The 1153433-nt window shown below is 39.6% G+C and overlaps 3 protein-coding genes and 1 pseudogene across 3 annotated transcripts; 1 reads left to right on the top strand and 3 right to left on the bottom strand.

Annotated features, from left to right (window-relative positions):
- Positions 1-12117: 12117 nt before the first annotated feature.
- Positions 12118-807974, top strand: ATRNL1 (attractin like 1). The gene is made up of 29 exons (XM_052660645.1): positions 12118-12425; positions 51414-51497; positions 52604-52717; positions 62486-62614; positions 63963-64171; positions 76904-77078; positions 80081-80168; positions 83802-84057; positions 123657-123840; positions 149463-149617; positions 173535-173619; positions 175096-175304; positions 176552-176670; positions 181185-181317; positions 185157-185338; positions 198959-199172; positions 200825-201013; positions 213056-213274; positions 232187-232324; positions 256608-256701; positions 278664-278716; positions 302550-302644; positions 308639-308717; positions 310599-310756; positions 351037-351098; positions 385017-385095; positions 540091-540198; positions 681464-681578; positions 807850-807974. The coding sequence occupies exons 1-29, from the start codon at positions 12118-12120 to the stop codon at positions 807972-807974; spliced, it is 4158 nt and encodes a 1385-aa protein (XP_052516605.1).
- Positions 327175-328724, bottom strand: LOC128067668 (elongation factor 1-alpha 1-like; annotated as a pseudogene).
- LOC128067666 (eukaryotic translation initiation factor 4B-like) lies at positions 753412-755364 on the bottom strand. Its single transcript, XM_052660646.1, has one exon. The coding sequence runs from the start codon at positions 755349-755351 to the stop codon at positions 753519-753521; it is 1833 nt and encodes a 610-aa protein (XP_052516606.1). The 5' UTR covers positions 755352-755364; the 3' UTR covers positions 753412-753518.
- Positions 807975-921208: 113234 nt separating the features above from the next.
- On the bottom strand, positions 921209-1148199 carry GFRA1 (GDNF family receptor alpha 1). The gene is made up of 10 exons (XM_052660880.1): positions 1148059-1148199; positions 1146923-1147216; positions 1145605-1145688; positions 1082246-1082260; positions 987468-987804; positions 956438-956547; positions 953480-953614; positions 949482-949663; positions 922293-922346; positions 921209-921376 (listed from the first exon to the last, which is right to left on the bottom strand). The coding sequence occupies exons 1-10, from the start codon at positions 1148096-1148098 to the stop codon at positions 921221-921223; spliced, it is 1407 nt and encodes a 468-aa protein (XP_052516840.1). The 5' UTR covers positions 1148099-1148199; the 3' UTR covers positions 921209-921220.
- Positions 1148200-1153433: the final 5234 nt, after the last annotated feature.

Raw genomic sequence — 1153433 nt, forward strand, 5'->3', positions numbered from 1 at the left:
CCTTACGATAGGAAGAATCATAAGCCTGGTTTTAATTTACTTGTGTATATTTTCAAAATTACTGTGCCTGGAGTCTTCCAAGACTGATGTTTTTAATAAGCAGAATGTCGTGTTATCGGGAGTTGTGGGGCCTGGCTATCGTTTGTCAGATATTTTTCTTTTTTCATGTGTGCTGTTTCGCGGTTCTTCTGTGTGTCTGAGCTCTGTTTGAGGAAACCTCGCTGCATCCTGATGGCTTGTTCTCTCCTGATCAGAATGTCCATAATTCTCTTTCATGTTCTTTTCCTTGTAAACATAAACATATTTTCTGATGTCAGAACCCCAGCTTTCTAAAGCTAGTATGTTACTGTTCATATGAATTGTTTATTTTGCTTGGGTGCTTTTGTTTTTGAAGTACTTCCTGTTTTGCTTACAGTGACTCACTTTTTCTTAAAACAGAGAGAGCATGAGGCAAATCCCAACTTAACTAAGGTTTATAGAAATTCTACCTAGCATACTACATGTAGACAGTGCCTTAGGAGTCTGTAGCAGTTGTTGGATTTTTCTCACAACTAGAGCAATTCTTGCTATTACTCAAAGTCATTTGTATTCAATGACACTATTTTTTCAGTGTACGACCTTTCTTAAAGTTGGTTCATTTGGAAGCAAGGTGATACAGCATAATGCAGTGATTACTAATAAGAGTCATCTGGAGAAATCAGAATGATCTATTGGAGAAAAATTATGACTTTTGAAAATAAAAGACTATATGATATTTCCTTTTTGGCTACCTCATGCAAATTGAAGTTTTTAATATTTCTATTAATAAGAGAGTATGGGTTTTTTTTGAAAGGGGGTTTTGTTCTTTTGCATGAAGGAAAGTACCAGCAAATGAGATGCTGAGTATGCAATAGAGAAACTGTCCTCTGCCTTCATTTTTTCAACACAGTCTCAAAAAGGAGAAGATAGGGAGACCTATGAGTTATCTAGGAGTATTTTGGAGAATCCTAAGTTTAGGTACCATGTCTTGACAGTTTTTGTATATCATGGGCCATGCCCTCTCTTCGTTTTCCACCATCTTTCTCACATCCTTCTCTCATTCAGTAAGTCAAATTCTTACATTTCCATTTTCAAGAGAAATTTTGTTGCTGACTTGGCTTATGTTAATTGCTGCTTTTTTTTTTTTTTTTTAAAGTGTGCCTGTTTGCTTTCTGACTTTTCTCTTCATACTCTGGCAGGACCTTTATTCAGCCAGTACAGTAGTTCAGTCGCTCAGTTGTGTCCGACTGTTGCAACCCCATGAATCACACACAGCATGCCAGGCCTCCCTGTCCATCATCAACTCCCGGAGTTCACTCAAACTCAAGTCCATCGAGTTGGTGATGCCATCCAGACATCTAATCCTCTGTCGTCCCCTTCTCCTCCTGCCCCCAATCCTTCCCAGCATCAGAGTCTTTTCCAGTGAGTCAACTCTTCGCATGAGGTAGCCAAAGTACTGGAGTTTCAGCGTTAGCATTCCTTCCAAAGAACATCCAGGACCGATCTCCTTTAGAATGGACTGGTTGGATTTCCTTGCAGTCCAAGGGACTCTCAAGAGTCTTCTCCAATACCACAGTTCAAAAGCATCAATTCTTCAGTGCTCAGCTTTCTTCACAGTCCAACTCTCACATCCATACATGACCACAGGAAAAACCATAGCCTTGACTAGACGGACCTTTGTTGGCAAAGTAATATCTCTGCTTTTTAACATGCTATCTAGGTTGGTCATAACTTTCCTTCCAAGGAGTAAGTGCCTTTTAATTTCATGGCTGCAATCACCATCAGCAATGATTTTGGAGCCCAAAAAAATAAAGTCTGACACTGTTTCCACTGTTTCCCCATCTATCTGCCATAAAGTGATGGGACCGGATGCCATGATCTTCATTTTCTGATTGTTGAGCTTTAAGCCAACTTTTTCACTCTCCTCTTTCACTTTCATCAAGAGGCTTTTTAGTTCTTCTTCACTTTTTGCCATAAGGGTGATGTCATCTGCATATCTGAGGTGATTGATATTTCTCCCGGCAATCTTGATTCCAGCATGTGCTTCTTCCAGCCCAGTGTTTCTCATGATGTACTCTGCATAGAAGTTAAATAAGCAGGGTGACAACAGACAGCCTTGACGTACTCCTTTTCCTATTTGGAACCAGTCTGTTGTTCCATGTCCAGTTCTAACAGTTGCTTCCTGAACTGCATACAGGTTTCTCGAGAGGCAGGTCAGGTGGTCAGGTATCTCTTTCAGAATTTTCCACAGTTTATTGTGATCCACACAGTCAAAGGCTTTGGCATAGTCAATAAAGCAGAAATAGATGTTTTTCTGGAACTCTTGCTTTTTCCATGATCCAGCGAATGTTGGCAATTTGATCTTTGGTTCCTCTGCCTTTTCAAAAACCAGCTTGAACATCTGGAAGTTCACAGTTCATGTATTGCTAAAGCCTGGCTTGGAGAATTTTGAGCATTACTTTACTAGCGTGTGAGATGAGTGCAATTGTGTGGTAGTTTGAGCAGTCTTTGGCATTGCCTTTCTTTGGAATTGGAATGAAAACTGACCTTTTCCAGTCCTGTGGCCACTGCTGAGTTTTCCACATTTGCTGGCATATTGAGTGCAGCACTTTCACAGCGTCATCTTTCAGGATTTGGAATAGCTCAATAGGAATTCCATCACCTCCACTAGCTTTGTTCATACTGATGCTTTCTAAGGCCCACTTGACTTCACATTCCAAGATGTCTGGCTCTAGGTGAGTGATCACACCATTGTGATTATCTTGGTCGTGAAGATCTTTTCTGTACAGTTCATCTGTGTATTCTTGCCACCTGTTCTTAATATCTTCTGCTTCTGTTAGGTCCATACCATTTCTGTCCTTTATTGAGCCCATCTTTGCATGAAATGTTCCCTTGGTATCTCTAATTTTCTTGAAGAGATCTCTAGTCTTTCCCATTCTGTTGTTTTCCTCTATTTCTTTGCACTGATCGCTGAAGAAGGCTTTCTTATCTCTTCTTGCTATTCTTTGGAACACTGCATTTAGATGCTTATATCTTTCCTTTTCTCCTTTGCTTTTTGCTTCTCTTCTTTTCACAGCTATTTGTAAGGCCTCCCCAGACAGCCATTTTGCTTTTTTGCATTTCTTTTCCATGGGGATGATTTTGATCCCTGTCTCCTGTACAATGTCACGAACCTCATTCCATAGTTCATCAGGCACTCTATCTATCAGATCTAGGCCCTTAAATCTATTTCTCACTTCCCCTGTATAATCATAAGGGATTTGATTTAGGTCATACCTGAATGGGCTAGTGATTTTCCCTACTTTTTTCAATTTAAGTCTGAATTTGGCAATAAGAAGTTCATGATCTGAGCCACAGTCAGCTCCTGGTCTTGTTTTTGCTGACTGTATAGAGCTTCTCCATCTTTGGTTGCAAAGAATATAATCAATCTGATTTCGGTGTTGACCATCTGGTGATGTCCATGTGTAGAGTCTTCTCTTGTGTTGTTGGAAGAGAGTGTTTGCTATGACCAGTGCATTCTCTTGGGAAAACTCTTGTTAGACTTTGCCCTGCTTCATTCCGCATTCCAAGGCCAAATTTGCCTGTTACTCCAGGTATTTCTTGACTTCCTACTTTTGCATTCCAGTCCCCTATAATGAAAAGGACATCTTTTTTGGGTGTTAGTTCTAAAAGGTCTTGTAGGGTCTTCATAGAATCATTTAACTTTAGCTTCTTCAGCCTTACTGGTTGGGGCACAGACTTGGATTACTGAGATATTGAATGGTTTGCCTTGGAAACGAACAGAGGTCATTCTGTTGTTTTTAAGATTGCATTCAAGTACTGCATTTCAGACTCTTTTGTTTACCATGATGGCTACTTCATTTCTTCTGAGGGATTCCTGCCCGCAGTAGTAGATATAATGGTCATCTGAGTTAAATTCACCCATTCCAGTCCATTTTAGTTTGCTGATTCCTAGAATGTCGACATTTACTCTTGCCATCTCCTGTCTGACCATTTCCAATTTACCTTGATTCATGGACCTGACATTTCAGGTTCCTATGCAATATTGCTCTTTACAGCATCGGACCTTGCTTCTATCACCAGTCACATCCACAACTGGGTATTGTTTTTGCTTTGGCTCCATCCCTTCATTCTTTCTGGAGTTATTTCTCCACTGATCTCCAGTAGCGTGTTGGGCACCTACTGACCTGGGGAGTTCCTGTTTCAGTATCCTATCATTTTGCCTTTTCATACTGTTCATGGGGCTCTCAAGGCAAGAATACTGAAGTGGTTTGCCATTCCCTTCTTCAGTGGACCACATTCTGTCAGACCTCTCCACCTTGACCCGCCCGTCTTGGGTGGCCCCACACAGCATGGCTTAGTTTTATTGAGTTAGACAAGGCTGTGGTCTGTTGATCAGATTTAGCTTTCTGTGATTACGGTTTCAGTGTCTGCCCTCTGATGCCCTCTCACAACACCTACCGTCTTACTTGGGTTTCTCTTACCTTGGACGTGGAGTAAGAGAAACCTTTTACCTTCAGACAGTTAATTGATACTAACTGATAATCTGTTTGCTGCAGAGTCTGAGCTGGGCTTTCAAGGTCTGCCTTTAGCTCTGCTGGCAACTTTTCATTTGGTTCTAAGTGTTTGATACAAGGTTCATTCTTTGTCTGCCCCTTGGTTTAGTTTTGCCTCTGATGTCACTAATTTATGTGATGTTGGGCAAATCAGTTAACTTCATTAAAGCCTTGGAAGGCCTTTATGGAGTTAGGTATGGATGACTAACCTGAAGATTTCTCCTATTAGCCTGAACTTTTAAGGTATAAGACAAAGAAAACTGGACTGCTCTTCAAGTAAACTAGGTTTAGACTAAGCTCCATCACTGTGCAAGTTTGCATAAAACTTCACTTTTCTGGGTCCCAGCATCTCATCGGTAAAATGAAGAACTTGGACTAGATTCATCTTTAAAATAATGCAGTTTTCTTATAGCTCTGCCTCTTTGTGTTTTTGTATTGACCAAATCTCTCAGTAATTCTTTCCCTCACATGGGATTAGAATTCTGTTTCTAAAAGTAATTTTTGAAAATTAAATATCAATATTATTAATATATGTTAATATATTATAATTTATAATATAGTATATACTATATTAATATATAGTATAACACTGTATAGTACTTTACCATTTCCTAGGTGTGTTCATATATTATTCTGTTTGGACCATCATCTCAGCTCTGAAATGGGCATTGACAAGTAGTTTGATTATTCCCATCTTACAGGTGACAAAACTGAGTCACAGAGGTTAATGTCACACAAAGGTAACTAATATATTGGTGGCAGAATCCGAAATCAAACTCAATAGTCTGTGAATCTTAGGTCCCATGCTGCCTTCTTTATTTTCTTAGGGACCTATATTTTTATTATTTCTGTATATTTTAGAAGTAATTTAAAAATTTTAATCAAGGAGTACAGAAAGTATTATTATAAAGTGTTGCATCTCCTGCTCCTCTTCCCTATTCCCTAAGAGAAAGTAGCTTTCAACTCTTTTCTTCAGTGTCATGTACTTATTCTACTACTACTGTATTTATCAGCTTTGAACTTGTAATCATTTCTTATTAAAGAATTAAGATTTAGCACTATCCTCCTTTACTCTGCTCCCATCTTTTTAATATAGACATATAAAGATTTTTGGTTAAATCAATAGTGTGTGCACTTAGTCACTCAGTCATGTTGACTCTTTGTGACATTTTGGGCTGTAGCCTGCCAGGCTCTTCTGTTCATGAGATTTTTCAGGCAAGAACCCTTCCTCCTCCAGGATCTTCCTGACCCAGGAATTAAACTCACGTCTCCTGTGTCTCCTGTATTGCAGGCAGATTCTTTTCCTGCTGAGCTATGGGAAAGAAAAGAAAGTCTTAGTCACTCAGTCATGTCCTACCCCATGGACTGTAGCCCACCAGGCTCCGCTGTACATGGGATTTCCCAGCATGAGTACTGGAGCGCGTTGCCATTTCCTTCTATAGGGGATCTTCCGGAGCCGGGGATCCAAGGCAGGTTTCCCACATTTCAGGTAGATTCTTTACCATCTGAGACACAGGGGAAGCCATGGAGGAAGTCCTCAAATCAATAGAGTTTGCATTATTAGGGCTATGTAAGTATCATTTCCTGCTGAACCATCTCATGAAGTTTTCCTTTTTCTCATCCTTTCTTTTTTTTCTCTAGCCTACAACTGGTTCATTTTGTTCATTTACTTAGGTCTCTGTTGGCTTATTCCATCTTCTACCCAAATACTCCAAGATCTGTCACATATTGTTAATATTTTTTTTTCCAAAAGCTCCAACAGTTTCAAGCACTCATACCTGTTACTTTCCTAGATACCTCCCTCCCCAGCCTCTGCTGGGGCACTGCTGTGCACCGTCCTAGGATATCCTTTCACATTTCTCTTACGTTCAGCCTCTTGTCCCTTTGTTTCATTCTTCAGGAGTTTCCTAAAGAAGGGTCCCTTAGGAGATACAATTTATGGAGGTTTGTGTGTCTGAAAATGTCTTTATCCTCATACTTGTGGACACCATTCCATTTGCCTGTCTCCTTCCTCTCTCTCTTCTCCACTCCCCCCTAATATGTGAGTCTGTTAATCTCAGTGTTTTAGGAATCTGGAGGCTCAGTCTAGTTCTGGGAAATTTTCTTATATTGAATAAATTAATCTAGATGATTTTTTTCTGCTCCTGCATGAAGTTGTGCATTAATGAACCGTTACATTAATAAATGTATTCATATGATAAATGCTTAATTTATAATCATACATCATCATTAATGAAGCTTCTAATTTTCATAGTTTTCCCTTTATCCATAAGAGGAGATGACTTGTCTTTTATTCTAATTTCTAGATGATTTCCTATATTTATCTACATTTATTTAAAATGCAACTTTCTATTGCATTTTAATTTTGGCTATCCTTTTTCTTTTTTTTTATATTCTCTGAGTGTCCTTTTATGTTTTTAAGACTATCCAGTACTTATTTCATGGTTGCAAAACTTTCTTTTATTGCTTTGACTGTGTTTTCTCTAATTTCTTTTTCTCTGTTTTGGTTTCTGTATTTTATGTCAGATGAACTTTTGCTGTCTATATTTAAGAAAGAGTCATAAGAAAAAGGATTGAATTGGGCTTACTGACTAGCAGGCTTCATTGTAAGGTTATCCATTGGACTTCATTCTTTGTAGGTTTGCCATCTGGTTGGGAGACCCCAAATGACAGTATCTTTTCTCTTGGACCATTCAATTTTTGCAGATAAGTGTCCTTCAGGTTTCTGCCTGGAGGTTATTTCAGTTGGTGTTCTGGGAATAGGTAGGCAAAGGAGGCAAGGAAATATCATTCAATATATAGATTTTCACTTAATCTCTCCATTTTCAACTATGTACCTCCTCACTGCCTCCTTCCATCATCTCTGGTGCCCCAAATCTGAAACCTCTTTGATTTAATTTCTTGAGAGCTTTAACCTCCTGTCCGTTGGGCCTGGGTTAGTTTTAGCTGCTTGGGGTGAGGAAGGGTACTGTGGGTCCTTATGTTACCTTAACCATTTACCCCATTTTCATTCTAAAGCCCCATCTTTACTTTCCATGATAACTCTTGCCTCTGAATCCTGAGACTTTCCTGGGGCATTCAAGAGAAACAGGCTTCTTCTTATAATTTATCTTTGCAGGAATGTATTTCTCCATTCACTTTCCTCCTTCCAGTGAATTGACTCTTCCAAATGCATGGACACCTGTCATCTGCTACTTGGTTCTATTCTCATTTTCTTTGTGACTGTGAGTTTATACCTTTATAAATTAAAAAAAAAAAATTCTTTTTTCTCCCATGTTGGTAAAGTTCAGAGTAGGAGTAAATGCATATACTTAGTCCACTATGTTTAACAAGACATCCTAGCCCATATTTTTATTGAATTGTTTCACAAAAGACACATTTTTGCAATTGAGTGCTGGCAATCAACTTTTTTGGGTAACAAGTCCAAATAGGATAAAAAGTTTAGACATGCTCATTTTATTTCCCAGTTTTAAACAAAAATGTATTAGTCCAGCAGAGTATATTTAGAATTGTTGGACTTATTTCCTTGGCTTTACTTATAACAATATGTTTGAAATGTGTTAAGTTGAAAAATTGGCAGGATCAGTCTGTATGTGTGTGTTTGCAAGTGTGACAGCAGGAGAAACTGCTAGAAGAAAAGAATGAATCCAAGAGAAAGCAGCGTGTTTGATTTTGGTTGTGGAGGGGAGGTAAGGTTTTAGGTCAGAGCCATATCAATATTTTCAATATGATCAATATACTTTAATGAGTACCTAAAGGTGATTTCCGCCCCCCCCCCTACGCTCAAAACTCACAGACCATTCATACTCTATCAGTGTCTTAAAATACTGCCCTATTTGCACTAAGGGTCCCTCTGAATTAATGCATTTCTGGCTCTTGGGGCCACACTAGCTATAGCTCTCATTACCTTGGCTGCTTTCAGAAGCCTCCCATGAGCCAAATGATGAACAATAGCCAGAGTAGAGATGATTCTTCAATTAAGCAACTGAGAAGGGGCTGCTTTGGTTCATAAGTTCAAATAGGATCTTTTACTTTATTTTGAATAGCAATCAACAGAGCAATGGATCTATAATTTCTCTTGTTCTTTAAAAGCAAAATCGTTTGCATTTCCTTCAATTTGGCAACATGAAGTCTCAGACTTTTGCCTTTTATACTACAGACCTATTGTTAGGTGGTACGAATGGAAATGGAACACACTCCCCCTAATATTTAAAGGTCCTGATATAAGGCTAATTGTTGAGCAAATACTTTCTTATCTTTCCCCTTGGAGCAAATTTAATAGATACTTTCAAAATCTTAACAGCTTCATTCTACTTCAGTAAAAGTGACTTTTCCCTGCTATCTCTTTGGAGTAAATTTGCACCTTTCTGCTGGATTTATGACTGCTATTACCAATACTATGAATTATTGTAGTGTCATGTAGCACAGCTAGGATGCTGACTCTCCTTCTTTGGAAAAAAGAGATAGCATCATGTTGGAGTTTTAAAATTTCTTGATCAAAGAAGATACTGAAACATTTGTCAAGATTCTGGGCAAGTTTTATCACTGACTATTTTGTTAGACCACTGTAAATTATTTAAGTTTTCTGTGTCTACATTTGTAAAATATGTGACATTCAACTGTATAAGCAACTCCCAGTCTAGTGAGCCTAATAAAAGATAAGCTTATCCAGGGGTAGAAATCATGTTTTATTCATCTTTGTTTTCTCTTGCTTAAATTCATAATAGTTACTCAGTAAATGCTGACTGAAAGAGTTTGAAAGAAAAATAGGATATAGGGCAAGTGAAAATCCTGTGAGATCCTTCTGAGAATAATTTTATATAAATTTAATATATTCAGCTTGATTCTAAAGGCAATGTTGAGAGGAGGCCTGTAGGGCTGCATGGTCTTCAGTGTAACGTAAAGTACTGAGCTGATTATAGTGGTTAGAAGATTAAAAGATGTGTATTTTTAATGGACAAACCCTTTGCTTAAATATAGCCTACAGTCAGTAAGTGGCTGAGCAGTGATCTCTCTTGTTAAAGTGACTCCTGTGTACCCTTTGAGCTACCTTTGCACTCAGTGATGGTTTTAAGAGCTTGGCCACTTTCCACGTGTCTGAAAGCACCTCTACATTAGACATGAGAAGGATGTGGTTGACTTTAAACTTTGGCTGGCATAAGAGGATTGGAGAAAGCCACAAGGGATTGTTCATGCATGGCTAATACTAGAGACTTCTGATTTCGCCTTCATGGAAATTAAAACGTGTGATCTAGAACAATATCCTCCTTTTAAATTGTTTTCCAAAATGTTCTCCTCTCCTCATTTCAACTCATCTCTAAGGGACAAACTGAATATGGAAAAGTTGTGAGTTGAGGGAGCTATTCTAATTTTTAGGTTTGAGGAGGACATTTCTGGTTCTGCTACTTTGGGGGAATTGTGATTTGTTTGTTATATAAACGAAAATCATGGTTTTCATTTTCCTTTTTTTTTTTTTTACTTCCGAAGGAGTCACCTCTTTCTTGACCTTTTTTCCCCTCCTTAAGTCATTGCTGAGGTATTTGCAAACCAAGCCAGCACTTACATTTTATTCATCAAACTAGAACGAAGCATCTGCTAATAGAAACAGCCTGGTAAATAGCTGAAAAAGCACAGAAGTCAGAAGACTTGTGTTTAAAGTGCGGTTCATTGCTTACTTCTAATATGTCATTGACAAATCTTTGGACTTTTTTGAGTCTTTCTATTCTCATCTGCAAAATGGGGTTAATGGAGATTTCATCTACAAAGTGGGGGTAACAGAGATTAAAACAGATGACGTGGGTACATTATGCCCCAAATAAACACGAGTTCAATCTTAACAATAATATTATGACTGTGTGGTTACAATAAAAACTTTTTCTGCTTTTGCTGTCAGAAATGCCTTTGGTAGATTTCAAATTCTTTTCCATACTGCCTGCTCTTTGGTGGGGATCCAGTAACATTGCTGTAACTCGAGTGTCCATGGCTGCATTTCATCTTTCTCAAGGGTTCAAATAGCCTGTTCAGAGAAGGTACGAAGGTACAAAGCAAAAATTTCACAATATGCCATCAAATCTTGGAAAGTCATCTAAAGGAGGAAAGCCTGCCACAGAGGAAGTTAAAAAAAAAAAAAAAGGCTCTTTTCTGGGCATCATTTCTGACCTTCTGGAAAAAAAAAAAAAAAGCCCCGATGTTACAATATTTTTCATGGCAGAATATTGTCCCAGATGGAGAAGGAAACACTGACAAGCAGAAAAGGAGATACCTGGGGTTCTGAGGCAGTGTAGGAGGGGTGCGGCGTGCCGGGGTCTGGGGGTGTCAGAACCTCGTCGCTCTTTGTTGGGGGCGGGGGAGTCATTATTTCCGTGGAAGAAATGACCACCCCCCTACCGCCCCGAGAGGTCCCTCGGCGGATCCGGCTCCGCGACCCTCGCCGTCCCTCGCCCCCGCCCCTCCCAGTTCTTGCGGACCCCTCAACGTGGTCGGACTGCGGTGCCTTTAAGACTTTTGCCTGCTGCACATGCTCAGCTCTTTGTGTGTTGTTGGAGTTTTTCTCTTTTAAGAAAAAAAGAAGAAACAGGCTGGAGGATGGGACGGAGCAAGGGGCGGGGGGAGCGCTGGGGGAAAAACGCTGCACTTTTACCGCTGTAGACAGTGGCCGGGAAGGGTTTCTTTTCTGCTGAAGCTGCGAAGCCGGTCCCTCTCTGATCTTTCGTTTGCGGCGGGGTGTCGCGGGGGTGGTGCGGGGGGAGATCCGGAGGCGCGGGGGCCGGGGTGCCCGGGGCCACGAGGGGAAAGGCACCGCGGGCGCTGGGAGCCACACCTGGGGGGGCCGGTCTCCCCTCCCGCGGCGGGCCGGGCGGGGTGGGCGCGCGAGCGCGCGCGGGGGGCAGTCCCGGGTCCCTGTAGGGGCGGGGCGAGACCACGCGCAGGGCCCGGCGGGGAGGAGCGGAGGCCCGCGCGCGAGCGGGCGGTGGCCCCGCACCCTGCGGGCCCTAGAGGCAGCCCTGGCGTCTGGCTAAAGCGGCACGGGAGAGCAGATGGCTGCTGGAGGGCCGCCGAAGGCCGGCCGGGCGGGACGAGGCTGAAGCCCCGCTTGCCGAGTACCCCCTCCCGCGGTGGGCGCGCCCACCTCGGGGGGGGCTCCCGTGGCCCCCCGCCCTCCCGGGCGCGCGCGGCGGGGCGCCCAGGCTGTTGGCCCGAGCGGCGGGCGAGGCGGGGCCGCGCGCGGGGTCCCCTCCCCCTCCCGCAGGTCCCCGCCTCCGGCCCGGTCCGGGGCGCCGCGGCGGTGGGCTCGGCCTGCAGCGGACAAGGTCAGCGGACGGAGAGGCGATGCCCGAGCGCGACTGCAGGGAGCCGAGCGGAGGCGAGCGCGGCTGGGATCTGCCCGTCCGGACCGGGGAGCGGGACTGGGGCAGGCGCCGGTGAGAAGGAGGAGGAGCGGCGGCGGCGGCGCGGGGTTTTCCTCTCCGGCCGGGTTTCCCCTCTGGAGCATCCCTGTCGGCGCCCGCGAGCGCAGCCCCGCCGGCCCGGGGCGTTCGGGAATATGGAGCCGGGGGGCCGGGCCCGCACTGGCCCCCCGCAGCCGGCGGCCCCGGGGCCGTGGAGGGCTCGGCCGGCGGGCGGCGGCGGCGGCGGCGGCGGCGGCGGGGGCGCCTCCTCCTGGCTGCTGGACGGGAACAGCTGGCTGCTGTGCTACGGCCTTATCTACCTGGCGCTCTACGCGCAGGTGTCCCAGTCCAAACCCTGCGAAAGGACCGGCTCCTGCTTCTCGGGCCGCTGTGTCAATTCCACCTGCCTCTGCGACCCGGGCTGGGTGGGCGACCAGTGCCAGCACTGCCAGGGCAGGTTCAAGTAAGTGCCTTCGCCGGACCCCGAACCTCAGCCTTGTCCCGCAGCGTCGCGGCCTCCCCCCCACCCCCGTACCTTCTTGGTCCGGGGTCCCGGGGCTGGGAGCGGCCCCCAGCGCTGCCTTCCTCCGGGCCCCGCGCCTCGGAGATCCTGACCCTGCGCCCAGCGCCCGGCACCGACCGCCGTGGACGCGAAGCCACTCCGGGTGGTCCACCTGTCCGCTGCCCGTCTTTTTCCCTGATCGTCAAAAATTTCTCACTCAGTTACTGTGCCAAACACCGTTTTGTTAGCGGACACTATTTTTTGATAAAAAATGATGCACGTAAGTCATGAAATACTTCCGCATTGTGAAGCGTTCAAACAGTGCAGAAGTGTAAAGGTTAAAAGTTCTGGTCTGCCGGTATCTCCCTCTTCCCCAGCCAACTCCCTTCTCTAGAGGTAACCCCTGCTAACTTGTTAGTGTATTTAGTAACAGTGATCATAAGTCGAATTTATGATGACCTTACTATGTGCCAGACACTGTTCTGAGTGCCTTACATGGGTTATCTCATTTGTTCCTCAAAGAGTTCCTGAGTTACTAGGATTCCTAGGTTTTACAGAGAGAAATCGTGGTAATGAATTTAAGTAATTTGCCAAAGATTACACAGTACTGATGGCAGAATTGTGATCCAAATCAGCCAGCCTAACTCCAGAACGTTTACTTTTAGCCAGTATTACTGTGCTGAATTGTGCGAAAAGAATATTGTATTGAGAAATACGGAGTGATTTTGAGTTAGATAAAGGGATGAAATACCTGGACTTCATAATGTGGTGGCGATAATAGATATTCCTAACTGGTTATCTGACTATCAGCTGTTGTGTGGAAGCATCACTTCGGTTTTTCGGAAGCTTAAGGCCCTAAAGGAGCTTGCTTTACAGCAGTGAAAATACTTGTCCCCCTATTGGTTCATGTGTATTGCGTCGCTGCCTGATATGAAAAGAAATGGATGCGTGTGGGGCAGCTGCAAATAAAATACTTGTGACCAACAGGGTATCCATCTGACAACTTGTACAGAACAGTCCTTAAGTAAGTCAACTTCTGTGTCATCCAGATAGTTCAGATCAAGTTTGCTGGTTGGGTTAGTGGCTCAGAAATTGCATTCTGTGGGTTACTTATTGTCACAGTGATAGCCAAAGCTAAGTGGAGTGTCTCTTGGGTTCTAAGGCAAAGATGAGAATATGGTTCCCCTTTGTTGTTGTCTAGTTGCCAAGTTGTGACCAGACTCTTTGCAAACCCATGAACTGTATATTCCACCAGGCTCCTTTTTCCATGAGATTTCCCGGGCAGGAGTACTAGAAGGGGTTGCCATTTCCTTCTCCAGGGGATCCTCCCCACCCCGGGATCAAACCTGTGCCTCCTGCATTGGCAGATGGATTCTTTACCACTGAGCCACCAGGGAAGCCGATGGTTCACTTTACCTACGTATCAAAAGAAAATTTCCTGCGAGTTTTAAACAGTGTATTTTCCTTTTTTTTTTTAAACTTGCCAGTTAAGACAAGTCCCTGAAACCTTCTTGTAAAAATGTATTTTTTAAAAGAGGACTTTTAAATTTAAGTAGATCTTACTGTTTAAGTTACAGCAAGATTTTGGAAGTGAAATCTCAGAATGAAATTTTATGAAATTCTTTTGTAGAAGTAAGTTGAAATGTTTCCTAGCTTCCTAATTTCACAAATTAGTGTAACACTCTTGTTTTTTAAAATACTTTAAAAAATTTAGTAGAGTTACTAATTAAAAGTTTTAAAAAAATGTTTCAAGACCCACAAAGATACTGTTTTGAACTGGGCTTGTTAGTAGTCTGTTTTACTTAAGTGTTCTAAAACTTTTGCTTTGATGGAAACAGCCAGCCCAGCCTCTTTACCTGGCAAGAGAGGATTTTGAACATAGAAACTGATAGTCAGTAATTTAAAAAGCCACATACATTTTTTATATCCGTTTTTACAAAGATTGCCTGATTCATATGTAATTTGGGACATTGGCCTTTGGTTGGAATTGCTCTGTCTGTCTAAAGAGGACAAAAATTGCTGCAGTCCCGAGAAGCCTCTGTCTACATTGTATAGAAGTGGAATTGTTAATCAGCTAGATCAGCAGCCTGTAACCTCACTAGCAGATGTTGTCCCAGTTAGTAGGAAAGGTCACAGATCAAGTTAAAACCGGCTTAAATAATATAGAGAGATGGTTGTTGTTCATAAACAATACATTAGCGAGTAAATGAGGAATAGTTTTTAAAAATATAGATGTAGTTAAATAACAATAAACCCTTGACTAATCATTGAATATTCATTTCCTTGGAAGCTATCTCCTATGATTCATTGTACTCTATTAGTAAGTACTTTTTCATTCTCTGTGGAGTACCAGCTATTAATTAGAGTAAATATAACTGGTACAACTCTTTGTGTTTTGTTATATATACTCTTAGGGTAAAGAAGTATTTAATGTTAAAGGGACGAATCAATTTAGAAGAAAAGATTTCTGCCGGGTAAAGTACCTGCTAAGCTAAGAAAGGTTTCTTTCAGAATGTTGGCTTGTTTTATCCAATATTTGAAGTAATAACACAGTGGGAAAGACTTTTAACTGGAAATTCTGACTTCATTAATTATCTTGAAAATCTTTTACTAAACTGAAGGATAGCAGCCTTAGACACAGACATCAAAAATGATCAATCTTGGTAAGCAGGTGTCAAAATTAATTGGCTGGTTCCATGGTAACTTAGCTCTTTTTTTCTAGTGTAGGGATTTCACTAGGGAATGAGTATTCTTCAAATGCTACTTTAGAAGGGAAGATTGATGGTTGGGGGAGAAATGCAGCAGCAAATATGTTATCAAAAGTGGTGCTTCAGTTCTCTTAGGATTGATTTCAGCCTTCTGTTTCCATTTGAAAAGAATGAAACTCTCAGATTATAGGCCATTCCTCAGCTAGGTAAAACAGAATGAACACCGATCTTTAGCCAAAGCTAGACTGAAAGACTTTGGACTGAGAATCAGAAAGGACAGTGCCCATTTGAAATACAGTAATCAAGGATATGATATATGCTGCTGTTGCTAAGTCGCTTTAGTCGTGTCCGACTCTGCGCGACCCCATAGACGGCAGCCCACCAGGCTCCACCGTCCCTGGGATTCTCCAGGCAAGAACACTGGAATGGGTTGCCATTTCCTTCTCCAATGGGTGAAAGTGAAAACTGAAAGTGAAGTCGCTCAATCATGTCCAACTCTTTCCGACCCCATGGACTGCAGCCCCCCAGGCTCCTCTGTCCATGGGATTTTCCAGGCAAGAGCTATGATATATGAAATATATGCAAATTTGAATTACATTTACTTGTGCAGCATTGTATAATATTGGGCTGGAAAGCATTTTGCTACAAACTCTATTTGAATGAATAATACTCTGTTTTAAGCTAGGTCTTTAGAATTATTTTTGTAGCGTAGTTGAGATTTATGTTTATATAAATTTATAATTTGAGTTCATACTTGGACATTTATTTGCTTATATGACTTAGGAACCTAAGACTTCTAATTTCTCTTAGGTAAAGAAAATAGCTGAGATTAATGTTCTGAGATTGGAAAATACCTCATTGTATTCTAAATATTTTATAAATTTAAATTTATTATTGAAGTATATTTATTGAATATTCCTCTAATCATCTATTAAATCTTGCTGTATGTTTAATGTATGCAGATTTTTTTGAACCTCTTTCATCAGTCAAATATGGATGATGAATTTCACGTGTTTATGATAGAAGTAATCTATTTCTATTTTAATAGCAAAATGAAGATATACTACCAGGAGTGAGGTTACTGTTGTAAATAGGAAGCAGTAGGGTTAAATGTGTAAATATTTTTCCTAAGTAACTGCTAAAACTCCCCAATATATGTGTGTATATACACATACATCATTTGGAATCCTTTTTAATAATAATAGAGAGGCTATCAATAACTATGATGTTTAAATTGAATGCTCCCTGTCCCCAAGTCTTTATTTCAAACTAAGATTCTAATATGTAATTTATATGCATGGGTTCTTTTCATGTTATTAAACTATGAAAATCACACAATGGAATTTTATAGTAATTTAAATTGAGTGTTTCTGAGATCCCTAACTGATAAGTTACTTGCAGTAGCATGGTTTTCAAGACCATGTGTCTGCATAATTTGGTTCCTTTAGCAGATGACTGACTCATTCTTCCAGCTTGCCTGCCTTTTAAAGTGTCTTCAAAGTGCCACATTGCTTTTGGACTCAGGGCATTTCACACATACTGTTACATCTCTCTGAGCCCTCTTTCCTGTGTGGTCTTTGCTTGACTGATTACTAAGCGTCCTTCAAATTTTAGCATATCCTAGTGTCTGAAGGAAGCTTTTCTAATGCTTCAGACTATGTGACTCCTCATTATATACTCTTATAGCACTGTTTTTCCTTTGTAGCACTTTGAAAGTGAATAATTAGAGTTGAAATTTTTTTCTAAAAAATTATTTTTAAGAGCTTTATCAAGGTATAATTGACACGTAGTAAACTACAATTTAAAAAGTTTTGATGTATGTATGCCCCTCTTACACTATCATCACAGTCAAGATCCTAAAAATATTAGTCACTCTCAAAAGTTCCTTGTTGTTGTTGTTCAGTTGCGTCCAACTCTTTGCAACTCCATGGACGGCAGCATGCCAGGCTTCCCTGTCTTTCACCATCTCCTGGAGTCTGCTCAAATTCATGTCCATTGAGTTGGTGATGTCATCCAGCCATCTCATCCTCTGCCGTCCCTTTCTCCTCCTACCTCCAATCTTTCTCAGCATCAGGGTCTTTTCCAGTGAGTCAGGCTTTTCGAATCAGGTGGCCAAAGTGTTGGAGCTTCAGCATCAGTCCTTCCAGTGAATATTCAGGGTTGATTTCCTTTCGGATTGACTTGATTTCATCTCCTTGCTGTCCAGGGGACTCTTTATAAAGAGTCTTTCCAGCACCACGGTTTGAAGGCATCAGTTCTTCCGGGCTCAGAATCTGCCTGCAATGTGGAAGACCTGGGTTTGATACCTGGGTTGGGAAGATCCCTTAGAGAAGGGAAAGACTACCCACTCCAGTATTCTGGCCTGGAGAATTCCGTGAACTATATAGTCCATAGAGTTGCAAAGAGTCAGACACGATTGAGCGACTTTCCTTTAACTTTCAATGACTAATGTTGTTGAGTATCTTGTCATGTGTTTACTTGCCATCTGTAGTTTCATTTGGTGAGGTGTCTGTTCAGATCTTTTGCACATTTTAAAAATTGTTTTTTTCTTAATATTGATTTTTATAAGTTCTTTGCATATTATGCATACTATTTCCTTATAAGATACGTCATTTGCAAATATTTTCTTGCATGTTGGGGCTTATCTTTTCATTCTCTTAACAGTTTTCAATGAATGGAAGTTTTAAATTTAATGAATTACAGCTTCTCAAGTTTTTCCTTTTATGGATTTTTGTGTGTGTGTGTGTGTGTTAGTATCTAAGAAACCTTTGCCTAAATGAAAGATTTTCTTTAATTCTTTTTTTTTTTTTAGAATTTTTGTAGGTTTATGCTTTGCATTTAAGTTGAGTCCATTTTGATTTACTTCTGCATTTAGTTTCTGCTGTACAGTGAAATGAATCAGCTATATGTATATATATATATTCCCTCTTTTTCTGATTTCCTCCCATTTAGATAACCACAGAGCATTGAGTAGAGTTCCCTGTGTTATATAGTAGGTTCTCATTAGTTGTCTATTTTATACACAGTATCAAAGTGTATATGCTGCTGCTGCTGCTGCTGCTGCTGCTAAGTCCCTTCAGTCGTGTCCAACTCTGTGCGACCCCAGAGATGGCAGCCCACCAGGCTCCCCCGTCCCTGGGATTCTCCAGGCAAGAACACCGGAGTTGGTTGCCATTTCCTTCTCCAATGCATGAAAGTGAAAAGTGAAAGAGAACTCGCTCAGTCGTATCTGACTCTTCGCAACCCCATGGACTGTAGCCCACCAGGCTTCTCCGTCCGTGGGATTTTCCAGGCAGGAGTCCTGGAGTGGGTTGACATTTCCTTCTCCTCAAAGTGTATATGTGTCAACCCTAATCTCCCAATTCATTTTACACTCTCCCTCCATTTTTGTATTTTGATTTTGTATCCTTAAATCTTGCTAAAATTACTTGTTTGTAGTAGTAGTAGTTTTTGTAGATTCCTTATGATTTTCTACATACTTGATTATGTTGTCTGCAAATAAAGATACTTTAAGCCCTTTCTCTGCAATCTGGATGCCTTTCATTTCTTTTCATTGCCTTATTTCTCTGGCTAGAACCTCCATTATAGTGATACATACAGGTGATAAGGAGTAGTTGACTGTGTCTTGTTCCTGATTTAAGGGGAAAATATTCAATCTTTAACCGTTAAATATGATAGTATGTGTAAGTTTCTTGTAAATCCCTTTTATCACATTGAGGAAGTTCCCTTCTATTCTTAGTTTTCTGAGAGTTTTTATTGGAATTGAGTTGAGATTGGAATCTGCATCTATTGAGATGATAATTTTTCACTTTAAGCTTAACATGAATTATATTGCTTAATTTTTGAATATTAAACCAGCCTTCCATTCCTGGGATGAACCTCATCAGAAATGATATATTTTTCTTTTTATGTATTCTTTGGATTTGATTTATTAAAATTTTAAAAGAATTTTTGTGTATATGTTTAGGAAGGATATTGTTTTTTTCTTTTCTTGTAGTAACTTTGTCTGGTTTCAGAGTCAGGGTAATGCTGGCCTCATAGAATGAGCTGGGACCTTCCTGTTCAATATGCCAGGAAAGTTTGTGTAGAACTGACATTATTTCTTCATTACATGTTTGGTAGGATTCACCAGTGAAGCCCTCAGGACTTGGAGTTAATTTTTTAAGTTTGAATTTAATTTATTTAATATAAACTCAGTTCATTTAATAGTTATAGCTAGAAGTTCAATTTATTTAATATGTATAAGGCTGTATGAATAGCACTTAAACTTATTGTCTAGAGTATTGTTCACTTTGGTAAATGTTCCTTGTGCATGTGAAAAGTGTGTATTGTGCTATTGATGGGGGAGTGTTCTGTAAGTTTCAATTAGGTCAAGTTGGTTGATAGTTTTGTTCAAGATTTCTAAAACTTCTCTGATTTTCTATTTCTGTCAGTTATTGAGAAGGCATATTGAAATCTTCAATTATAACTTTGTAATTATCTATTTCTCTGTAGTCATATCTATTTTTGTTTCATGAATTTTGAGCCTCTGTTATTAGGTGCATGAAATTTTGTATTATATCCTATTGGTAAATTGATCCCCTTTTCATTATGGAGTGAGCATTTGTTGAAGAGGCTATCCTGTTTTCATTGATGTTTTGCTCCATTGAAAATTAGTTGGTCATCTCTATATCTGTTTCTTGATTCTGTTCTGTTCCATTGATCCATGTGTCTGTCCTTCTGTGGGTGCCTTTTTTGACTATTGAATCTTTATAGTAAGTCTTGAAATTAGATAGTGAGATTTCTTCAACTGTTTTTATTTTTCAAAATTCATTTGTTTATTCTAGTTCATTTGCTTTTTCCATATAAATTTTAGAGTCAGTTTGTCAATTTCTTAAAAAAAGAGCTGGAATTTTGATTGAGATTGTGTTGATTCAAGAGATCATTTTGGGTAGTATTGACATCTAGATAATATTGAGTTTTCCAGTCCTTCAACAGATATATTTCTTCATTTCTTTAGGTTTTCATTGATTTCTTTTCAGATACAGATCGTGAACATATTTTGTTAGATTTGTACCCAAGTAGTTTGTATTCTTTGATGCTATTATAATTGATAGTGTTTCTTTTAATTTCAGTTTCCAGTTGTTCGTTTTCATTATGTATAAATAACAATTGATTTTTGTATGTTGACCTAGTTTTCTGCAGTGTTGCTAAACTCAGTTTCAGTAGCTACAGTCATACCTGTTTTACTTCTTACTTTTCCCTTATATCCCCTGTTTTTCTTCTTGTTCTGGTGCACTAGCTAGGATCTTCAACCTGATGTTGAATAAGAGAAGAGTGGATATCCTTGCGTTGTTTCCAATCTTAGGTGAAAAACGTTCAATCTTTAAACATCTTTAAACATGAAGTATCATGTTAGCTGCAGGATTTTTTTTTTTTTTTAAATAAATGCCCTTTATTAGGTTGAAGAAGTTCTCTGCTGTTCCTCATTGAGAGTTGATCATTATGTGATAACAGAAAATGTATATTGATCTGCCCCCGGTTCCTGGCATAGAGTTCTTAAAACCCTTATAATTTCCTAAGTGATAAGAGTACTAGAAGCATCTTGTGTTCTAATGTTGTTGTTTTTACCTTTGTTCCTAACACACAGCTCCTGAAACCCTTGTAATTTCCCTGGTGATCACACTGTGTTTTGTTCAACGAGGTGACACGGTGGGCTCTTGGTTGGCTCCTGGATAAGGGCTAGTTACCAGAAAGACCAAGTCATGGTTTGAAGCTTGGACTCTTCAGCTCTGTCCCCCATTCTCTTGAGAAGGGAGAATGGCTGAAAACAGAGATAATGATCTATGATGTCTACATGGTCAGTTCAGTTCAGTTCAGTCACTCAGTCGTGTCCGACTCTTTGTGACCCCATGAATTGCAGCACGCCAGGCCTCCCTGTCCATCACCATCTCCCGGAGTTCACTCAGACTCAAGTCCATCGAGTCCGTGATGCCATCCAGACATCTCATCCTCGGTCGTCCCCTTCTCCTCCTGCCCCCAATCCCTCCCAGCATCAGAGTCTTTTCCAATGAGTCAACTCTTCACATGAGGTGGCCAAAGTACTGGAGCTTCAGCTTTAGCATCGTTCCTTCCAAAGAAATCCCAGGGCTGATCTCCTTCAGAATGGACTGGTTGGATCTCCTTGCAGTCCAAGGGACTCTCAAGAGTCTTCTCCAACACCACAGTTCAAAAGCATCAATTCTTCAGCGCTCAACTTTCTTCACAGTCCAATTCTCACATCCATACATGACCACAGAAAAAACCATAGCCTTGACTAGATGGACCTTAGTCGGCAAAGTAATGTCTCTGCTTTTGAATATACTATCTAGTTTGGTCATAACTTTTCTTCCAAGGAGTAAGCATCTTTTAATTTCATGGCTGCAATCACCATCTGCAGTGATTTTGGAGCTGAAAAAAATTAAGTCTGACACTGTTTCCACTGTTTCCCCATCTATTTCCCATGAAGTGATGGGACCAGATGCCATGATCTTCATTTTCTGAATGTTGAGCTTTAAGCCAACTTTTTTTGCTCTCCTCTTTCACTTTCATCAAGAGGCTTTTTAGTTCCTCTTCACTTTCTGCCATAAGGGTGGTGTCATCTGCATATCTGAGGTTATTGATATTTCTCCCAGCAATCTTGATTCCAGCTTGTGTTTCTTCCAGTCCAGCGTTTCTCATGATGTACTCTGCATAGAAGTTAAATAAGCAGGGTGACAATAGACAGCCTTGACATACTCCTTTTCCTATTTGGAACCAGTCTGTTGTTCCATGTCCAGTTCTGTTGCTTCCTGACCTGCATACAGATTTCTCAAGAGGCAGGTCAGGTGGTCTGGTATTCCCATCTCTCTCAGAATTTTCCAGTTTATTGTGATCCACACAGTCAAAGGCTTTGGCATAGTCAATAGAGCAGAAATAGATGATTTCTGGAACTCTCTTGCTTTTTCCATGATCAGCGGATGTTGGCAATTTGATCTCTGGTTCCTCTGCCTTTTCTAAAACCAGCTTGAACATCAGGGAGTTCACGGTTCACATATTGCTGAAGCCTGGCTTGGAGAATTTTGAGCATTACTTTACTAGCGTGTGAGATGAGTGCAATTGTGCGGTAGTTTGAGCATTCTTTGGCATTGCCTTTCTTTGGGATTGGAATGAAAACTGACCTTTTCCAGTCCTGTGGCCACTGCTGAGTTTTCCACATTTGCTGGCATATTGAGTGCAGCACTTTCACAGCATCATCTTTCAGGATTTGAAACAGCTCAACTGGAATTGCATCACCTCCACTAGCTTTGTTCGTAGTGATGCTTTCTAAGGCCCATTTGACTTCACATTCCAAGATGTCTGGCTCTAGATTAGTGATCACATCATCATGATTATCTGGGTCGTGAAGATCTTTTTTGTACAGTTCTTCTGTGTATTCTTGCCACCTCTTCTTAATATCTTCTGCTTCTGTTAGGTCCATACCATTTCTGTCCTTTATCGAGCCCATCTTTGCATGAAATGTTCCCTTGGTATCTCTGATTTTCTTGAAAAGATATCTAGTCTTTCCCATTCTGTTGTTTTCCTCTATTTCTTTGCATTGATCGCTGAAGAAGGCTTTCTTATCTCTCCTTGCTATTCTTTGGAACTCTGCATTCAGATGCTTATATTTTCCTTTTCTCCTTTGCTTTTCGCCTCTCTTCTTTTCACAGCTATTTGTAAGGCCTCCCCAGACAGCCATTTTGCTTTTTTGCATTTCTTTTCCATGGTCAACCTCCATAAATCCCCAAAGTTTGGGGTTTGGAGAGCTTCTTGATTGATGAACACTTGGAGGTGCTGGGAGAATGATGTGCCTGGGCAGGGCAGGGAAATTCTGAACCCCATTACCCATATGTTATCCTATGTAGCTCTTCCATCTGGCTGTTCCTGAATCATATACTTTTATAATAAACCAGTGATCTAGTAAATAAAATGTTTGAGTTCTGTGAGCCTCTGTAGCAAGCTGATCCAATACAAGGAGCGGGTGTTTGGATCCCCCAGCCTATGGCTAGTTGGTCAGAAGCCTGGGTGTTAAATGGGATTGCAGTTGGTGTCAGAGTTGAGGGAGGAGCTTTATAGGACTGAACCCTTAACCTGTGGAACCTGATGCTCTCTCCTGTTGAACTCCAGAATTGAGTTGAATTCTTGGACACCCTTCTGGTGTCTGTGAGTTCCTTGGTTATTGTCTTTGTTCAGTCGCGAAGTCATGTCTGACTCTTTGCAACCCCATGGACTGCAGCACCCCAGGCTTCCCTGTCCCTCACCATCTCCTGGAGTTTGCCCAAGTTCATGTCCATTGCTTCAGTGATGCCATCCCATCATCTCACCCTCTGTCGCCTTCTCCTTCTGCCTTCAGTTATTCCCAGTGTCAGGGTCTTTTCCAACAAGTTGGCTGTTTGCATCAGGTGGCGAAAGTATTGGAGCTTCAGCCGAATTCCTTGGTAATGGGGGAGAAAGCGCCCTACATTTGGTGACGAAAGTGAAGGTGGTGTGAGTAGAAAAGGAGACTTAGGGGGAACAATACACGGTGGGGCAGAGCTGGATTTTTTTCTACACAGGAGGAGAGGAACTGAGAGTTTTTCCGTTTACAGTCGTGGCTGGGAGGGATTGGGGGCAGGAGGAGAAGGGGACGACAGAGGATGAGATGGCTGGATGGCATCACCGACTCGATGGACGTGAGTCTGAGTGAACTTTGGGAGTTGGTGATGGACAGGGAGGCCTGGTGTGCTGCAATTCATGGGGTCACAAAGAGTCAGACACCACTGAGCGACTGAACTAACTAATGGGTATTGAATTTTGTCGCATGATTTTTTCTACATCTAATGAGATAGTCATTTGATTTTTCTTTTTTTGAGTGTTAATATTGGTGAATTAAATTGACTAATTTTCAAATGTTTAATCAACCTTGCATTCCTGGGGTTTGCAATGTATTACACTTTTTATAAAGAAGGGCAATGCCAAAGAATGCTCAAACTACTGCACAATTGCACTCATCTCATGTGCTAGTAAAGTAATGCTCAAAATTCTCCAAGCCAGGCTTCAGCAATACGTGAACCATGAAATTCTAGATGTTCAAGCTGGTTTTAGAAAAGGCAGAGGAATCAGAGATCAAATTGCCAACATCTGCTGGATCATGGAAAAAGCAAGAGAGTTCCAGAAAAACATCTATTTCTGCTCTATTGACTATGCCAAAGCCTTTGACTGTGTGGATCACAATAAACTGTGGAAAATTCTGAGAGAGATGGGAATACCAGACCACCTGACCTGCCTCTTGAGAAACCTGTATGCAGGTCAGGAAGCAACAGTTAGAACTGGGCATGGAACAACAGACTGGTTCCAAATAGGAAAAGGAGTACGTCAAGGCTGTCTATTGTCACTCTGCTTATTTAGCTTATATGCAGAGTACATCATGAGAAACGCTGTGCTGGAAGAAGCACAAGCTGGAATCAAGATTGCCGGGAGAAATATCAATAACCTCAGATATGCAGATGACACCACCCTTATGGCAGAAGGTGAAGAGGAACTAAAAAGCCTCTTGATGAAAGTGAAAGAGAAGAGTGAAAAAGTTGGCTTAAAGCTCAACATTCAGAAAACGAAGATCACGGCATCCGGTCCCATCACTTCATGGGAAATAGATCTGGAAAGAGGGAAACAGTGTCAGACTTAATTTTTTTGTGCTCCAAAATCACTGCAGATGGTGACTGCAGCCATGAAATTAAAAGACACTTACTCCTTGGAAGGAAAGTTATGACCAACCTAGACAGCATATTCAAAAGCAGAGACATTACTTTGCCGACTAAGGTCCATCTAGTCAAGGCTATGGTTTTTCCAGTGGTCACGTATGGATGTGAGAGTTGGACTGTGAAGAAAGCTGAGCGCTGAGGAATTGATGCTTTTGAACTGTGGTGTTGGAGAAGACTCTTGAGAGTCCCTTGAACTGCAAGGAGATCCAACCAGTCCATTCTAAAGGAGATCCGTCCTGGGTGTTCATTGGAAGGACTGATGCTAAAGCTGAAACTCCAATACTTTGACCACCTCATGCGAAGAGTTGACTCATTGGAAAAGACCCTGATGCTGGAAAGGATTGGGGGCAGGAGGAGACGGGGACGACAGCGGATGAGATGTCTGGATGGCATCACGGACTCGATGGATGTGAGTCTGAGTGAACTCTGGGAGTTGGTGATGGACAAGGAGGCCTGGTGTGCTGTGATTCACGGGGTCTCAAAGAGTCGGACATGACTGAGTGACTAAACTGAACACTTTTTATATATTGCTGGATTTAATTTGATAATATTTTGTTGAGGATTTTTGCTTATGTGTTGAGAGAGATTGCTCTGTAATTTTCTTGTAATATCTTTGGTTTCCTTATGGTATAATGCTAACCTTATAAAGTGAGTTAGAAATTGCTTTTTCTTATGTTTTCTGGAATAATTTATGTAGAATTGGTATTACTTTTTTCACAAATTTTTGACAGATTCATCAGTGATGCCATCTGGGCTTGTAATTTCTTTGTGGAAGGCTTGCAGCTGTGAACTCAATTTCTTTAATAGGTGCAGGGATATTCATTTTATCTATTTCTTAAATGAGTTTTGGTATATTGTACCTTAACAAAAATGAGTCCATTTCATCTAAGTTTTCAAATTTATGGACATAAAGTTCATAATATTTCCTTATCCTTTTAAAGTCTGTGGGGTTTTTACTATTTCTTCTTCAATTTTTGATATTGGTAGTTCATGTTTTTTTCCCTTCTTTTCTCCTGCTTCGAATGGCTGGACATTTATTAATGTTGTCAATCTTTTTAAAGAATATGCGTTTGGTTTCATTGATTCCTGATGTTTGTTTTTCTTTGGTTGTTTTCAGCTTCATTGCTTGCTGCTTCCCTTTTTTTTTTTTTTTTTTTGTTATTTTTAAACGTAGGCCCACAATAGTGAAAACCCCAAATCTTAAACTCTGGATTGCCAGGGAATTCCCTGCTTCCTTTGGTTTTAATTTGCTTTTCTTAAGATGAAAAGCTTTGGTCATTAATTTGAGATATTTCTTCCTTTCAATAAGAGTATTTGAATGCTATACATGTTCTTCTAAGCTCTGCTTTAGCTGAATCTCGCATATTGTGATATGCAGTACTTTGATTTTATTCAGTGTCATTAAACTAAGTTATAGTTTACCTTGAGACATTCTCTTTGGCTTATGTAGAAGTGTTTTGTTTAATTTCCAAATATTTGGGAATTTACAAGATCTTTTTCTCTTATTTATTTTTAGTTTAATCCTACTATGTTAAAAAAAATGTACCTTGTATGATTCCAGTTTTCATAAATTTGTTAAGACTTGTTTTTGGACTTAATATGGTCTGTTGTGGTGAATGTTGCATGTGCAGGTGAAACAATGTACGTTTTGTTGTTGACTGGAGTCTTTTACAGAAAAGTCAAGATGGTCAAGTTGGTTGTTTAAATTGTTCAGCTCTTTCATATCCCTAATGATACTCTATCCACTTGTTCTGTTGATTACTTAGAGAGGAGTGTTGAAATTTCCAACTTTATTTGTGGATTTATCTGTTTGTTTCCTTTCCTTTCTGTCTGTTTTGCTTCTTGTATTTTGAAGCTTTTTTGGTAGACACATACACAATTAGAATTGTTATGTCTTTTTGGTGAACTGACCCATTCATCATTATATAATTTCCTGTTTTTCTTTGGTAATTGTTTTTACTTTGAAGTCTACTTTGACCTTAAGAGCCACAGTAGTTTTGCTTAATGTATCTTTTTTGATTTGGAAAGAATAATGTGTGTTTTTATGTATGTGGTTGTGTTGTTTAGTTGTTAAGTTGTGTCCAACTTTTTGTGACCCCATGGACTGTAGCCCACCAGGCTCCTTCTATCCATGGGCTTTTCCAGGCAAGAATAATGGGGTGGGTCGCTATTTCCTTTTCCAGGAGATCTTCCTGACCTAAGCATATGTATGTATGCATATGTAAATATATATATAAAATCCAGTCTGATAATCTCTGTCTTTATATTGGTCTGTTGAGGCTGTTTACATTAATGTATCCAGATATCTTTTAGTATTCCATTTAAGTTTTCCATTATCCCTTTGGGTGTTTGTCTTTGTATTATTTTCTAGTGGTTATGCTAGTGTGTTACTGATTACAATATGCATAGGTAGCTTTTTATAGTGTATTCAGAGTTAATATTTATAGTACTTTAGGAAAATTAAGAAATTTTGGAATCACATAGGTCCATTTATCCTCATCCACTGACCTTTGTTATAATTGTCATATATATACATATATATATATATATATATATATATATATATATATATATGCTCAGTCATGTCCAACTCTTTGCAATCCTGTGGACGGTGGTCTTCCAGGCTCCTCTGTCCATGGGATGTCCCAGGCAAGAATACTGCAGTGGGTGTATATATACAGATATATCTCACATCTACATGTATGGCATATCCCATCAGATAAAGGTATAAATTTTGCTTTAAAAAAATCATACATATTTTAAAGAATCCAAGAAGGGGAAAACAGTCTTTTTACATTTTCTCGTATATCTGCTCTTTCTTTTGCTCTTTATTTCTCAAGATATAAATTTCCTGCTAGGGTCATTTCCCTTTTGTTTGAATTGCTTCCTTTTGCCTTTTTTTGAGCACAACTGCTGCTAATGGACTATCTTAGTTTTCCTTGTTCTGAAAGTGAAAGTGAAAGTTGCTCAGTCGTGTCTGACTCTTTGTGACCCCATGTACAGTGCATGGAATTCTCCAGGTGAGAATACTGGAGTGGGTAACCTTTCCCTTCTTCAGGGTATCTTCCCAACCCAGGGATCGAGCCCAGGTCTCCCACATTGCAGGCAGATTCTTTACCAGCTGAGTCACAAGGGAAGCCCAAGAACACTGGAGTGGGTAGTCTGTTCTGAGAATATCTTTATTTTGCCTTGTTTACTGAAGGATATTTTTCCCAGGTACACAATTCTGGGTTGACAGTTCTTTTTTCTCAGTGTTTTAAAGATGTTGCTTGACTGTCTTCTAGCTTTCATGGTTTCTGATGAGAAGTCTGCAGTCATTCTGTTCTAATTGTTTTTCCCCTGTATGTCCAGTTCCATTTTTCCTACTTACTTTTAAGCTTTTTATACATCTTTTGTTTTTAGCAGTTCAGATTCTGATGTATCTGGGTATAGCTTTCTTTGAATTTACCCTGGTTAGGGTTTGCTGAGCATCTTGAACTTATATTTCTGTCTTTCACCAAATACAAGGATTTTTTTTAAAAAAAGCATTATTTCTTGAAAGATATTTTTCTACACCAGTCTTTTGCCCTTCTCTTTCTGGGACTTAAGTGATACTAATGTTAGACTTTAGTACCACGAATGCTTGAGGCTCTGTTCTTTTTTTTCTTTCTTTAGATTGTATAATTTCTATCATCAGCTTCACTGACTGTTGCCTCTGTAGTCACTCTGCTTCTGAACCCATCTAGTCATTTTAAAATTTAAGATATATTTTCCAGTCGTAATGTTTCTGATGTGTTCTTTTTATGAATTCTTTTTCTCTGTTAAAAATTTTTCTTCCCATTTCATTTAACTGCCTTTACCTCATGGAGTCCAGTTATAATAGCTAACATCTTTGATGATTCCAATTTCTGGATTTTCTTAGGATTGATATCTGTTGATTTTCTCTTCCTTTGAGAATTTGTCACATGGTCCTAGTTCTGTGGATGTTGAGTGGTTTTGGATGTCTTCTGGATGGTATATAGGTTCTGGTCCTGGAAAATACTGATTTATTTAGTTATTTGATGATGGTGGTCGTGGTGCTCAGTCATGTCCGACTCTCTTCAACACTGGATGGTGGCCCGCCAGGCTCCTCTGTCCATGGGATGTCCCAGGCAAGAATACTGAAGTGGCTTACCATTTCTTCCTCCAGGGGATCTTCCTGACTCGGGGGTGAAACCTGCATCTCCTGCCTTGGTAGGCAGAACCTTTACCACTGAGCCACTTGAAAAGCCCTGTCTATTTATTTGTATTTATATAGTAGGGCAACCCACCAGTTAGATACAAGTAGCAAATTCTCTCCGAGAAGGCAATGGCACCCCACTCCAGTACTCTTGCCTGGAAAATCCCATGGACGGAGGAGCCTGGTAGGCTGTAGTCCATGGGGTTGCTAAGAGTCAGACTCGACTGGGTGACTTCACTTTCACTTTTCAGTTTCATGCATTGGAGAAGGAAATGGCAACCCACTCCAGTGTTCTTGCCTGGAGAATCCCAGGGACGGGGGAGCCTCGTGGGCTGCCGTCTATGCGGGTCACCCAGAGTCAGACACGACTGAAGCGACTTTGCAGCAGCAGCAGCAAATTCTCTATCGTGCTTTCGGAGGCCAGTAGTTCTAATCTTAGTTCTGTTTTCAAAGCCTTTGGATCTGAATGCACACATGCGACTCAGGGATTAGTCTGAAACTTTGCAATATTTTAAATTTTATATCAGTTCTCAAAGCCTCTGTTAAGCTGCTTTTGGGTCTGTCCCACACATTAGCAGTTCAGATTGAGCCTGAGTCTTCTGTGGGTTCATATACAAAATTGGAATATCTCCATCTTCAGCTCCTCTTTTTTATGATTCCTCCCACACTTTTTGTCTTGAAAGGACACTTTAGGCCAGTTATTCTTGCTGTTGAAGAGACAGAATTTCTCTTAAGATTTGATCTACCCTTGCGTGTACTGCTGCCGTTCTCTCCAGGTTTGGCCATCCTTGCCATCTCTCTGGCCATTTTTGGCAGGTCCTAAAGTTTTCTTTCTTGAGGTGTTGCAGTAGCCCTGCGATTAATCTCTCTGATTCTTTTTTTTTTTTTTTTCTTCTTCTTACTAATTTATTCTGTACTGCTGCCAGAGTTTGTTTGATAGAAGAAAAATTTGATCATATCTCTTTTGTCTTGGAGAAGGAAATGGCAACCCACTCCAGTATTTTTGCCTGGAAAATCCCATGGGCAGAGGCGCCTGGAGGGCTGCAGTTCATGGGGTCACAAAGAGTTGGACACGAGTGAGTGACTGAGCACTCTTTTGCCTAAGAACTGGAGTATTTAAGATAGTGAGTGATGCCAAGGATTCTGATGAAAGATCTGTTGTCATTTAAATTGTTATTCTCCTTTAGGTACTATGTCATCTTCCTTTGTCTTTTTTTTTTCGCTTAGGTTTTCAGAAATTTGGTTATGATGTGCAATTCTTTGATTTTACTTTTTTATTTGCTCAGCTTCTTGTAAGTTTGTATCTTTTTCAAAATTTGCAAAAAGTTCATTTATTTAGAAATTTTTTTCAGCTCTCCGGTTAATTCTCCCATGATTCCAATGAGACAAATGTGAAATGTTTTGTTATTAACTTTTAGGTCAGTACAGCTCTGTTCATTTCCTTCAGTCTCTTCTATCTATTCAGATTGGATGATTTTTATTTATGCGTCTTTATGTTCACTGATTCTTTCCCCTATCTTCTGTATTCTGCTCTTGGGCCCATCTTGTGTGTTTTTATGAGAAGTTTAATTTATTATACTTTTACATTTTGTTCTTCTTTATGTCTTCTGTTTCTTTGCTGAAACTTTTATTTTTAAATTTGTTTCAGAAATGTTTGTATCTGTTGTTAGGCCATTTTTCTGATAACTACTTTAAGATTCTTGACAGATAATTCCAGGATCTTTGACATATTAGTAATGGTACCTGCTGATTGATCTCTTCTCAAGTGAGTTGAGATTTTATATGGCAAGTAATTTTGGATTGTATTCTGAATTATTTTGAGTACTGTGTATGAGACTCTTGTTCCTATTTAAATAGTCTGTTCTAGGAGGCAGTCAGCTCATTTCGGCATATATGATGTAGCTGATTTTTAAAAAGTGACAGCTTTATTGAGTTATAAATTATAGCCACAATATTCATACATACCATAATACCATTTTAGAGTATATGATTCATTGGTCTTTACTATGTTCAAAGAGTGGTGCAGCCATCAGCACTCTCTAGTTTTAGAACTTTTTCATCACCCTGTAAGGAAACCCACACCCATTTGTAGGTACTCTCCATTTTCTTACCCACCAATTCCATTAATTTAGGCAGCTGCTAATCTACTTTCTCTATGAGATTGCTTCTTATGGACATTTCATATAAGTGGAATCATATAATCCTATAATCTTTTGTCCCTGACTTCTCTTGCTTAGCATGTTGTCAAATTTCATTATATCAGTATTCCACATTTGTTTTTCTGTTTATCAGCTGGTGGACATTTGGGTTATTTCTATCCTTTGGCTATTATGAATAATGCTGCTATGAATTTTTGTGTACATGTTTTGGACACGTTTTAATTTCTTTTGGGTGTATCCTAGGAGTGTGCTGGCTGTTCATTGTGCTGAGATTCGAAGACCCATTCAGTTACAATTTAGTTGGCTTTGGCAGTGCTGTTCTCATCTGCCTTGCTTGTCTACCACCCAGAGACCATTCTGAAACACAGATGGCATTCCATACCATAGTTCAGTTCTGTAAGTTTCTGCTGTGTTGATTCTGATAGTTTCATACACATGTGAAACTGTATGTGGGAATGTTCAGGACTTCATACCAGATGTAAAGAATCCCGTTTCACCTTTCTTTGTCATTTCTTTCCATTCTCTAGTTAGGCGGATGTGTGTATTAGTTTCTCAGTTTTGTCTGACTCTTAACGACCTCATGGACTGTAGCTTGCCAGGCTTCTGTCCATGGAATTCCCCAGGCAAGAACACTGGAGTGGTTTGCCATGCCCTTGGTGCTAACTCTGCTTTCATTTGCTTAGTGCAGGGCAGAGATGGTCCACCGGCAGTCTCTGTAGCTGCTGCACCTTCAGGGGTGAGAGGCAACGGCGTTGCCTCTTTGCTGCTGTTTGCTTAGTACAGGCGGGATGGTTGAAGTGACTCTACCCCGATTTACCCCCTCCCCGACCCCCATGAAGAGGGAGAGATACCATTTTCCCCCATAGGATGTGGGGAATGTAAGCATTTTAAAAATAAAACATTAAAAAAATAAAGCCAGTGTGTAAATTAGGAACTTCTAAGTTGATTCTCTGTCTCTTATAAAAAATAGAAGATTAAGAGCATTTTTCACATTTTGATGTATTAAGTTTTATGCCAGGCTTCATTTGTACTTTTATGACACTATAATTATGCTAATAATGATTTTTTTTCTAGAAAATAGAATTTATTATTCCAGCTATCTCATGTAAGACTAGTATTAATGGCATTGAAACTAGCATTTCCCGAGTTAAAGTTTTTAGTTTAGAGGAGAAATGATATTATGTGGTGAGAAAAGCTTTTACATGTATTGCCGTTTTCATTGTTGATAAAAATCCTGTTGTTCTCATTTTATAATTGCAGTAGAGAATGAAAAACCTGAAGCAGTTATTTATGCAAAGTCTGATAGCTACTAAATTGATAGCTGCATTGCCGAATAGGTCTTTTTGGGTCTTTTTCCATAGCAAGCTATCTTCTACTCTTCAATATAAAGTTTCTCCTTAGATATAAATTTCTAATCTTCTGGATTTCTAGGTAGCATAGGGGTTCTTAGGATCATGAGTTTTGGCACCAAACTGACACAGATTTGAGATCTGTTTCTGCCGTTGTGCCATGAATCTTGCATGGATTTACTTTGCTGCTTCATTGAACACTTGTTAAGTTTTATGTCATTATAGTGTTAAAACAATCTTGTGAAATAAGTGTTATTACTCTAATTATTTTACACACAAAGAGACTGTGGCTTAGGGAGTTTGCGTGACATATCCAGCAGGTGGCCAGGCTGAGATTCTTGTAGCTCTTCTGAAATTTTTCATGTTTCTTCTAGTTTCTTAATCGTGTCTATTCTTGAGTGAAAAGAGAATATTCTACAGAGTTCTTACATGTCCTTTATGAAGTTAATATGAATGAGTGCATTTTACAGCACACAGAGATACCGAAAGAAATGTTTAAGCTCATTAAATAATTCTCCATGATATAGCAGTATTTCATGTGTCTCCAAGCTTGTTGATTATTTGAATGTGTATTATAACAAGACTTTTCATCTCAGGTTCCTGGATGGGCTGTGAGTGGTTGGTGAATCCTCAGATTTGTATGTTGTTGTTCAGTTGCTCAGTCGCTTCCAGCTCTTTGCGACCCCGTGGACTGCAGCACGGGCTTCCCTGTCCCGCACCGTCTCCCGGAGCTTGCTCACACTCATGTCCATTGAGTCGGTGATGCCACCCAACCATCTTGTCCTCTGTCGTTCCCTTCTCCTCCTGACTTCAATCTTTCCCAGCATCAGGCTCTTTTACAATGAGTTGGCTCTTTGCATCAGGTGGCCAGAGTATTGGAACTTCAGACTCAGCATCAATCCCTCCAGTGAATATTCAAGATTGATTTCCTTTAGGATTGACTGGTTTGATTTCCTTGCAGTCCAAGTTATTTTCAAGATCTTGTCTTCTCCAACACCACAGTTCAAAAGCATCAATTCTTTGGTGCTTGGCCTTCTTTATGGTCCAGCTCTCACATCCATACATGGCTACTGGAAAAACCATAGCTTTGCCTAGACAGACCTTTGTTGGCAAAGGAATGTCTCTGCTTTTTAGTATGCTGTCTAGGTTGGTCATAGCTTTTCTTCCAAGGAGCAAGTGCCTTTTAATTTCATGGCTGCAGTCACTATCTGTGGTGATTTTGGAGCTCTAAGAAAATAAAGTCTGTCACTGTTTCCATTGTTTCCCCATCTATTTGCCATGAAGTGATGGGACTGGATGCCATGATCTTAGTGTTTTTGTAAGTTGAGTTTTAAGCCAGGTTTTTCACTTTCACCTTCATCAAGAGGCTCTTTAGTTCATCTTAGCTTTCTACCATAAGGGTGGTGTCATCTGCATATCTGAGATTATTGATATTTCTCCCAGGGCTCTTCCCAACCCAGGGATCAAACCCAGGTCTCCCGCATTGCAGGCGGATTCTTTACTGTCTGAGCCACCAGGGAAGCCCAAGTATCCCTTCTCCAGGGGATCCTTCCAACCCAGGAATTGAACCTGGGTCTCCTGCATTGCAGGCGGATTCATTACCAGCTGAGCTACCAGGGAAGCCCTCAGATTTGTATATAAAATATTATTTGTATGAATTTTTCTAAGCAGGAGGTAACAGCTTTTACAAGATTCTCAAAAATGATCTCAGATCTCAAAATGGTAAGAATCATTGTATTGTAGGAAAGGAAGTATAATAATGGTCACTGTGTATGTACAATAGTTTTCGACAGATGGAATCATTTATCAAAAAAAACTATCAAAAGTAGTTTTTTAATTTATTTTTTCAAAAAAGTTTAGGAAGATTATACAATGAGGAAAAAAATTTTCCTATTATAGATTGAATTAAGTGTTCAATATTTGTATTACCTGAATATCTATATTACATGTAGATACATATAGATACAATGAATCTCTCTCTCTCTATAGCTATATATATGTGGTGTAGGTATGTTTGTGTGTGTATATATATACAGATACATATACTTGACATATTTCTATAGATTTCCATCTTTGTGATGGGAAGTTTTCCATCACTCTGTCTATATGATACGTATCATTACTTTATATGTTCTACATTTATTTGCTATTTGTATATTGTCTCCCTTCTTTCTAGACCTAAGTTGTCCGATGTGGCAGTCACTGTCCAAGTGTGGCTATAAAGTTAATTGAAATGAAAGTTTAGAAGTTCAGTTCACTTTTTGCACCGGTCACATTTCAAGTGCTCAAGAGACACGTGTGCCTAGTGATTACCATATTCAGTTCAGTTCAGTTCAGTCGCTCAGTCGTGTCTGACTCTTTGCAACCCCATGAATCGCAGCACTCCAGGCCTCCCTGTCCATCACCAACTCCCGGAGTTCACTCACACTCATGTCCATCGAGTCAGTGATGCCATCCAGCCATCTCATCCTTGGTCGTCACCTTCTCCTCCTGCCCCCAATCCTTTCCAGCATCAGGGTCTTTTCCAATGAGTCAACTCTTCGCATGAGGTGGCCGAAGTACTGGAGTTTCAGCTTTAGCATCATTCCTTCCAAAGAAATCCCAGGGCTGATCTCCTTCAGAATGGACTGGTTGGATCTCCTTGCAGTCCAAGGGACTCTCAAGAGTTTTCTCCAACACCACAGTTCAAAAGCATCAATTCTTCGGCACTCAGCCTTCTTCACAGTCCAATTCTCACATCCATACATGACCACAGGAAAAACCACAGCCTTGACTAAACGGACCTTTGTTGGCAAAGTAATGTCTCTGCTTTTTAATATGCTATCTAGATTGGTCATAACTTTTCTTCCAAGGAGTAAGTGTCTTTTAATTTCATGGCTGCAGTCACCATCTGCAGTGATTTGGGAGCCCCAAAAAATAAAGTCTGACACTGTTTCCACTGTTTCCCCATCTATTTCCCATGAAGTGATGGGACCAGATGCCGTGATCTTCATTTTCTGAATGTTGAGCTTTAAGCCAACTTTTTCACTCTCCTCTTTCACTTTCATCAAGAGGCTTTTTAGTTCCTCTTCACTTTCTGCCATAAGAGTGGTGTCATATTGCACATATATAAAAACATTTCTATCATTTCAGGAAGTTCTGTTGGATAGCATTGTTCTAGAATGTAAGGTCCAGGAGGGCAAAGACATTTTTTTACTTTTGTTTTGTTGTTGTTATCTATTTTAGCAGCTTTATTGAGATGTAATTTGCATAACATAAATCTCACCAGTTTAAAGTATACAATTTAATGGTTTTTAAGATACACTTAGAGAGTTGTGCATCTGTGACTGTAACTTTAGAACATTTTATCATTCCATAAAGTCAACCTTGTATTCAAGAGCGTTCACTCTCCTTTCTTTCCCTAGGTTAATATTGATCTGCTTTCTAAAGACCTTTCAAAATCTTATCCCCCACACCGAGAATATTGCTTGGCATTTAAGATGGCCCTCATGACCTTTGCTCTCTGGTGTTACTCTCTTGATTTTATGTTGTGTGGCCAAAGGGAGACTATCTCAGTAGACTTAATCTAGTCACATGGGCCATTTAAAAGTGGCTCAGAATTGCTGGAAGGAGAGAAAGGCAAAGATTGGAGGTGCAAGAAGGATTTAACATACTGTTGCTGGAGGGGTTAAGATGGAGGGGCCATGTGGCAAAGGACTCTAGAGTGACCTCTGGAAGCTGAGAGCCACCCTGGACAGCAGCTCTCAAGGAAATGGGGATTTCAGTCCTACAGACTCAAAGAATTGAACTTTGTCAACAAGCTGAATGAGTTTGCAAGTAGACTCTTTTCAGAAGCCACCAGATAAGAGCTCAGCTCAGCTAACTCTCATCTGAGTCCACAGGGACTCTGACCTATAGGACTATGAGAAAATTATGTTGAAAAGCATGCTCTTTGGGATTTCTAAGTTCATGGTAGTTTGTTAACACAGAGATAAAAATAACAAATTCAAGAGTACATATAGCAACAAGTCATTGAAAGAAGGTATTCTGTTTGAGTTCATCATATTACGCAATTAACCAGAAGATTAAATCATTTCTTTAAGCATGGTAGACAATTGAGTTTTGTTATTTTTAACAACAATAATATAGGATAATTTGTGGGTTATTTTCTTATAATGCTTTGTATACCTTCCTTGGCTTTCTTTGATCTACCATGATTATTCACACTCTAAATGATTTTAGAGGAATCATTTAAATGGTTATTCACACTCTAAATTATTTTAGAGGAATGATTTTAGAGGAATTCATAGTCTGAGTGATTGGTATAAGTTTACTAATTGATAAGAAAGATGCTGTGCAATTTTGATGGTCTCATCAGTTTGGCCTCAGTGTTTTTCTGAAACACTGCTTGAGCCAAAGATACCTGTTTTATCCTGTAGGTACCTAAACTATATGCTACCTAAAAATAAATCAGAAAATGTTGTTATAGACACATTAAGGTTCTGAAATGATTAGTAGATGTGATGTCAGTTTAGCCAAAGGGGAAGAGGTCGTCTGTGTTATTAGATAGTAGATGAGTTTGAAAAGAATAATTAGCATGTGGAAGGGACTATGTAACTAAAAAAATACTTGAATTATATAATTTATCCATAGGCAGCACTAGGCAATTGCCGGTCCATAGTTCCAGGCAGAGCCCTTACTGTGTAGAGGAAGGTAGGCAGAATGCATCACCTCTGAGCTGGCTGAGCCTCACTTGTCCAGCTTTCTCTTCTTAACTTACCAATCAGAAGTCACCGCTTCTCCACTGGGGAAGGAGGAGGGAGTGTGATGTGGGAGGAGAGGCCAGGAGTGTCAGTCTCATCAAAATCCTTCCACATGGAAACATGAAGAGTGGACAATATATGCTCTCTTACAGTCACTAAAAAAAAAAAAAGAGTATGACTGAGAACAGCCTCTTCAAAATTGAAATGGCTTTGCCTAATAATTTTTCTTCCTATCTTTGCAGTTTCCTTGCTTGATGTGGAACTCAACTTGACATTAACCATATTTAACATGGCCAGAAATCTGAAAGTAAATTAAATACTTAATTATGATATTTGGCCCACAGATACTCTAATATTTAAATGAGGCCTCTGAGTACCCAGAATAACTGTTGTCAAGTCCAATATAACTTATCCATTGATAAGTATTGACATACAATAACTGATGGATTGAAATGATGAAATCTTTTTGAGATTGTTCTTAGTAACATTCTACCTGAAGACACTGTTTTGTCCTGGCAACTGTTTGAAGTCTGGCTGAAGATTAAATTGGGAAAGATTAACAATGGGGATGGGGCTTGCCTGGTAGCTCAGTGGTAAAGAATCGGCCTGCAGTGCAGGAGACCTGGGTTCTATCCTTGGATGGAGAAGATCCCCTCGAGAATGGAATGACTACTCACTCACAGTATTCTGGCCTGGAGAATCCCTTAGACAGAGGAGCCTGGTGGGCTACAGTCCATACGGCAGCAAAGAGTCGGACATAACTGAATGACTAACTCTCACTCAGCAATGGAAATACAGTATTTTGAAGGATCATAGAAAAGAGTTCTCTTTATTTGCTGGAGGGAGATCGTGACAGTCCTACCAGTGGCATTCAACCAGAAGTCAGTGATTTTCCACCCCAGATCCTGGGAGAGTGAGGAATAAAAGCGCCTTCCTTCGATACTAGGCTTGATAGCTAAGCGAGCACATATTGTTTGCTATCACTGAGGTCAGTGTGTGGACATTTTAGTTAGTGTGTGCTGTGGCCAGTCCAATTGGTATATGCAGCTTAGATAGTGTACCTATATGGGGGAAAATATTAGCTAATAAAGTCAATACTGCTGTGGCCAGGATATGACTTATACAAATTAGTCATCTCCAAAGTGGGCTGATACCCAAGGTAACTGACTTACTGGAGTGTGGAAGAAAACATTAGGACTTCTGTTACTATTATTTTTAATTTTGATTTCTTAAATTTATGCTTCATCGTACATAATATTTAAATGGTCTATGTTTATTAACATGTAAATATACATTTAAGAGAAGGAAATGGCAACCCACTCCAGTATTCTTGCCTGGAGAGTCCCATGGACAGAGGAGCCTGGTGGGCTGCTGTTCATAGGATCACAAAGAGTCAGATACGATAAGCACACACATACAGATGTTATATTTATGTAGTAAAAAATATTCCTGATGAGAGAACATGATAATTAAAGTTTGGAGACTTCTACTGTAATGGACAAGGTCATCTCACTTCAACTTTTATTAGGGATCCAGTGGACAGAGAGTGCAGACTTGGGAGTGAGGATGCACAGCAAGCTGTAAAGAAGGCAGGAAGTGGTGCAGGCTCAGCACGGTGTAATACGATAAAGTATCAGAGTGCAGAGGGGAAAAATACCAAAGAATATAATCTAGAGGCTCTCTTCATTTTATTTAAAAATTATTTTATTTATTTAAAATTTATTTTATTAGATTATTTATTTATTTATCAGATCCCTGGGTGGATCTGATTTTTTCTCTCTAGAGTGGTTATGCTGGCAATAAACCTGTATACTTTGATAAGCAGGACTTCCTGTTTCTTGTAATATTTGATAATATTAAAATGATTGCATTTTTCTTATTTTAAAATGTCTTAATCAGATTTTGTATTCATGGCCAGGGTAGAGAATAACACTTTAATTGATTTAATGTTAAGTCTGTTTAGTGTTTCTGCTGGTTTTCCTGCATTTAGTAGTGGCCGTTCCTGTGTTATAAACATCTTAGCATGCTTATTTGATTAAGGACTCTGGATTGAAGCGTTTCAGCTGGTGAGACATTGGCAAGGCATATGGGCATGTGCAGGCATCTAGACAGAGATTGGCAAACTTTTTCTGTGAAGGGCCAGATAGTAGATATTTTAGGCTTTGTAGGCCATATGGTCTCTGTTGCTACTTCTCAACTGTTCTTGTAGCGTGTAAGCAGTCTTAGATATATGTAAACAAATGGGTGTAGCTGTGTCCCAATAAGACTTCATTTACACAAACACACAATAGGCTACAGGTTTGTGGAGCCCTGATCTAGATCAACCATGTCAATATGGTTCTCAATTCAAGAACACAATTGCTACAAATTAAGAGAGAAGTTAATTGCTTGAAACTTAGAATGCATTGTAGAAACAACACGAGAAACAGAAGCAGCCTGTTTCACCTTTTATGGAGCTGAACTGTTGTTCAGTCGTGGCCTCGTTTTCTGCTCTGCAGCGCCACGGACTGCAGTGCGCCAGGCATCCCTGTGCTTCATCTCCTGGAGCTTGCTCAAACTCATGTCCATTGAGTCTGTGATGCCATCCAACCATCTCATCCTCTGTCATCTCCTTCTCCTTCTGCCTTCAGTCTTTCCCAGCATCAGGGTCTTTTCCAATGAGTCAGCTCTTCACATCAGGTGGCCAAAGTATTGGAGCTTCTGCTTTAGCATCAGTCCTTCCAGTGAATATTCAGGATTGATTTCCTTCAGGATTAACTGGTTTGATCTTCTTTCAGTTCAAGGGACTCTCAAGAGTCTTTTCCAACACCACAGTTCAAAAGCATCAATTCTTTGGTGCTCAGCTTTCTTTATGGTCCAACTCTCACATCCATACATGACTACTGGAGAAACCATAGCTTTGACTATACGGACCTTTGTCGGCAAAATAATGTCTGTGCTATGGACCTTTGGTCCTGTAGTGTATGCTACCTAATTTTTTAAAAATCTCAACCCATCTGGAATGTATAGACGTTAAGAGTAAGAGGTCAAGAAATAGATTGGAAACTAGGTGTTTGTGGTCAGAGTGTGACCTTGGAGCGCAAGACTTCTGAATTTTAGAAGAACAGTTCCAGGTTGTGAAGATGTCCAAAGTGTGTAATGGGAGTGCTTTGTTCAAGTGGCATAAAGATGAAGATTCTTTCAGCTGGAGAAGAGATCAGGAGCTCCTTCATTATTGTGGGAGTGGTAGGAGTTTTCCCCCTTTTCCTCCTACCTCTTGATGATAAGAAAGGATTTTCTATCCCTTTTGTCTTGGTTTATGTCAGCACCCTGCTTATTTCTAATAGAGTGAAAATGGCGAAAAGGAAACCTCTTTGCAGTGAGGAAGTGAAGTGAAGTCGCTCAGTCGTGTCTGACTCTTTGCAATCACATGGGCTGTAGCCTACCAGGCTCCTCCATCCATGGGATTTCCCAGGCAAGAATACTGGAGTGGATTGCCATTTCCTTCTCCAGGGGATCTTTCCAACCCAGGGAAAAGATAAAGCTCTTGGTAGGTGCTTTTGTTAGGGATGGGGATGAAGGTAGAGAAGAATTTCAGGTGAGTAGCGTTTTCTCTTAAGTCTGTGTAATGGTGCCTCTGGAGATGAAGAGGGTGGGACAGAGTAGGTAGGTTTCATGGGCTCTTGTTGTGCAGCTGAGGTGGGGGAATATGATAGTTCTTTTGTATGACCTTTTATGGGTGGTAGATAAGGGTTATAGTGGTAACTCCTACAGTATGTATTTCTTTAGAGGAGGGGAAATATATTTTAAACCAAGGGGATGAAGTTTCTGAACATAGCACAGGACTGGGTTAGTTTGAGAGGGTGATAGAGAAATAGAGAGGTTTTGGGGAAAGAAGTCCCCAGTAGCAGTAAATTTCCTCATATGCAGTTTGGGAGGGTTATTCCTAACTAGGAAGATAGATTGCATGCATGCTTAGTTGCTAAGTCATGTCCAACTCTTTGCAGAAGATAGATTATACTGTAGATAATAGTTGCAAAGGACTGTTGCTAAAGCTGAAGCTCCAATACTTTGGCCACCTGACTTGAAGAGCTGACTCATTGGAAAAGACCCTGGTGCTAGGAAGGATTGAAAGTCAAAGGAGAAGAGGACAGCAGAGGATGAGATGGTTAGATACCATCACTGACTCAACAGACATGAATTTGAGCAAACTTGGAGATAGTGGAGAACCGAGGAGCCTGGGATGCTATAGTCCATGTGGTTGCGAAGAGTCGGACATGGCTTAACGTCTGTATAGCAACAATAACAACAGCAGTTGCAAAGTTGCCTGTTCTTAAATTTCCAGGTTTCTTTTCTTACTATTCATAAAAGAGCTGCACATTTCTTGACTATTAAGGTATTTTTTGAATATGTTATACTCCTCTTCTTCCATTAGAGAAAAAAATGGAAAAAGTGGCTGTGTAGGGTCATGGAACAAATTAGGATTCCTTTAAAATTGACTCTCTGAGGCTCTAAACTGTTATCAAACAGGTGTAATTTATGCCTGATAATTTGTATCATTAGGTTCAACCCCAATTTGGGATTTTTGCATTTTAAATTGTAGCAATATTTTGATTTTAGGGGTTTGTTACACTATCAGAAACTAGGGAGAAGGATTTCTTAATGGACCCCACTGATGGATCTGAGCCTTGTTTAAATCCTGAGGAAACTTTTATGGAGAATTTCCTCTTTTATTCACTTGATTTTTGAGAGAATGGAAATAATATATGACTTTGAAGTTGTGATAGTAAAATTTCTAAATATTTATCGATATTCTCTATTTGTCAAGACATCATTTTCCTGTTTCCATCTTTCATCAGCTGTTTGTCTTGATTTCCTTTAGCATTTTTGAGTATATTTAGAATACTTGATTTAAAGTGTTTGTCTAACAAATACAATTTCTGTGTGTGCTCCAGGACAGTATATATTAATTTCTCCTGTGAATGGCTAAACTTCCATGTTTTTTTATATGCTTTGTGATTTATGTTGAGACTGGGTATTGGATTATTTTAACATGATAACTCTAGAAATTGAGTTCTTCCCCCCGTTCAGGGTTTGTTTGATGTGGTTGTAGATGTGTATTTGTGTAGATGTGTATTTTTTTTTATGTGGTTGTAGAAGTGTATTTGTTCAATGACTTTTCTAAACTATTTTTTGTAATGACTATATTCTTCATTGTGTGTGGTTTCTGAAGTCTCTGTTCCTTAGTGTATGGTAAGCTAGTGTTTTGTCATAGATTTCCTCAAGTGTGTGGCATCAAGAAAAAATAAAGAACTCTCTTACTGTGTGCAGATGAACTCTGTTTGGACACTCCTGCAGTGCTTGGCAAGTGATTTATGACTCTGCCTTAGCCTTCATTTCCTTCTTGCCCTGAGTCTAAAAATCAGCCAGAGGTAGAAGTGTAGAGTCTCTTCAGGTCTTTTCTGAGCTTGCAGTGTTAAGAAAAATCTCCCTGAACATGCATGTGGCTTCCCAAATTCCCAAGTCAAAATAATTGATTTTGAAATTTTTAATATATATGCTTAGAGCTATAAATTTCTCTCTGAACAGTGCTTGAGCTTCATCTTATAAATTTTAATATGATGTGGTTTTAGTATTAACAATTAAATTTTTTGTTTTGTTACTGTCCTTGAGACTTACTAGTCTGTTTAACTGCCAAACATTTGGGGATTTTAAATTTACTTATTTTTGGTCACTATATATATGTGTGTATATATATATATATGTGTGTGTGTGTGTGTATATATATATATATATGGCTGCCAGTAATTACATGGCTTTTGAGTGCATGGTTCCTATAGCCAGCTGTCATTGATTTAATCATTTCTGCTGTTACTTGTCGTGACTTAACAAGTATAGGCATGCTGCTGCTGCTGCTGCTAAGTCGCTTCAGTTGTGTCTGACTCTGTGCAACCCCATAGACGGCAGCCCACCAGGCTCTGCCGTCCTTGGGATTCTCCAGGCAAGAACACTGGAGTGGGTTGCCATTTCTTTCTCCAATGCATGAAAGTGAAAATGAAGTCGCTCAGTTGTGTTTGACTCTTCACGACCCCGTGGGCTGTAGCCCATCAGGCTCCTCCGTCCATGGGATTTTCCAGGCAAGAGTACTCTAGTGGGTTGCCGTTGCCTTTTCCGAAGTATAGGCATACCTCAGAGATATTGTGGGCTCTGTTCCAGACCACCACAATAAAGCCAACATTGCAGTAAAGCACGTCACATGAATTTTTTGGTTTCTAAAACCAAAATTGAGCACATGCAGTATATTTGGGGGAGAAGGCAATGGCAACCCACTCCAGTACTGTTGCCTGGAAAACCCCAAGGACGAAGGAGCCTGGTAGGCTGCAGTCCATGGGGTAGCTAGGAGTTGGATATGACTGAGCGACTTCACTTTCACTTTTCAGTTTCGTGCATTGGAGAAGGAAATGACAACCCACTCCAGTGTTCTTGCCTGGAGAATCCCAGGGATGGGGGAGCCTGGTGGGCTGCCATCTCTGGGGTCACACAGAGATGGACACGACTGAAGCGACTTAGCAGCAACAGCAGCAGCAGCAGTGTATTTGGGAGATTTAGGGACACTGACAAAAGTGAAGCAAGGCAAGAGAGGAAGCTAGTAAAAAAGGTATATTAGCAAGTCCGGTGCCACATTGGGTGGCTGGAGCCAAATCCCACAAGGAAGTGCACTTCATTATTATCCCAGCAAAGAGGTAAGGAGGCCTGGAGTTTTTCCAGGTCATTCATTGGCCAAGGCCCACTCTGGGAGGATGTTGATTCACAGGCACTCTCAGCCCACCACAGGCACAGGAAGAGTGGGTTTTAGTAGATAGAGGGAGTCCTTCAATATAGATGCAGGTGCTGGCCTGGAAAAGACAGACTGGAGTGTATGGAAATGATAAGAGAATATGGTTAATGCTGACTCTGTTGGCTACTATGTAAGATATGTCTATTTTCAGCTATGTAAGATAATTTCAGATTACTTTGTAAAGTTATTATACTGATTTATCCTGTGAGAATTCTTTATATCCACATCCTTGCCAGTACTGGGTATTATTAATCTTTCTAATTTTAGCCATCCTGTTGGGTGCATAGTGGTATGCTGTTGTGATTTAAATTTGCATACCCTTTATTATTGTTGGTTGGTTTGGGTCCCGATGGCTCAGTGGGTAAAGAACCCGCATGCAGTGCAGGAGACAAAGGAAATGTGGGTTCCATCCCTGGGTCGGGAAGATCCCTGGGGGAGGAAATGGCAACCCACTCCAGGATGCTTGCCTGGGAAATTCCCTGGACAGAGGCGCCTGGAGGGCTTCAGTCCATGGGTCGCAAAGAGTCAGACATGACTGAGCGACTGACACTAACTAACTTGGGTCCAGTCAGGAAAGAATCACAGAGTAATTTTAGTAGGAAGAGCTTAATGTAAAGGCTTATAGACTATAACATGGATTGGAGCAATGAGAAATTGGCTGCTGTTGTTGTTCAGTGACTTAGTTGTGTCTGATTCTTTGCGATCCCATGGACTGCAGTACACAGGCTTCTCTGTCCTTCACTATATCTTGGAGTTTGCTCAAACTCATGTCCATTGAGTCGATGATACCATCCAACCATCTCATCCTCTGTCATCCCCTTCTCCTCTTGCCCTCAATCTTTCCCAGCATCAGGGTCTTTTCCAAGAAATAAAGAGAACTCCACAGGATATGGAAATAGTAGATACAAGGATCAGTGCCTACCATGTTATGTCTGAGACAGAGCACATAAGTGAGAGTCCCTGGAAAATGGCCTGAGATCCAGACCTTGTTGGGAGAGCAAACTTGTCTTATTGTTTGGCAGAAAAGTCACTGGAAAGCTCTACCTGTGAAATGTGCTTGACATTTGCCCTTTGTAACTTGCTGTGGTTACTTACAGGATGCTGGGGAAAGCTGTTCACGGAGTGGTGTCTCCCTGGAGGTACTCCTCTGTAGAACTACCTGAGGGGAAGTGCTGGGGGCGGCTGTTGGTGGCTGGGTGCTGGGGGCCGTCAGGCACTGTAGGAGCCCAGTGCTGCAGAAGCCAGCACGGTGCAGGAGCTTGTTGAGTGTGTACATTGGAACCAAGGAGGCAGATCTCTTTCCTCCTGCAGTGTCCAGTGTGCTCTGTTGAGAAAGCCTGCAGGCTTCGTATCCTGCCATCTGGGAAAAGACAATTGTTCAAAGGGCCTAGATCCATTTTCACAGAGTAGGCAAAATTTTGAAGTGGGAGTCAATGGATAACTGATACAGTCTGCCCTTTAATTAGCTTCTTCTGTATGCATCCTTCTAAACACATATGAGCTCCCCAACAACCAACAAAGTTGTGTTTCTACCTAAGAATATATATTTTTTCTAAGTGAAGAAGTTCTCTTTTGTCCAAAACAAGGAAACAGTTTCCAGAGCCATTGTATCCATCACTGGTTGTATTACTTGCGCTTCATATTCAGTCATGAAAGTGACGTCGCTCAGTCGCTCAGTCGTGTCCGACTCTTTGCAACCCTGTGGACTGTATAGCCTATCAGGCTCCTCCGTCCATGGGATTTTCCAGGCAGGAGTGCTGGAGTGGATTGCCATTTCCTTCTCCATATTCAGTCATAGGCACACATTAACTAAAGGGGTTTCTTTGGAAGGAATGATGCTAAAGCTGAAACTCCAGTACTTTGGCCACCTCATGCGAAGAGTCGACTCATTGGAAAAGACTCTGATGCTGGGAGGGATTGGGGGCAGGAGGAGAAGGGGATGACAGAGGATGAGATGGCTGGATGGCATCACGGACTCGATGGACGTGAGTCTGAGTGAACTCCGGGAGTTGGTGATGGACAGGGAGGCCTGGCGTGCTGCGATTCATGGGGTCGCAAAGAATCAGATATGACTGAGCAACTGAACTGAACTGAACTGAAATTGTAAAGTTAACTTATAACAACTTGTAAATAAAAATGTGTAAGAGAGAGAAGATGTGGGTGTGTGTGTATCAAATAGATACTATTCAAAGCTGTTAGGTTGCTTATTTAATGTGTTCAATTCAGTTCAGTCACTTAGTCATGTCTGACTCTTTGCAACCCCATGGACTGCAGCACGCCAGGCTTCCCTGTCCATCACCAACTCCTGGAGCTTGCTCAAACTTATGTCCATAGAGTCACTGATGCCATCCAACCATCTCATTGTCTGTCATCCCTTTCTCCTCCTGCCTGCAGTCTTTCCCAGCATCAGGGTCTGTTTCAGTGAGTCAGTTCTTCGCATCAGGTGGCCAAAGTATTGGAGGGAGTTTCAGCTTCAGCATCAGTCCTTCCAATGAATATTCAGGACTGATTTCCTTTAGGATGGAAACTTTTAGGATTGAATCTTTAGGATGGGTGCATCTCTCTGCAGTCCAAGGGACTCTCAAGAGTCTTCTCCAACACCACAGATCAAAAGCATCAATTCTTTAGCACTCAGCTTTCTTCATGGTCCAACCCTCACATCCATACATGACCACTGGAAAAACCATAGCTTTGACTAGACAAACTTTCGTTGGCAAAGTAATGTCTCTGCTTTTTACTATGCTGTCTAGGTTGGTCATCGCTTTTCTTCCAAGGAGCAAGCGCCTTTTAATTTCATGGCTGCTTTCACCATCTGCAGTGATTCTGGAGCCCCCAAAAATAAAGTCTCTCACTGTTTCCATTATTTCCCCATCTATTTGCCAATGAAGTGATGGGACCAGATGCCATGATCTTAGTTTTCTGAATGTTGAGTTTTAAGCTAACTTTTCCACTCTCCTCTTTCACTTTCATAAAGAAGATGTTTAGTTCTTCTTCGCTTTCTGCCATAAGGGTAGTGTCATCTGCATATCTGAGGTTATTAATATTTTTCCCAGCAATCTTGATTCTAGCTTGTGCTTCATCCAGCCCAGCATTTCTCATGATGTACTCTGCATATAAGTTAAATAAGCAGGGTGACAATATACAGCCTTGACGTACTCCTTTCCTAATTTGGAACCAGTCTGTTGTTCCATGTCCCGTTCTAACTGTTGCTTCTTTACCTGCATACAGATTTCTCAGGACGCAGGTCAGGTGGTCTGATATTCCCATCTCTTCAAGAATTTTCCACAGTTTGTTGTAATCCACATAGTCAAAGACTTTGGCATAGTCAATAAAGCAGAAGTAGATGTTTTTCTGGAACTCTCTTGCTTTTTCTGTGATCCAACAGATGTTGGCAATTTGATTTCTGGCTCCTCTGCCTTTTTTAAATCCAGCTTGAACATCTGGAAGTTCACAATTCATGTACTGTTGAAGCCTCGCTTGGAGAATTTTGAGCATTACTTTGGTAGTGTGTAAGATGAGTGCCATTGTGCAGTAGTTTGAGCATTCTTTGGCATTTCCTTTCTTTGGAGTTCGAATGAAAACTGACCTTTTCTAGTCCTGTGGCCACTGCTGAGTTTTCCAAATTTGCTGGCCTAGTGAGTGCAGCACTTTCACAACATCATCTTTTAGAATTTGAAATAGCTCAACTGGAATTCTGTGACCTCCACTAGCTTTGTTCGTAATGCTGCTTCCTAAGGCCCACTTGACTTCCCATTCCAGGATGTCTGGCTCTAGGTGGGTAATCACACCTTCATTGTTATCTGGGTTTAATGTGTTATTTAATGTGTTAAAAGACCATAATTGATGTATATGATTTTGTTCTTCCAGTCCCTATTTCATATTTCTCCTGCCGTTGGCTAGGATTTCATCTTTTCGGAGTTTTGCTTGTTGGAGTGACTCACACTCAGTGGGTTGAACCCTCAATCATCCTGCTGTAGTCTGGATATTTTCTTATGTATCTGTCTTCTAGATTGCTCATCCTATTTTAGCTGTGTTTAATATATTTAATGCAATGAACATGAACTTGGGCAAACTCCGGGAGATGGTGAGGGACAGGAAGGAAGGCCTGGCATGCTGCAGTCCATGGGGTCACAAACAGTCGGACATGACTGGACAAGTGAACAACAGCAATAACAGCAGTAACAACATCAACAATGTGTTGTTAAAACTGTTCATCAAATTCTTAATTTTGATTAATATAGCTTTCATAATTAGAATCTTCATTATTTTTCAAACATACTGTTACTTTTTATGGCTTCAATTAACTGCCAAAATTTTAAATCTTGTCTGTTGTCTTTTTGGACTTAGTAAATCATGTTTATTATGTAGGGCACATCTGACAATCTCCACATATTGGGAATTCTTCAGATCTCTTTCTGAAGCTATTCTGTTGGTTGTTATTTTGTTGTCTTCTATCTTCATATACCTGATTATCTTTGATTATGCTACTGCTAAGTCACTTCAGTCGTGTCCGACTCTGTGCGACCCCATAGAGGGCAGCCCACCAGGCTCCCCTGTCCCTGGGATTCTCCAGGCAAGAACACTGGAGTGGGTTGCCATTTCCTTCTCCAATGCATGAAAGTGAAAAGTGAAAGTGAAGTCACTCAGTCGTGTCCGACTCGTAGCGACCCCATGGACTGCAGCATACCAGGCTCCTCCGTCCGTGGGATTTTCCAGGCAAGAGTACTGGAGTGGGGTGCCATTGCCTTCTCCGATCTTTGATTATAGTAGACATCTTATTAGTAGACATCTTATTTGAAACATTACTGCTAGGAATAAGTTGAGGACTGGGATCATGTTATCTTCTTATAGAGAACGTTTTTGTATCTTCTGTTAGGAGACTTGGCCTAATACACTATGGCCTATAGCCCACCAGGCTCCTCTGTCCACAGGGTTTTCCAGGCAAGAATACTGGAATGGGTTGCCATTTCCTTCTCCAAGTAGTAGTTCTAGTCTCACCTTAAGCCAGTGGTAGGTCTCGGAGTTTTCTGCCACCCCGATGACTTGTAGCTGGGTTGCAGCCCATGCAGATTTCGTTTCTGGTACATCTTCACCCTACTAGCAAATCATCATGCCCTAGATCAGAGTGCCACGTTGTTTATTTGAGCCCCTACTTTTGTAGGTTATTGCCTCCAACTTTTGTCGCCCTCCCTCCTTGAGGCTGCTGAAAGCACTCTCTGCCTTTTGGCAGTCTCAAATAAATAGATGAAATTCTCCATAACGAAAGTCACTCTGGATGCCCAGTTCTTAAAGAATTTGCAACTTCTGGATCTTGGCTTAGTAGATCTTACCATTCTGTTTCTTATAAGATTTATTTTTATTTATTTATTTATTTATTTTTTCTTATAAGATTTAAAAATTGTTCTTTTAGCTTTTTCAGTTATCTTCAGTGGAAGTTTGTCTGAATTACTTCATCTGGAGCTATTATTGGAAGTAACAAATCAGGACAAGTTATTTAACCTGTTATTAAAAATGTACTTCAGTTTTCTTATCTGTAGTATGGGATTAATAATGTTTACTCTCTTGTGAGGTTTTTGAGATTTTTAAGTGAGGTAACATTGTCTGCTTTGGAGAAGGCAGTGGCACCCTACTCCAGTACTCTTGCCTGGAAAATCCCATGGACCGAGGAGCCTGGTAGGCTGCAGTCCATGGGGTCGCTAGGAATCAGACCCGACTGAGCGACTTCCTTTTCACTTTTGTACACTGGAGAAGGAAATGGCAACCCACTCTAGTGTTCTTGCCTGGAGAATCCCAGGGATGGGGGAGCCTGGTGGGCTGCCGTCTATGGGATTGCACAGAGTTGGACACGACTGAAGTGACTGAGCAGCAGCAGCAGCATTGTGTGCTTACAGTAACACCTGATATATAGGAAATTTAGTGTTAGATTAATTTGAGAACATTGGAGTTTTCCAAGCATGAATTAGCCCTTTTTTTTTGCCCAAAGTAATTTTCAGGGATTCTGAAAGATTTATAAGTAACATTTATATTAATTGACCTTTATGTCAATGCTGGTTTAGGTAAATGAAGCGTTTTTCCCCCCTAATGTTTTTAATACTCACTGCTATAAGGAGTATTTAATATTGTCTTAAACTAGATAATGACCCTGATAACTTTGTGTACATGTATATATATGTGTGTGTGTGTATCTATATGTGAATGTATAAAAACTGATAAGCCCCAGGGTATGTTTCTGTGTATGTGTGTGTGCGAGCTAAGTCGATTTAGTCATATCCAACTCTTTGCCACCCTGTGGACTATAACCCACCAGGCTCCTCTGTCCATGGGATTCTCAAGGCAAGAATACTAGAGTGGCTTGCCATGCCTTCCTCCAGGGGATCTTCCCGACCCAGGAATCAAATCTGCGTCTCTTATGTCTCCTGCACTGGCAGGCGGGTTCTTTACCACTAGCGCCACGTGGGAAGCCTGTGTGTGTATGTATGCCTATATAAATATATAAAGGCTAGATGGAAAGATACCTTAATTATTTAAGACATTGTCTTTTCTTGATAAAATAAATGGGCTGGAGCTAAGAACAACATGAAACAGAATTGGGTTATTCTTTAAATATTTTAAAAGTCTGAAAATCTGAAGCTTTTCTAATTATCTTTTTCTTTTTTGTGTTTAAAATAGAGGATAATTAAAAAACCCTTGATTTACCCTATTTTTAAAATTGAGTTCTTGGACTAGGTATAAAGTAGGCAAAAGAAAATGATAATAAAAACAGGTAGCTGAATTCGGTAAAGTCTGGTGATAGCTACTTTGCAGTCCTGCTCCATGAAAAACAAATAGAGCTAACAGTGTAACCTCCCTACAAAGTGCTAGGTACATATACTATTTTTCTGCTCCATAGATCTGCATCTTTCAAAGTGCATTTGATCTTTCTTTTGCCTCCGTCTAATTTTGTGCAGAGGAAGTGTTACTGAATTCATTTTGCATCAGCATGGAACCCATCTGTATAATGTTCAGTCTTTCAATGTGTTTCTGCAGTTTGTAAAATGAAACAATCATATAAAAACTTAAATTAAAAAAACAAGTTTTTTTTAATTGAGATTTAGAGAGATAAATGGCAATTTGAAAATTTTCTTAAGTTGTAAACAAATTCTCCTCTTTGGAAGCTTGGATTAGTGTCTTTAAATGTATTTTTGTGATTTTGTTTTCTAGGTTAACAGAACCTTCTGGATATTTAACAGATGGTCCAATTAACTATAAATATAAAACTAAATGTACATGGCTAATTGAAGGCTAGTAAGTATACAATTTGGGTTAAATTAATTTATTCTGCAATGATAAATGCTTATCAATATAAAACATTATAAAGGTATAACAGCTTCAGAGTTACATATTCTGTTGCTTATTGTTGGAAAATATTATTCATTATATTTTAAAATGGGATTTATAAATTTTAGATACCATGTTTAATATAAATTACAATACCCTTGTGACAGTAGTTTAATTTTTGCATATATTTTATTTATAAGTTCTGTCACTATGGCATTAAATGAAGTATGAATTCTTGGCTTATTTTAAATAGCTTGTTATAGAATTTGAAAACTCCATAGAAAGTATAAAAATATTTTATGCTGAATTATGCCATTTGTTCATACTGTTCATCATTTTAGTTCTAAGGGTGTTAAAAAAAGAACATTTTGTAAAAGAGTTAATTGTTCTTTTAGAGGCATTTTTCAATAATTAGGGTTGTGACTGAATTAATCTATTTTAACATATGATTGAATCATAGATGAATTGATATTAGTTATTTTTAAACTGTTTTCTGATTTTTAAAGAGCCTGGAAAGCTGGGTATTTTTTGTTGTTGTTGTAGTTACTTTAAAAGTTTTTTTAAAACTTTAGAGTTATTAATTCCCTGTGTACCTATGGTCTCCTTTATTTGTTAACAAATGGCAGTGTAGCATACTGAGATGTTTTGATTAAATTTGAAAACCTTATTAGTACCTGTAGTTAAAGGTTGATAGAAATATGAATAGTCTTGAGTGCTGAATTTAAAAATCAACTTTATTTAAGTACAGTTTGCATATATATTAAGTGTACATGTCAATAAAATTTCAATGAAGTTTACAATTTATGTATCTCTACCTTAATTAAGACATAGAACATTTCCTGTTGATTAAATTTTTAGAAAAGAATGATGCATATCTATGGCTGGTTAGTAGATTTTGAAGTTGTATGTCTTTTTACAGATTGCATATGACTGCTTATCAATCATTTATACTGATGACTTAGGGATTTATAGCTAAATTTCTGTAAATAGAGTTTTAATAAAATATTATAAGATTTCTTCAGACATGCTTTACATATTACATATTAATTTTAAAATATTTTAATTTTTTTCAGTCCAAATGCAGTGTTAAGATTAAGATTCAATCATTTTGCTACAGAATGTAGCTGGGATCATATGTATGTTTATGATGGAGATTCAATATATGCACCTTTAATAGCTGTACTTAGGTGAGTAGTTTTGTTTAATTGGTGAACTTATAGTCAATTGTAGAAAAGTAACTGTATAGTTTATTAATTTTAAATATATACTCATCTGTACTTCAAAAATAAATTTAGCATAGATATTGGTGGCTAAATTTCAAAGCTGGTATAAGACTGTTGATACTATGTCAACTTAGGTGTATGTATAATAATGTAAACATTGATATAACAAAGATAAATAAGTACTGTCTCAGAAATACAGACTTATTTATAAGTATCCTTTATTCTTGCCATGCATAGTTCATATTTTTAAAATGAATTGTATATGTTTTCAAAACTGCCTGTATGGATAGGTTAACGTGACTTCTAACTGACAAAATTAATAGACCTTTTCTTAAAAAAATGAAAATTTTGTTTTCTGGCTTTATTGAGGTATAATTGACATATTGTGTTAGTTTAAATTTTATAACATGATTATATATATATATATATATATATATATGAACACACAGTTATATAGTGTGTGTGTTCAGTTGCTCCGTCTTGTCTTTTTGTGATCCCATGGACCGTAGCCTGCCAGGCTCCTCTGTCCATGGAATTTTCCAGGCAAGAATACTGGAATGAGTTGCCATTTCCTTCTCTGGGAATAGACATATATTTTATAGTTGTTTTTAATTTTAGAGAAATTATAAATTTTAAATTCTGTAAAAAAAAGATTATATTTTATGTAGCAGTTTAATAAAGGTGTTTGTATTAGTTCTCACAGTGTGGAAATTTTGCTTGCTTCAAAATATATTATTGTTAGTCAGATAGTCAGACTTAATTTAAAAAAATTTAAAATCACAGCATTTTCAGGATCAATTTAAAAATCTTTTTTATGTGTGTGTGTACATTATTATGAAATGTTCTATGAACAGAAGAAAATATATTAGAAAAAATTTTGAGCCTATAGTATAGGTTTTGTGTACAATTTAACTAGTGTGATTGTTGAGTTATTCGTTACACTGTTCCTTACTTCTGTTGTTTACACAGTCTCTCTCTTTTTAAAAAATACTTTTATTTACTTCTTCTTTAGTCTGTTCTGGGTCTTCCTTGCTGTAGAAGCTGCTCTCTAGTTGTGTGTGTGGGCTTCTCATTGTGGTGCCTTCTCATGTTGCAGAGCAGGGGCTCTTGGGTGTGCAGGCTTCCGTGCAGCTCAGGGGCTCAGTGCTTTCGGTTCCTGGGCTCTCAAGCACAGACTCAGTAGTTGTGGCGCCTGGGCTTAGTTGCCCCAGGGCATGTGGGATCTTCCCGGACCTGGCATCGAACCCAAGTCTCCTGCATTGGCAGGCAGATTCTTTACCCCTGAGCCACTAAGGATGCCCTACCCCAGTATCTTTTATATGTTCTGTCATCGTTAAAAATTTATATATGGGTAAAAGCTTACTGTTCCCTTTTCCTTTTTATTTTACTTTTCTTTTTACTATTTACGTTGTCATTATCCTGTTTTAACAGGAATGTAAATTATTATTTTTTTGGACAAACAATTGTATTTCGGAATGACTGTTTTAAAAGGACTCCTTCGGACCTTAGATACTTACTCTGTGACATTGCGATTGCTCAAGATACTTTTAGAACTTAATTTTTGAGTTGTTTGAAAGTTACATAAAGGGTGTTCTTGAGTAACCCTTTGTCTAAGAATAGTAGCTGGAAAATGGAGCAGAGCTTTGTGAATTATTACATTGCAATAGTTAGATAAGATCCTAGGTTATTACATTTATTTGTCGCAATTTAGATATAACTTTCATTCCTCTAGCTTTGTCTACATTTGCTGACCATCATTTAGATGTGTGCCTTTTTATTTGTGTTTCTAGTAGTTGTGATGACTTTCTGTTAATTAACAGTGATTCATTAACATTCTTACCAACCATTTCTTTGATACTAAAGGAAACTTTTGTTAGATAATTAGCAGGATGGGATTTAGTATGACCGTGAATGTGGAACCAGTGACTTTTCATTAGCAAGTGTTTCTGTTAGATATCCTGAGGGAGATAGAAAGTTCATGTTTATTAAATATCCACTTGATTCTCAGCACTGTACCAGGCAGTTTAAATGTCATCACGTCCTCATAAGGACACTGTAGAAGTGCTGTTAGCTCCCATTTATTGTTGAGAGAACTGAGCCCCAAAGAAATCAAGTCTGACTTCTAATAGATGGTAGAGCCAGGATTAGGACTTCTAGTCTCCTAACTTCAAGCTTATACTGTTTGTACTTTACTAAGAATGAGTTGTATGAGTATTTATTGTTCAATAAACGTTTGATAACCTACCCAGTTCCAGAGACTACCGTAAGCCTGGAGGATGCAGTAAGGAGTAAGGTACAGGTTACTGCAGATACCACCTACCTGAAGCTGGGTCAGACTTCATAGGTTAAGTGCACAGCCCTCCCCCAAACTGCCCTCACCTCAGATACCAGCTGCAAGTTCAGGGGTACCCAGGCCACCTGCACTTCTGGACCAGCTGGTTACAAGTTGAGAGGTGCCGTAACCCTCTCAGGTTCAGTCATTAACTAGATAACTCACAGAACTCAAGAAAAAACACTGTACTTATGATTATCATTTTATTCCAAATTATAGGAATCAGGACCAGTCAAATGAGACACATAGGGTGAGATCTGGGAGCATCACAGACAAAGCTTCTGTGTCCTTATGTGTGCTTGCTCATTCAGTTGTGTCTGCCTTTGCGACCCCATGGCTTATAGCCTACCAGGCTTCTCTGTCCATGGGATTCTCCAGGCAAGATCACTGGAATGGGTTGCCATTCCTCCTCCAGGGGATCTTCCCAACTCAGGGATTGAACCCAGGTCTCCTACATCGCAGATGGATTCTTTACTATCTGAATGACCAGAGAAGCTCAAGAATACTGGAGTTAGGTAGCGTGTACCTTCTTCAGGGGGAACTTTCCAACCCAGGAATCTAACTGGAGTCTCCTTCATTGCAGGCGGATTCTTTACCAGCTGAGCTACCAGGGAAGCACTCTGTGTCCTTTGGACAGATGTTACCCTCCCAATGTATCAGTGTGTCTTAGGATGCTCTCCTGAGTTTTAGGTGTATCGAGTTAATTGGGAATTGCGTTTCGTATGATTGATTGAATCATTGGCCACATGGTCAGACTCAGTCTCCAGCCCCATTCTGACTCTGCAAGTCAGGTGAATTTCTTGTGGCTTAGAACTCCAGGACTTGAATCAGTCACTTGGTTGGTCTTTTTGGTGTGGGCAGCTCCCATCCTGAGTCACCTCTAGCATAAAACTGTGAGCCCACAGTAAATAATAGAGACATTCTTGTCAGCTGGGAAATGCCCAGGTTTTGGAGGCTGCATCACCACACAATCAATGTGCCCTGTGAGTGACAGGTAAACAGACTTTTTACACGTAACAAGTGTCATAATCAGATTATGAAAAGAGTGCTATATAGTTTCAGAAGTAGCTAATTTTTCATGGTGTCTTTCATTGTCAGTAGAAGAGTGAAGACAAAGTGTGGGGATTAGGTAGGACATCCTAGATGGAGAAAAACAAAGTTCTGTTCAGTCCTGTTGCTCAGTCGTGTCCAACTGTTTGTGACCCCATGAACTGCAGCACGCCAGACTTCCCTGTCCATCACCAACTCCTGGAGCTTATTCAAACTCCTGTGCATCGAGTTGGTGAGGCCATCCAACCATCTCATCCTATGTGGTCCCCTTCTCCACCTGCCCGTAATCTTTCCCAGCATCAAGGTCTTTTCAAATGAGTCAGTTCTTTGCATCAGGTGGCCAAAGTATTGCAGTTTCAGCTTCAGCATCAGTCCTTCCAATGAACACCCAGGACTGATTTCCTTTAGGATGGACTGGTTGGATCTCTTTGCAGTCTGAAGGACTCTCAAGAGTCTTCTCCAACACCACAGTTCAAAAGCATCAATTCTTCTGAGCTCAGCTCTCTTGATAGTCCAACTCTTACATCCATATGTGACTACTGAAGAAAACCATAGCTTTGACTAGATGGACATTTGTTGGCAAAGTAATGTCTCTGCTTTTTAATATGCTGTCTAGGTTTGTCATAGCTTTTCTTCCAAGGAGCAAGTATCTTTTAACTTCATGGCTGCAGTCACCATCTGCAGTGATTTTGGAGCCCCCCCAAAATAGTCTCTCACTGTTTCCATTGTTTCCCCATCTGTTTGTCATGAAGTGATGGGACCGGATGCCATGATCTTAGTTTTTGAATGTTGAGTTTTAAGCCAACTTTTTCACCCTTCTCTTTCACTTTCATCAAGAGGCTCCTAAGTTGTTCTTTGCTTTCTGCCATAAGGGTGGTGTCATTTGTGTATTTGAGGTTATTGATATTTCTCCTGGCAACCTTGGTTAGGTTGTATAAAGTGCTTCATCCAGCCCAGAATTTCGCATGAGGTACTCTGCATATAAGTTAGATAAGCAGGGTGACAATATACAGCATTGACGTACTCATTTCCTGATTTGGAACCAGTCAGTTGTTCCATGTCTAGTTCTAACTGTTGCTTCTTGACCTGCATACAGATTTCTCAGAAGGCAGGTCAGGTGATCTGGTATTCCCATCTTTTTTAAGAATTTTCCAGTTTGTTGTGATCCACACAGTCAAAGGCTTTGGCCTAATCAATAAAGCAAAAGTAGGTGTTTTTCTGGAACTCTCTTGCTTTTTCGATGATCCAACACGTGTTGGCAATTTGACCTCTGGTTCCTCTACGTTTTCTAAATCCAGCTTGAACCTATGGAAGTTCACGGTTCACGTACTGTTGAAGCCTGGCTTGGAGGATTTTGAGCATTACTTTGCTAGTGTGTGAGATGAATACAACTGTGCGGGAGTTTGAACATTCTTTGGCATTGCCTTTCTTTGGGATTGGACTGAAAACTGACCTTTTCCAGTCCTGTGGCCACTGCTGAGTTTTCCAAATTTGCTGGCCTATTGAGTGCAGCACTTTCACAGCATCATCTTTTAGGATTTGAAATAGCTCAATTGGAATTCCACCTCCACTAGCTTTGTTCATAGTGGCATATACACCCTAAAGAACATTATATTTTGGGACAGTAGTAAGTAGTGATGAGTAGCTTGATGATAGGAAATATGAAGGGATAGGTGGGAGCCAGGGTACCCTATAAACGGTAATCAATAGCATCTCCTGAATGCTCACGTGCCAGGTAACATTTATATATACATCAAGTCCTTTATATATACATTAAGTCATTGACTCCTCACAGTAACCTTTCAGGTAGGTATTATTGCTATTTTGTAAATGGAGAATTGAGGCACAGAGAGATTCTGTGAGTGGCTCAGAGTTGCTTAACTTGTAAGCAATGGAATCAGAATATAAGCCTGGTTTTATTGTCCCTTGATCACTGTAACGTTGCTTTCTTGTTACCACACTAAAGAAACTGACTTTATTCTGTAGGCAAGACAGAACTGTATATAATTCTCCATTTTATTGGAGATGGGTTGAAATGGAGATGTGTTATTTTTTTATTGTGTGCTGGACGGCCATGTGCCGGACACCTTGATGGTGAAATCATTAATAATAATAATTTGAGGCCTAGGAATTTTTTATATTCCCGGAGAATGCTGGGGACACTAGAAATTCACAGCCAGCTGAATTCTGATTCAGGTGTTGAGGTGATTCCCAACCATACTGTAGTTTCTGAAGGGCCTGTCTTTCACGGGTTCACTTTTACTCCTAGTCTTTGGGGGTCTCAGGTCAAAGGGGGTTTCGTGTTCTACACTCTCTTTCCTAGCTCTGTGAAACAGTCCAGTTTCTCAGCCCTTTGAACCTGACCTCCCACTTTGAAATTAGTGAATGCCTGTATGGAGAAATGGTGAGGCCAATTCCTTTTCTAGTTGACTTCAGTGAGAAGGTTAGTTGGTCCAAATAGGTATGTTATGTGGGAAGTGAGAATCTTCTTTCATTTATTGTTTTTAAAACACTTACAAACAAACAGCCAGCAAACAAATCTGCTCTTTTCATCTGTTTCAGAGCGTTTAGTCATATCTGTTAAAAAGATCTGGGAATATTATTTTTAGCAATGTACTCATGTGATATAATCTCACTACAGTGAAAATTATATATGTGTAACTAAAACTGGTCTTATAGAAATTAATTCTGTTGACAGTCTTTTAAAATCTTTTGTTCCTTCACAAACATAAGCTAGTAAATGTTATAATAATATTTAAAACATCAAGAGTTGTTTACTTTTTAATTTGTTTGCTTTTTAAAATGTGTTTGCAGAATGAATTACTTGACTATAGTATTTCATTTTGTTCTGTCAAATACAATCTGAATGAGGGTCTTCAGTACCTGTTGGTACCTAAACATAAGTTTAACAGTGTCTAAAGGAATCGGATATTTTGAATAATGTAATTTGTTGTTAGCAGCTTATTTTTTCTTATATGTTTTCATAGATTTAGAGAGGATAGTATGGTATAAGTAAATGAAGAAATGCAGTTTCCCCCTGTGAACAAGGATGCTTAAAAAGGGAGAAATACCAGTTATTAATACAGAACTCCTGCTTTTGCACAGTTATCTTTTTCCCCAACAAACTTCATTTTCTTCTGTGTTTATTGTCTTTTGGAATAATTATATATTGATGTAATTTGTATAAGTATGCAAAATTCTAAAGAATTATAAAAAGTATGTATGTTAAGATAATCTAAAACGAGGCTAGTGTATTGCAGATGTGCAACTTTAACTGGAATATCATTGTAATCACTTAGCTGATCTGGATGAAGTGTTCTGTCTAGCTTCATGAGAATTTGCTCATGAAGGGAAAGTGGGGAAGAGTATGGCTATAAGGTCACTTGTTAGAGACTACCAAGGTGGTTTTATTTGATTTTATTTATCTAATTGAAGTATAGTTGCTTTACAATATTATACTAGTTTCTGGTATGCAACATAGTGATTTGATATTTTTATAGATTATATTCCATTTAAAGTTATTATCAAATACTGGCTATATTCTCTGTGCTGTATGTTATGTCCTTGTATCTTATTTATTTATACCCAGTACTTTGTACCTCTTAATCCTCTTCCCCTATCTTGTTCCCTCCACCACCCCTTTCCCCACTGGTAGCCATTGGTTTGTTCCCTGTGTCTGTGAGTCTGTTTTTATTTTGTTTTATTCATTTGTCTTTTTTTTTTTTAATTTCACATGGAAGTGAAAACATACAGTGTTTGTCTTTCTCCGAGTTGCTTCTCTAAGCAAAATACCTTTCAGGTTCATCCATGTTATTGCAAATGGCAAAACTTCATTCTCTTTATGGCTAAGTAATATTCCAGTATGTGTGTGTGTATGTGTGTGTGTGTGTGTGTGTGTGTGTGTGTGTGTGTGTATGCCACATCTTCTTTATCCATTCATTTCTTGGTAGACACTTAGGTTGCCTCCATATCTTGACTTTGAAATAATGCTGCTAAGAACATTGGAATACATATATCTTTTTGGATTAGTGTTTTAATTTTCTTTAGATATATCCCAGAGTAGAATTGCTGGGTCATACGGTATTCTGTTTTTAATTTTTTGAGAAACTTTTATACTGTTTTCCGTAGTGGCTGCATCAATTTACATTCCCATGAAGAGTACAAGAGAGTTCCCTTTTCTTCACACCCTCCCTAACATTTATTACGTCGTCTTTTTTGATGATAGCCATTCTGACAGATGTGAGGTGATGTTTCATTCTGGTTTTGATTTGCATTTCTCTAATGATTAGTAATGTTTAGCTTCTTTTCATGTGCCTGTTGTACATCAGTATGTCTTCTTTGGAAAAATGTCTATGCATGTCTTCGCATAGACACATTTTATTAATCAGGTAAAAAAATTTTTTTTAATTTAATGTTAAGTTCTATGAGCTCTTTCTATATTTTGGACATTAACCCCTTATGAGACATCATTTGTAAATATCTTCTCCCTTTTAGTAGGTTTTCTTTTTGTTTTGCAGCTGGTTTCCTTTGCTGTGCAAAAACTTTTAAGTTTGATTGGGTCCAATTTGTTTATTTTTGCTTTTGTCTCCCTTTCTTGAGGGGGCAGATCCCCCCAAATAATCCTACAACTATGTCAAAGGGTATCCTGCCTAAGTTTTCTCCCAGGAGTAGTATGGTTTCTGGTCTTATATTTAAGTCTTTAATCCATTTTGAGTTTATTTTTGTATGTGGTTTGAGGGCATGTTCTAATCTCATTGTTTTGCATGTAACCATCCAGTTTTCCCAGCAGTACTTGTTGAAGAGACCAGCTTTTCTCCATTGTATATTCTTGCCTCCTTTGTCATTGATTAATTGACCATAAAGTGTGTGGGTTTATTTCTGAGCTTTCTATTCTATTCCATTGACCTTTTTGTCTCTTTTTATGCTAAAACTATGCTGTTTTGATTCCTGTATCTTTGTATTATAGCCAGAAGTCATGGAGCAGGATACCTCCAGCTTTGTTCTTTTTTTTTTAATCAAGATTGCTTTGGCTATTCAAGATCTTTTGTGGTTTCATACAAATTTTAGGATTATTTGTTCTAGTTCCATGAACAATGTCATGGGTGTTTTGCTAAGAATGCCATTGACTCTGCAGAGCTTTGTGTTCAGTTCAGTCCAGTCATTTAGTCATGTCTGACTCTTTGTGACCCCATGGACTGCAGCATGCAGGGCTTCCCCGTGCATCACCAACTCCTGGAGTTTACTCAAACTCATGTCCATTGAGTCAGTGATGCCATCAAACCATCTCATCCTCTGTCATCCCCTTCTCCTCCTACCTTCAGTCTTTCCCAGCATCAGGGTCTTTTTCAATGAGTCTGTTCTTCTTATCAGGTGGCCAGAGTATTGGAGTTTCAGCTTCAGCATCAGTCCTTCCAATGAATATTCAGGACTGATTTCCTTTAGGATGGACTGGTTGGCTCTTCTTGCAGTCCAAGGGACTCTCAAGAGTCTTCTCCAGCACCATAATTCAAAAGCATCAATTCTTCAGCGCCCAGTTTTCTTTATGGTCCAAGTCTCACATCCATACATGGCTACTGAAAAAATCATAGTTTTGACTAGACTGACCTTTGTTGGCAAAGTAATGTCTCTGCTTTTTAATATACTATCTAGGTTTGTCATAGCTTTTCTTCCAAGGAGCAAGCGCCTTTTAACTTCATGGCTGCAGTCACCATCTGCAGTGATTTTGGAGCCCAAGAAAATAAAGGTGGTATTGCTTTGGGTAGTATGGACATTTTAACCATATTAGTTCTTCCCAAGTGGCTCAGTGGTGAAGAATCTGCCTTTCAGTGCAGTAGACGCAGATTGATATCTGGATCGGAAAGATCCCCTGGAGAAGGAAATGGCAACCTGCTCTAGTATTCTTGCCTGGGAAATCCCATGGACAGGGGGCCTGGCGGGCTACAGTCCATGGGGTTCCAAAGAGTCAGACACGACTTAGCAGCTTAGCAACAACAGTTCTTTCCCAAGGTATCTTTAAATGAAGGTTTCCATATAACTTAAGTAAAAGAGCACCCTATGGTCTTATGAGAGAATGGACAACAGGGCAAAGGGGAGAAATGGGACATTACAGTCTAGTGTTGAGAGAAAGGAGTATGGTGGCCTGAGAGTAGATGTTAATCTGTCTGCAGCAGCAGTAGAGCTCACTGGTGAGAAATGACTAGGAACTCATTTTAGATTTATTCTTCTTGTTGCCCATTGTAATATACAATAGATAGTTAATGATTGTGAAAAGAATATTTTGAATAAGTCTTATGTGATTAACAGTCATACGTACATTAATATACACAATGTTCAACTTTGCTTTCTTACAGTGGTTTGATAGTTCCTGAAATACGGGGAAATGAAACTGTGCCTGAAGTCGTTACAACATCTGGCTATGCACTGTTACATTTTTTTAGTGATGCTGCATATAATTTAACTGGTTTCAACATTTTTTACTCGTAGGTGTTTTTTTTAAAATTTATATTGTAATAATGATTCTTATAATTTGACATAAAAGAGTTTATTGTTTGTTTGTATAAATGTCTTATGTACTAGGAGTCGGCTAGGGTGTTAAATTCCAAAATATACAGCATCTCTTCCTAAGTTACATAAGATTTTTAATAATATGATCCCCCAAATCCTGTCTAAGCTTGTATTAGGATAATTTGTAAGCCTCAGGGCACCATGGTAACAAGTTAGGTTTGGTTGAAAATTAATTACAAAATTAAAAATCAATGGGAAATGATTAAAGAAACACACACTGAGTGTAACTTTGAGTCCCAAATGCTCAGGGTTGCAGAGAGCTGTCATCTGCCCCTCTGTGCTCCATGGTATTTTATGAAGAGAGCTACATTTTCATAGTCCTTCTTATTGCAGAAACTGTGCTGAATGCTGTATATACAATAAGATTCTTTAATTCTCTTCATGTCAGTTCTGTCAAGTGAGTATTTTCCCCATTTTGCACATGAGAAAATTGAGGCTTAGGAGATAAGGTAAGTGGCTATATACCACTGTCTCTTTAAAATTAGAAAAATAATATTTCTTGTGTGTCTCTTATATCTAACTCTCCATGCAAATGTTTATAGAAGTCCAAGGGTGAAGTAAATTAGCCAGAGATTCTTTTCATTGTTTTCATTAGGAATGACCACAGAAGAATTTGATACATTTTTTTGTTTGTTTGTTTTCTTCAGTAATGTAGAAAATGATAACTTAGGATTTTTCATGAGGAATAAGACATCCTAAATATCCTTGAATCAGCAATTTATTATAGAATTTATTTCTTTCAAGCATGTACACAAGGGAGAATAAATATATAGTAAAATATAATCAGTTAGGGAGCCTTAAAATAAAGCCTGATGAACACCTTTTAACTTCCACAACAATGTTTAGGTGATAGCATGCTATTTAAGTATCATGTAACCAGTTTATGTCTTGCCTTCTCTTACTGTTTCACGTATTCATGACCTTATTTTTTTCCTATAAAGTGTACTCATACCCTGTAAAACATTTGAGTACTTGAATATTTACCAGACATTGTGCTTGGAACTGTCTAGATCCTGCAGATGTTGAGTGTGTAGTCTTGGTAGCAGAGTAAACTCATTGAATGAACCGAGGCCAGTTGAAGATACATATACCTGAATCGCCTTAGGGGTAAAAAGGTACAGAGTAAAGAATTGAAGTCACATTGTAAAACGTGTTAAATGAAACACACGGACACATATAACATTTGTAAATTTAAGAAAATACCAGCCCAGATTATTTTTCTCATCATCTTGAATTTGAATATATATGAATTATATTTTACAGAATCAATTCTTGCCCTAACAATTGCTCTGGTCACGGGAAGTGTACAACTAGTGTCTCTGTTTCAAGTCAAGCATATTGTGAATGTGATAAATACTGGAAGGGTGAAGCTTGTGATATCCCCTACTGTAAAGCCAATTGCGGCAGTCCAGATCATGGTTACTGTGACCTAACAGGAGAAAAGTTGTGTGTCTGCAACGATAGTTGGCAAGGTAAGTGGCTTTTTGAACATATAGTCACATAGCTAATATATTAATACAAATAATATCTACACTCATTTGCTGTAGTTTGCACACCCAAATCTTATAGATTTATTTTTAGAATTTCAGTAATAGTCAGCGTCTTAATAATTTGCTTCTTCATAAGGCTTCCCTGGTGACTCAGGTGGTAAAGAATCTACCTGCAATGCAGGAGACCCAGGTTCTATCCCTGGGTGGGGAAGATCCCTTGGCGAAGGGAATGGTTATCCACTCCAGTATTCTTTCCTGGGAAGTCTCATGGACAGAGGAGCCTGGTGGTCTGTAGTCTCTGGGATCGTAAAGAATTGGACATGATTGAACAACTTTCACTTTTTTCACAAGATCAGTAAAGATTTTGTCTACATGCTACTATGAGAATCAAGTAAAGTTATAAATGAAACTCTTTAAATTGTAGATGTATGATTATTGATTTTCTTTAATTTTTTGATGAGTTCCAAAAGATTTGGTGGCTTGGCTAAAATTAACACTTGGTACATCAAAACTTGATTTATAATGGGTAACATAAATAGCATATTGCAAAAGTAGATGCTTATCTTGGAAGGTACTGGACTATATTAAACTTCTTTCTTAGTAAAGACTGACCTCTTGTGGCTATTTTTAAAAGAACATAGAATATTTTTAAAAGTTTTTCAGTTGCTTGTGGCAAAAGCAGTAAGAATTAGGGAAGAATTTCTAAATAGTTTTTAGCAACATGTATTATTAAAGGTTAAATTTAGAGTACATTGATAAGTTTTAGCTTCAAGTATTTGGGTATAAAATCATAAATCTTACTATTTTATAGGGCTGGCCTGTATAAAATATATTTATATATTGGGCTGGCCAAAGCATTCATTTGGGTTTTTCCCTTGCAATGTTACAGAAAAATCCCAGCGAATTCTTTGGCCAACTACAGTACTTACCTACCAAGAGCTTGCTTTGTGCAACTTGTATTGACACATTGAGAATCCTGTGTATTAATCCTGTTGATGGGGGAACTTTGACTCAAGAAATACGTAATCTAAAGTTACATGACCATGTGTAGCAGTAGTAGCAGTGTTCCTATCAGACTCAGGTAAAAACCAAAGAGAGTGTGCTCCTCATATTTAACTTTCCTCAGACAAATTAAACAAATGTGGCTGAGTGTGCTGAGTAGTTATTTGGAGCAATTATTTTAGGCTTTCCATAAATTATGCCCATCTTTAACACACATTATTTCATTAAAAAATCAGTTACTCCAACCATATGAAATATCAGTGATTATTGAGTTGCATTTGACTCCCTATTATGATTATGACAGATACAAGTTTCTCAGTGTTTTTAATTATAGAGGCATGTATTTTGTTGAGTGGCTATTTTAATAATTCATGGCCTTTCTTCCCTTAAAAGTGCCTTGAGGTATCTTTTTTTTTTTTCCATTTCAGTCTTGAATCTAAAATAATGTCCTTTTCTCTGGAGAGACTAGTAAGTATATCAAGAATATACTTAAGCTAAGGCCTGAGAAATAGAAGTATAGCTTGTATGCAAGGTTTTTTTCTAACTTCTCTTCATCTGCTATTAGTCCCCAGCTCATCTCAACAGTCTTAAAAGCAAATGAGAAATATATTTGTAAAATATTCTCTATGAACATCTCTGTCCTTTCTTTGTTCTTTTCTTCCATCTTTAAAATACTTTATTTTCTGGGTGTTTTGTAATATATATCTGGTTGAAAATGTTACCTGTTGTTTTTCTGGCTCTGTTTATTGGCATTTCACATTTTATTATTCTTGTCAGGAGGGCCTGAAATCATAAAAATTCTTGACTCTTAAATGTCTAAAAGAAAGTGGAAATGGGGGAACAAATACTGGGTATGTTTACTTTTATTTTTATTTATTTATTTATTTTTTTGGTATGTTTACTTTTAAAGCAAAGTGATAATATGAAGTTTATATATGTATGTGTTAACACATACTCATGAATACGTGTACACATACATTTTAAAAATGAGGATAATGTGAAAGTGCTTTATAAATTATAAAATATTACACTGAAACCAGACATTTGCATATCGTTACTGCTTCTTAGTAATTAATTTATCTCTGATGAATATTTTATGGGTAGTGTTTGGTGAAATGGATATTGTGCTTCTTTCAAGACAGATGATGTATAGTCTGTTTCTTTGAGCCTCAGATCTGATCCCTAATTTTGTATTTAAGGAAGCAGAGCTTCGAGTAGCTATGTGTTCTCCCCCGCCCCTGCCCCCAATCAACTCCCTAATCAGAGTGGCTCAAGGTTTCTCTCTTACATAACTTTAAAAAATCAGAACCTCTGGAAGTCTTTGGTTTGATTGTAGGCAACAGATACAGTTCTGGCTTCCCTGAGCAGAAAAGGCAGTTATTGGGGTGTATGTCAGGGGCCTCTGCCTCCCAGGATTTGCTCTTGCCTTCTTTTTGGTGATAGAATTCACTGAGTTTGTAGCTCTCAAGCACATGGTCTTCAGCTGCATACCATATTCCTCAGCCTTCTTTGCATCTAGCAAGGTTATTATACTGTGTTAGGTCAGTAGGATATGAGTAGAAATGCTGTGTGGGAATTTTACATCACTGAGATCTTTAACAATGGCTGGTAAATGGCAGTAACTGTGGTAACTGGTAGCACTTGCATATTTGCCTGTAGAATGTGTTTTATGAGAAAAGAATGAACTTTTAGCTTATTTAAGCAACTTACTTTTGGTTGTCTTAACCTGTACTCTGACTAATACAAAAGGACATTGGGTAGCTCACAAAGGAGATGGGAAGGCTGTAAAAACCTTGGTTTGCAAAGGGGTAGGTGTAACAGAAGGCTAGTGGGTTGGTTTCCAGCACAGATATAGCCACAGAAAAGTTTGATTAGGATATTCCTGTCGCTGCCACTGAATTCTGGGGTACCCCCCGTATGTCCTTACTGTGGATACGGCATGCTGCAGGCTTGGGTAGAGAAGTTCTAAACTCTCCCCACATCTTTGTTATCACTTATGAAGATCTGAAAGCCTGCTCAGTAATATCTACTTGACTAAATTTAGGTCTTACCCCTACCTTCTGAATTGTGTGGGAATAGATTTTGTTTCTGAACAAAATCCACACAGTTAGAGATTTTCCTAAATGAGGCAGGGGGTTCAGATGATTAGAATCTACTAAATAAAGAAAAAATACAAATGAAATATTTTAAAGTATAGATGGTTGCCATAATTGACAAGGAATGTGTTGAACAGTTGTCTCGTGTCCGCTCAGAAAAACTTTGCGATGTGGAATAGATGGTAGTAGTCGACAGGTAGAAAAGACAAACCAGCAGGCTTCAGGGTACAATTCTTAATTATTACCACAAAACGTTCCCTCCCCCCAATTCTATGGAGTTGGAAACAGATTACCAGGTTTTGTATAAAAGATCATTACTTGGACATTGAAAAATCGTCCCCGGTCCTTTGCTATTCCAGAATATCCTGTTCAATTCTGTCATTTAGTCCTTCTAATTCTTTATGAATATTCAGTATTCCTTTTCAGTCCAGGTCAATCATAGTTCTCAGGATTGAAGTTGGATGTTTGCAGCCTTTTTGATTATTGATTAAAAGATAGCATCTTAATGTGTAAGTCAGGTAATTTGATAGTTTTCTGTAGTGTTTCTGATTCTTTAAAGTTACACTTTGTTTGAATTTATTTCAGCTCCTTGCATGTTCTTTGTTCCTAAATATTTCAAGACCTTTCTTATTTCTGCACTTCCTCCTTCACACCCTCGACATTCTCGGGTCAGATACCCCTGTTAGATGCTTTCATAGCACTGAATCCTTTAAATTCGTAGCATCTACTGCAGTTATGTTTGTGTGATTCTTTGATTATCTTTCCTACTGGAATGTAAACTCCATGAAGTTAAGAATAATTATGTTTTGATCATCTTTATATCCTCAGCATCTTCTCTAGTGCCTGTTGTATAGTAGGCACTCAAATTGTTTTCTTTTTTCTTCTTAAATGAATGAATTAAAAATGTTTAGTTTGCCTGTTTAGTGCTATGTGGACGTTCAAGTACAGATGTTTCAGTAGACTAGTACTCCAATAAATTATGAAATTTACTTGATAAATAAAACATAATTTTAAATATTGAGGTGAACATTTGAATTTGAACCGTCTGGTCAGGTACTTTCTTTCTGTCCTTTGGTTTTAGATTTTAGTATTTGCCATTGGGTGGCAGTGTTGACTACCAAAGCATGCACTTAAGACTCCATGGCATTTTTCAAGTTGTAAAAACTTGATGATTTTGTTTGTTTAGAAAAATAGGAAATCTTTTATCTCAGATCCATGAATATTTTATCGTAAATTATTTTTTTCAGGGTAGGTCATGTAACGTATTAGGACATAGTTACTTTAGGATAGTGTGTATAAGTACACAGCATAACTTACTTACATTTTCCTTTAGAAGTTTAATAAAGGGAGAAAGAAAAGAGACATTTAAACTACACTAAAATTGACTTTAAGATTTTTTGACCTTATAAGATAGAGTTGTCATCAATTGATATGAGGGAGACTTGAGGAGGAAGATCAGTTTGGATTTGGTATGTTATGTTTGAGATATCTTTTAGAGGTTTTAGAGGAGATGTTGAAAAGGCAATTGGACTTTAGTAGAGAGAGGTCTATACTGTTTGGGGCTGACTGGCTTAAAAACATTAAATTGGAAATAGTTGATACCGAAAACCATGAGTTCAGCTGAGATCATGAAGGAAGGGAGTACAGAGAGAGAATGGAACAAAGGCCTGAGTTGTGGGTTACAATAAAATTCATAGACTGTTCTGTGCTGGACAGAGGTTCCTTGCTTATAGAAACTTACCTAATGTAGAAAAACTTAAAACCACTTATTTTATTGCCTCTGGCTTAGACAGGTAGGATAGGCAGATCCTGTCCCCAATCCCATCGCACTGTATTTATCATTTTCAGAACCAGTTTGTAAAGCTTTGTTTCAGGCCTTTCACAACAGTAATTGGAGAGCACTGATCTTTGCTAAAAGAAGGACAGTTCCTTTTCATACTGTAATAGCATCATTGACCTAAACTGGGAGAACCACGTATTCTTGAAACAGACCTACTGTAGTGATTACCGCTCACACAATTCATTGTTTTATAACATTCAGATATTGTCAGAACAGCTGTGGACATTTAAACTGCACTAAAATTGATAACTGTCCTTTGGAGATTGGTTTTATGGGCCTTGAAAATGTTTAGAATACTTTGGATACAGAACCCAAATCAGATTTTTCTAACGATGTTAGAAGATAGGACGCTTGTAGCAGTGTTATCTTGTTTTGCTTTTTATTGTAGAGAATTTCAGATGCAGTGCATATATTAGATCACAGGACCATTTCTGGAGTGATTACAGTAAGTTACGTGTACTGCTCTTCACATCTCCATTCTCAGCATATTTTTTCCTTTCCTATTAGCAATTCAATTTCTTTTTGGGCAATTGCCTTTCACTCATTGCGAGTAATATTGATGCGATGATAAATCCATATACCTCCCTATTTTAAGTGTAACTTTTCAGCCTCTTTTAAAATTCTTTGAATTTCCCCATATTTTTTCAACAAATTCCCATTTTTCCTTAATTTCCCCAAAACGAGTTTCTGTGGCTTACAATCAAAGAAATCTGATATATAACACTAGAGATACTATTAGAAGACAATTTGTATTTTTTGTTACTAGATTTATTTAAAATACCAAAAGTTCAGTATAGAGTTATTTCTAGAAATGCAGCTTAATGAATTGTGTTGATATAGGTCAGAGTTAGCAATGTTTATTTAATATTTCCTGTTGAGAAACTACAAAAAGAAAATAAATAAAAAATTTGTCCTTAATATGTTTCACCTTAGTAGTAAGATAAGTATTTTTTTCATGATGTCATAGATTAAATTTGAATTAAATATATGAGCCAAAACTGTATCAAAAAGAAGTCTAAAACTCTGGAGCATGATTTTTTTCCCCCTAAACTCTTGTTTGACTAGGTTACTTTTCAGTTTTTTTTCCTGCTTTAAAATGATATAAAGGAACTCTATTCAAACTAATTCTTTTTATTCTCTGAGAAATCGAAGCATGCTGTTAAAATGCCAGTCAGTTGTTAGGAGAGATAAAATTTTACTGCTTGATTTTCCAGCCTGCATCTTTGTATATAGCACTTACAGTTTTTCTAGTAATCAGCAGTTAGTATATAAATCTATTCATAAAGTTAGGGGACCTTCCAGGAATTGCTGTTTCACTCAGTTGAAGACTTTAAATTTATATCATTCTTTATGCAAGAAAAAGTATTTTATAAGATTTGTCTAAAGCAAATAAAATTTTTGTACTGATTTTCATTATCATATCAGAGATAGATTCCCTTAGAAAAACTTTTCCAGTGTAAAAGAGAGAAGGAAGGAAGAATGTAATTCAGTAATTCTGGAATTGCTTTGGAAAAACTTTCAAAACTTTGTAGTACTTTATTCTGGGTTTTGTCATTTGCAATTATTTCTTAATTGGATTTACCTGTGATTATAGAAATGTTTTTGTTGTAATTTTACTGTTTTCTTTTGGCATGTATATTTATAATACCTAATAATGCTAGGCTTCATTAGCATATTTTGCCTGTAGACTTAATTATACTTAGTTTCCTTGTATATTGAAATGAGAGAAAAAACTTCATAATAGTAATATGTTTACTATTATGAAGCTTTCATAGTAATATTCAATATTAAGTATAGTTTCATTCAGTCTTTATTTACACAGGATTCTATGTTCTTTAGGTATAATTTCCATGATTAAAATGAAGTTTAGAAAAGTTAAATAATTTTTCCAAGATTTCATGGCTAATAAGTGGGAAAGCAAGGTTTGACTTCATTTTAATCTTTTGTGATCCTAAGGACATTTTCATTCTTCTATTCAATAAGTGAATACTGAGGCCAGTCATGTAGGAGTCGTAGGCCATCTTCAGGATTTTTATTTTTAGTGTGATAGCAAATCATTGAAAGATTTTGAGGGAATTGATGAGTAGATTTATATTTTTAATCATTCTGGTTGCATTGTGGAGAGTTGAATGTGATAGGTTTCATGTAGGAGTCGTAGGCCATCTTCAGGATTTTTATTTTTAGCGTGATAGCAAATTATTGAAAGATTTTGAGGGAATTGATAAGAGTAGATTTATATTTTTAATCATTCTGGTTGCATTGTGGAGAGTTGAATGTGATAGGTAGAGAAGAAGATTAGAAATAAGACCACCAGTGTGGAGACTGTTTCAGTAATCGGGGTGAGATGGATGGTGGCTTGGATAAGTATGGTAGTTGTAAAGGAAAGGGTCTGTGTGAAGAGACTGATAGAGTTGATCGAATTTAAAAATGTTTATAATTGGTAAAGTACAGACACTGAGACACCAACCAATCAACAGGATCCTGGATAAGCCATGCTATGTCAGGCATTACCCGTTTAGTTGTCTTTTGTGAAGAGTCTGGATTATTGCAGAGGGGCCAGGGGAACTTGGAAGGGGAATACCTGGTAACCTGCAGCATCTACTTAATCAGTGAAGTATTTCCATATTTTGACAGTTGGAAAGGCTGTGTTCCTACATACCTAATGAATGTCAGTCCAGGATTTGTTGGATATGGATATGGGAGAAAAAGAGAACTCAATAGCTCTAAGGTCTTTGTCCTGAACAACTGGGTGAATGGGAGTACTGTTTACTGAGACGGTAAACACAGGTGAAGGAGCAGATTTGGGAGGGAGGCATCAAGATTTTAGGTTTGGACATATTAAGTTTGAGATGATTATGAGACATCCCAGTGGAAATGTCATGTCAGTTCAGTTCAGCTCAGTCATTCAGTTGTGTCTGACTCTTTGCGACCCCATGGACTACCGCACGCCAGGCTTTCCTGTCCATCACCAACTCCCAGAGCCTACTCAAACTCATGTCCATCACATCAGTGATGCCATCCAACCATCTCATCCTCAGTCATCCCCTTTCTCCTCCTGCCTTCAATCTTTCCCAGCATCAGGGTTTTTTTCCAGTAAGTTGGTTCTTTGCATCAGGTGGCCAAAGTATTGGAGTTTCAGCTTCAGCATCAGTCCTTCTAATGAATATTCAGGACTGATTTCCTTTAGGATGGATTGGTTGGATCTCCTTGTAGTTTAAGGGGACTCTCAAGAGTCTTCTCCAACACCCCAGTTCAATAGCATCAGTTCTTCGGTGCTCAGCTTTCTTTATAGTCCAACTCTCACATCCATTCTTGACTACTGGAAAAACCTTAGCTTTGACTAGACTGACCTTTGTTGGTAAAGTAATGTCTCTGCTTTTTAATATGCTGTCTCGGTTGGTCATAGCTTTTCTTCCAAGAAGCAAGCGTCTTTTAATTTCATGGCTGTAGTCAGCATCTGCAGTGATTTTGGAGCCCCCAAAATAAAGTCTATCACTGTTTCCATTGTTTTCCCATCTGTTTGCCATGAAGTGATGGGACTGGATGCCATGATCTTAGTTTTCTGAACGTTGAGTTTTAAGCCAACGTTTTCACTCCCCTCTTTCACTTTCATCAAGAGGCTGATTAGTTCTTCGCTTTCTGCCATAAGGGTGGTATCATCTGCATATCTGAGGTTATTAATATTTCTCCCAGCAATCTTGATTCCAGCTTGTGCTTCATCCAGCCTGGCATTTCGCATGATGTACTCTGCATATAAGTTAAATAAGCAGGTGACACTATATATAGGTAGTTTAATTTTGCGTCTAGAATTCAAGAGAGATTGTAAGGATGGAGATATAACTTTGAGAGGGATCAGAGTATAATTCTACTTTGGGTTATAGGGTAGCCTCAAAAATGTGTCTCTCAGCAGCCTGTCACTAGTGCCAAAAGTTACATCATTAGAAATTCATTTGTGCTCTTTGGATTAACCCGTGGAAAAGGTAGCATATTAAATATTTATGAAAACACACTGTAACTTGAGCTAGTTTAGTACATCTTTTTCAAGAGAGCTGTAATCTACTTACCTTGAGGAGATTCCCATATTAATTGATGAAAGTTATACAGGGAGAATTATGCAGAGATAGTCCATAAGTGTCCAGATAATAAAGTGGTAGATTTTTCATGGATATATTTTTATGAAATGGGAGTCTTGGATGGCCTTAAATGATATTTAATGGGTGGGGGAGCCTTTGTGTGTATAATGCATTCTTTATAGTTATTTGTGTTTTAAACTAATATTCAGTACATAAATTTACTCTTTTAATCATTTTAGTTGTAGAGTACAGAAAACTACAAATTAAGACATCTAATTTTCCTTAAAATTTTAAGTCATGTTCATAAATCTTTCATTCTGTATATAATCATATTAATTTAGAGTAAAATAATGACAATCTGTAGAGTTTGGCTGTTGACCATTCCTTCTAATTACTGCTAGAAGTTACAGAAAATACAGTAGTAACAAAGACAGGAAAAAGTTGCTGTTTTGCATAGAAAAGTAGATATTCCAGATTGCACAGTAAACATTTTTTAAATCTCTAAAGTCCAATTTCTTGTACTAAATAACAATATTTATCTTAAGTAAGTTAAATCAAAAATTTTAGTTATTAGCATTAGTTTCCTATAGTTGATGTAACAAATTACCACAAACTTGGTGTCTTAACGGGGGCTTCCCTGATAGCTCAGTTGGTAAAGAATTCACTTGCAATGCAGGAGACCCCGGCTCGATTCCTGGGTCGGGAAGATCCCCTGGAGAAGGGATTGGCTACCCACTCCAGGGTTTTTGGGCTTCCCTTGTGGCTCAGCTGGTAAAGAATCTGCCTGCAATGCGGGAGATCTGGGTTTGATCCCTGGGTTGGGAAAATACCCTGGAGAAGGGAAAGGCTACCCACTCCAGTATTCTGGCCTGGAGAATTCCATGGACAGTCCATGGAGTCACCAAGAGTCGGACATGACTAAGGAACTTTCACTTTCACTTTGGTGTCTTAACATATATTTATTAATCTCTTAACATTTTGGAGGTGAGAGGTCTGAATCGGTTTCACTGAGCCAACATCAAGGTGTTGGGAGGGCCACACTCCTTCTGGAGGCTCTTAAGAAAGAATCTGCATCCTTGACTTTTTTAGCAATAGAGTTGCAATGCCTGCTTTCCTTGGCTTTTTCTCCTTCTTCCATCTCCAAAGCATGGAGCACAGCATCTTGCTTCAGTGGTCCTATTGATTTCTCCTTCTGTAGTCAAATCTCTCTTAGAAAGGCATGTATGATTACATGAAGAGCCCACTTGGTTCATCCAAGATAACTCCCCAGCTCAAGATCTTTAACTTAATTATGTTTACAGAGTCCCTTTTGCCAGATAAGGTAAGAGTCATAGATTCTAGTGATTAGAACCTGCTTTATCTTTGGGGCTCATTATTTAGCCTACCAGAAGCTTGCTCTGAACTATTTTGTTTTAGTGTGAACTTCATACATGATTATTGATTTAAATATCTTAAGAAGTTTGCATGCCATTATTCTCTATCAACCTCTGCCAGGCAAAACTATGTATTATTTGACTGTTTCCAACTCTGTGCCTTTAGGCAGCAGACTTGTTTTTAACTTTTTATTTAGAAAGAGTTTCAAATTTATAGAAAAATGGAAAGAACAGGGATTGTACAAAGAATACACAAATGCCCTTTACCCAGATTAACCTATTATTAACATTTTATACTTTTTGGTGTATTATTCCTGACTTAAATCTACATTTTATTTTAAAGAAAACAGCATTTAGCATTCAGACCAGTAGGTATACCACTTATGTATAATGTCCATATGATCTTATTTCTTTTCAGTTAAATTAGAGGTTGGCAAACTTTTCTGTAACAGACCATATAGGAAGTATTTTTGGCTTTGTGAATTGTATGGTCTCTCTTGAAACTGCTCAACTCTGTTGAGTATGGCAAACGCAGCCTTCAATAATACTTAACTGAGTGAGCCTACTGTGTTCTTACAAAACTTCATTTACAAAAACATGTACTGGGTTGGATTTTGCTCACGGACTGTTGTTTGCCAACCTGAGTTAAAAGAGGTCCAGTGGTTTAGAATTGTAATTTTAACTTAAAAAATATCAACATGTTCCTTTAATTTCTTTGGTTACTAAAGTGTAGTTCACTGACTTTTCACTTAGAAATGATAACATTTTCTGTATCTGATTTAAAAGATTTTTTTGTTATCAAAGAGATGATCTACCTAATTTTTACCTGAAAAATACAGACTCATAGAATATAAACCTTGAAAAGGACTTTGAAGATGAATGAATGAATGCATGGGTGAGTGAATAAATAAGCAAATAAAAACTGTAAAGGTTAATATTTCTGAAATTAGGGTCTGTTTGGATGTTTTAAAATTTTGTGATTCAGTGATGATCTAAAACTTTTTTGATAAGAAATCATTACTTTCATAATTGTGTAAAAATGTTACTTGATTGCAGTGCCAGCATTTGTGTTGACTGTTGAATTAGGACCAAATAGTATTCTTATTATAGGCTAAAAAAAATAATAAAATGTACTGATACCATTGTGATAAGTGGAGGTCAAATGATGTTAGGGTCTATTTTATAAATTAGAAAGGTTTGTAAATGGTAGATGAAACAAAAGTGCTGTGAGAATGATTTTGTCAAAATAATACAGGTATCTTAAAGTGTAAAAAAGGTGCTATAGCATTAATATAATTTCCAACTGGAGTCTAATGAATTACTTTGAGCAGAACAACATCATCCATCATTTTAAGCGAATATTAATTTTACTGATTTTATAAGCTTTTTATGAACATAATTTATAAGCTTATGTTAATTTTATATTTATAAAAGAATTTTGAACATAATATATTTCTATTAGTTTCATTGGCATTAAAATAGTTTATGAGCCCTTAAATTTGATGAAAATAAATATATTTCCATTAGGAGCATTCCTTCCATAACTCAAGTTTGAGAAACACTGATCTAGCCTAGTTGTCTACATTTTATAGATGATGAACCAAGACTCATGAGCAACATAGTGAATATGGATAGGAAAAGACAGTGTTTTCAGCTTGTAATATTTGTTATCCTGTACTCATTAATAGTTTTTTAAAATTATGCATAATAATTTTTTCAGTTTATGGACAGTAAGCCTCTCTACCAATGCCAAATTTGGTTGTCCTTAATATGAATGCTGCTAAGAAAAAATGTAATTTTTATTTTTGTGTTTCTTTAATATAGTTGTAAACAGAAAGTGCTACAATTTACAAATGCTTTAATTTCCACTCTCTTTAAAAAAATTAAATATTTATAATAACTCTGAGGAAATATTTCTGTTTTATAGATGAAGGCTTGATGATGGCAGAGGTAAACAGACTTTCCCAAGGTCACACTTTTAGTGACAGAACTGGGGTTTGAGTACATTGTTTTCCATTCTCATATTCACGTAGAATATTAGTATACTAAAATAAATCTGAAATTTATATTATTTAAAGAATTCTTTCAAATTATGTATTTGAACATATTCAAGCCTAAATTGAGTATATGATTTTTTTTCCTCCTTTAAGCATTATATTTGCTGTTAGAGTTTTTCCTGTAAGTTATATTTCAGACTATTTCTTATGTACATTATATTTATTAATATGATGAGCATTGAATTCTTAAATTCTCTTAACCCATATATTCTATTTCTGTAGTCTAAGGTCTTTATTTAATGCATTGCATTTTTTGATTTTTCTTTTAAATAGGTCCTGATTGTTCTTTGAATGTTCCTTCCACTGAGTCTTACTGGATTCTGCCAAATGTTAAACCCTTCAGTCCTTCCGTAGGTCGAGCTTCCCATAAAGCTGTTTTACATGGGAAATTTATGTGGGTGATCGGTGGATATACTTTTAACTACAGTTCTTTTCAAATGGTCTTGAAGTAAGTTTTTTCCCCATATTTTTACAATCTATTTTTTAAGCTGGGTATTTTTGGATAATGAAGACTATCCTAAATGTCTTATTGCTGTGCTGATTTATGAATGGTGGTCTTTGTAATAGTATCTGTTTTCCACATGGGACTGATTTGAGAATATATAAACTCAGTATATCCAAAAGTTATTTGTCACTGTGCATATATGTTTGTTCTATGTAGACATTTCTTTAACTTTCTAGAGTGCTTTTATTAAACTCTGAATAAGAAAGTATTAGCTTTAAATAAGGCCAGGCCAGGCCTATACTGGCCTTTGTGAATCCTGGTCACCTTTTATTTTTTCAGAATGAAATATAATTACTTATATAAAAATACTTTCAGTTTTTTTCCCCCTCAAATCTTAATTTACCTAAACTTTTACTCTGCATTTACTTTGCAAACTTTTATTGGTAGAGTGGTACCAGTGTTGTAAAATAGGTTATTGATTTACTGTGAACTTAATGGAGATTGTCCTTTGCATGATTGGATGATAAGGAGAGTTGCATGAATGCCAGCTTTATCTGATTTTTTCAGCTGGTGATTGTATTTTATGAACTATTCAATAACAAAATAAAAGAGGAAATAAGAATAATTTGATTATCAGTGTTGTTTTCAGGGGTCACATTCATAATATGTAATAACTGGTGCAACTTGGGCATCAAGCAGTTGGAAATGACCTTGGACAGTGTACCATATGGTGTATGCCCCAAAAGGCTTGCTGTATTTAGCAGATAAATATACAGGACACCCAGTTAAATCTGAATTTCAGATCAACAGTGAATACTTTTAGTATGAGTAGACCTTTTGTAATTTTATTTTATTTTTCAGTTTTGTCTCGAGTGTTGCATGGGTCATACTTATACCAAAAAATTTGTGGTTTATTTGAAATTCAGATTTAGCTGAGCATGCTGTATCTATAAACCCTAATTTCTGAATATATTAGCCCTATTAATTTGGGGGATTAAAAAATTCTGTATATAAGGGGAGATTCCTTTAAAACTATGATTATGACCGGAATTACAGTGTAAAATAAATTCTGGAGAGAGGGAAGAAGAATTTTAAGTAAACATTTTAATAAATGAAGGATAACAATATCCTTCAATATCTTGTAACAATAAATGAAAGATAAAATATAGTAGAAAGAACTGAAAGAGAATTGGTAAGATTATTAAGATATGCAAAGAATTTGAGGAACTGAGATTTAAATGTGTAAAAGAAAAGGAAGTTAGTCTTGATTCATGAAAATGAAAAGTTTGTGAAAATAGAGTGGAAGTTTGGATTAAATTGTTGTGGCATTTGCAAAGTAAGGTTGTGAAGACAGTATAGTTGTCAAGGAAACTTGGACATCTTAAAAGTTTGTATTCTGTACAAGTTAAATAGCACATTTTAAATTAAGTGATGAATTTTACTGATATTCTCCTAAACATATATTTTCTATTTGAACCAGATAGGTTTTTTTTGTTTGTTTGAAACCTGTTTCTTTTGGTTACAGTGTTTATGTAGTTTTGTAGTAAACTAGAAGTATAAAATTAGAAGTAACTTTGTTGCTGTTTTCACAGGTTAGAGAATTTTTTTCATTATTCTCAAGGTGGTTTAGTTGTAGGTGAGGATGTTTAAAAAGCTTTTTAGAAGTGATGGTGTCCCTAATAAGTTGATTAATCTTCTATAACAGAATTTAATTGAGGTGTACATGTTACATTTAAGACAAATTATTCAGTAAATGATATAAGAGTTCTGTATTAGTGTCTATTAGAGAGTATTTTACAGAATATTTATTCATTGACATTAGGGAAAATTAACTTGTAATCATGGGCATAGCAAATTGTTTTGAACACATTCTGTGCTTAGTACTTGGAATATGGAACATCTCAGGTGGCTCAGTGGTAAAGAATCCATGTGCAGGGCAGGAGATGTGGGTTCAGTCCCTGGGTCATGAAGATTCCCTAGAGAAGGAAATGGCAGTCTACTCCAATATTTTTGCCTGGGAAATCCCATGGACAGAGGAGCCTGATAGGCTATAGTCCACAGGATTGTAAAAAACTTAGTGACTGAACAATAACAGCTTAGGATATATCAGTGGATATGATGAATGTCCTGTCTTAGTGAGGAAAGATAGACAATTAGAAAAAAAAATGTAACTAACGTGATAACAAGTATACAGGGCTTCATAAGTGGCTCAGTGGTAAAGAATCTGCCTGGCAAGCAGGAGACTCGTGTTTGATCCCTGGGTCAGGAAGATCCCCTGGAGAAGGGCATGGCAACTCGCTTCTGTATTTTTGCCTGGGAAATTCCATAAACAGAGGAGCCTGGTGGGCTACAGTCCATGGGGTGGCAAAGAGTCGGGCATGACTTACCCCCTGAACAACAGCAACAAAATGAATTATGTATATGCACATCTATCCACAGATAGATATAGATAGATAGCAAAACAGATAGCAGGGGTAAGCAAATTAGAAATGGTGAAGAGGAGGGCATTGCGGTTATAAACACAGTGGTTAAAGTAGGCTTCATGAGATAGATGAGAACTGAGCAGACTTGAAGCAGGGCACACATTGGTGGTGCAGGTATCTGGAGGCAGAGAAAAGAGCCAGACAAAAGCCTTAAGGTAGATGCTGCTTGGAGATTTCAAGAAGCAACAAACAGGCCCATGTGACTTTAAAAGTGTAGAACTATTGTTTAGGTTAATCAACTGGTTCAGATGATTAAGCTGAACAGAATAATTCCAGTAATAAATAGCCTAGTCAAGTTAATGCATATTACATATTTAGATGATTGAATCCTAATTTAGAGTAAGTGTATGTTGAATGAGTCTTTATTAAAAATTTCTAATATGATATATGAAATTATGAGTTTATTTGTAATTGTTTTTGAATTTAATGAATATTTAAATACAAAGAAAGCATATGCAAATTAAAAAAAGCTAAAATGAATCTTAGCTTATGAAGTTATATTTATTTTCTTCTTGTTTTTAGTTACAATTTAGAAAGCAGTATATGGAATGTAGGAGCTGTATCAAGGGGACCTCTCCAGAGATATGGGCATTCTCTTGCTTTGTATCAGGTATGGATCCTGCTTTAAATTTTAATCTTTTTTTTTTTTTTTAATTAGCCTTAGAGAAAAAAATGCTAAATCTCAGATTTATTTCAAATACTTAATGAAAACAAGAGATCTGATGAATCACAATGACTTGAAGTGTCATTGATTTTTTTATACTATTTTAGTAAGAAAATAGATTTTAATGCCATCCTTCATTGAACATGGGGAGAAAAGAAGATTGACTTTTTGTTCATGACTTTATACCTTGTCATCAGATCAATCACTTAAAAAATTTTGATAAAATACACATAACAAAAGTTTACCATTTTACCCATTTTTAACAGTACAGTCCATCTAGTGGCGTTAAGTACATTCAAATTGTTGTACAGTTATTTCCATTATTTCCAGACTTTTTTTTCATCTTGCAAAACTGAAACTCTGTACCCATACAGTAACTCCACATTTGCCCCCTTTCCCAGCCCCTGGCAAACCACCCTTCTGCTTTCTGTCTCTGTGAGTTTGACTATTCTAGGTACCTTATGTAAGTGGAATCGTATAGTATTTAATGATTAATAAATGACTGGCTTATATAATCACTGGCTTATTTCACTTGGCACAATGTCCTCAAGATAATCTGTCTTATAGCATGTGTCAGAATTTCCTTCTTTTTTTGAAAGGCTGAACAATATTCCACTGTGTGTATATGCTACATTTTGTTTATCCATTCATCCATCAGTATATACTTGGGTTGCTTTCACCTTTCTGGCTAGTATCAATAATGCTATTATGAACATGAGTGTACAACTATCTGTTCAGGTCCCTGATTTCCATTCTTTTGGATAGTCAGAAGGGGAATTCCTAGATTTAATGGTAATTCTATTTTTAATTTTTTTTGAAGAACTGCCATATTGTTTTTCTCCATTGAGCATGCTATCCTCCATTGAACATGGGGAGAAAAGAAGATTGACTTTTTGTCCATGACTTAATACCTTGTCATCAGATCAATCACTTAAAAAATTTTGATAAAATACATATAACAAAAGTTTACCATTTTACCCATTTTTAACAGTACAGTCCATCTAGTGGCTGTACTTAATTCAAATTGTTGTACATTCAAATTGTTGTACAGTCATTTCCATTATTTCCAGACCTCATTTCATCTTGCAAAACTGAAACTCAGACCATTTTATATTCCTACCAACAGTGCACAAGGATTCCAATTCCTCCATATCCTTGTTAATACTATTTTCTATTTTTCTTTCTTTTAATTCAAATAATAAAATTCCTAATGAGTATAAAGCAGTAATGTAGTTTTGATTTGTATTTCCCTAATGATTTATGATGTTGAACATCAAGTGCTTATTGGCTATTTGTATGCTTTCTCTGAAGAAACATACATCAAGTGTTTTGCCCATTTTTAAGTTTTTCTCTTTTTATGGTGTTGAGTTGTAGGAGTTCTTTATATATTCTGGATTTTATCTCCTAACTGGATATATGATTTGCATATATTTGCTGTCATCCTTTGGGCTGTCTTTTTACTTTGTTGATAGTGTCCTTTAATGGGCAGGTTATTAATTTTGAAACAGTCCAGTTTATCTGTTTTTTCTTTTCTTGCCTGTGCTTTTGGTATCATTTCCAGTTTTGTATGAAGGTTCCAATGTCTACACATTTTTGCCAACACTAGTTAGTACCTTTTTGATTATAGCCATCCTAATGGGTATGAAGTGGTATTTTATGTTTGATTTGGCTTTCACTGTTGACTAATAATGTTAGTAGTCATGTGATTCTTTTTGGGTATTTGTATTTTCTTTGAAGAAATGTCTGTTTAAGTTCTTTCCCCATTTTAAAATTATTGAGATGTCAGAGTTCTTTATATATTTTAGATACAGGTCCCTTATTAGATATGTAATTTGCAAATATTTCTTCCCATTCTCTGAGCTTTTACTTTGTTGGTGGTGTTTTTTGAAGCACAGAAATTTTTAACTTAGATGAAATCCAATATATATACTTTTTCTTTTGTTGCTTGTGATTTTGGTGTCATATCTAACAATATGTTGTCAATCCAAGGTCATGCATGTTTAGCTTGCATCTTCTCTAAATGTTTTATAGTTTTTTTTGGCTTTTACTTTTAGGTCTTTGATACATTTTGACTTGTTTTGTATGTTCTGTGCAGGAAGGATTTAGGTTTACCCTTCTGCATGTAACTATCTTGTTTTCTTAGCCTCATTTGTTGAAGAGACTATTCTTTCCTCATCGAATGGTCTTGGCACTTTTGTCAAATATCAGTTAGCCGTAGGATATGGATTTTTTTTTCTGGACTCTCAGTTATGTCGATTTATGTGTTTATTTTTTCTAGTAGCTTGCTATCTTAATTACTTTTGCTTTGTAGAAAGTTTTAATGTTGAAAAGTGTTAATCCTCCAATTTTATTTTTCTTTTTCAAGGTTGTTTAAATATTCTGGATCTCTTGCAATTCTATTTGACTTTTGGAATCAACTTGTCAGTTTCTACAAATCTGGAATTTTAACTGAGATTGCATTGAATCTGTAGATCAGTTTGGCGAGTACTGCAGTCTTAACAATATTAAGTCTTCTGATCCAGGAACACAGGATGTCTTTCTATTAATTTAAGTCTTTTAACAATTATTTGTAGCTTTCACAGTATAAATTTGGAGTTTCTTTTGTTAAATTATTCGTAGTTATTTTATTGTTTTTACTGCTTTTTAAATTGAATTGTTTACTTAAGTTCATTTTTGGATTGTTCACTGAAAGTGTATAGAAATATAAATTGATTTTTTTGTACATTGATCTTTTATTCTGCAGTGTTGCTGAAGTCAATAACTCTAATTATTTTTTATTTCTTAGGATTCTCTATATACAAATTCCTATCACCTACAAACAGAAATATTTTACTCTTATTTTCCAATCTGGATGCCTTTATTCAGTTTTTGCATATTTGCTCAGGCTAAAAATCTTGAGTACAGTGTTGAATATAAGTGGCCAAAAAAAGCAGGCGTCTTTATAACTGATCTTGGTGAAACATCCAGCCTTTTATAATTAAATACAATATTAGCTTTGTGTTTTTCTTAGGTGCTCCTTATTAGGTTGAAGAAATTCTTTTCTCTTTCTAGGTTATTGAAATAATAATGATTTATATATCATTCATTTCAATCACATATGATTTAATGACATATGATTTTTATAATTTATAAGTGCTCTAAAGTATCTGCTTATAGCCATGAGAAGTGGTAATAAAAATGTACTCCACATAATATATACAAATGTGTCTACTTTTCTGGTGGACAATGCTTGATGAAAACAGTGAATGTCTATACTGCACAAAGCAGTACAAATAGATGGTAAAATTCAAATGTAACAACTAGGGACTTAACAACTAGGATGGTTAATTAACCATATAATTTTTAATTAAAACACCTTAAAGTAACTTTTTGAAAGTGTGGCTTTCCCCCCATCTTGGAAGTAAAAGAATTAATCATCATTGTTCATGTGTTCCCATTTGATTTTTTTACACATAAGAACTGTGTCTTATGCATGTTGTGAGCAATTACTAAAATTTAATGTTTAAACATAGTCTTTAATTCATGTATCTTGATAAGATATAAATATTTTGTGTATTAACATAGGTTTTTAATTTACAGGACAACATCTTTATGTATGGAGGCAGAATTGAAACAAGTGATGGCAATGTCACAGATGAATTGTGGGTGTTTAACATACACAGTCAGTCGTGGAGTACAAAAACGCCCACTGTGCTTGGACATGGTCAGCAGTATGCTGTGGAGGGACATTCTGCACACATTATGGAATTGGATAGTAGAGATGTTGTCATGATCATAATATTTGGATATTCTGCAATATATGGTTATACAAGCAGCATTCAGGAATACCATATCTGTGAGTTACTTTGAACATATAGCTATACTCTTTTTTTATTGGTTGAGAATATTTTTATCTTTAATAGAATAGTAATTTGAACTTATCAAAATGATTAGTTATTTGAAATTAGAATTACAAGCCAAGGATTAGTATTTTTTAATATAAACTTTTAAATTTTGTGTTAGATATTGCCCTATAATATTTATCTTCTTAGCTAAATGTGTGGAAATGTTATAGACACATTTTCTAAGGATTGAGAATGTGTATTTTTAAGTATGAAAAGTTCCAATAGATGGTGCTATTTCTTTGGATTTTACTTATGAATTGAGAGCTAAAATTAACCCAGTTATCTTTACTATGCATTCCATGACTTCAGGATTTTTCATTTTTCAGGGTTTTGTTCCTAATCTTATTGCAGTATCTCTGTGTATGTATTACTCTTCTGAAGTAAGCTTCCCAAGAATCGTCTTTTGGCTTCTATGAAAGATGATATCTGATGTGTGAAGGTGACTGGGACAATCATATATGACTTTCTCTAGTATACTCTTAAATATTCTAGTTTATTTTCCTGGTACTTTATTTCTTTGAATTCTTTATGACATTTTCAAATAGCTGTAAGCTTTTTTTTCCCCTTAATTTGTCTACAAATATGTATTTACTATGATTGCTATTTAGATTCAAGAACGTACTTCATCTCTAGTTCTGGCCAGAATTATGAACTCAAGTTTTTGGCCCTTTTGTGTATAGATAACTTTATTCAATTAGTCCTTGTGCAGTCTCAGTGAGAAGACTCATTTGCAGATCACTATTAGCAGCAGCAAGAGAGAGCTTGTATGTGCAGAAAAGGACTCCCTCCTGAATACTCCACTGTTTCGCCTGCGGTCCTTTGACGTGATCTCTTCTTTTTCATCTCAAAGTGCAGCTGGGCTAGAATTGGTATATATATCCTCTTTACTTCTTATTGCCATTTCCTGATTTTACTCCATCCTCCCTGAAATCACTCAGCTTTGAATCTTCTGGCATCAGACTGTACCACCTGTTACCTCTTCTTACACTCCTCTCTTGTTCCTTTGGTCACTGTGCTTAATTCCTAGAAGAATATAGTGTCTGGCTCACTGTCTGTGTCCAGCATATGTTAGTCAGGTATATTAACATCCAATTAAATACTCTGGCTTCTCAACTTTTTTGATCTCTCTTCCAAAGATCTTGTCTTCCATTCTGTGGTACCCTTGACTCTGTGTACCTGCAATGAATCCTGTAATTTGCACTTCAGATATCTTATTCTTCAAGTGCTACTGATGTTTCCAGCTTACTTCTGAAGAGGATCCAGACTGATAGTTCTTCAACCTTACCTCAATAGTCCATTGTGCCTCCTGTCAAGTTTTCAGTCTCTCCCCGGCCTCTTTTGTCTGTACTTCTCACTGACCAAGTTTTGAGTTCATAATCACCACTGTCTCTTACGGCTCTCCAAGATGACTGTTTCATATATTTTCCACTCCCTTAAAACTTCTAACAGTTCATGCCTCATCATTACTCTCAGTTGATGACTTGACTTCTTATTTTACTGAGAAAATAGAGGAACTCTAAAGAGACTGAAACTCCAATACTTTGGCCACCTCACGCGAAGAGTTGACTCTTTGGAAAAGACCCTGATGCTGGGAGGGATTGGGGGCAGGAGGAGAAGGGGACGACAGAGGATGAGATGGCTGGATGGCATCAACGACTTGATGCACGTGAGTTTGGGTGAACTCCGGGAGTTGGTGATGGACAGGGAGGCCTGGTGTGCTGCGGTTCATGGGGTCGCAAAGAGTTGGACATGACTGAGTGATTGAACTGAACTGAACTGAAAGAGACTTCTGGTGAGAGGAATATTTTAGATGTAATGGTTAATAAGAAATGCTACATTAAATAAGCCTGTGTACATGCATTATTGTCACAAACACTCATGCCCGCAATGAAGCAGATGTGGGTAAGTCATTCTCATTTTTCAAATGGGCCCCAGAGTTGTTTAAGCAAGAGTTACAGATTTTCTGTATAAAAAAAGTTGCTTTTTAAATTTTGTTTTTAATTTTTTGTTTTATTATAGTGCTCAGGGAATGTTTTAGGTATTATTTCTCCTTTTTGTAATTTATTCACATTTTCTTTGGAATCCAGTTTTCATAATTGTTCCATAGATAGTTGAAAGGAGGTAAATCCTATTATATTAAGATACAGCATAGGTTGTTTTTGTTGTTCAGTGACTCGGTCATGTCCGACTCTTTGCAGCCCCATGGACTACAGCACACCAGCCTTCCTTGTCTTTCATTATCTCCCAGAATTTTGCTCAAACTCATGTCCTTTGAGTGAATGATGCCATCCAACCATCTCATCCTCTATCGTCTCCTTCTCCTCCTGCCTTCAGTCTTCCCCAGCATCACGGTCTTTTCTAATGAATCGGCTCTTCGCATCAGGTAGCCAAAGTTTTAGAACTTCGGCCTCAGCATAAGTCCTTCCAATGAATATTCAGGATTGATTTCCTTTAGGATTAACTGGTTTGATCTCCTTGCAGTCCAAAGGACTCTCAAGAGTCTTCTCCAGGTCCACAGTTCAAAAGCATCAATTCTTCAGTGCTCAGCCTTCTTGATGGTCCAACTCTCACATGACTACTAGAAAAACCATAACTTTGACTATACAGACCTTTGTTGGCAAAGTGATGTCTTTGCTTTTGAATATGCTGTCTAGGTTTGTCAGAACTTTTCTTCCAAGTAGCAAGCATCTTTTAATTTCATGGCTGTAGTTACCAGTCACAGTGATTCTGGAGCCCAAGGAAATAAAGTCTGTCTAAAATCTACTTTACTGCTCCTTCTGGTTAGGTCTTTTCTTCCTTACTTACGATTTTTTTATTAACTTGATCTATCATGCTCTGAAAGTTAATAAAAGTATAAAAATACTAGTTTATTTTTGCTTTTATCTTATATATTCTTGAATTTATGCTTTGTAGAATTTGCTATCATGGATATTCATAACTACTAAATCTTTCTTGTGAATTGTGTCTTTTAATAGTATAAGGTGCTTTGTTTGTTTATTGTTTTCTGACCTGATTTCTACCTTGTCTAATATTATGGCACTTGAATTTTGGGGGATGGCAAGTTGGTCTTTTCTTGGTGTATTTTTGCCCATTCCTTTATTGTTAGCCGTTAAGAGTCACTTTAAATGTAACTCTTGTGTACAAGAGAAAGTTGGATTTTGCCTTGTGATCCCATCTGGTTTTTGTACCTTTTCTGTGTTTTGTTTGCCTTTTTAAATTATAGCTCTTCTCATGTTTGGGGAGCGTGGGGCCCGTTTTTTTGTGAGAATGAGAGGGTAGTTTTTGAGGTCTGCCGTTAGGCTTCTCCTGTGCTCCTTGTTCCTTGTCTTCCTTTCTGCGCTCTTGTGGGTTTCTCTATCTGGTTCTCTTAGTTTCATTGGCTTTTTGCACATTCACATCTGATTTGGAATTGTGGAGTTTATTTTCATTCCTAGTTTCTCTGGAAAATTAATTTTCTTTTTCTTTCACTTCCCCCACTCCATGTTTTCCTTATTTTGTATGTCTTGGGGAGAACAGGAAGATTCAGGATTAAACCACATGTGATGACTTTTGAAGTTTTAAGATGAATACTTAATTAAGTTGACTGTTAACCAGAACTTTTACTCTTTGGTCAACCTCCAATTGGCTACTGTGTTCTACTAATTTAATTAATATTGTTTTGTTTTGAACACATTTGACATTATTATGTGTTTAATGCAAGGGGTCACAATCTTTTCCATAAAGGGACAGATAGTAACCATTTTAGGCTTTGTGGCCCATATGGTCTTTGTCAAAACCAATCAACTCTGCTGTTATAACATGATAGGAGCCATAGACATCAGCAGATGGCGAGGCTTTGTTCTAGACTTCGCCTTGGGTCTTAGCTTGTCTACCCCTGCTCTAGAGAGTGAGTGTGTGGACTTCTAGGGGCCTACAACCCAGGTCCAAAGTAAGTGAAAGTTTTGGCCTGTGGGGTTTTTTTTTTTTTTTTTCTGGAATTTGTTTGAAGGATGAATTTATGCCCCAAAGTGACATGATGTCTAGTCTATAACCAAATAAGTTTTTTCTTCTGTGTAGAACCTAAACTGAAATAGATTTTTTTCTGTTTGCCTCTGCAGAACAGATTTTAAAAACTCACCTTTCATTAATAGTTAAACCCTTTAGGGATCCTGACTTTATATAGAAGTTCTGTGATGCAGTAACTGCATGAGTTTACCTGTGTGTGTGTGAGTCGCTCAGTTGTGTCCGACTTTTTGCGACCCCGTGGACTCTAGCCCACAGGCTCCTCTCTTTATGGAATTTCACAGGCAAGAATACTGGAGTGTGTTGCCATTTCCTTCTCCAGGGTCAGTTTATCTGTAGCATTGGCCATTAAAACCAAATTCTGTAGGCCACCTGATTGGTACGTGCCTTCCCTACCCCATCTGCCATCTGAATATAGTTTATAATTCACAGAATGCATTTTATTTTTTACCTATTTCCCTTTATTGAAGGATAGGCCTGAGACATGGTGGTGGCTATACTTCCATAGAAGTTAGGAAGGCACAGCAAATTTGTTCTAATCTCTAATATAGATTATTATTTGTTTTTATTTGGAATAATTTGATTATAGAATGCTAATTGTAGTTCTGGGAAATTTAAAATTATTGAGGGTTTTATTTTGCTTATCCTATAATCAGAATATTATTTCTGTCAGTGAGTAAATTTATCAAAAGGATAAATTTTTGGTTTGATTTTTGTCCTGTTATTTGTATTATTTGTCAGGCACCTTTATGAATGTAGTATAAGATAGACGTGGGAAGAATACATGATTTATGAGTTTTATGAGAATAGTAAATGAATTATGAGTAGTTTTAAAATTCTTAAAATTTAAATTACTTAGGTACAAAGTAAAATTCATCATTTTCTAAAATTATATCTTAATAATAAAATTATCATATTAATATTACTTTACTCCTAAAGCATTTTGAATTTGTAGCTTATTGTTAAAGGATGTGACATCAAGAAAATAATCTGTAAGTACTTCCACTTTTAAAAGTGCTTAGAAAAGAATACAAAACAATAGGTGTATATAGTTTAAAGACTGTCAGAATAGCTAAGTTGTGTATACCATAGACAAGTTCTACTTCAGGTAATGATACGAAGGTAAGTAAGGCTGCTCTGAACATAAGTAATGAGATAATTATCTTAGTTATAAATGAATGCTTATCTCTATGGGCAGAGTTAAAAACATTTTTCCCTTTGTTCTTAGTGGTAATTACTGCACTGTGATATGACTTAGGCTCTCTTTTCTTGGCTTTTTTTAATGGCATTAACTACCCAAATGTAGATTGGATTTACTTTGATTATCCTTACTTTTTTAAAGCTTCTAGATAACTAAGAAAAAAGTGTTCTTTAAAAAAATTAAATAGGGGCTATCTCTTCAGCCAGCATTGCAGTGAGGGTAGCTGAAAAGAAAGCTGAAGTTATAGCATAGTCATCCAAGAAAACAGGGCATTTTACTAGATAAAAATTTACTCTGAAATATACTCAAAGGATATTGGTCTTAACCATTATGTAGAAATCTTTAAAAAAGACTAAAAACTTTCAATTAGGATACTCCAAGTGACCACTTACTCAATTTCTAATAATATTGCAGATAATTCTGAAGTATCTCTGGCTCTGTGGTTAGTACTGTGCATCTTCTCTGAGATTTTTGTAATATGATTTAGAACAAAGGAACTGTCTGGTTAACTTACCTCTAATTATCTTAATTTGAACATTGTACATTGACTTTTGAAAAATATCTGAGATACTGCAGAATATTTTTGAGTTCTTGAGACTGTAGTTAAAAGTCTTAGGTATAGTCATTGGTATTTATGAGTTTTAGAGTATCTGTTCCGCCAGAGCACCTTCAAATATTGTGTCAACTTTGTAGCTTATTGAAGCTCAGTTTTGGTTCCACAGTAAAGCTTCTTAGCAAAGGATATATCAGGTGTTTTTCCTTCTCTTTATAGAACTTATTTCTAACAGGAAGATACAGACAGTAAAAAATGAACATAATAGGTATGCTTATATATGACTTCTGCTGTTGTTGTTTAGTTGTTAAGTCATGTCCAACTCTTTTGTGACCCCATGGATGGTAGGTAGCCCACCAGGCTCCTCAGTCCATGGAATTTCCCAGAGAAGAATACCAGAATGGGTTGCCATTTCCTTCTCCAGGGGATCTCCTGACCCAGGGATTGAACCGGGTCTCTTATGTCTTCTGCAATTGGCAGGCAGGTTTTTTACCACTGAACCACCAGAGTAGCCTCATATGATGTATTCAGTTCAGTTCAGTCGCTCAGTCATGTCCGACTCTTTGAGACCCCATGAATCGCGGCACACCAGGCCTCCCTGTCCATCACCAACTCCCGGAGTTCACTCAGATTCACGTTCATCGAGTCAGTGATGCCATCCAGCCACCTCATCCTCTGTCGTCCCCTTCTCCTCCTGCCCCCAATCCCTCCCAGCATCAGAGTCTTTTCCAGTGAGTCAACTCTTCTCATGAGGTGGCCAAAGTATTGGAGTTTCAGCTTTGGCATCATTCCTTCCAAAGAAATTCCAGGGCTGATCTCCTTCAGAATGTATGATGTATTACAAGGTAGTCATTTTTAGAGTTTGGACGCAGAGTCTGAGGAAAAATGATGAGTCAAGGATGATTCCAGAGTTTTTGGCATGAGCCACTGGAAAGATGAAGTTGCCGTTGACTGACATGTAGAAGTCTCTGAAGCAGGTTTGAGGTGAAGGTGGTTTGAAGGTCAGTTCGGTTTGGACATGTTTTATGTGAGATATCTGTTAGACGTTAAAGTGAAATCTTCAAGTAGGCAGTTGGCTGTTTGGAGTTGGAACTCTAGAGAGAGATCTGGGCGGGATATGTAAATTTGAGAGCTCTTGGCATTTGAATGGCATTTAAAGCTATGAGACTGGATCAGATCACTAAGGCAGTGGGTATAGATAGAAAGGACTGAGCCTTAGGTTGTTCCAGTAATAAGAGGTAAGGGAGAAGAAGGAAATAAGCAAGAAAGAGTACAGTGAACTAGAAGCTAAGTGATGAAAGATTATTCAACAGAAGAGTAATCAACTGTGCCCAATGCTGCTCTGCTGATGGGTCAAGTAAAATAATTACTAAGGCCTGACCAGTAAATTTAGTACTGTGCAGATCTTTGGTGATCTTGACAAGAGCAGTTTTCGTGTAGTGTTGGGGTTAAAAGCCTGGCTGGATTGGATTTAAGACCGAGTGAGAGGAGTGGAATCTGATACAATGGGCAAAGCCAGCTCTTTCAGGGAAATTTGCTTGTGAAGAAGAGCAAAGAAATTTAGCGGCAGGAAATGTAGGATGCTTTAAAAACTGAAGCAGACCATGAAACAAGAATTCAAGGGAGTTTTACTTCACTTGAAAGTGCAGGTGTCACTCTTAAGGGATGTGAGGAGTGATGCAGGTGTGAGAAGGCCACCATTAAAGGGTCTGTTAGTAAGGCATGTACCAGTGGTGATGGAGCTTAGTTGTCCAGGCTTTAAATCAGCACATACTATTTCTGTTCTATGGGCTATCTCTAAAAAGTCAATCGATTCTATAGCCAAGGATTTGTTTCATTGAGTGTGGCTTGATTTATATTAAAATGTGTGCAGAGATAACATAACAGAATATAACAACAGAATACTTAGTACGGTAATAGCTTGTGTGGAGCACACGTGAATAGATCTGGTGGAGAAATTTTTTATCAGGTACCCTAGAGTACAACTTCTAAATTATTTGGTTATCAAGGGGTTGGGAATGACAGTAACCAGCAAGCTTCATGCAAAAAATTATTAGAAATTAACAGGAGTATGTATAATGAGAAAATTAGCTAGCAGTAAATGCTTCATAAACTTTGGTTTAAGTAACAAAGTAGATGTGGCCTTTATAATTGCGTAATGATGAAAGACTCTCTGTATTCCACAGTTGTACTTCTGCCTGTTTCATTTTCTGGAAATGGTTTAATTATCCTCTAAATTCCTGCATCTCTTTGTTTATAAATGAATATGACACATATACTGCTTTTTTAAAAAAGGTATTCTTGTTATATTTGTTTTTCTAAGTTAATTTTGGAGCAGAATCCTGCTGTATATCTCTTTCTGTATGTACTTCTAGTAAAGTGCAATGTTTTCAGCAGTATTTCTTAAAAGTGAATCTATTTTTTTCCTGAATGTTTTTAAATTAGCCAAATTATTTCGATTATGAACTGTACACTTTATTCTTTTTTTCATGGTGATTCGTATGATACTGGATTTGATATTCTTCATTTGTCTCTCCAGATCTACCCTCATCATTTCATTCTGCTCCCATGCCCTCCAGCTTTTAGTTGGGATCAGAAGGTGGGAGATGGGTGAGGTTGAGGTCTTTTTCTCCCCTTGCTCCCTCCCTGCTGGATCTTCTTGGTTTAATTGTGTTGTCCTGCTGAAGCCTGCTGTTGAAGGCAATGGCACCCCACTCCAGTACTCTTGCCTGGAAAATCCCATGGACAGAGGAGCCTGAAAGGCTGCAGTCCATGGGGTCACTGAGGGTTGAACACGACTGAGCGACTTCACTTTCACTTTCATGCACTGGAGAAGGAAATGGCAACCCACTCCAGTGTTCTTGCCTGGAGAATCCCAGGGACGGGGGAGCCTAGTGGGCTGCCGTCTCTGGGGTCGCACAGTCGGACATGACTGAAGCGACTTAGCAGCAGCAGCAGCAGCTGAAGCCTGCACTGTCAGGTATTCTTCCCCATAGCAGTTGCTCTTTTGAGTTCTAGAAATGTTCTTCCTCTTGCTTTTTTCATGTGACAGGTTAGTAAAGGCTTGCTGCTATGATAGTCCCAGGATTTTACCCTGGCCATACTTCTGTAGGACTTCCCTCGTGGCTCAGACAGGGTCAGGAAGATCCTCTGGAGAAGGGAATGGTTACCCACTCCCATATCCTTGCCTGGAGAATCCCATGGACAGAGGAGCCTGGTGGGCTACAGTCCATGGGGTCACAAAGAGTCGGACACGACTGAGCGATGAACTCTTTCACTTTCACATACTTCTGTAAATAGTCTTTTTATTAGCCTCTGTGTCTGTGTGTGAACACGCACGCACGCTCGGTCTCTTCAATCATATCCAACTCTGTGACCCTGTGGACTATTGCCCACCAGGCTCCTGTGTCCCTAGGATTCTCTAGGCAAGAATACTGGAGTGGGTTGCCATGCCCTCCTCTGGGGGATCTTCCCAACCCAGGGATTGAACCCACGTTTCCTGTGTCTCCTACATTGCAGATGGACTCTTTACCACTGAGCCTCTGGGGAAGCCCTGTTAGACTCTTCACAGTTAGTCGTTTTGAGCGTGTTGTGTTTCCTGTCCAGCCGCTGACTGACTGCACCTACTCTTCATTCTTAGAGAGTCAAATATAACTTTTAACCTAAATGGGACTTGGTGTGTACTGAGGTATTAGGATCCTGGAAGTTGGGAGAATGAAGTGTTTTGTGACAGGACTTCACACTTTACGGAGAAAAATGTCAGAAGACATACAAACTTTTGAAGTAGGGCACAGCTAGGTCTTCAGTCCATTTCTACTGCAACTGTTCTTGAATTTTTACATTTTAGTGCAGTTATCTGTGGCATTTTAGTTTCTCTTAATGTTAAAGATTGATATATTTGTTTACCGTTTTTCAAGAGCATTAACTATTCTGACTTTTTAAATAAGCAGCATTTTTAGCTGTCAATTTATTACTTTCTAATTACTGAAAAACAAACATTTGTAGAATATTCTTTTAAGCTTTCTTCTTACAATTATGTTTATTCTAACTCAACTTTATTTGGTTATTATGCATCAAAATAGAAGTAGTCATGTCTTACTAGAAAAATCACCCCCAAAAGTCTATACCTGATAAGAGGATTTTTTTTTTTTAAATAACAATCTATAGTGTTCTTTTAAGTTTTCTCCTTATAATAGTTCATGTTCATAATTTTTTTATTTAAAAAAAAGTTTTCTGCTTTCCATTAGTATGAAATCCAGAATTTCTTAAAATGCACTTTTTTTTTTCCTTAAAAGGAAGAGAGCTTTATCACATATACATATATGCTTATATGGGATATTATTTTGCTTACTTATATTTTAATTTTTATAAAGCAGAATAATATTTTTATTTCTTTCACCACTGTATTACCAGGATTAATTCATGTTGTTTTGTATTCCTGTAGTTAACTTTTTTGATGTATTTCATTGTCCGACTCTTCTGTGGTTGCCTATCCATTCTCCTGTTTATAAGCTTTCGGATTGGATATCCAGTAAAATTTAACCCATAGCAGCAGTTTTGAGACATTTTGGTAAAAATACTATATTTTTAAAGATAAAGAAAGAAAATTCCTAGACTCTTTAGGCAGAAAGATGAACGATCTTACAAGGGCAGGAAATTAGATTAACAGCTTGAAACTCATGGCAGCCATGGAACAAATATTTCAAGAAACTTAAGGAAAGAAAATATAAGCTAAAGGTTTTTCAGTTCAGTTCAGCTCAGTCGCTCAGTCGTGTCTGACTCTGAAACCCTGTGGACTGCAGCACGCCAGGCCTCTCTGTCCATTGCCGACTCCCGGCTGCTGCTGCTGCTAAGTCGCTTCAGTCGTGTCTGACTCTGTGCAACCCCATAGATGGCAGCCCACCAGGCTCCCCCGTCCCTGGGCTTATCCAGGCAAGAACACTGGAGTGGGTTGCCATTTCCTTCTCCAATGCATGAAAGTGGAAAGTGAAAGTGAAGACTCTCAGTCGTGTCCGACTGTTAGCGACCCCAAGGACCGCAGCCTACCAGGCTCCTCTGTCCATGGGATTTTCCAGGCAAGAGTACTGGAGTGCATACCATTGCCTTCTCCCACCAATTCCCAGAGTTTACTCAAACTCATTTTCATTGAGTCGGTGACGCCATCCAGCTATCTCATCCTCTGTCATCCCCTTCTCCTCCTTCCTTCAATCTTTCCCAGCATCAGGGTCTTTTCCAATGACAGTTCTTTATATCAGGTGGACAAAGTATTGGAGTTTCAGTGTTAGCATCAGTCCTTCCAATAAATATTCAGGACTGCTCTCCTTTAGGATGGACTGTTTGGATCTCATTGCAGTCCAAGGGACTCTCAAGAGTCTTCTCCAACACCACAGTTCAAAAGCATCAATTCTTCGGCGCTCAGCTTTCTTTATAGTCCAACTCTCACATCCATACATGACTACTGGAAAAACCATAGCCTTGACTAGGTGGACCTTTGTTAACAAAGTAATGTCTCTGCTTTTTAATATGCTGTCTAGGTTGGTCATAACTTTCTTTCCAAGGAGTAAGTGTCCTTTAATTTCATGGCTGCAGTCACCATCTGCAGTGATTTAAAATAAAGTCTGTCACTGTTTCCACTGTTTCCCCATCTATTTGCCATGAAGTGATGGGACCAGATGCCATGATCTTAGTTTTCTGAATGTTGAGTTTTAAAGGTTTTTATATTTTGCCAAATAGTTTTTCATATGTCAAACCTATAGAAAAAACATTTTGAACATGGCCAAACTCAGATAATTCTGTACATGTGGGCCATTACCATTTTTATTAAAATAGAAATTTTGGATTTTTTTTTTTTAAAGGTCTAGCTGCTAAGTAGTTTAGGCTTGGTAGGCCATAGTCTATATTGTCACCACTCAATTCATCCTAGAGAATAAGCTCCATCTAATTAAGTGGTAATATATTTATGGTATTGCAGTCTTTTGTATAGATATTAAATATCAGTCAGAATTATACACATGCATATATAACTTTTACTGATACCTATCTAAATATGGTATATATATGAAAGATATATGTATTTATATAGGTACCATATATGTTTATATAGGTATCAGTAAAGTTTATATGTGTGTATAGTTTTTACTGATATTTAATGAGGAGGTGAATGGGAACACTTTGTATAAGAAACTGATAGAGAACATTTCATGTGTTTAATTTTAGAGCTGAGTAAAACAAGAGTGGTGGGGATGTCAGTAGATGAATAGTATGCAAATGTTGTTACTATGTTCTAAGTAGAAAGAAAACAACTAAAAGTGAGAGGAGAAGAAAGAGAAAGGGGAAAGCAGGAAAAGAACCTGGACTGTTGCATAGATAATAGGTAGGATCATAGGTAGAATACTGTTTAATGCTTGGTATACTGTATGGGTCAGTTGGACCCAGTTTTAGTTTTTTAGTTTCTTTTTTGAGCAGACCTAACTATCTATGGGGAGAAGGGTATGGCAACCCACTCCAGTATTCTTGCCTGGAGAATCCCAGGAAGAAGCCCAGTGGGCTTCAGTCCATTGGGTCACAAAGAGTAGGACATGACTGAGTGACTTTCACTTCACTTCACTTCAACCATCTATGATGGGACTTCCCTCGTAGCTCAGTTGGTAAAGAGTTTGTCTGCAATGCAGGAGACCTAGGTTCTTTTCCTGGGTTGGGAGGATCACCTGGAGAAGGAAACGGCAACCCACTTCGGTATTCTTGCCTAGAGAATCCCATGGACAGAGGCACCTGGCAGGCTACAGTCTATGGGGCTGCAAGAGTCGGACATGACTGTGCGACTAAGCATACACACAGTTATCTATGAAGTTGTTTCATAAATTTCATTCTTTCTTAGAAGACTTCCAAAGAACAAAGAGAACTTTCACTTATTTTAAAATATGAAATAAAATATTCTGTATGTAATTACCTAGATGGATCTGTTGGACCCTTCTACAAATCTAAGATACATTGTGGGATCTTAGTGTTCTTTTTTTTTTTTCCTATATTTTGAAATATTTTGTTACTTTTTCCTAGGAATTCATTGCTCATCAGTTATTCCCAACTGTACTAAAAATTAAATTACCAAGAAAATAAGTTGTTTAGAAGGATTATGCTACAGTGAAATATATTGTCATCTTTCTGTTTTCTTATGGTAGTGCCCGAATTATTTTATCACATTTAAAGGAAGCATAAGAGAAGACTGGAAGCATCATCATAGTAGCCTGTTTTTAGCTTTTATTGAACACAGTTGAGAATGTAGACTTTTTCATTTATGCCTGTAATGATAATTTACTTTAGATCTCAGACTGTGACTCTTCACTTGATGATTCTTCATATATGACTCATATATGACTGTTTGTACCCTAAATAATTTTTTCAGGCTCAAAGATTGATGAGTGAGCAATATATTTTAATCTTTTAGTATATTTATGCCCCAACATTTATTTGATATTGGCTTCCCTGATAGCTCAGGCTTCTCTGATAGCTCAGTTGGTAAAGAATCTGCCTGCAGTGCAGGAGAGCCTGTTTCGATTCCTGGGTCAGGAAGATCCGCTGGAGAAGGGATTGGCTACCTACTCCAGTAGTCTTGGGCTTCCCTGGTGGCTCAGCTGGTAAAGAATCCACTTGCAATGTGGGAGACCTGGGTTAGATCCCTGGATTGGGAAGATCCCCTGGAGAAGGGAATGGCTACCCACTCCAGTATTCTGGCCTGGAGAATTCTATGGACTGTATAGTCCGTGGGGTCGCAAAGAGTCAGACACAACTGAGCAACTTTCACTTTCACTTCCCTGATGGCTCAGAAGGTAAAGAATATGCCTTCAATGCAGGAGACCTAGGTTCAATCTCTGGTTAAGAAGATCCCCTGGAGAAGGGAATTGCTACCCACTCTAGTATTCTTGTCAGGAGAATTTCATGGACAGAGGAAACTGGTGGGCTACAGTCCATGGAGTTGGAATAAGTCAGATGATTGAGCAACTCACAGTTTCACTTTTTTTTTTTTTTGCTGTATTTAAATTCTTACTGATATTTTCAAGAAGTAGTTATTCACTATCCTCTTAGTTTTCTATAATTATTTTTAATAAGAGTTGATAACATAAAACAAGTAAAAGGTATTATTGAACCAAGATAGTTGATTACTGTTGTTCCTGGGATACTTAGGATTAAAACTGAGGTACAAATGTTAAAATTTAAGTAGGAAAGGAGAGAATTAAGGCCACTGTGAAGGTATGAACATAGAGGAAACCACTAGAGCAAAAACAGAAATTTTCTTAAATACCAATAAAAGAAGATATCATATAGAAAAAAAACCTCAGAAAAACTCATCCTAAATCACACAGTAATTATAAATTAGTATGACAGAGTTGAGATCCAACATAGTATTATCAATAAACATGGATGAGATTAAGTTGCCTGTTCAAAGAAAACATATTCACATTGGTGCATAAAGCAAAATTCAACTCTATGCTGGTTATGGAAATGCCCTTGAAACATGTTGATTCAGAAAGACTAAAATGAGAAGACTAAGGAAGATTTACTAGGAAAAGTGGATACAGTGAGAAAGAGAGGCTGTGATCCTCAATCAGAGAAAGTAGAATTCAGATCACCAAAACATTACATAAGAACACCTTAAGAGAAAAAACCCACAATTCACCATAATGATATGACATATGAGAAGAATATCAGTGCATCAAATAACCCAGCAACCACCTATACAAAACTGAAATTACAGGTGATGCAAAGAGAAATAGATAGCATCACTGTCATTAGCAAAGAAGTCAAGCATTACTTTCAGTACTTAAGAGGACAAAAAAATACACACACAGACACACACACACATAAATGTCAAACAATACAGTCTGATTACAGACAATGTTATCTCTCCAACTAAACAGAAAACTCACAAAAAGTGAGTTGACCATATACTAGGGTATAAAGAAAACAGTAGTTTCCAAAAGGTGCAAATATTGAAATTAAATACCTGCATGTTAAATAAAGCCTTCCGGTTGGATGAAAGAAGAAATAAATGCAAACTTAAATTATAAAATTGCTGAAAAATAATGACAGTAAAAGCACCATGTATAATAATCTGTGAGATACTTTTAATAGCAATCATCAGAGGAATATTTTTAGCATTGATCAACTATATTAATATGAATGAAAATAAATGAACCGTATCCCCATTTCTGTGATATCTGAGACTTCGGCTGGGTGGGCCCAAACAGCTGGGGTGACTTGACTGGGGGCGGTGCTGGTATCATCTGTAGCCTTTTCACTCATATATATTGTGTTGCAGTTGAGCTGACTGAAAGCTAAGCTCAAATGGGACAGTTTTTAGGTAACTTACACAGTCTGCATATAGTTTGGACTTCTCAGCAAGCCAGCTGAGTTTGAAAAGAAGTATCCTGAGAGGGAACATCAGAAGATCAAGCATCCACAAAAATCAGGCAGAGGCTGCATACTTTTATTTATTTATTTTTTTGCCTTTATTAGATTTTATTTTACTTATTAATTTTTAAAATATGAATTTATTTATTTTAATTGGAGGCTAATTACTTTACAATATTGCATTGGTTTTGCCATACATCAACATGAATCTACCACGGGTGTACACGTGTTCCCCATCCTGAGCCCTTCTCCCTCCTCCCTCCCTGTACCATCCCTCTGGGTCGTCCCAGTGAACCAGCCCCAAGCATCCTGTATCCTGCATCGAACCTGGACTGGTGATTAATTTCTTATATGATATTATACGTGTTTCATTGCCATTCTCCCAAATCATCCCACCCTCTCCCTCTCCCACAGAGTCCAAAAGACTGTTCTATACATCTGTGTCTCTTTTGCTGTCTCGCATACAGGGTTATCATTACCATCTTTCTATATTCCCTATATATGTGTTAGTATACTGTATTGGTGTTTTTCTTTCTGGCTTACTTCACTCAGTATAATAGGCTCCAGTTTCATCCACCTCATTAGAACGGATTCAAATGTACTCTTTTTAATGGCTGAGTAATACTCCATTGTGTATATGTACCACAGCTTTCTTATCCATTCATCTGATATCTTTTATAGCAGAGCCTTAGAAGCCCCATAGCATCATGTCCATATTCTCTGAATTGAAGTAGTCATAGACTCTTTTGATTCAGAGGGAGGGCTCATAGATTCTCCTTCTTAATGGTAAGTGTTGAAGAGAATTTGGGCTGTGTTTTAAAATCACTTAAATCTCCAATAGAAATACATATCAATTTCATTCCAAGGAATTTATCCTGCAGATACTTTTTTTTTTTTTTAATATGTTCAAGGTTATTCACTGTAACATTATTTGGAAACTCCTTCAATGATAAAACTAAGAAAGTGATGGATAAGCTAGTACATCCACATTAGTGGTCAGGTACTTGTGGAAAATAATGATGAACTCTTTGAAATCAAATGGAGTGATTTACAGGATATATTGTCACCAAGTATGTAATATATATAATGTACTACTTTTTGTGTATTAGTGAAGTAAGGGAAATCAGAAAACATACTTATGCCTGTTTATATGAGCCAAAAACACCAGAAAGATAGACCAGAAGACAGTGATGTTGATTACTTACAAGGGCCAGCAGAGAATGCTGTGGAAAGGATAGGAAATGAAAATAAATTTCCCTCAATTTGTATTAAAAAAAAAATAGTTTGGACTTTTAAAAGCATATTGCCATTAGAAAGAAATATGATCTATGTATAAAAATTAAGTAAGCAAGGAAAAGAAGAAAAGAAAACAAAACTCTAGACTAATGCAAACTGAAACAAATGAGCCCAAATGCATTTCAAACGAATAGTATAATTAAATGCTGAAAGGGGAGAAAAGAACTAATCCAAGACACTTTTTACAGTGATGTTTGTTTGCCTTTAGAATATGTGTGAATGTGAGGAAGAACTCTTAACAGATCTTGCACGTTTGTTTTTTTAATGGTTTGGTAAAGCAGTTCTAAAATTATTTCAGATGCATGGTTAAACTGAAAGAATGAGTACATGTGTTGATATTATTGGCAGTTAGAGTTCCTGATATGGAAGACAGGAGATACAAATAAGAAATGAGGAAGGCAAGGAAGGATACTGCCAAGATGGTTTGGGATTGGAGGTATCAGCGTGAGTTTATGATTAGAAGGCAGGTAGTTACAGATACTTATTAATTCTTCAGGAAGGGTCTAGATGTGAAGACACCCCAGTAATCGTGAACACATTGGTCAACCTTATTCCCAGATAGAGTTTTTAATAACATTTTTACCAAAAGAAGCAGGACTCTGGAGAACTGGCTGATTTTAGGGTTGTGGTAAGGAAATATCAAGATAAGCCTGCTCTATCTTGTTATGTTAAGTAAAGAAAATATGTGAAAAGAACATAGAGGTCAGGTTGAAGGGGTTCCGTTGGTATATCTGGGATAATTTGAGCATCAGAAAGAAAAATGAAAGTGAAAGTCACTCAATTGTGTCTGATTCTTTGCAACTTCTTGGACTATAGAGTCCATGGAATTCTCCGGGCCAGAATACTGGAGTGGGTAGCCATTCCCTTCTCCAGGGGGAACTTCCCAATCCAGGGATCAAACCCAGGTCTCCTGTATTGCAGATGGATTCTTTACCAGTTGAGCCACCAGGGAAACACAAGAATACTGGAGTGGGTAGCCTATCCCTTCTCTGGTGGATCTTCCTGATCCAGGAGTTGAACGAGGGGTTTCCTGCATTGCAGGCGGCTTCTTTACCAACTGAGCTACTAGGGAAGCCCATCAGAGTAATTTAGAGTAATTAGAATAATATATGAACCATTGAAAACACAGGAAATCGTGAACCTACACAAATTGACAGACATAAATAGAGGAGAAGGGAAGCCTCTTTCCTGCACGGAATGCTGACTGACATGGCTAAAGTTGAAAAATCTTTTTTTTTTTTTTTTGTGACAATCACGGTGAAAATTTAGGAAAGAATCAGCAATGGAATGCCAAATCTGTGGGGGTGGGAACAAATTTTTAATGTGATGTGCATGATATTTAGATGTCTTTCCCACAGATTGTTCATTGGGTTCAGGGGAAAAATAGTAACTATGTACTGTAAAAATCCATTAGAACCTTGTCAGGCGATGAAAATTGACATTACAAACCATGGGAAATTGGACATTATGTGCCTCTGGATATGGTACCTGCTAAAAGAAACATTACTTAGAGCAGAGTTCTATAAACTTATTCTGTAAAAACTTACATAGTAAATATTTTAGGCTTTGTTGATCATACAGTCTCTGATTGACTCAATTCTTCCATTGAAGTTTGAAAGCAAGCCATGGATAATATGTAAATGAATGGATATATCTGTGTGCTAGTACATCTTGTTTATGAAAATGAGTGGCCGGCTAGATTTGGCCCGTGGAACATAGGTTGCTGACCTTTGGCTTACAGTATTCTAAAAAATAATACCTGAATCCAGTCATGAGGCCATATTGTATAAACTTCAAATGAGGAATAACTATTCCTCAAGAGTGTCAATGTCATGAGAGAGAAGATAAGGCTGGAAATTGTTCCAGATTAAAGAAGGCTAAAGAAACATGACAATTGAATGCAGTTAAGTGATAAAAGACTGAATTGTACACTGGGAGAATTTGAATTCATAGATTGAAATATATGTGTTTTATTAAGCAGTATATAAGTGTTAACTTCCTTTATGTGGATAACTATAATATTGTTTTGTAAAAAAAGTTTTCGTTCTTAAGATATACACCAAATATTTAAGTGTAATAGGAATGATCATGCCCCTGTGTGTGTGCGTGTGTGTATGTGAGTGTGTCTACACCCTTGCACACACGCGTGCTCACATGTTCATGTGAGAGATGGAGAGAGGGAACTAACGATAAAACAAATGGGCAGAATATTAGCCATTAGTGAATCTGAGTAATGAGTATATGAAATTCCTTTGACTATTCTTATAACTTGTTTGTATCTTTGAAATTAGATCTAAATAAAGTGCTGAAATAGATGAGAGGAAATAGATTCTTTTTTCATTTGGGTTTTATAGGATATATATTTGAACTGAGGAGAACAGAACTACTTGTGAACTTGCTCTGGCAGTAAAGGAAATGTCAGTTTGTCCTTTTTGCTGCAGTTAGAATTATAGGAATTTTAGGAAATCTATAAATCTCAAAGGGGAATTATGTGCATGGTTTTACTCAGTTGGGTCATAAAGCTCTTCTGGGTTAGTCCTGAGGGAAATTTATTTCATTTTAGGTTAGCAGTACATTATACACTTTCTAAGACTCTCAGTGTGAATCTCAATGTTAGTATAATATTAATGTTTTGCTGTACTATATTACATGCCATGAGGATTTGGAGGTATAGTTGGGAAGCCCTTATTAATGTCATTTTACTTTGCATTTTTTCTTTTGATTTAAAAACCATTAGATATGGTGTTCTTAGCAAGGTAATTTTTTTTCTCTATAGGAATTGTGATACTATATGGCTTTCTCGTCTCTTCACTTTTAACACCACATTTTTTTTTTTCAAAAGTCTGTGGTGAATTTCAAATGTAGATTGAACATTACTTTCAGCACACTGGTTACCTGGAAATATAGACCTACAGAACACAATATTAGGTGGTGAGAATTAGAAATTTTTAATATATGTAATCTACCTTTAAAAATAATCCAGTCATAGGAATCAGAGAAGACAAATTTTAATGGTGCATAAATTAGGTTTGGCATTTGCTGTGTGGGGCTTCCCTGGTGACTCAGACAGTAAAGAATCTGCCTGTAATTCAGGAGACCCAGGTTTGATCCTTGGTTTGGGAAGATCCCCTGGAGAAGGAAATGGTAACCCACTCCAATATCCTTGCCTGGAGAATCTCATGGACAGAGGAGCCTGATGGGCTGCAGTCCATGGGGTCACAAAGAGTCGAACACGACTAAGTGACTTTCACTCACTCACTTTGATGTGTAGTTTCAGTTGTGAAGAACTTGGAGAACTAATTAGATAAAGTGAAATAGTTGCAATGTATTAAATAAAATATTTAATAAAGTGCTAGTTTGTGTGACATAGACTACTTGTTAAGATGGTATATGTTTTTATATTTACTAAATGTTTCCCAAAGTACCACAGTAAAAAGCCCTTTAGTTTTGATAAGTGGAATTATTAAACTATATTCTTTTAAAATTGTTTATAAGCTATATAAATATTATACACAAATTTGAAAATATGCATTAGTTATATTGAAATGTTTTAATAGGTGTGCATTCAGGATTCAGAAGACTCTGGTCTGTTTGTCTCTGCTTAACATTGTTTCATTGATGGAAGTATCAGTCCCTTAAAAGACAGCCATCCTACTATTTTATGTATTAAAATTTTTATTTAGAAGAAATATGCATCTCTTATAATTCATACTTAGATTTTCATAACTATATAGAACTGTACCTGTGCAAGGTAATCACTCTTCCACATATTGGCCCTACAAATATTTCAAGATATCTTAGTTTCAACTTACTATTTTCCATGCTTTAGATAAGCATCCTTTGTTCCTTTAGTCTTCATATAACAAGCTTTCCACTTACATCTTTTTGATAGTCTTACATTAATACATATTAATGATTTAAAGAATACTTTCCAATAATAATAACAGCAAGTGTTACTCTGTGCTCAGTGTTAGTATTAACACTTGACAAGTATTGACTCATTTAGTCCTCAGCATGAACATGCAAATTTGTGCTCTTTTTACCCATTTTTCAGATAAGGGAACTGAGGCTTAGATGTCTCACCTAACTGATCACACAGCTACTAAATGGCAAAATCAGGATTATATAAATATAAGATACACATGATTTTAGCTGACCCTTTGTTGTCTTTATCATACTCTCTGGACAAACTACCATTTTGACCTATTCAAACTTATCAGAGCTTAATGATGTGTACCCTAATGTGAGACCATTGCTTTCGCTTGTTCTGGACATATTTTATTAATATTTTTATTGCAACCTAAATTTATATTTTATACTAATATTATTATGTTGATTTTGTAGCTAGCCTACAAAGAAAAAAAGTTCATGTGTACAAAGCTGCTTCAGTTGTATCCGACTCTTTGGGACCCCATGGACTGTAGCCCACCAGGCTCCTCTGTCCATGAGATTCTCCAGGCAAGAATACTGGAGTGGGTTGCCACTTCCTCCTCCAGGGGATCTTTCCAACCCAGGGATCGAACCTATATCTCCTGTGGTTCCTGCATTGCAGGCAGATTCTTTGCTGTAGTTCATCAATTTTTGTTTTTTTATGTAATTTTTGGGAAGTAAGGTACTTTATCCTATAGTTATCAATTGAATGTTGTACTCTCAGTGAAAGGCTTGACCTATTAATACATTGTTAAAATAGTTTCAGCTCATCATTGCTTTTGATTCATAATTCTTGTATGTAAAGATTTAATTAATTCCTCTTTTTACTGGGTCAGTGGTCATTTAATAAGTACAACTTCTATGCCTTCATCGTAGGCACTGACAAACAATGTTGAGGAGCAAACTGTTGGCAACCAAAACAAGGGGATAGAGAATATGTAGATTTAAGGAGGTTCAAAAATCACATCAGGCAACTGCAGTGTGTGGATCTCATTAAATCCAGATTCCAACAAACTTCAAAAAAAAAGAAAGAAACTTATAAGATAATTAGAAATCTGAATACTAACTGGATACTTGCAGGTTTTAAAAATTAACTCTTTTTTTTTTTTTTTTTTTTTGAGCTTCACAATGCAAACCTCTAGGGGTTTTGGAGTAAAGTCATAATCTCTTCTACAGATAACTTTTTGAGAAACAGTTTCTGTTTTGCTAGGCAATATAATTCTTTTTTCCATTGTCGGCAAGTCTTTTCAGTTACTACTTTTCCTGGAAATGCTTGGTGTAAGTCATCTGTCCTCTTTCTGGCAAGACTGTAAAATGATAGATTCAAGTTATCTGATAGTAAGACTACTCAAGTTTTTTCTCTCTTCTTGTCAGATTTGGTAATTTGATTTTATTTTCAGAATTTATTCATTTTATCTAAAAATTTCCGATGTATTGATCTAAAGTTTTTCATAATATGCTCTTAGTGAAGTCTAAAATAGATTATAGCCGTATGTGCGTATGCTCAGTCATGTCCGACTCTTTGTGACCCCATGAACTGTAGTCCCCCAAGGCTTCTCCATCCATGGCATTTTTTTCCAGGCAAGAATACTGGACTGGGTTGCCATATCCTCCTCCAGGGGATCTTTCCCAACCCAGAGATCGAACCCACGTGTCCTGTGTCTCCTGTATTGGCAGGTGGATTCTTTTACTACTGAGCTACCTAGAAAACCCTACTTTATAGCCATATCCCCTGTTATATGCCTAATATTGGCTTCCTGGGCCTTCTTACTGTTGTCTTGATCAGATTCTCCACAAGATTATAAATCTTAATATTTTTCAGAGTACTAAATTTTTGGAGCTATTGATTTTTAATATATTTATCAATTTCATTAATTCTTATTTTTATTATGATCTCCTTTTAATATATTTTGATGTGCTACAGTTTTTTTCCATTTTATATTGTTGCTTAATTCATTATTTTTCAGGTTTGATTCATTGAATTTTTAAAAATATATGCCTTTAAAGCTGTAACATAAACAATGTAAACATGGCTATAGTTGTATCCTACATGACTTGGTATGTAGTATTTTAATTATTTTTTAGCTCAAAGTGTGTTTAAAATTCCATAGTCATTTGCTCTTTCACTCATGGGTTATTTAGTAGTGCAGTTTAAAAATTTCAAACATGGGGTTTCTAGTTATTTATGTTTTATTGCTAATATCTAGCTAGTTATATTATGATCACAGAACATATCCTATGGAATTCCCCTCAAAATTATGAAATATTTCAGAAATATGTATTAGTTGAAAGAATTGTGCATTGAATTCTCATAGACATCCTACCTACATTCTACAGTTAATCTTTTGCTTTTTCAGTTACCAATGTATCTCAATCCGTCTGTCAGTTTTGTTGTTGCATTTTAAAGACTGTTGGAAACATCAGTAGACTCTAAAGATAATACCATGTCTGTTATTAACAAGTTCTGTACTAAGATTTTTAATGTAAAAGTTACATATCAGTTCAGTTCAGTTGCTCAGTTGTGTCCGACTCCTTGTGACCCCATGGACTGCAGCACACCTAGCTTCCCTGTCCCACACCAACTCCCAGAGCTTACTCAAACTCATGTCCATCGAGTTGGTGATGCCATCCAACCATCTGATTCTCTGTCATCCCCTTCTCCTCCCGCCTTCAATCTTTCCCAGCATCAGGGTCTTTTCAAATGAGTCAGTTCTTCACATCAGGTGGCCAAAGTATTGGAGTTTCAGCTTCATCACCAGTTTTTCTAATGAATATTCAGGACTGATTTCCTTTAGGATGGACTGGTTGGATCTCCTTGCTATCCAAGGGACTCTCAAGAGTCTTCTCCAATACCACAGTTCAAAAGCATCAATTCTTCGGTGCTCAGCTTTCTTTATAATCCAACTCTCACATCCATACATGACTACTGGCAAAACCATAGCCTTGACTAGGCAGACCTTTGTTGGCAAAGTAATGTCTCTGCTTTTCAATATGCTGTCTAGGTTGGTCATAACTTTTCTTCCAAGAAGAAAGCATCTTTTATTTGCAAAAGGTACATTTAGTGAAATGCATAAATTCTGTGCACAATTCACTGAGTTTTGACAAAACATACATCTGTAACCCAAACTTATATCAAGATACAGGACGTTGGCTATTACTTGTGAAGGTTCTCTCATGATCCTTTGCAGTTGACACCTGTCCTGCTTCCTGATTTTTTCATCATCAAATAGTTTTGCTTGTTCTGAAATTCTGTATAAATGGAATCAATAAGGCTTCTTTCACTCATCATGCTGCTTTTGAGCATGATGTATTTATTAGTAATAATAAATAAACATGTTGTATTTATTAGTAATTTGTTCCTTTTTATTGTTGAGTGCTTTTCCAATGTATGAATACATGGCATTTTCCTTCATTCTCCTACTGATGAATGAAAGTGAAAGTGAAAGTCGCTCAGTTGTGTCCAACTCTTTGTGACCCCATGTCCATGGAATTCTCCAGGCCAGAATACTGGAGTGGGTAGCCTTTCCCTTCTCCAGGGCCAGGGCTATTTCCAGTTTTGGACTGTTGTGAATACAATTGCAATGCACATAATATACAAATCAACTTGTAGACGTGGTTTTATTTCTCTTGTTTGAATAACTAAGGATGCTGGATCGGGAGGAAAACATATCTTTAAATTTTTTAAGAAAGTTTCAGAACTTTCTTCCAAAATGGCTTAATGCAGTTGTTTATTAAATTTAATTACTCATGTTTAAATCTTTTAGATCTTTACTGACATTTTAACTGTGCCGTCAGTCACTGGGAAGGATACATTAAATTTTCCATGATGCTGTTGATTTTGTAGATTTCTCTGTATGATTCTTTCAGTTTTTACTTTACATATTTTGAAGCTTTATTATTGTATATTGATCTTTTAACATTCTCGATCTTTATCTTAGATCACTACTTAGGAGGCACTGAGAGATTATGTAAAATGTGAGGAAAAGGAGTCAAGGATAGTTCTAAGATGTTTGGCTAAGCACTATACTAAGTTGAGGGAGCCTGAGTAAAGCAGATTTACTTGTCACCAATGTATGTGTGTTGCGTGTGTGTGTGTGTGTGTGTGTGCATAAAAATACTAGTTTTCAGAGAGCAGCTTGATGAGCTTTAACAAATTGATACAGTTGTGTAAGTGCCAGCTGAATCAAGACATAGAGCATTTCCATTACTGCAAAAAGTATGAGTACATGTCCCTGTACAGTCAGTCTCTCATGATTCTTGCTGGCTTATTTGCAGTTATGTGTTTAACCTTATAAGAAACTTCCATACTATTTACCAAAGTGATACTACCATCTGCAACCTACCAGCAGGAGTTCCGGTTACTTCTCATCCCCACCAACACTTGGTAATGTTAGTTTTTTTAGTTCTAGCTATTCTGGAATTCTGGATATTCCCTATTCTATAAGGGATATCTTATAGTTTTTGTATTGGCATTTCCCTGATGATTAATGTTACTGAATGTCTTTTTATTTCACTATTTGCCGTTTATATATTCCTTGGTAAAATGTCTGTTCATACTTTTTGTCCATTTAAAAAATCGGGTTGTTTGACTCCTTATCATGGAATTTTAGGATATTTTAAAAAAATGTGTTATGGACATTAGTCCTTTCTCTAATGTATATTTTGCAGATTCTTTCTTTCAGTTGTGGCATACCTTTTTATTTTCACAGTGCCTTTTAAAAAGCAGAGCTTTTAAATTTGGGTGACATACAGTTTATCAATGTGTTCTACCTAAGAAATCTTTTGTTAAGCCCAAGGTCACGAAAGTTTTTCTTTTCTGTGTTTTACTAGATATTTAATTTTGGCTCTCATCCTCTGATCTGTCTTCTCTTTGAGTTAAATTTTATATGTGGTGTGAAGTAAGGGCTGCGGTTTTTATGGAATATACAATTGTTCTTTGGTTGAAAAGATTTTTCTTTCCCTGTTGAATTACCTTGGTAGATATATTGAAGAGTCAATTGACAATATACGTGTGAGTCAACCTTTGGATTCTATTCTGGTTCTTTGATTTATATTATATTTAACATCACACTCTACTGATTACTGTAGCTTTGAAATCAGGCAGTGTCTGTCTTCCCATCATTTTTTGTTTGTTTTGTTTTAAAAAAAAATGGACTACTCTAGGTCCTTCACATTTGCATTTAAAATTTAGAATCAGTTGGTCAGTTTCTTAAGGAAAAGCATGTAGGAATTTTAATTGGAGGTACATTCCATCTATATTGGGGAAAATTGAGCCTTTAACAATATTGAGTCTTCTAACTTACGGACACTTCAGCATTTGACACCCTGCAACTTTGCTAAAAACACTTATTATTCCTTGTAGATTTTAGGTAGAATCTTTCTTGTTTTGTACACAGATGACCATGTATTATGCTCAGGCTAATAAATATTCATCTTCCTTTTCACTCTATATATGTTTTATTATTTTCTTTGGACTGCTGGGATCTCTGGTACAATACTGAGTAGAGGTAGTGCTTGCAGACATTTCTGCCTTTTTAAAAATTTTAGTAAAGAAAGCTCCAGTCTTTTAATTACTGTTACTGTATTAGTGATGTGGTTTTTGGGGGTGCTTTTATCAGGTAGAGGAAATTCACTTTTTTAAAGTAGATAAATTTAGATTTTTAGTTGGAGTTTCAATATCAAACTCTCACAAATAATAGAATGAATATTCAGAGAAGTAGAAGGATATAGTAGACCTGAAAAGCACTGTGGACCAATTCAACATAATTAAGATGTATACAGTTTTCACACACCAGTTGGATACAAGTGTGTTCCCATAAGCTGTAAAGGAAATTCACTTTTATTCCTGGTTTGCTGAGTCTTTTTCATGAATAATGTGAAATTTTGTCAAATAATTTTCTGTATCTATTGAGAAGATCGTTTCTTTTTTATTTCTTTATTTCTCTTTTGGATTTCTTAGTGTGGTGAATGACATTGATTTTTAGATGTTAAGCTACTGTTGCATTTTGGATAAACTCTGCTTGGCCACAATGTATTATTCCTTTCATACACTGCTAAAATTGATTTGCAAAAATGTTATTCAGGATTTTTATGTTTATGCTCACAAGAGATCTTGGACTGTTGTTTTCTTTTCTTGTAATGTCTTTGCTTTTATAATCTGGGTAACAGTAAAATGATTTGAGAAATGTTTTGTCCTATTCTATTTTCTGTAAGAGTTTGTGTAGAATTGGTATTACTTCTTTCTTAAATGTTTGGTTCACCAGTGCAACTATTTGGCCCAGAAACTTTCTTTGTAGGAAAGATTTTGACTATGGCATTTATTTTCTTTAATGAATGTTAGTGATATTCAAATGATCAATTTCTTTTTGAATGACATGTGGTAGTCTGGGTTCTTGAGAAATTTGTCTGTGTCATTTAAGATGTTAAATTTACTGGCATGAAGCTGTTCATTATATTCCCTATTATTTTTTTTTAATACTTGTAAAATCTGTAGTGATATTTCCTCTTATGTCTGATATGAATATCTCTGTCTTATTTTTCTGGTCTGTCTGACTAGAGATTAGTAGGTTAGTCAATTTTATTGACTTTTTCAAATAACCAGCTTTTGTTTCCTGTTTTCTATCATATTGATTAATGCTTTATTTGTTACATTTTTCTTCTTCTTTGAGTTTTATTTGCTCTTGTTTTTCTGATTTCTTACGGTGAAAGAACAGATCATTGAATTGAGATTGAGACCTTTCTTCTTTTGAAAAAAGTATTGTTATGAATTTCCAAGTCAGTAGTTCTCAAACTTAATACCTAGGAACCACCTGGTGGGTTGTTAAAATAGATCACTATGCCCTAAACTCTGATATTCTTAATTATTATGTTAGGATTGTTGCCAGGGGATTTGCGTTTTTAAAAAGTTTCCAGGTAATGCCAGTTGCTTCAGGGAGCCACTGTTGAGAATGACCGCTGTAAGTACTGCTTTAGCTGTATCACATGCGTTTTGAAAGAGGCTTCTTCTTTCTTGTTTCTATTTAGTTCAAAATGTTTTATGCTTATTTTGTGTGGTTCTTTTCTTTGGCTCCTGGGTTGTTTAGTGGTATTTTGTTTGATTCATATATATGTGAAGATTTTTTTGATATTTTTCTTGCCTTTATTTCTGGTTTAATTCTACTATTGACAGAGACTGTATATTTTACAGTTAAATTTTTTCTTTTTTCTTGAGTCTTATTTTCTGACCCAGAATATGGTCTACATGGGAATTTGAAAAGATACATCTTCTGCTGTTGTTGGTTGGGGTGTTCTATAAATGCCAGTTATATTATGGTTGATAAGATGATTCCTGTTTTCTGTATCTTTACTGGTAGTCTGTGTAGTACTTTCCTTAGTTCTTAAAAGAACAGTGTGGAAATTTCCAGTTATGATTGTGGATATATCTATTTCATTTTTAACTTCTACTGGTTTTTGCTTTACTCGTTTATTTTTAATTTTTTAAAAATTTACTTTATTTATTCATTTATTGATTTATTTTTGGCTGTGCTGGGCCTTCATTGCTGCACCCAGGCTCTAGTTGTGAAAAGCAGGGACCACTTTTCTAGTTGTGGTGTGCAGGCTTCTCTCTTGTTGTAGTGCATAGGCTTTAGAGCACACAGATTTAGTAGCTGTAGTGCACGGACTTAGCTGATGGAATTAACTTAGGTTATGTAATTCCAGCTGAACTATTTCAAATCCTAAAAGGTGATGCTGTTAAAGTGCTGCATTCAGTATGTCAGCAAATCTGGAAAACTCAGCAGTGGCCACAGGACTGGAAAAGGTCATTTTTCATCCTCATCCCAAGAAAGGGCAATGACAAAGAATATTCAAACTACCACACAGTTGGATTCATTTTACATGCCAGCAAGGTAATGCTCTAAATCCTTTAAGCTAGGCTTCAGCAGTTTGTGAACTGAGACCTTCCAGATGTTCAAGCTGGATTTAGAAAAAGCAGAGGAACTAGAGATCAAATTGCCAACATATGCTGGTCATAGAAATGACATGTGATCCAACATATGCTGGATCATAGAAAAAGCAAGAGAATTCCAAAAAAGCATCTACTTTTGCTTCATTGACTACGCTAAAGCCTTTGGTTGTGTGGATCACAACAAACTATGGAAAATTATTAAAGAGATGGGAATACCCAATGACCTTACGTGCCTCCTGAGAAACCCGTATGCAGGACAAGAAGCAGCTGTTAGTACTGGACATGGAACAACAGACTGGTTCCAAATTGGGAAAGGAGTATATCAAAGGAGATATTGTCACCCTGCTTTTTTAACTTATATGCAGAGAACATCACACAAAATGCCAGGCTGGATGAATCACAAGCTGGAATCAGGGTTGCTGGGAGAAATATCAATAATCTTAGCTATGTAGATGATACCACCCTTCTGGCAGAAAACAAAGAGGAACTAAAGAGCTTCTTGACAAAGGTGAAAGTAGAGAGTGAAAAAGCTGGCTTAAAACTCAACTTTCAAAAAATGAAGATCACAGCATCTGGTCCCATCACTTCATAGCAAATAGATGAAAAAGTTAACAGTGACAGATTTTATTTTCTTGGTCTCCACAATCACTGCTGACAGTGACTCGGGCACGAAATTAAAACCTGCTTGCTCCTTGGAAGAAAAGCTATAACAAACCTAGGTAGTGTGTTAAAAAGCAGAGACATCACTTCACCGACTAAGGTCCATATAGTTAAAGCTGTGGTTTTTCCTGTAGTCATGTATGGACGTGAGGGTTGGCCCATAAAGAAGGCTGAGCCCTGAAGAATTGATGCTTTTGAATTGTGGTGCAGAATAAGACTTTTGGGAACCCCTTGGGCAGCAAGGAAATTAAACCAGTCAATCCTAAAGGAAATCAGTCCAGAATATTCTTTGGGAGGACTGATGCTGAAGCTGAAGCCTGATACTGGAAAAGACCCTCATGCTAGGAATGATTGAGGGCAGGAGGAGAAGCGGGCAACAGAGGATAAGATGGATAGTATCATGACTCAGTGGACATGAGTTTGAGCAAACTCAAGAAGATGGTGAAGGATGGGGAAACCTGACATGCTGCAGTTCATGGGGTCTCAGAATTGACAAGGACTTGGTGCTTGAACAACAAGGCTACTTCTTTCTGTCCTTCATAGTTTCTTAGGATAAAGTCTGTGTCATTTGAGCTGTTTTTCCCCTATAGGTTTTTTTTTATTTTTTTAAATTTTTCTGTAGCTGCTTCTGAAATCTTTTCTGTGCTTTTAGTTTTGAGCAGTTGCATTGTGGTATAGATTTCACGAAATTTATCTTGTTTGTAGTTTTCTCAGCTCCTTGAATCTGTAGGACCATTAATTTGCTAACTATACTCTAAAATTTTGTTTTTATAAAGGTTACTCTAGGGTTTGTAATATGTATATTAGCTTATCAGATTCTGCTTTGAAGGCAATGGCACCCCACTCCAGTACTCTTTCCTAGGAAATCCCATGGACGGAGAAGCCTGGTAAGCTGCAGTCCATGGGGTCGCTAAGAGTTGGACAGGACTGAGCGACTTCAGTTTCACTTTTCACTTTCATGTATCGGAGAAGGAAATGACAACCCAGTCCAGTGTTCTTGCCTGGAGAATCCCAGGGATGGGGGAGCCTGGTGGGCTGCCGTCTATGGGGTCGCACAGAGTCGGACACGACTGAAGTGACTTAGCAGCAGCAGCTACCACTTTACATATAGTGTCAGAAACTCAGAATAGTATCCCTGCATTTCCCTTTTTCCCTTTGTGCTTATATCATATCTTGTATGCTATGAAGAGCATAATACATTGTTACAGTTTTTAGTTTGGACAGTTAATCATCATTTACTGGGAGGGAAAATGAGAAATGACACCTTGAATATTTACTCATATATCAACCATGTCTTATGGTTGATCATTCATCTATAGAAATCATTCATCATTCATCTATAGAAATCCAAATTCTGTCTAGTTTTAAGTGTAGTTTTTATTCAGTTTAAAGAACTTTTGGGGTTATTTTTTATAGGGCAAGTCTTCAATGATATATCCTCTCTTCTTTTTTTCCTTTGTCAAAAAAAGATTTTACTTACTTTCACTTTTGGAAAATATTTTATGGGATATAGATTTCTACTTTGATAGTCACTTTTTAGTATAGAGTGCTGGGTGAATGGTTGTCCCCCCTTCTCATTAATTTAAAAGTGTAACTTCCTTGCCTTCCCCCTTCCTTCGTTTCTGTTGAGGGTCAGCTGGCATTCTTATTTTTGCTCTTCTGCTTGTTCATCTTTATCACTTCATGCTATTCCTTGGCATGGGTTTATTTCTTTATTTTGCCCTGTTTTATATCGTTGATCTTCTTGGTTTTATGGATCTGTAAAGATGTCATTGTTTCTGTCTGCCACTGGCATTCTTCTGAAACTCTTATCATATTAGATTAGGCTACTTGATATGGTTATACAGGTGCCTGATATCCTGTTAATTGTTTTTCATTGTTTTTGTTTGTTTGTGTGCTTCATTTAGAATAGTTTCTATTTTTGTGCTTTAAATTAATTGTTCTTTTTTCCCATAGTGTTTACTCTTGTGTTAATTCTGTTCAGTGTATTTTTCATTTCCAGGGATTCTTTTTGAGCCTTTTGTTAAATCTCACGTTCATATTTTTTCTAACACTATTGAACATATTTGAGTGGATTTACAGTAGCTTTTGAAGCATTCTCTTCTTTTAATTCTATCCTTTTTATGCCTGTGTCTCTATTGATTGGTTTTTCTTCTTGTTACGGATTGTATTTTCTTTGGCCTCTATACTTGTTAATTTTTTAATGCATTTTGAATATTGCATGTTTTTGTTCTGTTGGCTACTGGGGACTTTGCTCTATTCCTTTAAAGAATGCTGGACTTTGTACTAGCATGGGGTTAAGTTCCAAGTGTAAATATTTTGGGAGACTGCTTCTGAGATCTGTTAGAGTGGATCAGAGTAACTTTTAGTTGATGGCTAATGTAACCTAGTATTTCATTCCTTTACATCCAGTATTACATTTCCTTTTCAGGACTCTACCTAATGCCTCCTATAGTATGAGGTCTATCTTCTGTGGCTGCTGGGAGCTCAGATTGTTCCCAGCCCTGTGTGAGATCCAGGAATTGTTCAGTCTACTAGTTTCTGGTGGTTCTTTCCATGGCTTTAAGTAGTTTTCTCTTATGCACGTGCAAATCAGTACTCAGCAAAAACTTGGAACATTCCTGCCGATCTCTTGAGCATCCACTCTGTAGAAACTACATATCTGGTATTATTTCCTATGAATTCTAGCTTGTAGGACTGTTCTTTTCTTTTCTTTTTTTCTTTTTATTTTAATTGGAGGCTAATTACTTTACAATATTGTAGTGGTTTTGCCATACATTGACATGAACCAGCCATGGGTGTACATGTGTTCCTGAACCCCCCTCCCACCTCCCTCCGCATCCCATCCCTCAGGGTCATCCCAGTGCACCAGCCCTGAGCTCATGCATTGAACCTGGACTGGCAACCTGTTTCACATATGATAATATACATGTTTCAATGCTATTTTCTCAAATCATCCCACCCTCGCCTTCTCCACAGAATCCAAAAGACTGTGCTATACATCTGTGTCTCTTTTGCTGTCCTGCATATAAGGTTATCGTTACCATCTTTCTAAATTCCATATATATGTGTTAGTATACTGTATTGGTGTTTTTCTTTCTGACTTACTTTACTCTGTATAATAAGCTCTAGTTTCATCCACCTCATTAGAACTGATTCAAATGTATTCTTTTTAATGGCTCAGTAATATTCCATTGTGTATATGTACCACAGCTTTCTTATCCATTCATCTGCTGATGGACATCTAGGTTGCTTCCATGTCCTAGCTACTGTAAACAGTGCTGTGATGAACATTGGGGTACACGTGTCTCTTTCAATTCTGGTTTCCTCGGTGTGTATGCTCAGCAGTGGGGTTACTAGGTTATATGGCAGTTCTATTTCCAGTTTTTTAAGGAATCTCCACACTGTTCTCCACAGTGGCTGTACTAGTTTGCATTCCCACCAACAGTGTAAGAGGGTTCCCTTTTCTCCACACGCTCTTCAGCATTTATTGTTTGTAGACTTTTGGATAGCAGCCATTCTGACTGGCGTGGAATGGTACCTCATGGTGGTTTTGATTTGCATTTCTCTGATAATGAGTGATGTTGAGCATCTTTTCATGTGTTTGTTAGCCATCTGTATGTCTTCTTTGGAGAAATGTCTGTTTAGTTCTTAGGCCTAGTGTTTGACTGGATTGTTTATTTTTCTGGAATTGAGCTGCAAGAGTTGCTTATATATTTTTGAGATTAATTCTTTGTCAGTTGCTTCATTTGCTATTATTTTCTCCCATTCTGAAGGCTGTCTTTTCACCTTGTTTATGGTTTCCTTTGTTGTGCAAAAGCTTTTAGGTTTAATTAGGTCCCATTTGTTTATTTTTGCTTTTATTTCCATTACTCTGGGAGGTGGATCATAGAGGATCCTGCTTTGATTTATGTCCGAGAGTGTTTGCCTATGTTTTCCTCTAGGAGTTTTATAGTTTCTGGTCTTATGTTTAGGTCTTTAATCCATTTTGAGTTTATCTTTGTGTATCGTGTTAGAAAGTGTTCTAGTTTCATTCTTTTAAAAATGGTTGACCAGTTTTCCCAGCACCACTTGTTAGAGAGATTGTCTTTTCTCCATTGTATATTCTTGCCTCCTTTGTCACAGATAAGGTAGGGGACTGTTCTTTGAAATGCTGATCTTTGTTTTCTCAAGCTGGTAGGATCACCAGGATCTATTTGCAGTCAAATCCCCCTTCTTGCTCAGTGGTGAGAAATTTCCCCTCAGCATATGTTTCAAACAAGGGCTCACCTTGTTTCTCTTTTCTTCAAAACGATAATTCTGTGCTGCTTGTTATCCAGTATCTTTTTTTAGTATTTTCTTCTGCTTTTTAAGTTGTTTATGGCAGGCTGTTAAATGCTATCTAAATATTTCCATCATAACCTGATAAAGAACTCCTGGTATATATAAGTCATTTTTGCTTTTTACTTTTTCAAAATTATTCTGTTGCTTCATGTATTTGTGTATTTATTGTCTCTCTCTTTTTAATGAATCAGTGTTTCATTTCATTTTTAATAAATTGGGAGTGTGATAGAGCACATTACAGAATTAAAAACAAAATTCATTCATATACAAATAACGTATCAATCATAAGCAAATACTTTTTCTGAAATGACGTATTTTGTTACTTTAAATGTTTATTGAGACAAAAATGAATCTTTTACTATGTGCACATTTCCAAATGCAAAAATAATAATAAAACGAGAATGTAATCATAATTAATTTTACATTTCAAGTTAATCACCTATATCTGAACAAAATTATTTTCTTAATTTTTCATCTGAAACTACCGTATCACCATTTCTTATTTGAACTGCTGGTGACTAAACCTGCAGAGATTCTGCAGGGGTATTTAGTAACTCACTTTGGTGTCAGACCTGTGTCATAGCTCTTACACTTTTAGTTTTTTAAAATATGTAATGAGTAGTTGAGTGCAATAGTGTATTTCATGATGAACTTTCCATTGCTAGTAGGGTGATATATTTTTTTCCATTTAAATTTTAATTTGAGAAAGTTGTAAATTCACATACACTTGTAAAAAGAAACAGAGTGATCCTGTATATCCTTTATGCAGTTTTCCTTGGTGGTAAACATCTTGCAAAAATATAGTACAGAATCACAACCTGGATATTAACGTTGATACGATCTGCTGATATTGTTCCGATTTCTCCAGTGTCATTTAGAAGCTCATTTGCATGTGCATGTATGTAGCGTGTATAGATGTGTGTGTGTATTTAGTTCTGGGCAGTTTTCTTGCATGTTGTCTCATGTATCTACCACTGCAGTGTCTGTCAACACAAGAATCCTTCACATTAGCTTTTTTAGACCACACCTACTTCCCTTCCAGTTCAGTGGTAAAGAAGCCTCTTGCAGCCCAGGAAATGCGGGTTTGATGGGAGTCAGGGAGATTCCCTGGAGAAGGAAATGGCACCCCACTCCAGTATTCTTGTCTGGAAAATCCCATGGACAGAGGAACCTGGCGGGCTACAGTCCTTGGGGTTGCAAAAGAGTGCGATACAACTGAGTGACTAAACATCAACAACATCATCTCCCTGATACCTTTATTCCTTTCCCATCCCATCCCAACCCTTGACAATCGCTGATCTGTTCTTTGTGTAATCTTACAATTTTAAGAACGTCATAAGTGGATCATTTAATCTAAGGGAACTTTGGTGTGTTAGTGCCTAAGTCTGCTATTTTATTATTTTTGTTTCCTGTTTCTTGTGCCTCTGTTTCTCTTCACTTGTTAGCCATGGGTTAACAAGTTTTAGAATTCAGTCTTGATTTATTTATAGTGTTTGTGAGTGTATTTCTCTGTATGCTTTTCTTAGAGATTGCTCTGGGTATTAAAATATATGTAAGTGACTTGTCTGTCACTTTACCACATCAAGTGAAACGTGGAAACTTTGCTTTCATTTACATCCCTCACTTCTAAATATCATTGGCGTGAGTGTCAGATGACGTTATACTTTTTGTTTCCTTCATCAGATATTATTTGTAAGCCTCAAAGAGGAGAGTTTATTGTGTCTAGTCATATATCTGCTTTATTTGTTGTTCTTTCCTGATGTGATTATTTCATTTGTCTGAAGAATTTTCTTAAGCCATTCTTTAAGGGGAGGCCACAGATTTCAAAGTGTTTTAGTTTAGTTTTTTTTTTAAACCAAATTTTTTTTTGGACTGTGTCACATGATCTTAGTATGATCTTAGTTCCCCGACCAGAAATTGAACACACAGCGCCTGCAGTGGAAACATTGAAGTGCTGAGTCTTAACTACTCAACTGCCGGGAAAGTCTGTATATTTATGTCTTATACACAATTTGGATGTTTTCAGCCACGATTTTGAAAAATAGCTGTTTCAGCTCCGTTCTCTTTTTTCTCTTCTTCTGGGATTCCAGTGGAACAAATGTTGGACCAATTGTTACTGTCCCAAAGGTTTCTTAGACTGTTGATTTTCTTTTTTTTTTTTTAGTTTATTTTCTCTGGTGTTCAGATTGGGTAAATTTTACTGCTATATCCTCAATTTTACTGATTCTATCTGTCATCTCTACTACTGAGTCTGTCTAGTTAACTCATAGTTGTTACTGTATTTTCTTTTCTTCCTTCCTTTCCTCACTCCTTCCCTCCCTCCCTTCCTTCTTTCCTTCCTTTGTCTCCTCACCCTTTTTTTTTTTTTTGCTGAGATTTCTTGTTTCAAGAGAACTTGTAGTTGCTTCTTGTTAGGTAATTTCAACATCTCAGAGTTAGTGTCACTTGACTGATGTGGTTCCCAACATGACAAGTGATTTTTTTGTTTGTTTGTTTGTTTGTTAGTATCTTGGACATTTTGGCTTTTATATTGGAAGTCTTTGAGTCTTACTTAAATCTTCTATTTTAGCAGGTTAGTCACTCTATTTAGGTTTAGCATTAAGATCTTGTGGTGGGATCTTCTTTTCCAATCTCAGGCCTTTAAGGAAAGTGGAACTCTTCCCCTGTCTGCTTATTGTAAGCAATGTTTGGTGAATCCCTCTTGCTGGTGCTCCTAGTGTCACCCGGGATTATCCCTGGGGGTTCCTCTTCAATTTGCGGAAGGAATAAGCCTGCCTGAGTTGCTTTTTATTGCTGGGTTATGGCTTGAGAAATGCTGGGCTGACTGGCCGCCTTCTGTTGGGTTGGAGGCAATGAGATATCCGTCCTATAGTCTTGCAGGTCCTAAGAGTCAGTGTTCCTCCTTACACCTTTCATATTTCTCCTGTGGTTGTCTTTGGGACTGTTCACTGGGTTTGTTAGTGGGAAGGAGAGGGAGAAATTAGTCTACACCAACTTTTAAACATTTGATGTGTTAATTTTTTAAACTCTAAATTTCCTGAGTTGTAAAGAAAGGATAGCAATAGTAAACTTTCAAAGCTATATCAATGAACTAGTGAGATACTCCCTGAGACATAATATATACTCTATAGATAATGATGCTATAGCTGATGGCCAGGTTGCTTATTGCATCATTATTTTTAAGAACAAACAGAAACACTAATGAGTCACTATGTAGGATTATTTAAATAAGTCATCATCGATACAATAGAATTTAGCTAATGAAAGTGAAAGTAATAAATGGGATGTGAAATGATGCTCCAGATGTTTTGTTAAGTGAAAATATAGTTGTAAAATCGCATGATTTTTTGGTATAAATATTTATAGGTGTCTATGTACATGTAAGTCACATATATTTGTCTTGTGTATTGTAATAAAATATTCAGAACTGTAGTTTCAAAATATTCTGAACCTAACAATTTGTGAAAAATACCTCTGAATAGTGGGCTAGAGGAGAAGGTAACATTCACTGTTGCATTATATACCTCTTTATTGCCACAATATTTTTTGATAAGAAGTAGTTTTATCTTTTATTAAAAAGAGAATGAATAAAAACACAAAAACCTTCAATTTGGTGCTATATATACACACACACACATATATATATATAGCTTTAATAAGTAGTTGAAGAATATTAAAAGAATGCCCATTAGTTACAAGAATACTCTGAAATTTCTTTAAATATGTTTAGTTTTCTCTGAGTAAAATTGGCTTTAACAAATCCTTCTGATACTTCTTTTATGACTTTTTATGATTGATGAAGTATATTCTTTACTACCTTAAAATTGTGTGGATGTGAAGAATTTTTAAGCATCACTTTTATTTTCTGTTACTTGCTTTAAGTATTTCAATGAGCTGTCTAGAATGCCAAAGTTTAGGTGACAAAGTTAGAGGGAAGATGCAAGTGTGATATACATGGATATTTAAAAACTAATAACAGATTTCTGTATGGTTGCTCTTTATAATCTAAATTCCTTTAAGGTCAAAAGATATGTATTTTTTCATTTGCATATTCTTAAAAGCATGCCTTGCATATGATTAGAATTTGTTTCTATTTGCTATAGAAATGAGAGTTCCTCCTAGATGTGTCAGGTAGAATGGGACTTACAATAGGGAGTTAATTACAGTAGTACTAGAGACACCAAAATGAGGGAATGAGTCAGAAATCTGGAGCTGCTGCATACCCAGGCTGGAACTTAGGACCACGTTTGTAATTGAGCTGCTTACTGAAGATGCCACTGCTGCCACTGAGCAAGGGCTGCGCCTGCTTCTGCTGCTGTAAAACCACCACTGCCATTGCCCAGTAGTCACCTACCTGTTCCTATTACTGGAGAAGAAAGGAAGTAGAGTGTCTTTCTTCCATTTGCCTTCTGTTCTCTCCCAAGTACTTTCATTACTGGAAATTGATGGTAACACAGCTGTCGAATGAGTCTTGGAAATTTAATTTTTAGGTTTTTATCAGTAATACGAAGGACTCTTAGAAGGGATAGTGAGACTCATAGCCAAGAGATAAAAGACTAGCACAGTGCTAAAAATTCTTAAGACAAGAGTTTTATCTTTTTAGTCTTTGTAATGTCAGTGACTACCTCAGTTCAGTTCGGTTGCTCAGTTGTGTCCAACTCTTTGCGACCCCATGAATCGCAGCACGCCAGGCCTCCCTGCCCATCACCAACTTCCGGAGTTCACTCAGACTCACATCCATCGAGTCAGTGATGCCATCCAACCATCTCATCCTCTGTCGTCCCCTTCTCCTCCTGCCCCCAGTCCCTCCCAGCATCAGAGTCTTTTCCAATGAGTCATCTCTTTGCATGAGGTGGCCAAAGTACTGGAGTTTCAGCTTTAGCATCATTCCTTCCAAAGAAATCCCAGGGCTGATCTCCTTCAGAATGGATTTGTTGGATCTCCTTGCAGTCCAAGGAACTCTCAAGAGTCTTCTCCAACACCACAGTTCAAAAGCATCAATTCTTCGGTGCTCAGCCTTCTTCACAGTCCAACTCTCACATCCATTATTGACTACTGTAAAAACCATAGACTTGACTAGATGGACCTTAGTCGGCAAAGTAATGCCTCTGCTTTTCAATATGCTATCTAGGTTGGCCATAACTTTTCTTCCCAGGAGTAAGCGTCTTTTAATTTCATGGCTGCAGTCACCACCTGCAGTGATTTTGGAGCCCCCAAAAATAAAGTCTGACACTGTTACCACTGTTTCCCCATCTATTTCCCATGAAGTGATGGGACCAGATGCCATGATCTTTGTTTTCTGAATGTTGAGCTTTAAGCCAACTTTTTCACTCTCCTCTTTCACTTTCATCGAGAGGCTTTTTAGTTCCTCTTCACTTTCTGCCATAAGAGTGGTGTCATCTGCATATCTGAGGTTACTGATATTTCTCCCAGCAATCTTGATTCCAGCTTGTGCTTCTTCCAGCCCAGCGTTTCTGATGATGTACTCTGCATAGAAGTTAAATAAGCAGGGTGACAATATACAGCCTTGACATACTCCTTTTCCTATTTGGAACCAGTCTGTTGTTCCATTTCCAGTTCCAACTGCTGCTTCTTGACCTGCATACAGATTTCTCAAGAGGCATGTCAGGTGGTCTGGTATTCCCATCTCTTTCAGAATTTTCCACAGTTTATTGTGATCCACACAAAGGCTTTGGCATAGTCAATAAAGCAGAAGTGGATGTTTTTCTGGAACTCTCTTGCTTTTTGGATAATCCATTGGATGTTGGCAATTTGATCTCTGGTTCCTCTGCCTTTTCTAAAACCAGCTTGAACATCAGGAAGTTCACGGTTCACATATTGATGAAGCCTGGCTTGGACTACCTCAGCCTGTAACATAATAACCTCTCATAAACTTTTATTAAATCTTTCTTTTTTCAAGGCTCTTTACAGATACAGAAATATATGTGAGAATAAGGTTTAGTTTTTTCTTGGACATACAAAAAATTAGATATTTTTGATATTTCAAAGTTTAATTAAAATCTACAAAGAGACCAGTTTTACTCACCTTTGGTTTTTAGCACCCAACATAGTAACTAGCACATATTTAATACTTTTTATAACAATTAAATTATTATTAGATATACTTTACTCATAAAATTTGGTATTAGAATGAACTCGTTGGTAGTTTGGTGGTATATTAGTTTTTTAAAAATACTATTTAAGTTCACATTTTATCTTCTTTCTCTTATAGCATCAAACACTTGGCTTGTTCCGGAAACTAAAGGAGCTATTGTTCAAGGGGGATATGGCCATACCAGTGTGTATGATGAAATAACAAAGTCCATTTATGTTCATGGAGGCTATAAAGCATTGCCAGGCAACAAATATGGATTGGTAGATGACCTTTATAAGTATGAAGTTAACCCAAAGACTTGGTGAGTAGATTGGGCTTTAGTATGATGGGAGAATTGGGCACTGTTCTATTTTATATTTGTATAATAGTGGTGTGTATTAGATATTTTCAAGGAGGTATTCTTGACTTTTTTCCATCTTTATTTCGACTAATGATAGTCCTATTATGTAGCAGAGGCACTACATAATACATCTTCTGTGTAGCCATCCTTACTGTAAATGATTGGCTTTACAGTGTTTTCCAGTCCTGTGGATAGTCTTGTTCTGTATCACTCATAAGTGCTGATACTATGTGCAGTTCAGAAGAGCAGTTTTCTTACCAATATATCTTTGAGTTTTGACATTATCTGTACTGGGATTGGTTCTTCTTTACACTCATATTTTATTGTCAGTTGTAAATTTTGAAAGCATTTCTTCAGTTTCATCATCTAATTTTCTGTGAAATACAAAGCTGTGACATTTAGGTAAATTTTCTTTTATTGTTGTTATAAATAATACTACAGTGTATATCTTGAACCAGTCATTTTACATAAGCAAGCGTTTCTCTAGGGTGCATCTCTAGAAGTGAAATTGCTGTGTCTGAGGATATTCACATCCTCAACTTTATGACACATTTAGCAAGCCTAATTGCTTTTCGAGTCACCGTGGTAACATACCACTTCCTCCAGCAGGGTATGAGTGTTCTTGGTTCTTCATAGTCCCACCAATACTTGATAATTATGCGAATATTTTCCTTTCGCCAGTGCAATGGATGTGAATGGTATCCTACTGATATTTTAATGTGCATATCCTGATTGATATAGTAAATCAGCATATTTTTATGTGTTCATTTGCACTTGTGTTTTCTGTTAAGTAAATTGCTTATTCACAGCCATAATTTTTTCTTTATATTTTAAATACTTTTCATTTATTTATTTTCTGTGTATGTGACTTTTATTGACCAATATGCTATTTTTTATGTAAAGTTTTTATCATATTTGGAAAAATTTCAGCAATTATTTCTTTTTAAAAGTTTTTGTTGAAAATAATTGATTTACAGTGGTGTGTTAGTTTTAAGTGTACAGCAAAGTGAAGATATATTCACTCTTTTTTTAGATTCTTTTTGTTGTACTCATTTTCTTTTCTAAGATCTGGAAGGTGACCAGTTTTTTGTTCTAAGATACTAAACATTCTTTTAAACTTACATGAAATTAACTATATGTTTAAATGAAATAGTTTTACACTGAATTGTGATTTGTTCTATCCCCATTCACTTTTACACATATATTCTAATTTTTACTTTACTTGAAAAAAAAGAAAGACAGAATTAAAGAAAATGAAGACTTTTCCTTTGAGTAGCTTTGCTAATTCAATGTTTTGTTTTTTTTTTTTTTTAGTTTAAATAAAATGCAATATTTTTTTTTAGTAGATAGGCTACTTTGCTGAACTTTTAGAAAATGTGTATTTGGAGAAATTATTTTTCAGTGGTGAAGTTGATTATTCTGTGCTATAATTTCCACTTAGAAAAATTAGAAATTACTTCTTTTTAAGGCATAAGAGAACTATAAAGATGGTAAGAATATGTTGGTCAAGATTTAGGAGAGGTAAATGACAAAGGAGGTATGACTGGCATTTTGTACAACTGTTGTTCTTGAGACAATTGTGAATCCTGAAAACTTCCTGAGAAACTGAGCAGAACTTTTGTTAATCAATATGGAGGACCAAATTGTATTTCTAGGTGTGCCAAGGAAGAGAGGTTTTTATTACACACTTAATGATGTAGTCTGGTCCCAGAAGTTCTAAACCTAAAAGAGTTTAGAAAGATGTTTATCTTTGACACATCATGCTCTTTGATTGGATTATGGTGAACTTCCCATGGCCTAAATTGGTGACAGAGCAAAAGTAAATCCTCTCTTGAGTAAAATAGTATCATACAGAGGCTCAAATTAGTTCATTTACAATATATGTTGCAAAACAAAAAATAGCATTGGAGAAGGAAATGGCAACCCACTCCAGTGTTCTTGCCTGGAGAATCCCAGGGACGGGGGAGCCTGGTGGGCTGCCATCTCTGGGTCGCACAGAGTCGGACACGACTGAAGTGACTTAGCAGCAGCAGCAAAAAACAGAAAAGCCATGAAAAAAACCCCAGCCATTTGAAATATACCAATAGGATAATGGTGGTTTCATAAAAAAACTATAAAATAATTAGGATTTTATGATCAAGGAATTAAAGGTAGGAAAATATTGACAGACAACTGGAAACTTATACTAACTTGATTACTAAATAATCAAGTAGAAGTTATAGAATTGGAAAATTGATTATTTACAAATTCTTTGGATATGTTTAACAGCAAATTAGACATAGCTGAGGGGGAGATTAGTGAAACAGAAGATAGGTCATATTGAAATAAAGAAAGACAAAGAATGAAAAATAAAAGAGGGAAAGAAATATGAGGAACATGGGGAAATATTGTAACATGCATGTGATTGAAGTCCAGAAGAGGATTGATAAAATAATGTAGAGCAGTATTTGAAGTCTCAAAGGCCTGAGAATTTCAAAAGTGATAAAAGATGTCCACCTACAAATTGAGGAAATTCTATGAGTATGAAGGGGTGAGTACAAAGAAACATACACTTAGAAATATCATTGTAAAACTGACGAAAACCCAAATGGAATGAGAAAAGCCACCAGAGGGGGAAAAGACATATTCTCTTTAAAGCAGCAACACTAAGACTGACAAATGATATTTTTTAATTGGAAAAATGGAATCTAGAAGGCATGGTGTCTTCAAATGGCTGAAGGAAGATAATCATCTGTGCAAAATTACCCAGTGAAAAACCCTGAAAAAAATGAAAGCAAAGAATAGACTTTTCAGAAAAACAAGAATTGAATTTGACAATAGCAAATTTATAATACAGAAAATACTGAATAAATAAAGAAAATTCTATTGAAGTAGAAGAAAAATAATCCTGGATACTGGAGGGAATAGAGAAATGGAAAGGGTAAATCTAAGTGATTATTTATTATAAAATAGTATAATGGTAATTATAAAAAAGCCCTCTATGTCCAACAAGTGAATACAGGGAAAAATGAGAAGACTACTTAATGCATTTGGAAGAAAACAAGAAAGGAACGGAAAGGGAGCAAAGTAAAATTGGGACAAATATAAAGGAAGATGGTTTAATGGTAATTGCTTCTCTGGTGGTTCAGAGGCTTGGGTTTGATCCCTGGGTCGGAAAGATCCCCTGGAGAAGGAAATGGCAACCCACTCTAGTACTCTTGCCTGGAAAATTCAATGGACAGAGGAGCCTGGTAGGCTACAGTCCAATGAGGTTGCAAAGAGTCGGACACGACTGAGCGACTTCACTTTCACTTTCATAATGGTAATAGAGGCTTAAATATATCAAAATTTAAACGTTTGTTAATAGCAGCACATAACTCAGGAAGAAGGGTAAATGATGTTCAGTGTTTCTAAGGTCTTCGTATTATATGGGAATTAATTAGAAAACTAATTTAAAGTAGACATAATTAGTTAAAGATTTATATTGTAATCATTAGGTAACAAAAAAGCATTCTGTGTCCAACAAGTGAATGCAGGGAAGAATGAGAAGACTACTTAATGCATTTGGAAGAAAACAAAAAAATATTGGAAAGGGAACAAAGTAAAATTGGGACAAATATAAAGGAAGATGGTTTAATTAACTCCAAGTAAGTCATAATTACACTAAAGTAAATATTCCAGTTACACTAAATGTAAGAGACTAAATATTCCAATCAAAAGCTGAAGATTTTTCCACTGGGTGTAAAAATTAAAGCCTAGCCATATGCTTCTTAGAAAATATACAAAAAGTATAAAGGTATTTAGAGCAATTGAAAGTAAAGAGTGGAAGAAAGGTACATATTATGCAATCACGAAACAAAAGAATATTGGTATAATTGTACTCAGTTCAGTTCAGTCGCTCAGTCGTTTCTGACAATTTGCGACACCATGAACCGCAGCATACCAGGCCTCCCTGTCCATCACCAACTCCTGAAGTCCACCCAGACCCATGTCCATCGAGTCGGTGATGCCATCCAGCCATCTCATCCTCTGTTGTCCCCTTCTCCTCCTGCCCTCAAATCTTTCCCAGCATGAGGGTCTTTTCAAATGAGTCAGCTCTTCGCATCAGGTGGCCAAAGTATTGGAGTTTCAGCTTCAACATCAGTCCTTCCAATGAACACCCAGGACTGATCTCCTTTAGGATGGACTGGTTGGATCTCCTTGCAGTCCAAGGGACTCTCAAGAGTCTTCTCCAAAACCACAGTTCAAAAGCATCAATTCTTCAGCGCTCAGCTTTCTTTATAATCCAACTGTCACATCCATACATGACCACTTAAAAAACCATAGCCTTGACTAGAAGGACCTTTGTTAGCAAAGTAATGTCTCTGCTTTTTAACATGCTGTCTAGGTCGGTCATAACTTTCCTTCCAAGAAGTAAGTGTCTTTTAATTTCATGCCTGCAATCACCATCTGCAGTGATTTTGAAGCCCTCCAAAATAAAGTCAGCCACTGTTTCCACTGTTTCCCCATCTATTTCCCATGAAGTGATGGGACCCGATGCCATGATCTTCGTTTTCTGAATGTTGAGCTTTAAGCCAACATTTTCACTCGCCTCTTTCGCTTTCATCAAGAGGCTTTTTAGTTCTTCTTCACTTTCTGCCATAAGGGTGGTGTCATTTGCATATCTGAGGTTATTGATATTTCTCCCGGCAATCTTTATTCCAGCTTGTGTTTCTTCCAGCCCAGCGTTTCTCATGATGTACTCTGCATATAAGTTAAATAAGCAGGGTGACAATATACAGTCTTGACGTACTCCTTTTCCTATTTGAAACCAGTCTGTTGTTCCATGTCCAGTTCTAACTGTTGCTTCCTGCTCTGCATACAGATTTCTCAAGAGGCAGGTCAGGTGGTCTGGTATGCCCATCTCTTTCAGAATTTTCCACTGTCAGACCATTAAGAATTTAAGTCAGGCATATGCCTGGAAAATATAATAGTTCTGAATTTAAATGTACCTTATAACTCTATGTTAAGTAAAGCAAAACTGACAGAAGATGGGACAAATCATAGTATTATTTTTTAAACCCAGTTATTTTGGTGACTGATAGTACATGAAGATTAAAAACCAGTAAAGATAGAAAAGATTTGAGAAGCTCAATTTTGGAGTTATAATTTTGGAGTTTTTTGGTATATGAGTGCATGTTATCTTATGGCTGCAGAATATATGTTGTTCTCAAGTACTCAGGGAACATTTTTCTAAAATTTACCATATACTGGGTTTTAATGCAAGTCTAAAGAAATTTAAAAAGAGTAAAATCATGCGAAGTAATTAACCACAGTGAAATAAATAAAAAGTAACTAGGAAAGGGTGTCTGTAATTAATAAACTCCTTAAAATTGGTTAACTAAATTATGCAGAAAATTAGAACACTTTTGTACTGAATAATAGCACAAGGTGATTATGATGCTGCCAAATAAAGACATTTATAACTTTAAATGCATTTATTAGAAAATATTTTAAAAAACCTGAACATCAGTGGTCTAAGCTTAACCCATGAACAGCCATGAAATTAAAAGACGCTTACTCCTTGGAAGAAAAGTTATGACCAACCTAGACAGCATATTGAAAAGCAGAGACATTACTTTGCCAACAAAGGTCCGTCTAGTCAAGGCTATGGTTTTTCCAGTGGTCATGTATGGATGTGAGAGTTGGACTGTGAAGAAAGGTGAGCGCCGAAGAATTGATGCTTTTGAACTGTGGTGCTGGAGAAAACTATTGAGAGTCCCTTGGACTGCAAGGAAATCCAACCAGTCCATTCTGAAGGAGATCAGCCCTGGGATTTCTTTGGAAGGAGTGATGCTGAAGCTGAAACTCCAGTACTTTGGCCAGCTCATGTGAAGAGTTGACTCATTGGAAAAGACTCTGATGCTGGGAGGGATTGAGGGCAGGAGGAGAAGGGGATGACCCAGGATGAGATGGCTGGATGGCATTACTGACTCGATGGACGAGTCTGAGTGAGCTCTGGGAGTTGGTGATGGACAGGGAGGCCTGGTGTGCTGCGATTCATGGGGTAGCAAAGAGTCGGACACGACTGAGCGACTGAACTGAACTGAACTGAGCTGAAGCTTAACCTCAAGAAGTCAGAAAATAAGCAACAGATTAATCTCAAAGAAAGAATAAAATAAATAAAGGTAGAGTAAGACAATAGGAGATAGAGCACAAGTTAGTGTGAAATAGAAAACAAACGTGTAATAGAGATACAGCCACCAAAAATCAGCAAAGTTGGTTGTTTGTGGAGATAGATCCCTACCCAGATTTAGAAACAGAGATCACAGTTGGCCTTCTATATGTGTGGATTCAGCCAATCATGGATTGAAGATATTAAAAAAAAGTTCAAAAAAGCCAACAGAGCTTGACTTTGTCATGCACCAGCAACTACTTGCATAGCATTTACATTGTGTTTACAGCAGTTTACATAGCGTTTACACCGTATTAGGTGTTATAAGTAATCTAGAAATGACCTAGATTATACAGGAGGATGTGTATAGGTTATATGCCATTTTATGTAAGGCTCTTGAACATCTTTGGATTTTGGAATTGGCGAGGCTTCTCGAACCAATTTCCCACAGACACTCAGGGATGACTGTGTACTCAAATAACCAATTTTCAGAATGAAAATGGACATTATGGACATTATAGACATTAAATGATAATAAATGAACATGATAAGCAACTGTATGAGAGTAACTTTAAAAAAATTAAATGAGCCCTGTCAAGTATCTAGAAAAATGAAACTTACTAGAATTGATGCATGAAGAGACAGAAAATTGGAATAATCTTATAACAAAAAGTAGAGTCTATGCTTGAAATCCTCTTCCGTTAAAGAAACAGACACAAAGGAAGACAAAATAAAACCCCAAACTCTCTAGGCCCAGATAACTTTATTCGTGAATGTGCCCAGATATTTAAGAAGTATGTATTTAAGAAATAACACCAGTCATTCACAAACTTTCAGAGAACAGAAATAATTATTTTGCAGTTTTATGCAGTAGCAAAACCTTGAGACAAAAATATGAAAAAGATTTTACAGCTAAGGAAATTATAGTGTTATCTTTTTCATTAAAATACACAGAAAAATCAGGTGAATCCAGCAATTTGTGGAAACAATAGTACATTATTTGGGTTCACTTTAAGAATAAAAGATTAAATAAAATTTCATAAAAGAATAACACATTAAAAGAATAAAGAAATAAAGGCATATATTTTTCTCAAACAATACATAGGATGTTTAGATAAAATTTAACTTATATTCATGAAGAACGTCTAATGCAGTAGGAATAGAAGTAAACTATTTATGTATTAAAAAAAAAAAGCTTTATTGCAAACATTAGAGTGTATTGTTGAAAAATTTCCCTTTAAAGTTAGGAATGAATAAGAGTGGTTACTATCACTGTTTCTATTCACCATTGTATTGGAATATCCAGACAGTGCAATAATACAATTAAAGTAAAAGGGAATAACAGAATATAAAAGATACATAGGTAATAGTTTGCTTGACATAAGATCAATATAAGGAAAATATAGTTCTATATATCAAGAACAGTTGGAAAATGATAATTTAAAATTCATATAAGATCAGGATGTCAAAAACCTGAGAAGTAAATGTCATGACATATATGCAGGATCTTTACATAAAAAACTCAAAACCTTGTGAGAAATTGAAGGCATAAATAAATGGAAGATACAGCGTTGGCCAAAAAGTTCCTTTGGGCTTTTCCATAAGATCCTACTGAAGAACCTCAGCAAACTTTTTGGTCAACCCAATGTGTTATGATAATTAATGGAAATACTCAGTATGGTAGAGATATCTATTCTGTCCTAATTGATCTTTAGATTTAATATCATCCCAAAACACAATTGCAGAAGGTAATACTTAATTTTAGAAATTGACATGCCTATTTTAAAATTTATATGAAAATTCAAAGGATCAATCATAGCTAAAACTAGCTTTTAGAAGAACAAAGCTGAAAGTCTTCTCTTCTAGATCTTATGAATGTGAAGCTACAGTAATTAAGTATTGCTGCAAAGATAGGGACATAAAGCATTGAGGCAAATAGGAGTTCCCAGATAGACCTACACATTTATCGGAACTTTATAACATGGGGCTTTCCTGATGGCTCAGTGGGTAAAGAATCTTCCTGGAGTGCAGGAGATTCTGGAGGCGTGGGTTCAGTCCCTGGGTCAGGAAGATACCCTGGAGGAGGAAACAATGACCCACTCCAGTATTCTTGCCTGAAAAATCCCATGGACAGAGGGAATTGGAGGGCTACAGTCCAAAGGGTCGTAAAGAGTTGGACATGACTAAGCACCTAAGTACAGACACAGAGTATAACACAGTTGGCACTACACAGTTGTTTTTTCAATAAGTGATTCTGGGTCAATGGTTATACAATTGAAATAAATGAATCTGGGGCCCTGTTTTACATCTCATACACAGAAAAGGGTTTCAGATCAATGTAAATCTAGGTGTAGAGTACAAATAATAAATATTGTAGAAGATAACAGATAAATGTCTTTGTTTTTATTGGTAAAGAAAGACTTTAAAAATAGAATTTAAACAGTATTCTCAGTGAAGGAAAAATGATAAACTGAACTATATATGTGTAAAAATATCACTAAGAAACTGAAAAGGCAAACTGCAGTGTAGATGCTGGTAGTACATAAAGTCAACAAAGGTCCCTTTTCCTGAATATATAGAGAAGTACTACAAGTCAACAAGAAAATGTCAGATAACTCAGTAGGAAATGGGGAAGCGACTTGAACAAAAATATATCCAAATGACCAAAACACGTATTAAAAGCTGCTCAGCCTCCATTACCACAAGGTAATTTAAGATAACATTCAGATACCACTACACATCTACCTAAACAGTTAAAATTTATAAGGTTGTTTATCCAAGTGTGTATAAACTGGTAGAAGCATTCTGAAAAACCTGATGACTGTTTCTGCTAAATTTGAATACATTCATACACATATGTAATATATGATCCTATGAAATAGTTTTCTAGCTATATATTCAACTAATGTATTATAAATATACTATATACTATATACAAACATAGTATACAAATATATATAAATATTGTGGGCTTCCCTGGTGGCTCAGAGGGTAAAGAATGCTCCTGCAATGTGGGAGACCTGGGTTCGATCCCTGGGTTGGAAAGATTCCCTTGGAGAAGGGAAATGGCTACCCACTCCAGTATTCTGGCCTGAGAATTCCATGGACAGAAGAGCCTGGCGGGCTACAGTCCACGGGGTTGCAAACAGCTGGACACAACTGAGTGACCCTCAATTTTTCATAAATACAGTGTATATAAATATAGTATACAAAAGTGAAAGTGAAGTTTCTCAGTACACAGATGCTTTACTGTCTGAGCCACCAGGGAAGTTCTCATAGTATACAAATACACTATATTTCAGACACTCATTATGCAGAGAAATTGTCAAGGATAAACAGCACCAATAGCACGTTCATCAGTATTTTGTAGAATACTGTTAACTAATAACATATTTGTGAAATCGTCTTGTATCACTTTTCCAAAACCTCTGAAAGTTACATTTTTAGAGAAGTCCAAAATCTTGATAGTTCAATAAAGTAGCTTTGAATTGTTCAGTCGCTCAGTTGTGTCTGACTCTTTGTGACCCTATTGACTGGAGCCTGCCAAGCTTCCCTGTCCATCACTGTCTCCTAGAGTTTTCTCAAACTCATGTCCATTGAGTTAGCTTTGAATACTTTAATGTAAAAATAACTCTCATTATATCAAATTTAAGAAGCTATAAAAAATCCTTTCATGTAACCAGATTAACATCATTATGAAAACATATTTCAAGTATATGTGATTTCAGAGATTTTTTTGAGATTTTAATATAGTACCACAGAAGCATTATCTAAAACATCCTGTATTTGTAGAAATTCTCATTTCTCAAAAATGATTCCTTTTGTATTTTAAGATGTTTTATTCATTGGTATTATCCTTTGCTAAGAGTCTTTAAATTTGCTGTAATGATTTTTGGTACCAGGGCCATTAGGGTCTCCATTTCTTAGCCTCATTAAATGAGGTGTCTCATAATGTTTTGTGCATGTACATGTTTGTAGAGCTTGTAGCAGCAGCTCACATCTTCATTTTTCTTCTATGTCAAGGCTTTTATGTAACAGAGACCTCAGATTTTTTTGTCCTATTGTTGAAGTTGTTTTCTCTATTATTGTGTTCCTTTAAAATGCAATAATAAAAGCACAGTATGTTTTGACACATAAGATACATGCAAAACATTATCATTTACAACTTACAGCTGTAATTTTAAATTTGGTATTTTTTTCCTTTTTTTTTCAGCTTAAAAAAAGATTTCAACTATACTTAGAAATACTAAAAAAGTAGTGTGTCTTATGTTTCCTCATGATTATATTCAGAGTTTGCATTTTGGTAGAACAGTAAAATGTGTTCTCCTATGACTTTTTTTTGAGAAAAAAAAATAGAAGTCTTGTAACATAAAATTCTCCATTTTAACCATTTAAAGTTTACAATTCAGTGGTTTTTGTTTATTCATAATAGTATGCTGCCATCACTGATCTCAGAATATTTCCTTCTCTCCTAAAAGAACTCCTGTACTTTCCTCTACCCTTTCCCTCCATCCCTTGAAAACCACTAGTCTACTTTCTGTCTCTATAGTTTTACCTATTCTCAGTATTTCAGGTAAATAAAATGTATAGTACGTGACCTTTTGCATCTGGCTTCTTTCACTTAGCATAATTTTTTCAGGGTTTGTCTGCGCTGTAGTATGTTTCTGCACTAGATTCTTTGTAATGGCTGGATAATATTCCATTGTACGAATATACCACGTATTGTTAATCCACTCATCAGTTGATGGACAGTTGTTGGGTTGTTTTCACTTAGGGCTATTGTGAGTAAGGCTGCTGTGAACCTTCTGTAGAGTTTAACTTTATATTTTGGTTAAAGTAATGTTTAAAGTGTTTTCAGGTTTCTTCTCTGTAAAGATACAATTTTTCTTTTTTAAGTAATAACCTTGTGGGGGATACTTTTCGCTTAGGTAAACACAGTTTCTCATTAAATTTTTTTAAAAAATTATTTTTAACTGAAAGATAATTGCTTTACAATATTGTGTTGATTTCTGCCATACATCAACATGAGTCAGCCACAGGTAGATATATGTCCCCACTCTCTTGCACCTCCCTCCCACTTCCTGCTCCCATTGTACTCCTCTAGGTTGCCCCTGTTTGAGTTCCCTGAGTCATACAGCAAATTCACATTGGCTATCTATTTTATATATGGTAATTGCATATGTTTCCATGCGACTCTCTCCATTCATCTCACTTTCTCCCTCCCTCATCTCCCCCGGTCATATCCATAAGTCTCTTCTCCCTGTCTGTATCTCCAATGCTGCCCTGCAGATAGGTTCATCAGCAGCACTTTCTAGATTCTATATATTTTATACTAGTTTTAGCATCCATTAATAATTCTTGTGAGAAACAGTTATTACTATGATGATTACCATATGGTGGTATGCTAATGTTTTTCCGTATAAATATCACAAGTTGTATGTTCACTTATATCAGTATGAAATGATAGATTTTTATTTTATTCAATGTTTTATAATCTATTACTATTCTTTCTTTTGGTGCCAAAAGTGTCCCAGATTTGGCCTCTCTGAACTTTTTCAGTAAGTGTTCTGTATTCTTAAGACACGTCCCCAGTCATTCTTGTGCCTTTCTATACTTTCAGGCACAGGCATAAAATAAATTAAATTTTTTTACATCTTGTAGTTTCCTGCTCTAGTAAGTCATTTATTTCCTCAAGGAACCTTGATTGCTTCTAGTACATAATTGTATTTAAAAACAAGATGAGGGGACTAGGTATGTTTATTACTCTTTTGATGTGTTTATCAGTTCAGTTGCTCAGTTGTGTCCGACTCTTTGTGACCCCATGAACTGCAGCACGCCAGGCCTCCCTGTCCATCACCAACTCTCGGAGTTCACCCAAACTCATGTCCATTGAGTCAGTGATGCCATCTAACCTTTTCAACCTCTGTCATCCCCTTTTCCTTCTGCCTTCAATCTTTCCCAACATCAGAGTCTGTTCAAATGAATCAGCTCTTTGCATCAGGTGGCCAAAATATTGGAGTTTCAGCTTCAAAATCGGTCCTTCCAATGAACACCCAGGACTGATTTCCTTTAGAATGGACTGGTTGGATCTCCTTACAGTCCAAGGGACTCTCAAGAGTCTTCTCCAGTACCACAGTTCAAAAGCATCAATTATTTGGCGCTAAGCTTCCTTTATAGTCCAACTCTCACATCCATACATGACCACTGGAAAAACCATAGCCTTGACTAGATGGACCTTTGTTGACGAAGTAATGTCTCTGCTTTTTAATATGCTGTCTAGGTTGGTCATAAATTTCCTTCCAAGGAGTAAGTGTCTTTTAATTTTATGGCTGCAGTCACCATCTGCAGTGATTTTGGAGCCCAAAAAAATAAAGTCTGCCACTATTTCCACTGTTTCTCTATCTATTTGCCATGAAGTGATGGGACCAGATGCCATGATCTTAGTTTTCTGAATGTTGAGTTTTAAGCCAACTTTTTCACTCTGCTCTTTTACTTTCATCAAGAGGCTCTTTAGTTCCTCTTCACTTTCTGCCATAAGGGTGATGTCATCTGCATTTCTAAGGTTATTGATATTTCTCCCGGCAATCTTGATTCCAGCTTGTGCTTCCTCCAGCCCAGTGTTTCTCATGATGTACTCTGTGTATAAGTTAAATAAGCAGGGTGACAATATACAGCCTTGACGTACTCCTTTTCCTATTTGGAACCAGTCTGTTGTTCCATGTCCAGTTCTAACTGTTGCTTCTTGACCTGCATGTATGTTTCTCAAGAGGCAGGTCAGGTGGTATCTCTTTCAGAATTTTCCATAGTTTCTTGTGATCCACACAGTCAAAGGCTTTGGCATAGTCAATAAAGCAGAAATAGATGTTTTTCTGGAACTCTGTTGCTTTTTGTATAATCCATTGGATGTTGGCAATTTGATCTCTGGTTCCTCCACCTTTTCTAAAACCAGCTTGAACATCAGGAAGTTCATGGTTCATGTATTGCTGAAGCCTAGCTTGGAGAATTCTAAGCATCACTTTACTAGTGTGTGAGATGAGTGCAACTGTGTGGTAGTTTGAACATTCTTTGGCATTGCCTTTCTTTGGGATTGGAATGACAACTGACCTTTTCCAGTCCTATGGCCACTGCTGAGTTTTCCAAATTTGCTGACATATTGAGTGCAGCACTTTCACAGCATAATCTTTCAGGATTTGAAATAGCTCAATAGGAATTCCATCACCTCAACTAGCTTTGTTCATTGTGATACCTCCTAAGGCCCGCTTGACTTCACATTCCAGGATGTCTGGCTCTAGGTAGAGTGATCACACCATTGTGATTAACTGGGTCATGAAGATCCTTTTGTACAGTTCTTCCGTGTATTCTTGCCACCTCTTCTTAATATCTTCTGCTTCTGTGAGGTCCATACCATTTCTGTCTTTCATTGAGTCCATCTTTGCATGAAATGTTCCCTTGGTATCTCTAATTTTCTTGAAGAGATCTCTAGTCTTTCCAATTCTATTGTTTATAGACCCTCTCAGAAGATAGAGCCAGAAGATTTACAAACATACATCTGTATCTATTTATAGAAATTGATGTATATCTTTATTACTGTATATCTGTCTGTCTAAGCTGCATAATAATGTAATACAACATTGTAGGATTTATTTTAGACTTATTCTCCTTCATGTTTGTAAATCCCAAATCCCTTTTGAAAGTGAGAAATTCAGATCCCATTTTACAATTCATGTATTTTTTAAAAAATTACCTGCTTATTAGGAACTGGAAGTTGGTTTATATAATGTAGTAAAGGTATCATATCTGGAAAAGCAGCTGCAATTTTTATCACCATCACTTTATTTTCTTGTTGTCTTTTGATTAATAGACTTTATTTTTTAGAACAGTTTTAGGTTTAAAGAAAAATGAGCAAAAGGTAGGCAGGAAGCATCCCCAAATACGTACGTATGTTCCCCATCCCCAGTCTATTATTAACATTTTGCATTAGCGTGGTACATTCGTTACAGTTGATGTCAATATTGATCCATTATTACTAGCTAAAGTCCATAGTTTACGTTAGGATTTACTTTTGTGTTATAGGTCCAGTGGGTTTACACCATGTATAATGACATGTTCCACTACTACTATATCATACAGAATAGTTTCAGTTGCCCTTGAAATGGTGTGCTCACCTCCTGCTCTTCCTGCCCAGCCCCTGGCAACTATTGATATTTTTGCTGTGTCCATTGATTTGCCTTTTCCAGATTGTTATAGTTGGAATCATACAGTATATATCCTTTTTTAGATTGTCTTCTTTCTCTTGGAAATATGCTTTTACGGTTCCTTGAAGTCTCTTCATGGCTTAATAGCCTATTTTATCACTGAATAATATTCTGTTGTATGGATGTGGTGCAGTTGTTAATCCATTCACCCACTGAAGGACATCTTGGTTATTCCAAGTTTTGACAGTTATTAATAAAGCTGCTATAAATGTTTTTTGCATCAACATAAATCTTCAGCCAGTGATCACAGTTGTTGAATTGTGTGGTAAGTGTGTTTAGTTTTTAACGAATGTGTTTAGTGCTGTAAGAGTGATTGTACAATTTTTCATTCCTACCAGTAATGAATGTTGCTCTGCACCCTTGCTAGCATTTGGTGTTAATGTTTTGAATTTTAGCCATTCTGTTAGGTAGTGGTGAGTCATTGTTTTAATTTGTAATTCCCTAGTGCCCTATGATGTTAAGGATTTATGCATATACTTATTTTGCCATCTTTATGTCTTCTTTGAAAGGCTGTATTTTCAGATCTTCTGCCAGTTTTTAATTGAGTTATTTTCTAACTGTCGAGTTTTAAGCGTTCTTTGTATGTTTTGGATTCAGGTACTTTATCAGATATTTGTTGTGAATAATTTCTCCAAGTCTGTGGCTTACTGTTTCATTCTCTGAATGATGTCTTTCACAGAACTTAAGTTTTTAATTTTGATGAAGTTGAACTTAGCATTTTACTTTTATAAACTGTGCTTTTGTTGCTGTATCTAAAAAGTCATCAAACTCATGGCCACCCTGTGGTTGTCCTGTGTTATCTTCTAGGAGTTTTACAGTTTTGTATTTTACATTTTGTCTTATGATTCATCCTGTGTTAATTTTTGTAAAAGGTATAAGATCTGTCAACTTTCTTTCCTTTTATTTTTTTTTTTTGCATTGGATGTCCTGTTGTTTCAGCACCATTTACTGAAATGACTATCTTTCTCTGTTGAGTTGTTTTTGTTAGAAGCTAGTTGACTGTATGTGGGTCTATTTCTGGGCTCACTGTTCTGTTCCATTGATCTGTGTGTCTGTTCTTCCCCAAGTACCATGCTGTTTTGGTTATTGTATCTCTATGGTAAGTCTTGAGGTCAAGTAATGTCAATTTTCTGAGTTTGTTCTTCTCCCACAATATTGTGTTGACTGCTCTTTCTAGAATTTTGACTGGGATTGCAGTGAACATATAGACTAAACTAGGAAGAAGTGATATCTTGATAATAGTAAATCTTCCTGTCCATATATATGGACTATCCCTTTATTTACTTCTTTGATTTCTTTCATCAGAGTTTTGTAATTTTCCTAATATAGATCTTATCCACATTTTATTAGATTTATACCTGTTTCAATTTGTGCGGGTGCTGTGTAAATGGTGTTGTGTCTTTATTTCAAGTATCCATTGGTTATTGTTGGTATGTAAGAAAGCGACTGACTTTCATATATTAACCTTGTATCCTGAAACTATAATTACTTATTAGTTCCAGGAGTTTTAAAATTGTTGTTGTTGTTGATTGTTTGGTATTTTGTACATAGATGATCATGTTATGTGTGAAAATGACAGTTTTATTTATTCCTTCTCATTTTGTATGTCTTTCATTCCCCGCCCCCCCCCACTTTTTTGGCTTATTGCACTAATTACAGCTTCCAGTAAAATGTTGAATAGGAGTGGTACAGAATATATCTTGTCTTTTTCGTTTTCTTAGAAGGGAAGCATATGTTTTCTTGCCATTAAGCATAAATTTTGGATAATTTTTTTTTATCAAGGTGAGGAAATGCCCCTCCCATTCCTAGAGTTATTATTCCTAGAGTTGTTAGAGTACTTTATATGTTCTAGATATAAATTCTTTATCAGATACGTGACCTATAAATGTTTTCTTCCATGCTGTATGTTAGTTTTCATGTTATTTTTAGTGTCCTTTGAAGCTCAAGATTTTTTAATATTTAAGACTGTGTTATCTGTTATACATTTTATACTGTTAAAATGGTGTCATAGTAAGCATCCATTGCCTAATGCAAGGCAAAGAATATTTGCTTCTGCAGTTTCTTCTACGAGTTTTATCCCTTGTAGCTCTTAAATTTATTTTATTCAATTTTTAGTTAATTTTTGTATATATTGTAAGGGAAGGGTTCAGTTTCTTTCTTTTGGATATCCAGTGGCCCTAGCACCATTTATTTGTTGAAAAGAGTATTCTTTCCTTTCTTTGAATTGGCTATTTTGGGCTCTTGAATTTCCACATGAATCATAGGATTGTTTTTATTGTTCAGTTGCTAAGTGTGATCTCAGGACTGAAGGCTCCTCTACCCTTCAGTGTCTCCTGGAATTTGCTCAAATTAGTGTCCATCAAGTCGGTGATACCATCCAACCATCTCATCCTTTGTCACCCTCTTCTCCTCCTGCCCTCAGTCTTTCCTAGCATCAGGGTCTTTTCCAGTGAGTCTGCTCTTTGTATCATGTGGCCAAAGTATTGGAACTTCAGCTTCAGCAGTCTTTCCAGTGAATATTCAGGATTGATTGCCTTTAGGATAGACTGGTTTGATTTCCTTGTAGTCCAAGGGTCTTTCAGGAGTCTTTTCCAGCATCACAATTCAAAAGAAAAAATTCTTTGGTGCATCGCCTTCGTTATGGTCCAACTTTCACAACTGTATGTGGCTACTGGAAAAACTGTAGCTTTGATTATATGGAGCTTTGTCGGCAAAGCGATGGTTCTGCTTTTAACTATGCTGTCTATGTTTATCATAGCTTTACTTACAAAGAGTTTATTAGTTAAAAAACATCCAATTGGGATTTTATAGAGTAAGTTGAATCTGTAGATCACTTTGGAGAGTATGACCATCTTAACAATATTTTGTTTTCCAATCTAGGTAAAAAGGTATCTTTTCATTTTTTAGGCTGTCTTTAATTTCTCTCCTCAATAGTTTCTTGTCTTCCTGGTATAAATTTTATGTGTTTCATTAAATTTATTTCTAAATACTTTATTGTTTTTGATCCTGTTGAAAATTGTTTTATTATTTTTATCTTAATATTTTTCATTTCTTGTAATAGCAGTACAGTTTATTTTTTGCACAGTGTTCTGTTAACCTCCAGACTTGCTAAACTGATTTATTAGCTATAGCAGTTTTTTGTAGGTTTATTTGAATTTCTATGTAAGATCATGTCATTTACAAGTAGAGTTTCACTTCTTCCTTTCCCATCTAAATGCACTTTATTTTCTTGCCCATTTTCCTTTCTATAATCTCAAATACAAAGTTGAACAGAAGTGACAAGAGTAAAAATCCTGCTTATTCTTGATCTTAGAGAGAGAACATCTTGTCTTTGACCTTTAAGTATGATGTTAGCTATGTTTTTTGTTTGTTAGTTTTGTAGATATCCTTTGTATTAGGCTGCTGTAACAAATTACCACAAACTGTGTAGCTTAAAATGATGAAAAGATATTCTGTTACAGGTCTGGAGGCCAGGAATGCAAAATCAAAGCATAACCATGGCCATGCCTCTTCCAGAAGTGCCGGGAAAAGGCCTTTCTTTGCCTCTTCTAGCTTTGCCTGTTAGTGTTCCTGGAGTTGTGGTTGAACCACTCCATTTGCTTCCATAGTTACATTCTGGTTTTTGTTCTGTTCAGTTGCCCAGTTGTGTCTGACTTTGTGACTCTGTGGACTGCAGCTTGCCAAGCCTCCCTGTCCCTCATCATCTCCTGAAGTTTGCCCAAGTTCATGTCCATCGCATCGGTGATGCCATCCATCCATCTCATCCTTTGATGCCCCCTTCTCCTTCTGCCCTCAATCTTTCCCAACTTCAGGGACTTTTCCAATGAGTCTGCTGTTTGCTTCAGATGGCCAAAATACTGGAGTTTAAGCTTCAGCATCAGTCTTTCCAACGAGTATTCAGGGTTGATTTCCCTTAAGACTGACTGGTTTGATCTCTTTGCTGTCCAGTGGACTTTCAGGAGTCTTCTCCAGCACCACAGTTTGAAGCTATCAATTCTTTGGCATTCTGCCTGCTTTATGGTCCAGCTCTCACAACCATACATGACCACTGGGAATACCATAGCCTTGACTATAGGGACCTTTGTCGACAGAGTAATGTTTCCGCTTTTTACCACGCTGTCTAGGTTTGTCGTAATAGCTTCCTGCCAAGAAGCAATTGTCATCTGATTTCATGGCTGCAGTCAACATTTGCAGTGATCTTAGATTCCAAGAAGAGGAAATCTGTTACTTCTTCCGCCTTTTCTCCCTCTGTTTGCCATGAAGTAATGGGACCAGCTGGAATCAAGATTGCCGTGAGAAATATCAATAACCTCAGATATGCAGATGAAACCACCCTTATGGCAGAAAGTGAAGAGGAACTAAAAACCCTCTTGATGAAAGTGAAAGTGGAGAGTGAAAAAGTTGGCTTAAAGCTCAACATTCAGAAAACGAAGATCATGGCATCGGGTCCCATCACTTCATGGGAAATAGATGGGGAAACAGAGGAAACAGTGTCAGACTTTATTTTTTGGGGCTCCAAAATCACTGCAGATGGTGATTGCAGCCATGAAATTAAAAGACGCTTATTCCTTGGAAGAAAAGTTATGACCAACCTAGATAGCATAATCAAAAGCAGAGACGTTACTTTGCCAACTAAGGTCCATCTCGTCAAGGCTATGGTTTTTCCAGCAGTCATGTATGGATGTGAGAGTTGGACTGTGAAGAAAGCTGAGCACTGAAAAATTGATGCTTTTGAACTGTGGTGTTGGAGAAGACTCTTGAGAGTCCCTTGGACTGCAAGGAGATGAAACCAGTCCATTCTGAAGGAGATCAGCCCTGGGATTTCTTTGGAAGGAATGATGCTAAAGCTGAAACCCCAGTACTTTGGCCACCTCATGCAAAGAGCTGACTCATTGGAAAAGACTCTGATGCTGGGAGGGATTGGGGGCAGGAGGAGAAGGGGACGACCGAGGATGAGATGGCTGGATGGCATAACTGACTCGATGGACGTGAGTCTGAGTGAACTCTGGGAGTCGGTGATGGACAGGGAGGCCTGGTGTGCTGCGATTCATGGGGTCGCAAAGAGTTGGACATGACTGAGCGACTGAACTGAACTGAGCTGAACTGAATGGGACCAGATGCCATGGTCTTTGTTTTTTAAATATTTGGTATTAGGCCAGTTACCTTACCTCCTCTCTTTTCTGTTGTGTCTCTTAAATGGACATTTGTCATTGGATTAAATCCACTGGATAAACTTGGATGAGTTCCTCATCTTTAAATGCTTAATTTAATTGTATCTGAAAAAAATACTTTTTCCGAATAAGGTAACATTCCCAGGTTCTGGAGATTAGGACATGGATGCATCTCTTGGGGTGGGCACCATTCATCCTTACCAGGTTGAGGAATTTACCTTCTGTCTCTCTCTTGTTGGGTGTTCTTTTTTTCTTTTTTTAATCAGGAAAGGGTGTTGGAATTTTTCAAGGCTTTTGCTATATCTATTGGATATATATACAGAGAAGTGGGATTGCTTGATCATATCATAGTTCTTGGTAGTTTAGTTTTTCTTTTCTTTTTCAGGAATGTCCATACTGTTTTCCAAGCTGACTATACCTCTTTCCATTCCCATCAGTAGTACTTCCAGATCTTTTCTTCACATCCTTACCAAGACTTAGCTTTTCAAACTTGTTAATTATTTTCAATTAAAATATAATTGACATATAACATTATATTAGTTTTAGGTGTACAGCTTAGTGAATTGATATACGTTTGTGTTGTAAAAGGATTACAACAGTAAGTTTAGTTAACTTATATGTATAGTTATAAATTATTTTTTCTTGTGATGAGAACTTTTAAATTCTTAGCAACTTTCAAATATAATACAGTATTGTTAGATATAATCTCCATGAATATTATATTATCAGGGCTTATTTGCCTTATAACTGGAAACATGCCTTTTGACCATCTTTTACCACCTGCCTTTTGTGCCCACCAGTCTACCTTTCATATCTATAAGGTCATTAAAAGATTTTTTTAGATTCTAGCTATGAGTGAGATCATAATGTATTTGCCTGTCTCTGACTTATTTCCCTTAGTGTAGTGCCCTCAAGGTCCATCTGTGCTGTGACAAATGGCCAGATTTCCTTTTTTGTGCCTGAATAATATTTCTCTAGCTTTTTCCAGTCAACAGTTGATGAGCACTCTGGTGGTTTCCACGCCTTAGTTATTATAAATAATGCTGCAATGAGTATGGGGATGCAGATTTCTTTTTGAAATAGTTGTTTTATTTCATTTGGATAAATAGAGTGGAATTGCTGGATAATTTGGTAGTTCTATTTTTTGAGAAACCTCCATACTGTTTTCCACAGTGACTGAACCAATTTATAGTCCCGTCAACAGTTCATAAGTGTTCCCTTTTCCCCACATCCTCACCAGCACTTGTAATTTTCTGGTTTTTCGAGAATACCATTCCAACAAGTATGTGTGTGTGTGTGAGGTGATATCTCTGTGGTTTTCATTTGCATTTCCTTGTTGAGTGATTTTCATGTATCTATTGACTCTTTGTATGTCTTCTTTGGAAAAATGTCTATGCAGATCCTCTGCTCATTTTTTAATTAAATTGTTCTTTTTTTTTTTTTTCTATTGAGTTATGTGAGTTTTTATACATTTTAGAGATTGCATTTTCTCAACTCCACAAAGCTAGGCCTGCTATGGAGAACTTGTTATTTATTTTCCCCTGGGCAAGTGCCTAAAGTGTTCAAGGTTATGCACATTTTGCCACTCAACAGGGTGGAGCCAGTTATACATGTGTGCTCGTGCAAGGGTGTGTTTGGGGTCCTAGCTACATGGGGGAAGGATTTATGGATTGTTGGCAGTCATGCGTGTGCTAGCTTGGGTGAATCTACTTCATCCTGTGTAGTTTATGGCTGGGGTTCTTGGTAAAGTTCCTGAGGTAGTTAATAGAAACCTTTGCCCTTCTTGGGTTTTGTACCCTGGTTGCTGAGAGCCCTGATTTCTCTCCCTTGCTGATCCCATTATTGTTTTAGAAGGCGTGAAAAAGAAGTGGGCTTCTTGGGCATTACCCTGCTTGGGCGGACGCTAGTCACCCACTAGGCTCATGGGTGAAACAGCAGCTTGAAGAAGTTTCTCTTGGCAGTGAGCTGTTGTTGCCTTGGGGCAGGTGAAGTGAGAAAGTTACACTGTTACTAATCGCTTCCATCCTGTTCTTGGAAGTTTTGCTCTGAGTAGTGCTAGGACTTCTCTGCTGGACTGCTGGGCTCTCACAAATGTCCTCCTGTCTCCAAGTAGTTGACAAAATCACTGCTTCTGTGGGAGCACCAAGGCGGTGTTGACTGAAAAAATAACGCACAACCTAAAAGTTCAGAATTATGTTTTATTTGGTGGACAAATCTAAGGACTTAGGTCCAAGACACAGCATCTCAGATAACTGAGAGACTGCTCCAGAAAGGCAAGAGAGAAGCCAGGTTAATACGAGTTTTTGCAGCAAAGTCCATGTAGTCAGAACATCAGAAGATTACTGTTACTTAAGGAAAACCAGACATCTCAAATTAAGGAACTTAGCACTTTTTTCTATGTAGGAAAAGATACAAAATCGAGGCTCATAGAAATCATTGCTTTGAGATGCACCTTTGCTATCTGGGGCCAGTATCTTGTGCTTCTCATCCTGAGTCTGCCCAGGGTGCTCTGTCCAGGGTGGCCTCACTGGCGGCGTACTGTTTCCATTCTGAGTTTCCTCAGGGCTCACCATCGAGGTTGCAATGTGATTGCTCTATGGCTGCAGCATCCTTTTTTTTTTTTTTTTTAACTGATATGACAGGCCATATTTTTTATTCTCAGCAGGAAAATCTTATTACAGCACCTTGATAATGTCTCTCCCCTGTATCTTCTTATTCAGGCTTATTAAAAAATTTAACATTTTCATATGCCATCCCATTGCCTTTTGGCTCTTATTGTTTCTGATGAGAAGTCAGTTATTTATCTTATTGGGGTTATCTTGTATGCAAATAACCTTCTTTCTTTTGCCCAAGATTTTATCTTTGACTTTCAGTATTACTATTTTATGTCTGAATGTGGCTCTTTCTGTACTTTTTTCTTACTTGCAGTCTCTTGAGCTTCTTCGATATGTATGCTAATGTTTTTCATCAAATTTAGGAAGTTGTCAGTCATTATTTCTCAAACAATTTTTTACCTTTTCCCCCTCTACCTTAGAATTCCCAGTAAATCCATGCTCTTGCTGTTAATGGTGGTGTACATTTCTCATAGACTGTTCATTTTCCTCTCTGTTTTTGGAATTGCAGAATCTCTACTGATTTATCTACTAGTTCACTGATTTTTTTCCTTTACCTGCTGAAATATGCTGTTGAGCCTCTGCTAAATTTTAAAATTTCAATTTTATACTTTAAAACTCCACATTTTTCTCTTCCTGGTTATTTTTTTTGTTGATGCTTTATATTTAATAAGACATTGTTATACTTCTTTAAATTTTGTTTTCTTTAAGTATTTTTAATGGCTGCTTTAGAGTCTTTTTTTGTTTCATCTGGCATCTGCGTTCTCTCAGAGGTGGTTGCTTGCTGTTATTCCTGTGTGTGGCATGGGTCACACTTCCCTATTTCATTGCATGCCATAATTTTACCCGAAAGCCAGGCATTTTAGGCTGTCTGGGGCCTACATTGCAGCAACTCTGGATCCTGCCTTTTCCTCCCTCCCTGAGGCTGCTGTAATTTCATTTGTTTAGAGACTTGGCTGAATTCTTTTAGTGAAGTCTCTTTTTTTCTCCACATGCGTCCTCTGATGTTCCTCTTCAGATGGTACAGGCTGGGGAGGCACATAGTCACCCTGGGATGATCGGGATTTTAGCAGGGTTCTTCGACTTTTCCTCTGAGCTCTTTGTTAAGCTATCTGCCTCTGTTTGTATCATCCTCACCCCCTGTGAAGTGAAGTCGCTCAGTCGTGTCTGACTGTTTGCAACCCCAGGGACTGTATTTAGCCTACCAGGCTCCTTTGTCCATGGGATTTTCCAGGCAATAGTGCTGGAGTGGATTGCCATTTCCTCACACCCTAGCCTCTACTAATTGCCAACTGATAGTTCTGTTAGATTCAGCAAAGCTCTGTGGGCATGAATTGCTCCACGGTCTGAATTGCATTTTATACCTTTTACAGGGGTAGTCTTTGAGGCTAGTCATTGATGTTCTGACCCCAGTAAGGCTCTTATTAGCTGTCTTTCCCCCTGATTCTCTCCAATAAACTTCTGGTTGGTCTATTTCCAACTTATTATTCTCACATAGATACTTGAGAAACAACCTCCATTGTTTCTGAAGGCTTTAAGGCTTGAAGTTTGCTGCCCTGTACCCAGTGAAGTCAGGTTCCCTTGGGAGAGCTTTGGGCCTTTCCTTTTCTTAGGCTGCCTCTCCCTGTTGGGGATAACCTCGCTGTGATTGCTTTGGAAATATAGGTAGGGGCTCGTAGCTTGTTCTTTCAGTGACACCACTGTGTTATGTACACTGGATATTGATGGTAGCCTTTGCTCTTCTCAGCCTTCCTCTTTTATCTTGGAACTGTTGCCCTGTAAATTAGGGGTGAAGATTTCTGGGCCCTTGTGTTCTTAACCTGTGTGTGAGGCCTGGTGTATAGCTTCCACCCTGCGAGTGGGAGCAAGGTAGAGAATGAGCACTGAGACCTCTTGTGCTTTCTCCTTGAATAGAGCTTCTGCCACCAAGAATTAGGGGGCATGAGAAGTATTGGCAATCTGTTGCTCCTGGTTGTATATTATTGGCCTGAACTAGGATCTGAGGGACAAAGGAGTATTCTGTTCTCAACCTTACCAGCCTGGGGTTGAGCAGTCTTGCTGAACAGGTTGTGTATGTGTGGGGAGGTGGTGGTAACGGGACGAATGAGAGTTGGTAATGAGTCAGATATCATGAACTGTTGCTGTTCTTACTGAGATTTAGTTGATGTTCCTGAGTAATTATTTCTTTATTTGTTGTTGCTGTTGGCAAAAGGTTTTGAGATCCAAAAAAGACATTTTGTTAAAAAATAATTTTTACCAATTATAGTTCTTTCCCTGGGGAGATTGTTTATGGATCTCCTTATGTTGCCTTTCTGGAGGTCAGTTCCGTATTCTTTAAGAATTTGTGGTTGTTCAGTCGCTCAGTTGTGTCCAACTCTGCGACCCCATGGACTGCAGCACACCAGGCTTCCCTGTCCCTCACCATTTCCTGGAGTTTGCTCAAACTCATGTCCATTGAATGGTATTAAATCTATGGTTTTTAAGATACTGTATTTGCCTTACTAACTATACCATACATGTTAACTGTGTTTATATTCTGATTCTTTGTACTAGGAATTTATTTATAAAGTATTGACTCATATTGTCCTAAACCTTTAATATATATTAGTTCATTCAGGTAAAGTATACTTGTGAACATATATTTGTAGTTTTTCTCTTAGAATTGCACTGTAATTAATTAAAAGAACATTTACCTTAATTTTATTGTTTCTCAAAAATGCATTGAGATTTTCAATTATACACAATATAGATATACCTCAAAAATAATCTTAAGCAAATGAACATGAATACAAATGAATACCAACTATGTCCTTCCATTTTGTAAAGCACAAAGACAGCCATCTAAATGTTTGCTATTAGAATCAGAATAGTGATAATTTTTTATTTTTTGGTCTTAGTACTCATTACTTAGTTGTGTTCATCTTGTGGAAATTCATTGGGTTTTAGATCTATGTGCACTTTTATGTATATATTTAATGAGTTAAAAAACATTTTATTGGATCCATATGAGTCTTATAGTTTTAACTGCATACTGTTTAGAGTAAATTTATTACATTTAACTATTTATTTATTTTGGTATTTAAAACTGATTATAAGTCAGTCCTGTAGTTTAAAGAAAATTTGTTTCCTACTTTTACAAATAAAAACAAAATGCAAAATATAAATTATTATGAAATCATTAATGATTATGTTTAATATTGTGTTTCCTCAAAGCATTTTAAGGTACTCTGAATCTCAAAGTATTTTTTAAAAATATTGAAATTTAGAGGCCATTTGTTGAAAGTAATAAAGCGTGTTATTTTTACAATTCCAAGGAAAATTCTGTATTCAAACTAGATCCTTTCTGTACGTGATATAAGATCAGGGAGGTCTTTTTATCTTTTGTAATACATTTTTAAATTTTATCCTGTAGGACTATTTTGAAAGAAAGTGGGTTTGCCAGATACCTTCATTCAGCTGTTCTTATCAATGGAGCTATGCTTATTTTTGGAGGAAATACCCATAATGACACTTCCTTGAGTAACGGTGCAAAATGTTTTTCTGCCGATTTCCTGGCATATGACATAGGTATGTATCTGTTAGGACTGTACAAAGTAGGAAATACCAGAAATTTTTCATGTAGAGATTCTCAAATACATTACTAGTCAGCATGTGTATATGTCATTTTAGAGAGAGAAATTTAGTGACAGATTTTGAAAGGAATTCTCTCCAATTTCAGCATAAATAGTAGTATAGGGGAAGGGAACAAATGAACTGAGGTGAATTAGTGGTGAAGGCAGGGGAATTGAGAAATCTGGGTTTGAGTGTCCTATTTGAAGGCTTTTATGTTTTGTATTCCTACATGAGCACTTTATTAGTCTGTTTTGTTTGACTATTACTGTGTTAGTTTTGATAATGGATAGATATGAAGCACTACCAAATTTACATTGAAGAGAGTAGGAATACAAGCATTTTAGATTTAGTGGGGATGAGCACAGAAAAATTTAAATTAAACTCACAAGGTATACTTTCATGGTACAGGAAGCTGATAGAGAAAGACATATAAAGATAGAAAAGCTAATGAAATAATGTTTTGGGACAAAATGGAAACCCAGAACATATCTAAGAATGGAAGTAACGAAATAAGTTTTTACCAGGGAATCTAGAAATATATGTCTATGGTTTTAATTGATTTTAATTATCTTATCTATAGTCCTATAAATTTCTGAATGTTAAACAATGTATTTATTGAAATACTGAATTTAGCTACTTGTTAGACCACTGTAATGAAAAAATTTCTTCTCTCTGTATATTATAGATAAAACCTAGCTGATTTAAATCTTTAGCAGCACTTAAGAGCACCTTTTATTGATTGTGTGAAGTAATATACCAATTTTAAGCTATTAAGGAGCATTTTGATAAATAAAAATAAAAGAGACCAAAGAATAACACATTTAATGGATATAAGAAGTATACTTCTGCTCTTAAACATCATAATGGTACATAATCTACTTTGGAAAATTATTTCAAGTGTCAGCATATAAAGAAAATTATGAACTATTAATAAGCACTTTGACTTCTAAACTATTGTAAGCATGTTTGGAAAGAAATTCCTAGTAATAAAGTTAGGCATAGTTTTAAAAACTCTATGAGTATTTGCATGTGAGTCATCATTGAAAAGAATTCACTGTCTTTTAGAGCCTAAACAGTTAAATATTTGCCTTTTTGAAATAATAATTTGAAGTCATGATTCATGATGAAATGGGATTGATTGTCTTGGCTTTTATAAGGCTTAAAAAATCAGTGCCCCAGATCCAGAAAATCACTTAAATAAAATACAGAATCTAGCCTGGCTTATTATGATCTGTCATTGCCAAGTTGGCGCTATCAACATATTATTTTGCCTGTGGTGTTGAGACAGTAAGCTTATTTCTCAGGAGGTGGATGAACATTTTATGTGTTTTTCTTCTGGGAATTAAAATCCTAGGAAAAGTGTAGAAGTTTGTTGTTATTGTTAAAAATCCATGAAGTGAGATGTTGAACTTTTGAAAAGATTCGTCAAGCAGCTTCTACTCAATTTCTATATTTTAATGAGAAGATTAATGTTGAGCTATTTTGTAGGTGCATAGTGGGAATTAACTTTTATTTCTTCCATATTGTTCAAGATAACCATATTTTAGGTATTATACATTTAAAATATACCAAGGTAAAAAACATTAGGAATATGTTTTTCAGAGAAAGAAAGGGCTCAGATTATTATTATTCTAATAGCTACTCTTTATTAAGTCAGTTCCAAGAGCTAGGTACTATTGTTGCTGTTTAGTTGCTAAGTCATGTCTGACTCTTTTGTGACCCCTGCCAGGCTCCTCTGTTCATGGGATTTCCCAGGCAAAAGAATACTGGAGTGGGTTGCTATTTCCTCCTCCAGGGGATCTTCCTGACCCAGGGATTGAACCTATGTCTCTTGTATTCCAGGAGGATTCTTTACTGCTGAGCCACCAGGGAAGCCCTATAATAAGAGCTTTATTTACAATGTCTGTAACCTCTCTAATAACCTTGTAAACAAGATTTCAGTAAACTCAATTTTAGATTGTTAAGCACAAGACTAAAAGGAATTAGTCCAAAGCCCTGCTGGTGTAAATCCAGTTTTGTTAAAAACTCCTAAATTGATAGTCTTTCCACTTGACTACACTGTGGTGTCTAGTTGACTCCATTGTATGTTCTTAATTTTGTCAATAAATTACGAGACACTTAATTTTTAGTAATGTTTAGTAATTTTTAGTAATGTTTCTTAATGCTATGGAAAAAGTAAAAATTGCTTGGTCGTGTCCAACTCTTTGCAACCCTATGTACTATGAAGTCCATGGAGTTCTCCAGGGCAGAATACTGGAGTGGGTTAGTCTATCCCTTCTTCAGAGAATCTTCTCAACACAAGGATCGAACCCAGGCGTCCTGCACTGCGAGCAGATTCTTTACCAGCTGAGCCACAAGGGGAGTCCAAGAATACTGGAGTGGGTAGCCTTTTCCTTCTCCAGGGGATCTTCCGGACCCAGGAATCGTACTAGGGCTTTCTGTATTGCAGACAGAGTCTCTACCAGCTGAGCTATCAGGGAAGCCCAATGCTATGGAAAGATAGAAGCAAATAATTAGTTTCATTTTTCAAGCAAATTGTTAAAATTGGAGGAAGAATAACACGTTTTAACAGTATTGTTTTTAACATAGGTTTTTGTTTGCCCTGTGCTAGTAAGTAACACCAAAAACAAAAACAGCCTTACAATCAATACAGGATACAAGCATTTTGTTTTACCTTATTTGATTATTTCTCTGCAGTTCCCAATAAAGTCTTCCTTCCCTGCCCAATCTGTATTTATTCTCCTGGGTTTGTATCATCAAATATTGAAATATTTTCTTGGGAAAAGTGCTTTTCACATTTCAGAAAATGCCTTTCAAAATAATTGTTTTCCTTATGAAGTATAATTTTGTGGAAATAAAATACAACCATTGCATAATGAACCAACTATGAAATAGATCCTTTTGGGGAAAAAAGTCATGTTGCTAATTTTTCTCTTTTGTACAGTACACTCGGAGTTTATGGCATATTTAATTGGAATGCACCTTAAGATTTAGTTGATTGCTTTGTGTTCTGTGATGTTTAGACAATAAAAATATGTATGGTAATACTAATTTTTCATTGCTCTAAAATGTACTATTTCAACCGTACTGCCATAGTAAATTTTATATAGCCAATATCATTAATCTTTGAGGACATAACCTTGCCTTCCCAGTTCTCATTATACTATACATGATGGATGTAGAAGGCATATGATGGTGATTTTCAAGCATGACTTACCTTGGCATTCCCTTTGAAGGTTGAAGGGAGAAAAATCAGTCCTCAATAATCTGATTCTCTTAGATTAGGCACTGCGTATTCATATTTTTAAAAAAAAAGACTCTTCACAAGTGATCATAGAACCAGCCTGGTGAATAAGACTCAGTGGACTGTAACAGATAAAATGATATGTTACTAAATTTTCTAGCCTATAAATCTAGCTTGAACACATTTTAAATCTGAAAACTTTATTAATATATTTTTGTCATTGTTAGTGGTATCATTATTATACCTGATTCAAGATTAAAATGAATCTGTATCTAGTAAAGATACAGCCTTGAGGTACTGTTGAGGCTAAAGGTGCAATGGAAGAACTTGTCTTACTGAGCTGATCTCAGGTTATTAGTTACATTTATGCTTTAAAAAAATAATTTACTTTTGGCAGTGCTGTGCGGCTTGCACGATCTTAGTTCCCAGACCAGGGAGCAAACCTCTGCCCCCTGCAGTGGAAGCACAGAATCCTAACTACTGGGCTGCCCGGAAATTACCGAGACATAGTTTTACTTTTCGGGGCTTCCAAGGTGGCTCAGTGATAGAGAATCTTCTTGCCAAACAGGAGACATGAGTTTGATCTCTGAATTGGGAAGATTCCCTGGAGGAGGGAATGGCAGCCCTTTCCAATATTCTTGCCTGGGAAGTCCATTGACAGAGGAGCCTGGTGGGATGCAGTCCACAGGGTCACAAAGAGGCAGTCACAACTTAGAGGCTAAATTACAGCAGCAGCAGCATTTATGCTTTTAAGATGTTTGTCTGTAAAATAGTGTCATGAAAGTTAGTTTTGTAGGGTCCATGGGATAAAAGGAGTCAAGCAGTTTGTAAATTTTTCATCTCTTTTAGTAAACCACCAATCTTTTGAGGGGTTCAACTGAAGATTTCAGCGTTTGCAAATGAGAGATTTTCCTGAATTTAAACATACCTTAAAGTTGAATTGAATCTTGGGACGTTATTTCAGAATTATCAAAAAATATCTATTATAAGATCTTCAGTAGGCCTAACATAATTATGATGGTTTTAATTACAAATGGTGGTTATTAATTTTCAATTAGAAAACTTATCTAATAGGATAATGCATAGAATTGTGAAACAAGATGAAAGATAGCTCAGAGATAAGTTGATTAAATTGTTGAGAGGGTTATTTCAGAATAGAGTAGGGTGTCAGATTTACATAAGAAATACATCATGTAAAGTGAATTACCTCAACTTCAAACCAAAACAATAGCACAATTTAAAAAAATAAATTTCCTGCCTATTACAGTTTTAATTATGACATTTAACATGTTCAGTTCAGTTGCTCAGTTGTATCCAACTCTTTGCAACTCCATGGACTGCAGCATGCCAGGCTTCCCTGTCCATTACCAACTCCCGGAGTTTACTCAAACTCATGTTCATTGAGTCGATGATGCCATCCAACCATCTCATCCTCTGTCGTCCCCAATCTTGCCTTCAGTCTTTCCCAGCATCAGGGTCTTTTCAAATGAGTCAATTCTTCATTTCAGTTCAGTTCAGTTCAGTTACTCAGTCATGTCTGAATATTTGTGACCCCATGAATTGCAGCACGCCAGGCCTCCCTGTCTATCACCAACTCCCAGAGTTCACTCCCAGAGTTCACTCAGACTCACGTACATCGAGTTAGCGATGCCATCCAGCCATCTCATCCTCTGTCGTCCCCTTCTCCTCCTGCCCCCAATCCCTCCCAGCATCAGAGTCTTTTCCAATGAGTCATCTCTTTGCATGAGGTGGCCAAAGTACTAGAGTTTCAGCTTCAGCATCATTCCTTCCAAAGAAATCCCAGGGCTGATCTGCTTTAGGATGGACTGGTTGGATCTCCTTGCAGTCCAAGGGACTCTCAAGAGTCTTCTCCAACACCACAGTTCAAAAGCATCAATTTTTCGGTGCTCAGCCTTCTTCACAGTCCAACTCTCACATCCATACATGACCACAGGAAAAACCATAGCCTTGACTAGACGGACCTTAGTTGGCAAAGTAATGTCTCTGCTTTTCAATATGCTGTCTAGGTTGGTCATAACTTTTCTTCCAAGGAGTAAGCGTCTTTTAATTTCATGGCTGCAGTCACCATCTGCAGTGATTTTGGAGCCCCCAAAAATAAAGTCTGACACTGTTTCCATGGTTTCCCCATCTATTTGTCATGAAGTGATGGGACTGAATGCCATGATCTTCGTTTTCTGAATGTTGAGCTTTAAGCCAACTTTTTCACTCTCCTCTTTCACTTTCATCAAGAGGGTTTTTAGTTCCTCTTCACTTTCTGCCATAAGGGTGGTGTCATCTGCATATCTGAGGTGATTGATATTTTTCCCGGCAATCTTGATTACAGCTTGTGTTTCTTCCAGTTCAGCGTTTCTCATGATGTACTCTGCATATAAGTTAAATAAGCAGGGTGACAATATACAGCCTTGACGTACTCCTTTTCCTATTTGGAACTAGTCTGTTGTTCTATGTCCAGTTCTAACTGTTGCTTCCTGACCTGCATACAGAAGAGGCAGGTCAGGTGGTCTGGTATGGCCATTTCTTTCAGAATTTTCCACAGTTTATTGTGATCCACACAGTCAAAGGCTTTGGCATAGTCAATAGAGCAGAAATAGATGTTTTTCTGGAACTCTCTTGCTTTTTCCACGATCCATCGGATGTTGGCAATTTGATCTCTGGTTCCTCTGCCTTTTCTAAAACCAGCTTGAACATCTGGAAGTTCATGGTTCACGTACTGCTGAAGCCTGGCTTGGAGAATTTTGAGCATTACTTTACAAACATGTGAGATGAGTGCAATTGTGCGGTAATTTGAGCATTCTTTGGCATTGCCTTTCTTTGGGATTGGAATGAAAACTGACCTTTTCCAGTCCTGGGGCCACTGCTGAGTTTTCCAAATTTGCTGGCATATTGAGTGCAGCACTTTCACAGCATCATCTTTCAGGATTTGAAACAGCTCAACTGGAATTCCATCACCTCCACTATCTTTGTTCGTAGTGATGCTTTCTAAGGCCCATTTGACTTCACATTCCAGGGTGTCTGGCTCTAGATTAGAGATCACACCATCGTGATTATCTGGGTCGTGAAGATCTGTTTTGTACAGTTCTTCTGTGTATTCTTGCCACCTCTTCTTAATATCTTCTGCTTTTGTTAGCTCCATACCATTTCTGTCCTTTATCAAGCCCATCTTTGCATGAAATGTTCCCTTGGTATCTCTAATTTTCTTGAAGAGATCTCTAGTCTTTCCCATTCTGTTGTTTTCCTCTATTTCTTTGCATTGATCGCTGAAGAAGGCTTTCTTATCTCTTCTTGCTATTCTTTGGAACTCTGCATTCAGATGCTTATATCTTTCCTTTTCTCCTTTGCTTTTTGTCTCTCTTCTTTTCCCAGCTATTTGTAAGGCCTCTTCGTATCAGGTGGCCAAAATATTGGAGTTTCAGCTTCAACATCAGGTCTCCAGTGAATGTTCAGGGCTGATTTCCTTTAGAATTGACTGGTTGGATCTCCTTGCAGTCCAAGGGACTCTCAAGCGTCTTCTCCAACACCACAGTTCAAAAGCATCAATTCTGCAGCACTGAGCTTTCTTTATAGTCCAACTCTCATGTCTGTGCATGACTACCGTAAAAACCATAGCTTTGACTAGATGGACCTTTGTTGGCAAAGTAATGTCTCTGCTTTTTAATATGCTGTCTAGATTGGTCATAACTTTTCTTCCAAGGAGTAAGCGTCTTTTAATTTCATGGCTGCAGTCACCATCTGCAGTGATTTTGGAGCCCAATAAAATAAAGTGAGCCACTGTTTCCACTGTCCCCATCTATTTGTCATGAAGTGATGGGACTGAATGCCATGATCTTTGCTTTCTGAATGTTGAGTTTTTAGCTAACCTGTTCACTCTCCTTTTATTTTCATCAAGAGGCTCTTTAGTTCCTCTTCACTTTCTGCCATAAGGGTGGTATCATCTGCATATCTGAGGCTATTGATATTTTTCTTTGTAATCTTGATTCCAGCTTGTGCTTTATCCAGCCTGGCATTTCTCATCATGTGCTGTGCATATAAGTTAAATAAGCAGGGTGACAATATGCAGCCTTGATGTACTCCTTTCTCGATTTGGAACCAGTCTGTTGTTCCATATCCAGTTCTAACTGTTGCTTCGTGACCTGCATAGAAATTTTTTAGGAGGCAAGTCAGGTGGTCTGGTATTCCCATCTCTTTAAGAATTTTCCATACTTATTGGTAGACAATAATTTAAAAACATAGTTTAAAAAACCCTGAAAAATACTTAATTCTGTATTCGAAGGAGTCATCTTATTTTAATTGGTAATATAGAAAAAATCATTTTAAACACAGTGAAGTTGTAGTTATGTATACCTAAAATCACTGTGTTTGTACAGCCCTGTAAACTGATACATATATACACCATACATATACATACAATATAAGGAATCATGTGCCTTCCAATTTTTTGGAACTTTCCAGTAAAACTATAAAAATTCAAATTTGCTCACTTTTTATGTTTTTAATTATTTTTTGGAAGTTATTTTATTTGTTTCTCTCTTTATTAATCAGAATTTCTCTATGCACTTTGTTAAATTCTTAGGTAAGGCTCTTCCTCAACAAAAGCAGCACCCCTTGTCCAGGTGAACCCTTTGTCCTGAAAGACCCAGTTTGTTTCTTTGTCAGAAAAACTTTAAAACCATCATGTAATTTTTTCAAAAAATGTCATCAACTGTTGACTGTTTTAAGCTTTCCTATATCCTTTGTCCAAGGTTCTGTTCCTCTTTCCATAATAAACTGTTGCATAGAAAAAATAAGAGTTTCTTCTTTTTTAAAAAGAGGCCAGTAGGTAAGGGAATAAGTGACCTTTATTTTGAGAAAAGGGAGAACTAATATTCTCTGAAGGCTTCCTGTAGTGTTTTGTACTTTGCATACATTTATAAGGTAATTCTCATAGCGTCTCATAACACCTGTGTAAAGTGTATTATTTATATTCGTTTATAAAGGCAGAAACTGTGATTTAGCCTGACTACATCCAAATTCACATAGGTTGTAGGATGGTATATTCAGAATTTGAAGCTAGGTCTAAGTTAGAAGTTCTTTTGATTTTACCACTGTACCATGTATTGATATTTTCCTGATGTAACAGGAAAAAGTTTGAATGATCTTTAGTTTGGGAAAAGGCATATAATATTTGTTAATGTGATATGACACTCAAGAAAATTAGCTTTATTGATACATTTAATCAGTGATCTTTAAGTTAAAAAATCTAGAAGGAAAGAGTAATGAGCAGTAAATCTCTTTCTTAATAGATCTATAAGCATTTTGAGAGATTGTCTTGAATGCAAAATTTGGTGAATAAAGATTCTCGAAAGAAAATGTATACTGAAAGAAAAGTATTTAAATGTGGAGGAAGGCAAGGAACACAGCCATGAATGGAAAATCAAACATCTAATGTAAAATATTAGCAAATAGAATTCAGCAGTGTTTCAAAGTTATCATGAACTTTACCCAATAGGAATTACTCTAGGATTTCAAGTATGATTCAGTATCAGGGAATCAGTAGATATAATTTATTACCTCAAGACTATTTACTGAAGCCAACAGGAAACCACACTGACATGATAAAGTGGGAAATGTCAAATAGTGATGCCCACTTTGCCTGATAGAGGATGAGAAACTAAACAAATATTTGTGGAATGAATGCCAGAGGATAAAAATCCCAAGAGAAACTGTGGAGTTGAAACTGTGGGTACATTAAGTGTGCACCTTTTAAAATATTAAGATAAATTTTTATCTGGGGAAGTGGGGGCCAGTGAAGCATCAACATTTCAGGGTTAGTGGGGGAAAGATTTTTGGCAACATTGAGAAATGTGGGTCTTTGGTATATAAGTGTCCAAATGGTTAATACAAGTTTTTCTTCGTTTTCATCTAGTTTTGAGTCTTATGCCTGTGACCTGTACTCTTTTTAGTGTATTTTGAGTGTGCAATTAAGACTGAATTGTGAACTGGCATTTGAGATGGAGTATTAAATGAATTTGTAAAATGTGTCCTTAGAGTATTAGAGATGCGCATTTTCATGGAAGAATGTGAGTAGAAAAATTAGCCAATGAACGTGCGTTTTTCCACCTGTACTGTTTTATGCAGAAGTGATAAGATAAATCTGTCTCTAAATTTCAGCCTTAGTTTTAATATGACGATATGGTCCCTCATATGTGAATAGTCTTGGCAGCACAGTGTTCTCATTGCTGAGATTTGTGTTTGAGAGAATAGTAACTCTACTTTCTTGATCGTGTTTATTGAAAGTATGGTTTATAAATCAACATTTAGTACCTTGTAGCGTGGATTTTTAAGAAGTCTGTATTCCAGAGCATATATTTTACTTTGGTCTTTATTGCTGTGTGACTTTTCTGTTGGTATGGAATGGTATTTCTGTCAGTTTTCATGATGTCAATAACTGTGTGGAATTTGCTTTAGTCTGTCTATCCTTTAACTGTTTATGAAGTGATAATGACCTGAGTGCTCTGGAAATATATTTTCTTCTTGGCAAAAAAATATGATTATAGGTCTTGCAGTCAGACATCAATAATGTAAGAGACTTTATATTGTAAGAATGGAAAGAGACTGCATGTGAACAAGTTATATTAATTTAATATTGAGCTTTAAGGCATTTGATAATTTCTAGATTTTACAGAGAATCCTGATCAAGAATGTGAAAACTTAGCAACAAAATTTATCTAGCCCAACATCCTCTTTATTTGTTATTGAAAAAGTTGGAAGGGATAAGTGGAAAGTGTATTTGCTACAACCGTACCTATGTTTTTCTCTTCTCATTGTGTTGACAAATCCTGACAGGTGGGCAGATAACCAGCAAGCATGAAATGTCTCTATAGCTGCAAGATTACTTATCTCAACTAGCTTTTTATAAGCTTGCAAGTTAAATTTTCTTCTTCCTATAACAATTTTGGGAGCGAAAACAATTTACTAACTATTTTAAGATACTCCAGAGGGAAATTTGCACTTAGTATAGTGTATCCATCAGTACAGGTTAAGTTAGACTGAGGTAACAAACAATCCTGTCACTTTGGATCCTTTGAAAAACAGACTCTGAGACAGAGTTTAGTGTTCAGGGTACTAATTAGGTCCTTGGAGTGAGCAGCTGTGAAAGAGAAGGGGAAGATGCAGGATTGGGCAGAAAGTACAAGTCAAGCAGACTTAAGTAACAGCTACAGGCAACCTCAGGGCACCTTGGGTTGAAATGCCCATCAGAGGCGTTCCTCATCAGGGTGAAACTGACCCTGATGGGTCAGTATATGAGGGTCGCTCCCAGGAAAGTAGGACCTTGGGTGCAGAAGCTATCCACAGCTAAGGTCATCTCTGCAGGAGCTGGCAGCTGAATGATGTCTACCAGTGGCAAGTCCTTCCCTGAAGGGATATGCAGGCAGTGCATTTCCATGGTCATCACGATTCATTCTTTGGACCACTCAGCCCACTTCTAATCTGTTTGTTTAACAGCTCCAGTGGGGGGAGCCTTGATTATCGCGCTGGCTTATGTAAGGTCTCAGGGCTGTATCCATGGCCCTCGTCCATTATTCTTTCATGTCCCTTCCCCTCAGCTAGCACATCTTCTGGGCACTGTTGTCTTACCTGGTAGCATGACCCAGCCTCTTGCCTTTAAGTATATGATCTCCTGATCGCCATGTACCTTCTAGCCTGGGTTACTGTACCTGCCCATTTTTCATCACACTTGGCAAAGGGACGCCAAGAGACTCGTAAATGTATCGTCTGTGTAACAGATGTATCCCCTTCCCACATTTGTAACAGCAGTCCCTCCCTTTGATGGTCAACTCCTTTTTTGCCTGGTTGTTGGTCCCTTGACACAAGGAGCCTGAAGTGCCCAAGTGGCAATTATAGCTTACAGTTAAATGGGACATTGCTACTTCTTCTGCCAGAATATTTTTCCCCTTGGAGAACAGTATCTCTAATCTTGAAGTCCAAAATGAGGCCACAGGAAGTGGCTTTTACGCCTGGATTTTTGGACCTACTGTGTGTTCTTCTTGTTGGTTATGTAGCACCATTTAAAGGTCTTAAGTTGAGGTATATCATACATTCTGGTGGGCTTTCCTTGTGGCCCAGCTGGTAAAGAATCTGCCTACAATGCGGGAGAGCTGGGTTCGATCCCTGGGTTGGGAAGATTTCCTGGAGAAGGGAAAGGCTACCCACTCCAATATTCTGGCTGGAGAATTCCATGGACTGTATAGTCCATGGTGTTGGCAAAGAGTCAGATGTGACTGAGTGACTTTCACTTCAGCTACATCCTGGTGTTTCAGTTGTGCCTATGGAAATCTCTGGCAGGTTGTGTGGTTTGTGATCCAGTGGGTTTTAAGGTACTGGGCCTATTTCTGTACCTTGCTTTCTGTGAAGTGTGTCTCCTAATACATGGGATCCTGTGCTGGTTGATCAGATGCTTCATTTCTATGATGTTCATGCTGGTTAAGACCCTATGGGTGGAAAAACCAAACATGTATTCAAAATATGTGTTCTGGTCATAATGAATTATCAGCCCATCCAGAGTGGAAGGGGCCCAGCATAGTCAACTTGCCCCAAGTGTCCAGTTGGTATTCTTGGGGATTGGCCTTATCACGGGACCAGAAGTGATACCTCGTTACGAGGCTGGACACTTAGTGGTAAGAGTAGCTCCATCAACTTTTCTCAGAAGGAGCCCCTAGTAGTGAATTCCTGGATGACTTCTATCTCTGCTGTGTGGCTAAGTTCTTGTGCATTTCGTTGGCACCGAGGCATTCTATGATAGAGGCTGACTGGTGTTAGCTATCTCAGTTGTTTGTTTATTAGTTGTTAAATGTCTCCTCCATGTTGCATGCCCTCTGATGGCCTTTTACCTACATCACAAAGACTTTGACGTTTCACGCTCGTCCGGATACATCCATCCACGTCTGTCTACTCCAGAGCCTCCTTGTCTCTGATCTCCAGTGTTTCTTCTTCTAGTGTCTTGACCAGCCTGCTAGGTCATTAACTACTGCTCTGGGGCCGTTTCTCTTTCCACACAATGTACTTGAGTGCGTTTCTCAAGGCCTGCCCTAAGTGGGAAGCTTTTTCCTTTTCTGCTATTCTTCCAGGCCCCCCCGAGTGAAGCTGTCTTGTAGTGATGGCCATTTTTGAATTGTGTCTGCACACGAAGCCTCCGTGCCGTGTTTGCCTTTTCCTCTTCCTGTTATCTGGGCACACAGGACTCCTTAATGGCCATGGGTGTCAGATGCAGGATGAGTGCCGAGGCAGCAGTGGTAGAGGACATGAGGGCGAACTCCCAGCTCGTGCAGATTGCTTGTGCACTGCACTCTTGTTCATGCTTGATCTTGAGTACAGCTTCCATTCTATGTTCCTGTGATTACTGGTGAGAGACAATTTCAGAAAACTCTGAAAACATGGTCACTTAATAACCTATGTCAAGCTCTCCATCTCTGCCAGGGCTCAATAGTGTGGTGGGACTAGAGATGTAAAATTTTCCACTGCAGATGGCAGGGCCTTTGACCTGTGTGTTGGGTTTTCATTGGGAGTCATTCACAGAAGCTTTCCAGATAATTCCACATGATACTTATTCCAACAGGGACTCCACCGATAGCCATAGTATCTACTGGGCCATGTTGCCCTAGCTGCAGGACTGTTTGCACTGTATCCTGGATCAATAGCAGAACTGTTTTCTGCTGTGATGTGTACTCAAGAGCTGGCAGCCTTTGATATTTCGCAGTATACGGGTTTGAACAGTATTCCCAGGAATAGAGTATACTGCCTTCAGAACCCCTAAAGACATACTGGATGTTTGCTTTCTTCCTTGCAGTGGGAGTTGAAAAGTGTAATAATTGGTGTTTCAGTTCAGGTAAGCTATCTCAGAATGTTCTCAGCCTCCAGACTCCTAAATAACTTAGTAACATGGAAGGTCTCTGAATCTTTGTAGCTTTTATCTTCCACCCTTTGAAGTATCTATGTCTTTGACAAGGCCTCCATTGCACTACCAACTCTTGTTCATCTGGCACTATTAGAATGATGCCATTGATGTAGCAGAAAAATAAAATGTTCTGCAAGATGTTCTGTTGGACCAAATGTATTCTGATAAAAGTTGACGTAACCCTGAAGCAAGATTGTGAATGTATGCTCCTCTAGTCCATATGAATGCATACTGCTCAAGGTCCTCTTTTCTGATAGGGTTAGAAAAGAACACATTGATCCAGCTTTCTGTAGATTATTTAGAAGAATACTAATGTGTCCCAGTCACTCCCTCTGAAATGTAACGGTATTTTAAAACTTATTTTATAACCCACAGATAACAGTTCTTTTTCAGTGTAACATCCAAGGACCCGAGGTGAAGATGATGCCATTTGCCAAGAATGTCTATTCCAATTATTAGTCTAGGGACTTAGGATAGGACCACTGCATAGGCCTGCAGACCCAGTGGCTCATTTTGAGCAGAAGCTTGGCCAGGACACCTTTAATCTCATCATCCTCATGCTGTCCCTGCTATTCAGAGAGGCTGAGATGCGCTAGTGTCAGCTCAGACCTTGTGTCCAACAGTACCTGCCATGTTTGTGGTGGTTTCTTTCTCTAGGCTAGGATTACCCAATAAAATGACCATTGGTACCTTTGAGGAAGAGTTAGGGACACTCTTATCATATACACTTGCTGTGGTATCGCTGGGTCCTTCTTCCTGGGCCTCAGAATTTTAAATATGTCAGCTGTGGATTTAAAAAGTGACTCAAGTGCAGAAATTGAGTGGTGAATTATGACTTTTCATTGCACCATCTGCCATCCGAATTCTGATCATTTATCCTTGATTTTTTCCCATGGCATGTTAGGTAGCACCCTCATTGGCTACCCATCTATTTTGCTTCTAGGGATGCTGTGTTCTATTAAATGTCTCTGTAATTCTCAACAGGTCAGTCCCCTTGACTGATACTCCAGCCTTGCTACTTATTACAATAATTGCATGCTACTCAAGTCACCAGCTGGCCCCTGTTTTTCCTGTTGTCTCCATCACTGAGCACAGTTCCATTATGGTTTTTTATGCCATCGGCTTAGGTGCATGGAGGAAAGCCACTGCTTTCTTAGTGATGCCACTATCCCTCTCAGCATCACGTCATGGTTTCAGGAAATGGCATCCCTTCTGGTCTGTTCTGTAGCTATAATGACCTGGTGGGTTGTCTGGTGTTACATAGAATATCATGATAGAAAACTCAGGGCACGTGTTCACTTGTTGTCGAAGTCAAGCACTCCATCTCTACCATGGCTCAGTAGCATGACAGGAATAGAGGTGTAAAGATTTCCACTGCAGATGGCGTGGCCTTTGTTTGTAGAATCTGCATTGGGATTCTTTCACAGGGACTTTCTATATATACCACATACTACTTTTTCCAACTGGGACACTGTCGTATTCCTAGACTTTTAAATCTCTGCTTTTCATGTTATGACATTTTGACTTTACTTAGCATAGCCTAATTTTCCATGTTTCCATGTTTCTTCCCCTGTCCCTGCCAGTTTTATTGAGGTGTAATTGATAAAACTGTAACATATTTGAAGTGTACATTTTGATGATTTGATATAGATTCTTGATGACTTGATATAAATTCACCTTGTGAAAGGATTCGCCCACCCCCATCTAGTTAACTCGTACACCCATCGTCTCTTCACAGATTTTCTTTCTGTGTGTGTGAGAACATTTAAGTTCTACTCCCTTAGCAAATCTCAGTTGTACAGAGCTGGGTTAGCAAGTCTTGTCACCGAGTTATACATTTAGATCCTAGACCATATTATCTTATAACTGAATGTATGCACCTTTCCATCAACCGCTCCTATTTCTCCCACCCCTGGAAACCACTTTCCTACTCTCTGTTTCTTTGACTTTGACTTCTTCTTTTTCTTTATTTAAGATTTCACATATAAATGATTTGTTGTTTTCAGTTGTCAGGTCGTGTCCAACTCATTGCAACCTCATGGACTGCAGCATGCCAGGCTCATTATTTGTCTTTTTCTTTCTGGCTTATTTCTCTTAGCATAATGCCCTCAAGCCCCCATATATATCACAAACAGCAGAATTTCCTTTCTTCTCATGGCTGAATAATATTCCATTGTATATATATACTGTAACTTCTTTATCCATTCATTTTAAAAATTTTATTATTTATTTATTTATTTTATTTTATTTTTTTAAATTTTACTTTACAATACTGTATTGGTTTTGCCATACATTGACATGAATCCGCCATGGGTGTGCTTTTATTGACGGACACTTAGATTGTTTCCATAACTTGGCTATAGAGTTAATGCTGCAGTGAAGGAGAGTGCAGATATCTCTTTGAGATCTTGTTTACATTTCCTTTGGATATATACCCAGAAGTGAGATTGGCAGATCATATGACAGTTCTGTTTTGAGATTTTTGTGGAATGTCCATATTGTTTTCCACAGTGGCTGCACCAATTTACATTCCTACTGGCAGTGCACCTGGGTTTCCTTTTATCCACATCTTTGCCAGCACTTGTCATCTCATATCTTTTTGCTGATATCCATTCTGTCATGTGTAAGGTGATATCTCTCTGTGGTTTTAATACACAGTTTCCTGATGACTAGGAATGTTGAGTACCTTTTCATGTACATGTTGACCATTTGTGTGTCTTCTTTGGAAAAATATCTATTCATTTCCTCTGCCTATTTTTTAATCAAATTGTTTCGGCTTTCTTTTCTTTTTTTTTTTTTTTTCCGCTATTGACTTGTGTGAATTCCTTATATATTTTGAATATTAACTCCTATAAGATATATGATTTAAAACATTTTCTTCCACTCAGTAGTAAGTTACTTTTTCATTTTGTTGATGGTTTATTTTGCCTTGATCTTCGTAGTGAGTTCATACTGTCTTCCAGGGTTCTTGTAAGGGGATGAATCCTAAATCTTGCATCTTGGAGAGTGCTTTCATATAAATAAATTCTTCCTAATCCAGTATAAGGGTCTACCCTTTGGATCAAACCCCCTTCGGCAGCTTGTACCATGTGTTCTCCTCCAACTATTACCATACGTGCTGTCTAGGTCTTATAGGTCATTTGGGATGTAGCCTCTTTCTTTTCTTAGAAGTCCCAGCCTGTATCTGGCAGGGTTATGCTGAGCCAAGTTATAGGCCTAGTGGCCATTTGGAAAAGTGTGAGCAGATTCTGAACTAAGGTACAGGTCTTGCTGGCGGGAGGCCTCTGCACTGTGTTCAAGCGAGGGTAGAATACTGTCTCAGTGCAGTAGGGTAGACCACTTCGGCAGTCTCAGCTGATAGAGGAAAATTTGAGAACGCAAAACTTGGGGGGATTTTCAGGGTTATCACCTCAGATGTTCCCATGCCATGTGTCAGGGTCTTATTCTCTTCCTCTCAGGACCTTGTCTTTGGAATAGTGGACTTTGTTTAACTAGCAGACTCTCCATATTTGGGAGCCTATTTATAAGGCACTAAGGAGGGCTTCTGCTTGCCCAACCTTTCATTATCTTTTTTTAGAGTGCAGTATGACTAAGCAGTAGACGTGAATTCTGGTATATTAATACTTTTAATATTGATGCTTCTCAAACATCTAATTCTTCACACCTGTGCAGGATTACCTTCCATGGGCATACCTTCCTAATATACCACTGGTTTAAGTTTTAACAGTTGGATGACCACCGCGTACTGGCTGCTATCTGTGCCCCACCTGCCACCAGTGATGGATTCCTCTTTATTAGCCTTGCAGTCTGTGCTTCAGCTCCCAAACTCCGTCTTATTTCTTGTATTCTTGTACCACTCATGACATCAGATGCCATAGTTTGAATTCTCTGGGAAACAGACTCTTACGATAGAGTTTAGTACTCATGATGTCCATTGGGAGTATCCTTAAGATCAGTGTCTCTAAAGAGGCAGGGGAGGAAGCAGGGTTGGACAAAGGGAAAGTGATGCTGGACGGATAACCTCAGTCAGCCCTACAAGGATCTCCAGAGATAAAATTGTTGCTCAGAGTTGTTCTATATTGGGCTGAAATGGCGGGATATTTAAAACCCTCCTTTAATCAACCATTGCATATAGGTCATCCTTGGAAAAATCTGTCCTTGAATGAAGTGACTCTGCTCCTGAGACAGTTGGTGAGCTTAAGCAGATGACTGTTCACTGACAGCATTCTTAGCAACACAGTTTCTACCTTGAATGATGGTCTAGGCAGCACATATCCATGTCCTTTACAAATCTCCAAAATTCAGATTAACACCAATAAAAGTTTATTTTCACTCCTGAGTCATGTCTAGTGATGGTGGGGAGGACAGATTTGCTTACTCTGTCACTTGCAGGTTAAGGCTACATTACATTTTCTTTCATTGGCAATTAAATGGCTCCATCCAGAAGTGGCGTTATCCCTGTAGCTTGCATTTCCTTGACTAAAACAGGTCATACTGTCACATCCCAGTTCTCAGGAGTATGCAAGTATCATTTTGCCATAGGCCTTAAGGAAGAGAACTGGAATATTTGTTGAGCACCACCAATGTCTATCACAAATATTGTCTACAGTTATTTTTGAACATTTAGTAAAATTGAAGGTGATGTTCTAGAGATAGTTGTAAAACCTTCATCTCTTACTACTACATATGTTAAAAGGCAAAGAATTTTAGTAGAATTGTGTTGTATTATTATTTGTCCAAATTAATTGTTCTCATGTGTAATTAGTGTACTGAATGCTTTTCTTCTGAAGGGATTTGAGTACTTAAAAAAACAATATTATTGTATTTTTATTTTCATGAAGTTAATGTTTATATCAAAAAGGATCTTTTGATGATGTGTTAAGGCAGTATAGCATAAAGAAGTTGAAGAGATGTGGTTTTGTTTTGCCTTTAATATTTAAAGACTTTAAGGAAGTTACCTAACCCCTAAAGACTCTTTCCCTATTTTTAATAGTGACAAAAATATTTACTCCTCACAGTTGTTCTGAGAATTAAATATTTTATAGCACTGGTAAGCAATTAACATATTTTTACAAGGTGAAAGGTCATGGCTGCCACTTATTTTAGGAATCTTTACCTGTCTAAAAGGGCTTTCTCTGTGGTTCAGTGCTAAAGAATCCTCTGGCAGTGCAGGAGACCTGGGTTCACTCCCTGAGTCAGGAAAATCCCCTGGAGAAGGAAATGGCAACCTAATCCAGTGTGCTTGCCTGGGGAATTGCATGGACAGAGGAGCCTGGTGGGCTACGGTCCATGGGGTCGCAAAAGAGCTGGACACGACTTATTGACTAAACACCACCACCACCACCTATCTAAACAGACTATAAAAGGTTTGGTGAATTCTTCAGTTAATTTTATACAGTATTATTCTAGTAATTTAAAGTGTTTTTTAACTATTAGAAGCAGCTATATCTGTTTCTATTTTGGGCTTTCATAGCCTGTAGAATGGAGGAGGAAACGGCAGCCCACTCCAGTATTCTTGTCTGGAGAATCCCAAGGGCAGAGGAACCTGGGGAGCCTAAGTCCGTGGGGTCACAAAGAGTCAGACAGGATTGAAATGACAGCACAGCACACAGCACGTAGCCTGTAGCAGAGGATCCGGAGACATTTTTTGTGGTGAGCCTGGTGGGATTATTTGACTTTTAAACTTTGTGTGTGTGTGTGTGTGTGTGTGTGTGTGTGTGTGTGTGTGTGTATGTATAGGCAACTGGAATAAAAATAAACCATGGCAGTATAGAAATGAAATGAGACAAATAGTGGGTCAGGGATAAATGCTCAAAAAATGGTTCTAGGCATTTGCTATGTTGAAATATACTGAGAAGTATCTGGGAAATATGGTATATGGGAAAAATTAAGTTAGATCCATGCAACAAGTGTGAAATAACTTCCAAATGGATTGAAGATAAAAATAGTAAAAGCCAAACTATACATCTTTGAAGAAAATTAGAGATTATCTTTAAAATCTTTTGAGGTAAGAGTAAAAAGCACAAATCATAAGGAAAATAGTAAGTTTGACCAAGTTAATGTACAAGCTTTCTGTTGAATTGTGCTCCAAAGAAGATACAGAGGTGGCCCAATAAGGATATAAAAAACACCCAACATCACTAATCATTAGAGAAATATGGGTTAAAACCACAATGAGATACTGCTTTCTACCCATTAGGATGGGTGTAAAATAATATCAAGAAATAGAAACTAGCAGTTTTTGGCGAAGATGTGGAAAAATTGGGACGCTTGTGCGATGCTGAGGGGAGTGTAAATGGTGTGGCCACTATAGGAAAGGATATAGAGGTGCCTCAAAAACTTAAACATAGTGATCTAGCTTAAACGTAGTAGATCTAGTGATCTACTTCTGGGAATATACACAAAAAAATTTGATGACAGGGAAAGGAACAGATATCTGTACATCCATTTTTATCACAGCATTACTCACAGTAGCCCATATCTGGAAGCAACCTACATATCCATCTATGGATGAATAAACAAAGAAAGTGTTGCTCAGTTCAGTCGCTCAGTCATGTCCGACTCTTTGTGACCCTATGGACTGCAGCACGCCAGGCTTCTCTGTCCATCACCAACTCCCGGAGCTTACTCAAACTCACGTCCATTGAGTCGGTGATGCCATCCAACCGTCTCATCCTCTGTCGTCTCCTTCTCCTCCTGCCCTCATTCTTTCCCAGCATCAGGATCTTTTCCAGTGAGTGAGCTCTTCGCATCAGGTGGCCCAAGTATTGCGGTTTCAGCTTCAACATCAATCCTTCCAGTGAATATTCAGGACTGATTTCCATTAGGATTGACTGGTTGGATCTCCTTGCAGTCCAACGGACTCTCAAGAGTTTTCTCACCACAGTTCAAAAGCATCAGTTCTTTGGCACTCAGCTTTCTTTGTAGTCCAACTCTCACGTTCATACATGGCTACTGGAAAAACCATAACTTTGACTAGGTGGACCTTTGTTGGCAAAGTAATGTCTCTGCTTTTTAATATGCTGTCTAGGTTGGTCATAGCTTTTCTTCCAAAGAGCAAGCGTCTTTTAATGTCATGGCTGTAGTCATTATCTGCAGTGATTTTGGAGCCCAAGAAAATAAAGTCTGTCACTGTTTCCATTATTTCCCCATCTATTTGCCATGAAGTGATGGGACCAGATGCCATGTTCTTAGTTTTCTGAATGTTGAGTTTTAAGCCAGCTTTTTCACTCTCTTCTTTCATTTTCATCAAGAACCTCTTTAGTTCTTTGCTTTCTGCCATAAGGGTGGTGTCATCTGCATATCTGAGGTTATTGATATTTTTCCTGGTAATCTTGATTCCACTTGTGCCTCATCCAGCCCAGCATTTCTCATGATGTACTCTGCATATAAGTTAAATAAGCAGGGTGACAATATATAGCCTTGATATACTCCTTTTCCTGTTTGGAACCAGTCTGTTTTTCCATGTCCAGTTCTAACTGTTGCTTCTTGACCTGCATACAGATTTCTCAGGATGCAGGTCAGATGGTCTGGTATTCCCATCTCCTTAAGAAATTTTCACAGTTTGTTGTGATCCACACAGTCAAAGAATAAATTAGAACAAATTTGACTGCCATAGCAGTCAAACAGTAATAATACAATAACAATAATATGTTAATAATAGAAATATAATATAATATTAATAGAATAAAATCAATTTAATAATATAATATTTCATTGTATATACAAAAGTGTCATATAAACATACAATTTGATATTATTAATGTTCAGGGTTAAAAGGAAGGAAATTCTGAAACATTCTGCAGCACAGATGTACTTTGAATACATGCTGAAGGAAATAAACCAGTCACCAAAGGAGAGATACGTCATGATTTTATTCATTTGAGGTGCTAGAGCAGTCACACTTGTAGGCAAAAAAGTCAAATAATGCTTACCAGGGGCTGGTGTAGAGAGGAATGGGTAGGTATTGTTTAATTGGTACAGAATTATAGTTTGTAAGATGAAGAAAGCCCTGGAGATGAATGGTGATGATAATTTCTAAATAGTGTGAATGTACTTAATGTTACTGATCTGTCCCCTTTAAAAATAGTTAAAATGGTGAAAAACAAAAAACAACAGGTTGAACAGCAAAAACAAGGTGGAGAAGAATCCACATAGTTTGCATAGTTTGATACCAGTTGTATTAATATAAAGTTTTATAACCTACAAAAATACTCTATACAGATCATAAATATGAAATTGATAAGCAAATACAGGGTAGTGGTTGCATCCAGACAGAAGACATAAAGTAATCAAATTTGAAAGTGAGTATCCAGGGAACCGCCATCGTATATGTAATGCTTTCTTTAAAAACTCTATCATAGACATGGTAAAATACTGCCTTTGACAAGTCTGGTCCTGGTGTGTAGGTAATTATAATGTCATTGTTTTTACTACTCTGTGTGCTTAAAAGTTTTTCTTTTTTCCTGAAGACAGTAGCCTGTACAACTGAAAGAGTTCTTAGAAAGGCCTAATTGTTAGAAAATGACCTTTATTCCCTCAGCTCTTTTTCCTGACTTACTTCTTAAATGGTTTCTCTGGGCATTTTTCCTGGTTCTCATCTCTGAAATGTGCTTTTCTCCCTCCTGCTGATTTGTTTTGGATGATGGGCCAAATTACTTATTCTTCAGTTCTCTATAGGCTCAGATTATTGGGTCACTTTCTTTTCTGGACTCCAGATGTCCCCAAAATGATGCTGGAGATGATTCTTCTTTGGAGGTTTTTATGATGAACTGATTTCCAGAAGTCCTACTCTTTCATTTGACTCTGTTTCACTTCCTTGAAGCGTATTCAGGTTTCTGACTCTGTTGTTGGAATACTATATTGAACACACAATTTATGAATTATTGGCCATGTGAGGGGTGTGTGTGTGTGTGTGTGTGTGTGTGTGTGTGTGTGTATGTTGGGTTTTGGTGGCATGATTAAAATCTATCTGTGCTAACTCATTAGCTGTCTCTAACATTTTCATTTCTTTTCTTTTTCAAAGTCTTTACCCTTTACAAGTCACCCCTTCTCTCCAAATGGGAATAATCTTTCAGAATCCCATCAATATACTTTTATAAATCAGGCATTCATAAACATAATTTATAGCAAAACAAAGGTAATCTAATGGGCCTTAAGGACATTACTTAACTTCTCCTGGGTCTCATTCTTCATTTCTAGCATATGGTGATACCTGCTCAGTTAGCCTCACTGAATTCTTAACAAAGACTACTTAAATTATGCAGATGAAAGCACTTGGAAATTTTTAATATTACTATGTGCATATTAATGCACATTTCTTAAGTGAACTTTAGCATGTGAAAAAATGGTAGGCTATGAATGTTACATGTAGGCCTTTGTAATAGTTCTCAAAATGTGATCTTCAGAGTGTTGGCTCTCCTGGGATTGTAAATAGGTGCTATGTGAATAGTGCTTCTATGGAGGAAACATTGGGAAAATGCTAGATTTAGTAAAGTTAGGCTTCTGTGCCTTTGTACTCTCTTTTTTTCAGAGTATTTAATAAGTGCATGTACTTCGTGGACTAAAAAGATTATATCAACTAAAAAATACCCCTTTGGTGGAGGGTATTTATGTACTGTGGGAGATACAACCCAAGATACATTTTATTACTCCGAGTCTTCCAGTTTAATTTTCTAAGCTATGATTTTGGTTTTTGTAATTCCCTTGATCTTTACTAGTAATAATATTTAATTGAAACCAAATTTATTATTTTACTTCTAGCGTAATATGTATGGCTGTTTACGTAGGAAAACAAGTAATTCAACAGTTACAACTAATTGTATTTTAGATTATTTTTTTCTGTTTCAGAAGGGCTTCTAAGTTGCCAAAATGTGGGAAAAAAATGTTTTTAAAGCTTATCATACCTATGTACTTATATTAAATACCTAGGCCTGCTTTTAGATAGGCTACACCTAAGAGGATAAAATCTAGAACACTGTCCTGAGAATGTTTCTAGTCATTGAATACTGAATTATTTGACATCTCAAGATCTCTAATAATATATGTGTGGATTCTGAGGTTATATTTAAATGAAAAAGTTTTCTTTAATCATTTTTCTTTCCATAATCTTTATGTAGCTCATGAACTACTTAGATTTTTTTCATTTGTTCCTATTTTTTGCAACTAAAGCTCTTCTTTACATAAAATGAAAACTTTTCTTTTGAAATATCAAATTATTAAACTGATTTAAACATTTTATTTTGATGATTCCATTTTAGGCTTTTCTCACTTATATTCTATTTAATTTTGCCTGCATACATGTAAAATTTGATTTAATAATTTAACTTTATGATACATTTTCCCAATATTGATGTTCATGAATTTTGCCATATGAACCTTGTTTTATATGTCATTGAAATTACCCTCCAAAATAAAGTACACCTAATTTGTTTCCTTTAATTTCCTTTATTCTCATACATATAAAATTATTTGTGAGAATTTTAGACAGAAGTTATTTTTATTTAAGGAATAATGCTAGTTGAGTAAATCAAGTTAAATTGTAGGTCATGGGAAATTAATGAAAGATTTCCTAATTTTAAGTATTGTGTCTTTATTTGTCCAGTGATTGTTTTGTAGTATGTGTCTTAAATTGTGCTTTTATTTCATTTTTTGTTTTACTGTTTTCATTTTTCTAGCTTGCGACGAATGGAAAATACTACCGAAACCAAATCTTCATAGAGATGTCAACAGATTTGGTCACTCTGCAGTTGTCATTAACGGGTAAAAGAAGCATGTTTAGCAGTCCTACTCCCCACGTATTTTGCTGTTCTTTAAGCAAATTATTGTTTGCAATCAATGACAGTAGTTTTACGTATTGCTTCAATACCATGGAAATAAATTTTGGTTCGTTAACCATTATCCTTCTTTCTTTTCTGTTTAAATTGATTTAAGGGGCAGGGGAGTATCAGAGGAAAGATGCTGAGACAGAGCTTCAGATACTCTTTAAAATTTTCATCCTGCCTTAATTTCTTTTTCCAGAGAGCAGATCATGAATGATTTCCCTAAAAAAATCAGCCTGAAGTTATAGAAAGGCTAGCCACATATTTCTATTGAGGAGAGCAAGGGAAGTGAGAACAGTTAGGTTTTGATTTTGGTTCTGTCATAACTGAGTGTGTGATTTGTGACAAGTCCCTTAACCTATCTGGCTTTTTCATCCGTGTGTGCTCAGTTGCTTTAGTCCTGTAGTCCTGTCTGATTTTTTGTGATGTTATGGACCATAGCCTGCCAGGCTCCTCTGTCCAATGGATTCTGCAGGCAAAAGTACTGGAGTGGGTTGTCATGTCCCCCTCCAGGTGATCTTCCTGACCCAGGGATCAAACTTGGATCTCTTATGTCTCCTGCATTTGCAGGCTGGTTCTTTACCACTAGCGCCACCTGGGAAGCCCATCTGGCCTTTAGTACCCTTATATTCACTGGGAATTTGGACTGGATGATCATTAAGTTACCTTCCTCCTGTAAGGTAGTGTGATTTTGCTATTTCTATAGCAAAAATTCATTAATGTGGACTCATGACAATAAATAACATGCTAGATCATCCATTAGCTTAAAATTTGAGATTCATAATGACATTTTTATGAGGTCATTTTATTACTACCTTATTCTAATTATGTAGAAATTGTCCAGTATGATGCTAAAAATAAAACTGTGTAAATGGCTTTTGTAATGGAAATAAATGAAATCCAGAGTGTAAACGTAAAGACTCTAAGCTTCTCTGTTGAAAATTGCATTTTGTTGATTTTTATTTTACTTTTTAAATAATAAAAAATATTCTTCAAGTACTTTCTGATCTTTTCCATTTATTATATCAATAATATTTTTAGAAATGAAAATTAGGCTGTTTTGAGGCCATTTCAAATTTCTTTGGTGTTTGTAGTATTAATTCAGTAATCATCTGGGCTTTTCTTTTCAAATTGAAACTTTGAAAATCCTTTTGATTATTTTACTCTTGGTCGTTTTATTTTATAAAAGGATAATAACAGTATACAAAGAATTCTATATCCAATTTCTAAATTCTTTGTATTAAAAAAATTTAATTCTATATGGCAATTCTAAAGTATATCTTGTTATCTCCATATAGCTACTATACATTTCTAAAACTGTTTCCTACCTAGATAAAAAATGTAAAATGCACATTTAAATTTATTTAAAAAACTCTATTAGATACTTTTTTTAAGATTCTTGTTTTATTTTTAATAGGTCCATGTATATATTTGGAGGATTTTCTAGTGTACTCCTTAATGATATACTTGTATACAAGCCTCCAAATTGCAAGGCTTTCAGAGATGAAGAACTTTGTAAAAATGCTGGTCCAGGAATAAAATGTATTTGGAACAAAAATCACTGTGAATCTTGGGACTCTGGGAATACTAATAATATTCTTAGAGCAAAGTGCCCTCTGAAAACAGGTGAAATATTTTTTTACTTCTTTTTGACATAAAGCATCTCGACTTGACTTGAAATGGAAGTGCATTCGTGCTTATAAGAATTACCTTAATAGTTTTCAAAAATTAAAAACTCATAATCCTCTAATTAAGAATCAGAATGTTTGAATTTAGCAGTGATTAATAATTTAATATCTTTCTTAGCTATCTTTAGTTTTCTTTTTTGAATGTGTAATAGTCATATATCTCTGTGTAACAGTAATATATCAATTTTGACATGTAACATGGCCATATATATATGAATTATTTTTGTATGTAAGTATAAAATTCACTCAAATACATCCTTTCTTAGATATAGTGTATGCTTCAAAGAAATAAAATGAAGTAATTTATTCTGCATTTGGTACTTTTTTTCTTCCTGAATTGTCAAACCATCCCATAAAGCTAAAAAGTTTCTAGAATTTTGATGTCCTGTTATAACTCAATATTTATTATAAAATATTGAATAAATAATTCAAACTTATGAATGTGCATGCCAAGTTGCTTCAGTCATGTCCAACTCTTTGCAACCCTGTGGACTGTACTCCTCCAGGCTCCTTTGTCCTTCAGGATTCTCCAGGCAGGAATAATAGAGTGGGTTGCCATGGCCTCCTCTAGGGGATCTTCCTGACCCAGGGCTCAAACCCGCATCTCTTATGTCTCCTCTTTTGGCAGGCAGGTTCTTTACCATTAGTGCCACCTGGGATGCCCTGATTTATGAATAATTAATAGTAAATATTTATAAAGAATGATTTGGATATAAATTTTCAATTTTCTTTAAATGAATGGGGCTTTTATATATTTTTTGTGCTGCAATGAACAGATCAGGCTTTGCTAATCTATAATCAGTCAGATGTCTCTAGATAGCTTTATGAAGAATGATAAACAATGAGCATTTGTTATAATCTTTTCTTTTAAATGTATAGTAATACATTTTGTTGAATAAAATACCTGAAGTCTTTTTCTTCCTCCATAATGTGTAAATGTCAAATGATTGTAGGATCCTGCTAGAGTGAATAATCAGGATGAGGGCAGGAGGTATTTAAATCCCTATAAATCCAATTAAATTACAAAACTGACTTCATATTGGAGAACTTATTTTGATATTGATGATTATATTTATGGTTTAAAAATGTCCTCGTGATTCTTAGCAGATGTTAAAAATATGTGAATTAAGAAGTGTGGCATTTTCTTTTCATCCTAATGTGTTCTGGCTCCCATTTGTATCACAGCTGCTTCTGATGACAGATGTTACAGATACGCAGATTGTGCCAGCTGCACTGCCAATACGAATGGGTGCCAGTGGTGTGATGACAAGAAATGCATTTCATCAGCCAGTAACTGCAGCATGGTTAGTATTTATGGGTAAATGATGATGTAGCTAACACTGCTACTTTATAATCATTAGCTTACCTGTACAAAACACTGCTACTTTATAATCATTAGCTTACCTGTATCAAGACATTTAGAAAAGGGAAAGGAGAGAGGCAAAATAAAATTATGGTATTAAGAGATATAAACTACTATGTATAAAATAGATAAGCAACAAGAATGTATTGTACAGCACCGGAATTTATGGTCATTGTTTTGTAATAATGTTAAATGGAATATATAATCTTAAAAAATGTTGAATCATTATATTGTATACCTGAAACTAATTCAATATTGTAGTAAGTAAGTAAGTGAGGTCGCCCAGTTGTGTCCTATTCTTTGCGAACTCATGGACTGAAGCCTACAAGGCTCCTCAGTCCATGGAATTTCCCAGGCAAGAATACTGGAGTGGGTTGCTGTTTCCTTCTCCAGGGGATCTTCCTGACACAGGGATCATACCCTGGTCTCTGGCATTGCAGGCAGACGCTTTATCATCTGAACCACCAGGGAAGCCCTATAAAATTTTGTTTGCGATACCATGGGCTGTATAGTCCATGGAGTTCTCCAGGCCAGAATACTGGAGTAGGTAGCCTTTCCCTTCTCCAGGGGATCTTCCCAACCCAGGGATCGAACCCAGGTCTCCCACATTGCAGGTGTATTCTTTACCCGCTGAGCCACAAGAGAAGGCCAAGAATACTGGGGTGGGTAGCCTATCCCTTCTCCAGGGGATCTTCCTGACCCAGGAATTGAACTGGGGTCTCCTGCATTGCAGGTGGATTCTTTACCAACTGAGCTATGAGGGAAGCCCCAATATTGTAAGCCAACTATAAAAAAAAGACACTTAGAAAATATCTAGGGCATCCCTTACTTCTTGATATGTTGTTGGCCAGTCTAGATTCCATGTTGAATCCAATAACCTTTACTTTCCATGGATAAGATTGGGAAAATTCTTTCAAAACTTAATTTTAAAAGACTCTAACTAGAAACATTGTCTTCTGTGCTGATAGAAATAGGAATTTTTAAGTAAGTATTGAAGTCATTTCTATGAGAATCTTGTCAGACATGTGTTAATAGTGTTGTGATGTAGGTTTTATTTATATGCTTTGTGTGCAAGCTTAATCTGAAGTGTTGATAGTAGTAGTTTCATTTTATCGTTAAAATCGTCTATAGATCTGTGTTTTAAATTAAGAAAATTTCTCTTTAGATCTATGATTCTCTGAGGCATTTCTCTCCTGCTTTGGGACATCTGGCAATGTGTATTTTTTGGTTGTTTTCACAACTGTGGGACTGCTACTGCTAAGTCACTTCAGTCGTGTCCGACTCTGTGCAGCCCCATAGAGGGCAGCCCACCAGGCTCCCCCGTCCCTGGGATTCTCCAGGCAAGAACACTGGAGTGGGTTGCCATTTCCTTCTCCAATGCATGAAAGTGAAAAGTGAAAGTAAAGTCTCTCAGTTGTGTCTGACCCTTAGCGACCCCATGGACTGCAGCCTACCAGGCTCCTCCGTCCATGGGATTTTCTAGGCAAGAGTACTGGAGTGGGGTGCCATTGCCTTCTCCATGGGACTGCTACCAGCATCTAACATAGAGAAGCCCGGGACACAAGTAAACATCTACAGTGAACGAATAGCGCTGACGCAAAAAATCATCACCTGGCTCAAAGTTTCACTAGTGATGAGGTCAAGAGCCTATTTTAGGTAGACTATTGAAAATAAAATTAATGTTGATAGATTAAAATAGGTCAAGAGGAGTAAAAACTAACCTTTTAATGGATAGCATCAAAATGTTCCATGTTTTTTAGATGTCAACAAATTGAAGGAAAATTTTTAAAAATTATTAAGTATTGTATTCAGTAGGATTAGAGATTCTCTTTTTGGAGTGTAGCTTAAATAACTAAAAAGTTCCCATACGGATTTTAAACTAAATGCATATTAATTTTTTCTTTTTTTTGAATTTTTATTAAGCGAGAAAAGTATCCACTTGTTTTTCAAGGTACCAGGCAGAAGTAAAAGGTAAAGAAAAAGGAGTTTGAAAACTAAAGTAAAAAGTTTTATTACGTTACCTAAAATTTTTCTCCAGTAACCAATCATATTTTGAAATAATTAAAGCTTTATGATTCTATTCTAAAATAATATAAAAAACTTAAAATGAAGGAAAGCTTTGAATTATTGCCTCATCAGATTGAACCCTTTTGTTTTTATACTTACTGTGTTGATGTATACTTTGCAGTGATATGTTGCTTTAATAATAATAGATACTTCAATTTTATTTGAGTTTGAATGTTAATAGAACATGACTCACTTTGAATGTTTGAATTACTTTTTTATGTTTGCATAATATTTATCTAATGGGAGTTACATTAGTGAATAATGCGGACATGGTAGCAATGTAAAATAAAACATGGGAATAAGGGACTAAAATGGAGAATGTCATTAGATAAGAACTGCAAGCAGATTTTATTTAAAACTTTGTTTGATAACTCTGAGTTAATTTGTATTTATACATTTACACTATATGTACACGTCTCAAAAATTGCATTATGCAAATTAAAGTATTCATTTTATAAAGTGGCCTTTTCCTTTAGAGTTTAGTGTTGATAATGTGTTAAAAAGGAACGCACTGGGTGAGATAGTACAAGTGAACAGATGGAAGTCTCTTATAATTTAGAATTTGATGTAATGTGTCTTTTGGACAGTTTTATCAGAATGTCGGGTGATTATAAACCAAATGCTAATAGATACAGAAGGGTCTATGAGATTTTAGCATAAGTGATATCCATTGATACTCTGTTTCATTATTTAGTCACTTTTACTGCAAGTTGCATATTTCGTGCTCTAACAGCCCAAATAACTGTTCTTCTTGCAGATTTTCATTTTAAATTTACATCTAGATATATTAGGGTGAAGATGAGTAGAGTACTGGTTATTCTTCATAGTCTGTTTATAAATGTGCGTCTGGTTCATTAGGCCAAAAAATGCCAGCCATGTGGTCAGAGTGGCAGTCAGCTTTCTTCTATCATTGAATAAATTGACTCTGTGTGTGATGGAAGTACAATTTCATCTATTGTACTGGCTCAGTATCAATAAATGAGTATATTGTTCTCATGAAGAGCAGTAGAGTTATTTCGATGGTGACTCTACCATTGTTGTTCTAAAGATTGGCATTAAGTTCTCATTCTTTCTCTTTTTCTAATATGTTGTTTAGCTATTCTCTTGTCTTTCTTATAGGCTATTTTATTTTTCGATGATTCAAGTAAATTGATTTGTTTTCAGTTATGTGACAAATGTTTGGAAGTATAGTAATCCTATAGAATAATACTAAGATTTATATGCTATATGAGAAAAAAAAAAGCTTTGAATCAGAAAAATAACATTAAGAAAATTTGCATGCTCCTAATGAAAATGGAGGTTGAATAAGACTTGCAGTACAATTTGGGCTTTAAAAAATGTATCTTATGTGATTTTTTTTAAAGGAAGAATAAGATAAAAATTTCTTCAACCATTTTTATATATGGGAAATTATAAGTAAATTTTAATTGTCAAGTTTTTTGGTTGAAAAGAAATATTTATCGCCCTAACATGAGAAAGCCTAAGGTAAGAGTGTCTACCTGTGGACAGGAAAGGGAGCTTATGATGCAGCATGTGCTTTTTTTCCTTTGTGTGTTTTTTTTTTTCCCTCAAAAGTGAGTCACAAGAAGAGTCTGATTTTTTTTTAATCACAGATATTGATAATATCATGTGAAATATCAAACCTTGATATACATAGGGAACTCACACCAAAGTTCCTATATTGCCTTTTGTTTTGTTTTTTGACCTTTAACCTTCAACCTCTTAGACCTGAAATTAGTTGAAATATGAGTAGTTGTGCAATAGAACTTATCAAAATGTAACTTTTGCGGGTTCTTTTCAACCTTTATTGAAGAAATGTGATAGATACACACAGGAGAAACATCAGTTAACTGAAATCATTATTTAATGTCTGTAGAAGTAACCCAAACCATTATTTAATGTATGTGGAAGTAAACTTGGTTTGAGTTGTTGAGAAAATACTTTATCGTTTTAGATTGTATCGGATTTTGATAAAGCATCTCTTTAACTTTTGCTACTCATTACTTCCACTTCATTCCCAGGAGTCTGCGTGATAGTTTTATTATGACTAGAATTCTTTGATGTGATCATTGAGAGAAACGACTTTGTTCATCTGCTTTATTTATTGGATTGGAAGCCTGCTATCAGATTCAATAGAATACGTTTTCATTACTTGATTTCTGTTTCAGATTGTGTAATTTGCTTGTTTTTTCAATAAGCATACATTCTAATTCTAAGAACTTTGCTTAAATAAATAAATGAATAAGAAATTCTAATTCAGTAGAACTGGATTTGGTGTTAGAAGTCTGTGTTGTAAAGTTCACCAGGTAATTTATGTGTACGCTAAACTTCATGAGTCATTACTGTACAAAGACGAAAGGTAACATGCTTTATCTTTTAACTTTATAGTCTGTGAAAAACTATACCAAATGCCATGTGAGAAATGAGCAGATTTGTAACAAACTTACTAGCTGTAAAAGCTGTTCACTAAACTTGAATTGCCAGTGGGATCAGCGACAGCAAGAGTGCCAGGCTCTACCAGGTAAAGATTTACATTTGGTAAATCAGTTTTATAGTCCACAGATGAATGCTATTTTTGTAAAGAATGTTTAGTAAGAATATTCCATTTTCTAAAATTAAATCAGTAGCAAATAAACAATAGTATTGGAGTAAAGATAGCAGTGTTCCTACAAGAAAGATTTATACATTTGTTTCTGATTAAGACTTTCAGGGTATCTTCTGTTTATTACTGTTGACTTGATCAGAATACTTTTCAATTAAAGAAGTATATCTTAAAAACATAGAAAATAGTAAGTACTCAGAGTAATATCCAGATCTAACAATGTTAACATTTTGGCATATTGGATTTAAGTGCCCTTTATTTTTTAAATTCCAGGAGCAGTTTTTTACTGACTGTTCTTTTTTATTAGAAATGGTAACATTCATAAAAATTATTATATGATTCAATGAGATGCTTAAGTTCTGTAAATCAGAACAAAACTCATTTGAAAAAGAAATTTCAATTTATTTTTACAGTTAGCATTCTTCTTAGTAGACCCCTAAGTATTCTTTCTTTTGAGTATGAAAGAGAAAATCAGAAAATAAAAAACTTGTATAGATATTTAACCAGTTCCATCTTCTTGTTATACAGATAAACTGAGACTGGTTACATGACCTGCTTAAAAAAGTGCATGACTTGTAAATGGCAGAGGGGACTAGTAACTGGGTGTTTATCTCTGTTCAGTTTTTTGTCTGTTTCTATCTCATGATTTTTTGTTTTGTTTTTTTTTCATTTTTTCATTGAAAAATATCTGAACCTATGTAATTCTCGAAAGTGTTGGAAAATCCCATCATAGGATTTAGGTCTTTCTTATAAGTTCATGTAATAAAATAAAAATTAGATTGCCTTTAAAAGTACCACTGAGATTTTGGAATTTTGTTTATGTACTAAGCTTTTAAGCTTTTAAATGGCAGTGTATGCATGTGTGTTCATTTTGAGTAATTTAGAGGATATTAATGCAGAAGGTAAGATTTGAGAAGCAATAGTGAGAAGCAATAGTTTTTTCAAGCAAAACCTTGAAAGTAATAATTTCTAAGTGTTAAAGTCTAAAAGCTACATGTAGATCAATAAAAATACTTACAAAGTTTCTTTAAAAAGACAGAGTAAATCCTGGACTAAAATAAGAGTTGACTGAAGGAATATATTGTAAAGGAATATTATTCAATAAGAAGAGAATTTGATTACCAGTGGAAATTTGGGAAAATAATAGTGAAGTTATATTTAGTAATAGCCATCTACTCTTGCCTGGGAAAATATTTTAGTTTGGCCTAAGGGTTGTACTTGACCAGGTTATTACTTTGGAGAATAATAAATATAATAAGCTATTTTATTATACACTAACTCCCCTTATTCTGTATTCATATTTACAAGAGCCAGCTTGGCATTATATGTAGTTTGGTTTCTGTTCAGCTTGTCTCAAGGAAGTGAATGCTCTAAATGGAGAACTGTGAAGTCGCTCAGTCATGTCCGACTCTTTGCTACCCCATGGACTGTAGCCCGCCAGGCTTCTCTGTCCATGAGATTCTCCAGGCAAGAATACTGGAATGGGTTGCCATTTCCTTATCCAGGGGATCTTCCTGACCCAGGGATCGAACCCAGGTCTCCTGCATTGTAGGCAGACGCTTTATCCTCTGAGCCACCAGGGAAGCCCCTAAATGGAGAACTTAGTCTGTAGTAATTGCCTTTTTCCATGGAAATTTGTGAATTGCATTTTTTCCATTGATCTCGTGTAAAATTGGCAATTTGAATTTATCAAGCTTAACCTATTTTAAAAATTAGCTACTATCCTGAAGTTGAGGTGGTGCTCAAAGCTACAGAAACTTAACGACATCACAACATTTGGTTTAGTGCTCTGATTTAGTTTAGCCCCAAAGGCCCATGCGTTGCTTGCATTTGTGTGATTCATTAACCACGTATTTTTGATCTTATAAAACAAAAGATAACCAAAACTAATGTAAATCCTTCCTTGATTCAGTAAGGAAAGAAAGCTGAAATTTAACAAAAACTCCTATGCTGTTTCCTTGAAGTGCTGGTAGTTTAGATTTCAGAAGACGAGGAAGATTGCTATCTGTGTAGCCTGAAAATGAAAACAGAGGCATTAGAAGTCTTACTAAATGAATCTGGTATATCGAGTGCTTACTATGTTCCAAGCACTATGTGTTATTCTCATTACCTAGTTTAATAGGACAGTAGTTATTCAAGAAGCAAAGGGCCCTGTGATACTAAGATATTGTGTGCTTTTGTAATTCTCATTCTGTTATAGGTTTACTCTGTATTAATAGTTTTCCAAAGGCTACATAGTGTGTGATTCTAATAGATTGAATGTTATATTAAACCAACATTAAAGGGATTTGCAAAAATATAGAACAAAGCCACACTCTTAACTCTTTTGTTTTTTGGAGACTGTAATTAAGAGAAATTAAATATGCTATTTATTTGAAGTTGTTATGTATTTCCTTAACATTTTTTAATGAAAAATTTCAAACATTTTTTTTATGAAAAATAGAATTGTAGTGAGGACACTCACTACCCACACCCTAGATTCTGCAATGCACATTTTACTCTGCTCTATCTCTGATTTCTCTGCCTATCCATGCCCTATTCATTTATCAACCCATCTCAATTTTTGATGCCAAGGGCCTAATTTAAACCATCAGCTTTCCTTTCTCAAGGATAAAATGTGAAGATATTAATACATCTTCCTTGGGTGTGTAATAATAGCGTTAAGGGGCAAGACATCCAAGAAACTGGAAGAGTAAGTTTGTAATAAAATTTTAAATGAATAAATATATATATATTTAAAAGATTAGTTTTAATTTTTAATATGGTCAAGCTCCATAGATATAAAATGTATAAGGAAAAATCTGTGGCATTCTCAATTATTTTTAAGGGTTTAAAGGGGTCTTGAGACCAAAATGTTGGAGAACTGCTGCTTTATAATAATTCCATAAAGGCCGAACTGATGCATCCAACCTGAAAGGGCAAGAGGCACTGAAATATTTAGTGATATGAAACTAACGGATAGTCAAGTCAAGCTTCACAGATTGGTTTGTCAATAAAACACCTCAGTGTTAATGTATCCTAGAGCATAACTTTATATTGAGTTTATAAGTCTGTGTTTTAGAAAACACTGTTTTAAGTTCAATTTGGAGCCTAAGGAAAAACCACTGTTACTGAATAGTATGTTTAAACTTTCAAAAGACCTGAAAGGTTGTGTAAAAATAAATATTTGAAAGCAAACTTTCTAGTTTTTTTACGAAGCATAAATGAAATGAGACTTCTCGCCCCATAATTATAATGAGAGAATCAAAGAACCCGGCTTATATCAAAATAGTACACCTGGGCTAAAGAGATTAGTTAATCTAATTCCATAGCTGAGAGGACAGTTACTAATAGCTATACTTGTAGAAATAACTTTGCTTTTGTTGTGTGGTTATTTTTCTACTGAAGTAATCTTGTATAAAGTAAACCTTGTGACATATAAGTGTGGTAGTGATTTCACTTGCTGCAAAACCATATATCAATACACTAGATTTACACAGAAGACCTAACAGTCAACAGATTTTGACTGATGTTACAGAGCCGTAGCTTTTCTTATGTTTAATAATTAGAGAAAAAATTAGGATCTTCTGTTCTTATTCTTCACCAAAATATTAGTCAGATTTTGTTTAGTATAATACAAGGATATATTTGAATTTTTATCATAAAAATTATTTAAGCAAATCTAGAAGTTGTATTTATTTACCATTCTGAAATAATTGAAAAATATGCATGTGTTTGGATAATCAAAAAATAAGCCTTTTTTTTTTTTTTTTGACTAGCTCATCTTTGTGGAGAAGGATGGATTCATGTCGGGGATGCTTGTCTTAGAATTAATTCCAGTAGAGAAAACTATGACAATGCTAAACTTTACTGCTATAATCTTAGTGGAAATCTTGCTTCACTAACAACTTCAAAAGAAGTAGAATTTGTACTGGATGAAATACAGAAGTATACACAACAGGTACAATTATATTTGTTTTTATTATGGGAATATGCTTTTAATCATATAGCTATTGGCAATGAGTCATTCTTTTTTGTTTTTAAATCCATTATGTTTAATAAACCTTGGAAGTGAAAGTAGAACTCATTTCAACAGTGAGTAGTCAGGGGGCTCATTCCGTACTTGTATTTGGTAATATGCCCCTCCCCCCAGGTGGCAGTGGTAAAGAATCCACCTGCCAATGCAGGAGACGCAATAGATGTGGGTTCGATTCCTGGGTCAGGAAGATCCCCTGGAGAAAGAAATGGCAACCCACTCAGGTATTCTTGCCTCGAGTATGCCATGGACAGAGGAACCTGGCAGGTTACAATCCATGGGGTTGCAAAGATTTGGACATGACTGAGCACAGCACAGCATTTGGTAGTTTGGTAATTTTCTAAATTGCTTCTCTCATGTTTTGCTCAGTAAACCATTGCATTACCTTAGCAAGAAGTCATCTCATATGAATAAATATACTTTAAAACTTCTGTGTATAATTTAATAATTTGTTTGAAGCATTATTATTCTTGTAACTTAGGATGTCTTTTATAATCAGAACACTAGACCAGCATATATTGGCTATATTTGTATAGGCTATATTTGTGTGTATGTGTGTTTATGTGTATGTTCTGAGGGTTAAAAGTTTGAATTATCCTCTTAGTATAGATATGCTTGAAATAATATACAAATAGTTAGCTGGACTTAAAGAGATCATTAAAGTATATGGAAGATTTGGAACATACAACACTTGGAAGCAGTTTTAATTTCCTTGAAAACTGTTTTATGAAAAATATTTCCATAGAAATGTACTATTTGCTCTGAAATGGTATCAAATATCAGTTTACAATAAACTTCTAATAGGAATCCATAGTACTTATTTGCTGTTCTTGGATGTTAAAATATAGTAAACTCTTAAGAACAGATTAAGTTGGAGGTTTGGAAATAATTTACTAAATGTAGTTTTGAAATATCTTAGTTCATATACTTACTTGAAGTGTCTTGAAGACATTTGAAAAAATTGAGCAGATTATATTATACATTGTATTGTTTTAGGTGTACAACATAATCATTTGATATTTGTATGATATATGTTGTTCTTGGATTTCTTTTTGATTCTGCATATAAAAATATATGGTATTTTTCTTATCCTGACTTATTTAAATTAGATCTATCCATGTTCTTGCAAATGGCAATATTTCAGTACTCTGTGATCTCACATATATGGTGAATTTAAAGCAAACAAACAAACATTCTAAAAACTAAAAAACTAAGCTCACAGATAGAACAGTTTGGTATTTCCCAGAGGTAAGTATGGAGGGTGGGCAAAATGGACGAAAGCAGTCAAAAGGTACAGACTTACAATTATAAAATAAATACGCTATGAGGCTGTAATACACAATGTGATGACTATAGTAAATAATACTGTATTACATATTTGAAATGTGCTGAGAGTAGATCTTAAAAATCTTCACAAAAAACTGTGTATGGTGACATACCTTAACTAGACTTATAATTCTACAATCTATACAAATATTGAATCATTATTTTGAATTCTGGAAATTAAAATAATATTATATGTCAATCTTGCATCAATTAATGGAGCTTTGCTGAAGGCTCAGACGGTAAAGAATCTGCCTGCAGTGCAAGAGACCCAGGTTCGATCCCTGGATCAGGAAGATCTCCTGGAGAAGGCAATAGCTACCCACTCTAGTATTCTTGCCTGGAGAATCCATGGACAGAGGAGCCTGGTGGGCTACAGTCCATGGAGTCACAGAAAGAGCTGGACATGACTGAGTGTCTTTCACTTCACATACATCAATTAAAAGAAAAAGTATAGACAATGCTTAAGAACAGCTTAAGTAGGAGATGTAGAAATAGTTTACTAAATCTAGTTTTGAAATAACTTATTTAGTTTAAATATATACTTGAAATATGCTAATGTAAATTGTCATAGCATCATTATAGATTTTTTAATTTTGTATCAAAAGTAAAATTAGAGCTCAGTATAGATTAGTTAAGTGATAAAGCTAAACGATAATAAATACCTCAGATCTGAGGTATGTACAGTTTTGCCCAATGTTTAAAATATACACACAGAAGCTTTTAATTTTAATTAGATCCCATTTGTTTATTTTTGCTTTTATTTCCAGAATTCTGGGAGGTGGATCATAGAGGATCCTGCTGTGATTTATGTCTGAGAGTGTTTTGCCTGTGTTCTCCTCTAGGAGTTTTATAGTTTCTGGTCTTACATTTAGATCTTTAATCCATTTTGAGTTTATTTTTGTGTGTGGTGTTAGAAAGTGATCTAGTTTCATTCTTTTACAAGGGGTTGACCAGTTTTCCCAGCACCACTTGTTAAAGAGATTGTCTTTACTCCATTGTATATTCTTGCCTCCTTTGTCAAAGATAAGGTGTCCATATGTGTGTGGATTTATCTCTGGGCTTTCTATTTTGTTCCATTGATCTATATGTCTGTCTTTGTGCCAGTACCATACTGTTTTGATGACTGTGGCTTTGTAGTAGAGCCTGAAGTCAGGCAAGTTGATTCCTCCAGTTCCATTCTTCTTTCTCAAGATTGCTTTGGCAATTCGAGGTTTTTTGTATTTCCATACAAATCTTGAAATTATTTGTTCTAGTTCTGTGAAAAATATGGCTGGTAGCTTAATAGGGATTGCATTGAATTTGTAAATTGCTTTGGGTAGTATACTCATTTTCACTATATTGATTCTTCTGATCCATGAACATGGTACATTTCTCCATCTATGATCTAATTAAAATTAAAAGCTTCTGCGCAACAAAGGAAAATATCAGCAAGGTGAAAAGACAGCCTTCTGAATGGGAGAAAATAATAGCAAATGAAGCAACTGACAAACAACTAATCTCAAAAATATACAAGCAACTTATGCAGCTCAATTCCAGAAAAATAAACGACCCAATCAAAAAATGGGCCAAAGAACTAAATAGACATTTTTCCAAAGAAGACATACGGATGGCTAACAAACACATGAAAAGATGCTCAACATCACTCATTATCAGAGAAATGCAAATCAAAACCACAATGAGGTACCACTTCACACCAGTCAGAATGGCTGCGATCCAAAAATCTGCAAGCAGTAAATGCTGGAGAGGGTGTGGAGAAAAGGGAACCCTCCTACACTGTTGGTGGGAATGCAAACTAGTACAGCCACTATGGAGAACAGTGTGGAGATTCCTTAAAAAATTGCAAATAGAACTGCCTTATGACCCAGCAATCCCACTGCTGGGCATACACACTGAGGAAACCAGAATTGAAAGAGACACATGTACCCCAATGTTCATCGCAGCACTGTTTATAATAGCCAGGACATGGAAACAACCTAGATGTCCATCAGCAGATGAATGGATAAGAAAGCTGTGGTACATATACACAATGGAGTATTACTCAGCCGTTAAAAAGAATTCATTTGAATCAGTTCTGATGAGATGGATGAAACTGGAGCCGATTATACAGAGTGAAGTAAGCCAGAAAGAAAAACACCAATACAGTATACTAACACATATATATGGAATTTAGAAAGATGGCAGTGATGACCCTGTATGCAAGACAGGAAAAAAGACGCAGCTGTGTATAACGGACTTTTGGACTCAGAGGGAGAGGGAGAGGGTGGGATGATATGGGAGAATGGCATTCTATCATGTATACTATCATGTAAGAATTGAATTGCTAGTCTATGTCTGACGCAGGATACAGCATGCTTGGGGCTGGTGCATGGGGATGACCCACAGAGATGCTATGGGGAGGGAGGTGGGAGGGGGGTTCATGTTTGGGAACACATGTAAGAATTAAAGATTTTAAAATTTAAAAAATCAAAAAATAAAATAAAATAAAATAAAATATACACACACATATAGACACTGTGGGCTAAATAATCCACAAAGTGGCATGATTTCTACACAGGGCTTCCTGATAGCTCAGCTGGTAAAGAATCCGCCTGCAGTGCAGAAGAGGCCAGTTCGATTCCTGGGTCAGGAAGATCCCCTGGAGAAGAGATAGGCTACCCACTCCAATATTTTGGGGCTTCCCTGGTGGATCAGCTGGTAAAGAATCTGCCTGTAATGTGGGAGACATGAGTTCGATCCCTGAGTTGGGAAGATTCCCTGGAGAAGGGAAAGGCTACCCACTCCAGTATTCTGGCCTGGAGAATTCCATGGATTGTATATAGTCCAGGGGGTCACAAAGAATCAGACATGACTGAGCAACTTTCACTAATGGAGGTATGACAATAATTCAGATATTGGTGTTAGATTTCAATGATTTATTTTGACCTTAGGTTATGACATTTATTTGGGCAAGGAGTCTTTTGGTACAGTGTAGTGGAGATGCTTTTGGTTTGAAAACTTTTCAGAACATATATTACCAATTGCTTGCCGTTGAAACAGTTAAGGGATACATTTTTGATATAGCTGATTTTTAAACAACACTGAGGACAAATGATGCCTTAAGTATCAAACTGATGGAAAGCAGGCAATCTGGAAATGCTGCTTTTTGCTACAACGTAGTAGCAAGTTAACTTCCACAGCCCTATGTTTCTCATCTGTAACCTGGGATAGTTATTTGCTACTGTCCTGAATATTCATTGTAAGGACTGATGCTGAAGCTGAAACTGCAATACTTTGGCCACCTTATGTGAAGAACTGACTCATTTGAAAAGACGCTGATGCTGGGAAAGATCGAAGGCAGGAGGTGAAAAGGGGACGACAGAGAATGAGATGGTTGGTTGGCATCACCGACTCAATGGACATGAGTTTGAGTAAATTCCAGAAGTTGGTGATGGACAGGAAGGCCTGGCGTGCTGCAATCCATGGGGTCACAGAGAGCTGGACATGACTGAGCGACTGAACTGAACTGAACTAATGTTTATTGTGAAAAATAAGTGAGATGTTGTATGTGAAGAATATAAATTTTATTTAAGTGTTTACTTATGATTATTATTGTTTGCATTTTTAAGGTTGTTATTTTTGTATGTTTCCACTATTGCTATTACTACTATTTCCAGGAATCATTAATCAGATAATGAATTTTTAGGTAACTAAATGAATTTATTCAATGAAGAGTTAATATAGATATTGTCTATAGAAAAATATTTACCCCAAACTGATGTTTTAATTTTTTCCATTTTACAAAGCCTTCCCCCCATCTCCATTAATTATACTAGGATCTTTTTCCTCTTAAGAACATTCCTGACTTATGTTAAAGAATATGAATATATTTTATGGATTTTCCTTTTGCTAATAACAAGGGAATAAGCGTCTGAGTTTTAAAAAGTGACTTAACAGTTTTGTATAAATATTAAACAAATTAGAGGGACTTAAGCACATACCCTTTTGAAGTGTTTGTATGAATATTCAATTCACTGTTACTCCCTACCACAGTTTTTGTGGTGGTATTAACATATGTGTTTCTCATAAGTATTGATATGGATAATTTAATTTCTAATGACATTTTATATCTGTACAGAGTCTAAAGTCTTCCCTTTCATTAGTGAAATCGATCATTTATATCCTTGAGTTCAGTTCAGTCACTCAGTCGTGTCTGACTCTTTGTGATCCCATGGGCTGCAGCATGCCAGGCTTCCCTGTGCATCACCAGCTCCCAAAGCTTGCTCAGACTCATGTCCACTGAGTCAGTGATGCCATCCAACCATCTCATCCTCTGTAATCCCCTTCTCCTCCTGCCTTCAATCTTTCCCAGCATCAGGGTCTTTTCCAATGAGTCAGTTCTTCACATTAGGTGGTCAGAGTATGGGAGTTTTAGCTTCAGCATCAATCTTTCCAATGAATATTCAGGACTGAATTCCTTTAGGATGGACTGGTTGGATCTCCTTGCAGTCCAAGGGATTCTCAAGAGTCTTCTCCAGCACCACAGTTCAAAAGCATCAGTTCTTTGGTGCTCAGCTTTCTTTATGGTCCAAGTCTCACATCCATGCATGACTACTGGAAAAACCGTAGCTTTGACTAGACGGACCTTTGTCGGCAAAGTAATATATCCTTAGTTTTTATAAATATTCAAAAATTTTACATGGACATTACAATATGATACTTGGTTGTCAAACAAATATATTAAATGGTTGATATTAATAGGGTAAAGAAAAACTATAATAATTCAATTTGTATTATTAAACCATTTTTTTGTGAACTAAAGCTATTTTTCGGGAAAGGATGGGCTAATCTTCATTCGTTTAGTATGAGCACACTCAGTGTACTTGGCAGTCTACGGCTTGCTGAGAATATAGAAATTAAAAACAATCACTGTTGTCAAAGAGCTTTCAGAGGAGAAAGACCAACCCAATTATACCAAAGTGTGATAATTGCAATGATAAATGCACACAGGGCGATATATGCAGTTAGAGGATAGATATCTGACATGTAATGTCAACTTAAGGAGTTTCCCAGAGTAATACCCTAGTTACTTGTTGCAAGACTTGGAGTTGGCTGTAGTACAGAAAGATATTTGTAAGGATTCAGAGAAATACCTCTGTTTTTGTTTTTCTCTTGATTTATCTTGTTTGAGAGCTACTAGCCTTATAGTTGGGGATAAGATGCACATGGTATCATCTAGGAGAGATCTACTGATTTTTAAAAATATTTTAGAAAAATGCAACAAAGTAGTATTTGTAAAGTTTTGTTTTTGGTCATATGGAGCATACAACATAATTTGTACTAGCAAGAGCTTCATTGTTTTCATTATAAAATTGAGGGGTAGTTATCAGTGAATATTTGGACATTCTTTCTACTGAATATATTTAACTTACCAAGAGCTTCTTATTGGTAGTTCCACATTCTTTGAATTTTAGAAAAGTACTTCTGTTTGGCTTTGGGCTTCCCAGGTGGCTCAGTGATAAAGAATCTGCCTGCCAGTGAAGGAGCTGCAGAAGATGAGTTCAAGCCCTGGATCAGAAAGTTCCCCTGGAGAAGGATAGGGAAACCCACTATAGGATTCTTGATGGGATAATCCCATGGACAGAGGAGCTTGGCAGGCTACGGTTTATGGGGTTGCGGAGTCTGACACAACTGAGCAATTGAGCACAAGCACAAACAAGCACCGTGTTTGGCTTTGGAACTCAACTGCTTTTTCCTTTGTTTATGTTATTCTTAGTTTTTACATTATAATCTCAAAAAGCGCTATTTTAGAAGCTTCATATTTCAAGACTTCTTCTTGAAGTTGCTTAGTTTTTCTTGCTTGTTTATAAATCATAAAGATTAGATCAACAATTAATTTGAATATATGATGAACTTAGATTCAGTAGTTTGTGGACTGTCCTTCTCTGTAAATAAATATTTTGTTTCATTAGAAATATGAAGTTTAGCAAAATTTCAAAGGTGGAATTTTCTGCAAGGTGACATTGCATTAAACATATCATTATAGAAAGTGAATTATACCCTGAGTCATTGCAGTTGTATAAACTTAAGATAACCCTTCCATCATAAATGGAGATTGACAAATTCATGCACTTTAAAGAGATATCCTGGGTCAAATGATCATGTACTTATTGGCAGTGGCTAATGAAATGTTGCAGTGATTTATGGTGTGCTGCAGTAAATTTTCATAATATAGTAATTTATCTTTTGTTTCTCAACTGCCTGTCCAGCTCATTTACTGGGTAATAGTTACTTTAAATATTTTATCAACTGCTTATTTTCCTGCTCTTCTCTTCTTCCTTGCAGATTCTTATCATGACGATTTAGAGAAAAATGTTTCATTTTCAACAACTTGTCTTTATATAGGTAGTTTGGAAACACAGACAGAGTTGCTATAATGTAAAGCACAGTCATTAATCTGAAATATCTATGTTGGATTGATTCCTGCTGTTATTATCAAGAACTATAAAAATATTATAGCTTTTTTGTTATCAAAATATATTGAGAATAATGTATGAAATATATGATGGTCACAAGACAAAGCAGCATGTGTGTTTTTATAATTAGAAAACATTGTTTATTATCTCTGTGTCAAAAACTGAATGTTAGAAAATAACTATCTCTGTTCTACTGACCTTGTTTAGCAAAATTTCTCGTCTGCCTATGATATGTACAGTACTCTGCTGGGTGATATGAGATCCGTTCTAATGAATGTTAGTTGTTCTTTAGTCACTAAGTTGTGTCTGACTCTTGCGACCCTATAGACTGTAGCCCACCAGGCTTCTCTGTCCATGGGATTTCCCAGGCAAGAATAATGGAGTGGGTTGCTCTTTCCTTCTCCAGGGGATCTTCCTGACCCAGAGACTGAACTTGTGTCTCCTGCTTGGCCGGTGGATTCTTTATCATTGAACCACCTGGGAAGCCCCTAATGAATGTTAATACTTTAATTTTATTTAAGAAATATTTGTTGAGTATTTATGTGTAAAAATCATTATATTTGTACACTGTATAAATTTCAAGGTCTACAAGTTCTTTAGAAGCTCTCAAGGACCATTTGTAGAACATATTTAGAATAAATACTGAATTAATATGTCTTACTTATATATTGTCAAAGACCCAGGTGGAGGAACATGTTTTTCTCTACCCTGACACACAGTAATATAAAAAAGAGATGATGTGGAGTTTTGAAACCACTTCACATTATAATATAATATTCTTAACTTGATAACTTCAAACATAAGTATATTATTATGTGTATTTAAGTGGGAATGTTTTGGAATGATGTTAGCAATTTGGTAAAATGGAAATTTCTGGTACTCATTCCCTCCCAGAAACACTGATTTAACAAATTACCTATACACAAAATACCTTTCCAGAAGCTCAGGAGTCCAGGCGAGAGGTTATAGCATCAGAGATGGCAGAGAGAACACAGAAATAAGAAAAGACTGATTAAAAATGGTCGAAAGGACAGTTCCACATTACCTGCATCATCCTTCCCCTAAGTCTCCACAGTGCAGTGAAGCTTAGTGAGAAATACCCCCTGAAAAGGGGAAAGAGGATGAAATGAGCACTTGTTTTGCTGTGGTCCCCACCCTGAGCTCTGCCCTAATGAACCCCAGTGCGTGGATTTTCCCCGTGAACCCAGGCGCCAAGCACACCCCAGTGCTAGACTGGCTCCTGTGGCCTCAGACTGCAGACTGGTACCCACAGACCTATCGTCCAGGCCAGCTCCCACATATTCCTGGGCTCTAGGAAACCCAAGATCCACGTCCTCCCTTGGGCTGGCCTCTGCAAACCAAGGGTCAGGCTCATTCCAGTGGACTCAGGCTTCAGGCCCTCCCCCATGGACACAGGTATCACACCTATCTCACAGACTCAGGGCCAGGCTTGTCCCAGTGGACCCTGGTACCAGGCTAGCCCCGGCAGCCTTAGGACCATACTTGTGGGCCCAGGTGCCCAGCTTGCCCCAGCACCAGACTGGCCCCAGTGGATTTAGGCTCAAGGCCTGCTTCAGTGCCAGGTAAGCCCTTGTGGATCCATGCTTCTGGGTGGCTCCCGCAGATCCAGGCCCCAGACTGACCCCTGTGGACCGAATTTCCTTGCTTGGCACTGTGGACTAGATTACAGGCCCATCACTTTGTACTCAGTCACCACCAGCCCTATTCCAGTGGACCTCTGTGCCATAGTGACCCCTTCAGACCTCGGATCCAGGCCTGCACTCAGGCTCTGGTTCCAGGCTTGCCCTTGTGGAGCCCTCGGTTCTGAGTCTGTCTATGCAGACCTAAACTCCAGACCCACTCCAGAGGACCCAGGTTCCAGGCTTGTCCCTCTGAACCCAGGCACCAGAGAGGTCCTCTGGATCCAAATTCTAGGCCTGCTTACCCATGGCCTAGGCTGTCCTCAAGGGCAGCCCATTTGAGGACTTCAACAGTAAGCTTGCCACAGACCCCACCACACAGACTGCCAGAATCCCTAGATAGGCTGACTGGAGAAAGGCTTTCCCTACTGAAGCCAGTCTGTAAAGACTGGAAGAGGTGATTACTTCTCATATGCATTCACCAATGCAAGGCCATAGGAATCATGAAGAATCAGGGAAACATGATGTTACCAAAGAACAAAGTGAAGCACGTGTAGGGGCTTCTCTAGTGGCTCAGCATAAGGAGTCTGCTTGCCAATGCAGGAGACGTGGGTTTGACTCCTGGGTTGAGAAAATCCCCTGGAGAAGGAAATGGCCACCCACTCCACTGTTCTTGCCTAGAAAATCCCATGGATATGAGGAGACTGGAGGGCTACAATCCCTGGGGTTGCAAAGAGTTGGACATGACTTAGCAACTAAACAATAACTGACTGAAAAGAAATGGAGATCTACAAACTGCCTGACAAAGAATTTAAAATAACCAATGAAAGAAGCTCAGTGAATTATAAGAAAACACAGATAAACAGCCTAACAATATTAGGAGAACAGTATATGAAAGAAGAGTTAATTGAGTGGTTCCGCAAAGACACAGAGACTATAAAAAAAGAACCCAAGAGTAATTAATGGAGCTGAAGAATGCAATGACTGAACTAGGTAATTCCACATAGAACTTCAATAGCGGACTCTTAACAGGCAGAATAAAGAGTCAGCAAGCTCAAGTACAAGTCATTTGAAATTACCTACAGTTTAAAAAAAGAGAATGAAAAAAAAGTGAAGAAAGCCTAGGGAACTTACTGTAGACCGTAAGGAATCAATGTATGCTTTATGGGAGTTCAAAAGCTCATTTAAAGATATAATGACAGGAAACTTCCCTAATATGGAGGAGGAAATGAACATCCAGAGCCATTAATCCCAAAGAACCTCAAGCAGATTGAACATAAAAAGATCTTCACCAAGACACATTATAATAGCCCTAAATAAATCCATGCATTTATGATCAATTGATGATTGCCAAAGGTGTCAAGAATACAGGATGGGAAAAGGACAATCTCTTCAATAAATGATTTTGGATATTCTTATGTAGAAGAATGAAAGATTCTTTTTCTCATACCATATACAAAAATCAATTCAAAATAAAGACTTAAACTTTAAGACTTGAAACTGTAAAATTTCCAGAGGCAAACATGCAGAAAAGTCTTGTTGACATTGGTCAGGGCAGTGATTTTTTTGAATGTGAGCCCAAAAGCACAGACAAGAGCAAATGAGATTGTGTCAAACTAATAAGCTTCTGCATAGCAAAGGAAATAATCATCAGAATAAAGAGACAACCTGAGGAATGGGAGAAAATGTTTGTAAACCATGTATCTAATAAAGAGTTATTGTCCAAAATATATAAGGCACTCAAGCATCTCAACACACACACACACACACACACACACACACACACACACACACACACACACACACAAATATACCCAGTTAAAAAACAGGCAAAGGACATAAGTAGATATTTTTCAAAGAAGACATACAAATGGCCATCAAGTATATTATAAAAAGTTCAACATCGCTAAACATCAGGGAAGTGTGAATCAAAACCAACTGAGATATCAACTCACATTTGTTGGAAAGGCTATTGTCCAAAAGACAAGAGATAACAAATATTGGCAACAATATGGAGAAAAGGAATCCTTATATACTGTTGGTGGGAATACAACTGGTATAGTCAATTTGGAAAACAGCATGGAGTCCCCCCACCACCAAATTAAAAATATCATATGGTCCAACAGTGCCACACCTAGTTATAAACCCTGTGCTGTGCTTAGTAGCTCAATCATGTCCGACTCTTTGCGACTCCACGGACTGTAGCCCTCCAGGCTCCTCTGTTCATGGGGATTCTCCAGGCAAGAATACTAGAGTGGGTTGCCATGCCCTCCTCCAGGAGATCTTCCCAACCCAGAGATCGAACCCAGGTCTCCCGCATTGCAGGTGGATTCTATACCATCTGAGCCATGAGGGAAGCCCAGTTCCATATCCTAAGGAAATTAAATCACTATCTTGAAGAGATATCTGCACTTCCAAATAGCCAAGTTATGGACACAGCTTAAGTGTTCATGAATGGATAAAGAAAATATACAAACATAAATATTTATGTGCATATATATATATACACACACGTATAATTTTATTCAGACTTAAAAAAATCAGGAATTTCTGTTTTTAACAACGTGGATGGACCTGGAGACACATTTATGCTATGTAAAATAAGCTAGACTTAGACAAATACTAGGTGTTCTCATTTATATGTGGAATCTAAAATGGTTGAGCTCATACAAGCAGATAGAATAAAGATTGCCAGGGGTTGGGTATAGGAGAAATGTTTAGATGTAGATCAGAGGATACAAAGTTTCAGTTATGCAGGACAATAATTTTGGGAGATCTAGTGTATAGGACAGTTGACTGTAGTTAATACTATATTGTAAACTTGAAATTTGTTAAGAGAGTAGATCTTATATGTTCTTACCACACACACACACACAAAGTTATATGAGGTGATAGGTAATGTTAATTACCTTGATGTGATAATTTACAATGTGAAACACATATACCAAACAAATATGCCATACCATACACCTTATATATGTATAATTTTCATTTATCAATTATACCTCAGTTAAGCTACAAAAAATGAAAGTTAAAATCTCAAAAAGAGATGTATAACCGTAAGCAGAAACAAGACAAGAAAAAGAGATATTTGCAATCTAAAAAGATTTTGTGAGGAGAGTAGCTTAGCACAAGAATATATCATTATTTTGTCAGTCTCATTAGAATAGCCTTTTAAAATTTAAGAATGATTAAAATAATTTAGGAATGATTAAAATATGTAAATACAGAATATATTTTGTTTTTAAGCTGCTTTTGAAGTATTGCTGAGAGTGTTAATATTTACTTTGGTGGCATTTATCAACCTCTGTTAATTAAATTTTAGGCAACAGGGTCAAAGATCTTTATTATTTATTTCTTGATCTCTTTAATAATGAAAGTAGATGACTAATTTTATCTAAAACTGCACTTAAGTCCGACTGTACTAGTAGAGGTCTGATCTGGAAGAGAGGCACTTCTTTGTCTCTTTGTGACCCTATTGTGAAGTCTTCACTCAGCCTTTATTCCTGTTCATGGTTTTGTTTTCTGTTTTCTTACAGTGCATATAATGGCACTTGAGCTTTAGATTCTTAACTCCATAACTCATTAGATTGATGGCAGCAGTAGTAATAGCAGCTGCAGCAGAAATATCAGTAACAACTAGCAATACAATATGTTGTTTTTAAAAATGATCTATTCTTATAAGTGGAGAAGGAAATGGCAACCCACTCCAGTATTCTTGCCTGGAGAATCCTGTGGACAGACGAGCCTGGTGGGCTGCTCTCCATAGGGTTGCACAGAGTCAGACATGACTGGAGCGACTTAGCATGCATGCATGCATTTCATAAGATATGTATGTATATCAGATAACCCCATTTTATAGAATAGGAAACTGAGGTTCACAAAGGCTAAATAAATGACCTGAGTCATGTCGCTAATGTATAGTTTAAACATAGTATTCTATTATGCATCATTTTCCAAGATGTCCTAGATTGTTAATTTCCCTTGGTATTAGATGTTATTAGAAAGGTACTATGATATATTTTAAAATGTAATTTTTAAAGATAATGAACTGTTTGCTAAGGAATGTGACACAGGATTTTTACATCTCACTTTTTAAAAAATGTTGCTTTTGCTGTTGTTTACAGAAAGTATCACCTTGGGTAGGCTTACGCAAGATCAATATATCCTACTGGGGATGGGAAGACATGTCTCCATTTACAAATACAACACTACAGTGGCTTCCTGGTGAACCTAATGATTCTGGGTTCTGTGCATATCTAGAAAGGGCTGCAGTGGCAGGCTTAAAAGCTAATCCTTGCACGTCTATGGCAGATGGGCTTGTCTGCGAAAAACCTGTTGGTAAGTAGTCCTGTAAACTAATGTTTCTTTAAAGATGTAATTTATATTTCCAACTCTTCTTCCCACATCCCTCTTGCAGCCTGTGATCCTACATAGGCCTGAAGTAACTGTCACCACCTTTTAATGATGCTGATTTCTGTGTAAATTTTATCTCTGTCCACTTTCTCCATTTACTGTTAGTGACCTCAGCATTAACTTGTAAAAGTAATAGAATTGTATTGTTTTATACAATCTTTATTTCTTGGTTAAAATAGTGATGCTCTAGTAACAATCTGTTCTTAATTTTTTACTGTGTTTTGCTTTTATAATAATAGTTTTTGTAAGAAAGATTAATTGTTAAGATTAGCAACAAATTTAGAATCATTTTAATCCTATAGATCTATTTTAGTTGGCAAGTGAAAAGAAACATTTCTGTTACATCCTTTGAAATGGAGTTTTCTTAAGTGAGAAAGGAGTACTGAATTCTTTTCTCTTTTTAAATATTATATTTTGTATTGCAGTGAAATATACATAATGTCAAACTTACAATTTTAGCCATTTTTTTCATTCAGTGGTTTTGAGATATGATTGAGATTTCTAAATCATTTTTAAGTGTCGAGTTCAGTGTCATTAAGTACATCCACATTGTTGTTCATCTATCAACACTATCCATCTCCAGAACTTTTTCATCTTCCCAAACTATATCTCCATATCCATTATGCAATAACTCCCAATTCACCCCTCCCCAGCCCCACTGCTAAGTATCTCATATAAGTGGAATCATGAGGTATTTGTCCATTTGTGACTGGCTTATTTCCTTTCAGAATAATGTTTTCCACGTTCACCCTTCTTGTAGTATGTGTCAGAATATCATTCCTTTTTAAACCTGAATGTTTATCCATTGTGTTTATATTCCACATTTTCTTTACCTCTTCATACATTGGTGGACACTTGTTGCTTCTACCTATTGACTATAGTGAATAATGATGCTGTGAAGATGGGTACAAATAACTGTTTCAGCTCCTGCTTTCATGTCTCTGTGTATATAGCCAGAAGTGGAATTGCTATATCCTATGATAATTCTGTGTTTAATTTTTTGAGGACTTGCCATACTGTTTGCTACAGAAGCATCACCATTTTACCATTCCTAGAAGTGGTGTACAGGGTACAATTTCTCCACATCCTTACTAACATTTAAAACATAGCAATACAAATAGGTATGAAAAAGATTATGTTTTATGTTAAATTTTTATAGTAAACTGTATTGTTAATTGCTTTTATAAGGTATGGAATGTTTATATTAATAGAAGTATGGCTAGCTTGAAAAGTAAATAATGATAAGTGTACATATTATCTAGCCAATAGAAACAAAACCCTAAGTCATGTATTGCATTGCTATTAAACAAATTTAAGTTATACAATTTTGTGTACTTTGTAAAGGATTAAAATTTTCCAGGGTATTATAAATTTCAAAGTAGATAATAAATTTAAGCAGTATTGACATGCCATGTTCATTCTCATTTTACCTTGTATAATTTTGACTCTAATATTTATTCCAAACTTGGCTTCATTGAAACCTTCCCTAAACAACAACAAAATGAACAAAACTCACATCCTTGTGTCCAAAAAGCAGTTAATAAATAAAATAATTATTTTTTGTTAATTTTTTCCAGTTAGTCCAAATCAAAACGCGAGGCCGTGCAAAAAGCCCTGCTCTTTAAGGACGTCGTGTTCCAACTGTACGAGCAACGGCATGGAGTGTATGTGGTGTAGCAGCACCAAGCGGTGTGTTGACTCCAACGCCTACATAATCTCCTTTCCATACGGGCAGTGTCTGGAGTGGCAGACTGCCACCTGCTCTCGTAAGTGTTTCTCTAGAGTCACTTTTTTGTTTAACTGCAACATAAATCCCCTTTCTGTGATGGGCCGAGACATTGAATGTTTGAGGAAGTTTAATAAAAAAAAAAATGAGAAAAAAATGCTGTTGCTAGACCTACCTTTTAGTTCAGAAGGTAGAGCATCTGCCTGCAGTGCAGGAGACTCAGGTTCAATCCCTGGGTGGGGAAGATCCTCCGGAGAAGGGAGTGGCAATCCACTCCAGTATTCTTGCCTGGAGAATCCCATGGACAGAGGAGCCTGGCGGGCTACAGTTTGTGGGGCCGCAAAACGTTGGATATGACTGAGCGATTAACACAGCACTAGTTACCATTAACAATTGCTATTTACAATTAAAAACTAGTTTTAAAGCCTCTTAATGCTACAAGCCCCTGATTTACATTATACTGTCATTTTGCGTTCCAGTAATTTTCTTAGCCTTTAACATTTTGCCATGTTTGTGCTCCCCCAAACTCTGAGTGTGTATTGAAGACAGTGGAATACTTCATGAAAGTGCTCCTTCAAAAGAATCATATATTGCTTCACTGTGTTTCTTTAGTATCCTTTAATCTAGCACACTTACCGTGTCTTCTGTTTTTCCCAAGTGTGATTTTTAAAAGAATTTACACCAGTTGCTCTGCAGGTTTCCTAATTTGGATTTGCCTAATTGTTTCCTTATGGTTAGATTCAAGTTAAGCATTTTTTGATGAGGATATCATCACAATGGTGGTATGTAGTGTTGTTGGTTAGTTGCTAAGTCATGTTGCGATCCCATGGTCTAGCCCTCCTGACTCCTTTGTCCATGGGATTTCCCAGGCAAGAATCTTGGAGTGGGTTGCCATTTTTCTCCTCCAGGGGATCTTCCCGACTCAGGGATTGAATCTGAGTCTCTTGTTTCCTGCATTGGCAGGTGGATTCTTTACCATTGGTGCCACCTGAGAAGCCCTTTCTTCTCCTTGGGACCTAGCCAAATCCATATTTGTTCCATATTGGGCACCACTGTTGCTTAAAGAGAGACAAAGGGGTAATTGCTACCATGTAGACTAGAACTTGCAGGCAGCAGCTGTTGTGTTCATTTATCCTCCCAGGCTCTTGGTATCAAGTAGAGAGGTGTTCCTGGGATGGGATGGCTGGGCATGTGTGTATTGAGCTCCCTGTTGCTCTCCTTTTTTAGGAATTTTGATAAAGAACAGGAATATACTTGATCAAGACTGTAGCAGTGGGTTTGTTGCAGACATAAAATGGTCTTGCTGTCACAGAAAATGTCTTATAACTAGGAACCGACTCCCCAGGAGAGTTGAATACCAGCCCTGGATACTTGTGGGGAGTTGAGACATTGCTCAGCCTTTCTTGCCTTAATTGCTGCTTTTGTTTCTCCACAAATATCAATGTTTAGTGAAAGATGCCTGGCACAAAAGATTATGTATGTATGACCCATTTAGATAAAGTTAGGCAAAACTATGCTGTATCATTTAGGAATGAATTTTTTAGGTAGAACTGTTGGGTAAGGTTTTTATAAATGTTGGCTAGTGGATGCTGCTGGGAAAGATTAGAGGTGCTGATTAGGAAAAGGGTAGGGAGGCAATGTTCTGCTTCTAGACTGAATGCAGGCACAGAATATTCATTTACAATAATTTCTTAATCTCACGTTTTTCTTTATGTAGTTCTCTGTAGCTGTGTTATATTTCACAATGAAAAGAAGTCTAAAAGGTCGGGGAAAAGGTACTTGGAAAGTCTCCAAGCTCTTAAAATTTTAAGAACTTTCTAAAAATTATTTAGAGTTGTCTAAGTTGTCTTCTCTGTTCACAAATCTTTCTTATATTCCATTCTTTCCTTCTCATTTGTTTGTCTTCTGGAAAATAGTCTTCAGTAATTCTTTCCAAATAAATTGTTGGTTAGTAAGCTTTTTGGGCTTCCCGGGTGGCGCTGGTGGTAAGGAGCCCTCCTGCCGATGCAGATTAGATGTGAGAAACACAGGTTTGATCCCTGGGTCAAGAAGATCCCCTGGATGAGGGCGCGGCAACCCACTTCAGTTTTCTTGCCTGGAGAATCCCATGGACAGAGGCTGCCAGGCTGCAGTCAATGGGTTCGCAAAGACTCAAACATGACTGAAGTGACTTAGCACAAAGTAAACCTTTTGAATCTTTGCATTTTTTCATATTCACTTGAATGATAAAATACCTGGGTGTAAAGTTCTAAATATTTCCTTCCTTAGAATATCTAGCATTTGGTGTTGTAGGTTAGAATTTTCATGCCAGTCAAATATTCTTTCCTTTATAAGACATCTTTTTTTTCCCCTTTTTTTGGAGAGCTTTAAAAACTTTTCTGTTTATCCCTGGCATTCAGAATCTTGCAATTTATCATTCATTCAGTTTCCAGTAACTGATGTGAGTTTCAAAAATGGATTCTCATTGGCTTTTTTAATCTGAAGAGTATTTTCTTTCTTCATTTGCTAAGAATATTCCTTAATGTCATAGATTGTTTTCTTCTCTTTACTCTTATTGGAAATCTTAAAACAGTTGTTGGAATTTCTGGGTATATCTTAACAGCTCTTGTTTTTGCATTTTTTATTGTAATATAGTTTATTTACAATATTGTATTAGTTTCAAGTATAAGAAAAGTGTATAGATTCAGATATATATATATATACACACATATACAGATATATATATATATTCCTTTTTCAGATTATATTCCATTATAGGTTATTAAAAAGATAATTGACTATAGTTTCCTGTGCTATATAGTAAATCCTGTTGCTTATCTATTTTGTGTATAGTAGTTTTTATCTGTTAGTCCTGTGCTCTTTAGTCCCCCATCCTTACCCTCCCTTTGCTCTTCAGTGATCATAAGTCTATTTTATAAATCTGTGATTCTGTTTCTGTTTTGTATATAGATTAATTATCTTAAGGTTCTCTGTATATGTGATACATAATATTTGTCTTTCTCTAACTTCCTTCACTTACTAGGATAATCTCTATGTCCATTATGTTACTGTAAATGGCAGTATTTCATTCTTTTTTGTGGATAAGTAATATTCCATTCTATACACACACATCTTTTTTAAATTTATTTTTTAATTGGAGGAAGATTGCTTTACAGTGTTGTGTTGGCGTCTGTGTACAACAGCATGCATTAGCCATAATCATACATACATACCTCCTCCTTGAGTCTCTCTCCCCTTCCCCCATCCCACCCCTCTAGCATCACAGAGCACCAGGCTGAGCTCCCTGTTATATAGTAACTTCTCAACAGCTATCTGTTTTACACATTATAGTGTATACATGTTGATGCTGTTTTCTCCATTCGCCCCACTCTTTCCTTCCCCAACTGTGTCCTCAAGTCTCTTCTCTACATCTGTGTCTTCATTCTTTCCCAGCAAATAGGTTCATCAATACCATATTTTTAGATTCTACATATGTGAGTTATTATATGATATTTGTTTTTCTCTTTCTGACTTACTTCACGCTGTATAACAGACTCTAGGTTCATCCGCCTCACTAGAACTGATTCAAATTCATTCTTTTTTTATGGCTGATTAATACTCCACTGTATATATGTACCACATTTTCTTTATCCAGTCATCTGTAGATGGACATCTAGGTTGCTTCAGTGTTCTGGGTATTGTAAATAGTGCTGCAGTGAACACTGAGATATATATGTCTTTTGGAATTGTGGCTTTCTCAGGGTATATGTCCAGTAGTGGGATTGCTGTTTCATATGGTAGATTTTATTTCTACTTTTTAAAGAAATCTCCACACTGTTCTCCATAATGGCTTCATTAGTTTGCATTCCTACCAACAGTATAGGAGGATTCCCTTTTCTCCATATCCTCTCTAATACTTGTAGTTTGTAGATTTCTTTTGATGATGACTATATTGACTGGTATGAGGTGATACTTCATTGTAGTTTTGATTTGCATTTTTCTAATAATTAGTGTTGTTGAGCATCTTTTCATGTTTATTGGTCATCTGTATATCTTTGGAGAAATGTCAGTTAGGTCTTCTACCCATTTTTTGATTGGGCAGTTTTTTTTCTGATATTAATCCTTTGTCAGTTTCAATTGTTTTCTCCCATTCTAAGGGTTGTCTTTTAATCTTGTTTATTGTTTCCTTTGCTGTACAAAAGCTTTTGTGTTTAATTAGGTCTCATTTGTTTATTTTTGATTTTATTTCCAGTGTACTAGAGGGTGGGTCAAAGAGGATTTTGCTGTGATTTATGTCACAGAGTGTAGTGCCTATGTTTTCCTCTAAGGGATTTATAGTTTCTGGCCTTATATTTAAGTCTAATCCATTCTGAGTTTATTTTTGCACACAACATCTTTTTAAGCCTGTCATCTGTTGATGGGCACTTGAATTGATTGTTTCCATGTCTTGGCTATTGTAAATAGTGTTGCTGTAAACATTGGGGTGTGTTTATCTTTTCAATAGTGTTTTTATCTTTTCCTACAGCTTTGGCTGCATAAGAGACCTCTTGCCAGTTTCCAGTTGGTTTTCTGTGAAAATTGGTCCACTTGTAGGTCTGTTTCTGTTTTGTTTGTGGGGGGAGGTGTGCTCCATTCTGCCATTTTGATCCTTGTAAAAGTTTAGTATGTCTTAAATTCATTTGTACTTTCCATGTTGTTGTTTGTTAAATGAGGTTCAAATATTTTTCCTTTTTTATGTTTTCTAAAATCTGGAGCTTTTTATCTATTTAAAGTGAATTTTTGAGAACCTTGTAATCCCATTGTAAAGACTGAAGCTACATTTTTTGAAAGGTAAATTAAAAATGATTGACTATTTTAACACAGATAAGAACTTCAGTTTGACCACAGATGAACCAAATGATGATAACTACTGTTGGTGAGATTGTTAGCTAGGCATGCATGGATCAGTTCTTTAGACCCGCTTTCAGTTCAGTTCAGTTCAGTCGCTCAGTCATGTCCGACTCTTTGCGACCCCATGAATCGCAACACACTAGGCCTCCCTGTCTATCACCAACTCCTGGAGTTCACTCAGATTCATGTCCATCGAGTCAGTGATGCCATCCAGCCATCTCATCCTCTGTCATCCCCTTCTCCTCCTGCCCCCAATCCCTCCCAGCATCAAAGTCTTTTCCAGTTTGGCACTCTTGATTTTTGATGTTTTGCTTCTTTTGTTTTCTTGATTGTTGTAGAGTCTTATTTTCTACTTCTGCCGTTTGTTCCTTGAACAGTTAGTCTAGTCTGCTGGATTTTCTATTTCTATAGGTCTTTTCTTTCACTGTTATATCTGTTGTCACATTTGCCTTCCTTGTGGCTGTATATAGCTCATTTGAGCTGGTGATGTCTAATCACATTTGTTTTTGTTCCATAACTTTTAAAATTGTACATCCTGTGCATCCTTGTGGGAAAGAGGGGCATTTTACCTTGCCTCAAGGAGCCCTTGTGTTCCTTGAAAGTAGCATTTACCTGGCAGTGACCCACTCCTTATGAACACAAACTCCTTCTCTATTACATTTAATTCCTTTCCATGTTTTTAACTAACAAACATTTACTGAGCAGTGAGGAAATGTCAGAAAATAAAATGGAGACTAGGAACGAAGATGATATCCTTGCTCAAAATCCAAGTGCTTTTAGCAGTCGTGTTACTGTTTCAGAATGTTAGCTGCTGAGCAATAGCTTTGTCACTCTTTGCCTTTAACATTGCATTTTTTAAATATGAATTATATGTAATGGATTTATATTCTTTTTGTGCTATATGTTTCTAGTTATTCACCAAACCTTTGACAGTAGTAAGTCTTCACAACCATTTTTACAGTTATAAACAGAACAGTATTAGAAATGATCTAAGCTCACATGCTAGTAAAGTAATGCTCAAAATTCTCCAAGCCAGGCTTCAGCAATATGTGAACCATGAACTTCCAGATGTTCAAGCTGGTTTTAGAAAAGGCAGAGGAACCAGAGATCAAATTGCCAACATCCGATGGATCATGCAAAAAGCAAGAGAGTTCCAGAAAAATATCTGTTTCTGCTTTATTGACTATTCCAAAGCCTTTGACTGTGTGGATCACAAGAAACTGTGGAAAATTCTGAGAGAGATGGGAATACCAGACCACCTGACCTGCCTCTTGAGAAACCTATATGCAGGTCAGGAAACAACAGTTAGAACTGGACATGGAACAACAGACTGGTTCCAAATAGGAAAAGGAGTACATTAAGGCTGTATATTGTCACCCTGCTTATTTAACTTCTATGCAGAGTACACCATGAGAAATGCTGGGCTGGAAGAAGCACAACCTGGAATCAAGATTGCTGGGAGAAATCTCAATAACTTCAGATATGCAGATGACACCACGCTTATGGCAGAAAGTGAAGAGGAACTAAAAAGCCTCTTGATGAAAGTGAAAGAGGAGAGTGAAAAAGTTGGCTTAAAGTTCAACATTGAGAAAATGAAGATCATGGCATTTGGTCCCATCACTTCATGGGAAATAGATGGGGAAACAGTGGAAACAGTGTCAGACTTTATTTTTCTGGCCTCCAAAATCACTGCAGGTGGTGACTGCAGCCATGAAATTAAAAGATGCTTACTCCTTGGAAGGAAAGTTATGACCAACTTCAACAGCATATTAAAAAGCAGAGACATTAGTTTGTCAACAAACAAAGGTGCATCCAGTCAAGGCTTTGGTTTTTCCATTGATCATGTATGGATGTGAGAGTTGGACTGAGCGCCAAAGAATTGGTGCTTTTGAACTGTGGTGTTGAAGACTCTTGAGAGTCCCTTGGACTGCAAGGAGATCCAACCAGTCCATTCTAAAGATCAGTCCTGGATGTTCTTTGGAAGGAATGATGCTAAAGCTGAAACTCCAATACTTTGGCCACCTCATGAGAAGAGTTGACTCACTGGAAAAGACTATGATGCTGGGAGGGATTGGGGGCAGGAGGAGAAGGGGACGACCGAGGATGAGATGGCTGGATGGCTTCACCGCCTCGATGGACATGAGTTTGGGTGAACTCTGGGAGTAGGTAATGGACAGGGAGGCCTGGTGTGCTGCAATTCATGGGGTCACAAAGAGTCAGACACGACTGAGTGACTGAACTGAAGCTTTATATTGCTTTTAGAAGGTTGTCTTCAGTGATCATTTGAAGTTTTTTTCTTAGTAAATGAAATTTGAAGGAAATTTTTCTTTGTAAATGGGAAACAAGCCACCAAACTGTCTTTCAAAGTAGCTGTGTTTTGTAATCCCACCAGTAATGAACAGGAGTTCCTCTTTCTTCACATTTTACACACTTGTGAGTATTTGAAGGTGTCAGTGCTTTGGATTTTGGCCATTCCAATAGGTTTATAGGGGTTTCCCTGGTGGATCAGTGGTAAAGAACCCATCTGCGAATGCAGGAGATGCAGGTTTCATCACTAGATTGGGAAGGTCCCCTGAAGAAGGAAATCCCTCCAGTTTTCTTGCCTGGGAAATCCCGTGGACAGAGGAGCCTGGCAGGCTACAGTCCATGAGATTGCAAGAGTCAGACACAACTTAGTGGCTAAACAACAAACAGTAACACATTCCATTTTAGGTCATCTGTAACATCCATCAGCAGTAGAAGAGAAGAGGAATCATGAGGGTCTAAACTAATAAGGGGAATGGAAATACAGAGGGGGTCATAAAGAGTCGGATGACTTAGCAACTAAACAACAAAAGCAGCATTAGGCTTATAATGATATCTTATTGTTTTGGTACTCAATTCTCTAATCATAAATTATGTGGATCATCTTTTGATATTTGGCATCTGTATATATCTTGTTTGGTGAGGTGTCTGTTCAGGTCTTTTGCATATGAAATTTTTTTTTTTAATTGAAGTATAGTTGATTACTGTATTATGTTCATTTCAGGTGTATAGCATAGTGATTCAGTGTTTTTGTTGTTTATACTCCATTTAAAGTTCTTATGAAATAATGACTGTATTTCCCTGTGCTGACTATATTTCTTATATATACTTATACAAGAATAAGTATAGTCTTGTTACTTATCGATTTTTTTCAGTGTAGTTTGTATCCCTTAATCTCATGTATCCATCTTGTTCCTCCCCACTTCCTTGTCTATTTTAAAAAATTGAGTTTGTTGTTTTCTTATTATCCTTTTGAATATTCTTTATATATTTTGAAATCCAACCCTTTATCAGATGTGTTTTTTGCAAATATTTTCTTCCACTTTATGGCTTGTCTTTACATTCTTTTGACATTATCTTTCGCAGTGCAGAGATTTAAAATTTGGCAAAGTCAAATTCATCATTTTTTTCTTTCATAAATTGTGCTTTTGGTGTTAGGCTGAAACATCATCAGCAGACCCAGGGTCATTTAGATTTTCTTATCTTCGGTATTCTAAGAGTTATGTAGTTGTGCTTATATTGCCCATCCCTTCTTGCATGCTGTCTACTTTTTTCTGTTAGAGCCTTTAGCATATTTTTTTGAACCTTCAGCATATTTATCATAATTGTTCTAAATTCCTGATCTGATAATTCCAGCATCCCTGCCCTGTCTGGTCTGATGCTTATTACTCTGTCTCTTCTGTGTGTTCTGCCTTTTGGTATTCCTTGTAGTTTTTTTCTTGAGAGTCAGACACAAAATATGGGTAAAAGAAGCTATTGTAAGTAGGCTTTTAGTAATGTAGTAGTAGGATTTGGGGGAGGGAAGTCTTCTGCAGTCCTGTGCTTAGGTCTCAGTCTTGTGGTGTGTGGGCCTGTGCTCTGTGCTGTTCTGTGAACTTCACTTCACTAGTACATCCCAGTTTTGTGTGTGTTTTTTTCTTTTTTTCTTTTTTCCCCTCTCTCAGGTGGTACAGGATAGCTGGAGGGAGCTGGAGTTGTATATTTCTCTTTCCCTACGTGAAAGACTAGAACATGCTAGAGTTGGTTATTTCCCTTTAACTGGTTCAGTTGTGCTCTGATAAAACCCCAGCAGTTTAGTCTCTGTTAAAACAGTTTCTCCAAACTTATTAAGAACAGTGCTCTGGCATATTTCAGAATAGTTCCTTTTCCCCTCCCATTGCCAAAAGCACAATGGGGTTTTTCTTCAATATTAACTGTGAGGACCTGTTAGGGCTCCTGAAGGTCACACTTACAAAAATGTCAGGGCTCCTCCCGTAACTGGGTTCCCCTGGAGATATGAAGCCTTAGAGTTGTCCACACTGAGATTCCAGCAATTCAGTAGTTAACAGTTCAAGTTATCTTACCCCAGCACTGGGTCCTGAAGATGTTTCCATGCCACTGAGTCATGATTTTCTAATATTCTGTCCTCTCTCCAATTACGGATGCTATTGTTTGCCCTGTGACCTCACTTGTCTGATGGATCTAAGAAGAGTTGTTGATTTTTCAGTTTGTGGCTGATTTTTCTTTTTGTTAAAGTGGAGTGGTAACTTCTAAACTCCTTCCATGCTGGACTGGAAACCGGAAGTCTCCAGTTATCATTTGGTAATATAACTTGTTACAGATTGATTTTTCAAATTCTTACACATCTCATAAACGATATTGAATATTATAAAAGTTAATTTTTCAAAAAGCCAAAAATAAATAAATAAAGTAAAAAAGTGATTGCTTTGATTACTTATAGCTCATACATAGTCTCCATTCTAGCCATGATTTAGTCAAAATAGCACAGCCTACAAAAACTTTCCCATGTTATTGTTTTCTGTAAGAAAATAAAAATCATTAGAGTCTTTCAGTTTTTCAGTTACCACTACAAGGAATGAATATTCTGCTAATTTTTCAGCGTGCACATTGCTCTCCACTCTTGACCAAGAACTAAACCAATATTAATTTCTGTAATAATTTTACATCTAAAAAAAAAATAGGAGAGTAGAATGTTGCTCTAAATATGACATTTTGTAGCTCATTTTTAAAGCATAAATTCTAATAAACAGACCATTATTAGTTTGTCATTCAGTCAATGCAAGAAAGGCAGGCTTCAGTCTAAGATTTACCCAGCTGTTTGAAAAGCAACAGAGCAGATAGGCTGTGTTTGAGAATGCGCTTGCTGTGCTTAATCTCTCAGTCGTGTCCGACTGTTCGCGGCCCCATGGACTGGACCTGCCAGGCTCCTCTGTTCACGGGGATTCTCCAGACAAGAATACTGGAGCGGGTTGCCATGCCCTTCTCCAGGTGATCTTCCCAACCCAGGGATTGAACCCAGGTCTCCCCAGTTGCAGGCGGATATTGTACATTATGTTTCTTTAAGAAATTTGATCGGTTATTTTACTTAAAAAGTTAATCCTAAAATAAATTTTATTTTCCTCAGAGATATCTATAGACTATTTATTCTGGATGAGAACTAGTAAAGATTTACTTCAGTTTATCATGTGACAGTAAATAATTAGAATGTTAAGCTAGCATAGCTAATTTGATGTTTAACATGATTTCCCATTGGTTTCATACCAACCCAATATAGGTTTGAAGACAGAATAATCTAGTCAACGGTACTGTGGGCTAGCTACAATCACAGATAAAAGAGAAATATTTCACAGTAAAAAGTCTAAGGAGGAGTATTGTAATATATGAAAGGTTCAGTTATCTAAGGATGTTTTAAATGAAGTGCCATTTAACGCTGTGTGCTGCTGAAAAAAATTTTCAGAACGAAGTATGTTCATGTCATTGAATTATTTATCTACAGGGTTAACATTAATCACTTGTGTTCAATGACTCAAAGAATACTCTTCCTTTTAAATTTATTATTAAGGAAATATGGGAGATGGTAGTCATTCTTCACTTTCTTACATCTAGTCCCTGAAATGCTCAGCACTGAAAAAATTTACAACAACAAATCATACTGTAATTGATGAATTCTTTAATCCAATATTCTATTATCCCTGCATGGTCTACAGTATTGAGTTCCTGTTTGTTTGCTGAGAAGCTTATGCTGTTCTTATTTGCAACTCCGGGAGGTGGTGATGGACAGGGAGGCCTGGCGTGCTGCAATGCATGGGGTCGCAAAGAGTCAGACACGACTGAGCAACTGAACTGAGGAGCATTCCTCTTTCCAGTAATATTAAACAACTGAGTAACAATTAAGTTATTACCACAACAGAAATGAAACTGAGACGGCCAGAGTCTGCCTTGTTTTTTCCTTCTCTCTGAGGTTCTTCTAGCATCTGACTAGAAGACCATTCATGGTACTTTGTGCTTATGTGCTGTCTTCTATGGATAAACAATTCCCAAGACGATATGTGCCTTTTATAGCAAAAAAAAAAAAAATCAGTGAGACTAATTTAAAAAGCCTCAGCCTGATACAGGGTATTATGACTTGGAAGTAAAAATTCAAAACATCATACAGCGACTATTGTGAATATGATGGCAGGTGGTAATATGTTCATCCTTGGGAAAGGCATCATGGTGTTCATGGGCTTTGTTGAGGCTCATAGTCTAGATATCAGTTAAACAAAAAAAGGTTGAGCTTCAGTGAGATAGTATTCTGCAGCCCTGGAAGTCAGAGAGAAACTGTCCTGCTGGTTGCCTGCTGAGGCAGAGTATCCAGTTTCCATATTCCCATTCAGTTTGGCTCTTTGAGTGAGATTACTTTAAAACAATGCATATCAGGCAAATGCTAGTTATCTTGGACCCTTAAGGAGACCATTGTCCATGCTGGGGTCAGCTATCTCAGGTAGTGGGTAAGCATGACTTAGAGTGGACGTTCACAGGCAGATGCAGAGTTTTTCCTTAGAGGCACTTCCTGGGCACAAGAAGAGCTAACATTGCTCTATATTACAGACGATGGTAAGTGTGGTCTATGGGCGCCTGCATCAGTTCCCAAAAGGTCCTGGTACTGGCACAGTTCTCAGAAGTGTGTGAATGCTGACTTCATTTTTCTCAATGCCAGTCCATTCATCTCTTCTTTATTCATAATGTATGCTTTATTTGCTCTTGAAGTAATTGCTGCTTCTTATTATTACAAAAAAAATGTTTACATTAACCATAAATGACCCTTTACTGTCTTTTTCCGGAGCATATTTATTTTTCCATTAGCTTGCAATTCCAGTTGAATATAAAGTCATGTAACATGTTTGTTAATAATGTTCCTGCCATGCAGCCCAAAATTGTTCTGGATTGAGGACCTGTGGCCAGTGTTTGGAACAACCTGGGTGTGGCTGGTGCAACGATCCTAGTAATACTGGAAGAGGACACTGCATTGAAGGGTCTTCCCGGGGACCAATGAAGCTTGTTGGAATGCTTAATAATGAGATGCTTCTTGATACCAGTCTGTGTCCTAAAGAGAAGAACTATGAGTGGTCCTTTATCCAGTGTCCAGGTAATAAAAATATTCTGAAAGAAATTTTAATTTCTGCTCAAGGACACCAAGAATTACTTTCCTTTCTTATAAAAAGATTTAGGGGAAAAAAATAATGAAAAAGACTGAAAATAAAGGATTAAAAAAATTCTTCCCAATATCCATGTTTGTTGTATAGGTGATATTATGTTTGGAATCATTAAATAGGATAACCAGATGCATGATATATAATTGCCAGATTTGGTTTCATGTGAACTATTACAAGGAAAAATAATATTGGTTCCATACCAAATTTGTATACTATAGTATAGTCTTTTATTGTTTATAATATAATATCTGAGACTTCAAAGGCAACTCAGAGGATTCAGTCAAACTTCATGCTAAGTATGGAAATATTTTGTGTAATTTGCATGATAGAGTCATTTGACCTTTGGTGTTTGGTGTCATTCAATTTTGAAGGTCAGTGAAGCTTTTAGAGTTTTTAAAATAGAAAGTTGGTTCTTATATGGAATAAAATCAACCTCTTGAAAAATTAATTTATTCAGTGTATTTCTATTGAGTGCCTACTATGTGCAAAGAGTGTTTTACATTCTAGGGACATAACAGTTTAAAAAGTTGACTAAAACCACTGCATTAATTGAGCCTAAAGTGAAAGTGAAAGTCACTCAGTCCTGTCCAACTCTTTGAGACCCCATGGACTATATAGTCCATGGAATTTTCCAGACCAGAATCCTGGAGTGGGTAGCCTTTCCCTTCTCCAGGACATCTTCCCAACACAGGGATCGAACTCAGGTCTCCTGCATTGCAGGAAGATTCTTTACTAGCTGAGCCACCAGGTAAACACTTAGTTGAGCCTAATTGTATTCTAATTGAAATTAATCACACACACACAGTGTGTGTGTGGTTATAAGTTAGATGGTCATAAGTCCTATGAAATAAATCAAGGAAGGGAGATAAGGCTTGCAATTTAAAATAGAGTGGTAAGAGATGATCTCTCTCAGGAGAAATGGTTATTAAACATCTCAAGTAGATGAGGGAGTGAACCATGGGGCTGTCTGGGGAAAGAATGTTCCAGAAGACACAAGGACTGGTTGAGATAGTTTATTTACGAGATGAACCTGGGAAGCATAATTGAAGCAATAGAGAGTTTCAAAGAAGAGAGGAAAACCAATAATATGTGCATTATGAAGCTGGATACTGTACTGGGAAATACGAACTCAGACCCACTGGGACCTTTGAAGAAATATGTAGAATGCTTCTCAGGGTTAAACCACTGAAGGACTAGGAGAGTGGGGTATTGATCCACTAACTCTCCTCCATTGAGAGTTGAGTGATGCCTTTGAGGGTGTGGGACTTCTGCGCTGTGCCAGCATGTCTGATTAATAGCTTGTCCTGATACGAGTAAACATCCTGAGGCAAAAAGGCAGAAGATACTGTGGAACTTGCCTTAGGTGAGGCATTGACAGCGTGCTGCACTGAAACGAGGTAGACCGGGGAAGTGTGACACTTCTTCATAAGCTTTAGAAGATGAGGGACCAACTACTGGTTCATACAACAGCATGGCTGAATCTTTAATACATTTCGCCTAGTGAAAGAAGCCAGACCAAAAGGCCACGTGTTGTACTATGGGGATGGAAAAGAGATGAGTTATTTGCCAGAAGTAGTAAAGGCAGAGATTGCCTTCAAGAGGGCTTCACAGCAAAACTTTCAGGGTTATGAAAATGTTCTGCTTAATACTGTGGTGGTTGATAATGACTCTATGCATTTGTCAAGCCATACTGAATACGACAGAAAATAAACTTTCCTGACTGCAGATTTTTTAAAAAAAGTCAATCAACCAGGATATCAAAGGACGCAAACTGTGACAAGTAAATGTAACTGTATTACGAATGCCATCACTTCATTAAAAAAATGAGCTGATCGAAGTAACCGTAAAAATAGTGTTTTGTTTGGATACTGTGAAACTAAAGCAAAAAATTATATAAACATTATATTCTGATTGGTAAATTTGTTTCTCACATAGTACAGGTTAACAATTCTAACAATCCTTTATATTTTTACTAGGTTGGGACAAATATATAAATTAATTGTGTTTTATGTGAGCCAGGTTTCTCACTGTCAGAGAAAAAAGTTAAAAATATGCAGAGTAAAGACTATAAAGAACCCTGTGTGGAATTCCCTGGCCTTCCAGTGGTTTGGACTCTATGGTTCCACTGCAGGGGGCACAGGGTTGATCCCTGTTCAGGAAACTAAGATTTCCCCCATGCCGTGTGGCACAGCTGAAAAAAAAAAAACAAACAAACAACAACTAAGCAAAACAACAGAACCTGTGGTATTGGTTTCATGTATAAGCAGAAATTCAAGTTTATTTTAATATTTATACATATGTAGATGTGTGATGTATATATACATATATTTTCTAGTTTAGTTCTTCAAGAAGGCCTAGAAGCCACAGTGCCCCAGTAGCAATGAACATCTTCAGTGCCCACATCCTGGTTTCAAAATACTGTTTCCAATGAAACGAACTAGGACTGTTTGGAGAAATGACTGATTCTACAACTGAGGCAGGGAGAATACAAGATTAGCCTGAAGTATTCCCTAGGCCAGAAAGTAAGAAAGTGCTCAAAATAAAACAAACAAGAATGGGATCATGTCAAAGGGACATAGTCAACCTGAAAGAGTTCTCAGTGGGTCAAATTTGGGCGAAAAAATAGCGACTGGATTGGATTGTAACCCAAAGAACAGAACACATATGGATGATTCTTCACTGGTTTAATGATGGAATAAATAATACACAAGTGAAAATGGATAAATATTTCTTACAGAAAATTCCAAATAATAAATGTAAAATGAAGGACTTCCCTGGTGGTCCAGTGGTTAGAACTCTGCGCTCCCAGTGCAGGAGCCCGGGTTTGATCCCTGGTTGGGGAATTAAGATCCTGCAGCCTGCGTGATGTGGGCAAATACATAAACGAAGAATGAACTAAGGAAATAAAAAAATTGCTGTTAGAATCCCACAGTAGTTAAGTGCTGTAAGAAGAATCTGCTAAAGAATGTTCAAATTAGTGGGTGAAACTTTGAAGAGAAACACGATATTTGTTTAGCTTCTAAGTATCTTCTTCAAAAGTATCTATTAACTTCTCTGGTGGTTCGAACATATGTCCACAAATAACCTTGACACTTGTTCCTCTAGGAACTGAACTGAACTGAAGTTGCTCAGTCATGTCTAACTCTTTGCGATCCCCTATAGCCTACCAGGCTCCTCAGTCCATAGAATTTTCCAGGCAAGAGTACTGGAGTGGGTTGCCATTTTCTTCTTCTTTCTCTAGGACGTGGAGCTTAATTTCTTTATCCCCACGTGTGAATTGGACATGATGACTCACTTCTAATGAAAAGTGTGTGGAAGGGAAATATTGTAACTTTACAGTAGAGAAAATAAGGTGACATCACCTTGAACAAGTGATCAAGGTTCACATCACCAGTGATAAGTCATGTTAATGTCATGTACCCCTGATGTCACTTTGTAATATTCTTCCCATTCTTCCCCCAAATCTGTAACCCAGTTTAGTCATGAACAAGCATCAGACTAACCCAGATTGAAGGACATTTTCAGCATACTTGACCAGCACTCTAGGAAAGAATCTGCTTCCACGCTCATCCACATGTTTGCACAATTCAGTGCCTTGTGTGTAGGACTGAGGTGACTGTTCCTAAGATCCCAGGAGGCCACTTGGGCTCTTAGCGCTCACGTTCTCTCCCCCATCCCTCTTCCATCTCCAGAACTAACAGTGTAGAGTCTCCACAATTGAAATGCCAACACCCACATCTTGTATCTCCTTCTTCAAGACCAGTGCCTTTTGAGGGATAAACTGACTGAGTCCATTCAGCATGATCTCCCTTTCTCAAAGCCAGCTGCGCTTGTGTGACATAACCTAGTCACCAGTCAGTGACTGTCCCATCATATGGGCAGGTACCTATCACGCTCAGGACTTCCCAGGTGGCACAGTGGTACAGAATCTGCCTGCCAGTGCAGGAGATGCAGGTTCGATCCTTGGGTCGGGAAGATCCCCTGGAGTAGGAAACGGCAACCCACTCCAGTATTCTTGCCTGAAAAACTCCATGGACAGAGAAGCCTGGCAGGCTACAGTCCTTGGGGTCTCAGAGAGTTGGACACAGTAACTGAACATGAGCTACCACACCCAGGACGAGGCCATCAGCATTTGACTAAATAACTGAGGTATTACCATCTGTGTTCATTGATGCATAAGACTAACCAGCATACCTTACTACAGTTTACCCATTTATAGTGTAGAACTCAGCGGATTTTAGCATATTCACAGACTTTTGCAACCATCACTACAATCAGTTTAAAAACATTTTATCATCTCCCAGAGAGATCTTGCACTTCCTAGCAGTCACTGCCTGTTCACCCTGCCTACCCTTGTCAGCTATGGATTGCCTATTCTGATCATCTTAATAAATTAGTTGTAGTTTTTTTGACTGGCTTCTTTCATACTGGCATGATGTTTTCAAAGTTTATCTATGTTGTGGCCTATAGCAGTACTTCACTTCTCTTTATTACCAAATAATATTCCATTATGTGAATATGCCATGTTTTATTTATTCATTTGCTATTTGGTGGACTTTTGAGTGTTTCTGATTTTTGGTTTTTAAAATACGCTTCTTGAATACTATGTACAAGTTTATGTGTGGACGTATTTTCATTCCATTGGGAATGGGATATCTGGGTCAAATGGTAACTGTGTTTAACCTTTGGAAGAACCACCTGACTGAAAGCTGCTATATTATTTTACATTTCCACCAGCAAGGCATGAGGGTTGCAATTATTTTACATCCTTGCACACACTGCTTATTTCAAATTGTTTCGATTATAGTCATGGTTGTGGGTGTGAAGTGGTATCTCACTGTGGTTTTGATTTGCAGTTATTTGGTGACTAATGATGTTGGACATCTTTTCATGTGTTTATTAGCTACCAATATTTCTTCTTTTGAGAAGTGTCTGTCACATTCTTTGCCCACTGTTTAACTGGGATATTTGTCTTTTTATTATTGGACTGTAAACCTTCTTTATATATTCTGAATATAATAAGTCCCTTACCAAAGATTGATTTGCAAGTATCTTCTCCCATTCTGTGGGTTGTCTTTTCACTTTCTTGATAGTGTCCTTGAAGCACAAGTTTTAAATTTTAATGATGTTTTTTCTGTTTTTTCTTTTCTTTCTTGTGCCGTTGCTTTCATGCCTGTGAAATCATGTGTAATAAAAGATCCCAAAGATTTTCATCTATATTTTCTTTTTAGACGTGTAGTTTTATCTCTTACATTTAGGTCTTTGATCTGTTTTGAGTTAACTGTCTGTAGGATAAGATAGGGACCCAATTTAATTCTTTTGTACATGACTATCTGAGTGTCCCAGCACTATTTGTTGGAAAGAGTATTCTTGTCTTACTACATTTATTTTTAATTTTGTATATATTTTTAATCTTTATAAATTGAATTTTAGTCATTTTTATATTTTCCATTTCTCTCCTCATTTTTATATTTTACTTTGTATTCTTGAGTATATGAAGCATACTTTAAATAGCTGTTTTAAAAATCCTTCTCTACTCATCCCAACTGGTATGCTGTTTCCTCTGTTTCTATTGGGGTGTGTGTGTATGTGTGTGTGTGTGTGTGTGTGTGTGTGTATTTACTGGCCATGGATCAAAATTTCCAGGATGATTATTTTTGATGGTATTTTCTGGACATTGTGATTGTTTTATATGTTATTCAGCTTTATTTCTTTTAGTGTGTTGGATTTTATTCTGCCATGAAGTTATGTTACTTTGAAGATTGTTTTTAAGATTTGTCAAGGCCTGTACATAGCAGCCCTAAGTTCAGTGCTAATTTATTCCCACTACTAAGACAGCGCCTTCCGTGGTCTCTATATGATGCCTTTTGTATTAAGAGGTCTTTTCACTCTGACTAGTGGGAATACAAGCTATTTCCAATCCTATATGAGTTCTTGGCATTGTTTTAACATACTGTTTTCTGATGGTTCTTTCTCCAGCTTTACAGAATTTCACATTATGTTCATTATTCAACCAAAGATTCAAGGGCACCCATTTGCAGATTGCTGAGTGCAGCTCTCTGTTGTCTAATATTTGCCTCACAAAGTCTGGAACCATGGCCTCCCTGAACTTTGATCTTTATCCTCAACTGTGTGAGGGTTTGGGGTTCCTTTCCTGAACTGTAGCCTCAAATCTGCCTCCAGGTAGCAAGTCAAGGCAGTCATATTTTGTTTTCTTTTTCCTCAAGGATGTCATTCCTGAACTGCCTATTATATTTGAAAGTAGTCATTTCATATATTTTGTTTAGTTTCCTTATGGTTTACAGTAGCAGTCAATTCTCACAGTGATTAATCCTTCATGGGAAGAAGTGGAAATCTTCTAGTGTTTTTATTTACAATGAATTTCTTGTAAATAGCATACACTACTTGCTTTTTTGTTTTTAAAACCTATTCTGATAGTCTCTGTCTTTTATCAAACTGTGTAGTCCATTTAGATTTAATATAATGTTGGTATTATTGAGTTTAGTTCTACCCTCGGAGTATTGGTTTTTAAAATTTCCTTTATTTTTCTCTGTGTTTGTTCTTCCTTTTGCCTTTTTTAGATTAATTGAGTGTTTTTAAAGTCCACTTTTACCACTTTTATTGGATTTTTAGCTATACCTCTTTTGTGTTTTTTTTAGTGACTGCTGTAGTGATTGTAATAGTCATCTTTATCTTATCACAGTCTACCTTGAATCAATATTATACTACTCCATGTATAAGGTAAGAATATTACAAAAGTGTAATCCATTTGCTCTTTCCTGTCCTTTGTGTAATTATTGCCATATATTTTACTCCTGTATATGTTATTAACCACATAATACATTGTTTTTTTTTTTACTTTAAAAGGGTAATTTTCTCGTAAGGAAATCATAGTAATAAAAAATCTTTTTCTTTACCCATGTATTGACCATTTTCTGTGAACTTCGCTGTTTCCTATTGATCTGAATTTTTTTTTTTTTTTTTTTGCGGTAACATTTCTATAGCTTGATAAATTTTATGTAACATTTTAAAATGGTGTGTTTCTAAATTGTGGCTATCAGTTGGCTTTCATACATCTGAAACATTTTTTATTGTGTGTCCATATTTGAAGGATATTTTTAGCATTCTATGTTGATGGATATATATTTTTAGTAATTAGAAGATTTAATTTCTTACTCTTCCGGCTTCTACTTTCTCTTAAGAATCCTTTATCAGTTTTTTTGTTTCTCTTTTGAAAGCAGCATGTCTTTTTCTTCCCTCTGACTTTTTAAAATACATGTTTTTCCTTAGTTTTTAATGTCGGTAATTTTAGTATGACATACCTAAGTATTAGTTTCCTTTTTAAAAATATGGCGTCTATTTGCTCTGTAGATGTTTCTCAAATCATGTTTGTAAATTTTTCTGCCATTCTCTTCAGGTATTGCATCTATCCTATTTGAAGGCTTTGCTTCACTTATGTTAGGCTTTTTCACCATGTCCCCGTCTTTTCTTACTGTCTTGTCTGTATTTTACATCCTTGTATCTTCCTTGATCAGTATTTCAATTCGCTTATTCTTCACATTTTTCCATTTTTCTCTTAGAACTATCTTTTAATTATCATTATTTAACATAACACGTCAGGATTTCTGTATTAAAACAGTTTTATTCATGATTCTATATCATCTGTTTTCCTGAATTCTGCTAGGCGGTTCTGCAAGACAATCCTGATTTTTCTCTTGTGGTTCAAGTTATCTGGCCACTTGACTGATTTTGGGTGATCTCAGAATTCTTTACTCACATATCTGGTAGTCTGAACTGAATGATTGATCTCGGAGTCCTCAGCTACAGATGATTGTTCTCTGCTGTATTTGGTCTGCTATCCTCCAGAAGTGTAGACTGGGCTGCTCTACGTGGTATTTTTAAAACAGAACTCAGAGAGAGAGCAGAGTATATTTTCCTCTTGAGGCCAAAGCTCAAAATTTCCATACCATCACTTCTGCATTCTCCTGTTCTGAAAAAGTCTTGATGCCAATCCGTGTTCAGAATGTGGGAAGAAATTGTACTTTTTCAATGAGAGCAAGGATAAAGTAATATTATCGATGGTGTACATACAGAGATGGCAAGAATTAGGGTGAATTATTTCTCATCTCATCTAATTAGTTCTGTTTTGTTTATTGACACATACATACAATCTTTCATTTTAAAGTGTACAATTCCATGGCTTTTAGTATGGCTAGTGGTGTGCAACTATCACCATCATATAATTCCAGAGCTCTTCAATTACCCCCAAACGAAATTCCATACCCTTTACCAGTCACTATCTATTCATTTTCCCCTCTAATACCTGAAAATGACTAATCTACTTTCTTTTCTCTGTGTATATGTCTATTCTGGACATTTCATTTAAACGCAGTCATATAATGTGTCTTTTAGTGTCTGACTTCTTTCACTTAGCATACATGATTGAGGTTTATCCATACTGTGGCGTATATCAGTCCTTTACTGAGTAATATTAAATTCTGGAGAAGGAAATGGCAATCCACTCCAGTAGTCTTACCTGGCAAATTGCATAAACAGAGGAGCCTGGTGGGCTACAGTTCATGGAGTCTCAGAGAGTTGGATACGACTGAGCGTCTGACACTTTCACTTCACTTTCAATATTAAATTGCATGCCATATATTTATACTTCATTGGTTTATGGATCTTCAGCTTATGTCCACTCTTTTGCTGTTATGAATATTGCTGCTATGAATATTGGTTTGTAAGTTTTTGTGTGAACATGTTTTCTCTTGGTATTTATCTAGGAGTTGATGTTTTTGGTAGATGGTACATGTATATTTAACCTTTTAAGGAATTGCCAGACTTTTTCCAGAGCTATTGCATCATTTTATGTTATAGCCAACAGTGTGTATTGGATCTAATAACTCTCTTCACCAATACTGGTTATTCATCATTTTCTTTATTATCCTCCTACTTGATGTGAAGTGGTAGCTCCTTGTGGTTTTGTTTCATATTTCTCTTATGACTTATGATGTTCTTTTCATTTGCTTAATGGCTACTCATGTTCTTTCTATGGAAAACGTCTGTTTAAATCATTTGCCTACTTAAAAAATTAAGTTGTTTCTTAAATTATAGAATTGTGAGAGTTATTTATATGTTCTGAGGAGATCCTTATAAGACATACGATTCTCAGATATTTTCCCCTATTCTGTGGTTGTGTCTTCACTTTCTTGATGGTGTCACTTGAGACACAGTTTTTTTAAATTTTTTATTTTGATAGTGTCTAGTATATCTTTTTCTGTTAGTTACTTAAGCTTTTGATGTTATATCTAAGAAACTGTTGCCTAATCCAAAATCATGAAGATTTGTATCTATATTTTCTTCTAACATTTTTATAATTTTAGTTCTTAAGTTTTTGATCATTTTTAGTTAATTTTTATATGTTGTGAAATGTGGATCCAAATTCATCCTTCTGTATGTGAATATCAAGCTGTCCTAGCACCATTTGTTGAAAAGACTCTTATTTCCCCATTTAAACTTGTTGACACCTTTGTTGAATATCAATAGGCCATAGATGTATGGTATTATTTCTGTATCTAATTCTATTTCATGATCTACATGTCTGTCCTTATGACAATGACACATGGTTTGATTATTAAGACATTGAAATAAGTTTTGAAATTGGAAAGTGTCAGTACCTTTAACTCTGTTGTTATCAAGACTTTTTTCCCTAGTCTTGGGCTTCTGTTTCTCAATATGAATTTTAGCACCTGCTGTTTATTCCTATAAAAAAGAAATCTTTTGGAATTTGTATTAAATATGCAGATCAGTTAGGATGAATTGCTATCCTAATATGAAGTCTTTTAATTCATGAATACAGATGCCTTTTCACTAACTTTTTTCAATGATATTTTGTCGTTTTCTTAACTTCATTTTCAAATTTTTCATTGTAAATGTATATCAATACAATGAAACTGATTTCTCTGTAAATGACCTGTAACATTGTTGAAGACATTAGTAGATTAAATAATTTTTATAGATTTCTTAGTTTTCTGTATGCGAGATTATGTCATGTGCAAGCAAAGTTAGTTTTCTTTTCTTTAAATCTGGTTGCTTTTTTTTTTTCTTTTTCTTGCCTAATTGCCCTGTCCAGAACCTCTAGTACATTGCTGTTAGAAGTGACAAGTGAGGACAATTTTGTCTTGGTCCTGACCTTAAAAAGAAAGCTTTCAGTCTTTCACCGTTAAATATGACTTTAGCTATGAAGTTTTTATACATGTCCTTTATCAGGTTAAAACAATTGCCTGCTGTTCCTAGTTTGTTAGTTCGTTTTGCTTCTGTGTTTTGGAAATGTTTGTGAATAATTGTTAATTCTCCTTAAAGAGTTTGGTAGAATTACTGAGTTAAGCTTCCTGCTTTTGGGCTACTCTTTTCTGGCACTTTGTTGATTTCTAACTCAGTCTCCTTACTGTTATAGCCTATGCATATTTTCTCGGTAGTATCTTCCTAGGAATCTCCCCGTTTCATCTGCTTTATTGACATGCAGCTGCTCATAGTGTTTCCCTATAGTCTTTTTTCCCAGTCTTTATCAGTAGTATGTCTCATCTTTCATTACTGATTTTAATAATGTGTCTTCTTAAATTTGTTAGTCTAGCTGAAGCTTTGTTGATTTTGTTGCACATTGCAAGTAACAGTTTGTATTTGGCTTTATTGATTTTCTTTATTCTTTTCCTACTATGCATTTTATTTATTTTCACTCTGATTTTTATTAATTTCCTTTCTTCTGCTTGCTTTCAGTTGAGTTTTCTATTAATTTTTTAGTTTATTAAAGTGCAAAGTTAGGTTGATATGAGACCTTTTTTGTTTTTGAATGAAGGCTTTTACAATATAAATCTCTTGCTGAACAGTCTTTCGGCCACATCTTGTAAGATTTTTGGTATGTTATGCTTTATTTTAGTTTACCTGAAAGTAATTTTTAAGTTTCCTATGATTGTTTTTGATCCATTTGTTACTTAGAAATGTGTAGCTTAATTTCCATAATTTGTGTTTTTTCCATAGATTTCTAATTTCATTCAGTTGTAGTTAGAGAACATACTTTATATTACTTCAGTCCTTTTAAATGTATTGAAGTTTAAGACCTGATGAGGTTTTTTATGTGTAATTGAGAATGAAGTATATTCTGTTGTTAAATGGATTTTTAAATTTACTTCTATTTGGTCCAATTGGTTTATAGCATTTTCTAAGTCTTCTAATCCCTCGCTGATCATCTGTCTAGTTCTTTTATTCACTATTGAAAGTGAAGTATTGAAGTCTCCAACTATTTTTGTGGAATTCTTTATTTCTATTTTAATTTCTGTCAGTGATTGCTCCATGTAGTTTAAGGCTCTGTTGTTAGATACATGTATGTTTACAATTTCTATATCTTATTGATGGATTGTCCTCTTTATCATTATAAAATGTCCCTCTTCATCTCTGGTAACATCCCAACTTTCTTGTTGCTGTTTGTATGTAAATATTTACATGTGTCTTCTATAAAGGTTACATAGTTAGCTCTTTGTCTTTCATCTAGTCTGTCTTTTCTGCCTTTTGATTGAATCATTTGACCTATTCACATTTAATGTTATTTTTGATGTAATTGGGTTTATGTCATTTTTCCTCTGTATATGATGAATTTGGTTCTTCCACTTTTATTTATTTTGCAGTAAGTAAATATTTTATAATATCATATTTTAGTTTTTAATAACTTTTTCATTATATTTTATGAGCTATATTCTTAGTGGTTACTCCAGGGTTTTCTTAATATATCTTAACTTATTAAAATATGCTTCATTTATGCTAACATAATTCCAATGAGATAAAATGATGTTACTTTTATAGGTCTAATTTCTTTCTTCTCTTTCTGTGGTATTGTCATACATATTACATAGATACATGTTGCAAACCAAAGAGTACATTTTACAGTTATCACTTTAGATAAGTTCGTGTCTTTTAAAGAATCTGAGGGAAAAAAGAAGGATGATATTTACTTTTAGCTTTCGTTAATCTTTGTATTTACCGTTTCTAGTTTTCTTCATTTGTTCCTGTGAATCTGTGTTACCATCTAGTAATACCACATTATATCCTTAGACCAATATAGATTTTTTTTCTCATGTATTTCCTCTGTGCTGTTACTGGGAAGTACTTTACATTTTATGTTTTATAGGCCCAATAATACCCTTATATCATTTAAAATGCAACCTGTAAAAATAAGGTAAAAGAAGAAGGGAGACAAAATATACATTTTTACCTTCTTTTATAAACGACAGTTATGTTATTGGTGCTGTTTGTTTTATTTTGTGGAGTTAAATTACTGTCTGGTATCACATGCTTTCTCCTTAAAGAGCTTGCTTTAGTATTTCTTGTAAGTTATATCTCCTGGCAGTGAATTCTCTCAATTTTTGTTTATCTGTGAATGTTCTTCTTTAATTTTTGAAAAGTGGTTTTGTTGGTAGAAAATTTTGGTTGACCATGTGTTTTTTTTGAGAACTTTGAATATATTATTCTAATGCCTACTGACCTCCATGTTTCTTGATTAAAAGTTAGTTATTAATCTTATTGGGATTTTTGTAAGTGAGAAGTAATATTTTCTCCTGCTGCTTTCAAGATTTTTTACTTTTCTTTGCCTTTCATCACTGTTATTATAATGTATTTGTCAATATTTTCATATATATTGTAGTTAAAGTTCATTAGGCTTCTTGGTTCAATTCTGTTGCTCAGTTGTGTCTGACTCTGTGACCCCATGGACTGCAGCATGCCTGGCTTCCCTGTTCATCATCAACTCCCAGAGCTTACTCAAACTCATGTCCATTGAGTCGGTGAAGCCATCCAACCATCTCATCCTCTGTCATCCCCTTCTCCTCCCACCTTCAATCTTTCCCAGCATCAGGGTCTTTTCAAATGAGTCAGTTCTTCGCATCAGGTGGCCAAAGTATCGGAGTTTCAGCTTCAGCATCAGTCCTTCCAATGAATATTCAGGCTTATTGGATGTGTAGATTAATATTTTTATCAAATTTGGTGACTTTTAAGGAATTATTTCTTTAAGTAAATTTTAGCCTTCTTTGTCTCTTTCCTATCCCCCCCAACATTCCCATTACATATAGATGGACACTTTTCATGGTTTCCCACAATTAACTGAGGCTTTGTTCATTTTTCTTCATTTTGTTTTCTCTGTCCTTCAGCTGACATGGTTTCTATTGATCTCTCTTCACATTTTCTAATTCTTCTGACAGTTCAGATTTACTGTTGAATCCCTCTCTGTAGTATATTTTCATTTCAGTTTTTGTAACGCTTTCCCCGCCCCCCCAACCACCCTTGTATTTGTAGAATTCAGTTTTACTTTTTGTTTCTTTTAGCCACACTGCAAGGCATGCAGAATCTTAGTTCCCCAACCAGGGATTGAACCTCTGCCCCCTGCAGGGGAAGTATGGGGCCTTAACCATTGGACCATCAGGGAAGTCCTTCATTTCAGTTATTGTTCTATTTTTATCACTTCCATTAGTTATTTTTTATAATTTTTATATTTTTTGATATTTTCTTTTTGATGAGACTGTAATCTAGTAATACCCACCTTTACTTCCTTAAACTTGGTTTTCTCAGTTTTTTTGCTTTTGTTTTGAATACTTTTATTGTCTTGTAACTGTCCTTTTACTCAAATTCTTAGGGTGTCAGTTCTCATTTTTAATATCTCCCTCTCTTTTTCCTGACTCTCCTTTATGCGGCTTATAATTTTTCATTTTGAGGTTTAATTCAGTAAGTGTTTTTTTTTTTTTTTCTGTATCAAAGATTTGCAGACCAAGATCTGATGGCCAAAGCTGTTGATTGCCTATTTTTATGAATACAGTTTTACTGGATTATAGCTATTATCAATTGTCTGTATATTGTATGTGGTTACTTTTGTACTACAAAGGCCACAATGGTAGTTGTGAAGAGGTTCCATGGTCTGCACTTGTGTGACCTGAATTGAAGAAATATTTCAAGAGGCCATTTACATCTGCTTTTGCAAGATGCGTGAGGCTTTTCTTATTTACAGAGCAGGTTTTAATACTGTTGTTTAATGTTGAGGTTTCTTTACCATATAGACAATGAATTTCAACCCAACCCATCTGATCGGTACAGGCTCTCATAAGTGACTTTTGTCTTCTATACAATATGCCTGTGGACTTAATGTTCTTTTCTGCTTCTTTGGGCTTTGATGTATTTTAGTACCTTTTACACAGAGAGAGGCTACACTTGAAGGCTTTAAACATTATAAATATGGTTCAGGTTATCTCTTAAGTATGCCAGAGATTATATCTTCTGGTCCTCTGGGTTTTGAAACCCAAACCCACTAGCTCTTGCTTGTCTAGCCCCATGTATAGTAAGGTTCTGTCACTAGCTCAAGCTTCTCTTTAACATTTTTCTTTTGAATCCCAGTTTTATTTTTAGCAATGATAATTCCCTTTTCTTTTAAAGGGCTATGTTTTGAAAACAAAGTTTTGAGTAAATTTCTTGACTCTCTGTGTGTAATTTTTCAAATTTTATTGAGAATGCCAGGCATACATTTTTTAATGTCTTACATCTGTTTTAGAGAACACATATTTTTCAAAACTATATATTTTATTTGCATATCAAATGTTGTATTTTTCATTATGTTCTATTTTCAGTTTTTTTCTGTTTGTATGTATGTAAGTGAAGAGCCATCTGGATTAGTTTTAAAATTTAAACAAAACAATATGGATGACTTCTCTTTAGTTTCACTCATGTGACAGAACTGAATTATTATTAGAACTGTTCAAGTAACAGTGAATTCTGGAAGAACTGTTAGGTACAAGCTTACATTACCTTTTGATCCAACAAGCCAATGGTATTGGAGAATAGAGCATCCTAGGTTTCATGGTGTATCCTTTTCCTGTATGTTTGATACAGTTATTACTCCTGGATCCTGGTCTCCATCACATGCCTTCTTTGCCGTTGCTGCCATACTAGTTACAAACTGCAAAAATGACCATATATTTTTTTTTTCTGGAAAATTTTGTAGCAGTAGGTCTAAATTATATCAGCCTTCTGTATGGTATATTCATTACTTGGAACCTTAGACTTTGCTGTATCACATTCTAGCAGCAATATGGAGGCATACCAATGATATGCTTCTTGATTGCACCATAACCCAGAGCTGCCTTCAGAATTTCTCACTTTTAGGAAGGTTACAGTTGAGTGGCATTATGCCAGAAGTCCTCCTTTAATTCCAAGAGATATACTAGGTTGCTACTTTCTAGTTTTATTTATGTAGTTGTCATCCCAACATCTGTTGGATCATAGAAAAAGCAAGAGAATTCCAGGGAAACATCTACTTCTGCTTCATTGACTACGCTGAAGCCTTTGACTGTATGGGTCACAACAAACTGTGGAAAATTCTTAAAGCAATGGGAATACCAGACCACCTTACCTGCCTCCTAGAAACACATATGCCAGTCAAGAAGCAACAGTTAGAACCAGATAAACAACAGACTGGTTCCAAATTGGGAAAGGATTACGTCAAGGCTGTATATTGTCACTCTGCTTGTTTAACTTATTATTGCAAAATGCCATACTGGATGAAGCACAAGCTGCAATCAAGATTGCTGGGAGTAATATCAATAACCTCAGATAATATGCAGATGACAGCACTCTTATGGCGGAAACTGAAGAGGAACGAAAGAACCTCTTGATAAAAGAGGAGAGTGAAAAAACTGGTTTAAAACTCAGCATTCAAAAAACTAAGATCATGGCATTTGATCCCATCACTTCATGGCAAATAGATAAAAAAATAGTGGAAACAGTGACAAACTTTATTTTCTTGGGCTCCCAAATCACTGCAGATGGTGACTGTAGCTATGAAATTAACAGATGCTTCTTGCTCTTTGGGGAAAAAACTATGACAAACCCAGACAGTGTATTAAAAAGCAGAGGCATCACTTTGCCAATAAAAGTCCATCTAGTCAAACCTGTGGTTTTTCCAGTAGTCATATATGGATGTGAGAGCTGGACTATAAAGAAAGCTGAGCTCTGAAGAACTGATGCTTTTGAACTGTGATGTTGGAGAAGACTCTTGAGAGTCCCTTGGACTGCAAGGGGATCCAACCAGTTAATCCTAAAGGAAATCAGTCCTGAGTATTTATTGGAAGGACTCATGCTGAAGCAGAAGCTCTCAATACTTTGGCCACCTGATGTGAAGAGCCAAATCATTAGAAAAGACCCTGATGCTGGGAAAGACTGAAGGCAGGATAAGAAGCGGATGACAGAGGATGAGATGGTTGGATGGCCATTACCAAGTCAACGGACATGAGTTTGAGCAAGCTCCGGGAAATGATGAAGGACGGGGAAGCCTGGTGTGCTGCAGTCCATGGTGTCACATAGAGTAGGGCACCACAGAGAGACTGAACAACCACAACTACAACATCACACTACAATTCCTGTTGTTGCTGGCAAGTTTTCTTATTATTTCATTGGTAATCTTTGAGGAGGCTGTTAGATGAGATTACTAATTTAGTAATTTTATTCAGAAGTTAAGGCATTTATGTTTCTGATAAAAAAATGTAGCCAGGGGTTTCATAAAAACACTTGTAGTAACCTATCTCTTATTCTGACTTTTTCAGATAATACTTTGCATGTAGTAAGAACTGAATAAATTTTGTTTTAACCTGAGTGAATCAACCCTAGTGGCCTTACATAAAATTTTCTATAAAAAATGACTTAAAATTTTAAGCACAGTTTAAACAAAGTTCTTATCATTATTTTTCTTATTATAATAGTAATATGAATTTATAGTAGAAAATTGATGATGTAGAAAAATCTTACTAAAAGTTCTCCATAAAGAAAATTGATGTAGAAAAATATTACTAAAGATAACCACCATTTTCCATGGGCATATTTATACATTTCAACACATAATTGTGGTCATTCTAGATATGGGTCAGAAAGATCCCCTGGAGAAGGGTTGGCTACTGAATCCAGTATTCTTGGGCTTCCCTTGTGGCTCAACTGGTACAGAATCCGCCTGCAATGCAGGAGACCTGAGTTCGGTCCCTGGGTTGGGAAGATCCCCTGGAGAAGGAAAAGGCTACCCACTCCAGTATTCTTGCTGGAGAATTCCATGGACTGTATAGTCCTTGGGGTCACAAAGAGTGAGACATAACTGAGCAACTTTCACTTCACTTCACTTAGATACAATGTTTGAGTTCTTAGTTTATTTACTTTATTATGAATGTTTTTCTTGTTATTAAATTTACTCCTAGCTGTTTTATAATATAAAGTTTGAAAACTATATTGTAATTCTCTTAGTTTTATTAGGAGTAAGATTATTTTACATTTTTCTCTGATGGCTGCATGCCATTTTTATACTGTATTACAGTAGAATTATGCCTCTGAAAATTTCTGTAAGATATAGGTATTTATTTTTTTACTCTTTTTCTTTACCCTTTGATGTTAACTCATGTTGATGACCTAGTCTCTTGGGATTTCCCTCTTAGACTTTCACATTTTGTGCATGGAGTATGTATGAAATTTAATATTTGATCTTTGGTTCATAGATCCTGATTGTGCATTTGTTCCTGCCACTGATTAGATGTGTTGCCTAATCTCGGCTTCTTGATATTGGAAACAACCCTGAGAATAGGAGCTTCTATACAAAATTGTTGTGGGGATTAAATTACGTAATTCATGTATACCACTTGGTGTTCTATCTCGCAGTGGGGTAGTAGTTACAATATTTAAGAAAACTGGTGCAGTATGTGAACTGACAAAGCAGAATAGATAACTGCACAGACTATTGCAGTCGATTTAATAGTGGCTTTCCTGGTTTGAGGTGAGGGCACTAATTAAGTGCATAGTTGTAATAATGATGAAAATGATAATGATGTTTCTACAAAAAGTTACCAAAGTAAGTTAATATTATGCCTCCAATAGACAATAAACAGGAGCTTTCATATATAAACTTTACTTCTCATCTGAAATTTTAAAATTCTATTGTAATATTAATATGAAAATATATTAGATCTCATGTGAAGATATAAAATATCTCGTGCTTCAGATTTCTTTGTTTTAGTTCACATTTCAAGTAAAATTTCTAGTAAGTCTTGAAGCTTTTCTTGCCAAAGAAGATAAACATTTATGCAAATTAATTTAAAAGTACTATGTTAAATTTTGCACTAATGTATTTTCTTGAAGTAGGGCCTTAGCATCACACAGTTTTGTGTGTTTATTGATCCTTTTTTATTATACCTAAGGATAGTTGATACATTTTAGCATCTTTATCAGAGCTATGTTATTTATTCTTGTGTTAACTTAATAGACATAATAGTCACATGCATCTTTAAGGACTATGTTGAAATGTATTCCCTCCTGGTGGCTCAGATGGTAAAGAATGTGGGTGCAGGTTGGGAGACCCAGGTTTGATCCCTGGTTTGGGAAGATTTCCTGGAGAAGGGAATGGCTACCCACTCCATTGTCTTGCCTAGAGAATTCCATGGACAGAGGAGCCTGGTGGGCTACAGTCCCTGGGGTTGAAAAGAATCGAATGACTGAGTGAATAACACTTTGACTTTTCATTCTCTCCTTAGCTATAACTTTTCTGGTTCACTTTAATTTTTAGCCATTATGTTCTACAGATCGTAGGCAGAGTTTGTCCCATGTTAATATTTTGAGACGTATGTTAAAAAAAAAGAAAAAACGCTTGGGAAATGCCATTTGTACTTCGCTGTCATTCAGATTTGTAAAATAAATTCTTTGTCTTTATGGCAATTATACTTGATATTGTTATGTAGATATGATCAACCTTTTTTTTTTTTTTTTTTTTTTACTATTTTCTTTAGCTTGCCAGTGTAATGGACATAGCACTTGCATCAATAATAATGTGTGCGAACAGTGTAAAAATCTTACCACAGGAAAGCAGTGTCAAGACTGCATGCCAGGTTATTATGGGGATCCGACCAATGGAGGACAGTGTACAGGTAATTATTTTTTCTTTCACTTCAATGTATTTTTACTATAGGAAAGAAAATTAAGAAAGATGAGCCTCTCGTGGAAAATATATTTTATTAAAGAAGTTTTTTTTGTTGTCTGAGTATTTTTGGAAGAGAATATGTATTTATTGAGGACTGTGGACTATAAAATTCTGTGATGTACTTGCTTTAAGAAACTCCTTCTTTTTCTTATTTGAGAATGAATACATATTTGCTATAGGAAACTTAGCAAATACAGACAAATTAAATTTAGAAATTATGTGTAATCTCAGTGTTCTGAAAAAAAATCACTGCTTATAACTTATTTTTAATAATAGTAAGTGACCACTTTACATTTTAATTTAGAAATAAGAAATAAAGATTTTGTGTATGCCTTATATCTGGTAAGTTTTTGTTTGTTTTTGACAAGGTGATATAGCATAAGGTTTAAGAGAATGGGTTTACAATCAGTTGTTGGCTGAAATTCCAACTCTGCCACTGTTTAAATGTATCGCTTTGGTTAATTCACTTAACCTTAGAGAGTGCTTCATTTTTCTCATATGTAAGAGTGAAATGATAATACTTCATTGGATTATTGTAAAGATCAAATGAGATCATGTGTAATGGAGGCATGTGTAATAGGAATTAAAGCACATTAAAAGAGCATTGTAAGTGCTATTACCATCTCAGGTTTTTGATCCTGAAATCCTTTTATCTGTTTTCTTTATCTGTCTTGCTACTTTTTTCTTCCTATTTTTTTAAAAAGAAATTTTGGTCTTTCTTTAAAAAAAATTTCTTTCAAGTTGTAATTTTTCAATAACCTTCTTCATTTCTAAATTGGTCCTTGTTCCTTAAATCTTTACTCTACTTTTTCTAAATGGAGAGTGTCTGAATAGCACTCACTGAGAAGCTGTGTGTAAGCCCTTTAGAGAGAGGGCCTGGGGCTGATCTAGACAAAAATTTTAATACTACCTGCATTTTAAAACCACCTGGAAAGCTTTTTTAAAAATATGGATGTCTAGGCCACTCCCTAAAATAATTAAATCAATCTCTTAGTTTAGGTCCTAGGGTGATTCTTGGTTCTTTCACTTCAGTTCAGTTCAGTCGCTCAGTCGTGTCCGACTCTGCGACCCCATGAATCTCAGCATGCCAGGCCTCCCTGTCCATCACCAACTCTCAGAGTTCACTCAGACTCACGTCCATCGAGTCAGTGATGCATGCCATCCAGCCATCTCATCCTCGGTCGTCCCCTTCTCCTCCTGCCCCCAATCCCTCCCAGCATCAGAGTCTTTTCCAATGAGTCAACTCTTCCCATGAGGTGTCCAAAGTACTGGAATTTCAGCTTTATCATCATTCCTTCCAAAGAAATCCCAGGGCTGATCTCCTTCAGAATGGACTGGTTGGATCTCCTTGCAGTCCAAGGGACTCTCAAGAGTCTTCTCCAACACCACAGTTCAAAAGCATCAATTCTTCGGCGCTCAGCCTTCTTCACAGTCCAACTCTCACATCCATACATGACTACTGGAAAAACCATAGCCTTGACTAGACAGACCTTAGTCGGCAAAGTAATGTCTCTGCTTTTGATTATGCTGTCTAGGTTGGTCATAACTTTTCTTCCAAGGAGTAAGCGTCTTTTAATTTCATGGCTGCAGTCACCATCTGCAGTGATTTTGGAGCCCCCAGTAATAAAGTCTGACACTGTTTTCACTGTTGCCCCATCTATTTCCCATGAAGTGATGGGACCAGATGCCATGATCTTCGTTTTCTGAATGTTGAGCTTTAAGCCAACTTTTTCACTCTCCTCTTTCACTTTCATCAAGAGGCTTTTTAGTTCTTCTTCACTTTCTGCCTAAAGGGTGGTGTCATCTGCATATCTGAGGTTATTGATATTTCTCCCGGCAATCTTGATTCCAGCTTGTGTTTCTTCCAGTCCAGTGTTTCTCATGATGTACTCTGCATATAAGTTAAATAAGCAGGGTGACAATATACAGCACTGAAGCACTAAGTCTGCCCAAATGACTCAAATTTATACTCAGAGTTGAGAAAGACAGAATGATGAGCTATGTCCTAGAGTCAATGAAACTGGCAGTATCAGGTTTCCATTCATTTCTGCTGAATGGAAATTTTGCTCTGCCCTGATTGAGGCTCTAACACATGAATTGGTTGACACTTGCCTTTTCTGTGCTTGAGGTACTATACTCATAGCTTATATTCATTGTCTCATTTCAAGACAACTGTAAGGGAGGAATCACAATAGCTTCCATTTTAGGTACAGCCAAATATACAAAGAAGTTAAGTAAAATGTTCAAGATTATACTACTACTAACAGGCAAGAATTATCTGATTCTTAGACCTAACTCTTGACTATCAATGCAGAAGTAGTGTTAATGTGAACAGGGAGGATCCAGGAACCCTTAGCCAAAAGCCACAGCTTAGTGCTGTGTTCAGTGTGTAAGGAAGCTGCAGGAGATATCTGTGCAATAGAATCCAAAAAATTCAGAGCTTGTCTATTATAATCATAGTATTATATTTTGTTATTTTATGTTTGTTAAGTAAAAATACCCATCCTGTTTTCCAAAGCTTTTTACTACTAAATTTTCTTTAGCCAAAAATTTCATTGGACAAAAAGTGTATTTCAGATAGATTAGATAGATAATGATTATTTATAGGGCTTCTCAGGTGGTGCAGCTGATAGATTCTGCCTGCCAATGTGGGAAACACAGATTTGATTCCTGGTTTAGGAAGATCCCAGGAGTAAGAAATGGAAACCCACACTAGTATTCTTGACAGGAAAATTCCATGGACAGCAAGAGTCAGACATGACTGAGTTTCTGAGCAGACACACACACACACACACATACACACACACAAATGCTTTGTTTCCATGACTTTAAGGAAAAAACTATCTCTGGGTTTTTTTGTATTTTTTACATTGCAATTTTTATGTGTTTGCAACCTTTCAAATATTTATATATAATTGTTTTAATTTACTTTTATAAAAGATTTTATTTATGCTTTCCAGATTATTTTAATACTTATATAATAGTGCGTGGGGATTTTGTGAAGTAATTTGCTTAATATTTTTCTGTTATTTGTATATTGCTTCCATCCATAACCCCATTTTTAGAGGGTTTTTCTTAAATTGGGGTGAAATCACATAACATAATATTAACCATTTTAGGTTACAATTCAGTGGCATTTAGTACCTTCATAATAGTGTGTGACCATCAGCTCCATCAAGTTTCAAAATTTTTTCGTCACTCCAGAAGAAAATATCATATTTATTAAGCAGTTATCCCAAGCCCCTGTCAATCAGTTATCTGCTTTCTTTATGTATTTACTTATTCTGAATATTTCATATAAATGCTATTATAAAATGTGTACTTAGCCATAATATTTTTAATATTAATTCTTGCTATAGTATCTACATTCCTTTTTACTGATGAATATTATTCCATTGTATACATGTATCACAGTAGTTTTACCCATTTATTTATTGATGCACCTTGCTCTTTTTCCACCTTTTTTGGCTATTGTGAATACTGATACTGAGAACATTACTGTACATGTTTTTTTGGGGGGATTTCAAGTTTTTGGTTATTTTATGTATCAACTAGAAGAGGAATTGCTGGGCCATTTGGTAATTTTATGTTTAACCTTGGGGAACTTCCAAATTGTTCAAATTGTTTTCCATGAGGGCTGCATGATTTCACATTCCCATCAGTACTGTGGATAATTTCCAGTTTCTCTATGTTCTTGCCAACACTTGTTATTTTACATTTTTTAAAAGCTTCTAGCTGTGGTGATAGGTGTAGAAATATTTCTCATTGTCATTTTGATTTGTATTTTCCTCATGACTAGTGATGATGTTGTTGGCCATTGTATGTAGTCTTTGGAGAAATGTCTATTCAAGTTCTTGACCATTTAAAGAATAATTTTTAAAATTGTGGTATGTACGTAACATAAAATTTCCCTTAAAAGAAGGAAGTTTAGTTGCATTAAGTGCGTTCACATTGCTGTGCATTCATCATTACCATTCATCTCGAAAGTTTTTTTCATTTTCAAAGCTAAAACTATATAACCATTAAATAATAAATCTTCATTCCTCAACACCAGCCCCTGGCAGCCACTCTTTTACTTTCTGTCACTTTGAATATGATTAGATATAAGTGGAATTTATGATTACTCTAGATACCTCAGATAAGTGGAATTTTCAGAATTTGTCCTTGAGTGATTGGTTTTTTTCAGTTAGCATAATGTCTTCGAGGTTCTTTCACATTTTAACATATGTCAGAATATCCTTCCTGTTTATTGCTGAATAATATTCTGTTGTATATGTATACTGCACTTTTTGATCCATTCATCTGTTGATGAATACTTGAGTTGCTTACATCTTTTGACTATTATAAGTAATATTGTGATGAATATGAGTGTACAAATATTTGTTCTTTTTTTTTTTTGGTCTCTTCATGTGCCTATTTCACACTTGTATGTCTTTGGAGAAATGTCTATTCAAGTCCTTTGTTCACTTTTTATTTGGATTATTTGGTTTTGTTGTTGTTGAATTCTGAGTTCTTCGTATACGCTAGTCATTGTTGTTATTTAATTGCTAGGCCCTGTCTAACTCTTTTGTGATGCCTGGACTGTAGCCCATCAGGCTCCTTTGTCCATGGAATTTCCCAGGCAAGAATACTGGAGCAGGTTGCCATTTCCTTTTCCAGTGTATCTTTCCAACCCAGGGATCAAACCCGCGTCTCCTGCATTGGCAGACGTATTCTTTACCAGTGAGCTACCAGGGAAGCCTGTATTCTAATTACGAGGCCCTTATCAGACATATGATTTGCAAATATTCTCTCCTATTGTATAGGCTGTCTTTTCACTGTCTAGACAGTGTTCTTAAAGGCACGAAAGTTTTCAGTTTTGGTGAGGTCCAGTTTTTCTCTGTTTTTCTGTTATTGCTTGTGCTTTGGTGCATATCTAATAATCCAAGAATATAATGTCATGATTACCCAAAGTATTATTTTAATTTTTTTGCCGACATAGGCAAAAGGAACCTTTGAATAACTCTATTAGCTAAAAGCTGTTTTAAATTAAAATAAGTTATTATTATTCTGACAGGCAGAGTGCTTTTAGAAATATATTTCCCTTTGGGAATCATACTTCTCTGCTAGGTTTAAGATTAATTCAGTTATTTCATATTATTTTTGTTGCTGACATTATACATCTGTAGAACTGAGGTACAATGCAATAGAAAATTAAAGAGAATGAAAGATAAATACCTTTCTTTTTTTGCTGTTGCACATTCTCTGGTAGTTTATGAAGCTTTAAATAATTCCTTATAGTTTCCTTGTTGCCCAAATTTGGCAAAATAATATTTTGCTGTCTGTGACTTTTCTATGGTGATGTGATATATGAAATTCATTTTTATTTCTTATAGCCACATTAGTTATCTAACTAAATAAAAAATATGCCACATGAAGTGAATTATATTTAATGCAGCAAAGGCTAAAATCAATTTATAAAAAAATGAGAGGCAAAGTTTATTTTTTCATTTTTTCATTCACCTCATTGGGAAAAGTTCATTTTTCCCTTAGTATTTGCATTTATTAAAATTCAAAGTCCATAGGGAAGTGAGGAAATAAATTTATATTTAACTGGTAAGGCTTAAATGTACGGTAGATGTAGATATTCTTTTAAAAATTCAGCCTACTAAAGCCCTTTAACATTGTTGTAAATATATAAATGTACTTACAAACTTTTGTTAGTTGTTTTTTAAACTATGGTATATTTATGGCTATTCTATTAGTGTAATTAACTATTGAAAGTGCTTTATTATTAAGCTATTTTATTTCTTATTAATGTTCAGTCAGATTCCTTGATACTTATTCTGGTGCTGGTAACTATTTGTCTTCCCAGGTGATGCTAGTTGTAAAGAATCCACCTGCCAGTGCAGGAGACATAAGAGATATGGGTTCAATCCCTGGGTCAGGAAGAACCCCTGGAGAAGGAAATGGCAACCCACTCCAGTATTCTAGCCCAGAAAATTCCATGGGCAGAGAAGTCTGATTACAGTCCATGGGGTTGCAAAGAGTTGAACACGACTGAGCATGCTCACATACATCTATCTGTCTGTCTATCTATCTGTCTATCTGTGTTTGTAGCTATAAAAGAGCATAACATTGTTAAGTGTTTGGGCTTCGAAATCATACTGATTAGATTCATATACTGGCACTGTCACTGTCTTTCCTTGGGTCGTTATTTAACCTCTTAGTATCTCCCTTTCCTCACCTGCAAAATGCAGCTGAATTTATTGTGTGGCTTAAACAAACAGGAAATAACATGTGTTTCTAACAAATGTTAGCTTTACAATGCAAGCTGATATTGCATATTATTATTATTTAGAACATCATTAGGGTTAAGTATTTTAATATAAGTGTATAAATCATATTTGTGGGACAGTATTACTTTTGCTATATCATCTCCAATATGACTGATCCATATTAGTAGAGAAAATGAGTGAAAATTTCATTGAATAAGAGTAACAGCCCATTGTGCTACGACCATTCAACACTCATTATACTGAATTACTTTGTGATGAAGGATTATTCTTCAATTCCCCAATTATTAACTACTTACTATATGTGAAGTAGTATGTTAGGACTTAAATTTATATCCAGTTGACTTAACGGAGATTTGAGCTGCACAGGCCCACTTGTACGTGAATTTTTAAAACAGTAATTAGTGTAGTACTACACTGTCTGCAGTTTATTGAGTCTTGTGTATGAAAGATGTACAACTGTGTGTAGGAGGGACCTGATATCGGGAGGAACTGCATATATGGGGTGCCCGACTACAGATTAGGTAGGATTTTTCTGTTGCACAGAGGGTTGGCATCAGCAAACCCCTTGTTGTTCTAGGATCAGCTGAACATTGTGTAGGTGCTTTCGTGGTGTTATGTAGAAGCTGAATGACAGAATCAGGGACTAAGAGATTAGTTTTAATGAGAGTGTTGGGTAGGCCCTTGAAACTGAGGGCAGTTTACAAGCTTAATTTTATGTGATTGTCCTTACTTGGATGTTTTCACACTTTCTCTGAATATAAGAAACTAAGCTATAAATGTTATTAATCTTAAAATATTTTAATACATTTACATGTATTTTTGTTTCATTATTCATAATACGTAGAATAAGAAAAAAGCTCTCCATACTGAAATATACAGACATTTAAAAAAGTGCAGTCTTGGGACTTCCCTGGTGGTCCAGTGGTTAAGACTTCACCTTGAGTGCAGGGGGTGTGAGTTCAATCCCTAGTCAGGCAACTAAGATCCCACATGCCTGTGGCTAGAAAAACAAAACATAAAGCAGAATTAATATTGTAACAGATTCAGTAAAGACTTTAAAAATGATCCACATTAAAAAAATCTTAAAGAATACAATCTTGTATGAATAATTTGCTTCATCTAGGTCTTACTTCTTTTTTTCAGTTTACTGCAAGATGTCTAATGGGTTTTGTTGATGTTACAAATAAATCTTTTCCTCTTACATTGCATTCATAACTTGTTTTAGTAAATCCAATTTTGTATTTGCTTATGTCTTTTCTTCATTTTATTATTCTTTTTCTAGGTTCTTAAATAGTATACTTATATGATTTTCTATCTGTATATTTTTACTTTCAATAGTGTTAAATAATTATTTTTCAGTCTGGGATATAAAGAGTTCTTTCAACATAGTGACAGTTCTATTTTTACCTTTGTTTCTTATTAGCAAAACTTATATTTTTCTCTTTGGCATGCTATTAATATCTGTCCATAGCAGGCTTTTACAGAAACAGTTAAAACTTTAATAAACACACTGGGCTATTCTCTGAGACTTGAGGATAGTAAAGAAGATGAATGAACTCTTCCTCCTTTCTGCTGGAATAAGAGATGTTTTTTCATTTTAAACCTTCCTTATATATTGCAGATTGTTCATAGAAGTTGAAAATTTATAGTCAAATGAACCTGAGCATTTCTTAAATGTAAGAGTTTAATTCTCCCAAAATGGGAGCATTGGCCTGAATAATCTAAAAATGCAGATAACAAAAATCACTGGATATGGAAATCTTGTTTTTGTGGATTATTTTGACACAACAAAGTTAAAAATGTGTATTTTCTGAGTATACATTATCATCTTGTGTGGCTGAGAAACGGCAATATGAGATTTTAAATATTTCAAAGCGAGGACACTAAATGAATAATTGCATTTATATGGTGATATTTAGCATAGGGTATAGTCATGAAGTTATACTTTGACCTAAAATTCTCTTAAATGACATTTTTATATAAATTTAAGAAAATGAGAGAGCCTTTTAAAATAATATAGAGCTGCTTGTTTCATCTGCCTGGTTAAAAAAACAGTCAGTGCACAGTTTCTGTACTGTTTTTAGCTAGTTTCTCTTCTCTTTATACTAAATATTTAAAAAAAAAAATTTCATTCAGTGGGTCTTAGCTGCAGCATTTGGGATCTTCAGTCTTTACTGTGGCCTGTGGGATCTAGTTCCCTGACGAGGCATTGAATCCCGGCCTCTGCATTGGAAGCATGGAGTCCTAACTACTAGACCACCAGGGAAGTCTCGATACTAATTTTTTTATATCCTTGTAGAGGTGTTCCTTTATATCAAATGCTCAGTACCCCTTTTTTTTTTTCTACTTCATCTTTCAAGCTCTTTTCATCCTTTTTGTCCTCATAAAAGAAAATTTAAAGACAAGAAGAACTTTAAGAACAAGAAAGAGTTTATGAAAACTGTTTGGCCCTGATATCATCAGGTATTTTAGAATGACCTTTGATTGTGGATTATTAGAAGATGCAGTTTACTCCTCTTTTCTGTTAGATTCCTTTTGCAAGAATGTCTGTGGGCTGTCTCATGAAACCGCTAGAGATATTAGTCAGTGAATTTCTAAGAGCTGGGAACTTTTCCATGCATGACTTACTTTGGCACTTTCCTCGTGATCTCCCTTCTCACTTGGTATTGCACAGAGTTTACCAACTAAAATTTTTCTCTGATTTTTTGCATTTGTTTAATGGTTTTTAGGCTCCTAGACATAACGTAGAGTATCTCCACCTCTGATTTGTAAGTTTTTGACCGAGAAGTGTGTCACATGAATGCTTTTGAAAAGAAATGAAAAATTAGTAAGCTCACTATGTATCTCTTATGGAATTTAAAAAAAAAGAAAGAAAAACTATTCAATGGTTTTCAGTTCAGTTCAATTGCTCAGTCATGTCCGACTCTTTGCAACCCCATGGACCACAGCACGCCAGGCCTCCCTTTCCACCACCAACTCCTGGAGTTTACCCAAACTCATGTCCATCGAGGCAGTGATGCCATCCAACCATCTCATCCTCTGTCGTCCCCTTCTCCTCCTGCCTTCAACTTTTCCCAGCATCAGGGTCTTTTCTAAGGAGCCAGCTCTTCGCATCAAGTGGCCAAATATTGGAGTTTCAGCTTCAACATCAGTCCTTCCAATAAACACTCAGGACTGATCTCCTTTAGGATGGACTGGTTGGACCTCCTTGCAGGCCAAGAAGTCTCGAGAGTCTTCTCCAGCACCACAGCTCAAAAGCATCAATTCTTTGGCCCTCAGCTTTGTTTATAGTTCAACTCTCACATCCATACATGACCACTGGAAAAACCATAGCCTTGACTAGATGGACCTTTGTTGGCAAAATAATATCTCTGCTTTCTAATATGGTATCTAGGTTGGTCATAACTTTTCTTCCAAGGAGTAAGCATCTTTTAATTTCATGGCTGCAATCACCATCTGCAGTGATTTTGGAGCCCAGAAAAATAAAGTCAGCCACTGTTTCCACTGTTTCCTCACCTATTTGCCATGAAGTGATGGGACCAGATAATAATACTTAACCTATTGGGGGCAAGATAGAAACCGTCAAAGTGTTCAATGTTTCCCTTTAGTTTTGCTTGATGTAATGCTTAGCTTCCTCATCATGTTTTACTTTAGGTTTTATGTTGCAAGGATCTGGCACAATTTGTTTTTTTAAAAGTAAGATAAGGTGTTATAATTTAAAGACAAAAATGGCTCTAACCCTAGACCTACAAATGTTGAGGAATTCCTATTAGCTTCAAATGACAGGTGTAGGATGAAAATGAAGAGGTGAATTTAAATTGGGGGTACTACTCATATTCTAAAACATATAAAACATTTATTTATTATGCTACAGAAAATTAGAGGTTAACTAAGAAACTCTCAGCATGTATTTAGCTTTTTCTGATACTTACAGATTTTTTCAAAAGCAAAATCAAGCTAAATACCAATTTACATACACACTTTTTCATATTTCAAAACTACTTAGTGATGGTGGTGAAGTTAATTATATATTAGAAATGCCTAGAGCAGGTGTAAGAAAGCACCAGCATAAATACTCCCTGTAAATAGTTCATAAACATATTAAAATCTGTCTTAACATATTATTTAGGAAGAAATGCCTTTTCTTCAAAGGTCCATTTTTATATATCATAAGACCTGAATGTAAGTGATAGCTTTTTTCTTAATCACGTATAATTTTATCTATACCTTTTATACTGCTTTTTCTTTCAAATTTTAGTAAATAAAATGTACTAATTTTACAATAACCATGGTCTGTGCTTTTAAGCTTTAAAGCAACTGTATAAACATTTAATTGTATATTTAGCATATAATTTATGTTTTGTGTAAATTGTATGTATAACAGTCTACTTTATTAAGCAATTTTAACTTAATTTTGACTTCTTATTAAACATTTCTATAGAAGGCCCCTATTATTCAAATTAATGTTCATAAACTAAATTCAGTAACTATTATTTGAAAGAATGTTCTCCCTTCACCCACATCTTTAGGCTCGATTTCTGTGGTACCTTTGACTTTTTCCTTTTCTTCAACCCTTGTGCCCCAAACAGACTCCACGTTGTGTCTGGTATCTATACCCTCCTTTGTATTCTGTTCCCCTTATTAGTTTAGGCCCTCATGATTCCTCTTCTCTTCTACTGCTGATGGATGTTACAGATTACTTAAAATGTTACGTGTTGTTCTTTGTTGTTTAGTCACTAAGTTGTGTCTGACTCTTTCGCAATTCCATGGACTGTAACCTGCCAGGCTCCTCTGTCCATACAATTACCCAAGCAAGAAAACTGAGGTCTTGCCATTTCCTTCTCCAGGAGATTTTCCTGACCTAGGGATCAAGCTTATTTCTCCTACATCGGCAAGTAGATTCTTTACCACTGAGCCACCTGGGAGGCCCTAAAATGGAATGGATTCTTATTAAATATTTGTTGAGTTAGTGAACAATTACCCTCCTTATACGCAGTGTCTCCGTTTGTAATCCACCTTTATACCTCCTTTATCTGAACTGTGGTGTTGGAGAAGACTCTTGAGAGTCCCTTGGACTGCAAGGAGATCCAACCAGTCCATTCTGAAGGAGATCAACCCTGGGATTTCTTTGGAAGGAATGATGATAAAGCTGAAGCTCCAGTACTTTGACCACCTCATGCGAAGAGTTGACTCATTGGAAAAGACTCTGATGCCGGGAGGGATTGGGGGCAGGAGGAGAAGGGGACGACAGAGGATGAGATGGCTGGATGGCAACATGGACTCGATGGACGTGAGTCTGAGTGAACTCCGGGAGATGGTGATGGACAGGGAGGCCTGGCGTGCTGTGATTCATGGGGTTGCAAATAGTCAGACACGACTGAGCGACTGAACTGAACTGAACTATCAGAAGACAAAGACACATTTTCTTCCCTCAAAATTCAGTGATTTTATGACCATTTCCAAAAGTTTTCATTGCTTCCAAAGTATCTGTGAAATAAATAAAAACTCCTTGACAAGACATTCAAGGCCTTTTATGCTCTGACCCTGAGTGATAGTTCTGGTTTTATATCCTACCATGGTTCTCACATTCTACCAAATCTTTACTTCTCTTTTTCTCTGTGCCACATTTAAGATTCTGACATTTTCCTAGTCAGCCAAGCTCCAAACATTATATTAAAAACATAGATAACTAATGTTTAATAGTTTATTTTTATCAGGAATATTGCTAAGAAATTTCCCTAATGTTTCTCATCCTCTCCTAAGCATTCTTTCAAGTATGTACCATTACGTCCATTTTACAGAGAAGTAAACCAAAGACATAGGGCCAAAGAGTCATGTAAGAGGTTAAGCCAGCAAGTGATGGGACCAGAATTCAAATGTGGACTCCCAGATTCTTGTGCTTCAAAGCAAATATGTACTTACTTCTGTTGAATCCCAGGTATAAACAGTGGTCAACTCATGCATTTCAAAGCCATAATTGAACTGCCATTGTCTGGTTGTATTTATCTTTACTTTAGCCTAACCCATTGTAATAATTCCTAAATAGTTCATCTTCTCTTTTTTTTTTACTTGATCATTTGTTCTTCTGTATGAGATTCACAATATTGTGTTTCTTTTCACCTCATCTCCAGTCGCTTCTTTATATTAACCCAACTCTTCACCCGTTTTTCTGATCTGTACTTTCCTGGACATTACTATGCCTCTGAGCTCCATTATGCATTTTTCAAATCTCAGCTGAGGGGAAATTTCAGCCTGAAAACTTGTACTTTCCATTCTGACTTCAGGCAGTGTTTGTACTTTCATGGTGATAGCCATCAGTGTTTTTGTAAGTTATTGTTCTCTTGTCTCAGTAGAATGTGAACTTCTTGATGAGAAGTTTTGTCTTACCTTTTTAAAAATTATTTTATGTTACTTCTGTGTCCCTATTATATAGGTAGTAGTACTGTACTTGGTATGCAGTTAGTCCGTTGCTAAATTAGTTACTAAGAAAATATAATGTTTACGTGATACGTTTTACTCATTTTTATATAATCCAAGAGAAAGTGGAATTCAGACTTTCTGGCTAGATGGCTTTCACATTTCAACCAGTTGTTTCACTTTAGAGCCAGAGGTAAAAAGCAGGTTATGATTTTTGGCATGTTAATTTTTAAGTTTTCTTTTATTTTTCAGTAACAGAGGCAAGAAGCAATATTGACTATAAGGATACATATTGTTTTTCTCTAAATGAGGGTTAGTTTCAACAATTATAAATGGTGTTTCAGTCTGTACTCATAACTTATTGAGTAATAATCCAATATTTTGTATATAAATTTTTCATTAAGTACCTATAAAAGGAGTTATATGAAGTTTAGATAAGGAAAAAATGGAATTTATATAATTCTTCTCAGTTTCTAGTTTTTCAGACAATAGAATAGAATCTTGGTGTCTGACTTCCCTAAGCTTACCATCTACACTTCACTTCACTTACCTATTAATTTGGGGGTCATTTTAGTGAATGTATCATCCTACAAATGTTTTCAGCTGACATCAAAAATATTTATTTCCCTATACCATATGATTTGTATATTTAATGATTTTAAGAGTATATTTTGTTTATTCTTCTATCTGCCAGCAGTTAACTCTTTCAGGTTCAAAGCTGTATTGTGATTATGAATCCCATTGTTGGCAATAGAAGGCATTTGGATAATTCTTCACATGGGGTGATTTTTCTTTTAAAATAGGGACTAATATTTTCTTGAGAAATGAAATCATTTTTTATTTTATATATTGTTAAGCACATCCCTTCACTCAAAAATATAAAAACATACCCTTAGTAACATACAAGAAAAACAAGGAACTCTTCAAATACAGTTAGCATGTTATTACTGACTTACAAGTAGAATTCATAAAAGTGTATTTTATTATCTGTTTTTTTTATTATCTGTTTTTAAGTGTAGATATATTTAATCTTTTCAAAGTCAAAAGGGTCTATTAATTTTGGGGAGCATAATTTTACACAGAAAAGTTGTTTAGAATATTCTTTCAAATTTGTTTTTTCTCTTCTTATCTCTCAATTAAATATCATAGGCTTGATGTCCCTCTTTTCCTTAAACATTTTTGGATTTATTTTTTAAAACCTGGGAATTCTCTTATCTACATTATAGTTATAGAAATCAGGCCAGTAACATTGATGCTTATACTGCACACAAGATATGACTCTACAGTGAATATCACCAGATGGTCAACACCAAAATCAGAGTGATTCTCTTTTTTGCGGCCAAAGATGCAGAAGCTCTATACAATCAGCAAGAACAAGACCTAATGCTGACTGTGGCTCAGGTCATGAGGTCCTTATTGCAAAATTCAGGCTTAACTTGAAGAAAGGGGTAGACTCTTGAGAGTCCCTTGGACAGTAAGGAGATCAAACTCATCAGTCCTAAAGAAGATCAACCCTGAATGTTCCCTGGAGGGACTGATGCTGACAGTTAAGCTCCTTTACTTTGGCCACCTGAACTAAAGAGCCAATTCATTGGAAAAGACCCCTAAACTGGTAAAGATTGAGGCTAGGCAGAGAAAGAGGTGACGAAGGATGAGATGGTTGGATGGCATCATTGACTCAATGAACATGAATTTGAACAACTCTGGGAGATAGTGAAAGACAGGGAAGGCTGGCATGCTGTGGTCCATGGGGGTCACAGAGTTGGACACCACTGAGCAATTGATCAACAAGAGGGACAACCACTAGACCATTCAGGTATGACCTAAAACAAACCCCTTATGATTATACAGTGGAGATGACAAATAGATTCAAGGGATTAGATTTGGTAGACAGAGTGTCTGAAGAACTCTAAATGGAATTTTGTAACATTGTACAGGAGATGGTGATCATAACCATCCCCAAGAAAAAGAAATGCAAGAAAGCAAAGTTGTTATCTGAGAAGACTTTACAAGTAACTGATAAGAGAAGCAAAAGGCAAAGGAGAAAGGAAATGATATACCCAACTGAATGCAGAGTTCCAGAGAATAGCAAGGAGAGGTAAGAAAGGCTTCTTAAGTAAACAATGCAAAGAAATAGAGGGATTCAGTATAATGGGAAAGACTAGAGATTTCTTCAAGAAAATTGGAGATAACAATGGAACATTTCATGCAAAGATGGGTACAGTAAAGGACAGAAATGGCGAGTACATAACAGAAGCAGAAGAGATTAAGAAGAGGTGGCAAGAACATACAGATGAACTGTACAAAAAGGTCTTAATGATCCAGATAACCATGATGGTCTGGTCACTCACTTAGAGCCAGACATCCTGGCATGCGAAGCGAAGTAGGCCTTAGGAAGCATCACTATGAACAGAGCTGGTTGAGGTGATGGAATTCCAGTTGAGCTGTTTAAAAACCTAAACGATAATGCTGTAAAAGTGCTGCACACAGTATGTCAACACATTTGGAAAACTCAGCCGTGGCTATAGGACTGGGAAAGGTCAGTTTTAATTCTAATTCCAAAGAATGTTGGACAGTTTTGCTCATTTCACATGCTGGCAATGTAATACTCAAAGTCCTTCAAGCTAGGCTTTAACAGTAGGTGAACTGAGAATTTCCAGGTGCATAAGCTGGATTTAGAAAAGGCAGAGAAACCAGAGATCAAATTGCCAACATCCGTTGGATCATGGGAAAAGTGAGGGAACTAAAAAAAAAAAAACCTACTTCTGCTTCACTGACTACATTAAGCCTTTGAATATGTAGATCACAACAAACTGTGGAAAATTCTTAAAGAGATGGGAACACAAAACCACCTTACCTCTCTCCTGAAACCTGTATGCGGGTCAAGAAACAACAGTTAGAACCAAACGTGGAACAACAGACTGGTTCCAAATAGGAAAAGGAGTACGTCAAGGCTGTATATTGTCACCCTGCTTATTTAACTTATATGCAGAATACATCATGAGAAATGCTGGACTGGAAGAAGCACAAGCTGGAGTCAAGACTGCGGGGAGAACTATCAATAACCTCACATTCACAGATGACTCCACCTTATGGCAGAAAGTGAAGAGGAACTAAAGAGCCTTTTAATGAAGGTTGAAAGAGGAGAGTGAAAAAGCTGACTTAAAACTCAGCATTCAAAAAACAAAGATCATGGCTTCCAGTGCCATCACTTCATGGCAAATAGATGGGAAACAATGGAAACTGTGACAGACTTTATTTCTTCGTACTCCAAAATCACTGCAGACAGTGACTGCAGCCATGAACTTAAAAGACATTTGCTCCTTGAAAGAAAAGCTATGACCAACCTAGACAGCTATTATAAAGCAGAGACATTACTTTGTGGACAAAGGTCCATCCATATAGTCAAAGCTCTAGTTTTTCGAGTAGTCGTGTATGGATGTGAGAGTTGGACCATAAAGAATGTTGAACACTGAATAACTGATTCTTTTGAACTGTGATGTTGGAGAAGATTCTTGAGAGTCCCTTCGACTGGAAGGAGATCAAACCAGGCAACCCTAAAGAAAACCAACCTTGAATATTCACTGGAAGAGCTGATGCTGAAGCTGAAGCTCCCAATGCTTTGGCCACCTGATGCACAGAGCTGATTTATTAGAAAAGACCCTGATGCTGGGAAAGACTGAAGCCAGGAGAAGAAGGGGGCAACATGGGACGAGATGGTTGGATGGCGTTACCAACTCAATGGACATGAGTTTGAGTAGGCTTTGGGAGATGGTGAAGGACAGGGTTGCCTGGCGTGCTGCAGTCCATGGGGTCGCAAGGAGTCGAACATGACTAAATGACTGAACAATTAGAGAAACAGCAACCCCTCAAGCTACAAAAGTGGCACCACCAAACTCCTTCCCTGGGAATTACCCTCAGCATCTCAGCATCAAGCTGCTGTAGCTTAGAATTGCTTCTGTGAGCATCTGTGCTTTGTCTTGATTTATTTTGTACACTGTTAGCAAGATGTGTCCTATGCTAATGTCCCCTTTGTTTCACACCATTTCAGTTTAGGAAAGGTTTCATCGAATGCTCTGTTTTCGGGTGTCCCAGGAAACCTGTATGGCCTGTTTTTGCATGTCTCTACTTTGCCAACTAAGATCCGTCTAGTCAAGGCTATGGTTTTTCCAGTAGTCATGTATGGATGTGAGAGTTGGACTGTGAAGAAGGCTGAGTGCCGAAGAATTGATGCTTTTGAACTGTAGTGTTGGAGAAGACTCTTGAGAGTCCCTTGGACTGCAAGGAGATCCAACCAGTCCATTCTGAAGGAGATCAGCCCTGGGATTTCTTTGGAAGGAATGATGCTAAAGCTGAAACTTCAGTACTTTGGCCACCTCCTGCGAAGAGTTGACTCATTGGAAAAGACTCTGATGCTGGGAGGGATTGAGGGCAGGAGGAAAAGGGGACGACAGAGGATGAAATGGCTGGATGGCATCACGGACTCGATGGACGTGAGTCTGAGTGAACTGCGGGAGTAGGTGATGGACAGGGAGGCCTGGCGTGCTGTGATTCATGGGGTCGCAGAGTCGGACAACACTGAGTGACTGAACTGAACAGTCTGTGAGATCACAAAGAATCAGACATGAGTTAGTAATTGAACAACAACAACATTGAATGTACTACAGTTTGGCTTTGTGTGACATTTCTTCATCATAACATTTGATTGCACACTTTTGGCAGAAATAGCCGTGTAGTTATGCTAAATTCTTCTCACCATATCAGGAGTTACATGCTGTTCTCATTCAGTAAATGGTAGTGTTCACTATGAACACTTGGTTAAAGTAGTATCTGCCAGATTTCTTCACTATGAAATTACTATTTTCTCCTTTAATGGAAAAATGTCTTGTAGGAGATACTTTGAGACTATGTGAATATCATATTACTTTTCAAACTTTTATCTACTATTTTTATGATTTTTTTTTCCAAATGGAGATTTTCTAATTCTATCATCCTTTCTATAGTATCAGTTAGATATTTTTTCTACAATGAAAAGCTTTCTCTTCTCTGTTTTGTCTGTCTGTGAATTTTATCTGTGTATATATCTGTGCATCTATGTATTTATCTGTGTATCTGTGTTTTTATAATTCAATGCAACTTTAAAAAATAATCTCATTGAAAGCAATGCAGATTTGAAAAGAGACATGATAAAAATTAAATAATTTGGAATTTAGAATTTGAACTTGAGCCAAGCAGTAATTTTTGGTGGTAGAACTTAATATGGGAAAAAATGCCTGGTATTTCACTTATTATTGATGTTTGGTTTGTGAATAATTCTAATAATATGTGGCTTTCTTGCCACTTCTCTAGCCCAGGGTATTAACATTTTGCCCTACTTTTTTAGCTGAATGAAAGCTACAGATTAAAGAAAGAAAATATAAGAAGTCAAAGTTGAAGAGGTCAAAAACTAATGGTAGTGATTAGGGGTGTTCAAGAAATTTATCTTGCTAGTGTTAGAAAATGAAATATGACTGAAATTACTCATTTGTCCAAGCTAAATGGAAGATATTAAAAATACAATTCCAGGACAGTTGGGTTGAAATTAATTTTGGTCAAAATTTTCCAGTGTTTATGCCTAACCCTCTTCTGTCAAAAAGGAAAACCAGAACCTTGTTTTGTTTGTAACACATTTTATTTATTTATTTACAGCTGCGTTGGGTCTTTGTTGCTGTGTGGGCTTTCCTCTAGTTGTGGAGCAGGGGCTGCTGGCTGATTGCAGCACGCAGGCCTCTCTATCACTGGCTTCCCTTATTGCAGAGCATGGGCTCTGGGACACAGCAGCTTCAGTGGTGGTAGCCTGTGGTCTTAGTAGTTGGGGCTCCTGTGCTCTGGAGCATAGGGTCAGTAGCGGTGGCACTCGAGCTTCAGTTCAGTTCAGTTCAGTCGCTCAGTCGTGTGCGACTCTTTGCGACCCCATGAATCGCAGCACGTCAGGCCTCCCTGTCCATCACCAACTCCCGCAGTTCACTCAGACTCACGTCCATCGAGTCCGTGATGCCATCCAGCCATCTCATCCTCTGTCGTCCCCTTCTCCTGCTGCCCCCAATTCCTCCCAGCATCAGAGTCTTTTCCAATGAGTCAACTCTTCGCAGGAGGTGGCCAAAGTACTGAAGTTTCAGCTTTAGCATCATTCCTTCCAAAGAAATCCCAGGGCTGATCTCCTTCACAATGGACTGGTTGGATCTCCTTGCAGTCCAAGGGACTCTCAAGAGTCTTCTCCAACACCACAGTTCAAAAGCATCAGTTCTTCAGCACTCAGCCTTCTTCACAGTCCAACTCTCACATCCATACACAACCACTGGAAAAGCCACAGCCTTGACTAGACCGACGTTTGTCGGCAAAGTAATGTCTCTGCTTTTGAATATGCTATCTAGGTTGGTCATAACTTTTCTTCCAAGGAGTAAGCATCTTTTAATTTCATGGCTGCAATCACCATTTGCAGTGATTTTGGAGCCTCCAAAATAAAGTCTGACACTGTTTCCACTGTTTCCCCATCTATTTGCCATGAAGTGATGGGACCAGATGCCATGATCTTCGTTTTCTGAAGTTGAACTCTAAGCCAACTTTTTCATTCTCCTCTTTCACTTTCATCAAGAGGCTTTTTAGTTCCTCTTCACTTTCTGCCATAAGGGTGGTGTCATCTGCATATCTGAGGTTATTGATATTTCTCCCGGCAGTCTTGATTCCAGCTTGTGTTTCTTCCAGCCCAGCATTTCTCATGATGTACTTTGCATATAAGTTAAATAAGCAGGGTGGCAATATACAGTCTTGATGATCTTCCCAGATCAGGGATTGAACCTGTGTCTCCTACATTGGCATATGGATTCTTTACCACTGAGCCACCAGGGAAGCCCCCTTGTTGGTTTTATTTTTATTATTATTTTTTTTTTTTCCCTTGTTGGTTTTAAATGAGATCTTAGTTTTTAACATTCATTCAGAATGTAAAACTGACCAGTTATGTGACTCCAGGCTTTCTGATTGTGTTTCTGGAGTTGGCCTTTTTTTTTCCTCTACAGGATCAGAGAGCGAATGATCATTTTTCTGACCCGGGTGTGATCGTCGCTTTACTGCTGCCTCCTCTGCCTCCTCTTTCCCTCCAGCTTCAACTCCTCCTCCTCCTTCACAATTGTTTCCATGTGTAGAAACCGTTCTCAAGTTATGAGCCCTTTAAAAATAGGAAATGAGGACTTGGCCTCATAGATATAGTTTACTAATTCTTAAACAGATGGTTAAGAGGTTTTTTTTTTTCTTTTCATTTTTCAATATGTTGGATGGCTTTGAAATGTAAAATATGAAACATATAGCCCTCTTGGCACTTTAAGACTTTTCAGTCTGTAATTTAAATCCTCAAAACAGTGCCATTTACTCGTCAGTTCCAGTCCTTAAGCTGTAGATTATTGTTCACCGTCATATCCTCAGAATAGCTCTAGAGTACTGCCTTTCACCCAGTAGCATCCAGCAACTGGAACAAGGACAGAATAACTGAGTTTCACTGTACTTGACTTGTTGGGGAAAGAAGTATTTCTTAATTTCTCATTTACTCTGTATTTAGGCAAATACAGGTGCCCAATATCCCAAGTAAACCAAGTAATCTTATAAATGAAATGACATATTTTAAATTATGAGACTTATCTTTCCAGAAGAAAACAAAATCGTACTCTGAGTAACAGGTTAATATGTGATAATATAATTTTTGAGTTTTTAGTGAGAAAAATCAGATTGCTAAGATATTGATATCGACATTTCATATTTATTTATATCAGTGAGAAAAATCAGACTTCTAAGATATTGACATTGACTTTTGATATTTATTTTACTTCAACTATCTTTTTTTCCTATTTGCATAAGCCACAGATGGTGAATATTTGGACTTAGAACTGTAAATAAAAATATAAGAAGGAAAATATAATTTTTGTATATCTACTAAATATCAAGTATAATTATGCTAGAAATGTAGAAAGGAAATTAAATGGACATGATTTCCCAACTCCCAGAAGTTGTCTGTGTTTGTGAGAAATAGCAATGACATAGAAATTAAAGCTCTAAGCACGTAAACTGACTTTGAAACAAATACTGCTAATGACTACTGTTTGATTTCATTTTTCTAAAGTATGTTCTTTATATACAATGTATTTGAATAACTCTTATAGCATTTGTTTTCCTATCCTTATTTTTTAGTTTCAGTTGTAAGTTGATATTGAAAATTTATGTTATAGGGAAACAGAAATACCATGTGACCACACAATGTTCCTCTAGTGTATATCTAAGCTGTAAAATCATCATCATAGAAAATTTACCAAATAAAAGGCCACAGTATGGTGATTTTATAGGTGCTTATTCAGCATAAAAAGATAACCTCAAATGCTGACAAAAACAGAATAATTTCAACATTGTCATGTCATAAAATATACATTTTAAACAATTGAATTTAAAATACATTTGTGCCATTTTAGCCCAAAGTATAGCACCTCAAGGGAATTCTCTCAAAATGAGTTTACATTGAAAAGTATTTTAACACAATTTTTTTTGTCTCAGAAATTATTAAAGTTACTATACAATGATAATTCTTTAAAGAAACACCGCAAGTATGACATTATTTAGCTCTGCCGTAAGAATAAATAAAATGTTTACCTAAGTTTTAAAATTTTAATGTATATCATTTGTTTTTTTAGTGTAGTTTTAATACAAATAGTATTACTGTGAAACTTCAAGTTAATATTAAAAGATATCATGTTATATTCATTTACTATTTATGATGTTACCTGTCATCAGTACATCTGAGTTCCTTTTTTGCTCACGATAATTTCCTTTTCCTTGCATTTCTGTACCTTGTCATTCATTTCTGTGATTCTCACATATTGTGTTTCCAGAGTTTATTCAAAAACGTAAATCCGATCTATTTCCATATTCTTTATGAAGGAAAAATACTGTTATGTAGAGATTTTTTAAATAAAACCTCAGTTCACTTCAGTAGCTCATTTGTGTCTGACTCTTTGTGACCCCATGGACTGCAGCACACCAGGCTTCCCTGTCTATCACCAACTCCCGGAGCTTACTCAAACTCATATCTATCAAGTCAGTGATGTCATCCAACCTTCTCATCCTCTGTCATCCCCTTCTCCAAATGAGTCAGTTCTTTGCATCAGGTGGCCAAAGTATTGGAGTTCCAGCTTCAGCATCAGTCCTTCCAGGGAATATTCAAGACTGATTTCCTTTAGGATGGACTGGTTGGATCTCCATGTAGTCCAAGGGAATCTCAAGAGTCTTCTCCAACACCACAGTTCAAAAGCATCTATTCTTTGGCACTCAGTTTTCTTTATAGTCCAACTCTCACGTCCATACATGACTGCTGGAAAAACCATAGCTTTGACTAGATGGACATTTGTTGGCAAAGTAATGTCTCTGCCTTTAAATATGCTGCCTAGGTTGGTTATAGCTTTCTTCCAAGGAGCAAGTATCTTTTAATTTCATGGCTGCAGTCACCATCTGCTGTGATTTTGGAGTCCCCCAAAATAAAGCCTCTCACTGTTTCCATTGTTTCCCCGTCTATTTGCCATGAAATGATAGGACCGGATACCATGGTCTTAGTTTTCTGAATGTTGAGTTTTAAGCCAACTTTTTCACTCTCCTCTTTCACGTTCATAAAAAGGCTCTTTAGTTCTTCTTTGCTTTCTGCCATAATGGTGGTGTCATCTGAGGTCATTGATATTTCTCATGGCAATCTTGATTTCAGCTTGTTCTTCATCCAGTCCGGCATTTCCCATTATGTACTGTGCTAATAAGTTAAATAAGCAGAGTGACATTATACAGCCTTGACGTATTCCTTTTCCAATTTGGAACCAGTCCATTGTTCCATGTCCAGTTCTAACTGTTGCTTCTTGACCTGCATACAGATTTCTTAGGAGGCAGGTAAGGTGGTCTGGTATTCCTATCTCTTGAAGAAAGAAAATCTTGAAAAAAAATCTCATCTCTTGAAGAAAGCAAACCGAGGTTCATAAAAATGTACCTACTGCCAAAATTATTTTTTGTGTGTATGTAGTGTTGTATGTTTTTACTGTACATTAATTATGTGTTTTTTCAAAGCAAGTGATCATAAGCAATGAGAAGCTTAGTTTCTGCAATATTTTGCCACAAAGATTTTATATCCTAGGAATACAAATTAATTAGATCAGTGATTCTCAGTGGGGATAAATGTGGGGATGACAGTTATCTCCATAATTATAAAGTTCTAATGGATCCTATTAAAATAATTTAAAAAGAGGCAGAAGACGATAGGTATCCTGAATGCACAAGCAAATAACTCCACATGACAGTATTTTATATTTTGATCAAAATAGTGGCTCATTATCTCATTTTTAAATGTGTATGAAAATCAGGAGAAAGCCAAATAATTTCATTTTTATCAGTAGAATTGTTTAACTAGCTGATTGTGTGCAGAAACACAATAGTTCTCATTAAAAGTTTTTGAGAGGCTTAATGGCATGATCAGCCCTATCTTTTTAAAACATGTCTGAAGGTTGAGGAATGAAATTGTAGCCGAACTGAAGGTGGAATGATCAGTTACTGAATTATATTGGTATCAGTCTCAGCGTGTAAGTGACAGGACTTGAGTGATGGCTATCACCATGGAAAGGAAAGGTCAGATACAAGAAAGATGCTTCCTTGTAGAATCTAGAACCTACTGGCTGATTAGATGTTGGGCACAATGAAGTATGAGGTTTGTGTCCTAAATATTTGGAACACTGATCTTTAACAAAGGAATGTGGAGTAAGAAAATGAAATGAGTTCATATGAACCAAATTCACTGGGTATAACTATTATACTGTGGCATGTTTCAGGTAGTATTCTGGAATACTAAAACTGAGAATGACTTTAGAAATTTAAAAGAATGATTTTTGGGCAAAGAAACTTTATACAATACATAAAAACTATATTATTTTATTGTTGGCAGTGGTAACAGTAGTGGAGGTAACAGTTGAATTTATTAAGTCCTTGATATGTGTTCAGAATTTAAAATACATTATCTCATTTAATTCTCACAAAAGTCCCAAGAGTATCTCCCTGTTTTTGAAGGCAGAGAGACTAAGACTAAAGAGGTTTATATAAATTGCCCAAGGTCAACATACTAGTCATTATAGATGTGCATTTTGTAGCTAAGCTGTCTGACTCGAAAGATCTTGTTTTCTTTGAAACTCATTTTATTAAGTAGATGTTCCAAATTAGAAATGGAAAAACGTCCAAAAAAGGATGAGATAAATACTTGGATCCACACTGGACTTAAGCATATTCCAAAGACTTTGAAGTGTTTCACAAAAAATTTTAAATGAGTAAATTAACTTCCCTTTAATTAAAAATAACCCATGTCATAACCCTAGTTTTTGGATGGCAAGAGGATAATCGATTATTTTAAAAATAAGAAAATAAAATCTTCCCTGAAATGTGATGTACATGTTTGTGATGGGGAATATTCAATATCATTTTGGTTTTGACTTACAGCTTGTACATGCAGTGGCCATGCAAATATTTGTCATATGCACACAGGAAAATGTTTCTGCACAACTAAAGGAATAAAAGGTGATCAATGCCAATTGTAAGTAAAAATTACTTTATAGAACTTTTGTGGGTTAAATTTGTGCTGTGGAAGTGATTGCTACAGGTTTCCCTTTGAAGTTTAGTGTTGTGTTAGTTAAGCAACCAATATTATCATTAACTATGCTGATATGCATTTTATCAATCTTCAGACAACTTAAGCCTTTAAATGACAATTTTGTGGAAGTTTTAAAACAGAGCCCATAGAATATTTGTCTTTTGTACCTTTCTGATAAAAAGAAATATTTTTATTTTTCTAGAACATCTTATATATGAAATCTCAAATTTGGGTGGCTATCTTTATGATTTTCCTCTATATATTGTTAAAGAACTGAAATTCAATGTTTCTGTGCATTTCTTTATTTTAAATCTTTTATTATTAATCCTGATCATCAAAATCTCATTAAGCCTTTCAGTTGGTTTCTTATACTCATTTTCTTTTTTTTTTTCTGTTATTTCATTAGACATGAACCCACTCTTGTTGTTACTCTGCCTTTAGTAGTTCTATGAGTGTTTTTTGTCTTTTTGTAATTTAGTTGTTAATCTGAAGATTGATTCTCGCCCACCTCCAAAAGAAGTAACTTTAAAAACTAATTGTTTCAGGTTATTTAAATGATTTTTGTTACTTTATATATTAAAATCATTTTGATAGTTTTGAATTATTTATCTGCATGTACTTGTCTTTGTATTAGATATAATATACTGTATTTGACATAAACCACATAATTATTTTAAAGATTAATAAAGCGTTCTCCAAAACTGTATCTATCTATATATAAATAAAAGTTTATATCCAAAAAATCTGTTAGCTTTGGAAAATGATCTTTCTGTTTGTTTTTACTTAGAACAAATATATTATTTGCTGTAGAATTATCCTGCAGTTTTCATGTTCGGTGATCATGTCTTTGGCTAGTCTCTGAGGTGTCATAGGTTTTCAAGAGAAGGTGAACAGAACAAGTTTTTATCCTTCTCCATAGTCGCTAAACTTAAAAGTAAAGACAAAGCATAATATCATAGGGAAATTCCTGTTAAAGAAGGCTACTTTGTTCTCATTACCAATTCAGTTAAGCAGAGTCCTATGCTTTAAGTCAGAGATGCCGCCAGTATTTTGCAATGCTGTATGCTGGTTGTTATAAGCACGGCTAACTTTGTGGTCATGTGACGTGTACATTAGCACAGGGCCTCATGCTTAGGAGAGCTTCTTGACTGATTGAATGTTCTGCTGTTGCCATATTAAAATTTTAATAGATTCTTAACAAGAGCCCTTCATTTTCATTTCCCCCTGTTTCTTGCTTCCCCTTTTCCTAGTGATTTATGTAGTAAATCTTGGTCTTAAGCAACAAATATTTTTGTTGAGCTTCTAATATCATTTTAAACACTGACAGTTTAAATTTGTACTTTGTTTTTTCGTAAATGGCAGAGCCATCCATAATAATTATCTCTTAGGTGATGTAGTATTTTAGTAACACATTTTTGATTCCAGGTGAAAGAGACAGTATTTTAATTCACTGAACTCATGGGTTTGTAAGGTTAGATATACAGTTATAAGATTTCACATATGCATTAAATATTAGAAAAATAATTTATGTAGTTCTGAATGAAGAAAGTACATTTTATTGCTAGTTACTATAATTAGGGGAAATTTTTTACAAGTATGGGAGAAATTGGAATACTAAATTGTGGGTGTATTTTGTAGATAGTTTTTTTTGTTCAATTTTTTCTTTTTTAAAAAATTAATTAATTAATTTTAATTGGAGGCTAATTACTTTGCAATATTGTAGTGGTTTTTGCCGTACATTGACATGAATCAGCCATGGGTGTACATGTGTTCCACATCCTGAACCCCCACCTCCCACCTCTCTCCCCATCCCATCCCTCAGGATTTTCCCAGTGCTCTGGCCCTGAGCACCCTGTCTCATGCATCAAACCTGGACTGGTGATCTATTTCACATATGGTAATATACATGTTTCAATGCTATTCTCTCAAATTACCCCACCCTTGCCTTCTCCCACAGAGTCTAAAAGTCTGTTCTTTACATCTGTGTTTCTTTTGCTGTCTCACATATAGGGTCATCATTATCATCTTTCTAAATTCCATATATATACGTTAATATACTGTATTGGTGTTTTTCTTTCTGACTTACTTCACTCTAAGTTTTTATGGATAGAATTACTGTCATTGCTTTTTCATTTTACTTATTTGTTTTATTTATTTATATTTGTAATTTACATGGCATATACAATATATTTATAAAATAGAAGTGTTTATATTACACATTTATATTAAATACCTATATTTATTTTTGTATACATATTTGTTTTATTTATTTCAGTGTGGGGCAGTGGTGACATTAGCATCCTCATAAAATTTTTTTAAGTTAATTAATTTTTTTTTTTTTTGGTTGCACTGGGTCTTCTCTAGTTGCGGTGAGTAAGGGCTACTCTTCATTGCCATGTATGCTCTTCTCATTGGTGCATCTCTTGGTGCAGACCTCGGACACTCGGGCGCTTGGGCTCATTAGTTGCCTTGTGTGAACTCAGTAGTTACGATTCCAGGGCTTAGTTGCCATGCGGTACATGGAATCATCCCAGACCAGGGATTGAACCCATGTCCCTTGCATTGGCAGGTGGATTCTTAACCACTGGACTGCCAGGGAAGTCTAGGGTCCTCATTCTTAAAGCAATAATTTAAAGCAGTAATTTCCTGCCATGTGCTTATACTGGAAAAAATGCTCTTGTTAGGAAGCAAAGTTAGTCACTCATGTCAGTAGACAATCATTAAGTGAGTGCTTCGTACTGTTAATGAAGATGAATAATACATGGCTTTTACTTAAAGTATTAGGCTTGCAGTGGAGACACTAGGCAAAATATACTACACTATCTTAAATTAGTGCTTTGAGATCCTTATGAATGAGCCTTTCCTTCTTCCCAGGATAATTTCTGTTTGGCTTTAAGTAAGGAGTTGCAAAGAGTAGGATACCACTGAGCAACAGAACAACAACAAATGTAGTTAGAAGGGGGCTTCCCAGGTGGCACTAGTGGTAAAGAACCCGCCTAATGCTGGAGATGTAAAGACAGGTTCGATCCCTGGGTCAGGATGATCCCCCAGAGGAGGGCATGATAACCCACTCCAGTCTTCTTGCCTGTAGAATTCCATGGACAGAGGAGCCTGGCGAGCTACAGTCCATAGGGTTGCAGAGAGTCGGACACGACTGAAGTAGCTTAGCGCAGCATGCACATGTAGTTAGACATCACATCTTCTGGTGGATTTTTCATAACCTCTCAAAACTGAAATTGAGTCTCTTCCTATTTATGAATTTTTCCAATGTATTATATGTGTACTTGCTTATATCCTTTATTAAGTGAAACTCTTTGGGGACTGTTGCATTAGTACGACAATATAAATGTTCAATAAATTTGTTCAGTGGAATAGAATGAAGAAAATATTGAATGAGGACTGAAAGGAATGATTGATTTATCATGGAAGAATAAGGATAGTTAGAACAGGGCATATTTAAGATGAAAGTTGAAGAGAGTTCAAGTTTTCTGAGTAGAGAATATAGTAAAGAGAAGGGGAAACAACATTAACAAAGCAAAGAAGTGAACATGAACATGATCACAGCATTTCTAGTTTTTGCTCAAGGATGCAGAGAGCCGGAAAAAGCATTGTTCCCACCTTTACAATGAAAGAAACAAAGCTGGGCAAATGCAGATTCCTGAGTTTTCTTGAAAGCGTCGGAGTCCTGAGATTGTAGGGTGACCAAATGGCCAGAAATCTAAAGAGAAGCAAGAGCTTTCAGGGAGAGATGATAAAGAAATACTGACTAACATGGAGTGAAGCCAGCAGGAAGCTTAAATGTCCAGCTGATAAATTAGTGCTCAAGTGCTCATCATCAATAATATGAAGGTCCTGGGAATGTGGAGTTGTGGGTTGCCAACCTTTTCAGAGTCTTTTTCCATGAACCCCATGGGAAATAATTAGAGAAAATTTTAACAATGCATTTCCTGTGGTGTAAGATGGGGGGAGGGGAATAGCAGACATCCTGGGCAGGCCTTCAATATGGGGTCAAAATATTTATTTAAAGGAACAGCAAATTATTAATCTTAACCATGGTAGAGTCCTCATTCTGGCACTGGCCTGAACACAGTTGGAACTCAAAATTGGTAAGTTAAAAAAATGAATTTAATGAAAATATAAGCTAACATGAAATGAGTGAAAATTGTTTCTCTGGAAAATTTTTTCAGTTTGAAGAGCAACATGCAGACTTTAAGGAAAACACACATATTTTTCCTGTAAAATTTCTCAGTTAACAATGTGAAGGTGACGCTTGTTTGCATTATGTACAATACAATGTGTGTCATTTTCAATGCATGTTTAAAGAAGGTCAGAAGTTTTAAGAAGTTTTAAGTTTTAAGAAGGTCAGTGGTTCATTTATTTTTCTTTCAACCTCTGACAACACTTCTGATAGATATGGATGTTTCTTGGTGGGAAATAAAAGATTGCAGATAAAAATAGGTAGAAGTTTTGATAAAATATTATGGTATATACTTATGATATTGTCTGGCCAACTCCCATGGTTTTTATGGTTTCACCATGACTACAGTAGTTAGTTTCCTGTACCTTTCAATATTCTGCATAAAGAATGAAGATCTTTATTTCTCTTTTAGTTACAAAGCTACTCATGTCTCAGTTCAGTTCTCAGTCGCTCAGTTGTGTCCAACTCTTTGCGACACCATGAATCGCAGCATGCCAGGCCTCCCTGTCCATCACCAACTCCCGGAGTTCACTCAGACTCACGTCCATCGAGTCCGTGATGCCATCCAGCCATCTCATCCTCTGTTGTCCCCTTCTCCTCCTGCCCCCAATCCCTCCCAGCATCAGAGTCGTTTCCAATGAGTCAACTCTTTGCATGAGGTGGCCAAAGTACTTGAGTTTCAGCTTTAGCATTATTCCTTCCAAAGAAATCCCAGGGCTGATCTTCAGAATGGACCGGTTGGATCTCCTTGCAGTCCAAGGGACTCTCAGGAGTCTTCTCCAACACCACAGTTCAAAAGTATCAATTCTTCGGCGCTCAGCCTTCTTCACAGTCCAACACTCACATCCATACATGACCACAGGAAAAGCCATAGCCTTGACTAGACGGACCTTAGTCGAAAAAGTAATGTCTCTGCTTTTGAATATGCTATCTAGGTTGGTCATAACTTTTCTTCCAAGGAGTAAGCGTCTTTTAACTTCATGGCTGCAGTCACCATCTGCAGTGATTTTAGAGCCCCCAAAAATAAAGTCTGACACTGTTTCCTTATCTATTTCCCATGAAGTAATGGGACCGGATGCCATGATCTTCATTTTTTGAATGTTGAGCTTTAGGCCAACTTTTTCACTCTCCACTTTCACTTTCATCAAGAGGCTTTTTAGTTCCTCTTCACTTTCTGCCATAAGGGTGGTGTCATCTGCATATCTGAGGTTATTGATATTTCTCCCGGCAATCTTGATTCCAGCTTGTGTTTCTTCCAGTCCAGCGTTTCTCATGATGTATTCTGCATAGAAGTTAAATAAGCAGGGTGACAGTATACAGCCTTGACGTACTCCTTTTCCTAATTGGAACCAGTCTGTTGTTCCATGTCCAGTTCTAACTGCTGCTTCCTGACCTGCACACAGATTTCTCAAGAGGCAGGTCAGGTGGTCTGGTATGGCCATTTCTTTCAGAATTTTCCACAGTTTATTGTGATCCACACAGTCAAAGGCTTTGGCATAGTCAATAAAGCAGAAATAGATGTTTTTCTGGAACTCTCTTGCTTTTTGCATGATCCAGCAGATGTTGGCAATTTGATCTCTGGTTCCTCTGCCTTTTCTAAAACCAGCTTGGCCATCAGGAAGTTCACAGTTCACATATTGCTGAAGCCTGGCTTGGAGAATTTTGAGCATTACTTTACTAGCATGTGAGATGAGTGCAGTCTACTCAGGTACAAACAGGAAGTGTGAGTCAATAACGTGTTATATATTGTACCCAGTAAGGATGAAGCTCAAAATATTTTGGTTGGACAAAGGAAACATCAAATCATTAGGTCAGTGGTTCTCAGTGATGGTGGAATAGCATCTCTAGAACTTAATGAATTTTCCTAAACTAATACAATATGGTAAAGTAGTTAGTCTCCAATTAAAATAAATAAATTTGTATTAAAAAAATAGATAGTGTTATGGTGTTTAGAGATGAATAATAGCCCCTTTGTTAGCATGGAAACTTATAGGGACCATGTTGTAAATGGAATTTTGGTCCAAATCTATTTAATTCAGTGTGATAGCAGTAGTCCCTCAGTTGTGTCCAATTCTTTGCCACCTATAGACTGTAGCCCACCAGCTCCTCTGTCCATGGATTTCTCCAGACAGGAATACTGGAGTGGGTAGCCATTCCCTTCTCCAGAGGATCTTCCAGATCCAAGGATCAAACCCAGGTCTCCTGAATTGCAAGCAGATTCTTGACAGTCTGAGTCACCAGGGAAGCCCCCTACATGGGTCTGTAAACTCACTCTGTGGTTATTTTCCTGTCCCTACGTGCATAATTGGAATGGATTTATATAGCAGCTGGCAGAATCTCTTGTTGGTCTTCTGACTGTTGGGTAAAGAGCTGTTAGGTAGAAAGGGTCAAATAGAAGGAGTCTGTGAAACTCCTTCCATCCACTCTGGACCCAGTGAAGATGGTAAATTAGAAATTAGAGATCTTATAACAAGATAAGTGATAGGCTGTTGAAATGGAGAAAATAAGGAAGTATTATATTCTCAAATAGTAGCTGGATCTTACTTGTAAATGTTTAGTTCAGTTCAGTCGCTTAGTCGTGTCCGACTCGGCCAAAATATTTCCCTAGATTAAAATATAGGTAAGATTTAGATAAAATGTCACAGAAAGCATTCATTCTACCTGAAACCCTACCACATGTCACAGCACACATTCTATTTCTGGAACTTAAAAAGACCTTGGAAACTATATCATATCTTAGACAATAGGAAATAGAGGATACTTTGGAAAAACACACAGTAATACCGAGCTGGTAGAGTTGGGTTTTGGGCTTCTGGGAACGCTGTTAGGATACCTAGCTGAAAATCAACTGGCATTACTCAAATAAATAGTTTTAATATGTAATTTTTACCATGTACATTGTATATCATAGGAATACAATTTTTTTCAAAATATATAGGATAGGATTAAAATAACAGAATTAGTTCTTATTTTCTTAAAAGGAGTCTGAAACATTTTCTGGACACATATTCCAAAATGTGTGCTATATATACCATGAATTGCATAAGTATTTGTTGATGAAGTTTTCTGAAATGTTGAATTCATCTTTGTTAAATTCTAAATAAAATTATATATGGTCTGTTTTCAATTTAAGTGGTAATTGCATTCCTAGAAAATTCACTATATATTATAAACATGGAAAACTAATTTTTGTTTATCAGTAAAAAGGTTAGGTTCTACTGTCAAGTAATTATGGACAAATCTCTTTATTTTCTGTTTTCCAAGGTGTAAAATTTGGATTGACTCTTCTTGTCATGTGGAGTTGCCTTGTGCATTCAGGTCATCTATCATCCTCTGCCTCTGTTTTTAGTTATTTTAATATGGTCCATTAGAACTCCATAATTATGGAGATAATTGTTACCCACACATTTATCCCCATTGAGAACCACTGATCTGGTTAATTGGTGTTTACCTTTGTTGTTTTATTTATTGTATATAAGATCTTCAGTTCAGTCGCTCAGTCGTGTCCAACTCTTTGCGACCCCATGAATCGCAGAACACCAGGCCTCCCTGTCCATCACCAACTCCCGGAGTTCGCTCAAACTCACGTCCATTGAGTCGGTGATGCCACCCAGCCATCTCATCCTCTGTCATCCCCTTCTCCTCCTGCCCTCAATTCTTCCCAGCATCAGAGTCTTTTCCAATGAGTCAACTCTTCGCATGAGGTGGCCAAAGTACTGGAGTTTCAGCTTTAGCATCATTCCTTCCAAAGAACACCCAGGACTGATCTCCTTTAGAATGGACTGGTTGGATCTCCTTGCAGTCCAAGGGACTCTCAGGAGTCTTCTCCAACACCACAGTTCAAAAGCGTCAGTTCTTTGGTGCTCAGCTTTCTTCACAGTCCAACACTCACATCCATACATGACTACTGGAAAAACCATAGCCTTGACTAGATGGACCTTTGTTGGCAAAGTAATGTCTCTGCTTTTTAATATGCTGTCTAAGTTGGTCATAACTTTTCTTCCAAGGAGTAAGCGTCTTTTAATTTCATGGCTGCAATCACCATCTGCAGTGATTTTGGAGTCCCCAAAAATAAAGTCTGACTGTTCCCAACTGTTTCCACTGTTTCCCCATCTATTTGTTATGAAGTGATGGGACCAGATGCCATGATCTTAGTTTTCTGCATGTTGAGCTTTAAGCCAACTTTTTCACTCTCCTCTTCTAGTTTCATCAAGAGGCTTTTTAGTTCCTCTTCACTTTCTTCCATAAGGGTGGTGTCATCTGCATATCTGAGGTTATTGATATTTCTCCCGGCAATCTTGATTCCAGCTTGTGTTTCTTCCAGCCCAGCGTTTCTCATGATGTACTCTGCATATAAGTTACATAAACAGGGTGAGATCTTAGAGCAATTTATTTCTTTCTGGAGACAAATATATACATTCATGATGTTATTAGATATTATGTTGGTAATGTAATCAAAATTTTTGGGTTGACCCAGAATCATGCTTTACTTTTTATCTGTAATAAATTGAAGATAAAATTTCTCAAAGGCATTTGAAACTATAAATATAACTACCTTAGATATATGGCACTATTAGTAAGCAGGATATTTTCAGTTTAGTAGTTTAATTCATAACTGAATCCCCCCTTTCTCTTCCTTACATCTTTCCTCTTTAGTAGTCATAACTTTTTCACAGCTACTTATGGTAGGATTGGGTTTCCCTGGTGGCTCAGAGGTTAAAGCGTCTGACTGCAATGTGGGAGACCTGGGTTCGATCTCTGGGTTGGGAAGATTCCTCTGGAGAAGGAAATGGCAACCCACTCCAGTATTCTTGCTTGGAGAATCCCATGGATGGAGGAACCTGGTGGGCTACAGTCCACAGGGTCGCAAAGAGTCGGACATGACTGAGCGACTTCACTTTCACTTTCACTTTATGGTAGGATTAAGACTCTGGCTCTCAAAAGTAGGGTGAAGAAGAATCTCCTGGAAAATGGTGACTTAAACTCTATGATGGGATCAAAATTTTGCTTTATTATAAGCATTGCAACATTAATAGTTTTTGCCACACTTCAAGAAATATTTCCATAGGAGAATCTTCTTCCTGACCAATTTTTCCTCTCTAGTTTACCTTTAGACCAGCAGTATTTAAGATTATTACCCATTTTAATCTATGTTGTTTTGATGGTGGGAGGCAGAGGATGATGTCAGTACCTTTTCCATTTTTGGATGATCAAATTTGTGCCTTCCTCTTTAGACTAGTTTTTGGGACATAGTAGGGGTTTCTAGGCTTCCCTGGTGGCTCAGATGGTAAAGAATCTGCCTGCAATGCGGGAGACCTGGGTTTGATCCCTGGGCTGGGAAGATCCCCTGGAGGAGGGCATGGCAACCCACTCTAGTATTCTAGTATTGCCTGGAGAATCCTCACAGACAGAGGAGCCTGGTGGGCTACAGTTCCTGGAGTTGCAGAGTCGGACATAACTGAAGTGACTAAGCACAGCACAGCACACAGGGTTTTATAAAACAAATGTAAATTAGTGTATTTTTGGATTTTGTTTTTCCCAATTATTTCCACACCCCCCGCCTCTTGCTACAATTCTTCTTGGGAAGGGGGGAAAATGGTACTTATCCTGGTAGGAAGGTCAACTTGAATATTAATATAAAACCTCCCATGTCAGGTAAATATTTGAATTGTTGAGTGTGTCTTTTTGAGTTTAAAGCTCTTGGATTATTAGGAACTTTCAAATTTAAATGTTAGTTCTGCCATCAGTGTTTCTAAACCAACACATCATCCTCCAGAACTCCATTAGATTGAATTTCATTTAGTTGTCAGTTACGAAAACTTACTGAACACAATTAGGCATTGTTTCCCATTTTCTATCAGAATTAGGTTGGAGGTCATGCAATTGGATTATGTCCACCACTTCAGACCTGGCCCCTTAAAAGCTCTTGTGTTATACAAGCTCTCTTTCCCCATATAATGCTTCAGTGGAGATAAAGATGAGGACCTACAAGATTTCAGGACTTAGGAACAGCCCAAGTCCTGGAAAATTGCATGGAATACACTTGCTCCATTCTACCCCTCTACACTGGATTGTGCCTTAAGCTCCAAACCTTTATTATAAAAGACTAGGTTTGAAGACTGATTGTTGCAAGAGTCACACACCTTTCCACAAGTAGTTATGTTGGCAGCTTGCTTGACATCCTTAACTATTGCACTTTTATTTGAATAACCTTAAATGACCTGTTCTTTAAGTGTGACTTCTAGGTTTAGGTTAGTGACTTCTAGGTTTAGATTAGTGAAATGTCTGAGATTTAGAGTCAAATTGTTCCTTGATTCCCATTCATCTCTTAGAACCTTTGCAGGCTTCTCCATTTCTTTTATCAGAGCTTTTGTCATTGGAAGCTGGCTCTAAGGAAACTTTGCCTTGTCTTTGATCTCCAGTTTGATGATTGCATTGACATCAGACATAACAAAGATGTTATTCTTCAGTCGCTAAGTTGTGTCCGATTCTTTGTGACCCCATGGACTGCAGCACACCAGACTTCCATGTCCTTCACTGTCTCCCCGAGTTTGCTCAAATTCATGTGCAAAGTTAAGTGGTTTTAACTCTAGAATGTCAGAGTAGGTCTCAATACATATAGAATTGTTGGGATTGTTAGAATAAAATAATTGTAAAATATAGTGACCAAGAGGACAGAGTAGGAAGAACCTGAACTGATTTCCTCCCATAGACACATCAAAATTACAACTAATTACAGGAAAACTATCTATGACATTGACCTGAAGACTAGCAGAAAGGACATTCCTGCTATAAAAGACATTAGGGAACCACAATGAGATGAGTAAGTGAGGTGGCGACACAGTATATTCAGGACCCACACCACTGGGCTGGTGATCCACAAATGGTAGAAATATTACAGTCATGAAGGAGTAGTGGGTTTGAGCCTCACATTGGGCTTCTCAGCCCACTGAGCCAATACCAGAAAGACAAGCTCTCAGAATGTCTGGCTTTGAAAAGCAGCAGGGCGTACATTCATGAAAGCCAGGGAGCTATTGGAAACAGAGACTCCTCTCTTAAAGGATGTGCAGAAAATCTCAAACCCTTTGACTCCCAGTGCTGAGGCAGTAGTTTGAAAGGAGCCTAGGTCAGATGCATGCGCTCATTTTGGAGAGCTTCCCAGTGAGGCAGGAAGCAGCTGGATCTCTGCCTGCGATGGAGATACTGGTGGCAGACAGTTTTGAGATCTTGTTCTACTGTGATAGTGATAACACTGGCACTGGCAAGTGTCATTTTGGAATTCTCCCTGTAGCCTCTTTCCACCAGGGACTTACCCACCCATCAGTGAGCTGGCACAAGCCCCAAGCCCTGCAGGGGAATGCAGACAGTTGTGTGAGGTCCTGGCCCTGACCACCAGTGAGCTGGTAGCAGCCTTGAACCTGCCATCCACTTTCCCTGGGCCATTCAGCCAACTATACAGGAAGCCTACCCCACATTCTAGTGGGCCTGCAGCTACTATGTAAAGCATGGTCTCATAGCTCACCAGACCAGAGGCCACATCTGCCTACCAGCATACCCACAGGAATATGTTGTGTCACACAGAAGGGTACACACAGCTCACATAGGGGTACCCCTTCATCATATAGTTCTGGTTACCAGAGGCAGGCATACTTCTGGGCTGCACAGGACAATCTCCTACAGAAGGCCACTTCTTGAAGATTGGGAAACATAACCCACCTACCTAAGAAATGGAAATAAACTCAGAGCATTAAGCAGAATAAGAGGGAGGAGTATGTCCAAATAAGGGAATGAGACATAACCTCTGAAACGGAACTAAACGAATTGGAGATAAGCAATCTGCCCATAAAAATTTCAAAGTAATGATCATAAAGATGCTCACTAAACTTGGGAGAAGAATGGATGAACACAGTGAGAATCTGAACAGTACCATAACTGAAATGAAAAAAACGCTGAAACGAATCAACAGTGGCTTAAATGAGATAGGGGAACAGGACCAGCCAACTGGAAGACAGAGTATATGAAAATACCCAAGCTGAACAGAAAAATGAAAAAAAAGAAATAAGGATAGTTTAAGAGACCTCTGAGATAGCATAAAATGTACTGACATTTTCATTATATGGATTGCAAACAGAGAAGGGAGAGAAAGGGACAGAGAATTTATTTGAAGAAATAATATCTGAAAACTTTACCAACCTGGGGAAGGAAATGGACATCCAGGCCCAGGAAACAGAGTCCAAAAGAAGATGAATCCAAAGAGGTCTACATCAAAACACATTATATTTAAAATGGCAAATATTAAAGTAAAAGAGAATTTCATAAGCATCAAGTGAAAAGCAGCTGATTACATACATGGGAACTCAAGACTATAAACTGACTTTCCAGTAGAACCTTTGCAGACCAGAAAGGAAAGGCACAGTGCATTCAAAGTGATAAGAAAATACCTACAACCAACAATATTTTAAAAGACGCTTACTCCTTGTAAGAAAAGTTATGACCAACCTAGATAGCATAGTCAAAAGCAGAGATATTACTTTGCCAACTAAGGTCCATCTAGTCAAGGCTATGGTTTTTCCAGTAGTCATGTATGGATGTGAGAGTTGGACTGTGAAGAAGGCTGAGTGCCGAAGAAGAAACTCCAGTACTTTGGCCACCTCATGTGAAGAGTTGACTCGTTGGAAAAGACTGATGCTGGGAGGGATTGGGGGCAGGAGGAGAAGGGATAGACAGAGGATGAGATGGCTGGATGGCATCACTGACTCGATGGACGTGAGTCTGAGTGAATTCCGGGAGTTGGTGATGGACAGGGAGGGCTGGTGTGCTGCAATTCATGGGGTCGCAAAGAGTCGGACACGACTGAGCGACTGAACTGAACTGAACTGAGCAATATTTTATCAAGTAAAGTTAGTCACATTTGAAGGGGTAGGTGAAGAGTTCACATACAAGCAAAAGCTGAAAGAGTTCAGCACCACAAAACCGGTCTTAAAGGCCAGACGTGTTAACAGGACTTCTCTAAGTGGAAAAGAAGAGGCCACGTAGAAATGTGAAAATTATGAAAAGGAAAATCTCATTGGTAAAATCAAACATACAATAAAAAGTAATAGACCAGCTACTTTTGAAGCTAGTAGGTTAAAAGACAAACATAGTAAAATCTTCTGTATTCACAATAAGTAGTTAAGGGATATACAGAACAAAAAGATAATATGACATTAAAAACATTAAATACTGGGGCAGTGGATTAAAAGAAGTTTGAAATTGTATCAAACATCTTTTCCAACTACAGTGGTATGAGACTACAAGTGGCCTGTGAACAACACGTGTTTCAACTCGATGGGTCCTGTTAAACATGGAATTTTTTCAATTATATATTGGAAAAAATGTTTGAGTATTTGGGACAATTTGGAAAAAAATCACAGACAAACCCTATAATCGAGAAGCATTGAAAAAATTAAGAAAAATGTCATAAATGTATAAAATATGTGTTGATACTAATTTATCACTTACTAAAATAAACAAAAATTTATTATGTGATAAGTTGCTTCAGTCGTGTCTGACTCTTTGTGACCCAATGGACTGTAGCCTGCCAGGCTCCTCTGTCCATGGGATTCTCCAGGCAAGAATACTGGAGTGGTTTGGCATGCCCTCCTCCAGGGGATCTTCCCGACCCAGGGTTTGAGCTGGCCTCTCTTATGTCTTCTGTATTGGCAGGTGACTTCTTTACCACTAGCTCTACCTGGGAAGCCTTTAAAAATTTATTATGGAAAGGTAAAATTAGTGAAAAGTTATGCATGCACTTATAAGACCTTACAAGGCCCCATTTGCAGTTGGAATTAATGTAAATAAATGTGAAGATGCAGTATTAAATTATAACTGCATGAAATTGACATTAATACATAGTTTACTACTGTAATAATCTTGTAGCCACTTGTGTTACTTATTGCGGTGAACTCAAGTGCTATGAATATCCACTTTAAATGCCTTGTGATGCTAATCATATCTTCACGAGCAGTTCTTATGTCCAGTAAATTATACATCACTGTAAAAAGTGGTTTTTCATGGTTCTTGTGTATTTTTCATCGTGTTTGGTGCAGTGTTGTAAACCTTGGAACCAGGGGACCCATATGAAGTGCCACCTGTGATACTGGAAGTGCTCCTGAGAAGCAAAGTCATGACACTATAGGAAAAAGTTTAATTGCTTGCTATGTCCTATAGATTGAGGTCTGTAGCTGTGGTTACCTGCCATTTCAAGATTAATGAATCCAGCATAAGGACCATTGTAAAAAATAAAACAATAGGAAATTTGTGAAGCTGTCACCTCTGCTACCCCAGAAGGTGCTCAACCCTTGTACTCATTGCATAATAGCTTTAATCTAATATTGAAAATGCAGTTTATTTAGGGTTTTTTTTTTTTTTTTACGATTTCTCTAAGAAATGTACACCTATAGCTGTCTCTTATTCAAGGATAAGTGAAGTCATTATATGTCAACTTACAGCAAAAGGAAGGTGAAGGGTCTACAGCTGGAGAATTTTGTCAGCAAAGAATGGTTTGATAATTTTAAAAAGAGGTTTGGCTTAAAGATGTCAAGAGGACAGGAGAAGCAGCTTCTGCTGACTGAGAGAGAGCAAATGACTTCCCAGATGCCATTAAGAAACTCATCGATGAGAAAGGATATCTTCTCGAGCAGATTTTTAATGCAGATGAAAATGTTCTATTCTTAAAAAAAAAAAAAAAAAGCCACGAAGGACTTCTATGAGTAAGGAAGAGAAGCACACACCAGGATTAAATCAGGAAGGGATAGGCTAACTCTACTGTTTTGTGTAAATGAAATCAGGTTTATGATCAGGATTGCTGCCAATCAAGGAACCTAGAAAGGAAAAGATTGTCTTTGGTTGTACAAGAAGGCCTGGACAAGGAAAAAAAAAATATATATATATATATATATATATATATTTTTTTTTTTAATTGGTCTTATTGATGCTTTGTTCCTAAAGTCAGGAAGTACCTTGCCCATAGTGAAGTTGCTTAGTCGTGTCCTACTCTGCGGCCCGATGGACTGTAGCCTACCATGCTCCTCTGCTCATGGGATTTTCCAGGCAAGAGTACTGGAATGGGTTGCCATTTCCTACTCCAGGGGATCTTCCCTACCCAGGGATCGAACCCAAGTCTCCTGCATTGTAGGCAGACGCTTTACCGTCTGAGCCACCAGGGAAGTCTGCCTATAAGGAACTGCCTTTTAAAGTTCTTTTTGATATTGGGCAATGCCCCCTGGCCACCCACATCTCAACTTCAATACTGAAGGCATCCAAAGCTCTACTTGCCCTCTCCCACAATGTCTCTAATTCAGCCTCTAGATCAGGGCCTCATAAGAACCTTTAAGGTTCATTATATACAGGACTCAATGAAAAGGATTGTCAATGCTATGGAAGGGAACTCTGATAAGGTGAACATCCCGAAAGTCTGGAAGGATTTCACCTTGGAAGATGCCATTGTGTTATAGAAAGAACTGTGAAAACCGTGGAGCCTGAAAGAATAAATAACTGCATCCATGTAACTATAATTTGATGTTTTCAATGCCATAGAGTATTTGATTATATTGATATGATTATACCTCACTTCATATAATGATTCTTATATTTTTCTATTGATAATTCTAGTTTTTTTTAGCCATTAAAATTGGTGGGCTTAGAGGATTCTCATGTGTCTCTTGATTCACAAGTGCAGACATTTTTGATAGTCTTTGTTGGGCACCCGTTTTTTCAATTTTAGAGGATTAGCTCTCATAAAATTGCTATCTGAAATTATATGCTTTCCAGGGCTGTATGAATTTACTTAATCCTCTACACTCTTGACAATACTTGCTGTTATAAGATATTTTAAATTTAAGGATTCTGATGAATGTATAATTGATAGGTTGCAATTTGAATTTACATCTTAAGAACTGAAGGGCTTCTTTAGTTCTCTAAGATTTAGTATGCTTAATATTTAAAAAATTTTATGTGTTTAATCATCAATTGAAGTTCTCTTTTCTGAAATAGTGCTCTTTTAAGTTTCTTGTGATTTTTTTCCTATTCTGTTCTCTTTTTCTTAATTTTTTGTAGTAATGTTTTATATATTCCAGATGCATATCTTCTATTGATGATGTGTGTGGTAAATGTCACTGTATGGTTTAGGTTTTCACACTGTTTTGTATGTCATTGATGAAGAGAAGTTCTTAGTTTTAATATAATCCAATACATCAATCTTTTCCAGATCGTTAGTGCTTTTAGGGGGTTCTGTTTGCAATTTCCTTGTCTTTCCCTGTATTAGGTAATATCAACAAGGTGACCAGATGGTTTTAGATTTTTCTTTGTCAAAAGATTTTAATTACGTCTTTAAAATGACATATAAACTATTGAATTTATTTAAGGCTAATAAGCTATTCAGATTTTTAATTTCTTCCTAGGTCTCTTTTACTCTCTGACTTTAAGTTTTTTCTTTATTTTGCCAATTTTACAGTGATTGCTGAAGTTATTATTTTTCATTTATCATGTGGGGCATCCCAGAAATTTCTAATACTCTTCAAATGTGGCTTCTTCTCCATTCTTTCTGTCTTCTGCTTTCAGAACCAGTAGCACCGTAGATGTTATTTCTTCTTCATATTTTTCCACTCTCTCCTGACCTATTTTCAGTTTACTGTTTTTTATCCCCCACTGTGTATAGTTTGCTGTTAATCTCATCCATCCAGTTCTTAATTTTGGTTATCATATTTTCATTTTCTTGTTTTTATTTTCTAGTTTTTCAGACTGAATTCTAATTCTTCATCTATTATAGTTTCTAGTTGCCTTTTATAGTTTCCAAAATTTAGACAGATTTTCATTCTTGCCTGTTGTCTTCTCCAATTTAATAGTTATTTTAAAGCCAGTGGCTTTTTTCTAAATTCCCATGGCTCTGTTTCCATTATCCTTAGTTTCTGCTGGTTCCTGTTCTTGTTTTCTTGTCTATTTCTGTCTGTGCCTGGTCATATTTTATTGATGCCATATTGGCAAAATATGTTTGTAGAAAATTTGAGACCATTGCTTAAATCATAAGAGAATTTAATTCTCCTATGTGCCTGAGAATAGTAGTATCTTATGATTTTCTGGGATAAGGATGGGTCAAAGTAGATTTGGGCTTCATAGGTGGCACTGGTGGTAAAGAATTCTCCTGTCAATACAGGAGACATAATAGACACAAGTTTAAACCGTGTGTCAGGAACATCCCCTGGAGGAGGTAATGGCAACCCACTTCAGTATTCTTGCCTAGAGAATCCCATGGACAAAGGAGCCTGGCAGACTACCGTCCATAGGGTCACAAAGAGTTGGAAACGACTGAAGCGATTTAGCATGCAAAGTAGATTTGCGGTCTTTGGAAGGCCTTTTAATGCCTTTAATCCTAAAATTACACTTTGAGTTAAGTTTACCAGTCTTTGGTGTGCCTGGGCTCCAATACTTTTCTGTGATATGCTGTTCCCACTCATAACTGGAGACAAAGGGACCCCTGAAATGGTTCAGCATCCTGGGATTCTATCCTTCTCTGCATCTTGGCCTGGTAATTTTTCACCCCTTTGCTTTCCAATATTTTTAAGTATTAAAAAAAAAAAAAAACCTACTCTTTTTAGTAGTTTTTAATTACCTGGCTAGTTCTATTTATTATTACTGGACTCTCAAGTACGTAAATAGCATTACAGTTTTAGAACCCGTACCTCTTCTACTATTTCAGGATTTACCATACATTCATGTCTGAATTTTTACTGTTTGTTTATGATACATTGTCTTAGAAGTATGATATCAATATTGATACTGTGATATTACTTAATATAATCTTTTTGTTTATATGATTTTTATGAGTCCCTTTAGAGGAAAAGCAAAACAAAAGCAAGTGTGTCCTTATGTATAACTTTCATAATTTTTACAAAAACATAAATTTATTTATCAGGTTCTCAGTTGTTTTAAATATTATGTTTTGATATTTCAAATTATAGCAATTAGTTTAACCCTTCTTTAGCTTCTGAGTAGAAAAATTGTATCTTACAGTAAAATATATATATATATATATAAATATATACAAGTATTTACATCAGTAGGAACAAAATGAAAAGTGATATTTTAACACTTAGAAATGGGGGATTATTTCATATTTTGTTCTTTCAAAATGATATTTATGATTTAATATGATCACATAAATAAATGGTAATCATTATTTAGGTGCCATGTAATGATAATATTTACCCTGCAAAGTCCCTAATGAATATTTCAGCCTAAGCCTGTTTTATAAAAAGGTCTGGCTGTTTGCTTAGTGGGAACAGAGGATGATTATCTCTTTGCTTAGACCCAGAAATACTTTGAAGTTATGTTTTTAATTAAGCCAGGCAGAAGACTTCTGAAGGCTTTTAATGTTTGTTTCTAATCTTTATACAGAAAGATTCTGAATTTTAAAAACATTACTTAGCTTATATAACAGAATTATTATTAATGTAATCTATATAGTACCATACTAATTGGTTTGAAGAATTATTTATGTGTATACTTTTCCATTCATATTCTCTTTACCCCTTATAATCTGAGTTTGACCTCAGTCAAATACTTTTAGCTTCTCAAATTATTTATTATGTGAATTAAATTGTATATACTCATTCTCAAATAATTGTATCAAAATATCTTATCATAAAAACTTTCTGTATAACAAAAATATTATTGTGGACAGATGCTTAGGTGACTACCAATAATTTCTGCCTGCTGGTCTTCACACACTGTTATATAATCCCCTTTCCTGGAGTATGGGCAGGGCATGTGACTTACTTCTAAACCAGAAAATTTAGCAAAGATGATGGCTAGCACTTCTATAATTATGTTTAGTGTTTTGTGTGTGTGCGTGGTGTGAGGATTGAATCTAATCTTACGTTTTTCCAAGTGGTTATCCAGTTGTCTCAAGTACTATGTAAGAGGATGACTATCTTTTTACCCCAGTCATTTAAAACACTGCTTTTATCATACATTAGAATTTTAGGCTGTACCTATTTCTGGAATTTCTGTTCTGTACCATTTATCTTTCTATTGATGTACAAATTCCATATTGTTTTACTTATATACATGTTGAGTATATTTTAATGTCTTTTCAGTCTAGGTCCCCTCAAAGCCCTTCCTTTTGTTGTTGCTTCTAGCTGTTCTTGTATGTTTATTCCTGCATGTGAACATTAAGATCAACTTTTCTAGCTCCTTTAAAGCTCATTAGAAGTTTTCTTAGATCAAATTAACCATTATCTTTGAAATTAACTGCCAGCGTGATGCTCTTGAGATAGCCTAATGAGAAACAAGGAACGTCTTTCAGTTTACTTGTATCTGCTCTTGTGTTTTTACAGCTGAATTTTATGTCTGAAATTTCATTATGTTTCCTTTGCAACTATTCATTTTCTCAGTTGTTTGTAAACACTGGTGAGTCTTTAAGTGAAATCTGAAATTAAAATGCCAAAAACTGGTGTTTAAACTCAGCTCATATTTTGAAAGTACTTTTAATCATTCAAAATTTTTCAATAATGATTAATATAAAGTCTTTTAGACAATGTTGTTTCTAATTTACTTTTTTGAGTTTGAAAATGTAAAGAGAATGTCATTTTCATATTGAATACCTTCAAGAACTCTGTAAAGCCTTTGAATTTTATTCTTATCAAGGTCGTGTTAATTTCTTATTTCTCTTAAAATTCTAAGTTTGGGTAATGAAAGCCAGCAGAAGTTATTTCCTAAACAGAAACATATAATTTCATCCTTCTGAGAAAATTTGTGGTTTAGAGAAAATAAAATTTTAAATATTCCTTGTCAAAATTATGTTGAAGGTATACATGTTATAATTATATTGATTGTTTAAAAAAATGAATTATTAGTAACAAGAATGAAAACTTCATAACTTCCATATTGGAAAATAGGTTTGGGTTGGAGCTTTTAAAGTTAACTCATTGATAAATTAAAAAGTATTTGAAATCCCTTGTCGTTTGTCAAAGTTTGTCATATTAAATTGCTACGGGAACTTGAAAGTCCTGCACTCAATATTTAGGCAATAAGATATGCAAGGAATATCATGCATAAAAATGCAGGGAGTATTATGTTGAATGTTTTCCTATTCTGAAAATGTGACCCGATGGACTGTAGCCCGCCAGGCTCCTCTGTCCATGGGATTCTTATGGCAAGAATACTGGAGTGGGTTGCCATTCCCTTCTCCAGGGGATCTTCCTAACTCAAGGATCAAACCCTGGTCCTTGTGCATTGCAGGCAAATTCTTTACCATCTGAACCACCAGGGAAGTGCAGTATTGAGTTATCCATTTGCAACAAGTCAAGTTTACTTTTTGTGAGAGAGAAGGAATTAGAGCAGTATTGTAATCAGTCCCTTAGCGTATGTATATATTTGGTATAAAGTGGTAGGATTTAAGGAGCTAAGTCTAAAGAAAGGAACTATGATATAGGAATAGTATGGATTCTGAAGTGCTTAACCCAGCAGTAATGGCTTTCATCATTTTCTAAAGCTACAAAACTACTATGTATCACACATTTTAAAAGTACCTTTTGGAGAAGTCACCTATACCCTGAAGAAAACCTACATGCCAAAGTTTCTTTTTTCCAGAGAATAAAGTTAGTGGTATAAAGGGCTATATAATAATTTTGTAGTTAATGTAGAAAAATATTTACTCTTCACTTCATTTTTTTCCATGGATACAAAATATTAGCATGACTGAAAAATGCATTCGGAATGCAACTGATTATTTACTTTATTATTCTCAAGTGTTTGGACCTTCGTTGATTAAAATATATATGTATTCTTCGGTTCTAATTGACTCTACTAAAACTAAAGACGTTTTTGGAAGAACCTTCTTGCTTTTTAAAATTCTACATATAATTTAATATTGAGGCACTTTATTCAGTTACCCATGTGTATATATTTTATAATAATTAAATTTGGAGGGTATTCCAAGAAATAGCATTATGCAAAACCAAGCTATATCTCTTTTAGGCATTAACTGTCATTTTAACTGAATTCTGGAAACAGGGATTGAAAAAATACAAACTTCAGAAATTTTCAAAATACTTATGATTTTCTCCTACTGTTGTAGTTAACTACATTTTTGAAGAATTTAACTTAGAATTCTTGAGACTGAATGCTCACCTGTTCTTCCATTTCATTATAATCTGCTTACAAGACTTCAAAGTTTGAACTCCTGAATTCAATCTTGATGATTTAAAGAAAGCTTTTCTCCGTGATACAATTGAGGATGTCTTTTAAAAATATAGATTAATTGGTTTAGAAACTGGGGAAAATATATTAATTTTGATTACCAGAAGTAAGAAAATGATATTATTTATGAATTCCCACACTTCTCCATACAAAATGTCTTTAAATCTTTATCCAGACTTGAAAATTCTTCCTCTTGTTGTTAAGGAAGAATACATATCCTCTAAATTCATAATTTTATCCCATCTTCTATATTCCTTTTGTGTATTTTTTCCATTTATTCTCTCACTCATGTCTGTATATAGGCTTTCTACATTAATTCTTTTGAAGATTTGCTGTTAAAACTTTAATTAATAGTATAGCTTTTAATATGTTTTAATGTAGAGTTTAATTACTTGTTTGCTTGAAGGAAAAACATGAAGCTTTTGAATTTTGTTATTTAATAGTAAATGCGTTTTTTGTTTTTCTACAGATGTGACTCTGAAAATCGCTATGTTGGTAATCCACTTAGAGGAACATGTTATTGTAAGTATTTGTGTTTTTTATTTTAGATAATTTGGTTTTTTTATTAGTTTCAGATGATTTTACAGGTAATAAAATTCATTTTGAATAACTAATGTTATCATTAATAGTTTATCATTTCTATTTTTGAATCTTATAGCTCCATATATTTTGCTAGGGAAGTCAGTGTCTCTTTGCTATATTCTCTAATTATTTAATATTTAGTGCATTTTTTTCCACTCTGAGGAGTAAAACAGCAGTAAATCTTATTTTGAACATGCAACAAAAAACAAAACTTAAGTAACTCAGCTGGATTTAAATGTAATCTTTGTTCATTGTGGTTAAATTTTGAACAAATAGAATTCTGTGATAGATTTTTCTGGGAGGCAATTTTTGTTTTACCAAAAAGCAGTACTGATTTTGTACTGAAAGATCCTGTTATTGGGTAGTGATCATATGGCAGATATATGTTTAGCTTTCAAGAAACAAGCAAACGATTTCTCAAATGGTTGTACTATTTTCCATTTCCACCATCAGTGTATGAGAATTTCAGTTCTTCAAAAACTCTCAGCACTTTGTATAGTCTTTTACATTTTAGCCATTCTAAGTGTGGTTTTTCTTTTCTAACTTCATTTTGTGTAACTATGGTAATAACTTTCAAAGGTGAATTTTACAAGATTGTTTTTTAAAACAAGAATAGTTATTGTAAAGTAAAAAAAAGTAAATAAAAATAAAAGGGAAAAAAAAAGAATAGTTAAACAGTATGAAGTGAACTTCAAAGATTAACTAAATTCAGTTGAGATCTCTGGATCTGGCGGTTTTTTAATTGGTAGAGTCTTTGTTGTTGTTCATCTTCTTTTTCCCCATTTATAAATGTGGAATTTTGGGTTTATTCATTGTTTCCACAGATTTTGTTTTCTAGTTCATCTGTTTTAGGTTTTGTCCTTAGTGATGTCCTTCTCTTTTATAGTTTGTAATTGTTGTTTTTGTCTCCATTTGATTTGTGTGCTTTTTTTTTATATATGTAATTTTTTATGTTTAAATTTATTTATTTTAATTGGAGGCTAATTACTTTATTGTATTGGTTCTGCCACACATCAACATGAATCCGCCACGGGCGTACACGTGTTCCCCACCCTGGACCCCCCTCCCTCCTCCCTCCCCATACCATCCCTCCGGGTCATCCCAATGCACCAGCCCCAAGGATCCTGGATCAAACCTGGACTGACGATTCGTTTCTTATATGACATGATTATAACATGTTTCCATGCCATTCTCCCAAATCTCCCACCCTCTCCCTCTCCCATAGAGTCCAAAAGTCCATCCTATACATCTGTGTCTCTTTTGCTGTCTCGCATACAGGGTTATCATTACCATCTTTCTAAAATTCCATATATGTGTTAGTATACTGTATTGGTGTTTTTCTTTTTGGTTTACTTCACTCTGTGTAATAGGCTCCAGTTTCATCCACCTCATTAGAACTGATTCAAATGTATTCTTTTTAATGGCTGAGTAATACTCCATTGTGTATATGTACCACAGCTTTCTTATCCATTCATCTGCTGATGGACATCTAGGTTGCTTCCATGTCCTGTCTATTATAAACAGTGCTGCAATGAACATTGGGGTACATGTGTCTCCTTCAATTCTGGTTTCCTCAGTGTGTATGCCCAGCAGTGGGATTGCTGGATCATAAGGCAGTTCTAGTTCCAGTTTTTTAAGGAATCTCCACATTGTTCTCCATAGTGGCTGTACTAGTTTGCATTCCCACCAACAGTGTAAGAGCGTTTCCTTTTCTCCACACCCTTTCCAGCATTTATTGCTTGTAGACTTTTGGATAGCAGCCATTCTGACTGGCATGAAATGGTACCTCATTGTGGTTTTGATTTGCATTTCTCTGATAATGAGTGATGTTGAGCATCTTTTCATGTGTTTGTTAGCCATCTGTATGTCTTCTTTGGAGAAATGTCTGTTTAGTTCTTTGGCCCATTTTTTGATTGGGTTGTTTATTTTTCTGGAATTGAGCTGCAGGAGTTGTTTGTATATTTTTGAGATTAGTTCTTTGTCAGTTGCTTCATTTGCTATTATTTTCTCCCATTCTGAAGGCTGTCTTTTCACCTTGCTTATAGTTTCCTTTGTTGTGCAGAAGCTTTTAATTTTAATTAGGTCCCATTTGTTTATTTTTGCTTTTATTTCCAATAGTCTGGGAGGTGGGTCACAGAGGAGCCTGCTGTGATTTATGTCAGAGAGTGTTTTGCCTGTTTTCCTCTAAAAGTTTATAGTTTCTGGTCTTACATTTAGATCTTTAATCCATTTTGAGTTTATTTTTGTGTGCGGTGTTAGAAAGTGTTCTAGTTTCATTCGTTTACAAGTGGTTAACCAGTTTTTAAGTTTGCTTTTTAATATGATTTTCTGTATAGTTTATGGTTCAGTTTTAACTTCCTTTTGAATTTTTTAAGAATTTTCTTAATTTCAATTAAGTAAATCTTCCTAAAACCCATGTTTTAATTATTTTTTATAGTTTTATTGAGAATGTAGCATAAAAATCCCCAAATTTAGTAAGATATTTCTGTAGCCTATGGGACATTTGACAGTGTTTGTAGAGGTTTTCACGTATCACAAGTAGGCATGGGGTGTGGAGCCTATTGACTACTAGTGGATAGAGGTTACTATTGATACATGTCCTACATTACACATGAGAGCTCCTTAGAACCAAGATTCATCTGACTCAAATTTCAACACCATGAGGGTTGAGAAACCCTGATTTAGAGGTTTCATCAGATTCAGATATGATTTTGGAGGGAATACTTTCACAGGTGGTTTTGTGTTCTACATGTAACTGAAGCACATAATGCCCGCAAGTCTCTTTTCTGTTCTTAGCAGACACTGATGCTCAATGTTAGATTGCAACTGATTTAGGGGTTATAAACTGGTATTCTTACTCCTTTATTTCTTGATTGGAAAACTTTTGTGAAAACAAATTTCCTTGAGCGAGGCATTTGCTTATTTATTGCTACAGGCACATAGGAAGGGCATGATAAATTTTTAATATATTCAAAAAAATATCAGTTTTCAAAATAAAGAATACTTTGCTTAATAAGGTTACAGCTCGGTTTGCTGTGTTTGTATCATAAACTTACGGACACATGCGTATTTAATATGTTTCAGTCCGCTTGCAATTATTGTCCTTACTGATATTCACATGGTCTATTTTCTATTTGTTTTAATTTATCCTCCTTCTTTATATTTTCCACATGAATTTTATTTACTTCTCTCAAACATCCTGGATTTTATGGGGACATATTTTTGTCTGACTTTTTAAAATTAGAAATTCCTGTTTGATTCTTCTTAAATTTTAGTGTTTATTTTATCCCCAAAGAGTAATTTAGTTACAATTATGGACACAAATAAATTACATTCCATTTTTTAGAAATAATGAATACACTAATTTAAGCCTTTTATATTTAAGACTAAGATGATTTTTCTTTAGATCAGTGCTATCAAATTAACCTAGTGTAAGCCATATGTAGAATTAAAATTTTTCTACTAGCTATATCTCAAATATTAAACAGGTGAAGTTAATTTTGATAATATATTCTATTTAATTCAAAATATCTAAAACATATCATAGTATAAAAAATCATCAATGGCCTATTTTTATTTTTTATTTTTTCCAAGTGTTTGAATACAGCTTTTATACTATACTAATGCCAATCTCAATTCATATTAGTCACATTTTAATTACTCAAGACACGTGTAACTTAGTGACTACCATATTGGAAGCTCATCTTTTATATAGGACTCTCACTGTTTCTTTAAAATGTTATAGGAATAGTCATAAAGCACTAGGTGGCAGTCTTGTCACTCATTATGAGACCTTAAAAGACTAATAACATTTAAAAGAAACGGTGTTTTTTAAAAAAGAGAAAAAAGGTCAGTGGTTCTTGTAATAGTGTTAATGGAAACTATCCTGATTTTAAGGACTGGAGTGAAATTTAAAATGCAGGTCCACACTGTAACTTGAAGCAATTGATTGCGATGTGGTGTTAATTTAATTGAAACTAATACTACAACACTTATATCCTCTAGACAGTCTTAGTAGTTTTTTAAAATTCAGTTTAAACACCCAAATCAAATGTATTTGATAGCTATCATGTATCACATATGGGAAAAAAGTTTCTATCAATGATATCAAATTTGATTGATCCCTGTAAACATTGAAGGACTTAATTATTCTTGGCAAATATGAAAAGTAGTAGCTACAAAGTAGTATAATTTCTTTTTTTCTTAAATGCATTTTGAAAAATTTTTATAGCAATTATAGTGAAGAAAACCATAAACACAAGATGAAAGACTGGATTATGAAGATGTTATAGAGGATATAGTTCCATGAGTAGAATCAGAGTACGAAAGCCACTTACTGAAATCATCTACTTTATGCTTCTACTATATGTACTGTTCAAACTGCTGATTGTATTTCAGTATATTTCCAAGTAATCTAATATATTTTTGTCACCTTTTTCTCTGAAAAAATAGCTGTTTTGCTTTGATTTTCTCCTATTGCTTTTTAGAGTTCAGTGTGCAATTTTGTGATGAAAATAATACACTTCCCTCTTTTAAGAGTAAGAATTTTAGTTACTACTTTTATATTCCATTCTTACTTCTACCACTGATCACATCTTGCCTTCGTTCATATTACTAAAAATGAAAATATTTATGCATTTATCTCCCTGTAAAAGTTATTGATTTATTTAATTGATGTTTATGTCTTGACTGAAAGACATTATTTATAAGTGTATTACTTATTGGATTTGATTTTTTTCTTTTGTTTCATAAATGAGAGAGAATATTTCTAGTGTGTGTTGTGTTGTTTCTAGTGTTTTTTATAGCTATAAATTAATAAATATCAGCCTCAATTTAATTACTTAAAATTCTATGTCATGTAAAATAGTGAAAACAATTAAAACTTGAATTAACCTTATGTTTAGTGTAACTATTCTGTTTTGTTTTAAAACAATATAAAATTTCTCCTCTTTTAAATGAAATATGTTGTACTTTAATGGTTTATGTGACTTTTTAAATGATAAATGTAAATAGCAATTTAAATAGGATCTGCCTGGTACATCTGCAAATAGAGCAGAAATGACCTTGAGCGACACAAAGAATCTAAATTTTTATATTTCACAAATTGAAGAATGATGGATTGAAGACTGATCTGGCAAAACATAAATGAGCCACATGGTTGACATTTTAATCTTATTCTTTGATTCATGTGTTTTTATTTAATTTCCTGAAGCTTATACGCCAGTGTTTTTACATATGTATCTTAGAATTATTGAATATCTTAGCATATTCCAAAATGAAGGACGACACAGCACAATTATGAGAAAGTGAAAAAAGCTGAGAGAAAAAAGTTGCTATTAACTTAGAAAAGAGATGAAAATTTATTTGATTGTATATTTATAAAGATGTGTTATGTTATTCTGGTTATGTAAATAAACATCGTAAAAATAGTTAAATTTAAAAAGAGTTTAAGGCGGGAAGCAAAAATGTCTGAAAACCTCCCCCCAGGGCTCCCAAGGGGATCTGTGCTGAGTGTGTCCTCTGTAAAGGTGCCCACTGTGAGGGAACGCAACAGCTGTTTGCCCCTACTTACTTTTCTTGCTAAGCGATGAAATGTTATGCGGGGCCTTACAAGTCTTGAGCAACGGTTGATAGCTCCTTATTTGTATGAAGATGCTGAATGTGCTTTTCTGATGCTGAATGCATGCTTTTCTAAATAAATTATGTCCTGAGAATGGTTTCACATAAAAGAGGTAATAGCATGTCTCATATTCCTATTGTGAACAACTATTTTTCACAGATATATAGCTCATTGTTTTGGATCATTTATTAAATAAAACTGGAAAACCATCTGATTTTAAAATAACGATAAACTAGTTAAACTTTATTGAGCACTTACTGTGCCAGGTTATTCTAAGCTTTGTCCATTTATTAGCTTATTAAATCCTCAAATGAGAAGGGTATGCTTATTATCACCTTTCTTTTTTTTCCTTTTGTGGAAACATAGGCAGAGAAAAGTTGATTCATTTATATAAGATCACAGGGCGAGGAAATGTCAAATCCAGTTTTAATTCAGGCAGCCTGGGTCTACAGCCACTTCTGGGTCTCTATCACCCACTGTCAACTACAGGTGATAAAACTATTTCTAGTAAAATTCATGATATATTTAACCTGAGTTGTTTTTATATAAATGTATATGTATATATATAAATAAAATTAAAATGTCATAGTAAAGAAAATGAAAACAAGATCTAAATAATTAAAAAAATTTAAACTGTTTTCTCAAATGATGTCTTCATATGAAAATATACTTACCAAAATTGATATATAAATTTTATATAGTTTTAATTAGAATTCATTCAGTTTAATTTTTTGAAATATATGCATTGGAGTAAGTTATCATTAAATTTATTTTAAATGATATACTTTTAGAATATTCAGTAAAATTATAAAAAGGAAGAATAGTGAGAAATTCCCACCTGGTAGATATCCAGACATATGGTAACTCTAATTGTACTGGTTCCTATTTGGTATAGGAATCAAATTAATAAGACAGAGTTCAGAATTAGATTCCTGAACATTTGGAAATTTCTATGACAGTCATTTATTTTTATAGAAGTTCTTAATGACTTAATCTGCTCGTTCTAAGATATCCCAGACTTTATCTTAGATCATGGCTTTTGGATTTACTATTTTTCTGCCTCAAATACTCCATCTCTATTACTCTATTCTTACCTAAAATAGACTTGCTCAGGGATTATGAGAACTTTTTCTTTCCGCCCTAACACTTACACTGAAATGAAGTTATATCTCACTTATTTATTTACCTGAATGTGGGTTTTCTTTACTCACTAGAAAGAAAATCTGTGAGCCCAGGACTTTCTGTTGTTAGAACCATACTTATACTAGAAAAGCCTGTGGCTCCTAGGAAAGCATTCAGTAAATATACTAGGAATACACAGGTAAGCTATTAATAAAGAAATGAATACACATATATTGTTGCTGTGTGGGCACGTTTTTTAACTGATGGGGTGTTTGACCAAAATTTTTGGAAATCATGTTATAGGTTATCAAGTACAAGTTGCTTTACATTATTTTTTAAATTAATTTGTGTAAAGGGGTACAGTGCATCATTGAAAAGCTTTAAGCACCAGGCATTCATTTAAATAAAAATGAGTTTCAGTCTTTGTTTTTCTAGTTAACCTGTGGAACATTTGCAGCCAATATAGTTTGAGCGGTTTTCCATGTGTCACTGCAGAAAGCTTAGCTACTTAGAGATAGTACGAAGCAAAGGGATGGGGCTTCTGAAGAGATCACGGTATATTATATGAAAACTTGTAAATTAGAATCATCATGGATCATCTTCTGTTATTCATTGAGGAAAAAGTAAGACTCAGTGGGTTGAAGTATGTATCTTAGGCCTCACAATGAGTCAGTGTGTGGATAATAGCAAGGGTTCTGTATTTTTTACTGTGATACTGTACCTAGCAAATGTTCAGCTTTTAAAGTTCCTAAACAACAGATTTTGCCTTTGCAATTATTCTAAATGTTTCGAGCTTAGTAGAAATTCTTAATTAATAATTGTAAGCATAGATAGTACTGTTCAGCATGCAAGGAAATGTTAGTATTTATTGAGTATTTATTACATGCAAAGCAATTTATTATTATTTCATTTAATATGCACAAGGATGACATCTTTTTTCTCCTTAATTTTTACTTACTCAAGAATTACACTAATAGAGCTTGGAGAGACTGTCAGTTATTGGAATTAACTCACTTTTCTTTATTCATTCAACGTATATTTATTGACTAACTACTCTGGGGATTGACTAACTACTTGTGTTCTGCTCCATTGAAGCTGATAAAGCAGTAGGAAAGATAGATATTAAACTTGTCATACAATTACCTAGATATGATGATCATAAGACCTCTGAATAAGAATTATAGATGCTTTGGGAATAGATTACAAGACAGCCTGACCTAATTTATGGACCAAGGGGTAGAAGTGGGTGAAGCAAGAGAATGAGGAAGCGATGACGTGACTTGGTAGTGGAGTGGTGATGGTGTGACGATGGGAAGAAGTGGAATCAGTGGCGGCAGTATCCGCAAAGGCCAGTGGTTGGAAAGATCATGGCACATGAGATTCTGCCACCTTAACACAGAGAAGTAGGAGAAGGAATCAGGGGATGAGGTATGTGAGATATGCAGGGTCAGATCAAGCAGAGCTTTATAGAGCATACAGGCTTTATAGAGCATTTGGTTTTCATCTTAAGAAAAATGAGAAGCCATTGCAGGATATTAAGAGGAGAGTAAAATGTTAACTTTTAATTTTAATATAATCAGGCTGCTTGCAGTGAGTCAAATAGCTTGGTGAGGGCAATAGAGCATCAGAGCTCGTTTTAGTTCATTTTCTGAGGCATTGTTCCCATAGTTACTTTTTAATTATGAGTGATACGTTTAGACTATAAGTATACCTGACCTTATATTTACTTAAGTTTTATCATTTACTAAACAGTTGTCTAAGTTGGCACATACACGTTCTTATACATAGTTCGGTTCAGTCGCTTAGTTGTGTCCAACTCTTTGCAAACCCATGGACTGCAGCTCGCCAGGCTTCCCTGTCCATCACCAACTCCCAGAGCTTGCTCAAACTCATGTCCATCAAGTGGGTGATGCTGTCCAACCATCTCATCCTCTGTTATCCCCTTCTCCTCCTGCCTTCAATCTTTCCTAACATCAGGGTCTTTTCCAGTGAGTTGGTTCCTTGCATCAGGTGGCCAAAGTATTGGAGTTTCCGCTTTAGCATCAGTCCTTCCAGTGAATATTCAGGACTCATTTCCTTTAGGATTGACTGGTTTGATCTGCTTGCAGTCCAAGGGACTCTCAAGAGTCTTCTTCAACACCACAGTTCAAAAGCATAATTCTTCAGCACTCAGCTTTCTTTATAGTTCAGCTCTCGCATCCATACATGATTATTGGAAAAGCCATACCTTTGACTAGACAGACCTTTGTTGGCAAAGTAACGTCTCTGCTTTTTAATATGCTGCCTAAGTTGGTCATAGCTTTTCTTCCAAGGAGCAAGGGTCTTTTAATTTCCTGGCTACAGTCACCATTTGCAGTGATTTTGTACATATACATGCACTTATACATGTGTTTACATATCAATGATATGTACTTTCACATATTCCATTGTTTAAAACATACTAGGATTCTCAATGTTGTTGTCCTCAAAGTCTATATATATCCTCTTCACACTCCTCAGGATGGTTAAATACATAACCATTAGCTCATATATTTAAAAACAAATATATTAGTATATTGGCTACCCTAGTGTCTCAAATGGTAAAGAAACTGCCTGCAGTGTAAGAGTCCCAGGTTCCTTCTCTGGGTAAGGAAGATCACCTAGAGAGGGAATGGCTACTCACTCCAGTATTCTTGCCTGGAGATTCCCATGGACAGAAGAGTCTGGTGGGCTACAGTCCATCGAGTTGCAGAGAGTCCGACATGATTGAGCAACTCTGAAATTGATTTTTGAAATCTTGTAGAATTCATTCAGCCCCAGTACAATGAATATTGAAAGTGAAATAATACTTATTGAATGCCTTGATTTTATGAGACAATGGCACTAATACATACTAACACAATTATGTTTAACCCACAGAGCGGTCTTATGAAGTAGATGGTATTATCTTCATTGTACCACTGAATCTCACTGAGAAAATTAACCAGCATACTATAACCCAGTTGGTAAATGGGAGATTACAATTAAGATCTCCTTAAATACTGTGCATAATGCTGAGTTAAAAGTAAAATGCAGTATTCAATCGTAAAAGAGCAAATCATTAAACCTTAGTTCCTTTCTCAAAAAATTCAAATTAAGAATTTCTGAAATTTGTCTGAACAGTGCATTTGTACATCATATGCAAATTGATTGATTTCATTTGCGATCCTGACATGTTTGCCTTTAGACCTCAGATATATAGATATTTCCAGTATCTTTGCTGGGTTTTATCACTGGTTACTATTTTCTTAAAAAGACGTTATTTTATATAGCTTTTGATAAAAGAGTAATGCCGGGGTCCAGCCCCGGTGGATCCAGGGAATTCAAAGGTGGGGACGGCGTCTGCGTCCTTGGAAAAATACATATTTAATTACAGATATATAGAGAGATTAGAAACGGATAGTGTAGTAGGAAAATTAGTGGAGAAACAAGAGGCCGAATAACTTGGTTTACGTGGAATAGCATCCATGCTCCAGATGGGAATTCAGCCAGAAAAACGAGGAGCAAGAAAGAATGACATGGGGGTATCAGTCTTTCCGGAAACTGATCCGATTTCTTTATTTTGGGGTTTGCTTATATACCTTTTGTTACACATAGGGATGAATACAGAGTCACGTGGGGGTCAGCAGTCCTGACCTTTATCAAAATCAGGTGCTTCACATAAATGTATAAAAAAAAGGTGTTAGGGATATTACATCATCTTCTGGCCATGAGACCTGCTGACATTTTATGATCCTTTCTTTCTGATAACCAAAAAACTTATTATTTCCAAGGGTGTTTTTTCTTAAACCAGGCACCACCCTCCAAATAAAGTTGCATTCCTATAGGGTGAGGGTGTAGTGAGTTACAATCAAGAAAGGAATTTATTTAACCCAAGGTTAACATGATTAATCTTAAAGGTTAATGCTTATTTCTCCTATATGCTTAAAGGTTAATACTTATTTCTCCTAAATGCTAGTTATATTCATTATACAGGGCAGGGAACATGGAGATTTAGCAGCAAACATCAGCCCAACAAATGAAAATCCTTTCACCAATGTTCCCCTTAAGATCTATTTAGTCTTAAGATAGTGATAAAGTTACATTTTTACATAGCAAGGACACAGTGATTTATAACAAAGTACAGTGATCTATTACAAAAGAGAAAATTCATTTACCCAAAAAGTCTAGTATTGCTAACCTTAAAAACTACTATATTTCCTTTTCTATATTCCAAATACATTGATTAATATATTCCCAGGTGCCTAAGGATATGGAGGCCTGGCGGCAATCATTGACTCAACAATGAGAAAAGGCCTATGCTAATTAAGACTTTCAAAATACTCCAAAACTCTCTGTGCTGTTTATGGTTTAGAGGTAGTAAACAATCATGTGTGTAGTGGCAGGAGTATGTATAATCCTGTCACACAAGCTAGCATGTCAGCAGAGAGGTTTGACCTGAAACACCCTTGTCACACCCAGCACAGGGATTTAGCGACAATTATTGGCACAACAAATGAAAAACCCTTCACCAATATAATTCCTAACCAACCCACTATACTAATAATTTCCAACTCCCCAAAAGAATTTGCCTTTAGTAAGTCTAAAACATCTCATGCCTCTCAGATTGGGAGGCTGTAAACAATCACATGTGGCCGGACGAACCTATACAGGTGGGCTAGATAACCTTCAGAGGAGTCTGAAACACTCTTGTCACGCCCAGGAATTTTTTATTGCCTTGGAGCTGCACGTTTACTCCTTTCCCAAGAGAAACGGTTATGGGGGAGAGCTCCCCGTAAAGTCAGAGGTGTAGATGAGAGCATAAAACAGACTCTGGTTTTGGGGTATATGCTTGGGAACAGGGGGTTTCCTGAGACTTGATCATGCCTTTGCGTATGCCAAGCCTCCTTCCTCATGACCTTTGCCATGGGTGGAGTTCCTCACGCTGGCCCCCAGCAGAGTAAAGCACATATTCACCAATTGCTCATCACTCCCAATATAGCATGTACTCAAAAACTTCCCTCGCAGTTCAAGTTCTCTTTGAACATGTATTTTTCTATGTGTAAATTTTTAGTCATCTCTTTACAATTAATCATTAGCTTGGTGGAATATCTGACCTTTTAAATCTGTTCTCTTGATATTTTATTTGCTTAAACTCCTTTTAGCATACTGTTTGAGTTTTACTCATGAGCTTGATTTTTATATATAACTTGTTATTATTTGTAGTAAATAGCAGCCACTTTTTTTTTTTTTTGCTCCAAAACTACTAGTCCTGTATTGACTGAACTACCTAAAAGAATTTGTTGCGTGTTGGAACTTCACCCTTGATTTTTTCTAGCCACAGAAGACTGGGAAGACAGTCTGATTATTTTACATGTTTTCAATCATCTGTACCTAAGAAGTAAGTGAATTTGGAATTAGATATGCCATTTTTGGAAAGATATGCAGCCATATAAATTTAATTTCTTAACATGCAAGTGTAAGTCATGTGGAAAGCACATTAAAGATCAAGGATCAAAAGAAAAAAGCTCTCTGCACACTTTTTAAAAAAAAATTTCCCCTTTTTGGCCCAGTTATGAAAATTATGCACGTTTCATTCTAGAAAAGAGACAGACAAAAAGACAAATTCCAAAGCACTGATAATTCTTCTGTCCAGAGAAAATTGTTGGTAACATTGTATCAGATACTTTCCCAGTCTTTTATTTATGTACTAACACTGTTTTATGCTGAATAAATGCCTCACTCTCCAAAGAAGGCCACATTCTAACCCTTGACTTGTGAATGAATATATTACCATAAATGGTAAAAGGGCATTTGTAGATAGAATTCAATTAAGAATTTTGAGATTATCCTGGATTATTCTGGTGGATCCAGTGTAATTACGTCTGTTCTTCTGAAAGAGGGTAGAGGGAGGTTTGACTACAGTGGTGGGAACTGTAATCACGTAAGCCAAAGATTGGAAAGATGGAAGTAGGGTTCATTAGCTAAAGAGTGAGAGGTCTTCAGAAGCTAAGAGAGTCAGGAAACGGATTTTTTTGAGCACCCCCAGAAGGAACTACTGTCATACTCCGATTTTACCTTGTAAGAATCATTTGGACTTCAGACTTCCAGAACTATAAGTCAATAAATTTGTGTTGTTTTCAGCCACTAAATTTCTTGTAATTTGTAATACAGCAGCAGTAAATAAAACATGTACACTTTTTGTGTATTTATTTCTTTTCCAAGCATAGCATTACAAATGAAGTATTTCACAATATTATTATTCTGTAATTTGTTCTTAATACCTTTAGGTATGTCATCTGTTCTCTTGTCTCTATCAGCATATCATAGCTTTAAATTATTTTTATTTATTGTTTTTCCACGTTCAGTTCAATTCAGTTCAGTCGCTCAGTCGTGTCCGACTCTTTGCGACCCCATGAACTGCAGCACGCCAGCCCGCCCTGTCCATCTCCAACTCCCGGAGTTCACTCAGACTCACGTCCATCCAGTCAGTGATGCCATCCAGCCATCTCATCCTTGGTTGTCCCCTTCTCCTCCTGCCCCCAATCCCTCCCAGCATCAGAGTCTTTTCCAATGAGTCAACTCTTCGCATGAGGTGGCCAAAGTACTGGAGTTTCAGCTTTAGCATCAATCCTTCCAAAGAAATCCCAGGGCTGATCTCCTTCAGAATGGACTGGTTGACATGTTAGCAGTTTTTAAATCGAATTAAATTGAAAGTTTTATTTCATCTTTAACATGAAATCTATGCTCAACAAATCTTTATTCACCTTGCTAATTGAGACTTTATGTCTGCTGACTGTCAACTCCTATTTTCCCCCTCCTCTTGGCCCATGGCAACCCTCTTACTATTCTCTAATTTGATGGGCTTAACTGGTTTAGATTCCTCATATAAGTAGAATCATGCAGTATTTGTACTTCTGTGACTGTTTTATTTCACTTAGCTCCTGCAGTACCATTCTAGGTATTTATCCAAGAGAGTTGAAGTTGGGATCTCAAGAGATAATAGAATTCCAATGTTATTGCAGTACTATTTAATACAGCCAAGTTGTAGAAGTAGCTTAAGTGTTCATTGACAGATATATGGAAATCCTATAATATAAGACTTGACTGAAACTTGAGGACATCTAGGCAACTTTACAAGAAGTTTTTTTTTTAATTTTCCATGTGAAATAATTTCAGAATTGCAAAAAAAGGTGCAAATTTCTTAAATGACTTTGACCTTTGTAAAATGTCAGACACTTATTTTATAGACCATTCTCAATTTGGATTTATCTGGTGTTTTTCTTCATGATTAAGTTCAGATTATGCATATTTAGTAAGGATACTGCTGAAGTGATGTGTTTTTCTCAGTGCATCCTGTCAGGAAGCATATGATGTCAGTTTGTTCCATTATTGGTGATGTCTTCGATCATTGTTAATGCTCAATGTCTGCCAGTTTTTCCACTCTAAAGTTACTTCTTTTTATTGTGTTTAATGAGTGTATTACGGGGAAGTTCTTTTAAAGTATGTAAATGGCCCATTTCTCATCGTACTTTTACCTAGTATTTTCACCAGACATTGATGTGTTTGCCAGATGGTAACTTTCTATTCCGTTGTTGCTTCTGTTTTTTCTCTATTTATTACTATAAGGAAGAGAAGTCCCTTCTCCTTCATTTATTTGTTTGTTCACTTACTTGTACTTATCAGTATAGACCCATGGAGATAAACACACATGCACATTTGTGGCTTATAATAGCTATTCTTTATTTTAAAGCTGAAATTGCTCTAGAGTTGGCCATTGGGAACTCCCTCAAATTGTCTCCTCTGTTCTTTTGACAGTACTGTATCATTTTCTAAGTACTGCCTTATTTTCTTAAACTACAAGATATTTGAGTCACGTTATTCTTCTCTCCTTAGCACTAAAATCAACCATTTTCCAAGAAGCCTTGGTTTCTTATATTAGAGAATGGTATTTAGAAACAAGAATGGAAGTTACATATGCCCATTGGTTCTGGGATATTAGTCTTTCTTTACTTTAAAAAATGTTATTTTTAAAATTAAATCACCAAATATGTGGTTACTCTGTTTTTGAAACTCTATTTTGATTTAACAGAAACTTGTTGTATCTGGAAACCTGAGTCTTCTCTAAGGAAACTGTTAACTGTCTTTTGTTTTTGTTTTTTTTTCTTTCCTGGTGTCCATACCTTAGAATCTAGACATAGAAATAGTATCAGCCTTGCTTCCTTTGAGTTTGACAAATAACTGTTTTTCTTTACTCACTCAAAATTTTTGTCTCCTTTGAAGCAATACTTTACCTGTCTTTGTTGGTGTCTTGCTGTGAAATCCTGTCTGCTCCACTTAATCTTTTATCCATTTAAAACTTTGTCCCTACCTGTTATCTCTCTTGACATTATTCTTGATTTGTTTACACATGTGCTTTAATTATGCTTTAAGTATGTTGTGTTCAGTTTCTGTGAAGGCCTATAGGACTTGAACACTCTGTACTCTCAGGATAGCTTTATTATAAGCAGAGGATATGCATTGAGAGGGGCCTGGAGATCTTAGATATTAGGGTTAGCTATATAGTTACAGTTCAACATTCAGAAAACGAAGATCATGTCATCTGGTCCCATCACTTCATGGGAAATAGATGGGGAAATAGTGGAAACAGTTTCAGACTTTATTTTTTGGGGCTCCAAAATCACTGCAGATGGTGACTGCAGCCATGAAATTAAAAGACGCTTACTCCTTGAAAGAAAAGTTATGAGCAATCTAGATAGCATATTCAAAAGCAGAGACATTACTTTGCCAACAAAGGTCCATCTAGTCAAGGCTATGGTTTTTCCTGTGGTCATGTATGGATGTGAGAGTTGGAATGTGAAGAAGGCTGAGTGCCAAAGAATCGATGCTTTTGAACTGTTGTGTTGGAGAAGACTCTTGAGAGTCCCTTGGACTGCAAGGAGATCCAACCAGTCCATTCTGATGGAGATCAACCCTGGGATTTCTTTGGAGGGAATGATGCTGAAGCTGAGACTCCAGTACTTTGGCCACCTCATGCAAAGAGTTGACTCATTGGAAAAGACTCTGATGCTGGGAGGGATTGAGGGCAGGAGGAGAAGGGGACAACAGAGGATGAGATGGCTGGATGGCATCACTGACTGGATGGACGTGAGTCTAAGTGAACCTCAGGAGTTGGTGATGGACAGGGAGGCCTGGCGTGCTGCAGTTCATGGGGTTGCAAAGAGTCGGACACGACTGAGCGATTGAACTGAACTGATACAGTAATTAAGGTGGTGTGACTTTTTTGGTGTAGAGATAGACATAATTGCCAACATATTAGAATAGTCCCTAAAGAAGAACTTTAGATGTTTATGTTTTATAACCACATGCTGAAATTTTTATTATTTTGGTAGCTTTTAATCATTTTATATTTCTTTCTAAACAATCTGATTTTAGATATAAAAAGAGAACTGTGTTTTCTTCTCTAACTTGAATTCTGTCATCTATTCACTACCAGATCTTTTTGCTAAGTTATTTTCATATCTGTATTTGTCTCTTAGTTGTAACATGTGTATAAATAATTTTTTCAGTATATTTTATGGCATTTTGCTTACCTGAAATAATCATGTTGTTTTTCTATTGGGAATGGTTGGGTATATATATTTCATAAAACATTGCTCCAGTTTCTTGTCTTTTGACTTATGTCGTTACTCAAGACCACCTAACATCTTGCCTAGTCTTACTTTCTAAATATTTCCTTTGTGTGAATGTGTGTGTGTGTTGTGTGCACATGTTTGCACATGCCCATATGCACATGACTGGATAGCAATAGTATTTTTTCAATAACAATTAAAATATAATCTACATACCTAAAATATCACCCTTTTAAATACAATTCAGTGATTTTCAGTATATCCACAAGGCTGTGAAAACATCAGCATTATCTAATTTTACAACGTTTTTCTCCTAAGAGAAATCTTGGAGACATTATCAGTCACTGCTTCTCCTTTCCCCTAGCTTTTGACATCCTTTTTCCTATCTTTATGGATTTGTCCACTCTGAAATATTATATAAGTGACATCTTGGAATATGTGGTCTTTTGTGATGGCTTCTTGTATTTATCTTGATATTTTCAAGGTTCATCCATATCATATTATCCAAAGTGATAGCAGGTATCAGTATTTCATTTCTCTTTATGGCCAAACAATATTCAAATGTATGGACATATCGTATTTGTTTTCTCTTCATCAACAGATGGACATTGAGGTTGTTTTTACTTTGGGCTATTATGAATAATACTGGATTTTTAAATCTTTTATGCAGGTTATTTCCTTTTAATATTTAGGTTTGAATCTTCAACAGATTTTTATCATATATTTAACATAGAAGTGTTTCTTTTCAATTTGTTTTGATGTCAGCTTTAACAGTATTTTCCATGCACATATTGAAAATTTCTGTGTCTAATTTTCTTCTTGAGTGATTTTCATCTCTGTTTTATTCTCGGAGGCTTTTTCAGATTTGACCTAGATAGCACTGATGCAGAATTATGTTTTAATTCCCTTATTTTCTGATCTATTATTTTTAATTTTGCCATTATGTAATTGCATTTTGTTTCTGTTTTGTTTCTTACAGTTTTAACTTACCTAACTCTCTTTTATGGTAGTTTTCAGTGTTATTATCTTGTCTTTTATCTTAATTATGTGGGATATTTTTAGAGTTTCTTTTTTCTTTCATGCATACTACATAGATATTTTAAATGACCTAACACCATACTCATATCAATGCATACAATTATATGTACTTACTGTATTGTTGACAAACTGATATTTTTCTCTTTTCTCTCCTTACTATGCAAGTCAGATTCACAATACAAAAGATGTCAACTTTTCTTTTCTCTTTATTTTCATAATTATTTTCATGTATACAGTCAGAATTTGAGGCCAGACATATGAGCAACCTCATGTTTACCTTAAGGTCTACCATGTTTGTACATCCCACTTACCCATATCGCTTTTAGATCTAATTGGGAAATTAATCACCAGCGTCTAGATTTCCTGGAATTATCGAAGATAGTTTGCTAATTGTTAGCCGGAATATTTGGTACAGCTGTTACAACCTTCAGGGCTCAGCCTACAAAATCAGAAGATTGATTTATGTAGTGTTTATAGTTTTCTTCAAGCTTTGAAATGTATCTTTGTTATTCTTCCTATTCACAAAGTTTTCAACTAGTTGTCTCTGCTGCTGCTGCTGCTGCTGCTAAGTCACGCCAGTCGTGTCCGACTCTGTGTGACCCCATAGATGGCAGCCCACCGGGCTCCCCTGTCCCTGGGCTTCTCCAGGCAAGAACACTGGAGTGGGCTGCCATTGTCTCTAGTTAGTACTATATTTGTTGTTGAGTCACTAAGTCGTGTCCGACTCTTTGTGACTCCATGGACTGCAGCACATCAGGCTTCCCTGTCCTTCACTATCTCTCCAAGTTTGCTCAAACTCATGTCCGTTGAGTCAGTGATGCCATCCAACCATCTCATCCTTTGTTGCCCCAGTACTATATTTAAACATACAGAATGCAGGTTTTCCTTTTTAATTATGAAAGATTAAAATATGCTGAAAAGTATAGTATATATTTTCATATGTATAGTATATAGAGTTTGTAGGACATATAATTTTAAAAGACCTCCTGCATGATCCAGTGGCAGACTTTATTTTCTTGGGCTTCAGAATCACTGCAGATGGTGACTGCAGCCATGAAATTAAAAGACCCTTGCTCCTTGGAAGAGAAACTATGACCAACCTAGACAGCATATTAAAAAGCAGAGACATTACTTTGCTGACAAAGGTCTGTCTATTCAAAGCTATGGTTTTTCCGGTAATCATGTATGGATGTGAATATTGGACCATAAAGAATGTTGGACCATAAAGCTGAGCACTGAAGAAATGATGCTTTTAAACTGTGGTGTTGGAGAAGACTCTTGAGAGTCCCTTGCACTGCAAGGAGATCAAAACAATCAATCACAAAGGAAATCAATCCTGAATATTCATTGGAAGGACTGATACTGAAGCTGAAACTAATACGTTGGCCACCTGAAGAGAAGAACTGACTCATTAGAAAAGACCCTGATGATGGGAAAGATTGAAGGCAGAAGAAGAAGCGGACAACAGAGGATGAGATGGTTGGATGGCATAACCGACTCAAGGGACATGAGTTTGAGCAAGCTCCGATAGATGGTAAAAGGACATGGAGCCTGATGTGCTGCAGTCTGTGGGGTCGCAAAGAGTCGGACATGGCTGAGCGACTGAGCAATAACATGATTTTCAAATTGTGGACCTATCACTGAGTTTAACAAAGCCTCACACTTTGCCCTGTTTCCCGCAGCAGCACGGGCTCCACCTCTGCTCACCTTAGTACAGGATGGGTATGCGGTACAGGGCTTCATCCTACAATCTCAGTAGCAGGATTTTCTTAAGGCTTTCTTTTTTCCCTTTGTTGTGAATTTGTTGGCATTTCTAGATTACAGCTACTTTAGCACACAAGTGGAGAGAGATATAGAGGAAAGGAAAACCAACGAAACAAACAAAACCCACACAATCCCAAGGGACTCACATCTGGGCCATCTTTTGAGTTAGGATGTCACTGCCTTTTACCTACCCCAGGGTATTGTTTTAAAACTTCTCTCTCCTTTATCATCAACTTTTTCTATTCCACTAAATTTTATTTATGCCAATTATTATGAAAAACTGCTCTTTCTCCTAGTTTAAAAAAGAAGCTCTCGCACCTCACTGTTCATGCTTACTCCTCCGGTTCTGTCATTTCTTTGTATTCGTCAATAATTCAATGTTATTTGAATTGATTTATAGTCAAACATGATTTTCTTTTTTATACCATAATAAATTGCTTCATTAAAGCGGTACAAAAACTTATTTTCAAATTATGCACATTTGCATAAACTTGAGGATTTTAATGTTTTATGTTCTGTACCCTACTTACCTAAGAAGTTCAGAGTAAATTATAGCATTAAGGTATATGTTTTGTGCCAGGTAATTTCTCATTTGCAACCTCTTTAAAATATACCAGCATGATAGTATTTGAAATTAGGGAATGAAATATAATTTCTGGTTAAGTGGAAAATTGTACTGTTGGTTTCTGGAATACTTTAAGCAACCTTAAAAGGAACCATTTTGTGTAGAAATCTGAACTTTCTTCAATTTATAAAAATTCACATTCACTGAATAGTACTTGATTAGTCACAAGTTCAGTAATGCTCCTACTAATTTTGCCCCGGGATTCAGACTGACCTTCTAGCTCAGATGATGTTAGGATTGATATTACCATGCTTAATATACATTGTACTGATCTTGTTCTTCCAACTATAATAAATAGCAATAGAGCAATCAAACTTGAATGTCTGGGTAAGAGTTTGGTGACTGGCTGAGGACTGGAGTCCCTAAAGCAGAAGAATGTTCATAGGACCGGGGCACTGGAGCCTCTACCCAGGCTGCTCAAGTGTCTGAATCACCCAGTCCCTTCCTCCTAAAAGCCATCTGGTCCTGACTTCTAATGCTAAGTTTCAAGCTAGAAAAACAGAAAGATAATTATTCAGATAAGCATTTAAAAATAGTTTTGAAATGTTTATTTTTCCTCAGTGGCGGTGATGGTTGTTCAGTCGCTCAGTCTTGATCAACTCTTTGCAACCCCATGAACTGCAGCACAGCAGGCTTCCCTGTCCTTTGGTGTCTCCAAGAGTTTGCTCAGACTCCTGTCCATTGGGTTTAGTATTTTCTCTTTATTCTGAATTGATGGTATCTTTCCTCGGTATTGTAGCTGTCTGTACTTCCAAAACCTCCTCCGTGGCAGTTGACCAAGGTGATCACTGTTCTCTTTTCTAAGCACTTCATTTACTTGGCTCGCTGGACACTGAATTCTGGTTGTGCTTCTGTCTCGTGGGTTGCCCTGTCAGTCTCCTTTGTGGGCTTCTTCAGAGGACCTGATTATTTAACATTGTTTTACCTCAGGGCTCATCCCTGGCACCTCTGCTCTATTTATGACTAGTGATTTCTTGGCTTCACAGCTTTAGAGGCCATTATAATGCGGATGATTTCCAAATTGTTATCCACTAGGCTCCTGAGCTCAGCGTATCATGTAGATACTCGATAAGTAACTCAAACTTAACATCTTCAAAACTAAGCTTCTAATTATTCCACACTGGCAACAAATAAAACCTGTTCTCACCCGTCTCAGTTAATGCTGGCATTTTACCTGGTCTTGGGCCAAAAAATAAAACCTTTTACTTTTCTTTCTTTAAAATGCTGCATCTGTTTATTTAGCTAATTCTGTCTGTTACACCTTCCAAATTCATTCACTGTGTCTGACCCCTTCCTGTTACCTTCCTTGCTATTCCTATCTCTACCATCACTTTTTGTAAAATTCTTGCCACAGTCTCTTTATAGGAATCACACTTAAGACTTGTTCTTTTGTTGAGGTTTTTGTGCTTGTTTCCTCTGCCTGGATTACACTTTCTCTTGTAACTGCCATGGCCTTTTCTCTTAACTACCTTTGACCTTTAAATTGTTGTTGTTCAGTCACTAAGTCGTGTCCAACTCTTTGCAACGCCAGACTTTCCTGTTCTTCACTATCTCCTGGAGTTTGCTCAGATTCATGTCCATTGAGTCAGTGATGGTATTTAACCATTTCATCTTCTGTCACTCCCTTCTCCTTCTACCTTCAGTCTTTCCCAGCATCAGGATCTTTGCCAGTGAGTCAGCTCTTTGCATCAGGTGGTCAAAATATTAGAGCTTCAGCTTCAGCTTCATTATCTTTAAATTTTCCTTTTCAAAATTGCAAACATACTCCTACCTGGACAGAAATTTCTCTCCTCTTCACTGGATTATGACTATTACACTTATTTTCACTATTATACTGTATGCTTCAATTACTTATTAATTTTCAATGTCCATTTGATATACTATAAGTTACATGGGACAGAAATCTCTATCTTTTATTATTTTATATTTCCAGTGTCTGGAACAACACTGGGCCATTGAATTTTCCCTGCATTTTCTGGCAGTCATATGAAAAGCAGAAATATGACCTATTATATAATCCTCATTATATGGATAATGGTGCCTGTAAAAAAATCTTGGAAAAACAAAGTATTGCCTTTTATTAAATTACAAAAGAAATATATAGAGTGGATCTTACAAGGTATAAAAGAAGCAACATGAGGAATGATGCTCTGACAATAAATCCAATGATATTGTTGCCATCTTTACTTTTAACTTTAATAGTACTTAACGGCTGAGGGCATAATATGAAAGTTATGTTTCCAAATAATAGAATTCTTTTCTATTTAAATAATATTTAAAAGATTTCACAAAGTAAAAATTACCATAATAATAGGGACAAGTAAATGGCTTTATGGCATGTGGTGAAACATTCACTATCAGTTTGGTCACTCAGTTCTGTCCGACTCTTTGCGACCCCATGAACTGCAGCACGCCAGGCCTCCCTGTCCATCACCAACTCCCAGAGTTCACCCAACTCATGTTGATCGAGTTAGTGATGCCATCCAGCCTCTGTTGTCCCCTTCTCCTCCTGCCCTCAATCTTTCCAAGCATCAGGGTCTTTTCAAAGGAGTCAGCTCTTCACATCAGGTGGTCAAAATATTGGAGTTTTAGCTTTAACATCAGTCCTTCCAATGAACACTCAGGACTGATCTCCTTCAGGATGGACTGGTTGGATCTCCTTGCAGTCCAAGGGACTCTCAAGAGTCTTCTCCAACACCACAGTTCAAAAGCATCAATTCTTTAGCGCTCAGCTTTCTTTATAGTCCAACACTCACATCCATACATGACCACTGGAAAAACCATAGCTTTGACGAGATGGACCTTTGTTGACAAAGTAATGTCTCTGCTTTTGAATATGCTACCTAGGTTGCTCATAACTTTTCTTTCAAGGAGTACGCGTCTTTTAATTTCATGGCTGCAGTCACCATCTGCAGTGATTTTGGAGCCCTGAAAAATAAAGTCAGCCACTGTTTCCACTGTTTCCCCATCTATTTGCCATGAAGTGATGGGACCAGATGCCGTGATCTTCGTTTTCTGAGTGTTGAGCTTTAAGCCAACTTTTTCACTCTGCTCTTTCACTTTCATCAAGAGGCTCTTTAGTTCTTCTTCACTTTCTGCCATAAGGGTGGTATCATCTGCATATCTGAGATTACTGATATTTCTCTCTGCAGTCTTGATTCCAGCTTGTGCTTCCTCCAGCCCAGCGTTTCTCATGATGTACTCTGCATAGAAGTTCAATAAACAGGGTGACAATATACAGCCTTGACATACTCCTTTTCCTATTTGGAACCAGTCTGTTGTTCCATGTCCATTTCTAACTGTTGCTTCCTGACCTGCACACAGGTTTCTCAAGAGGCAGGTTAGGTGGTCTGGTATGCCCATCTCTTTCAGAATTTTCTACAGTTTATTGTGATCCACATAGGCAAAGTCTTTGGCATAGTCAATAGAGCAGAAATAGATGTTTTTCTGGAACTCTCTTGCTTTTTCTGTGATCCAGCAGATGTTGGCGATTTGATCTCTGGTTCCTGTGCTTTCTCTAAAGCCAGAATTACTTAGCCATTAAAGTTCATGTTTTTTTAAAATTTTGCATTTATAAAAGTAAAATATCAAAATGTCTCCCTGTTATCTGTTTATACAATTTTAACTTGAATATAATGCACCAAAATATTACCTGTATTTTTCTCTGATTGTAAAATTATGGATGACTTTATTTTATTCTCTTGTGTAGTTTTTCCAGAAAAAACTGTAGTTTGTAGAAATTTTATAATGGTAACAGGAGTAATAAATATAATTTTGAAGTGTTAAGTGCTTTTGTATCTGCATGTTACTTTTTGTTGCTTAATAACAATGATTTATATTTTGCCAGTCTTGAGTACACCACTAGTAATTTAATGACAATAATTTTCAATGCTGATATTCAATATATTTTCACCTAACTTGTTTTCAAGGAAGTTTTAAAAGTACATATCGGGATTGTATTTTTTTCCCCTACAGACAGCCTTTTGATTGATTATCAGTTTACATTCAGCTTATTACAGGAAGATGATCGCCACCATACTGCCATAAACTTCATAGCAAACCCAGAACAGGTGAGAAGATCCTTTAACTTTTATAGTGTAGTTATATCAATGGATGCAATGTTTCTCTATGTTTCATTGTAATGGTGCTTCTTCTCAGAATTATCACACTGTAGGCCTTTTGTAGAAAAACAAATCCTATTAGGTTTTTCTTTTCATAAAACCTAAGTATCTTTGTAATTAGAGAATTTTTGACCTTGATATTTCAGATTTTGCAAATAGTCCTACAGTGTATACATTATTTCTGTTCTTTCTCAGGCTTACAGCAGTGTTTCTGTTTCTAACTATGTTTTCACAATGGTAGTAGTCTTCTTTGAAAATAAAACCTATTACTTCATAACACAAGCTATATTATATATATTTTCTTTTTTAATATACTATTATGTAATGGTGGGTTTTCATTGTCTTTTTTTATAAACCCTTTGGTTTATCTGAGTTATATGAATGCTAGGTTTTAAAAAACCTTTTTTTGAGATATAATTGACATCTTACAGTATAAGTTAAAAATGTATAATATGCTGATTTAATAGATGTATATATTGCAATACGATGACAACCATAGCATGACCTAACACTGCAGTCATGTCACCTAATTGTAATTTTGGGGAGTTAATGATAATTAAAGTCTCTTAGCAACTTTGAAATTTATGATACAGTATTGTTATTCATGTTCATTGACTCAGTGATGCTATACAGCCAGCTCATCCTCATGTCCTCATGGACATGAACTTAAACAAACTCTAGGAGTTAGTGGAGGATAGAGAAGCCTGGCGTGCTGCAGTCCATGGGGTTGCAAAGAGTAGGACACAACTTAGCGACTGAACAATAACAACAGCAACAACAGTATTGTTACTCATAATCACTATGGAGAGCGTTAGATCTTTAGGTCTTACCCGGTGGCGCTAGTGGTAAAGAACCCGCCTGTCAACGCAGAAGACATAGAGAGGCAGGTTGGATCCCTCGGTTAGGAAGATCCCCTGGAAAAGGAAATGGGGATCCACTCCAGTATCCTTGCCTGGAAAATCCCTTGGACAGAGGAGCCTGGTGGGCTCCAGTCCATTGCATTGCAAAGAGTCAGACACAGCTGCAGCAACTTAGCACACACTGTTTGCAAGCTTGTATCTCTTAACACTTTCTTCTGGGAGAGAACTCTCAGAGTTGTGCACCTTCTACCAATCACTCTGAGTCATGTTGGTTGTAGTGAGCCACACACTTTTTGTTTGCTTGTTCTTAACTGATGTCAGATGTCCACACTATGCTTGATTTTTCAGTGCTTTCTATCTCGTCGAGACAGAAACAGGTCATTTGGGCAGTAACATTAAATAAAAATCCAGTATATTGGATGCATGTTATACTCTCTTTCCCTTAAGGGAACAGTCATTGGCCATGTTGGTCTTTCTGATATTGAGCTGTGCTGTCTTGGGTGAGCTGCTGACCTTGGTAGAGTGAAATTGTTCTTTTTATGCATTACATTGTAGCTATTCTCAGTTTTGCATTTAATTTTTGTACTGCAAATTCTTAACTGGATTTTGGTCTGCTCATAAGGGTAATTTGGTCCATAGATCGTTGTTAAATTGGTGTTTTTGTCAGGGATGAGGGCTAGGACTTCCTATTACACTATTTTGCTGATGTCACTTTCTGTAGGGCTTCCTTCTAACTATACATTAATTCAGCTTATTAAGCCTATGTCATGTTTTTTAATAGTTTTTCAAATAGGTGAAACCTCAGAATGCATCCTGACATTTGCAAGCTTCTTGCCTCTAAATTGTTTTACTGAACTTGCCAGCAAATAGTGTAATTTCTTAAATTTTCATTTTTCAGTAAATTAGATCTCACTTTCCCCAAAATAGAGAAGTTCGTTTTATGTTCCTCCTTAGTCCTTAGGTTTTAAGGAATGCCTACATTTTGGGGATTATATTTAATGTTTTGACTTTTCCTGGAGTAGGAAATGGCAACACACTCCAGTATAACAAGTTGCATTTTATAGTTATTTTTTCACACTGAGTATTTTTAAAAACAAAATATTTTATTATTAAAATAAAAAACTTTGTATAAAGTTTTGATTTTTAAATAAGGACTTTAGAAGATATTTTCTTTACATGATAATGCTCTCTTCACTGATGGCATGCATTTTTATGAAGACATTAATAATATGTCAGAAACTACAATTTTAGTATAATGAGTGTTTTAATAAATGCATTGTAAACACTGTAGACTTTTTTATTGTAGTAAAGCATACATGAAGTAATATTTATATTTTATCCATTTTTAAGTGTACAGTTTCATGGCATTTAAGTAAATTTATGATGCTATACAACCATCACCACAATCCATTATCAAAATAATTCATCAATCCAAGTAGGATCTCTGTTTCCATTAAGCAATAGCTCTCTATTCCTCCACTACTCCCATCGTTGGGAAACCTTTATCCTACTTTCTGTCTCTGTATTCCAGGTACCTCATGTGTGTAATCATGTAACATTTTTACTTCTATTTCTGATTTACTTCACTTAGCTTAATGTTTCAGTGTTTCCAATGTTCATCCATGTTGTCGCACGAATCAGAATTTTATTCATAAATAGTAATTCCAAACTCGTGGAGTTCATTGAGTATATAAGAAATTTAATATTAGTGGGATGTCTGGCTCACAATGTAGGTGTGAACAGTACTTCTCTCCAATATTATCCGTGGTGTCATACAAATAAGCTCAGATTAGCCATAATTCTAGTTTGTTTCTCTCTTGACTATTCTCTCCTCTTTCAATTCCCAGAAATCCTTGAGTTCTTACAGTATCACAGCTTTCAGTTTTACTTTCTGCTCTGTTCAGTTGAAACCAAGAGCCCAGACACATGTTTTGAGAAACTGATGGACAGTAAACTATCATATCTTAGTACTGCTAAGAATGCTTGTAACATCATTATAAGTAGTTTATAATTACATATTTATCTATACATACAATTTATAATTAAAGAGAAATGCAACTTGGAACAATTTCTGAAATTAACATGTATTGTTAGTCTGGGCCTCTTCTACAAAAAAGAAGCACTTTCATTTTTATGCATTTATTACATTTTGAAAACAAATTTAATTCTAACCTACTATACATCATCTTCAACCAATGCTTTCATGTTAACAATTTCTGGAGTAGTTTCTTGTATAATATGATCTAGTTGAACTTAACCATGTCTAACAACATTAGTTCTAAATGACTAATTTTGTCATTTACTGTGGTAGTCACAGTATTACTTCTTGGAGTCCAGCATATTTTCCTTGACCTTAAATATATTTTATAGGGCTTTAGTTATAGTACCATATATTCAGTAATGCCTTAACTTGAGAGGATGAAGTAAAATTTCAAGAAAAGTTTTATAGTGTTCTATATCAGTTGGAAATTTTGTGTAACCTTTTTTAGTAACAATAGCAGCTATTCTCAAATTTCCCTGACACAAAATAAGGCACACACAATTACTAAGATGCAATTTCACGATAAAAATAATGATTTAAGCTTTCTTAGGGGTGCACTGTTTCTACCATGTTTTATTTTCATAGAAAACAACTCTTTTTTTTTTTTTTTTACTATTTTATTAATAATAAAGAAAGTCAACTTTTCTCAGAGGTCAGCAGTCATGCCTTCTTTCTGAGTCCTCTAGTAAAAAGGAAGATGAAAAAGGAGAAGGAAAAGAAAAATCCTGTGTCCCCAGACCTGATAATATCAACAACACGACCGTTACCAGCATGGTGGCCTAAAACCATGATTTTTGAGAAATTATCTTGTTTAATTTTTCCAAAAAAGTCTTTAGGGAAGTCATGATATTCCCATTTTAGAGACTGTTGTTGTTTAGTTGCTAAGTCATGTCCAATATTTTTGTGACCCCATGCACTGGGGCCTGCCAGACTCCTCTGTCTATGGGATTTCCCAGGCAAGAATACTGAAGGGGATTGCCATTTTCTTCTCCAGGGGATCTTCTCGACCCAGGGATTGAACTTCCATCCCCTGCATTGGCAGTCAGATTCTTTACCACTGAGCTAACAGAGAAGCCCATTTTAGAGATAAGAAAGCTGATTTTCAGGAAGGATAAGGGTAGCTCTCTCTAAATCAATACACATGTACTTTAAAGGTCTAAGATTTGAAGCCAAGGTCATCCGACTCAACAATGAATACTCTGCAAATTCACTTCATTGCCTCATGAACACGATTTAATTAATATGAAGCATTGTTTGGTTTTTGGGTCTGGTGAGTTCATTATTGATGGAGTATATCAGTATTTGTTGCCAAAGAAATTTCTTTTTTTCATATCTGGGTTCTCCTTAATGCAGCATTATAAGTATGATGAAATAATGTTATTACCACACCTGAATAATGCAGTCTGTTAGACTTATTTGCACACTGACAAAAGCTCTTTGCATTTATTACATGAGTCATTAATATTGGCATTATTTTTGAATCAGTGTCATCTGTTTTCATATCTTTAAAAAGTGGAAAGGTCTTAAGTTTGAAAGTTTTGTGGTACATATTAGAGGATATTTTAGTAGCTTACCAGTAGAACTCAGTAAATTAACTTCCTTCTTATATTTGTGGCCAGTTACAAATATGACTCTGATGGATAATATAGTGCCCTTCTGAAATATTGTATATTTTGAAACTCCAAGCCTTGTTTTTCTTTGATCACTTCAAATTCTCCGATGTTATCTCTTCAGTAGTAATGAGCACTACCCTGAAAAATCTATGGGGCAAAATTGTTCAGCCTTACTACCACGCATTTTATTTTGTAGGCTCTTTCAAAACGACCATTCTTGTTGAGTTTATATTTGCTTCCTGGAAACTTTGAAGAGAATATCTTTCAATGATTATGGAGCATTGTTAGTAGTTCTTAATAGAGGCCCAGCTGTCCTGTCTCTATGGCAGTCACTTGGAGTGGTTTTTATTTGAGGTTAAATAATTGGGTCTTAGTGTATCATTTACATGGAATGACTGTCACACATCACCCAGCAGCCTTTGCCTTTTATCATGCTTCTTCTTACTCCTCCCATATCAGGGAAGAACCATGTCCTTCTGTCAGTTTCTTCCTAACACTATTTCTAAAAGATATGGGGAACTTAATTGCTTATAGGTTTACTTTCTCTAAGAGCCACTCAGAAAATTGGTGATATGTTTTCTATTGGCTTTCTTATTCTTATTTAGAAAAAGTTGTAATATCAAGGTACTAATTTTAATTATTTTAGTAGCTAGGTCTCAGTAACAGCTTTTTCTAAGAGTCTTTGTATATTTAAAACACAGCAAAGCACACTCAATATCTGTAGCTAAAGCTATTCAGTATGACTATCTTTCTATTCGTTTCTGCAAGTCTTAATAGTTATAATCATACATAATTTTTGTTCTTCGTCTTTTGGAGTAGGATAATAGCAAATAATGTTTAAAGAAATCTCTTGTGTATTTGCTTCTGTGCAATTAAATTAATGACAAGATGCAGGTTGATCAATATAAAATTCTTCAGTGCTCCTCTCTACAGATGTTTATATGACTTGATCCCCTCTTTATCCCCAAGTAGGTTTATAACTTTTACCTCTAAGTTTTACATTTCAAGTATTTTTTTCCACTGAAAAATGTGTATATACTAATACTATATGCAGCTAACATGAAATCTTTCAGCAAAACAATCATCCATTGCTGTGAAATAAGTTTGGACTAACCAAACCCATATCATTTAAATATTAACTACAGGTAAGCCAAGAAAATCAAAATACAAGTGTTGAATTATAGCAGCCTCTGGCTACATGTGGAAGACCAGGTTACAGTAGGAAAGATAAATGGGAACTTTAAATATACCTTTGAATTTATCACCTTTTTTTTTTCATTAGAAAAGTGTAATTGGTGTCTGCACTTTCTCACTTAACTATTAATTTAATGTTCACAGTTAGAGAAACAGCATGGACATAATTAAAACATTAAAGATAATATCTAGTACAATTCTGTTTTTTTAAACTTCATATTTTCTTTCTTGGTAGTCAAACAAAAATTTGGATATTTCAATTAATGCATCAAACAACTTTAATCTCAACATTACATGGTCGGTTGGTTCAACAGGTAAGAGAATTTTGTTATCATGTGTCTTTTACTTCTGTTCCTATATGTAAGGTTTCTAATATGACCTTTCTACTGTTAATTTAAATAATTGAGATACAAATATTATAGGCCAGAATCTCTGTGCTGTTTTAGGTAAAACTGTTAAGTGGCATTATTAATAAAGTGTCATTATTCTGTTAACTTTCTCCCTAATTCAGTTAATATTAGGTGGATAACAGATATTTTATGCTGCTTATTTTTTTTATATGGCAGTGTTATGAATTCCTGTGATTTTAATTAAGACAAGTTACTTCTTTAATGACTAAAGAGATTGACATTTCAATTATTTGATCCACCATTAAAGCTAGAAGTTTAATAACTTTAAAATTGATATAAAACAACAAATTGTGTATGTTGGTAAATTACCAACTTGCCTATTACCTTTATGCTTGGATTTATACCCCCTACCATTGTTGGATTTGGTTCTGAGAGAGGGTTAAAAAACCCTACACTTAATATTTCTTCCATAATAAGGTTTATAAATTGAAATTGCTAACTTTTAAAAAATACAAAAAGTACAAATCTGTATGTTGGATTATGAAAAAGTATGCTTGCTGTTTTAAAGAAATGCTGTTGATTTCTACTTTCTATATAAATGGTATACACTGTTGCATAAAAATACTGGAAACATTTAAAGAAAATATAGGAATCCTTAGAAATCCATATTTGATTTCTTAAAATTAAATCATGTCCTATTTTAATAAGTATTAATAGAATAATAGAAACATAATTCAAATGAGAAGGGGTCTTTGCAATTCCAGTTTTTATATTACATATATAAGAATTGAAAAATTTAGATACATATGTACATATTTTGTTACAATAGTATAAGCATATAGTAAAATCTTGGCACTGTAAGTTTCATTAACTATGAATTCATAATAACTTGTACTGTTAATTTGAAATTCTGCATAACAAATTGACCCTACAAGAGTTTTAAAATTTGGCAACAAAAATATATAAAACCTCAGTTATCACTTTAGAACAGTGCCTTCAATATGCAAGAGATTACTTGTAACTTTCAGATTCTCCAAACCAAATCTTAGATATTTTGGTTTATTAGTTTGGAAGATGTCACCAGGAAACCTGCATTTTAAAAAAGCATTCATAGTAATTTTGGAACAGATGATTGGTTAGAAAATAATTCAGTTGCTCAGTATCCTAACTATTCTTAACCCTTTCTTCCATTTGGTTAATTTCAGTAAATATTTATTGAGTATCCAATATGTGTTTTAACTAATTAAATTTTTAGCTCGTGTTTTAAATTATATCTTCTTCCCACTTTATTCAAAGTAGTGATGGTTCAATACGTGGTAAACAAAAAAAAAATTGATTTCTTTTCCATTTTTTAATTGGATTGAGACATATTTTGTTTTGAAAGGCTCTGTGGAGAAACAAGTAGCCAAACATCAGTTCCTGAAGCTATGTATTACTTCAGTTCCAAAGAGGACTTTACTGTTTAGTAGCTACAAACTTTAGGCAAATGTCTTAATCTTTCTGAGGTTCAGTTTCCAATTTGAAAAACAGAGATGGAATACTGTGGGATAAAGTTTTTATTAGAATAGAATGTAAAGTCTCTAAGCCAGTTCCTAGTATGTAGCACTTAAAATAATTGGTATTATTTTAAAAAATAGTTTTTATACTAAATCTGTTTCCGTTATACTCATGACAAATCTTATTTCTTGTCATTCTAAATTATAAACATGAGTTTATTTGGATAGTTATGTCCTTATAAGCACAGTTAAAAAATTAAGTAAATATCATATATATGTAAGTGTTACATTAATAAAGATATGTTTCCTTAATATGAATTATTTAAATTTGTTATTATTTACATTTTAGCTGGAACAATATCTGGAGAAGAGACTCCTATAGTTTCCAAGACTAATATAAAAGAATACAGAGATAGTTTTTCCTATGAAAAATTTAACTTTAGAAGCAATCCAAACATTACATTCTATGTATATGTCAGCAACTTTTCATGGCCTATTAAAATACAGGTAAGTGTTTAATAGTATTTAATCTAATGACTACTGAATATTTTCATATGAAAAAGAATGCTGTTTTTGTTCAAAGAGCTGATAAAGGTTTCTATATTTTGTACAATGTGAAGCATGTATTGATCCTTCATAAAAAGGATACAGTGGGTGTCTGTGATGATTAATGTCTTCGTAAAAAATGTTTGAACAAATAATACTGAATATGTGCTAATAAGTATGACATGAGTTTGGGTAAACTCCGGGAGTTGGTGATGGACAGGGAGGCCTGGCATGCTGCGATTCATGGGTTTGCAAAGACTCGGACAGGACTGAGCGACTAAACTGAACTGAAATGAACTGAATAAGTATGTACTCATTTTTCAGTGTGATTATATTCTTAAAAAATATATCAGAACTTGAGATAACTATGACATTTATATTTTCTGATTAATTTCATTCTTTGAGGGTTAAATAGATATTATTTTCTTACAATCCCTCTTGAAATCATTGACTGTTTTTAGCAGTCTTTATTATGTATTGAACATAATTCAAATCATCATGAAAAATTGAGAAAGAGCAGTACCTACAGTTAATTCTTTGAGGCTCACTACTTCTTACTACTGATTTCTTTATGTACTCTGTATATGTTGTATATTTTATTTTTATTGTGTTTAGTGATAGACTGCTAAAGGCTCCTGATTTATTGCTAGGGACATTTAGGATATTCTTACTATCTTAAAACAGTCAAGGTGTATATTCTTAATTTATTCTTTTAAGAAAGAAATATCTACGTGTTAAACTGTTTAGATTTATTTATTCATTCTTTTATGATGGTATGATTAGATTGAGTTCAGATTAGTTTATTAAATAGCTCATGTGTGCCAAACCCTGTGCTGAGCTGTTACATTTTGTGATCTTTAAAAAAAATTACAGATAATTTATTCTTTTTTATTAATAAATGACCATTTTTTATTTGTGACTAGAAAATTCTTGCATGCTTTATCAATTTCTATGTGATTTGTGGGAAGACAGAGTGACTTTTTAAAATTGATATTTGCTTGAAAAATTTTGATTTGTAAGGTTGATTTCATGTCTAAATTGAGGAAATTACTTACTTGTTCAAGAAATATTAGTATAAATTACTACTCAGTAAGTAGTAATGATAATTAATTTGATAAATTTACTCCTTTATTGTGATTGAATTAGATGTTAATATAGTAAAAAAATGCCAGAAATGTTTTCTTATGGGTTTTTAGAATTTTGACCTTTAGGATGCTGGAGGTATCATTTTATTTTTTATGATTTATATAGAAATATTAATCAGATTTCATTTGTTTTATTCAGATTCGGATTGAAGGTGACAAAAGGTTCATCCATGAGCTTATTAAATAGTAATTAAAATTGAAAGAATTGCTATATTTCTGATTGTTTCCTGCCCTTTATTTCATGGCTATCTAATTATATTTTATTTTTAAGCAAATTACACACTTTAGAATGTTCATGAATATTTAATGATTAGAAATTAACTTTCTAAATTGGATTTTCTTTTGAGATCATGCTAAGTAATGTGTTCTGGAAGCCAAACCAGAATTTCTATAATGAAATTAAAATATCCCACTTTCCCAAAGTAATAAAATGTTGAAAATAACTGTGATGGTCAAGATAGGTACATCCTAATTCTTACTCTTTGAGTAAAATCATTATATCAACCCTGTGGAATATGTTATGTTACTGTTAAGGCTTATGAGTATGTGTGTATATTTATACGACTGTAATAAACTTTCTGTTTTTAAGTGTAAAGTGGTAAAATTATTTTAATTGAGATCTGTTTGCTAATAGAATTTAGCTACACTGATTTATTTTTGAATGGTCAGCCAACCTTGGTAATAAGGGGTAAGCTCCACTTAGTCATTTTGTATTACAACTTTAATATATTGATGGATTCAACTTGTTGAAATTTTACAAATTTTTATGCCTATGCTTTTGGGGCACATTAGTCTGTAGTTTTCTATTCATGCAGTCTTACTAACTTTGTAGGATGGTACTACTGGCTTTACAAAATAAATTGGGACATGTTCTTTCCTCTGTAATTTTCTAAAGCTATTGATATATAATCTCTATATATGTTTTAAAATTTGTGTTAGAATTCAACATTGAATTTATTTGAACTTGAGATTTTCTTTATCAAAGTGTTTTAACTACAAATTGAATTGCTCTTATGGATTGAGAACTTTTCTGGTTATCTATATTTTTCTTGAGTGAAGTGTATCAGTTTATGTCTCTCAGTTGTATATTTCTCATTTGGGCTATTTTGTATAATTCGTTAGCAAAAGATTTTTCATAATATTCACATATTATCCACTGATATCATCTAATTCCTGAAACTGATAATTAGTTTCCACGTTCTCATTTTTTCTTTTCTTGTTCAGTCTGGCTAAAGAGTTAGCAAGTTCATTTACTTTTCTGTCTTTTATTTTATTAATTACTTCTTTTAAACTATTCCTTTTCTTGTCTTCCTTGACATTCATTTGCTCTTCTTTTTCTGTTTTCTTCAGGTAAATGCTTTCTAATTTTCTTTTTGATTTCTTCCTTGATCAGTGGGATATTTAGAAGTGAGATATTGTATTTCCAACTATTTAGAGAATGTCTAGAAGTGCTCCTGTCACTTATTGAATTTTTAAAGATTTGTCAAGACTTATTTTATGGTTCAAAGTGTTTGACAGAATAATGGCTCTGCAAAGGTGATCACATTCTAATCTCTGGTACCTATGTAAATATTATGTTACATGGACAGAAGACTTGAAGATGTGATTAAGTTTGGTACATTAGGATGATTACTCCAAGTTACTGAGGTGGACCCAACCTAACTACATGAGTTCTTATTATGACCTTTATTTGGCAGAGGTCAGGGTCACAGGGTGATGTGCCTATGGGAGAATGGTCAGACCAGAACAACATTGCTTGGTTGGAATATGGGGGAAAGGGACTCAAGCCAAGGAATATAGACTCTAGAAGCTAGAAAAGTTGAGGAAACAGATTCGTCATTAGAGCCTCTAAAAAGAAATGTGGCTCTGCTGACATCTTGATTTTAGTCCACTGAAACTTCTGTCAGAGCTCTTACATACAGAACTATGAGATAGTAAATGTGATTTGTCTTAAGCCACTACAATTGCTCTTATTGTTACTCAGCAATAGAAATGTTCACTTGATCTCTCCAGTTTTCTTGAAGAGATCTCTAGTTATCCCTTTCTGTTGTTTTCCTCTACTTTTTTGAATTGTTCACTTAAGAAGGCCTTCTTATCTCTCCTTACTAATCTGGTATTCTGCATTCAGGTGGGTATATCTTTCCCTCTTTCCCTTGCTTTTCACTTCTCTTCTTGCCTCAGCTATTTGGAATGCTCCTCAGACAACCACTTTGCCTTCTTCCATTTCTTTTCCTTTGGGATGGTTGTGGTCACTGCCTCCTATACAGTGTTACAAATCTCCGTTCATAGTTCTCCAGGCACTCTATCAGATCTAACCCTTTGAATCTGTTTGTCACCTCCACTGTATAATGATAAGAGATTTGATTTATGTCATGCCTGTTTAGCCTAATGGTTTTCCCATTTCAATTTCTTTCAATTACTTTCTTCAATTTAAGCCTGAATTTTGCAGTAAGGAGCTAATGATCTGAGCCACAGTCAGCTCCCGGTCTTGTTTTTGCTTCTCCATCTTCAGGTATAAAGAATATAATCTGCCTAATTTTTGACCATTTGGCAATGTCCATGAATAGAGGTGTCCCTTGCGGTGTCGGAAGAGGGTGTTTGCTATGACCAGTGCGTTCTCTTGGCAAAACTCTGTTACCCTTTGCCCTGCTTCATTTTGACTCCAAGGCCAAACTTGCCAGTTACTCCAGCTATCTCTTGACTTCCTACTTTTGCATTCCAGCCCCCTGTGGTTAAAAGGACATCTTTTTTTGGTGATAGTGCTAGAAGGTCATGTAGGTCTTCATAGAACCAGTCAACTTCAGCTTCTTTGACATCAACAGTTGGGGCATAGACTTGGATTACTGTGATGTTGAATGGTTTGCCTTGGAAATGAACTGAGATCATTCTGTCATTTTTAAGATTGCACCCAAGTACCGCATTTCAGACTCTTTTGTTGACTATGAGGGTGACTCCACTTCTTCTACATTAATCCTAAAGGAAATCAACCCTCAATATTCATTGGAAGGACTGATGTTGAAGCTGAAGCTCCAGTACTTTGGCCACAGGATGCATAGAGCAACTCATTGGAAAAGACCCTGATTCTGGGAAAGATTGAAGGCAAAAGGAGAAGAGGGTGGCAGAGGATGAGATAGCTAGATAGCATCACCAACTCAATGGACATGAATTTGAGGAAACTCCAGAGATAGTGAAGGACAGTGAAGCCCAGTATGCTGGAGTCCATGGGGTCGCAAAGAGTTGGATGCAACTTAGTGACTGAACAACAGCAGCAGCAATAGAAAATGAATAAATCTAATGTTTTAGTGCATTGGGCAGCTATGAAAAAATACCATTGACTAAGTAGCTTATAAACAACAGAAATTTGTTATTCACCATTCTGGAGGTGGGAAGTCCAAGATTAAAGCACCAGAATGGAATGCTTGGGTTTTGGTGATGATTCCTGTGCCCTCACATAAGGGAAGGTGATGGGGAGCTCTGTGGGACCTCTTTTATAGGAGCACTAACCCCATCCATAACCACCCACCTGCATGACCAATCCACCCTCATGACCTATCTAATCATCTTCTAAAGATCGTATCACCTGGATATGAATCTGTTTTGGTCAGTGTTCCTGGGACAGTTGCAAATGTCCTATGCTCTTGTTGGGAAAGGTCTTTCTACAGAGATCAGTTGGGTTAAGTTTTTCAAGTTGTCTAGGGTCCACATTGATGTTCTGTCAGTTTGAAGAATAAGTGTTGCAGTCTCTGACTGTAATTTTAGATTAGTTTATTTGTTCTTCTAGCAATTTTTACTTCATGTATTTTGAAACTCTTTTACTTAGGTGGATAAATGTTTAGGGTTTTTAATGTCTTCTTGATCAATTGATGACTCGATCTCTTTATTATTAAGAAATTGCTTTCTGAATCCCTGGTAATATTCTTTGCTTCAAAATTTATTTTGCCAAATATAAAAAGTATAGTCACTCCAGCTTTTAAAAAATATTACTAGAATGCTGTGTCATTTTTTCATCCTTCGTTAACCTATTTGTGTTTTTATATTTAAAGTAGATTATATTGGACAGCATATAGTTATGTCTTTTTTATCCAATCCTTATCCATGTACGTATAATGTATATATATATTTATAGGCATACCTCATTTTATTGCGCTTTTATTGCAGTTTGCAGATATTATGTTTCTTATGAATTGAAGTTTTTGGCAAGAGTGAACTTAGAAAGTCTGCAGATGCCATTTTTCAAAAAGCATTTCTTCACTCTGTGTCTCTGTGTTACATTTTGGTAATTCTCATATTTCAATCTTTAATATTAGTACTAGGACTCAATGAAGGCTCAGGTGATGGATAGTACTTTTCAGCAATAAAAAATTTTTTTTAATCTAAGTATGTACATTTTTTAAGGTTAGTGCTATTGTGCACTTGGTAGACTGTTGTATAGTACAAATATAATTTTTATACGCACTAAGAAACCAAAAAAAATAATGTGAAATGTTTTATGGCAGTATTTGCTTTATTTCAGTCGTCCTGAACTGAACCTAGAGTATCCTTGGGATATTATTGTATGTTTTGGGGTTTAAATCTAACATATCATTATTTGTTTTCTATTTTTCTTATTTGTCCACTGTTTGTTGTTTCTTTTATTGTGCTTATTCTTCTGAATTTAACATTTTTTTTTCTTGATTTCATTTTATTATTGGCTTATTAGCTGCAATTCTACATTGTGTTATTTTAGTGGGTATTATGTAACTTATTTTATACGTCTTAAACTTTTTGTTGTCTGTGTTTAAGTAATATTATATCGCTCATTTCTTTGTGTGCATTAACCTTAAAACAGTCTGCTTTCATTTCCTTCCCCCTGGCCTTTGTGTCATTGTTGAATCTATTTTATTATTTCATATTTTATAAAACTCTTGCTACACGTTTACTAATTTTGATACAGTCAGGTTTATTCAGAGATATTAAAAGTAAGAAAATATTTTCTCTTTTACCTACCTATTTATTGTATCCAGCATTCATCATTTCTTTTTCTTTATTTGTAAATCCAGACCTTTTTTAAAGATTTTATTTCATATTGGAGTATGGTTGACAAACAATGTTGTGTTAGTTTCAGATGTACAGCAAAGTGATTCAGTTCATACACATGTATCTATTCTTTTTCAAATTCTTTTTCCATTTAGGCTACTACGGAATATTGAGCAGCTTCCCTATGCTATACAGTAGATATTTGGTGATTATTTTAAATATAGCAGTGTTTACTATCATTTTCCTACTGTCTAAGGGAATACTTTAATACTTCAGTGCAGCTCTGCTGGCAGTACATTATATCTGCTCGAATATCTGGAAAAAAATATTTTACTTTCTTAGGGCTTTGAAAACTTTTAAATTGTAGCATTTTCCTTTCACTATTTTTGTATATAATCTTTTGGTTTCCATTGTTAATAATGAGAAATCTATGTTTAACCTTATTGTTCCTTTGTGTGTAGTGACTTTTTTCTCTTTCCATCTACATTAAAAATTTTTTCCTCTTTGTCACTGATTTTAGCCAATTTGATTATGATGTGCCTAGTTGTGAGTTTTTGTTTTATGTTTCTTGTGCCTGGGATGTATTGACCTTCTTAAATTTATGAAATTATAGTTTTCATGAAATTTAGAAAATATTAAGCCATTATTTCTTGATTTTTTCCTCCACTTCTCTCTTTTGTTTTAGGAATTCTGACAATATAGTAGTAAACTGTTTGAAATTGCTTTTTGCTCACTAATTCTTGTTCTTATTTCTTATTCATTTTGTGTTTCACTTTGGATATTTTTGTTACCTGTATCTTCAAGTTCATGAAGCTTTTCTTCTCTAGTATCCAGTCACACCCAGTGTATCTTATCCATCATCTCAGACATTATATTTTCTATTTCAAGAATGTCTCTACTTAACATGGTCCATCAACTTTCTGCTTTCTTGAGTTATGGAATTACAAACAAACTTTACCTTTGTTTTGCAGTAGAGTTAACTTGCTTCGAAAATGTTGATCTTTTCAAGACTTAAAATTTTTTTTTTGCTTCAATAGACCAGAAGAAAGCATAACTTAGTCTAGGGTTAATCTTTCCATTCATGAGGCACTACCCATAGGGGTACTCTACTCTATGACACATGAATTGCAGGTTATCTGCCATGGTTGGAGCATGAACTGTTCCCAACCCTATCTGAGTTTTGAGGATTTTTCTCTGCTCCTTTCATATGGTCCTTTCCCCAGTCTCGTATAGTCTTTTCAGCAGTAAGTAGCATTTGAAAGTGAAAAAGGAGAGTGAAAAAGTTGACTTAAAACTCAACATTTAGAAAACTAAAATCATGGCATCCAGTCCCATCACTTCATGGCAAGTAGATGGGAAACAGTGAGAGACTTTATGTTTTTGGGCTTCAAAATCACTGCAGATGGTGACTGTAGCCATGAAATTAAAAGACGCTTGCTCCTTGGAAGAAAAGCTATGACCAACCTAGACAGCATATTAAAAAGCAGAGACATTACTTTACCAACAAAGGTCTGTCTAGTCAAAGCTATAGTTTTTCCAGTAATCTTGCATAGATGTGAGAGTTGGACTGTGAAGAAAGCTTAGCGCCGAAGAATTGATGCTTTTGAATTGTGGTGTTGGAGAAGACTCCTGAGAGTCCCTAGGACTGCAAGGAGATCCAACCAGTCCATCCTAAAGGAGATCAGTCCTGAATAATCATTGGAAGGGCTAATGCTAATGCTGAAACTATAATACTTTGGCCACCTAATGTGAAGAACTGACTCATTTGAAAAGACCCTGATGCTGGAAAAGATTGAAGGCAGGAGGAGAAGGGGACAACAGAGGATGACATGGTTGGATGGCATCACCAACTCAATGGACATGAGTTTGAGTAAGTGCCATGAGTTGGTGATGGACAGGGAAGCCTGCCGTGCTGCAGTCCATGGGGTTGCAAAGAGTTGAACATGACTGAGTGACTGAACTGAACTGAACTGAAGAGTCATCAGCACTCTGGGCAGTTCTGTCTTCTTTTGGATAGTGTCCTGTACATTGTAGCCACCTGAACCGCTCCAGAATTCCCAGCACCATTTCCCCAATTCAGGAAAATGTCTAGAGCACCTGTGTTCACTCTGCTTTTAGTGCAGCCTCAGAGCCACAATAATTTGTGGCATTCAAAGGTTTACATCATTTTTCTCCTCTTGAAATCTTTGTCCTGTGTTACTTGATATCCAGTATCTGAACAGTAGTGTTTTGTATAATTGGTCTGCTTTACTAGTTGTTTTGGCAGAAGGACAAGTTCATTCCCTGATACTCCATTTTGAAAGAAAGTAGAAAGCCTACATACAGTTTTCAGTTCATATAGTAATTGGATTAATATGATAGCAATACATGATGACTGTTACTATATACATTCTATGCTTTTACTGATAATTTGCTTAATTTATAGTTTGAATTTAAGTTTTCAAGTGCTTTTCAGATAAATGACATTTTATAGACATGTATCAATATATTTTAAGTGTCTTAAGGAAATACTATTGCAAATTCCAGCAAGCTGCAAGTTATGAAAAAGTTTACAATCCATAGATGAAATTGTTCATCAAGTATTTATAATCTAGATTCTATAGAAGCAGTTATTTTGAAAAGTGGCTGAAAGTGGAAAGTAAAACGATCCAATTCCTATTTAAAAATATCCATGAGCCCATGAGGCACCAAGAATCCTCTGTCCAAAGATAAATCTCACTGTTTTATTTTCACAAAATTTTATCAGTGATGCATCAAACAAGCAGCAATAGTTTCTGATAAAAAATATTTAATTTTTGTGATTGTTTCTACTTAATTAATATAGTTTAATATTTGCTTTAGTTGACTTGTTACACAGGGAGAGAAATTAGTGTATATAGCCAAAAGAAAGTATTTCATGTTATTTTAGAATTTCTGCTTGTAATTTAATTTTTTTATATGCTATAGCATAAAAGATGTATGAAGAGTTTAATATTTAATTGTTGTTTGCATAACAGGACATCTTCGTACCATATCCTTTTTGCAAGCCAAACCTTTTATATAGATTTTGCTTTAATTATTGTCAGTATTATTTAAATATGTTTGTCTGGTACTTTTTTATATTACAGTTCTTTTGAGTACTTTCAGTTATAATGTTTCTATGTATGTTTAAACACATTTAACAGATCACAATTTTTAAAGTATTACATGAATAAGGAGACACTTTAACTGATATGTAAGAAAGTAGAAATTAGGCTTCCCTGGTGGCTCAGATGGTAAAGCATCTGCCTGCAATGCTGGAGACCCGGGTTCGATTCCTGGGTTGGGAAGATCCCCTGGAGAAGGAAATGGCAATCCACTCCAGTACTCTTGCCTGGAAAATCCCATAAGGCGACAGTCCATGGGGTCGCAAAGAGTCGGACACGACTGAGCGACTTCACTTCACTTCAAGAAAGTAGAAAGTACTTCATCTGGTTTGATCCAATTTGGATCTAATTTTGCCTTTAATGAGAAGAAACTTAGTAGCGTGATGATAGAATTTTGTTTATTTCTGAAAAATTAAGAATATAAAGAGGATTGATAATAATTGTTATTTCTTCAGTATCTTCTGTATTTAATCAGTCAAAGGCTAATATAAAGTAGTGCTTCCTATGGAAATGGCGGATATTGTACACTTATATAAATTTTTGGCTATATTATCCAGCAGATGTTTCTTAAGTTTCAGTCACACACAGGATATTTTGCTAGGGGATGAAACAGTGCTGAAAGTATTCTCCACTGTCAACTAGCTCGAAAAATATTAATCAGCATTGTCTTAGATATAGGTAAAGGAATTCAACTTTAAAATAGCTTTGAAGTAACACAAGATGTTAAAGACTTAAAAAGCAAGGCATCCAAAGGAAAAGTCTTTGGGAACTTCAAGAACTCAGTGTCTCCCTCTATGACCATCTTAAATTAAAGTTGCTTCCCTTGACATTTTTTATACCATGTTATAGAAATAATTATTGAATTGGCTCATTCCCTTTCTGTCTCTAGGTTCTATTTTACCAAGTATATAGACTGAACTCTATTCTAGTTGGATTTATAGAATCCTGATTTAGACATTATTTTTTTGGGCTGCAAAATCACTGCAGATGGTGACTGCAGCTAAAAGACACTTACTCCTTGGAAGGAAAGTTATGACCAACCTAGATAGCATATTAGAAAGCAGAGACATTACTTTGCCAACAAAGGTGGATCTAGTCAGTCAGGTAGTCAGTTCAGTTGCTCAGTTGTGTCCGACTCTTAGCAACCCCATGAATCGCAGCATGCCAGGCCTCCCTGTCCATCACCATCTCCCAGAGTTCACTCAGACTCATGTCCATCGAGTCAGTGATGCCATCCAACCATCTCATCCTCTGTCGTCCCCTTCTCCTCCTGCTCCCAATCCCTCCCAGCATCAGAGTCTTTTCCAATGAGTCAAATCTTCGCATGAGGTGGCCAAAGTACTGGAGCTTCAGCTTTAGCATCATTCCTTCTGAAGAAATCCCAGGGTTGATCTCCTTCAGAATGGACTGGTTGGATCTCCTTGCAGTCCAAGAGACTCTCAAGAGTCTTCTCCAACACCACAGTTCAAAAGCATCAATTCTGCGGCACTCACCTTTCTTCACAGTCCAACTCTCACATCCATACATGACCACAGGAAAAACCACAGCCTTGACTAGACAGACCTTCGTCGGCAAAGCAATGTCTCTGCCTTTGAATATACTGTCTAGGTTGGTCATAACTTTTCTTCCAAGGAGTAAGCGTCTTTTAATTTCGTGGCTGCAGTCACCATCTGCAGTGATTTTGGAGCCCAACAAAATAAAGTCTGACACTGTTTCCACTGTTTCCCCATCTGTTTCCCATGAAGTGATGGGACCAGATGCCATGATCTTCGATTTCTGAATGTTGAGCTTTAAGCCAACTTTTTCGCTCTCCTCTTTCACTTTCATCAAGAGGCTTTTTAGCTCCTCTTCACTTTCTGCCATTAAGGGTGGTGTCATCTGCATATCTGAGGTTATTGATATTTCTCCCGGCAATGTTGATTCCAGCTTGTGCTTCTTCCAGTCCAGCATTTCTCATGATGTACTCTGCATATAAGTTAAATAAGCAGGGTGACAATATACAGCCTTGACGTACTCCTTTTCCTAATTGGAACCAGTCTGTTGTTCCATGTCCAGTTCTAACTGTTGCTTCCTGACCTGCATACAGGTTTCTCAAGAGGCAGGTCAGGTGGTCTGGTATTCCCATCTCTTTCAGAATTTTCCACAGTTTCTTGTGATCCACACAGTCAAAGGCTTTGGCATAGTCAATAAAGCAGAAATAGATGTTTTTCTGGAGCTCTCTTCCTTTTTCGATGATCCATCGGATGTTGGCAATTTGATCTCTGGTTCCTCTGCCTTTTGTAAAACCAGCTTGAACATCAGGGAGTTCATGGTTCATGTATTGCTGAACCCTGGCTTGGAGAATTTTGAGCATTACTTTACTAGCATGTGAGATGAGTGCAATTGTGTGGTAGTTTGAGCATTCTTTTGCATTGCCTTTCTTTGGAATTGGAATGAAAACTGACCTTTTCCAGTCCTGTGGCCACTGCTGAGTTTTCCAAATTTGCTGGTATAGTCAAGGCTATGGTTTTTCCAGTGGTCATGTTTGGATGTGAGAGTTGGACTATAAAGAAAGCTGAGCACCAAAGAATTGATGCTTTTGAACTGTGGTGTTGGAGAAGACTCTTGAGAGTCCCTTGGACTGCAAGGAGATCCAACCAGTCCATCCTAAAGGAAATCAGTCCTGAATATTCATTGGAAGGACCGATGGTGAAGCTGAAACTCCAGTACTTTGGCCACCTCATGTGAAGAGTTGACTCACTGGAAAAGAATCTGATGCTGGGAGGGGTTGGGGGCAGGAGAAGAAGGGGACGACAGAGGATGAGATGGCTGGATGGCATCACCGACTCGATGGAGGTGAGTTTGAGTGAAATCTGGGAGTTGGTGATGGATAGGGAGGCCTGGCGTGCTGCAATTCATGGGGTCACAAAGAGTTGGACATGACTGAGGAACTGAACTGAACTTGCCTCTTAATGGAGCACAAATTCCTTTAGATATATACATCTATAGTTTAAAAAAGCAGAAAACAGACTATAAGTGTGATTAGAAACCAATTCTAAAATACCAGAAAGTTTTCACCTTTCTCGGTTGCTGTAATGATAAGCTGCTACCATTTATATGTATTATGTCATATTTTGAAAATCAGACAGCTAGTATGTGGCAAGCAGCTTTTAGCCATACCAGTCAGTTTGTCAGTAATAATGTTCTCGTTGCCATGCCAGTGGATCCTGCTTAGTCCTTATGCTATTCAGGTCTCTGTAGCGTTTCTCACTGATTTCTTTTTTTCATTCTGAACTACTTTTTCCTCTGATTTCTGTTAAATCTGTCGACTCCCCCCAATTTGTGACCTCAGTTAAGTTATTCCTTTGCCTTTGCTTTAGTTACCTCATCTTTAAAATAAAGACAGTAGTGCTTATATCATAGGGTTATCATGATAATTAAATGAGATAATTAGGTAAAATAGACCCCTGCCTGTACTACAGTAAATAATTGCAGTAAGCAATAGACAGATGATCATCATTTTCTCCCTCCTTATCATTGGTATGTTAAGAGTGTTTTTAATCTACTTATCATATATCTCACCTGTTTAAGTTCTTCTACGATTTCTCATACCATTTAAGATAAATGGTATTTATTTTACTTGTCTATAGTAGGTTGATATCTTACAACAAAAAGTAGTACAACATTTATACCTGCTTATATAACAGTTGAAAATGAAATAGTTTATTTTAAATAATTTAGTTTAATTCACTTTTTTTAGCTTCTTAAGGTTGGAATTTAGATCACTGATATTTGAACTTTCTTCTTTTATATGCCTCTGATGCGATAAATTAACCTCAATGCATTGCTTTAGGCACATTCCACAAAATTTGAAAAGTTTTATGTTCATTTTCATTCACCCCCAAATATTTCTTAATTTCCCTTGTGATATACTCTTTGACTCCTGAGTCACATAGAGTTGTCTTAATTCTCAAATACTTTGGTTTTTTCCAGGTGTGTCCCTCTTATTATTTCCTAATTTAATTTTCTCTGTGGCCAGAGAAAACTATGTGTGGTTTTAATCTTTTATGTTTATTGGCTTTGAGTTTTGCTTGTTTACCTTTTGCCCAGAATATGGCTGCTTTTGCTGGAAATCTGTATCTGTTTAGAGAAACAAGTGCACTTTCCAATATTTTGTTTTTCTTCGAATGTTAGTTGAGTATTTGGTGGATAGTATTGTTCAGTATTCTGTACCCTTATTTTCTTTCACCCTTTTCTGTCAATTATTGAGAATGTTTTTGGAATTGCCAACTATATTTGGTGATTTTTTTCAGTTTCTTGTTTCAATACTCTCCGATTTTCTTTTTAATTCTTCGCAATTGCACTGTTTTCTACAGATATTTACTTTGGCTAATATTCCTGCTGTATTGACCCTTTTATTGTTATAACATCTCTTTATTTTATTTTAATATCTCTAAGTCTTGCCATACCAAGTTAACTTGCAGTTCCAGCATCTGTCTACTCTTTTTTGTTTGTTTCTGATGATGACTTTTCTTTTAATTTTTTTAAATTTTTTAATTTAAATTTTTATTTTTACTTTATTTTACTTTACAATACTGTATTGGTTTTGCCATACATTGACATGAATCCGCCACGGGTGTACATGAGTTCCCAAACATGACCCCCCCTCCCAGCTCCCACCCCATATCATCTCTCTGGATCTTCCTAACTATTGCTTAGCCTTTGTCCCAGTGCAAATATAACCTCCTCTTATACATGACTCTTCTCTTAAACTGGCAGATTCTTCAGCATATCACATTTTGTTGTAATTACTGTTTCAGTTCAGTTCAGTTCAGTTCAGTCGCTCAGTCATGTCCGACTCTTTTATCCCCTATTAGCGTCAGAACTCTGTTACAATAGAAACTGTCCTCTTTGCCTAGGTGAAGTAATTCAATGAATAGTTTTTAAATTAAGAGATGAGTAATCTGTTTCTCCTGAGGGAGAAATCACAGCAAGTCTACATAGAGAGGGTTTGGAGAAAATGGAATCCTCTTACACTGTTGGTGGGAATGCAAATTGATACTACCGCTATGGAGAACAGCATGGAGATTCCTCAAAAAGCTAGGAATGAAGTAACCACATGTGGATTCTTATAAAACAAAACAAAACCTTTTTTTTTCCTCCAAAAATGAAATTATATAGTAGTTTTATTAGATAAAATTTATTGTAAGGAGTAGAAACTGTCTCTGATAACAGGCAGATGGAAAATATATTATTAGTATAACATGCTACTTACAATGTGAAGCAGGGAATAAGTAATCCAGTTTACAATATACAGAAAGCTCTTAGCCCTAGAAGTTTTCAGTTCTATGAAGTGCTTTACATTCTTGCCTAGTCATGGCTACTGTAGTAAGTGAAGTCTCATGGATTTTTCAATTCTTCCATATTACTCAGTCAAGATCTGAGAATCATAGGTGAATGAGTCTGGCCAATTTAGGTCACCCGTCTGTTCCATTGTTATAGTGGAGGGTGGAAGAAAAAAGATCTCCCCAAAAGAGCTTTTTTAGCTTCCATACTGGAATATATGAGACTAGAGTGCACTGCCTCAATAAGAAAACAAATGTTTGAATGAAATAATTCCTTGTTGGGGCAGGAGATTTTTTTCTAGTGACCAGAAATCAACAAATATATGCTATCATAGGTGACCTTGCTCAAAATATATAATTATTTACGGAATAAAGGTATCTTTCTGAAATTGATATTTGCCTATATTAGGAAAATATTACAGATTTCACTGAGGAAATTATACGATTGTTATTGAAGTGAGAAAGGAGACTTCCTGTAGTTTTAAAATACACAGGAAGTATATTAACTCTAATTAACCTGATACAAGGTAAATTATACATAATATTTTTTTAATCACTGCCGGTCTTCTGTGAATGTTTTTATCTACCTCTCCAGGTGACAGTTGCTTACTTTCTTCATGGCACTACAGAGTAGGTATTGAGAACACAGATCCTAAATCAGAATGTAGCTTTACATTTTACATTTTTGAGCTGTATGATTGGAAAGGAGTCTTTTTTAAGTGTCAGTACTTCAGTTTCTTCATTTGCAAAACTGGAAATGATAATAGGGTCTGCCTTTATTAGTTTTCTTGCTAAATAGCATTTAACCACAAACTTATCAGCTGAAAACAACACCCATGTAGAACGTCAGTTTTAGTGGGTCAAGCTCGTTCTTCTGCTCAGTGTTTCCCCACGTGTAGTCAGGGTGTCTGCCAGGCTCTTATATGTGCCCAGATGTTTTGGCAGAATTCGGTTGCTTGAAGTTGTAGGACTGAGGTCCCACTTTTTTTGCTGCTTTCAGTCATGGTATGTTCTCAGCCCCTAGAGGCTAACTGCTGACTGCCATTGCCTGCCATCTGACCCTCCAAGAATCATGGCGTGTTGCCTCTTCAATATCAGCTGAATAAGCTCTTTTGTTTAAAATCTTTCTCTTTAGTCTGCTAAAGTGGAGTCTGATGTAATGTAACAATCATGGGAGTGACTGTTCCATCACCTTTGCCGTAAAATGTAACCTGATTAATGGTGTGGCTTCCATCCTTTTCATAGATTCATGGGAAAGGATATATAGGGTGTGTACACCAAGGACTGGAATCTTGGAGGCCTTATCAGAATTTTGTCTACCATTCTGTTTTAGGGTAGTTTTGCAAGTTAAAAAAGTAATACATGTCAAAATTTCTAGTTAGGACTTAATCAGTGTTAGCTGTAATTAATATTATTTAAATGCAAAATTCTTGATTCTCACTAAAAGTAGTCATGTGAAACTAAAATGACCTTCAGATTTTGTAAAGTAATGCTCAGCTGGATTATAAACTAGATATATATTTTATTGATAAAATATCAACTTAGATTTAAATTATAAAAATGCCACATCATTCTAATTCTTATTTATGTGATATATTCTTTCTCTTTAAAACTTCACATTTCTCTCTTAAGAATTTTTTTTTTTTTTCTCATGAAACTTTTTTTCATGGGTCTCAAATTCTGTGACAGATTTTTGGTCAAGTTGTTTTCATTAAAAAGTACAGATTTTAAAAACTAATAACTTAAACTGCCACACACAAAGCATATGGTCCACAAAAACATTCTCCTTTCCTTCTGAAGGTTTTACGATGCATTGTTATCATTAACCAGTCTTTTACTATTAAACTTAAATGGCCAATTGAGACAAACAGTTCTGAGACCGTTCTTCCACCACTGATTAAGACTGGGGTGGCAGGTATTGGGGATAATATTCATTTAGCCTTCTGAGCTTTCTGGGCAGACTTGGTGACCTTGCCAGCTCCAGCTGCCTTCTTGCCCACTGCTCTGATGACACCCACAGCAACTGTCTGTCTCATGTCACGCACAGCAAAACGGCCCAGGGGAGGATAATCAGAGAAGCTCTCAACACACATGGGCTTGCCAGGAACCATATCAACGATGGCAGCATCACCAGATTTCAAGAATTTAGGGCCATCTTCCAGCTTTTTCCCAGAACGACAATCAGTCTTCTCCTTCAGCTCAGCAAACTTGCAAGCAGTGTGAGCTGTGTGACAATCCGGCACAGGTGCATATCCAGCGCTGATCTGGCCTGGATGGTTCCAAACAATCACCTGAGCTGTGAAGCCAGCAGCTTCCATGGGTGGGTCATTTTTGCTGTCACCAGCCACATTGCCATGACGGACATCTTTGGCAGACATGTTCTTGACATTAAAGCCCACAGTGTCCCCAGGAAGGGCTTCACTCAGTGCTTCATGGTGCATTTCTACAGACTTCACTTCAGTTGTTGCATTGACTGGAGCAAAGGTGACCACCATGCCAGGTTTGAGAACACCAGTCTCCACACGACCCACAGGGACAGTACCAATACCACCAATTTTATAGACATCCTGGAGAGGCAAACGCAAGGGTTTGTCAGTTGGGCGAGTTGGTGGCAGCATGCAATCCAGAGCTTCAAGCAGGGTGGTTCCACTGGCATTGCCATCCTTATGGGTGACTTTCCATCCCTTGAACCATGGCATATTAGCACTTGGCTCCAGCATGTTGTCACCATTCCAGCCAGAAATTGGCACAAATGCTACTGTGTTGGGGTTGTAGCCAATTGTCTTAATGGAGGTTCTGACTCCTTAACAATTTCTTCATATCTCTTCTGGCTGTAGGGTGGCTCCATGGACTCCATGTTGTTAATGCCAACAATTAGTTGTTTCACACCCAGGGTGTAAGCCAGAAGGGCATGCTCACAGGTCTGCCCGTTCTTGGAGATACCGGCTTCAAACTCACCAACACCAGCAGCAACAATCAGGACAGCACAGTCAGCCTGGGATGTTCCTGTAATCATGTTTTTGATGAAGTCTCTGTGTCCTGGGGCATCAATGATGGTAACATAGTACTTGCTGGTCTCAAATTTCCACAGGGAGATATCAGTGGTGATACCACACTCACATTCAGCTTTCAGTTTGTCCAAGACCCAGGCATATTTGAAGGAGCCCTTTCCCATCTTGGCAGCATCCTTCTCGAACTTTTCAATTGTTCTCTTGTCGATCCTGCCACATTTGTAGATCAGATGGCCAGTTGTGGTAGACTTCCCTGAATCTGCGTGCCCAGTGACAACGATGTTGATGTGGGTCTTCTCCTTTCCCATTTTGGCTTAGGTTTAATGGTGGTTTTCATGACACCTGTGTCCTGGCGGCAAACCCATTGCCAAGAATTTTTGTTTTATACTTGATATTATTTAATTTTACTCTTATGTAGACAGGTGAAGGATTTTTGTCATCTTGTTTTTTTAATTCAAGGAATTGTATCTACCTTATGCTCAAATACTTTTTTAAGTCCATTTTTCCTTGCTATTTTCAGGTTCTCATTAGTTTTCCGATCACATTTCTGTTTCTATCTTCCAAACCATTTAGCTTTTATATCAAATTTTCCTTTTTCCTCTCCTTCTTGCTTCTCAATCTATTCTTCTAGCATAATATTTTATTGTTTTCATATATCCATTCATTCTGCTTTTTTTTCACTTATTTTACTTTTTAAATGTTTCCTGATTCTCCTTTGATAAAGTGTTCATATTTTCCCTTAAGTTTTAATATGCTTATGGGCTGCATATGCTTAGTTGGCTGCGCTGAAAAGTACTGCATATGGGAAGGTGTGGTAGACAACAGTCTGTGTCAGACCTAATAACTATAGGTGGTAGAACGGATGTCGAAAATGTATAAGATGGAAATCTCCAAGGAATGTTAATTTGTTATTTAGAAATTTATTACTCAACCCTGAAGCCTGGTGTGCTGCAGTCCCTGGGTTGCAAAGAGTGGGACACAACTTGGCGACTGAACTGATCTTATACCTCAACCCAGTCCTATTTTATCAACACTAGATTTGAATATCCAGCTACCTTCTTCATATGCCCACTTGATATATAAAAGACATTTCAGACTAACATGTCCAAAAATACTGTCTGTAATCTTTTCTCAAAAAAACAAAAACAAAAACAAACAACTTTATTCCTTTGTATTATCAATATAGAGAGGATATCCAGGCCACAGGACTGGAAAAGGTCAGTTTTCATTCCAGTCTCAAAGAAAGGCAATGCCAAAGAATGTTCAAACTACCACACAATTGCACTCATCTCACATGCTAGCAAAGGAATGCTCAAAATTCTCCAAGCCAGGCTTCAACAGTATGTGAACTGTAAACTTCCAGATGTTCAAGGTGGATTTAGAAAACGCAGGAAACCAGAGATCAAATTGCCAACATCCATTGGATCATCACAAAAGCAAGAGAATTCCAGAAAAACATCTACTTCTGCTTTATTGCCTATGTCAAAGCCTTTGAATGTGTGGATCACAAGAAACTGTGGAAAATTCTGAAAGAGATGAGAATACCAGACCACCTGACCTGCCTCTTGAGAAACCTGTATGCAGGTCAGGAAGCAACAGTTAGAACTGGACATGGAACAACAGACTGGTTCCAAATAGGAAAAGGAGTACGTCAAGGCTGTATATTGTCACCCTGCTTATTTAACTTCTAAGCAGAGTTCATCATGAGAAACACTGGCCTACCTGAAGCACAAGCTGGAATCAAGATTACCGGGAGAAATATTAATAACCTCAGATATGCAGATGACACCACCTTTATGGCAGACAGCAAAGAAGAACTAAAGAGCATCTTGATGAAAGTGAAAGAGGAGAGTGAAAAAATTGGCTTAAAATTCAACATTCAGAAAACTAAAATCAGGCCATCCAGTCCAATCACTTCATGGCAAGTAGATGGGGAAACAGTGGAAACAGTGACAGACTTTATCTTTTTGGGCTCCCAAATCACTGCAGATGGTGACTGCAGCCATGAAATTAAAAGAACGCTTACTCCTTGGAAGAAAAGTTATGACCAACCTAGACAGCATATTAAAAAGCACTGACATGACTTTGCCAACAAAGGTCCATCTGGTTAAAGCTATGGTTTTTCCAGTGGTCATGTATGGATGTGAGAGTTGGACTATAAGGAAAGGTGAATGCTGAAGAATTGATGCTTTTGAAAGTTGGTGTTGGAGAAGACTCTTGAGAGTCTCTTGGACTGCAGGGAGATCAAACAAGTCAATCCTAAATTAAATCAGTCCTGAATATTCATTGGAAGGACTGATGCTGAAGCTGAAACTGCAATACTTTGGCCACCTGATGCGAAGAACTCACTCGTTTGAAAAGACCCTTATTTTGGGAAAGATTAAAGGCAGGAAGAGAAGGGTATGACAGAGGATGAGATGGTTGGATGGCACCACCGACTCAATGGGCATGAGTTTGAGTAAATTCTGTGAGTTGGTGATGGACAGGGAAGCCTGGCGTGCTGCAGTCCACGGGGTCACAAAGAGTTGGACAGGACTGAATGACTGAACTGAGTTGAACTGAAGAGGATTATCCGGTACCAGTTGCTGCATATTAACAGGGACGTTGACAAACTGGGATACGTACAGAAGTAAACTATACATGGGAATTGTATGAATAAGGGTTTAATATTTTGAAATTTCTATGTGGACTAAAATTTTAATTATTTCTATAGAACATTAGAGAGTGGAATTAAAATCAGTTGACAGATATTATAGAGAAATATGTGTGTATGTGTGTGGGATTCCCAGGTGGTGCATGGTAAAAAATCTTTATGCCAGTGCAGGAGATTCAAGAGACGCAAGTTGGATCCTTGGGTCAGGTAGATCCCCTGGAGTAGGAAATGGCAACCCAGTCAAGTATTCTTGCCTGGAAAATCCCATGGACAGAGGACCCTGGCAGAGTACAGTCTAGGGCGTCGCCAAGAGTCAGACACGACTGAATGACTAAGCACACATATACGTGGAACGCTAAACACGTGAATTAAAATCAGTCAGTTGATATTATAGAAAGATCTGTGGTGTGTAGTTGCTTTGTGGGGTCGCAAAGACCCCATGGACTGTAGCCTGCCAGGCTCCCCTGTCTGTGGGATTCTCCAGGTGATAATACTGGAGTTGGTTGCCATTTCCTTCTCCAGGATAGAGACAGTGCAAGTTAAAACAAAATTTCTAATGAATTGAATTGTCCAAAAGAATGGTTTTCCAGTCTTAATAGTGATCACTTCACTTACAAAATTAAGTAGAGGCTTTATTATAGTCATAAGTATTGTAGGGAAAATATAAGTGGCTTTCTAGCTGTAGTATTTCATAATTCTACCATTTTAATCACACCATAAGATTTTATATTTTAAACAGATGAGAAAATGTTTTTGCCACTTAATTATTAGAATGCTTATAGTAATTGGTATGTTTGATTAATGAAAAGTTTCTCATTAGATGCTTTAAAGTTACTGTCACTTGTATGCTTCGTTTTAGGTAGGAAGAAAATTTTCTGAAAAAGTCAGAGCTGATGAAATGCAAATAGTTTAAATGCAATTTGAGTAGGTAAATACAAACTCTTTTAAAGTTTTTGTTAACTAGTAAACTCTTACAAATATACATAAAGTAGTGAATGTGGGCTGTTATATATACCATATAAAATACATTATAAATCTATACGTATTTATCATCTGTTTATCTTTAGACCTGAGGTAAAAGTAAAATTAAATGGAAAGTTTTTTAAACTGGATTGTTTAAATAAAATCTTAACTGAAATAATATTAGTATTTGTATTACATTTTCACTGAAATATATAGTTTCCTTTGGTTATAATGTATATTTTATTATAAGCTATATATCAAATGTTTTTGTTTTTACCTATCTCTTGTCCCTTTCCTCAATAATCCCATTAAATTTAAATTTTTTTATTCTTCTATTATTCAATAGAACCTTTTAATGTGAATTATATGACCTACAATCCTTATACAGATGGCATATGGCTAAATATTGTAATAATTGCTAAGTTAAAAGGTAAATTAAGGCTTCTCATTCTAAAAGTATTATTTCCACCAAAATCCACTGGCTCCATGATTTTTTTAATACTCATGAACATGTTTGAGAAATAAACATCTTTGCTGAGGTTATATTTTTGTGCTATACCATTATTTTTTAGTCCCTGCCTGTTACTGAGTTATATGGATTATAAAGGTTTAATTCTAATTTTATCATAAATAATATTCTTATTGGTAGAATTTTAGAAATCACGATGATTATTTTGTTCTGCCAGATACGTAATATGTCTACCAGAGTAGGACATTTTTAAGTAGGTAGCCACTTGTGCACATTAATCAGACTTTAATTGAAGACGGAGCCTCTTCATTGAAGGGGGAGCCTCTGCCATTTAACATATTATTTGATCAATTTATATGTTTAAGAAAGCCATTTCCATTTAAAGTAAATCATTCTAATTTTTAAACAATTTTCTTTATTGTCTTCAATAGAGTATTTTATGTTTTAGATTGCCAAACACTCCATTCAGACATCTTTAAGACTCCTAATTATGACTGTAACACCCCTAGCTAGCAGTAGTATGTGATTCGTATAACAATGATGTAGTAATTAAACAGGAAAATTTTTTCTTTGGTAATGTTAGGAATCATGCTGTTCAGTTGATTTGCATCAGGTTCTTGGGAGAGATTTTATATTGTTAACCCTTATTCTTTATTACTTGTAATGCCATGCAATTGAATCTTGACAATAAAAAAAAGAAAAAAAAATTACTACTATAACTGCAATGCTAATACCTTAAAAACAGAAAGAGTGCATTGAACTTAAGTACTTTGTATTCTCTTGCAATAATGCTGCTCATCAACACTTACATATCACTGTTTAAATTAAATTAAATTAGATTGAATCTAAATTACCTGTTTCTGAGTAAATGGAATTTGGTAATTCACCATTAAGTCAATCTGCAAACTGATGTCATAATTTAGATTTGATTTTTTTAATGAGAATGATGCTAGGAATCATTCTTCAATTTGCAAATCTAATTTCCATAGTACACTAGGTGATATCCTCTTACTAATAATGGTTAAGTTATATAGAACCAAAGAGAAAAAGAACAGAATCCTAATGTTGATGTTTGTAAATTTTTATCACAAGTCTGTTAGTATTCTGAACATAGACATGAGTCATTTGAGCACAGAAGAAGATGCTAGCTACTTGACAAATAGGGATTGGAGCCTACAGGAAGTTTTATCTTGTGTATATGGTGTGAAAGTAAAAGTTATAACGTGTATTAATAAAGACTTGCTTAGTTGTTCAGTTGTATCCAACTCTTTGTGACCCCATGGACAGCCTCCTCTGTCCTTGGGGATTCTCCAGGCAAGAATCTTGGAATGGGTTGTCATGTCCTCCAGGGGATTTTCCCAACCCAGGGATTGAGCCCAGGCTTCCTGCATTGCAAATAGATTCTTTACCCAGTAAGCCACCAGGGAAGCCCAAGAATACTGGATTGGTTAGCCTATCCCTTGTCCAGGGGATTGTCTGTCCCAAGCATTGAACTGGGGTCTCCTGCCATTGAGGGTGGATTCTTTACTGGATGAGCTACTGGGAAAACCTAAATAATAAAGATGTCCTTGTATAATTTTTCCCAAATTAACTCAAAGGACATATAATAATAATAGCATTATTATCATGATTATCTGCTGTTGTTATTATTGTCTTCCAAATGGGAAAAGGTCAATTTTCATTCTAATCCCAAACAAAGGCAATGCCAAAGAATGCTCAAACTACCACATAATTGACTCATCTCACACGTTAGTAAAGTAATGCTCAAAATTCTCCGAGCCAGGCTTCAGCAGTACATGAACCGTGAACTTCCAGATGTTCAAGCTGGTTTTCGAAAAGGCAGAGGAACCAGAGATCAAATTGCCAACATCCACTGGATCATCACAAAAGCAAGAGAGTTCCAGAAAAACGTCTATTTCTGCTTTATTGACTCTGCCAAAGCCTTTGACTGTGTGGATCACAAGAAACTGGGGAAAATTCTGAAAGAGATGGGAATACCAGACCACCTGACCTGCCTCTTGGGAAACCTATATGCAGGTCAGGAAGCAACAGTTAGAACTGGACATGGAACAACAGGCTGGTTCCAAATAGGAAAAGGAGTATGTCGAGGCTGTATACTATCACCCTGTTTATTTAACTTATATGCAGAGTACATCATGAGATATGCTGGGCTGGAGGAAGCACAAGCTGGAATCAATATTGCCAGAAGAAATATCAATAACCTCAGATATGCAGATGACACCACCCTTATGCCAGAAAGTGAAGAAGAACTAAAGAGCCTCTTGATGAAAGTGAAAGAGGAGAGTGAAAAAGCTGGTTTAAAGCTCAGTATTCAGAAAACTAAGATCATAGCATCCAGTCCCATCACTTCATGGGAAATAGATGGGGAAACAGTGGAAACAGTGTCAGACTTTATTTTTCTGGGCTCCAAAATCACTGCAGATGGTGACTGCAGCCATGACGTTAAAAGACACTTATTCCTTGGAAAGAAAGTTATGACCAGCCTAAATAGCATATTAAAAAGCAGAGACATTACTTTGTCAACAAAGGTCTGTCTAGTCAAGGCTATGGTTTTTCCAGTGGTCATGTATGGATGTGAGAGTTGGACTATAAAGAAAGCTGTGCACCAAAGAATTGATGCTTTTGAACTGTGGTGTTGGAGAAGACTCTTGACAGTCCCTTGCACTGCAAGGAGGTCCAACCAGTGCATCCTATAGGAGATCAGTCCTGGGTGTTCATTGGAAGGATTGATGTTGAAGCTGAAACTCCAATACTTTGGCCACCTGATGCGAAGAGCTGACTCATTTGAAAAGGCCCTGATGTTGGGAAAGATTGAGGGGAGGAGGAGAAGGGGACGACAGAGGATGAGATGGTTGGATGGCATTACCAACGCGATGGACATGGGTTTGAGTGAACTCTGGGAATTGATGATGGACAGGGAGGCCTGGTGTGCTGCGGTTCATGGGGTTGCAAAGAGTCAAACATGACTGAGTAACTGAACTGAACTGAAATTGTTAAAGACTTGAGAAATTTGTTATCAGTTCAGTTCAGTCACTCAGTCGTGTCCGACTCTTTGCGACCCCCTGAATCGCAGCACACCAGGCCTCCCTGTTCATCACCAATTTGTTATATATATTTTCAAATAAACCTTTCCTTTTAAGATTCTTCTTTCATTAGAACTGTTAGCACAATTTCAAGAAATAGCATTGGAAATTGCTAATTTTATTAGTTACTCAACTAATATATCAGTTCTGATTATCAGAAAATGTTTATGTGAGGACTAAATCTAATAATATTTAAGGAATATATTCTTATAGAGAGGAATGGAAAGTTTTTATGACAGTGACAAAATAAGATTGGTTATGATGGGTACAAATGCTCTAGAGATTCAGAGAAGGAAGATATATCAAGTTTATGCTATAATGTCAGAGTTGAGTAGTAAAAATGAGACCATATTGCTCAGAAATCACAAAATATGTACTAAGGTGTTCTCTGCAGAGTTTTGGTGAGTCCTTATATGAAATATTACTACCAATGCTGTTTTTTATAACCAACAAAATAGTTTCAATTAGATATGATAGCTTAAGTGAAAAATATTTTTCTAAAAATATGGCTTATAAAGAATATTTTCAATCTTTTCATTTGTAAAATATTTCTAAGAAATTTTCCAACTTCTTTATAGTAGTATTTTTAAAAGTCATTACTTTTCCTTTGATGTTTAATTAATCTGTTAAGATTTTTAACACATTCTGTCTAAATATTCATTGTTGTTCAGTTGCTCAGTCATGTCTGACTCTATGAGACCCCATCAGTTCAGTTCAGTTCAGTTCAGTTCAGTCGCTCAGTCATGTCCGACTCTTTGCGACCCCATGAATTACAGCACGCCAGGCCTCCCTATCCATCACCAACTCCCGGAGTTCACTCAGACTCACGTCCATTGAGTCTGTGATGCCATTCAGCCGTCTCATCCTCGGTCGTCCCCTTCTCCTCCTGCCCCCAATCCCTCCCAGCATCAGAGTCTTTTCCAATGAGTCAACTCTTCGCATGAGGTGGCCAAAGTACTGGAGTTTCAGCTTTACCATCATTCCTTCCAAAGAAATCCCAGGGCTTATCTCCTTCAGAATGGACTGGTTGGATCTCCTTGCAGTCCAAGGGACTCTCAAGAGTCTTCTCCATGGACTGCAGCATACCAGGCTTCCCTGTCCTTCACCATCTCCCAGAGCATGCTCAAACTCATACCCATTGAGTCAGTGATGCCACGCAACCATTTCACCCTCTGTAATCCCCTTCTCCTGCTGCCTTAAATCTTTCCCAACATGAAGGTCTTTTCCAACGAGTCAGTTCTTCGCATCAGGTGGCCCAATTCCTGGAGCTTCAACTTCAGCATCAGTCCTTCTAATGAATATTCAAGATTGATTTCCCTTAGATTTGACTGATTTGATCTTCCTTCAGTCCAAGGGACTCTAAAGAGTCTTCTCCAAAACCACAGTTCAAAAACATCAATTCTTCATTGTTCAGCCTTCTTTATGGTCCAACATTCACATATATACATGACTACTGGAAAAGCCATAGCTTTGACTATATGGACCTTTGTAGGCAAAGCAGTGTCTCTACTGTCTAGGTTTGTCATATCTTTTCTTCCAAGGAGAAAGTGATTTTTAATTTCATGGCTGTAGTCACCATCTGCAGTGATTTTGTAGCCCCCGAAAATAAGGCCTGTTACTGTTTCCATTGTTTCCCCATCTATTTTCCATGGAGTGATGGGACCAGATGCCTTGATTTTTGTTTTTTTGAATATTGAGTTTTAAACCAACTTTTTCACTCATCTCTTTCACCTTCATCAAGAGGTTAAAGTTTAGTTTAATTACTCCTCTCTTCCTGCCATAAGAGTGGTATTATCTGCATATCTGAGGTTATTGATATTTTTCCTGACAATCTTGATTCCAGCTCGTGCTTCATCCAGCCTGGCACTTCGCATGATGTACTCTGCATATAAGTTAAATATTCACATAACCTAATAAATATTTTCTGATACTTACACTCATAATTTGATCTTATAGACTGTAATATTTTTATATAAAACAGAAAAAATTTGTTTCTATGTAATCTCCATTATTAATTTTAAAACTAAAATAAATTTTTATTCTATCATACACCTTTCAATGAACATAGCTGAAATTTGAAGTTTTAAAAAAGTTATTGCAGTTCAGTCAATGAGTCATCTCTGACTCTTTACAACCCCATGCCCTGTAGCATGCCAGACTTCCCTGTCCTTCACTATCACCCAGAGCCTGCTCAAACTCCTGTGCATTGAGTCGGTGATGTCATCCAAGCATATCATCCTATGGCACCGGCTTCTTCTCCTGCCTCAATCTTTCCCAGCATCAGGGTCTTTTCCAGTGAGTTGACTCTTCACATCGGGTGATCAAAATATTGGAGCTTTAGCTTTAGGATCAGTCCTTCCAGTGAATATTCAGGATTGATTTCCTTTGCGATTGACTGGTTTGATCTCCCTGCAGTCCAAGGGACTCTCAAGAGTCTTTTGCAGCACCACAATTCAAAAGCATCAATTCTTCTGCATTCACCCTTCTTTGTCTTTTATCCTAACATTTCACATGATGTACTCTGTATGTAAGTTAAATAAACACGGTGAGAATATTCAACCTTGATGTACTCCTTTCCCAATTTTGAACCAGATAGTTGTTCCATGTGCAATTCTAACTATTGGTTCTTGACCTCAATAGAGGTTTCTCAGGAGACAGGTTAAGGTGGTCTGGTAATTTCATGTCTTTAAGAATTTTCTACAGTTTGTTGTGATCTACACAGTCAAAGGTTTTAGTGTAGTCCATGAAGAAGTAGATGTTTTTCTGAAATTTCTTTGCTTTCTCCATGATCCAATGAATGTTGGCCATTTGATCTCTGGTTCCTCTGCCTTTTTTAAACCCAGCTTGTACATCTGGAAGTTCTTGGTTCTCCTACTGCTAAAGGTGAACTAGCTTGAACTATTTTGAGCATTACCTCGCTGGCATGTGAAACAAGTGCAATTGTACAGTAGTTTGTACATTCTTTGGCATTGCTCTTCTTTGGAGCTGGGATGAAAACTGACCATTTCTAGTTGTATGGTCACTGCTGAGTTTTCCATATTTGCTGGCATATTGAGTACAGCATTTTAAGAGCATCATCTTGTAGCATTTTAAATAGCTCAGCTGGGATTCTGTCACCTCCACTAGCTTTGTTCATAGTAACGCTTTCCCTGGTGGCTCAGATGGTAAAGCATCTCCCCACAATGGGGGAGATGTGGGTTCAATCCCTGGGTTGGGAAGATCCCCTGGAGAAGGAAATGGCAACCTGCTCCAGTACGCTTGGCTGGGAAAAATACCATGGAAAGAGGAGCCTGGTAGGCTAAAGTCCATGCGTTTGCAAAGAGTCAGATACTACTGAGCGACTTCACTTTCACTTTTCACTTTCAGTGCTTTCCCACTTGACTTCATGTTCCAGTATGTCTGGCTTTAGGTGAGTGACCATATCATCATGATTATCTGAGTTATTAAGACCTTTAATTCTGTGTATTCTTGGCACTTCTTAATCTTTTCTGCTTTTATTAGGTCCTTAGTGTTTCTGTCCTTTATCATATGCATCCTTGCATGAAATGTTCCATTGATATCTCCAATTTTCTTGAAGAAATATCTGGTCTTTCCTCATTCTGTTGTTTTCCTCTCTTTCTGTGTATTGTTCATCTAAGAGGAAGAGAAGGAAAAGGCAAGGGAGAAAGGGAAAGATATAGTCAACTGAATGTAGAGTTCCAGAGACTAGCAAGGAGAGATAAGACATTCTTTTTTTTTTTAATTTAAATTTGTTTGTTTTAATTGGAGGCTAGTTATCTTACAACATTGTATTGGTTTTGCCATACATCAACATGAATCCGCCATGGGTGTACATGTGTTCCCCATCCTGAACCCCCCACCCTCCTCCCTCCCCGTACCATCCCTCTGGGTTGTCCCAGTGCACCAGCCCCAAGCATCCTGTATCCTGCATCGAACCTGGACTGGTGATTCATTTCTTATATGATATTATACACGTTTCAATGCCATTCTCCCAAATCATCCCACCCTCTCCCTCTCCCACAGAGTGCAAAAGACTGTTCTATACATCTGTGTCTCTTTTGCTGTCTCGCATACAGGGTCATCACTACCATCTTTCTAAATTCCATATGTATGTGTTAGTATACTGTATTGGTGTTTTTCTTTCTGGCTTACTTCACTCTGTATAATCAGCTCCAGTTTCATCCACCTCATTAGAACTGATTCAAATGTATTCTTTTTAATGGCTGAGTAATACTCCATTTTGTATATGTACCACAGCTTTCTTATCCATTTGTCTGCTGATGGGCATCTAGGTTGCTTCTATGTCCTGTCTGTTATAAACAGTGCTGCAATAAACACTGGGGTACACTTGTCTCTTTCAATTCTGGTTTCCTCAGTGTGTGTGCCCAGCAGTGGGATTGCTGGGTCATATGGCAGTTCTAGTTCCAGTTTTTTAAGGAGTCTCCACAGTGCTCTCCATAGTGGCTGTACTAGTTTGCATTCCCACCAACAGTGTAAGAGGGTTCCCTTTTCTCCACACCCTCTCCAGCATTTATTGCTTGAAGAAGACTTTCTTAAATGAACAATGCAATGGAATAGAACAGTTGTGCGGACCTACTAAATTGGTTTTAAAAACACTTTCTTATGGAAAGCACTTTATTCACTGCATTCTGATCCATTAGTCTAAATTTAATGGAGGGGAGAATAAGAATTAACCTTCAAAGTGTCAAAATTAGATGTGTATAGAAAATATTTTTTTCTTTGAAATTTTATAACTTTCATTGTTTCTTTAGCAACTATTAATGCCTTTTTGAATGCAGATGGTTCAATCACTTATTTAGTAGAAGTATATATGTATGGAGAAAATGACCTTTTGCAAGTACCACATGGTTTAGTAAGACTGTGGCTACATTTGCTTCTTTGGGGTTTAGATGTAAACCTGTTTTTGAAGTTTTAGAGGCAGAACTGAATGATGAAGGGTTGGTGAATATCACTTTATAAAAGGAAGGTCCCTTTTCACCTCTTAAATTATAGGAGAGAAGCTAGGTTGCGGGGGGGAAGAAACGATAATTTATAGAAGGTAGTGTTATAAACATAAACTGCATATAGACTTCTATATTAGCCGTTACTCTTGCAGCTTTATATCTTTGAATTTAAACCTGATACTTGAAGAATACCTCATAAATATGCTAATATGATAATCAGGAACACGTAGCATTACAAATACAAAACTTTATCTTTTCATTTTAATGGTTTGGTTTCATTTTTTAACACTTAATACTGTTTTTGAAACGATACTATCCTTTAACTTACAGAAAATTTACTCTCTGAATATGTAGATTTAAAGCTCTATGTGTTTTTACTGACTACTCTTGATTTAAAACTGATCATTTTTCTGAACAGCTTGACCTTCAGTAAAATGAAACTGTTTTGAGACTTTCTATTTAGAGCATTAAGTTGCAAATCTCTAGAAGTTACTGCAATTCATTCACTCCCTGGTGCATCACATGGTAAAGAATCCACCTGCAACGCGGGAAGCCTGGGTTCCATCCCTGGGTTGCTAAGATCCCCTGGAGGAGGAAATGGCAACCCACTCCAGCATTCTTGCCTGGAGAATCCCATGGACAGAGGAGCCTGGTGGGCTACAGTTTATGGGATTGCGAAGAGTCAGACACAACTAAGCGACTAAGTACACAAAGACATATAAGTAAAAACACTAGGCTCTTTGCTATTTGCTAGAAGTGTTTTGCTCAACGTTGTAATACTTAACTTCAAATATCTTGAAGTCGAATGGAAAGAGAACACAGCTGTGCTAATTATTGCAGCGCACTCTGATTGATTCTTGCTAGGAAAGTATGGAACTTAAGAACTAGCTTCAGAATGCATTGGTTTCCATTTTACCTTGACTGCTTGTTGCCTGAGTAATCTATAAACCTTTATTTTCTTATCTGTAAGATGAATTTAATAACATTACCTACTTTATTGGCTTATTCTGAGGATTAAATAAACTAGTGTGTAAAAAACACTCTGCATAGTGCCTGGGCAATGGTAAGCACTTTAATAAATGTTAGTATTTTAGTAGTACCGCAGTAAAAGTGTATGGTAGGAACAACAGGCGTACAATTGAGGGCCACTGTACAGGATCTGGACGTGGCAGGAAGCGGATCATTTGGATAGGAGTTACTCAAGAGAAGAAGGTGTTAGCGCAGGAGGAAACAGTTTGTGGCGAACAAAGCGCAGAGGTTGGTAATGTGCGCAGTGTGATCCCGGCAGAGTCAGTGCTCTACGTAGAGAGAAGCAAGGGCCACTATTTGGGGATCATTGCTTCTATGTTAAGGAAGTTGGAGTTCAAGATAAAAGTGGTGGAAAAACAGTGAGGATATTTAAGTGGGGGAGTGAAGCATCCTGAGGAGTAGAATTATGGGAAAGTCCTTCCATTTCAAATACAGAACATTTTGTAGGCTGGGTAAAGGATGACCAGAAACTTATGAGATTGAAGACAGTTAGGTTTTTATGTTAAACCAGGAGGAAAGTTATAAGTGCCTTCACTAAGGCATGTATTTCCTCTAAGAAGAATTAAACTCATTAAACTTTTATAGACAACATTCAAGGTTTTATAATCACAGAGTAATTTGTATAGTATTTATGCAGAATTGGCCCGTATGTTTGTTCATCATACATTTTATTTTATTTTAAAAATCATCCATTTTTTATTTAACTGCATTTTAAAAAAGATAATAATTTATACTATTATTTATATTATCAATAAGCAGTGTATTAGTTATCTATAAGAAATTTATGCTTATTAATATCTCAAATAGATTATCTTAGTTGAGCTTATTCAGTAATAGTTAATTTAAGCAACATTGTACTTTATTTTTAAAAATGCAGAGATAGACCTAATATGATTTTGAAATGCTTGCTGAAACAAGCCCAGTTGTCTTTGAGATATGACTCGATGACTAACTTGGATTACTTAACTCTGCTTTTATGTCATCATTTTGAAGGACTATAATCCAAATAGTGGTTTGAAGAACCTCTCTTTTACTTTCAGTTCGTTAGATGAATTTAATCATTTTAACACATCTCTTCATATTTTCACTTTTTTTATGTCTCAATATTATATCAGAATTTATAGCAAGCTGACATTTGGCACAAACACACCAATTTGTCCTTCATAATAAGAACATTTTTTCTGTCTTATAAAATCTGACATTTTGTGGTAAATATCAAACTATTAATCTAGTTCTCTATTCCAAGCACACTTAATGCAACTTTTTCATCAAATCATATATTCAAAGTGTTGATCATTATTGTTGTTAATGAAAAATACAGCATATTTTAAAGCAGGTTTTAGATTTTGGACATGTTTTCTATATGAATTTACATTTAATATTAAATGGACAAAATGTATTATTTTTGTTGCTGTAGTTTCAGCTAACGGTGATATTTAGCATTCCAGTTTATCAGTCATTTGGGACACTTTAAAAGCATGAAGAAAATTAGAATATTGTGAAACTTTAATTGTCTTCCTGATTTTTAAATAATTTTCTTTGAATAATTATTAGATAACTTGAAAAAAAATCATTAAAGAAAAGAGAATTTCAGAGATACATTTTGTTGGTTAAAGTTTTAAAACTAAGTTAAAATTCAACTTAAGTAAACTTTTCATATTTTTAATAGTAATGACCACATAACCAAATTGGAACATATTGATTATCTGTAAAGAGCCATGTTATAGCCAAGTCTTTCTTATTAGACAGAGATTTTAGAGTCAGAAGTGTCCCATATCCTCTAGAGATACACTTTCAGGGAAACTATGACTATAGTATTGCTTTTGTTGTTATAATTTGTCTCACTGTTGTCTAAATAATATTAGCTAAGTGATCAAAAGACCACTCTGAAAGATCACTTGATTAAAAAGTAATATTTCAGGCAATACCGTATGGTTTAGATGAGAAGACTGTAGTCTGAACTAAGTCATCTTCTGAAAGAAATTCCTGGAAGACAAACCTAGTTAAAAATGTTTATTGTTGAAATTAAGAACTGAGGTAAAATACGTATTGAGAAACTATTTCTGCTATCTTGGTTTCAAAATATTTTATTTATATGTAGGTAAAATTATAAATGGTAGATATGAATTTTTTCTGTGATTATAAATGCAAACATTTTATTCAGATGCAATTTTTTTTGAACATCTGAACTCTATATAAATTTTCTAAGAGTTAATACTATTTTATGATCTGAAATTTGAAGGTATAGTCTATATATTTATTGATTTATAAAGGAAGATCAAATAAATAATTTTTTAATGTTTTGAAGAATAACATCTGTTCCTCCTTCCTTTCATGGCTGTTAATAAGGATTTATTATATGCTAAATTTTGATGTTATTTATTTATTTAGCAGATTTTTAAAAAATTAAATGCTTACTTTGTACTGTGTATCAAATAGTGTTCTAGGTAGCAGAAGAGTGGCACAGACAATATGAACAAGGCTCATAGTCTCAAGGAATTTACATTTTATTTTATTTTATTTTAATTTTTATTTTTACTTTATTTTACTTTACAATACTGTATTGGTTTTGCCATACATTGACATGAATCTGCCACGGGTGTACATGAGTTCCCAATCCTGAACCCCCCTCCCACCTCCCACCCCATATCATCTCTCTGGATCATCCCCGTGCACCAGCCCCAAGCATCCTGTATAGGAATTTACATTTTAGTGGGGAAAGATATTTTAACTAATAATCAACCATCAACCAATAAATCAAATAATTTCAGAATGAGATATTTATAAAAGAAGTAGGTTCACATAACAGTACAGAATAAGGGAGAGGGCAGCTACTTTATCCAAGTGTCTTAGAGCAGTGTGTTTGAGGTGAAATTTAGATGATAAAGAGCTAGCCCTATCAACCAATATCATATGAAGACCAGTTGCCAGTATCACTTAGAACGGTTCTTCATTTATCTCTATTTAGTTCTTTTTCTATAGGTCTTCCGATTTCTTTGGAAGGGACCTGGAGTTGCTGGATACTCTTCCTAGGTAGAGAAATAGTGAGAATAGTCAGATACATTTGCAACTAATGCTCGTATCATTTCTTTCTGCTACTCCTGCCTTTTTCTCCTATCTGTTCTCAGTATTCCTGCCTATTTTTAGATAACCATGTACATTTATATGGAAAATAGGGTACATTTAGGGTTTTTTTACACCATTAGAATCACTAAATTCTATCACAGTATATAATTTACAATTGTTATTACTGTTTTTGTCTACATCTGCTACAACCACTAAGAATCTGTTTTTCACTGATATATCCAAGAATCTGACATGGTGCCCAGATTATAATAGATTTTCAGTGAAATATTATGATGGCTGAATACGTTAACTCTCCAGAGGGGGTATCTTGAGAGGGAATCTGCTTGAGTTAGTATTTGCTTGGCCTTGTTCACCAGTGCAACCAAATCTCCTGGTCTCTGCCTTCCATTTTTACACCTGTGCCTGATGCTGGACTTGCTGACATAGTATCTTTCAAAGGCTATCTTCTGTGGAACTTCTTAGAAAATCCCAGGTGGAGAAACAATGAAAGAGATTTGCAACACCCATTGTAATACTGACTTTCTGTGTGAACAACCAATATCAAACGCTGTTCAGCTTAAGTCCTTAGAACCCAGATGGCATGCTAAGTATAGAGACTGCTTGTGCCATCCACACTTTTTCTTCAGCACGATTATGTTAACAGATTAGTTACAGATAGATAATACAAGTTTCCGAATGTTTTAGTGCTTTAGTTCATTATTGTAGCTTGTAGATGCCTCCCTTGTCTGCTTTCTTTTTGCAAATATTCTTTGGGGAAATTCAGGAAGGTATTTTCATGTGTGTCTGTGTTTTGCTTACTTGCCTCGAAACATGATTTTTTTTTTCTTCCAAGTTACTTAGCTATATGGACCTAGAAAGGGCAAAAAGCAATAATAAAATTCTGCAGTACCAGCCTGAGTCATGTGCTTTGCCATCCTAAATTTATGTTAACACTATTGGCTATAACCAGTGTTTTTGCATTACTTATCTTGAAGGAATACAAAACCCTTTGTAGATTAAAGAGTCAGAGTGATGATAGCTAACACTACATGTACAAATATTTAGTGGCAGTATTAGTTGCTCAGTTGTGTCCGACCCTTGCAATTTTATGGACTGTAGGCCACCAGGCTCCTCTGTCCATGGAATTCTCCAGGCAAGAATACTGAAGTGGGTAGACATTCCCTTCTCCAGAGGATCTTTCCAACCCAGGGATCGCACCTGGGCCTCCTGCATTGCAGGTGGATTCCTTACTGTCTCCGCAATGAGGGAAGCCCATGTATGTGTGTATGTATATATATATATGTGTATATATATATATGACTTTTTTCCCTCCTCCCAATATATGTCACTTGGTTTTTAAAGATTTCCAGGCTCTGTTCCTCTCCCAGAGTTGGACCTTTTTTCCTTTGTTTCCATTTTCCCTGCTCTGCTCAATTTGGATTTCACTTCCAACAGTTTTTCCTCAATATGGGGTCTGTCTTGGAATAGAGATTTGAGTGGTTGCTTTTGAAAATTCATGTGTCCCAAGCTGTTCTAGCCTCTTTTGGAACTTCTCGAAGGCCCTTTGCACTCATATGCTCTTGGACTAGGCAAAACCACTTCAGTTTTTACTTCCTGTATTCAAATTGGCCTGCCTGGTTCCAGTGAATGTCTTTTGGATTATCTTGTTGATTCTCTTCTTACTCCCACGTGGACTCTGGTACCATATGTACCTTGTGCTGTGGCTTATCAGTACCTGTTCATGTTTCAGCAATCAAGAGGATGAGAATTTCTCATTTAACTGTGTTGAGTTATTTTCTTCTTCTTTTTTTCTTTTTTTTTGCAATTTCCTTGATATAGATAGGTAATGGGCAGATAGATAGATACTGAGTTTTTTCTTTCTGAACTGAAGTTGCTCAGTCATGTCTGACTCTTTGAGACCCCATGGACCGTAGCCTACCAGGCTCCTCAGTCCATGGAATTTTCCAGGCAAGAGTACTGGAGTGGGTTGCCATTTCCTTCTCCAGGGTATCTTCCCAAACCAGGAATCGAACCCTGGTCTCCCGCACTGTAGGCAGACGCTTTACCATCTGAGCCACCAGGGAAGCCCAATGTAGAAACTAAGGGATATTAAGAAAAATTATGCTACCATTGTCTCTCTCCACCTGGAACTTGACCTCACCGATTATATTGCTCAGTTTGTGAGTAGTTAAGCTTTTTTTGTTTATATTCAAAATTATAGTTTTAATTTTGTTTTAATCTGATAATATAGTACATAAAACCCCTACCATTTGGAATTTTTAAGTAGTTTCTCTGCATAATGTACACTGTCTGCTTTTCTAAATGCACTATGGATTTAGGAAAAGATTTGTTTTCCTATTTTATATGCTCCTGATTCTGTCTACTGTTTTCTAACAGATCTTTTTGAAAGTTCAGTCTGTAGTTGCTGTCTCTACTTCCTCACATTACATGTTCGCCTTGCATTCTCTGTTTAATGCGAGACAGCAAAAGAGACACAGATGTATAGAACAGTCTTTTGGACTCTGTGGGAGAGGGAGAGGGTGGGATGATTTGGGAGAATGGCATTGAAACCTGTATAATATCATATAAGAAATGAATCGCCAGTCTAGGTTTGATGCAGGATACAGGATGCTTGGGGCTGGTGCACTGGGATGACCCAGAGGGATGGTATGGGGAGGGAGGTGGGGGAGTTCAGGACTGGGAACACATGTACACCCGTGGCGGATTCATGTTGATGTATGGCAAAACCGATACAATATTGCAAAGTAATTATCCTCCAATTAAAATAAATTTAAATTAAAAAAAAACATTCCCACCCCTTCATTGAAAGTGCATTTGTTTGTTACCCATGCACAAGGTTGATGTCAAATTTAATATTAATAGTCATATTCCCATCTTCATCTTTCAACCAACAAAACCAACCAAGACTTTCTTCTTGCAACATTCTTTTCTTGACATCCTTGACACAGTGCTCTCCTGATTTCCTCCTACTTAATTGTTCACTTTTTTGTTAGTTCCGATAATGAGGAGGCCCTAAACTTCCTTTTAGTTTCAAATGACTGATATCCAGTCTTTACCAGGCCCTCTCACCTTTCACTCCAAATTATGTGTGCATTAACTTGGTTTTGTCTGCAAGGATGTTACCCTTGTACAAACTATCATAGCAGAAAAATCCAGTGTCCTTCTTGTTAATGTCCCTGCTTTTCTTTATCATCTCTTCCTTACCCAGCAGCCAGAATGTTTTCTTGAGAGTAAGATCATGTTATTATATGATTTAGCTCTTATAAAACATCCCAAACTCTTTATCATGCCAAGGACCTAGGTGAATTAACCCCAGCTTGTCACACTGTACTCATTTTTAACTATTCTTTCTGTAGCTCACAATACTGCAGCTGTTGTGACTTCAGTTTCTTAAACATCTCTAGCCTAAGCATGCTATTCTCTAAGCCTCGAATTCTCTTCTGACAGATCTTTCTGTGGCTTTACCATTGTTTTGTGTCAGCTTACATATGGCTTCAGTAAGGCTGGCTGTAACTGCCTGATCTAAACTAGCTTACGTAGCCTTCTACTTCATCATATCCGCTTATTTTTCTTGGGAACGTTTGCCATTATCGAAAATTATGATATCCATTTATGAGTCTGCCTGGTTATTTTCTGTCTCCTGCTATTGATGCCAATTCCAAGAGACAAGGGGCTCCGCTTTATTTACAAGGTTGTCACCAGCTCCTAGAACAGAGCTTGCTTAAGCAGTATTTCTCTGAATGGTTCTTCATGATTTGAATGACTGAATAAATTAATTTTTTTGTCTGCTTGTTCAGATCAGTTATGAAAGAGAGACACGTATTAAAATTTTACCATTTAATTATGTGACCTAATTCTTCTTGAAGTCCAACCTTGTGTTTTCACTTATTTGGCCTGTATTTTGGTACATATAGGTTTATTATTTTTATGAATTATTTGTGTCTTTTATGTTTTATTAGACCAGGTTTTGATTTTGAATTTCACTTTGGTGCTTATGTTATCCTTCATGGCTTCATTGTTGTTGTTTTTAAGAGCCCATTTTTTTTTTCCTCACATTCCTTTATATTTTGGCTATAGACATGTCACTGTTATGGATGTGCTGTCTATAGAAAACATAAAGTAAATTGTGCCTTTTAACATGCTATGGAAATCTCTTTTGATGAGGATTCAGTCTCTTCACATTTAATGCAACTGCTTCTATACTTCATCTTATTCTTTTATTTTTAATCTTATTTATTATTTATTTTGTTTCCTTTTTCTTTTCTCTGTATTTGCTAATTTATTCAAGTCTTTATTCAAGTTCTTTTTCTTTATTATTTAGATATTTCTCAACACTGTCTAATTTTATCTTCCTAATCCAATTTATCTTAAACCAATTTCATTTATTAGGACTTCAAAATAATTATCCTTTTGAGGGGGGTTCATGTTTGGGAACACATGTAAGAATTAAAGATTTTAAAATTAAAAAAATAAAAATAAAAATAAAGATTATCCAGTTAGTTCTCAACTGCTGTATTTTGAATCATCTTACTGTGGTTTTGAAGTTATTGTTGACAGTATTATTTGGTAAGCTCTGTTTGTAAGATACTCTCATGAACAGTACCTGGGGAGATGATTCATCTGTATCATTTCCATTTTAAAAGATGTTTGTTCTTAAATTTTTTAAAATGTTTTCACCTAGAACCAATCTCCTACAGCAATTATCTTTCCTCAGTCTCTGAGTAAATGCTTTGTAATTCTTCAAATGCTTAGAAGCGTTTTGGAAATGAATGTTATTATATTTAAGCTTTCATGTATATACAAAAATTTAACTATCTTCTCGACTGGCTACAATTCTTTGTTTTATATAAGAAACAGTATTTCTTATTTTAGAATGCCATTTCAGTTCCTTGCCCTGAAAACTGATACAATTGTGAAATTCATTTCCTTTGTTTTCCTTCACTCATGGATTATATCCCCGTCTGCCTTTCGTCTAATGTCTGAAAATGGTTTTTCTGTATATTTTGTATAGTTTTTAGTTCTTTAAGATGAGAGAAATCTCATCTTTGTTGGTCTGTTTTCACTGAAAGTGGAAATTGTATTACATATTTTTGAAAGATTTTCATAAAAGATTATTAAAAGAGAAGGAGATTTCAAGAACTTAATTATTCACCTCCAGCTACCTGGAAAAATTCACTAATGTTGACCAGCTCCTTTATACATGATGTAAAAGCATGATATTTATTGTATTATGCCTACTATATACCAAATTTTATGATAATAATTCTATTTCTATTCATTGAGTTAGTCTTTCCTCTAACACAATGAAGTGGATGCTTTTATTATTACCATTCACACATGGGACAAAATAGGTTAAACAGGTTTCCAGAATATTTACACCTAATAAGTGAAAAATTGGATTTTCATATCAAGTATTCTCTACTCAGATGCTGCATTATTGACTAGTACTGCTGCTGCTGCTGCTAAGTCACTTCAGTCGTGTCTGACTCTGTGCGACCCCATAGACGGCAGCCCACCAGGCTCCGCCGTCCCTGGGATTCCCCAGGCAAGAACACCGGAGTGGGTTGCCATTTCCTCCTCCAATGCATGAAAGTGAAAAGTGAAAGGGAAGTCGCTCAGTCTTGTCTGACTCTTTGCGACCCCATGGACTGCAGCCTACCAGGCTCCTCCGTCCATGGGATTTGCCTGGCAAGAGTACTGGAGTGGGGTGCCATTGCTTTCTCCGATTGACTAGCACAATGTATAATAATTCTTCAACAAATGTTTTACAATATGATCTCTATAATGTTAACAAAAGTGGAGAACAGCTTTAGATTATTGACTCTCTTCTGAAATCATTAACGTGAAAATATAAACTTTTGATATATTTTATTCTTTCAGGGGTTTATAACAAAATAACTGCAGCTTCATTAGACAAATAATACACAAGAAAAACCAGTTCCCTCTGTTTCCTTCATAGAGTTGAAGTTTTTTATCTCATAAGCAATTATCAATTGTATTGATAGAAACGTCTGACCATTATTAGATGTAGAAGTGCATTTGCATGTTTTAGGTAGACATATTTCATAGGATTTCAAGTGACAGTCTTAGCATACATTACTGAAGTAATTTTATAATAGTTTTCTTAAAGCATTTAGTGTTATAGCCTGTGTAAAGGTTGTCTTCAGTTTTTGGATCTGTGAAGTGTTGTCAATGAAATTTTGGTTCTAGCACATATGACTTATAATATGGTAATCCAAATTTCTTGATGATTTAAAAATATTGTATTTGCAAATGCCGTGAAACATCACCACTTCGAAGAAGAACACAGATTCAGTAAGTTTCAAACTTCCTTTTGTTTTGATTTTTCAGATTGCGTTCTCACAACACAACACAATCATGGATCTTGTGCAGTTTTTTGTCACCTTCTTCAGGTAATTTGCTTTTATTGACTTTGAATGTGTTAAATCTGTATTCTGATGTCCTGTCAATCTGTTAGGTAATATCAATTCTTTAACCTTGAATATGATACAATCTGTCTTGTATAGTTTTACGTACTTAAATATATACCGCAGAGCAGAAGAAACACATTCGACATGTACTGTTGCAGGATTATTTTGCTATACTGCTATTTAATAGCTAGTTAATTTAGTGGAAAGAAGATGACAACCCTGTGTTCTACGTCACATAAGTAATTAAAGCCTGTTTTAATTAGTGAAATTAACAGTGTTTTCATCATATTGATTAGGTACGTTTCCTAGCATTAAAATCAATTTCTTGGATTTCTTAAGTTATTATTGTATTTAGCAATGTGATACAATCAATAGGGGATGAGGAAAAGGATGTATTTTTTTGCCCTCAAAGAGCATGTAATCTGGAAGTACTAAATGTGACCTAGAATATACCATAATTTGCTAGAACTTTAGTTATTTGAGATGTTAACAGTAGGTTCACTAAAAAGGGTTCCATAACTAAATATGTTTGGAAAATACTATGTATACCAAAGTTAAATAGGTCTCTTTAGGTTTGTTTTTAACTGACTTCCTCAGATTTTTTTCTCACAGTTTTTAATGTGTTCATTTGCAGTGTATTGTTCTTAAAGAGAGGATAGAGTTTGTAGCATTTCTCAAAACCTAAAGGTTCTTTTCATAAACATTTGTGTTCATTTCCATGGGATGTAAATAAACAGTGGGTGAGGGGAAGAAGCTGAGTTTCAGTGATAGAATATCTGAGACATGGCATCTAGTTGGGTGGGATGGGGTGGGTAGCGAGGGAAGTTCTCGAAGGAGGGCACATATCTATCCATGTAGATGATTCACTGCCTTGTACAGCAGAGACTGGCACATTATAAAGCAGTTATACTCCAATAAAATAAAAAGAACTAGTTGGTCAATGCAGTACTTAAAAACAAAAAAAGAGAAAGAATGTTATCTTTATTAACATAAATGATGTGTACAGCTTATACTGATCCACAGGGTGCCTTTGTGTGAATTAGACAATCGTGTCTCCTCCTTCTGGTAGATATAGCCCCACATCACAGCACAAAGATGCAGATGATTTTGACCTTCACTCACCAAGTTGTCTGGGCTGCTTTATACAATAAAGAAAATGAAAGTCGCTCAGTCGTGTCCGACTCTTTGCGACTCCATGGACTGTATAGTCCATGGAATTCTCCAGGCCAGAATACTGGAGTGGGTAGCTGTTCCCTTCTCCAGGGGATCTTCCAAACCCAGAGGTTGAACCCGGGTCTCCCACATTGCAGGCAGTTTCTTTACCAGCTGAACCACAAGGGAAGCTTTGTACAGTAAAGAACCTGTTAGACCCAGTCCTTGACACAGATGGTATGCCCAGTACTTCCTCTGCACCTAAGTAAGTGATAAGTATTGGTTATCTTATCAAGATACTATACAATACTTGAATTCCTAATCCCTTATCCACAGGAGTGAGCAAACATTTTTCTATAAAGGGCTGGTTAGTAAATAATTTCAAGATTTGTGGGCTATAAGGTGTCTGTGGTGCTAACGCAGCCTGAGTCAGTTTGGAAACAAATGGGGGTGATTATTTATGTTCCAAAAAACCTTTATTAGAATGAAAATAGCTGGTAGCCTGAATTCTGGGCTTCCCTAGTGGTAAACCACCTTCCTGCCAATGCAGGAGACGTGAGAGACCTGGGTTCCATCCCTGGGTGGGGAAGATCCCCTGGAGGAGGTCATGGCAGCCCACTCCGATATTCTTGCCTGGAGAATCCCGTGGACAGAGGAGCCTGGTGGGCTACAGTCCACAGCGTGACAGATTTGGATACTACTAAAGTGACTTAGCGTGCGCACAGGCTGAATCCCGCCTGTGGACACAATTTGCCCAACCACTGATCTAACTTATGCCTGAATGCCTTTAATGGCAGGAAACAGAACATCTCTTGTGATAGCATTTTCTATCTTCAGAGAATTAGTTGTTCTTTATAATTGAGATGAAATCTGCCTCCCTGTGATAGCTATTCTAATTTACCCATATGGGCAAGTCTAATTCCTTCATCTCCATTTATGGCCTTCCAGTTTTCTAAACTCTTTTCTCCAATTCACACATTATCTGTTCAGTTATTTGCTTCTTGTCAGAATCCTTGCCATGTTAGTCACTTTGCTCTGAAAACAATCAGGTTGTCTGTCCCTTAAAAACATTAATTTCCGAAATTTAATGCTGAGAACATATTTCTTACTAACATTGCAAAGTTCATTCATATTTAAATTTGTCCCTTAAAGAGTAAATTTGAGGAAACATCTTAAATATATTTAAACATTTTCTGATTTTATACTTGTGAATATTAAGGGATATTAAAACTTAATGACATTACAATGTTTTTGAAAAGTGTTAGAAGTTATAATCGAATGAGCTTTATTTATGCATAAAAATGTTTTTGACAGGATAATGTAGATGTTAATATACTGAAAAGTTTATTTGTATAAAAATTCACAAAGCTGAATTTATAAATTATTTAGATGTTTAGGGTTTTAGTTTAAGCTTTTGAATTTGTGTGCGTGCGTAAGTTCAATAGCTCTTTTATTAAGTAAAAGAAAGCAAGTGTTAATGTGTACCATGTCTTAGAGGTGATCCGATTTATTATGTTGGCATCACAGACAAAGTAATATACTCTAGTTATTGTGTGAGATAAAATGTATTTGATGGGTTTTTTATCATTTAAATTTTTTCAGTAGTGAAATGTAAATTAGATGATTTTAAAATTGTCTCATTGTTAAGGAAAATCATGGACAGAATACTTTTAAGGTTATTTTTCTATTAGGTAGACTTACTGTTAAATTTTAAAAGAGAGTTTTAGACAGTTCAGCATTTATGGACATCCTTCAATCAGGCCACTATTACTGCTATTGCTGTCTCTGTGTTACTGAAGTAGTATAGATGAAGTGTCAGCCTTTCATTTAGCCAAGTTTAAAAGAGGCCAGTGCCAGTTTTTTAACTTTTATATTGGGAATAGTTCTGGTGGTAAACGTAATTCAGTCAGTATTAGTGAGATCATTTATAGTCACAGCCTGGCTCTGGCCTTAGCTTTCAGCGCCATCTAAGCAGATCACCTGAAAGTGAAGTAGCTCAGTCATGTCTAACTCTTCGTGACCCCATGGACTATAGCCTACCACGCTTCTCCGTCCATGGCATTTTCCAGGCAAGAATGCTGGAGTGGGTTGCCATTTCCTTCTCCAGAGGATCTTCCTGACCCAGGAATCAAACCCAGGTCTCCTGCATTGCAGGCAGATGCTTTACCATCTGAACCACCAGGGAAGCCTAAGCAGATTACCTAGTACCTCTAAATCTCCTTCCTTTTAGGTTTTTATTTTGTATTGGAGTATAGCCAATTAACAGTGTTGTAATATTTCAGGTGAACAGCGAAGGTATTCAGACATATATAAACATACACATATACATATATCCTTTATCATAATAGAATTAAAAGGTGTTGTTGTTAGAGTCTGTAGTGTACAGTAATATATAACAGTGAGTAATTAAAAAATTGAAAGAAATCATTTAAGAAATAAAGACTTTTCTGGTATGTAAAATGGAAAAGCAAGTCTGTGTGAATCTGAAAAGTCTCAATTTTTTAAAGAAGTTCAGCCTGGTAAATTAAATGGAGATATAGCAAGGACCCTGTACCATTTAGATTTTTTAATGGTGGTTCTAATTTTCACTGTCCTACAAGGATTACATTGGAGAAGGCAATGGCACCCCACTCCAGTACTCTTGCCTGGGAAATCCCATGGACGGAGGAGCCTGGTGGGCTGCAGTCCATGGGGTCGCTAAGAGTTGGACACAACTGAACGACTTCACTTTCATTTTTCACTGTCATGCATTGGAGAAGGAAATGGCAACCCACTCCAGTGTTCTTGCCTGGAGAATCCCAGGGACGGGGGAGCCTGGTGGGCTGCCATCTATGGGGTCACATAGAGTCAGACACGACTGACGCTACTTAGCAGCAGCAGCAGCAGCAGCGCAAGGATTACATAATGTTTTTGATTTACCATCTTGACCAAATGGAGGATATTTTCAGAGGTTGCCACTTGGTCTTTCCTACTGTGATAGATCTTACCTCACAGGCCAGAAACACAATGTAGGGGTTTACTCTGACCACTTTGTACATAATTTCTAATTATACACTTGAAAAGTAAGGAAATTATCACTTGTTGTTGTTCAGTCACTAAGTTGTGTCTGACTCTTTGTGAACCCATGAACTGCAGCCAGGTTTCTCTGTCCATCACTATCTCCCTGAGTTTGCTCAAACTCATATCCATTGAGTCAGTGATGCCATCCAACCATCTCATCCTCTGTTGCTCCCTCCTCTTGCCCTCAATTTTTCCCAGCATCAGGGTCTTTTCCAATGAGTCACTCAGTTCTTCACATTAGATGGCGAAAGTGTTGGATCTTCAACATCAGCATCAGTTCTTCCAATGAATATTCAGGGTTGATTTCCTTTAGGACTGACTGGTTTGATCTCTTTGCTGTCCAAGGGACTCTCAAGAGTCTTCTCCAGCACCACAGTTCAAAAGCATCAATTCTTCAGCATTCAGCCTTCTTTATGATTCAACTCTCACATCTGTACATGACTGCTGGAAAAGCCATGCTGCTGCTGCTGCTGCTAAGTCGCATCAGTCGTGTCCGACTCTGTGCAACCCCACAGACGGAAGCCCACCAGGCTCCTCTGTCCTTGGGATTCTCCAGGCAAGAACACTGGAGTGGGTTGCCATTTCCTTCTCCAGTGCATGAAAGGGAAAAGTGAAAGTGAAGTCGCTCACTCGTATCCTATTCTTAGCAACCCCATGGACTGTAGCCTACCAGGCTCCTCCGTCCATGGGATTTCCCAGGCAAGAGTCCTGGAGTGGGGTGCCATTACCTTCTCCATAGCTCTGACTGTATGGACATTTGTCAGCAAAATGATGTATCTGCTTTTTAATACACTGTTTATGTTGGTCATAGCTATTCTTCCAAGGAGCAACCATCTTTTAATTTCATGGCTGCAGTTACCATCCACATTGATTTTGGAGTCTAAGAAAATGAAATCTGACACTGTTTCTACATTTTCCCCATCTGTTTGCCATGATGTGATAGGACCGGATGCTATTATCACAGGGTGGATGTATAGACACAGTTTCCCAGTATGAGCCAGGATTTAGCCAGAATTTGTTATCTGGACCCTGGAGACACCCCAGCTCTAACAAGAGGCCATGGTGGTGTTCTGGTCATTGGCTAGCTGTGTCATCGCTAACCTTGTGTCTTGTAGTAGTGAAAATGTCTATTAATTTGTCTTACACTGAGTATGTACCCATAAATATACTTGTGTATATACCCAAATAAACATGAATCTCTTTATAAAGTAGTCGTACACATGTTCCTTTGGGAATCATTTTATACACTTTCCAAGGTGTTTCAAGACAACCTTTTTTTCTGTGAACTCAGCTACCTGTTCAGTCAGTGGATTCTGGATTTGTAAATTAACTCATCTTGGAACTCAGCAGAGGATCACAATCATCTCTTGGGGCAACTACCCTCAGCCTTTACCCCCCCATTCCTACTTCAAGTAATATTAAGGAGCACCATTGTTAGCTGCCCACCTATTTTGCCCCTCGTATAGATACCATCTGTTATTAGTCATCCCACAGTTCTTTGTTGGGCAGCACCCTTGTCTGCTTCTCCAGGCTTGTTGATCATTATCCTAATTGTGACCCCTGGATTCTAACAGTTAAACACTGACCCTTGGTCTTTTTCACTTTGGAACTCCATCATTTAACGCCTAGCTCTGTCACTGCCTCTCCTATTGTCAGCTTTGATCTTCAGAAGAAAGCCATCACTGAACTTCTTAGTGTGCCCTTTCATCAGCAGATTCCTCATGGCCTCAGTGAATGATGTGTCCATGGAAAGTAATCTTCTGGTAGTTCTTCTGACCTTACATAATACATTCTTTCTGGCACATTTCCTCCTGTCAGCTTCTTTTATCTTTCTCTTCCACCTTCTCAGGGAACTCAGGCATTTCCATTTCACTTTGCATTGGCCATTGCTTTATCCAGACTTCTAAGAGTCACTTCTTCTTCAACTTTGCACCACCCCCTGGAGTCTTCCATAGGGTATTGCATTTCCTGGTCCTGAGACTGTGCACCAAAATTCATGAATTCTTGCTGATTCCATCCCCCAGGATCAGATACCACTGATTTCTAATTCCTGTTATACTCTCCTGGCTGTGGCCATTACCTGCTAGCCAATTCTTGCAACTCTTCCAAGTATATAATCTCCTTCCTTTCTGATCAGGCCAAGATGCATTACTACTACTACTAAGTCGCTTCAGTCGTGTCCGACTCTGTGCGACCCCATAGATGGCAGCCCACCAGGCTCCCCCGTCCCTGGGATTCTCCAGGCAAGAACGCTGGAGTGCGTTGCCATTTCCTTCTCCGGTTTTCCTTTAAAATTGGAGGAAGTTACAGTTCAGTACAGACAGGCAAAGTCGTATCCGACTCTTTGTGACCCCATGGACTGTAGCCCACCAGGCTTCTCTGTCCATGGAATTCTCTAGGCAAGAATACTGGAGTAGGTTGCCATTCCCTTCTCCATAAAGATGCACTATGCTGTCCTTTAACCCTAGTTATCAGTCTAGCAACCAGGAGAGGAGACGCTGACAGCTTGTTGAGGGAACGACCCTATTGTTTCTATAATTTTAGAACTGACTTCCTCAAAAGCATCCACCTAGATATTTCATTTTAGATGTTCCTATCTCATGTTTCAAGAGCTCCAATTTCCCCAACCACGGCCGTTGTCTTTACATGAGAGGACTGCTCTAGCTGAGCAGTCTATCGTCTCTGGAACTTTGCAGCTCTCACCCTTGGATCATTACTCTGCTGCTCATTCGTATTGGTTCTTCCACTGTCAGGGATAAGGGTCTGAATTAAAGCTATAAAAGAGACCCTCTGGCTCTTTTATTTAGCCTGTAATATTTGTTAATGGCCTTCAGTCTCTCATTAGCCCTTTGTAGGGTTAATGCAAACATTCAGTAATTATCCAACTCCACTATCTTTTGAAAACATTTTTCCCAGATCATCACTGGTGAAATCTTTAGCAGTTGAAGTCTTCTTCCAGGGATGAATCAAGCAACATGGATGGTTTCCTTTTAGCCTGCCAAGTAGTGAGTGAGCCAATTACAAATCTCAATTTTACCTCCCGATATCTCAGACCATGAGTCCTCAGAGAAGTGGAGACCAGAATGGCATTGGCCCTGCAGTAAATGTATTAGGGGGAACTCTTGTGACCGAGAGATCAGGGCAGAAAGTGAGAGATCTTTTAGACCACAGTGCCAATCTGACATTCGTGAAGTAGAGCAGGAAGAAAGGAAAGTTGAATGAAAGAGCCTAATTACAGTGCAGTGTAATTTAGATTACATTGCAGTCCGAAAGTCTGACAAGGTCAGTGGTGAGTCCTCAAGTCAAACTGCATGTAGAGGAGTTACTCATCTCTCAGGATCAGGCCTTCCTTGCTGTCACCGCGATGCTCAGAAAGTGCGGCCTCTGTGATTACTTTCTGTCGCTATGATGTTTACTAATCTAGTTATCTGATGTAAGTAATACCATATAATACTTGTCCTTCTGTAACTGGCTTGTTTCACTTAGCATAATGTTCTCAAGGCTCATTCATGTTGTGATATATGTAAGAATTTCCCTTCTTTTAAGGCTGAATTATATTCCATTATATGTATTATATATACCACATTTTGTTTATCCTTTCACCTGTTGATGGACACTTGAGTTGCTTCCCTGTTTAGCTGTTGTGAATGATACTTCTGTGCATATGAATATATAAGTATGTATTCAAGATCTTGGTTCACTTCTTTTGGGTATATTCCCAGAAGTGAAATTGCTGAGTCATATCGTAATTCTATTTTTAACTTTTTGAAGGGCCTCCAAACTGTTTATAATTGTACCATCCACATTCTCACCAACAGTGCCACGGGTTCCAATTTTTCCATATTCTCACCAAACACATGCAGTTTTCATTCTTTCCCTTTCCTTCCTTCTTTTTGATAGTAGCCATCCCAGTGGATGCAACTTGGCATTTCTTTGTGGTTTTGATTTGCATTTCTTTAATGATTACTGCTGGTAAGAACATTTTCATGTGCCTATTTGCCATCCATATGTCTTTTTTTGGTCTCTTCTTTTGCCCATTTTTATACCAGTATCATACTCTCTTGATTATTGTAGATTTGTAGTAAATTTTGAAATCTGGAAGTGTGGATCCTCCATCTTTGTTCTTTTTCAGTATTTTTTTGGGCTACTTGGGGTCCTAAAATTCAAATGGATATGGGTATCCAGATAATTATGTGAGCTTTTCCCCTTTTTGTTAATATGGTGTATTACATTGATGCTCTTTATATGTTAGATCATCCTTGCATTTCAGGAATAAATCCTTCTTGGTCACCATATATAATTCTTTTAATAATAATAATTTCCCTTTTTCTGTGTCGTTGTTCCTAAATGACTTTGGTATCAGGATAATGCCGGTCACATAGACTGAGTTAGGAATTGTTTCCTTTTCTGTAATGTCTGGAACAATTGGAGAAGGATTGGTATTAGTTCTTTTTGAAATGTTTAGTGGAATTCATCAGTGAGGCTATCATCCCCAGGCTTTTCTTTGTCAGGAGATTTTTGATTACTGATTCAGTCTCTTTACTAGTCATAGTTCTAGACATTGTCAGTTTTTTCATGATTCAAACTTTTGTGTAGCTTTTGTGTTTCCCTAAAATCACAAATTCCTAAATTGTCCATTTCATCTAGGTTACACAATTTGTTGGTGTGCATTTGTTCATAGTATACTCTAATAAATCCTTTTTATCATTATAGGATGAGTAGTATTATCTATACTGTATTTATTTTTAATTTATTTTTAGTAAGTTGAATCTTCTTGCCTTTTTTTCCCCGTTATTAAATCTGGTCAAAAGTTTGTCAGTTTTGTTTTTCTGTTTGAAGAACTGATTGCTGGTTATGTTGATTTTTCTCTATTATTTTGTATTTCATTTATCTCTGTTTTAATCTTTATTATCTCCTTCCTTTCACTAACTTTGGGTTTAGTTCTTTTTCTGATTCCGTAAATTTAAAGTTAGGTTGTGGATTTGAGAGCTTTGTTTTTCCATGAGAGCATTTATAGTTAAACCTTTCTTCCTTAGCACTGCTTTCACTGAGTCCGATCAGTTTTAATATGCTCTGTTTTCATTTTCATTTGTCTCTAAGTAGTTTTCTGATTTCCCTTGTGATTTCTTCTGTGAGCTGTTGGTTGTTCAAGAGTCTGGTGTTTCATTTCCCCAAATTTGTGAATTTTCCAGGTTTTTTTCTGTTAATTTATATCTAGCTTTATTTTGCTGTGGTTGAAGGAGATACTTTTCATGATACCTATTATTTTAAATTTATTGAGACAATTTGTGACCTAAAATATAGTATAGCCTAGACAATATCTCATGTGCATTTGAGAAGAATGTGTATCCTGTTGTTGGGAATGTGTTTTATATATGTCTGTTAACTAGTTGGTTTATTGTGTTCTAATTCTCTGTTTCCATTCTTCTGTTTATCTGATGTTCCTATCCATTATTTAAAGAGGAGTTTGAATTATTGTTTTAACAATTGTGAATTCTCTTTGTCGCTTGTGAAATTTTGGTCTTAATTTATATCTTGTTTTATGTAGGCTCAGTATCATTTTGTTAGAATTTCCTTCATAAATCTATTTTCATTACTTTCAGCATTTTTTATCTTATTAGATTTTAAATGTTTCTTGTACACCACAAATATCTGGACATTGTTTATTCTGTTTTAATAATCTGAAAAATCTCTGACTTTAGAAGTGACAGGTTTAATGAATTTCTATTTATTGTGATTACTGATGTATTGTAGTTTTTTCTTCATCTTTTCACTTTTTAAAATGCTTTCTCAAGTCATCTTTCTTCCTTCTCCCCTGCTTTCTAAGAAATTGAATATCCTTTTAATATCCTTTATTTTTTTCCTTTTATCAGTTTAAGAATTATACATTTTATATTTAAATTTTAACATGTATATTTTTTCTAACCAGAATTAATGTTAATCACTGTCTTTTTTTTCTACTCCTAAGTCATATAGGAACACTAGAAAATTTGAAACTTCCAATTTTACATACAATTGTCTAATTTTTAATTCATTTTCTCATTTCTAATTTTAATTTATTTTTTAAAATAGCCTTATTGAGATATGTAAAGTGTAACTCATCTATTTAAATCATAAAATTCAATGGCTCTGCAGCCATCTTCACAGTAATTTTATAACATTTTCATCACCCCCAAATAAACTGTATACACATTTGTAGTCATTTCCCATCCCTCTCAAGCATCCTAAGTTTTAAACAGTCACTAATCTAGTTCCTGATTTCAGTGTCGACCATCTGGTGATGTCCATGTGTAGAGTCTTCTCTTGTGTTGTTGGAAGAGGGTTTTGCTATGACCAGTGCATTTTCTTGGCATAACTATTAGTCTTTGCCCTGCTTCATTCCGCATTCCAAGGCCAAATTTGCCTGTTACTCCAGGTGTCTCTTGACTTCCTACTTTTGCATTCCAGTCCCCTATAATGAAAAGGACATCTTTTTTGGATGTTAGCTCTAAAAGGTCTTGTAGGTCTTCATAGAACCGTTCAACTTCAGTTTCTTCAGTGTTACTGGTTGGGGCATAGACTTGGATTACTGTGATATTAAATGGTTTTCCTTGGAAATGAACAGAGATCATTCTGTCATTTTTGAGATTGCATTCAAGTACTGCATTTCAGACTCTTTTGTTGACCATGATGGCTACTCCATTTCTTTTGAGGGATTCCTGCCCGCAGTAGTAGATATAATGGTCATCTGAGTTAAATTCACCCATTCCAGTCCATTTTAGTTCGCTGATTCCTAGAATGTCGATGCTCACTCTTGCCATTTCTTGTTTGACCACTTCCAATTTGCCTTGATTCATGGACCTGACATTCCAGGTTCCTATGCAATATTGCTCTTTACAGCATCGGACCTTGCTTCTACCACCAGTCACATCCACAGCTGGGTATTGTTTTTGCTTTGGCTCCATCCCTTCATTCTTTCTGGAGTTATTTCTCCACTGATCTCCAGTAGCGTGTTGGGCACCTACTGACCTGGGGAGTTCCTCTTTCAGTATCCTATCATTTTGCCTTTTCATACTGTTATGGGGTTCTCAAGGCAAGAATACTAAAGTGGTTTGTCATTCCCTTCTCCAGTGGACCACATTCTGTCAGACCTCTCCACCATGACCCACCCGTCTTGGGTTACCCCATGGGCATGGCTTAATTTGATTGAGTTAGACAAGGCTGTGGTCCTAGTGTGATTAGATTGACTAGTTTTCTTTGAGTATGGTTTTAGTGTGTCTGCCCTCTAATGCCCTCTTGGAACACCTATCATCTTACTTGGGTTTCTCTTACCTTGAGTGTGAGGTATCTCTTCATGGCTGCTCCAGCAAAGTGCAGCCACTGCTCCTTACCTTGGATGAAGGGTATCCAACCTAGATAGCATATTCAAAAGCAGAGACATTACTTTGCTGACTAAGGTCTGTCTAGTCAAGGCTATGGTTTTTCCTGTGGTCATGTGTGGATGTAAGAGTTGGACTGTGAAGAAGGCTGAGCGCCGAAGAATTGATGCTTTTGAACTGTGGTGTTGGAGAAGACTCTTGAGAGTCCCTTGGACTGCAAGGAGATCCAACCAGTGCATTCTGAAAGAGATCAGCCCTGGGATTTCTTTGGAAGGACTGATGCTAAAGCTGAAACTCCAGTACTTTGGCCACCTCAAGCGAAGAGTTGACTCATTGGAAAAGACTCTGATGCTGGGAGGGATTGTGGGCAGGAGGAGAAGGGGACGACAGAGGATGAGATGTCTGGATGGCATCACTGTGTCGATGGACGTGAGTCTGAGTGAACTGCGGGAGTTGGTGATGGACAGGGAGGCCTGGTGTGCTGCGATTCATGGGGTTGCAAAGAGTCGGACATGACTAAGCGACTGAACTGAACTGAATCTAGTTCCTGTCTATAGATTATCCTATTCTGAACATTGTCATATAAGTGGAATCATACAGTATATATTCTTTTGTGACTGGATGCTATCACTTATGACAGTGTTTACAAGATTTGTCCATGATGTTGTATGTATCAGTGCATCATTGCTTTTTATTGCTAAATAATATTCCATTGTATGGATAAGACACATTTCATTTCTCCTTTTTTGGTTGATGGGCATTTGAATTTTTACCTCTTTTTGGTTCTTGTGAATTTGGTTCTTGAACATTTGTGTTCAGGTTTTTGTGTGGTGATATGTTTTGCTTCTCCTGAGTATGTACCTAAGAGGGGCAATGATGAGTCATATGGTAACTCTGGATTTAGCATTGTGAGAAACTGGCAAACCATTTACCAAATGAGTTGCACCATTTTACATTCTCACTAGGAATGTATGAGGGTTCAAGTTTCACCATATTCTCAGTAACACTTCTTTTTTTATCTCTCTTTTTTTGGTTATAGCCATCTTAGTGGGTATAAAGTGCCAAAAGAAATGGTGATACTATTTTGGAGGATCCAGAAAGGAAAGATTTAAGAATCTAAATAATAGAAAAAGAAAGAAAAAGTAGGAGTTAAGCAATTAAAAACAAGAATAATCAAAGATAACCTTATAGAAATAATAATATGAGTGGGAAGAATAATTTAAAATTAATACAGTGATCAAGATTTAGGAAAATGAAGCAATCATGTTGTCCACGAAGATATTTTAAAAGACAAAAAGGAGAGATGTAATAAGGAGAGAAGTAAACCTAAGTCATTAGTATCAAAATGACATAGTCCAAAGGGGTATGTGGTATAAACATTCTTTTTTTTTTAATGCTATAAGAACAAAGAACACTGGTAGAATGAAAAATAGAAGTCCTCCTCTTCCAAAGTAAAATTATGATAATAGATATGTTAATAGAAACGAGGCCTGAGATACAGATTTCCCTAAGTAGAAACCATAAATTACATCTTATTATATTGGAGGTTTCTTCAGGAATTCTCTCCCTGGCTTTGCTATAGAAGCAAACAGACATATAGGTCTCAACTGTTCTTTTCAACCAAAATATCAAATATGGCTCAAGTAAAATGTGTCAAGTTTATTGCAACTTAGCTAAACCAGTGCTCCATGTCTTATTTTCAATGCTGAGATTTAGAACACTATAGAGTGAAACATACTTCCGTAAGAGTGATATCAGTAACATCACATTTTCACCAGAATGTTGACTAACAATTCAGATCAACATGTCCTAAACTTTCTGTCTTGGCAAACAGCTCTTTTTTCTATTAATAGTATTTTCTAGCTCAGTTATGAATGAATGAATGAATGAAGTCACTCAGTCATGTCTGACTCTTTGCGACCCTATGGACTGTAGCCTACCAGGCTCCTCTGTCCATGGGATTTTCCAGGCAAGAGTACTAGAGTGGATTGCCATTTCCTTCTCCAGCGGATCTTCCCAACCCAGGGATTGAACCTGGGTCTCCCGCATTGTAGACAGACGCTTTACTATCTGAGCCACCAGGGAAGTCATAGGTATTGCTACTTCCCCAATTCAATACATTTCTCTTAATCCATGTATAAAACCTGATTCTTCCTTCATTCTATCAATCTATTATATTCAAAACAACAAAAATGATTTTTAACATAAATTATGAGAATCCATTGTTTTAAAGCTTCCCTTCAAATTTATAATTCAAACTACACTTACAAGTTCCTCTGAAACCAGCCCTAATTATATGCCTCCTCTCATATTCTCCACAAATTTGCTATATTACAGTCTCTTTTTCTTTGGAGGTATCTGGTTTATTTCTTGTCTGTTTTGTTTTTCATTCCTATGAAGTCTTTTAAAATTTATGTGCAGTAAAATTCCACTTGGTGGGATACAGCCATATGAATACTAAAATCTGTATAGTTTCTTGTAATCATCAGCTCTACCATAGACCAGTTCCAGAATGTCCAAGAATCCTTCATAGGGCTTCCTTTACACTGATGCTTTTTCTTCATCCATAAATCCTGGCACCTATTGGCTGGTACCCTGTCTCTAGAGTTTTGCCTTTTCCAGAATGTCATATTCATGGAAACATACAGTATGTTATCTCCTGAGACCGATTACTTTCCATTGGCATACTCCTTTTAAGATTTATCCAAGTTGATTTTTTTTTTCCATCAGTAGTTCATTTCATTTTTGTTGTTAAGTGGTATTCCATTGAAGGAATAGACTCCAGTCTTGTTTATTCACCCACCCTTGGATAGATATGACTTGTTACACTTTTTGGCAACTATGAATAATGCTGCCATAGACAAGATACATAACTTGTATAGGGATTGTGCACACATAAGTTTTTGTTTCTTTAGGATAAATAGCTGGAAGTGAGATTGCTGAATCATTTGGTAAATGTATATTTATCTTTATAATAACTGCAACTATTTTTTCAGAGTGACTGTATCATTTTGCTTTGCCACCAACAAAGTATGAGGGTTTTGGTTGTTTCAAATCCTCAGTGCTTAGTACTGTCAGAATTTTTTATTTTAGCCATTCAGATGTGGTAGTATCTTGTTAGTTGCTCAGTCTTTTCTGACTCACTGGGACCTCATAGGCTGTAGCCCTCCAGGTTCCTCTGTCCATGGGATTCCCAGGAAAGACTACTGGAGTGGGTTTCCATGCCCTTCTCCAGGGAATCTTCCTGACCCAGGGATTGAACTCTGGTCTTCCACATTGCAGGCACATTGTTTACTGCCTGAGCTGTCAGGGAAGCCCATGGTAGTATCTTATTATTCTAATCTGCATTTCTCTAATGGCTGACATGGAATATCGTTAAAAGACTGGTCTTTCCTTTTGAAATGCCTTTGCAACTCTGTCAAAAATCTATTCATCATCTAGTTTCCAGTCCCAGGAAACACTATGTAACCATACATCTCTCTTTATGTCCCACTGGTCTCAACTATAAAACCTGGATGATGTGCTTGGGTAGTTTCATTGGACAGATCAGGGAAGAATACCAAAATTCAGAAACACCCTGAAATGTTTGAAAGTTACTGGTTTTTCCCCTCCAGTCTCCCCTGACTTGAGCGTCAGTGTGGTGTGAAAACTTAAAGTGACTATTGTGGTCTAGACAGAAAATATCCTGGAAAAATCTTCCAGTTCTTTTTTTTTCTTTTTTTTTTTAATTTTTGGTCATGCCTTGTGGCATATGGAACCTGGGAGCCACAGGTTTCCCTGACCAGGGATCAAACCTGTACCCAGGTGCAATGGAAAGCAAAGTCTTAACCACTGGACTGCTGGGGAAGTTCCCAAATCCTCTATTCCTGACTTATGCTGTGGAAAAGGAAATTATTAAAGCTGTAAAGAGAGTAGGGGAGATCCACCCCCCAATTTTCCTCTCTTTTCAAAAATTTACTCATCCCCAATTCCAAGCAGCCTGAGGCAGTGACATTAGCTGCAGCTAAAATGCCTGGGAGTATAAAGCTGGTAGGGCAAGATCTCTAAGAGTTGCGAGCCTTCTGGGTAATGTGGGACTGTGATCACAGGAGAGTCTACACAAGTCCATTGCTTTTCCCTCTTCTCTGTCCTCCCAACACAGAATGTGGTCCAGTCACAGAAGTGGGTGGTTATGTGCCAGAGGAAGGAAAAGTGAAGTCCAGAAAAAGTTTGGGAAACATCAGAGAGAAAAAAGCCATCCCATAAAGTTGAACTTTATATGACAAAGGTCTGTATAGTCAAAGTTATGATTTTTCTGGTAGTCATGTATGTATGTGAGAGTTGGACCATAAAGAAAGCTGAGTGCCAAAGAATTGATGTTCTTGAACGGTGATGTGGGAAAAGACTCCGGAGAGTCCCTTGAACAGCAAAAAGATCAAACCAGTCAATCCTAAAGGAAATCAGTTCTGAATATTCATTGAAAGGACTGATGCTGAAGCTGAAGCTCCAATACTTTGGTCCTCTGATGCGAAAAACTGACTCATTGAAAAAGACCCTGATGATGGGAAAGATTGAGGGCAGGAGGAGAAGTGGATGGCAGGGGATGAGATGGTTGGATAGTATCACTGACTCAATGAACATGAGTTTGTGCAAGCTCTAGGAGCTGGTGATGGACAGGGAAGCCTGGCGTGCTACATGCAGCCCATGGGGTCTGTTGGAAAGAGTTCGACACGACTGAGCGACTGAGCTGAACTGAACTGAAAGTTGAACCTCTGGAAGCTTCCATGTGAGGCTCTTTTCCTAATTTCCATACCAAAAAATTTAAGAAAAGGCTAATGGTTAGAACTCTTCCCAGGCCTTAGACAGAATCCATAGGACAGACTCAAATAGAACCGAAAAAGCTTTGGGTACATTGTAAGCACAGCCTACAGATACCTAAAATAAAATATCTGTATAATAATACCAACATCTCTATAGGATAAAGTAAGACCTCAGTCCCTCTGTAAGTTGGATACATCAGAGAGGGCTGTGATGGAAGTGGGCCATTCTTCAGCTTGATTAGCAAGTCAGTGAGTATCTGTCAATATTTATTCATATCTTTAAGAAAAACTTTATTATATGTTGGATCTGTTAACTGTCCATATTGAGAAAAGTAACATTTGACTTCTACCCCATACTAATAATCAAAATAAATTCCAGGAAGAAAGGGAAAACAATGAAGTATCTGGAGAATAATATGGGAATTCTTCACATCCTTAGAAATAAACAGAACACACAAAGCACGTCAGTAAAATTACAGTAAAACTAACAATTTTTGTCATCAGAAGATGTCTTTAGCATCATGCGAAAGCAAGCCATCCAGGAGTACAGAATACTCACATCCTATATAAAGGACAAAGGCCTTATAGTCACAATGTATAACATGTAAGTCAAGAAAAAACAGTCTTAAATCTCATTAACTCTCCCCTAAAATGACAATAGACTTGAACAAGCAATTCACAAAAAAGGATATAAAAGTGGCTAACAAAATATCAAAATGCACTCCATTTAGTTTATATCAGGAAATGCAAATTAAAACCACAGTGTAATACTGTTTACTGTTCACCTGTCATAGTGGCTGGAAGAACAAAATTCTGTTGTTAGTCACTCAGTTGTGTACAAATCTTCATGACCCTGTGGATTGCAGCACTCCAGACTTCCCTGACCTTCACCATCTCCTGGAGTTTACTCAAACTCATGTCCATTGAGTCGGTGATACCATTCAACCATCTCATCCTGTATTGTCCCCTTCTCCTTCTGTCCTCAGTCTTTCCCAGCATCAGGGTCTTTTCCAAAGAGTTGGCTCTTGATAGAAGCAAGGTCTGATGCTGTAAAGAGCAATATTGCATAGGAACCTGGAATGTCAGGTCCATGAATCAAGGCAAATTGGAAGTGGTCAAACAAGAAATGGCAAGAGTGAACGTCGACATTCTAGGAATCAGCGAACTAAAATGGACTGGAATGGGTGAATTTAACTCAGATGACCATTATATCTACTACTGCAGGCAGGAATCCCTCAAAAGAAATGGAGTAGCCATCATGGTCAACAAAAGAGTCTGAAATGCAGTACTTGAATGCAATCTCAAAAACGACAAAATGATCTCTGTTCATTTCCAAGGCAAACCATTCAATATCACGGTAATCCAAGTCTATGCCCCAACCAGTAACACTGAGGAAGCTGAAGCTGAACGGCTCTATGAAGACCTACAAGACCTTTTAGAACTAACACCTAAAAAAGATGTCCTTTTCATTATAGGGGACTGGAATGCAAAAGTAGGAAGTCAAGAGACACCTGGAGCAACAGGCAAATTTGGCCTTGGAATGCAGAATGAAGCAGGGCAAAGACTAATAGAGTTTTGCCAAGAAAATGCACTGGTCATAGCAAACACCCTCTTCCAACAACACAAGAGAAGACTCTACACATGGACATCACCAGATGGCTGATGGCCAACACCAAAATCAGATTGATTATATTCTTTGCAGCCAAAGATGGAGAAGCTCTATACAGTCAACAAAAACAAGACCAGAAGCTGACTGTGGCTCAGATCATGAACTCCTTATTACCAAATTCAGACTTAAATTGAAGAAAGTAGGGAAAACTGCTAGACCATTCAGGTATGACCTAAATCAAATCCCTTATGATTATACAGGGGAAGTGAGAAATAGATTTAAGGGCCTAGATCTGATAGGTAGAGTGCCTGATGAACTGTGGAATGAGGTTCGTGACATTGTACAGGAGACAGGGATCAAGACCATCCCCATGGAAAACAAATGCAAAAAAGCAAAATGGCTGTCTGGGGAGGCCTTACAAATAGCTGTGAAAAGAAGAGAGGCAAAAGGCAAAGGAGAAAAGGAAAGATATAAGCATCTGAATGCAGGGTTCCAGAGGATAGCAAGAAGAGATAAGAAAGCCTTCTTCAGGAATCATTGCAAAGAAATAGAGGAAAAGAACAGAAGGGGAAAGACTGGAGATCTCCTCAAGAAAACTAGAGATACCAAGGACATATTTCATGCAAAGATGGGCTCAATAAAGGACAGAAATGGTATGGACCTAACAGAAGCAGAAGATATTAAGAAGAGGTGGCAAGAATACCCAGAAGAACTGTACAAAAAAGATCTTTATGACCCAGATAATCATGATGGTGTGATCTCTAATCTAGAGCCAGACATCCTGGAATGTGAAGTCAAGGGGGCCTTAGAAAGCATCACTATGAACAAAGCTAGTGGAGGTGATGGAATTCCAGTTGAGCTATTTCAAATCCTGAAAGTTGATGCTGTGAAAGTGCTGCACTCAATATGCCAGCAAATTTGGAAAACTCAGCAGTGGCCACAGAACTGGAAAAGGTCAGTTTTCATTCCAATCCCAAAGAAAGGCAATGCCAAAGAATGCTCAAACTACAGCACAATTGCACTCATCTCACACGCTAGTAAAGTAATGCTCAAAATTCTCCAAGCCAGGCTTCAGCAATACGTGAACCGTGAACTTCCTGATGTTCAAGCTGCAGAGGAACCAGAGATCAAATTGCCAATATCCGCTGGATCATGGCCAAAGCAAGAGAGTTCCAGAAAAACATCTATTTCTGCTTTATTGACTATGCCAAAGCCTTTGACTGTGTGAATCACAAGAAACTGTGGAAAATTCTGAAAGAGATGGGAATACCAGACCACCTGACCTGCCTCTTGAGAAACCTGTATGCAGGTCAGGAAGCAACAGTTAGAACTGGACATGGAACAACAGACTGGTTCCAAATAGGAAAAGGAGTACATCAAGACTGTCTATTGTGACCCTGCTTATTTAACTTCTATGCAGAGTACGTCATGAGAAACGCTGGACTGGAAGAAACACAAGCTGGAATCAAGATTGCTGGGAGAAATATCAATCACCTCAGATATGCAGATGACACCACCCTTATGGCAGAAAGTGAAAAGGAACTAAAAATCCTCTTGATGAAAGTGAAAGTGGATAGTGAAACAGTTGGCTTAAAGCTCAACTTTCAGAAAGCAAAGATCATGGTATCCAGTCCCATCACTTCATGGGAAATAGATAGGGAAACAGTGGAAACAGTGTCAGACTTTATTCTTTGGGGCTCCAAAATCACTGCAGATGGTGACTGTAGCCATGAAATTAAAAGACGCTTACTCCTTGGAAGAAAAGTTATGACCAACCTAGATAGCATATTCAAAAGCAGAGATATTACTTTGCTGACTAAGGTCTGTCTAGTCAAGGCTATGGTTTTTCCTGTGGTCATGTATGGATGTGAGAGTTGGACTGTGAAGAAGGCTGAGTGCCAAAGAATTGATGCTTTTGAACTGTGGTGTTGGAGAAGACTCTTGAGAGTCCCTTGGACAGCAAGGAGATCCAACCAGTCCATTCTAAAGGAGATCAGCCCTGGGATTTCTTTGGAAGGAATGATGCTGAAGCTGAAACTCCAGTACTTTGGCCACGTCATGCGAAGAGTTGACTCATTGGAAAAGACTCTGATGCTGGGAGGTTTTGGGGGCAGGAGGAGAAGGGGACGACAGAGGATGAGATGGCTGGATGGCATCATGGACTCGATGGACGTGAGTCTGAGTGAACTCCGGGAGATGGTGATGGACAGGGAAGCCTGGTGTGCTGCAGTTAATGGGGTCGGAAAGAGTCGGACATGACTGAGCGACTGAACTTAACTGAACTGATCAGGTGGCCAAAGTATTGGAGCTTCAGCTTCAGCATCAGTCTTTCAAATGAATATTCAGTGCTGATTTCCTTTAGAATTGATTGGTTTGATCTTACTGTCCAAGGGGACTTTTAAGTATCTTCTCCAACACCACAATTCAAAGGGATCAATTCTTCGGCACTCAGCCTTTTTTTATGGGCCAGCTCTCATATGCATACATGACTACTGGAAAAACCATGGCTTTGATTTTGTGGACCTTTGTTGGCTGTACAGATCAAATGTTGGAGTGGTCGTGGAACTGTAAACACTTCTTGTAGTCTAGAAGTTGGTGCAGCAACTTTGAAAATAATTTGACTATATTGTAAAGTTGAGTTTACACATCCTCTGTCAATCCAGTATTCGATTCCATCAAAAGTCACGTTAAACACATTTATAGTAGTGTGTTTCAAACAGCTAAAACCTTGGTATAACCCAAATACTTAAAACTAATAGAATATGGAACAATGAAAAAGAACAGATTAATCCTCAAAGAACAATATGGATGGCATTCATCAACAAAGTGTTGAACAAAAGAAGCTAGAAATAAAATAATATTTTAAGGTTACATTTGTATAAAGTTCAGAAATAGGCTGAAACAAACTGTGGTGCTAAAAATTTTTATGATAGTGACCTATGAGGAAGAGGAGATGGGTAAGGTACTGTTTCTTTATTGGGATGGTTGCTTGTGAACGTGCTAAGTCACTTTAGTCATGTTGGACTCTTTGCGAGCCTAAGGACTGTAGCCTGCCAGGCTCCTCTGTCCTTGGGATTCTCCAGGCAACACTGCTGGAGTGAGTTGCCATACCATCCTCCAGGGTAACTTCCCTGCCCAGAGATGGAACCCATGTCTCTTATGTCCTCTGCATTGACAGGCGGGTTCTTTTCACCACTAGCACCACCTGGGAAGTGGTGGTTACATGGGTATATTTTCTTTAGAATAATTCATTGAGCTGTGGATTTATCATTTCTGTATGTGTGCTGTGCATTAATGTTTTAGGAAAACTGTTTAAAAACAGTGTTTACTTCTTTTAAAGTATTTAGAACATTTTATATTTGAAACTGTTTATCCTATCTACGAGGTTTCAAAAGGTGTGCTTTAAATAAAAGTTGAGTGTAGAAAAGAATACTGTATACACTGACCTTGATAATTTTTGTGTAAGTTTGTAAGATTAAGGTGTTATCCACGTACATGATTTGTAATAGGAGGAGTTAATCAGGAAGGTCTTCCTTATGATATGTTGCTTGCCTTTTTAATAGTTTGCCAGCGAGGCTTTAGAGCACTCTGTTTTCTGTAAAATATTTCAAGAAAGGAACGTATAGTTAACAAATGTGCTCTGTAGATTTTTAAGTCTGTTAGCAATTTTGAGGGGTTCATTTTGATATTTTTCTACAAATTTTTCATAAATGATATCTGTAGTAGATTTTATGGATTCTTTCCCAACTTCATTTAATTCCTTCCGCATGGCTGTGTAGTGATGATTAAATTTGGGAGGAATTGATCTCCCACCAGCGTCATGGGTGGGCTAAAGCCAGGAAGTTCATAGCCTTCAGTTCACCAAATGATTGAGGAATATTGGGTGTACATAATTGTGTGTGATGTAAATCTGGAAATGCTACATTCATTTTTTTTTTTTTTTATCTAAGAGGAAAACATTCCTGAGAATTAAGCTGATGCACAACAGAGTATGTAGCTGAGAAAACAGAGAGAAATGTAGCCAAAGCCTTGACCAGAACAGACCTGCAAGTTTTCTTCTTTTTTTACTTTGAGGAGGGTCTGTTCAGGCTCCCATAAGCAACTAACACAGACTGAGTGACTGCAACAACAGAAATTTTATAATCTCACAGTTTTGGAGACTGGGAAGTCAGATCTGAGTGCCAGCATGACTGGCTTCTGGTGAGAGCTTTCTTCTTGGCCTGCAGATGACTGCCTTCTTGGTGTGTGTTCTTCTGGCCTTTTTCTCAGTACGAGTGCTTGGAGAGAGAGCGCAAGCTCTATGATGTCTTTTGATATAAGGGCACTAATTCTGGTGTCTCAGGGCTCTACCATTATGACTGCATTTAACCTTAGTCACTTGGGGCTTCCTGGGTGGCACTAGTGGTAAAAGTACCCACCTGCCAATGCAGGAGACATAAAAGAAGCTGGTTCGATCCCTGGGTCTGGAAGATCCCATGGAAGAGGGCCTGGCAACCCACTCCCATATTCTTGCCTGGAGAATCCCATGGACAGAGGATCCTGGTGAGCTACAGTCCATAGGGTCACAAAGAGTTGGACATGACTGAAGCGACTTAGCAGGCATGCACAGCCTTAGTTACATCCAAAAGTTCTTCCTTCTAAATATAATCACATTGGGGTTTAGGGCTTCAACATACAGATTTGGGGGGAGCATTTGTAGCATTCTGCCTCTAGCCCCCTAGGTCATGTCCTTTTTGCATGCAAAGTACATTTATTCAATCCCAGCAACCCACAAAGGCTTCACTCATTCCAGAATCGACACTGAAGTCTAAAGTCTCATTGAAATATCATCTAAATCAAATGTGGGTGAGATTGGGGCCTATCATTTAACCTCGGGCAAAATGCCTCTCTAGTCATGAGCCTGTGATACCAGGCCAGTTATATTATTCCAAAATACCATGATGGGATAGGCATGGAATAGATATTCCCATTTCAACAGGGAGAAAAGTAAAGGACGAAAGGCATGATGGGCCCCAAGTAAGTCTAAACCCTAGCAAGACTAGCTCCATCAGACCTTAAAGATTTGAGAATACTCCTCGTAGGTTCAGTGTTCTACCTCCAGGCCCCCTGAGGGGGCAGTGTCACCCCCATAGCTCTATGGAGTAGCCCTGCTGCTGTAGCTTGACGAGCTGACCCTGATGCTGCAGCAGTGGCTGCAGCCTTGGCCCCAAGGCCCTTCGTGGTGGCATCCTGGTCCTGCAAAACCAGACTCCACACTCTGAAACTGAGGAGCAACCATTCTTGTCCCCTGGGCCTGGGGTGTGAGTAGGAGCCCTAAAGATCTCTGATTCACCTTTGGAGTCATTCTTCCCTTTTCTTAAAGGATGAAGCATGTTCCCAGCTGAACAGCCTTATGTTCCCATCCTACAGAATCAAAGAAACCTTACCACCTTCTTTCATTCCATCTTATTTTCTGTTTCCTTTAAACTCACGGTATCTGCCCTGGTATTATCACTTCTCTTTTCCTGGCTTATGCTGAAATGGCTGATTAATTCCATGAGTCACACCCACGATGTTTTTATGAAATGGTTCTTCAACCACAATCTTAGTATTCTCTTCAGAACAAGCTCCCCCCACTTTTTTTTTTTTTTTTTTTTGCCATATAGATAGACTGAGAATTTTCAAACTCTCCAAATTCTGGTTGTCTTTTGTGTATTAATTCCCACTTCAATTCATCTCTCTCCTCTTGAGTTTATCTATGAGCAATAAGGAGGACCAAAGCTACATCTTCAATACTTTGGAACCTCCTATGCTAAATACTCAATTTCAATGCTTTCAAGTTCTACCTTCCACAAAACACTAGAACAAACTTCAGCCAAGTTCCTTGCCATTTTATAACAAAGATGACCTTTTTTCCATTTTCCAATAACCTATTGCTTGTTTGCATCTGAAACTTTACCAGAATGGCCTTCAGTGTCCTTATGAATATCAGCATTCTGGTCTTGATTATTTATGTGTTCTGTAAGAAATGGAAGCTTTCTTTCTAGCTGTCCTGTTTTTTGTTTGTTTTTTGAGCTTACATCATACTTGGCTTTAATGTCTATCAGTGGTCCTTTCATAGCAATCAAAGCTTTTTCCAGAATACACCTCAAAATCCCCCCAGCTTCTACCCATTACCCACTTCCAAAGCTGTTTCTGTATTTGTAGATATTTGATCCCAAAATCTGTCTTAGTCAGCTCATGCTGCTGTAACAAACATGAAACTGAATGCAAACAACAGAAATCTATTATCTCAGAGTTCTGGAAGCCAGCAAGTCCCAGATCAGGTTGCCAGCATGGCTGGTTTTTGATGTGGGGCACTTACTGGCTTTCAGATGGCCACTTTCTCCCTGGATGTTCCCTTGGCCTTTCCTCAGTGTGTACCCATGGGAAGAGGAAGAGATGGGCAGGGGGACAGTAAAGAGAGAGGGAGAAAGTATGGGAGTGAAAATACTCTCTAGAGTCTCTTCTTACAGGAAGACTAATCCTATTGCATCTGGTTCCCTGGCTTATGACTTTAGTTAACCTAATTAGCTCCTGAATCCCCTGTCTCCAAATATAGTCACGTTGGGTGTTAGGGCTTCAAAAATATAAATTTGGAGAGAACATAATTCAGTTCATAGGAGGCAGTGTCCATTCTAAAGGAGATCAACCCTGGGATTTCTTTGGAAGGAATGATGCTAAAGCTGAAGCTCCAGTACTTTGGCCACCTCACGCGAAGAGTTGACTCATTGGAAAAGACTCTGATGCTGGGAGGGATTGGGGGCAGGAGGAGAAGGGGACAACCGAAGATGAGATGGCTGGATGGCATCACGGACTGGATGGACGTGAGTCTGAGTGAACTCCGGGAGATGGTGATGGACAGGGAGGCCTGGAGTGCTGCGATTCATGGGGCCACAAAGAGTCGGACACGACTGAGCGACTGAACTGAACTGAACTGAGGAGGCAGTGTAAAATCTGTTTAATTCCAAGACCGTTTATCCCATTTTGTATTAGTTTGTGTTACTTGTATTTGAAATCATCTTAACTGACAGTGCTTCTAAAGTGTAGTTAACTCTTGCTTATCAACCCTCAAAGAAGTTTGTAGCAATTTATGCTGTGAACATATTGCTTCTCCAATTTCACCCCCTAGGCTTTGTTGGCTTTTCATCTTTGCAAATATGATGATGGAAACAAGTAATTTTTAAAAAATATGCAGATGTGTTGCATTCTAAGTTGATAATTTACTTTGTGAACATTTTAGTTGGTTAAGACAAAAATATCCTTTAAGTATTAGGAAGGTGTTTTTAAAAGCTTTAAAATATATTTTCTGCAATAGTAGTAATTAAGAAGTAAATGAGTTTTTATAATATTATGTTTCTGTATTTCAAAACAATTCCGTAGTTTGTACATTTTTTTCAGATAAATAAAAGCATCTTTTAAAAAATGTATTTAAGACAAATTTTATGATCACTTAACCTAAATTTCTATAAAATCTTGACAATATTATCTCTTTTTGCATTTGGCTGACTAGATTACCACTGGAGAGTATTTCTTTGTCACTAAAACCCTGCTTTACAATATACCTTACACCACACCATGTTACTTTTCTTGCGTTCTTTTTGATTTTCCCTAAATGAGAGTACCTAATGACTTCCTTGTTTTTTCACCTTAAAAATCTTTTCCATAATGACCGTTTTATGAAGGCTCAAATCAAATTATTGAAAAATCTCTCCCTGAGTTCCTGTGTTTCCTTTTTTTTTTTTTTTTAATCACTGTAGCCTATACATTTGCTTTTAAGAGTTTCTTTTCTTTTCTGTTTTTCCTGTTTCCATTGGGAGGATTTTTTGAAGGGTGTTTAATAGTTCCCATCTTCTAGACTATTATACAGCAGACTTAAAAAAAAAATAAAAAGACAGCCCAGTTACCTCCTGTACCCCTGCCCCACTCCGTGATACCTATACGAAGGAACAATCCAAGCTATTGTAAAATACAATAGAAAACAAGATATGAAAGACAGCAGCAAAACTAATTTTTATCTGACAAACTTGCTGCAATATTAGATTAAAGGATGTTTGATGTTGCCCATTAAGACCTTTCACGTAGGAAATATAGTAGGGAAAAGCTAATTGGAGCAGATAAACCCAGAATCTTGCTTACTTTAGATAATAATAATACAAAGTTCATGTATTACTCACTGAAAGTTCAGTGTGCAAAAGGGAACAGGTGGAAGGGGCAGAGTGGTACATAGGGCACTGTGCCACCAGTGAAATTAGACTGATGAAAACGTTGTCATTCTTCAGGCTTCCAGGACTGTCAGTAGATACTGGCATTTTGTAACAGTCACAAAAGGATGAGTGTAGCATTTCAATTATGCTGTCTGAGTTAAGTGTTTTCATTTATTTGTTTGCCTCTTAATAAAGTGAATAACAGCTTCCTTGGAAGCTCAGACGGTAAAGCGTCTGCCTACAATGAGGGACACTGGGTTTGATCCCTGGGTCGGGAAGATCCCCTGGAGAAGGAAGTGGCAACCCACTCCAGTACTCTTGCCTGGAAAATCCCATGGACCGAAGAGCCTGGTAGGCTACAGTCCATGGGGTCTCAGAGAGTCAGACACGACTGAGCAACTTCACTTTAATAAAGTGAAAGTCCTTAATTAGTTGGATTTTATTTTATGTAGATTTTTAATAAGAACTGTAAGTTTTATTTGCTGTGTAGTTTAGTAGAGATAGAAAAGCTTTATGAAGTATTTACTTTGCCATAAGGATAATAATGCCAACAAAGGCATTCAGTTTCAAAAAAAATGATAAGATACTCATATCAATTAACACATTTTATTCAGTTAGTAAAGGTTTAATGATAAGTACTATATGCCAGGAATTGAGATATATTTTTATTGAATTTTTAATATTTATTGGAGGTTATTAGAATATTAGAAGAAAATTTGCTTAAGCTATTTATTGATTTTACCAATTTCTCATCAGGATAATCTCTGTTTACATTTTATTACCAATCTAGTATGAATTAACATAGAAAACATGCAGACCCCTAAAGTGTATATCCCCTCTTCTCAAGGAGAAAAAATCATTAAAACTGAAAAATTTTATACTGGCTTTCTGTATCGTTACAAAAGTAACACTCTTTACCTGTGTCATGAAATTTAGGTCAGAAAGATTAAGTTCCGAATGGAGAAATTTGAGAAGTCTTTACTGTCCTAAATTGAACCTTGATCATGTAACAATTTTGGAGGGGAGGATATTGTGAATTACTGATTATCAAATATGAATACTTTTTATTGGTACTTAGGTTGTGTTTAATCATTAAATGTGAATGGATTTTGGTGCTTATACTATTGCCTACTACTGCAGACATTGTGAGAGAAACAGTTGGCAAGATGTGATGTCCGACTGAGTATAAAGGATGATAAAATTGAATGTGTTTTGACATTTTAGCTGGAAAATAATAGACAAGGCAACATAAAGGGGAGGACTTGAAATTTAAGACTTTGATAACTTTGGCAATTTACATAAATACTTCATGACCTCAACTTTCTCATCTTTATTTTTTATTTATTAAATTTTTTTTACAGAAAAATTAAGTAACTTGTTCAAGGTCATCAATTATTTTCTCTTTCATTCTCAAGAAAAACAGTTTGTATTCTTATGAGCATGGAATTTATAGTCTTACAGATTATGTCTTGCTCCACTTCTTGGCATAGTTAATTATTATTTATCAGTATATTCCAAACATGGCAGAGAAACAGACTAAAAGGAACACATACCTCTTGTAAAAATAAAATAAAAGAGTCATTTTTCTACTCTGAAAACATTCTGAGATAATTGGAGTTTGAAGAGTAAATAGATCCATAGACACGCAATTATATGGGTGGATGAATTAATAATTGAAAGTCATCTTTTTTTTTTCTCTTAGTCTGTGTCTAGTACAACCAAGTATCTAAGCAAATTTTTTTCTTTTTTTTTAATTTTTATTTTTACTTTATTTTACTGAATCTATATCATGTGTGATTGTGGTAATGAAAGAATTAATGCATGTGAAATACGTCATGCTGTGCTTGGTACATATTATTCAGTAGATGTTAGTTCCTTTTATTATGAATGTTATTCTTGAGTTCCGTTTGTATATGGCAGATTTATCTCGTCTGTTAAAATTCTTATAGGGTAGGACTTAAATTCAGATAAATGGATCCTTAGATTATATATAAATTATCAATTCTCAGTACCATATTTCAACAGTTTCATGTTAACCTGGAAATAACATGGGAAGTGTAACTGCTGTGCCAGTAATTCAGACTAGAACAGGGTTTAACACTGTTGGCAGCTTGGGCTGGGGAAAATCTTTGTGATCGGGAGGTGGACTGGCCTCTCTATTGTAGCATATTTATCAGCATCCACTTGTGTCCACCAAGTGTTGACAACCGAAACGGTCTCCAGCCACTGTCAAATGTGCCCTGGAAGGCAAAACTCTCCTGATTGATAACCACTGGGCTAGAGGAATCATGTGAGTGTCTTCAACTATATAAAGAAGTATTAGCATATAGAAGAAGGAAATGACTGATTCAGTGTAACCCAGAGACAGAAGCAGCACTGATTAATTAAACTTAGAAAGGTTAATAGAAAATTTTATAGTGTGATGCTGGGGTCCAGCCCCGGTGGATCCAGGGAATTTGAAGCGGGGATGGAGTAGGCAAGGAAAGACTTATTTACTCAGAGATATAAAGAGAGATTAGGAAAGAATAGTGCAGTAGGAAAATTAGTGGAGAAAAGAGGCTGAGTAACTTGGTTTATGCGGAGAACCAATAAAGTTCCAAGACAAGGAACTTGCACCGTCTACGTAGGCCACCAGCGCCCACTTGAATAGCAGAGGGTGCCCCGCCTTGGGCTCCCTCTCGCGTGGGTCTTAGAAGCCAGGGCAAATAAGTAGACACGGTGAGCCTCCACACTCCAGATGGGAATTCAGCCAGAAAAAGGAGAAAAGAATGACATGGGGGAGCCAAGCATTGGTGCCAGACCCACAACTTTATTTTCAAAAGCAGCTTATACACCCAAAGTGTACATAAAGAAATAATGGAATATGCAGAGTTATGCAGGGGCAGCAGTCCTGACCCTTAATGAGACCAGGCTTTCGTTTTGCATACCTTCCCATATACAAGAGGTCTCAGGTGGTTTACATTATGTTCTGGCCAAGACGCCTGTTAACATTTTTATGGCTCTTTTCCTAAATGTCTATCAACCAGAAAACTCTTCTTCCCTTGAAGTGTTTTTTCTTTAATCTGCATCCCCCTCAAAATACTAAATAAAGTTACATTCCTGTAGAACAAAGGTGCGGTGGGTTATAACAAAGAAAGTACTTAACTCAAAGATCTAATGTTGCTAATACCAAGGCTAATACCTGTTTTTTATATATACCAACTATATCTACAAATAAAAGATATGAAAATTTGGCAGCAAGTATTGGCTCAACAAATGAAACCCTTAATCAGTCCTATTCTAAGTGATTTTGACTCCTTGGAAGCCCCTACATTCCTAGGACGTTTTAAGCTTCCTGTGCCTCTCGCGGTCGGGAGGCCGCAAACAATCACATGCAAAGCTGTAAGAGTCCGGCAGGCAGGCTAGAAAGCCATCAGAGGGGTTTTTGGATTGAAACACTCTTATTATGCCCAGGAGACTTATTATCTAAAAGCTCTAAATTAACTTTTTCCAGAAAAAGGTGGTGGGGGGACAGCCCCCTGTTAATGTCAGAAGAGGAGGTGGAAAGCATAACACAGTAAAGCAGGCAGACTCTGGTTTTGGGGCAGATGCACGAGCAAATCCAGCAAGGCTCCCTTAAGGCCCAACACGCCTTTGCCTGTCGGGCCCCTTAACCTCATGACCTTTGCCGCAGGCGGGATTCCTTGTGCTGGCTCCCGGCAGTGTGAGCTATTATCTTAAAAATAAAGTGCACTAACATGAGTCAGCATCTTCTTAGCTACCACAAATATTTAATTAGGCTCTGGGGTTCTGCTGGGAATTTCTTTCCTGGGAGGGAGTCTGAACTAAATCTCATTCAGTTTAGTTCAGTCTCTCAGTCGTGTCCAACTCTTTGCGAATCCATGAACTGCAGCACGTCAGGCCTCCCTGTCCATCACCAACTCCTGGAGTTCACCCAAACTCATGTCCATCAAGTTGGTGATGCCATCCAGCCATCTCATCCTCTGTCGTCCCCTTCTCCTCCTGCCCCCAATCCCTCCCAGCATCAGAGTCTTTTCCAATGAGTCAACTCTTCGCATGAGGTAGCCAGAGTACTGGAGCTTCAGCTTTAGCATCATTCCTTCCAAAGAACACCCAGAACCAATCTCCTTTAGAATGAACTGGTTGGATCTCCTTGCAGTCCAAGAGACTCTCAAGAGTCTTCTCCAACACCACAGTTCAAAAGCATCAATTCTTCGGTGCTCAGCTTTCTTCACAGTCCAACTCTCACATCCATACATGACTACTGGAGAAATCAGAGCCTTGACTAGATGGACCTTTGTTGGAAAAGTAATGTCTCTACTTTTGAATATGCTGTCTAGGTTGGTCATAACTTTCCTTCCAAGGAGTAAGCATCTTTTAATTTCATGGCTGCAGTCACCATCTGGAGTGAATTTGGAGCCCCCCAAAATAAAGTCTGTCACTATTTCCACTGTTTCCCTATCTATTTCCCATGAAGTGATGGGACCAGATGCCATAATCTTCGTTTTCTGAATGTTGAGCTTTAAGCCAACTTTTTCACTATCCGTTTTCACTTTCATTAAGAGGCTTTTTAGTTCCTCTTCACTTTCTGCCATAAGGGTGGTGTCATCTGCATATCTGAGGTTATTGATATTTTTCCTGGCAATCTTGATTCTGGCATGTGTTTCTTCCAGTGCAGTGTTCCTCATAATGTACTCTGCATATTAGTTAAATAAGCATGGTGACAATATACAGCCTTGATGTGCTCCTTTTCCTATTTGGAACCAGTCTGTTGTTCCATGTCCAGTTCTAACTGTTACTTCCTGACCTGCATATAGATTTCTCAAGGGCAGGTCAGGCATCTCTTTCAGAATTTTCCACAGTTTATTGTGATCCGCACAGTCAGAGGCTTTGGCATAGTCAATAAAAGAGAAATAGATATTTTTCTTGAACTCTCTTGCTTTTTCCATGCTCCAGTGGATGTTGGCAATTTGATCTCTGGTTCCTCTGCCTTTTCTAAAACCATAGGTCTCTTCTAATGATAAGATATTCTCACTTTAGCAGGTTTAATGACTTTTATTTGGTAATGATTCCAATTGAGGTCTCTCTTGAAGCCATGATAGTAACTGACCTCTTTCTCTGAGAGCAAGAGTAGATAGCAACATGGTTTTGTGAATAAAATTTCAGGGATGTCCATAGTTTAAATCAAGGAATCTGGAATGCAGTCTACCTTCATTGATCCCATAGAGTGTCAAGAAGGATGAAAGGAAGCCAAGAAAATAAAGTGTTCAGAAGCAAAAGAATGGATGTTTGGTATTGTCAATTGAGAAGTAAAAGTCATTTGATAGAGAAAAAGACTAGTTTATTTAATTTTTAAAAAGTGAGGAAAGTAGTCACTAAAATGTTGCATACTATAGAAACATTAATTATCAATACCAACAGTTTTATTAGTATAAAAATTAGATACCAACTTTATAAGATACTAAATAAGACGAGGTTATTAGAAGATTGACATGGCAGTGGCTACGTGGACCACTTGCTCAGTCAACTAGAGAAAGCTTCAAGATTAATAAAATAGGGTTATTGCTTTTTATTTTTTAGGAGATGTGGGACTTGAGCACTTCTGAAAAATTGAATTTAGATGAATAAATGAGTTTATAAATATTTGGGAGAAAGATAATTATGTAAAAACCAGAAAGGCACCTCGGTGGTTGATCCTGGGGAATATGTAAAACAACTGGTTGTGAGATAGTGTGCAAGCTCAGCGTTCCTAACAGGTGGGGAGGAAAGAGTTTGAGGCTTACATGGCTCATTTTGAATTTTTGCTCTCTCACTTAAACTCTGTATGACTGTAAGCAGCTTACTTTGAACTTCTCTGAGCATTGGATTGTTCTTTTCTAAAATGAGAATAGTATATCCTATCTGGAAATGTTCTTAGAACAGTATGGCATACCTAGCACTTATCTGGAGTGTGTTCCTACTCAGTGTATCAGTGCTGGAGTTGTGTTTGTCATCATCATTGAAAGATATTCTAAGATCTCTAAGTGAGGCAAGGAGAAAAAAAATATACTTAAGGAGAAAAAATATATTTAAGGATTTGACAAGAGAAAAAAGTGTCAACATTTACACTGCTCATGAGTGAATCAATTGATGAATACAACAATTATCATTTAGGAGTGAAGACCAGGTTTTTTTTTGTAATGACCAGTGCCCAGTGAATTTGTAGTGGCCCTATTCCATTCACTTCTGGGTCTTTTGATAGCATGATCTTTGACCACAGAGCAAAAGAAGAGAAAAGATACAGTAATGTATGGCTGGGGTTGATTAATCATATTCACATACATCTTTTATTTTGAGATTTATCAGTCTCAAAGTACTGCTAAAAATGTGTATTCACCATTATCATTGTCTATGGCATATTATACTTCATATGTATTGACCACATGTACATACATTGTAACTGAATTATTTCTTAATTTACACATTGGCATATACAGGGATTCTCAACTTCAGTACAACTGATGGTTTGGATTGAATAATTCTTTGGCACTGGGGGCGGTCCTGTGCTTTTCAGGATACTTGGTAGCATCCCTGGCCGTACTCACTAGTGTCTAGTTGTACTTCTCTCCCACTGTGATAGTCAGGCATGTATTTTGTTGTTCAGTTGATAAGTCGTGTCCAACTCTTTGCGATCCCGTGGACTATAGCACGTGAGGCTCCCATGTCCCTCACCACCTCCTGGAGTTTGCTCAAACTCGTGCCCATTGAGTCGGTGATGCCATCCAACCGTCTCATCCTCTGCTGTCCCCTTATCATCCTGCCTTCAATCTTTTCTAGTAGCAAGGTCTTTTCCAGTGAGTCAGTTCTTCACATCAGGTGGCCAAAAAATTGGAGCTTCAGCTTCAGCATCAGTCCTTTCAGTGAATATTCAGGACTGATTTCCTTTAGGATTGAGTGGTTTGATCTGGCTGTCAGAGTCCTCTCCAAAACTGCAGTTCAAAAGCAATACGTATCTAGACGTTTTTATTTTTTATTTTATTTATTTTTTAGTTTTTATTTTTACTTTATTTTACTTTGCAATACTGTATTGGTTTTGCCATACATTGACATGAATCCACCACGGGTGTACATGCGTTCCCAAACATGAACCCCCCTCCCACTTCCCTCCCCATAACATCTCTCTGGGTCATCTCCGTGCACCCGCCCCAAGCATGCTGTATCCTGCATCAGACATAGACTAGACGTTTTTAAATGTCCCAGGTCCGGGGCAGTGGCAGAGGGGAAAGGGCTACATCACCTTCAGTTCAAAACTATAGGCATATTCTCAGATATAAGATAGTTGCTGATAATTTAAGATGAATAAATGTGTGATCTTTAAATTTATAAAATTGCCAGAATTTATGACTCGTAGCACTTCTAGATAGATTTATTGCTGTGTAAAACCAAGAGAATTTTTAAGTTACATTCCTTCTGACAGAGAAAATCTGAGAGACAGACTATATTATATCTCAAGGAGTATAAATAATTTTTTCTACCTGTATACTTTGATTTTACTTGAGAATGTTTTAAAAATTTCTAATGTACCCTTTTTTTCTTGAATATTTACCAAGGCAAAGTGATTACTTAAATATATTTTAAAATATTCTACATATTCTTTTATTATTTCATGATATAGTACAAGTGTTTAAAGCAAAATTTATTTGTGTTTTATTTTCTAGTTGTTTTTTATCTTTATTATTGGTGGCTGCTGTGGTATGGAAGATCAAGCAAACATGTTGGGCTTCTCGGCGGAGAGAGGTAATAGTAATATTTACTTAATGTTTTGTTTAAAGATTCAGACAAACATATGGATCTCTAGTGCTTAATTGACATGCTCCTTTCAAATAGAGTTTTTCAAATCAATTTCATTTATTAAGATTGAACAAGTCAATCTGCATTGTTTAAGCTTTAGAGCAAAATTTGCCACTTTCATTTTAAATGCATATCTGTAGAAGCATTGTTGAGTTGAAAGCAGTTTTTTCTAAATAGTGTTAGAATTTATAGCAAAAAGAAATATTAGTTTTATTGATTAAATAACCTTCACTCACTTTAATTTAGGTAATTATATTATAAAAAATAATTTATTTTTATTTTTATAACTGTTCCAATTTAAAGGAATATTCTGGGCAATAAATATTAATTTTTTGGTTGGTATCTCATAGAATTTTTTGATAATCAAATTTTTTCCATTTCATGGGTATCTGATAATCCAAGTATGTCTGTATTGCCCCTCAATATGATACATTACTATAGCAGAATTAATCATGTGTATCTGTTATAATCTTAAAATTGATAAAAAATGCAATAGTCTTACGGAACAACAGCTTATGATATAAATATATTATACAAATATAGTTTCTTAACTTTGTGTATATTAGTTAATTGAAAAGAGCAAAGAAATAATATGAGGACCCCATGTGTACAGTAGATTTATTGTTCTATGCTTTATATAATGGAAAAGCAAGTTTCTGTTTTTATTAATATTATTTTAGTCTGTTACTATTAATATTAGTATTATTAGCATTCTATTTGCTGTTGCATTGCCCAGTATATTTTTATATGTTTAATTTTGTGCAGTGATGTATAGCAAAGATATAATTGCTTACCTACTTATTTTCACATATTAAAAGGGTTATATTTAAAAACAATCCAGAATATTCCAGACTATAGGATTAGTAAATAATATGAGTTCTTCTTAATTATTCTGTTTTCAAATATCCAGTGCCTACCTATGTTTGCAAACTTGAAACCACTTCCCTGCATATAATCCTAATTCCCTCCACCTTTCTGATTTTCTGCATATGGTCAGTGCAATGTCAGTGAGAATTTACTTGGTATGATGGTATGATAAAAAGTAATCCAATTTAAAAGGAGTTTTTAAAGTGTAAATATATAAATATTTTGCAAAAAGAGTTCTGTGTAGAAATCAAAAATCTTCTACACATGCTAGGCAGTTTGTTAAGGTAAAAGTATCGCTTCAGGAAGGCTAAAACAAATGAAAAACAAATGAAGCAGTTTGAAGACCTTCCATAATGGAAGAGAAAAAGGGACATTTTATGCCTCTATTCATTAAAAAAGAGGTCAGGAGCAATCAGGGAGACTGGGTTCATACTTCATTATGATTAGCAATGTTTAAGTATCTAATTTCTACAGTTTATAAAATATAACTATATAAATATAGCATTATGGAAAGATCAGTGTACAACTCTGCCATTAACTAGCTGGGTGAGTGGTCTAATTGAATTTGCTTTCCTCTCAAGAGATTGTATTGTACTATATAGCTTAATCTCAGTTAGAGGTTCCTAGAACTGTAGGAATGTTTATATTTAATGACTCAAGTTTATAAGCTATTAAATATTTGAGAAAAATGTTGAGAATTGTTCATTTAATTATGAAACTTTCACAATTTTCAAAATGACAAATTATTTTTGGTTAAGCTATGACCTCAGTAATGTTTACTGAATATTATTGGATGCTCCAGCAAACTGAAATTACTTTAATTTTTAAAATACAGATATATAAAGATTTTTAAAATTGTAAATAAAAAATATATAAATATATTTAATTTTTGACTGGCAGTCAAAATCTTTCAAAGTATGCGTTGCACATTTGAGAATGAAGGAAAACTAGGAAGGGTGAACTCGGTTAGGGACCTCTGGACCTGTTCTTATCTGTGGTTCTAAATGTTATTGTGTCTTCTTGATAATCTGCAGTTTAATGTCCTTCTTTCCAAATCTTCTAGGTAATGAGTCTTTTTAGAGTATAATAATATTTGCATTTAATTTTCTACCTCTACAAAAATTTAAAAATCTGTCCTGTTGAAGGGTCGTGTCATGTTTCAATATCATATGTTAAGAAATATTATGAGGAATTTTATCATTTATAATTTTATTAAGACTTTTAAATGTAAAATTCCAAATGTCTTAGAAACCATCATATGCTGATGTCCAAGGTAAAGATGACATTATTTTGATGACTACCAGACATCTACTTAATTAGTAATTTTTGAATTATTAAAAGATTGTCATTTTGGTTTTAAAGACCCAGAGACTTTTAACTACACAGTAGTAACAAATGTGGTAATTCCATTTATAGACTTTCTGTAAATGGAGGTTAAAATGTATTTTTTTCTGTCTTTATTCAATCATACCTAATAGATTAACACTAACATTCAAAGACCTCAATATTTTTTCTTTATATGGAGATGTTGCTTTCTCTAAAGTGTTAAGACTTCAGTTATTATAAACCGCAAAGGATCCCTGTGAACAGTAGAATGACAATTTATCTGCAACAGTAAATAAAGGTCATTTAAAAGATTCTTCCTTTTTAGTATTTCTATAATTTTGTTACAGAAATTGTGTTATTTGATTGTCTAAATATAAGAACTGTTTTAAAATGAGTATGATCTTTGAATATTTTAAAAATATATTGTGTTAATTAAACAAGACATACTCCTGTTTTATTTTTAGCTATTTGAAAATTTGGGTCTCATAAACACACACATAGAATTTTATGTTATAATTTTAATATCAGAAGCCCATTAATAATTTCCTGCCTTCAAATAATACCTCTTGGAATTCAGGGGCTCTTAAAAATACAAAAATGAAACTAGAAAGGACTTTAATTTTAATGTTACCTCTTCGTATAAGAGTTCAAAACTCATTTCTGTGACAACTCTATTAAAAACATGAAACTTGTGTATGTGGGGGTGCTATGCTAATGAGTGGATACAGTAAGTGGATATTGATCAGTGGAAATACTATTATATATGAGAAGAATTAGTTCATTTTTATAGCTTATGCTTGTTACATAGGTCTTGAAAACCTTCATTTTCAGCAGCATATTTAATTTTAGATAGTCATTACATTACAAAAACATTTGTTAGAACCAAGTATATGTTAAAAGGAGACTTTTAAAATAGCATTGCTGTACTTAATAACTTTCATGCTTAAACTGAAATTGGAGATTTTAATAGGTATAAAAAGGCACACACTCATTAAAATGTTATGATTACTCCTTGCAATAAAGAAATCTACTCTTATATTTGACTAACATAAGTGAAACTATTGTGCATATCTTAATAGTTAGAAGAAGTTAATTTTTTCAGTTGACACATTTATTCCCATTTATTTTGGGTGGTTTAACTGTATTATGCCTCCATTAAAATCCAACTGAAATATCTATGGAATAATAGATCCTGTAAGCAAAAGTAAGGTTATGTTTAATCAACTTCATATTTCTAGTGGGTTTGTGTCTTTGAATGATTACCTGTCTATACCAGGAGCTTTTATTTCTTTAATTCTCTTTACTGTTCTTTAAAGGATAAAACATATTATTATAGATCATTATCACATTATTTGTTTATCTTTCATAGCATGATAATGCATCTCTAATGCTTGAAAATCAATACGAACAATATTGGGGATAAGACAGTGTCCACTGAGTAACTGATCTTGTGTTCATGTTGCTCTATTTTCCTACACATTTCACGATCACATAGCATAGAGCCTAAATTAGAATTTAACATAATCTACCTGAAATTTGAGTTAGAGATAATAAGCTAAAACTCATAAATAGAATCTAGTAGCTCTGAGTAACAAACTACTTTTCTTGAGGCAAGCACATTAATTATTTTCTCTATATCTGTTCGTGGTCACAAAAAAAACCTAGAGAAGAATTAATGTCATTGTTATACTTTACTAAAGACATGCCATGAGTAAATAATTTATGATAAAATCATCTCTGAGAGGGTAAATTTGCAGTAAATGTGTTCTCATCTAAATATTATTAATGCAATGAATCAATGTTTACAAAGTAAGTTGTTCTACCTATTTGGAAATACACCCAATTTTTTTAGAGAGAAGAGAGTGGACATAGAGTGAAGAAAGTAATGAGAAAATATTATTTTGGGTGGAAAAATTAAAATTAATTAGTTAGGTACTATATAAAACTTCTTATAGAATTTCTTGGTACTTTAAGAATTTGCATTTTACTTTTAATAGTCAAAGATTCCAGTATCTAGATAAAGCTTTCCATGAAACATGTTCCTTTGTCCAAAAAGCAATAAGTTTTAAAATAGTTGTTAAATAATGAGCTCATATAATGTCTATCTATACAGTTAATGGCCTTAGTATTACCTTATATTTGGATAACATTTACTCTAACACTACGATACAAATCAATCATTATTTGAGGTAACAGAAAGAAAGACCATTGCCTATTAATTATGGTTCTCTTGCCACTAAGAGTATTTGTTTTATACTTCTTCAAAGGACTCTTAAATAATTAGTTAGATACAGATTTTATTATATATCATCACAAAATAAATTGGTTAAGCTATTACCAAAACTTGTTCACATTCATAGTTCAGTTTTTCATAAATCACTTTTTGACTTAAGAAAAAATGTTTTGTTTATTTCACATAATATTATTGACTAGAATAATCAAGTTTGTGTCTGTACAAGCAATGACAACTATATCATAACTGCCATCTGGCCAGTATTGGTTGTATAGTTTCATTGATTGTAAGACACATCAGACTTGAGAGATATTAAAATATGAAAACAATGTCTTAGAGTCAATAGAATATGGTCAGTTCAGTTCAGTTCAGTCGCTCAGTCGTGTCCGACTCTTTGCGACCCCATGAATCGCAGCACGCCAGGCCTCCCTGTCCATCACCAGCTCCCGGAGTTCACTCAAACTCACGTCCATCGAGTCCGTGATGCTATCCAGCCATCTCATCCTTGGTTGTCCCCTTCTCCTCCTGCCCCCAATCCCTCCCAGCATCAGAGTCTCTTCCAGTGAGTCAACTCTTCGCATCAGGTGGCCAAAGTACTGGGCCTACTTTATAAGGTTTACAGTACTAAACAAGTTAATATGTGCTGAATACCTCACTGCCTATTACTTACCAGACTACAACAAAAGTTAGCTATGGTTGTTGATATGTAAAATAAAGAATGACTAATGTTATATTATGCATTCATAGTAGTAACAGCAGCTCCTATATATCTAGGATTATTTTCCTCTTCCATGTCCACTTTGACGCAGGAGTTCTCAGTCTAGCAGGTACTTTGGAATCACCTGTAGATCTTAAAAATATATTTATGTATCCTTGAGTGTCACTCCAGTACTCCACCGCCACCTGATTCATAAATCAAAATTTCTTTGAGTCTCAGATTGATGTATCTATTTTTAAGCCCATAATTGATTATAATATGCACCATTAGCACTGAACTTCTCCCCTTAGAGAGATAGAAAAACATTGAAGGGTTTTTCACAGAGGAGGTAAGTGATTTGAGTTAAAAGGATGTGCTTTTAAACTGATAAGAGCCACTGCTGTGTTGAGACTAAATTATAGACAGACCCTTTAGACACAGGGAGACTAGTAAGTAGTTATTACCATACCTTGTGAGAGATGATGATGGCTCAGATCAAGAGGTGGCAGTGTATATGGCAAGAAGTGATTGGACTATGAGTACTTCTTGAAGATAATAACTGGATTAGATGAATGGGGTGGTGTGAGAAAGAAATAAACCAAACATGACTTCAAAGGATTATAAAAACAAGTGTGACTTCAAGGTTTTTGTCTGAGCAACTGTAAAGATAAAGTTGCTATCAACTGAGATGGAGTTGATTGCAAGTAAAATTGGTTTGATGATATGAGTTCATTTCTTCATGTTAAGTTTGACAGTTCAATTTTACATGTTACATTGGATGTATAATTAGACCAGTCAAGGAGGCTGAATTTGATTCTGGATAAGGAAATAGGTCTGGACAGGAGAGACAAATTTGGGAATCTCAGAATATAGATATAGAGAGCAAATAAAATCATGAGACTGGATGATATCACCGAGAGAGGGGAGTTAAGCCCTGAGGCATACAAATATATTATAAACTGACTGTGTTCACTCACAGCTTCATATTTGAGGCTCTGAACCCCAATGTGATGGTATTTGGAGGGTAGGTATTTGGAAGGTATTTAAATTTACATGAGGTTGGTACAGTTGTGATGGGAATAGTGCCCTTATGAAAAAGAAAGAGACACAAGAGCATTATCTTTCTGCTAGTACACAGAAGTCTGTTATACCTTTCTAGCACCTTCTTCATGAAATAGATGAGTTAATCAAGAGAGAGATGAGCCACTCTTCCTACCAGCAACTCTGAAGCAGTAGAATAGAAATTTTGCCTAGGATGAGAGAAGGTTGTAAGAAGGGAGAGCTGAAAAGTGTCCCTTTAAGTGAACTGACTTTATTTGGAACAAATTGTAGGTAAATTCAACCCTAAAGCTTCTCTTGAAAACAATAGAGATTGTGGTGGTAATCAATAGAGACTAATTTCTCCATGAGACCAACAAGCTAAATCATAGATCAGCTAGAAGTTTACTAGAAAGATCCAGGGCTATATAACATGACAAAGATCCCTCCTAGGGTTGTAAAAAACATCAAAGCACTGGTTTCAAATATTATCCCTGCATGCATGCTCAGTCACTTCAGTCATGTACGACTCTTTTCATCCATATGAACTGTAGCCCACAAGGCTCCTCTGTCCATGGGCTTCTCCAGGCAAGAATATTAGAGTGGGTTTCCATGCCCTCCTCCAGGGGATCTTCCCAACCCATGGATAGAACCCCTGGCTCCTACACTGCAGGCTGATTCTTTACCCACTGAGCCACATGGGAAGCCATTTTCCCTACAGTGGACCCCAAATTAAGTGGATCAGATTACAGAGCAGTTTAAGCCCTAGAGCATTATCAGAAGCAATAATCAGGCATTAATTCATGAGGCTCACAGCTGAGTATAATACCAAAGACAGCAGGTAGCTAAAAAGAAAGATCTAGAAAGAAGCAGTCAAAGGGAGCCCTGATCAAACCACTGTCGTCTCAGGTGACTGCACAGGCCCAAAGCTCCAGTCTATGGAGCAAGGCCACAGGCTGCACTGCAGAGAAAACAGACTTCATTAAAATAGCTCAATATTGTTATTACATAAACAAGCTTGTAAAAGCATCAAGTGTTGGGTATGTTGGGTGGGGGGCAGGAAAAGAATCACTATCCAGAGTTGCTGCAATCTATTCCCTAAAATGTCAGTGTTTTTCAACAAAAAATTATCAGCTGTGCAAAGAAAGATGGCTTTGCAGTGCATACAGGACAAATAGCAGGCAACAGAACCTGCTTGTGAGAGAACTCTGCAGTTAAATTTCACTGACAAAGACTTCAGAGCAGCCAATGTAAATATGTCCACAGAACTAAGGAAACAGTGATTAAAGAAGGACAGGAAAGGAGGATGGAAATACCTCATTGAATAGAGAATACCAATAACAAAACATAGTTATATAAAAAAAGAGAACCTAATGGAAAATCAGAATTGGAGAATACAAATTGGACCTAAGCGAAATTATAAGCTTTTTCTCTGAAAAGGAAACCATAAACAAAACAAATTAAAAAATATTCTACAGATTAGGGTGAAATACATGCAAATAATGTGAACCACAAAGGCTTAATTTCCAAAATATATAAGTAGTCCATGCAGCTCAATAACAATAACAAGTAAAACAGCCCAATCAGAAAATGAGCAGAAGACCTAAACAGACATTTCTCCAAAGAAGACATAGAGGTGATCCAAAGACACATGAAAACATGTTCAACATCATTGATTATTAAGGAAATGAAAAACAAAACTACAATGAGGTACTACCTCATACCGATCAGAGTGGCCATCATTTTAAAAAATATATAGATAGCAAATGCTGGAGAGGGTGTAGATAAAAGGAAACCCTCCTACACTGTGGATTGGAATGTAAATTGGTGTAACCACTATGGAGAACAGTATGGAAGTTCCTTAAAAATCTAAAAATAGAGCTACCATATGATCCAGCAGTCCCACTCCCCTGAATGTATCTGGAGAAAACTATAATTCAAAAATATACACGCGTCCCTCTGTTCATAGCAGCAGTTTTTACAATAGTCAGACAACCTTAATGTCCATCAACAGATGAATGGTTATGGCAATATGGTATACATACACCATGTAAAATTACTCAGCATAAAAAAGAATGAAGTAATGCCCTTTGCTTTCCTGGTGGCTCAGAGGATAAAGTGTCTGCCTACAATGCAGGAGACCCGGGTTCGATCCCTGGGTTGGGAAGATCCCCTGGAGAAGGAAATGGCAACCTACTCCAGTATTCTTGCCTGGAGAATCCCATGGACAGAGGAGCCTGGTGGGCTACAGTCCACGGGGTCACAAAGAGCTGGACACGACTGAGCGACTAACACACTCATAATGCCCTTTGCAGCAGTGTAGATGGACCTAGAGATTTTCATACTCAGTGAAGTAAGTCAGGGAAAGACAAATAACATATGATGTCACTTATATGTGGAATCCAAAATAGGACGCTAGTGAACTTCTTTATGAAACAGGAACAGACTCACAGACATAGAAAACAAACTTATAGTTGCCAGAGTGTTTGGGGGAGGGATAAATTAGGAATTTGAGATTCACAAATACAAGCTACTACATATTAATATAGAATAGATAAACTACAAGATCTTACTGTATAACACAGGGAAGTACATTTAGTGTCCTACCATAAGCCACAATAGAAAAGAATATGAAGCAAAACACGCAAAAATTCTTGAGAGGAATGAAAATGAAAACATGATATTCTGAAACTTATGGGACAAAGCGGAAGCAGTGCTCAGTGGAAAATATATAGCTGCACATGCAAGTATTAAAAGGAAAAAAGAAATTGAATCAGTAGGGTAGCCTTCCACGTTAAGGAACTTAGAAAAGAACCAACTAAATATAGAGGTAGCAGAAAATGAAGGAAATAATAAAGATTGGAGGAAAAATTAATGAAATCAAGAACAGAAAATGAAATAGAGAATCAGTGAAGAGAAAATTGGTTCTTTGGAAGATCAACAAAATTGACAAAAAAGCTCACTAAGCAAGAATGAAAGAAGATTCAAATCACTAAAATTGGACATGAACGAGGCAAAATTATTACTGACCTTCTGGAAATAAAAAGACATCCAAAGGTATGTTCTGAACGTCTGTATGCCAACAAACTAGATAATTTAGCTGAAATGGAAAACTCCTAGAAATGCATAAACTGTCAAAACAAATTCAATGAAGACATATAAAATCTGAATCATGTAACAAACAGAAGGATTACATTAGTAAGTTAAAATTTTCTTAAAAATTTCACTAGATAGATCAATGTCGTGTCTGCAACCAGCACATATAGTGCCCAGACCTTTCTTTCTAATACAGTTTTCAGATGAAAGGAACCAGGGTGTTTTCAAGAATTGGCCAGTTCTAAGACTGGGACAGGGAATATAAAAATTGAGTTTGGAAGTTTTTGTAGTGCCAAAATGCTAGGAATTGTTCAAACACACAAACACACACCCACATAAACACTACAATGATGTGAGTATGTCAAAGGAACGGTAGATCCACCAGCAACAATTCCCATGATCATATAGGAACAATTTGAACAGTAATGTTTCATTATAACCAGGTATATAAAATAAATATCAATGAGCCCATACTTGATAAAAAGTTTTTAAATAAATTAGTAAATGGGGCAGAACTGATGTTGTCCTGTGAAGAAGAATGCAAAATAATTTTATGTAGGTACTTTGCCCTTAACTGGATATTCTTAACTGTGAGATAAACATAGTGACTCCTTGCAAAGAACACAGTGAGGAATAGGGTAAAAAAAGTAGAACTGAGTCACATTACAGCAGAGAATTCTGGCAAACATTCCCTTAACCAGGTGGTCAAGGTCAACGTCAACAAAGATTTGTCATGGTGATGTGTGCTATGTGCTAAGTCGCTACAGTCGTGTCCAACTCTTTGTGACCCTGTGGACTGTAGCCTTCCAGTCAGGGTGACAGTATGTAGCCCTGATATGATATGAAAAGAAAGGTTTTTTTATCTCTGTGGTCTTCCTCCGCAAAACCTATGCCTCTAATTGGATCATGAGTGAAACATTCGGTCAGTCCTAGTTAAGGAACAATACTTGATTCTAAAAAAATACTTGATTAGTGCTCATCAAACCCTTAGGAGATAGAACTATTAAATGTAATGTGATGTCCTAGAAAGGGTCTTGAAACATCAAAAAAGATACTAGTTTAGAAAGGAAGAGACCTGAATAAAATAATGGACTTTAGCTAATAATTATTAACTAAATAAATATTGGTTCATTAATTGTCACAAATATACCATACTAATGCAAACTGATGCTAATAAGAGAAATTGGGTATGGGACATACTGAAACTCTCTGGAAAAAAATCTTTGCAATTTTTCTATAGATCTAAAACTATTACAAAATGAAGTTTATTTTTAAAAAATTTCACAAATTTCACAAAAATCTATGTTCAGATGGCTTAGCTGGTGAATCCTATAAAACATTTAAAGAACTAGTGCCAGTCCTTTGCAAACTCTTCCAAAAATCAGAATGGGAAGGAACACTTCCTAAGTCAGTTTGTGAGACCAATATTATCCTAATACCAGATGCAGACCACAGCATCACAGGACAAGCACAGACTAATATCCATTGTGATCCTCAAGATCATACTAACAAACTGATACCAGCAACACAAAGAATTATATTATATGGCTAGGGGGGGATTTATCGCATGGATGCAAGACTGGTTTGGCATCTGAGAATCAGTCAATACGATACACCAAATAAAGAAAATTAAGGACATTGATCACATGAGAATTTCAATAGAGGGTCGAAAAAACCAAACCCTATGTTAGAAAAAAATGCGGTACTGATAGATGCTACAACAATAGGTGAACCTTGACAGCATTCAGCAAATCTGTAGAGACAGAAAGTAATTTCATGGTTGCCTTGGGCTGTGAGGTCACTGATTTCTGAAGAGTAGGAGTGGCAGCTGGATAGCAAGGTGTTACTAACAGGTATAGAGTTTCTTTTTTGTGTCATTGGGAATATTTAAAATTAAATTGGTGTTGATTGTTGCACAGCTCTGTGACTATACTAAGTACCATTTAATTTATACTTTAAATGGGCTAATTGTATATGAATATCTCAAAATAGCTGTTAGAAAAGGAGGAGATAGGAGAAGGAAAAGAGAACTTAAAATACAAAGTGTAGCTAATTCTTTTGTAAAAAACTTTATTTTGTATTGGGGTATAGGCGATTTACAATGTTGTGATAGTTTCAGGTTAATAGACTCAGCCACACATATACATGTATCCACTCTCCCCCAACCCCACTCCCATCCAGGGTGCCATATAACACTGAGCAGAGGTCATTGTGCTGTACAGTAGGTCTTTGTTGGTTATCCATTTTGGGTATAGCAGTGTGTACATGAAGAGGATTTTGGCTTCAGTGGGACCCTTGTACCTGTAGAGTGTATATATTTTACACTCGTGAATTTTGTTCTGGGGGAATTTATGTTCAGTGCTTCAGGCTAAAGCTAGTCCTTCTACTTGTACACTGTATGGTCATCATTAAATCACACAGATAAGGTAACTATATAGTTGACTGAACTTAATTGAACTTTAAAAAAAAGCCACACATGTAAACTGGTTATTTAATTTTGGTGTTGTATAACGTAAATGATTTGCTGCCTGCTGCATAGCATGGGCCACAAAGAGTCTGACAGGACTTAACAATGAACACAACAACAACGTAAATGGAGTCTTCATTAATATAATAAGTAGAGCAAAGCACATAAATTGCATTTTATATTTGAAATCCAAGATCGATGCTTCTTGTTTACTATCATTTACATGGGTCAGTATTAGAGGAAACAAACTAAAGGAGAAATCCATTTTTCTTTTGTATTTACATCTACTAGGTGACTAGGATTCCCTAATAGCTCAGTTGGTAAAGAATCCGCCTGCAATGCAGGAGACCCCGGTTCAATTCCTGGATCGGGAAGATTCGCTGGAGAAGGGATAGGCTACCCACTCCAGTATTCTTGGGCTTCCCTTGTGGCTCAGCTAGCAAAGGATCTGCCTGCAATGCTGGAGACCTGGGTTCGATCCCTGGGTTGGGAATAGTCCCTGGAGAAGGGAAAGGCTACGCACTCCCATGTTCTGGCCTGGAGAATTCCATGGACTGTATTCCATGGACTGTGAAGTCCATGGGGTCGCAAAGAGTCAGACACGACTCAGTGACTTGCACTTTAACTTTGAGGTGACTAGGATGGGCTGCCCTGATGGCTCAGCTGGTAAAGAATCTGCCTGCAATGCAGGAGACCCCAGTTCAATTCCTGGATTGGGAAGATCCCCTGGAGAAGGGATAGGCTACCCACTCCAGTATGCTTGGAGTTCCCTTGTGGCTCAGCTGGTAAAGAATTTGCCTGCAATTCAGGAGACCCCAGTTTGATCCCCTGGCAAAGGGAAAGGTAACTAGGGACTAGTATGTTCCCTCTTACATAAAAATACCTGGTTACTAAAAGAATTTTTCTTTTATTAGAATTTGCATTGCCCTTGCTAAAATAATATCTTTTGCAAAGTAGCAGTTTATGATCTTTTGTTTTCCATAAATTATTGTGAAATGATGGACATAGACTTTTTCTGAATTGTATTAAAAGTTGAGTGTGTAGGAGATAATGTTGCCATCATTCTATATTATCACCATTCATATTTTTTAAATTCCTTAAAATAAGGAATTGTTCCATATAAGAATATTCCATAATGTTCATGTCTGTGCTTGAAAATCCCTCCGCCTGGCTCCTGGGGCTTCCCAGGTGGCACTAGTGGTAAAGAACCCTCCTGCCAATGCAAGAGGTGGGTTGTAATCTGGGTCAGGAAGATCCCCTGGAGGAGGGCACAGCAGCCCACTCCAGTATTCTTGTGTGGAGAATACCATGGACAGAGGAGCCTGGTGGGCTGCAGTCTATAGGGTCGCCAAGAGTCGGATGTGACTGAAGTGACTTACCCTGCATGCATGCCCACCTCCTACGTCCTTCCTACACCCTCCCCCTTGCCACTGCACAGTTTTTTGATAGCTGTATACTATTAATAGTTGGGCATTTATATATACATTTAAGCCTAATACATACTTAAGCTCAAATTTTATGAGCTAAAATTTCTTCTCTTTGTGAACCTTAAATATATATTTTACAGATTCTAATTAGAAAGAATCTGCTTCTAGCAAAACATTTATGTTCTGACTGAATATAGGTACTGTAATGCATTACATATTGCTTGTCCAAAAGTAGTTTAGTTACCTAACAGCATATAGTTATCTCTGTCATGTGCTTAGTATTTTTATTTCAAAATAAAAGTGCTTTTATTAATAATATCAGCATCCTGAAGAATTGTTTTTTTCCTAATAATTCAACCATATTAAAAGGAACATGAAAACTAATAAATTGAAACAATTGATATTGTGCACCCCCATCACTGGTAATGGTTTACTGTAAATTGTTGTTCAGTCACCAAGTTGTATTTGACTCTGCACCTCCATATATTGTAGCATGCCAGGCTTCCTGTCCTTCACCACCTCCCAGAGTTTGCTCAAACTCATGTCTTGAGTTACTGATGCTATCTAACTATCTCATCTTCTGCTGCCCCCTTCCCCTTTTGCCTTCAGTCTTTCCCATCATTAGGGTCTTTTCCAATGAGTTGGCTCTTTGCATCAGGTGGCCAAAATATTGGAGTTTCAGCTTCAGCATCAGCCCTTCCAGTAAATATTCAGGGTTGATTTCCTTTGGGATTGACTGATTTGATCTTGCTGTCTAAAGGACTCTTTAAGAGTCTTCTTCAGCACCACAATTCAAAAGCATCGATTCTTCGGCACTCAGCCTTCCTTATGGACCAACTCTCACATCTGTACTTGGCTACTGGAGAAACCGTGGCTTTGACTATATGGATCGGTTTTGGCAAAGTGATGTCTTTGCTTTTGAATACGCTGTCTAAGTTTGTCATAACTTTCCTTCCAAGGATTAAGCTGTAAGGAAGTTTAATTGCTGTAATCACTATCTGCAGTGATTTCAGAGCTCAAGAAAATAAAATCTATCACTGCTTCCACCTTTTCTCCATCTTTTTGCCGTGAAGTGATGGGACCAGATAACGTGATGTTAGTTTTTTGGAATGGTTAAGTTTCAAGCCAGCTTTTTCACTCTGCTCTTTCACCTTCATCAAGAGGCTCTTTAGTTCCTCTTCACTTCGTGCCATTAGAGTAGTATCCTGTGCATATATAAAGTTTACTGTATTAGGGATTCTCAGTCAAAGAGAACATTTCAAAATAGTGTAATTTGAAAATGTCTACTCTGGTTGATTTTGATGTCCCCTTTAGAGAGGCAGTTCTCCTTTCTCATCCCCTAGAGTCATAGTTGTACTGGAAATAATGCTAAATTGGCATTTCATGACATATACTGTCTTTATCAAGAAATTACCTGGTATTCTTGCTATGTAGTATATTACATTTATTTATTTTAAAATTATTTTAATATCTGTGTAATTACAGTCTAATTTGGCTTGCCATTCACTGAAATATTCATATACTTTAATTGTAATATTTAGGTAAAACACTATTAGAATAGTATATTTAATGAACATGGTATTTGTAGAACTTGAATGAATCTAATATTGAAGGAGTTAGCTATTTTAGTATATTAATTAATTTGAGTCCAAAAACACTGTTACAATATAACCAGTGCCTTGATCAAGGGCAGACAATCACAGCTTGATTCTTTATTCCCTAGCACATACAAACTCAAACTCATTTGATTAGCTAAGGACAAGCATGAATTTTTCCTCTCCCTTTTTTTTTCTGGACACATGTTTTTCATTTCTTTGGTAATTTATATTACAAAATTATATTCTAATAGTGGAAGAGAATATTAACAGTCACTCTCCTCTCTATTGCAAGTAAACATGGGTACATTGTTATCAAATCAAACATTGTTTTTATTAACTTGTTTCATTTTTAATATCTTTTTAATAAGCGATATATCTGTTTCAAATTCAGCATTTGCACCCTTATTCCCTTATCACTCAATTCTCTCCTTCCCAAAGCCAATCCATGTTACCAGGGCATTTTTGTTTTTGTATTCTTTTGAAGTTATTCAATGCATATACAAGTAACTGTGGACATACATTGCCCCCTTATTATTTACTCTAATGATAGATAATGCATATACCCTGTTTGGAAGATTTTAACATTTAACTTTAAAATTCTGATAAATTCTTGTAATTCTTAGTTATTATTTAAAATAATATCTCATATCTAATAGTGAGGAGTCAAAATTATATAAACTCATATTTTCATGCTACATCACATTTTGACTATTTAAAATGTTTTTCTTCTTTACTATTTATTTCTGCAGTGAAGTCATGAACTTAGACTATTCTTTCAAAGAGATTTTTGTAAGAATTCCAGGATACCAGTTTATTAATTCTGAAAAATAATTCTTTTGTAAAACTTTTTATTAAGGTGTTACAGTGTTGTGTTAATTTCTGTTATATAGCAGAGTAACGCAGTTATACGCATATATATTATATTTGATATTCCTTTCCATTATTGTTTATCACAAATATCAAATATAGTTCCCTGTGCTATACAGTAGGACCTTGATTATGCATCTTGTGTATACTGGTTCACATCTGCTATTCCCAAACTCCCATTACTTCCCTGACCTACCCTCACTCCCCCTTGGCAGCCACAAGTCTGTTCTGTATGTCTGTGAGTCTGTTTCTGTTCCATGGACATAGTCATCTGTGTCATATTTTAGATCCCACATAGAAGCAATATCATATGATATTTGTCTTTCTCCTGATTTCGCTTAGTATGATAATCTCATGTTGCTGCAAATGGTATAATTTCATTCTTTTAAATGGTTGAGTAATACTCCACTGTGTGTACGTTTCATCTGTCATTAGACATTTAGGTGGTTTTTATTTTTTGGCTATTGTGAATGGTGCTGCTATGACCATAACTGTGCATCTTATCTTTCTGAATTTATGGTTTTGTCTGGATATATGCCCAGGAGTGAGATTGGTGGATCACGTGTGTGTGTTAGTTGCTCAGTCATGTCCGACTCTTTGCAACCCCTTGGATCGTAGCCCACCAGGCTCCTCTGTCTGTGGAATTATCTAGGCAAAAATACTGGAGTGGGTTGCCATTTCCTTCTCCAGGGGATCTTCCTGACCCAGGGATTGAACCTAGGTCTCCTGCATTGCAGGCAGACTCTTTACCATCTAAGCCACCCCGGAAGCAGATCATATAGCAACTCTATTTTGGTATTTTGAGGAACCTCCATATTGTTTTCCTCCATATTGTTAAACTGGTGGCTGCACCAGTTTAATTACCTCTAACAGTGTAGGAAGGTGAAAACGGCAGTCGCTTACTAGTGTCCAACTCTTTGCCACCCCGTGGACTGTAGCCCATGTGTAGGAGGATGCCCTTTTCTGCACACCTTCTCTAGCATTTATCAGTTATAGTTTTTAATGATGGTTATTCTGACTGGTATGAGAAGGTACCTCGTTGTAGTTTTGATTTGCATTTATCTAATAATTAGCAACGATGAGCATCTTTTCATGTGGTTATTGGTCATCTTGATGTCTTCTTTGGAGAAATATCTTTTTTAGTTTTCTCCTCCCTTTTAAATTGGGGTTTTGTTTTTATTATTGAATTGTATGAGCTGTTTGTATATTTTTCAAATTAAGCCCTCATTGGTTGCCTCATTTGCAAATATTTTCTCCCAGTTTGTGAGGTTGTCTTTTCATTTTGCTTATGGTTCGCTTTGCTTTGTGGAAACTTATAAACGTGATTAGATCCCATCTGTTTATTTTTGCTTTTGTTTCTATTGTCTTGGAAGACTGACCTAAGAAAATGTTGGTACCATTTATGTCAGAGAATGTATTGTTTAGGTTCTCTTCAAGGAGTTTTATAGTGTCTTGTCTGATATTTAAATCTTTAAGCCATTTTTAAATTTATTTTTTTGCATCATGTGAGAGTGTGTTCTAACTTCATTGATTTGCATGTGGTTTCCAATTTCCCATTGCCATTTGCTGAAGATGCATCTTTTCTCCATTGTATATTCTTTCCTTAAGTGTGTGGGTTTATTCCTGGGCTCTGTGTTCTGTTCCATTGATCCATATTTTTGATTTTATGCAAATACTACACTATTTTGATTACTCCTGCTTTGTGATATCATTTGATGGATGAGGGGATTATGCTTCCTGCTTTGTTCTTTTCCTCAGGATTGCTGTCACAATTACGTGTCTTTTATGGTTCCATATAAATTTTAGGATTATTTGTTCTAGTTCTCTGGAAAATGTCATTGGTACTTGATAGGGATCACATTAATTCTTTAGATTGCTTTGGCTTGTATTGCCATGTTAACAATATTAATTCTTCCAATCTGAGAATATTGGATATCTTTCCATTTCTTTGAGTCACCTTCAGTTTCCTTTATTAATGTTCTGTAAATCTTTCACTTCCTTAGTGAGGTTTATTCCTCAGATTTTCTCATTTTTTGATTTAACCTTACAAAGAATTGTTTGTTTACATTCCCTTTCTGCTACTGAGAAATCATTCTTAAAACCACACTCCCATTGGAGTGCCTTTCAAAAATTCATTGCTCTTATAATAAGTAATAATAATAATGTGTATAATAATCATATAATGAAAATTCCTAAGGATTTCAGTAAGAAATTTAAAGCACAACAAACTAAATTATAATCTTTGAGAATTAAAATATTGTAAAACTGCTTTAGATTGTATTGTAAACTCTGAAATGTGAATAAATGAAAAAATAATAAAATTTGGCTTATGCTATTTTTGCTTCATTTAAATTTAAAAAAATATTTCTATGTAAATAGTTTTGTGTTGGCATAGTAAGGCTATGTAATTGTGTGGTAAGGCTATGCAATTGTATAGTCATTATGTCATGCAGTTATAGTTTGTATGATAGCGTTGTTTTTAAGGGTGGTACAGACTCATAAATCAGCACTCAACTACTGATCTTCCACCTATTTCATTTAGAGCAGTTCGTATTTATTTACCTTGGCCCTAATTTTTCGCTTTGAAAATTGACTTACACTGATTTTTGAAATGGGCTTCCCAAATACAGTCTCTCCAACTGCTAGTAATTTGAACTGTAGTAACATCCAAAGTTAAAATCTACACATGGTTAGCATTTTAGGTAAAATATAGATGATAATAATTAAAAATCCAGGAGTCATCATTTATACTGGAAATTTCCCTTTTGACTATCTTTTCTTGGGGAGAGATTACTCTGCCTTCATCTTTAATGGTCTACCTTTATTTTTATATATTGCTCTCTATCAAATATTTCTACTAGCATAAAAGTGTATTTTTCTTAAAATATCCAAGTTATTTCTGTGAAATACAAGCTGACACAATCCTGTTTAGTCTGTTCCTTTTGCATTGCTTCACTAAAAAGCATTAATGTACTACTTCCTGAAGTACTGACATTGTGGACTCCAGTGAGGTTTATAATTGGAACATTATATTTGACTTTCAAAAACCATTCATAACTGTTTAAACAATTCTACATAAAGCCCATAGTTACTAATCAAAATGAGAGAAATGCACAATTTTTTTAAGGCCGGTTTTATATTGTATCATTGAATATAAAACATTAATCTCAAATAGCTGTGCACAATTTATTATTGCTTGCAGAGTAGTTATTTGCCTAACAGATGAGCTAACACGAATTAAGTTGTAAATCAGTTTTACTTCTTTTAGATAATTAGTAATTTACATATAACCTTTGGCTATTCTTTTATCTTAGGGTATTGATATAAGTTGCATAGAATTATTTTCTATATGGAAAATGCTTTGAAATGCAAAATCTAATTAAAATGCACTATTATTTTAGGACAATTGTGTTGCTACATGATTCTATAGAGACTATTGAATATTTGAGGAGTATGAACCAAGTGTCTATGCAAGCTAAATTGTAATCTCTGTGCACTACTATAGGTTTTTTCTCCATCAGTTCAAACAAGTGAAACTGTCAAAGTGTTTCCAGTGTTGCATTTTGTTTGTCTACTATAAAAATAGCACTAGAAATTGTGTTACTGTTTCTATATTATGCTGTCTAGCCTATTTCATGGAGAAAGAAATGGCAACCCACACCAGTGTTCTTGCCTGGAAAATTCCATGGACAGAGGAACCTGGCGGGCTATAGTCCCTGTGGTTGCAAAGAGTCAGCCACAACTGAGCGCATCAGCACAGGAGCCTATTTCAAGTCAGGTGCAAATTAAAAGGATAAGTTTGTAAGATACACCAGGTAAGAGGGAAGACTTGTGAATGCAGGTGTCCTGCCCATGAGCTGTGATACAGACCCCTGGAGGATGCTCTAAAGTAAGGACATCAGCATATTGTTGCTGTTGTTCAGTCGCCAAGTCCTGCCCAACTCTTTGCAACCCCATGGACTGCAGCATGCCAGCCTTCCCTGTTCTTCACTATCTCCTGGAGTTTGTTCATATTCATGTACATTAAGTCAGTGATGCTATCTAACCATCTCATCCTCTGCCGCCCCCTTCTCCTTTTGCCTTCAGTCTTTCCCAGCATCAGGATCTTTTCCAATGAGTTGGCTCTTCGCCTTAAATGTGGCCAAAGTATTGGAGCTTCAGCTTCAGCATCAGTCCTTCCAGTGAATATTCAGGGCTGATTTCTTTTAGGATTGACTGATTTGCTCTGTTCTAGTCCAAGAGACTCTTTTAAGTGTCTTCACCACAATTCGAAGGCATCAATTCTTTGGTGCTAAGCCTTCTTTATGGTCCAACTGTCATATCGAGACATTAATAACCAATTAATTGCACACTGATTGGTGAACCAGACATCAATTACTGGCAGCTAAAATCCAGTTTTGGAGAAAAGAAAGTAAGTGGTATACCTGTCTGTCACTTAGGTCATGCAAAAACTGTTTGTCAAGAACATCTTTTTTGCTTAACACATTGTTTAGCAACTGCTCAATATTGGGTACAATGGTTGCTTTTCATTTTAAAAGTCTGTAAAATTATTAGGCTTTTAAAGAGAGTGAATTGAGAATAGAATCTTGCTCTGACTGGAAACTTATGTTGCTAGATAATTAGTTTTCAGAACTTTAATGTCTTGGGTAATAGGTTATAATCTTAAATTTTTACAAATATAGAGTTAGTGCTCTTTTAGATTGCTGTTCTTTTGTTCTCTATGGTTTTGTGGTAAGATGCACTACTGTATTTAATAATTTTTTGAAATGTATTTGGTTTTTTTTCCACAAAAACATCTCATTTTGTTTCAGAAGTTAATTAAAAATTAGAATTTGCCTAATTAAATTTGTTTTTCATATAATTTTGATGGATCTATTTTATCATGAAAAATATATATTAATTAATAGTACATATCGGAAAAATTGGTCAGGGATACTGTGCAGCCAACAACCTATGAAAAATCAAGAATTGTTAAGATTCATTTCACTTTGATGTCTCTGTTGATAGTTTTATTCTATTTTTAATTGAAAAGTAAAATCATGTACTTACTCTTAAGTCTTTTTAAGGTGTAATTTTAGATTAATTCAAGGACATATTTTTTCCTTATTTTGTTAAGACTTAACTCATTTTTTACATCTCATAATTAGCAAATTATCTGCTCATTAGTGAACAACTAGGAGGCATTTTAATAACAGTAAGTTTAATTAGGATGGTGAAAACCAAATAAATTCTCTAGAAAGCGCTTACAAGGAGAATAATGCATAATAAGTAATCACACTGTCTGCGTTTCCTTTTTGTTTAACCTTTATAAAACCTTTACAGTCTTGCTTCTTGATGAGTGAAATATTTGGTGGCAGCTTGAGTACTATCATTCTTTATCTAGTTGTTACTCTACTTAATATTCCTCATTATTGTTCTTAGAATTACTTTTTATTTTTCTTAAGATAAATGTTTGTTGAATTTCGAATGAAGGTGACTTTGACGCTGAAAGCTGGCGGTTAACGATAACAGTAGAATAACTTTTTATGAGTGTGGGTGCATAGAATCACGTCTGGCAGAGGTTATTGTCATACATAGTAAGTGGCCAGCACACTTTGTGCAGGCTATTAAATCTTGGTGATATGTGTTATTTCAACTAGAGGAAAAAGGATATTGTGGAAAGTCCTTTGTCAATATTGAAGTTCACAAGAAATGAAACAGATTCTAATTGACTTCATCTTTTTTATGCCAAAAATTTAATACTGAAAGTGATCTTAATAACCTGAGTACAGGAGCATTAATCAGAATAAAGTATATTCATTGAAGATGATAGTATATCAATTTCTAAAATTATGTTTTAGCTTTTTTTATATTAAAGCTTTTAAATTACAGCAATAATACTTCTATACTTTTATTTTCAGTTAGTATTGTCCATAATGATAATGTTTACAGGGACTGGATGTTACCTCCAGTTTTATTTTTTTACAAGAATTTAGATTCTAAATTAAAAGTTCTCAGCAGGTTTTTAATGTTTGGCAAAAACTCAGATGTTATCTTAGCAAGAAAATCATGTGGTGAGTAAAAAGCAAAGGTAGATTCTTTTGAACATTATTTTAAAATTAATATTTCAGTGTATGTTTTATTTTAATAAAGTAATTTTAGACAAGTAATACTTTTACATAGTTTATAATTATAAGGAAATAAACCTTTATAAATTGAGAAGTTTCACATCTTGATGTAACCTTGTCTACTCCTTTACATAGAGCACTATTTCTTACATGTCCTTCCAGGTTTATTGATACAAATATCAACAAAGGCAAATATATAATTATTTTGGACTCATTTCTTACACAAAGCAATATATTTTCTTATTTCTTCAAACCTGACAGCATACAATATACTGCACATTTTTATGTATCACCAAGAAAGAAAAATGCTGGCAGTTAGACTGTAACATGGCATTGATTATAAAGTATATTGCCATGTCAGAAATAGTAAAATGTGAAAAATTCACATCTTAGAATGAAGATGGTGTGTATCCTCTGCTACACACAACGTTTGTCATTTAATAATATAACCTGAATATCTTTGCACTGCAGACCTTCTTCATTCCTTTTTTTACAGGTACATTGTATTTCATAGAATGACTGTACCTTAGTTTGCTTGGGCTTCCCTTGTGGCTCAGCTGGTAAAGAATCCACCTGCAATGTGGGAGACCTGGGTTCAATCCCTGGGTAGGGAAGATCCCCTGGAGAAGGGAAAGGCTACCCAGTCCAGTTTTCTGGCCTGGAGAATTCCATGGACTCTATAGTCCATGGGGTCACAAAGAATTGGACACAACTGAGTCACTTTCACTTTAGTTTGCTTAGACCCTATAATTGACACTTGCTAGTTTTTGAAACTTTGTATATAGATTATTTTTTATGTGTTATAGATATTACTACAGTATAAATTCTAAATGGGGTTACTGGCTTAATAATAATCACATTTGTAATTTTTATAGCTTTTAACGGAAGTATAGTTTTACCATTATGTTTCTCCACCAGCTGCATGAAGAGTATGTTGTCAAGCTTTGGATTTTTGCCAATCAAGGAATGGTATTTCAAAGTGGTTCTAATCTGTATTTCTTGAATAAGAGTAAGATCAAGAGTAGTTGCCTATGTTTAAGGGTCATTTGTTTTTCGTTTCCTGAATTCCTCATGTTCTTTGTCCACTCTTCTATGAGATTGTTGATTTTTTCATCTTTATTTCTGGACACTCTTTATACTTAAGGAGATTAACCTTTTTTCCTCTGTTATGAGTGGTAAGTATGTCTCTCAGCTTGTTATTGATTCTTCACCTATTTTTCTTTTAACATGGAGTTGTTGTTTATGTTTAATGTAGTCATATCTCTCAAAATTCTCTTTTCTGATTTCTGGAATTTGAACCAGATATAGAAAGATTTCCTTCTCTAAGATTATAAGAAGATTTCCCATGTTTTTATCTGGAAATGTTAGAGCTTCAGTTTTTACATTTTGTGTAGACTTTTACTTTGCTCACCCCCAATGGTCCATATATCCAGATATTTACACCCTATATATAGTACACGCTTTTTATACTGACTCTCCAGTGGGGCTCTGACTATTTTGTCTGATCAAACACGATAGGTGTGATGATTTGCTAGTTTGAGGTCCAGTCCTTCATTAAGCTGGCAATTCTTCTTCCATCTTGGAAGCTTACTAATGAAACACTCCTTGGAACCCAGCCACCATATATTAAGGCAGCCCCAGCTAAGAGGCCCATATCAGGGAGGACCAGCATCACCAGACAGTGGCTTCAACTGAGTGTCCGGTCATCTCCAGATGAGGCAGAATATTCAGGTGTGCTAGACCTTTCAGCCCAGGTTAGCTCTCACTTAAGCCACTGGCTGATTGCAGCCATCCCAGCACACAGCCAACTTCAAGCGGGGCAGAACATTCTGGATAACCCACTGAATTGTGAGAAAGAATGCTTTTTTGCTTTAAGCCACTCAGTTGTTACATACCACCTCCAAACTTAGTGCTCAAAATAAGAAAAATCATTTGCTTAGCATTTAGGCAGGACTCAGCACACGTAGTCTGTCTCTTCACGAGATGGCATCAGCTCTGGCAGCTCCGCTGGGATTGGAGGATCTTTGTCAGCGACAAGCTGGCCATTGGCTTAGAGCTCAGTGGAGTTGTTGGCTAAGGGCTCCTTTTCCTGCAAGTGAGTCTGTCCATGTGACTGCCGGTTTTTCTGATAGCAGTAGCTGAGTTTTGAGAGGAAGTGGCAGCTGCAGTTATAGGCTTGGCCTATAATTTTCACAGTGTCACCTCCACTGTATTAAGCAGGCAGTAGGAGTCACAGGACTAGCTCAGATTCCAAGGTATGGAGGAATAGATTGTCTTCTTCATGAAATAAGTGTTGAAAATTATCTGACTATTTTTAATATACCCACACATTTAAATATTTGATCCAATTTTATCTCTTACTAGATGGCTCTTAGATTATTCCAAAACTGTGTATGGATAAATTCCTTTCTTTTAATATTTTGAGATGCTTTTATTACCATGTTATAAATTCTGATGATTTCTGTGCTGTTTGCTTCCATTAGCTTATCTGTCCATCCACCACCACCACACTGAGGCCATATACTACAGTTTCTCTCTGGTAGGCTAGTTGCCTCTCATTTCTTTCGCTTTCATAATTTTATTGTGTATTCTTACATAACTGGTTTTATAAATATATTTTATAGTCAGTTTGTCACATTGTGGAGGAAAAAGACTACTGGTATTCTTACTGAGATTGAATTTAAAATGATAAATTTAGGTATTTTTTTGAGTCTTCCTATTCTACTTTTGTGTCCTTAAGGAATGTTTTAAAGCTTTCTTCAAGTAGATTTTACACATTTTAAGTTTATAAACACAGACACACATAGATGTGTGCAAATATAAATGCTATAAATTCATATTTTTAAATTTAACATCTTTATGCTGTATTGAATTTTCTGATCATCGGTAATAGTTTCTTGGTCCATGCTTATGAGTTCCCATCACATCCGCTGAAAACAGGTTTATTTTTCCTTTTCTAACATTTACACCTTAGATTTATTTATTTTGTCTAATTATTCTGGCTGATGTCTATAGTACAGTATTATTAGTGATGGTGGTGATGGTGGATGTCCTTGTCTTGTTCCTAACTTTGGTGGAAACCTCTCCAGTGATTTTGCATTAAGTAAGATGTCTTACGGCTTGGGGCTGATTGATTAATCTATATATCCATGAAATTATATGAAATTATAATTCTATTTTATTGAGTATTTTTTTTAAGAATTTGTGTTGAATTTGTATTGTGAAATGAAATAGCTTCTGCCATATCAATAAACAAGGATCTAACAGCCATCAGGGACTTCAGGCCTCCAAAGGTGAATGAGGGCTCCCAAAAGGGAACCCATTGCCTGTGGTCCAGCAGATGCCCCCACCCCCCAGGGTAATTGCTGATGAGCTGGAGCGAGGGGGGATGTGAGAAATCAAAAGGGCAGGATGCTGGCCACAGATAGCTGAGATGCATATGAAAGAAATGACTTCAATAATCCAAAACTCCTGCATCATCCCACAAATGGAAGAGCACAAAATTCCTTAACTTGATATCTGGCTTTCCTTACTTAGCAATAATCTTCCATGTTCAGACTGCCTGCCCTGCCCTCTTAGTTGCAAACTTGTATATAGTCTGATTCCTTCTTGTGCCTCCCAGGAGCAGTCTCTCAGGGCTACGTGAAGTGCCGTCTCTTGGGCTCAGAGTCCTAACGTTCCCACCAAATAAAATAACTTTGTACTTTCAGGTTGTGACAAAGTTTCCTAGTCAACAGTATCCAGTGTCTTTAAAATCTGTGTAAATACTACATTTTGGCAAAGAAGGAGAAATTGGAGCCTTCACACATTGTTAATGAGAATTTAAAGTGGTACAACTATTTTGGAAAGCAGTTTTAAGTTTCTCAGAATGTTAAACCTAGAATTACTGTATGACTCAGCAATTCCACTCCTAGTTATCTGCCCAAGAGAAATGAAAAAAAAAAAAAAAAAGGTCCACACAAAAATGTGTATGTGAATTTTCATAGCAGCCAGGAAAGTCAAAACAAATTTAATTAATCATCTACTAGTTAAAGAGGAAACGAAATAAAAATAAAGCCTACACAATATATATATTGTATGCTTCAGACACAAAATAAATATTGTATGCTGATGTTTACATGAAATGTGCAGAAAAGGCAAATATGTAGAGACTACCGAGAGCTAAATGTGAGAATGAAGAATGACTGGAAATGGGGAAGAGGTTGCTTTTTGGGTGATGGAAATGTTCTTATAATTAGATATTGTGGAGATGGTTTTCACAGATCCCTAAATATATTAAAATTCATTGGATTATGCGTTATGGTGAATTTTATGGTATGTATATTATATTGCAATAAAATTGTGAAAAGAAAATCAGAAAGCTCTAGGTACCAAGTGGAGAATTGATTATAGGATAATAAAAGCAAAAGTAGGGAGACTAATTTATCTTCCATGTAAGACTAGCTTATATTCCATGTAAGAGATGTTAGTGGTTTGGACTGAGTAGGTGGTAGTAGTGATGGAGAGACAGGTAAATTAAGGATTTGTTTTAGAGGAGGAGTGTATAATTCTTGCTGAGAGATTGAATGTAATGGGTGAGGGAGAGAGAAAGTCTGACTCTCACTATACCACTAACAGTTTTATCTTCAATGACTAAATATTGGGTTTTTACCATAACCTGAAATGATAAGAACTAGGATAGAAAAAATGCAGGGAGGGTAGTTAGGCAGGAATCAAAATGTTATTTGGATTTGTTAAGTTATAGGTGCCTCATAGGTGTGAAATGCATGTACACTTTGTTTTAAAAATATTGATCCATCCAGTGTGGATGTGTGAGTTGAAAGATGAAGTGAAAAGATACTTCTGTGTCTGACTATAGAAGTTACAACAAGCAGGAAAAAAAAGGAAACATAATTGAATAAATCATTTAAAGCAGTATAGTCTTTGGAGAAAATGGTTATCTCAGTTATTCCTTATGAAATCATGCCATTTCTCCTACTTTATATAAAAATCAAGCTAACTGGAGCAAAATATCCATATATACATATGGATATATGAACCATTAGCATGTATGTTTTCATTTTCAAAAAAGATGCCTGTAGTTTTTAGTATTATTCCATTGAAACACGTTCTTTGAACTTTATTTTTCCTGTTTCTATGTACTTAAACCAAAGGATCTAACTGGTATATCATTAACTATCTAGAGTTCTTTAATGACAAACCCACCTTCTCAACCTTTTATAATTTTTCTGCCACCTCTGTGGAGCATCTGGCCGAAATTCCTTCCTAAATGCACTCTACCATTTTCTTTTATCCTAATCACATTTAAACTCTCTGTTCCTCAGATGCCAGAGGTTTTTTAGCTGATTTCCATATGCAGATTTCCAGTATCCCCAGAAATCCCCTAGTCATTGCTAGCATGAAAGCCAGTTAGAGTTTGCTCAATTCTGTTCTTGACTATTGCTATTTCTACTTCATAACAGGATGCTAGGACAAAAATTCCCCAATTCTTTCCGTGCAGACTCATTTCAAACATAGCCTACCTCTTTGTGTACACTTAGATATATATTTCTTAATTAAACAAAATTGCTTAAAAAAAGCAGTTATAAACTATTTTGAAATGGCTATAAGTTGTGGAAAATTATTGGCATGGTATTTCAAAACAGTATACAGTACTTTAGGTTTGGCTCTTAATTAAAAAAAACATAATTCAGTGTAACAAAAAGATAACACTTCATTTTTACCTACCTAAAAGTTTTATGATACTTTGATTCCATTTGTTTGACTTATATGCTAGATTTCTAATTAAAAAAATTAGATATGCAACAGCAACAAAAGTTTAGTGTATGCACAGGAAGCTATAGTCAATATCTTGTAATAACTTGTAATGCAGAATAATTTCAAAAATAATATAGTGTATATGTATAACTGAATCACAAGAAAAAATTCTACTTTTTGAAATTTAGTCATATTTATCTTTTTTGCCAGTTTTTCTAAGTGTCCTATGGTTATCTAATAACAATGTATGAGTTACAAAATTTTAAATATATTTGTGTTGGGTATAAGATTAATATGCTGCTGCTGCTGCTAAGTCACTTCAGTCGTGTCCGACTCTGTGAGACCCCATAGATGGCAGCCCACCAGGCTCCGCCGTCCCTGGGATTCTCCGGGCAAGAACACTGGAGCGGGTTGGCATTTCCTTCTCCAATGCATGAAAGTGAAAAGTGAAAGTGAAGTTGCTCAGTCGTGTCCAACTCTTAGCGACCCCATGGACTGCAGCCTACCAGGCTCCTCTGTCCATGGGATTTTCCAGGCAAGAGTACTGGAGTGGGGTGCCATTGCCTTCTCTGATATAAATTAATACAAAAACAAATGTTATATTTACATTAGTAATGACATCATTCAAGATGCTCCTATCCTTATTTTTTTGCACTTGATAAAATATTCTCAGAGAAATGTTAACATGTCTCACTGTGATTATATATTTTTTCTTTTCCCCTCTATTTCTTCTGATTTTTGCTTTATGTATCTTTGTTCCTTTGTTGTTACATGTCTAATGGTTTATGATGCTTATCTCCTTTGTGAGTTGTACATTTTATTATTAAAAATGTTCATCTTTGAACCATTTAAAAATAAATAAATAAAAATAGAATTGTAATAAACATTGCTAGTTTTTTCTTGAACCTGTTAAACTCATTGTTTTAATGGAAAGTCTTTAAATACTCTTTATCTCCAGAATTTATAAACTGCGCTATTTTAGAGCATCAGATTTTGGAAAGTGATTTAGGTAGAGCATATAATCCATATTCATCTTTTCCTACTTAATGTTGAGCTTAGAAATTGTATGTTGTTAATGGGCCATCCACTTTCAAGTCATTTTGTTTGCTAAGCTAGAACTAAGATCTGAGCAATTATGTGTGTAGTAAAACCTTTAAAACAGAAATGCAGTGCATTAAAGAATGCTCATGTTCATTTTCAATGAAGCAGAGAATGGTGTCAGAATTTTGCCATAACTAGGATCAAGTTGAGAAGCAAACTCTGTGAACATTATTGCATTTATTTTTCTCTGAATGTCTGAAGGTTTAATGTTGTTGACATCTGGAGTGTTTTTCAACATTTTTATAATGTGTTTTTACTCTCTTTTCATTGTTGATCACATAGCCATTTCCATTCCTGCCGGTGTTTTCCAAGTGTTAGAGAGAACTTTTTCCTTTCTGCATGTTAACGACATCTATTTGCCACAGCTATATTTTGCAAACATCCTAGATGTAGAATTCAGGCATACTTAAAACAACTATAGGTAATTTCTTTACATTTGTAGCATTTCTTTCCATGTTGAACATTTTTACAGATGACTACACCATTAATATAAAGTACTAAAGAAGTTACTGCTTGATCCTTCCACCTGACAATAAATTGAACAGTCGAGAAATGGCAAGCAAAATAAGAAATATAAGGGAGGTGCATATATCTGTGAATTGTGATGGCGGATACTGGGAAAAGTGAATATTTTTTAGGATAAAATTATGCCACAACTATAACATAATACATTACAATGACTTTGAAGATTATTAACATACTTACGATCTATAGAGCATAAGATAAATTTTGCCAGTAATGTCAAGGAAATGCTTGCTATGGTTATTACTTATGTGAAGCTTGAGGAATATTTAAATGATCTATTTAAAACTCAAGTACCCTTTGAGCACTTATCTTGGGCAAAAAGTTACCTTTCAAAAGAAAAATAACAAACTCAAAAGAGCCACCTAGATCAATATGGGGATTATCATATTTACTCACAGACTTTTATAATTATATTCTTGCTTTATCACTGGATTCTCATTTACTTAATGAACAAAACACATTGTATTGTCATAGGTATTTTACTTTCTGGCCCTTTGACAGTAATTGTGTAAGAGCTCTGGACCTCACACAGTTCAGTTCAGTTCAGTTCAGTTCAGTCGCTCAGTCGTGTCCGACTCTTTGAGACCCCATAAATCGCAGCACGCCAGGCCTCCCTGTCCATCACCAACTCCCAGAGTTCATACTCTCAAATTCTCACTGTATAAAGACAACTTTCAAATGCTTTCAAAGAGACAAAGGAAGTTTACTTCTCTTACCTTATTTGAGTGTTTAAGATAAAATATTTCCTGGGCCTAGACCACCTATACCCAGTTGTGGCTATCTTTTTGGCAACAAGTTTTGACAGAGATTTAACATCTTTCATCAACTTTGGTTTTAGCTTTGAATGACATTGTTTAGAATTAAATTTGTTAATGTAACATATCATTTTTTCCCAAAGTCTTGTGAATCCAAAATGTCAGAATATTTATTGATGAGAGATGAGGCTGTTAACCTTCCAATAGAAAGGTTAGGTGTCCGTGGCCAGTAATAGTTTTATCAGACAACTCCATTTGGCAATAGGCCATCTCCTTTGCTGCTGTTTATCATTTTCTGTGTGAGACTAAATTATAGCCAACATAGCTTTGTGTTGGTTCTCTGTTAAAAAAAAAATCCTCTAATATAGCAGCTTACTCCAATAATGTGAAACTCACAGTATAGAATATATTATAGCAAAATAAATGAATTCATTGTTGTGTTACTTAAATCAGAAGCATGGACTTTAGTAGTCTTAAGAATAAATAGATCTGAATTGTAAAGAGTCTGATTGTTAAATGACTGGAGTCATTTTCTGTCATAGGCCACAAAACTTTAAAAGGTCTAAGTACTTCTTTTAGACAGAAATGCGGAAACTAATTTTACATGAATGCATGTCCTAACGAGATTAGTAGACTTATTCTGGCCTCTAAATTATACTTTGTTCATCACGAGGAAAAAGGCTTGTAACTACTTCAGTGGCATCCTATTTTCATTATGATCTTATGTTATTTGCCTTAGCACTCTGCTGAAAGTATATGCATTTGATAAAATGTATATATTAACCTTTAATTTCCTAATTATTGTTTCTGGGTAGATATTTAATATATTTTATTTGTGTTTTCCATTATTTCTGATAAATACATTGCTTGCCCAGTAAGTAAGTAAATATAAAAAGAAAATAAACTCTTTTTGTGTCATGGGGAAAGGAGAGGAGGGATATTTGTAAACAATAGTGAAATCTACTACAGTCCATTTTCTTACACATAAGACCTTCTCTTCCACTTATATAAAGTGTGCACTTATTGCCCAGCTACCTCATCCAGGAGGAATCTCAGAAGTCTCATCTAATGGTTTAAAAACCTTGAGGTAAAAATATAAGGTGTCTAGCCCCATCTCCCTCCACATTCAACACTCAGTGGTGAAACGAGACAGGATAACCATAACAGACACTTCCATTGGAAAGGGAAGAATGGAAGGCATTACAGCACACAGCATTTCTGCACTCCTGTCATATGTTATCGTCTTCTTCACTATGAGTCAGAACTCTTTGCTTAGGCTTTCTGGTAGCAACTCCTTAGTCTGTTGCTCATGGGTCTTGATTCTGCCCTCTGGGAAATCCTTCTATTACCATGATCTTGCTTGGTCATGTATGAAGAGGGCGTTGCAGAATCTATCTTCTTTGGAGTTTGAGTGTTGAGTCTAAAACCATGAAGGGGGGTTTGGTACAGATACACATATATACAAACATATATAGTTAGTTACAATATGCATATATGCATGCACACATACATATGTATGTATATATATGCACGTGTATACACAGGCCTTGCACACACACACATAACATGCACATTATATTAACAGAGTTTGAAAACTCTGGTTCAGAGACACAGTGCCCACACTGTAGCTTGTTTCACTTCCCTGTGCCTCGTTTTCCTGCAGTGTGACCCCGCAAGAATCAGATTTATTCTGCACATGTAGTGAGGTTTGTACCACAGAAGAAATGATGAATCTTGGAGTTTCTATAAGGCAGCTGGTACTTGCGCCTCTCCCTTCCAGATCTGGATATGGAGAGAGGGACCTTTGGTCAGGAATGTGAACAGATATTTCTGGGGGAGATGCTCCTCAATCTTCTGGGACGTCCTCATCTTTACCTTCCAAGATTTTGTTGCTCTTTAATTATACTTTATTGTAATTTGCCAGTAATACTTTTTTCATAAAGTCTTTTTTTTTAAAATCTGGCTGCACTGGGTCTTAGTTACGGGGCATGAGATCTCCGATCTTTGTTACAGCATGCCAGATCTTTTAGTTGCAGCATGTGGGATCTAGTTCCCTAACCAGGGATTGAACCCCAGACTCCTGCATTGGGAACACAGAGTCTTAGCCACTGGACCACCAGGAAAGTCCCCATAAAGTCTTGAATGTGCTTGGAAAATACCCATCCTATTCAGACATTTTCTGCCTGGATGTTTGAGATTTCAAAGATGGTCCTTTTAAAAATAACTACTTTCTTTAAATATAATCTGTACACATGCAATTCACTGATTGAAAGTGTACCCTTCAGTGGTTTTTATGTATTCACAAAATTGTATAACTGTCACCAGAATTCTGGAATATTTTTATCACTCTAATAAGAAACCCATCCATTGAAAGGCACTCTCCCATTTTCTCCCACCTCCTTCTCCCACCAAGCCCTTGGCAATCATCTGTATTTTCTGTCCCTGTGGATTTACTTATTCTGGACAGTTCTGTAAATGAAATCATATTGTACCAAATCAGTCCTGTTGTCTTTCACTTAGCATTGTAGTTTTTGACGTTCATCCGTGATGTATCATGTATCAGTATTTCATTCCTGTTTGTTGTTGAAGAATATCAAATACAGTGTTTTATTTTCCCAGCAGTCATTGTCTCTTTTCAACTAGGATGGTGGCATTTTTGACAGTACGAAGCCCTGTAAAATGTAGTTGTTTTTGTTGTTACTCTCTGTTTGATTACAGCCAGCAACATGTGCCTACTCACAGTTCTTTACAGGAAATGCTGGTATCTGACTGATCACTCTCTCCCCTTTAACTAGTTATAGATACTTTAAGCTTATCAGACCTTTTGGTATATATATATTTTTACTTGTGTTCCCTGAGACATTTTGTTCAACTTAATAGGTTTACTGGGGATTGGCTTAATCTAACCACAGACTTCAACAAAAGGCGTACATGTCATGGAATTTCTGAGCTGTCTGATTTCAGTTTCATCTCTTCCTGAACAGGGTGACAGTTCTTTTCTGAGATTGTTTCCTTAATGCATTAGCTCATTATTTTTAGCAATAATAGCTAATTCACATTGTAATAATTGTCCTTTGGGAACTTATTGTCTACAATCATGTGTTGATTATATATGAAATGATTTGTTATACTTTAAAGTGTTATAGACTTACCAACTATTTTGTGACTTTATAGCAAGGGTTACCTTTATCCAGCCTCCACGTGTACTGCCCTCCTTTCTGTCTCCTGGTTTTGAAGCCAATGCTCCATACTCTAGTTTACTGTAACAACCCAAGTTTTAGGTACCTTTTTTTTTCCTGTGCTTTTGTTTTTTATAATCAGCATTTTTTGTAGTAACCCCTTTATCATAGTAGGTAATGAAATTGTTCCTACCGTATGATGGTGGGGAGAGTTAACGGTGGCTCTCCTCCAAGCAGCAGATTGACTGTGAGTCTGTTCCATGTTCTTCTTATCCTAAGACTTTAATTGCATGAGCAACACCCATCTGAGAAGACATGCTGTTCTTATGGCAGAGACCAGTAATAACAGAGCTGTTAAGCGAAACGGTGTAATTGCATTTAAAGCTCTTTTAGAACATGGCATACATCATATCTGCACACATTTCGTTGACCAAAGCAAGGAACATGATCAAGTCCAAAGTCAATAGGTTAGGAAGAATCCTGGCAGGACACATGAGGAAAAATGAGTGGCAAGAGGAGTATTTGTGATATCTTCTGTGAAAAGAAAGGAAATATGTGATTTTTTTCTTTGTATCAGTGAGCAACTCCCAGTTTGTAAGAAAATGAACGAAGTGATTAGTATCTAAATAGTTTGTTCACTGTTTCAGAATATTCTGTGTGGTTTATTGTTGTATTTGAGAGTCTTACAAGAAAAAGAATTCCATTTCTATCATGGAAATAAAGTTTTATTTCAAATAGGAGCTTATATTTTGATGATGCAACACTGAATATTGATTATGAGAGTCTGGAAAAGCAGGATTTCTGAAATCAAACACAGAGTGATTCTGTTTCATAGTTTTCCTGAGTCTTATTAAACATTAACTCATTTGCCATTTTAGAATATTTCAAATGCTTGAATGTGCGCCAGTCTATAAATTTCATTGATCAAAGAGTTTGGTTTGAGGACACATAATTGATCTGAATTTCATTTTTATTCCACAGTTTATCAGAAAATCAAGTGACAGATTACTAGCAGGTTTATTTTAGTAATACATCTCTTACTAGCAAACCATGTATCAATGTTCTAAATTTTAAAGTTTTCTTTCATCAGTTCAGTTCAGTTCGGTTCGGTTCAATTTCTCCGTCATGTATGACCCTTTGTGACCCCATGGACTGCAGCACACAAGGCTACCCTGTCCGTCACCAACTCCCAGAGCTTGCTCAGATTCATGTCCATGGAGTCGGTGATGCCAGCCAATCATCTCATCCTCTGTCACCCACTTCTTCTCCTGCCTTCAGTCTTTCCCAACATCAGAGTCTTCTCCAGTGAGTCAGTTCTTCGCATCAGGTGGTCTAAGTATTTGCGCTTCAGCTTCAGCGTCAGTCCTTCCAATGAATATTTAAGACTGATTTCCTATTGGAGTGACTGGTTTGATCTTCTTGCAGCCTAAGGGACTCTCAAGAGTCTTCTCCAGCACCACAGTTCAAAAGCATCAATTCTTCAGTGCTCACCCTTCTTTATGGTCCAGTTCTCACATCTATACATGACTACTGGGAAAACCATAGCTTTGAATATATGGGCCTTTTTTGGCAAAGTGTACCTCTGCTTTTTAATATGTTGTCTAGCTTTGTCATAGCTTTTTTTCCAAGGAGCAAGCGTCTTTTAATGTCATGGCTGTAGTCATTATCTGCAGTGATTTTGGAGCCCAAGAAAATAAAGTCTGTCACTGTTTCCATTGTTTCCCCATCTATTTGCCATGAAGTGGGGGGACCAGATGCCATGATCTTAGTTTTTGAATAATGAGTTTTAAGCCAGCTTTTTCACTCTTGTCTTTCACTCTCATTGAAAGGCTCTTTAGTTTTTGCTTTCTGCCATAAGGGTGGTGTCATCTGCATATCTGAGGTGACTGATATTTCTCCCAGCAATCTTGATTCCAGCTTGCGCTTCATCCAGCCCAACATTTCACATGATGTAGTCTGCATAGATGTTAAATAAGCAGGGTGACAATATACAGCCTTGATGTATTCCTTTCCCAATTAAGAACCAGTCTGTTGTTCCATGTCCAGTTCTAACTGTTGCTTCTTGACCAGCATGCAGGTTACTCAAGAGGCAAGTAAGGTGGTCTGGTACTCCTATCTAGTAAAGGATTTTCCGCAGTTTGTTGTGATCCACACAGTCAAAGGCTTTAGTATATTCAGTGAAACATAAGTATGTGTTTTTCTGGGATTCTTTTGCTTTTTCTATGATCCAGCATATATTAACAATTTGATCTCTGGTTCCTCTGACTTTTCTAAATCCAGTTTGAACATCTGGAAGTTCTCAGTTCATGTACTGTTGAAGCCTAGCTTGCAGAATTTTGAGCATGACTTTGCTAGCCTGAGAAATGAGTGCAATTATGTGGTAGTTTGAACATTCTTTGGCATTGCCTTTCTTTGGGATTAGAATGAAAACTGACCTTTTCCAGTCCTGTGGTCACTGCTGAGTTTTCCAAATTTGCTGGCATATTGAGCGCAGCACTTTCACAGCATCATCTTTTAGAATTTGAAATCGCTTAACTGGACTTCCATCACCTCCACTGGCTTTGTTTAAAGTGATGCTTCCTAAGGTCCACTTGACTTTGCAGTACAGGCTGTTTGACTCTAGGTGAGTTATCACACTGTCATGATTATCTGGGTCATTAAGATTGTTTTTTGTATAGTTCTTCTGTGTCTTCTTTTTTATTGAAAACTAATATGTCGTTAAAGCGATATTTGAAAAGAACAGAAACAGATCATAATTATTTCATCACTTTGCCACAGATGTCTATTTACATTTGCACCTAATATGTTCTTGTGAACATGTATATATGGAAATTTATATTATTTTTAATGAACTTCATATCATAAACATTTCCAACACATCTCTGCTTTAATGACAGAGTTTTAACAATTATATCTAAAATTTACATTGTAAGAAAATTAGTATCAGCTCTTCCTTGTAATCATTCTGAGACAATAGTTAAATGGGTAGTTTGTCTTTTAATATTGATATTTTTGGAATTCTCAGGAGGTCCAGTGATCAAGACTTTACCTTCCAATGCAGAGAATGTGTACTTCTCCTGGTCGGGGAGACAGAATCCCACATGCCTCAGGACCAAAGAAACAAAACACAAAGCTGGAGCAATATTGTAACAAACTGTGTATAGACTTTAAAAATGGTCCACATCAAAAAATCTTTTAAAACAATAGGTATTTTGCTCATTACATATTCTCATTATCTTGTTTTACAACAAAGATTTACTTGTCTTATCTTTTCCCCCACGTAGTATATGATTATTTTGTTCAATATATACTTGTATATGTGTGTGTGTAACCTAAGAGAGATTGATTTTCATACTGCGCTATGAAATCAACTCTGAAATGTATAGTTTGGTCAGCAGGATTTCAGATATCTTTGTATTTGATCTGTTTATATCAACTGTGGGAAGCTCAGGTGGCTCACTAGTAAAGAATCCACCTGTAATGCAAGAGACATGGTTTGATCCCTGGGTCAGGAAGATCTGTTGGAGAAGGAAATGGCAACCCACTCTAGTATTCTTGCCTGGGAAATTTCATGGACAGACGAGCCTGGCGGGCTGCAGTCCGTGGGGTCGCAAAGAGTCAGATATGACTTAGCGAATAAACAGCAACAGCAAATCAGCTATAGCACAATTCATATTTATTTTTATTGGTTTAGAATGAATATAACTACTTTCTTATGACTATAATTTAATGATTCTTCCTAGAAGAGGAAGAAGCATTTAGCCCATGTTTCATATCTGAATGCAATAAATTCCTCAAGATTTGAAATGCTGTCTATATATGTAATCATACATGAATTATAGATCATAAATAAAATGGTGCCTATTTCATATCCCCCTTAAATATCACATATAACTGATTTGCTTTTATTATAAATATATGCTAAGTGTAAGCTGATTTTTAGGCTCTTTTCTTATTTTTTCCTGGGGAATTTCATTTTGCTTCCATAAACTTTGCTTGATGACTCTGAAAATTTGACTTAAACGAAGAGTCTTAGGTAGTGTGAATTTGGATGTGTCTCAATTTTCATTTCCTCACTAGGGACTCTAGGGTAAGAAAGTGATCCTCCAGTAATCTTATTTTCCTGTAATCCTCTATTTCCCCAAAGAGGTCACCTGGTGATTGATGTCTCCAAATCACAGTAGATTTCTCAGAATTTGCTTGTCATCCTTCTTGAGCCATCTTCCCTTTTCAAGTCTCTAGTAATGGATGCTTAGCAATTCTTTCTTTGATTTAAAAAAGAAAAAATCTTTTCATTAATTATTATGTGTAGGACTATGAGGTTTAATCTGTATGCTGCATATGAATCAGTAAATAAATCAGAAATGCATCAAGGTAAATTTATTTACCTTAGCATCTTCACAGAATGAGAACTCCTGTGTAATAACCAGCATCCACATATGTTTATATAAAGAATTGCACTACAGAAGGTCTACTTAGCCCCTACCGAAGCACAGTCCTTTTTAAAATAATACTCTTTCAACATCTTAATTATAATCATCTCTGGCCGCTTTGAGCATTTGAAAAAAAAGTTCCCCTTCCTTCCTTTCTTCACTCCCTTTTTTTTTTTTAATTTACAAGAGGTCGAATTCAAGAAACCCATAAAATTTATCTGATATCGTCCATTTCCAAACGGAAAATCTCAAGCATAAATGAAATGGTTTTACTTTGTTTAAATAGAGACCACCGTGAAATTTATAATGTCATATTTTATCTAGTAAAAAGAGCTATTAAAAGCTGTTGTGCCACCTTTTACTTGGTACTTTATTCATTTTTAGATTTAACTTATTATTTGGTTAATATATTAAGAAAATTATTTAAAAAGAGTGAAGAGCTTTATTATTTTTTTGAAGAGCTCTATGTTTATGTAAAAAATTTTTTTTTCTTTGAACATATATTATATTCCCACTCATTTTGTTTAATGGGCAGAATTAATTTTTTATTTTTCTCTAGATTCAACTGTTACAATATATGATGCATTTGAATCTTTTTAGACGTGAAAATGAAATGGGAATCTGAGTTCTTGTTCGCAGAGCTGAAGAATGAATTTCACAAACACACAAGCAAGCGACTAGGATTTATTAAAGAGAAGGAAAGTACAAAGCTCTCAGCATAGACTCTGAGAGGGGTTAAACAGTCCCCCAGAGGTGGGACAGCAGTTTTAATAGCCTGAATATCTACATTTTTGGTTGTCTCCTGTCCTTATAAATGCATGATTTTTAATTATTTAAAGATCAAGATGCTTAACTTAACATCTTTATGGCTTCTCTTGATCCTCAGATTAAGTCATCACCCTTTTTCATGCTCCCTGGCCAGTTTACAGTGGACCAGATGTATGAGCTAAAGATTAATGATCACCAGTTGTTTTTCCCTCAGGCATATGGAATCGAAGTTAATTACTGCCCTTCCCTGGATCTGAGTGTGATAATTTATCAGACCAAGGAATTAACGTTAGGCCTATGGATGGGTATTGAAAACAAGATCTAGGTCTCAGAGTTTTATACTGATTGCCTAGCAGTTTCTACCTTAAAAATAGCAATATGGCTGTTGACATTTGTATATTTATGACTCAGCATTTTATGAATTGTTTTATTATTAACTCAAAATGTTACAGTTTGCTCTCAATTTGAAAGGTTAGATTTAATTATAATGAAGCATTAAGGATTGATAATTAGAACTTGAAATCAAAAGGTCAGTCTATTTATTGTGAAGCTACTTGAATGAAGTGAGAAATTCACTAGACTGTCAGTTTCATCTGTCCGTTAGTGATCATGAATACTCCAGCAGGCTTCTATAGACAGCACTGTCTTCAAGTTCTCCTTCAGTTGTCTTTCTCTCTGTGATCTTGTAATTAGAAAAGTACTATTTGGAATGGTGTTAACAGTTTATGTTGTGCATGTAATTGGAAATGAGTCACACAGATTACCTGTTCTTCTCATTTGAGTTAATAGGCATAGGCTATCATTTAAATATATGTTCAAATACTGTTTTTAACTCATGGTAAACACAAAGACATTCATAAATGAAAGGAGTTACAGATCGAAGGTCTTTATGCTTTTTTCAAACATTTTATAGTAGAGAAAATGGGCTAATAAAAGGAGTAGAAGGAACATTCATGTTAAGTGAGTATACAGGTTTATGTGAATTGGGGAAAAGTGCCAGGATAATACTGCATACCTGTGATATCATATGTATTGATGTTTACATGATAGTCAATAGGAAGTAATATTTATGCAAAAATTCACTTTGTCAAGCTTTAAATTAGTTTGAAATGATTAATCCATTTATTTTTAGTTAGTTTAAATATCATTATTCTTAATATGTAGTATTAAAAATACACCTGAGATCAACATTTCTTTGTCATAAAAACCACATATTGTTATCTTGAAATCAGGTTAAACTTACAAGTTGCATACCATAACTAACTTGCATTACATTTATTTCTTATTTATTGAGTTAGTTAACAAAACATGAACAACAAGCTTGAAAAAAAATACCTTTCACTGTAATGTTAATTTCTTTTGGTATTATAACTGACATCTCATATTTCAGCCCTAAATAGATTTATCTTAAACAGTCTAGTATTTTGATTGTATTTACCTCAAAAGATAGATAAGTAAATTATTTTAACAGTAAGACAGTATTTTCCCTGTGTTTGCTGGAAGATTTTTTTCTCAACAGAAAAGACACAATTAATTTTTTGTTTTCATTGTTTTACCAAAATGATTTGAGGCTCATCATTTCAGCTACTGAATTGTACAAGTTCTAAAACACAAATATTTTCAAAAATAAATCTCAGAACTACTTAAAATAGTAATCTCAGTTCAGTTCAGTTCAGTCATTCAGTTGTGTCCGACTCTTTCAGACCCCATGAACCGCAGCATGCCAGGCCTCCCTGTCTATCACCAACTCCCGGAGTCCACCCAACCCCATGTCCATCGAGTCAGTGATGCCATCCAACCATCTCATCCTCTGTTGTCCGTTTCTCCTCCTGCCCTCAATCTTTCTCGGCATCACGGTCTTTTCAAATGAGTCAACTCTTCACATCAGGTGGCCAAAGTATTGGAGTCTCAGCTTCAACATCAGTCCTTCCAGTGAACACTCAAGACTGATCTCCTTTAGGATGGACTGGTTGGATCTCCTTGCAGTCCAAGGGACTCTCAAGAGTCTTCTCCAACACCACAGTTCAAAAGCATCAATTCATTAGTGCTCAGCTTTCCTTATAGTCCAACTCTCACATCCATACATGACCACTGGAAAAACCGTAGCCTTGACTAGATGGACCTTTGTTTGTTGACAAACTAATGTCTCTGCTTTTGAATATGCTGCCTAGGTTGGTCATAACTTTCCTTCCAAGGAGTAAGCGTCTTTTAATTTCATGGCTTCAGTCACCATCTGCAGTGATTTTGGAGCCCCCCAAAATAAAGTCTGACACTGTTTCCACTGTTTCCTGATCTATTTCCCATGAAGTGATGGGACCAGATGCCATGATCTTTGTTTTCTGAATGTTGAGCTTTAAGCCAACTTTTTCACTCTCCTCTTTCACTTTCATCAAGAGGCTCTATAATTCTTCACTTTCTGCCATAAGGGTGATGTCATCTGCATATCTGAGGTTATTGAGATTTCTCCCGGCAATCTTGATTCCAGCTTGTGCTTCTTCCAGTCCAGCGTTTCTCATGATGTACTCTGCATAGAAGTTAAATAAGCAGGGTGACAATATACAGCCTTGATGTACTTCTTTTCCTAATTGGAACCAGTCTGTTGTTCCATGTCCAGTTCTAACTGTTGCTTCCTGACCTGCATACAGGTTTCTCAAGAGGCAGGTCAGGTGGTCTGGTATTCCCATCTCTTTCAGAATTTTCCACAGTTTATTGTGATCCACACAGTCAAAGGCTTTGGCATAGTCAATAGAGCAGAAATAGATGTTTTTCTGGAACTCTCTTGCTTTTTCCATGACCCAGCGGATGTTGGCAATTTGATCTCTGGTTCCTCTGCCTTTTCTAAAACCGACTTGAACATCTGGAAGTTCACAGTTCATGTATTGCTGAAGCCTGGCTTGGAGAATTTTGAGCATTACTTTACTAGTGTGTGAGATGAGTGCAATTGTGCATTAGTTTGAGCATTCTTTGGCATTGCCTTTCTTTGGGATTGGAATGAAAACTGACCTTTTCCAGTTCTGTGGCCACTGCTGAGTTTTCCAACTTTGCTGGCATATTGAGTGCAGCACTTTCACAGCATCGTCTTTCAGGGTTTGAAATAGCTCCACTGGAATTCCATCACCTCCACTAGCTTTGTTTGTAGTGATGCTTTCTAAGGCCCACTTGACTTCACATTCCAGGATGTCTGGCTCTAGGTGAGTGATCACACCATCATGATTATTTGGGTCATGAAGATCTTTTTCATACAGTTCTTCTGTGTATTCTTGCCACTTCTTCTTAATATCTTCTGCTTCTGTTAGATCTCTACCATTTCTATCCTTTATCGAGCCCACCTTTGCATGAAATATTCCCTTGGTATCTCTAATTTTCTTGAAGAGATCTCTAGTCTTTCCCATTCTGTTGTCTTCCTCTTTCTTTGCATTGATCGCTGAGGAAGGCTTTCTTATCTGTCCTTGCCATTCTTTGGAACTCTGCATTCAAATGGGTATATCTTTCCTTTCCTTTGCTTTTCACTTCCCTTCTTTTCACAGCTATTTGTAAGGCCTCCTCAGACAGCCATTTTACTTTTTTTCATTTCTTTTTCTTGGGGATGGTGTTCATTCCTGTCTCCTGTACAATGTCACGAACTTCCATCCGTAGTTCATCAGGCACTCTATCAGATCTAATATAATAATAAATAAATAAAATAGTAACTGGTTATAATTATTGAAAATTCTATAGTCTATTTTGTGTATAAAACCATTGCTACTCTAGCTTTCTCTTGGAGTGGTTGAAAAATAAGAGGACATGAATGCAAAGTAGAATAATTTCTTTCTGTATATTCACTGTCTATTTTATGATAAAATTTTAGAAAAATATTTTAGTTTTACTAAATACTTGCCTACTATGTGAATTAAAATGGTAATTATATACAAATATGTTTCAATTATGTTAAAATTTTTATTATAAAGCATTGGATAATATTTTGAAAACATACTCTGAAACAATTCATTGATGCAGACTCTTTAAGCAAAGATATCCTCAACATTTTTGTACAATTTCTATAGTAGCGAGTATAGTCATAATACTGAATGTGTTGCCTAGTGGTATATACATTTCATGAAGCCTGCCAACATTTCTTTTAGTCTAAACAGGATTTTAAAAATTAAAATACTTCATATAAAAATTCAGATTTTCAGCTTCTGTTAAAAAATTGCAAGACATAGGAGCAATAGACTTAATTCAAAATGACCAATTACCTAGGAGTGAATAGTGCCCCCTCCACTTAAACAGGCCAGGTCCCACCACTTTCTGTTGCTGTCCAACTTGGAGTTTGCCTCACTCAGTGATGTTACCTACTTATAGCCACTTCTGATGTTGATCACTCTTAGCATTGATATTTGCTAGCTGTGCTTCCCTGTTTTCTCACTTGTAGAATAACAATGTCTTTCATTTTTGTTCTACCTCTTTACAACAGGGAATGCCCTGCTTTGTTAAGGGTTGAGGCTGAAATATTCATGTGTCGAAAGCAACAGTTAACCTACTGAATGCTCGTGTCAGGGAGTAATGAGGCTTAGAATTTGCTGTCGTTTAGTCACTAAGTTGTGTCTGATTCTTTGCCACCCCATGGACTATCGCCCACCAGGCTCCTCTGTCCATGTGATTTCCCAGTCAAAATACTGGAGTGGGTTGCCATTTCCTCCTCCAGGGGATCTTCCCAACCCAGGGATTTAACCTATATCTTTTGCTTGACAGGTGGATTCTTTACCAGTGAACTACCTGGGATGCAAGGGTCAACCTTCCCTAACTGTTGCAGGGGCCATGAGGAGAAAAGAAATGGGGAGAAAACAGGCTGAGAACAATTTCAGGCAGTCAGGAATATCATCGCATTGACTGCAACCATATAATTCCATTCAATAAAGCAGGTCTCAGACACTTTGGTCTCAAGACCATTTTTTATGCTTAAAAATTCTTGAAGTCCCCAGAGAGGTTTTATTTATGTGGGATCTGGGTATATATGTTTATCATTTTACAAAAATAAATTGACAAAATTTTAAATGTAACAAAATTTACTTAAGAAACAACCGAAAACTCATACCTGCTATAATAAATAACATATTCTTTAAGAGAAAAGTATTTTTTTAAGAAATCAGTGAGAAGAGAGCATTGTTTCACTTTTTATATTTCACTATTTCTCTCTTTAATATCTTGCTCAATAGAAGATAACTGAATTCCCAAACCTGTTTCTCACATTTAATGTGTTGAGATATGTTTATTGGGAAGTACAGCAAGACAGCCTGACCACACAGACAGGTAGTTGGGAAAAAAAAGGAGTGTTTTTAAAGTCTTTTCAGATAATGAAGATATTTGTTTTGATACTTCATTGAAACCTGACAAGTGATAATTTCTTAAAGTTGGTTTCAATATGTAATCTGAAAATATAGCAGTATTATTTTTGTACCCATGCGTGATTGTATAGCATCATGCACTGGTCACTTGGAGAATACTGATTCATTGAATAATTCAGGTCTTCTAAATATTGCCCTATTTCATATTATAGTATCCAAGTATATCACCATCAGAGAATAAAAATAGTCTAAGTATTGGGAAGCTGTCAAAATCACAGTGTATAATATAATTTTTTTCTTGAGTCTCCTACTTTATCATTGCTGACAGCACCGTCAGTTATTTTCCTTTGTTAATGTTTGAGAAAATGTCTGCAAAATACTCAGTCTTAATAGCTTTGTCTGTAAGTCGTTCTTCAAGGAGAAATGCATACCATTTCTCTTCAGTCGTGTCCAACTCTTGCGATCCCCTGGACTGTAGCCTGCCAGGCTCCTCTGTCCATAGGAATTCTCCAGCCAAGAATACTTTGAAGTGGGTTGTCATGCCATCCTCCAGGGGATCTTCCCAACTCAAGGATCAAACTTGCATCTCTTGTGTCTCCTGCAATGGCAGGCAGGTTCTTTACCACTTGGGCCACCTGGGAAGCCCCTCAAGGATAAATAGTGCTCCACAGAAAAGGCAGCTGGATCAGTGGCAATGCAATCACACAAGTGCATTTCTGAGACACCTTTCATTATGCAGCAGAAATGCTGTGTGTGTCCTTCCCATTTTATGCACTCAAGAGTTGCAATTTTTTAAATCAGTAATTTCTCCTGATTTATCAAGGAAAAGTTTAAGTGAATTTGTTTTTTGTTTATTTTTGTCATTGTTCTGTAAGAGCTTGGCAGTGAAATTCCATGATGACTGGGAGGCTGGAGCCACTGAGATTTGTGCTGAAGTCCCAGAAGTTTTGCTCTTGCACTGTCTGTAAATGTCCACACAGTGTGAAAGGCAAATGACATCCTCGAGTTCATGTTAAAATGTTAGTAGACACCCAGATGCATTCTGTAGAGCTTCCTGGAATCTATAATTCACACTACTATTGCTCTATATCAATTTGCTAATTTTAAAAAATAAATTTAATTAAAATGAAATTTATGTACAATAAAGAGCACCATTTTAGCTGTATACTTTAATGAATTTTGAGAGAAGCATGCATGGAAGGAATAATGCTAAAGCTGAAGCTCCAGTACTTTGGCCACCTCATGCAAAGAGTTGACTCATTGGAAAAGACTCTGATGCTGGGAGGGATTGAGGGCAGGAGGAGAAGGGGACGAAAGAGGATGAGATGGCTGGATGGCATCACTGACTCGATGGACGTGAGTCTGAGTGAACTCCGGGAGTTGATGATGGACAGGGCCTGGCGTGCTGCAATTCATGGGGTCGCAAAGAGTTGGACATGACTGAGCGACTGAACTAAACTAAACTAAACTAAACAGTGAACATAAATAATATTTTCATAACCTCCAAAGATTCCTTTGTGCCTCTTCATAGTCACTCCCCATTTCCATCTCCACTCTAAAGCACCATTGATGTGCTTTCTTTATTTTTTAAAAAATTTATTTATTTATTTTTGGCTGTACTGGGTGTTAGTTGCTGCCTGAGTTTTTCTTTAGTTGCAGCAAGAAAGGGCTACTCTCTAGTTGCCGCACTTGGGCTGCTCGTTGTGGTGGCTTCTCTCGTTGTGGAGCACAGACTATAGCGTGCTCAGGCTTCAGTAGCTGTGGCACGTGGGCTCAGAAGTTGCAGTTTCTGGGCTATGGAGCGCAAGCTATTAGTTGTGCCACAGTGGCTTAGTTGCTCTGCAGCACGTGGGATCTTCTCGAACCAGGGATCTAACCCATGTCTCCTGTTTTGGCAGGTGGATTCTTTACCACTGAGTCACCAGGGAAGCCCATGAAGTGCTTTCTATCACTATGGATTTTATTTCTCTTTCCTAGAGTTTCAATAAATACGTATACTGTATATAGGGCTTCTTTCACCCAGCATAATAGTCTTGAGATATATAAGTATTTTTGTGTCTGACACCAGTTCAGTTCTTTGGCGATTAGCCTTCTTTATGATGTGAGCATTGGACCGACCATAAGGAAGACTGAACACTGAAGAATTGATGCTTTTGAACTGTGGTGCTGGAAAAGACTCATGAAAGTCCCTTGGACACAAGGAGATCAAACCAGTCTGTCCTAAAGGAAATCAACCCTGAATATTCATTGGAAGGACTGATGCTGAAGCTGAAGCTCCTGTCCTTTGGCCACCTGATATGAAGAGCCAACTCATTGGAAAAGACCTTGATGATAGGAAAGATTGAAGGCAAAAGGAGAAGGGGTAGACAGAGGATGAGATGGTTGGATGGCCTCACTGACTCGATGGACATGAGTTTGAGCAAACTCTGGGAGATAGTGAAAGATAGGGAAGCCTGGCTTGCTGCAGCCCATGGGGTGGCAAAGCGTTGGACAAAGCTTGGCAACTGGAACAACAACCAGTTCAATAATTTCTATTGTTCAGTTGTTTTTCAAAGCTGTTGCAAATATTTGTTTACAATTTTTTTTAGTGGATGTTTGCTTGTACTTCTCTTGTGTAAATGCTGAGGAGTAAAATATTTGGATATTACTCTAAAAGTCCATTTTAACTTTATCAGAAAATGTCAAACTCTCTTCCAAAATGGTTGAACAGCTTTATGTTCCACCAACAATATATGAAAATTCCAGCTGTTCCACATGTAGTACTGTCAGTCGTTTTAATTTTAGTCATTCTAATGATTTTATAGTGGTTTAAATTTTCAGTTTTGTTGCTAATGATACTGAAGATCTTCTCATGTGTCTGTTTACCAATTGTATATCTTTTTGGCTAAGTATGTCTTTAATCTTCTCATTATATTATTTCTTAATCTTATTGAGATGGAAGAGTTCTTAATATATCCTGGGCAAGTCTGTATTCAGTTCAGTTCAGTTCAGTCTCTCAGTTATGTCCAACTCTCTGCGACCCCATGAATCGCACCACGCCAGGCCTCCCCATCCATCACCAACTCCTGGAGTTCACTCAAACTCACGTCCATTGAGTTGGTGATGCCATCCAGCCAGCTCATCCTCTGTCGTCCCCTTCTCCTGCCCCCAATCCCTCCCAGCATCAGAGTCTGTTCCAATGAGTCAACTCCTCACATGAGGTGGCCAAAGTACTGGAGTTTCAGCTTTAGCATCAATCCTTCCAAAGAAATCCCAGGGCTGATCTCCTTCAGAATGGACTGGTTGGATCTCCTTGCAGTCCAAGGGGCTCTCAAGAGTCTTCTCCAACACCACAGTTCAAAAGCATCAATTCTTCGGCTCTCACCTTTCTTCACAGTCCCACTCTCACATCCATACATGACCACTGGAAAAACCACAGCCTTGACTAGATGGACCTTTGTTGGCAAAGTAATGTCTCTGCTTTTCAATATGCTATCTAGGTTGGTCATAACTTTTCTTCCAAGGAGTAAGCGTCTTTTAATTTCATGGCTGCAGTCACCATCTGCGGTGATTCTGGAGCCCCAAAATTAAAGTCTGACACTGTTTCCACTGTTTCCCCATCTATTTCCCTTTATGCAATGCATGTCATTTCTTCTAAACCTGAAAGCTTGCTTTTTTATTTTCCTTGTGTCTTTCAAATATGTACAGTTTTTAATTTCGATGAATTTCATAATTTTTGTCTTTTATTCTGCTTTTTGTGTGAACTTTTAAGAATATCTTGTTTATTTAAAAGTCACAAAAATGTATCTTCTGTGGTTTTTTTCTAGTTTATGGTTTCAGCTTTTATGTTTGTGATCAGTTCAGGCTAATTTTGGAATATGGTTTGACTATGCAAGGAGGAAAAAGGAAAGATGTTTTTAAAGGGCTGAAATTGCACAGCCTCTGGTGAAGAAGATTAAGTCTACTGCAGTCTTTGTTCATCTGGGCATAATATGTCATTTTTGGGGGGTTCTATGTTGGGTCTATGTTTATTCACTGATTTATTTGTCTCATTTTGCTCAGTTTCCTGTTTCTTGGCATGTCTAGTAAGTTTGTATTGTGTTCAAGACATAATATATTTTACATTTTTGATTGTTTTTTAATAAACATTTTAAAAATAAATGTTTACTAAGTGAATTTTATTTTGGCAGGCAGTATAAGTAATTTATACTTGAACTTAATTCTTTTGAGAATTATTTTGAGCTTTATTAGAGCAATCCAGACTATCCTTTTCTCTAAGATTCAGACCACTAAGGTACAGTCTTTTTCTTTACTGAGTACTCATAATGACTAACAAAGACTCAACACCCTGGCTCATTGGAGCTCAAGTGTTTTCCAGCCATTTTTGAGCTCAGAAAACTATGAAACTCATCATTCTTTGGTTATTCTTTGCCTCGCCTTATTCCTTTGAGGAAACAGTGGAAATTTAAATATATTTGAAGTTCCTTTTCTGCAGATACCCCTCCTCTTCAGGATGGGGCCACTACCTCAGCCTCCCTGAACTTAGGTTTTTTAACTCAAGTCACCTCTCCTTTTGAATGTACTTCCTGCTCTCCAGGCTGTGATATCCCACCAGAAAACCAGGGCAATTGTTGGCTCACTTCATTTTTTTCTCTTCTCTCAGGAATTGCAGTGCTATTCTGCCTGTTGTCCAATACCTAGAAGCAATTCTACACTCTGTCCACTTTTCTAATTGTTTCTGACAGGAGGATAAATCTAATCTCTGTAACTCAATCATATAGCCAGATGTGGGCATCTTAATTTGCTTTTTAATTAAAAAAATGTATTTCCAATTAGGTTTCTAAAATTGGTATCTAAAATACATATTATCAAAGATTTTTCTCTTAAATTGTGGCCTCTGTGCAGAAAGACTCTAATGTTTACTTTTTTGGGGTTAGTTCATTTATGACAATTATTTCTTTTTAATGCTTTGGATTGCCGAGTTTTTCTATGTTCGATGTTGGTCTTATTGTGTTCCCCAGGAGAAATAGCTCTGATTGCTGAAAGTACAACAGGATTGTTAGTTTCCTTCATTTGAAGGCAGTAATTTGCCTTGCTTACTTGCAAATAATATGCTAGATCCTGATGATGGATTAAACTTACCTCTAGAGGAATGTGCAAACATAATTGCTAAGAAGAGAATGTCCAGTAGCTACACTTAACATGCATACATACTTCAGTGTGTCTGTATGTATATGTATATATGAAGAGAGAATATTTTAATGAAACACCTTTATGCTTTTCATAGATTAAATACATTTATTCTCATCTTTACATCTCAAACATCTTTTACGGTAGAGCAATGTCTTTCAGTACGTTATACATAGGCAAAATATATCCAGGCAAATCCATAGGCAAAATATCAGTGGATCTCATTCATCCAAGTATTTAATTCCTTTATATTTTGCTATTTCTGAATTATTTTTATCTTAATTTCTACAGACTTAAGTTGTAGAAGATTTAGTTTTTCTAAATAAGAATTTAAGGGTCATGGCCCTTACCATGCTCTCCAGTAATAACATACATAATGGTTTGAAAAAAACTGGTAGGGAAAAAATAAAAGTAGATTATTTTGATGAGTGTATCATATCATCATTTTCTTTTTTTCATATCATCGTGTGTTAAAAGTCCAAGATCCATTCCCTGACATTGGTTGTTCTGGAATAAATTAAGAGGTATTAGAGATAACTTGGATTGTCATTTTGCAAATGTACAATGTTGTGTTTATCAAAAATATTTTTCACACAGACCATTTAATTGAGAGGCAAAAGTTCAGATAGCAGTTATACAGATTAGGCTTTGCATATTTGATTTTGGAATGTGCATATTCAGCATGGCACTCATAGAATTAAATGCACAGCTGCCAAAACTGTTAATGAGAACTGCATGCTTAATTTAGTTCCACATGGAAAATATATCCCTTCCTGCTCAATATTTTCAATCAAAAAAATTCATTAAGAAGTGTTCTTATCTACATTTCATTTTCAAGACACAACAAAAGAATGTTATAGTCCATTAAAAATTAATGTTTAAGTAACAAATTTCAGAAATAAAATATTGACTTTTCCAAATGCTTTTTGTGAAAATTTAATTTATGAAGACGAAAACTCCTGGAATATGATTGTAGCATTTCAGTTTTTATTTTTCCTGTGCTTGCAGTTATTATGCAAATATTATTGCTATTGCAAAAGACCTTTGTCATGTATTACTTTGTAATGGGGCAAGGTTATTGAATCCTCTTTTTAAAATAAATGTATCTGTGATAGGATTATACATAAGACCTGAAGATAAATTGATGGTGGTAAAAGACTAAACAAATGCACCCATTTCCCCCCTAGAATGTCAGAATTAAAGATGTTTATCCAAATGCTTTAAATCAGTTTATTTTTATATTTTCAAGCTAGGCCTGTGGTAGTAAATGTGAAACAATGATTGTACTCAGCTTTCTTCTTTAGCTGTCACTAAGATGGTGTCATAATGTTTAGAGATATGCTCTCTGTCAGCATTTGTTACAGTTCAGTGATGCGTGATAAAGTGTGAGGGACATTGTCTTCCTGCACTGCTAAATGTATTAATGCAGGATGATATTTCCCAATGACTTCTTACTCAAGGTCAAAATAATGAGATTCATCTGTATTTTTCCAGCAATTTGTTTATTAATCAGTATATTTTTTTATCTTAAACTGTTTCCTTAAGTTTGTTAGGTACTTGCTAAATTTTAAGGCAAATATGTATATTGCAATTTAAAGAACCTGTCATTTTTAACCTTTAATTTTATTTTAAATAATTAACTATGATTTCTCTATTTTTTTAATATATAAAACTACATTTTGAATTTCTTCTTGTTGTTTCTTATGAAATATAACAGAGGTAGGATTGTAGATTTCTCTAATCCATTTACATTTTCTTCCTGTTTGCAACTTCAGTGAATAGGAAAAGTGTTTTGTAAAATAGTTATTATTATATGATAGCCAGGCATTAATTCTACTTGTTCAGTAATCATCTCTCATTCATATAGTACTTTGAAGTTTATAACTTGCTTTCACACGCATTATTTATTTTCATTCTGATAAGAATTCTTTGGTAGGTATTTCAGAAAATGTTATCCCCATTTTACAGGTGAGGATATTGAACTCAGGTATGTTAATATCCTAAGATCAAACAGCTTGAACTTAAAGCTAGGCTTTTTGGCCTCAAATCCAATACCTTTCCTTCTGTTCCATTCTTATTTGTTTATATTTATTGAGAATTGAAGATTGGGTAGTACTGGCATAAAGATAACATTGTGTTTTCATAGAAAAAAAGTTCAGTTCAGTTGCACATTTGTGTCCAACTCTTTGAGACCCCATAGACTGCAGCACGCCAGGCTTCCCTGTCCATCACCAACTCCTGGAGCTTACTCAAACTCATCTACATGGTGTTGGTGATAACATCAAACCATCTCATCCTCTGTCAACCCCTGCTCCTCCCGCTGTTAATCTTTCCCAGAATCAGGGTCTTTTCAAATGAGTCAGTTCTTCACATCATGTGGTCAAAGTATTGGAGTTTCAGCTTCAGAATCAGTTCTTCTAATGAATATTCAGGATTGATTTCCTTTAGCATGGACTGGTTGGGTCTCCTTGCAGTCCAAGGGACTCTCAAGTGTCTTCTCTAACACCACAATTCAAAAGCATCAATTCTTCAGCGCTCAGCCTTCTTCACAGTCCAACTTTCACATCCATACATGACCACAGGAAAAACCATAGCCTTGACTAGACGGACCTTTGTTGGCAAAGTAATGTCTCTGCTTTTTAATATGCTATCTAGGTTGGTCATAACTTTCCTTCCAAGGAGTAAGCGTCTTTTAATTTCATGGCTGCAGTCACCATCTGCAGTGATTTTGGAGCCCCAACAAATAAAGTCTGACATGGTTTCCACTGTTTCCCTATCTATTTGCCATGAAGTGATGGGACCAGATGCCAAGATCTTCGTTTTCTGATATGTTGAGCTTTAAGCCAACCTTTTCACTCTCCTCTTTCACTTTCATCAAGAGGCTTTTTAGTTCCTCTTCACTTTCTGCCATAAGGGTGATGTCATCTGCATATCTGAGGTTATTGATATTTCTCCCGGCAATCTTGATTCCATCTTGTGCTTCCTCCAGCCCAGCATTTCTCGTGATGTACTCTGCATAGAAGTTAAATAAGCAGGGTGACAATATACAGCCTTGACGTACTCCTTTTCCTATTTGGAACCAGTCTGTTGTTCCATGGTTGCTTCTGTATTAATTTTTCTAAATTATCACTCTAAGTGATATCACCTCATTGCTCACAAAACTTCAGTGGCTCATTACCAACCCTATTTTTCCTCCATGTATCTATACAGTCATTTCAAGAGAAGTATTTACACAGATAAGAAATACTATTGTTTGAAGATTTTCATTCACTATAGTTAATTTTATTTCACCGAGTACCTATTGATTGCAAGTGTTCAGTTCAGTTCAGTTCAGTTCAGTCACTCAGTCGTATCTGATTCTTTGCGACCCCATGAATCGCAGCACTCTAGGCCTCCCTGTCCATCACCAACTCCCGGAGTTCACTCAGACTCACGTCCATCGAGTCTGTGATGCCATCCAGCCATCTCATCCTCTGTTGTCCCCTTCTCCTCCTGCCCCCAATCCCTCCCAGCATCAGAGTCTTTTGCAGTGAGTCAGCTCTTCACAGGAGGTGGCCAAAGTACTGGAGTTTCAGCTTTAGCATCATTCCTTCCAAAGAAATCCCAGGGCTGATCTCCTTCAGAATGGACTGGTTGGATCTCCTTGCAGTCCAAGGGACTCTCAAGAGTCTTCTCCAACACCACAATTCAAAAGCATCAATTCTTCAGCACTCACCTTTCTTCACAGTCCAACTCTCGCATCCATACATGACCACAAGAAAAACCACAGCCTTGACTAGATGGACCTTTGTTGGCAAAGTAATATCTCTGCTTTTCAATATGCTATTTGGTTGGTCATAACTGTTCTTCCAAGGAATAAGCATCTTTTAATTTCATGTCTACAGTCACCATCTGCAGTGATTTTGACACCCCCAAAAATAAAGTCTGACACTGTCCACTGTTTCCCATCTATTTCCCATGAAGTGATGGGACCAGATGTCATGATCTTCATTTTCTGAATGTTGAGCTTTAAGCCAACTTTTTCACTCTCCTCTTTCACTTTCATCAAGAGGCTTTTTAGTTCCTCTTCACTTTCTGCCATAAGGGTGGTGTCATCTGCATATCTGAGGTTACTGATATTTCTCCCAGCAATCTTGATTCCAGCTTGTGCTTCTTCCAGCCCAGCGTTTCTCATGATGTACTCTGCATAGAAGTTAAATAAGCAGGGTGACAATATACAGCCTTGACGTACTCCTTTTCCTATTTGGAACCAGTCTGTTGTTCCATGTCCATTTCTAACTGTTGCTTCCTGGCCTGCATACAGGTTTCTCAAGAGGCAGGTCAGGTGGTCTGGTATTCCCATCTCTTTCAGAATTTTCCACAGTTTCTTGTGATCCACACAGTCAAAGGCTTTGGCATAGTCAATAAAGCAGAAATAGATGTTTTTCTGAAACTCTCTTGCTTTTCCCATGATCTAGCGGATGTTATGCAGATACTTTTAAACAAAATTTTATAGCCATGTATCATAGTAGCTTTTTCCATGATCCAGCGGATATTGGCAATTTGATCTCTGGTTCCTCTGCCTTTTGTAAAACCAGCTTGAACATCAGGGAGTTCACAGTTCATGTATTGCTGAAGCCTGACTTGGAGAATTTTACCATTACTTTACTAGCATGTGAGATGAGTGCATGGGGTCGCAAAGAGTCGGACACGACTGAGCGACTGAACTGAACTGATCATAGTAGCTCATATATGTGACAATTAAAAATTATTACCAAAAATAGACATTCATATTTTCAGCTATTTAAATTGTGTTATATAGATAATAACTAGATTTTTTATTAATTAAAAATCCATAAGGTAAAAGTGCATTGGAAAGATCCCCTGGAGAAGGGAAAGCCTACCTACTTCAGTATTCTGGCCTGGAGAATTCGATGGACCCTATAGTCCATGGGGTCACAAAAAGTTGAACATCACTGAGCAACTTTCACTTTCATACCAATAATATTTTACTGTTACTAAATAGAATAATTTACATTGTTGGAAGTTTGAAGAGTTTTTTTTGTTTGTTTTGTTTTTTGTTTTTTTTTATGGGAACATAAGTTCCCAGAAGGATTAGGTTCAGTAGAGTACCTACAGGTTAAAGAAAGCGGCACACTTTAGTTTTCTTAGCTTTATTTTTAAAAATGTATGGTTTGAAGTTTTCATTGGGAGTAGTGAATTCCTTAATAGTTTAAAATTTCAGGAGACGTAATTGAAAAATTTTTCTTTAAACTTTCGTCTGATTTGCTGTGTATAAATTGTAATATTTATTGGAGATTATTTTTAAATTTCTAGTTGGATGACATGAATTACAGATATATAAGCACTTGATCCTATTAGTATAAATACTTTGTAACTAACAGATACACTCAAAACTAAAAATTAAGTTGAAGTGTTTATTTTAATGTTATTAGAATGGAATAACACTAATTACTATGAATAATGTTTGGTGAAAATCATGAATTTTTTAAAAAAGGTATATAATTATAGTAGGGCGGTTAAGGCTTCACTCTACCAAAATTATCCATCTTTCTCCACAAGCATCACTACTTCTTCAGTTTCACTGCTCTCTGTTGATATGATATGGAGCACACTGTGTATCTGGACAAAGGAGTAGCCAGGTTGTGTGTAGTGAGAACACTGGTTCAGACTACAGTGAAATCCAAGGAAAGGAACTCTTCTCTAACCTGCAAGAAGTTGCATCCACCGGGTGGGGTGATAGGGCATAAGTATGCTGATATCATGAGATATTGAGTCTAATCAGAAGGACATAAGATAATTGACAAAAGTTATAAAATTACGTTAAATTCTAGGCTAAGTGCCTCCTTAAAAATGTATTTCACTTTTTTCCTTTACTTTTTTGAAGCAGATAAAGTTATTATCCCTGTTTGATAAACAAAGCTTGTAGAGGTATGTAAATACCCAACATAATGCAGGTAGCAAGGCAGAAACCAGAATGCAAACCTGGGCATCATTATTCCAGAAACTATGCTCTTAACTGCTCTTTCTGGTACACTGTATCATCTTTCCAAACTTGCAGTAAAACCAGATTTGATTAGCTAATAGAATAAATTTAACAAATTAAGAAAAGCAATTGAATTCTATGAAAATGGTTTAGAACTAGAAAAATCTGTCTACAAAAGACTTTCATATTCTCTTGGTAGCTTTATTTCTGTAGCAAGAATGAGCCAAAACCTCATCAAGAGTTTTTCTTTTTTTTGATGATATACTTAAGCAGCATTGAAAATGATAGAATAAAGAGTGTTTTTATTGTAACATTTTGAGTTAATGAAGAGTATCATTAAAGTAAAATAACAAATGTAATCACTTACCTTTGTTTTAAAAATTTGAATTTATCCGTTCAGTTCAGTTGAGTCACTCTTTGCGACCCCATGGACTGCAGCACGCCAGGCCTCCCTGTCCTTCACCGACTCCCAGAGTTTACTCAAACTTGTGTCCATTGAGTTGGCGATGCCATCCATCTCACCCTCTGTCATCCCCTTCTCCTCCTGCCTTCAATCTTTCCCAGCATCAGGGTCTTTTCAAGTGAGTCAGTTCTTTGCATCACGTGTCCAAAGTATTGGAGTTTCAGCTTCAGCTGATTATATAGATGATATAATACACAAATGTAGAGCTTCAAAATACAAATCCTCCCCAAACAACACAGTAGGTTTCAAAGGACTTTGTTTCCTTTCCCTTTTACTATATACTTGCTGCATAATGCAGTGAAATCATGAGAGAAGAACTTAATAAGGTGGAGCTGATTGCGTTGGACATTTGTATACCTCTGTGGGTATTGTTTAATTCGCCATGTGATAGTGTTGTTAAATGAGGAGATTAATGTAAGTAACATAAAGAAAGAAAATAATAAGAATATTGGGAAAATCAATTTATTTCTAATGTACAATTATTAATTGTAGGTGGCTTTTTGAGCTTATAAAATATGTACATTTTATTTGGAGACAAATTTTATTTATATCAAGTTGCTTAGATTTTATTTCATATAGCACTTGTTGGATACTATCAAAATGAAGCATTTAAAGTTAAACAGAGGTAGGCACGTTAGAGAATATAAATTAGTAGAATGGGTACTTTAGGATTATGTAATTCAATGGATTTAGTTTATGTCTTAAGTATATTCAGGAAGCATCTGTCTACTGTCTTTCACGTGTTTATGATCTAATGGAAACTTTTATGTAATGAAAGAATTATTGTATTTATAGCATACTTTTTATTGATTTTGAAAAGAATAATTTTTAAGTAGCTAAATGGTGTAATAGAACAGTGGAGTGGGTCACCATTCCCTTCTCCATGAGATCTTCCTGACCCAGGGATCAAACCCAGGTCTCCCGCATTACAGGCAGATTCTTTACCATCCGAGCCACAGGGAAACCCAAAATGGTGTGATATTTAGTTAAATGCCGTCAGTTCCCATGTAATGCACACAGACATAAACAGCTTTTGTTTAATATTTGATTAATTTTATTTTAATCATACTTTGTGGCTTGGAATAATGTTATATAGAAAAAACAAGGGCCAGTAATTTAGAGACTCGTACTGACAGAAGAGGTTAATCAGATCAATCTTTCCACTGGGTTTTAAAGTACTATACAATTTAAAAAAATCTTCTGAAAAGCATAAATGAGTAAAGTTGACACGATGGTAGTTATAAGGCAAAACACTAGGGCAAAGGAGAATTGAGAAAGAAAGCACCGAGGAAGTTTTGCCCTGTTGGCTGCTGCTGCTGCCACCAAGTCGCTTCAGTTGTGTCTGACTCTGTGTGACCCCATAGACTGCAGCCCAGCAGGCTCCCCCGTCCCTGGGATTCTCCAAGCAAGAACACTGGAGTGGGTTGCCATTTCCTTGTCCAATGCAGGAAAGTGAAAAGTGAAAGTGAAGTCGCTCAGTTGTGTCGGACTCTTCGAGACCCCATGGACTGCAGCCCACCAGGCTCCTCCATCCATGGGATTCTCCAGGCAGGAGTACTGGAGTGGGTTACCGTTGCCTTCTCTGTGCCCTGTTGGCATTTGTTCATAAAGGGAAACTTGATAAAATGTCAAGAATGTTTTAAATAATCAGTTTCATACAAATCTCATTGTGTTTCTCTAATATGGAAGAATTTGAAATTAATATTAAAAAATTTAACTTGAAAATTCCAGGAATTGGAAAAAATTTTTAAAGCAAATGCTAATGGGACCAAGAATGAATTGATGTAAAAATCAGAAAATATGTGTAGTTGAATCATACTGAAGATGTTACTTATGAAAACTTGTAAGATACAGCAATAGCAGTGCATGCATGCTCAGTCATGCCTTACTCTTTTGTGACCCTGTGGACTTTATTCTGGCAGGCTCCTCTGTCAATGGGACTTTCCAGGCAAGAATATTGTTGTGGGTTGCCATTTCCTTCCCAGGGATGAATCTTCCTGACCCAGGGATCCAACACGGGTCTCCTGTGTTTCCTGAGTTTCCTGCAGTTGGCAGGGGGATTCTTTACCACTAAGTCCCCTGGGAAGCCAGCAAAAGCAGTACTTAGAGAAAATTTATAGGCTTAAATGCTTATATTAACAAAAGAAAGAATCCAAATATCTCTGTCTAGTAATCATCACCTGTAACATTCTGAAAATCTTTCCTGCCATTTTCCCATCCATATGTGTAGAAGAAAGAGGGATGAAAGGAATGAAAATAAACAGACAGAAAGACTCATGGTAAACAGGGGTGTTACTTTCACGAAAATAATTATATTTCGTTTTACTTTAAGAAATGGTAACTTAACTGAAATTTAAAAAATTATTGAAATTCAAAAATTTAATTACCATAAAAGACAGTAATTTCTAAAATATTCCTCTAAGGTTGCAATAAGAAAGTGTGAAAAATGTTAAGATTTCAGAATCTAATTTGTTAACTTTCTGTTAGAGAATCTTTTGATTTAGTTCAGTTCAGTCACTCAGTCGTGTCCAACTCTGCAACCCCATCAACTGCAGCACGCCAGGCTTCCCTGTCCATCACCAACTCCCGGCGCTTACTCAAGCTCATGTCTATTGAGTCGGTGATGCCATCCAACCATCTCATCTTCTGTCTACCCCTTCTCCTCCCGCCTTTAATCTTCCCCAGCATCAGGGTCTTTTTAGATGAGTCAGTACTTTGCACCAGGTGGCCAAAGTATTGGAGTTTCAGCTTCAGCATCAGTCCCTCCAATGAATATTCAGGACTGATTTCCTTCAGGATGGACTGGTTGGATCTCCTTATAGTCCAAGGGACTCTCAAGAGTCTTCTCCAACACCACAGTTCAAAAGCATCAATTCTTCACCCCTCAGCTTTCTTTATAGTCCAACTCTCACGTCCATACATGACTACTGGAAAAACCATAGTTTTGACTAGATGGACCTTTGTTAGTAATGTCTCTGCTTTTTAATGTGCTGTCTAGGTTGGTCATAGCTTTTCTTCCAAGGAGCAAGCATCATTTAATTTCATGGCTGCAGTCACCATCTGCAGTGATTTTGGAGCTCACAAAAAAGAAAGTCTGTCACTGTTTCCACTGTTTCCCCATCTATTTGCCATGAAGTAATGGGACCAAATGCCATCATCTTAGTTTTCTGAATGTTGAGTTTAAGACAACTTTTTCACTCTCTTCTTTCACTTTCATCAAGAGGTTCTTTAGTTCTTCCTAGCTTTCTGCCATAAGTGTGTTGTCATCTGCATATCTGAGGTTATTGATATTTCTCCCAGCAATCTTGATTCCATCTTGTGCTTCATCCAGTCCAGCATTTCTCATGAAGTACTTTACATATAAGTTAAATAAGCAGGGTGACAATATAGAGTCTTAACGTACTCCTTTTCCTATTTGGAACCAGTCTTTTGTTCCATATCCAATTCTAACTGTTGCTTCTTGACCCGCATCCAGATTTCTCAGGAAAAAAAGTGGTATTTTTGGTATTCCAATGTCATGAAGAATTTTCTAGAGTTTGTTGTGGTACACACAGTCAAAGGCTTTGGCATAGTCAATAAAGCAGAAATAGATGTTTTTCTGGAACTCTATTGCTTTTTCGATGATCCACCAGATGTTGGCAATTTGATCTCTGGTTCCTCTGCCTTTTCTAAAACCAGCTTGAACAGCTGGAAGTTCACGGTTCATGTACTGCTGAAGCCTGACTTGGAGAATTTTGAGCATTACTCTACTAGCATGTGAGATGAGTGCAATTGTGTGGTAGTTTGAGCATTCTTTGGCATTGCCTTTCTTTGGAATTAGAATGAAAACTGACCTTTTCCAGTCCTGTGGCCACTGCTGAGTTTTCCAACTTTGCTGGCATATTGAGTGCAGCACTTTCACAGCATCATCTTTTAGGGTTTGAAACAGCTCACCCGGAATTCCATCACCTCCACTAGCTTTGTTCGCAGTGATGCTTCCTAAGGCCCACCTGACTTTGTATTCCCAGATATCTGGTTCTAGGTGAGTGATCATACCATCATGTTTATCTGGGTCATGAAGATCTTTTTTATATAGTTCTTCTGTATATTCTTATATCATTCGATTAGCTGGTTTGATAAAAGAAAATAAAAGTGTTTTCATCAGAACTTCACATCTCCCCTGACCATGCCTTGTTATTTGTGTATTCTCTATATTGTGCTGACTTGTAAGGGTCACCTTCTAGTCTGTGAATTCTTGTGGTTGGGTAGTATTGTTTATGTATTGTGATGGATTTGATATGTTACCAGTCCTTTTACTAGAGAAGGGAATGGTTACCCGCTCCAGTATTCTTGCCTGGAAAATCCCCTGGACAGTAGAGCCTGGTGGGCTACAGTTCAGAGGGTCACAGAGTCAGTCCTGACTGAGCACACCAGTCCTTTTCCCACAGCCAACTCTTTTATTTTGGTTTGTATCTTAGTTGACTGAGTTTCATTGTCAGTCGTTTCTTTCTTTTGTATATTTATGTTAAGGAACTTTCGTGTTATGTGAGCTAAATTTTACAAAGACGTTCCCAAAGCTTTTTCTGTTCTAGTACCTTTAGTGTCTCTGTCACTGTTTCTGTGCTCTGAAGCCAAAGAAGTACCTGTTTTGTTTAGTAAATAGTTACATACAGATAGCTTAACAAGTTTTTATAGTCTAAAGACTTTAACAGCTATTTTAAAAATGCATACAAAGTAAAAAAAAAAGATTAATATATTATTTCATTCTGATTGACCCCTGTCAATTACTAATGGGATATATATGTCTGCTGGACACTGCATGGCTTCCAAAACCCTAGAATCCAATTGTGCTATGTAAATATCCTATTCTGTGTTGATTTTCATGTGTTTCTTGCTTTTTATCATAGCAAATAGTGAATGTTCAGCACAAAGATGTGACTTTATTGAGAGGAATGTCACAGAATCTAATGTTTAAATTGGGTACTACTTTAAGCAATCATCTGTACACTGTGCCTTTAACTAATATCACTGTATATGCATTTAGTGTTTGACAGTTTTCCCTATTGAGCTGGCATTCCAGCAATCATCATTCATTCTACTATTTGTGGCACTTTCCAAGGTATGTTACCACAACTGAAACTAGAAGGTACTTGCTGTCCCTGAGTTTGCTGACTATTATCTTGCTTCTGAGAGCAGTTTGATGAGGGAGAACCCAGGATTTGGATGCTGAGGATGAGGGATGACCCTTCATGCTTATAGTTTTTCTTTCATTGAACAGCTTCTCTCTCCAGAGTAAACTTCAATGCCGCTAAATCAGAATCCCCCTGGCATCCCAACTCGCCCTCTGATAGTATATCCTTGACTAAGCACCCTTACTTTACTGAGTGCACACCTTCTCTCTCACCTCCTAAATTTGCCCCAGCCTGCCCTGTGGGGTAAATATCTTGTTAATAATAATTCCTAGTGTGTGGTATAACTTTGTGCCACTTGAGACTGGTACTGACCTGAAACAAGATACTCAACAGTAATTAGTCCTCCTTAAGTAGATTGGATATATAATATGTCAGTCATCATTTACACACACACACATCCGCACATACACTACTTTTGCTAAGAATATATATATATTTAAAATGGATAACCAGCAAAGACCTCCTATATAGCACATGGAACTCTGCTCGGTGTTATGTACCAGCCTGGATGGGAGAGGGATTTGGGGGAGAATGTGTCCCTTTGCTGTTCACATGAAACCAGCACAATACTGTTATTTGACTCTACCCCCAACACAAAATAAAAAGTGTAATGTTAGAACAAGGAATATATTGATTTTAGTAAAAGAAATAAACAAGATGACATATTCGTTTGGTCAAAAATTGTTTGGGCTTATGTATTCTGGAAAACCCAAATGAACTTTTTGGTCAACCCATACACAACAGTGGCTCAGTGGTAAAGAATCTGCCTGAAATGCAGAGGACCCAGGTTCGATCCCTGGGTCAGGAAGATCTCCTGGAGAAGGGGTTGGCTACCCACTCCAGAACTCTTGCCCGGAGAATCCCATGGACAGAGGAACTTGGCAGGCTATAGTCCAGGGGGTCGCAAAGAGTTGGACATGACTGTGTTGCTAACCCTTTCACTTTTCTTTCAATACATAACCTATAAATGGTAGGATAAATAGTTTGTTTTCCTATAGCAATTGTTTTGGGGAAGGATTAGGAATAATTATATTTTATAAATTATCCAGTAGACAAAGCAGCAGAGGGTTATTTGAAGCATCAGCTGTCCTGGTAATTATACTTGGAGTTAACAGTGATTTGGCTCAAACAATTTATCTTTGGTCTCTATATTGCTTAAGCATCTGTCCATGAATTAGTTTTTGTAATGTTTCAATATGTTCTGGTTCGTCTTTGGCATATTTTGTTCTGTTACAATAATTAGATAAAACCATAGACTTTCTGATAGCCCTTGGAAAATATTTACTAAGTTCCCTTCCACAGGCAGCACATTAAATTATTTTAAGTTCTTAATAAATCTGCTTTTCATCTTATTTGTAGTTTATATTAGTGATTAACTTGCAAATCAGCTTCTCAGAGTACACAAACTAAATTGGGGCTAATTTGAAACAAAATAAGTGAAAATGTCACAAAGGAAGATTTTTATCACTGATTGATGGAAAAAAATAATATGTTTTTCCTAACTCAACGTATGACATTATTTTGAGCTTACACGTAAGAGGGAATCTATCTTCTAGCGCCCATAGAAGAGTCATTCCCACATGTGGAAATAATCAGTAAATGTGACATGCTCTTGATTAGCCCCTCTTGAAAATCCTTGGCACATATGTATTTCTCAGTTCTTATGTTTAACGTGTTTCTTGCCTCCTTAAAATCTCCATATTTCATGCTCTGATGATTAAAATATAATTAGGCAGATAAATGAGTCAATTAAAAAATTAATTCACAAAACTTAAAATTAGTCATTTTAAAGTAAACAATTCAGTGTGTTTTCAAACATTCACAATGATATGCAGCCACCCCCTCCATCTAGTTTCAAAACTTTCTCATCAGCACAAAATAAGACCCTGTACCCATTAAGCATATACTTCGTCCCCCAACCCTGCGCCGGTCAGATCCCTGACCTCCACCAGTCTGAGTCAGCTCTATGGATTTACCTATTATGAATAATTCATATAAATGGAGTCATACAAGGGGCCTTTTGTGTCTGGCTTCTTTCACTTAGCAGTGCTTTCAAAGTTCATGTTGTAGCACGTATCAGTCCTTCACTGTATGTGTATACGATGATTTTTTTTTTTTCCGTTGATGGACATGCATATTGTTTCCAGCTTTTGGCTGCTATGAATATTGCTGTTAGGAGCATGACTGTACTTGTATTTGAGTATCAGCTTTCCACTTTGAGGGTATATTCCTAGGAGTGGAATTTATGGTTAATATGTTTGTTCTATCTTTAACCTTTGAGGACTCACCAAAATGTTTTCCACCATACAAAATGAACCCTTTTAATCCTCTTCAGCCATGTACAAAGGTTCCAGTTTCTCCACATTTTTGCCAACTTTTTGTTATTTTCCGTTTTAAAAATTATAGCTATCCTAGTGGGTGTGAAGTGGGGTCTCGTGGTTTGAGTTTGCCTCCCAAATGACTAATAATTCTGAGCATCTTTTCAGCCATTTGTGAATCTTTTTGGGAGAAATGTTTAAGTCCTTTGCCCAGTTTTTAAGTGAGTTGTTTGTCTTTCTGTTGTTGTAATATATTCTGCATACTAGGCCCTTATGAGATATATTATTTACAAATAGTACCATTCTGTAGATTGTTTTTTTAATTCACTTTCTTACAAATCTTGCTTGATGCACTAATGTTTTAAATTTTGTTGAAGTCTAATTTATGTTTACTCTTTTGTTGTTTGTGATTTTGATATCCTAGCTAAGAACTCTGGAGAAGGCATTGGCACCCCACTCCAGTACACTTGCCTGGAAAATCCCATGGACAGAGGAACCTAGTAGGCTACAGTCCATGGGGTTGCTAAGAGTCGGACACGACTGAGCGACTTCACTTTCACCTTTCACTTTCATGCATTGGACAAGGAAATGGCAACCCACTCCAGTGTTCTTGCCTGGAGAATCCCAGGGACAGAAGAGCCTAGTGGGCTGCCATCTATGGGCTTGCACAGAGTCAGACACGACTGAAGTGACTTAGCAGCAGCAGCTAAGAACTCACTGACAAATCTAAGGTCATGAAGATTAACCCCTATGTTTTTTTCTGAGTTCTGTGGTCTTACCTCTTATATTCAGGTCATTGATTCATATTTTGTATTTCTTGTGAGAAAGGAATTTGCCATGTTTTCCTTTTTATATTTATTTATTTTTGCATATGGGTATCCAGTTGTCCCAGTACTACTTCTTTTAATTTATATTTTTAATTGAAAGATAATTGCTTTATAGCATTGATTTCATTTCTGCCATACATCAAAGTGAATTAGCCATAGGTATACATATGTCTGGAGAAGGCAATGGGACCCCACTCCAGTACTCTTGCCTGGAAAATCCCATGGACGGAGGAAGCCGGTAGGCTGCAGTCCATGGGGTTGCTAAGAGTTGGACACAACTGAGCGACTTCACTTTCACTTTTTACTTTCATGCATTAGAGAAGGAAATGGCAACCCACTCCAGTGTTCTTGCCTAGAGAATTCCAGGGATGGGGGAGCCTGGTGGACTGCGTCTGTGGGGTTGCACAGAGTCAGACACCACTGAAGCAACTCAGCAGCAGCAGCATACATATGTCTCTTCCCTCTTGCACCTTCCTCCCACCTCCCACCCTTTCCCATCCCTCTAGGTCATTAGAGAGCCCCAGTTTGAGTTCCCCAAGTGATACAGAAATTTTCCGTTTGTCTCAGGACCATTTCTTAAAGACACTGTTTTCCCCACTGAATGGTTTTGACCACCTTGTCTTGGCCCCCAAAATCAACTTGCCATAGATGTATGTGTTTATCTAGACTCTCGATTATATTCCATTGGCTTATATGTTTATCCTTACATAAGATAAATTTCATAGAAATTTTTTACCTACACTTTTAAATTTATTAATCTATAATTTTCACTGTCACATTGATGTAGATACTGTGTTGTAGGCACTGTGCTAGGCAGAAGGGAACGTAAAGTTGAATGTGAGACTGTCCCTCCTCCCTAGGAAGAGCTTCATGTTTAGCGTGGTGCCACCAAAAATAAATCAGCAATTTAAGTTCAGTCCGATAAGTGGTAATGTTGAGGTGGGCTCAGGATGCTATGTCAACTGCAGATGATTAGTCTAAATCAACCATGGGACCTTATGTCCCTTGCCAGGAATTTTTTTTCATGACAGTGTATGCCTAAGTCACTTTAGGCTAGGAGAAATCTCAGGAGAGGTTTCTAAGGGGTTCCGGAAATGAAGTTTTATTACTTTAAAGAGAAAGCCATAGAAAGTTGATCTCTTTCCAATGGAAATGAATTAGGAAATGCATTCCCCGAATGGTATCAGCGGTCTTCCGCAAAGCTGCAGTGGAGACTGCAGAACAGAGAGTCCAAACTGAACTGAATCCTTAATGGCATCATTGAACTGTTGGCTCAACCAACCCTGAGGACTGAACTACCTTTATGTGAGCTCATAAATTTCTTTACTATCTGTGGCAGCCTGAACATGGAATTATGTTTCTTGAACTTGAAACATCCTTATTATGAGGGGGGCATAGTGCCAGAGGTACATCTAAGTATGACTAAAGATCAGATACAGCTTCCCAGAAATAAAGATATTTGAATTGAATGTTAAAGAACCGATAGCACTTACCTAAGCAAAAAAGAAGGAAAGTGGCATCGCAAGAAGGAGCACGAAGTGGTGATTACAAAGAATAAAACATGAGCTCTGCTAACAAAGATTTTTATAGTATTTTTAGGATAATGGAATATAGATATACAAAGACAATGTGTGTTCTCACATGTATTGCACTTCTTAGTTTTCAGGTCAACCCAGTTAGGGAGGTTAGTGCGTGTAAGGGAATAAGTAGGAGAGACATTGAGAAATTCCAGAGCTCAACAGTGACATGCTTGAATAAACAAATAATTGTTGAAGCCAGAGGTGCTGATACCACATCAAAGTGATAACTTAATTGAGGAACTTTCAAAACATCGATGTTATAATCGAAAGATCCTGGTATGTTATACCTGATGTGTACCTATAGTAGTATATTAAATCTGACATACACTTGTTGTTGTTCAGTTGCTAAGTTGTATCCGACCCTTTGCCACCCCATGGACTGCAGCACGCCAGGCTTCCCTGTCCTCCACTATCTTCCAGAGTTTGCTTAAACCCATGTCCATCGAGTCGGTGATGCCATCCAACCATCTCATCCTGTCGTCCTGTTCTCCTCCTGCCCTCAGTCTTTCCCAGCATCACAGTCTTTCCCAGCATCACAGTCTTTTCCAATGAGTCAGCTTTTCACATCAGGTGGTCAAAAAGTACTGGAGCTTCAGTTTCAGCATCAGTCCTTCCCATGATTATTCAGAGTTGATTTCTTTTAAGACTGACTGGTTTGATCTCCTTGCTGTCCAAAGGACTCTCAAGAGTCTTGTTACCAAACGTCAGGTGGTGACGCCTTCTGATATAATCAAGATAATATTGTGAAAGGAGGAGAAACATCATGAGAACATTTCTAGTGAGTTTCTAGAACTGAGCATTGGTTATTAATATACGGACAGAATGGCCGTCTGGTCTATGGGCAGCAGAGTGGAGTGCCTCCATCTGTTGCAGAAGCTCTGCTTCTTCAGATGATAATACTTACTACACTATTATTTTCATTGTGATTTAATTTCCCAAATTGGGCTTCCCTGGTGGCTCAGCTGGTAAAGAATATGCCTCCAATCTGGGAGACCTGGGCTCGATCCCTGGGTTGGGAAGATCCCCTGGAGAAGGGAAAGGCCACCTACTCCAGTATCCTGGCCTGGAGAATTCCATGGACTAGTAATGCTGACCACACTATGTTTTCATTGTGATTTAATTTCCCAGATTGCCTAGATTTAACAAAAGAATACCTTTTTCAGCCTGGCAAAACTGCTGATTATTCCTGACATTTTTTCCCCCAATATAAATTAATGAATTTGTGTGTTATTTTAGTTTTCAGTGTTTTTGAGTCATGATTGTAATAACGCTGTAGAGTGTACTGGTTAAGACTTTTCACTCTGGAACCAGCTTCCTGTTTGGGTTTGAATACTAGCTTGGTCACATTCTGGCTGTGTAACCAAGAGCCACTTAAGTTCTTTGCCTCTAAGAAAGAATGAAAGGATAATAATTATAGAACCTTTCTTACTTAGTTGTTGTGAGAATTAAATGTTGTCCATTAGTTGTCTAGAACAGTACTTGGCATAAAGTTTGTAGTCAGTAAATGTTATTCTAATAGGTATTTTCTTGCTATACAGTTATTCCATTTCAAAAACATTGATAAAATCAAATTTCTGGGTTTATGAGACCAAAAACCAGAAGTTATTCTCTCTTAGGCTGTTGACATATCCATGCTAAAAGATATACTTGATCAACTAGCCAGTATCCCTGGACTCCATTGTTATCTTCCGTCCATTGTAAGCATGGTGCCATTTCATGCCACAGTAGAATAAGTGAGAAAGCCATCTGATCCGGAAATAGACTCCTAGAGGGAAAGTGATCTTCCCGTTGTTGCAGAGCAAGTGACCGTTGGGCTTGGGGCCTGACCTCTGGTCATCTGACTCAATAATCCTGTAGTCGTTTCATTGTATAATGAAAATATAACATTTTCTAGTCCTCTTCTCTACTCTTGTTCTCAGATTAGCAGGATTCATATAAGCAAGTACAGTTTGATGTTCTACAAAGAGGTTCTACTGGTTAAAGCAGGGCGTTTCCTTGAAAACTCCTACCCCTTGCTGTGTAGATGCTTTTCATTCTAGAATGCGTTCTGCTAAAAGATGATGTGAGCAGATCTTTGGGAAAACACAGCATTTAGGTAATGGTGCATTAGTCTCGTCAAGAAAAAGGTTTTAATTCCACTCATATGCGTAAGCATCGCGTATTGTATAATTGTGTAACAGAACTACACTGCCTGCTTGCTCGGTAAGTCGTGTTCAACCCTTTACGACCCCATGGACTGTAGCCTTTCAGGCTCCTCTGTCCTTGGGATTTCTCAAGCAAGAGTACTGGATTGGGTTTCTGTTTCCTTCTCCAGGGGATATTCCCAACCCAGGGATCCAACCCACATCTTCTGCATTGACAGGAGGATTCTTTACCACTGAACCACCTGAGAAGCAACAAAAATATAGTAAACACATCTTAATCTCTCATAGCACATATACATTTAGTTTATCTTATTCGTATTATTTAGCAGACAGACTGAATGCTGTAATGGAGACCCTTGAGAAAACAATATGATAGAAATGTGTTTGTCTGCTATGGTATTCCAGGGCTGGAGAATGGTTCAGGGCAGACAGGCAACTGTGTTCCACAAGCTCATCCAGACCCCGAGGTCCATTCTCTCATTTTCTTCTGTGCTCCAGATGTTTCCTCATTTACATGCTGCAGCTCACTCTCAAGGAGCACGTCCTTACGTTCCAGCCCATGTAATCACGAGAAATCAGAACTTTTGCAAAATAATTTTTAAAGAGTATTCTTCAGTGTTGATACCCATCCCTTGGTTCACATTTCAGTGCTTAAAATGTATATACTAGTTTCAGAGCACTGTGGAAAATATGGGCTCTGCACCTCTATTCCTGCAGGGTATTCTGGTATTAAAAGGAAGAAGGGAAGAACTCCGGAGAATAGTTAACAGTGTTACATAAATCCACGGGGTGGGATAAGTGATTTCTAATGACTAGGTAAAGGCAAAGAGATTACATAAGCAGGTAGTCCAGTTATCTGGATGTGAAGGAATTGCTTATTACATGCTTATGAGGTTGGAAATGAATACAACTGTGTAGATCCAATCAATGTTACTGGGAATGGAGCACTGTATCTTTATGGCTGGGATAAAGAAAGAAAGAAAAAAACTCAATGCTTGATTATTTTTCTATGGTCTTCAGTGAATAAGCAAGTTGACTGTAAATAAGAACTCCTTATCTTTTGTATTCAAAGTAAAGATAGAGATGAGACGTAGAGTATTTCTTAAATGAGCATTTTATACTTCTTTAAGAATTTGTTTGATGTAGAATGTTAACTGTATTTCTGTTTCTCATTTCACTCAAATGTTAGCTGATTTTATTTATCTTAGCAAGCTACCTAATTCTACATGTTGTGATATTTTGGCTATTTCTTTAGAGTTCTCAAAAACCTTAAATAATAAAGGGAATATGCATCGAGTGATAGAATATGCTCCATTATTTATTTGTTTTTTTAATCACACTAGGAAATCCTAGTAGGTATACTGAGATTATCACATACACATACAGTGTTTTGGTAAGCCACAGAACATGAATAATATAAAACTAAGTTTTAAAATCCTGAGTCAGTATTGTAAATACAAACTCTAGGCCCTAAAGCTAAAATTTCAAGAGACAGTATTCTTGTCCATTATTCATTGCAAAAATGCATGTATCTCTAATGGGAAAACCACTTCTGTCATGAAGTACAGAAGATCTTTGAGTTTTAGTTCTGTTTATGCTAATGTAAGTATTTTTATCTCTATTAAGTTTGCAGGTTGGGTTGTTTTGGGACTCATTTTGGACAGTTTCTTTCAATGTGTTGAATTTAGTTTATAGGTGTACACTGTAAGGAAACAAACATTCTTTTCTCCTACAATCTTTAGAGTCATTTCAAAGGCATGAGTTGAAATGTTTTGGTAGCATTCATATAGCCATGGGCTCTGATTCAAAAATAAACCCAGTCAGTAATGCTAATAAACGATTACTTGCATTTGTTTCTAATTGTTTCCACCATAAATAGAATGTGTGGCAGCTTACTATTAATACCATGTGTGTGACATAGGCATTTTATAGGTTGTAAATACTGTAAGCATGAACTAATGTATTTCTTCACATTAATACTTCTGGCAACAGATTCTTTAGAAATAATCAAATACGGAAATCCTGAAGTACTTGGACATCAAGGATGCCTTTTCCTGTTTCCCATGGTAGAAATGAGAGAAGGCCTGTATTTGGCATTGGCTGTGGGTAAAGTTTTTCTTATTATAAGAGAAAATTACCTTTATTATATTTACTTTTTATTATCCTCAAAATCTCCACTATAATAGAGAAAAGGGGAAGCAGAAGCAAGTGTTTTATATATCTTGATAATGTAATACTAATGATACCAAGATCTGAAAATTAAAATTAGTGTCAATGAAAAAAGTCAACCACACTAATCTTATCCAATAAAACAACTTAGATCATTCAAATTTTTATATATAAAGCATGCCATTATTATTATGTAATTTTATTGTCTTGCTAAATTATTTTTGCTATTTTCTAAGTCACTGCAGTGAAACAGAATTTTTTTATTTCACACTACACAGTATCAATTCATTAGTGTCTATAATGGCACTTGAATTCAATCAACCATATTAAACACTGACCTATTTCCAGAATAGTTTGAAGAATAGTGATATATCTATTTGGATTTTGAGAGTCTTAGAATCGGGTAAAAGGTAGCATATTTTATGGCTGATAAAATTCATACTGGAACAGTGAGTTTAATTTACCACCAGACAGTAAGCAAATAAGATGTCAAAAATTCATGTAATTTAGTAGTCTGTTAAGCCTGGTATAGCCATATCCTGTATAAGCCAATGGAGTTGAGTAAAACTGTATTTTGGAAAATCATCACTGTCCTTTACTATTTGAATGAAACTTAGGAAAATGCTTAATCTGAAAGATTTTAAGCTATTTAATTTTTTTACCACCTGGTAATAAACGTTATGCTCAGTAATTTACAAAGTAGATGCAATTGATCTATTCTAGAGAAATTATACTTCTAAATATTTTAGATTTATTTTTAAATACACATTACAAAATTTGTGGAAACAAAATATGTGTTACTTATTAAACCATATTTTAATAACCTTACAGTAGGCAAAGATTTCTTAAACAGGACATAAAAATCTTAACCATAAAAGAAAAATTAATGAATTAGATTATATTAAGATTAATAATTTATCTTCATTAAAGTACATGATTAAGATAGTGAAAAATAAGCTACAGAGTGGGAATAAGTATTTTTAATGCTTAAATCTGGCAAATGAAGCATATTTAGAATATATAAAGAACTTTTTACAAATCAGTAAAAAGGGATGGATAACCCAGTAGAAAAGGGGGTAAACATTTGAACAGACAGGTCTTCCCTGGGGGTTGCAGTGGTTAAGAATCTGACTTGCAATGCAGGGTTATCAGTTCCATGCCTGGTCTGGGAACATCCCATGTGTTGCGGGAGAGCTAAGCCCGTGTGCCACAACTACTGAACCTGCATTCTGGAGCCTGCAGGCTGCAGCTACTGTGCCCATGTCTGCACCTGCTGAAGCCTGCATGCCTTAGAGCATGTGCTCTGAAACAAGAGAAAGCACTGCAATGAGAAGGCTGCATACCCAAACTAGAGAATAGTCCCTGCGCTTCTCAACTAGAGAAAAACCTGCACTCAGTAACAAACCCAGCGCAGCCAAAATTAAAAATACATAATAAAAATAAATTTAAAAATAATTGAACAGGCATTTCACAAGAGAATATCCAAATGCCCAATGAAGTGAAGTGAAGTGAAGTGGCTCAGTCGTGTCCAACTCTTTGCGACCCCATGGACAGTAGCCAACCAGGCTCCTCCATCCATGGGATTTTGCAGGCAAGAATACTGGAGTGGGTTGCTATTTCCTTCTCCAGGGGATCTTCCCGACCCAGGGATCGAACCCGGGTCTCCTGCATTGTAGGCAGATGCTTTACCATCTGAGCCACCAGGGAAGTCAAATACCCAATAAGCATATGTAAAATATGTCAGTTTCTTTAACCATTACAAAAATGCAAAATAAAACTACAACGAGAGAAGACTACACATCTATCAAATGGCTAAAATGAAAAGACTGACAATACTGAGTTTGTCCATGATATGTAGCAAATGAAACTCTTATCATAAGTAGTCATATAAATTGATGCAGGCAAAACATTTCACAAAATTCAACTTCATGATTATTTAAAAAAAAAAATCAACAATTGAGGAATAGAGGGGCATGGGCTTCCCAGGTGGCTCAGTGGTAAAGAATCGCCCATCAGTGCTGGGAATGTGAGTTCAGTCCCTGGGTCTGGAATATCCCCTGGAGGAGGAAATGTCAACCTATTCCAGTATTCTTGCCTGAGAATTCCATGAACAGAGGAGCCTGGCGGGCTATAGTCCATGGGGCCACAGAGAGTCGGACGCAACTGAGTGACTAAGCACATATACATGGACGTTCCTCAAAAAATAAAAATAGAGCTACTATATGATCCAGTAATCCCACTTCTGGGTATACATATATATGAAGGAAATGAAACAACTTATCAAAGAGACATATGCACCTCCATGTAGATTGCAACATTATTCACAATATCCACGATATGGAAGCAACTCAATGTGCACTGATGAGTTAATGGATAAAGAGAATATGGTATATGCACACAGTGGAATATCAGTTTATCCTTAAAAAGGAAGAAGAAATTGCAATTTGCATCAACTGGAACACATTATCCTAAGTGAAATAAAATAGTCACAGAAGGACAAATACTATATGATTCAACTTACTAGGTTGGTGCAGAAGTAATTATCGTTTTGGACCCTGAATTTTAAATCATTATAACTAGGCTCAAATATATCTTTATTAACCAAAATAGTAACCATTACAATGAACACATTTTTGCCGATGATAAATGTTATTTTATTCCTATTGCATACAAATCCATGCTTTGGGATTTGATGAACTCTTGGAAAGCACTTTTTGCCTCCTGCTGGTTGTGGAAGCATTTTCCCTGCAAAAAGTTGTTGAGATCCTTGAAGAAATGGTAGTCAGTTGGCGAGAAGTCAGGTGAATATGGCAGATGAGACAAAGCTTCACAGCCCAATTCGTTCCACTTTTGAAGCATTGGTTGTGCAACATGCAGTCGGGCATTGTCACGGATGCCCTTTCTGTTGACCAGTGCTCACTGCAGACATTGCAGGTTTTGGTGCATTTCATCAATTTGCTGAGCATACTTCTCGGATGTAATGGTTTCACCAGGATTCAGAAAGCTGCGGCAGATCAGACAGGCAGCAGACAACAGAACAATGACCGTGACCCACTTATTAGTGCAAGTTTGGCTTTGGGAAGTGCTTTGGAGCTTCTTCTTGGTCTAATCACTGAGCTGGTCATTGCTGGTTGTTGTATAAAATCCACATTTTGTCACACACTGTAATCCAATTGAGAAATGGTTTGTTGTTATTGTATAGAATAAGAGATGATAACTCTTTAACAGTTTTTAAAAAATTTTTGGTCAGTTCATGAGGCAACCACTTACCAAGCTTTCTCATCTTTCCAATTTGCTTCAAATGCCAAACAAGCATAGAATGGTTGACGTTCTTGGGCACCTTCTCCTGTAGGTGTAAGAGGATCAGCTTCAGTGATCTTCTCAGTTGGTCACTGTCAACTTCTGATGGCCGGACACTGTGCTCCTGATCTTCAAGGTGCTTGTCTCCTTTGTAAAACTTCTTGGCTGTACATTCATTAGCAGTTCCTGGGACAAATGCATTGTTGATGTGACGAGTTTGTCTCTGCTGCTTTATGACCCATTTTGTAATTGAATAAGAAAATCACTGGACTTTGCTTACTGTCTAACATCGTTTCCATAGTCCAAAATAAATATACAATAAGCAGCAAGTAGTAATTCTTTGGCAAAAATATAAAGCAGGAAATGTGCATCAAAATTAGGTATAATATAACCACATTTATTTAAGAGCGTACTCCAGTATCAACCAGCAAAGCTCAACAGTGCAAAACTGCAATTACTTTTGCACAAACCTAATATAGTGCTTCTTAGAAGCAGAGACTGGTGGTTGCCAGAGCCTATGGGGAAGAAGAAATGGGAAATTGTTTTTAAAGAGTACCGTGTTTTGCTTCGTCGCTCACTGCTTTGCAACCCCCGAGACCGTAGCCTGCCAGGCTTCTCTGTCCACGGGGATTCTCCAGGCAAAAATACTGGAGTGCGTTGCCATTTCCTTCTCCAACCCAGGTCTCCCACACTGCAGAAACATTCTTTACCATCTGAGCCAGCACGGAAGCCCAAGAATACTGGAGTGGGTAGCCTATCCCTTTTCCAGGGGAACTTCCTGACCTAGGAATCAAACCAGGTTCTCCTGCATTGCAGGCAGATTCTTTACCAGCTGAACTTCAGACAAGCCCTTTCAAAGAGGATATAGTTTATTTTATGTAAGATAAAAAATTTCCAGAGATGTACTGTGCAACATATATATAAAGTATCTATACTTTAAATCATGATATTTTATACTTAAAAATTATTAGAAAGAAAGATCTCAACTTAATTCTCCTTACCAAAACACACACACACACAAACACAGGGAAGATTTTAGAAATGATGGATGTGTTTAGTACCTTGGTTGTGATGATGGTATCTTGGATGTATGTTCGAACTCATCACAGTATAAACATTAAATGTGTCCAGTTTGTTGCTTATCAATTATAACTCAATAAAACTAAAACAAATGCATTATGTGGTATAGTATCAAAGTGTTGAAAAAATCAGTGAGTTTAGCATGGTCAGAGTTTACAAGGCCAAGGCATAAAACTGAGGAACTTTTATACGCACTCAGTGAACAATGAGAAATTGAAGTAAATTTAAAAGGTGATACTTAGAACATCTCTGAGAAACATGAAATATTTAGGTAATATTTAAAGAATTATGTGCTGAAAATTACAAAAGACTGATGAAAAAAATACCAAAGCCCTAGATGAAGAAATCTACTTTTCTCACTAATCAGAAGAATCAATATTGTTAACATTTCAGTAGTTCTCTAAATGATCTATAGATTTCACATAACCCATATTCCAGTATATATTTTAATATAAATTAGTAAGATTACTCTAAAATTCATATGAGAATATGAAGGTCTTAGAGAAGCCAAAACAATTTTGAGAAAGTGCCAAACTGGAGGATTCACAACAGTTAATTTCAAAATATTCTAAAGTAATTATTCTCAACAGGGCACTGTTTTGCACTCCCAGGGAGAGAAAATATTCAGCAATGCCCAGGGACGTTTTGGTTCTCATATTTGGGAGCTTGCTACTGGTAAAGGCTAGAGATAATGTTAAACATTTACAGCAACTATTTATAATAGTCTCACACAAAGAATTCAGTTCAGTTCAGTTCAGTTGTTCAGTCATGTCCAACTCTTAGCAACCTTGCAGACTGCAGCACGCCAGGCTTCCCTGTCCATCACCAGCTCCCGGAGCTTGCTCAAACTCATGTCCATCGAGTCGGTGATGCCATCCAACCATCTCATCCTCTCATCCCCGTCTCCTCCTGCCTTCAGTCTTTCCCAGCATCAGGGTTTTTTCTAATGAGTCAACTCTTCACATCAGGTGGCCATAGTATTGTACCTTCAGCTTCAGCATCAGTCCTTCCAATTAATATTCAGGACTAATTTCCTTTAGGATGGACTGCTTTGATCTTCTTGCAGTCCAAGGGACTCTCAAAAGGCTTCTCTAACACCACAGTTCAAAAACATCAATTCTTCAGCCCTCAGCTTCATTTATGTTCCAACTCTCTCACATCGATAACCTGACTACCGGAAAACAGCATAGATATGACAAGACAAACCTTTGTCGGCAAAGTAATTGTTTCTGCTTTTTAACATGCTATCTAGGGTTGTAATAGCTTTTCTTCCAAGGAACAAGCCTCTTTTAATTTCATGGCTGCAGTTATCATCTCCAGCGATTTTGGAGCCCATGAAAAGAAAGTCTGTCACTGTTTCCATTGTTTCCCAATCTATTTGCCATGAAGTGATGGGACTGCATTCCATGATCTTAGTTTTTTGAATGTTGAGTTTTAAGCCAGCTGTTTCACTCTCCTCTTTCACTTTCACCAAAAAGCTCTTTAGTCCCTCTTCACTTTCTGCCATAAGGGTGGTATCATCTGCATTTCTGAGGTTATTGATATTTCTCCTGGCAACCTTGATTCCAGCTCGTGCTTCATCCAGCCTGGCATTTCACATGATGTTCTCTGCATAGAAGTTGAATAAGTAGGGTGACAATATACAGCCTTGATGTACTCCTTTCCCAATTTGGAACCTGTCTGTTGTTTTATGTCTAGTTCTATCTGTTGCTTCTTAACCTGCATACAGACTTTTCAGGAAGCAGGTAAAGAGAGTGAAGTTACTCTGTTGTGTCCAACTCATTGCGACACTATGTACTGTAGCCTACCAGGCTCCTCCGTCCATAGGATTTTCCAGGCAAGAGTACTGGACTGGGTTGCCATTTCCTTCTCTAGGAGATCTTCCCAACCAGGGATTGAACCCGGGTCTCTTGCACTGTAGGAAGACACTTTACCATCTGAGCAACCAGGAAAGTCCAGGAATCAGGTAAGGTGGTCTGGTATTCCCATCTCTTTAAGAATTTTCCAGTTTGTTGTGATTCATACAAAGGCTTTGGTGTAATCAGTAAAGCAGAAGTAGATGTTTTTTGGAATTCTCTTGCTTTTTTGATGATCCAATGGATGTCGGCAATTTGATCTGGTTCCTCTTCCTTTTCTAACTGCAGCCTGAACATCTGGAAGTTGTATTCAACTCTTTGTAACCCATATACTGTAGCTTGCCAGTCTCCTTTGTCCAGAGAATTCTCCAGGCAAATATACCGGAGTGCATTGCCATCCCCTTCACCAGGCAAATTATTGACCAAGGGATCAAACCTGGGTCTCCTCTATTGCAGGCAGTTTCTTTACCGTCAGTGAAACCCTTATGTTAGGGCCCCAATAGCTCTATTTTATACAGTAGTGTGTATATGTCAATCCCAGTCTTCCAATTTAAGATATATCAGTTCAGTCACTCAGTCGTGTGCGACTCTTTGTGACCCCATGGGCTGCAGCATGCCAGGCTTCCCTGTCCATCACCAACTCCCAGAGCTTGCTCAAACTCATGTCCATTGAGTCAGTGATGCCTTCCAACTATCTCATCCTCTGTCATCCACTTCTCCTCCTGCCTTCAATCTTTCCCAGCATCAGGGTCTTTTCCAAGGAGTCGGTTCTTCTTCAACATCAGGTGGCCAAATATTGGAGTTTCAGCTTCAACATCAGTCCTTCCAGTGAATATTCAAGACTGATCTCCTTTAGGATTGACTGGCTTGATCTCCCTGCAGTCCACGGGACTCTCAAGAGTCTTCTCCAACACCACAGTTCAAAAGCATCAATTCTTTGATCCTCAGCTTTGTTTATAGTCCAACTCTCACATCCATACATGACCACTGGAAAAACCATAGCTTTGACTACACAGACCTTTGTTGGCAAAGTAGTGTCTCTGCTTTTTAATATGCTATGTAGGTTGGTCACAGCTTTTCTTCTAAGGAGCAAGTGTCTTTTAATTTCATGGCTGCAGTCACCATCTGCAGTGATTTTGGAGCCTAAGAAAATAAATTCTGTCTGTTTCCATTGTTTCCCCATCTATTTGCCATGAAGTGATGGGACCAGATGTCATGATCTTAGTTTTCTGAATGAGTTGAGTTTTAAGCCAACTTTTTCACTCTCCTCTTTCACTTTCATCAAGAGGCTTTTTAGTTCCTCTTCCCTTTCTGCCATAAGGGTGGTGTCATCTGCGTTTCTGAGGTTATTGATATTTCTCCCAGCAATCTTGATTCTAGTGTGTGCTTCATATCCAAATCAAAATCATGATAAATTAGACTTACTAAGTAAATAGAAAAAAAAAAAACTGTAGACTGACAAAAAAATTTGCAAATATTGTATCTGTCAATTTATACCTAATGTGTGCAAAGAATTCTCAACAAGCAAGAAAACAGTGCAGTATTTAAGATAAATAAAAGACTTGAACATACAGTTAAACAAAAAAAATGTGTCCAATTAGCATATGAAAATATACTCAATATCATTAGTCTTGCTAATATTAAGACAATAATATACTACTACTTCTACTACTTGGCAACCCCCTCCAGTGTTCTTGCCTGGAGAATCCCAGGGACAGGGGAGCCTGGTGGGCTGTCATCTCTGGGGTCGCACAGAGTCAGACACGACTGAAGCGACTTAGCGACTTCACTTCACTTCACTTCACTTCTACTACAAGCGCTTCACTATATTACTATTTTACTATTACTATATTAGTATATTACGGTCACTATATTATTATTACTACTCGTAGTATTACTTCTACCTGCACAAAACAAAAATGAAAACAAAAACCTTACAATACCAGAGAATGATGCAAAACAACTAGAACTCCCAAAGACTGCTTCTGGGAGTGCATTATCACATTTATTTTTAGAAAGACTTTTTAATATACGTAAACATTTATATACCATGTGTCTTAACAATCTTATTCCTTCATATTTACCCCATGGGAAGAAAAACCTAAGTGCACAGGAAAGCTATACGCGAATAGTTATGGTAACTTTAAAACGTCAAGACTTAAAAAGAATCCATATGTTTGTTCACCTGGTAAACAAAGTGATGTAGCCATGTAATTGAATGATAACCGAGTACTGAGAGAAAACAAAACTAGCGATACAATGGCATGGATGAATATCAAATGCATTATGCTAAGTGAAAGAAGTAAAAGTCAATAAACTGAAAAGATCCCATTTGTATTTGTATAAAATCTGGAAAACACAAAATTATAGTGCAAAAAATAGATGATTGTCATATGGGGGATTAAATAAGAAAAAGGGCAAAGAGAAAATTTGATGGGATAAAACTGTTAAAATTTTTTTATTATGGTGGTTGTTACACAGTTGTAGGCACTTGTTAAAACTCATAAAACTATAATTTAAAGGGTGACATTTACAATATGTAAGTCATACCTCAAAAAAACTGACCTTAAAATTTTAAGATATGAGAACAAAGAAAGCCTAAAGTTTTCTATTTAATAAAAATAAAATGTACATACTTAAATAATTAACATGCCTGCCCTTGTTTTCAACTACCTATGTGTGCATCTGGATTTTCTTCATATATTTCAATCAAAACAAGGTTCCTAACACATTGAAAACAGAGGCATACATAATAATTTAGTCCTCTTCTATTAAGCTAGACATTAAAGAGATTGGCAAACATATAAAAAATGGCATTCTATTTACAAATTTTAGTTTCATTAAATAATTTTCAAAAAAATGAATTACTTTTGGTGTTATGAATCAGTCAATACATTTTCAAATATTTTTATTTCTAATGGTAAATTTAAATAGCAGTACTTACAGAAACAGAAGTTTGCAGGGATCTTTAGTATATTTTAAGAGGATAAAGGAGTCCTTAGACCAGAAGCTTTTGAGAGCTGTTGCTTGAGAAAGTGAAAGACCAATGATTTGGAAGGAAACGTGTCCAGAATGACCACAGGAGCAGAGCTGCTAAAAGTTGTGAACCAGTTACATTAAGATCTTTTTTTGGTACAGAAGTGAACTCCTTGCTCTTCAGTCAGTCTGTTGACGGATCCATTCCTTATAACAGCCAACATTACCTTAACTAATGTAACAGCCACCAACCATCAAACACTGCTGTTTATTACAAACACTGCTACATTCTCAAGTTTCATTCTGAAAACAATAATGCTTTTAAGCATTTTGAACACATTTTACAGGTGAAGAAACTGAGTCTCAAAAAAAGGAATTATCTTTGGTCAAAGTCATACAGCCAAACATTTTCCTATTCAGGCTTTATTTCGAAACCAGTATAACTTCATCACATACTATGCAGGCTTGGAGACAGACAGACCTGCATTCATATCCTTGTTTCAGCATTTACTACATTTAAGAGTTGATGGCTATAATGAACACCCAGGACTGATCTCCTTTAGGATGGACTGGTTGGATCTCCTTGCAGTCCAAGGGACTCGCAAGAGTCTTCTCCAACACCACAGTTCAAAAGCATCAATTCTTTGGCACTCAGCTTTCGTCACAGTCCCACTCTCACATCCATACATGACCACTGGAAAAACCAGGGGACTTTGACTAAATGGACCTTTGTTAGCAAAGTAATGTCTCTGTTTTTTAATATGCTGTCTAGGTTGGTCATCGGAGAAGGCAATGGCACCCCACTCCAGTACTCTTGCCTGGAAAATCCCATGGATGGAGAAGCCTGGAGGGCTGCAGTCCATGGGTCTGCTGAGGGTCGGACACGACTGAGCGACTTCACTTTCACTTTTCACTTTCATGCATTGGAGAAGGAAATGGCAACCCACTCCAGTGTTCTTGCCTGGAGAATCCCAGGGACGGGGGAGCCTGGTGGGCTGCTGTCTGTGGGGTCGCACAGAGTCGGATACAACTGAAGTGACTTAGCAGCAGCAGCAGGTTGGTCATAACTTTCCTTCCAAGGAGTAAGCATCTTTTAATTTCATGGCTGAAATCACCATCTGCAGTGATTTTGGAGCCCCCCAAAATAAAGTCCGATCCTGTTTCCACTGTTTCCCCATCTATTTCCCATGAAGTGATGGGACCAGATGTCATGATCTTCGTTTTCTGAATGTTGAGCTTTAAGCCGACTTTTTCACTCTTCTCTTTCACTTTCATCAAGAGGCTTTTTAGTTCCTCTTCACTTTCTGCCATAAGGGTGGTGTCATCTGCATATCTGAGGTTATTGATATTTCTTCCGGCAATCTTGATTCCAGCTTGTGCTTCTTCCAGTCCAGCGTTTCTCATGATGTACTCTGCATAGAAGTTAAATAAGCAGGGTGACAATATACAGCCTTGACGTACTCCTTTTCCTATTTGGAACTAGTCTGTTGTTCCATGTCCAGTTCTAACTGTTGCTTCCTGACCTGCATATAGGTTTCTGAAGAGGCAGGTCAGGTGGTCTGGTATTCCCATCTCTTTCAGAATTTTCCACAGTTTCTTGTGATCCACACAGTCAAAGGCTTTGGCATAGTCAATAAAGCAGAAATAGATGTTTTTCTGGAACTCTCTTCCTTTTTCGATGATCCAGTGGATGTTGGCAATTTGATCTCTGGTTCCTCTGCCTTTTCTAAAACCAGCTTGAACATGAGGGAGTTCACGGTTCACATATTGCTGAAGCCTGGCTTGGAGAATTTTGAGCATTACTTTACTAGTGTGTGAGATGAGTGTAATTGTGCTGTAGTTTGAACATTCTTTGGCATTGCCTTTCTTTGAGATTGGAATGAAAACTGACCTTTTCCAATCCTGTGGCCTCTGCTGAGTTTTCCAAATTTGCTGGCATATTGAGTGCAGCACTTTCACAGCATCATCTTCAAGATTTGAAATAGCTCAACTGGAATTCCATCACCTCCACTAGCTTTCTTCTTAGTGATGCTTTCTAAGGCCCACTTGACTTCACATTCCAGGGTATCTGGCTCTAGGTGAGTGATCACACCATCGTGATTATCTGGGTCAAGATCTTTTTATGCCTCACTGCCTTTCCTCATTTTTGAGTAAGGGAAATTTCATGGTAATTAGAAAACTACCTGTAAGGTGCTTAGAGGCAACATTTCTGGCCTGTTGTTGGCAAACAATAAGTGGTAACCCTTATCATTCCTGCCTTTGTTGCGCATGAGTATTTGAGGAAATCTTTGTTCCCGCAGGGTCACTTTTAAAATCCTTTTACATGCCCAACATTTTATCGAAAATTTCTAGTGAAACACTCAACTCTGAAGTAGTTATTTGTAAGACAAAATCAGATATTTTCACTTCATGTTATTTCTCAGTTGAGTTTAGAGAATATATGGTGAGGGACATTACCTAAAATATCAAGATTTTACCTCATCACTGAAGCCTAGTGTAAGGCTGGGTATTCTTCCAAGAGACTCTGAGAAACACTTAATAAGATTTGCACTGCCTGTGTTTTCTGTGTTCGTGGTAGGAGGGTGTATATCTAGGTTGTCAGTGCATACTTACATGAGACTTTATACCATAGATGAGAAACTATATAGCTTCTCTATTTAATCCTCTAACTTACTCATGAGAAAAAATGTGTTATCCATAAATACACTGTCCCTCTTAGAGAAAAATTATCAAAAAAGTAATACAGTGAAAATTTTTCTTCATCTTTCATTTCTCATCCTGCACAGTTTCCAACCCATTCTTAGTGGTTTCCGCTATTGTTAATTCCGTATATATTTTTCAGCAATCTTTTTCCTTTTTAGCGCCACAGAATTTGCTAAGAATTTTGGCATGTAACCAAACTGGGTTCTTACCACAAACATTAAGAAGAAAAGATCTGTGCCATACCATGGGGATCTATAGAGTGCCTGCGGAGAGACTTGACAAAGTAGACATTAGAAACATACATTGAATGTTTATCTAGTGGTGTTATTTCTTCTATTTGTTTTCTGGTAGTGATTCAGGGTAGAGTTAGCCTGAAGTTGTCATTGAACTGACCTTGACGTCCCATTCATTTCACACCACCCCCGCCCAGGTGTGTTTGAGGTAGAAGCTGAAGAGTGAAGATGGTGAAGATGAACACAGACTAAAGTCTTTGGCATCTCAAGGCAAAACTGATGTGAGAAACCAGGCTTCTGCCTTCTGATCACATGTTCCTTTGTGGTACTATGCTCAGCCCATGTATTCTCTTTTGTATGTTTTAACTTTTAATCTGCGTGATACACACACAAGCCAAGGGAACAGCAGAAGTTATGGAAGACATATCAAAGCGGTGATTTTCTTTGAAAAGGTCTTAAAGTTTTATTGATTTAAAGTAATAGGTAAAAATTATTATTCATTTAAAACTGTATATTGATACTTTATAATAATGGCTGCTCAGGGTTGCTAAGAGTCCGACACGACTGACCGACTTCACTTTCACTTTTCACTTTCACGCATTGGAGAAGGAAATGGCAACCCACTCCAGTGTTCTTGCCTGGAGAATCCCAGGGACGGGGGAGCCTGGTGGGCTGCCGTCTATGGGGTCGCAGAGTCGGACACGAGTGAAGTGATGCAGCAGCAGCAGCAGCGGCATGAAAATTAGTCTACATCAGATCTGGTTTGAACCCTTTATTAATTAGATAATGTAGAAAAGCTAATTTTAGTAGCCAAAGGAATTTATTTCTCTCTCATGGATCAGTTTAATTTAGCTGTTCCTGCCAGTAGTCTGTTTTCCTTCATATAGTATGTCAAGGAGCCTTTCTGTTCCATCTGTAGCTCCCTCATTTCCTAGGTCTTACAGTGAGCAGAACAGTGAATATTTAGTGCAGAAGGCACACCTGCTTCTTAAAAACCAGGAGCTTGAAATGATACAAATCCAGATCTGCTGTGTTGCATTGTTGTGAAATAGTCACAGGCTACCTAAGAAGAGTAGTTTTATCCATTGATGGATAGCTAGTCATCTCTGGCACAGACTCTTTAAGGTATTTATTACTTTAGTTATTGTCTCATTATGTGGCCCTGTAATTTAGTACATTAGCAGGTTTTGCAAAATTTTGTTTTAATTTAATGGAGCAGCAAAATAGCAACCACCACACTTTGTATAGAACATTTACACACAAGTTCTCATAGACGGTACAAAGAATATTTCCAGCGTGAGAATCAGGTCTGTATTTGCTGCTAGTCTCTACCCTCTCTAAGTGTGAGACCTTGGGAAAATCATTTATCTCCCTGAGCCTGTGTTTCCTCATCCATAAATTAAGGGGCTGTTGTGATTTCCAAAAGTCCTTTCAGTGTTAAAATTCCATGACATTTTAAGTTATGCAGTTTTTTTTTTAAAGTATGTAGTGTGATTTTTTTCACTTATTTGTCACTTTAATATAATGTCATGGTCATTTTAAGTCAGTAGTTCTACTGAAAGAGTAAAGTTTTGGTAGTTGTATTTATGCATGCCTAGTTAAATTTAACAGCAACATGAAATAAATGATTACCTGTTTGGATATAATTTCATAATAAGGCCTCTGAAGGTCGTTTGAAATACTGCACTAATTAATGTTTTATTTCCAGCCTTCCTTAATTATTCTAGCCAGATGGTCCTTTATTTATGTTATTGCTAGAGGTTTCCAGCTGAGGTTGTTTGATTGTTGAAGAAAAATATGTGATGGCACCATAAGATAACTGTAATTGAATTGTTAGGTATGTTCGAACATTCACGCCTTCTGTCCCTGTTTTAGCCACATCTGGGAAATAAGTTTGTTAACAAAGCACTTTGACACCTCATCTGATACTTCAGTGGAATTCTGAACTGTGCAGAAGGAATTCAGATGGGAAAATGACTCTGCATTTATTGTAAAAGGATACACTTTGCAAACATCTCTCTGTGCAAAATTTGTTTTGTGGATGATGGAAAAAAAAAACTTTCAAATAAGTGCACTTTTAAGGACATGATCTGTTTTCCAATGTCCTAATAACTTCAGGAATAAGCTGTTCCATTAAGGTCAAATTCAAAATTTGTGCAGATTAACCACCATTTAGGAAGCAGTTAAATGGAATTTTTATGGCATAGAACTTCAAAAGTCTAAATGAATTATCAGCTGAATAGATAGTCCAATAAAAGAAACAGACTTAAAATGGAAGATAAAAGTGATAAAGTGACAGTAAATTAGAGAATAGAGCTAAAAGCTCCATTGTTATAAAGAACAACAATAGACCTCCTGAATTATCTGTGTTTCTTTAGAAAGTGTCTCTTCTCCTTCTTTCACTTGTGAGTTTTAGAATTACTAAATAAATTAATAGCATTAGGGCTGGAAGCTTCTATCAGCCAAGTTAGGTAGGAAGCCTTATTAACATGGCCTTTGGCAACTTAACACTGGACGATTTTCTTCCAAGAGAACGTGATTTCATTATTATAGTACTTAAGCTGTGCACATGCTGCATAAATCAGTTCAGTGACCTTCATCCCAATATGTTCAAAGACTTTGAGGCCTTAGTGTATGCACAGTGGTTATAATTATAATTAGCATTATTTTCCAACATGCTACTAGTTCAGTCTGTATGCTGTTTGTTCATATCATAGAACCTCTGTTTGTCTCGTCATTGCTTATCATGATTCATATAGAAATAAAACTATTGGTCAGAAGACTATTTGCTTTAAATCAAGTTATTGCTTGAATGTGTGTGTGCTAGTCGCTAAGTCGTATCTGACTCTGCGACCCCATGGAATGTAGCCCACCAGGCTACCCTGTCCATGGGATTCTGCAGGCAAGAATACTGGAGTGGGTTGCCATATTTTCCTACAGGAGATCTTCCCAGCCCAGGGATTGAACCCATGTCTTTTATGTCTCCTGCACTGGCGGGCAGTTTCTTTACCGTTAGCAGCACCTGGGAAGCTTGAATATAACAAAATTAATAGATATTTGTTGTTAACTATTAAAGAGGTATCAAATCAGGGAGATAATTTGATATTTAATGATATGGGTGAAACAAAACAAATTACTCCCAATCGAATATACCTACATGCACACACACATAGATTCAGTTGAATAGGAAAACTGACCATGTGGATTTAAAAAGATTTTTAAAGAAACCAAAGAAGAAAATAAACTATAAGAGGATTGTGTTACTGCTTTACCTTCTGTTTTAATTTCATCTATCATTTTTCTCTTTTATGTCAATAATAGTTAAATGGCACACTTAAGTCAGCCATGTTAAAAGTACTAAATGCTGCTTTATAAGAAGAAAAGATTAATAGTGTGTTTATTATCGTGTTCCCATTTCTGTCATTTAGTTAGTTGATTATCCCAACCTGGATAATTTCTCTCTGCAGTACTCTTTTGGTACCAGTGACTGAAGTCTCCTAATTTATATTAACGCTGAACTTGTTTAGATTTGACCATGTGGGACATGTTCTAAGAAATAGCCACATATGCTGCTTCAGTGTACTTAGTTATAGGCAGAACAGGAGTCAGTTTGAGTGTTCTCTTGGCTTGCCATGAAGAAATTCTTAACCACAGCCCTTATTTCACCTTTTGGCCACCACCTAGTAGTATACAGGGCTTCCCTGGTGGCTCAGATGGTAAAGAATCTGCCTGCAATGCAGGAGATCTAGGTTTGATCCCTGGGTCAGGAAGATTCCCTGGAGAAGGAAATGGCAACCCACTCCAGTATTCTTGCCTGGAAAATCACATGGACAGAGGAGCCTGGTGGGCTATTACAGTTCATGGGGTCACAAAGAGTTGGACTTGACTGAATGACTAATACTTTCACTTTCTTCGTTTATAAGGGGGAAGATCAATGTTCCTAAGTCGACATAAATTAAAAGAAGAGTTATCTTTGAAAAGATAACCAAACTTTTCATAAAAGTCATGCAGATTATGAAAAATTAGAGAGAAAGAAGAAATTAGCATCTTGCTGCTGCTGCTAAGTCGCTTCAGTTGTATCCGAGTCTGTGTGACCCCATAGACGGCAGCCCACTAGGCCCTTCTGTCCCTGGGATTCTCCAGGCAAGAACACTGGAGTGGCTTGCCATTTCCTTCTCCAATGCATGAAAGTGAAAAGTGAAGTGAAGTCACTCAGTCATGCTAGGAATTATAAATGTATTTCTGTTGGGATTCATAAGGCTTCCCAGATGCCTCAACAGTAAAGAATCCACCTGCAGTGTGGGAGATGTGTTTCAGTCCCTGGGTGGGGAAGATCTCCTGGAGGTGGAGAATCCTGACCCAGTATTCTTGCCTGAGAAATCCCATGGACAGAGGAGCCTGGTGGGCTACAGTCCATGGGGTCACAAAGAGTTGGAGACATGATTAGTGACCAAACAATAATGGGGATTCATAAGAAGATGAAAGATGTTACCTTTAACTAACTTCTTTTATTTACTTTGAAGTTGATTTTTATAGCTGTTTGTCATTTGTCAGTGGTTGGTCAGTGCTGAGTTGATCTTTCTTCTATATAGCAACAGTGTCTAAATATTGTATATGAAATTTACAATTAGGCAACCAAATTATACACTAGGATGAACTCTTTAGTTACCTACCATTGTGATCATAAAGACCACTATAGTTTCCTTAATTAAAACCTTTATAAAGTAAGGTTATAGGAATTTGTTATTTCTTTATACTCAGTGACCATTGTGTAAACACATTTATTATAAATTTTAATAACTTCATGCTACACAATAGAATCCTAAAAATTGTTAATAGAGAATTACTCTTTGCACTTTTAGCCTTTTACATATACTTTTCATATTTTCATTCATATTTAAGGATACCATTTCTCTTTTCAAAAATATTTTCCAAAAATCATTGTTTTTGTGTTAGCTTTAGATTAACATAGTCTAAAGAGAGTTAGAGATTTTTCTCTTTTGTGTTTTTCTTATTGTATATTTGAGATAAGAAAATCATTCGTCATTCAATTCCTAGAAAATAATTCAGATAAAGATTAAATATTGTTTTTAATGGTTACATTGTTGTATTATAACTGACTAAAGTCCACTACATTTTATTAAGCCAAAAAATTAGATACAAAATGTTTGCTATTAATCTTGAATTTTATTTTGACAAAATGGACTTTTTTCTGAATTTTCTTATTTTCTAAATCATTATTGGTTATTTAGTATAGATGAATTATTATAAGAAGTTTATAGTGAATATAGGTCTCCCTTCAATGTATTGAAATGGAAAGTCTATTATTGCCAATTTAAATATTATATAGTTTCTAGTTTAAAATATAGAACTGAAGCTTTTTTAATAGTCACTTTTTAAATAATAGTCTATACTGTCACTGCATAAAATAATTATTACTGTAAAACTATAAACACTAAATCAATAGGTACTCTAATAAATGCCAGCAACCAAAAAAACACATTTAGCTCATAAATAAAACCCTTCAGATTTATGACTTTAAGTTTAAAAGCTTTCATGTGCTTTTATTTTTGAATTCTGATATGTGACTTTTCAAAAATGTTGCACTGGTTGATTACTAGTATGCTTTTATATATGGGGCTGTGCATATGTAAGTATTCATCTAAAATGATCGTGTTCATTTACTTTGTCTATTAGTGCCTCCTCGTGGCTTTCAGAGTGAAAGTCATACCCATCTGCATCAAATAAAAGACACTAAGGGCTAAGACTGTAGTTATCTCCCCAGGGCATATGTTTCAAAATGTGTTTCTGCCTCAGATCTCGTCAGGCTACACTGGCTTGTTCTGAATCCACCATGATGTCTCTTTTTCCAATTCTGTTTATAACTTTGGTGCCTCTGTTTAGAATGTTTGCAAACTCCTCCATTACTCCAAACTGGTCTCCATTACCAAACAATGACAGTATCCTTGTAATGGACCTTCAGCTGACATTTCCCTTTAAGTCCTCCTACCCCCAGACTTCACGTCCCATATTGTGGGACCTATCATGCTGTTTTAGAATTCCCTGTTTACTCATTTCTCTCCTCAACTCTCTGAGTTCCTCGTTTGCAAAAATGGTGTCTTTTTTCATCTTTATATCTCCAAAACAACACAGCACAACACTCTGGCACAGAGCTAGTACTAAATTAATGTTTGTTTCATTAATGTTTATAAAACAAAATTATTCATGAGGTCCACCTACACATGCAATATTAAATGTGCCTATGTTCATGTCTTTTTATGCATCATTTCTAAGTTTAGATAATGTATTTTGAATGCTGCTATTAAATATGATTATCTTTGGTTTCTCTTGTGAGACAGCAAAATAGCTCTCCATACTTCTCTCTGATAATGTGTTTATCCTCATAACTGAATACAGTATATGCAATCTGAATCATTCTATTCATCATTGACATTTTGTCGGAATAGGGGTGATTTTTAGTCTTTTCCTCATGAGAGGGGTTGGCATTGCTATTGTAGAAAAATGGAAATCTGAGGATTTCTGATAACTTTGTTTCTCACTGTTGACTAGTGAGAAACACTAGTTTCTTTGGCACCTTCTACTACTTTTCGTTTAGAATACTTGATCTTAGAATATTTACTCAGGGTAAGCCAGCTGTCATGTAGGAAAGTCTGTCTTCTTTGAGAGTACAGTGTTGTGGGTAGAAGGGAGTGGAATGAGATTCGGATAGAAGAAGCAGGAGAGATACAAAGAAGCATCAAGACACCAGATATATGGCTGACAAAGCCATCTCAGAAGTGGATTTTCCATTCCCAGTACCCTCAACTGACACAATATGAGTCAGAGATGAACCAAGTATCCCACGTTCTTCCAGAATTCCTTACCCACAAAACTGTGAATTAAGGATTTGTATGGTTTGTTAAGCTACAATACATAATCAGAACAAAGGCAAAAACACGGAAGCTTGCCATAGTTTAGTCTCTACTTCATGGATAATAAGTACAAAAATACATTATTTTTCAAAGCAATTATTATATTTTATTTGAAAGCTATTAAGAGACATTGAAAATGTCTTCATTATACAGCTTAAAAAATATTGAATTATGAGTTATATCTTCATCATCCTAGGCAGCTGTCTCATGTTGTCATAATTTTGTATATTTATTAATAAATTATTCAATTTATGCTTTTATTATTTAAATACTGGCATGAAAACAGTTTGCAGGGTTTAAAAGAGTAAATTTTAGGAGATAGAGAAAAATCTCATGTTGTAGTAACTGTCTCTTCTGAATTTTGTAAATACTTTTCTCTGACTTGCATGTTTTGAGGCTTAATTTTGCACTCTTTGGGCAAGTCCAACCCACTTAGATGGTAGCAAGATAAGGGTAATAAACTACTACAAATTGCTAGTAATGTGAATCTGCTTGAGTTCTTTCCATATATTAATGTTTACAGCTGAAAAGGATGAGGTGTGTTTGTGCTCAGTTGCGTTCAGCTCTTTGCAGTCCCATGGACTGTAGTCCATCAGGCTCCCTTGTCCGTGGGATTTTCCAGATAAGAATACTGGAGTGGGTTGCCATGCCTTCCTCCAGTTTTGATGGAGAGGTGAGTATGGAAACCAGATTAGAGAAGTGAGAAAGCAAAGAGAATGAGCATAGACAGCCCTTTCAGGGATTTTTTTCTCTGCGAGGGAGAAGATTGTTTTATTGTTGTTTGGTCACTAAGTCATGCCCGACTCTTTCACAACCCCATGGACTGAAGTCTGGCCAAGCTCTCCTGTCCATGGGATTTCCTAGGCAAGAATACTGGAGTGGATTGTCATTTCTTTCTGCAAGGAGATAAGATAGGGCTGCAGTTTTGGTGGAGATGATGGTGACTCAGGGACATGGATGGAATATATGTATGTACACATGTAAGTTCAGTTCAGTTCAGTTCAGTTGCTCAGTCGTGTCCTACTCTTTGCGACCCCATGAATCGCAGCACGCCAGGCCTCTCTGTCCATCACCAACTCCCAGAGTTCACTCAGACTCATGTCCATCGAGTCAGTGATGCCATCCAGCCATCTCATCCTGTCGTCCCCTTCTCCTCCCCCCATCCCTCCCAGCATCAGAGTATTTTCCAGTGAGTCAACTCTTCACATGAGGTGGCCAACGTATTGGAGTTTCAGCTTCAGCATCAGTCCTTCCAGTGAACACCCAGGACTGATTTCCTTTAGGATGGACTGGTTGGATCTCCTTGCAGTCCAAGGGGCTCTCAAGAGTCTTCTGCAACATCACAGTTCAAAAGCATCAATTCTTCAGTGCTCAGCCTTCTTCACAGTCCAACTCTCACATCCATACATGACTACTGGAAAAGCCATAGCCTTGACTAGATGGACCTTTGTTGTCAAAGTAATGTCTCTGCCTTTGAATATGCTATCTAGGTTGGTCATAACTTTCCTTCCAAGGAGTAAGCGTCTTTTAATTTCATGGCTGCAATCACCATCTGCAGTGATTTGGGAGCCCCCCCCAAATAAAGTCTGACACTGTTTTCACTGTTTCCCCATCTATTTTCCATGAGGTGATGGGACCAAATGCCATGATCTTAGTGTAAGGACATATATAAATGTACATTCAGTCATGTACATTAATGGAGGTGTATTAAGAAAGGAATGATGCTGAAGCTGAAGCTCCAGTACTTGGGCCATCTAATGCAAAGAACTGACTCATTGGAAAAGACCCTGATGCTGGGAAAGATTGAAGGCAGGAAGAGAACGGGACAACAGAGGATGAGGTGGTTGGATGACATCACTGACTTGATCAATATGAGTTTAAGCAAGCTCCAGGAGTTGGTGATGGACAGGGAAGCCTGGCGTGCTATAGTCCATGGGGTCGAAAAGAGTCGGACATGCCTGAGTGACTGAACTGAGCTGATTAAAGAGGTTTAGATGCTAATAGAAACAGGCAATAGGTATTAAATTAAAGATTCAGTAAAAGAATAATTGATAAATTTGCATTCATGAGAAGATAGGAAAGGAACCGTATTGTTATTATCAGTTTACATTGTTCTTTCCTGATAGCTTGGGCACTGAAAAGGCAGAATTTATAAGTTTCTTTGTAACCTCAGCACGTAAGACGTTACCTAGGGAATAGTAGTAGGATCTTCTGTATTTTAGTTGATGGAAAAAGGGAACAACAGCCTGCTAAAATAATTAATTTCCCTCAGAACTCTCCCAAGATCCTGGGCCAATACCTTCATTATATCCCATCTTTAAAAATTGTCAAACATACATTTCTTATGTATTTTATCTACAGAAACATTTTTAAATTATCCATCTCAGACACTTGATGACAGTTTTAATAATTTTGAATTGGTATTAAAAAGTGATAAATGTGAGAAATGAGTAAAACCAATATGGTTAAATTTAATAAAATACAGATTGAAGAACCGACATTTTTTTCCACAGTAATATCAGTGAGATAAGTGACAAACCTTACTCAATATATAGGTTCCAACAGTATGAGTAAGATGATTATGAGTAGACAGCTTTTGTTTTCTCGGTCCCACATCTCACCTGTTCTTTTTTATTGATTGATTCAGTTTCAAGAGACTCCAGTCTGTTTACATTAGATTAAGACTCCATACCAGCCACATGGTTCTCTGTCATGCTAAACTTTAAAATTTAATAAATGATCAGAAGTTATCTGGATTCAGTAATAATAAATCACAACATAGTTCATGGATCTTGGCTACGACTCAATTAAAATGGAATTTCATCTGGTTATACTGGTGGTAGTAGAAAGTTATTTTGGCAGGAGTGTGATGTGTGTTCTCTGCACCCCACTGTCATTCTTTCTGAAGCACTTCGCATAATCGTGAATTCTTAAAAACACACTTATATTTGGAGGACTTTGTAGATTTTTTCATTTTTTGCTATCCCTCATAATACAGTTTCAAAACACCAAAAAATAGTTGTTTTTTTTAAATGATAGGAGAAGCTAAATCCCAATGACTGACCATCTGAAAAGTAGAATTATTAGCCTGATGGTAACTTGATTTTTTTATGCCACAAAAAATAGTGTTCCACATAAGACAAAAATAATTTTACTGAAAATCTTCTTATTAGTTTAAGGGTGAAAGAAAACAGTTGACATATTCTTAACATTACCTGATAAAAAAATTAATTTGTGTTAATATATAAAGTAAATAATATAAACAATGAAACTGTTAAGTGAAAAATATATACTGCTGTCTCTTCTGAAAAGTGACTAAAATTTTTCTTACCATACAAGTTAAAATTTAGTACAGTTTTTTAAACTGGCTGTCTCCGTGTTGCTTTATTAGTATATAATATCAGGGTTTGTACCAAGTTCTTTATTTTTATAAACAATATAATAATAGATATTATAAATATAATAATATTTATTTATATAGTAATAAATTTATATAGTAATAAATATAATAATATAAACTATAAATATTATTATACATTATCTCATTTAATCTACATAACAGTTCTATAAACTATTATTATTATTATTACTGCCATTTACCAATGAATAAACTGAGGTTCAGAGAGTTTAGATTGACTTGATATGACTATAAGCTAGTAACCAGGCAAAAGAAGTCAAATCTGAGTTAGTCTGAATTGGAAACCAATGCTTTTCATCTCTGTGTTGTACTGTCTACATATACATATTATAATCTTGGCAATCTGTAACATTTGATTTATACTTTAAATATTATATTTATACAGCCATAATGTAATTGGCTATTATTGTTTATATATTTAAATATATTTAAGGAATATTTATGTAGTAACTATTATTATGCATAGAACAGCACTAGGCTTTATGGGTTTCAAAATATATAGTAAGCTGTCTACTCTCAAGGAATATTCGATCTAGCTAAAAAGGATAACACATACAAATAAAATAGTGTATAGGTCAAATTGTATGCTTTATAGTACCATGCCGCTGCTGCTGCTGCTAAGTCGCTTCAGTCATGTCTGACTCTGTGCGACCCCAGAGACGGCAGCCCACCAGGCTCCGCCGTCTCTGGGATTCTCCAGGCAAGAACACTGGAGTGGGTTGCCATTTCCTTCTCCAGTGCATGAAAGAGAAAAGTGAAAGTGAAGTTGCTCAGTCGTGTCCGACTCCTAGCAACCCCATGGACTGCAGCCTACATATAACTGTATAATATGCAAAAATGTTTGCAAATTATGTAAAAGTTTTAAAATAAAATTCTATAGGAATTTTAAAAGAGAATTTGATGACATTCCATTTTGGGGGGCGTGTGTCATTTAGAAGAGTCTTTCAGAAGAGATGAGAGCAATCATTAATGGATATAAGACACTTGAATTGATTTAGATACAGAGAATGGACTTGCTGGAATCCATCTGCTTTAGAATTAAGCTTCCTATAAAACTGAACAGTCCCATTCATTTTCTTGTTCTGAAGCTACTTATAGTACAGCAGCTATATTACTGTGATGTAGCCAAGGCTTTTTATTTGGAATTCTGGCACCCCACTTGGCTAATTGAGACATTTCTCTGCTTGGTCCATACTGTTTCATCATAATGCCTAAGTTTTATTCTGGAGGATGTGCTCCACCTTATTCTTACTTAAAGGAAACCTTCTTACTGTAGTTTCTTTCCCTGGTTTCTGGTCTCATTGAGCTTTCCTTCTTGATCCTTTAATCAAAGTTCCCTTCTAAAGAGATGGCTAAGTATAGATATTTGCCAGCTTCTGTGGCTAATGGCCTCAGTAACTTGCTGACTCCCTGTACTAAAGTATAACAAGCCTCACAGTTAATCACATGCTGTGGTCTCCATGGCAGAGTCAAATGTCCTGAACTTGGTTTTAGTCGCAGAGAACAGCTTCACCATGACAAAGGCATGGCAAAGAGAATCAGTGAATCATCACACCATTTTAAATCCCAAATGTCATTTTCCTTGCTGTGCTTTTAGATATGAACAATGATGATTTATGAGGATAATATGTAGGTTTTTGATCATTTCTATTTCTGATTTTCTATGAGAATGCATATATAGAAAGAAGATAGTTTTGTTCGAGATAGTGAGTCATTATTTTGCTTATTAACTTTTTATGTCCTGCCATTATGTATGAATAAGCATACAGCTTTGAAACAATTTAATGTTTTGCAGTAAAAACAGATTCAGACATAAAATAGTTGTGCATTTTTCATGTTAATCTATTTTTATCTTCAAGGTTTACAGTCACTTTCCAATATATGAAAATTACCATATGAATAATTTGATATAAAATTTGTCCTCTTCACATTTCAAGGCTTATTTTTAGACTTGGAAAAAAAATCAGTTTTCCCCCCTTCCTTCCACTCCTAGAATCAGAATCCAAACCACTTGTGTACTTGTTAACCTACCTCACTATGACTATATCCATTAGTGAACTGCACAGGATCAAGGTCACCTTGCTCTGTGTCAAGCTACTCCAGTTCTTCACTGTTTCTGTATTTTAAAATGTATTATTAGACAGTAAATTCTCAGTTTTTGTTGATTTAATTTTAAAGCCACAGCTAAATTGGTTTGGCTTAGGAACGTTATTCCGGAAATGTTTTTAAGTGTACTTGGTCATTTGGCTACTGAAACTGAAGGCCACATGGGAAAAACATCTAATGGTTTCTCATTTATATAGAAAATGCAGCTGTGGAAGAAATAATATATTCATTGTAGAAGCCAACATTAAAATAAAAATTATTAAGACATTAAAGACTGTTGTGGAGTGTGAGACAGAAGTTAAGGAGAGGGACTGAGGCATTATTTTTTTATTAGAGATATACTGCAGAGCGATAGATTGTTAAAATGAAAATTTCTTAAAAATCTTCTAGTAAAAATTTCTCATTTTCCCAGAAGAAACTAAGGCACAGAGGAAATAAGTGACCTACCCAAGTGCACCCAGCCAATTAATATTAACCAAGACTGGAACTCCATCTTATTAATCTCAGCCAATACTCTTGTGTCCTTTAAAAAAGAAATTTAAACACATTGTTGTGTTATAGACACCAACATTTGGCAGGAAATATACAAGAAACTCTTAATATTGTTACCTTTGGTTAAAAAAGATAAGTTCATTTTATATTTTTTAAATTAATAATTTCAAATGAATAAACAAAACAGCACATATAACTAGGATTTTTAGATTCAAAATTTTCATTTCTCATGTTAAAATTTGAGTTGGGAATACTGAGTCAATTCTATTGCACTATTTGGCTGTTCTCTGTTAGATACTTTTTGAGGAACTGACAAAACTGTTGTTTTGTACAGCAGTAATTTACCTCCTGATACCTTACCAATTGGAAGTCAGCAATATTTTGTGAACCAGCAAAGTGATTATATATAATATCTTACCTTATAGAAATTGTGCTCAGTGGGAGTGGGGTGTGATTTTGACATTCTCAAGGATGTTTGGTAATGTCTGGTTACCGGTTTTGTTGTCATAATATATGCTGCTGGCACCTAGTGAACAGAGGCTGGAAATGATGCTAAATATCCTACAACGAACAAGACTGTCCCCCTACACCTCCCTAGAGACTGAATGTTTGTGCCTCCTAAAATTTGTATGTTGAAACTTAATACCTAATGTGATGTGTTAGGAGATTGGGGAAGTACTTAGGCCATGAAGGTGGAACTCTTACAAAAGAGGCCCCAAAGAGCTTCCTTGCCTCTTTCCCATGTGAGGTTACAGGGCAAAGGCATTCATCTAAGAAGCAGACATTTTTCTAGGAAGCAGGCCTTCACAGTACTCCAAATCTGTCAAATGCCTTGGTCTTGAAATTCCCAGCCTCCAGGACTGTGACATACAAATGTTCGTTGTTTATAAGCCACCCAGTTAATGGTATTTTGTGCTAACAGCCTGAACAGACTGAGATGGCTCCCACAGAAAGGAAGTAACATCAGGCCTGTGATGTCAATAGCATTAAGGTTGAGAAACCAAGCACTAGGTATATTAACTCCTTGATGGAACAGTAGTGAGATAGGAATCAGGAAATGCATAACACAGTGCATGGCATTCTAAAAGCCTTCCAGGACTTGATAGATATTGAGTTAAGATAGCACTGAGTGTCAGTCACCCATCTCTTTTTAGCAACCTTAAGAGTTTTTAGACTAACAAAATAATAACACCTGCCTTCATCTTAAAAAGTAGAAAATGAAAGCTAAAAGAGTGAGCATGTCAACTTGAAATCACAGAAAAGGTAATAATATTAATTTTAATAAGCTTTTTGTTTTAAAATAACTTTATAAGAAGTTACAAAGATAGTGCAGAGTTCACATATACACCCCAGACCATTCATTTATTGTTAATATCGCCTATGGCCATGTTACCTTTGTCAAAGTAAGAAACTGATATTGGCGCATTACCATTAACTGAATTCCCAACTACATTTGGATTTCTCCAGTTTTTCCACTAATCTTCTCTTTCTATTCCAAGATCCAGTCCAAGGCACCACATTGTTGTCATGTCTCCTCAGCCCCATCTTACCTGTGATTCTGCATACATAAAAGCTCTTCCTGATGTATAGTTCTCTGAGTTTTGACCAAGGCATAATTTCATTTATACACCACTCACATAAACTGGAAAATTCTGAAAGAGATGGGAATACCAGACCACCTAACCTGCCTCTTGAGAAATCTGTATGCAGGTCAGGAAGCAACAGTTAGAACTGGACATGGAACAACAGACTGGTTCCAAATAGGAAAAGAAGTACGTCAAGGCTGTATATTGTCACCCTGCTTATTTAACTTATATGCAGAGTACATCATGAGAAACGCTGGACTGGAAGAAACACAAGCTAGAATCAAGACTGCCGGGAGAAATATCAATAACCTCAGATATGCAGATGACACCACCCTTATGGCAGAAAGTGAAGAGGAACTAAAAAGCCTCTTGATGAAAGTGAAAGAGGAGAGTGAAAAAGTTGGCTTAAAGCTCAACATTCAGAAAACGAAGATCATGGCATCTGGTCCCATCACTTCATGGGAAATAGATGGGGAAACAGTGGAAACAATGTCAGACTTTATTTTGGGGGGCTCCCAAATCATTGCAGATGGTAACTGCAGCCATGAAATTAAAAGACGCTTACACCTTGGAAGAAAAGTTATGACCAACCCAGATAGTATATTCAAAAGCAGAGACATTACTTTGCCGACTAAGTGTCGTCTAGTCAAGGCTATGGTTTTTCCTGTGGTCATGTATGGATGTGAGAGTTGGACTGTGAAGAAAGCTGAGCGCCGAAGAATTGATGCTTTTGAGCTGTGGTGTTGGAGAAGACTCTTGAGAGTCCCTTGGACTGCAAGGACATCCAACCAGTCCATTCTGAAGGAGATCAGCCCTGGGATTTCTTTGGAAGGAATGATGCTAAAGCTGAAGCTCCAGTACTTTGACCACCTCATACAAAGAGTTGACTCATTGGAAAAGACTCTGATGCTGGGAGGGATTAGGGGCAGGAGAAGGGGACGACAGAGGATGAGATGGCTGGATGGCATCACAGACTCAATGGACGTGAGTCTGAGTGAACTGCGGGAGTTGGTGATGGACAGGGAGGCCTGGTGTGCTGCGATTCATGGGGTCACAAAGAGTCGGACACGACTGAGCAACTGAACTGAACTGAACTGAACCACCCACACAATGCAGAAAACTGTTCCTTCTTCAGAATTCCTTCTGTGGCTCCTTAGTAGTCACTGTTCAGTGTCACAATCAATGTCTTCACACATTTTGATGTTTAAACAATGCTTTGACTGTCATTGAATCAGTCAAGTTGAAAATTGAACTGTATCAGTTAGAGAGAGTTGGTCTTAATAATTCAAACCCAAAAGAGCTTTTTTTAAAGGTAGTTCCCTCTCCTTGATTTATTGTGTCTGAGTAGTTTCTCCTCCCCCATCAATTTTATTGAAGTATAATAGCAAATAAAATTGTATATATTTAAAGTGCATAATGTGATAACTTCATATGTAGTGAAATTCTTACCATAATCGTTAGTTGTACATGTATCATTTCTCATAGTTACCTTGTTTTCTATGTGTGTGTGTGGTAAGAACCCTTGAGATCTACTGTCTTAGCAAATTCTAAGTATATAATCCACTACTATAACTACATTCACCATGGTGTATACTAGATCCCCAGAAGTTATTCATCTTAAACTACATGTTTATACCCTTTGACCAACACCTTCCTGTTTCCCTCACCCTCCCAGCCCCTGGCAATGACCATTCTACTCTCTGCTGTTGTGAGTTCAACTTTTTTTTTTTATTTTAGATTCCACATATAAGAGTGATCATATAGTATTTGCGTTTTCTCTGTCTGGCTTATTTAACTTAGCGTAAAGCCATCTAGGTACATCCATGTAGCTAATGGCAGGATTTCCTTCCTTTTTATGAATGAATGCTATTAAATTGTGTATATACACATTACACTTTCTTTTTCATTTACCTGTTAATGGACATCTAAGTTAAGAGTCACTGTAAAAAAAAGTTATTGTTCACATTTAATAGTGTTTTGGTAGAGTCTTTAGGGTTTTCTCTATGTAAGAGCATGCCAACTGCAAACAATTTATTTCTTCCTATCCATATGTATGGCTTTTATTTATTTTTCTAACCTAATAGTTCTGGCTGTTCCAGTACTTTATTGAATAGAAGTGGCAAAAATGGGTACCCATATCTTCGTCCTGGTTTCAAAAAGCTTTCATCTTTTCACTGCTAAGTAGGATGGTAGCTGTGGGTCTGATATAGGTCACCCTTATTATGTTAAAGTACATTCATACTATTATCACTGAAAGCCTGAATTTTGTTTGTTTCTTGTTCATTTTGCCAGCAGAATGTAATAGTTTTCTGAAGAATATAAAATGTTTATAAATGGGGATGTAGCAGATACACACAAGAACTGGAGTGTATCTAGATGTAGAGACACTGAATTTCCTTATTGAGTTCACCACAAGGTGGTATTTCATTGCAGCTCTAAGAGATATATATGGCTTATCATCAGGTAAATGCTAACTTTGCAACATGTATCACTTTTGTAGCTGGCATTCTTTGTTCAGGTTCATTGTGTTTCTGACATAGTCCCATCATTTCCTTTCATGGGAGAATCTCTTCCTTGTGAACTACAGTGACTTTTTTATTGACATAATACAAGTGCAAAAGCTTTCCAGCAAAGCGTCACTTTGTAACAGTAGGCCAGAAACACTCTGCCAAGCAATAAGTCATCTATATCTTCACTGGAGCACAAAAATATCTCAGTGATATGCCAGGTAAAATTGACATTCTAGTAGGGAGATTTCAATCAAATGCAATTTCTTACGCAATTTTGGTAAAATTTAAGGTATTTAATTCTTGTGTATAATTATGTTTCTGAACTTCATATATACATTGTTATATTTTTCAACTGAATTCCCAGCCGAATAGAAAAACTGAGAACAAGAAGAGGTGTTATTACTTAGAAGTGTTTTTTAAACAGTTCTTCAGTTTCACAACTTGTTTCCTTCTACTTTGATTTAGAAATGTGTTACACTCCTGCAAGGTTTCACATTTGATATACATTTAAAAAAAAAAAAAAAAAAACAAGAATAATTTGGGAGGGATTTCCTAGCATTGTAACTATTGATAAAGAACCTGTCTGCCAATGCAGGAGACGTAAGAAACATGGGTTTGATCCCTGGGATAGGAAGATCCCCTGGAGAAGCACTTGGCAAGCCACTCCAGTATTCTTGCCTGGAGAATCTATGGACAGAAGAAACTGCCAGGCTATAGTCTGTGGGGTTGCAAAGAGTCTGACATGACTGAAGTGACTTAGCACATGCTAGCATAGTGGTTAAGAGCTCTATTCTAAAGCCAGACATTTTGAGTTTTTAGTATCAGCTCAGCCTCTTAACTTGTTTTTAACTTCATGCACAATACTTATTCTCTTAATACTTCAGCCTCTTCTTCAAAAATGGAAATAATATTCATCTAAATGGGAGCAATAGCTCTGAACAACCCACTCCAGTATTCTTGCCTGGAGAATTGCTTTGACAGAGGAGCTTGGCAGGCTACAATCCAGGGGTCACAAAGAGTCAGACATGAGTGAGCAACTAACACTTTGAGTTTCTAATATTGTGAATATCATATAAGACATTCTATGTTTGCTATCATTATTGCTTTTGAAGGAAAATGAATACATTTGCTCCAAATATTGAACATATTTAGTTCCAGTCATTGCTATTAATTTATTTTATTTCAAGTTTCCTCCAGTGAGAAAGGGCTTCCCAGGTGCTCAGTGATAAAGAATCTACCCTGGGTGGGGAAGATCCTCTGAGGGAGGAAATGGCAACCCACTCTAGTGTGCTTGCCTGGGAAGTCCCATGGACAGAGCCTGGCAGGCTGTAGTCCTTGGGGTCACAAAAGTGTTGGACATGACTTAGCAACTAACCAACAACAGTGAAGAAGAAGGCAGTGCATTCCTTTGCCACTATTTGATATTTTAAGTGTTGTAGTTAATATTTATGTGTGATATAGCACATATTATTAGATATTGAGAATTTATATATATATTTCACAATATATTAGATATTGAGAATTTAATAATATATGGGTTGTCTCCATTCCCAGAGACACTAACACCATCCTAACTAGGGAAAACAAATTATTATATTATGTAATAAGTAAGTAGTCTCTTTAAAATCATCTCATTTGGGGGGTAACATAAACATGTTATTCTTTAAGCACTTAATGGTTGATAGATTTGGTTTCTTACCTTGATTTCTTACCTTCTTTTGACAAAAAAAGATGTTTCTTTAAGAGGGAGAGGAAAAGAATTACTTTTTCTTCTCTTTTCCAGTTTTTTAAGAAATATTCGATATACATACTATATGTGTTTAAATGGTTCAGTATGATGGTTTGATTTACATATATTATGAAGTGATTGCCACAATAGATTTAGTTAAGTTTATCATCTCATATAAATACAATAAAAATATTTTTCCCTGTGTTGAGAACATACCGAATCTATCCTGTTAACAACTTTTCCTATACATCATACAGCAGTGTTATATATGTTGTATATCACATCCCTAGTATTTATTTATCTTATAACTGGAAGTTGTATCTTGTGACATTATTCCTCCAATTTCTCCTCCGTCTTCCTCTCTGGTAACCACGAATCTGATCTCTTTTTCTATGACTTTGGTGAGTTTTGTTTATCTGTTTTAGATTCCACATATAAGTGAGATCATGCAGTATTTATCCTTGTCTGTCAGACTTATTTCATTTAGCATAATGCCTTCAAGATCCATCCATGTTGTCACAAATGATAAGATTTCCTCCTTTTAAACAGCTGAACAGTAGTTCATTTTATGTATATATCACAAATTTCCAGGTGTTTCTTATCCTAGAAAATCATAACTGAAATTTTGCATCTCACTTCGTGGCTTTTGGGTTGGATTATGGGTACTTGGAGTTAATTTTGGATATGATATTATCCTGAGGCTGGTGATAAATGAGACAAAAAGACTTCTGAATAAATTTCACATACAGATTTGTTTTTAGAAAATATAGGGATAACGCCACTGGATTTTTACAAATGTTCACTTTAAATATAATCTTTAAAACTAAATATTTTGGTCAAAGCTTGAAAATAAGTCAATAAAAACAATGTGATTATATGTAGTATATAATTATTTTGATAATAAAACCTACTGCCATATGTGAGTGCCAAAACCAGGAATTATTCTAGGTGTCTTTATATCATGTAATCCTAACAATAACTTGAAACATTGTAAATGTTTAAATCCTTATTTTAAAGATAGGGATAAGAAAGCACAGTTGATCTGCCCCAGATGTCCCAGGTAGAAAATTTCAGGATTGGAATTTCGCTTGAGGTTGACTCCAAAAGCCTATTCTCTTTCCAACTTATTATGTCCCATTGGAAAGAACACAACTTATTTCAGCAATTACTTGTAGAAGTATCTCCCACTAATCCATATTTGTAATGTCATATACCAAATCTTAGATCATAGCATTTTAGAAAATAGTATATAAAAATGGAAACATGTTTGGATTGGTACAAAGAAAATGATTAACGGGATAAAAATAACCCAAAGCGATAGTATTAATTTAAGCAAATTTAAGCTAAACATTGAGAAGTTAAGAATATAAGCTTCTTAGACTTTCAAAGCAATAACCTTTCCTATTGCGGAAAGCATTTATATAAGACACTGATAATTTTTTTTAAAAAAAGACTGAAAGTGAAAATGAAAGTGAAGTCGCTCAGTCGTGTCCAACTCTTTGTGACCCATGGACTGTAGCCCACCAAGCTCCTCCACCCATGGGATTCTCCAGGCAAGAATACTGGAGTGGGTTGCATTTCCTTCTCCAGGGGGGGAAAAAAAAACAAACATAGACTAGTCATATGTTATTAATGTCTCCAACTCACTGAATAATATGGGCTAATTTTTATATTAAAAAATTTTTTTAGATCCAGTGTTCCTGTTTCATTTGAGAAAAGAAAAAGAGAAAAGAAATCAATTTTTGAATCCTCATACATGTTGAAGTCATGTGTCAATAGCAAATAAAATAGTCTTATGTGTTCAGTTTATGATACTTTGGTAGATTTTCCCTTCCTCTGCTTACACTTTGTTTCAGCTACTTAGTTCACTGACAAATCTTCCCACTTCTCAGTTTATTTTCCCATTTCAAATCCAGTTGATATTTTGTTTTACAGATTTTGAGAAAACAATATATGTCATCTATGTATTCACCAGGAGATGCCCCAGAAGTGTGTATTAATTTTTTCTCAGTGTTGAGTAAAGCATGTGGTTGTGGAAGTATCATGGAGATGGATTCTGATGGAAAAACCCAGCAGGTGTTTAGGGTGCTACAAGTGAAATCAGAGCTTAGGGTACTTATTTGAGACAGTAGTTTCAAACTTGAATGATATAACACCCACCTTTAAAAGAAATTTTGAAAAAAGAACTCTCATCATTCTTACGGTTGACTTTAATTTTATTCTCTTCTATGTATATAAATATTAAATTAGATATAGTAAGTTTTATAAAGCTATAAAACCAAAATTAAACTTTTATTAAAATTTTGAACAAAATGAAATTCAAAAACACAAATTCAAAATTCAAAAACACAAATAAAGAATCTGAAGCCCTTTTCTACTCCTCACTTCCCTGTTACAATCTGTCTTTATCTTAGGATGTGAATATAATGATATCTCTCCCAAGAAGTCTTTCTTAATCATCCCAGATACAGTGAATGATCACTCTCCCCTAGACCTCTGTGAGAATCACACATCTTTCTCTCGTGGGACTTATCTTGTAATATTTCATTACAGGGAATAATATTACCCTGAACTCTTTTCTGGCTCAGAGGTGAAGTCTCTGCCTACAACACAGGAGATGCAGGTTCAATCCCTGGGTTGGGAAGATTCCCTGGGGAAGGAAATGCCAACTCACTCCAGTATTCTTCCCTGGGAAATCCCACTGACAGAGAAGCTGGCAGGGTCACTAAAGAGTGGAACATGACTTAGCAACTAAAAACAACAATATTACCCTATTCAGTCATATGTTCCTTGAGAACAAGAACCATATCTTATTTATCTCTACACACCATAAGCCTTGAATGGTATATTTTTCTCATAGTTACTTATTGCTGATTATAAAAATAATACATATTCATTTTTGAAAATTCAGAAAATAGAACTTTTTAAAGAGGAAATTTTAATCACCCATAGCTCCAGAGATAGCCACTATTAAAATTTCAGAGTATATCTCTCCATTCCTTTATACTAATCATCACAGAAATGAATTAACAACATAGTTATTTTAAAGGGTAAATGTGTAAGGATATGAATGTATTTGTATATGTATTATTGTTTTTATCCATTCAACCAGTGCTTTTGGTGATATTACTATATACCAGGCTTTTTTAAAAAAAGAATATTAAAATTATGCTATCTGTATGATTTAGTATTATGCTATTTTTACTTTCATTATATCAGGAGTATTTCCTCATATAATTAAGTATTATTCAAATAAGAGTTTTATGACTAAATGCAATTATAAGTGAATCCTAAGCTCTCTATTTTAACAACTGTGCGATTATGGATGTATTGTAACCTCATTCTATTTTTATATACATTTGTTTTGTGTAGATTAGTATCTTTCACATAAGTATTTGTTGAATAAATAACCTCATGTGTTATTTTATAAGGCTGTGTGTCTAAGAATATATCCGTATGTTTGCATGGTTATTATCATTCCACCAATGCTTTTGGGGGTCTGATTGCATGCCAGTCATTGGATAATGTCTGGAAAAACGGACTTAAATGCAATTTCTGTACTTAAAAGGCTTAGATCTCTTAGAAAGACAAATGAGCCAACAATTACAGTACTTTAAGATAAAGCCCAGGGTAGAGCCAATTCACTGATGAAAACTTAAAGATAATGATGTTTTCCGTTTCCCTTCTGACATGCATACGTGTGTGTGTGCTTAGTCACTCAGTTGTGTCTAACTCTTTGCAACCCTTTGCGCTATAGCCCACCAGGTTCCTCCCTGGAACTCCAGGCAAGAATACTGGAGTTGCTTGCCATTTTTCTCCTCCAGGGGATCTTCCCAACCCAGGTTTCAAACTTGCATCTCCTTTGTCTCCTCCATTGCATGCAAATTCTTTACCTGCTGAGCCATCACGGACGCTTAATTTACATAAAGAATGAAAGAAAGAAAGTGAAGTCGCTCAGTCACGCCAGACCCTTTTCGACCCCACGGACTATAGCCTGCTGGGTTCCTTCATCCATGGGATTTTCCAGGCAAGAATACTGGAGTGGGTTGCCATTTCCTTCACCAGTGAATCTTCCTGACCCAGGCATCAAACCCGGGTCTCCCACATTGCAGGCAGACTTTACCATCTGAGCCACCAGGGAATCCCTAATTTACATAACCCTAAGTAAATTAAGCATTCAGCATCAGACACTTAAAATTAAAGGATGCAAAAACCCTTAGTAGAAAACATCCTATATCTCATGCCTTTCTCTTTCTCCCCACCCAACTTAGATTTCAGCTTTTGGTTCTATAGATAGAAAACTTTTTGTGAGAGAGCTTTTGCTCTCTCATACATTTGCGGAATGAGCTCTTTTTGAACTGTCAGATGCCTGATTCCTTATTGCCACCTCCACTTTCACCTCCCCACTGATGCCTTTAATTTCTCTTACAGTGAACTAGGGATTAATTTTTGTTCTTTCTTCATGTAAATTTATAACTATGTTCTCATGAGATATTTTATAATTTTAATTAATAAAAATAAAACAGAAGACACCACTGTTCTTAGGCATAATGAAAATTAAGACATTGAAAGTTTCCTTCAAATCATTGAAAACCCACTGAAGATACGGAACATAACATATCATAAGTGCACTAATTAATTTATTTTCTCTAAAAGTACCCCTTGAGAACTAGTGTATACCAAGCTTTGAACTAGGTCCTAATACTATAGTAATGAAGAGTAGAAAGATTTCTTGCTCTCATAGAAGTTATATTCTAGTGGATGAAAGAAGTATACACAAGATGCCAAGTGTTCATTAATTTTTGTAAGATACTTGTAAATGGAATTATGTTTGTAAGAACATCTTTAAATAATGTTTATTAAATAAAAAATTATAGTGCTAATGATTACATGGAGTCAGCACTGTAATTTTTTATATGGCTACTGTAGAAGAATTTCTGGTTTCTAGTACAATAACTACTGGAAAAATATATGCCAAGATTCAAATTGAAATGCATATGACATTTATCTTCTTACGGAATGAATAGTGAGAACTAGAACACTGTTGTTACTCCCTTATCGTTAGGTAAAATCTTACTTTTCTCCCTTTAAGTGGACTGGAAGCAACTCACAATGGAGGTGGAGTGTATTCCTTCTAAGTTGGGGATGGAAGAAGCTGCAAGGCTTCTTGCTGTTCTGGTATCTTGAAACACTTGCCATCTGGATGCTTCCTTTCAACATACATCCTCTAGAGAGCTACCATGATGTTAAAAGTCCAGGTCACATGAGGAAGGCCCATGCAGGCACTCGGTTGACACACTCAACTGGGTCAGGCCTCCAAGTCACTCAACCCAGGTCTCAGACCTGTGAGTGAAGTTCTGTATGTGCAAAGAGGAAAGCAAAGAGATATTTGGTGGTAGGTATCAGGGAAAAAGGGCTCCCCTGGTGGCTCAGTGGTAAAGAATCCATCTGCATTGCAGGAGACCTGGATTTGATCCCTGGGTCGGAAACATCTCCTGGGAAGGAACTGGCAATTCACTCCAGTATTGTTGCCTGGAGAATCCCGTGGACAGAGGAGCCTGATTGGCTACAGCCCATGGGGTTGCAAAGAGATGGGTGTGACTAAACACATACACATAAGACATAATCTTAGATCTCAAGGAGTCAGAGTCTTAGGGTAAACTTTTCTAAATACTTAATTGTTTACTTGCCACTTACAGACTTTGTTTAGAAGAGATCTTTGAAAGCCAAAATTAGTTAGCCTAGAATACAGTGCCTTTCAAATATGACCTTAACTTCTCATACGTTTATTATTTTCTGTAGCACATTCGAACCAGAAATCTGGTTTTCCTAAAGAGCAAAAAAAAAAAGTCTATATTTCTCAGTTCAGTTCAGTTGCTTAGTCGTGTCTGACTCTTTGCGACCCCATGGACTGCAGCATGCCAGTCTTCCTTGTGTATCACCAACTCCTGGAACTTGCTCAAACTCATATCCATAGAGTTGGTGATGCCATCCAACCATCTCATCCTCTGTTGTCCCCTTCTCCTCCTGCCTTCAATCTTTCCCAGCATCAGGATCTTTTCCAAGGAGTCAGTTCTTTGCATCACGTGGCCAAAGTGTTGGAGTTTCAGCTTCTGCGTCGGTCCTTCCAATGAATATTCAGGACTGATTTCCTTTAGGATTGACTGGTTTGCTCTCCTTGCAGTCCAAGGGACTCTCAAGAGTCTTCTCCAACACCACAGTTCAAAAGCATCAATTCTTGGGTGCTAAGCTTTCTTTATAGTCCAACTCTTACATCCATACATGACTACTGGGAAAACCATAGCTTTGACTAGACAGACCTTGGTCACCAAAGTAATGTCTCTGCTTTTTAATATGCTGTCTAGGTTGGTCACGCTTTTTCTTCCAAGGAACAAACATCTTTTAATTTCATGGCTGCAAGATGACCTAAATTATCTCTGTTCTTCAAAATTCAGCTCACTGTTTATAACCCAATTTAAATACTACTTCTCCATGAACTATTTCCTGACTGCCTTTCCAAATATGATACATTTTTCTGCTGAAACCTCAATAATAATTTGTGCCATCTCTTTATATTTCCTTCCCACTAGACTGTAAGTTCTTGCAAACAAAGTCTACCTATTTTTATCTATATCCTGTGTACCACCTAGATTGAAATATTGCACACAGGAAGCAGTCAACAAACATTTACTGAATTGAACTGAGTTGAACACAGTGCCTTGAACTGTAGCTGCATCATTTGTTCATGAATGCATCGTGGATTTTAAAAGTATAAGACAAAATTTGATACAGTATGAATATACGGAAATGGGGTTCCAGTTACTATCCCTTGACATTAGTATTACAAAATGAAGATTAGTGTATCAAAGCTGTTGAGAAAGAGAAAAAACAGCTGAAATGTGAATACAACAATCTTATAACACCCATGAATCTAAATTTGCTGTATAAAGTTGATCATTTTTTAATTATTTGATATTAATGAATGCTTTTAAAGCAACAAATTTCACCTCTAGGTATAGATTTTTAAAGAGTAAAGAGGAAGATGCCCTAAACTACATGAATGATCAATTCTGACTTCAAAATCCAATAAAATTCAGAAATTAAAGTATATTAACATTTGGAGTGAGCCAAAGACAATGTAACATTCATTAGTTTCAGACTGAAAATCTCATTTTCTGTCCTAGGCCACATTATTTATTTGCTTAAGCCAAACAGACTCTTTAGGAGCTTCTGTCTTGCCTTATGTTCCTGTTCCCCTGGAAATACATAGTAATGAAGGTCCTTTAACAGATGTTCCTCTAGACATATTAAATTCCAAGGTTCACTGTTCATTTTGTTCACCACAGCTATTTTTATTACAGCAAATAAAAATAGGGAAGTACATAAGATCAAAGGACAGTGTACCTACTGTGGTGGTACACCTGGCTGATGGCATTAATAGCACTGTCATAGCTAACTTTCTTGAGTGCTCACAATGTGCCAGCTAGTCTTATAAATGCTTTATATATATTATTCAATCTGATTATCTTAACAACCTTGTAATGTGGTTTATTACTAGTCCCATCTTAAAGATGAAGAAAATGTGGTACAGAAATGTTTGTTGTTGTTTAGTCTATAAGTTGTGTCGAGCACTTTGTGACTCCAAGGACTGCAGCGTGCCTAGCTTCCCTGTCCATCAGTATCTCCTGGAGTTTGCTTAAACTCGTGTTCCTTGAGTCAGCGGGGTTCCTGATTTTTCTATGGAAACCCTGACTAACATTTCAGTTAAAGTAGAAACAAAAGATAGCTGAATCATTATAGTGCCTGTTACATATCTTTTCTTCAGTACTTATTTATCTTCTATGATTGCTTGTTTTGTATCTGGTTGCTTGCTAGCATATATAAGTCTCCATGAAAATTGATTATCTGTATTCAGCTCTATTTATCTTCATTTTCTCAGTGCCTAGCATAGTGTCTTACATGTAGTAAGCAGTTGGTTACTATCTATTGGGTAAATGCATGTGTGCATGAATGAACAGAAGAAAATAAGCTGATAAAGGGTCTTGGACATGCATAATTACTCTCCTGGCATAAAGGCTATGAAAGTAAGCATAGGGGAATCTTTGAGTGATTTGGGGGCTCTTTAATGAAAAATGTATGACCACAGTTGGCAACAACACACACATTTGGGTGACACTCTGACAATTCCTTCACAGCAGGAAACTCTCTAGAATCTACCGTGAAGGGCCACCACTCAAGAGGGGAAGATGGAAAGGAAGCTTCCAGGGGAGAAGTGGTAAAGAGAGGGAGCTTACATGTTTAGATGATGTGGTTCAGCAGCACTTGGAGAGTCTGCTCAGGTTGGAGAGCTCCAAAGGGCATTTGAGTCTTTATGTTTTTGTTGCTATTCAGTTGCTAAATCGCATCTGACTCTTTGCGACCCTATGAACTGCCACATGCCAGGCTTCCCTGTCCTTCATTATCATCCAAAGTTTGCTCAAATTTATATCCATTGAGTCAGTCTTCCACAGTATAGCCTAGTCTTCCCCAGTATAGCCCAGGGCATTTGCAGTCCCCAGCTGCTGGCAAACACTGACCTACTTTAGGTCTCTGTGGATTTGCCTGTGTAGGACATTTCATATTAATGGAATCATACACCTTTGTGTCTGGCTTCTTCTGTGTGGTGTAACATTTATTCCATGTCATAGTCCATGGTTCTTCATTCCTTTTTATGGTGGTATGGTATTCCATGATATGGAAAGACTACGTTTGGTTTACCTCTGCCTAGGATGATGGGTTTGGGGGCTGTTTCCACCTTTGGCTATCATGGACATGCTGCTGTGAACACTTGTCTGCCAGTTTTTGTGTGGATGTATGGGCTCATCTCTCTTGGTTGTATACCAAGGAGTGGAACTGCTGGAACATGTGTTAATTCTATATTTAATTATTTGAAGGACTGCCAGATTGCTGTACAAAGCAGCTGCACTGTTCTGTGATCCCATGAGCAGTGTGTGAAGCTTCCAGTCTCTCCACATCCTCACTAGTACTTCTTATTATCTGCCTTTGGGCTTCCCTGGTGGCTCAGAGGTCAAAGTGTCTGCTTGCAATGCAGGAGACCCAGGTTCGATCCCTGGGTCAGGAAGATCCTCTGGAGAAGGAAATGGCAACCCACTCCAGTGCTCTTGCCTGGAAAATTCCATGGACAGAGGAGCCTGGTAGTCTCTAGTCCATGGGGTTGCAAAGAGTTAGACACGACTGAGCGACTTCACTTTTTTAAAATCTGTAGCCTGGTGCTAGCAGATGCAGGGTGGTTATCTGGGGTGTACAAAGCAGATAGGCTCTTATTGTTCAGTTGCTAAGTCATATTCAACTCTTTGCGATCCCATGAACTGTAGCACACCAGGCTTCCCTGTCATTCACTATCTCCCGGAGTTTCCTCAAACTCATGTCCACTGAGTCAGTGATGCCATCCAACCATCTCATGCTCTGTTGCACCCTTTCCCACTTGCCTTCAATCTTTCCTAGCATCAGAGGCTTTTCCAGTGAGTTGGGTCTTTGCATCAGGTGGCCAGAGTATTGGAGCTTCAGCTTAAGCATCAGTCCTTTCAATGAATATTCAGGGTTGATTTCTTTTAGGATTGACTAGTTTGATCTCCTTGCTGTCCAAGGGACTCCCAGTAGTCTTCTCCAGCACCACAACTTCGATTCTTCTGCACTCAGCCTTCTTTATGGGCCAGTTCTCACATCATTATATGACTACTAGAAAACCCAATTATCCATGCAGGTTCATTAGTTTCAACAAATGTACCACACTGTGGGGAGTGTTGATGATGAAGAAAGCTATGCATATGTTGAGACAGGAAGTGTATGGGAAATCTCTGTGTCTTTCCCTGAACTTTATTGTGAACCTTAAAAACCTCTTTAAGAACCGAAAAACGGTTCTCTAAAAACATAAAGTTTAAATTAAAAAAAAAAAAAGCAACACATGGGTTTGACCATATGGACCTTTGTTGGCAAAGTGATGTCTCTGCTCTTTAGTATGTTGTATGGTTGGTTGTAGCTTTTCTTTCAAGGAGAAAGCATCTTAAATTTGTGGCTGTGTTCAATGTCCACAGTGTTTTTGTAGCCCAAGAAAATAAAACCTGCCATTATTTCCGCTTTTTCCCCATCTGTTTGCCATAATGTGATGGGACTGGATGCCATAATCTTAGTTTTTTGAATGTGGAGTTTGAAGCCGGCTTTTTCACTCTCCTCTTTCACTGTCATCAAGAGGCTCTTTAGTTCCTCTTCACTTTCTGCCATTAGACTGGTATCATCTGCATAACTGAGCCTATTGACATTTCTCCTGGCACTCTTGATTTCAGCTTGTGATTCATCCCGCCCAGCATTTTGGATGATGTACTCTGCGTATAAGTTAAATAAGCCAGGTGACAATATAAAGCCTTGACAAACTCCTTTCCCAACTTTGAACCAGTCTGTTGTTCCATCTTGGATTCTAACTTTTGCTTCTTGACCTGCATACAGGTTTCTCAGGAGGCAGGTAAGGTGGTTTGGTATTCCTGTCTCTGTAAGATTTCTCCACACTTTGTTGTGACCCACACAGTCAAAGGCTTTAGTGTAGTCAATAAGATAGAAGTAGTTTCTTTTTGTTTTGTGATACAGCAGATGTTGGCAATTTGATCTCTGGTTCCTCTGCCTTTTCTAAATCCAGCTTGTACATCTGGAGGATCTCAGTTCATGCACTTGAAGGATTTTGAGCATTACGTTGCTAGCAAGTGAAATGAGTACAGTTGTACAGTAGTTTGAACCTTCTTTGGCATTGCCTTTTTTGGAGATTGGAATGCTCTAGCTGACTAAAAATCTGCTTGTCTGGGCTATGTTTTAGACAATGGAATTATAGTCAGTCACTAGTGGCAACCCACTCCAGTGTTCTTGACTGAAGAATCCCAGGGATGGGGGAGCCTGGTGGGCTGCCATCTATGGGGTCGCATACAGTCGGACAAGACTGAAGTGACTTAGTCATATCCAACTCTGCAACCCCATGGACTGTAGCCTGCCAGGCTTCTCCATCCATAGGATTTCCCAAGCAAGAATACTGGAGAGGGTAGTCATTCCCTTTTTGCCATGCCTTTCTCCAGGGGATCTTCTAAGCCAGGGATAGAACCCACGTGTTGCACTGTAGGCAGATTCTTTACTGTCTGGGCCATAGGTTGTGTAAAAGGTGCTGATGGGCTGTTGAGCTAATGGGCCTCATCCTTCTGTGAAGAAATAAACAACCTAAGTGCAGAGATGATGTTTGGCTCATTTGTATAACAGTAAGTAAACAGGATATAAAAGATAATAATTCAAGAAAGAGAAGAAGTGATTTTATTGGCTTTTACCCAGCATTATTTCATATGCTTAATTTTTTCAAGCACATCAAGCTAAAAGATTAGATCATGGTAAGGAACAAATTTATACCAGTGTACACATACTCAAATTAATGATCATTTCTATGATTTGAGTTTCAGTGAAACCACAACTGAACAATAAATACCAATCTCCATAGATTAAGAAATAAGCTATGAATGTTTTTATGAAAATTGACTATGAAATAAAGTTTCACTTTTATTAATATAAAAAAGGAATATTATATGGGGAATTCATTATGGGAGAATGAATTAAACCCCTGAAGAAAAATGAATCATAATTGTACTTTTATTACTGTTCCACTATGTATTAGGAAAACTCACTCTAGCTTCTCTTTTAAGAGAGAGATTGTTTGTAATTGTTTAATGTCATTTGAATACCTGTCATATATTATTTGAGTTAACCTTTTACTGTATCATCTATCGGAGTCCAAAAGGTCGCACAAAGTCAGACATGCCTAAAGCATCTTAGCGCAGCACACCTCCTACTGAGAGGAACTTGTATCTTAAGTCAAATGCTTAGGGTGCATGCTTTTCACAGATATCACTAAAGATGTCGTGCGTCATAGACGCCAGCAAGGGAAACAACCCCAAAGTCCTATCCAATCACTGCATCTGGACCTGGCTTTCTTAGTCCTGAGACTTATGAACTGCAAAGATGATGTCTCTGTTCACGCTATACTCAGTGCACAATGGTAGACCAGGGACTGGATAAACAGAGCAAACACTTGTATTCAGAAATATGAGGAATGGAAGATAGGCAGCAAGCATTTGATCTCCAAGCACTTTGAAAACTCACTGTGTGGTGATTGTGAGGGTGAGGACTCTCAACTGTCTGTTGTTTCTTGTAGTCCCTGGGTGTACTCTCAGGAAGGAACTTCCCTTCTATTATCCTCCTTGGCCACATCTGAAGTAGGTGTTGTAGAATATACCTTACATGGGGGCTGTGAAGCTTTCTCTTCACACTTCCTGCTTAAAGAAAGTTAGTAGCTTAAGGGAAATTTTATGTCTTGAATGATGCCATTATTTTTTATTGCAGATTTGTGGTTTCTCTCAGAAACTCATAGGGCTTCTTCTCTATTTGATTGCAATAAGTTCCATGTACAAGTAACTCTGTCCATGGTTCTTTTAGAGACATAATTCACAGATCTGCTTTCTTTACTTTCTCTCCCCTTACCTCACTCTTTAGCCTTGGTGGGGGCTGCATTGAGCTATCTGACTTCTGTGCAAAGGCTAAGCTTTTAATCTGATCTTTGTTCTAAGTTATTTTATCCAATTGAAATATTTTAGGGTACATCATCACTATATTATATTTGCCCTGTGGCAGCATAATCAGCTCAGCAATTTTCAAACTGGGCAGAAGGCTATAACTTTAATTTGATCTTTGACACAATGTTAAGTTTTAATGAACCTTTGTCACTCAGAGTCTTTCTCAGCTGTATTATTTTCTGTTTAGGATCTATAGCAGTTAGCTTTCTCAATATTGCAAGAACTCGAATTTTTGGACTCTCTCATTTCCTTCATGTCTCTTTGCAAACTAATTCTCTCATGATCAAAGATCTTCCCTTAATGCCTTGACAAATGCAATGTAACACACTCCACTAACGCTCTGTTTTCCAATCTCTTCCCCTAAAGTTTGAATGTACTTGGTACATGGCTTGTTTCCCAAGTTATCAAAGACAGCATTTAACTGGATATCTTTCCACTGGATAACATGGATTGCTATCTAGTCAACTACCAGGATGAATCTTCTGACAACCTAGCTTCTAAATCAATGCCACATGGCTTAGGTTTTTGTTACAGCAGTGCCTTATGCCAACGTTCAGTTGTGGATTAGTCAAGATATGCTTTGTAATGCTGTGATGATGAATTAACATTGAAATCTCAAGCTTTATAGACAGTGGTTGATTTCTTACTCTGGTAACATGTCTAAACGTGATCAGTCAGGGACTTCTCTTCTACATATCACCCAGGGACTTAGAGTAATATGAGAGCAACACCTAGATTCTCACTGTCAGTTCTTATTAGGGGATTCTCAGGTGGCGCTAGTGGTAAAGACACTGCCTACCAATGCAGGAGACATAAGAGACACAGGTTCAACCCCTGGGTCAGGAAGTTCCCCTGGAGAAAGGCATGGCAACCCACTCCAGTATTCTTGCCTAGAGAATCCCATGGACAGAGGAGCCTAGTGGGTTATAGTCCACAGGGTCTCAAAGAGTTGAACACTACTGAAGCGACTTAGCACACACAATTCTTATTGGTCCACCAACATAGCCATAGACAGTTCACAGAAAATTCGCATCTCTGCTTTGGCCCAGAAGTGGTAGAACTTTGTCTCCAAATTTCTGGGTTGAAATTTGTATAAACATCAATATTTGTTTAAATTTTACTATGTTTCATAACCATTGATAAAGCATACAAACATAGATAAATAATCCTCCCAAGAAGATTTTCATTGACTCTAAATGTTTTGGCCTAATTAGATTCTAGGCTAGTAATCTAGATTTTTGATATATAGAGTTTTGTCTAATAATGTGTCATGAGTTCTTCTAGTATCAGTAGACAGTTCATGATAACTGTCTCCATATTCCTATATTATTATATATAGCCTATATTAATAATTACATAGTTGTTTAATTGAAAGGAAAGTTTTTAAGAAATCTAGTGATGTCTTTAAAATGTATTTCTATTAGCTGAAAGTTTTTAGTTTAAACTTGCTCAGTCACTTCAGTTGCTCAGTTGTGTCTGACTTTGCGACCCCATGGACTGCAGCATGCCAGGCTTCCTTGTCCATCACCAACTCCTGGAGCTTGCTCAAACACATATCCATCAAGTCAGTGATGCCATCCAACCATCTTATTCTCCATCGACCCCTTCTCCTCCTGCCTTCAATCTTTCCCATCCTCAGGGTCTTTTCAAATGAGTCAGCTCTTTGCATCAAGTGGCCAAAGTGTTGGAGTTTCAGCTTCAGCATCACTCCTTCCAGTGAATTAAACTTGCTACTACTTGGCAATATATTGTTTACTAAGTATGTGCTTAGTCGTTCAGTCATGTCTCTTTTACATGATATTTATGTACTTAATAAGATATTTCTAATAAAATAATTTTTCGTGAGCCCTCCAAATTCAGTGCATTTGAAAGATGTATTAAAACTTTAATATGAAGCATAATGGGGAACATTATTCTGTTTTTCTAAAGACTCACTGTGGCTATGTATAATGTTATTGCAAGCAAACATTTTAAAAGCTTTTCATCTTATGTTTTGATGTCCCCCCAAACAGTTTTAAATCTTTAAGGTCTTTTGTCTGTAATTTTAAAAAATTTTATTGGAGTATAGTTGATTTACTCTAAGGTTTTTTAAATTCTTTTGGAATAAGACATGTATATGAAGAAATAACATTACTAGTGTTAGTCAGTTGTGTCTGACTCTTTGCAAGTCCATGGACAGTAGCCTGCCAGGCTCCTCTCTCCATGGAATTCTCCATGCAAGAATACTAGAGTGGGTTGCTTTGCCCTTCTCCAGGGGATCTTCCTGACCCAGGGATTAAACCCAGGTCTCCAGCATTGCAGGCAGATTCTTTACCATTGAGCTACCTGGGAAGCTTTCATTCAAATGAAGTTGAGTGTTGTTCATGGTAAAGTATAATTTAAATTAAAATAATAGTTTCTGAGTAAAACTTCCCTAGGAAAATTCTACTGTGTTCCTCATCAGTGATCTTGGATTAGTTATCTAACCTCTCTGAATCTCAGTTTCCTCCTCTATAAGCTGGAATAACAATATGTTCATTACGGAGTTGTGGGTAAATTAAAGAAGACACTGGATGTATAAGCAGCTAGTATGTAGTGTTGCTTAAAAAATGTTGGGCTTCTTCCACATCTTTTCCTAATAATTTAATTGGTTTGTGGCCATTATTGCAGAATACTGAGTATTCTACATCAATGTTTCTTTTACAGTAACTTTAAAATGTAAAAAATGAAATGCAATAGTTATCTGTAGTTATCAGCAAAACTAACTACTTAAAGTACATCAGCGATTTCCAATCATGAGTCAGTGGATGGGTGCTATCTATGACCACATGTTCAGTGTACAACTAAAAAAAAATCAGGATAATAAATTTTTCATTAAGCTAAACGAATTTTGTTGAAATATTACTCCTAATTGTGTTGTGATTCAAATATTTTCAATGAAATTAAAGTAAAACTAGTAAAGTTTAGGGTCTTAAAATATCACTTCATAGCAAAAGAAAGAAGTTGGGACTCAAATTTCTTTTAAAGTTGATTTTAAATATCAGCTTTGCCACTTCCTGTGTGACCTAAGGCAAAAATTATTTAGCCTCTCCTTGCATCGTCTTCTCATCCGTAGAATGGAAATACCAAAAGTAACTAATTGTTGTTGTGGTTTAGTCACTAAGTCATGCCCAACTCTTGTGACCCCATGGGCAGTAGTCCACCAGGTTTCTCTGTCCATGAGATTTCCCAGGCAAGAACAGTGGAATGGGTTGCGATTTCCTTCTCCCAGGGACCTTCTGGACCCAGGAATCCAACCTGCGTTTCCTGCATTGCAGATGGATTCTTTACTGCTGAGCCAGCAGGGAAACCCACAACTAATTGTTGTTAAAATAAAATTAGATAATACATCAAAACTCTTAGAAGAGTTCTGGAACATGAGAAGGATTCCATGGATTGCTAAAGTATTGTCATAATCACTTGTCTATGAATCTAAAATGCTGGCAATCAGGCATGTAGTAATTCATCGTATGCCAAAATTACCTCTAAAGTAAGGAAATCTTATATAGGCAGGTGACATAATACCTTAAAGTCAGAGATTGTCTTTGTTGACTTTGTGGTTGAGTATCAAAAAATTTTAAAAATGAAAGAATTTTACAAACTATCCCTATTTTCTGTAAAAAATTGAATAGTCATTGAACATCATTCATACATTATTCGGTGATTTTTGAAGCCCTGTATTTATTTTTTGTATTAGATTATGCTTTGGTGCTTATGTTAAGCCCAAGAAAAGAATTTATGACATTATATATTTTACATCTAAATTAATTATTAAAATTTTCCTATCTTCCTTTTTTTTCTCATTAATTTCTTAAAGCAAGTCTTTTTCTACATACCGACTGCACAGGTCTACATAGTTTTATTATAAAAAAAATAAATAAGTGCCAAAATGAGATCTAATTTTTAAGTTTTTTCCTTTGAGTTGCTTGTATAGTTTATTTCTTGAAGTTAGGAAAATTAGAGTGGTGTTTGTAATTTATTCTTTCTTCTCTTCTTATAAGGAGTCACAAGGTGAAAAAACAATCATTAGATAACTTTATAATAAAAAGCTTAGCATTTCCTTTCATTTGAATAGCATTTGTTTTGTTTTTCTCAGGAGGAAGTGCTATTGTGTTAATTCTGAATTATTAATGGCATGCCACACCATGGGGGAAAAAACCTACAATCACATATTTCAATGGTTAAAGAGAAAGCATCACCTTTTAAGGAAGAAAATAATGCAGTATTGAGAATACTTCTTTTATAGCAAAAGACATTGCTCCCTTGCAGACTTTTTTTTAGAGCATTCTAGTCTGACTCTTCCTTGAGATATGTTCATTTAGAAGCTTTAGTCATATTTTTCCTAAATATGTAATCGTTGCTCTTTGTCCTCAAGACAAGAGAATAGGAAGGTTTGGTAGGAGCTGCCCTACACCCTCACTCATCTGTGGTTTGGGGGCACAACAAAATTCTGTTCCTGGAAAGTAAGGTTGAGTGACAGGGGTACTGTCTTACTTTTTGTCTCTAGTATGTAGTGTGACACTTTTGGCACTTTGGCCGGGACTCAGTGGGCATTTATAAAATGAACAGATTTCAAGCCAGTGGACCTGCACATGTCAGATGTATGATTAAATTGTTAAAGTCACTTTTAAATTAAGTCATTTATTTCAAGTTTTGCGCTCCTGGCTTGCTATCCAAATTATTATCTTCCAGTTTTCTCTGGACTTGTTTATTAAGAAGTGATAGATAGAAACCAGGACTACATTTGGAACACATGTTGGCCAAGTACTGCATTGAGTAATGTGTATAAAAAGTGAGTAATGAATGAGATATTATGAACTTCACCAATGAAGCACTTTTGATCAGTAATTTTCTGAGATTCTCCTCTAGAGTGGAATAAAATAATATAATCTAAGTTCCTGACTCCTGAACAATTGAAGAAAATGGTATTCCCCTCAACTACAGTAATTAAAGTTTTGGCTATTAACAGATAACCGAACTCTAGTTAATAATGTATGAAGCTGATAGGTGTCTGATGGAACCTCATTACTTTAAGGACATCATTGCACCCTGAATTGTCTTTCCATTACTATACTTGAGGCAAGAGTTCAGGTATGATTGTCAGTAAGCAAAACAGTGCAGGGACTTGCAGAATAAATTGCCATATGGCACTGCCAGGGTACAAAGTTGCAATCAGGAGCCCTGAACCCTAAGCACATGCACTGGATATGTTACAGGTGAAGGCCTCTCTATTACATTTATGAACCAATGGGTCCTGGAAGGCTTTATTAGACAACAGATGTTAGCTTGTTAAAGCATTTTTTAAAAATAGCCTTATTAAAGTTTATAGAATGCATGTTTTAACCTGCTGAGGTCCAACATAAATAATATTTAGAAAATAATTGTAAAACCAAATAGTAGTTGTAGGAAATGTTGATATTTTAGAAAATACTTTGACTCATTGTAAAGTGTATGCCTTTAGCTATTATTATTTGACTATAGATATAATCTATGAGTCAGACAGGATCTTTGTTTTTCCATAGTCTCTTTTAAATGCAGTATACCTCTTTATATATAGGCATGATTGCTTCCAAGTTACCACATTCTTAAAAAGGCACTTAGCAAAACCATTCAAATTTGATACATTTATGTGCTGAGAAGCAATTTCTGTAGAAAGTTCTTTCTTAAATTAGTTGAATTTTTAAAATATGTAATAGAATAAAAAGGGAAGATTTTATTCAAATAAGGGTATACCACAACCTTTTTTTTTTGATATATAGCAGTACTTTGGCATTGCTGTACTTATATAGCAGAAATGTGACTGCTTATTTCAAAATGTTTTTGCACTCATTTCTTTTTTAATATCCTATTGTGGGCAGAAATGAAACTATACTTAAGTTCAGGTTATTACCATTACTCTAATAGCTATAAATGCACCACTATTTCATGTGAGCAAACATGGGCTAAGATTTAGCGAATCTACTGGACCAGAAAAATCTATTTATCCAATGGCTGGTTTATAGTTTTTCAACAGAACATTGTTCTCCACATTTTGGGTTAACTTTAGTACCCTTTGCTCATAATTCTAAATGTAAAATAATACAAGCTTTTTTTGACAGTGGTAGAAGACAGGAGGGGCCAGAGCCTTGTCCACTTTTATCCTCCTGTGTCCCCAGCCCCATATCTCTACCCCTAACATTATATTCTGCTAGGCTAAGTTGTTTCTGTCATGTCCAACTCTTTGCAACCCCATGGACTGTAGCCCGCCAGGCTCCTCTTACCGTGGGATTCTCCAGGCAAGAATGCTAGAGTAGATTGCCATGCCCTTCTCCAGGGGATCTTCCTGACCCAGGGATCAAATCTGTGCCTCTTACATCTCCTGCGTTGTCAAGCAAGTTCTTCACCACCAGCATCACCTGGGAAGCCCACTAAAGTGCATTTCAAAAAAGCTATATTTGAGTGGAAAATCAAATAACATGTAAATTAAATGACTGCCAGTATTTCTGGTAAACTAATTACAAATCCTATATCAACCATCATATTATTTTCTGATATAACCTCTATATTGTGTTTGCCACTTTTGTTATTCTAGACACCACTTCCCCATTTCTCACTTCCACCCCTGTATCTACCCCCTCTCCCACAGTCTACAAAGAAACACACACACAGACACATACACACACACACGGAGCCCTCTCTTGATCACTGTCAGCTCCTTAAGTATACCCTATGGTACCTAAGGGCTTCCCTTGTGGCTTAGATGGTAAAGCGTCTGCCTACAATGCGGGAGACCCGGCTTCAATCCCTGGGTCGGGAAGTTCCCTTGGAGAAGGAAATGGCAACCCGCTCTAGTATTCTTGCCTGGAAAATCCCATGGACGGAGGAGCCCAGTAGGCTACAGTCCATGGGGTCACAAAGAGTTGGACACAACTGAGCGACTTCACTTCAGCTTCATGGTAGCTAAAGAGCTTCCCTGGGGACTCAGTTGGTAAAGAATGCACATGCAATGCAGAAGACACAGGTTCAATCCCTGGGTCAGGAAGATCCCCTAGAGAAGGAGATGGTTACCCACTTCCGTATTCTTGCCTATGAAATCTCATGGACGGGGGAGCCTGGTGGACTCAGTCTATGAGATTGCAAGATTTGGACATGTGGCTTAGCCATGACTCAGCCACCACCTGCCACCACTATGGTGGCTAAAGATCAGATCAGAAGCAAAATTTTGAAGTAGATGGTAAAGAAATTGCTCATTCCATCACTAATCTTTGCTCTTGGTAATCCTTCACTAACAGAACCTAGCCGTTACCGCTTTTCTGGGGAGCACCTATTCATTCAACTTTCTCAATTGTTTGATGTTGTTATTGTTTAGTCAGTATGTTGTATCCAGTGCTTTAAAACCCAATGGACTGCAGCATGCCAGGCCTCCCTGTCCTTCACTATCTCCCGGAGTTTGCTCAAATTCATGTCCATTTAATTGGTGATGCTATCTAACCATCTTATCCTCTGCCTCCTTCTTTTGCCCTCAGCCTTTCCCAGCATCAGGGTCTTTTCCAATGAGTTGGTTCTTCACATCAGATGGCCAAAGTATTGGAACTTCAGCTTCAGCATCAGTCCTTTCAGTAGATACTCAGAGTTGATTTCCTTTAGGATTGACTGGTTTGATCTCCTTGCTGTCCAAGAAACTCTCCAGAGTCTGCTCCAACACCACTCAATTGTTTGCTTTCTACCAAAACAAATCTGTTCTAGGCTTGGATTCATTCTCTCAAAGCCCTGGTAATTGACACACATCCATTAAACATATAGCTAATATGTTAATATTAGTAATACAAAGAAGTTAGTTTCCCCTCCCTCATATTTAACACCCCAATCATTATATTCAGTTGCATAATACAAAGACTTAAGTTTTACCCAGTAGTAGAACTCATTAAACACTTTCATGAATATCATACAGTTGGATGACTACCTAATTATGATAATATTTTAGAATTGTATATTAATAGTGATACTACCTTAGCTTTTTGTAGTGCTTATAATCTCATTTCTTGAAGTAAGTTAGCTGCATACAAACTTAATGCAGAGAACCAGTCTACTACTGATGTGGAATGTGTAAGGCAGTTTTGGGTGATATGTAAACATTTGGAATTAAGAAGCATTGAAATATATGTTCATTTGTAAATTGTCTTTTTTTCTTTTGAAATCCAAAACAGAATGTCACTAGTTTTAGTTTGAAATAAATTATAAAAGGTGAGTGGATTTAAATCAAAAGGTTATATAACTAATAGTGCAGGGGAAAATAACAAATTTACTAAGGCCGTTCTGAAATTGTTTAAACTTGATAAGCGGCACTAGCTCACTTACTCTTCATAAAAAACTTTTCGGTGGGTGATGCAGCTATTCTGTCCCCATTTATCAGCTAACGAAACCAAGGCTGAAAGGGTTAGTGACTTGTCATATCTAGACAACAGCAAGCCTGAATCCTCTCTTCTGACAGTCGTCAAGTTCTCTTTATTCTATATCAAGATATTAAAACAGACTTGCCTTATGATTGGTTATGTTCATAAATATGTGTATATTTATAGTAATAAAAGTATTTTGTGTATGACTATGTACCTCTCATTTATTACTGAAAATATGTGCATACAGATAAGACTTCATGTGTTCTAAACTTACAGAACTAATTTGGATAAGTTCTTAGAAAGGAAATATTAGACAAATATCTTGCTTAAAGTAGAATGCAGGTAACAGTGTTATATGAAGAAACATGACTTTCAAATTTACCTATAAAATGCATTTCCAAAGAAATTGATACTGTTATATATATTTTGTATGCACTTAACACCATATCTGATGTTCTTTTTAGGCTCTTGATAGTAAATAAATAATATTTGAGGGAGTAGTAAAACTTATTAAACATGATTTTTTCAGCACAACAAAGTTGTGAGTGAAACACAAAAACATTATAAAAGAAGAGATATTTGGAAAGAATTTCCCAAGATGGGAATCAAGCATATGCTATGATTAGACTAAATATTAGATTGACTTTTCCTTGCTTTATTTGGGAGAGCAGAGGATAATAGAAATGCAGTTTCAAGAGACTGAATTCTGGTTTTTCCAGTCATCTACAAATATAAAATAGCATACACACACACATACACACACATGCACACACACACACACACACACACACACACACACACACACTAAAGATCTCCATCTATTTATTTATAAGACTATGGGGAGAAGAATGAGGTTGTGAATCATGGTTTAGATTTAGCTAATATGTCCTAAATAGCAAAAGCATACTGATTTTGATGAAATAAATGTGATGCTTTCAAAAGTAAGCTTTGGGAAAGATCAAATAACTGACAAAAAGAACATTAATTTTTTAATTTAAAAAGAAAAATCCCAAACACTCTCTTAATCTAGAAAGGGCAAGTGTCAGCAGGTTGACATCTTGCAAATTTGACTTTAGCATTGCTATTCTGAAGTAGAATTTTCTATAATCGTTAGATTTAATCTCAAGGGACCATTATCACAAGTGAGAAGTTACTAGAGGAGAATGAGTCCATGTAGAAGGTTGGGTGGATCCCTTCGCTGTTCCCCTGAAATTATCACAGCATTGTTAATCGGCTATATCGTAATACAAAATAAAAAGTGCAAAATATAAAAGACAAGAAGTTAATCTGCACCTGAAATTCAGTACTGTGAAAATATAGTTTATTTCTGTGACAGTTTAATTTTAAAACGTATGAAATATTTATAAATATATAGGGTATTTAAATATCATCTCTTTAAAAGTATGGAAGATGAAGTTGGTGAAAAGTGAGTATTTGAATCTACCAGCATACAATCCAGGCTCTCAATAGTTTGAATCTAGCTTAATGTCATTCTAAAACCAACAGAGCTCCTTGACATTGGCCTCATCAACGGTTTTTTTTTTTTGGAGTTAATACCAAAAGCATAGACAGCAAAAGCAAAAATAAGCAAGTGTTATTACATCAGTTAATGTTTATTAAATCAGTATGTTATTTTTAAATATACAAAGGCTTATCTTACAGTCTTTCTAAGATTGTGCTTATCTTTTCCATGAATGTTCTTGTTTTCTACTGAGTGAAGTATAAAGATTTGTCTTTCTATATCTGTATTCTATTTCTTTCTGTCTTGGAATTGTCAGTTAACACATCAAGTCCTCCCCATTAATCTGTCTATATTATTCAACTTCAAAGCCGAGAACTCCATTACACATCACATAACTTACGTTGGCTGTTTACATTTGCTTTGATTTCAGTTAACTGAATTAAAGATGTTTTGCTCTTCTTGCTTGGTGTCATGGGTAGGCTGATACTTCACCCAGTAATGTTTGTAAAATATTGTTTTAATTATATGAGAAATATGTACATCTGAAGGAACAGAATGGTAAATAGTGTAAAGAACTGGTTGTGTAGTGTAAAGACTGGTAAATAAAGAACTTTGGTAATTTCTACCAAATTAATACAGTTGAAATTTGTAACTTATAATACAAGCATATCATCTGTTTTTTTTTAATTAATGAAAAAATGTATTGTGTCATAGAATTCCATTATAATCAACTTTTATGAATGCTAGTATTGTGGACTATATCATATTTTGTGCTATTTTGAAACCTCCTTTGAGTTAGAGATCTTTACTTTAGTGACATCTTACTGGTACCCAAGTAAAGCACTTTTTATAACTAAAAAGACAAAGCCTCCCTTTGACCCTGTCATTGCTACTATCCTGTACTTGGCTGTCCTTTTTGTTGTAAATTAAAATAGATGAAGGCTGTTGAGCCAAGTCAATGATGGAGGCTAATTTAATGTGAAGTAATTGATGAACTCTAAATTGTCCCACTTTTCCTTTTTGAAACACACTGAGTAAAGCTTAAAATTCCAGACAGAGTATTTTGATTTATGCTTTTTGTCACATGGATACTGAGCAAATCATTGTAGATAAAGAAACAGGAGTTAACTATTTATAAATACTTTCATGGTTTCTGTTTATTTGACTGTAAAACAGTCAGAGAAATGGGCCCAGCTTAAATATACTACTGCTGCTACTGCTACTAAGTCACTTCAGTCGTGTCCGACTCTGTGCAACCCCATAGACGGCAGCCCACCAGGCTCCCCCATCCCTGGGATTCTCTAGCAAGAACACTGGAGTGGGTTGCCATTTCCTTCTCCAATGCATGAAAGTGAAAAGTCAAAGTGAAGTCGCTCAGTCGTGTCCAACTCTTAGTAACCCCATGGACTATAGCCTACCAGGCTCCTCCGTCAATGGGATTTTCCAGGCAAGAGTACTGGAGTGGGGTACTACTAGAGTAACCATTTTTTAAAAAAGGAATGCTATCTAAGAGAGGGAATGGGGGCATATAGAGATTACCAAGTTAATGCAACTAGTTAAATGCTATGAGGCAAACTATTCTAAAAGAGGGGGAAAAAATCAAGTAAGGGGAAAAAAACCCCATAGTGACATGTGACACCATGATTTTGGTGAATTTTGGTGAATCTGAATGCCCTTGAACCAGAATTTACAAGAGGAGAGATACAATAGGCATCCCAGCATGATGGAACTGCCTTGCATATGGTATACTGTTAAAGTTCAGTAGAATTCAAAAGATGCTATAGTTGTTACTAGTATCCAGAAGCAATGTAAGAGAGCAGCTATCCAGAGATTACCATTACTAGCACCATTCTTTTCAGTGCTTTTTGCATTAGGTTATGTCAAAAAGACCATCCACAGTGCATGCACATGAACAGAATTGTGCTTTCTGCTCACACAGTCTGTGCAGAATAACTAACACAGAGGAACAAAAAGAAAATCAAGACTTTTTGGAGTAATATTCTCACGCCTTTTACTATTTGGTAGAAGTGTTAGGGGCTATTCAGTAAAGTTGCTGCTGCTGCTGCTAAGTTGCTTCAGTCGTGTCCAACTCTGTGCGACCCCAGAGGTGGCAGCCCACCAGGCTCCCCCGTCCCTTGGATTCTCCAGGCAAGAACACTGGAGTGGGTTGCCATTTCCTTCTCCAATGCAGGAAAGTGAAAAGTGAAAGTGAAGTCACTCCGTCATGTCCAACTCTTAGCGACCCCATGGACTGCAGCCTACCAGGCTCCTCCGTCCATGGGACTTTCCAGGCAAGAATACTGGAGCAGGGTGCCATTGCCTTCTCCGAGTAAAGTTGCTAATCGTGTCAATTTGGTACTTCTAGCTACTGAATTGAGCTATTGAAGCTCTTCTTTACTCTTATGATTAATTTTTAACATTCTTATAATACAAATAGACTGAACCACTCTCAGAAAGGGACCAGTTAAAATTTTTTCATTGAAAGCAAAAACTTTACATAGTTGCCCAATGTGAATAGAACTGCAAATCCAAACCACAGTCTCATCTATGCAGTGATTTCTTTCTTTTTTTTGGGGGGGGGGGGTGTTGTGGTTTGTTTGTTTTGATTTGTTTTGAGGAGTTAGAACAGTACTAAATCTAATGGGCAACAAGGAGAGTCCTTTAGAGTAAGGACCATCTAGGACTGTTGATAGGCTGAGAAGTACATTTTGTAAGCAGTGGTCAGCTACAACCTACTGAAATTTTAGTTTTGTGTTTGTTAAAAATTATTATTAGGAGAAGAGAACCAAAGATTTCGTATTAAACTTCCAAGTGATGAGAAGCACAAGAACAGTTTAGGGCCAAGAAAATGAAATGACCAATAAAATTAAACTGAATTATGGAGGAAAGTCAATCCTTTAGAAACAGGAACCTGTTGCCAAACTAAGTTCAAAAACACTGGTCCATGAACTCAACAAAGCAGATAAATTTTTTTTAACTGTTGCTAATACCAGGTCGGAACAATATCAAGAGGAATTAAGAAGCACTGACTGAGTCCCACAGGCTGTTAGAGGTCAGAGACAAAAATAAGAAGTAGGGTATCCCTGCTACCTTAGAGCACTCTTATTGTTTGAACCTCTCTCTTCCTTTAGCATCTGTAACTTTATGCAGGTTTAGTTATTTAACGACGTCTGTGATTACTCCTTCTCATTATCTGTCTGATTTCCAATCTCTGAATACTGGTGTTTATCGTATTTATAGAAAAAAGCATATGGTCATTTCAGTAGATAGTAATAAAAAATTCAGCATTATTCATGATTTTAAAAACTTAGAAAACTACGGTTACAAAGAAATTTCTCATAATTGATTAAAAAGTATCTGTAGAAGTCCAGCATGCAGCAGACATGGAACTCAGTGGAGAAATGTACAAAGGACAACTTTTAAAATTGTCAACGGTGGAAGGATGCCATCTATCCTGTTTCTGTGTCAAACGTACTGGTGCACGTAGCCAGTGCTGTAAGTCAAGAAGAAATTAAAAGTATGCAGGATAACAAATAAATGAATCCTTCATTGTTTATAGATTATGTAATCGTCTACAAAGAAAATCTGATTGAATCTATGAAAAAAAATTTAGAAACATTTAAAGAGTTAGAAAGTAACCTCAAATAAACTAAATATACAAAAGAAAATGTTGTATTTATATACACAAGTAAAAAGAGTAATGTAATTTTTAAACATTATAGTAACAACAAAAATATAAGCTACTTAGGACTACTTCTAACAGATGTGCAACACTTTTATGTAAAAGTTAGAAAGTTTTATAAAGCTTTATCGAGAAATATTAATAAAGATCCAACTAAGTAGAGAGAGATACCTTCGTGGCTGGGAAGATTTACTGTAGTTAATATATGAGTTCTACTCAAATTGATCTGTAGAATTAATGAAATTGCCATTTCAACAGGGTTTTATATAATATAAAAGATAATTTTAAGATTTACATAGAAGAGCAACGTATTGAGAATATCCAGGACGTTCCTGACAAAGAAGAATAAGATTAAATGACTTGCCTTTCAAGATATCCAGGTTTAATATGTAGCTAGAGTAATGGAGAAAGTGCATATTTTGCACAGGGGTAGAGAGATATAGAGAGGCCAGCAAAATCCCACATGTTTGGAAACTTGATATACATCAGTGATGATTATTTGGGATAAAATAAATAAGTTATAACCTCATACAACAACGTGGGTAATTGTTAGAAACATATGCTTAAATGAAAAGAGCAAGTTGTAAAGGACTGTTCACAGCTAGAGAACATTTGTATAAACATCCGAAAGCACCAGAACTATTGACAATAGTGGTTACCTTTGGAGTGGGAAAGTGGGGGAATGAAATGGGAAAGGAGCACACAGGTGGGTGGAAATTTTAGTCACATTTCTAATTCTTTAGTAGGGTGATGATTCTGATGTTCATTTTATTATGCTTTTAATTGAATACAGGCAACATATGCATTAACTCATATGTATTTATATACATTAAAATATAATCTTTTGTGTATGTCTAAATATTTTGAAATAGATATTAAATAAATAGAAGAAAGAAAAACCAGGATACTTTAGAAATAGATGAAAATATTTTTGCCTTTTCTAATATCAAAATTTAATGTAGTGCTTGCATAACGATAGATCACTCTTGGAACTGAATAAAACGTCCAGAAATATGGACTTCCCTGATGATCCAGTGCTTAAGAATCTGCCTTGCAATGCAGGGGAGGTGGGTTCAATCCCTGGTCAGGGGGCTAGATTCCAGGTTGTGAAGCAACTAAGCCCACACACCACAATGAAAGATACCACGTGACACAACTGAGATCCTGTGTGCTGGAACTAAGACCCAAAATAAATCTTTATAAGGAAAAGTCCAGATATAGACCCCACATGAATATGTAAAAACCTGTGGGAATTTGATCTATGACTTGATTTCCATATTAGTGGGGAAAAGATAAGCTATTTAATAAACCATGGTGGGATATTTGATTATCCATATTGAAAAAATGAAAAAAAATTTTAATGAAGTAGGATGTCAACTTCAACAAAAAATAAACTCAGATAAAATTAATAAAATTTCTTTTAAAACAAAAGCTAAAGTTTTCAACTAAAAAAAAAAATTACAGGACAGGATCTTAGTAAGTTTAAGATACACATGAATTTCTGGGTAAATAGCAAAAAAGAAGCTTGCATATGTGTGCCAGAGGCATGTACAAAATTTTCTTGGCGATACATTTGTGACAGCAAAAACTGGAGCTAACACAGATGTCTATTTATAAATAAATTGTGCTGTATTCATCTAGTGAAACATTATGAGAGGAAGCAAAGAATTACCTACACAGGCATCACATGAATAAATCTCAAAATCATGAAACTAATGTGTAAGAAGAGCAAATTGCAGGAAATATACAGCATGTAATGGATGAAAAGTGCCTATCTAAGCCATATTGTTTAGCAGTGCATCAGTTCAGTTCATTCGCTCAGTCATGTCCAACTCTTTTCGACCCCATGGACTGCAGCACGCCAGGCTTCCCTGTCAATCACCAACTAACGGAGCTTACTCAAACTCATGTCCATTGAATCAGTAATGCCATCCAACCGTCTCATCCTCTGTCAACCCAACTCCCACCTTCAATCATTCCCAGCATCAGGGTCTTTTCAAATGAGTCAGTTCTTCAAAAGTATTGGAGTTTCAGCTTCAGCCTCAGTCCTTTCAATGAATATTCAGGACTGATTTCCTTCAGGTTTGACTGGTTGGATCTCCTTGCAGTCCAAGGGACTCTCAAGAGCCTGCTCCAACACCACAGTTCAAAAACATCACTTCTTCGGCTCTCAGCTTTCTTTATAGTCCAAATCTCACATCCATACACGACTACAGGAAAAACCATAGCTTTGACTAGATGGAGCTTTGTTGACAAAGTCATGTCTCTGCTTTTTAATATGCTGTCTAAGTTGGTCATAACTTTTCTTCCAAGGAGCAAGCATCTTTTAATTTCATGGCTTCAGTCACCATCTGCAGTGATTTTGGAGCCCCCAAAATAAAGTCTGACACTGTTTCCACTGTTTCCTCCTCTATTTGCCATGAAGTGATGGGACTGGATGCCATGATCTCAGTTCTCTGAATGTTGAGTTTTAAGCCAACTTTCTCACTGTCGTCTTTCACTTTGATCAAGAGGCTCTTTACTTCTTGTTTGCTTTCTGCTGTAAGCATGGTGTATCCACATATCTGAGGTTATTGATATTTTTCCTGGCTATCTTGATCCCAGCTTGTGCTTCATCCAGCCCAGCATTTCTCATGATATACTCTGAATATAAGTTAAATAAGCAGGGTGACAATATATAGCCTTGATGTACTCCTTTCCTGATTTGGAACCAGTCTGTTATTCCATGTCTAGTTCTAACTGTTGCTTCTTGACCTGAATACAGATTTCTCAGGAGGAAGGTCAGGTGGTCTGGTATTCCCATTTCTTTAAGAATTTTCCACACTTTGTTGTGATCCACACAGTCAAAGGCTTTTGGCGTAGTCAATAAAGCAGAAGTAGATGTTTTTCTGGAACTCTCTTGCTTTTTTCAACGATCTGATAGATGTTGGCAATCTGATCTCTGGTTCCTCTGCCTTTTCTAAATCCAGCTTAAACATCTGGAAGTTCACGGTTCACATACTGCTGAAGCCTGACTTGGAGAATTTTGAGCATTACTTTACTAGTGTGTGAAATGAGTGCAATTGTGTGGTAGTTTGAGCATTCTTTAGCATTGCCCTTCTTTGGGACTAGAATGAAAACTGACCTTTCCCAGTCCTGTGGCCATTGCTGAGTTTTCCAAATTTGCTAGCATATTGAGTATAGCACTTTCACAGCATCATCTTTTAGGGTTTGAAACAGCTCAGCTGGAATTCCATCACCTCCACTAGCTTTGTTCATAGTGATGCTCACTTGACTTTGCATTCCAGGATGTCTGGCTCTAGATCAGTGATCACACCATCATGGTTATCTGCATTGTGAAGATCTTTTTTTGTATAGTTCTGTGTATTCTTGCCACCTCTTCTTAATTTCTTCTTCTTCTGTTAGGTCCATACCACTTCCGTCATGTCTTGTGCCCATCTTTGCATGAAATGTTCCCTTGGTATATGTAGTTTTCTCAAAGAGATCTCTAGTCTTTCCCATTCTATTGTTTCCCTCTATTTCTTAGCATTGATCACTGAGAAAGGCTTTCTTATCTCTCCTTGCTATTCTTTGGAACTCTGCATTCAGATGGGTATATCTTTCCCTTTCTCCTTTGCCTTTCACTTCTCTTCTTTTCACAGCTATTTGTAAGGCCTCAGACAACCATTTTGCCTATTTGCATTTCTTTTTCTTGGAGATGGTCTTGATCACTGCCTCCTGTACAATGTAGGAACCTCCTCCATCGTTCTTCAGACACTCTATCAGATCTAATCTCTTGAATCTATTTGTCACTTCCACTGTAAAATTGTAAAGGATTTGATTTAGGTCATACCTGAATTGTCCGGTGGTTTTCCCTAGTTTCTTCAATTTCATTCTGAATTTGGCAATAAGGAGTTCATGATCCGAGCCACAGTCAGCTTCCGGTCTTGTTTTTGCTGACTGTATAAACTTCTCCATTTTTGGCTGCAAAGAATATAATCAGTCTGGTTTGGGTATTGAACATCAGATGATGTCCATGTGTAGAGTCTTCTTTTGTGTTGTTTGAAGAGGGTGTTTACTATGACCAGTGTGTTCTCTTGGCAAAGCTCTGTTAGCCTTTGCCCTGCTTCATTCTGTATTCTGAGGCTAAATTTGCCTGTTACTCTAGTATCTCTCGACTTCCTACTTTTATATTCAAGTCCCATATAATGAAAAGGACTTTTTTTTTGGATGTCAGTGGGTCTTGTAAATCTTCATAGAACTGTTCAGTTTAGTTCAGTTCAGTGCAGTCTCTCAGTCCTATCTGACTGTTTGCGACCCCATGGACTGCAGCACACCAGGCCTCCCTGTCCATCACCAGCCCCCGGTATTTACTCAAACTCATGTCCATTGAGTCAGTGATGCCATCCAATCATCTCATCCTCTGTCGACCCCTTCTCCTCCTACCTTCAGTCTTTCCCAGCATCAGGGTCTTCTCCAACGAGTCAGTTCTTCGCATCCAGTGGCCAAAGTATTGGAGTTTCAGCTTCAACATCAGTCCTTCTAATGAATATTCAGGATTGATTTCCTCTAGGATGGACTGGCTGAATCTCCTTGCAGTCCAAGGGACTCTCAAGAGTCTTCTCCAATACCACAGTTCAAAACCATCAATTCTTCAATCCTCAGCTTTCTTTATAGTCCAACTCTCACATCCATACATGACTACTGGAAAAACCATAGCTTTGACTAGATGAACCTTTGTTGGCAAACTAATGTCTCTGCTTTTTAATATGCTGTCTACGTTGATCATAGCTTTTCTTCCAACCAGTAAGCATCTTTTAATTTCTTGGCTGCAGTCACCATCTGTAGTGATTTTGGAGTCCACCCAAAAATAAAGTCAGCCCCTGTTTCCACTCTTTGCCCATCTATCTGCCATGAAGTGATGAGACCAGATGCCATGATCTTCGTTTTCTGAATGTTGAGCTTTAACCCAACTTTTTCACTCTCCACTTTCACTTTCATCAAGAGGCTCTTTGGTTCTTTGCTTTCTGCCATAAGGGTGGTGTCATCTGCATATCTGAGGTTATTGATATTTCTCCCAGCAATCTTGATTCCAGCGTTTGCTTCATCCAACCCAGTGTTTCTCATGATCTACTCTGAATATAAGTTAAATAAGTAGGGTGACAATATACAGCCTTGACATACTCCTTTTCCCGTTTGGAACCAGTCTGTTGTTCCATGTCCAGTTCCAACTGTTGCTTCAGTATGTTGACCTGCATACATATTTCTCAAGAGGCAGGTCAGGTGGTCTGGTGTTCCCATCTCTTTCAGAATTTTCCACAGTTTGTGGTGATCCACACAAAGGCTTTTGCATAGTCAATAAAGCAGAAATAGATATTTTGGGGGAATTCTCTTGCTTTTTCAATGATCCACGATGATCCAACAGACGTTGGCAATTTGATCTCTGGTTCCTCTCTGCCTTTTCCAAATCCAGCTTGAACATCTGGAAATTCATGATTTACGTATTGTTGAAGCCTGGCTTGGAGAATTTTGAGCATTACTGTTCAGCTTCAGCTTTTTCAGCATTATGGGTCCAGGCATAGACTTGGATTACTGTGATATTGGATGGTTTGCCTTGGAAACAAACAGAGATCATTCTGTCGTTTTTGAGATTGCATCCAAGTACTGCATTTCAGACTCTTTTGTTCACTATTTTGGCTACTCCATTTCTTCTAAGGGATTCTTGCCCACAGTAGTAGATGTAATTGTCATCTAAGTTAAATTCACCCATTCCAGTCCATTTTAGTTCACTGATTCCTAAAATGTCAATCTTGTGTCCTTTTTGACCACTTCCAATTTACCTTGATTCATGGACCTAACATTCCAGTCTCCTATGTAATACTGCTCTTTACAGCATCGGACTTTACTTCCATCATCAGTCACATCCACAACTGGGTGTTGTTTTTGCTTTGGCTCCATCTCTTCGTTCTTTCTGGAGTTATTTCGCCCCTGATCTTCAGTAGAATATTGGGCACCTACTGTCCTGGGGAGTTCATCTTTCAGTGTCCTATCTTTTTGCCTTTTCATACTGTTCATGGGGTTCTCAAAGCAAGAATACTGAAGTGGCTTGCTATTTTCTTCTCCAGTGGAGCACGTTTTTTCAGACCTCTCCACCATGACCCATCCATCTTGGGTGGCCCTACACTGTATGGCTCATAGTTTCATTGAGTTAGACAAGGCTGTGGTCCATGTGATCAGATTGGTTAGGTTTCTGTGATTGTGGTTTTTATTCTGTCTGACCTCTGATGGAGAAGGATAAGAGGCTTATGAAAGCTTTTTGATAGGAGAGACTGAGGGGGAAACTGGGTATTGTTCTGATGGGTGGGGCCATGTTCAGTAAATCTTTAATCCAATTTTCTATTGATGGGTTGGGCTGTGTTCCCTCCCTGTTATTTGACCTGAGGCCAAACATATATGAAAATGATTTAAAATAAAGAGAGCAGTTAACAGAATATTCAGGATATAGGTCTCTGGAGGGAGACAGACACAATGAGAAAGGAACAGAGGAGCTTAAAAGATACTGATCACTCCTTTCCTTAAGCATCTGTGAGTAAGTGAACTGCTACAATAAAGTACCACAAATTATGTGGTTTGAAATAAAAATTTATTTTCTCCTAGCTCTAGAGTCTGTAAGCCCAAGATGAATACATTGACAAGACTGGTTGCTTCTAAACCATGGAGGAGAGTCTTTTCCAGACATCTCTCCTAGCTTCTGGTGGTTTGCTGTCAACCTTCGGCATTCCTTGGTTTGTAGATAGATGATCCCGACTGTTTTCAGATAGAATTCTCCTTATGTCTCTGTCTCTTCGCATTACATTCCTCCTTCTCTGAGGAGAAGGCATTCATCTGAAAGCCTTCCTAGCCCACCAACCAGTCACTCCCACTATGTATAAGGTGACCCTTCCTTTCTGTCCCTGCAGCTGGTGTGGGTTTCTCTTTGGTGGAATATTTAAATTGTGTCATGTCTTTCTGTTCTCAGTGCTTAATACAGGACCAGAATCTGATCTGTACTCAGTAAATGTTTGCTTAACTAAGCCACGGATCTTAAATAACTGCATACATTAGGCTATGTTTATGTTTCTCGTGTAGCTGGCTCTGACCTTGACCAGACTACCAATTTCCCTCTGAATTTTGAAAACTAAAAACTAAGTTCCTCCATTTCTGTTTTTCAAGTGTAAGTACACATTACAGTGATTCAAATACTAATACATTTTTAGCATTACTAATAGATTAGCAATACTAATAGATTTTTAGCATTACATGTAGACAAGTGTTCTTCTTCATTTCCCAGAGTTTTAAATAGGATTGGTTAAAATCATAGAGGTATTGGTAAAAATAATACAGGGAAGGAATATGCTACACATTACTTGTCACATCGGTGATATCTTTTCATTTTTTATTGAATTTTATCTCAAGCCTCATTTTACTCTAAATCTGTGCTCCACCACAGACTGGCTCTCTACTTTGGTTAATATTTAACATTCACAGTACACTTTTAAGATGTTTGCTACGCCTTTAGGAAGAGCCCCTAAATAGTTGAATGAAATAATTCACTATTCTATTTCTCCAAATTACCTGCTCAGATCACAGGGATTATGACAGAAAAGAGTTTGTATGTGCTTTTCCAGTTGGTTACTTTCTGAAGAATTTGATGACTTTTTCAGCCTTGAAAAAATTAGTTTAGGTGGCATGTATTACTTACTCACAGACATGGCTGTCAGCCCACCAGGCTCCCCTGTCCATGGGATTTCCCAGGTAAAAAGACTGGAGTGGGTTGCTGTTTCCTCCTCCAGGGGATCTTCCCAACCCAGGAATCGAACCCACATTTCCTGCATTGGCAGGCAAATTCTTGACCACTGAGTCACCTGAGAAGCAATACTTTTAAAAGAAAAGTACAGTTAAAACCACATCTGCTTACCCTCTTACAGTCTAGAGGTCAGAAGCCTGAAGTCAGTTTTACTGAGCTGTCATCAAGGTGTTAGGGCACATCCCCTCCAGAAATTCTAGAATCCATTTTCTTGCCTTTTATGCCTTGCATTTACTTGCATTCCTTGGCTCCTGGCCCCTTTCTCCATTTGCAGAGCCTAGAATGTCACACCTTACTGTAGCAGTCACATTGCCCTGGCCTTCATCTTTTATAGTCAGGTCTTCCTCTGCCTCCCATTATAAAGACACCATGATTACATTTAGGGTCCTTCTGGCTAATCCAGGATAATCTCCCTATCTCACAATCCTCAATTTAATCTCATATGCAAAATCTCTCTTGCCAAATAAAATAATGTTCACAGGCTCCATGGATTAGAGCCTGAATGCTTTTCTGGTTGTGGTTGTTTGTTTTTGGGGGCCATTATTCAGCCCACCACAGCTGTTATCTGACCAAATCAGACAATACACTTTTCTTTGCTGTGACTTTCATTTTATCCATGGATTTATTTAGTATCAATATTGCTTCACAATTTTAGACCCAATTCAAAATTCTGACATAAAAACATAATCCGTGAAGACATCTGATTTGTATCACACTGACCACCAGATGGCGAACTTTGTCACTGTATTCTTAATCCTAATCTTTAATTCCAGAGTCTAAATATGCTAATTTAAAGTCAGTAAAAAGCCACCCAGTTTGGGATCAATTGAATTTTTATCATACTAGATCACTTCTGATGAGATTAACTACACACAATCAAATTTTTTTTTACATTGTCCTCTGAGCCACCTTAATGCCTCTGAAACAGATTACTTAATCTAGTTCTAACATCAGTAAAAGATTCTTCAAGTAACAACTAACATCAACAAAAGATTCTTCCAGTATTGTATTCACTTATTTTTCCAAAAACTACTTGTGTATTTCCTAAATTTTATTGACTATATATAAATAATTAGAGTTAAGATAAATAATTGACTATTGACTGCTACTGCTGCTAAATCGCTTCAGTCGTGTCCGACTCCGTGCGACCCCATAGACGGCAGCCCACCAGGCTCCCCCGTCCCTGGGATTCTCCAGGCAAGAACAATGGAGTGGGTTGCCATTTCCTTCTCCAATGCATGAAAGTGAAAAGTGAAAGTGAAGACACTCAGTCGTGTCCAACTCTGTGCGACCCCATGGACTGCAGCCTGCCAGGCTCCTCCACCCATGGGATTTTCCAGGCCAGAGTACTGGAGTGGGATGCCATCGCCTTCTCCATGACTATTGACTAATATTTATTTAATTGTAACTGACCATTATTTATCTTAATTGTAATTATTTATATTCAGGATTTCTTCTAAACTTTGTTTTATTAATACTTTTATCTCAGGCAAGTACTAATCCTTGCCACTTTTATTCTGTAATATCACATAATTTATAAATAATATGCAAAATATGCCAACTGTTTATCATATGAAAAGTTATTGCTTTATTTCTCTAGTGTTTTTGTTTTCCAGGTCATACATTCTCATGATAGCAGTTCAGAAATTCAGAGGCATAGAAATAATGACAAATACTCCCCTTCTGTCACTGTTACAGAAACTTCTGTAGAAACGTTGGGGAAAATACAAACTTAAATGAATTTAAATTCATGTTCTAAAGATAAAACTTTCTTCCCTTTCCTCCCAGGCATAGGGATATAGGTATAGTTTAGATATAGATACTATAAGTGAAAGTCGCTCAGTCGTGTCCGAGTCTGCAACCCCGTGGACTATACAGTCCATGGAATTCTCCAGGCCAGAATACTGGAGAGGGTAGCCATTCCCTTCTCCAGGGGATCTTCCTGACCCAGGAACTGAACCGGGGTCTCCTGCATTGCAGGTGGATTCTTTACCAGCTGAGCCACAAGGGAATCCCACAGGTGATTTAAATATAGTTATATAATTGGAATAATTCTTTACAGTGATCATTTTTATTTTGTACTTCATGCAAAATATTGTATCAGTTATACAATGTGTGTGTATTAGTTGCTCAGTCGTGTCCAACTCTGAGACTCCATGGACTGTAGCCTGCCAGGCTCCTCTGTCCATGGGATTTCCCAGGCAAGAATGCTGGAGTGGATTGCCATTTCCTTCTCCAGGAGAATCTTCCCAGCCCAAGGATCAAACCTTGGTCTCCTGCATTGCAAGCAGATTCTTTACCATCTGAGCCACCAAGGAAGCCCATTAATTTACTGGTCCTCCCCTATTCCATCTCTTCACCCCTCAACCTTAAGTAAACATCATACCAAATCATGTTTTTTTAATATATATATACACATACATACATATATATAATTTTTTGTGATTTCTGTTTTTTTGTATATTACCATTACTTTTCATGTAAAGTTCTATCCTTGACATATTCCAATGTCATTAAAATTTTTTTGAAGACATAATTTTAATGATCATAAATAATTAACCTTTTGGTACTCCAGTTTATTTGGCCAAATTGTCCTCACCTTTTCACTAGTATAAGTTATGCTTTGGCAGAAATTTATAAGTCTTGCTTGTGTCTCTGAGTGCTTCATTAATATAGAGTCATAAAGTGGAATTACTGAGTCAAAGGATATATGCACTAATGATGTTCTTGATATCTGTTAGCAAATAGCTTTCCAGAAAGGCCAAACCATTTGGATTCTCTTAATATAATTACTGAAGCTTTTCATTAATTTTTGCTAATTAAATTAAAATACTCTTTGATGTTTTCTTGTTACCAATTTATCTTATGAATCTCTTTCCTTTTATATTATTGATATTACCTACATAATAAAGTATATATAAAAATCATCATTATCCAACCTACTGTACTAATATTGGAGGACAAATGTAATTTCTATAGATGGTAAGAATTAGATGCTGGAACAGAGATTAAATTCTCTTTACCTTATTAGCCTAGGGTTCTCTAGCTTCTTATTTTGGGACTAGACTAGTATATATGGGACTAGACTTTAGCTAGTCCCATATATACTTTGTGAGTTACTGTTCCTTAAGAAACTTGGAGCCTGACCTCACAAAGTTATTGTGAAAGATATAATCACTTTCAAAGTGTGGTATTCCTAAAGGACTCATTGTATTAATGAAAAGGTATATCAGTAGATAATACTTAAAATGATATTTGAAAATTCACGAACTCTTAATCTCTTTTTAATACTGTTTATTTGAAAGGGTTCAGAGATCTTTTCATAGGAAGAGAGTACTGTTTCCAACATTATACCCTGTCTTCCTGCCCTTTTGTTTGCACTAACAAAAATCTAGCCAGATTTGATACATTTTTCTCTGAAAGGTATGTTTTGCGTCATTTCCAGTTAAGTGGTTTAAGTCAGCAGAATATAGTGAACTATCATAAATTTTATTGTAAGTTCAAGCTGAAATGTTAGCAGCAGAATTGCTATAGGGTAGCATTTAACTCATTTATTTGCTTTATGTATTTGCTAATGTCTGTGATACATATTCCTTAGACTGATGAGCTTACAATAGCATCTAACTTGAATTAAAATATGATTTTGGTCTCTTTCTCTTTTTTAAATTTTGTGGTCAATGCAACATTTAAACTAGAGGATCATTTGCTTAGTCATTTCCCTTTTTGTATCAAGTAAGCAATCATTTGGGGAAATAAATTATAATTGTTTACTTAGGAGTCTTAGAGAGGAAACATGCATGTGTTTTGTTGAAAACTGTGGCATTCAGTGGATTGAGTAATAATTTATGTGATAGTCTTTTATTACTGATATGGAGAAGAGCTATATGAAAAGTAGCAGAGGCAATTGAATTTTCATGCCTACTTTAATGGTATTTATAAAAACTCTTTCACTTTCCTATAGTCTATATAATTTGTTTGAAATTTGTCTACTTGGCTTTCCAGTGGCTGATGGATATATGATGGTTTCTTAGTTAACAAAGTTTTAAACATCCAATACCGTGGCAGAGTTCCTTTCCTGTTTGTTGATATGTCACCCATTCTGATACCATGCATGTCCAACTCCTGTATATTACAGTGTTTGGTAATTAAAGTGTGTGTCGAAGGAATAATTGATACAAATGTAGTCCTGTTTTTCAAATCCTGGATCACAAACTAATTCCAATGTGTCTGAAAAGTAAAATCTTATTTCCTGTGGTTACTCTAACTAAAAAAGGAATAGAAAAGGCAGGGTGAAAAAAGATTTGTGGGATTCAGAAATGAGATAGTTTGAAAGATTCTGAGAGAAAGAAGGCATGAAAGGAAAGGAAAAATATACAGGATTTTGTAGTATGTAGAAGAAGGATAAAGGACTCTATTCTCAAAAAAGCAGAATTGTGAGATAAAATAATTATTCTGACCCAAATTATTTAATTGTCATGATGTGGCTCATTTGAATTCTACACATACTTTAAGTGTCAGTCTGACAGACTTCTTAAGGCCTTTAGTACCAGTCCAGCCTATGGAAATATGATCTTTTTCTGAGATCCTAGCATCTGTTTATGTCACTCACTTGACAACTCTTCACACATTTGCATTTCTGACTTGTTTTGCCATTAAAGTATTCTATTGTCAGTTAACATTTCTTACCTTAAATCTCAATTTTGTAAGTAGAATATAAATCTGGAAGATAAGCACTCTGCCTTAATTCTTGTTAAACTCCACAGCCTTAGCAAAGCATCTTATATTATGGAAGATTCTCAATTTTCTAGTGATTGAGAGTCCCTTGGACTGCAAGGAGATCCAACCAGTCCATCCTAAAGGAGATCAGCCCTGGGTGTTCATTGGAAGGACTGATATTCAAGCTGAAACTCCAATATTCTGGCCACCTGATGTGAAGAGTTGACTCATTTGAAAAACCCTGATGTTGGGAAAGATTGAAGGCAGGAGGAGAAGGAGACAACAGAGGATGAGATGGTTAGATGGCATCACTGACTCAATGGACATGAGTTTGGGTAAACCCCAGGAGTTGGTGATGGACAGTGAGCCCTCACGTGCTGCAGTTCACGGGATCGCAAAGAATCAAACAGGACTGAGCGACTAAACTGAACTGACTGATTGAGTGTAATATATACCACTGTTAACCAAATAAACTAACTCACCCTATATTAAAAGCTAAAATAGCATTGAAAGAGCATGCAGACTTGGGTGAAATTTAGAAGCTTGGAAACATGTAGTTCATGAGTAAGTTATTTAGTTTGGTCATATGATAATCCTGAGATGAAGGACTGATGCTTGTGAGTCAAGATAGTATCAATATAAAGGGTGTGATAAATGGAAAGGGGATACATGAATCAGATTATTTACATTTTAGAGATGGTGGTTCTAATGAGTACTGAACTGGAATTAATTCCAAAGTGTATCCCTTGAGCTGAAAGTGTGTTCAGTCATAATTGCAGGACTTATGATAAATTGTCTTTGCCCCAAGACAGATTACAAAACTGGCACTGAGTCAAGAGAGAGTAATTGTAGGGGAATAGAAACCCGTCTGGACATCTGCTAGAAGGCACATTCTGCTGAAAGCTGAAGATAGGATCAATTCTTGACTTGCTTTGCCTACAACTTCACCTCTCAGAAGGCTGAGGGAATAGTGGAGGTCCAGGTTGGGGGAGTATAAGTCCTGAGAGAGAGGGGAAATTGATTATATCATTTTAGAGTATATAAAAGTGAGGAAAAGGAATATAGGTGCTAAGCATATATGTACATCAGATTTTAACAGGATAGATTACAAAATGTTTACAGAAAAGCTGTTTGATCACATGGCAAAAGATGCTAAAATAAAATTGACTATCCTAACAATTAATCCAGAGAAGGCAATGGCAACCCCTTCCAGTACTCTTGCCTCGAAAATCCCATGGACAGAGGAGCCTGGTAGGCTGCAGTCCATGGGGTCGCAAAGTGTCGGACACGACTGAGCGGCTTCACTTTCACTTTCCTGCATTGGAGAAGGAAATGGCAACCCATTCCAGTGTTCTTGCCTGGAGAATCCCAGGGACGGCAGAGCCTGGTGGGATGCCGTCTCTGGGGTCACACAGAGTCAGACCCGACTGAAGCGACTTAACATCAGCAGCAGCAACAGCAGCAATTAATCATTCATTTGTTTATTCCTTGATTTAGTCAGTAAAAGCAATGATTTTAAGAGAATCTAAAGCAGCTGGTGAATTAAGACCAGATCTGTACTTCTTACTTTTTTGTTAGGTTAACTTGACTGATACACCTATGATATGCTGCAGATACAATGTTTCAATGCATCTGGACTTCAGCAAGGGATTTAACAGTATCTGATATTCTCGTGAAGTAAACAGAAAAGTGTAATACTATAGTTATTATTGATGGTTTCTGAGGAGGGGGCAATAACTAGCACTCTCTTCTCCACTTATCTTCTAAATAAACATAAACTAAACAATTAAATGGTTGTATCTAAACATAATGAACTCCAGAATTAGCATAGTTATGTGCTGTAGATAATGCTAGAATAGAGCATAGTTTGCATGTAGGGATCATTCCAGATAAGAAGTTATGAGATGAATGATCAGAGTAGAATTGACTGGTTTTTCCTAAGAATAAGAGAGGCAGACCTGAGTTGAACAATCCCAATTCATCAATAGAAAAAGTCACTCCTCCTCCTATTGTCAATTATGGCATTGATTATACACCCGGAGGAAATCAACAATTTTTCCAGATAACTCTATTCTCAGCTTCAGGACAGAGGGCACCAAAACCAACCACTGCTTCTCTGGATATTCTCTTGGTAGCTGTGTGTGTGTGTGTGTGTGTGTGTTAGTTACTCATTCATGTCCGACTCTGTGACCCCATGGACTGTAGCCCACTGAGCTCCTCTGTCCATGGAATTCTCCAGGCAAGAATACTGGAGTGGTTAGCCATTTCCTTCTCAAGGGGATCTTCCCAACCCAGGAATCCAACCTGGATCTCCTGCATTGCAGGCAGATTCGTTACTATCTGAGCTACCAGGGAAGCCCTAGCACCTGTAGCAGTCAGTTTTTATTTTATATTCAGAAAGCCCTGAAATGGGTTAGAACAGTACATATATCAAATCAACCTCAATGACCCTCTTTACCTAAAGCTGGGACTTTATCCGCGATCTGTCCCCCCATTTCCAGTTCAGTTCAGTCGCTCAGCATATCCAACTCTTTGTGACCCCATGAACTGCAGCACACCAGGCCTTCCTGTCCATCACCGATTCCTGGAGTTTACCCAAACTCATGTCCATTGAGTCAATGATGCCATCCAACCATCTCATCCTCTGTTGTCCCCTTCTCCTTCTGCCCTCAATCTTTCCCAGTATCAGGGTCTTTTCCAGTGAGTCAGTTCTTCGCATCAGCTGCCAAAGTGTGGAGTTTCAGCTTCAACATCAGTCCTTCCAATGAACGCTCAGGACTGATCTCCTTTAAAATGGACTGGTTGGATCTCCTTGCAGTCCAAGGGACTCTCAAGAGCCTTCTCCAACACCACAGTTGAAAAGCATCAATTTTTCGGCACTCAGCTTTCTTTATAATCCAACTCTCACATCCATACATGACCACTGGAAAAACCATAGCCTTGACTAGACGGACCTTTGTTCGCAAAGTAATGTCTCTGCTTTTTAATATGCTGTCTAGGTTGGTCATAACTTTCTTTCCAAGGAGTACGCATCTTTTAATTTCATGGCTTCAGTCACCATCTGTAGTGATTTTGGAGCCCAGAAAAATAAAGTCAGCCACTGTTTCCACTGTTTCCCCATCTATTTCCCATGAAATGATGGGACCAGATGCCATGATCTTCATTTTCTGAATGTTGAGCTTTAAGCCAACTTTTTCACTCTCCTCTTTCACTTTCATCAAGAGGCTCTTTAGTTCTTCTTCACTTTCTGCCATAAGGGTGGTGTCATCTGCATATCTACAGTCCATAGAGTGGCACAAAGCTGGACATGTCTTAAACAACTTAGCACTCACCAACAAGGCAACTCACTGTCTTACTGTTCTCTTTGCCATCAAATGCTATTGACCTGGTCAAGGGAATAGAATAGGGGCTTGACACAAATGACAATATTGGGAAAGATAGCTGTTAGGCATGTTAGTTGGAAGTTGAAAGGATCAAAGAGAATTCTGCACTCAAGGGAAAATACGTTAAAACAACAGTAACAATAAAATATGAAAACTTTAATATGAAGTTTTGAATTTAGCTTAAAAAATTTACTTAGGTAGGGAACACTTGCTTTGATAGGAGTTCATGTGAGAGAGGCCTGAAATCGTTGATTGGTTCCAACAATAGCATGTTTCTAAAAATAACAAGAAGCTATTTTTAAAGAAAGAGAAAAAAGGTACGTTAATTTAAAAGACTTAAGAGGGAAATTTCTGCCATGTTCCACAGTAATCAGATCACATCTAGAATATTGTATTCATTTTACATTTTAAGAAGGTCATTGAAAAACCAAATGCTGAAAACCATATTATATGAGAAAGTTTTGTCTTCCTTAGGAGACTGAGTAAGCTCCTTGAGGATAGGACTGTGTTTCGTATCGCTTAAACATGAGAACCTGACCCTCTTCCCAGAACATTGGTATATTCCATAAATGTCTGTTGCAAAATAATGAATGAAAAATTTGAATATTAGAATTGTTTATTTGAATATATTAGAAAAGTTTCAAACACATAACAAATTTAAAGCAGTTTTAGTGATATTAGAAGTATCATATTTAATTTTAATGGTCCACAAATGTCCCAAGAATAATGAACTTTCTAACAATGTTATAAACCTTTGGGGGAAAATACCATCTTAATAAAAAGTGGTTCTTCTGCTAGATATATTCAAGGATACCAGATAACCATCTGTAAGAAAAGTAATAGTACTTTTGATCCCACTTTAAAGGAAAATTTGAACCAGGTAACATTTAGGATTCCTTCCAGCTCTGAAAGTGAGTTATTATAAAGTGATAATAACAATGAATCTGTTATTATCATTGATTTTCTAACATTCTGATTTTTGTGGTTTAACACACCATTCCAAGTGCTTAGGAAAGTCAGTTTATACCAGTCATGAGTCATCTATGCTGCATCAAACTGCCCTTTACATTTTAAAAATCCAGATGATTGAAATTAGCTTTTTAAAATATTTCTATCATGCCTACTTTCAGAAAAGATTGAAAATAAATAATACTGCATATTAATCTGTCACAGTGATTAGTCTGAGCATCATAAGTACCTTCCAATGGAGAATTAAATACATTATAGTAAGTAGATGTCTTATTTTACAAAGAAATATTTTACAAAAGAACAATTTTTAGAGTTTCTCAATAATGAACTGAAAATGACTCCATTAGCTAATAGCAAAATAATCACATTTTTCTTAAAGGAAAAAATATTTTTTAAACATTGTTTAAGAGGAAAATGCCAGTGTTTCAATCATTTATATCTTCAGGAAGATTTTAAGTACCTCTTGAAAAACTTCAAAATTATTGTCACAAACTACTTAAATGTTCAACATGAACTCCTTATACACTAAATGAAAAAGCTAACCGGATTATGTAGCATTTAGAATTTCTTAACCTAGAAGCGAGCATGTTGTGGTTCAGAATTGAAACTTGAGCTTTGTATTGATTCCCAGAATCAGGGAGAAAAAAAAAAATCTTTCTTTAGTAAATTAATTCTTAAGGGGGGAGAAAAGCTACTGAAGGATTGATCTGAGTTTTATTGTAACAAGAGCCTCTAGTCATAAATGACTGGCACACAAGCAAGAGTCGATGTGTCATTTCTATTGTAATCAGCTGCTTTTATATTTCCAGGCGTCAAGGTTGACTAGAGCATACTGAGTGCCGCTTGGATGTCAAAGTCATTCATTTGCTCTTCTTGAGAGCAGCACCACTATTTCTTCTCTTGCAACTTAGGCCTCTAACTTGGGAAAGTAATATATTCTACAGTGTGACTATAGGAGTATTCTTTGTGGGTAAAAAAAATTTTTCAAGTGCAGGTTTCAAAATTTGAAATTATTTAGCTTCTCATTTTTGCTCGTTGAGGAGCAATATGTATTAAACATCCATTCCAGTGATCTAGCTTTTAAATGACCTTTTCAGTACTCATCCTTTGTTCATTTCGATTTGCTCAGATAAATTACAACCACCTGGCCTTTTGTATTAAAGAAGGTTACATACAAAATTGACCTTTCGAGTCTTACTGGGAGAGCTAGGTTCATTGTATTTGAGATTAACTGCTATTGCTGTTTTCTGGTTATGTCTTGAATAACTTTATTTGAGGAGGGTAAAGCCTATTTCTTTTGCCTGTTTGTTCCAAACTACTTCTAACACCAGAAGAATGGGCTATCTGTGCAGTACAAAAAGAAATTCTGTTTAAAAAAATAATCTGATTTTTTTTTGAATCCTATGATGCCTGATATGTATATGTTATTTCAATTTATCTTAACCTTGATAAAACCAAAATTATCCTTTGACCATCTGCTCCTTGCCACCTTGCTTAGCAAAACTCAAACTTCTTTCTTTTTGTTGAACACATTGAGCTCACACTTAAAGCCTGAGGAGCTCTGGAACTTTGCATTTGCTCTTACCTCTGGCTGAAATGTTCTTTTTGGCTTTATTTGTTCTTGTTCCACTCACGTAATATTCCACTTGTTCCCCTTCATTTTGTGGTCTCTGTTTAGTTAGGGTGAGCTCTATGGCTATGGAAATATTTTATGTCTGGCCTGAGACATTGAAAAGTCCATGCAGGATTCACAAGTCTCTTTTCTGCCTTCACGCTTAAGGAATCCCTGGGTTGAAATGGTAAGAGTCTTAGGACTGGAGCATCTGTATTGCTAAGTTACCAGATGCAAAGTTACCTGGAGTAATAGAAAGTTTATGTGAGCCAGAAATACACTTTTTTTGTGTTAAACTGAGTTTTGAGAATGCACACCTACTCTGACTGAGTATTCAAGGTTTCAGGTCAAATGTGATTTCCGCAGAGACCTTCTGTAATCCTCCTGGTCTGCAGCGACTTCTCTCTCCACTGTCTTTCTCCCAACCTTTATATATTTTCTGTAGCAGTTTTTTTCTTTAATATTTTCATTATTTGTTTATATATGTATATGTTGAACAAACAAGACTTTTATCTGCTGTTAACTATGCTTTTAAGTGTCCAGGGTAATTTTCAAAACTGTCAATAAGCATTTCATTTTTTGACTTTTTGTTTTAATTATCAAAAAGTACAAACAGAACAAAATACTGCCTTACAAAACTCTGTTAAATTTTCTGTTGCTCATTAGAAAAGACGGTCTTGTATCAATCAGTACCTGAGCAGTTGGCTCTTCTAGATGAATCCATTCTGCATGATTTCTTTCATCTGGACATGAGATCATCTTTGGCAAAGTCAAAATCAGTGATGCCATCTCTGTCAATGTAGAATTAAGAATCCATATTTTAATTTTAAACTTGTCCAAAGTAACCTTCAGAAATGTTTGCAGTAGTTTTACATGTCTTCAGCTTTTAGCTCACTGAGAAACAGATAAGGTTCTGTTGCTTTCAAATCTAGGCTACTTGAATAATTCCTCCAGATCACAAGGTTCCCCCAGTTGTCACCTTCCATTGTCCCAGTAGATGATCTAGAGGGATCCCTGGTATTTTTTTGCATGCTCACTTGCTCAGTTGTGTCCAGCTGTTTGCAACCCCATGGACTGTAGCCCACCAGGTTTCTCTGTCCATGAGATTTCCCAGGCAGGAATACTGGAGTGGGTAGCCATTCCCTTCTGGGGGGATCTTCACAACCCAGGGATTGAATCAGAGTCTCCTGCATTGCAGGTGGATTCTTTACCATCTGAGCCACCAGGGAAACCAATGTTTTTTCAGTAGCACGGAAATGCTTGCTACATAGAAACAAAAGACTCACCTCATCTATCTGTTCCTAGAAAAGTGTCTGGAACACAGTAAGAGCTCAGTAAAAGTTTTTTCACTGAGTGAGTAATCACAGCCAAATGTAGTCACCAAGTAAATCAACAACTTCTATAAAATTGTTCTAAGACTAGGCATTTATTTATTTATTTAGATGGAGAAAGGGAAGGGAAGGAATGAAGACTCTGCCTAGAATCTAAATCTAAATTCTTCAAGATTCACCCTTTGGAACACGAAGTAAAGAAGAATTTCAGCATCTGCTTCTGTTCCTTAGGAAATTCCCTACGAAGACAGTAACAGTTGACTGAGAATTGTTTTCTTTTTTTAAAAATATTTATTTGTTTTATTTTTTTGGCTGTGTCCGGTCTTATTTGTGGTTCATGAGCTCAGTTGTGGTGGTGTATGAGCGTAGTTGCCCATGGCATGGGGGATCTTAGTTCAGACCCCGCTTTGTTCAGGGGTCGAATCTGCATCCCTTGCCCTGGAGGGCAGATTCTTGACCACTGGACCACTGGGGAAGTCCCTGAGAATTGTTTTCTTATTGCTACTGCGTGAAGATAAGTGCCACGTGATGTAACAGCCATGCTTGTTTTCTCATCAGTGAATTATATAAGACATGTTGCCGTGTGTAAGATAAAAGCAAGTGTACACAAGTATATCATCTGCATAGCCAAAATTTTGCATGGAATATCAACTGTTTACTGTTACTAAGTTACCGATGATTTTCTTCTGAAAAAGTGTTCACAAGATGGACTTCTCCATTAGTGTAGTCAACAGACACACAGTGGATGAAAACCAGCAATTGACAGCGCTGGAACATGTATGAATGTTTCATTTACACGAGAGAGAGATGATGAACCTACTCATTCTTTCCTAATTTACTTACAATTATTAAGAGAATTGTTGGCAAATGCTAGCAGTTCCTGGAGTAGATGTGGTAATTTGGTAGGGATGGTGGGGCTAGTGAGTTTTACTTTCTTTGTTTCCTATACGTCACAAACCAGCTTGATCTCTCTAAACAAAGGGTTTGACCATGGTCTATCCAATGATAGGAAGCTTAACTTATTTGATAAGCAGCCTTGTAGGGTGCTGGAAGACACAGCGTTTATATTAAGAAATGTTCCATCCTTTTGATATTAAACCTACTTTCCATGAGGACTTGTAGTGATTGACATGTACAGACAGTTTTTGGATGTTCTTTCCATTTTCTTGGCTTCAAACTTCAGTTGGGAAGAATTGTGCCATCTAAGAAATATGGTTTTGGTTTCAATGATGTTTAATTAATAATGCATAACCATAAATATATGAGGATAAGAAAGATCTGTCATACTCTCTTTCCTTTGACGTTGCCTAAATTAACCTAAACAAAGCCAGCTCAGACTTAAAATGCCCATACTCACAAAAGTTGAATGTCTTTTTCTGTAATTCCTGTCAGTAGAAAGCTGACTCTTTGCCACCGCATGGACTATAGCCTGCCAGGCTCCTCTGTCCATGGAATTCTCCAGGCAAGAATACTGGAGTGGGTAGCCAGCTGTTCCCTTCTCCAGGGGATCTTCCCAACGCAGGGACTGAACCTAGGTCTCCTGCATTGCAGGTGGATTCTTTACCATCTGAACAACCAGGGAAGCCCTTTAAGACCTTATTGTATGCAAATGATGGTGATGCTACCAGCCACATAGTTTGTGCCTCTCTCTTCTTGATTATATTGAAAATTTTTAGGGTTCCATGAGATATATTTCACATGGAAGTTCAGTTCACTTTAGTCGCTCAGTCGTGTCCGACTCTTTGCGACCCAATGAATCGCAGCACGCCAGGCCTCCCTGTCCATCACCAACTCCTGGAGTTCACTCAGATTCACGTCCATTGAGTCAATGATGCCATCCAACCGTATCATCCTCTGTCGTCCCCTTTTCCTCCTGCCCCCAATCCCTCCCAGATCAAAGTATTTTCCAATGAGTCAACTCTTCGCATGAGGTGACCAAAGTACTGGAGTTTCAGCTTTAGCATCATTCCTTCCAAAGAAATCCCAGGGTTAATCTCCTTCAGAATGGATTGGTTGGATCTCCTTGCAGTCCAAGGGACTCTGAAGAGTCTTCTCCAACAGCACAGTTCAAAAGCATCAATTCTTCGGCACTCAGCCTTCTTCACAGTCCAACTGTCACATCCATACATGACCGCTGGGAAAACCATAGCCTTGGCTAGATAGACCTTAGTCGGCAAAGTAATGTCTCTGCTTTTGAATATGCTATCTAGGCTGGTCATAACTTTTCTTCCAAGGAGTAAGTGTCTTGTAATTTCATGGCTGCAGTCACCATCTGCAGTGATTTTGGAGCCCCCAAAAATAAAGTCTGACACTGTTTCCACTGTTTCCCCATCTATTTCCCATGGAAGTTATGATATCATAAAATCAATATGAATAGATGATACCTTTAGAGTCAAGATAATTCACTACAGAGTAGTGACATTGCACATACAACTGCATAAAACCCAAAGCTTGGAAACCCTGAGCTAGACGAAGGGAAGAAATAAAAGGAGACTGTAGAAACATATGTTTGAACTTCAAACCCATTCTGCACTTCAGAAGTTCCTATTTAGCAAATAGGGATGTGTAGGGAATTTTAAAGTTGTCTTGCTTGCTTTTATAATTTACTCCATTCTGTTTTATTTTTAAGCATGAATATATATTGATAGATTTGTTTGTTAAAAGAATTTAAGAAAACATGGAGTTACATTTTGATTCTAAAAGAGAGCCAATTAGTTTCTAAAGACAGTAGTAAGTTAAATTATTGAATCTACTGAAATTGGGAAAAAAATTAATAAAAGTGTCATCTTTTAGTGTTCGATTCATAGATGCATAGATTTTTCTAGTGCTCATCTATTTACCCGTTATAGGTCTATATAGTCTGTAGGTTAAAAAATCTCTCAACCAGAGGATCTATAGGTCCCTTTTAAGTCTAAACTCTGTGATGACTATCTTTTATTCATATCAGTGATATGTTCAATGTTATTCAGATGACAACAAAGACCTTCAATTGCAGGCGTTATTTAATCTTTATCTTGACATTTTATTTTACTTTAAGGGCTTCCCTATTAACTCAGACAGAAAAGAATCTGCCTGCCATGCATAAGACCCAGGGTCAAACCCTGGGTCAGGAAGATCCCCTGGAGAAGGGAATGGCAACCCACTCCAGTATTCTTGCCTAGAGAATTCCATGGACAGACCATGGAATTGCAGAATTGGACACGACTAAGCAACTAACACTTTGACATTTTATATAAGAGTTTTAGTTTTAATTTGAGTTTCAGTTACTTTGAATTATATATATAATTTTAGGAATATTCACACATACACTTTCACACATACATTGACATGAGTACGTTTTATACTGATATAATCTCTTGGCATTTTAGAGGAAGTATTGAACTTTGTATTTTGGAAAATTTAGAAAAATTTTCCATTTCTCCTCTCTTCCTCTCTCTGGTAGTAGGCTTGATGACAGTAAAGGTCGGTTTTGTTTCTGACATATTACTGCACAAACAACAAACCTGCATACCTGAACAATCTACCTTGAATGTCTGCTGTGACCATTTGACAGTTAAGGACATTTTACTTTAAAATAATGAAGAAAAACTGAGTAAACTTGTAGCTTGCAGATTTGGTTATAAAAATGATAGAATTATCATGCTTTCCTAATTCATTGATGCACTATCCTTCCACTAAAAAAAATGATCTTTTGCTTATTATACTTTATGTTGTATCTGTGTTAATAATAGAAATACTTTTTCATGAAATGTTGCTTTATATATAATTCAAGCTCATTGTTCATTTTAGTATGTAAGCTCAAAAATAATGACTAAAGAATTTTGATTGATCCTCTTATACCTTTCCAAATCTAAATAATTTCTATTAAAATAAATGTATTGTGATGACTTTATGTCAGTTTTCCATATAATATTTACAGCATGGTAATAAAGTGAATGAAGAGAGATAAGAAGCCTAGTGGTGATTTGTTGGGTCCACAGAATTGACCCATTGTAAAAAAATGAATATCCACTTACTTTTAAGCATAAGGCATACATTGTAGACTATCAGAAACAGTGTGATTGTGTTAGTTGCTCAGTCGTGTTTGACTCTTTACAATCCCGTGGACTGTAGCCCACCAAGCTCCTCTGTCCGTGGAGTTTTTCAGGCAAGGATACTGAAGTGGATTGCAATTCCCTTCTCCAAGGGATCTTCCCAAACAGGAATCAGACCCAGGTCTTCCCACATTGCAGGCAGATTCTTGACTGAGCCACCAGAAAGCGGAATATCAGAGGACATATACTTTTAAAAGCTTCTTCAAAATTCAGTTCAGTCGCTCAGTCATGTCTGACTCTGCAACCCCATGAACTGCAGCACGCCAAGCCTCCCTGTCCATCACCAACTCCCGGAGTTGACCCAAACTCATGTCCATTGAGTCAGTGATGCCATCCAACCGTCTCATCCTCTGTCATTCCCTTCTCCTCCTGCCTTCCATCTTTCCCAGCATCAGTGTCTTTTCAAATGATTAAAATCAGTTTAATCAAAACTTGCCTTCAGTCACATTCAGATGGTACAGATTTTTATACTTTGTCACTCATTCATTGTCTATTCATCAAATACTATTGACTACAAACTAAGTGCCGAGCAAAATAAAAAACAGAAATAAATTTTTGCCTTAACGATTTCAGGAAAGCATGAAGGTTTGAGGAGATATTGCCACACTAATATCATAAATAACTTGTAGGTAAGATGATAACTTCACACCTGGGATGGAGTGGAAGGGTATTTGGAGGTATGGGGGGAGGCTAGATAGAACCTGAACATAGGAGGCAGGCAATAGGAAGACAACTGGAAGCGAGTTGGTTACTGTTTTGATTTTTTTTTTTTTTTAGTGTGTGTGTTTTTAAAGATTATTATCCTAAATCCATTAGAGTTTTAGCTTTAGGGGTGATTGGAAAAATCATTAATATGAACTTCGGGGACTGATATGATATTTGTAGTAGTATTAGTGTGTGGAAGCATTTCATATATACATTTGATAGAATCAATCTGTTAGTTGCCATCTTTAAGCATGGATTTTCATATTATTTTTAATTTCATGGTTTGTTTTGTAAGAGATTTTGAATAATACAACAATGATCATACATAACAAACGTGATAGTGAGAACATCCGTAATTTTAAAATGTCCTTCACCACGGCGTTTACAGCAACACGATTATAATCTATCGCATTATGATCAGTGTGTTCTTTTGGCCTTTTCTTTCTGCTGAATAATTGGCAGCTGCAGATTAGTTATAAAATAGATCATCTGTTATATGGTTTCTTATCTATATACAAAATGTCAAACTTCACTTTATATAAAAATCACAACCAACAAATAATTTTTGAAAGTTCTTACGGAAATACCCTATGATTTCCTCACAATTTTTAGGTTGAGTTTTTATCATTCTTAGTCACAAATGGCAGGAAGAGGTTCCAAATTAAATTCATTTTTACCACAATCATGACATTTTCCAACTGTCTCATAAATTTGCAACATTTGTTAAAAGGGAGACTAATAGAGCAAAATGTGTCACTAGTGCCGAAGAAAACGGGCTTGTGGTAATTAGAGTGCCATCTTTAAAGACAAAGTTAGGGCTTGAAATTTTAACATAATAATTGTACCAATGAACTGTTACTGAGTTCTCACAATGTGCCAGATTCTGTGTCGAGCAGTGCAAATGCATTAAGTATTAGCAAAACTTCTAATAGTATTCCTCTTCCCATTTAATAGAGAATAAGCCTTAGAAAGGTCTATGTAATTTGATGATGGTGCAGTAGGTAATGGGTAGAGAAACTGGGAATCGAAACAAGTTCTCTAAGGGCTAGTTGTAGGTGTAGACACTATTAATAGCCCAATTTTGGTATAAGAAAATGTGAGGCTTATAGAGGTCTAAATAATTCGGAGAGGTATAAATAGTAACTTAAACAGCTACTAAGTGGAAAACCAGGTATTCAAGCACAGATTGTTCTAACTCTAGAGTCTAACTAAATACCTGTCAATATCATCATTAAATTTCCAGGAAATTTGAGTTGTAAGCATAAAATTTGAATTGTTTATGTCTCTTTTGTTTTGACACAGAAGGGGCAAAATTCAAGAAGTAATGCATATAGATGTTAACTGGCAAAAGAAAGGACAGTTGTTAAGGACTCGGCCGAGAGCCAGGAATTTAGTAGCATGACAAATCTCACTTTGTTCCATGTTATTATTTTAGGGTCATCCTATCAAAGCAAGAGTGTTTTAGGATAAAATTTTTTACTCCCCCTAAGTGTCCCTGGTCAGAACCATTTCATTAGATTCCCCAAAGTCAGAAACTTTGGTACACTAGCCAAAGTCCTCGAAGTAGTCCTCTGTTATGTGACCCAGAGTGAATTAATTTGGCTAATTTCCTGTTTGTAACCTTTGCTGTACACTGCCTTGTGCTCTAATTATTTTTATTTCACCGTATCTTGTTTTACAAACCTCAGTGTTATGGTCCTGGGCAAGAACAGTGTCTTTCCTCTTTGCAAAGAATACTGTAGTAACATTCAGTTCTTAAAAACTGATGAAAACTCAATGCTCAGAAGACAAACTGGAAACTTTTAAAATACCTTTTTGTCCTACTAATAACCTTTTTTAAATGAACAAAACTATCAATCACTGATTTTTCTTTATTATGAGTGGAGGAGGTGGTCACAATAATACATTATTTTTCAGAGAAATCTAGTCTTTGTTAAAGATAGTGAATTTAGAATAATCATAGATTTACATTACAATCTGTGGGACTGAGTTCTCATTAATTATATTTTGTAGAGCTATAACTTTTAGGTGTAGCAAAAAGGCAAGGTAAAGAAACAAATTTCTTTTTTTAAGAATCAGTTATAGGAGATGCCATTTGTAAGCTAAGGGAAACTAGTGAAAATGAAGAAACTTTAATACAGATGTTAGAAAATTGCATTAATCCAAACTAGAATTTATAGTTTTCTCAAGGGAATTATTATATTAACTGTAACAGAGGCAGTTTGTGTATTCCTGTGTGTGTATCTGTGTGTGCATTTATGTTTTACCAGAGGAAAAAGAACGTGGTATCTTCTACACTTAGCATCCATTGGTATTTGGAGTAACATTATGTTTGCATTTTGCATAGACACAGTATTCAGATCAATTGGCCACTCCTATCGAAAGAGACACAAATAAGATTCTCTTGGCCAGCAGCTGTATTTTTAATAGTGCAAGTCTGAGTTTATATTAAAGTGAATCATTTGGATGATTTAGATCACATTTGCTTTTTACTCTGAATATGTTTTTAATATGTCTTCATTATGTATCTTCTTCTAAAAATACATACAATTTAAGACCTTGAACTCTAGCTAGGTAATAGTTGCATTATTTCTGTCCCATATTCGCAAGTGGATGTTCTCTCTTCAATAATAAAAGTAAGCCCTTAAATTATGTTTAAGATGCTCATTACATGAACACTGTCACTGCGGTGTCACAAGTGTTAAAATAAAAATGTTAAATCATAAAGTGCCATCAGGTGTTGGTTTTTGTTCCTTCATCATGAGAAAGGGAACTTTATGAATGATGCATCACAGTGCTCTGTACATTTACATTCAAAGACCAGTTGTTAGTTTTAAGTTACTGCCAGTGAATCTTTAGAAATCACTGTGAATAATGAAGCCATTCATTGTGTTCAAGGATTTTGTCTTTCTTCAGTGATAGGATTTTCTTCTCATTTGAAAGAGTGTTTAATTACATTGCTCATCTACTTTTAATATTTAATAATAATTTTATTAGCTGTGTCGAATGAGGAGGGCAAGATTTGCAATATCTAGTACTGGTCATCAGTTTTTTCTTATCATGACTTAATGAATATTATAATTACAAGGGGAGGCAGAAATATAAATCAGCTGGGTACTTGGTTGGGACTTGCTGGTTTATTGGTTTTTGTTGGAGCAAAGCCGAGAAGAGATGCAAAGAGAAGAAATGAATATCTGAGAGTGTTTTAGAAGCCCTGGCACACCTTTTTGCAACCTACTAATCATTTTCATTTAAATAATAAACACCATGGCTTTGAATAAAGTTAAAAACATTGACAATAAAAATTCCTGCTCGTGCTATAGCAATTGACAGGGGGATCTTGATGACTTATAAGACTGGGTCTTGGCGGGTGTATGTTCCTTTAATCTCTATTAATGCATTTTGACAACTTTTTATTCTCGTTTCTCAATCATTTGTACTGCTGTTTGCTTTCAGCTAAGACACAGGCATGAGTTATTTTGAGTGGAAAGACTTGGCACACCTGTCATCATAATAGCAGTTTTTACTTAAGTAGTACCTCTCAGCTGAAGTTTTCAAAGTGCTTTTCACTCGGCCTATGAGGTGGTAGTCAGGAGGCACCATACATTTCAAGCCTATAAGGAAATATAACCCAGGCATTGAGGAAAAAATAATTTTCATTTTTAGTGATCTAGATATGAATATGTGTATTATAACCTCTAAATTTTAGATGCCATTTTTTTCCAAACAGGACTAGATATTGTTGAATTTAACGTGTCCTAAAACCTGTCTTAAAATGAGTGCTTTTTAACCCCCTCCAGCAACTGCTTCGAGAACGACAGCAGATGGCCAGCCGTCCCTTTGCGTCTGTTGATGTAGCCCTGGAAGTGGGAGCTGAACACACAGACTTTCTGCGAGGGTCATTAGAGGTAGGAACAGTGATGGCGCAAGGGGGCCGCTGTGGTTTGCATATGTATATTACTTCTCTAATCTACATCTGCTTGTGAAGCCAAACAGAGTCTGATTGTCTAGAGTTGACAAGATTCAGCTACATATGTTATGCCATTTTCAAGGCACATAGTTTTAATAGTATGACATGAGCTGTAACAAAAGCCACTGGAGAATCTATTAGTCTAGGCAAGAGTGACAGACTGCTCACCTGGCACCCTTTCCCTGACAGATAGGAACTGAAGGAATTTAAGATACAGGTACGATGAAAGAAACAAAGGATCTATATTTAGTCCTGGGAGTGCCTAACACCCCTCAGTTAACAGGTCACATCTGTTTTATTAACAAAGTTGACTATAAAAGGTGGGTGGAAATGAGTTGCATTTTAATTACATAGTTTCACTTTTTGAATGTTGAAGGTTGTAGAATATAGTGATTATTTTAATTTTATGGCTGTATTAGTACAGTATTATATTACAAATGGGGAAATGGATTATGGTGAAAAAGAAATGATTATGTGCAAGTAAATGTGGTATTCGGATCTTGAAATAGTACATGACATGGTTTCTGAAAATAATGGGGGTTCCCAAAGAACAAAAATCCACAGATTGTGATTAACAACTCATGACAGCATTCTGAGGCATAGTAATTTTATTCTATGGTTAATTTCCAGATTTTTTTTGTGTTATACATGGAAAGATGTTTAAACAGGAAGTTTTAAAAATACCTTACAGTTGAAATATTTTATTCACCTTTTAAAAAGTGCGCTTATGTGACTGATTCATGTTGCTATATTTCGACTTTGCTTTTCTTTGAGGAAAGCAAGGTATATAAAAATAGACTCCTCCTAATACCTAGGCACAAACATAATTGATTTTGTCCATAAAATTTTTGGTTATTCTGAAAAAAATAAAACTAAATCAGACCTTATGATGCTATACAAAGGACCAGTTTTTAGAGACATTTCTCTAAATGTTTTTTTTTTTAAGCTTTTGTATCCTTGATTTTTTACTACTCTAGATCACAGGCTGTCACAGAAGCTTAGAACATTAGATAATATGTGGGTGTATCTTCTATTGCTTAGGGAGCAGTACTCTAATTTCTAACTTTGCAGTAAGTGCTCTAATTTCATTCTGACCCTTAATTTCAAATAACTTTAGTATAGAACTTTTAACAAATTGAAAACTATATCTGAATCTAACTTCCTTTTTCTCCTCATCTATTTAAAGCATTCTTGAATGCTGTTAAAACCCAACTCACGAGAGAAAAACAAATGTAAATGACATATATGTAAGTTGAGATAAAACACTCATAAACTTAAGGAACAGATGTAATAAATATACATAGTAAATACTTTATTTTGTAGAGTTTAAAAACTTCTACCTCTGCTTTCTTTTTGCTCATATTTACTTGGTAGTCCTTTTATTTGCTTATTTCCGACTTCTCTGTATCCTTTTGTTATTACTAGTTATATGAATGACTGGTGTGTCTCTGTTTCTTTTGTATCACTTGTTATCTAAAATTTAAATTCAGAGTGTCATGGAAGAATAAAACCTACCTGCTGCTGCTGCTGCTAAGTCACTTCAGTCGTGTCCGACTCTGTGTGACCCCATAGATGGCAGCCCACCAGGCTCCCCTGTCCCTGGGATTCTCCTGGCAAGAACACTGGAGTGGGTTGCCATTTCCTTCTCCAATGCATGAAAGTGAAAAGTCAAGTCACTCAGTTGTGTCCGACTCTCAGCGACCCCATGGACTGCAGCCTACTAGGCTCCTCCGTCCATGGGATTTTCCAGGCAAAAGTACTGGAGTGAGTTGCCATTGCCTTCTCCAAAACCTACCTACCTACTCCCATTTAGAAAGATTTCTGGAGATCTGGTTCTACTTACCAATGTGTAGTTTTGTTGGGTTTTTGTAAACAGCTTTGTTAAAATATAGTTCATATGCCATACAATTTACCCATTTAAACTGTGAAATTTAGGGGTTTTAGTATATCCAGAATTGTGTAACCATCACCAAAAATCAGTTTTAGAACATCTTCATCTTCCCTTAAAGAAACTCCCTTCTCACCCCCTCTCTTTTTCCCAAAGCCTCATTCTCAACTGTAGACAAGCCCTAATCTACTTTTCGTCCTTACATGAGTTTCCTCTAGTATATTTTCATTCTATTTCATACAAATGGAGTCATACAATATGTGGTCTTTCATGACTAGCTTCTGTTACTTAGCCTTAATGTTTTCAAGTTTCATCCCACATTGTGGATGAGTATTAAATTTCCTTCTATTGTCAAGTAATATTTGATATTATTGATATAAGAGGGGGGACTCAGGTGATAAAGAATATGCCTGCCAATGAAGAGACATGGGTTCAATCCCTGGGTCAGGAAGATGCCCTGGAGTGGGAAATGGCAACCCACTCCAGTATTCTTGCCTGGAAAATTCCAGGGACAAAAGATCCTGGCTTGCTACAGTCCATGGGGTCACAAAGAGCTGGACACGATAAGCGACTGAGCATGCACACACACATTATTGATATAGCACAATTTGTTTTTGCACTCGTGAGTTGATGAACATCTAGGCTGTTTCTGCTTTTTGAATATTTTGAAAAATGCTACTGTGAATATTTGTCTACTAATTTTGTTTCCTTTTTGTTGGAATATATAAATAAGAAATGAATTTTTGGGTAATATGGTAAGTTTTTTATTACTTGTTGAAAAGACTTTCTATCTCCACTGAATGATCTTGGGACTCCTATTTCAAATCAGTTGACCAAGTGTGAGAATTTGTTTTCGTAATCTCAAAAAGGTGAAGGTAAGGTGAAGTCACTCAGTCATGTCCAACTCTTTGCAACCCCATGGACTGTAGCCTACCAGGCTCTTCCATCCATGGAGTTTTCCAGGCAAGAGTGCTGGAGTGGGTTGCCATTTCCTTCTCCAATACCATTCCATTAATCTATAGATCTATCATATGACAGTACAGCGCTTATTTTGATTACTATAGCTTTGTAGTAAGTTTTAGAATTAGAAAATATGAGTCCTCCAGCTGTATTTGTTTTGAACATTGTTTGGCTTTTCTGTGTCCTTTGAATTTTGACAGGAATTTTAGGATCAGTTTGTCATTGTCTGCAAAGAATCTCACTAGTACTTTAATAGGGATTGTATAAAATCTGTAAATCAATTTGGGAGAATTTACAGTAGCTTAACATGTACTTTATTAAGGTAGTAGCTTTGTTAATTGAGTACCTTTATCCATGCTCCAAATAAATTTAGGATTCTAAATTCAATATCAGATTTTCTTCATCTTGATAAACAAGTATGATTTCTGATATTTAAAATTTCCTATATCCATATATTTCTGATCTCAAGTAAATTGACAATTTAAATTTTTTAAAAAATTTAAAGTTGAAAATATTGTCCTTCAGTAATTTTTATAGCTTAAATTGTTTTCTTATATGAATTTAATATCAGAAATAAATAATGACTGCTAACTGCTAATTTATTTAATATTCTTTGGAAAATAACAGAAGTAAAAGCATAAGGTTTAAAATCATATTTTGTTTTTTCCTTTGCATTTTGTAATTACTACTAAGTAGAAGTTATCTATCTGCTGTATATACACATACATGTGTGTACATATACATTTGTATGTTGTATGTGAGATTTACTTTCCATTGTCACAGTGCTCTGGATCCACTTCAGATCTCTTTTTATATACATAACCTAGTATGATGTGGCATTGATTTGCTTACACAGCAAAATATGAAGCCTAGGCCTATTCTGAGATAACATTAAGGACTTTATTTAAACCTAGAAAATAAAAGTAACTTTAAAATTCCTTTGCTGGGTTTTTCTTAAAATTCAGAGATGAAATTCAACCCAAAGCCATAGGTTAGCTGGCTATTACTATTTTGTACATATTCATTGAGTCTTCATAATGTGGTAATTTAAGGAATAGATTTCTTTCAATTTAAATTGGACTCTCTGAGTTCCACATCTATATTGTCAGGGGGAGAATATAGGTATAATATAGAATTACTTATGCTTGATGCATCCATAGTAATGCTTCTGTACACCAAAATGTCCTATTCTATGAAGCAGACGTGTTCCTAAAAGTTTGTGTGAGTTGATTATGTTTGTTAATGGATGAAGAGTGTTCAGTCTTCATAGGAACTGTGTGTAGTAAACCCTAGGTGTAAAAACTCTTTGTGAGTGAAAAAAAGATTATGTTGTGAATAATCACCCCCTAAATTATCTATAAGCAAGTTTGAGTCATTATATTTTTCTAAATTATAGTGAAAAATTAAGGACTTATTAAAATTTAATAAATACACTTAGAATATAAATTTATGAACTCAATTTGTTAGTTGATTTTAAATTTATTGTTAAAAAAATAGGGTTATTTTTGTGATGACCTTGTGACCCATATAGTGTATATTTATCAATTTTCTTCCACTGAGGAATAGCATGTTAATTTAGAGTAATTGCTTAACAGATGTTTCTGGCATGCTGCATATACATCAAGCACTCTTCTTAGCACTTTAGAAGCATCAGGGAACACAACAAAGAATGCTGTCCTTGTGGAGTTCATATTCTAACAGGGAGAATGCTGCTGCTGCTGCTGCTAAGTTGCTTCAGTCGTGTCCGACTCTGTGCGATCCCATAGACGGCAGCCCATCAGGCTCACCCATCCCTGGGATTCTCCAGGCAGGAAGAGAATACTCCATCCCGCTGGAGTGGGATGCCATTCCCTTCTCCAATGCATGAAAGTGAAAAGTGAAAGTGAAGTCCTAGGTTATTTAATATGTTAGGAAGAGGTAAGTGCAATGGAACAGGAAAAAAGTAAAACAGGATAAGGTTTGGAGAGTGCTTTGTGGAGTTGGGGGAGAGCATGCATATTGAATCGGGTGTGGTCAGGGTGACCTCACTGAGAAGGTGAGAGTTGAGCAAGGCTTGAAAGAGGTAAAGGAATTAATCAGATGGCAGATTCTCAAGGGAAAGTGTTCCTAGCAAAGAAAATGGCTAGAGCAGAGGTGCTAAGGTGGTGGGCATGTCGGATAAGTTCATGAAACAGCAGGCTTTGGGCAGGGGCAGGTACAGGATGAGGCAGAAGATACAGGGTCTTATAGACCTTTTGTAAAAACTTTGACATTCAATCCTAAGCGAAGAGGAGAGAGTCAGTTGCAGGATTGACTGACATAATCTGTTTCTAAAAGATTATTCTGCCTTTGGGGTTGAGAATAGTTAGATGTGGGATATCATTAGATGGTTTCCTGACAAGCAGACATCAAGACAAGGAATTGGTTCATTTGAAGAATATGCTGGGAGGGAAATGAGGAAGGGAATGGAGAGCAGCTAATACCACTATGGTAAACTAGGGCTTGATTTCCGTGGAGACACTCTGAGAGTCAGGGTAAAACGCAAGTCACACTACGGACATCAGGGCAACAGAGCTGACTGTTTATTCCTCGACTCCCTCCGATCACTGATCGAGGGCCACTTCCCAGGAAGTCCCAGAAAGCCCCCAGGCAAAGAAATGAAGGCTTTGGGTTTGGAAATTAGCAGAAAACTGACATGGTAACTGAGAGGTTGGAAATCAACCCAAAGTTTCTGCTATGAGGGGCAAGTTTAGAGGGAGAGAAGCTTGTTACAAAGCTTCTGTGGGAATCCATGCAAGAGGTAATGGTGGCGAGAGGCGGATTTTAGCAGTGAAGTGTCTGATTCTGGACTTTGTTTTTAAGTCATGATGTGTTCTCATTTTGAAACTCTTTCTAGAGACTTGGTGTTTGTAAGATCCAAACAGAAAAGAAGACAGGATTTTTTCTCCTTAACTGGCACTGTAATGGATCGAGAGCCTCTTATGCTGTTGTACGTACTCACTAAGAGAAATAGTTCGCAGTCTCTCAGAATACCCTCTCAAACAACAAAATCCGTGCCTTTCCTCTATAATGACAGAAACCATGAGAAACTGAGGTAAAAGAACCGAGAGGCCATTAAGTGACTTAGGTTGACTAGGCTTCCTAGGTCTGGTGTCACATGAAAAGTATACAGTTTGGTCACAAACAAGTTAATTGATAACCCTTTAGTTTGATGTTAAAAATGTACTTTCCTTGTTCATGTTTTTTTGTGGGGAGAGTAGTGGTAGGAAGGAAGGAGTTGGCAGTTTTGTAAACTTAGATAAGTCCTCCAATCTCACTGATAGTTTTTGCTGGGATATTTTTCTTTGTTTCTATTTTTATTTCAAATTATTTTAGCCAATTATTTTTTGCTTCCTACCTCTAATACTGAAAAACCAGAAACCATTTTAATGGCCAAAAGTAAAGCATTTGTTACTTAATTTATTATATTTTACAAAATGGTGTATAAATTCTGATCTATTTTTTGATAAACATTGAAAAAAGTCTGGTATAATAAATTCTTAATAATAAATGTTGTATAGGTGGGTGGCATATATGGGTTATTCATGTTGCAAGTCAGTGTTGTCCTTTCTATTATGGTATGCATGGCTGTTTTTAACAAGGAAAAAATAAAAGCAACAACAAAGCAAAAATATAAAATATTAAGTTTTTCCCTCAAGTTTTAGACCCTTGTATTGACTGCATATTGGAGCTTGAAATTTTGCCAGTTATTCAAAATAAACATTTTCAACCATCATTTCTGTGTTAGGGAATAGAAACTCTTCTACATATTATACATATTCTGGACTGCCCTGTTAACGTTTTTACCCATCATGATTAATTTATCCACATTTCAATTTTTGAAAATGTAGGTGACCATTGGGTTTTATTCTACAAGGTTAGTACTTAGGTGTTCACCAAGCATTACACTCAAGAGTGCTTTCCAAACAATACAGGTAACGATTATATGTCAAGGTAAGTAACTTAAACCTGAGCTTCCTAGGTCATGTTCAGTTCAGTTCAGTTCAGTCGCTCAGTCATGTCCGACTCTTTGCAACCCCATGAATCGCAGCACGCCAGGGCTCCCTGTCCATCACCGACTCCTGGAGTTCACACGTCCACCAAGTCAGTGATGCCATCCAGCCATCTCATCCTCTGTTGTCCCCTTCTCCTCCTGCCCCCAATTCCTCCCAGCAACAGAGTCTTTTCCAGTGAGTCAACTCTTCGCATGAGGTGGCCAAAGTACTAGAGCTTCAGCTTTAGCATCCTTCCTGCCAAAGAAATCCCAGGGCTGATCTCCTTCAGAATGGACTGCTTGGATCTCCTTGCAGTCCAAGGGACTCTCAAGAGTCTTCTCCAACACCACAGTTCAAGTGCATCAATTCTTCGGTGCTCAGCCTTCTTCACAGTCCAACTCGCACATCCATACATGACCACAGGAAAAACCATAGCCTTGACTAGATGGACCTTAGTCGGCAAAGTAATGTCTCTGCTTTTGAATATGCTATCTAGGTTGGTCGTAACTTTTCTTCCAAGGAGAACAAGTGAAATGTTTAAATTGAGTTTAAGATGCTGTTTTTTAAAACTTATATACATACACTATCTCAATCTCATTTGAGCGTTATGTCAGTCTTACAAAATACAAAGCAGATTTTGTTTGTTCTGTTGACTATTGAAGGAACTGAGACTCTGTGAACTTAAGATCTTTGGTCAAGATCACAGTGTAGTCACCAGCAGAGAATGGGGTGGCAAAAAGCCAGATACAACTTAGCAACTAAACAACAACAGAGCAGGAACAGAGTTTGAATCTCAGTTTGGCCCTGGAATTTCTCTTTCACAGCATTCTCAAATATGCTGATTTTAGTTCAAACTGAGAAAACATTTTAGGCCCCAACGTATCTCTGGAGTACTTTTTGTTGTAAAGCTGTTTATGAGCATAGAGTTACCTAATATTCATGTAGTATTCTTTGATTCCTGGTGCTCATGAGTAATGGAGACAGTTCAACCTATTACACTACACAAGAAAAAGGTGACAGACACATTGTTTAAATCAAGGGCAGACACAGTGAGCGTCTCTCATGTTAAGAGCACTGCTGGCTTTGCTCCCAGAGCAGGTTGAGCCCAGTTCTCTGCTGATGGACACAGCCAGTGGCCTCTCGAGCATTTTATTCCTGCCCTGGCATCTTCATGGGCAGTAATTCCAATGGCTAGCCTGAGCATTTCCTGGGTCTCTGATTTTTTTCAGATTGTTACGGCTGTCTTGCAGTACTTCATATTTTAATTATTTTATTAAAACTTATTTTTAGTGCTCTGATTATAAAAATAATAAATCCTCATTGTAGAAAAATACAGAAATAATAAAAATTAAAATATTTCACCCATACGTATCCACTGTTGAAACTTTTATATCCTTCCAACATTTTCCTTTTGCATATATGTATGTTTATAAAATTCAAAGTATATTCTATATGTGATTTTGCATCCTGTTTTTCTCATTATAATAAGAAAAATTTGTACTTCTGAGTTTGATTTTAAAATGTTCTGTCAGTTTTTCTGTAGTATAACATAATTTATTTGACTGTTTTATTTTTAAATAGCTTGATTCTAATTTCACACTATTACAAATAGGGCTATAGTTAATGTTTGTACATAACTCTTGATCCTAATCTACAAAAAGATAAACTGCTAGGTCAAAAATTGTGACCTTTTATGCATCTTGATCGATGGACATGAGTTTGAGTGAACTCCGGGAGTTGGTGATGGACAGGGAGGCCTGGACAGGGAGGCCTGGCGTGCTGCGATTCATGGATTCGCAAAGAGTCTGACACAACTGAGCAACTGATCTGATGCATCTTGATATATTGCTTACTTACTTTCCAGAAATGTCCTTTTTCAAACTACCTTTAACAAGGAGTGAGAATTCCTGTTTCCCTACATTTTTGTCAAAAATTATTTTAAAAGCAATTTTAAAACAATTTTGGTAATTTTGTATAAGAAATGTTAAATTCTCCAACAGACTTATTAGTATTAATAGTAAAATCAAATATTTTCATATTGTTTTTAACCATTTGTATTTCTCCTAGTTCATTTTATTAACTGTTATTCCCATGTCCTCTTCTGTTAAATATCATCTACTGTTAGTAATTGGATTACATAAGAAATTTTTTATTAGTTACAGAAAATTTGAAAATGTTTCTTAACCAATTCAGTATCTTTCTTCATCCTTCTATTGGAGCTTTTTTGCTTAAGTTGCTTATTAAATATTTGTAATTTATTGAATTAATTAAATAAATATTAATACATTTAATATTTAAATATTATATTTTCTCTATTTTTCCCCTACTAATCAAACTGGTTTAGTAATACTTTCAGATATTAATTTTGCTTTTTTTTATTCTTAAATTTTTAAATGATCTTTGCTTCTTTGATGGCCTTCTCTTGAATTAAAGGTTTTTTAAAATCATGATTTCCTTTTCTCCTCACCTAATATGCATATTACATACTCTTTCTCCCCTTTTGGCCAATACTCTTAAAATTTTAGCAGGTATAGTTTCAGTCTGAATATAATGAGCTCTTCCCTAATATAAATAGAAAGTCTTCAAACAATTGAAACCTTGTTTTCATCTTATGTATCATAATTATCTTATTTGTAGTTTTGTGAATTTTAAACATTGTTATTATTGTTGCTGTTTTACATGATCAATATTTATGTAAATTTTCCTATATAGTCACTATTTTCTTTGCTCACTGTTCTTTGCATTGAGAGCTTCCTTCTGAAATGTTTCCATCTGCCTGTTATTTTTCTTTAAAATTCCTTTAGCACATGTCTTCTGATGATCAACTCTTAGCTTGCTGACCATTGCCCCCCTCTTTAGTTTCACATAAGGCCTTGGAGCATCACCATTGCTTACAATCTAAAAAATGTTTTGGAAATACACATTATCAAGCATCTAGTTACTTTGCAGTAGGAGTGCCTCACTCAAACACTTTGCTTACGTGAAAATTTTTCTGGCTTTTGGCTTCCATTGTTGCAACTGAGAAATCTTCTGACAGTATAGCTGTCATTCTTTTAGAGCTAATCTAGCTTTTCTTACCAGTGGTTTTTTTAAATCCCTTTGTCTTTGGTGTTCTGCAGTTTTATGGTGATTTTCCTAAGCATACATTTATTTGTATTTATCCTCTTTGGCTTATTTTGTGCTTTTTAGATCTAAGGATTCAGACCTTTCAGAATTTCTTTCTGTTTACTTCTAAAATTTCTCAGTTATCCCTTTGAGTTTTTTCTCTCCTTCATTTTCTCTATTTTCCTAAAATACTGATTAGTTGGATATCAGATTAACTCATTCTACCCTCAGAATCTCTTAATCTCTCAGGTTAGTGCTTTCTATCTCCTCTCTCTGTGTTTCTTCAGAGCCTTGTTACAGCTTACTAATTCTCGCTCTCTACCCTAGCCACTGGATATTTTTAAAAAGATTTTTTTTTTTCATTTTTAAAAGTTCTGTTTGGTTTTTCTTCAAATCTACTTAGCACTTTTCAAAAGTCTCTTGCTTGCTAGTTTTTATTGCCTCACAATTCATTCCAAACAATTATTTTTATTTTATTTAAATATCTGAAATCATTTTATCAAATAGATCATTTATTAAATAGATATTTTAAAAGATCATTTTAATATCTGAAATCCTTGGAAATTGAAATCTATCTGTTTCTTTCTATGGGCTCTCATTTACTGTGGCTTATTTCCTTGTGAGTTTGATGATCCTTGTAAACTCTTATTTGTTTAATCTTAATCTGTGGTTTCCTGGCGGCCTAAATAAAGAATGCTTTCCTCCAGCCATTTCTTCCAGGGTCCCTGGCATGGCACAGGGATCTCAAACTCAGCTTTCTTATCTTGTAAATCACTTATATCAGCTTTTATCCTCAGGAAATCTGCTTTTATGTTTGCTTGCAGCTCTCTGCTCCCCTTTCCAGTTTTAGCTGTTTGTCTTGGAGCACTCCCTAACTGCAATGCTTATAATTTGGTTATTTTATAGTGAGAGGACCCTGCTTAAATATTAATAGCTTTGTCTTCAGTAGGAGCTCAGTTTCCCCGAGTGCAGGTTCTCTTCTCTTTGGATTGCTGTTCTCTTGGCATTAGCTTAATTATATTCATTTTTACTACTGAGATTCCAGTATTGACTACCTCTGAGGGGATAGCCAGAGAAGGCAATGGTACTCCACTCCAGTACTCTTGCCTGGAAAATCCATGGACGGAGGAGCCTGGTAGGCTGCAGTCCATGGGGTCGCTAAGAGTCAGACACGACTGAGCAACTTCACTTTCACTCTTCACTTTCATGTATTGGAGAAGGAAATGGCAACCCACTCCAGTGTTCTTGCCTGGAGAATCCCAGGGACGGGGGAGCCTGGTGGGCTGCCGTCTGTGGGGTCGCACAGAGTCGGACACGACTGAAGCGACTTAGCAGCAGCAGCAGCAGCAGAGGGGGATAGCAGAGAACCCTCCCTACTTGTAAAGGGATTAGTGGTGTAGAAACAGTCAAGCCACCAACTTCCTACTGGTCTTTTTAAACCCCCTAATGCTCAAGAACAAGAAAGACTCAGAACACATATTATGCTTTTTCTTAGCCACTTGGGGATCAGAGGGTCCTAGGAAGCTCTGTCAGGGATTATATTGATCTTCTTGGTGTTTACAGAGCTCTCTAGTCTCTGTAATATCCCTGCCCTGGGTCTTGATGCTGATGTCTATTCACTTTCCCAGTTCAAAGAGGGTAGCATTCAGCAGGACCCAAGCCCTATTTGCACATAAATACTCACAGGCTACAGGGGCTGTTTGCCTCAAAGAAGGAGATGATTTTCAATTAGTAGTAGAGAGAAGGAAACTGCTAAGGTCACATCTTCTCACATTCTTCATAACAAATGCTTTAGAAGACAAATGGCTTTCTTACTTTAAGAAAATTATTTAGAAAAAATAGATTTTTATATGTACATCTTTGGTCTTGAAGTAAGGAAGTAACTGGCAGTAATGTTTCTGTACTTTTCTGTACTTTTTTTTTTTGTATTTCCTACTATTGCCCATGTCCAGTTACCACTCTCATTTTTCAAAATAAAGATGTTTGAATATATACTCAGGTGGAGCAAAGTATACTAAATATTTTATTAACTTGATATCCCATGAGCATCAATTGCCAACAGTATGGAAAAAGGATTAATATAAAACACTACAAAAGTGTTACAAACAGTACTTGAAGTAACAGGTTTCCCTAGTTGCATTTAGAATTTTTGTGGTCTTTCTTTTAAAATTGTCAGACTTCACCACGACCATTTAGCAGAAAATGTTTTCCAAAAAGATTTTAGAATTTATAAGATTTGGAATTATAACAATTATAATGGATTTCATGATTGAACGAAGCATGAGTTAAGAATTAAAGATGAATGAGTCTTCAGAATTAACATGATAAGGATAGAACCCATTAACATGGGATGAATATAATACAACACTTAAATTACTGAAATCTTCTTGCCCCTAAATTAATATAATCAGAAGTCATAATATGTTTAGGCCTGAGAAAAGTCATCTGTTTATATTTTTAATACATAGCTTTATAAATGCTCTAGATTAATGATTAACTGTACTTGTAAGTAAAATACTGCTAGCATCATTCAGAATTCACTGAGTTCAAAGCTAAGGATATATATTTATATTTTTATGAACTTTCAAAATTAAAATTTTATAAATGGAAGTTTTCATTGGGCTATTAAAACATTGAGATTATCTTGCCTTAAATCACTTAAAATGAATGTAAACTATGATGGAGAAGAATATAAAGATGAGAATAAACAACAACAAAAAGACAAGCCCAGTTTCACCTCACGGTGTTTGATATGATAAACAGAAACATTTACAAATAGAAAAGACTTATAACCCTGATTGCCTATATCCATATTGGCTGTCATTCAGCAGAATAATACATTACTTAACGATACTGTCATATCATGGTTGCAGTTTTGCAAATAAGAAGTGGCTATGTAAAGTATACTACAGTATCATGTATTGGGAAGTCATAAATACAGTTTAGCAATTCTTGAGGGCAGTGTCCCAGCTCTGACAAAAAAGCTTAAATTTCCAACATCCTTACCTTTCACCTACTCTCAGATAAAACAGACAGTATATTGCTGCTGCTGCTGCTGCTGCTGCTGCTGCTAAGTTGCTTCAGTCGTGTCCGACTCTGTGCTACCCCAGAGACGGCAGTCCACCAGGCTCCTTTGTCCCTGGGATTCTCCAGGCAAGAACACTGGAGTGGGTTGCCATTTCTTTCTCCAATGCATGAAAGGAAAAGGGAGAGTGAAGTCATTCAGTCATGTCCGACTCTTAGGGACCCCACGGACTGCAGCCTACCAGGCTCCTCTGTCCATGGGATTTTCCAGGCAAGAGTACTGGAGTGGGTTGCCATTGCCTTCTCTGAGACAGTATGTGGGACCCATACAAAAAAAATTATGGGCAGATTAAATTTGCTGCAACCAAGAACACACAGTATTCATGGGCATCTTTGAATAATGTCAAACGTTTCCAACACTCATTCCTTGTGTATATGTTAAAATAATGATATTTAATATATTAACATAAAACCAATATTAATGTCAATTAATACAGATTACTCAGTAACTAACATAAAAACTGAAAGTGAAGTTGCTCAGTCGTGTCTGACTCTTTGCGACCCCATGGACTGTAGACTACCAAGCTTCTCTGGCAAGAATACTGGAGTGGGTTGCCATTTCCTTCTTCAGGAGATCTTCCTGTCCCAGGGATTGAACGTGGGTCTCCTGCATTGTAGGCAGATGCTTTACCATCTGAGCCACCAGGGAGGTCAAGCTAGGTCTATCTTTATCTTGTTTTTCTAACATTTTAGATTGTCTTGAAGCATTTGTTATATATCTGATAGTGTGCAGCATTTATTTTCTGATTTTTATTAAACAGATTACCTGCTTAAATATTTTATTAGGCTATAGTTCCTTATAGCATATGTTATTATACTAAATTTATGCCTTTGTTTAATATACTTTTTGCTTATCTTTCATGTAAAATCACTTACTAATTTAACTTGTATTTCTTCCTTCTTTCCATTACATGCACTAGTAGATAATCTGAACAAGTTCATATCCTCAGTGGAATAACTGAAAAAATTCTGTAAAATGCTGGCAAATCAAATAAAAATCTTATAAAGTATGATCCCAGATATTGGAAGTATAGTGCTAGGTATTTTATATGTAGAAATCTAAGAAACCAATAATGTTATACTTTACCTAAGCAAACATTTTCATATGTTCTCATACATGGCTTTCTTCGAAAGTAAAATAGCACCAGCTCAGAATTTAGGGCATTAAATCTGAAAATTTACCTTAAATCTTAATATACATTTCCATTTTAATCAAAGATTACAGCTTTACACTTTCATAGCAGAGACCTTGGTTCATATTTATACTTTATGGTTTTGTTCCTATTTATTGTAGGCCTCTTTTAATTTTTGGTTCACAAAAAAAGGCACTGGATTAACCATTGATGAAGTATAAAAATAAAGAAGACTATCAAATAAGTGGTTTATAAACAATTTTTCATGGAGAAGGCATCATTAATATTTAGGACTTTCTCCAGCACATTTTAGGAAACAAAAGCAATACCTAAATTTATTTTTCCATATCTCATAATGGAAAGTCAATCGTAGAGATTCTGTAGTATAATAAATTGATTTACGAATATTTACTAAACTTGCTATATGCAAATCAGTACAGACGGATATAGAAAAGATACTTTCTCTACCTTCTAGGAATTTATACACTGATGGGAACCCATCAGTGTATAAGACATAAAAATACCATAAATATGTATCATATGTATATATGTGTACATATATATGTATATACAAAGTGAGTAATGCTAAAAGGACAAAAAAACACAAAGGAGAGGAAAAAAATTAAAACTCGGGGTATTGTTGAATGTTTCATGAAAAATTATAGTAGTTGTTCTTAGCTTTTAAAGATGGATGAGATGTCAGTAGGTAGAGGAAGGAGGAGAACTGAGATGAAGGAAGAGGAAAGGGACCTCTGAAGCTGAGAGAACAATCTGAGTAAAAGACAAGAGACAGAAAAGAGTGCTGTGTGTCTGTGAAACAGTAAAAACGGCAGAATTAGCTGACTGAGGAGGAAATTGTGGGGTTCAAGAGAGAAGATCTTGGAACATATTATGGAAGTCAGTTTTAACAAGATGCTAAAGATCACACAGAAATTTTTTTGAGCAGAATTTTGCAATTGATTTTAGAAAGTTTATCCTTGGCAGCATTCTATAGCATTAATTGTTTTGAAGAGTAATTGAGATGGAGAAACAAGCTGGCAAGTTAAGCCCTTAACTAGTGTCTATCAAACTGTAAAGGAGCAAACATATTGAAATCTATGAAGAGATAGAATTTACAGAATGGAATAGCTGATTAAATATAGAAATAGTTCAGTTCAGTCGCTCAGTTGTGTCTGACTTTTGCAACCCCATGAACTGCAGCACGCCAGGCCTCCCTGTCCATCACCAACTCCCGGAGTTTACCCAAACTCATGTTCATTGAGTCAGTGATGCCATCCAATCATCTCATCCTCTGTTGTCCCCTTCTGCTCCTGCCCTCAATCTTTCCCAGCATCAGGGTCTTTTCAAATGAGTCACCTCCTCCCATCAGGTGGCCAAAGCATTGGAGTTTAAGCTTCAACATCAGTCCTTCCAATGAACACCCAGGACTGATCTCCTTTAGGATGGACTGAATCTCCTTGCAGTTCAAGGAACTCTGAAGAGTCTTCTCCAGCACCACAGTTTAAAAGCATGAATTCTTTGGTGCTCAGCTTTCTTTATAGTCCAACCCTCACATCCATACATGACCACTGGAAAAACCATAGCTTTGACTAGGTGGACCTTTGTTGACAAACTAACGTCTCTGCTTTTTAATATGCTCTCTACGTCATAACTTTCCTTCCAAGGAATAAGCGTCTTTTAATTTCATGGATGCAATCACCATCTGCAGTGATTTTTGAGCCCGAAAAAATAAAGTCTTCCACTGTTTCCCCATCTATTTGCCATGGAGTGATGGGACCAGATGCCATGATCTTAGTTTTCTGAATGTTGAGTTTTAAGCCGACTTTTTCACTCTCCTCTTTCACTTTCATCAAGAGGCTCTTTAGTTCTTCTTCGCTTTCTGCCATAAAGGTGTTGTCATCTGCATATCTGAGGTTACTGATATTTCTCCCGGCAATCTTGATTCCAGCTTGTGTTTCTTCCAGTCCAGCGTTTCTCATGATGTACTCAGCATATAATATAAGGATGACAATATACAGCCTTGACATACTTCTTTTCCTATTTGGAACCAGTCTGTTGTTCTATGTCCAGTTCTAACTGTTGCTTCCTGACCTGCATACAGGCTTCCCAAAAGGCAGGTTAGATGGTCTGGTATTCCCATCTTTTTCAGAATTTTCCACAGTTTATTGTGATCCACAGAGTCAAAGGTTTTGGCATAGTCAATAAAGCAGAAATAGATTTTTTTCTAGAACTCACTTGCTTTTTCCATGATCCAGTGGATGTTGGCAATTTGATCTCTGGTTCCTCTGCCTTTTCGAAAACCAGCTTGAACATCTGGAAGTTCACAGTTCATGCATTGCTGAAGCCTGGCTTGGAGAGTTTTAAGCATTATGTTACTAGCTTGTGAGATGAGTGCAATTGTGTGGTAGTTTGAGCATGTCTAGAGCAAAGAGAGGGAAGGACAGAATCCTGGAGTTCCTCATACATACTGGAAGTCATAGACTTAAGAGAATCAAAGACAAAATCTTGGGAAATTGTTACAAGTAGAATATTGGAGGCATACAGAAGGAAAGAAAGTATTAAATGACAGACTGAGAAGGAATCAAATTGAAAAGTTTTGGACCATTAGAGTTAAGAAAAAGAAGCCATGCCAAAAAGGATTAAGTAGCAAAAAATGCCTCCATTTCCTAATCAGTCAGTGAAGCTGAGAACTACCAAGAGATGGAATTTGGTAACTGTGTAGTCATTGATGACTTTTTTTTTTTCACCTTTTCCTTTTTTATATAAATTTATTTATTTTTAAATTGAAGAATAATTGCTTTACAGAATTTTGTTGTTTTCTGTCAAACCTCAACATGATTCAGTGATAGGTATAACATATATCCCCTCCCTTTTGAACCTCCATCCCATCTCCCTCCCCATCCCACCCTTCTAGGTTGATACAGAGCCCCTGTTTGAATTTCCTGAGTCATACAGCAAATTCCTGTTGGCTATATATTTTACCTATGGTAATGAAGGTTTCTATGCAATGAATTTTGTGAGAGTCATTTGTATTGAAGGGCAGAAACAAGACCGTCTGAACTGGATTGAAGATGAGAACATGGATACAGCAAGGTAGACTACAGTTTTGAAATCTATAATGTTGGAAGGAAAGAAGGAAATGAGACAGTAGTTTAAGAAATTGGTGGTTTCAAGAGAAAGTTACTCCGGGAGAAAAATTTTGAAGTAGGCATAATGCTTGTTAGGGTCGAGGAGAAGGGAAAACAGAAAGAGAATCAAGGAGACAGGAATAAGGATTAATTTTGTAAAGATAAGACAGGATAAGAAAATGATGAGTAAAGATGAGTTAATTAACTTTGAGCAGTTCCATCTGATAGTTTACCTTTGATGACCGTATTTTTTTTTATCGTACTTTGAGAAGTAAGGTCACCTGCGTAGAGTGAGCTGGGGGGTGTAAGGTTGAGCCTTAAGAATAACGCTTGTTTGAAACGCTACGATAATTGGTTAAGAGCAAAAACCAGGAGTTATCCAATATTCCTCCTCCTTATCTGGTCTCGATTTTCTATCAGTCATAGAGCTCTGTCAGTCTTCAGTGTAAACATAGCTTAAATTCATCACCTCATCCCCACTACTGATTTTCTGTTTTCAAGCCTCAAGATCTATTTTCTTATCCCGTTCTGTTACCCTCCTTCCTGGTTGCCCTCCTGCAACCTACTTCCCTCTTCCAGACTTTTTATCACATTGCTACGAAAGTCTTCTTCGTAGGGTGCAAATATTCATATCACCCTTCTCAAAATTCCCCATTGGATTCTCATCTCCTACAGTGAAAATTCAAATTCCTCTGCATAATTTACTGTATCCTACAATCTGTTGTTGGTTCTTACAAAGTCTTTACCTGCCATCTCATGCCAATAACCAGATCCCTGCTCAGTGTCCCTTGCCTCTATCTTTGCTTCTGCTGTTCACTTGTCCTAGAAGAACTTGCCTATCTGGTGGTAGAATTCAACTAATTCTACTCTGAAAAGAAAAAAAAATAGCATGTTTGAATGAAAGAAGAAGTGAATTAAAAACATTATCTTAAGGTGACAAAAGGATTGCTGAGGAGCAAAGAAAACCCAAAGGAACTTAGCATGAATTTTAGCATCAACAATGACTTTGATTTAAAGCTGGAATCAGAAGTGAGGAAAACACCTAGAAGGCTTGACTCAGGGTTAGATACTGGAAAGCTGAATACAGATAATCAAGTTAATGGGAGATGCTGGTATGAGAGCCTCTTTTAAAATTGCTGAGGGGAGCGGACAAAGAGTGTATTAGGAAATGCAAAGGTCTGTGGCTGACAGTATGGATGCTCAAGAGATAGAGTTGTTATTGTTCAGTATCTCACTTGTGTCCAACTCTTTCACGACGCTATAGACTGCAGCCCAGCAGGCTCCTCTGTCCATAGAATTTCCCAGGAAAGCATACTGGAATAGCTTGCCAATTCCTTCTTGAAGGGATCTTCCCAACCCAGGGATCGAACCCAAGTCTCCTGCCTTTGGCACACTGGGGGTGGATTCTTCACTGCTGAGCTGCTGGGGAAGCCCGATATGTGTTCTAGTCATAGAATACTACAGCTTCCATACCTCACTTTAATGTACTGTAACACACAAACCCACAATGTCCCAGAATTTAAGAAACAAAACAACCCCCAAAAAAAGCAGGAAAAAAGCTTTCTTTAGAGAAGATGGTGATTTTGAGTGAACCAAGTCTTTTGGTGATCAAATTGGAAAATGTTATATAAACACTGTGCTGTCCGCATGCACACAGGTATCTTCATACAGGGGGAAAGCAAGTATAAATGAGTTATGTACTCTAAATGAGTAATTACTGAGTCTTATTAAAACTACGTACTTTTTAAACATATTTTACTTTTTTTAGAGCAGCTTTATGTTGACAGCAAAATTAAGAAGCAAGTACAGAGATTTCTCATATGCCTGTCCACTGCCCTCACACATACCCTACATGAGTTCTTTGCTTATGACTTCTTATTAGAATATTCACTTCCAAAACTGTATAAATTTTTGAAGTATGTATGGTATATGTGGCCCTTGAATCTCTCTTTGAAATGATGCATTATGACCTCTGTGTGTATGTTTTGGGGAAATTTTAGGTAGTACATTCTTGAAATAGAATAATTTTACCTTATATAAATTACATTTTAAGAAGTCCCAGAGAACATTTTATTATGAGTACATCAGCTTTTGATGGTTCCCTTCATTTGAGGAAAAAGTAGCAAGAAAATGTGCCATGCACTAGGTGCTCCAGACAATACACAGGTGTCTATGGTATCGTCAGTGCTTCAGACAGTCTGTTGTCTATGGAGAAGGGCATCAGTATCTCCTTCTCCTCTGCCCCTGTTGCTCCTTCGTTTCTTCCCTGATTTGTCCTGTTGCTCCTCACACTCTCAGGCGTTATAATGACTCACGCACATGATAATAAACCTGAACCACCATGAGATCCCAGAATACTTTTGGCTCATTAAAGAAAGTTTAATTTTGGTATAATTAGTAATAAAGGTATTTTATTATAGTGAGATTAACATAAGATCACTCTTTCCATCGTAACTTTTAATTAACTAAACACCTCCAGTCTCCCACTGTGAGTGAAGTGTAAATGTGCTGCTGCTAAGTCGATTCAGTCGTGTCCGGCTCTGTGCGACCCCATAGACGGCAGCCCACCAGGTTCCCCCGTCTCTGGGATTCTCCAGGCAAGAACACTGGAGTGGGTTGCCATTGCCTTCTCCAATGCAGGAAAGTGAAAAGTGAAAGTGAAGTCACTCAGTCGTGTTCGACTCTTTGTGACCCCATGGACTGCAGCCAACCAGGCTCCTCCGTCCATGGGATTTTCCAGGCCAGAGTACTGGAGTGGGGTGCCATTGCCTTCTCCGAAGTGTAAATGTATGAGGACATAAATGCCTGTATAAATGCATATGCCACAGTTTTTATCACATACTGAGAGAATATATGGTTGACTTATTTATTTTTTATTTTTAAATTTTTATTTTTACTTTATTTTGCTTTACAATACTGTATTGGTTTTGCCATACGTTGACATGAATCCGCCATGGGTATACATGAGTTCCCAATCCTGAACCCCCCTCCCACCTCCCACCCCATATCATCTCTCTGGATCATCCCCGTGCACCAGCCCCAAGCATCCTGTATCCTGTATCGAACATAGACTGGCAATTCGTTTCTTACATGATAGTATACATGTTTCAATGCCATTCTCCCAAATCATCCCACCCTCTCCCTCTCCCACAGAGTCCAAAAGTCCTTTCTAAACATCTGTGTCTCTTTTGCTGTCTCGCATACAGGGTTATCATTACCATCTTTCTAAATTCCATATATATGTGTTAGTATACTGTATTGGTGTTTTTCTTTCTGGCTTACTTCACTCTGTATAATAGGCTTATGGTTGACTTATTAATGACATATTACTTAACTATTTTTCCATGTATTCAAGAATTATCAAGGTAATATAGATGTCATAACATCAGTTATTAATTTTATATTAGTTTATCCCAGTGTTTAATATAATTAAACATTCTCATTGTAGAAACTTTGGAAAATACAGAAAAGTATATTATAAACATAAGACGCCTCATCCATACTCAATCAGTGCCCTCATTCCCTTCTGGGTCAGTTCCATTTCTCTGCCCTAAACCCCTGGCAACAACTGATCTGATTATTTCCTTAGAGTTTTGCCTTTACTGGGAGGCCAAATAAATGGAAGCACGTAGTATGTAGCCCTTGATGTCTGACTTCTTTCACTTGGCATAATGTTTTCAGGATGCATCCATGTCATTATTGGTGTCAGTAGTTTATTCTGTTGCTGAAGTGCATTCCATTGTATGGATGCTCACAATTTATTTATCCAGTCACCAAGTGATGAACATTTGGATTATTTCCAGTCTGGAACTACTGGAAATAAAACTGGCATTAACACTTTCATATGTCTTTCCTGGTGACTCAGACAGTGAAAAATCTGCCTGCAATGCAGGAGACCTAGGTTCAATCCCTGGGTAGGGAAGATCCCTCAGAAAAGGCATGGCAAACCCACTCCATGCCTGGAGGCGTCTCTTGCCTGGAGAATTCCCTGGACAGAGGAGCCTGGTGAGCTACAATCCATAGGGTTGCAAAGAGTCAGACACGACTGTGTGACTTTCACTCACTCACTCATAGGTCTTGATATGAAAATATGTTTTCATTTCTCTTGGAGAAATATCTGTCAGTAAGATTATTGGGTCATACGGTAAAATTATATATAACTATTTCCCAAAGTGGCTGAAGCTTCAATACTTTGGCCACCTGATGTGAAGAGATGACTCATTGGAAAAGACTGATGCTGGGAAAGATTGAAGGCAAAAGGAAAGGGGAGCGGTGAAAGATGAGATGGTTAGATAGCATCACCAACTCAATAGACATGAATTTATACAAACTTTGGGAAATAGTGGAGGACAGGGGAGCCTGAAATGCTACAGTCCATGGGGTCACAAAGAGTTGGACACGACTTAGTGACTGAACAACAAGGTGGCTGTACCATTTTGTATTGCCATCAGCAACATATAAAAGTTATTGTTGACTTTGGATTTTCTTTTGTTTCTCTAATATGTGTATGATGGTATATTTTTTTGTCATATTTGATTTTGAGAAGACCTAAACATCTTTTCAAGACAAATAGAGCCCCTGCCTATCCATTTATAGCTATACATATCTTCAAATATTAATTTTTTCCACAAACATAATATGCATAGACATCAACTAAGAAATATTCTAAAATAAAAGACTGGGAACAGGGGATATCTAATATATTCCAATAAAATAAGAATCTAGAAATGTAACTTTGTAAGAATATCTTCATGTAACTTTGGAAAAATATCTTTATAATACAGCTGTATTTTTTCAGCTTCCTATGAGGCCCTCTTTAGTGAAATAACATCATTAAATAAGAAATGAAATATTAATATCACAGATTAATTTTTAAATTTTATAATAAAAAAAATTTAAGCTAGATAGAAATAGATCAGTTATATTCCCCAGCTTTAGCAGTTTGTGGCTCATGGCCAATCATATTTCATCTCTGTCCTGTTTTTCCCCAGCTCCACAGGTGGTTATTTTGAAGCAAATCCCAGATATCAAAGATTAAATTTTAATTGAATCTCAGAGCTCTTGATTTATCTTATTAGTATTGAACATAACTATTTTTAAATGTTTAAATTTTAAAAATTAATTTCTAGTATTTATCTCTAAGGTTTTATCAGTCTTCTGGTTAGACCTATTTATATGTGAAGTGTAAAGTATTTGCTAGTTATGTTATTCCAAGTGTTATTCAATAAGCTGTGGGAAATCATCATACCTGAATGGGAAATAAAAACTCATTAAATGAGATTGTTTTACTTTATTAGCATATTGTGTATATTGTTTCTTTGGTAGTACTGTATAGACATTAAATTATAATAATTGCAGCTCTGCTTAATGGCAGGTGCTACTTAAGTTAACAATATAGGTCATTTGATCTATATTTTTATTTTCAGTATTATAATTTTTTAATTACACATTGACTATAATCCTAGGAATACTTTCTTAATTCTTATTATAATACTGATCTAATTTTTCTCACTGGGAATCTCAACTAAAGTGCATAACCAGTTTTAATTAAGAATGAAAGAAAAGAAACTTTACATCATTATGAATTCTGATTTTTACCACTCTAACAAAAAAGACCATAAGCAGCATGAGATTAGTCAGATGGGAGAAATTATAACCAACCATTTTAAGAGCCACCTATGACAAACTGCAATAATGGGGGAAGTAACCTTGATATATTTCAGTCCAAGTATGAGTATCCATAGTTTGTTATATTCCAGACAGTCCATTACCCAAAGATGTAGGGCCAAATTAACTTTAATGTTGCAGTCTTCGCAAGATGTTCTGTAGCTAGCAATAACATTAAGATAATGCTGTTAAAATAAGAATTTCAATTATAAGGCAGATGAGACTGTGAAAAACATGACAGCCTTAATGAGCAATAGAAGTTGGTAACATACTTATCATAGATCGAAAGGAAACAAAATACAACCTTCAGCCTTTCCTATTGTGTCATGTCACCTGCTGTTGAAATGAGCTTTGGGTTCAAATGAAATGAAATGAATTTGGGTTCAAATTCAAGTCTATTCATTCTTGCAGACTGGCTCTAAGATGATGATCACCACATACGTATTAAGGGGATACTGATTTTAACCAAGGCATGTGCAATGAATATGACCGAAGTACAGATTTTTTGTGTGTGGTGTTAGGCATGTCCTTGTTTTTCACTTTACAGTGATAGGGAGAGAAGGAATAGTGAAGATAACTGGTGGGGTTAAGTAAGATCAGAGGAGAAAAAGGCCACTATTGATAGCAATCTATTGTTTGTAGCCAGCCACTTCTGCAGTGGCTTTCCCTGCTAGCTTTGTGTGTCAAGCTGGTGAATGTGTGCGGTCATTATTCTCCTGGTGTGGTTTAACAAAGAAATCTACCCCTAAGGCAGCTGGCAATGTGGAAGCACACTCTTGTGGGTCCTTAAGTTGCAGTGCTTTTATATACAATTAAGAAAGGCTAAAAGCCCATCCTGCTCAAAAATCCTTCCTGCCCATCTAATCTAGAAATCATTTGCTTAGTGTTAGTGACCAGCTGTATAATTTTTGTCTCTCAGTTGCAAATTGTTAGGCTTATAGTTTCTTCTTGTTACTTTGGATTTTTCCATGCATGTGTAAATGGAGATTTTTCTTTATGTAATGAATAAACCTATATGATGCTTGATGCTTTTGGCTGTTTTTAAGTCTAGAGCTCTTTTCTGCTCTGGAAAAGCCTAAAGACTATTTTGATTTTCATTTACCCTGTATGTCACTGTTTATTCACCACTTACATAATTAATATAATCATTTCTCTCTATTTCTTTATAAATACATTTATCATAAAGCACTTTCATCTGTATCGCTTGCTGTAGAGCATGACCAATTTTGATAGTCTTTTACTACAATAGGCTGTATAATACCCATAATGTTTGTGCTGTCTACTCTCATATTTACTTAATCTATCTTCAAAGGGAGCATGGCTGATGCCTTTAAGTGAACCAATCGATTACACAACATTATGTTTAGCTTCTACAAGCAGAAATTTTGTTTTCTCCCTTAGGAGCCTTAATTCTGGAAATAGGTATTCCATCTAGATTTGGAGTGTTCATTTATTAAATGTAAATATATTTTAGCTTGCATAATACATATTTAAAAGATAGATCTATAGGGTAACAGTAAAATGTATATGGCAATTTATTAGTGTCTATGATGATTTTAAATATAATCACAATGAAACTGATTTAAATTACAGATATTACAGTAAATCATTCATGAAGAACCAGAGTTCAGATGCAGAACCGATGTTCTTAATCAATTAGTTAATATATTGTCTAAAAATCTCAAATATAATACCATACTATTGAAGCAACTTTGCTAAACACATCTTATACTTTTAACATATGAGAATATAGTGGATTTCAGCGACATTATTATAATAACTTAGAATCTGTTTCTTTTTTACTCTATTTTAGTTTCTTTCCTCATCTATCACTGGAAACAATGAACCAAGCATCTCAAAATAAGGAAAACTTACTATTTTTCTTCTCATTCATTTCCTTTCTATCCTGTTAATTGTACCTAGAAATACAGCATTGTCATTTCCTCAGCTTCTTTTGTGTGCAGCCTTGTGGTGGTGTCTGAACATATAGATTTATAGATAAATTTTAAAAATTAGTCTTCATAATCTTTTAGTGAAAAAGTATAAAAACAGTAAAAGACTTATAAACCTCAAAAATGTTAAGCAAAACTACTTTATTACACCTTTAAAACTACTTAAATATAACCTTTAAACATGTAATTAATATTCAGTCAGTTCAGTCACTCAGTTGTGTCTGACTCTTTGAGACCCACGGACTGCAGCATGCCAGGCTTCTCTGCCCATCACCAACTCCCAGAGCCTACTCAAACTCATGTCCATCACGTCAGTGATGCCATCCAACCATCTCATCCTCTGTTGTCCCCTTCTTCTCCCGCCTTCAATCTTTCCCAGCATCAGGGACTTTTCCAACGAGTCGGTTCTTTATATCAGGTGGCCAAAGTGTTGATGTTTCAGCTTCAGCATCTGTCCTTCCAGTGAATATTCAGGACTGATTTCCTTCAGGATGGACTGGTTGGATCTCCTTGCAGTCCAAGGGACTCTCAAGAGTCTTCTCCAACACCACAGTTCAAACACATCAATTCTTCGGTGCTCAGCTTTCTTTATCGTCCAACTCTCACATCCACACATGACTACTGGAAAAACTATAGCTTTGACTAGACAGACCTTTGTTGGTAAAGTAATGTCTCTAGAGACCAACTGTAAAAATGGGCAAGAGATATAAACAGTTCATAGGAAAAGAAATGCAAATATGCTCTCTAGGTTGGATATAGCTCTTCTTCCAACCAGTGTCTTTTAATTTCTTGGCTGCAGTCACCATGTGCAAGTGATTTTGGAGCCCCCCAAAATAAAGTCTGTCACTGTTTCCATTGTTTCCCATGTATTTGCCATGAAGTGATGGGATCGGATGCCATGATCTTCGTTTTCTGAATGTTGAGTTTTAAGCCAACTTTTCCACTCTTCTCTTTCACTTTCATCAAAAGGCTCTTTAGTTCTTCACTTTCTGCCATAAGGGTGGTGTCATCTGCATATCTGAGGTTATTGATATTTCTCCCAGCAATCTTGATTCCAACTTGTGCTTCATCCAGCCCAGTGTTTCTCATGATGTACTTTGCATATAAGTTAAATAAGCAGGGTGGCAATATGCAGCCTTGATGTACTCCTTTCCCAATTTGAAACCAGTTTGTTGTTCCATGTCCAATTCTAACTGTTGCTTCTTGACCTCCATATGGATTTCTCAGGAGGCAGGTCAGGTGGTCTGGTATTCCCATCTCTTTTAAGAATTTTCCAGTTTGTTGTTCCACAGTCAAAGGCTTTGGCATAGTCTTTGGTATAGTAATTAATATTATCACACTCAAAATAATGTTTACAGCTGATCATTTGAAAATGTTATTTTGGCTCTCATGCACTCCTTTTGATGAAGAATAGTTTGTTCATTTCATTGTGATCAGGTTTAGACCTTACTAACGTGTACATCTCATGGATGAATGTTGTTTTAGAATTGTAAGAGAAATAAAGAGAAATGAACTCAAGGGCAAGAATGTAGTCTCTAATACAAAGAGCATTAAATTTGAAGTCAGAAGACTTAATTCCAGTTCCAGTTCTACTTTCTGATTAGTGACCTTGAGAAAGTAGCTTAAGCATTTCTGAGCTTCACATTCCTCATTTACAAAGCCAGAGGTAAGAAATACCTTGGTGCCTAGCACTCAGAGTCCTCATTGGATTAAATAAGGTCTGCTACATTTAGACAGCAAACACAACATTGCTAGCTAAACATAAAGTATTCTAGCAGAGATTTACTGTCCAACGTTTTCATTTATACATTTTTAATAATGATTTATTGATTATCCTTAATGTACAAGGAACACTGCTAGAGACCAGGGAAATAAAAGTAGATAATATAATACCCAACCACTTCAAATTCTAGTGGGAAAAACATTGGAATGCATAATAAATATAATACTTGCATTTCAGTCATTGGCTTTAATGTTGATTGCTGAATGTTTCCTAAGAACAAGCTATCTTTATATTAATAAGATATATTATGAAAGTTTAAAAGAAAAGATCTAAAATGAAACAGAATTTAAAAACTAGATATAGATAAAATTATATGTGGAAATTTAGTATATGAAAAAAGTGGCAAATGCATCAGTGGGGAAAATACAGGCTTCTCAGTGGCTGTGGGATAACTGAAGAGCTTTACAGAAAAAGGGAAAACAGAATCTGTTCCAAATTTAATAGAATTAAATTCAACAATGACCCCCCCCAAAAAAATTTTTTTTATTTATTTTGGAAACAAAGAGACCAACTGTAAAAATGGGCAAGAGATATAAACAGTTCATAGGAAAAGAAATGCAAAGAGCATAGGATATAGAAAACGATGTTCAAATTCACTCATAATTATTAAAGTTAATTAAAATTCATTGAGAATACTTTCATTATCAATAAGATTGTCAAAAATCTGAAAGGTTAGCAATGTATTTGTAGTAGGCAGAATATTAGCCCTCAAAGATGTCTACATCCTAATCCCCAGAACTTTGCATGGGCAAAGGTACTTTGCAGGTGTGATTAAATTAAGTATTGTGAGACCTGGAGAGTGTCCTGGATTATCCCGTTAGACCACTAAGTCTATGATCATAATGTATGATCATAAGTCTATGATCATGACCACTCATTCTTTACCAGTGAAGAGGAGGCAGGAGAGTCAGTCCCAGGAGAAGATGTGATAATCAGGGCAGAGAGGTCAGAGTTCTGTGATCCTTGGCTTTGAAAACGGGAGGGGGCCACAAACAAAGGAATGTGGGTTGCCTCTAGTAAGAGGAAACAGATTTCTCCTCTAGAGCCTCTGGAAGGAAAACAGTTGCTGACACATTCATCTTAGCCCAGGGAGAACGATTTTTTGACTTTTGATTTCTAGAACTATAAAGTAATGAATTTGTATTGCTTTAAACTACTAAATTTGCAGTAATTTGTCACTGTAGCAGTAGTCAAATAGTTCAGTCCGCTAAGAGAAAGGGTTTGGAAAGCAGGTACTCTCATATCTTGTTATGAATGCAAATTGTATAACTGTTATGGAGAAAAATTTGACTATGTTTACATATACGCTTGGGGCTTCCCTGGTGGCTCAGATGGTAAAGAATGACTGCAGTGTTGAAGACCCAGGGTCAGTCCTCGATTTGGGAAGATCCACTGGAGAAGGAAATGGCAACCCACTTCAGTATTTTTACCTGGTGGCCTATAGTCCATGGGGTCGCAGAGTTGGACATGACTCACACTTTCACTTTCTTTACATATATGCTCACTCTTAGATCCTGCAAACCATCTCTACCATGGTGAAAAATTTGAAAAGATATGCAGAAGGCTATTGCAGTACTACTTGTAATAGTAAAAACGGCTGACAACAACTCAAATATCTATCAATAGTAGACTGGTTGAATGAAGAGTGGTCAAATGTTGTATCATGTAGTGATTTTCTTAAATTTCTATATTTTGCTATGGAATGATTTCAGGTAATATTGTTAAATGAAAGTGACAAGGTGTACATTGAAAGTGAAAGTCACTCAGTCTTCCCTTGGGCTCACCAGGGAAAACTGAGCAACTTCATTGACTTGACTGACACTGAAACTACAAATAAATCTACTTTTATTAATTATATTATTAGATATAATATGTAATTTTATGTTAAATTGTATTATAGTATAAAAGCAAGAATCAATATTGTTAGGTATCAAGATTTTTTTAATTATCAAAGATTATAATTGTATAATATTGAGACGTATAGAACAAAAAACAATTATTGGAAGACAGTTACTCTAGAATATTGTGTTGGCCTCTGCCACACATCAACACGAATCAGCCACAGGTATACATATGTCCCCTCCCCCCTGAATCCCTCTACCATTTCCTGCCACATCCCAGCAGGAGACTAGTAAAACTTTGTATTCATTTAGTTGGTTATATATTCAACAGACACTTACTGAGCACCTACTCTGTGTTAAACTTTGTTATCGGCACTGTGATTCAGCGGTTATTAAAACATTCAAAACTCTTGCCCTCACACAATTTACATTCTAGTGGAGATAAAAATGGCAGACAATAAGTAAAAGATAAAAACTGAAAATCAACCGTTAAACTGTTGACCGTGACAAGAACAAACACATTCCTATCATCAAGACACTCATAGTCTGCATAGATGGAAAGAGAAATTTCATAACCAAGTGCTATGTAGTGTGATATATCCTACCTAATTTTTAAGAAGCCTTCGTAGAGCTTGCATTATAGTAGGCACTTAATAGATAGTACTAAATGAATGTTTCCTTTATCTGTAAACAGACAAAAAGTATATTAATATTAATGTTGCAGTTATTTTGTACTTAGTCATACTATCCAACTTCTGAAATATTTATGTCGAGGATGATTACCCTAAGTAGGTAGAGCTTACTGAAGATAGACAAACTTAAATACTATTTGACATGTCATTAGATAAGGAAGCATTTTTCTGAAAAGATGCATCAATTACAACTTATCTAGTTATCAAAGAGCACATCTACATTTTATAACCTCAAAATCATTTCAATCATAGATTTTGTAACCTTAAAAATAACTTTAATCATAAATTTTAAGTATATTAATAACATTTAATTATGCAAGTGATATGTGTGAATAAGTATTCCACCACATGTACCATTTAGATATATAACTCAAGATTTTACTGTAAGAAGAAAAAATTCAATTTGTTTTTCTCCTCTAGAGACTTTGTTAACTACATAGTAGCATTACTTTATTAATGATAATAAAAGGAAAAAAATAAGAGATTGAACTAAGAATTATCAAAAACTAGAATAAAATTACCAATGTTTCTAAAAGTTACTTTGCTTTTAACTTATCCCACTATAATTACATACATTTGAAAAGCAATAATACATATATAAGCAAGATATATTATTTATTTCCCCTTCATGGATCACAGCCTTGTCATGGTGAAGGGGCTTGCATAACTCAGTGAAGCTATGAGCCATGCCATGCAAGGTCACTCAAGACGGACAGGTCATAATGAAGAGTTCTGACAAAATGTAGTCCACTGGAGGAGAAAATGGCAAACAGCTCCAGTATTCTTGCCTGGAGAACCCAAAGAACAGTATTAAAAGACAAAAAGGTATGAAACCAGAAGATGAGCCCCACAGGTTGGTAGGTGTCCAGTATGCTACTGGGGAAGAGCAATAGGCAATTACTAATAGCTCTGGAAAGAATAAAGCGGCTGGGCCATAGCAGAAAAGACACTCAGTTGTGGATGTGTCTGGTGTCTGTGGAAGTGGATGTGTCCAATGCTGCAAAGAACAATATTGCATACGAACCTGGAATATTAGCTTCACGAATCAAGGTAAATTGAATGTTGTCAAGCAGGAGAGGAGAAGATTGAAGACTGACAACTTAGGAATTAGTGAACTAAAATGGGCCAGAATGGGTGAATTTAATTTAGATGACCATTATATTGTGCCTGATGAACTATGGACGGAGGTTCATGACATTGTACAGGAGACAGGGATCAAGACCACTCCCATGGAAAAGAAATGCAAAAAGGCAAAGTGGCTGTCTCGGGGGGCCTTACAAATAGCTGTGAAAAGAAGAGAAGTGAAAAGCAAAGGAGAAAAGGAAAGATATAAGCATCTAAATGCAGAGTTCCAAAGAATAGCAAGGAGAGATAAGAAAGCCTTCCTCAGCGATCAATGCAAAGAAATAGAGGAAAACAACAGAATGGGAAAGACTAGAGATCACTTCAAGAAAATTAGAGCTACCAGGGAACATTTCATGCAAATATGGGCTCGATAAAGGACAGAAATGGTATGGACCTAACAGAAGCAGAAGATATTAAAAAGAGGTGGCAAGAATACACAGAAGAACTGTACAAAAAAGAGCATCATTACCAAGATAATCATGATGGTGTGATCACTCACCTAGAGCCAGACATCCTGGAATGTGAAGTCAAGTGGGCCTTAGAAAGCATCATTACAAACAAAGCTAGTGGAGGTGATGGAATTCCAGTTGAGCTCTTTCAAATCCTGAAAGATGATGCTGTGAAAGTGCTGCACTCAATGTGCCAGCAAATTTGGAAAATTCAGCAGTGGCCACAGGACTGGAAAAGGTCAGTTTTCATTCCAATCCCAAAGAAAGGCAATGCAAAAGAATGCTCAAACTACTGCACAATTGCACTCATCTCACACGCTAGTAAAGTAATGCTCAAAATTCTTCAAGCCAGGCTTCAGCAATACGTGAACCATGAACTTCCAGATGTTCAAGCTGGTTTTTGAAAAGGCAGAAGAACCAGAGATCAAATTGCCAACATCCACTGGATCATGGAAAAAGCAAGAGAGTTCCAGAAAGATATCTATTTCTGCTTTATTGACTATGCCAAAGCCTTTGACTGTGTGGATCACAATAAACTGTGGAAAATTCTAAAAGAGATGGGAATACCAGAGCACCTGACCTGCCTGTTGAGAAACCTGTATGCAGGTCAGGAAGCAACAGTTAGAACTGGACATGGAACAGACTGGTTCCAAATATGAAAAGGAGTACGTCAAGGCTGTCTATTGTCACCCTGCTTATTTAACTTATCTGCAGAGTACATCATGACAAACGATGGGCTGGAAGAAGCACAAGCTGGAATCAAGATTGCCGGGAGAAATATCAATGACCTCAGATATGCAGATGACACCACCCTTATGGCAGATAGTGAAGAGGAACTAAAAAGCCTCTTGATGAAAGTGAAAGAGGAGAGTGAAAAAGTTGACTTAAAGCTCAACATTCAGAAAACTAAGATTATGGCATCTGGTCCCATCACTTCATGGGATATAGATGGAGAAACAGTGGAAACAGTGGCAGACTTTATTTTGGGGGGCTCCAAAATCACTGCAGATGGTGATTGCATCCATGAAATTAAAAGACGCTTATTCCTTGGAAGGAAAGTTATGACCAACCTAGATAGCACATTCAAAAGCGGAGACATTACTTTGCCAACAGAGGTCCGTCTAGTCAAGGCTATGGTTTTTCCAGTAGTCATGTATGGATGTGAAAGTTGGACTGTGAAGAAAGCTGAGCGCCGAAGAATTGATGCTTTTGAACTGTGATGTTGGAGAAGACTCTTGAGAGTCCCTTGGACTGCAAGGAGATCCAACCAGTCCATTCTAAAGGAGATCAGTCCTGGGTTTTCATTGGAAGGACTGATGCTGAAGCTGAAACTCCAATACTTTGGCCAACTCACACGAAGAGTTGACTCATTGGAAAAGACTGATGCTGGGAGGGATTGGGGGCAGGAGGAGACGGGGATGACAGAGGATGAGATGGCTGGATGGCATCACCGACTCAATGGACATGAGTTTGAGTGAACTCTGGGAGTTGGTGATGGACAGGGAGGCCAGGCATGCTGCAATTCATGGGGTCGCAAAGAGTTGGACATGACTAAGAGACTGAACTGAACTGATATCTACTACTGTGGGTAAGAACCCCCTAGAAGAAATGGAGTAGCCCTCATAGTCAACAAAAGAATCCGAAATGCAGTACTTGAATGAAACTTCAAAAAAGACAGAATAATCCTGGTTCGTTTTCAAGGCAAACCGTTCAACATCTCAAATCTATGTCCCAACCACAGATATTGAGGAAGCTGAAGTTGACCAGTTAGTTCTATGGAGAACAGCAATACCTTTTAAAACTAACATCAGATAAAAGATGTCCTTTTTGTCATAGGGGACTGTAATGCAAAAGCAGAAAGTCAAGAGATACCTGGAATATCAGGCAAGCTTGGCTTTGGAGTGCAAAATGAAGCAGGGGAAAGGCTAACAGAGTTTTGTCAAGAGAACACGCTGGTCATAGCAAACACCCTTTTCCAACAACCCAAGAAACAGCTCTACACTTGGACATCACCAGATGGTCAATACCAAAATCAGATTGATTATGTTCTTTGCAGCTGAAGGTGGAGAAGCTCTACCTGGAGCTGACTGTGGCTCAGATCATGAGCTCCTTACTGCAAAATCACAAAATGTATGTTGATTATTCTTTTCATTTCATTTCCTTTACTAATGAAATCCCACAGAAACAAAATATTTCTAGAGCCTTGCTAAATTGAAAGGTCCAGTGAGAGAAGTGTTATGTATGAGTTTGGTCAAGGACTAGGGACAAACCTGGGCAACTCCCTCCTTCCTCTTAATGCCGTGTGATCCTGGATGAGTTAGCTTACCAATGGCTCCATTTCTTCATCTAGAAAATAGGGATACTAATGCTTGCCTTAATTGATGTTGCGAGTGTGAAATGAAATAGACAGATGGTGCTTGTTGATATATTCAGTGTAATATTATCATCAGTAGTAAAAAAATGTCAAGTTAACTTAATTATCAACCCTTGTATATTTCAATTGTCATAGGTTAAACATAAATATACTATAAAATAAATTGCTTCCCTACCTTTTTAAGTAGAATACATGTAACAGAATCAATTACTTTATGTATGTATATAGTTGTATCAATATAAACTATTTGCATTACAGTTTTAAAATACTTTATGCAGTCTTCACAGCAGCCCACTGAGTTAGCATTTCTACTTTCCCCATCTCAGAATTTAAAAAATGAGCTCAGGCACGCCATTTTGGACATTAGCCCTCATTATTCTGTACTGTTTATGCAGGTGCTGAAGTTTTGAGTAGTTACACTGAAATGTGTCCTGTCTTAGGGAGATAGGTATTTTAAATAATTTTTTTTTGTTCTGACTTAACCTTTATCTTTAAACCAGGATTACTTGACTTGGCGCTATCAACATATTGGGCTGGTGATTCTTTTTTTTTTTTTTTTTTTTGAGCACTGTAGGATGTTTAGCAGCATCCACCTGGGGCTTCCAGGTGGCTCTAGTGGTAAAGAACCTGCTTGCCAAAGCAGGAGACATGAGACATGGGTTCGATCCCTGGGTTGGAAAGATCTTCTGGAGAAGGGCATGGCAATCCACTCCAGTGCAGAGAAGCTGGGTTGCCTCCAGCCCATAGGGTCGCATAAAGTTGGACACGACTGAAGTGACTTAGCATGCACGCATGCACCTTTCTACCCACTAGGTGCCAGTAGCACCCCTGTTAAAGTTGTGGCAACCAAAACATCTCCCAACATTGTCAAGTGTCCCCTTGGAGGTAACCTGGGAACATTTGTGAGAACAGATGAGTGAGAGCAAATGAGAAACAGTGAGAACTACTGCTTTAAACTTTAGCACAGCAAAATTTTAATTATTTACAAGTTCTGATTAATGTGTTTTGTTTTTAGTAGAAAGTAAAGATCATGATTTTTAAGGTATTTTATAATATAATCAATCACTAAATATTTAAGTAAATAGAACTTTATAATTGTGAACCTAAGAAATTATTCTGACAAAAATTTACATAAATAAAAATGTGAATTTTAGTCAAAGGGAAATTGCATGTGTGTGTGTGTGTGTGTGTGTATATACATATATATATATATGTTTCTTTCTGTATACCACATTATATACAATTTACTCAGTTAATGCTTCCCACAAAACAGCTCATTACCCTATGCTTCTTACCAAAAAAATTCCTAAATTTGTACTAAATATATTTGCGTTATTGGTTTTCATTGATTTTGTTTTTGACTTTACAAATATAAATTAAATTTGAGGAGGGAAGAAGTTTGTTTATTCATTTTTGCTCTGTTGCTAAGTTGCTTCAGTCGTGTCCGACTCTGTGTGACCCCATAGATGGCAGCCCACCAGGCTCCACTGTCCCTGGGATTCTCCAGGCAAGAACACTGGAGTGGGTTGCCATTTCCTTCTCCAGTGCATGAAAGTGAAAAGTGAAAGTGAAGTCACTGAGTCGCGTCCAACTCTCAGCGACCCCATGGACCACAGCCTACCAGGCTCATCCGTCCATGGGATTTTCCAGGCAAGAGTACTGGAGTGGGGTGCCATATTGCCATTTTTGCTCTAGTACATGCCATATCATCACAAAGATTTTTTTTCTATAAGTGCAAATAGCCAATACAGTATACTAACGCATATATATGGAATTTAGAAAGATGGTAACGATAACCCTATATGCGAAAGAGCAAAAGAGACACAGATGTTTAAAACAGTCTTTTGGACTCTATGGGAGAGGGCAAGGGTGGGATGATTTGGGAGAATGGCATTGAAACGCATTGAAACATGTATATTATCATATGTGAAATGAATCACCAGTCCAGGTTCGATGCATGAGACAGGGTGCTCAGGGCTGGTACACTGGGATGACCCAGAGGGATGGGATGGGGAGGGAAGTAGGAGGAGGGTTCAGGATGGGGAACACATGTAGACCCATGGCTGATTCATGTTAATGTATGGCAAAAACCACTACAATATTGTAAAGTAATTAGCCTCCAATTAAAATAAATAAATAAAAGATATTGAATATAAAAAAACAAAAAACAGTATAAAAATGAAAAAATATTTCAATATATTAAATTGTTATTGAATTTTTAATTAAAATTATTCATAAATAATTTTAACCACTCCTAATTAATATGTCTAGAAGTCTTTTAAAATGTTGAATGGAACAATTCGTAGTGTAATTAGATTACTCTGGGAAAGATTGAGGGCAGGAGGAGAAGGTGACAACAGAGGATGAGATGGTTGGATGGCATCATTGACTCAATGGACATGGGTTTGGGTGAACTCCGGGAGTTGGTGGTGGACAGGGAGGCCTGGCGTGCTGTGATTCATGAGGTCACAAACAGTCGGACACGACTGATCAACTGAACTGAACTGATCAGGGTATATCATTTCTTACTATCCTATTATCCTTGAGTAAAATAAGGAAAAATATAAATGTTGGATTATCGTTAGTATAATTATGGCATTGAGTTTTAAGTACCATTACTTTGAAACAAAATGCGTGTTTAATATATGTAGCATGACAATTTTTTATTGTTGTTGTTCAGTCGCTAAGTCATGTCCTGCCCCTTGTGACCCCATGGACTGCAGCACACCAGGCTTTGCTGTCTTTCAGTATTTCTGAGTTTACTCAAACTCATGTCCCTAGAGTCAGTGATGCCATCTAACCATCTCATCATCTATCGTCCCCTTCTCCTCCTGCTCTCAATCATTCCCAGCATGAGGGTCTTTTTCAGTGAGTAGGATTTTTGCATCAGGTGGCCAAAGGACTGGAGCTTCAGCTTCAGCATCAGTTCTTTCAGTGAATATTCAAGGTTGATTTCCTTTAGGATTGACTGGTTTGATCTCCTTCCTGTCCAAGCGACTCTCAAGGGTCTTCTCCAACACTCAGTTTGAAAGCATCAGTTCTTTGGTGCTCAGTCTTCTTTATGGTCCATCTCTCACATCCTTTCATGACTACTGGAAAAACCATAGCTTTGACTATATGGACCTTTGTCGGCAAAATGATGTCTCTGTTTTTAATACACTGTCTGGGTTTGTCATAGCTTTTCTTCCAAGGAGCAAACGTCTTTTAATTTCATGACTGCAGTTACCACCCACAGTGATTTTGGAGCTGAAGAAGAAAGATAAAATCTGTCACTGTTTCTACTTTTTCCCCATCGATTTGTCATTAAGTGATGGGACCGGATACCATGACTTTAGTTTTTGGAATGTTGAGTTTTAAGCCAGCATTTTCACTTCCCTCTTTCACCTTCATCAAGAGGCTCTTCAATTCCTCTTCACCTTCTGCCATTAGAGTGGTATTATTTGAGACTGTCGATGTTTCTCCTGGCACTCTTGATTCCAGCCTGTGCTTCATCCAGCCTGGCATTTTGCATGATGTTCTTTGCACAGAAATTAAGTAAGCAGGGTGACAATATACAACCTTGACATACTCCTTTCCCAGTTTTGAACCAGTCCATTGTTCAATGTACAGTTCTAACTGTTGCTTCTTGACCTGCATACAGGTTTCTCAGGAGACAGATAAGGTATTCTGGTATTCCTATCTCTTCAAGACTTTTCCACAGTTTGTTGTGATCCACACAGTCAAAGACGTTAGCATGGTCAATGAAGCAGAAGTAGATGTTTTGCTAGAATTCTCTTGCTTTCTCTGTGATCGGATGAATGTTGGCAATTTGATCTCTGGCTCCTCTGCCTTTTCTAAATGCAGCTTGTATATCTGGAAGTTCTTGGTTTACATACTGTTGAAGGCAGATTGAAGGATTTGGGGCATTATGCTGTTAACATGTGAAATGAGCACAATTGTCCATTAGTTTGAACATTCTTTGGCATTGCCTTTCTTTGGGATTAGCTGTGAGTAAAAGGAGGGCTTCCCTGGTGGCTTAAACAGTAAAGAATCCATCTGCAATGCAGGAGACCTGGGTCTGGAAGATCCCCTGGAGAAGGGCTTGGCAAGCCACTCCAGTATTCTTGCCTAGAGAATCCCATGGACAGAGCCTGCAGACTGCAGTCCATGGGGTCTCACAGAGTTGGACACAACTGAAGCAACTTAGCACACAGGCACAGATTACAAAAATAGAAAGAAAATAGTGGCCAAACTTTTGTTCTACTTGTCTGAAACGTTATCAAGTAGTAAGTAATGCCAGCAGTACATGAAAATGACCAGTAATTCAAGAATAGATCGGACACAGTAGAGTTTGTTGTATTTTTAACTACAGAAGATTGGTCAATAGCTGTACTCAATTTGCCGTTGTTTCCCCGTGGAAAGCTCAGTTTGTTAGCTTTAGGATAGGCTCAGTCAATGGATTCTTTTTTACTAAGAGAAATGATCCACGGGAAGTCCCCAGAGGAGTAAAGTCATGAGAAAAAGCAGGCAGCCTTTCATGCTGAACGGAACAACCAGGGAAGTAAGTAAGACTCTGACCTATTTGAGGTAGCTTTTCAAAGACTGTGCGGTTGGAGCTCTTTTTAAAAAAATCAATTCACATTATCAAAAGAAAACTGGAAATGATCGTAAAAAGCTGTTTTTATTAGAAAAACTTTTCTTCTATTATAATAATACAGTATTTGAAGTGCTTGAAATTGGCCTCAAATAATATTAACATGTATTAAGGAAGACAATAATTACCTTTGTAAGTTTGTCTCTTTGTAGATATCCTTTGTTGTTTCCTAGTAGAACAGTTTGAGAGGTGGGAAAGGAACACATACTTGGGTGAGACAAGCAAAATCCCTTATTTGTTAATAGTTTATGACTTAATTTCAAAGGAACGTTGCAGCACCTCATGATCCATACCTGTGTTAACAAGACACAAAAGCCATAAATAATTTCCCCCCATTATATATTGCTTACAATTAAAGTCCCCATTTGGGCAAATGATATTGAAGAGCAATGTCCTATTGACAGCATTAAGATCTTTTTCCCATTGTTATATTCTCCCCTATTTCCAAAAGAGGATTGAGGTGATTTACAATGAACAAGACAGACAGAAGCACAGTGTTTGTGGTTGATGGTGGTTGTTCATGTGATTTGTTTATTTTTAGTAAATAGTGATTTATTAGAATAAGCTTTGGAGTCAAACAAGCTTAGTTATAAATTCCAGCTTTTTCTCTTGTTTGTCTTGGGTAGGTTAATTCAGTTCTTTGAACTTCATTTCCTTCAACAAAACAGGTGCATTAATGACTACCTAGGATTGTTTCAGCAACTCTGAGAGAGAATGAAGGATAGGAAAGCACGGTGTGCTGCAAGCAGTCCATGGGGTCTCAAAGAGTCGGACACAACTTAGCAACTGAACAACAACAAGGATTGTTGCAAATATTAAATGAACTAAGACAGGTAAAATATATAGTGTAATGCCTGGATCACATTGGGGCTCACTAATGAACATGTCTTTCCCTCAACTTTTCCCTTCCCTAAGAATAGAAGTTTCAAGGAAGTTTGCCCAGAAGGATTTTTTCTTCCTCTTTTATCAAAACATTTTTTAAATTGATGTATACAGTGTTGTGTTAGTTTCAGGTGCACAGCAAAGTAATTCAGATATAGAATTTTATATATATATATATGAATTTTATATATATATATCTGAATTAAAACTTAAATAATTAAAAGTATTATTTAATACTTTTTATTATTTTTTAAGAATCTAAGATCACAATAATGAAAGAATATCCAAGTTACTTATGGAAGAAATTGTCCATTGGTAGCGTTCAGTTACTCATCAGACTTTTTTTTTTTTTTTGGAACATCTACTCTGTATAATACAACTGGGTATGAACCATTGAGGACAGCATGTGGAGCTGTTGAAATGCCCCAGTCCTGACAGGAAGGACCTTCATGCTCCTTGGAAAAAGGAATGAAAAGAAACCTCAATTTTCTTCTTGCTTCCTGTCTTGAAAACTCTTAGTAGATGTGTCATTAAGCCTAGGAGCTATATTCCTCCTGAGTCAGACTGCAGTGATATGACCTGTTCAATTGGCAGATTAACCAGGATTTGTATGACCTCATCCATGATGGTTGGAAATGTATAGAGGAGACAGATTTATTGAATGCATAAAATCTAGTAGTTCCTAAGTAATAATGAAAAGTTCAATATTAAGGTTTCATTGGTAAGATGGTCACTTAATATGAGAAGAATCAATGCACTGGTATAGAACTCAATAACTGAAAAAAAAATCAAGACTTAAGGAATTGATACCTCTATCTAATTTCTCTTGATTATACCATGAGTTGGAGAGAAAGGGTATATTACATCCCATCTGAAGCTAAAGCCTCTCAAAAAAATGTTATATAAATACTCTATAAAAGTACAATAATTAAAATTTGCTCCATACTTAAATAAAAACAATAATACTTTATATTGACAAATTCTAACTATGGAAAAGAATTAACTACAAATAGTTAAAGGTTAAAATAGTCTCTAACAGGTTTCCTTTTTAATTTCTTCAGTGGCTTAGAAAATGATAGATTATAATTTTTAAATTGTGCTTAAATATCTTTACCTACTTTTGTTTAAATTATTGAAATTTTCCTTCTCAACTCAAAAATTAGGTCTGTAGAAACACTAATACTTAAAATAAAAAAATATTATATTAAAATATACTCTTTGCTTCTTTTCACAGCATAGGTATAATATGAATAACATCTCAAATTGTGAAAGTTTGAATAATCCATACAGGTTATCATAAAAATTACAATGCAATAAAAATAAAGTACTGAAATTCTTTTTTTTAATTGGGATATAGTTGCTTTGCAATGTAGTGTTAGTTTCTGCTACACAATGAAGTGAATTGACTGTATGTATATCCCTCCCTCTTGGACCTCCTTTCACACATCCCCCCATCCCACCATCAGGATCACCTCAGAGCACTGAACTGAGCTCCCTGCAGGTTCCCACTAGCTATCTGTTTTGCACATAGTTGCGTATATATGTGAAATTCTTATCAATAAGGTTTTCTTAGGTTTCACATATACATTTTAATCCTATTACTGTATATAATTTGTATCAAAGGTTAGGAGTTATTAATTTATTTACTAATGCTTTTATTTATCACTCAAGAATAGTTATTGAGGAACTATCATAGGTCTGGCATTTTGCTAAGACTTTATATGAAAAGATTAATGAAGCTTGGGCCTTGGCCCTGAGACACTCAGAGTCTGTTGAGGGAGAGACAAGAAGCTTGACTTGTGAAATAACAATAAAAGGTACATATTCTCTAGGAACAGAGAGAAAAGAGGAACAGATAATGATCAGAGAGGAAGTGGAGTGATTGTTTCAATAAAGGGGCAATATTTGAGCAGGATCTTGGTGGAGGGGGAGAGGGGGCGAGTAAGAGTTCCCCTAAAGAAGAGAGGGCCTTCCCAAAACCTGCTCAAGAGGGAGCACAGTATGGTTGGCCAAGCAGCAGCGTGGTCCAAGAGAAATGGTGAGAGCCAAAGGAGAAGAGCAGTGGACGGTCACAGAGTCTGAATTCTGTAGGTCCCGGAGAACTGGATAAGATTTTAATGCACAATACATCTGTATTCTGGATAAATCCTCCTGGTGGTATTATGGGAAATAAATCAGACGAAAAAGACTGAAGACAGAGAAAGATATTAGGAAGCTACTAAGTCAGAAAAGAAATAAGAATGCGTGCGTGCTAAGTCGCTTCAATCGTATCCAACTCTTTGCAACTCCATGGACCGTAGCCAGCCAGGCTCCTCTGCCCATGGGATTCTCCAGGCAAGAATACTGGAGTGGGTTGCCATTTCCTCCTCCAGGGGATCTTCCCAACCCAGAGATCAAACCTGTGTCTCTTATGTCTCTCTTGCATTGGCAGGTAGACTCTTTACCACTAGCGCCACTTGGGAAGCCAAGAGTAAAATAAGGCTATTCAGTTCATTCATTTATTTAACAAATATCTGATTTCCCACTGTATATCAGGTAATGTTCTAGGCACTAGAGATTCAGCACTGAAAAAAACACAAAAAATTCCTATGCAGGAAAAGTTTCAGGCATCCTTTCCCAACTGAGTTGCTCATCCAGGCCAAGGGTGATTTCTAAGTAATCCTTTGTTTTGTGTTGTGGGTTTAATAAATTGAGAAAGTGTGTGCATGTTTGGTGTATGTGTTATATGTATAAGTAGATTGATAATATATGCATGCATATATATACATCCATAAATGTATATATACATGTATGCATAAGTATGTATATTTTAAAAATCTTGTATAGCATGAAGATACTTTTAGAAAATATTGCATTAAATATTGTTTTAACAGGTATTAAATGCCTGTTATATAATATTCGTACTCAAAATTCAGGGCTTCCCTGGTGGCTCAGATGGTAAAGAGTCTGCCTGCAATGCAGGAGACCTGGGTTTGATTCCTGGGTCGGGAAGATCCCCTGGAAAAGGGAATGGCTACCCACTCCAGTATTCTTGCCTGGAGAATTCCATGGACAGAGGAGCCTGGCAGGCTCCATGGGGTCACAAAGAGTCGGACATGGCTGAGCGACTAACATTATCACTTTTCATTCGAAAGGTACTAAAGAATATATAGTGAAAATGAAATTTAAACCACTCTTGCACTTTGACTATAATTTAACTATTCAACCTCTGATGTACAGTTAGTCTTTTTTCAATCTTTAGCTCTTTCCAGCAGTCTTACAGAGAAGGCAATGGCAACCCACCCCAGTACTCTTGCCTGGAAAATCCCATGGACAGAGTAGCCTGGAAGGCTGCAGTCCATGGGGTCGCTGAGGGTCGGACACAGCTGAGTGACTTCACTTTCACTTTTCACTTTCCTGCATTGGAGAAGGAAATGGCAACCCACTCCAGTGTTCTTGCCTGGAGAATCCCAAGGACGTGAGAGCCTGATGGGCTGCCGTCTATGGGGTTGCAAAGAGTCGGACATGACTGAAGTGACTTAGCAGTAGCAGTCTTACAGTGAATATTCTTGTCCATCTCTTCTTATTAACTTCCCCCTACTTACCCCAGCCTAGATCCTAAAGCATCATCCAATTCTTTCGTTCCCTTGTTTTATTGTCAGTCCCTACACAACCCCACAGTAGCATGTTAGCTCCAAAAGGCAGAGATGTTTCTTTGATTTTTTTCTCTCTTGTACTCTTGTTGTTTCTGTTCAGTTGCTAAGTTCTGTCTGACTCTTTGCGACCCCATAAACTGTAGCACATCAGGCTCCTCTGTCCTCCTCCACTATATCCCAGAGTTTGCTCAAATTCATGTCTGTTGAGACAGTGATGCTCTCTAATCATTAAATCCTCTGGTGCCCCCTTCTTTTGCATCAGTCTTTCCCAGCATCGGGGTCTTTGCCAGTGAGTTGGCTCTTCACATCACATGGTCAGAGTATTGAGCTTCAGCTTCAGCATCAGTCCTTCCAATGAATATTTAGGGTTGATTTCCTTTAAGGTTGACTGGTTTGATCTCCTTGCTGTTTTCCCAGCTCAATTTAATATTTGTTGCAGAAATGAATTTTGTACATGTATGACTGTCTCTATGAAGATATGGTAGAAGTAGAATTACTAGTTCAAGAGGACCATACATTTGTAATTTGACAAATATTGCCAAAGTGACCTTTATAGAGCAAGATATCTTAACCTTGGTGGTATAGTCATTTTCAACCTGATAATACTTTACTGTGGATTACTGTGTGTTGTGCACTGTTTATCAGCATCACTGTCCTCCGACTCTTCGCGACCCCATGAATTGAAGCACGCTAGGTCTCCCTGTCCATCACCAGCTCCCGGAGGTCACTCAAACTCATGTCCATCAAGTCGCTGATACCATCCACCCATCTCATCCTCTGTCATCCTCTTCTCCTCCTGCCCCCAATTCCCTCCCAGTATCACGGTCTTTTCCAATGAGTCAACTCTTTGCATGAGGTGGCCAAAGTATTGGAGTTTCAGCTTCAGCATCAGTCCTTCCAATGAAAACCCAGGACTGATCTCTTTTAGGATGGACTGGTTGGATCTCCTTGCAGTCCAAGGCACTCTCAAGAGTCTTTTCCAACACCACAGTTCAAAAGCATCAATTCTTCAGTGCTCAGCTATCTTCACAGTCCAACTCTCACATCCATACATGACCACTGGAAAAGCCATAGCCTTGACTAGATGGGCTTTTGTTGACAAGGTAATGTCTCTGCTTTTTAATATCTATCTAGGTTGGTCATAACTTTTCTTCCAAGGAGTAAGCATCTTTTAATTTCATGGCTGAAATCACCATCTGCAGTGATTTTGGAGCCCAAAATGGTAAAGTCAGCCACTGTTTCCACTGTTTCCCCATCTGTTTCCCATGAAGTGATGGGACCAGATGCCATGATCTTAGTTTTCTGAATGTTGAGCTTTAAGCCAAATTTTTAACTCTCCACTTTCACTTTCATCAAGAGGCTTTTTAGTTCCTCTTCACTTTCTGCCATAAGGGTGATGTCATCTGCATATCTGAGGTTATTGATATTTCTCCCGGCAATCTTGATTCCAGCTTGTGCTTCTTCCAGCCCAGCATTTCTCACGATGTATCCTGCGTATAAGTTAAATAACCAGGGTGACAATATACAGCCTTGATGTACTCCTTTCCCAATTTGGAACCAGTCTGTTGTTCCATGTCCAGTTCTAACTGTTGCTTCCTGACCTGCATATAGGTTTCTCAAGAGGTAGGTCAGGTGGTCTGGTATGGCCATCTCTTTCAGAATTTTCCACAGTTTATTGTGATCCACATAGTCAAAGGCTTTGGCATAGTCAATAAAGCAGAAATAGATGTTTTTCTGGAACTCTCTTGCTTTTTCAATGATCCAGTGGATGTTGGCAATTTGATCTCTGGTTCCTCTGCCTTTTCAAAAACCAGCTTGAACATCTGGAAGTTCACAGTTCACATATTGTTGAACCCTGGCTTGGAGAATGTTGAGCATTACTTTACTAGCGTGTGAGATGAGTGCAATTGTGCAGTAGTTTGAGCATTTTTTGGCATTGCCTTTCTTTGGGATTGGAATGAAAACTTATTCCCATGTGGTAATAAATTATAATGTCTCCAGACTTCACAAGTGTTCCCTTGTTAAGAAGTACTTCTGTAGATGTTATGCTATCTTAGATTCCCACCCCAAATCATGACAATTCCTGTTTGCCACAGCCTTGTCAATACTGTATCAAGTTTTAGCAAACATTTTGCTGTTGGAAATCTGGTGATGAAAACTATTGTCTCATGGTTTTAATTTACATATGAAGTCATATATAAATTTTATTAAAAGCATTGTAATAAAACTTTGGTATGATGAATCCCTGGCATTGTACTCTGTAGGGATGAAGCTAAGGTTGCTTTTCCATTGTAGAGGTAAAGGGATAAAGTGACTGTATGAAATCTGGAATCATCTGGAAAAAAATGCTATGTGCCTTTGCTAAAATATCTAGGTTTTACAAATCCTTTGTTACCTGCATACTGTTATGACTTCATGGACTGAACCTTCTCTAGAATTATAGAGGTTTGCAGTACACTTGTCCTAACAGAAAGTCTCTGATAGACTCGTTCATCCATTGGATTCATTTGAAAGTAGGTCTTAATTAATGAACAAATTTTGAATTCAAAAGACTTAGATTTGAATGCAGGTCTTCCTAATTGCTCGTTGTGCTGTCTTGAGGAAGTCACATAAACTCTGAACTGCAGTTTACTCACATAAAATTGGTGGATAATAACATTTGCTCTCTTTACATCACTGAGTTATTGTAAGAATTCAGTTTTCAAAGTGTGAAGCCTTTCACAGTTGCAAGAGCTTCAGTTCAGTTCAGTCGCTCAGTCGTGTCTGACTCTTTGTGACCCCATGAATCTCAGCACGCCAGGCCTCCCTGTCCATCACCAACTCCTGGAGTTTACCCAAACTCATGTCTGTCGAGTCGGTGATGCCATCCAGCCATCTCATCCTCTGTTGTCCCCTTCTCCTCTTGCCCCCAATCCCTCCCATCATCACGGTCTTTTCCAGTGAGTCAACTCTTTGCATGAGGTGGCCAAAGTATTGGAGTTTCAGCTTCAGCATCAGTCCTTCCAGTGAACACCCAGGGCTGATCTCCTTTAGAATGGACTGGGTGGACCTCCTTGCAGGCCAAGCGACTCTCAAGAGTCTTCTTCAACACCACAGTTCAAAAGCATCAATTCTTTGGCACTCAACTTTCTTCACAGTCCAACTTTCACATCCATACATGACTACTGAAAAAACCATAGCCTTGACTAGGTGGACCTTTGTTGGCAAAGTAATATCTCTGCTTTTGAATATGCTATCTAGATTGGTCATAACTTTTCTTCCAAGGAGTAAGCGTCTTTTCATTTCATGGCAGCAGTCACCATCTGCAGTGATTTTGGAGCCCCCAAAATAAAGTCTGACACTGTTTCTACTGTTCCCCCATCTATTTCCCATGAAGTGATAGGACCAGATGCCTTCATCTTAGTTTTCTGAATGCAAGTGCTTAGGATAATTATATGAAGGTTTTATGACCACTGCTCTATCTTATGACTCATAGTGTCCCAAGAGATTATCTCTTCTCTGTACTTTAGTAATCCCTTCAAACTGTTCTCATTTATTTATTCAACATTGATGTTTTGTACCTTTGCCCTAACTCTGTAATCTTTAAATCATTGTAATACAGTTTTCCTCCTAACTGAGCAAATATCTTATATCCTCATTTATTCATTCATTCATTCATTCAATGTTTTGATACATTAAACACAGTTATCTTTCCCTAAACTGGCTTTCCTTTCCAACAGGTCCATTTTTATTTATGCCATTGTTAATCTAGCCTTGAGAGTACAGACTTTGCAGTTGTCTACTTTACTTGTACTCCCTGTCCTGTAGATCCTGCGTGCCTGGACCAGACCTAGACAGAGTCCTACCTTTTGCAGGCTTCCCTGGTGTCTTAGTGGTAAAGAATCCTCCTGCCAATGCAGGAGATGTGGGAAGATCCCCTGGAGAAGGAAATGGCTACCTGTTCCATTATGCCTGGGAAATCCCATGGATGTAGGAACCCAGGGGGTATGGTCCGTGGGGTCACAAAAAGAGTTGGACCCGACATAGTGACTAAAAACTGCAAAAACAATAAGCCACCTTTTCTAGTTCCCTCCCTCTAACTGTAAATTCCTGTTGGCTGCCACCTTAAATCCAAAGTATTTCTATTAACACTAGTCATTACCCCCACCAATTCAGTCTTCTAACTACTTTTCCTTTCTTTGTGCCAAGCTCATTCCTGCGTCTGTGGGGTTTTGTTCATAATATTCTCTGCCCTAGAATTTTCTCTGTTCTTTCACCTATCAACCAGCACCACCTTTCAAGACCTATGTCATTCCCACTGCTCTATGTTCTCCGTTTCTCTACAGTTCAGCTCATCTGATCTCTTTATCTCTTAATTCATTCTTCGTGGCCAGTTTCCCTTAATGTTTCATAGAGGATTTGAGTCGTGGCTGCACATCAGAATCACCTCGGGAAGGTTCTGTTAGTTATTATGATACCTAATCCATTCCCAGGACCACTCTTGTAGACTCTAGTTCTGGGTGGAGCTTAGTAATTATAGTTTTGACACAGTGGTTTGAACATCCTCATGGATATATTAAGCATTTCACTTTTCTTTCCTAACCAAGGGTTTATAAGTACCTTGGTGTTGAGAATGGTAACTTCTTATGGTCAATAATTGATCATTTGACTGATAGCTTGAATATTCTTCTTCTTATTCATTTTTAGTTTATTTTTTTTCTTTCTCATTTCATATTTATTTTCTGCAAGCCTTCTATTTTTTTTGCATCCTACCTCTCCCAGTTTCTGGCTCCATGACTTTGTTTAAATTACCTATTCTCTGTTAGCCTCATATATCTCCATAGGTATAATGAGAATGATAATATCTATATTTCTAAATGTGATGAGAGGTAGAACTAAGATGTATAAATCATCTATCACAGCTAAACAGTTGATAAATAGTGAATGCTTCTATTAATACTATATACCCTTTCTGCTCTTCTGGAGATGCTGGGATCCCCTTTTCCTTCTTGCTTTAGGAGTCAGTAGTTTCTGACATGGTAGATTTGCTTGGAATTAAGAAGACTGAAGATCTAGGCCCTATCATATCACTGCAGTTTTTATATCTTTTAAATCTGATTACATTTTCTTATTTTAAGAAGCAAATGAGTGTCCGATTTCTGACCATCCATTCATTGACTATTCCCTTGCTATAAGAGAATATGCAACATTATAGATTTTTCTTGCCTACAGCAATTCTAAGCCATGAATATTATAAACTTATGCATCCTAGTCTCTTCTCCTGACACTGTCAAGTGGCTGTTTCTTCCTTCTAACTGCATTTCAAAAGAAGAAATTTGTTAATTTAGCTCACTTTCATTTTTACAGTTTATAGGTATTTCATTTAATTTTTAAATTAAGAAAATAATAATTTATTCTATTAAATTTAGACCCATAGTATTTACTATATTCTTGTGAGAATTGCAAGAAAATATAAAGCACTTTGTTTCCCACAGGGGGAAAAAAGTTACTACTTAAATTGCATTTGCTAATTAAGTTCTATCTTAAATGAGTTGTTTTCATATATTTCTTCGCTTACTGATGAAAAAAATGGAAATCTTATTTTTAAATACAAAGTGTAGACATATGGCAAAGTGATATTAGTTAGTGACTTTTCTCTGATAATTTAGATGAAAATAATAACAAAGGAATTAACGAAAGTAGCACACTGTCAACCATAAGATAGGAGAAAATGTTCAGAGCATTTAAATGAAGGATATCATTTCTTCAAGCATGGATATTTACACTGGTTTTTCAGGTTCAAAGTTTTAGAAGTAATATATGGAGGCCATCTGCTTCTACACTAGAGCTAGAAACTGTACAGGTGACTTTGGAATGCCTGTTACTCAGTGCTGGGCTAGTCACATAAATAGTAAAACCTAAAGAAACAGTGCAACTAAATAGTGTACATTTTCAGTTCCCAAAATATTTGTAGCTGAAATTTACACAGATGTCAGCAACACTGAGGGCTCAGAATCAAAATGAAAGTGCTTGAAAAATTTTATGAATGACCCTTCTTACAGTAGATTTATGGGGTTAGACAAATGTATGTTTGATTCTCATCTCCTCTGTTACATGAATATATTGGTACTCATATCATCAAATTGCTGGAAGGATTGAATTAGCATGAGGCCAGCCACATAGCTCACTGTAGTAATGGAACGTGCTGTTTTGAGAAGACACTTTGGTGAGAGGAGTAGCCCTGACTGAAGTCATTCTCAAGAGGTTTTATTATTTTACTTGTGTCTTATTGTGGGCTTCGAGTGAGATTTAAGAGAAAAAAAAGAGTTCCTTGGTTAGATCAGTCTTGTATATCGCCAACTTCAAAGTTAGCCACATCCGGTTTTATATTCTAGATCTGTCACCTGATAACTGGCTGATTGGGGCCAAATTACTTCCACATAAGGGGCTTTCCAGTGCCTGGTAGAAATTATTAGATTCAATGAGTAGTTGCTCTTATCACTCATATTCTTGCTACTAAATACAGTGTCTGCATGTCTTTAAACAATATGAAAAAGTCAAACACCTATTGCCCAGAGTGGATTGACTTTGAAACTAATGAATGTTAAGCCTAAAGGCTCCTTTTTTGCACAGGCCTCTTCCAAAGATTCATGCTTACTGCTATCTTCTCAATTTTATATTCTTTTTCTTAAAGAATGCCTCCTAAACGCCAAGGCTCCCGTGAAACCTGGATCTAGGTTTTGCTGCCCTGAAGGCTTTGTTGTTGTTCTTGCTTTGTAACTGGAACATTTGAAGGAAACTCTTTCTAAGGGAGTCCAAAAGTCGATCCCATCTAATGAACACCTTGATTGATATTAAATTCCTATTTTAAACCCAAATAACATAAATTTTGTGTTGTACATTCAACTTCAAAATGATGCTGCAAATAAAAATGGCATGTTAAGCAGTGGAAATTAGAGGTAACTTGAGTTGTCAGTAAAACTCAAAAGGAATGTCATCAGTGGTATGAAATAGTCTGGTTTTGTTCTTTTTTTTAATCTGTGCTATGTGTGCTTTTAGACACATGTGCCCTTTTAAAGTTTTGGTTTTGCTCTATTTTTTGGCTGTTCTGCGTCTTTGTTGCTTTGTGTGGGCTTTCTCTAGCTGCAGTGAGTAGGGGTACTCTTCACTGCAGTGTTTGGGCTTCTCCTTGCAGTAGCTTCTCTTGTTGCAGAGCACAAGCTCTAGACTCAGTAGTTGAGGGCTTTGTAGTTGCAGCTCACAGAATCTAGAATGAGAGCTCAGTAGTTCTGGTACACAGGCTTAGTCGCTCCACAGCATATGGAATCTTCCTGGACCAGGAATCAAACCCATGTCCCCTGCCCTGGAAGACGGATTCCTATCCACTGCCCCAACAGGGACGTCCCTGTCTAATTTTCTATACTTGATGTTTCCTAAGCTGTTTTTCCTTAAAGAAGGGAAAATAATTTTAACAGATCAATGAGGAAGTTAACTGATTAAACTTCTTCAAAACCAGTATCAGTCTCTCTTCAACTCAGAGTGTATCAAAAGCATACTGAGGCACAGATCTTCCAACAAATTATAAATTAAATATCTGTTACTTAACACATGCAGTAATTGAAACTGAGAAAATTATATATTTAAAATCAATGAAACAAACTCTGATATTACAAAAATAAGCTGCAGTCAACAGAAAGTGTATTCTTCTTTTAGATAGTTAGGTTCCAAACTGGAGAAAATATTGCTTTGAAGTTTTACTGATGATATCAGTTTGAATAAAGTCTTAATAAAATTACTGTAAATGCCTTATAATGCATATTGTTAATCTTGGTCTTTAAAAGAATTTATTGATAGATTTTCTTAACATGTTCAGGAGGTATAACATACGAAAAATACAATGTAAAGCAGTTCAGAAAAATACACTTGATTTATAAGTCAGGTTTTTAAAAAATGTGTACCCCCAACTTTAAAAAGAGCATAACTACTTCAGGGTAAATAAAATATATTAAAAATGTTTGACCTAAAAATACAAAATTTTAATCTTAATGAATAGGTGACACTAATTTTCAGGAAGCCAGATCTTACAGAAATTAAAGCACGTTTAGTAACAGAAAAGATTATTACTATCTATCAAATATGTTATCCTAACATATGATCCTGGAGAAGGCGATGGCACCCCACTCCAGTACTCTTGCCTGGAAAATCCCATGGATGGAGGAGCCTGGTGGGCTTCAGTCCATGGGGTCGCTAAGAGTCGGACACGACTGAGCGACTTCACTTTCCCTTTTCACTTTCATGCATTGGAGAAGGAAATGGCAACCCACTCCAGTGTTCTTGCCTGGAGAATCTCAGGGACGGGGGAGCCTGGTGGGCTGCCGTCTATTGGGTCACACAGAGTCGGACACGGCTGAAGTGACTTAGCAGCAACATGTGATACAAAACATCGTTCCCATTTTAAAAAGAAAGAATTGTAAAAATAACCAGGATTAGATAATTTCCCCAACGTTATTGTTGCAACCAGAACAAGCAGTCTTTGGATTCTTGCTTCCAGTCTGTTTCTTAATCTTGTTAGTTCACATCATCTCTCAGCATTTTTAGAAAATGCCCTGTTTTATTATGTTTTCAGCAGATTGCGAATCTAATATACCAGCTTTCCTCTTTGCTATGCTTTCCTTCCTTGAGAACAGTTTCACGAAAGAACTCAGTTATAGTTTTCCATCTCTTCCAAATTGTTAAAAATATAAAAGATCATAGATGTAGTAAATCAGTTTAGAAGCTCGATGACTTGATTGGGATGCTCAATTTTACTAGAATAGCCTAATCTGAGATGTTATCTGAAATGCTTACTCCTTCACAATTCTTTTCTACACTACAAAAATTGTTCATAACAAGAACAATCTTGGAGGAAAAAAAAATAAGACGAAATGTTTCAGACAGCTTAATGGGGCTGCCACTGTACTAGATAACCATTGTTTAGAGGAGTCTTGGATTAGCTGAAGGCTAGTATAGACTGAACATATTGAACAACGTCTTAAGTTGCACTTTAAAAGTCAGGATAGACAGTCCTCATAAGAAATGAAAGCTCCTTTGACCATTATACATGTTCTGTGGCTAGAGATGAAGTGCCATACAAACAGAACAGAGCTTGCAATTTGTGAAACTGGATTCCAAGGTGAAAAAGGAGGTTAAAATGTTTTTTGTAAAAATTCTTTCCTAAGAACGGAAATTTCAAAATTACTGAATGCAATATTCATAGAGACAATTATATTCTATACCTAGAGCTTATAAGTAGGACTTAGAAAAATATCATATTGTTCAATATTTTGCCAACTAATTACAAAAGTCTCCCTAACCGAGTTTAACTAAATTGCTCCCCTACAAAAATCTGAACCTTTTAAAGTATCTTAACTCCTTGACATGGTCCATTTGAAGAAGCAGTTTATTAGTCTAATGGTTAATACCTGTTAGATGAAGCTGAGAAACGAAAAGATTTTAATTGAAAGCGAAATGCAGTAAATTCAGGGTTTTTTTTTTTTTCTGGTTTCATGAAAGATTGATATACACATATACACATGCACAATGTCCTTTTCCCTGGACAATTTTCATACATTTTCCCTATGAGTTAAAAGCCATAAGTAACCCCACAGATTTTTTTTTGCAAGTGAAATTGCTTTTCATTTGGCAAAAACTAAACCTGTGATTCATAGCAGCTTAGAGCACTCAAGGCCAAAGAGTACATCTTGCTTGCTTTGACTGACATTTTTGCAGGCTAAATCAGACCTGCATGATTCAGCTGCATCGAGATTCATTATGCTAGGAGGGGAAAGACTTGGGGGTGGTGTAAATCAGCATAAAGGGAAATTGTCTTGGAAATTGTAACTAGATAAAAATCAACCACAGCCAGTAGACAGTTTCAACTGGTATTTGACTGGGGACACAGCATTTTCCTGCCATCCCCTTTATACAAAGAACTAGCAAAGAACATTTGGGAAGATTTAGTAAAGAAAACTGTTGCTGGGAAGCAGGGAAAGAGGGACCCTCCTTGGCTGAGAAGTGACATCAAAGTAGGGGAGCAAGAGCAGGGCCAATGGCTCTTTTTTAAAAGTTTTCAGCTCAGGCAATGAAGAGATATCAAGTGTGTAATTTCTACAAAAGGAAAGGTGGAGAAAAAGCCATCACCAGAACATTTACACTACATGCCCACCATTAGCAATTCATTTCTTTTAGATTTCTTCATCAGGTTTGTTCATCACTTCCCTTGAAAACTCATATTCCCAGAAGAGGTTAATTTCTTCCTGCCTCAGGTAGGGCTTGTACAAGGAGAACACAAGAAAATTGCCTTGCGAGGATTAGGTTTCAGAAGAGTGGGGTGTTTTAGGAAGATTACTAGATGACGATCTCACCAGCACCTCCTTTTTTTCTTAAAATTTGCTTGATTTTCTCACAATTGGTACATAACCTAGTCATAGCGCATCACATTCTGGACCAACTGTTGTTGGTCCCTAAGATGTTATGGAAAAGCCCAAGTGAACTTTTTGGCTAACCTATTACATAATCTACAATGCAAAATACAAATAATCATTTTGTTCAAAAATTATTAAAAATTTCAAGATGGAGCATTTTAAGAATTTCAGCAGAGCATTTTTGCAAGCTTGAGGCCTTTCTAAGCGCAGGGTTTTGGGCAGCTGCATAGGCCACACGCCCATGAAGTCAGCCTTCATTTTAGTCATGAAAGTTGTCGGCACACTTCCTGGGTTGATTGAAGTATTTCGTTAAAGATATCAAAACCCTTTGACTTATGAATTCTCAACACTGACACCAAAAATTCAAACCCAAAGTCTTTATAGGTTAATGTAGGACTTTAGAAATCACTAAATCTAATATTTTTCCTTCCAAATGATCTATTTTATCTGCCTATCCATCTTTCCATATCTGCCTGACCTGTGGGAATACACAGGATTCATGAGTTCCTATCTTAGTATTGCAGGTTTGGACCTCTTGTCATCATTAAACCTGACGCTCAAAATCCCTGTCCCCATTTGTCATTCCTAACTCTTAAGCCAATCAGGTGCAAAAAGCTAAGAATTGCTCCCTCTAGGCTCCTTAAGCCGAGACTCATCCTAGAATAATCAGCCATTTTCCCAGCCCCAGGTTTGAGGTTAGCATGGATCATACGTAGCCATGCCAAATCCTTGAATTAAATTAACTAGAGCTAGGAGTTCCTAGGGTGAGGATCTCTGAGATCCCAGTTAATAGGAAAATTAAGCCTACAAGAGTCTTGGTCACATAAGCTATAAAAAGCACTTCTGGGTAGAACACGTTTCACATTCCTGTTTAAAATTGAGTTAACTGCTGTGTAAGCCGATATCCATTTCCTTTCTAGCCTAGTTTGACTTTAGTTTAGTCTTACAGTAGCATGCTTTTTGATTCCTCTATTAAATTCTCAATTCATCTTTGGTTTATATGTCACTATAATTAATACTATATTAATCCCACAACTGACAGAATACCCTAGGACTTTTCTTAATTTATTTTTTAAGATTAGGTGGTGGGGAGGGGGGCATCTGAGCAGAGCATGCAGGATCTTAGCCCTGACCAAGGATCAAGCCCGTGGCCCCTCAGGTGGAAGTGCAGAGTCGTGACCACTGGACAGCCAGGGAACGCCCTTTCAAAAAAAAAGCTTATAACACATCTGACCTTCTGATCTTTCACACAGTGCTGTTTGGAGTGAATAAGGTCATTCTTTTTATTTGAGGCTCTTTTCTGACTCCCAGCTCTATCCCACAGGCATCAAGAAAAGTTAAATGAAATAATGGCATTTTTTTTATAATGCTGATGAATAGTCATAAGACGTTAGCTCAGAAATGAATAGCACTGAGTTTTTGAACAGTCAGCTGTTAATTTTTAATGTTACGCTTAGAATATAATGATAAATCCTGCCCTTGGTCAGAGTTGACCAAATGATAATAATGAGCAGTTGCTAAATAGTCTTATATTTTAAGTAGATTAACAATAGCTTCAAATTCTCTGACACTCATTTTATCAAAAGGTAGGATCTGAAACTAGGTTTCCTCCTCTTGAATCTGGGTGTGTCCTGTGACTATTGGACCAACAGATATAGTAGAAATGAGGCTTTCCAGTTTGGGGAGTCATACTCTTTAGAGGTTGGAAGCTTCCACATCCTGTGTCTTGGAATATTCACTCATGAAAACAAGCTGTCATGCTATATGGTAGGACATACATTCCAATGTAAGGAGAGAGCCATTTGGGAAGGAACTAAGGCCTCATTGATAATCTTTGCTGAGTTGACAGCTGACTGCCAACTAGGCATGTGAGTCACCCTGGAAGAGATCCTCAAGAGATAAGCTACCCCTTCCAGTTCAGTTCAGTTCAGTTAAGTCACTCAGTCGTGTCGGACTCTTTGCGACCCCATGAATTGCAGCACGCTAGGCCTCTCTGCCCATCACCAACTCCCAGAGTTCACCCAAACTCATGTGCATCGAGTCGGTGATGCCATCCAGCCATCTCATCCTCTGTCGACCCCTTCTCCTCCTGCCCCCAATCCCTCCCAGCATCACGGTCTTTTCCAATGAGTCAACTCTTCGCATGAGGTGGCCAAAGTTTTGTATTTTCAGCTTCAGCATCAGTCCTTCCAATGAATACCCAGGACTGATCTCCTTTAGGATGGACTGGTTGGATTTTCCTGCAGTCCAGGGACTCTCAAGAGTCTTCTCCAGCACCACAGTTCAAAAACATCAATTCTTCGGGACTCAGCTTTCTTTACATTCCAACTCTCACATCCATACATGACCACTGGAAAAACCGTAGCCTTGACTGGACAGACCTTTGTTGGCAAAGTAATATCTCTGCTTTTGAATATGTTATCTAGGTTGATCATAACTTTTCTTCCAAGGAGTAAAGGGCTTTTAATTTCATGGCAGCAGTCACCATCTGCAGTGATTTTGGAGCCCCAAAAAATAAAGTCTGATACTGTTTCCACTGTTTCCCCATCTATTTCCCATGAAGTGATGGGACCAGATGCCATAATCTTCGTTTTCTGAATCTTGAGCTTTAAGCCAACTTTTTCACTCTCCTCTTTCACTTTCATCAAGAGGCTTTTTAGTTCCTCTTCACTATCTGCCATAAGGGTGGTGTCATCTGCATATTTGAGGTTATTGATATTTCTCCCGGCAATCTTGATTCCAGCTTGTGCTTCTTCTAGCCCAGCATTTCTCATGATGTATTCTGCAGATAAGTTAAATAAGCAGGATGACAATAGACAGCCTTGACATACTCCTTTTCCTATTTGGAACCAGTCTGTTGTTCCATGTCCAGTTCTAACTGTTGCTTCCTGACCTGCCTATAGGTTTATCAAGAGGCAGGTCAGGTGGTCTGGTATGGCCATCTCTTTCAGAATTTTCCACAGTTTATTGTGATCCACACAGTCAAAGGCTTTGGCATAGTCAATAAACAATAAAGCAGAAATAGATGTTTTTCTGGGACTCTCTTGGCAATTTGTTGCCAAGACATGTTGGCAATTTGATCTCTGGTTTTTCTGCCTTTTCTAAAACCAGCTTGAACAGCTGGAAGTTCACGGTTCACGTACTGTTGAAACCTGGCTTGGAGAATTTTGAGCATTACTTTACTAGCATGTGAGATGAGTGCAACTGTGTGGTAGTTTGAGCATTCTTTGGCATTGCCTTTCTTTGAGATTGGAATGAAAACTGACCTTTTCCAGTCCTGTGGCCACTGCTGAGTTTTCCAAGTTTGCTGGCATATTGAGTGCAGCACTTTTGCAGCATCATCTTTCAGGATTTGAAATAGCTCAACTGGAATTCCATCACCTCCACTAGCTTTGTTCATAGTGATGCTTTCTAAGGCCCACTTGACTTCACATTCCAGGATGTCTGGCTCTAGGTGAGTGATCACACCATCATGATTATCTTGGTGATGATGCTCTTTTTTGTATAGTTCTTCTGTGTATTCTTGCCACCTCTTCTTAATATCTCTGCTTCTGTTAGGTCCATACCATTTCTGTCCTTTATCGAGCCCATCTTTGCATGAAATGTTCCCTTGGTAGCTCTAATTTTCTTGAAGAGATCTCTAGTCTTTCCCATTCTGTTCTTTTCCTCTATTTCTTTGGATTGATCACTGAGGAAGGCTTTCTTATCTCTTCTTGCTATTCTTTGGAACTCTTCATTCAAATGGGAATATCTTTCCTTTTCTCCTTTGCTTTTGCTTCTCTTCTTTTCACAGCTATTTGTAAGGCCTCCCCAGACAGCTATTTTTCTTTTTTGCATTTCTTTTCCATGGGGATGGTCTTGATTCCTGTCTCCTGTACAATGTCACAAACCTCCATCCATAGTTCATCAGGTACTCTGTCTATCAGATCTAGTCCCTTAAATCTATTTCTCACTTCTACTGTATAATCATAACAAATTTGATTTAGGTCATACTTGAATGGTCTAGTGGTTTTCCCTACTTTCTTCAATCATTCTGAATTTGGCAATAAGGAGTTCATGATCTGAGCCACAGTCAGCTCCTGGTCTAATTTTTGCTGACTGTATAGAGCTTCTCCATCTTTGGCTGCAAAGAATATGAACAGTCTGATTTCGGTGTTGACCATCTGGGTGATGTCCATGTGTAGAGTCTTCTCTTGTGTTGTTGGAAGAGGGTGTTTGCTATGGCCAATGCGTTCACTTGGCAGAACTCTGTTAGCCTTTGCCCTGCTTCATTCTGTATTCCAAGGCCAAATTTGCCTGATACTCCAGGTGTTTCTCGGAGAAGGCCATGGCAGCCTACTCCAGTACTCCTGCCTGGAAAATCCCATGGGTGGAGGAGCCTGGTGGGCTGCAGTCCATGGGGTCGCTGGGAGTCGGACACGACTGAGCGACTTCACTTTCCCTTTTCACTTTCATGCATTGGAGAAGGAAATGGCAACCCACTGCAGTGTTCTTGCCTGGAGAATCTCAGGGACGGGGGAGCCTGGTGGGCTGCCATCTATGGGGTCACACAGAGTTGGACATGACTGAAGTGACTTAGCAGCAGCTTAGCAGCCAGGTGTTTCTTGACTTCCTACTTTTGCATTCCAGTGCCCTATAATGAAAAGGACATCTTTTTGGGGTGTTAGTTCTAAAAGGTCTTGTAGGTCTTCATAGAACCATTCAACTTCAGCTTCTTCAGCGTTACTGGTTGGGGCATAGCCTTGGATCACTGTGATATTGAATGGTTTGCCTTGGAAACGAACAGAGATCATTCTGTCATTTTTGAGATTGCATCCAAGTACTGCATTTCTGACTCTTGTTTACCATGATGTCTACTCCATTTCTTCTAAAGGATTCCTTCCCACAGCAGTAGATATAATGGTCATCTGAGTTAAATTCACCCATTCCTGTCCATTTTAGTTCACTGATTCCTAGAATGTTGACATTCACTCTTTCCATCTGTTTGACCACTTCCAATTTGCCTTGATTCTTGGACCTAACATTCCAGGTTCCTGTGCAATTTTGCTCTTTACAGCATCGGACCTTGCTTCTATCACCAGTCACATCCACAGCTGGGTATTGTTTTTGCTTTGGCTTCACCCCTTCATTCTTTCTGGAGTTATTTCTCCACTGATCTCCAGTAGCATATTGGGCACCTACTGACCTGGGGAGTTCCTCTTTCAGTATCCTATCAATTTGCCTTTTCATACTGTTCATGGGATTCTCAAGGCAAGAATATTGAAGTGGTTTGCCATTCCCTTCTTCAGTGGACCACATTCTGTCAGACCTCTCCACCATGACCCGTCTGTCCTGGATGGCCCCACATGGCATGGCTTAGTTTCATTGAGTTAGACAAGGCTGTGGTCTGTGTGATCAGATTGGCTAGTTTTCTGTGATTTTGGTTTCAGTGTGTCTGTCTTCTGATGTCCTCTCACAACACCTACCGTCTCACTTGGGTTTCTCTTACCTTGGACGTGGGGTATCTCTTCATGGCTGCTCCAGCAAAGTGCAGCTGCTGCTCCTTACCTTGGACGAGGTCACCTCACCTGACCTTGAACATGGAGTAGCTCCTCTCAGCCCTTTGTAAAGCCATGGACTATACAGTCCGTGGAATTCTCCAGGCAAGAATACTGGAGTGGGTAGCCTTTCCTTTCTCCATGGGATCTTCCCAAGCCAGGAATCAAACTCAGGTCTCCCTCATTGCAAGTGGATTCTTTACCAGCTGAGCCATTCTTTACCAGCTGAGCCACCAGGGAAGCCCACTTCTTCCAAGTCCTGCCCAAATTACAGATTCAGATGCATCAAGGAATTCTACTGTTAGAATTATTTGCAGCAGCAGTTAGCTTTATAAGATTACATGGGAGGTAAGGAATCAAATTTGAAAGAATAGAGGAGTTGAAAAGACAAAGTATATCCTTGGCTTATATCTTTTCTTTAGATGTTTCCTCCAATATTTCTTTCGATTGGGAAACAGGATAATATCCCTTTTCACAAGGCAGGATGAATATGACGTTGTTGGCCCTTAGAATGGTTGGTGATGGTAAGCTTGTGCGTGTGCACTAAGTATTCAAAACAGGCCTTGCCCCATATCAAGAACCATGCTGAACCCGTAATTATTGGATTGAACAATGGACAGATTAATTAGGATACTTTTGTGAAGTTTTAGGTAGAGCAGCTTCTCTGAATAGAGATTTATTTATCCCAGTTATATCTTTCTAAAGATATAAAAGACTAATTTTTGTCATTTATTCAGTCATTCAATCATTCTGTTGATTCAAAGCTGGTGGAGAAGTGCCACTCTACCACCTATTAGTAAAGTTCCTCAACCCGGCATTAAAATGCCTCTGAGATCAAGTGCCAATTACATTTTCTGGCCTCTTCTCCCTCCGTGATTCCAGGCCAAACCTCTGTTCTTAAAAAATCTGTGCGTATCCCACTGTGCCACACCCTTGCTCATCTCTCAGCCTTGAATTTTTGCTTGATCTCCTAAAAATCCAACTTATCACTAAAGAGTGAGTTCATATTTTTGTGAAACAGTTCTTCATGATGGTGCCTGGTATTACCATCTCCATTCCCCTACTTCTGTGTACCACTTGTAGAATATATGGACTTCTTTATTTTATAGTTCTTCCTATCCATGTCTCATTTCTCTCAATGGCGCATAATATTCTGAAAGGCTGGTAACAAATCTATATATTTCTCTGGAAGCCTTCATGGAGTCTAGCACCGCAGTTGCATTTGTCCATTGATTGACTATTCACTCTTAACGAAAGCACCAAAGTAGATGCTGTTTACATTACAGATAGGAAAGAGATTACATTACTCCTTTTCTTTTATCATCAAACAGAAATTACTGTTATAGGATTCTAGTTCTTTTCACCTCATGGGCACTTGTGCCAGAAATGTTCAATGAAGATCCTCAGGCATTTATCAGAAAAACAAAAAGTGAAAGACAGTACAACTCAAACAAATATCTAGGCATTTTATAGAAATTAAATAGCTTTGAAAGTGTATTTGTGTGTACTGTGTGTCTGTGTGTACTCTGTTGCATACAGAGTATGTTCAGAGTATGTAAAAAGAATTTACTCCATAGTGTTAAGGTCATTTTCTGTAAAGCTGGAAATTTTATTAAGAACAAAGTTTAAACACTTCCAAACAGTTTAGCTATCCTCCGAATTTTATTAAACGAGATTTGACCTGCAAGTCATTAAGTTGGTTGTATTTTTATTACATCTTAATGAGAATTTAAGTCTCTTTTTCCTCCAGATGGGTGTACTTGATCACTCAGTCGTGTGTCTGACTCTTTGTGACCCTTTGAACTAACAGTCTGCCAGGCTTCTCTGTCCATGTGATTTTTCAGACAATAATACTGGAATGGGTTGCCATTTCCTCCTCCAGGGGATCTTCCCAACCTAAGGATCAAACAGGCATCTCCTGTGTCTTCTGCATTCGCCAGCATATTCTTTAACTGCTGAACTATTCTAAATAGTGGTTGTCAAATTTTGGCATGCACCAGAATCACCAGGGAAATGCTGGTGATTAAAATGAAGATTCTCAGGCCCATCCCCTCTGACATTTTCACTTAGCTGATCTCAGTAGGGTCCTGAATTCTTCATTTCGTAAGCATCCCTGTAGAGTCTTGTGAGTGTCTAATGAGTTAGAGTCTCTAATCACTGAGACCTAATACTCTAAATGATGCTTTTTGTTTTCTGTATCTTCTGCTGAAATGGCAAGAGTATAAAAGAGAGAGATTGAGGATGGAGAATGGGTGATCCTCAGGATGTTCTAACCTGAGCTGCTTAGCTACTACTGATGACATTGTCCTCTGTGGCCCATATCTTACGGAAAACTTATTAAGTACTCACTTGCCCACTGAGCATAACTACTGGAAAGTGCCCCATCTAAGCAGGCATAAGGGTTGGAGCAGGAACTCTAAAACAGGTCAGTTCCCAGAGAATTCTGATGAATAAAACCAACAACAGCATTTTAGAAAAACCAGTCTCTGCCAACTACTTTCACAGTTATTTTCATTGTTGTTCGGATTTGATTGTTGTTCAGTTGCTAAGTCATGTCTGACTCTTTGCAATCCCATGGACTGCCAGCACTCCAGGCTCCCTGTCCTTCCTTGTCTCCCAGAGTTTGGCTCAATTCATATCCATTGAGTCGGTGATACTATCTAACCATCTCATCCTCTGCTGCCTCCTTCTCCTTTGCCTTCAGTCATTCCCAGCATCAAGGTCTTTCGCAATGAGTCCACTACCAAAACCCAGATCCTGGTAGGAATTTGCACTGAGGAGGAGCTGTATGAATGGGGTGGATCACTTGTTATCTCAGCACCATCACAAAACTCCAAGACACCACTCAGAAGGCCTTAGAAGGCCAGTAGCAGCTTCAATATGACTCCCTGGCAGTTATCATGCAGCAAATGAGTTATCACAGTAGCATGGAGTGGGTACAAGGAGTGAGATACCTATGTACATAATTGTCAGAGACATAGGAAACCTTTAGAACATATGAATTGCTTATTATTGGGGCTCTTAGATTATAAGTGTCACAGAAAATATCATGACATGATTGGTTTTTCTCTTTTATGCATGTATATCTAAGAAACTGGACAAAGACAACGTAAAGGGGCTACTATTTTCAGACTTTGGCTACCAACTTGACATTGACATTGAGAGTAGAATGGCCCCCCAATTTAAAGAAATACGAGAACCAGCACTTTCATATCACATTCCATATGACGCAGGTGTATACTTTGAAAGATATGGTAGAGAAAGTTTGAAGATTTGCATTGCCACATATAGAAAAATATTTGTAAAGAATTTTTGAAAGTCTCTGTGCCAAATAAAGTGCTACCCAATCCACTTAAAATTCTCCCTAGAACAAATAAGCTTGAATATCAATTAGGAATATATACTGAAAGCTTTAGCAATGAAATGTATTGATGTCTGCAGCTTATTTTGAAATGTCTCAGAAAAGATGGATTGATGACATGGACAAATGGACAGATCTGTGATAAAGCTGTGATGAAGCAAATATAGCAAAATGTTAAGATTTATAGATTTGGGTGACAGGTATATGGTAGTTACTATACAATTCTTCTAACTTTTCTGCATGCTTGAACATTTTCATAATGACATGTTGTTGGGAAATGCATTTATCAGTAGAAGAGGGGAGCAATCATTTTTCTGGTTGGGAAGGCAGACGACCTACCTACACACTTGAACACAGAATTTATAGTCAGACAGACCAAGATGAAAATCCTTATTTTTCCACATAGTGTCTGTGTGACCCTGGCCAAGTTAATTTAATCACTAACCTCTTATTTTATCATCTATAAAAGAATGTAATAATACCTGCCATATAGTGTAGGTGTAAGAATATGTGATAACATTAAAAAAGTAGAAATTACTGTTTTTACAGATTTTACTATTTTTTGTCTAGAAACTGAATAAAATAAAATTATGTATGCATCTTAATTTCCTTTAAAAAGTTTCTAAATTTTGAAGATTAATTTCACTACTGGAATTGCGACTTTGTTATGTCAAGAAATGTAAAGTTCTTGCTAAGGAATTAATATATTTCCTATAATTGAGCAATAATTCAATAATTCTATAGTATTAAGGAAAATTAACTGACATAAATTCCATGGTATGTGATGTGCTTTAAGATTACTTTTGCCAAATTTAAATTTAAGTCTAGTTTACTAACAAGAAAGAAGGAGATATCTAGTATAAAATTCTAACCAATGCATTGTTTTCAGCAAAACAACTCCTTCAACAAAAAAGAGCCCAGTGTTTGAAACCGGAGAGAGAAAATACAAGACCTTCATCCACAAAAGACTCTCAGTGTGGTTAGGAGGAAATATCCAGCCCCTGGGAAAAAAGAACAATGCATGACTTAAAAATATAAGACAAGTAACAAAGCAGTATATGATTAAGAACCAAATGAATAATATAGATAATATGTGCTGAGAGTTCAGAAGAGGAAAAAATCACTATGGCCTTGAAGTGGAAGTTTTGGGGCTTCCATGCCTATTTGAGCCCTTTGAAATATGAAAGAAACTTATTGAGAAGATGTGGTTTTGGTGGAACACAGAATACAATTGAAGAGATAGTAATGTTCTGGGCAGGCCTTTCCTTGGGAATTATGAACAGAAGGGAAGAATGAGAACAGAATATGTAACAACAATCACAAGATTAGTAGCTGACTGTTATATCCTTCCTTCATTTCATTTATTTACTGTCTGCTTCATATAAAGAATTGGGATAGGTGCCGAGGGCGAACATGAATGAGATTTGGCCCTGACTTCAAGGAGTTTATGAGTGACATTAAACAGCACTATCTATTAAATGCCAAGTATATGGCAGGCTTGTTGAAGTTTACAGTCTATTAGAAGAGCTAAGGAAAAAAAAAATCTGTAATATACAGAGTATAAAAGAGCAAGTGCCATAAAAAAAGATTTGATAAAATGCTAGGTGAATTTAAAGAAGAAAGTTTTCTTACAGTTAACATATACGGGAGATATTCATGCAGGAGATAACACCGAGTTGGTCCTTGAAGAGAAATGAGTAGAATGTGGGCAGAGATACATAAGGTAAAGGATAAGAATGAACCAAGACATAGAGGTAAATTTATACATATGAAATCGAGTACATGGTTCTTTCTGGAGACTACAGGGAGAGAAGAATGGTTGTGAAGGAGATTAAGCCTGGCCACCAGGGCCTTGAATACCAAGCTAAATACGTTGAAATTTATTCTCTTGAACTGAAGAATGAAATATTTAGAACTTTTTAGCTATTTGTTTTTAATCTGGTAGGTTTATCAGATGAATTAGAAGAAGAAAAATCTGCAAAAGGACTATAAGGCAATGAGAGCCTGAATGAGGGACCCCACAGGAGCTATTTCAGAGGAAAAGGACATAACCTAGTTCAACATGCAGGGCAAGGGAGGCAACAGAGCGGACCAAAGTAAAGTAGGGTGGGTGATTGACATTGTTTAGAATGCCAGTACATAGTGATGGTAAAATATAGCCAGTTTTTAGTCACTTTTATTATTTTTGCATTCTCTAGGGACAGAGCTTGCTTTATTGCCTGCACCCAGGGAAGACTGTCGCCACTACCTCCCACCTTTGTATGCATGGGAGTAGAAGCAATTAAAGAAGTGTCTCAGATTTAAGTTTTAACACCTGGGGGTTTGAGGGTGCTCTTAATAGAAAAAGAAGAAAAAAAAGATAAAACAGCAGATAGGAAAATGAGTTTAGTTTTTTGCATGTTAATATGAGTTGCTGATGGGATGGCCAAGTGATTATACCCTTCATTGGAAATGTGAGAATGGGTGTGTCTCAGCTGAGAAGTTAGAGCAGAGATTGTGGTTAGGGAGTCATCTATTCAGAGGTGGTACAACTGAAGCAGGTAGAATGTCTCTAGCTTTGAGGGCTAAGATGTTTATAATTCACTCACGTATCTGGTCTCTAAAGCATATGGATCATAAGCCAAAAAATACCTAAGATATGTATAATCTGGGCCACTTGCCAGCAAGCTCCATCTTGAATTGCCTTCCTTTCAGTTCCAGCCAGTACTACAAATTGAAATCATTGATACTTGAAAGCTAAAGTATATGAAGGATTTTAAATGGATTCCTTCCCCGCCTAAAATCTGTCACTGCAGCTTAATTAATTGGCTAATTATTTATACCTAAATAAATTTAGAAATTTATAGAATTTAGTTTAGAGTGACTGCATTAGAACTAAACTGCCTAAAGAAATACTCTCAGTGATTTACAGGGTAATAGTCTGCCTTGGCATTCCTCCAGGGTTGGTGAAAAACATAAGAAAAATGTCAAAGTAGTCTGCAAAGCTAGCATTAGACACATTGTCTGTTACACACTCTAGACTTGTCCCTTTTATAATTTAGTTCCTGGAAAATGATTCTCTTTTCCCAATGATTGTTATGTGTCCTTTTGTCTGGCAGTAAAGATTCCTTTTGATCTTGGTTGTTAGGAATTTTAGAACTATATTTAATGATCGAGTGCATTAGCCATTTTATCTTCAACAGCTGGGAGAACAGTCTCCCTAGTTCATCTCTATGGATATGGACTTCTCTTTAGACTTTATTCTTAGTTGCCCTGGTAGACGTGTGAATTTCATTGTTAGCTATTTCAAATAGTTTAGAGAATAAGTCAGGTTATAAATTATGCATAATAATGATAAACAGTTGAATGTGTGATGCTGAATGGTATTTTTTTAATGTTTGGTTAAGGAGGTAGCCAAAAAGGAAGAACCAGAAAGAATAGCACAGTATATTGGGGGGAAAAGGACTGTCTCTATAATTCAAATAAGAATAACAACTGCCATTTTTATGTATGTATGGTGTTAGGTAGCGGAGAAGGCAATGGCAACTCACTCCAGTGTTCTTGCTTGGAGAATCCCAGGGACGGGGAAGCCTGGTGGGCTGCTGTCTATGGGGTCACACAGACCTCACTTCAATCGGACACGACTGAAGCGACTTAGCAGCAGCAGCAGCAGCAGCAGGTGTCAGGTAGTTTACATTATTATATCTCATAACCACAGTATTGGAGAAGAGAATGGCAATCCATTCCAGTATTCGTGCCTGGAGAATTCCATGAACAGAGGAGCCTGGTGGGCTATAGTCCTTGGAGTCGCAAAGAGTCGGACACAACTGAGCAACTAACACAACCAGAGTATTACCATCTTATAGGGGAGAAAAATAAGGCTCAGAGAACCAGGGACTTTTTCTCATGGTGAAGCTGGAGACTGAACAGAGATCTCACTTACTTCCATTGCATGTGTTTTATCCACTCATCAAGGCTTTATCCTTAGACTGTATATCCAAAGTATGTTTCTGTCATTTGCTAGCTATTGTTTCTGGTTCTGTAAGGGACATTTTAAGCTTAATCTTCTATGATTTTAGAATGAAATTGAGATAGCAGACAACCAACACAGTACAAAATTTAAAATTTGTATTACTTAGGATAACATCAAAATTATTAAGTACTTGGGAGTAAATATAACACAAGAAATGTGTGAAGCCTCTGTGCTGAAAACTGAAAACATTTTGAAAACAAAAGATGTCATAGTAAATGGAGGGATACACCATGTTCAAGAATCAGAAGCTACAATATTATAATGATGTCAGTTCTCCCCAAATTGAAAATAGACTCAGTGTTATCCCAGTCAACATCCTAGAGATTTTTTTTTTTTTTGGAACTTGATGAACTGATTGTAAAATATTTGTGGAAATTGAATGGCAAAGAATATACAAAGGGGGGGAAATAAACTATATGCTACCAGATATCAAGACCTATGATAAAGCTGTATTAATTAAGACTGTTTGGAGTTGATTTAAGGATAGCCAGATAGACCAATGGATAGTGTAGTATGAATACGACAGAGGTGACATTGCCTTGTAGTAGAGAAAGAATCACCTTTTCAATAAATCGTGATTGGTGAATTGGATATAGATATAGGAAAAGAAAATTGGGATTCCCATTGCACACTGTATACAAAATTCAAATAGATCACAGACCTAAAGTGTGATAAAATAGAGAAATAAAGTTTTTCCAAGGAAAAGAGTATTTTATGGCAATATTTAATGATTTCTTAAACATGATACAAAAGTGGTAGCCATAATGGAAAATGTGATATATTAAATGATACTGAGGCCCTTTTTTAGCCAAAGATACCATTAAGAGAGTGAATATGTAGCTTGCAGAATGGGACAAGGTGTTTGCTACTTAAATATATAAAAAAAGACTCTTGTCTCATTATATATATATAAAGAACTCCTTCAAAGTATAAGAAAAGATGTATTCTAAGCAATAGAGAAAAAGAACAGAGCACTTGAGCAACTATTATTCATTATAGCCATGTGTCAGTCAATATTAGAATGATAAGCTGGGCTCCTTTTTGTAAATTAATTGACCATATACACAAATGAGTTTGTTTCTGGGCTCACTATTCTGTTCTGTTGATCTACGTGTTAGTTTTTATGCCAGTATCTTACTATTTTGATTACTATAGGTTTGTAGTATAGTTTGAAACCAGGAAATGTAATGCCTCAAGCTTTGTTCTTTCTCAAGATATCTTAAGCTCTTCAGGGTCTTTGGTGGTTCCATATAAATTTTAGAATTTTTTTTCTATTTCTGTTCAAAATACCACTGTAATTTTGATAAGGATTGTGTTGCATCCATAGATTGCTTTGGGTGTTATGGACACTGTAACAGTATTAATTCTTCCAGTCGATGAGCACAGAGCATCTTTCCATTTATTAGTGTCTTCTTCAGTTGCTTTCATCAGTGTCATAGTTTTCAGTGTATAGTTCCCCTCCTTGGTTAAATTTATTCTCTGGTATTTTTTTCTTTTCTGTGTAATTGTAAATGAGTTGTTAAAGTACAGTCTCTTCAATACATGATATTGCGAAAAGTGGATAGCCCCATGAAAGGGAGTGAAATTGAATCCCTAGCTTATACCATACACAAAAATCAACTAAAAATAGATGGAAGACTTAAATGTAAGATCTAAAATCATGAAACTAGAAGGAAATACAGAGGATAATGTCCTTGACATCAGTTTTGGCAATGAATTTTTTGGATTTGACACCAAACCCAAAGATAACAACGGAAAAATAAACAAACTTTAAGCTAAAATGCTCTGAATAGCAAGGGAAACTGTAACCAAAATGAAAAGGCAACCTACTAAATGGGAGAAAATGTTTACAAGTCTCATGTATCTAGTAAGAGGTTAATATCCAATGTGCGCTTCCCTGCTAGCTCAGCTGGTAAAGAATCTGCCTACAGTGCAGGAGACCCTGGTTCAATTCCTGGGTTGGGAAGATCCCCTGGAGAAAGAATAGGCTGCCCACTCCAGTGTTTATTGGCTTCCATGGTGGTTCAGACAACGAAGAATCTGTCTGCGATGTGGGAGATCTGGGTTCGATCCCTGAGTTGGGAAGTTCCCCTGGAGGAGGGCATGGCCACCCCACTCCAGTATTCTTGCCTGGAGAATCCCCATGGACAGAGGAGCCTGGCAAGCCATAGTCCATGGGATTGCAAAGAGTCAAAGAGAAGTGAGTGACTAAGCACACATCCAAATTATGTAAAGTACTCACACAGCAAAATGACCTCCCCCCCAGAAAAATCTCATTAAAAACTCCCAACAGGTACTCAACATCACTAATCATCAGGGAAACGCAAATTACAACTACAGTGAGACATCACCTCACACCTCTTGGAATGGCTGTCCTCAAAAAGACAAGAAGTAACTAGGGTTGATGAGGATGTGAAAACGGGGTAATTCTTGTACACCGATGATAGGAATGTGTTTGAGGCAACCACTTTCAAAAACAGTATGAAAGCTCCTCACAAAATTAGAAATAGAACTACTATATGTTCCAGTAGCTGGAATCAAGATTGCCGGGAGAAATACCATTAACCTCAGATATGCAGATGACACCACCCTTAGGGCAGAAAGTGAAGAAGGAGTAAAGAGCCTCTGATGAAAGTCAGAGGAGAGTGAAAAAGTTGGCTTAAAGCTCAACATTCAGAAAACAAAGATCATGACATCCTGTCCCATCACTTCATGGAAAATAGATGGGGAAACTGGAAACAGTGTCAGACTTGATTTTGGGGGGCTCCAAAATCACTGCAGATGGTGATTGCAGCCATGAAATTAAAAGACGCTTACTCCTTGGAAGGAAAGTTATGACCAACCTAGACAGCATATTAAAAAACAGAGACATTACTTTGCCAACAAAGGTCCGTCTAATCAAGGCTATGGTTTTTCCAGTGGTCATGTATGGATATGAGAGTTGGATTATAAAGAAAGCTGAGCACCGAAGAATTGATGCTTTTGAAGCGTGGTGTTGGAGAAGACTCTTGAGAGTCCCTTGGACTGCAAGGAGGTCCAACCAGTCCATCCTAAAGGAGATCAGTCCTGGGTTTTCGTTGGAAGGACTGATGCTGAAGCTGAAACTCCAAAACTTTGGCCACCTGATACGAAGAGGTGACTCATTTGAAAAGACCCTGATGCTGGGAAAGATTGAGGGCAGGAGGAGAAGGGGACGACAGAGGATGAGATGGTTGGACAACATCACCAATTCAATGGACATGGGTTTAGGTGGACTCTGGGAGTTGGTGATGGACAGGGAGGCCTGGCGTTCTGTGGTTCATGGGGTCACAAAGAGTCAGACATGACTGAGTGACTGAACTGTACTGAATTTCACTTCTGGATAGCTATCAAAAGGAAATCAGATACCAACTCAAAAAGATACATATAGGGATTTCCTGGTAGTCCAGTGGCTGGGACTCTGCACCCCGATGCAGGGGGCCTGGGTTCAATCCCTGATCAGGGAACTGGCTCCTATATGCCACAACTGAGACCCAGTGCAGCCAAATAAATAAGCAAAGAAATATTTAGGAAAAAAGGTGTGTACAGCCACATGTTTATTGAAGCCTTATTCTCAATAGCCAAAAAACAACCAAAGTGTGCTTCAGTGGATGAATGTATAAAAAGAATATGTGATATATATATATATTTTTTAATAGATATCTATACACACACAAGGAATATTATTAGGACAGAGAAAGACAAATACTGTGTGGTATCATTTATATGTGAAATCAAAAAGGCAAACTCATAAAAAGAGTAACTGCGAGGGACTAAGGGATGAAGGAAATAGAGGCTGGTAAAATGATACTAACTTTTCAGCTATAAGTTCTAAGAATCTAATGTAAAACATGGTGATTATACTTGATAACACTGTACCATATAATTGAAATATGCTAAGAGAGTAGAATTTAAATATTCTCACCCAAAAAAGAGTTTAAAATAGATAAATTATAGCATAGTCACATAGTGGGATTCCAGAGTGAACAAGTTACAACTAGATGTGACCATATGGATAAATCTCACAAACATATGTTGAGCAAAGAAGTCAGACTAAAAGAGTGTATCCTACTTATATAAAGTTTAGTAACAGGCAAAACTAATCTGTGGTAATGTAAGTCAATGTAGTGGTTACCCGTTTTGAGACTAGAAAGTAATTAAGGCAAAATCCTGAGATGGTTGGAGTGTGGTTTTTTTTTTCTTACTATGGGAGACTGTTACATGGGTCTGTCTGTTCACTTCATGAAAAGCTGCCAGTTTCAGATTTTTGTACTTTTGTATATGTATGTTACATTTCAATAACAATTTCTCTCCCTCAAAAAAACAGTAATAGTCTTTCATCACTGGTTCAAATCTGTGTTGAGCTGTTAGTAACCACTTTTTCATCCACTTTTTTTTTTCTGTTGCCTTTCGGCCCTAAATGACAATTCCTGTAGATCCTTAGATATATTTAGATAATTTAGAGTTTATGTCAAATGATGATACATGAACCCAAGAAAGGGCTAAAAAAAGAGTCAATGGAAGGTCTGTAACTGTCTGGGTTTAAATGCCTTCATACTAATTTAACACATATAGCATGGTATATAAGTAAGCCGTATACCACAGAACCTGGATATACCATCTCAACTTCATGGTTTATTTAACCAAGCTCCTTAGAGAATTATAGTACATCAAAAAATGTTTTTAAAGTACCCATATTAAATTTTGGATCAAAGGATTGAACAGGAAAATTATCAGGAAGCCTATGTACTTAAGGCTTCCCAGGAGGCACAGTGGTGAAGAATCCGCCTTGCAATGCAGAACAGGCAGGAGACAGGCGTTCAGTCCCTCGGCCAGGAAGATCCCCTGGAGGAGGAAACTGCAACCCACTCCAGTATTCTTGCCTGGAAAATCCCATGGACAAAGGAGCCTGGTGGCTACAGTCCACGAGGTCCTAAAGAGTTAGACGTGACCGAGCATGCATGCACACACATACAAGGTCCAATTAACATTATTTTAACCCTGGCATTTGCTGTTGTTCCAGCTCAGAGAATAATGGTGAAAGGAAGAAATGTTGATATAATCACAATTTGTCATTTTGTTAATTATTGAAGTCACCTTGTCACAGCATCTGATTCCACTCACCTGTATATTAAATAACTAAATCTATTCACCTTATAGAATACCAACTGTAAAATGCGTATCCTACAGAATGACCCTTCAGTGCTTGGGAAAGAGCAAAAGGGCTGTGAAGTTGAAATTGGCAGTCTGTCGTGCTCCTGATTCCACTGGTCATCCTATTAGACCTTTTAGGAAAATTATTTTACCTCTATGACCCTCCTATTTTCAATCTATAAGCTAATAATAACCCTTGGCAATGAAATGTCTTGAGTGGTGACTTTTAACATAACAGCAGTCATAAAAATAAAAGATTATAACTCTATAAGAGGGTTTCCAGGATGTTGCAATTGGAGCAAATCTTTTTGTGACACATTATTTTAAAAAATAAACAGAATAGTGTTGGTAAGTTCTAGAGAGTGTTGGCATGTTAATTGATCCAGTGCCTTTGTTGGAGGCATTTTTATTAATCAGTACACATGACTTGTCCTCGTACAAAAAATAGTCTCCAAATCTTAGATACACCGTTTGAGGACATGAAAGTACTTGGTGATCTGCTTGGTATTATTCAGCCTGAGTTCATACTTATCCTAAAAATGAACAATGAGTATAATTCATTGTGCATATCTGCAGTCTGATGGCTCCATAGAGGTGATGATGAACTGTTGGAGGCTGTGGATTCCCATTGCCTGTAGGATGTTAAGTAGACACACGTGTACAGACACACACACAAACATGTGTGGAAAGCATGTAAAAAATTAATGTTTTTAAAGCTCTAAATTGGACTGATAAATATCCATAGGGATATAAACTTCAGTCATGATCTCATAAAGAGTTCATATTTAGAGACAGAGTATAGGTCAGACTTACTAGCTAAATAATGATGGAAATATTATTTAACCTCCATTCACCCCAGCAGACTCATTTTGAAAAAGAGGTCAATAATTCCCAAGTTTGTTCTGACTATTAGATATGATAATAAATGTTAAAATATGCATAGATTGCAAAGTATCTGGAAATGTAGATATTATTAATATAACCTTTAGGTTATCCATGAGCTTTAACAATTAAATACAATTTGACATAGGCTCATAGAGTAATAACTCTTTACATAATTCTTGTAGGTGAATTACTTACAGGGGTAGGCTGGAACTCCTTAGCTTGGATAGTGGTGAGGGAAAGGTACAAAGTGATTTGGAGTCAGAACTGTCATGAAGACCTAGCTTTGTCACTTACTTGCTTTGTGAGCTAAAGCAAGAAATTAACTTCTCTAAACCTGTTTCCTTTTCTATTAAATTAGAAAAATACACTTTACGCCGCATTGTGAAACTTAAAGTGAAAGTCACTCAGTTGTGTCTGACTCTTTGCAACCCCGTGGACTGTAGCCTGCTAGGCTCCTCTGTCCCGGGAGTTCTCCAGGCAAGAGTACTGCAGTGGGTAGCAATTCCCTTCTCCAGGGCATCTTCCTGTCCCAGCGATCTAACCCGGGTCTCTTGCTTTGCAGGCAGATTCTTTACCATCTGAGCTGTGGGGGAAGCCATAAGGAGCCAGTGAAACTCAAAGTAAACCATCTATATACCCACCACCACAGGTCCTATCAGTTGTTAGGATTGCTAAGATTTTTATCTGTGCCTGACATAGGTGGCACAAATAGATGGTTGGGTACAAACCTAGATGGTTGGGTACAATGGGTTAGGCACAAATCCTAGATAGTTGGGTACAAATGGGTTGGGTACAAATCCTAGATGGTTGGGTACAAACCTAGATGGTTGTGTACAAATAGGGAAAAACTTGGGTCCTTCCATCAAATCCATAGATCCCTGTGGAGGAAATAACACAAGAAAAGCTAACATCAATTTGGAGTGCAAAGTCCTGTGATAGCTGTATTGCAGGGAGCACAGGGCAGTGGAATCAGAGACTTCTTAGACGAAATGGTCCTAAACTCAAGTTGACAAATGAGTAAGATATGTGTCAGTTGAAAGATGGGCTCTGTTGGGGTGGTACAATAACAAATTACCACAAACTGGATGACTTAAAACAACAGAAATGTATTCTCTCCCAATTCTGGAAGCCAGAAGGAGGAGTTCCTTAGGGAGGCTCTGAGACAGAACCCATTTCTTTCCTTTCTCCTAGCTTCCGGTGGTTGCCACCAATCCTTGGCATTCTGTGACTTGGAACTCATCACTCTAATCTCTTCCTTGGTCCTCACGTGGCCTGCCTCCCTGTGTGTTTTCATATGGCCTGACAAAGATACCAGTCATTGGATTCAGCGAGGCCCATCCTAATCCAGTATCACCTCGTCTTAACTAAACTAATTATATCTGCAAAAACCCTTAAGGTCACATTGTAAGGTTTTAGGGGAACATGAAACCTGTTTAACCCAGTACAGTAGCCCTCTGGTCCCCCCAGATTTGTGTCATCTCATGTGCAAAATACATTCACCCCATCTCAACATCCCCAAAGGTCTTAACTCATTCCAGCATTGTTGTTTAATTGACAAGTCGTGTCCAACTCTTTGTGATCCCATGGACTGTATCCCGCCAGGCTCCTCTGTCCATGGGATTCCCCAAGCAAGAATTACTGGAGTGGGTTGACATCTCCCAGCAGAACAGGTTCTACTAGATTTTAAGGTCTGAGAATAATCCTCTTTGGCTTAGTGCTCTATCTTCTGGACCCACGGTTATCCTCTCTGGCCTTTTGCCTCTGTAGCTTTGCCCTCAGAGTCATTCTTCCTTCATTTCCTCCCATCTCTGTCCCTTTCAGTCCAAGCTGACACCATTTCTGTTGGTATAAAATACTCCCGTTTGTCTCCCATGCAGCGCAGGGAGATGACACCACGTAACATCAGGTTCTCCACAGATCCTTCCTGAATAACTCTATTTCTATTGCAAACTTTTGCCAGGATTAGTTGATTTGATCCCTGAGTCATATACCTAATTTTTTCAACAAAATGTAGTCCAATTAGAACCCTTGTACTCTCCCCAGGACACACTGTTTCATCTTTTGCTGTCTGAATAGGCTGAGAATTTTCCACATCATTAAGTGATGGTTCCTTTTTGCTTATCATGCCTCCATTGATCATTCCTCTCACATTTTACCATAAGCAGAAAGGAGAAAATAGGCCACACCTTCTACGCTTAGAAGTCTCCTCAGCTAATTTACCCAAGTTCATCATTTACATATTCTACCTTCTTCCCAACAGTAGAATACAGTTCAGCTAAGATTTCTGTCTAACTTTGATTTCTGTTTAACTTTGTAACAGTTAAACACTGCCTTTCTTCCAGTTTCCGTTAACATGCTCACTAGAAGCAGCTTTAATTATTCATATTTCTATCAATGTTGTCAATGACAGTATATGTTATTCTCTAAGACGATACATGCTTTCTCTACAGCTTCCCTAACTTCTTTCTGAGCTCTCACCAGAATCACCTTTAACATTCATATTTCTACCAACAGCCTTTGCAAGGAAATCTAAACAAGGAACCTCTGAACACTATCCTTTTTGGGAAGAGGATCTTTGCAGATATAGTTAATTAAGATGAGGTCACATTGGATTAGGGTGGTCCTTCTAAGAAGACCTTATAAAGACACACAGGGAAGAAGTTCATTTGATGACAAAGGCAGAAATGAGATTGATAAGAAATGCTGAGGACTGCCAGAAGCCATCAGAGTGCATAAAAATAATTCCTGCCTATACCAATTACACAATACCAGAGTCACTTGCAGGCCTTTAGGGCTATATTACAGTAGCACCTCACTTCCTGGTGCCCAAATCTATATCAGTTTCCTAGGGCTGACATAACAAATTATCCTAGACTGGATGGCTTGAAACAAAAGGAATTTATTCTCTAGAGTCCTGGAGGCCAGAAGTCTGAAATCAAGATGTCAACAGCGCCATGCTTCCTCTGAAGAATCTGGGGAGGAATCTTTCCCCTCTTCTAACTCTGATGGCTTCTGGCAGTCCTCAGCATTTCTTATCAATCTCATTTCTGCCTTTGTCATCAAATGAACTTCTTCCCTGTGTGTCTTTATAAGGTCTTCTTAGAAGGACCACCCTAATCCAATGTGACCTCATCTTAACTAACTATATCTGCAAAGATCCTCTTCCCCAAAAGGATAGCGTTCAGAGGTTCCAGGTGAATGTGAGTTTTAAATGGACACTATTCAACTTTGTGGGTTTCCTCGGTGGCTCAGTGGTAAAGAACTCACGTGCCAATGCAGGAGACGCAAGAGACATGGCTTCAATCCCTAGGTTGAGAAGATCCCCTGGAGAAGGAAATGTCATCCCACTCCAGTATTCCTGCCTGGGAAATCCCAGGAAGGCTGGGAGGAGCCAGGAAGGCTGCAGTCCATGGGGTCACAAAAAGTCAGACACAACTTAGCGACTAAACAACAATTCAACTCAGTATGGTTTCTTATAGATCCTTGATTATCTAGCATCCTCTGTTTTGATTGAAAATACTAATATGAAGTTGCTGTGATGAGAGTTTACTCATTTGACCTACTGTCTGTATTCTAATCCCCTGTTTCTTTTCAAACTGTGTTTCTTTTTTTTTTTTTTCAAACTGTGTTTCTTGAATATTTAAACCTTTAAACTGACAGATGGACTGATTGATGGCGATGCCTTGAGAAATCTGAACATGATGTTTCTCTGGAGATGGGAATTTTGCCAAGGTGAGGTCAGAAACAGTAAAACATTGTTTTTAGTTCATTGGATTAATATGTCTGCTTGCTGCTGACTGTGGTTAAATAATAATCTTTGTTTTTGTTCATAGTTAATTACTTGCTCAAGCTGAAAATATCAAGGGTTCTTAAATGAATCCCTGAATTGACACGTAATACATGGTCTGCCCTGTCTATCCAGCCTGAGGTTTGTTATTTTAACATATCAATCAATGGCAAAGTCAATGTGTAAGTTGCTAGTGATTTTGAAAGTTATCTTTGTATTCAATAGTCTTTTAGCTTGTTTGTAATTGAAGGTCGTTCTTTTAAGAAAAGAATGATATCCAAGACCATGAATTCACTGCACTTTCTAAGCTCTTGAGAGTGGAGATTTGCAACAGCAATGTGTGGTTGAACTTCTACTCCAGCTCATCAGGCTAATGCTCACAATTTCAGTTCTTTTCACATGATGCAGATAATTCCGATAATATTATACTGTACTTGATTAGCTTTTAGAAAATAGATATCTATATTATCATTTGAAACCTATGAAACAATATCCTTTTCCGTTTTAGGGAAGCCTCTTTTCTCACCAATACATTGACTAGGTTTTACTTCTGTTATCTTCATAGCAATCCTTGCACTGGTGCTTCTGTTTAGTCACTAAGTTATGTCTGCCCCTTTGCAACCCCATAAACTGTAGCCTGCCAGGCTCCTCTGTCCATGGGCTTTCCCAAGCAAGAACACTAGAGTGGGTTGCCATTTCCTCCTCCAGGGGATCTTCCCAACCCAGGGGTGGAACTCACATCTCCTGCTTAGCAGATGGGTTTTTTACCACTGGTCACCTGGGAAGCTCAATCCTTGTAGTAGGGATATTATATTTAGAAATCATACATCATACTAGTTATAAGCTGGGGTGTTTGTTGAAGTTCTTGAGGAGAACATGCTCATTTAGATACTGTTGTAGGCTAAAACCCTCCTCCACTCCAAAAAAGAAAAAGAAAACCCACAAAAAAACAATACTTTTCCCCTGGAACTTGTGAATGATACCTTATTTGGGGAAGGGGCCTTTCACGTGATTAGGTTAAGGATCTAGGTTATTCTGGATTATCCAGGTCCAGAGATTGTTCTGGGTTATCCAAGTCAGCCCTAAATATAGTCACCAGTTTTCTTATAAAACAGAGGAAGATTTGACAACAGAAAAGGTAATGTAACCACAGAGCCAGAGACTAGAGTAATACAGACACAAGCCAAGAAAGGCCAGAAATCGAAGAGTCAAGACACAAATGTCCCCCTGCCAAAGCCTCTAAGGGGGACACAGCCCTTCCAACACCTTGATTTTGGTCCAGGGAAACTGATTTTGAAATTCTGGCCTCCAGACCTGTGAGAGAGTAGATTTCTGTTGCTCTAAGTCATCAAGTGTGGGTTGTTACAGCTGCTAACATTTTCTCTTAGAAGATGTGAGATACACCATATCCTACCCAAAATAACACCCCACCAGTGCTCTCTCTTCTGGACCTACAGTCGTCCTCTCTGGCCTCTGCACCTGGGGCTCTGCCCTCAGTCTTTCTTCCTTCATTTCCTCCCATCTCTGTCCCTTTCGGTCCAGGCTGGCAGCATTTCTGCTGGCATAAAATTCTCTTGTTGTTTCCCATGCATCTAGATTTGTATTTAATAACTTTGTTTCTTAGTAGTTCTTTGGAGTAAGCATCTCCTGAGTTTTGAGTAACCTCTCTTCCCTTTGATGTTAGGAGTAGTACCTAATCTGATAATCAGAATTAACTCTGAACTTTCCTACAGAACTTGGAAACTATTTCAGTGATGTCATTTAAAAAATAGATACATCTTTCTCCACTTGAGAAGTGTATTTCGGATTTCCTCCTTTTGTAAACACTTATATTCCTTTATAAAGGCTCAAGTTCTATTCAGTTTTCATTTCACATTATAAATTACAAATTAAACCAAAGCTTCCTTTCTTTATGGGTGCAAAATTGATGGTACAATGAATTGTTCTCTCAAATGGCTAATTATATTTCTAGTTGCCTACTTGAAGGTCTAATTAGCCAATTGCATATGCTTATGTTGGAGCAAGGAGATAATTGGCATTCTCAAGCAGGTAATTAGAAAAGCAATTAGTAGTGCCCATACCTAATTACAAGAATGAAAACTGTACCCACCAAAATGGTACCAGGGTCTCCTGGGCAGGAAAAACCAGCCTCTGGAAAGTGATAGGAGCCTTAACGCATCTGGCAATATCATAATGAGAGGCTGTAAAACAAACCACAAACTAGACCTACCTGGATCTATGTGTAACCTTCTCTGAAGGGGCTGTCAGAGTCTTGCTACCTCTGGCAAAAGACTGTGGTTGGGGGAGTTTCTCTACTGACGATAATAACCTGCCAGAAAACTTGCGCCTAAACCTAGATCCATGTCAGGATCATTACAATCTTCAAAATTCCTTCATTCTGAGACTAATAGATCGTGAAATCCATTCTGCTATAGAGATTTTGGGTGGTGGTTTGTTAACAGCATCCATTTTTCACGTGTTGTGAAATAAATTGTCCTGCGAGGAACATCATTTTGGTTTGGGTTGGTTTTCAATGGTACCAGACCAGCTCTTCAAGTAACAGAATTTCAGTCAAATGTTTTACCTTGAGCAGAAAGCTTCCTGTGGTTAGCAGGTTTTGTTGTTGAAATCCTGGCAGGTTTTCTGCCCGATTAAGCTTCCAGTTGTGCTTTTTGTTCTTTGTTACTCAATCATAAACTAGTCATGTAAATGAGAAGGGTTAGAAATAGGGAAATGTGTTTTCATCTGACAGCAAGTCAAACAGTTTCTCTCTCAAGTAACAAGAAACTAAAACTTGTTGACATATTTGGTACTCGAAATTCCTGAAAACATTGCATCTACTGTCAGGAGAAATGCACAAGCCTGAATGACTCCCTCTCCTGGCACATTTCAGTAGGGGTGCACAACGCAGATTACAGTGTGCTTGGTGCTGGTGGTGGCACCAGGGAGCTCTGCCCACAGCACCCAGTGCTCAGTGCTGAGAGGGTTCAGTTGTATGGGTTGGGCAGAGAGTTGCCTGAAAGAGCTAAGGAGGATAAGGTCAGAGTCTCCAGAAACAGAACAAGCATGCCAGAAGAATTAATGATTTAACTGGGAAAAATGCCCTTGTCATTTTTTTCCCCCTATTTTTAAATTTCTTTGGCCTATGTTCTGTTTTCCCATCATGCCTCTCATCCCCTCTGAGTCAGTAACCTCCATCAGGACTTCCTACCTTGCAAGCCAGGGCAAAGTGTCTAGGACTATGGAAAAATTTTACCTGGAAGCAGAAGTCAAAACAAATGCAATCTGCTGTTACAGGTTAAGCAATTTAAATGCTTCAGCACAATTGAGAATCAAAATCTGGGAAATACACTTAAAATAAATGCATAATCAAGAGTTTTTTTTTTTAATTAGCAATGATTGAAGGATATACTACAAAAGAAGGGTTGAAAACATTGATTACATGACAGATAAAGAATAAGTAGATTTTGCTTAAAATGTAATTTCAAATAGTATTATTAGCCAGAGAATAAAGACATTTTAATGCCTTTAAACATTGATGGGTTTTTTTTTGCTTTCATTTTTCCCCAAAACACATTTTATTAGTGTGTTTGCATGTGTTTGCATGTTTTCTAAGTCAATTTTGGGACCATAAAATATTTGGTCTGAGATGTCAAATACTAAAGAGCAGGATAATCTGACAGTAGTTACCCAGCCTGTACCTAATGATGAACCCAGGGACTCCCAAAGAGCCTTGTTAGTTTATATGTGTGTGTGTCTGTGTGTATCTGTATCTATATCTGTCTATCTATCTAGCTATATATTTTTTTTCTCTTATTGTTTGAAGCAGTTTCCTTATTTGAATTGACTCCTTCATTGTAACTTCTGCCCACTGGTCCTGTCCTATTTCTAGTCCCCAAAACTGCCACAGGAAGGATCTGGCCCTAATACAATGACAACCTTTCAGATATCAAAAGGCCCATGTGCTAAATCTTTCTTCCTGATCCCCGGTCCCTCTGCAGGCCTTCCTCTTCCTATTTTATTTTTAGCTGTCTGTTCTGTTAAAGAGTGTCGAAACAATACCTAAATTAAACCTATATTCAACCAGAGGTACCCTAGTCAAATTGAGGTGAGGGTAGAAAGAGAGAGGGGACATTCAGTACTCTACTTAATTTAGCTGTAAAAACTTGCAACTTGACTTTTTTTTAAACGTAGTTGAATATGTTGGTTTCATAGCCTGGATATGTTTTTAGAATGTCCATGCTTTGGGGGCTTCCATCATAGCTCAGTCAGTAAAGAATCTGCCCGCAATGCAGGAGACCTGGGTTCAATTCCTGGATCAGGAAGATCCCCTGGAGAAGGAAATGGCAACCCACTCCGGTATTCTTGCCTGGAGAATCCCATGGACAGAGGAGCCTGGCAAGCTACCATCCATGGGGCTGCAGGAGTTGAACACAACTTGGTGGCCAAAACCACCACCACCATGCTTAATGGTAATATTTCATTTACTTTTCTAACTATATTCTGTGTCTCTGGCTACTCTATTTTAATAAGCTAAAACTAGAAGAAAATTAAAAGCTGCCTTTTTTCTTTACTCTGAGTTTCTCACCTCACATATGTTTCATGCTTCATGTAGAAATGTCATTAGTATTAAAGAAAAGATGTCAGAAAGTTTTGAGTGAACACGTTTTCTCTGATTCTGCCATCTCCCCACCGAATGCAGTTTCTATGTGATTTACATGAAGCAACCCAAAGGAGTTATAGACATGGATGGAAGCTGAGAATCTTTCAGGCAACTACTAGTAACCATGGTAATTTTAAGAAAAATATATTATGACATTTTCCTGTCTCAGGGCCTTTTAACTTCCTTTTACTTCTTCCTGGGAGCCTTTTCCCCTCGGAGATCAACATAACTTAATCCCTCACCTCATCCCAGTCTTGGCTCAGATGTCACCCTAGCAGTGAGGCCCTGCCAAGTCTGCTCACTTAAAATTGTATTTCCCTGTCCGCATGTCCATACACCCTGGGTCACCTCCCTTCCCTGAGTTACTTTTCTCCATAACACCCATCAGCGTCTTACATGTGCTTTTTCTCATTTTATTTGTGAAAGCTATCATTCATACAGGAGAGTGTAAAAACTGTGTGTACAGTTGAGAGCAAACACTTGTGTAGTCACACCCCAGGATAAGAAATATGAATCTTCCCGTGTGACTCCCAGAGGTAACAACTATCTTAACATTTCTGATAACCATTACTTTACATTTCTTTCTTGTTTTATCATCTGTGTATGCATCCATTAATAATAACACATCGTTTCCTTATTTATTATAGTCAGAATAATAGATCAAGATACCTGGCATTCATTGTACAAATGAATTTCTAGACCTACTCTAGAGTACCCCAAAATCCCCTCATAGTCCAACCAACTTGCCTCTTCCTTAACCAGCTATCTCAGCTACCTCTATTCTACCCCAATCTCCCACCTCACCCCACAAGTTTTTCCCCTTGCTTGGCATTTATTCAGTCTCTAATATTTACCCTCTTTGGATTTTCAGATTATTTCCCAGTTCTCTTAATAGGACAGTCTTCTCTTTTGAGTTAGGTCAGAATCAACTGACCAAAGTAGTCTAATTTTACTGAAAATTATTCACCCTTCAGAATCCAAAGTACCTGCTGGGCAAATGGCAGGTGTTTCTTTCATTCCTGAAACACATTTCAGTGGTTGTAGAGTCTCTGATATTTGCTATCCATTCTAGTAGCAGGGAAGCTCAGTCTTGTGTTGACAGCCAAATTCTCTGTTCTCTGGTCCAGTCCTCAGAGTGACTTTGCTTTGCCGAGGGTTATAGCATGCACAAATCACCATTTTCATTTCGATTGATTCCAAAGATCCTAACAAGCATACTGCTTCACAGATGATCTCATTTTGTGTTGATAGTGTGCCCAATCATTTCATATACAATCAAAATCTGTAATCAGAGGTTATGCAAATGAAACGTTTTCATCATTGGGACCTCTGCCTATTTGCAAGTGTCCTTCATCCTCATCTAGTTGAAGTTAGCTCTTATTCTCTTCTACAGAGTTTCAGTTGAACAGTGTCCACCTTTCTTTTGTACACGATGGAGTCCAGAGAACTGCTCATTTTCTTTTTATGTTGTTAGAATTAAATGTATCATTCATCCACAATCTGAGTTCTACAATAGCTGCAATCACTGTGTCACTGTCCTCTGAAATGAATTTTTAGATTCAGCAATCACTGCACTATCAACATATGTTAGGTGTAGCATCTAAGTCTTCTGTTTAGAATATTGCCATTTTAACTATCCAAAGCATTATGCAGTAAGAGTAACAGTACATATCTAAATTAGGCTTCTCAGGGGGCTAAGTGGTAAAGAATCTGCCTGCCAATGCAGGAGACCTGGGTTCAATCCCTGGGTCAGGAAGATCCCCTGGAGAAGGAAATGGCAACCCAGTCCAAGTAGTTTTGCCTGGGAAATCCCATGGACAGAGGAGCCTGGCGGCTACAGTCCATGGGATAGCTAAAGAGTTGGATGTGACTTATCAACTAAAGAACAACAAAAAATCTCAATTAACTTTCCATGTAGCATTTATCAGTGTATTACCTTTTCTCTGCATTGGCTGCATTTTACCAGAAACAAGAGTTGTGGAGCAATGGATTATCCATACATAGTCTAGGAATTCCTTTGGTAAAGGAGAAATATTGAAAGTTCTGTAAGGAAAAAAATGTAATTTTTTGGCTTAGTTCTTTTCTTCAATAGTGTTAATATTTTTGCATTTCTTTCTTCATTCAAAGAACAGATTTTCAAGTGATGGTTGAGATGATTATATCCTCTTTAATAAACTGAAGCTTAAGTAGGCTAAAACACACACATTAAAAAAACTATACTTCAAAAAATATAATTGAAGTATCTATTTTCAGTTTGAGAAATTTATTTTATAAGTCATTCTTTCTAGAAATAGTACCTATTTTCTGTGGCAAATTAAACCAGTTCTTTGAGAGATTTATTATTCCAAACATTTAAAAATAACTGGTATCTGGAAGAATGCAATTATATAACTGATTGTATCCATATAAGAACTAAAATTTTAGGGATATGTTTTAAAGTGGAGGCTTAAACATTTTTCTACCATTACCACAAATAATAATTTGATCACTTTTGAGGGTTGTGCATTGAATTGCTCTTGAAAAGAAGATCTTGCTGACAATCTTAAATAAAAATAAAATATGGTTTATAAAAAATTTGTGGTTATGCATAGTCTGTGCTCTTTTCCACTTTTTAGCATAAGGTCATATTGGAAGAAGTATTTTCTTTTATACGTCTCCAGCTCAATAATGTAATAAAGTTATCCTGCATTTGAAGAATTTTGTATAGTCTGTCATCATAGAAATTGATGATAGGCTGCCAGTGTGGCAAAGGTTATAAGTTCAAATATACTGATTATTATCATCTGTGTTAAAGTGACCTCGACACTTTCCAAAACATACTGGTATAATAGTAACTCATCATCCACATTTTATTAGACCACAATAAAGATAATACTGCCACCATGGATTTTATAAAATAACTTTCAAGAGACTGAAAATTTCATTTGTTTTAATACAAGATGCTTGAGGATCGCCCACATTTTTAAAAAATGAAAATATAGAAACTAGCAGGTAGGAATTACCCCTAAAGATGCCAGTCATAAATAGCTGTAATATCAGTCAGTTGGCAATTCATTCATTCATTCATCAAATATTTCTTCACTACCTCCTGTGTGCCGCCACATCCTGAAACAGTAGAAAATTAAATGTTTTTAAAATAAAATTAATAAGGATGGAAATGAAGAATGACTGCTAAAGGGCGTGAGGTTTGGGGCTGAGGTGATAAAAATGTGTTCAAATTAGATTGCAGTATGCGTACCTTTGAATATGATAAAAACTGAACAATGCAATGCAGTTTACTTTTAAAAATATTTATTTGTTTTTGGCTGCACTGGGTCTTAGTTGCAGAGTGCAAGCTCTTTGTTGCAGCTAGAGGGCTATGGGACTTTAGTTTCCTAACCAGGAATGGAATCCATGTCCTCTTGCATTGGAAGGCAAATTCTTAACCACTGGACCACCAGGGAAGTCCGTGTAATGAGGTTTAAATGGGTGGATGTTATGGAATGTGAATTAGATTCAAATAAAGCTATTTAGAAATAAAGCCTTATTGCTGGAAGACAGAAACATCACAATGAGATTAAAATATTGACTTCAAGTCAGTATTGATCAGCTAGGCAAGTGTGCACCAAGCAGTTTATTCGGCAGTCCTGAAGAAGGTAGACCACTTGAATTTAGGCTTAGTGATTGTTCTACTTCAGATGTACAAGCAGACTCGGGCCTTGCAACACATTATGCTTCTTTTTTTTTTTTAATTTAAATTTTATTTTTTTACTTTACAATATTGTATTGGTTTTGTCATACATTAACATGAATCCACCACAGCTGTACATAAACAACCAGAAATTTATAGATAATTTGTGTCAACTTTTTTTCCTGTACCATTTGAGAGTAAGTTGCTGCCTGAAACCCCCTTATCTCCCAATACTTTGTATGTTTCCTAAAAATAAAAACATTCTTCTCCATAACTACAATATAGCCATCAAAGTGGGGAGATTAATTCATTAATTTTTCATTACGATTCATTAATTCATTACATATTAATTCATTACTGCCATATAATCCTCAAGCCTCATTCAGGTTTCATCAGTTGGTTCAGTCATTTATAGCCAGATTATAGCAGAACAAACTAGTTGAGACCCAGGCATTGAATTTAGTCTTTTTTTTGTCTAGAATAGTTTCCATAACATCACACAAAAAAAACCCAGACAAACTTTTTGGCCAACCCAATATTGTCTGGAAGGTAAGTTGCAACTACAGAAATTTCGCATCCTCCGTCAAACTTTCAATTTATGATTTACATAGAATATGACTCCTGTCCTCTACCTGATCTCTTAAAGTTCCTCAGGAAAAAAAAATAGGGAAACATTGGAGGCTAGGGTAATACAGTGTAGAGAAAATTCAGGCAGTCTTATCTCAGGAAGCAGTGAGGTGGAAAGTAGATCCCCAGTAATCACCCAACGCAGTCTTTCTGTATCAGCTAATAAAATGTCCGTCAGCTAACCAGGAGATTCCTAGAACCACAGCTGCAAGATGTCCCAGAATTGTCCCCATCAATTTTAAGCTAGAGTGATCATTACTTCTTGTTGTTCAATCTCTAAGTCACGTCCAGCTCTTTGCAACCCCATGGACTGCAGCATTCCAGGCTCTTCTGTCCTTCACTATCTCCCGGAGTTTGCTCAAACTCATGTCCATTGTATCGGTAATGGTATCTAACCATCTCATCCTCTACCACCCCTCTTCTCCTTTTGCCTTCAGTGTTTCCCAGAATCAGAGTCTTTTCCAATGAATTGGCTCTTCAGATCAATTGACCAAGGTGTTGGAGCTTTAGCATCAGTCCTTCTAAAGAATATTCAGGGGTTGATTTCCTTTAGAATTGATTGGTTCGATCTCCCATGGAACTCTCACGTGTCTTCTCCAGCACCACAATTTGAAAGTATTTATTCTTTGGCACTCAGCCTTCTTTATGGTCCAACTCTCACATCTGTACATGACTAATGGAAAAACCATAGCTTCAACTATATAGAACTTTGTCAGCAAAGAGGTGTCTCTGCTTTTTAACACACTGTCTAGTTTTGTAACAGCTTTCCTTCCAAGGAGCAAGTATCTTTTAATGTCATGGTTGCAGTCACCATCCAGTGTGATTTTGGAGCCCAGGAAAATAAAGTCTATCACTGCTTCCACTTTTTCCGCTTCTGTTTGCTGTGAAGTGATGGGACTGGATGCCATGATCTTCGTTTTTTGAATGTTAAGTTTCAAGTCAGCTTTTTCACTCTCCTCTTTCACCTTCATCAGGAGGCTCTTTAATTCCTTCTTGCTTTATGACATTAGAGCAGTATCATCTGTGTATCTGAGGTTGCTGATATTTCTCCTGGCAATCTTGATTCCAGCTTGGAATTCATCCAGCTCAGTATTTCGCATGATGTATTCTGCATGTAAATTAAATAAGCAGGGTGACAATATACAGCCTAGACGTACTCCTTTCCCAATTTTGATCAAGTCAGCTGTTTCATGTCTGGTTCTAACTGTTGCTTGTTGACCCACAGACAGGTTTGTCAGGAGATACATAAAGTGGTCTGGTACTTCCTTTTTTTAAGGATTTTCCACAGTTTGTTGTGATCCACAGTCAGCGGCTTTAGCATAGTCAATGAAGCAGAAGTAGATGTTTTTTTCTGGAATTCCCTTTCTTTCTCCCGTGATCCAACAAATGTTTGGAATTTGATCTCTGTTTCCTCAACCTCTTTGAAATCCAGCTGATACATCTGGAAGTTCTGGGTTCACGTGTTGCTGAAGCCTACTATGAAGGATTTTTAGCATAACCTTGCTATCATGTACAATGTGTGCAGTTGTGTGGTACTTTGAATATTCTTTGACATCGCCCTTCTTTGGTGTTAGAATCTAGGTTGTGCCAAACTTCAGACCAGAGTAGGTGGAGTTTGGGGCAGATGGACCTTACACTCCCAAATGGCCTGCTGCACAGGCTCAGCTTGATCATTTTGTTAATTTTGTAATATCACAGCTTCACACTTCACACAGCTGAAGTTTTTGAACAGTTTTAGTCCAACTTATCTGATATAACAGAATGTCATAGACTGAGTAATTTATAAATATCAGAAACTTATATCTTACAGTTCTGGTGACTACAGAGTCCAAGAACAAGGTGTGGGTAGGTTCAGTGTGTGGTGAGGGCCTGCTTCCAGGTTCATTGAGCATCACCAGCTCACTGGGGCCACTTGTATAAGGGCACAAATCCCATTCATAAGGGCTCCACCCTTTTTTCCTAATCACCTACCAAAGCTCTTGCCTTCTGACACCTAGTACCATCACACTGGGAGTTAAGATTTCAGTGTATGAATTGCGGGGGGACACAAGCATCCATTCAGTCTGTAACAGACACCACTGTGTCTGTTTGCATTATGGCAGGGTTCTACTTTTATACTGTTTTCTAAGGTCTTGCTGTATACCAATACCGTGCCAGCCAGTTTACGTGCTTTATCTCTAATCTTTATACTAGCCTACAGGGTGATAGGTACTGATATCTTTATTCTGTTGATTCAAAAAATATGATGCTAAGAGAAGGAAAATTCCTGGCCTAAAATTATACAGCTAAATAATTGGGGGTCCCAAGTTAGAATTGAATTAAAGCCTGACTCTCATGTCATACTCTCCATAATTATACTCACTCATAAAAGAAAGGAAATCAGAGGGGGAAAAACTGTTGAGAAAGAAACAGAAAGGTGGAGAAAGGCATTTTTGAAACAGGAGAAAAATAAATGAAATATGTTAGCAGCTCTGTTTTCTTAGCCCCAGAGGTCAGTTCTGCCCAGGAAAAAAAGAAGCTTTTAACATTATCCATTGTTTTTATTCTTTTCCTGCTTATCTCCCACACCATAGACTCCCACCAAGACTCTTATGAACTTTCATGTTTCCTGAGAGCATTGAAGCTGTAACCCCTAATGGGGTGGTAGGTATGGTCTTTGGGAGGTAACTAGGTTTAGAAGAGGTCATGAAGTTGAGGTCCTCAGGATGGTATTAATGCTCTTACTAGAAGAGAGCTGAGAGCTCTTCACATTGCAACTCTCACATCCATACATGACTACTGCAAAAAAGAACCATAGCTTTGACCACAGGAATCTTTCTGGCCAAGTGATGTCTCTGCTCTTTAATACCCTGCCTAGATTTGTCACAGCTTTCCTTCCAAAGAGCAAATGCCTTTTAATTTCATGGCTGCAGTCACCATCCACAGTACCCACCTCACAACCCATGTGAGGATTCCTGTAAGCCAAGAAGAGGGTCCTCATCAGAACCCAACCATAATGTCTCTCTGATCTCAGATTGCCCAGCCTCCATAACTGGGAGAAATAAATGCCTGTTTAAGCCACTTCATAGTTGGTACTTTGTTATAGCAGCTGAACTTACTGAGAAGATGGCTTTTCATTTTCTTTAAATAATCAAGTGAAAGGCCTTCCCCTCAGCCAGACCCATCTCAGAGGTAGGTTCACATCCCCACTTTCCAGCTCTTGATGGAGATGGCAGACTTTCTGTCTTTCTGGTCATTTTTTTGCACTTGAACCCAGGGTTTCCCCAGCCATCTAGTCCTTGTTTGGTCTTTATCTCTGGTCTTTATCCCTTCCTCTCTTGATTTAATGCCCTGTATTTGGGGATTCAAACCTCTGGTATGATGGCTAGTTAACTCTCTGTCTTGTCTGATTTTAAATGATGGTCTCTTTTGACTTTGACGAAATGAGTCTTTTAGGAACTATAATCTTTATGGTCACTTGGAAACCCTTAAAAGTAGGGTAGGGTACTTTACTGTGGAGGAAACAGACAAAAGAAAGGGCAAAGATCGTTAAGAGAAAAAGAAAAATAAGACTTTGAAGCAGAAGGTTCTGAAATTTCAGTGAATTGTTATGCTTCCACTTGTGTTTAACAAATCGTTTCCCCCTTTATTTGCAATAAAGGTGTTGGAATATTATCTTGGAAATGCAAATTATGTGGTTAACCATTGTTCACTTTCTAAATTCTTTGATGATTTGACTTGTGGAGAGAGGATATTGTTCATGGACTACACCCAAATGATCTACACTCACGCAGCTTAATATCTACATTAGTATGACTTGAGTTTTCAGTCATCTTTATTAATGTGACTTTACTGTTCTACCATCTTCATCAACATGATTTTTACCATTCTAAGAAAGTCTTCCTCAGGAAGATAAAAATTAAAAATTCTTTTATTGTTGTTGTTATGCTCAGTAGGGTCCAACTCTTTGCGACCCCGTGGACTGTAGCCAGCCAGGCTCCTTTGTCCATGGAGATTTTCCAGGCAAGAATACTGGAGTGGGTTGCCATTTCCTTCTCCAGGGAATCTTCCCAATCCAGGGATCAAAGTTGATTCTCCTGCAAGTCTCCTACATTACAGGCAGATTCTTTACCACTGAATTCCTTAAATAATCCCACTTTGTCCTCCTGGTTCTGAAAGATCTCTTAAAACTTTGCAAGGAAGCTGTCTGCCTTGTGATTGTAAGCAATGAACTCAACTTATTAATGGGCTTGAAAAAGTTTTATTTTGTTGGTATTTTGAGGGAGCCAACATAGAACATGAAGGTGATTGAAACCATTTCCTCTCCGGCTTAGGAAATTAAAGATCTAATTCTGCCCAGGAAAGAGAAGCTGCTCATCTTTATCCAGTAGAATCTGTAAGCTCATCATATTTTTCCTTGAGGAAAAAGTATTCCCACTGTCAAAAGCTTAGTATAGTAAGCATAGAAATAGAAAAAAATTAATCATTTTTGTCAGAGGAAACTAAGTGGAAAAAAAATACAAAACCGCTATAAAAACAATTCATTTGAAGTTATATTTTGAGATTTATTTTCTCCCTGGCATTTAGACACCTGAAATTCACTTTAAAATATGTTGGTGAACAATTCTCATTCTCCAGAAGTACATTTGTAAAACAGTAGTATTTCATAATAACAGTATAAAATGAAAATAATTGACTGTCTCTTGTTGTGTGGGACTTGGCTTTTAATCTAAATAGATATGAAACTTAATGACATTCATCTGTGTGAGACATTTGTAGACATAAGAGAAATTAAGTCACAAACCTGTAAGACTAGTTCATAAATCAGCCAATCAGAAAATTGATAAAACTTTTCCAGAACATTCTCTAGGGACTCATTCCTCTGCAATTCATTACCTGGTTCATATGTCCTTTTAGGAAGAGTTTCTCTCCCACTGAATGCTTGGCAAAAGGAATGCATGCCCTTAGAGTTTACAAGAGCTTCCAGCATTTGTGTCATTTTTGATTTAACAATTTTGGAAGACTTGTTCAAAGATTACTCCTGATTTTAGCTTTCTTTGGAGTTTTCTAAAATGCTACTGCTACCAGGGCGTAAAAGTCATACAGCCAGCAGTAGAAATGCTGTCATATAACCATTAAGACTGCACTAAAAGGCAAAATCTTGTGGCTAAGAGTATTTTTAATGACCTGAAATTGCTTGGAGTGCTTTCTGGAAGTGAAAGGATGCTGATTTATTTACCTAGTATACTTACCTAAATTAATTTGGCAGGATTACTTTGGTCCTAATCCTCTTACAATGAAATTTAGATGTTAATATCTTTAAATGGTGCATCATTCTTTTCTTGAAGGATATAATATATTGCACTGACACGAATCTACCAGCAGTCATTAAAGAAAGAAGTAAATTAACCCCTTGCTGAAATAGGAGCAAGGACTACATTTTACATAGACTATATTTATGATTTTATATGACCTTGCAGATAAAACATCACTATGTAAACTGTTAATGAGAACAAATAGAAACACATTTTATTTCTAGTTTCCCCTCATGGATACTTTCCCCTAGAAATATGGAAGAGGCTTTACTCTGGCATAATTTTTTGTTATAGTGGGGTTTTTTGTCACATTTTAAATGAATGGGCTTTCTGTATACTTTTCTTATTAAGCACAGTCTTTATTACCGGATGAATACTAATGAGATTCTCAGTACAGAGCATTTTTGTGTATTCATTCCCCTTTTTTGTAGATAGTAACCATAATTACTAATATATAAATAGACTGTTCCAAGAGCAAAATCAGAACAGGTGTACTTTATTATATAAATATTCACTTATTCCAGTTGTATATCATGTGTTTTTCTCCAGTTATGAACATCTCCTTGGTCCTTAGGCTCATGGCCTTGCCAATAAGTATAAATATCTTGAGATGAGTATGAACTATGAAATATATTTTTGATAGCTAATAATTGATATGCCTTTTAAATGAATGCATGGGACAATCCCCTGGAGAAGGAAATGGCAACCCACTCCAGTATTCTTGCCTGGGAAACCCCACGAACAAAGGAGCTTGGAGGGCTATCATCCATGGAGTCACAAAGAGTTGGACATGACTTAGTGACTAAACAGCAGTCAGGTTCATGTAGCTGACATTTAATTCATTTTTACCGTGTGCCAGGTTCTGAAGTGAGATGTTGAAACCCTAATCCCCTGTGGGATGGTATTTGAAAGTGGAGCCTTTGGAAGCTAATTCAGTTGTGCAGGTGGAGTGAATGGGATTAGTGTCCTTAATAGAAGAGATAAGAAAGAGACCTCTCTCTCCGCCCCATGATCCCCAGGAAGAGACTGACTCTCTGCATCAGAAAGAGAGTCCTCACTAAGAACCTGAGCATGCTGGAGCCTGATCTCAGATTTCCAGCCTCCAGAACGGAGAGAAACCAATGTCTGTTGTTTCAGCCATCCTGTCTATGGTATTCTGTGATAGCAACCTGAAATAACTAAGATGGTACATCACTTAATTGTCTTCTAAAATTCTTGCAGGAACTAGTGTAGGGCTTTTCCAATGAGTCAGCTCTTCGCATCAGGTGGCCAAAGTATTGGAGCTTCAGCATCAGTCCTTCCAATATATATAACTTTAGAAAGGAACAAAGCTCAGATTGTAGAGGTTAAAGAGCTCGTCCAGGATGCACAGTAACTAAAAGTTGTTCAAGATTTGAATCTGTATTTGTCTACACTTCCTAGATAGAATTCTTAACTGCTTTCATGCACTATCTTTCAAACTTACTTGTCTTGGTTGATCATTTGACTAACATCTTCCCAGGACACACAAAATGCATGAATCCACGCAGATCACAAACACCAAAAGCACAAAACCTTAAAACGAAAGCCATGACTTTTTGTTGTGACACTGTGAAGCAGAGGTGGTTTTCCTGCCTCCTATACTTCACCCAAGTGGGAACACATAAAATTATAGCGCAGTCAACTTGAAAATATTATTAAATAGGCAAAGTATTTTCTGAGACCCCTTTGTTGTTATTGTTCAGTCACTAAGTCGTGTCCGACTCTTTGCAGCTCCATGAACTGCAGCATGCCAGGCTTCCTGGTCCTTCACTATCTCTCAAAGTTTGTTCAAACTCATGTCCATTGAGTCAACAATATCATCCAACCATCTCATCCTCTGCTGCCCTCTTCTCCTCCTGCCTTCAATCTTTCCTACCATTAAGGGCTTTTCCAATGAGTCAGTTCTTCGCATTAGGTGGCCAAAGTATTGGAGCTTCAGCATCAGTCCTTCCAATATATATAAAATAAACATATATTTGTTTATTTTAAGATTAGTGCAACTGTAGTGTAGTTTATAGGCTTGTCTAATAAAGCATAGATTAAATCAAAAGAATAATTTGCAAATTGTGTATTTGTTATATGTGTAGGTTAGATGGGCAAAGATGGAGTTCAAAGCAGTATGCCCACTAGGAAAATATGTGAAAATGTGGAGGCATTTTCCAAAGGGCTACACATCAGTGTCCAAATATTCCCCATCGCCCTAAGACTAGTAGAAGAGAATGCTCCTTTGTTTACCAGCCTAGAAATCCAGTATGGCCTCTTTCACAGTCCTTAGTCTGCCCTGTTCCCAACTATAGGAAATCCTGCCCATCCCAGAAGAGGACATTATAAGGTTATTCTTGGATGTCTCACTCTCCTGTGAAAACAAATTGTGTTGGTTTCAAGGTGCCGCCTTATATTTTTTTTAACAGTGTCATGATTGTTTCTTCTCTAAATCTTACAGTTATCTACTTGCACAGGTCCATTTTGTCTCTTTTCACCATTTATGATTTTGTAAAATCATTTTCATAAATACATAAAAGAATGGTTAGATCATTCAGAAATTCCTACTCATGTTTTAGCTCTTCTAAACCAGACATTTACCATTCACGATTTCTTTCCAGCTATTTCACTCCACTGCTACGCCACCTACTTGCCTCTGCTCTGCTAGAGGTGTGTTGAGAGAGTGCCAGGAGTTTAGTTCTATCTACTAGAACAGAACCAAAAAGCAACTTTAAGTTGACAGGATCCTGTTTTCTCCAACCGCATGATGGGGAGGATACTTGGACAACCAGGTAGTTTGTGGCTTGAAGATACAGCCAGCATGTTTGTCTGTTAGAGACTTTTACAGACCTAGATTCTAAAAATCATCCCAATAATACCCTTATATTATGCAAGAAAAATCTACAATGGAATGGATTTTCACATTCAGAAATTATGTGCATTTTCCCAGCATGATATCCACTTACCCAACACTTTATGCCACATAAAACGATAAATTATCTAGTGTGATCTAAAACCATCAGAAACATTTAAAAGTTTTATAGTACAGTATTTTAAAGTTTACTAACCATTATATAAAATTAATAAGATAGTTTATACAGTTTCTTGCTTTATTGATTGTGGGTAATAACCTGTAGAAGGGAATATAGTAGAATGATGTGACTAACTGCCTTTAAAAGAAACGTATTTAAACTTGAGTCATTTTTTTTTCAATGTCTCTCATATTCTTTTCACTTCTGAAGTCTTAGAGAGGAGCAGTCAGATATTGAGTTGCTTTATTCACTAAAAATTTTCTGGAGACTTTCTTTAAGGGAAGATGTGGATATTAATGCATAAATTTTTTAGACAGACTATTGAAGTTGAAATTTCATTTCAAGAGGCAGTCAGCTTTGTTTAACTCCATATTTTTAGTATCCAAAGTTACTGAACCAGACTTTGCTTTAATTAATAACTATAGGATGTGAGGCAGTTCCAGTACTGCTTTCTATTAACTTGCAATTTCCTGTAGGAAATTAATAAAGTGAAAGAGGGAGGTGGCCAGCAAGAGTAAATACATGCTACAGTTGCAAGTCACTAAAATTCATCAGAATAAATTAAGGTGCACAGTTTCCTTTTTTTTAATTCTCTGAAGTTTCCTAATTCTTAAGCAAATTTGACAAAGAAACAAAAGTGACAAAAATCTGAAAGTAGTCAAATTTAATATAAAATAGATTATTTAATTAATTGGTTAAGATACAGAAATTTGCTAAGCAATGTGGCTCTCTGGTTAAAAAAATAGATTCTAGAAATACACTGTCTGAGTTTGAATTCGGTGTCTGTTACTTACTAGTAGTAAGAATTTGGGCAATTTACTTAATCTTTTATATCTCTTTATGTTTAAAATCAGGACCAAGATAAAACCTATCTCATAGGGTTGATGTGAAAATTAAAAGAGTTAGTATGTATAGTACCTGGTACACAGGAAGTGCTGCATTTGACTGCGCTTGTTTTTTCTTCAATATTATTTTGTTGAATACCTTTTCATTAAGCTATCTCTTCCCATAACCATTGAAACCAAATCTTTGGAAGAGAAATTGAAGTTTATAAAATAAACTCCTAAATTTTATTTAGTTTTTGAGTCTTTCACATTAATTTGCTTACATTTTAAGTGATTTGCCTGGGAATCCAATTGGAACCTCTGATTGTACGTTTTTTTTTTACATACTTTTAAGTCAGTACTATGAGTACTAAATCCAAGTGTCTGATAATTTGGGGGGGTAAAAAGATCCCTCTTGCTGAGAGTCCAGAAAATTCTTGAAAAAACATTTAGAAGAATGCTAACAGTTAATCAGGATACCCAAAGAAATACAGCGGTTGGGACCTTTAATGACCAACGTTTAGATCTGCAACTCAGGCTTCCCTGGTGGCTCAAAGGTAAAGAATCTGCCTACAGAGCAGAAGACTCAGGACACCCGAATTCAATCCCTGGGTCTAGAAGATCCCCTAGAGCAGGGCTTGGCAACCCACTCCAGTATTTTTGCCTGGAGAATGCCATGGACAGAGGGGCCTGTTGGGCTGCAGTAGATTGAACTCACAGATCTGCAACTCAGCCACGCTGGAAAGGGCAGCAGGCTTTTCAGAGTGTGGTTGCCTTTTCACACTTGTGGCTATCCTCATCCTACAGTCAACATGTCTTGCAATTTAAATAAAGACAGTGTCAAATGTAGAATTAAGACGAATGCTGCTTTGACTGTATTGTTTTTCTAGTTCATAGCACTAACAAATTTTAGTTGTGGCTTTGTACTGAGGACTTGCCTTGTGGCTCAGCTGGTAAAGAATCCACCTGCAATGCAGGAGACCTGGATTCGATCCCTGGGTTGGGAAGATCCCCTGGAGAAGGGAAAGGCTACCCACTCCGGTATTCTGGCCTGGAGAATTCTGTGGACTGTATAGTCTCAAAGAGCTGGGCACAACTGAGCCACTTTCACTTCACTTGTTTGTACTGCATGGAAATGTGTAGTCAATGACATACGTGAAATAGCTTCTTGCTCTTTTTTGGCATGTGCTTATGTGCTCAGCTGGGTGTGTCTCATCACTGGGATTGCCTTTTAAAGTTGCTTTCAATTTCTCACTTAATTAAGGGCTCCCTAGTTTTGAGAGGTTTTCTCCTAGGATGGGGGAAAGTTGAAGGAATAGTACCTTTTATCATTCCACCTAGTATAATTTATCTTTGCTATATGAACTATTAAGCTATTACATTTTATTAACTAATAATTATGAGTGACAAACAAATGTTAATAAAATGGCTAAAATACATATGCTAATACTTTCAACCTTGTGTTTTTTTTTTTCCCCTAACGCTAGTTTAAGTGGACTATAATGGAGAAGGTTATTATATGGAAAATGTTGCTAATTTGTTGTTTTTCAGGCTTAAGATGACATTTACAACATTTTCAAAATGGTATCTTTTTCATTGTAGCACACTTGAACCAGTGCTAGGAAGAAATTTTTCCTTATCACTGTAAGTAAATAGAATTCTTTAGTATAGTATTTAATAATTTATCTATTCATCAGTTTATGAACTTTTGTCTTGTTTCCAGTTCAAAGCTATCATGAGTAAAGCTCCTATGAACATTTATGTAAAGATATTTTTTGTGGACACATATTTTTATTTCTCTTGGTAAATGCCTAAGAGTAGATAGTAGGGTAAATAGATGTCTTTGTGAAGAACTGTCAAACTGTCTTCGAAGAGGCTACACTGCTACACATTCTCATCACAAGTCTTTGTAAGTTACAATTGCTCCACATCCAACACTGGGTATAGTAACATTTTTTTTAATTTTAGAAATTCAATTGGTTATCTTATCATAGGTTCATTTTGTAGTTCCCTGATGTTGAGCATCTTTTCATTTGTTTATTGACCACTTATAAACTTCTGTGATGAAGTGTCTGCTCCAGTTTTTTTGCCCAGTTTTAATTGGGTTGTTTTCTTGCTACTAAGTTGTAAGAATTGTGAGATTAAAAATGCATTTTGGACACAAGTATTTTGTCCTGTATGTGTTCTGCCAATATTTCCTCCCAGCTTGCCCTTTGCTTTTCTTAAAGGTGTCTCTTGAAGAACAAATGTCCTTTAGATAATGCTCAATTTATTTAATTTTTTTCTTTTATGGATTATGCTTTTGGTTTCAAATTTAAGAAATGTCTGCATAAGTCAAGGTCACAAAAGGTTTCATGCAAAAGTTTTATGCTCTCTTAGATTCAGCTCTATACTGCACTTTGAGGTTTTGTTAGTTTTTCTTCTTGTTTTTTGCCTGATATAGTGTGAGGTATGCTTAAGTTCTTTCTATTAATATGGATATCTAATTTGCTCCAGCACTTTCCTTGCCCTGTTTGCATTACCTCAGCTGTTTTGTTGCAAATAAATTGACCATATATGTATGTTTCTATTTATTGGCTCTGTTTGGTTCTATTGATGTATATGTCTATCCTTATACCAATCCCACGAATAGTATGAATCTTACAATGGTGAATCTTCTCTTTAAATATGTTTTGGCTATTTTAGGATTTTTTGAAATTCCATCTAAATTTTAGAATCAACTTTTCATTTTTTAAAAAATAAAAAATAAAAAACTCTAGCTAAGTATTGATTGGAGTTGGGTTGAATCTATGGATCAATACGGGGAAAACTGCTATCTTAACAGTCTTGTTTCTTCTAATCTATATATATGATAGGATCTCTCTATTTAGGTTCTCTTTAACTCCTCTCAGCAATGTTTTGTAGTGAAATAGTTTGTTAAATTTTTATTTTTCACTTTTTATGCTATTGTAAATGGTACTTTTTTGTTTTAATTTCTATTGTTTCTGGCCATTGAATACTTAAATATAGTCAATTTTTGCCTATTAACCATTTATCTTGTGATCTTTCTAAACTCAAGTTATTTATTTGAATAGAATTTTTCATGGATTCTTTAAGATTTTCCATGTAGAAAATCGTGTCATCTGCAAATTAACAGTTTTAATTCTTTTCCCATTTGTATGTCTATTAATTCTTTTACTTACCTTGTTGCACTGGCTAGGACCTCTAATACACTATTGTATTAAAATGTTGTCAACTAGCATTATTGCTTTATTGCTATATTTAAAAAAATTTGGTCTTTTACCATTAAAAATAATGTTAAATTTAGGTTTTTCTAAAATGTTCTTTATTGGATGTAAGAAATTTCCTTCTAAGGTTGCTAAGAATTTTTGTCAGGATTGGATGCTGACTTTTGACAATGTTTTTCTGCACTTTCAAAGATCATCTAATGGTTTTACCTTTTTAGTTTGTTGATATGGTAAATTAAGTTGATTGATTTTCCAGTGTCAAACTGACAGTTGTCTTTTGCAAATTAAGTTCACTTGGTAATGTCATTTTTGTCATTTTTTACATATAGCTGAATTCAACTTGCTGTTTTTAAAGGTTTTTATTTTACCTCTGTGTTCATTAGGTTACACTGGTTTGTAATTTTGATTATTTGCCAGTTGTTATGCAACTTTGATATCTGAGTAATACTACCTTCATAAAATCAGTGGGAACATGTTCCCTTCACATCTGTTTTCTGAAGAGTTTATATAGAATTGGCATTATATAATGCTCAATGTTTGTTATTAATAGAAATTACTAAGTAAAGAAGTAAAGCTGCCTAGTCTCTGGGTTTGTGGGAGGGCACAGGTAAGGTAGCGGGGAAGGTTTAAAAAATCCTTCAGCAGATTATTGGAGAAGGGAATGGCAACCCACTCCAATATTCTTGCCTGGAGAATTCCATGGACATAAGAGCCTGGCAGGCTATGGTCCAAGGGATCACAAAGAGTCGGACACAGCTGAGCACTAACACACTTTAGTAGACTATATTTCTTTAAAGGCAGTTCTTTTTGAGTACATTTTAGTATTTGTGTTTTCTCAGGAATTAGTCATTTTATCTAAGTTGTCAGATTAGTTGGGATGCTTTTATTATCTTATTTTTTAATATTTGTAGTATCTATAGTGGTGTTTTCTCTTTCATTTCTGATCTATGTCTTTTTCTCAATCAATCTGGCTAGAGAGTTATCAAATTTATTGGTATTTTTGAAGAAACAGCTTTTAGTTTTACATATTTTTCTTTTATTTTTATTTTGTATGTAATTGATACTTATATCTTTGTTATTTCTATTTGTTTGAGTTTAATTTACTGTTTATTTCCTAGTGTCTTAAAAGGGGAGCTTGGATTACTAATTCAAACCTTTCTCTTTTCTTAGTATAAGGGTATAAAGATATAAAATTCCCCTTATATTCCTTTAGCTACATTGCACAAATTTTGATATGTTGTATTTTCATTTTCATTCAGTTCAAAACATTTTCCAGTTTTCGTTGTGAATTCCTCTTTGATTCTTGGGTTATTTAAAAGCATGTTGTTGAGTTTCTAAATATTTGAGAATTTTCCAGATAACTTTCTGTGATTTATTTCTAGTTTAACACTGTTGTATCCAGATATTATTTTTATATGTTCTCCATCCTTTGAAATTTATTTGGGTATCTTTTAAGGCTCAGATATGATCTGTTTTGGTGAATGATCCATGTACACTTAAATAGAGTGTATCTTCTGTTCTTTTGTAGAGTTCTAGAATTGCCAGTGAGGTCAGTTTTATTGATAGTATTATTCCAGTCTTCTACACCCTTAGTTCTGTATTCTTACTGATCTGGCCTTAGTTTTATGGCCTTATTGAAAGAGAAGTGTTTATATATCCAGCTATAATTGTGGTCTTGTGGAATCCTTTTTTAAGTTCTATCAGTTTATACTTCACGTATTTTAAAACTGTTTTGTTACTTGTGTACACATTTAGGATTATTTTGTTGTGTTGATGGATTGACTTATTTATCACTTTATAATGTCCTTCCTTTTTCCTGGTAATGGTTTTTTGATTTGATATTTACTTTTTCTGCTATTTATAGATTCACTCCAGCTTCCTTTTAACTGGTGTTTGGAATATGACAATTCTATCTTTTAATTTGTATATTTAGACCACTTACATTTAATGTAATAATCAATATGGTTGGATTGAAACCTATTATGTTGTTTGTTTACCAGGTCCTTTTATGGACCTTGCCCTACCTTTGTAGTATCATACTTGTTTCATGACATTTCTTCTACTCTACATGTGGACATTATAAGCTTGTTCTAATTACTTCAACAGGGCACATTTTCGCAGCCTCCCAATATTTTCACAAGTTCTTCTCTCTGCCTTATTCCCTCTGCTCCGTCTTCCTCTGTTTCTCAGTCTCACCTGACTCATTCTTGCTCATCCTTTATGCCGCAGTAATGATTATATTCCAGTAAGGAGCTTTTCGTATAGATCAGGCACCTTGCCTTACCTTTGCTTCACCTACAGTAGTTTGTCTTATTAGCACTGATTATTTAATTAAAGCTCTGTGTGGAAGGAATAGACTAGAGGGCCATAAAGATGTCTTTCTCTGAAAAAGGAGAGCCCTTCAGACAGATTGCCATGACACTGTGTCACGCCTGGAATCTCTTTTTGAAGTGCCACTACACATGCTTTTACCCATCCTCCCTGAGATCATCTCAATAAAAATAATGAGAGTCTCCTGACATCTCTGCAGGGACATATTTTCCTTACATATTCCCTGGTGGCTCAGAATGTAAATATCTGCCTGCAACATAGGACACCTGGGTTCGATCGCTGGGTCAGAAGGATGCCCTTGGAGAAGGGAATGGCTACCCACTCTAGTACTCTGACCTGGAGAACTCCATGGATAGAGGAGCCTGTCTTTGCGTGGGGTCACAAAGAGTTGGACATGACTGAGTGGCTAGCTCTTTCACATAGTCGTTTAACCACAGTATAGTTTGGCATTTTTGTCTTGTTATTTTTCAGAGAGTGAGACCCAAAAAAAGGCTCTTTCTCAGATAGTTTCTATTTTTATCAAACAAAAAAAATCACATGTATATGTTTTAGAAAACTAAAGCTGAGTTGTTGAAAATTCAGTGCTATTGTTTTTCAGTAACAGTAATATGGATCGTATTACTGGCAGAGTGTCAAAATCTGATTTTATGCTTTTGCAATAGAATGGCTGCTGATTGTGCTTGGTACCCTTATGAAACAGGATTCTTTCTATATGAGATTATCACAAAAATTTTAAATAACCTTTTCTAAATTGCTTTATAAAGTTTCCACAACAAAATTCATCACCATTAGGATATCCAAATAGCAGCAACTGTAAATGGTACTAAATAATAAATAGATGTCTAGGTAACAATATGTAGTTTTCAAAAATCCTTATAAGACAAATTACAGTAATAGGTCTTGATGAGAAATGTGGTTTATCTATTTATAGAAAACATAATTATAGAAGACATTTTCAAGTATATTTTTTCTTACTCCCTTAATTAACTTTAATCAGACATTCTTAGAACATCTTGTACCTACAAAAAATGTTCTTTGACAACCAACTACAGTCTGAAAAGGAGAATCTTATTAGAATTCTTTTTCATTTGAACCATAGTGGTGAATATCATTTTCATTATCCTAGTGGTGGAAGCTACAGTATGTATTGTTTTTTGGAAAAATGAGAAAATGATATCTGATTTTTAAAAAAGCAACCTTAATAAAATAGGTCAAAACCCAGTTCAGTCTCTGAATATCACATAAAGGTAAGATCAGGTAACTGAATAAACTAATTCTGCCTTCTAAATATTCTTGTACCTAATAATGGAGGAGCAAATATGAAAGTATAACTATTAAATCAGTTAATACCTTTAAAGATTCTATTTGAGTCATCATAATATCAGTCATATTGAGAAAATATCATGATGTTGAATTGATCAACAGTGGTAGCTTATCTTCTTCCCAATATATATTTTTAATTTTTAAATTACTTCCAAAGAGATTTCTCAGAACTTGTCATTGACTGAAGATCAGAATATTATAGTGGTTCCTTTGTTAATGAAGCATATTATATGCTTATTTTAATCATTTTGATTGTTTTAATCGTCCCAGTGCAGTGCTTACTCGCTTCAGTCATGTCAGACTCTGCAACTGTAGAGTGACCGTAGCCCACCAGACTCCTCTGTCCATGGGATTTTCCAGGCAAGAATACTAGAGTGGGTTGCCATGCCCTCCTCCAGGGCATCTTCCTGACCCAGGGATTGAACGCGTGACTTCTGCATCTCCTGCACTGCAGGCAGATTCTTTACCCACTGAGGCACCTGGGAATCTCAGTCTACCCACTAGATCTTATTGAAATAAAAAAATAGAGTCTAATCATTTAAAATAAATTCCTAATTTGCAGGAAGCATTCCAGATACAAAGACATATGTAACAGTAAGCTATCAGTCACACACACACAGAGAGAGAAGCGTCACAAAGAACAAGTGGGCAGCTGGCCTCGGCAGTCTGAGTGTTGTCTTCCGTCATTGGGATTATGTAGTGTTCTGTGACGTGCCTTTGAATCGCTACAGGACGTTAACCCTCAGGGCTCGGGAGGGGCCTTAGCCAAGAGAGTCAGGCAGAAGAAAGAAGAGACTGAGGCAGCTCTGGTTTAGGATCTGGTAGAGGAGAAGGCACTCTTAATTTTCACAGTGCCTCTCTTATGGTCTAGCTTGTAAGAAAGCACGTAGGAAGTAGCCATGAGACATGGGTGTGAGTTGAACCTCTATATGTCTATTAGATATAAAATCTGAAATGAGTTGTCAAGCCTCTGTGGGCCTCAGTTTCTTCATCTATTAAAAATGATAGTACTATCGACCTCACAGAATTATTGTGTTATCTAAATTCTGTAGGTACATGGGAAAAACTGTTCTCACATAGCAAAGCATGATACATATCAGTTACTGCTCACATACACCATCGGGGTAGAAGGAAATCTGAGAGGCACGTTTGCAGAGGCACATGCCTGCCTGCATAATGCATGTATGAATAGGTGGCAGCCATTCAGCAAATGAGCACACAAACATTAAAAATTCAGACCCTAGCTCATTCCTGTAGTAGTTCCTGAAAGCCAGTCCATTTCAAGACTTCTCTCAGACTTATCTTATTCACACTTTAACTTGAGTATAATATGATGAAGACTCAAAAGCTGAGAATGGGTGCTGAGAATGTGCTCTAAATTGTGAGAACCCTGCGCTGTAGAAAAATAGAGTTTTATTATTTGAAAGTAATAAAGTTAGTCTGTTCATGAATTTGAATTTTATTTCAAGTACCTAAAAATGAAGTTGCTGTTGAGTTTCACCAACATGTCCAGTTGCTTTTTAAAATTATGTTTTCTTCAGTCCTTCTCTTAAATCACAGATTAAGTGAAGCTTGACAAATGTCCATAAAAACTAACTTCACTGTAAATTAGCCTCCCATCTTTAGATCAGTGTTAGTGGCCTGTCTTTAAGTGGAGGTTGATTTAAGAATGGAGATTTTTTTCCTTTAATTTTGTCTCCTTATCAAGCAGGATTTAACAAAACAAAACAATAGAAATAAGTACAAATGTGTGCACAGAATCAGTGGAAGTAGCGAGAGGAGCCTCTAGACTCAAATCTATAAAGGCTAGAAAATAAGAACGTGGGGGGACTCTGAATAGATGTACATTTTATCTTCTCAATGATTTCCTGCCTTGTAATTCTTTTTAAAAATTATATTTCAACCTCAGATTGCTGGGTAAGAGAGAGAATAAATAGGAAGCCAAGCTGATTCCATGAACTTGCAGTACTGTTCCACGTAAGCATGCGGTATGTGGCTAATTATGTTCTCCGGGAACACTCTCTAGAAATGGGTTCAGTGAATTACAGTCTTGGGGCTAAACAAGATAATTTTAAGTAAAATGAAATCCCTCTTCAATGTGACAGTAGAAAATAAGGAACATTCACATTACCACTAAACTCCACTGAGCACAAAACTTTAATCACTTCACATCTAGCTCTGTCTACCTGCCAAATTGCTGGAATTCTTTGTGTCTGCTGTCACAGGGTAGGATCTGCCAACTGCAGCTTCTCACAATCTGCCGGTTTGTTCTATAAGGGACCCCTGGCTACTATGCATCACCAAGTGCTTTGGTCTCTTGCCCAGCATGAGTGACACTGAACAATGGGAAACCCCAGTTGGCCATGGTCAAAGGTTAAGGATGAGGTGTACCTACTTATAATGTCCCATGTCTTTTCATTCCTGAGTGCAATTCGCCTGTATGAATATACTACAGATTTGTTTATCTATTTACTTGGGATACCTCCAGTTTGGGGATGTTACAACAGATACTTTGAAAATTTATATACAAGTTTGTGTGAATATAAGTTTTCATTCTCGAAGACAAATCCCAACAGAGGAATCGCTGAATCCTAAATTAAGTATGTGTATGTGTGTTCAGTTGCTCAGTCGTGTCTGACTCTTTGCAACCCTATCTATCCATGGGATTCTTCAGGCAAGAATACTGGAGTGTGTTGCCATTTCCTCCTCCAGCGGATCTTCCCAACCCAGGGATCAAACCCATGTCTCGTGTTTCTGACATTGGCAGGCAGATTCTTTACCATTGTGCCATAAGGGTTGGGAAAATACTCTGGAGGAGGAAATGGCCACCTGGCAGGCTACAGTCCATGAGGTCGCAGAGTTGGACACGGCTAAGCAACTGAGCACACGCGTGTGCACACACACACACATGTTAAGTATATGTTAAACTTTTTTTAAAAGTTGACAAAGTATCTTCCATAGTGGCTGTGCCGTTTTATACAGTCACCAGCCATGTAGGGGAGTTCAATTTGCTTCACATATTTGCCAGCACACTGCATTGTTAATATTTTTTTTTCGAATTTCTCATAATAAACCTGTAGTGGTAAACAACAACAAAAAAGGAGTGAGATGTATTATAATTCATTCATTGATTCAACACATACTTAGTGAACAGCTACTGTGTGCCAGACACTTGGGCACACACTGTAAGAATTTTTACTTGAAATCTAAAAAGGTAAAATACATAGAAGCAGAGAGTTGGATGCTGGTTACCAGGAATGGTGAGATACGGACAGTTAAGGGTGGATGGTGGTCAGAGGCACAAAGTTGCAGTTATGGTCCCATGGACGGAGGAGCCTGGTAGGCTGCAGTCCATGGGGTCGCTAAGAGTCAGACACAACTGAGCGACTTCACTTTCACTTTTCACTTTCATGCATTGGAGAAGGAAATGGCAACCCACTCCAGTGTTCTTGCCTGGAGAATCCCAGGGACGGGGGAGCCTGGTGGGATGCTGTCTATGGGGTCGCACAGAGTCGGACACGATTGAAGCGACTCAGCAGGAGCAGCAGCAGCATCAATAAGCTTAGAGACCTAATATACAACCTAATGAATACAGTTAGTAACATTGTATTGAAAACTGGAAGTTTGCTAAGAGAGCAGATTTCAGGTGCTCTTATCACACATAAAAAATGATAACTGTGTGGAGATGATGATTAACTTGACCCCAGTAATCATTTCCCTTCCCTAATGGCTCAGTCAGTAAATAATCCTGAAATGCAGGAGACCACCTGCAATGAGGGAGGCCCAGATTCTATCCCCGGGCCAGGAAGATCCCCTGGAGAAGGAAATGGCAACCCACTCCTGTATTCTTGCCTGGAGAATCCATGGACAGAAGGGCATAGCAGGCTATGTCCATGGGGTCCCAGGAGTCGGGCATGACTTAGCAACTAAACCACCAGCACCAGTAGTAATCATTTCATTGTGTTAAAGTTTATCAAAACGTCATGCTGTACACCTTAAATATATATAGTTTTATTTAAAATAAACAAGTAAATAAATGAATATTTCAAATTCAGATTATTTCTGGTGTAATGCCTTAATGCCTGTTCCCTTTCATCTGTGTAATATACCCCCATCGTGGAGGAAGAGAATTCGTAACTCTGATCCATAACATACCTCTCAAGTCTCTCTCAACAGTTGGAATAAAATCATGTCTAGATTTGCCCGTGGGTTATAGCAGGTATTCTCCAAATCATATTTGTCTGTTTTGTTTTTTTTTCAAATAGAAACTGTTTTCCTTGACATAACTTTTCCTTTTCTTACTGTGCTGCTGGTTAATTTGCAAGGAAATTGCTTCCCTGAACACAAATCCCAGGCCAGATTGGAAATAATGCGCTGGGAGTCCATTTTTAGGTATGATGTATCATCCCACTTCCCCTTCAGAATCAGAAACAGGCATCTGCATGTTTACTTCTACAAATTTGGCCCCAGAGTCAATGGAGCACAGAAGGCCTCTAAGGATGTCTTTAAAGCCAAGAATTTAAGCTCCACCTCCTGGTCTACTTTAAATAACGAAGAGCATAGGGGTTTTTTCCTTGACCTTTGAATTGGGGGGCAAATCTGATTATGCTGGACTATGATCATTTTTAAAACCTCAGAAAAAATTATGAAATTATTTATGAGGCAATAATAAATGTGATTTAGATTCTTAGCGTGGATTTCATGAGACTAAATTATCTGAGGGCCTCAAGCACCTGAAACATCATCATTTGTTTGTTTAAGCTGCGTTTATTGAGCATTAAGTATAAAATATAGCACTCAGGCAAAAATCCAATGAGACACAGCTTTTGACCTTAAAGTTATATACGATCTAATAAAGACAGACATGTACATATATGATCAAAGAATATATTTAAAAAAAGAGTGAACCACATGTGTACACCTAATTATAAATTCTTACAAGTGATTGTGTTGAAGTAGACCTTATTAATAGTTTTCTTTCTTATACCATTTGTATTTAGGAAAATAAAGCCACCTCCTATACAAGAAGGAAACAACTATCAAGCTGTTTCATGAGCCGAATTAGCACTTAGCATGAAATGTCTAAGCTATACCATAAAAGTGGGGGTTTTTTTGCTTTGTTTTGCTTTTTAATTGAGAGATATTGAGCCCTATAAAATAGGCTACTTCCCCAAATACAAAATTTTAGTACATGGCTTTGCCTTTATGTTGTATTGTTTTAATGTGCAGCCACCCAAACTTGAAGCTATTATGGCTTCAACTGAAAATTCTAGATGTCATTAGCCAGTGTTTCATCATCAGGGAAAGACTATTTTACAACAAAATTCCCAAACAAAACTTTTCCTCTCTTACCAGTACCCCTTCTCCACTTTCTTTTAGCTACTCCATTAGTTGGTGCAAATTGCATTTCACTTTATTGCTTTCCAGGGCTTCTAAGTGGTTGTTTAGAAACAAATGTTCTTAAGTCCAAGCTGAAGTCCAGGATCTATTTGATGTAATTTTTTGACAATCAGCCAGTCCTTTGCTCAGTAACTTCAGTTTCTGTCAATAAGAACCAGAACATGGAACTGCTGAAGCTTGAAGGAGTTGTAGTCTATTAGGTCCATGAAGTCACATAAGCTGGTCAAACTCTCCCTAAGCTGTTTCTGGTTAGGCAGCATTGCTTTTTGCTTAAGAATTTTCGAATGACTATTCAAGATTTTAAAAGAATTCAGCATTATATTGGTGGAATAATGCCATCTAAAAATTTTTTACTACTGTCATTATAACTATCTTATTCTGCATTATATTTTCATATCAGTCTAGCAATCAGCAAGTGATTAATGTAATAAAACTCCATATTAGTTAAAGAAACTGTTGTCAAAGAAAGGCTTATTGTCTAGAAACTGTGTGTTTATGCTTCTCTCCCTAATAGTTCTTTTAACGTCTAATAGTTTAAAAGCCAGTGATGTGTATTAAGTGTCCTTCCATCCAATACTTAAATGGTTCTTTCCCTACATGGCCTAATTCCCTAACTGGCGAACCTGGTAGACGTTTTCCAGTCCTTGTCCTACTGGACTTGACTGAAGCATGTTTTGCTATTGGTTAGTGCTCTCTTAAGTCTTCCACAAATACATCTTAAATACCATTCTAGTCATTGGGAAGACAGAGTGAACAGGATAACCGTGGTCATTTCCCAAACAGAGATTATTGCCCAGTGAAGAATTCAAAAAAAAAAAAAAAAAACAAAACAGGCAATTACGGAAAACAAAACTCTCTCCCCTTTAATTTTATGACTTCGTTCAAGCAAGAGTTTATTTTCTTTCTGAGTCATTTTCATCACAATATCTTTTGCGGGATGCTCTTTGTGTTAAATATTGCTGTTACTCGGGCTTCCTTCTAGGCCCTCTTTCTGCTCTACCTGTGCCCCGTAGGTGATCCAGACCTCATCCACCTTTGATGTGCCTGTGATGACAACTTTCTTGATCTGAAAACCCATTAGCCAAGAGCTTACTAGACATTTCCACCTGAGGGTCCCTTTGGCTCTTCAAACTCAGCATGTTCAAAGTTGAACTCATTAGTTTTAATGTCTATTCTTCAGACTTTTCTTTCCCTCCTCCACTTATACTCTTTTTTCTTGGCTAATCATTATCGCTATCTACCTAGAATATTTTCACTACAACTTACAGGTTTCTATGAGCACAGAAGACTGTCCTGACCAGGTCTACATTTCTAGTTCTTAATAAATTGAGGCATTGAAAGTATGTGTTAAATAAACTCATTAGTTTTAATATCTATTCTTCAGACGTTTATTTGCCCCCCTCCACTTATACTCTTTTTTTCTTAGCTAAGAGTATTGCTGTCTACCTAGAATATTTTCACTACAGGTTTCTATGAGCACAGAAGACTGTCCTGACCAGGTCTACATTTCTAGTTCTCAATAAATCGAGGCATTGAAAGTATGTGTTGAGTACATTACAGGTTTTCTTAAATCTTCTGTCTCCTACACCATAAGTAAGATTGGTTCAAGTGATTCTTTCGTCCTGAAAATCCCCAAATCTCTCTGGAATTCATCCCCTTATCATTGTCGTTACACCATTCTATCCAGTTTAAATTCTTTTATAATTTTACAGACACTCTTTTTGTCTCTGTATCTCTGTCTCTATCACGATGTCTCTCAATGGAACTCCACACCCCCGTTAAATTTTATTTTATAAAATACCTAATGCAGATGCAATTGCTTGAGATATGCAGAGTCTGTTATGTTCTTTCACCCCATCACTGGCCCTTGCCACTGAACACCAAATTAAACGCTAACCATTGCCTTATCTCATAAGTTCTCTTTCTCCTCCTTTTTTAAAATTTTAATTTATTGGCTGTGCCAGGTCTTACTTTAAGGACATGGTGTGATTGTGGCATACAAAATCTTCAATTGCAGCATGCAAACTCTTGGTTGCTGCATGTGGGATCTAGTTCCCTGACTAGGAGTTGAACCCCAGCCCCCTGTATTGGGAGCGCAGATTCTTAGCCACTGGACCACCAGGAAAATCCCTCTCTCCTTCTTCTTTCATTTGCAAGGTAGAATTCCATTTCCAGGAAATACACTTTTTGAGAAATCTTAACTTCTGGTTAAAATGAGGAAAAGGACTTGGTGGGGGAGCAGGAAGGGAGGTTGTTTATTAGGAGATTAAACTAGAACATGCCCTGATACTACTCTATAACTATAGTCCCAAACCATGTGGAAATGGTCTCCAGAAGGTAGCCTAATACGAAGCTACTCTCCTGCTATACATAATATTCATTTTATTCTTCATCATTTCATTCTGGCACACATTGGTGTCATCTTCCTGCCAATCAGATTCGCTCTAGGACTGATTAGTAAGGTTGTGTTACAATATTGATTTGATTTCTCCAGCTTTCCAGTGTTTATTGCTGGAACCCCCATTACCCAAGTGCCGCTGAACTATAGTGCTTCCTTCATCAGGATCCAAAAAGGAGATAGAGCCATTTGGCGGGGGGCAGGGGGGAATCACTAAGTACTTTGTGCAATACATGTCGAGGCCTTGGATTTTCATGAAGTAGCAACTGACCTCTGAAACTTTTTTTCCTGTTGAAGATAGATAGGCCTGAGCTGTATCACACCAAGTTACTACAGTCAAAGTCAAAGGGTTCTGGCTCCATTGTTTTCTCTAACCAGCCCACTCTTCACAGTCCCCAGACCTCCTTCTCCAGACCCTTATCTGAGAGGCAGCTCAGAGCTGTCAAGGGTGTGCACTCTGCAGTTTACTCTTCTGACAGCTTTATCTATTATCTCTAGCTCTATCCCCTGTCTCACCTACTCTCTGCCCCAATTTCTTCCTTTTCTAAAGAAATGATAAAAGCACCTACCTTACAAATAAAGATAAAAATTAAATATGTTTATATATGTGACATACTGAGAAGCGTATGTAGCATGTAGTAAACGTCCTGTATATGTCTGGCATTATTAATATGTTACACCCTTAAAACCTTTCTGCCCCTACCGCCTCCCCAGCTATGCGGCTCCCTGCTCTGCGCTGAGTCACTCAGCCATGTCCGACTCTTTGTGACCCGTTGGACTATAGTTTACCAGCCTCCTCTTGGCCATGGGATTTTTCAGGCAAATATACTGAAGTGGGTTGCCATTCTCCTCTCCAGGGGATCTTCCCCACCCAGGGATTGAACCCATATCTCTTGTGTCTCCTTCAGGGCAGATTCTTTACCTGCTGAGCCATCAGGGAAGCCCTATGACTTCCTATTACCAAACAGATTTCGGAAGTTTTAAAACCTTGGCCTACAAATGGCACAGATGTCCTTTAAGACTCGTCCACACTCTGTCCTTCTAGCCTTCTCTCCAGCCTTTCCTCTATTTATGTGTTTGTGTGCTAAGTCGCTTCAGTTGTGTCAGACTCTTTGTGACCCTATGGACTGTAGCCTACCAGGCTGCTCTGTCCATGGGATTCTCCAGGCAAGAATACTGGAGTGGGTTGCCGTGCCCTCCTCCAGGGGATCTTCCTGACCCAGGGATCGAACCCGTGTCTCTTACATCTCCTGCACTGGCAGATGGATTCTTTACCACCTCCCTATTTGTAACCCCTGTTTTTAATCATGTCAAGCTGCATTCCAAGCTCTCTCAGGACCTCACACACATACTAATAAGCACCGCTCTTTTAAGACTAGCTCTCTAGCCAAACACTGGCTTCTCCAGGAAGGACTCTGGCCCAGTGGTTAGTCCTTAGACAGGCAGTCAAGTTGTATAAGCTTGCACAGCCCCCGTTTGCAGTGCCACAACCCTTTGCTTCCTTAGGTGTCTTTCCGACTATACCTTCTCCACCTGGTAAATGTACCGCTCAGTGTCTAGCACAGAAATGGTGCTCAGTATGTTTGCTGAATAACTGAATGCTATCAACAGAAATTAGCATATATGCACATGAGATTTTAACTTTTATTGATTTAGCTTTTGGTCTTCTGTTGTTGGGCTTCCCTGGTGGCTCAGTGATAGAGAATCCACCTGCAGTGCAGGAGACACGGGTTTGGTTCCTGGGTCAGGAAGATCCCTTGGAGAAGGAAATGGCCACCCTCTCCAGTATTCTTGCCTGGGAAATCCCATGGACTGAGGAGCCTGGTAGGCTACAGGCCATAGGGTCACAAAAGAGTCAGACACAACTTAGTGACTAAAAAAATATTTTTTGTTAAACATCTTGAAAGCTTTTGCAAGGCTGAACTTACATGAAATATACACATGTAGTAAAAGCTAGCATCTTGGAGAGCTGTCTCCGGGAAGAAACCATAGATGGTCACACTAGCAATGATCATAGCCCAACTGTGCTTTCAGAAATAAATCAACTGAAATACTATCCCATTTCTTTAGATCTATCTGCCTCGATTTCTTTAGAGTTGCTGGCATCTTATGTTCAGGTATCACACATCAAGGAACTGCATTTATTGACGTGGACAACCCCACAGAGATTCATTTGTGAAACTGGGTGGGTGTGAGCATCCTTGTTGCCCTGCTTTTATGATGTGTGATAGAACATTACTATGCCCAAAGTCAGAGCTCCAGGAGACAGTGTCCCTGCCTGAGAGGCTCCCCCGAAGCCTGAAATCTAATAGCATCGTGACTCCAAGTCACTGTCTTATTAAAGGTGTAAACAACTAAACCCACGAGGGAAGAGCCAAAGCATTGCAACTCAGCCTACAAATTTTATAGGCTTACATTCCTGCAGACTGTTTCAGGATAGAAAAGTCATAACATTGGCCCATGCTCCGGGATTTCACAATTTAAAATATGCTTGATTCATGCCTGCAATTAATGTGCTATCTAAGCATTCACATACCGTTTGAGCACAGAATGCTGGCAGGCTTCAAGCTGTCTCAGAGGTTGTATTTCCCACGTTTTGTTGCCTCAGTCTGAAGCCCTCTGAAGTCAGAAGCTGGGTCTTAGTTGATGTTCATGTTGATGCTTATGGGTTTCCCTGGTGGCTCAGTGGTAAAGAATCCTCCTGCCAATGCAGGAGACGTGGGTTCAATCCCTGGATTGGAAGGATCCCCTGGAGAAGGAAATGGCAACCCACTCCAGTATTCTTGCCTGGAAAATCCCACGGACAGAGGAGCCTGGCAGGCTACAGTCCATGGGGTCGCAGAGTCGGACACAACTTAGCAAGTCGACAACGACAACAACAACATGTTGATGATTCTCCAGAGGAATGACCACATCATGAACCTATTGCGAAATGCGGTGTGGGGCTCACTTTTCTTGTGGACAGAATTCTAACAACATCCTAACAGCTGTACAACCTGCTGCCGAGGAGAGATTTTAAATCAGAGCAGGAGTGAGAGCTCCCTTGTCAACAGGCTGGCTTCCATGTGCCTCATGTTGGCATAGGTAAGAGATGACATAAGAGCAGAGACCGTTGTCAAATACAACACAAGGGAATGGCCCTGGACTCAGTGAGCATGCAGGTGGTCAGATTCAAAACCCAGACTGCCCTCAAGCTGCGGTCACAATGAGGTCATGGCTGAAGAATGTTCCCAGGGGAGCTGCCTCTGCTGGCACTGCCAGTAGAGCTGATTCTCATTCAGCACCCGAGGGAAGTGGACCTCAGAGAACTGTGGCAGCCCAGATGGGGACGAGGGCACAGAGACCTCAACAAGGGCCCTCATACACATGGACTGGCACGAGTGCCTCAGGAAACACCAAGCCTGGCACACGGCTCAGGACAGCAGACTGTGTGCAGCTGTTAAGGCCATGTGGAAAGGCGCTGTGGAAAATGGAAATCAAGGAAATAAAGCAGAGGTTCTTCATGGCTTGTCAGTTATTTCACTCTAAAGGACGTTTCAATTGCAGGGGAAGGTTGGAATAGTCAGATAGCTGCAGTTTCAGTGTTTACTTCTCCCTGAGACATGTAGCATGGTGGCAGCTGTCTACCTGTTTATCTTGCTGGTGGTGTTGTCTAATTTCTCAGGGTTTTATTAATGTTTTACATTTTTGTATTCTTTAGACAAGCTCAAATGATAGTCGTTATAGTTACCTCCCTAAATTTTATTATATTTCACCAGTCCGTTTGGGGGGGAGTTATTTGCTAATCTAACCTTCACAGTAGTCTGTTAAATTGCAGCCCAGTTTCTCTTCAATCTAGGCTGTGCAAATAGTGAAATATGTACGCATTTATCAGCCTCTGTAGGACACATTTAAGAGTTTTCAAATAAATTTGAGAGTGTTACTAAATTCCTGTTTTAAAAAATGCAATGACACTTTATTAGCCCTCTCCAAATTCCTAGTGTTATTAGAAACCCCAAGATCTATGTATGTTGGCAGCATTTTTAGGGGAGAGGACTTGGATTAAAGACAAAGAGTTCTAATTTCTATGGATGGGCATTATTTTACATCGTCCCTTCCCCCCGCCCCTGCCCTAATCTTCCTATCTGTAGAATTTCTCTCCATAAATACTACCGGAGAACCAGAAGTGAATAGGTAGTAGTTTATGAACTATTTTGAAGATGAGGTTGATGTCCCATATAGCATTTGAGGGAAAAAATGTGAAGAATGACCACACCTACAGCAGGATGGTCCTTCATCCCTACAGACATTTCCTACTCTAGGATAAAAAGAAAATACATTGCCAGACCAGAGTTGAGAGCATCAGCCATGTCAGGAGGAGGAACAGAGTATGGAGAGAAGACAGCCAGCTGGAGGTTTTAACATTGGTGGTGGTGGTAATTAGTTGCTAAGTCATGTCCGACTCTTGTGACCACATGGACTGCAGCCTGCCAGGCTCCTCTGCCCACGGGATTTTCCAAGCAAGAATACTGGAGAGGGTTGCCATTTCCTTCTCCAGTAGGAATCTTCCTGACCCAGAGATCAAACCTGCATCTCCTGCAGTGGCAGGCAGATTCTTTACAACTGAGCCACCTGGGAAGCCAGGAAAGCCAGGCTAGTTACGTGATAGGAACTCATCTTGGTCTATGCCGTGTGAAATATTCATATTACGACTCACTCTATTCTACAGAAGTGTGTTCTACAAGTTAGCTATTCTGACTTAATCTGTAGACCTGCAAGGAGCAGCCTTTATTGCTGGAAAATTCTGCCCACGACTTCCAAAAGCCTACAACTCTAGCTGCGTGTGGGTGGTGCCTGGTGCATTGTAGGTTCTTAATAAATACTTGATGTGTGGATGTACAAATGAATAGACTAAAGAGGTTTTGTTGTTTTTTTTTTTTGTTTTTTTTTTTTTTTAGTAAAAACAAATGAATCTGGCCAATTGAACTAAGACTATGTAGACACAGAGTTACAAGCAGAATAAATTCTTGTATCCTTATGCTGTTGGAAGTGGTTGAGGTATGATTCGCGGTATCTCTCATTTGGAATTCAGCAAGACGAGCCGTCTCATTATGTGAAGCAGTACACTGAGTAATAAGAAATCTGGCATGGCTACAGTATCTTGCACATAGGCTATGCTCAATAAACATTTATTGAATGACTGTCTTGTTACCAAGACTTTGCAGCAATAAGCTTTAGAGGTTTTAGTCTGACCATCTGCTTGAGTGGGATGAGTTGCGATGATGATCGTTCCAATTGGGTTTGTGTTCACAAATTCCTAAAATTCGAGTGAGATAGATGCAGATCCTCTGTCAGAAAATATTGCAGTATCTGGAAATCTATTGCTTTTCAAGTAAAAGGCACAGAGGTGGGACTGTTATACACTGATGGCCGTAGATGGGAGCAGAAGCACCAGGAAACATATTGAAGAAGCTTTACAATTGAATTTTGCTCTTTGGGGAAACTCGGCCAAAGCTGCCTGGTCATTTTTCATGGAAAACAAGACGCCTTTGATCAGTAGTGCTAAGATGGCTTCTTGATAGCCCTTCCAGTGTCAGCTAAATTCTGCGCATCCGTCCTCACCGTGACTGCCTGAGTGACTTCTGTCCAATTCATATGAAACTACGCAGTGGGAAAATCTGAAACACAGTTCAGGATGCAAACTTGTTGCATGTCTGTGGGCTAACCACAGACACCTTTCTGGCTGTTGCTTCCTTCTCTTCATGTTCCGTCACGAATGTCCTGCCTGCATTTTTTTTGTGAAAAATATTAAGAAAAGCTATTTTCTTGAATAATAACCCTGCCTATCCCCTTGTTCACCAAGAAGCACACCACGCTTTGGTGGTTGTTGTTGATGATGATGTTTGCTTGCTTCCTTTTTCTTTGAGGTTTGGTAGCCCCAGGAGAAGCACCCCTAGCTGCCAGTACTATGGGTGGGATCTCCTGTGCTGGCTCCTGGCACAGCTGGGAAAGACAAGAGTGGAAACAGGAGACCGAAGGGTGCTAGCTTGTGGTTCTCTCCTTTCCTGGCACTTCTTGTCCTCCTCCTTTTTGTGTGTCTCCCTTCAACATTTCAGTCTTAGGTCTTGAGTTTATAATAGCCTATGGAATTGTCAGAGGAGAGAGAACTGGAAATCTAGAAGGTTTCTTTTGTTGTTGTTTTTTGTTTTCGACAAATTACATTTCTTTAATAAACAGGAATAAACATCTCATTTGAGGTCTAGTCACTCAGTCATGTCCAACTTTTGTGACTCCATGGACTGCAGCACACCAGGCTTCTCTGTCCTTCACTGCTCCCAGAGTTTGCTCACATTCGTGTCCATTGAGTCAATCCAACCATCTCATCTGTCGTCCTCTTCTCCTTCCCTCAATCTTTCCCAGCATCTGGGGCTTTTCAAATGAGTTGGCTCTTCCCATCGTGTGGCCAGAGTATTGGGGCTTCAGCTCCAGCATCAGTCCTTGCAATGAATATTTAGGGTTGATCTCCTTTGGGATTGACTGGTTTAACCTCCTTGCTGTCCAAGGGATCCTCAAGAGTCTTGAATACAAATGGATGGACTTGATAAAGCCTAGAGCCCGTGGAATCTCATAAGACAGTTCTCCAGTGGCAAAGGCATTGGGGTAAGGATGGAGTAGGGTGTGGAAAGCAAACCAGAAGCTGTGAATCTGTACTGTGAAGAGCCCCAGAGTCAATCCTCTTGCACCTCTTGCAACATAATACAGCAGTTTCATGTTTTCCAGACTCAACACCCAGAGCCCCAGCTTTGACTGTAAAGTTTAGATAGTAATTATTACTTTAACCACACCCTCAGAGTAGCTGTGGCAGTCATGGGAGAATTTCTTTTTCAAGTGATATTTTGAAGAATTTTGTCAACTCTTTAGTGCCAAAAAAAAAAAAAGTTGGTAGAGATTGCTGTCACTGAAAGAGACTTTAAAATTACTATAGCTGCTATTAGCCAACAGCAATAAGTAACTTTTACAACCAAGAAGAAAAATAATATGATTAAATTCTCTGACCAATAGTAATTTCATCTTATTCAAATACTCTTCTTCTGAGGAGATCTCAGAAAATATAGAGCTGTTTACAGAGATTAATATGTCCTAACTTCCTTTTTATGAGGTAAATAAAGGAAAAAAGCTAAGGTCATGAAAAATTTGAGGCCTCGTGGTTGCTAGACTTGGGGAAATTCGTTTGTATTCCTATTTTTAAAGATGTTTGGGTTCTGTGAATAGGAGTCATGCGTATGTGCTCAGTTGTATCTGATTCTTTGCAACTTCATAAACTACAGACCGCCAGGCTCCTCTGCCCATGGAATTTTCCGGGCACGAATACTGGGGTGGGTGGCCATTTTCTTTTCCAGGGGATATTCCCAACCCAGGGATCAAACCTGGGTCTCCTGTATCTCCTGTATTGGCAGCCAGATTCTTTACCACTGAGCCACCGGGGAAACCCGAGTAGGGGGCATGATCCTTTGAAAAATAAAACTATCATCTAGGTCAGATAGTTGTCTGGGGAGCCAGAGTAAAATAGGGAAGAATATAGGATTTGCTCACAATGGGCTGGTCTGCTGGCATCTTTCCTGTGAGCCTTGTCTTGGTCAGGAGCTTCTCGTCATCTCTTGCCTCCACCAACCCCATTGGGATATTGGTTCCTGCCGTCAAGAACCAGAGGACAATGCTTAGGGAGGGATAGAAGTTTGGAGGGTCCATCTACATGTCCTCACATCTCAATATTTTTTTTTTGCTCTTGTCTCATTCCTTCAAATCTCACAGAATCTCCTAGTTCCGAGCCTTGAACTTTCTTTTTTGTTTTTGAATTTTTTCTCGTTTCTTGGGGTTTTGGGGAGAATGGATACATGTATATGTATAGTTGAACCCCTTTTGTTGTTAATCTGAAACTGCCACAGCATCGTTAATCGGCTACACCCCAATACAAAATGTTTTTGGTGTTAAAAGAAAAATAATTTTTAAAGAAAATAAAATTTCCCCTCTCTCATTTTAAAGACTCTTTTAAATTTATTTTTTCATTGGAGGAAAACTGCTTTACGATGTTGTTTAGGTGTCTGCCATACAACAATGCAAATCAGTCATAATTATACTTATGTCACCTCCCTCTTGAGCCTCCTTTTACTCTGTCATCTCACCCCTCTAAGTCAACAACAGGGCACCAGGATCAGCTCCCTGCATTATATAGCAGCTCGTTACCAGCTGTGGGTTTTACACATGGAGGTATGTAGATGTTGATGCTACTTTCTCCATTCATCCCTCTCTCTCCTTCCCCCACTGTGTCCACAAGTCCGTTCTCCACATCTGCGTCTCCATTCCTTCCATGGAAATAGGTTCATCAGTACCAGTTTTCTAGATTCTGTATATAATGATATTTGCTTTTTTCTTTCTGACTTACTTCACTCTATATAATAGGCTCTAGGTTCATCCACCTCACTAGAACTGACTCAAATTCATCCTTTTTTATGGTTGAGTAATATCCATTGTATATATATATACCACATCTTTATCCATTCATCTGTAGGTTGCTTCCATGTCCTAGCTATTGTAAATAGTGCTACAGTGAACTTTAGGGTACATGTGTCTTTTAGAAGTGTGGCTTTCTCAAGGTTTATGCTCAATAGTGGGATTGGTGGGTCATATGGTGACTCAGGGACTTCCCTGGTGGCTCAGACAGTAAAGAGTCCACCTGCAGTGCAAGAGACCTGGGTTCTCTCCCTGGGTTGGGAAGATCCCTTGGAAGAGGGCATTGCAACCCACTCCAGTATTCTTGCCTAGAGAATCCCCATGGGCAGAGGAGGCTGGTGAGCTCCTCTGTGAGTCCATGGGCTGGCAAAGCATCAGACATGACTGAGCAACTAACATAACATTAAACATGGTAGTTTTATTCCTAGTTTTTTAAGGAATCTCTATACTCAGAGTCCCTTGGACGGCAGAGATCAATCCAGTCAATCCTAAAGGAAATCAATCCTGAACATTCATTGGAAGAACTGATGCAGAAGCTGAAGCTCCAATAGTTTGGCCACCTGATGTGAAGACCTGACTTGTTCGAAAAGACTCTGATGCTGGGAAAGATTGAAGGCAGGAGGATAAGAGGATGACAGAGGATGAGATGGTTGGATGGCTTCACCGACTCAATGAACATGAGTTTGAGCAAGCTCAGGAGATGGTGAAGGACAGGGAAGCCTGGCTTGCTGCAGTCCATGGGGTTGCAAAGAGTTAGACCTGACTGAGCGAATGAACAACAACAAATACTAGTCTCCATAGTGGCTGTATCCACTTACATTTCCACCAACAGTGCAAGAGGGCTCCATTTTCTCCATGTCCTCTCCAGCATTTATTGTTTATAGATTTTTTTGATGTTGGCCATTCTGATTGGTGTGAAGTGATACCTCATTATAGTTTTGATTTGCTTTTCTCTAATAATTAGTGATGTTGATTTTGTGAATTGGCGATCTGTATGTCTTCTTTGGAGAACTCTAGAGACTTTTTTTGATGTGGACCATATTTAAAGACTTTATTGAGCTCGTCACAATATTGCTTCTGTTTTATCTTTGGGTGTTTTGGTTGAGAGGCATGTGGGATCTCATCTCCCCAACCAGGAATCAAACCCACATCCCTTGCATTGGAAGGCAAATCTTAACCACTGAACCACCAGGGAAATCTCTGAGCCCTGAACCAGGCATGAATGGCCATGTGTCTGCCTGTCTCCTGTAACATCTCATACCTTTCAGATGCTAGTCTGAAGAGAGGGAAAGAGTCAAGCATTAGAGTCAGGCTGGGGTTCAATTCCTGACTCTTCCACTAACCTTGCACAGGCAAGGGAAATATATAGTACTCAAAAAATGTCTGTTATTATTATGCATATTACTTGTAAACCCATACCTGGTTTTATCCATTCTCTCTCTTATACTGCCCTTGCTTGCTTCAGATATACCCCTTCTTGATACTTCATCTCTGTCTCTCTTCTGGCCACTGACCCCTGGCTGGCCCTGCCCAGCTCTGACAATAACATGAATTATAGTTTCAATGTACAAAGATCTATGGTTAAGAGATTCAGGGTAGCAAGGTAATTCCCCTCTAAAGTAGCAAGGTAATTCCCTTCTAAATGGAAAATGGCCATCACCAGTATTTTCATGGTACAATATTTCACTCTAGTGAGTTTTTCTTTTTAATTTTTTCAGGACATATAAGAAAGGAGAAAAAAAGGAAATTGAAATAGCAAACTAAAAATTTATGGTGTTTAATTATAATAAGCAGGCAAGTTAAAGATATCTCAAATTAAGGAGAAAAAAAGGGCTAAATAATTACATAGCCCTTTATTGAATGTTACATAATATATCAAGTACTTTACATACATTATCTGATTCACTCATTACAAAGCCCTTTCTGAAAGGGCTTTTTCCCCTTTTTGCAGCTGAGGAGACTTGGGCCTAGAAATAACAGTCTCGCTGCCTAAAGTGACATGCTGTGTAAGTGGTAGAGCCAGGATTCAAACTCAGTTTTGCTTTTCATAGTGCAGTGGGCTGAATCTAGGACCTGCCTATAAGAGGCTCCTCACAGTCTGTTGTCATGCCAGAGCCACATATAAGCTCCTAGGATGGTCCATCATAAATTAGAAAATTTAAGCTAAGCTATAAATTATTCTTAGAGTAAAAATGCATGGTGTGTTTAACTGACCAGTTAAGAATAGCAAAACACAATAACAATAACTAGGAGAGTGAAAAAGTTGGCTGAAAGCTCAACATTCAGAAAACTAAGATCATGGCATCTGGTCCCATCACTTCATGGGAATTAGATGGGGAAACAGTGGAAACAGTGGCTGACTTTATTTTGGGGGGGTTCCAAAATCACTGCAGATGGTGATTGCAGCCATAAAATTAAAAGACGCTTACTCCTTGGAAGGAAAGTTATAACCAACCTAGAGAGCATATTAAAAAGCAGAGACCTTACTTTGCCAACAAAGGTCCGTCTAGTCAAGGCTATGGTTTTTCCAGTGGTCATGTGTGGATGTGAAAGTTGGACTGTGAAGAAGGCTGAGCCCTGAAGAATTGATGCTTTTGAAGTGTGGTGTTGGAGAAGACTCTTGAGAGTCCCTTGGACTGCAAGGAGATCCAACCAGTCCATTCTAAAGGAGATCAGTCCTGGATGTTCTTTGGAAGGACTGATGCTAAAGCTGAAACTCCAATACTTTGGCCACCTCATGAGAAGAGTTGACTCATTGGAAAAGACTGTGATGCTGGGAGGGATTGGGGGCAGGGGGAGAAGGGGACAACAGAGGATGAGATGGCTGGATGTCATCACTGGCTGGATGGCATCACTGACTCGATGGACGTGAGTTTGAGTGAACTCCAGGAGTTGGTGATGGACAGGGAGGCCTGGCGTGCTGTGATTCATGGGGTTGCAAAGGGTCAGACACGACTGAGTGACTGAACTGAACTGAACTGAACATTTGTTGAACACTTGACTTATGCCAGGCAGTATCCTGAATGGGCTTTGAAAGTGTCAAGTTATTTTATCCTCACAACAATCAGATGAAGTGGTATTGTAATTATTGCTGTTTTACAGATGAGGAAACCGAGCCCAGAGAATTAAGCAATGTGTCCAGGTTCACATAGTAAGTGGTAGTTAAGAATTGAATCCAGGTAGCATTGTATCAGAAGCTATATTTGTAACCTCCGTCCTATATCAACTGCATACTTACTTTTGCTTCTTTAATTTCATTTCTTTGAATTTCTTTTTTAAAATGTATTTTCTTTGAGAACAGTAGTGGCAAGGTTTCCCTAATCAGCAGTAACCTGCCCTTCAGCAGTTGTAGTTAATATCTGGATGCTCTCAGTGAGGCTTCCCTGATAGCTCCGTTGGTAAAGAAACTGCCTGTAATGCAGGAGACCTTGGTTCAATTCCTGAGTTGGGAAGATCCACTGGAAAAGGGATAGGCTGCCCACTCAGGTATTCTTAGGCTTCCCTTGTGGCTCAGCTGGTAAAGAATCCGCCTGCAATGTGGGAGACCTGGGTTCGATCCCTGGGTTGGGAAGATCCCCTGGAGAAGGGAAAAGCTACCCACTCTAGTATTCTGGCCTGGCCTGTAGAACTCCATGGACTGTATAGTCCATGGGATTGCAGAGTCGGGCACAACTGAGCCACTTGTACGTGCACTTTCTCGTTCTCAGTGAGGCACGCTAGGGAGCAAATATAACTCATGGAGTGATTTCCCACAGCTGTGCCCTGCCCAGTCTCTGGGGCTCTTCATTCTTACCCTGAAATGGACTTGCCTGTAACTAACCATTTTTCTACCTAGAGTTAAAACATTTGCTATTGGGCTTCCCTGGTAGCTCAGCTGGGAAAGAATCAGCCTGCAATGCAGGAGACCCCTGGGTCAGGAAGATCCCCTGGAGAAGGGATAGGCTACCCACTCCTGTGTTCTTGCCTGGAGAATTCCATGGACAGAGGAGCCTGGCAGGTCACAAAGAGCAGGACACAACCAAGGGGCGTTCACTTTCATACTCCCAGGAGCCAGCTCTCTGTCATGTCCCTCCATTCCTACATCTTTGGTCTGCCCCAGGAGCTTGCTCCCCCAGGAGGTCTGTTGAGTCTGTGGATATGTACTGTTGCGTGTCTTATCGTCGTCCATGGGAAACACAAAATTCTTTTTTAAAATCCTTTCATTTATTTTATTTTAAATCGTATTTACATTGTCATTTATTGTATTTTAAATGACAGATTTTAAACCTTCCTATCCCTTGAGCCATATTTTAGATTTTTCTGTGAAGGGGAAGATCCTACCTGTCTTGTTCAGTGTTCTTTGCCTAATACCTGGAACAGTCCTACTCCACATGTCTGTTTAAAAAGTACCTGTAAGATGAAATGAATTGTTTTTGTTCAATATTTATATCTCAAAGAGTGTTATCGTGCTTTTGAAAGTTCTTGTCATTCCTGTTTAAGTCTCTGTTGTTCAGAACCAGACCAGAATATCAGCTTCTTTATTCTTAGCCTGAAAAACAAAACGGTCATCAATTAAATTAGGTCGTATGATCAGTTTCTCCTTGCACTGAACAGAATGAAACATTGAACAGAAAGAGACTGCCAGGAGATATGGAGCTAGTGTTAGGTTTGGAATTGGTATTAAGAAAGCTTCATGCTTGTTGTTTCTCTGGTTGGATGTCTGCATTGTAGTCCTACAGGTTTGTGACCTGATACCTCACCCTAGTACCTTCTGTTCATCCTCAAGTTTATGTAGTCTACCTTAGTGTGTATCGTCTTGCCTTACTATGATAGGAGCTAACCTTTATCTTTAAGATACTGATGGAAGCATTCTCCCCAAAGGATTTAGTTTGTTTATAGAAATATTTTTTTTAACAACCAAGTATGACTTACATATGCTCTGTGTTTAAAAAGTTTTTTAAATCTTGCTACTGTGTATGTTAGTATTTAGCACAGTGTCCAGTAATTGCTTTTTATTCCCAGTTCCTCCCTCTGCCTTAGGGAGTGCTCAATAAATAATGACTCCGTGAATAATAGTTGCCATTATTATTATTAGAGAAAAGCCATATAAATTTGCAGTTTACCAGAAGAGAATATGACTTAGCAGCGCAAAAAGAAGAAATTGGTATCTTCTCTGCCATTCCTTTTGATGACTTACAAAATTTCAGTGATATTGATTAATTATCTCATCTTCTACTGTGCCTGCGTGCAAAATAAGGATGACCTCTTTCTCTGGAAGCTTCATGACTTCACAAAAACTAAGATGCGTTGAGTCATTTGCAGAATAAATGTGAAGGGTAAGCCATGCTTACTCAGTTCTTTAGACTATTGACCTAGCCATAGACTTAGCGCTGAGATCATAATTTTTGCCCTTTTTCTTGAAGAGAAAAATAACTGTCAGAGTTGCTGGCCAAGGTAGGAAAATTAAAGAGGGAAATCATGGCTCTGAGGAACGAGCATCCTTATAGCAAGATTAGTGATGGTAATAATAAAGCAGCTCCACCCCAGAAGAAGCAAAAGTGTGCATGTCCAATAATCTTATCTGTGCCATAATGTATCGTGTATGGGTCTGGCCAAAGTCACTTTCTGAGCTAACAAGGCCATTTTTCATATGAAGTATGAATACAGTGTTGGGGCTGGGATACACTTTAGGACTGAGCCTCCTGTTTTCACAACTCACAGCTGAGTCAGTCGCCCTCTGCTGAAACAAGCTGCCTCACCCAACGTTATGCCACCTCCCTGGGGACAACCTACGTCCATTAGGAGGCTCAGAGGCTTGGCCCCTTGCCCCGATTTGGTACAGCTCTAAAGGACCACCCTTCTGTTGCAGAGAAGCCTCTGTTGCAAATACATCACAGATGAACCTTTCCTTCTGCCCACTTCTGCCTCCATCATCCCACACAGATGTTGTTCCTGAGGGTTCTTTCCAGTAAACATGCTCACGATTCTTGGAGTCTCAGAATCTGTTTCCTAGGAAACCTTGACATACAACATATACTGTCTACATTCCAAGGAACAATTATTATGACTATTTCCATTTTTATGAATGTCATCAATTTTATGGTGACCACCAAACTCCCATAACCTAGTGAATTTTCCCCGTTGACATTTGCCTTACCGTGTGATATGTACCTTCTTCTTCAAATGAAAGTAGTTCAAACGACCTCAAAACAGAGGAAATGCCCTGAGGGATCAGTATTTGTCATAGTTCCAGTGTTATACCCCATAATCATTTCCAAAACAAAGGGAAAAGGTAGCAACCCATGACTAGCCTCTGACCATCCAGTCAGGGTTCAGACTGTGACTGCAGAGATTATATTTGTCTCCTGGGGCTGCCATAAGAAATTACCAGAGACAAGGTGATTTCAGACAACAAGCATGTTTCCTCTCATGGCTATGGAGGCCAGAAGTCTGAAATTAAGCTTTTGACAGGGTTGATTCCTTAAGGAGGCCCTGAGGGAGAATTCGTTGCCTGCCTTTCTCCTAGTTTTTTCGGTGGCTAGTGACAAGCCTTGGCATTTCTTGGCTTGTAATACATCACCCCAATCTCTGCCGCTGGATCCACATGGAGTTTTCTTCTCTATGTAGCCTCTGTAAGTCCTCTTCTTTTTTTGTTTTTCATAAGGACACCAGGTCCATCCTAATCCAGCATGACTTCGTCTTAACTTATTACATGTACAAAGGCCCTATTTCCAACTAAAGTCACATTGCGTAGCTTCCCAGGTGGCTCAATGGTAAAGAACTCACCTGCCAATGAAGGGTACGCAAGAGGCAGAAGTTCAGTCCCTGGGTGTGGAGGATTTCCTGCAGTAGGAAATGACGACCTGTCCCCATATTGTTGCCTGGAAAATCCCGTGGACAGAAGAGCCTGGTGGGCCACATTCCATGGAGTTGCACAGACTGATCACCCACACACACATATACACTGAGGTTCTGGGCAGGCACGGAATTTGAGAGAGGATACTCTTCAGGCCACTACAAAGACCAAGTGCGGATGGAGACAAGATTTGCCTCTCTGTTGGTACCTTTATTTGTGCTGCGAGTGTTTTAATTAGCCTGCTCTTCATTTTGAAGAGAATACAGTGAGACAGTTGTGTGCAGTGGGCCACACCCAGTGACAGAAGGCTTCTCAAAGGCTTAATCAATTCGATAATTAGGAAGACCAACAGGGAATTGGTAAAGCAGCATGGGTAAACCCAGAGGAAGGATCATTACACAGACTCTGACCATTAACTTTTAGTTATACTGAGAAAGGAGCTTTGAGGGGGAGGAAGTAGATTTGTAGAGAGATTTTATTCACTTTTACATACTTCATTTTCCAAAGCAAGCTCTGATGAGGTTGTTGAGTTCAGACAATCAAATCATTAGAGGAAAAAGCCAAAAAGAATGCAGATATATTTAGTATGGTCCCACAAGGACTCCATATATCTCAGTCATAGATGGAGGTGCAGGCCTATCCTGTGAGTTCCAGAGAGCCCGGGAAAGACCAAGATGCCTCCATGAGGACCCCATGGTCTTGCTAAAAGCATCTTCTGCCTGTTATCCACTTTCCTCTCATTTTTCCCCTCAGCCCTCTTGATTATAAAATTAAGGAAGTTTTAATCCAGCAAATAATGGTGGGTAAAGAAGTTTCCCAGACTACACAGACATATAAAAGCACACTTAGGAAACATTTCTACATATGTCCATCATAAGATAGTTTTCTTTTTGCTGTTTAAGTAAGGTTTCAGGGAATCTTTATCTTTTGTGTGTTCTTTTTCCCTCTGAACTTTTCACCACTTGCCTCAATGAATTATCATCTTCTCTAAAAAACCCTGGAGCTTGGTTCCACCTTTAATGAACAGATATCTATAACACTGATCCCATACTTGGAACCAAGTTTGACCCAATGAAAGTCTCAGGAGGAGAAGATTTTTTTTTAAAAAAAGATTTGGATAATAAACCTCCCTTACTGCACTACCAGGGTTTGCCAGATGCTCCAGTGGTAGAGAATCTAGCTGCCAGTGCAGGAGATGCAAGAGACGCGGGTTCAATCCCGAGTCAGGAAGATCCCCTGGAGAAGGAAATGGCAACCCAATCCAGTATTCTTGCCTGGAGAATCCCATGGACAGAGGAGCCTGGTGGGCTGTGGTCCACAGGGTGGCAAAGAGCCGGACATGACTGAAGCAACCTAGCATGCATGTACACTCTGCCCTACCATGTATTGCTGAAACAAAGGGGAAGGGAAGGATTAAGGTGGAACCAGATAAAAATGGCAGATATTCGATTGGTTTTGATGAACAAAAGTTACATCTCAAGTGATCTGACTTAATATAAAAACTTAAACATCTAGTGTTTTGTTGGGCACTGTGCTAAAAGCCCTTATTCATATATTATCTTTTATAAGCCTCAAAGTAACCTTACAGGATTGATGTTTATAAATTCTAATTTCTGTTGACGAAGCTGAGGCAAAGCTAAGTAATTTGCCCAAGGTCCCATAAGATTTGGATTCAAGCCTGTTTCATATTTGGTAGTCATTTGGGCCTGAAGAAATCTTTCAAGACTTCATGATAAGATTATTCCCAAACACTGTTGTCGAAATTCTCAAAATTAGAAAGACTACTGTGCCCACAAACTTCAAGTGACATGGGAGGATTTTTACAAACTGTCAAGATGTCTGGGGTCTTTGGGATTGGTGATACAGTCAGTGCCTTGAAAGGTGCTGACAGGTCCCAGCACATGGATAGCAGCAGGCAGAAAGATGTTGGGGAGGATGAGAGAACCCCTTGAGAAGAAGATCACTTTAATTTTCACATTATCGATGGGTTTTATAGAAAAGTGGCCATGTTACTCACTAGCAGCTGTGCAGTCTTAGGCTGCTTTCATATTAATATAAGGGGACAAATAAACAGCAAGCTCTGCATTAGTAGCTTGGAGCCTGGTGGGCTGCCATCTGTGGGATCGCATAGAGTCGGACACGACTGACGCGACTTAGCAGCAGCAGCAGCAGAAAGAAAAGAAACTCCTAGGGCTATAGCTCTTATGTGCCTGTGTACGTGTGTGCTAAGTCACTTCAGTCACGTCCTACTCTTTACAACCCTATAGACTGTAGCCTGCCAGGCTCCTCTGTCCATGAGATTCTCCAGCCAAGAACACAGGAGTGGCTTGCCGTGCCCTGTTCCAGGGGATCTTCCCAACCCAGGGACTGAACCCACGTCTCTTATGTCTCCTGCATTGGCAGGCATGTTCTTTAGCACAAGTCTCACTTGGGAAGCCCTATAATGGACATATTCAAACGATTTTAGTTTCAAATGCACAAGATTGATTTAATATTTTTTTATAAACTATATTCCATTTAAAGTTATAAAATAGTGGTGGTATTTCCCTGTGCTGTACAGTAAGTCCTTGTCTGACTTATTTCACGAAGCCTAATATCTTCTCCATCTATCCATGTTGTTGCAAATGACAGAATTTATTCTTTTTTATGGCTCAGTAATATTCCATTGTTGTCTATGTGTATGTATATATATACATATTATATAAATATCACATCTTCTTTATCTCTTCATCTGTTGGTGGATACTTAGGTTGCTTCCATATGTTGGCTATTGTAAATTACACTGCTGTGAACATTGGGGTGCATGTATCTTTTCAATGTAGTGTTTTTGCCTTCTTCAAATATACCCAACAGTGGAATTGCTGGGGGCTTCCCTGGTAGCTCAGCTGGTAAAGAATTGCTGGATCATATACTAGTTTTATTTTTAACTTTTTGAACAGTCTTCATGCCGTTTTCCATAGTGACTGCACCAATTTACAGTTCTACTGACAGTGTACTATGGTTCCCTTTCACCACATTCTTGCCAACATTTGTTATTTGTAGACTTTCTGATGGTAGCTATTTTGACAGGTGTGAAGTGATATCTCATCGTGGCTTTGATTTGCATTTCTCTGACGTTTAGCACCGAGCATTTTCTTTTCTTTTTTTTTATGCCTACTGGCCATCTGTATATCTTCTTTGAAAAAATTTCTATTCAGGTCTTCTGATTGTTTTTTATATTGAGTTGTATGAGATATTTATATATTTTGGACATTAACCCCAATTTGTTTATTGTTTAGGTGCTAAGTCCTATCCAGCTGTTTGTGACCCCATGGAATACAGCACACCGGGCTTCCCTGTCTATCGCCGATTATAGCATATTATAGTCTGGTTGAGAAGCAGAGAAATGTCCTTCGGTTCAGTTCAGTTCAGTTCAGTCACTCAGTTGTGTCTGACTCTTTGAGACCCCATGAACCGCAGCACGCCAGGCCTCCCTGTCCATCACCAACTCCTGGAGTTTACCCAAATCATGTCCGTTGAGTGGGTGATGCCATCCAACCCTCTCATCCTCTGTCATCCCCTTCTCCTCCTGCTCTCAGTCTTTCCCAGCATCAGGGTATTTTCCAATGAGTCTGCTCTTCGTATCCTTTGGCCAAAGTATTGGAGCTTCAGCATCACTGGTCATCATTTGCAAATAGTTTCTCCCATTCAGTAGATTGTCTTTTCATTTTGTCAGTGGTTTCCTTTGCTGTGCAAAAGCTTTTAAGTTTAATTAGGTTTCATTTGTTTACTTTTGCTTTAGGAGGCAGATTCAAAAAAAATACTGCTATGATTTATATCAGAGTGTTCTACCTGTTCTCTTTCAGGAGATTTGTGATTTCGGGCCTTCAATTCATTTAACGTACATATTCATACATTTATTTGCAATTTCATGTATCCTCAGTATATTATGGAAATTTATACTCAGAATAGTGATCATGGGACATGGAGATAATGTTAAATTCCCTATAGTATATTATAGTCTGATTGAGAAGCAGAGAAATGGATGTTTATTTTAAGAGACTTCACTTACTAAAAACAAACAAACAAAAATCCCTAAAATAGCAAAGTCTTTATAGGGCTAATGTCCAACTTTTTGGAAAAAAATCCGTCATCCAGAATGACTCATTCCCTTAGAGATTTAGGTAGATTTTGCTGTATTTTAATTACATATATGTTTTCATAACCAGTCAGGTAAGCTCTTTCATTCAGAATTTTGTCCATGCTTTCCTTACTTATAATAGGCTGTGATTGATATAATAATCATCATGCCAGAAATTCATTTATTATGCTGGATCTATTAACATTTGATTCCTCATTAAGAATATTGCTGTGTCTGCACTTTTATTTTTTCTGCTGACGGCTAGTTTTCGCAGCACTTCTTGATTTAGTCTTATGATTGAAGTTTCAGAAATAAATGTTTTAATGTTCACGTGGTATGTATCACAGATGTGAACAATAGTTTAATTAATTGATATCACAGATGTGAACAATAGTTTAATAAAAAAGCACTGTAAGTTCCTGAGAAAGAAGAGGTTGTGGGTGTCCATTGGGGACGACTTGCAGCAGGTCTTGGTGAAGGCTGCACAGAGGCCCACTGAGTTCTGCACTTGTCAGTTTCCATCTGAGCATCTAGGTATAACTTTGTAAGCAGGTGTTGATAATCTCAGTCTTGACCAGGAAGGATGTGAAGGGGCTGATGAGAGTCTTGTTTCACAGAGGACCCTGCTTTCCTCTCTGGCCTCCTCTGTCCTGATCTACTCAGCACTTCCGAAGCTGGACCCACTGTGAATTTCTAGTAATTTCCCAAACAAGTTTCATGCCTCTATGCTTCTGCGTTCATGCGTTTCCTTCTGTCCGAATGCTCCGTCCTTCACAGTCATCCTCTGCAAAGTAAAGTCCTTCCCCAGAGAATTACTCAAATCCTCCTTCTCCCTCCACTCCTACCCCCATAACTCTGTGCATGCATTTAGCTCTGACATAGTCCTAGATGCCCCCAGTCCCATTGTCCGGAAGAAAGCTTTGCCAGGGCAAGCACCGTGCCTGTGTCATGCAGTACCCCCATGTGCCAGCAGGGGGCCTAACACATTTACCTTTTGTTTTGTTTTGTTTTCCTCACTGTGAAGCATATAGGCTCCGAGCTCCCTGACCAGGGATTGAACCCCTGCCCCTGCATTGGGAGTGCAGAGTCTTAACCCCTGGACCACTAGGGAAGTCCCACACACTTACCTTTTAAATTGAATTGAGCTATCAGCTGCATAACCAAGGTCACATCTTGCATTTATGACATAATGTGTTTTGGAAAGGATCAAAACACACAGAGATACCAAGATTCTGCTGATTTATATCTATCTGCTGTAGACTAAGCTTCTCTTTATAACTTTTTGCCACAACTTTTAGAGATTTACCATGTACTCAATTTGGAAAAGAAAAAGCAAATACTCATTTATCCATGAAATATTTATTGAACACACAGTCTTAGGTGCCAGGACAGGTTTACTCTATGTAGCACATAATGCTCACAGTCAGATCGGAGTCCCCAATAAAAGCAGAGGACTAAAATGAAAAAATGGGCAGGTGTCCCATCACTTCATGGGAAATAGATGGGGAAACAGTGGAAACAGTGTCAGACTTTATTTTTGGGGGCTCCAAAATCACTGCAGATGGTGACTGCAGCCATGAAATTAAAAGATGCTTACTCCTTGGAAGAAAAGTTATGACCAACCTAGATAGTATATTCAAAAGCAGAGACATTACTTTGCCGACTAAGGTCCGTCTAGTCATGGCTATGGTTTTTCCTGTGGTCATGTATGGATGTGAGAATTGGACTGTGAAGAAGGCTGAGCGCTGAAGAATTGATGCTTTTGAACTGTGGTGTTGGAGAAGACTCTTGAGAGTCCCTTGGACTGCAAGGAGATCCAACCAGTCCATTCTGAAGGAGATCAGCCCTGGGATTTCTTTGGAAGGAATGATGCTAAAGCTGAAACTCCAGTACTTTGGCCACCTCATGCAAAGAGTTGACTCATTGGAAAAGACTCTGATGCTGGGAGGGATTGGGGGCAGGAGGAGAAGGGGACAACAGAGAATGAGATGGCTGGATGGCATCACTGACTCGATGGAAGTGAGTCTGAGTGACCTCCGGGAGTTGGTGATGGACAGGGAGGCCTAGCATGCTGCGATTCATGGGGTTGCAAAGAGTCGGACACGACTGAGTGACTGAACTGAACTGAACACAGAAACAGTGTTGATAGGACACAGGTGGGAAATTTGGCACTGAGATCAGATTTTTCCCACCCTGGAAGCCCACAATAGAATTCTGTCTTGGAGGCTTACTGTCTTAATTAATTAATTTCAAGCCATTAACAGAACTTTTAAAAATATGGTATCTGCCTTTAGATAGCTTACTTTTGAGTTGAACATATTCTTTAATGGGACAGAAAACAATACTAAAGCAAAAAGGGCAGAATGGCATCATAATGATAATAGCTGACTTTTATCAAGTACTGTGAGATACACGTGTGTGTGTAAGTTGCTCAGTCATTCACACTCTTTGCAACCCTGTGGACTACAGCCCACCAGGCCCCTCCATCCATGGAATTCTCCAAGCAAGAATGCTGGAGTGGGTTGCCATTCCCTTTTCCAGTGTGTGAGTATGTGTCTGTGCTCAGTCGTGTCTGACTCTTTGCAACCCCATGGACTGTAACCTGCCAGGCTCCTCTGTCCATGGGATTCTCCAGACAAGAATACTGGAGTGGGTTGCCATTTCCTCCTCCAGGGGATCTTCCCAACCCAGGGATCGAACCCACGTCTGTTATTTCTCCTGCCTTGGCAGGCAAGTTCTTTACCACTGAGCCACCTGGGAAGCCCCATGCAGAAGGATAGTTAGCTCCGTTTTATAGCTGAGAGACTTGAGGCACAGAGGTTCAGTGACTTGAACCCAGGCGGTGGTTGCTAATGGTTGTTCTCTTAACCACTACATTATACTTCCTCTCAGTGGTTACAATAGGAAAAATAACTTACTCCTAATCATTGAGATAAAGTAGAGTGAGAAGGTGCCGGAATGGCCTGAAATGACTTGGGATGGCTTCTTGCAGATTGAGAGTTTTGAGCTGAATCATGTGCAAATAGTAGATGTTGGCAAGTAATCCGGGTAGATGAAATGGCCTGAACAAGAGCACAGGGTGGGCTGAAGCAAGATGGGAAGCCAGTTGATTTGACAGACACATTTGTCTCATACTTAGCAGCACTTTCTGAGGTCAGAAAGGATGGTCCCAGTTTTGAAATTAATACATGAAGTATATTGGTTAGGTTGCTTTTTGCACAGAGCTATGGAGAAAAGTACAGGTTGTAAAAAATCTAATTATGGCAATCATTTAATAGATAATCTATTTCAAGTTTTTGAAAAATACTACCAGGAATCAACTTTTACAGATAATCTGTTCAAAATCACCCCCTATTAACATGCCTGTGTACTGACCAACTCAGGGGCAAAGCATGATTATATCATATCTCAAAAAGAGATAATATCTTCATTTTGGCGGACCTAAGTACCTGTGAAAAAACAAGTGGCAAAATAACTGCTGTCATAATCTAGCCTATTTGCCCCCCAAATCAGTGCCACACAATTAAAATAGCAGTAAAACTGAGTTAAACTCTATATTTTACCATAGATATAAACCTTAAAATGTGTGTATATAAGTGTGTGTGTGCATATGTGCGTGTAGTGAGATTATGAACAGAGGTTGAACATAAAGACATTTTAACAAAGGACAAAATATTTCCTACGATATGAAAATTAAGCTTATGATAGGAATACCTTTGGAACTCCATGAGCAGCATACTGATTCTGTGAATTATGTTTTACTCCTTCACCTATTCCCACGTGTAATACCGTATTCTCTTTGAATTTTCTTCTAATGTAGTTTAACCCTGGTTTTGAGAGTGTCCATCAGCTTAATTTCTTTTATTAATATGAATTATTCTTCTAGCAAGTAAAGCTAGCTAATGGGTTTTTTCCTTTATCATTTCATGCAAGTGGTAAATAAGGAGAGAATATGATTTTTACTTTTGGTTTTCTCTCAAGTCTGAACAACAAAATTGGAGAATCTGTTTCTGAGATCTGGAATCTTGGCATTTGTTGATCCTATAGAATCAACATAGTTGATCAGGTGTGAGCCAGACCGTCAGCCTGACTTAAATCTATGTTCAGTAAATTAATTATATTTTACTAATGTGACTAAAAGCTAAATTTTATATCAATATAAATACTCATTAAACTGTGAATACCAACTTGTGCAAGCTGTTGAGAAAGACTCATTTTTATTTATAAATGGATTTGGATAAGAATAGCATTAAAAGTGTTCTAATAGGGAAATGTTAGGGTGATTAATGTGTACTTGTTTGCATTTTTAATCTTTCACTCATGTATCAGATTAGTATTTGTGCATACTGTCAGACTTTATCCTGTCCTTGTCCAAACACTTATTACCGCTGACAGGTATAACATATCCACATTAATCCTTAATTCCTTGATTCAATTTTCTAATTGCTTTTCTGGCATGCGATGGTGGCCATTTAGTAATATAGATGTATTCATCATATGTATAATAATGTGCTTTAAAAATTAGATGTGTCATTTGAAGTAGCTGAACAGGAGAAAATATTACTAAAGATTGGACATTTCAAATTTCACTGTACTTAGAGTAAGTGTTAGATATTGTTATGTCACACATTCTGAAGGTTGTCCATAAATCATAGTCACAGAATGTTAAAGAGACCCTAAAATCATCCAGCCTACTTGTTCATTTTCCACTTGGGAAAATAGGATTCAGTAATATGCCGAGGATCACACAACTAAATACTGACAGAACTGGTTCTAGAACTCAAGTGTTCTGAGCTCTGCTCAGAAATGGGGCAGAGACACACATATAATTTTTATATATGATATCTTAAGTTGATTCCTCCTATTAATAGTCAAGCTGAGAGAATGAGAGACTTCTTGACTTCTTAAGCTATGTTTTTTAACAGTATCATACAGTGGTGAAGAGTCAAGATACTATAATTAAACAGACCTGAACCTGCCACTTTCTAGCTCTGTCACCCTGAGAATATTGTCTGACTTCTCTGAATTTCAATTCATTCGTCTGTATAAAATAGAAAATAAGACAATAATCAAATATAGTGCTTAGCACAGCTCTTGGCTCCTGGTAAGTACTCAGTAAACGTTAGCTAATATTCTTTTTCAGTGGTTTATTTTATCCCGTTAATATTTCATAATTTCGATAGAAACTGAGTCATGCCCACCAGTTATCTCAGCATGTGATGATTCCATGTATTCTTTCATTTGCTAATTCACTTACCATGTGTAAAAATGCATTCTGTTAGATGCTGTGGGTGCTTAATCACTCAGTCATGTCCAGCTCTTTGCGAGCCCATGGACTGTAGCCCACCAGGCTCCTCTACCCATGCAATTTCCCAGGCAAGAATACTGAAATGAGTGGCCATTTCCTACTCCAGGGAATCTTCCTGACCCAGGGTTCTAACCTACATCTCCTGCATTGACAGGTGGATTCTTAACAACCGTGCCACTGGGAACCCTCCCCCCATCCCCCACTCCACCACCACCACCCCATTAGAGGTTTTAGGTAAGGCAAAAAAAAAGTCTAACTTGATATCTGCCTTGGAAAATCAGGAATCTAATAGAGACATACAACATGTACATCAATACCTATACTTTTACTAAAAGACTGGGAAAAAAATCTTACGATTGTTATAAGATTATAAATCTTATCGTATAAATCTTCTAAGATTGGGATCAATCTTTTACTATAAGATTGGAAAACAACTCTCCCCAAAAGGTAACACAGGCACTGTGCTTACGCTTTTCAAAGAGAGGAAGTGAGTACAAGGTCAATAGACATGAATAAGAAACTGGACTTGCCCTCAAGGAGCTTGTTCCAGTGGGAAGACAGTACACTTGCTCAAGTGTCATTTGAAAAATGAAAAGCACCGTAACAATTAAAGAACTAAGGAGGGAGAGACTACATACCTCAGACCAGAGGAAACTTCATGCATGAGTTGTCTCTGAGGGATGTATAATTTTAGGAAAGTTAGAGATCTACAGGAAGGATCTCCTGGACAGTAGGAATATTATGAATGAAGAAGGAACAGATTCTGGAAACCGTGGGTGCGAATATTGAAGAGTAAGCACTTACATTGACTAAAACATGACGCTTATGCAGAATAAAAGATGAAGTTTGGTGAATGGGTAGACACAAGAGCCTGGCAACTCTGAAGTGACATCTTGAATTCCATTTTACGGAGTGGTGGCTCTCAGCCCATTTTAACACATAGACTTTCTTTGTGGCAGCAAAATTTTTGAGGGTGAATGTTTTAAATAAATCTTGTACTTTCCAGTTCACTGTGGTGCCCATTACTTTTAACTGTCTTACTCTACAGGTTAAGACAGTCTGCTTACCTATCACAGGCAGTGTGCATAATGGTTAGGCATACAAGGTGAGAAGATAGCTATATTTTTCCAAATCCTGGCTTGTTCACCTGTTAGGTCTGCAACCTTAGTTATGTTACATAAACTCTTTGAGCTTCAGTGTCACAATTTATGAAATGGGAATAGCCCCTACCTCTTGGAATAGGATTAAACCCATGTAAACGTTTGGCATAGCATAAGGCATATTGTAAGCACTTAATAAATGTGAGCTGTTCCTTGAAGTAATTTGAGTTGGCAAGCCCTGCTTTGGTAGTATTAAAAGTTTTGTTTTCGTTTTCTGTTTTATTTTTTTAAAGAAATATAGTTGATTTACAGTGTTTCGGGTGTACAGTAAAGTGATTCAGTTACATATGCGTGCATGCTCAGTCATGTCTGACTCTTTGCAACCCCATGGACTGTAGTCCGCCAGGTTCCTCTGTCCATGGGATTCTCCAGGCAAGAATACTGGAGTGGGTAGCCACTTCCTACTCCATCAGCTACATATAATTCTCTCAAATCCTCAGCTTCTGGGGTTAGTTTCCAGTGATGGGCTTCAGTGTGATTTCTATAAGTCACCCACTTCCTCCTTCACTCACTCTTTGAAAAGCAAACACTGGAGGAAGGAGCAAGCAGCCGGCTTTTGCCCACTGAAGTCTTCTAAACACCCAGGGGTTCTTGTAGCAGCAGTTTTCCAGGACAGACCCCAGGTTCACAAGGTGGTTTCCGTTTCAGAATATATTACTGGAAGTTTTAAGAACTGTAATCTTGAAAATCCTTATGATTTCAGAAGCTTCTCTGGTAACTTGCTGGTCTTTGATAGCTCAAAAACAGGAAGAGTTTTAGAATTGCTCCAAAAAAAAAAAAAAAAGGCAAGAACTTAAAGATATGAGTACAGTAGTTTCAGAAGTAACTGCTGTGAACAAAACAAGTCTTTTGTAAAAGCTCCGCGTGCTTAATAAACAAGGACTGCTAATTACGTAACTGTCAGTGATGTTTTCTGGCATGGTCTAACGCCTGGTTCTTTCGGTACAACAAATATGAAAATGCCTAGAAGTAAATCACAGTTGCTGGGTGCTGTGGGCAAACAAACCCATGCCTTATCTCTTTCAAAGGCAGTCATGGAAAATGTATGATAAGTTGCACAGTTCAGTGAACATGTTATGTCATTGTGAAATGATTTTGATGCATGGCTATGTATTTATTGCTAAACAACTGACAAACCTCAAGGTATCAGAAATATCATTCAGAGGGGTTTGCTATTTTCTGGTGCAAAACCCAAGTGCTATAAAGTGTTTTTCTTTTTTGTTTAAAATACTTTATTGAAAGTAATATTTGCCACAAAGTCTTTGGAAATAATTTTTTAAATTATATGAATTCCTGCCAGAAGTGTCAAAGAGCTGTGCTAGTCACTAATATTTTAAACATAATGAATAATTCATGTTTTTGCTAATATCCTTTAATGAAAATATTATAGCTAAAAAGAGAGAAAGTTGTAAGCCAATTTGATTTTAAAATAGGATTATAATCTTCTTTCATATAGCCTATCAATATAATGAAATTTCTGAATGTTTTCTATGCAATAGCGGTAAAATTAAGAGTGAGAGAATTATTTTAAAGAAGATTCTACAGAAGTGGCCTCTATGCAAATAATTACTTTCCCACGGTCAGGATATTTTATTACACTGTCTTTTATCTGTTGCTGACTCTCTGAAGTTTTAAAGTATTAAATAATTAAGTCATTTTCTATTTGAAATTTACAGGGGGTTTTTGCTTTTTGTTTATTTTTTTTACTAATTTTTCTCTCAGTTGGTGCTTTCAGTCTTGGTGTCTGATGTTTAAAACCTTTTCTTCTAGTGCTTAAAAGCAGCAGAAATGTAGGCTGACAACACAGAATATGCACAAGGCATATTGTAAGCACTTAATAAATGTTCGCTATTTATCAGTTGATGTAGCCTCAAATTGTTTCTTGTTTTTATAAATCTTGTAAACCAAGAAGCACTGTTTCTCAACTGGTTGTTTTGTGTGTGTGTGTGTGTGTGTGTGTGTGTTATAATTGTGAAATCATTCTTAGTTTTATAACCAAGTGTTTAAGCGTGGCTTTGGATATTTTGAGTAGTAGTGCTACTGAGTACTTAGGGCTTCCCTGGTGGCTCAGATGGTAAAGAATCCACCTGCAATGTTGGAGACACGAACTCGATCCCTGGATCAGGAAGATCCCCTGGAGGAGGGAAAGGCAACCCACTCCAGTATTCTTACTTGTGGAATTCCCTGGAGAGAGCCTGGCAGGCTACAGTCCATGAGGTTGCAAAGAGTCGGACACGAGTGACTGAATAACACTTTCACTTTTTCACTTTCATTGAGTGCTTAAGAACAAAATAGCAAAGAAACCCTTGCCTGATGGTGGAAATGATGAATTATTTCTTAGGTATATTAAAAGGGACTTGAGTATTTCTAATATATCACCATCATTTAAACATGAATTCATTCTATCTTCTCTTAGTATATTTTAACCAATTGACCTTTACATATACTTTGCATTTATTAAATTAGGATAAATTTCAGGAGCCTAGAAATATGGTTCAAAACATTCATAGTATTTTTCTGTTATCCTTGGAATATGACAAGCCTATTCTCTAAATATTTGCATCATCGAAGAATATCTGTGTACTTATGCTGATTTTGGCTTAACATTTTCAAAAATAAGTCTGTTAAATTAAATATAAGCTTAAGGGGAAAACCATAGACATGTAACTTGATACAGGGATTGCAACATGGCTTACAGCATTTTCTTGGAAGAGTTTTATGCCCTTTTCTTCTATTACCATGACCACTTTCACCTTTATATAGAAAATTCCCAAAATATATCTGTATGAGGATAATTTTAAAACATGAGATTTATATCACTATAAAGGGGAAATCCTTTATAACCACATAAAACCGTTGTCACCAGAAATTTCAGTCTAAGTTTTACATGAAAAGGGACATATTTTATCTTTAATGCCTCGTTAAACTTTCTGGAACTGGCAGTATTCTAAAATATTCTAGGTGGATGAATACATATGTCTGTGTTTCTTCTGAGCAATTCAAATATCAGTTTAAAATAAAAGACTAAACAAGGTATTTGTGCTGAAAACGAAAGCAGTGGTATTTTTTCTTCTATTTAATTTTGCCTTTATGTACAGATGTTACTTTGATAAGTCAACCATGTCTTACCTGCACTTTTAAAGTGGAATAGCTAAGACTAAACAAATCATTTATTCTAAAAATTAAAGTAGTGGTACTTTTTCTTCTATTTAATTTTGCCTTAATGTGTAGATGTTTCTTTGATAAGTCAAGCATGTCCCACATGCACTTTTTGAGGGAAATAGCCAAAATCCGCATTCCTCAGGTAAAATGACATTCCTGTTGTTTCAAAGGTGGCATTGTACTTAAACTTAAATTCAGTATGTGCTTTTGTTCATATGTGTGTGCATGGATTGTATGTGTTCACACATGTGCACTTACACATGTGTTTATGTTTATGTGTGTGGGTGCATGAATTTTCCTACATTCGTAATACGATAAACTGCATTGTGTTGCAAAGAACATCGACTCAGGAGACAGCCTACCTGTGTTTAAATCTCAGCCCTGCTACTTTCTGGTTGTGTAAATTTAAGCAAGTTTTTTAAATCTCTTGCTTCAGTGTTCTTATCTTATCCAGTTGTAAGATTTAAATAAATTAATACATAGAGAGCACTTTGAACACCTAATCCATAGTAAGTACTTAATAAAGGACTAGTATCATGTGTAATCATTTTCATGTGTTCTTTTATTTTATATCTAAAGTTATAGCATATTAAAAAGCAGAGACATTACTTTGCCAACAAAGGTCCATCTAGTCAAAGCTATGGTTTTTCTAGTAGTCATGTACGGATGTGAGAGTTGGACTATAAAGAAAGCTGAGCGCCAAAGAATTGATGCTTTTGAACTTTGGTGTTGGAGAAGACTCTTGAGAGTCCCTTGGACTGCAACGAGATACAACCAGTCCATCCTAAAGGAAATCTTTCCTGAACATTCATTGGAAGGACTGATGCTGAAGCTGAAACTCCAATACTTTGGCCACCTGATATGAAGAACTGACTCATTGGAAAAGACCCTGATGCTGGGAAAGATTGAAGGCGAGAGGAGAAGGGGACAACAGAGGATGAGATGGTTGGATGGCGTCACTGACTCAATGGACAAGAGTTTGAGTAAACTCCAGGAGTTGGTGATGGACAAGGAGGCCTGGCGTGTTGCAGTCCATGGGGTTGCAAAGACTGAGTGACTGAACTGAACTGAAAGTTATATTATTTAATACAAATGCATTGGTGGGGACCTCCCTGGTGGTCTGATGGTTTACAATCCACCTACCAGTGCAGGGGACATGAATTCCATCCCTGATCCAGGAAGATTCCACTTACCATGGGGCAGCACTGGCTTAGTGATGCCAGCAATGAGAAGCCACCACAATGAGAAGCCCTCATACTACAACTAGAGTAGCCCCTACTTGCCACAACTAGAGGAAGCCCATGAGCAGCAACGAAGACCCAGGGTAGCCCAAATTACAGTTAATTAATTAATTAAAAAATATATTGATGGGTGATTATTACATATGTATTTCACTGAAATGATATTAAAGATGTGTCTTTCTCTATGTCAATTATGTCTCAATAAAACTGGGAAAATATTTTTAAAGATATAATATTTTGGATTGTGATAATTTGATTAAATAAACTGTTTTATCATTGGTGAGAAGAAGCAATTGTGAAAAAGCAACAGAAGTTACACAACTTCATGGCTCACAGACTATATATCAAATATCAGATATATTGAAATACATTGATTTATTTAGATGTAAGCCTGTTGACCTCTACAGTGTGCCAGGATTTAGTGTTAAACGACACAAGGTACTGTGTGATCCAGTAATCATGCTCCTGAATATTTACCCACAGGAGTTGAGAATTTATGTCCACACAAAAGCTTGCTCATGGATGTTTTGGGCAGCTTTATTCATCATTGCCAAAGTTTGGAAGCAATCAAGATGTCCTTCAGTAGTTGAATAGGTAAATAAAGTATAATACATCAAGACAATGGGATATTATGGAGCGCTAAAGATTGAAAAGACACAGACAAACATTAACTGTGTATTTTTAAGTGAAATAAGTCAATATGAAACAGCTAAATACTGCATGATTTCAACTATGTGATATGACATTTTGGAAAAGGCAAACCTATGGAGACAATAAAAAGATCAGTAATTTCCTGGAGTTGCAGTGAGAGCACAGAGGATTTTGAGGGCAGTTAAGCTTCTCTGCGGGCTTCCCTCGTGGCTCAGCAGTAAAGAATCTGCCTGCAGTGCAGGAGACACAGCTTTGATCCCTGGGTTGGGAAGATGCCCTGGAGGAGGGCATGGCACCCCACTCAAGCAAGTATTCTTACCTGATGAATTCCACGGACAGAGGAGCCTAACGGGCTACAGTCCACGGGATCGCTAAGAGTCAGACAAGACTGAAGCAACTGAGCACACAAAACTATTCTATATGATACTGTAGTGATGAATACATGTCATTGTATGTCTGTCCAAGCCCATGGAATATACAACACCAAGAGTGAACTCTAATGTAAACTGTGGACTCTGGTTGCTAGAGATGCGTCGTTCTAGGTTCATCAGTTTTTGCAAATGTGCTACTCTAGTGGGGATGTTAATAATCAGGGAGGCTGTGCATGGGGGCAGTGGGTTTATGGAAAATATCTATCAGTTCAGTTGCTCAGTCGTGTCTGACTCTTTACGACCACATGAATTGCAGCACGCGAGGCCTCCCTGTGCATCACCATGTCTCAGAGTCCACCCAAACCCATGTTCATTGTGTTGGTGATGCCATCCAACCACCTCGTCCTCTGTCGTCCCCTTCTTCTCCTGCCCTCAATCTTTCCCAGCATCAGGGTCTTTTCAAATGAGTCAGCTCTCCACATCAGGTGGCCAAAGTATTGGAGTTTCAGCTTCAACATCATTCCCTCCAATAAACACCCAGGACTGATCTCCTTTAGGATGGGCTGGTTGTATCTTGTTGCAGTCCAAGGGACTCTCAAGAGTCTTCTCCAACACCACAGTTCAAAAGCATCAATTCTTCGGCACTCAGCTTTCATTATAGTCCAACTCTCACATCCATACATGACTACTGGAAAAACCACAGCCTTGACTAGACAGACCTTTGTTGGCAAAGTAATGTCTCTGCTTTTTAATATACTGTCTAGATTGGTCATAACTTTCCTTCCAAGGAGTAAGCGTCTTTTAATTTCATGGCTGCAGTCACCATCTGCAGTGATTTTGGAGCCCAGAAAAAGAAAGTTCAGCCACTGTTTCCACTGTTTTCCCATCTACTTGCCATGAAGTGATGGGACTGGATGCCGTGATCTTAGTTTTCTGAATGTTAAGCTTTAAGCCACCTTTTTCACTCTCCTCTTTCACTTTCATCAAGAGGCCCTTTAGTTCTTCTTCTCTTTCTGCCATAAGGATGGTGTCATCTGCATATCTGAGGTTATTGATATTTCTCCCAGCAATCTTGATTCCAGCTTGGGCTTCCTCCAGCCCAGCATTTCTCATGATGTACTCTGCATATAAGTTAAATAATATAGCTATATATATAAATAATAGATAAATAATATAGATAGAAAAATCTATAGCTTCCTGTTAATTTTCTGTAAACCTCACTTCACTAAAAAATAAATGCTGTTAGAGAAAAAAAGATGAAAATAGAGCAAAGCAATGAGCACTTTTCAAAAATTGCAAAAACACATGCTAACATGTCCCAAGAAAAATGTTTTCTAAATGTAAATCACCACTACTACAAAAAAAAAGCAAAATAGTACTACAATAAAATACACAATTGAACTATTAAAAATTGAAAGGTGGTGTCTCTTCAACTACTAAGAATGTACATTTTAGCTGCCTGAAGCATAAGAGAAAAGTAGAGTAACAGTATCGTGTAAACAATGCAAATTTAGAATGGGTTTTCTTTTTCAGGGAGCACCCAAACCAATAGCCATTGAACCCTGTGCTGGGAACAGAGCTGCAGTTCTGACCGTGTTTCTTTGTCTACCACGAGGGCCATCAGGTGCCCCTCCCCCTGGGCAGTCAGGTAAGATGAATGAGGCACCATCAACAGTTAAGCAAAACATGTAGCCGGAACAGAAGAAATAAACAACACTACCAGATAGCACAATAAAGATATTTGCAAAGTTCTAATTCAAATTATGGTTAAATTTTATTAGAATACAACTTCTTTCCAAATATCTAGCTATCTGTCTTGCTATAAATTCAGATTTGCCAGTGTTTCTCTTAGAAATGCATGTTGAATATATGTATATTTGTATGTAATATACACATGTATGTATGTATATACACACACACTTCAATTAGTCATTGTAATTACAATGAGTACTTTCACTAGCAGGGTAAGCAAATTCTTGACCCTTTTGGGCAGCTACTTTTCTCCCAGTATGTGTGTCATATAGGTTGCCAAATTATAAATGCAATTAGAAGCTTGCTTCAGAAATATGGAATCTAATTAAGGAACTCACTTGCATGTTTGGAATGTTTTGTAGCATCAGAGGACAAGAGCTTGATGCATCCATCCTGGAACATTTAAGATATGTTCTTGCTGTCAGCAGCAGCCAGGTGCGGTTCATAGACCTGGGGACCCTCTCCTTTAGTTGAGCACAGCCTGCCTTTTCCTCTGATATTCATTTTCCTGCATAAAAAGCATATTTTAAATTTGAAGTAACTCCATGTATCCTCTTAGAGATCTTCTCATTGTTTTGACCATTGTCTATATTGTAAACATGCCCAATGTTGAGTATAACTTGTTACTAAATCAGAAAGTGTGTCTATTTCTCTTTGTACATATCCTCTTCTTTCTGATCACAGTTTCTAATTGTTCTTTCTCCCAATTGTTTTCTCTAAACAACTCTTAGTGAAATGGAAGCTTTTTAAGGGTAAGGGTGATTTCAAGTCTATCTTTCTCATCAATTCCCCTTAAGGGTAAAATAAAATGCAAGAGATGTGGGCAGGTTCTCAGTAATGGAAATTGATGATAAACTCACCTCCCTGCTTCTTTTTCTTTCCTTAATTCCCTACTTAGCTCTGACCTTGCTCCTTACTTTCTCGATTTGTGCCCAACAAGATACAAAAATGGAAGCTACCCTACTTTATAGCTTATATATTTTAAGATATTCATGTAATATAATTTTTTCCATATGGCAACAGAAGATCTCCACCACCTCCAAACTTGTCAGTTATGATACCTGATGATATCTTGTTGTAGGAATTTCTACCCACAGTTCATTTGTAGTTGTTTTATTCAATGAAATAAACCTTCTCGTATGTTGAGTTGAGTGCCTCCCCTTTCTCCTTTCAGAACCACCAAGGTAAAGAGGATACAGTGAACAGAATAGCTAGGCACGGGTCAGATAAGATGGATAATCATAGGTACTGTGCCCAGCTAATGGAAGTATTGTTTCAAGGATGGGATGATGTCCAAAACAAACACTCCACTAATGAAAACAAGTCTCTGCGATATACACCAAGGTTCTTCTAGATCCTTGACAAGACGACGTACTGACAGGCAGAGTGAAGGCAACTGCCAATACTCTGTCCCTTTAACCTTTGAAATCTATTTGACTGATTTGAAAAAGCCAAACAACAGTGGGGACCATTACCTCAGCTGTGTTTTATTGCAGATGCATTGCAATCACTAATGATAATGCTATATTAGATGCATATAGTGCTTTCCTCCTTACAAAGTGTTTTCCTGTTTTTCATGGTTGATCCTTATGACAAGCATGAGCTATAGGTATCATAAAACTCACTTTAGAAATGAAAAGAATTTATGTATATAAATCTCTGTATTCCTATACTCAAGGAATAATTAGCAAGTATTAGAGTACAGAGCCAAACACCAACAAAAATATTTATTACTAACATTCCAGGTAATTTTCTCCTAGGATCTATAGGAGAAAGCTTATTTTTCTGTAATCTACAGCCTGTGTCTTCACAAAGCCAAACATTTGGAGGAGTACTGAAAACATTTGCAGGGTTAATAAAAGTAGACAAAACCTTGAGTTAATTTACCACACTGTTTACAGTGACTGTACATTGAACTCTATTGAATATCTGTGTGCACAATTCAGGATGAGTTTGTTCTTCCTTGAAAAAAAAAAATAATTTTTTTAGCCAACTCTATAGGAGTAGGAAAACTCATTGATTCTACTCTTTCAAAATAAAATGTTGTCTTCTGTCTGCAGTCTATTTTGAAATGCATAAAAGACATAATATTACTAATGGGTCGATAGTAGGATGAGCAGATGGAAGATACAAAGCAAGTAAAGAAATGTTCATTGTAGAATCGAGGTGATGTGAATCCTGGAGTCCACTGTAAAATTCTTTCCGCTTCTCTGTGTGTTTGAAATTTTTTATGGTAAGATGTGGGAAACAATATGTGTTTTAAGAAAAACTCTTGACTTTCTAGGGGTAAAGGTGACAATGCCAATAGAAATTTTCTAATGTTCACATATGCGTTTTCCCTAATCAAGGCAGATGTTGACACCAGTATGCAAACTAAATGACTTATTTTTTTCCCTTTTCATCAAGATAATTTGATGTGTACCTCGTCAATGAAAAGTTATCATAGTATCATCCAGTATTTAAGAGGAAATGCATTCCATTGATAGTTTAGGCACCATATTGGCTCTTCAGAGGGAAATGTTGACATTGGTTATCTCATTGCTAATGTTCAGTTCATCTCATATCTTGACAGGAAGATAAAGATGTGTGCCTCTGCTTATCACAGTGTATAGAAAGCAGTTCATAAATATTTTTGATGATAATGATAGGAGACCTGGAAAACATGACCTTGAGCAGCTACTTCTATCAATGAGACTAAGTGAGCAATAATAAAATGAGCAATTGGACTAGAATCCATTCATTGATTCTCTAATTGTACCACCAGGAGCCTTACGTTCTGAAGAGCCTCCTCCAGCATTTGGTGCAGGGTTAGAGGTGAGAGGGAGTTAAGAAGAAAGTGGAGGAGGAGCCTCATGGACAAACCCCATTCCTACTGTGTAAAGGACAGGGTTCCCAGAGTCTTCTCTTGTCTCTTGGGCTGTTTATGTCTCCTAATGTGAACGTATCTATTCAGTGATGAATAAACATTAATTATTCGATTAAAAGTCCTCTTGCAGTACTTTGTACAGTTTCTAATTTTTTAATCAGGCCCTTTTCTGAAACGTAGCTTCCTTAATGTCAAATGATGCTTTTCATAATGCACTCTTCATTACCATGAATAAAAGCATTTAAGAGAAGGACGAGTTTGAGGATATGGAGAAGGCGGAAGCATCCTGTGAGCATGGTGGCTTTCTCTCAGAGCCTACATGTCAGCACTAACAAATAAGTGATTTGGAAAAAAAGCAAGGGTTAGTTCTGGCCGTCTCTTTTAAGTAGCAACTAGTGGTTGTTTTTTTTTTTTTTTAATTCAAAGCATGGCCTTGTCTTTGGACTTTATGCTCTTTCTACCAGCAGATATTCCAGTATTATTTAGCAAGTAATATTAAACATGGCCCTTTTAGCGTCTGTCTAAAATGCATGGAGTCCCTTCTATGGCTCATCTTAGCAGAGGTCAGAAGGAAACTGCAGATTCATCCTTCAGATTACTCCATTCAGTCGTCTTTTTTTTTTTTTTCCTCCATATAATGCATGTAGATGTTTGTGAGCAATTCTCCCTTTAAGTAGCTTAGAAGAAGAAAAGCAAAAAATACTAAATAGGCTTTTTGGCACTCCAGGTGCTGGGCTAATTAGGTTCCCCGCTCCCTATCTCTGTAAACCTGCTGCTTCATCCTTGTATTTCCTATGAACCACCACTGCCAACCACGCCAGACTCTCTTGGGCTAAAGCAGGATTTCTGCTGTGGACATAGGTACACAGCCACTTTCTCTTGACCTCAGAGTGGTTGAAAGGCTGACGTCCCCATGAGAGCAGGGCATATCAAGTAGAGCAGGGCACTGAACAGCCAAGCATATCACCCGTCACCTTGGAGAGCAAGGTCCCCACGCATTTTAGAGTCACATTAGGATGAAATGTGGACAAAGTAAAGAGAGCTCTTCAAGAGCATAAATTGAAAACGATCATGATTGCTGTCACTTTGTGATGGAGGATGATGGATTTCATAGTTTATGGATTCTTACTAATATGAAGCAGATTAACTTTTATCACTGGATTAAAAATCTGGTGGCCCAAATGTCCACTGCCTGAAAGGAGTTAGGTGCTTAACTTAAAATGTAGAATTTTGCCCTGATCTGGCTTCATGTTTGGCAAAACAAACAAAATGAAAGCTACTGGAAGTTCTAAGGTTTTGAAATTCTTTTCCCTTTAGGCTTTGAAGTTTTGGCAGGCTGACCAGATTATTTTGAAAAATCTAAAAATATTGTACAATGTTTAAAATGACAGTCTACCCACAGTGTCATGGCTAATAATGACAAGAAGAGAACTTTGGGTTGATCAAATGAAAAGAAAGGATAACAAAAAGCAGAACAAGAGGGAAGAGAGCACTGAAGCAGGTTCTTTATATACACTAATTCGTTTAATCCTCTTAATGAACCTGAAAAGTAGCTATTATTATCCCACTTTTACAAATTAAAAAAATATATATCATTAAACTCAAGAGAGATTAAATGACTCATCCAAGGGCCAATACTGCCAGTGAGTGAGTAAACCTGAAGTCAAATTCAAGGCCACCTAGATCTTCAGCAGGCAACACTCTACCTTATCACTGTGTTTCTCTGGATAAAGATACAGTGGGATTCTCAATTGCTTTTCTGGGAAAAGCTTTATATCCAGATGAAGGAGGAAGGACCTGGAGGGTTCTGCTAAGCACTGGGTTTAAGGCACAAGAAAGGTAGCTTTCTCCTTCCTGGTGACTTAATTATAGGAATTTGATAGAATGCAAATATGTACATGCGGCAACCTATCTGCGAATGAAAATATGACTCCATTTTGTAGTAACAACATGGGGCCTGCAGTATTAGGACCACAACTTTGGCTCATATGTGTGAGTTAATGGACTTGGAGTCACAAGTCCCACCCGAAGTCCAGATCCAGCTCTGCCACCAGCTAACTGGGTGGCCAAGTCTTTTCATTTCTGGGTCGTAGTTTTACGTGTATGGAGTGACTGGATTGGGCTTGATTCCTAGGATGGGTTTCACTCCACTCCTCTTGTGCAGTTCTACTATCCATTATGCTAAGTCATGCCAGTTTGGGGTAAGAAGAGCAATCAGTTGTTTCTGAGGAGTAGCTTACCTTGCCTTTCCAGCTGCTCAAGATCAGTTAAGAAACTATATTCCATATATTACGTGTTAGGGAAAAAAGTAGCACCAATCGTTGAACTAAAAAAATAACATACACATTGTGAAGTGAAACTGTCAGTCGCTTCAGTCATCTTCGGCTCTTTGCAACCGACATAGCCCTCCAGGCTCCTCTGTCCATGGCATTGTCCAGGCAAGAATACTAGTGAAGGTCGCTCAGTTCAATTCAGTTCAGTCACTCAGTCGTGTCCGACTCTTTGTGACCCCATGAATCGCAGCACACCAGGCCTCCCTGTCCATCACCAACTCCCGGAGTTTACTCAAACTCATGTCCATCGAGTCGGTGATGCCATCCAGCCATCTCATCCTCTGTCGTCCCCTTCTCCTCCTGCCCCCAATCCCTCCCAGCATCAGAGTCTTTTCCAGTGAGTCAACTCTTTGCATGAGGTGGCCAAAGTATTGGAGTTTCAGCTTCAACATCAGTCCTTCCAATGAACACCCAGGATGGATCTCCTTTAGGATGGACTGGTTGGATCTCCTTGCAGTCCAAGAGAGTCTCAGGAGTCTTCTCCAACACCACAGTTCAAAAGCATCGATTCTTTGGTGCTCAGCTTTCTTCACAGTCCAACTCTCACATCCATACATGACCACAGAAAAAAACCATAGCCTTGACTAGACGATAGCTCAGTTGTGTCCAACTCTTTGTGACCCCATGGACTATACAGTCCTTGGAGTTCTCCAGGCCAGAATACTGGTGTGGATAGCCTTTCCCTTCTCCAGGGGATCTTCCCAACCCAGGGATCGAACCCAGGTCTCCCACATTGCAGGCAGATTCTTTACCAGCTGAGCTACTAGAGCAGTCAGCTAGCCAGTAGGAATTTGCTGTATGATGCATGGAGCTCAAATCTGGTGCTCTGTGACAACCTAGAGGAGTTGGGATGAGGTGGGAGGGAGGTTCAAGAGGGAGGAAACATATGTTTACCTATGACTGATCCATGTGGATGTATGGCAGAAACCAACACAATATTGTAAAGTATCCTCCAATTAAAAAGTTTTAAAAGTTCTTAAATAATTTTATTTAAAAAGTCCTGGACTGGAAGTCCAGTCTGGGACTGGAAGTCCCAGCCTTCCCAGCAGGTTTGGATAAGGCGGATCATTCATCTTGCCACCCTAAATAATTTTACTTAGAAAGTCTAGCTCCCAGCCTTCCCAGCAGGTTTGGATAAGGCGGATCATTCATGTTGCCCTACTTCAGTGAGTAAAAAGATCTCCTAGCACCAGTCAGAGACTGGGGGTCTGAGGTGGATTGGAAGCAGACTCCAGGTCTCCTGACTCTCAGTGCAGCACACAGGCCCCTGAAGCCTTGTTTTAAACTAATTTACATTTTCCAGAAGCTTCTACAGTTTCCTGTCCCTTAGGACTCGCTGTTTTCCTTCCATAACTCTGCCACAGTGTCTTCAAATTACAGAAACACACCTGTTGATCTGACCTTAGCACTCTTTTTGTTGGAGGTAGCTGGAATAAGAAATAAAACCACTGAATTGTATCACACCTTATTAGAACAATCTGTCACGTAGGTTAGCTTTTAACCTCAAGTTCAGACATTGTTTACATCCAGCATATGCGCATGCGTGCGTGATCAGTTGTGTCCAACTCTTTGTCACCCCATCAGCCTAGCCTTCCGGGGTCCTCTCTCCATTGAATCTTCCAGGCAAGAATACCAGAGTGAGTTGCCATTTCCTACTCAGGGGATCTTCCAGACCCAGGGATCAAACCCACATCTCTGGCATCTCCTGCATTGGCAGGAGGATTCTTTACCACTAGTGGCACATCCAGCATTTGGGTCTTCATAAAGAAGGAAGAAACACTGGGCACTCATGGCAAAATAAACTACAAAATGAGGAAAGAGAGCCCAGGGTACAACAGAGATAAGAACAAACGTCTGGGACTATTGTGAATAATATGACTTTGTGTCAAAAAACTCTGATATTCAAAGTAAACAAAATCTACAGGAGAAACTGAATTTATCTTCTTTCCAAAATATAGTTATTATGCATCTTCATTTGTTACATTTATTTATTAAAAAACATGTAAAAATACCTGCTACAGGTCAAGCAGTGCATTGTATGGTAGTGAACAAAACAGAGTCCCTACCCCCATAGATGTTAGTGTCTGTGTGGAGATGCACAGAAGCAAATAACCATGCAAATAAACCTGTAATTGTGAAACAGGTTAAGTTTTGTGAATGAAGAATAGACAATGTTATGAGAAAGAGGTGAAATAAAACTTACGTACAATTGCTAAGCTTGAATATCTTTCAGCAGTAGTAGCAAAATGGTAAACATAGTTATTAAAATATTCTTTCCTCAGTTCTTACCATTGTGTCTCTGTGGTGTTTGACTGTTGAATATTCCCCATCTCACCCCTCCAACTTCTGGAAACTCTCTCTGGTGTTCTTTGCCTCGATCTATCACAGGTGCCTACTGAGAATTTACTTAGAGATAATGGATGTAGAGCACCTCCCATGTGTTCATTACCTACTTCACCAGCACTCTAAGTACAGGTGGGCATTCCCTAAGGATTGGTCCTGAGCCAATTTCTCATCCTTCTCCACCCTCTCTCTTTAGGATGATGCTCTCTTTGCTCATTGCAGGAGCTTTTCAGATGCTAACTCCCAACTCCGTGGATCTTCAGCCATCACTGGATTTTCTCCAGTTTTAGTGTAAAGTCTCTCTTCCTTCCCTCTCTCCCATTACTGCCCCCTACTCCCCTCCTCTGAATTTACTGTTTTTTTTTTTAATTAAATTTATTTATTTGGTTGGGATATGCAGAATCTTTTGTTGTGCTGTGTGAAATCTAGTTCCCTCACCTAGGATCGAACCCGGGTCCCCTGCATTGGGAGCATGGTGTCTTAGCCAACAGACCAGCAGGGGAGTCCCCTGAATTTACTGTTTTTGTAAAGTCCATTTCCGAGTGGCTCAAGTTTGAAACTTTGGAGTTAGCTTTCTTCCTTCTCTTTCTCCCCTTGAACATCCCTGTAGCCACGAAGCTCTTTAGGTTTTACCCCTGAGGAAGATAGAGCAGACTTCCTTCTTCCGTTTTCATTCCCTCCAGGTTTTGCTCGGCCCCTGTTTGCCTCCCATCTGGACTTCTGCCAGAGCAAGGCACAATTCTCTCACTCCCTTTCTCATAGACCTTTGCTAACTTTTCATTGCCTGTTGGAGTGAGTCCAGACATTCACTCCGGGATGTAAGGGCCTCCTTGACCTCTGTCCAGCCTTCTTTCAGGGTTGGTAGGCATGGAGTCCTTGCCAGTGCCCACCAGCACAGCACCTCTGGCTAGTTTGGGGCCCATGTGCAATGAGTTTAACCTCCTGAGCCCTGTTTACTCATCTAGGAGATACGAACAATGACCGGTAGAATGTCTTTATGATTGGAATGCCACCTGTGTATTTCTTCCTGTGATTTCATGTGTGTCTGTCATCTGTCATGCTCACTGTGGTCCCTTGTTCTGAAATGCCCTCTCCCTCTCAGCTGCCGGTGTTCAAAGCCCAGTTCAAATGCCACTTCTTCCATAGAGCCTCTTCAGTTTCCTCCATACAAATGTGACCCTGTGCTCATGAAATCCTATACAGTTTGCATAGGACATGTGTCAAAGTCACCATGTTCTTTTGTTTAAACTTTCCTTCCAGGTATTAAGCTCTCTGAGGACAGTGGTTATATCTCAGTTTATCTTTGGATCCCTTGTAGCCAACAAATACTTTGTACTTAGGAGTTGCTTGATAAGTGTTCAATTAATGAATAAAATCAATTACCCTTAAATGGTAGAACTTCTTTACCGAAACATATGTAGAAAATATGTAGATATATACTACAAAACTGTAAACTTCACTAGGTAAAATGTCACTTCAGGCCCATAATCATTTTTTAATTATTTTTGTTTATTTTTAGTTAGAGTATAATTGCAGGCCCATAATCTTTGATAGAATGGACCTTAGGTTTTTATGATTCATGCAGGAGTCAAGCTACATTCTTAGGGACTAAAATCAAGCCCAACACTGTACCTTTGATGAAAAAATATCTACAAAACTTACTTGTTCAGATTTAAGGTTCAAGAAAAATCAGAATATTAGTGAAAGCTGACACAAAATAATAAAACATTGTATTTTCAATGTAACGTGTACTAAACCTATCATAAAGTTGTTTTATTTTTGTAATTTGGACTTTGATTTCTTTCTTGGATCATAATTTTTTTGCAAAACCATTTTATTTAAGTTTGAAAGAGCACAACTCAGTTCCATCCTTTATGACCAAAAAAATATATATTGAACCTTGTGAAAAAAATGTCCACATATCACTTACACACAGGAAAAATAACCTCACAAAATATATCTGGCAAATAATAAGTATCAGTGTCTGGTGTAGTTGTTCCCATTAACCCCCACCATTAGCCCAATCTACTCTGTGTTCTTTCTGTTTGTTGAATTGGCATCACCCTATAATATATATATTATCACTTCTCTTTCACAGATGAGGGAAATTAATTCATGGGGCTTTTTGGCCTGTGCGCGTGCACTCGTGCTTAGTCGCTCAGCCGTGTCTGACTCTTTGAGACCCTTTGCACTGTAGTCTGCCGGGTTCCTCTGTCCATGGGATTCTCCAGGCAGGAATGCTGGAGTGGGTTGCCGTGCCCTCTTCCTGGGGATCTTCCCGACCCAGGAATCGAATCCGTGTCTCCTGTGCCTCCTGCACTGCAGAATTCTTTACCTGCCGAGCCATCAGGAAAACCGTGTCACTTACCGACACAGTAATTAAGAGATGGAGCCAGAATTTTAAACCAGAAAATTTCACACCATTGCGCTCTTTCCAAATCTTTTTTTTTGCGGGATTGGTGGGGGGGGGTGGGGGCGGGGGTGGATTTGGAGGTTAGCCATGTGCTTTTTTAGAATAGTACAAGCTGGCAAGCCTTTTCTTTTACTGACCAGGGTCACTGTGAAATGACATCGCCTTCGTTCTCCCATTTGAGATATCACAGTTTATTTCTGTACTATTGTCAGTTGAGATAAATTGATAATGTATAAATGAAACAAAGAAGAAAATAAAGACAACAAACTTGAAGAATAGTGAACATGGCTAATTAAACATACTGCAGAAGTGAGTGAAACATCCTAAACATTAACTGATTCAAAGACTTTCAAGATAGAGTAATCAGAAACAAGCTCACATAAAAAGTCAGAATTTATGGACCTGAAAAATGAGACCATCAGCACTGAAAGCATGGTCAACACATTTCTCTCTTTTTCTTTTTCTTCCCACGTGCCCCACCCCCCTTTCAGGTATTTCTAGAAATGACTGGTAAATAATTACTGTAGTCAAAGAGAAAAATAAGAAAAAATATCAACTCACCAAATCAACTTACAAAGTCAAAGGGGAAAATCAAGATTTGTTTGGAATAGGCAAGCTGCCTTTGAAGCAAACAAACAACAAAATAAGAATTTTGTGGGCATGAATAAACTGCAAAAGCTTAATCAGTACCCCTGACCCTATAGGTATTTCTTTTGATAGCTAACACCATGGTGAATATAAAAAATTGCCAATAATAAGACATTTTACTTTCAGCTGATTATGAATTAAATAGTCCTGCATTACATAGGTTTAGGGGAATTTAGCAGAAAGCTACTTCCTGCATTTAACAAGGATAGATGGGTGGCCTGAGTATCATTGAAAAAGACTCTGATGCTGGGAGGGATTGAGGGCAGGAGGAGAAGGAGACGACAGAGGATGAGATGGCTGGATGGCATCACTGACTCGATGAATGTGAGTCTGAGTGAACTCCAGGAGTTGGTGATGGACAGGGAGGCCTGGCGTGCTGCGATTCATGGGGTCACAAAGAGTCGGACATGACTGAGCGACTGAACTGAACTGAACTGAACTGAGTATCAGAGAATTTTAGAATTTTTGGAACTTTGGAAATGGCCTTAGAAATCACTTAGTTCTGTCCCACATTTTGCAGAGGAAACTTGGAGAGCCAGATTTGGGGCGAGAATTGTCTCGGGTTAACACTGAACAGGAACTACAACCAGAGTCTCTGCATCCCTCACCAGGAAGGGACTTTGCTCTTCCTCCTGTTCGTTAAGCCAGGTTGAAAAATATAACCTGGGAAAAAAAAAATAACAATACACTTCTTACCAGAAGGCATACAGAAAGGAACTCCCTAGATCCAAAAAGGAGAATTAAGTAACCTGAGGAAATATATCTCCTTACCAGCAAACTGACAACATGCTAAGAAAACGTGGCTCAAGGGTCCTGGGAATTCTGTCTTCTCATGCAAATGTTCTTCTTAGGACCACTTCAGAGGACCAGTGGTCCCTTAATAAATCCAGTGGGAGTACACCCAAGTTTTCATCAGAATTCTGTTACATTGTTAGCTGATTTAGTCCCAGATCCTACCTTTTACTATCGACCAAAGGTATTTGTGAGTTTGCTATGCCTTAGTTTTTAATGAACAGTGGAGGAACAGGCAGCAGTAGTAGTAATGTGATTCTAAAATAGGTAAATGTTGATTATAATTAATTAATGCCTTAAAACACCAGAGCATCTTTCTCTAAGGGCTCTCAGGGGAAGAGTTAATAGCTTCTGAAAAGTGAATGATTTACCTCCTTTCATTCACTTTCAGTTCAGTTCAGTTCAGTCTCTCAGTCTTGTCCGACTCTTTGTGACCCCATGAATCGCAGCACACCAGGCCTCCCTGTCCATCCCCAACTCCCAGAGTTCACTCAGACTCATGTCCATCGAGTCGGTGATGCCATCCAGCTATCTCATCCTCCGTCGTCCCCTTCTCCTCCTGCCCCCAGTCCCTCCCAGCGTCAGAATCTTTTCCAATGACTCAACTCTTCTCATGACGTGACCAAAGTATTGGAGTTTCAGCTTCAGCATCAGTCCTTCCAATGAACACCCAGGACGGATCTCCTTTAGAACGGACTGGTTGGATCTCCTTGCAGTCCAAGGGACTCTTAGGAGTCTTCTCCAACACCACAGTTCAAAAGCATCAATTCTTTGGTGCTCAGCTTTCTTCACAGTCCAACTCTCACATCCATACATGACTACTGGAAAAACATAGCCTTGACTAGACGGACCTTTGTTGGCAAAGTAAGGTCTCTGCTTTTCAATATGCTCTCTAGGTTGGTCATAACTTTCCTTCCAAGGAGTAAGCGTCTTTTAATTTCATGGCTGCAGTCACCATCTGCAGTGATTTTGGAGCCCCCCAAAATAAAGTCTGACACTGTTTCCACTGTTTCCCCATCTATTTCCCATGAAGTGATGGGACTGGATGCCATGACCTTAGTTTTCTGAATTTTGAGCTTTAAGCCAACTTTTTCACTCTCCTCTTTGACTTTCATCAAGAGGCTTTTTAGTTCCTCTTCACTTTCTGCCATAAGGGTAGTTTTTTAAATTATTTTTTATTGGAATAGAGTAACTTTACAAGATTATGTTAGTTTCTGCTGTACATCAGAGGGAATATCCCCTCTATTTTGAATTTCCTTCCCATTTAGGTCACCACAAAACACTGAGTTCCCTGTACTATAAAGTAGGTTCTCATTAGTGTTATCTGTTTTATATGTAGCAGTGTGTATATCCCAGTCTCCCAGTTCATCCTACCCTCACCTTATTTGCAAATTAGCAGAGCCCATCTGAATTGGGCCAACATCCCTAACTGATGGGCAGCAAGTTCAGCTAAAGCACCAACAAAGCTTAAGAGAGAGCTCATCCTTTTCCTTAAGACCTGGGAGGCTAAATTAGTCCACCAGGCTCCCAGGAGGTGGTTTGAGGAGTTCTACATGGTCCCTGGGATCATCGTTTAGAAGCCTTGGAGGAATACATGGATTTTTGCCCCATGAACCTTCTGTCTGACATAATTTGAACTGAAGCTTGAAGGCTCTAAAAGTCTGGATACAATGACCAAACATTCAGTTCCATTTATTCAAGGAGCCAGGGAAGGATCACCAAATCAATAACATGACTCTGCCATCTGCCTTCCCTTTGCTCACCATCATAATGAAAAATGACTCCTTAAGTGTTCTGTGAGGCAATTAGCTCTGAATGCAGAGCTGTAATGGGGAGAGGCCGAGTCACATTTGTATTCAAAACTTTACTAGTAAAATAGAAAGGAAACTGTTGTCCATATTAATAGACACATAAAGTGTATAAATGGGGTAATTAGGTATTACTCCATTGATGCACATGATTATACAACTGCAGAAACCAGAGATAGGAAGGGCACTGGAATGACATCTGGCTCATCCAACCGCTTGCAGCCACAGCTGGTGACCCTGCCCAGAACCATCTTGGACAGACAGATTTTTTCTAAAGACTTTCCCAAAAGGCATACCCATAACTTCCGGGACAAATTCATTCTATTATTTAACAGTCTTCACACTGCAATTTGATCCCATTTTCTTTTGTTCTTTTTCTTCTTGTTCTCATTTTCCCAGAAATAGAGAGCAGCTGATTGTTTTCCTTATAATCATCTATCACGTGGGTGGTAGAAAGCAGTTTGGAGATCACCTCCCAGCCTTCAGTTCAGGTTCAATATAGGACACCCTGCCTTAGGACTTCCAGCTTAGGTCACCTTATGACTCTTAGAATGCTCTTCAGCCTTCCCAGATATCACTGGTTTAAGAACCTCTCCAAGGGCTCAGCAGGTAAAGAATCTACCTACAGTGCAGGAGACATGGGTTTGAAGGAAATGGCAACCCACTCTAGTATTCTTGCCTGAAAAATCTCATGGACAGAGGAGCCTGGTGGGCTACAGTCCATGGGATCACAAAGAGTAGGACATGACTGAGCACACACACACAGAGAATTCTTTCCCTTTGACAGATGAAGATACCTAGGTTTACCTGATTGGTCTTCCTTGGAATCCAATATTTATTACACAGCAGAACCAATGCTAGAATCCAAAAAGCTTCTCTGGCTTGACTCCTGTTTGTTTTTTGGTGCCTGACCTCTCTCGTGAAATGAACTGCCCTGTTCACTGGTTACTTCCCCACTTTATAGTTCAGTGGAACTTCTCTGCCACTCCTAACCTTTGCTGCCATTCGGCATTTTGTATTTATGCCTGCTACTTTTCTTGCACAAGAAAAGGGAGCAGTGGTTTTCAGTTCATTTCTCTGAGGTTTCAGGGTTATTTTGGAAGCTTCATCATGTCATTCCAAACACCATTCTCATACTCTGTCCCCATTTGTGTTATTTGCAAATATGATGATTTTAAGGAGATGTTAAGTGCCTCCCTGGAGTCCAACATGACTTTTAAAATACCACTTGTTATGGGTCCACCATACCTCTGTCCCTTCGCAAGTACTGGTCCTTCTGCCTGAACTGTCCTCTAATACACATGCCTACCCTTTCCACCAACAGACTTTCTTATTCAGTGGTCACCTCCTCTGTGAGACTTGTCCCCATCTCTGCCCATTTTCAGTCTACTACGTTTTTTTTTTTTTAATGTACTACTATAAAAATTTTGTTACACTGTCCCTGTTCTTCCCAGATAAGCTAAAGGCAGGGATTTCCCCTTTATTTACCATTATATCTCCAGGGGCTAAGTGATGCTTAGAGCATAAAAGAAACACAGTGTATTAATATCTGCCTAATTATTTTCCTTCTTTCTCCTACTTACTCGTCCTTATTGGTGCTAACTTCCCAGAGTCCAGCTCTTAAGCTACCTATGAATTCATACTTCCTGATTGCATTTTATCCATGTGCTTGTTATTTCTACCTTAATATAAATTCATGCTAAAGACTTCTAAGGTTTTTGGTTTTTTGTTTTTTTTTTAAAAGCCTCCTTAATCTCTGGTCTAAATTTTGGCTTGTGAAATAGAATTGAGAACTTTGCTGAAATTAAAATGACTGCTTCGTCACTGCTGACCAGGACTATCACTTCAGCCTTATTCTGGAGGCCTGTTTGTCACAGGTCAGGTTACTCATTTTGCAATATGATTTCTTCTACGTTTGACAGATTTCTTTGGGTGTTTTGTTATTTTTTTCCCACATATAAAAATCTCACTTGGATGATTTGAATAATCATTGTTTGATCATTTCTAAAGCCATTCTTTTTGCCTGTTCTTAAAACTGAAGATTTCATAAGCTCTTCTTCATTCTTGGCGCTTTAAGTAGATCAGAGTCCCTACCCAGGACTCCATGGCCTAGGTGGGTCACCATACGCTGCTTTTGCTGTCCAAACCATCCATATTCAGTCTCTCCTAATCTTGCTGCGCTATATGGCTTTTACATCCCTTGTTGCTGGTTTTTAGATCACAGTTATTGTTAAGACAGATTTTTCTAAGACTTCAAGTCTGCTTTAAGCATATTTTTAAAAAATTGTTTTAATGTGTATTACATTTTATTTTTTAAAATTTTTGGCTGTACCCCACAGCCTATGGGATGTTGTTTCCCTGACCAAGGATTGAACCCTCACCCCCTGCATTGGAAAGCAGAGTCTTAACCACTGGACACCAAGGAAGTCTCAGAGCATAATTTTTTAGCCCTTTATCTTTCATGTAGAAATAAGTCAGTCTTTTTAAGCCTATCTTATGCACTACAGATAATGTTCAGTTTCCCTTTATATCTCCACTGGGTCACTTCAATCTTTGCATTAGTGCTTTTCACTTTCTTTAGAACTTCGGAAACAGCTTTTCTTAACTTTCTCCAATGCTTCAGAAGCATCATCTTTTCCTAGGCTCGGTAAGTGACTGTTAGTCTTTTGTTTATATAATTATTATTATTATTTTTTAATTGAAGGATAATTGCTTTATAGAATTTTGCTGTTTTCTGTCAAACCTCAACATGAATCAGCCATAGGTATACATATATCCCTTGTTAGGACATTCCTAAGTTCCGTTTTATCTCTTTGTGACAGTCTTGTCTGTCCATCTGAGCTTCCCCTCAATGTCCTTTGTCCATCTGCATTAAAAATATATCTAAGAAATTAATATTAAAACAATCCTCAGATATCATTTCTCACCTATCATGCTGGTGAAAATTTATAAGTATGACAATACATTGCTGATGAGAATGCAAACTGGTACAGCCTTACTGGGGGAGAATTTGACAATACCTAAGAAAGCTACCCTTGTACTCTTTTGATCCAGCAGCCCCATGTCTAAGAATGTACCCTAAAATAAACCTCCAGCAACATGAAAATTCACAGCCATTGATTATTTCAGCATTGTTTGCTACTGCTAAGTCGCTTCAGTTGTGTCCGACTCTGTGTGACCCCATAGATGGCAGCCCCTCAGGCTCCGCTATCCCTAAGATTCTCCAGGCAAGAACACTGGAGTGGGTTACCATTTTCTTCTCCAATAGCATTGTTTGCAGTCACATAATATTAAGAACAGCCTAAATGACCATATGTAGGGAAGTAGTAAAATAAATTATGATACATCCACAAATGGAGTATAATGCATCAGTAAAGAAGAATAAGGAAGTTTTCTGTGAACTAATATGAGATTATTTCCAGGGTATATTATTAAGTGGAAAATGTAAATTGCAAAAGGTTACTAGAGTATGCTATCCTTTAGCATCAAATAAAGAAATTTGATCACATATATTAAAATCTACTAAATTTTGCAAAAGATTACAAGAAGGATACTAATGAGATTGGTTACCTACAGAAAGTAAAGTGAGAATGGAGTATAAAATGGGGGAGTGAGAGAGGGAGGAAGAGGGATGAGGACGAAGAGACATTTCTTTGAGTGGACCTTTTTACAAACCTCTGACTCTTGGAAACACTCTAATGTTTCACATACCTAATAAATAAATCAAATTGGGAGATGGAGAACCCAAAATGGAATATGAACAGTGGAAAATGAACTTAAATGCTTTACAAATGAATAGCATAACTACACTGAGGGGATAGGGAAGAAAAGAACAACCTATGTAATTTTGGAAAATAATAGTTTGACTGTACAGAGTAAGACTAAATGCAAAGAGAAAAATACACACTGAACTATGATTAGCACATTTGTTTCTTCTGGAAACAGGGGCCTGAGTTAGCAATTCTGACATAACTTTATGTCTGTGCAAGGATGGCAACCCACTCCAGTATTCTTGCCTGGAAAATTCCATGGACTGAGGAGCCTGCTAGGCTACAGTTCATGGGGTTGCAAAGAGTTGGACACGACTGAGCAACTTCACTTCACTTCAAGGACTGGACAAAGAAGCAAATATGGTGTGGATAATGAGAGCTAATTCTCTCAATTTCAGAGAAAAACAGATACTTACGAGGAAAGTAAGAAGGGTAGAATTAATCCTGTGGTACTGGTATTTGAGGGATCTGCATAGACTCATTCACATACATGTAGATTAAAATAGAAATAGAGATGTGTGTCAGTGGGTTAGTATACATATGTATGTTTCCTAGCTGTGTCTGCTGAGAGGGCCTGGAAGCAGTGATATTTCAGTAGCAGCGAACACTCCTAGCACCCATATCTTGGTTTCTTAACACCATTTTTCAATAAAAGGAACCGGGGCTTTTTGAAGAAATGATTGACTCCAAGGCTAGGAAGGAAGAATGCAGTTGAAATAGAACATCTGATCCCAGAAAGTAAGTGTTCAAAAAATTATAACGATATGTTGAAATGATACAGAAGCCCATGTGCAGGAGCACCCAATTGCCAAAGCTAGAACAACTTGAACAAAAAAATAAATAAGTATAGTATTGGATTATAATAAATTAATAAATTAAATATCTGTAAGTCTACATTAACATAGTTGTGTATACTATTAAATAGTTCTTTATTCATAATTGAATAAATAAATAATAAAATTTATTTAATTTTAAATTAAAATTGAATAAAATTTGTTCAATTATGAATAAATAAATAAGAGAGAAGGGGATCTCTTCCTTACAGTGGAATTTCAGTTAATGAGTATATAGAAAATAAGGAAAATATGAAAATGATCATTAGATAAATACTAGAGTAGTAATTATTGCAGGCAAGAACCACTGATGGAATTAAAATTAATGGGAGAATATATAATATAAACTGTATACTTGCATAGCTTCAAAGTATTGATATTACATAGTCCCATAAGGCATTTATTAATTACAAATTGGAAAATCATACATTTATTATAGAAAACTGTAGAAGACATGACCTTATCCAAATGATCAAGGTTAATATCACTGGTAATAAAGCATAGAAATTGTATACCTCCTGATATACCTGCACTGAAAAGAGCAAGATGTCACTTCCAAAGGGTTCTTGTTAAATGTGTAACACCAGTGTAATCATGAGAAAAGATCAGACAAATTCGAATTGAGGAACAGCCTATAAAACAAACTGACCAGAACTCTTCAAAAGTGTCAAGATCATGAAAGACAAAGAAAGACTGAGGAATTAACACAGATTAGAGACTAATGACTACACGCAGTAAGATCTTGAACTAAATCCTGAGACGGAAATAAAATGTTAGCAGGAAAACTGGTGAAATTTGAATAAGGTCTGCAGATTGCTCAACAGTATTATGTCAGTGTTCATTTTCTGGTTCTGACAATTATACTGTAATTATGTAAAATGTTATCATTAGAGAAGCTGAATGAAGGGCAAATGAGAACTCTAATTCTTTGTAACTTTTCTGTAAGTTTAAAATTATTTCAAAGTGAAACATTAGTAAAAAGCATTTTTCAGGCCTCTTCTTCAAATGGGTCACATGAGCATAGCTCCCTTCCAAAAGTTAACCTACAGATGACAGGCTATATTTTCTCATAGGAATTATATTTACTTGGCTATATGGTTGCTGGGCTAGCACCCAAGAGCTTATTTAACCGAAAATGTATGTATGTCCATTTACTTATAAACTATCCTCAATGTGTTCTAGAATGTAAACTGTTTACTCTGACTGTGTTCTTTGGAGTTTTAACCAGAGAAACAGTGGATTGAGAATAGATAATATGTATTGATGGTCCTTATGCATTTGAGTTCACACATACACACATATGCACACACACAGACGTACATGCACTTGCATACGCGTACACACACACTTAGGAACACTGAGGACTCAGATTTCTCTAGTTATAAATTCTGAAAATGGTCCTGCACAGAATCTAGCAAAGTAGGGACTGGTGGCAGAATGAGAAAAAACAATTGGGGGTTGGCCAAAAAAGTTCATTCAAGTTAAATAACCATACTAGGGAAGTAGTAAAATAAATTATGATACATCCACAAATGGAGTATAATGCATCAGTGAAAAAAGAATGAGGAAGATCACTGTACTGATGTGAGATTGTTTCCAGGATATATTATTTAAGTGAAAAATATTAACTGCAAAAGAATACCCCGAGTATGCTCTCCTTTATGTAAGAAATAAAGAAATATAAGCAAATATCCAGGTAGCTAGTAAATTTTGCAAAAGATCATGCAGAAAAACCTGAACAAACTTTTTGGCCAATCTGCTAGCATGCCAAGAAGCTCTGGCAGGAGAGAAGAAATGTTCAATATGATCATTTTCATGGCTGCTCCTTGAAAAAAATGATTGATCATCATCAGGAGCATCGCTGCTTCTTATCCTAGAAAATGCTACACAGAGTTGCCCAGATAAGGAGCAGCTTAATCACAAACCTGGAGCTTCCCATGTGGCTCAATGGGTAAAGAATCTGCCTGAAGTACAGGAGATGCAGGTTCGATCCCTGGGTCGGGAAGATCCCCTGGAGGAGGGCATTGCAACCCACTCCAGTACTCTTGCCTGGGAAATCCCATGGACAGAGGAGCCTGGCAGGGGGGGTCACAAAGGGTCAGACGCAACTGATTGTGTGCGTGACTGAACACGCATGCACACAATCACAAGTCTGCTCTCACAACTCAGTTGGGAGTATCTTTGACTTTCAGTCTGGGGCTCAGATTTTGAAAGCAGTTCTGTGTGTGTACATGACCTCTCCCAGTCAACAGCCGCATGAACTTTGCGTGCCTCAGTTTCAGCCTTTCAAGAAAATGGGTATCTCAGTCTTTGAAGCTTCTCCTCAGTTTCCAAAGTGAGTCTTGTCTGGACTCCACAGTGTATCTTAAGTCAGGCCATCCCAAACATACCTCCAAATTTAGTGAAAGTCTATCTAGCCATTTCATGATATGTTAACATATAAATGAAAACTCAATGTATGGTATATAAATAACAGAATTAAATTTACTGAGTACCTGCCTTGTACAGTCACTATCTCTGGGGTGTAATTGTGTATTTCACTTTCTTACTACAACCCATAGGGGAATCTTGCCTATGTTGCAGCTAAAGAAACCAAGCTTCAGAAAAGCTTTATACTTGCCAGAAATGTTTTATTTGCCAAAGATTTTAGAGCAAGCAAGTTGTAGAGCTGATTTTAGAGCCGGGTCTGCATGACCTGTATGGGAGTTGCCGCATGTTGCAGTCTCTGAGGTCCCATCTGCCAGTCCACTTGCTCACATATTGGACACAGTGAAAATGTCATGTGTGTCCCTGCGCTAGTCTCTTGAATTGTTCCCTGATCTTTGAACTATGTGCTCATCTTTTATTTTGTCCATTAGAATGCCTTACTCTTAAAATACTAGCTTTTAAGTAACTTGTGGATTTTTTTTCTCTAATTCTGCCTTCCATCTTCAAATCACACTTAATGGGTAAGTTAGAAAGTATAGAACTGCTGATGCCGCAGGAGGAGCAAAGGCAGTGAAAGCTTAAAGCAAGATGGTACTCATTCACTGAATTATTTGTACTTAACACACATTATCATATTTTTGGTGAAAATTTTGAAAATGTTTGAAATAATTAAACAGCTCAAGATCATGCTGAGACTAAGAAGTTCTTTCTATTAGAAACATTCTTAAATTATGTTGACACGGACATGTTGTAATGAACAGTTATAGAGGGTGAAGCTTCTAAAGCAAATGTCATTACTATTATTGATTCTTCTCAATTTAAAAATATTTTTGGTAGGCTATGTAAATGTACAAAGTGAGCAGACACACAAACGCACAAAACTGAGAACATTATTTATTGGATACTTACTATGTGTCTGTGCTGTGCTGTGCTGAGCCTCTCAGTCATGTCTGACTCTGCAACCCCGTGACTGTAGCTCACCAAGCTCCTCTGTCCACAGGGATTCTCCAGACAAGAATATTGGAGTGGGCTGCCATGCCCTCCTCCGGGGGATCTTCCCAACCCAGGGATCTCACCCAGGTTTCCCACATTGTAGGTGGATTCTTTACTGTCTGAGCCACCAGGGAAGCCCCTATGTGTCTGTAGTGGCTATAATAATTGTTTTCTTATATTTTCTCACTTAATCTTGTAACAGTCCTATTACTTAGATGCTGAGTGTGTGTGTGTGTGTGTGTGTGTATTTTACCAAGTTAGGAAAATTGAAGTTCGCATTCTTGCCCATTGTCTATAGAGCTAATACCTTTAATCCCTATACTCTAATGCATCCCTGACAGAGAAATATTAAATACAGCTTAGAAAACTAAGACAGGAAAAAGGCACTTACATGATATATATTAAGCTTACATTTAATTTGCTCTAGTTTATCACTTTAAAAAAAAAAGAGAGCCAAAAGAAAGGAGGAATTTTAAAGAGTGCTTCAGAGATCAAACATTATGTTATCTTTTGTCCCAGAGTACTTGAGATTCAAACCCAAGGCTCCACCACTGCCGATGCACACCCATCTCTGTCTTGTAATTGGTAAATTTACATCATGTGTATCACCACCAGCTTAAGAAAGGCGCAGGTGTCAGTTTCAGGAAATCCTGGGAGTTTCAGGCTTGCTTAGACTAATTGGTCCTATCGATAAAATGCTAATGAAAAAGTACCTCCAAACCTTTACCATAGTACCTCTGAATTCTGACCACAAAGATTCATGTAATTGCCTTTCTGAAATCCCTACATTTTCACACAGAAAAAAAAAATTCCTTAAAAAATAAAGACATTGTTTTTTAAAAAAATATTAGCATTAAACTGGTAATATAAGGATTACTAGAAATTCTAATTGCAAATGTTAGCTGTTTTATAAAACTCAATTCCACTGTTGCATTTTATTAGAACAATAGAATTCCACATTGTCACTTGTTGGCTTTAATGTCATCTTGATTATACATCCAGGGATTTTAAGCAACCAACTGCATAAGCAGTAACATCTCTCTAATGTCATATAATCAGAGGAAGCTTCCATTTATTTACACCATCTTTAGTAGCGAAAGAATGGTAGAGACAAGGTCAAAGCCTGCTTACTGGAAACAGGAGCCTGGCAGGCAGCTTAGGGTTCCTGGTATGCTTGTTCCTCCCTGAACTGGCCCTCTTTCCTCCTTTCCTAGCTCAGTATCATTAGCATAACAGGATCAGACAACTTGAGTTCATTTTGTTCAGCCCTCTGTCTTGTGCAAAGCCCGTCTCATATTTTTAAATATATCCACCCATTGAGACTATCCAGGTTTTCACCGCAATAATTTCCAGATCTTAATTTCCTTTTAGTATTTGGAACGTAGCCACTGCGTGATTGATGTTCATACAAACATACTAGAGCTGATGCATTGAATTGGTTGCTGCTGCCTTCAAGGCTGTTACCTTGGAAGGTTAAATATACCTACTTGAGTGATATGAATCTTGGTATTTTAGAAATGGAGAGGGCTATGAAACTGAAGGACTTCCCTTGTGGCTCAGCTAGTAAAGAATCCCCCTGCAATGTGGGAGACCTGGGTTCAATCCCTGGGTTGGGAAGAGCCCATGGAGAAGGGAAAGGCTACTGACACCAGCATTCTGGCCTGGAGAATTCCATGGACTGTATAGTCCATGGGGTCGCGAAGAGTCGGACACGACTGAGCAACTTTCACTACTACTACTATGAGACTGAAACTCACTCAAGCTCTTGCCATTCCTTGTTCATCTTCTCAGCTGAAATTCATGCTTAGTGTCTATTATCACATTTTCATTTACTCCCCAGCCCACTGTTCAGCAACTATTTCTCTATTAAGTCTGTCCTACTGAGGTCACCAGTGACCCCCATCTCTCTTAATGGGGGCAATTTGGTGAACTATCGCTTTCTGGGACCCACTCATTACCCTGAAAACTTTCTTACCTAGACTGAGCTCCATGCTCATCTTACCTAGATGAGCACCATCAACCTTTATCATAGTGTCCTGAATGTCCAGTACAGCGCCTGACACAACAGGCCCTCAACACTTTAGCTGAATGAAAGAATTAGCGAATGCATTCATGCATTCTGTCCCTCTAATTTTACGTACAAAGACAGAAGCCCTAAAGAAGGCCCACAGTTTGCCCAAAGCAGTACAGCTTATTATTGGCACAAATGGCATATGACCCTACGATCTTCTAACTCCCAAGCCAATTGGTTTCATACCATACTGCCAGTGCTCAAAATAAGTTTTGGCTTCCTCTTTTGAATTGCTTTCAAAGGCTGTGGTATATTCTCTTGAGTCTTCATATTCTCTTAATCGGTGGGTCTTATATTTGGAAACTTCCTAAGGTTACCAAAAGTCTCTGTGATCACCTTTCTCCACTACTCCCATCTACAGATCCCTCACTCTGCAGAAACAGAATCCTCAGTGTTTCTCATGCAGAGCCTGGTGGTCCCACCTCTCAACCTTCACTTATGATGTTCCTTCTCCCAGGAATGTCTTTCCTTTCTCACTCCTCCAATGCCCAAATCCTACTCATCTTGATTCATGTTCTTTCCAAAATAAGGGTTTAACTTATAAAGACAGAGGAAGGAAGGAAATGAGGAGCACTGATTGAGCTAGAGTTTTTAATGTATCTTGTATCGTTTTAGGAAAGAGCTACACAAGATTGGTGGTCAGATGTCTGTACATGTGTGTATACATGTGAACACACACCCACACACACAGCTGCTGAGGACTGAGCAAGTGGAAGAGGGTGAAGGGGCACTGTGATGTTTCTTCTGAAAAAGGAGGTCTCATTTCTCTTTTGCAGCTCACCTCCACTGCTTCCCACCATCGCCACCACCGTCACCAGCACCTCACAAACACCTGCCAGTCCTCCCTGTAGCTATGGGTACTTATCTTATTGGTTGGGTTTCTGATTATAAAGTTAGTATCTTTTCATTTTGGAAAATTTGGAAAAGAGTAACCAAAATCTTACAACTCAGAGATAACCAACAAAAGATATGTTTCCTCTGAGGACCTGAGACACATTTAGATTTCTTTTCATTTTACATAAGTGGTATCATTTCTCAGGAAGTCCTATATTCTGCCTTTTTACTGAATGTTATATAATGAGTATTTCTCTGTGTCATTAAAAATTCTTGAAAAACAATTATAATGACTGTATAATATGGGATTTTATGGATGTATCATAAACATCTTAATTATTCTCCTCTTCTTGGCTATTTATGTTGTCCCCAGGCAGCTGCTGCTGCTCTTTGGCAGGAGTTGGGGGAGGGTAGAGTATTGTAAATAATGCCATGATAAAGATTCTTATGTAAATTCTTTTTCCAAATCTCTGATTACTTCCTAAGGATACAGTATTAGTTCTGAAACTGGTAGGTATGAACCTTTTTTAGAAAGTTTTCAGTAAATATCGTCAAGTTGCTTTTCAGAAAAGTTTTACCAATTTATATTCAGCGAATTGAGGCATTTTGAATGCCATGAAAACCATTGTTTTGAATTATGACCACATCCCTTCCCTAATGAAAGTGCCCAGGTGGCGCTAGTGATAAAGAACCCACCTGCCAATGCAGAAGACATAAGAGATGCAGATTTGATCCTTGGATCAGGAAGATCTCCCGGAAGAGGGCACAGGCAACCCATTCCAGTATTCTTGCCCAAAGATTCCCATGGACAGAGGAGCCTGGTGGGCTACAGTCTATAGGGTTCCATAGAGTCAGACATGACTGAAGTGACTTAGCATGGCATGGGAGATAGGGAGACAGTCAGATTCCACAATCTAAAGATTAGTTGCAATTGACTAGTGACAGACCATGTGTAGAGTCTTCTCTTGTGTTGTTGGAAGAGGGTGTTTGCTATGACCAGTGCGTTCTCTTGGCAAAACTCTATTAGCCTTTGCCCTGCTTCATTCCGTATTCCAAGGCCAAACTTGCCTGTTACCCAGGTGTTTCTTGACTTCCTACTTTTGCATTCCAATCCCCTATGATGAAAAGGACGTCATTTTGGGGTGTTAGTTCTAAAAGGTCTTGTAGGTCTTCATAGAACCGTTCAGCTTCTTCAGCGTTACTGGTTGGGGCATAGACTTGGATTACTGTGATATTGAATGGTTTGCCTTGGAAACGAACAGAGATCATTCTGTCATTTTTAAGATTGCATCCAAGTATTGCATTTCGGACTCTTGTTGACTAGATGGCTACTCCATTTCTTCTAAGGGATTCCTGCCCATAGTAGCAGATATAATGGTCATCTGAGTTAAATTCACCCATTCCAGTCCATTTTAGTTCTCTGATTCCTAGAATGCCAACATTCACTCTTGACATCTCTTGTTTGACCACTTCCAACTTACCTTGATTCACGGACCTAACATTCCAGGTTCCTATGCAATATTGCTCTTTACAGCATCGGACCTTGCTTCTTTCACCAGTCACATCCACAACTGGGTGTTGTTTTTGCTTTGGCTCCATCCCTTCATTCTTTCTGGAGTTATTTCTCCCCTGATCTCCAATATTGGGCACCTACTGACCTGGGGAGTTCCTGTTTCAGTATCCTATCATTTTGCCTTTTCATACTGTTCATGGGGTTCTCAAGGCAAGAATACTGAAGTGGTTTTCCATTCCCTTCTCCAGTGGACCACATTATGTCCATTCTCTACACATGGACATCACCAGATGGTCAACACCGAAATCAGATTGATTATATTCTTTGCAGCCAAGAAGGAAAACCTCTATACAGTCAGCAAAAACAAGACTAGGAGCTGACTGTGGCTCAGATCATGAACTCCTTATTGCCAGATTCAGACGTAGATTGAAGAAAGTAGGGAAAACCACTAGACCATTCAGGTATGACCTAAATCAAATCTTATGATTATACAGTGGAAGTGAGAAATAGATTTAAGGGACTAGATCTGATAGATAGAGTGCCTGATGAACTATGGAATGAGGTTCGTGACATTGTACAGGAGACAGGGATCAAGACCATCCCCATGAAAAAGAAATGCAAAAAAGCAAATGGCTGTCTGGGGAGGCCTTACAAATAGCTGTGAGAAGAAGAGAAGTGAAAAGCAAAGGAGAAAAGGAAAGATATAAGCATCTGAATGCAGAGTTCCAAAGAATAGCAAGGAGAGATAAGAAAGCCTTTCTCAGCAATCAGTGCAAAGAAATCGAGGAAAACAACAGAATGGGAAAGACTAGAGATCTCTTCAAGAAAATTAGAGATACCAAGGGAACACCTCATACAAAGATGTGCTCGATAAAGGACAGAAATGGTATGGATCTAACATAAACAGAAGATATTAAGAAGAGGTGGCAAGAATACACAGAAGAACTGTACAAAAAAAGATCTTCATGACCCAAATAATCACAATGGTGTGATCACTCACCTAGAGCCAGACATCCTGCAATGTGAAGTCAAGTGGGCCTTAGAAAGCATCACTACAAACAAAGCTAGTGGAGGTGATGGAATTCCAGTGGAGCTATTTCAAATCCTGAAAGATGATGCTGTGAAAGTGCTGCACTCAATATGCCTGCAAATTTGGAAAACTCAGCAGTGGCCACAGGACTGGAAAAGGTCAGTTTTCATTCCAATCCCAAAGAAAGGCAATGCAAAAGAATGCTCAAACTACCACACAGTTGCACTCATCTCACACGCTAGTAAAGTAATGCTCAAAATTCTCCAAACCAGGCTTCAGCAATACATGAACCGTGAACTTCCAGATGTTCAAGCTGGATTTAGAAAAGGCAGAGGAACCAGAGATCAAATTGCCAACATCCACTGGATCATAGAAAAGGCAAGAAAGTTCCAGAAAAGCATTTATTTCTGCTTTATTGACTATGCCAAAGCCTTTGACTGTGTGGATCACAACAAACTGTGATCCACAAATTCTGAGAGAGATGGGAATACCAGACCACCTGACCTGCCTCCTGAGAAACCTGTATGCAGGTCAGGAAGCAACAGTTAGAACTGGACATGGAACAACAGACTGGTTCTAAATCAGGAAAGGAGTACGTCAAGGCTGTGTTTTGTCACCCTGCTTATTTAACTTATCTGCAGAGTACATCATGAGAAACACTGGGCTGGAAGAAGCACAAGCTGGAATCAAGATTGCCGGGAGAAATGTCAATAACCTCAGATATGCAGATGACACCACCGTTATGGCAGAAAGTGAAGAGGAACTAAAAAGCCTCTTGATGAAAGTGAAAAAGGAGAGTGAAAAAGTTGGCTTAAAGCTCAACATTCAGAAAACGAAGATCATGGCATCCAGTCCCATCACTTCATGGGAAATAGATGGGAAATAGTGGAAACAGTGTCAGACTTTATTTTTTGTGCTCCAAAATCACTGCAGATGGTGATTGCAGCCATGAAATTAAAAGACGCTTACTCCTTAGAAGGAAAGTTATGACCAACCTAGATAGCATATTCAAAAGCAGAGACCTTACTTTGCCAACAAAGATCCTTCTAGTCAAGGCTATGTTTTTTCCAGTGGTCATGTATGGATGTTTGAGTTAGACTGTGAAGAAAGCTGAGCGCCAAAGAATTGATGCTTTTGAACTGTGGTGTTGGAGAAGACTCTTGAGAGTCCCTTGGACTGCAAGGAGATCCAACCAGTCCATTCTAAAGGAGATCAGTCCTGGGTGTTCTTTGGAAGGACTGATGCTGAGGCTGAAACTCCAATTACTTTGGCCACCTCATGCGAAGAGTTGACTCATTGAAAAGACTGATGCTGGGAGGGATTGGGGGCAGGAGGAGAAGGGGGCGACAGAGGATGAGATGGCTGGATGGACGTGAGTCTGAGTGAACTCTGGGAGTTGGGGATGGACAGGGAGGCCTGGTGTGCTGCGATTCATAGGGTTGCAAAGAGTCGGACACGACTGAGCGACTGAACTGAACTGAGTGACAGACCCCTGCATTCAGTAAACCATAGCCTCTTCAGAGGCCTTGCAGAGGAGTACAGTAGACATCATCTGAAATTAAGGAAAGGTCACTCGTTAGCATATGAAGAAGCTGGAGGAAAAGGTTTTCAGTATATATATATACATATGCTGTGTGTGTGTACATGCATAATTGCTTGATCGTGTCCAACTCTATGCGACCCCCATGGACTGTAGCTAACCAGGCTCCTCTGTCCATGGAATTCCCCAGGCAAGTATACTGGAGTGGGTTGCCATTTCCTTGTTCAGGGGATCTTCCCAACCCAGGGATGAAACCCAGGTCCTCTGCACTGCAGGTAGACTCTTTAATGTCCAAGCCCCCAGAATGTGCTTTATCGTTTGGGCTTCCCTCGTGGCTCAGAATGTAAAGAACCCTCCTGTAGTGCAAGAAATCCAGATTCAATCGCTGGGTTGGGAAGATCCCCCGGAGAAGGAAATGGGAACCCACTCCATTATTCTTGGCTGGAGAATTCCATGGGCAGAGGAGCCTGGCAGGCTGTAGTCCATATACTCCACCTGAAGACGTTTGAGGTGAGCCCTGGTCATCTGAGACTTCCTCCTGCAGTGTTCTCTGAGCTCCCCACCGCATAACTGAGTAACCAGATTCCAAAGTAGAGAGTATTATCCCTGTATTCAGTGGGGCCTAACCAATCCATCTCTACTTGATTACTGATAATATCATGAATATCTTTATACATCAATCAAGAGGCAGTAAAATATGTAAATGGTTGAGGGCACAGACTCTGGAGCCAGACTGCCCGAGCTTTAATTCCTAGCCCTCGCACTTAATAGTTGTGTGGTCTTGGCCTGTTACTCAATATATCTGTGCCTTAGTTTTCTCATCTGTAAATTGAGGATAATAGTAGTTCTTTTCTTTAGAATTGCCATAAAGGATAAATGGCTTAATATACCTAAAATACTAATACTCACGCCCATAATAACACTATAGATGAATCTTCTATTTCTGTTAGTTCAAATTCCTAAGAATTAACTTCCACAGACAATATTAGATAATAAAAAATTTTAAAGCAATTGCTTGGATTCTGTGAATAACACGAAGACTATTTTTCAAGTAGATTCCCAGAATATTCTGGTTCTGTCCTTGAAAAGGATATATAGGTAAGTAGGTAAGTAGGGAGAGAGAGAGAGAGAAAGATAGGAAGAAAGGAAAAGAGAGAAAGGAAAGAAGGAAGCTGCTTTTTAATTGCAGCTATACTTAGTTAATTTTTGCATCTCTCAGAAATATTTGAAAACCATGTCTTCTATGAGAGACATAAACCATTAGCATTCCCATCCTATTTGATACTTTTCCCTCTCATATAAAAACATATATACTTTATCATCAGACATCTTTCCAAACATCTAGCCCTCTATTTTGTTGAAGGCAAGGAATTTCCTAAATTAACACTTAAAAACCATGAAGCTTTCCTACAGTCTCACAACAACCCACACATAACAATGGCTGTGAGTAGAAGCAACCTATTTCCTTTCAGAACTGTTTTAGCCATATCCTTTCACTTGGTTTCACTTGGGCAAATCTAAGGGTATTAGCATGTGTTTAAAGTTTGACAGTTCCATCCCTAGAAAGGCTTGGTCAGATTTTTCGTGTGTATATATTGGACTTCCAATAAACTGTTTGAAATTTGATTCCACTGAATGATTCTGGTGAACAAATGAGCCAAATGAGAAAGCATCCAAGTAAAGGAACTGTTCAAAAAATCAGGAACTGCTTGACCAGCAGGAACTAGGCCATGGGCTTGAGAGTCTGTAAACTCTAGGCCGTCACAGATAATTGAAAGTCATAATCTCCCAAAGGGTTTTAATTGAATATTTGGAAGTCTGTATGAAAATAAATGGGAGTCAACCAAATAAAAATAAACACAGCTATACTGAAGAGTATAAATCTTCAAAAGAATAGCCCTAATTAAAAAGATATATTATACTTCCTGAACTTTGCCATTCTGGTTGTTTTCAATATCATGCCCCTGGGAAAATACAGCTATTTCTCATCGAATAATCTAAACTCCTGTGCTGGGGCTTCATGGTGGGTTCTCCCATTTTGTTCTTGCTACTTGTTTTGGGGATAAAGCAGTGCAAATTATTCAGACACCAATCAGATTGATCATCCTGTGCCTTTTGATGACATCCATCTGTTTATCTAAGAAGCCATTAAAGACTTATTGAGTTACAGTGCTACGGAGAAAATTGGGTTATCATCTATGGTTAAATCCAATTCTTGCATCTGCCATCTTTTCAGCTTATGTGGTATATTCTGAAATTACCCTGACTTGCAGACCTGCACTACAAGAATACATTTGCTTCATAGCCTTTTTTATGTCATTTCTGGAGAATTTCTAATGCATTAGCAATTTGTGGTTCAGGAAAATGTTGACAGAGAGATGTCAGTGCTTTCCCTTGTTAAAAGTTCAAAAGCTTAATAGGGACTGTGCCAGCTTAAAAATCTTATTCAGAAGTGGGTACTGTTCAACTCTGCAGTTTGTATTTAGACGAGCCTATTCAAAGAAAGATTTGATTCTAGGTCACAAAGGTAGAACTGTGTTAATCAGAAGATAAAGATAAATTAATATCAAGCCAGAATTCAAATCGGCAAAAAAAAAAAAGGTGAGAACTCATCATAAATGATGTTAAATAAATACCAGCAGGTAAACTGATAAGACACAAAGGACCCAATCTTCCTAGGGAATGACGAGGTAGGAGTTCAGTGCTTATCTCACAAGTCAAGCAGCTTAAGCAAAACTAAAAGTCGAGTTTTCTGAGCTGGCTGAAGAGGCAGCGAACTGGGTGGAGAAAACTAATTGAAATAAAGTGAATATTTGCAGTTTCTTGGAGATACTGTTACATCCTAACTGCAGGAGAGCCAGAGGAAGAGCAACTGTAAATCAGGCAGGTGCTTCAGTTTGCCAATTTTTTCTAGCATTTGTCAGAGAAATAATGAAGAATCCACGTGTAAAACATTTTCTTGATTTGTTTATGTAAATCAAGCCAGAATTCTGGGAAGCCGAGATTTTCTGGGAATCTTCAAAGATTACAGCATAGCTGCCATTCCTTAAAATCAAGCTGTACACACTATTTATTGGCCATTTAAGGAGATCCTTCCGATAATATTTCACAGTGTTCCTTCACTGTTTTCCTCTTTGTGAGATAAGTACCCTGAAATGGGAGACAATAGCTATATAAACAGCTGAGGGTAATCAGCTGAGACCCTCATGCCGGATATGGCTAGCTTCAGAAAACTATCCCTTTGTCTGTTTACCTGTTTGCTTGTCTTTCACCTTCATTCAGTTCTGTCTGTGCTGTCAGCAGAGAAGCAGTTTTTGTGAGTCAATACAGATGCTACAATAAGAGAGAGAGAGAGCAACTGTGTCATGGTAAAGATGATCGGAAGATAGGACCTAGAAAACCAGAGATGGAAATAGGAAGGCAAAGAGTCTTCTGTGTATATTTCACTTCCTACTAAAATTCATCGAAAAGATGAATGTGTGTAAGGATTGAACAAAACTCTTGTTCAGAGTGAGAAGTTATATACTTTATGATTTTAAGAACCGTGGCCTTTCTCTCTTTAACACTCTAGTCCGTCCATATAATACTTCTCCCTAACTTGCTCAGGTCTGAAATTCTATGCCTTGAAGAAATATTTGCCTGGGGAAAGGGAGGAGTGAGAGCCTTTTGAGCCAGAAGGAGAAAGCACTGTGTTGCACCAAAGTTTTTTCTGGGATCTACTCTATTGATTGTCTGTTGGGTAAATATTTTTACTTTCAATCAAAATGACAAAGAAAAATAAACTGGCAACTTTTCATTCATTATTCAATATTCATGAATTCAGTAGACATTCAAAGACTAATTTCAGAATACCTATGGACTATTTCACATTTTAATTAGTAACTTAATTAATTTTAGCGTGCAAGAAAAATCACATTGAGCATTCTTTTTTTTCAATCTGTTTTAAATCAAGGTATAGTTGATTTACAATATTATATTACTTTCAGGTGTACAACATAATGATTCAAAATTTTTACAGATTATATACATTAAAAACTAGCATAAAATGTTGGCAATATTCCCTGTGCTGTACAATATATTCTTGTAGCTTCTTTATTTTATACGTAATAGTCTGTGACTCTTAACCCCCAGCCTTATCTTCCTCATCCCCTTTTCCCTCTCCCCACTGGTAACCACTAGTTTGGTCTCTGTATCTGTGAATCTGTTTTTGTTACAGTCACTTCTTTTATTCTTTAGATTCTATGTGTAAGTGATAACACACAGTATTTGTCTTCGTCTAACTTGTTGCACTAAGCATAATACCCTACAGGTCCGTCTATGTTGTTGCAGATGGTAAAATGTCATTCTTCTTATGACTGAGTAATATTCCATTATACACACACACACACACACACACACACACACACACGCATGCATCTTCTTTATCCGTTCATCTGCTGAGCGATGCTTAGGTTGCTTCCATATGGCTATTGTATTATAAATATGCTGCTGTGACCATTGGGGCACATGTGTCTTTTTGAATTAGTGCGTTCATTTTCTTTGGCTCTATACCTAGGAGTGGAATTGCTGGGTTATATGGGCTTCCCAGGTGACTCAGTGGTTAACGAATACTCCTGCCAATGCAGGAGATGCTGGAGATAAAGATTTGATCCCTGGGCCAGGAAGATCCCCTGGAGGTGGAAATGGAAACCCACTCCCATATTCTTGCAAGGAAAATCCCATGGACAGTAGAACCTGGCAGTCTATAGTCCATGGGGTCGCAAAAAAGTCAGACATGACTGAGCACACACACACACAGAGTAGTTTAATTTTTCATATTTTTGAGGCAGTATATATTCTTTAAAAAACTTTTAAGTAATTCCATTGATTGGTCAGGTAAGGATATTAACCCAGATACAAATAACTGCTGGAATGGTTATAGGCAAGGTTCTGAAGATGTAGTGGGAATTGCTAGGGATAATAGATCTGGTAGAACCAAAATGAGACAGCACAGTAATGCCCAGAGGTAGGACCACCACTCTCTTCTCTTTTGTCTTGCCCATCCCCTTATTTCCTGCACAGCTCTCCATGCTTCTCAGCTTGGGGGCAGAGATCTCTGTCTAATGGCCTGCTGGAGAAGATCTTTCGCCTTTTCTGCCTTCCAGTGACATCTGCCTCCTCATCTTGGCTCCACCCTATGGCTTCCTTAGGGCACAGAGTCCGAGGCCAGAGGTGCCTTGTATTTCCTGGGTTGAGTTCCTCCTCCTTGAAGATCACCTGTTCTCAACTGAAGTTTCCATTCTCACAGTGACTGGTACAAACTGAAGCAGATGGCATTACCTGCTAGAATCAGGTCCCTGCCTTTTTGTAGGTTGCCCTCCACTTCTAGCTTGGGATACGATGTTGTTTACTTCTACAGGTGTTTCTTGAGAGTTTGTTTCTCAAGTACTGGGCATTATTAAAGAAAGAAAATCATGTTAATTATGCACAAACTTCAGGAACAGAAAAGAAAATTTGGATAATTACTTTTCTGAAGGAGACTGTAATTTCAGACAGACAATAAATATATGAAACATAACATTTCTACAGAAGATAAAAATGAGAAGAAAAAAACACTTCCTACACATTATGAACTGAACCATATTCCTCTGAATTCACGCATTGCTGTTCTAACCCACAGTGTGGCTGTATTTGGAGATAGGACCTTAAAAAGGGTAATTAAGGTTAAAGGAGGCCTGAATTCTATTGGACTGGGGTCCCTATAAGAAGAGGAAGAGTCACTAGGGTTGTGTGCACATAGAGAAACGGCCTTGTGAAGGTGCAGAGAGAAGGCAATCCTCTGCAAGCCAAGGAGAAATCTTAGCCTCAGGAGAAGCTAAGCCTTCCAGCACCTCCATCTTGGATTCCAGTGTCCACAGCTGCATTCTGTTGTTCAAGCCACTCGTGATATTTTTTCATAGAAGCCCTGGCAGACATTAAAAGTTAAATGGAGTCAGTGAACTTGAGATTTTTAAGTGATGGGCAGGATGCAGGCAGCCGGTATAGAAGGAAAAGGTCAATCCAAGCCAAGGGACCCATGAGCAAAGAAGAGTCAGAAATCATAGTGACTTGTAAGTGGGGAGATGCTAAGGCAGTTGGAAGATGGCAGGAAGGCCCTTACTCCCAAGATGCATTTAAATTTGATCTGGTGGGAATTAGGAAACCATGATGGGTTGTTGAACGGAGAATGATCTAAAAACACAGGGTTTAAGAAAATTAGCTTTGCTGCAGTACACAAACTCAGTTGTACAAGATTAGGCAGAAGTAGAAGACTACTTAGGAAAAAAATTGCAGTAATCCAGGCAGGTTGGAGTCCAGATGGTGATAGAAAAGGAGAGAATCTGATGGATTTGAAAATTATTGCAAGTTGGAATTGATAGAATTTGGTGTCCCTGATGGCTCAGCAGTAAAGAACCCACCTGCAATGCAGAAGTGGTAGGAGATGTGGGTTCGATCCCTAGGTTGGGAAGATCCCCTGGAGGAGGGCATGGCAACCCACTCCAGTGTTCTTGCCTAGAGAATCCCATGGACAGAGGAGCCTGGCAGGCTACAGTCCATAGGGTCCAAAGAGTCAGACATGACTGAAGTGACTGAGCCCGCCAGTAACAAAATTGAATTAAATTCACTAATATATCATATATTCTTTTGTGCATCTTGCCTTTATATGTTAAAGATAATTTCATGTTAACAGCAAAGTTCTTAATATAAGTTGATTTGAGAGCTCTTTTCCAGTTGAATGAAGTTGTTAGTGTTGGAATTACCCTGAAGATCTTAGTAAGCAAGACATTATTAAAAATAAGGTAATCTATATAAATAAAACATTGAGACCATTAAAACTTAATGTCATTACCCAGTTTTGAGGGGACAGTAACTAGCCAGTCAGAAGGTACTTCAGGGTTAGATATCCTGGGGGACAAATGAAAGAAAAAGTTCAGGATTGATTTTCCGAAGAATAGCCAGGAAAGGGACCTCAGAACATATTCCTCTAAACCAGGGTATCAGTCCCTGAAACAAAATGGAACATGGAATGAGGTTAAAGATGCAAGGATCTCACTAGAGCTTATTCATTCATGAAATAATATTCCTGTACAGCGAAGTGAATCAGCTATATATATACATATGTGTGTACTCAGTCATTCAGTCATGTCTGACTCGTTGAGGCCCCATGGACTTGGCCTCATGGACTTGGACACGCTCCTTTGTCCATGGGATTTTCCAGGCAAGAATACTGGAGTGGGTTGCCATTTCCTCCTCCAGGGGATCTTCCTGACCCAGGGAGTGAACCCAAGTCTTTTGACTCTCGTGCATTTGCAGGCGGATTCTTTACCACTGAGCCACCTGGGAACCCAACACATACATACACCCCCTTTCTTGGATTTCCTTCCATTTGGATCATTGCAGGGCATTAAGTAGAGTTCCCTGTACTCTACAGCAGTTTCTTGTTCACTGTACAGCAGAAACTAACACAACATTGTAGGGACTTTCCTGGTGGTCCAGCGGCTAAGACTCCATGTTCCCAAAACAGGGGGCCTAGGTTTGATCCCTGGTTGGGAAACTGGATCCCACATGCTGCAAAAGACTCAGTGCAGCCAAATAAATAAATATTTTAGAACACACACACAACATTATAAAGCAACTATGGGTGGTGGTTTCGTCACTCAGTCGTGTCCGACTCTTGCGATCCCATGGACTGTAGCCTGCCAGGCTCCTCTGTCCATGAGGTTTCCCAAGCAAGCTTAGTAGAGTGGGTTGCCATTTCCTTCTCTAGGGGATCTTCCTGACCCAAGAATCAAACCTGGGTCTCCTGCATTACAGGCAGCTTCTTTACCAACTGAGCCACCAAGTGAAGCGAAATGAAAGTCACTCAGTTGTGTCTGACTCTTTGCAACCCCATGGACTATATGGTCCATGGAATTCTCTAGGCCAGAATACTGGAGTGGGTAGCCTTTTCCTTCTCCAGGGGATCTTCCCAACCCAGGGATCAAACCCAGCTCTCCCTCATTGTAGGTGGATTCTTTACCAGCTGAGCCACAAGGGAAGCCCACTGAGCCACCAGGGATACCCCAGTTTTAAAAATTGAAATAATAATCCTAATGCCTATTGAGCATCTATTATGTGCTCAGAGCTTTGCATAGACTGTTTCATTTATGTGCATTGACACCTAGTAGATGTAAGCTCAGGGTGAACAAAGTCAAAATGACCCCTGCCCTTATGGAGTTTACTTTCTGCTGTGGGATACAGGCATCAAACAGATAATCACACGAATACATATCTAATTGCGAGTTGTGGTCATTGCAGGAAGGAAAATATAGAGAGTTATGAGAATATAGCAAGGTTCCTCATTTGGATTTGCCAAGCAGAAATGATCTCCCTAAGTAAATGACTCTGTCCGTGGGATTTCCCAGGCAAAAATACTGGAATGGGTTGCCATTTCCTTTTCCAGGGGATCTTCCCAACCCAGAAACTGAACCCGTGTCTCCTGCATCTCCTGTATTGGCAGGAGGGTTCTCTACCACTGAGCCATCTGGGAAGCCTGAATGAATGACAGTGCAGTGGAAACTTTGAAGGATAACCAGGAATGAGTCAGGCAAAGACTAGAAGAAAGAGATTTGGGGGCGCGAGTGAAGCCAGTGATTTTCAGGAAGCCAGAGGGCTGGCTCCTGGCATGCCAAAGGTGTGGCAGCAGGGCAGAGATCTAGTCATCAGGAGATTTGAGTTCATATGCAGGGAACTTAATCCCTGAGGCAAACCAACTATTAAAGACCAGAGCATCTGTGTCTCTTTATAGAATGGACTTTTGGACTCTGAGAGAGAAGGAGAGGGTGGGATGATTTGGGAGAATGGCATTGAAACATGTATACTATCATGTAAGAAACGAAGCACCAGTCTATGTTCGATACAGGATACAGGATGCTTGGGGCTGGTGCACGGGGATGATCCAGAGAGATGATATGGGGTGGGAGGTGGGAGGGGGATTCAGGATTGGGAGCTTGTATACACCCATGGTGGATTCATGTCAATGTATGGCAAAACCAATACAGTATTGTAAAGTAAAATAAAGTAAAAATAAATAAATAAAGACCAGAGCAGAGTTTAAGGCAACATTCAGTCATAGGGACTTTGAAAGGCAAATTAGGAAACCAAATACTGAGAAACTTGAAGACAAAGTAGCAATGGGACACATTTAAGTATAAGTAGGTGAACTGCTGCCGTTGGTGGATTCCCATGTTTCCTGCCCAGAACCTACAGGCACAGCTAGATGGGAAAAGGAGTGTGGCTTAATGGTCAGAATGTCAGCTTTCCAGTCGGATGCATGTGGACTGCTTCCTAGGTGTGTTTTCCTGGGAAGACATGTAGCCTTTCTTATCTTTAGATTTTCTTCTATAAAATGGGGGAAATACTGCCTATCTCTAAAGAATGACATAAGGCTCAAAAGAGATGATGCCTGTAATGCGCTCAATTCAGTGTCTAACAGATATGCTGTTTCTTCGTGTCACCAGTACTTTTGCTGTTCTGTTTGGTCCATGTCTGTTTGGGTAATAACGTGAAGCTATCTACACATGCAGTAAAATGCATGAACTTTATAACTGACATTTTCTTTGCTTCTCAGAAGCTTGTCTGAGTCCTTTCCACCTTTTTCTCAAATTGTAATTGTGTTTCCTACTTTTGAGCCTCTCTGAAATGAAATCTCCAGATCCAGGGAAGATGAGCAGATTAGCATTTAAATTTACTCAAACTGAGACATAGGATTCAGTGTGTGCTCAATTAAAGATTTGATGAATGAATGATTACTGCATAATTATAGAGATTTGACAGTGATAAGCATAGTTAATCAATTGCTAAGATAGTGTATATTAAAGAATGGTTTCAAAGCATCTTTATGTATTTTGTGTTTTTAAGTGATTGGTAAACTGGATTCTAACCTCTTGCTCTCTGAATATTCTCTTAGTAATAGCCTACCATGTCTTAATTAGAGAACTGTTCTGACAGTTCCAGGAAAGAAAACATTTTTTTCTGTTAAAACATTTCTAGCATTTCAGCTAAACGATTTATCTACGATGATTTTTCCCTTTGTAGTAGACAATTAGAAGTATAGTACAGTAAATTTTCCGCCTTATGGATTCCAGCCAAGAACCATACAACTTTTATGCTTTATAAGCAATTGCAAACTAAAATGAGTAGCCTGTATATTGTAATAGAGCTGCTTTGAGCTGCTATTACCATAGAATACTTTTCCGGCTTTCTTAGAAGCATGAGGACAAAATTGAGAAGGCATCTATCTGATTGACGCTAGGAAGCTACTTGCATTGTACTTCACTTTAGGCAGAATGGCAGTCATTTTATTTGCTATTAATGTGAATAGAGAGATCACTCCTTTTCAGAATGCAATCTGTAGCCTGTACACATGGTTAGGAATGAAGCTGCCTGTGTAGACCAAAATGCTCCTGAGTTCAGTCAAACCCGAGGAGATCGTTGCAGAAATCACATTGCAAAAACTGTTCCAAATTTACTCAAATGAAGAATGTCTGTTGGTAGTTTAGACTGAAATCTCCCTTTAACTCTTCCTCCAGAATATGGGGGTGCAGGTAGGCCCTATTAGTATAAACAGTTGGATCAGGAATAGGTTAGTGACAAGTCAGTAATGTACATGTGTGTGTGCTGAGTCGCTTCAGTCATGTCCGACTCTTTGCAACCCTGTGGACCATAGCCTACCAGGATCCTCTATCCATGGGATTTTCCCGGCAAGAATTCTGGAGTGAGCTGCCGTTTCCTCCTCCAGGGGATCTTCTCAACCCAGGAATCCAACCGGTGTCTCTTACCTCTTCTGCCTTGGCAGATGGATTCTTTACCACTAGCTCCACCTGGGAAGCCCAGTAAGGTGCACTCATATTCAAATATTTCTCCTGTGATAATACCTGGATGAGATTATTTTATTTGGGTTTTGGGGACAAAAGCATGACGTGAGAATATGAAAATCCTAGTAAATGCAAACAACAAACAATACAGGTTTAACTTAAATATTTCAGCCAACCATACATCTCCATAAATGCTATGTTAGCTTAACCTTACTAGGGACTTGGCAGTACGTTTTCTGTAACAAGTAGATTTGACACACATTTACTCAAGTATTCAAAAATATTTACTGAGTACAGGCAAAATCCTAAGAAGTGGGTGTATGGTGAACTACGACTCTTGCCCTTCTGAACCCTTATGGTCTAGTGCAAGAGACAGACAGGAATCAAGTGGTGCCGTGGGATCCTTTCTGCAAATGAGAACTTTGGAGGAATCCCAGGAGATAAAGATGGAGCAGCTCTGGCAGAGATGGAACAGGGCAAGAAACCTCATTCCTCTTCCCCTCACTGCCCTCTGGGCAAACCTCTGTAGGGCTCTGAGGACCTAGTTTGAAACCACTTTACATGTGATCTGACATTCAGATGGGTGCCTCTTTCTGCTCTGCAGGACACCATCATGGCTAAATCGATTTCAGATCTTGAGCACTGGGCTACCACCCTGGTCACACACCAAGGACTCAGAACTTCATTCCAACCATCCTTATTCAGTTGCTCAGTGTCTGACTCTTTCCAACCCCATGGATGACAGCACGCCAGGTTTCCCTGTCCTTCAAACATGCTGAAACGCATATCTATTGAGTCAGTGATGCCATCCAATCATCTTATCCTCTGTCGTCCCCTTCTCCTCCTGCCTTCAGTCTTTTTGACGTCAAGGTCTTTCCCAATGAGTTGGCTCTTTGCATCAGGTGGCCCATGTATTGGAGCTTCAGCATCAGTCCCTCCAATGAATATTCAGGCTTGATTTCCTTTAGAATTGGCTGGTTTGATCTCCTTGCAGTCCAAGGGACTCTCAAGAGCCTTCTCCAACACCACAGTTCAAAAGCATCAATTCTTCGATGCTCAGCTTTCTTTATAGTCCAAGGCTCACATCCATACATGACTACTGGAAAAACCATAGCTTTGACTAGATGGACCTTTGTTGGCAAAGTAATGTCTGCGTTTTAATACACTGTCCAAGTTTGTCACAGCTTTTCTTCCAGGGAGCAAGTGTCTTTTAACCATGCTGAAGCTCCACAATTTGCTCTTCTCAGCAAGGGATTGAGAAGAGCAAATGGTTTAGGTAGGAGAGAATACCACTAGGAAGACTCTTCTTCTAGGAGATGGACAACTATGAGACAGAAATAGATATGGAAAAGTTGAAAGAAGCCTCAGTATACCTGAACACACACATACACACATGCATGTCAGCCAAATGCTTTGAACCTGCCCCACAGGTGTCTAAAGTTGAAGAGTATCATATAAGTAGGTATCTGTGTCTCTAGTCTTGGTAGATTCGGAGAAGGCAGTGGCACCCCACTCCAGTACTCTTGCCTGGAAAATCCCATGGACAGAGGAGCCTGGTAGGCTGCAGTCCATGGGGTCGCTGAGAGTTGGACACAACTCAGTGACTTCACTTTCACTTTTCACTTTCATGCATTGGAGAAGGAAATGGCAACCCACTGCAGTGTTCTTTCCTGGAGAATCCCAGGGACGGGGGAGCCTGGTGGGCTGCTGTCTGTGGGGTCGCACAGAGTCGGACACGACTGAAGCGACTTAGCAGCAGTAGCAGCAGCAGCAGTCTTGGTAGATTAATCTGGGGCAGGAGCCATATATCCTCCAGGATATATTTTCTTTTCCTATTCAAGTGTGTGTACGTGTGTACTCAGTCCCTTTAGTCGTGTCCGACTCTTTGAGACCCTATGCACTGTAGCTCACCAGACTCCTCTGTCCATGGGATTCTTCAGGCAAGAATACTGGAGAGCCATGCCCTCCTCCAGGGGATCCTCCCAACCCAGGGATTGAAGTCACGTCTCGTGTGCCTCCTGCATTGCAGGCAGGTTCCTACTGAGCCACCAGCGGAAGCCCCAAGAGGGATCTGGAAATATGCTTCAATAATAATCAGAATAAGAAGATTCAACTTGACATCATGTTATGACCTTATAGTTTCAAGATTCTGTGCTCTTTGCTGTATAAGGTGCATGTTCTGTTACTACCCTTATGGTTTAATGCTCGTGCCCCTGATACTCTGGGTACAGGATAGCGCAAGTAGCTTCTTGGGCCAGCAGTGACACAGCCTGTACATGTAGAAGAATTTGTCTCCTAAGCCCTCAAATATTGTTTGATTGAAGGATGAGACGATTCCGGTGGAAAGGATGAGAAAAAGTGAAGTGTGGGATTTTTACGTACACTAATAGTATAACAGAAAAATTATAATGGCTATTGCATATATGTTGCATATTCTGTGCCAGATACTCTTAAGATAGTATACGTGCATGCATTCATACACTCTCAAACGTTACAAAAGCCCCATAGATCAACATACTCACTACTGAAATGTCATTGATCTGGAAGCCAAGGTAAAACTTCTTGCCCAGGATCACACAGCTAACAAGTGACAGGATTTGAACCCAGACAGTCTGGCTGTCCAGTCAATGCTTTCAGCTCTGTGCTATGCAGCCACAGTGCCAGGAGAGCCCTCTGCTGGACGTGAAGGTAGAAGACATTTCTTTTTAAAGTAAAAGGAGGGTGTGAACTCAATGAGGCTGTTTAATAGGGCAAACAAAATTGTTTACCCTATAAATTAGGAACTTTGAAAGGAATCAAGACAAAGGTTGATGGAGAAGACCCTGACTATGATGATTAAAACTGCAAATAAACATAAGAGTCACTTAGCTGCTTTAAATTCTTTTTAAGAAATAGATAGTGGATAAATTATAAATAATCCTCAGCATAAGTTTTTTTAAGAAGAAATGATGAGAGGTTCTGGTCCAACTGTGTTCAAGTAGCTGCAAGGACATTCAAATTATGTCTGTAAGGAAAGCATTTTCAACCTGAAACTGAGGTTGCACCCAGCACCAGTAAATCAAAGCCAAAATGAAGCTATGGATGATGGATGGGAGCTAGATGAAATAACAGTATGAAGAAGCCTAGAGTCACAGTGGAGCAGTAAAAGCTGAATTTAAGAGCCAGGACAATTTTCGGAAGCTAGAAATCAAAATTCACCAGATGGTAAAAGCCGACACAGCAAAGTTGATGCCAAAAAGTATCCGGAAATGAGGCAAAGATTGCCTCCGACATGAAGTATCTTATAGGCTGGACCAGAATTATTTCAGGATAAAGTCGTCTTGCTCCAGCCTTCAAGCAGAGTGCTTTACCTAGACTGGCAGGTGCTGCCAGCCCAGGAGGTGGATCTGCAGCTCAGATAGAAAATACTTTCTGAAGGATGCATGGATCTGACGCAATGGGTTCAACCTGAACCTGGCCCTGGTAGAGGGTGGATTTAGGAGAAAAGCGAGAAAATCCTGGACTCTGGCTAGAGAAGACCTGTGATCATTGGAAAGGAGTGAAACTGAAAGGGCCTGCTGCTGCTGCTGCTAAGTCGCTTCAGTCGTGTCCGACTCTGTGCGACACCATAGACGGCAGCCCACCAGGCTCCCCTATCCCTGGGATTCTCCAGGCAAGAATACTGGAGTGGGTTACCATTTCCTCCTCCAATGCATGAAAGTGAAAAGTCCAAGTAGTCACTGGAAGAATGTAATTAATGTTGTGAAACACCTCGACCGTCCGTGTCCCCGTCATTTGACTAATTAGTATTGAATTTTAATCCTGACTCTCTTGTACACTTCAGTGTAGCTAAGGCAGTTGTGTTCCTAAGTGTTTACAATGTAAATAAGGGTGAAGGGACTGCCTTAGAAGAGACAGAGGGAGGCAGTGGATCACACGATGAAGGATTTTTTCCCTTGAGAAACCAAAATAAACAAGCTTTGGGTGGGTAGTTAGGAGACCCCCTTCTTACCTGGATGTGTCTTAAGTCTGAATCACATGATGCCCATCAAGTGGAAATTACCCAGGGTAATCAACCCTGAATACTCATTGGAAGGACTGATGCTGAAGCTGAAGCTAAAATACTTTGGCCACCTGATAGGAAGAGCTGACTCATTGGAACAAACTCTGATGCTGGGAAAGATTGAAGGCAGGAGGAGAAGGGTGCCGCAAAGGATAAGATGGTTGGATGGCATCACTGACTCAATGGACATGAGTTTGAGTATATTCCAGGAGATAGTGAAGGACAGGGAGGCCTGGAGTGCTACAGTGCATGAGGTCACAAAGAGTCAGACATGACTTAGCAACTGAACAACAACAACAGGGGGCTTGCATCTGTTTGTTGAGCTGCACTTATACCTGTGACCTCAGAGCCTGAACTGTCTTTTCAAGGGCAGGGAGGACCCCCGCCTCTACCAAGGGCTTCCTCAGTTTTGTGCTTGGGTCAGTGACTGGGTGGTATGAGCAGACACTTTCCCATCTCTGAGTACTCCTCTCGGGGCCAGGCTACCGACCCTGCTCACTTCTCAGTTATAGATGGGGGTCTTGTATTGCCAGGGCCACTGCTAGCTCACGTACTGCTTTCGAGCAAATGCAGTTCCACCCAGAGTTCATGCACTGGCACCAAGTGTGAGCTGCATGTCAGCCCACACTCACCCCTTCCCTAGGGTTCCTGCTCAGTGGTGAGCTTGCACAGCCACTCAGAGCGCCCTGAGGATTGCTTCCGTTTCTGCCTTGGTGATGATGTACAAGCAACGCAGACGCACTGGAGCCGTAACTGAATCCAGTAGCTTTCCCCCACAACTCCTTATTTCTCTGGTTCTCACTTGCTTGCCTAACCAAAATATGAAAATCACTTTTGACTCCTTAGTCAACCTCCACATGCAATGGAACGCTAGTCTGATCCCAATTCTGAGTTCTGAAATACTATTTCTGTAGTTGAAAAAGCTAGGAACTGTGAATGTTTTTTACCCACAATAGGTTATCTTTCTCAGCCATTATGTCCATTTTATAAATGCAGAAACTTCTGATTGGACAATTTAAGTATTTTGACCCCAAATGAACCTGGGTGACTCCAAGTCCCATGTGTTTTTGATGAGCACATTGTCCTGTGCTCGTCAGTTGCTCCAGGGCCTCTAAATGGCTGCCCTACTTCACTCTCACCTCCCCACCCTCCTGGGGGCCTAGAGATAAGGACCTCAAGCACGTTCAGCCTATGCTCTTACAGGTTGTGCAAGGGCCAGCTGATTCTGACAAGGGAAGTTCAACCACTTCAACCTGGCAGCCCACATTTATATTTCCAACTGGATTTTCTAACACTCAGGTCTCATTTCCAACACCGCTAGACTGAGACCAGCACAGCCAAGCTGCTGAGCATAAATGGTGGCTGGGAGATGCTCTACACTCAACCGTGAGCCTTCACACACAGGTGTTGTCTCTGGGGAAGGGACTGGGGGGTGGCGAAGCTGAGGCGCAGAAGGTCTTGAATAAAATCTGAGATATGAGCAAGGACTCACGTACACTGGGATGCCTGCAGAGTGCCCAGATGACTGGATGTGTGATGACTGGATTTTGTGGGACGAAAACTAGCAGCCAGCTTCTCATCACCCAGTGTTGTTGGGGCAATTTTTATTGAACTACCTTAAATAAGTGGCCTTAAAAGCACCACTCAGGCTCTGATGGCCACATTCTTCTTTCTAATCATCCCGAACCATTCATGGTTTCCTGAAAGTGCCTTGTATGTTCATACATCCATTCCCTTATCCCACGATATCCCTCCAGCCTATAGAGGCAGTTTGTTGCCTGAAAAAATTGGTCCTTTCCTGGGGTCACACATCATTGTCTCCTCTTTGAAGCCTTCCAGACTCTTTCCAAGGCAGTGTTAAAAACTGTTCTCTGTGGTTTTGTGACAGAGGAATAGACAGAAAGTTTGAGGAGGAAGGGGACTGAATTGAAGAGTGAGAAGCAGAGGAGGGAAGAGAATGGCATCTCTTCTTTCCTTACTGACTCTGGGGTAAGTGAGAGTTTGCTTGTCTTACTACTGTAGCATCGACCACTTTGTGTGTTGGCTGGTTTTATAATTAGCCAGATATCTGCAAATACCTCAACCCTGGCCAAACAGCAAGCCTTCAGTGCTCTCTGCTTCTCAGTAGGCTACTAGTTATTTCTGGAAGTCTCCAAAGGAATGAGCCACAGTTGCCATGAGCCTTCAACTCTGCTTGAACCCTCTGGCTCCAGCTGTCTCTTGCCCATGTCCCTGCCCAGAAAGCTGTTAGATGCCTCCACTCTTCCTTCACCTCTCAGGGGAACAGATGCAAGTAGCAGTCCAAGGTTGTGTCCTCTTTATAATCCGAGACAGGACAGTGGGAGTGAATCGTCTGGCACCTGCATACCTCTCTTCATACCCATCCCAACCTGTAGGCGCCTTATTACCCCTCCTTCACAGGGAACTCCCGTCCAGTTGACAACACTCAGTGGGAAAATAGATGCCATTTCTTTCCATACTTCTCCCTCCATCTCAGACCCATTCTTCAACAAAACTCTGTTACAAATTATCTAATGAGTTAACAGCTGTTAGGAGTCACCGGGGCAATTGTATCCTTAGTTACAAGCCCAACAGAAATGGGTAGAAATAAATACAAAATGACCTGAACAGGAATGTTCATGGCAGCGTTATTGAAAAGCATAAGTTTGGAAACAAGCCAAACAGCCCTCGGCAGTAGAATGGATAAGTAAAGTGTAGGTATATTCATACACAGGAATAGCATGTAACCATGGAATAATGAACTACGGCTACAGGCAACAATGCAGATGCAGGTAAGGTTAAGCAAAAGAAGCCAGCCACAGGAGTGTACCTACAGTACACGTGTGCGTACTCAGTCACGTCCGACTCTGTACCCCATGGGCTGTGTAACCTGCCAGGCTACTCTGTCTGTAGAATTTTCCCGGCAAGAATACTGGAGTGGGTTGCCATTTCCTACTCCATGAGATATTCCAGACCCAGGGATTGAGCCCATGTCTCCTTTGTCTCCTGCACTGGTGGGTGGATTCTTTACCACTACTGCTACCTGGCAAGCCATGATGATCCCTTTTATATAGTGGGGTTTTTTTTGAATTTATTTAAGGTATAGTTGATATACAATCAGGAGATCCAACCAGTCCATTCTAAAGGAGATCAGTCCTGGGTGTTCTTTGGAAGGAATGATGCTAAAGCTGAAACTCCAGTACTTTGGCCACCTCGTGCGAAGAGTTGACTCATTGGAAAAGACTCTGATGCTGGGAGGGGTTCGGGGCAGGAGGAGAAGGGGACGACACAGAGAATGAGATGGCTGGATGGCATCACCGACTCAATGGACGTGAGTCTGAGTGAACTCCGGGAGCTGGTGATGGACAGGGAGGCCTGGCGTGCTGCGATTCATGGGGTCGCAAAGAGTCAGACACGACTGAGAGACTGAACTGAACTGATACACAATGTTATATTAATTTAGTTTTTTTAACGATAATTATCCATGATAATAGGAGTCAGTGTAGTGGTTACCCTTGAAGAAGAGAGAGCAGAAGGAGTCTTCTAGGATTTTGGTATAGAGAGAACTGACTTTGAGGAGTGAATGTTCTGGCTAAGTCTGGGTCTCATTCAGAAGTCTCCTGGATCTGAATGCAGATGCAGCCTTTTTGTACTCTTTACTTTCAGCCTCTGGTGGGGCATTTGCAGTCGATGCAGAGGAGTGACATTTTTCAGTAGCTTATATCCACTCTGCTCATAGGAGGAAACCTGATGGTTGATACTGGAGACAAAATTCCAGGGAAAATAGTGTGCATTTAGCTACAGGCTCTGGGAGCAGCAGCACTAGAGCTGAGGAGAAAGGGAAACCGGCTGTCATAAAAAGGCAAAAGAAAATAGCCATTTCCATCTGGACCTTACCTTCCCATGGCTGTTTCAGCCATCATCATTCCAAAATGGATTTGAAATGGTATCTTATCTCATTACTCTTTCTATCTGGTCCAATACTTCTTTTGGTAATGCACGCTTACAAAGCACCTATAAACAGAATCCTGGCCTATTTTCAAGGACGGGAGCTATGACACACAAATTAACTATAGAAAGGTTTGGATTTGGGATGGTTTTATTTCATCGTGCAGAATGCTTCAGTCGTCTCTCAACATAGCCAGCTATTGCAAACTCCGATACCAGAATCGTATTACTCCCAGAGTAGATCCCTTGGCTGTTAGGAGATTCTCAGCAAACAACAACAAAAAGCATTAAGCCTCTTCTTCCTAATTATGTCTTTCTCTAAATATCTAATTATCATTGAGAACAAATTGCATGTTACAGAGATAATATTATGGGGAATCGTTAATCTGTTGGGCTTCTGCTTTTGAATTCCTGAGTCGGTGCTGCAGCTGCTGGAGCAAAAAATTTTGCCACCTGGACAGTTCATTACAATTTCATATTTAAATGCAAAACTGCCGAAGAGTGATTCTACTCGATGGACTTGGCTTCTTTAGGCATTTTGTAGATATGCATCACATGTACAGCTTTTCCAAGCTTCCCAGGTAGCTGGAAATATTGAACAATTGAGCATTTAGAGGGACAGAATTACAAGGAAGCAGTGGGAATATAGTTATACCAATAAGGTGACAGTGGAATTAGCTTCTGTAATTATTCTTTCTTTTTATCAGTGCACAAAGGTCTGCAGATTTTTATGACATTCCTCAGTAACTACATGGGATCACCTTAATAAAGGCTGATCCAAAAAATACACATTCCCAAAGATTACCTGATAATTGCACCTACTGTAATATGCTTAAAGCTAATTAACATTCAATCTTCACTTTAGAGAATAGAAATTACTAGGTACTTATCCCATAATTACATCTTTGTGCACTTGCTATTGTAATCCACAGCGTTAACTATATAATTAAATGATGAACAGTGACTGTATAAGTAGAGAGTACTTATGTAAAATGTGTCTTATACAAAAAATAAAAAATAAACAGTTTCAAAGAATCACATCTCATTGTAAATTCCATTGTTCTCAGGGAGATTAGATAGCATGTCAAAAATTAATAATAATACTGTTACTCCTTGGAGGTGGAAAGATGATAGTACTGCCCCACGGTCAGGAAGATGTCCATTGTGGTTCATCTCACCACGAGGGAGGAGTTCCATCCAGCAGTTCTCACTGTTTTCTCTGGGTGTACATGAAAACACAAATGCTTAGAAGTTGTAGTAAATATGGCCTGTGTCTAAGCTATTAAGCTGTATAGTTTTGTGTCGGGTGCTTTTTATAATAATTCTTTTCAAAAATAACATTTTTATCTGATTATAATGCTAATAGGTATTCATTGTAGAAAATTCATAAAATGTCAAAAAAACAGAAGAAAATAGAAATTATAATACTGTATTGTGTTAACTTTTTGTTTTATATGCTTTGTCTCTTTTCTAAAAAATTATTTTAAGAAAATGTGGTTGACTTGCAATATTGTGTTAATTTCTTCTCTATAGCAGAACAATTCAGTTATATATATATATTTAACTATATATATATAATTTTTCATATTCTTCTCCATTATGGTTTACCATAGGACATTGACTATAGTTCCCTATGTTATACAGTAGGACCTTGCATTTAATCTGTTCTATATATAATAGTTTGCATCTGCTAATCCTAAACTCCTAATTCTTCCCTCCTCCACCCCTGCCTCCTCCTTGGCAACCACAAGTCTGTTCTCTATGTCTGTGAGTCTGTTTCTGTTTTGTAGATAAATTTTTTGTGTCATATTTTAGATTCCACATATAAGTGATATTGTATAGTATTTGTCTAGGTCCATCCATGTTGCCACAAATGGTATTGTTTTATTCTTTTTTATGACTGAGGAGTATTCCACTATGTGTGTGTGTGTATGTGTGTGTGTGTGTATCACATCTTGTTTATTCATTCATCTGTTAATGGACATTTAGGTTGATTTAGGTTGTCTCCATGTCTTTGCTATTGTTAATAGCATTGCTGTGAACATAGGGGTGATGTGTCTTTTTGAAACATGTTTTTATCTGAATATACGCCTAGGAAAGGGGTTTCTAGATCATATAGCAATCCTATTTTACTGTTTTGAGGAATCACCATACTTTTTTCCATAGTGGCTGCACCATTTTATACTCCAACCAACAGTGTAGGAGGGTTTCCTTTTCTCCACACGCTCTCCCGCACTTTTTAGCTGTAGACTTTTTAATGATGGCCATTCTGACTAATGTGAAGTGGTACCTCATTGTAATTTTGATTTGAATCTCTCTAATAATTAACAATATTGAGCATCTTTTCATTTATCTTTTGGCCATCTGTATGTCTTTTTTGGAGAAATTCCTGTTTAGGTCTTCTGTCCATTTTTGAATTGGGTTGTTTGTTATTAAATTGTATAAAATGTTTGTATACTTTGGAAATTGAACCCTTGTCAGATGAATCATTTGCAAATATTTTCCCCCAATCCATAGGTTGTCTTTTAACTTTGTTTATGGTTTCCTTTGCTGTACAAAAGCTTGTATGTTTAATTGGGGCCCATTTGTTTGTGTGTTGGTTTTTTTTTTTTTTTTTTTTTTGACTTTGCTTTTATTTCTGTTGCTTTGGGAGACTAACCTAGGAAAACATTTGATTTGATTTGTGTCACAGAATCTTTTGCCTATCTACTCTTCTAAGAGTTTTATGGTGTCATGTCTTATATTTCAGTATTTAAGCCATTTTGAGCTTATTTTTGTGTATGGTGTGAGGATTTGTTCACTTCAGCTTCATTGATTTCCATGTGGCTGTCCAATTGTCCCAACACCACTTGCTGGAGAATTTGAGTCTCTTTTCCATATGAATCAGTCTCTCTGTGTATGTGTGTATGTGTACACGTATATAAGTATATGTATACATGTACATAAAACATTGCAACCTGCTTTTTAAAGCAGTACTGAACCCTATAATGAAGTATTATTTCTCATCATATTTCCCATGATCCTATAATATTATGTGGGCTTTTCTGGTGGCTCAAAGGTTAAAGCATCTGCCTGGAATGCGGGAGACCAATGTTCGATCCCTGGGTAGGGAAGATCCCCTGGAGAAGGAAATGGCAACCCACTCCAGTACTCTTGCCTGGAGAATCCCATGGAGGGAGGAGCCTGGTAGGTAGGCTACAGTCCATGGGGTCGCAAAGAGTCAGACATGGCTGAGCGACTTCACTCACTCACTATAATATTATGCAATACTGATAATACCTAAATTATTTAACCATTTTCGATGGACATTTACTTCCAGTTTTTCACAATTGTGTGGTTAAGTCACCAAGTCATGTCTGACTCTTTGTGACCCCATGGACTGCAGTTCGCCAGGCTTCCCTGTCCTTCACTGTCTCCCACAGTTTGCTCAAACTCATCTTCATTGAGTCAGTGATGCAGTCCAACCATCTCATCCTCTGTCACCTCCTTTTCCTCCTGTCCTCAATTTTTCCCAGCATCAGAGTCTTTTCCAGTGAGTTGGCTCTTCACTCTCTTCACAGGAGAGTGAAAAAGTTGGCTTAAAGCTCTACATTCAGAAAACTAAGATCATGGCATCCGGTCCCATCACTTCATGGCAAATAGATGGGGAAACAGTGGCTAACTTTATTTTTGGGGGCTCCAAAATCACTGCAGATGGTGACTGCAGCCATGAAATTAAAAGACACTTACTCCTTGGAAGGAAAGTTATGACCAACCTAGACAGCATATTAAAAAGCAGAGACATTACTTTGCCAACAAAGGTCTGTCTAGTCAAGGCTATGGTTTTTCTAGCAGTCATGTATGGTTATGAGAGTTAAACTATAAAGAAAGCTGATCGCCGAAGAATTGATGCTTTTGAACTGTGGTGTTGGAGAAGACTCTTGAGAGTCCCTTGGACTGCAAGGAGATCCAACCAGTCCATCCTAAAGGAGATCAGTCCTGAGTGTTCATTGGAAGGACTAATGTTGAAGCTGAAACTCCAGTACTTTGGCCACCTCATGCGAAGAATTGACTCATTTGAAAAGACCCTGATGCTGGGAAAGATTGAGGGCAGGTGGAGAAGGGGATGACAGAGGATGAGATAGTTGGATGGCATCACTGACTGGATGGACATGAGTTTGGGTAAACTCCAGGATTTGATGATGGGAAGGGAAGCCTGGTGTGCTGTGGTCCATGGGGTTGCAAAGAGTCGGACACGACTGAGCGACTGAACTGAACTGGCTCTTCACATAAGGTGGCCAAAATATTGGCACTTCACCTTGAGCATTAGTCCTTGAATGAATATTCAGGACTGATTTCCTTTAGGATTGACTGGTTTGATCTCCTTGTAGTCCAAGGGACTCACATGAGTCCTCCCCAGCACTACAGTTTCAAAGTATTAATTCTTCAGCAATCAGCCTTCTTTATGGTCCAACTCTCATATCTGTACATGATTACTGGAAAAACCATACAGACCTTTGTCAGCAAAGTGATATCTATCCTTTTGATTACACTGTCTAGGTTTGTCAGAGCTTTCCTTCCAGGGAGCATCTTTTGATATTGTGGCCACAGCCCCCATCCATGGTGATTTTGAAGCCCAAGAAGATTAAATCTGTCACTGCTGTTCCTGCTTTTTCTCCATCTATTTGCCATGAAGTAGTGGGACCAGATACCATGATGTTAGTTTTTTGAATGTTGAGTTTTAAGCCAGCTTTTTCGCTTTCCTCTTTCACCCTCATCAAGAGGCTCTTTAGTTCCTCTTTGCTTTCTGCCGCTAGAGTAGTATCATCTGCATATCTGAGGTTGTTGATATTTCTCCCTGCAGTCTTAATTCCAGCTTGTGATTCATCTAGCCTGGTATTTCATGTAATATACGACCCACTCCAGTATTTTTGCCTGGAGAATTCCATGAACAGTTGGGCCTGGGTGGCCACAGTCCATGGGGGCACAAAGAGTCGGGTGTGACTAAGCACACGTGCATGCTACCATTTAATTATCAATTTTGCCCTTCACTGTGTAAGAATTCCCTAAGAGAAATTTTAAATATTATGTTTTCATGAAAGCATATTCTAGGTTCTATATTTTAAATAGTTACCTTGTGACAATTTCAGTGCCTGAGTTTACATCTGTATTCACACTGTACTGGAGCCCTGGTGATTCTCTTTCATTGTCATGGACTAATGAGAAAGGGTGGAGGTTGACTTATGCAATTATTTGTATACTTGATACCACCAAACAAAACCAAAAAACTTCATAGGATGCATGACAAATGGAAGTTAGAATAAAGAAAAGTGGTTGTAGGAGTGTGTCATCACTTAGCAGTGGCACAGATACAAAAACCAAGAAGTTGATACCATATTCACATAGCAGATAGTAATCAAGGTTCAAATAAATGCCAGTCACTCTAAATTAATGCTGTTGATTTGAATGGTATTTGTTTTTGAATATTTTATTTAATTTATAGATTTGTTTAAAAATTGCTTGGTTGTATAAGAACCGTAGTCATAAATAGTTACTGTGTAATTTCATATTTTTACATATTTAAGTAACAGTGAAAATAATTTAGTCTAACACTGAGGGAGCTGTAAGAAGTTTTCTTTTAAAATGGATCTATACATTTTCTCAATTTGGGTTGCACTGTTCTCACAGCTACATCCTTATGCATATTCTTAGAATAAATTGTTTCCTTGGGGAAATTTCTTAGACATAAAATTACTGTCAGATGTTGTAAACATTCTACCGTTTTTGATGTTTTGAACTCAAATTTGAGTTCAGAGTCTTCAAGTTACTTTTTCTTCCTTTAGTTTTGTCTTCATTTTAATGTTTTCCTCAGTAATCCACTTACTTCCATTTGCAAATATTTATTGAGAGTTTACCCTACGTACGCATCATGCTTCTCACTGGGCCTTCAAAGACAGAATAACTCAGCCTGTGCCCCGGAGCCCCCCAACTCACAAGGAGGTGATGGCATAAGGCAGTGATTCTCAAACATTTGGTTTCACATTTAGAAATGATTGTGGGCCCCACATAGCTTTTGGGGAGATAAGTTATGTCAACTGATATGTATTCTGTTAGAAAATGGATAAATTTTTTAAATGCCATGATTCTTATTTTCACTTTAAAGCTTGTGTTTTATCACTGGCCAGATGTACTGTTACTCATTTTTCCTGAAATGACAGGCTTACTTTGTTCATTTTTGAGAAAAAATTGTCCATATACCCAAGTCTGAATAACCACAATTTGTCAGTCATTATTTAAGAAAGAAATGGTGTCCTGTAAAAGAAGAAAGAACACAGCTAGCTCGTCTGGCAAATTCAAACCATCACGTAAGTGCTTTCCTTGAGACAGCCATCTTACTTTGATATGCAGCAGAAGTGCTGTGTACATAATTGCTATCGTCTTTTTTGCCACGAGTATGGAGAAGATGAGTAATACCTCAGTGCTCTTACAGCTTGGTACCACTGTCTCGATTCACACTATACAGCTCTAGCAATTTTACCCAACATGTCACTTGCAATATCAGTGTAAATGTCTACCCAGTGAAAAAGGCAGTAACGTCTTAGTGTTGATAAGGCTTCCCCGGTGGCTCAGTAGTAAAGAATCCGCCTGCCAATGCAGGAGACATGGGTTCAGTCCCTGGGTCGAGAAGATCCCCTGGAGAAGAGAATGGCCACCCACTTCAGTATTCTTGCCTCAGAAATCCCATGGACAGAAGAGCCTGGCAGGCTACGATCCATGGGATCGCAAAAAAGAGTTGGGCAAAATTTAGTAACTAAGCAACATTATGTTCGTAGATGATGTCTTTATGCTATGAAAATGGTTTGATTTAATGACCCTCCTAAAAGGGCCTCGAGGACCTGTAAGTGTCTGGAGACCATATCTGGAGAACCACTGCTATGAAGTGTGATTACTATGTGCTGGATGGATGTACTGTGTACAGTGGCTGCATAAGAGAAAGACAGCCTCAGCCTGAGTGGAAGTCAGAAGAGGTGTTCGTAGCTAAGTAACAATTAAACTGAAACTCAAAGATTAGGGTGGAGAAGGCACCCCACTCCAGTACTCGCCTGGAAAATCCCATGGATGGCGGAGCCTGGTAGGCTGCAGTCCATGGGGTCGCTAAGAGTCGAACACGACTGAGCAACTTCACTTTCACCTTTCACTTTCATGCATTGGAGAAGAAAATGGCAACCCACTCCAGTGTTCTTGCCTGGGGAATCCCAGGGATGGGAGAGCCTGGTGGGCTGCTGTCTATGGGGTCGCACAGAGTCGGACACAACTGAAGCAACTTAGTAGCAGCAGCAGCAAAGATTAGGGAATTTGCTTAAGAACATATCAATAAAATAAGAAGTCCAGAACCCCACATTTATTACTTCATCTTTCTAATCTTCACATCGCACTGGTTTGAAGTGAAGTGCACAGCCTCCGTCTCCTCATTTCCACTCCAGCCTACATTCTGGCCTTCTCATATACCCAAACCATCTTGCTCTCTCTTTCTTAAAATACCCCCCTGCCTTGACTTGACTTGTGCAATATTCTTCTGGTATTCCTCCTCTTTCTGTCTATTTTCTGCTCTCTTGCAGTCTTCCATGCCTCTATCCAGCCACAGCAAAAACTAGTACTACTTCTAGAGCATCATTTCTCACCACTCTGCACTCCCTCTAAAGCACTCCCACACACACCCAAGGCTTTCATTATAGTTTCTCATCAATTTTAGCCCCAAGCAAACTTGTCCTCCAAACCTTAGCTGCTATAGGCCAGCATCACTGGCATCACCTGTGAACCATGGACCCACCCCAGGTCTATTGAATCAGAATCTGCATTTTAACAAGATCACCCAGTGATTTCTGGTCATATTCAAGTTTAAGGTGCACTGTTCTTAGAACCAGACCCAAAGGTAGAACTGCTTCCCTAGCATTTCCTCTTGGCCGTCTCAAAGGACCCTCAAAATCAGCACGTTCAGAGTAGAACTTATATATTTTTTCCACCATATCTAGTTCTTTTCTAGGTTACCTCTTCTCAGTGAGTGGACTAGTCATCCACTCAGTCATGTACATGGAAACCTTGCTCTTTTATCTTCCATATATAATTTATCACCAAGTTCACGATCTCGCACATCCTCTCTGGGCTGTCTATCACCCTCTTCACTGTCACCATCCTTGTCTGAGCTATCATTGTCTGCTACCTGCACATTTTGCAGTATCTTCCCAAATGGTTCCCTGCTTTGATCCTTACCCACTCCAACTAATTTTCATTTCCCACGATGCTTAGAACATTCCAATGACCCTCCGTTGCTCTTATGATAAAGATGAAAATCTGTCTTGGGAGATCTACTTCCTACCTGCCTCTCCAAACTCACCTTGTTCTTTAAGATTTCAGTCATCTCACACCTTGCTCTCTTGAAAAGTGAAAGTGAAAGTGAAGTCACTCAGTCATGTCTGACTCTTCACGACCCCATGGACTGCAGCCTACCAGGCTCCTCTGTCCACGGAATTTTCCAGGCAAGAGTACTGGAGTGGGTTGCCATTTCCTTCTCCAGGGGATCTTCCCGACGTAGGGATTGAACCCGGGTCTCCCGCACTGCAGGCAGATGCTTTACCCTCTGAGCCACCAGGGAAGTCACTCACCAGACAATTTATCTAGTAGATTCCCATTCTTCCCTAGACTTTAGCTCAATCATTCCTTCCACAGAGAATCTTCTCTGGCCTCTATAATTATATCTCTTCCTCTTATTCTGTGATCTCACCCATTTCATTTATTCTCTTGCATTCTTGTCAGTTGTAACTCAACATTCTTTTTTTTTTTGGTTAATATCTTTGATGAACCTTTGGTTAATATTTAACATTCCCATGAGACTGCAGGGTCTGTTAAGGCACCACGTATGCTCGCTCAGGGCCTGAAGGATAATAGGCAAAGTCCTGCAGCTTCTTATTTTGTTGGTGAATCCTGTGAGGAATTCTTTTCTCCCCATTGTCAGATAACAAATGATGCCTGTCTTTCAAGATTGAGCTCCTGCATGTGGTCTTCCCAGCTAAATTGCTCTTCAAAACCTCTTATATGGTACTTATTACCTTCTAATTGGCGTAAATAACCCCTAGTTGTTAAAATGTTAAACAGAAGTTTAATTTTCATGACACTCAGTCCAGTGGGCTGAGTGAAGCAGGTCCTCCATCCAGTGACTCAGAGGTTATGTTCCCTTCATCTCATCCTGCTGTTTTCCTAGCATGTGGCTCCCAAGGGTATCACAGGGCATGGAGATGCCTCATAGTCTCTTAAATGACCTGGCCCAGAAGTGACAAGTTATTTCTACTGCATTAATAATCTGATCCATCCTAAATGGATGAGACAGTGGAGTATAATCTTTCCATATGCCTCAGAATGTGCATAGAACCAAACACAAATGAAAACCAGTAATCCTACGAACTGTAAACTCCTGAAAGAAGACAAGGTCAAGGTCTGAGTCATCAGTACAAGAACACTGAACTATTTGATCTTTTACCTGTTTGGTAATTAATAGAGATTACTGGTTCAATGAATAATCTAAGTTTTCAGAAGATAAAATCTGTTGTCTTGTTGTTGTTCAGTGGCTAGGCCGTGTCCAACTCTTTGTGACCCTACGGACTATAGCACACCAGGCTCCTCTGTCCTCCACTATCTCCCAAGAGTTTGCTCAAATTCATGTCCATTAAGCTGGCGATGCCATCCAAGCAGCTCATCCTCTGCCACACCCCTCTCCTTTTGCCTTCAGTCTTTCCCAGCATCAGGATCTCTTCCAATGAGTCAGCTCTTCACATCAGATGGCCAAAGTATTGGAGCTTCAGCTTCAACATCAGTCCTTCCAATGAATATTCAGATTTGGTAAAAACTGAGAGGAGACAAAGCCAGAGAGAAACAGAAAGGTACAGAACAAGATTGGCAGATATTTCTTTTAAAACCCATTGCTGTTTCGTGTACTGACACAGGTTTCGGCAGTGCAGACTAGCCTGCTCAACAGCCGGAGCCTCCCTCCCTTCAAAAGAGTCAGGTTTTGCTGGATGGCTTCCTACTCTGTGATGATATTAATGAAAATTTTCTCAATACAGACATACCTCAGAGATATTGCAAGTTGAGTCCAGACCACTCAATAAAGTGAATATCTCAATAAAGCAAGTCACATGGATTTTTTGATTTCCCAGTGCATGTAAAAGTTATTTTTTGCTAGACTGTAATCTGTTAAGTGTGAAATAGTATAGTATTTATGCCCCCAAACACAATGTGCATACTTCAGTTGGAAAATACTGAATTGCTAAGAATGCTAACCATCATAACAGCGCAGGGTTGCCACAAATTTTTAATTATATATTAAAAAAAACAACACAGTGCCTGCAAAGTTCAATAAAGGGAAGCACAATAAAACAAGAACAAGACATGCTTGTAATGTTTATATGCTGGATAGTGTGTTAGACAGTGCATATCTTCTGCCATGCAGTCATTCTTTCAGCAATTCTCCGACACAGGCATTCTTGTCTCAGAGCTTATGTGTCTTGTTCTAGACCACACAGCTCACAATCAGCTGCCTCTGGAGGTGGGCTCAGATCTGCCTGACTCTGAAAGCCCATGTGTTCAGCCATGATGCCACACTGAAGCGTTTGTTAACCATCTGAATATTTATCCACCTTAAGAACAAGTACAAACAAGTAGTGTAATTAATCTATCCATTATAATCCTCATGACCTAACTTGGGTAATAGACCCTGAGGGATTACTTTTAGAATTTTGCCAAGACTGTAGGCAAATTCCAAAGAATGTACGTATCTGTGTTTAGTTGAGTTTTGTATTCTAAAGCCAGAGTTTCCCTGGTGGCTCAGTGGCAAAAAACCCGCCTATCAATGTAAGAGATGTGTGTGCGATTCCTAGGTCAGGAAGACCTCCTGGAGAAGGAAATGGTAACCCACTCCAGGGAAATCCTGGGAAATCCCATGGACAGAGGAGCCTGAAGGGCCTCAGTCTCTATGGGATCACAAAGAGTCAGACACAACTTAGTGACTAAACAACAACAATTCTAAAGCCGAGGTGATATCCCCACAATTGGGTAGTGTTGTTTTGGATGGGTTTCTTGTAGAGGAGGGAGATTTCCAACTGATACAATAGCCACAAAGTGCTTTGTTCCTTTTTCCTTTGATATATATACTCATCTATACTTGCATAAGTCAGACCAGCCTTAGCTTTATCTTCAGCTTTATGTGCAGTCAAAACACTAAATTGTGAAACTGTTTATCACAAGAAAGCCAAAGAAGCCCTTGTAAGTCCTTTCTTCATTGTCTTTGCACCCACACTGCTATGGGGGTGGCTGTGAAAGCGTGCTGGGAAGAGTGGGAGCCTGTGTGCTGGGAAGATTGTGGAATCTGGAATCTCTTAGCACAGACTGAGAGGCTGAAGGAGTCCATTTTTCCCACAAACTCTATTAGGGTTAATTTTTAAAGCTGTTAACGTAAAGACCCTTCATTGAGCACTTGGCACTATGAATCTTTCTCTACCGCTCTCATTCATCACCTGTTTTCATTGTATCTTTGTGAAGATTTGCAATAATGGTGCTTATAAAAGGCTCACTGGGCCTATAAAATAAGACTTTTTTTCCTCAGCTCATTTTTTGAAAATTGTCATTTCTTGTTATTTCACATTCTTTCTTTCCAACTGCACTAGGTTTATCTGCTACAGGAAACAATTACTTAGAGAAATGTATACTTTCTATTTCCTTTAATAGCATGTGTTATGATGTTTGATAGTTCATGAAGGACGCTGTCAGGTTTGAAGAAGGAGCCAATAAACTGTAGGTACTAAGAAATACAGCCCCATAATGATGCCTACTCATATGCAAAGATATTTTATCAATTTAATGATACCTTTTAGTATCTGACACCTTTGGTTTGCAGGTTTGCTCAATGACCTGTTTGCCTCTGTGCCAAATTAGTGTTGAGGGAGGTTTCTGATAAGAAGAATATTCGATTTGAATGTTAGAGTTAGGATCATCAAGTTGGAGGTGGTCTCTCTGGTTTATCTCAAATGGTACCTTTTACTGCTGATGAAGACTAGGGAATCGTGAAATGCCAAAGAAACTCATGGTTGATTTTAAAGGAGGAAGTCCAAGTGAGGGGCATGTAAGGGTACCTCCAGCATTAATGGGAACTTTTTAAAAATGTGTTTATCTCCCCTGGATACATTATTTTTAAAATCATACATTCATCTTCTGTTAGACATATTCTTTAAATGATAAATGAAAGCCTACAATATGTAAAATAGAGTCCATTGTTATACTAAAAATATGAGTAGCCAAAGAAGAAAATGGACAGTGAGGACATTTATGGAAGGAGAAATTCAGATCAGGAAGCAGAGAATGTAAGGTATAGAATCCTGGAAGTCTCGAGAAAGGGGGAAAGCCAAATCTTAGCCCTAAACTGCCTAAGCTTGTCAACCTGATCCAGAAACACACTTGGGAATGAACTTGTTGGCTTTGCCTTTCTCTTTTGAAACGCACAGTTTGGCACATATTGATAAATGAGGGATTACTTAACTATTTTCATAAAAAAGTTCATAAGGAGAACATATAAAATTAAATTATACATACAATTATGCCACATTTGGAACAATGACTTAGTTTCAAGGTGAATTATCATAGACTTCCTATCAGTTATTTCCCTATCCTTGGTTCATTCATTGGAAATTTATTCCTTAATTTCTTCTGTCTCAGAATGCATTGTCTCCAAATACTGTATTATAAAATCATTTAGTTCTTCATTGTGAAGAATTTGTTTCCTCAAAATGGAGAAGAACTTTCAAATGTCACAAGAAATGATAGCATTAGTTTTTGTTTGTTTGTTTGTTTTGACAGTTAGATTATCTGGCTGAGATGCTGAGATTCATTTAATTTAGTCTGGTAAACTAATAAAAGCTTGTTTTTCTTTTATTAATAAAACTTACATTGTTTTGTTACACTGATCAGATAATTTTACATATGTAAAATATCCTACACTTTAAATAGGACGTTATTAATTCAACTTATCAGTTCAGTTCATCACAAATGTGTGGTGCAAATGCTTACCCATTTACTTACGGAGTGATAGGATGCAGCGTAAGAAAAAACTTCATCCTTGGATCCTTATATAGGTGAGAGTAAAATCTGTAAACTAAGATTCAGAACTTGAATAGGGATAAGAGTGTACTAAGTCTGCTGAAACCCTATCAAATAGTTTTGGGTGTTCCCCCCAACTCTACAAGGATATTTCTGAAATCTCATGACATTACAAAGGCAGTTTTCATTAAAGCAAAATTTGATGGCTTTATTTTCAGAAACTTTCCAGATTTACAAACACAACCAGTTACTAATCCCTGTTGAAGGAGTATAGTAAAGTTTTGTGTAAGAGACCATTTACTCAATAAGGATGAATTTACAGTTTCCAAAAGTATAAAGTTAAAACTATCCAATTTTTTCTTTGTAGTTTATGGAGAAGGCAATGGCACCCCACTCCAGTACTCTTGCCTGGAAAATCCCATGGACAGAGGAGCCTGGTAGGCTGCAGTCCATGGGGTCGATAAGAGTCGGACACGACTGAGCGACTTCACTTTGACTTTTCACTTTCATGCGTTGGAGAAGGCAATGGCACTCCACTCCAGTATTCTTGCCTGGAGAATCCCAGGGACGGGGGAGCCTGGTGGGCTGCCGTCTATGGGGTCGCACAGAGTCGGACACGACTGAAGTGACACAGCAGTTTATACTTCTGGTAATGCATTTTCTGCCCTGTTTAGCCATCAGTAATTTCAATATGTACAGTAAATCTTAAAACCTTGTATATGACACAGCATCATTCAAAGTGATGCAACTTTTCTTATTGTATTTTAATAAGAATAGTTGATTCTAGGGCAGCAATGTTTCATGCTGATATGTATTTTATAAGACTGTGAACTCTTTGAAAGCAGACAGAGCAAGTATAGAATTTATAACATACTGCATGTTTATTTGGGGAAGATGCAAATGGAGATTTCAGAAGACCAAAAGCCCCCTCAAGCCGCCCATATTAATAAGTCATAGCACTGCATACTGCAAAATGGATTTGACTTCTGATAGAAATCTTTCATGATCAGAGAGTATTTAGAAACAGGAAGTTCCAGTAACTGGGTAAAGAAGAGGGACTGAGTTCTTTCACAAGCCTGTTTATGCCCCTGTGTTTGTAATTTTACTTTGAATTATATTTGTACTGTACAATTAAGTCATCTAATTATATATCCTATAAACCAGTAAAATGATAGCTCAAAAAAATTGTTTCAGTTAGAATTAATGCTTTAGAAATGCTTAAGCAAGACCAGTTGCTTTTAAAAAAAATTGCTGTTGACTTATATGTGGACATGCATGTAATGGAAACCTAGAGAGGAAAGGGTTTCAAGAATGAGAGGGAAATTCTTGTGTCAAATGCCTCAAGAATAGGAAGAGAATAAAGAATATGAACAGACCATGGGTTTGTCAACTCAGAAGCCACTGCTGGACTGTCCAGGTTAAAGTTTCGTTATATGTGTGAGAGCAAAAGCTGAATTCCAAGATATTAAGCATGAAGTAGAAGGAGATGGGTGTAGGATATGGAGACCTTGACTGTGTGTATCATTCATCAGCCAGGTGAAGTGATGAGAAAGAAGTTATAGAGAAGAATGACAGTCTGTATCTGGGAAGGACTTTTTAATTATTAAAGGGTATGATGCAGAGCAAAAGAACAAGGCTTTGGATTTGCAAACTGTGTACTTTTGGCAATGTATTTAACTCCTTGAGCATCTATCCATTACTTCTATAAAGTTGAAATAATAAACCAAAAGATTGTTGGGTATGTAACATCAGAAACATAAAACTTTGTGGTGGGGAGAGTAAAAATGTAGAGCTTTGGAATGTGTTGTTAAAAGTTAAGATGTTAACAGCTTAAAATAGACTGTTATAAATATAAGTTGTTATGTGTACCCCTCATAGCCCCCACAAAGTAGAAACCTATAGTATACACAGAAAAGTTACTGAAGAAAGTTACTAAAGAAAGTCATCAAACACAAAGGAGGAGAGCAAGAGAAGAAAAAAGTAGCAGAGGAATTGCAAAACAGCCCCCAAACGATTAACAAAATGGCAAAAAGTAGCTACCTACCAATAATTACTTTAAATACAAATGGACTAAATTCTCCAATCAAAAGGCATAGAGTGGCTGCATGGGTTTTAAAAAAATACCAGCTATATGCTACCTATAAAAGAGTCACCTCAAGCATATGGACAAGGGAGGAAAAAAAAAAAGAACAGGGACTCAAATATTAATAAATAAAATCAGAAGTAAAAGAGAGGAGATTACAGCTAACACCAAAGACATAGAAATGATCATAAAAGACTACTATAAACAATTAAACACTTAACAGATTGGAAAACCTAGAGGAAATGGATAAATTCCTAGAAATGTACAACCTGTTGAGACTAAATCATGAAGAAACAGAAAATCTGAACACACTAATTACTACAAAGGTGATTGAATCAATAATCAGCAACCTCCCAACAGAGAGCTACTCTGGTGGATTCTACCAAATATTCAAAGAAGTAAAATCAATTCTTCTCAAACTCTTCAAAAAACTGAAAAAGAAAAAAAACTGCCAAACTCATCTTACAAGGCCAGAATTATTCTGATGTCAAAACCAAAGACACCACAAGAAAATTATAGGCCAATATCTCTGATGAACATGGATGCAGAAATCTTTAATCATTCATTAGCAAACTGAATTCAACAATACATTAAAGGGAGCATACTCCATGATCAATTATAAAATATTATATGTAGACATTTTCCCAAAGAAGGCATAGCCAATATGTTCATAGAAAGATGCTCAGCATCACTTATCATCAAGGAAATGTAAATCGAAACCACAATGAGATATCACTTCACACCTATTCGAATGACTTCTTTCAAAAAGACAACAGATAACAAATGTTGGCAAGGATGTGTAGAAGAGAAAACCTTTGTGCATTTTTAGAGGAAATGTAAACTGGTCCAGACACTATGGAAATCAGTATGGAAGGTCATCAAAAAAACTAAAAATAGTTACCATATGATTCAGCAGTTTTATTTCTGGGTATCTATCTAAAGAAACCAAAAACATTCATTTGAAAAGATATATATACTTCAATTTTCTTTGCAGTCTCATTTATAATAGCCAAGATATGTAAATATCCTAAATATTCCATCAACAGATGAATAGATAAAATGATGTGAGGTATATATATATATACACACACATATATATACACACACATATATATATTATTCAGCCATAAAAAAAATGAAATCTTGCCATTTGTGACAAACTGGAAGGGTCCCGAGGGAATTACGCTTAAGTGAGATAAGTCAGACCAAAAAACACTGTATAATCTTGCTTATATCTGGAATCTAAAAATAAACAAAATTGAGCTCGTTGTCATATATATAACAGAATGTTTCTCTTCTTTATATCTCACCTTTCTTACAAGAAGGGTGCATCCTGTCCATTTGGAAGATGTTGAGTTCTGCTGAGCATGCTGCTGGACTAGCAGTTGCACTTTGGGAGCAAGCCTGAGGGCGGCTGAGTTGCTCTACGTTTAGAACACAGAGAGCTGATTGCTCCCAGAGGGGATTTGGGGGCCAGGGGCTGGCAGCGGAGATGGCAGTGGGAGTCGAAGGCCAGCAAGGGGGAAAGACAGCTGACAGGGTATGAAATGTGACTTCAAGGAACTCCCTCCAAAAATAATTTTTCTAATGCCTACTGCACTCACAAATGCTGAGTATGGATAGTCTTATGATGTGAAGCAAACAAGGATCTTTGTTACATACCTGAGTCAACATGACAAAGGAAAGTTTCCTGAGGAAGCCAGAATTCAAGGAAACTTAAAAGATCACCATAACCTCGCCTTCAAGAAGGAACAAAAATCTTTGGAAGTACTTCATGCTTCCACAGGATGAAGAAAGAGGTAAGAGGAATAAAGGGGAATTTCAATGAGACTTTGGGGGACAAGGAAGCCCTGCGCTAACTCCTAGGCTGCATATAAAGCCTAGTGTCTTAAACATAATTAATATTGAATCAGTGATGCTAATTAGCATAACTTTTGACTGAAGATGCACCAGAGGGGATTGCTGATGGCCCACTATCCACCAAGCGATTGGAGGAATAGGCCTGAGATGATGGTTATATTTCTCTGCTTTATAGGCCATGAAATTAATGACTAGAACAGAACTTTGGCATCGTGTTGCTTTTCCTTAATTTTCCTGTCCTTTAGGAAGTCACATTGAGCTTTGTTCAGGAACTTGCTGGCCTTGTCACTATTTATCCAGTAGACAATACTTTAGACTCACTTCCTCAAAAATCTAAGAGCTTTGAAATTGGCTATAGACAGGTGCAATGTATGTAAAGCAGTAACACCTAGGGGAATTGTATTCCTTGTCTATAATTGCAAGGACGTTTACCAGGCTTCTGCAAAATACTGGAGTTGCAATATAGATGTTCTGCTGCTGCTGCTGCTAAGTCACTTCAGTCGTGTCCAACTCTGTGTGACCCCATAGACGCCAGCCCACCAGGCTCCCCAGTCCCTGGGATTCTCCAGGCAAGAACACTGGAGTGGGTTGCCATTTCTTTCTCCAATGCATGAAAGTGAAAAGTGAAAGTGAAGTTGCTCAGTAGTATCCAACTCTTAGCGACCCCATGGACTGCAGCCTACCAGGCTCCTCCATCCATGGGATTTTCCAGGCAAGAGTACTGGAGTGGCGTGCCGTTGCCTTCTCCATAGATGTTCTGGTAATCTCCATAAACTACCAAGGAAAGCTAGCATTTGAAGTAGCTACCAAGATTTTAACCACTGTTGAATTGTTACCATGGTCAAGAATATGTTCTTATAAAAGAAATCTTTATCCTATTAATACTTGTTTAAGACAACAGCAAAGTCATGTTGTGTCTGGGATGCTACCACCTGATACTGCTGGACAGTGAGGGTGGCAATGAAATTCCTTCCAAAATCTACCAGAAATATCTACCTCCTTCTGTTTATACAAAGGCAGTCATAATGGCTTTTGCTTCTGGCAGACTGAAATAACATGGGGGCCTGTGTAGAAACACTTGGAGTCTACAAAATGAGCTTTTAGTTTATCCCCTGGTAGTTAATTACTATACCTCTAGGTCAATTAAATGGCTCCTAATCACTCAGTTGTAACTGTGGTTTCACTCACAAGCTGTGTGTGGTAATTCTAGTTTACTTGTTTTCTTAAGTAAAACTCAAACTGCCGTGTACATGAGATCCAGGATAATGATGAAAACTGAAGTAGGCCAAAGTGGGCTATATCATTAAAGCAATTTCATCAAAAGCTTCTTATTGTAAATTGCTGTTATACTGTTAATGTCCTCTTGGTTTCTCCAAAGATCATTTCTAAAAACACAATAAAATAAAAGGAGCAGTTTACTTTTATAACTTTAGCACAAGCATTCAAAGATTTGCATGATCCAAAATGAGACTAGAGGTACAAAGTCCACGGTGGTTGTGTGTATTGAAGGAACAAATCCACCCTGGTCCTTGGGGGACACAGCTGAATCTATTAGAGGTATTTGTTGTAATTCACATTCTTTCATGCAGTACAAGGGCTTCCCAGGCGATGCTAGGGGTAAAGAACCCTCCTGCCAGTGCAGGTAGAAGTTAGGAGATGATGGTTCGATCCTTGGGTTGGGAAGATCCCCTGGAGAAGAGCATGGCAACCCACTCCAATATTCATGCCTGGACAATCCCATGGACAAAGGAGCCTGGCGGACTACAGGGTCGCAAAGAGTCAGACATGACTGAAGCTACTTAGCACACACACAGCAGTATATTCCCAGTTGCCAAAAAGTTATCCCTCCAGCGGTATGTTTTTACACAATCTCGGTGCATCATGTTATTCTAATGTGAATGCGTTACTTATAGCTCTGGGACACTCCAGCAGGGGCTTATGGTCACTTCCTCCCCAGTCTTGCCTGTGAATCCTACATCTGAGCAGAGTGAAACATCTGTCTCCCCTACCCAGGAGAGCCAGCGCCCCTGCTTTGTACATTCAGCAAATACCTACTGAGCATATACACTATATAAGATAACACTAAATACCAGACAAGGTAAATAAGGACCAGCCCGGTACTCAAAGATGTTAATATCCTGTGAAGGAAATAGACTTTAGAGCAGTGGGTGTTCCCCCTCCTTTTTGCTCATGGCATTTTGTTCTGTGGGTATCATCCGAAGGGGATGTGCAAAAGAGGATTCCTTGAAGCATTCTTACTGGAGCTGGTGCCTGAACTGGGTCTAGAAAGTTGTGAGGAATTTGTCAGGTCGATCACGTAGAGGGCAGAGATGTTACCAGACAGAGGAGAGAGCATGAATGAAGGCGGAAACAGTGGCTTTGTATTTGCTCGCTTGATTGACCACGTGGATAAGGATGCCATCAACCGAGAAAGAGACCATAAAACGAGAAAATGGGATGCATGCTGGAACCCCAGCTAGATTCCTCTATGTTATTGTCACTGTTACTGCCATCACATCCTCCTCAAACTATATCACCCTTATCCATTCCCCTAATATAGTCAGCAAGTTGATGAAAAAGCCACATTGCCTCTCTGAATGGATCCGGTGGAATGTTGTCTTCCTCACGTGTCGCGTGTTCTCTTGGATTATTTTGCTTCCTGTACTGTACTATTAAGTTATAAAGAAACTCATGACCCACAAGTCAGGAAGCTTAAATTGGCCAATAATCACAAAATATTTAATATTAGAAGGGTATTTTAAACGTATGCTCTAAAAAGCGCTAGATCCACATGATTTTATAGGCAAATTGTTTTAAACCTTTCAGAAAAAAAACAATTCAAATGTTAATTAAACTATTTCAGAGCATAGAGATCTAAGGCAACTTTTTCTGAAGCAAGTGTAACTACAGTCCAAAACCTGACAAAGAAAGCACAGTAAAAAGATATCTTGACAAAATGGCTATATAATTTATTTAAAACAATAAAGGTATAAAAATACCTAGTAAAAGCCTGGAAAATAACGAGAAAAGAATAATTATTCTAGATACTAAAACATAAAGCTATAAAAATTAAAACACTGCAGGGCTTGGACTAAATCACAAATCAATAAAATAAAAAATAAAGAGTACCGAAATATGCACAAATATATGTGGTTATTCAGTGCAATAATGAAGAACATCAAATATGTAAAAGAAGGATAATTTTTCAATAATGGTATTGGGACAGTTGCCTTATACTATTAAAAATATGAATTCATTTATCCTTACTTCCAAATAAGTTCTAGATGGATAAAATAACATACTATAAAAAGACACATTAAATATATTAAGTCAAAATATGAGTAAACAGTTTTATAACTTTTAATGGGAAAGACTCACCAAGAAAAAGACTAAATGTCCATGATGGCAGTACTGACACATAAATTCCATAACCAAAGCCACAGTGAAAGGTTAAAACCCAGCTGACAAACCAGTTACAACATTTATAATGGATTCAGTATTCCTAACGAAAGTGTCCTGATTAATTAATTTTTGAAAACAGATGTGCCAATAGGAAACAGGCAAAGGAAGTGAACAGGAATTGACAAACTTGCATATCAAAGAAAGAAAGAGGAATGGCCTATAAGAATGCAAAAGGTATTAAACTTTGCTTAACTTAAGGATTGGATGGCATCACTGACTCCATGGACATGAGTTTGAGCAAGCTCTGGGAGTTGGTGATGGACAGGGAAGCCTGGTGTGCTGCCGTCCATGAGGTTGCAAAGAATTGTACATGACTGAGCAACTGAACTGAAGGAAATGCAAAGTTGTGACTATAGTAAATGATTTTTTATGACCTGTTAGAGAAGACCTGATGCAGAAGCTCAAGCTCCAATACTTGGGCCACCTCATGCTAAGAGCTGACTCGTTGGAAAAGACCCAGACGCTGGGAAAGATCGAACGTAATAGGAAAGGGAGTCAGCAGAGGAAAAGATGGTGAGATAGCATCACAGACTCAATGGACATGAATCTGAGCAAACTCTAGAAGATAGAGAAGGACAGCGGAGCCTGGTTAGCTGCAGTACGTGGGGTCACAAAGAGTTGGACGCAACTTAGCAAATGACCAAAAACAAAGAGAAGCAAAGATGAAACAGTTCTGTACTATCCACTGTTAACAGTGTTTGAAGAGAGGAACATGCTCATGCACTGTTGGAGGGTCACAGTTTCAGAGGCAACGTTTATCAAAATGTGGAGTGCACTCTATCAACCTCTCTTCAGTTCAGTTCAGTTCAGCCGCTCAATCTGACTCTTTGTGACCCCATGGAATGCAGCACGCCAGGCTTCCCTGTCCATCACCAACTCCCAGAGCTTCTTGTGCATCGAATCAGTGATGCCATCCAGCCATCTTATCCTCTGTCATCCCCTTCTCTTCCCACCTTCAATCTTTCCCAGCATCAGGGTCTTTTCCAAGGTGTCAGTTCTTGGCATCAGGTGGTCAAAGTATTGGAGTTTTAGCTTCAGCATCAGTCCTTCCAATGGGTATTCAGAACTGATTTCCTTTAGGATGCACTGATTGAATCTCCTTGCTGTCCAAGGGACTCTCGATAGTCTTCTCCAACACCACAGTTCAAAAGCATCAATCGTTTGGTGCTCAGCTTTCTTTATAGGCCAACTCTTACATCCATACATGACTACTGGAAAAACCGTAGCTTTGACTAGATGGACCTTTGTTGGCAAAGTAGTATCTCTGCTTTTTAATATGCTGTCTAGGTCGGTCATAACTTTTCTTCCAAGGAGCAAGCATCTTTTAATTTCATGGCTGCAGTCACCATCTGCAGTGATTTTGGAGCCCAAGAAAATAAAGCCTGTCACTATTTCCATTATTTCCCCATCTATTTGCCATGAAGTGATGGGACCAGATACCATGATCTTAGTTTTCTGAATGTTGAGTTATAAGTCAAGTTTTTCACTCTCCTCATTCATCAAGGGGCTCTTTAGTTTTTCTTCACTTTCTGCCATAAGGGTGGTGTCATCTGCATATCTGAGGTTATTGATATTTCTCCCGGCATTCTTGATTCCAGCTTGTGCTTCATCCAGCTGGCATTTCTCATGATGTACTCTGCATATAAGTTAAATAAGCAGGGTGACAAAATACAGCCTTGATGCATTCCTTTCCCAATTTAGAACCAATCTGTTGTTCCATGTCTGGTTCTAACTGTTGCTTCTTGACCTGCATACAGATTTCTCAGGAAGCAGGTCAGGTGGTCTGGTATTCCCGTCTCTTGAAGAATTTTCCACAGTTTGTTGTGATCCACATAGTCAAGGGCTTTGGCATAGTCAATAAAGCAGAAGTAGATGTTTTTTGGAACTCTCTTGCTTTTTTCCATGATCCAGCGGATGTTGGCAATTTGATCTCTGGTTCCTCTGCCTTTTCTAAATCCAGCTTGAATATCGGGAAGTTCACATTTCATGTACTATTGAAGCCTGGCTTGGAAATTTTTGAACATTACCTTGCTAGCATGTGAGATTAGTGCAGTTGTGCAGCAGTTTGAGCATTCTTTGGGATTGCCTTTCTTTGGGATTGGAATGAAAACTGACCTTTTCCAGTCCTGTGGCCACTGCTGAGTTTTCCAAATTTGCTGGCACATTGAGTGCGTCACTTCCACATCATCATCTTTTAGGATTTGAAATAGCTCAGCTGGAATTCCATCACCTCCACTATCTTTGTTTAAAGTGATGCTTCCTAAGGCCCACTTGACTTCACATTCCAGGATGTCTGGCTCTAGGTGAGTGATCACACTATCTTGCTTATCTGGGTCATGAAGATCTTTCTTGTACAGTTCTTCTGTGTATTCTTGCCACCTCTTCTTAATACCTTCCACTTCTTTTAGGTCCATACCATTTCTGTCCTTTATTGTGCCCATCTTTGCATGAAATGTTCCCTTGGTATTTCTAATCTTCATGAAGAGATCTCTAATCTTTCTCATTCTATTGTTTTCTCTATTTCCTTGCACTGATCATTGAGGAAGGCTTTCTTATCTCTCCTTGCTATTCTTTGGAACTCTGCATTCAAATGGGTATATCTTTCCTTTTCTCCTTTGCCTTTCCCATCTCTTCTTTTCACATCTATTTGTAAGGCCTCCTCAGACAGCTATTTTGCTTTTTTGCATTTCTTTTTCTTGGGGATGATCTTGATCCCTGCCTCCTGTACAATCTCACCAACCTCCATCCATAATTCTTTATAGACCAACTCTCCCCGTACATGACTTCTAGAAAAACCATAGCTTTGACTAGATGGACCTTTTTTCACAATATAATGTCTCTGCTTTTTAGAATGCTGTCTATACTGGTCATAGCTTTTCTTCTGACATCAAGTGTCTTTTAATTTCATGGCTGCAGTCGCCATCTGCAGTGATTTTGCAGCTCAAGAAAATAAAGTCTCTCACTGTTTCCATTGTTTTCCCGTCTATTTGCCGTGAAGTGATCTAGAAATTAACAATATCCAAACCAGTATTTAAGGGTAGATTCAACGCTGTTGACTTCAGCATTTTGTACAATGAAAAATTTTTAAATGCCCTAAATGTTTATCAGAAGGAGATACAGTCTCTCTTAGGAGATAGAGAAATCTCTTATGCTGAAGAGTGAACTGAGGGAAGTTGGTCAAGTGTGAGACTGTAGGGAGATGTGGGGACTCTAGAGAACAGGAGGGCGGTTCCTTTCTCAAGGGCACTGCCTCTCAGCTCCAGCTACTTGTTGCTGTGAAATTGCAGAACTGAGCTGGGCTGCCAGGTTTTCCAGTTTTCTGTAAAAGAAGCTGGAAATTGGATTCTGAAACTTAGTGACAAAAGAAAACACCATGTGGCTTTTATTTACACATATATGTCAAATTTGACTTACAAAACGCCAATTTGTGCCACCTAATTTATACTCTGAAATACTATATAACCATCATTGTGGTAGATGGGTATACTGGCCCCACACTGGCTTTCCCTTCTATGAAATGAGTTGATGTACCCCATGCTCTAGAGCTTCCCTGGTGGCTCAGTGGTAAAGAATCTTCCTGCAAGGCAAGAGAAGCCGGAGATATGGATTCAATCCCTGGCTCAGGAATATCCCCTGGAGGAGGGCATGGCAACCCACTCCAATATTCTTGCCTGGAGAATACTATGGACAGAGGAGCCTGGTGGCTACAGTCCATAGGGTTGCAAAGAGTCAGACTTAGTGATTAAACAGGCACAGGTATATGTATTAAAGAAAATTCTGGAGGATATACAAAAATAGTTGATGGTGATTTTCTTGAGATGTGGAGCTTAGGACAGTTTTTACTTCTGTTTGTGTATTTTTCTGTATTTTTTATTTTCTATAACAAATCATCTTTGTAGAAAGAAAATAATTAATATCCTTAGAGGATTGATGGTTGAAAGAAGCTCAGGAGCCACATAGATAATAAAGTCATCCCATTAGAAGATTTCTCCCCCTAAAAAAAGTAAATATCTGTCTTCTCCTAGAAACTTGATTGTAGAGCCAAAACTAGCCAGGGAAGTCCCCCAAAATAATCAAAATGCAGAGATTTGCTTATCGGGATTTTATTATATTTTTTTTTTTTTTCCAGGAGATGGTGAGGTTTATTTTGTCTTGTCTGGATAGAGGTTTGATTTGCTCTCGAATGTTCCAGGGTGGAGAGAGACTAGGAGAAAGCACAGAATGCAGAGGTCTATTTGGTGTAATCTCCCTCATTTTCATCTTCACCGTCAATGGCAAGAGCAGCGTATTTGCTTGCCGAACTGAACTTCGAGGCTGGATTTTCTTCAGCTTTCTTTGGCTCAGGTGCAGATCTGGAGTCGTGATCCTTTTTGCCATCTTTCCTGTCTGCCTCCTTCCAGTGGTCTCTGTTCCCTCCGTCTCCCGGACCACGGCTGGAGTTCCCACTTTGGCCTTTTGGGGCACTCACCCCATCTACTTTATTTTCATCTTTCCTTGCTGATCCTTCGTCAGATGGTTGAGCTGGAACTACTTTCCCTCCACCACTTGTAGGGGACTGCTGCTCTGTGTCTGAGCTCTGAGATCGAGCAGGAGGGTTAGAACTTCGCTTCACCCAAGCATTCTCCTTTGGCGGAGGGGCTGGCATTACCTTTAGAGGCTGCTCAGGTTTGGGAGGCTTAGAAGTTGGAGACTGACAGTCTTCCTCTTTATTGGGGGTTTCATTTTCTAGAGACTTCTCACTCTCTCTTCTTCGTGCATTTCTGCCAGATGTGGCTGAGGTCCCAGTCTGTGATGACTCACTTCCTGTCCTTGATCGTTCCCGTTCCTGAGTTTCTTCACTTCGCCAGCTTGGGTGTCTCTCCCGAGAACGTCGTTCTAGTTTTGGCTCGTCCAGCTGACGCTGCAGTTTCTCCTGTTCCTTCTGTAGCCGCTGTTCTACTTCTCGTTCTCTAGCAGCTGTGTCAACAGGCTTTGCTCCTCCAAAGATAGAGGCTGCGCGACTGGACTGGGAGGTGCTAGCGGAGGAATCATCTTCCTTAGGAGTACTCCGAGGCTTTAGGTTCAGTTTGGGTCTTTGGGGGGGACCTCTGTCATCCCGCCTATAATCATCCCGAGAGTAAGCATCTCTGGAACTCCACGACCGGTCATCTCGTCTGTCGTATCTGTCTTCATAGCGGTCCCCGCCTCCTCTGTAGTCGTCATCCCTACGGTACCCGCTACCGAACGCTCTTCTGCCACTGCCTATCCTGGAATCGTAGCCTCTGTCATAGTCTCTGCCACCTCGGTCATCATAGCGATCTCGGCCCCCGTATCGATCCATGTCCCGGCGTGGGCCATCACGGTAACTGTCCCGATACCCATCACGATATCGGTCTGAATCGTAACGATCTCGATACTTGTCTCCAAAGCTATCATCACCCCTTCTAGGCGGGTAGTCATCAAAGCTGTCTGCAGCAGGACGGGCCCTCCAGTCTGTATCTGTTTTGTCAGAATCACGATTTCTATCTCGGCCAAAAGAACGATCATCCCTGTCTTTATCCTGTGCTTGATCAGCAACGTCCACTCGAATTCTCCTGTTACCTAGAGACTCTTCGTTGAGGCTCAAGGCACTGAGCAAGGAATCCAGGTCCTCAAACTCAGCGTAACCAAAACCTTTTAACCTCTCAGGATTGCTGGGCTCACGCGGTAAACGCACCGCACTGATATTTAATCCTCTAAAGAATTCCTTAATGGAGTCTTCTGTCACATCATAGGGCAGGTTCCCTAGGAAAGCAGTGTAGGGTGGAGATTTGGGAAGACGGCTCCGGTCGATATTGGGTTCCCGAGCAGCCCGTGGAGCAGTGGGAAGGATGGAACGGTCAATTGGAGGTGCCCGATACACATCATCATCATTACTATGCCAAGTGGTTGAAACATCCCCTTCCAGATCGTCTGTTTCATCAGCCCAGCTGACTGGTTTGGGGACATAGGTGCTGCCTCCACCAGTCCCTCCATCCTCAGCCAGAAAGTCTGTTAGGGAGATAGTCTTCCCCTTCTTATTCTTCTTTTTTGCTGAGGCCGCCATGTTGGGAGAGGGAGAGAGAACGCAAAAAGGTGGGATTTTAATAATTATTCTAAACTCTAATAACTTTAAGACAGTGTGGTACTGGCACAATACAGGTATATGAACCAATAATGAAATGTTCAACATGTGTACATATCTAGAAACTTGATTCTTGATACAAAGCTAGCAAGTGTGAAAGAAATGAATGTTCCAACAACTGGTGTTGGAAAATTGGCTATCCAAATTTGAAAAATGAAACTGGACCCCTGCCTCACATAGTAACTCAAAATTAATGTCACAAGGCTTTAAAGCTTTAATAGGAAAGGTAATATAAAACATTTCTTAGAAGACAGTCTACAAAAGACTTTAATGACTTTGGAAGAAGGGAGGGATTTATTTAATATAAAGCTCAAGCCATGAAAAAATGATTAATTCAATTATGTTATACAACTTCTGTTCATGAAAAGACTTCATTAAAAAATTAAAAGTTAAATTAAAACATAGGAGCTATTAAAAATCTGCAACTGGCAAATATTTTTATTTAGTAATTTTTGAGTGCTTACTGTGTGATAGATACTGTACTCAGAATTTTGCCTATATTAATGAACTTCATTTTCACAACTACCCTGTGAGACAAGTCACATTGTCATCCCTACTTTATGGATATCACTGAGGCACAGAGAGATTAGGAAACTTGCACAAGTCCACACTGTAGGTGGTAATTTGGGATTTGAACCCAGGCAGACTTGCTGCAAAGTTCGTTCTTTTAGCCACTTGAACACTGTGTTATACTTCCTCAGCTATAGTAAATAAAGTATGATGATCCAAAATATATAAAGAACACCTACAAATCAATAACAAAAAGACTAACTACAATAAAAAAAGGGCAAAAGATTTAACATTCACATCACAGAATAGGAAATATCAGTGGTCAATAGTCATGTGGATAATGCTCAGTTTCATTAGCCATCAATGAAATGTAAATTAGAACTACAAAGAGCTATAATTGCACATTCACCTGATTGGCCAGGATCAGAAAGTTTGCCATATATTGTAACATCAGGCATACAGGGACTGTAAATTGATCAATATATTAAAGTCATCCTCATAAGAGTTAATTAATTGGTATTTTGGTCCTACTATCTAAAGTCTTTGTTAAAAAAAAAATCCTAGCTCTCTTTAGGCCACATTTTTTTTTTTAATCTAACATGGGCACATGAAATAGTCCCATTAAAAATGGAAGCAGTATGTTTCAATTTATAAAATATGCTTATGAAGTTCATTAAATGGCTTGTAAAATATAAAATTAGTCTTTAAAACTTGATGGAAAAATTGAGCCTCATTCAAGTCTATTTTCATTAAGTAGAGGGTACATATTTGAGTGAAAAAAGTATTTAACTTTTTCTGGAGTCTAATTAAGAAAGATTTTTATACTTCTTTGGAGGGGTTGACAAACCAAAATAATAACTGTGAATTAATTGCAGGGTTTTAGACTGTGTTTTATTAATAATTGAATCTGAGGCCCTTTGCCTCATTTCTCACTGTTCCTTGTATGATATTTACCTTAAAATATTGAATCAGTAACAGAAGTGTCAGAAGATTAGTTCACCTCAAACCAATGTGTATCTTTACCACCGGCCTGCACAACAGTCTCAGTGATATTATTATAAGAAGGCCAGAGAGGAAAGATTTTAAGAAAAAAAAGAGGCTTCTTGTTCTAGAAAGGTTCCTAACATCAGTGCTAAAAATCATCATGTTTAAACTATCATGGTCATAGTGATTAAAAACAGAAACAAAAGCCTCCCCTGCATCCTTCAGTCCAGTGCTGCAAGAATTAAGTCTGAGAGGCGGTCCCTGTCCAGTTTGTTTGAGATATTGATCTGTGAACCATCGGATGCTAACAGCAGCTCATGGGGCCCGAAGTATAATAATAGGGTAGATTATGTTTTCTTTTCCACATCTGCACGCTGAGATTGTTTTGGAGATCTTTCAACTTTGCTCATTATAATCAAGTTGTACCAGCCTTTGTTTTAATAAGATTCTAATCTCGAGGTCTATCCTTCACGTCAATGACTTTACACTGTTAATTGCTTTCTTGTCCTCCATTAAATTGCGGTTGCAATTGCTTCAACTTAACGGGCGATTTGTGCTTTGTATTCTGCCCCATGCTCTGCAGACACACTTACTAACATCATCTTCCTAAAGAACGAAATTACCTATTATCCCTTTAATTTTGATGTACTTTTTTATGTATTTGGTTTCTAGCTAGTGTCCAACCAGGAAGCTACATATTATATTCTTTTAAAAAAAAAAGTGTTTTTTTTTTAAGCAACCTAGCATGGATGGCCAGAATTTATTTCTAGACAGAACTCACAGAGTACATTCATTTATTGTTTTATAGGACCAATTAAATAGACAAAGGGGTCTATTCTCCCCTTGATACACAAGAGTGACTTCCATTAACATTAATGGAAGGGAAACACTTGCATAGAGATGAGTGGAGCCATCATATTAGAAAGCGAAAAAAAAAAAAAAAGAATCTGGCATGAACGTCTCCATGTTTTTCTCTAGAGAAGCTGCACAAAAAGCAAACAGCTCAATTCACAAATGTGTTTTCCCCCTACGCTTTCTGCTTGTTGTATATTAAAGAAAATCAGTGAATAATTTCAAGGCAGTTCCATCCTCCACAAATCAGTCGGATGTGAATTTGTTATTTTAGCACAAATGATACAACTTACAGAAGGAACTCAACAATGAAAAGCAGTCGGGAGACTTGACAGGTTATTGCTGAGGCAGAGTCCTGTGAGACCTGCTTTTGGAGGCAGAGGTGAAAGTAGAAATTGGTTACCTGAAGAACTCTGTACACAGAAACTGAATTTTCAGGGGAGCCAGGCTGTCTATGTCAGGCTTCTCTTCTGACACATCTTGCTGGAAACCTATCAAAATCTGGAAACTGCTCCTGACTTTGCAGGGTAGCCTCTGAATCAGTGATCCTCTTGCCCCACTTGTGTGCCTTATGAAACCTTTAAATGTTAGACTGATATAACCTGATGCAAATTGGGCAAGCTTCTCTTTCATCATTTTATTTTCTAGTTAATTGCCTGGGAGGCAGATTATTTAAAGTGTGACTAGGTCCCCATGCCATCATCTTTCCTTTGAAAATATTGAGACATTCATTTTACATCTGGCAGATGTTGAGTTTACATGGGATTTTAACCTTCAAAGATGAAAGCAGCCCTTCTGAGTAACAGCCCTCTCCTTGGTATCTTTCAATCTTGTCCTCCTTCTCCTTAGCCTGGACTTTGACTACAAAATCCAAGCTCCATAGTATCATTTTCTGCCTCCTTTCTTGTTACTATTCATACTGACCTGGAAAATGCTTCTGAGGTGTTTCCTGCTTTAATTGCTTCCTTTCTCAACTGTAACAAATTCCATGCTTCAGTGCATTACCTTCAGCTTTCTTTGGAGCCAAAAGAGATTCAGCTCCTGTAGCCAGCATTCTCTTTTTATTTAAAATGTGACCGTATCCCAGTCCTTTATTAATCACTTTTAATATCTTCTCCCTTGTCTTGGGATCCAATTCAACCTTGATCTACTGTTGTCAGAATTCCCTAAAGAATCATCCTGTTTATCCCCTACTCATAACAAAGCCCTGTTTTTTTCATCCTCAGTATTGTGAAGTGGTTTGAGAAATGTATCCAAGGAAAATTGATGTTGGAGAAAGTAGGGAGGACAGTAAAGAGGCCCCATAGGCATTTTATTTTAACTTTATGTTTTTAAAGTACTTTTATTTCCCCCTAATGTCCCCCATTAGGGCTTCCCTGGTGGATCAGTGGTAAAGAATCCGCCTGCCAATGCAGGAGACTTGGGTTTGATCCCTGGGTCGGTAAGATCCCCTGGAGAAGGAAATGGCAACCCACTCCAGTCTTCTTGCCTAGAAAATCCCGTGGACAGCAGAGGCTGGCAGGCTACAGTCCATGGAATTCCAAAAAGAGTCGGACACAGTTTAGTGACTAAAACAACAACGTTTCCCAGTGTGTTAGTTCAGGTCTCCTAAGAAACTGACACCAATATGAAAACAGATGTACAAGAGCTTTATTGGGGGAAATGCCTGTAAAGGTACGTAGAGTAAGCATGGATGAGTAAGGAGACACTTAGGCCTGGATGTACATCTGACACCTGTGAAAGGGGAGGGGGAGGAAAGGATGATTGGGTAGGCCCGGCACCATTCTCAGAAAGCTTTGGAAGGCCAGTGGGAAGGTCGTCAAGCCAGTCACCTGCTGGAGAAGTCCCTCATCAGGCTGGAATGGAACTGCACTGCTACTCACCATGCTCAGCAGTGGCAGGGAGCAACCTGGGAGAACCCTGGCATCCTGAACATGGTGATGGACCCAAGAGGTGGCAATTGAGGCTGTTGGGCAACTGTGTAGGAGATCAAACTGACACCTTTTTAGGCCCCCACACCCAGCTGTTTATTTTCCCACTTGCAGAGTAGTTACTGCCCTCAGGGTAAGATACCAGCAAACAATCAGAGCAGTCAGTTCCTTCTGGCCAATCTCCCAGTACCAGCTATTGTTCTTTAGAGAATCATCATGGGATCCCTGCTGGGCAGTGCAGATCTTTCCCCCACCGAAAGCTCGGAAATTGATGAAAACCATACATCAATTAAATTAGCTCCAAGGCAATGCTGTAGTCAAGGCTGAAAATCCATTTCCTGTTCCCCATTTCAAATTATGTATAGCCATGTTTCTAATAGAGCACATAACAGGTTGTAGAGATCAAACACCATTAAGTCTCTTTAATAAGACTGCCAATATGAAGATGCCCTAAGTTTGAATAGAAATCCACTCCCATTTTTCAAATTCCTGCAAAGACATTTAAGTCCAAATATTTAATAATTTTACAAATTGAAATTCAAAGTAAATGAAGTCTGCTATCAGGTTCTCTTGCCCTACTGAATTAAAATTAAAAATTCCAAAAAAAAATAAAGAGTTCACTCTCTCCAATATTTTATGTTGTTCAGGGCCAACTACTGGGGTTCTTGATACCTACGGGAGCTAGAGTTTCTTTAGCAGCTTCATTGTGGACTCTCCAGAATTAGGATGGATGTAGTTTCTTCACTGCTTCATAAATTGCTGGGTAATTTTGAAAGAGTCCATGAAGTTCATACAAACCTTGAGATTATTTCAACGCTGACCTCATACTTATCCATACTAGACCTTGAGCTGGTCCCCAGCCTCTAATGTAATTATCCCATCCCCCAAACCGCAGCAGAGATTCAATGGTAAATTAGTGAAGGGTAGGTGGAGAAAATCTTGGTTCTAGTCTCCCAAGAATTCCAGGCCATTTATGCCTAATGCCCAGAATCCATGACCTGTGAGAATAAATTCAACTGGGAAAAATATTTCCATAAGAGGTTAATTAGGCCTTATACATTTATATCTATGGGGCAAAAAATCCATCTGTTTAAATGTTCCACTCCAGTGAATGTTCTTGACCCAGGAGTTCTCTTTTCAAACACTTATCTTGAGGCCAAGAACTATGTCTGTCCTGTACACCATGGAATTTCTGGCACCCAGAACTATGCCTAACATAGAGAAGGGGCTTGATAAATAATTGTTGTAATAAAATGGAATATAATAGAATATAATTCCCACTCATGTCATTCAAGCTTCTATATGACCTTAGTTGAAAAATAGCCTGGTTTACAAGGTGACCTGTTAAAATATCTATTATAATTTACAACTATGTGATGCAGGAATTTCTAAACACTATGCAAAAAAGGAAAAGTAGAAATAAGTCAGGCTCTGAAACCAATATTACTCTGACTGTCATCTTTAACCTCTGATTTAAAATTCATCACTGTAGCCATTTTCATTCATTCATTTTATGACAAATGTTTACTGTTATAACTGTTTAAATGGTTATAAACAAAGCATATTTATGCAAGTAAAAAAAATCATTTAAGAAAGTGTGATCTTTTTAAAGCTAGTTTTCTGCTAATAAAGTTTGAAAATCGCTGATTTAGCAACAGTAAAGCTGGCTTAGAGCCAGAGTTTTATCTGGATTCAAATTCTCTGTCACAACATATTTGAGACTCAGGTAACTCTTTTGTAAAATGGAAGTGATTATATGTAACTCAAAGTTTGTTGCAAAAATTGAGAGAACTAAGTAAAATCTTCCAAGCCCCTGGCACAGAGCAGCTCTCTATATGCCTTTATACAGTGGACAATACAAGACAGCAAACAAAATAGGCACTTATTTTAATTTTATTTTCAGTATTTGGAGATATTTTCCTTATTTTAAATAACTTTAACTATAACTGGGTAAAACAGTTTTTATTATTAAAATTAATGACTTTCTACTGTTTTATGTTATTAATTTTTTATGCCTCTGCTCCAGCACATACCTCTCACTAGACTTTCAGTGCCTTAAGGTTAAGGATTGTGTCCTAGTCTTCATCATCACAATGGGGGCCTATAATCATACTCAGTAAACTTCTGAATAAATACTATTTTTTAATTCAGCAAACACATGAATAACCCTTATATGTATCTGTCTCTGCTATGATCCTCTGAGATAGCTACTCTCATCACACCCGTGTTATAGATGGGGACTCAGGCACAGACAGCTTAAGTGACCTAACTAGAGTCATAGGGCTGAGTAAGTGGTGGAGTCAGATGGAGCTCAACGTTGCCTCGCTTCAAAGTCCATTCTCTTGATCCTTACACAGTGCTGCCTCCTTTTGATGAAAGTGATGATCATATCACCCAAAAGGGAGTTGCAATGGCAAGCTGGCTGAATTAGCAATCGTTCAGTACTAGACTTGAATTGTGGTTTCCATAGTAACCTTCACTCTTCGTTCTTGGGATGTAGTTGTTCAGTTGCTCAGTCCTGTCCAACTCTTTATGACCCCATGGACTGCAGCATGCCAGGCTTCCCTGTCCTTCATTATCTCCTGGAGCTTGCTCAAACTCATGTCCATTGAGTGGATGATGCCATCCAACCATGTCATCCTCTGTCACTCCCTTCTCCTGCCTTCAGTCTTTCCCAGCATCAGGGTCTTTTCCAATGAGTAGACTCTTCACATCAGGTGGCCAAAGTATTGGAGCTTCAGCTTCAGTATCAGTCCTTCTAATGAAATTCAGAGTTGATTTCCTTTAGGATTGACTGGTTTAATCCCCTTGCTGTCCGAGGGACTCCCAAGAGTCTTCTCCAGCACCAAAGTTTGAAAGCATCAGTTCTTCGGCACTTAGCCTTCTTATGGTCCACTTCTCACGTCCATGACTACTGGAAAAACCATAGCTTTGACTACATGGACCTTTATTGGCAAAGTGATGTCTCTGCTTTTTAATACACTGTCTAGGTTTGTCATAGCTTTTCTTCCAAGGAGCAAGCGTCTTTTAATTTTGTGGCTGCAGTCACTGTCCACAGTGATTTTGGAGCCCAAGAAAATTGGATATGTGTGTTATAAAAGAAGTATTTGTCTAGTTGAGCTCCCTGTGTTGTGGGTGTGGTCTTGATACATGGAACCATTTTATCTATCAGTACTGTGAGCACAGTGCCTCAGGCGTAAGGAAGTATTTATGAAAGGAAAAAAAAAATTCTACTGTAAAATAAGAGAACTACAAAACTTAAATTAAGGAATATCTAGGAAATGTAGTAGAATGCCAACTTTGTTAATTATTCAATTTCACACTCACAAACATTTCAGTACACTTGCAAACAGTCTAGATTTGCTTACTTCATTAGAATCCCTGAGTAAGCAGGATCAACACTGAATCATCATAATCACTCGTATGTTCCATGAGATATTATAGTAAATATTTTCAAATAAAAATTATAGAAACTTTTCAAATCCTGTTTAATAAATATTTCATGTCAGTATATTTTACTGTATTTGGTGTGATGTGTAGCGGGATCTATGAAGGTCTTAAAATAACCTTGTAATGACTCGTTTCACTTCAGTCCTTCACAAACTCTGTAGCCTGTGGCCCGCTTCTCTGTACTTGTACACAGCAGCCATGCTGAATGGAGTCAGGAAGAAAGTGTACATTGTCTTATTTATAAGCTTCATATGTAATCAATTTGTAAAAATTAATAGGTATTTTTCTTGAATACTACCATGCAAATATTTGAATTATGCCTCCTCTGTCTTCTGATTTTGTAACTCTTAAGAAACGCACCCTGGAAGAAGCAGCAGTAAACAGCAGTATCCGGAAGGCGGGAGTGGGGAAGCTGGAGAAGGAAGGGCTGGGAGTGACAGGTGAACCAGCTCACCGCCCAGGTCATAAACTCCTGAGGCCAGTGACACACCTGGGACCAAGAAAACTCTGTGAATACATAAAGATTCTGTGAATACATAAAACCAGGGCCCTTAGCCCATGTGCATTATTTTGAATATCCCATGGCTTCCTCTCAGCACCTAGTACAGTCCTCAGGAGTTTGGAGGCTTTTTAGTTTCATAATGCTGCTGTAACGAACCACCACAAACCAGGTGGCTTGCAAGGCAAATTTATCATCTTTTGGTTCTGGAAGTCAGAAATCTAAAACAGGTCTGAAGAGCTGCATTTCTTCTGGAGGTTCTAGGGGGAGAACCTGTTTCCTCACCTCTTCTAGCTTCTAGAGGATACTGGCAGTTCCCACCCCTCCCTGCCCCCCATCCCATCTCCCCATCCCCTGCCTCCATCCATCTTCAAAGCCAGCAACTGTCTGGTAGAGTCTTTCTCAGTTGCATCACTCTGACTGACCCTGCCCATCACTTCCACCTCGTGATTGTATCGCATGCATGCTAAGTCACTTCAGTCGTGTCTGACTCTTTGCGACCCTATGGACTGTAGCCCTCCAGGATCCATTGTCCGTGGGATTCTCCAGGCAAGAATACTGGAGCAGATTGCCATGCCCTTCTCCAGGGGATCTTCCTGACCCAGGGATCCAACCTGGGTCTCCTGCATTGGCAGGTGTGTTCTTTACCACTCATGCCACCTCGATTGTATTGGGCCCTCCCAGATCCCCGACAATCCAGGATTGTTTATCCCATCTCAAAATCTTTAATTTGGTCACATCTGTAAAGTCCCTTTTGCATGTACAATAGATTCCTGGAATTAGGACTTGCCGTGGGCATCTTTAGTGGGTGGTGGTATCTGCCCACCAGAGGCACTTGGCAGGCTCTAGGTGAGTCGACTCCTCAGGCCTCTGAGTGATTTCCAGAGCTTGTTCAGCTCATCTTGCTGTGTTCCTTGTGTGGCTCCCCTAATGCACCTTGCGTTCTGCCTCTCAAGTTGCGGCCGCATCTCTTCCTACTCATTACTTTACCCTTAAACCTAATGATAGGGAAGTTGTATGATTCACTATCTTCCTTTTATTCTCTTGATAATAATATCCTGTGAGAGACCCTTGATGGGAACGGGAGCTGTGTTCGCAGATACGTGTGTGAGATGTCTGCATATCCATACTGACATTTTTCTATCCCGTATTTATCTCTGTTTTCTCTACGTTTTAGTTGGAAAAAAAAATTTAAGAAAATTGCCACATGCAAAGAATCCTTTCAAGATGCCATATGAGTTACTAATGGATGTGGCTAATAATGACCCTGTTCCCCTGCTCCCCACATCTCTTCTTCCTTGTCCCCCATCATTTAAAGGAATCAGAGGCAGCAGGGGAGTAAAGCTATCAGAGTCAGATCTGCCATGTAGCTGTGAATCCTCAGTGAATTTCTGATTCTCTCCGTGCCTCAGTTTTCTCATACAGAAAAGGGAATGGCGGTCAATTTCCTGCTTCATACTGCACTCAGGAACCAGTGTTTCAGTTTTGTCTTTTATTGAAACCCATTTGATTTCCAGAACAGCCCTCTGCCTGCAGGACAGAGAATAAACTCCTCAGCACAGAGGCTCTTCAAAGTCTGATCCTACCCGAACTTGGCAACTTCATCTTTCATTGCTTCCACTGCACACAGCCCTCCAGCAAAACCCTTCTTGCCTGGCCCCAAACATGCTGAAGAGAGGAGATGACGAAGTTCCCTCTGTGTGGGTTTTTTTCCTTCTTTGAGGAATAGGAAAAACTGGGGCTGGGGGAGAGCAAGTATCACCCATTGTTTGAGAGATTTTCTAAAATATTAGAATGATTATCTTGCCTTAGAAAAGGAGAGGAAATAGAGTGTATTTAAATTCAGATAAAAATGAATGCTTCGATTTAGAATATACAGCTCATCAGACTTAACATTGTAGTGGCAAGTGATACCTGGCCAGAAGGATGTTTTAAGCATTATTAAGCCTTATCTTGAGCTTCCCAGGTAGCACTAGTGATAAAGAATCCACCTGCCAAGGCGGGAGATGCAAGAGATGCAGATTGAATCCCTGGATCAGGAGGATTCCCCTTGAGTAGGAAACGGTAACCCACTCCAGTATTCTTGCCTGAAGAATTCCATGGACAGAGGAGCCTGGTGGGCTACGGTTGGACACGACTGAGCATGCACACACATTACATCAAGCCTTATCTTCCCTAAACAAAGCAGGTGGGCAAGCCAAGAATAACTGAGTTCCTGCTTCACTCAGTGGATATTAGGAGTAAGCAAATAATGGAAAAGCAGCTTCTTCTTGGGATGTCACAGCCTGATTTTGGGAGGGTTGAGCATGGAGACCAGGAAGGGTCCCTCTCATCTCTGAAGATCCCCCTTTTGAGTCACCTGATGCCTTAACACCAGTTAGGTGGTGAAAAGCAACACGCGTCGCATTCCCCTCAGGTCACTTTCCTATGAGGAAGAATGCCTCAAGCAAGAAAATATCGTGCTAAGGGATCAGGGCTGTGGTAACAGAGGAAATGGGCCGTTGCGCCTTCCTTCTCAGCTTCATTCTTCATCCTTCTGCCCTTTACATGGTCCTCTTTTACTTTTTAAGAGCTGTGTTAAGCGTGCTCAATCCGATTGTTCTGGTGGATGAATTTTTGATAGACTGTTTTCCCCAACACCCGTCTCCACCTCTCAAAGAAGCCACCCAGGACGCATGTTATGCCCTTTCATACCCCAAGACTTTTGTACATGCTGTTCCAGCAGCCGAATCAGCCTTTTACCCGCCTCCACCAGCGCACCAGGCCATTCCTGCTCATTGTCTGTACCCAGCATCAGACCTGTGAAGCTCTTCCTAATGACTGGTGCAACCCGTCAGGCACAGCCAGGAAAGGTCATTAATTAATATTGTATGCTAACCTTTAATGTGTTATACTGAATGTATATGCGTATAGCAGAATTGCCCTGCAGAATTTTCATAAAACATTTCGTCCCGCAGGCTAAACTGGCCACCGTAGAAGTAAAGTTAACTGGCTATGATGTCTGTGTTTCAGGGACATTTAGATGTATATCAAGAGGGAGAGGAAATGAAAAGAAACCAGATCAATCATCTGAGAAAAACCATAAGCTTCTCACCCTACCTGACAACTAACTTTTCCTTGAAGGTACTAAATAACATCAGCAAAACTTCCATGGGAAAGTATGATATATTTTCTTTTTGCCTTACAGCTCACAGGTTGTTTTCATATTCGTTATCACACTGGATCTTGACAACAACCCTGTTCAGTGCACTTTACAGATGGAGAAATCAAGGCCCAGCAGAGCAACCGTTTAAAGTAACAGAGTCACTGGGTGAGAGTTAGGAAAGGAGGGTGTGGTCGTCCATCTACCGTTCCTCCAACAAGCCTTTAAAACTGAGAAGTGAAATGTGTTAGTCGCTCAATGGTGTCCGACTCTTTATAACCCCAAGGACTATAGCTTGCCCAGCTCCTCTGTCCATTCTCCAGACAAGAATACTGGAGTGAGTAGCCATTCCCTTCTCCAGGGATCTTCCTGATTCACGGCTCAAACCCAGGTCTCCTGCATTGCAGGAGGTTCTTTACCATCTGAGGCACCAGGGAAGCCCCAAAGAGGTGATGCTGGTGGTTTATCGTTCAGTTGTGTCCTGCTCTTGCAACTCCACATACTGTAGCCCACCAGGTTGCTCTGTCCATGGCAGACAGCAATAGCTGGGATGTCCTACACTAATAACAGCACAAGGGAACACAGGCTCTGGTTTCGCCCCTCAAGAACCCGCTGCCTTGTTTTGCCCATGCTCCATCCTGTGTTTCTCCCCCTTACTGCTTATTTGAGCCACCTATTATTTGAGTAACTCGTTCCATGCTCAGTTGGAAAGTTTGAAATCTGGAAGGTCATAATTTGTGATTCATTTCCTATGTCTGCATACCTTAAAAGAGCTCCATATCATGTGCTTCCTTTATGCAGTTTTTCTTGCCACCACACCATGTGCTAACTTCAGACTATTAAATGATTGAATAGTCATCTTCTGACTTAAACAGCTTCCCATCCATTGGGATAACAGGAAGAACTTAGTTGGAAGAACTGCAGGAGGCAGTGGCACCCCAGTCCTGAAGGTTTTTATTGATAATGAAGATATGAAATGACAGCCACAGCAAGGGGAGGAGCAATCTAGGGAACTATTACCAACAAATACAATAAAATGTTGACTGGTTTATTATAGGGAATGCTCATACAAATAAGGGAAAGCTAATACATCAATACAGAAAGAGACAAAATACACAAAGAAGCAATTGATAAATAGACTGATGACCAATAAAAAATATTAAAAGCTTATAATCTGAGTAGTAGTCAATAAAATAGATATTAAAACAGTGTCAAATTAAAGAAAAATTATATATATATTATATGTATATACAATGAAATAGGCATATTTTAAACATCATGAGTAGAGATATAAGCCTCTGTAAAATATAAATTGGGACCATGTATCAAGAGCTTCAGCATGGTTCATATTCTTACACTTGTGCTATGCTTAGTTGCTCAGTTGTGTCCAACCTTTTGCAACCCCATGGACTGTAGCCTGCCAGACTCTTGTCCATGGGGGTTCTCCAGGCAAGAATTCTGGAGTGGGTTGCCATGCCCTCCTCCAGGGGATCTTCCCAACCCAGGGATCGAACCCAGGTCTCCCACATTGCAGGTGGGCTCTTTACCGTCTGAACCATTAGGGAAGCCCTTAATGAAAATTTTCATTTTTCACTTTTCATTCTTACACTTAGTAGTTTCATTTTTAAGAATCTACTTGAAGGAAACAAGCAGAAGTCTGATCAAATAATCAAAAGCAGAGATGGTCAACTCAGCATTATTTTTAATAGTATAAAATCGAAAGTTTAGATAAATAATAGCAAGAAAAACGTACGTAAACGATCATGTAGCCATGTGTTATATAATAATAATGCAAAGAATATTTAATGACAAGTGGAAATGTCAATTCATTAAGTGTTCAAAATTCATTCACCTAAATCTTGGAAGAATGTCATGGCTCTTCATATGGTGAGAACGGTGAGGTAAGAAGAGACCTTCTCCATAACTAAGAGGGCATGTGAGGCAGGAAGGGGACACTGGGCTGAGGACCAGATGCCCTGACTGCCACCACTAACTAGCCAGGTGGCCTTGGTAAGGTCTCTAGACTACCCAGATCTCCCAGTCCCTCCCAGTGCCCTCTGCTTCTGCCTCAGAGTGAGGACTGTGAGATGATGTTATGAGAACTGCCTTGTGGTGGTGAAGCTGGCTGCTATTAGTATAGAGTGCAGGTGCTCAAGAGGGAAAATTGTTAGTAGGAGGGATGCTGCTGCTGCTAAGTCGCTTTAGTCGTGTCCGACTCTCTGCGACCCCATGGATGGCAGCCCACCAGGCTCCCCTGTCCCTGGGATTCTCCAGGCAAGAACACTGGAGTGGGTTGCCATTTCCTTCTCCAATGCAAGAAAGTAAAAAGTGAAAGTGAAGCTGCTCAGTCGTGCCAGCTCTTAGGTACCCCATGGACTGCAGCCTACCAGGCTCCTCTGTCCATGAGATTTTCCAGGCAAGAGTACTGGAGTGGGTTGCCATTGCCATAGTAACTGTAAATGCACTTTGTAAACTAATTTTCAGTTTACGTTTAATATTTTAATTCATTCCTAATTTTCATTTTTTTCCACATTGAAAGCATGCATCTCCCCAGCTGTCATCAGCATCTTAAAAAAAGAAAGTGGAAGTGTTAACTGTTCAGTTGTGTCTGACTCTTTGTGACCCCATGGACTGTAGCCCACCAGGCTCCTCTGTCTGTGGATTTCTGCAGGCAAGAATACGGAAGTGCGCAGCCATTCCCTTCTCCAGGGGATCTTCCCAACCCAGGAATAGAACCTAGGTCTCCTGCGTTGCAGGCAGATTTTTTACCATCTGAGTCACCAAGGAAGCTCCTTTCACTCAAACAGTTCTGAGTCCTTTGATCACACCCAACTACCCCAGCTCCCAGAGATGGTTCTGGCCTCACATGGAGCCTTGCAAAGTAGAATTGTGGTTAAGATGATCAGCTGCAGGGTCAGGACGCCTGGTTCAAACCCCAGCTATGTCACAGTACCTGTTACAAAACCTAAGTCAGCGTGCTCACACTGCTGTAAATCCACAGTTTCTTCTACTATAGGGATGTTGGAGATAAGAACCTCAACCCCATTGGAACCATGGGAAGATCAAATGAAATGGTCCAGGTAAGGGCTTGGCTAGTGCAACACCTGGCACAGAGTCAACAATAAATGGTATAGGATGTATTATTATCATTACTACTGCCCCAAACTCCTGCTTGGCTTTCAGTTTCCAGTTACAGAGCAGTGCTTCTAACATGGTCTGGTTAAGGAGTCCAGGACATGTCAGCCAGCACAGGAAGCATAGGTGATGTTACAGAACTTGGTAGAAATCCCAACAGACATCCAGACTGCCTGTGGATTCCCCAGACTGTGAACTGCAAACTGTGGATCCCTACTTTGATGTAGGTTTTGAGTATAAGTGGAAACTGGGAATGGTTAACATTTGAAAACACTTCATGGAGAAATTGGGAGGGATCATGTGTCAGGGAAACTGAACACTGGGAAAGGATATGCATTGAGAGGAAGAAATGTGGTGTGATCTATAAAGCATGTGGAAGTGATGGAATCCTAAGTTCCTGTGATCAGAAAGCAGGCATTTGGGGGTGAGAAGCCACAAATGAGTCAAAGTAGAAGGAAAATGAGGCACGCATTGAGCTCCTTCCAATTTATGAATGCGTCTCCTTATTTTTCAGATGTTAAGCAGTGAAATAATAATGGAAGATAAATATGGGCTTTATAGTAAAGATATATCCATCTGAATGCAGAGTTCCAAAGAATAGCAAGGAGAGATAAGAAAGCCTTCCTCAGTGATCAATGCAAAGAAATAGAGGAAAACAATAGAATGGGAAAGTCTAGAGATCTATTCCAAAAAATTAGAGATACCGAGGAACATTTCATGCAAAGATGGGCACAATAAAGGACAGAAATGGTATGGACCTAACAGAAGCAGAAGATATTAAGAAGAGGTGGCAGTAATACACAGAAGAACTATACGAGAAAGATCTTCATGACCCAGATAACCACAATGGTGTGATCACTCATCTAGAGCAAGACATACTGGAATGCAAAGTAAAGTGAGCTTTAGGAAGCATCACTCAGAATAAAGCCAGTGGAGGTGATGAAATTCCAGTTGAAAATTCCTATTTCAAATCCTAAAAGATGATGCTGTAGAAGTGCTGCACTCAATACGCCAGCAAATCTGGAAAACTCAGCAGTGGCCACAGGACTGGAAAAGGTCAGTTTTCATTCCAGTCCCAAAGAAAGACAATGCCAAAGAATGCTCAAACTACTGCACAATTGCACTCATCTCACATGCTAGCAAAGTAATGCTCAAAATTCTCCAAGCTGTGCTTCAATGGTACGTGAACCGAGAACTTCCAGATGTTAAAGCTGGATTTAGAAAAGGCAGAGGAACCAGAGATCAAATTGCCAACATCCGTTGGATCATAGAAAAAGCAAGAGAATTCCAGAAAAACATCTGCTTTATTGACTATGCCAAAGCCTTTGACTGTGTGGATCACAATGAAGTGTAGAAAATTCTTCAAGAGATGGGAACATCAGACCACTGACCTAACTCCTGAGAATTCTGTATGCAGGTCAAGAAGCAACAGTTACAACTGGACATGGAACAACAGACTGGTTCCAAAATTGGGAAAGGAGTACGTCAAGGCTGTATATTGTCACCCTACTTATTTAACTTATATGCACAGTACGTCATGTGAAATGCCAGGCTGGATGAAGCACAAGCTGGAATCAAGATTGCTAGGAGAAATGTCAGTAACCTCAAATATGCAAATGACACCATCCTTATGGCAGAAAGCGAAGAGGAACTAAAGAGCTTCTTGATGAAAGTGAAAGAGGAGAGTGAAAAAGCTGGCTTAAACTCAACATTCAGAAAACTAAGATCATGGCATCTAGTCCCGTTCAGTTCAGTTCAGTTCAGTCACTCAGTCGTGTCTGACTGTTTGTGACCCCATTGCTCCATGGCAAATAGATGGGGAAACAATGGAAACAGTGACAGACTTTATTTTGGGGGGCTCCAAAATCACTGAAGATGGTGATTGCAGCCATGAAATTAAAAGACACTTGCTCCTTGGAAGAAAAGCTATGACCAACCTAGACAGCATATTAAAAAGCAGAGACATTACTTTGCCAACAAAGGTCTGTCTAGTGAAAGCTATGGTTTTTCCAGTAGTCATGTATGGATGTGAGAGTTGGCCTATAAAGAAAGCTGAGCGTCAAAGAATTAGTGCCATTGAACTGTGGTGTTGGAGAAGACTCTTGAGGGTCCCTTGGACTGCAAGGAGATCCAACCAGTCTATCCTAAAGGAAATCAGTCCTGAATATTCATTGGAAGGACTGATGCCGAAGCTGAAGCTCCAATACTTTGGCCACCTGTTGTGAAGAATTGCCTCCTTAGAAAAGACCCTGATGCTGGGAAAGATTGAAGGCAGGAGGAGAAGGGGATGACAGAGGATGAGATGGTTGCATGGCATCACTGACTCAATGGACATGAGTCCGAGCAAGCTCTGAGAGTTGATGATGGATAGGGAAGCTTGGCATGCTAGGGTCCATGGGGTTGCAAAGAGTTGGACAGAACGGAGTGACTGAACTGAACTGCACTGAAGTATGAGCTTTAGAGACAGAAGAAGATTCAAACCTCAGCTTTGCTACTTCCTTATAGCCCTTGGAAAAGCTATTTAATTTCTCTAAGCCTCCATTTCCTATTTGTAACATAAGTATAAAAATACTATATCCCACCCCACTCTTGTGAGAATTCGGTAAAAAGAAATACTTGTAGAGAAGCAAGCATATATTAAACAGTGAATCCCTTCCTTCTCTTCAGTAGAGAAATGTGTAATGCAAAGATTGCATTTTATGCATTTGCGGTGTTAGAAGTCAGTATTGTTCTTGTGGCTTTGGAAATATCTAATCAAACATGCTTGTAAGTCTTTTGAAGATTAAAAATATTTGACAGTTACAAACAGGTCAAGTGCTAAGGATGTAACGATAAGTTAGACAAAGTTTTTGCCAGTTGGAGCTTCCTAGAAAGCTGTTAGGAAAGACAGCAGATAATTAATATGTATACAAATGATGCATAAAAGAAAGCTTTTCATTGAAAAAATAAGATATTCCCACGTGCTTAGTTTGCATGACTTTTAAATGGAGATTTTGCTGATTGATAATCTTAGCTGGTGATAAGAACAAGTGAATAAAATCCTGGACTCCAAGGTAGCAGATCCTAAAGAGATTAGAGTGAGGAGGTAGATTTTGAGCTGAGAAGGCTCACGTGTTGATGTCTAAAAGCGTGCATTCTATAAATTGTGACATCTCTGAAAACGAAGTCAGCTAGCTTTCCTAGGCCAGCAAATTGCCAGTGACCCTAGAGAATTGTGTGAGGCCACAATTTAATTGCACAAGCTTCACGAGATCTGCAGTCCTTTATCCCATTAATTCAACCTGCAACTGTGTTCTCCTATCCTTTTGAATATGCAATTCTCATTGATTTCAATGGGAGTTACAGACTCAGAGAAAGGGAAGAATTGGGCCAATTATCTGTTCAAAGCAGAGCATCATTTAAAGCACAGTTTTAAAGTGTTTTCAGGCACATTAGTGAGTCAGCTCCTCACTCGTTTGTCCAGAAGGCTTTCCAGCTTGAATGGAGCGTTTTAAACGGCAGCTTCCTTCCCCAACATCTCATGTCATACTCACGCATCAGTAATCTGATTGTGACTGCTGGGAGGCAGTGACTTTACATTTTAGTCTCCATTTTACTGCTGAATTGTTTCGGATTGAAGCTTTAGCCTAATCATAATTACCAACCCCAAAAAACATTACAAATTCCTAAAATGCCTGTCGAGCTCAGACTGGTATTCCACAAGGCACGTTAAGTCGACCTAGCCTTGACCCTCAGAGACATTTTTGTTTGAAATAGTCTCCGTCCATCAGTCCCACAGCAACAAACTGCAAAGAGGGAAAAGGGCTGTAAATATAACATTTAAAGCCACATGAACTTGTGCAGCCAGTGAATACAGCCTGGTGATTTCGGCTTTCCCTCACCTTATGGTCTATGTGTTACAGCATGTGGCTGCCCAGTTAATATCTGTAAAACAAATCCTAATTTTCTACTGACTCCCATTCTGTAATTCCACATGCATTAGAATTCACAAAAGTCTTATTTGAAAATGTCAGTGGGGAGAGATCCAGATGAGGTTAACTGCCAGGCACCCCAGCTCCCCAGCTGTCCAGTGTCTGTAAGGCGCCTCTCCACGCTGGGACCAACTGCAGTCCTGGGAGCTCAGAATCTCTCTTTGCTGGGCCTTAGAAAGTGATTTCTTCTACTTTAAGATACCTTGCTTGACTTTGTGTGCCAACACCCCTTCTTTGCTTTTGTCCCAGTATTTAAAATGTTCAGTAGGACCAGGCTTAGGATTGGTCTCCCATCAGAAGTCCCCTCTAAGTGGGGCACTGAGTCCTTTTGCTATGCAAATGAAGAGGATAAGCCATATCCAGCTATACAGGTTGCCCAGCCCAGCCCACGTATGGCAACAGTGCAAATGCCGTCATCTTGCAGCCCAGCAGAGGGAATGTTGTAGGGGTTTGGGGGTGGATTCTCATTCTGCCTTCAAGTTTAGTGGCTATAAGATCTTGAGCAATCCATCTATGACCTCTATAAGAGGAGGCCATGATATTCAGCTTCTGGAGTGATTGTGTGAACTAGACATGATAAGTATGCCAAAAGCCTGCTCAGGAGGTAGTGGTTTTCTGTTTGGTTGGTTTTGTTTTGAATGAGAAGGGTTACTTAAATACTATAGACTTTCTACGGTGTAAAAAGTCCTTATGTGATTAATATTAAAAAAAAAAAAACTTGTTTATTTTTCTCAAATGCTATTTCATAAAAGAAAAACAGAGACCCTGTGAAATAAGCTCACCAAATAGTTATGATAACTATATTCTGTTCATAATAGTGCTTGAATGAAAACTTTATGCAGGGGTTGATTATTAGTACATGAGGTCAGCTCAATGCTTACTTACCTGGTATTCTCCCTGTAAGCAAGCAACCACAAAATAAGCAGGAGCAACAGAAATCCCTGCTATTATAATTATGACACACAGGTATTCTTTGATTGGTTGGCTTTTGTTATATGAAATCCTATTTCTAATAATTGTTAAAATAGTAAATAATAGGCCCCAGAAATAATGATTGCTATCATTTTAAAATCTTTTTAAAGGTGTTTCTTGCCTTACTATAAATAAAGCATCCGAAATTTGAGTGATATGTGTTCTAGCTTACAGCAGTTTATTTTCCAGTATCTTCTTTTTGCCTTCTGAGTAATTATGGATGAATATGTAGTAATAGCTTACACGACTCATAGAATATAGGATTAAGACACTCTCAGGAAGAGTTTAAAAAATTGTAGGACAACTAGTTAAGTAAATTTTAGGAAATAATTAGCTTTTTTGAAAATACTACAAGTGAGTGTTTCTACAGTAGAGGTGTAGTGGGGTTAGGGATTTGAGGATCCTCTTCAGTCTTAAAGATAGAACATTAAACAATAAAAACCACCAGGAGTTGAATTATGTAATGCAGGCTTCAGGTGCTAATAAGTTCAGGAGAGAAATTTTAGTGCAGTCTTTGGTAATCAGAAAAGCTTGTGGAGAAGTCAGGTCTTAGGCTGGATGCTGAGAAACAGAGGAACAGAATTTGGATAGGCAGACGAAATATACTCCTTAAGTGTTTTGCACCTCTGGTCTCCAGTGAGAATCTGTGAACTCTTTCACCTGATAAGAGTATAAAACATTTCTAGATAATGAGCAAATGTAAGAACTTGACTATGAATGGCTAAAGTGACTAACCTTTAATTCAGCAGTAAAACTTCACAGAGATGACCCCTTGGGAACAGGAAATGCTCCCACTGAGGCCCACCTTTCCAGTTGGCATGCCAGTATCGCCCTGAGTTTTTCCAGGCAGATCTTCAAAGGATAAGGGGTCAACAGATTGTGTTTATGCAAATGAGATATTCGAATTCTATTTGGGAGCACAAGCAAATAGGAAACAAGAGAACTTGAAAGTTAGCTAAATTGGAAAGCTGGCTGAAATGCTAAATGGAACATACTTGATAAGAAATGATGGGTTCTCTCAGCCTGGAGGAAGTGCAGCAGAATGGAGACTGTTTTCTAACACAGCTCTGCTCATTACGATCCCAGCTCAGAGTTCCCCAGTGATAGGTACAGAAGGCACATGGGGAGCTCTCCACATGTCTAATTATTTCCTGCTAAGTCTGTCATCCAAAAGTGCAGATATTTAAGAATCACAGTGAATTTTACCTTCAGATAAAATGATGAAAACTTTAGAATTCTGTGCTATAGATGATATATATAAATATACACGTGTAAGTATTTAGTTCCAGATATATATAGGTTGTTGTTTAGTTGTTCAGTCATGTCTGACTCTTTGCAACCCCCATGGACTACTGTAGCCCACCAGGCTTCTCTGTCTATGGTATTTCCTAGACACGAAACACTGGAGTGGCTTGCCATTTCCTTCTCCAAGGGACCTTTCCCACCCAGGGATCGAACCTGAGTCCCCTGCATTGGCAGACGGATTCTTTACCGCTGAGCCACCATGAAAGCGCACAGATATACATACAGGTGATATGTAAATTACCACTCATAGTTGCCTTAAGAGTCTGCTCACCTGCCCATGTCACTTCCTTGTACCCTCCTCTCATCTCTCTACAAAATCCCATCCTTCCTCACTCATCTCAGAACCTAGACCAAAGACAGCCATTCTTTTCCCAATCTTTCCCACGACTCCATGCCCACGTTATGTTACATTTGCGGGAATCCTATTAATTCTCTAGGTCTTTCATGTTCCAAACAGGGGCGGCTTGTTCCCAGCGTTGATGGCTGTGGTGGTATTTAAATATGTCCACAAATTCTTTGATACTCCCTCCTTCAAAAGATGGGGCCTGATTCTCCTCCTCCTGAGTGAAGGCTGGCCTCAGTGATTCCCTTCTAACAAAAAGAACAAGATAAAGGTGACAGTGTGCAACTTTTGATGCTGAGTTATAAAAGGCATTTCCGCTTTCCCCTCATTCTCTCTCCTGGATCGCTTGTTCTGAGAAACATCAGCTGCCAGGTCCTGAGGACACAAACTACCGAGAGGTCCCCATGGTGAGGAACTGAGGTCTTTGTTCAGCAGCCAGGAAGGAATTGAGGCCTCCTGCTGACAGCCATGCAAGTGAGCTTCCGAGTGGATCCTCAGATTCCAATCAAGCCTTCATTCAGACGACTATAGCCATGGCCAGCATCTTACTTATGACCTCATGAGAAGCCGGAACCAGAACCATTGGCTTAGCCTGCCCAAATTTTGACTCACAGAAACAGTGAGATTAATAAATGCTTATTATTCTAAACATCTACTTTTGAGGGTACTTTGTTATATTAGGACTTCTCTGATGGCTCAGATAGTAGATCCCCTGGAGAAGGAAATGGCCACACACTCCAGTGTTCTTGCCTGGAGAATTCCATGCACAGAGTAGCCTGGCGGGCTACAGTCCATGGGGTCACAAAGAGTCAGACACAACTGAGTGACTCACCCATTCACTTCACTTTCTTATATTTTATATATATTATTGATACTGTATACAGTGACTTGGTGTAACGTGTTCAGTCAGTTCAGTTCAGTTACTCAGTCGTGTCCAACTCTGCAGCCCCAAGGACTGCAGCATGCCAGGCCTCCCTATTCATCACCAACTCCCGGAGTTTACTCAAACTCCATCCAGTCGGTGATGCCATCTGACCATCTCATCCTCTGTCATCCCCTTCTCTTCATGCCTTCAATCTTTTCCAACATCAGTGTCTTTTCCAATGAGTCAGTTCTTCACATCTGGTAGCCAAAGTATTGGAGTTTCAGCTTCAGCATAAGTCCTTCCAATGAATATTCAGGACTGATTTCCTTTAGGATAGACTGGTTGGATCTCCTTGCAGTCCAAGGGACTCTTAAAAGTCTTCTCCAATACCACAGTTCAAAAGCATCAATTCTTCAGTGCTCAGCTTTCTTTATAGTCCAACTCTCACATCCATACATGACTACTGGAAAAACCACAGCTTTCACTAGACGATCTTTGTTGGCAAAGTAATGTCTCTGCTTTTTAATATGCTGTCTAGGTTGGTCATAGCTTTTCTTCCAAGGAGCAAGCATCTTTTGATTTCATGGCTGCAGTCATCATCTGCAGTGATTTTGGAGCTCAAGAAAGTGAAGTCTGTCACTATTTCCACTGTTTCCCCATCTATTTGCCATGAAGTGATGGGACCAGTTGCCATGATCTTAGTTTTCTGGATGTTGAGTTTTAAGCCAACTTTTTTCACTCTCCTCTTTCACTTTCATCAAGAGGCTCTTTAGTTCTTCTTTGCTTTTTGCCATAAGGGTGGTGTCATCTGCGTATCTGAGTTTATTGATATTTCTTCTGGCAATCTTGATTCCAGCTTGTGCTTCATCCAGTCCATCATTTCTCATGAGGTACTGTGCATATAAGTTAAATAAGCAGGGTGACAATATACAGCCTTGATGTATACCTTTGCCTATTTGGAACCAACTGTTGTTCCATGTCCAGTTCTAACTGTTGCTTCTTGACCTGCATACAAATTTCTCAGGAGTTAGGTCAGGTGGTCTGGTATTCCCATCTCTTGAAGAATTTTCCACAGTTTGTTGTGATCCACACAGTCAAGGTTTGGCATAATCAATAAAACAGAAGTAGATATTTTTCTGAAACTCTCTTGCTTTTTTGGTGATCAAACAGATGTTGGCAATTTAATCTCTGGTTCCTCTACTTTTTCTAAATCCAGCTTGAACATCTGGAAGTTTATGGTTCACAAACTGTTGAAGCCTGGTTTGGAGAATTTTGAGCATTACTTTGCGAGCGTGTGTGATGTGCAGTTGTGCAGTAGTTTGAGTATTCTTTGGCATTGCCTTTCTTTGGGATTGGAATGAAAACTGACCTTTTCCAGTCCTGTGGCCACTGCTGAGTTTTCCAAATGTGCTGACATATTGAGTGCAGCACTTCCACAGCATCAACTTTTAGGATTTGAAATAGCTCAGCTGGAATTCCATCACCTCCCCTATCTTTGTTTAAAGTGACGCTTCCTAAGGCCCACTTGACTTCACATTCCAGGATGTCTGGCTCTAGGTGAGTGATCACACCATCATGCTTATCTGGTTCATGAAGCTCTTTCTTATACATTTCTTCTGTGTATTCTTGCCACCTCATCTTAATACCTCTACTTCTTTTAGGTCCATGCCATTTTTGTCCTTTATTGTGCCCATCTTTGCATGAAATGTTCCCTTGGTATCTCTAATTTTTTAAGAGATCTCTAGTCTTTCCCATTCTGTTTTTTTCTCTATTTCCTTGTACTGATCACTGAGGAAGGCTTTCTTATCTCTCCTTGCTACTTTTTGGAGCTCTGCATTCTCCTTTGCCTTTCATTTCTCTTCTTTTCACAGCTATTTGTAAGCCCTCCTCAGACAACCATTTCGCCTTTTTGCATTTCTTTTTCTTGGTGATGGCCTTTTTGCATTTCTTTTTCTTGGGGATGGTCTTTTTCTTGGGGATGGCCTCCTGTACAATGTCATGAACCTCCATCCATAGTTCTTCAGGCACTCTGTCTATCAGATCTAATCCCTTGAATCTATTTCTCACTTCTACTGTATCATCATAAGGGATTTGATATAGGTCATACCTGAATGGTCTAGTGGTTTTCCCTACTTTCTTCAATTTAAGTCTGAATTTGGCAATAAGGAGTTCATAATCTGAGCCACAGTCATCTCTCAGTCTTGTTTTTGCTGAGTATGTAGAGCTTCTCCATCTTTGGCAGCAAATAATATAATCAGTCTGACTGACCATCTGATGATGGCCATATGTAGAGTCTTCTCTTGTGTTGTTGGAAGAGGATGTTTGCTATGACCAGTGCATTCTCTTGGCAAAACTCTATTAGCTTTTGCCCTGCTTCATTCTGTACTCCAAGGCCAAATTTGCCTGTTACTCCGGTACTTTTTGACTTCCTACTTTTGCATTCCAGTCCCCTATAATGAAAAGGACATCTTTGGGGGGTGTTAGTTCTAGAAGGTCTTGTAGGTCTTCATAGAACTGTTCAACTTCAGCTTCTTCAACATTACTGGTCAGGTATAAAGTGTTATCCTGAAGTAAAAAAAAAAGAAAATTCAAGGAGTTAGATGAGAATTCCTTATTTATTTCGATAGCCCTTAAAACAGGAGAATAAGCCTTGGTCTACCACAATTATTTTTCACACCGGGACCAAAGGAACACATTGACAGCAGTGATTCTCAGTGGGGGCAATACTGCCCCCTAGGATTTTTCCAGACATATGTAGTACTCTGGATTTTCGTGATGATTGGGGCCACTAGAAAGGCAGATGGCTTCAGGATACAGAGGACCTAGATGCCCTGTAGAACACGGACAGTGCCACACAGCGAAGAGTCATTCTAACTCCCTCACCACTTTAGAGGACCCTGCTACATAGACATTCATGAAGGTAAAAACGAAAACTGTTTTGAATTGTCTGAACTTAGAACTTCTGTTTTATATTGAACTCAATTTTAAATGGTTTTTACTATATACTGAATTTTTCCAGAAATAGAACCAGCAGGTAAGTTGATAGCAGATTATACCTTTATTGGCTTATCATCTTTCCACAGTTGTTCAAAACCTCACCAAAAAGACACTGATAACAATCTGCATGTGTACCTGAACAATTCTTGGAAAGTCTTTAATAAGTGAAATGATATGACTACTCATAGCTGCAATCAAACATTGCATATTGAGAACCATTGCTCTCAATCATTGCAGATGTGTTGAGAGGCAAAGTAGAGTGACAATCAGACCCAGATTCAAGTCCTGGTTCTGCCATTTACTGTGAGTTAGTAACTTTTTCTTTCAGGATTAAGGTTTCTTGTCTGTAAAATAAAGTAATATTAATAACAACTACCTTGCAGAGTTTGGGTAGGGTTAGGGTTAATGTTTTCAAGTGTCCAGGATGGTGCCTGGGCCACTGTCAGTTTGTAAGAATGATATATATCTTGGTACATAATAGTACATATCTTTGACCCATTCAATAATGGGCAAATCAGTGATCATTCCTCCCAGGTATGCTAGCTAGGATGTCAGCTTGATTCTGAAAACTAAAAATAGTTTTTCCTAAAAATAGTAATAGAAAAACCCAATGAAATATAAGATCTCATTCAACTGGAGAGTAAAGAGACAAAGCTTTAAGTCAGTGGAGAGCTTGAAAGTAATGCACTAAAATTATTAGCAAGCTAAGGGATCTCTTTTTTTTTAATATGCAGTAACATTTTAAAGTGACCGTCCACTGTTAACCAAAATCTGGATTCATTTCTACTGTACTTTTGGAAAAAAATCACCTTCGTAACCCTAGATGGAAACATTTATAAAACAGTGATGAGCTTTTCTAATCAGTATACATAAAACGAAGTCATATAAACTCAATGTTTTCTAAATATTGCTACTGAAATTGCAAAAAAAATTTAAGAGAAAAATGAAGATGTTAAGAATAATCTAAATATCAATGCTTTTTTCTATAACTGATGTATATATGGAAGATATTAAAATATAAATTATCTGTTAACCAAAATGAGGAGATCAGAATAGCACAATAACAGAAATGATGATTGAAACCATTTGAAACTTCCTCCAAGTTTCACAGTATCAGGTACTGATATGACAGTCTAAGTTGGTCACAGACTAAGAGAGTATTAGAGAAATTTTAATAGACATTATTGTAGTTTCCCAAAAGGAGGTTCCTGAAAACTAGAAGATGGTTTAGATAATGCAGTTATTTAATCAAGAATGCAAATACCAGCCATTAAACCACCTGCTCTTTAAAGTAAAGGAAACCAGGAACAAAAAGGAGTGTTTTTAAAAGAAGAATAAATGACAAAAGGAAGAAAAAATCATAATTGCATTCAGTCTCAAAGTTACGGGTGTAGCTAAGCAGTATTATTCTCAAAAGTGTATATCAGCATACTAACTAATATGTATTAAAGGATAAAAAGAAAATTGTAGTAATTAGCACCTTTTTTAAAAAAAGGATGAGCAAGAGGCCCATGCTACAACATCTTTTAATGTTAAGGTTCTTTCATTCTTGAATACCTTCTGCCTCCACGTTTCCAGCTTGTTCTGTGCTGCAGTTTGAAGAATAACCGTCCTCATTTACCTTCTGGCTGCAGCTGTTCTTGATAGGGCTTGAATCTTAAGGAAATCGCTCAGGTGTTGACAACAGCAAGCAGCAGGTGCCGCGAGTGTACACCTAGCATCAGTACCAGGAGAAATATAATGTGAACAAAGCCTCACTTCAAGCAGAAATTGATTTTCTAAGAAGCACGTCAGTATAAAACATTAGTGAATCCCCTCAAATTGAGGTAAAATTATCTTAATAACCTCTTTATAACTGCATTTTCAAATATTGTCAAATAAAAAGAGATCACCTGAACGTTGTGAGTAATTCAGGGTTAACCAAAACTTTCTGTTTTCAAACCTATGACTGAAAGTATTGGGTTGGCCAAAAAGTTCATTCAGGGTTCCCCGCCCCCATAAGATGTTACAGAGAGAAAACCTGGATGAACCTTTTGGCCAACCCAATATTTCTTAAATATTCGTCCGCTCCCTGTCTTAGTGATTTGGACCCACCTGGAGTATCAGGGCTAAGGTTTGCTTGGCTGAATGAGGCTGCTTGTCCGCCTTACTACCCAGGGCTTGTAGGTGACATAGTGCTGGATTGGGCCTGAAACTTCTCTGAACCCAGTCTCACATTCCCACTAGATATTTTGGGCTCCAAGTTTACCTGAAGTGAAAAATTTTGTGGGTATATGTAGGCAATTTGGCATTGCCTGAGCTTGGGAGAATATTTTTACTTTAATTCTTATCTTTTAGAGAAACAGTACATTTTGTCCACTGGGATTTGTACATTTTACTAAAGAAAATGGAATGAAGAGTGGTTTGTCTGTAATCATTTAGTTAGAATTGATATCATTAAAATTTTCAGAGGATAAATAGCCCATCAAAATTAACTATAATTTAAGATAATGTGACCCTTCTAAGGTGACTTCCCTGGTGGCTCAGACAGTAAAGAATCCACCTGCAATGCGGGAGACCTGGGTTCAATCCCTGAGTCAGGAAAATCCACTGGAGGAGGAAATGGCAACCCACTCCAGTATTCTTGCCTGGGAAATCCCATGGACAGGAGCCTGGCAGGCTATGGTCCAGAGGCTTGCAAAAAGTCGGACACAACTGAGCGATTAAACAGCAACAACCCTTCTACATATATAAATAAATAACCAGGGTAATATTCTTTCTGAAAAGTCAGTAGGATTATCTCTAGCAAAAAAATACTCTTTTCCATATTGACATCTGTGATAGTATAAGAACAGATTAAAATTTTTTTAACTAATGAGAAGTAAGGCAAGCTCTTTTATATGTGGGTTGCCATTTCCTTCTCCTATATGAAGAATAACATATAGATAAAATAATTGTAGGCCTAGAGAAGAAGAAATTAAATTTATTTCTATGGAAACAAAGAACCGATGGAGTAAAAATAATTTAGCGCAAGGAAAACACAACTCGTGTGTGCTAAGTGGGCACATGGATTCTTTTCTTCTCTCCTTAAGATAGTAATGTTTCCTTCCCTCACAGTAAAAGGAGAATATAAATTATTTCCATAATTCAACATAATGTGTGAATCTTAAAAAGCTTTTCGATTCTTTGTTAAGATTATTCTGTAGGCACTTACAGTATTTTCTTGTCCAAAGTCTTTACTTAAGGATTGAAAGGTTTCTAATAGTGGTGAAGTGACTATGATGAATTGGTTCCATGATTTAGCTTTTTATATCAACATCTTTATGCAACTCAGTAATTAATGTATATGTATGGGCTTCCCCAGCTGGTGCTAGTGGTAAAAAACCTGCCTGCCAGTTCCAAAGGCGAAAGAGACATGGGTTTGAGCCCTCCATCGGAAAGATCCCCTGGAGGAGGGCATCGCAACCCACTCCAGTATTCTTGCCTGGAGAACCCTATGGACAGAGGAGCCTGGAGGGCTACAGTTCATAGGGTCGCAAAGAGTGGGACACAACTAAAATGACTTCGCACGCATGCATGTGTATATACATATATATACATATATAATACATATGTAGGGGATCAAAAGCACAATTACATTTCATTGAAAATTTTTGAACATTTGTTTAGAATAGTGTGATTACTGTTGCTTTTAGTAATCTTTGTATTAAAAAAATATATACCAAAATTTAAATTTAAAAAAGGTGTAGAAAACAACATAGGAATGCCTTGTGACAGTCTAAGTAGGAGAGACTTTTTCAAATAGCGCATAAGCATAGGAGTTCTAAAGATGATTTGTAACTTGAAACTACGTCTGAAAACAAAACTTTGATGCTAAAAGAGAAGTAAAACAAAGTAAAAAGACAAATGGCAAAATTATAGAAATATTTGCAGTACCATTACAAAAAGTAAAGACTGTTGTTGAATGTTTCTTTATCCAAACCGTTTCACAGTGATACAAGCTTGTAAATGTATTTGACAATATTTCATTAACTTGTCAAAGGAATCAGTGCACCATGTAGATGCCAGGAACAGTTTTAGTGCTGTTTCCATGCTAGTTTTTAAAAATCTAAATTCTACAGTAGGTATTTCAAGTTATGATTCAGCATGATCTCTCAGCTCAGATTATACTCTTAAACCTTAGGGATGGGAAGTAGCATGGTTCAGGAGGAACTGAAGTCATTTAAAAGCCAAATTAGTCAGCACTTGAATAATTCTAACTTCTGTGCTGGTTTCCAGTGGAGAAAATAAGAATACACTCTCTTCACTACCCTGCTCCATGAACAGTTTTGGAGAAGAAATTGTTCTTTCCCCATTTGTTAAATCAGAGAATTTCTAAGATTCCTTCCAGCTCCAAAATTCCCTAGTTCTATGAATATGTCTATTATCATTACACCTCATTTTGCTTCAAGAATGTTAAATCAGTAGTCTCTTATCTTACATCTATCTTCGGGAGAAAGAGCGAAGAAAACTGAATTCAGTTTCTTCATGATTAATGCATTTGTCAAATTCTTTCCAAGCAGCAAATTAATTTATTGTGTTTTTTTTTTCACAAATGCAAATCAAAGCCATGCAAACTATTGTGGTAAAATTTAGCAATCCTTTTTCATAAATTAGAGCTAACTGATTTAATGGTAATGAAAGGAACTATTTTCAAATACAAATTTTAATAACTTGAGTGGAAAGAAACTCTTAAACTTTATAAGCTTTTCCTTACATAAAATTCATATAACTTGCATAGAAAGTTATTAAAATATAATTTTCTATAGTGAAGCTTGTATTAATTACCTTGTATGAAATTCTAAGAATTTCCTTAAGAAATGTCTGGTCCTGTGTATCCCTGAAGAATTGTCTATTGATTAGTTAATTATCTCAAACCAAGGGTCCCAGATTTAGTTTTTAATGATCACTGTTTTACCGTTTTCCTTGTTTGAATATTTTTTATCAAAATCAGAAATAAAAGGGTTTTTTTCTTTTTTTTTTTTTACATAGAAAGTATTTTGCTTCTCTTCATATTGATAGTACCAACAGAACTAGCATATATTTAATAGACTATTTTGCAACTTGTTGGTTCTTAGGACTTAATCTAATACTTCATGCATATATGTCTGTGTTTATGTGTGAAAAGCATCTTTATTAGTAGGATAAGATTTTAAGGATGATTTTAGAAACCTGTCCTGTGAACTTGAGTCCTTCATCCTTTTAAAATTGTTAAATTCATTTCAATATGACTGTAATAAATAAAGTCATTTCCAGACTCACATAGTCCCACAAACCTCATTTTCTAAATGCTTATCCTGAAGAACACAAGACACTCTTTAAGTCAGTATTTTCTTTTGCATTTGTATTATAACTGCATTTATGCTTGTTTTTATTTCACTCAGTTCAGTGAGAAGAAATTTCAGTTTTTTTATATTGACAATAAATATAAACTAGAGGAACTCATTTATGCTTAAGTTTTTTAAAAGAAAAAAATTTGCAGATGCTAAGTTTGTTTGCACATACTTCATACTGGGATTTAGGAATTTTTGTGTAATAACAAAAGTACCTGTTTTTTTATATTAAAGTTTGCAGTATTCACTAAATTCAAAAGGTAGTGCCAGCTTAGATTTAATCTTTACTTAACTCTAGAGCTAATCATTTAAATTGAGAAAGGGAAATTGTTGACACATCCTATCTTAGTTTTATGTCATACTTAAAGTCATAAAAATCGATAAAACGATGAAATTAAAGCTGAAATGCATCCAAAAATCTTTTTGTCTCATCATTTAAGAACCAGAGAAGTGCCAAATATGAAGGAACCCATGCTTGAGAATGTCACAGGGTCCAGTTAGTTTATCTTGCTTCCAGGGTTTTAGTTTAAGAGAAAAATGAACTCCTGGAGGAGAACCACTGGCTTCCCATGATGAACATATGTAATGTTTTTCACCCACTTGTTAGTTTGTCTTGGCTGCCTAATGTCTTCTTTCAAAATGTCAGCAGTGATTAGATTACATTATGGGATAATTAACATGAACTTTTATCTCAAAGCTAATTTTGAGCGATACTAGAACAAAACACATGTCAGTATATTAAAGGCTGAAAGTTGAACAGATTGCTTATGTATATAAAATATATTTTTTCTCTTTTCAGTTCACCTTTCTTTTCAAATATCAATCCAATGTAAATGTTTGAGAAAGGTTAAATAACCCATGAAAGAAGCACCTCTTGAAGTTTGGTGGTAGAGTTGCTAAAATTTTTTCATAGATTGTGCTGTGCATTCTTGCATAATAAAATATAAGACATGTTGGGACACTTAGGGAAAATTCTTCATGTACCTGGCCTAAGGGGGTGACTATATTTGATAGATTATGTTGAATTCACATTTTAATGCCAGTGCTCCATACTTTAAAATTATCTCCCCGTGGCCTCCTGTGGCCTGTTTCCTTCTTCTAAACAGGCTTTTTCCCAAATTAAACTTTAGTCATTTAAAATTACTAAATAATCTATTTCATCCCACAGGAATATTAGAGATTTATTAGACATTTGCCCCGACGTTGCTTCTGCCATGTTTAATTACACATCTAAATAAAGGCCATGCTCAGAATTGGAGTGTAACAACTCATCATGTTGGATCATAAACTTCAGAAATGATCTAGTAATACACGAAGAGCACCGTAAGTGGATACTGATATGAGTGGTTCAAACAGCCAGGCAATTCAGTCACCTCCACTTCAATTGCTTTTATTTAGATTAAATAGAATTGGTTTTGCTATTGATTCAGCTGAGTGTCAGTTCTGGCCAAACAAGTAGGTTCATTTTTTACAAAGACAGTCCTCCGTCTCAGGCAGGTCACCCAATGCTTTTTATGAATAATGTTGTTTATAATCCCCTTTAAAGAGTGTTCTAAACATGCAACTGAGAGTCATGCTGATAGACAGCAGACATCTAAGTCAGGAGCATTAGGATCTGCTTTTTTGTAACGCTGACTTTCCATCCTTTGCAAATTATCCTGCTGCTGCTGCTGCTGCTAAGTTGCATCAGTTGTGTCCGACTCTGTGCGACCCCATAGACGGCAGCCCACCAGGCTCCCCCATCCCTGGGATTCTCCAGGCAAGAACACTGGAGTGGGTTGGCATTTCCTGCTCCAGTGCATGAAAGTGAAAAGTGAAAGGGAAGTCGCTCAGTCGTGTCCGACTCTTCGCGACCCCATGGACTGCAGCCCATCAGGCTCCTCTGTCTATGGGATTTTCCAGGCAAGAGTACTGGAGTAGGGTGCCATCGCTTTCTCCGGCAAATTATTCTAACTGTTAAAAATAATGGGTGGCCCTTTGACATCTTGGCTCATTAACTCAAAATCAATATTTTTACTTCTGTATTTTCTTCTCTCAATTCTCTCTTGACCAAAGAAATACAAACAACTGATTGTCTATTTGCAGCTCTAGAAAATGAAATGAGAATGATATATAATTAATTATAATCTGCAGTTATTCATCAAGGACTTGCTTTTGTTTTGATTATTATGATCCCAGTTTGTCAAAATACTTTTTAAAAGGTAGTTTTATACACACAGGGAAGACTCAATTTAGTCAATTATAAATCAGACATTTATAGTTTGTCCTTTCAAAATCCTCTTTTACATTGTTTTGGGCAAGTCATAAATACCTTTGCAAATAATTCCAATCAGCATTTCTCCAACTTTAATGTGACGGTTTAGCATAAGGAATATGAAACAAATCTGATGTAATATATATACTTTCTAAAACCTGATAGTACCATACTTCTGCTGTACTTCTCTATACTTTTCTTAAATTTAATGCCTTTAAAATGTAAGTTTCTTTTGATTATTTAAAAAGAATTCTTTTTTTCTTCTAATTATGGGAACTCATCGACCACTGGGTTAAAAGTCATCGGCAGCTGGGTGGTGAACTGGCCTTTTGCCCAGATCTCAGAGTCAGACTAATTTGCAAACTCTTTACAGAATGCAGCCCAGAGCCTCCTGCTTAGAAGATCCTGCTCTAATCAACCATTGATCATAAGAGACTGCCTTTATTGACCTGAAAGCAAGTTTTTTCATCTTCTTGCTAGCTGAGGCCCTTACTGAAAGTAGGTAGATAATATCCAAAGTGAATATGCCTGATAAAGAGGGCCGAGTCTTCCATTTCTCCCAAGTGACCTTCTGATTCTCCAGTGGACCTTCTGTAATGACGTGCTATTAAGAATTTCTATCTCCACCCATCTCTTGACCCATTTCCCGCCACCTCTGGGGAACCTATGGTTAGCAAGACGTCCCTTCTACAAATACACTTGGCAGATCACTTAGGAAACCGTAGTCAGGGTTTGTGGAACAGTGTGTGAGAATTCTCTTTGTGTCTGGAGATAGCTTAGAGTGAATGCAAGGCCATGTTTATCCCCCTGGATATAACATCAGAAAGTTCCAGATGACTCTGAAGGCTGCTCCCTCTATGATTTACCTGCCTGTAGAGTTCGAAAGGTTTCCACTAGCGCTGACTCTTTGTGACACTTCTCAATTTACAGTGGCTCAGAGGCCACTTTCATTGCTCCCAAAGGCAAAGTAGGGCAAACTGATACCTTTTTCACTCAGCAGGGTCAGCATTTATGAGACGTGCTCAGTCAGATTCTCAAAACTGCATCAGAGAGTGAAGGTTTCTTTTATACTATCCTCTGTGAGATTAAAGGAGGTCATTTTAACAAACTACTTCCCCCAAGTCCCTGTTTTGAATTACTGGAGAGAAAGTGTACTATCTGGGGTCCTGGATCACTTAGCAAATATCCAGAGAAATGGTTCAAAGTCTGTTTTGAGAAATACACTGTCCAACTATATTGCCTTTCCTTCAGTGAAAGAGATTTATCAAGGATCAATTTGGCTACAGACACAGCTGTTTTTCTTAAAATGCCTTTGGCCATTAAGGTATCCTTAATAACTTTCGGTAAGGTCTAAGCAATTTGTAATAATATTAATGGAAAAATCATGATTCTTTATAGCATTTTTCTCATCCATTTTATCTAAATGGCTAGAAATGAGGATTTGCATAATTTTATGTTTTTTCCCCTCCCATTTTTGCCAGGATCTGAGTTTTATATAGAAGGCATAAATTTGTCATTGAAGTTTGTTAAAATAGTATTTTGACTATGCAGATATAGTTCCGTGTTTTCAACTTCCTTTAATGTTGAAATTTCTTTTAAAATATTGACTGTTAGGAACTTAGAGGAGCAGAAACATCACCTTGGACAATACTAAATTTTTTTAGTTTTGGTTGGTAACTTGTCCTTTAATATTCAACAGGGGTTTATCTATGTAGTCAAAGCCATGGTTTTTCCAGTAGTCATGTGCAGATGTGAGAGTTAGACCATAAAGAAGGCTTAGCACTGAAAAAAACGGATGCTTTCAAATTGTGGTGCTGGAGAAAACTCTTGAGAGTCCCTTAGACAGCAAGGAGATCAAACTGGTCAGCCCTAAAGAAAATCAACCCTGAATATTCATTGAAAGGACAGATGCTAAAGCTGAAGTTCGAGTACTTTGGCCACCTGTTGCAAAGAGCCGACTAATTGGAAAAGACCCTGATACTGGAAAGACTGAGGGCAGGGGGAGAAAGGGGTGACAGAGGATGAGATGGTTGGGTGGCATCACTGACTCAATGGACATGAGCTTGAGCAAACTCCGGGAGATAATGAAAGACAGGAAAGCCTGGCAGGCTGCACTCCATGAGGTTGCAAAGAGTCGGATATGACTTAACAACTGAACAACAGTGAATATCTGGGTAGAGAACATAAGTGTCACGGAAGTTGCTCAGTCGTGTCCGACTCTGCGATCCCATGGACTGTAGCCCACCAGGCTCCTCCATCCATGGAATTTTCCAGGCAAGAATACTGGAGTGGATTGCCATTTCCTTCTCCAGGGGATCTTCCCGAGCCAGGGATCGAACCCAGGTCCCCACGTTGCAGGCAGACGCTTTACCATCTGAGCTACCAGGGAAGCCCCTACTTGTAACCATCTCCCACACACTCTTATAAGCGTTATGGGCAGCAGTGATTCACATCACCAGTCAGCACTGTTTAACCTTGATTTAAAATTGTAATCTAGTTTCTTTAAAAAGATTCATTTGTATTTTTGTGTTGGCTCTATGTTTGCACAATTTCCAGGAAGATCTCAGTACATGAAAGGTGAACTGATTTTTTTCCTTTGGGGAAGTGGTCCATCCAGGAACCAAAGGAAGCTTATGGTTGTATTGCCAAAGTTGACTTAAAATATTAAAAGTCTCTGCAAAGACATTCAGGGAGAATTAAATGGCTATTGCCTTGATGCCAAGCAAATGTTGCAGGCGTTTCAGGTTTTCAGTATTGTACACACAGCCACACATACTAAAACCCATTTAGGGACAATGTTGACCAGCATACCGCGAGCCCGATGCTCACGAATGTAGCTCTCACTCTCGTGGCATGAGCACACCCAGTCTTCAGGAAGGGGTGTGGACACTTTGCGGCACAACAGCTTCATGCAGGAAACTTTCCCCTGGGTCACCTTCTTGGACAATAGGTTAATGGTAGCCATGCTGGTGCTGGGGTGTCCCTCCCCTGCCATGCCTGATTCCCACCTTCCTCTCAATAACTTCTCTGCAACTAAATACATAGACATAGGGCTTCCCTGGTAGCTTAGCTGGTAAAGAATTCGCCTGCAATGCAAGAGACCCTGGTTCAATTCCTGGGTCGAGAAGATCCGCTAGAGAAGGGGTAGGCTACCCACTCCAGTATTCTTGACTTTCCTGGTGGCTCAGCTGGTTAAGAATCTGCTTGCAATGCACGAGACCTGGGTTCAATCCCTGGGTTGGGAAGATTCCCTGGAGAAGGGAAAGGCTACCCATTCCAGTAGGCTTCTGCACTCTGGCCTGGAGAATTCCATGGACTGTATAATCCATGGGGTCACAAAGAGTTGGACACAACTGAGTGACTTTTGCTTTCAGAGAAACATAAGAAGGAGGCCAACCTGTATTTTCAAATACCTTTAAGGTAAAATAGTGGACTTCCCTGGTGACTCAGATGGTAAAGAATCTGCCTGCCAATGCAGGAGACCTAGGTTCAATCCCTGGCTCAGGGAAATCCCCTGGAGAAGGGAATGGCTACCCACTCCAGTATTCTTGCCTGGAGAATTCCTTGGACAGAGGAGCCTGGCGGACTACAGTCCATGGTGTCAGAGAGTCAGACGCAACTGAGCGTTGTGATACACCATTTAGTTCTCATGCAAGTAATATTTATCAACCACTCATCTTAAATTAAGCATTGGGATATAAAGGTAATGAAAATGTAATCCCTGCTTTCAAGGTGCTCCCAGTCGTGAGTGGTAGGCAGAGTTATAAAGACAGAATTGTAATATAATGTGAGGAATTAGAAAATTAGAAAATTAAACTGAAAAAAAAAAAAAGTCTATTAGCTTGTTCATAGATTGCTAGGTGTAACATCAAGTCCCAGCCTGGTCTTTGACACTGCACAGACTCTTTACTTCTCTGATGTGAGACTTGGAGCCAGTTTCTTCAATGACATCATATTAGTAGAAGCCACACCTTACAAAGAATAAGTAACAACACATACCTGATATTACCAGTGTGGTTCTCACTCAGGTAGAAGTATATCCATTCCTTCCCAAGTCCTTAACTACCAAAAATATGTTCAGATTTCTAGCAAGGAATATCTTGAATCCAGCTAGTCCCCTAACTTCACAGTGGTGCCTGTGGCAGTCACGTGAGAACACATGTGAGAGAGGAGGTCAGCAGAGAGGCTGGGTCCCCACTGCTGGCCTGCTGGAGAAAGGCAGCTGCAGTCATAAATTCACGGAGCCAGAAGTGACCTTAGCAGCCACCTTCTCCAACTTCCTTCCAAGAGAAATCTCTGGGGACATTCTGAATTCCAAATCAAGAAAAACTTGGAAGCCACGAACTCAGCTGTCTTACAGTTGTCATGGAATCTGGGGGCTATTTATTGCAAACAGAAACAGGAGCCACAGGTTGTAACTAGCCACTGCCTAGTCTTAAAGAGTCTGTGGACTGTTTCAGTCCTGTCTTTCTCCTACGTTTTTGGGTGTTCAGATCTTCTCATGGGCTCCCCTTCTCCATTACCAGCCTTCTGCTTGGTCCTTCTCTCCCTCTGACTCTGTTTCTACCAGGCTTTATCCACTGCAGTGGCAGAGGCTGCTGGCCCTTCAGCCAAGATTTCTCCTTCTCTCAAACAAGGAGAATTGTTTCTGGGAAGCGGATGGCATTGAAACAGAGTCTTGCGCTTTTCTGGTGCAAGGTGGTTTAGAAGGGGTTGAACCTTCTTCACCCTCACTTCTCCCACCCACCACCTCACAGAATATTGAAGGCCCCATTTCATGGCAGTTTTAGAGTTGAACTGCTGTAGTAAATAACTGGGCATTCTTGATAATTGAACATGGAATGTGCGCACAGGGATAGGACGTAACATTGCATTTACCAGCACTGTATTGTAAGTGAAAAATGTAATGTCTTAAACAAAACTGTTTTTCAAATTGGCCAGAATGTTAGGGGCCTTCCCTGGCAATCCAGTGGTTAAGAATCCATCTTGCAATGCAGAGGATACAGGTTCAATCCCTAGTCCAGGAAGATCCCACATGTTGTGAGGAAGCTAAGCCACAACTGGTGAGCCCATGCACCTACAGCCCCTGCTTAGCAACAAGAGAAGCCACTGCAGAGAGAAGTCTGTACACTGCAACTAGGGAAAGCCCACATGCAGAAACGAAGCCCCAGTGAAGCCAAAAGTAAATAAATAGATCTTCAAAAAAAAGCATACCCCAGTATCTCAGTGCTCAAGGCACTCTGGAAACCCCAGAGTGATGCATCATCAGGCTGGGTCCCTGAAGAACTACATAGAATAGGTGCTTTCCTCATCCCCTCACACATCCTGACACCAATCAGGACTCCCACCTCAGTCTTTATATAGTGAGAAATAAATCTCTATTTGTTAAGCCATTGAGATTGCAGGATTTAGCTATTGTAACAGCTAGCATTACTCATCCATACGTTTACAAAGTCTTCATATTCAATACATGCAAATAGCCTCACGGGGCTAGACTTATGCCCAGGCTTCACACCTGCATCTCCAACTAGACATCTCCACTCAATGTTCCACAGGTCATCAAACTCAGGATGTCTAGAACTGAGTAAGTGATCCACCCCCTTCCGCACACCCTGATATTTCCTGGTCCTCTTTCATATAGTAGCAAATAGCATCTGTATGCATTCAGCCACCCAAGCTGGAAAGCTGGAAGTCATACAAGGCTCCTCCCTGTTGTTAATCTCCCATATTAATCTCTCTTAAATATCTGTCCAGTTCATCGCTTTTCTCCCTTACTTTTTTTTCATTTTTTAACTATTAATTTTATATTGGAGTATAGCCAATTAGCAGTGTTGTGATGGTTTCAGGTGCACAGCAGAGCGACTCAGCCATGCATGTACTTGTCTCCATTCTTCCCCAGTTTTCTCTCTCCTTACTGTCTCTATCTTATCTGGCTTTAATAATTGTAGACTCACCCACCACTCCAGTCTGTCAGTGGTACCAGTAGAGGTATCTCTTTGAAATGCTTTTCAAAGGTGACTCTTTGAAAAGTCTGATTATGCCTCTCCTGTCCTAAAATCCATTCCATGGCTCTTTCTGGTTTATAGGTTAAAAGTCTATTTCCTACTTTGGCACCTAAGGCCAGTTTGTGGACCCACTTCTGCTTAACTACCTTTCTTCTCTCTCATCATTCTGCATTCACACCTATGTTCCACCCATAGCAAATGTCCCAAGGTTCCCCAAACATCCTTCCTCTCCCTGAAGTGCGTGTTTTAGTTCCCTCTACCCAGAACATACCACATTCCTCATGCCAATAGTCTTCATCTGACTACTTCCTTCTTATCTTTCAACTTCAGCTCAGAAATCATCTTCCCTGGGAATCTTTGACCCCCATACCCACCGCTCAGATCTCACCTGTATCTTTATTCCTCTCTTGCCTCATGCCTACTTTATAGAATTTGTCTCTGCGCCACTGTTAGCAAATCTAGGAGCTTTTGTACAATATTGTTGTCCTCGCTTGATGCTATTTGATAGTGACTCTTTAGCTCAGCTGGTAAAGAATCCGCCTGCAATGCAGGAGACCCTGGTTCAATTCCTGGGTCGGGAAGATCCCTGGAGAAGGGAATGGCTACCCACTCCAGTGCTCTGACTTAGAGAATTCCATGGACAGAGGAGCCTGGCAGGCTACAGTCCATGTGGTCACAAAGAATCGGACATGACTGAGCGACTTTCACTTTCACTTGTTCACACTTTGACAACAACTGACCTCAATCACACTGCCTGTAATATGCCCTCAATGCATGTTGATGGGTTTAACCTGTATTGTCATCCACTCCTATCTGCATAAATGGATAAAATAATACATATAAAGTGTGGAGGGCAATGCCTGGCATATAATATCAGTATTTACAGAATAGTTGTTGTTTATATTATTATTGTTGTTTTTATAACTGTGTTGCTGTTCAGTCGCTAAGTCATGTCCGATTCTTTGTGACCCAGTGGAATGCAGCACTCCAGGCTTCCGTGTCCTTCACTGTCTTCCAGAGTTCACTTCAATTCATCACGTCCGTTGAGTTGATGATGCTTTATAACTATTAGCAATAATGAATGCCTTTGACCATAACTGATTTTAAATCCCTACCCGTTTCTTCTTTTCTTTTTCTTTTGGTTCAAAATCATGTGTTAGCCATTTGTACTAACACAGAAGTTTCCTGCTACTGGCAATAAATCGAGCAAAGTGGGAGTCAAAGGATCTAGAATCCTGGGTTCGGGTCCCGCCATGACCACCAACTGTGTGAGCCTGAACTAGTCATTCAATCAGTCTGTGGCTTGTTCTGGCCATCTGTGAAGCAAGGATAAAAATAGCTTCCTGGCCTACTTCAACAGAACAGTCTTAAGGAACAACCTAGATAATTAATGTAAAAGCGTTTTTAATTCTAAAAAATGGATGCAAGTTAATTATTAGTGGTGTCTTTAATAGTACAAGCAGTATTAATATAATGTTTTCTTTATTATTGTCATTCATCTATTTTGCCATTATCACTTTCAGTTATTTTTACATTCCTTAATGAGCAGGCAACACACCCAGGTCATTCATATGTTCATGAGCAAGTTCTCATGTTTAGTATCCACAGTATCAAAATAATTGACTTCAGTTCTGAATAAAGTATCACCTCACAGACAGTATTGCTCCCAAGTGATACTGTCTGTGAGTCTTTAATTCTGTCTTTCTATCAAATTTTTCCCCTTCCTTTTTCATTCCACATGATAGCTATACTGGTTTTTGAGTGAATTATTGAATGAATGAGCCTAAAGGATAGAGACAAAATCTTGAACACCCAATGTTTTGTTGATTTCCTATTTGACGTCAGACTTCCCACTGTTGATGATGATAATAGTGATGGACATGTTTGAGCTTTTATATGCCAGGGACTTCTCTAAGCCCTTCACATTCAATCCTTACAGTAACTTAGTCAAAAGAACACATGACCTTGATTCACTATAATGTAAACATCAGGAGCTACAGAATCTTTTATGTCTTGTCTGTCTTATTAGCTTAACCCTGATGGACCAAAGCAGTACCTGCCATATAGTAGGTACTCAAGAAATAATAGTTGAATGAAGTGATCTGCTGTTGAAACAACTTTTTGATCCTTAGGAATTTGGAGTTTTCTGAACATTTATGATTTGATTGTGATTTCTTATTATTGGTGGTAGTATCTTAATATTCTGAGCTTCCCAGATGGCTCAGGGCTAAAGAAGCCACTTACCAGTGCAGGAGACACAGGTTCAGTCCTGGGTCGGGAGGATCCCCTGGAGTAGGAATTAGCAACTTACTCTAGTATTCTTGCCTAGAAAATTCCATGGACAGAGGAGCCTGCCCGGCCTGCAGTCCACAGGGTCAGTGGGATATGAGTGAGCACACACTCACATACACACACACAAAAAAAAAACTTTATTATTCTATTATTGCAGTGATTAGCTCACTTTGTTGGAAAAGGCAATGGCACCCCACTCCAGTACTCTTGCCTGGAAAATCCCATGGGTGGAGGAGCCTAGTGGGCTGCAGTCCATGGAGTTGCGAAGAGTCAGACACGACTGAGCGACTTCACTTTCACTTTTCACTTTCATGCATTGGAGAAGGAAATGGCAACCCACTCCAGTGTTCTTGCCTGGAGAATCCCAGGGATGGGGGGAGCGGAGGGGCTTCCATCTATGGGGCCACACAGAGTCGGACACGACTGAAGCGACTTAGCAGTAGCAGCTCACTTTGTATAATGCTCTATAGTTTATAAAATACTTTCACATATAATTTCATTTACTCTAAAGCAAACAATGACATGATACTACTAGAAATGCTAAAATACAGTGTCTCTACATAATGGAAAATAAAATATTGCAATGTTTATAAAACTGCTCTGGTTCAGTTTCTTCAATAAGCAGTATGCTCTTAAATTAAAGATAATTAGGGCTTAAAATAAGGGATTATCATATAACAGATTTTTTAATTGAATTAAGAAAATACTAGGATATATTTTCCCTGTTGGCTTAGAAACGGAATTCTCAATTAGAAATTTACTTAAAAGCTTGAAGAGGCAGCTGCAAAGCTGGTTCTTACAGTGTTCGTGACTCTAAAAAAAGAGTCACAAAGTATTTCAAATGAGTCAATAAAATTTCCTAGTATATAATTAAAATCAGAACTGAAAGGATCTAAGAGAAACTTTGCTTGTGAAGAACCATGAGGATTTGCCTTAAACAATGACTTGAAACAGTACTCTCCATGATCTGTTCAGCTCATTCCAATGAGGAAACAGTTCATACAAAATTCAGGAAGTGCTCAGCACTGTGGTGCTCAAGCAAGATTACATTTTGTAGAATTTTATAGTATGTATTTAAATGAAAATTTAAAATATTACGATGTGTTAAAGGCCAAACAAAATTTTATAAACCAGAACACAATAATCATTTGTATTTAAACACTGGCATCTGTAGTTATCACTGGTTTTTAATAGGTGAAGGGAAATCTCTCTTTAACTCTCAGACAAATATGACTAGTCCATTTGTCATTCCAGTATCTTCAGCACTTGAAGTATTTCAATTTTTGTTCAACAATGTAACCTTTGGAGTTTTGCCTAATAATGACTTCAGCGGTGCTGGCCTTCCAACAGACAAATTAAAATGGAAATGCATATTTTCTAATTATGCATCCAGCCCTAGTTGCCTGTTGGCAAGGGTGGCCACACTGAATATTAAATTCAGTCTGCACAATAGCACAAGTCTATGTCACACCAAAGTTTCCCAAAGTCACTTTCTTAATCGTGTGAAGGATAGCCAAGACTCCGATCAGTAGTATGTAGCTGTATACAATCAGAGGGAAAGCATTTAAACATCCCAGCATGGTATTTCCATTTAAATCTGATTACAGTGAAATAAAACTGTAGCCATTAAAGGTTTAGAAGAACTACAAATACAAGCCGTAAAAGAAGACAGATAGTAAATGAGGTAGTAAAACATTCCAGCGGGGCAAACAGTTTACAGCACTCATTCAAGTCTTCCTGAAGCAGGCTGTGCAATTCACTACAGACCCAGAACCATTCCCTGAGCTCCACTTAAACCTGCAATTAACCTTTCACGCCTAATGAAGCTGTTTTCTTGGAAAATTAAAATATATAGTGGTGCCTGCTCTTACACAGACTTGGGAGGAGAGCATTTCGAAATGAATGACTTTTCTGAGGCTCTGTTCAAATGTAAAATGGAAGTGTGATGTTTGTACATAAAGCCAGAGTGTTCTTTCCAAGGCAATTTCATTTGATGTGCAGTATTTTATTACTGTACTTATTAATTGTTCTGCATAATTGTAAAACAAACAAACAAACACACATCAGTAATTTTATGATTAGATTGTTACTGCTGGCACCTACTAATACCATTTCACTTCCATTAGAAAAAGCTAACATTTTACTCAAGATAGCTAAATTCCTAATGTTTCTCCTTGGTGGTTTTTATCTCAAACTTTGTGGTCTTAGAAGGATATATTTACCATTTAAATTATTTAGCTGGTACTCATTTCCATTGCTTTCTCTTTTGGGCGTGTCTGTACACGTTTACTGATAAATGAAGTTCTTAAATTTAAGAGGAAAACATAGTTTGTTAATCCGAGGTGCTGAGTAAAGGCCTGATTTGGGTGCATCTTCTTCATGTTCTAAATATCTCTGGTAGCTCTTGCCATGCGAACCAGTGACTACTAAACAGTGCCAGTGTTCTAAAAGAAATGTGCATGGCCCCAAAGAAGCCTGCTTTCCTCCCAGCTTGCTCCACCCTGGTAAACCAGGGCAGCCTTGCTGACGCTCCCCATTAGCAAGCGCCAGTTCAAAATGCCAAGAGGCCATGGAAAATGGAATCGGAGATAGAAGATGGCACCTTCTCCCTTATAAGGTTGATAATTCATATTTTAAATAATCTAAATATCATAGTATCTGGTATATAAGAACTAAAAGTGCAAAAAGGTAAAGCTTATAATAAATATTTAAATCCCAGCATATGTATTGAATCTCCTGGCATATTTTGATGTAAATTTTGCTAGCCTGTAGCGTCTGTGCGTCATCTTGACATGGTAAATGAAATTCCTTTAGACCACCAGTCTAAAATAATGAATTGTTCCCCAGTTAATTGTATTGCTTTGATAACAAGAAACTGTGCTAGGCCTAGAGAACACAATAAGTGGATTTCATCAGATGATTTGTGTGACTTTTTGAAAAATGATCTTCGGGAGTGACCCGCTTTTAATGGAACATGGGGCGTGCGCCACTGCGCAGCCTCCTGCCAGGAGGAAGTACTTTCTCCTGCGGCTCTCCCGAGTGTGGGATCATCACCAGAAAAACCTCTCACTAGGAAAAAGTTCCTAGCGAAATCTAAACCAGGAGAAAGCATTTGCTTCAAAGACTGATACGGAGACCTCATTTCTAAGGTGCTTTGATTTTCTTGATGTACGTTTTCTTAACAATCCAGGAAAGATCTCAAGCTGCCTTTATTTCCTCGTTGCCAGTGTGACAATAAACCAAGACCAACGAAATTAGAAGCAAAGACAGCTCATTCAGAACTTGCTACGCAGCGAGGGAGTCATCCATCATTGCTTGCTTGCACTGTGGCAGAGACGTGTTGTTTAGTTGTTAAATCACGTCTGACTCTTTGGCGACCCCAGACTGTAGCGTGTCAGGCTTCCTCTGTCTATGGGATTTCACAGGCAAGAATATTAGAGTGGGTTGCCATTTCCTTCTCCAGGGGATCTTCCTGACCCAGGGATCGAATCTGCATCTCCTGCAATTCAGACAGATTCTTTACCACTGAGCCACTGGGGAAGCCCAGCGAAGACTTAAGACACAGGCAAATGTGTGCAAACATTCTATAATGGAAAAAAAGAGAGGCCTTCAAGTATGTGCTTCTTGGAGACTGTTGGCACCAGAGAGCTGGAAGGCTAGAGGCGGGCTAACCAGAAGTGGGCATCCTATGTGGTTGGTTGTGTGTTTAGTTACTCAGTCATGTCCAACTCTTTGCAACCCCATGGATGCCTGCCAGGTTCCTCTGTCCATGGAATTCCCCAGGCAAGGATACTGGAGTGGGTTGCCATTCCCTTCTCCAGGGGATCTTCACGACCAGGGATCGAACTCGGGTTTTCTGCATTGCAGCCAGATTCTTCACCATATGAGCCACCAGGGAAGCCCGTATGGTTGGTTAGGGATATATATTTACCTTTCTCCGTCTATGGGGTTACACAGAGTCAGACACACCTGAAGCGATTTCGCAGCAGCAGCAGTAGGTCCTAAGTTGAAAACAGGGACAAAAATTAGGGAAGCTGTCAGTGATTAATCAAGTCCTGACTTTTCAGGGCTCATTGTTACAGGGGTAATTGTTTGACACCTTGAATTGTTACTAAAGATAGCAGTCTGATTCCTATAAGCCTGACATAGCAGGTGGGGTTCTTGGGCTGGTGATTGTAGAGAAGAGGTTGGTTTCCTGTGCAGGTTGCTACAGCCTGTGAGCCAGAGTTCTGTTTTCATAGATTATCTGGCCATTATCTGTATCTTTAGTCTCTTACCAGCATATAACTGTTCCATTTTCTGGGAGAAGGGAGGCAATATTTTCTTTCTTTAAAGAGCTACTGATTTGACTTCCTTTTCTCAATTAAGAAAAGTAGGTTCCTTACAATAAATATGCTGAAAGGTAATGACAGAAATTACTTTAATTTCCTTCTCTCTCTTTTTTAATGAGTCCTTCACACACTCATTAAATTTAAGACAATTTAAGAAGATAGGATTTTTGTCTCTCCAGTTTACTTTTGTGACCAGGGCCTCTTACAGGTTGAAGGAAGACCTATCAATTTCGGGATTATTGTTGCAATGTTTAAAAGTTCTTCATATATGAGTGGGCTTCCCAGTGGCTGAGTGGTGATGAATCTGTCTGCATTGCAGGAACCCTAAGAGATCTGAGTTCAGTCCCTGAGTTGGGAAGATCCCCTGGAAGAAGCCTGGCAACCCACTCCAGTATTCTTCCCTGGAGAATTCCAGGCAGAGGAGCCTGGCAGGCTGCAGTCCAAAGGGTCGCAAACAGTCGGACACGACTGAAGCAACTTAGCACACATACACACATATATGAAAATATGCAAAAATACAAACATAATAATAAAAACTTACACTTAATTTAACACAAGGCACACACACATGCATGCAGTTATGATGATTGTGCTGTTTCTAATTAGATTACAGGATTTAAATGCAGAAGAACTCATGGTGTGCCACCAGTTGTGTGGTCCAGTGAAAGGACTCAAGCTTAAATTTGAATAAAAGCATCATTTGGCCCATTAAGAAGATAAGACCTGGGCAGATGGCCCTCTGAGTGTCCTCTATGAGTATACATGGTGGTCACTCAAACATCACTGCCTGGAGGAAAGCACAGTTTCTTGAATACAAATTGCTGTTAATGTAGAATCTGAAAATGCAATTGGTTGTTCAGTTTTCATAAGAAAGGATAAAAAGCTGTTAAATTAGAAACAAGCGTGATTTGTCATTTTAGTTTTCAATTAAGGACTGAAATATGGTTTATGACTGATTAGTTTCAACTGAATGTTTCTAAGCTTGCAAATCGTTAGTAAACCCAGACTTCACATTCACATACCCCAAAATACACAGATACAGTCACAGTTTAGGATTAGCACAACATTTCCTGTTTGGGCCACTTAAACTGCTTACTTCATTCTAGACCATGTGTCTTCTTTACGGAAAACAATGTTTGCAGCCGCATGTGAGCGGTCTCTCTAGGCCGTGTATCTTCTGTATGGAAAACAGTGTTTGCAGCCACATGTGAGTGGGAAGGTGTTATTCCTCAGGGCTCTTCGGACGAAGTCATGCAATAGTTTAATGAATAACATGATTTCATATTTGGATGCTGTGATCATCAGAATTAGTGTAAGTGGTCTCTGTCCACATTAAAAAAGACACGTATTATTTTTCATATTTGGCTGTCTCTGGATAAGATGGTGCCAAGGATGAAATAACAGAAGGTTGTAAATTTTGACAGAAGTGTGCCAGGAGATCCTTGGAAACTTAATGCCTGTCTGAACAGAACTGTCACTTAGCACAACCATGGTCTGTTTTTTGTTTGTTTTTGTTTTTAAATAATGTGCTTCAACTCCCTCCCTTAAAGAAATAACAAAATACTTATTTCTAACAGCAGAGTAAGTGGTTAAAACGTCCATTGTTACACTTCGGAAGTTCATATGGGCTCTTCGTAGGTCACAAAAGCAGTTTTTACTTAAACTTTGAACCTGTGAGCTTGCGTTATCTCTAAGAAACTCAGGATAGTTGTTTAATATCCTAAAAGAGTAGTTTATTTAGCAGCAACTCTTAAAAGGGAAATATGGAAATTATCAGGCTAGCCAGTGATTAATTTTTTAATCCCTTCCCTCCATAACACCATTCATTTCTCCTTCTCCATAAATACCTTCTCTTCTGTTTCCAAATGTACCTGAAACTCTGTTTTCCTTTTAAAACTATATGAACTCAGATCATCACATGCATTCACCTAGATCTCATCTGACCCTACTGCTTCCTCTGTGTACCAGCTTACTTACTTCTTTCCATTGACAAATGTCATCAACATAGAACTAATATCTGTTGGTCACACTCCCTCTCACCTCATTACCTGCTGAATTGTCTGGCTTCCATTCTCAGCTAAGTACGGAAATGACTCCAGGATCACCAGAATCATCCTTGAGCAGATCCAAAGGCCTCTGTGGCAAGCCTCACCTGCTGGCCCCTTGTTTACTTTATGCAGATGACATGAACCCCCCTTTCCCTTGATTTCTACAGCACACTGCTGTGCAGAAGACTAGTTGACCTTCTTATAGTGCCCATTTCCCCTCACTGGCATTCTTTTCTGTTCATAAATTTCTGGAGTTCTGTTCTTGCCAGATCATATTTGAGACTTATCTAGTATGCATTGACCCACAGGAATAAAATAATTCAACAACACCTCGCATAGCATGAAATTCCAATGTGAGGTCTTCCTCTAAGAGCAGCACATTGAGAAGATGTCTGTGAGAGCTCAGGGACTGGTTCAACTCAATTCAGAATCAAGTCTCCAAGACCTTGTGGAAGGGAAATTGGTGCCTTCTTGAAGCAAGCAGTCTTGTCTCATGTATTAGTATGGGGATTAGGCACATCTCATTTTATTCAAAAATTCTATGGAAGTCGACAGAAGCTAAAATGGTTCTTATATAGCTGTGATAAACCAGGGTATGAGGGTGACCCAAGACAGATGGGTCATGGTGGAGAGTTCTGACAAAAAGTGGTCCACTGGAGAAGGGAATGGCAAACCACTTCAATATTCTTGCCTTGAGAACCCCATAAACGGTATGAAAAGGCAAAAAGATACGACACTGAAAGATGAACTCCCCAGGTCAGTAGGTGCCCAATATGCTACTGGAGAAGAATGGAGAAATAACTCCAGAAAGAATGAAGAGACAGAGCCAAAGCAAAAACAGTGCCCAGTTGTGGATGTGACTGATGATGGAAGTAAAGTCTGATGCTACAAAGAGCAATATGGCATAGGAACCTGGAATGTTAGGTCCATGAATCAAGGCAAATTAGAAGTGGTCAAACAGGAGATGGCAAGAGTGAGCATTGACATTTTAAGAATCAATAAACTAAAATGGATTGGAATGGGCTAATTTAACTCAGATGACCATTACATCTACTACTGTGGGCAAGAATCCCTTAGAAGAAATGGAATAGCCATTATAGTCAACAAAAGAGTCTGAAATGTACTACTTGGATGCAATCTCAAAAATGACAGAATCATCTCTGTTCATTTCCAAGGCAAACCATTCTATATAACACAGTAATCCAAGTCTATGCCCCGACCAGTAATGCTGAAGAAGGTGAAGTTGAACAGTTCTATGAAAACCTACAAGACCTTGTAGAATAAACACCCAAAAAACATGTCCTTTTCATTATAGGGGACTGAAATGCAAAAATAGGAAGTCAAGAGATACCTGGAGGCAAATTTGGCCTTAGAGTACAAAATGAAGCAGGGCAAAAGCTAATAGAGTTTTGCCAAGAGAATGCTCTGGTCATAGCAAACACCCTCTTCCAACAACACAAGAGAAGACTCTACACATGGACATCACCAGATGGTCAACACCGAAATCAGATTGATTATATTCCTGGCAGCCAAAGATGGAGAAGCTCTATACAGTCAACAAAAACAAGACCGGGAGCTGACTGTGGCTCAGATCATGAACTCCTTACTGCAAAATTCAGACTTAAATTGAAGAAAGTAGGGAAAACCACTAGACCATTCAGGAATGACCTAAATCAAATCCTTTACAATGATTCAGTGGAAGTAACAAATATATTCAAGGGATTAGATCTGATAGAGTGCCTGAAGAACTATGGATGGATGTTCATGACATTGTACAGGAGGTAGTGATCAAGGTATCCACAAGAAAAAGAAATGCAGAAGGGCAAAATGGTTGTCTGAGAAGGCCTTACAAATAGCTATGAAAAGAAGAGAAGTGAAAGGCAAAGAAGAAAATGCAAGTTCCATTTGAATCCAAGTTCCAAAGAATAGCAAGCAGAGATAAGAAAGGAAATAGAGAAAACAATAGAATGGGAAAGGCTAGAGATCTCTTAAAAAGTTAGAAATACCAAGGGAACATTTCATGTAAAGATAGGCACAATAAAGGACAGAAATGGTATGGACCTAAAAGAAGTAGAAGGTATTAAGAAGAGGTGGCAAGAATACACAGAAGAACTGTACAAGAAAGATCTTCATGAACCAGATAAGCAGGATGGTGTGATCACTCACCTAGAGCCAGACATCCTGGAATGTGAAGTCAAGTGGGCCTTAGGAAGTGTCACTTTAAACAAAGCTAGTCAAGGTGATGGGATTCCAGTCGAGCCACTTCAAATCCTAAAAGATAATGCTGTAAAAGTGCTGCACTCAGTATGCCAGCAAATTTGGGAAACTCAGCAGTGGCCACAAAAATGAAAAAGGTCAGTTTTTTTTACTGCACAGTTCCAATCATCTCACATGCTAGCAAAGTAATGCACAAAATTCTCCAAGCCAGGCTTCAACAGTACGTGAACTGTGAACTTCCAGATGTTCAAGCTGGATTTAGAAAAGGTAGAGGAACCAGAGATCAAATTACCAACATCTGCCGGATCATCAAAAAAGCAAGAGAGTTCCAGAAAAACATCTACTTCTGTTTTATTGATTATGCCACAGCCTTTGATTGTGTAGATCACAGCCAGCTGTGGAAAATGATCTTCAAGACATGAGAATACTAGACAACCTTACCTGCCTCCTGAGAAATCTGTATGCAGGTCAAGAAGCAACAGTTAGAACTGGACATGGAACAACAGACTGGTTCCAAATTGGGAAAGGAGTATGTCAAGGCTGTATATTGTCACCCTGCTTATTTAACTTATATGCAGAGTACATCATGTGAAATGCCGGGCTGGATGAAGCACAAGCTGGAATCAAGACTGCTGGGAGAAATATCAGTTACCTCAGATGTGCAGATGATACCATGCTTTATGGCAGAAAGTGAAGAGGAACTAAAGGGCCTCTTGATGAAAGTGAAAGAAGAGAGTGAAAAAAGTTGGCTTAAAACTCAACATACAAAAAACTAAGATTGTGGCATCTGGTCCCATCACTTCATGTCAAGTAGATGGGGAAACAATGGAAACAGTGAGGGACTTTATTTTCTTGGGCTCCAAAATCACTGCAGATGGTGACTGCAGCCATGAAATTAAAAGATGCTTGCTCCTTGGAAGAAAAGCTATAATCAACCTAGACAGCGTGTTAAAAAGCAGAGACATTACTTTGCCGACCAAGGTCCATCTAGTCAAAGCTATGGTTTTTCCAGTAGTCTTGTGTGGATGTGAGAGTTGGACTATAAAGAAGGCTGAGCACTGAAGAATTGATGCTTTTGAACTTTGGTGTTGGAGAAGACTCTTGAGAGTCCCTTGGACTGCAAGGAGATTCAACCAATCTATCCTAAAGGAAATCAGTCCTGAATATTCATTGGAAGGACTAATGTTGAAGCTGAAACTTCAATACTTTGGCCACCTGGTGTGAAGAACTGACTCATTAGAAAAGACCCTGATGCTGGGAAAGATTGAAGGCAGGAAAAGAAAGAGATGGCAGAGGATGAGATGGTTCGATGGCATCGCTGACTCGATGGACATGAGTTTGAGCAAGCTCTGGGAGTTGGTGATAGACGGGGAAGTCTGGCATGCTGCAGTCCATGGGGTCGCAAAGAGTCAGACACGACTGAGCGACTGAACTGAACTGAACTGAACTGAACTGAAACCAGGGCATTGGATGCAGCCACTGCTTGCATAAATTTAGGACAGGCTTTACTATTTCTGTACGTATTAACATATGTTCCTGTCAATTAGTGGACAAAGCAATATTCTTCGTTACTTTTGATAGCTAAAGATCCACTTTCATGTAGATATTTGACTGATAATACTAATGATCTTTTTCTTATATTTAAGACATTTATTCACTAAATTTCTACAAGTTGTCTTTCTCCTATGTGCATTTCACAGCTCTATCCCTAGGGTACTGTCTTACCTCTTAAAAGCAATGTAAGAGAATGAAAAGACAGACAACAGTCTGGGAGACAATATTTGCTAAATCTGTATCTGAAAAAGGACTGGTATCCAAAATGTAAAAAAAAATCTCTTAAAATTCAACAATAAGAAAACAAACAAGAAAGTTAAAAATAGACAAAAGGTCTGAATGGATACCTCACTAAAGAAATGTGTGCATATGACAAATAAGTATAGGAAAAGATGTCAACATCACATGTTATTGCTGCTGCTTCTGTTTAGCCGCCAAGTTGTCTCCAAGTCTTGTGACCCTATGGACAAACTGTAGTACCTCAATACGATAGAATATTATTTAGCAATAAAGGAAATGGGTCATCAAGCCAAAAAGAGATATGGTGGAACTTAAAGGAATATTGCTAAGTGAAACAAGACAGTCTGAAAAGGCTACATACTGTATGAGTCCAACTATATGACATTCTGGAAAATGCAAAGCTATAGAGATATTTGAAAAAAAGATCAGTGGTTACCAGAAGCTCAGGGGAAGGGGAAGGATAATCTGGTAAAGCCCAGGAAATTTTTAGGGCAATGAAACTGTTTTGTATGATGCTTTCACAGTGAGTATATGACAGTATGCATTTATCAAAACCCATAGAACTTTGTGTACAGCCCAAAGTGTGATCCCTAATGTAAACTATAGACTTTAGTTAATAATCATGTATCAATATTGGTTCAACATTTCTGTAAACCTAAAACTACTCTAATTTTTAAAAAAAAACAATAATATGCTGACTTTTGTTATATACACACACATACAACCAGTAGTAACACTGAAAGTTCCTTATACTTTTAGAACACACTTGTGTTTGGACATAGAAACAAAGGTGTGGAGTCATAGCCACACTGATTGTGGTGTTTTGTCACACAGCAATTTGATTGTCCAAAGTCAGAGTCAGTTTATTTTGTTAGGTCCTTGTTCTTCATGTATACAGTTCATATGTCCAAGTTTAGAAATATTTTTTAATGTAAAAAAGAATGTATTTATGCATATAACTGAATCACTCTGCTGTATAGCAGTGATTATTAAAATGTTGTAAGTCAACTATGTTTCAATTGAAAAAAAAGCAAAACAAGATATCAGTAAAGGGTAGACCACTTGACAACTTCCAGTAAACAGCTGAATATAAAACAGTACTAAGGCCACCACTGTTGCCATCCCCAAAATGTCTAACCAAACATTTACCTGCCTTTTTCCTCTTCTTCCAGGCCTTGCAATTGCCAGTGCCCTAATAGATATTTCACAGCAGAAGCCTTCAGATAGTAAAGACAAAACTTCAGGAGTCCGAAATCGAAAACACCACCTCTCAACGCGTCAAGGAACTTGTGTCTGAGAAACAGAAACTGCTCCTGTACATTCTGTCATGTTTGACTCTGTAAATGGCTTCCATTAAAGGCTGGTCCAAGGCCTCAGTTTTCACGGAGACAAATCTCTGTATGGTCCCAGGGCCCAAACACAGTTCCCTCTGAAAGGGGAATGACCCGAGTGGCCAAAGAATGTTCATCAGTTTTATAAAATTAATAGTATTGATGGTCACAGGTGATAAAGTTAGTTTTTACAGCTATCTTAGGCTTATCATAGATAACATTAAAGTACTCTGGAAAAAAAAGATGTATATTGTTTCTTAATGCAGATGAAAAATATGTAATTCATATAAACCAAACTGTTTATATCCCAGGACTTTAAAGAAAGACATTTTATAATGCCTGAGTGATGAGAATTGTACAGTTTTTGCCTCCTAAGCAAACTTATGTCACTTGTATATGAACAGGAAATGAACAAACTGCAATGGCTTTAAATACTATTTTATCTCCTTGTAAATGTAAAAGCAAGATTTTGATTTAGTAGGATGTAGGTAAATGTATTTAAATATTTCACAGGACCATATCATGTCCAAACTCAGTTTTCAAATGTGATTCTTTTTCACCTAACTGGAATGTAGACCAAAATGAATCCATTTGGCTAGATGGTATTGTGCAACTTCACAGGAGGTTTATTAGAATTCTGAGTGACGAGGACATTGCTGTCGTCCATGCCAACTGCCTAACTCATTATCAGAGCTGATAGAGCATGGAAAAGCCTGTCCAGCAATCAATTTTTCCCCACCTTCCCAAACCAGCCTCCAATGCCACAAACCTGAAGAGAGCTGAAATAGTTATTTTACAGTATGCAAGCTTCTGCTCTAATATGGAAATTTTTTTAATGGCCTCGGAATCATTGGATCAGACCTCAATGATCCATCTGCATTTTTATAAGAACAGATCACGTTCGTTTGGCCCTCCTCTCCTAGCTGCTAGATTTTATCTACCTTTTACAAACGCTGTGAAAAGCATTTTAGAGTCAAACCCCCCTCCAAGTCATAGTATGACCCAGGTTTCTTTCCTGCCAACTGTTTTCACTTAGAATACAAGTAGAGAAGAGCATTTGCTGGCAAGCATCTACAGTGTTCCTATTTCTAACACGAGCACATTGGTGTCATGAAAGTCTCCAATTTGAGAAATAAAATAAGCTTGTCACTGCCCGCATTCAGCATATTCTTAATGATTCAAACGTCTGAATTATGGCAGAAAGGGAAGATGGTTTAAGACAGCTTTCACGTTGGAACGTAGAATCACGTGTGTCCTAATTTTTGACAGCCGTCCGCTAGAACTCAGTAGATGAACAGAGCTTGTTTGGAACTGCAGTTTCTTAACTTCAAGGTGACTACAGAATATATGAAGAGAGCAGTGACAAGAGACACATCCAAAGCTGCTCTGTGCAATATAGTTTTGTTCAGTATGAAAGTCACTTAAATATAATTGATGTTTAGTACTCTCTACGTACTTATCACAGTCTTTGGATTTCTGGAAGATAATGACACTTTACTGTTTACAGCTAATGCATAGTTACTTGCATGCTATGGTTGTACAGTAGCAGAATATGACCCTATTGTGATATTAAATGTTTATTTCACAATGCCACTTCTACATAGCCAGCTTAATTTGATGAGGATCGAATGTGATGTATAGCAGGAATGATCATAAATATGTCGTTGCTAGGTTGCATCGAACCATGACTATGTCATTGTTTTGATGATTAGGCATTTATGAATTATAGTATATATTCCTTATGTTGGCGTGATAATTTTGCTATTTTCCATGCGTTAAAAGTTAGACTGATTCTTAGATCAATTTAATCTATAGCTTATGGGGTTTTGGTAGGGATAGGAAGTGGAGCTGTTTGTTTTTAACCTCCCTATGAAGTTTTCTTTCAAAAAAAAGAAATCAAGCGAAGTTTGTAAATGTCTCCTGAAAACAATCAAGCAATTTTATTAGCTTTTGGGGGGAGCCCTTTAAATGTTGATTTTTTTCTCATGGAAAAATAGATTGACAGAACTGATGAATACAAAAGTAGAATCATGTAAAAATAAAATGATTGCCCAGTTTGCTTAATACCCTGTAACAGTTATAATGGAAGCATGTATAACCAAAAGACAGAAATATACAGAGTTGAGTGTAAAATCTATTTCAGCTGTATTTTTAGAGAGGCTAAACATGGAATTAGTGTGAAAGAATTGTCAAGCCTCATTCATCTCAAATCTCAGAGTTCTTAAAATTTGTAAATTTGAGTTTTAGACAATTTTGGGACATAATGCAATGTTAAGTTAAAGTCATATACTCTATGTTTCTGGGCCAAATATGGCTAACTCTGTGACTGAATTATGCAATATCTTCTCAACTTTCCGAAGCTTTTTACTGGCAAGAATACTTCATCCTATGTGAAGTAGATTGAAAAGACCTTGGGGATAATGGCTTTGAATCTGTATCATTTTCTTTTTTCCCCACATCCCAAACACTTTTAATCTGGAAGCTTCCTTTGAAAAAAAAAAAGAAAGAAACCACAAGTATACGCAGATACTGTTCAAGATGTTAGGCATTAAATGACTGATTCTCTTGAAAATTTACCTTAATGGAACTCTGTGCACTTCTGTTTAGAATGACTTTGAAAAATTCTTTAACTTTTAGGATTTCTTATTCCACCCAAGATGAAAAGCTTTGGTTAAAAAAATTTTTTTAATCATTTTAATAGCGGACAACTAGAGATTTGTTAAAGAGGATGCACATGCTCACAGATCAATTTAATACATTTGAAGAGGACTGAGATTTTCATAATTGCTTTAAAATGAAAATGTATTTAGTGAGACACATAGAAGGAAAATGTACGCCATATACTATGGTGTTATGTTCAGAGGGAAACCTACAAATAGAATATATTTCAACCTGTAATCGCTCCTTACTGTGCTTCCCAGTATCTCATTTTCTTTGAGTTACAGTAAGACAGCCGTGACTACATGGCTTTGTGCTGCTGCAGGGTCACTTAGAGTGCAGACCGGTGGTTGGGCCCGACCGAGAACAGATGTTGCAGCCAGCTTTGAGCTGTGTGGTGCTGGCGAGTTTTACCCTTTCGAAGCCTCAGACTTACCATCTGTGTGGAGAAGCTACTGTACTCTCCTTGCAGAGTGGATCTAGAAGGCGGTGGACATAATAGACACAAAGCTGCCACGATGGGCCCGCAGTACAGTATAAGTAGCTGGTTTTTAACAACCATGGGGCCACCAAGCCACTCTTTTTCTACCAATTGTTTTACAAATTCATCTATTATTTTTTCATTCATATTTTCACCACCTATAAAAGCCACGTAGGTTTTTGCAAATGATGATTTCATAAAAACCTCGAGTCAGTTCCTATATTTCTAGACTATAGAGATTTCTAAAAAAAATCTACTTGGGTCAATATCAGCTTTGACTCTTTCAAAATATATAGTTTTAGTAAAGCATTTTTTAAATGATTGCTTGGTGACATTTAGACAGGAACATCGATTGTCACTTTCATGTTCAAATTTGGCAAGAAGGGATTGATCCTTGCATTTGGTTGTCATACAGGATATGTCTTTGTGGCATTGAACATAAAACTATGATTTGAAAAGTGTTTCGTATAAAATGTTTTAAAAAATTAAAACTGATCAAATGAACTAATTCTACCCGCTTTAAAAAAAAAAATCAACTTTCCAAAGCCTCTTTGCTAAAATAGGTGTGAGTTTACTTACATGAGTTTGGAACTTGATCATGTGAACTACCTGGGTCAGTGCACGTTCCTGCCCTTGCCTGTAGAGATTAAGATACAGAAGGACTGGATTGGACCCTGGAGACTCATATGCTTAATAAGCAAGCACCTCAGTGATTCTTAGGATTAGGCAAATTAAGGATACATTGCACTAGGCCAAAGAGCTGCCTTTATTTACAGTTAGAAGAATTTCTTTAAATAATGAAGTCATCATTCTAAGTCAAATGCTTTAAATAATTTTTCAAGGAATACAAGCCATCTGGTTGGTGTTACAGCAGTGTTTTCATTATAGTGTACATTTAACATTTTAGTTGTATCAAATTTTTTAAATTGAGAATTAGAACCATCTCAGTATATATGTATACAGGTATGCATGCCAGTGTTAAAACAGATTGTGTAAAGGTTCAAACCTGCTTTAAAAAGCCAACATTTTATGATATAGTATGCTATTCGTCAGGAGTTTAATTGCTGAAATAAAAACATTGGATCTTCCAACCCCCATTGCCAATGCAGTTTTGTTATATATATTTTTTTACCTACCCAAGATCATCTAGGAAAAAGCACTCAACCAAAGGATAAGTTTATCTGCCATCTACGGCTTGGTTATAAAATTTGGTTGTTGAATTCCACATTCAAAATATATTTCTCTCTCCTTCACCTGATTTTTGTTGGCCTTTTCTACATGTTCTCTTCGGGTTTGTTTTTTTAAAAGTTTTTTGGATGTGGATCATTTTAAAGTCTTTATTGAATTTGTTACAGTGCCTCTGTTTTACATTTTAATTTTTTGGCCATGGGGCATATGGGATCTCAGCTCCCTGACCAGGGATCAAAGCAGAACACCCTGCATTTGAAGGTGAAGTCTTAACCCCTGGACCAGCAGGGAAGTTTCCCTACATGTTCTCCTTGAATTGCAAGCTGACCAGTTCGATTGTTCCTGAGAATGGATGCCTAGGTGGCCAAGATTCCAGCCAAAACTGAGGATCTCTGTCCAAACCATGTGTTCTGTGTTTACATAAGTTGTTCTTGTTGTTCTTGAGTCACTTATTCATGCCCGACTCTTCTGCAGCCTCATGGACTGTAACTTGCCAGGCTCCTCTGTCCATGGGATTTCCCAGGCGAGAATACTGGAGCACCCAGGTGGCCATTTCCTTCTCCAGAGGATCTTCCCTGACTCAGGCATGAAACCTGTGTCTCCTGCATTGGCAGGTGCGTTCTTTATCACCGAGCCACCAAGGAGGCAGTGAAAGTCCTCTTTCTGACTCTGGTGCAGTCGGGGCATAGCTGAGGAGTTTTCTAAGAAAAGTCTGCTTGTTCTTTGGCGAGTTTTGGGTTTCATCCCCACTTTGCCCTCTGTGTCCTGGCCCATGTCTGTGTCACTGCTCTTGTGGGCCTCAGTCTGGCATTATTAAGAAGGGAGTAGCCAAGACAGGCGCAAATGCCTCTCTTCTCTCCAACCCCACAGGAGAACCAAGCATCTCTGACCCTTCTTGCGCTCAGGGGCTCAGCCAAGCCCTCTGTCTCCTGACCTAAGGCCGAACTCTGAGGGTGGGCCTGCTAGTGCTCTGGGGAATAACATGGCAGACCCTTTATCCCGGGCAGCCCAACTCCACACATCCCAGAGGTCAGGTCAGGGAAGGGGACCGCTCTGCCCTAAGAAACATGCCCAGCCTGCTAGCATGTCCCAGAAAAGGCGAGAGTTTAGGGGGTGGGCCTCAGAGGAAGATGTGTCTGAAGCGCATAGCACTCAGAGTTGAACCCTGGAGCCTCTTTCAACAAAAAGCAGCAACTTCTCTGAACATCTGCACCTGGAGCATCTTCCTCCTCAGGTTCTTGATGGTGGATCAGTGCTTGGCAGAGGATTTGAGGATTTCAATTCATCAGTTATTTTTCTCTGCCCTGAAGAGATTTCCTCTGAGAATCACCTGTAAGTGGCTGGAGTGAGGGAGGGGCTGGCATTCTTTCATCTCAAACTCACAGTGCTTTCTGATGAACATGCAACCCCATCTCCAAATTCTAATGGATTCTTCTTGTTTAGCATCAGGGTGCTTGGCACAGCTACAACCATCAAAAAGTATTGTTGACCTTTACTTTTTCCAGGTGAAGTGAAAACAGCAAGTATTATTATTTTGCTTCCTAAATATGAAAATACATTGTATTTTGGATGAGCTTCTAGAAACTGCACCCCCCCTCCTCCACTCTGACCTGTGTGCCTTCCAGGGATCCCACCCTTTGATGAAGAAATAATTGTGCCCTGCTTGACTGGTTATGCAGCAGCCCTGAGTGAACAAGACACTGAACCCCTTGAAGACCCCTCCAGATATGCTGTATTCTACTCGCCCATCCAAAGGTTTGACCAGTTTTATTTTTGGCAGAAGTGAAATTTTCACTGAGGCAAGACAGCAGTTTAAGCACCGTCCTCTTTAAACCAGCTCTGAGCATGGCCAGATAGGAGACCTCACTCTAGAAAATCCACCCTGGGAGATGGCATTACTGAGCAAATTCTTAAAACAGTTCTTTGTGCCTCTGTAGCCCCTGTTGCTGAAAGATACCTTAAATTTTGTGCTTTTCAGTGATGTATAGGTTGTGTTAGAATAGGTCTTGTGTGGGATACATTTGAGTTTTAGTGTGAGCTCAAATGCCAGTTCTTTTAATGGCTTGGACCAATTGTCTAAACTATTCCTAAGTAACCTGGGATAAAAAGTGCTCATCTATCTTACCTAGGTGTTGTGATGGGTTTATGTTGTTGAAATAGGAAGTAGATCAGAGTTTGATGTTTTATCCTTTTACTATGAGAAGATTCAAAGTTAAATTCAGAGAATCATGTGCAACAATTCTCTTGATTATTTTGGGTAACACTAAAGGGCATATATGTGCCAGAGTTCCCAAATAACCAAATTACAATAGAAACCAATGGTATATATTACCTGGTAATTCAGAGTTATGCTTCTCAGGATTTTTAAAGTACTTATTACATTTTGCAAATATTTTCTCAACTTTAGAGGGTAATTTTACAGCAAATACCAACAGATTGTTTTTCTTTCCCATCATCACACATCTTTCTGACCCTTCATCAACTAGTCAGCTTGTTTCCCCCTGTAGCAGACTAGCACTCTCATATCTCTATCAATGCTTAAAAAAATAAATAACATAAAATAGGTCTTGAACATCTTGGTTCCCTTGTGACAATGCGCATTGGCAGTGGTAATCTTTTCCTTTAGATCAGCTTGTTTGAAATACGATGGTACTTAAAAGGAAGGCCGGCTGGAAGGACACCAATAAAAATACCAGCTCAGCTTAAAACAATTTGATTTCAACCTAAAATGAATTACCTTGCAGCACAAATAGATAATGGCAAATGGGATATCCTACTTATCAGGACTATTCCCTGCGGAGAGTTAGAACTTCAGGTTCATTTGAAGCTCATTGCCCTGTGAGGATAAAGAATATGGTCTTCTGAACATTTATGTGCAGATGAACTAGTTGGAAGGGGAAACAAACTCTGAGTACACAACATCCACCCCTTGCTGATTTCTGAAGTGACAACTCCAATTTGACCTTCAACATTGCAAAAATGCAATGTGTTGACTGTTAAAAGAAACAACCCTTCTGTAAGGGAAAAATACCAAATAGCATCATTTCGTTTCTCAAGAGGCTGTGTCTCTCATAAGCTTTACAAACTAGACGTTTATAAAGATACATAAGGATGCTTTGTTTGTGTTTTTGTACATAATAGGCACTGTTTTAGTGACAAGATTTTCCTTTCCTAAACCATAGAAGATAGTTATGGGATAGACTTTTCATTAGTAATTCTTACTTTGATAGCATATATGAACCACGTGGCCTTTTGCACACTAGTGAATTGAGATTTATTTTGTCCTAGAGTAGAATGGCCAAATAAAGAATATACCTTAATGGGAATCCATGAGAAAAAATAACAGTTTTTCTACCATTTCAATATATCATAAGAGTCCTATATCCTCTCATAATACATTGATTCAGTTAACAACAGTCTCCTTTCTCTGTCCCTCTCAACCTCCCCTCTCTCCCATGCAAATTACTTTGTGTAGATAGTGTAGTCTTGGTAATGTAGTCTTCAAGGGTTTATTTACAGTATTTTCAAAGATTATGACAATGTCAAATTTATCATCTTCGTAGAATAGAAGATAAAAATAATAATCAGAAATCTTTACAAAGTTTGAAATCTACTGTGACTGTTGGTAAAAAGTTTGATTCCACATGCCAAACAAGTCACTTCATGTTACTAAAATTAAATGCAAACTCCCAGAATTGGGTCTTAACCACATTAATATCAATTTTGAAATGGCAGCATTGTTTGGGTCATTTGTGCTTTATATTACATGAACCAGTTTAAGCTATACATGAACCAAAAACACCCAAAGAAGCAGAGGTGGTTGATCAATTCTGTCATTTTTTTCAAAGGCTGTTGACCCATGAGCTAGTGGATAAAATGGAGAAAACTAGAATAAAACCAAGATACTATCCTCAGCTAAATAACAAGTCTTACCATGCCTCCTTCCTTCCTGGGTACTTAGGAGAAATAGAGTTTTCAGAAACTCAGATCCAGTCCCATATGACTGTTGTTATCAGAAAGCTGTCCAGATGGCAGTGTGTGTGTGAACCTTTAGTGATATTATTTACATTGTCATAGCACCTATAATAATTTTATTTCCTAATGCTACCCTGTGTGGGAGGGTAGCATTCAGTGTTTTCTAGATTGAGAAGGCAGAAGAGTACATCAGGTCTCACTGGACCCACAGAAGCTCCTGTATTTATTGTATTGCTAGATAAATAAATGACTCAGGTGTAATATCATGATTTGAATTTCCATTTGTAGCTGGATTTTGTGAAATTTAACATTGCTGCTTTCTATCCTACTGTTAAATGATAAAGTTACTCATCTGTATATAAGCATCTGAAGTGTTGGATAATTACATAAATGAAGTATTTTACAGAAAGCATTAAAATTTGTACCAGAAAGAACAGCTTATATTATTTCTCAACCAATATTGGCACATGTAAACCACTTTGAAAGCTCTCAACAAGATAATAAGCTCAGACATTTCCCCCTCTTTCCTTCTGAGTCCTTATCTAGATATTTTTCTTTTAGATAAACAATCAGCGGTGTGTTTACTGAAGCTCACATTGATATTCCCCAATAGTGTTTGCAGCTTGAGTTTTATTCCAGCAGCTACACGAAACGAGTCCACAGTGCAGAGCAGGAGGCCCCTCTGGAACCTGAGATTATTTGTTCTCTCACTGTTCTAAAGGTAATTAAGGAGCATTGCATGTTTCTCAATTAATGATTTCTCATTCAACAGGGGATCTTTGATGCTAATTTGTTTTAATCAGGGCAGAGGCTGCTCAAAAACTCTAAACAATTCAGTGAAGAGGAACTAGGAATTTTTAATCAAGTGGAAGAGATTTAAATGCTATGAGGGATGCATTTATCATGCACTTTCAATTCCCGTTCATTTAACTCTGCACTTTTGAGTTTTAGACACCAATGTGAGAAATATTAAATAGAGTATATTGTGTTACATAATATGGTTTTCCTTATGCATTTGTGTGTGTGTGTGTGTGTGTGTTTCATAGACCTCCCATTTAAGTCCTATTTATTTACAAACTTAATTTCTCAGTCTGTATAGTTGTGTTTATACATACATCTCACACCCTTATTTATTATATACAGTTATAGAACATGCCTATTTAAGAGTCATTTACATATAGGTAGCAAAAGAATCAAAGAAGTTGAGTCATAAGGGACCATTAGGTTTAAAACATTCTTTTCACTCCTTGGACAACTGGCCTGAATGACTTCACAGCTTGAGCTGCTGAATCACATTGCATTATGTACATGGAAACACTCATAATCTATGGAGAAGTTGCACCTTGAAGAGGCATTACACTATGATTAGATCATAGTTTGTGTAAAAAATGACTTCAGCAGGAGACTAGTGGCTTATGAATATAAATATTCAAAGTAACAGCATTAATATACTGTTTTTTCTAATAAAAAGGTTCTGATCATCTCATTTTGATATCTTCAAGTCAAGGCTACTTTGCAGGAATGTCAATCATGTGAAATGAGGTGGGTTTCTTTTTTCCTTCGTCTAACCAACTGAATATAGACAAATGTAAAGAAATGTTTGAGAGGCCTAACTAGTTAAATACTTACTAGTTCTCTGTATTGAAATAAGTGAAAGAAACAAAAAAAATTTTTTAACCAATGGTTCTCAAACTTTTAGAGTACATCAAGATCACCTGGAGGGCTTATTAAAATGATTTCTGGTGCCCAATACTAGAGTTTCTGATTCAAAAGTTCTGGGATGCAGCCCAAGAATTTTATTTCTAATAAGTTCTCGGGTGATGCTGAGGCAGGAGCTGGTGACCCCACTTTCAGAACTCCTGTTGTAAACAAATCAATCAGAAGGAGAAGGCCATGCTTTGAATGCACCACTGAACAAAGACTCCAGGTCCTTCACGTATTCCAGTGTGTTTCTCAGAGATTCACTGTCAGGAAGCAGCTGGACCTTGTATCTCTGGGGTGAACTCTGGGGAATTTCTGGATCAGTTGGGTAGGGGCTAAGTGGTGAACTTGAGCAGAGAGATGACATTAGTGCCTATATTTTAATTCATGGAAGCTCCCTTGAGGGCTTTACTGGAATCGCAAACATCTGAAAACAAACTTAGGAATAAAAATAAGAATCTAGTACACCTGTACTAGTGGACCTTGCCAGAAGCCAGACTGGCTTGTAAAAAGCTAGACCAGAATGATGTTTTCCAGCCCTGCTGATAAGAATGATCTGGGGCTCTGTCAGATATCTGTGCTTATAATAAGGGCTCCAGTTAGCTCAACAGACAAGTTTGGAGAACTCAATGTAAAGAACGTTTTTTTTCTTTTTCATAGTGGTGCTGAATTTGCTGGTATAGAGCTTCAGAGAGAAGCCCATTCATAACTCCTCCGTCTGGGCCAAGTGCCCGTCCACTGCACAGACTGACCTCATTTGCTCAGCTTTCCCTGACATGTGGCATACTTTTGTGGGTCATGAATTGGCCTGGTCTATCTCTCAGTTGTATAGTTAGGCCACATTGTGTAATAAGTTCAATTGTGATTTGCTCTATTTCCATCAATTCTTCTGACTCTTGTATCATAAGGCAGTTTGGGTGCTGGGGAGACTAGGTTCTCCTGTAGAGGCATGAATGGCCATTTCATTGTTTACATTTGCCCTTAAAATCAGTCAATAGGTATGGAATAAGCTTCCTGAAGATGATTCTGTTTTGACAGATATCTCCTAAGAGTTCAAATAGTGAATGGTACCTACTATGTGCCAGGAAGTATGCATGTTATTTAATCCTCTTACAACCAATAAGAAAGGATAATTAGAATCCCCTGTCTTACAGATGAGAAAATTAACCTTCCCAAGTTCAAGTGGCAGATATGGGAAAGGATCAGAGTGTGCCCCAAAACCTGCTGGTGATTAATTAACATACAGCTTTCAGACAACAGCAAGAAAAATGATGTCAAAAACTCCAGCCATCATACCCTTACTATAACATCTAATGATCAAAACAGTTTTAATCAAAGGGCTATTTTGCCCTTTCTAATGAGCAATCTGAGCTTTCCGAGCCATCACAAAAATGAGCTGTAAGTCTCCCCAGCTCTAGGCAGTCGCAGGCTTTCAAATGCCCATGACTCACCATGCCCGTGAACTGACTTAGTTAATCACACAATCATCGTGCATGTTCCTGGACTGGCTTCAGACCTAATCATGTCATATCGTTGGGTCACAAAAAGTGCCAGTGATCTAATTGAATGTGACTTTGCAATTACAAGTTACATCTTGATGTGATCATATTGTCAGCATTCCACTTGGTTGGGATTTACAAATCTCTGTGGTTGGGCGGTTCATCAAAGTCCAGAGCAAAAGGTCATCAGAAAGGTGGTCAGGGCCCTCGCAGACACTCACTTGTCCATCATTACTATTCCATTTGGATAGCATTTATCACGCTGCTCTCTTTTACTCTCTCCACACCCTGTACTGAACAAAGCTCTCTTTGCTGGATTCTATCTTGCACTGTTGCTTACCCAACTCTTCCCAGGGGGTTCAGAGCTCTCAGAGAATAAAACACAGGTTATAATGGATGCCCTGTATTTGTATCAGTTCAAATCGCATTACAAGTTGCAATAAGAGGCATTCCAGTTCTTTCCTAGAACTCTTGTATTATTCTCCTAGGTACTAGCTGCTCAGAAGACTTCTTTACACAGGTCTGGGCTTCCTTGGTGGCTCAGATGGTAAGGAATCTGCCTGCAATGCAGGAGACCCAGGTTTGATCACTGGGTCGGGAAGATCCCCTGGAGGAGGAAATGGCAACCCACTCCAGTGTTCTTGCCTGGAGAATCCCCAGGGACAGAGGAGCCTGAGAGTCCATGGCGTTGCAAAGAGTCAGACACGACTCCTTTCCTTACACACGTCCTACAATAATAGGAATTGACACACAACGCTTTTCAGTGAAAGTGTGTTTGTGGAACTAGTCTGGCTACTTCACTTTTCAGTCTTAGTTTTCTTGTCTATCTCATAAAGGCCCATGTCAGGACATGCTGGCTGGTTCTCTCTGCCATCTTACCAGGTGACAATGCTATTGTGCCGGCCTGGTTTACTGTGCCTTAGATTTTTACAGCATTAGCTCCAAGAAGGCTGCGTTAGAACCCGTCAGGTTAGTGAATATGTGTGTGCATGGTCAGTCCCTCAGTTGTGGGCACTCTTTGTGACCCCCATGGACTGTAGCCGACAAGGCTCTTTTGTCCATGGAATTCTCCAGGCAAGAATACTGGAGTGGGTTGCCACTTCCTTCTCCAGGGGATCTTCCTGATTGAACTCGAGACTCTTGAGGCTCTTACATTAGCAGGCAGATTCTTTACCACTGAGCCACCTGGGAAGCCCTTCACAAGAAATACATGTCCTTAAAACAGCACAGAAATCTTCACAGGGGTGGCATTTTCGAGGTCACAGTTTTTATTCTGATTTTGTCCCACTTTGGTTATATTTCAGATTGGCATGATATCACATTGAAAGAAATGGGTATGATAGCCTTCTCACACATTTTCTTTATTTTTTTTTACAAGAGAGCCTTTGAGGTACACATACTTCAAATATCTTTTATTCACCACCACCAGAATACTCAATTCTTGTGTCATTTCTCAGTGAAGCTTAATTTCTACCCAAAGGACAACATATTGTGCCTTCATTGTTTCAGCTGCGTGTCAAACCTTCATCGCCTCTAAAGAGACATTCTTTCTACTCAGAAGATAAAATGAGATGCGGAGAATTAATCAATCATTTGGACATTAAAAGATTCTATATGAAGAACTGCTAGTTAACAAAAACAGAAATGTTAATGTCCCTTAGTCTCCAAAAGAGATGGTTGAAAATATTTTTGTGGCAGCCAGCTTTCAGAAGAGACATCCCAATTATATTTAGATTATATTGTGGAGAAATAGTCATTTTTCCATTCAGGGCCAGAATAAACAGCAAGTGTCCAACAAACATGGCTCTAACATTTTAGAAACATGCCAATGCTAGGTAACTAGCTGGTGTGTTTATATGTAACATGCAGATGTCTGACCTAGATACATCTCTAAAAATTAATTTAACAGTGCTGCACTGGGCTCGGCTGATACTCTAACAAGTTTTTTTTTTCCCCCTTTAATGATGAGCATAAACCCTGAGGGCATTATGCTTGATAGAAGTGACAGCTCTGCAAGATGCAGGCTCCTCTACGAGTAAGTGTGCTGACTCAGAAAACAGAAGGAGAGCACTGGATGGGAGGGGAGTTGTCGGGCAAATTAGTAACCTTCTCATTTAGAAGTTATGTAGCTCATCAGTGCTATAGGCATGCTACAGCCACATCCCAGAGGCAATGGTGACGTCCTTAAGATTTACTTCTTAAAAGAAAAATCAGTATAGAACCTAGAATCGGCGCTATGAAACATCCTGGGATTGTTTGATATATTTTTGAATTCCAGAGCCTCTGAATAAAGGAAGTCATTTTTTTCCTTCTTTCTTTAACTCCCTTCTCTCCCTACCCTCAGCCTCAAGAAGGTCCATCATGTTACAGAAGCCACACAGGATATTGAAGTCTTTGTCATTCAAATGTGCTTAGAAATAAAATCGCAGATGTTTGTATATTTCTATGATATTGCATAATTAAGTCTGATCTCAGTGAGGGAATTCGAACAAACAATTCTACCAGAAAAATAGGTGTTTATGTCTATTTGCCTGGGATTTTCTTTAAAGTAGCTCAAGTTACACTGAGGATTAATTAATCTTGTGACTGATTGCTGTGATGCATGGAGCTGAGGGAGCATTTGGAGGATTTGGGAAGTGTTTGCATGAGATGTGGTGCCCAGACTGAAATAAACGTACTGAAAGGGACGTGCAAGAAATATCTTACATGGAGAGGGTTTAGATATTTTAGATAAAAGGGGAAGTGACTTAAAGGGCAGCTCAATGTCAACATTAGATTCCTAATTATTACAGGTAGGATCTACCCAATTGTAACTTACAGAAGTAACTAAAGAATTCTTGAGACCCTATTATAAACTCTGGAATGAGAACCAAAGGCACACTTACCATATAGTAAGTGCATAAAGCCTCATAGTAATGATTGGAGGTTCACACAGGAATTTCATCCCACTCCTCACTGTGAAGAACAGGTGGGTTTTTAGTCTTCAGTCCTTTTAGTCTCCTTCTGGTGGTTGTGTCTGGACTCCAATTCTCCATGCCTTTCCTTCTTCCTTAGGTTTCTTCTGAGGTCAGGTATATGCAGCTACAAACAATAGCAACCTGAGCAAACAGGGATTAAACCATTTATATTTTACTTAACAAAAAAGTCTGGCAGTAAGAGTCCAGAGATTTTGATGGCTCAGAGATGTTCCCCTCGTTTTCCTCCTCAGTGGACTGACTTTTCTCCTCGAGTGTGTTTCTCTTGGTCACAAGATAGCTGCTGTTATTCAAGGCCTCAAGTCTTCTGTGACATTACACAAAGGGCGATCTTGTTTTCTCCTTAGAATTCTCTGGTCTTTCATCAGGGAGAAAATCTCTCTTGGAAGTCCATCCTGACCTTCAACTCATCTTCTTTTAGCTTTCATTAGCCAAGACTGAATCACATGCTCATCCTGGACCAGTCCCCAGCAAGGGGTAATGTGATTTCTGTGACTGGCTTGGACCCTCTCTATTCAAGGTGTGGCCCAAGGAGAAGCACAATTACTTCACCAGGGAGCCTGTTAGAATTGCAGAATGCTCAAACTACTGCACAACTGCACTCATCTCACATGCTAGTAAAGTAATGCTCAAAATTCTCCAAGCCAGGCTTCAGCAATACATGAACCGTGAATTCCCTGATGTTCAAGCTGGTTTTAGAAAAGGCAGAGGAACCAGAGATCAAATTGCTAACATCTGCTGGATCATGGAAAAAGCAAGAGAGTTCCAGAAAAACATCTATTTCTGCTTTATTGACTATGCCAAAGCCTTTGACTGTGTGGATCACAAGAAACTGTGGAAAATTCTGAAAGAGATGGAGATACCAGACCACCTGACCTGCCTCTTGAGAAATCTGTATGCAGGTCAGGAAGCAACAGTTAGAACTGGACATGGAACAACAGACTGGTTTCAAATAGGAAAAGGGGTACATCAAGGCTGTATATTGTCACCCTGCTTATTTAACTTATATGCAGAGTACATCATGAGAAACGCTGGACTGGAAGAAGCACAAGCTGCCGGGAGAAATATCAATAACTGAGATATGCAGATGACACCACCCTTATGGCAGAAAGTGAAGAGGAACTAAAAAACCTCTTGATGAAAGTGAAAGTGGAGAGTTAAAAATTTGGCTTAAAGCTCAACATTCAGAAAACGAAGATCATGGCATCTGGTCCCATCACTTCATGGGAAATAGATGGGGAAACAGTGGAAACAGTGTCAGACTATTTTGGGGGGCTCCAAAATCACTGCAGATGGTGATTGCAGCCATGAAATTAAAAGATGCTTACTCCTTGGAAGGAAAGTTATCACCAACCTAGATAGCATATTCAAAAGCAGAGACATTACTTTGCCAACTAAGGTCCATCTAATCAAGGCTATGGTTTTTCCAGTGGTCATGTATGGATGTGAGAATTGGACTGTGAAGAAGGCTGAGCGCCAAAGAATTGATGTGTTTGAACTGTGGTATTGGAGAAGACTCTTGAGAGTCCCTTGGACTGCAAGGAGATCCAACCAGTCCATTCTGAAGGAGATCAGCCCTGGGATTTCTTTGGAAGGAATGATGCTAAAGCTGAAACTCCAGTACTTTGGCCACCTCATACAAAGAATTGACTCATTGGAAAAGACTCTGATGCTGGGAGGGATTGGGGGAAAGAGAAGAAGGGGACGACAGAGGATGAGATGGCTGGATGGCATCACTGAGTCGATGGACGTGAGTTTGAGGGAACTCTGGGAGTTGGTGATGGACACGGAGGCCTGGCATGCTGCCATTCATGGGATTGCAAAGAGTCAGATACGACTGAGCAACTGAACTGAACTGAGACCTATTGAGTCTGCATCGTGATCCCAGCTTTAGACCAATGATGATTCAGCCTCTGGGGCTGAGCATGTTCAAGGGAAAATCAGGATTATGGCAGCAATAAAGATGGGAAGTGCATTGAGGGTAGGCAGCCATCAGTATCTGCCACAATCTTCTAGTCTCGAATCACTTGGAATCATCACTTGTTTTGGTGACTATGATTTTCTCTCCACACAACTCTGCAAAATGTCATCTGCTTCTATTATGTGCTAACCCTTGGAATACTTTTGCTCCACTTGAGTGACCCTGCAGCAGTCTCCCTCGTCTGCTGGCCCTCAGATCGTGCCAGTGATCTCCCTGAGTGCTGGGTGTTATCCACTCCCCTTGGCAAGAGGGATCCTTTCCTGTGTAGGGCCCAAGCTGAAAATGGTCTTCCTGTTTTGGTAGGCAGAATAATGGCCTCCAAACATACCCATGTCCTAATCCTTTAAACCTGTACAAGTTACTGCAAAAGACACTTTACAAATATTATGGAAGTAAGGATTTTGAGGTGCTTCCCTGGTGGTGGAGAAGCAAAGAATCTGCCTGTCAATGCAGGAGATGCGGGTTCGATCTCTGAGTTGGGAAGATCCCCTGGAGAAGGAAATGACAACCCACTTCAGTATCCTTGTGTGGGAAATCCCATGGACAGAGGAGCCTGGTGGGCCACTGTCCATGGTATTGCAAGAGTCAGACTTGACGAAACCACCACCACCAGGATTTCCTAGCTGCTAAATTGGGAAGATTAAATGGTGGTAATGTTTCATTGCCTGGGGCAGAATGAATGTTCCAGAATGTCACATGCAATGCTTAATCTCAAGCCAGTTGGCCATTTGGTCCCTTTACAAGAGATGGATGGTGGCATTGTGCCCTATTTGAGGTGTTGACAGACTTAGCCATTAAACAACAACAAGAAAGGATTTTTAGATGGGAAGATTATCCAGTTAGGCCCTAAATGTCCTTGTAAGAATAAAGAAGAGGGAAGATTGATTTCAGATGGAGAGAAGACAGTGAGACACCAGAGTTGAGGTTGGAGTGATGAGCGACCCACTGGGGAAAGCCATTGGCCACCAGAAGCTGGAAGGGGCAAGGGAGGGATTCTCCCCTCGAGCCTCAGATCGAAGCAGCACTTGCTTTTAGTCCCAAAAGACTCATTTCAGACCACTGGCTGCCAGAGCTGTAAAAAAAATAAAGAAAGAAATACATTTTTCTTGTTTTAAGCCACTAGGTCTGTGGCAATTTGTTACAGCAGCCATAGGAAACTAACACACCAGCTTTACAGTCCCTGCAATTCCCTGTGGCACAATTTGTAATCCAGCCATGTTACCTTTTCATGATTTTAGTATAGTTTGCAGACGGAATTAATAGTTTCATTTCTACAAGACCTTCAAACACTGTCAAAAGAAGATCCTGTCTGGGTTAGGATAAGAAACTAGACCTAGGGAGCCTAGTGAGGCGGTCACCTGTGCATGATGCAACTGTTACCGTCTTCTCCCTCCCAGAAAGAGGAAGGACATTTGGGAGTGGGGGAGGGGGGCAGTGGAGAGGGAGAAGCTGAGCTTGACTTTAGCAGCTCACAGAGAAGGACAGTTCGAAAACCAGCTTCACCTATGCCTGTCAGCTGCCATTCTACAGTGAGATGAGTCAATTGCACTTTTCTCCGCCAAAACCATTTGACGGGACAATAAGGACTGAGAAAGGTCAAAAGCAGAAGCCCTGAGGAGACCCAGCAGGCCACTGAAATGAATAAAGGGTGGTCATTAGCAGCCATGGAGAGCCACGAGATGGGTCCGGAAAAGGCTTAGTAGGGGCACTAGGGTCTCATGCAAAGCAGGGGCTGCCGCCGGGTGGGCAGAGGTCACAGCACCAGCGGTCTCAGGGGACGCGGTAATTCTGCAGACAGGGCCTGGGGGGACCTGACCTCCAGCAGGGAGAAGGAGCCATGGCTGGCATCGGCACGTTTGTGCTGAGGGAGGCTTTTAAAGGAGCTCTTTGGACAGTGTTCATCTCGGGCCGTTCGGATGGAGATGGATGAGGGTCTGGAGGGAGGCAGACTAATGTGAAGAATCATTGTTTGCACTGCTGGGAAGGAGGGGGAAGGAGCTGTCACAATCTTGCAAGCACAGCTTCTTCTCAGAAGTGAGCTTTCAGCCTTGATGTCTGCTCCTAAACGCCCTGTGCTGCTAAACGATACTGGTGACCACTCATCCCACTGCCCGCCAGGGAGCTGGGGCACTCGGGAGCCGGCTTCTCACCTCCAGTTCTGTGGAGCACAGAGCCTCACCCCTGGTGCTGATTCCTTCACTTGGAAAGAGCCAGTTTACCTTTCACCACTCGGCTCTCTCTCCACCACTGCTGTGCTTTGCCTATGGAGAGGACTTGTTCAGTCGCTAAGTTGAATCCGACTCTCTGTGACCCCTGCACGGAAGCACACCAGGATTCCCTGTCCTTCACTAACTCCAGGAGTTTGCTCAAATTCATGTTCATTGAGTCAGTGATGCCATCCCACCATCTCATCCTCTATCGCCCCCTTCTCTTTCTGCCCTCAATCTTTCCCAGCATCAGGTTCTTTTTCAATGAGTCAATTCAAAGCTTCAGCTTCAGCATCAGTCCTTCCATTACATATTCCGGGTTGATTTCCTTTAGGATTGACTGGTTTGATCTTCTTGCTGTTCAAAAGACTCTCAAGAGTCTTCTCCAACACCACAGTTTGAAAGCAACAATTCTTTGGTGCTCAGCCTTCTTGATGGTCTAACTCACACATCCGTCTATATATGACTACTGGAAAAATCATAGTTTTGCCTATACAGACCTTTGTTTGCAAAATGATGTCTCTGCTTTTTAATACTCTGTCTACGTTTGTCATAGCTTTTCTTCAAAGGAGCAAGCATCTTTGCCATGTGACATTTATTGGGTGGGTTTCTGTTTTCATTTTTGTTTCTTGGACTTTGCCCTTTTTTTGTTTGTTTACATCATCTTTGTGGTGTACCTCACCCCAATAAAACAGATAGGCAAGCAGAGCAGACCTGGTTTCTTGTTCCCAGAGAAAGAAAGACCAAGCAAAACAGAAAGAAAATACATTAACATTCATTTCTGAGCTTTAAGATTCCAAGGTCCAAAGCTTAGCAGGAGCAATAGGTTTGACAGACTATTTAGCCAATGGGCCTCTGCCCTCAACCATGCTCAGCCATGGAAAGGAGCCATGAGAGATGCCTATACTGATGTCAGGGAGAATCCAGAGAAGAAGAGAGAGCTGGACAAAGAGTTGAAGGCCTTGTCCCACCCTTGCTCTAAGACAAAAGGTCATGGGAGTGTGCATGTCCATACCTTTGGGTGTCAGGGCCGTAAGGTCATGGCTGTTGACAGCAGCCTGTGGCTCATGCAAGTCCAAGGTTAGCGAAGAACCAGCTGCCTCAGCAGATCCCAATGGGGATGTTGATGGGCAGAGCAAAACAGCGTGATAGCCATCCCCAGATGAGTCAATTCCTAGGCAGGTTGATAAGAAGTCCAGGGGTCCCCAAGGAGAAAGGGGTCTGGAATTTTCAAGGAGGAGAAAAGGACAAACTTTTTTCCTCTACATTCCTTAGGATTATATAACAATAATGTATCCTGCTTGAGGACAGTTTCTGGAAAAAACCTTCTGGCTAATCCCATTATCTTAAAATGTAAATTATGGGAGTGGGTCTAGTAAGGTCTTTACAACCTCCAGACATTCTTTTGATTCACTGTAATAACTAATTAAAAGTGTGTAACTCCATTGCTAACACTAGTGAGGGCATACTCTTTCTGCCCTCTTTTAATGTCTATGTCAGAAGCTTTCTCTGTCTCCTTTATACTTTAATAAGACTTTATTACACAAAAGCTCTGAGCGATCAAGCCTCATCTCTGGCCCCGTATTGAATTCTTCTCTGGAGGCCAAAAGTCCTGGCATCTTTCGTGGTTCAGCAACAACCTTTCACAGAGATGCCTCCATGAATAGAAGGTGGCAGGAAACAAAGACCATCTTTCCCATTGACATGGGCACACCCCCTGCTTCCCCTCACTCTGCCTGCAAGAGGGTAGATGTGCCATAAGGGAGAGATACAACTGGAGACCTTAGGTGAGACTTTCAAGTAGCTGAGTTTCCTCAGCTTGCCTTAAATTCTGCCACAGTTGGAATGGAAGCTTGGGAAAATCAATGGTTTGAGTAGCGGGGAATAGTTAAACTATTTATACACCTGAGTTAAGTGGCTTATGAAGTAGTATAGCCAATATGCCCATTTTATTTCACCACTACTGTGGGGCTTCCCAGGTGGTGCTAGTGGTTAAGAACATGCCTGCCAATGCAGGAAACATAAGAGACATGGGTTCGATCCCTGGAGGTCAGGAAGATTCCCTGGAGGTCAGGAAGATCCCTGGAGGAGGGCATGGAAACCCACTCCAGTATTCTTGCCTGGAGAATCCCACGGACAGAGGAGCCTGGTGGGCTACAGTCCATAGGGTCGCAGAGTCTGACATGCCTGAAGCGACTTAACACACACACAGCACATCATAAAAAAAATAATTCCTTTCAGCTCTCCATTTCAGCACACTGTTTGGAGAGAGTCTGGTTGGATGTTTCATCTACTTTGCCTTTTCTAGCCTTCCCAGTAGGGCTGATGTGAACAAATGATGGATTCCTCTGGATGGTCTCATTCACCCTGTGAACTCATTGAACATGGTTCACGTGTGAATTAGAAGTACCCATGATATAGAGAAAGAGCCATCCAAAGGGGACTAACACTAATACTTGTGGTGACACCATTGTTCTCAGAAAATATCTTGCTCCATTCAGTCCCCTCCAGTGACCTGTGATGTGGTTGCTGTAAGTCTCCAGTTGCAGAGAAAAAAGCAGACTCTCAGTGGTCTACCCAACAATGCATGACCCGCACTGTACTGCCTTGCCAAGGAAATCTAGAAGTACACTGAATAGAAGACCCACAGGAGACTGAGGAGGTAGACGGTAGAAAATACCAATGTTGAACAAATCAGACCCTCTAGGGGACTAGAGATGCCTCAGCCTGGGGGATTGCCTCTCTAGAGGCTGGAGTTCAGTCCAGTAGATGGTAATTGAGGAACTAATTTTAGATGAGGCATAATCGGTAAACAAGTTGCGGGACACCAAAGGATCTGATTAAATGGATGTCACATGGAAAATCATAAGCCCACAGACAGTCAAAGAATAACATGCATAGCAGAATAACATGGCATCCAACACAGAACCTAGAAACCTAGCTGTTAATGAACGAGCTAGGCATGGCCCAAGTGTCACTGAATGTCACTTCTCCTCCTCAATGTCAGTAATGAAGCAGAGCGGGCTCAGACTCTAAAGGAATATTTACGTGCCAGAATGCCTGGCATCATCTCCTCAAATGACCATACTTTCCCTCTGGTGGCCAGCATTTACGCACATGAGCTGGCCCAGGCATCATCCTCAGGATGCCAGCAGCTAACTCTGTGCTCATGGATCAGTTACCTCTGCTGAGCAAGTAGCTGTGTGATGAGGGATCAGTTACCCCTTCTCTTATACTTTCCTCTGCATGATGAGAGTGTTGGGGATAGTGGAGGCCACTCCCAGTTAAAACACACTGTGATTCTCTCATCATAGTAAAGTGGGTTTAGCTCCAGTGTCTTCATCCATTCAGGCTGCTATAACAGAATCCCATCAATTGAGCAGTTTATACACAGACTCTGATGCTGGGAGGGATTGGGGGCAGGAGGGAAAGGGGACAACAGAGGATCAGATGGCTGGATGGCATCACCGACTCGATGGATATGAGTTTGATTGAACTCCAGGAGATGGTGATGGACAGGGAGGCCTGGTGTGCTGTGATTCATGGGGTCGCAAAGAGTCGGACACGACTGAGCGACTGAACTGAACTGAACTGAATACACAGCTGAAATTTATTTCTCTTGGTGCTGGAGGCTGAAAAGTCCAAGATCACAGTATCAGTAGACTCGGTGCTCCCCAGACAGTGATCTTTTCATTGTGTCTTCACTGGGCAGAATGGACTAGCCAGCTTTCTGGAGTCTCTTATCAGGACACTAATCTTATCATGAAGGCTCAACCCTTAATACCTAATGATCTCCCAGAGGCTACACCTGCTAACACCATCACCTTTCTGGTTGGGATTTCAACATATGAATGGGGGGGGGGGGGTAGTAGACAGGGAGTGCACCAGTATTCAGACAACAGCACCTGATGGAGAAAATCCTGACTTGAGCCTCAAGTAACTGCAATCAGTCCAGAGTGTGCATGAAATGGTTTTCTTCTCAGAGAGCCCACGGCTCCTGGTGATGTGATTAGCATTCAAAGTTACAAAAATCTGTTTATAAGATTCTTTGCTCCTGCCGCAAAGGAACTGACTTACATCTTTGTCCTTGCATAGCTTGTTTTCTGAACATTTTTTAAGCAATCAAAAATTCACTGTTATCTAAAATGCCCGACCCTTTATAAGGCTCCAGTGATTTTCCTCTGGCGCACTTCCTCCTTCACACAGACTAACATTTCACTTGCCATCTTTACGGTTGAATGTCCAACTCCCTCTTCGTGTTCCTCCCAAGAAATCGTGTCTGCAGGCATCCAACGCTCCAAAACTGGGGAACAATCTCTCTGGAGCTCCCCGCCCCTCCACCCACTCCCCAGGCTCTGGTTCATTTCTCTCCAACTATGATTTAATGAGAAAATGCTCCACCCCCCCCTTTGTAGATCTTCAACTTCACATAACTTTCTGGGTTCTTCTGAACATAATCAGAGCTTAGACAGCCTTGATTTTATTTTTCTACCCCAATAAATCTGTTTTTCTATGTGAACAGGACACGTTTTAACCCATAATAGATTTCTCTTTCACGTAATAGAAGATGTCTTTTCCTTCCAAGTAAACAGGGTTACAGACACCTGCTTAGCTTGATCAATAAACAAATGGATTATCAAGTATCCTTCAAATAAATAGCCCATACCACTTGACTGCCAATGCAAGTGACATCTTTGAACTAAATCTAATAGAGAAAGGCTGGAGTAACTGACTCCTGTGTGTGTGTGTTTTCTTTCTTGAGATAAGATGAAACTTGAGCCTACAGACAACCCTGTCATTGATTTTTAGCCTTTTATCTTCCATGAAATAATCCCCCTTGTTCCAGCTTTTGTTGTTGTTCAGACTTTAAGTTGTGTCTGACTCTTTGCAACCCCATGGACTGCAGCCTGCCAGGCTCCTCTGTCCTTTAGCAAAATAGCAAATAGTCGTTGCCTGTTTCAAGTCCTATGTGCTCTCTCTCTCCCCTCCTTGGATTAAGGGGTCACACAGTCCGTGGTGATGCAGGATTCCTCAAGAAAGGCCTCTGGCTCCTCCACTGGTCCCCCTAAACCTGTTAGAACATAGCAGGCCAGGGAAGGTGGTGGGGGCTGCAAGGTGGTAGGAATGCACACAGCTTCGGCTGAGAACAGAAATAATGCAAAAGGCTGTTGGACAGCGGTGAAGTGCCGCATTGATGGGATTTAAACACACATATAAGATGTGCCAAAAGATGGGGGAATATTCAGTTATTCAAGACCAGTGACATGGGCTTAGAACTAATGAGCTCACAGCACACCCAGTGGAACCACGCGAAGGGGAGCCCGGGGGTTTTATCCTGCAGGTATACTTTTTATTCAAGTCCACATCTGATAAACCATCCCTTCTCTCCAGACCTTCCTAGGACTTGGCTTCCTCCTGGGACCCCTTGCAAAGGAACAGCTAATGATTCTGCTTGACCCTCAGGAGCACACAGTGGCTGAGCCAGACCACTAGCCTTTTCTGTCGCCTCCCCCACCCCTGGAGTCTTCCATTATTCAGGTGTGTGTTGGCACCTACCAGGAAGTCAGGACTGTACCCAGGGTTGGAGAGAGGAGAAAACTGTGGCTTTAAGCTTTTTGATTTTATGAGGTAAGTCCCTGTCTGCGACACAGCATGATAGGTGCTGTGAGACAATAATCAGAGCAAGCATGTGAGTACCCCTCTCCTCCACCGCTCTGAGTGATTCACAAACATTACATCAGCATTCAGTGCCCACAAAAGGCACTGCTGTTACACCCACTTTAGAGATGTGGAGACTGAGGTGTCTACTCTTAAGGAATTGCTCGAGGTTGCAGCCTTGTCTGCAGCAGTCCAAGGCCAAAGCTATCATGGGTACAGAGCTAGAGGAAGTACGAGGGATTTTTGAGGATACCCCAGCAACTTTCTAGCTGACTTTGGCAGACACATCGGGGGAGAGCCATGTCTGAAGGAGAAGGAGGGTTAAATATAACTGCAGAGGAGGAGAGTCATTTCAAATATCAAAAAAACAGCATGGCCACAGACACAAGGCTAATCTGAGGCTGTGACCCCATTGGGATCCTGACTTGGGTAGGGGTGGGAGACAAGCTAGCAGATGAGGCCAGAATGAGACACCCTTGTGTTCTGGTGAATGCTGTCATTCCAGCCTGACCTCTAACAGCTCCCTCTTGGTTCAGAAGCGTCCTGGTCTTGGGGTTGGGGGTCGGGGGAGGAAGGTGCAGGGCTTCCCAGGTGGCAGTAGTTAGTGGTAAAGAATCCGCCTGTCAAGCAGGAGACCTGGGTTCAATCCCAGCATTGGGAAGATCCCCTGGAGGAGAGCATGGAAACCCACTCCAGTATTCTTGCCTGGAGAAGCCCATGGACAGAGGAGCCTGATGGGCTACAGTCCATGGGGTCACCAAGAGTCGGACAAGACTGAAGTGACTTAGCATGCACTCACATCCTGGTCTGAATGGTAAATTGCATCATTACCTTGGGCCAGACAGAGAAGCCAGGAGGAGATTCTTGCTAAGGAAGCAGACGGAAGTTTTGGAAAAGTTTTCCTGATAGCAAGGGGGAGGGGTTGGAGAAAAATGAGGGACCCCGCAGGAGGTCATGACCAGGGCTCAGAATGTGGCCCTGAGCCCAGGCAGTGGCTGTGGCAGTGACAGGAAGGGAAGAGCCTCTTGACCAGAGGTTAATTGACACGACTCTGCAACTTGTCATTGAAAACTGCGGACAGATGACAGGTCTAGTGTGGGCGGCTAGAGGCGCCTTGGCACTCTCGGAGGGCACAGACTAAAGACCTGCTTTTCGAAATCTTGAACTTGAGTTGCCCAGGAGCTTCCTACAGGCAGAAGGAAATGTGGGGCCACCGACAGGAAAGGAGTGAGATTTAGAAGGTAGACTCAGGAATAGGCAAAGGAGATTCAGATGTTGAAAGGGAAGAGATGCCTGAAATGAGAGAGGAGAGGCCAAGGCCTGAGAAAAACTATCAGGGAGAATGAGGGAACAAGAGGAGCCCAAGAATCAGAGACAGAGAGCTGGCAGGGACGGTCCACGGGCCATGGGCTGGCTACTGCTAGCTGTGCCTTGAGAGAGCAGTGGCAGAGGTGGGAGCAGAGATTTCCTTCAGGGCTTTCCAAGGATTGCGACTGGTGAAGGCAGAGCCTGGGGTCCAGAACAAGATCCCTGCAGGAAATGGATCAGCCCACCTTGTACCCAGAACCCTACACCCCTCCTCCACGGCCTCCCCGGTCTTTGCTCTGGCTGTGCCCAAGGCCCAGCCCACCCTAGCTGGCTTACTACTCACTCACTCCAGACCCTGCTTTTCTCTTAATTTTCTCACCATCCGCAGAGAAGCAATCAGCAAATCCTGTCTCAACCACTGCAGGGGTTCCGAAGCCAAATCAGAGGACCACCCCTCACGTCCCCACCATCACCTGTCTGGTCTGAGCCATCACCACCCATCACCACCTCACCAGTGCCCCATGCTCCATCCTCCACATCAGATCCAGGGCGGGCCTTTTAAGGTGTAAGTCACAGTGTGACACTCTCTGACTTGATGGCCACCAGCCAACTTCAGACCTAAAGTTCTTGCTGGGGCTGAGGGATGTGGCTCTGATGCCCTGGTTCACTCTCCAAACAACTATTCCTGAAACCCTCCCTGGAGCACCAGCCTGAGGCCCCTGCACTGCGTCCTGTGGTCCGGAACATTCTCCCGTAGAGGGTCACATGCCCCACTCGACACACTAGCTCCCTGCTCCAATGTCACTCCCCTGCTTCTCCCTCCGCCCATCTACAATGCAACCCCTTAGCTGTCTCTTTCTCTTCCCTTAACCTGTTTTGTTTTTTTTTTCATAATCGTTATAACTTCCCATTATATTTTCCCATTCTCCTGATATAATCTACACACAGTAAAATTCACTCCCTTTAATGCAGTTTTCTGAGCACTGAAAGAAACTTCAGTCCTTTAATCATCACCACAGTCAAGATCTAAAATAGCTCCATCACTCCCCAAATTCACTCAAGCCCCCTTGGAGTCAATCCTTCCACACCTGGTCCTCAGCAATCTGTTTTCTGTTCTTGTAGTTTTGCCTTTTCCAGAACATCATATATATTATATGGAGTCATATAATAGATGGTGTTTTTGTGTCTGTCTTCCTTTCTCAGCGTAATGTGTGTGGGTTTCATTCATGATGCAGTCTCCAGTAGTTCATTCAGGATCCAGTAGATTGTTCCTTTTTTGTAGCTGTGTAGTATTCCATTGTGTGGATGACTGCACAAAGTTTATCTATTCCCTATTGAGGATATTTGAGTTGTTTTTAGTTTTGAGTGAATATGATTACAGTTCCTCAGCAACTTGTGATCAGGTTCCTGCAAATACATGAGGTCTCATTTTTCTTGGGTAAATAAGTAGAATTGCTGGGCCCTGTGGTAGCTGCAACTTAGCAGCAGCAGCAGCAGCATGATAGCTGCATGTTTAACTTTACAAGAATCTGCAGCCCTTTTCCAGAGTGGCGGTACCATTGTACCTCTCCGCAAGCAAGAGGTGACAGCTGCAGTTGCTCTGCCTCCTCACCAGCACTTGGTGTTACGGGTTTTGGGGTTTGTTTTTGTTTTGCCATTCTAACCAATGTACAGCAGTATCTCATCATGGCGCTGTCATTACCTGTTGATTTGTGGGTCTATATATACAAATGGACAATGGCTAGACCACATATGACAGTAGAACTCTAACCCACCACCTCTGTAGCAGCCAGCACAATATGGTCCAGCCTGAGTCAGAGAGTACCAGCCCCCTCTAATGTTTGCACCCCATGCACTTCCAACTCAGGACCTACTCAAGAGAGTCAAATATGCTCCCCTAACCAAGCACATAGGATACTCTGCTTCTGTTAACCCCTCTTCAGCTTCCCGAGGTCACCAGCCTGCAGTCAGGGCACACCTGAAGCCTTCCTTCTACATCCACTTACATCTAAAGCTGTCCCACATCCTGCCTGCCTTTGACTCTGCCTAACATGAGTGATTGCAGCCATGAAATTAAAAGATGCTTACTCCTTGGAAGGAAAGTTATGACCAACCTAGACAGCATATTCAAAAGCAGAGACATTACTTTGCCAACAAAGGTCCGTCTAGTCAAGGCTATGGTTTTTCCAGTGGTCATGTATGGATGTGAGAGTTGGACTGTGAAGAAAGCTGAGCGCCGAAGAATTGATGCTTTTGAACTGTGGTGTTGGAGAAGACTCTTGAGAGTCCCTTGGACTGCAAGGAGATCCAACCAGTCCATTCTGAAGGAGATCAGCCCTGGGATTTCTTTGGAAGGAATGATGCTAAAGCTGAAACTCCAGTGCTTTGGCCACCTCATACAAAGAGTTGACTCATTGGAAAAGACCCTGATGAAGGTGATGACAGAGGATGAGATGGCTGGATGGCATCACCGACTCGATGGACGTGAGTCTGAGGGAACTCTGGGAGTCGGTGATGGACAGGGAGGCCAGGCATGCTGCAATACATGGGGTCACAAAGAGTCGGACACGACTGAGCGACTGAACTGAACTGAACATGAGTGAGGGTAGCTGGCTCCCTGCTCTAGGAAACACTCAATAAATAGCCTCTGCTTGTTCTCCTTTGGGCTTCCCTGGTGGCTCAGACCATATAGAATCTGCCTATAATCCCTGGGTCAGGAATCCTCGATCCCTGGTTCTCCTTTGGGTGCTCTTCATTTATTTTCCAAGTTTGTGTATTTACTGTCTTCTTCCATCAGGAGAGGGTCTCCAGGAACAGTGCCTGGAGATGCTAATAGATGCTCCAAAAATTCTGTGGACAGACTTCAGGAATCTCTAGGATTCAGTTTGAGCCCTTGGCTCATTCCCTTTGAGGGGTGGCAGAAACTGTAGCCCAGGAAGTTGCCTGATCAGTAGGTCTTGGGGCTCTGGCAGATCCCCTGCCCTCTGCTGGGGTTGGGGGGCCGGGTGTGCCCAGCTCTGCCACTTCTCCAGACCCACCCCATCTCCTGATAGGCAGCTTGCCTGCCCCATCTGAGCAGCTTCCCTCTGCTTCCCTGAGGAGAGGCTCAGACAGTTTGGGCCAGCTCAGGGAATATGGGGAGAAGACCTTCTAGTTCTTTCTAAACATCTTGTCTGCTGTGGAAGAATGCAAAGCCCCAAGAAAGAAAGCCCACAGGAAGCTCTTTCAAAGGCAGCCAGAATCTTCTCTACTTTTGGAAACTGCCTCGTGGGAAGAGAGGCCTGTTAGACTAAACATCTCGCAGTCCCAAACTGCAACAATTTTGGAAATGCTCCCCAGGCTATGTCTCTCTCTGGGAAAAGGGAATTATAAACCCTGAGTCTGAAGCAGCTCTATGTGCATCTCAGCCCAAGGGCTTTCTAGAGTCCCTTCTGGAAGTCAAATTCGGAAATTGGGCTTGCAGCAGCAGAAAAGCAGATGCTCCAGCCCCAGGTGGGATGGGGCTCAGCCCTGGTCTCCGGGGGTCCCATCTCTCCTGAGGCTGATGGGGAGGTGGCATCGGTGCCATAGGGGGACCTCAGAGCCCTGGAAGCACCCACTAAACTGAACGATAAAAACAAACAGCAGAATAAAACTTTCAAGACTGCATCTCCATATGTGAGGATTTTTTAATATTTTGTGTCACTATGTTAGTCACCCAGTCATGTCCAACTCTTTTTGGGGAGCCCATGGACTGTAACCCACCAAGCTCCTCTGTCCATGGAATTCTCCAGGCAAGAATACTGGAGTCAGTAGCCATTCCCTTCTCCAACGGATCTTCTCAACCCAGGGATTGAACCTGGGTCTGCTACATTACAGGTAGATTTGTTACCATCTTCACCATCTGAGCCACCAGTCAAATTTATTTTCTTAAATATGTCTAACTGTTCCTTAATCAGCAGTTGTTTAAAACACCTCGGTTTCATCTCAGATTAAGTATTTAATGATCTCCAAAGGACGACTTGAAGCTACTCGACAGAGCTCCAATTTTTCTGTAATGTTATCCCTTTTACCTGCTGTCTGTTGGAAAACCAGCCACTTGGTGAAATTTTTAAGAATGAGTTAATGGGTGATGCAGGGATGTGGGTGGGGAGGCTCTCCATTCTCACCTGAGCTTTGTTCCTATAAGATGCCTCAGCTTGAGGAGACCTGAGCTTGTGCAGGACACCTGCGGAAGGGCTGTGAATTTGGGCTCTGGGCTCCCTAGCTATAGATGAGACAGCAAGTCTTCACATTTGTCTGGTCGGCAACCATAGGGTGACTCATGAAGTTTGGGCTCCATAGCTCAAGCAACACTTGACAAATAGGAACCTTTATTACTACACATACCAACCCAGATAGTTCAGACACACAAAAACAGATTGAAGTTGGGAGAGCATTGGGCAGAACTGTGATGTTTGAAGTATGTGCACCTATTGCCTAAGACTCTTGGTTGTGTTCTAGGAGGGAAAGTTTGTTTTGATTCTCGTGGATCACTTTGCTATTAATGAATTTTTTTTTAACCTGGCAATACTGTGTAGGACACACTTCAGGTTCATTTCCAGGGGAGAAATCAGAACCATCAAATTACTGACAATGAATGAATGGATGGATGAACTGATGGGCATTGAGTTGTTGAAGCTCCAATATTTGGCCACCTGATGCGAACAGCCCACTCAATGGAAAAGACGCTGATGCTGGGAAAGACTGAAAGCAGAAAGAGAACAGGCTGACAGGATGAGATGGTTGGATGGCATCACCAATTCAATGGACATGAAGTTGGGCAAATTCTGGGAGATGTTGAGGGTCAGGGAGGCCTGTCCCTGGGCTCACAAAGTGTTGGGCTTGACTTGGTGATTGAACAACAGAAAATGAGTTTCTGGGAGGCACAGATATTGGGCCAAGGGATTTTACATTTTCTCTTGTCTTTTCATCTGCCCAGCAAAGACTTCTTGTGAAATATCTTAACAGAACAGGATGCAGGCTTACTCAGTCATGTCTGACTCTTTGCGACCCCATGGACTGTAGTCCACCAGGCTCCTCTGCCCATAGAATTCTCCAGGCAAGAATACTGGAGTGGGTTGCCATGCCCTCCTCCAGAGGATCTTCCCCACTCGGGGATCAAACCCACGTTTCCTGAATTGCAGACAGATTCTTTACCCTCTGAGCTACCAGGGAAGCTTACTCAGGATTACTGAGAGGCAAAGATGAAGTCTGATCCCAGCTGAAAGGGCTCTTGGGGTCGTGAGTGCCTGGACTTGGGTAGAACCAGTGACTTCATCCTGAGCCTCAATGATGCTCACCCTCCCCTCAATGATGCTCACCCTCCCCTTTTCCTGATCCTGGTGAAGGAGCCTTGCAAAGCTGGGGTACTGCCCAGGGGGAGGAGGAGAGGTGAGTGCAGAGGAAGTGATCCCACACCATCTTTCCCTCATCTGAGTTTTTCCCCCGGGCCTTCAAATGATTTTCTGCTCCCTGACACCCTCCGTCTCCTGCATCGGTAATGACTGGCCTCCTGGGCCCTCCACCGCTTCTCCGCTGTTTCCCTGATCCAGCACTTTTTCCTCGGTGCATTATTTTCCCCTGGATTTCCAAATTCTCTGTGGACCCTAATCAGACAGCAAGCTGCGCACACTTGGCAAGTTTTGAGTTTTAATAAAAAATCATGTTTATTCCTGTGAAGGCTTTTTTCCTTCCCCATGAATTCTCCTAATGAATGCAGGTTTTTTCTTCACTCGGGCTTTTTATTGAGTTGGGTTTTTCTTTAAAGCTGACTCTACTCACAGGTTCACTCTGATCTCAAGAGCCAGGAGCCTGCACCGCAACTCCAACAGTTTCAGGTCCTGGGGAAGACTTGCATTAGCCCCCTTCTGGTTTTTGCTCCTGGTGTGTCCAAAGCAATTTAAAATATCAAAGGAAAAGGGGAAAAAGAAATAAGAAATGACCCAGGCCTGCATGAAGATGTAGAAGGCATTCTGATATTCTGAGCAATAAATACAGAAGGAGTAAGCACCTGATGTCTTAGTCGAGAGCCGGATGGGCAGCAGGCCACCTGATATGTCTGTGGTCCCTGGTTCTGTCCTGGGAGCCACCATGGCAGGGACCACTCTCTGATGCTATGTCACGAATGCGGGGAGGATGATCGCAGAAACTCGTGGTCCCGTCAACCCAGTCCTACCCCATCTACTATTATTGCTACTACTCATAGTTCACCATGAGCCTGGTGTGTGTGCCTAGTCGTGTCTGACTTTGTGACCCCTTGGGCTGTAGCCCACCAGGCTCCTCCATCCATGGGATTTCCCAGGCAACAATACTGGAGTGGGTTGCCTGCCCTCCCCCAGGGGATCTTCCCAACACCAGGAATGAACTCGTGTTTCCTAAGTCTCCTGTATTGCAGGCTACATCACGTCAAATAGCTGAACTCAGTTTCTTCCTTCCCTCCCAGTCTTAATCCTCTAGCACTGGAGGTGACTGTCAATGAGCCAGTGAAAAATGTGAAAATGAAAAGAAGTTGCAAGAAGGAGTAAAGACCTTGTACTGCCTCAGTTTGCACCTCTGGACAGTGGAAGAATTAGACTAGATCTTCATCACGTGGAATGACCTGGAGAGCTTTCTAACACTGCACCTGCCCAGTCCTGACCTATTTGATGTCTCTGAGGAAGGGACAGATTGTGTATTTTGTTGTGCATTCCTTGGTTGAGGGGCTTCCCAGGTGGTGCTAGTGGTAAAGAACCTGCCTGCCAATGCAGGAGATGTAAGAGATGAAGGTTTGATCCCTGGGTTGGGAAGATCCCCTGGAGGAGGGCATGGCAACACACTTCAGTAGGTTTGCCTGGAGAATCCCATGGACAAAGGAGCTTGGCGGGGCACAGTCCGTAGGGTCACAAAGAGTCATACACAACTGAAGCGACTTAGCATGCATGCATTCACCTTGGTTGAGACCAATTGGAGAAAGTGATGACTGTCAGGATCCCTCCCCATTCAGATGCTGATTCAGTGAACCCCGTCTGCCAGAGACCGCAAACTCCTAGGAGATTGTTTCTTTCTTCCCAGAGGATGACACCGTTCCCATCAAAACATAGTAGGTACTCAGGAAACATTTCTGGAATCAAGTAGATGGAGTTATCTTCTTATGTCTCATCTTCTCATGTCTGCTGCTGAAGAAAATGCATTAGTGCAAATGGACAATTGTGTAACCTCTAAACCATGTGGATCCCTTTATAACACAAACTTAATCTAACCCAGGTTAACCATCCTGAAGCTCTTAGCCATTTGGAACCTCTCTCTGATGGGACAAGAGGTCATACATGTACAACATGTGGGTTTTATGAATAATTGTTTCCTCTTCCATATTAAGCTTGTTTTCTCAATGAAAAAATCTATGGTTTTTTTTCCCCACCTGATCTGAGGTTCTTCTTACACTTGGAGACACCTCAGCCCTTTTTTAAAAAAAAAAAAAAAAACTCTGGGTCTTTGGACCTTTCATCTCAGTTTTGCTACATCTGCCCCTAGATGTAGTAGAAAAATCTATAATGTGCATCTAGCAAGTGGCCTCCAGAGGGGCCTGACTTGTGGCTCACCGCACCTGTGTTTTCTAGTGCTTTCTCATTTTAAACGCTCCTAAACCAACAGCCAGCAGCACCGGTCATTAGGGAAGCCGTGGATGCTGAGCCGGTGCATCAGCCCAATTACCGGGGCAGGTCCGGCAGGCTTTCTGCTGTGGGTCAGGGCCCCCGGCACTGCAAGCGTCTTCAGTGCATTGGCAGCCTAACCACTTGTTTTAGGCTTACTTGGCCCGAGGCTGGTACATGGACCCCAGCTTTGTCCCCTAAAGCAATGCACAGAGCACTGTAGTCTAGAAGGGATGCGCTGCTTCCGCAAGGCGTGGTACAAGAGGAATAAAGCCTTGGGTCACTGCTGCCACATGGTCGCTGCCACCTGCTTTGGCCCCTCTCACCTGGGGCTTGCTGCATAACGTGGCATGCGGTGCACCAGTAGTGATGAAATGTACTTTTCTTTTTAATTCTGAGCTCCAACCAAATGCTTTCCCATGATGTTTTTCTCCCATAAATCAGCCTCAAGAATAAAGCATGTGTACACAAACATTTCTTACCAGTCAGCCCTTTCTTGACTGCTTTGTAGGAAAGTGACAGTGCTTTTCCCACCCTGCTGTCCAGAGAGTGGGTATAAGGATCTCTGGGAGTGGGAAACCAGACGACAGGCTGCAGCCCTGGCTCCGCCCCAGTGCACTTGGGACCTTGGAGTTGCCATTTAACCTCTTCTAGGTGAAGGCGCCCCACTCCAGTACTTTTGCCTGGAAAATCCCATGGACGGAGCAGCCTGGTAGGCTGCAGTCCATGGGGTTGCGAAGAGTCGGACACGACTGAGCGACCTCCCTTTCACTTTTCACTTTGATGCATTGGAGAAGGAAATGGCAACCCACTCCAGTGTTCTTGCCTGGAGAATCCCAGGGATGGGGGAGCCTGGTGGTCTGCCGTCTTATGGGGTCACACAGAGTCGGACACGACTGAAGCGACTTAGCAGCAGCAGCCTCAGTTTCCCCATAGGAAAAATGGAAATAGTGATACCTCTCCTGTCTATCTCACTGATAATTTAATAATAGTTGTTGCTGTTCAGTCTCTCAGCCGTGTCAGACTCTGCAACCCTGTGAACTGCAGCATGCCAGACTTCCCTGTCCTTCAGTATCTCCTGAACTGTGCTCAAATTCATGTCCATTGAGTCAATGATGCCATCCAACCATCTCATCCTCTGTCTCCCTCTTCTCCTCCTGGCTTCAGTGTTTCCCAGCATCAGGGTCTTTTCCAATGAGTCAGCTCTTCACATCAACTGATCAAAATAGTAGAGCTTCAGCATCAGTTCTTCCAATGAATATTCAAGGTTGATTTCTTTTAGGATTGACTGGTTTGATCCCCTTGCAGTCCAAGGGACTCCCAAGAGTCAGTCTTCTCCAGTATCGCAGTCCAAAAGCATCAGTTATTCAGTGCTCAGCTTTCTCTATGGTCCAGCTCTCACATCCATATATGATTACTGGAAAAACTATAGCTTTGACTGTAGGGACCTTTGTCGGCCAAGTGATGTCTCTGCTTTTTAATAATTGAGAGAAAGCAATCTGTGAGAAGTACAAAATTATCCAAATGCATGGTGTTGTTAATTTCCACTACTTGAATGAATGGGGATTTTTCCCTTTGAATCTGTGTGGTGGCCTGTTTTTCAGTTGCCACAGAAAAGTGTCTTCAAGTCTGGCATGTCTGGTAGCAGTAGTACAGCCCTCCTTCCTCATCTGTCACTGTGTGTCACATTTCCTAAAGAAGATCTCTGTAGATCATGTGCCAATTTGTTGGGGGCAGTTATCCATCAAGGCGGAACCTGGGTCATTCATCTTTACACCTGGCAGCTGCCGTCGACACATAGCAGATGCTGCCCCGAAGAGCTAAGAAGTGACAGGAACAGCTCATCTGAGCGGGAGCCACAGCACCCCATGACTTCAATGTGTGGTTTGGGGGAAGAAATTCCAAAGAGAGGAGGTATGTTTGAAATTATTGCTCCCCAAAACCCCAATTCTGTTTCACATGTGCGTCGTGTTTTTGTTTTTGTTTTTTTTTGTCCCAATCTAACAGCCAAGAAGGAAGGGATGGTCTTGGGAGACTCTGGTCCCATTTCCAGGTGTCTTATTGTCGCTATGATTAATATTCAGTTCACAGAAGGTATGGAAAGCTCAGGTGAGGCTTTTGTGACCATTCACACTTTGAGGAATTAGGCATCATTTGTGCAGTAAATGTCTAAGCGTGCGCTCTGCTCCTGGAGTACGATGATGAACAAGACAGACAGGGCCTTTGTTCTCGAGGTCTGACAGTCCAGGGGGAGGACAGGATGACAGGTAACAGGCAGTCACTGCATAATGTGACATGGAGACGTAGGGGGATCGAGGAACTTCTAGGGAGGCAATTCATCTGGACGTGGAGCCTCAGGGAAGCTGCTGAAACATTAACCAGGTGGGAAGGCTGGGAGTCAGAGGGTGGGAGGGCTGTGGGGGCAGAGGGACAGCAAGTGTAAGGCCCAAAGTGGAAGGAGGGGATGCATTTGAGCAGCAGTCCAGGACTAGCATCACCTGGGAATTTGTTAGAAATGCAAAGTCTTGGGCCCTACTGCAGGCCTACAGAATCCGAAACTCTGTGAGTGGGGCAGGCCCAGAAGTCCATTTTAAGTAGTTCCCAAGTCACCCTGATCCACATTCTAGTTGGAGAATCACCATGTTAGAAGAAGTGTAAATTGTTTAATCCAGAATTTAGCCCAACGGAGCATCTTTCCTTCTGGAAGAGACATGACCTCCATCTCTGCCACTACAGTGGGGTCCCTCCTGGCACCCTGTCCTCCTCTTCTTCCCTGCCATTTGACTACAGGGTTTTATTAATTTTCTCAGCTTCTAGTGGGGATGGTACTCAACTTTCTGACCTCCACATTCCCCTCCCCCAAACAGCTGCAGAGAGAAATAGACATATCCAGTTGCAGTCAGAGATTTCATCAGTCATCTCTCCATAACTGAAGGAATAAGGAAAAACAGAAAATCAATAAGGATAGAAAAGACTTGCACAACAATATCACCCAACTTGACCTAGTTGACTGTTATGAAACACTCTACTTCCAAACAGGAAAATATACATTTTTTTTCCAAGTATGCACAGAGCATTTACCAAGACAGCCTACATTCTGAGTTACAAAACAAGTCCCAATAAATGCAAAAGGATTCAAGTCACACAAAATATTTCTCTGACCACAGTAAAATTAAATTAGAGATCAATTACAGAATGATATCTGTAAAATTCCCAAATACTTGAAAACTAGGTAATATACATCTAAATATCATATGACCAAAGAAATCAAAAGGGAAATTACAAAATATTTGAACTGAATGAAAATGAAAACACACTGTTTCAAAATCTGTGGAAGGCAGCTAAAGTGGTATTTAGAAGGCCATTTTTAGCATGAAACACCTATACACGAGAAGAAAAACCTAAAAGAAGTGACCTTAGTTTCCATCTTAAGAAACTAGAAAAGTAAAGGCAAATTAAGCCAAAAGTAAGCAAAATAAATAAAGACCAAAGTAAAAAGCAATGATGTAGGAAAAAAACAAAATAGACAGGAATGAAGCCAAAATCTAGTTCTTTGAGACCATCAGTAAAATTAATAAGATTCCAGCCAGATTAATCAGGAAAAGAAGAGATAGAGAAAAGACACAAATTGCTAATATCAGGAATGAGAGAGATAATTTTACCACAGATTCTACAGATATCAAAATGATAATCAGGGCATAATACAAGCAAATATGCCAACAAATGTAAAATCTTGGATAAATGGACAAATGTCTTGAAAGACAAACTACAAAAGTTCATTCAAGAAAAAAATTGGTAACCTGCATAACCCTATAGCTTTAAAACTGAATTCCTTTACATTTTAAGTAAATTCATCCCGTGAAATAAAACTCCAGACTCTGATGACTTCAGTGGTGAATTACATGGGTTATCTCCCAAACCTTTCTTCTGTGAGACCAACATTACTCTAATACCAAAACTAGACAGACATCGCAAAGAAACTACAGGCACTATCCCTCATGAATATATATGCAAACCTTCTCAACAAAAGTTTAGTAAATAGAGCTAAACAGTATTTGTTGTTGTTGCTCAGTCCCTAAGTTGTGTCCAACTCTTTGCCCATGGACTGTAGCATGCCAGACTTCCCTGTCCTTCACGATCTCCCAGAGTTAGTTCCAGTCCATGTCCACTGAGTCAGTAATGCCATCCAACAGTATCCAACAGTTAAACAGTATATCTACATAAAATTACACCATAACAAGTGGGATTTATACTAGGGATTCAAGACTGCTGGGAAAGTTTGAGGGCAGAAGGAGAAGAGGGCATCAGAGGATGAGATGGCTAGATGGCATCACCAATGCAATGGACATGAACTTGGGCAAACTTCGGGAGATGATGAGGAATAGGGAGGCCTGGCATGCTGCAGTCCATGGAGTCACAAAGAGTAAGACATGACGGGGAGACTGAACAATAAGACTGTTTAACATTAAAAAATCAATCAGTTTATTTCACGTTAACAGGATAAAGGGGGGAAACTACATAATCCTCAAATAGATGCAAAAAGAAAAAAGAGAAAAGAAGGAAGGAAGAAAAAAGTATTTGACAAAATCAAGTATGTATTCCTAGTAGATGTTGCCAAGCCAGGTGGAGAAAAGCGTCTATAAAAAACACAGTTCTTGGTGTTCTGAGACTCAGTTTCAACTTTGGGGTAGAAGAGGGGATGGCAGTTCCCCAAACATACAACAAATGATTTTCAGACACTAGTAGGGTATCCTAGAATTCAGCTAAATTCTGACACTCTCTGACTCCAGGAGACAGCATTAGATTGCACAGGTTAAGGGTTCAGTCCTACAAGACTCCTGCCTCCAGCACCTCACCTACTCAGAAGCCAGTCGAAAGCCCAGGTTGTTATCTGTGCTTCTGATCAACTGGCTATAAATCCAAGTTTTCTATGGTCTCCTCCTCAGATCTGATTACCTTGTGAGAGAGGCTCACAGACTTAGAGGAAAAACTGGACTTACTAGATCACTGGTTTATTATAAAAGGCTGTAACTCAGGAGCAGCCTGATGGCAGATTTGCACAGGAAAGGCATGTGGGAGGGCCTCAGAGCGCCCGTGCCTTTCCAGGTGCATCCTTTTCCTAACATCTCCATGTGGTCACCAACTTGGAAGTCCTTTGAACCCTCTCCTTTGGGGTCTTTATGGAAGCCTCATTGTTCATGCCAGTGTGCTAAGTCGCTTCAGTCGTGTCTGACTCTTTGCAACCTTATGGACAAAAGCCCACCAGCCTCAGCTGTCTGTGGGATTCTCCAGGCAAGGATACTGGAGTGGGTTGCCATGCCCTGCTCCAGGGAACTTCCCATTCCAGGAGTCTCCTGCGGCTCCTGCATTGCAGGCAGATTCTTTACCTCTGAGCCACCGGGAAGCCCAAGGCCTCATTACACAGGCGCAATTGATTAAATCATTGGCCATTGGTGATGGAACTCAATCTCCAGCCCCTCCCCCTTCCCCAGAGGTCTGGGTTTGGGCTAGAAGTTTTGACCCTCTAATCACATAATTGACTCCTCTGACAATCAGCCCTCTTCCTTTGGTTAAACCTGGCTTTCCAAAAGTCCTCTCATTAACATAACAAAAGACACCTCTATTGCTCTTTTCATCAAGGAAATTCCAAGTGTTTTAGTAATTCTCTACCAGAAAAGAGGAGAAAGACCAAATATATAGTTCTCATTTTACATTACCAGGGTTCAATCCTTGTGTCAGGAAGATCCTCTGGAGAAGAGAATGGCTACCCACTCCAGTTATTCTTGCTTGAAGAACTCCATGGACGGAGGAGCCTCGCAAGCTACAGTCCATGGGGTCTCAAAGAGTGAGACACAACTGAGCAACTAACACTTTCACTTTCATACATCGCAATATCACAAGTTAACATCATAAAACAGTGACAGACTGATTGCTTTGCACCTAACATCTGAGCAAGGCAAAGATGTCTGTTCTCATCACTTCTAGTCACTTTGAGATTCTAGCCAGTGCAACAATGAAAGAAAAAAGCTTAAAAGACATCCAGATTGGAAATAAAACAGGAAACTCTTTATTCACAGTCAGTATGATTGCATAAGAAATCTACAAAAATTCAAAAAAAAAAAACTAAAAATCTATAAGAACTAATAAGTTAACTATAGTGAGGTTTCAGGGGACAAGATCAATACAAGAAAATCAACTATATTTTTAATTATCAGAAACAAACAAATGAAAATTTAAACAAAATATCACTTACAATACCATCAAAAAATGAAACTAGGGATTGATCTAACAAAAAGATGTACAACTAAAATTCCTGTCATTACTAAGAGAAATTAAAGAAATCCTAGGTAAATAGAGAGGTATAGTTTGTTAAAATATCCAGAAACTGGATATTATTATTAATGTATCAGTTCTCCCCAGATTGAATATACATTCAATGCAATGCAATATACACATACAATGGACATTATGCTAAGTGAAATAAGTGAGTCACTAAAAGACAAATACTGTGTGATTCCACTTACATGAAGTATCTAGAATAGTGCAATTTGGAACAGAAAGTGGAATGGTGCTTGCCTGGGGCCAGGAGAAGTGGGAGAATAGGACACAGTGTGTAATGGATACAGCAGTTCAGTTTTACAAGATAAAAAATTTCTGGAGGTGGATCATGATAACATTAGCACAGCAGTGTAAATGTTCTTAAAGCCCCTGAACTATATGCTTAAAATGGTAAATTTTATATTACTATATTTTATCATAATTTTTTAAAAAGTCACAAAAAAACTTATGGAAGTCATAGGTATGTTCACTATCTTGATTATGATGGTTTCATGGGTATATATAAATGTCAAAGTATCAGACTGTGTACTTTCAACATGGACAATTTATGACAACTATATCTCAATGAAAGATGTTTAAAAAATTTAATACAAAGAATTGCATACATAATGTAAAGATGTAGATTCTTATGAAGTCTGCATGTATTTTTTTTAAGTGTTTGAAAAATTATCTTAAAATTCACTTTCAGGAGTAAACAAACAGGCGCTTCTCTTTTTGCCTTGTTATGCCTTGTATACTTGTCATTCCTTTTCCCACAAAAAGAAGACTGGCACAGCCTTTTATCAAGGAGTAAATTATTCACTCATTCATTCTCTTACATGTGAGATTCTGCCACAGACCACGCACCCGTGGCATCAGCTGCTGGCACTCAGAGAAGAAGAACATCCCGTTAGGGGCGCCTGGCTCCCTGCTGAGGGCGAAACAGTCAGAAAATCAGCCTACAGGACACACATGAGAAAGGGGCTGAGACTGTAGTCATGTATCAGCTGGATCTGAGAAATATACAGATGTCAAATGGTGAGAGGGGAGGAAACATCTTTCCAGAGACAGGGACCAAAGTGTGCAGGTGGGGTCACCCGGAGCACTGGGTGAGAGGTTCTGTGTTGCTTTCCTGGGGCCACGATCAGACAGTTGGCCCAGAACACTAGCTCCTCACAGTTCTGGAGACCAGAAATCTGGAATGGAGGAGTCAGCAGAGCCATACTCCCTCGGAAGTCTCCAGGGAAGGGTCCTTGCATGCCCATTCTAGCTGCTGCTGCTTGCCAGCAATCTTTGGTGTTCCCTGGCTTGTGACAGCACAGTTCCCAATTTCTTCCTCCACCTTCACATGGTTGGCGTCCCTCTGTTTGTATCTGTGTCTCCACGTGGCTTTTTTATGAGAATACAAGTTATTGGATCAGGTACACCTTCATCTCAAAGAATTACACCTACAGAAATTCTGTTTCCAAATAACATCTGAGGTTCTGGGAAGAAGTGAATGTTGGGGTCCCAGGCTCTGTAAAGGATACATCAAGTCCCTGGTGGCTTAGCTGGTAAAGAATCTGCCTGCAATGTGGGACACCTGGGTTCAATCCTTGGGTTGGGAAGATCCCCTGGAGAAGGGAACGGCTACCCACTCCAGTAGTCTGGCCTGAAGAATTCCATGGAGTTGCAAAGCGTCGTACACGACTGAGCAACTTTCACTTTCAGGTTCTGTAAAGGCTACATCAAGAAATGGGAGTGTAGCAAGTGATAAAAACTGAAATTGATGAAGATTGCAGATTGATAAAGAAAGGTTTGGGATTATTCTAAAGGCAATGGATTGCCTTTTTCTATTTCTGAACAGGAGACAGAGGGTAGTCAGATCATCACCTTTAGAACCTGTGTAGTATCTACATAGTAGATAATTTCAGAAGGAAGAGATGATGTAAAGTGTCCTAAATCTGGGACTATTATAATTTTTCTCTTTATTTTTAAAGGGAAAAAACTACAAGAGGGGCAAAAGCATGACTGGATTATGAGAAAGGGTACTGGTTGGATATGGAAAAGAAAAATAAAGAATAAAGGAAAGAAGAATTTCAGGAGAATGCACGGTTTCCAAAGTGGAAAGAAGGAAACCTTTATAGAAGGAATTACAGAGCCCTGACAGGAGAAAGAGGAGCGTTAGCAACATTAGCAACCGAGATGACAGAGGGGCAGCTAGTTGCTCTCCGGGCCAGGGGCTCAGAAGGTGGGAGTCAAGTTTTATTGTAAAAATGGAATCTAGCATGAGCCGTGTGGGTCAAACCCAATAGATGAACAGTTTTGGAAATATTAGGAGTCAACAGTGCTCCCGAACGTCAGCCCACAGTTTTTCCCAGGGCGCTGAGCCGGGACTCTTATGAGCAGCCAGAAAGAGGGATGGGACACTTAAAAGAGACATGGGGACTGCAAAATGGAGATGCAGGATTCTATTCTGGAACAGGCATGTCTTGGTTCAGCAGGGTGGGGACTTGGATACGTCTGCTGAAGAGGGGAAGGAATGTGCTTCTTCCTAAGGTTTCTCTTTCCCTCAGATTGTGCTGGCTTGGATTGGGCTGCAAGCCTATGCCTGTATCAGTCAACAGCAAGAAGACTGGACCAGTTGTCTTGTACCAATCACTGGGAATGGGGAGAGGGGCTGGAATAATTGTCTGGAAGTCAATCAACCCACAGAGAGCATGTAAGCACTAAAGGGGCTGGTGGGTCTCCACGAGAAGGCATGGACTTCCCCACTCTGAATTAAATACAGAACTATTTTTGTACAGCCAGTTTGAGGAAGGTTGTCCTATGGAGCACTCATAGAAGAATCTTTAAAGACTGAGCAGGAATAGCCAGACGGGTGGGAGGAAAACAAGCACCCAAGATATCAGATACATCAGGTCCAGAGGACTTTCTAGAAGGTAAACACTTTCTCTAAAGACTCTATTTAACCTTCATTCAAAAGGTAGTTTGCATGTGTTGAAAGTGAAAGTCACTCAGTCGTGTCCGACTCTTTGCGAACCCATGAACTATATAGTCCATGGAATTCTCCAGGCCAGAATACTGGAGTAGGTAGTCGTTCCAATCTCCAGGGGATCTTCCCAACCCAGGAATCCAACCAGGGTCTCCTGCATTGTGGGTGGATTCTTTACCAACTGAGCCACAAGGGAAGCCCAAGAATACTGGAGTGGGTAGCCTATCCCTTCTCCAGTGGATCTTCTTGACCCAGGAATAGAACCAGGGTCTCCTGCATTGCAGGCAGATTCTTTACCAACTGAGCTATGAGGGAAGCCCAGTTGGCCTCAGGTAATAAACATCCATATTTTAATCAGCCCTTTTCCCCTTCTCACCTCCAACATCCCACCTATGCCCTATCTGTTCTACTTCAACAGATTCCACAAACCAGGAGATTCCACTCAGTGCATAGTCAAAGGGGAGTGCTTTCACATGGCCCAGAGCAGCAAATGTCCCAGTGACTGATGACTGTATTCTGGAGCAGGATTTGGGGTGTGTGTGTGCATGTGTGTACACACACACCCCATCACACATGTCATTCTTCTGCAGAAAAGGAGAGAATAAAAAATTCCAACAGGGAAGTTAATGGCCAAGGTCATGCTATCGCTCCTCTCACCCCACACACAGAGGCAGGCAGAGCTCAGCAAGCTCACAGATGGAGCCCACTTAAAGAAAATGGCATGTCTTAGAAGCCACTACAGCATTCAGAATCACTATGGACAGTGACTGCAGTCACGAAATTGAAAGACGCTTGCTCCTTGGGGAAGAAGCTATGACAAACCTAGACAGTGTATTCTAAAGCAGGGACAATATTTTGCCGACAAAGGTCCATATAGTCAAGCTATGGTTTTTCCAGTAGTCATGTACAGATGTGAGAAGAATTACATAAAGAAGGCTGAGTGCCGAAGAACTGAAGCTTTCGAACTGTGATGCTGGAGAAGACTCCTGAGAGTCCCTTGGACTGCAGGAGATCAAACCAGTCAATCCTAAAGGAAACCAACCCTGAATGCTCATTGCAAGGACTGATGCTGAAGCTGAAGCTCCACTACTTTGGCCACCTGATGCGAAGAGATGACTCACTGGAAAAGACCCTGATGCTGGGAAATAACGAGGACAAGAGGAGAAGTCGCAACAGAGAGAGAGATGGTTGGATGGCATCACTGACTCAATGGACATGAGTTTGAACACACTCCAGGAGATAGTAAAGGATGGGGAAGCCTGGTGTGCTGCAGCCCATGGGGTCACAAAGAGCTGGACATGACTGAGCCACTGAACAACAGTATCTACTTTAATTGCCAGCTCAGGAGTAGTGGGCATTACATAGCAGAAGGGACCCGCGGTCTCTTGACTAAATGAAAGCTGCTTCTGGTCTGTCCTCTACTCAGCTACAGACATGTGCCAAGGAGAAAAATGCTCCCTGGGGCGGGCATTAAGCATCAGGTCCTCCGGCCTGAAGCTCCTTGTCCATTGCTCGCCGACCCTGGTGGCCCTGTTACATAGGCTCGTTTGTTTGCTCACCCAGCTGCCTCAGTTTAGAAACCTGAGGGAGTTCATGATGGGAAAATGAACTTGGTGCATGCACTTCTAATAGGTGTGGTGCCTGCTGCCCGCAGATACACAAGCTGCATTGTTGCTAGCTGGGTTTTCTCCCAATGAGACAGAGATTAATTATAGGAGGCAAGCAAAGACTCCCATTCAGGAATTTGGGACCGTGCAGCAGTAAAGACAGAGACAAATTAGGCGTGCCTACACCCAAGGTGCCTGTCAGAGGAGGACTCGAACAGATGGGCTTTACATGCATGCACTTCAGAGGATTGTTTCTTTCTTCATGGAAGCCAAAGCTTTCTAAGGAGGGTATCCGGATACAGAACAATAATGGCCGCCATCTGCATTTCAAAACCAATGCGGACAGGCAGATGAGGGCTCAGGGACTGAAAGAATAACCATCTCAAGGAAATCACTTTTAATCATTGCTCTTGGAGGCTGGCTCATCAGTCAAAGCAGCAACTGTTACTGACAGCGCAGCTTTCATACATTTGATATGAAAGTGTAGTCAAGAGACCCCAATCTCTTTGAATTCTCTTCAGCCCATTAAGCGACTCCCCATGAGTGGGAACTGGTGACCTTGAACAGGGAAAATGATGCAGTGAAAGGTGTGCAGTGAACTTATCAATGGCGGGGCATTGGGACAGCGGCAGGGCGTGTGTCTTTCTGAGAGAAGTTTCCTTCCTGACAGATGGGTGTGTGTTGACAAAGCCCTACTCCTTTCCAAGGCGTCTGCCTCAAAAAAACGCTGGGATTGTGGAGTCGGAGGTTCCTGTTCTCTGAGTCCCACAGCAAGATGATGGTGGGACCAAAGGGCTGGGTGCATCCCCTGCCCCACCCAGGTCAGGGGCATAGCTCCTATGAGCCATTTGAGCCAAGTCCAGCCCTCTGGTCCCCAGGAAGGCAGATCCAGCCCTTTTCTGTGAAGGAAGATCCTACAGTAAGACTAGATGGGCTGAGAAATAGTAATTGGGGGTGGGGGTGGGAGGAAGGTGAGTTGGAAAGGGGAAACCAGCTAGGCTTTAAAATACTTTTCAGTAAATCTTAAATTCTGCATCTGGTTCGTGTATCACTGTGTCCCTGGCACCCAGAGCAGAGATTGGCCCATAGTAGGTTGTTTCATGAATATTGTTTCTTCTCTTCCCAAAATCTTTCCACGGAGGGCTGGTTCTTAAACCTCATTTCATGGACCTTACTGCCAACCTACTGGATTGGAATGTGAGGGTGGTTTTGAGACAATTTCCAAGCACCACAGGGTGGTCTGCATTGCGTAGGATCTTGAAAGGCAGGTTTGGCTTCTGGAATTCAAATGTAACAAATCACTCCGGAGCAGGGACCATCACAGAGTCCTGCAAGCAGAGCATCTTGTTCTTGGTTTTGATCTGTCTCATCCATAAGCCAGTCAGTCATTATTTACTCATCAAAACAGACAGTGAGAAGGAAGGGAGGCATTAGGCTGTCTGTCCTGTACTGTGAATAAGCTCTTTTATATGCTATTTTTTTTTACTGCAATTGAAATTAATCAAAGACAGGACATCCTGTTTGATTATAGAACCCTTCTTTGAATGTGATGCCTTGCAGGAAACGTTGACTCCAGCCAGTTCTGTGCTCTGGTCAGCTCACCCTGGATGATGGGCGAGCTGACCAGAGCACATCTCTTCCCAACCCCTGTTCAGAAGGCATATCGCTGGCTGGAAATTCAACATAGAGGGAGCCCACTGACTCTGGGACAGACAGTCATACCTGCTCTGAAAATACAGAATCTTACTATTGCATTCAAGGGAGTGTGAAAGAAGGAACACTTGCCAGACGAGAACCAGATGTTTCCCTACAGGATGCCACCCTGGGAGGGCCAATGTGACCCACTGGGGTACACTGTAGAGCTTTATGGGCATCCCTTCCCCACACCCTTCTGCCTACAATGGTCCTCCCCTCTGACTCCACCCACGTTTGTCTTCTTGTCGATCCTGCTGGTTCGTAACACCAACCAACATGCATTTCCTGAACACTTAATGAGCCTATTCCTGTGTCTGGCAATGAGGGGCATGAAAAGGTGTTTGAGGCTCTGCTCCTAAAGAAATTAGGATGGAAGAGGAGCTATGAAAAAAGAGGATAACTTGTGAGCGCATTAATGAACAGCGAAGCGAAAAGCCAGGAGCAAACTGAAATTCAGAGACTACAAAAATGAGGGCATGCCAGGGGCTTCTGAATAACATCTTCAGCTCCCTTGTGATTCTGCAGGTCCCTGTGCCTGCCTCCTTATGTAGGCCCATACTGCATTCGAATGGCCACTCACACCTGACCCCTGTCCTGGCCCTTGGGCACCCCATGGGACACAACGGGGGTCTGCTGTCTTTATAGCCAGGCTGTACATGGCAATGTCCAGTGGGTCCCTGATACCCAGCAAGCAATGGTGGGTGGGGGTGACTGGATGGACTTGAACCGGAAGAATGGGTGGCACTCCAAATCTGGGGATTATTGATACACACAGTGCTGAGAAAGACTTGCCAGGGGCCCTGAGAAGCCCAGCGACACCCCCTCCCCACCCCATACTTCCCACCCCCAGGACAGAAGTGCCCTTTGTGGGAGCAAAGGGAGTGAGGTTGAAAGGGGAAAGTGAAATTCATGAGAGCTTGGGCCTGCCTGAGCAGGTCAAAGATTTTCTAATTATGTTCTCCCGAGAAGCCCCAAGGCACAGCAGAGGTGCTCCTGGAGCTCTGAAAATAATTTAAATTTAATTTTCCAAATTACACATTTTAAACAGTAATATGATTACATCGGCACATGCAAATTTGGTTTACACTAAATTTTAACACGTTGTTGACCTCCAGTCGATTAACTTACACTACCTGATCAATTCTCTGAATACAACTGTGGGCATCGCTGTTTAATTGAAGACTATTTTGAGATTGCCACACACGCTATTAAGCTGTAAAGGGTGTCAGTTTTACTGATGTGAATCAAGATTTTCTCCATTTTATGCAACTTAAATCTCATACAGAAATAAATTACATGCTGAGGCTAATATAAGATTACCATTTTCTTCCATAAACACAGATTTCAAATTTTTATGTTCCTCAAAATAGCTTCATTATTCTCATTGACTATCGTCATTGTATTCACAAATGTTTAATCATTTGGACTTATGAAATAAATTTATAGTAATGCTGCAGAATACCTAAGCAGAAAAGTAGACCCGAAGATTTTTTGAAATCTTACTGAGCAGAGCTAAAAAAAGCAACTAAGAAAATCCAACATGCCTTTTAACAAACCAAAACTGATCATCTTATAAGGAACAGGAATGTCAAAATTCCTTTGGGGCAAAAGGTTTCTTTGTTTTCAGAGAAACATCCAACTGGGGTCTTTATGAAAATGTAAAGACAAAACTTTTTCTCTGAAATAGAGATATTTGAGATGCAAGGCATTGCTTTAAGAAGCTAAAAGCTGCTATAGGAATGGGGAAGAAAGTTAGCTAATATTAAGGGACAGAAGCAAAGACGATGGGTTGAATTGTGTCAGCCAGAAAGGTATGCTGGATTCTTGTGCTTCTAAGCTGTGCTTAGTTGCTAAATGGTGTCTGACTCTTTGCAACCCCATGGGCTATAGCCTGCCAGGGTCCTCTGCACTTGGGGATTCTCCAGGCAAGAGTACTGGAGTGGATTGCCATGCCCCCCTCCAGGGGATCTTCCCAACCCAGGAATAAAGCCCAGGTCTTCTGCATTGCAGATGGATTCTTTTCCATCTGAGCCAACAGGGAAGCCCAAGAATACTGGAGTGGGTGGTGAAGGAGTCTTTTGGGCCTAGAAAAGAAAACAACAGTTTCAAAGGCCCTTGCGAATCATCTAACTTTGGAGAAAACAAAACAGAACTTTAGGTCCCGCCCTGATGCTCCAGGCCAGTTGCATCTATCTGGGACTTATCACCCCCCTGTCCAGAAACCTTCCACCCCCTACACCTGCCCAGAAGACTTATCAACCCCTGTCAGGAAACCTTCAACCCCTTACACCTGCACAGAAGACTTATCACCCCCTGCCCAACTACAAATGCCATCTCAACTAAAGAATACCCAAAATATCCCGCCTGATTAATGTTTCCCTTATCGCTTCCACAAACCTCCCTATAAATATGGAGCCTCCCTGATCCCTCTCCGCGCTCAGGCTGGTCGTTAGGCTGACTGTCACCCATCCTTGCCTGAATAAAGGTAACCTACTTCTGTTGAGGTCATCTTTCCTCTTTCTGCCTTGGCCCGAACTATACCTTACAGGTAGCCTATCCTTTCTCCAGGGGATCATCTTGACCCAGAAATTGAAACAGGGTCTCCTGCTTTGCAGGTGGATTCTTTACCAGCTGAGCTGCCAGGGAAGCCACACGTTGGATTCCTAACCTACAGTAATTCAGGATGTGACCTAAATTTGGAAATAGGGTCTTGGCAGAGGTAATCAAGTTCAGATGAGGTTATTGCTGTTGTTGTCCAGTCACAAAGTCATGTTTGACTCTTTGTGACCCCATGGACTGCAGCACATCAGGCTTTCCTATCCTTCATTATCTCCCCGAGTTGGCTCAAATTCATGTCCATAGAGTCCATGATGCTATCTAACCATCTCATCCTCTGCCGCCCCCTTCCTCTTTTACCTTCAATCTTTCCCAGCATCATGGTCTTTTTCCAATGAATCGGCTCTTCACATCAGGTGGCCAAAGGAGCTTCGGCTTCAGTATCAGTCCTTTCAGTGAATAGTCAGGGTTGATTTCCTTTAGGATTGATTTAATCTCTTGCTGTCCAAGGGACTCCCAAGAGTCTTCTCCAGCATAGCAGTTCAAAAGTATCAATTCTTTGGCCCTCAGCCTTCTTTATGGACCAAGTTTCACACCCATACTGATGTCCTTATAAAAAAGACAAATGGGTCACAGAGACAAGCACCCACACAGGAAGAATGCCAATGAAGATTGTTATGTCACCACAAGCCAGAGGACTACTGGAAACTAGGAAAGAGGGCTGGAACAGAGCATTCTCGAAGAGCCTGCAGAAGGACCAGGGCCTTGTAGCAGCTTGACCTCAGACTTCCAGCCTCCAGAGCTGTGAGAGAACATGTTTCTATTATGTAAGCCACTCACTTTGCGGTACTTGTTATGGCAGCTCTGGAACACTGTACAGCGGGCCAGGGCTGCTCCTGGAGAAGACACGGGAGAGCGTCGTGGCATCTGCGGATTACCTGCCACTCCCAGGAGCTGAGCCCCTGCTGCTTAAAAGGGAGAGAGGGCCAGCCCCCCAGGGGAGCTTCTGAGCAACAAACACAAGGCCTGTGCTTTGGGGCCCAATTCCATCATAGGCTGGGATTCAACAGGAAGCTGTTTAAAAAGGGAATTCTGCTATTAGGAAGAAGCTTGGGTGGCAAAACAGAAGAAGTATTTTAGGAAATCTATCTGTTGGTGTTATACAATGTCATTTAACAGCTGCAGCCCCCCAGGACATGCGAAGGCCTTCCAGGCAACTCAAGTCTCCCACCCTAGGCCGGGGTGGGGGGGGGGGGGGCGGCACCTCCAGTCACTTGGGGCCCACTCTAGCTCAGAGCACAAAATCGCCTTGAAGAGTGATTGGACTCCAAGCAGGGAGTTCTCTGGAGCCATGCGTGATCATCCAGAATGAAGTCAAGAAACATTTTTTGCAACCTCAGAGAGGAGATGGGAGACCAGACAGGACTTCTGCTCAGGGCTCATCAGGCTTTTCTAAGCCAGATTCTCTTAGGCTGTTGACCTGGTCAAAGGGAAACCTTGCTGCTCTGAGTACCCTGTTCCTGACTTAGTCTTTTCTCTTTGATCCACAGATTGAGAAAGGAGTTTAGTCAGTAAGTTGTGTCCAACTCTTTTCGAACCTACTGACTATAGCCCACCAGGCTCCTCTGTCCATGGGATTTCCCAGGTAAGAATACTGGAGTGGGTTGCCATTTCCTTCTCCAGGAGATCTTCCCAACCCAGGGATAGAACCCATGTCTTCTGCTTGGCAGGCAGATTCTTTACCACTGAGCCACCAGGGAGGGGAAAGGGGCAAGGATGCCTGAGCAGGGCAGGCTGGACATCCGCTCTGAAGCAGAAAGTGGCTCTAATGGCCTTTGGAAGAGTCCTCCCCAAGTATCTGGGTTCCCCTGAGCCTCTGGGAATGGACTGAAGGAAGAAACAGAACAGGGTCTGTCTTGAAAGCAGGACTCCATCTTGGGCCGGACTGTGGACTTTGAGCTATATGCCCAGTATCTATGGCAACGACATACCAACTGGAAAACCAGGCCCTGGGAAGGAAGAGCCCCAGGGCTCTCCATCACCTAAAAGAATACCCTAATTATCTGTGTAACCGAATAGAATCATACATTCTATTATGCTTATTGGGGTATTACCACAAGCTATTGATAATTGTCCACTGTTAACTACCTAGAAGGCAGATGAACCACTGGTTAACTTTGATTGTATCTTTCTTTTTCCTTTGTTCAGACTGCTGCTGCTGCTGCTAAGTCGCTTCAGTCATGTCCGACTCTGTACGACCCCATAGATGCCAGCCCACCAGACTCCCCCGTCCCTGGGATTCTCCAGGCAAGAACACTGGAATGGGTTGCCATTTCCTTCTCCAATGCATGAAAGTGAAAAGTGAAAGTGAAGTCACTCAGTCGTGTCCGACTCTTAGCAACCTCATGGACTGCAGCCTAACAGCCTCCTCTGTCCATGGGATTTTCCAGGCAAGAGTACTGGAGTGGGGTGGCATTGCCTTCTCCATTTATTAAGACTAGTTTCAGATAATTTGGGGAGGTGGTTTAGGCACGTATGCTTAGGGTATATAAGGTTTTCACAAAAACTGATTGGGGTCCTTGGCTATGAGAAGACTCTGCTTTGGGCCCATGGGTGTAATAAACTGCACTCCACTATCTGCATTGTCCTTCTGAGTTTGTTTCCCGGAATGCGTGGCTACAACAGGACTAGAGAGTCAGCCTTTAACAATTCACCCACCCTCAGATAAGAGGTCACCTGACTGGTTGTCAGGGCTGCTGGCTGGGCAGGTGGCCCTTTGATACCGTGTGGCAAACTTGCACATTGTTTAATGAGTTTAACTTGGTTGCTTTGCTTGATTTGACCATTTGGCTCCTTCACCTTCTCCTGGCCTTTGAAGTTGATTGCTGGTGAAGTACTATTGTTCATTCAAAACTTGAATAAATTCAAGAAACCACTCACCCCCTAAGAGAAGTGAAGCTTAAGCTGCCAGATATGGAGCTGGATGAATGCCCTGCCTGATGCCCTACCAGGGCTGCTCAGGGTAGTAGACCATGCAGCGGGATTGGAGGGTCTCGCTGACCCCAAACATTTCACCCATAGACCTGTGCTAAAGCCAGAACTCCCATTAATGTGGTGAGCTTTAGGGTTAATAAATGGGCTGTCACATTTGTCGAGAGGGCTTACCCTGTTGAGGGAAATATATTTTATCTGGGGTAGCTGCTGAAGTCAATGGTCCTTCATTGACACTGTCAAGGACACAACCTACCGTGGGTGAGTCGTGGTGAAAAGAGAGGATGGCGGGGGGCCCCAACTCTAGGAGCCTTTCCCAGCCTCTCCCCACAAGCCTCTGAGCTAAAGACGCCTCGAGTCCTGCAGCCTTGGTGGAACCTACCCTCTGCTGGCTACGGCCCTCTGCTTTTTTTTTTTCCCAAATATTTATTTATTTGAAAGAACTGAGTCTTAGTTGTAGCATGAGGGATCTCTAGCTGTGGCAAGTGGGATCCAATTCCCCAACCTGAGATTGAACCCAGTGCCCCTGCATTGGGAGTGTGGAGTCTTAACCCCTGGACCACCTGGGAAGTCACATCCCTCTGCTTTTAACCAAGTGCTTAATTAGAGGTTGATTGTTTTATGTGTAAAGATCGTTGGCCTTAAGCTCTCTTTCCCCTCTTAAAAAAGTCCCTTCCCTTCTCCAGCTTTATTTTTTCTTCTTTAATAGAAATTTCCATGGCTCTTTAACTCTATCATCCATTAGTCTGAAAGTTTCTTTCAGGCATGTATGGCAAATTTTCCTGGGCCAGACATGCTTTGCCCTCTAAGACCCAGCTGGGGGCTAAGCACATTCAGTTCAGTAGCTCAGTCGTGTCCAACTCTCCAGGCCTCCCTGTCCATCACCAACTCCTGGAGTTTACCCAAACTCATGTCTATTGAGTTGGTGATGCCATCCAACCATCTGATCCTCTGTCGTCCCCTTCTCCTCCTGCCCTCAATCTTTCCCAGCATCGGTTGTTTCAAATGAGTCAGTTCTTTGCATCAGGTGGCCAAAGTATTGGAGTTTCAGCTTCAACATCAGTCCTTCCAAGGAACACCCAGGACTAATCTCCTTTAGGATGGACTGGTTGGATCTTCTTGAAGTCCAAGGGACTGTCAAGAGTCTTCTCCAACACCACAGTTCAAAAGCATCAATTCTTGGGTGCTCAGCTTTCTTTATAGTCATTAGGGGAGCCTTTTAAGTCCTATGAGTTGACATGAAAATGGGTGTGCTTCATCTTGCCCCAGTGCAGCCAGAATCACAAAGGAAGACAGTTCTGACTCCCCTGATCACATTCCCAGAGTAGTTACGTTAATGACATTCATCTGCTTGTGTGCTCTGTCCTTCCAACTCTTTGTGACCCCATAGACTATAGCCCTCCAGCTGTCCTCTGTCCATGGAATTTTCCAGGTAAGAATACTGGAGTGGGGTGCTATTTCCTACTCTAGGAGATCTTCCTGGCCCAGGGATTGAACCCACGTCTCTTATATCTCCTCCATTTGTAGGCAGATTCTTTATCACTGAGCCACCTGGGAAGCCCAGTCATAGGGACCAGCCTTTATTGACTTCTCTCTACAAGTCTGGACTTGTGTTGCCTTATCTCATTTAACTCCCAGAGTCTCTCTGTCCTGCACATATGACTATTGAGCTCTTAAAAAGTAACCATAACCAGCCTGAGCTGAATGAGTTTTAAGTATAAAATGCACACTGAATTTAATAGACATAGTGTGACAAGAAGATTATAAAACATCTCATTAATGACATCAATAATATTTTATATTGGGACTTCCCTGGTAGTCCAGTGCTTAAGACTCTGAGCTCCCCATACAGGGGACCTGGGTTCAATCCCTGCTTAGGGAACTGGATCCCCCATGATGCAACTAAGACTCAGAGCAGCCCCCCCACCAAAAAAAAAAAAAAAAAACAGAGTAAGGCATTGTTATTTCATATTGATTATGTGTTGAAAAGCCACTATTTCAGATCTACTAGGCTAAATAAAATATCAATTCAGTTCAGTTCAGTTCAGTTCAGTCACTCAGTCTGTCCGACTCTAGTTAAAATTAATTCCACCTGTTTTCTTTTTATTTATTTTTAAGTAGCTACTATAAAATTTTGAATTGTGTCAATGGCTTATGTCTGTGACTCTCAGTATATTTCTACTGGACATCACTGCCTCAGAGCCACAGTCAGAAGGGCTATTATTTTCATTTTACAGGAAGGACAGTAAGGCTCAGAAAGGTTAATAAATGACTCAGGGTCACATGGGCAGTAATTGAAGGAGCTTGGATTTGACCCCAGGTCTTTCTGGTTCTAAACACTGTATACATGACCATTTCATTTTCCTGTCTCTCGAATTTATTACTCCGTAAGTGTATTTTGATTCTCAACAAGAGCTTAAAGCCCACCCATGGGCTAACGGAAGAGGGAGCGTTTATATGTTTTGCACACCAGCATCACATATGATTAAAGTCTCATCATTCTTTGCACCGTGCTAAGCCAGAAGTCCTTGGAGTTCAAGTTCAACCACTGAGAACCAGCCTGCATGATCTTCATACCCCGGCAGACCTCAGGAACGTGGCTGGCTTCTTCAGTGTCTTTTAGGAGCAGAGCATACAGTCCTCGCTCTACGTGAGTCTGTTGACTGATGGAGGAATAAGCGGAGACAATTTTGATCGGATATAATCTTAAGGTCAGGCAGAGGTCGGAGTGACAACTGTCCTGGGCGGATAGAACAACAAAACCCGAGACACACTCCGACTTGTGAATCCCATCCGGAACTTCCAACCTGTCACTCTGCTTGATCAGCCTTTAATAAAAGGCAGTTCCTTCTCCCTGACGGCTAGAAGAGCAATATTATATATCTGTGGTTTGGGATCTGACGGGAAATTAGAATTTACCCAGAGAGGCTGGGCAGGGGGAGGGATGGGAGAACCAGAGCAGTACCTGGAATCTGTGAGTGTTTTCTAGATGTGTTTTTCAAGAACACCTTTATTTTAAGAAAAGGCGAGAACAAAGCAGCCTTTAAAGACAGAGCTTTTATTTCTCATCTCAAAAAATATCCAAACGCAGTGGGGTTGTACAAGTGTCACAAAAGAAATTAGGTTTCTCCTTTTCTCTGCAAGAACAAATGTTTATAAGTGTGTCATTTGCTGGGTCTCACGGTGAGGAACATAAATACACGATTTTGCTATGCTTTCTGCCCAGAGCAAAAGAAGGGAATGTTGTGAGCCTGTGTGTTTGGGGGGTTGGGACCTAGGGGTTGGAAGTAGCTTACAGGAGAAGAAAAAAAAAAAAAAAAAGGCGAAAGAAGCTCTCCCTTTCCCCTTTTGTCTTCCTGGCTAAAAACCCAATTAAAACTTTCCTGTTGGTTTGTGGGGCTGCTGACAGCAGGTTCCACGTCACTGAACTTTGGCTGCCGTCCTGCTCCCAGAAAAACAATGTGAGATTTCTAAACTGGCCTTGGTGTTAATCAGGGCCATGGGGGATGAAGCGGTACAGATTGCTAGGGGCTCTGATCCAGTGTGTTCATTCATTTATCTTGCTTTTTCCCTGACATGTTTGCTGTCAGCTGCAGAGCTAAATACTGAGGCATTCTGAGGTGGTTAACTTCTGCTGAAGCTGAGAAAATAGCTTTCGGAGCCCCTGATCACCAAATCAATCTATCTGGTAAACCCCTGAAACTAAAATAATATGTTTTCACAAATTCTCTTCTGGTGTTTGACGGCCCTGCGAAGTTATTTTTTTCAGTTTAGTTTAATTTGTCTTTCTCTCTCTCTCTCTTTTTTATTTTTGCAAATTGAGTTTTTATTTCCCCTGTTCATTATTTAAAATTCCTTTAGAGGCAAAGTTCTTGAGACTCTCCTGTCGATTTTTCTGGATTTTAACTCCATGCTGCCCTGCCCCTGGCTCCCCTCTGCTCCTGTGTGCTGACTGGGAAATAGCTAAGTCAAGTGTACCTGGAGGCTGTCTTTGGAGGGCACTTTTGGACATCTTCCTGGTTCCAGGGACCTGTCATCTGGCAGTTTGTGCTCTTGAACTCCCAAGAGAAGAGGTGGCCTAAGTCAGAGCTGTCCAGCTGAAAAATAACATGAGCTACATATGAAATAATACATTTTTTAATAGCTACATGAAAAAAGTAAAAGAGAAAAAGGTGAAATTATTTTAGTATGTTTTATTTAATTCAAGACATTCAAAATGTTATTTCAACATGGAATAAATATAAACAAATTATTAAAAGAATTGTTTTCAGTGCTAAGGCTGGGAAATCCTGTTTACCTGACACAGTACATCTCAGTTCCAGCCTGGCCGCGTCTCAAGTTCAATAGCCGTGTGTGGCTGGTGGTACCATAACAGGCAGCTCAGGTTGAAGTTAACAAGCTGTGCTCACTCTCTCATGCCTGCCAGCTGTTTGGGAACAGCCACGTGATTGTTTAAGGAGAAGTGTGCCAAGTCAGCCCAGGAAGTGGGCACTGTGACCCTGTACTGATTACTAGGAAGAAATGAATGGGGGATGGGGACTGGAATTTCTAAGAAAGGTTCCCAGAGGAGACAGGACAGAGCAGATGCCATAATGTCAAGGACAGAGGAACCTGTAAGCTGGGCTGGGAGCATCCACATCTCCAGCGGCAGAGAAACTGAGGCAGGACATTTCCCTTCCCTCTCCCAAACGCCCTTCCCTGAGTCAACTTCCCAGCAGCTCAGGGACATGTCAGGGTCGGGGGCAGCCATTCCATTTGGGGTGATGCAGAGGACCTGGGGCACATGGCAACATTTCTCAGAGACACTCAAAACACAGCACAGTACGGCTGGACAAGGAGGGGCTTCCATGCCAGTCATCCTGGCTTTACCATTTATCAGCTCTGGGCTTTGAGCAAATGGTTCATCCTCCCTGAGATCGTTTCCGAAGATGAGGACAACGGCAGCAACTACTTCATAGGGTAACTGACAGGATTAAATGGAGTCCTTGGCTCAGAGGCTGGTAACCCTGATGGTAGCTCTTCCTTTTTTTCAGAACGGTGAAAAGGATCGAGTGTGGATTTCTGTTACAAGCAGCATCAGCAGGTACCGTGTGTGTCAGGTCGCAGGTCAGGGGGGCTTTCAGGACATGAATGGGCCAAGGGAAAGCAGAGGCTAGTTTCCAGGTGACTCCCATTGTTCCCTGCTGTTGTTTGCATCTACAAATGCCCAAGCTTGTACATTAAGCTGAGATTTGACATTCTTCCTTTCAAACTCGAATATTTTTGGTCACTTAAGTTCCAATCAGGAAGTCCCTCTGTGACACTGTCCTCCAAAATCGATAGCCCAACAAGAGGAAACGTATTCCATTTTTTTGGACTTGGAAAGGGGTGTTGGGAATGATTCTGGGATGGTCAGAGTACATGTGTTTATGTCTCTAAAACAAGAGCCCACCCCGAGGGGTCATGATATTTTTCACAATACCTGTATTTCTTCGAATTAACTTTTCCATTGTTTGTGTGGTCTGTGACTGCACTGCAAGCCTGATCTGGCCGCATGTCTCCATCTCAACATCATCTGCTCCCAGTCCCTGGGTGGGAGGAGGATCCGTCTCCTCTACATTTCTTCTCCGTGGCTTGGCCTCTGCCCCCAAGACCGTGGCCCAGTGTCCGTGAGGCTGGCTTGACAAACCCCTCAAAGACAGGGCCCACTTAAGAGCCGTAGGCCAAAAAGACCCTTTCCACTCCATTGCCGAGTCCTGGGAAGCTTCCTTGTCATTGTCATCTCCACCATTTTTTAAGCTTTTATTATGCTCCAAGCAGTTACACGCATTTTCTCTAATCCTCAGAAAAGTCATGCAAAGTGGCTACAGCTCAGCTGTTTACTCACATCTCAGACACAAGACCAACTCATTATCCTCCAGGACCACTCTCCTCTACGCCTTTGAGTTACACTGACCCTGAGAGAAATAAGCTTTGTTAAGACACAGTTCTGCACGGGAATTGACTGCTTCCATGCTTTTATCTGCTCTGGGCGCTATAATTTTGACTGCAAAGTCAGGCAGGGTCTGCTCAGTTAAGATACTTATCTGTAAGGGCATGTCGAAATGTTCTTTCACTCAGGGACTTTATAAAGACAGCCAACAAATTAGTTGAGAACAACTGAAAACCCAGTGTGAGGGAAAACGGCATACGTTTTATCACAGTCAACTAGGCTGTTTACTTCTTCATGTTTCTGCTCGTCCTCCATTCTAGGAGGAGTAGTAGTAGTTATTATTTAGTGAGGTTCTGCTTCAGTTCTTCTTCTCCCTCTCTTTCTTTTTTTTAACTAAAGAACTAGTAAATCTTTCAGTAAAAGTGGGTAAAAAGAAGAGAGACTTCACGGTCAAACCCTGATATGGCTTTTCAGGCATCGTCCAAATTATCAGATTTTCTCTTTCTGTGTCACCCTCTCCTTATGTTTCCCTACTTAGCACTCAGATTTTTCTTCCTCACACTAAGATCTGTCTCTCAGTCTGTGCCTTTGGACTTGCTCACATATAAGCACAGACCTATCAGTTCCATTGCACACGAGACAGTGTTTTCTTTCCAAGACCCACCCAAACGCTGCTCCCTGCTTTTCTCAGTAGCCTAAGTCCAGCTTCTCACTTTCTTGGCTTAATGCACAAATCTCAGTCCTCTTGGGTTGCAGTTTTCTTTATACGTGGTGCAAGGCCGTGATTGGTGGGATATGTTAAACAACATTTGGGGGTTAAACTGAAAAGGAAATCTCCTGTTAGACACAACCATGAAGACCATATGGGACACTACTCACCATTTTTTCTCCTAGATATAGAAGCTCAGGAGAGTCTTCTCATCTTAACATTTCACACTCATTTGCACATCGTCGTGGTCGGTGTGAACGGAAGTGTGAGCATATGGTCTCACTGTGGTCATCTGCTCACAGCACAGCTGTCCCCTAAACCATACTCTGATTGTGGATTATGAGTCAGGCATTGGTAGCGCTGGAGGTGGGGAAAAGGCAGTGGGACAAAGTGTTTTAATCATGAGTTCATAATCTAGAAGGGAAGAGGGAGTCTAGATGAACCAAGAGGACGCCACTTCTTCAAGGGCAGAGTTTCACTGAACACCAGAGTGAGCACTCCAGGTTGTCTTCTGGGAACTTAGCAAGGGGAAGAGTACTGCTGATCGGACCAATAATGAAACTTCTAGGAGAAAGTGCAACGACAGAGAATGGAGCTGGATTGATCGGTTGGCTTTGATAAGTACAGGAGCATAGGAAGGGCAATCAGAGCAAAGGATGAATATCTTCAGTGACATAACCCATTCAAAAGAGACCAGCCTAACTGGTTAAGAAAGGTTCATGCTGGGGACATGCAGAAGAAATGGTAGGATGGAAAGACCAGTGTCCAACAGATGGTCTAGGAATGTGTTGTCCACTGTGCTTGTCTGTAGCCACGTGTGGCTATTTATTTTCAAGTCTAAATTAATTTAAATGAAATACATTAAAAATTAAGTCCCGTGTTTGCAGTAGTCACATTGCAAGTGCTCAATAGTCACATAGGTCTAGTGGCTACTGTATTGACAGTGCATTATAGAACATCCATTTCCACCACTGCAGAAAGTTCTAATGGACATCCTAGGATTCCCAACACCATGCTGAAGAATATGGCTTTTTCATAAGGGCATCAGGGTATCATTTATGGTATTTAAGCAGGTTACATGAGGGTGCATTAAAGGGAAAGTGTTAGTTGCTCAGTGCTGTTTAACTCTTTGCAACCCCATGGATCCTAGCCCACCAGGCTCCTCTGTCCATGGAATTGTCCAGGCAAGAATACTGGAGTGGGTAGCCATTCCCTTCTCCAGGGGACCTTCCCCACCCAGGGATCAAACCCAGGTATCCCACATTGCAGGCAGATTCTTGAGGGCATAGTCACTGAATTTTTAAAGAATAAACACTTGTTGAAAATTTTATTTAACTCAGTAATTAATGAAGGAGCTAGTAAAATGGTACAACAGCTTCAGTAATTGAATTTTTAAAAATTGAGATGAAATTCACATATAAATAGCATAAAATGAACCATTTTAAAGTGCGTACCTTAACATCTAGTTGTATTTGAGGAAAAAACTTTAAAAATATTAATCTGGTGGCTGTATGAAGGATGTTCTGGTAGGAAAAGAGATAGGAGACAGGGAGGCCAGTTGGAGATCTGGGCAGGGCACTGGGTCTGAGGAGCCTCTGAGGCTTGTATCAGGGAAGCAGGAATGAGGTCAGTAGGTAAGGAAGAGGCAGCAACATTTACAGGCACAGCTGGTCAGATTGCTGGCTGGATAAATAGATGATAATTAGCAATGCAAAGTTCCTGAAAAGTGGAGAAGTTGTTGGCCTGAAGGAACAGTTAAATTCAGACCCGCTCTTCCCGTAAGTGGATGCAGAACCATCCAAGAAATGGCTTCGACAAAGCATTGGAGGTAGAGTCATAGAGGGACCAACGTGTGGGTCTGGCACATCGTTGGTTGCATTAGGCAAAAGGTGTGCAGATGTCTTGACATAGACAAAGGCAGAAGGGCAAAGCCACAGTGAGAGACATTCTGCAGAAGAAACGGAACAGGTGGTTAAGTAGGATGGGGAAGGAGGGCTTGATTCACTTAGCCAATATTCATTGATAACCTACTATGTGCAAAGTATCTTGCTGATCCTGGGGAAATGATGGTGACGATGCTGCTCAAAACCCAAGCAGCTCCGAGACTCATAGGATATATGATTCAATGAGAGAAGATAGATTTGGAAACAGGGAAGTGGTCATTGCCAATTGCTGCCAAAAAGTCAATGAGGGAAGGGTGCCCCAAGTAGAGCTTTTGGGTTTGGCAAGAAGGCAGCTGTTACCAGAGGCTAGGAGAGCAAGAGACAGCCACAGAATTGATGCTTTTGAACTGTGGTGTTGGAGAAGACTCTTGAGACTCCCTTGGATTGCAAGGAGATCACACCAGTCAATCCTAAAGGAAATCAATCCTGAATATTCATTGGAAGGACTGATGCTGAAGCTGAAGCTCCAATACTTTGGGCATCTGATGTGTAGTGCGGACTCTCTGGAAAAGACCCTGATGCTAGGAAAGATTGAAGGCGGGAGGAGAAGGGGACGACAGAGGATGAGATGGTTGGATGGCATCACTGACTCGATGGACATAAGTTTGAGCAAGCTTTGGGAGCTGGCGATGGACAGGGAAGACTGGTGTGCTGCAGTCCATGGGGTCGAAAAGAGTTGGACACGACTGAGTGACTGAACTGAACTGAGCTGAGTAGAGTCAGCAATCCAAGGGAGATCAAGAGAGCAGAAGGCAGATCGCAGAAGACTGAGGGGAGATTGGCAGGCAAGGAAGTGGAGACAGCTGCCGTCACCACCGCTTCAGGAGGCTTATCAGTGAGAGGAAGATAGAAAACCCATCTCTAGAGGAGGCAGCAGGTCTGAGCAGAGGCTTTTCGTAGGGATGGTGTTATTCTGAGGGCAGATGGCAAGAAGCTGGTGAGGAGCAAGCTGGGGAATTTACTAGAAGGAGGTGCTAAGAGTGGGAGGGAAGTTTCTCAGGAGCTGTGAGAGGATGAAATCTAGTGCACAGGTGACAATTTCTTTAATTAATTCTCTTTAAATGAAAAAAAGTACACATGCTCATGGTAAAACTTCAGAAAATGATAAAGCATCTCTCTCACTCTTCCCAGAAGTAACTGGCACCAATTCCCTATGCATCCTTCTAGATACTGTATCCACATGCAACTAGGTATGCGCCTGAGTTCGTGTGTAAAATCCCAGTTACCCCCCTTTTAATTTATGTAATAGGGTGGGAGCAGATACTATTTTCTTGCCTTTTTCCCTTTTACAAGGAAGGTTTGGAAATCATTTTCTATTGATACATAGAGAGCCAGCTAATTATTTTTAACAGCTACATTTTCTTAAATGTGCTGTTTTATTTTTGTACCAGCTTCCAATTCACCAACACTTAGGTTGTTTCTGGTATTTTGCTATTACACACAGCATTGCAGGGAATATCTCATGTTAACATATTTTCTTTTTTATTATGATAAAATATGCATTAAATAAAAATTTTAAATGTATTCAGTGGTATTAAGCACATTCACATTGTTGTGCAAATATCACCACCATCCATCTCTAGAATTTTTTATCTTATAAAATGAAAATTCTACACCCATTAAACAATAATTTCCTTTTCACAGCCCCAGGCCTGCCACCCCACACCCTCTGCCTTCTCCCATCCTCTGGCAGCCACTATTCTACTTTTTGTCTCTAGGAATTTAACTACTCTAGATACCTCATATAAGTGGAATCAGACAGTATTTGTCCTTTATGTGACAGGCCCATGTCACTTAACATAATGTCCTCAAGGCTCGTCTATATCATAACGTGCATCTGAATTCCCTTCCTTTTTAAGGCTGAATAATATTCCAGACTCTGGGAGATGGTGAGAGACAGGGAAGCCTGGCGTCCTCAGTCCATGGTTTCGTGAAGAGTCGGACACAACTTGGCAACTGAACAACAACAATGTTCCATATTATGTATATACCACATTTATTTATCCATTCATCCAACAGTAAATGTTTCTCCCTTTTGGCTATTGTGAATAATGATGCCATGAGCATGAGGAAGCAAACGTCTATTTGTGTCCTTGCTTTTCTTTCTTCTAGGCATCCACCCAGAAATGAAATTTCTGAATGATACAGTAACTCCATGTTTAGTTTTCTGAGGACCTGCCATACTATTTTCCAGCGACTGTTCCATTTTACTTTCTCATCAGCAATGAACAAGGGTTCTAATTTCTCCATATCCTTGCCAACACTTGTTATTTTCTGTGTCTGTTTTGGTTTGTAAATTGGCTGTCTGCATATCCTTTTTGGATAAGTAGCTATTCAAGACCTTTTCTCATTTTTAAGTTAGGCTGTTTATAAATTAAATTCATATTTGTAGAGTTGCCAGATTAAGGGGTAGGTGCATTTGAACGTTTTTACATATTGCAAGTGATTGTGCAAAGAGGTGCTATGGACTGAATGTAGGGTGGTATATGGGGATTATCAAGAATTCAATATGGGGATTATCAAGAATTCAATATGAGTAGAATCATACAGTATGCACTCTTGATTTTCTGTCTCTTTTTGCTCAGCATAACTATTTTGAGACTCATCTATGCTGTGTGCATCGACAGTTTATTTGTTTTTATTAATGATTGTATTCCTTTTAGAGCTATATCACTGTTTGATGGATATTTGGTTTAGTTCCAGTTTAGAGCTATTAAAATAAAGCTGCAATAAACATTGATTTCAAACAGGTCCATATGTAAATACATGCTTATATTTCTCTTGGATAAATACCGAGGTGTGGAGTGACTGGGCCGCATGGTAGCGGCACGATTAAATTTTTAAAAAACTGTCAAACTATTCCCCAAAGTGGTTGTACTATTTTACATTTCCCAAAGCAGCATATGAGAGTCCCAGTTGCTTCCCATCCTGGCCAGTACTTGCTTTTGTCAGGCTTTATAATTTTATTTATTCCAGTTAATGTATAATAGAATACCAGTGTGGTTTTATGTTTCCTAATAACTAATAGTGTTGAGCCTTTTTTCATGATCCTATTTGCCATCTGTAGAAGTAACTGATGAAGTAACTTGCTAGTATTCTTATTATTGTGTTGTAAGAGTTTTTTTTTTAAAATGTAATCTAATGACAAGTCCCTTATAAGGTATATGTTTTACAAATATTATTTCCCATGCTGTGGTTTGCATTTTTGTATTCATAATAGTGCCTTTTAAATACAACTTAGATGTGATAAAGCCCAATTTATTTTGTTTCTTTTGTAGTTTATGCTTTTTATGTCCTGTTTAATAAAATCTTTAGGAAATGTAAGATTGCTTAGAATTTTTCCCCTACATTTTCCTCTAAAATTTTTATAGTTTGAACATTTACATTTAGGTGTATGATCCATTGAGTTAATTTTTATGTATTATATGAGGTAAGGGTTGAGGGACTTTTAGTTCTTTCAATCCAATTGCTCTTTTTGGCTTTATTTATTTATTTATTTATTTGGCTAATCAGCTATTCCAGCACCACTGGCTTAAAATATTGTACAATTTTCATTGAATTGTTTTCATACCTTTCGTATAATCAAAAAGACCAAAGGAGGCCTATTTGTGGATGCTAACCTGTTACGGTGATCTATATATTTACCTTATACCAATGCCACACTGTTGTAATCACTGTACCTTTACAAGGTCATGAAACCATTTACTGCAAGCTCTCCAAATGTGTTCTTTTGCTCATATTTGCTTTGGCTTTTCTGGGTTCTTTCCTCTTCCATATAAATTTTAGAAATAGCTGGTCAATTAGTGACCAAAAAAATAAATAAATAAATTCTGAGATTTGTATTGGGAATACATTGTGTCAAAGCTATAGATCAACCTGAGGAGAACTGAGAGTTGCCTTTCCAAGCTTATTTCCTCAACTTCAAAAGTAGAAAACAGTTGTGAAACCAGAAAATGTCAGATGACAAGCTGATTTAACTTCTCATCTTCGTTTTTGGAAGATACATTTGCTGGCTGCAGAATTCTAGGTTGAGAGCCCAAACCCTCCCCTACAAAAGAAGCCCCAAACCAAACAAACAAAAAACCTTTTAACAATATCTAACCACTATCTCTGGGTTTGCGTTACTTCTGAGAAGGTGTTTTCTGTCATTCTTATCTTTATTCCTCTGTAAACAATGTACTCTTTTTCCTCTGTCTGATTGTAAGAGTTTGTTTTTTGTCACTTGTTTTAAGTGTTAGTTGCTCAGTCCTGTCTGACTCTTTGCAACCCCATGGACTGTAGCCAGCCACGCTTCTCTGTCCATGGGATTCTCCAGGCAAGAATACTGGAGTGGGTAGCCACTCCTTTCGCCAAGGGATCTGCCCAACCCAGGGATCAAACCCAGGTCTCCCTCATTGCAGGCAGATTTTTTATTGTCCGAGCCACCAGGGAAGCCCACTTGTTTTAAACAGCCTGATTATGTATATCTTTGAATAGTTTATATATGTATTTCTTGTGCTTGAGGTTCTTTGAGGTTGTTTGGTCTGTGACTTTATTGTCTTCGTCAAATTTGGGAAAAAATTGATGAAAATATTTTTTAAACTATTACTTTAAAATGTAAGAATTAAAGATTTTAAAATTAAAAAAAATAAAAATAAAAAATAAAATAAAAATATTTTATCTATCCCTTCCTCCTTATCCAGAGGACTTGATGTTGTCTCACAGATCACTGCTTTGTAGTTTGTTTGTTTATTTGTTTGCTTTTTAGTCTTCTTTCTCTGTGCTTTATTTTGGGTATTTTTAGTTGCTGTGTCTTCAAGTTCAATTTTCTTTAGTATTGTCTTATATGCTGTTAATACTATCCGGTGTATTTTCCATCTCTTTGTAATTTTCACCTCTAGAAGTGTGACTTGCGTTTTTTTTAAGTATCTACCATGTCTTTCCTCGTCATGGAATATAGTCATAAATGCTTTAATGTCCTTGCCTACTAATTCTAGCATCTATGTCATTTCTTGGTCTTTTTCTATTATTGATTTTCCTCCTCTTTACAGGTTGTTTCTTCCTGGTTCTTTACACACCTGATAATTTTTACTAGATGCCAAATATTATGAATTTTACATTTTTTGGTGCTGGATATTTTGCGCTCCTTCCATAGCATCCTAGTTGTGATGGCCATGGCTATCTCTGATGCTAAGCTAGGGGCTCCAAGGGAGCAGAAATCAGGTATATTGTGTTCCTGCTGATTTCCCTGATAGCTCAATTGATAAAGAATCTGCCTGCAATACAGGAGACCTCAGTTCGATTCCGGGGTCAGAAAGATCTGCTGGAGAAGGGATAGGCTACGCACTCCAGTATTCTTGGGCATCCCTCATGGTTCAGCTGGTAAAGAATCTGCCCACAATGCGGGAGACCTGGGTTCAATCCCTAGGTTGGAAAGATCCCCTGGAGAAAGAAAAGGCTACCCACTCCAGTATTTTAGCCTGGAGAATTCCGTGGACTACAGTCTATGGGGTCGCAAAGAGTTGGGCACAACTGAGTGACTTTCACATACACTGATTCCCCAGCAACTAAAAGAGAGCCTCGTATGTTTAAGGTACTCAGCAAGTATTTGTCAAATGGACAAATGTAAGAATGAATGGAAAAAAAAAAAAAAAAACCACTTAGATTGTCCTTGTGTTTCAGTTTTCCTTTGTTGTGTAACAAATAACCCCTAAACCTAGTTGCTTAAAAAGACCACCGTTTTATTACATCTCACAGTTCTGTGGATTGAGTGGGTTCAACCTGGAAGTTCTTTTGCTGGTCTTGAGCCTCTCAGGTAGCTGCAATAAAATGGGGCTGGAGTTGTATGAAGGCCGATGGGATGCTAGAACAACTGGGCCTCTCTCTCTCTCCACCTGGCCTCAAGACCTCCTTCTGTGCGCAGTCTCTTGCTATGCTTGCTCCAGTGGGATAACCCGATTTTGTGATTTGGGGGCCCAGTCTCTCTGAGACACATATGTACCAGGAGGAAGGAATCTGAGGCTGCCAGTCCCCTGAAAGCCTAGGTTCAGAAACTGCTCATCATCACTTCCATAGCCTTCCACTGGTAAAGGAGCCGCAGGTCCAGCCCCAGTGCTGGCAGAGAAACTGGACTTCACTTTCTGATATAGCGCTTCAAACGCACTACTCTGTGAAGAAGCCCTGGGCTCACATGCTCTTTTTCTTTGAAGGACTTGCCAGACTTAGATTTAGCTACAGCCTCAGTGGGAAGACCAGGAGGGTCTCTGGTCTCAGGTATTTCTCACTTGGGGTCCTTACCTGCTGGTGAAGTGTCCTCAGGGATAGCTTCGGATCTAGATGCAGAGTTCCAGGTCAGCATAGCAGTCCTGGTATCGCCTAGTCTTCTAAGTGGAGTGCCTGTTTGCTGCAGACCCTGGGCTGTGCCTGCTTTTCATGCCACCGTTTTTTTCTCTGCGACTATTTTTAGAACTCCTAATATTTAGAACTAGTTTCTTTCTTTCTTCTTAGAAATTTCATTTGGCTCTTGAACTTTGGATCTTGGATCTGAAATAGTTTTTATTTTTGCCAAAATGACCTTTTTATTATTTTTTTCTCAACTGGTGTTTGCTTCTCAAATCCTAACATGATTTGGACAATTGACCAAACTTTTTAAAATGTGGTACATATAGGTTTTGCAGAGTTGGAAGAGTTTTGGAAAAATAACTTCTCTCCTTCTTTGCCAAATTTTCATTCAGGGAAAAATAAAGCCTCAATGAAAACCTGAGTAGGTTTTTTTTTTTTTTCCTAACACTATAATCACCAGGAGGGCAGGAATAAAAGCTATGAACTTCTGTTTTCGTAGTACCTCCTACCACTGGCATTTGAGAACCTGAGACATGCTTGTCAGAGCTGATGTTAAACAGAGGCTTGACGACCTCCAGGAGTTTTAGTCTTTGGTTTCATTTCCTCATTGGCCGCCCCTGAAGATCACAGTCTCCTCAGACCCAGATGTTTTGATGATCTCGACCCACTGCCTTTCTGTCTGAGGTCACCAGAAGTTCAACTGAACTAACTAGAAAACCACACATTTCCAAGTTTTAGATTCCACGGCAGACAGTCATGAAGAGCTGGACTTGTTAAGTTACATTTCTCTATTTGGAACTTCTAACTCCCTCTGTCAGCAATGGAAATGCATGTTTATTTCCACAAGAAAGGAGAAAAGCTGTTTTCTCCCATACATAGGTTCCTATACCATCAGTCAAACCCTCTTCCCTGGAGATTATCTGATGAATAAATTAGCCTTCTATAAATATATGTTGCAAGCACTCTTGTACCATTCAGAACCATTACTGTAATTCATCAAAGCAAATCTATAAATGGGACAACTACATCGAGGAGGGAAGAATTAGGACATAAAGATTTACCCATATTTTTGAGCAGATTTGAAACTTCAATTTGGTACCCAATGATTTGGACCTTACCAATGTCCTTGGAAAACCCAGAAGCCTCATACCTGGCCCCCTTCCCACTTTTCTGACATTTTTGCTTGGGATGCAACACATTGCGTGCATTGTCTGATATTTTCTGCTAGATAATACTTTGGGCTATTTTTTAAGCCAAGCACTTGAGCCGATAAGAGTCATATTTTTCCCATCTGTATTTCCAACATATTGCCAGAGATTCTGGGCAATAGATACGTTTTTGAGTAAATAGAATACTAAATTGAGGCAATGGATCATAAGTTTCAGGCAACAAGGCTCTGTCTTCACCATCCAATAAAAAAGGTCACTAGACAATGAGAAAGGAACGGAATGATGAGAGACAGAAAGTTTTAATAATGCCGTCATCAGAAAGATCAGTCAGGCTTTTCTTCCTCTTCCCGGACTTGAGAAGATGAAGTCCTCATCAGAGCACAGGAAACACGCCTATTTTCCATCTTAAAGATGTGCGGTTCTGGGGAATCGATCACAGCAGTCCCTGCCCTAATCTCCTGAAAATTCATCAAACTTGTCTCTCTCGGGTCTGGGGCTTGAGTCATCGCCCTGAGGAGGTACAGGAAGGTGCTCATTTATTGGCCTTTGTGTGTGTGTGTGTGTGTGTGTGTGTGTGTTTAAAAAGAAACAGGAGCCACTTCATCTTTCCCAGGGAGGCTGAACTTTCTTTTGGGTTTGAGACCTTTTCTTCTAAGGGCCCTCTTGCCATTGGTGGAAACAGGAGCTTGTTGTTATTTAGTCAGCAACTCATATCAGACTCTTTTGTCGCCCGACGGACTGTAGCCTGCCAGGCTTCTCTGTCCATGGGATTTTTCAGGCAGGAATGCTGGAGTGGGTTATCATTTCCTTCTCCAGGGGATCTTCCCAACCCAGGGAACAAACCCGAGTCTCCTGCATTGGCAGGAAGATTCTTTACCACTAGCCACCTAGGAAGCCCAGTAAGTGAGAGCAGAAGGGAGTGAAAGAAGTACCGTCTCCTTTATTGGCTGCTAAGATGAAAGAGTGTGTAGAAATTAGAGGCTAGAAAACCTCCTCACCTCGCTTTCATCCAACCCCACGCCAAAGCCTTTGGTATGGTGAGCATTTACACTGCCAGGAAGAGCGGGAGAGGCAGTGAGCTCGTGGGGAATGAATGAACAAAGTTGAGAGTTGGTGTTCTCTGCCCTCTACCTGTCCCTCTTTGAGGAAACATTATCATCCCTCATCTCAACTTGAAATGCTAAACCCTGGCCTTGTTTTCTCAGAAGTTGACAAAAGGAGGAGTTGCTTTTTATTTTAATTTTTAATAAATTCAGCAACAGTGCCAAGTGATGGTTGATTGTGAATTACCTCTTGTAGCGCAGCTGCTGCTGTTGGAGAGTTCTGCTGATCATATAAACAAATCTTTTTTTTCCTACAATGGTTCTGAGCTCCATGGTGGCTCAATTGCTTGTGTTGTTTTTGCATTGTTCTAGAAGCAATAGGCCATTGTACAGTATCTTGGGAAGAGAGCTTCCGTCTCGGGTTTAACTGGCATCTATGACTCTGCTAAATTTTTTCAAACTTTTTTTTTTTTTCTCTCTCTCTCCTACTGCTTCTAAGCTTTATGTGATGTTTTATTTAATATGGCATATAAGATATTGGTCTTCAGTCCAAATTGCAATTTCACATCAAAACCGATTCTCCTGACAATTGGATGCGGATGATCCATTTCTGAAGTTTACATGCTGCCCTAATTCTGGAGGGGAAAATAGAACAGCTACCTAGCTTGAGACTTTGTCCACAATAAAACAAAGGTTTTTCCCCCAACCAGTGTGATGTAATTTACTAGTCTCCTTCAAATGCTTTGCTGCAATAAGGGATCATGGTAAAATACTGCTGCATTTCCCAAGAAACAGGCCCATCGGCACTTTAAATCTACACTGGCATGCAACTCTAACATTAACAAGAATCTGGGATTACTGAAGCAATTATCTGTGAATTTTTGAGTTTCTCCTTCACAAGATCTGGGCACTACCTGGCCTTCCATCTCTTCATGAAACGTACAACTTCATCACAAGTTTTTATAGACTGATCTTGTTAATGACAGTTGGGTCAAAGCCACTGAAAGAAAAACTTTAAACTCATGTGCTGATACCTTTTTAGCAGCCTAGACAATGTATTAAAAATGTTTGCCTGTGGAAAGAAAAATAAGATGGCAATCTTAAAAGTACATTAATAATTGTTCTTAAGGCTGAAATGAACACAAGGGCCCTAATTCTCTATGGAATGTGGTAGGGTGGCTTTCAGCTCTCTTGAAAGGATGACCCCAATTAGCCTTTCAATTTTATGTCCCATTGCTTCCTTGTTTGTTGATTAATTTATTCAGTTTGTGCAACCAGCGTTCATGGAGTGTCTTCTATGTGCCAGGCACTGTGCTTGTGTTGAATAAACCTGGTCCTCTTTTTTCTCAGCCTATAGGAATCCTGCCACCTTTCAAGGTCAAAGAACATTTCCGGTTCCTCCTATACCTTCTCAGATGCTCCCAGGCCACAGGAATCTCTCCTGACTCCTTTGTGTCCTCCTTCAGCTCATTTTGCACTATTCTCTCTCGTTCCCCACAAGTAATTCTTCCGGGATTCTGTTGTCCTGAGTCACAAGTGGGTGTATTTCCTCCTTCAAGGCTGGATTGCTCCTTGTTGTTTCTCCCTTGGCCTCATAGCTCACAGGAGGTGCCCAGTGTGCGTTTTAGTGAGTGAGTGGTCACAGGGCCCACTGTCCCACCTTCTCTAACCGCAGCCGTTCTAGCCTTCTGTGAGGCTCCTCCAAGCACACTGCTGCTCAGAGGCTTGACGCTCACTGTTCCCACCGTTTGGAACACTCCAGTCTCAGTTATCTGTGTAACTTCCTCTCTCACTTCCTTCAGGTCTTTACTCAGTATCTCCTCACTGAAGAGGACCTTCCTGACCACTTGGTGTGAAACACCACCACTCTCTACTGGACTTCATTCTTCTTTATCACTCACCACTGGCCATATTCTTTGCTCATTGGCCTGTCTCTCACCCCTTACTAGAAGATAAGCTTCTTGGCTTGACAGACCTTTTTTTTTTTTTTTTTTACTAAGCTATGTCTTGAGTATCCAGAGCAGGGTCTGGATCACGGGAGGTGCTCATATCTGCATGGAGTTAGTGAATAGAACAAATGTGTTTTGCAGGGCAACTCTGCCACTGTGGTGGGTCCTTCCTGAAGGATTTGTACAGCACAGCAGTGGGCATCAGTATCATGCTCAGGAGCCCATCTTCAGGTAGATTTGAATTAACCAGGATTGACAGTGTGTGCTCTGGGGTTTATTACCCTGCCAGAGTCTCAGACCAGGTCCAGTCATATTCCTCATAGCAAGGTAACCTCTCTCTCTCTTGGTTTCTTTACCTGCAAAATGAGAGTTTTTATTGTTGTAAAGAAAAGAAAAATCATAATTCAGCAAAGTTGGTAGCACAGTGCCTGACACACAGGAAAAGCTTGGATAATGCCAGTTATTACTGAACTGGATGGAAGGCTTTCGTTGACTCTTTGGTGCTGGCCATGAGAAAGGCAGTATAGACAATGGGCTTGTGTGGACTCTATGAATGTCCCTAATTCATGAATTCTTGAGAATGCAGATGTCAGAGGGTGTAGGGATCTTAGTTCCCTAACCAGGGATTGAACCTGGACCCTCATCAGTGAAAGTGCTAACTTTCTGCAATTTCTTTTTCATACAGAAAAAAAAAAGAAAGAAAGAAAGAAAGTCCCAACCATTCAACTGCCAGGGAGTTTTGGGAATGGACTTTCTTTCTTCTTTTTTCTTCCCATACTTTTATTTCTTTGTCAACTTGTGCTCACATGGTGGGGGTCACATTTTCAGGAATTCTGTATGAAAAAGAAATCTCTAAAAAAAAAAAGAAAAAGAAATCTCTAACTTTGGATGCTAAAAAGCATCTTAATGTACAGAATCCTGTCACATTTTCTCCCTTCTTCCTATGACTTTCTCTACAATTATTCATAAACAGATGTATTAGTGACAATCATTCTGCCACAAGGCATCATAAGACTCAATCTGTTGCTGTTGCTGTTTAGTTGCAAGGTCTTGTCTGACTCTTTGTGACCCCATGGACTGTAGACTGCCAGACTTCTCTGTCCATGGGATTTCCCAGATAATAATACAGGAGTGGGTTGCCATTTCCTTCTGGGAATGGGCTTTCAATGACAGGCCTATAGGGTGTCAGTCAGCTGCCCTGATAAGAAGCACTAGGGGCCGTGTACTTGGCTGTGCCCCTCACCGAAGCCCAGTCATCTGATTGCCCCACAAAACCCAGGCTCCAAGTGAGGGTGGTAGGTCTGATTTTGCCGTTGGCTGGTGCTGATCTGACATAGAGATAATGGAAGAAAAGGAAGAAGAAAACGGGAGAGAATTCCAATGTCAAAACCTAGGTGAATCTTGACTGATTGCCTTTAGGGAGTTCTCTCCTAGGCTGTTTGTTTTACCTACACAAACAGTTAGACTTTTTTTTTTTCTTCAAGTTTTCCTTTCATGCCTTTGTTCAGACAGGGGGAAGGAGACAAGAGCTTCTAGATGGATTTTTGTCTTGTTCCCCTGGTAAGCACAATTGGTTTCTTGCAACCTAAGGTAACAAATTTATTGTAACCTGCAAATATACCCAGGGCTTTGGTCTAGCAGCTTCCCATGTGCATGTCAGAAACTTGGCATTGATCAGCATCAGTGCCACAGTAGAACTAACTCCTAGCCTGCTACCTACCCACTTCAAATACTGTGTGTCTCTCCACACAGTGCATGCTTTTCTTATTACCTAATTTTAACATTTGATTCATTCTCATAACTCTAAAAGGGGATTGGAGTTCTCTTTCTATTACCTATCATTAGGATGCCTAAGAATAATTTTCCTTCAGTGATCCCAAATATTCTTCAAAGACTAATTTGACCTTGAGAAGAAAAGTCGTTTTCATATACAGTTTGACAGCAGAGCTGAAAAATCACCTCTGTGCCTCCTAACAGGCGCTCTCTTTGGGAAAAGCCAAGGAAAGCTGAGAAATGAGGTGCAGATGCTCTTCAACCATGTTTTCTCAAAAGGCATATCTGATCCTGAAGTGATGGAGTTTGGGAGAGAAGATCAAGTTTTTTGTTTTTTGTTTTTTTTTTTGGAAAAAAAAAAGAAAGGACAAAAAGGATGACTAAAGAAGTTTCATTTTCCTGAAAAAGTTGAGACAGTGGTCAGACATTTTTCTATCATGCTACCACAATATTAAATTTCTTACTTACCAGAAATTTAAATAAAAAGAAAGAAAACAATTACCTATCACTTTCTTGCAAGCATCACTCTTTATTGACAGCACCTGCATTCTTTTCTTAAAAATGGCTCATCAGCCAAGGACACAGCCTTCAGAAAATGGGACAGATTATCGTTTTCATAGGCGATGCCTCAGCAACCTCCACATTCCTGCCTGGCTCAGGAGGTCTGGACTTGGGCCTCACTGTGAATTTCACATTTCAGAGCACCTTATGAGGGGGAAGCATGGAGTGACCGAAAGTTTGAGGTGTTTATAACACTTGTGACGGTTATCAGCGAAGGTTCTGGATCTGGGTTCACATCTAGTTTCTTCCGTGTACAAGGGGTGAGCTTTCTGTGCCTCAGCTTCTGCATCTTTAAAATGGGACTAGGACTTCCTTTGTGGTCCACTGGTTAAGAATCTGCCTTCCAATGCAGGGGACATGTGTATCCCTAGTCAGGGAACTAAGATCCTCTATGCCGTGGAGCAACTAAGCCCTGACCCCGTATCTACTGAGCCCACAGGCCACAGTTAGAGAGAAGCCTGCACACAACAACAAAAGATACCACATGCCACAGCTAAGACCCAATGCAGCCAAATGAATAATGAAAATCATATCATGGGACTGATGATCCTGCCCCAGGAGTGGGAGGCTGGGATGAGGTACTCCCGGCTAAGGAACTAGAGCGGGGCCTGCCCCTGTACAGCTAGGCATTGCTGCTGCTGCTTCTGCAGCTCTCATTGGTTGAGTCTCTGGATCTGTGAGGGTAAGATTCCGGGAAGCAGGGCTTGGGAGACTTAAAGGCATAGAATCCAAAGAGGCACTCGTTGTTTTGCTTCTGCTGTTCCCATTTCGATGCCAAAATCGAAGTCTGGATTGTAATTTTGAGGACAATGTGTTGACAGTCCTGGGAAGGCTAATTGGTGTTGTTTTTAAGCCCACTAGAGAACACTGACGTATCTGAATTCAATGTGAGTGTTGGACACATGCAATCTAAACACCTCCCAGCATCCCAGCCTTCTTTCCCAGGAAGAGGAGTCAGAACTTCTGTCTTATCTGTCTGGGGAGAGACGAAGTTTCACAGCAGTCATTTCCAAAACTCATTCTCCAACCGTCTTCACGTCTCCTGCCATGTCTAAGTAATGTAGCTGTTGTTGAGTCACTCAGTCCTGTCCAACTCTTTTGCAACCCCATGGACTGTGATACCTCACTTCAGCACTCTTGCCTGGAACATCCCATGGACAGAGGAGCCTGGTAGGCTGCAGTCCATGGGGTCGCTAAGAGTCGGACACGACTGAGTGACTTCACTTTCACTTTCCACTTTCATGCATTGGAGAAGGAAATGGCAATCCACTCCAGTGTTCTTGCCTGGAGAATCCCAGGGATGGGGGAGCCTGGTGGGCTGCCATCTATGGGTTCACACATAGTTGGACATGACTGAAATGACTTCGCAGGACTGTAACCTGCCAGGTTTCTCTGTCCATGGGATTTCCCAGGCAAGAATACTGGAGTGGGTTGCCATTTCCTCCTTCAGGGGATCTTCCTGACCCAGAGATTAAACCCAAGTCTCCTGCTTTGCAGGCAGATTTTTTACCAGTGAGTCACCAGGGAAGCATTTAAGTAATACCAGTCCTATGATTGACTTATTATTTTTTACATTTACCTAAACACACTAGTAAGGAGATCCAACCAGTCCATTCTAAAGGAGATCAGTCCTGGGTATTCTTTGGAAGGAATGATGCTAAAGCTGAAACTCCAGTACTTTGGCCACCTCATGCGAAGAGTTGACTCATTGGAAAAGACTCTATGCTGGGAGGGATTGGAGGCAGGAGGAGAAGGGGACGACAGAGGATGAGATGGCTGGATGGCATCACCGACTCGATGGACATGAGTCTGAGTGAACTCCGGGAGTTAGTGATGGACAGGGAGGCCTGGTGTGCTGCAATTCATGGGGTCGCAAAGAGTCGGACACGACTGAGCGACTGAACTGAACTGAACTGAAACATGCCAGGGGTTTCCCTGATGGCTCAGCAGGGAAAAATCAACCTGCAATGCAAGAGACACAGGAGATGTGGGTTCAATTCCTTGGTGAGGAAGATCCCCTGGAGGAGGGCATGGCAACCTACTCCAGTATTCTTGTCTGGAGAATCTCATGGACAGAGGAACCTGATGAGCTACAGTCCAATGGATTGCAAAGAATCAGACATGACTGAGCAACTAACTTGTACAAACATACTGGGTCAGGATAGCAGCCACTTCAGTATTCTTGCCTGGAAAATTCCATGGACAAAGGAGCCTGGTGGGCTGCAGGCCATGAGGTCGCAGAGTTGGACACAACTGAGCTATTGAACACGTACAGGTTGGGAAGATCCCCTGGAGAAGGGAATGGCTACACACTCCAGTTTTCTTGCTTGGAAAATCCCATGGACAGAGGAGCCTGGCATGCTATAATAGTCCATGGGGTCATAAAGAGTCGGACAAAACTGAGGACTAACACTTTCACTTCAAACATACTGACTTCTATTATTGTGCCTCATTCTAAGTAATCCTACCTCTAAAATTATTGGAACATTTGGATGTGCTAATTGTACTTTCAATAATACCCAGGAAAGTAACTCCATAGAGATTAAAATGAAGTCTACATCTGTCTCACCTAAAATGAGCTTGTCCACCAACTTTAGAACACACGGCCTCCTTTGGGGGGCTCTGGCCCTAAGAGTCTGGTGGGAAGGAATATTGATTTGAGGCAGATCCTTAACCAAAGGCCCCTTCAAAACCATGGCCCTGGGCCTTCAATGGTTTTGCTCGACTGTCAGCCCAAAGCGGAGGACTCTGGAAGGACAGACGCGGAGGAGCCATTTTCTGTCAGTGACAAGGGAGTATGTCTCAGCCAGATGTCACTGAACAATTAATCTTCAAAATGAGATCTCAATTACCAAACATGTGTTCTCATGAGCAAGGCCCTTGTCTCATCATCCAGAGCTACTATTAGACAAAAATAATATACATTTTTTCCATTCATAATTATCTCCTTTTACCGCAGTCTCGATGACTATGATGTATGTTGTAACTGGTTGACTCCTCGCAGTTGGAATTGTTAACATATTGTGAAAATATGCACAAAATCATTCTTTCTAGGCTGACTTTTGGTGTTAAAATTAGAAAGACCAATATGAGTTTGAACAGCATGAAGAGGAAGACTAGATGATCAATTCTTGTGCTTGGAAACACAATTGCCTCTCTGGAGCCAGGATTTCTTGCTTTTACATCTTATTTCTTCTTGTGCTTATTAAAATAAAGACAATAAAGTAAAGTGAAAGGGGGTGGAGGCTGAGAAGGTATAATGGGATATTTTAGTATAAAGTGATTTTGATTTTAATATTTTTCTATCTGTATTAACAGATAGAATTTTTAAAGTACACTTAGTGTTTTGAGGGGTTTGGAAGTGAATTTTTTATTTTAATGTCTTTTGATTTCCTGTTCATCCAAGGAGAAAAAGTATTGAAGACTAGAAAAAAATCCATATAATACACATATCTTTTAAAAAATTGTCACTAAAATTAAACACATATCTATTGAACTGACAAAGACCAAGTTGATTTGTTCAGCTCTGAAACTTGACAATGGTGTCTCCAAAAAGACTGACGCTTTTGATTATTTATAACACTTAGGATGCTTGTTTTAACAATTGTAACTGGATGAACAACACTTGCTGTTCTTTCTCCCATCCCCTTTGAGAATCCCTCTGATTTCCGGTCCAGAACTGATTTTCCGTCTGCCACTCTTCCTTGGCATTTTGTTCCAAGAAACCATTAGGAGGAACAGGTCAGTCACTCAGGGAAGCTGAAGTTGTGTTTTTGGCTTTTGATCCCAGAAGCATTCCATGACCCACAAGTCCCAGAACTGAGGTCCAAAGGCCATTCTCAACCCCACCCTGTCACCAGAACACCCTGTCATTTTACCCTGACCCTACAAAAATCTCCCCCTACTCTGGGTCACAATAAAGCCATCTTCCCTGTAAGGGCTCCAGCCTTTATAGAAGAAAACCTTGTCCTGAGGGTCTAGTGAGTCTGACATCTAGAAATCAGAAACCTGCCTTGGTGAACCCCCAAACTTGTTTTGAAATAATGAGCACTTCCCTTGTTTTAAATCATAAGCACAGATTTGTTACAGTTCAGCAAAGAGCTGTCTGTCCCTTCTGCATCAAACGCTAGTGGTAAAGAATCTGCCTGCTGATGAAAGAGATGCAGGTTTGATCCCTGGGTCAGGAAGATCCCGTGGAGAAGGAAATAACACCCCACTCCAGTATTCTTGCATGAGAAATCCCATGGACAGAGGAGCCCGGCAGGCTACAGTTCATGGGGCTGCAAGACTGAGCACACACCTGACTCAAGGGAGTATTTCAAAACTTGAGTATTCTCCTTGTACCCAGCACTAATGAGAAGCAGAGGCTGATAGGAAGAGACAAAGTTCCTATAAGCACATATTATGAAAAATTAATACCATCCCAAAGCAGACCACCAGGACAGAAAACATGTCTCCTGTACAAAATGAGGAGTGAAGGAGACATTTCTAATTAAGTTTCAGTCTTCATCCAGATCTTTGTTAAAGCACAGAGAAAATTTTTTTGCAATGTTTGGTTTCATTCTGGATAGTTTGAAAAGATAATATGAGGTTTAGCTCAGCACCAGAATCTCCATTAATATTTATTTCCACAGAGTCTGGGTTCAGGGTCTAGATCTTTTTATGGGAAAGGAGCTACCAAAATCCTAGCTACAATGTTCCCTTTGGATGGCGTTAAAAATTGTACATAAAAGTTTATTATTTTAAATTGCACAGGGTACTTTATGGAAGCATACTTTCAAAGTTAGTATAACCTGATAATAAACATTGCAAAATAGCACATGATCTTTTAAGGAAACATACCTTGAAGTTAGGATAACCTGGTTATAAACATCTGTCTCTGTGTTTCATCAGAAATCTCTGGAGTTTCGGGTTTTGTGGAGAAGTGAAGTCCTGGAACATTTCTGAGAGAGCCTCGGTTAGGTTGATGGGTAAGTTGTCTTGGCTTAAGCGCTTACCTTGGTGGGGTACTGATCAGAAGCTGCATATACGGTTTTACTTGATGTCCTGACCATTCCAATGGATTAAATGTATTTCAAATAGATAAGCTAGAAGACGGGGTTTTAAATATGCAGAGAAACAGAGCAGGAAGTCCATATGGCATGGAATAAAGACACATACACTTCTGAAAACTTAAAAGGCTGTCATCTGCTAAGCCTGCGCGTTATAACCACTCTCAAAGTTAATTGCCACCCATGTGTCCTTGATGAAAAATGCATCATGCTGCCCAGGAAACTGGCTTAAATGGCAACAAGAAAGGTGTAGATTAGCTGAGGTAGGACTTCCTGCCTGACCAACCTGGGTTATGAGAGTGAAGGGCTTAGATGGGCTTTACTGTCCTCAGACTTCCATCACATCTCCTTGTTGGAACCTGAACTTCTCCTTGAGCTGCAGAGTAGATAGGATGTGTCTCCAGCATAATTGGAAATATGGGAAAGTGAATTTTAAGGAACTTCGCTTCTTTCCTCACTACTCATGTGTGCAATTGTAAAGGATTCTGATGGAGTCAACCAGTGCAGGAGGACTGGACCAGCTTGATGACCTGGGGCACCATTCTGGTTGCTGGGTGGCTGCACTCAACATCTTCTCAATTGGTCAACAAGGCAAGCCGTAAGCACCCAACAATCTCATCCATAGGCAGAGCTTCAGGAAAATGAGAGGGTGGAAAGGGCAGACGGTGAGGACCATTTAGGAAATGATTTCACCCACCGAGTAGGACAGTTTCAAAGATGGATAGACTGGGGCAATGGGATGGTGGGGAAATAGACAGACTTGAATCAATGGGTTCCCCATCCATGCCTGCAGAGCTGTGGGGTGGGGACAGGAAAAGTCAAAGAGGGAAGCAGTCAGGTTTGGATCTTACCTCTTGAGCCTGATGGGACATGCAACAAGCATGGCAGACCCACGGGATTACCAGGAAAACCAATGACTTGTATTCCATTTGAGATCAAAGCTTTTGAATCTTAAGTGTTTTCTTGAATCTCTTGAAGCTGTGAAATTTGAGAACATGCTGACCAAATTGGATTTGCACTTGGATTTGTACTTCTGTACACAGTTAATTAAACTATTATGAGATCCTTGATTATATGAACAGACAGAACTAAATGCTGCTGCCTCTGAATCCATGTCTATGGGGTCACTTCTGACTCCAGAGCCCTTTCTTGCTGGGAGCACAGCCCCCTGCCCCAGCAGCTCGCAGAGGCCTGAGAGGGGCCACCGGGGCCAGGAGGGAAAGGCCAGCACTGGCATTTGTAGATCTGGAGTGGATATAGTGGCTTGTTTTCCTCTCATGGACTGCATGGGCTTCTTATTCTGCATGTTCTTTGGTGCCTGCCCATGTCTTCCAGAATGGGGGTTACTGCAATCTGCCCTTTACAGGCCCCACTTCTTTTCAAAGCCCCGCATGCTCAAGCAGGGAATGCAATGAAACCCGGGCAAGACTTCTGCTATCCAAGCATCAGGAGTCGGGCCCCACATCCCCTTCAGCCTACGTACCAGGCCCTGGTGCATCTAAACAGTTCTGTCAATGCCCTTGAGCTGCGTAATTTGCACTCCTGCTTCAGAGACTGAGTGTTAGAGTTAGAAACACGCTTTTCTGTGGATCCTAGGCTATTTTGTCTATTTGGGGGTAATAATTCTTCTTATGCTTTGTGGTCCTTTTTAATAAAAATGACATTCCCCTTATCTTTAAAGGTTGAAATCTCAGCCTAATGTATGACCCATGCTATCCTTGGAGAGTTATAAAAATTAGATTATATAACCTCACATTTCCCACTAATGAACATGGTGATACTTCTGCCCAATGAGAGGGAGACAAGAGATGGGGATTTATGCTTTAATAATCCTGCTTAGATTGGTGTGTGTGGCTATGGGCAGCGGGCCACCATTGGGCGCAGCAGGCACTGTGGCTTCCTGGCCAACAGGGCAATATTTTTATAGCAATAAATCTCTCTCGGGTAAGGGCTTCTTATATTGTATCAGGGGACAGCTCTGGCAGTGGCTTAGTGTATGAAATTGCTCTGAAAATAAGACTAGTCTTATCATCTGGAAAAATGCTACTTAGAACTGTTGCTCTTTGGGTCTTAATGTTTCGACACTGTCCTGGGCCCCACTGGTGCCAGGCTTGATGCTGGTTGCCACGCTTATCATTTTTCCACCTAAGCTTCCTGCTGTTCCTATGAGGAAGGCATTGTGAATGTCCCTGTTTTACACTGTGACCTTTCTGAGGGCAGAGACCATGTCTTCATTTCCATGTCCCCAGTGTGTAGGGCAGTTCATAATAGGTGGTTAGTCAATGTTGCTGAATGATAAATAACAAACCTGTGATGGTTAACTTTATGTGCCAACTGGGCCAGGCCACAGTATTGAGATATTTGATTACACATTATTCTTAGATGTTTCTGTGAAGGTTGTGTGTTTTTTTTTGGATGAGATTAATAGTTATACTGGGAGACTTTGAGTAAAGCAGATTATCCTCCATAATATTGGCGTGCTTCATCTAATCATTTGAAGCCCTTTATAGAAAAAGCCTGCTCTCTCCAAACAAACAAAAAAAAATTCTTTCAACAAACTGCCTTTGGGCTAGAACTGCAGTGCTTCTCTGGGTCTCCAGCCTGCTGGTCTACCCTGCAGATATTGGATTTGGCAAGCTTCTGCAATCATGGGAGTCAATCCTTTAAAATAAATCTCTCAGATAGATAGATAGATAGGCACCTATCTTTCTAGGTGGTGCTAGTGATAAAGAACACACCTGTCAATGCAAGAGATGTAAGAGGCACGCGTTCAGTTCCTGGGTTGAGAAGATCCCCTGGAGAAGGACATGGCAACCCACTCTAGTATTCTTGCCTGGAGAATCCCATGGACAGCGGAGCTGAGCAGGCTACAGTCCATAGGATGGCAAAGAGGTGAACACGACTGAAGTGACTTAGCACACACAAAGATCTATTATCTATCTCTTGTTGCTGTCTATCTCTTTATCTCCTATTGGTTATGTTTCTCTGGGGAACCTTAACTAACACAAGACCTAACAGATTTTTAAACATGAACGTCCTGAGACGCTTTAGGGATTTTGAAACAAATACTAATTTCCTGGGCCCCATAATCAGATATTCTGATTTAATTGGTCAGGGTATAGATAGAAAGTATGGTGCTGTCGTGTCTGACTCTTTGTGACCCTATGGACTGTAGCCCCACCAGGATCCTCAGGGTATAGATAGGAAATCAGTGTTTGTTTTTTTGTTTTTTGTTTTTTTTTAAAGCTCCCCAGGTAACAATCAGAGAAATGAAAATCAATGAGATTCTAGGATGGCTATAATATAAAAGACAGATGACAGCAAGTATTGTTGAAGATGTGGAAAAATTGAAACCCTCATCCATTGCTGGTAGGAATGTGAAATGTGCGGCCAGCTTGAAAAACAGGCTGAATGTTTCAAAAATGTTAACTGTAGAATTACCATATGACCTAGCAGTTCCCTTGCTAAGTATAAACTCCAAAGAAATGAAAACATACATTCACTTAAAAACTTGTGCATGGGTATTCATAGCAACATTATACACAATAGACAAATGCAGAAACAACACAAATGCTCATCAACTGATGAAGGGATAAATGTGTGTTCAGTCACTCAGTTGTGTCCGACTCTTTGCAACCCTATTGACACTAGCCTGCCAGGCTCCTCTGTCCATGCAATTGTTCAGGCAAGAATACTGGAATGGGTTGCTATTTCCTAATCCAGGGAATCTTCCCAACCTAGGGATTGAACCCATGTCTCCTATATCATGGGCAGATTCTTTAACACTGAGCTGTTGGGGAAGCCCCTTGAAGGGATAAATAAAATGTGGTATATCCATACAATACCAGACTATATCTGGTAACAAAAGAAAATGAAGTACTGATACATGCTACAACATAGTTGACCTTCGAAAACATTATGCTGAGCATAAAAAAACAAACACAAAGGACATACATATGATTCCATTTATGTGAAATGCCCAGAAGAGGAAAACCTATAGAGACAGAAAGCAGATTAATGATTGCCTAAGGCTGGGGACAGATTGGGGAGAAATGAGGATTCTAGTTTACTGGATTGTTAATGGATACAGGGATTCTTCTTGTGTGATGAAATGTTCTAAAATCAGTTAGGTGTTGGTTGCATGACACTGTGAATACAACAAAACCACTGAAGTGTATCCTTTAAATGGGTAAGTTGTGTAGTGTGTGAATTATATCTCAACCTGTTTAAAATGTTCCCCAGGGTGATTCTCCTATGATCTGAATTTGAGAAACACTTGCCACTTGAAGCATGGGCCACAGAGTGGCAGTCCTGGCCTTATCTGGGGCTTCTTTTTAAATTAAATTAAATTAATTTATTTTTGGCTGTGCAGGATCTTTGTTGCTGTGCAGGCGAGCCAGGCCTACTCTCTAGTTGCCATTTGAGCACTTCTTGTTGCAGCGGCTTCTCTTGTTGCGGAGCACCAGCTCTAGGGTGAGCGGGCTTCAGTAGTTGCCGCATGTAGGCTCAGCAGTGGCAAGTCTCCCTTACCTGGGCCTTAGGAGTATAGAGCCTCAGGTCCCTGGGAGATCAGAGGCTGCATTTGTCAACAGTGCCAGTGGCTTCCTGTGCACATTCAAGTTTAGGAAGCAGCCACTGTAATGACCTCCCCAGGCCTCTGTCCACTAGGACAGCCTCATCCTGGAGGTTCCTGGATGTGTGGGGCAGCTTCTCCGAGCTTCCCTGAAGTTACATGTTGTAGGAAACATTTGTATTATATTTGGGCCATTTTCATTTACAAAAGTGAGACCCTGCTGCCAGTCTTCATCCACTGAGAGGATGAGCAGTGAGGGAGCAAAGAGGGAAGACAGAGAAGGAGGCCCCCAATGACGGCTCTGTCTGTTCACCCTGTTTCCAGAGCGAGGAGAGCTCAGGCTTAGATTTCCAGAATGGCTCCTGCTCTGCGGAGCAAGGGTGGCTCTGTGTAAATCAGCTGCTCTGTAAATCATTCATTTGTTCATTCAGGGGAGTCCTTCAGGAGCAGGAACCACAGCTGAGATGTCCCTGACTCTGGCCCTTGGTGGGTCCTTGGTAAACAGGAGCTGAAAATTCCATCTGCTCGCCCTCCTCTGTGCCTGGCCCTGTGCTGAGCATGTGTCTTCAGCTGCCCCGTTCACGCCTCACCTCCGCCCGTGGAAGTGAAAGGAGCACCGTGTTCATGTCTACAGGACAGATGAGGAAGACAGAAGACTAACTTGCCCAGTGTCCCTCAGCTACCACCTGCCAGGGCCAGGATTCAAATCCAGGGTGTCTGACTGCCCAGTGGGTGGCGGGCATCCAGTACCTCGGGCTGATTTGGGGTTACTGGTGTCCGGGAGTGCAGATGCGTTATGGCAGAGAGCGGCGCTCTGGGGCAGGCTGTCCACCAGGTGATTTGGAGAGCTGGGAGACTGAGTCTGGGACCCAGGGAAGGTTGACTAACCACATCCTCTGTACACCCAACCCCACCAGTTACCGGCCAGGGACAAGTGAAGGACCTGGTGGCAGGGGGGAGTCTTTCCACCTGCTCGTCAAGGCTACACCCATTCACCACCTCCTGACTGACCTGGCCTGCTGCTTGCGTTAAATCATAAACACAGTGCGAGTTCAACTCCATTCTGATTCTTCTTTTTTTGGCGTCTTTTTTGTTGGAACACTGAGCCCTAAAGAAGAGAGGCCAGTGGCAACAGATGGCACTTCAGAAGAGCACCTGCGAAGGGCAGACCTCTCTTTTGATCCCGCTGATTGTTAGTAGCACATTTCCATTTCACTAATTGCAGGAAAAGTGTCCCTGAGTGAGTGGCCAGCGGTGTCCCCGGTTCTCTGCCGCTTTCGCTTAGGGAAGACGTTCCCCACGCCCTCTTCCCAGGGTTTGGACCCGACCTGAATCTGTGGCCAGGGGGTCAAATGTGAGTTGGCTGCCTCTGGCACATGTGGAAAACCTGCCCACTCCCCTCTGGAGACCCCAATCCACATCCTCCCCTGTTTCCTGTGCCAAGCATTCTTATCTCCCGAGCATTACAGACCAACACAAGGGCTGGATTTTTGTATCTTGGAGAGGCCATCAGGTCCTCCAAGTCCATCTGGATGGAAGGAAAGTGCTCCCAACGCTGCCTTTCCCTGTACCTGGGCAGAGCCCTCAGCCCCAAGGCTGGGTCCCCATGCCCGCTGCAAGGCCTGTGCTCCTGGCTGCTAATGTGCTTACCCAGCTCCCAGCCTTGATCCCCACTAACAGTATGAACCCACTCTTGCTGTTACAACCTGCTCCACAGTTGTAGCTGAGTGCAGCCACTATTTACAGACCTTCTTTGCATTATGATGGGTATAAGCCCATCCTATGGCAGAAAGTGAAGAGGAACTACAAAGCCTCTTGATGAAAGTGAAAGAGGAGAGTGAAATAGTTGGCTTAAAGCTCAACATTCAGAAAATGAAGATCATGGCATCTGGTCCCGTCACTTCAGGGCAAATAGATGGGGAAACAATGGAAACAGTGTCAGACTTTATTTTTGGGGGCTCCAAAATCACTGCAGATGGTGATTGCAGCCATGAAATTAAAAGACGTTTACTCCTTGGAAGGAAAGTTATGACCAACCTAGATAGTATATTCAAAAGTAGAGACATTACTTTGCCAACAAAGGTCCGTCTAGTCAAGGCTATGGTTTTTCCTGTGGTCATGTATGGATGTGAGAGTTGGACTGTGAAAAAAGCTGAGCGCCAAAGAATTGATGCTTTTGTACTGTGGTGTTGGAGAAGACTCTTGAGAGTCCCTTGGGCTGCAAGGAGATCCAACCAGTCCTTTCTGAAGGAGATCAGTCCTGGGTGTTCTTTGGAAGGAATGATGCTAAAGCTGAAACTCCATTACTTTGGCCACCTCATGCAAAGAGTTGATTCATTGGAAAAGACTCTGATGCTGGGAGGGATTGGGGGCAGGAGGAAAAGGGGACGACAGAGGATGAGATGGCTGGATGGCATCACCGACTCGATGGATGTGAGTCTGAGTGAACTCCGGGAGTTGGTGATGGACAGGGAGGCCTGGCGTGCTGCAATTCATGGGGTCTCAAAGAGTCAGACACGACTGAGCGACTGAACTAAACTGAACTGAAGCTGAAATTATCATGTCAAAATTGCCTTTAATGCACTTAACCTACCCAAAACAGCATTGCTAATCTTCACCCACCGCAAGTGCACAGAACTCTCACATGAGCCTGCAGTTGGGCAAAATCATCTAACACAGAACCTATTTTAAAATGAAGTGTTGAATAGTTCATGTAATTTTTTGAATGTTTGCATATGTGCTGATTCACTCAGTTGCGTCTGACTCTGAGACCCCATGAACTGTATGTAGCCTGCCAGATTCCTTTGTTCATGGAATTCTCCAGGCAAGAATACTCGAGTGGGTAGCCATTCCTTCTTCACAGGATCTTCCCAATCCAGGGACTGAATCCAGTTCTCCTGGATTGCAGGCAGATTCTGTACTGTCTGAGCCACCTGGGAAGCATCCATCCCTCCCCTCTTTTAAATACTGTATTGAAAGTGAAAAACAGCATGGTTGTCTGGGAACAGCGGCTTTGTCAGCGTGTAGGCTGTTTGTTCACCCTCGTGATTGTGAGGCATCTGCCCAGCACCATGAGGCAGTATCACATGGAATATTACTAGCCCAGGAAAAGATTAACATTCAAAATTTGAAGTTTGGGGGTTTTTACAGTGGCTTTCACACCAAATGAAGATGAAAAATCTCAAGTTGAACTATGGCTAAGTCTGGGGCCATCTAGATATGGGTCACAACTCATAGGCAGGTCATTTGGTCTAGTTGGAACCGTATGATTCTTCTGGTCTTAGCTGGGCTCATGAAGGATTTTATTATATGCAGCAGGATTGCATATGAATAGAAAACTGCTTTTCTAGAGCCATCACCTAAATTCCTCCTGGTCCACAGGAGGAAAGTGGAAGATTTAGCTCATCTAGTCCCAGAGTATCTGAAACACAAGGGGGAGATGGATCATAGCATTAGTTAACACTGTTGCCTCCTATGAAATAAATTTCTATGAAATACAGTACGGTAGTTGTTGGGGGAATAGCTATTCTACGTTACTGTTAACCAGACCTGCTTTGTTATCTACCATCCTATATATAAAGGATGGATTGGAAATACTTTTTTTCTTCTCATTTTAATCCTTGCTTTAGCTTATCCAGAGCATACCAGGAAATTAAGAGACTTATGAGGACTTGACCATGCACCTTTACACCTGATGGTTGCCACTTCCAGTATAGGACCTTCTGTTAACAATCTCTGGCAATTGAAGTTTGTTCTATCATAGCTTCTCAATGGCTTGTGGATGAGCTAAAACCAATTCTCTGTTATGTTTCCCAGAAAAACTACATCGCCTCAACATGTATAGGCTTTCATAAGAACTTCTGGGTAGTAAATAATCACAAACAAATGAAATACAAAATACCTGCCAAGATTTTGTTATGACAAGTGAAATAAAAATCAGAAGGGGCTGTTAGGATCTCATTAAAATTGAAAGCTTAGCTAGTATTTCTCATTCTCTCAAAGAAGCTAGTTGAAATGAACCTCCAGGGGAAGGCTAAGTTTGGCAGTCAGATCTGGTCCTGAGAGAACTTTCACTTAGTTAGCTGATGTGACCACATTGCAAGGGCTATATTGACCCAGATCCTGAAGGATACCTCAAAGGCTTAGTCACAGCTTTACCAGCCAGAGTTCAGTTATTGCTGTGGAACTAGTGAAAGCCACATAATGTAGCCTTTTATTGTGTAACTGGTCAAAAAGCTTAAGTTTTATAAATGCCTGGGTAAGATTTCTCGTCGGTAGACTTCATCAAGAACTATACCTTTCTAAGTACCAACTATATACTATATACCAACTATATACTAACGATACCTTTCTAAACTATAAAATATACCTTTTAAAGTTTACCTTTAAACTTTACGAACCTCACAGGTGAGAGACTTCTTGTCTCTCTCATCTGCTGATTCTTTCTTTTGGTTCTGTTCTACTGTTGAGTCCTTCTAATGAATTTCTAATTTGGTTATTGAATTTTCAACTCCAGAATTTCCATTTGGTCCTTTATTTTTTATAAATTGTTATTTCATTATTGATATTCTCTATTTGATATAATACTGCCATCCTTTACTTCCTTAAGCATGGTTTCCTTTAGTTTTGTGAACACATTTACAATGGCTATTTTGAAATCTTTCTCTTTTATAGTAAAAGGACATCTAGATACTTTCATAGGTATTTTCTGTCACCTAGTGTCTTTTTTTTTTAGTGTTCAGGCCATTCTTTCCTCTATCTGTGTATGTCTCATACATTTTTTTTTTTTTTTTTAGTGTTCAGGCCATTCTTTCCTCTATCTGTGTATGTCTCATACATTTTTTTCTTTTTTTTTTTTAGTGTCAAGCCATTCTTTCCTCTATCTGTGTATGTCTCATACATTTTGTATTTTTTTTTTTAGTGTTCAGGCCATTCTTTCCTCTATCTGTGTATGTCTCATACATTTTGTTGGAAAAAAGACATTTTAGGTAATATGTCACAGCCACTCTGGTTATTGGTCCCTCCCTGGGACTTGTTGCTATTATCTTTATTTGTTGAGTGATTGGCTGGATTATTTTAGTAACTCTGAGGGTAAAGAGTACCTGCAGTGCAGGAGACCTGGGTTCAATCCCTGGGTTGGGAAGATCCCCTGGAGAAGAAAAGGGCAACCTACTCCAGTATCCTTGCCTGGAAAATTCCATGGACGAAGGAGCCTGGCAGGCTACAGTCCGTGGGGTCACAAAGAGTCAGACATGACTGAGCAACTTCACTTTCACTTCATCTCCGCTCCCCAAAATGTGAAGCTGCCAACATTACTTGTCAGAGGGTGTGGCTTAGAGTAGGCCCACAGTCACCTGGGGACGGCAGTAAACTTGACAGGGTCGCTTTTGACTGTCTCTCTCCCTGACCACACTCAGCTGTTAAATTACACTAATTGCTATCTGATTATTCTACTTTTTCAACATTGCCCTGAGGGCTTAAACTGATAAACTCAATCAAATCCGAGCTCGCTGAAGGGATAATTCCCACAGTCGGGGTTTTGGATTTGTTCTGACCCTTGGGGGGCTCCTCCCTGGTGTCTCTTTCCCTGCGTCTCTCCAGCAGACTTACTGGCCTACAATTTAGCCTGTATCTCCAAGGAACCCACCCGTCTCCTCTCAAATGCCTTTTATCACAAATTCCACAGTTATTGAGAGTGCTGTTAGACTTCACACTCCATTGCTGACAAAGTCAGTTACTTTGGGGAGAGATTAGGAGTTCTGTTTCTTCCCCCAAGCAAAGTCTCTGCTCTACAGTTGTGGAATGGGGTGAGGGAACAAAGGTGTGATTCTACCTGAGTGACAACCCTATTTTAGGAGCCAAGTACTTGGTGGGCGGATGGGATGGGGAGGCAACAGACTCATGACTTCTCAACTTGCTGCTCCTGACATGGAACCATCGCCTTGTGAGCCAGCACAAGGGTGACTAGGACTCAGTATTCTTTTTTTTTTTACATTGGCGCATAATTGCTTTACAATGTTATTAGTTTCTGCTGTATAATGAAGTGAATGAGCCATAAACATACATATATCCCCTCCCTCGTGAACCACCCCCCCCCAACCCATGCCACTTCTCTAGGTCAGCACAGAGCACTAAGCAGAGCTCCTTGCCCTATACAGCAGCTTCCCATTAGCTCTCTGTTTACACATGTATTTTTAGCAATCCTACTCTCGCAATTTGTCCCACCCTCCCCTCCCCACTCCCCCACCCCGTGAGAAGGAAATGGCAACCCGCTCCAGTATTCTGTTCTTGCCTGGAGAATCCCATGGACAGAGGTGCCTGGCAGGCTACGGCTCATGGGATCGCAAGAGTCGAGCACGACTTAGTGCTATCTTTCGCCTTCCCACACTGTGCCCACGTGTTTGTTCTCTACATCTTGCATCTTTATTTCTGCCCTGCAAATAGCCTCATTTCTACCGTCTTTCTGGATTCCATACATATGCTTTAATATACTGTATTTATTTTTCTTTTTCTGACTTATTACACTCTGTATGATAGACTCTAGGTCCATCCACATCACTATAAATGACCCAGTTTGTTCATTTTGGGGGCTGAATAAACACTTCACTGTATATATGCCCCACATTTTCTTCATCCACCCATCTGTCGATGGACATCTAGGCTGTCTCCCTGTCCTGGCCACTGTGAGTAGTGCTGCGATGGACACTGGGGAACATGTGTCCCTTTGAATTATGGTTTTCTCAGCATATATACGGGTTTCCATTGTGGCTCAGCTGGGAAAGAATCCACCTGCAATGCGGAGACCTGGGTTTGATCCCTGGGTTGGGAAGATCCCCTGGAGAAAGGAAAGGCTTACCTACTCCAGTATTCTGGCCTGGAGAATTCCATGAACTTTATAGTCCTTGGGGTTGCAAAAAGTCGGACAAGACTGAGCCACTTTCACTTCAGGATATATGCGCAGTAGTGAGACTGCTGGGTCACATTGTAATTCTATTTTTAGTTTTTTAAGAAGCCTCCTCACTGTTCTGAGTGGGTGTATTAATTTACGTTCCCACCAACAGTGCAAGAGGGTTCCCACATTCTCTCCAGTATTTACTGTTTGTAGATTTTTTGATGACGGCCAGGACCCAGTATTCTTACTGGTGCCTTGATCAAGGTAGAGATTTCATCCTTTGAGAGCAGGCTGGGTGAAAGGAGAAAGCCGCTACTTCTTAGTTATATTAGTTATTGATTTTCAACTTAATCATATAGAGAAAACATGCTTTGCATGATAACAGTTATATGGAAGTTTTTGAGACTCGTCTTATAGCCAGAATGATCATATAATGCAATGTACACACAGGGACAATTTTATCTGGAGTAACTGCTAAACTGAATAGATGGGAAGACAAGATATATAAACTGGTACTGTCCTAGAAACCAGAATGTGTGTTATCCTATTTACGGCTGAGTATGTGATGAAATTTTTAAATTATTTCATGGGCATTTGAGAAGAATATTTGTTTAGTTCAGTCTTCTTTGCATGTCCATTAGACCAGACTTGATTATTTTCAAACGTTCTTCATCTTTACTGAATTTTTGCTTGTTTAATCTCTCAGTTGCTAGAAGATGTGTCAAAATATTCCAAATGATTATAAATATATCTAGTCATCCTTGTAGACTGTCAATATTTGTATCATATTTTGAAGATATGATGCATATCTTTAAAACAATCTGTATAGGTTTCTTTGTGTTTTACTTTTATAATTTTCAAGACCTTAACCTCCACTAACGATTTTTTTCTCAAAATCCAAAATGGACAATCTGCTACTAATACAACTACATCAATTTTCTTTTAAAATTTCTTCTTTATTTTTTTGGCTGTGCTGAGTGTTTGCTGCTGGCTGTGGCCTTTTCTCTAGTTGCGGCAGGTGGGGGCTACTCTTCATTGTGGTGCGAGGGCTTCTCAATGCAGTGGCCCCTCTTGTTGCAGAGCTCCAGCTCTACGGCACGAGGGCTTCAGCGGCTCGCGGGCTCTACAGCACAGATTCAATAGTTGTGGCGTGCAGGCTTTGTTGCCCCAAGTCATGTGGGATTTTCCCGGACCAGGGATCCAACCCCTGTCCCCTGCATTGACAGGTGGATTCTTAACCACTGGACAACAAGGGAAGTCCCTCAACTTTCTTCCAGTAGAGACGTGGTTAGAATTTAAACCTTAGGATACTACCATTAACAGTATTATTATTATTATCATCATTATTCTGAACAATCAATGTTTCAATTTAAGCGTATTCTTTCCTCTATTCCTCCTTTATTCTCAGATCTTCCATGTGGAAAATTTCAAAGAACACATAACTGTGTAATGAAGCCTAATGTACTCTGGCTTTTTAAATATTTACTCTTTATCTTTGGTGTATTAAAGTTTCATATGTGTGTGTTTCTTTTTATATATTTGTGGGGATCACTGTGATTTATTGTTTTACCTCTTCAAATATTACTTTGGCTCCATTCCTTTTAACTCTAATTCTGGAACTTAACAAAGATCCAGATTTCTCAACTTCAGCACTATTGTCACAATTCTTTGTGGTGCAAGGCTATCCAAAATATTTAGGCTGTCTAAGACTGCAGCCATGAAATTAAAATCTGCTTGCTCCCTGGAAGGAAAGCTTTGACAAATCTAGACAGCATATTTCAAAGGAGAGACATTTGCCGACAAAGGTCCATCTAATCAAAGCTATGGTTTTTCCACTAGTTATGTATGGATGTGAGAGTGAGAACGCTGAGCACCGAAGCATTGATGCTTTTGAACTGTGGTATTGGCGAAGACTCTTGAGAGTCCCTTGGACTGCAAGGAGATCAAACCAGTCAATCCTAAAAGAAATCAGTCCTAAATATTCATTGGAAGGACTGATGATGAAGCTGAAGCTCTAATAAGTTTTCCATCTGATGCAAAAAACTGACTCATTGGAATAGACCCTGATGCTGGGAAAGATTGAAGGCAGGAGAAGAAGTGGGTGACAGAGGATGAGATGGTTGGATGGCATCACCCACTTGATGGACATGAATTTGAGGAAGCTCTGGGAGTTGGTGATGGACAGGGAATCCTGGCCTGTTCAGTCCATGGGGTCGAAAAGAGTCGAACACAACTGAGCAACCGCACTGAACTGAATGGACCTGCACCCATGACCTCTAGCTACTAGATACTAATAACTCATACCCTCTACCCTCTGCCAGTTGTTACAACTAAGAATTTCTTCTGGAAGCCCAAACTACCCCTGGTTGAGAATTGCTGACTTAGACATATATTAATATTAAACAGTTTAATTTGTCTTTCCTATTTCTTAATGTCTTGTTCATGTATTCTAAATCTTTGTTATTTCTTGACAGTAATTTGGATAATTTCTTCACTACCACTTTCTTAAGCTATATTGTCATTTTTTATAGTGTTCGTCACTTCAGTCATGTCTGACTCTTTCTGACGCTATGGACTATAGCCCACCAGGCTCCTCTGTCCATGGGATTCTCCAGGCAAGAATACTGGAGTGGGTTGCCATGCCCTCCTCCAGGGGATCTTCCTGACTCGGGGATCGAACCACATCTGCCTGCGTCTCCTGCATTGCAGGTGGATTCTTTAGCCACCGAGCCACCTGGGAAGCCCCATAGTTTCCTTATCTCTGCTTATATTCAATATTATATTTTACATCTGTAAACATAATTCTCTTAGGTTCTGTCTCTGATAATTTTAGTATTCAAAGTTGATACAGATTTTTTTTTGCCAATCATCACTTTTCTTCCTTCGTTTCTGTGTATGCTGGGCAAATGAGGTGTTCATTTTCCTTGGGACTTTATATGTGGGGATTTCTTATCTGTGGAATAAAGGTGGCTTCCTTTAGTGAGGGTTTAATTTGGCTTCAGCGGTATGCCTGGAATCACTACTAATCTAGGGTCACTTAAATTGTGGGGTTGAGGATTTTCAGAATCCAGGTCATACAAATTTTGACTGCAGACCTGAGCGTGGACTTGCTTGTGGGTATCAGTTCTCAGGAATTCTTTGTTTCAAAGTTCAAGGTAACATTTCCAGGAATGCCATTGGTAGTAGGGAGTATAGTAGAGTTACTTCTCATTCAGCCTTACATGCAATTTGCGGGTCCTGGGATCCTAGTTTTATTAGTTAGTGTCTCCTATTCAACTCCTTCCCAGGCGGACCCTGCCCTCTTCTGTACCCTGTGAAAAATCTAAGCTCACTATATTCAGTTCTGCAAATGCCCCCAGGGTGAATGAAAGCTGTTCGGTTTTCTATTTACCTCTTGGGTTCATACCTTTGCTTGTTTTATTATTATTACTATTATTTTTTGTCTTCATGCCCCTTATTTTCTTGCAAGCTCATCATGCATTTCAGAAGGTGTTTACAGTTTTTCTTTTTGCTAAACTTTCCAACTATTTTCAATGGGAAAATTGGTCAAGGTACCTCGTTTGTTATTTTGCTGGAAATGAATATCAAGTTCCCTGTTTTTTTTTCTTTCCCTGGTTACAGACCAATTAGTTTATTAGGCATGACACTTATAACTATACATGTTTTATCCACAGTGCACAGCCAGCCTGAATTTCTTAGGTCGGTGTTTTACAGGAGGTACAGATGGAAAAATGAGTCAGGAGTACTATTAGATGACTGTTTTCACAGACCTTTCTCTCCTTGTTGATTCCCTGGCTACAACCAATTATAGGCCAATATGTGTGAACCTAACAAAGTCTTGTTACTGAAGCTTGTCCAGACCCTGCACTGGGATACCACTGAGCATATCACTGTCACAGCTCCAAATGGTTGCCAGACTGATCAGTTAATAATTTCCAGCACCAAGGAAATAATTTCCACATCTTTTAAACTTGTTCCTTAGTGATTGAGGGCACTTTTTTGAATGAGCTTGGAGAATGCTTGCATGCAATAAAGAACAGAAAAATATGCCAGGGAGATAGTTTGCTGTTACTACATGGGAGCGGCCAGTAACAGTAACGAGCAAGAGGATGACATTGGCGAGTTTACTTTGTACAATTCACCATTCTTGTGACTTACCCAGACTTATCAATCCAGGTAATCTCATCTAATTAATCTCAAGAACAACTGGCCCTGCTGTTTAACAATTGCCAGAATCAAAACTGATCAAGAGCTGCTGTATGGCTAATAAACCACCTCAGCCATTCACCTCATTCACGCACCTTGCCATTAAATTTTGGCAACTTGCTCAGGTAGTTGGGCGAAACTCTCAGCATTGCACCCCATAGATGTTTCAATGGTGTATTTTTATGGATGAGATAGATACTTAGTTTTCCTATTGCAAAGACATCTTGAGATAAAATTATTACAGTTATATGACATGAAAATGTTAGGCAAGAATCCCTATTTGTCTAAAACAGATATTTTGGGGCATACTATGGAAAATCTTGGGTCTGTCCGCAGGGGCATCTTTCATCATGGCCAAGTGGAGATGGAGTGGCTTCCTCATCTAATTCAGAATCTGGATATACAGCCCATTCATTCTGTACACCAGTGATTTCCAAACTTTGTGTAAAACAATCTCAAACCTACCCCAAATTTTGACAAGGACGCTACAAACAGCTTTTCTGTTCTGAAGTACTTGAGAATTACTTCAAAAAGCTGCTGAATTACAGATTATCAACTCATTATTTTCATTCCTGTGTTGGCACAGTCTTGTCTTCACTTACCGGTTTTGCCTCCTACATGGGTAAAGATTGAGAAAAACTTAATGAAGTGAAGGTCAGATGACGCGGTCTTGCCAAGAATAAAAGAGGGGGTCCTATTTGGGAGGACCATGGGGAGCAGCGCGTGCCAGCTGGGGTCTGGTTCTCACACTGCTCTTGGCAAACCTGGATGACAGCCATCTGAAGGGCAGGGATTCCATGCCTACGTTCTGAAGTCTGAGACCTGTTGTGAAGAACTCAACAGAAAGTTCTTATAGGACTCATGGGTTCATACTGACATACGGGATGTTTAAGGGGAAAGAATCAGCTCCTAGGGAAGTGATCCAGGGAAAGTCTTTGGTGATAACAGGAAATATCTCGTCCATTTTCGGTGAGATTTTTGTATCCCAGTTCCAGGACTTCTGGTCTCTAAACACTCTTAACTTATTCTTGTGTTTAGACAGCCTATCTCTCCTTGCGGGTAGGGTGATTCCAAGACGGGGTGAGCTTTGGGAAGTGCCCGAATGACCTTTATGTTGTTGTAAATTATTATAACAGGCAGGACCCTTCTATCCAGTTTACACTGTGAAAGCGATGCTGCTCTGTATTTTTTAAATTGATTTCTTAAGATGGCTCGAGTCTTATCCATGTCATCACGGATGGAGAGAAAGAACATGAGCTTGGGGAGCTCACTTCTCAACATGCTAGGTCAGCAGAGAGATGCATTTATAATCCTTATCTGTAAAATGGGAGGAATCATCACGTCTTCCTTATGGGCTGCCTCGAGGAGTTAATGAGATGAAATGTAAAGCGCTTTCCCAGTGCCTGACATACGGTGGGTGCTGCGTGAGGGTAGCTGAGATGCCGATGGTGGTCGATGCACTCAGTGAGTGTTTTATCAAGTGGGCAGGGCAACAGCGGGGAGCTCCCAGGGTGGGAGATGGGGGTTGAATGTCCCTGCCACTGGGGTCCTTCTCAGCTTCACTCTGAGTTGAATTGGTTGACTATACTGCCTTCCAGAGGAATCACTGACCACAGTAATTGTTAAAAACAATTACCAAAGTCTCTCCTGGAGAAGGGAATGACAACCCACTCCAGTATTCTTGCCTGGAGAATTCCAGGGAAAGAGGAGCCTGGTGGGCTAGTCCATAGCATTGCAAAGAACTGGACATGACCGAGCAAATAACACTTTCACTTTTTCACTTTTCACCAAGTCTTCATCTCCTAACTGCCAACTCAATTGCCTGACTTCTCGGTAGACTTTTCCAGCAATACTCTGCCAGCAGGTTAAATATCCTGGCCCCGGCATCCAACATGATCCCCCTACCCCACCTCGCCTGGTCCTATCCCTGGAAGCATCTCTGAACCTTCCTTGCATCCGCTGCCTTTTTCCCTGCTTTTCCAAGCCAGGGACTTTCAATATGACAGCATTTCCCAAGAGCCAATATGTAAGTTAAAATGGGGAGTGTGGAGTGGAGGGCAATAGAATAAGCACCCACACCTAACCCTCCCCTTTAGCCCTGACCCTGGGGCTCACCCCAAAGCTCTGGGGAACAGTTTGAAAGTCACTGCCCTGGACAACTGTGACTGCCTTCCAAAGGGCCCCCAACCCCTGCTGCATGCCGCTGTCACAGGGGGTATCTTTGGTAACTTCCGGCTATGTTCCTTCCCTGTCTAAACTGTCTACTGCTAATACAGCCCACTGCTCTGCTTGGTATTGCTGGCTGTGTGACACTGGGTAAGTAACTCAGTCTTTCTGCATCTCCATTTCCACATCTGTAAAATGGGGTTGTAGTGAAGTCAGATCCAATTATGCATAAAAAATCCTCAGCTCTATGGCTGGCACATTTTGAAGAAGTGTTCTGGAAATCTTAGATGACAAGCTATTCGTTATTTAAAGACAACTCATGCTTTTCTTATTCGATTATAAATTTAACCCAGAAAATTTATAATCTAGTGCTTCATAGGGGGCCTGACATATATGTTTTTGCTCAGTGAGAATTTTGACTTTCTATATAGTTTTTCAGAATTGTGGCTTTGGACTGCTAGATCATTATCTCAAAGTGTGGGTCAGATATGATCTGTATCAGAATCATCCCGAGCGTGTGGAAATGCCGAGACCTTATTTCAGACTTCCTGGGGGCCCAGGAATCTGCATTTCAACATATTTATGCAGGGATTCTTTTTAAAATTAATCAGTTAGGCTGCATCGGGTCTTAGTCACAGCACGTAGGATCTTAGTTGCTGCATGTGGGATCTTTGTTGCGACATGAGGGATCTTTCGTTGTGGTGCATGGATTCTCCACTTGCTGCGTGTGGGCTCTCCAGTTGCGGCGTGTGTGCTTAGTTGCTCAGAGGCATGTGGGTCTTGGTTCTCTGATCAGGGATCAAGTCTGCATCCTCTGCACCGCCACTGGACCCCCAGGGAAGTCCCACATCTGGAGATTCTTGTGCGCCCTGTAAACAGATGTGCATGTTGGATCCTTGCCTCTGGGTCTATCCTAGGCTCAGAGGACCTCTCTCAGCTTTGAGATGGCGATTCTTCGGTCCCATTCCCATCAATCCATTTGTATCAACATTTAATTTTATTTCAAAATCCTCTTCCTGCCCCACGATAATGCGTGTGTTAAGTCTGACTGTGAGATATAGCCCAACAGGCTCTTCTGTCCACTCCAAGAATACTGGAGTGGATTGCCATTTCCTTCTCCAGGGAATCTTCCTGGCCCAGGGATCGAACCCAAATCTCTTGAGTCTTCTGCATTGGCAGGCAGGTTCTTTACCAGCTGAGCCATTGGGGAAGCCTCCCCATACCATCCTATACTGCCCCATACCGTCATATAATCAGCCCCATGCCCAAAATATTGATTCAACGCAAGAAATTCTTCCAAAGCTATTTCTCCTCTGGCTTAAGTCATGATGTTATCTGGGGGTGGGGTGGACTGGGTCTTTTTGAATGGCTATGTCTCACTGTTTAACAGTTCACAATTAACAGCAAAAGGCTTTCCATTTTTTCATTCATTTACCTTCATGGTGAAAGCTTATTTTGGTTCCATAGAGGCAACTAATTAATTACCTAATGTTCTTTTGCATTTTTACCAACATTAGACCAAATTTACATCGTGGAATAAGCCATCCATACCGTATGTGTCATAATTACTGTTTTGCAATTTCACACCAGCAAAAATTTATTAAAACTTCACGACTCATTAATAGTAAGTGATCATAATCGCTTAATAGAAAAGGAAACTGTGCTAATGATGGCGGCTTTGATTAACATATTTGACCTTAAGTCATAAAGTCAAGTGAAATTAATATCACTGAGTGTTGAACATAAGGTTTTTTTACAGTTTGCATCATTTCGATCATCATAAAAGGCAAATAAACTAGTTTTGAGTTTGACTAGATTTGAAACCCTCTTAACTCTTCATAACAGATTGAGGGAATATCAATGAGCTTCTATATAATGATGATGAAGTGAGAAAAGGTGAGTAGATGCAGAAGTGGCTCTTTTCTGTCAAGTCCTGGAGCAACACCATCCAACTGGCTGGGTAAATGTGCAGAAACAGCACTGGGGTAGGAGCTTGTCGTGGCAGGATCCAACGTATGGTGCATGCATGCTAAGTCGCTTCAGTCTTGTCTGACTCTTTGGGACCACATGGACTTTAGACCGCCAGGCTCCTCTGTCCATGGAATTCTCTAGGCAAGAATACTAGAGTGGGCTGCCATGCCCTCCTCCAGGGGATCTTCCCAACCCAGGGATCAAACCTGTGTCTGTCTCCAGCATTGGCAGGCAGGTTCTTTACCATTAGTGCCACCTGAGAAGCCCCTACCATATGGTAGTAAGGGACTTCTACCTCCTAATCTCGTCCACTCCTCTTGCGCTCAGAACCTGTCCCACCCTCCTTTGCATGGGCCCTGTACTGGCCCTGACTGTTCTCTCTGGCCCTTTGCTGGCCTCATAGGTATGGGAGACCTCCTGCCTACAGTGCCCTCTCCTAGTGCACAGGGTCCCTACCCATCTCCAGCTCTCCAATCTCTCTCCTCAGTCCCTCCATGCCAGCCTCCAGCCTCCCTGGACTGACCACATTCATTCCCACCTCTTGGCCTTGACACCGCCATTCACCTGCCTGGAGCACTTACTCCCCACTCACTTCTGGTGCCTTCTTAATGTTTAGACTTTACCTCTGAGGATGGGCTTCCCAGGTGGTGCTGGTAAAGAACTCACCAGCCCATGTAGGAGACATAAGAGACATGAGTCTGATCCCTGGGTCAGGAAGATCTCCTGGAGAAGGGCATGGCAACCCACTCCAGAAATCTTGCCTGGAGAATCCCATGGACAGAGGAGCCTGGCGGGCTGCTGTCCATAGGGTCACAAAGAATTGGAGATGACTGAAGCGACTGAGCACACAAACTCAATAAGCACTTCCCATGTATTTGGTGCTTCACTGCATGCCCATATTGTAAATACCTTGCCTGAATAAGCTCACGTAATCCTCAGCATCTCCCTGGCATTATCATCCTTATTTCTCAGACGAGGAGATCAAAGAACTGGCCAGCTCGCATTTTATTTGTTTACCATCATAAATGCTCTTCCCTTGCCTGTGTAAGGGCCAATGGGAAGAAAGCTTTGTCTTCTCATATCCTCCAACCTGAGCCACCCAGGTGGCACCAGTGGTAAAGAACCTGCCTGTAGGAGATGTAAGAGACTTGGGTTCAATCCTCGGTTCAGTAAGATCCCTTGGAGGAGGAAATGGCAACCCACTCCAGTATTATTGCCTGGAGAATCTCCTGGACAAAGGAGCCTGGTGCGTACAGTCCGTAGGGCTGCAAAGAGTCGGACAGGACTGAGCAGACACAAAAAAGATCCTCCAACCCATCCCCTGTGGCAAGGATGCCTGGTACCAAGTAGGGCTGACAGAAGTCAAAAAAGCCTGTGGGTTGCAAGAGTTGGAGGGAGGAGAACCTCCCCTGTGGGCAGGCTGGTTCGAGGAAGGTTCATTCTTCCCAGGGAGGCGGGAAATACTGGAAACTGCGGGGGTGGGGAGGGCATAGGGAAAGCCATCCTGGGTCCTCACTCCAGGTGGCAACTGAAGCCAAGCCAGGGCAAAGGATGAAATTGCCAAAGAGGGCAGGGCAGCAAGACAGAACAGAGGAACAGAGACTGAGCCTTTGTGGGCAGGGGAGCTGCTTGTGTAGATACACAGGCAAAGTTTGGAGTCAGACTCATGAAAATGCCACCATTTCACTCATTGCCTTGTTTTAAAAAAACGGGGTATAGTTGCTTTACAATGTTGTGTTAGTTTCTGCTGCACAATGAAGTGAATCAGCTGTATGTGTACATATATCCCCTCCTGGGCCTTCCCCCAGCCCCCAGTCCACCCCTCTGGGTCATCACAGAGCCCCTAACTGAACTTCCTATGCTGGACAGTAGGTTCCTACTAGCTATCTGTCTTACACATGGTATAGATGTTTCTATGTCAATCACAGTCTACCAATTCAGCCCAAACCCCATCATGTCCATACATCCACTCCCTACATCTGCAGTTCTATTCCTACCCTGCAAATGGATTCATCTGTACCATTTTTCTAGATTCCACGTACATGCGTTAACATATATTTGGTTTTCTCTTTCTGACTTCACTCTGTATGACAGGCTTGTTCATCGCCTAAAGGACAGTTCTGTTTCACTGTCAGTAAATCCCAAATTAAGAAAAAAAAAAATCCAAACACATACATTGGTTTTTTCACATCACAAGAGGATTACCAATTTAAAACCTCAGGTTTCCTTAAAGATCTAATCCCTCTGTGGCTTTGACAAATGATGTGATTTTGCAGGAAGCCGCTTCCGGAGCCAAGCAGTTGCAGGATAAACACCCAGTTGGTATCAGGCAGACCCTCAAGTTGAGCTGCTAGGGTTTGAATGCTGGGGTCTCCCAGCCATGTTACCTAACCCCTGAGGCAATTTCTTCATCAGCAAAACTGGGACAGCAGCTCTCGTTTCAGGACTGCTGGAAAGATCCAAAAAGAGGGTCAGTATTAGTGCTCAATAAATGAAGGGCACAAGGAAACACACGTCTTCTACTGAAGATAGGAAAAGGCAAGGAGCAAGCAGGGACAAGACTAGAAATGGGCTCGATACGCGAGGGGCTGGGAGCTGGGGCCAGAGACAGATCTGGAGTTTCCAGCTCATCCCTGGGCTTTGCGGTTTTGTGCAAGCGCTGAGTTCTGAGGATGCAGCCACGGTGGGCATAGGGGCTCCCTGCCGGGCGAGGCAAGGCCAGCTCATCAACACTTAGAGGTAACAGGGTCCACCAGTGGGCAGCACCGGCACTGCCCTCGTCACCACCTACCACAGGGTGTGCAACCTTGCTCTTGGTGTGCAACCTTGAGACATTTTATTGAGGTTGCCACCATCCCTGGAACAGAAGCCACCCTCCCCTGCCTCTTCTTCATCAGTTGGTCCACCATGGCCGGGGCTTCAGCGTAAGGGAAGAGCACAGATTGCCTAGCAGATGGGTGCAAAGGTTTTGGATTACAGAAGAGGGCTTCCCTGGTAGCTCAGCTGGTAAAGAACCCGCCTGCAATGCAGGAGATCCCGATTCGATTCCTGGGTTGGGTAGATCCCATGGAGAAAGGATAGGCCACCCACTCCAGTGTTCTTAGGCTTTCCTGGTGGCTCAGACAGTAAAGAACCCGTCTGCTATGCAGAGGACCTGGGTTCGATCCCTGGGCTGGGAAGATCCCCTGGAGGAGGGCATGGCAATCCACTCCAGTATTATTGCCTGGGGAATTCCATGCACAGAAGAGCCTGGCAGGCTACAGTCCATGGGGTCACAAAGAATCGGACATGACTGAGTGACTAAGCACACAGCACAGATTACAGAAGAACACTTAATACCCTTTAAAAATTGCCTTGAAAAACTCAGTGGAATTAAAAAAAAAAAAACTCAAGATCTGCTCAGCAAAAGCTGATAGTCAAAACAGTTTGCAATTCCCCAGTGAGTGGGAAGATGCCAGCAAAGGAGAAGGGAAGCTAAGGAGAAGGTCATGTTGTGGGAGGCGGGGCTGAGTGACAACTGGCGGGGGTGGGGTGGGGGGCTTCTCTACCACTTGCAGGATAAAGACCTTTCTGGGCTTCTGTTTTCACATCCATAAAATGGAGGTGCTCAACAACTCCCCACCTGGCAGTGGGAGAACGAAGGAGCTTGGCAAGCTGTAAAGCACTTGCAGGTAAAGGAGATATTATCTGAATACCCTAAGGGTCCCCCAGGGACAAAAACGTTCTGGAAGAATGAAAACCAAGGAGCTTCGCATCAGAGCGCAGTCGCTTCTTTCCTATTCTGATCCTGGTTCCCACGGTTAGTGGGAGAGGCCTGGGGATTCATTCTCAATTGACTTCAAGGGAAGCAAACCTAGATGAGGCTCATGCATTACAGAAATCACTTTTTCTTTCTGTCTGTTGTCCATTTTCTTCTCAATTTGGGTAACATTTTCTGAAGATCCTGTCCTGGAGTAGGAATGGAATCCTGGCAAGTCAAGGAATAAGACCCCCTTTCCATCACTACTCTTGGTCTGTCCACTTTGAAAGTAGATACCCTAGGCCTGAGATAAGATAAAGGCAGCTGCTAAAGCCACTGGCTCTCTCTCCCCGCACATCTTCCAGTCATGGGGCAGAAGTGGGAGAGGTCAACTTTAGGGTATGAGGGATGAAGCGGTTTTGCTGAGCCAGCCACCCTGACATTGACAGCTGGGGGAGTTACGGGGGGTGGGAGTGGTGTTCTGAGGATGGTGACTGGGTGCCCCTCGAAGTTGGTACTGGGTCAAGTACATCCAAAATTTCACAGTAACAGGCCAGCTATATTTTTCTGGGCACAGTCTGTGGGTAAATGAGATCTTGAAAGCAGTTAGGCAGGCTTTTGTCACTTGGTGTTAATTGTGTATGTTGCAGCGACTTTAATTGGTTTTATGTCTAGAGTGAGGGACCGAGATGGAAGTGGGACTCTTGGGGGAGCGGTCCTGGCGCTCAGATGGCTTGTCACATTTCTTTTTTAATCTGCTGTTCTTTTCCTTAAGGCGAGGGAGGTAATGTAATTATCTTTTGAAGACGAATGCATGCTGCAATATGTCAGCTTGGGCTGCTCTCATAACATGGCCTCCAGTGTGGGTGGAGGGAAATGAAGTGGGAATGTGGGTGGGTCTGTGAGCTTTCCTACTCAGAATCGAGGAGACTTTTCCCCAACAGGCTGGAGGGCAGAGAAGAGTTTGAATGGGCGCAGCCCTCGAAAAGCTGAATTCCTGTCCAGCTTTCCCTTGGCTGTGTGGCTTTGCATCAGTCATTCACCCTCTCTGAGCCTCAGTGGCTTTTGCAGCAACATGAGATTAATTCTATCTAGGAGTTACTGTGAGGACTGAATGAGATCCCATGCACAGAGCCCATCCATCCTGGTCTGGGGGGCACGTGGTGAGCATCCAGTCCCACCAGGCCGTTACTGTCCTGAGCATTCTGAGGGCACTATCCACAGTGCAGGGTGGGCAAACCCTTGACATTGTCACCAGAAGAGCCGACCCAGCCTCCCCTTGGCTGGATAGGCCCTGCACAGAGAGGACTTCCTCCCATGTCACCAGCCACAGAGGAATTATTTTAAAAATCCTCTTATGCACACAGTATACACAGCACCTCTGAGGTGCTTCTTCCCCAAACTGTGGCAATTCATCTCTAAAGAGGTTCTGCAGCGCGGATGCGCACTGCCTCTTGGGCTCTGTGGGGCTTTGCTGGACACAGCAGAAAAACTCCAGTCCTGAGTGTGGGCTGAGGCAAGGCTGCACCCGCCTCTTTCTTCCGAAGGGTGGGGGCCAAACCCTGAGCTGGTTTCCAGCCACTGCACATCTCAGTTTACTTCATTCTTTTCTTCTTTAACACTATTGGTAAAAATCATATCCAGACATGGTAAAAATGCTGAATCTAGGTAATATCCATCCATCCATCTATTCGTCGTCTATTTATCTATCCACCTACTTACATCTTCTATCTATCATGTCTTATCTATATATCATCTATCTATCATGTTTTTAAATGTATACAAATAGGACTGTGTTTTCATTGTTCTGTATCTTTGCTTTTTATTTAACATATACCGCAGACCACTTTCCTTTTCAGTAGATGTACATCTAATTCTAAAAATAGCTGCATTGTTGTTCAGTCAGTCAGTCATGTCTGACTCTTTGCGACCCCTTGAACAGCAGCAGCACGCCAAGCTTCCCTGTCCCTCACTATCTCCCGGAGTTTGTTCAAACTCGTGTGCATCGAGTCGGTGATACCATCCAACCATCTCATCCTCTGTCGTCTCCTTCTCCTGCCCTCAATCTTTCCCAGCATCAAAGTCTTTTCCAATGAGTTGGCTCTTTGCATCAGGTGCCCTAATATGCCCTTATCCAAATGCACTGAGTTCCTTTACCAGTTCACTGTTGATAGACATCAAATTGTTTCAAGTGCTTTGCTACTGCAAATTATCCTGCCATGAACATCCTTTTGCATGTATCTTGGCACTCTGTGTAAGAATGCAGGGTAAACTCCTTGCAGTGGAACTGTTGGCTCAAAGAGGATGTGGATGTTAAATTATGATATGTATCGGCAAATGGTTTTCTAGAAAAAGATTGACCCTTTTCATGTACCCACCCAAGGTTTTTTCAGGCCAGGCGCTCACTTTATCTCTGAAACAGTGAAGTCTTTGTCTACTAGCCGGGAAGGGAGAAACCTTCTCAAGGATAAAACCCATCAGGGCAGCAGCACCGCCAGTTTATGTGACTTTTATGGATACCCCTCTCGTATCTTTCACATCATTGTGTTTTCATTTATGCTTTATTTATTTCACCAAACACAAGCAGTCTTGTATCTTGTTTCTGTCACTGCTTTTACTCACTTTCTTGGTATTTCTCTCAGGGTTTTATTAGTCATTGCTTGTTCCAGCTCCTAAAATTTCTATCACCTGCATTGCTGGGGATTTGGTTGTATTCAGGAGATGATTAGAATACTAAGAACTGCTGGAGGAGGCTTGAGGTCTCCCTCCCCTTTTCTGTTTGGTGATTCAGGGGATGGCAGAGTTCTGTCCTTCCTGGGGGGCCAGCCTGCTGCTGCTGGTCTCAGACTGAGCTTGGAGTTTTGATCAGGCTGCCCCAAGCCTGATGAGATGCTGGGGTCTAGGGTTTTCTTGTATCTTTAAAATACCAGGCTCAGCTCCAAAGGCTCACAAACTTTGAATCCAAACTATTGAGTCTGGCAGAAATCACCCTAAACTTGATCATTTGAAAGCAGCTCAGAAAGGGAGTAGGAAAACACAATTGAATGAAAATTCACAAAGAATAAAAATATTTTCTACAGAATCTCAAGCAAAATGCAGCCTTCTCTGTCCTAACAACCAGCAAGGTCTTCTTGGTGTTGAGTGGGCTACAGCTTTTAGACTGAAGCAAATAACAACGGTGATATTAATTGCTGTGATTTGGGTTTTAATAATTTATCTTAAACAAGCCATGTGGTGATTTGGTACCAGAAATAATTTCCCAGGGAAGTGAGGAAGTCATATTTTGAGCAATCATGATCATGATAAAAATCCAGCCTTATGTGATATAAAGTGATTCCTCCTTGCCACAGCGCTGAGTTAGAAGCTGGAAATAAGAAAATGGCCCTCGCGAACTTCCCTGGTGGGCCTGTGGTTAAGACTCTGTGCCTCCACTGAAGGGGGTGTGGATTTGATCCCTGGTCCAGAAACTAAAATCCCACATGCCGAAAATGGTCTGCTCTGTCTCAGTTGCTGTTGAGCACTAAGTCGTGTTCAATTCTTTTCGACTGTAGCACTCCAGGCTCTTCTGTCCTCCACTATCTCCTGGAGTTTGCTGAAATTCCGTCTTTAGTTTTTATCAAAATATTTACAATTTGTAACTGAATACAAATAATTTACCAAGTTTCCCTGGTGGCTCAGATGGTAAAGCGTCTGCTTGCAATGCGGGAGACCCAGGTTCGATCCCAGGGTCAGGAAGACGGCCTGGAGAAGGAAATGGCAACCCACTCCAGTACTCTTGCCTGGAAAAGACCATGGATGGAGGAGCCTGGTAGGCTATAGTCCATGGGGTCGCAAAGAGTTGGACACGACTGAGCAACTTCACTTTCTTTTCACAAATAATTTAATACATGTGTGACGGTAACCAGAGAACCCACCAACCTTATCCTCTTAAAAAACTGCACATTGAAGACACGAGATAAATATCAGCTGTGGCCTCACACTAGAACCAGGTTCCTCATGATATAGCACAAAGGAGCTATTAGGTTGGGTCTAAAACTGTGGCTTCAACAAGTGGTGATGTTGGACATTTGCTGCCGCCCCCTGCCAGGGACTTACAGTGTCTTTGGCGGAAGGGAGAGGCAGCCTCTGGCATCTGTGGGTAGAGACCAGGGATGCTGCTAAACATCTTGACCAGAAACCCCTTGATGTCATGACACTGGGGACTTCTAGTGTTGGGAGATTTCAGTATCACTTTCCAATGAATTACAATAAAAGAAAAAGGCACAATGATAATCACTTTAAAAAAAAAGAAAAAAGAAAACAATGTTTATTAGGATATTCTGGGGCAGGGGAGATGGTTGAAGGGACTCCGTACGTACATTCTGCAATGCTTGAGCAATATGCTAACAGAAAATTCAAATATCACAAAGCTACTTCCAAAAGTCCAAAGAACAAAAGGTGTACTTCTGCATGGAGATGGTCTTGCGTGGGTGGTGGTGATAAAGCAAGGCGCCAAATGTATGAGGAAGCTGCGTGGGAAGGACCCCAGGAGAACATCCAGGCTCCTCAGGAAGCACATACATGAGATGATGAAATAAACACGTTATCTTCTACATGTGAAAAACTCAGGAAACACACAATGTGAAAAGGAGACCAGAAAGAAAGCTGCTCATCCATACCCTCTTCTAACCGGGGGCTTCCGCAGGGCTCATTCTACCCCTCAACCCAGCTCTGATGAGGCTGGGTATCTGAACCCCTCTCCCAGGACAGAATTTTAAAATGATCCTAAAACCCAGAATCCTTCCGTTAACTTGCGTGAAATAGAACTAACATAACTGAGATGTACCCTCCGGTTAAGAGTAAAAATGCAACACCATTCAAAAGACACAGCAAAACAGCCCCACTTCCTACAGCTCACAGGGCTTCTCAGCAGGAGCTGGATTAAACAAGAGAAAATAATTTCAATATCAAGGGGAAATGCACAGAGGATGAGAAAACTCTTTAAAGCAAACTCCGGTTTAAAAAGTGTTTGCCCACCTCCCTTGGGGGAGAGAAGGGAGAAAAAGAGAAAAGACAGATAATTAGGAGAACTCTAAGGCCCTGGATTTCAGGTTTCTGAAACCACTCCCTCAACCCTCTGAGGACAATCAGCTCTTTCTGAATCCAGAAAAACACATCAGGAATGTCTGATTACCAGAAGACCACAGCCAAATCAGGCAGGCAATCTGTGATTTGGTTCTATCGTTTCCATTCTCTTTTTCTCCCCCCACATTTTAGAAATGCCTTCAGCTAAAGCTAAAAAATACAAAACCAAATTCTAGACCAATCACGCTTTGCACACCAGGAAGATAAAGCTGGATCACCCAGCCCTGCAGCACTTGTGACACAGAAATAGAATGGGAGCTTTATAGATGGCGCTTTAAGTGCCGCTGGGCCCAGAGAGCCCAGAGTACTTTCACCTGGACCCATGCAGACATCCTGCCAGCCTGGTGACAGGTGGCAGGCTTTTATTGACTTCTAACAGCCTTACACCCAGGGCATCCACTGGGTGTTCTGATTTCTCATTCTGCTCTTCGCTAGTTCTAAGATTTGTGTTTGGCGGACAGCTCTGGGGTCTCCCATTCCCACCGCACCATGGTTGATGCCTGGCAGCTGGGACTTCCACTGGCCTGTGGATCCGGCCATGCTCCGTGCTCACAGTCCCTGGAGGCTCAGAGGGGTTGACTCCACTGGATTTTCCATGTGGCCTTTTGGGTACAGGCTGAGGGTGGATATATCTGCCTTCTTCATAATGGGTGGGTTGTAGACATGTGGACTGAGACTTACCTCTTACAGACTGAGTCTGAGGAACAGCTTTATGGACTATCTACAAAGACAATTCAGATTCTCCAAGAGATATCAGAGTGAAAGATTATGCCAATCTGGAAATGATGGTTGTTCCCTGAAGCGGCTGTCAGAGGGCCTTGTATTCTCAACTTAGCTTTGGCTCCAAATGATGGTTCATTCAAGCACAGTAGATGTTCCACACACAAGCTGAATTGTTCAGCACCTGAGTTCGCGTCTCAGGACGCTGGCAGAGGCTGCATCCCTGGGGTTGGTCAAAACTGGCGGAATGGTCCATCTTTCTTGCCAGCATCCTGCACTTGAGGCAAGGTTAAAACATCAGCAGACTCACTGGCTGATTTCCCACGAAGTCCACCCCATGTGGAGTCCTGTCCTTCCCTTCCAGTGACGCTGGCCCATCTCCCTCAGCTTTTCCTGGGGACAAATGCTAGGTTTTCATCTCTCAGCAGAAAATGCAGCAGACAGATTGAGAGTCACTTTGACTCTAATGTTTTCTCTCACCCTTTCTCCCAGGTCACCCTCAATAGCTTCAGGAGGATACCCTGCCGCATCTCCATGGCTGCAAGAGGATGTTAAATGGTCCAGTCTTGACTACTCTATTAGAGGAAATCCTTTGACATCCTGAAGTTTTTCATTTACCCAGCAGTGTTTCACTTCCTACTATGGGTCATAGCTTCTGCTAGGGAGGCCCGTAAGGTGAACAGAAAAAAATGTTAGAAAGAAGGAGGTGATGGTCTATGGCCAATCCCTTGGCATTTCCTGCAAAATGAAAAACGGGGATGGGTAAGAAAGCTGGGCCTGGGATGAAGAGAAAAAAATCGGAGAAAACCTTCTATTGATGCTGGTGCTGGGTCTGGCAGCTGCCCTTGAGCAAAAATAAACTCCCCGTGGCAGTGGGACAAGATGCTGAAACGGGCACCTGGCAGCAGCAGATCGCCGAAGTCGCAGCTGTGCTGGTCAAATGAGCCTGGAGTCCTCAGGGGGCTGGGAGCGCCATGGCTGTGAGCAGGCTGCGTTCTCTGCAGGCAGTTTATTGAAACAGGGCTTGCGTGCCTTCCCCACCCCTCCGGGCTGGGTCTCAGAGCAATCAGAAGTGCAGGTGGTGCAGCCTGCTGAAGGAGCCGGGCTATCTCCGGGAGGGAGGAGAAGCTCGACAAAGAGCTCTGGGAGCCACAAAGGGATGCAGCTGACAAGACAATCCCAGAGTTCAGAAGAGGGAGCTCCGGGAGAGGGTTGGCTGGATGAACTTTCTACTCCGGGATTAGCATCATCTTCAAATCGCCTGGCTCCTCAGAGAGACTTCTCCAGCTTCAAAAAGCCAGGGTTACGTGTGGAACCAGCATCTGACTGAACAGGAATTAATTTGGGTAGGACTAAATTTAGAATGATTACAATGAAGAACTGATAGGAAGGGACTCTGTTAATTACTTGGGCAATAAGTAACAAGGGTGGGGACTGGGGTTATCAATAATCAGTATGCAAGAAAAGGGAATCAGCTGGTATCTTAAATTAATGACTCTTGGGCAATGAGGTGTCTCATTGAATACATCCCAGGATGGAGGCAGTGGCCAAATGCACAGATTTAAGGCCTCTGCAATGAGAATGAAGTTTAGAGGTATAGTCGTCTTGAAAATCCTAGACAACAGATTTCAAACAAATGGTCACTTGAGAATAAAAGCTGTGTCAAAGTCAAGAAGTATCAGATAAACACACGAGATGCTTATCTTAGGGAGGAGAGCTTACATAGCTTGTAAGGGTGTCTAATGAAATTCCCAGCTGTTTTGTTGTTTCAGAATTTCTAAAAAGGAATTTCTTCCTCTGTCCTCGAGATATTAGCTCTGGCTTGCTTTCTGCAAAGGCACTGTATCTAATTCAGGGAACTCTGGCTGTTTGGTTGGGACAAGTTTCCTATTGGGATCAGATGGCATGCTCCATTCAGCCATAGCAGCGGCACCTTGATCTTTGCTCCATCTCTTCAAACCCTCCAGGCTCAGGGCAGACAGGCCCTTTGGCCAACATCACGTTCAGGCCGTTGATAACTCACTCTTGTGTGTTGTCATTGCTTTGGGGTCGTTCTTGAAACGGTGGGTCTGACATGGTCTCATTTGTTTAATCAAAGAGCAGGAGCAACAAAGATCAGGGGTGTATGAATCCAAGAGATCACGGACAGTTTGAAAGAGAATGAAAAACTGTGCGTTCATTTAAACAGGCATTTTCTGGCCCTGCAGTTTATTGACTTAAATAAGTCGTGCATGCCTGACTACATGAATGAAAACTTATTTTCCAAAAGACAGCTCCTTGGAGGCCACTATTTTGTAAATAATAACAACAGAAATACATGTTAGCTGGATTCTAAGAAAAGAATTTGCTAATTATATAAACTCCCACTGCTCTTACATCTCTTTTCCCAAGCACTTAACACTGATTCAGAAATGCTTCCGCTCCTCCACTTCCCCAGCTCAGCAGATGGAGTGCTTGGGAGTGTCTGATTTAGACTACAAAGGGCAGGTGGGGGATGGGGATACAGCTGGAGACAACCCATCCTTGGAGCATGTGCAGGATAGGAACAATCTTAATATAGACCAGATCAAAGGCCACAGCAGCTCTGGAGGAGCCGTGGCCTATATTTGATGAGCTTGAAGACACAGCGTCTAAAACATTTCTTACTACAGGATTAAGAATTATTAAAAAAAAATTTTTTTTTTCTACATGGAAACAACATTCCTATCACACTTTGGATACATACAGTTTGCTATACTTAAATGAAAAATAATCTATGTCATTCTCAACTTACACTTCTTCTACTAGAGCCTTGGAAAAAATCAAATATGGAAAAATAAATATTCGGGTGGCATTCTGAATTTCCTCTCTTTATTGTGCCCTTCTTCCTTCATGTGCTCTATTTTAAACGCTCCAACACCCCCAACACTTACTCCAGCACCTCTTGGTCAAAGATACTCAATATCTCAAGTGGACTCTATGTGCTTCTAATCGGTTTCACAATCTTGCTTTTTATTTTTCCCCCTTCTCTGAAAGGAGTGGGACATGGCTAGACTTGATTTGGGGGCCATTCGTCTCCATGCATTTAAGTTACTATTTTATGTTTTGCCAAAATCAACTACGAGATGCTTTCTGCAACAGGCCCAAACCTCAGCAAACAGTCCTTGGATTTTGGTGGCACCTTCAATGCAGGGCAGTGAAGGACAGGAAGTAGTGAATCATTTTTTGGTTTTAGTGCTGCCAAAGGAAGCCAGAGAAGATAAAAGGTTTGGCCTGCTCCAGTACTGGGGCAAATGATCGAGTTTCTGGGTCACCATGTTAAACTGAGATCACCCCAAATGGCATAAACACTTGCTTGGCATGATTTTTCTTGTTTTGGCCACACTGAGAAGCAGGTGGGATCTTAGTCCCCCGACCAGGGATCAAACCCACACTCCATGCAAAGGAAATGTAGAGTCCTAACCACTGGACCACCAGGAAAGTCCTGGCATGGGTTTTTGAGAATCTCTCTAATGAGTTGTCATGGAACATCCTTCCCCCTGTTTATCGGTAATTTATTTTCAGGCTGACGATTTGGTAACTCTCATGTGCTTCTATCTCTGAAGAAAAATGCGATCTACGTTGGTGAAAGATGAGGCTGTTTACAATTTAATTTATGTGTTGCACATCCACGCATTCTTCACTGAAGGCTACCCTTGTTAGCTCTGGTAACTTCCATTTCCTCTTTGGTCATCTGAAGCTAATTAGAGATGCTGTTTATTACAGAAGTAATCAATAGCTTTCTACAGTAGATTACATAGAATCAGACCTCTATGCAATTAGTCCAATGTAGATACACAGATACCTTAATTAAAACAAAATATGCTCTGAAGAGATATGTTTTCACAGATGACTGGAATTCCAAGTATTTCAACACATTTAATGTGTTTATTCAAAGTACGAGTCTTTATGAAACCTTTCACTAATCGAATTTGTTTGATGAATTTCCCTTGAAAACATTTTGAAGTGAAAAAACTCGGTACTTAGTATTATACATTTATGTTTATTAACATTTGGATATAAATGTACTTCAAACACCAACAGAGCTAAAAGACTATGCCTTCATCTTGGGTTTAACAGATTTCCCGCCCTAGTAACTGGATTAATTCTTACAAGGCAAACATCCGTGGGCAAAGGGAATCAGGATGAAATGGGCACTGTGGGTTTCCTCCTCCATCCACTCCACTGATGTCGGAAGAAAGCCGACTTTTCGGACACTCTATTGGGTGGAATTTCCTCGCCTCTGTTCAGTTGCAAAGAAACGTGGCTACTAGCACTCGATCCTTGTAGATTTCAAATCTCACCATTTCAACCAGACTTCAGAAGTGCACTTTCGGGGCTATTCACTGAAGGAAGAGAATGATGGAAGAGACGTGCAGTTAACAAGTCAGATGCCTTATATCCAGAGTCCCTGTTCTGTGTCTCTGGGCCAACTTATCTCCATGGACCTAATGGTGACTGTGACTCTCTTGATCCCCCAAACTTTTTTTCTTTTTCGCAGAGTTAGTCACAGTCTATCACGGAGGACACAGAGCACAGTGCAAGCAGATATCTGATGACTTCAGACCAAACTGATCCATGGAGCAGCCAAGCCATCACAGCTGAAAGTCAAGACAATCCTTAGGGAAAGAGCTGTGTACCCTGGGCACGGATCTGCTTCAGAAGACAGGGCAGCACATCCTGTCTCCTATCCCAGTCAAAGCTGCCACTGTCAGGTAACGTGAAAACCAAGGTCCTGGTTCGTGTCAACTGGCAACGGTGCCATTTGTAGAGTTTGTAGAACATTGACGAGTAGCCACCAGTTCTCCCACAGGTATGCACGCTTGTGTTTCCAGAAATGATAAAAGACAATGCCTGGCCTCTCTGTTTCCTGCTGCCTGTCCACAGTAACATGATGCAGAGCTTTCTGCTAAAGCATGAGGCTCCTCAGAGTCTGCTGTTGAAGACCTGTCTTCGAGAAGTCAACATCGAAGCTAATGCTACTTATGAGAGGAAAACAAGCTCCATGTATTTTGTATTAAACCACCGGTAAAAAAAAATGAAGACAATATCATTACTTTCAAAATATAGAAAGTCAATAGTTGAAATCATTTAGTAGTAAAATTTTTTTCTACATATAACCTCATACATGTAAAGATTATTAGAATGATGCTTCAGCTATATTTCACTCTTGTTAATGTAAGGGCTTCTCACTCAAGTAAGGCTTTGGAGACTGTCTCAATGCTCAAGGTTCTGTGAAGTCTCACACGACTCTCATTCTCTATTTTGACTAGGAGACAGACACTACAATGAATGTGGCAGGTGTTTTTTTTTGTTTTCGTAGGAGAGTGCAGAGCTGTTTACTGTACATAAACATTAGCGTGGAAAACGCTAGTACATATAGAAAGAACACTGGTACAAGCTTGTTTGCACAAAGTCCATCAAGATTGTCATGATGAGAATCTTCGCTTTGTGCCAAAAAAAGTTTGGCTTCCACGTACCACTGCCGTGGTAGGGTCATGCCATCAGAAAGCAAACCTACTCCATGAGATATAGAAGATTCTTTAGGAATACCGACTCCTTCTCTAGCTAGTCAAGACCAGAGTGAAACTGTTAAAAATCATCATCCTTATCAGGAGCTTGAAAGCCAAGGCTCCAGTCCGCTTTACAGCGGACAACAACAACAACATCAACAACAAACCATCTCTTCACAATCCAGCATGCCCCAAAGCCTTCTGAGTGTGGAATGTAGCACTGAATCGGGGGATCCCACAAAAGCCTTAAGGATCACAAGAAGCTTTCTTAGAAAAAAAAAAAAGAAAGAAAGAAAGAAAAAAGTTCCAGTTGGATGAAACTGTTTTAGCAGTGTCTCCACTGAGCTCCTAAAACTGGAATTTTGGATATACAAGAGGACAGGAAACAGATAACTTGGTTTTTGTCTTTTCATATGTCCATGTGGTTCTGTAAATGCAGCTACGATGCTTCGGCCAAAGATAAAGACAATAGGGTGGACAGGGCAGTTACCACCAGGGCCAGCAGTGGGCTCAGACCGCAGCTTGGAGGAGCAGCCATTGATTTTGTGGTTATGTGGCTGGAAGCCCCAGCGAGACCATCCTTTTCATAATCACGCTGTAAGAAAGAATGTTTTCATTATCACCCACTGCATGTGTTTGTTCTATCACCGCATATTTTAGCCGCACTCTTTCTCTCTCTGATCCCCGCCCCCAACTAGCTATACGGTTTACCAAAGCCAACTCAAGATTTTTACCCCTGCTCCTAAGGTCACCCATCAACTGTGCAACATGGAACCATCCTCCCTTTGGGTATCACTGACTGAGAAGGGATGCTCGCCCTCTCTATCATGAAGGAGGGCAGGAAGAATCATCTCAGGAAGCCTGCTCATATAGAGATGGGTCACAAATCGCATTGGAGCCTGGCCGTAGCCTTTCTCTCCACTGGCTGGTTCAACCCTGGACTTTACAGATGGAGGATCTTGCCCTGCTTGTCAGTCAGAGTCCCAGCCAGGACCCAGGCTCCTGAACTCTCAGTCAGCACAGCTGTTCTTCCCCAGGGTGGATTCCTTCACCCCCATCCCTAGGACCTGCTCAGTCCCAGAAAACTGCATCTCGCCATGATGAGCTCTAACTGTAAACTGGGGAGGGTAACGTGGCCCGCATTGGCTACTTCTGGGTCACTGTGAAAGTCAAAGGAGCAGTCTAGGGGACATCTGATAAGCAGCGAGAGGTGTTCTGTATCTTCTCTGTGCCAGCTGAACTCATGTGACTGTGATCACAGAGGCTCTCACGATACCAGGGCAATGGTATCTGTGCTGGTCCAGTTCTGAGATGAGGATCCCACACTTGGCGCTGCTTTGTACACCAGCATCTGCACCTGGCTCCAAAGGCAGAGGGACACCAAAGGAGACTTGGATTTTTTTCTGGGCCTGAAACCTTGTTGTCTTTGAGCCCTTTCACGTCATACTCTGTTCCAGGGACCCGAAGGCTCTGTTTCTAGATGCATGGAGACTCAGAAAGAAACAACTTACATCAGAAAGACAGAGGTGGGTACTGCCTGATATGTTGGATTTCAGCTTCTGTGCCTGGGAAAAGACAAACACACATAATTATTTGTACATACTATGGAAGAGCTGGAGAAGGGAATGGCAACCCACTGCAGCATTTTTGCCTGGAAAATCCCATGGACAGAGGAGCCTGGCAGGCCACAGTCCATGGGGTCACAAAGAGATGGACACGACTGAGCAACTAAACCATTATGGAAGAGTAGTTATTGATGATCAACAGTATAAGACCGTGTCACTGTTAGAAATATGTGAGTCACAACTGTGAGCCCATACACAATTAAAATTTTTCTACTAATCCCATAAATAAAGAGATAACAGGTAAAGAAAATTTTAATGACATTTTCTTTAACTCAATATATGACCATTTCAACATGTAACCAGTATAAAAGATGATTTATGAGATACTTTTCTACATTCTTTAAACTTTCATACTAAGTCTTCAAAATTTGGTGTGAAAAAAAAAAATTGGTGTGTTGGACAAAATACACCTGAGTTTGTATCTGCCCCCTCTCAAAGCCACTGCACAGATTAAAAAAAAAAAAAAGTTTTAAAGTCATTTACAATCTGTACTCATTTATAGTTCTGAATATTAATGTTTATGAAGTGCCTTCTAGGTAAAAATGTAATAAAAATTCTCATTCATCAGTAATATAGAGATAGGTCTTCCCGAATCTTGTGTATTTGTTCATTTGTTTATTAGTTGTTCCAGTCCACAAACACTTACTGAAAAATTTTCCAGGGTTTGGCATACAGTGATATGACAAAAAGGATGTGGTCCTGGGCTCCTGGGCCTGCCTTCTGGTGGGTAAACCACTCAGCGCTGGGGGGGCTCAGGCACAGGGCAGGGACCCTTTGACAGATCCCTTCCAAGAACCGTGAAGGGTATCACAGACCCCAGATCTATCCATCTTAAAACTGCTTCCTGGGCAGTTATAAGTTCCTAAGCTGTGAGGGCTTTAAGCTCCCTATTTTCTCACAAATGGAACAAGTTTCCACTGGGTTTCTACCTGAGAAATTGAGTTAGAGGAAAAACTCCATTGCTCAATTATAATAAAAACTGCTGACCCAATACAGCTCTCCTGTTTTATAAAGGAAAACAAATTAGAGAGCAGAGACGTTAAGTGACTTATTCAGGGTCACAGAGTGATCCAAGTTGTAGTCGATATTTAGAATACAGGCCTCTGAAACTTCTGAATGGAACCGTGCTCTTTCCTGCCTTCCAGTGTTTCTCCCAGACGTACTAGCGTGCTTGACTCTTCATGCGCTACTTGCCCCCCAAATCCACTCAAAGAAACCCTCCTACACCCCCTCCCCCTGAAACCAGGAGCCCTTTGGTAGCAACAGACAGAGAGTTTGTTTGCCAACAGGATGGCCCTGGTTAAGCATCACACCTGAATCTAGGAGCATCTGGGCAACCAGCTCTATGGGGATGCACTGGCAGGCTACCTGCTGCAGGACAACGTTCGCAACTTGTTGAAGACGTGCTAGGCTGAGATCATGGTATAGTCACACAAGGAGTAATTTATTGACCATAATGCTACTTGGCAGGCATCATAATCTTTACCTATATTTGCATATGCCAGCTGCGAATATGAAATCGAAACCTTTAAACAGGCATCAAGAAAAAGACACTGTGAAGCACCCCTGGGCTGTTCAAAGGTCACTAAATGTTACATATAAGAAGATCAGAGGGCAAATCAGAAGAGGGATGGAGCCTTCCTCAAAAGCCTACTTTTAATCTATATGAATAGCAAATCTGGTCCACTGCATTGTAACCTATAGAGAATAATACGTAGAACTTTGCACATTTTATTTCTGCTCAAAACTGGAATTGTGCCAGACGCCAAAATGGCCCTAAAACATCACATTCTGTCTTCTCTTTTCTAGGTGGTAATCTACAAAAGACATAAAACCTTGCTAAGTACCTTTGCAGAAGTAAGAAGTTCACTAAGACACCCAACTCTTTGCAACACTATATACTGTAGCCTGCTGGCGAGGCGTCTCTGTCCATGGGGTTCTCCAAGCAAGAATACTGGAGTGGGTTGTCAATTTCTACTCCAGGGAATCTTCCCAACACAGGAATCAAACCCACGTCTCCAGTATCTATCTGCATTGGCAGGCAGGTTCTTTACCACTAGTGCCACCTGCTGCTACTGCTACTGCTGCTAAGTCGCTTCAGTTGTGTCCGACTCTGTGTGACCCCATAGATGGCAGCCCACCAGGCTCCGCCATCCCTGGGATTCTCCAGGCAAGAACACTGGAGTGGGTTGTCATTACCTTCTCCACCTGGGAAGCGCCTAATCTGTAAGAGACATAAAGCCCTGCCAAGGGCCTTTGCAAAACTAAGAAGTTCACTAAAACATGCAGAGAAGGCAGCCTGACTTGTCTGAGACACATTAATCCTTCAATTTGCTTCTGTGCTATTGCCACAGTTAAGCCACACCTCTGTGTCCTAGACTGCAGTGGCCCTCAAGAGATCCAAGGGCTGGTTGGGCTTCCCTCCTATTTTGTTCTATATGATTAGCAACAGCCTGCACTGTTTTTCTCTTTGCACCATCTAAGAGACTCACTGGCTACACTTCAAAGTCACTTTAGGAACCTGCTGAGGTATTAGAAAAAATGCCCATCTATATTACGTGATTGTAAAGCGGCTACCACCAACGGAGTTTAAAAGGTCTTTGCGCTGTGCTATGCTTAGTTGCTCAGTCGTGTCCGACTCTTTGCAACCCTGTTGCTACTTTAACTAATTTTCTTAACTGGACTCTGCATTGACACAGGTAAATTCTGGTCCTCAACTAGTCACTGAGAGTTCAACTGTGTACAGGATTACAGTTGTACAACTGGGTAGACATGCCCTGGTCTAAATTCCTAGGCTCTTTCTTTCTGTCTGAGAATGGTTGGGATGACTGGTCAAATCACATAGGAAAAATACACGGAGACCAACTCCAAGCCTGTGAAGGCTCTGGGCTCTTCTTCCTCGCAAGGTGGGCCTCCTGTTGGCCTCTGTCTAAAGCAAATAGTCAACTTCTGGCCTTGTCTCCCTGCAGCCCGATGGCTTCATTAAAGCTAGAGGCAGTGACTTCAAGCTCATCTGGCTTCAAGAACTATTCTGTGGGGAGAACTGGATGAACTGCTGAGGGAAAGTAACCATGTGCCACCAGGCTTTTGCAGAGTCTCTGAGAAAATGCCTTCTCTCCTGTCAAACCCATGACCAATCCACAGAGGCACTCAGCACCCCAGAAGCTTAGCAGTCCACATACGCCGGCTTCTAAATACTCTGCTTATATAGTGAGTTGACACTGCTTCCCATCGAGAGGTTGGGGGAGCCTGGAAACCCTCACAGCCTCAGAGCCAGGGCAGAGCAGACCCTGAGTTCCACCAGAACCTCATGAGAACCACAGTAAGATCTGTGATGTGATTAGGAGGCAGAAGGAAGATAACACCTGCATAAACGAATCAGATTGCACACAGACATGAGATCTTTCAAAATCCCACACCAAACGTGGGCTGGAGGGCCAGTGGTCTGCTGCTTGGACTCAATGGTGTCAGCTGGGTGTCCAATGCCTCTAAGGGTTCATAAGCTGCAGGTGGAGGGGCAGAGCCTGGGAATTTATACCTGTGCATGTACTAGCAGCTTGCATGCTTGTAAGTCCTGTATTCATTCTGAATCCCTCCTGTGACCACCAAGGGTCAGATATCTCCTCTACGCATATCCAGAGCCCACTTAAGAAAATCCAGCTATTGAAGTCCGTTGTAGAAGCCTGAGCAATCTGTTACTTCCACCATGAAATTAAAAGACACTTGCCCCTTGGAAGGAAAGCTATGACAAATCTAGATAGCATATTAAAAAGCAGAGACATCACTTTGCCGACAAAGGTCAGTATAGTCAAAGCTTTTTCCAGTAGTCATGTATGAATGTGACAGTTGGGATCATAAATAAGGCTGAGCACTGAAAAATTGATGCTTTCAAATTGTGGTGCTGGAGAAGACTCTTGAAAGTCCCTTGGACTTTGAGGAGATCAAACCAGTCAATCCTAAAGGCAACTGACCCTGAATATTCATTGGAAGAACTGATGCTGAAGCTCCAATACTTTGGCTACCTGAAGAAAAGAGCCCACTCATTGGAAAAGACTCTAATGCTGGGAAAGATTGAAGGCAAAAGGATAAGGGGGTGGCAGAGGATGAGATTACTAGATAGCATCAGCAACTCAATAAACAGGAGTCTGAGCAAACTCAGGGAGACAATGGAGGACAGAGGAGCCTGGCCTGCTGCAGTCCACGGGGCCGCAGAGTTGGACATGACTTAGCAACTGAACAACAATGGCAACAATCCTGAGTGCTTTTTAAAACATCAGCTATCACTGTCTTACTAGTCAGGTCTGATCAATGCAAACAGATACAATGACAGTGTTAAATTACACTTTTAACTATTACAAAGATTATTTACATATTTTGAACATGGCCTCAGTTGATGAAAATTGGGACAGTCCCAGGAAAACTGAAAACAAAGCAAACCAACAAAAACTTCTGAGACCTTGGAAAGTACAAAGAAGGTAGAAGAAACTGGAAGAGCATCATTTCCAAGTCCCAAATTGATAGAAGCAGGAGTGTAATAATGGAACGCGTCCCATCTGCCAAGCCCTGCTTATTAAGAAGACAGGGGACTTCCCTAGTGGTCCAGTGGTTGAGAGTCAGGGGTCGCCGTTCTATCCCTGGTCTGGGAACTAGGATCCCATATGTTGTGTGAAGCAGTCAAAAGGAAGAAAGAAAGAAAGACAGATAGGCAGGGGCCCAACATAGAGCCTGACTAGCTAGATCTATCTAGACACCAAACCATGCAGTTTGTGGCTTTAAAATATGATATCTTTCTCTTTAAAAAAAAAGGGGGGAGGGATACAAAGGAAGAGAATGGATTTCAGTTTTTCTAAAAGTCAATTTTAACCACAGTTCCAGCATGTTGAAAAATGAATTATTTAATCTCTTTTATGAAAGAGGGTTTCCTATCACCTAATTCATAGTTATGTGGTTATGGGAGAAGCCTCCAACTTGGGGAAATCAACACCACCAAAACAAGGTTTTTATTTTGAGACAGTGAATAGGCTGCTAGAGAAACCCATCCACAAACCAGTAGCTTTTCTCTCTTTCTGGAACTTGGTCTTTAGGCTCTTCACAACTCTTGTCCCTCCAACAGTCTTATAAAACTGTCACTGGCAGTTATCCCCAAGTCCAGGCACGTCACATAATAGAATTTCCATGTCACTGTAATTGCTGCCAGACTCCGTCAGTCCCTGGCACTAGAGGGTTAATAAATGCATTAGATGCTATTAATCTCTGTTACCTGGAGTCAGACCATGACTCTCCTGCTTTTTAACCCTGTGATTAGCATTTGGAAAGCCTGCCTGGTGCCGACTGCTTTCCTGTACAGAATGCTCAGACATACATAGAGTCCAGAACTCTTGGTCAAGCTAACTCATCAGGCACCGCGTGCTCCACGCATTCTGGCCACAGTGGGCTCTCCCAGAGCCTCGAGTGGGATCAGGCTTTGGAGTTGCACACTTGCTCTGTTTACAGAACTGAAGACTTAATACCATACCCACTTGCAGCTTGGCTTTTGCTGCCCCAGGACTCCATTTCTATAGAGAAGCCAGTGTTTAATCTCAGGTTCTTAGGCAGCTGTCAGCCAGCAGGGTATGGAACATTTCTCTACTCTCCTCCATGTATAAGAAAAGCCAGTTTCTGCTCTACCTCCAGAAAATAAAACTGGAGGAAGTTGCTCAATCCAATAGCAACAGATTGCCCAGGCTGCAGCCAAATGGTCATAATTAATGATGCTTCTGGTTCTTTTCTCCCTTGCTTTACTGATTAGAGAGATTTGCTATATTAAGAACCTGTTTGCTTAATGACAGAATACAAGCAATAAACAGAGAAATACACAGACTGTAAAATGCAATCAACTTTGCTCTCCAGCACTCACTAAGTACCAAGCTGTATCTATCACACTTGTCAATACCAGTTTATCAGCATACGAGCCTCTTCTGCAGCACAAATTGGACCGTTGCTAGGGAAAACCATCGCATGAGTTCTTTCTGAAATAGTCCAGAACTCAAAGCCACTTCTCAGTTTAAATCTGCACATTTTATATTTTCTCATAAGACAAAAGCCTAAGAAGGCTGTGTACCTAATTTGAAGGATAACAGAGCAATCAGTTATTACTTTCTCATTTTTCACACTGCATTTTAACAAAATGGATTCACCCTATTATAGACATTTATGGGTACACTTTACTATGTAACAATTCTGTATGTGCACTTGACACATATTTGCCCAAATTAATTTCTACACACACAAAGAAGGCAGAAAAAAGAAGTGGATCTGAGCAAAGTAACGGTCATGTGCCCAGCTGCACACTTTTCAGCTTTTCAGATTTTCCCTGTTGACTTTGGGAGAGGCAGGAGATGTTTTATTTCTGGTCAGGTCACAAGCAGTTGGCCAGCCTTTCTAAAATCCCTGTCCCTGTGTTTTGAAACTCACCTTCCAGGTGATTTGCTTTTGCTACGAACTTAGTAGCAACCGCTTGCAACCACTGGTCTGAATAATGTGTAGTCAAGTCAGCGTGTAAAACAAGTGGACACATAAATAAGGTCTGCTCTGAGCCCCTGGGTTTGGGTGTTTGTCTTTCAGAGCCTATGTTTAGCTGTTTGCTCCAAGCCGACTTCTGCCAGCCCCACGGGCTGGGAAGGGGCGGAGGGTCTGTGAGGAGGGTACGAATGAGATGGGAGTGAAATAATTCTTGGGCAGCTTTCCTACCACGTCTCGTCTACCTACTCCCTCCAAGACACTGTGTCTGCATATTACCTGAACCTCAGCCAAACGGCTTTCATTATATTAAGCTCTAAGAAGACCTTATAAAGATGTTTCACTCAGTACAGTTTTCGGAAGGCTTATTGGGTGCCAAGTTTAGTTAGTCTGGCAGGCTCTGGGCAGGTTGAGGCCGGTCATAAGAAGGGGGTGGGGAGAAGACTGGAGGCCTGAAGGCGTACTTCCTCACCCCAAGAATGCATAGGCTCAGATCCCATTTGGGCTGTTTAGACAAGGCCTCCAACAACCAGAGTGCAGTAAACTTAAATGAGGCCAGATTGCGTGTGTGTGTGTGTGTGTGTGTGTGTTAGCCTTGAAGGTGATGTGGATTCATGTTCTAGAGTCTAGAAGGTCTTGGATTCTTGGTACCTGTGGGTTGTTCCAAGTGTAACATGGCAACTTAGGTTGAGTTTACGACCAAGCCTGAGGAACTTCCCTGGTGGTCCAATGGTGAAGACTTTGCCTTGTGATGCAGGGGGTGCAGGTTCAATCCCTGTTGGCATCAGTGGCAAAGAACACGCCTGCCAATGCAGGAGATATAAGAGATGTGGGTTCAATCCCTGGGTCGGGAAAATCACCTGGAGGAGAGCATGGCAACCCACTCCAGTGTTCTTGCCTGGAGGAGCCTGGCGGGCTACAGTCCACAGGGTCGCCAAGAGTCGGACACGACTGAAGCGACTTAACATGCATGGCCAAGCCTAGAGCAGAAACTTTCTAACTTGACAGCACTGGGGGCTGGGCCCTTGGTTATTTGAGAAATTAAGTTAAAGAGCAAAATCACTAAATCATTTTAAAATTACACATTTGTATCCATTTTTTTAAATTTAGAAACTCCTCTTTTAAAATCACTGTGATAAGAACACTTCACATGAGATTTACCCTCTTAAATTTTTAAGTACAACACAGCACTGTTATGGGCAGGCATGAGGTTAAACAGCAGATCTCTAGAACTTACTCATCTTGCATAACTGACCCTGCATCACTGCTGAACATCTCCTCATGTTCCCCTCCCTCAGCCCCTGGAAACACAAATTCTCTTCTTTGCTTCCATGAGTTTGGCTATTTTAAATACCACATGAGACTGGAATCATGTAGTATTTGTCCCTGTGATGGGGATGTTTCACTTATCATGAGGTCCTCCAGATTTGTTCACATCATTGCATATTGCAGAATCTTATCCTTTTTCAAGGCCAAGTAATATTCCATTGCCTATATTGTATCAAACATTTTAATTCAAAAATGGAATGTCATCCATTGACTGATTTTTGGATACATAATCAAAGCCACTTTGAAAAGTTTTTTAAAGAAAGAGTTTGCTGACTGGAATTCCCTGGCTTACGTTCTGCCTAAGCTATACCTATTATTTACAATCTACAACATCCAGTTTTCATTTCTTTAAAACAGGAATGACTTTTGTTTGATACCCACCAGGGAATCTCAGTGCACAATTTCCATTTACTTAAAATTTTTTTTTCAGTCTTTTATTGTTGGTTGGCCTACACCTAATCCAAAGCCATTTTTCAATGCAAGGGGAATTCAAACTACACTGTAGTCAGCTTATTTAATTAAAATAGGTAAGCAAAATACCAAGTACAACGGCACCTAAAGGTTTGAGAACAAACGATCCTGAATCTTTCAAGCTTGCATCTCCACTGGAGAAAGCAAGGGGCCCAGGTGAGCAGGAGAGAGGCCCCTAGTGTGGGGCATTCAGCCTGCCTTGGGCATCGGATGTTTACAGGGGAATGGAGAAGAGGATGGCTTATGTGGTGAACTGGTTAAATGTGGGTCAGTTAAAACTTCTAGAACTGACTGAGAAATCTAAATTGAATGATTTAGAACTCACTCCTGGTACAGCTTGATTGATATGGTATGCTATAAAGAACACAGGTTAGGAAGGTCCTGTCCTGGCTTTTCAACCATCATCTATAATTATAATAACTGCACCCTGCTGCCCACTTCACAGAGTTGTGAGAATCAAACGTGATACTCGTGTTGGAAGTGCTTTTAAAAATCCAAGTTGCTGTTGATGATCTCTGAGCTCTTCTCTGGTCCCTATGCTGAGTGTTCTCGGATTCAGGCAGGGGTGGGGAAAATGCAAAAGCTTCAGCTAATTTGCCTTGTGAACGTGATACTGAATAGAACTGGCTCGTGATCTTCTGTGTTTCCTCGGATTTAAAAATGAATGCGATGAAAGAGATACAGCCCTGTAAGATATATCAACAGTCCTCCATTAGCTAAGCAGTCCCTCGGGCTGGCCTGTCAGTCTCCCGCACACCATAAAAGGATGTCTGCAGCCTGGCGCTTGTAATTTAACACTAATGGCAGGATGGCAAGTAGCGCTGTGTGCAGACACTGTCTACAGCAGGGAGCTTAACGTGGCACTCAGCCTGGCCTTTCTTCTTTCCCTAACTTCACTGGATCATCTTACATCTATTTCGCTTTCCCCCAAGTTGGGGCAAACAGAGGTTGCCAACTACATCAGAGAACCGTGTGTTTTCATTCATGCTTAACTTGCTTGATTAGTAAAATATTCAGACAAGAAGCAATTATGAGCTGCATTTTAGAAAATTAGGCCCAATTAACAGGAAGATTATGCCAAACATTGCTTGAAACAGACGTTTTGGTTTGGGGGTGGGGGAGGAGCTTTGTAGAGCCAATATTCAGTGATCATGGTGTAACAGTGACTGAGGGGAAAGCCCTAAAAGGAAGAATTTGTTTTCTCAAATGTGCATTCAGAAATGCAAGTGTGCAGAGAGCAGCAGAAAAGATTCATCGTGGTCCCTGATGAGAAGTGCATAAAGCCGATCTCATCAGACACGCGCCCTCATCACCATCAGATAATATTTATTAAGCCTCTCATTCTCCTGTGCATTTATGTGCAGCTGAGAGTGTCCCTGTAATGGTTCTGTGACTTATGGTGGCAACTAAGGTTTGATATAAAACACCCAGGTCTGGAGACAGAACGGACCCTGGGCTTTTGTTCACTTGCTGGATGGCAAGATAGAGCCATCCAGCTCTATCTTGTTTCTTGCAGCAAGAAACAAAGTAAGGGCAAAAAACTGAAAAACTTGAAAAAAAAAAACAAATCGTGATTTTAGTAGCCAGAGAAAAATATTCTAGAAAATAGAGGAAAACCAAGCGGACTGATAATGACTGTGATGATCATGACCGCTACTCTTAAGAACCTCCATTGATAATGATTCCATCCACATGTTACTGAATGCCCTCCAAGAACTCAAATGATTTTCTGAGGGGGGCATTCCCCTTTGGTACAGATCAGGACACAGGGGTTTCAGAGAGGTTGGGACCTGCCCAAGTTTCCACAGCTCTGAGTGGCTGTCCTGAGATTTGAATCTCTTTGATTTCAGTCTCTTCTAATGTAAAACTCATGCATATTAATTCCATGCCAGACAGGGTGAACTGAAGTTTTAAGTTGCTCACTTGTGTCTGACTCTTTGCAAACCCATGGACTGTAGCCTGCCAGGCTCCTCTGTCCACAGGATATCCCGGGCAAGAATACTGGAGAGGGTTGCCATTTTCTCCTCTAGCAGATCTTCCCCACCCAGGGATCGAACCCAGGTCTCTGCATTGCAGGCAGCTTATTTACTGTCTGAGCCACCAGGGTACACATTACCTATTATCACCCATAATCCTTAGATCAACCCTTAGAATAATAAGGGTAAGATGCCTGGGGTCACACAGCCACCATGGACAGAGCCAGCTGAGGCAGCCTAGAATCAACCCAAAGGGTCAGAGGTCAAGCCAGGCCCGGTGGATTTTGCTCCCCCAAGAGCTCCCAGAGGTGAGCATCTGTCCCTGTAGCCAAGGGGCAGGCAAGGGATAGCTGCCCTGGGGGAAAATTCTGCGATGTCGTCTCAGTACCCACCACCCTGAGCTCAGTCTCTAGCCTTATTCATGATGTGACTGGGCCTCAAACAGGAGGGACGCAGGGGAGGGGAACCCTTCATTGACCCTCCCCTCAAGAGAACCAGAGCCAGTTTCCTCCCACAAGTGAGCTGCACAGCTCAAACACAAGGCACAGTCTATTATTCAGGGAAGCACCGTTGGTTAGAAGTCCAAAGGATAAAAGGTCAGTAGGGGATACAAGAAATTGGATTTATTTATAGTATGTGATCTAAGTGTGCTCAGAGGTATTCTTGTAGGTTCCCCAGAACAAGAGAACATATTTATAGCCAAGATGGTGCAGACGTCCTATTCCTTTTTATTAAGCATGTTTATTACCCAGCAATTGGGTTAAGCAATTGTCCAACTGCTGAATTACTATCCCTCTGATGGGCCGGGCTCACTGCCCTCTGGACCACAGGTGCGGGTGGCCTGATGGCTTTTCCCAGAATGCACTGAGGGGGCCTACTCTTCCCCTCCCCATCCTTAGGTGGTTATCCTCCCTTTTTGAGAAAAGTAGCAAAATAAATAAATAAATAAAAAGTTTAGGAGAACACATCATAAATGGGTGATCATATGAAATTATTTCAACTTGAGACCCACTTCCACAGGGTCCACACCCTGTACAATGCCCACGTTCATTTCCCAGATTCTTTTCGGATAAAAGTCACTGAATGGTCCCTCCGTAGAGGTTCCTCCTGTCTCATGGTCAGCACAGATGAACCAAGAGGATAAAATAATGATATAAACAGTTACTGTGCTGGAGGCTCAGTTACTATGCTTAAGAATTTTAATTTGCTTAATTATCACAACCCTCCCAGGTGGTCTGCACATTTCCTCCATATTACAGACGATGAATCCAAGGACTGAGGAGCTGAAACTACTGTCTGCTACAGTCCACAGGAAGGCCCGATTTTATTGTAGCAAGAGGTCTGGTCCTTCAGTATTTTCTACTTCGAAGCACATGGCCTCTTTTTCCTAAAAACGCAATTTTGAGAAACAACCGTGCCACTCTTGATATACTGTCTACATGATCCCTTGTCCAGCATCGGCACGGTCAAGGCTCGAGGTACATTACCTGAAAGTGAACTTGGTTTTGGAGAAAAACAAATGATGGCATTGCCTTGACTCTCCGAAGGAATCCAGAATTACTAAGTGATACCCTCCCCTGATATAACATAGGGGTTGTCGAGTGCTGCGGTGGGGAATAAGTGCAGACAGCAGCTGAAGCCTGGAGCACATGCCTGTCCCTGGGCAGCAAGAATGCCCTTCAGCTGTGGCATCAATGCTGAGACGACCCTGACCCGTCAAAAGATATCCAAATGCCATTGGATAATGGACAGCCTTATGTTGCTCCTAAGCAACACCAAATTTCAAATAGAAATTCTCTGGAGCTGACTAAGAAGGGTGTATCGTCTAGAGCAGGGCTTCCCTGGTGGCTCATTGGTAAAGAATCTGCCTGCTAACGCAGGAGATGCGGGTTTGATCCCTGAGTCAGGAAAAGTCCCTGGAGAAGGAAATGGCAACCCCACTCCAGTATTCTTGCCTGGGAAATCCCATGGACAGAGAAGCCTGGTGGGCTATAGTCCATGGGGTTGCAAAAGAGTTGAACATGACTCGGGGACTAACCAACAACAACAATCAACTAGAGCCCTGAGTATGAGATAGAAAAGGAGATAAGGCTGCATCATTTCCAGGTGATGCGGGAGATGGGCTGCAGTCACTGTGGATGACCACTCCCCTTTTTACTTCTCCGGTGGGCAGTTCAGAGTCAGCTTCCCCACTGTTCACAGAACAGACAAGGCTGCTTATAGCAGAGTAGAAACAGGCTGTGGGCGCCAAGTCCTCAGATTGCATCTCAGAGAGAAAGGATTCCAGCCACACAGGGCTTCTGATTGATACCATTTCTCTGTAACAGAAACAGGGCTCTGAGCCAGAGCTCCACCCCCCTCACAACCCTGGAGAAACACGCTGCACCCAAGGATGCTGGGACTGTATTCCCAAGGTATGCTCTGCATGCTCCATTGGTTACCGGGTTTGGGTACCTGGCCCAGGACCTCTTAACTACTTTAGTAGTGGGACGATATACCCTGGAAAACCCCAGAAATACAATAACACGAACTATAAATTCCAATGATAACATGACACAAGGCCTTCTCCCTGATATCATATGCCAACACTTTTATTATGTGTAATGAGGAAATCAATCCTGAATATTCACTGGAAAGACTGATGCTGACGCTGAAGCTCCAATACTTTGGCCACCTGATGTGAAGAGCCGATGCACTAGAAATGACCATGTTGTCAGGAAAGACTGAGGACAGGAGGAGAAGGAGGCGGCAGAGGATGAGACGGTTGGATGGCATCATCGACTCAATAGACATGCGTCTGAGTGAACTCCAGGAGATAGTGAAGGACAGGGAAGCCTGGTGTGCCAAAGTCCACGGGGTTGCAAAGAGTCGGACAGACTGAGCGACGGGAACAACCACAATAGTGTCCAATTGTATGATCATGAGGGCTTCCCTGGTGGCTCAGACGGTAAAGAATCTGCCTGCAATGTGGGAGATGTGGGTTCGATCCCTGGTTTGGGAAGATCCCCTGGAGGAGGGCATGGTGGGCTACAGTCGATGGGGTCACAAAGAGTTGGACATGACTGAGCAACTAAGCACAGCAGAGCAATGTAATAATGTGGGGCTCCCCATGTTGCCACTTACACCACAGAATGGTGAAGTAGGGGGTTATCTGGAGGCATTTATACAAGACTTAGAAGAGTTCTTAACTTCTTAGAGTTAAGAGTTGGGGTTGAAGTGGTGAGATCAAGGGGCTATTTGTAAAATGCAGAATGTTAAGAGAAAGCCAATTCACTCCCTATTCCTACTGAAACTTTACTGGCCTGGCTGCCATTCACCCCGTGGGGGCCACAGGCTTATTCCAGCTCTAGGAGATTAGGGATTTAAGAGGGAAAAGGGGGAAAATTATAACTCAGAGACACTGTACTCTGTGCGCTTAATTTGCAGGGCTTTGCGGCTGAGAAAAATAGATGTCGCGATCTGCCTTTGTTGAGAAGGTGACATCTGGGTTCATTAAAGGTGTACAATAGATTTGGATAAGGGCTATTTTTCTCAGTCATTAAATTGGTTTTTAGGAACTTTACACTCTCCTTCATTTGAACAATTATTAAACTATAAAATAGAATTGCACAATTGCTAAAATTGTAATCTGAAATTTTACAGCCAGCTATAAAATGCTATATTATTAAACTATACTGAAGATGCTCAAGCCCATTACAACTTTTTAAATGAATTATAAAACCCTTTACTGCTGATAAAATAATCTTAAATTACAGTATTGTGGATTCCAACAATATGTTGAACTGAAGTCAGCTACCATGCAAATATGCCAATCACAAAGAAATCATTACTTGAATTAAGTTTGCAGAAGCCCAAAATCTGATAGCATTGGATTCAGCAAGGCAGACAACACCTGATGTTTGTAGGCTTCTCGGGAGAGCTGGTCCCCTAGGGAGGTGCCTTTCCTCTCGCCATATTCCTTCAACCACAGAACCACCAACAGTCAGAGCCTCTCATGTTCAAAGGCTGCACAGGGGACACTTAGCAGAGCCCTGGGGATTGAAGAATTGCTTATGATAACAGCAAACTTCTCCCCTTAAAGTCACTCCATAGGCGAGATTTTTAAAATGTCAAATGTTTTGTTGCTGAGTACCTGCCACCTGTGTTATGTTATGGGCTCAAAAATTCATACATTGAATTCCTAACTTTCAGTTATCTCAGGATATGACTATCGGTGGGGTGGTCACATAGGTGACAATGGATGGAGACGGGGTCTTTAAAGAGATAGTTAAGTTAAAATGAGGCCATTAGGGTGGCCCCTTATCCAATCTGACTGGCATCCTTATACAAAAAGGAAATTTGGACACACAGACTCGAGGGTGTGCACACACAGAGGAAAGGCAACGTAAGGACACAGCAAGAAGGAAAGGCATCTTCAAACCAAGGAGAGAAGTCTCCGGAGAAACCAAACCTGTTGACACCTTGATGTTGGACTTCCAGCCTCCAACACTGTGGGAAGGACAGCATTGGCCAAAAAGTTTGTTCGGGTTCCCTACCCAATACATTTCTGTTGTCTTACCCACTCAATCTACGGTACTTTGCTAAGGCTGCCCCAGCAAACGAACACAAGGGATGACATTGCACTCTGCGACAGGGTGATGTGCATACGCACCTACTAGGAAGCCTGGCCTCCGAGATGAAATTCCTGTGTTTTGGTACCCGTTTTACCCTGCAGGCTTCCATTTCCAATAGGCTTTGACTACACAGTTGAAAATGCGTTCTGGCATGCTGGACTGTATGGCAGCTTTAACAGAGTCCTACCCAATTCTGAACTCTGAATTCAAGCACTCTCCTGGATGAAGGGCTTTGAAAACGCTCTACAAGCAGTTATTTCCAAAAGCATTTTTACAACAGCCTATTTCCTCCCGGGGCTACCGTGGGTGGATTCTGGGATACGGCTTCCCTCTGAGCTCATCTGCTGGCACCTGAAGCTGGGAAGATTAAGTCCCAGGAGGTCACTGTCAGTCTCTACGCTGTGAGTAGCTGGGCCCATCACACAGGGCCCTGGGGCCACTTGGCAGTCTGATCCCGATCTCTGTCACCAGGCTGCTGGGGGAACCCAGAAGCCGAGGGGGTGGGGGGCCCTGAGACCTCGTGCTTCTGCTAAGGGAAGACCATCCCCACCCCTCCAACTCCCCACAGCTCATTTCTCCCAGGACATAAACTCCCTCTGAGCAGGAGAACATTCTGCAAAGGAAACTCCAGGTGCAGCCAAAATTCGGATTTTTTTTTTTTTTTAATGGCACACAAAACAACAGTGGGTGCTAGAAAACACTCTGTATTACACAGAAATGATGGCAACCTCACAGAGACCATAAACCAAGTGCCACAAATGGCGTACCGCACCAAGACTGTTTCCTTAAACATAAGGCCCGGGAAATGGCACCCAGAAGTCACACTCATCTAGTTCAGCGCATGTGCTGAGGGTCAGCACTGACCTGTCTGGCACTGGCCTCATGATCCCAGTGGGTCCCAGCCCCTCCTAAAACTCCCCCAGCCTCAAAGTCCACGCAGGAGAAACCCAATTGCAGTTTGGTCTAAACACTTCTATCCATTCTGGTTGCGGAGTGAAAGTCTTTTGACGTGTCACCAGCAGGGCACTTATTTGGGATGCTGCCTGGGTGAAATTATCACTCAGAGGGGCTGAGGCCTCAGAGGAGGCCCAAAGGCCACAGTCACCTGCAGGTCCCTGAATGATGAGAAGCAGGTCAAATACTTCTGTTAATACCGCTTAGGACTCTATCACGGGCCTCACTCTGAAGGGAAGTTAAGTGTCGCAAATTGGGCATGTGGTGGTCACCAGAGGCCCCTTTTTGTTGCCCTTGCTGGCACAACTTAGAAAGGTTTGGTCCAACGCACCCATCTGCTCTTCCATCTCACCACACACAAGAAAGAAACCCAAAAAGACTCTCACACACTGCCATCTCCCATGTTAATAGAAAGGAAAGAGGGCTTTTGAAGCAGCTCTCATTTCCTGGGTGAGTGTGTGTGCTCACTCGTGTCTGATTCTTTGCGGCCCCTATGGACTGCAGATCGCCAGGCTCCTCTGTCCATGGGATTCTTCAGGCAGGAATACTGGAGTGGGTGGCCAGTCCCTCCTCCAGGGGCCCTTCCTGACCCAGGGATGGAACCTGAGTCTTCTGTGTCTCCCACACTGGCAGGTGGATTCTTTACAACTGAGCCACCTGAGTGGTCCTCCACCAGGGGTGAATATGTCCTACAGGGGACATTTGCTAAGTATGTGGGTCCACTTTTGGTTGTCACAGTTGGGGAAAGGGGCTCCTGGCATCTAGAAGACAGAGGCCTGGGGTGCTGCTCAACAACCTACCAGGCACAGGGCAACCCCCACAGCAAAGCATTACCAGGCCAAGAGGTTGACAGGGCTGAAACTGAGTAAGCCTGACCTACAGAACTCTTCAGTTCATAGCCAAGAGGTCACCGAACAGCCTTTATGGAAGTTTCCACGATTGAATTTTTAGCCAGTTGGTCAGAAAAGCAGGTGGCCTGGAGACCCCTGAAGTCTGGCTGGCATCTGAAGTGGGCAGTCTTGTTGGGACTATGCGCTTAACCTGTAGCATCTGTGCTAACTCAGGGGGCTAGCGTTGGAATTGAGTTGTTCCGCAGGACACCAGTTGGCATCAGAATAAGCATCATTACCTTTCTTTATGCTAGTTTATGAACCAGTCTGGCACCTCAATCTGCCAGATGTTCAACAAGAATTTAGGGACTGATTTAGTCTCTATTGAATGCAAAATGTTATCCAGAAACAAAAAGGTAAAATGTTCTGATTTACGTATTATACAGTATAGCCAGGTAAAAATGCACAGAGGAGAAATAGGCTGCTGTTCGATTTCTCTTCTCCTGATCAAGCCTCTCTGTGTCTCAGGTCTATCATCTGAAAAATGGGAATAACAGTAGTAACCTCATGAAGTTACTATCAAAATTGAGTGAGTTTATATACATATATATATATGCACACATACATACTGCTGTTCAGCTGCCCAGTCATGTCCGACTCTTTGTGACCCCATAGACTGCAGCATGCCAGGCTTCCCTGTCCTTTACCATCTCCTGGAGTTTGCTCAAACTCATGTCTATTGAATCAGTGATGCCATCCAACTCTTTCATCCTCAGTTACCCTCTTCCCCTCCTGCCCTCAATCTTTTCCAGCATCATATAGCATATATATTTATGTAATGTGCTTAGGATAGTTCTTGACCCACTGAAAGAACCATTTGCATATTTGCTTTATTAATACAAAACCATAAAAAGCAGAGGTGATGCAAGTTACCGAAGAAAATAGCTCTAGGATCTGTCATATGAATGGATTTTAATGTTTCCTAAAGTGGGGTTTGGGAACCACTTGCATAAGGGACATTATTTAATAGCATAAAAAACATTTTTATTACTTTAATATATATAATGATTTTTTAAATATAGAGAGCTCTTGCATTGATTCTGGTTTCACAAATGTTATTAACAGTATACCTATTAATAGACACTGAGTTTAAAGATAAACATTAGGCAAATAAGAGTGCTGGTGGAATGCAGAAACAGGAAAGGCTGCAATCTCCTGGTCTTTGAGGCTGAGAGGCAGGGTTAGCTCTCAAACACTATCTTTTTAGCAAATAAGAGTGCTTCCTTTTTACCAGTGTGTCACCTCTTCCCAGTGTCAGCACTAGTTAAGGAGATGTGGCAACGGCCTAGGGCAGACAGTTCTACTCTGACACCCAGGCTGGACCAAGACCTGACTACTGTCATGACTCCAAGTTCACAGCACCGAGAATCTGATTTTAGGTAGTTCTCTCACTAGACTCCTGGGCATGGAGGGATGGAGCTTCAGACAGTTCTAATCCCAGGTCCTTTCTTTATTGCCTTGGGTTTCCTTTCCTTCTCGGCCTGCTGTCCATAGAATATCCCTCCCCTTCCCCTCCTTCCTTGGGACATTCTACAATGACCACATAGTAGAAGCAGCAGGATATCATGAGGTTCAAACCCTTCTTGCAAGTTAAGAAAGCAAAACCTAAAGGGCTCCATCTTTCCTCATCCATGTCCCCTCCCCCACCCCCAGCCCAAACCAGAGAACAACCTTCCTGTGTGGCTCCAAGATCCAGAGCTAAAGCTCAACAATCACGGAAACAGTGGCCACTTCCAAGTGCAGAGGGCTGGCTGGTCACGCTGAGCCCTCTGCATAGTGGCACTGGTTCTCTAATCCTCACAACAACCCCCAGAGGTGGGTGATAACTTACAGGAGACATTCAGAGACAGTAAGAAATATGTCCCAGGGCAGAGAGCAATGGGAAGTGAGCTAGGAACCTCACTCAAGTTCAACCAACTCCAAAGCTGGTGCTCTTCCCAACAAAGCAACTCTTAGGCTGTCAACCACAAGCTGAAAAGGAGGAACCTCCAAGGCAGCTCTAACCACTGGCAAGCATGGCATGAGTGCAGGGGACAAGTCCGCCATGCAAGGGGCCGAGTGTGGAATAAGCATCTCTCCCAGCAGTCAGCCTGTGCAAAACCCCACCACCCTGGCCTTGCTCTCCAGCGCCTCTTCTCCAGAAGATTAACGGGATGCCAAAGCACCCCATTGCTCTGCTAGCATAAATTGCAAGGAAAACATTTAGAATATTGATTAAGTGCTTCATGCTAGAAGATTTAAATTTACCTCCTGTATTTCCAGGATTAGCTGACATAATGGGGTCAGTCTGCTGGCACAAATGATTTACAGAACACCCATTGGCAGCTTTCCTTTTAAAACTCAACACTTAAAATTTTCACTTGGTCACAGCCAGCAGAGTCCTGGGTATTTAGCAGGGTTGGATAATTGCCTTCTTGCCATATTGAGACTTTTGGGGTTTGGCCTGTCTGGGAAGAGCTTCAGAATCATTTCCGGTCTTGTCTGGCCCTATCCAGGCAGATGGACTTTGTTTAGGTCTGATGAGGTACTGGGGCAGTGGAAGGGTAAGGCATGCTGTTTTTCCAAGATGGAAGATCTTATTTCAGATAGAGATTTTTGCAATATTCTAATATTCAAATATTCTAATATGTATGAGTTAAAGAGGTTATATGCAGAGGTTAAAGACAGCCAAATTGCATCACCGCCTGCCTCTACTGGGCTTTCCTGGTGGCTCAGCTGGTAAAGAATCCACCTGCAATGAGGGAGATCTGGGTTTGATACCTGGGTTGGGAAGATCCCCTGGAGAAGAGAATGGCTACCTGTTCCAGTAATCTGGCCTAGAGAATTCCGCAGTCCATGGGGTCACAAAGAGTTGGACATGACTGAGCGACTTTCATTTTCACTTTTCACTTTCCTGCCCCTACTACCAATCTGTAAATGTTGTGCTACAGCACACAAGGGGTTTCCCTGGTGGCTCAGTGGTAAAGAATCTGCCTGCTAATGCAGGAGATGCAGGTTAGATCCCTGGGTTGGGAAGATGCCCCGGGGAAGGATGGCAACCTCTCCAGGATTCTTGCCTGGAAATTCCATGGACAGAGGAAACTGGCGGGGTACAGTCCATGGGTTTGCAAAGAGTTGAACACAATTTAGCGACTAAACAACAACATACAAGTTCCCAATGCATTTCTATAAACTTCAAACTGTACTGGGCCAAAAGAAGGGACTGTACTGAGAGGCCAGGGAGGTGCAGACCTAGCCTGAAATCGAGTGAATCCAGGTGGTCTGCTCCAGAAAAAAAAATGCCCACCTCAAAGTCTTTGCCATCGTGGCCCACAGAGGGTCAGCACGGTTCCTCTCAGGGCTAGCACAGTCTGACTGCCAAAGAAAATGACACGATTGTTGAAGTGGGGAAGGGACAGCCAGGCTTTGCATTGCTGACTTTAGGAATAAGCATTCTTGCAAAAGTTATTCATTTAAACCCCGCTCACATCTCCTTTATGATTGAAAAAGTTGCTCTTATGAATCCTTCCCTAGAATGCTGCCTTAAAAGTCCCACTAGGATGAGGGGAGGGGACTTAAACCCGAGATCCACAACTGGCATCCCTCTATGTCTCACTCACAGATATGTTTTTCTGGTTCATAAAAACAAACTGACTTTGGATGTCACTAGCCGTGTTCCCAAGAGTCCCCACCAAGTGCCCACAACGACCTGACCTCCATCCTGCAGCTTTGGCTCTGGGCGTGTGCCCCCACCTATCAGATTTTCTTCTCTCAATCACACATCACATCTCCTTCCAAGAAAAGGGACAGAGGCAGTGAAGATTTCTCAAGGATCCTCAGCACTAATCCCAAGGCTATATCCCCCAGTCTCTACCATCTTATTTTATCGTTGTAAGCTAGGGCCGAAAGAAAGGCTACTTTAAGAGGTCGTCACTTTAAGCCACTAGAGTTAAGTGATGTTCAACAATGCAAAGTAGAGATTTTTTTCTAACACCTACACTTCCAAAAGATATTTACTTTAAATAAGTGACAAGTACAGGCCATTTGATTTAAATATGCTGAGCTTTTTCCAGCTCCCAGGCCACTCAAGTGCACAGAAGATGAAATAATTGGTATGATTTTTAATGTTTCTTTATCATGTGACCACTTTGTACAAGTCAAAGGGATATGCCAACAATAGCACAGCCTGTGTCACGCTTGTTACTAATATGCCTGCCAATTAATCCTGACATGGGAGCTTGGCTGGTTACCCAAAACCTGGTATTTTTTCACCTCAGGGGGTTAGCTCTTGGATGTTTCTATGACATTTTATACTAATCAATCAATTTTGCTTTTTTCAAAGCTGAGCCTTTCATAGGAACTGTAGATGAGCCCTATGCATACCACACCCAAAGCTACACATTTTCCCAAACAGAATTGTGTTTGGTTTGTTGATAATTACACTTTGAAACCGACTTTTGAAAATGTTTATTCTTATTTCTTCCCTTCCAAGGGGGAAATCTATCTCAAATGTTAAGACAGAAACCCAAGTCCCTCCGAGTTTTCTCATATTATTGTATATTTAAAAATATTACAAGAGGGTGCTTCTCAAGGGAAGTGAACTTTAAAGCTGCCAAAGATAGTTGACTTTCTCCAAATCTGTTACCAATGGATCCCAAGCTGGTTTAAGTCAGTTCTATTCTGAGGAACGACACATGCACCGGGACAAACGCCATTCTAAGATATTTCTAGGACCCCCTGGCAAATGGTAATTTGTCTGAAGACAGCCAGGCAGGCAAAGGAAGGACAGATGGGAAGAATGAGTCTCCTGGGAGCCCTATGTTGAAGCAGGAGTCCTAAATCAAAGCCAGGGACCACGTTCTCATGGGCTAAGTCCCATTTCTCATCAGTCACTCATCCCTCCCGATCCTCTGGCTTCCACTGATTCTTTCAACCATTCTTAATGTAGGTCATTTTAAAGAGATCATCAAGCTGCAAGAAGTTTTACTGGCAAACTTTGTCTTTCCCTTATACTCTCCCTCCTGGGATTTAGTCATAAAACATCCCTGCCTAAAGCATGAGCTTTCTGTTTTTTCCATCATTCGAATTGCTGCCTTCAGGAAGCACTGGGACACATGGGTCTGTCAAATCCAGCTTCTCCTTTCCTTTTTTTCCTATCCTCCCTACCCTGCTACAGCTTTATGGAGGTATAATTGACAAATAAAAATTGTATTTACTTAAGGCACACAACTTGATGTTTCAATATATGTGTATACTGGGGGCTTCCCTGGTGGCTCAGATGATAAAGAATCTGCCTGCAATGCCAAAGACCTAGGTACGATACTTGGGTCTGGAAGATCTCCTGGAGAAGGGAATGGCTACCCACTCCAGTATTCTTGCCTGGAGAATCACATGGGCAGAGAAGTTTGGTGGGCTACAGTCCATAGTGTCCCAAAGAGTTGGACACAAATGAGCCACTAACACTTTCACTTTCATACACTGTGAAAGGCTTACAGCAATCAAGCTGAGTAACATATTACACACCTGACATAGTTACCAGTTTTGGGGGTGGGGTGGGGTAAGAACAACTAAGATATATTCTCTAAGCAATTTCAAGCATATAATATGGTATTGCTAAGTACTGTCACCATGCTATATATATCCAGAACTTGTTCATCTTGCATGTCTGAAAGTTTGTATACTATAACCAGCATCTTCCCATTTTCCCCACTCCTAGCCCCTGGTAACCACCATTCTAGTCTCTGCTTTAAACAGTTCAACTTTTTTAGATTCCACATATAAATGAGATCACGAACCTAGAGGACATTACGCTAAGTGAAATAAGCCAGACACAGACAAACACTGCATGACCTCCAAAGAATGACTGTGCGATCTCGGTTAAGTTCCTAGCATGTCCCTGCCTCAGTTGCCTCATTTGTAAAAGAGAAGGATGACTACCATACCTGACTCGTGGGATGCTATGAGGACAAAAGAGCACAATGCATGTGAAATGTTTCACAAAAGGAAACTCACTCTACAACTGTTTGCGCTAACTCACACCACCGTTCCCCAGTGTAACACCCCAAGCAAACCACAATGCCACCATCCATCTCTTGCAAAGGGACTAAATGGCCAACTGACTTGGGATTAAGCATCACATGTGACATTCTGGAACATTCACTCTACCCCAGGCAATGAAAAATTACCACCATTTAATCCTCTCAATCTAGCAGCTAGGAAGTCTGACTCTTTGCAACCCCATGGACTGCAGCTGGCCAGGTTCCTCTGTGCATGGGATTTCCCAGGCAAGAATACTGGAGTGGGTTGCCATTTCCTTCTCCAAAGAAGTCCTAGCATTTTGTAGATGAGGAAGTGGAGGCTTGGTGAGGATGAGAGCCTGGGTCTGCACACATGCTTGACTGTAAAACCCAAGCCCTCACTCCTTTCCTCACATGTGCAAAAATGAGCTCTGATAGGGAGTCATCTTAGGAGGTAAGGTGAGGTTTTGTGGAACCCTTAAGAGCTCCCTAGAAGTAAAATGCTGTTTAGCTGCCAGGTGGGTGGATTGTGCGTGTGTCATTGGGAAGAGAGGTGTAGCTGTCCCCCTGCTTCCTCTGTATTCCCCTGTCTCCACTGCCCCACTCTGCTGAGAAGTTAAATGGCAATCCTGAGAGAAACATCATGCTTTAATTGTACTCTGTCCCTCTGTTTATGAGGCAGAGTCCCTACCACTAATACAGGGGAAGGAAAGGCTATTTCTTGGGAATAGATTTCATGGGTCCCCTGACGTTGCCAGGGAAACCCTGCAGTGGTACAGGGTTCCCCTTACAGGGGAGATGGTTGAGCAGATCTAGATGGAGGTAAATACTGGTGGCCAGGCCAAGCACCACACCCCAAAAAGCAGAGGACAGATGATCTGGTGGGGTGGGGGCGACCAAGGAGATGCAGAGAAGAACACCTCCTCATGGACGGCAGACTGCTCTCCCATGGGGAAAAACCGATTTCAAGGAGCTTCCAGGAATGACTATTCTTCTGAGATGCCACCTATTCATGGAGTCTGAACTTCCAAAGACACTGACCAGCTGCATTTTGCCTACCATTTGTGCATTCACAGAGGACAGAATTTCAGTTTTGAATGCCCACCTCCACGAACACCAAAGGAGGTTAATAAGCAGGCTGGACACTGCCTCTGCCGTCAAGCTCCATGTACTTAGACACGAGCAGAGAAGAACCTGTTTCTGCTGCAGCCAGAGCTTTGCCTCTTCCTGTGGTCAGGAACCACCTCTGGCCACTGTTATCACCTCATTATAACAGGGTCCTACCCTCATCTGGCCACCAGTCTTTACTGATGCTGGAATCTGAGTGGACCCGACAAGAACGGAAGGCTGACCTAGGAGGAAGCAGGACACTGAGGCTTGGCCACAGAGAAAGAAGAGACTGCTCTGCGGTGCTATGTCTGCTTCTAGACACACCTCTAACCAGCTGGTGACTTGGTGCAAGCGGCTTCCCCTCCCTGAACTGCAGGGCTCTGCTGCAGGCTAGGGCGGTTAGATGCTGCAGTACTCCCCAAGCCCCTTCCTACTTCTGGCATTTTTTGCATAGTGCTTTGAAGATGAGGACGGCTCAGGAAATGCTTTAGAAGTATGAAGAACATCCGGTTGACCCTAGGCCTGTGCCTTCCCACCCACCTTCTCCTCAGTCTTCTGCGTGAGTGCATTTGAGAGTGCGATGTTGGTGGGGACCCGGGAGGACGAGAACAGAAACATAGCTCAGCTGAACGGCAGGTGGGATATCTAAGAAGAAGAGGGGAGTGTTGGGGCAAGAAGATAGCAAGCAAAGCAGAAGGACAAAAACTGCCCCCGGGACCTCCCTGGTGGTCCAGTGATTATGAATCCGCCTTCCAATGCAGGGGACGCAGGTTTGATCCCTGACCCCTGGTCAGGAAATGAAAATCCCACATGCAGCAGGGCATGAGGACTGCCTGAGGACTGCACTAGAGAGAAGAGAACTAGCAAGGAGGCTGAGCACCACAGCGAAGGATGCCATGTACCACAACTAAGACCCAGCATAGCCAAGTAAATGAATAAATAGTGTAAGACATAAAAAAAGAAAAACTGCCCTAATACTTTCTAGGGAACAGACGAGGCGGTGAGTCAAGAAGGTATTTGCAGAGAAGCTTCTGGTAAGTGTTCTGGTGAGGGGGATCTCGGTGGGGCCCGGGGTGGGGGTGGTGGAGAGGTGGGAGGACATATTTCTGTGACAAGGCTGAAGGGACAGCACTGTGCTTGGCACATGTCCCATCCCCTAGCATGGCACGGGGCAGCGTCACCACGTGGTCACCACTGCCTTTCAAATCCAAGAGGAACCGTGGAAAGAACAGAAGCCTCTAGATTCCAGGGCCGGTTCCATGACTTGCCAGCTCTGTGGGCTCAAGCTGAAGTGTCCCCTCTCTGAGCCCCACATCCTCTGATGAAAGAACAAGGAGGATAACACTGTAGTAACAACACAATCATACCATCTCTCTCCCAGCCACCAGGAGGGCAGTGTCCGAAGAGGTGAGGTGTGTGAGAATCCTTGGTGAGGACATGAAGAGGTTCCCAAACAGCTGAATACTCATTATGATGAAAAAAATAAAAAGGCAGAATAAGCACTCTGCTTTGGCTAAAGTCAGGAAATGACCATTCGTAGGTCATTGTGGTCCTGGCCCTTGGAGATCTGCCTCAACCCCAAAGAAGTCTCTGGGCCCTTTTCACTGGACTCTGTTCACGCAAGGGGCTTTCAGAGCAGGGTTTCACAGCAACTCAAATGAAAGAGTATCTTCTTGTGCTTCCTGAAGAATGATGCTGTCCAGGATGCTACATTTGCCTTAATACTTCACTAATAACACTGTCTCTGGCATAGCTTTAGACAGAGTTAAATACTCCACACTGAGTCTAAATGCTAGTGATGGAGGCAAAGCCAAGGGCTCCCAAGACAATCCCCTGAATGGGAGAAAATATTTGCGAGTGATATGACTGATAAGGGATTAATATCCAGCACATATAAACAGTTCATACAACGTAACATCAAAGAAATAACCCAATTAAAAATGGGCAGAAGAACTGAATACACACTTTTCCATAGAGGAAATGCAGATGGCCAACAGGCACATGAAAAGATGCTCAACATCATGATCATCAAGGACATGCAAATGAAAACCACAAGGAGATATCATCTCACACCTGTCAGCATGGCTATCATCAACAAGGACACAGACAACATGTGGAGGGTGTGGGAAAAGGGGATTCTTGAGTACTGTTGCTGGGAATGTAAGCTGGTATAGCCACTGCGGAAAATAGTATGGGCGGTTTCTCAGAAAGAACTAAAGATAGACTATCACATGAGTCTGCAGTTCCACTCCTGGGTGTATATACAAGAAAAACAAAATGCTAATTTGAAAAGATACCTGCACCCCAATGTTCACAGAAGCATTATTTACAATGGGCAAGATACGAAAGCAAACTAAGTGTCCATCAACAGATGAATGGATAAAAGAAGACACACACACACACACACACACACACACACACACACACACACACACACAACGGACAACTACTCAGCCATTAAAAAGAATGAAACTTTGCCATTTGCAGCAACACGGATGACCCTGGAAGGCATTATACTAAGTGAAATAAGTCAGACAGAAGAAGACAAATACTGTATATCACTTTTTGTGGAATCTAAAAAATACAGTAAACTAGTGAATATACAATAAACGAAGCAGACTCACGGACAGAAAGAATAAACTAGAGGTTACAAGTAGACAGAAGGATGGGGGAGGGGCAATACAGGAGTGGGAAGCACAAACTGCTGGGTATAAGATAGGTTCAAGGATGTAGGACAAGGCATATAGACACTATTCTGTAATAGCTGTAAATGGAAAGCAACCTTTAAAAGTTGTATAAAATTTTTTAAAAAATTCTTTTTTAGAAAGCCAAGAATTCCTTCTTCCTTTTCTGTATGCTGCTGCTTTGGACAGAACACCAAAAAAGCATACTAAATAAACAAATAGCCAACTCAAATCTACCACTCTGCAAACAGAAAGCTTAAGGATTCATCTGCCCAAGCCCCTCATTTCATAGGTGAGGACACCAAGACCAATACGAGTGCTTGGACCAAAGGCCCATGCCTTGTAAATGGCAGAGTTGGTCCCAGAGTCCATCTGTCTCTCCACTCTACAGTACATCATGATCTTCACCTCTCATGGTTAAAATGCACTTAATAAGGTTTAAACCTGAGCAGCATTCTACTCTTTCCAACCATCTCTAAATGCACTTCAGAAAATGAGTCTGTGTCCCCACCCAGAAGTCCATGCCAACGGAGAGTTTGGGCCTCCTCTCTTACCTGTAAGTTTGCACAAGGTGGTAAAACATGAGTGGGGATTTCATTCTCAGAGCCTGCTGGCCCCAGGGGCTTGTTCTTGACCCGGAAGGCTGTGGTGGTGGTGGCAGTGGTGGTCTGAACTGGGAGGGCTGGCTGCCACACAGTCACATCCGAGCCATTGCCAAAGGCTTGAATTGCATTTTCTGCAGTAAAACAGGAGGAAATCCAATTTCAAAGTCAAGCAGCAAATGTAACGGACAGGATATGTGAAGCCAGAGAGGCACACTAGAAATTCTGATGAGCGCACTGGACTTCTCTAAGCGAAACCCATTCATCCATCCACCCACTACACACTGAGCCAGCCACGGGTCAGGTGCTCTAAAATCAATTCACTCATTAAACCCTGAGCTGGACACTTAGCTATGCTCTGTAAGTGCAACAAATATTTACCACGTCCCTCTTCAAGTACCAGGTACTGAATAAAATCCTTTCCCTGAGACATCCATCAGTCAAGTCTTTAGAAACTTGACTCAAAATAGCCTTAGACCTGCTATTTGGGATCACAATCACTGTTCCATCTTTCAAAAAAATGCTTGTGTCAAAATTTTATACTAAATGCAAGCTAATTAGTAAGTACCAAATCCCTAATTATGAGACTGGGGTGACTCAGTAGCATTCATACGAATTCAGCAGGCAGTGAAATCAAACAGCAAAAAAAAAAAAAAAAAAAAATGTGATCTGCTACCAAAGAGCACCTACTATGAGCTCGGCATTGCTCAAAGTATAAACACAACCGATTTCTTTAAAAGAAAAATATATCCCAAACCTCATCAATAATATATCATGAAAATGTAAGCAAGATTATTTTTTTCCTTTCTGCTCCCAGTCTTCTGAACAAAATCTGCATAATTAGGAAGGTGCAGCCCTGCTTATATGAAAAGTTTAAAATGTAAAACTTTAAAAGCTTATTACAATTTCATGGGATTAGATTGTTTTTTATGGCAAGAGTAAATTGGTTGTGTGTTGTTCCCCTCCCCGAGATGAATAAAAAACAGGTTTTAATCAGGTCCTCAGGGATTTGGCCTGGATTTAGGAATTTTTTTTAAATTTCATATTCATTGTATAAGAAATCAAACTCTTCCATTTGGGACCTGAATGTGCAAATTGTTAATATATGACTCTTAGCTGGCATTTTTCGATATACGAGACAGAATAATTTAAGCCTAATCTTCCTCTCAGAAGTGACATTTTGTTCTAAAATTGTTATCCTTGAAGTTCAGCAAATTGGAAGCTTGTTTTTGAAAACTTTACATTTTTTAGTCTGTAGGAAACAGCTTCAAATTAATATCAATGCTTCTTGAGCTCCCAGCTGGGTTACAGAGCTTAATGGGTGGATGGAAGGTAAAGACCGTGGTACTTGAGCAACCAGTTTCCTTAAATGACCCAGGACTACAACAATAAAACAAAACCTTCCTTTGTCCTATTAGGGCATGTAGATTCAGGAGACCCATGTCATTTGTTGAAACTGTGATTTCCAGCATGTTTGCCTTGTCATTTGGGAAGATTGTCCACTTGCTCACTCAGTCATTCAGGTGTCAATGGAATATCTACTAAGTGCCAGGCACTGTTCTGTGCTGAGAATCAGTAGGGGACAAATGACACCAACTCGACAGAAAAGTCCCTGTCCTCTCAGAGGTTATATTCTGGTTGAGGAGGCAAATAGAGAAAGTATACAATACACTGTTGTTGTTCAGTTGCTAAGTCATGTCTGACTCCTTGTGACCCTACAAACTGTAGCCTGCCGGGCTTCTCTGTGTCTGGGGTTCTCCAGGCAAGAATACTGGAGTGGGTTGCCATTCCCTTCTTCAGGGGATCTTCCCTTCCCAGGGATTGAATTCGGGTCTTCTGCATTGCAGACAGGTTCTTTTACCATCTGAGCCACCAGGGAAGCAATAGATTGGCGTCATGCTTGTGCTAGGGGAATTAGAGAGGTTTGGTTAATTTGAAGGGATGGGGGAACTGGGTTATTACATTTGGGTTGAAATCTACAAATTCCAATTCCTTCTACCCTAGGGCCTGTTGCAAGAGGCTGAATTTAGTCTGTGTCTTTGGTGGGCTGTGCTCCATCTAATCAAAGTATAAATGGAATGACTATGAAAAATTCTGGCTGGCTTTGGTCCTCATTGAAGGCCAAATGTGTTTACGTTTATTAAAAAATCATTAGCATTAAGATACCATTCTCCCCTTCACCAACATATTATTAAACAGGGACCACTTTAATTTCTCTCTGAGGCAGTGGTTTTCCAGCCCAAGTGAGTATAATCTTTTTTCTCACACTAACCTCTATTGTCATTGCTTTATCTTCATTAAAACCTGGATTCTGCCAGAAGAGTGTGCAGGACATGAAAAAGAGGATACACACACACACACACACACACACACACAAACACACACACACATGATTTATTTCAGTTAAGACCAAAGAAGAGGCTTAAGGTACAGTTCCACGATACAGTGCCCAATGTTATTCTGGCAAATGTCTCCACACTTTAGACTAGTTTCAAATTTCATTTCAGTATCCAAAAGCTTGTTTTTGTTTTAAGATGATCAAAGCATTTGGTTATAGCCAAGTACCTACTGAGTGAATCTCTTAGATTGGTCTTTTCAACAAAAGAAACAATGAGGAGGTTTCTGAAGTAACACTTAATAGCTTTCCTGTGTGCAAGCAGTAAATAGTTTGCTAATTCTTTAGAAATCAGTCAGAGTACCATGGAGAAATTGTCACCTAAGGGCACAGTGCTCAGAGATAGGTGAACCTTGGCCCACGCTTCCCACTGGGAAGTTCTACCTGGTCCTTGATGTTCAGGCTTGTGTTTTTATGCACCAGCCCCTCAATCTCAGGCCTGATGCAGAAGCCCACGGGGTGCAGGGGCTGCACAGGAAGGAACTGGGTGGGGCTTTGGATCCTATCTCTGGCGTGGCTGGTCTAGGTGAATACCAGCCACTTATTCCACTGTGACATGCAGATACTATAAGTGCATCTCCTAGGATTCTTGTGCAGGTTTCAGTCAATGAGACAATGTATTGGGCTGGCCAAAAAGTTTGGTCAAGTTTTCCCTAACATCTTACGTGAAAACCCGAACAAGCTTTTTGGCCAACCAGATATAAGTTACACTCCTCCTAGAGGGAGTTCGCACAAAGAGGAGGCACCCGATACATGAAGGGCGGCTGCTGCAAGACACGAATGAGGTATTCAGCTGGATCTCTGCCTGGGGCACACACATCTCAGTGGATAGAAGGGAGACCTGGCACAGTGCTTTCCAAGTTCATTTGATGAGGCTCATCGTTCACACCCGTACATTTCTCTCTATCCCTCTTCCCCTGGGAAACGTGTTTCCAAATTGCCTAAAGGACCCTGAAATAATAATGGTACTGTTTCCAAGCAGAAACCTCCCCCTGGCCCCTACCCTCAGCTCATCTCATCTTGGAAGCTCCTGGCTGCATCACCAGCCCATTCCACTCAAGAACTGCTGCTTCTCCTCTGAGCCAACCCTGAACATCCAGGGGGCTATTGATGTTAACAGTCTAATTTTTCTCACAGGGCCCTTGGAGGCCTACCCTCATCTAACTTGCCCGAGTCTTTCACATTTCGTATGCTGCCCAGGTTTTAAAAACCTCTGGAACTGACGTGGGGCTGGTTGCCAAGATCAGCATTTCATCTGTGGGTGGAAGTGTTCCTCCCCACAGGATGTGCCCTTGGCTATTGAGTCTTTCGCTTCCTGGGGCCTCTGGACTCGCCACCTTGGCAGCACCCAGTTCATCACTTGCTCTGGTCCTGCTGCACCATGCGTGTGGCTAAAAGGATCTGGATTCACACCCAAAAAAAACAGACAGACACGGACAGAGAAGGCAGAAAAAGAGACACACACACACAGAAGGCAGACATAGGAAACACAAAAGTACAGTTTGAACTTAGGGGAAAACGTCTGTGTGGCTGTTGTATGTTTTTTCAAACTCACTAAGACATGTGTTGTCCTTGAAGAAATTCAGAAATTTCAAGCATTCCTCCAGGTCGTTTCCGCTGTTGTTGCAGTCACACCAGGGGGCCACGCTGAGGCTACTGGAGTCAATGTAGTTTGGGGTCATGACTGTACCTAAAAGAGTAAAAAAACAAGGCGTTTTATTCTTGTGTGATGATATAAACTTTCCTATAGCCTGAAAAGAAACAAATGTTCCCCTGACTACGGATGCACCATGGATAACACCGTGGATAATTACAAACACTGTGTTTGCTGAGTGGGAAATTATGTTAAGCAGTGCATTTTCTTGGCAATTTATCTTGAGCACATAAAATAATTTACACATTTACTTAAAAAATTCTAACAGAACTCCTTGAGCTGCGCTTAGGGTATTTTTCTCTGCACAAATGGTATGGATGTCATGGAGCAGGAGAGAATTAACTTAGAATGCATGAATTGCCAAATCCCTTGCATTTTCTTGAAAATGCCATTAATCTTCACAAATAAATAGAGCTGGTTTTACATATCTTAAAAGGCCTTTTAGGACTTTGCATCTACTTCCATCGGAAGCAAATGGCTCCTTCAGAGTAACCCAGGGAAGCTTAGAAGCTTTCCTTATGGGTTACCCCACGTTCCAGATGTATTCAAGAATGCCTCTGCTCACTAGACTCTCAACAGATTTAAACAAGGTCTTCCAAGTTGTGATGGAATTGGAAATAAACAGTGGAAATTTCCTAAGCCAGTGGCTCCTCGAGTATTGTCTTAATAGTCCTCAAAATCCTCAAAGAAATGCTGGGTGGTCTCTTGCCTACATCTTCCTGTGTACTCACTGTTCTTCTGATGAGTTCTGTATTGGTGCGAATAAACAATGCATTTACAACTTAACACGACCCAAATGTCTTCTCCTGGGTGGCTCATACCAGGCAATGCCTACTCATGCCAAGAAGCCTTCTGTTTTTGTATATTTTGTGGAAGTAAGAAGTAATAGGCAGTCCAGTGAGCCACAGGATAAATTTGGTTCAGAAACAGAAAAGGACAAAAAAAAAAAGAAAAGAATTCTTTTTAAGCTCTCAAGGGCATATCTTCTTTGCCGTACATTCCTTACCGACTTGAACTAAACAATGTCCCATTCTACCTTGGGATGAAAACTTCAACCCACAGCAGAGAGAAGCTTGTAACTTTAGGTATGAAAGGAACAGGCATCCCCAACACTGAATGAAGAGGTTAGGGTATGTCTGCTAAGCACCCACTGTATGTCTGGCTCCAGAATGGATCCCTGACATTTGGAAAAGGTAGGAACTAGCTTTGTCTTCAGAGATCTTAGAACCCAATGAGCAGAGTGAAGGGAATGGTCTGGACCAAGAGAGAAATAAATTTTGGCTCACAGAATGCACTGTTTCAACTAGTTCTTCCCTTAAGTGATTTCATTATCCTCAGGTATGTAACAGTTTGTTGAGCTTGAACCCACATCAAGTTTTCAATGAGCATGTGCACCTCGAATGTGCAGACTAAGGTATTAACAATGATTACATCTGGGAGTGGGGCTAGAGATCTTTTAACACTGTGGGTTTCTCTGCGTTTTAAAAAACTCTTTACAATTTACACAACTCAATTCATTCTGTTATTTCTTAGACATGTAATTCTATCATTGATAAATAATCCTTACTAGGGACTACTTTATTTAAGAAAAGGAAAAACTGAATGCAAATTTGGAGGAATGACTTCCCTGGCTGCCCAGTGGTTAAGACTCCAGGCTTCCACTGCAGGGTGGTCACGGGTTTGATCCCTGGTCAGGGAACTAAGAAGCTGCATGCCAGTCCTGCCAGTCTCACAGCATGGCCAAATAAAAAAATAAATAAAAATGGAGGGCTGACTTAAGGAAGATAAGCTCATGGGACCTATCAGTGAGAATGGTCAGTCGTTGGTGAAAGGTATTACCCCAGACAGCACAGGTATCCTTGCCAATAAAACTGGGCTGAGTGTAGAGCACCTGCAATATCCCAGCATTCAGTATGGCCAGTGATTTTCCCAGTGACTCTTGTGAAGACACGCTGGCGACAAAGACGGTCTGTGCCGTCGCTTTTGCTACGACGTTCTTCCTGCCCAGTGACGAGTGAGAGAGTGGCAGGAGCTGGCACCCTGGCTGAGCCATCAGGCTTCTGACAACTGTGATTTCCCTCATTCTTCCCCAGCTTTCACTATATGTTCCTTCTCACACAACAGTCGTGAGGGAGCCCTGCCTCCAAGGCTTCCCACAGCCCTGCTACCAGCAGCCACATCCTTTTCTCCTGCTGCCCTGTTTATTTCTGGGCACGAACCCGCCTCACTCCTGTCCTCTCCCAACTCACCAGTGCCTTGCCTAATTGCATGGCTCTCCTGAATGCCAAGAACCTCAGGTCTTGAAAGACAGAACAAGACTACTTCTGCTATGTTTGTTCTCAGGGAGAAAATATTAGGGAAACCTCCCCCCCTCCTCCCTAACAGGGGCTGAATTACCCGGACTATTAATGGCAAGCAGAACACCAAGTCTTTAAGGATTTTCCTTCCAAAGGGCCATTTCAGGGAAACAGCCTTTCTGACTTCCCCAGACTGCATGGCTTCCAGGCTCCCCCTCTCCAAAGTTACGTACTTCAGTTCACTTGGTTTGACTTGCTCTCCTCGTCCATAACCACGCTTTCCCCGCTTACTTTTGTTCTGTGCGGTCAGTTCTTCAGCTGAGATGCGTCCCCGGTCTTCACACTTGCTGCCTCCCTGCTCTTTAATAATCCCTGCTCCCTGCCTTCTTCCCCACACCCCCTCCCCGCTTTTTTAGAGACAAGTCCTAAAGGACTCAACATCAAAACGCCAGCACAGAGGGTTCGAGATTTTTACATCCACAGAGAGTGGCAGGCTACAATGGAAGGACTCTGGGTGTTTGTGAACCAGCATTTTCTCCCATCCCGTGTCTCCCCATCTTACCAATAAGCCCCGAGTAGGCGAGGAGGCAGTCAGCATAATTTTCCTTTAGACAGCTGCTGACGGACCTTGACTCCGGCTGGCAGTTGGTGAAAAAATCGGCCAGGCGAGATCTGCAACAGAAGAAAATTGGGGGAGGGGAGAGGATGTGCTTTAAAATAGCCCAAGCTTCTGCACAGACATAATTTTCCCTTATTCCTTTCTCGCTAAGCCTTTTTCAACATCCCCAAATACAGAGAGTGTAGACTCTTAAAATGTTAGCATCTTCTCTTATATACAAGCCCCCAGCCATCCCCTCGCCCACCTGTGTCTGCTCCTTTGCAGAGAAGTCTTCAGGGCCTGCAACTGGAGAAATCTTGACGCTTTGAAGTTTCCCTTCAATATTTATTTCTGACTAGACTTATTTGCATTTTTAGGAAATATGCTTCTGCACACACTCACCGGAGATCCACACTGGGAAAATATTTACTTTATACAGAAACATGTCCCTGGCGTCCAAATAGGATCCTACAGCCCATCTGCTCCCGTAATTCCTAGTGGCTTTAAAAATATGCGTATCTGGTCTTCTAAGTCATCTCTCATCTACCACCCCAGGGAGGGGCAGTGGTATATACCAGCCAAGGGATGCTGAGGGGGAAGTTTGCCTTTCCAGCACTGCAGGGAAAGGCAAAAGGGACCGGGTGACACTGGCTCAGGGTGCGACTAGGTGTAGGGGGTCCCCTGGTCGAAGTGCAGCATCTGTCTGCAGTTTGGGAAGCCTCCACAGGCCAGTGCAGTCCACCCAGAAGCCCTGGGTGGTGGTGAAGTTGCCGAAGTACAAAGGGGCTGCAGACATCACTGGTCTGCAGAGGAAAGGGGCTCTTTGTGGCCAACCGGCTGTTTTTCAGTCTGAAGAGGATATTGTTGGAGAAATTCTAAATGAGTACTGGGCCATCTCTGAGGTCATCCGAGCAGACAACAGCTCTGTTTCTATGTGAGGAACACAACAGACTTCAAGAGAAGCTAAATTATCTGGCGATTACAGGAGACAATGGATGGCTGTCTTAGCTCCTTCTCTTTAGCGCACTCGAGTTGGCAGCCAACATACCCAGGGCTGTTTTTACCTCTTTCCACCCAAGAAATTGTATTTACTTAGCATCCCTAATGGTATAAACAGGGTTGCCTGGGTGGGGCTGAGCAAGGTAGAATGTGTGGAGATCACAGGGGGTTGTAAAGGGTGTGTAGGAAGCATATTCTGGGCCCTTTTCCTACAGTTTGAACTGGAAGAAGATTAAAAGGCCTGGTGAAATGAGCTGTGTGCACAGCACATTGGAAAGGCTGTGCAGTGTTCCTTTGGGATTGGTCTCTCCTTGAACCCATGTAAACAAGGCGTGTCTGAGCTTCCCTATCTGCGCCGATCTGTACACTCCGTATGTCGTGCGCCTGGTTCCATCCCTGTGACTCCCCGGGGCAGGTGCTGGAGCTCTGTTTTATTTTCTTTGCACAGCACCTGACACTCCTCAGAATGCTTCCCGAGCGGGGCCATGTGGTGCAGCTAAGCGGCTTGGCAAAAATCCTCCAAATGAGGCTGGTGCATGCGCCTGTGTGTGTGCCTGCATCCCTCCCACAGTCTGAGCCTAGCTGGTGTTTTCTGACTCTAACTGAACACACCGAAGGGCGTAAAACCTGGCCATTTTCTGTAGCCTGGTTAAAGGATTTATCTTTCAGAAGAAATCCCTAAAGGTGACTCAGACTTACTCAACTGGCACCAATGGCATCCATCTTGGATGGAGTGTCAATTTCAGAAGAGTTTTCCTGGTCATGAAAGTTAATGATCTCATGGCACTGGGTTTCTAACTTTGCAGAGGCCAACTGTGTGGTTCAGGCAGCTGGGACTCCAGCTCTGCACACAAGCCGATCAGCTCCCTGACCTGGCAGCCCCACGCTCCCAGCTGCCCCCCAGAGAGGGATGAAAGGTCGTGCTGTCTCCAAGCCTCCTGCTTCTCATAGTCTCTCGAGCAGACTATTAACTGAACAGCACCGTGACTCGGATTACTATCCTCCAGCGGGAGGCTAATGCCACCAGACTCATTTTGCTTAACAACCTCAGAATTGACTCACAATTGGACTCTGGAATGAAAGGCTAATTGAGTTAGTCTGCTGCAGAGAACATAACCCTGATTGGGAGGATAAAACTAGATATACTGCTCTGAGCATCTCCCCGAACAGGCTGGTTTTGGAGAGAAGATTGTCAGCCCAGATCTCGGCCCTAAGACAAAACCAGCCAGCGGATGCCAAGAGTTTCAAAAATAATGGTGAGCCCACATGGCATTGCTGAAACATGAACATTTCGCTGGTTCCTTCACCTCTGATCCACCTCCTTCTGCCATTCATGTTTGGAGACATGATGATCCCTTTATGGGATTCACATTTAACAGATAGAAAAACTGAAGGTAGAAGAAGTTTATATGGTGGTTGTGCAAGCGGGTGGACTGGTACATTTTCATGAATTCTGCAAGTTGGTTAACTTCACAATGGTAGCTTGAAAGTGGGCTAGGTGGGAGAATTTTCATCATGGTAATCTGCCAGCTCTACAAATCACAACCCTATGCTGTTCTTAGAGAACTAGTTGTTAAATATTTACTAGCACAATGCTCTCAAAAACCCAGCATGGTGTAGTCAATCCCACAGATAAAGGAAGTATCTTTACTTCCTTTGAGTTCTTGGGAACTCAGAAGTTCTTGGGAGCTGAATTTTAGCACTTCCTGGATGAGCTACCTCTCCCATCCCTAATCACCTTTGTGTCAAATGACATGTGAAATGGTGTCATAAATTAACCTCCCATCTCCAGTATCTTCCAAAGAAAGAAAACAGTTCTCTCTAAAGATGCTCCCATCCCAACAACACAGCCACCGAAATCTCTCAAAGCAACGTGTGCAAATGATTACAGGTATTGACAAAGCAGCTGACTTCTTGTCCTTTGTATTGACTGAATGACGGGTCAAATGCTTGTGTTAATAAGGATGAATGAGTTCCCTGTCCCTGAACCCAAATAACCTGCCATCTAGAAGGTAAGAGAAACAAGTAAAAAGATGATAATACCACGATGGCTAGTTCTCAATAAAAGACAAGAAAGGTTCCTAATAAAAGTAACACAGCATGAATCAAGTGTTTAGAATATGTTAGGTATGTCTTCATATACTTTATACTTTTTCCTGGCAACTCTAATAAGGTAGGGACTATTACTCTGTTATCTTAATTTCCCAGAGGAGGAAACAACATCTTATTGAGTTTAGGCTAGAGTGAAATAGTGAACAGCAGAACCAGGATTTAAAAGCTATGAGAAACGTAGACAGCATATTAAAAAGCAAAGACATCACTTTGCTGACAAAGGTCTGTAAAGTCAAAGCTATGGTCTTTTCAGCAGTCATGTACTCAGTGAGAGTTGGACCACAAAGAAGGCTGAGTGCCAAAGAACTAATGCTTTCGAACTGTGGTGCTGGAGAAAACTCTTGAGAGTCCCTTGGACAACAAGGAGATCAAACCAGTCAATCCTAAGGGAAATCAATCCTGAATACTCATTGGAAGGACTGATGCTGAAGCTGAAGCTCCAATTCTTTGGCCACCTGATGTGAAGAGTCGACTCACTGGAAAAGACCATTACGCTGGGAAAAACTGAAGGCAGAAGGAGAAGAAGGTGGCAGAGGATGAGACTGTTGGATAGCATCACCGATTCAATGGACATGAACTTGGGCAAACTCCAGGTGTTAGTGAGGGACAGGGAAGTTTGGCGTGCTGTAGTCCATGGGGTCGCAAAGAGTTGGACACTTCTTAACAACTGAACAACAACAACAATAAATTCTGATTCTACAATTGAAGTTTTTAACACAAGAGGAACTAGTTTCACAGAAGTTGTAATATTGAGACTGAGGCTTGGAGGATCGGTAGGATCCTTCAGGTAAAGGTAGAAGAGGGTGTTCCCTCTGCAGAAGGAAGCAGTAAGTGATAAAGTAACCACATTCATAAAAATCCCAGAATAATCACAGAGTATTTGTACCTGCCAGGCACTGATCGAAGTGTCTGGCATCTATTCACATATTTAATTTTAACTGTAATAGGTGATACTCCCAGTCCCATTTAGCAGATGGAGACACTAAGGCAAAGAGAGGTTAAGTAACTCCTCAGAGGTTGTAGAACTCTGTGCTGGAGCTGTAATGTGACCACATTCTATGCGACTCCAGAACCACAGGACATTCTCAACCACTACACCTAACACACAGAGTCAAACAGACTCAGACATGACTTGGCAACTAAACAAAAACAACAACAGCTAACACATGCATCATCCAGAAAATTGTCAATTGTTCACTTGGGATGGCGGGGCCACAGGTGAGTGACAGGAGATGGTGCTGGCAAGATCAGCAAGGGCCTTGAATGACCTAAGAGGCTGGATTTCATCCTGAAAGCAGTGGGAACCACCAAAGGATTTTAAACAGAGAAATAACACGATCAGGTCTGCAGAACAGAAGGACTCTTGGGTGTTTCCGTTCTTAAGCAAAGATTTGCTTGAAGCTTCTTCTGTGCCCTCCCTGCTCTAGCAGAGATGAGAAGAGCAGGAAACTGGCCAAAGGAAGGAAGGAGGCTGAGCCAGTGAGTACCCAGAGGCAAGAACTAAGGACTAAAGGAGGAGGAGAGAAGGAGGATGCCCTGAATGGTAGGTGTTGAGTGAGTGAGTCAAAGTCGCTCAGTAGAGTCCAACCTGCGACCCCATGGACTATAGAGTCCATGCAATTCTCCAGGCCATAATACTGGAGTGGGTAGCCATTCCCTTCTCCAGGGGATCTTCCCAATCCAGGGATAGAACCCAGGTTTCCCTCATTGCAGCCAGATTATTTACCAGCTGATCCACCAGGGACTCATGGTGGGTGTTGATGGAATGGAAGTCAAGACTGGGGACTTCCCTGGTAGTCCAGTGGCCAAGAATCTGACTTGCAATGCACGGAATTCGGGTTCAATCCTTGACTGGGGAAATAAGATCCCGCATGCGTGTGTGCTAAGTCGCTTCAGTCGTGTCTGACTCTTTGTGACCCTATGGACTGTAGCCCGCCAGACTCATCTGTTCAAGGGAGTCTCCAGGCAAGAATACTGAGGTGATTTGCCATGTCCCCCTCCAGGGGATCTTCCTGACTGAGGGGTCAAACTCACATCCCTTATGTCTCCTGCATTGGCAGGCATGTTCTCTACCACTAGCGCCACCTGAAAAGCCCCAAGATCCCACATGCTATGGAGCAACTAAGCCCAAGTGCTACAAGTACTGAGTCCTCGTGCTCCAGAGGCTGTGCGCCACAACCAAAGATCCCGAGTGATGCATCGAAGATCCTCAGTGCCACAACAAAGACCCGACACAGCCAAATAAATAAAAATAGTTTTAAAAAGAAAATCAAGACTGCAAAAAAGAAGGGGGCAGAATCAGCTCAGTAGACTGTGGCGTCACAGCGTGTAGTGGGGGACCCAGGAGAGGACAGTTTGCAAGGAAGATAAGAGAGGTGGCTTATGACTGTGCTGAGATCATGGCACCGCAGGAGTCAGGCATCTAGCAGGTTGCGCGATTCTCAGACCTCCATCTGTCCAGTGGCCAACCAGCCCCCACATCCCAGGACTGCCAGGCGCACACATCCTCCTGCCCACCCTGGGGATAGAACCACACTATAACCTTTTTCAATGACTTCCTCTGCCTGAGCTGCAGTGATCCAAACAAGAAACCTTACATGGCCAGGGTGGGATTAACAAAGAAATTCCACAAGTGCATGTCTTCTGGAGATATGAAATCTCCATGACAACAGCAGTGATGAACCTGATTGTTTTTCTCTGAGAAAATGAAAAGAAAATGAATAGGCACTAATGTAGAAATGTATCTCCCTCTGAAAAGGGAAATTTCCCACCCTTAAAGAGGAGAAAAATGCCGGCAAATGCCAAGTTGGCCTTAGGAAATCTGCTGAAGAGAAAACAATGGTTTATGCAGAAAATATCGCATTAAAGGAAGCATGCTGCTAACTGGAAATAGAAAAATGATTACAATGATAAAATCTAGGAGAGTCTTCTCAAACAGCAGATGGTCTTTTGACAGTGGAGAAAAAATCATTTACCTACTTTTTCTGCTAACATTTTTAGGAAAATAGAGTTATGGGGAACATACTAGTAATGCCTAGTTTCACTCATCCTGGATTATTCTAATCCTGTAAATGTTTTTGTTTTTTTTTTTTCTCCCCAGGGCAAATCCCATACTTGGACACAAGCTGTGTGGTTGATGGAATGGGGCCTTGTGCGAAGAACTGTGAGAGCCTGAATGGGATCCAGGCTCTGACATTAATTAACCAGAGTTCCTGAACATCATCATATGATGCTTGACGACTTTGGATTTCCCTTCCACTTCAGAACAGTCTGTTGGACACTTGAAGCTACTTGGAGAAGAAACCCACTTGTTTTCCATGCGTTATTATTATTTTCATCCATGATTCCACTCCACCATTACATGCGATTTTAGTGTCAAGGCATTTGGTTTGAGTATAGAGATCACTTTTTTTAAGATGTTTTTGATGAGGACTATTTTTTAAAGTCTTTTATCGAATTTGTTACAATACTGATTCCATTTTATGCTTTGATTTTTGGCCCCAAGGCATGCAGGATCTCAGCTCCCCAACTAGGGATTGAACTCGCACCCTCCTGTACTGGCAGGTGAAGGCTTAACCACTGGGCCACCAGCGAAGTCCCTAGAGACCAGATCTTTCTACAGGATCCCCACATCTCACATGCAAGAAAGCTGAGGGCCAAAGAGGTTAAGGTCCTCCTCACGGTCACATGGTGAGTGGTGGCAGAGGGCTTTCACTGGAAGAGGAATTGCTAGCTGTCTATAACAGCCCAGGAAGGGAGAAGTAAGGAGGGTGCTGGACTTTCAATTTCCCTGGGATTGAATTAAAGTCATCTAATGTAATGGCAACCCACTCCAGTGTTCTTGCCTGGAGAATCCCAGGGACGGGGGAGCCTGGTGGGCCGCTGTGTATGGGGTCACACAGAGTCGGGCACGACTGGAGCGACTTAACAGCAGCAGCAGCAGTGTATAACTGCTCTGTCCTTCCCACTGTCTGACGAGTGTGTTCTTCAGTCCTCTTACTAAGATTCTGCTGACTTAGCCTCAGCGAGCACTTTGCAGGCAACACTGGGGCTCAGGACGGGTCAGAGAGGGTGCAAGACTCTGCCCAAGAAGGTGGTGAGTCTGTCCATGGATGAGGCTACCCTTTATTAAGGAGTCTTTGGGGCAACACCACTGCCCATACAGGACTGCAAGATGTGCTGACCCACTAGCAACTCAGAAGCTTGGAATAGAATCCATTCATTAATTTGCTTGTGTTAGAAATCACTGGTGTTTTGCTCTGAATCCAACAGGAGTGTTAGGGCTTTAAAGTCTTGGATCTCAACTCAAGCCACTTAGTTTCTAAAAGCTCTCTCAGTGGGTCAGTTGGAGGAGCCAAAAAATGACAGTCCTGGGAGTGGCATGCACCTGTTTCTAATCCCAGTCCTACCTGCCATGGTTAAATAACTTAGCTACGTACTGGACATCTCTAATCCTGTTTCATCACCAGGAAAATGGGGTAATGGAACTAGAGTTGCCTCAAACGGCGGCCGTGATACCTTACTGACAGTTATATAAAGCACCTTGCTCAGAACCTAGAATACACTTTGTGCAACACATTTTTATTTCCCATCCCTTCATCTTTTCTCCCCAATTTCTGGTCCATTCTAAGGTGAAGGACTTGCCACAAAAACATATAGCAGGCTCAACACAGAGAAATATGTATCTTAATCTATCTTCTCCTGGTCTTTATATGACAGACGAGCAGACCTCAGAGATGTTGCAAGTTTGGCTGCAGACCACTGCAGTAAAGCGGATACTGCAATAAGGCAAGTCACACGAGTATCTGGCTTTCCCATGGATGTAAAAGTTTTGCTTTTACTATATAGCATTCTCACTAAGTGAGGGATACCATTAGGTCCAAAAAATGTACATACCTTAGTTAAAAATACTCTGCTGTTAAAAATACCAAAACAAATGCAGTAATAGCATCGAAGGTCACTGATCACAGACCACCACAACAAATCACTTATGGATTAACTATTACAAGAATTATCAAAATGTGACATAGAGATACACAGTGGCCAAATGCTATTGGGAAAACGGTGCAGATAGACTCATTCAATGCAGGGTTGTTGCAAACTTTCAATTTGTATAAAACACAGCTTCTCCGAAGTGCAATAACATGAAGTATTAACACATCTGTGCCTAAAACAGGTTAACCCATGTCACTGAGGGCAGTAAGTCTGACCAAAACAAACTCAACAAATCTGAAGCTAGGGATCCTGAGGTGTTACTTAAAAGCCTCTCAGCCATATGAGCTCATAGAACAAAAGCATTTTAAGAAAAGCTATTTTCCACCCTCAGGAGTTTAGGGGGGAAAAGATATATTTTTTAAAATGACTAAACATTATAAGTTTGTTAATACTGCTGATTTCTTATGAAGAATAAAATCAATTAGAAAAACACACTGCCTAGGATGACAAAGCAAGAGTAAGGGAATGGTAATTTTCTGGAACAGTGACACAAAACAGATTTTTTTCTCTTTCTGTTTTTAGAAAATTACCTTAGCCCTTCTCCAGCAGCCTACTGGAGAACACATCTGGAAAGCATCCTTCAGCAATCAGAGTCTATGTTGAACAGATTTTGCGGCCAGGGGGTGAGGGGTGGTGGTGGTTCTTGACTTGCTGGTCCCTTCCTTGGACCGTACATTCTGGCTTCCTGAAGCAGAGGCCCGGTGTTTGCCAGGGTCGGGCTGGGAAGTGGGGCTCGGGCTGTCCTTCAGAAAGCCCGGGTCCTCCCACTCCCTTGCAGCAAATGTGATCTCCCTGGAGCAAAGGCCCGGGGGCAGGTTCACACGCCACAGGCGCAAAAAGCCAAAGCCCCACTGTGCTCCTCGGCCCCTTGATGCAGCTTCCCACCCTCAGCCAACTGATGTGTTTCTTGGTGACTTGGCCAGACCGCAGCCACATGTGACTGGGAAAGGGAGGTGTGAGGTCCCAGCAGTCTTAAGGGCTTGCCTAATGTTGGTGTTTCCTGGGACACAAGCAGAAGTCAGTGCCTGTTCCCCCTCAAATCCCTGCTCAGGGTCATCCAGATTCTTGGGGAGGTTCCAGCCCCTTTGACCCAAGGCCCTGAACCTGTGCCTCTCATCCTGGGGAGGCCCTGCTCCGCTGGCTCCTTGGCGGCTCCCAGTCTAGCACATGGGTCCCAGGAGGCTTAGGTCTCAGACTGACCCACAACAAGAGCAAATGTAGGTGGAGGCACGCATCGTTTTAGTCCATGCGTCTGGCTTGGGGTCTATCTCTGGGTGGTGGGCTCGGTAAAAGCAGGCTGCAGGGCAGAGATGCGATGCCTCCTCAGCCTTTCTGTTCACATCAAACTGCAACAGCCCCCAGAGGGAAGTCCAGGTCAGCATCAGCTCAGTCTCCACACCTCTCACCAAGTCACCCAGCATGAACAGTGACAGCTGTCCATCCACACCTGCAGAGGGCTGACAGGGCTTGACAGCTCATCTCTACGTGGCAAATCTGAAAAGCAAGCTAGGGTGGTTGGTACGGGGATCCATCCCAGCCCAGAAGAAGCTCCTTGCAGCCCCTGACTCGATGCCCCAGAGCTGTCCTTCAGCTGAGACTCCTCCCTTCAGCTCCCTCAGCAAACTTCTCCAACACACACACCACTAGTCATGCGGTAAGCAGACTCTCAGTCATGATAGGAGTATAGCTACATTACAAACAACGCTATGCTGCATAGTCAAATCAAATAGATCTGTTTTGTATTATTCATGCTATAGCACGCCCATTATTGCAGAAAACCTACCTTTGGTGGTACTTGATCTTACAGGAAGAAATGGAGGTAGAAAAGAAATTGGGAGGTTTTTTTTCTGGATAATGAAAGTATCATTTATGCTCTCAAGTATCCAACAGCTGTCTGTGACAAAGATGCTAAGCCTCTTGAGTGAATCTTATCCAATACTTTTTTTTCTTTAATATTTCTGCAGGAAAACTTCATTAATCAGTTTTGTGACTTCTAGCCACTAGGAGAATAGAAATCTAGATGTTCACCCAATCTTTCGCCAGTAGAATCACATATTAAAAACTTCAAACCAACAAGCTGTGAATTTACTTCATATGGAATTCTGCAGGTAGGGCTTCCCAGGTGGCTCAGGGGTAAAGAATCTGCTGGCTAATGCAGGAGATGAACATTTGATCCCTGGGTTGAGAAGATGCCTGGGAGTCGGAAATGGCAACCACTCCAGTATTCTTGCCTGGGAAATGCCATGGACAGAGGAGCCTGGTGGGCTACAGTCCGTGGGGTCACAAAGAGTAGGACACAAAGTAGCAAACTAAAAAACAAAATCAACAAGAATTCTGCAGGGACCTCCGTCTTCAGGAGTGAATTACGGAAGTTGCCTGACATTCATCCTGGAATCTAAGAAACTCTTAGTCAACTGCCTTAGGTACCCAGGGCAGCAAAGGTCACCCACCATGGTTTCATTTATTTATGCCCACTCTTGCTTCAGAAAGAATTTTAAGATGAATTCAGGTGTAGCTTTAAAGCAATAGAATAATTGCAAAAATTACTGTGGGTATTTGGGGCCGAAGAAAGATAATGGAGAGGCAGTGGTGTGGTTAGCACAAAATGCACACATTGTCCTGGCTAGATGAAAGCTGGTACCTGGCTCTGTGATTTCTAGAAACCACTGGGAAGGGGGGGTGGGGTGGGAATCTAGTTCCCCAATCCATGGTCCAAAAATGAAAAACAAGATGGATGCTCCGGAGAGAAACTACTATGGGAGGCAGAACAATGGTCCATGAAGATTGCGCATTCTAGACGCTGGAATCTGAGACCTAAGACTATGTCAGCTGACATGGTAATAGTGCCTCCTTGCAGATGTGATTACAGTTGTGGACCGTGAGGTGGGGAGATGAATCTGGATTGTCCAGATGGGCTCAATGTCATCACAAGGGTCTTTAAAAGTTGAAGAGGGAGTCAGAAGAGGAGGTCAGAGTGATACCATGTGAGAAAGACTGGACTGGCGGCTGCTGATTTGGAAGACGGAGGGAGGGGCCATGAGTCAAGAAATGAGACAAGATTCCAGCAGGAACTCAGCCCTGCAGATGCCTTGATTTCAGCTCAGTGGGATCCAGGTAGTGCTTCTGACCTCCAGAAACTGGAAGAGAATACATCTGTGTTATTTAAAGCCACCACATTTATAGTAATTTGTTCCAGCAGCAACAGAAAATGAAAACACTATGAAAAAGCAGGACTCAGTAAAGGCTTTGCATATAGAATTTGAAAATGGGCCAGGACTTAAATTTCAATTCAATCGCTTACTAAACCATGACATTTGGGGCAAGTACCTTAACTTTCCTGAAGCTTAATTTACTCTGGCTGAATGACAGGAAGTCCTTCCAAGTGTTCCTGAAGGATTATGTGTACCTGGCACCTATCACCTGTTTACAAGTGAAGCAGATTCCTAGATGAGGGTAGCGCTCATCTGCGCTGCTGTTTCCTGTTCTGCTCTGACCTTGAGACCTCTGTGAAGCCCGAGGGTAGAGATGACCACACAGATACTTCCCTTAGAATCCATCTGCTAATAAGTTGGCAGATGAAATGCTTTGTCCTAAGGTCACTAATCCACCTGTTCAAGGTCTGTATGTGCTCGATAAGCTCACGATTAACATCAGGCTTTTTCCTTCCATTAGGACCAAAGAGAGATTTTTCTGGTGAGGCCTCCACATCTTCAAGCAGAAAAATGAGTTTTATAGGGCAGTGGAATCACACCCACAGAAACAGGTCAAGGCAATTCTACAGGTCACCACCCATGATCCCAATACGGTATCCTCTACTGGCCTGGCTGGCATCAAGCCAGTGCAAATTTAAGGAAGTGCTGTCTGCACCCCCAGAAGGACATAATGTTGCACCACAATGTTTATGACCAGACAAACTGAACAACAATTATGGATACTTCTTTGATGAAACACAGGTAAATTCTAGAAATTCTCCCAAATGCTGCCTAGCTTTCTTCAGTCAAACCTTGCTGTTTCAGGGTTCCCCAAAAATGAAAAATTAAAATTACACAGGCTCTCTCGACTTAGCAATTTGCAAAGCTTCCCCTTTGTCCCTCTCTACCCCCAAACGACAGCCCTGTGAGACCCGAGTCCCAAGCTGCAAGCTCTGCTCCGTCGAATGTTAATCTGCCACACATTAAAGGAGCCTAGCTGCTGTGCCCTGCGAGGGGGTGGGGAGGGGGAAAGGCGCACGGATGTCTGAATGGTTACAGCGTGTACTTGCACAAACAGACTTTAAGCAGAAACATATGAAAAGAAGATCTCCTATTAATCTTTAATAGGGTTGCAGACTTCCTAAGGAAAATTATGTTCAATAGTAAATACACACGAGGTCATTTTTCTTCCAGGCAAGTTGTTTTAAGGTCAACAAAGACTTTGAGCTCAGCAAACAACTAGTCCCTAATATCTTCCTTCCTAGATGGGGCACTGTTCGGGAGATGGAATTGTGGTGTTACACGTCAAAAGAATAAATCACTTCTTCCATTGCCATCAGATGATAACTTCCCCCATATTTCAGAAAATACATACTCTTTTTAGGGACCATGTTTATTCTCATGTTTAACATCCTCCTTTCAACAGCACGCTTCCACTTCACTCCATACCCCACTGCACCCACACTCCCAATCCCAGTTTCTACGTGTTACCTAATGCTCTCAGTTGAATTTAAAACTATATTCCACCTTTTTCCCCACTGCAGAGCAAAAGCAGCTGATTTCCATGGTTCTCATGAACCATTTGTTCCCTCAACTGCTCCACCCAAACGGGTGATCTTGAAGAGTTATTTTGACCCATTTACAGTGACATCAGGGGTCTCCTCTGAGCCCTCCCACCAACTCTCCTCCCCGCTCTGAGCCCCACGGAGCATGCTGGCTTTGGCCTTTGCATCCACATCTCCCTTCCGTCAGTTTCTTTTTCACCTCTTCACTTTGATGATACACTGCTTCCGCCATGAGAAGGCAAGCAACTGGGATCAGGCCTGGCACAAGCGGACTGTGACTGCAGTCATGAAGTTAAAAGACACTTGCTCCTTGGAAGAAAAGCTATGACAAACCTAGACAGTGTATTAAAAAGCAGAGACATTGCTTTGCTGACAAAGATCCGTATAGTCAAAGCTATGCTTTTTTCAGTATTCATGTACTTATATGAGAGTTGGACAATAAAGAAGGCTGAGCACCAAAGAACTGATGCTTGCAAATTGTGGTGCTGGAGAAGATGCTTGAGAGTCCCTTGGATAACAAGGAGATCAAACCAGTCCATCCTAAAGGAAATCAACTGCGAATATTCATTGGAAGGACTGATGCTGAAGCTCCAATACTTTGGCCACCTGATGTAAAGAGCTGACTCATTGGAAAAGACCCTGATGCTGGGAAAGATTGAGGGTAGGAGGAGAAGGAGGTGACAGAGGATAAGATGGTTGGATGGCATCACTGACTCAATGGACATGAGTTTGAGAAAACTCTGGGAGACAGTGAAGGACAGGGAGGCCTGGCGTGCTGCAGTCCATGGAATTGCAAAGAGTCGGACAGGACTGAGCGACTGAACAGCAACAAGGCAGATGTTCAGAAAACATTCACTGAATGAGTGAGTGAACAAATGAATCCAAGTGCCACACACTACGTACAGCTCCAGTCACCTGCAGGTCAATATTCTTCATGGACATCTTGGTGTTAAGAGTTGGGTTCAGATGAGGGGATACAGCAGTCCACGTCCAACTGCTCCAGGCGCTGCACAAACAGCTAGGTTTATTCACAGCCTGTCACCATGCCCCATAACACCCCATAACCTGACCAGCCAGCTTAGTCTTATTTTACAGTCGAGGACCCTGGGGTCCAGAAAGGCCAACATCCAACTGGTAAGAGTTAGAGCCAGATTTTGCAAAGAGGACCAGGGATCCTCCACCTTACACTCACTCCTGTAGCAATGAAAGAAGAATTAATGTTCCATCTTTTAATTCTAGCTCTTGGACATTTGCCGCCATTTTGCTGTGAACTGCGCACATAAGAAGCCGAAATCTGATTTAAAGGGATATAAGTGATCTTTACTAGGCCCAATAAAATGTAATGACAGAATTAGTGGGCATTCTTTTGGTTTAATAGTGCTTGCAGTTTAAAAACATAAAATAAAAAATAATATCTGTTGTTACTGCTCAGTAAGGTCCAAATGCATTCTGAGGACACGGCTGTGTGGAGAAGTCATCCTGGCCCAGGTGGTCCCTCCCTGAGCATCTCACCTCCCCAGGCTGTGAACACAGTCATCCTCTTCAAGGGAGGGGTGCAATACGTGGGGCTCCCCAGACCCATAGGGAGAAGACAGCAGCTCCCTAAACACACTTTCCTGGCTACAGAGGCCACTCCGGAGTCTGGAGACATGAGACAGGGACTGGTCTGGCTGGGACCACCTCCTTGGGTGCCTCGCCCAGCAGAGCAGACACACATGTGGGCCCTCCTTGGCACTGGCGGGTGTTGGGTATAGTGTAAAAGGGTGTGCATGAGCCCTGAGGTCAGACCATGGTTCCAATCTCAAGAGCCCCTGCTGGGTTTTGTCTCTGCAGTTCCCTGGGTGTGAAATACAAGCGCCTGACAGCAGGGCTGTGGGAGGATTAAGGCCCAGAATCCAGTGCCTGGCACCGAGTTCAGCACTCCACGAAGGACCAGATATGAGTGCAGCCGTGACTACTATCAAGGGGCTTTCAAGGCGGGCTCTGTCTCTCCAGTCTCAATCCTGAGGGGCAGGTAACAGGCCAGGTGAGTTAAGTGTCCTTTCACATGAAGGGACAGGTATAGAGGAAGCAAGTGCGTTCTCCAGGACCCTCAGCCTAGGAGGGTCACAACATCAGCTGGGTTCCAGAGGCACCTGAGGCCAGCACTCTCCACGCCCATGTGGACAAGGACATGAAGCCTGGCTCCCTCAAGAGGATGCTCTCCCAAGGGGCTTGAGATAGAGTCCCACGGACAGGCAGTGTTCAGTGGCACTTCTTATAAATCCAGAAAACAGCCCTTCCTGCTTTCTCCGAGCCTAGGGATGCTGGGGAACAGCCTAGACAGAACCCCAGCATCTGACTAACAGACTAACAAAGGTACCTCAGCATCTTGGTGCCCAAGACCAAGGGTGCTGATCACCTAGCACCTGGCACAGTGGCTGGCACAGGCTGCACTGGGTTCAATAAATACACCAACTTTCCAAGGACCACAAGGACTTTCCAAGGACTAAGCACCTACAATGCAAGATGCTGTGTGTGACGTGGTGGCCCTGGTGGGACAGGGACAAAGACGGAGATACAGCCCCGCTGGGACACTGCATCTGGTCCCCCACCAGCTGCACCTGCCCTGTGACCAGCAATGAGCTAGCGGCAGGGAGACAGCCTGCATATTTATTTGAACAAATCAAGGTTCACAGTGATCTTGCTCATGGAATCGTAGCACTTATTAATCTTGAACATCCATGTGTGGTTGAGTAACCTGTGTCACAGCTCCTCCATAGGCACAGCCCATCCCGAGTTCCCTCCTGACAACCAAAGACACTTCCACTTGGAAAAAGCAACAAGAAGGGCAGAATGCGCATGTCAGCTTTCCCCATGCGAATCATTCAAGCCGAAGATTGCTCCGAAGGGCATTTTAGGAGGAAGATTTCTATTCAGATAATTGTCTTAAAACGCTCAGCTTTGCTTTCCTTTTTTCTGGCATAACTCAGCCAAATGAATTCGAGTCTCAGGCCAAGCTCAGCCTATGGATGACCAAACTGTCTGCTTCCTCTGCACAATCAGTGCAGGCAGGGTTCTGCCTTGCTGTAGGACCAGTTCAGGCGGTGACTAAATAGATTCACCTTGGCCGTGGCTCAGCATCCTCTGAACCATCCATGGCTCAGTTATGGCCTGGGAAGACCTTAGAGTCCTCCACGGTGGATCCCACAGCCATCCAGACAGAGCCCAACTTAGGGCAGCACAGAAACTGCCCAGCTGTTGTTTCCTCCTACGCACCACCCTGAAATCTGGGCTAACAGTCCACACTTCAGCCTCAGTGTGCTGGCCTCTTCTAGGGCCCCTGCTAACTCTCAGTGCCCCACAGGGCCTGTCTAGCTGCTCACTCCTTCACATCCTCAGCTTGTAGACCCTGACAGCAGACTGAGGTCTATTAGCCTTAGCTATCACCCGGTCAACCTTCCTTATTTTTGTTCAGTTGTTAAGTCATGTCTGACTCTATGATCCCATGGACTGTAGCCTACCAGGTTCCTGTAGCAACGTTCCTTAAGACAGTGTCTTTCCAAGTGTGGACCCCAGATCAGTATCAGCATCACTGGGAATGTTCTGGGCCCCACAAAACACTGGGCACACCAGCTCTGCTAAGCCACTGAAGGAATCAACCACCTGCTAGAAGGTTTGAGCAGAAAGTCAGCTTTCTCAAACCATCTTTGTAGTTAAAAATGCTTCAACTTGAATTTTTCAACTTGGAACATGGAAGAGGCATTTCCCATTTGCTTTGGTCTATTTCCACAGAAAGATTTTCCCACAAGACAATGTCAGGATCCTTTGCTGGAGTGAACATATATAGACAGATGACATACTCTCCCCAGACCCTCATTCTAAGAAGTTTAAAGCTGTTATATGGAGCCAGCTAACCATCCAATAGGAATTCCAATGTCCAGGTGCTCACAGGACTCTCAAACTGCCAGTTTCCCAGCATCTCTTATTTTAAGGGTTATTTCAGGCCTGAGTCCATTACAATCCTTTAGTTTCTCCCACAGCAGATGATAATGGAGCGGGGAAAGCAGAGAAGGGTTGCCTCTGACATGGTCCACATTCCACATATTGCAAGGACCAGAAGGTTACCGGGCACACTCTGACCAAGCCCCTCCCAGAGAAAAAAGCATCACCGAGTCTTGGACACAATGTGTTTTTATACGTCAGTGCAGAGTTCTGCCTGACTGCGCTGAATACAACACTAAAATGCATTATTGCACTAGAAACCAGAAGGGAGGTGCTGTCTGTCGGGAAGGCATCTCTCAGGGCAGGAAAGCAAGCTGGGCCAGACTCCCTCACTGCCACACAGCCCCGGAGTGGCAGCTGATGGGGAAGTTCAGCAGCTTCCTGGTTACTGGTACCCACTTCCACCTGGAAGGGCTGTGGCACCGGCTCCCAGCCACCTTCCCCAGCCTCACCATCCTGACCTGCTGGAGTGAACAGGCTGGACACGAGGTGGCCACACACACACACTCAGACTGTCTCAGTTCCAGGAGACCACATGGACGCTTGTGGGCACACGTCTTCCAGCCCAAGACGATTCTGATCTTAGTGCAGCAGTTCTCAAAGTGAAGTGTAGGAACCCTGGCAATCTCAGAGAGCCTTTTAGGTGTTCTTGAGTCAAAACTATTTTCCCAGTCACGCTAAGTCTTGGTTTATCCTTCTCATACTCATGTTCTCACAAGAGTACCATGGAGTTCTTCCAGAGGCCAGAGGTAACATGCGGTACTGAAACCGTCTGAATGCCGTAGCAGATATTAGAATCCAGGTGTCCTCTGGTCAGATACTAGATTTCTGAAAGTGTAAAACGATGTCACGCTTCTCCCTGAATTTATTTTTGTTTTGGAAAAATGTAAGAATTAAAAAAAAAAAAACTATGTTCTGTTATTTATGGTAACCTGTAATGAGTATCTTGGTGCTATTTTTAAATGAAGTAATAAATACATAAACACTTTTCCAGCTTTGACTCCCAATATGGCAAGCATAGATAGATTTAGCCCACATATACAAAACTCAGTAATTTTAAGAACATAAAGGAGTTCTGAAACCAAAAGTTTGAAAACCACTGTCCTAATGAGAAGCAAATCATTGGCTTGGCCAAAAAGTTCTTTCAGGGATTCTTCGCCGCCCACCCTGTAACATCGTATGCAAAACTGAAAGAACATTTTGGCCAACCCAATATGTTTAATGAGGGGGCATTTATGCCTTATCAAGAGCGCAAGGTCTCTTATTTAAAATGTTTGCTTTAAAATGAATAAATAAAGAGTTAGAAACAAAATCAGCTGCAATATCCGACTTCACACACCCCGAGAGGGTGGTTTTCAGGAGACACATACATCGCACCAGAAATAGGCAGACAGCGGACAGAACCCTGGCTCTGCAGCCCCTTGGCCCCTCTGGGCTCTGGTTCCAGTGACACCACTTGGAAAACTGCAGAAGCTGCTCAAGATCACTCCCCCTCCTCTGTGGACCAGGGAGGAGGACGTCAGCCCCCACTTCCAGGGTGGTGGAGTGCCCAGCACAGTGCCTGGCGTTCTGCAAATGCCACAGAAATGTCACCTTCTTCGTCATCACCTTCATCACCATCACCGTCACCCACACGCTCCTGCAATAATGTCCCTGGCTCTGCAGATTCTGAGCCCCTAAGTCTTGCACGAGCCATCCTGCGCCTGGCAGGAGGATCAGATGAATCATGGCACAGAACCACGCAGACGAGAGGAAGGGTCGGATTCAGCGGCCCTGAGTCAGTGACTGCCCTTTGCTCGACGCCTCACATCCCTGACTCAGACACAAGCATCTCTAAGGACACTTTATTTACGGTTACTCTGGGTCACTGAAGCAGCACGTGCCCAGAGAGGCTGCCAGGGGCACCCCCACTGCCCATTCAGTTTAAACAATAGTGAATCTAGGACTCCAGGCCCAACAAACTCGTGGCCAGCTCCATCCGCATCTCAGTGGGTATCTTTGTATGGTGATAATTGTCTCTTCTAGACAGAAGCGTTCTTGAGATGACACATGCTCCAAACACCTCTGGATTCTGTCAACCCCCACCTCCGCCTCCCACTTTTCCCTAATGGTACCAACTGAAAAGATGGTGATGTATCAATATGAAGCTTAGCAGCACAGCCTCATGTAACTGTGTTGGAATTTCCACATGCTGCTTAATGCTGTGGGTGCATAAAAGTGTAAAGCAGTAAAAACCTACCCTTTCCACCCACAAATCCTACTTTAAAGGTCTCCGTCTGCTGATGGAGCAGGGATGGGGTGGGAAATGTTGCATTTGGAATCTTATACTTCCTTTGTCCTCTATGATCAAAATGTGTGGAAAGTTTGAGGTAGGGAGAAAGGAAAAAAGATTTATTGAATGTTTGCTCTGTTAGGTGGCAGGCTCTGTGCTAACATCTTTGCCTAGATATTGCATTTAACCCTTATGGCTGCCCTGTGAAGATGGAAATCATTTATAGATGCAAAACTGAGGCCATGAGCTGTTCATGTCCTTGAACCAGCAGAACCCAGATGAGAGCCCAGGGCTGCCCCACTCACAAATACACTGACAGCTTACTGAAGGGGGAATAAAAGGCCCAACTCCAGCTTGGTGACACTTTTCACATTGATGGTTGTTTTAAATGCTTGTGTTTTTGTTTTTGGTTTTTTTTTTTTGATGCAACATTTTCTGCATAATTAATTGCTTTCGGAAATCACAGAGCAATTTCCCATTCACTGAGCCAGAAATGCCTCGTAGAAATGCAAATGCCAACGTGACTGAAGGATGTCTAAGTTGGGGTAGTGCCTGAGTGGGCATCTGGGGTGTCCTTGGGTAGAGTGGGACTCCAAGTCTGGGTGTGAGAGCAGGGCACTAGTCAAACGTGACAGCCACCTGGTGTGGGGCAGGGTGGCGGGGCAGACTTTCCTGCACAAAATGAGATGGCTCTGGGTAACAGGCTAAGGGAACCACTGTCAGCAACGAACTGCACATGACCAAAAGAAGTCGTGTGTCCTCTGGAGGCTGGGATGGGAGGGAACAGCCTCAGCTTAAGGGCCCAGTATGCCAGCCAGAATGGGTACCCATGGACCCCAAAGGCTGTTGGTCTGGATAAGGGGGAAGCCATCTGGGAATACTAGGACCTCTCTTCCCCCCAACTGTTTGCTCCGTGGATAAAACGCATGTGAAAAAAAGAAGGGTATGAAATGAAAGCATCCCCTTCTGAAAGAACAGGAAAAAAACGAGAGAGAGAGAGAGAGAGACTCCAAAATCTGTATGTTGGATTTAGGTCTAGACTTAACGGGGGAGCTAGGTGACCCTGTCTGGGAACTTCATGGGCCCTAGTACCTGAAAAGGTCACTGGGCAGAGCAGAAGAGTTCCCCTTGGAAGAGCAACAATCTGCACAAAGCAGCAGAGGGGACCAAATGGGATCTTTGACAAAATGGTCTGAAATCCTGGGTCCCAGAGCTCCCTGCAAGTCCCACACCCATCCCCATTTCATCACTTCTCACCCACCACATGTTTTATCAGCACTGCATTCAAGATGCAAGCCACAGCATGGAGGTTTTCCTATGATTCATGAACTGGCCAGAGGGCAAGGAGAACATACGTAGGAAGACCAGCACCTGGATGACCCCAAGTTGGGGACAAAACCATGGATTGTTTAGAGCCTGCTGTCACTCTGTGACAGCAGAGAGTTCATCTCCCCTGAGATACACAGCCAAGTCCCTGATATCTGCTGCCCGGGGGAAGGTGACGGTCAAGGACTCTAAACTCCAGCGACAGTTCAGCAAGGAGTTATGGAGGGAGCCCAAGCAACCAGGTGAGTGGGAACTCCTGGGTAACAGTCACGTGACACACACCTGGGACCCTCAGGTCAGACAGACTGTGCTCAGTGAATGTGCCCGAGTAAGCACTTGAGTTAATACTAAGAAAATCACTGTGGTCTGGAAAGATTTTTTCCTATTTGTAGAAACATCTCTTGCCATCAGTAAGCTGTCACAGAGAAACCACTCTATAATAAGCAATGAGTGCTCAAAAGGAAATTAGATAAAGTAAGAACTTAATGAGCATGTATTACCTGAGGAGCACTTTTTATTTTTTTTAATGTTTCGAATGATGCTAAGAGGCTGTGATGAACATTATGTCCTAAGCTCTGTGAAAACTGTCTTTAAAACTGATGCTGTCTTAGTTACTGAGCCATAAAGAGCGTCGAGATCCAGAGGCTGGCCGGGATGATCATTCTGCCTGTCTGGAACGAAAGGTAGTAAGGCTGAACGATGTAAGAACATTGCATTCTTGTCGTAAAAGACAATCGTTTGGAAAGAATGACAGAAAACAAGTTTCGGAGTGAGCGAGACCAGCTCCTCCACGTGGGCTGGGATCACAGAGACCAGTGCCTCTCATCATTAAAACCCAGCAAATGGGTTTTTGCTCCCACGTCTTCCTCAAATCCACAGCCCTGGGCCTCTATCCCATTTCTACCACCGCTGGTCTCTTCCATGTCGCTCATCCTTTCGGCCCTATTCGGAGGGCAGCTTCTCCAGGAAGTTTTGCTGACCCACCCAGGCCAAGGCCCAGTTGGCTACTCTTATCTCTGCCCTTCCATAGCACTTTGCGTCTTCCTGACCACAGACTCCCACACCAGGCTGAAATAACTGTATTTGCACCTGTCTTCTTTTTTGTATGGCTGGTGAGAAACCATGTCTTTACTACTGGCACAGTAACTGCAGACCAGCTGGATGGATGGACGGATGGACAGACAGATGGATAAGAGGATGGAGGACAGACAAGGGATGGATGGATAGGTAACTGGAAGAAGGGAGAGATATATGTATGGATGGATAGATGGACAGGTAGATTTCCTATATGCTAAGTCCATTCTGAATTTCCTCTTCCACCCTCTTACCTTTGAATGACACAACAAGGCTCATCCCACTTTTATTCCTAAGAATCTGATCTCCCTCAGCTCTGCTGAGGTCTTTTGTTGATTCTCCAACGCTCCAACTTCCTGCCTCTGTAAGGCCTTTACAGACACTTTTTACCATAAACCTGGTGTTCCACAGGTTCAGTCTTTGGCCTATTTCTCTTCTCACCCACTTTCTCTGGGAAATAAATTCCATCATATTTACACTCTCAATGACTTCTATGTTAATGATCCTCAAATCTATCCCTATATTCAACCCCCTTCTCTGACCTTCCTTCAAGTTTTACATTGATTCACTCATTTATTCATTCAGCAAATATTAAGTCTAGAATACTGTTCAAGCACAGTTTTAGGCACTTGGGATATATCACAGTTCGAGAACCCTAACTGGGGAAGTTACATTATAGTGGACAAAAGAGGCAAACAATAATCAAAACAAATAAATAAATTATATAGTATGTTAGAAGCTGATAAATGTGTGAAAAAAAGGAGAACAGGATAAGGGGGGTGGGCAAGGACTTACATGTTAAATAAGGTGACCAGTGTGAACACGTTAAAATGAGATTTAAGGAGACGTGGAGGTGATGGAGTTTGTCTGGGAGCATCTGGGGAAAGAGTGGGCCAGCAGAGACAACAGCTGGAGCAAAGGCTAGAGGTGGACACGCCTAGTGCATTCGAGGACCAGCAAAGGGCCCAGAGTGTCTGAAACAGACGAAGGAGAGACAGGGGAGCCAGAGAAGAGGCCAGACAGGTAAGGGCAAGGGGACAGTTCATGTTGGACTGTGAGATCATTAGAAGGCCTGCGTCTTCATCTCTGAGTGCCTGGCTGTATGGGCACTTCCATGTGGATGGAAGTGTGCACTGTGGACCCCATTTCATTTCCCTGAGCCTGGTACTTTCCCCTCCCTCTTGCTGTAGACACTGCCTACGGTGGCTTCCACTGGGCCAGAGGACATAGGCCCTCTGGCTGGTCCAAGGATGGGTACATGAGCCAAACAAGGCTAAAGTCTGTGGCTGGGATTTTTCCAACAGGTTTCAGAGGGGGAAGCCCACTCTCTGATGGTGAGGTGATAAGATAAGCACCTCTTATCTTGGGTGGGGGGAAGGAAGCAGAGCCCCTGAGCTGGGCAGGCGCAGGGAGGGCCTGGCTAGAGAAAGCCAGAAAGCTGAGTATATCTGGACAGGCATTTTTCAGCAACAGGCTCCAGCAGGAACAGACAAATGGCTTCACACTCGCCTCTGCCAAAGGAAAGATAAGGAGAGAGATAGGAGGCGACAAGATGGAGAAAGTTGTAGTGGGTTTCCGCTTGATTCACAGCTCAGGTTACCCCTGTGAGACAGGGACATGGCAGGCTCAGACCCTGCTTAGCTGGTGCCAAGTGGATGTGCAGGCTCGGGGGTGAAGATCTGGGAGATCCACCAGGAAGTGCGCTCCTCCCCACCATTCAGCAGATGCTGGGGGGAGACATCCTTGCTCTCTGCTTGATGAATCTGTACACATATAGGAGCTTTCCCCAACCCTGTGGGAGTCCTGGGGGGCTCCAGCCTGGAGACTCAGTGGCAGGCAGTTCATGCAGGTGGGGCACCTTAAAAAATGAGCTATCCCACCCTGCACCGCTAAAGACACCCATGTAATCATTTGAAATGAAAACTGCTCAAATGAACTGGAAAATGTTTTACTTGTGTTTTCTCATATTCCTGAACCTTTCTTTCCATGGTTCAAAAGTTTGCATTGTCTAATTGCTGATTTCCATTTGTGAATGAATCAGCGTAAAATAAAATTAAGTGACAAATTAATCTCCCCTTTTAGTTTTAGGCATTAATTATCCTCTGAGCCATTTTCTTGTGCACTTGCCACATGTCAAGACAAGCCAGGAGATCACGTGATGTCGAATCTAGTTTTCAACTCAGGAAGGTAGCCCAAAGAGCGGAGGATGTCCTTGCTCTTTAAAAGTCACAGTTTACTATGCAAAACAGCTTTGATTCCAAGCAAAGGAAATACATTCTCCCCTTTTAAAGATATATTAGTACTGTCAGGCCAAGGAAGTCACTGGAGAAGAAATTTGCTGCATGGTTTTGTGACATGTTTCCCCAGTTGTCCCAGTTAACACATTAACAACAATATATTTCCTCTAAGTATAACAGGGTCAGCGTCAGCGTGGAAAATGTGGTGTTGGCTAGGGCAGAATTTTGAAAGTTACATATGCTGTTCCTCTGGAGCTGTACCAAAGGAGACCTTCATGGTTCTGCTAAAAAAGCAAAACAAAACAAAACAAAACACAACCAGGCCCCCAGGATACAATTATAGGATCCTTAGTTCCCAGGGAAAGCTAAATCCATATATACTCGGTCACTTGGTCAAAACTACCACTCTTAGCAACTATGGGGAGGCAGAGCCTGGGTACCAAGGCGGTTTTGTTTAGTTGCTAGGTTGTGCCTGACACTTTGGCTACTCCATGGACAATAGCCTGACAGGCTCCTCTGTCCGTGGGATTTCCTAGGCAAGAATACTGGAGTGGGTTGCCATTTTCTTCTCTAGATCTTTCCAACCCAGGGACTGAAAACCAGTCTCCTGCACTGGCAGTGGGTGTATATGTTAAGTCGCTTCAGTCATGTCCAACTGTTTGTGACCCTATGACTCTTTGTGACCCCACCAGGCTCCTCTGTCCATGGGACTCTCCAGGCAAGAATACTGGAGTGGATTGCCGTGCCCTCGTCCTGGGGACCTTCCCAACGTAGGCATCGAACCTGCGTCTTTTATGTCTCCTGCATTGGCCGACACTTTCTTTACCACTAGCGCCACCTAGAGAGCCCCTGCATTGGCAGAGAAGCAAGTCAGTCTTGGAGTAGGTGTGGACAAGAAAGCCTTGGAGACAGAGGGCCCTGATCCCTTTCCTTTCAAAATTCAATATTATCAGAATCTGCTAAAAAGGTATGCGATACCCTTGACCAAGCACTGTTTAAGCCTTAAAAAAGCAATATGGAACAATATGGATGAACCTGAAGGACATTATGTTAAGTGAAATAAAACAGTCACAGAAGGACAAATACTGCATCATTCCACTTTGCATGAGGTATCTAAAATCATCAAACTCACAGACGCAAAGAACAGAACTGTCTGCTGCCAGGAACTAGGGGGAGCAGAAGCAGATAGTTTCTGATCAGTGGGAACAAAAGTTCAATTATGCAAGATGAGTAACTTCTAGAGTTCTACTGTACAGTATTTTGCCTGTAGACAATTCCATATTGCACACTTAACAACCTGTTAAGAGAGTAGATTTCATATTAAGTGTTCTTATGGCAGAAAGTGAAGAAGAACTAAAGAGCCTCTTGATGAAAGTAAAAGAGGAGAGTAAAAAAGTTGGCTTAAAGCTCAACATTCAGAAAACTAAGATCATGGCATCTGGTCCCATCACTTCATGGCAAATAGATGGGGAAACAGTAGAAACAGTGGCTGACTTTATTTTTGGGGACTCCAAAATCACTGCAGATGGTGATTGCAGCCATGAAATTAAAAGACTCTTACTCCTTGGAAGGAAAGTTATGACCAACCTAGACAGCATATTAAAAAGCAGAGACATTACTTTGGCGACCAAGGTCCGTCTAGTCAAGGCTATAGTTTTTCCAGTGGTCATGTATGGATGTGAGAGTTGGACTATAAACAAAGCCGAGTGCCAAAGAATTGATGCTTTTGAACTGTGGTGTTGGAGAAGACTCTTGAGAGTCCCTTGACTCTGCAAGGAGATCCAACCAGTCCATCCTAAAGGAGATTAGTCCTGGGTGTTCACTGGAAGGACTGATGCTGAAGCTGAAACTCCAGTACTTTGGCCACCTGATGCAGAGAGTTGACTCATTTGAAAAGACCCTGATGCTGGGAAAGATTGAGGGCAGGAGGAGAAGGGGATGACAGAGGATGAGATGGTTGGATGGCATCACCGACTCAATGGACATGGGTTTGGGTGGACTCCGGGAGTTGGTGATGGACAGGGAGGCCTGGCGTGCTGCAGTTTATGGGGTTGCAAAGAGTCGGACACGACTGAGCGACTGAACTGAACTTAACACAATAAAACTTCAAGAAAAGAAGGAAAGTGTTAACTGTAACACTCAATCCCACCTAGAATGCACTGCCAGTCGAGGGAGAGCCTGAGATGCTGTGTGCTCAAGCTGCAGGCCCGGATCTAATGGGAATCCCCTAGGACCCAGCCCCCAGGGCAAAACGTCACGTTTTGGGAAATAGTGGCTGCAGACTAAGTAGGAACTAAGAGTTGTTACTCTGCACCCAAGGCTGTGGGACCTGAGCTGCAGGTGCAGAATGACCCCGAAGGGCACGGCCACCAAACCACCAAGCATACTCCAGGCTGTTCGCAACAGCGACACCATGTGGCGGCCGTGACAGTCACAAGTCAGGAGCGCTGGCCAGTAGCCTCTGGCTCCCTCTTTGCCTGGTGTTGGAAGCAGAACAAGTTCTGGCACATAAATCTATAATTCGTAGATGAAAACAGGAGGGGGCTTGCTCAAGAGGAAGATGCTAGTTCTTTTGGTAATGAAGAACAGCGAAGGTGCCTGAGTGATTAATTAGAAAAATTAAAGAGCTATGAACATATTTGTTTGTAGCACCCAATAACCTCAGATATGCAGATGACACCATCCTTATGGCAGAAAGTGAAGAAGAACTAAAGAGCCTCTTGATGAAAGTGAAAGAGAAGAGTGGAAAAGATGGCTTAAAACTCAACATTCAGAAAACTAAGATCATGGCATCTGGTCCCATCACTTCATGGCAAATAGATGGGGAAACACTGGAAACAGTGACAGACTTTATTTTGGGGGGCTCTCAAATCACTGCAGATGGTGATTGCAGCCATGAAATTAAAAGATGCTTACTCCTTGGAATAAAAGTTATGACCAACCTAGACAGCATATTAAAAAGCAGAGACATTACTTTATTAACAAAGGTCCATCTAGTCAAAGCTATGGTTTTTCCAGTAGTCATGTATGGATGTGAGAGTTGGACTATAAACAAAGCTGAGTGCCAAAGAATAGGTGCTTTTGAACTATGGTGTTGGAGAAGACTCTTGAGAGACCCTTGGACTCCAAGGAGATTCAACCAGCCCATCCTAAAGGAAATCAATCCTGAATATTCACTGGAAGGACTGATGCTGAAGCTGAAGCTCCCATACTTTGGCCACCTGATGTGAAGGACTGACTCATTTGAAAAGACCCTGATGCTGGGAAAGACTGAAGGCATGAGGAGAAGGGGACAACAGAGGATGAGATGGTTGGATAGCATCACCGACTCAATGGACATGAATTTGAGTAAATTCCGGGAGTTAGTGATGGACAGGAAGGCCTGGTGTGCTGCAGTCCATGGGGTCGCAAAGAGTTAGACATGACTGAGTAACTGAACTGAACTGAGCCAGGGTCCAAGTGCTGAGCTTACTTAGTATGTCAGAGTTTGGGCAGAAGGAGGAGAGAGTCTCAAGTTTAAATTTTGTACATATAACCAGGTGCATCAAGGATAAAGGAATTGGTTCCCTTTAGGATCAAACCAACCAGAGCAAACTGGCAAGGGAGACACTGTGCTTCAGGGTAAGACCTGGAGGCTGTTACATTTCATCACCCCCTTCCTCTACTACCTCCGAGTTTGCTTTTCTGCAGACAAGCTTAGGAGGACCAAACAGTCAAGCTCTCGCCTCTCCCTTACCACCCCGAGAGGAAAGAACCTGTTGGCTTCTCTAAAAGGGGAAGGCAGAAAAGGCAAATAAAGTCAAAAGGCAACGCTGAAGTTGCGTCTCCTCTGTTTGAAGGCATAAGGCCGGAGAAACAGGTTTTGTGCAGAGGCACCGCTGGTCCCTGGGGAAGGAAACCTGTGTGCTTGGAGTTGGAAAACATTAAGTGCAGGGAAGTTTTAATGAGCTTCAGCAGCTCTTTGATAATGGCTGATGTTGAGATGGCAATGGAACATTTGAAAGGCGAGCTTTCAAAGAATATGCTTTTTAGGAAGCGATTTCCCCTCTTGTCATCCCTTCCCTTTGGGGATCCTCACATTGGGCCTTTCGCCATCCCACTGGGGGCACCTCCCTTCCTCTGATGGATCTAGGTCAGAGCTACTTTAACATGAATCCCCCTCCGCCAAAGCTCCAGCTGCTGCTGTGGGTAGTAGTAACTACAAGGGCTTCACTGAGATGGATCGAGAAGGGATGCAATAAAAGGCATAAAATTAAAGACAAGATTAATAAAACCTGATGAAAGAAAACACTGCCAGCCTACCTAGCAGCTTAAATTACATTTACCACATGCGACAGGGAGGGGGTAATCATGAGTGATAAGTCCAGGCTCAGCTCGGGAAAGAAATTCCAGTCTAAATAACGACAGGTAACACCAGGGGAAGTCACTGATTCACCTTCCTAGAGAGGACTCAAGACGGGGTATAAAACCCATCAATCACACTGAGGCCAATTTCCCCTGGTCAGGCCCCCAACAGTCTAGGATCTAGATTCCCAAACAGCCCAGAGCCAGAAACACGGCAGACACACAAAAGCGGCTTCTGGTTGTCACTTCCAGTCCAGTGGTGGCTGCTGTCACCGCAGCCCAACCTTGGGAGTGACCAGGCACAGTCAGTCCTTAGGTGAGGGCTGTCCAGCTGTCCCCTGTTCCTTGTCGCTCCATCAGCTGAAGTCACTCCATGCTACCGGGGCTGCCGCAATGCACATGGTCCCTGGAGCCAACCTGGTCCCTCAACAGCACCCAAACCATCCCCTTCCCTATAGATTCTTCCTGCCGCCTCCTCGGAACACTCCCAAGTTCCCAAACTTCTTGCTGTTTCTCACCGCAGCTTAGCAGGGAAGCAATCCGATTTGACTAGTTCTCCTCAACCCTCCTAAGAGTTTCTCTTTTTATAGGGCAGGCCAACTGATGCAAACGAACCCTCAGAATAGGCTTTCAGGCTGCAGAGCGGGTATCAGGAAGCCTCTCTGGACGTCTCGTGCAAGACACACCTCGCTAGAAGAGGAGGGAAGGCTCCATCACCATGCTCTCTCCCTCCTCCCAGCCGTGGCCTGGTGGACGGAGGGCTGGCTCACTGCTCCGTTCCCCCCGCTTATAGCAGCCTCCCGTCTCCAGGCCTCCTGGCTTGAACCATCAGTGCAAAGGTGACGTCTCCTGCAGAGACAGGGATGGCTGTAGCTGGCTTCCAGCCAAGGAAAACCCTGGAAAGACCTGCTCTTAGCAGAAGGACTCCTGCTCAAAGACTGAAGGGGCCCAGGAACATGGGATTCGGGTGCAGGGTCTTCAGGTGATAATCTTTAGATTTTCAGCTCCCTGGCATTCTAATCCCAGGTGAAGCTCCCGCAGTTTCTCCCTTGGTCTGGCCCCTCATCGCACTCCGTGGTAAAGAACTTGCCTGCCAATGCAGGGGACATAAAAGACACGGGTTCAATCCCTGGGTGGGGAAGATGTCCTGATGGAGGGCCTGGCAACCCACTCCAGTATTCTTGCCTGGAGAATCCCATGGACAGAGGGGCCTGGCGGGCTACAGTCCGTGGGGGTCACAAAGAGTCAGACACGACTGAAGTGAGAGCACTAGAGAGTTCTCAGAGTCCCTGGATGATTGGTTTCCCCAGGTTATGGCTGCAAGGAGGCCCTGCCTCTTCCTCAGGACCCCTGGAGCACAGCCATCCCCGATCACAGTGCTCAGCTAGGAGGGTCTCAATGAAACAGGGGTGACAGGTGAGGAAGAGTCACACTGCCTGAACACCTGACTTCTCCCACAAGCTCAGTCATTTGAGTTCTTCCTCACGTAGCTTCCATCTTGGGAAAAAAATGGAGACATTACTTCCAGAAAGTCTTCCGCATGAGGGGGGTTCTCCGGTTAACGAGCACTTTTATTTTCCTTTGGTCACTAAGGAAATGGCAACCCACTCCAGTGTTCTTGCCTGGAGAATCCCAGGGATGGGGGAGCCTGGTGGGCTGCCATCTCTGGGTTGCACAGAGTCGGACACGACTGAAGCGACTCAGCAGCAGAGCTAGTCTAAGGAAAGAATGGGACTCCGGTCTATCAGAAGAAAACTTAAACTGACCAGAACTTTTGCTCACCAGAATCCTCCCAACTGTCAGACAGATTCTTCTCTGCCTTCTGCTCCTAAGAAAGGGGAAGCTTAGAAGAAAACAAGCATATAGTCACACCTTCACCTACTTGTCCGCCGTGAAATTTATTAAGTGCGTGGGATTTTGTCAGCGACTGTATTTGAAGACTCCTGACTCTGTCCCGAGGGCAGAGTACAGGTGCTGTCCGACGATGCCCCCGTCTGCATCTCTAACCTGACATCCACCCTGTGCTCTGAATGCAGCACCAGCATTGCCTCAGGCTGCGAAGACTCGAGTCTCTGCTAATCAAAATCTACTGGCTTCCATCAGCAATGAATTCAACCCGAAGTTCTGGAAGGACACACATCAAACTGTCGACAGTGACGGCTGGGAGCAAGTGAGAACAGAAAGAAAAGACACGTTTCCTTTCTTTCTACTTAATTCTCTACAGCTTTTTTGCTCTGAAAAAAGTATATATACATAGAATATATTCATGGAGTCCCTGAAACATTAAAATAAATTAATACATGGCCAAAAAGGAAAATAAGTGCCTGTTTTCAACAACACAGCCCAGACTCTGCCAGGTCTCTGATCGGGGCTGAGATCCAGAAGCATGGAAAGCATCTATTCTCAGACAGGTTGATGATTAAATGACCCAGAACAGACCTAGGCATTCTGGAAGTTCTCCTCTTCAGGGCTGGACACAGCTCCACCCTCTTGCTGCTGTCTTCCAGCTTTGTGATCTTGATGCGAAGTGCCCCTATATTTCCACCAGCCCTCATTCCACTTACTTAGCCCTTTTTGACCCCTGGCAGCTCTCAGTTCTGGTAGTAGGGGCACATGTCTTCAAGCTCACCTGACCTCAGGTGACTCTCTGAACTTATTGAGCACAGTCCTATTTCCCTCATTCCCTCATTCTCAGATTAAAGATGGAAACCTTCCTGAGTGCAGGAGCCTGATGCCTGCCCAGTTTCTGAAGGACCTTGTCCTGGAGGCAGAGGTCAGTTTTGGCCCCATCCATCCCAACCACTCCCCTCTCCCACCCCACGCAAAAATTGAGAAAACAAGAGAGCGGGCCACTCTCTGCCACCTCATTCATCACGCAGCTGCCGGCGCACTTACCTGCAGATGTAATTGGTCTTGCAGGACTCCTGCAAGTTCAAGCAGTTGGGTTTCTCCCTCTCCTCGTAGGAGCACACGGGCACGATGGTCTGCCGCCTCCGCTCGGTGCAGGCGATGTCTCGGCAGGAACAGAAGAGCATCCCATAGCTGTGCTTGGCCGGGACCTTGTCGAAGAACTGCCGGAGGGCCTTGTGGCACTTGCGCCGGTTGCAGACGTCATTGGACATGCTGGTGGTGCACGGGGTGATGTAGGCCGACCTGTACTTCTTGCAGGTGTCGTCCAGGTTGCAGGCCTTGGCGGCGTCCAGGCAGTTGTTCCCTTTCGAGATGTGCTCCACTGCAGAAAGGAGAGAGAGGCAGGTGACCACAGGGCTAGGTGCCGGGGCGGCTCGCACAGGTCCTCTGCTTGCACTGAGATCTGGCCTCTCACCACCTGGCAGCCCTGGCAGCTCTCATCAGCTCTGTGTTTTGAAGCTAATAACTTAATGAGTTTGTGACAATGAGGAAGCATCAGGGGCACAGAGGCTGGGAACCCATGGCTGCACATAAGCTCCTAGCATTGTCTCAGAGGTATAATTAGGAGGTATTGAGTGAGGCCAAAGGAGCTCAAACACCTGCCTGCCTGGGTCTAAACAAGGCAACAGGAAAACAAGTTTACAGCTCCTGGCTGGTAAACTGAAATTAGGATAAAAGAAAAAAGCAGCAAATTATATACTTGTTTATTATATAGTATATAAAATGATATGCTGAATGTAAGTATAATTGCCATGCGATCCTCCAGGAATATAATTATGTAATAAATGCACATAGTACATGCTAATTACTATATGATTACAGAGTAATTGCATGGTTATTTGAGCCCAGAAGACAAAATATTATGCCAGCTCTCTAAACAGGAAGAAGCAACCATATCGAAGCTGTATTTAAGTTTGAGCTCACAGGCCACTGGAAAGAAACCAGAATAAATTACATAAAAATTTGCAAACCTCAATTACCATTTAACTTACCACAGAAAATGTGGGATCTATGAGTACTGAGGTTGCAGATTAGAAAAATTCAGTTAGTATTTTGGATAGAATTTCAGTGGGCTTACAAACCATAGGCCTTAGGAATCTCACAAAACATATGTTGCCTTCTGCCCAAGCCCTCTGTGCTCAGGCTTTCAGAGAAACCAGGGCCATCCATGGCCAGGAGGCCTTCTGTGAGGCTGGAGACAGAACACAGAGGAGGTGGGGCCCACTGGGGTGGCTGGGTGGGCTGGCAGGGCCAAGTCCAATGGGCAAAGTTAAAAGATGAACGGATAAGGGAAATGAAGCCTATTTCCCACAATATAGGTCTTACCAAAGAGAGGGGGAAGTGATGGAAAAACCTCCAAGAGCCAAGTTATATATAATACGGCCCATGGAAAATTGATAATTAGGTACAGCAATAACCCTCCAGAGACAGCTAGGAGGCAACAGACAGGCACCACACAACTGTGGGATTCAAACCCCAGGAAGTTTCCGCTCAAGCCTCAGCCCCTTCTTGGGTTCTGAAACCCCCTTTCATTCTCTTTATATCCCCCATTGATGGGGATCATGAAGGCATTTGAGAATTAGCACAAGAGCAAAGAGAGTTCAGCCGGATTGGATGGGACTGAAAGACAGGACAGTGTATTTAGTATCCATATAAAGGGCACACGGAATATTTTTCCACCTTAAAGAAAGAAGGAAATACGCCATATCCAGAAACATAGATGAGCCTTAAGGACATGATACTAAGTGAGATAAACCAGTCACAGGAGGACACTATCCTCTATGGCTCTACATGTGCAAGGCATTGAAAACTCTCAGACTTCGAGAAGCAGAAAGTTGAATGGTAGTTACTGCTGTTCAACGGTACAAATGACAGTTACTGCTACTCAACAGTACAAATGGTAGCTACTCCCCATTTCCTCCCTTGTTCCAGCAAGGGAGGAAATGGGGAGTTGTTATTCAAGAAGTATAAACTGTCAGTGATGCAAAATGAATAAGTTCTAGAGATCTGCTGTACAGCATCACAGTTACAGTTAACAATACTGTATTGTGCATTTAAAATCTAAGTGGCATGATTTCACTCTTCTTGATGGCTGAGTAATATTCCATTGTGTATATAAACCACATTTTCTTTACCCATTGATCTGTCCATGTACACTCTGGTTGTTTCCATGTCTTGGCTAATGTAAATAGCGCTGCAATAAACATAGGGGTGCGTATATCTTTTCAAATGATAGTTTCATCTGAGTATACGCCCAGGAGTGGGACTGCTGAATCATATGGCAGCTCTATTTTTAGGGTTTTTGAGGAACCTCCATACTGTTTTCCACAGTGACTGCACCAATTTCCATTTCCATCAACAGTGGAAGAGGGTTCCCTTTTCTCTACATCCTCTCCAGCATTTGCGTATTGTAGAGTTTTTAATGATGGCCATTCTGTCTGATGTGAGGTGATACCTCACTGTAGTTATGATTTGCATTTCTCTAATGAGTGATGTCGAGCATCTTTTCATCCATCTATTGGCCATCTGTATATCTTCTTTGGAGAAAGGTCTATTTAGGTCTTCTGCCCACTGGTACCTAAAAATTATCATACTAAGTGAACTAAGTCAGAAAGAGAAAGACAAATACTATATGATATCACTTATACGTGGAATCTACAATACAATACAAATCAACATATCTATGAATCACTAAGAGACTCACAGATAAAGAGAACAGGCTTGTCGTTGCCAAGGGGGAGTGGGGTTAGGGGAGAGAAGATATGGAAGTTTGGGATTAGCAAAGGCAAACTACTATACATAGAACGGATAAACAATGAGGTCCTACTGTATAACACAGGGAACTATATTCAGTGTCCTGTGACAAAACATGGTGGAGAAAAATGGGAAAGAATGTATATATGTGTATGGATGAGTAACTTCATAAATCAACATTGTAAATCAATAAAATTTAAAAAAGAACTATGTTAAGAATATAGTGTTAGTCGCTCAGCCAAGTCTGACTCTTTGTGACCCCATGGACTGTAGCCCACCAGGCTCCTCTGGGCCTGGGATTTTCCAGGCAAGAATACTGGAATGCGTTGCCACTTCCTTCTCTAGGGGATCTTCCCAATCCAGAGACCAAACCTAGGTCTCCTGCATCACAGGCCGATTCTTTACCACGTGAGCCACCAGGATCTCATGTTAAATGTTCTAGTTTTGTAAAGGAAAATTTCATACAAGACAAGAACAGACACAGTAAGTCCAACATTTCAGGGAATGAAAAATTCCCCTTGGTCTACTGATGGTGTGTCTCACTTTAAGAAAGTACTATGTGTAAATATCTGAAATCACAAAAAATATACTCGGACACTACCAGCAGTATTTTGTGATGCCCCAGGTTCATGTCTTTCTCTATGACACGTGAATTCAACAAGTTAACGCGCAAGGCGATAAACAAGACCTTCAGCCCTTCTTAGGTGAGCAGTGCAGGGTGCCAGCAGCTGCACCCACATCCTGCTGGTTTAACAAGCACACCTGGAACATTTTCTCCATCATGATCTTCCCAAAGTGGCTTCGCTCCTGCGTCTCTGTTTTCACACTCAGCCATTTTAGGACCCAAGGAGTGAAATATTCACCACATGCCCCAACAGATCCCCAGGGCCTCCACCAGGCCCTGGTGACACTTCTGGTTTTCTCCTCTTTTGAGAGGTGGTGCTGTTGGGCCCACTGGCAGCAGTGATTGGTAATCCTGAGGGACTACAGCTGTAGATTTCTTTGATTTCCATTTAAGGCTGTCTGGGTCTTCATTGCTGCGCCTGGGTTTCCTCTAGTTGCGGCAAGTGAGGGTATGCTCCAGCTGTGTTACATGCGCTCTGGAGTGTGCGAGCTCAGTAGTTGTGGCACATGGGCTTAGCTGCCCCACGGCATCTGGAATCTTCCTAGACCAGGAATCTAACCCACCAGGTCCCCTGCATTGGCAGGCAGATTCTTAACCACTGGACTACCAAAGGAAGTCCTGGAGATTTCTAAGTTATGCATCTTGGAATGATGATCTAAAATAAAGGAATATGACCAAACTCTGCATCATCCGGATAAGGCCCTAAAGGCTAGTTGCTAAGTCGTGTCCCACTCTGTGACCCCATGGACTGCAGCATGCCAGGCTTCCCCGTCCTTCACTATCTCCCAGAGTTTGCTCAAACTAATGTCCACTGAATCAGTGATGCCATCTAACCACTTCATCCTCTGTCGCCCCCTTCTCCCCCTGCCCTCAATCTTTCCCAGCATCAGGATCTTTTCCAGTGAGCTAGCTCTTCGCATCAGGTGGATGTTGATACACATTTCACCACCTACATTTTCACTTTCATTGGTGTTCAATGTTACTTTATGATCTCTGGCTAAAATGAAAGGAATATAGGCACATAGGTTGACTTAATACTTACATGATGTAGCCAGGGACATAGGAACAAACAGTTCATGTAAGTTCAAATGGAGAAAAATGACAGAAAAATTAAGTCATCGTATGGCACCCAGTAATGCAGGCCTGTCAAACTCAAAACAGTACATGTTGAAACAGAGAATTACATACAAACTGTAAGCACCAATTTAGTTTCAGCAGACAATATCATTTCTCATATTAAATGTATGTTATCAACTCACATTTCATAGTTTTTAATGTTTTGTTAACACTTAATTTGTGTGTGTTGTCTTTACAGTTTGTATAAAAGCAAAGAATAAGAGCTGATGGTTTTATGCTTATAAACTTCAAATAAAATTATAATGAAAATAATTAAACTTAACACACAAGGTCCAGAAATTTTACTGCTCTCTGGCAGTTCTCCATATAATACAGTTTTTAAAAATTGGCCTGGAAAAACGCTCTTTGACATGGGTTTTGGCAGTGAATTTTTGGGTATGACACAACCAATAACAACAAAAATAAACAAGATGAATTACACCAAACTAGAAAGCTTTTGCACAGCAAAGAAAACCATCAACAGAATGAAAAAGTGACTTATGGAATGCGAGAAAATACTTGCAAATCATGTTCTGATATGGAGTCAATTTCCAAAATATATAAAGAACTTGTACGATTCAATCACCAAAGTAACAACAATAATAATAATAACTCAAATTTTAAAATGGGCAAAGGACCTGAGAGACATTTTTTCAAAGAAGATAAATGAAAGGCTAGCAGGTCCATGAAAAGATGCTGATTGGTAGGGAAATGAAAATCAAACCACAATGACATATCACCTCAGGCCTGTTAGAACAACTGTCATCAAGAGAACTTGTCAGAAAGACAAGAGATAATAAGTTCTGGGGAGATGGTGGAGAAAAGAGAAGCCTTGTGCACAGTTGGTGGGACTGTAAATTGGTACAGTCACTACAGAAAACAGAGAAAACAGTATAAAGGTCACTCAAAAAATTAAAAATAGAGCTAACATTCTCACATGACTGCGAGCTATCATATGATACAGCAATTCCACTTCTAGGTATATATCCAAAGGAAACAAAATCACTTTGTCAAGGAAATATCTGCACTCCCATGTTCTTTAAAGCATCATTTGCAATAGTCAAGTGTTCATCAAGGAACAAACAGATAACGGGAATGTGGTGTAGATTTTCAATGGAACCCTATCCAGCCATAAAGGGAAGGAAATACTGCTTTTTGCAACACACAGGTGAACCTGGAAATCGTTATGCGAAGTACAATAAGTCAGACAGGGACAAATATTGTCTGATCACATTTATATGTGAAATCCAAAGAAAAATTTTGCATGAAGTGGGAACAGGATGAATCATTTTATGTCCAAACCAATAGCTCATAGTTCACTCCACTTAGCACCTGGCATGCTTCAGCCTCACTTTGAGCTGATTCTGTTTTCACTGATAAATAACACTGCTAGAGCACCATCTCCTTATCATTATTTCAGCCAGATTCCACAGTGTGCAACCTGGCACATTAAGATAGGCAAGAGGCCACTAACTGATTTCCAGCTTACAGGTAAATGAGTGACTTTTTGCTTCTAATTCTCATTCACACAAAACATTCTCATAACCCTTCCCAAATTGATACATGAAGCCAGCATTACCCTAATAGTAGAATCTAACGCAAAAAAAGAAAATTACAGGCAAATATTTCTTAGAAAAGAGTACAAAAACTAACAACTTTAAATAAACTGGTAAGTAGATTTCACTGTTAAAAACTCATCAAAAGACACTTAATTTCTTAAGAAATGAAGAAAACAAATAAGACAAATCACAGACTAGAAGAAAATATTTGCAAAACATGTATCTGATGAAGGACAAATATTTAAAACATATTTGCATTCATGCTCAGTTGCTAAGTCATGTCCAACTCTTTGTAACCCCATGGACTGTAGCCTGCCAGACTCCTCTGTCCATGGGATTTCCCAGGAAAGAATACTGGAGTGGGTTGACATTTCCTTCTCCAGGGAATCTTTGCAACACAGGGATCCAACCCATGTCTTCTGCAGGGGCAACTGGTAGGGGGATTCTTTACCACTGAGCTACATGAGAAGCCCAACATAAAAAACAACCCAATTGAAAAATGGGTTTTTCTTCATAAAAGAAGTTGTATGAACGGTCAGTAAGCACATAAAAAGTGTTAAACATCGTTAGTTATCAGGGAAATGCAAATTACAACCACTATGTTGGTGGTTAAAATTTAAATCTGACAACTCCAAATGTTTACAAAGATGTGGTGCTCCTAGAATCTCATACATTCCAACAGGAAAGTAAAATCGTCCATCCACTTGGGAAAATTGGGGGCAGATTTTTATAAAATTACACATATACCTACCCTATAACCCAGCATTTCTACTTCTAGGTATTCATCCAAGAAAATGAGGATATATGTCCATAAAAATATTAGGACAAGAGTATGACAACACTTTATTGATAATAACCAAAGACTAGTTACAGCTTATTCCTTGGAAGGAAACTTATGACCAACCTAGACAGAATATTCAAAAGCAGAAACATTACTTTGCCAACAAAGGTCCGTCTAGTCAAGGCTATGGTTTTTCCAGTGGTCATGTACGGATGTGAAAGTTGGACTGTGAAGAAAGCTGAGCGCCGAAGAATTGATGCTTTCGAACTGTGGTGTTGGAGAAGACTCATGAGAGTCCCTTGGACTGCAAGGAGGTCCAACCAGTCCATCCTAAAGGAGATCAGTGTTGGGTGTTCATTGGAAGGACTGATGCTAAAGCTCAAACTCCAATACTTTGGCCACCTCATGCAAAGAGTTGACTCATTGGAAAAGACTCTGATGCTGGGAGGGATTGGGGGCAGGAGAAGGGGACGACAGAGGATGAGATGGCTGGATGGCATCACCGACTCGACGGACATGAGTTTGGGTGAACTCTGGGAGCTGGTGATGGACAGGGAGGCCTGGCGTGCTGCAAATCATGGGGTCGCAAAGTCAGACACGACGGAGAGACTGAACTGAACTGAACTGAGAAACAGCTCATGTATCCATCAGTAAGACAACACCTAGCAATCTGTGGTCTATCCACATAATGGAATAGCACTCAGAAATAAGAACAGATGAGCTATTTATACACACAATGGCATGGATGAATCTCAAATACACTGTTCTAAGGCGGAGGGGGGAAGCTTTACAAAAAAAGTACACAATGAGTAATTTGGGGTTGGCCAAAAAGTTCGTTTGGATTTTTTTTTCCATAACATCTTTTTAGTCAACTCAACATGTACTTGGAAGTTCTGGAAAAGGCAAAATTAATTTATGATGGAAAAATAATCTGAAGAGTGGTTGCTTCTAGGGGATGGAGGTGGGGGCTTACTGGAAAAAGGCAAGAGGAACTTTCTGGAGTGACAGTAATATTTGCTATCTCAGTAGAAATTTGGGTCAAAACTCAAGAGAATGGGACACAAAGTCTGTACATACAGAAATTTTACCTCAGAGTAAAAAGAAATAAATATTAAAAACTGGCTAATGGTAAATATCCTGAAGCATTTAGGGGAGGCATATTGATATCTGCATTTTTAAAACTTTGATGAACTGCTAGATGCACAGAAGGACGCGTGGATGAATACTTACAGAGCAACTACATTCAAATGTAATGGTAGCTTCTAGAAGGTAGCTTGATGTAAAACTTTTTCCAGTTGACTGTAGGTTTGAAAATGTGCAAACAAAACATTGAAAAAAGTTGATTCACGTATATACCTTACTCTTTTTTACAAAGAAAAGTCTCACATGCACAGAATATGGAAAACAACAACCCTTAGCACTGAAAACTTTCACCTCCCTCTTAAGAGTCCTCACAAATTCACTGCCAGCTCTCTCTCAGATACTCTGCTGCAGTGAAGTTCACAATTAGCAGAGGTGAAATCACAGGACAAAGAAGTTAGAAGTGAGTTTTTACTTGGTGGGAAGATTGATGCCCCATATGTATTAAATGCATCCCCCAGTGCACCACACTGCGACCTCAAAGACGAGGGCAGAGGGAGAACTGGCCAGAAGACATGGATTTAGGGCACTGAGTCACACCCAACATCCCATCCACTCACACACGGGAGGGCGGAGGCGCAGGCGCGCGCCTGGTTTACGGGCTGGGCACGCGCACCTTCTCGCCTGTGTGGGAAGGCTTCGGAACAGCTTTACCATAACTCTGAGTGCCATCCTCTCCACAGCTCATTTTAGAGCTCAGCATTAAAATGTTGCTACCCCCCTCCTCCTCCAACTCTAATCTCCCCCTCCATCTGCTGTTATTCATTCGTTAACTTGGTAGAATGTCTGGGATGCTGTCTGAATGGGAAGCATTCTCAGAATGAAGGCTGTTTACTAGAAATTCTTTCTTCTGGGGGAGGACGTGTGCCTGTGGGTTTGGCGGGCTAAAGAACTCCCTCCAGCACCCGCCGAGCACTGTGTGATGGAGAAGCCCATTACCCAGCTTTTCCTTTCAAAGTTACACATCACCACGCTGTTACTTTGCAGGTTACATATGGCTTTCTCTGTCATTATTCTAAGCTTTTCTGGCTGTGATCACATCTGATGTGACTTGTTTCCTGTTTTCTTGGAAGGTATAACCTTCACAGCAACTGAAGGGCCAGCTCCCAGACCACAGAATAAAAAGATGTTGCTAAAGGAGCAATGAATTCAGAGTCAAGGGGTTGAAACATGGTCCAGTTACCTGAGTGCTTTTTTCCCCATTTGTAAGATGATATATCTAAGGTCCCTTCAAGCCTCAAGGTTTTTTATTTGATGCTTATAGTGTAAATTGCCTTTTCTGATTATAACATCGAGTATTTAGGATACAACTTGATCAGGGATGAACGTAAAAAATGAAAACCAAAACCAAGCCAGCTCTTGACCTCTCAGCTGTTTGCTGCTCCGATGGGTACACGAACCAACAATTTCCACCCCGACCTTCAGACAGAGCAAATGAAAAGGGTCCCTCCAATACAGGGACATGTGTAGGTGTCAAGGATGAATTACGCACTGGGAGACTCTTTCACATTCTAAATTCCTCTGGCGCAAGGATCTGCCTTTATCCCAAGTACAATCCTCACACTGTCCCAAATCAAAGAGGCTATCGCTGTGGCTGGCAGCCCTTCATTATTTACACTTAGAAAACGCTACCATTATTGGCAATTGCTCAGACCAGCAAACCAGCCAAAATGATTCAGGATGAAACACAGATGCAAGGATCTAGAAATCATTTCTATAGGTGATCAGGTGGAATAGAACAGTAGCTATATTAAAATTTGCATGGCTCGCATGAAGATGCGTTTTTATTAAGCAGAAAGTTCACAAGACACAGTGAAAGACCGTTGTTTACAAATGCTTGCCAATTTCCGGGTATCTTTCTGCCCTTCTTTTTAAGGCTGCAGAATTGAATTCACAACCAGTTTTCTCTTACTTTCTGGCTTGATTAATTACCATGTTGACATAACTACTGTTCTTCTCCTAATAGGCTCCCTCTAACGTGTTATCCCAGCAGATGAAAAATACGCAGAAAGCTCCAAGATCTTCACAGGGGTAGAACAGGCTTTTCTGGAAGCTCACATTGACAGTCTGGTCTTCTGCTGTCCACGTGGATCAGATGGCAAATCTGATAGTACAGGCTGTGACCCTCGTAATCGATCCTACAAGAGCTTGGCCTTTTCCAGCTGGGGTGCTAAAAATTACATTTAAAAGACAATGTTGGCTCTTTGGAGCCCATTTTGTCATTCATACACCATTTGAGACATATTGTATTACACAATGATGAATTTCCTCCTTGCCCTGTTTTTTCACACCTTCCACAACTACATTAAGCCTCAAGTCATATCCAAGATTTCTCTCTAGAGTTCACAGTGACTGAATTATTCTGAGTATCTGTGAATTTGGATGTAATTCTTCTGCCTGGTGAAGCCAGTGCCCTGTATTAACCACAAGTCAGGCACTTGCCCCATGCTCACTCACTCCAAGTTCACCCATTAGAGCTTCCGTTTCCATAAAGAACACACTGTGGCCCACACCCCCCACACCATCCATATCTTAAAAAATTAGATGCCTCCTGTAAGTGGTGTGTAAGTAAGTCACATGCTTGCTGCTGCAAAATGATTAATAGTGCTGTCTCAGCAAATGGGATCATTATATTTTTAATTAACCTTTCCAACCTCCTCCACCTTTTCCTTTTGTTACACATTGGATCTCTGAAGTTTTCTACTTGTTTATGTTCAACTAGGTTTGAAACAAAGGCATGAAAAACGATAGCAGGTGATGTAGGAGCTGGTGCCCAGGTGAGGTGCCTGGTGAGGTGCAGTGCCTCACTGTACACGGGGCCTGGGGACAGGCACTCGGAACTTGATGGCTGGGTTCCCATCTAATTTTTGTTTTGGCAGCTTAGCGTTATTTAATGGCCTTAGCTACCAGGAAACTGGCTTTTTAAAATCTCTTTCAACCTAATTATAATTACTGTGTATAAATCATGCAATGATCAATTATAAAAATCTCGGGTTCATAAATATTTAACTTAGCATTTAAATCCACACTGCAGGAGTGCATGAAAATTCCAAGCCCATCTCTTTGCAAATAACTGCTTTATTACAGTTCCAATGCCAATTACTGAGAATTGAACCAAGTCTGTGTTGCAGCACACTCGGGCATATATTTGAGCATAATGCCTTTCCGTGTATTAAGATGGCACAATTTAGTTATTTCTAAAATATGCATGCCTCTCATTAAAAAGACACTTGCAAAGTCTTCTACTGCCATCTTTTAATTCCTCAAGTGTGGAGAAGCACAAGTATGATATTAGACATAAAAACACTCATTAAAATATATTTTATCTAATGTACGATAGATTCCAAGATAATTGAGGTCAGATTTGTTTGGAAAATATATTATGACATGTGCAAACGCTGATGCAAAGAGGAAATGATCTCTTACAAGGATTCAAATAAAACAGCTAAATATTTTTCAGCAAAATCATAAAGCCATAATTGGATTTCAATTTAGTAATAGTCAGCCTAAGACAGGCCATTTTTAATAATCTAATTATGTGTTTGAGGGCCTACCCCAGAACTCAACCACTGCTTCAGAACTATTAATTGTCCTCAATGCTATTGCATCTTCAACCATGAAATTTGCTATTACATGTAGGACTGACTCTCACTTATGAGTATTTTTTTTTCCCAAATCTCAGATCATCTTTATAATGTCCTCAAATGCCTACTCCTTTAATTTGCCAAAAGCAAAGTCTTTAAATGACTTTCTCTGGACCAGGACACTTGATCCCAACTGGCTCAGATTTGTGGTCCTCCTAAAGTCACAACAAGACAGATCTACAAACATCTCTATCTTTGAAGATAAAAAGAGAAGCCCTTGCTTTTGTCTGCTTTTCATTAATTAGAGGTATTTAATTACTAACATCTCTTGAGCAGTAAAATTAATGAGGACTTCAACTACAGGACAAGATCTGCATGAAAGTGTGAACCTAATTCATTTTACGGGGTATACACTGTGACTCCACTAATATTTAGCCTGTGAAAGCTTCACGGATATCTAGCCATTTCAACAGTGAAGTGCTAAACACTTCTTCAAAATTAGTGCTGCTTCCTCCCAGAGAAAACAATAAACGTGAGCCAACCAAGCAACCAAGAACCTAATTTCCCACCACTTTTTCACCAATATACCAGAGAGAGCTAACTGGAAGGGAAACATGGAGTGGTTTGTTTACCAGTTTTCTGAGTTACTATAAAATAAGATAGCCTTAAAATAATGGGCCTGAACTTTCAAACTAGCGTGCCCAAATTTAGAAATTTCTAAGTGGGTGCCATGGAAAGTCTTTGCTCTGAGAAGCTGGACACTTATCCCAGAGAGGCTGCCAATACTCTGGACATTTCATGGAACTCTTCCCTAGAAGCCTGAGGTGTGTTCTCTGGAATATTCTGAGCAGCTGCAAACCTCTGCATCAGGGATGGATTTTAAAAGCCAAATGTCATATAGCACTAAGTGTGGTCATGAAATAAGTGATGATGCTGGGTAATGTTTAGGGGAAGAAAATAAGTGATAAATATACATAAGGATTTTTTTCACTGAAGTGGTTTTCCTGAACAGGTTTTGAGCCAATGAGAGCCCTGGAATAAGTGATTTTCCTCAAGGTGACTATTGGAAGGACAAGATGAATTTGGATGTGTGTGCTCTTGGTAGTTTTACTATCCATACTCATATCGATGTGCTGCATTCTCCAATGAGACAGAGCAAAAGGATGCTACCAGAAGGCAGGCTAGAGGCTTACATGTCATCATCACTATACAATCTGTAACAGTTTTTCTGACCTCTGATATATAAACAGAGAAGAAAAGTATGCATTCTAAAGCCAAACAATCAGCTGAAACAATGAAAAATGAAGAGGTTGAAGATCCTCTTAAGTCCCCTGGACGATGCTGAGATAATAATGAATCATTGATGATGCTGGCGATTGTCAGGGCCCTCACAGTGCAGGATTTCAGCAAAGATAAGCTAAATATCAGGTCTTTATTTTTAGTTAAAGAGCATAAAATCCAATGCCTTTCTTCCCACGAGCCTATTTACATGCCTGCTGTGCTACCTATTTGCCCTCACCTGCTTCCCAATTAATACCCCATTAAGCCGCTCCACCTGCAGTGGCTTTTACCTCCGCCACAGCCCGGCAACCATCACTCATCTGCTACAGCTCAATTGTTTCTTTGGGGAAGATAAACAAAAGCCGCATGAATAACAATGGCAGGGCTTTGTATTTTTCAGGGTGTGCTTTCTCAAAAGATAGTAGCCAGACGCTGAGGCTGGTTTCAGGGAGAGAAAGCCACTAGCTGGGCACAAATGTCTAGACTTAGTGTAGCCACATTCCAGAAAATGATGGGGAGAAGGGACATCCACCTTAACTGGCTTTGTGAATCTGCATTTCATCTATATGTATGCGTGCATACTAAGTTGCTTCCTTCGTGCCCAACTCTTTGCGACCCTATTGTAGCCTGCCAGGTTCCTCTGTCCATGGAATTCCCCACTGGAGTGGGTGGGTATTTCCTTCTGCAGGGAATTCTTCTGACCCAGGAATCGAACCCAGGTCTCCTGTGCCTCCCACATTGCAGGCAGATTCTTTACTGCTGATCCACCAGGGAAGCTCATCATTATGTACATATATATATTTTACTTTTTTTTAAATTCATTTAATAAAGAAAGATAAAATCCACCACGGTGTACATGCATTCCCAAACATGAACCCCCCTCCCACCTCCCTCCCCATAACATCTGTCTGGGTCATCACCGTGCACCAGCCCCAAGCATGCTGTATCCTGCGTCGGACGTAGACTGGCGATTTGATTCTTACATGATAGTATACATGTTTCAATGCCATTCTCCCAAGTCATCCCACCCTCTCCCTCTCCCTCTGAGTCCAATATTTTTTAAATGATGTTTTTGCTTTATTCAAGAAGGTGTTTCATATCAAGTTGGGTTAATAAAATTTTGTTTGGTTAAAGATTCTTAGGTGACCTATTTCAATGAAAATTAGCACACCTCTCTTTTTTGCCAACAGGTTTTAAGTGTTTGAAAAGTTCGTGGCTTCAAGCAGTGACAAACCTCAGGGGCCTCAGAATCCTCTGGAGAACAAACTTGAAGAAATAAGGAGTGGGGGGAACCCCAAACACACAGATTCCTAAGTTTTTTCTGTGCTATCCTCCCGAGAATCTGTATTTTTACAAAGTTCCCAGGCACTACCAACGGTCAGACTTGGAATTCCCTGGTCTTCAGTCAGTTAAGCATTTCTGTTTACTATCCACCTGCACCTCCATTTATTTTCCTAGGAAATCCAGACTTTCTGGTTGGTTCTGTTCACATTTTCAGGAGTGCAGTCCCTAAGAGGTACCTTCCAGTGGGTGGCTCATTCAGGCCTCATTCCATGAAGACCGAGTTGAGGAGACGATCCTCCGTGACTGTGCTTCCAGTGTAACTTCATAATGAAGCCCAGACTAGATTTATCAGGGAGTCCCAGCCCGGATACTTCTAAGGTGGGCTAAGACAAGGCCTCTCCCGCACCCCGCCCCTCACAACCTCCCATGAGCTGCAGAGAAAGCAGACAGCAGGACCAGAACGGGCATGTATGTCCGTCTATGTACATGCCTCAGTGAACCTCCGAGTTTATTTTAATGGTGTACTGGCAAATGTCCTTGCTCATTTCTAGCTTTAAATTGGTTCCAAATGCATTCACACATTTACCCTTCTGAGCCCCAGCATCACTTTCCTTAGATCCCCATTTGAATGACTATATCAGTGAGCTCAAGGATTAAGTTTAAAACCCGGGAATTTTTACATTAAAGTTCCTTAGCCAGGACCTCCACTGTGTCTGTGCAACTTAATTAATCTGCAGCTCTGTCTCCTGCAGGAATGGCAGAGTAAATACAGCTATCTCTGCATGGTATTCAGTGGGCACCAAGCCACATCTCCTCCCCAGAGGTGTTCTCCCACCTGGTTCCCATCCATGGGATGCTGCGAGGCTGCTGAGGCAGTGGGTAACCCAGAAGTCTCAGGCCGCTTCTAGAATGTGTCCTTCCTCACTGTCTCACAGGAGCATATCAGCTATAGAGCAGTTAAGTCTCTGATGTACATACACAGTGTGTCCCTGAAGAACACTGGGCTCAATGAGAGCAACCCCAGCTCCTAGAACCTGATATTTCCACTTAGCTATGTGCTTCAGAGAGCTTCCCAGGTGGCTCAGTGGTAAAAAAAAAGAAAAAATCCACCTGCCAATGTAGGAGTCATGGGTTTGATTCCTGGGTCAGGAAGATCCCCTGGAGAAGGAAATGGCAACCCACTCCAGTATTCCTGCCTGGGAAATGCCATGGACAGAGGAGCCTGGCAGGCTACAGTCCATGAGATTGCCAAGTGGTGTCCAACTCTTTTGCAAGTTGGACCTGACTTAGCAACTGAACAACAACATGCGCTTCATCAAAACAGGTACTTTGTGTGCTAAGTCACTTCAGTCGTGTCCAACTCTTTGTGACTCTGTGGACTGTAGCCCACCAGGCTCCTGTGTTGATGGGATTATCTAGGCAAGAATACTGGAGTGGGTTGCCATGCCCTCTTCCAGGGGATCTTCTCCATCCAGGGATCAAATCCACGTCTCTAATGTCTCCTGCATTGGCAGGCAGGTTCTCTACCACTAGCGCCACCTGGGAGTGGGTGCCCTTTCCCTTCTCCAGGGTATCTTCCTGACCCAAGGGTTGAGCCCAGGTCTCCCACATTGCAGGCAGTCTTTACCATATGAGCCACCAGGGAAGCCCCCTCCAGAAAAAAAGGTACAGTTTAGGCAAAATGCTTGTATTCTACCCTAAAACTTGTTCAAGTGTCAAAATGTGCCTTTTTTGATAAGAGATCCAGTTTTGCATATTAGCTAGTTTTTTGGGTTTTTTTTTGTTTTTTTTCAAGAAATGGCCACTCAAATGGTTACATTTAACCCTGGGCTGAAGCTGGATGTGAGTGCTGGGGTCAAGATGATTCCATCAACTTTATGCCTGCAGAGATCGGAATGACATTCAGCGTAAGTGCCAGGGTGCAGGCCAGCTGCTAATGCTGTCCTCAGCACCTGTGGACACGCCAGAGGTACAGGGTCACCCTTTTGCTAGGGCATTCAGGGACAACAGAAGTGAGAAAGGCCAGCTGCAGAGTGGCCAGCCACGCTGCTCATCGGTAGGAAAGGGATAGAGAGAAGAAAAGCAGCTGTGAATTTCTGCTTTATAGCAGGAAGGCCTGGGCCCCAAACACCCCTGCATTCATGGAAGAAGCTCTGTGTTGCAAAAAATCTTGTTTCAAGACACAGGAAAAACCAACCACACAAAGCCAGACCTTTTAGGTCTGTGATTTAGCCTTCTGGTAGCTCATATGGTAAAGAATCTGCCCACAGTGAGAGAGACCAGGGTTCAGTTCCTGGGTTGGGAAGATTGCCTGGAGAAGGGAACAGCTACTCACTCTGGTATTTTTGCCTGGAGAATCCCATGGACAAAGGAGCCTGGCGGGCTACAATCCATGAGGTTGCAAGAGTCAGACATGACTGAGCGACTAAGCACACACCACAATATTGCCAAACACACGGTTGGCCTTAAAAAAATGAATAATGAACAACCCCTGAGAATTTCCCTTGATGTGTCTAGAGGTGCCTCCCTTACTGGGAAAGACTAGACGGTTTCCTCCCTGTGGTACTAGCTAATAAAATTGACCCAAGAGAGCTGGGAAAGTTCCTAAAATAGAAAATTTGGTAGAGGGGACAGACTTCCGTGGAGGTCCAGTGCCTAAGACTCTGCGCTCCCAAGCCAGAGGCCCAGGTTCAATCTCTGGTCAGCAAAGTACATCACGTGTGCTGCTACTAAAAGATCCCATGTGCCATGCAGCAACTAAGACCAGGAGCAGCCAAATAAACAAAAATAAATATAAAGAGAAATATGGTAGAACTATAGGTCCTAAGGTAGAAATGGGGATTGCTCTGAATCAATAAGAAAGCTGGCATTCCCAGGACCATCGTGTGCCCTCTGAGAAGTTCTTAAAACAAAATGAAAGCCCAGTTGGCCATTTGTCGGGGAATAAAGCTTTCCCAGTTTTTGTTTTACCTATTGCATAGGACAGATGATCTTCAGGGTTAGATTTAAGACCTAATAGTTTTACTGAAAGTAGCTTCCTTTCCAAGAGTGTTCTACGAGTCCGTCAAGGATTTCACATAAGAAATCCTGTTCAATATTATAAGTGTGAACATATTTACTGGTGTTTGAGGGTGATAGTGGTGGCTTTTGCAGTTCAGAGATTTGACTTAGGAATTTATTTATTTAAAAAAAGCAAAAATTAAACATAGCATAATAACGGAGAATCAAAGTTTTGGAAGTCAAACCTATACCCTGGAATTGGGAATTAATTTCTGCATATTAGAAAGCTAAATAAAATTGTCTCAACCTATTTCTTGACACCAATGAGAGATCCTCCTAGTGTGGTAAAGACTTCTTTATAGTACTGTTAACTCAGAAGTGCTTCTCACTGGAGAGAAAATAGGAAGAAAATTATAAACGTGATTACATATAATCCACACAGTCTTTGAAGGAAAGGGATGGCAATCATCTGCTAAAACTGAACACCACAGAGGGGAAAAGGTATCCACAGGAGATGAGCGTGTCAGTAAATACATAAAGCACAGAAGTCCCACATATTTGACACGTGAAGAACAAAGTGATCCATCAATGTCCTTGCACAGATCGATCAGACAGAATGCTACTGCTGAAAACCTAATCGTATGATGGTAATAATGTAGTCATAAAACCTCTGGTCTGTAATTGACTGCTTCCACTTGAAGCTAACATGTCTAAAGCAGTGACTAATGTCCACCTAAAGATTTCACTTGCGTTGAATGACAATCAGTTACACCTGACACTAATCTCAGTGGATGACTTGTGCTGGATAATGGGCCAGGGACAGACGCCAAGGGGTAGGGGGAGAGCACATCCCTAAATCAGCGATGCTCGGGTATGTGATGCTTAAATATGGATCTCATATCTAAATGCCACCTCCTTAGATCTGATGAGGCTGCCAGTTTCTGACAAAGTCATTAGAAATGTACAAGGCTATAGAGTCCAGAACCATTACAGCACGTTCCTCAGGGCATCCAGGTCTTAGTTGTTGAGTTTTGTTTAGTGAGCACATTACTGTAAATCCCATTCCTGGGCCTTAAGAGCTTATGCTTTCTCTCCTTGCAATAACCAGATGCACAGAACCCAGATGTGTGTGGGGGAGGGTGGGAGCGGTGCAGGCAAGGCAAGGGAGGCGGGGGAAACAGCATTCACATGTCTTGGCTTTCTCTCCTCTTTTTCTTTAAGCTCCTGGATTGTCTGTGATTTGGGGGCCAGTCTGGTAAATAGTTTAGCTGATTTGAGTCTTCTTACGTCTGGGCTGCTGGCAGTAAGAACCGAAGTCTGAAAGGAAAGCTCACTACTGTTGTTAGATGACAAAACGGTAGATTACCTACCTCTCAGTACAAATTCAGAGGCGTCCATTAGTACAAATAGCTACTGCAGGGCAGAGACCCTGCTGTGGGGCTCATTCATTGTGGGCCTTTGCCACAACCAGATTGATCAAATTCAACGATGCCTGGCCACACAGCAGGATCGGCAAGGGCTGGATGACACACATCTTAGTGTTTAGTTTTGTCTTTAATCTCCAGTGGAGCTTCATTGCACCTACCTCTCTGGGGGGCTTCCCAGGTGGCGGTAGTGGTAAAGAAACTGTCTGCCAATAGAGGAGACGTGGGTTCAATCTCTGGGTCGGGAACATCCCCTGGAGGAGGGCATGGCAACCCACTCTAGTATTCTTGCCTGGAGAATCCTATGGACAGAGGAGACTGGTGGGCTATAGTCCATAGGTTCAAAAAGAGTTGGATACGAATGAAGCAACTTAGCACTCACGCAGGCACTATTTTGGGTGGTGGTTTAGTTGCTGTCATGTCCGACTTTTGCGATTCCATAGACGCAGGCTCCTCTATCTATGGGATTCTCCAGGCGAGGATACTGGAGTGGGTTGCCATTTCTTTCTCCAGAGGATCTTTCCAACCCAGGAACTAAACCCCGATCTCCTGCAATGCAGGCAGATTCTTTACCAGCTGAGCTATGAGGGAAGGCCTACGCACCATCTTGGTAATGCTTAATTTCAAATTATGAGAATTCCTCCCTTCCCTTCAACTCACACACAGGAGAGGATCCTGATGCTTTCCATTCACAATCCTGAGTAAGAGCCCTTTATATGTTGGATTCAAGTAAAATAAATCATTCCCAGTTTCCACTAAGGCCCTCCCCTGCCCTCAAATAGATTTGCAAACTCCAGCTTTTCAGTTAGCCCATACCTATTTGTTACTCAAAGCAGAAAATTTTTATGCACATTGTAAAGTTCACTGTAACTAGAAATTCTAATTAATATGTCTGGTGGCTTCTAATGGACTTTGAGTACACATCAGATTGCTTTGTGCCCTTTGATATATACTTAAAGGTAATTGGGTAGTCTTACTGATGTATTTTTAAAGAGCAAACTATTGATTAATAATGTTTCAGTATTAATATAACCACTTTGTGTGGATCAAGAGACATCAATGGTACAAAAACCCCCCCCCATATTTATCTACAAATTAACAACTCTATATAGATCTGTTACTTTAAGCTAAATGGGGTGCATCCACTCATTACCCTCCAACAGAGACTCGCCTCCTCATAATAAAGATTAAAGCCAAAGTTGGCCTTATTTCCCCACTGCATGAAATGAATGCTTCTCACCACTTCATGCCCTGGTGCAGCTGAAGAATAGCGGCAGTAAAGCACGGGTCCACTGCCCTCTCTGACAGGCCGATATTTTTAATGCCTGACTTGATGAAAACATTTCATACTTTGGGAGCTTTAATTGCCACCACTGCCGAGCAGAATGAAATAAAAGATGATTGTACCATTCAGGATGGAGGTGAGGATGATCCCAGCTTTATCCCTGCTTAAAACCAGTTGTACGGTTCATATACTCTGAGTGTATGTTCATTCAAATTGAATTACTGTGAAGAGAAAAAGCTGGGAGTATTTTGGAGACTTGTGATGAACTAGTTCCTGAGGCTGGGTTTTAGGACACTGGGCAAAGCATTTCTCAGACAAACAGGAACTGTCAGTTCCCTTTTATTTATTTTTTAATACCTAGAAGTCCTAATGACTCTCCTAAGAAGGTTGGATTGAATAAAATTCTTTGGTTGTCTTTAGCATAGCACGATGGGTCCACTGACCCTCAGGCACTCTGTGTAAACACCTGTTTGAGTGGCTAACAACCTACAAATGGCAGTGATGGTGGTTTCCAGGTTGGACCCCAAGCCAGATTTCAGAAAGGGTCACTTTGCTCTGAACTGATGACAAAATATCTGTACATTGCAACTGCTACCCAAATGTTATTTAGATTTACGGGTCGAGGACAAGATAGCAGCTGGCAGGGCTTCTGGTCCTAGTTTAACGCTGTCTCTCTCCCCTACAATGAACATGGCCAATTTAACTGTATCTCCAAAGAGCAGGAAGAGCCACAGATGGGGAAATTAACACACAGGGAAATAAGAAATATGCATGAGGAGGTCACATGACCTCAGAAAAAGCCTGGAATATGAGACTCCAGGATCCAATCTCAAGCTAATGTTTTCTCCATTCTAATGTGTTTTGACCTGCAAGGGTGACAGCTTTGCTAAAAGAGGTGAGCTGGCCTAAATGACACTGCTCTGTCGGGCAGAATATCTGAATAGGAATTCTGAATGACATTTCACTAAACAGGTGCCTTAAAATTCTGAAGAGCGATAAAGAATCTCCTGGAGAGCTTGGATCCCACTCTATAGAGTCTGATTCAGTGGATCTGGGGTGGGATCCTGTACTGTGCATTTTAACACACTTCCCATGTGATTCTGCAAGGCCACATTTTGAGAACTACTGCTCTGCTAAGAGAAAATGGCTTCCTAGAAAGCCAAGTCCATTAATGAGATCAATTTCCTGCATCCTAAAGTATAAGATAAGCCAATAATAATCTAAGCTATAGCAAGTATCCTTTAAGAATTCTATCATATAACTCATTCATCAATTCATTCATTCAATCATTCACTCATATTTTAACATTAACATTTATTGTGTTTACTATGAGGCTAAGTTGACTAAATTTTGCCCCTGTCATTCTAAGACAGGAAATGTGTGTGACTATTCACTTACATTCAGGTCAAGTGAGTGAATATTAGCTAAACAAATTGCAAGGGCAAGGTCAGACACGACTGAAGTGACTTAGCAGAAGCAGCAGCAACTTTAGTGCTGGTTACCTGTGAAGACTACAAAATAATGCCAGCTAAGCAAGTTAGCCTTTTCTTGTTAAAAATCTCAAGGAACAAGCATACCCAAGGAATAAAACACACACACATATATGTGTGTATATGTATGTGTGTGTATATATATATGAATTTATATATATATTATATATATGTGAATATATAATATATATATATATATTTGAATTTAACAAAAACTGTCCCTAGGCAAAAGTCGAGCTACTTAAAAACAGTCCTAAGACAACTGGATATTCCCTTGAAAAAACTAAAATAAAATTAGATTTCTAAGGCATCCATACCCAAAAATAAATTCTAAATGAATGAAAGAATTAAATATGAAAAATTAAACTTTAAACCTTTAGAAGAAAACATAAATTATATTTATGACTCTAAGATAAGAAATTTTTAAAGAAGACACAGAAATCCTCAAGCCACAAAGGAAATGTTAATAAACTAACTGCATTAAAATTAAAAACCTAGCAGAACAAAAAGTATCCAAACACACAGAACAAAGACAAGCCACGACTAGAAAAAGGCACTTAAACTCAAAAGATGACAACAGAAAGATATGCAAAAATCATTTAGAACTTCTCTGAATCAATATGAAAGAGAGAAATATGATGAGATTATCAATAATAGACTGTCAAACATAAAAATATACTGCATCAAGATAAGATTCTGAGAATGGAAAAATAGAATTTCAAAATCAAAGGGCAAAGGAAGTAACATAAACTTTCTAACTATTAAAGGATATCTTAATAGTATATTATTTAAATGGATGCTAGTGAGAGTCAAATCATTATACTATTTTCATTTCATTGAATTATTTTTCAATCTTCAGTTTTATCTTTAAACATCTATATTACAATGTTATGCAAATTAATCCTTTCCAACTACATAAACTTAGATTGAAATACTTTTTAGATGCCAATTAAAAATGTATGAAGAGTTACACAGTTTTTCAAAATTTTTTTAGGAAATACCTGAGCAGAAAGAGTTTACAGGTCACAGCTGTAGAGCATCTCTCACACAGATGAATAAGATTTTCATTGTGTGCTGTTTACTTCCATGTCATCATTATTATAACCCAAGTGCCCATTGACAGAACATAGGACAAATAAATTATAGTATATTCACACCTTGAAAACTATGAAAGCGTTAGTCACTCAGTTGTGTCTGACTTTGCGACCCCATGGACTATAGCCTGCTAGGCTCCTGGGTCCACAGGACTTCCTGTGCAAGAATGCTGGAGTGGGTTGCCATTTCCTTCTCCAGGGGATTTTCCTGACCCAGGGACTGAACCTGGGCAGATTCAATAGCTGTACTGTACTACAGGAGGATTCTTCACTATCTGAACCACCAGGGAACCCCATATGAAAACTATAAATCCAGCGAAAATAAACAAACAAGAGCTATATGTATCAAAATGTATAACTCTCAAAACAATGTCTGAAAATAAGTTGTAGAAGTATTTGTACTGAATTAATAACAATTTAGGGCTTCCCTGAGAGCTCAGTTGGGAAAGAATCCTCCTGCAATGCAGGAGACCCTGGTTCGATTTCTGGGTTGGGAAGATCCCCTGGAGAAGGGAAAGGCTACCCACTCGAGTATTCTGGCCTGGAGAACTCCATGGGGTTGCAAAGAGTTGGATACAATGGAGCGACTTTCACTTTCTTTCAATAACAATTTATAGAGAGAAATAATTTAAAAACAAGTGTACACACACAAACACATTTGTTTAAAAAAAAAAAAAGAAAAACATGCAAGAGAATGAGAAACACCAAATCGAGAGAGGAAGAGAATATAGCGTCTGAGCACACCACAAGTTTGGAGGTCACAGCATACACGACAGGAGGAGCTGCTCCTTTGAAACATGAACACAGAGTTTTGAACAGAAATCACGATGTGTTTATCACTGTGTATGCTACATTATCAAATACACTTCTAATAGAGTATTTCCAATGTGAGCTAGGGTTGATCAAAATAGGATAGTTTGCTTATAATTTAACATGTTGAATGATGTGACATTTTTTTCAGAGACTAGTTTCTGGCTCTATACATCTCAAACTGTTTCTCCTCTTCTACCCACAAATATCAGGTGTGGGCACCACAGGACACAACCATGTTACTCTTTGACTTCTGATCCTGTGCCCTCATGTCATGTTGCTAGTGGGTGGGAACAGTGGGCAGTGGGGGTATTCCTGGAAGCTGTGCCATCATGCCTCCATCGGGATGTCTTGCTGTAACTTAAAAATACAATGAAGTAACTGGGAGCCTCCTAAACATATCCTGCTAACTCAAACTAAAGGTATTCGCAACATCAGCTTCCCCTTATCCAGATGCTTGAGTGTCTGAGACGCATCTGATCCTCTGGACACAGGAGGGAATATGTGATGGAAGAAAGGTCAGGGTGGAAAGAGACTGCGATCTTCACCAACTGCAGCTAAAATCTCTCACTTGTGTGAATTTTGCAAAGTTTTATGAAAGTATGTAATCACTGAGACACTTTGCTAAGGCCTCTCCTAGAGATTGTGGAAGAAAGGGACCGTCATCTTAAGTTTCATTAGCTTCACAGCAAATCCTTCCCTGGGGAGCTGGGGATAATGAAGGGATCTGCAATGATTTATTTATCTGCACGTGCATGTGTGTCTGAGTCTGTGTGTGAGAGAGACAGACAGACAGACACACACACACACACACACATACATACACACACACACACACAGATTACATGCAAACGCAGCAAAATGTTAAGATTTGAGAATGCCGGGTTGGTGGGTACTTGTATATTACACTTCTGTTACTGTTTACGTTTATATAAGGGAAATATTCCATTAAGAGATACTGACGGGGAACATGGAGCCCACTGAACGTGCCTGCATTCCCAAGTCTCCTGGGGAAGGGTGGCAGAGAGCCCTGCAGAAACAGCTGTGAGAGTGGACAGCTCCAGAGGCACTGAAAGCCCGACAGCTCTTGTGACAGCTGACCATCGCCAAAGGTCAAGCTCACATGCACTACTGGCTAAAGCTGGGGGTTCACACCTAAATATATCCTGCTAAACTCAAACTAAACATATCCGCAACATCAGCTTCCCCTTATCCAGATGCCTGAGTGTCTGAGATGCCTCTAAAAATGCACACAGTGACACATCCTTCTTCCAGGAGAGGCCGGCTCTTGTCCCTGCTCCTGACTCTCCACAGAAAGGCTACCTGTTTTATCAACAGAAAAGAAAGCACCCGCACCAAGCGTGACTCTCTCTCCACATGTCACTTCACATCGGCTAGCACATGTCAAAAGGCGACACAAGAAGCTGCCAGCTGCCATGCTCTCACAGAGCACATCAAGCCTCCTTTTGTGAAACACTTCAACAGCAAGCCACAGAAAATTTCCTTTATGAACCACGATGGCCACCTCAGTGAAAGAGAGCGAGGTGAAATCTCGCCTCCTCGAACTGGAGGTGACAGAGGAGGAGGCAACCCTCCAAAAAGATCTCAAGTTAAAAATAGACCCTCCAGTCTCCCCGCCGATGAACGTTCCTTCCCCAGATACTTGTTTCCTGGGGACCACTGTGGAGGTGTCAGAAAGCCACGCGGAGCCTTTTTTGGAATATGAGTTGTAACAGTTTCTTCACGAAACGATGGATATTATAGGATGGGACTGCTGGAATTCTTTCCACTGCGCTGTCATCAAAAGTAATACTGATGCAAATTATTTGGTGGGAGGTAAAGGGGAGGAGGCGGGGAGGATGTTTTCAGAATTGTGCCTTTTGTCTTCTGGCTTAAGCTTGGAGCACTTTATTGTAATAATTATCATGAATTTTAAAACTTTAAGGCTCAGTGTGGAGATCATCTAGTCCAATATTCTCATTTAAAGGTGAGAAAAAGCCACACAGCAAAGCTAAGAGCAGAGACAGGAGAAGCACTCAGTCTTCCCACAGCAGGGACCTGAGTGGCTCTGGACAGACTTTCAACCCAGATCCCTACAGTCGTGTGACTCTGGACAAGTTACATAACCTCTATTCTTCCATCTCTTCATCTGTTAAATGGGGATATGATATTACAGTAGGAACCTCTTAGAGGTGTTGTGAGGATTAAATAAGATATTGTCTGCCTCACACAGAGACCTGCCAATAGTGTTGGCTGTTTCAGTTTTATCATTAACTAGTTCACTTGCGTTGGAGAAGGCAGTGGCACCCCACTCCAGTACTCTTGCCTAGAAAATCCCACGGACGGAGGAGCCTGTTAGGCTGCAGTTCATGGGGTTGCTAAGAGTCAGACACGACTGAGCGACTTCACTTTCACTTTTCACTTTCATGCATTGGAGAAGGAAATGGCAACCCACTCCAGTGTTCTTGCCTGGAGAATCCCAGGGACGGCGCAGCCTGGTGGGCTGCCGTCTATGGGGTCGCACAGAGGCGGACACGACTGAAGCGACTTAGCAGCAGCAGCAGCAGCAGTTCACTTACTTCTTCCACAATGCCATGACTCCACTATCACCTGCCTTGTTCCAGAAAGAGTTTTACTGTAGGTACCTACTGACAGACTAATACACAGAAAATGAGCATTTCCATATGATGGCTTCTATAAAATAATTGGCTTTGATCTTAAGAAAAAAAAATGGTTTAACACGAGGATGCAGCTTTTTCTCAAGACATGGAGAAAAGAGAGGAAGGATGAGAAGATGAGAAGTTGGTAAACTGGAAAGGAGACAAGTAAGAAAAATGCACCTATACTCTCATGGAATCAATTTTTAACTCGATTCAAATAAAATCTCCAACACAGTATTTTTTAAAGGAAAGAAATCGCTCTGATAATAAGAACCCACTGGATCTAAGGGTGACTGCACATACCTGGACAGAGGTCTATCTGGGCACGGTCACCACACGAGTGCCCCAGAAGCCTAGGAGCATGTGTGCATGCCAAGTTGCTTTAGTTGTGTCTGATTCTTTGCAACCCCATGGACTGTAGCCCACCAGGCTCCTCTGTCCATAGTATTTTCCAGGCAAGAACACTGGAATAGGTTGCCATGCCGTCCTCCAGTGCTCAAACCCATGTCTCTTGCATCTCTTGCAGTGGCAGGTGGGTTCTTTACCACTACCACCACCTGGGAAGCCCAGGGCTAGGGGAGTCACCAGCAAATTATATGGATTAACTATCTCCCACGTTACATGCGCCTTTAAAATATGCTTCCAGCATGTGTCATGTTGGAGAAGTTATAGCAAATTAATAAGGGTCTCAACATGCCTGAGAATACTTGGGGTATAACAATGAAGTCATTACTCTTTATCTCCCTGAATTCCAACAAAGCAAGAAATAGCAGCACAATAAAAGATCTTTCATATAACAGTTGATTAGAAAATATGGCCTGCAGATAGTCAGGCTCTTGTCGCACTTTGCACATTAAAAATCCAAATATGCCAGAGAAACTGGGATTTTTAACCTCCCACAGCTTTAACACAAAGGATCACATTAATAAGATACAATTTAGATTTGCATTTTTTAATAAGCTCAGGATCAAAGAAAATGCATAGCTGAGGGGGTATTAAGCTGTGTGCACACAAACTGCCTACTACACATTGAAGGGAGAAAACATGTATTCCCCCTGCAGGAAGGCACCTATAATTTGAGAAGTAGAAAATGTATTCTTTCTCTGGTACATGATCTCCACTGCTTAATAATTTCCAAGCATTTGATATCAGTCCAGGTAGATTCATTACTAATCTATTTACAGACTCAGCCTATCCCTAATGTTGTACCTTCTGATATGTTCATTGAGGGCATTCAAAAAAAGGACCCGATCTAGGACTTACCCTCTTATGCACATTTCCAGTTATGTAAAGATAAAAATAAGTCCCTTAAATCCTCCGGGTCAGTCAGATATGAGAGTGGTTTAGTATTTATAAAAATAAAGCTACTACCATTTTAAAGGGCTTTCCTGGTGGCTCAGTGGTAAAGAATCCACCTGCCAGTGCAGGAGCTGTGGGTTCAATCCCTGGGTCAGGAAGATCCCCTGGAGAAGGCAACCCACTCCAGTATTCTTGCCTGGGAAATTCTTCTAAAGCTTGGAATCAGGGTCCCAGGGGCCAAGAAAGACTCATACAGAATCTTCCTTCTTAACATGTTCCAAGTGCTCCAAGAATGACCCACTGGGGGCAGGTCAATTACAGCCTTCTAAAGATTATTGGTCATATCAATGAATATTCAGAGCTTTCTAAAGATTACTAGTTATATCAGTTAACATTTATGGAGGGTTGACTATATGTCTAGGCTGGTGTCAACTGAGCACTCTACCCACATCATCCTACTCTGTTCTCCCCATTTTAAAGATGAGCAAATGGAGGCCCAGAAAGGCGAGGTGCTGGGGCTGCGATTTGAATTCAGGCAGAGGCCTCACCTCTCGGTCCACTGTATTCCTGAAGGCCTACCGCCCCTCCTCCTCTCTCTCTCCTTCTTGCTCCCCCGAACCCCAGGCCAGCATATTCCCAGTCCAGCATATTCCTCTTCCTCTCTCTACTCTGATGAACAGGATTTCAGTGCTCTCCACTGACTGCTAAAACCAAAAAAGGGTATTGAGGCAAGACCCTTTTATAAGCCCCAAATGGGCTTTCAGTGCCTAGGTTTCCAAAAGACACACCCAGGTTCTTAGTCCCCTCTATGAATTAAGCAGACGGAGTTGGTTTCTGTTATTCCGAACCACTGAAACCACTGAGGGAGAAACATTCCAAAGGGGAAGCTTGATACTTCATGCTACTGATGAAGGAAGCCCCTCCCAGACAGGGAGGCTACAAACACCCCACCACGAGGCCATACTGGGAGGGGCACGCATTAAGTCACAACCACCGACTCTGTGAGGGCAGGTAGCCAATGATCATTAATGGGGGACTGGAGCAGTAACTTATCACTGGATAAAATGGAACTGGAGATGACACTTGAGTGGAAATGACAAATCTGCCAGGAAGATGAGAGGTTCAAGCTCCTATGGCACAATGGAAGGAAGAGAGCCTGCCCAGAATCTGTGACTGTCAGTGAAGAGGGCAGAGAGCCGGCCTGGTGGCTGGTGAGGGCAGGATGCAGGAGAACCCATCCATGATGACCACCTGGCAGGCTGGGGGCTCTGGAATCCAGGATGTGCAGAGGCTGAGGACAGGCGGTCATTCATTTATTTATTCCGTTATTGAGCATCTACTGTGTTCCAGGAGTGAACCACAGCTCAGATTCAGTGAGGGAGAGAAGCAAGAAAAACAAACAAATACACAAACAAGATCCATAATATCGTGGTAAGAGGAACAATCAATTCTACCACCCAAATATCGGGGGAGAAGTCAAGGAAGAGCTTTCCCAGATCTCAAGGATTAAGCCAAGCTTGGTGGCCTGGAGACACCAGGAAGGAGACTATTGTGTCTAGAACACAATGTGAGAGGGAGAAGGGATAGGAAATAAGATGGAAAAGCTGGCAAGGGTCAGGTATGCAGATTCAGAAGCCCAGGAAAGCATCTGGATAGTATCCTAAGTGCAACAGGAAATCACTGAAGAGTTCTCATCAAGGAAGTGACAAGACCCAACTCACATCTGCTGGGTGGACAGTGGATGGGCATGGTGGTGTTAGGTGGACCAGAGAGGAAGCAGGAATACCAGCTGGGAGGCTACTTCAATTATTTAGTACCCTCCATGCTATGTAATATCACAATATCATCTTCATGACCACCATTTAACAATGTTCACCCAAAAGCCCCTCTCTAACAGCATATTCACCCACTCGGTAGCAGTCAGGTATCAGTTCAGTTCAGTCGCTCAGTCGTATCCGGCTTTTTGCGACCCCATGGACTGCAGCACGCCAGGCCTCCCTGTCCATCATCAACTCCCAGAGCCTACTCAAACTCAAGTCCATCACGTTGGTGATGCCATCCAACTATCTCATCCTCTGTTGTCCCCTTCTCCTCCTGCCTTCACTCTTTCCCAGCATCAGGGTCTCTTCTAATGAGTCGGTCCTTTGCATTAGGTGGCCAGAGTATTGGAGTTTCAGCTTCAACATCAGTCCTTCCAATGAACACTCAGGACTGATCTCCTTTAGGACTGACATGCTGGATCTCCTTGCAGTCCAAGGGATTCTCAAGTCTTCTCCAACACCACAGTTTAAAAGCATCAATTCTTTGGCACTCAGCTTTCTCTATAGTCCAACTCTCACATCCACATATGACTACTGGAAAAACCATAGCTTTGACTAGATGGACCTTTGTTGGTAAAGTAATGTCTCTGCTTTTTAATATGCTGTCTAGGTTGGTCATAGCTTTTCTTCCAAGGAGCAAGCGTCTTTTAATTTCATGGCTGCAGTCACCATCTGCAGTGATTTTGGAGCCCCCAAAAATAAAGTCTCTCAATGTTTCCATTGTTTTCTCATCTCTTTTCCACGAAGTGATGGGACCAGAAGATATGATTTTAGTTTTTGAATGCTGAGTTTTAAGCCAACTTTTCCACTCTCCTCTTTCACTTTCATCAAGAGGCTCTTTAGTTCTTCTTCACTTTCTGCAGAAAGTGCAGAAGTGAAGAAGAACTTTCTAAAACAAAAAAAAAAGAACTTTCTGCAGTCACTTATACTCCGATTTAAATATGCAGTGTCTTTTATGCATTTATTTATTTGGATGTTATCTCAAAATCGCACACCTTTGCTACCATGATCACAGGACAAAGCTGTGCGTGGACAAAGTGGACATCTTACATAATTTAAATTTATTTTAGTACCTGCTGCACTAGATAAGCTAAGCTGATGACATTTTACTATTGAGCAAATAGCTACTGCTGAAGTTAGGCAGGGAGTAGAAAATAAGTCCTTTTCCGTGTGTGTGCGCTCAGTCACTCAGTGGTATCCAACTCTTTGCAATGCCATGGACTATAGCCCACCAGTCTCCTCTGTCCATGGGATTTTCCAGGCAAGAATACTGAAGTGAGTTGCCGTTTCCTCCTCCAGGGGACCTTTCTGACCCAGGAATCGAACCGGTGTCTCCTGAATTGGCAGGCAGATTCTTTACCACTGAGCCACTTGGGAAACCCTGTAAGTTCTTTTACTGAACACAAAACCATATGTCAACACTGGACTGAGTACTTTATAAACCTAGTCTTATTTAATGGACAGAACAATCAATCAACCAAACATCCATCCATCCAACAAATAAATACCTTAAGAGGTCCTCTTTATTGTCCCAATTTTAAAGACCAAGAAACAGACTTAGGACAGTTAAGTAATCTGTTTAACAGTACAAAGGCAGCAGTCTGTGGAGCTCCTGAGCCAGGGGAGCTGGTTAGAAGATGGACACCAGGATTTTCAAAGGATGCAGAGACAAGGTAAGTAAGGGGAGTTCTGAACAAAGAAGTAAGACTTTGTCAGAGCACCCACGGCTACGATTTCACCATGCCCTTTCCCTTTATGAACCTTCTGGAATTCCTAGAGCAGAAGTGGGTTACTACAGAGGAGAACTAGGACAGCTGTGAAAAGTCAGCAGTCTCCTATGGCTACCTGGTCAGGGTCAGGTCCTTTGTGGAGCAACAGGGCTTTACAAAATCCATCCCACCTAAGCCATGCTAGAGTTCCTGACAAGTTGGGTGTTATCTGCTGCTTTGGAAGTTAAACAGTCATCACCTAACGATGTTAGCTTGGATAGCTTTCTGTTTGAGAGTTCCTTAAAAAGTAGTAATTCTACTATCTCTGAAAGTAAATAATAAACTTTCTAGAAAATAGGAAAATATATTAATGACTTGAGATAGGCAAAAATTTCTAAAACTAAGCACAAAGAGCAGTTATCATAGAAAAAACTGATGAGTTGAATACACTAAATAAACAAACTTTTGTTCATCAAATGATATCACTTCAAAAATGAAAGGCAATCTATCGTGTGGGAGGAGATATTTACAATACATTTATCTGACAAAGGGCTTGTATCAGGGCTTTATAAGCACTCTACAAATGAATCACAGAAAGACAGATGAACCAGTTGAAAAATGGGCAGAGCACTCAAACACGCATTCACTAAAGACAACTCAAGTGGCTGAAAAAAATATATATAAAGTGCTCATTATCATTAGATATCAGAGAAATGCAAAATAAAACTGCAATGAGATTCCACTACACACCCACCAAGACAACTAAAATGAAGGGACAAATTTTTAAAAAATATGTAGGGAGATTTTGGAGCTTGCAGTTCTCTTCTAGCCTACTGGTGGGAGCATCAGTTGGTACAACCACTTTGGAAAAATAAACTGGTAGCATAAAACTGAATATAAACATTATAATCTTACTTAGCATAAAAGTATGTACATACTCACCAAAAGAAACATACAAGAATTTTTACAACTTTTTATTTTGTATTGGGGTATAGCTAATTAGCAAGGCTGTTATACTTTCGAGTGAACAGCAAAGGGACTCAGTCAAAAATATACATGTATGCATTCTCTTGCAAACTTCCCTCCCACCCAGGCTGCCACATCACATTGAGCAGAGTTTTATTGGAACATTATCCATAGCCCCAAACTGGATATGACCAAATGTCTAACAACTATAGAGCAGGCAAACTGTGATGTAGTCACAAGATGGAATACTATATAGCAATGAAAACGAATAGACTGTCACTCCAGGTGTCACTCCAGGCGGCAACATGGATATGTCTCATGAACATAATAAAGTTGTGTAAACAGGTAGAAGCCTCGAAAAGCACATATTATATAATTTCCATGTATGAAATGTGCAAATGGGCAAACCTAATCCATGCTGAAAGAGGGCAGAACAGGGTGGCTACCTATGGGGGAACAGTGACCAGGAGGATACAGAGTGGGCTCCTGAATGCTGGCAATGCCCTATTTCTCCATCAGGCGGTGTTTCCATGGCTGGGTTTACTCTGCAAAGTTGCATCTAGCTGTATAATTAACTTCAGTGAAAAGTTAACTTTAAAAGTACTGACTCCTAACACCTTCATCACAAGCACTTATTGAGCACCTACAATATACCAAGTCCTGGCCTGCAGCAGAGAGCAAAGGAGATCTGCTCTCCTGCATAAGACCAGGTCCCCCCACTTCCAGCTTTGAAGTCCCTGAGTCCCACCCCCTTGGCTGCTGCTGACGCATCAGTGGAGACTATTAAATCAATAGACAATGAACCAGACAGTAGCCAGGGGATATCCAACTGAAAGCAACTCTACCAGTTCTTCAGGAAAGGGAATCACCGTGAGGAACAGAATCAACAGTCCAGAACCTTACCTGTGTTCTAGAGCGGGGGGTTAATATACTAGATATAGTAAAGCTGAAAATACTTGTTACTTTCAGTCTCCTCTTAAAGTAATACTATCCTAAGAGTTTCTCAGAACTCTTATATGTCAAGAATTTGATGTCATTTAATCCTCACAGCAATCCGAGGAGATATATCTAACTATTCCCATACTTAAAATATGAAAATAGATTTAAAGCAGGTGAAGTAACTTGCCGCCGGTCACGAAGCTGGTGACCGGCAGAACAAAGCGAATTCAATGCAGGCTCCTGCACCTTTCAGGAACTGGTGGCCCTTAAAGCAACACAGAGACACACTCTCCCTCTAAATCCTCCACCCACTAGTCAAGGTAGGGAAGAGGTAAACAAAGGAGGCCACCTGTCACCTGCCTGTCACTCAAGGGTGCGGACAGGCAGCCCCAAGGTAAGAATGATTTGCTCCGAGTCCTCCGTCAGCATCTCGAGAAGGCCCTGATGGAAACAAAGACCTTTCTTCCAGAGCCCAGAAACTGATCAAACATTAATGGAATACAAGATGATAAAATATGATTTTGTATTTCACCGCCCAGATTCACTGATTTGCTGGGCAATTTTTATCAACAGTCAGATTCAAGGAAACCCGGTGAACAAAGGCAAGCTCTGAAAGCAGTGTGCTGGGGAAAATGCGAGAAGGCACAATTAGTCCTCTAGCACCTCATGAAAAATTGAAGGGGTGGATGTCAGGGTGTAAAGAGCCCTGCTTCTGTGCCACAAAGCCTTCACGCCAGATGCATGGCGGAGCCACGGGCTGTGCCAGAGCCATAGCGCTTTATAGATTCTGTAAAAAATAGATGGTTATAAAGACCAACCCTGGGTGATGAATCTAGCCCATTGGAAAGGGAGAAGCCCTTTGTTGGAACAGGCTTTTCAGCACACCCGCTGAAAGAAAATACTAGAAAACAAAGAAGGCCACCATTCCACGCAGACCTGGGTGGCCCCGAAAAATTGGCTGCACGTGAAGCTGGTGCCTAATGAGATTATTTGCGTCTACAAATGGGTCTCTTGAGTCGAGGAAGAAAGCGATAAAGGGATCCACGTTCAACCAAACTGAAGGGTGGGATAGAACCACAGCCTTCTGAACGGTTCCTGCTTCCAGAATTTAGACGGTAGATTGGCAAGGACAACAAAAGAAGATTCCTTTTAATGAGAATAATCTATCACCACCACATCAATCGGATTAATGTAATGGGACTATTTCAAAAGGAGGAAATTACAGGTCATTAGGAGTAATTTCAAATTAAGTTATGGGCTTCAGTTTTCCACAGAATTTACCGAGAATTTTATTTTGCATGTTTCATTCAGAAGACAAGTAATATTTACATGATTTTACAAACCTTGCCTGTGTATAGAACCGTGTGGTAGTCGGAATGCTGAAATACAACTAAACCTGTTCTGAAACTCTGTCTTGCTTCCCACGTATGCCAGACCGTGTTTTTTCCAGTTCCATCGATCACACGTTCCATCCCAACTGATTCTTTATTTATTTTATTCAGTGATAAAACAAACACCTCAATTCCAGGTTGTTTACAAAGCGGTTTGATAATCTGATTCCAATTAAATGGCTAAGTACTACAATAAGAACAAAAATCTAAATCACGTTAACCATCTGTTTTTGGCTGACAAAGGCAGCAAATGGAAAGGTTACGTTGATACTCTTCTGCATTTCATCTGTGCTATTGTGGAAGGAAAACCCAATTAGAGACGATATTTCATTGTAGGCTTTACACTGTTTCTCTTTTGTTCTTTAATTTGAGTTACACCCATTGTTTTACCAAACTAGGGGAGGGTTCATTATCTCTTCCTCCAACGTGTGGCACTACCGTGCCCTCATTTATAAATTTAACATTGCTGGCTAATTATAACCAGCTACTCTCAACTAACGAATAACTCCTTTGCAGTTTAGCACCAGAAACCGTCTTCAAACCATGAGACAACAATGGACTGGATTGCAACCCGCATTGGTCTTCCAGGTCAAATGAATCAGGTGAGAACTCAGTGAAAAGGTGCTTTCAAACATTAAGCATGTAAAGGAAAGGTGAATCCAAACACTTCCTCTGGCCTCAGCTCTCTGGATGCCTTACGTGAGTGGGCAGTAAAATCTGGAGGTAGAGTATTCCCAAAGAATTCATTGAGAAAATCTTGCTGGCTGACCTGAATGCAAATTCCTCTCCAGGTGGATTCCAAAGTAGAGTTCTAGTGATTTCTTCTGAGAGTCTGATTCGCAAAAGCTGCAAGAGCAGGGTGTCAAATGCCCAGGAGAGGCAGACGTGCTGTTTCTTGCACATTTCTGAACTAGCCGCCTGGGGAATACTTAGCCCACCTGCTCTCAGGTCACTAACGGCAAAAGGAGACACCATCTGTTCTACCACTTTCCATAGAATCTAGGGTTCTGCCTTGACCAGGCCTTTATGCTTCTGAACACACCGCCCCTACGCCCTTAGCACCTCCTCGCCCTTCTGCCAATTTCCTCCTTGTCTCTAAAGAAAAAGGCTTCCCTGCCAGCTTTACCATGCTGCCTTTGTCCTCCATGAGGCTTATCTTCTTCCGGGCCAGGCCACACTCTCACAGAACGGGTGACCCTTGTCCAGCCCTTGTGGGCATGTCTGTCTGTCCTGCTAAACTGAGAGTTCTTTACTACAGAACTACCTTCATAAGCTTTGCATTCCTAGTGCCATATACAGCAATGATTCTTGATGAAGGACTGAGTGAATGGATAGACAAATGGTCACAGAGTCAGTTCTTGTCTTGAATCTCAGGGGTGGTGATGAGGGGCATCTCTGATGGGCTCTGAGGTTCCCCTGTGTTGTGGTTAGTCACTCGGTCATGTCCGATTCTTTGCAACCCCATGGACTGTAGCCTGCCAGGCTCCTCTGTCCGTGGGACTCTCCAAGAAAGAATACTGGAGTGGGTTGCCATGCCCTCCTCCAGGGGTTCTTCCCAACCCAGGGAATGAACCCAGGTCTCCCACACTGCAGGCAGATTCTTGACCATCTGAGCTACCAGGCAATCCTCTAGCTTTGCATAAACACGGCAAACCTGAACTGACCGAAACCTTCTGTTCCTCAAAGAATAAGCTTGGCAGGTCTGAAAACCTCCAACTAGGAAGATCATCATCCATCTTGGAGTTACTTCTACTAGCTAGTCCTGGTGGTGTATGACCTGTTATTCCTGTTTTCACTAGGAGTTGTCCCTGAGTTGTGTTGATGCAGAATCCCTATCAGATCCATCCTCTCTCCTACCCACCAGTGGAGGCAGTAAGTACACTCTGCAAAGAGTCGACATCCATGGGCTGGAAGGTGAGAGGGTTGCTCCTGGCCAGCATGCTGCCCAGAGAGCGATGTAGTCAGAGTGACCCCATGACTGAAACTCTCCTTTGTGCCAGCGATCAAGCGCATTCAGAAATGCCATGACCAGATTTCTGGAATGAAAGCTCCCTGAGGGCTGGGATCAATGATGGGCATGGTGGCATGCTCAAAAGATATTTGTCGAAGGAATGATTCAGGCAAACACTTGGATGGTGGGCAAAACAGGTGGTTTGCTGTACATTTTATTCATGAGGAAAGTCTGCAGGCCCAAAGAGATGGCTCTATGCAAGCTGGAGTTGAACATCAGGCGTCTAATATAAGGCAGGCATGAGGCATAAGGTCCTGGAGCGGGGCCAGGCCACTAGACAGGAGACCATCAGTCTAGAGGAGAAGCCAGCAGGGCTGGGAGGACAGAGTCAGCCTGAAGACACTGGGGTCTAGCCAATGCTCAGCGGATGCTGGATCCACCAGAGATGAGAAAGGGGGAGAAGAGACCTGTTTCCTCTGCCCCCGGGGAACACTGAGAGAGAGCAAAACAAAGAGGGTGCCCGCAGAAAGCTGGAGCCCAGAGTCCTGGGGGCTACCCTGGTGCAAGGGCAGTGGGTGCCCAGGGGCGAGCTCACTGGGGTGCAGGGTGCTCCAGGCTCAGCAGCAGTGCTGAAGGCCCCACACTGACACAACCTCTGCCCCCACAAATGATGCACCCACACACCCTGGGCCCCTCGGTGCCACCAAACACAGGCGCCGCCCATCATCCACAGCAGACTGTTGCACTGGAAGGCAAGAGTGCACTCTCACACCCTGAGAGAAACGGCTACGTTAGAAACAGATGCCAGCGTGTGTCCTGACGGTATTCAAATACGGATGACGTAGCCATGGACCAAAATGAGTGTGCGCAGGCCAAAATGGTGGACGAAGGGCAAACCAGTCTCTGCCCTGACCTCAAAGTCACAAAGATCAGGGCCCCAGGTTACCTCCTGGCCCAGCCTCTCTGAAGGGGGGGCAGGGTAACCCAGAACCCTGCTGTCCCCAGCTCCTTCTGCACCCGTGGATCTTCCAACCCAGCGCTTCCCTCACGTGCCCCTCAGAACTGGAGGAAGGGGGTCACGTGAAGAAGGTTTCCTCAGTCCAACAGACCCGGGCCATCCTGGTTCAAAAGAAGCGAAGCACATCTCCTTCTTGTTCCCCTTCCTCCCCCTGCCCCTTCCTCCCGCCTCCTGGGCCCAGTCCCTCTCCCCTGAGCACGCATTGTCACTGCAGACCTCCTCAGAGACTTTACAGGCCACCGTGTGGACGACACCCAAGCGGGTGACACTGAATACTGTGACGTGACCCCCACCGTCCTTCCCAGAATGGACCCCAGAATAGAGGAAGCCAGAGTCTTCTGTCACAGGAAACCTCCCCACCGGACGGGGCTCCTTTCAGGGTCTAAAGCTCCATGGTGCCCCGGGCCCCTGGGTCTGGCTGGCCAGAAGTGAGAATTCAGAAAGCTCTCCATACCCGGCAAGGCTCTTGTTTGGCTCACACTGTCCGCAGACAGGTGAGATGAGAGACTGTGGCCGCGAAGGAGGCGCCAGCCCGCTCTGCTGACCCCAGGTGCCCTCCTGCGGTGTGCGGGCTGCAGGTGGCCATGTCCAGAGGGCCAGAGGGTAGCAGGTGCTTCCCCACCCCTCCACCCCAGAGCTGCATTTAGATAGGTTCGGAAAACAAAGAGAACACCAATTTGCAATTTACACAACACGCTGGGCTGTGCAAGGTCACTTTGGTCTTGTTTGACTCTTTGTGACCCTGTGGACTGTAGCACGCCAGGCTCCTCTGTCCACGGGATTCTCCAGGCAAGAATACTGGAGCGGGTTGTCGTGCCCTCGTCCAGGGGATCTTCCAATCCAGAGATCAAAGCCATGTCTCTTAGGTCTCCCACCTCTGGCAGGTGGTTTCTTTATCACTAGTGCCACCTGGGATGCCCTTACAAATCATAGAAGTTACTAATTAATCCCACCTCCCATTGATGACTGAACCCTAAAGATTCCAATATGCAACACTGATTTTCTTTACAAAAACAATTATGTGATTTTTTTTTTCCCCCACCAACCAGTATATTAAGGACATCCTTCCTGGTTGCCACACAGAACCTCCTCATCCATCCCATCAACTTCACTCTACCCCCTTGTAAGAACTGTCACTTATTCCCCGGTCCCCTGTTGCTGAACATAAAAAGACTTTTTTTTCCTTTTGGCTTTTATTTTCTGTTGTTACAAATAATGTGGCAATAAGTATTCCAGACTTTATGTCTTTAGGCACCACGTTTTTACCCTAAATTCCTAGAGACGGGACAGCAGAATCATAGGAAAGGCTATTTTTAATTTTAAAAGACATTGTCAAATTACTCTCCCCAACTGATGTAACCATTTTACATTCCTGCCAACACTATAGAAGGGTGCTTAGCACTTTCCTGTAATAGTTATTTGGGTGTATGTCTTATTTTCACAACCAGCCTAGAAAATGCCTAGCGGGCAGCAAGCATCACTTATGCATCTCTGAGTAGCACAGGCATGGTGTTTCATCTCACTCACACTAGATGCTCAAGGAATAGTTGCTGGATGAATGTCAGTGAGAAATCATTAGACATCATTCAAGTGCCTGGAATGAAACCATAATCCACAAGCAATAAACTAAGATCCAGTGTTATACAACATGACAAAGGCATACAATTATCTGTAAGAATAACTGTCCTAAATGGGCTGGAGATCAATGACCAATTAATGGGCAATATAAGTTTCACAAAAGGATGTATTGCCTTTAACAAATCATGCCTTTAGACAACCCCCAAGTGGCAGGGACCACCAGGCACACGGCCATGAATAGATCTGAATCTCCACTCACATGCCACATTCAATTCTACGCAAGCCACCATGGGTTCCTGAACTACTCGGAAAGGAGGACACCTGTCAATAACAACAATGAATTATTAATTCTATGGCTACAGGATCTTAATTTACTGCTCACTTTCTCATAGGAAATCCATGCAAGAGTAGAAACCAGGACATACCAGGGGCTGTGTCTCCTTCTCAGCAGGCAACCAGAGACACAGGCTGGTTTTCAGCCTGCAGGATGGGCTGGGGAGGAAGAGCTCAGTACAGGCGTGGGAGCTAAGCTGCCAACGGGGAGAAGAGAGGTGAGCCCCAGTGCCTCAGGCTTCATTCATAAGACTAACAAGATTGGGGGAGGGGTGCATCTTTAAGCACAGTTGGGGAAATTTTCCGCTAGAAAACATACTCTCCATGGTCTTCTGAAACTCCAAGTTTTCTTCAGTGAGGTCACTGGGAGATCAATTCTCTCATCTGAGGCTTCTCCCATGACTCACAGCATCTGATGTGCTGTTTCTCCTGCTGGTTCGGAATCCAAGACTCTCACCTTCCAACTCCCAAACATAGATTCTCATGTGGGATAAACCCCACCATGTTGTACAAGAACAAATTTGGAAATAGTGGCGTTTCTGTAACAGAGCCTGGAAACCACCTATGTCAAGAAGGAAGCCGATAACAACTACGCCATGAAAAAAGGGCATCCTTTGCAAAATCCACTACTATTGTGCACAAAAATTGTAAGCTCATCTGCAAATGGCTCACATATAAGCTCATTTTCAAATGGCCCTTGTTAACAAAGCACTGAGAGCCATTTAAGACACTCAGAATTCCCTTAGGCCATAACCTCAGATAGTAACACTCAGCCAAGAAAGGGTTTGTTTTCCACGTTGCTTCCTGCATACCACTTTTTCCCTCAGGTTCAGAGGATTATCTTCCTGAATTTGTTATCTGGGACTCTCCTGAGTTCTGACCACATCATGTCTTTTCAGCTCTCCCAGATTCCAAAGGTGCCAAGACTGGGTTAAGCCAGCAGTAACTGGACCTGGAGTCTCTGCAGCCAGGCCTGGCCTGGTCCATGTCATGGATCACAGCAGGAGAGAATCAAGCCAGAGAAGGCCAGGGACCCAGGTCTAGGTAGAGAGAGGCAGAGATCAGAGATCCTATAGAGTAGCATTAACTCTAGTCTCAGAGCTCAGAGCATTACTTCTCCATCAGCTTTGGTGAACACCTGAACACCAAATTAATCAGTGAGGAAGTGGCTGGGGGCTGAGGCAATCTCGATGGCCTCCCTGAACTGCTGCCTTCCTGGGCAGGACTTCCAAAGCTCGGCTGGCTCACAGTCCCTTCTTGCCACATGGTCAGGCCTCATAGTCCATCCCAAAGTTCATCTGCAGAGCCTCTGGAGAATGTACACACACACACACACACACACACACACACACAACGTATACACACACACACACAGAGACACGCAAAAAGCTCACAGGAGTGCAAAAATCCCATGTTTAAAACTTTCAACCATCAAAATAGATTTTTAAAAAGACAATTATTCCATCCTTTAAAGGACCCTGTGCTGTGACAGTTGTACAGCTCTGTGAATATACTAACGAGCACTCTAAAGGGTGACATCATGCCTGTGTGCTAAGTCACTTTAGTCGTGTGTGACTCTTTGGGACCTCATGGCTATAGCCTGTCAGGCTCTTCTGTCCAACGGATTCTCCAGGCAAGAGTACCGGAGTGGGGTGCCACAGCCTTCTCCAGGAGATCTTCCCAATCCAGGGATCAAACCTGCACTGCAGATGAATTCTTCACCGCTGAGCCACCGGGAAAGCCCAAAGGATGATATCAGTGGTATGCAAATTATATCCCACTTGCTTAAAAAAAGACACTGGCTTAGAAAAGACTTTTGCCAGGGGTGCGCCTGCCTTGAGTGGAACGACGAGGTGACTAGATTCACAAAGACAGATTTTGGATCTGGAGGCTCTGTTTTACAAAGGGCAAGATATACCTTCATGTGGAACAGAATGGGAAGACAGCCACCTTCTCATTGTAATGGTCACAAGGCAACTGACCACTCTCATGCCCCAGGCTGCTGCTGGCAGGCGACCCCTGGTCCACAGTGTGGGAAAGGCCAAGTACCCCACGCTTAATCTCTCTGGGCCTGGACGGGGAAATCAATGTAATGACCCATAAGAGAAGCCCACTCATAAAGAAGGTCACTGAACACCTCTGGTTATTAGCTGGCTCTTCAGGAAAGAGAATACCATAAAAATCTGTGAATAGGGCATAACCCCATGCTCCATTAACACATGCGACTTGGGGAGGAAAAGGACTCATGAGTACTCTAAATAACATTTGCAGTCTCATTTCTGTACATGCCCACCACCCTTGCTGGGCTTCAGCATTCACTAAGTGCCTACAAGCCAGGTACTTGCTGGAGAAACACCGGGGCCAAAGCAGAGGCCGACACACCAGATGAGCTATCTGTTCTGAACTCATGGAAGACGTTGTTGGAAAAAAGCTTATCCACAGACCAAAATTTCCAGCATCACAATCCTTCAAGGCCCATCCTTCAACCATCGCTGGTTGTCAGTTGCTAAGTGCAAATGCCCGGCAGCATCTTAAAATTCATGTGAATTCATGAATAAATACAATTTGCTCCTTGGAAACAGGCCTTGGCCTTTCCCAGGAGGCCTCCCTCCCCGCTGGGCTGGGCTGCCTCCCTCTCCCCATAAGAGATGGCCCAAGGCAGGTCCACAGAACGCAAAGCACAGGGCCCTCACACTTAGGGGTCCTGGGCCCCCCACCTTCCCTTTGCAGACTGGAAGGCATATGGTGACTGTGGGGGTCATGGAGGCAGGGGGACCCTGGCTGAGCCACAACCTCACACTCTCCTTCAACGCTGGTCACAGGTCTTCTTCACATTTAGAGACTAACTCAAGTGAACCCTTGAGGGTCTGTGTCCTCAATTTAATCCCTCTCCCCAGCACCAGGGTGATGGCGGACATTGCATGCCAGTGGTCCCTACACAATGTCAACCGTCCTTGCTGTGGATGCTCCATAGATGTTCCCACTGAACCCCTTGGTGCTGTTCAGCTGACATCATTCCTGTCCCTGAAGAGGTCTGCACAGCCCTAGAGCCCCTGAGGGGATCAACAAAGGACAGCCGTGCTTCTTAGCCCCTCTTGTCACATGGGTTGTGTGCCCCAGACAGAATGCTGGCTAATTCAGACTGACAAGCCCAAAGATCACACTCTCCTGGATGGCCTGTCACACCCCAGCTCCTCATTACTGGATGTCTGAATGCACCGTATCCACGAACAGCAAGGCACAACCTGGGGTGAGGTACCATTCACAGAGCTTCAAACCCTCTAGCACCTCTCCTATTCTGCATTTCCCTTTGAATAAAAATTCAATACTGGCCCCCTAAAAACCTCAGACTGCTTGGTTTTTCCGTAGTTTTTGTGTAACCAATTAGCCTCTTTTGTGCTGTAGGTCCTGCTTGGGTTTGGGCTAGAGTGAACAGCATTTAAAATGAAGGCATTGTTTATTCACAAATCAAATAAGCTCCTGACAGCTGCCCCAGTGGCTTCCTCATTCAGTTAAATTAATGCCCAAGGCCTCAGGGTGAATGGTCTTCTGGGGAGAATGTGGGCATTTATTTTCGGATTCCCATTTGGTGTTGGGTCTTTTAATGCCAAATCCTATTTAATGTACTTGTGTTATGTTAAACTGTGTGCAAATTTATTCTATGGACTACTTGACAGAATTCGTACTATTAAAGTCAGATACGATTTGCACTTGAAAAATAAGATCTTTACTTCACTTCCAAACAGCAGCAACTCAGTGTCACCCTTAGCAAGTGGGAGCCTGACTGGACTTGTCCTCCCTCCAAAAACCATCTCTTGTTTTTTTCCCAACGACCAGTGTCAAAAAGGTCATTTAAAAGTACAGCTGACATCTTGTTCCTCACTTATGAAATCATTCATATGAAATTTTTGGAAGATTTCTTATTTAAAAAAAAACTATTTTTCTTTTCAGGTATGTTACTGACACTACTTCTGATATTGTGTTTTCTCATCCTACTTTGCAAGGACAGACAGGTCTTAAAAACGAGTTGCTGGATTTTATAACTGGCCTTCAGACTCTCTCCTCTGGAAATACCAGGCTTCTCAGAGCTTTTAGTCCTAAAATCTCTGCACCTGTTTTGAGTTTTGAATCAACTAGTCTTAAGTTTCTTTGGTGGTTCTCTCTTAAATACCTTGGCCTGTCTTCAACACATCCCAGTGGTCAAAAATATCTTAAGAATGCTCAAAAGAGCAGACATATAAAGACTCTGCATTGCGATATTTTGTTTTTATCCCTCAAATATGCCTCTCCTACCGTGGATTGTTGTTGTTCAGTCGCTCAGGCCTGTCTGATTCTCTGCGATCCCACAGACTGCAGCACGCCAGGCTCCCCTGTCCATTATCTCCCAGAGTTTGCTCAGATTCATGTCCATTGAATCAGTGATGCTATCTAACACCATCTCATCCTCTGCTTCCCCCTTCTTTTGCTCTCTCAGTAGTGATTCAGATCAACTACCCACCCACAGTCATTAACAGCATTTTCTTTGGTCACTTCTAACCAGGATAAGACTGGGGAATTATTGCTACTCTCCCAGCCCACAGAACAATTCTGGAAGCCACTGTGCAGCTAAGAAGTTTTCAGTTTCTGCCTTGGTCTTGGGCTGTCTGTGTCTGCCTATCTCTGTCTCTTTCTAACACACACACACACACCCCCACACCCTCCTCATATACACATGAAAGAGACAGACAGGAACGAGGCCTCATGGCTAATTAAATCCATTCCCACATCTATCCTTGTTTTGTGGGGCCGCTTCCCTTATCTTCTTGCATCTTCAGTTAATCTCGATCTCTCCACAGTCTTTTTCTGTGCATAAATATATGCAGATCCCCTCTCCAAAGAACACCTCCCCTTAGCTCCTCAAATTGCCATGGTACTATGGACAATCCCAGATCCTACCCTGGAGTCAGAAAGAGTAGAGTAACACTTCAATCTCTTTTTTTACCCTTTCCTTAACAGACCCACCCATTCCTTTAACTCTGATTTCAGCCAAAACCTGCCATGGAACTTCCTCCCTTGAAAGATCCAATGCCTTCCTTAATCTCAAATCAGACGTATTTTCTTTAACCTTGAAATAGCAGGAGACTGTCAACTGTTCCCTTCATGGGCTTCCCTCCCTGACACCAGACTCTCAAGGTCTTCCTAATTTGCCATCTGCTCTGCAAGTCTTTCCCATATCAGTACTTAGGCTAAAAAATTCCTCAAACTTGAACTTGTCTTCCTGCTGTCACCCACTGTCTGACTCCAATCCACCACTGCAGGTCCAGCTCCATGACGCCTTTGTCTTTGCTCCCCTCTGTCTTTCTCTCCCCTGAACAACTGTTAACACTTAATCTGATGCCACCCTCTTCCTCTCTACCTCAAGGTCATCTCTATTCTCATCATTCCCTCCCTGGCCATATCCTAACCTTGTTGCTGATGGAGACTGTCTCCATCCTCTTAAAACCTCTGTGCATTTGGCCCAGTGCCTAGAATGGAACCCCTGCTGCATGCTGAAGGAGTCCATTTTCAAAATTAGCTGTGACTCAAGTCATTTTTTCCTTCCCAGTTTCTTTGTTAGACTCTCAATTTGTGACCCTCGAAGACCAAAGCTGTCAGACTGTACTGTACAGAATAATCCAGATAACCTGGAGTTTAAGATGGAGATTACCAGGCTCTGCCCTCAGATCAGCTGAAGCAGTGGGTCTAGGCCCAATCTCCAAAACCTGTATCTTCATCAAGCATTCTGTGATACCACGACACACTTCGAAGAAGCCTGCTTTCTACTCAGAATCCCAATATAATCCTGCCTATGAAATACGCATGAGAGTTAACCTCTGGATCAGGTGCAAAGTTCAGTCCTAATTCATGAAATTCTTAATTCTTATTAAGAGTCAATGGTCATAACCTTTTTAGGTCAAACAGGTCAATGTGATTGTCCATCGATAATTATTCATTGAGAACCTACTAGGTACAAGGGACTGTTCTAGGTACTTGGAATATGGCAATGAGTTAGAAAAAGCTAAAAACCTGCCCACCTGAGACTTTTGGACTTTTGACTTTTGGAGGAGCCTAGGCATCAGTTCAGTTCAGTTCAGTCGCTCAGTCGTGTCCGACTCTTTGAGACCCCATGACTTGCAGCACGCCAGGCCTCCCTGTCCATCACCAACTCCCGGAGTTCACCCAAACCCACATCCATCGAGTCGGTGATGCCATCCAGCCATCTCATCCTCTGTCGTCCCCTTCTCCTCCTGCCCTCAATCCCTCCCAGCATCAGAGTCTTTTCTAATGAGTCAACTCTTCGCATGAGGTGGCCAAAGTAATGGAGTTTCAGCTTTAGCATCATTCCTTCCAAAGAAATCCCAGGGCTGATCTCCTTCAGAATGGACTGGTTGGGTCTCCTTGCAGTCCAAGGGACTCTCAAGAGTCTTCTCCAACACCACAGTTCAAAAGCATCAATTCTTTGGCGCTCAGCCTTCCTCACAGTCCAACTCTCACATCCATACATGACCACTGGAAAAACCATAGCCTTGACTAAACGGACCTTGGTCGCCAAAGTAATGTCTCTGCTTTTGAATATGCTGTCTAGGTTGGCCATATCTTTCCTTCCAAGGAGTAAACGTCTTTTAATTTCATGGCTGCAGTCACCATCTGCAGTGATTCTGGAGCCCCCCAAAATAAAGTCTGACACTGTTTCCACTGTTTCCCCATCTATTTGCCATGAAGTGATGGGACCAGATGCCATGATCTTCGTTTTCTGAACGTTCAGCTTTAAGCCAACTTTTTCACTCTCCTCTTTCATCAAGAGGCTTTTTAGTTCCTCGTCACTTTCTGCCATAAGGGTGGTGTCATCTGCATATCTGAGGTTACTGATATTTCTCCCAGCAATCTTGATTTCAGCTTGTGCTTCTTCCAGCCCAGCATTTCTCATGCTGTACTCTGCATATAAGTTAAATAAGCAGGGTGACAATATACAGCCTTGACGTACTCCTCTCCCCAAACCTATTACCAGGTCTCAAGAGAGGACAAGGCAGGGAAAAACTGATTTCCAATGTTTCTAATAGGGTCAAACCACAAGTGTATCCAGAGCCTGTGTAACCAGTTTCCACCCTGGGCAGCCCTGGCCCAAGATCCATCTGGATCAGCTACTTCCTTCCCCAAATGTCTGTCTGCTGTGTGGCATCCTTGGTCCTGGTCTGGTCCCACCTGCTCAGCAGGCCTTTGAAGGAAGGGCAGAGGGGCTGACCTGTGCAAGTAAATGCTCAGTCCCCCTTCAGGTGACACAGAAGGGGGGCAGGGGAGGGAGAGGACAGGGTAGCCCTGAGGGGTCTGGGCAAGGGGTTTTCCTAAGGTCCCCAGAGAGCCTCCCTTCCACTATCTGGCAGGCAGAGGCTGTGGGGCTGGGTGCTGAATCTTTCATGTGTATTGGCTGCTGTTTTAGAGCTGTTTTATTCATTGTTACTTTTATTTGATCCAACTGTTTCTTGACGCCAACCACATTCAGCATGCAGATTACATACATACTAGATTTTCTTTCAAAGATAAAACCCACAATGACTCTGCTGTGTAAACAATCTGTTAGTACTTCTGATCACTTCAGTAGCTTCCCTTTGAAAACAAAACCCCAAGTGGTATGTCGAGGGGTATCCAGATGGGGCAGCCTTTGCCCCTGAGAAATGGGCAGCCATTTCTCGAGGCAGGCTGTGGGCTAAGTCTCATTCCCTGACCTTTACTCACTTTGTACCCGTTCCCTGCACTGGTGCTTCTCTCCACTAAGAAGTCCTGCCTGCAAATTCAAAACACAGGATGAACTCCAGAGCCTCTGTCAGATTCACCCAGTGCCCCGTGTGGGCATTAAGATTCTCCTTGACTTGGGTATTACAGTTCATTCTTTGCCTTTCAAAGGCTCATCTGTATCCTAAACTTTAATAAGTAAAATAAAATACTCCTTCCCCCAAAGCTGACCCTAACTACCCACTCATCAAAGGCCTCAATGAACTCACTTTAAGGATAAGACTAGGAGGAAAATGATCAAGTTATCCACAACTTGACACTGAGCCTTTCTTGATATGTCATCTACTAAGTGAAGAGTTGGACCATAAAGAAGGCCGAGCGCTGAAGTATCGCTGCTTTCAAACTGTGGTGTTGGAGAAGACTCTTGAGAGTCCCTTGGACAGCAAGGAGATCAAACCAGTCAATCCTAAAGGAAATCAACCCTGAATATTCATTGGAAGGACTGATGCTGAAGCTCCAATGCTTTGGCCACCTGATATGAAAAGCTGACTCTGGAAAAGACCCAGATGCTGGGAAGGGCTTCCCTTGTGGTTCAGCTGGTAAAGAATCCACCCACAATGTGGGAGACCTCGATTCAATCCCTGGGCTGGGAAGACCCCCTGGAGAAGGGAAAGGCTACCCACTCCAGTATTCTGGCCTAGAGAATTCCATGGACTGTATAGTCCATGGGGTCACAAAGAGTCGGACACAACTGAGCGACTTTTACTCACTGATGCTAGGAAAGACTGAGGGCAGGAAAAGGAAGGGGTGGCAGAGGATGAGATGGTTGGATGGCATCACTGACTCAATGAACATGAGTTTGAGCAAACCCCAGGAGATAGTGAAGGACAGAGAAGCCTGGTGTACTGCAGACCATGGGGTTGCAAAGAGTCGGACACGACTGAGCTGCTGAACGACAAGTGAATAGGACACATTGAGAAGAATCCTTAACCATTTTTTAGCATCTCCTGGGTATGTGACATTGCAAAGAAAGAGGGAGAGGTTAACTTTGTGCTCTCTCTGGGCTACAAGGCTCACAAGCATCTCACTCTACTTTCAAGTTCTCGACAGATAATTCACGCAAAATGCTAGGAATATGACCTTAAAATCATAGTTACTCAACAGATGCTGCTCCACTCGCCCTGCCAAACTCCCACATTTTGGGCCAAATCAAAGAAAACCTGTACCTCTTTGTAACTGACTACAACAGCAGAAGTCTCTTCCACTCTCTCCTTCCCCGCCTCTTCCGTTAAACACATAAAAAGCAGATCTGACGCTGTGACTTTGGAATGCTCAATAAATATCTGAAGGCAATTTATTCATGTTGGTGAAGGCTTTGGAAATTTTGAGTTAAAGACTCAACGAGGCTCGGGATTCTATTCTCCAACAGGCCCCTGCTTTTTCCAACCTGATCATAATCAATCAAATGAAACAAGCTGGACTGTTTATGTAAATTTAAACCTATCAGTTGATAAAGCTGGGCTCAGATAAGCAAGAAAACCCCCAAGAGTTTTTTTTAGACGAGAAGGCACCAGACAAAGAGCTTCTCCTGAAAGCTTATCTGTTCTCCAGGGACCTTGATTTGCATGGTTGTTGTTAACCTGATGTCGAAAAGTTCTGGAAGAATTCATTTTCAATGTTAAATATTCACAGGACACTTCCTTTGGCTAAAACACCCTGGCCAGGGCTCCAAAGTCATCCTCACAATATTTGCAGGCTAATCTTTCTATGTTTAGTTGTAAAAGCTGTCAATTAGGAAACGCTCTCTCTGTGACAGTCAGGAACTGCCTCTTATTTTCATGTACATAGACACACTGTGAATCACAGGCTTCACTAATCCGTTAAGAGTGTTAGAGGTCCCTGGAGACTGTCGGAATGAAGGCAAACCCTGCCCTGTATTATGCTATTTCCTACTAATCCTAGGAAAATGAATGTTAATTTATCATGAAAAAGGGTTAATTATGCATTTATTTCCGACATAGGTACATGAGATCAGGCTCAGAAATAATACCGAGCCTAATTCTCTTTTAAATGAGGATTCCATTTTAAGCATTTTTATCAAACAGACGCTAAACTGGGAGCAACTGTGCTGAAGATAAAGGGTTGGCTGGGTAATGACAAGACCCAACTATAATTTTAATTAACCTTCTGATCCTGTTTAAATATATTTTGCCTTGTAAAAATCTGTAATAACATCTATTTCAATCTCCTCCGCTATTAGTTATTACATTGAAAATGAATGCTTAGACTGATTTGGCAAAGATATTCAAGAAATTTTTCTTTATTCTCTCTGGTTTATTAAAGTAAGAATTTGCAGCATAAAAAAGTTCTCTGATGGAGTAATTTAGTGTAATTAAATCACCAGATTTATTAGGCTTCCTGAAGCAGCACACACACAGCTGGAACGATGGTGATTGCTGGCAGATGCTGAACCACAATCACATCTTGGCAGTGGCTTCCCTTGAACCTCCCTGCTTCTCAGACCAAGAGTTCATCAGTTTCACATGCCCTCTCCCACGGACTCTGAGGTTTCGAACGTTTCTGCCTACTGACTCCCTCCCACTTACAATTAAAGAAGAATCCCCAGGAAGGGTCACCCTGTAGGTGTTGGTGTGGAAAGAAGCAGAGGAGGAGATGTGTCAAGGAAAAAAACACTCAGATTAGTCCCCACGCAAATGTCTCACGTCCTAGCTTGGTGGTTTCACCTCCTCCCTTCTCCTGCATCTCCAACAGCAACTCCCTGCTGTCGCGCTCACCCCACCCCCACCCCCCCCAACCCCTCCAACTGAATGCCTTCCTTTTCCGGGGGCTGCATTTCAAGACATTATCCTTGACTATCCTCGGTTCTGAGAACCCCTTGCAAACTGAGACCAGGTCAAATGTTTCTGAGCCAGATTTTGCCAAAGGCTTTATAAAGCAGAAAGAATCCAGGATGACTCACAATCTTAATAGAATATGCAGTCCCCAATCTCTTTATCAGGCCCTTTGATCCTGGGAATTGATATACTAGAAGTTACCAGGTAAGACGTGGAAGCTTTCATATCTCCATCCATCCATCCACCCTCCCAACAGATGTTTAGTGAGAGCCTATGAGGCTGAGGTGGTAGGGAGGAGAAACAAAGACCCAGGAATCCTACTCTCGCTAAGTTCAGAGTCTAGTGAGGAAGGCAGACACGGATCCTAAAAGTCACAGTCCAACATGGTAAGGTTGTTGGCGGGAAACAGGAGGAAGCTCAGACATAGGTGGAAGAGAAGATGCAGAGGCTTTCAAGAAAAGGTAACACCTGCATCCCTTCTCGAAAGGGAACAGGTCCAGAGAGAGAGGGCCAGGCAGAAAGGGGGGCCAGGAGGCAGGAGGCCACACAGGGACTGGAACTTGGGGGCCACTTGAGTAGCTCCAGCCGGCCTGCAGGGCAGTCTGTGTAGGAGGAGGCTGGAGAGCTGGCAGGAGTCATAAAGTGCACAGCCCTGCGTGCAGGCCGAGGTGTGGGGACCCTGTTCCAACAGGGCTGGGCAGTCACCACCTGAGGGTTTCAATCCCCACCCTCTTGCTTGCTGGACAGACCGGAAGCTCAGCTCTGTGCTGGAGGAAGGCATCTCTGTGAGAAGGCGGGCTTAAGAAAGGGCGTGCGCAGAGACCAAGAGCCCACTGGAGAGCTGTTGTCGACATCTAGAGCCGTGAGGACAAAATACTTGATACGAAAACATCCTCAGTGGGCCACGTGCTGCACGTTTCAAGGGTTACTTTGAAGGAGGCAGTATCAATTTTGATACGTAAATTCATTCCCTCATGCTATATAAATATATATATAGACACATATATATACACATACACACATCTGCGGAATATAGTTTGTGTCTCTGGTATTGGATACATAACTCTTTAAAATCAGAAGTTGTTACAGGCTCAGTTTCTTACATCAACACACTTCTTTTTTAATTTAATTTTTTTATTAGTGGAAAATTGTTTTACAATGTTGTGTTGGTTTCTGTCGTACAACAAGGTGAATCAGTCATAAATATCTATATCTATATATATATATATCCTCTCCCTCTTGAACCTCCCTCCCCTCCCCCCATCCCTCTCCTGTAGGTCATCACACAGCACCAGGCTGGGCTCCCTGTGTTACACAGCAACTTCCTACTAGCTACCTATTTTACACATGATGGTGTAAAATAGTGTAAAATTTTACACATGAGAGTCAATGCTGCTTTCTCAATTCATCCCACCCTCACCTTTGGTCGCAAGTCTATTCTCTGCTAGGCTCATCAGTACCATTTTTCTAAATTCCATATATATATTCCAATACTTGTTTTTCTCTTTCTGACTTACTTCACTCCATATAATAGGTTCTAGGTTCATCTACCTCACTACAACTGATTCAAATCCATTCCTTTTTATGGCTGAGTAATATTCCATCACATATATGTACCACATATTCTTTAACCAGCTGTCAATGGACATCTAGGTTGCTTCCATGTCCTGGCTATTGTTAATATTGCTGCAATGAACACTAGGTTACATGTGTCTCTCTTTTTTTAATTATTTTAACTGGAGGCTAATTACTTTACAATACTGTAGTGGTTTTTGCCATACATTGACATGAATCAGCCATGGGTGTACATGTGTTCCCCTTCCTGAACCCCCCCTCCCCATCCCATCCCTCAGAGTCTGGACTGGCGATCTGTTTCATATATGGTAATATACAAGTTTCAATGCTATTCTCTCAAATCATCCCACCCTTGCCTTCTCCCATAGAGTCCAAAAGACTATTCTATACATCTGTGTCTCTTCTGCTGTCTCGCATATAGGGTCATCGTTACCACCTTTCTAAATTCCATATATATACGTTAGTATACTGTACATCAATACACTTTAAAGAGCACTTTCATATAGATGATTTGGTCTCATCCTCACCCCTGCAGCCCTGGATACTGAAAACACCTCCCTGGTGGTTTAGAGGGTAAAGAATCTACCTGCAATGCCGGAGACCAGGTTTGAGCCCTGGGTTGGGAAGATCTCCTGGAGAAGGGAATGGCAACCCACTCCAGTATTCTTGCCTGGAGAATTCCACGGGCACAGAGGGGTCTGGTGGGCTGTAGTCCATGGGGTCGCAAAGAGTTGGACACAGCTAAGCAACTACACCACCACCACCATCACCTCTTTGGGGCTTCTCTGGTGGCTCAGACGGTAAAGAATCTGCCTGCAATGCAGAAGACCTGGGTTTGATCCCTGGGTTGGGAAGATACCTTGGAGAAAGGAATGGCTACCCACTCTAGTATTCTTGCCTGGACAACTCCATGGACAGAGGCGCCTGGCGGGCTACAGTCCACTCAGGAGCAAACAGTCAGACATGACTCATCGACGAACACTTCACACTTCACCCCTGCAGTCCTGGGTAGTGAGAACATCTCACTTCCTGGAGCGGGTGCTATGGGAATGGTGCTTTTCCAGTTGCTGAGCCACACGGTCTTGCTTCCTTTATAGGAAAGGCTGGATCACAGTTCTGTGGGTGTGTATGATGGGGGCATGATGGCTGCTACGAACCCCATCACAGAGATAGAGAAACTGAGGTTCAGCGTGTCCAGTGTCACAGGAGCTCAATGATGGAGCTGAGACCAGATGCCCCTTTCAAACCTTCCCTGTGCAGTGATTTCTCCTATACTGCACTGCCTCTGATATAAGGCACATTTTATATTTTACTCCAAGTACAATGAAGAGTACCCCTACTGCTCTCACACGACTGCCTTTCCAATAACTCTACACATTCCCTTTGAAAGGTACAACACAGATTAGTACCCCCATGGATTCAGAACAATTCCCCTATTCTAAACTGAGGCACAGAATTTGATATTTTAAAAAACAACACAGTGCATTGACTACCTCCCCTAATCTAGAAGAAGCTTTCTGTTATGTGTCTGTTTAGTTTGGACTGAACAGGTTTTTTGGCAGGTGAAAAAAAAGTCCACCAGTGGTCCGATCTGCCAACCCTGATCTTTTCGAATTAAGCTTCTTTAAAAAGAGCACTTTGCTTTTTCTTTGCAAACCTCCAAAGAGTGATCGTGTCCTTGTGGGCTAAAATACGATTCCACTATATTTCTGATCCATATAAATTTACCATGTAACCAAGAGGCCCTTTCCAGACTCTGATATATCTATATTTCAGGAAAGGGCGCTTAGTGAATTCTAACGAACAAAATGAGCTAATTTTCTGAATCTTTCAACTAGTCTTTTCTCTGCATTCTTCTCCTTAATAACCTATAAATTTTAGTCATGAGAATCATTCTTCAGTGTCTGGGGCAGTAAAACTCTTGCTAAAAATCAATAGTCTGCCTACTTTTAAGACTTCAACGTGTTGTTAGGCTGAGCAGAGGAGGCTTTTCTTTATAGAACTCCATAATGACCTAAAACAGATTTGATTCTAGAAATCAGAATTCTCACACTAATAGACTTTCATTTAAGAAGGCTCTCGTAACTGAGAACAGACTCATCAAATGGGTTAGATTTTTCAATTTTATTCCTTAGTCCATAAGTGCTAATTTCTCAGTGGAACAGTCGGATAATATACTACTGGAGATTACTGAAACCTCTAGTCACAGTTCTGAATTATTAATTTAAAAGGCTATGCACCAGTGCTAATATAAATTATCTTTTAAAACTATCTATATGGGTAACATTTTAATAAGCTTTAAACCATGATTTTTCTCTCGATATTGAAAGCAAAATATAATATATAAATGGCTTTGAGAGAGCTATGGATTTATTGTATTTTTTTTGCCAAAAGATTTGCACGACCATTTCCCGTAACTGATGAGAAAGCCCCAACCACGGGTCCTGCCTGCAAACGCACTGTCCTAATCAATTTCGGGTGGCAGGTGCACCTGGTTCCCTTGGTCCTAGGACTCCAAATGAAATCTCTTTCTTCCGCAACCTGTTAGAAAACCTGCACACGGCATTCAGGCTTCACCTGAGCACATCACGGCGAAAGGCAGGATACAGTCAGGCCCCAGGGGAAGCAAATAAAATACCAACGCTGCAGCAGCCTGCAGAAATGTCAGCTTTCCTCCAGGTTAATAGCGTTTGTTCTGAGCCGAGTGCAGAATGTGCACTGGGTTTTATCCTCAACATGGAGCCTTATCCTTGGGAGAAAGGATGACTTGGAGGAAATATGTGACTTCTAACTACGTGCCAGCTCCAAAAGATAGGCTTGACATTTATCAGAAAGCGTGGGCAAGTGAGAGCCCAGCAGGCTGCCTTCCACCAAGGACAGAGAAGGGAAAAAATGCAATGTTAGATTACCGTGCATAGATCATTAAAGGGTGAGATGAATGCGAGTTGATTTTAGGCTCATTACAATCCTTGCTGGGAAAACCTCATCTTAGGATTTCCTTGCTTACCTTGACTTTGTGGGCTAAATTATGAGCTTCAGAAAAATCAGTAAAGGTAACTGCACAGACATTTCCCATCCTCAGGGTCCATGTGTTTATGGGGCACTGCTTACCCTGCATCCCTCACCATGGGACTGCTCCATTTTACCATAGTTACAAAATGTAACCATCAATACGGTAATAAAAGGAAACAAAGAATTTAGTTACACCACTTTCCATGTTCAGGAGAAAATGGAAATCTTGATTTTCTCCTTTTGTTAGGTTCATTGCCTTATTTTCCAAAGGGACCTGGCCATTTCAACTTTGCAGGGCCTAAGCATTAAGTTAAAAAGCAGGCCTGCATGGGAGATGGAGTTCCCAGCTGGTTACCAAATGCCCTTCCTTTAGCTTTTTCCTAAGTGGAGGCTTTAAAAAATATAGGGGCTACTAATGTCTGACGCAAGCAGACTGTTTCCACCACAAGTAACCCAGCAAATGCACTGTTTTTAAAAAAGACGACAAACAAAATCTTCCATTTATAAGTAGAAAAAACCTACCAAACAGCTTTTCTTCTTTTCTTTTTCATAGCCCAAGAGTTTTAAAGCACATTTTCCATAAACACGTCCACCGGTAAATACTTACTAAGAGCCTACTATGTGCCAGTGCTCCTGGTTAGACATGGAGCAGGAAACAAGAAGTACATGACATCCTCAGGCATCAGGGAGACGAGACAGAAGTGCCTGCCTGGAGAACAGGAATCCAAATGGAATTCATTCATTCCTTTCTTCCACCTTTCCCCTTTTTCCTTCCTTCCTGTCTTCCCTAACTCTCCTTCCTTCCATCCTTCCATCTATCCAGCTATCCCTCCTTCTATCCTTCAAACCATCCCTGCACCAGTGATATCAAGCCTACCATGGACTGATCCTGGAGATATAAAGACAAGATTCGGTGTCAGCACTCAAGAAGTTACCTTCTACTAACACACCAACAGACAAGCAGGAGTGCCAGGCAGTATGGCAGGTGATGATGTAGAGCTGGGGTCTGTGTAGAGAGCTTTACAGAAAAGAGACTTCTGAGCTGAGGCTTGAAGGCTGAGCAGTCATTCTTGAAGCAAACAAGACAGACAGAGACCAACAGACAGCATGATCAAAAACGCAGAGGTTGTACGAAATCTGGCTTGTCTGGCAAAGGCAAAAATTCACTGAAAATAGAGGATGCTAGATAAGCTGAGGTGTAAAGGAACGTGGAGCCCTGACTGTGAAGAATATCAAAGGCTTATAAGAAACGAAACCTTCCTCCTCCAACATAAGGAGTCACCCAAGTTTCTTGAACTAGACAATTATAGGGGCCTATCTGTGTGTGATGATGGTGACCGCAGTGGCAGTGCAGAGGACAGAGAGAGCAGAGCCATCAAGAGGCACGTGTGATGGTCCAGGCAAAATAACTAGGGCCTGGGCTAAGAGAGGAGATACAGGAATGGGACCAATGAGAAGGACTCGAAATTGACCCAGAAGGTAGAATCCCGGATCCTAAGGAATATCCACGTGGTGTGTGGAGAGGGGAAGAACAGGAAGAAGCAGGCTGAGTCCAGGCTCAGGGCTGACACAGTGCTTCTGATAGGAAACACAGGAAGCGAGCAAGCCTGGGCTTGGGGCACGGATGAGGCAGACGAGGCTGAGGGAGAAGCATCAGAAATGAGGATCTGGAGCTTGGGAGGAAGGCCTGGGCCAGTTGGCAGGTATCAGAATACAGGTGGGTGATTGCAACCAGGAGGGCAGATGAGACTATGCAGAAAAGCGGGGGGGAGGAGGGGGGAAGGGAGCAAGCATTCACTCCCGATCTCCACAGGAACATGAGGCACCACCACCGAGATGGTACTTTAGCATGGAGAATGTATCACACGGACAAGGAACAATAAAACTGCTTCCTGAACATCTGTGTCATATCACTGTAAATATTAAACACCTCTACTCACCCCCTCCTATTCATTCCACTTGACAAATAAGTACACACACCTGTATATTTGGGAGCACCGAGGACAAAGCCAAATGTCCCAACTCCTGTTTTTGTTGTTCAATTGCTAAGTCGTGTCCAACTCTTTGTGATCCCATAGACTGCAGCACACCAGGCTTGCCTGTCCTTCACTATCTCCTGGAATTTGCTCCAACTCATTTCCATTGACTCAATGATGCTATCTAACCATCTCATCCTCTGTCACCCCTTTTTTCTCCTGCCCTCAATCTTTCCCAGCATCTGGGTCTTTTTCAGTGAGTCTGGCTTTTCACATTAGGTAGCCAAAGTATTGGAGTTTGAGCTCCAGCTTCAGGATCAGTCCTCCCAATTCTTGAGCTACCATGAAACAGTCTCCACCAAGGAGCCCAGGATCAGAGCAGCCATGAGACCCCAGTCTAAGCCCATTCTGCCATATCCACTAACAATAGGTCCTACAGCTACTGCTACAACTGCATTCTCAAAATGTGCACTTTGGCATTTCTTCCAATAAAGTATGCACATTAGACTTATAAAATGTACACTTTCAAAAGCAGGGACAGTTCTGCCTGCAGTGTTCCTTGAATTGCATATAGATTTTGTCGGGGCTTGGCTTATTCCCAACTGGTAAATTGTGAAGTTTTCAAATAAAGCTGAATTATAAACACACCGATCTTCGCAGCACCAGGAGCCCTCCCCTGGAGCACTTCAGCCCACAAGGTGTGTGTGTGGTGGGATAGGTGCTCTCTCTCCCCGACCAAAACTCATACAGAATGTATTGTTAATTAACTACTTCTTGATTTATTATTATTTAATTGTCATTTAGCCAGATGTCAGCCTTCTTAAGACAGGCAGATTTACACTGTTCTGTGAGTTCCCATGCAGGAATGCATTCAACAACTTCACCGCTTCATGAATGTAATTTAGCAGTTTGGAGAAGCAATCCGAAAGGTTTCAAAATTGGGTGCAGGAGACACATCCATAACCGATGAGTAACTGTGCCAAGTTCTAAAAGAGGGAGAAACCATGGGCACTGGACACCCAGAAGAGGGCTGGGGATTAATTACCGTCTGTGATCTGATCAAGGTCTTTCATGGTATATGTCTTTGCTGAAGTCAATTGATGCTGTTCAGTTGCTAAGTAGTGACCAACTCTGCAACCCCATGGACGGTAGCATGCCAGGCTTCCCTATCCTTCACTCTCTCTCAGAGTCTGCTCAAATTCATGTTCATTGTGTTGATGATGCCATCCAATCATCTCATCTTCTTTTGCCCCCTTCTCTTCCTGCTCTCAATCTTTCCCAGCATCAGGGTCTTTTCTACTGAGTCAGCTCTTTGCATCAGGCAGCCAAAGTACTGGAGCTTCAGCTTTAGCGTCAGTCCTTCCAATGAATATTTAGGACTGATTTCCTTTAGGATTGACTGGTTGGATCTCCTTGCAGTCCAAGGGACTCAAGAGTCATCTCTAGCACCACAGTTTGAAAGCATCAGCTCTTTGGTGTTCAGCCTTCTTTATGGTCCAACTCTCACATCTGTACATGACTACTGGAAAAACCATAGCTTTAACTATATGGACCTTTGTTGGCTAGTCAGCAAATATACTTAAACCAAGGGAACCTTGAGTGGAACCAAAGAAACACTGTCCCAAAAGGAACAGAGGTGCACAAATAGAGAAGCATCACCTGTGCCTTCCCCCTTCTCCCCTGTGCTCTTCTAGGACCCTTCCCCCAAGGGGTCATCCTTGGGGTCACTAAGAGGAATTTCAAGTCCAACCTTTGAAGCCCTTGTATGCACTGGAGCACTCTGTATATAGGGAGACCACTCTGTTTGCTAGAGCCAAGCTCTTCCCAGCCAGGCCCAGCTCTCATCTGTTTCCTTCCTTAACCATGCTGATGTGTTATACAGTGTTAGATGCAGAAGGAGCTACACAGAAGCACGGGGTTGACTGGCCCCCAAGAAGATGACAGTCCAGATGAGAAGACCAACTGCAACCCCAGCCTAATCAACTAGGCCCTCAGTATCAAATGGCTATACTCTCAGGACTCTATTTAACATATTAAGCCTAGGATATGTCAGGTACTGATCTAAATTTATAAACAGTAACTAGTTAGCTCTTCATTAAAACCCTATAGGACATTACCACATGTAAAATAGATACGCAATGAGAATTTGCTGTATAACTCAAGGAACTCAAACCAGGGTTCTGTAACAACCTAGAGGGATGGAATGGGGAGGGAGGTAAAAGGAGGCTCAAGAGGGAGGGGACATGTGTATACCTATGGCTGATTCACACTGATGTTTGGTAGAAACCAACACAACACTGTAAAGCAATCATCCTTCAGTTAAAAATAAGTATATTTTAAAATTAAAAAAAAACAACAAAACCTATGAGGTAAATACTTTCATCACCATCTGACCAATCAGGAAACTGAGGCATGGAAGTTAAGTGACCAGCCGTGGTTACATGGCTGGTAGGTGGCTGAGCTGGCATTTGAACCCATCCCCTTAGCCATCACAATACATGGTCCTTCACTCGTGCAGACACCAGAACTGGCCTCCAAAGATGACAGACACAGCCGGCCCTTTGGGGCCAGAGGTTTGAGAGAATGGTCTGAGATGGAGAGGCATGGGGTGGGCCTGGAATAAGGAGTGGGATTTAGACAGAAAGAGAGGGCCAGGAACAGGCTACTCCAGGCAGAAAAAGGCTCAGAAAGAGAGTGCAGAAAGTGCTGAGGGATCCTGAATAAACTCGCTCGGCCGGAGTGTTGGGGACAGTGGGAGAGTCAGTAGGAGAGAAGGCTGGACCGTGTCCTACGCTCATCATACAGCAAAGGCTGCCTGCCCGAGGCAGCAGGAGAAGACTTACCCGTCCTGAAGGCTCTGAAGAGTCACAAGCGTTTGGAAATGAGCAGGTACTCTAGAGAGACTCATGTTTTATGGGAACAGAAGAGGAAGGGGCAGAGTGTAGAATTCAGGAGTTGTTGGCCCAGAGAGGCTGGCCCTGTGCGCTGTCCCCCAGACATGAGGTCACCCACCACGCCGACCTTGCAAAGAAGACATGTTATTTCCTGACTCCTGTAAGGCTGGCAATCCACAATTTGTCAGACGAATTCAATTCCCTAATAATCATTATTCCCATCCACGCCACTCAGCAAATATTTCTTCCTGAACAAATACAGAATTAATTCAGACAACACCTTTTTGACTCAAAGGTTTTTAAAGTGCTTGGCTGAGGTGAACATGCAGGAAAAATAATGGTATTTCCAAAGGAAAAAATCACACGTAGTTCAATTTACAATACTGTAATAAGACTTGGCAGCATAAATTCCAGCACACTGGACAGAAAACCTATTTGTGTAGCGTGTGGGAACATAAATAAAAGCCAAATACTTATACTGTCCTCACAAATATGAAATTTTCTTTTGTGAATCTATGCTCCCTGACACATATTCCAAGAAAGTTGGGGCCCGTGATAAATATTTCGGCTTGAAGGTCTTCATCAATATCAATGCTCTCTCTCATTATTCAGTTGCTAAATAATCAGGGTTATAATAATAGAGTAACAAATAACAGAAAGATATAATTAAAGTTATGTATCAACTTTCAGTCAATATTCAGTCACTACAAATTTTGTCACTAACTTCTAAACTTTTCCTCCCAACAAAACTAATTACAAGCAGACCTCATTTATTTGATTGCACTTTGCTTCATCGTGCTTCACAGATATTGCATTTTTTGCAAATTTGACGGTTGCGGCAACTTCATGTCTACCAAGACTACTGGTGCCATTTTTTTCCCACAGCGTTTGCTCAGGTTGTGTCATAGTTCGGTAATTCTCGCCGTATTTCAAACTTTTCCATTATTATTATTTTTATTACCATGATCTGTGATCAGTGATCTTTGATGTGACCATGAAGACTCACTGAAGGCTCAGATGATGGTTATTGTTGCTGCTTAGTCAGTAAGTCGTGTTCAACTCTTTTGTCTGCCAAGCTTCTCTGTCCATGGGATTTCCCAGGCAAGAATACTGGAGTGGGTTTGCCATTTCCTTCTCTAGGAGATCTTCCCGACCCAGGAATTGAACCCGAGTCTCCAGCTTGGTAGGCAGATTCGTTACCACTGAGCCACCAGGGAAGCCCAGATGATGGTTAGACGGTGGTTTTTAGCAATAAAGTATTTTGAATTAAGGTATGTACATTTTTTAGCAATATAATGCTATTGTACACCTAGCAGACTAGGTATAGTATATATATGTTTACAGTATAAACATAACCTTTATATGCACTGGAAAACCAAAAACTGTGTGACTCACTTTATTGCAATACCTGCTTTATTGTGGTGGTCTGGAACCAAACCTGCAGTATTTCCGAGGTGTGCCTGTCCCTCATCCTTACTTTCTAGCTTCTGTCCCCAACAACAGACAGACATTGGCCTCTTTCTACCTGCTTTTCCCCTCCTTTTTATCTTCTTTTAAGGATGCTAAGCTCTGTTTCGGTTTTGAATTCTGGGACTGAAATTTCTTTTTTGTTCCAATTAAAAGCTCCATCCCTTCTCAGCTTCCATAGCTCCATCACCACCCTCTTCAAATAATATTCTTTCTAGACTCGTCTGTAAACTGAGTCTGTAGTCTCTTTAGAAAAAGCATCCCTCTTCTGAGATCTTTGTTCCATTTCTGAACAGTGTTTATAAGCCTTTCACAGATCCACAATTCTAATCAGCAAAAGCCTTGGGTCCAGAAGCCCAATCTTTTCCTCCCTTCTCAATCATCACACGCAACTGCTGTCATCCATAAGTAATGTGTTTCCGGGTAGGGAGCCGATTTTGATGAAGCTCTTGAGGTGGATGGTAATAGTGAACTAAAACAAGCCCACTGGACTCCATTTGTGAGAACCTAGAAACAAAGACACTTTTATTCTTATGCCCATAGGAATAAGCACATGCTGGGAACACTACCTTTGCACTAGAGTACGGGAGGCACTGCTCGCTCCTGTTGAGTAGCAAAGAGCAGAAAACATGGGTAGAAATGGTCTGTGAGCGCAGCCTTTGTGAGACTAATAGAACAGGATGGGAGAGGTGAAAAGCCTGGGTGCTCAGGTTCTGTGCAAGGGCTTGACAAAGATGTAATCAACAAGATGACCATGATCAGACCCTTTAATAGGCTCAAGTCACCAAGAGCTTTTAAAAAACTGAGGTCACTGACAGAGTGGTAGAAAGAGCACAGAACAGGAGTCAGAAGCGGGGCCTAGCTCTGCCCTGTACGTGTGCTAAGTCGTTTTGGTCGTGTTTGACTCTTTGTGACCTTATGGACCGTAGCCCACCAGACTCCTCTGTCCACAGAATTGTCCATGCAAGAATACCGGGATGGGTTGCCATGCCCTCCTCTGGGAATCTTCCCAACTCAGGGACTGAACCCACATCTCGTACATCTCCTGCACTGGCAAGTAGGTTCTTCACCACTAGAACCACCTGGGAAGCTCTGCTGTACACCTTCATATATGTTCTTAGGCTAGAAGTCGCAGCTTAGTTATTTGCAAAATAGCCACAATAGCACAGTTTTTTCCAAGCATTCACTATTTTGTTAAAGACTGTTTTGATACAGACCATTTTTAAAGTATATTTATTGAATTTTTACAATATTGCTTCTATGCTTTAGTTTTTTGGTCACGAGGCATGTGAGAGCTTAGCTCCCTGACCAGGGATCGAACTTGCAAGCCCCCTGCGTTGGAAGGCGAGGTCTTAACCACTGGACCACCAAGGAAGTCCCTCCAAGAATGTATTAAAATGCTCCTGCAGAAGAAGCCATGAACTTGCTCTACCTCCAAAAGCACGAGTTGATCTTTTAAAAATTTTGTGTGGAAATATAAGAAACTGAACAAGATCTGAAGTGCAATATCATTTGTGCTTTTTAAAAAATGGGCACATAAAAGTATCTTTTTCATGGATACACATATATTCATGAACACACACATTCAAGAACACAGACTAAACACATATGAGTGGGGGTCGGGGGTGGGGAGGAGGGCACCGATGAGAAAGGAAGGGGGAAACCTAGATATACCAAAGCTGGATAAACCTAGATAAACCAAAAGGGCTGATGCTGCCCCTTTGACAATGTAGTGACAACTGCCTTCCATAAATCAGGGAGGATGATAAACTGACCAAATGATGATATTAATAATAACACAAGAATTTTCTTTCTGGCTCTGAATTTCATTTAGGAACCACAGGAAGAGAACACATCTTATATGTTCACTCAAAAAGCAAACGTGTTTTAAGAGGCAGAGTTTGGACTGAACATCGTTCTGTTTGTAATCACTCCCCTGCCCCCCACCCCCAGAAGTCAAAGCCTAATTTAAAAAGCACTTCGCAAAGTTGCTGAGTAAGCGGATCTGCAGCACTCTCGACTCTGTGGCCAGCAGCAGGCACCGCGCGACATTCAGAACACCCTAAATGCTAAGGCCAGTAACAAAGCAGATCAAGCTGTTCCCCATCTTCTGAACTGGAGGTGATCCAGAAGCAGCTCCGTGACTCAGTGACTCAGGAGCCAAGAAACCACCCTGTGTCTCCTGTGCAACTTCTGGGACCCTAGGAAACCCCACTCATACCATTCTCACGCACCACAGACAGAAAGACATGCCAAGGACTCTCGCCACCACTTCGCCAGTTGTGAGAGCCGTCCAGGCTTGGGCTTGGAGTGCAGCAGGCAGGAAGCCAAGTCTCGGGCTGACGGCTGTCATCACTTGGGCCATGACCTCCACCTCCAAGTCTCACCAAGGGCTGAGCCCACCAGGAAGACACTTCACAAGAATCTTGAGACTCTGGTTCCCCCACCCTTCCAGCCTAAAGTAGCCCAGGAGTTTGTGATAACAGCACGGGGCAGTTTATCCATCAGAATCAAGGTCACCCAAAAAAAAAAGAAAGTGAAAGTGAAGTCGCTCAGTTGTGTCCGACTCTTTGTGACCCCATGGACTGTAGCCCACCAGGCTCCTCCATCCATGGGATTCTCCAGGCAAGAACACTGGAGTGGGTTGCCGTTTCCTTCTCCAGGGGATCTTCCTGACCCAGGGATCGAACCTGGGTCTCCCGTGTTGTAGGCAGACGCTTTACCATCTGAGCCACCAGGGAAGTCCAAGGGCCTCCCCAAATATCTTTCTAGACACACTTTGCCCTCTTCATTGTTCTTTACTTCCTGACTTTCCCAAGTCTTGAGTATTAAAGGGAGAAAAAAATATGTATTTTTTTCCTCTGAGAGAACAAGCATGGCATTTGTTGATCAATTTTCTTTTCTTTCACTATTTCAATACCATCTCATCAGTACATTCCAGAAAGATGAGGAAGCAGCTTTGCTCCCTGGGACTGGGGTTCAATGCTGATTGATCCCCTCAGATCAGATAAAGCCAAGTGGGCAAGAACAGCAACTCACACTGGGAGGTAACCCACCATTCAGAGAGCACCCCAACTGGTCCATCCTCATTCTAACAGTTCATACTCACTGCCTGCAGTGTGTGTCCATGCCACTGTCTACTAAGGGTTTTAAATGCATTATGTTATGAAATTGTCTCAACAGCCCGCGAGGTGCCCTTTATCATACCCATTGCATGGAGGGTCTCAGGCTGAGAGAGGTTAACTTACTCAAGATCAAGAGGCTGGATTTGAATACTGGTGGGTCTGAAGTCATGCTGTTTCACCCCCACTTTCAGCACCAAGTGGGCTGAACCCAGTGGATGGAGGGCAAGGTGCTCATATGCCATCAACTAGTAACAGCATGAGAAGCAGGAAGAGGAAGACACGAGCAGTTCTTCCCTTTCCCATCCTTCTCCACTCTGGGAAAGGCCAAGGGCTCCTCAGGCTGGGAAGAGATGTCCAGTTCATGGTCCTCCCTCTTCTTTTCACCCTGTCCCCGTTTCTTCCTTTGCTCATTCACCTACTCCTTCTCAATGTTCACTGGGTCCCTCATTCAGATAAGGGCAACAAGGGCTGATGCCCTTGACTAGGCATCTTGGTACCAGCCTGCTCTGTGTTTGGTGACCCATCACGGCTGATCTGAGCATCACTGCCCACCTGTAGATCCAGTTTCTGCTCGAGATCCCTGAAGGCTGGGAGAGTGTTTTCTCCATCTCAACATCCCCAGGGACATGCTCTGATTTCACAATCAGGATCCGGGACAGATCTCCAGATCACCAGACCAATGTTCTTCACGTCACACCACTGCCTCCCCTGGGAACTTCACTGGTGTGAGCGTCACTGCCTGGGCCAGTGCTCAGAAGCATCCCAGGGCACCAGCTGCAGAAAGTGCTTCCTGAGGTTGCATGGATCATTTTCATAAGGTGTGGTCCCCACCACACCAGGAAGCCTTTCAAGAAAGTCACCTGCTTTTGCCTAAGCCCAACTACTCATGAAATGCACACCTGTAACAGATTCTATGATTTCCGTATCCTGTAAAGACAGGCCCAGAGGGGAAGCTTTCCTGACTTTCTATTAACCAGGTTGTCATATCTCCAGGCAAGTAATGAGATGCCCTCCAAAGCCCCCAGACAACCAGGGGAGCCCCTCAAAAGCATAGGCTGCCAGGACCTCCTGACTGGCTGTTAGAGGAGAGGTTTTGGAAAGGCTACCCACTCCAGTATTCTGGCCTGGAGAATTCTATGGATGATATAGTCCACGTGGTCGCAAAGAGTCGGACACAACTGAGCAACCAGAAGAATGAGAAGTTACCCAGCTTAGAGGACGGGGTAGGCGGGCTCCTTCTCTCTAGGTCCACATGCCAGCATCCATCAGCTCCCTTAGTTTTCAAATATGCCCTCAACTCACCAAGCTAATGATAAATGACAGCATTTCCCCAGAGGAACAACGTGTTCCTTTACTGGACCTGGCAGGGACCTGCAGCTTCTGGGTACAGCCCCAAACCAATTCCCAGACAGGCTGGGGTGGCTTTTGGCCACCAGAGAAGGCTGCTCTCTCATAAGGCCCTGACCTCCAACAGGAGGTGGCACCGTAGCCGGGCTTCCTGGCTGACTGCCCCAGGACTAATTGAAACGTCTTCTCAGAGGTCACAGCAGAGACACGAGGCCCCCTCGGTGCCTCTTCCCAGCCATGGCAGGTGGCAGGATTGAGTTCTCAAAGCAGGAGGCTCAGGGAAAACTGGCCACATCAGTTACACCCTGGGGTCTTGGCTGTTTAACCAGAGCCCTGGCTGATGAACTGGAAGCCTCTTCGCCTTGGAGCCAGGATCCATGTGGAGAGTGTATTTGGCGGGACATCCCTTTCACCAGGAGCCCACATGTCAAAAGGCCTTCATCCAAATCTGCCCTGGCTTCTCCCACTTCTCTGTCCTGCCTCCCTTGCTGCCTTCCCAGTTTTTTCAGGCAGTTCTTCCTTAAGGAATCATTCGCACACACATTCTCTTCTCAGAGTCTGCTGAATGCTAGCTGGACAATAAAGGCTGGGTACCAGTCTAGGACAGAAATGGTATGGACCTAACAGAAGCAGAAGATATTAAGAAGAGGTGGCAAGAATACACAGAAGAACTATACAAAAAAGATCTTCATGACCAAGATAATCACAATGGTGTGATCACTCACCTAGAGCCAGACATCCTGGAATGTGAAGTCAAGTGGGCCTTAGAAAGCATCACTACGAACAAAGCTAGTAGAGGTGATGGAATTCCAGTGGAGCTATTTCAAATCCTGAAAGATGATGCTGTGAAAGTGCTGCACTCAATATGCCAGCAAATTTGGAAAACTCAGCAGTGGCCCCAGGACTGGAAAAGGTCAGTTTTCATTCTAATCCCAAAGAAAGGCAATGCCAAAGAATGCTCAAACTACTGCACAATTGCCCTCATCTCACACGCTAGTAAAGTAATGCTCAAAATTCTCCAAGCCAGGCTTCAACAACACGTGAACCGTGAACTTCCTGATGTTCAAGCTGGTTTTAGAAAAGGCAGAGGAACCAGAGATCAAATTGCCAACATCCGCTGGATCATCGAAAAAGCAAGAGAGTTCTAGAAAAACATCTATTTCTGCTTTATTGACTATGCCAAAGCCTTTGACTGTGTGGATCACAAGAAACTGTGGAAAATTCTGAAAGAGATGGGAATACCAGACCACCTGACCTACCTCTTGAGAAACCTGTATGCAGGTCAGGAAGCAATAGTTAGAACTGGACATGGAACAACAGACTGGTTCCAAATAGGAAAAGGAGTACATCAAGGCTGTATATTGTCATCCTGCTTATTTAACTTATATGTAGAGTACATCATGAGAAATGCTGGGCTGGAAGAAGCACAAGCTGGAATCAAGATTGCTGGGAGAATTATCAATAACCTCAGATATGCAGATGACACCACCCTTATGGCAGAAAGTGAAGAGGAACTAAAAAGCCTCTTGATGAAAGTGAAAGTGGAGAGTGAAAAAGTTGGCTTAAAGCTCAACATTCAGAAAACAAAGATCATGGCATCTGGTCCCATCACTTCATGGGAAACAGATGGGGAAAGAGTGGAAACAGTGTCAGACTTTATTTTCCTGGGCTCCAAAATCATTGTAGATGGTGACTGCAGCCATGAAATTAAAAGACGCTTACTCCTTGGAAGAAAAGTTATGACCAACCTAGACAGCATATTGAAAAGCAGAGACATTACTTTGCCAACAAAGGTCCGTCTAAAGGCTATGGTTTTTTCCAGTGGTCATGTATGGATGTGAAGAGTTGGACTGTGAAGAAGGCTGAGCGCCAAAGAATTGATGCTTTTGAACTGTGGTGTTGGAGAAGACTCTTGAGAGTCCCTTGGACTGCAAGGAGATCCAACCAGTCCATTCTGAAGGAGATCAGCCCTGGGATTTCTTTGGAAGGAATGATGCTAAAGCTGAAACTCCAGTACTTTGGCCACCTCATGCGAAGAGTTGACTCATTGTAAAAGACTCTGATGCTGGGAGGGATAGGGGGCAGGAGGAGAAGGGGACAACAGAGGATGAGATGGCTGGATGGCATCACTGACTCGATGGACGTGAGTCTGAGTGAACTCCAGGAGTTGGTGATGGACAGGGAGGCCTGGTGTGCTGCGATTACACGGGGTTGCGAAGAGTCGGACATGACTGAGCGACTGAAATGAACTGAACTGAACTGACTATCGTTATTGTTACTTTTTAAACTATAGATATTATTGTACCTTTCACAATATCCCATAGGACTAGATTCCCCTAGTTGATATCTAGGCATGCGAACTCTGTACCGTCAGGAAAGCTGCAGTTTAGGGCCTTTTATTATTTTTTTCATGAACTTCATTATTTTGGGGAGGACTTCCCAGGTGGCTTAGTGGTAAAGAATCCTCCTGCCAATGCAGGAGATGCAGAAGACTCGGGTTCAATCTCTGGGTCAGAAGGATCCCTCAGAGAAGGGAACGGCAACCCACTCCAGTATTCTTGCCTGGAGAGTTCCACGGACAGAAGAGCCTGGCCGGCTACAGTTCATGGGGTTGCAAAGAGTTGGATGCTACTGGGCACGCAGAGTTGGCTTACAATGTCGTGTTAGTTTCCTCTCTATAACAAAGTGAATCAGCTGTATGTATACATATATCCCCTTCTTCTTGAGCCTCCTTCCCACCTCGCCATCTCATCCCTCCAACCCACCCCTCTAGGTCATCACAGAGCATCGAGCTGAGTTCCCTGTGCTATGCCGCCACTGCCCTCTAGCTATCTATTTTACACATGGTAGTGTATATATGGTCAATGCCACTCCGTTTTGAACCTGTTAATTGTACTTTACTTTATTCTTTTTTTTGTGGCGGGGGGGGGTGTGATGGAGAAAGGACCACAGGGAATTTCTTCTCAGGGCCTTAGGACACTGGGTCAGCCAGCAGTACCCTTCTGTGGTTTGATCAGGCCCCCAGCACAGGATCGCAAGAAAGCCTCCAGTGCTAACTGGAGCGGCAGCAGCGCCGGCCCAGTGACAGTCCCCAGGAAAGAGCGACACTGCCGAGGGTTCAAATGCAGTTAAAACAGTTCTGGACCACCTCATCATTTCCAAACAGATTTGCATTTTACCAGTGATGAAATGTGACTCCCCCATACTTCCTCCGAGGAACCAAATGACAAGAGGAAAAAAGCCACATTACTTCCCGCAGAGGTGGTGGCAGCTCCTAATTACTGATGTGCCACTAAGCAAGGTCTTGCCAACAGCCGAGTGAGCGGGACACTTACAGAATGAGGGCATGTGGCCCAGCTGATTGGTTTACACATATGCCAGTGACACTACAGAATTCTGAAAGGCCTGACTCTGTATCTGTGTAAGTCAAAGGGGAAAGGCTCTTTTAAAAAAACTTACACTTAAATGCCATATTGTTTCCCATCCAATTATCTCTGTACTCTGTATACAGACAGGGGAAAATGCTGAATGTTCATTTTAAGTGCCATCTATCATCCGCTTAATTAATCGCAAGCAAACTCCTATTTGCATTTCAGGTGAACAGAACATAAAAGAAATGAGATTTTCCCAGCAAATGAAAGTATGGTATTTATAAGGAATATGATTTCTTCCCTCAAAGAAACAGAACAATATTAACCGCAGTTCATGTCTCAAGTCCATGTGAGCTTTAAGCAAACATCAAGCACTTTTCCTACTCACCAGCCAGGCTCAAGCTAATGTCCCTTCAAGCTATTACTCCCCAAAACTAGAGAGGACCTGTTCACACAGGGTCACATCTCTGCTCTTTCCTCAAGAACCAGTAACGTTCCTGGGAACTTGAACGTGAGAACTCAATGTACAGGTACCTTGAGGATTTTCACAGGTGCCTTCAGATAACTGCTATGTAAAGCATTGCACTTCAGTGGAAGACGAGGTTTTCAAGACAGTGAGGTGTAAAAAACAATGAGGGCAATACTTATATTTGTTTTTAAAAGTACCCAGTATTCTAGAAAAAGACTTACCTCTTCCTGAATGCAAATATTCTGTGAGTATTTAGTATTTACACATTGTTTTCTCAGAACCCTGTTCTAGTGTTTACTCAACCAGTATTTCTGGAGAACTCTGGGTGTCCCCTGCAGTCACCTCCTGCAGTTTCTCCTTCACACAGTAAGTCAGATGGACTAGGTGCTCAGTGAGGCTCCTCTGACATTTCCTAGCCTTCTTCAAAGAGTTATATTCAAATTCTCCAGGCCTGAAAACTGCTATCTTATTTTTAATGTTAATTAGCATAATAATCTAAGAGTTAGTGGCTTGAATAATCCAGTGAAGCAGCTCAGCCATAAGGCATTTTATCATTTTATCAGGCACAGGCAGGTGGGGATTGACTTTTCTGTAGAAGAAATGTTTTCGCTTTCAATTGTGTTTTATTTAGGTGGGTATTAAAATATGTTTACCTTCTCCGAGTACATACCCATGGAAGGGCTAGAGCAAAGCAGCTCACAATCTCGTTGCACTAGGAAAAGGAGCAGTCTGAAATCCAAGTGCTTGTGCTGGAAACTCTCTGTGAAGGTTGGGCAGACTCTAATGAGAATAGTTAGCATTTATCTCCGAAGCTCTCAAAACACAGCCACATGGATGACCTCATGAGGGTTCACAGCCAAGGCTAGAGCCAGACACCTTCCTTCACCCTCCGTCCACGACCCTACCCTACAGTGTTTCCTGAGCACTTATCATGTGATAAGTAAGCACTAGGTCATGCTCCAGACAGACATCTAGATGCCAGGATGCCCCAGCCCTCTCAGATCTCGTAAGCTGGTGGAGCCATCAGACAATGAAGAGGAAACCATAAACCTATACATAATTCAGGCAGACAGGAAAAATTAGAGCAACAAGGAGAAGACAGGGGCCAAGAAGGGGGAAGAGGTCTTAAGATAGGATGCTCTTCAGTGCACTGGGACAACCCAGAGGGATGGATAAGGAGCGAGGTGGGAGGGGGGGTTCAAGATGGGGGACACATGTACACCCATGGCTGATTCATGTCAATCATGGCAAAGACCACCACAATATCGTAAAGTAATTAGACTCCAATTAAAATAAATAAATTAATAAAAAAAAATAAAGATAGGATGCTCACTGCAACCCTATGGACTGTAGCCCACCCGGCTTCTCTGTCCATGAGATTCTCCAGGCAAGAATACTGGAGTGGGTTGCCATGCCCTCCTTCAGGGGATCTTCCCGGACCCAGGGATCAAACCCACATTTCTTATGTCTCCTGCATTTGTGGGTGGGTTCTTTACCTCTAGCACCACCTGGGAAGCCCTAGCACACAGCACAAGCCAATAAGGAGAATTCAGGGACCAAGATGGGCAAACAGAACCTCTTAGGATGGTTGGGGTGGGGGGCCCCTTTTGAGGCAACACCATTTAAGCCAAAATCTGCAGAGGGAGGGATCCAGTCATATGAAAATATGCCCATAGGAGCCAAAGTTGAGAAGAACAGGTACGTGTTACATAGACTCTTGGTTATGATAAACCAGTCTCCAAAAAAGTAGACAACAATGAAGTAAGCCAGGCATAAAATGACAAATGTGGTATGACTTCTCTTAATTGAGGTATCTAGAATTGTCAAATTCACGGAGACAGCAGAAGGCAGGCTCTCAGGGGCGAGGGTAGGGGAGAAAGAGGAGCTATTGTATAAGGGGTACAGGGTTTCAATCTGGGAACGTGAAAAAGTGCTAGAGATGCCCAGTGGTGATGGTTGCACAGCAGTGGAAGTGTGTTTAACACCTCTGAATTGTACACACAGAAATGGTTAAAACGTTAGGCACACCTAACATAAAATTGACCACTGTAACCACTTACGTGTGTACAATTCAGAGGCATTAAATACGGCTTCCCTGGTGGCTCAGACAGCAAAAAATCCACCTGCAATGCGAGAGACCTGGGTTCGATCCCTGGGTCGGGGAGATCCCCTGAAGGAGGGCATGGCCACCCACTCCAGTATTCTTGCCTGGAGAATCCCCATGGACAGAGGAGCCTGGCGGGCTACAGTCCAAGGGGTCGCACAGAATTGGACATGACTGAACAAGTAACACGTATATTACTAGAATTCTAAGGAAAAGAGAGATGGGCTGGCAATTGGGCATTTTTAATGCACCACGGCATGCTCCCTGGGCCAGTTAATGAATCCACCTGCAGGCAGGTGGTTCTGCCTCTTCCCTGATTTAAAGGTGGAATAAACGTCCTTCCCCCCAAAGAGGGCAAGTGCTTGAGGTGGAGGGTCTCGGGGGCAACTGGCACACAATACTTCTGTTCCTCCAAATCCTAGCTCAAGAAACATTTCCTCCAAGGACCATTCTTGACCAACACATCTTGTTTACCGAAGGACTAACGCTCCCCTCAGCTCCACTGAACTCTCTGCTGTGTTCATCTACACATTCATCTTCCGCTCTGTCTCAGAATGCATCGTCCCTCTGTCCGTCCGCCACACACTCCCACCCCTACTGCAGATACACCCTGAGCCTGTTTTATCCTTTGGGGCAACATTTACATCTGCAACTAGATACATTAACTATCTTAAGTTTTATTCTCTTCAAGTGTCAAGTGCAGCAGAATTATTACATAAACAGGTTCTGAAATTCATTCATACAGCCGTTCATGGATACTTCTTGAGTGAAACCTCTCTTAGGCAAGAGAAATAAAGAAAGTAGGTTGAAAACCATTGACTTCCCCAATTATATTCAACGCTTTGAGTCTGATTTTCTATTACAGTTTACAGTTCCAGTCTTATCCAGTACAATGCTTTCTTTCCAAGCCAAAGACAGAATTTTCTTTGAAAACCAGGGATATATAATAGTTATCTATTTCTCCACTTATAGCACTCATCATTTTAGAAGGTCAAGGCAAATGCACTAGGCTAGAGGTTGGTTTGTTTGTTTGTTTGTTTGTTTTTAAAGAACTCTTTTCCTGAAGAAGGTGAAGGTGGGCATAGGCTTTCTAGAAGGAGACAAATGGCCCCCAGGGAGGCATTTCAAAACTGATGAGAGCCCCCAGGCAAAGGCAGACAGAGAAACCAACCGGAGCTGGAGAGGGCTCACATTTTGTAATTGGGATGCAGCTGAGGGGAGCAGTCGGAAGTCAGGCCCAGAGCTGGTAGAGCATGCAAACACAACGGCAGGCTCCCATCGAATAAGAGAAGAATCGTTTATTCTCTGTGAGGTTCCCAGCACCCACCATGACACACAGCGGGTGTACCCAAAACTTCACAGGTGTTTGAAATCAAACTTCTAGAACCGAATCATCCCCAGACTGTACTTCTCTCAGCCTAGACAGAAGAGCTGAGCAGCGCACCCCACTTACTAAGGTTCAAGAGCGGTGAGCTCCCAGGAGGTCAGGTGCACCGGAGCCAGGGCTCCCAGACAGGAAGTCAGGGTGGGGAGCTATCATTTCCTCCCACTGGGGGCTCCTTTCCTGCAGAGACCTGAAGATTGCCACCTGGATCCCACCCTCTGCTCCACCGCCTACGCAGGGAAACTGCAGAACGTACGTCTCCTTCAGTCCTTCCAAAGAAGTCTCAAAATCCTTCCCCCAAACGCAGAATCAGGATCTGCCAATTCCCAAAATCCATTTACATTTATGAGAGGTTCTGAAAGAAAGTGAAAAGCAAAGAGCTGAGAGAGAAGAAAAAAGGAAGTCTGATCTGACTCTGTCTAAGGGGGGGAAAAAACCCCACAAAGCCTTTCCCTTCATTCCCTTTGTGCCACCGATGTGTGTCATTTATTTGGTGACAAAGCCCTGAATGTTAATTGAATGCATTAAAGGCATAATAACACAATCCAGAGAATTGTTTTGCCATATTTTTAAACTTCCATGTGCCTGGCTACCTACAGCTGAACAAGAACAGGTAAAAGATCTCTCTGAAATAAAAAACAAGGGAACTCGAGAGGGGGAGCAGGCACCTACTTGAGTGTTCACAGGTTCCCATGGAGAAAAGGGCAACTGCCTGGTGCAAGGCAGTTTGGTATCAATGCAATAATTTCTGGATAGCTGCCAGTGCTAAGGTTAAAAAACAATATTACAAGGCTTCTATGATGACAGCCTACTGGGAGACATTTGTTGAAAATTGCTTTGCCTATCATTTAGTCAGCAAAAAAAACTCACAGTACTAGTTATGTTAGAACTCTGTTGAGTGTGCATCTATAAATGATTCAAATTGTAAGCACATAAAGCCCCCATACAGGTAGATGTAATCACCATAAAAGCCTAGAGCCTCAGCTCTGTTCTTTTACATTGATAGGCCGTATAAATTTTCACCATATGTTGCCAAATAAAAAGCATAATTATAAAGAAAGTGTATTCTGAGTTTTAAATTCAACTTTCAAAAATGAAATCAGAATTACTTTTTTTGGCACAAGGCAATAAACTTTTCAGCAGCCACACCATGAAAAACTGACATTCTAAACCACACAGCATCCTGCAACTTGACTTAATTTTAATGACACCTTTCACCCTGCAAGAAGGGACAACTCACACATTGCCAGGGAAACATGACAAGGTTTTTACTAGGCTGTCTCCTCCAAATACAATTGGCCCTCTGGAGCCACAAGTTCCACATTGTGGAATCAACCAATCACGGATCAAAAGTATTCAGAAAAAAAAAAAAAAATTCCAGAAAAGTTCCAAAAAGTGAAACATAGCATTTACATTGTACTTACAACTATTTACCTAGTATTGTTGTTGTTGAGTAGCCAAGTCTTGTCCAGCAATTTGTGACCCCATGGACTATAGACCACCAGACTCCTCTGTCCATGGGATTTCCCAGGCAAGAATACTGGAGTGGGTTGCCATTTCCTGTTCCAAGGGATCTTCTTGACCCAGGGATAGAACCTGAGTCTTCTGCAACAGCAGGCAAATTCTTTACCACTGAGCCACCAAGGAAGCCTTACCCTCTATTCGGTATTATAAATAATCTAGAGATAATTTAAAATATATAGAAGGATAGATGTAGCTTATATGCAAATTCTATGTCATTTTAGATAAGAGGCTTGCTGCTGCTGCTGCTGCTGCTGCTGCTGCTGCTGCTGCTAAGTCGCGTCAGTCGTGTCTGACTCTGTGCGACCCCATAGACGGCAGCCCACCAGGCTCCGCCGTCCCTGGGATTCTCCAGGCAAGAACACTGGAGTGGGTTGCCATTTCCTTCTCCAATGAATGAAAGTGAAAAGTGAAAGTGAAGTCACTGAGTCGTGTCCAACTCTCAGCGACCCCTTGGATTGCAGCCTACCAGGCTCCTCCGTCCATGGGATTTTCCAGGCAAGGGTACTAGAGTGGGGTGCCATTGCTTTCTCCGAGATAAGAGGCTTGAGCATCCTCAAATTTTGGTATCCATGGGAGGTCCTGGAATTGATCCTCTACAATTCCGGGGCAGGGTTGGGGGGTGGACTGTACCTAAAAACATTTTGAAATGAGCTAAAGCATTTAAAAGAAAACTGAAGGCCTGATAATTTCAGTGATCAGGATAACATGAACAAATCCAAGTTAGTTTGCAGTCAGCAGGAGGGTAGGAATTGTCTGGTAACTGCGTAGAGCACAGATGAAGCCTTTTTTTTGTTCCTCCCTATGAGTAAAGGAATAATTTCATTACTTAGTGGTTTGGGGCTTTTTGCCTGTACTGAGATAGAATGAACTTGTTTTGAATGCCCTACCCCACCCCCAAGCAATTCTTCGGCCGGTGGGCGAAGAATGTCTATCTTAAAGCAAACAAATACATCCGCATTCCGACCAGAGACTGGGAGTTGGGGTTTGCAGGCTGGGTGCCTTGAGGCCTCTCATCTAGGAAAAGAGCCGAGGTAGGTCTCTGCTTGCATCTAGCTGTTAGGGGTTCTTATGCCCAGGAACCACCATTCAACTACCTGTCCCCAGCACCACCATCTTTGACGGTGGATTGTACATATGCGCTCAGTTGTGTCCGACTCTTTGGGACCCCATGAACTGTAGCTTGCCATGCTCCTCTGTCCATAGAACTTTCCAGGCAAGAATACTGGAGTGGGCTGCATTTCCCTTTCCAGAAGATCTTCGTGACCCAGGGATCCAACTCAGGTCTCTTGAGTTTCCTGCACTGGCAGGCGGGTTCTTTACCAGCTGAGCCACCAGGGAAGTTAGCAGATGGTCTTCCCTGGGAGTCCCTGCTTCCAGGGCATCCCAAGTCAGATCAATACAAGGGTCTAGTGAGGAGTAAGTGAACTGTCCAAGGCAAATACAGAGCTGGCTTTGTCTGGAGGCTGAATCTACAAAGAGTCAAACTGAAGAATCTGAGAATCAGAAGAACCTGCCTAGTGCACCCGCATCCCAAGAGAAAACCTCTCTCTCAAAGCTGATAAGCTCCTGTCCATCCAGCCTCAGCCCGAGCACATCCTCTTAGAAGCAGGGCTTATAAAAACACGGAAAACTCTATATGAAGGTGGCTGGGCCCTCTACGGTGCTCAAGATCCAAACTGGCCGTCCGAACAACCAGTTCTGGGCACCAAGAACAGTCAGAGAATTTGAAATGCTTCTTTTCTTTCTCAACCAAGCCTGGAGAAACAGAGGCAGTCCCAGGGGAGTGTAAGAAGGTACACTTTCTGCCTTTATGTTTTCAAGTGGTCAAGTGAAGGCAGAAACAGCTGCCACCTAGGAATCAAGTCCCTCGGCCCTTCTCACAGCACCCCCCTCCACCTTCAGCTCTCCCCAGCTCCCCTCCACTCACACAGCCAACCCCCATGACAAAAAGCTGCTCTCTGATCAAGCTGGGAAACCATATTTGTCAGGCTAATTTTCGGAAGTTACTAAAGTGGCCTGAAAAAATGGAAGCCAAGGAGCATCAAGATTATGAAATAAAAATAGATTTTTTTTTCTCATTATTGAGGCATTTTAAGAGCAATTATGTTGCAGCAGTCATAACAGCCACTTCTGCAAACAGCAGGTTTAGAAAGTACAAAAGACTCCTGCCACCTCCACACCCACTCCAGGGGCTATTAAAGTTTGGGGAGGGGCAGGAAACACAAAGGATTTTTAAGACGTTGGGGTTTTTTGAGTTGGTTCTTAAAAATCGATTAACTTATTCTTTACCATTCAAAGGAAATTAAAACCAAATACATTCTGGGGAGATGAGGTGAAAAAAAACTATGTTGGGGATAAGAGATAAAGGGCTTCATTAAGTCCCAAGTTCATGGAAATGTCATCAATCCCTCACCATCAATCACATCTGTCTTGTATTTTCTGATGTAGCCAGCAGAGAAGGACTGGTCTCCTAAGAGACACAAATCCTGTCTTTGTTGGAAAAATTCTGTATTCTGCTACCTGAGAAGACAGGCAAAGCGGGTGCAGACAGTCTCAAAGCCAAGTCCAGTGGGGGCCCTCTTACATTTGAACTTGCTTCCAGGTAGCACTCCCTCCCTCCCTCCATTTACCTGTGCCAGCCCTGTACCAAGTCAACCAGTCAACAATCTATAAAAAGGAAGTTCATTATAAACTCTTAAATGAGAAGCCTTAGGATGGTGAACGAGTTACTAATAATTTGCCGTCCCTCAACCTGCTGTATATGCAGACAGTAGTTTCTAAATATTCCTGTGGACTTATTTCACTATTTAAAAATTGGGTCTGTTAGGTAAATCAATGTTACCAAAGTTGACTGATAAATGAGAACATAAAATCTAAAAATAACCACACAAATTCTTTCCCACCAGAAACTCAAGACAACAAAGCCATCTCCAATGAATCATTCCTGACCCAGCTCACCTTTCTAGGTCACCTTTAAACTACTTCTTACTTTGGGTGAACCCAGTAGACTCTCCATGCTCTCTAAATTATCTTGAAGAAATCGAAAGGGAGTTTGAAAGGTTAATTAAAATTTCTAGTATAGCTCTTGTCGATATCTATCTAAGTGCACAATGTTTAGCTGGATCAAGGACCAGTTTTCTGAATAATGAAGTATTCTGGTTGACACAGAATTACGCTATATCCATGGATTACCAATGCTCAACAATTAGAACCGAAACAAAAACACTCAGAAACTTTTTTGTGACCAACCCTTAGCCTACTGATTCACACACAGAGAAGCATCAATAATTTTTTGCTACATGACTGAATTAAGATACTCCAACATTTAGGAGCCCTTCTGAGACACTGAGAAACTCATTTCATCAGTCCATCAACATCTTCATGTTAATTCCCTCAACAGACTGAGAACCATCTCTGAAACTGCTGATTCATTTTGTCTGCTGACCAAATACCTGCTGTGGAGGAAAGGAGGGCAGGGGTTCACAAATAATAAATGTTTTCAGTCTGTAGATCACATAGGCTTTGTGGAAACCGTTCAACCACCACTATAGTGCAAAAGCGGCCATAAACAACATTCAAATGAGGGGGTGTGGCTGTGTTCCAATATAGTTTTATTCATAAAAATAACCAGCTAGCAGGCCACAGTTTATGAGCCCCCTACACTAAAATAACATTTTCATTTCCTTCAGGGCCAAGTTTAGAAAACACATCCCCCACTGAGCCTTCCTTAGTGTCTTCTGAGAGAACTGTGTCTCTATTTTAAATTAATTTACTGCTTTTGTTCTATCTTTTTTGGTTATACCTTCATAGCCAAGTTCAGAAAATATAAATCCTCCACTGAGTCTTCCTTAGTGCCTCTGGGGAGCACTTCTTCCCTACTTTAAGTTGACCTACTGACTCAGTTCTACCTTTTTTGTTATACTTTCACTATCAGACTGAGGGTCACAGCCTGCCAAATGGACTGCTACTTTGGTGCACTTCAAATTGACAGCCTTTAAACAGTATCTCAGCGTTCTTATAGGAGGCAGGCCAAGTGCTGTTTCAGGGGAGGGTACCCGGGACCATCAGCGGGGACCCTCAGATTCCCTCCTTAGTTTCCAGTGATTCAGCTCAGACTCAAACTTGCAAACTCTGTTCAGGGAACCCTAAGCCTCACTAAGGAAGAGGGTTCCTTTAGGGTTCTCCTAGTTATCCCAAACTATGCATCAGACAACCTTTTCCATATATATCTTGTATTCTTTTTTCAGAAGAGTCTTATGGGCTTTTCTAAACCATATTTGATAATGTTTGAGCACCCCTTATCTCTGCATACATGGGTGCCCTAAGCAAAGGTCTGCAAAGTCCTTTTTTCTATGCAACGTAACGTAGTTCACACGTTTCAAAGATTTCGAGGCACAGATCCTTGGTGGGCCAATATTCTGTCTGCCATACTATCTTTAAAATCTAAAAGAATAGGGGATGAATGGACAGAGAGACAGGCATTAGCTTCTGAAGGAGCACTGCGCTGCCGGCTGGGCTGTTCCCCACTGGGAATCCCCACCAGACACAGAGAAACCTTTTGAGTAAGGCTTCAAAATCTACCCCCAAAATTCAGATTGACTTTTTGGAAACCTTCATACCACTATTTCAAACAAGAAGCAGGTTCACAGAAAAGATACAGTCCTGGTGAGCTGTTGAAAAAACCAAGGCAGTCTCAGGGTGATTAACACTTAGTTCAAAGTGAGATGAAATACACATACACAGCTCACCATGCCCCTGGGGATGCCATGATGGAGGAGAGGCCTAAAAGCTAGTAACGAAGGAAAGATTCAAACTGGGGGTGGGGTTGGGGAGAGAGACAAGGTAAACAGCTTAGAGTATCAAAGCAGAAGTGGTTGGAAGTCATCATTTCATAGAATAATAGACTACACAGGGTTAGTCTTCCAGATGTTGTCTAACTCCTTTATCTCATAGATGAGAAAATTCAAGCATTGAAACTAACTTCCCTGATAACACAGTAGTTAGGTACGATCCCCCCAAAAGTCCCCAAGTCTGCTTCAATGCCAGTTTACTATGACACGAATTTTCTACTTTTCAATCTATACATTTTTAAGATTTTAGAACAATTACACTTTAGTGACTATAAGAAAACATAAGAAAAAATAAATAAAATTAAAAAAAAAAGAAAACATAAGAACCACACCTTTGATCCATCATTATAAAAACCCTCATCAAGTTCTCTGGGGTTGGGACACACAGTTTTTGAGGCAGAAGCCTGGTGTGTCTCCCTTTGTCTGGCAAAGCAATAAAGCTATCCTTTTATACTTCATCACCCCCTACCCAAAAGAAAACATAAGACAGGGATTTAAGGAAATGGCAACCCACTCCAGTATCCTTGCCTGGAAAATCTCATGGACAGAGGAGCCTGGTGGGCTGCAGTCCATGGGGTCGCAAAGAGTCAGGATAAGTGAGAGACTAACACTTATCCACTCAAACATATAAACCATGACCATACAGCCAGGGGCCTCCTTGAACAGAACAGAAAGCTAATATGTAGCATTAGAGTGGCCACACATATAATCATTTTTCTAAATTCTATACAAGGTTATTTTTCAGAATAAGGCTCACCATAAAGCTATTAGTCATTCATCCACCCATCCATTCATTCAAACTCCCATTAAATACCCACTGTGTAGCAGGCCTAGAAATAAAAAGATGACTAAGACGCATCCCACCAACAAGAAGCCTGTAGTCTAGTGGAGGAGACAGGAGAGCCATTCTGCTAACCCTAACACTACATTCTATTTCAGACCCAGACTGGCCATACCACAACTGATGACTGGCTCACTTTAGTTAGCGATATGAACTTTGAATGACCTTGAACTTATTTCCAAAATCCAGTCATCCTCATATAACCAGACATGCACTAGGAAAGGATATTAGAAAACCTATATTCTATACTACTTTTTCTTAAGGATCACGTTTTATTATTTACCAAAAAAAGAGAGAGAAAAAGTTGTAATAAGGGTAAAAACAAGCTGTACACAAAAGTCCTACAATGTAACTTCCTTTGGTTCAAAGCTGTAAAAACTGGAAAATTTGTTTGTAGATACTAAATATGAAGTCACATAGTCCTACAGTACAGAGAGGCTAGAGAAGGTCTGCTGGTGCATCAAAGCATATTTCCTTTAATAAAAAAATGAAAGTATGTACATTCTTACCAAAAAAAAGTTAAAATCATGTGTATGTGTGAGAGAAAGAGAGAGACAGAGAGAAGCAGGTAAATGGCACTAGGGTGGGCTAGAAAAGATGCAGGCACAAGCAGACCCACAGGAACTAAAATGATGAGTGAAGTGAGCCTGCTGACCCTGAGAACTAGAGGTGAGAGTTTAGATCAGGCACCAAGAGATTCACCAGGAATCAAATCCATAGGATGATCAATTCTAAGACAAACAGCAGGCCCTACTGGGTGATAGAGATGTGTTTGAGTGAACAGGAGAAAAAAATGTCAAATCCAAGTTTCCTTTTTCCTTTTTGCAGGGCGAGGAGAGGAGGGGTGACCATCAGAGTTACAATCCACCAGAGTGCTGTGCCTTCCCAGTCTGTCTATAGAGGCATATCCATCTGGCCCAGGTGTGAACAGCATCTAGCTCCCTCATGGAAGGTCAGGCCCCAGGGGAGTCCAGCTTTGGCTCTGGTGGGGTGTGCATGAAGGCTGCCTGTCCCTGTGCCTGTGAGGACTTCCTTCTGCTCCAGGACAGGCTAAGACCCCAAACTTCCCAGGGAATGTTCCAGCTCTGGCTTGGTAAGGTATGCTGCTGCTGCTGCTAAGTCGCTTCAGTCGTGTCTGACTCTGTGCGACCCTATAGACGGCAGCCCACCAGGCTCCCCCATCCCTGGGATTCTCCAGGCAAGAACACTGGAGTGGGTTGCCATTTCCTTCTCCAATGCATGAAAGTGAAAAGTGAAAGTGAAGTCGCTCAGTCATGTCTGACTCTTAGACCCCATGGACTGCAGCCCGCCAGGCTCCTCTGTCCAAGGGATTTTCCAGGCAAGAGTACTGGAGTGGGCTGCCACTGTATAAAACTATATTATTTGGGGGAGATGCATTTCAAATAAGTCATAAAGATTCTAAGGATAATATTTTTAATTTCAATAAAGCTGTTGTGGCGTAGTAGACTAAACCTCAACCTGAGGACCAGCAGGCCTGAGTTTGAATCCCGACTCTTCCAAAGGTGTGACTTTGGGTGAGTGAATAAACCTCTCTGGGTGACAGTTTTATCACCCACAGATCAAGACAACAATGCTTATCTCACAGGGTTCATTAATTTGACAAATATTACTGAGCACCTACACTCTGCTCAGCACTATTCTAAACACTGGGATATAGGGATGAACACCACAGCAAGGCCCTGGTACCTGAGTAGTTTATATTCCAGCTGGAGAGACAGGAAAACCATAAGCAAACAAAAAATGAACAAATAATTTCAGACAGTATTGGGCGCTATGGTAGTTTCTTAGCACTGTTATAACAAATGACCACAAACTTGGTGAATGAAGATAACAAAATGTATTTTCTTGCAGTTCTGGAGGACAGAAGGTTAAAATGAAGGCATCAGTAGAGCTGTATACCTTCTAAAGTTTCCAGGAGAGAATCCTCCCTTGTCTCTTCCAGGTTCTGGTGGCTCCAGGTGGCCCATGGCTTGTGGCAGCATCACTCCAATTGCTGCCTGCATCTTCATGTGACCTTCTCTCTGTAGTTCTCTGGGGCCTCTCTTCTTCTTAAAAGAATAGCTAGTCATTGAATATAGGACCCCCTCTAAATCCAGGACGATTTCATCTCAAGATCTTTCACTCACACTATTTCCAAATAAGGTCACATCGTGAGGTTTCAGGGATCATGAATTTGGGGGGCACACTAGTATTTTTAAACCATTTAATTGTACCCTTTATATCCTAAATTTTAAGAAAAAGTTTTTGCCGTCCTTTGTGGCATGTGGAATCTTAGTTAGTTCCCTAACCAGGAATTGAACCCGCACCACCTGTCTTGGAAGTGCGAAGTCTTAATCGCTGGACCACCAGGGAAGTTCCCTGGGGCACACTATTTAACCCAATACCCATCTTGTACAGTGCTATAAGGAAATAGATGAGGCAATGGAGGACCGTGTCTGGGGAAATATCTTCAACAAAGATGGCCAGGGAAGGCATCTCTGAAGAGGTGACTGCCTAACAAAGAGCAGCCTACTACAGGAAGAATGCTCTGGGGTCCAAGAATTCAAATGGATGCCTAAGGAGGTGACCGAGAACTGAATTTGACATGAGAACTGAACGCGGTGAAAGATCTCAAGAACCAGGAGGTATTACCTCCCTCCCCTAAAGGGCTCAAAGGACTGAGCTTGTAATCCCCCTACCAAAGAGAGTGGGTGGTCCACGCTCAGGAAGCCCCAACCCACAGAGGGCCTCCCTTCCAAGAGCACATTAATTTATACGCCTCTCTCCCCACCGCCCCTCACAGTGCAGGTGGTTTCCTGACGCAGGATATTAACTTTCAGCTGCTGGAGGTCCCTAACCTCCATGCTGGCCTAAAAGGTTTCGTCAGGTTTGGATAAGCCTCAGATAAGGAGCTGAACTTTTGCAGGCTTATGAGAACTGCACCTCCAATCCTTCAGAGATTCGCTCATCACGAACCTCAATCCATCTCAAATAAATCTTGTGCATACAGACGTGGTTTCCCACCATGGCTGTTTCACAAGGAAAAAGAACAGCTTTGTCTGTTCTGCAAAAGCCCTCTCTGTTGACATTGTGCCCGTGGATTTAATTTCCGAGATTTACATTTTAATTCTTTAAGATATTCAGGAGATAAATAAACAGAGAGGCCCATGGTTGAGACACAGCCCTTTCCTCAAAAACCTACTTGCCTTGTTTTCCTCTCTCTGGAGCCCTTGTTTCTTTCTCTTACCAAATTTAATTCAATTTCCTTCTCCACTCTGCTCAGGGTTTCCTCCCTATCTTTCAACCCTTTACTTTCTTTTCGGCCACCTAGTCCTCCCATAATCCCCTCTCCTTATACTGGACCTCCCAGATTGGCTGTTCACTTGTCATGGTTGACTAGTGTCCCCAACCCAAAAGTTCATGCCCACCCTGAACCTCAATCTGTGATCTTGCTTGGAAATAAGGTCTCTGCCGATGTCATCAAGTTATGACGTGGTCACATTGGATTAGAGTGGCCCCTAAATCCAGTGACTGGTGTACTTATAAGATGAGAAGAGGCTGTGTGGTGGTGAAGGAAGAGATTGGAAGGAAACAGCTACAAGCTGAGGAAAACCAAGAGTTTCTGGGAGCCTCCACAGGCTGGTTAAGAGGCAGGGAAGGACCCTCCCCTAGAACCTTCAGAGAGAGCAGGGTCCTGCCAACATCTTGGCTTCAGACCCTTGACTTCTAAAACTGTGAGAGAATAAATCTCTGTTGTTTTAAGCCCTCCAGTTCTTGGTTATTCATTACAAGAGCACCCAGGAAACTAGCAGAGCACTCAGCCTGCTCTCCACCTGTCTCTCACCTGGGTCCCCACCTCACCTGGAATCCCACAGCTGGACCCCACGACCGGCCCACTCCTCTAGGGAGGCCCAGCCTCTGACGGACCTCTCTTTATCCATGACTGTGGAGGCCATGTGATCTCTATTTCTATGAAGAACCCAACTAAGGTTTCTTTGTTTTCTCCATATTTTATATGAAGTCTTCAAACATATAGCAAAGGTGAGATAATTTGCAATGAACACCCATATAGCTAACACCTACACTAACCATTAATCTGGTCCCTCCAAAATGACTTTGTGATACGGTGGCAAGAATTTGAACTAAGTCCAATTGCCTGGTTCTGAATTCAGGCCCTGTTCTTTACTAGATGGGAGACCCTCTGCAAAGTAAAGCTACGTGAGCTTTCTGAATCTATTTCAGCATATGAAAAATGGGGATAAAAAAATGAAGATAAATGAGTACGTGAAACTCTTAGGGTCATTCTGGGGAAGAAAGGCATTAAAGTATGTGCGTGGCACATTGTACATAAGTAAGCAGAGCCCATCTTTATCCTCTGCTACCCAGCACATAGCACTTTCATCGTGTGCACAGTACACGATATTTCTCTGCTCAAAAAGCTACAATGGCTTTCTTGTGGTTCCTAGAACAAATCTAAATTTTGCTGCCTAGATTTAAAAATAACCAAGAAAACTATTGTTCAATCTATCTAAAATATCAAGCTAGCTTTTTTATGGATTAGAATTCCATCAACTCAAGGGCAGAACTAATTCACTGTAAAGATTAGAAACACTGATTGGTCAACCTTAAACAGCAAAAGGCATAATAAAATGAATAAGAAAAGTGCAATAACTCAACAACAATACTATGCACTTGGTAGACAAAATCTTTTCAATCACATTGGTAGATTTTGGGGCACAAGAAAGCAGAGAGGGTGTTGGCCCTTGACAGTCTGGGAAGCCTCCATCACTGGTCCCACCCAGTCCTAACCTAGAGCCTGGTGAGTGTACTGCACTTTCAACATCCCATAAGCATAACACCAAACTTGTCTTTGCCTCCACCTCCATTCAGATTGTCTTCCATCTGCCCACTTACAGGTCTGCCCTGGTCCTGTCCACTCAGGTCTTCCGCCTTCTTTAAACTATCTCCAGCCCCACTCTTTCAGCGGAAGAACCCCCACCCTCTATGACTTCCTCCAGCACTGAGAAAGGGTAGTGCCCATTGGCCCCTAAACAGACTGGCTTTGAGTTTCCAATAAAATTGTCAACTCTTGGAAGGTAGAAATGTGTCTGCTATGTATCTCATGCTCCTGCTCATACCCACACAGACCACAGCAGGTAATATCTGCTGATTCATTCTGGGTCCAAAACCTGACCCCTCAAAACAAAATAAAAACAGTGGTGAAGGAAACAGAACGGCAAAAAGACTTTTGGACTCATGGATAAGAAAGGATTTGGCTTTGCTGTCAATATCCAACTTATACAGTGACAGCATCTGCTTCAACCTTACTAAGCACCTAAATTGTCGAACATAAAAGGAAGTGTGTGTACATATGAGTGCACGTTCATGCATGTGCACACACATAAACCATACACACAAAATGTGGTTCCTCTGAGCTTTGTCGTTTTAGTCCACTGTTATTCATCAAACATCTATTGAGCACCCACTATGTGCTAAGCACTGCACTTGGTGCTGGGAATTCAAATTAAAAGACACAGTTCCTTCTGTCCAGGGGCTTGATCTGGGGTGGGAAGACTTACTCAAACAGATCATTAAAACAACATGAGTTGAGAGAAGTGCTGATGGAGGCAGGAGAGGGTAATAGGAAACTCCGCAGAGCAGAAGGCAGAATTCCCCACCTGTTGGGATGAGTGAGTCAGGGTAACCCAGCAGAGAGGTATCCTGAGTTTTACAAAGTGAGCAGGAGCAGGGACATATCTAGGAGAGGAACTGGGAGGGGAGCTGAACTCACAACCATTTCAAGATAAAATGTCATTGCAGGGATTGTAAGCATGGTCCTAATAAAGACATTAGAAGAGACTGTGAAAATGCAGTGAGAAGATTGCTTCTCACACACACACACACACATTGGAGACATCAGCATGGACCAGAGAGCTCATTCCCTTCTGCTTCCTGGGGACACAGAGAAAAGACAACTTTTTCCAGATCAGGAAACTAGCCCGCAGCAGACATGGAATCTACCAGCAACTTGATCTCATACTTTCAGGCTCCAGAACCATGAGAAATAAACGCTTGCTATTCGACACCCCACCCCACTCCCCATTTATGGCATTTTGTTACAACAGCTGGAACTGACACAGATAGGTATCTAATAAACTCACCCCTCTGCATCTGGGTGGTCCTGTTGAGCCTAGGGAAGGTCAAGGACCTGTGACTGCATTTCACCAGGAGTAGAAGAAAGTCCTTCAGTGGGAATCATGACAGTGTTGTAAAGCCTAAGTCAGACTTCCTGAGTTGAAAACCCTGGCTTAAGTGTCTCACCTTGGGAGTGGGAATGTGCAGATAAGCAAGGGGAGAAGCCTAGAATGATCCATGTGGTAATAACGAGAGCTAGACACACCAGTGGAGAAGGCAATGGCACCCCACTCCAGTATTCTTGCCTGGGATATCCCATGGATGGAGGAGCCTGGTAGGCTGCAGTCCATGGGGTCGCTAAGAGTCGGACACAACTGAGCAACTTCACTTTCACTTTTCACTTTCATGCATTGGAGAAGGAAATGGCAACCCACTCGTGTTCTTGCCTGGAGAATCCCAGGGACGGGGGAGCCTGGTGGGCTGCCATCTATGGGGTCACACAGAGTCGGACATGACTGAAGTGACTTAGCAGCAGCAGACACACCAATAAGAACTCACACTTAATATAGATACAACTGGTTGTATATAGAAACAGACAGGCATATATACATGGGTTAGAATACACACACATGCGTTTTTTGCTCTGTCAACTGAGAGGGCCTAAAAGAAATGACACCCCAATAACAATAAGCGTACCCAGCACCCAGATCTTGGTTTCTAACATCATTCTCCAATAAAAGGAAGCAGGGCTCCTTTAGGAAATGGCTGACTCAAGGACAGGGATGGGAAATACACAAAATGAGCATGGAGCATCTTATAGTATTAGAAAGTATTGCAGAAGGCCTCAAAAAATAATTGACAGTAATATGTCAAAGGGACACAAGGAGTCCACTGAAAAAGCTTCCAGTGGACAAGCCAAGAAAATAAATTAAATATGCATTACATTGTAATCCAAGGTATAGAGTAAAATTGTATGAGGAGAAGAGCCTGGCAAGCTACAGTCCATGGGGTCACAAAGAATTGGACACAACTGAGCAACTATCACATAGGATAAAGAATCCTTTGCCAGAGCAGGAGTTGTGAGTTGGATCCCTGGGTCAAGAAGATCCCCTGGAGAAGGAAATGGCAACCCAATCTGGTATTTTTGCCTGGGAAACCCCATGGACAGAGGAGTCTGGCAGGCTACAGCCCATGGACTTGCAAAAAGTCAGGCACAACTTAGTGACTAAATGACAACAACAAGATAGAATAAATAATCCTAAGTCCATACTGATCTAAATATATGATTGTATAAAGTAATAAATGAAGCATAGGAACCAAATCTCCCTTGTAGAAAAATAACTTGAGTAGCTAGCCTCTGTATACTCAGATGGAACACAGCTCCGCACTTTCCCTAAGAGTAGGCTAGGTGTAGATTTCCTTCCAAAGAGTACAGTGTGGAAAGGAGTCAGAAAGTAATTTTGCAGTGGAAAAACTTGACAAACACTACTTCAGCCAGGTGTTCAAGATCAACATCAAGAGTCATAGATCATGTTGACAGGAAATGCCTTTGATATGAAGTCGGGCAAATGTGATCTTCCCCAAAACCCATACCCTCAGTCTAATCATGAGAAAAACAGGATTCAAATTCCCAGAGAGGGACATCTACAACAGAGACTTCCCAAAACACCAGGACTCCCCAACACTGCCAAGGTCATCAAAAACAAGGTAAGTCTTAGAAACTGTCACAGCCAAGAGGAGCCCAAGACACGGATGCTAAAAGTGATGTGATGTCCTGGATAGGAGCCCCGAAAAGAGATGGAACATTAGATACAAACTAAGGGAATAAGAATGGGCTTCCCAGGTGGCACAGTGGTAAAGAATCTGCCTGCCACTTCAGGAGACGAAGGAGACGCAGGTTCAACCCCTGGGTTGGTTAAGCTCCCCTGGAGGAGGCAATGCAACCCACTCCAGTATTCTTGCCTGAAAAAATGACATGTAAAGAGGAGCCTGGAAGGCTACAGTCTATGGGGTTGCAAAGAATCAGACACAACTGAGCGAATGATCATGCACACATGTACTCATGCAAGGGAATCTGAATAAGCCATGGAGTTTAGCTAATAATAACGGATCAATATTGGGTCATTAGTTGTAACAAACGAACCATGTTAATGTAAGAAGTTAGTAATAGGGGAAACGGGGTGCAGGGTATGTGGTGACTCTCTAGCTTCACAATTTTTCAGAAAACCTAAAACTTTACTGTAGAATAAGGGTCTTTCAACCAAAATAAATAAATATGTATTGCCCTGGTCCCTGTCCCTTCTCCCTGCGCCCATCCCCTTGTGTCTAGGATTGTACCCTCTGCCCCCCGTCCAGCCCCAGTCCTTTCCTGAGTCCCTAGTACATAGTATAAAGTGGTTATTAAGTCTCCATGTGTCCCGGAGCCAGCTGCTGCTGCTAAGTCGCTTCAGTCGTGTCCGACTCTGTGCGATCCCATAGACAGCAGCCCACCAGGCTCCTCTGTCCCTGGGATTCTCCAGGCAAGAACACTGGAGTGGGTTGCCATTTCCTTCTCCAATGCATGAAAGTGAAAAGGGAAAGTGAAGTTGCTCAGTTGTGTCCGACTCTTTGCGACCCCATGGACTGCAGCCCACCAGGCTCCTCCGTCCATGGGATTTTCCAGGCAGGACTGGAGTTGGGTGCCATCGCCTTCTCCTTCCCGGAGCCAGGGCCCTGCCTTTATCTCAGCGTTCACACCCACTTTCCCTCCCCTTCTGTCTCCCACTCCCAGTCCTGCTCTCGGCCCAAGCCCCCCAGGGCAGACAGGTAAGTAAAGAAGAGAGCAGAGCAGAGGCTGAGGTTGGAACTGAAACCAGCTGGAAAACACTGAGATAGCATAGGAGGAGAAGGGTGGGAGACTTTAAGAAAAAGTCGGAAAAAGAGGAAAGGAAAAAAATAAAATAAAATTGACTCTGGTGGGATTCGAACCCACAAAATATAAAATAAAACAAAATAAAATCCTGGCTCTACTACTCATGACTTGTATAAACATCACTAGATGGATTCTACTCTGTGCTCAGTTTTCTCCCCTGTAAAGTGGGATTACTGGTTATAAAACCTACTTCAAAAACTACGGGGACAGATTCAACGGGAAAATGTGTACAAAGCAACTGTCCCAATGCCTGGAATACAGGAAGTGGACAAATACTGGTGGTACCGTCATCATCATTATTATCATCCCAATAAAATAAAATTTAGAGAAGAAAAATTCCTCTTGTTATTAGCAACCATCTCAACAATAAAACTTACCCCCTTTCATTGATCTGGCAATTGTGAAACTCGACTAACTGGGAGGAGAGACTCTGAGACCTCACCTGAAACGCATACCTCAGGATTGGAGTGAGGACACAGAATCTGCTACAAGGAAAAGCATTACTCGAGGCCAGCTGGCAGGGAACAGACCACCTTGCACAGCCCAGGCAGAATGTCATAAAGCATCTCAGAGAATGTGACTATTTAAATATGCCTATCGTTTTCCTACACAAGGCACTCACACAAAGTGAATCTACATGAAATTAAACGATAATGTTCAGTTTGTGCTGGAAAGATGAATGCATTTCCTACATGACTCGGAATATTCTACTGACTCTGAACAGAAAGGGGGATGATATATATATACACCATAAATATTAGCATAGAAACGTGTAACCAGGGAACCAGCCACTTTCCACCATAAGAATGTTCACGCATTTTTCTCATTTACTTGTTAGCATCATATGACAACTTGGAGTTTTTCCCTGGAGGTGATAACAATAGATTTAATTTATTCACCCAAATCCCACATTCATAAAGAAAACAATGTTTCATAATGTATAATGTTACCAGGGGGACCATAATTCATGGCTAAAGGGTCAGAGTTTTATAATAGATGGGTTTTCTGAAGTGGTTGGGAAAAACCTAAGATCCAACTCCAGCAGTTAGACCAACACATTTGAAAAATGCAAAAGAGCTGAAGTCAAGCACATTATAAATGGCAGTGGTCACTGTGATCACAAACCCACCTCAACAATTAACGAGCTAGGCTGGGCTGCCAGAAAGCAAACTATGATTTATTGTTCTTTTCAGATTAGTAAAAGCAATGCCATCCAGTGTGAATTCCATTATTAACACACATAGGAAAGAACTGATGTTTCCAAAAAGCCTTGAGAGTAGGTTACACTTCTGCAACCATGTTTCTTTTCACCTTAATTCTCAGCCACCTCATTCTCAACCTCTGTTTTCACCCATGTTCTCTGGACAATACTCGAAATCTGCAGCATGGGACATTTTTGTACTCATTAACTCAAGTTCACTTAAAACTTCTTAAAACAGAGCATCAGCAGGAAGCCACGTTGGGTCAAGGATCTCCCCAACTCTCTCATTTTACAGATAGGAAAACCGAGGCTGCTGGGCAAAGCTATTGGACCAACCTCCTCAACAAAGGCAGCAACCCTACTGGGGGAAAAACTGATGTCTACTAGGCATATTTATATATATATATACACACACACACACACACACTAATGTGCTGTGCTTAGTTGCTCAGTCGTGTTCGACTCTTTGCAACCTCATCGACTTTAACCTGCCAGGTTCCTCTATCCAGGGGGATTCTCCAGGCAAGAATACTAGAGAAGATTGCCATGCCCTCCTCCAGGGGATCTTCCCAACCCAGGGACTGAACCCAGGAATCCGCACTGCAGGCAGATTCCCTACCATCTGAGCCACCAGGGAAGCGCATACGTTAATAATGTATACATAATATAGATGATGAAAACATATGTATGCACTGGAGCAAAGTGGCTTTTTACAATCTGAAGACACATAGAAGAATATTTTATTGGCGTCTTTGGGGAGTATAATTTGCCAGCCTTAAGTCATGGCACAAGACTCCACACAGGCACAAAATATGGTGCTCAGTTGAGGTGAGCTGGCTGGGTGGGAAGTTCCCACTACCCACCACACTTCCTCAAGGGAGCGACTAGGGCCTGAGGGCAGGGCCCCATCTCAGCCCAGCTCGAGCCTGCTCAGCACTCAGCCTTGGTCCTAGTTTTAACTTCTCACATGCTGTTCTTGTGCATTTTCACAGCAGTCAGTGTGGTGCTTTTAAATGTAACTAAGACCATGTGACTCTTCTACTTAAAACTCACCACTACCACCATGGACTTCCTTCCTCTGATCCCTAGACCATGCCTGCCCTCCTCTCCTTGCTCATTTCATACAACTTCCTCTCTCACACCAGCTTCCTTCTGATTCTGGAATATGAGGGCGTTCCTGCCCACCAGGCCCCTCCCTTGCAAGTTTTCTTGCTGGGCCCCAGATCCTCCAATAGCTGGGCTTCCTTGTCACTCTCTGGCCACCCCCATGTAACATCCCTGGCCCTCTGAGCCCCTAGCGTACCATCCATGATATATTCTTCACTGCTTATGCTGTGCTGTGCGTAATCGCTCAGTCATGTTCAACACTTTGCAACCACATGGACTGCAGCCCATGGAGATTCCATGGGGATTCTCCAGCCAAGAATACTGGAGTAGGTTGCCATGCCCTCCTCCAGGGGATCTTCCCAGTCCAGAAATTGAACCCAGATCTCCCGCACTGCAGGCAGATTCTTTACCAAGTGAGCCATCAGGGCAAGCCCAAGAATACTGGAGTGGGTAGCCTATCCCTTCTCCAGGGGATCTTCCCAACCCAGAAATCAAAACGGGGTCTCCTGTGTTGCAAGCAGATTCTTTACCAGCTGAGCTACTAGGGAAGCCCTCACTTCTTGTATCCCTTTTGAAATTTATCTTGTTTATTAATTTGCATGCCTGGCACCAAATGTTCCCCAAGCTCGACCATGAGTTCCATGAGAACAGGGGAATTCATCATTCCAGTCACTCCTTTATCCTCATAGAAAGTACCTCACACACAGTTACTGGTTACAAAATAAACAAGTGCACTATGTTTGAAAGGTATCAAAAATTACTTCAGCTGGAAGAAAACCCTCTCTAATAGCAAGATCCCAGCTCCAGGTGAGAACTGAGGAGGAGGGAAGGCTATACCTCTTCGGGCACAGAGTCTATAACGGACTTCAGTTCACTGAGCAGAGAATTAACTCAATGGTGAAATGTTTATATGGTGCCTGCTGTCACTTTCAAACGCCCAGCTGAGTGGTGGTGTTCTCATTTCCAAGCCACTCAGTTTCCGTTCGATTTCAGAATCAAGGTTGAGCCCATGGATGAGCATTCAAAGGTGCTTCAGTAACTTCAAATGAGCTGTGCGGTGTGGGTGTGCATGTCTAGTCTTGACTTCATTATTAAACGATCAGTATAAAAGTGCCCTAAAACTCAAGATTCTAGACACATGCGCACGTACAGCATTTTCAATTGCATTTGATGTTGTGAAGAGCAATTCTGTGGCTCTTCAGAATTCCTGAGAGCCATCCAGTGGCTCATGAGCTCTGTGGATGCCAGATAATGTGGGTCAATTAAGGCTCCTTGAAAATGTGGCCCCATGGTCCCCAGAACTCCTACACACGGAAGGCCCAGCTGCGGACCCACTGGTCCCTGACTGTCCTCAGGCCCTGTGGTCTGTCACAGCGAGTGGCATTTACAGATGAAAGAACCGAGACAAACTCAGAAACGGCTCTGAGGGTAGAAATCAGCTCCCACGTGCACACACCACGGTACCAGCAGAGAAAGACCCGCAGTAGCTGCTGCGCTGTCATCCGCTATGACAAGATTGATCTGTAGTGAAAGAAAAGATAATGCTATCCAGAGGAAAAAACTTCGGTTTCCTCTGAGAACATCTGATGTTGTCAACTTGCAAGCCTGCTTCCCTCTTCTGCCAGCCCTGGCGTACGGCAGCCCCAACATGCAAGGATTCCTCTGGGCAAAGAGACCTCACTCGCTCATGGCCAAGAGTACATTTTTGCAAACCAGCACGCCCCAACCCAGCTGGCCTTCAGTCCCTGGATAAACCAAAGCAAGCCGGGCCTGATGCCCATGGCATGGTCAGCCCAGAGCCACTCACAGTTGCCTCGATGGGCGGCAGAAACGGCCCTGTGGCTTCTGTTCACCTGAAACCACATAGTTTTCTGCTGTTTATTTCTAGCACACTTCATGGCCCCTGTGTTTCAAGTTAATGGCACAATTCTGGTAGCAAAGTTTCTGCACACCCATCCCCCACCCCACCCCCGCCCCAAGAAGATGCTGTGCAGTCACGTTTCAGACATTGTCTGCAAGACAGAGAAGCTTTGTCTTTTTCTGAGGTTACTGTCACTGACACATTTTTACTGTCACATTTTACTGAGCATTCATTTCACAGGCAGAATGGCCAGAAGCAGAGGTAAGGAGGGGTACCAGCTGGTGAGTTCTCGGCCATCATTTCAGAGAATGTCCCTCTGTATGAAACAGTCCTACAAAGGCCAGAGCCATGTAAATAATTCACAAAAGCAAGTTCAGTTCTCCCCATCTGTAATCCTAGTACTATCTCACAGGGCCAGGGATAGCTAGCAGCTTCTGTCTCTGGAAGATGTTATTAAGTCTCGATAGTCCATGATTTACAGGTGATTATAAGTTTTGCTCTGCATATCATTGTTACTGACAGTCAAATCCCATCAATGGAATGGCATGACTGATTAAAAAGGAGGCAAACTTGACATGAGCAGTCTGATAAGCCATTTTTTATACTGACTACAATAACTGAATGCTCATGGTTGTAGGTAGAAAAGCCAGATCTGATACCAACCTTTTCTCTCTCCATTCTCCAGGGGCCTCGGGATGCTGGCTCCAACAAGACTTTTCCAAACTCACACATTTTATGTCTCAAAAGAAGACACATAGTTTGGCATTGGGGAGAGCTTGGCTCTCTAGTTTATAGAAAAAAAAAAAGAAAAAAACTGCCTCCCATAGCAGGTCATTGAACCCTCAATGTGTCAAGGAAGAAAACGCACTGTAGCCAGGACCCTGACGGCACATGCTTTACACCCAGTCGTGGCACCTTCTCAATTTTGCCCATCGCTTCGTCTCCAGCCAAATGGAACTTATTACTTCTGGCTGGTTTAGATTTATGAATTATTTATAAAAGTAGGTCTATGACTCCACACTCTTAAAAGACAACGCAAGTCCCTTCGTTGTTGCCCACAACTGCGTTTCGATCAGAGAAAGCAGACAGACCTTCTCCATCACACGCTGCATGTTTGGGGTAAAATAATCGTTGAGAAAATATCCAGCCCATAAAATTATCTGGAAGCTACTTTTGTGATGCCTGGATTTTTTTTTTTTTTACTCCAGTCTCTTTTACCCTAAGGCAGCCTGGGATTCGAGAATGAGGTGGCAGGCACGGGATACACACACTTCCCACCTTGAATATATAAACAATCTGGTCTGTCCACTTTCTCCCAGTAGTTTCAGATGGTGATGAAAAATGGAAAGAGGCAGTTGCCCTGACGGTGTATCCAGTGGGTTCGATAAGGCCATGCCCGCGAGTCTCCCAGAGTGCAGAAGCTGTGCATCCTGAGTGGGGACTTAAACATGAGCCAGAAGGACACATAGCTTAGACACAGTCTACGCTTTCCCTCTCCAGCTCCCCTGAACATATAAACTTGACTGGAAAAATATGTAAGGCACTGCACACCCTTGCCGGGTTCCTCCCAATCACTGGCCCAATTGGAGGGATTGTGAGGTCCCTCTGGGCTGAAGGGCACAAAGTGGCCAGCCAGCCATGGTCTTGCCCACACCTTTGCTCGACAGAGAAGCTCCCAGGTGGAGGTGGCGTGTGGAGACCTGACCAAGCAGAAGCTGGCCTGGATGCAGGGGCTCTGAGAAACAGGGGCCTCCACCCGATCCCCTCCAGAGACAGCTGCTCCCCACCTGTCTCACAAGCCCACAGCAGCCCTGCCCTCGGACAGGTGCCTAGGCATGAACCCGTGCCCAATGTCCTTGCCCCAACTGTCCAGTCCTCGTTCTACCCCCAAGCAAGGTCCAGAGGAAGGGGCAGAGGCTGGACAGCAGAGGTTCTGGAAGGCTGATGGCACTTCAGGCCACCCCAGACCATCTTCCTCACAGTACGTCTGTCCTAAAGTCCCCGTGGCACGTCCACAGAAGGATGGAAAGCCCCATAACCCTCTGCACGCGGGTGATACTCTTTCCCAAAAGAGCGCAAGCAATAGAAAAGCAGGCAGGAGGCAATGAGCTTACCTTGCTGGAAAACATCTGCCAGGAGGAAGGAAAAACAGGAGGAAAAAGGGAGAGAGAAAGGAGAAAAAAATTAGTAATTACGTTGCAAATGACAGTGATGAGCATCATAGCTAACATACACTGACTGTACTAAACCCTCTTAGTACAATATTTCCTCTACTCAGAGACAGTGGTTAAAAGCTTGAGCTCTGGAAGGGAACTGCGTGGGTTTAAATCCTGGCTCGGTGCTTACTAACCCTGTGGCTTACAGATTCCTAAACCACAAATACATTTGCATTGGAAAGATTAAACAAACTGTGTCGTATGTTTTAAAGTCTTAGACTGGTGTCCAGGACATGGTAAACATACAAAAGTTGCCAGTTACTATTCATTTTAATATTACTATTTTCACTACAACCCTATGAGGCAAGTTGCAATATTATCCTTACTTTATAAATAGGGATACTGAGCTTCTGGATGGTTGAGAAACTGATCCAAGACCACAGAGGAATAAGCAATGAGCTCAGGATTGAACCCAAATCTGTCTGATTCCACAAACCATCTTCTTGCCTACTACTAAGCTGCCGGGCTGGTTTATAAACAACAGAAGTGACAATGGCACACAACAGGATAAACAGAGGAAAGACCTGTGAATCTACTAAAGTTCCATATTTAAATCATAATAAGCACAAAATCTGTATGAGTTCTCCACATATAATTCACAACTAATAACACCAGGTCTTCATATTAAATCTGAAGTCAAAATCTGTGACAAGCTGAAAAAAATAATACTAATTCATATGCCAAGCACTACGTCTGGCATCTGAAAACACACATATTAGCAAAAAGCATAAATTAACAAGCACTGGCTAACGGCTGCCAACAGTAACCACTAGGCATACTTCTGGGCTCTGTGCTCATTTGCTTCAGTTATGGTCAGCTCTCTGTGACCACAGCCCACCAGGCTCCTCTCTCCCTGAGATTTTCCAGGCAAGAATATTGGAGTGGGTTGCCATGGCCTCTTCCTCCAGGGGATCTTCCCGACCCAGGGATTGAACCCACATCCCCTGCATTGCAGGCAGGTTCTTTACCTGTTGAGCCAACAGGCTTTATACAAATGAATTAATCCAATACAAATTTGTTCTATCTGCCTTCTTCTACTCTATAGTGATTATGGGAGTCATCCATGCTGTGGCATGTAGAAGGCCATTCATTCTCACTGCCAGGTGGTATTCTACTGGGTGATTTTATGATTTTATCATAATTTATTTCTCCATCCTAATGTGGATGGATATTTGGATTGTTTCTGAAGACAACTGTTGGGCAATTACAAACTGTGATGTTTTGTCCATATCTTTTGGTCAACACGAATGCATAGGTCAGGTACATTTTTTAAGATTTTTTTTTTTTGATGTGGACAATTTTAAAAGTCTTACTGAATCTGTTAAAAAATTGCTTCTGTTTATGCTTTGGGTTTTTGGTCATGAGGCATGTGGGATCTTAGTTTCCTGACCAGGGATCGAACCTTTACCCCTTGGAAGGTGTAAGTCTTAACACTGGACTGCCAGGGAAGTCCCTGCAAGGTACTTTTTGACATCAGGCTTCTACAGACTCTCAATAACCCCCAAGATATTCCTGTCTGGTCCTACTTTCTCATCCAGTAATTCAAAGATGGAGGATAGCATTGGCAAGAATACAGACACCACTATGCAGATGTAAGCCAGTTCCTGCCCTGATCATGGGGTTGTGCCATGCTCAGTTGCATCTGACTCTTTGCAACCCTAGGGACTGTAGCCTGCCAGGCTCCTCTATCCGTGGAGATTCTCCAGGCAAGAACACTGAAGTGGGTTGTCATGCCCTCCTCCAGGGCATCTTCCCAACCCAGGGATCAAACCAGGGTCTCCAGCACTGCAGGTATTCTTTACCATCTGAGCCAACATGGGGTTGTAAACAGATACAAAACTTCTACAAGATAGTTTGACAGTATGTATGGAAAAGTTAAAATATACATCCTTAACCTAACACCACCACTGCTAGGAGTGTCATCTAATTAAGTATCTAAAGGTCTTCAAATATCTAAAGTCTACAAAGATGTTCATTACAGCATTGTGTATAAAGGACAAGCAACAGAGATTGTCTATTTGCCTGTCAAGGAGAAGGCAATGGCACCCCACTCCAGTACTCTTGCCTGGAAAATCCCATGGATGGAGGAGCCTGGTGGGCTGCAGTCCATGGGGTCGCTAGGAGTTGGACACGACTGAACAACGTCACTTTCACTTTTCACTTTCATGCGTTGGAGAAGGAAATGGCAACCCACTCCAGTGTTCTCGCCTGGAGAATCCCAAGGATGGGGGAGCCTGGTGGGCTGCCATCTTTGGGGTCGCACAGAGTGGGACACGACTGAAGTGACTTAGCAGCAGTAGCAGCAGCAGCAGCAGCAGAGAACCAAATCAAAAACAATACATCTATTCAATGGATTATGGCTCAGCCATTTAAAATGGTGGAAGATTTTTATTATTTTTGAGCAAAGAAATCGGAAAGTAACATGGAACATGTATCCTGAGCCCGTGTATGTGCATGTATGGGTATATATGTCTAGAGACCTGTGATGATGGTCACAGAAATGTTAACCTTCAGGTAATTGCATCTGGGATCATTTTAAATATTATATAAGAATTTCTGTATTATTTTAAATTTAACAATGAACATGCCCTACATTTACAATCTGAATTTAAAATTTACCTGCAATGTATGGCAAAACCAATACAGTATTGTAAAGCAAAATAAAGTTTAAAAAAAAGAATGCTAATATAGAATAATTTAACATAGAAAGCCCTAAAAAAAAAAACTAAATGAGAATTATATCATCAACATCTATATTTGCTGTCAGTCTTCAGCTAAAACATCCGCTCTCACAAGGTCACAAAGAGCCAAGGGGTCACAGATGGTGTGGATAACCATGTACTTAGTGAGTTAAACAGACTGCAAGGAGAGAAGACCAGTGAGAACAGTTTTCATTCCAGGTTCCTCTGCCCATGGAAATCTCCAGGCAAGAATACTGGAGTGGATTGCCAGTCCCTTCTCCAGGGGATCTTCCTGACCCAAGGATCAAACCTGGGTCTCCTGCATTGCAGACAGATTCTTTACCATCTGAGCCACCAGGAAAGCCCCCATTGGGGCACATGTGCCCTCATAAGGGTGTCACTCACGTGCAGCACACATGCTCCCCAGGGCACACCTAGGCCAGTGGCTATAGGACAGATGAGACCAACATAGGCTTAAAACTCCCAGGGAGTTGGCTAAATCACCACCCCTCCTCTCACACTTAGGAAAGCCAACTGGAATGTAAATGGGCCACACTGGTGCCATTACAGGAAAACTTATAACCTGCTTTAATTTATACATGCCATACATTACTCTCTAACCTCAGTAGTTCATCACTGGCCCAAGTTCTGACATAGCAGTGTATACAGAGCTACTCGGCCCCCATGCCCTGACGGTCCAGAGACGATGAGAAGGATCACGTGCAGCTCCCTGAATTAGCACAGTCACGTGCATCTGCTGCCTGCAACGCACAGTCTGAGCCACCCACCCTCTGACCAGCCTGCACACCTGGAGAAGCCCTCCTCCTCCCCCTTCAAATGTCACAGCCACTGTGAAGTTTCTCAGAGCCTATCCCTGCAGAGAAGGAAGTCGCTCTTTCTGCCTCTGTGCTCCCAGAGTAACTTGTGCATGTTGCAATTAGAGTTCATACTATAATTAGTTATTTATGAAGACCATGTACTCCTGAGAACAAGAGCTATGCGTCTTGATGGCCTTTGTGGATCCTAAGTGCCTGGCATGGTGTGTTCCCACACAGGAGGGAAGGGCAGGGGGGCTGGTATCTCTCAACACTCGTCTGCTACAACCCCCTTGTTTTATAGATGAAGAAACTGAGTCCCAGAGAAGGAAGAGATCTCTCCCAAGATCACACATGGTGTCCGTGAAAGGCTGAGCCAGGACGACATGAGATTCATTTAACCTTAATGAAGCACAAAATCATCCCTATTAGTAGCAAAGTACAAATTAGAGATTTATCATTCTCCTTTAATGAATACAGACAAAAATTTCCAACATTGAAAACATCAGTGAAATGAGATTAGCCTTTCAAATACGGATCCAGCCTCGACATCCGTCCAGAAACTTCAACCTCCTCTCCGTGGCTTTCAGTACTGATCTGAGTTACTGGAAAGTATCAGTGGGCAAGGAGGGAGGAAATTCAGGCAGAGATTCAGGAATCAGAGACCTTATTCGTTCCAATCCTACTGTATATTTCATGGTTTAACAGACAAACCTACATAGAGTACTATTCCTATCATCTATCCTAGAAAACTCTCCTGATTTTCATATAAGCTATCTCAGATTCTTTTCAAATCCACTTTTCAGCTTCATTTACATTTTTCACCTTTTTATTCAAATGTAAATTTTAATAAACACTAGTATAAATATTACAACAATTTTGCACATGAGTTATCTTATAATTTGCACTCTAAATTTATGTCTTTTGTATTCTTATGACAGAAATCATTCCATTCTTAGCATTACCTAGCTCTTTGCTCTGAATAATAACTGCTTGGGTACCCTCTTTAAAATTTCACTTTTCCAAACAGAAGCAGCCATCCAGGCTCATGTTCACATGATTCATGGACAGAAGAATGGAAAATAAGTGAGAAGAAGGTAGATTCTGTGCCACTTTACATCTGCCAAAACTGCAGACCTCAAACGGCATCAGCCACAGAAATACTTTTTGTCATCTTCTATTCTGGCACATGTGTCTACCACCCACAACCCGCAAGAACTAGTCACTTATAGGAATTAAATGGCCTCAAACTTTGAGGGCAATCATCTCTGTCCAGTCTAACCAACCACTAAGAATTATCTGGGAGTCAATCACGTACAACCTTTGAACCACGCTGACCTGGAGAGATTTTAACGCTCACGCCATGGCAGTGGGGAGGTTAAGTCCGATCATTTACACAAACATTTCCTCATCCCCCACCTGCTGCAGCAGAGAATGACTGAGAATAAGACTTGGTGCCATCTTCTCTGCTCCGCCAGGAACTGGAAATCATGCAATTAAGGAGTTAGGAGTTTCCAGTGCCCAGCCTAGCCACAGTCAGGTTGAACCCAAAGGACACCAGGGACACTTGTGCAGAGGAAATGAACTCCTTCAGACAAAGCTCTGCTCATACTCACTTCCCAAGGGAAAAAACCTCAACCCTAATCATTCACGTCAACAAAGAAAAGCCTGTTCTCCGACCCCACCCCCACCAGAGCCATTCTGGTCCTATAGATAGATGAAAGGGCATCTATAAATTGGCGATTCAGATGTAGGAAGAAGCAAGTAAAAAAGAATGAACTCAGATTTGTCTTTCTTGGCCTCAATGTCCACTTTCTTCTGTTAGGAATGAGCATCAAGGATATTTGCCCACCTCCCCCATAGCTACTGAGAGATTCACACCCCAGAGATCTTTAATGCACTGAGTCCTCCAGAGACAGGAGCCATAAAAAGACCAGATTATTTATTATTATTAATAAGTTATGGCAATTAGGCTGGGTGATTCCTAAACGTTACTGATTAAAAACTTGCTTGAGTGCTACTCATCCACATGGCTCGTGTTTACCTCTATTAAAAATGATTTAACCACACTCTGGGTGAACCCTTCTCTTGTGCCTGGGTTAATAATTAGCGGTGCACAGAGCCACGCAGGTTAAGTGAGTTGGATCTCCTTTATTTATCTATTGCTTTGTTTTATGAGGGGAACTAGATGGCAGTCTTATTGCCCATTCAGTCTGCTAGGAATAATTTACTATTTCAATCCATAGCTCAGCCCACAACTATGGTTAGAGAAACCCTCACTATTATTATAATATCACATCTAGCCCACATCCCACAGCATTAAAGATATGCCAAATAGTGACAGTGTGCCTGATTTCCCTAAGACTAGGGGAAGTAGTTACTAGCCCTCGAACAATGTGATCATAGTACTCTCTCAATGTTGCTTTCTTTTCTAGGTTAAATTATGTATGAGGGGAATTTAGTTTCTTGAAAATGCCTGTACTTAACTCCCATTTAGGAAGTCTCACCTGGGGAGAGAGCTGTCTTGTGGGTCCTCCTGTGGTTTGAACTACAGAAAGAAAATTCTCTTTCAAGTACCATTCTCTTTCAAATGCCATTACAGTAAAGCCCCATAAATGCTACTGGGACCTAACTAACCAGGGGCAAAAGGAGGGATGTAGGAGCAGTTGGAATGAACATCACTTCCTTGGATGGGGTCAAGTTCACCATTAACCAAAGTCAATTTCAAGGTCAGTGGAGCTGCCCCCTCACAAAGTTTCAAAAACCAGCAAGCTCTAGGCACAGATATTGAAGAGTTTCTAGAATTCAGTCTGTATACTTCTGCAAATCTCTGTAAATGAACTGAAATTATTTATTTTCAAGGTTGACAAGTGGGGCTCACCAAAGCCTCCCCAGCACTCCAGAATAGTTCAGCTTCAAATTGAAGAAGTCTAGGTCCAAAAGTGGCAGGTGACCTTCTCAGGGAGAGCAGGGTTAACACCTTCTCTCCCAAATACAGTCCAGTGCTGAGTCTCCACATGATTCTGGCCACTTGAACCCATGATCTAAGATTGGGTCCCAGCCCCTCAACCAGGTGGAAACTCAAGGTGAAGCTTCTTGTAGCCTATGTTCTGACTTGTAAAAGCAGCTGATAGAGATAAGCTTTTATCCTACCAAAGGAGTATCATGAGGGTCAAGTTAGATCATTTAATCAGCATGAAGCTCATAGACTTCAAAGTCACATAATACCAGGCTCAAATACTTGCTAGTCTATCATCCTAGCCATCTTGGGCAACTATTCAACCTCTTTGAGTCTCAGTTTCTATATGTAAAAAATGACGATAAAATTTCTTTCGAAATTCATACGATAACCCAGATCATATATGTAAAGCACTTTTAGGACATGGAGCTGGTTTATGGTAGACATTCAATAACTGAATTTAACGTTGGTATAACAATAAGCAACAGAATAGGGTAGCAGGGTAGCAAAGAGCTCAGGTCCTGAAGTCAGGACCTCTGTGTCTCGCTGTGTGATCACAGGCAAATTACTTACCCTTCCGAAGCCTCGTTTTTCTCATAAGCAACATGCAGATAATAAAATAGCTAATTTTTGTGCTGTCTCATAAATTGCTTTGGAGATTAAACGAGGTAAAGCATATAAAGTGCACAGGGACTAAGATAGACTTCTATAACTTGTAGCATTACTAGCCAACAGACATTTATTGATTGCCTACTACTTGAAAATAATCATCATTTGTGACTTGTATGTGGGGAATGCGCTTAGGTACTCAGTCATGTCTAACTCCTTGCGACCTACGGACTGTAACCCACCAGGCTCCTCTGTCCATGGGATTCTCCAGGCACAAATACTGAAATGGGTAGCCGTTCCCGTCTCCAGGGGCTCTTATTTGAAAATAATCACCAGTTGTGACTTATACAGGACTGTAAAATATCATAAGAGGAAAATCCATTAAAATTAAATGATCGTTTTAATTCCTTCTCGTCATCGGTAGCTACGTGCCATTAAGAAACTCTAAGGAATTAGTAAATATTATTTTATGAATGAATTATTTTTAATCTTTAAGATCAGAGATCTATTGCCATCCTATCTCCAAACCCCAGTTTTTACCGGGCTGTAATGAGCACCAGATGTTCTAGAAATCCAGAGCCTGGCCTTCATTTCTGGCACCACTCACCCCTCTGGCAGTCCCTGTGCCATTGTCTCAAGGCCACCAGGGAAGGGGCTCACCCACCCCTGCCCTAGGGTGTGATGAGTGGAGGTCCAGGGTTTAAAAAAGGTAAGACTGCACGTGGCAGCTGAACTGAGAACCGCTCTGCTCAGGACAGTGGGGTTTGATGAAGAATTTGCCTGGAAAGGGTTCTGCTGCTCATCAAATAAATTAGTAAAAGTTTGAACACAACAAACCACTTAAGTGGAACCCCTTCCTGTCCGAGTGCAGGTCTGTGCTCTCTTGGAGTCCAGCCAGAGCCCCTGCTTGGCCTCGATGGCACCACACGGGGGCTGTGATTAGTTTTCTGTGTCTCCAAAGCCAGACAGCACAGACAGCTCAGGCAGCCACGTGGCTACAGACCTCATCTCCCTGCCCCTCCTGCTTCCCCAGGGGTACCCAGGCAGCTTCCCACTGCCCGGAGCCCGGTGAGTCTTGGTCGTTAAGGACCAACTGCAAGGCCTCGCTGCCCACCGCCTGCTCTCTGTGTCAAATACTAACTTGTTCTTTAACTTCTTTGATCTATATCATCACTCTCCCCTTTTTCTTCTCTGTCCCATTTTGGATGCGGGCCAGGGAAAGTTCTATTGTTTTCCTCGCTCCTGGCTCCCCTCACCTTTTACCATGATAGAAATGAAACCCCCTCCCCCCCTCCTCCGCCTGTCACTGTTGCTGAGTAAGAAAAGACTTGCAAAAGCCCCGAAGTCTCTTCCTGGTCCATCTCCTCTGGAATGGGCGACCAGCTTCAATCTGAGGCTCTGGACTTGTGACCCATCAGCTGACACTGAGTTGGGGAGGGAGTGCACAGGCTGTGAGCTAGTTAAGTCCCTAACATTTTTATGACACTCTATCCCGAGTATATCTCATTCCTAGCACAGAAGGATAAAGCTCTTAACTACTGAAAGAACATAAAAAAATAGATTTAGGAATAATACTTTTTATGATTGCATTCTGTATACTGTGAAAGTTATGTTCAAATCTGCTAGTACTTTATGGAGCTGATAAAGTAGAACAGTATGGCTTCCCAGCTAACAGGGTATTTTATATCCATTTAAAATGTTTTCTCTTAAATTGAATTACTTTTTGAGTAATTATAATAAGACTAATCTGGGCCTAATGAATTCATGTACAAATACTTTAGACTGCATTATTAAAACCTCTGTGATATGAAACTATATTAAACTCCATCCCTCTAGCAACCAGGGCTTTGCTTTGAAAAGCACAGCATATATGACTTTCTCTGAGTTCTTTTAAATCAGCTAGCTGGGAAATCATAAGAAACCACATTAATAGCTCAAACCAAGGAAGACACTGACAAACAATATTGTTCTAACTTCTCTAAATTTATTTCAGCATTAATTAGGAGTCACAGAAAATATTTTTATTAAGCACCGACATGTATAAAGGGCTGAAGAATTGGTCCATCTTGCAAAAGAAATCAATTATAGCTATGATTAACAATGCCATAAAACCACTATGGGTTAAAAAAAAAAAACAACTAAAAGTGAGCGTGTGGGTATCACTCCTTATGTTCTAAAAACATCTCCAAACTCAATAATCTAAATATCTGGATTCCAGCTCACACGATGGGCCAAGCCACTTGCCTTCTCTGGGGTTCTGTTTCTCCATCTGCAAAGTGACTTGTATTAGATGACCTCTAACGTCCCTTATGGTTCTTAAACATGATGCTTTTAAGTTTAAAATTACACACATTATATCAAATGGGCTTTACGGCCTATAGCTTATTTGTCATCTCATTCGCGCTAAATTACATTCACAGAAAAAATTTCATTCCCTACAATTCACATACATCCACAAACATATCCATAATACGGCTGGTGATTTCAAATGTATTCCAAGATCTTATCTTGATGGTAAAGTATTTTTCCCATTACAGATAAATTATAAACCATCTGAAACTTTTAAGGGTTATGCTTCCTTGAATCAGTTTTTATCCACTTCCACCCCCATCCAACATATACTTCCTTAAAGATGCTTTCATCTCCACTTCAAAGCCAACTGATTAGTTTTATCATATATGAATTCCTCAGGCAGGTCTGTGAGATCTGGGTTTTAATTTGATTGGTTACCCAGTCTCCTAAATCCAAACTAGATATTTACAAATGTCTAGCAGAATAATCTAGACAATTTTTCTTTGCCAGGTGATCATTACCAGGATGGACAACTTTTAAGTAAATGTAAGACAATGGCATCATCATTATTCTGATGACTTAGCACAAATTACTGTCACAAGAGCTCTCGGGAGCCAGAAACAATTAAAGTCTGAGTTCAGAGAAGCTGCCCCAGCATCAAGCATTGTTGATGAGAATGATTTTGGAGTAAATGTTTCAGCAAATTGGCTCAAGTCTTCAAGGAGGAGGTTTGGCCACGTGATGTTCACTAGTCTGACATCAGTTTCAGGAGATACAGGTTCTGTCCTGGCTCTTCCATAAATCTCTGAATAAATGGGGAGAGTCATCTAAGCTTTCCAGGTTCCAAAGAAGGTTTGACTAGAGAGTCTCCACAATTCTTTCCTGCTCTAAAGTTTTATAGTGAACACAATCAGGATCTTCCAGGAGGACCCTCTGTGACACACTCAAATCCCACCTATGTGTCTTCTTAGTGCACAGATACACACTTGCAATTCTCTCACACTTGTAATTCTCTCTCTCTCCCTCCCTCTCACTAAGCTGAAAGCACTATGATTCCAGGGATGTTTTGTCCACTGATGTGTCCAAATCCAGGGAAGAATATCAGGGCATAGCTGGCCCTTTTCGGCATGCTGCAGATTATGGGGTCGCAAAGAGACGGACACAACTTGGTGACTGAACAGTAACAATAACGAACATGTTTCCAAAGCTTCTCATGTATCAGGTACTATTTTAAGTGTATGACAGACTTTCCTTTAATCCTGTCAATCACCATAAGAGGTAGTTAGAACTATAAGCAGATAAGGAAGCAGAGACTCAGAGAAGGTAATAATTAAAGTTGTCAAAAGTCACAGGGAAGAAAGTGATCTGGGATTCAACCCAAGCAGTCTGGTCTCAGAGACTAACTCTACACCACTATGTTACACTGTCTCAATAACAGCCCAGATTGAGCAAACATACCACATTCTTGGGGCTTCTCGAGTGGCCCTAGTGGTAAAGAACCTGCTTGCCAATCCATAAGAAGTAAGAGATATGGGTTTGATCACTGGGTTGGGAAGATGCCCCAGAGGAGAGCATGGCAACCCACTCTAGTATCCTTGCCTGGAGAATTCCATGGACAGAGGAGCCTGGCAGGCTACAGTCCATAGGGTCGCACAGAGTGGGACACCATTGAAGCGACTTAGCACACATTCTTTCCAAGCCTTCCACCCCCAGGAGTTAATTTGAGCCATGCCCATAATATTTTTTAATACCATAATCCCTGTATGTCTAGAGTTCTAACCTTTATTATCTGCGAATTTGGGGTCCAATTGCAGAAACCACCTAGATGCACCTTTACCTTTTTAAAATTTTACAAATTCTCTTAAAAAAAAAAAGCAACTATCTCAGTAGGTTTATGACAACAGCTAAGGCAAAGGGAAAGGATGCAGAGCTGAATGAAAAGAGGAGAATTCCAAGAAGTGGATCAGGAAAAGAAGAAAACACAAGGACACACGGCTGAGTTACCACGATGTGTGCAGCTGCTCCTGATCCAGCTGTCATCTTACTAGGATTCATGGAAAGGAGGGTGTGACAGGTGGAGAGAGGCAGTGGGAGGGAAAGAATGGAAGCAACTGGTTCAGTGCAGGTAATACGCATGCGGGCTCCAGAGTCAAGAGTGTTTGCGTTTTGATCCCAGCTCTGCCTCTGGCAAAGTTAGAAGCCCTCTCTCCATCTCAGCATCTCCACCTGATACGGTGGGAATGACAGAGGCTGTTGTCAGGATTAAAGGATGTTAAGCTCCTAAAGACTCAACCCAGGGCCTGACACACAGAAGGCACTTACTGGAAGCAGGTAATCTGGACAGAGACTTGGGAGAAATTGAGTTTCAGGGTATCATTAAGATCAACGAAGTTCTTTGACACCCCAGCCACTATGCCTATATTGGGATGAATAAAATGTACTTGCATGGATTCTACAATCAAACAATCAGACTCCAGTAAAATATCACGGAGCCTACTCCCCAGGTCCACCACCCTCCAGCATGGAGAAATGCCGCTGAGGGGCAAGGACAGATATAGAAAACATCTCTAGCAGGGGAGCACGAAATCCCTCCCAGCCACAGGTGTGCTCTGGAAGCAGGTTCAATGCTTATCACATGAACAAACGTTAAACCCCAGAAGTATTACCCCACACCCTACATCACATACGTGCTAGTATTTTTCATGGGTAGCTCGAAGCAAGTAATCAAAGGTGAACTCTAGATGTATCATGAATCGGTCAGAGCACAAGTCTTTCTTGTGGAAGGCAGTACATGTTTTTAAAGTCACCCACTCACAGGCTCGGGAGTGAATGCAACTCTTGTCCCTCCATCATCCACGTCAGTCACGGCTGGGCAGCAGGACCTCACACTGCGCTGGGCTCTTCTACTGTGAAGCCAGGCAGATCAGAGGGGCAGAGAGAAGAGCTGAGGACACCTTACAAACAACCTCTGTAGCTGTAAATGTCCATCCTTGTGAAGAAGAGTCAGCAGGCAGTAAATGTGCTTACCATGGATGGTATCCCACTGAGCACCTTTGCAAAAGGTGCTCATTTAAACCCGTATATTTCACCTAGTTTCAAAAGGATAAGGGGAAGTTCATTTAAACCTGTATGATATTATTCACCTAGTCACAAAGTCACGAATGTAAATGTCATTTTCATGAAGGATTTGTGAGGTTGGCTTGCCCTGAATAAAGGGATTCCAGCATTTCACAGAGCTTAAGAAATTTATATATCTACATATATATAAGTACTGTAACATATATTGTATATGTAATATACATATTGCATATAATATGCATATATAACATAATAGGGCTTTCTAGGTGGCTCAGTGGTAAAGAAACTACCCATGAACGCAGGAGACGTAAGAGATCTGGGTTCGATCCCTGGGTCTGGAAGATGTCCTAAAATAGGAAATGACAACCCACTCCAGGATTCTTGCCTGAGAGACCTCATGGACAGAGGAGCCGAGCAGGCTACCATGGGGTCGTGAAGAGTTGGACAACAACTGAGTACTGAGCACAACCATGATAACATAATAAAAATATATGCATATACAATGTAATACATATGATATATACACAGGTATAATATTTCACACAATACATAAAAATTATAGAATAAAACTTCACATTATTACTCTTCAAGTCCAGAGGGCTAGATTCTAGTTCTAGCTCTGGCCCTAACTGGTTGTGGTTAGTAGCTTAGCCTGTCTTGGGCTCCACCTCAGTTTCCTCATCTGTAATTCAGAACAAAGTCTGCTTTAACTATTTCTTTGAGGAAAATATAAGATAGTAGATGTGATCACATTCAGGAAAAAAAGAAAAAAAACTTAAAATTCTTGATAGTTTTTTAGTGTCCACTAGAGCTAACCCACTAGAATGAGCACTTAATAGACCCCAAAGAAGCTAAAATCCAGACTTATAGTCGAAGAGCTTATAATGATAAGGCAAGTAAGATGCACTCAAGGAAAAGGTGCTAAATTCTACACAGGGAGGAAAACAGCACCGTGAGGAAGAGATACTTCAAGGTTGGGACTCCGAGCAGTCTTCATGGACCAGGTACAATCTAAGCCAGATCCTGAAGGGCAGTCCTAAACAAATCCAACACTTATGAAGCCCTCAATTCTAAGGACTTTTCTTAAATATTCCACATACTGCTCCCCAAAACTCGAAGACGTAACTATCATTCTTATTCCCATTTAACCAGTCAGGTTAATTTGTCAAAGATCCCACAGGCAAGCTGATTGTAGGGCCCTTCCTCACCACCGCACCTCTTGGGACTCAAAACACTTAAACGAGAGAAAGGGGAACAGCACGATAAGTGAGTCAGAAAACATCTCAGTATCTACCAGCTGGAAGACTCAATATTATTAAGATACTAATTCTCCCCAAGTTGAGCTACATATGGAACACAATCCTAATAGCAATTCCACCAGACTTCTGGTGGGAAATGATAAGCCAGTTGTAAAATATATAGGAAATATAAGAATCTAGAGTAATCAAAATAATCCCGAAAAAAAGTAAAGTCAGAGGTCTAACACTACTTGACCTCAAAACATACAATAAAGCTATAATCATCAAGACAGAGAGCTGCTGTGTTGCTGTCTATCTATTTGGATAGACAAATAGATCAATGGAGCAAAATAGTTAAGTCCAGAAACAGACCTAAAGCTTTACAATCATGTGATTCCTGACAAAGGAGTTAATGCAATCCAGTGAGGAAAGGCAAGTCTCTTCAACAACTGGTACCTGAACATCCATATAGAGAATAACAAATTTAGACCCGTACTTCACTCCATACACAAAAAAATTCATGATAAGTCATAAACCTGCAGATAAATGCTTAAACTGCAACATTTCTAGAAAGAAAAAAAAAAACAGCAAAATACTCCAGTGACTTAGGAGTAGGTAAATTCATCTACAACTCACTAACAGAAAGACAAACAACCTGTTACTCAAATGGGAAAAATATTTGAACAGACAGTTCGCAAAGGAAGATATACAAATAACCAATCAGTTCAATTCAGTTCAGTCGCTCAGTCATGTCCGACTCTTTGAGACCCCATGAACCGCAGCACGCCAGGCCTCCCTGTCCATCACCAACTCCCGGAGTCTACCCAAACCCATGTCCACTGAGTCGGTGATGCCATCCAACCGTCTCATTCCGTCGTCCCCTTCTCCTCCTGCCCTCAATCCTTCCCAGCATCAGGGTCTTTTCAAATGAGTCAGCTCTTCGCATCAGGTGGCCAAAATATTGAAGTTTCAGCTTCAACATCAGTTCTTCCAATGAAAACCCAAGACTTATCTCCTTTAGGATGGACTGATTGGATCTCCTTGCAGTCCAATGACCAATAAGCACACAAAAATTGTCCAACATCATTAGTCATAAAGAAAATGCAAATTAAAACCACAATAACATATCTCTATACACTTACCAGGATGGCTAAAGTTAAAGAGATTCACAAAGCCATATGTCAGTGAGGATAAATAACAGCTGAAACTCTCATTCATTGTTAAGGGGGGATGTAAAACTGCACTACTTTGGGAATAGGTCTAGCAATTTCTTATAAAACTAGAAATACACCTACACCATGATCCTGCAGTTCTGCTGCTAGGTACTTACTTAAGACAAATGAAAACAAATTCCTCAAAAACAACTTGTATGTAAATCTTCATAATAGTTAGAAACAGTCCAGGTGTCCATCAACAGAAGAACAGATAAATAACCCTAAGTAAAACATACTCATCAAATAGAACACTACTCAACAATATAAAAGAAAATAAATAGTAATAATACACAACATGAATGAATCTCATTAATACTAGGCCGAGTGGAAGAGGCCTTACACAAAAAGAGCATATACTATACAGTTTCATTAATATGAAATTCTAGAAAAGGAAAATTAATCTAAAGTGGAAAAAAATGGCAATACTCCCCAGACTGATCTACCAATCCAACACAATCCCGTCAAAATTCCATTATTTCTTTGCAGAAATTGATGAGTCGATCCTAAAATTCGAATGGAATTGTAAGGGATCTTGAACAACCAAAATATCTTGAAAGAGAAGAACAAAATTGGAAGACTATATTTCCTGACTTCAAAACTTAACTACAAAGCTACAGTGATCTGTGGCATGGTTATATATTTGAGACACACAGATCTATGAAATAGAATTAAGAATCCATAAAAAGAACCCTCACATTTATGATCAACTGAACTGATAAGACAATTCAATGGAGGAAAATAAAATTTCCAACTAATAGTGCTGGAACAACTTGCTATCTACATGCAAAATAATTAAATTATTTAATTTAATTAATAAATAACCTCATTTCATACCATATACAAAAATCAACTCAAAATGGTTCAAAAATGTAAAACTATAAAACTCTTCAAAGGAAACACAGGTATAAATCTTTTGACTTTGGATTAGGCCATAGTTTAAGTATGGCATCAAAAGCACAAACAATAACAACAACAACAAAATAGATAAACTGAACAACTTCAAAATTAAAAACGTCAGTGTCTCAAAGGGCAACATCAAGAAAGTGAAAAAGACAACCCACAGAATTATAGAAAATAATTACAAATCACATATCTGATAAGACACTTGTACCTAAACTATATATAAAGATGTATTATAACTCAAAAATAAAAGACAAATAACTCAGTTAAAAAATGGGCAAAGAATCCAAACAGACAATTCTCCAAAGATGATATATAAATGGCCAATTAGCACACGGAAAGGTGTTCCACATCACTAGGCACGAGGGAGACGCAAATCAAAACCACAGTGAGATACCATATCACACCACTAGGGTGACGAGAATGGCTATAATCAAAAACATAACTGTTGATGAAGATCTGGGGAGACTGGAACACTGCTGGTGGAAATGTAAAATGGTGTACCCACTGGAAAATCTGGCAGGCCCTCAGATGGTTAATATAGAGTTTATCACATGATCTAGCTAGTTCACTTCTGGCTGTTTACCCCCAAAAAGGACCACATACATCCACCAGTACATGAATGTTCACAACAGTATTATTCATCATAGCCAAACCCTGAAAACACTTTAAATGACCATCAACTGGTAAATATTTAAATAAAATGTGGTATATCCATACAATGGGATATTATTTGGCAATGAAAAGAAATGAAGTACTAATACACACTACAGGGTAGATGAATCTTGAAAACAGCATGCTAAGTATGGTTCCATTTGTATGAAATGTCCAGAACAAGTAAATCTAGAGACAGAAAATAAATAGCAACCTAGCGTAGACGGCAGGAGAGGATGAAGGGAGTGACAGTTGAGGGGTGCAGGGTTTTTTCAGGATAATGAAAACATTTTAAAATGTTTTTAAACATTTTAAACATCCGACTGACTGACGGACGGACAACTCTGCAAATATACTAAAACCCACTATACTGTACACTTTACGTAAGTGAATTATATGGTATGTGAATTATATCTCAATAAACAGATTGAGGAGAGAAAGAGTGAGTCTTGGGTTGTTGGCTACCCTTCTAATAACTAGCAATGCCACTAGCTCTCTGGGCAAGCCAGTCTCATAACTGCTTCCAGCACTTCATCCTATGGACACATCTCAAGAATCATGCTTAGGTACCGGGTACCACACTGGGCAGCAAGAAAGCTGTACATAAACGAAAAGCAACATCCTCACTTCTCAGGGGATCACCACCTAGTGCTTCAGTGTAACCTAGACACACGTGGCTACTGAGCACTGAAACGTGGTGAGTCTGAATCGAAAGCGTAAAATAGACACCGAATTTCAAGGAGTGAGCAAAAAAGGTAAAATAGCTCATTAATAATTGTTTATACTGAATAGCATGCTGAAATGATATTTTGGACAGACTGGGTGAGAGTAAAAGTTAAAATTAATTTCACCTGTGCTGTTTTTATTTTTTGAATGTGATGCTAGGGACATTTAAAATTACATCTGTAGCTCATATTCTACTTCTATGGGGCAGTGCTGGTTTAGGTTTTTAAATATAAATAAAGCACTGAAACTTTCCTGACCCCCAGTGTTTTGGAAGATTATCTTCTACAGACTTCTAAATGGTAATTAACTCTGAAGTCCACTCAGTGCAGTGGTTATAAAATGCCCACTGCTCTACAATTAAGGAGGCACAAAAGGTCTCTTGTTTGCTGCCCTCTGCCAATTGGTCCCTTGGACTAGAGATGAAGATGCTCAGCTTGGCCTTTTAAATATTGGCGTGCCCGAGTCTTCACAAAGCACAAATGTTTCCCAAATAAGGCAGGCCCAGAAAATTTCATCTGAACTCTTTAAGACTCACGATCAAAAGGGTTGCCTTTTGAAAATGATTAAAGATCACACTGAAATGACAGGCGCCTATTCACAGAAGGAAAATTTCTGCTGAAAGAAATTCCATCTACAAGAGGCTTTGCATGTCATCTGCGAGGGTTCCCTTCAGCCCTCACTTGTGAACCCTGAGTTGTTTAAAGAGATTTTCACTTCTCCTTCTTTGACTTCCTCTTTGATCCACATGTCCAGGGCAATAAGAACTGGGCCTATGGGGCAGAGGCAAGCTCTACACTCCTGACCTTGTTGAAACTTTATAAGAAATCCAGAGGTATGTCTGTGCCCTTGGAGAGGACACAGGAATGGACCTCAGATGTGGCAGGCTATGGAGATGAAATGTGATCACAAAGTAGCTGAGACTCCTACCAACACATCTTCTTCTTTACTTAGCAAATGCCCAAAGAAGTGTGCCAACTGACCTTTTTATTCCTTGGCTTTCTGGAGTTAAGAGAGAAGGTTTGGGGACTTCCCTGGTGGTCTAGTGGCTAAGAATCCACCTTGCAACGCAGAGGGTGTGAGTTCGATCCTTGGCCAGGAAACTAAGATCCCACATGCCACTGGGGAACAAAATCCATGAGCTGCAACTAGACAGCCCACACTCCACAACTGTTGAGCCTGTGAACCACAGTGAGTTTCCCGCATGCCATAACTAAGATCCAAGGCAGCCAAATAAATAAACGAATATTTTTTAAAAAGAAAGACACAGAGAGAGAAGGTTTGGAGGTGAAGCAAGGTATCCAGAGTCGCAGTCCTCCTAAGTGGCACAGCCACGCTTCCAACTTGGGACGGCTGAAGTCCAAAGCTAACAGCCTTCTTCCGCACTGAACTATACTGTCATCCTTTCATTCCACAAACACCATTCTGGGGTGTGTGCAGTGTGAATAGAAGGTTAGGGTGACATGTTTTGAAAAGACAATATGCACCAGAATCCTGCCTCCTCAAGTGAGATGCTCTTCAATTCCTACACCTAATTCTGTTCAGTAGCTCCAGTAAACCGAAATGGAAGGCAAGTTTCATTGGCTTAATTATCTCCATTCTGGGCATAATGGAAGCAGAGACAAAATCTCTCAGGATCCTTCATCTCCTCTGGGCCTGCAGTGGGTAGAAGTAGGGAACACAGGGCTTCATTCAGCATCCTGTCATAAAAGACCCACTTCTTCCACACGCTCCCAAGTGGAGGGCACGCTGTGTACCATGCTCGTTCTACCACCCAAGGCAAGCCGTGCACCGTGCTTAGCGCTGGACATACACAGATGCATACAACAGGGCCTCTGCCCTCTCGGCTGTTCCTCAGTAAGTGCCTACCAAGTTATTTTAAAGGGCCTATATTTGGGGCAAAGTGGGCTGTAAAGAACAAAGCTCATTTCTGGAGCTGGTTTGTGGCTTGAGACATTGTCTCAAATTATAACAGTCGTTACCAAATGTACCTGATTTTGTGTTTCAAAAGAACCGGCTGTAACATGGCTATTTCTAGACAGCCTGTTTGTTGCAGGGCCCGGGTAATAAAAGCTCTCATTAACCATTCTCCCACCACTTCCATTTTCTCCCAGGCCTGGGAGATAGTAAGCAATTGCCTGCCTTAGAAAACCCCTGGATGGTGTGATTTGGGAAAGTAAAAAAATTATGATGGAAAGGACATTGTAGACCATCCTAAGTCTGAAGCCCTCTGTTCAAAGATATCTCAATTATCTCCAGCTAGAGACTCCTGGGAGGCCAGATGGCTTCAAAGGATAGCCAGGGCCAACACCCTCTCCTTTATCTCTGGGTATGCTGGGCAGAATAATGGCCCCTCAAAGATGCCCATGTTCTAATCCCAGGAATCTGTGTCTATTTTACCTTAATTGGCAAAAAGGACTTTGCAGATCTGATTAAATGAAGGGTCTTAAAATGGGGAGGTTATCTCAGATTATCTGGGTGGAAATAATATAATCACACGAATCTCTAAAAGCAGAGAGCCTTTCTCTAGAGAGATGCTCAGACAGAAAAGGGGCCAGAGAGATGCTGAGATGCTGATTTTGATTATGGAGGAAGAGAGCTATGAGCCAAGGAATGCAAGTGTCCTTGAGAAGCTGGAAAAGGCAAGGAAATAGATTCTCCCTTAGCGTATGCAGAAAGAACACAGTCTTATTAACAAGTTGACGTTAGCCTAGTAAGACCCAAAATAGACTTCTGACCTATAGAACTGCAAGATAACAACTTTGCATTGGTTAAACCACTGAGTTTGGAATAATCTGTTGGGGCAGCAAAAGAAAACCAACACTCTGGTTACACCCAACCAAACAGTGGGATATCAGGCAATGAGGACAAGTGACCAAGGCAGTGACTGCACAGTCAGAACAGCTGGCTTAACCAACTCGTCAATTCTGTCCCAAAGAAAGCTCAAGCCTTTCCATGGAATGACCCATACAACTCCCATCAAAGGTGAGACTGAAAGTGTAAACTCATCAAAGCGCTGGGCCACAGAGAAGGAGCCAACACTTTGGGTTGATTCTGTATGTTCTTGTTGGTCCTACAGAACTGTTGCATCATTATTCATCTAGGACCTGCTCAGCATCATAGTATCAGACAGACCTCTTCTTGTGTGGAAGGAGATTAGAGAAAGCAAGAGTAGTATTCCCAGAGTCTTGCTCCTAAGATTTTGATCCTCCCCAGCCTCCTTAAGTGTAGCCTGATGTGTTCATTGCAGATACTTGGAGTGACAAATGGAGCTGAGGAGGTTGCTCCTCTCCTGGCTTAAACCATAAACCTATGATGCTTCCATACAGAAAATTAGTTGTAGGATTGCCCTTCCCCCCAACACACACATGTTTGAAGGAAATATGTTAGTTTCTGGAACTAACTGTTGGGGCTTAGCTCATGATGGAGGGACTGGTGGGCACCCTTCTCCCTCTTCCTTTTCTCCTTAAGGAAGAGATGATGGTTTATCTTAAGCAGTTATCACTGATAAAAATAATTGTGTTGGAGCTTCTTTGAGCTGCTTTGTACTTGACCACATCATCCATCCACGTAGTCATCTACCTATTTGACAACTTTCTGGAGGTCTCAGTGTTTAATGTCATCAACCCAAAGAGCGAATCATTGAATAGCAGATAGGGTAACTGAGAACATACAAACTTGTCAAAAGTATGGTTCCTAACCAAAGGGATTCCTGATCCATTAGGATGAGTCTCAGCACCACTGCCTGAGTGCCTACCCTATTCAAAGTACTGCATATGTGTTTCCTGATTTAATCCCAATAGCATCCCTAAAAGATGAGTTCATTATCCCCAGGCAAGGAAACTGAGACGGATAACATGTTCAAGGTCACAGTGCGATTAAATAAAGGGGCTTGAATTCAGAATCAGGTCTCTCTCATGCCAGCATCCAGGTTCTTCTCACTATGTTGGACTGCCTTCCAGATGGAAAACACTTGTTCCCCAGAAATTTCTTAAAAAGTGCTACAATGTGTGTGTGTATGAAAGTCTCAGTTGAATATATATATATATATATATACATGAGAGTCTCAGTTGAAATCTAGCTTCTCTAACTAGTACAGGGACGGGTTCTTGGTGCCATAAACAAGACTGGTTTCAATTCTAGAAATACGTATTGAGCAACTACTAAACAGAAGCCATGCATATAAACAGGGCAGAGCCCCACATTCTACTAAAGAAATCAGGCCTGCACACACACATGTGCACACATGCACACAATTATAAGACAGAAAATAAGAATTGTATCAAAGCTGTCAGCTAGAAAGGTGCTAAATAAGCAGCAGCCACTGACATTAATGGGCTTCCTAGGTGGCTCAGTGGTAAAGAACCCACCTGACAGTGCAGAAGATGCACGAGACACAGCTTCAACCCCTGGGTTAGGAAGATCCCCTGGAAAAGGAAATGGTAACCCACTCCACTATTCTTGCCCATAAAATCTCGTGGACAGAGGAACCTGGTGGACTAGTGTTCAAGGGGGGCACAAAGATCAGACACGACTGAGCAACTGAGCATGCACTGAAACTAACCGAGTATGCTTCAGAGAAAAGATACACTCCAAAAGCAGAAGCAGAAGGAAAACATGGGGATGCGGAAACACAGAGCCTCTTGGTATGAATGGAGCATCTCAGTGTCCTTAGGGCAGAAGAAAACAGAGAGGACGCTAGAAAGGTAAGAGGGGGCTAGATTCCAGGTTGGGGAAGGCATTGAATATGATGTTAAGGAAAGTTTGGACATTATTCTCTATTATCAAAATATTGTTTTATATATATATATTTAAAATTCATTCCAAGGGGAACCATGAAGACTTCCGAACAGGGAACTGTTTTCATCCGTGCTTTAAGAGATTTCCAGAGAGAGGTACGGGGATTGGCAATGGCAGATGGGTCCCTGTACAGTCCTGAGTCTGTGAGGTCTGACCAAGAGCCTAGATTTCTATTCCCAGCTTATTCACCACCCTCTGACATGAGTCAAGTTACCATAACTTCCTGAACCTCAGTCCTCCCATACCTAAACTGATGAGGTTGAACTAAGTAATTGCTAAAAATCCATTTAGCTCTAAACTGCTGTGATACAAAGTTACAAATCTGTACACATCACAGCAAACGTGCCTTTGCATCAGGAAAAGCATGGAGATAACTAGTCCGAAAATCACTTGGATCTCATTGTGGAGTCAAAAGACATAATTTATGTAAAGTCTTTTTTCTAATGTATTATATATGTTAAGTAAATCCAGGTGAAAGTTTCTTATTTTGAAGGCTACCTTGATTAAATGTCTTCTTTCCCCAGCCTTAAAAAGTAGTATTCCCTTTTCCCTTTCCAAATCAAGACCTTTGTCTTAACTAAAAACAGCTGCCAAGTTTTTCCCAACTCACCTGCTTAGTGAAGAAAAATAATCTGTTGGAATATACCCATAAATTTAAATTCTAACTACAATATAAAAGCTAATACTCTGTGGCAGGCATTACTTCACATTTCCACAGCACCTAAATCAAGACCTGGGCACACAAGCTTATTTAAAATGAATTCAGCCAAGATATGAATCAACTGCACTTCCATCTGCAAAGAGGACCATTTCAGAGGGATTCTTTTTTTCTTTTTTTCAAAATATGGCTATGTGAATGATGATGTTATTCCTGGTATGGAGAGGATGGCCAAAGAGAAAAGAGAGGGGAAGCCAACCTCTCTCTTCCTCAGTGGTTCACATTCTCTTCTTTTCAACAAATATCTGATGACTCAAAGGTCAAGAGTTTCAGATAAGAGGGCTGCCTCTTTATGTCAAACTATCCAAAACTGCTGTTGAACTCTGGAAACTGTTAGAATAGATAGGTTAAAGATTAAACATATTCCATACTACTCAGAAATACCGTGAGTGAAAACATCAGTGAATTGATCCTCCTGGGGAATATACATTACAGTGTATAATTTGGGCACCCTCCAGGATCTTGTCTTAAATAGCTATTGGGTGACTTAAAGAGAAGAGTATTTTAGTGCCTTGACTTTTCTTTAAATATACACCATTTGAATGAATTCATCTATTGCAAATATGAAGGCATTGTGTTTAAAATTTCATATCTCAGAAAAAGTTCTTGGGATTTTTCTTTAAACCTTTTAAGATAGTTAAATGATTCCAAATTAAAAACAAAAGAAAACAAAACTAATCCTGGTGTTTAATGATGATAAAGAACTTGTCTATTTTTGTAACAAATCACCAGAACAAAAAGCTATTATGGAGTAATTAAACACCACATTCAGCACAGATATGGAGAAAGGAAGAATTGCAAATTACTTTTTACAGCTTGTTCTGAAGTCTTCTGAAGTGGAACACATTTTAATCATTAAACTCCTCAAAGGTGTTTTTTAAAAAAAGTAATCAGGAAGGTTATGGGGCCATACTCAATTCCGGGGCCCCAAAGGCTCAGATGTTCCCAGGATCATCATCAGTGTGGAGTGCCATCTTGATCTTGGTAAGTCACTTCAGAGGGAACTCCTGGAAAGCCCACTTCTCAGGTATTTTCCTGTTTAGGAGATCTCTGACCTTTCAATAAATACAGCTTCCTTGTTCAGGTCAAAAAACAAGTTAAGTTCAGGCCTAAACCAGAACTCTAAGACACTCCCTTCTGTTCTGTCTTGTCATAATTCAAAAAGTATTCTTATATTGAATTGAGTGAGTCAGATTTCTGAGTACACCTGGCAGTGTGCAAGCATATTAAATTATAAGGATTCCTTGTCTCAGGGAGTTCCCAGGATTAATCCCCAGTATCTCAGAGCAATCCAGTTAATGATTTCCCTGCACAGATGCCCTCGGCGCATACTGCTGCAACCTGGCCTGGCCCAGCTAGGATGCTGAGTCTCCCTGGTTTAAGGACCCAAGGCTCACTCCCCTCTCTGGTGACCCTCTCCCATCATGCCTTGTTACACCTAGGGCTCCACGGAGGCACCAGCCTGCCTGCTCCCTTGCTCACCGGGCTCCTCTCTCCTTCCCACCCAGAGCCACGACCCATGAGACACTCCCAATCTATCAGCATCTTTCTACTTCTAGCCAGCCCAAATGGCTTCCTCTTTGAAAACTCAACAATCTAAACACTTTGCCTGGCTTCTTTTAACACACTTTTTCATTTTTTCCCTCCAACACAAATTATGTATAAAAGTCCATCTCACATAAAAGGGGAAAAAAAGAATTTATTTTCCCTAAACCTCACTAACATGGCTCTGGGGAAAAGTCTTATTTACTATAACTGATGCCTGGAATGGGCAGCTTAGAATCGATTCACTTTCGGATATGTTTCCTTTTGTTTCGCTCCTCAGCCCTTGGGTTAAATAAACATTTTAAATCTCTTTACTCTTTGGGAATAGGTAGAACTGTACTTACATTTACAACTCTGATGAATGCAGAGTTTCTGTGCTAATCCAGAAAAGTTCTCTGATGACCCCACTATCACTGATTTTTAGTTACCTTTCAAGAAAATGCCCACACTGAGTTGTTTTGTTCCCTGTCCAGTGTAACTTTTAAAGTGCTGGGAAGAACTTCCAGCTACAGAAACTCATTTAATTCTTGTTTGACTGGAGTCACACCACTTACTTTTAACTGGAGAGCATCTTGGGATCTAGCAATATAAAAGGACAAACATAAAGAAGAAACCAGCTCCAACTGGTGTGGGGAAATCAGGGCTAGAATCCTAACATTTAGACAGCCTTTTTCACCTGGGATGGATATTTCTGAATCCTCAGAGTATAGCTTAAACTCAAGATACATCAAGGGAGGTCCACTCATTGGGGTCCAGATTAGCTAATTCTTCATAGACATGGGCCTGTAAACTCTTCCCTCCATTAGATTATGCATTTGATCTTTTACTGTCCCCCTTATATACACAAACACTCTGTAATGTAAATTATACTACAGACATACAAAAACTGTATTACCCAGGGCCTCTAAATGGAGCTGAGGTTATACAAGGACCGACACCACTAACCCTGAGGAGCGCTAGGAAAATCAGTCTTCAAGCTCCAAATCCACTGAGTCAGGATCATCTGTACCCCTCTCAGAGATCAGATAACCAAACCACATCAAACCCTTGGAGCTGGTTTGCCAAGGCCAGTCAAAGGGAAGACACCTGTAGCTGAAAGGACCATTGTAGCTTGTCTGAAAGTACATCATTTCCTAAGTAGCCCCAGGCTGTTAATCAAAGTTTCATTTTCTGATCCACAGACTTCCTCTTTTAAGAAATAAATCTCCAACTGCATGTACTCTCCCTAACAATGAGTGAAATGGTGCTGACCACAGCTGACTGAATATCCTAACATTTTGCTAACTCATAACCCACTCCCAGTACCTGGAATCCCAATCCAAACCAAAGAAGTCGATCCAGCCAGTGGCTGCCCCACAGTGAGTAAGATGGCAGAGTCCACCAGAATCGGTTTCAGCAACTTTCCCTCCCCAAAGCTGACAGGTGTCCGTTTCTCACAGACTGAATGTATGACCACCCTCCCCTCGAGACTGCATCCTGCTGGGACCCTACTTCCCAGTGTGATGGTATTTGGAGATGGGGCCTTTGGGAGGCAGTTAGGTAGGGATGAGATCCCTCGTGCTGAGATTAGAGCTCTCAGAAAAAGAGACACCAGAAAGAGCTTGCTCCCTGCATTCCAACCACCCCCCAACCGCCAACAGACACGAAGAGGTGATGTCAGCACACAGAGAGAAGGCAGCAACCTACAAGCCAGGAGGAGAGGACTCAGAATGAAACCTGCACCTTGCTGGCACCTTGATCTTGGCCTTCCTAGCCTCCAGTGAGAAACATACTTCTGTTGGTCAAGGCACCCAGGCTATGGTGTTTGTTATGGCAGCCCAAGGGCTTCCCAGGTGGTGCTAGAGGTAAAGAACTCGCCTGCCAATGCAAGAGATAGAACAGTCAGGAGGATCCCCTGGAGGGGAGACATGGCAACCCACTCCAGTATTCTTGCCTGGAGAATCCCATGGACAGAGGAGCCTGGCGGGCTTCAATCCATAGGGTAAACTAAGAAAGATAGCACCCCTGTGAGCTTTGCCATTGCCCTTCAGGACAGTGACAGAGGAGGGATCCAGTGAAGGGAGCCAGGAAGGTCACGTCTATTCTGACCAAACCTTTGCTTTGGCGTTTGTTGCAGGCACATAACCAGCAGGAGATGAACGTGGGCGCCCCCTAGTGTCTGCTGAGAATAACCACCCCTACCCAACGTCCCCGAGGGGAGGGGCCCCAAAACAATGGGGCTGCCACTCCCTCCCCTGCCTCACCAAATAACTCCCCGGAAAGATCCTGAAGGCAGTGCCTTTGCCAGGAACCACAGAACGGAGAACAATTCCCTTTCAGCACAGAACAGGGCCCCGGCTGGAAATTTTTCCCTCCATTTCCAAAAAGAAGGTTGTCGGGACCAGATACAAAAGTAGAAAAGTACATACTGTTTCGTATTTATGAAAATTACCAAGTAAGAACAAATCACTAGGAAGAAAACAAGCTAAATTAATACGGTTCCTGCCTTCCAGGAGACAGGTGATCGGAGGAAAAACATACCCAGAGGTGGGGGAAAATATGATTAAAACCAAGCAACTAGTGAAAACTACTGAATAAATCCTCCATATATATACAAATTAAATATCCACTGTGGCTATCCCATATGAGGGAAGAAGCAGCTGTTAGAACTAAATGACACATTTATTTAATCAAGAAAGGATCTGAAGGTATATGGCGTTGTCACCACCTCTGCAAGTCTCCTTATCTCTTCCCCAAGACACTCAGGAAACAATCTCAACTAGGCTTCCAGAATGCTTTATACCTTCCTGGCACCATACTGGTAATATCCTGTGAGTATTCTCCACTTCATAGGAAAGGCTTACTTCTTACATGTAACTTTGTTTCAACATTGCCACCACAGCAAGGTAACCTGTGCTTATTTTGAGCCAGGCTTTGGATAAGAATTTAAGGTGCATGATCTCACTTATTCCTCAGAACTAACTTGTAAGGCTCTACTATCATTATTTTCTAAGAGGCAATATATTTACATGGTGTAAAACTCCGGGAGATGGTGATGGACAGGGAGGCCTGGCGTGCTGCGATTCATGGGGTAGCAAAGAATCGGACACGACTGAGCGACTGAACTGAACTGAACTGAAAAATATTTTTAAAAACACCAGCATAAAGGTATATAGTACAGTCTCCCTCCCACTGCAGTCCCCCAAAGGCCAAGTTCCCACACCCCTTTCACACGTGCTATGCTCAGTTACTAAGTCATGTCTGACTCTTTGTGACCCCATGGACTGTAGCCTGCCAGGCTCCTCTGTCCATGGGATTTTCCTGGCAAGAATAATGGAATGGGTTGCCATTTCCTCCTTTCCTGCATTTCCATCCTTCAGGGGATCTTCCCCACCCAGGAATAAACTCGCATCTCCTGTATCTCCTGCATTGCAGGCAGAGTCTTTACCACTGAGCCACAAGGGAAGGCCTTTCACATACAACTATTATTATCCGTGTCTTATGTATCCAAACACAGTTGATGTATATATAAGCCTCATGTTTTATATAAAAGGTAGCATATTATACAATCTGCTCTGCACTTGGAAATTTGTACTTATCTTGGAGATCTTTACATAGAAAACTATCTCATACTTTTCTTATAGCTATATGGTATTCCACTCTGTGATTGAACCAGAATATATTTAACCACACTTCTACTGATAGACACATGGATGCTTACATTATGATATTTTACAGATGAGAAACCTTAAGGCTCAGAGAGGTTAAATGACTTGTCCAAAGTCACACAGTTGGTATGTGGCAGAGAAAAGGACTCAAGTTGATTCGGTTCAAGCCTAAACTCTTAAGCAATCTGCTGTATTTGTTGCCTGGCACAATGCCTGGCATGTAGCAGATACTCAATCAATATTTAATGAGTAGATTAATGAGCCAACAAAATTGCAGAAAATATAAAAATAAAAAAGAAAGAAAAAATAGCAAGAGGAGCAACTCAGTTCTTTCTTTCCTGCATCCTTCACTGTTAACCACCATTCTTCTTCACTCTCTTAGATACCCACATCTACTTCTGTGTACTGTATCATAACAGCAGATCGAAGACTTTCAGTCATTCCTGGGTCCTGCCTGATCCCTGTATATTATTTAATCCTATTCAGATTCTGGATGAAGGACATCCTAGAATGGATGCAACATCACCTCCATTAGCCAAAAGCCCCAAAGGGCTGCTCAAGGTCACAAGGAGGTGGGAAAAGAGAGTTCCTGGGGCCAAACAACACCTGTGCCTAGACCTCGGGGGTCACAATGGCACATCTGAGCATCACTGAGGATTAGACAGCCAACTTCCAGATCACTCCCAGACTTCACAGCCGGTTTTCCTCCACAATGCAGACATCCCCCAAACCTTCAGCTCCTGCCAAATGTGCCAAAATGCTGACACATGTAGCCTTCTTTTTACACTGTGTTTTACGTTCGGCTCAGCGGTCCAATAAATTTAACACCAGAATTATATACAACATTAAGTGCGTTCAAACACAGCTGATTTCTTCACAGGCCTTTGTGAGCAGCTGCTGGGAAGGTACAGTATCTGACAACAGGAAAGCTGTGTCTTTCAACACTACAGGCCCCAGGGACCACTGGCCAGGAAGGTAACCTCCCTGTGACCTCACAAGGTATCAGAAGGGTTTAATTCTCCTGACTTGTGTTAGGAAAACATTACAAACATCACCATCTGCACTCAGTCTTCCAGTCCCTCCAAAGACATGGGATGCCTGCTTTCAGATGAACCAGACTTAAAACGACTCAGAACGTGACATATTCTCTATATGTATTCTGTATACATGTGAAATTTCTGGAAAGTGAGTGACTGCCTGGAGAAAAACACACCCATCCTTCCTCTGATCCTTTGCTGTCGTGTTTGATAATCAGAGTTATTTATTCAACAAGGGCTCAGAATTACAACTTAATTGGTTGTCATCTGCTCAATGAAGAAATAATGTTCTCTCCAATTATTCTAATCTAATCCATTTAATCTAAAATCCATGCGACATTACAGATTTTCCTGAGACAGAATAGTTCAATCTCTTCCTCCCCATTTAATTCCAAACTATTGACATGCAAAACAAATGGCCATTCCTTTTAAAGGTTGCAATACCAAAAAAGAATCTATCATTTTTGCCCATCTTGAAGGCTAGCTTGCTAGCTATAGGATTAACATTTGCAATTCCCCTAAAGTGAGAAATTTCTGAAGACTCTGTGTTTGCCTTTCATTTTCCTCAACTGGGCTCACCCTGAAACACGTAGAACAGAAATCTCAAAGCAGGAATATCATGAGCCACATTCAGCTATGTTAGAAACAAATAGAAAAATGCATTTTACCAAGATGTCCAGAGAGAAAGAGACAGACAACATGCAGCCAATCAATCAACAAACACGTTCATCTTCGTTTGTGGGTTTCCACTAAAAATGTTTACAGACATAGTTCTTTCCAACACATCATGTTAATAAATGTTGTGTGAAACAAAGCCTGTGTCTAAACACTGTTATGCTTTGCATGCCTGTATTTATCAGGTTTCATACATAGTCAAAATGCAAATCACGACAGAACAATTTCTTGACATTTTTGTTTTATAATTATTATTATCACAATGCAATTCTAGTGGGTCTTTGCTGGATATATATCAGAGGTGAAAATCTTTTTAAAGTAAATCATTATAAAAATCCCTTTCCTTTATACCATGCTGGAAGTGCAGTGTCTAAAGGTCTTCTGGGAAAATAAATAATGGAAATTTTGTTATTGATCTCATGCAGAGGCAGTGAATCTAATGAGTTATTGTTATTTTACCCAGAGCAAATATTATGTGGTCCAAAATAATAACATTCAATTAAAGAAAGAAAGCCAGATAGGACATAAGATAAAAACGTAACTTAACAATGAATTCCTTTTCATACTTCCTAAATGCTAATTTAGTCTGTCATGTACTCAGAATGAAATTCTTTTGAAAAGGTAGTTTCCCATGCCACGGTAATAATTAAAATGATTATTTATCTTGTTATAGACAAGTATCATCATCAACAAAAGAAGGTTACTGGTCTTCATTAAAAGATAATTTATATTTCGGTTTTTTAAAAATCTAACAACAATAGCAAAGCTGACAGTCAAGTCTCCCAGGATTTATCAAAACTTTTGAAGAGTTAAGTCTGAGCAAAACCATAAATACCAATCTTGAAAATGTTGCACAGTGGAGCCCTGTTAGCATGGATCCTCATGGTATGAGTTGAGGGTCATCAGACTAAAAGGTCACAATGTATCTCTTAGGACTTGCTGGATCCAGGAAATCAGAGCACTTCACCTTCAGCCAGAGAAGAAGAGGCATCTACAGCAGGTGTTTGTCTGATTTCTCTATGGTGTATTATCAGAAATGGGAAGACACTGCATTTAAAAATTCTGTATCTGGTTCATCAAGCCACCAAGAAAATCCAAGTGACTTGAGTCTTCGGAAGCAGCTGCCATAATCCTAAATCCTAGAACAAAGCTCCTACTGTTTTGCCAGGCTAACCTAACACACTTGGCTTTTTACTCCCATCCTTGTGACTTAACTGCTCCACAGCTCTGTTCTTGCTGGATGGTGAGACCTCCCAACCCTGGGCTCACTGACTCCGCTTTATCCTCGCATTACTCTTTCTGGGCTCAGACAATGCCTCCGCCATCTCCCCAGGCAGCAAAAATTAAGACTAAAATCTTGGCACCCATGGCTATTTTCTTCTCCATACACAGAAACAAAACTACATTTACAAAGAGGTGTTTTCTAAAGATGGATTTCTCTTCAAGGGGTTAAGTCCTAGCTTCTCTCAAAAACCAAAGAACCCAAAGAGTGAATGACTCACTTTGAACATTTTCCCTTTATGGACACATAAATGACATCTGAGTGGGAAAAAAGAAGGTCTTCATATAGGCAGAAAACAACTAGAAAGGGTATGTCTGTCTACCATTCATCATAAGGTATCGCAGGTAGCTTTCACCTGTCTTTCAAACCCGTTAGCCATGAGCTTTTAATCTTCAAGACAATCTCATAAGGTATGTAAAGGTATGTCAAGATCATCCTGTTTTGCAAATGATAAAACAGAGGCTTAGAAAGGTTAAAATTATCCAGCTAAGACTTAAGGAGTTGGGACCTGGTATCAAACCATATGGGGCTTCCCAGGTGGTGGTAGAGGTAAAGAACCTGTCTGCCAACGCCGGAAATGTCAGAGACACAGGTTCCATCTCTGGGTTGGGAAGATCCCCTGGAGGAGGGCGTGGCAATCCACTTCAGTATTCTTGCCTGGAGAATCCTACGGACAGGGGAACCCAGCAGGCTGTGGTCCACAGAGTTTCAGAGTTAGACACGACTGAAGCAACTTAGCAGGCATGCACAAAAGCATATGTTCCAGAACTTATGCTCTCAACCATTGTGCTAAAGTACTTAAGTGATTAATAAAATGGCTCTCACTCCTCAAAAGCAAGTCCTTACTTAAGACGCAACTATTTTCACATAATGGATAATTTATAATTTCACGATACAATGGATTTATAAAACGTGCATTTTTGAAAAACAATACTCTCAGACATTGTAGTATCAGGGTGTCTTCTGCCAGAACTTGAAGAACTTTAAAAATCAACAACAGGGGGAAAAAATGAATTTACACATTTCCAAGAACCTGTCACCAAGAGGTTCATGGTCCCCATGCTTTCGTCCAACTCTCTGGTTGTGAGCATTTCAAATTGCCTGGAAGAGACTGAGAAAACAGAGGGGCCCTGGAGAACCAAATCTGTCAGAACAGATCTCAGCCACACAATTTCTCAGCTCTTATCGTGCTTTCACCCTGATGCAACAATGCAGTCTCTGAAGGTCTCCAAAACCTCCTAGCCGAGAATCTCATCATTGTCCCCCTTGACCGTGTTAGCATCCTCAGCTGATCCAAGCGGCAGCCCAGCGGGTATTAATCTGTACTGCTGCACAATGCAGACGAGTTTGGGAATGGAATTAAAAGGCATTGGCTGAGCCTCCACTTTGGCAGTAAACAGAGGCTCATCAGAAGCAGGTACCATCTGGAACTGATAGGAGGGTCAAATTGGATATTTTTCTAAACACAGGAGTATTTGCCATGCTATTTGTGATTGTTAGATACAGGTGAAGACCGAAGCTTTTTTAATGTGCAGGACTTGATAGCACTGGCTAGACATCTGATTTCTCTAGAGGTTAGCTAGAAATATCACTAGATTCAAAAAGAAGCTCCTTCAACATTAGGTGCAGGAAAATCAACCTGCTACCCAGCCATTTTCCCTGGAAGGCAGAGAGTACCCAAGTATATGAAAAGTAGGTTCAAGTATACGATCCATAAGCAAGAGTTTCGATATTGAAAAAATGGTGCTTTCCAAAATGGAAATTGGAAGAAAAAAGTCAATCATACAACAGCTGTGTTTACACATACAAAGTGAAGTGGAAAACTGAGGCAATTACCCAGATGATTTCAATCAAAACATCCTCTCAAGTGAAATATCCAGAAAAGTGAAGATATAATACGGGAGACTCTTATTTTTTAGCCTGAATTATCCAGATAATTGCTTCATCTCTCCACTATTCTTATTTAGACATAGCCTAAAACCCAACCTGTGCATCGGCAATTGAAAATACAATCATTTGCAGATGTACATACTTAGGGACACAAGTGTCTATGGTTACAATTATATGCAGATATAACTCAACACAGACCAGACCACTCAAGTCTGAAGTTTTGGAAACCTGTTTTGAAATTCTGACTAAAAGCAGAGATTGTTCCTTTTAAACTCCACCTCCTATAAAAAGTCACTTTCTCAGATAATGACAATTTATCCCCAAAACCTAATCCATATAAAATAAAACAAATCCTTAAAACTGCCCTAATTTGATTCTTCGATTATTTCAGGAGACAAAGTATCTATGAAAGCAAATGCTTTAGTAATAAAGGATCCCTTCAAAAATTGCTTCCTTTTTCACTTCAGAAATATATTTCTTAAATCAGCTAGAAAAATGACCTCCTTTCAAAATATCACCTTGATTTTTGAACTGTCAGCTTTCTCCCCCGTCCCAAAAGTCCATAATTCCCATGTGCCCCCCCTCCAAATCTAACGTATTTTGGAATAGATCTCCAACTACAGAAAATATTCAAATATTCATATCACAAAGGAGAAGAAGAGAATGCCACTAACTCAAATGCAGCCCCAAACTATAAATTCATTTTAATTAAAGATATTTGATAAGCACACATGCTGAGAGGAATGAAGAGGGGAGGGCTCCAGAAAAAGACTTATCTTTTTCAGAGAAATTAAAAATCGCACGAAGAATTCAACAAGCCAGAGAGGCCTCTTGAAACCTTCTATTTAAGTCCGATTATCTAAACACATTGGTTTAAATGTGGTGCTTCTCATTTCCAGTCAATACGATCACCTGAACAGATGCAGATGTATAAACTCCTCCCTGACCCCCCAAAAAGATAAAATACTAAGCGCAAAAACAACAACAAAGACTCATGAAAGCTAGAAAAAATCCGGGGAATTGGGCACACGCTTGTGTGTGTATGCTCAATTGTGTGCGACTCTTTACGACCACATGGGCTATATAACCTGCTAGCCTCCTCTGTCCATGGGATTTTCCAAACAAGATTCCTGGAGCAGGTTGTCATTTCCTACTTCAGGGGGTCTTTCCAACTCAGGGATCAAACCCACATCTCTTACATCTCCTGCAATGGCAGGAGGATTCTTTAACCACTGCGTCACCTGGGAAGCCTCGGCATATACTTATAAGGCAGTAATTTTCAACTTACTAAATGTGGGTTGCACATTTAGAATCATCTAGAAGCTTAAAAAAAAAAATCTCTGTGGTGAGGTAGAGGTTTCAGGATACTAAAGCTCCTGGGTGATTCTAATGTATTTTTAATTGTACGTTCTGTGTACAACGTACATGGAATTCCAGTGATTCCAATGTACAGCCCAATGTACACTGGTGATTCCGATGTACATTTTAGAGGGATGTGAGGGAGCAGCCACCATGGTCACAGACCTTTGACCAGAAAATTCTGAAAGCCCTCCCTGCATGAAACCAGAGACCCAGAAGTTCTAGAACTTGAAAAGAGACCCAGAGTATCTCTGTTCACTAGCCTGGGGCAAGACACAGAAAGAAGCTTGAATATTTTAAGAGTGTGGAGTTCCAAGAATGCTCTTCACGTGATGTGTGAGTTCCAAACCCATAAAATCCATAAAGCCCAGCCAAGTAACAGAGATTACCTCAAGAGCCTATGGGCTTGAATTTGGTTTCTGGAAATAAGAAGGCAGCAATTTTTGAAGGGGCTCTCTGTTATTAAAAACTGTTTTCTAACACAACATTGTAAATCAACTATATTGCAATTTTTTTAAAAAAAACCTATTTTCATGGATACCTTCTCTCCTAAAATAATGAGAGAAGCAAAGAAGAGCCATTAAGGACGTGTTTTGTTTAATATGCATTATTTTGGGGGGGGACAAATTGTCATTCTCTGCCTAAGTGATTTTTTTATAGATAGTGGAGTTTAAATGAAATGATTTCTGTTTTTAGTCAAATTTTTAAAACATGCTTCCAAAACTTCAGACTTCACTCTGTTTATGCCAAGTTACATTGCCTTCAAGAATTTTGCAGTACTTCGAGGGAGAGCCATTGTCACTACAGATAAACTGATAGTTGAAATATTAAAACCTACCCCAAAATAGATAGGAGCAACAACTGGAAGAATGAGAGAAGAGATGGATGTGAAAGGAGTTTTTAAAAATATACATTTGGTGAGATAGAGAAATGGGAGCCACAAGAACACAGCTCAAAAAATAAGATATTTTTAAAAACATAGAGATGCTAAAATGAAAATATACTGTTTAAATAAAAACTTCCATAGATGAGTTCAGTGAAACGTAGAAGAGAGAATGACTAGGAAGACAGGCCTAAAGAACTCAGACAAATACAGAAATAAAAATATGGATCCACAGTTCTTAGAAATTGAGGAAAGAGTAAGACCTCTGCCTTACAGAAGTTTAAAAGGAAGAGAATTGAAAGAACAGAGACATATTGGAAGAGATCATCACTGAATTTTCCAGAACAACACAAAGGTACAGGTGTTCAGATAAAAGACAGAATAATACCTATTACCAAACAAGACAAATTAAAAACAAATCCTACCTAAATATCAGTGAAATCAGTGAATAGAAAACAACAGGGAAACCTTAAACTATTCAGATAAGTAGAAAGAAAGAAAAATTTGAAATAAAACTTAAAAGGTTGCTCCAAGAAACAATCAATAGACTGGCAACAGACTTCACATCAGCAACAACAGAAGCCAACTAGCAGTGGAATAATATTGTAAAAGCGCTAAAAGGAAATAACTGCCAAACTAAAGTATCATACTTAGGAAAATTATCCAAGAATGAAGACTAAATTAAGATATTTTGAAGTGTAAACAGATGCAGTGAAACACATACCTGATTTTAAAAATTACATATAAAACATATAGAGAACTCTTAAAAATCAATAATAAGAAAGCAAACAACCCAGTCTTCAAAATAAGTAAAATTCTGAACAGACTTCTCACCAAAGAAGATACACAGATGGCACATAAGCATATGAAAAAGTGTTCAACAGCATATGCTACTAGGAATTACAAATTAAAACAACCATGAGCTATCACTCCACATCAATTAAAGCGGCTAAAATCCAAAAACCTGACAATGTCAAAAGCTGATGAGAATACAAAGCTACAGAACTCTCATGCATTACTGGTGAGAACACAAAATGCATAGCCACTCTGGAAGACAGTTTGGCAGTTTTCACAATGCTAACTATACACCAAAAAAAAAATCTAACAATTGCACTCCTAGGTATTTAGGAGTTGAAAAGCTACGTCCACAAATGAGTTGAAAAGCCATTCAGTTCAGTTCAGTTCAGTTCAGTTCAGTTCAGCTCAGTCACTCAGTCGTGTCTGACTCTCTGTGACCCCATGAATAACAGTAGGCCAGGCTCCCTGTCCATCACCAACTCCTGGAGTTCACTCAGACTCATGTCCATCAAGTCGGTGATGCCATCCAGCCATCTCATCCTCTGTCGTCCCCTTCTCCTCCTGCCCCCAATCCCTCCCAGCATTAGGGTCTTTTCCAATGAGTCAATTCTTCGCATGAGGTGGCCAGAGTATTGGAGTTTCAGTTTTAGCATCATTCCTTCCAAAGAACACCCAGGACTGATCTCCTTTAGAATGGAATGGTTGGATCTCTTTGCATTCCAAGGGACTCGCAAGAGTCTTCTCCAACACCACAGTTCAAAAGCATCAATTCTTCGGCACTCAGCTTTCTTCACAGTCCAACTCTCACATCCATACATGACCACAGGAAAAACCATAGCCTTGACTAGACAGACCTTTGTTGGCAAAGTAATGTCTCTGCTTTCGAATATGCTCTCTAGGTTGGTCATAACTTTCCTTCCAAGGAGTAAGCATCTTTTAATTTCATGGCTGCAGTCACCATCTGCAGTGATTTTGGAGCCCCCAAAAATAAAGTCTGACACTGTTTCCACTGTTTCCCCATCTATTTCCCATGAAGTGATGGGACCAGATGCCATGATCTTCGTTTTCTGAATGTTGACCTTTAAGCCAACTTTTTCACTCTCCTCTTTCACTTTCATCAAGAGGATCTTTAGTTCCTCTTTACTTTCGGCCCTAAGGGTGGTGTCATCTACATATCTGAGGTTATTGATATTTCTCCCGGCAATCTTGATTCCAGCTTGTGCTTCTTCCAGTCCAGCGTTTCTCATGATGTACTCTGTACAGAAGTTAAATAAGCAGGGTGGCAATACACAGCCTTGACGTACTCCTTTTCCTATTTGGAACCAGTCTGCTGTTCCATGTCCAGTTCTAACTGTTGCTTCCTGACCTGCATATAGGTTTCTCAAGAGGCAGGTCAGGTGTGAAAAGCTAGAGCCACCACAAAAAAATCTCAACACAAATGTTTATAACAGCTTTATTTGTAATCTCCAAAAACGGAAAGCAACCAAAGCTAGAAGGAAGACATCCTTCCATGAGTGAATAGATGGGAAAAAAAAAAAAAAAAAAGACGACTGTGGCTCATGCAGACAATGGCTATCATTCAGTAATAAAAAGAAATGAATTACCAAGTCACAAAAAGACATGGAGGAAAGTTGTATAATTCCAACCTGTGGCATTTTGGAAAAGACAAACCTAGGGAGGCAGTAAAAAGATCAGTGGTTGCCAAAGGCTCAAAGAAAGGGCAAAAATAAACAGATGTAGCAGCGGGGATTTTTAGAGTGATGAAACTATTCTATTTGATACTGTTATTGTTTAGTCGCTAAGTCCTCTCCAACTCATTTTTAACCCCATAGACTACAGCCCGCCAGGCTCCTCTGTCCATGGTATTTTCCAGGCAAGAATACCACAATGGGTTGCCATTTCCTTCCCAGGGGACCTTCCTGACCCAAGGATCAAACTCATGTCTCTCACATCTCCTCACTGGCAGCGAGATTCTTTACTGCTAAGCTGCCAGGGAAGCCACGATACTGTAACTGTGGATACAAGATAGTCTACATTTGTCAGAACCCACAGAACTACATAACAGAAAAACGGAACAGTACATTTGCTAATAATAACATGTCAATATTGGCTCATTAATTGCAACGAATGTCCCACATTAATGCAAGATATTAATAATGAGAGAACTGTGGAAGAGGAGGCTATATAGGAGCCTCTATACCATCTGCTTAGCTTTTCCATAGATCTAAAATGTTAAAATATTCTTTATGATTTTAAAAAGAAAAAAAAAGGGCAGCAATTACTAGGCATGGACACTTTATGAAATAACTATTAAAAGATATGCATCAGCAAAAAGAACACCCAGAAGGGTTAGCAAATAAATCAGTTAAATATGTTAGTAAATTGAAAAATGTACTGACTACTTAAAAACAATGAAAGTGGTTTTGGAGGATTTAAAAACACATGAAAATATACATCCCCTTATATGGTATGTGAATTATATCTCAATAAAACTGTTACCAAAAGTAAAATGTACATGGCCCATAGCCCAGTAGCTCTGTTTCCAAGTATAAATTCTGCCATATACGTACAGAAAGGCCAGGAGAAAAAAACATTATTGTGGCATTATTTGTAACCTCAAAAACAAAGAAATAACCTAAATGCCCACCCACAGTGGACTATTATTCATGAAAAAACATATACAGTAAAGCACAAAACATGGATAAGATGAACAGCCCTGTGAACACTGAATTCCAGAGAGGAAGACCTCTATTCAGAAGACTAAAAGCATTTTAAAGTTTAACATGTCCAAAATGGAATTCTAAATCCTCACTTCCCAAAGCAAAAAATAGCACTCTCCCCTGGGCTTCCCCATCTCAGAAAATGATGCCATTTTTCACCCAGCTAAATGACAGCAGCCAAATTGCCTAGAAGTCATCCTGCCTTCTCTCTGTCTCCCACCCTTAATACTCAACCCATCAGTAAGTCCAGTGCATCCCTTGAATCTAACTGCTCCAAATCACTAACCCAGTGTGAGCTGCCATTGGCTCAAGAGTTGATGCTACAGTCTTCTAACTGGATTTTCTGCTTCTCCTCTTGCCCTACCAGAGGCAAGATCTTCAATCAAGAGTGCTACTTCTAAGACAAATAAGATCATGACTTTATCTTGCCACAAATCCTTCACTGGAAAAGACCATGACGCTGGGAAAGATTGAAGGCAAAAGAAGAAGGGGACGAGAGAGGATGAGCTGGTTAGACACCATCAGTGACTCAATGGATATGAATTTCAGCAAACTCTGAGAAGACAGTGAAGGAAAGGGAAGCCTGGTTTGCTGCAGTCCATGGAGTCACAGAGTCAGGCATGACTTAGCTACTGAACAACAACTACAACGAACCCTTCACAGTCCTTCCAAGAGCTTCTCGTCCCAGGTGGTACAAACCCAAAGTCCTTATCATAGCCCAGCAAGTCCTCCAACTGTGTCACCAGCCCCAGCTGGCTCTTCTACCCCCACCCATTCCATTGTCCTCCCATCGGTCACCATGTTCAGGACCCAACAGTACCCCCAGCCCTGGGCCTGGGCATTGGCTGGTTCCTCAAACACTCTATCAGATTCCACTGTTATTTCAGGTCAAACATCTCACCAGAGAAGGCTTCCTCTGTCTAAGCGAGCGCTCACCCTCTGCTCCTCTCATCTCTCTCTCCTCTCTTTGCTTTCATTCTATATCCCTTTATCATCTGTCTCCCCCTGGACAGAATGTGGGCTCCTTGAGGGCAAGGTCCTTTCCTGGCTTGTTCCTCACTGTATCCTCAACATACAGAACAGCGCCTGGCCCAGAGAAAGAATCAGAAAATACCTGGAGAATTAATCAGTTATTCAGTGATGCTTTTGTACACATCAACTTTACATATAATAGCTTCAAATGGATAACCAACAAAGAACTACTGTATAGCACAGGGAACTCTGCTCCATATTCTGTAGCAAACTAACTGGGAAAAGAATTTGAAAACGAATAGTTACATGTATGTGTACAACTGAATCACTTTGTTGTACACCTGAAACCAACACAACATTGTTAATCAGCTATGTGTGCGTTGCTTCAGTCGTGTCCAACTCTTTGCAATCCGATGGACTGTAGCCCGCCAGGTTCCTCTGTCCATGGGATTCCCCAGGCAAGGATAATAAAGTGGGTTGCCATGCCCTCCTCCAGGGGATCTTCCAGATCCAGGAATTGAACTTGCGTCTCCATCATCTCCTGAATTGTTAGGCAGATTCTTTACCGCGGAACCACACTCCAATGTAAAATAAAAAGTTAGAAAAAAGAAAAATATAGAAGGCAAACTGAGGAGCCATTTGTGTGTTCCACAAGTTGAATGAGACAGACTTGTGGTCTCAAACTCCTTGTAGACTGTGGGTGGGCTGGGGACCAAAGGGCAGGAGGAGAAAAGAGGAGCCGTCAACCAAAAAGCTCCCTCAGGCTTCTTCAGGTCCCAGAGTTCTAGAACTCATCATTTCACACTGTCTTGAATCCAGTCTCTCCCCAGAGTTGAAGGAAGATCAAAACAACCTGGTTTTGACCCGTGCAGTTCACAAAGCATCGCACGCCACGTGTCATCTCATTGCCTGCCTGCTGATGGGCTGATGAAGTACCCAGGGCAGGCGGAGTGCGACCTCGGTTCACAACTGAGGAGACCGAGCCTGGGAGGGCAGAGGGCATCAGAGAAGAGGGGGTTCTTTCTGAAAAGCAAGTGAGCGAAAGCCCTGGAAACCAGAGCTTGGGCTCAGGGCCTCTTCTTCCCAGATGACTGTAGTCAGTCCTTCCCAAATGTGACAATGACGACAATGGGCTGAGAAAACCATGCAGGCCCACAGTTCCTGCCACGGTGCATTCCGACGTTTAGGCACACAGGCTATTTGCAGGCCAGTCCTCCCCCGCCCAGTCTAACCAACCAGAGATGGCTCCTCCAGTCTCAGCTCCCACTGGTCTCCTTCATCACCTGCTCTCTCACATCACATGGCCTCAACCTCTCCCTTCCCTGCCCAGAATGTTCTTCCCACCAAGACCAAGTCTGACCCCCATTACTGGCTCTTATACAGCCCCACCTGTCTCTCCTTATGAGCATTCTTTATACCCGGAACTTTCTACATATGTGATTGTGTCTCTCTCCCCTGCTAGACTATAAACTCCATGAGGACAGGGCCAATCTGTCTGTGTTCCTTATTATATCAAGTATCTAGCCAGGGATGGCACATGTGAAGCTTTGTGGTCTGGAAACGCTGAGGACCTTCTGTGACCATGAGGGAAGAGCATGCAGTGGCTGGAAGATGTCACCCTGCAGCCCCTGGAGGGGACCCTTCAATGCCAAGAGCAGATCCAAGAGCCAGAGGTAAAGAAGCCATGTTCTTGGTGACAGTGTTCACCATTCAGTTCAGTTCAGTTCAGTCGCTCAGTCATGTCCGACTCTTTGTGACCCCATGGACTGCAGCAGACCAGGCCTCCCTGTCCATCACCAACTCCCGGAGCTTACTCAAACTCATGTCCATCGAGTCGGTGAGGCCACCCAACCATCTCATCCTGTCATCCCCTTCTCCTCCTGCCTTCAATCTTTCCCAGCATCAAGGTCTTTTCAAATGAGTCAGTTCTTTGCATCAGGTGGCCAAAGTATTGGAGTTTCAGCTTCAGCATCAGTCCCTCCAATGAATATTCAGGACTGATCTCCTTTAGGATGGACTGGTTGGATCTCCTTGCAGTCCAAAGGACTCTCAAGAGTCTTCTCCAACACCACTGTTCAAAAGCATCAATTCTTCAGTGCTCAGCTTTCTTTATAGTCCAACTCTCACATCCATACATAACATAAACTCACTTAATCTCTGGATATTTTACATAATCTAAGAGATAATAATTTATCATTCAAGCTTGTTAGGGGTGAGTTTTCCACCATTTATAAGACAAAGAATCCAACAGATGTACTTTAACAAAACTATACACTCCCAGCCTAGTTTTTGTACACTTCTGTTCCACCCAAGTGCTAAGCATGCGAAGAAGTATTGAATAATTTGTTTTCACCTACCTGGCTCCAGCTCGCTGCACATCCATTCCCCCATTTATTCACTCAACAAATTTTTCTAGGTGCCTAAATGTAGCTCCTTTGGATTGAAGAGAAAGAACAAGACAAGCCAGATGGGGTCCTTGCTTTTATGCAACTTAACAGTTAAGTGAGAGAAATGCATGAACAAGAAAATCAGCACAGAGTTTTGGATAGTGGTAAAACCTGTGAAGATAGTGAAATAAGGAGATGGAATAAGGAAGGAGGGAGAAGGGAATTACTTATCTAGGTGGTTATGGAAGCCCTCTGAGTTGAAAATGATGAGGAAAAAGCCAAAGGAAGATAACACAGAAGAACACTCCAGACAAACAGGGGAAGCCAGAGCAGAGGCTCCGAGATAGAACAAACTCGATGTGTTTGAGGGACAGGAAAAAAGGCAGAGTGGCTTAAGAATCCATCGCCCTCCCTGGGAGAGAACAAGACAAGATGAGGGACAAGACGAAGCAGACAGAGACTCAGTTATCTAAGAATTCTTCTTCCAAGGAAAGTCAGATGCCCGCAGGAACAGAGTTATCACACCTTCAACTTTCCCCATCCTCAGGCATGACTCGCTTGGACACACTGCATATGTCAGCTGGGAGAGGAATGAGTGTGGGACTTGGCCCCAGGGTCAGTGCCCCCTTAGCAAGCCCCTCAACCATTCTAGTCTCCAGTCCAGTCATCCATTCATCAGCCAAGGGCCTGGACTTGGGGATCAGAAAAGACTCTTTCATCCTCAATGGTCTACAATTAACTTCCATTTCATTGTCTTTAAAAAAGAGGCTAATCAATGGAAACCATGAATTCAGACTCAAAAGAGAACTCTCATTTAAGAATTATATTTTCAAAACATATATCAGGAGGGCAACAGAGCAAAGTCAGAAACACTCAAACACAAAGCCTCCAGGTCCAACCCCAGCAGCTGCTCTGCTCACACCTCAGAATTCTAGAGCGATTAACGGAGACACGGAACCTTTCTTGTGTAAGGTGCATGAACGTGCCTCCCCAAAGCAGGAACTGCGGCTCCAAAGCCTCCCAGTGCTCTCTGCACCCCCACCTCCACCGTGGCTCCCTTCTGACCCCCGGTGTCAGCCTTGCCTCCACCACTGGCCCCCTGCCCAGGGCAGCAGGAAGAGGCCATCACTGGCGAAACGGTGCAAGTCTCCGACCACACTGGCCTCCCTGTTCACAGAGAGGGCACCTGGGAGCCTCTGCACTCTGCTAAATGCACTCCCGTCCGTGCTGAGGATAGGTAGTTCTTTGTCATTTAGGGCTTCGGGCAAAGTCACTTGCTCAGGGAGGCCCTCCCGTTGCTCTGGTGTGGTGGAGTTACCCTCTCCCCTCTATCTGCTGTCATACTGGCCTGTCGTCTTGAGATTACTTACTGTTATCAAAAACCACTAACTTCTTTGAACTCATTATGCCTCCTCCACTAGACCATAAGCTTCCTGAGTTCAGAGCCCCATCTGTCTTACCCATGCTGTGTCCTCAGGACCTAGCTCTGTGTCCAGCCCACAGACAACTGACTCGGTAAAAATTTTTGATGAACGGAAGGAAGAAGTCATCGTAAGATCCCTGACAAAGCATCAAAGACCACAAGGCAGGTTAGAACCGACAAGTTCCCAAGGAAATCCTGCAGTTGTAGCCCAACAATTTTCAGCCAAGACAGCACACCTGGGGTGGGGTGGGGAGAGCCATCAGGATATCATAAACCTCCCCCATAGGACGATGATGGTACGTAATGCTCAATGATGCCAGGGCAGAACCACCGGCCCAGCCCTCTCACTGCTTTGCCAGAGAGGAATAGAGGGGTCTAGCAAAGGAAAAGTAACTCTTTTAATGGGATGCCCAGGTGTCTGACACCAACATAGACTTTCTCAAGGCCCCCAGTGCTGGTCTTCTTGGAGTTTAAACAAACCAGTCGACAGAAGCTGGACACCGGTGGGGAGGGAAGTCTGCCAAAGCCAGCATCCCACAGTTGGCACGTGGAGATCCACAAGGAGGGACAGGTGAGGTGGTGCCAGGTCCAAGGTCAGGGCATCCAGAGCCGAAGAGCAGAGTCACTGGGGATGGGAGGGGGAGGGAAGGGTACATGTCTAAGAGGGGCATGGGGTAAAGGTCGACTGAGAGGGAAAGTTCCAGAATGGGCAGGCCAGGAGGGTACTGCTCTGCTGTCATTCCATGTTACAAAAGGCAGCTCAGAGAAAAGGGGAAACAGCAGTCGGCTTTTTTTTTTTTTTTTTTTTACAATCATCAGATATAAAACCCTGAGTATAAATTTTTCTATTTTAGGGTCTCTAAATAACATTTAACTTAGTGAGTGTTTTACATCTAGGGTAAATATTTGCCCGGTGTTTCTGGCCCATGTCAGAGCGCTTATCTAAAAAGCTCTTTGGTTCTGCTCCCGATAGGAAAATTATACATTCAACTCAGCATCCTCACCCGGCATGTGAACCCACGAAGCACTCTTCTTCCCCCAGTCTCCAAGGTGCACCCCGACCGTAGTAGCCACAGGATCGGCGTAAGAGCACTTTCTGGAAGGTCCACCCGTGTGCGCTGCACTTTCTCTTAATTAAGGGCAAGGGCATGGAGGAACAAGTCCAGGACCGACCCTACTCCACCAGGCTGCGGAATGTTTGGGGAAATCAAGGAGCTGTAAGACAAAGCTTCAGATAACAGCAAGAAAACAGAAACAGCCAGTGCAGCTTGGCTTCACGAACTGAACCAGGCCACTGGTCACTGTGCAGCTCAAGGCGGCAACTGCAGATATACTAGGAGGTCCGCAGAAAGCAGTCACATGGTCTGAGAGAAATCTAGAAGGCTGGACATAGGACTGTCACCCCCCACCTGGGTGCAGTGCAATGTCTTGGGACTGAGGAGTAAGTTCTCATTTTTTTAGTAAGAATCATTTTTTTTTAAGTAAGAATTTCTATCATTTCTGCGTGCATGTGCTAAGTTGTTTTAGTTATGTCTGACCCTTTGCGACCCTATGGACTGTAACTTGCCAGGCTCTTCTGTCCATGGGGTTTTCCAGGCAAGAATATTGGAGTGGGTTGCCACTTCCTTCTCCAAGGGATCTTCCCAACCCAGGGATCGAACCTGCATCTCCTGTGTCTCCTGCATTGGCAGGTGGGTTCTTTACCACTAGCACCGCCAGGGAAGCCCTCTATCACTTCTACTTAAACACAATGTCTCACAACTCAGTTCTCACAATGACCCTGCAGCGTAGATATTATCCACATTGGGAAAAGTGAGAAATGGAGGCTTAATGCAGGTAAATAACTTCCTAAAGTTATGAGACGATGAAGTCAGGATGCAAACCCAAGTCTGACTCCAAATCCACATTCTTTCCACTTGGGCACTACTCTTCCCAACCTATGAAAGTATCTCCCTAAAGGTTCTAAACAAGCCTCTTCCTGGTTCCCCAGGTTTAAGAGAGGCGAGTTCAACACGGAGCACATCTGAGTTACGACCAGAATAACTCCAATACTTGGCGGCACCACCCAGCATGGACTTAGCTCAAAGAGACTCAAAGAGGGCTCCTCAAATTGAGATTACCAAGACTCCAAGGGAGATACTGGTCAGAGCAAGGGACTCAGAATAAAGTCCAGAGGAGCTGCATCAGCACAGAGGTGGAAGCAGAGACCCTGAGAACACCCACAGGCCAGACACAGTCAGTCCAGCCAAGGCAGGTACTCATCACACTACACCAGAGTTCAAGGGCAGGGAGGTATCTGGGAAAACCTCTGGCCAAGTCCAGGGCATCTTCCTTGTTGTTGTTGCTCAGTCACTAAGTTGTGCCTGGGTGTGAACCAAGTCACTTCAGTTGTGTCCAACTCTTTGCAATCCCATGGACTGTGATCTTCCAGGCTCCTCTGTCCATGGGATTCTCCAGGCAAGAATCCTGGAGTGGGCTGCCCTGCCCTCCTCCAGGGGATCTTCCCCACCCAGGGATCAAACCTGCATCTCCTGTGGCTCCTCATTGCAGGCAGAATCTTTACCGCTGAGCCACCTGGGAAGCCCTGCTAGCTAAGTTTCAACCCTCTTTAAATTAGAAAGATACTATTGTTTCTATTCTAATACAATAGTGCTGAGACCAGAGTTAACTGAGAACCCATCCTGCATTTGGTTGCTTTTGTTCCTGACCTAACAATAAAAAAAAGCAACAAGCAGAAGAGCTTACCAGAATCTTAGGAGCTGGACAAATCTGGCATGAATTCAAGATCTTCCAAAAACTAGCTGTGTGGCCCTTGGCACGTCACTTGACTTTTCTGAGTTTGGGTTTCTTCTTACATAAAATGGAAATAATGCTTCCACCCCACCCCAGGCCAACACTCAGGATGAAATGAAATAATCTAAGGAGGCATCTGGTATCTTACTGCTGGGAAGCCAGCAGGCATTTCACAAGTGATGTTCTTCACAATTGCTCTCTGGCAATCATAGCCAGCTTTGACTCTGACCTCTCAGCTGGGACTTGAGTTCCTGGGGACCATCCCCTTCAAGACTGAACAGGCTTTCGATGGACATCTCAATCCTTGCTGGCAATGCCTATTTCCCTAAGGCAGAATCTTGTCACATACACACAGAAAAAGGTACTTCAAAAAGGCAGAGGCTCAGAAACAGTGCATTGTGTGACCAACCGGCCAGCATTCAGGAAGCAGTTGCCACTAAATCCAAAAGGAAGTCATTTCCAGGCAATATTCTTCTCAGAGAGGATTCTAGAGGGATCGCAAACCCAGACAAAGGGGGCGGAGATGAATGGGCAGCGCTCAAGAATTCTGACCCTCACCTGACCCCGTGCACAATATAGTAGCCGTAACTTCACTTTCTCTGCACAGTGACACAGCCCCCAACAGCTGTGGAATGTCAAAAACAAGGCTGGTAGGGTCTAAAGTTACCCCTCCTCCATCGGAGAGGAAAGAAAACACATTTCGGAGTCTCCTTCTTTATGTTTTGCTTCTGAGGAACAAATGTCGACAAGATATAGGATACGCTGCTCTGTTTGCCACCAAGATGCACAGAACATAATTTTATACGAAGCTACACCCGCTTAATTGTGATGCATTAAGTATTATGTTCATTGTTTCTAAAAGTGGGTAGAAATGAATAATTTATTTCAGACAAAGGAAACTCTTGAATATGAAATGCCTCATCTTTTAAAATTATAATTTGGAAGACAGGGATGAAAAAATATCCATAGCCAGTGAACCTTATATTGCTAATAGAAAACAATGCTTCGACTGTTTCTACTTTGTTTGCAAACATCACATTTTTTAAAACCTTCCTGAGAATAATCAAGAAAAAGACACACTAGGTTTTCAGCATGCTCACAGCTGCTCAACACAGGGCTAGCCTATCTTATGTTAATTTTCTGGGCTAGGTTTCCTTTCCCTTTCTACCAGTGCACCTTGGCTCACCTGGAGTCCACTCTTTGCATCCCTACACCTCTATCTCCCAAAGCTTTCCTCTCTTTAACGCATCCTACTTCCCTTTGTGGCTCTTCCTTCCCGCTCCCTCCCTGGCAATCTCTGTGCCCTGCACCCTCTTCCTGGTTCCACCATCTCCCCAGCAACTAGCACAGTGCCAGGCACAGAGGAGGTTCTCAGAGAATGCAACTATTATTATTTTTAGAGAAGATAATTGATGTTTTGGACTCAACTGAATTGGTGATCATCATTTCCCGTATGGCTATTGGTGTCTTTTTTTTTTTTCTTTCAGAGCAGAAAAGATATCTACATCCACTCAGATAATCTACTATTGCTGTTTCATGCTAATAAATTGGGAGAGGAGGGAGAAGGCAGGAAGTTAGGGCGCATATAAAAGGAAGCTCCTGGCAGTCATTCACCTACCATTTCCCAAGCACTTCTCAGTGCTCATCCTAAGTGTTACCGCCAATAACTTTATGAATTGGATACTATTATTATCCCCACTTATAGGCCGAGTCTCTATTAACCCTGGGTCCCACAGCTAGTAAGTGCTGGAATGTGGAACTCAAATCTGGGTGTGTTTAACCCCAAGACTTTGCTCTTTACCACTGCTATTCTGAATTCCGTAATTTCCTAGGATCGCTGGGACCTCATTCCCCTGCCCCTCCCCAGCCCCACCCCAATCTCCAGAATGAATACAGATGGTCTGCCCAGTGGCTCTTGAGCAAAAAGCTCCCTGGCTCTTGGGTGCATTCTTACAGGAGATCAGCAGCAGCCATAAAGGGCAAAGTACAACCTCTTCCTGCTCCCACCCCAGTGGTATCATTAAAACACCATCATAAACACACTTCGGGCTCAAAAAACGAGAGAGAGGGTTTGGTTTCTTCTTAGGAACCACTCGGTGAGCTTCAGTAATTACTGGCTGCAATCCCAAAGGCCCTCCTTCCTCATCCTTCTCTCACTGGGCTTGCCCTGGGGTTAGCAGGCATCTTTTTCAATTAAGACAACTCCCTGCATTTCGAATCTTTGAGTTTTTATTCAGACAGACTCTTGCAAAATGTTCTGAAGCAAGTCGAGAATGTGGCGCAGAAAACTGCCAAGTGAGACCCAGGACTAGGGAGCCAGAAGGATAAAAGAGTATCTAGAAAAGAAATGCAGAAACAAGCCCATACATCAAGTCCTCCCAACAGGTGGACATAGACAAGTTGAGCAGGGCCATCTCTCCCAGCCAGGAGGACAACTCTGGCCTGGAGATCAAACCTGACCCATGACTAACCACTGTTCCCAAGTCAAAAAGCAGAAGCCCATCCTGATTCCAGGCTGGAGGACAGCACTGGGGTTGGATTTAGGCACTGTAGAAGGTTGACGGCAAGCATTGGAATGGCTGAGATGGTGGTTCGGTCACTAAGTTGTGTCCAACCCTTGCGACCCTATGGACTCCAAAGCCTGCCAGGCTCCTCTGTCCATGGGGTTCTCCAGGCAAGAATACTGGAGTGGGTTGCCATTTCCTTCTCCAGGAGATCTTCCCAACCCAGGAACGGAACCCGGGTCTCCTGCATTGCAGGTAGATTCTTTACCGACTGAGCTATGAGGGAAGTCTGGGGCGGTTGAGAGGTAGAGAATCCACTGCCAATTCAGGGCACACAGGTTCGATCCCTGCTCCAGGAAGATCCCACATGCCTTAGAGCAACAAAGCCCACGTGCCACAACTACTGAGCCTGTGCTCCACAACAAGGGAAGACACCACAATGAGAAGCCCGTGCACCGCAGAGAGTAGCCCCTGCTCTCTGCAACAGCCCGCTGTGCAGCAATGAAGATCCAGCATAGCCAAAAATAGATACATTTAATCTTAGGGAAAAAAAAAAAAGAAGGCAGGTGGGGAGCCATTCCTCTGGGGGATCCAAAACTATCCACATTCCCACTGACCTCCAGGCTAACCCTTTTCACCAGCCAGATCACTCAGTGGCTAAGGGGCTCCACTGAACAATTTTCCATGACACCCTTTCTCCTGCTACAAGGCAACGTGTCTCCTATAACAGCATGAAGACTTTTCATAACCTGGCCCCAGACCACCCTGCTTCCTGCACTCAGTCCTGCTGTGACCTGCTCTCCGGGTGCCCCACTCCCTTTCCGAGCCCACCCTGTGAGGTCCATGCAGCCTCACGGACTCCGGCTCTTCAGCCCGCCCTGGGGACCTAAACCGGGAGCTGTGTGCAATGGTGCCTTTGGCATCTTCTCCCCGAAAGGAGGAGGTCTGAAAGACAGAAGCTTAAACTTGACCTACACTTGCTCTGTGTCCATCAGGAGCTGAGATAAACAGGTACCTTCTGAGATGAGGAGTTATAAACCCTAACTCTATGTCATTCTCCAGTCTGGGAGCATCCAGAACCCTACGTGCTTTTACGACACAAAACTATATTAGGTTGAGCCATATGAAACGTGTGCTATTCTACCATGCTGACCTGCAAAAATGGCAATTTCATTCGATTCAACCTAAAAATCCCGATAGTGCTAAGATACACGAGCCATCATCCTTCCCTGGTTCTGCTGAGACAAAGGCCAGGCCTCTGAGTGTGAAAAACCCACCTCTCTGCCCAGCTTGTCTCCCACTGCTGCTCATACTGACGTCTCCAGCAGCTTATAACTGCAACCTGGACACTCAGCATATTTGCCCAGGCTGTTGCCCCTGCCTGGAATGCTCCCCTCCAACCACCTCTATGTAGGAAACTTCTATCCACTCCTCAAAACCCAGCTCAAAGTCCCTTCAGAAGCCTTTTCTGGTCCATATCTCCATCTAGTCAGATATTCTCTCCTTAGGGCCACATCTGAGCCTGTGTGGAGTTCTACTCATTTGCCTACCACTTTGCAACATAATCTGCTTCTTTTATACCTATCCATAAAACCTATTTTTTTTTGTTTTGTTATATACCTATAACCTATTTTGTCTAGTTTTGTTTTATTCCTATCCCTAAAACAAGAAAAAAGAAATTTTAAAGGCAACAGTAGGGTCTGAATCACCTAGGCCTCTCACGAGGCTCATCATATGTTCTCAATAAGTATGTGATGAGTGAATTTGACAGAAATGCCACTCTATCACACCAAAATACTGAAAGTCAACAGAGATCACAGAAACCAACCAATTCTTCTCTTCGTTATAGTGTACTTATTTTATATATAATATATATTACCTGTGTATATCATACACATGCCACTGCTGCTGCTAAGTCGCGTCAGTCGTGTCCGACTCTGTGCAACCCCATAGACGGCAGCCCACCAGGCTCCCCGTCCCTGGGATTCTCCAGGCAAGAACACTGGAGTGGGTTGCCATTTCCTTCTCCAATGCATGGAAGTGGAAAGTGAAAGTGAAGTCGCTCAGTCGTGTCTGACTCTTCGTGACCCCATGGACTGCAGCCTACCAGGCTCCTCCATCGGTGGGATTTTCCAGGCAAGAGTACTGGAGTGGGGTGCCATTGCCTTCTCCGATCACACACATACACACATATATATAACTCAGCACAAAATGTCTATGACTTCATGCAGTTTGTGCTCTTGACTTTCAGGGACCATCTCTCCTGTTCAGTTCAGTTCAGTTCAGTGGCTCAGTCGTGTCCAACTCTTTGCGACCCCATAAATCGCAGCACGCCAGGCCTCCCTGTCCATCACCAACTCCCGGAATTCACTCAGACTCATGTCCATCGAGTCAGTGATGCCATCCAGCCATCTCATCCTCTGTCGTCCCCTTCTCCTCCTGCCCCCAATCCCTCCCAGCATCAGAGTCTTTTCCAGTGAGTCAACTCTTTGCATGAGGTGGCCAAAGTACTGGATTTCAGCTTTAGCATCATTCCTTCCAAAGAAATCCCAGGGTTGATCTCCTTCAGAATGGACTGGTTGGATCTCCTTGCAGTCCAAGGGACTCTCAAGAGTCTTCTCCAACATCACAGTTCAAATGCATCAATTCTTCGGTGCTCTGCCTTCTTCACAGTCCAACTCTCACATCCATACACGACCACTGGAAAAATCATAGCCTTGACTAGACGGACCTTGGTCGGCAAAGTAATGTCCCTGCTTTTGAATATACTATCTAGGTTGGTCATAACTTTTCTTCCAAGGAGTAAGCATCTTTTAATTTCAAGGCTGCAGTCACCATCTGCAGTGATTTTGGAGCCCAAAAACATAGGCTGACACTGTTTCCACTGTTTCCCCATCTATTTGCCATGAAGCGATGGGACCAGATGCCATGATCTTCGTTTTCTGAATGTTGAGCTTTAAGCCAACTTTTTCACTCTCCTCTTTCACTTTCATCAAGAGGCTTTTTAGTTCCTCTTCACTTTCTGCCATAAGGGTGGTGTCATCTGCATATCTGAGGTTATTGATATTTCTCCTGGCAATCTTGATTCCAGCTTGTGTTTCTTCCAGTCCAGCGTTTCTCATGATGTACTCTGCATAGAAGTTCAATAAGCAGGGTGACAATTTACAGCCTTGACTTACTCCTTTTCCTGTTTGGAACCAGTCTATTGTTCCGTGTCCAGTTCTAACTGTTGCTTCCTGACCTGCATACAGATTTCTCAAGAGGCAAGTCAGGTGGTCTGGTATTCCCATCTCTTTCAGAATTTTCCACAGTTTATTGTGATCCACACAGTCAAAGGCTTTGGCATAGTCAATAAAGCAGAAATAGATGTTTTTCTGGAACTCTCTTGCTTTTTCCATGATCCAGTGGATGTTGGCAATTTGATCTCTGGTTCCTCTGCCTTTTCTAAAACCAGCTTGAACATCAGGAAGTTCACAGTTCATGTATTGCTGAAGCCAAATGGACACTACAGCATGGGTTCTAGAGCCAGGCCTCCTGGGTGAAAATGTGGCTCCACCCATTCCTAGGCATGTGCCCTCAGGCCAGTTCCTTACTTGGGTCTCAGTCTTCTTAGCCATGAAGTGGGGCTAAGAGTATCTTCTACTAAACAAGGTTAACACAAGCGATTGCATGTAAAACACCTAGCTCACTGCCTCTCATAGCTGTTGCTAATTATTATTTTTATTTTTCTTTAGGTCTCATGGGGAGGGTAACCATTTCCATCAGGAATATGTTTAGAGTTCACCTGGTCAGTCCTCCCATTCAAATCCCACTTGCCATTTCTAAACATATGAAAATAAAATAGTTCCATCAAGAACTCTCCAGAATTCTCTGATCTCCTGGTATCTTCTTCATCAAGAGTTTATTTGAAACTCATACTAACAGGGATCAATGAAACATTTCATAAACATGGGCTTTAGGAAACCTGCTGGCCTATTTCTACAAAGAATGCAATCAATACTTATTTTCATACATTATTAACTACACACAAAACAATAATGTACACAGGGCAACAGGAATAACAGTTGGCATGGTGCTTCTTACACCATCAGAGGGACGTGAAGGAAAGTGGTACCAGTATGACGGAATACAAATGAATAGCCTCTTAGGTCACCTTAAAGTGGGACTAAAGTATGTATTTCTTTCTTTACCACTGTGTAATGGTATTTATACAACAACATGACAAAAAAATGGCTCTAGGCATTCTGCTCTACTTTAGAATCCTTCCATCTCACACTGAAATGAAAAAAAAAAAGATACAAACCAGAAATTGCTTCTTTGGTTAATATTTCTGCAGTTCCGCAGGAATGGTTTTAATAGCACGCGTGTTCTGGATTTTACTTGTCAATTAAGAACCCATCGGAATGCAGGGCTAAGTACTAAAATAATAGATATTGGTTTATATTTCAAATTTAAAGGCCTTTTGTCAAATAGTGCTTTAAGGTGGAAGACAGAGGAAAGGAAACTGGGAATTAAGGGAAGACAGCAGGAACTACGTAGGTTCCTCCTTAATAAAGGATCAGGTCTGTGCTTAAAATTTCATCACATAACAGTTGAAAGAGCACAGGCTTTGAAGATGCAGGAATAAGATGTGAGACTTAACTCTTCTACTTATTGGCGGTGTGGTGCTGAGAAACTTAATCATCCTCTCTGATCTCAGGTTTCCCTTTCAGAAATCAGAATATTATACCTACCTTTCACCATACTGTTAAGTGTTAACTGCTCAGTCAAATTTGACTGCGACCCCATGGACTGTACCTGCCAGGCTCCTCTGTCCATGGGATTCTCCAGGCAAGGATACTGAAGTGGATTGCCATTCCCTGGAGGGGATCTTCCTGACCCAGGGATGGAATCTGGGTCTCCCACATTACAGGCAGATTCTTTATGGTCTGAGCCACCAGGGAAGCTCACCTTTTAGCATAGGTGGGGATCAAAAGGAAATAATGGCCTTGAGGGCACTCAGCAGGGGCTCCCCTAAGGAACTCCTCTCCCCACAGATCCATCCTCTTTAAAGAGACAGCAGGTCTGGAGACAACACAGCTCCAGGACTAAGGGCAGAGCCCCAGAGGCAACTGTGGTTTGACCAGAAATAGGCCATTTGATCAAATGATTAAAAGTCTGTCATATGCTAATGCTTGGACGGGGCGGACCATGGGCCAATTTAGTGGGAGTAAATTGCAATTGATTTTCGAAGAAATTGCTTGTTCTCTTGCCTTTCCTCAGCTGTGTCACACTCCCTCATACACAGCTGTCTTTGTCACAGCCAGAACCGACTGAAACACGTGTCAAGTAAGATCTTTTAGAGGCAAAATGTTTAACAATACAGACATCCACACTCACACATGCTATAAATACACACATATACACATGAACAGGCAGATATATAAATATATCTCTATCTGTGCGTGTGTATATACATGTTTATATAGATGTTTCTAGAGGGCTCAAATTCAGTAACAATTCTGCACCATGACTGTACCCTTCTGTGTGTTTTACAAATCCCTCTGTGGTTGGAAAGCTACCCTGAGTCATTTTTATTTTTACAACAACCCACTATTTGAAGAAAGATCAGAAAAGAGCACACCCCTAAAATCTCCTCTCCCTGCACTCCCCAGCTCTATCTGTGCAAATCCCTGGATATGAAAAGAAAATGGTTAAAAGATCACAGAAGATAAAAAATCATAAGAATAAAGGTTAACAATGACTGCTTTCACCCCTAATTTCTGATATGGTGATAGACCCTCTTAGAACATTAATTAGAATGGGAAGAGAGATGAAAGAAATGCCCAGGGGACATAATAAATTAGCCCCTTATGCAAATTACCCATTCGTTCTCATCACTGACCCAGCTAGTTGAGTCTCTAAATTACGGGAAGTGGTTAGTTTCTTTAACAAAAAAAAAAATCCAGACAAAAGATTAATTTTTTTTTTAAATGTGAAGTCTGGGCAGGCTTAAAGCAACAAATAACTTCTTAGTTTTCATTGCAGACAATTCTGAAGGGGGTCAGAAGATAAGAAAATGAACATTCTGGCCACTGGGTTCTGTTGCCAAACAGAGACCTATTAATTAACCCTTGTTCTGAAATAATTCCGAAACAATGGACAGCCAACCCTTTAACTGAAGTCAAAGGCTGTGCTTCTCGCTCTAACTGTGAGAACAAAGTCTGGCAAGCTAAAAGGCTGCATGGCTGAGGAGCAGGTGAAGGACAATTTAAAGGAGGTGAGGAAATGCCAGGAGATGGAGAATTTCAAATATCAATTTAAAAACAAACACATACCTAATTTTACTTGTCATCACTGTCCTGGACAATTTATGTTTCACCGTCCTGGAAATTTATGGAACTCTCAGTTTTCTTATCAGTAAAATAAAAGGATTGGACTAGAATGACCTCCAAAAGTCCTATGGCATCTACCATCGGGGATTATATTTATCCCTTTGTTTTCGCACTGTACTTCCAATAATTTGATTTGTTAAAATATAATCTTATGACATGCATTTTGTCTTCACTCCTGGCTTCCTTTTCTCTTTCCTACTCTCGTTTTCCCCTCTTCTTTATTTTCTCCACTTTCTTATTTTATCTTCTTGCATGTATTCAAATGAGACACTTTAAATACACTCTGGTGCAAAGTAAGGTACATATTGAATAAATCATGCTTTATAAATGTTATTAATATGAAAATGTATATGGCGAGATGATGATTTTCTCTGGTAGGAAGAAAAGGCTGGATAGGAAAACAGTAAGTCACAGAATAACACAAGACTCCATAGTCAGGCCCTTAGAGAAAGAAGGAAGACATTACAGGTCATCTTCAGCTGCTGCCCTCATTTTACAAAAGGAGAAGGTGTCTCTTTGGAAAGGCAAAAACTTGCCCAAGGTCACTGGCTAGCTGCTGGAGGCAGAACACAGACTCTTGATTCCTGGACCAGTGCTCTTTGGATAAAACAATCCTGATGACTTCTCTTGACGATTCTCCACTGTATCCCAGAGAATAGCAACAACAACAACAAAAAAGGACATCCTTTGGAAAAAATAAGCTCGACAGCAGAAAAATTAAGAGGTGGCAGAAAGAAATACTTCAGAAGACTAAGGGGAAGGAATGAGGACAGACGTATTGGCTATAAATAATTTTGTACCTTGTAACAATCTTCAGTTCACACAATTACCTGTCACTCACTGATGTTTTATCTCCCCTCTTTGGGTAACGGGACCTACAGTAATTCTATGCAAAATATCTGACTGTCTCTACTTCCACAGCCTGCACTGGAACATTCTGGCCGCTGCCAGAAGTATTGAGATACTGGAAAGACTTGAGCCTTACTCATGAAACTTCTCAAGGTTGACAGTTCATCTAAATAATAAAGCTTGCCTTTAGGAAGTGGTCAGTGATGTGAGAAGACCCAGATTCCTCAGGTCATGAGGCAGGTAATAAGAAAGCACGTGTAGACTATGACTTCATTTTTGTAAAAAGGAAAAATATATATGTACACACAGGGTTATATATAGTCATACATATAGGGGGAAAGCTGCAAAGGCTCATATCAGATGTTTACAGTGGTTATCTTTGGGAGCTGAGACTATGAATGGTTTAAATTGGCTTTCCTTTCCTACCTGTTTGTAATTTCTTACTGTCGTACAATAAACATGGATCGCTGAGGGAGAGTGAGAGAATAAAAGCCAAAAGTAGTGGTCTGTGAAAGTGAAATGGAAGTGTACTTAGCAGGGCCTGTGGAGACGGAAGCCTTTCCCAGGTTTAAGGCATGCCCTTCTCAGGCAGCAGTAATTCTTCCCGCTATGAGGGGCGTTGCAGAGAAGATTTATGGGGAGAGGTTAGAAGAATGGGAATCAGTCAAGCTGAGAAGGGTAGGCTGATCACAAGAATCCTTAAGTACAGGAAGAGCTCCAAGCCGGGGTGACAGCCAGCTGCAGCAAGAGCAAAGAAAGGATCCGGCCCCAGAGGAACAGGGGGATCAGAGCAGGCAAAAGGAAGACCCTCCCCAACGGGGATTTAAAACCCAAATTGGGTTATTAAAAGTTGGGGCTTTCCTCCAGGGCCCTTTAGATATCGGACAGATTTCTTCTTTCTTGTCCAAGCCAGTTGATGAGCAGCCTTTCTGAAAGCTTGGGGTTGCTATGCTTTTCAAGACATACAATCATGGTTCCAGGATCAGGGAATCACGTGTGCGTGTTCAGTCACTCAGTCGCATCCTACTCTGTGTGAGCCCATGGACTGAAGCCCACCAGGCTCCTCTGTCCATGGGATATCCAGGCAAGAATGCTGGAGTGGGCTGCCATTCCTCCCCAAGGGGATCCGGCCAATCCAGGGATCGAACTTACATCTCCGGTATCTCCTGCATTGGCAGGCAGATTCTTTACCACTCAGCTACCTGGGAAGCCCTGACCAGGGAACATGGTGTGTCAAGAACGAGCCCCACTTTTGGAGTCAGGAGCGAGCTGACAGCTAACACAGCCTTGGCACAGCATTAAAAATGACTGAGATTTTATTGAGGACCAATTATATTTCAGGCAGGAGGCAAGGCTTTTCACATATAGCCTTTTTAATTTCCAAGAACCTGTAAAGGAGGTAGTATCACCATTTCATCTTATATCCAAGGATTCTGAGGCACAGGGAGATCACATGACCTGCCCAGAACAAGCGGCAGAGCTGGAGGTCCGCTCAGGTGAGTGCACTCTGGAGCACGTGTCCCTTCTCCAGCATCAGCACGCACAAAGATGAAAGAGGCACTAAGCTGCCCAGAGGACTGGTGGGATGACACCTGGTCAACCTAGTTTGTTCAGACACGGGCGACTGGGGTGAGATGGGAGGCTGATTAATAGAAGAATCTAACAAGGGAGACTGAAACCAGATCACTCCTGGAAGTCACCAAGGTGCTAAGGTAACATCTGGCGATGGGTGGCCAGGTTGAACAAGGAGAAACTAGACACAGGCATGGGGCCAGTAAGAAGGCCAATGCAACGCTCAAGTGAAAGATAAGCTAGGCAGACTAAGGGAATGGAGGGAAAGGCAATTCAAAAAAGAGCAGGTAATTTCAGGAGGACTTAGTGATGGGTCCAGCTGAAGGAGTTGAGGAGGGGAGGGGAGGTGGTGGAGATGATTCCAAAGCTTACAGGTTAGGCAGACAATGCCTTTATGTAAGACAAGAGACTCAGGGAGAGGAGGATGTAAGGAGAAAAGGGGAGAGATAATGAGATCCATTTTGGATACACTGAGTTTGAAGTAACTGAGATACATCCTGATGGATTCAGCTAGAATTCAACTGGAAATGCTGGTTTAGAGCTCAGGAGAGGATGGAGAAGAGTAGGAGGGAAGGCTCTGAGTCATCAGTGTTCATGGTAGCTGAGGTCCCAGAGATAGATGATGTCTGTTCAGACAGGAGGCAGAACAGAAAGAGGCCAGCGCCAACATCCTCTAAGGCAGTACCAGATCCAAGAAAAGGTTCTGGAGGAGACCCTCAAGCAATGTGGCCCAGGCCAAATGGCTTTCCATCTCTGAACTTCAATTTTGTAAAAGCAAAGGACTGGACCAGATCTTTAAGGCTCTTCTCTGATATTCAACCACCTATGGTTGATAAAGTCTTCCCAGGTGGTACTTGTGGCAAAGAACCTGCCTGCCAATGCAGGAGGTGTAAGAAACGCCAGTTCAACCCCTGAGTCAAGAAGATCCTCTGGAGTAGCAAACGGCAACCCACTCCAGTATTCCTGCCTGGAGAATCGCATGGACAGAGGAGCCTGGCGGGCAACAGTCCGTGGGGTTGCAAGAGTCGGACAGGACTGAAGTGATTTAGCACATATGGTTGTGCTGATGCCTGCTCAGAGCCGGGGAGGATGCTCGATGCTGAACAAACACCCGGCATCACAAGCAAATCCCCGACTTTCCAGTGAGAAAGACAGACGCATAAATAAGTCCTCTCGATAGGCTGTGATTAACAGCTATCATAAAGGCAAGAGCAAACTGCAGCGTGAGAGAATCCTGAGTGGAAGTGCCTGTCTGGGGGAATTCCAGCACGGCCCTAAGAGACGAAACCTGATCTTGGTCTTAAAGAACTAATAGAAACTTCCAAAACAAAGTGTCAAGGCATGGGAAAGCAAGTGCCTGGGAATGGCCTGCACAGTGAGCTTGACTGGAGAGGTGAAGTGGCTTCGAGAGGGAGGGCAGAGCCAAGGAGACCCAGGAAGATGGCCGTATGCTGTGTGTTCAGCCGCTCAGTCGTGTCCAACTCTTTGCAACCCCATGGACTCTAGCCTGCCAGGCTCCTCTGTCCATGGAACTTTCTAAGTAAGAATACTGGGTTGCCATTGTGCACTCGCGGGGATCTCCCCAACCCAGGGATCCAATCTGCATCTCTTGGTTCTTCTGCATTACCAAGGGGATGCTTTACCACTGCACCGCCTGGAAGGCCGTGAAGGAGTTTAATATATGCCAGAATAGAGAACAAAAGACTTCTAGGGGTTCTCAACATAGGGACACACGATTAGAGAGCTGAATAAAAAGGAGAGGACCACCACACACCCCTCGCAGCTAGTACTTACAAGCGCTTCTCTCTTGTCATGATTTGACAAGACAGCAGATGGTCTTATAAGGCTCTTCTTCAACATGTAAACATTTTAAGAAACTTTTCATTTAATAGTTACATAAATATGATGGTGCATTAAAACAGAAAAGTTAAACTTGGCTCATGATTTACAGCGTCATTCAAAAAGGAGCCAGACTCAGGAGAGCTTAGGGGCATCTGATGCTGCGGCAAGCCATTTCCAATTACTTGGGAACCAACCTCAAGATCCTGAGTTTCCTGTGAAAATCTAAGCCACTCTCTGGGACTTGGTAGGGAAATGGTTGCAAAGCCAGAGAACTAGAACTTTGTCTTTCACCAATGTGGATAAAGGATGTTCAAATACCAGCATCACTCTTGTACCACAATCTCTCCAGTTGACACTTGTTTGCAAATACCATTGACTTTGATTACCCCTGAGGAAGGTCTGACATTTCTTGACTCTTCTCTACAAAATCCGACCTCCCAACCAATCCTTTTAAATCTTGGAGCCCTTTCTTAGAAAAAATCTCTTGCTGCCTTTGAGGGGCTTATATCCACACTCTGATCCTCCATCTCCAGGCTTTTCTCAGTACCCACTCCACTTTTCAAACTTCTCACTGCTTTGCGCTCCCCCTCCAGAGTCCAAAAACAGTGCCAACAGGCTCATTGTCCTTTCAAATTACTATTTATTTCTTGCTGCATTTGAACTTTTATGAGGAAGAAAAGGCGAGGCAGAATGGAAGTGAAAGAGTAAAGTCATGGCTAAGAGTCACGGATGTGAAATTATCACTTGATAGCTCCAACCTCAGACACTCTGAGCACCCACACAGCTCTGCCCTCTTGGTTCCCAAGACACTTTCCTGGGTTTGGTCCTCTCTTCCAACGTCCTCTTGCACCGACTCACTTGTTCCTTTGTGTCCTCTAGCTCAGTGTGGTGGGACCCCTAAAAACCACACCAGCATCCAAGCACAGAAAGGGCACTTCCTAGAGCCCTTCAAAGTGCCTTGGAGGCCAATGCTTCCACTTCTGCTATTGCGCTTCCAGGAGAAGAATCCCTCCAACTCCCCACCTCAATTCTCGCCAGACTAGCCTGCTTGATTTCCCTTCTGCAGTTCAGGCTTCAGATGACAGTTTTAACATTATTCTACCTTATTTTTGGTCCCTTCCTTATTCCCATCACTGATAATATCTCCATATGGCCTTTTAACTAGCGATCTAGTAAACAGTGGCAATGACGGCTGAGGGTTTGATGAGTCCAAGGAAAATGGAAAAGCAAGAACGTCAAACATGTCTTGTTCAGTGAAAGGATTCAGCTCACCCTTAGCGTATGTGGATAAACATTCTCTTCACCTTGGGCAGAGACATCCAAATATGGAAACTCTGATGGCTACCCTATCTGTAAAAGGCAAAGGCCCTGCTGTCCCGGTTTCCTCAGAGACATTCTTAAAACAGAAGAGATGTTCTAGAAACTCAGATTCAAACCATGAAGAGCAGCATTCATCATCCCGATCCTCTGTCCCTCTCCATCCTACAAATGCCAAACTGGATCATATGCATTATTCAATGGCTCGAAACCTCTCGAGGCTCCATTTGGCTCTCTTATACCCACTTAAGGAACACAGTCACTGTAGAGGTCAAAGCTCATTACAGCTGGAACCTAAATCCAATGCCCTTGAGATATAAAATGTAGCTCCAGACAAGATCTTCCTGGCCCTGAGTTATGACTTCTGGGTCCTCGGCAGGCTGGGTCTTACAACATATTTGTTATGAGAACATATCTGTTTGAGAGAACGAGCCAAAAAAATGAATTGGTGGGACTTGGTCCAGGCAGAAGCATTTGATACCCATCAAAAAAAAAAAAAAAAATCCAGACAAGCCAGTGGTATCCAAGAACGGCCAGGTCACTTTAAGTGGAGAAAGAATGCAAGGATTGAAAAGAGGGGGATTTTGGAGATGACCTCAATCTACCCTCAGAATCATGGACTGTTAGGATTGGGGATTTTTACTTCAATGGTCTCATTATACCAAAAAAAACAGAGACCCAGAGAGAGTAAAATGAGTCTGTTACAGCCCTATAGTTCAGAACAGTATTGAAATTAAAACCCAGATGAATCTTCTTCCTTACCTATTTCCTTACTTTCATTTTCTCAGCAGGGGAAAAGGGTTCATATCCTTTCAGGCATTGGTACAAAGGCTGAGCAGTAATGCTTCCAGGGCACAGGCAGCCAGCAGGAGGCACTGCCCCTCACAGTACCAGGAAGGTCAGCCAGGTTTCTGGTACCCCACCCTAGTTGCTACTGATCTGCTAACACAAGAACTCTGATGGTCATATACTCTTGTCTGCGCATTCCTGATCCACTGTCTGAGCCACTGTCCTGGCAGGGCCAAAGGGACAAAGAACGTAAATAGGGATCTGAGGTATAAGCTATCAACATATTTAGGATCATGTATGAATGCCTCTGACACTAAACTTGTCCTCTTATATTTTATCCCAGAAACAGGCCACACAAACACACACACACACATACACACACACTTTTTCTCTGAACCAAAAAAAGAATAGAGAGGAGTGATTCTCAAGCTTCTTGAGCATATAAAGCACTCAGCCCAGGGAGCTTCCTAAAATGTAAATTCTCATCCCACAGCTCTGGGAAGTAGCCTGAGATTCCATACTTCTAACAAACTTTCAGGTGACATCAGTCCATGCTGATGGCCTGAGGAGCACACTCAGCAGTAAGAGACAAATGTTACAAAACCCTGCAAATAAATCTGAGTTTAAGTTCTGGTTCCACCAGTTAGGAGCTCTGTGATCTCGGGCTGGTTTCCTAACTTCCCCTTGCCTCAATCATCTCATCTCTAAAATGGAAATAACAACATGTAAGACACACTTGATGATGACTACATAAGCCAGTGATGAAAAGATCTTAAACAGTGCCTGGCACATAACAAGAGCTTAATAAATGCCAGCTGCTGGCTGCTTCTAAGATTCACGTCACGGGAGCAGATATAACTTCTATCTGGCTCACTGCCAAACTACCAATGGTAAGAATGCAGCAGGTGCTCAATGGATGTCTGTGAATGAATGTATGTATAATACACATAATTTCAGTATTTACATACTTTCTCGGTTCTATGACTTTCTGCAGGAAAGCATAAAACATTTAGAACACTAGAACACTCTCACCAGGACCAAACCTCCATCTCATAGAATCACATTCTATGTGAACCACCACATTTAACCACCAAGAAACAGACAATTTGTGATGGCCATGTATACTTGAGAAAGTCTGAATTGTAAACAAATAAAGACACCATCAGTCTGGAATCTGTATGTCATTAAGGGAAATTACTGCCTCACTCATTATTTGTGGGGCTATCTGAATGCAGATGTTATGAAAAACTTAATTCTAAAACGAAGTTCACTTCCAAACCAAATGTAGCTTTGCAAAGACAAACCACGGGAAGTGAGACCACTTTTGAAAGGGCAGTAACATATTCTTTCGTATATGCACACACTTGCTCAGGAAAAATTAAAAACAAAACAAAAAATGTTAACAAATAGTAGAGCTTAATCTTTTAAATCAAAGGCAGACACGTGAGTCCGTCCAAGAGTCTTCAACAATCTAAGATTATCTTCAAGCATCTTGTAAAGTAAAGCAGCATCACTTAAAAGGATCCCATTTCCAGGGCGGCACTGTGTACAGTACGCAGCAAGAAGGGAATACGATTGCCACCTACAGACAGAAGTGGCACTCCCTTTGCAAGAGTTGGCCAATCATATTTTATTGTGGGGCTGGGGCGGGTGCGGGTGGGGAGAATTCAACCAAGTCACTTCCCTCCAACCTCTTTCAAACCACCACACCACATTTACTTCATTTAGAATTACTTTCAAGTAGTATAATCATCTCTAGGCATTCTGCCTCTTCATTATCATCATCCTGTTTCTAATTTCCCAGAAACACTGTGCCATTCAACTATCTCCTTATACACTGCTTGAGAGCCAAAGGGAATGCAAGCCAACGGATTTCAAGCGGGCGAAGACATCAGAGTAGAAGTATGAATCTGCTTACCTGGTATGAATGGGACCACCCGGAATATATCAGACAATCTGCTGTTTACTGGCTCATATGGGGAATCTTCAAGCAGATCATTTCCTAAAAACAACAGAAAGATTGGGCTCAGATTGGAAAACAGGCATATTTCAGGCAGTTTTTGCTACTGAATCTGAATTCTAATTATGTTATGATTGTGTAACAAAAAGATGCTGAAACTTTCAAAGATTTCAAATGCATCTATTTGGCTCTGGTTATTTCTTTTCATTCCCTCTGCCTCTGTTGTCCTTGCTCTCCCCAGAGTGCCATGAAAACATTGGAGAACAACCCAGGCTCATCTTGCCAGAAAACTCTCCCACTCTTTGCAAAGGAAGGAAACCAGAGAGGAAGGAATCAGTGACGTCACAAGCCCAGATTGCCTCCAGGAGCCAATGGAAGAAAGGTGACCCAAAAGAGCCCCCACTGCCCCGATTTTTTTTTTTCTCCCAAAACATGGCATACGGTCAGAAAGCAGGTACTCTGGTTATTAAACACTCAGCTTCTGAAATAAGTTTTCATTAACAGGTTCTGGAGGAAGTAGCAGCTGAGAGGTCAAATCTGTATATTACAGATTTTCAGCAAGAGTCTCAGTGGAGAATAAAGGCACTGAATGTTTGTGTTAGATTTACAAACATCAGCCACCTCCTGCACACAAGGACCAAAAAACTGCCATTGAAATGGATGACTGTAACAAGTAGACCTGTCCCTCTCGGAGTCATTTCTGTATGAACCAAGGCTGAACCACACTAGCTGGTTCAACACTCAGATCATCTAAGATGACAATTTCCCCGCCCCCCCCCCCCATCTGCCTTTGATCAGGTTTGGAGGTGGGGGGATGGTAAAGATAGAATAGATTCCACTGGACTTTTTATTCTGAATTCTTTATCTTGTGTCAGAATAGAAGGGAAGAAGAGAGAGAGAAACTCCAGGCAAGACGCAGTGCAAGCTTTCCGATTATCCTGTGGAGCCAGTGCTCCTCCTTGGGGGGAAGTCGCAGGTTCCTCGAGGTGGCCTTTAATGGATTCCTAACTCCGATGTTCGGACCAAGTTTCAGAGAGGTCAGCAGGGGTCCCCGGGATGTCCCTCCACCCCATCACGGGTTTGCCAACAACCAGGCCCCGACAGTGCTGCTAGCGAGGCAGCAAACACCAGCTGCCGACGTCCCTGAGGGCCCATGAAAGGTCCTCATTCTGCAGCTGGGGAGAACTGAGTGGAAGATGAGGTCAGCCAGACCCCGGGGCCTAGGGGCCCCCTGCCTTCAGGGGCTGGGGGAGGGGACGGAGCCGGTCGCGCGTACCCTGCAGGCTCTGATACATGCTCCAGTAGATGCGCAGACAGTTCTTCTCCTTCTTCATGCCCCGCTTGCAGCGGCAGTTGTAAAGGGACTTCTGTTTCAGGGCCTCCATGGCGCTGCGGCACTCGTCCTTGGCCTCGAGGCCCGAGGTCAAGCTGAAGTTGGTCTCCTTGCCCGCCACGCACTGCCGGAGCGTGCGGTACTTGGTGCTGCAGCTCTGCTCCTTCAGGCATTGATCGCTGGCTTTCACGCAGTCCAGGCGGTCCCCGCCGCTCACCTCGACCGACAGGAGAACGTCTGCGGGCGGAGGGGAGGGCGCGTGAGTGCGGCGGGGCAGGGGCGCGGGGCGCCAGCGGGGAGGGAGGGCGCGCGCAGGACCCGGCTTCTGGGGCTCCCGGCGCACCGGGCACGCCCGCCCCGCTACGCCCCAGAGTCCATCTTCCCGCCCCGGCACCTCCTGCCGCCGGTCTCCCCCTACTCCATCCCGAAGCTTGCGGGTTTCTCGCGATTTGCCCGCGAGCCAGCGCTGCCCACCGCGAGCGCCGGCCCTGCCGCCCCGGGACCCACCGGCTTCACCCTCCGCTCGACCTCCAGGGCCGCCGGCCCGGGTTCCAGCCATTCGCTCCGCCCGGCCCGACTGAAGCCCAGGGGCTTTCGGAAGGCGAGAGCAGCGGGCTGGGCACTGGGCGCAGTGAGGGCGAGCCCTGGTCCCCGGCCCGCCCGGTGGGGAGCCCTGAGATGCTATTGGGGAAAAAGTTTTTCCCTTCCAACTTTGCTCTCCTGGTCGGGTGCTAGTCCACACCCCACCTGCCCGCCGCGCCTCCGCGAGCTCCCGTGGATTCGCAAGGAGCGTCGGGCTCGGGGCTGGAGGGCTCAGACCCTTTCATTGCCCACAGGCTAGGTCAATACAAAACGTAGGAAACAAAATCCAAGGAAGAGAAACTGCGGGCAAGTGCCGCGCCGCCCGCGCCCCACTCCCCAGCCGGCGTTGCTGAGGGTTCAGCAACGAAACTTCCCGCTCCCACCCCACCGCGCCAGCAACACAACTGGGCGGGGGGGGGGGGCGGGGGGGGGTTGCTGCCGCTAGTACTCCCGGAAAGACTCCGCAGATAAGAAAGCCAGCGGCGGCCTCGACTTACCCAGAAGAGGCAGTACGAAGTACAGGGTCGCCAGGAACATGGTGCCGGCGCGCAGCTGGTCCCCGCCCCCCCGAAAATCCCGGCCTGCCGCTCGGTCTCGCCAAGGGAGCTCAGCATGCAGTGATCCCCGGACTGCCGCGCTGTTCTGGCCGCCCAAAGTTCAGCTCCATCCAGGGCGAGAGGAAACTCCCCGGTCCGTCCGCCGCCACCGCCGCCGGCGACTCAGCTCCGGGCGGACGGTTGGCGCGAGGGCGGGAGGCGGTTCCGCTTTTAGGGGTTCAGGTCCGACCCAACCTGGAAGGGAGAGTGCGCTTTGAAACCAGAGCGGAGAGCGCTGGAGCCTCCCCCGCCCCTCTGCCCTCCCCGGCTTCAGCCTTGGGGGACTTTTTAGCGCCCGGGTGAGGGCCCACCCCTAGCCAGGTCGGGGCGCGGGGAGGGGGCCCCCGGGGGTGCATGTGCGTGTATTCCCGGGAGCCGCCCGCACGCGCAGGGTAAAGGCTAGAGAGGTCAGATGCGGGCTCCCAAAGTCCAAGGCGGTGTCTACTGGGTCCAATCCAAGAGGTTGAACGCAAGCAAATAAATAAATAACGTTACTTTCCGAGAGTGAGCCGGCCACTGCCTGGAGTCGAAGCACTCGGCGGCGGCAGCTTTCTCGCCAGCCCTGGCGCGGAAAGAGCCCCTTCTCCCGGGAAGTTCACCGCCCCCTCCCCGCGCCAGCTCTCTGGCTCAGCCAGCCCTCTCCACCCAAACCACCAATCGCTGCCCCCCATTGCCGTATCCCCTCCTCCTCGGGCTCGCCTCCATTCAGAGGCAGTCGCGAGAGGGGGAACCGATGTCCCGGTTGGGGCTGAAACCCGGCTCGCGCGCCCCTACCCGCCGCGCTGTCCTCGGTTTCCTAGCGTCCGCGCCGCGTAGACACTAGCCCAGCGCCCCGGAGTCGCGCGCATCATCGCCGTCACCCTGGCCGAGCGCACAGGGCCCGCAGCTCTGGAGCGCCAGGGGCAGGTGCAGCCCCGCGCCGCGCAAGACGCTGCGCCCCAAAGTTCAGGGACGCCCACAAGACGGGTAGAGGGGAATGAGGGCGAGGCGACGGGTTCCCAAACCGACAGAATGGGAGAAATCTATCCAAATGCTACCAACCTGGACTTAACCAGCTGCGGCGAGATGCCAGTTTATTTATTTATTTACTGGGTTGGTGGGGGGCGGGTGTTGTACTCGCCCCCTCCTTCCCTTTCCAATCTCACTTCTCTGCACTAGGAAGAAAGATGCGGTAACCCTCGAGAGCGCAGAGGACCAAGTTGGGCCAGGGTGTTTTCCGAGCAGAGCCCTGGCTCGGGAGGTCCCTTAGGGATGGTAGTGGTCACCGGGAGCTGCGCGGCGAACAGCGGGTTCCTTGGCCAGATTTCTTTGCCGGAGGACCCTCCGCCTGTTCCTGCTCCTGCCACCCCGCAGCACACCGCCAGCCCCTCAGATACTCCCCCGCAAGGACGCCGTAGACGCACACACTCACGGGCCGTGGGACCCGGGGCCGGCTCCCGCAAGCGCGCACAGGACACACAGCGCTACGCAGCCGGCCGCGAGCGCCGCTAGTCTCTCTCTCTCTCTCTCTCTCTCTCTCTCAGTTCTCTCTCTTTCACACACACACACACGCACAATGCACAAGGCCTCTTTCTTCCTTCTCTCTTAGCACAACCAAACCAGACCCTTCTCAAGGCAAAGTTTCTCCCCACGTCATCCACGGCTATGACTCAAGATTTGGCCCGTTACAACACACACTCAGACCCTGGCCCTCGGGGCTGCGATCGTGGGATGTGCCCAGCCAGTCATCCACACCAACACGCTCACACTCACACTCGCACATGCACGCGCAGTCTCTGCCTCTCTTCTCGAGCCTGAACAAGGAGACAAAAGCGCACCCCCTGGCCCACTGCATTTCAACCGAGTCAGACCTAGCTTTGGGAAATTTATAAGCTGACCTCCATCTTGGCTGTTTTAAGCGTAAAATTTAAAATAATAATAAATTTAAAGGTTCACACACGCAGCCCTTGACCCCAACCCCTGGGACCACTCATTCTCGGCCAGGCTGCTGACCCCCCACCCCGCCCTGAAAACACGCTCCCTTCTTCACACGCCGGGGGGCGCACGGGGCACCAACGTCTATACTGGGTCCAGAGAGGGGTCTGGGCAACAGCTCGCGGTGGCAAGCTCATCCAGCCGCTCAGGACTCATATATGGGATCTTTGCTGATGTGAACGTTCACCTCTTGGGGAAGCCGAGTTTGCATGAAGTCTAGGTGAGCCCAGCTGTCAAATATGCAAATCCATCGTACTAGACAATGGGGTACCCAGGAGACAGAGAGACAAAACGGTCAATTTGATCGACGGAAGGGTAGGTAATTGAAAAGGGCAGGGGCTTTGGTTGAAGTTTGAGGCCGGGATGTAAGGGCGGGGGGGGAAAGGAGAAAGGAAACGGAGGGCTGCGTAGCTCTCCATTCAACTACACATCAGTCAGGCGTGTCCTTCGTCGCGGCGGCGGCCGCTGGGTAGCGGGCTTCGCTTTGTTTGGAGTGCGCAGGGGCATCAACATGGGCTCCAAACCGAGCGGGCATCCGACGGATCTGCGGTCCTGTGCACGTGTTCCTCGGGGGCGTGTATGAAGCCCTCAACAAGCACCCCCCCTCCTCAGACGCGCCGCGCGTACAAACGCGCGCGCGCGCACACACACACACACACACACACACACACACAGTCACACCACACACGGACTTCTTGTTCAGTGTATCAGTTTACGCTTGGTTGTTGAGTAAACAAAGCAAACATATGTCACATTTTCGCGACAGATGGTTCAAACCAAAGGCTACTTGCAGTCTCAGGCTCTGTGTAACAGTCTAAGTTACAGAGTGGACTAAGTGGAAATGCAATTAAGTCTTCCAATCAATTTCTCCACGTCAAAACAGTTTATTCCCATATTTCACACACACACTAGAGAAATCCTGGGGAGGTGGTTTCAGTGAGAGAATTGCAGAAACGTGAATTAAGAGTTTATCTGAAGACTGTTTCTCCATGGACACCCAAAACATAAAACTCTCTTTCATCACTCCATTTTAAAAGTAGTGGTGAAAGTCTCCTTTTGGAAGTAATCGGATGGATGGACTAGTGCCTGTCATTGCAGACCATATGGAATGGTTGGAGGACAATGAGATTTCATTTAAGGACATCATCCACGTCTTTTATAAGGGTTCTTTGTTAAGAAATTATCCTGTGCTTTCCTACCATTCCATGGGCATCTTTTAAATAAAATTTTGACAGGGAGCAGATATAAATAAAAGTTCTCCAAATGTAAAATATAGGACTTCTTTTTAAATATTTGTAAGCTTTGAGATATTTCTGAACTTTTCACTCACTCTAGTCTTCATTAAGTTCTTACTGATGATGAAAACAGGGTTTTAAAAAAATAAGCCACAACGTGTATAACTGTATCGTCCAACTCAATAGTCACTAGCCACATTTCCATCATCAGAGAGAGGTCTGTTGAACAAAACTTTACAATGTTGGTGTAAAATTATTTCGTGTGATGTGTATATAAAGTTCACTAGCCATGTGAGTATTTCAATGAAAATTAAATAAAAGAAAGACGCAGTTCCTCAGTAGCATTGTGTGTGAGTCACTCAACCGTATCTGACTCTTTTTGAACCCATGGGCTGTAGCTGGCCAGGCTCTTCTGTCCAGGGAATTCTCCAGGCAAGAATAGAAGAGCGGGTAGCCATTCCCTTCTCCAGGGGATCTTCCTGACCCAAAGATCGAACCCGGTCTCCCGCATTGCAGGTAGATTTTTTTACTATTCAGTAGCACTAACTATATTTCAGGTACCCAATATCCCTCTGTGGCTAGTGGCCACATTGTTGGACAGCATAGATGTGGAACATGTCCATCATCACAGAAAGTTCTGTTGAACAGTCCTACTCTATAATGTTGGTATGAAATTATTTAACGTGGTGTGTATATAAAGTTCTCAGAACGTAGAACAAAGCAGGCCTAAACTGGGTGTTTCACAAGCCTTGACAGTAGTCACCATTATTGTAATGATGATGATGACGATGATGTTAATCGTTTGAAGGAAGTTGGAGAATCCATGAGAACATAGCCCACTGTTGATTCTCAGAAGGAGATCAACAGGGAAAGAAACTAAGCAAAGGGAAGTGATCTCCCAAGGATAGCTATGTGCAGAAAGATGTGGCCCTTACACCACCCGAAAACTTCTTATAGTAGGAGCTCAAAAAACTTCTGCTTTAGAACTATATCCACTACTTTCTAAAAGCGAGAAAAATACATGGCTGAAAAGCCCTTGGAATATAAAAGATAGAAATGCAGTGTGAATTACTGTATTAGTATTATCTCTGTTCCTTGGAGCTTATCTGTTCCCATGTGTACAGGACTGATCTCAGGATGAAAGGTGACATTGAAATATCAAATATTATTAATAATTATAAAGGTTCATGCCATCCTCTGTGACATGTTTTCTCAGTGGAAAATTGGTTTAATGCTACAAAATTAGGTTCAATCCACCCATAAGCACGTGAAGTGAGCAATTTTCTTGCATTTCTTGAGGTAAGTGTATTTTCATAAGTTAAAATGAGTTTTAAGGTGAGTCATGGTGAGTATGACAGTTTTATTTCATGTAGTATTTTGTCTCCTACTTTTACTGCCTTGGTCCTATAGAGTACAATGCAAAATACATTCATTTTGTCAAATTATACTGCTCACAAATCACTCAAGGGTTTTTTTTTTTTTTTTAACTCAGACTAGTCTATCAAAGTATTTGACATTAGACAGTTTGACAGGCTTCTGTAACTACTCGAAACCACTCATTATTACCTAAATGTGCCATGTTTTGTGTGTTGTTTTTTTTTTCTGCTACAAGCTTGCCCATGCTGTTCTATCTTCATCATATGCACTTTTCATCCTGCTATGTGAAGATGCAGCTAAGCTTTAACAGGTCATTAAGGATAGTGAGGACTTTGGTTAGGAAGAATCGTTGTTTATAATGTGTACTCTCATGGACCAGTTGGAGTCTTTATCACAACTGCTGTGACACTGCATTGTAGTTGGTTGCTATATCTGCAGGTTCGACTGGAATGTGAGCTCCTTGAAGGCAGGAACACTTTCTGTTCATTTTATTTTTGCATCCCCACCATTTAGAGTGATAATGGACAAACCGTCACCTCCAAGAAATGTACTGATGGCATGCATAATAAGTGATGCTGTTTCTCATTTTCCTCTGACACAATAATTCTACTGAAAGATTTACATAAAATCCCTTTACTATAGGAAAAATACTAAATATAAGTACCTCATGGAATTGCTGGTATTGCTGTT

This window comes from Budorcas taxicolor, chromosome 23, assembly GCF_023091745.1.
Source record: "Budorcas taxicolor isolate Tak-1 chromosome 23, Takin1.1, whole genome shotgun sequence".
Classification (NCBI taxonomy): Eukaryota; Metazoa; Chordata; class Mammalia; order Artiodactyla; family Bovidae; genus Budorcas; species Budorcas taxicolor.

Bases quoted from the DNA above. Each gene is read 5' to 3' on its own strand.
- ATRNL1 (XM_052660645.1), top strand. From the start codon at position 12,118: ATGGAGCCGGGGGGCCGGGCCCGCACTGGCCCCCCGCAGCCGGCGGCC. The intron at 64,172-76,903 runs GTAAGTGGCTTT...TCTTTTAAATAG, and splicing joins CTGCAACGATAGTTGGCAAG to GTCCTGATTGTTCTTTGAAT. The intron at 302,645-308,638 runs GTGAGAAGATCC...CTTTCTTGGTAG, and splicing joins TCATAGCAAACCCAGAACAG to TCAAACAAAAATTTGGATAT.
- LOC128067666 (XM_052660646.1), bottom strand. From the start codon at position 755,351: ATGGCGGCCTCAGCAAAAAAGAAGAATAAGAAGGGGAAGACTATCTCC.
- GFRA1 (XM_052660880.1), bottom strand. From the start codon at position 1,148,098: ATGTTCCTGGCGACCCTGTACTTCGTACTGCCTCTTCTGG. The intron at 949,664-953,479 runs GTGAGTTTGAAA...GTTTTACTGCAG, and splicing joins CAAGGACAACACATGTCTTA to AAAATGCAATTCAAGCCTTT. The intron at 922,347-949,481 runs GTAAGAGAGGAG...GTCTTTTCCCAG, and splicing joins CACCTTGTGCAAACTTACAG to GCACAGAAGCTGAAATCCAA.